The 997,858-nt window shown below is 40.4% G+C and overlaps 1 protein-coding gene across 1 annotated transcript; it reads right to left on the reverse strand.

Annotated features, from left to right (window-relative positions):
• Positions 1–53,963: 53,963 nt before the first annotated feature.
• KCNMA1 (potassium calcium-activated channel subfamily M alpha 1) lies at positions 53,964–881,313 on the reverse strand. Its single transcript, XM_038409287.2, is given in 32 exon segments — positions 53,964–54,120; positions 64,051–64,275; positions 66,229–66,347; positions 69,833–70,027; positions 80,756–80,886; positions 85,067–85,150; positions 86,049–86,162; positions 118,307–118,499; positions 121,644–121,868; positions 126,024–126,147; positions 142,557–142,650; positions 177,843–177,851; positions 181,542–181,618; positions 189,056–189,107; positions 189,110–189,141; positions 197,559–197,570; positions 210,129–210,197; positions 222,661–222,770; positions 236,823–236,978; positions 239,302–239,371; positions 242,024–242,106; positions 243,307–243,412; positions 247,641–247,751; positions 276,779–276,870; positions 278,519–278,689; positions 282,669–282,744; positions 290,874–290,949; positions 331,465–331,576; positions 333,655–333,748; positions 446,650–446,711; positions 653,896–654,060; positions 880,846–881,313. Coding segments are annotated over 32 exon segments (3,597 nt in total). The 5' UTR covers positions 881,179–881,313; the 3' UTR covers positions 53,964–54,095.
• Between the last annotated feature and the right edge of the window lie 116,545 nt (positions 881,314–997,858).

Consider the following 997,858-nt stretch of genomic DNA (forward strand, 5'->3'; position numbering starts at 1 on the left):
AAGGCCAATTTGTTTGGACTTCTAAAAAAAAGGCATGCATATAGCATTAGTTAAAATCTAAAATATGGTTACCTGAGGTCTCACTGGAGAGTGTTGACTTAGCAAGGTAATCGTCAGTTATTTATATTAAAGAATAGAAGAAGAAACACAATCTTTGAACTGAAATGTCATCACTTCTTTTCCTGTTAACCAGAATGTGGGGAGTGTCTTTGTCACATGGCTGGGCTGGGTGTCGGGTCAATTCTAAGAAAACTCTTATTCCTGTGGCCCTGAATAAGGGAAGACGCTATCCACAGGGGGCTTAGAAAACTCTGGGGTTCCACATAGTAATCTCAGTGTTATGTACCCTTGATTTCTGAGCTCACTGGAGGCAGAAACCCACTAATTTCTATTGGCCAAATGTGTCTCAGCTTTATGCCTTCTCCGTTTCTCTGTTGCTTCTGTAAATATTCAGCAGATGGTGTTTAGTATAGAATACATTTCTTCAATGTTTCTTTTTGTCAGAGGATTTGATTCATTTCATGGACTGTATTTTATTATTAGCCCTGATTATCTGTTGGATTCCCCTTCTTAAGCAATTTCTCTTAATATTCCAAAGCTATACCCTGGTTAAACATTCCTTATTTCCTTCTAGTGCCCTATAAATTTTTATCACTTCTAGAATGCAAGAATAATTTACAAAATAAACAAACAAAATCCCTTATAGTCATATATATCCAGTGGATATAATCCATACATTATTTGCTTATATTGAATATTGTTCACTTCACATCTTTTATGGCTTATGGGTTCTGAGCTGTGGTGTGCTATGCCGATTGGGTGTCCAGTGCCACTGACAGCCTGGTCAGTGGGTAGCTGAAGGACTGGCTAGAACAATATGAATGATGTGTTGTGATTGACACTCTCTCTGTGAGGGCTGATGGACCACTTGATCAAGGTGATGAGACATAACATTAGAGGAAGAAGACAGATCATTCACATAAAGAAATTTATATCTGATTCACCAGGCAAACAAATGTACAATTTCTAAGTTAAGGTGTAAGATTTTATATATTCTGACAGAATATACCCCTGTGTTCACACCCTACATACTGTTGTAATAGTTTTTGTCAAGGCATGTCTTGTGAGGTATCATTTTAAAAACTCATAATTTGCTGATCTATAATATGGCAAAATGCACATAGGAGCGTTATGTGGGAAGTTATAAACATAAGCTGAAATCATGACTAAAAGTATGCTTTCCAAATAAGTCTGGCGAGTTCCTTGGAGACAAAGGGCAAGCTGATGCCTCAGCCAGGTGTAAACAAGGCTGATGGAGCCTTACCTGCTAAGTGCCCATTCTTTGGCAGGAAAGGGAGCAGGGCCAAAATCTATATCTTAGCAAAGAAACTGTGGAGCTTCCTTCCACTCAGACTGCTGTCACCTTGCTCCCAGCTGGGAATGCTTCTCAAAGCGGGAACAGGACTATTTAAAAACGGGGCAGACAACCCAAGAAACACCTCTCTCTCTCTCTCTCTCTCTCTCTCCCTCTGCCCGTTGCATTCATTGCTCCTGAAGTGACAAAGGAAGCAGCCATTGGACTCTGAGGGAAGGGACCTGAGCTAGAGAGTTTGGTCAGTAATATTGCTGAAAGCATGTGGTGAGAGAACTTTGCTTTGAATCTAATATTGTTTGTTAAGTTAGGCACCAGTAAGCATGTTATCTTTAATTTTCTTGTAACCACTTCTGATTTTGATGCCTCATTATTTGTACTCACTTAAATCTGTTTCTTTGTAGTTGTTATATTTATTTTAATGTTTTATCTAATCCAGTGAAGTGTCTGGATAACTCCATTTGAGGTAACAAGTTGTGTGCATATTATTCCCTTAAAGGAATAACAGACTCAGGATATGTTAACTGTCCAGGAGAGGGCAGGCCAGTACAGCACATACATTTCTGGAGGAAAATCTGGGACTGGGAGTGTGCTGTGGTTACCCTGTGGTAATTTTTAAAGTTGATAAGAGCCAAGGTGTGGCTGGATGGCTGGCTGTAGCGCGTGCGCGCGCACACACACACACACACACACACAGTTGGGAGTGACTTACATGTTGGAGGTTGTTTGTGACCAGTCCAGGTTGGACACAACAGTAGTAAGCCTGTGTAAAAGGTGCCCCAGGTTACATGGCAGGGGTGACACAGCTACTCATTAGTCTGGATTGTACCCTGGTATGTCACACACACACACACAGATATAGGCTTCTTCAGATATCATGAAGTTTGGACATGTGGATCTTTTAGGTTCTTGGGTCACCCTCAAGTTATTCCTAACTGGTTTAAATTTACATTTTGCTTGTCCTCTCTTCTAATTCTTAATTGACATATAGGTGACAACAGGGCACTCTGCAAAGGAAAGGGGGCAGTTATTCTTGTCTGATACCCTGGCAGGGGAGGTTCTTAGCTAGACTTAAAAAGATAGAAATCTCTTCCATGAGTAAATCATCCGAGTCTTTGGTTTGAGAAACTAACAGTTGGAAAATTCCTTGGAATTGTGTATTTTTGCTTTTGTTCAAATTAATGCTTTCCAAACAAGATGTCTCACCTTGGGTTGGGCCTATTGACTTGCATTACCTTTAAATTCTAGAGGAAGCTAAGGTTTGGAATATGATAAGGGTGATTGTGTCCAGACAGTTAAATGGGCAGAGATAGACAGAAGCTGTTAAAACATATTTTAAGGCAAATTTTAATATCTATGCATCTCACACCTCCACATAAAGAAATGCCTGTCTTTAAAGACTATTTTATTATTTATTGCAATGTCCTGGACTGTGTTATAAATACCCACCAATGGTAATTGTAATTTTAATAATTCTTAGTACAAGAAAATATTGAACTGCATTCAGGGGTGGATCTACCAATTTTGCCGCCCCAAGCAGTCGCCGTTGAATTGCCGCCACCCCTGGAACACCGGCGGAGTTGCCGCCGAATTGCTGCTGTGGGACATGGACTGCCACCCCATTCTGAATGCCGCTCCAAGCACCTGCTTGGAAAGCTGGTGCCTGGAGCCGGCCCTGACTGCATTACCTAGAATACTTAACAGGAAGTTGGGTATATCTGTGTTTTGGAGAGTGAGAAATAAAGCATGGAGGATTGTTAATAGCAAACCTTAAGTTTTTCTTAAAAAACCCAAATCTCTTGTGTGTATAATATGACACTTCGATTTTACTTTCCTGCCACCACTCCTGAATACATAAAACATGATTATTGATCTTTTCCATCAAGCATTTATGTTTACATTTAGAAAAAAAACTTCTGAAATCCGATGGGAGGGTTTAAGCAACATATTAAAAGGATAATAATCAGTGTTTTTGACCAACTCCTTAATCATTAAGTAAGACTGGTTTTGTTGTGATACTAAAATTTAAATGTACATAATTTAACAGGTGCCAATGCTGCACCCGTTGTAATGTGAGAAAAATTTGATTATTGAAAGAATTCTATCTGCTGTTTTCTGTTCTTGCTGGAAAGCAAATGTATATAGCTGTGGAGTTAGGGGGAACAGCATACTGGTAATTTACAGTAGTTCTGTTGCTAAAAATTAATGCATAAATAAGGATGTCCTCATCAGCCATGGAAAGTAAATGTCACTTGGTCTCATTTCTGATATGATAAATTTTGAGCTGTTGAGGCCAGTAATATGCTTGGTTAGGAAATATGAAGGATTCAAAATAATCCTAAAATGTCTAACATAACCATCAGCTAATACTTCCTTAAACATAATTTAATATTTCACCTAATGTCTAGCAACAGCAATTCAGTCTTCAGCTAGATTAAAACAAAGCCAGTTTCTGGACATCCAAGTCTGACTTTCACTTATGCATCTAGACAGCATGGAGGCTGCCTTGCCAGAAACTGACATAAAGGACAAATAGACCCAGTTATTATCTGTGACACAGTGGGAGCCCCGACCATATTCTATAATGATGGCTCAGAGCAGTAAAACAGAGAAGCTGAAAGGAACTGGTACAAGAATGAAGCCCTGAGGACCACCTCATAGATTGGTGGTAGAAACAGCTGTGTGGTTTCCTAAAGTAGTAAACTGAGATCGCTGAGAAAGCGAAGATGCTGACAGTAACATTCAAGTCTAGACATTATAGTAAATGTATGTGGTCTGCAGTGTGGTATTAAAGGCTGCTAAGGTATCAGTCATAATCAGTCTATGAAACGCTGTTAGGGATAAGTAATAGCTCATCGCCATGGGCATATGGATGAAGTTGTTGGTAATGGGACTTGGAACATTTAGCTTATAGGTTGCAACCCTGAATCTAGCCTATGTTGGTACTGACCAACAGCTCTTATCTGGTGGTGAAGTGTCCACAGATAGCAGAAGCTATGACCACAACTGGCACTACCAATCTCACATTTACTAGTCAAAGAACATAACAGACATGGAAAATGAACTGTTCTTTTCTCTTCCCCTCATAGTGATCCCTCTCTAAGTAAAGGTTGAGGCATATTAGGAGGGCAGAATGGGTAAGTTTGTACTGCCACAGCATGTGTCCTATTTATTCTGAGTTTTTGCTCCACAGACCTCAAAGTGCTTTAAAGTCTCATTAATCCCATTTTACAGATGGGAAAACCAATACATGAAGTGGGAAATGGCGATAATTGTAAATCCTGATGAAGGCAGGCCTAGCTGAAAAACAGATTGGCATTTATCATAGGGTGTGTATTATAGTACACTGAGCTCAATGCTGGGTCAAAGGATATTTTCCAGGATCTCACTTTAAAATCATAAATTGAACACTAGATAATACATCAAGGGTATGTGTGTTAATAATAATACAAAATACTTTGCATAGACACAGCACCTTTCATCTGAGAATTTCAAGGTACTTTACAAAGGCTATTTTACAGATGGAGAGACAGGCACAAAGAAGTTATGTGGCATGCCCAAAGTAACACAGTGTTTCAGTCATAGAGTCAGACATGGAACCTGGGGGTCCTAGCTCTGTCCCCTTCCATATGCACTTTAATGAAAGAGTAAATTGATATTAATACATTTTTATTTAGCTGACCTTGATTTTTATCTCACTGCATCATCAAAATGAATTGTGGAAGAATAAGTAAAATGCCTCTCCTTGTTGACAGACTGATGATAAATGCACAAAATATTATTAGATATCACATTAAAATAGGATGCATAACATAATTTTAGAAGCATGATGGTTTCATTTTGGATAGGTAACAGAGAAAGGACAATGGCTGAGCTGAGATTTGCCACGGATATCAAATAAACATAGTACATTTCTCCCTACCATGAGAATATAAAGTGCGCCTCCCAAATTAATTATATGCTGATTGCTTCCTCGGGACATAATGTCAAAATATGAATGCCAGTGACCCCTTCATCGAGGATCTACAACCTATCCTGAAGGACGACCCATCACTCTCACAGATCTTGGGAGACAGGCCAATCCTTGCTTACAGACAGCCCCCCAACCTGAAGCAAATACTCACCAGCAACCACACAACAGAACCACTAACCCAGGAACCTATCCTTGCAACAAAGCCCGTTGCCAACTGTGTCCACATATCTATTCAGGGGACACCATCATAGGGCCTAATCACATCAGCCACACTATCAGAGGCTCATTCACCTGCGCATCTACCAATGTGATATATGCCATCATGTGCCAGCAATGCCCCTCCGCCATGTACATTGGTCAAACTAGACAGTCTCTACGTAAAAGAATAAATGGACACAAATCAGACGTCAAGAATTATAACATTCAAAAACCAGTCGGAGAACACTTCAATCTCTCTGGTCACTCGATTACAGACCTGAGAGTGGCTATCCTTCAACAAAAAAAACTTCAAAAACAGACTCCAACGAGAGACTGCTGAATTGGAATTAATTTGCAAACTGGATACAATTAACTTAGGCTTGAATAGAGACTGGGAATGAATGAGTCATTACACAAAGTAAAACTATTTCCCCATGTTATTTCTCCCCCCCCCATCCCACCCCACCACTGTTCCTCAGATGTTCTTGTTAACTGCTGGAAATAGTCTACCTTGCTTGTCACCATGAAAGGTTTTCCTCCTTCCCCCCCCCCCGCTGCTGGTGATGGCTCATCTTAAGTGATCACTCTCCTTAGAGTGTGTATGATAAAACCTATTGTTTCATGTTCTCTGTGTGTGTGTATATAAATCTCCCCTCTGTATTTTCCACCAAATGCAGCCGATGAAGTGAGCTGTAGCTCACGAAAGCTTATGCTCAAATAAATTTGTTAGTCTCTAAGGTGCCACAAGTACTCCTTTTCTTTTTGCGAATACAGACTAACATGGCTGCTACTCTGAAAAGTGACCCCTTGGACGTTCTAGATAGAATGGGCCAGTTTGACTCTATTTGAAGTCAATAGCAAAACAGACTTGGAGTAGATTCTTCCAGGTGTGTTTCCTTTTGCTTTACTACCAGTTGCAACAATTAAAAAGGTCCAGATCCTTAGAAACCCTTATTTAAACATCCTTTAAAACTAAGAAGGGTAGCCTCAACCTGGCAAGCTGATATGAGAATGTCTCTCTTACTTTCTCCTCTTCAGTGACCAGACTTCCTTATGTGCCTGATTGAAAAACCCATTGAACGCAATCAACTTCAATGTGTCTTAGAAGGCAATGACTTCAGTGGTCTTTGGGGCAGGCCCCACTTGTGTGTCACTACAACTGAGGGTAAGCAAAAGAGAATGTTTAAGGTAGTGAGTGGAACAGTGAGGGAGGCACACTCTCCTACTGCAAGTGGGGGGTCTCATTAAGGCTATTTCAAGTCTAAATCACACATCTTTTGTTGGTTTGCCTTAAAAAGCATCTTCCTTGCCTTAGCTAAGCAAAACCTGTTATAGCAAAACTCAGGTTTAGAGGCATCCCCAAGAGGCAGAACTACAGCCATAACTTTTCAAGGTGTTATCCTCTCTACAGGGCTATGCTCAATCAGAGTATACATTCCTCCAGCTTCCCAATGTGTCTTTCTGTGGCACCTGAAAAACCCCTCTCCTACAATTTTGGGTTTGATGCAACTGTGCCAGATATACAGTGCTATTTAATTCCATTTATATTATGGTTTATTTGATAGCCTGGAGGCGGTATAGTAATGCAGATCAGTCATATTGGTTGCTTGGAAGAATGGTAAAAACAAAAAAGAGCTGTTGTAATAAACAGATCAAATCACATATAGTGCATTTTTCGTAACAAAATTCTCAGAAGCCCCTCCACCCACAAATGCATAATATACAGCTTCTGCAATGAGACGGGAAGTGTAAAAGACACCAAAGATTTTCTTCCCCAAGAGAGGGTGCTTTCACAGGTACATTTTAGAAGAATCTACATTTCAATAAGTCTGGTTGTTTGAAAGTTAAAACCTTCCATTAAAATCCTTCAAAATATGGCTTTAAATTAATTTAATTTAAATAAGATTTCCATTAATAGCTTTGTATTTACTAACTCTTCCCTCCAATGCCTCTGTTTTGGTGCATTTGATCTCTTCAACACAACAACAAAACATGCTTAATGTTTAGTATCTGATTTAATGCCATTTGGGTTATAAGGATATTCAAAAATGAGGTGAAAGAATCATGGTGTAGCTATTGGGGGGGGGGAAGGCAGGGGAGAAGAATAAAAAAATGACAATAGCAAAGGTCCAGAAGAACAGCCTGAGTTTTGCGGCACCTTAACATACAGGCCGTCATGTATAATACAATCAAATAAAAATGTAGGGGCTGATCCTGCATGCAATTTCCATTGAAGTCAATAGGGGTTTCATATATAGAACAGCTGTGTGATTAGGTTTTTAATTTGCAAATTCTTTCATACCAACTGTATCCCAAAATGCTTCATAGAATTGAATAGCATAGTTACAAAACAGGTTGCCATTTCATTCAGCAATTAATAGGGCCCAGACAGGGACTAACAAAGAATTCCTTGGCTCCTGTAGGCTGGCCTATGAGAATGTCACAGCAGCCACCGCTGTTTCCGGGTTGGGGGGGGGAAACAAAAAAAAGATAGATTCTTGAGTATTTGTGAACATATTGGGGAGGAAGAGGCAGGCTGTCAAATAGCCTCTTGAGGAAATTCCAGTCCTTGTTGCTGTATTTGTTATTGCCAGTAGGTGACACTATTGGCACCAGTATAGAAGAGCCAATAAGAATAGGGAAGGGATTAAAGAGAGGGAGGGGGAGCAGAAAGGGGGAAAGGATATTTTCTTTTAAGCACAGGTCCATCAAAACCTGGCAGCCTGAGCTGATGGGAAAGATGCATAATATGATAAAGCTTGGTTGCCGGCATGTGTGATTGCATAAACCAATGAAGAGATAACATTTGAAAGCTTTACAGCTTGGAAAGCTGTTAGCAAGCTGGTGTCCCCTTCATCATTTTTAATTTTACTTTTACTGCCCTTCATTTGCTTTGACGGGTTGATGTTGCCATGGTGCAGTTGAAATTCTCATAAAAGTGCTGTTACCCTTTCAAGATGGCTGTTTTTTCCTAGGGTTTATACCACATTTTATAGTTATGTCAGAAGGTTTCCTTGGTTTATGAATTCTCCAAGCTCTAAGATTGCTCTAAAAACTCTGGGTTGTGTTTTGGCTTTTGCCATTTAATTTCTGAGCTTTAACAACCAGTGTGTTATGTCCTTACGTAATTAGAAAACTAATTTTAAATGTATCCTTTTGTTAATAAAAGTAAATAAAATACCAGCTCCCCTTTCCCTCACTACCACTTTCAGAAATAAAAAGGTACATTTACTGCATAAAGATTTTGTATTTGGGTAGTAAAAATAACTTTTAAACAATATAGAAAAATAAGGTGTGATCTGGTATGATAAGCTGTGAAATGTAGAAGAGGAGCCTCTGCTGATGTTAATGGCCATATCTCCACTGGTTTCAATGTAGCTATGTTGAGGTCAGGTCAGCTGAGATTTGGCCCCAAATGCTTATGTGAGTACATAAATGAATTAGCCTTTAATATGCTCCATAAGAATTTATGTTAAGGATCTGGAAGGTGAAACTTTCATCAACACATATCTGATGAAGAACTGAAGACTCTATTGAAGGGTATGCTTTTTAAAACAAAAGGGGAGGAGGGTTGATAAGCCTTTAAAGGATGCAGTTCTGCCACTTTTACTGTCATTGAATAATTTACTTGACAAAGAATTATTTTTAGATGAATGGGAATTTTTGTGGATTAAAGTATTATTCAGCCTGAGTAAGGGAGGCAGAACTTGGGCCATAAAGCATTAAATGCCCAATGGCATTGTGCATGGTAGTACGCACTGTGCCTGGCTGTGCTTAATTTCATTTTCTGTCCCTCATTTTGAAAAGTAAAAGCTAATTGGGGGTTCATGACAATAACAATGATAAGACAAGTGGCAAAGAAGGAATTTCACAATGAGCTCTAATTTCAAACCACTACTTCACTATAATGAAAGACTAAAATAAGAGGCTCCAGTTCTGCCACCCCTTTTGAGTTGGACTTCCAATAGGACTTCCCAAGAAATGAATCAGTGCGACTAAAAGTGGCAGAAACCAAACCAAAGATAAGTTTAAAATTCACAGGTGCTTGGATCTGGGATTTTGATTCAGTCATCAACACTTCAGCATGTGAGTAGTCCCATTGAATTCAACTCCCATGCTTAAGTACCTTGCTGAATCAAGGCCTCCAAGAACAACGTTTAGGCATTATTTCATTACACCTTTGTGAAAAACTATAGAAAAACTCAGCTTTCTATGACTCAGGAGACCTGCTGGTTACAATACATAGTTCAAATGAACACATAGCGACAAAACCCAGATATTATGAATGGTATGTCACATTTTGGTTTTTATTTCCCCTATTTTTATTTTCATTTTACCTTCCCATATGTGTCTCTGATTCTCCACTAACTTGTACCTGGGAGCTGGTTGCTCAGAAAGGACAGCATGGCGTGACTCTGAAGTGCACATGAACACAGATGGGTTTCCAGGGTTTATTATGAGTAGAGCTAGAAAAATGAAAAACATTTTTGTCCATTTTTTTCCTTCAAAATTTGAAATGTAAATTTGGAAAACTTTCCCCAGCTCTAGATCTGAGCATGTCATCCAGATGAGGGTTGGTTTTGTTTTGTTTTTTCTTGGTGAATAAATGTTGCAAGATCAAAGGAAATGCTATAAAAATAGCAGACTTCTTAGTTTAAAGGTTGATTCCATCAGCCTAGGCAGTGTCCCATTTAATTTTACTTTGTTATTTTATTGTAATCAAGTGACAGTGTAAATGCCATTGCAATGATGCTTTTTCTTTAAAGTAGTATAATTTCATTTTGGTCTCTTGTTCAGTAGTTCCCTTCTTAATTGCCTTTTCATTCAATCAGAAGACATATAGTAGCAACCACTGCACAGCTGAAAAACTGTTCATTGTATCAGTCACTGAGCCTCATAACGGAGTACCTTAATAAGAGCAAGTTCTGTACTTTGTGAAGGCTCAAGATGGATTATGTTCAGAGTCCATTATTTGAACAAGGCTATCTGACTTATAGAAAATCTATCTGAAAGAATGTTGTAGAATTGTATTTTATCTTTAAGAAATGTATTTTATAAAAATAAGATATTTACTTCTGTTGCAGTAAAGAATTTAAACAGAAACATTTCTCTCTAATGTTTGTTGAATCATACTAGAATGATGAGGAAGAGCAGAAGCATACATCAAACAACCAATGTGAACATCTCAGTGTTGTATTTTATTTCAGGAGGGAAGGCTGAGCACAGAATGCCTAATGGTGTTACAAGGAACACTCATTCTCTCTCTCTTCCTTATGTTTCAAGCCATACATATCATGAAAAAGATAATAGATTCTTAACTTTTTTCCACCACTTACATTTACACAAGCACATTTTCTTTTTCAGACACTTGCAAAGGGCACCAGTTCTGGATACAAATTTTCTCTGTATCCACAGCAAAGCTATAGCACAGGTACCTGTGGAGCAATTTTCCTTAAACTCCCCTATCAAGGTGTCCTGTCCATGACTTGGAGGGCTCACCTATAGATGCAAGAAGGTAATGAAATCTCCATATTTATTCAGCCTTTTCCTGCTCTGTGTTGACTAACAGCAAGCACACCAACTAATGCTAAGGGCTTGTCTCCACTTACCAGGGGATTGACATGCAGCGATCGATCCACCAGGAGTCGATTTAGCAGGTCTAGAGAAAACCTGATAAATTGACTGCTGATCACTCTCCCGTCGACTCTGGTACTCCACCAGAATGAGAAGCATAAGGTAAGTCAATGGGAAAGTTTCTCATGTCGACTCAGCATGGTATACCCACTGCAAAAGGTCGACCTAAGGTACATTGACTCCTGCTACATTATTCACATAGCTGGAGTTGTGTAACTTAGGTAGACTGAGCCTCATAGTGTAGACTGCCCTAACTCTAGTGATGGTTATGTAATGTGGACACTTGTGCACAAAGAGCTAGATTGAGACATCTCATTACAACTAGGACACCCAGTTGGCATCATCAGAAAACAACAGCTTTTGGGCTTTAGTATTTTCTTGGCTAGATACCAAGTTACAACTGTGAGAGACCCTTTATTGCACTGAAATTTACTCAAGTTATCCCACTCAAATACCTATTTTTGTTTCAAATACTTCATTCACGCTTGATCATCAACTTTTGTAGACCATTAGGGACATCAGAAGTCCTAAAGGTCTTATGAAATAGCAAATCCCATCTTGTCTTGATATTTTTTGATCCCAGTAGAAGTTAATGACAATAAGAATTCCTGGATACACAAGATTTCTTAAAGTGTAAATGGGGTTAGATGTCTGTTGTGATTCTTGCTCATGATTAAACTAAGTACACAGTTTACTCAACTGGCATATTATCCCACATCATTTCTGTTGGACCTTGGGTATTTTTACCTTCCTCTCCTGAAATGAGAAGGGGTCTCTTTGATTAGGATAAGAGACTCATATTCTACACAAGTAGTTTCTGTCCTGTCACAAGATGAGCATAGGAAGGATTGAGGTCCACCAATCTTCCCATTCTGTGTTCATAGGAAATAGGATTTTGCATTCTAAATATGCGCTCCAGTCTCCAAAGATGGCAACTCTGGCATGCAGCAGTTCGCAAACTCATTGCTCCTGGTGAAAAGCCAGCCTAAAATGCCTGTAGTTTGTCTGCTAAGTTGGTGAGGTAGACCAAAGCTTAACAACAATAAAACCCATGACTCTATTAAAATGGTGCCATGAGGATAGTATATTATTTTTAGAGGCACCTGAATTAATTACTGGAAAATCTGCAAATGCAAATATACAAAAATGAAGGAAGCTGGAAAGGTAATGCACAGCTGCCTTGGTTAGCAGTGAGAGTGCACGGGGAGACTTCCTCCTCCCATTCCTTCAAATAGGAAAACTAAAACTCATTCCTAACCCTGGAGGCAGATGGTGCACTGGTATTATACTTGCAGCATTGTGCTCCCTACCCCTTGGACACTTGATAGAGCCCTGTGGGCCTGGGGATCTGTGAATGGGATCTGTAAAGGCTGGGAGAGATGTTCAGTGTTCCTCTATCAACCCTGCAGGAAACCAGGAAAAGTTGATGCAGTCTAAGTCTGTGGGTTTATCTACAATGCCCCAGAGTTCAGACTATGGTAGTGCATGCTAAAGTGCTGTGCTGTAACTCCCCCATGTGGAGGTGGGCTAAAAGGTTCCTACTTTGGGTTAGCGTAGTCCTCTCCAAACAGGCCTAAGTTAATGCAAAGTAGGAACCTTTTAGCTCATACCCACAGCATCCATACAGGGGAGTCACAGCGTAACTCTCTTGTGTGCTCTGCTATTCCCACCTCTGAGGTCCAAATGGCAGGGCAGTGTAGGGATAGCCTTTTTCCTCACAGCAACTGGGAGGTGTAAATTCCAGCTTGGGTTGAGATGAGCAAACTAGTTCTGCTCAAGCTAGCACCTAAAAAACAGTATTGTGGCCAGTCTAATCACCCTTATACAATCCTGCCCAATCTCCTGGATCATACTCAGGCGGCTAGCCCAAGCCACTGCCTATTTTTTACTATTTTTAGCATGACCAATTATTCATTAAAATTGCTATATGTTAAGACAATACATAAAAATTGCCCACAGGGCCTCTCCATGCTGATGGAACTTCTCTTAAGGCCACAGTGATAAGCTAGGGAGTCTCAGGCAGTTAACAAGGAACTAGAGGGGCATAGGGTGCTGCCCTGTGTGATGCCTTGATAGTTTCTCCAAATTAAGCTTTTCTACTACAAATTAAGCTTTTCTAGGCTTGCAAGATTGACAGATAGTTTTGATTTCATAAAAACAAACCCAAAGTTTGGCCATTCTTAGAGCATGACAGCTTTAATTCTCTCTGATTTCACCCTTTCACTGAGGTCTTTCTTATTGTGAACTCAGAACAACTTGAGAAAACTGCACTGATCCGTTCCTAGGAATCTCTTAGAGCCGGGCACTGCAAGCCCTGTGCACGTGCAGCTCATACTGAAGTCAGGATTGGGCCCTAACACTATAAATTGTCCGTAGGTGTTGTTTTACCTACCTATCCTCAACCCTGGAACTAACCACTATTGGTTATACACACATACCTTCCCACCAACAGCACAAGAAGAAGAACTCCGCATGATCTCCTCCTGAGGGTTGAAATGACAGTCTGGACCTATACATAGGATGCTTCCGCCGATGTGCACAGGCAGAAATTGTGGAAAAACAACATCGCTTGCCTCATAACCTAAGTCATGCAGAACGCAATGCCATCCAACGCCTCAGAAGCAACCCTGACATTATAATAAAAGAGGCTGATAAAGGAGGTGCTGTTGTCATCATGAACAGGTCAGACTACCAAAAGGAGGCTGCCAGACAACTCTCCAATACCAAATTCTACAGGCTACTTTCCTGAGATCCCACTGAGGAATACACTAAGAAACTGCACCATCTAGTCGGGACACTCCCTACACTAACACAGGAACAAATCAACAAACCGGGGTTATTCTATCTACTACCCAAGATCCACAAACCCGGAAATCCTGGACGCCCCATCATCTCGGGCATTGGCACTCTCACTGAAGGACTGTCCGGATATGTGGACTCTCTACTCACATCTTACACCACCAGCACTCCCAGCTATCTCCGTGATACCACTGATTTCCTGAGAAAACTTAAATGCATTGGAGATCTTCCAGAAACACCATCCCAGCCACCATGGGTGTAGAGTCTCTCTACACAAATATCCCACACACAGATGGAATACAAGCTGTCAGGAACAGTATCCCTGATGATGCCACAGCACAACTGGTTGCTATGCTCTGTGACTTTATCCTCACACACAATTATTTCAAGTTTGGTGACAATATATACCTCCAGACCAGTGCCACCGCTATGGGCACCCACATGGCCGCACAATATGCCAACATTTTTTATGGCTGACCTGGAACAACACTTCCTCAGCTCTCGTCCACTCTTGCCCCTTTTCTACGTATGTTACATTGATGACATCTTCATCGTCTGGACCCATGGGAAGGAAACCCTGGAAGAATTCCAGCACGATTTCACTGACTTCCACCCCTCCATCAACCTCAGCCTGGACCAATCTCCAATCTCCTGGACCTCAGCACAGGAGGTCCACTTCCTAGACACCACGGTGCCAATAAGTGACGATCACGTTAACACCATCCTATACCGAAAACCCACCGACCGCTATGCCTACCTTTATGCCTCCAGCTTCCATCCTGCACACACCACGTGGTCCATTGTCTACAGCCAAGCGCTGAGGTACAAACACATTTGCTCCAACCCCTCAGACAGAGACCAACACCTACAAGGTCTTCACCAAGCATTCTCAAAACTATGATACCCACATGAGGAAATAAGGAAACAGATCAACAGAGCCAGACATGTACCCAGAAGCCTCCTGCTGAAAGACAAGCCCAAGAAAGAAAACAACAGAACTCCACTGGCCATCACATACAGTTCTCAGCTAAAACCTCTCCAGTGCATCATCAATGATCTACAACCCAACCTGGACAATGATCCCTCACTTTCACAGGCCTTGGGAGGCAGGCCAATCCTCGCTCACAAATAACCCGCCAACCTGAAGCATATTCTCACCAGCAACTACACACCATACTATAGTAACTCTAACTCAGGAACCAATCCATGCAACAAACCTCGACACCAACTCTGCCCACATATCTACACCAGTGACACCACCACAGGACCTAACCAGATCAGCCACACCATCACCGGTTCATTCACCTGCACATCCACCAATGTAATATACACCATCATGTGCCAGCAATGCCCCTCTGCTATGTACATCAGCCAAATTGGACAGTCCCTACATAAAAGGATAAATGGACACAAATCAGATATTAGGAATGGCAATATACAAAAACCTAGAGGAGAACACTTCAACCTCCCTGGACACACACTAGCAGATTTAAAGGTAGCCATCCTGCAGCAAAAAAACTTCAGGACCAGACTTCAAAGAGAAGCTGCTGAGCTTCAGTTCATTTGCAAATTTGACACCATCAGCTCAGGATTAAACAAAGACTGTGAATGGCTAGTCAACTACAAAAGCAATTTCTCCTCCCTTGGTGTTCATACCTCAACTGCTAGAAGAGGGCCTCATCCTCCCTGATTGAACTAACCTCGTTATCCTTAGCCTGATTCTTGCTTGCATATTTATACCTGCTTCTGGAAATTTCTACGTGCACTACATGCATCCGATGAAGTGGGTATTCACCCACAAAAGCTTATGCTCCAATACATCTGTTAGTCTATAAGGTGCCACAGGACTCTTTTTGCCACTATTGGTGAACACTTGGGAGGGCGCTGAGAGGGGGACCGGACAAGCAATTAACCTCGACAACTTCCAGAGTAACTTCTTATAAAAAAAAAAACATGCAATGTAACGCACAGCCTTATAGGCAGATCCATTCTCATGTTATCATTTCAATAACTGCAGTTAATAATACAGAATATGGTATGGGGAAGGTAGGATTCCTAACCCAAGGTGTTCACAGATCATCAGTCAAAATCCTGGTTGGCTTAAAAATCATTACATTTAAAAACAATAATTTTGGAGTTATTTTTATTTGCTTCTGGCTTGTAAGCCTTTGGACTGCCCATCTTCCAGTGTTCCTCTCCACAACTCCATGGACTAGAAACTTACTTATTCTTTTTAATCCTTATGTAATTACCCTGACTCTGGGAGCTTGGGCTTTATGAAAAAAAGAGACTATCACTAGGTTTATGATAAAATTGCAAGAGTTGGCAATGTTAGCAAGGGAATCTGTGTAACTTTGCTGAGAAATGTTTTGTTAGTGATACCTTACCACATTCAGTCCCACTGAGGGTCATTTGATCAGCAGTGTTCTGTTGTGTGCATCTCATCAGCAAATTCTAGGTTCCTAGTCTTAATTTATACTTGAAAATGACCCTGCAGAGACCAGATGTGCTAAATGATGGGGCCAATAGACAACCACTTGATGAAACTAAATTACAGGATCTCAGCAGGTGCTACTAGCCACAATGACAGGTTTTAGAAAGGTGCAAGATCCCTTCAAATATACAAATTATATTAGTCTATTGAAGCCCCAAAATATGTACTGGGATGATCATTAGGGATTAAAAATAGCAATGGGAAAACATATATCCAACCTGGGTGATAATCCCCCAAAACCTCAGATTTAGGAACACACAAATTGCCTTATTGGATCATACTGGTGGTCCATCTAGTCCAGTATCCTGTCTCTGGCAGTGACAGGTGCCAGATGCTTCAGAGGAAGATGCAAGAAACCCCACAGTAGGATAATGTAGGCTGATCCATGCCCCCTTGAATCTCTCACCCTAATCCCTACTAGTTAGAGACCAAATTAAACCTGGAAGCATAAAGTAGGGTGACCAGATGTCCCGATAAAATTCGGACTGTCACGATTTTTAGTTCTTTGTCCCGCGTACCGACTGATGTACAGTTAGGATGCCATTTGTCCCGATATTGTGGCTTTTTTTTTTGCTTCGGCAACTCCGCTCCAGCCCCCCCGCACCTTTTTTTTTGCTTCCCCCATCTGTCCCGATATTTTGTCCATTTCATCTGGTCGCCCTTGCATGAGGTGTTGCATTTATTTTTTATTAGCGTAACAGTGGTGACGGGAATTAATTTCCCTCAGATGACTGTGCCAGCACACTAGTGCAAGATGTAAGATTTTCATGGGATCATCTACACCAGGGGTTCTCAAACTTAATTGCACTGTGACTCCACTCTGACAAAAAAAAAATTACTACACAACTCCAGGAGGGGGGATTGAAGCCTATGTCCACTCAAGCCCCACCGCCCAGTGGGGGGGAACAAAGCCTGAGTCTCATCACCCCAGATGGGGGCTGAAACTGAAGCCCAAGGGCTTCATTCCCAGGCTCGGAGGGCCTGTAACCTGCCCCCTACCCCCCAGGGCTGGAGCCCTCAGGCTTCAACTTCAGCCTTGGGTGGTGGGGCTTCAGCCTGGGCTCCAGCGAGTCTAACGCCAGCCCTGGAGACCCCCATTAAAACTGGGTCGTGACCCACAGTTTGAGAACCGCTGATCTATATTTTTCCCACAATCCAGACAAATCCTACATTTGTACAGAATTAACACAGGAGAACCCTGACCTGCTTTGCACCTTGATGCTTATTCCATGGAAATGTTATATAATATTGCCAGGATAGAGTCCATTGCCATTCCATGCCCATAGCAACTAGTGACATCATGATGAGCACAGACCAAAGTTTATCCCTAAAATAAGTATTCAGAGACAAGAAACACCACCTCCTGCTGATTCTGCCTTAAAAATGCAACAGGAACATTTCTCAGCACAGTGTACTTGCCTGCCCTAGCTAAGATGATAACTAAAGGACTTCAGTCTGCCATTAACTGCTCATGGGAGGACTGCTGAGTTGGAGTGGTGGCCTGTTGAAGCCAGCAAGGCATTGCACAATCATACGAGTCTGGTCATGTGCTCTCAGCAGAGCCGTCCCTTGGATATGGCGAATTGGGGCGCCCTCCTCCTTTGGGGCCCTGTGCTTCGGTAAAATTGTGAGGAGGAAGGCAGAGAGGTGAGAGGCAAGTGGGCAGGGGATGGCGAGGAGGACCCCCCACACACCAGACCCTTCTCCCCCCCCCACCTGCTGCCTGCTGGTGGGCCCCGCTGATCAGCGCCTCCCCATCCCTCTCAGTGCCTACTGCCTGCCATAGATCAGATGTTTTGCAGCATCAGGAGGTGCTGGGGCGGGAGGGGGGGGGGAAGGGAGATAATAGCGAGGGCGCACTGTACTCGGGGGAGAGGGGAGGGGTGGAGCAGAAGTGGGGTTTTGGGGGAAGGGGTGAAGTGACGGTGGGGCCTGGGCAGAGCTGGTGGGGAGCACCTCCCAGCAGATTAGAAACTCGGCACCTATGTCCCGGACCCCACACACCCCTAGGGATGGCCCTGGCTCTTAGTTGCAGGATTGCGACCACAGTAATGGCTGGATGCAGGGTTTGCTGACATTTCTGCTTAGTAAGCCAATCAGGATTGTTTCACTGTTTACCTAATGCCTTCCCCATTTGTTTGTCTTAATCACTTCCTGTTGTCTTGTCATATATAGAGATTGTAAATTCTTTCAGGCAAGGATTATCTTTCTGTTATAGATGTGGAGGCTCACACAATGATCCCCAATCTGGGTGCTATCAGAATAAGAATAATAAATATGAATAGCAAAATGCAAGGTATAATAAATAATAATACAAATAGCAAGGTACTTTTAATCATTTGTGCAAAATATGTACTTGTCTGGTGTAAGGGAGCAATTAGATATTTGCTAGATTGGCCTGGTCATAGAAGAGGCTGATTCCAGTGATAAGTATAAGGAATTGGCACAAATTTGTTATATTTCTGAATCCTGGAATAGCGACTGAAGTTTCTTTTCTGTCTTACCCTCCAAACCTCCCTGTGCTTTGGAGTAACTCCATGAACAGAAACTAGAGACAGGCTGGAGCTATCAAGTTCAGATCCAATCTTTTCCAAAGATAGAGATTGTTTGGATCTTTTTGAGGGTGGTGGTTTCTGGCCCATCTCCAGAGAAAACATTTTTGGCTGATATTTTATCACAGGGAAAGCCGGGTGTGCTTTGAAGCAGCTCAAGTGTCTGATACAAAGGCAAGTGACATTGTTTGAAAATGATGGCCATGAAATGCAAGGACCTTGCAAATCACTCAGCTGCACAGTCTTGGAATAAGACCACTGCACAGCTGATGTATGGACTGATGTTGCCATTTAATGTGGTTTCCCAGCAAACCTTTCATAAAATTCATGACTGGAGCTGACCTCTGTTACTGTGTTCTTCTCAGAAAAAAGGCTATAACCGAGCTCTATAAGACTGCACTGAAAAGTGATGCGTGATTTGAAGCAAGGTGAGGGGAATCATGTTCACTTTGCTACAGACACTGGAGGTGAACCCATAGTCAAACAGTTGATTAAATGTCACAGCATATTGGGCAATCTTCTAGGATGACAAGATTTTGCTCTGTTCAGCTTCAAACCAAGAGCCTGATTCAAATCTCATTTACACCAGTGTTACTGTAATGGGGCTACTCCTGACTAACCTCTGTGTAAGTGAAAGCAAAATCAGCCCGTAAATTCCAGTTGTTAGCTACAGCCATTTAGATTGGGGCTTTTCCCCAAGCAGGGAACGCTGGTGATAACTGAAAGTGCTTATGCAAATGTGACATGCCCCTCTAGGGAGAGCTGGGGAATGCTTCTCAGAAAAGTTTTGATATTTTGGATGGAAATTGGGGCACTGTTTTTCATTTTAACCATGGTTTAAAATCTGGGTCTGTCCACTTGCCCATGTTCAATATGCTTATACCAGGTGCAGCTGGCTGGATCTGAGAGGTGAAAGTCACATCTCAGTCACTTCCAGAGAGAGAGACGGAGTTAGAAAGAAGCAGAAATGAGGATAAAACAAGTATCCCTTGGATGTGCTGAGATGCTGTGATAATGGAAGGGAGGAATCAGAGTATCTAGACAGATAGATGGCACCAGAAGAAGGGAGGAAAAACACATGGCTCAATGCAGTTTCACTCAGTGTGAATCTGAACCTAACAAAGAACCCCACCCCTGGTCCCCAGTAAGCCCTCAGGATATGGGAACAGCTTTCCAGGTGCAGATGATGGTCATTTGTTATGAACTAACTTGCCTAAAAAGAAATAAGGGCAGTTAACAGTGAATCACTCTTTCAGTGTAACCAGTTAAGGTAATTCCTAAACCCATCCCCAGATTTATCCTGGCTAGCTAGGATCTTTATAATGCCTTCAATCCATGGGCGGACCTATCTCCTCTGGGTGACAGTGTGATGTGGCTAAGGACAGGCTAAGGGCAGTATGCGGCTCCTAATCACCAGAGTGATCTTGAAACACTCACTTTCTCCTGTGACAGGTTTCGGAGTAACAGCCGTGTTAGTCTGTATTTGCAAAAAAAAAAAAAAAAAAAAGAGGAGTACGTGTGGCACCTTAGAGACTAACAAATTTATTTGAGCATAAGCTTTCGTGAGCTACAGCTCACTTCATCGGATGCATTCAGTGGATGCTTCCGATGAAATGAGCTGTAGCTCACGAAAGCTTATGCTCAAATAAATTTGTTAGTCTCTAAGGTGCCACAAGTACTCCTTTTCTTTTTACTTTCTCCTGCTACATTGTATTTGCTTCTCTTCTCAGGAGTATGATGTATTACTCTTTAAAGATTCACGTCACAGTTTAAGAGCAATTGCTTCCTTCTTCCTAACACATCACTGTAGGTTTCACATATGGTGAGTGGTTGGGAGAGAGAGGCAGCAAGGGGTCATGCTTTCTTTGGAGGGAGGAGTGTGTCTCATTCTGTGGGAGTGATGCTGCATGCTAATGCGAGTCATATATTGAGTAAATAAATCCAGGCATTGAACAATGTACCCTCGCTTTTTCAGATTAGATACCTAACGTGCTTGCATCTGCAAGTAAAAGGTAGTCCAATATTATCCCATTTCTAGTCCAAAGAAGCTGTAGATGTAAAGTAATAAAGTGCAATAGCTTAAAAAATTTACAGTATAATTAATTTGTTTTATTCTAGTTCTGTCTGGGCTATATAGCCCCCGCCTGCTGTGTTATTTACTTCAGAGCTAGTCTCATTTTGTAGCTATTCCCTTTAGCACGTAAACTCTAAGATCAGTCTAAAGACAAGATGTTGCTTCCCAGAGATGAGCTGTGAACATGTACAAGTAAGCTGTGTTAGTGCTTCTTTCCTTCTGCATTTTTCTGAAAACCTAGTATGGAAAGAAAAAATTTCACACAGCTCAGGATTTAGGTCCCGAATTCAGATTTCAAGGTTGATGTTGTTCAGATGAATGCCACGAATAAGGCAAAACAGAGTAGTTACTAAGTAAGATAAGGTGATTCAGTGCAGTGCTTGGGTAAGATTAGAGTTACAGACTCCCCCTCCCGCCCCCCCCCCAACCAGTAAAATGCATAAGGGTAGAACCCAAGTTCTGTATATTGTTTGGTGGTTGGTTGTTTTTTTTTCAATAGTAAGTTCATTTCATTGTTTCTATTAAAAATATTGTCTCTCTCCCCAGAAGCAATGAATGCTAAGGATTTTGCAGATTAGGCAGTATACCATGCTGGTATCATTTGTACTTGTGGCAGGATATTTAATACAGGTGTTATAGTCATACCTGTGCTCTAAATATTTGCACTGTGAGGCTAACGGATCTTAACCTCCAGCCAACACATTTGATTAATAGAAATGGGAACAGTAGTTCTACAAGAATCAACTACTCGTCCGTATTCTTTTTCCAGACAATATAAATGTGCTGGTGCTAAATACCTTCATTTATATGTGAGTACAATAAAGATTAGTCTTTAATTATTTCTGGCATATGTCCTTTAAATTCAAAGCCTGCAAATCGCAATGGGCAAAGGATAATCCATTCTAACAGGTTACACCTCCCTGAGGATTTGTTGATTGACATAAAAATTGGTTCCCCCCCTCCACCCCCGATTGACAGGATGGCAGGTGTGAAGTGATGGCAGAATGCTGTAATAATGTGTCAAAAGACCTTAAATCAAGACTAATGTGGCTTCAACGATAAGCTCCCAAAGGTTTGTATGGCAAAAAGGTTCTGAAGAACTGCAGGGCAGATTCATCATGTTATTGTAACGTCTTTGGAATGTCTAGACTGCTCTTTAGTTAAGGCCTTTAGAAGACTTTGGGCAGAGTTGTAAGGAAAAGACGTCAGAATGAGAAAAACATTTCTATTCAGATTACTAGAAAATGAAACTAATGGTCTCTTGTGTCTTCATTTTAATGTTTTTAAGTAACGTTTTAATGCAAAAATAACTTTGTTACATGGTCTGGAGAAGATAACAGAGAACTCCTTTCCAGCAGGCACTGATAGCCAATCATTGTGTATGGAAGTCAGCAAATAATGTTCGTCCAGACACAGGTAAGACAGATTTTAAAACGTGTGTGCGCGCGCGTGCTCTGCAGGGATACAAACATACCTGCTTTGTGGCCTGGCATATATATGAGTTTCATTAACCTGCAGAGGATCTGGCGTTATACTCAAGGGAATAATGGGTCAGTTGTTTTCGTTTGTCTTTAAAATATGGGCTCTATGCAAAACATAAGAGGAAATATGAGCAGCTAGCTTTCAACTGGATGATTACAGAGAGAAACTCTGGACAGTCTGTTTAAATTGTGCAGTTGGGGCCTGATTGAAAGCCCACTGAAATCAATAGAACAACTTTCATTGATGTTATTAGGTTTTAGAGCAAGTCCTTCTCAACTGCACTAGTTTTGCATTTTTTGTTATGATTTGTTATGATGTCTCTTTGCAGTACTAAGAAGAGAGATTTCATAATTGTTATACAAGTTCAGCTACAGCATTTTGAATTTTAATGAAAAAATGGCAGTCCTGTTGATTATTTCTCTTCTTTAAATTTTGAGAGCCTGTTCTAGTGTGTGATAAGTACTTAGTTTATACAAAACCTGCAATTCATTAGTATTGCATTTCGCCATTGTATGCATCTGTGCTGCTTTTCTATATTAAAAATGTAAAAGCTATCTCTTAAAAATGCAGAAAATATATACCTGGCAAACAGGAATTCCAATTTATGGTAGGGGCAGTGTTAAATAGCTCAAGGGGTTGGTATTAGGATGCAAAGACTTTTTTCTGTAGCTCACTGCTTACAATGTGAGCTGCCTGGGATAGAAGTGACAGAAAATTATTAGTGCCTGGTATTTCATGATGGCTGATATGACATGAGCTGGTCATCACAGTCTAGTTTGTAGTGGACAGATATCACGAGATTACAAGATCCTCCAGTCACCACTGATGATCTAGTTAGCAGTTTCATTAGATATTCTGAGACCTAAACAGGAACAGAGAATGACATATCCTTTCAACCTTACAAGAGGTCATGGATGACTCACATTGGTAGGGCATTTTGGGGAAGCTTCCATTGATTTTTGTGTATGCTGTATCTGTCATCTGGAAAAATAGATACCTGATAGCCTTGTAGGCTTCAATCCCCTCACAAAGTTATGTGCACTTTACTTTTAAAAAAATTCCACGTGAAAAAAATTAAAAGTCTCCACTTGTAGTTTCTTTGAGTGCAGCCCTTGGTTTCAGGAATGACCAGGATGTCCCTTTGCTCCCTAGGCCAATGGTGATCAGCTGTAGCACAGTGGTGATAAAAATAGTATGTTGGGAGAACAGGGAGAATGTTCACCTTCTCTGAGGTAGAGTGTTCAAGGTTGGTTAGCTACACCTCCATTGAGTATCAGGATGAAAGTCAGAGGGGTTTATTTAGTCCTTAGACATGAAATGGGCACAGCAATATGATGAATGCGACTAGTGAAACAGGTTTCAGGAGGGATCTAGTTTGGTGTGACACCAGTGCAAGCTGGGTTGTACTGCTTCCAAACTAGCACAGGCTTGTAACTCTGGCTTCAGTGCATGCTCATTATAAATCTCTTTCCTACAGGTCTACCTGCCTGCTACATTACTTATCACTAATGAAATAGGCATGAAACTACGGAGTTTCAGGTATTGTGTGGAAGAGAATGGCAAGCAGGATAATGCAGGTAAAAAACGAAGGCAATCTTTGTGCATTTAGACTGCCGGGCCTTTTAAGAAAATTGTTACCCAAAATATTTCTTACTGATACGGTTACTGACTATATGCAGAACTCGTGATGTGACTTCGGAGATTGCTGCTCTACTCCTAGCACAGTTGATAACCATCACCATCAGAGAAGAATCTGTGGGTAGAAAGAGGTGGTCCCAGCTGGAATGTAGGATAACGAAAGTGAGATTTCTCCCTTGGGGAAGATAAATGGTGCAAAATGAGCCCAGACGAAAAGTCACATGGGAAAGATTTATAAACCAGAATTATTAATTAAAAATTAAAATTAAGAATAATTAAGGACAAAAAACCCCAATGTCACACCCCACCAATATGAGTAGCATCTACTTGCTGAAAAAGAGGTGGGAGTAGTGGGTACAGAAAGGGATTGGACTGTGTTGCTGTAGGACTGAATGAGGGTGATGTAAAAACATCTAGTTGAAAAGACAAAGGAATGGATAAGTCCATTACAGAAACAAGCCACCAAATGTGAAGTTCTCTGGAAAGATAGAGCACAAGCCCTGCATTAATATTGTATGATTGTGTCACTAACATTCTCTCTCACCTCCATGCCTCCTTTTAGGCAGCCTAGGCAGTCCACTCTGACCCACCCTTCCATGCCCCTCTCCTACTTTAAATCTGCCCAATCCTCATTTCTTCCAAAGGGCCTTTCCTCGTTCATCGTGTCCCAAGGCAAGTGTTAGCAAACTAGATGACTATAAATCATTAGTGATTTAAAAAATAATAATCATGGAACTAAGGTGTGTGATAAATGTCATTGCTCAGTCTACTTTTTTGTTGCTTGCTTACAACGTTCTTTAATTTATCCAGTGACAGACAAAAATGATTCCAACAAAATAGCTGCTCGGTCCTCAAACTACATTTCCAAAAGACTACAGACCTAAGATTCTAACCAGCCCCACCCCAGCAGAGCTGTAAACCTCTCAGCTTCTAGCCACATTTCCATGTAAGAAAACACAGACAGCTGGAAAGGCACCAGGGTCAATAGCAGCTTCCCTCTGCTCAGGGATTGAGGTGCTTCATAAATGAAGCCAACTTTCATAAATCAGAAGCACCAATACAAGGTACCTGATTAGTAATAAACAGTAGATTATATACTATTCCGCTTGTTAATTGTATAGACAACTTCTTTATTTACTCATCCCCAGTAAAAATTACATTCCTTTTAAGCTCAAAGGTGCAAGAACCCTTTAAATATCCCCTTTACCTGCTATTTTCAATGCCACTATGTAAAACTCAAACGCACACCCAAAACAAGAGGGACATGGAATGAGGAAGAGTGTTGGCCCTGAAAAGAACAAACAAAAGGTATCCAACCCATTCATTCTTACGCCTACAGACTCGTATAGACTGCTACTGCTTTTCCTGTTATATGCATTTCAAATACCTGTTTTCCCTCATCCCTCAAATGTAAGCAATATCTTATAGGCCAAAGAAGACCGAGTTTACTGCTTTCTGCCATTTTGGCTATTAGGTTGGAATGCATGTGGGGAGGAGAGAAGTGTGTTTGTGGATCCATGCATTAAAATAGCTTTGTGAATTTATGGACAAGGAGTAGCAATCAGAAGTGTGTTGCTTCCTCATCATTTTAAGTTTCCCACGTTTTTGTTTTCCTTGTGAACTTTTGTTTGGATCTTGGGCCTGTGTTGTAACATTTAAGCTTTGGCAGGCTGATAGGAAAGCTACAGAAGGCAGACTGGTCCTAAGAGCTACAGAATTTTGTGTATAGTTCATTGGTTTTCATTTAGCCCATATCAGTAGTCACTGAAATTTGTGGCTGTTTAGTGACCTTATTATATATGGTAGTTTCAATCTAGTGCCTAGTGGACATGTGTCAGAACCAAAGCATTCTGACTGGCGCTGACAGTCACAGGACAAGGATTGAATGGCTCAGGAAACAGAACCTTTAAAGTTGATTCTATCTATTCTGTACCGAGGAACATTTTTGAGTTAATGTGTGAGGAAGCTTGCCCTTCTCTCCTCTGTGCTGGACATTTGGATAACTAAAAGCAGGAGATAAAGGTGGCTGAGGAATGAGGAGAGAGAAGGCAGAAATAAAAAAGAGCTTAAGCGACAGTGAATGACATAATGAGCCCTTGTAATGTCCTGGGTTTGTCAAGAGTCATTAGTGAGAGTAAACAGTATTCAAGACAAAACTTCATCTCTCATTCTGTTTACAAAGATTTAATGTGTCTAAAGACTCCAACCTTCATTAGAAGGTGGCACAACAAGCCAGACTTGCTAGAAACAGTCTGCTAGGTTAGCTAAATAGCTTGGTGATAAGGACTGTAAAGGGTTCTGTCCTTATTCCAAAGCTCTCTATGGCCATGTCTACACTAGCACTTTTGTCGGCATAACTTATGTTGTTCATGAGTGTGAAACAAACACCCTGTGGGTGACATAAGTTACACTAACAGAAGCACCAGTGTGAACAGCACATTGAGCAGGTACAGTCTCCTTTTTCTCTAGAATTTCTCCAGTAGTGATACTGTAATTTCAAAGGGCATGTCCCAATTTAAAATGAAATCCTGCATAGACAGGACTGTGGACTGTGCCATAGACTCCCTGTGTGACCATAGGCAAATCCTTCAGTTTCTCTCTGTTTCAGTGCCCCACCTGTGAAATCGAGATCATGGCACTTCCTTACTCACAGGGATGTTGTGTAGATAAAGACATTGAATTTCAGGATGTGCTCAGATACTATTGGAGTGGGGACCATATAAGTACCTACAATATATTAAGTTTAATAGGAACAGGAGCAGGGCCTTATTATACACGTACACACAGAAAACTTTTATTAACTTTGAAGTTAAAATAAATCCATTTCCTGTCACTACAGTCACTAAAAATCAAGGAAACCAGCAGATAGGCCAAAATTCTCCTCCACACCATCAGTCCTTTACATGTCTTTCCATTCACACATTGTGACACCCAACACAATCACAATCTTTGCAACAATTTTTTTTCTTTCAAAAATGGATTTTTTTTCCACTTTTTATTTTGTCTACATACCAAAATACATATGTGGAATATTTCAAACTAGACAATAAAAACAAATTTCCTATGAAAAATAGTTGGCATTTTTTTAATCAATTCTATTTTCAGCTGGAAGGAATCAAATAAAAAGGCTTGAGAGTCAGGGTCAGATTTGTAAAAATGGTCATTTTAAAATGTTCCCTTTGCAAAAGTTAATAAATGTTACTATACATTAATTATCCTCTGAAGGGTTGTTGTGGTAACCCTAGTACGCTAAATTCAGTCATGAAGGTGAGAAATACAAGTATGTTAATCCTGTTTTAACAGCATTTCTCAATTGAACCCAATTTATGGAACTACATTCTATCTCACTAGCTATTTTCTCACATGAGAGTAGTTCAAAGTCAAGATTTGAGTACAGACAATTCTGTTTTTTAGGATTGTATTTTATAACGGGCTGTCCTCCTGAGGTGACTAACCCAAACCAGCATAGCCAGAGGAGCAGCATGGATAGTTACTATTGCCAGACACACCCAAAATGAGTGGATGGTTGGTGGGGGGAGACCCATTTTATTTCTATTCTGCTTTTTATAATCACAATGGCTTGTGTCTTTATTAGATGACTCATGTGTGGCCTTGTGACATAGGCTAAACCTTGATGTAGCGGAAGGAAATTGATGTTTCCTACATCCAGGAGTTAGCCTTACGTTAGCTAAAGCTTAACATACTGCTCAATTATCTCCTTTCCATGTAATTCTCATGGATTTTGTGCTTTCTAAACTCAGACTTTTTACAAATATGAATAAATCTAAAAGTCAAACTCACCCTCCTCCCCTCAGATAACATCTGAATATGAATGTCAGGACCTGTGCACGTGCTCGTTTCTGTATAAGAGCTTTTTGCCTATCTGGAGGAGTGATTTGACTTCTCTCTATTGCATTAGACCACTGTCATTAACAACAGGGTTGTCATTTTGATGTGATCTATGAGGCAGTAGAAGCTTTGAAGTTGAAAGATAGAACAGACATGGATAAATTGTGCTCTGAGTATGCTGCTATCGCACCATTATTGCTGACAATTATTTCACCAAGTGACACATCTGATAAAAAGTCATCCACCTTGCTATGAAAAGAAACCTCTGTTCACTGTAGCACGTGGTAGATCTGTCGATTTTAGAGTCTCACAAAAGCTCATTAGTTTTGGCCTGTAGTGTTCTGTACCAGTCTTGGGCTGTTTTATGTTGGTCTTTCTAGGCATTATTTAGGTTGGTTTCTCTTTCAAAGATTTCATAGATTCCAAGGTGAGTAGGGACCACTGGGATCATTGAGTTGCACCTGTATATGTATAGAACTGAAATGGCTCTTTTGATTTTTGGTGTTTGGCCATTTCACATCTCTTGTCTTTTTTTAGTGGTACCTTTTATGTTATGCTGCCCCGCCCCTGCCATTCTTGGACTGCTTTTAACAATGTTTATTTCTTTATTGGTCTTAGGAGGTGGGTTTTCCCTAAAGGAGAATGGAAACCCCTCTTTTCAGGTATCAGTTGCTGACTAGCCCAAATCATGAATATGATACACTTAAAACTAGTAAGAAAATGCATTTTAAAACACAATGGTTTTGATTATATTCCTCCTAGAAGTAAGCACAGACTAAGGCCCCTGACTACCCCTGTGCATGAATGGAACCTCATTGACTTCAGTGGGGTTGCATATAAGTGTAGGAGCCATCCCATGTAAAGCAGCTTGTGGGATCAGAGCCTAAATCCTCATATTGGTGTGATTTAGACCCATCTCTCATTCCTTCTTTACTTATTGTTCTTTCCCTAATTACTTAACAAGGTACAGTATAAGGAAGGCATCCCCCTCCCAAGTTTTAAGTGTGGTGTTATCAGTTCATGCAGAAGAAACACAGAACCCTAAACTCAGGGTGTGGCAGATAAAATACCCCCAAACAGTTTGCAGTTTTGTGATTATCCTCTCCTTTGTTTTGACCTTGTTTGTTTTGATTGGTGTTACTGGCACTCAGCACTCCTGTTGCTTCCCCCTCCCTCCACCCCCATTTAAATTCTGGCTCTTTAAAATACTTTAAAATACTGAAAGATCCTGAAAAGGGAAAAGTTGAATGTGTGCTTTGTGGTTTATGATGTGTATGCATATATAAATGCTGTACACATTTTAATTTGACCACTAACATTGTTAGGGATGTGTTTTACAAAATTAATCCACTAACTACAGGATTAATGAATTCTGGGATGTGTGCACATGGGCTGAACTAGAGCCCAAGGACAAAATCCTATACTACTAACATGGTTAGGCGTCTGAAGTTGATGGGCAAGGATCCATTTATGATTGTTCATATCAGCACAAATGATACTGCATCATGGGATATCTGACAAGAAGTAGATGATTTCAAGGAATTTGGAAGCATGCTGAAGAAGACTGTCCAAGTGATCTTCTCTGTCCCACAGGTGACAGAAGACGGAATGCAGAACATTCTGGAAGTGAACTGCTGGCTGGCTAAATGTGGAGATTACAGGGTTTTGTGGAACATTCCACCTTCTGTGGGGAGAAGGGGCTGTATAGTTTGGATGGCCTCTACCTCAGCAAAAGTAGGGGATGGTTTGGCTAGAGTAGTCAGGAGGGGGGGGTTAAACTAATAGCAAAAGGGCATGGTAAAAAGAGGGAAGATTTGCGCACTCGGCACAAAATCAAATTTTGTTGAGAACAAAATTTAATAAAGGAACTAAAGGCCACGAAGAGAAGACATTATTGACTTGCCTGTACATCAATGCTAGGAGCCTGGGTAACATACAAAAGGGGTTGGAATTTGTCATTTATGAGCATAAATTCCATCTAGTTGATATAACTGAAACACAGTGGGATGACTCGCACAATTACAATGTTAAAATCAATGGTTATAACCTATTTAGCAAGTTTGAGTAGGCAAAAGGGGGGGGGGGGGAGTAGCACTCTGTGTTGAAAATGACTGTTTCCAAGTCACTGATAACTCAGAAGAAAATGACCTTGAATCCTTATGGGTCACTGTTCTAACAAATAAAGCACGGGATGGGGTTTTAGTTGGTGTCTTCTACAGACCACCAAATTACACTAGGGAACAGGATGACCACCTCCTTACACACCTATATATAATGTGTATGAAAAAAACTTGCATGATCATTGGGGACTTTCATTCAAGTGGTATGTGCTGGAGGTTTCATGCTGCCAGTACTAAAACATCCTTAGAATTACTAAACATTACAGATGACAATTTCCTAACTCAAAAACTGTTTCAGCCAACCTGGAGAAATACTTTATTAAACCTTGTCCTAACAGAATGAGAGGGATTGAACACAGAACTAAAAATCAGTGGTAACTTTAGGGACAAGTGATTATGACTTGATCATATTTATACTGTGCAATCAGAATGAAATTCAGACCAGTAAAAAAATATAAAATATATATATATATATATATATATATATATATATATACACACATTGTTTTCATCCTTGTGAAATTGGCCCTATTAAAGCACCAAGTAAAAAATTATATATATATATATATTATTTTTTACTTGGTGCTTTAATAGGGCCAATTTCACAAGGATGAAAACAATTATGAGACAAATAAGCTGTGAGGAAGAATTTAATCAGAAAAATATGAATGATCACTGGGAATCATGTAAGCACACCTTGTTAGATGCCGTCAAAAGCCACAATCCCACAACTGAGGGATAAAGGCATTCTGGTTAAAAAACTGACCTGGTGTAGAGGGGAAATGAAGCAGCTATAATAAATAAATAAAACAAATGGAAGAACTGAGAAGCTGATATTACTAAATATAAATCAGAAGCTAGGAATTGTAGAAAATTGATAGGGGAAGCAAAGGGACACAAAGAGAAATCTATGGCCAACGGAGTTAAGGAAACTAAGAAGGAGTTTTAAAAATATATTGGGAACAAAAAGAATCCTTATGATGGTATTGGTTCATTACCAGTTGGAAATGGTAAGATTATCAATAATAACGGAGAAAAGGCAGAAGAATTCAATGAATACTTATATGTGGGGGAAAGCAGATGATATAGTCTCATTATATTGTGATGATAACACTTTCTATTGCACAAGTTTAAGGATATTAACCAGTGACTGCTAACATTAGACATTTTAAAATCAGCAGGTCCAGATAAATTGCACACAAGAGTTTTAAAAGAGCATGCTGAGGAGCTCACTGCACCGTTAATGTAAATTTTCAATAAGTCTTAGAGCAGTAGGGAAGTTCTGGAATACTGGAAGAATGCTAATGTGCCAATTTTTAAAAAGGGTAAACTGGATGACTCACGTAATTATAGACTTGTCAGCAAGACATTGATCCCTGGCAAGATAATGTAGCAGCTGATGCTGGACTCAATTCATAAAGGATTAAAGGAGTGTAATATAATTAATGCAAATCAACATGGTTTTATGGAAAATAGTTCCTGTCAAATGAACTTGATACTTTTTTTGATGAGATTACAAGTTTTGTTGATAAAGGTAATAGTGTTAACATAATATACTTAGACTTTGATAAGGTGTTTGACTTGGTACCGCATGACATTTTGATTTTAAAAAACCCTAGAATAATATAAAATTAACTGGCATACATTAAATGGATTAAAAACTGGCTAATTGGTAGTTCTCAAAATGTAAATGGAGAATTGTCATTGTTTCCAGTCAGGGTCCCACAGGGATCAGTTCTTGGCCCTATACAATCTAACCTTTTTATCAATGACCTGGAAGAAAACAAAAGTATTATTGATAATTTTGCAGATGACACAAAAATAAGGGATGTGGTAAATAATGAAGAGGACAGATCACTGATTCAGAGCTATGTGGATAGCTTGGTAAACTGGGCATGGCAAACAATATATGACTTGATATGGCTATACATCTAGGAACAAATAATGTAGGCCATTATTACAGGATTGGTGTGTGTGGGGTGGACTCTATCCTAGGAAGCAATGGTCATGATGGATAACCAGCTGAACTTGAGCTCCCAGTGTGACAATTTGGCCAGAAGAGCTAATGTGATCCTTAGATGCATAAACGGGAATCTCAAGTAGGAGCAGAGAGGTTATTTTACCTCTGTATTTGGCACTGGTGTGACTGCTGCTGGAATACTATGTCCGTTTCACAGTTTACAATTCAAGAATAATGTTGATAAATTGGAGAGGGTTCAGAGAAGAGCCATGAGAATGATTAAAGGACTAGAAAACATGCCTTATTATAATAGACTCAATAAACTCATTCTGTTTGTCCTAACAAAGAAAAGGTTATGGGTGACTTGTTTAGTCTGTAAGTGTCTACATAGGGAACAAATATTTAATAACGGGCTCTTCAATCTAGCAGAGAAAGGCATAACACAGTCCAGTGGCTGGAAGTTGAGGCTAGAAAAATTAAGAATGGATACATTATATACATTTTTAACAGTGAGGGTAGTTAACCACTGGAACAATTTACCAAGGGCCATGGTGGATTCTTCATCCCTGACAATTTTAAAATACAGATGGATGTTTTTCTAAAAGATCTGCTCTAGGAATTATTTTGGGGAAGTTCTATGGCCTATGTTATACAGGAGGTCAAAGTAGATGATCATAATGGTCGCTTCAGACCTGGGAATCTATGAAAGTCCCTGGCACAAGACCAGGCCCTGTACGAGCACAGAAGTGTCTGGAGTCATTGAAAGAAGAATGTTTGAAATCAATTTCAGCCTGAACTGTGCTTTATATCTCAGAGTCTGGTTTTTGTCTGCAGAAGCCATAGTAGGGAGAACGTTTTGGAGGCTGGTAAGGCTGCTGTTTTTATCTGAATGGCAATCTTTTAGCAAACAAAGTTAAGCATTGTGTAAAGGAAATCCAAGTGGCATTCAGTACACAACGAATGTGACTCTCACATTCTTAGCATTTTCAGACAGTGCACAGATGTGCCTACAAAGGGAAACGGGTCTCTTCTGACTGGTAACCCTGTGTAATGGGGGTCTACACTGACCTTAGGCAGGAGGGGGAGGGGAGACTCTTCTGTCTGCCAGTCATGAAGGCAGACACTCACAGCTGCACCCAATAGAGGAGACAAGGCATATGATAAAGGAGGTAGTGCAGAGAAGGTGTGGGAGACAGAAAGGCTTGGGACAGCAGAGAGGTAACACCCGCTGCCCAGGCTGCCCTCCCTGAGCACAGCTGAGAGATTGAGGCATGCCTGCAGACTCAAAAATCATAGTCAAAGAACTGCCATTAGCAGGAGCAAACCAAGCGGGTCCCAGAGAGGGCAGCAGCGACCCTCCAAAGGAGCACACCAAGAGTTGGTGACACCCTGCCTTCTTTTTCTGTGCTCTCCGAAACACTGTTACTCTCATCCCAAGTGGCCGAGTATTGTAGCTGGAACTTTAAAGTGACAGTAACTTCACCGTAATATTCAATGACTTTGTCTCATAGGTATTTGAGTTCTTATTGTTGCCTGTAAAGTTTTCCCTCTTTAATCAATGAATTTAATAAGCATAGTCTGATTTGTATGAGAGAAGTGAATCTTCACTCAAATCTTAAAGCAAGCCTAACCCTTTATTGAAATGAAATGAAATTGGTGGTTTCAATCCAGTTCCTAATGGGGCATGCATCCGAAACACTATAATCTTCACCTTATTGGCAGACATGGCAAAAAGGCCAAAGATTCAGGTCACTGTTTAGGCATGACGGTGGATCAGTGTAAAGACACTTGTCGAGTATCATTTCTTGTCCTGAGAACTTTGTCAACTTAGCATCTTCCAGCAGCATTGAATTCATAGGAAACACAAACTGTAACCAAACATTTTGGCTCAATGTCACCATTATGGTTCTTCAGATGTGTCTGCCTTGTATGATTATTTTCAGAATAGCAGCCGTGTTAGTCTGTATTCGCAAAAAGAAAAGGAGTACTTGTGGCACCTTAGAGACTAACAAATTTATTTGAGCATAAGCTTTCGTGAGCTACAGCTCACTTCATCGGATGCATTTGGTGGAAAATACAGAGGGGAGATTGATATACACACAAAGAGAACATGAAACATGTCTGTAAGCAAGGAAGCTTCTGGCTCTGTCAATCTGTTTCTTCACTTCAGCAGGTGGGTATTGTAGTTGTAGGAATGCATGATAGAGATCTTGTAGGTGTTTGTCTCTGTCTGAGGGGTTGGAGCAAATGCGGTTATATCGTAGAGCTTGGCTGTAGACAATGGATCATGTGGTATGATCTGGATGAAAGCTAGAGGCATGTAGGTAGGAATAGTGGTCAGTAGGTTTCCGATATAGGGTGGTGTTTATGTGACCATCGCTTATTAGCACCGTAGTCAGAAGAGTACCCAGAAGTCACCTACTACAGGACAGGCCCAACAAAGAAAATAACAGAACGCCACTAGCCATCACCTTCAGCCCCCAACTAAAACCTCTCCAATGCATCATCAAGGATCTACAACCTATCCTGAAGGACGACCCATCACTCTCACAGATCTTGGGAGACAGGCCAGTCCTTGCTTACAGACAGCCCCCCAATCTGAAGCAAATACTCACCAGCAACCACACACCACGCAACAGAATCACTAACCCAGGAACCTATCCTTGCAACAAAGCCCGTTGCCAACTGTGTCCACATATCTATTCAGGGGACACCATCATAGGGCCTAATCACATCAGCCACACTATTAGAGGCTCGTTCACCTGCGCATCTACCAATGTGATATATGCCATCATGTGCCAGCAATGCCCCTCTGCCATGTACATTGGTCAAACTAGACAGTCTCTACGTAAAAGAATAAATGGACACAAATCAGACGTCAAGAATTATAACATTCAAAAACCAGTCGGAGAACACTTCAATCTCTCTGGTCACTCGATTACAGACCTGAGGGTGGCTATCCTTCAACAAAAAAACTTCAAAAGCAGACTCCAACGAGAGACTGCTAAATTGGAATTAATTTGCAAACTGGATACAATTAACTTAGGCTTGAATAGAGACTGGGAATGAATGAGTCATTACACAAAGTAAAACTATTTCCCCATGTTATTTCTCCCCCCCCATCCCACCCCACCACTGTTCCTCAGATGTTCTTGTTAACTGCTGGAAATAGTCTACCTTGCTTGTCACCATGAAAGATTTTCCTCCTCCCCCCCCCCCCGCTGCTGGTGATGGCTCATCTTAAGTGATCACTCTCCTTAGAGTGTGTATGATAAAACCCATTGTTTCATGTTCTCTGTGTGTGTATATCAATCTCCCCTCTGTATTTTCCACCAAATGCATCCGATGAAGTGAGCTTTAGCTCACGAAAGCTTATGCTCAAATAAATTTGTTAGTCTCTAAGGTGCCACAAGTACTCCTTTTCTTTGTATGATAATGTGTTTCTTATTGTAACATACATCATGTAGTAATTCTCAGCTGTCACTGTACAGCACGCCAAGATCATAGCAGCAACTTCATAGCAGCAATGGGGAGAGAATTCGGAATCTTCTGTTCCAGCATTGTATTACTTGAGATCTAGGAGACTCTCCATTGCTATTAACAGTATAGGGTCTATGAAATACAGCTAAATAATTATGATCTAATCCAGTGGAGGGTTATGGCGCACATATAAACTAGCCAGTTGAGTCCATCCTATTTATAAGCAAGTGCTTTTATATGATGGTTGCTATCCACAACATCAAAAATCTTTTGCTGTTTGTTAGTATTGTTTTGTGTTAGAGTAGTGCCTAGAGAGCAAGATGCTTCATACAAGTGCTCCTTTCTATGGAATTCTTTTTGAAAGACTGTCTGAGAAAACTTTGCGCAGATCTTGGAAACTTGTAATGAAATCAGATGAACAAAAGTAATTTATAATGAATGTACATTTTTTTGTTTCTGGTAAGAATATTTTTTACTATCAGCTTGGGAGAGCAAATCAATGAGTGGAAGATAATGACTTCAACAGGGCTACAAGCAAGAAAGGAGAGACAATGCTCTTTCATTCAGAAGTCTGCTGCAACCTAGTCATGGTGGATTTCTTTGCAGGTACAGTAGTTGCTTTTCATTGAAACTGGAAATGTAAAGCAGTGTAATGAAGCCAACCCTGCTGATTTTCACTGCCAAACACCCTCCAGGCCTTCCACTGCACATGGATAAAACCGTTTCAAGGGAGTCCAACTACAGCAGATTGAATCAGAGTGTTGTGAGGAGTTTCATTGCTTGACAGTGTGCCATAGGAGCCTCCCCATGCATCCTTTGGATAGAGGCCAAGCACAAGAAAGCATCTGTAGACTCTGAAATGATGAAGGAATGTATCCTTGCAGCAACTGATCCAATGTTAGAGGAAGAGATGAATGCTGAAGTACTCAGTGAATTTAAAAGGATTCCTTTGTCATGCATGTCGACTGTTTGAAGGACTGAGTTATTGGCATCAGTAGTGGCAGACAAGCTTGTCAGTGAAGTGAAATGTGAACTGCCATACACTGGCTGTTGATGAATCAGCTGACATGACTGATATTGCCCCAATGTGCATCTTTGTCAGAGATTCAGTGGCCTCGTGCAGAGCGTTCTATGTGTTACCCCAACTGAGGCAAACCTGAACTGATGACACGCTAGACACAGAGTATTTTTGTGATCTTTGTTTTGGCTTTAAAAAAAAGATAGCATCAGACAAAATGAATGGTTCTCCATCCATGATGGGCCCTGAGAATGGATAATGAAGTGCACTTAAAGGAAATGAATCCTTACTTATTGATGTGTCTCACTCAGTCTTAAGTGCAATGTTTCTGTGAGCTAAACTCAGAGCAACATATCCAGCCACTACAAACACTATCATGAAGTTAGTCATTTGTATCAGACTGGCGTACATTCATTCTTACTAGGGTGTAACAAATTATTATTTATTTTTTTATTTGCAGACTCTGATTGTTTAATGCTGTACTATTACTGATTGCTTCTCTTATGGATTTTCTCTTTATTGAACCAATGTTGCTAATGGTTAGAGTACAGGATTGAGAGATCACACTTCTTGGTTCTATTCCTGGCTCTGTTATTGACATCCTATTTACCCTTGGTCAAGTCACTTAAGCTCCTGTGTGTAATAGTGTGCCTCTTTAAGGACCTCCAGATATTGTAACTTGAATTACAACCTTCTGGGAGTGGAGTGCAGAAGTTTAGAAGTGCACAGGCAACTCACTGCCTTCATTCTCCCAATAAAATTATATTAAACTTGTACAAGTGGGTATGCCTCGGCTTACCCTTCCACAAGACATTATAACTGGTGTCTCAGTTATCAGTAACATGGAGGTAATGGAGTACTTCTAAGATGTGTTGCAAGCCTTAATAAATTAAGGGCAAATAATTAGATATATAGACAACCACCTCCCCTTGCCTTCAGATGCATTGGTGTATGGTGGTTGAAAAACAGAAAGAAAAAATGTTTACGTCCTTTTTTCCCTTTGGTCAACCTGGGGAAGCCACTTTATCACTGAATATAATCCAGAGCCACAAAATAAAAAAGTGATATTGTGTCATGTCATTATTCCAAATCACATATTGATGCAGCATGATAGAGAAACCAAACAACCACCTAGCAACACAATGTTAGGATGCCTTGTGCTATGATTGTTTGTATAATCTCTGTCTCCCCTCCCCTCCCTTCCCTCATCTCTTTCCTAATTACTGTAAAGAATAGGGAAGGAACCTACTGACTGCTGTTCATTTCTTCAGTACTCCCCGGCACAGACTTGCATGTGGCCAGCAGCAAGGGTAACAATTTCTTAGATCAGCACCCTGATGGATTTGCTTGGGAGAAAACAAGTATGTTAGGAGCCTCCATCCAGACCTGTTGCCCTCATTAGAGCCACATGCGAGGTTGCAAAGAGCAGCCCGGGGTTCCTAAATTCTCAGAAGATTGCTCCTGAAACACAGAAGAAAATTTTATATATATATATTTGTGTTTCTCTCATATACTTGGAAGAACCATGCTGCTTTCAACAGCACGCTGAAGTCTCAGTGTGTTGGCATCCACTTGTACCTGTGGTAAAAGATTTAATTCTCTGCTGTGAGCACAATGAAGCTGTAGGACCTGCTTTTCAAACAAACATCTTGAAAACTGTCTGCCTGATGAGGCACATATATCACCCTTCCTTAAAAATGATTGCAAATGAAAAGGAATTGTCACTCCTCTCCCTGCCTATTGATCATGAAATAACATGTATGGAAATTAGATACAGTATACACGCACACAAAAAGGTGCAGCCTTTAAAATTCTTTCAGGCCAGGTACTTGAAACACGTCATCATTTTGGGATCACATCACCTGGTATATCGAAGACAGACTGCTTCTCTGAAAAGCAAACAGACTCCAAAGCATTCCAGGGATCCTTCTAGAGGTTACAGTAATTGCATACACCTCATCTAGCACAGCCCAATTAATAAAGAAATACAGGTAACATTAAAAGAGCATCTCATGAAGACTTGGACAGCTCCTAATATGAGAGTTGACATCTCAGACTGAAGTTTCGTTATATAGCAGCTGCAGAATGTCACAATGAAACCATCCTTTTCATTTCAGTAGGGGTTGTGTTTTGTTTATGTCCTACGTGACTGTTCTCTGACCAGTTTACTGACATAAAAGCAGTAGAGGCAGCATATTTAGTCCCTGCAAGACTCTGTCAACACCCCTTTCCGAATGAATAGCCGGGAATGTGTCACATTCGTGGTGCTATTCTGTATATGGCTTTTCAAGCAAAGTGGTGCGGATACTTCAGGATGGTTGAGGACTGTATGCCTGCTTTACTAGACTAATTCACAAAGATATTCTATACACACACCCCTCCACTTTGTGAGTGTGGGAGAGAAAGGATCACCATCCCTATCGCTCAATCTCCCCAAAGAAGAGTCAGATCCTCAGTAATGCCCTTCTCACTAAGCAAGGCACTTCACCTCTCTCTTTCCCCTCCCATACTTTGTCTGTTTACATCCAGCACTTTCAAGCAGAGACAGGCACAGTGAGGTCCCCATTGTGGTTGGGGCATCTAGGCACTGTTGTAATACATAATAAATACTAATTGGGGTGGGGATAATGCAGGCATCCTGTCCATTTAGCCATTGACCTTTTTGCTGATTATGTGTTGATTTATAGATTAAAGCTCATTTCAGACAGGTCATAAAACAGCTATCTGATTGTAAAAAGAAAAGGAGTACTTGTGGCACTTTAGAGACTAACAAATTTATTTGAGCATAAGCTTTCATGTAAATACATCCGATGAAGTGAGCTATAGCTCACGAAAGCTTATGCTCAAATAAATTTGTTAGTCTCTAAGGTGCCACAAGTACGCCTTTTCTTTTTGCGAATACAGACTAACACGGCTGCTATTCTGAAACTTATCTGATTGTAATGACTCTTGGTCATTGCTGGCTTGGACTGGATTCCAACTTAGTTACCTAGAAGTGAAAGATTCAGTAGCCCATTATCATTCACACCATCTAGCGTATATATAGAGAGAGACACACACACACACAAATATGTATCCCAACAGTGCCGTTCACTGCACATCCAAAATTCACACCAAGGTGAAAAGTTGGTATTGAAAGTTCATGTACTCTACAGGCCCCCTCAGTAATATACCTAGATTTGGAAGGATTTTTTATCAATAAATATTGGTAGACATAAAGTTCAGCATACACACACAAAGAAAATTTCCATTGATAATCAAAGTTTACAGCCAGGCAAAGTAAGAACAAGAGTTTGATTTAAGGATATTTACTTGGTATATTTTGACATGTGATGACAATCTGTGTTTTAATAATTATAATGCTTTAACTCTTTGAAGCTCAACATCTAGTGTCACTAAATATTTAGCATTTGAGCCACCCTCCCCCATAATGTTCAACAACTGTAAACATTTAAATTGATAAGCTAAAAGACTTGCTTAAAAGGCATAATTTTGCACATCTGTGAAAATTTAAAGCAATTACAACTAGAAACAAGCTTAAAATAAATATTTGTTGAAATGATTAAAAAATTAAATTTTGCCAAGCCTAAATTTGCACCATTTCAGCCCCTTGACTATGAATATTAAAATAGGGAAAAAAAATCTGTTAGGCCTGTGATCTGATGTAGGCTGCTTGTGTGAAGTGATCAACATATGGGAGTCCTCGCTCCCACTTCCTTTACCCAGTGGCCTCCCTGCCTTTGAGGACTCCCCTTCCACTCTCCTGTCTGGCAGAGTCCTCGTAACCCCAACAAGGCTGGGCCCAGGATTCCTGGGGGGGCTTGACCCCCAACCCTGCTGTGGTCACCTAGGACAGGGGCTAGGGTGTCCCCACTCTGGGATATTCTCTCTGCACTGGGCACTTCTCTGACCCCCTGACCATTAAAGCAAATGCAAGTTATTTAATCAACAATGGGAAAGGTTAAAGGAAATGCATCAACCAGCTCTGTGGCAGGGAACATCACAGACAGTGTCTCTGGAATGTCAGGGCAGTTCAGTCTGGTCCTGGTAAATCCCAGACCTTCTTCTCAGGCCCTTGCTGCCCTGCAGGGATGCTGGGGGTTGGCTCTGGTGGTGGCCACACGCTCTCAGGGGTAGGACCCTTCTTCCCAGTGTCGCCCCTGCCCTGTTGGGGTTATGAACCAAGCTTGGCCTGCAGAGCCTCTTGGCTGAGGTGTCGCCCTGTGCTGGGCCTGCTACCCAGGGTCCCCCTCGGTCTCCTCAGCTGCTCACTGTACCCAGCTCCAGACTGCTCCAGCCCCAGCTCCACCACTCTGTCTCTGCACTGCTGCTGCTGCTCTGCCTCCAGCTCCCTGGGCTGCTTCTTTGGCCCCTCTGCCTCTGGTTGCTGCAGCTCTGCTCCCAAGACAGGTCTGCTCTGCAGGCTGCTTCTGTGACTCTGTTCCCAGCACTGACCTGCTTCCTGGGCTGGTTTTCTGGCCCCTCTGGCTCTGGTTGCTGCAGCTCTGCTCCCAGGACAGGGTCTGCTCTCTCTGGGCTGCTTTCTGGTCCCTCTGTATCTGGCACAGCTCTGCTCCCCAGCTTAGCTTGGGCCTCTGCTTTCCCCTTAGCTTGGCCCCACTCTGTCTGACCCAGGCAAATCCAGCTCACACGGAGGATGGGAGCTCCCTGACTAGCCTGCCCATCCTGTCATTCAGGCTGACCTGGAGCATTGGCCTCTCCCCATTGTTCCTGGGGACTATCAGTCTCAGGGTCCTGATTCCCCATTGACCCTTCCCCCTTTTTAGTACTGGGAGCTAGCCAACCAAAACAAAACCCCACTGAATGTGAGTGGGGGACAACATTAGTCCCCTTACATTAGGACAAGCATTGTGCAGATCCTATGGAAAGTACGATCGCTAGCCCTTGAGAGTGGAGTGCTTCTTAGTGTATGCACAACATGCCTCAGGTGGCATGTGCCCAGGGTTCATCATGGAATTTGGTCCAATGGTTGGATCATTAGCTTCCCCGGCCCGGACGCAGATGGGGAGTGTGATGTGACCACTGATCCATTCCCCACGAGAGTGGAATATAGGGGGTAGTTATGAATCACAGTTCTTACACACACTGGAAATATAATGTTGTAATTATTGCATGCAATACATTGGTGTACAGTAGTTTATATTTAAATTGCAGCTATTAACTAACCTAAAGGCTCTTTTACCATCACTGTTAAGCCTCATGGATTTGTGACGATTAAAGATGAGACTATTGCAATGCACCATATACATGAATAGCTTAAGGAATCTGTTTGATTTCACTTATTTCTTATCATCAAATTAGAAATAGGCCTGAGCATCCGTGAAGTTTGGGATGGGAAAAGATGTGGGATTCAAAACGCAGGTGTGGATCAGAATTTTGCAGCTAGACCCTTTTTTGTATAATGGCTTGAATCAAACCCCTGGACCTGAACTTTGGGCAGGTCTGTTTTTGTCTTCAGAATCCGTAACTGCATCACAGTCCTGTTTCGTGCCCATCTCCATATAGAGGGCACAATCTATTTTGTTGCTTCTAATCAACTTTGTTGGGAAAAATATACCATACTATACATTGAACGTTGACTTTTTAAATGCTTTACTTTCACTTTTGGCATAAGGAAATTTAATACAAATCCATTTTTAAAAAATCACTAAAAGGAAAATACTTAGCACATTTATGGGACATTGTGCTTATGACGTTATAACCAACAACCTAACGCCCTCATCCTTCAAAGCTTTAGGCCTGTGCTTAACGTTACACTCATGAGTAGTCACTTAACATAAGTGGAACTTATCATGTGTGTTGCAGATTAGGGGCTTAATTTACTTATTCTACCTGTCAGTATCAGTCCTCTTAAAATACTTAATTCTTTGTGTCTTGCCTGTTCATGGAACAAGTTTTGCCATCTAATCTGCCTACCTGCCATAGACTATATCGTCTACAATTAAATTTGATAGCAAAATTTGTATTTGGTCAGCAAATATTGGAAATGGCAAGTCATTGAGTAATTACCGTGTCACACACAGGCCATAAGGGTGTAAGCTGTCTGTCAGTTCTTTTAAGCCACTTACTGATTAGGAGTAAACAGTTTCAGGCCAGGGTCTGCTTATTTTGCAACTGATGGGAGCTTTGTACCTGTGATTAACATCATCAATCACAGGTACAAAGGGTGGAACCTGAAGCCATATTTCCCGTAGCTGTGCTTTCAGTGACACTTATAAACTTCTCTCTTTGCTTAGTATGAGATTGGAAAAATTGAAAATTAAATGGAGGCTTTGTTTTTGGACTGGAGTGTTTGAGCATCCTCTGTATAGTACCACTCTCAGCTCTTTCTGTTCATTTTTCTGCATAGGAAACTGATTGTACTAACAGAAGTTGCTTATTTAAAGAAAGAGGTGCAATAGCCTCTTTGTACTTTACTAGACTCTGCATGTATGTTATCGAACGTAGAGGTCACAAATCCTGGGCTCAGCACAGCACGGGGAGAGGGAGGAGCAGGTGCCATTAAGCCACCTTTCTGTGCACCTACTCTGGGGCCATTTGACATCTGATAGAAACTAGACCAGCTTTAGGGTTTCTGTGTTGGTTCTGGCTGCCAATGGCCTCTAAGTGCCATTCTGTTAGCTGAGGATCACCCTTAAAAATGCCCTAGCCACATCCACTTTGTCCCACCCATGCACCCTACTCTAGTATCCTGGAAGGGAAGGTGGGATAAGAGTTATTCCACAGTCCTATGCCACTCGAAGATTCCCCTTTGCTGGGGATCCTGGGGTGGCCCAATCCAATTGCTTTCTAGCTGCTTTCTGTTCCTGCACAAAGTAGCTGTGGGGGTGGGTTGAGGAGGCCCAGACTCTGACTTCGTATCCCCTATGTGGGCTTTATAGCTCATCCACACATTCTTGCCTAGCTCATGCAAAGCCATCTGTTAGTGATGGCTAGTTTGACTACTGTTTCAGGTTTCTGAAAACATCAACACAGAATAATAGTCCTAATCCAGCATCTTTGTGGTGGAGGAATAGCGATCCAGGTATTTGGCTTACCAGTTATTTTATTACCCTAGAAACAAAGAACCAAATTCTGTTGTCATTTACACTGGTATAAATCAGGATTAAATGCATTGGCCTAAGGACAAGAAGAAATTCAACCAAAGGGAACAAATGTTTAGCATCTGCTATATATCCTGTTCCTATCCACAAGACCTGACACCTGATCTTGCAGGCTGAAAACACATTCCTGAAAGGGCCATCTGCTGGAGATTCTTCATGTTCAGAGGTACACGGAAGCTTTGTTGCAGGGCAGAGATTAGGAAGGAGAGGAGGGGAGTTCTCAAATACAAAACACCAGGTGGCTTTTCATAGTAGTTCATGAGCCAGGGTCTTTTTCTATTTGCAGTGATTTAAAGCCGGGCTAACCTTGGGGTTGTGGTGCAATGAGCTAAAAACAAACTAGCCCACTGGTATGAATCTATCTTTGTTTTTATTTCAAGTTGGATGCTCTCTTTCTTTTCTTTGTGTATATGTGTGTTAGATCCAATAATGTCTTAAGCACCATTGATTGGTTAGTACAGCTATTTGACGCATTCTACAAAATGTGAGTCCTAGCAATTTTAGCTCTCAAACCTGCCAAGACATGTGCATGTGAGTAGTCCCATTGAATTTAACTTACTCGGATGCACAATTTTTTGTTGGCTTGAGCCTTATGGAGCCTTGTGGAGAATGAGGTGGCACTTTTATAACAGAGTGGAGTAAGTATCACATTTCTGTTTCATGTCCTTAGAGCTTTGTGATGGGGCCACCTGTTTAAGGATGGAGACTAGGCCATGTTGCCAGTTCTCATGATATGTGAGGTTTTTTTTAAAACTCTAGCCCCAGGAGACAAGTGAATACATGAGAATCTCAGCTTTCATTAAAAAAAATAGCAAGTTTCTAGCTCCCTCGGTTGTGCAGAAAAGCCTGAACATTTAATCCAAATGAACCCCAAAAGCTTAGCAAGCAGAACCCCCCAAAATATAGTGGGTTTTTTTTAAGCTCCTGATTTTTGAGGCCTGAGTCATGTTTTTTTGAAAGGTTGGGGGTTGACAATGCTTAACAGGGAATAACTTGTCCAAAAGCCTTGATCTTGCATATGCTTAACTAAAGATACCCATGTATTTAAGTGTTTGCAGGATCAGGCTTTCGTTAGGAAATTTAATTGGTTAGAAAAGCTCTGTGTGTGTGTGTGTGTCAGGAGGGCTACATATTTTTGCATTGCTAATTATGCCAACTTGCTATAATTTTATTATATATATATATATTGCAGGCTTTTTGTGTGTTATATCATTACAATGTTAATGCTTTGTCAGGGCCTCAAACTCACTCCTTGAAGATGAGCTCCTCAAATCCTAGAACCTGTCCTAGGAAACATAACTGTATAGAAACAATGAGGCTTTGGAGACATGGTTGTAGACAGGAGGTGGGCATGTGAACCTTATATTCTTCATGTGTAAGAAAACATAACTTGCCTTTTTTATGTTTGTGTGTTTCTTATTTAAATATTTGAATATTATATGTAAATGTGTCCATAGAATAATAGAACTGGAAGGGACCTCGAGAGGTCATCTAGTCCAGTCCCCTGCACTCAGCGCAGGACTAAGTATTATCTAGACCATCCCTGACAGGTGTTTGTCGAACCTGCTCTTAAAAATCCACTATGATGGAGATTCCACAACCTCCCTAGGCAATTTATTCCAGTGCTTAACCACTCTGACAGTTAGGAATTTTTTCCTAATGTTCAACCTAAACTGCTCTTGCTGCAATTTAAGCCCATGGCTTCTTGTCCTATCCTCAGAGGTAAAAAAGAACAATTTTTCTCCATCCTCCTGGTAACAACCTTTTATGTACTTGAAAACTGTTATCATATCCCCTTCTCAGTCTTCTCTTCTCCAGCCTAAACAAACCCAATTTTTTCAATCTTCCTTCATAGGTCAGTTTTCTAGAACTTTAATCATTTTTGTTGCTCTTCTCTGGACTTTGTCCACATCTTTTCTGAAATGTGGAGCCCAGAACTGGACACAATACTCCAGCTGAGGCCTAATCAGCGTGGAGCAGAGTAAAAGAATTACTTCTCGTGTCTTGCTTACAATACTCCTGCTAATACATCCCAGAATGATGTTTGCTTTTTTTGCAACAGCGTTACACTGTTGACTCATATTTAATTTGTGATCTACTATGACCCCCAGATCCCTTTCCGCAGAACTCCTTCCTAGGCAGTCATTTCGCATTTTGTATGTATCTGATGGGAAATGTGTACCAGCTTTTGGCACAGGCTTTGGTGTGTGATGTTAGTTCAATATTTTAACTGAACACAATTTGTCACTGGCAGATTATTCTAATCCAGAATTCAAAATAAATATAATGAATTTGTTTCTTTCTTTGCTCTTCATTTTTGTTTCAGAATACCTGAAATCATCTAAAATGCCAGAAATTTCATTTGACATTTAAAAAAAAATCTTTGGGGAATTTGTTCTTAGTTGCTTCCACTCAGACTCCTCACTTTCAGTTGGTTAGTTACAGCATCCGGGTTGTGTGTGGAATTACTCCAGATTTGCCATTTACCTGTGTAACTGAGAGTAGATTTGTGCCCCATCAGTTTGGATTTTGACCTTCAAAAGTAAATGCTTTTCTTTCTTCCTCCCATCATTTCTGTAGACTTTTTAACTATTGTTATTAGCTGAACATCCTATTTTAAGCTGGTTCTCTCAACATCCTTCCTATGATCCATGTGCTACTATTCCTGTGTAAGACAAATGCTTACTAAAAGGAAAAGCTTGGTGGGTGGAATATGATGCCTTGAAAGTGAAGGATTCGTTGTCATTGGCTGGAGTCTTTGGCAATGGGCAGGTAGATAAACTCTATACATTTCTCCACACAGCTTTGCTAATATACTTCAGTTCTTCCCTTCTGCATTCATGCTATTCGAGTCTTGGATACAGGCTGCCAATCTTGCCAAATAATGTTGAGCTTTTGTGACATGGACCAACATCCATTAGGAGCTAAAATTAGAGGCCATCTTGATTTGAATGTGCTCTAGAAGCTAGTGCACTGAACCATTTTGTTGCTCAGTCCCTCCAGACCATCCATCTATTCTTTCCTGTAACCACTTATCAATATAGGGTGAAATTCAACACAATGCTGTGGTCCCATACCAGGTCCTTCAAACCATTTAAACCCTGGGGTAAATGTTCAGTGCAGATGAGCTCTTGCAGGCCTTTGTCACTGAGGTGAATTTCTTTCACGCTGAGCTGTGTGAGTCTTTTTCTTTAATGAATTGACTGCATTTCAATATCAAACAAGATAATACTGGATTGTTCTTAATTACGCATCTGGGACTGGTATGATGTCCATCCAAGGTGTAACTTCTTATATAGTCGCTAAGCTAATTTTTAAAATTCCAGGGCCCCATCCTGGAAACTGTGCTTATCTGGAAGCCCATGAGTAGTTCTGTTGACTTCAAAGGGGCTATTTACCTTTTTTAAGTTAAGCACCTATGTAGGTGCTTTCAGGATTGGGGCCAAATTTTGATTCCTCTTCTGATAGCTATATAAGGAGATAAGCACACTCCAAAGTGTATCTGTGACTTTTAACCACTGGTGCAAGGAGAGATTAGACATCCTTCAAATTCATCACCATGTGTGCAAACCTAGCATTCACTTAACTATCAGAACTATTAAAAATGAGAGGAGAGAATGTCTTCTATGGTTATTTTACTTAAATTACTCCAGGATATAAATCTCTCATATATACTGGGATTGGAAGGAAATTTATCTCATAGGCATGGTTTTGCGAATTTGTCCATAGGGTTTTCACATCTTTCTCCAAAGTATCTGCTACTGACCATTAGTGGACACAGGGTGCCATGCTAGTTGGACGACTGGTATGAGCAGGTAGTTTGGTTAGTTCCTAGTTTGGTAGTGCCTTTTGTGATTCCCAGGTTAAAGCTGCTATGTAGATACAAAATAGTATTATTACCTGTCAGGTTGCACTGTTGTTGGTAGGTTTGATATATAATGTTGCATAATACTTTGTGAGATATCCATTCCTATGACAAAAACGCAGTGCTCACTCCTTGTTTTAGAACACAAATACATAAATTTTAATCTGATAAAAATACAAAATGAAACCATGTACAAGTTATGTACAAACCCTTTTTACAAGACAATATATTTATCGCTGGATATTACATATGACAAAGTCAGGTAGATCATTTCTGAGCACCAGCAGTTTTTCTCTCTCACCGATCCTTGGTAAAAAGAAAAATGAAGAAGTCATGCTCCTTTTTCTTTCTGAACTGTAAGCCTTAACACCATAGGTAGTTTAAAGGAATTGTTTTCAAGGAATGGTTATAATGGCAAATGCTTTCATACATTATATATATGTACTGTATGTGTTTTCTGTGGGGTACGAATAGAAGAGAGGCCAACTTTGAATTTCACAAGAATTTAGAATTTTAATTCCACTATTTTTGAGGCAGATATTTTAGATGTTGCAGTTGCTAGACATATGTATCTCAAACAATATCCAGAGAGAGAGCGGGGATTTTTAAGTGCTGCTTAAAAGAAATGTAGGACAGGATTCTTTTCAGCTGGCATTTTGGTGAGATTCCCTAAACTCATCTTCTAGTTACCAGAAAACTTCCCATACCCACTTTTCAATCTCAAATCATTAATAAAATAAATAAATAAATAATACAGAAATTTCTCCATTTATTCTTATGTGCCTGAGTGCCTACATTCTTTTGTTCATGCAGGCCTCCTCTGAAGCTCATTGAATCAATGGAAGTCTTCTGTCAACTTCAACAGGTTCTGGATTAGATGTATGAATGGGGCAGTATTGTATGGATATTTATCATACTCCTGTAATGAAGAACAAAGTAATGAAATTCTAATTTTTTGCTAAGTCTGACGCTAAACATCATTTTTAGTAGTTCAAAAATAGGTTAGGTAGATAGGTCCTTATCCTTTTGGTATATAATCCACTAGAGTTTATTTGGATTATAGACAACTGCAGTTTATAGATTATTCAATAGCTAGTTTTTATTTGGTTTTATGTGCCATATCACTAGATTTCTGTGCAAGATATGGAGTATGCATAATGCTGTTAATTAGAAAAAACTGCAAATGAATATGCCTGCTAAATATCAGAGAACCTGGAAAAGAAGCTTATATATGTTGAACTGAAAAAGACTGGGAATTGTAAACACACATTGAAGGAAAATAAGAGATGAAAAAACTATCCCACTGTACAAAATAAAAGTAGGTGTAAATTTTACTTCTTGTGAAAGCAAAGATTGAGATTGGTCTCGAATCCCTGTGGCCAAAGGTTCTTAAAGCATATAACCATATGACATTTCTGCAAAGGTACAGAATTGCTAATTTCTGGATTTTAGTGTAATGTCCTGTCTCATCTAGGATGAACTTCTGCCCCCTGGAGAAACACAAGGCACTTAACATCTCAAAGCATAAGATGTACCATGGGCCTTGTGTTGACAACTCTGCATAGTGGAGAATTTCACTCATACTGAACACACCTGAATTATGCTAGTATTTATGTTATACCTTTGTGAATATTGTGTTCGTACCCATGACTTGCAGTGGGTCATATTTAAAGTACAAACATTTTTTTCTGTCGAAGATCTGAAAACACACAAAATAAATTATAACAGACCCTATTAAAAACCTGCTTGAAGATGTCTTCAGTTTGGCCCAGATCCAGCAAAGGATTTGAAGCATGTGCTTAACTTTAAGCAAGTGCATAGTCTCATTTACTTGAATGTGGCTAATACAGTGGAACTATCTACTCACTTAAATGCTTTGCTGTATCAGGGCCTTAGTTATCAGGATTTTTATGTACCAGCTGGGCTCCGATCTTAGTACTTGATTTAAAAGCAGCATCAAAATTTTACAGACTGGTGCTGTGGAAGAGAGCTAGCAAACTGTGAACCATAAGAAACACACTCTTCCCTAGATTTTCCCATACAGCTCTCATAGACTTTGATAAGAGTTTCCTGCCCAAACCATTGAAAGCTATGTGGACCATGCAAAGACACTCTAAAAGCCTTTGCACTCACCCTCTCTCCCTTCCCTTTATTTGTTTTGCTTTCAGAACATAATTTAAAAAATAGAAACAAAGCAGGGATATTAACTTATATCAGGGTAGGGGAATGTGCAGTAATACTTGCTAAAACATTGAATACAAGTTTATTTCAAAACTCATTGGCTTCTTGAAGCCGTTGTCAATATGCTTCCAGTTAAGGAGGTACGGCTTTGTACAGTAACTTTGAGACTGGGATATCTATAATGCGGCCAAAGCTAACATAGCTATGGATTATATAGTACGCAAACAGGCAGTGAAAACGTGCATAATTACTCAGTTGTAAGTTATTGCTCTTGTTGTGCAGTAATTTATGCATCCGATTATTGCAAAATTCTTAAGGGCTATTTCACAAATAGAGTTTGCTTATTTCATTTGTTTTTTCCCTATGTACTTCAGATGCTTAAAGGACCCAAGTTATCATCTGGCAAATTTTTAGAAATGTAATATTTTATCAAAACTTCATTTAAAATATAATATATTTTTCTGTACTTCCTTCCGCATCATTGCACATTACCAAGATGTGTGTGGAGAGGAAAAGGTGTCTCCCTTATAAACCAGCATGCCTCATTTATCCAGTCATCTGTTTCCTTAAGGGTGAAAAAGTCTTGTCACATGGTGTCACATGCATAAAGCCTGAGTCATAGGGCTTTATTTGGCTGAATATACTGTCAGTTTGGATAAGGCAAAATTCACCCTCACCTTCAACGTGGGCTGGTACAGACCGCCTACCCACCTGCAGTTGCTTCTCCAGCCTCAGGGCTGGAATAGAGACATCAGCTCCTCCATGCAACTTGTGTGGCTTGTTAGGTTTGCTCTGGGTCCTCATTACTGCAGATCACGTGACCTTCTCCCTATATCCCTGCTAATGTAGAGATGCAGCTGAGAAGCTGCTCCCCTGATGCAGGGCTTAAGTAGTTCTGAGAGCTTTTTTTTTGCTAGCCCTCTGCAGCAGGGTGAACAACACCTTCAGTGATTCCGATCTATCTCCCTGCCCTTAGCCATGTGCACTGGGCTCCCATTCAAGAAAGCACGAGTTGGGAGTGTCTATCTCAAATGAGAATTAGGCCCTGTGACATTCCAGTAGTCACTTTGCTTGAGGGGCCCTGATGACTGACACACACACACATGTATGCATGCACACATACACAGATTGTATTGCAGCTTCATGGCCTTTTGACCAATGAATTATCAGTTTAGTATTTGATATGTCCTATATCAGGGGGACTACATCTTGTCATGGCAGAGGGGTAGATTTAATAGACCTGTCCCAACTCTAATTACTGCACTGAATAAATGACAGGACAGACCCAGGATGGGTATAGAGGACAGAGCTTTCAGATGCACACACATTGCCTCCATTTGACCATTGTTTTTAATTGCAAAAGATCTAAAAACTGGAACTTTCCTGATCTCCATATAATTAACTATACATGGTTCTACTGAATACAGTATACTATATGTGTACTATAGTTTACCTGTGTCCCAGGTGTTCTACATGTCTGTCAAAAACTTACCAAATCCAAACCTTTGCCTCAAAGACTCTTTAGTAATCAAAGGAAAGAGTAGGAAATGTTTGTTGTTCATTATTTACAGCCCCCACATCTGTTTGTATACATGGATGCTATGGCCATTAGGTATATTAATAGAGCTGGGTCTTGTGTTGACCAAGACTTAGTTATAGTGGCAATCACACTGGGTATTAGTTCAACAGCAGACACAGACATACAGGCCTTGGCAATGTTGGTGGGTTTTTTTTATTCTCATGTATATGATAAAGTTTTTATTGAAAGGAAGGAAGCTAAGAAATGGCACTGTGCACAATTATTTTAAGTACTCTTAAGTTGAATGTTACAGAAATAATTTCCTATGCCTGCCATAAAACAAGTGACCTATAAAAATCAAATGTATTTGGCTAAGATTGACACAAATTTCAACAATTCTATTGGGATTGAGGCCAACTTTTTACTCTGGAAATAAAATTATTGCAGTTCATGAATGAAAAAGGAGTACTGACTTTAAAGGAAAGGTTTAAAGTGATCCAATGCAAAACCAGAATGCAAATTATAGCCTGCCATTAGCTAAAATGGTAACAAATGAAAAACCACCAGATTCTTCCTTTATTTTGGGTATTGTGAAATGGGTTAAATATTAATGAAAACTGCTCAAGTTATTTTGTTTCTCCATAGGATAGTGATTATAAATATTTTTAAACAATCCAATTTTACATACATTATATTCACAGTTCTTGTTAATTTCTTTTTTAAATAACTAATCTACAAAATGTAACAGCAAAGTATCACAGTCCAAAAAGTCACTCCAGAATAAAGCCTGTTTAGGTGGCATTATGGTTACATTTGTACTGCAGCCAGTGAACAAACATTGAAGCTGAGATAGTTTAGCTTAAATGTTGGATTATATAGTGGATGTTTTTTTTCCACAGTAAATTCATCTGCTCTGTATGTGTCTGATTCACTGATATTTCTCTAATGATAATAGTGCCACGGTATGTTTTATCTTGGTGTTTTACATCTCTGCAAAAGTACAAAGCCTAAAATTAACTTGCGCAATGGGACCCTACCTTTCTTTTCCTGCAGGGCCTTTTTTATCTTCAATAGCTCATCCTTTCATCCAGTTGTATCAAATGTTAATTTGAAATTGAGAGAGTTGCTAAATCGCTTAGAACATCAAATGCCTGGGTGAATACATACTGCAGCACAGATATGAAACATCACAATTTTGTCTGATGGCTATTAAGCTTGTTGGCCACTTTGTGAAACCGCTGATACAATTGATTTCACTGTAGGCAGCTTTTCAAATGCTTTTTGTAAGTTATCATATTAAATACATTCATTAGTTTTCTTTTGTTTTGGTTATCACTGTACCTTTATGAGTGGAGTCCCAGCAACGTAAAGAAATAAGCAAACAATAACATTTAAAACATTTTTACAGAAATTAACTGGCAACAAGAAGTTGATACACTGTAGACATGAGCCTGAGCTGCAGAGTTTGTACCCTGATCTGAACTCACCTAAAGTGCAGGTATGCTCAGAGCTGGGAGTTTGATTCTATCTGTTGCTGAAACATGGGCCATCAGCAAAATTGTGCTATGGACCCAAACTTTGCCACATTTCAAGGAGTGTTTGGCTCAGATAAAGTTTGGTTCAGGCCCAACTCCAGTAGTTTTAAACAAGAACTCAGTTAAATATAGTAGATGAGTGAGTTTAGAATATGATGCACTGTTTAGACACCCTGCATTAAAATACTCAGAAACCTGGCAAAAGAAGAGGATTTTCCAAGGTTGAACTCCATGAGTCCGCAAGTGCTGATTGATAATATGCAACATGAAGCAAAGCAGAATTGCACATTTTGCAACCTATAAGAAATTGCCACTATGAGCATCTTATCTGCACGCCCTTTGTTTTACACTAATGTTCACTACCCTATTGTCATAGAAAGTTACCAATGCATGGTTTTGGTTGTTTTGGACCTTAAATTTACCGGTGCTTAAGATGATTGTTAGGAAGGTCTTTGCTGTATATGGTAATACAATGATGAATAGTTCAGAAAGAATGTAAATTCTACAAAAATATGACTTTCAGCTTTGAAAATAAATGTTTCAGTTTATTAAGAGCTGGTGTCAATGCTGAACAAAATACATAGTCTCCAGTAAAGAAACATGTTGGTGAACTGTTCTTTTTTTCTTCTTTTTTGATTTATTAAAATACAAGTTGGATCTTGTATTTTTTAATATATTATTTATCTCCCTTGGTTACATTTCCTCATAATTGTGACCATCATTCTCCTCAAAGATGAGAGATAGCAAATGTTTTTAGGAGTCTGGCCACATATGCAGCTGTTTTAAGGGGGGAAAAAAAACTTGACAATGAAAAAAAGAAAAATATATTTTCTTTCTAATAAATAAAAATAATTTAAAATGCTAGAGGCTATACATGACTATTTTTGATTATGTTCATTTATAAATGAAATAGTTTCCAAAATACATGGAAGCAATATTAAAGGCAGACAAACAAAGATCTGTCTACTTTAGTTTTCCATAACATTCGCCCTTCATAACTTTTCCACCAGTGGGTCGGCATGTAAGAGGAATAAATGTCACATCACCATTCATGAAGTTTGTCAGGCTTTTAAAAAAATAGTTCTGGCCTCCTGTGAGTCAACATTCATCTTCAACTTCTCTGATTGGTGGTATCAAGCTGCTTGTAGATTTATACTGATTGATGTGATTGGCCATGTGAGTGCTCATGGGCTTGATTTGAATGTTTCTGGGATAGGCATTATCCGGCTCATCTGTAAACCATTTCTTTTCTGCTAAAGAGCAAAATGGATAGAGACAGAACAAGGAGGGAAAATGAGAAGTTTAATTAGTGCAGTGCAAAAAGCAGTCAGTAAAGTTCATAGACGAAAGGCAATCAATAGAGGGTAACATTGAATAATTGCTAGCAGCAGAGTGTGGTAGATTAATACACCTGAGAACACATATTATAAAAGGAGGAGGAGATGTTTACAGGGTTGGTAGTAAAGGATTAAAGAAAACTGGCAGTTTGCTGGGTTGTTTGAATGTACAAGATTTTTAAAGTATGCTAAGCTATTATCAGAAATAAAAAGGATGAAATTAGAAGCTGGGAGCATGATGTGGTTAGTGCTGGGATACTCTCCTAAGGTTTGGGAGATTTGTTTGGTTCACGGAAGTACCTGAAAATTCTGATTTCTCTGAACCATTTGAACCTCATGGGTCTGCACAACTGGCACATACAAGCCCACGATTTCTCGCACTTCTGCTTCCAGCCCTTACTAGAAATTCAGTAATTTCTGGATGAATCTGAAGAACCATGTTAATGATGTGGGAAATATTTCAGATCCTTCCTTGGGGTTTGGCACTAGAATATAAAGAGGTTCAAAGTGGGGATTGGGTACGTTCCTGGATGTAATGGCCAATGTTTTGATATTGTCAACCCGGCTGCTTGAGTGCTGCTGAACTATCCCATTATATATAGATACAGATGGTTCAGATGACTGGACCAGGTGCCAGCCCCAATATTACATTAGTCTGAATGGATTGTTAATGGTGAATGGTAGCATGGCAGATGAAGCGGGGGAACCAACAGGCAAAGAATGCGAAGAGAAATGGGGAGGCTTTTCCTTTCTCTGTGTTCAGTATCCATTTGCGTGAATATAGTAACAATTTTAGAGTTGAAATTTGAGGGAGTGGGGGAATATTGAGAGACCAAAAAAGTGCAGTTTGCTGTTTACTTGCATAAGACTTCGATGTCTCCGCTGTGGTAGATCCACCCCTTGCACTGTTCAGCTGTGAATAAAACTTGTTAAAAGTCCTGTATGAGAAAATCCTAAATATAACTAGACTTTTTCCTTAAATTGTTTATAGAGCAGAGCTGCTAATGTCACTTCTTAATTACAGGGAAGTATTTTTGTGTGATACCTCTGCCTTCCCCTGAAATAAATGAGGGGATCGGCTCTTGGGATGGAATTTAGTTACAGCATATTTGGGTGGTGTTATGTATTCTTGTTTCTTATGTTGATAGTGGGCTTACATTTATGTGGCCTTTTCCTCCCAAAGGGGATTCCCCCAGACTTCACTGCCAGAGTATATTATATAAACTAACACTTTGCTCATCATGGAAATGCAGCCTGGACTGGAACGTGGTGGCTGTTTAAAAAAAAAAAAAAAAAAAGCACAGGAACAGAGTTCAGGAGAGGAAGCAGAAATGACGCTATTCAAATGGAACAGCAGGAATTAAGGATAACATTTTCAAACATGGATGTCTAAATTTAGGTGCCTAAATAGGTGGGCAGACTTCCCGAAGTGCTGAGCACCCAATGGATACAGCTTTTGGGTACCTGTCAGTAGACATCCATCCATGTCTGAAATTTTTTTTCTAGTGGATTTGATGCTTGTGTATTCTTTTAGAGCTTTTAATTAAAACCTTAAACGATTATAAAAGTAGTTATTAATACCCTGCCATTGAAGGCAAGTCAAGGCTAATATATTTTTTCTCCTGTCATCATAGATCCTTTTAAAAGTCATACTCATTGCAGATCAGGGTGCTTATTCCCTTCCCCAGTAAAGTTGTCTGAGTCTGAACAATGTTCAATCGCCCCCCTTACCTATTATAATTAAGCTCCCTTTGATTTGAACAGATTGAACGATAGGAATTCATAATGTTACATCCTGCACAGTGAAGCTAACTGATTAAGTGCTTTAAATTATTCTTCCTGACAGAATGATAAAGTTACAATCTGTTCTGAAATGATCTACAGCTTGCCAGACTCCTACCGCTTCTTTCTACATTCATTTATCTTTTTGTCAAGCAGTATTTTTTTTAAAAAAAAGCTTCAATTCCATAGATCTTTTAAAGTCATCAGAACATTTGAATTATTAATGAGACTTTAAGGAAAAGCCTGATGTGGGCTGGTTTACGAAAGGGTGTAGGGAAAAAAATCTGGGAATGTGTACACATCAAAATAATTTCAGCTCCATTTAAAAAACCATTTAGTTCAAGTGTGACACATGAACCATTATGCATTTGTGGAAACCAATTTTGTGTGATCTACGATTAAACTAACCTTTCAGAGAGGTGTAAAGTGTGATGGTTATCATGTTTTAAAAGCCTTGCAAGATCTCACAAACAATTTCAAACTAACAGTTTTCAAATGGTTTGTGTTTAAAATGATTTTGAGGCAAGTTAAGCATTGTGTACTTTTATCTGACTTTTTTGCATACTGCTCACAAAGAGAACTTGGTGAAAGTTATTTCAATCGCCTGGTGTCAGAAGGAGGAAATGGTGGTGGTGTGAAGGATGAGGATGAACTGTGTCCCCTCTCCTTCCAGTAGCAGATGAAAAGCTTTTCCATCTACCCAGCTTTCCCTGAAATTTGCAACAGCTAAACTAGGTAATTTCTAATATATTAGTCTTCACAGTACAATTCATGTTGACCTTTAAAAGTACAGACACTGTCAATTCCCTTTTGCATTCATTCTGTATATGAAATATAGAAAACTACATGTACATTCCTTTTTTTTTGCTTTTTAATTCCATCACTCCTTAATGCTGAAACTCTGACCCTTGCATGGTCCTCTCTTGTTTCAGGTGCTGGGACTCATCAGCTCCTTACCTTTTATGTCTTTGCTGCTCAGATCATCTTCCTTCTCTGACCACATTATGGCTGGACTGCCTTAAAAGTCACCTTCTCTTTCCTTCAGAACCAGGTTCAAGCTCTCCTCAGCCTTATCTTCAGGCCTCTGTACTATTCTGCTCTCATCTCATCCTATACCCTCTCTCAGTCATTATATTCTTTTCTTTGATTTCTCTCAGTTTTGGCTTCACAATCACTTTGTGGTTGGAAGAGCCTCCTGCTCTCCCTAAATGACACACCCTGCCTTTCCTTAAATCCATCCATAAAATCCTCTCCTTTCAGAAGTCTTCATATATTGAGTTCTCCACCAATGATGTGGCACCTCTTGGCACTTGAACATTTGTCCATGTGTCACATTTGTCTAAGTGAGAGCCTTGGGGCGGCAGGGAATGATTTTGTAGGTCCTGTTTAAAGAACCCTGTATGCTCTATGAATTCAGGCCAAAACAGCACTGTGTTGGACAATGTCTTGTGGCATGGCACAGAAAGGATTTACCTCTGCTATGAAATGCTAGTTTTTTTTTTTAAAAGGGCTACCAGCACCTGTAAAGGAAACAGCCACTTACAAAGGGTCCATGTAATATGCAGAAAAGGGCAATAAGAAGTCAGAAATGTGTTGCAAGCCCTCAGTTCAGCAAGGTGATAGCTCTAAGTCTGTGAGTAATCCCAGTGAAGGCAAAAGGGCTATTTTCATGTTCCCAAGGACCTTGAAATAGCTATTTCTGGAGTCTAATGATCAAAATACAAATTTTTTTTATTAATAATGAAATTTAGCTACATAAAACACATTAAACATTTCCCACAGTTGCTGCACGGGGGGGGGAGGGAGTGTCTGAGACCAGTACTGCATGGCTCAGAGCAAATGCTGCCTCTATAAGGGAGACCATTTTATTGTGACAAAAGACTGAAGATAGCTTTACTTTTAGCTGTAGCATAGAACTGGTGACAGCCCTTACATTTGGTTCAGATAAAGCACCTTCAGGTCTCATCCAAAGCTATCAGAACCCTTTGGCTCTGCTCAGGTGGGCTGGCAGTTTCATAAGACCAGGCTTTCGCATGGTATTTTTTCCATTTGTGCCTCTGGCATTGGCCTGAAGAACCTTTATAATAGTGTAAGGCTAACAAAAGTGGGGAGGAAGGCTGGGTTAGTGATTAAAGTACAGGACTGAGTTCAGTTCTCACCATAGACTTCCTGTGTAACCTTGGGCAAGTCAATTATTCTTCCTTGTCTCACAGTTCCATATGGGGATGTTCTTTAGGTGTGTGTTGAGTGTCAAATCTAGCTAGACATCTGCGTATATGGCCCTTTATCTGAGCGCCTCAGATTTAATAACAGTTGCCATACAAAACCAAGTCCCATGGCCTGTAGTAGTGAGCGTTTCGAAGGGAGGCCTAAAGTTCCCTAATACACATTATAGTGCAGGGTGGGTGTCTTCTTGCCCTACCTAGTGATCAGCTTGCTATAGAAACATGAGCAACTATGGTCTTTTTAATTTTGAAGAAAAATAATACAATTACTTTCTGATTTTGGTTACGGATTGGTATTCAGATCAGGTCTGTTGCTTCACACCAGTCACCCAGAGACTAACTTTTATTGTTGTTCCTGAGTGTCCTTTGGCTGGGACATGGGTTTTATTAAAGACACTGAACACCACACTCACCTGCAAGATGTATGTACCTGTGTAAAAGGAATTTTCAGTGATAAAAGTTTTCACTAATGTTTCTGGGAGTCATATAAAAGAAAATGCTGTAACACAGCAGCTGAGCATCCTGGCCCATTGCCAGTCTTACAGAATATGTTGTGTATGTGGAGCGGAACGTGTGCAATCTCACTACATCAGTAGCTTGGGGGGGGGGTCGACTGGGGAAACAGCCCCTGATGCCACCTCCAATAAAATACACTGCAGACACTGATATTTGGATGTTGATGCTGTCAAGTATAGAACTTTTATGTTCCTTTACAATGCCTGCTGACCCACTTTTCAGTCTCCAGGGAGTGCAGAATAGCCCCTTAGCACACAGCAGGTTCTACAGCTTGGCGGCTCCCCCCCCCAAAGCCAAATCCAAATACGCTTCAGAATGTCTCACTTCCCTCCCTTGTAGTATAGTGAGGAACATGCTACTGCTCTGGCAGCTGGCCAGGGAGGTAGATGTCCCAGAATCCCCAGCTGGCAAAACATGGAATACCTCAGAATTCTTATTATTGTGGCACTGCAAGGGCACGTCCACTTAGGGGCGCTTCCTGCTTCCTTTGCTCAGGCCCATTAAAAAAAATCATCTGCCATGGAAAAGTGATGCTTCCTGGAGACCACCACCAAACCCAGGCCAGGGAAAGGGGAAGCAGACCCTCTGGAAGACTACAAAGGTAGGTGGAAGGGAAGTGTGTGTGTGTGGGGGGGGGGGGTGTCTGTGCATTAGGTTTCTTAGGATGCTTGAGATCAATAGATTTCCCCCAAATGAGCCAGTAGGTTTGGGGTTGATGCCATCTGCTTCAAATTGACCCTGAAAGATGTGCTTCAAGTGTGTTACATGAATGGACCCATTCAGGATTCATCCATATTTAGTTAGCATATGGTTTCAGGGACGGGCAATGATGATTGTGGTTATGTTGGCGTGTTCATTTTTAGTTGTGAAAGTGCTAATCCCTAACTCCATGAGCATGCCTTCAGAAGACTCCATCCCCAGAGGTGAGGCAAGGAAGATACTGTACAGTCATAGGGGGTAATTCAGAGCATACTCTTGTTGCAAGCTGTGGTTTGGAGCTAATGTCTTAAAGCAAAATATTTTCTCGGCTGATACAGAAAGAGCATAACAAAAAGGTAACAATATAGGCAGCCTACTTAAAATTAAATTGTGGTGTTGGACAATCTTGCATGCAATTGCTTCTGAACTAGGAAATATTAGAAGTTTCCCCACCCAGCAAGGATTGTTAGTTTGGCAGGGGAGTATTTTATGATAATCAATTTGCAGCTCGGTGAAACTGCTCTCATTATTTGTCAACTTTTTTGACTGGTTCTAATACAGCTTTCCTTGCAAATATACTACAAGGTTTGAAGGACTCCACTAATGGTTGAATAGATGATACACATACATATCTGTAAAAATAATCATGTGTTTGGGAGCAAATGTGTTTAATTCCCTCTGGTGTTAATGGCAGCTTTGCCTTTACAGGGAAGGCAAGGTTGGGCCTGCTGACTTCAGGGGGAGTTGAGGCCTGCTCAACCAGTGTCAGGATCTTGGCCCTTTGTCTGTCAGCCTAATGGTTGCACATTGGTACCTAATAATTACTTTTTTATAGCATGATACAAGTTATTCAGACTCCAGTTGGCAATGCAGAATAGGAAGGAAATCTCAGTTTTTGCAAGGTAGTGGTATAATCAGGGGTGAAAGTAAAATTTCTCTCTTACTGGTACCAGGAAAGGGGCAGCTTTGGCCCCCCTGGAAGGGGCTGGGCTGGGGGGGGAGCAGTGTTGCCCACCTGCACCACCAGCGGTGACGTAAAGGGCCTGGGTAACTGCTCCTTCCTCCCCCCCCCCACCGCTGGCAGCCTGGGTGGAGGGCAGGGATGTTAAAGCGCTGCCATGGAAGCGGGGTCTTTAAGCAGGGTCTTTTTGCTGTGGCAGAGCTGTAACGTTGCTGCCCCTTTTGTGCCCCCCCCGGCAGCGGCCCTGCTAGCAGGGACCCCCACAGTGCTTTAAAGTCAGCGGTATGGGCTGGTACAGGCAACCACTTTTTACCAGTACACCATACTGGCCCGTACCGCTTTACTTTCACCCCTGGGTATAATGGATGGGACACTTTGGTGGGCTTATGTGCCTAACTTGCTATGGAGGAAAGAGAGGGTACAGCAAAAACTACGAAATTTACAGAAAGCACCTAAACAAGCTCAATATCTGAACCATGGAAAGGCCAGTTACCATAGAAACCTGAGAGTTTCATGTAATTGTTCCTGTAGGAATACAACTCCCTCTTGTATTGAAACTCTGGTTAAAGAAAAAGCCAGACACAACATTGCAATCTTCCACCTTTTATACAATTTTTCACTTTTGGGGTGGAGCAGAGTACTTTAAACCAAACATTTTTATGTCTATATTCTGGGACAAATTCATTTAATGCTGCCATAACTCATCTTAAATAAATGGAGTTATGCTGTCTTACAGCAATAGTTAATGTGGTCCTTATATTTGTAAAAGAAAACAATGAATTTACCAGGAGTAGCAGTTAGAAATGGAGGGTGACAGCAATTCTTGACTTTGGGTAGTTCTAGATCTCTGGGGTGATGGAAAATTTCCATAGTGTCATTGAAAATGTTATAAAATATTTTTGAGGCTAGAGAGCCCCAATCTGATTTAAACACTCCCTATTTGTCATATTCAAAGGACAACAGTCTCTGTTGTCCACTGTAAAAAAAATCCTCATAGTTTCCTATATATGATTCAACCTGCTTGTATATTGACAGCACTAAAAATCTATTTGGCCCAATCCTCAAGTCCTTTTTCACGCCTCCTGCCTTAGGCAAAATTCCCATGGAGAATTAGTCCTTAGCAAGGCCATGGAGGATCTCTTATTTAGTGTCTCATTTTCTGCTCTGTTCCCAAAGTGGACAAATTGGTTCTCTAATTGTCTATTGCTTTCTGTCTGACAGAAATGATCATATTTGAAAAACAGTACTTGCATAATTGTGCATGCATAGAAGTCTATGACAACTGATTCCATATTAACTCCCTAGTCAATGAGATGAAATGGTAACAGAAAAGCATGTGAAAGCTGCTAACAAATAAAATGTTCATGAACTTGGTTAAAGGGAGAGAAGTAGAATGGAAATGAGGATTTGGCAAGTTAAAATGATGTCTGCAATAGGTAAACATTTTTACTGTGCAGGTACATAGATGGTTAGTAGTGGACACGTGCAATTAAAAGGCAAGCAGATGAGAGGATAAAAATAAAATAGGGTTGAGCAACAGCAGCAGCAGCAGCCAGTTTTACTTTTGATTTAGGGAAAAAAAGCAAAAGAATTAAAAAAATAAACCAATAACTGAATAAAGTTTGTCATTTTTTTTTAATTCCACAAGTTTTCACAAGGACAACGTTATAGAAGGAAACCCACAGCAGTTGCTAGGTCATGCAGAACCATTAATTGTCATACCTTGGCCCATTCTATTCATCCTTGTTGCACTTTAGAAAGAGAAGTAAGCTATGTAAGTTTTTACAATGCTTTTAAACTGTCAAATTTCCTGTTGAGCACTTTAACTGGCACAGCCTTGTAGTTATGAGTGTTCTTAGGGCAAAACTTCATAACTATTTTTGAAGAATACCTGAATTTGTCTTCATATACAAGGATTTTTGGGATGGGGGACAAACATAATTTGAAACACCTTCCCCTTATCGGACTTGCAGCTGCATTTGATTACACACACACAATAATTTCTCATTCCAATCATTATTCTTAATGCTGCACTGTGGGTAGCCCCATACCAGGTTTTGTCAGTAAAAGTGCTTGACTTCATTGTTGAGTCACACAGCAAGCAAAGCTCCAAAATTACCATGCTTGGGAGAAGAGAGGGGAAAAAACAGCACTAACCATAAAAATACCTCTTGCTGTTTGGCAGCTACAATGCTACTCCTCCTCTTGCATATGTTTCCTAGAGTCACACCTTCTGTGCTGGGCAGCCAGTCACAAATCAAGTAGGTGATATGATTTCATGGCATCGTTTTCCCCAGAGCATTTAAAACAGGTTTGAAAAATACATTTTTGTGGCTTTCTATATTAATTTTCTGCCACAACTTTAGCTTAGCTAACCGAATAACTGGTAAGCAATCCAAATTCTGGCAAGTGCGGGGAAGGTGAGGCAGCTGCACTGCAGGTATTACAGTACTCCTCCATTATTGTGGTTAGGAGCAGCCTAGCACACAGCATTTTTCCTTCTGCTCCACGCTAGTCCATGAGTAGCCACTACTGGGTTTGGGAATACATATAGGTTAATGTGTGGGACATGCTCCATTACACACCCTTTCACAGCTACTTATGCTGAAGGCCCACAGCGAAGCTCCTTCTCCCCTGTACTCCTCCAAAAGCATTGCTGGCATGCACCCTTCACAAACCAGAACACAGTCTAGGATTTCCTCCTATTAATTAGGACGTTTAATGAAGGGTCTATACCAAACTTGACAAAGTTAAACTATCATCAGGAAGTAAAGTCTGATGCTTAGGGGATGATACTGAAAAATACTTTCTTCTCTGTACATAAGGTGAATTAGTTACCTTTTCAAAAAGTACCGGGAAAGCAGTTTTTAATGACTTGCATCCAAGAAACATATGGCTTTTCATCCCAAATGTCAACGAAAATGTAGCTACTCATGTGGCAGTATAAATAGAAAGAATAATAATTTAACATGCTATTAGACACTTTTTTTTTAAACTTAGAGTTTTACAACTCCATGCCTGGAAAATTTCAGCATTAAAGGGAGATGATGTTCTTTCTAAAAGGACAGTATAACGTCCTTATACAAGTCTCTGATGCTGTTACTTTGGTATACAGCAGGTGCTTAATAATCTATACAAATGGTGAAAGCCTTATGCTATTTCAGCAAAACAATCAGTAGTTTGGTTTTTTCAATGGGTAAGCCTTCCAAGCTTCAAATAAAGATACTAACTTCTTGTGTATGTTTTAACAAAAACCCCAATACAGCAACACTTCTGCATTAAGTAACTTTCTTTGTGTAACTCTGACATCAAGTGTTCATGCTAAACACATTCTATCTTCTGATATGTAGAGTAGTTGCTACGGTGAGTTATTTATGTTTTTGGCATGCGTATGGGTTTAGGTTTTTCCCCCCTTAGCATCATAAATAACTTTTGGTCCGTCTGCTTTGTTGCTGTTGTGCTTCAGGGTTTTATGGTGGTGAAATAAAAATGATAATCACATGCACACTGTCATAGTTATGTAAAATATGAGCACAAAAAAGGAGGGAGAAGAACTCCATAGGAAAACAGGGAAACACCAACTGGGAGGAAAGGGTGGCAGATGCAAGTTTCACACACGGTAGGGATGGGTACACTTATCAAAGTCTATCTTCTTGCACATACTTCTGTTTTTCCCGGGAGTCCCGAGTCTTGGTGCGGTTCTGTCGGTTTGCTGTCGATGGGATAGAATGAACCGATGAGCTCTTTTTGCTGGAGGAGTACGAAGAATGGGAGGAATGAGAGAGACTGGCCCGGGACTGGCCAGCATTGTGGTCAAATTGCATCAAACAGAAGATCAAGTCTGTGGGCACAAGCTCAAACTCATAGGGTGGGTTTGTGATAACATAGCTGGAAAAGCAAAAAAGAAAGTGGCTTTAGATTTGCATTAAAATCTCTTGTCTGAAATTTTGCACTTCTACCTCCGTAGTTGTCATACATATTTAGCTTGTATAACAACCTGGCAAGTTACTCCCAGACCACCCATAGTCAGGCTGCCACAATCAGTGGAGGCTTCTGAGCCAAATATTCTCCACATGGTCCCCTCACCTTTGGAACTCATTCTACCACCTTGGTGATACATTGGTCACTTTTGTGGGGGAGTCTAAAGTCCTCAAGAACCAGCAGTAATGCACTAGCAAAAACATTTAAATAATTTCTGAAGTGAGGGCATTACACCTGTGGCCATGGTGGTCTATTTAAGTACTGTCAAGGAGCACTAGAGGAAAAAAAGATGTTCTTTTACAATGAATGTGTATGGAAAAATAAATTAATAAACACTGCCGTAAGGCTAAACATTGTCTCCGTGATCTGTCGGTGCATTTATAAATGCAAGAAAATAACCAATTAACCTGAAGCATCACAACGTCAAACAACTCTGTGCAAGGCAAGGGTAGCTTACAAACTCTCTCAATGAAATTCTGCATGCATGTGGTGCTCACTGACTTCACAAGGCAGGCCCCACGCTGTATCCAAGAGCAGAATTATGTTTTCTTCTTTTACTTCACTGATAATTGTAGACTGACGCCTTACTCAGTCCACAATTATTCAGTAAGCATTTTATGTAAGTAAATGGAAATTTTTTGCTTAAGTAAGAAATCATTAAAAAATGATCAAGAATGCCACAATTTGGCCCTACCATTTTTTTTTGTCCAAGTGAATTTAGTGCTTATGAAAGATCTGGCTTGGCAGTCTTGGAGACTGAAGTATTTTGCTTATCCACAGAAGAGCTAGCAATCAATCAGTAAAGTGACAATCAGAGTTTCACTGCACTGCTCTATCCAAGATGTCCCAAGTCTAAACTTGGAGGAAACACCTCAGAGGGTGCTTGTTTGCCTTACCCATTCAGTGGTGAGTCTTTCTGCAGCATTTGTGAATGTACAGATTAGGGCCAGTTACAGTGCGGTTTGTGTGATGTGGTTATCGTTTAGTAAAATAAAACCCTCTACTCATAGAAGCTTAGCAAACTGATGGCCAAAGTGAATATGGTCCTCTTTGATGCATACACTGGCCCAGATCCTGCTCCCACTGAAACCCATGGAAATGTTGTCTTTGACGACTTCTGTGCAATGAAATACATTGATCCATTAACTGAAGGAAATCATGAGACAATGCAACTAGCCAAAATAGAAACCGATGGGAAAGTTTTACTGAGGATGTCAGCTATGCCATATGATATGGCTCTGAGAACAGTGCTTCTCACAGTCTGAGCCCCATCACAGAGAAAACTGTGGCCACTAAGTACAGAAGAGGTTAAATGTATGTAATAAAGCAGGTTAGAACATCATCAGGACTATATTAAGGACACTAATTTACTGCTGATTAAATGTAGCAAACAATAAAGTCTCCCCAACCCCCTGCAATTGTAAGTAGAATATGTTGGGTTATCATAAAAGAGACTAAGTAAGGATGCAATTAAAGATATGGTGCTGTCTGAGCATTTAAATTGCCACGTCATTAGAAGAGCTCAAAAGCGTGTATCTTTCACCAACAGAAATTGGGCCAATAAAAGATATTTCCTCACCCACCTTGTCTGTGTAACCACCATGGCTACACTGCCACTTCATTTTTGTCAACTTAAAAAAGACAAAACAATATTCTATGGTATGGCTTGAATTGGTTAGAGTTCCACTAAGGCTCACCAAAGAATTGGAAAAGGTATGCATGTCACAGTGATACAGAAAGTGGTTGGGGAATGGAGAAAATTGTTTAAACACCATTTGTGCCCTGTACAAGGCATCTTGGATTGTCCACAGTAGGAAGAATAAAGTACAATCAGCAAGAGAAGTAAAAGTCTAGACATACCGTTTAGTGCATTGGCTAGGTGTGCTTAGATGTGCATCTCTCAATCGGTAAATTCCAAAACAAAGCATATTGTATGTTTTCAGTGCTTTACAAAACAGATCTCCATAACAACCACCATCCTAGGAGACAAAACAAAGTGTGTGTGTGGGGGGGGGGAGTATTTTCAGTCTGTTTCACACCTTGGCACAGAATCACAATTTGTTGTTGACCTGTCACAGCTGAGAAACAATTAGTCAAGAAAATTCCTAATCTAAATGTTGAATTGCAAAACTGCGTATGTATAGGATATTATTGTCCAGTGATTTTATTTGATGGAAACTTGCGATCAGTGACTGACTCTGATTTTAACTAGAAGAATAAGGTTTGGGGACAGAGAATAGATGTTCTATCATTTGAGAGAAACATGGTCTCAACAAAATGATTATTAAGAACATGTGGTGTTTTTTGCTCCGATTTTGGTAGTATGCATGTTGTGAAAGAGAATCAGTATGGAGAGCAGTATGGTGCTGCTTTAGAACCTTGCAAAAAGCATAATTTGTAGATGATGGAGATGAAGGGGGAAATTTTCCCACAAGTTCTGGTTTGAAATACTGAATTACTGAAATACTGAATTGGCTCTAATAAAATAGTTGCCCTTTAAGTAATCCATTGGATTATCATGAGTTAACAATTAAGCTTCATTTGGGTAGATATAATTCATTGACTCTTAGACATGGATGGGGCAGATTTCAGATACTGCCTGGCTTAGCTCCACTGATACACTCCAGCTGAAGTTCAAGCTCAGTACGATATTGAGAATTGGTATTAATTCTTTTCAGTTTGCTTGTCTACACTTTGAGAGCTATGAGTGAAGAGTGCTAGTTAAGGAGTAGCAGCCGTGTTAGTCTGTATTCGCAAAAAGAAAAGGAGTACTTGTTAGTCTCTAAGGTGCCACAAGTACTCCTTTTCTTTTTGCTAGTTAAGGGTAGCTATATGGAGTCAGGATAAACAACAGAGCCTCCAAAGACCTAACTCGGTGTTTTCCTGGTATCTTGCATTAGAATTCTAATTGCACTTCTAATACATGTAGGGTGAGTTTAAGTAATTAGTATACCCATTCTACAGATAAGTTCACTGATTGTTGAAGACAGTGGCAGAGCTTGGAACAGAACTCCTGTGAATAAAGACCCTGTTTATAACAGTGTACAGTGACTTAGACAATCCAGAATTCTGTTGCATCACATGACACAATATTGACTACAGCTAAAATATTCATATTAAAATTCTTGCATGGGATGTGTATTTAGTAAAATTACAGTACAGTTATGATGTCAAATTCATTCAATTTTGTCAAATAGCCATGGATCCCAGTGTCTTGGAACTCTCAGAATATAACAACATATCAATTGACATACTGCATCAGACCAGTGGTCTGTCTTGTCCAATAGCCTATCTCGAGCACTTCCAAGGGAGGTGTATGGTGGGTAGTGATAGAATAACTTGACAATAGCAAAAGTTCCTAATTCATCAATTAGTGTCTGTTTTATGCCCTGAAGTGTAAGTGTTTATATCCTTTCTAAAAAGTAATCTTAATCTTATCTAATGTAACCTTCCTGGGGATGTTAGCTTAATGTAGAGCTGGAGCTGCAACAATATTTGTAGTTACTGATTGAAAGATGTTCTCTAGTATTTGAAAATAAAATATGTTTAGGTTACTTAATTTAATGGCCAACTTTAGCTGAATGTTGCAGCATTTGGTCAAAGGCATGATCCCCACTTTCAAACATTTGACCATTAAATCACAGGAGTGGAAGAGACCTCGAGAGGTCTTCTAGTCCAGTTCCCTGCATTCAAAGCTGGAATAAGTATTATCTAGACCATCCCTGACAGGTGTTTGTCTAACCTGCTCTTAAAAAAATCTCCAATGAAAGAGATTCCACAACCTCCCTAGGCAATTCTACCCTGACAGAAAGTTTTTCCTAATGTCCAACATAAACTGCCCTTGCTGCAATTTGAGCCCATTACTTCATGTCATATCCTCACAGGTTAAAGAGAACACATTTTCTGCCTCCTCCTTGTAACACCCTTTTATGTACTTAAAAACTGTTATCATGTCTCCCCCTACCCCCCAAGTCTTCTCCTCTCCAGACTAAAAGAACCTAATGTTTTCAATCTTCCTTATAGGTCATGTTTTCTAGACCTTAAGTCTTTTTTGTTGCTCTTCTCTGGACTTTCTCCAATTTGATCACATCTTTCCTTTGCCTAGTAGCTCTAGTTATTTTATTAAATGTTCAAGAAGAATTATTACTTTGACCAACTGAATGAAAGTTTCAGACAGTTGGCCAATGCAACAGTATGACTATGACCCACATACTAGTGGGGCTTATTCACTCAACAGTGAAATGTAGTCAGCTCAGAGGTGGAACACAACAGCCATTTTTAGGGCAGTAACTCCAGAATTTGTATAAGGGAAATTGCAGAAATAACTTTAATTGTTATTTTATGGGTATTCAGGGTAGGCTGAAATTAACTACCCAAGTATCAACACTTTGGCAGGCAAATGCTGTTTTACTTGCCTAACTGTTAATCTGAGCATTCAAATTAAGGATGTGTTAATCCTATTGAGATGATTGAGTTTAAAACCTTTTTTTCATCCTCCTCTGACTTTTGCAGTAAATGATGGGTGATTGGCTGTGTGTGTGTAATTTTGTAGCCTGTCCATTGATTTAAGATTGCGTTTACTAGTTCTGTTCATGGAGAAGAGAGTTCTGTGTTACATGAAAATCACAGAAAATCTGATTGATTTACAATGAAGGTCAATCCTGTAACACCATGAATGGTGAAATGGATGCTTTGGAAAAGCATGAGCAAGATTTACAAGGTATGGCAATTCGGTTTGGTTCAAATACATGTCTCTCTATGTCTAGATGCTTTTTACATTTTGGGTACTGGGATGGGAAAATCAGAAAAAGAGTTTCTCACATGATTTTTAGCATGTATGGATTTCAGATAGGTTGGAAACTACACAATATAATCTTCCTTGCTGAATATTCAAGCTGATGTTTATGGTCTTAGCAAAACCGGGAAGTTCAGGGGCACACAAATTAAAAAAAGCCTATCAAATCAACACAAAGATTCAGGTTTAGCTCATCTTTAGAAATAGGATTTGGAGTAAGCCCTTATTTTATCCAAACAGTCTCACCCATCCCTTTGGACACTGTGAGGAAGTACAGGTTTGTTTTTTTTAATGGGACTGGTTCTATGAAGCAATGTTAGTGTCTTTCTGAAAAAAAATTAGCAGAGTGGATCTGGAGGATCCAGCAACTGAAGGGACCTGAGGAACTCCTTACAGAAATTATTTCTTTTATATTGTCATTTCTGGTTTCAGCCTGCATAGCCTATAGAGCCGCTTCTTAATCAGGGTAGGGGCAGTTTGGTACTTAGAGCAGCAACGTATCACCAGATCTGCCCAAAATTTCAAGTGGACTCCATGGCTTTCAGGGGAGAAATTAAAAAAGAGGAACACCATGTTCATTGTTATGGAAACGTTTTTTTAAAAATTCAGCAGATGATGAAAGAGTTACAGAACGGCTGTCTTGATATTACTTTTCTTTTATGATCTTACCCCTAGGTCTGCAAATGGCCCATCATACAAAGCCAACTGAGCAACTCGACACCTGTCTCTGTTTGCAAGTGTCTGGGGCGTGCTGTAGCCTCCTCTCAGTGCATTCTCTTCAGCAATCAGCGCTTCCAGCTCTGGTGTGGCTCCTCCTGTTACCAACGTCCGTATCAGTGTGAGGATATTGTCATTGAAGTATGTCTGCAGAGATAAAAGAAAGCTCTTTAAGCAAACACCATTAAAGTCACAACTGAAGACATCCAAATTACAACTTTTCTGGGGTTCTGCTGTTTAAAGTTCTTGGCTGTCTCTTCAAATAATTTTACATAGAAAATGAAAAGACAGCAGCCTCCAATTACTCTATATTCTTCTATCCCATTAGGCTCCTACACTAGATCCTGCCTTTTAAACACCAGTTCAGGCTGATTTTTATTAAAGAACAAAAATTTGAATGATTTATGTTTCCTATAATTGGTGTTAGTAGTGATGCAATGACTCCTTTCTTTCTCATTGCCTTCATGTCTAATAACAGGCTTTAGGACATGTAATTGTAAAATTCAGACCACATTTAAAGTTTACATGGGCTAGATTGCCTTTTTATACTTGTCACCAATTCATTGGGGAGCTGCCTTTGTGCTGCAAATGTCATTACTTATTACTGTGGCTGGACTCTCGCAGTCTAACCGACGTATTGCACTAAACATCTTATTACGAGACTTGACAGTGTTCAGACATAAGCATGTATCAATTAAACATTTTGAGTTCATTCCAGATAAATGTATGATGAGTTTGGGATCCTGGTGGTCCTTTTAAAAAACTCTAGGGTATAGGGTAAGTGTGGTTTATTAGGGAAGATTTACTCCACTCTGACATTTTGCCAGCATCTGTAGCATTGTCTGTCAGGCAAACAATGGACATTTTAAATATTAATTTAATGGCAGATGAATGACTTTCAAGTTTATTTAAAAGTATACTGGTCTAGTTCAAAGATACTCAGTTAAATATCTACACTATACAGTGTGTGCTGACAACATGCACTGTTTAAAAACAGAATACACACAAAATGACCACCACCAAAAATCAGCCACTATTACTTCCAATCCTACTGATATCTAGTGTTTTTAGAAGACTTGCACATCATGAAGCAGATTAGGAGAAAAAGATTCATATAAATCTCTTGGGGGCAAAGGACCTGCCTTATTGCCTACTGTGGCAGTTAGACCAGATGACTATTAATACTTAGTCCTCAAATTGTACTTTTCATCCACAGATCTCAGTGCTCACTACAAAGACAGGGAAGCATCACTATTTACATTTCACTGATGAGGAAACAGAAATGCATAGAGGTGAAGTGACTTGTCTTAGATCACACAGCAGGTCAGAGAGTAGAGCTAGCTTCCAGACCAGTGCTTTATCCTCATTACCTTCAGCATTGGACTCTCATAATCTCAGTTTTATTGTTCAGATGTGACCACCATGAAAATTTTTTCATTTCAATAGTGAGTTGTGATTGCTATGAAAGCTTCATTTTCATGACTGTTTTATACAAAGACATGTTGTCTAAATTTCAAAAAAAATCCAGTCTAGATAAATACAATGTATTTAGTGGAACAAAACAACCAAAATTGTCCTTTTATATACTCCTAGACAATTATTACTGTGTTTTGCCTATCGTATGCATCTATTTACCTGATTGATCAGAATTGCCCCTAAATGTGATATTTGTTTACTAATCTAAGGGGAAGTGGAGCAGGTAATTAAACGTTTAAAAATTGGAAGCAATGAAGGAGGAAAAGAACATTTTATGATCACTTCCAAGGGGGTATGATTACCAGTAATCAGAAGCAAAGGAGAATATCGGGTGGGAAATCCTGAATGATTGATAGTATTTGATACGTTATGACTTAATTGGTGGGATAATTAGAGAGTACAGCTTGTTCAGGAAGGAAAGTCAGGGAAGAGGTGTTGCATTATACATCAAGAATACATTCACTTCTGATGTCCAGAAGGAGGTGAGAGGCAGACCAAAGTGTGTGGGGAAAACAAGCATGACATGGGCCTATGATAGATCACCAGCACAAGAGGTGGATGAGGCATTTCTGGAGCAAACAACAGTAATTTCCAACACACGAGACCGGGTAGTAATGGGGGGACTTTAACTACCCAGACATCTGTGGGAAAAGTAAGATGCCAGTAAGTTCTTGAAATGTGCTGGGGACAACTTCTTGCTTCAGAAGTAACCAAGTGGGCATCCACTTTAGACTTGATTCTGACTAGGAAGAAATTGGTTGCAAATCTGAAAGTTGAAGACAAATTTGGGTGAAAGTGACCAGAGCATAAGGACAACTGTCTTTGGACTAACTGCTAGCTAAGGTCCCAAGGGAAGAAAATGTAAGAGAAAAAGGAGTTGAGGAGAGCAGGCAGTTTTTATTAATGGCAAATGCTCCAGGTGTGAAGGAAGAGACCAACATATTTCCATCAGGATCTCTATAATGACCTAAAAAGGAATCCTACAAAAAGTGTAAATACGGACAGTTTGCTAAGGCTGGTTACAAAAGAATAGCACAAGCATGTAAGGACAAAAGCACATAATGAATTACATCTACCAAGGGACAAATACAAAGACCAAGAAAAGTGTAGGTCCACTACTTAAAGAGTGCTAATAACTAAAGACTGAGATGTTTAATGCTTATTTTGCTTCAATCATTACTATAAAGTGTAATGGTGACCTTAACAGCAAGGAGGAAGACTCACAATCCAAAATAGGGAAAGAACAGGTTAAAGAACATTTAAATTGGCAGGGCTTGATTAAATTCACCCTAGGATACTTATAAAACTAGCTGAGGTAATCTTGGAACCATTAGCAACTCATGGAAGGACACATGAGGTCCTAGAAGACTGGAGAAGGGCAAATATGCACCTATCTTTTAAAAAAAAGGGACTGGGGGAATTATAGACCAAACTTTGATACCTGGAAAGATATTGGAGCACAATCAGTTTGTAAGCACTTAGAGGATAATAGGGTTATAAGGCATAGCCAGCATGATTTTGTTAAGAACAAAACATGCCAAATCAACCAGTTTTCCATCTTTGACAGGGTTACTGCCCTAGTGAATGCAGGGAAGCAGTAGACATGATAGCTCTTGATTTTATTAAGGCCTTTGCCATGATCCAACATAACAGTCTCATAAGCAAATGTGGTCTAGATTAAGGTGGGTGCAGAACTGGTTCACACACCAAGAGTAGTTATCAAGGGTTTGCTGTCAAATTGGGGGGTGGGGGTGGAGGTCTGTCCTGGATGTGGAACTAGTCAATATTTTCATGAATTACTTGGATAATAAAGTGGTCATTATACTGATTAAAATCTGCAGATGACACCAACCTGGAAGGAGTTGCAAGCAATTTGGAGGACAGGATTAAAGTCTCCAATTTGTCAAGGTCATTGTTGACTTCTGTCTGAAATCAACAAGATGACGTTCAGACGAGTCCTAAAATTAGGAAGGAAAAAAAAATGCACAACTACAAAATAGGGAATAATTGCCTATGGTAGTACTGCTGAAAAGGATCTGGGGGGTTATAGTGGATCACAAATCGACTATGATCCAACAATGTGATGCAACTCCCTAAAAGAATAATATAGTTCTAGGAGAGTCACATGTAAGATACGGGAGGTATTAGTTCCACTCTACTTGGCACTGGTGAAGTCTCAGCTGCAGTACTGTGTCCAGTTCTAGGCAAACTGGAGCGCGTCCAGAGGATAGCTACAGGAATGATACAAGGGCGACAAAGCTGGACTTTTCAGGAAAGGATTAACTGGGCATATTTAATTTTGAGACAGGAAGACCGTGGGGGAGGAGGAACTGATAACATCAGGTGGAGAATACAACACTCACTTCACTAAAGAACTCATGTTAAACTGTGAAACAATGGCAAAAGAATACATTGTCTTGCACCTGTCACAAATGTTTCCAAGTAATAGGCCTTATTCTGATCCCAGGAGCAAGCCAATGGGACTCAATGGATTTACAGTGATGTAAAATTGATCCAGTTCAGAGGGGAATTAGGCCTGCTGTCACAGGACAATGGTCTCCCACTGCTAGACAAATGTCATGGCAAAGCTAAAGACATTTATTTGGAAAGCAGACAACATTTATCTTGGAACAATAGTTTACTTTGGGTTTCACACCATGACTGATGTGGATGTTATCATTTAGAGATGAGTGCAGTTTTTGTTCGTGCTGCCATTGCTGAATAAAAATATTCTAATTTTGAGAATGGATGCCTGACGTGCAAGCAGAAAACATCCTAGGTGAACAGGAGTCTAGCATGCCTTCTGGATGGTTAGAGAGAGATTGTTAACACTGCCTAAGCTTGCATGCTCTCAACTCCCATGAGACTCAGGCCCTCCTTCAAACCTTTCCACTATGGAGATGGGGAGCCTGCTGCACCTCATGGGTTAAAAAAAAAATCTGGCCTCGCTGATCTCCATTTCCTTCAATACACATAATGTGAGAGTGATGTGCTCAGTCTGAGGGCGGATACAAGGCCTGGATATGCCAGTACTTGTATGGGAACAATGTGTTGAATGAGTGCTGTAGCATTAAAACTAACAGGCTACTTTTCAGTAGCCAATGCAAATTCCTTTTGTTAATTGTATAATCATCACTGAAAAACACTTCTCTGCTGCTGTTACTAACTGTATCCCACATTGGATATCGTGATTACCAGTATTATACATGCATTGGCTACAGTGCTGAGTAATGGGAATGCATTATAGACGCTACACCATAGGTAATTGACAAGCAAATGGATATCTGAGCTAGCAGTGCCACCTAGCCCATGCAACTGAATTCTGTTGCAGCTGTTTTTGAGTGTAAGTGTTCTGAGACTACTTCAAAAATGGTTGAACAAACTGGAAAGCATAATTACCAAAGCTTATGTTTCGCAGTTAATGCTGTCAAGCCTTTTAAACTAATTGGTCTTTTACAGAAAATTTAACTGAAAATGAACGCATCTTTTAATAACATTGCTTTAACTTTAATGACATTTTGCCTTTCGTTTATAACTACTCTAAAATTGTCATTTTCCATGTCATAGCTGCCATTTTTTTATGTTTGCTACTTCAACGGAAAAAATACAATAGTTATTTCGCCTCTATTTCAGGCAGATATTTTAACTTGCTTGTTTTTCCTTACATGATGCATTTGTTTCAAGTGAATGCATATCCAGATATGGGGAATTACAGAGCTAAACGCATTAACTAAATCCTGAACAGGCCCTGGGGAGAGGTCCAAAGCAAAGGTGAAAGAACAATCTTTTATATTGTATTACATTTTAAAAATACCTCCCAAACTATTAAGGGATATTGTGAATCCTCTGGGTAAGGGGATGTTTTATTACCTGTTAATCCTTCTGAACAGCAGGATACAAAAATAGAAAAGTCTTATGTTTCAAAATGTCCATCTCATAAGTTAAAACATTTCCTTTTCTGAATAAATGAGATTGTAAAGGACCTTAGGGGTTCTACTGCAAAGTTGGCTTTAACTCTTCATCCCTCCCCGTCCCCATGTGAAATTTCTGTTTGTATAAGGGAAAAAGGGATGCTAATAGAATACATTTTTTAAAAAAGTAAGGTTCTAACAGAGACCAATAGATGCCAGGAAATTCAACGTTAAGTCTCATGATCTGGCTCTGAATAGATGCTTTTGTACTGATGACATTCCCTGAAGCTACACCAATCCTGCTACCAGTGGTATGTATAGAAATGATGCTGAAGCTCTGTATGGGAGTATTTTTTGTAGCATCATTACCAAAATGAATGTCAGACAGAATCAAGATGTTTGGGAACCACTTCCCAGCGATAAAAGATGCTTATTGGGACAAGTGGCATTTTTGCATCCTGCACTTTATTTTGCCTTCTATAGCTACAGACAACGGCCAAGACTTTCAAAAGTCACTAGTGATTTTGGGTGCTCAACTTAGCACATCTTAGAGATGGCCTGATTTTGAGAGGGTGGCACTAAATGGAGCCTGATTTTCAGACTCCTTTAAGATATCTTAAGTCTCATGATTTTTGAAAATCTTAGCACGGATACCTCATCCACAAATGCACTGTGTCTGAGAGAAGGTTATTTGTAACCTGGGCTTTCTAACCAACTTACATTTTGCTGTAAACAAGTGTATTGTGAGAACATGCTTTGCTTAACAGGGGCAGCCCCACTACAAGAAGAGCAGTATACGTATATAGCTTTCCATGCATTTGCATTTGTTTGTAGATGTGTAAGGCAAATCAAATACTTAGAACAAAATGTAATGAAAAACTCTAGCAGAGGCTGATGTCTATTCCAGAGACATAATAAAGGTTAGGCAGCCTTGTTTAAGAATAGCTTTTGCCATACTTAAAATCTGTACCAGGTGAAATGTTTAGTAAAGTAAAAAGTACTTCATTATCAATAACTAAACCATTCTTGTCTGCACACCCAGTGTTTCCTGAAGATGCTAAGAAACCTGCAAAGGAAGGATTAATCTATACATGAAGTTGTCTTGTGCATAGTTCCATTGTTGCTAAAGACAAGAAAGAAACACAGATGGATGGGCCTTATTACTCTCTTACTTTATCCCTGTTTTACACTGGCATTAACTCCATTTACATCATATGCCAGACTTCCACTGAATAAGTGAGAGGAGAATGTGAGCAGTTCACATACATGTGTTGTGCCTGGTGCATTGGGTTTGCATTACTAAGAATTTAATTACATTCTGCAGAGATCAAGGGGTAAAATTTAATTCTAAAAAGCAACTAAAAAGAAGGTGCACTACTTCCCCCTTTCACAATGAAAAACTTCACAGCAGAGGGCACAGTGGGAGAAAACAATATGTACCTCCTGCAACCCCCTTTAATCTCAGCCTTTTCCCTGCTAATATAGCTTTTGCCCAACCATGCAATACAACAAACACCAATTACATTCCTACTAGCTTTATGGGCTTTCCCCATCGACTTAATTGCAGTCAATTTAGTAATTAAATCAATATAGTTGATGTAATCTTGAAGACCCTACTCAAGCCTCAAAGTACGCTGGCATGTGACAAATGACTTCCCTCTTAGAGAATTGCTGTGGAGCTAGTGTAGTGAAAGTATGACTCATGCTGGTCCCACAGTCCTGTAAAAATATTTTGGGATCAATGCTTGAATTCAGGCAGTAGAAGTAGAGGTCGGGTCACAAAAAGCGGATACTACAAAGCCAGTGGATCAGGTGGTGTGGGAAATGACAGGATGCCTGTTTTGGGGTAGAGAAAAAGAAATGTGGAACACCTCCTCTTCCCCATCACCCCAATAGAGAGCTAGACGAGCAGGGAGAGTTCCTTTTCCACCCGGTAGCTTGGACAGCGGAAACTCTTCCAGGAGTGGAGGAGAGAGTGACCCTGCCCACATCAGCAAAGCAGTAGGAAGAGGAGACAGCATTGGTATGGCAAATGAAGACTGGCAGGGATTTCTTCTGTTTCTTTCCCTTAAGTCAGAATTCTCTATTTCTGGCATCACAGTCATTTCCCTGATTTCAGATGGTGGTGCCCCACCTTAACCACTTAAGAATGAAAGAAGTTTGACAAAGAATTTTTGCAGAAGAAAGAAGACAGAGTTCATGAACAGATATGTCATCGGTAGCTAGATATTTAGAGGGGAAAATAATTACATTTACTTTGTGAAGAATAAACTGACTGTGCTCAAAGGAAATGTTTCTAAATTGTAATTCTCCATTGTGAGTTATCTAAGCATAAACACAATTATTCTCTCTTCTAATTTATCTTTCAAGTGGTTGCACAATAAAGCAATGGTGTGGTGTCTGCAACATTGCTATCTGTTACTCTGGGAATGCCTGTAATAAATAGAAGGATTAGCCTTTCAATAAGTGAAGCAACAAACAGCAGGGGTTGAATTATGAGACAGTCTTTGGATAGGGATGCTTAGACACCTGATTAAATGGAAATTTTGGGAAGGGAGCTACAGAAGAAAAGAAATCAGTGAAATCTAAATGGACCTGATGTTTAAATGTTGACTTGGAAGGTTGATATTTTGGCTTCCATTGTCTAGAAAGCTCTCAGTCATATTTTCATTCTATCCTCTCATTAGCTGCTTTTAATTATGATAGAATTCCTCAGTGTCCTCCTAATATTAAAACTCAGTTTCATTCAGGAATCTTCTTAGTCTGGTAAGGTGAACTGCTTTCAAAATGCCAGTTTGGGACCTTCATATTTAAGAGCTCCAAGGTATTACATGTTTCAGAGTAGCAGCCGTGTTAGTCTGTATTCGCAAAAAGAAAAGGAGTACTTGTGGCACCTTAGAGACTAACAAATTTATTAGAGCATAAGCTTTCGTGAGCTACAGCTCACTTCATCGGATGCATTTGGTATTACATGGAAACGCTAAACCTTTCACCCATACAATTTTTATTAGTAATGGTTTAGAGTTAGAGTTTGGTTGGATACTTATGTGGACTCTCTTCAAAATTTGGCTGGCTGACTGACTCACAAGAACAAGGTATCTCATAAGATTACTGTTACTTCATGCTCCTTATTGGAATGAAATAGATTCCCTCATTACATCTGTCTCAAGCTGCGGCTGGAATGGACTGAAGTGTAGTAAGAAGAACAGGAGTACTTGTGGCACCTTAGAGATTAACAAATTTATTAGAGCATAAGCTTTCGTGGGCTACAGCCCATTTAAGTTAAAAAAAAAGGTTAATTGAACTTTTTTGAACCATCAAAAATTTGGTTTCACTTTTAGGTGAAGATTAGAGTTGGCTCTTTAAAAAAAAAAGATATTGCTTTGCCCACCTCTTGTATTATTTGGGGCTTAAGCCAACTGATCATGAAACTAAATTCAATAGGATATTCTGAAAGTTTAGGTTCAACTTTACAAAGGACTCTCAACCAGCCCCTAAGTTTGCATCTACAGCTTTAGGCATGCACCGTCATTTTTACCCACAAAACAGATTTTATGTGCACAAACAGCATATTGGTCGCACAGGCAAATTTCAGTTTATGTGCACAACTGCCTTTCACATGGACAAACTGTCTTTAGCACATGTAAATCAGGAGGCCATTAGTGAGTTTGATTTATTTAAATTCTATTTTTAAATCAAAGCTGGAAACTAACTTTTTTTCAACAGACCCTGATCAGGATCATGAAAGACATTATTAAAAAACATAATCTACAAAGTAATCGTATTATAACAGCTGATACTGCAACAAGAGAGTCTTCTGAAACAGCTGTAGTTAGGATAATCAGGAGTAAACAGGGTCTCCAAAGGGATACTCATTTGAACACTTTAAAATCAGAGGTATAGTACAACAGGCTTGCTTAATGGAGCTTATCATAAACAACATTTCATATTCTCCTCCATTAATTACATCTCTCTTGCATCTTAGTCATCTACCCCGAGAGGTCTATTTCCATTGAAAAGTATCAATCTGGAAATTGCTAGTGTTAGTTTCCCAGTGTTTCTATAAAAACCCTTAGACTGCTTGCTTTCCATTTGGTCCATTTGCAAAAATCTGCTCCAACATTAATCTGCTGGCACATAAAGTGTACAAAGTTTTTAAATGGAAGTCCTTTAAGCGAGTGCGTAAACCAGTTAAAAATGGACCCACTCTAGGTTAAAGTAGAGACTGATACCCTGTCTGTATTGAGAGAGGAAGACTATTTATTTGCTATTGAGAGAGGAAGACTATTTATTTGCTATGGATGGCCAAAAACTGGTTTAGAGACTTTAAAGCTTAAAGTTTAAAGTAGAGACTGATACCCTGTCTGTATTGAGAGAGGAAGACTATTTATTTGCTATTGAGAGAGGAAGACTATTTATTTGCTATGGATGGCCAAAAACTGGTTTAGAGACTTTAAAGCTTAAAGTTTAAAGTAGAGACTGATACCCTGTCTGTATTGAGAGAGGAAGACTATTTATTTGCTATTGAGAGAGGAAGAGTATTTATTTGCTATGGATGGCCAAAAACTGGTTTAAGCAAAATAGCTGCTTAGTTTGAACTCCACTGAAATTCAAAATGAACCTTATACAAACCTGTTTTGTTTTTAACCAGTTTAAACTTTGAAACACCCACATCAATTTTTTTTTATATTTTTGCATTCTTGGTCCCAGATACAAGCAGGAATATCGGAATAACCTGACAGCATGCTCATGCAAATTCAGACCCAGAACTGTGATGTAGCTGCTCTTTCAAGAAATCCCATTCCCATTGATTTCCAGCCCACTTTTGCAGAGCCAAGAGGGTCAGCTGGTTGAATTAAGCTTTGCAGAAGCATTCAAGCTTTTGTCCGCTGACCTGATCTAATCTAAACCTTTTGTTTGTCGCTATGAACTATCACTTTATTGATGGAGTACAAAAGATAATTAGAAGCTGTAAAATGTGTAAAACACTGAACTGTCAAGGTAGTAATGTTCTGCAAGAAGACAGTTTTCATATTTTAGAGCTAATACCCTAAATTTCCAATGGTGACTAGTGATTTTGAGCGCTTCCATTTTCGGAAGCCCAATTTGAGACATCCTGCTGCAAGCCACCAGACTTTCAACTCTTTCTGAAAATAGTGCGCATCCAAAATCACCAGTTACTTTTGAAGTCTCAGGCCAATATACATACCCTGTGATCTGAGAGATTAGTTGTTACAGAGTGTCAGATCCAGCTCCTCAAAGGTCTTTCAGTGCATAACTGCAACGGACAACAGGAGTTATGTGCTTAAATACCTTTGAGGGGAACTGGGGCTCAGTCCACATCCAAAGTAATGACGGTGTATGAAGGTCCAGGTAGGGGAAGGTATCTTGTCCTTCAGGCTGCATGGTAGCAATGGAGCTGCTACACATCATCAGCCTCCTATGGTCTGTCTGATGGGGAAGGGGGAGAAAGTTTAGATTTGCTTACAGCGCTCATGAGGGAGTCCAATACACTGACGGCGAATGCGGTTCCACATGCAAATGGCTGTGTAAGATACAATTCTGTGTCTGGGTCGTCGTCATCATCTTGGTCCAAAAACTGAACGTTAGAATCATTTACTGAAAATAATAATACAAAAATATCATAATATGCTTCTTAGCCTGCAGCATGTGACTTTACCTACGACACAATCAGAAAGAAAAAGCAATGGCATGTGTCTGGAAACACAAACTCGTGTCTTTGACATCACTTAAAATGAAATCAAAGTGGATGTGAAAATATGCACTTAAAAATCTGTTAATCCTTATTTTGCTTGTATGAAAGGTGAATATCCCTGTGCCATAAAAACGACTTTCTTGGCACCATCTGCTCACTTGCCATGGTGCTGACATACATTTTTCCTCCGTACAGGCAAGATACAATGAATAGGGCTGTGCGGATATGCAGAAAACTATTAATGTCAGGTCCACTTTGTGACATAAACATTGTCCACAAAAACATTGGTTCAACCCAAAGACATCTGCTACGGTGCTTCTTTTCTGATGGAACTGTGTTAATGCAATTGCAACTCCAAAGAGGGAAGCTCCCCATTCAGCTTGCATCAAGCTTGTCAGACAAAAGCAATACACTGTAATTCTACTACTATACTACAGTGTCGTTTCAAATGGTTTCAGCCACAGCCTCACCACCCTAGCCATGAATTCTATTCCATTCAGTGTGAGGAAGTATCCACATCAGGTTGCTTTTCAGAAAAGAAACATTTGACCATCCTAGCCACTATGGATGTAGAAGCCCTCTACACCAACATTCCACACAAAGATGGACTACGAGCCGTCAGGAACAGTATCCCCGATACTGTCACGGCTAACCTGGTGGCTGAACTTTGTGACTTTGTCCTGACCCATAACTATTTCACATTTGGTGACAATGTATACCTTCAAATCAGCGGCACTGCGATGGGTACCCGCATGGCCCCACAGTATGCCAACATTTTTATGGCTGACTTAGAACAACGCTTCCTCAGCTCTCGTCCCCTAATGCCCCTACTCTACTTGCGCTACATTGATGACATCTTCATCATCTGGACCCATGGAAAAGAAGCTCTTGAGGAATTCCACCATGATTTCAACAATTTCCATCCCACCATCAACCTCAGCCTGGACCAGTCCACACAAGAGATCCACTTCCTGGACACTACGGTGCTAATAAGCGATGGTCACATAAACATCACCCTATATCGGAAACCTACTGACCGCTATTCCTACCTACATGCCTCTAGCTTTCATCCAGATCATACCACTCGATCCATTGTCTACAGCCAAGCGCTACGATATAACCGCATTTGCTCCAACCCCTCAGACAGAGACAAACACCTACAAGATCTCTATCATGCATTCCTACAACTACAATACCCACCTGCTGAAGTGAAGAAACAGATTGACAGAGCCAGAAGAGTACCCAGAAGTCACCTACTACAGGACAGGCCCAACAAAGAAAACAACAGAACGCCACTAGCCATCACCTTCAGCCCCGAACTAAAACCTCTCCAACGCATCATCAAGGATCTACAACCTATCCTGAAGGACGAGCCATCACTCTCACAGATCTTGGGAGACAGACCAGTCCTTGCTTACAGACAGCCCCCCAATCTGAAGCAAATACTCACCAGCAACCACACACCACACAACAGAACCACTAACCCAGGAACCTATCCTTGCAACAAAGCCCGTTGCCAACTCTGTCCATATATCTTTTCAGGGGATACCATCATAGGGCCTAATCACATCAGCCACACTATCAGAGGCTCGTTCACCTGCGCATCTACCAATGTGATATATGCCATCATGTGCCAGCAATGCCCCTCTGCCATGTACATTGGCCAAACTGGACAGTCTCTACGTAAAAGAATGAATGGACACAAATCAGACGTCAAGAATTATAACATTCAAAAACCAGTTGGAGAACACTTCAATCTCTCTGGTCACTCGATCACAGACCTAAGAGTGGCTATCCTTCAACAAAAAAGCTTCAAAAACAGACTCCAACGAGAGACTGCTGAATTGGAATTAATTTGCAAACTGGATACAATTAACTTAGGCTTGAATAGAGACTGGGAATGGATGAGTCATTACACAAAGTAAAACTATTTCCCCATGATATTTCTCCCTCCCACCCCACCCCCCACTGTTCCTCTGATATTCTTGTTAACTGCTGGAATTAGCCTACCTTGCTTGTCACCATGAAAGGTTTTCCTCCTTTCCCCCCCCTGCTGCTGGTGATGGCTTATCTTAAGTGATCACTCTCCTTACAGTGTGTATGATAAACCCATTGTTTCATGTTCTCTGTGTGTGTGTATATAAATCTCTCCTCTGTTTTTTCCACCAAATGCATCCGATGAAGTGAGTTGTAGCTCACGAAAGCTTATGCTCTAATAAATTTGTTAGTCTCTAAGGTGCCACCAGTACTCCTTTTCTTTTTGCGAATACAGACTAACACGTCTGCTACTCTGAAACATTTGACATTTAGATTCTCATTGAGTTGCCAGAGTTCATCTCCCCACTCCTAGCCCATGCCACTACACACAGCTTGATAGAAATCTTATCAAGCAGATGATATTTGGTGAAGTCATTTCTTTTCCATAGTAGACTCCTCAGTCATAAAAGTGCAGACTGATCACTTGTGTCACCAAAGATGCTTTTGAAATTATTTAAAAAAAATGAAAAATTAATTTCAATTCCCATCCAGGTCTGAGAAAATATCAGTTTTGCAGCATCTGATAGTGTGGATCTTGAATACTTTTCTTGTCTCATTGTTATTGGAAATTTCCTGTATTTTTTTTTTTAGTAGACAAGGATGCTTCTTAAAAAAAAACAACAAATCCTCATGCCATTGACTTCAACTGAATCACTCTCTATCTAGAAATAGGCCTGCCATTCTGAACTATCATCTTGAGACAAAATGAAAAGGAGTACTTGTGGCACCTCAGAGACTAACAAATTTATTAGAGCATAAGCTTTCATGAGCTACAGCTCACTTCAATTACTTTTATTTGATCAAACTACCCATTATTCAACAGCTATCTTCCACTAATATAGTATTGCACTGTCATGCAATGGCCTCAAAGAAGAAGAAGATAAGCATTGTTAACCCCATTTTACAGATGGGTAAATTAAGACACCAATTGGCTGTGACATAACCAAGGTCAAACGGAGTCAGTAGCAGAGTTGGCAATAGAACATACAATTCCTCATCCCCTGCCATAACCACTAAAAAGTAATATCTCTAGAGCTATATACAGTCACTGGTTACATTATATGATGCAGATGAAAGTCATCTGTTAAATAGCTCCATCTACACTATATCTTGCCCAGTGTCTGTCAATTTATTCTTGGGCTCCTAAGCAAAATACCACTGGAAGCCTGTTGTACTATTTCAAAATATACTTTTTGAAAAGACTGTGCCTTTGTTTAATTTACTAGCTGAGGAGAGGAACTATAAACAGCAGTACTCTTTTCCCACTTCTACCTGGCAGACTTGTAAGACTAATACCTGACTTTGACACAGACTTTCTAACAGTATGTAGTGTCAGTTTCCAACTTACACCAAATCTTCTGTGAATTCTACAAGTAAGTGCAGTTTAAGCCTGACTATATCTTTTTCTTCCTGATGCAAGTTAGCCTACTATGATTTTTATGAAAGGTCTCCTGGCTAGATGGGGGTAGGTTTAAGAGCGCAGCACTGCACCACAGGAAATGCTAATCAAACACTGCTCTGAGCCCCTTGTGAAATCTCATTTTATTGAGAGAGTGCAGCATAGAAGCTAAGCTGCTTTAGCTTCATAGCCTGAGAAAAGGTCTACTCACAAAAAACAAAACAAAAACTGCTTAAGGGAAGGTATGATACCCGGGTTTCTTTTTCAAAATCTTGTATTTCTTTTTTTATTTCCTGTGAGAGCTAAGACATGTCAGTCAAACTGACAAATAAAGACAGAGAGAGAGAGAAGGGCACCCAGGCCAAAGAAAATGAATTGGTGAGAAGATGCTATGGAAACAGCCGGCAGGTCAGACGAGTGTGATCAAAGGTTTACTGATGCTGCGTGAAAAAGAAATCATTAAGAAAGGCCAGAACAAGACAGTCAATTTCTACTAGAACCACAAATAAAACACATTCAAAGCAGTGCCATGAGGGTAGCCCCTCTGATGCAGCCAGATAAATAAAGAAAAAGCTGATGATGGTAGGAACAACACCACCACCAACAAAAAAGAAGACAGTGATGTGAAGGAAAAAGGCACTTCTTACCCAGTTCAGTTATCATTAGTATGTGGGTTCCACTGTTTTTTTCCTGACTGATTGAAACCAAAGGCAGAAGTTTGCCAGGCTTAGCTAGTAAGTAAAGTATTTAGGGGGGAAAGAAAGTACAGAAAGAGAATAAAATAAGGGAGTAAGACAGGTAAGGCTCTAAAAAAAAATAAAACTGAAAATAAAAAGGACAAAGGACCACAAATCAAGTTTGTATTTGCCATGAAAGCTTCTGCACTTCACATCACAACAACTTGACAACATGAATATCCATAGCTAGAGTGACAGGTTTCAGAGTAGCAGCCGTGTTAGTCTGTATTCGCAAAAAGAAAAGGAGTACTTGTGGCACCTTAGAGACTAACAAATTTATTAGAGCATAAGCTTTCGTGAGCTACATGAATACGGATACGATGAAGTGAGCTGTAGCTCACGAAAGCTTATGCTCTAATAAATTTGTTAGTCTCTAAGGTGCCACAAGTACTCCTTTTCTTCATAGCTAGAGTGGAAATCATATCCAGGTAACCAGTTGCTCCATTCTCAAGGGTAATAAGTGTTATGTCACTATGCAGTGACTATGCAATATTAAACAAGTTTTGGAGTATGAAGGGTTAACCAAGTAGCGTTTCAAATGCAGAAGGGAAGTCTGCTGGCATCTTACATAACATTTTGTTTTTTAAAAGAGTTTGTCCCAAAGAACCCTGCCTACTTGGTACAATACACTAAGAACAACCTCTTGCCTAATGTAGTGTGTGTTTACGAACACACAAGGTGAAAACACATAGGGAAGAACTAATTTAGTTATTTAATCCAAGTAGAAATAGTTTCCCCTAATGTTTCCTCAGCAAGAGTAAATCAAAACAGTTAACTGAAGAGTGAACATGGTGTCACTGGCTATGAAATAGGTAACTCTCCTGATGCCTGTAAAAAGAGATGGAAAAATATATGGGAATGGACATGAAAGGCGTGTTTTTGTTTTCCTTACCTAGCTCTGTTATAATAGGTATGTTGGCTCCTGTTGTGATTGAGGGTTGACGTAACAGACCATGGACTGGACTGTTGTCTGGAGATGACCTATCCATTCCTGGTGGTGTAAACCCTAAGGAAGGAATGTCAGACAATTACAGGATGAACTTTAAGTTGCAAGGCAAACAGAAAAGAATGTAACAAGTCATTTCAGACTGATGCAAATGATGATGCGAGATGTTAACTTTGCATGCATCTCCTGTGATAGTTTATAGCAGATTTCTACCTGTAGCTCTCTGAACAATAAGCTGTTTTACTTAACATTCAGTATTGCAGAAATACAGCCCCGCAAGCCTATCAGGCAGTTTATGCTATAAGACAGCTGGCAACAATTAAAGCCAACACACTTCTGCTAAACTTGTGAAACAGCAGTTTTTATATCAAAACATATTAAAACTTTCAGTGCAAAATGTGCTCATTGTTAAAAAAAATGGAAACAAAATCCAAAGCCATTAATATTTGAGGGGTTTTTTTCTTGCTATCAGTATTTCAAAGAACACTAGTAATAAGCATCCTTACTTAAGCCCCTCACTGCATTCTAAGGCTTGTTAAACCACCATGTTTGCAGCTTTCAGGAGCTGATGGGTCTGATTCAGAAGATTTAGGGTGGAGCTGCAAAGACCGCTGAAGGATTTAGTTACTTTAAGATGTTTCCAAAAGCATTATGAAGCCCACAGAATTCTTAATTTTCATGCTGATCTTGCAGAATCCTATGGCTTCCATGAGTCAGAAAGAGCAGGAAGCACTAATCTGAAAGGAATGGGGAACCAGGGGAGAGAGACTGACATATGGCAGGTGGGTGGGAGAGAGGAGAAGGACATCTGGAGATAAACAGGAGAGAGGTGCACACACTTGGAGAGAGGATGGCATAGAGAGACAGTGGGGAAGAACTACATGGGAGGTGAAAGGATGGTCTGGGGGGAGCAAATCCTTATGCAACTTGCATGCTTCACCTGAGGCTGCATGCTCTGCAGGAACACCTGCCACTGAACAATTCGTAAACATAAAAAGGTAATACCCAGGCACATTATTTTGCTAAGCTGGAGTTACGATGTAAGTGCTGATTTAAGTAAACCAAAAAACTCTCACAAAAAGTTGGCCTGGAAATTCATTGTTACGATATATACTTAAGTCTCCCTGCTTCGAAAAAAGTAGGAAGAATGGAAACATGTATTTAACGTCACTGTTGTTGAAGTGCAAGAGTTAGGCTCAAGGACTCCATTTCCCCCTTGCGATGGCAGTATTTTTTAAGCAGCTATTTGTCTAACCATGAGGCCAAACGAATTTTGCATTATAAATTGTTGAACAGCTATTAGACTTTGGACAAATTCTGCCCAGACTCTGACTTTATGTCTCAGCTCCACAAACAGATTTTTGACCTTCTGTCATTACTCACTTGGACTAGATTTGAATCAGCCAGATGCCACCAACCCCCACCCCTCCCAAAGTCAAACTCATTCTTGCTGTAATTCCATTGCCTTCTCACAGCATGCGAATTGTTCCACTCAGCTGAAGTCATTCATACATTCATCTGCTACTGACTCCAAAATGAGTTGATACTGTATTTCCCTCTGCCCCTATCCTCAATTTTGGCAGTATAAATAAGACATGAGCTATCAGAGAATCCTTACATAAATGTATAGCACTTCAAAATGCGATGTCAGTCCCTTACCTGGATTTTTGCCCCTTTCTTGATAGTAATAATCACCACTATCAAACAAGCTTTCCATATTTTAAAATATTAAGTGCACTAATTTTGGCCCCTCAATTGTCTAACACAGTTTTGGTACATGGGAGCACATAGAATGGGTCTCCAATTCAGCTCTGTGCTGAGTTAGCAGGGCTTGGGAGAGCTGTAGGAATTACTGGGCTTGCCTGTCTGGGAAGGGGGATAGAACTCTGTTTTGTTCTGAAGCTACTTTGGCCTTATGTCTAAGATCAAGTGTGGTATCAATTTAACACATACTCTGATGCAACAAATATTTCTGAGAGACCACCCTACCCCTGCAGGGAGATGGATTTGCTATGGTGGGTCTTCTCCATCTCTAACTCTTGTGATCTTCTAGGAGACTGCAGCATGAACTGTGCCCTGCCATCTGGAAGAAAGCTCCCACAGCACAAGGCCTGTGAGGATGGGCTATGTAAAAGGGAGGGAAAACTGTGGAGAGGGGCTCTGAATGGTGATGGGGAAGGGAGGAGAAGTTGTCTCAATGCTTTCCACAGATTTGAAAGGCATAAATTCCCATGGAGGAATTTAAGCACAGCAATACAATTCCAGTCAACAATGGTGATTCAGATAATAAACAGATTTCTTCAAGGCAGGTGGAAGTGCTGAGTATGTCAGAGTCTTTAGTTTCACTCCATGTATTCCTTACTCAGTGTACTGAAATCAGTTTTACTGTGCCAGCATGGAAAAAAGCGGATTGTATGCCCAGTTGATTTCTGTATGATAGTCTCTATCATGGCCAAATCCCACGAATGAGTGACAGCCATTCAAGAACTTTTATTAACATGCTACCTCACCCACTTCCTGCTTCACTGCAGATCTATGCCGTGCTCTGACACCCACTGGCCTACCCAGAATTTTCCCAGGAGCCCTCCCAAGACTCAAAAGAGCAGGCAGATTAATTATGGATTGAGAGTCCTGGCTCAGGACTTTACAAGGGGCAGGAGAGGTATTTCTGGAGACATGGACGCTAGAATTGGGCTGCCTTCTGTTTGATAGTGTTTTGTATACTTCCAAATTAAATTATGCAGTAGGAGGCATGATGCGAGACACCAGCTCTTCAAAACACAAGTGGCAACAGACACTGGGAGAGCTCTGTATATGCACCAAGGCAGCTGGGGCCACTGGAGAATCACAGCTCAGCGTGACTGGCAGCAAGCCTTCCAACTTCACACTAATTTGAGGGTAGAAAAGGCTAACCTTCTCCCCACAAGCCCTTGAGCCATTGGTGGTGGGCAGTGTTAGCATGAGAAACCACTGTTCAGACCATCATCAGAGGCCTCTCTTTTCTCCTTTCCATAGAGGCTTTTCTTCCCAGTCCGACATGGTGTCCACTACACATTTTTCAATGAATCAGGCCCTTCAGATTGTAGAACTAGTCAGTAGCTTCCTGCCAGTTCAGAGGAAAATGTAAAGACTCAGTTTAACATGCATCTAAATGCATGACTCCTCCACTCTCCCTAGAAGGCTATTTGTAGACACCTCTCTCTAACTCCTCAATTATTTGTCTTCTTAGGATGGTGTTAGGAGATTGAAGTAAAGGTGGCATTTCTGTTAGGCACAGACTGTCAGGAGCTCTGTAATTGCACATTGCACACACAGTGCATTCTGTATGAAATGCAGTATGCATGTTAAAGGGATTTTGTTTTCTCCACGAACGAAAAATAATCCTGAGCTGTAATATTTTTTCCTCTATGGTTTTGGAAGATGTGAGAAATATCCACAACTTCATTTCCCTGACAGTGTTTAATTTGAATTGGCTTTTTAAACAACTAACAAATCTGGAATATTTTCAGCAAAAGAAAAATCAGAAAATGTAGGGATTTGGAGTCCGTATCTGTCTATCCACCACCCACAAAGTCTTTATTGCAACCTTCAGGACATGTCCTGTTTGCAGCCTGCCTCCCCACCCACAGCATAAATTTTAGATGCTGTTTATTGTCTTCCACCAAAAAAAGGTGAGGGAAAACTAAACTGTTTTATCAGAACTTTCATTTAAAGGCATGGAAAACTACAAGTGACAGCTGTGCAGATTCAGTGAATGTGACATTTTAGAATTTCTCCAATTTGACAAGTAAACACCTTAAATCGGTAATGCTATATGCATAATGCATGGCCTGTATTTTGACATCCATCATCAAATGCTGACTTGAGAAAATACAGGTTGTACATCAAGGAATAGCACCCAGAAAGCAGGGAGAAATTCAGGTCACAGGGTATTAGGAAAACTATTTCATTACAGAACCAGAAACAAGATCCATTTTTGGCTGTGAAAAGATTCAATTTCTTTGCACAGAGCCTTCATTTAGAAATGGCATGCTTTCCTCAGAGCCCTTTTTCACTTTCCTTTTCATATTGCATTTTCTCCTTCGGTTCTCCAAATCGTGTTCCATTAACATTCATAAACCCAGTAAACCAGGGCAGGTGGTTATAGTGATCTTCCTAACTGCAGTGCCATACTTGTTCTACAAACATCATCAGGGACCTGAGCTACAATTGCAGGATAGGGTGAAATTCACATTGCCCATGAGTACATGAAATCGGTGTGAGATAACGTAATGGCAGATGGAGAAAGATGAAATCTCTCCCCACACTAGGAGGTAGGGTGCTATTGTGCAACTAGTTCATGGCAGCTTCTGCACCTAACTATGAACCAGCAGTAGCAATCATCATAGTCTGCCTAGTTTATACAGGGCTTGGGGCCACTGAATCAACAGTAGATGATCCAGTGGCTGTATTCCAGCAACTCCTCAGTCTGCCCACAATCCATTACTACATATTCCTGGAAAGAGATTGTCCAGTGAGCGACTTAGAGGAGGGTCCTTCCCCATGGGGCAATAAACATGTTGGATTTATAGAACTGCTTGCAGAAGGTTTGCCAGAATTTGAATTCAGTAACAAATTTGGCCCTCAGATGTACACTGCAAGGCTTCCACTGACTTCATTGGGGTGAGCGCATGTCCAGTGGCACAATTTGCACCTTTTAATTTATAGCATGCTTTCCATTCAGAAGGATCACATAGTGCCTTACAAATTAATTTTACTAACTCTCTAGGCAAGTAATCATTTAATCCAGAACTGAGGTACAGTCAGTTCTAGGGTGGAATGCAGCAAGTGTTTAACAGCACACTGTAACAGAACATGTTTTTTAAGAGAAGATGAAAAGATGAATATTTATTTAACTGCAACTGCAGGTAAGCAGGATTCAGTTTTCCAATCTGAAATTTAACCAGATTGCTAGGGCTAAAGGCTATACTTTTGCTTGTCATTAAACTGCCAGGCATACCTAGGGTGATGTATAAAAAATAATACTCTAGGAAAGGTGCTTGGGATTTATGAGGTAACAGACAGATTAAAGACAGTAGAAACATAATTTTAAGAAAAAGTTATAACTATTGAGAACTATTTGAGAAGCAACAAACAACAACCATATTTTGAATATAGATAATCAGCATGCAAGTGGATGGACAAGATACCATGCAGATTATGTGAGAAAACAGAGCAAGAGCCATTAACCAGAGACAAACAGACAGAATTGTCTTACAATGGGACTGCACCTTTTGCTACTGTTTGCTGACATTGCACAGTAATATTCCATTGAATTCAGTGGAATGATAGACTTTACCTCTTATTCTCCAAAGTATAGCCATTTGGGCATACCTGAAAAGTTCAGCAGCAGTCATGCAGCTAAAGAGCTGCTGACATTCATGGGAATATGTTACAACCATTCAATTTAGAAACAATTCTAGCTGCAGAGTCCCCTGGGGCCAGAGACAGAGTTTTGGTTTGAGCACAGCACCAGGAAATCTTGAGTTCTAATCTAAACAGTTTTAGTGTAGCTTCGTATTTAGTCAGGGTTCAGCTGTAAAACAAAGATCAGGATATGGGCTGGGATTTCAACACCTCTGAAGTCTGGAAGTCACTCAGTCCAGGTTTATGGGTCAGCCATCTCTACTTAAAGTGGTAGAAACTACAAACACGGAAGTTTTACTTTAGGTTTTTACTATGGGACCGAACAGCGTCACATCTGGCTGCTAAGTTCATAGGCTTTTTGGAAGTCTTTTCTCAGTTTACATTTACATAACATTGTCCTTCATGAGTTTCACTTTGAGTTTCAGGTTCAAACACAGGAAAATTCAGAGCAAAACCCATCTGAAACTGTCCAAGTTTTGACTGATTTTGGCTCAAAACCATGCAAAACCACCCATAATATACACTTGGAGCCATAGAGCAGGTCATGTTTACCACAAGTTTACACAAAACGTAAAACCACAGGAAGGGTTTAGATTTGCAGAGCTCCATTTTGGAGCTCTCTGTCTGCTCTCTACTGCTCCCTTCCCCACATACTAATTTAACTAAAATGAGATGCAATCCTCTGATGTCTGCTAGGATGGGATTATTATTCCTGGAAATGGCAAACACGACCAATGTTCCCCCAGATGAACTTTTCACACACTGTGGCGCCAAGCACAATTTTACTGAAATTACAATTCCTTTTGGAAAAAGGAAACCAATTGAAAGTTCATTTCTTGACTTTCTCATCCAGATTTTTCAGTGCTACAGTTTCCAGTTTTTGAAAGAATCTGATCACAGTTTTGTCTAGGTCACTGAATTTCTTTGCCCTAGAATGTTTTTTTTTTTGTACTTGATAACTCCTAGTACACAATACAGCATTCTTACTTGATGTGGATTGGCATACAAAATGTACTTTGGGAGTCGTAATCAGTGTCAACTTATTCAGTGTCTAATGTGTAAGGTAATAAGCAAACACTTTTGCAATAATAAAACCTGGAAATACAATTGTTTTAAACATTCCCTGCATTGCATGAAGAACAAAACGGCAGGAATCCATGAAGTCATAAGGAGGGGAATGATGCTTAGCTTGCTAGTAACCCTCCGTCACATAGCTGCCTCCCCACCATGTCTTTTACAAGTACAGCAAATCTCTTGTGGAGATCTGCAGACAGAATGGGAGACTCATCTTGTGAGGCAAAGTTATTTGTAAAATGCACTGAGTACCTCTAACATAAGGCACCACAGAAATGCAAAGTATTTTCATAATGCAGAGCTGGAAGAAGGTAAGATTGCTGGTGCAAGTAGGCCACAAGAAAGATGAAAGACCAGGGCATTTCCAAATTATAGCACAGTCTGGATCACATCTTAATAGTAAAATGGCTTCAGGCTATTTTCCCCCTCCCATTTGCAATCCCATGATCCGCTTCCAATCCACAATGAGGTAATATCCCTCTGCCATACAGCTGTTGCCTTCATGGAAAAGCATAATATTTACGTAGTTGCACAGTCTTAAATGCACTATGGATTTTACACTTTTTAAGAAAATTAATTGCATGCTGTCTTTTCATGTAATACCTTTCCTGTCTGTTCTGTTCCCCTTTCCACTCCCCTGTACCTGCTTCTTTAACACTGTGCCCCCTTTCTCCTCCTGGCTTTTTCTCCCTCTTGTTGGGGTCTGCTCTCTGGTAGATGCATTCCCAGTGGACAGCTCCTATTTCCTCACCACCCATGTGCCAGCAACAGCTGGATTGGAACCAGCTGTTTTTACACATATACAGGTTCTTTTTTGCCATGAAGAACCCCAAGAGCTGGAGAAGTAGCTGGAAACAAGGAGGAGAGCCCGTACCCCTGGCCATTCAAGCTTTCCTTGGACCAGTAGCAAATGCAGTAATTCAGAATGCTATATCTGCCATGTGGTTGTTGATTTAACATTACTGTGGGAAATTGGAATCCCTAACTTTTTTCCTATTTAAATTCTCAACCTTAATGTTCAATCTGTAGTTTTTCCTCTTACTGCCCTTTTAACAGATTTCTAGAGATTGGGGTCCATTGCATGTGGGCTATAACACTGTTATTTAACTTTTTACTGGGTTTAAAGTTAGAAGCATTTCTTTAAGTGCATAGATTTGAAGCTATATTGCTTATGGACCAAATCCGCCCTGCTTTACTCACATGAGTAATCCTGTCACAGTTAGCCTTGGTGTTGGAAACCAGTGTGCTATGTTAAACTAGTCAAATAAATTAAGCCATATCAGCAGGTTTGCAGAGACAGGTATTCAATAAGAAGTTGTAAAATAGAAAGCTTCCAGTTAAAAATGACCTATAAATATATGTTCGGGAAACATCATACATTACATTATTTACCAGAGAGAGCCAGAGAAAGTAAGCGTCTCCTTAGTGGAAAAAGAGGAGCAAACCCAGATGTGATAGCAAGCAAAGATCAATAAAAATATTTTGATAAATAAATGTAACAATGCTGTTTCACTCATGATTGGCAACTGCTGAAACATAAATTATACAGATTTCCCATAGCTGCTTATGGGAAAATTATGCAGATTAGCATTTGATTGGTCTTATATCATGAGACTCAAATTTGGACTTTTAATCTATTAAACTCCAATAAATGAGGAATCTGAATAGCTCCCCTGAACAGCAACAGTAATAACCATAGCAGTCATTTTTTGCAACATGAATTCTGACAATTTCCTTAGCAGATGAAACTAAGAAAACTCCACGTCTCTGAGTACAATTACTTCATAACTTCTGCAAAAATTTCAGGTGTATGCAATTGGGAAATGGATTCTTACAAAATGCTTAAACAGACATTTTGTGAACCTCAACATCTGTCACTTTATGCTAGCAATATTGTTTTTCCATCATTTGGGCTTATTTATGGTTGACTTCCTGGTCTGCATGGGCGAAAGAGCAGACTTGTAAATTACTAGAGGCAAACCTGTGCTGGAATCCTAGAGTAAAACCCTATTATGTGCCATATTTGATGGGTCGGAACCAACATCCCAGATCCAAGCCTGCTCAGAGTTTGGGACAGTTTGGATTCAGAGTAAGATAACTTTTAATATGTACACCAACTTCCTGGCACACTTACTATAATCTACATACAGGGGTCCAAAACTTTTCTCAAACCTGCAGTTGTATTATAAAACTCAACTGCCAGAAATGTTGCTGACCAAACAGTGCATAGCACCAATATTTCCGTTCTGTCATAGATTAGGCCCATCGTTTAAATTGTTCTTTGCTTTGTAGCTATGTCTCAGCCAAACACTGTGACCAGTTTTGGTAGACCAGATGATATGCAAGTGTTTAGTCAAGTGCCAGTCAAGAATTTTTGGACAATGAGATAAAAGGCCCAGCTTGAAACACCCAAATATTGTTCCCTAAAGCTAAATGATTATACAAAAAGGATTAGTGATGCGCTTTTGTGTGGCAGTAGTTGTAAAGAAAGGCACAATGTTGCAGTATTTATCCCCATCACTTTAGCTTTCAGTGTATTGGTTGGACTAATACTAAGATTTTCCACAAAGCCAGAATTCCTACAGACCTGCTGTCATAGTTCAGAGAAATACATCCCATGGCCTTTTCCACTCAGATACTGGCTTACATAACACAAAGGCTTCAGAACATCTGTGCTGCCTAGGGCATTCAGCATTATGTTATTCACTTAAAAACTAATGCTAAGGCTTTCTGAGCTATGTCAATGATAGGTTTCAGAGTAGCAGTCGTGTTAGTCTGTATTCACAAAAAGAAAAGGAGGACTTGTGGCACCTTAGAGGCTAACAAATTTATTTGAGCATCAGCTTTCGTAATGCCTCCGATGAAGTGAGCTGTAGCTCATGAAAGCTTATGCTCAAATAAATTTGCTAGTCTCTAAGGTGCCACAAGTCCTCCTTTTCTTTATGTCAATGATACAATCCCAATACTTTAACATAATGCTATCACGGAATATTTTCACGTAGCCTATGATAAATCAGGTGCATGTACTGAAGACAGGAATGAGGAAGGACAGGGGAATTTATTTGTCATCCTCTTTAAACTAAAAACTTCTTGCTCAAGAATAGAGGTTTGACTCTAAGAGCCCCTCACTGCCCACTGGAATCAGAACAGCAACTCCTACTAGGCCTAAGAAACTCACTACACTTAACAATGCTGTCATGGTCTTTATCATGGGTAAAGAAAATTGATATGAATTTTCATATGATACCTTATACAGTCATCATAATCACTGAGAGATGTCTATACGGGTAACAATTAAAAAGTTCGGACGCACATATTAAAAATATGAAACCACGTAGGGCTGGTAAACAAGTTTGCCCCAGCCAAAGGAATGTTGATTTGCCTGTCTGCTTAGGTCTCAAATGTAAATGGAGCAAGTTAGGCCAAAGACAATGGAAATTACATTTGCATCTGAAATCAACAATAAAAGAAAATTAATAAGAGGATGAGAAAAGGGGACTTGGCACCAGCACTCTAGGGAACAAACAGCAAGAATACTTTTTGAAGAGTTACTGGACTATAAGAAGGGAGTATTGGGGAAGACATTGTGGTTATCATCACTGATGGAACAAACAGATCAGCAGTTCCTTCTGTAAACATGAATGGAGGATACCCAGCTGTGTGGGTTGGTGACTTTAGTTGAGAAACTGCATTAGATAGGGATTGTAGTCTATTAAATTCTGGTCACTAGAAAGCATGTTATAGTTTTGTTTTATTTGTAACCACTTTCTGTTTCAACCATCTTTGCTTATTATCACTTAAATCTCTGTTCTGTTTAATGTATTGCACTTGGAAGAACTTATGGTAAAACCAAGAATAAGTTTATTAAAGTGTGAATCCTCAACTGATCTAATGGGCTATATGACAGTATATTCTGTCTCTGTGGAGGCAGCGGATTTGGCAATTTCTGTGCATGTCCAGACAGGGGCTGCGTACTGCAGGGGAACTCTTTTCAAGAAGGTGTGGGGATTGGACAGCATCTGATGTTAACCTGCAAAGCAAAGTGAAGGCTAGTAGAGGTTTTCAGGAGCTAATAGACAGGGGCATTGGGGATCAGAGATTAGCTCCAGCACGTCTGTCTCTCTCTCGCTAAGGCAGGGGGTAACAAGTTGACTCATAGCCTTGAACTCCCTGAGGAACCATTGCAGGAGGCACCACCACATGGAAAATGAGTGCTCTTGTGAAATCTTTAATTTGGTCATGGAAGAGCACCCAATTTACACAATTTGGAATGAATGTAATGAGACCTTGTTGGAGAGTCTGGGAATATTTTCGCAATATCTGACACAAGGTGCATTCCTAAGGCAAAGATATTTGCACTTCCGAATTATTTTTATAACCTCCATGTATAAAAGCTCTCTCTGTCAAAGATAATATAACAATATACAGACAAGAAGTGATCCCCATGAAAAGAAATTATGCCCATCCTCTACTACAGAAGTGCACACTTCTGGCTAAACCCTCATATTTGCTCTAACCTTGTCCTGTATTGTTCAGCCCAATATATTATCTCTGTACATTAGTTCATATTCCACGATTCTGGAAAACTTCAGTCTCAATACCAAATATTAAAATTGATGTTAGCTACAGTAACTGTTGATTATTACTGACTGCAACATCCAAATAGCACACAATGCTGGTTTTTTTTAAAGCTTATAGTCTAAAATGTGACTATGAAGATTATACAATTATGCCCTCTGTGGGAAGCTGGGCATACACTAGAGTAGCCTTCAGGATGATCTAATCTACACTCACCCTAGAATCAGGGAGTAAGAAGGGTGCTCTCTCCAAGGAGCAGCCAGACCATAGAATAGTATTCACGGATGGCATTATTTGCTTGCTTTAGCATCTGTTTACCTCATTCAGAGGCTCAAAGCATCCAAGAATCGGGCCCAATGTTTCTAACAGCTCATATTGCAAACTCCACACTAGATCTGAAAATCAAGCCCTGTTCTTTCTGCGCCCTACAACCACAGCATAGCTACAATTTTGCTGATGATGTAAAATCAGAAGTGAATTCAGGATTGAAGGCAGCAAGAATTATTACTATGTTCGTAATTATTTATATTATGATAGCCCCCAAAGGCCCCAACTGGAATTCTGGCCCTATGCTTCTGACAGCAGACAGATATAGCTGAGATTTACTCCTCCCACTATTGAGATGCTGCAGTTGTGGGACTGATGTCAGGGTGAAAGCCAGGAGAGTCTATCATTTCATACCTAAGCTATACCCATATCTCAGTGATGTTTGCCCTAGGATAACACACTAATTTACATAGAGTACTGTTGGAACTTTGTTTTATGATGAATTCCTAACATCTCAATGTTAAATTGGAAATTTCAAGGTACAGAGCATAACGGTGGCCATGACAACAAATTTTCAGCTCTATTTTATAAGTGGATTGAAAAAAAATGCACTACATAAATTCTCTCCTAGGACATTTGTGACATTTGCTTCCCATCAAAGGCATGCCTTTTACATGGCCATATTATTTGGAATACGTATATATGTAGTCTTCTGATGGATCTACTGTGATGAAGAATAATAGCTATTATTGAGCAAGTGTAATTTCTTGTTTTGTACTTTGTAGATGATGGTTCATCATCAGTTATTTGGTGCAATGACGACACTGAACTGCTCTAGTGAAATTGTTCAAGCTCGCTCATCCATATATGTATTATCTCTGCAAATGCTAACAGTCGTCAAAACTCATTTCTGTCAATATACTGCGATGACATGGCTTGAAGATACATTGGGAACCAATACGTCTGCTAAGAACATATCACTTTTGCAAAGTAACTTTTCTGACTATAACCATAACTTTATGATTAAATCTAATTCAGCAGTTAAAACTTTCAACTTTATGCTTGATAACACATGGAGTAAATGACAGGTGCTATACACTGGGCCAAATCCTGGTTTCCATTACACATATCAATGGAGTTGCACTGGTGTAAATGAATGCAAAATTTTTTCAGTTATACCAAGACAAAGAGAAAAGCATAACACTTAAGCCTGTAATATAATGTCATTAATAAAGTAACAGGAGACCTCATATTGCATATTGCAATTCACACTATTTTGGTTTCCATTATGCTAATTTTTCCCATCTTCAGTGAACATTAATCACAGAAATTCATGTAGCTCATTAAAACAATAGAGTGACTGAAATTATACCTACCTTTACATTATAAAGAATTTCCTAATATCCTTATGGGTTGGGGTTCTTAGCATCTGTCATGCAGTTCAAATGACTTTTTACATTTAAAAAGTGCATGCAAAAACGTCTCTGCGTCAGATCCCCAATTGTTTCGCTTACTGGGATCCATTGTCTGGCTATACCAAAAGAAGGACAGGAGACATTTGCCATGGGTTTAATTAGGCCACATCTTTATTATCAGATATCTGGGACTTCCCAGCAGATAAAAGTGTACAGTGCCGGTAACCCCATGTTTATTCCGTAATTATCCCGGGGGCTTTTACCAGCTCCCCCTCTTTTTCCATCTAGGTCTCTCCAGCAAATTTATTGCTGGCACCTTACCATCCACCCCCTTGTAGAAGGGTTAACGTGGGCTATAAGAATGTGGGGTTGGCTCCCTGCCGTACCAATCATAGGAGTCCCCAACCACGGCCTGTTTGTTCCTTTAAGTCCTTTTAAGAGCATTTTAAAGTCCTTTTCCAAGCCATTTATTCAGTCACTATATACCTTTCCTATGAAATACCTGCACTGGACATCCGCCACAAGGAGGCGTCAGCAATTAGTTTGGCTGCCTCCTCCCTAAACCCAGTCAGGTTCCCAGACATCTTTTACTGTCCCCCTTTTATATTGGCCAAAACAAATGGGCTCCAAAGCTTTACAGGGAACCCCATCACCAGAATTCGCCCTCACCCCCCGACCCCGCTTAAAAATGTAGGGCGGTCAATAACCAATGTAGTAGAAACCAAACTGGTAAATGACAATATCAAAAAAAGCCATACTATATTCTTAACGTAGTGAAAATTAACTGACAGGAATAAAATATTTGCCAAGGTATCAAGCACAATAACATCATATTGAAAACACTTTCCCAACAAGCAATTTTTGAATTTATTGTAAAAGTATAGGCTATCACTTATGCATCTAAATAGAGTTTAAAAATGTACACCAGCATAATCTCTGTAAAGCTTTAAACTACACTCATTCATCTATTATTATTTATAGCACCTAATGTGTTAACTGGAGAGGAAAATGGCTAGCTAAATGTGTGTTAGCTTGCTTGTTTTACTTACAGTAATGACAAATGCAGGTGAGTCTTTTAAAGTAGGGATTTCTAATGTTTCTGAATTTCATTGTCCATATTCCCATTATTTGATACAACTATAAGGATAAAATTTAGAGATGGGCTGGATCTGCAAAATTCAGATCCAAATGTGGATTTTCATATGTTAGGAGAAATTTCAGGAGTGTTTGGATTTGGAGTTTTGGAATGGCCTGTTTGAGAAAGAGGGCGCAGTGTAAAATTTAGAAACCAAAGCTCTGCACCGGTATTTCGGCTCATGCTTAGTCTAAGTCATACTGTAATAATATGCAAGTTACCACCAGAAATCAAATGTCAAGGATGGCTGCCATAAAACCCACATTAGTCCTGGAAATCTAGGTTGGATGGATAATGGAGGCCATATAAATAAATGCAGACATTGTTTTCCTGCAGATTTTTCTATTTTTTTTTTTATAATTTATTCCTTCATTTCAAAGCCTAATTACTTGTAAAGATAACTGTAACTAGTAGCCCAGGAATGTAAAAGGCAGAATTGAGTTAGTCTGGCTGAATGGGATTGGATTTTTGCTAGGGCAACTGTAGAATTATTATCTGGTGCCTGAAGGAATAAGATTGCACCAACATCTTGATTATAGCTCTAACTATTTGCATTCCTACCCTGGAGTTTCAGAGTTGACTGGACCAGGGCAGTTAGGGGTTAGGATTTCACTCTTTGTCTTCACACCATACATATTGTTGCCACTATACAAATAATTATACACACACAAGTGTGTTGGTGTGTATAAGATGCACAGCTGTAAATAGCTATTTTAATTATGTAAGATGAGTAGGTGTGCCCAGAGTGTCAAATTAGATAATTATACATATTTGTGTGTATGTATCTATATAGAAAGTTATAATTAAGATTACACTAAGATTTCATTGTAACTAATTTTTTTTACATTTTTCACTTAAACAAACAAGCAAAACCAACCATCCTTCAATCACAGCTCACAAATTTCTCTCTCTCTCGATCTTTAAGTTTGAGAAAATTCCTCCACCCATTTTTGAATTTTTGGAGGCTGAAAATATAAAAAAATCCAACACTTGTACAGAATGTTATTGGCCTAACTCAAACATAGCTGAAGAAAAAAGTAAATCCCAAATTTAATCTACATAGCCCTTAGCTAGCTAATCATCCAACCAACATGCAAAACATATGTTAAGGCTACAGGCACATATCAATGCTTTGAGGGCATATTAACTTTCAAGAATTGGGGAGTTTAAAAAAACCAAACCAAACCAAAACAAGAAAAGTCCTTACATATTAGAAAGCTGGGGAATTCAGAGTTAAGGCTGTACTGCTCAAAGAAGCCAGCCAAACCATCTTAAACTCTACCTTCAGAGATACGTAAGCCTTTATGGTTCCTCCTCTGCAGATAGAGTATTGGGAAATGTGCACCACAAATAGATTAAAACATTTGTTTCATACATGGTGTTCATAGCTACAATACCAAACATGTTGCTTTGTCACCACACTAACATTTGTTCCTTTCCTGTAAGTGCAGTAATTCTGTGATCTGGGCAGATGTGGTTTGGAAGCATATGAACTCTGTCTTGTGAAACTTAGGTTTGGTCTATGCTTAAAAATTAGGCTGACATAGATACAGCGCTCAGAGATGTGAAAAATTCACACCTCCCTCAGCACCATACTATTCTAACCCAATCCCTGGGTGTGAAGAAGGCCATAAAATGGCACAAACACTATATGATTAGAATTAAGGCATTCTGGGTTTTGTGTTCACTGATCACATCAAATTTGGTCATGGCCAGATAAGGGAGTGAGAATTTCTGATTTTTGCACTGCTTCACTCTGGGGGTAGAGAAAAGGGTATTTTGGGAGCCTTGTTTGAAAAGTGCAATTTTAACTTGCTTTCCCTGGTGAGGCTGCTGTTTTAAACTCTAATGTTAAGCACTCAAATTAATGATCTCTGCCTGCAACTTTAACTGCTCCTTAATGGAGTTCTTTGGTGTTGGCATTCCCTTGGGACTAGGGAGTGAAGGAAGCTTGGCAAGGGATGGACCTGGAGCCTTCTCCTCCCTTCTGACATGTGTGGGAGGAAAGGCTTACTAATGCACATCTTTATCAACCCCCTGCTTAATGCTGAGAGACTTGTCAGGTATTCTACAATCTCTCCAATCATTTGGTTTGTAGAAGACCTCCAACCCCCTTGCCCTTGTAGATCTTTAAGCTTGGGTTCCCATGCTAGCCCCAGGATATTGGGAGGGGGTATGTGGGAGAGTGGTTTTTATTGAGAAAACAAGGGGAGGCTGCTAGGAACTGATAGGGTAAATGTGTGGGTGAGGGGGACGGGGAGTTGAGAAGCAGCTCAGTGCTGCACAGAAGGTGGAGAGAAGCAGTGCTTCCTTGACTTCCAAAGCAGATGAACTTTCTGTGGTAGACTCCAGTGAAAGTCCCTTGTGATGAAGCACAAGTGGTGTCTTGGGTGGAGAAGCTTGGCAAATGTTAGACCTTCCCCTTTTCCTTCTCCTGCTGCACCACTGGTAGCTTAGGAGTGCCTATCCTCTCACAACTCTCAGACAGAGGCCTGTTCCCCTGGAAGTCCTCAGACTTCCATATCCCCTCTCCAGAAACTTGCTCCCATTATTACTTCCCCCACCAGAGACCCAAAGATTTCATAGGGGGCCGTAAAGAGCAGAGGGACGCACCCAGGAGCCAGTTTGGGTTGCAGGAGCAAAAGACTGAGGGGTATGCACTAGCATTTCTCCTTCTTTTCCCCCAAAGAACCACCTGTGGTTTACCCAGGTCATTGGTAGGACAGGGAGGGCAGCAGGCCTATTGAGTAATGGGGAGAGAGCAAATGTCTTGGTTCAGGGCAGGCGAGCTGTGGTATCCAGCGGCATCCAGGTAGAGAGGGGGAGCACTCAGGAACAGTTGAAGTGTGAAACACAAGAGAAACACTGGTGCTTCCTTGCCTTTTCCACCAGACAAACTTCCTGTGGGGAAGTTATCCTCTTGTAGCTCATAACAGGACATCAGGAGTAGGGCTGACCAGAAAATAAGAATTCCATTTCACAAAAAATATTGAGGTTTCAGGAGCTCTGCATGGACAAGGGACTAGGTGAGTACTGGGCTTGGAGGAGAAGTTGAGAAAGGCACCCCTTCCCTTTCCCTCCTGCCGCCACTCTCAGGTCTGTGGGAGAGAACCCCCAGTGAGCCTCAGGAGGTTCATTCTACACATCCCCCATGTGATCCATTGGGTGGCAATGCTCTTCCTCCTTATTCGCATGTCACCTTACAATCAAGTTACACTGTGAGATCTATTTGCACAAAGAAAATGGCTAGAGACATGTTTTTCTTGAATTAAAATTTAGGTTTCCAGCAGAGCTTGGTCCTATACGAAGCTCACTAGAGCCTACTTTGCCTACATTCGATAGTGCTGTTACAAATTTAAAAATTCATAACTTTTAAAATTAGTCTTTAATCAAACAAGTTTAGGTTCTGGGCAGAAGAAATAAGTAAGGGGAATCCAGTAAGGTGCTCTCTCTCTCTCCGGGTCTCCGTCATTTTCTGCTACAAAAATAGTGAAAAATGAAAACTTCAGAACTGTCTTTAGGACTGTTAAAGCTCAATTTTTAGCAATGGTATAATTACAAATAATGTCATAATTCTGGAATCTTTAGGTACAATTTTACCACAAAATCTGAACAATTGTTGAAGCTGATGGGAGTTTTGTGGAATTTAAAGAGTGTGTGTGTGTATGCATGTCTGTGCAATGAGGGTATAAACAGGGAAACAAAATAGCGTTTTAATGAAGTATCTGAGGTTTATCTACTTCCCTACACACATTTCAAAATAGGCAATCTGGTAAATTATAGTCACATATCACAGAAATGTCTGATTGAATTCTTCCTCTAAGAAGCAGAGCAGTTTAAAGTTTAAAGCAGCTTTAGTTTAAAGGCTCTGTTAAGAATTGATTTCAAAATGAGGAAAAATTAGATATATCAATTCAACAACGATTTTGACATAGCCAAACTTACTTCTGACTAGGCCAAAGTTACTCTTTACAGAAGGACCTCTTTTTAGTAGGAAACAGGAACAGGAGCACTTCACAAATCTCTGGCCTCTTCCAATGTTAATAGTTTTTTTTTTTAATACTTAGCTTATGATTCGAAATATCAGATGGTTCTAGTATAGGGTCATTTTACAATCATTTTCTGAATGCATACAATATTTGTTACAAAGAATATCTGATAAAACCCTAATTACATTGATCAAAATTGATGGATTTCAATCCATTTTTTCCCCCATGCCTTGTTCTTTTTAAAGTTTCCTGGCTACCTTTGCCTGCAGTTTGTGACTTGCTCTAGGCCACAGAAAAAGTCATGGTAAAAATTGGTAATACAACCAAGGAGTTCCTGACTCCCAATATTGTACTCAGACTGCACCTCTCTTTTGAAAGTTTATTCCTTGATGGCTTATCTGCCTAAGTTGTTGGATGCAAAAAAATAATTAATTAAAGAAAACCTCCATTCCCATCTCAAAAGCTTGAGAAAGGCTTCCTAGCCAAAATACCAGTGGGTTTTGTCTCTCTTTCATTTCTGTATATCTGATTGTCTCTGTTGAAGTTGCTTATTTTCTTTTAGGCGTGTTGATCATCTAGTGGTATTTTTACTTCAACACATTTTCTCTGTGAGCCCTGTAATTCTTCCAAGCCCTATTAGCACACACTGCTGCTCAAACATAATGGAGCCAGTCAACCCCTATGGGTGCATCAACCCATGTAAGAAGGGCATGCTGTAGTTGATGCTATCTCTACTACTGTGTATGGGTAGGGGCTCACCAAAAATAAAATGTAAAGAAAAAACATGCTGGTAAGTTTTGTCTGTCAAACATATGTCTACTGTCTTGCCTTTCATCACTAACCTCCAGTCATGCTCCCCTGCTGATACCTGAAAACACTGAATTATTTAATGTTACATAAAAAGTTAAAAACAAATCAAAACAGCCAAACCTAGAATCAACCTAGGCAGAATGCCTAAATGAAACAATCCATCTCTACTTTGCACTTGTGTAAGATCTAAATCTAAGTGTAAGCTTTTCAGAGCCAGGTAGTATGTCTATAAAGATTCAGATATACCAATGGCACTGTATAAATTACATATAAAAACAATTAGACAAATTCTGGACCCACTGAATTCAAAAGCAAAATTTCCATTAATGGCAATAATACCAGATCAAGTCAAATAAGAATAATCAGATACCCAGAAATACAACTCAACAGCACACTCCATTCCTCCTACTGCTTTAAAGAAGCTGTTTTATAAAGGTGTAGGAATTTATTTCAGTTTTGGTTTGTAAGAATACTGAGCTCTGAAAAATGCTTGATTCAAAGCACAAAAGAAGTTGATTTGCAAATGCAGGTTGATCTTTGGTGTGAGTTCAGTCTGCATACACAAATCTGCAGTGGCTCATTAGATCTTTCTTTCTTTCTGTTTTTTTTTGTTTTCGTTTTTTGCATCTGTGATTTGTTCCTCAAAGATTGGGGTTTTTTAAATGAACATTAGCTGTACATTTTGAGGTGGCTGCTCCCCAATGAAATTCAAATTCAAACCATATTTTGCTGTACAAACCAGTATGGTCAAATCACATGGCTTTTTCCATTATTGCCATTAGTTCAAATTCTGGTTTTTGCAAGCCAAAGCTTGTCTCTGGTTCCGAGTCGCATTTGATCATTGGAAACTTGGTTAATTCAAATAAAGCCTTTGGACACAAATTTCACCACTTTCAAAGGGTTTGCACTGAACTTATTAAGGCTCAATGGCAGCTCTACAGCCAAATAGCAGGTATTATGATTCACTCCCAACACTGGATAACAGACCAAAGAATTAAAAGGACAGATGTCTGGATTAAAGTATTTTGATCGCCTATGGATATTTAATAGATTGGAGGGACTGTTCTTGATGTTGCACTAACCAAGTTAGTCTCTCTTCAGCCTTCCAAACTAAAGACAAGTATAACAGTGACACTGTACTTTCCTAAAACAATTGCTCCAATGGATATAAATAACCATCTATTAAACAAACAATATGTGCCAAAGTAAGGGAAGATACCAAAATTATGCTTATGAGACTCATGAGGTACTGCACATAACTATCTCGTAATCTTGTAATATATTATCTATATGTTTCATTTTCTTGAAGTTATCTTCATAATCAAGATGTTATCACTACCATCATGGGCATTGGAACTATTTTTAATTTAAATTTAAAGAGCAATTAAAGAAAGACAATGGATACACAGGATAATAAAGTAAGTGATTAGCAGCATGCAAATGACATAGGCTTAATGATAATAACATTCTATTCTCCAAAGGGCCTGTCGAGAGAAACCCTTCCTACATGTGGTTGTTCAGCTAATGTGTCTCAACCTACAATTACAACATTGCTGACACCATTAACCACTGAAACAACATCACTTCATGAAATCCTTGTTGTCTCATTAAAATGTAAGGGGTCAGGTAATTTACCAGCTTTGTATGTCTAGTTTTGTTGTTGGCAATTAGCAAGCATTACCCAGCAAGGATTCCCACTGGGAACTAGAGAAACTTTGTGAAATATTAAAGGAAACTCTTTATATTTCACTGGAAATTGAAAATATTCACAGGTATGCCCAGAGCATACCTTTGTATTTATAGAGCTGAACAATACTGCCTTTAAAGGGTTTTAATGTCACCAAAAAGATTGGTGATACAGGATTATTTTGGAAAGTTAATTGCCAGTTTAAACAGAAATGCTCCTACATAATTGGATCTAAATATGTCTCTTCCCCTGACAAACACAGCGTTTACAAATATAGGGACAGTGCAAAACCAACAAAAACTACTTACTACAAAACTTCCAGTTTTAGAAACTATTTAAAATTTAAACTACAAAATTGTTTATTCAAAAATATATTCATTTTTTGTTGAATCATGGGGAAAGCAAATACACCCTAATGCCAATACTCCCTTTCTTCCTGCTAATTGAAGCCTCATAATCTTCATTTAAAGCAGCCATGATGACAATTACTGTTAGTTCATATGTTGTCCAGGAGCAGAATGGTATCTTATTCTTTAAATGGAACTTTTAGAACATAAAACACATTCCAATAAAAGTGAACAGAAAATTATGAATTCATTAAACTACTTTGGTATCTTGTGCTATATATAATATTTATATTCCTGCTACTCTAAAATATGCTTTAATATCTTTAGGCAACTATAAGGACTTAAATATTTATAAAATGGCTAAAGATAAAGTATAGCCCTCTTATTCCTACATACAGATGATGTAAAGCATGCAATCAAAGACAATAACACTTTCAACTCATTTGTCATCTTAAAGGAGCCTTTCAACTTCAGATCCCTTGTGCGCAATCTACATAAGAGTTGTTGCCTACATAGGCAACTCTAGAGGAGTTTGCTCCTTAAAAACTACCAAGAGTGCTATACTTCACATAAAACAGGATTTTCTGAAAATGGACACAAAACTATAAATTTGCAGGCAAAACAGCTCCAAGTAGGGCTTCAAAATACTGCTGTATTTATCTCTAGGACATCTGGGAGCAGGAAGCATTTTGATTTAATATTTCATAACATAGAGGCAATTGCTTCTTTGCCTGGTGTATAATTAATGCTCATAAAAAGAGAGGTTTTTTTCATTTTTTTATTTCTCAGCATCAGTAATGCGCCTGCGCAAGCACGCAAACACACCTACCGCTGCATAATATGGGGCTTGCTCTGGAGACTTTGAACAAAAAATAATTGTAAATGAGGCACAGTGAATTTATAATGGTCCTGAGACTATTAATCATATTTATAGTTTAAGTGTGAAATCGCATCTGACGTACTGTATTGTTTACCTCCTTTGTCCAGTTTTATGTTCCTATAGACCTCGGAGAAGGAGTCTGAAGCTAGGGGGAGAGATGTAGTGGCTGTGAAAGTTAGAAGGCATTTGGGCCAGGATTTAGCTGCTTCCCTCAAATACAGGCAATGAAAGGGTGTCAATGTAACATATCCCTCCCTCCTTCTCCCAACACAACAGCAGGATCGAAAACTTCCTGACCTACGTTTTTTCCCCCTCTCTCTTCAAGGAAGTGTTTACAGAAGGCATTAAAGAGTGCTCAGGGTACCCGAGTTCAGACACCAGAGAATCTGCCCAGTATACTAGAGTGCAAGCTACGGGGAAAGTACAAAGAAGGGATAAGGGTCCTGGGTGGAAAGTTCCCTCCTCCCTGGGGTTTCTTGTAAGGGCTGGAGGACCAGGACATTCTCTTTGAAAAAAGAAAATGGCTATAATGGGTATAAAACAAGAAGTTAGCCTGGCTGAATGTATTGCCTCCTTCCACCCTTATCTGTTTAGGCCCCAAATCTTGCAAAGACTTGCACACATTTGACTAGTTCCACTGAAGTCAATGGGAGTACTCATGTACTTACATACTTAAGTCTTGGTAGGACTGGGACCTTAGATTGTAAATGCTTCAGGGCTGTACTATGCGTGTGTGTGTTTTTCAGTGCCTAGCACAATGAGGCCCTGATCCCAGTGGCAGTCTTTACTATAAACAAATAAAATGATAATAGCCAACCAACCCAACATCTAGAATAAGGATGATGCCAAAACTGTCTGGGCTTATTTTTACATTTGTCTTGTAGGCAGTTAATGCTCTGTTATTTTATTGCTATTTAGAAGACCTGGAACCTGAATAGTATTATATGTGAGCAAGGTGCTGAGAAATTTTGAGCACCCCTAACATTTTATTTCACTGAGGATGCCCAGCTCATGACTTTTGATATATTTATTGCAAAAAAGAACTGCCAATTGACTATTGAAAAAAACCCAACCTCTGCCCAAGTTCAGCTGGCCAGTGAGGGATTAATCAGTAAACTCAGCAGGAGATCCCTTCAGAGTGTTTTGGGATACCTTAAGGAAAAGAGAAGACATCCATGACAGCAAAAGTTCCAGGATCACCCATGAAATATGCAATCCAAGAAGATTCTTAACTAGGCATGATCCTCGAATTAAAGCTCCTAGCATCATTCATGTGTGATCCTAACATTTTTTTAGACAACATTGAAGGGATAAGTAAAGATAAATAAAGATATTTTCTCACTTCTAATACTGGTAATAGCACAGATGATTTTCATTTAACAATTCTGGGATAAAATAAGATCAACAATTATTGATGTGTAGTACAAAAAAGAAAACACTAATTATCAATGGGATACAACTTAAACCTGATGTTAGTTTTAATGGGAGTTTTCCTGCATACAGGGTGCAAGATTGGGCCCCAGAAGGGTGCAGTCATTTTACAACTACGGTATCTTCTCATTGTGAAACAAATCTAATGAAATCTAACTCAGTGACTAACAAACAACTCCAAGGTGTACTTCTGTCCTCTCAATCAGATCCTGCTCCTGCTTCCATGGAAATTGATGGTGAAAACAGCACTAACTTCAAAAAGAACTAGATCAAAACTGTAAGCTTTTCCTATTCAAAGTTATTTTAACCCGTGTAATCTGCTACATTGTAAAGCATGTGCAAATTTTTTGAATATATTTACTCAATTTCATATGATTTTCACCCCAAGACCCTTTTCATGATGAATGAGAAACATATTACTCAGGAGTTCTCTCCCCGTTACTTTATTTTTTTCCTTTGATTATTTTTTGTTTGAAGATCAATTACCAGGATTGTAAATGGCCTTACAAAGATCTCTCATGTGGTGAAATACTGTTCCTAGGGAAAATTCTCATAAGTTGAAGTCATTCAGAAAACAGCCGCAATGATTGCTATGCTGAAATACATCTGAACTGCTACAGTTATCTGTCTTGTAATATCCATGGAAGAAATGCTATTGAACAGCCTTCCTTTCAGTACTTTAGACCTGCTTGGAGCCATAAGATGGCTTTTCTTTATCGTTTAGAAGACAGTTTTAATGAAATGTGTTGCTCTTATTATATAGGAATCAAAATAAGACCTAAATCATTAACCAATAAAAGAAAATCATTGGGCCAAGTATCTAAAGTTACTACCCAGAGGCCTTTATAAATCTCTAAACAGTTAAGTATAATTGTCTTCCTGATTTTTGGGAAGGAAGCAAAATAACAGTTTTGTTACAACTGAAGACAAATTTTGCGTTGAGCTTGGTTTGTCTGGTGGGTAAAATAACAAGTGAAATTCCCAACATGTGAAATTTCAAAAGGAAAATATTGTGAAAGCGAAATGCTGTGTGGGAGCACTTGATAAATATTCTTGGGGGGAGGGAGGAGAAACAAGAGTTACTGGAGTTATTGCAATACATTGCCAATGCAGATCCACACTTAAGAGTCATGCACCCTGGAGGTTTGGAAGAGGTATGACTATTTGAGGTGCATGCACATTCATCACGCATCAAATTTTTCATGGTCTTTTCTACAGAATATTTATCTATAAAATAAAGACACTGTGATTAAAGGGAGATGCAGACAGAGTCAGCAGGAATCTGCGAAAGCAATACATATGAGGAACTTCTTTCTCCATCATGGAAGTACCTCTGAATAGCTCCATTTATGGAGACTAGCAAGCAGCCAACAGGAGGAGTTAGTCAGAAAATGATGGCCACTGCTGCCCCAAATCAGGCATAGGATGAGTTTGTGTGCTGAGAGAATAATGCTTTCTAAACATGTGGATTGAACTCACAGTTTTATTCATTTTAGCAATTGAGACATTTTGAAGGGAAGCCAGAGAGGCAGCTGCTCCTCTAGTGGGATATACTTTAAGCCCTCCTGGCCTTGGCATTTGGGCTCATTTATAACAGATTTGCATATAGGTTTTGGGCCATCTGGAAAATTTCTGGGCTATTTGGATTAGCATGTGGATAACTAGAGATCGCTATTCCCTTGGGCTTTTCCTAAAGAGCCAGAAACAGTCATGGTGATTTCTTAAAAGGATATCCAAATAGTAGGGGAGGGCATCTTTGACAGTCATACAATGCAGTGTAGCCTCCTCTGGAATTACGTGAGGCTTAGAGGAAAACTGGCAATGATGTAGACTGGATTAGCTGTAAATCCAATAGCACATTCAGGATTTAGGATCTGGGTATAGCACAATATTAGCTTTGTGAAATAACTTAGGAGACCAATCTACAAACAGGGCTTGGAGATCACTTACTCTCCTCACTGAGGAAATGGCAATTTAAAATGCTGAACTGGGTACAAGGAAAAGCAAAGGACAATCTTTCAGTTGCTCAGAAGAAGCATGCAATCTGGTAAAGCCAGTTTTAGAGCACTCAATGCCACAGGAAGATAAGTAAGAAGATAAATATGCAGCAGCCCAAAATTGGCTAGAGCCCTAAATATCAAAGTGATGGACCAATATACAGCAGCAACCAATTGCACTTTCACAGTTGTTACACAGAGGAGAGGAGGAAGAAGCAAGAGGGGAGATGATGCCCCAGGAACCTCCTCCATTATCTTACCCTCTTCTCCCCCTCCCCCCCAGAGTTCAAAAGACCATCTCTGAGATGGACCAAACCCTTCATGAGAATGATGAATTTCAGTCTGCCTCTGTTTAAGAGGAAGTCCTAGGAAGCTCACAAACATCTTTGGTTCTTGAGGGTGACCCTGCAATAAAAACCAATATACACAAGTGGGCTACATTACTCCAGCATCTATAGCAGTGAGAACTGGGCAAAAGAACACTGAAATAAGCACACTAGGAACTCAAACCACAAGGGAAGCCCAATGGTATGTGGTCAGACTCTTTAAGGAAGCAGACCAGGACCAGTCCGGCAAATCAGAGCAGTGCTTCATTTGTAATGAAAGAGGTGCCTGAGCTCAATCAATTAGGTGCTGTGGTTCAAACAATTTTTTTACATTCATAACTGATGCAGCAAGCCTAGAGGTGCCAGGGCTATGAATTGCCGAGCCTAGAGATGCTGGGGCTCAGGTCTGTCAAGCCCTGGCACAAATTAAGCACTGAATCGGGGAAGAATGGAATCTTCAATTACCTGAGCAGGCCTTCATAGCCTCTACAGAAACCATCTATTTATAACCCCTCTTTCTCCCCCCAAAAAACAAAATCTAGCTGAAGACTTGAAGTGATGGAGAACCACCACATTCCTAGATAAGCTGCTACGGAAAAATGATACTAAATACGTGTGCAAGTATCCATAGGAATCACTTGAACCTTTGCAATACAAATCGTAGCATACATTAGAATGCCATTTAGCTAAACCAAACAGGTCACATAAAGCTTTATTAGATAAATGGGGCTTCAGATAAGATGTATATTAAACATATAATCCCTTCATAGCTGAAGCCCCATTTATGAAAAGACAGGTCTTATGTGGTCTGCCTTTGGTTTAGTTGAATGTACCTCAGCTCTGAAGAGTGACTGTAATGTTGGCTTAAATAGTAGCTTGTTCAGGAGTTGTCTCACTGTGGGGGAATCTCTGGCTGGCACAGGGCTATCGTAGCTGGCTCTGCAACACCTGTTTCATAGGCCTCTTGTGGGGGTGCACCCAGAAATTGAGACCACAGGAGAAACAGGCTCCCAGCGCCCCCTGTCCCAAGCAACCAGAAGCAGTGATTATAGGAAAAGCCTGGGTTTGCCCCTCTTGCCCTGAGTTGAAGGGTACTCAGTCGATGTGTGGGTATGATGCATATGCAGTGCTGTCACACACAGGAGAGGTGAAGGGAATTGAGCATGCTCAGTCACGCTGTGGGGATAGCACATGTGCAGTCTGGCAGTGAGGATGGAATCTTTAGTGCGTGTAGCACATGTTGGAACTGTGAGGGGTTGCAGCATGCTCAGTGAGGATGGAATCTTTGGATATTTTAGCTGCTAAACTCTAAGAAGTCTCTACTGAGCATGTGTAAACTGCCAGTTCTAAAAGGCTATAACTTGGCCAAATTTGGGCAGATTTTCACAAGATCAGCACACATCCATGCCCTACCAATTGTTATATTCTTGCTTCAAAGCATGAAGATGCTAGAGCTCAGAGAAAATGTCATCAGCATACGTTTTCCCTCACCTTGTTCTCAGAAGCAGTTAAACAGTTTTCACTGAAACTTTCCAAAGCAGTTCAGCCTCAGGCACACACCTGGCATGGGCAGCTTCTGCCCAAATGATTAAAGTTTGTCAAAGTTATAAGCAGCTCAGAACAGGGTCTTTGTAATGAGAAGAGTTGGGCAACCTTACTTATCGATGGTGCAACAAAAGTTAAGCCCAAATATAAACTCTGGATCCAAAATACCCAGAAACTTTGGGAAGTTTGTGCCTGAGTCCAGAACTGAATTTTAGGGCCAAGGACCATCACATATATAATATTTAGATTATAGAGTGTGTGTTTACATTTATTTATACATGTTACATCCACAAACAATTATTAAATAACCTCTGCCCCCTTTTTAAGCTGATTTTTTTAGTCCCGCTGTTTAAAGTCTTCGTGGTTAAGTCCAAAGCCTGGGAACATTTCACTGTAAGCTTTGTCAATTAAAAAAAAAATCAGAAGTCCACTCATGAACATTTATTCTAGTGACAACTGCTGTCAGAAAAAAAGACTTCTTGCAATGGTAGTGGATACCTCAGCATTCACACTGCACTAAACTTGAGCAGTATTTGCATACAAATATGTCTTAAATAATGTACTGAAGACATGATAGATACATGCATACCACATTCAGTTCTCTTTCTAGGTCACAAAAGCTCCTTCACCCTAGACAGAACATATTTGCTCCAATAAATCTCCGGGAGGCCAAGTACTTAAAAAGAAAAGGTCGTGTGTGAAGGGGGAGAGATAGGGGTCAGAGGTGGTGGGAAAACCTCACATGAACAAACGGGTGGCATTCCTTGCTCATAGAAAAACCTATCAATGAAATTATTGCTACATTGTTTTCTTTTTAGATGGGACAAGCATAAATTATACATCAGCTTTGCATGTGAGATTGCACTTACCATTAACCACAGAATTGTACTGATTACATGGCAACCCCCAGATGCTATTTAAAGAGCATTGAAAAAACTAATAAGTAAATTCCCTGGTCAAAAATTGGGAAGCCTAATCCATATGCAGCTTTCTCTTCCCTCTTCAATACCGTATCAAAGGCCATCTTTATTTGGGTATGAATTCAAACACCATATATTCAGAACTAGAAAAGCCCAGTTTGGCAATGGTGAGAGATTGTACAGGCTGATGTGAATTGAAATGTTTTCCTGGATAAATGAGTGTGATAAATAATACTCAAATGTTTAAGCAAAACTAGTGACAACTCACTGTAAATAAAGGCACTTTGTTGCCAACAAGGAGCTGCGAAGTGGTTCTGTTATGCTATTTGCTGACCAGCAGAAGCTGGATCACCTGCTTTATATAATTGTCACCATAGTTGTGCCTACTCTACATTAAAACTGCATCTCATAGACAAAATGTCACATTGGATACAATTGCCTGCAAAGTTTATGCCACCTATTGATCTAATTGTGTCTGACAACCTAGCCATAGTATTCAAGATCTTTCAAGAAAACCTCCTGTGTTGAAAGCAATGTAACCAATTCAGAAGTTGTAGATACGTAAATGGTGCAACCCACTGAGACGGTAACTGTTTTCCAACCCAGTAGTTTGCTTTTAAAATACCCCCTCCCACCCTTCCTAAAATATTGTTGCCAATGGAATAAGCCATTGGCCAAATTCTGCAGTCAGCATACATGGAAATGTCTGCTTCCATGGAAAGGTTGTATAACCCTCCATGTGTTCAAAATGCACATTGATCTTTGCCTGAAGAATGTGTCCAGGGGCACTGGGGAGTGTGTGCTGCAGTGGGAACTCCCCCAAGCCTTTTATAAAAGGTAGCATAATCCACTCCTCCTCCACCGAATGGTGCCAAGGAGGGTTAGACTGTGACCCCACTCCACCATTTTTGTCTCGTGGCCATGGCACTGCGGTTGAAGTTCTCTTCTGCAAAGGCCAACTTTGTATCCCCTCATTTGGGGCTTTTGCAGTCCCTGTATGCTGCTGGGAGGGAAAATTCCTCTCTACATTGGCAGAGTCTTTCCGTGCAAAGAATACAAGGACTGGGATTGTTGCTAACCTCAGTGCTGGGGCACAAGGGGGAAGCTTCTGCTCTTTAGCCATCCTAAATAGGGCTAGCCAAAACAGAGGGGGTCTCTTACCGGAGGGAGGGAGGGAGGGAGATAGAATTTAAAATAAAAATAAAACAAACCCAAGCATGATTAGAGAAGGATAAGGATGTGAGCTTGCTTAGCTTATGTAATAATATACACATAAGCACAATAAGCACAGCAACAAGGAGCTATGTTGACATGCATGAAACACAAGTATTTAGATTGAGGGTGCAATCAGAGAGGAGGCCTGATTTTAAAAATGGAGCCTCCACATGTCCAAATAATCTCTATGAGCCACAAATGAAAAAAAATCCCAAACATTTAGTGGGATAGGAAAGCAAGCCTTCCCCGACAGCCCTGAAAAGTAATGCTACAATGGCAGCGTCGTGCTCAGATGTTGATAATGACGGGTTCACGGACGAGTTTAAAGGGCTGTAGAAGGATAAAAGCTGGGTAACAGTGATGTTTGGTGTCCTTTGACCTTTGTTGTCTTCTACTGCCTGCAAGGAATTCTTGGCAGGGCATAGTCCTTCATTCCATGTCACTGGTATGCCACTTTTCTACTGTTTTCACTGGGTGACATGGGTTATTTCTGGACAGCTGGCACTGTGAGTGGCAGTGAGTTACTGTGATGTTATTAACTGATTGGAAGTTGGTTGTGCTTGCAGTGATGGAAATTTGAGAAAGCTGTGGCTGTTTGATTTCTCCTCTGCAACTATCCTCAGTTGATTTGCCTTTGATGAACATTGTTTTTCCTAGTTTGCCTGGCCCCTCTTGCCCAGATTTTCCCTCTGGATATCCTTTTCCTGTCTTCATGTCATGTGACATAATGTGTCTGTGACTGCACCAGACTGATCAGATACTTTGTGTTCCTTTGGATCCTGCCACTCAGGAGCTATGTGATCCAGAGAACATTTTATGGGAATGCTGACTGATTCATACACCCAGCAAATAAAGGATAGACTCAATGAAAGCTTATCATAGCTCTAAACTGGCATACACACCTTTAAGTCCCAGATTGTGAGCCCCCAGTCTCAGGCACAAGGCTGGGAAGAAATTTCCCCTGCTTGCTCCTGGTCAGCACATTGTTGGGGAGGGCCATGTGTTATAACCATGTGTTCCCTTCTGCACCAGCCTATGGAAGAAGGCCAGATCACTGTGGGGGGGGGGGAGGGGGAACTATCTGCTCTATGACCATTAACAGACAAACAAATAAATCAAAACAAACACTAATCCCCTTCATTACCATTTGCACACCTTCCGGAAGGAACTGCCATACCAGATCACACCCGTGGTTCTGCTAGTCCAATATCCCTACCAGCAGCAGATGTTTCAGATGAAGGTGTAAAAAACTCCACAGCAGGCAGCCCCACTAGGAAGGTCTTTTCCTAATGACTAACAGTTAGAGATTGGCTTAAACTCTGGAGCATGAAATTTTATCTCCCTGCTTGACACTCATATAAATATCCAGTCCCTCTGAATCTTGCTAAATTCTTGGCCTCTGTGATATCCTGTGGCAACGAGTTCCACAGTCTAATTACGTTTTCACACAAGTTATTTTTGCTAGCCCGTGTACAAGGAGTTACAAAGGCGTGGATCTGATTCAGAACTCCTCCCTCTGCTGCTGATGATATTTGAGGTGAACAAGTGGTTCTTGTGCCAACATTCACAATCCCACCATTTGAGATTATGATTCTAAATCTATCAATTTACCAATGTGCTTTAGGTTTTCATTCTGTCATTTGGCTCTTGAGGGGAACTCCTACAGGGCCTAATTCTGCACTCCTTGCTCAGGCTTAACTGCATTAACTTCAGTGACAGTTCAGCCCAAGTACGGATTTTGTGCTAAACTGTAGGGGTCTAGAGCACATGACTTATGAGGAGAGGCTGAGGGAGCTGGGATTGTTTAGTCTGCAGAAGAGAAGAATGAGGGGGGATTGATAGCTGCTTTCAACTACCTGAAAGGGGGTTTCAAAGAGGATGGCTCTAGACTGTTCTCAATGGTAGCAGATGACAGAACGAGGAGTAATGGTCTCAAGTTGCAATGGGGGAGGTTTAGATTGGATATTAGGAAAAACTTTTTCACTAAGAGGGTGGTGAAACACTGGAATGCGTTACCTAGGGAGGTGGTAGAATCTCCTTCCTTAGAGGTTTTTAAGGTCAGGCTTGACAAAGCCCTGGCTGGGATGATTTAACTGGGACTTGGTCCTGCTTTGAGCAGGGGGTTGGACTAGATGACCTTCTGGGGTCCCTTCCAACCCTGATATTCTATGATTCTATGATTCTATGTACAGAGCAGCAAAGAGAGGTCACAAGAGGCCCTCCTTCCAGACACACTCTTTATGCATGGACGAATCTTAATCTCAGTTCTCGTGTACCTCGAGGGTAAGTACTGCACAAGGTTGGTGCTTACAGGAGGGAAGGAGAGCATGGGCTGTAGCACCACCCTTCTGCCCCAGCCAGTAGAGTCGGGCTGGTTCTGGAGGGATAACGCACTGCATCATTTTAAAAGGTTTAACGGAGGCCACTCTTGCCTGCACTTCTGCAGGGACTAAAGATGGCTGGATCTACACTGATGGTATTAGATAGGGTGTCTTAGGGCTGCTTACAAGCGTAGTTGGTGTAAAATGGCCTTGGGGTACTTATGAATCAGGCCTGTAGACTTCAGTGACGACTGTAGGATTTGTTCCATGCCTTTATGGGAGCTGTGCTTGCCAATCCAAGGGCAGAAATCAGTTTTGAGTTAATTCTGGGGGGCTTTTTGAGCAAGAAAGCACAGAAAATGTAAATAAACCTCTGTTTAAATTGTCTTGCTTTTCCTTTTTAATTTTGTTGTGTGGCATTTGGCTATTTTTTGGCTGCCGTCTGGCATACACAGCGAAAAACCCTGTCGGCCAGCATTTGCCATCATGCCACTTTGCACCCAGAGTGAAGATAAGCCATCTCTGGCTATGTCGTATATAAAAATGCAACTTTATTTGGTGGAACTAGAATGCACAGAATCATGTGGATTTAGCAATCAATGATTAAAGGAAAAAAGGAAAGAGCAACCCATTTAAAAATTAAAATCTTGGTTCATTCATTCCCCACTGCTCCAGATTTCCTTTGTGATACAGCAGGGAAACTATGTGACTGTCCCTTTAAAAGCCATCATACCAATCAGCAGGTTTAACTGTCAAGCAAGCTGATGTAAGGTTCTTTGAATTACTGAGTGAGGGATATTCTTCCTGCCAGGTCCTGTCCCCTGTAGGCATGGCAGAGAAGTATTATAGGGCAGTCCTTACCTTGGGAATTAGCCTGCAAGACCCCAATGCTGTCATCAAACTGCATAGATTTGATGTTGAGTGACGCCAAGATGCATTCCTTGTCCTGCAGCGAAGCATCATCAATATTATTCTGATTGGCTGACAGGATAACGCACATGTCGCAGAGGTTGATGTTGACAGCCCTTAAATCAGCTCGACTTAATGGCGTACCCTTCGGCATCGTGAAAAAAAAAGAGGGTGGGGGGAGTGAGAGAGGGGAAAAAAGAAAAACAAATTAAAGATTGAGAAGGAGCTTTGGGAAATTATTTAACAAGTATCTTTTTTATGCTCTGACATTAAGCTGGTCTAACTATGTGCCAGGGAATAGGAGATGTGTGCTAATCTAAAGGGTAGTTGGTGCTGATGGCAGCATTTTAGGTTCAGTCTCAATACTCAGTCAAGCTATTACTAACAAACAAGAAATAGGAATAATGCCAGCATTCTACATCTCATCTGTGACTTGAAATTGTCTTGATTTAAGTCACTATCATGTGGCAACCTCTGGCTTTCTGAACATAACAAGGGGTGTGTTCTAAATGTCTGTTTATCTAATACCAGGTCATACAGGTTTGGGCAAAAAAATAACCATTTAAATAGGAAAGCCTTGTCCTACACATTCTAACTGCAATCAAGATGAAGCTATTTTTCTAAAATGCTTACTACCTGGAGCAATACAGAAGAAAGGTTAATCCTTTTCAGTATGTGTTTTTGGTGCCTCTACCAACAAAACACACCGATATTTAAATTATGTGATTAAACCCTTTGAAACAGAAACAGGATGTTAAGTTAATGGGCTCAATTCATATAATATTTCCTGGAGCTACAATTACCTTCAGAGAATGCAGTATTTAAAATGAAATGTTGTGGTAGTTAGTGGGGTTTTTTTTCCCATAACTAAGGCAACCAAGATACAACACTTAACCCGCTACATATTATACACAAGACAATATTTACTCTGAAACTTAAGATATGGACTATTTAAGGCAAAAGATATTATGTTTAGGTACCGGGGCAGTACTCAGAACCCTGTGCAATAAATAGTGGGTTTATATGTGTGCCAGAGACAGCTCAGTCAGTCAGCTTCCACAGATTGGTATTCACAGACCTTAATGCTGATGGAGACACTAAATAGTCCCTTCGTCTGAGTTGTGTCCCTGGGTATCCAGAGCCCAGCCCCAACTTCCTTAAACACTGAGTGACAAGACCCCAATCCCTCACCTCATGTTAATTCATGGAGAACAATCAGGAAGGATGATAGCTGTTGAAAATGAAGCATTTTCAAAAAAGATTTTGAATGGAAAAAAGGGCAGTTAGGAGCCCCAACTCCATTCAAAATCAATAGGACTTAGGAACTCAACTCCTGTTTGTGCCCTTGAAAATCTCCCCCCAAATCCCTCACCAACATCCCCCAAAGGAAGGTGGTTCTCCAAGGCTGATCAGCAGCAACCTGCTGCAGATTATAGCCACAGTGTCTTCTAAGAGAACCAAGATGACTGAATTTTAAGCCTGGTAGAAAGAATGGTGCCCTAGTTTGCAGAGCCCAAGGCACAGCCCAGTGCACAACTCCAGGTAGCTTTTAAAGTAAAACCAATTCAATATTTGTGTCTGTACTAGTTTCAGGCACAAAGCCAACTATCTGAGCTTTCACACAAGAACATGGGCCTAATACTGCAGTCCTTTATTCATACCACATACCTTTCCTCCCCTCCCCACACATACATGGAAGAACGTTATTTAGGTTGCAAAGTCAGGCACTCAAAAGTTAGGAAATGCTAGATTTAAAGTTTTCATGCAATGTTAATTCTGCCCAAGGTGTGTCCATCCTTCATATTAAATGAGGCAGTGGACCCATAGAAAAAAAAGTAGTGTGTAATCACGTAATTGAAAACTGAATCATAAAGCATATGTGCAAGGGAGCCAAATTTGAGCCTTTTGATCTAAGGATCAAAACCTAACAATATCTCCTTATTTTATGAACAAAAATAACATAGGCCTGTAGCAACAGCTGGATTCTGCTCTCTCACACATCATCAAGAATATTATCATCTAAGTTCTGATTGCTGAATCTTTATTACTGGTAAGAAGCTCGACTTTCAGATGTCAGGCTGAATTTGCAGGGCTGGCAAAAAAATCTTTCACAGGAAAAATTTGATCATGAAGCCATTTGTGAGGCACTAAATACAGAACTATGCCATGTCACTGTACAGCAATTGCAGAACAGAAACAAAGATTAACAACAAATCTTAGCTTTGGAGTAACCATGAACTGCAGCATATATTGGACAAAGCTGCCTTTCCATTCAATAAATGCTGTCATCTCTACACACATTAGGCTAAATTTATCACTGGTCTCTGTGAGCTTCTGGGCTTTGTATTTTTGTTAGTTAAAAAAATGCTAAGAAATGCTAAACTTCTATTCTACTTTTCTATTCTAGCAAGTAAGGATTAAAGAATTCCAAAAGATGAAACAATAGAACAGCCAAGTTTGCTTTACTAAACTTTTGTAAAGCACAGAACATGACTTCTGCTATCTGACCAAGGACCTGAGCCTCCACTGCTTGTACTTTGTGAAGTAATTTACACCTTTGGGTATAAAACCATACCAAACTGGAATCAATCATTCACTTACACTGGAAGTAGCGATCTGCACTCACTGCACAAGTGTGAATGATGATATGAGAGAGTAGAGAATCAGACTCTTTGAATTTTGGACTCAGAGGATGAAATCTTAACACCACTGAAGTCAATGGCTGTTTTGCCATTATTATTAAAGGGACCAGGATTTCACCCACTGTATTTAGTAAATGCTTACAACCAAGCCTGTGAACACTTTTAAAAGGAAGGGCTCTTAATGAAAATGCTATGATCATTCTCTTATATACAAGAGAGCTAGCAGGCCAGCATGTATCAAGCCTTTATAGTTATAGATAGACAGACAAATAATAAAAATTGTTTTCAAAGGTTTTCCAGGCATAAATAATGTCATAAGTAAGTACTGTCATTCTGTCAGAAAAATCACCACATCAGAACAGGCTACACGCAGGGCACTAGAGTGAATGTTCAATAGATAACACAGCTAATACATTTGATAGCAGCTGAAATTCATCCTTGACAAGGGACTGAACACTGCTGCAAATTTCTTCTAATAAGGTCTCTCAGGGCTCAGTTTTCATAGATATAGTAAAGGGGAAGGGCTAAGTCCTGAGGCCTATAAACAGACAAAAGTAAAAGCCTATGATCAAAGTCAATACGAATCTGTCCAGTTGGTGTCTTTCAGTCAAAAAAAAAAAGTATGAATATTTTGGCTTTGGACTTACGGGCAAGATTGAAACCTTGGGGAAGTTGTGCAGCGTCTCCCATTCCCTTTTCAGATATTCAAGTGAACCCACAAACACAATGTGCTTGAGTTCATGGTAGTGAAAGTTGCTGGCTCGTAATGGCATCACTAGATTTCTTACTCCAATCAATGCAGACTTAGCATCCCCAAATATGCAAACGACCACATGACCACTTAAAACTGTCATCGCTGCTTCGCTCCGGGTCTGGAAAAAAACAATAAGGGAAGAGGCAGATAAAGCAAACAGAAGCATAAATCATAAACTGAATTCTAAACCAAAAAAAATGTACTTTCCTGTCAATATCATTCATGCACAGTGAAGCAGGATGACATTAGTAATTCATTATTATATTTATTATTTATCTTGTGTGGAATGTGGTCAGTGCTGTATAGACAGAGGGAGCCATGGTCCATGCCACCAGAAGCTTGCAGTTCACAGGCAGAGGCCTGGTCTACACTTGAAAATTAGGTTGGTTTAACTACATCGGTCAAAGATGTACTATGCCAATGTAAACTATGCCACACCCCTGAGCGGCATAGTTAAGCTGACCTAAGTCCCCATGTAAAAAGCGCTAGGTCAATGGAAGAATTCTTCCATCAATCTAGCTACTGCCGCTCACAGAAGTGGATTACCTACGCCAACGAGAGAACCTCTCCAATTGGCATAGACAGTGCTTACACTGAAGTACTACAGCTATGCTGCTGTAGCATTTTAAGGGTAGACAAGCCCAGACAGTATAATGCAGATATATATGATCAAATTCTGGGCAAATATGTTGGTATAAACCTATAGCACTCTACTGCTTGGAGTCACTCAGAATTTACTCTGGATTTAACTGAGGGCTGAATTTCCCCCATCGTGCATTTGGTGATTTGACGGTTGATTAATTTCAAAGCGTTCAGGACACTACACTGTATGGTGAACTAGAAATTAAAAACTAAGAGAAAAGGCAGACTGGGGGGGGATTTTGGTGCAAAGGGACCTGTTCGGGATACAGATGGCTTAACTTTGGTATTCAAATCTGCACTGCTCTAGCACAGCAAAGCTTTATGTTTTAGTACGAGGAGTAAAAAGAATAGTAGTGAATTGTAAAATACAACCAGTTAAGAAGCAAAAAGTGGTCAACCTGAAAAAGAATAAAGTGACTATGTTTGGGATAATGTGTCCACAACTGTAGAATGAGGGTATAAATGGAGGGAGTGTGGGAAACCAAACCACAACTCAAACACAATAAGGCCTGGAGGCTAAAGGTCAGAGTCTCCTCTCTCATTGGTTATACTTACATCTCTGACTTCACTGACTTTAATGCAGTAACTCCTGACTGACACCAGTGTGAGAGCAGGATCAGATGCCCCTAAATGTGGGGAAACACTTCCAACAACTCTGGCTACAAAAGCATATAGAAAAGGATTCTATTTGTCCACACCCAGAGTTTTTGGTTAGCTTCCAAAGCTTATAGCTGGCATAAGTAAAATATTCTCTGGTCCAAAGTGTTTTTCTTGGACTGCCAGGAGTGGTTTTAAAGCTCCTTTAGCAAAATGAGAATGTCAAAACCCAGAATGCTTTTCCAGCTCACTGCCATTTCATAGCAGTGTTGGTGGGTCTGAGCTAATGGAATTTTCAGCCTCTTGCACATCCGTTTACCCAGCAATGTAAAGAGCCTCCATGTAAATGAGACTCAGGCCCCAAATACTTTGAGATGTTCTTGTAGATTTATAGATTTTTTTTTGTCTGTAAAATGTTTTAAGACTGTAGCCCAGGATCTGAGACTGTGACTGAGCAGTGCTTGGTGCAGCTCAGAGGAGGACTCAAAGATCTCACCTATGTCCTTGGACAAGCTGTCACCAGCACCATCCTTAGTGTAAATTGGAGAAGCCTCTGTGCTGTTTTAGTTTACCAAAACTGAATACCGGATTTACCAAAATTACCGGATACCAAAAGCCCCAGAGGGTTCTTCTGGAAGTCAGAAATAGCCATGATGCAAGAACTTGACTAACAGTGACTTTTCATTGACAAGAGCAACTGAGGGGATGAAAGGAAGAATCTGATGAAGTACATCTAAATGGTGTTCAGAATTATCTGCTTATCTTAATGACAGTGGTTAAATTTGTGCTGTAATCCCAGTCAGTCTTGAAGGCAGCTCACACATTGAGATGACCATTAAGTAAAGTCATTAGCTGATGATGACTTTCACATCTGGATCCAGTTTTGGTGCTGTTGCATTCCACTAATGGATATCATCCTATGTGCATCAAAATTATGATGCCAGTGAGGTGGATATTCAACGAAACTTAGCTATGGACTGTGAAGAATCGATGAATAAAACAGAGAACAGAGTGAAGAATCGATGAATAAAAACATTTAATGGAGTATTGGTCCGTGAATGGTTATTAGCCAAGATGGTCAGAGATGCAACCCCATGCTGTGTGTGTCCCTAAACCTCTGACTGTCAGAAGCTGGGACTGGACAACAGGGGATAGATCACTCAATAAACTGTTCTGGTGTGTTCTGTTCATGCCCTCTGAAGCCTCCAATACTGTCCACTGTCAGAAGATAGGATGGACTAGACAGACCATGAATCTGGCTCAGTATGGTTGTTCTGATGTTCAAAGTAGCACATTTATTGAAGCCAGCAAATAGTAATTTTTTCTTTTTGTTAACCCACAGAATAAAGGTTTGCACTAAGGTTGTGGCTCTCTGCTGTTTATTCTTTACACAGACTACATGGAATGCAAATGTAGAATATGCTGCAGAGGAACTCCCTCTGGAGCAGTTTTGACCAAAAGGTTTCTCGTCAGTTTAAAAAAAAAACATTCTGCTTTCAGTTGCACTGCTGCATTAATAATTTTCATGTAACTGAGAGCAGAATGGAGCTTTCACCGTAAAAATATTTGATCCTGCAAGATGCTGAGCACCTTGGCTTTGATACTGCAAAACATTTAAGCACGCACTTGACTTGAAGCACATGAGTAGTCCCACACATGTGCTTAAGTGCTTTGCTGAATCAGGCCCTTACAAGACTGAACCCAAACCATGGTTCTTGTCTGAAAGGTAAGTATGTAAAAATGGCACCTTTCCACTTGACAAACCTAATCCCTACGTAGATTCAAAGTCATGTCTGCTTACTTGAGGGACACACTGCCTTATACTGCTGTCAGCCCTGCACAGCCAACACAGCTCTGGGGCAGAGAAGTGAATTCTTTTCTGGTTCAGGCATCATCAGCACAATTGTTTAAACAATTTTCAATTATAGGACACTCTAAGCAACCCCATCATCTTCAGGTTATGCCCTCACTTGCACTCATGCAGTAAGGTTCCACTGATGTGCGTCTAGACATAGTTTGTGGACAGGTGTAAGTGAGGGCAGCCTTTTGCTCGCAGGATCTTTATCACTGGTGATGATGCACGGAACAAGAAATAACTCAGCCAAACTTGTAGATCCCAGGTTGAGTTTACCGAGCAGACAGTTAAGAGGAAAAAAACCCACATCTATTTACTTGCAAGCGGAGAAAAATTGAGACGGCGTCAAGAAGAGATAATAAATGAGGAAACCCCACAATGCCATTATTGGTTACACCACGCAATAGCATAGGGAAAACGAAGACAGCGATCTCAAGAAAAGCTTTATAATCTGCGACAAAGTGAAGATCCACCAGGGAGCTCATTTCATAGATCATCAGTTTTGTGTTTGAGATCTGGAGTGAGTTACTTGCTACTCTTAGGTATGAGTACATGAACACAAACAGCACAAACTTTCACTGAATGTAACAGATTGTGATAGGCCTTCTAATTATTTTTAATTACTTGAGTCAGTTTGATGGCCCTCCCACTTTAACAAATGAAATGAATACACACTAGACCCAAAACACTACCCTAGATGGGTAGAATAGCAGTACTATTTACTCAAGCTTGTTTGAGTGCTTTAACATGTTGAGAACCAAGCAATAAATTTAAATGGGGTAAAATTCTCAATGACTAATAAGGAATAATGCATTAGCACCTTGTTTCAAAGAGATGAATGGTACATAGTGAATGGTCACCATAGCTCTGATCCTACAAAGATCTGAAGTACATGTATAATTTTAAGCTTCTGAGTAGTCCCATTAAATCATATGAAAATGTAGTCTCAGGATTTGGGGCCAATTTTCAGTGAAGTATGTAGTGTTATAGGCTTGTATACTCACCAGGGTTTGCCAGAATGATGGCTCAAAATCCATCTGTATTGCATTTCTGATTTCAGTACAATGGTTTTTAAAACGATATAGATAACTGTTATCCCATTAAACATCTGACATTCCTATTGTCTAAATGGGCTCTCTTTGGATAGAACATTGTTAGATATTATTTTAAGGCACCCACCAAAATGACCTTTTCAATGTCCTTTCCTGGACACCAATGAAACATCCCCGTGGAGTCATATTTTTTCACACTGGCATCCATGTTGTCAATCTGCTCATTGCCGGGAATTAACAAGGGGTCATGCCTGGGGGAAAAAAAAAACAAATCACAGATACTGTAAGTGGAAAACGTTATGAATTATGGATCGGAAAATATCCCAAGAGCTATATCCAAACAGGGATAAAAGTCAAAAAAGAAATTTATTTACATTTCAACAGATGTTTTCAACACACCTGCCTTAGGGAAAGAATATAAGAAATATAAGAAAAAAAGTTTTTAAATGTTGGGTTGGGGCCTGGAAGATTTTCAATAAGCTTTTCAGTTGATTTAAAAAGGTCTGTCACATTCATGTCCATAAATATTCTTTCTTCCCATTCTCATCCCTCCAAAAAATAATATCAAAAGAGTTGCTATTAGCATCTGCAATGAAATAGAAGGGATCGGAATAGAGCCCCATGCTGACTGACTGGCAGAAGTATGGAAAGCCAATTACTTGCTTTTACCACATACAACTTCTGACGTGATGCTCTTCACAGTAAAAGCTTTAACAGGCTGCACTTTAAATATTTTAGCAATTTGCCCAATCATATTTTGCTTTCCCAAACTGAAGCCCTTTAAAGATTCAGCAGTATGTCATTTTAGAGTAGACTGACTAACAAATGCCCACATCCGGAATACATGATTTTAATACTAAACAACAGTGTCCATTTTCTGTGACAACTGTATCTGTGGTAACCCTCTAAGTGTTTCTGCAGCAGGATTTTAAAACCTAGGGCTTCTCAAAAGAGACACAAATAAGAGACATTTTAATTAACTGCCCTCCAACAAATATAATTGTGTATGCACTTTCATACTCAAATACACACACACACACTCTCTTCATTAATTTATTTGCTGAAAAAAATTATTGAGGGAAGAGGGTAAGTGAGCTAGCAAAGATACAACAAGATGCTAAATAAAAGAAGTCTTAGTCATAGCATGATATGGCATCGTTAGAATCAGTATAGCCACTACAAGATGCAGGGGGAACTGAACATAAAAACAAACAGGGGACAGAGTTTTGTCTGACAAAGCACCCACGTTCCACACAATTTTTGCACAGAACTTTCTGTCATGAAGCTCCAGGAACGAGTTTTCATTTCACAGAGGAAGAAATTTGTAATGTGAAAAAAGACACCTACTAAAAGGCCAGATATTCAAATGTAGTTGCCCAAAGTGTGTCCTTGGGAGGTGGAGGGGGGAAGGTGCCTGCATATTTGTTGCACACACAAAGCCTGCACTGACATGCCAAGGAAATGAGCTAAATGTGCTCAGAAATATTGTACTTTGTGACTTTGTCCTCACCCATAACTATTTCACATTTGGTGACAATGTATACCTTCAAATCAGCGGCACTGTGATGGGTACCCGCATGGACCCACAGTATGCCAACATTTTTATGGCTGACTTAGAACAACGCTTCCTCAGCTCTCGTCCCCTAATGCCCCTACTCTACTTGCGCTACATTGATGACATCTTCATCATCTGGACCCATGGAAAAGAAGCTCTTGAGGAATTCCACCATGATTTCAACAATTTCCATCCCACCATCAACCTTATCCTGGACCAGTCCACACAAGAGATCCACTTCCTGGACACTACGGTGCTAATAAGCGATGGTCACATAAACACCACCCTATATCGGAAACCTACTGACCGCTATGCCTACCTACATGCCTCTAGCTTTCATCCAGATCATACTACTCGATCCATTGTCTACAGCCAAGCTCTACGATATAACCGCATTTGCTCCAACCCCTCAGACAGAGACAAACACCTACAAGATCTCTATCATACATTCTTACAACTACAATACCCACCTGCTGAAGTGAAGAAACAGATTGACAGAGCCAGAAGAGTACCCAGAAGTCACCTACTACAGGACAGGCCCAACAAAGAAAATAACAGAACGCCACTAGCCATCACCTTCAGCCCCCAACTAAAACCTCTCCAACGCATCATCAAGGATCTACAACCTATCCTGAAGGACGACCCATCACTCTCACAGATCTTGGGAGACAGGCCAGTCCTTGCTTACAGACAGCCCCCCAATCTGAAGCAAATACTCACCAGCAACCACACACCACACAACAGAACCACTAACCCAGGAACCTATCCTTGCAACAAAGCCCGTTGCCAGCTCTGTCCACATATCTATTCAGGGGATACCATCATAGCGCCTAATCACATCAGCCACACTATCAGAGGCTCATTCACCTGCGCATCTACCAATGTGATATATGCCATCATGTGCCAGCAATGCCCCTCTGCCATGTACATTGGCCAAACTGGACAGTCTCTACGTAAAAGAATGAATGGGCACAAATCAGATGTCAAGAATTATAACATTCAAAAACCAGTTGGAGAACACTTCAATCTCTCTGGTCACTCGATTACAGACCTAAGAGTGGCTATCCTTCAACAAAAAAGCTTCAAAAACAGACTCCAACGAGAGACTGCTGAATTGGAATTAATTTGCAAACTGGATACAATTAACTTAGGCTTGAATAGAGACTGGGAATGGATGAGTCATTACACAAAGTAAAACTATTTCCCCATGGTATTTCTCCCCCCCCCACCCCACTGTTCCTCTGATATTCTTGTTAACTGCTGGAAATAGCCTACCTTGCTTGTCACCATAAAAGGTTTTCCTCCTTTCCCCCCCCTCCTGCTGCTGGTGATGGCTTATCTTAAGTGAGCACTCTCCTTACAGTGTGTATGATAAACCCATTGTTTCATGTTCTCTGTGTGTGTATATAAATCTCTCCTCTGTTTTTTCCACCAAATGCATCCGATGAAGTGAGCTGTAGCTCACGAAAGCTTATGCTCTAATAAATTTGTTAGTCTCTAAGGTGCCACAAGTACTCCTTTTCTTTTTGCGAATACAGACTAACACGGCTGCTACTCTGAAACCTGTTCCATGAACATGACTGCGTGTTTGTGTTTTGTGCAGGACACGGATACGCACACATTATTATTATTTGGCAGCTTCTACATAGGAGACCATATTTGAAAATTTAACCCAGCTTTTAATTTTTTTCAACCAACAGAATATGGTAAGGCTCTGCCTCTAGAATAGTCTATACTGGTAAAATTCTGCCTCTGTATATGCACAGGTGAACTCTCCCTGAATTGCACAACCAGCATAATGTGATACTATGCTAAACATGCTCACAAATAGGTGCCTGAAGGTGGCTTCTATAAAACTTGCCCACTTTGGCAGCTATCAGTCCAACATAACAGGGATAACACATAATGCTTACAGTGCCTGATCATGCTCCCACTGAAGTGCATTGCAATATTCTTATTCACTTCACAGGCACAAACCCACAGAGTGTGTGAGCGGAACTGGAGAATCTACTCATTTGGTTACCCATTTAAAACAAAGTACTTCCATGCTCTCTCCCAAGGAGGGAAGTAGTTTAACATGTAGCAAATACACATGTAGTTAGTGAACCTCTCCTGAAAAAACATTAATCACGTGTATGGTTTTGTACTCAGCACCGTAATATCTGAGGAGTGCTTTCCATGTTAATCAGATTGGCAGCAGGGGATGTTCCTACTGGTCTTTATGATACTGGCTCTGCTCCCTTTCAGGTTATAGAAAGCTCTGCTTCGGGTAGGGTCTCACTTTTGGGATAGGGAAGAGAGGAGGAATGTGGGATTAGAAAAGGATGGTTGATGCTGAGAGTGCCATTCTTATGATGGTGTAAAAGCTGTATCAAGTAGGAATGTTGTGCAGAATTTCCTAAAGGTGGTCAGACTGTGGATTCATCTAATCTCTTCTGGAAGTTTGTACCACAACTAGAGCCCCTCAATTGATGGTGCTTTGTCCCCAACCATCTTGCACCTCATTCCGGGCTTTGTAATCTGCATTTTGTCCAAGTGGAGCACAACAATCCTGAGATTTTCTGGATGGAAATACTAAATATATTGAAAGCCCCAGCGCTTGTGCAATTGGTAAGAGGGTGAGTGGGGTGAATACCAGCCCAGGGAGCACCCTGCTTGGCAAAGAATTTTTTAATACCCGACATTTGATTCCACTAGGTCCTTTGCAAAGGCAAAGGATTGGGTCTTCAGAGGTATTTTTATGAATTCCAACGATAAGTCATCTCTATTGCAGAGGGTTTAACAGTGTCCATAGTGGGAAAGGTTTCATAGTAGCAGCCGTGTTAGTCTGTATTCGCAAAAAAAAAAAAAAGGAGTACTTGTGGCACCTTAGAGACTAACAAATTTATTAGAGCATAAGCGGATGCATCCGATGAAGTGAGCTGTAGCTCACGAAAGCTTATGCTCTAATAAATTTGTTAGTCTCTAAGATGCCACAAGTACTCCTTTTCTTCATAGTGGGAAAGACATCATCATCGGTTAGGAAATCTCGCAAGCCTTTCTTCACATTAGTTGTGGAATTTTAACAAGTGATTCCCCATGAGCCCTTCCTAGCACATCACTGACCTGAAAGCAGAAGTCACTAATCCAATCTCCCTCTAGCCCCCACTTAATATGGTTTCTTTCAAACAATTAGGTACATTAAGGATGTGATGTATAAATATCCCTTCATACTCACTAAGAAACAATAGTAAAATGGTTGCTAAAAATTACTCCATTTTATTTTCCAATTAATTTTTCTTGTCTGTTTTCAGGTCTGGGGCTAGATAGCCCTCTTCAGCTTTTATTCAACATTTGTAGGACTGTCCCTGCCTCATTTGCAGAAATGCCCGAAGTCAGGAGGAATCCTTTAATAAAATCAGGTGACTGCACGATAAAAGTTTGATCTGTGGTTTAACTGTTTTCAGCCTTGATTCAGTAAATCACTTAAGCAGGTGCTTTCAGTTCAGTGCTTATTTAAGTGCTTTGCTGAGCTAGAGCCTTGCCTCGTACAAGAGCATCCATATGAGTTGGTGCTAGAAACTTACAACTAGAGCTTAATGAATTACTCATGGTAAACAATTTAATTGAGGAATGTAGCCCCTTTTTCTGTTTGTGAATTATGTGCGAACAGACTTGGATTTTTATGGATTTATCTGTTATTGATAATTGATTGATTAAAACCTTATGTAAATATATTTTGGCAAATAGGCTGTTGACCTATAGTTGGTCTTTTGCTATTTGCAGTGTCTGACTGGGCAATTAAGGCATGTGGTTTTGTTTTTGCTCTCTGGTTGGGTATTACACCAGTATTTAATGTTCGTATTACTGGAGCACTTAGGGGGCCCTAGCTGTGGTGAAGGACCCCTTCCTTGTAATCAGATACAGCCCTCTCCCCAAACAAGAAGCTGTTTTTAATATTCAAATTGCTCTAAAAGCCATGTGCATAGTGACATTGTCTTGAAAACTAGTAATCCACAACAGGGGGAAGAACACCCATTGAGATGAATGGGTCAGTTCACAACTCTCAGACTGATTGTGTCAGGTTGAATTAATCTTCACGGGGTGTTCTGATTCATTTGAGAACAACCCATGGAGACGAATGAACCACTTAATTCCTTTGCAAATCTCTCATGATGTGGAGGGTTGTGCAGAGCTCCTTCCACTACCCTAGCCCCTGAAATGGAGTACGGAGCCTCCCTCCCACACTGAGGACCTGGAGGAGTTAGGAGAAAGGCAAAGCTAGTAGTTGAGTGGTAGTGAGGTGTTCCATGTGCCCCTCCATAGGTGCCCCTTGACTACAACCACCTCCTCAAAAACACAAGGGAAATTCGTAACCCAAAAACTTGGTTACTGCAGAGTTGAGGTTGACCACCAGTTCCTGCTTCCAGAACATCAAATGCACCTATTCTCAAACCTCTTAAAACCAGGATATATAGAGTTAAAGTATATACCAGCATCATCCCGCAACCTTAACTCTCCTCTCTTTGAATGATATCCCAGCCCACCCGTGACAAACACTGTAGCATTCTATCCTTCCAGATGATATGGGATAATGCAGGGACACAGCATGTGAGTACAATAGGAGAACCTGTCACACTGTGTTCTATGGCAAAAACTGCATTTAGAGCATACTTCATCTGGCTATACCTGGCAGGTATTCAACCACTTCACCTACTATGTACAAATCAATCCAGAGCTGCTAGATATTATCACTTTATGGCCCTTGTCCTAAGGATTCTCCCAGGAACATCAGCTGCACTTCCTCTGATCTCCAGTGCACTATCATGATTGCTATCAGACTGCTACAAATCCCCACATCAAGAACAGACCGTCATGCTTCTTCATGTGCACAACTCGTATAACTCAACCCAGCCACAAGGAGTCCATGACTTCTGGGTGCACCTGCACCTCTCCTCATCTGGTGATGTGAGTGTGGTGACCAGCTCCAAGTAATCCTTTCACCAGGTCAATACTGCTACCCCAACAGAGTGAAGGGCAATTGGAACTCATGCAGACAAATGAATGAATATGACTCTGTGGCCCACAACCTGTCATATAAAATAGCCCATTTACTCAGCCATTCCTCATGTCTGCTTTATTTTAGGGCTGTCCTGGCTGAAACATACTTACAGCATATCTCCTGTAGATCTTGCCAACTGTATGGGGCAGAGTTAGGGTTGTGGGGTGGGGCTGGTGTGCATCTTAACTTGCTGTTTTCTGGTTTTCACTGGTTTAAGTACAAGTACATTCAATATTCTGAGAGGTATAAGGCAATTCTGGTCAACCTTAACTCTGTGTTAATGAAGCTTTTGGGCAGTTTATAATTCTGTAACTACAAATGCACTTATTTACACCACAATCAGTACTTTGTTTCTCTAATGTAACCTTTTCAAGCTGTGATAATGAGAGGCCCAATAGGAAAAATAATGACAGGATATAATAAATGGAGAGTAATTGTCTTAAAGTCTAATATTACCATTTATTAACAAATGGCTAACATATGCCAGCCAATACCATTGTACAATGCTCATGGGACTTGCATGTGATCATCGGAGAACAGAAATTGGCAGAAAGTAAAAGTTACCTTGGTAAACTCTAACAACAATGGCTTCCGATATACCTACTATTTGGAAATCTGTATCGAACTGTGTGTACTGCCATTTTCCTGTCTCTTATAATTTGTCTCTTTGTCCTAAATAAAGCATTCTCTGAAGATTTATATAGCAGTTCAAGAATTGTTTAGAACTAAGGTCGAACTCTGCTCTTGTACATAATCACATGCATTTAAGGACAGAATAGGGTTCCAACTATTTAGATATATGGACTAATTTTTCTTTGGATCATGATAACTTTATGAAATAGTGTATTAATAAAATACTACTACTATTACTTTGGATGTATACAGCTCCTTTAAGCTGGGCTTTCATCCTGCTTTACAAATATTAATTAATTAAGACATTTTTACAGACAGACTCACAGAAGCTGAGATTTTCAACACTACTTGCGGCGTTTGAATACCCAATTCCCATTACAATCCACATTACAAAAACAATGCAATCGTTGTTCTTAGCTACTAAGTCAAATGTTAAGTGTTCTTGGAGACTTCCATCCTGTCACCCTTAAACATGACTGTGTCAAGGTAAGCTTGGAGTCACAAAATAGGATTAGAGGGGAGAACCTTGCATTAGTGCTGTGGCAATTGCGCTGTCCAAGTCTGTGAAGTCAGCGGCTTACAAAGGCACTAACAAATTCCCATTACCTGGGGGAGAAAATCATCTATCAATTTAAAAGGGTCTGTTTTAAACTTGATGTCCAAAGAATTTGGCCTTTTAATGCCAGCAATGACCAAAGAGATTTGATCAGTCCTGCAATGAGAATACAGGCACCTATAGTACACGTGTTAGAAAGGCAACCAAGTCAAGTTTCTCACATCTATATTCTCCAGTTTATAAATATCTTCTCTAGTTCTTATGGCAAAAATTATGTGTGCATGACTTAAAATGAAGAATAAACACAGTCTTTTCAAGGTTTTGCAGAGCATATAATGCCACTTATCATCAATTAAACTTGGGAATGACACTAAATGCCATGCTACAGCAGCAAACCAAAAAAGCCTGCCTTGAAGACAACAGCCTAAAGCAAAACCACAAATCCCTTTTCCAGCAAACCTGCTGCGAAGGAGCCAGCATTATATTTTAAAGAGCATTGTTATCGTTGTAGACATTTATAACCACTCCAAACATATTCAGTTGGTGTTTTCAACTTTGGAACAAATGTGGAAATGGAATAAAAATAATTTTAAAAAAGAAAAAGAAGGCTGAAAATTACTGTCTCTTTAATTAACATTAGTATTTCCTTCGATTTTCTCACCTTCTTGTCAAACCTCTTGCTATCTCTCATATGCTTCTTTATATCAGGGCTATATACTCCCATGGATCCATGCTGGATCTCCCACAACAGCCAAGCAGAGGGAACAAGAGCAATATACAACCTATGGTGGCCGTCACAGTGCTTGAGAGTGAAGCTGTGCTGTGTAAATCTTTGCCTATGAATGAAGCTCCTTTTTATTCTCACCTAGAGAACAATCCTACCCATACTGAATCAATGGCAAAACTCCCCCAACAGCAGTAGACCTTTTAGCCTCAGTAGGCATGCTTAAGTCTGGAAATACACCTTTCCCTGGGTAACCGATGGCCTGTGTTTTGGTAAGATGACATGAATGGCAGTCCCCCCTAGAGACTGAAAGGTTTGGAAATCACTTTGTGCCCTTTGCCAGTGGTTTTCATTTTTCATACATGAATGTCTTTTTTTTCTTTTAAAGGGGGAAGGGAAGGGTTTGCGAAGGATAAGATGCCAAGTAAAGATACACTGCAAAATGTCTCTTGTCTTTCAAATATCTTTTACAACCATCCTAACAAATGGTGGCAATTAACATGCTGTTAGTGTTAGATGTATGCAGCCAGTGCAGGTGCTAATAATTGAAAAAGCATTTAGAGCTTTTACACCCAGGTTGAATATTTCATGATGTGCTGCATGTTTCACTATTTACTCAGTGGGCCTCTGTCACTTCAATCTTCCCTGACTGCTTTGACTGGTGCTATAAAGCTCTACCAAGATAGAGTGACGGCTTGTCACAGGCAAACTCCACTGACTTCTGCAGCTCGCTGGGACTAGCTGCGAAGGTTGTCACGCCGCTCTGGTGGAATTCAGCAAATGTTTTGTGACTAATACACCCAACATTTGTCGGCTACCATTAGCCATTCCCTATGACTCTCTGCAGTCTGTGTGGATGGCATTACGCTGTAATGAGAATTTGTTGCCTATGTGTGTGTTACACTAATGACACTCTTTAACTTGTGAAAGTAAAGGTCATCTAATCAGCAATGAAATTTCTACAGATTTACTGCACAGATGAAAGAAGCTTTACAGGGAAAAAATGGCACAGTAACAGAAAGAAAACCTATATTTTCAATGAATCTCTTTCTTGTCATACTCAAAATCATTGCTAATGGAGACTATAGTCCCACTCTTCTTGCACTATCCTTCTGAAACTACTATGGCAAGAACTTAACTAATACAGCCAGTGGTAGCCAATGTCTTGTGATCGCCTTTGGACAAGTAGTTGATCATGTAATATATGTTCTGGCTGAGGTTTACTTCTGGGAGCTAGTAAGAATTTCCTCCACCTCCATATAAAATATTGATAGCATATCTGTTGCCTAATGTCACAATATTCTACTTTAAGAAGCCTTTCCAAAGGGTTAATTTATCATGACTACTAAGGAACCTGGTGTAAACGCAGATTATCTTCTTTTAGGAATCTGCTGAGTAAACATATTTTCCAATTGGAACACCTTGGGTTTGTCAAGAGCTGTTCAAAGTATACTCCTCAAATTCCCACATGGAAGAGTTCTGAAACAGTCACTTGTTCTCATTCTTGCATATAAGCAAATCAAAGAAAAGAACGTGGGGGCCAGAAAGTGTGTCCTTAGTTTTTAGCATTTCTCATTTAGATTCTATCAAGCTGCATGCCTAGGATTTAAGAATTTTTGGGGGGGATTGGGGATGGGGGAAATTACCTGACAAAAGCAATCTATGGAAAATAAACCAGCAGCTAAGAGAAAGAAGACAATGAGGTAGTCTTTTCCACCTAAATAAATTATACGTTTCACACCTCAAGGTAAAAGTCACAACTTTTTGAGACTTATTTTTCTCCAAGTCATTGGTGAAAGAAAATATTCTCTTTTGCTCACCTGGTTTAAAGATTTTACCCTTTTCCTTCCAACATCTTTTGCCTTGACCTTAATGTATTCAGGGTTAGATTATAGAAGAAGTTGCTTGTTTTCTCTGTGGGCAGATTCTCCTAATTCTTCCTGAAAGCCCTTCTCTAAACTTAGATAAATTTGTGCAAGATTTCACAAAACTCTGGGTAAAATCTGACACTTTATTATTCCCATGGTTTGTAAACATCATGAGTGCAGGTTCCCCAATTGTAGCAAAAGTTGGAGGTTTAGAATAGACTGTTCCCAACCATTTAAACCTCTGTCATTTAACTTTGCTAAGAGTAGGTCTAGACAACATGGAGGTTTTAATGTCAGTGGCCAGCCTAAAATCTACACTACTACTGTTGCTACCTCTTAATATAATGGATTCCTAAATGGTTGCATGGAGTTGATGCTGTTAAACAACTGCTGAGTAGCACCTCAGAGATGGCTTGCATATTAGTGCAGTGTCAAGTGATTCTTGTACATACACTAGAGTACTTGCAAAGTTTATAAAGTGCTTTGGGATTCTTAAAGATGAAAGGTACTATATAAATGTAAGCCATTATTTTGGTTAACACAGTAAGCTTTCACCTCTGCAGACCTGGTATTCATATCTGACTTAAGTCACGAGGTGAAGACGAGTAAACTCATTTTACTAGTTCTTAATTGACAGGTTTCTTCATAAAACCCCACTACTGCTTTATTTGGTACAGACATGAATAACTAAGTATCTCAACTGAAATGGCAGGGATAATGCAGGTTAACCCTGAATAGCACTGGTAGAGCAGTGTGTGTGCGCCTAAGAGGTTACGTCTACACAACAAGCTATGGGTGCAATGCCCCTGCTCGCGCACACATACTCATTCTAGCTCTCATCGAGGGAGTGCAAGTATAAATAGCACTATAGCCCTGGCAGCAGCAGTGGAGGCACAGCTTAGCCATATTGAGACCGTACTCACCAGCTAAGCCGTGCTGCCACTACTCATGTTACTGTGGCTACACTGCTATTTATACTTGCACTAGCCTGATGAGAGCTAGCACAGGTATGTGTATGTAAGCAGGGGAATCACATCCCTAACTTGCTGTGTAGACATAGCCGGGTGGGCAGGAGGCGAGAGGGTGAGAAGCAGCGATGGGGATGTTCTACAGCCGCTGCCCATACTATGCCTAGATTAACATATGTTTTATCATTAAAAGAGACTGTGGATGTTTTCCTATTTGTTTGTATTAGATAAACAAGCCCACTGGCTTTTTGGAAGTCCAGCAGAAAAGTTGACTTTTTCCATGTCACTTTGCTGGACCTTGAGTCTCTGAACAAGTTTACTGTTTGGCTGGGTATTTTTCTGGATCTTGAATCAAGAAAAATCCTCAAGGCTTATGAAATTCTCCTTGGCAACCAACTGAAAACTCAGCTTCCTAATGCCTCTGATTCTTATGTGATGAGGGACATTAATGATACTTTGCTGAGTATGCTACTTGTCTAGAGGCCTATGTCAGTTCAGAGTGGACAGGAACAAACTATTTGTTTGCTTTTCAGGCCCCTTGGGCTCTGTCACATGCCATTTGTTCTAACATTAATAGCTTGACTCAGCTGGGTTGACATTTTTTGCTACTCAGTGCATTCCACTCATGCAGCAGTAGTTACCAAATCATTAAGTGAGGACTTGGACCCTGTCACCAGTTTAAGTGGCTTGTTGGTTTGGGTCCAGGACTTTTCAAAATGCTTACTGATCACCCTTGAATCCAGGGGGGCTACTTTTCGACCAGCTTGGCTACCACATACACTGGGTGAGACAGCCTAGTCACATTTAACATGTCATGCATCAGTGACATGCAACAAAAAAAAAAGAGACCCTGAGATGATGAGCAAGTGAATTTATGTCTCTTAATGATCGAGGGGCACCAAATGTTTCCACATTTCCTTTCCGCAAATGTCTCATGAAAAGGAAAACCCGACATGCCTTATGTGACTGTTACTCTGCTATGTATTGTTTCCTTCCTTTCCTTTTCCTCCCCCTCATTCTCCCTTTTCATTTTGTGAGGCAGCCTCAGGGGAGGTCTTACCATGTCCAGGGTAAGTCTCTATAAGAAGCCTGCTCTCTTCCCTTTTAGAGTTTGTTCTTGTGGTGTTTTTGTTTTGTTTTAAACTGGTGTAGCTCCACTGATATCAAGAGGGCTATGCCAATTTACAGCAGCTTAGAATCTGGCTCAATATGTATTTTTCATTGTATTCTCCAAATGTTTACCCAGTCTATTAGTGTATATGCCCAGTGTTATAACAAAGCTATTCTGCCCCGATTCACCACCACATACCTCCAGTTTTATATCAATGTGACTCCACTGACTTTCACTGGATGTGCACTAGCATAATACTGGCATAATATTCAGTTTCCTGAATCTCGGGATATAAATCTCGGTATATAAATTATTTCTAGTGTCTACAGGACATTTGCAAATTTCACAACTATTTACTTCAGCGAGTAATTTAGTTTGCCTCTTGCATTGTAAAAATAGAGTTTTAGAGTCTTTGTATTCTGCATCATATTAGGTAATATGGATTTGTATAGTGCTGGGTGAATCTCAAAAATATTTGAGCTTAGGTTCACTTCAAATTAAGAATTAGTTGACCTGTCAAAAGCTCTCTGCTCATGCACCTGCTGGCCTTGCTCACAACACATCCCTTCTTATATTTTGTGTTCCAGTGAAAAGAGTTGTCATGAGTGTTTTGCCCATGGCACACAGGGAAGCACAGCGACCTCTTCCTTGCATGAGCTTCCACTGGCTTGCCCTCTGTACAGTAGAAATGCAGTATTGCTGTAGAATTCTATGTTACCTGTAAGGCTGAGCAGGAAGTGACTCTATAGAGCTATGATTCTCTGATGGAATTTTGTGTATACTCTTTCCACTCCATATGCTCACCCCTTCCAACCATTCATCCCCCGTACAGCAGGACTGAATCTTATGGTCTAGTCTGTTAACTGAAAAAGACCCGGCTTATGCAATATAACTGGGTCATCTAAGTGCCTCCACCCTCCCACTTGTGGACTTATGGACATGACTTCCCTGCTGTGGGTCCCTGACAGTTGGATGTAACCACTCATAGGACCACAGCCACAGTCTGATTAAGGTACACTGGAGTCCTACACTGTCCAGGGTGTTAAGGGTCCTAAACCAAAAGGAAACAGAAAATTAAAAATCTGGGTTGGCTGGGGATTCAGCAGTCAGAGCATTCTCTTCTGCTCCAGGGTTGTCTACATGTGGCTAGTCCCTTCTTGTCTATCTTCCTGGGCCTTCTTGTCCTATTCACAAAATGGCTCATCTAGGTAGCAAGCCATGTTAAGCTCTTGGCTGGAGCCAGGCTTCCCTCACTGAGGAAGTAGCAGAACTCTGCTCTCCCTCCTGGTCAGTCCTGGGCTGGGTCTTCTCCTTTTAACTTCTCCATGTGTGACACTGGTTGCAGAGTTAGCCAGGCAGGGCCCACAGGCTCTCTTCAGCCCCCTTGTTGCTAGTGTGGGTCCTATCTGCCCTGTCACAATACTTTTCATCCAAACTTAGAAGAAAAATATTTTAAAAGTATCAGCTTTGGACATCACAGTGCTTTTACCTAGGAGGAAACACTGTATACTTCTAACTGATATTAACCAAGGGCTTCTGTGGGGGGCGGTCAAGAAATTTTAATTTCAGTCACTAAAGTAGTAAAAAAAATAGGCAATGGAGCCTAACTTGCTGTGCATAGAGGAGGATCTGACCACTGCACAGCTTGCACGGAAAATAGATATTTATTCCATTTTCTCGGGTTTAAGAGCTCTGAGCTACAATTCAGTCTGCCACTATGTTCCTGACATTTAAGGCAGAGAGGATATGGGGTATGGGAAAGGGGTAAGGGTGGGGGCATAGGGTGGGTAAGTAAATTCAGCAGCAAGACAGAGGAGAAAGAAAAAGTCTGGATTCAGAGGCTTTGCAAGTTCTCCACTCATTGCTCGACCTACGTTTAGCAATTCTGATGTGCTACTGAGCAGACAGCTCGAGCTTGGGATGATTACTCTCCCTCAGTCCCTCTTTGGCAGGCAATGAAAGCAGGCTCCACTTTGAAAATTTCCCCCCATCATGCAAACTGACACAGGCATGCTTTTCAAAAATCCACAGCCAATCTGTTGATCATTACTTATTTACAAAGGCCTTCGGGCAGAAAGTCCTGTAAAAACCATACTTGATACGGTATACACTAGCTTTTTCTGCTTGTGGAAAAAAAGTACCCCTAAGGCTACCTCAAACCATCACTTTCTATTGCACATAAAATGCACCGTGTAACACTAAAGTATTTAATATATATGGTATAATATATCTACAGGAAAGGCATTTGTGTAGAAGTATGTTACCCTGTATTTGGTAATTTGATGTTTTGCTGAAGGCTATGACTTGAAAAAGCCTACACCTAGTACAGAGGACCTGTCATCTCAGTACCCAAGAGCCAATAGAATAAAGAAGTACCCTTAAGCAGCAAAACTTTGACACAGCTTTGAAGCATATGAAAACAGTATAACTCCCCAGAATTATTATTACTCAAGATCAAAAAAATGAGGCATACTTTACATAGCAAACCGGGACAGTGCACTCAGCTACAAATGTTTCAGCTCTCTTTTTTTTAAAAAAAAAATGTTTTACTTCCCCAAATTTAGGGATTGAAGGGGGAAGCTCCCACATTTTTCAAACTTTAAACAGATAAAACTATTAGTGCCTGATAAGAAGATTACCCAAAGGTGAGTAAATTGAAAATGATGCTAGTATGACAACTGGCGTCATAAAAATGAGAAGCTTGGCAGTATGCTCATTTTATTCTTCCTCAGAAACTGTAAACAAGCATGTAAATCAGTGTCACACAGGCAAGGCTGAGCTACCAGGAAGGCAGAGAACTTTTAACGATACATTTAACAGAAATAGATGGTCAATGGGGGGAAAAAAAAGACACAGCTGGGTGCATTTTCTTCAGTGAATCAATCTCACTTTTGGTCCTGCAGTCTAAACACAAATGAAGAAGACTTAAAGAAGTTATGCCCTTGAATATACCCTAGATTGTAGGAACGATAAACAGAAAAGGATGCTTATTGAATTGGCTAAGGAAATTCCCATTGCACTGATTGAAGTAGAGAGTGAGAAATCATCTGGCTATATCCATAACCATTAGAGGAACATGGCTGCTGCCAGGAAGCAGAGAAAGGTGCTAAGTGATGTATGTATGTTACATATATACACAAAAGCATGCATGCGTGCCTGTCTCTCTACATGTATATAGCCACATACACGAGAGATGGGTCTGAGCTGTAATATTCAGATCTGGATCCAAACATGAGCAGGAGTTCCAGCCTGGCCCCTTTCTTATTATATATACACAAAAACAGAATAGAACAAGCTGCTTGTAGAGAACTCAGATGTAATACAACTGCATTTAGCATGCCTGATCCTGTGCCCACTGACTACAACAGGAGAAGGGTAAGGCAGAGAAAGAAGTAGAATGAAAGTGCTATATTGCTTCAATGTAGTACAATGTCCCAATTGCAATTCCAATTACAGAGAATCTCTGCTGAAAGGGAAATTATCCTATGGAAAGAAATGACTTAAATATCTGAGAGTTTCCTTATTGTAAAATACTATATATCCAACAACAGCAGGAAAATTTCGTTAACAACCAGAAGGTATTTTTATCATCCACTTTCAGAGTAGGTACTATTCTTAAAAAAATCCTTGTATTTCATAATTAATATTGCTTTTAGCCTGAATAAAATTGCATTAGTTTTGAACTTTGCTTTAGTAAGTACATAGATTATTAGACTTTTTTTAATCAGTCAAAATCAATTAACAGAAATTTGATTTCAATCGACAGGATAAAAGGAAGGTAATATTCAGGTTCATTTTTGATTGTGATGATACATCTCACATATGGCCTTAAGTACAGAAAACAGTACTCAGAGGGATTCCAACAAAAAGAGAATTGCCTGAGGCAAAATAACCACATGAGTTCCTCTGATTGGTTAGTGTTATCATTAGTGCCACTGCTGTTTAAGAACTACACATGGACAGGACAGGGTGACAGCTAAGACTTTAAAGCCTATGTATTTTTCAAACAGCTTTTCAAACTGTTTTTCATGACAGAATTTTTTTCAGCTCTATCATTAACTGCTGACAAGCTGACAGAATAAATACTTCAGCCTTTCAGAAACCATCTAACAATCTTTTTCTTCAACCCCCTCCCCCTTTTTTGAGGAGGGGGAGGTGTAGAGGAACGAAAGAAGATAAAGATATGAGTTTCTTACAGTCTTACCTCATCAGTTTGGGCGAGGAGTTGGGTGAATTTCTCATGCCTCCATTTCGCTGCTTTTTTTTGGGTGACAGTGTCGACGGATGTTCATCTTCAACTGGAAATAGAGGCAACTCATGAGATTAAGGACCACTCTTAGCGCTATATGAAATACAAATGACATAGCAAAGAACACACACTCAATGTCCATTCACGCACTGATACTTCATTACTAACTTTTTAGGCCCAACAGTTTTAAAAAAAAATCAAATGTGTTAGTCAAAGAGATTGGTTTGGAGGAGAAGGAGCTGGAGAAGGGAAGAAAACCAGGGTTTTGAACACAGAAGTTCAAATTGGTTTCATACTGGTTCGGGGAACAGCATTTATGTTATTCTCTGAGTTATTTTCAGTTAATCTGTGCTACTGAAGAGTAGAATTAGTACTCTGCTAAATACACAGAAAGATAAAGTGCTATTTGAAATACCAACATAATAGCTGCCAGCCTGCTTTTGCTAATGAACCAGATACAAATTGGTTCTTGCTTCTCACATGCCAGACAACAGAATCTTCATGAAGAGATGTAAAATATTCAATGCCTTGATGTTTAATGTTTCAGTTAGTCAGGATTGTGAACACTGCCTGCAATTGTGCACAGATCTCCAGCACAACTCAGACCTCATCACTCCACCTTTCTCACAAAGGGGAGCTGTTATAACAGGAATGAGCAGAGTATGGTTGAATGGAAGTGGGGGATAGTACCTGTATAACAGAGGATGTGTTATAGCAAAGGATCTTTTAATGAGGATAGAGTTCATTTTAAATGAAAGATCATTTACCAAATGTAAAATAACTTACAATTACTATAAAGTTGCTTTAAAGAAACACAGTTTTCTAATAAGTTATGTTTTAATATTAACCTTCATCATTACTGTTTAAAGGACAACTACTGTACTTGATGATTAGCACACAAGTATTATGTTTGCTATCAAAGGGAATCATCTGTGAATGGTGGTTTCTCAAGTTCAAACTAATGCTGTAATATTAAGAATAAAAATAGTCTCATTTCCATCCTATAGTTAATTGAAAAACAGACTAGAAGACAATGTAATTGAGGCCTATGTAGCTGTTACCTTAAAGATAAAAAGAAAGAGATTAGTAGTAGCAGCTACATTAAAGGAGCTTAATACACGTTAGCAGTGCACAAGCATCAGCTGGAAAAAAAAATCTATTTGCAATGAACTATATAGGAAGAAAAAAGCAGACCTGGACATATGTCACCTGCTCTAGATTTATCTGAGAATGAATTAAGCTATATCCTCCTACTACAATCCTCTTCTGATACTATTTTCTTACAGCCCACATTCTAGCTTGTCATGTCTGTCTGTTTTCCAGAGTATGTTATGGAACTTCATTTTGCCTTCATCAAGATTACAGAACTGGACACTGGAAAGGCAACATTGCGGTCTTCTTAAATGAGCAGGTGTTGCCTAACATATCCTGGATTTTTTTTAAAGCCTCAAAACAGTGATGTAAAAGGAGATGTAATTAGAACTGAGCAATGATCAATTTACAACAAATAATTTATTGGACTAATTCAGTCTTTTTTTCTGCTTAGAGAACATCCATAAAGAATATAAAATTTCCTCAATATTTAACTATTTCATTTTTTGTTTTAGAAATCCATACCATAATCGTGAAATTTGTTTTATATTTGACATGTAAATTTCTGGCTATGCTGCCTACTTGTGATTCGTTAGATAAATCACATAGTGCAATTACTATTCTTTGATTGGCTGAGAGTATAAACATTTCCTCAACGAATACTCAAATGTGCACATTTAAAACCGCTTTTTGGGAGAGTTGGTTTCAATAAAACTTAATCACTTCAGTATTTGGTTGTTTGTAAACTCTCTGAAATTTTTTTTAGCGGTATCTGCCCAGCTCTACTTATAATAAAATGTGGTTCTTTATTCGTTCCATAACAATCTCTGGCAAGTCATTCTCTGGAAAATGGTGTAATCTTGTTTTAAAACTTGTCTGTCAAAAACAGTTATTCACAAGCTATTCTACACAGGCAATAATTTGCTTTTAATGCATACACAGGACTCCCTTGTTCTTTATTGGATATAAATAGTCAGTCCAAATCATATGGACTCACCACTTAAGAGATTAAAGGAAATAACCATGCACAATGTTGCTTGCAGAAATCACCTATGAATAATATGTTTCTCTCTGCCAGTAAATAAAAGCTCAAAGTTCATCTAAATTAATCTGCCCCCACAGGGCTAGAAAACGTTTATAAGAAATTCAGTAACATAGTACAAGTGGAGTGCATTTTTATACCTCTAGTAATAAGGAAGCTCTGTACCCAGTAGGAGCATTTGTAAAGTCTTATTTTGATATAGACCAGCTGTAATGATATCATATACAGAAATATTTCTATTAGTGCAAAATGCTATAAAAGTTTTTTTCCAAGCTTTCAGTTGGTTAAAATGAGTTATGCTTGCTGTTTCAAATGTAAAAGGTAAGTCCAATGAAGATCTTTCATCTTACATGGTCTAGCATTTGCTTTTTCCAATTTTACCAGATGTTACTATCATACTGGCCAATTGTAAAACTAGGCCTTATTATTATTACCTTCCAGAATGATGGTCTCCACAGCTGGATTTCCTGACAAAGTGTACACTGTCTTTTAGTGTTGTACCTACAATAAACAAGCTCTTTTCTTCATTAAGTGCCCATCATCTTTTTGCCGTATTACTGTCTGTGTTTACCTGCAACTTTCTAGGGTAACATGGCTCATAAGTTAATACCTATTAGCAAAGCTCTCAGAGACACCTCATTTCTGTACTAAAGCCATGCCTTGCTCAAGCAAAGGAGCCATTTATTTTCATTGCGGCAATGAAAGATCACTTATTTTAAACATGTCACATTTGAATCAGGATTCTGTTTTTAAATGAAATCTGTATGCAAAGAGTTTATAGTGCATCTGCAGTTTGGAAATGCAGTTTTATTCCCTAAATGTGTATGTGTGTGGGTGGGGATTGCGGGGGGAGGGAGGGAGGGAGAGAGGGGAGAATTGTCTGAAGCTGAAATATACAAATGGTATGTAATGGAGATCATTACCTATGGCTTGGTTCCCAAAAGTGTTGCAATGCTAACTCATAGGTGGGTTCTTAGTTATAAGTAGGATATAAACCATATTTAATTATTATCTTTAATATATTCTATTAATTTCCTGTATATTTAAAGAAAGTAGATCTAGCAAAACTTGTAGTTAAGCTATAAAATATCATTTTCATTTCATGGTTCCTTTTTCTGTATGAGAGGATTAAAAAATTAAATAAAAGGGAATCTTAAATTTACTCACTTTCATGAAAGACAACTGTATTTGAGTAACAAGTTGTGATATATGACAACTGAACTCTAATGTTGTACATTTGACCTACTGCTTCCGTTAATGAGAATATGCCCCTTTTTTAATATTTTCAATTTATTTAATACTATGGGAGTTGTATTACAATACAGTCATACGTGTTATGCAGACCTTCTTTACCAGCTTTCATGAAAGTACAGACAAGTTCAGGAATTCAACATGGAATTTTATAGAATGTGAACTCAATCCAGCCTTTAAGTTCTCATAAAATTCAAAAACTTGTTTTTGCACATCCCTAAGTATAACTCTTAATGTACTGTTGTAACAACCCAGTGCTTGCTTGTCTAATAGGCACAGAATCTAACAGTTTTACAGTTCAGGAAAACTCAGAGCTAGAAAAATGTCAGACAAGTCTAATGAGGCTTCAGATACTCTGGTTTATGCTGGAGTTTAATTTGAAGTTACACTGATGTTTTAACATGTTTGCTTATTCTTGAGTAAAAAGGATTCATTATTTCAATGACATAACCTCCAGAAAATGTTCCATGAATTGATTTAAGATGTGCTGGTAATTTTAACAGCCTTAATGCAGAGGCAAACATCTGTAACAACATATTACTTGACTTTTATCCTCATTTAGTTTTTAAGCCAAATAAAGAAAATGTCTTCCAGAAACATCGGACAAGTTCATAACATTTCTTTTATTATTTTGTTACTATTTTTTTAAATACATCGGTCTCTTTCATTGCCTCTGCAAGGTCACTAACAATATAGTTTATGGGTGCTTCCCTTTTGTGGGCCCCCAAAATGAGCTGGATTATCTAACAACCTTTCAGCTACCAAATACTACATGAAATGGAACACCTAGTAAACTCATTGCCTAGAATGTAAGTGTTTCAAAGCAAATAAAACATAAGAAAGATAAAACATCAACCACCCAGAACCATTAGTTACTAACTATCTTGTTTAAGTTATTAATCACCACATCTCAAGAAACCCACATCTGTAAGCACTTAACAGAGCATTAGTAATGTCATTTTCACATTGAAAACACTCAAACTGTAGAACCATGCACAAACCAATCTGTACTGCCTTATGCATCCAGCTAAGGGGCTACCTACGGAGATCTTGGTTCAACCCAGGATTTTGAGGGTGATAGCAGTATTTTACAGGCAAACTGAGGGCCCTTTGCAATCTACAGTAGGTAGATTTTCCATGCTCAACAGAACTCAACAAGTTAAGGTGCAGCAGCGAGGGATTGTTGGATAGAAAGAGGCTCCCTTTACGGTTATTAACAAGTGGAACAGGTTCCGGGATTCCTTCAGTGGGCTTGGCACCAACGAGTGCATTAGTAGTTGCATTCTTGAACTGAAATGAACATTTTGGATAACTTGATCTAGCTTCATTCTTTACTTCTACATAATAAGAAAAAATGTAAATTAATGTTTTGTGTATTAAAAAAAGATTCAAACCACAGGATAAATCTATTTTAATATTATGTGGAATTATAGCTTTAAAGCTTAAACTATCAGTTTCTGTAGCTGAAGTATACGTTTATATCTGCAGCCATATTAACATTTTCAAAAAATGTCTCTCTCTCTCTGTCTATATATATATGTTTAAAAAATCAACCCTTATAAAAGGTTTATTCCATAATATTATCATCTTTAAGCAGTAATCCTACCCTAGAGTAAGTGTGTTTGAAGCCAAACCTACTTCCCAAAAGTTGATCAAGATCTCAAGATTTATTAGCTTGTAGATGATGTTTATTTCCTTGAACCTTCTGAAAGTGTCAGGGAAGGTACAGTACTCTGTTGCTATTAAAGTATAGAAGGAATCAGAAAAGAGGCAAGCTCAACATTTTCAAGCTTGTGTGCCTATAGTTATGGACTTAAATCCATATTTAGGCACCTAAATAAAAGCGGCCTGATTTTCAGAGGAGCTCAGCAGTGGCAAATTTCACTAAGGTCAATGCACAGCATCTCTAAAAACAAGATCAACCAATTTAAGTGCCCGAATGTGGTTTCAGTTTGAAATTGTCAGCCTTAATCTTTCCTCTTCCAAGGAGCAGAAGGTAACTTAACAAAAACCAACACATTAAATAAAACCTTTAATGAATGTAACCTTCTGCGAAGGACAGGGTAAAACATGCTTCAGCCTTGCAATAAAATTATGCAGCTATGATCTTCTATTGCTGGTTTCAGTCTGATACAAAAGTAGAGAGACAAGGAGAGGGTGAGGTAATATCTTATATTGGACCAGCTTCAGTTGGAGAGAGACAAGCTTTCAAGCTTGCACAGAGCTTCCTGAAAAAGAGCTCTGTGTAAGCTCGAAAACCTCTCTCTCTTCCCAACAGAAGTTGGTCCAATAAAAGATATGACCTCATCCACCTTGTCTCTCTAATATCCTGGGATCAACACTGCTACAAGAACACTGCATACATCATAGAAAAGTAGGTGAGTATACCCTTGAGCTGGTAAAGGTCTCTGTTGCATTGTTACATTGTCAAAGGTGAAGAAGGTCTGGAGGGAGGAATATATGGGCTCATCTTGCAGCACTATTTCCACCTATTTCTACCGGTTTACAACATTCTCCAGTAAAAGTGAATAGGCAGTAGCTCAAAGGCAGTTTCAGAGGCCAACATGTTTTTGACCTCTTTGCTCAGTTTACCATCAACTGGAAATGGTATACATATGAGGCACTCAGATACCTGCCAATTGTTTCCAAGAAATAAGGCCTCTGTCTTGATTCAAAAAAGCTTATCATACATGAAATATGACAGATTGAGTATGCACTGATTATCAAGGTTCAACCACAGTGAATTGAATGAAGTACCTATTAGTCTGAGAAAGGTCTCTACATTAATGGGTTGATCCAACTTCCTTTGATGTGGATGAAAATATTTATATCAATGAAAGCTGGATCAGAACCTAACTTGCAGTGTTTTTCTACTGTTTGCTACTACTAATAAAATATGGTCAAGTACTAATAGATAACATTTCAAAGTGATCCTAAATTACTGGAAGGCAATGCGTGACCTCGATTAACTAAAATCACAAAACGTTGTGTACCACACTGGACGAATAAATTCTCAGGGAATCAGCTTTGTATTGGACAGATTGTGCTGTTTGTCAAACCTTATGCTTCTAATTCTGGAATTTCTCCAGTCACAAATTTTCATATAATAAAAACTATCCACATAGCCTACTTCTCTACATGGGTCCAGTAAGCCATGTGCTTATTTGAACAATTTCTGAAACACAACAATCTCATTTCAATGTTTGTCCACAGTCAATAATGGTGAAAATAATCCATAAAAAAACTACCATTTTGCATCAAAATACTTGAAGTAAAAAGGAGAGAGGGAAAAATCTACCAATAGACTTCTCAAACCCTTCCAATCAACTCATGTAAGGACCAGCCCAGATTTTTTTGGGAGACAATTCCAGGGCATAGTAGGCCTTGGGTGCTTAGATACCATGTTACTGGGTAGTATAAATGTCTACATAGATCTTATCATTAGGGATTTATCTCCTGATATTCAGCCTAGATTTTCCTTGGCTCAAATTCACTTTATGACTTCTAGTTCTACCTCATATACCGTGATTACCCACTATACCATCAAAATAAATATTACAAACTTAGTAATTAGGGTGATGTGAAAAAATTCCCATTTTTAATTTAATTCTCCTAGAAACACATAAGTTACCAGACCAGAAGTCCATCTGGGAGATATTCAGATTTGGTATTTTAGTCTAGATAGCATGGCAAAATGGGGCACCTAATTTACATATTGAAATACATGTACAAGCATAAAGAAGCACTTTTGTGCACAAAGTATACATTTAAGCCTCATGGCTAATTGCAGCTGCACACATAATTAAGTTTTACATGTGTAATTCCATAGTTTGCACATGCAAGTACCTCCGTATGCGCATAAAATACTTCTATGTGCATGAATTAAGCACATATGTTTTAAAATGTGCCCTACTGTACAATAAAAGCTGAAATCTCATATTTACATACTTCATTTATCATCTGGCTAGGGTGTTTGACCTATTGCATGGATGTGATACTGATTTTGATGTGACACACATATGGGGAAAATATCACTGTTAATTATATAGAGATAAATATGTCATTACAGACCTTCTACACTTCAGCAGGCTTGGCACCCAACCTATTTGTGTTGGGGCATTTTCTTCTCTGAAACATTGCATAATTTTCAAGCTAACATCATCCAGTGTAATGTATATGCGATCCAGTCTTTATTTTGTGGTTAGCCCCAGCGACTCTACCATTTCAGTTAAAGAACAACCCCCTTGCACTCACAGCCAAATTAGCTCAAATTGTAGAGGCCTGTGATTTTAGTGCTAAAAGTCACATGCTCCATCTCTGATAATGACCACTGTATCTGTATTGTCTGTTGCCATTGTTAATTATAAGAGCACAGGGCCTTTGCCATGGATCCATAAATCAGTCTTTTGTAGAGAAGATCAATGGATTATTGAGGGTTGCAGTCAGAAGGGCAGTGGATGAGAGAAAATGGGAAGATAAAACTGGGATATACAGAGTGGTCACCACAAGTCAGTCAACCTTTACCACACTCAGTGTGATTAGACAGTGTGATATTTCCTAATCTAAGCATAAAAAACTAGTATCTCTAATACCTCTGTGTGGTAACTGTAGGCAAATATCTATTTAATGGCAACCACTGTATATCTCTTGGCCAGAAATCCTATTAGCATTATCTTAAATTGTAATAATGCCTATCAAATGTCAAGGGATCAAAACTGATTTATACAGGGGTTTATTTTCAAGATAGTAACATGCAGCCCCACAAAAAGTCTCAGCCAAGCTGCACCCTGGGAAGAAAATACAAGGTTTTGCCTAAAGACTATATCATCAAATCATATCTGCAGATTTACTTGTTCTATTTCTATACATTATATTTGTTATAACCAAATTAATTTGAACAATAACCAGCAAATACTGAACATTTAAAAAAAAACTAATCCATGTGCTTAATTCCATGTCCATAGAACTTTCTGTTTTATTCTTAGCTTTAATTTAAATGTAACAAGGCAGAATACCAGTCCAGTTCTTTCAGAGAAATGGCTGGATCTGGCTTCAGTGTGATTTGCCTGGAAGGGGAGATAAAGATGTGTTTAAAAGAAGAGGACGACGACAAACCAGAACAATACCAAAAAAATAAAATAAAACGATCAATTGGAATTGTTAGGCTTTCAATACCATCGCTTCATCAGAACCTAACATTGCATTTTCCCGCACAGACAGCTATCAGATACCTCGCAGATACCTCATTTTGGGTTTCATTCTAACCGATACTACATCCTCTTAATCTCTGTAAAGGGTGATACTACATCACTATACAGATAAACCACATCAGCACTTGAAGTACAAGGAGTTTTTAGCAGTCTACCAATCCTTGGTTTGAATAACTAGTTGATTTTCCCCCCCCTTCAACTTTCCTTTTCTCTTTCTGTTAAGCAACTTCTCCGTTTATCACCAAACATAGCAATTGCTGTTCTGTAATCTGGCATGCTTGATGTACACGCTTTATGTACCTAAAACTCCTGGGGTGGTGGAATACAACGACATGGAGCTCCCTATTGCTGAATGCAAATAATCAATATTTTGATTGAGCTTCTGCATACCAAAATTCTTTTGGTCTGAATGATAGTGAACATGACTTCCCTCTTTCAATTGCAAGCCTGTTTATATTTCTACCTACCACTTTGTGAATCAGGCAACCGAAGATACCCACTGCAATTTCTCCAAACTGTCAGCTATTGCTGTGATTCCACCCAGCACCCCCTGTACAAGACAACAGATTAACCATTAGACTAGATATGTTGAAAATATACAGCTTCAACCTTTCCCCAGCTAGCTCAGAGCAATGTATAGATGATTATTTCAACCGTCAGCTGCCGCATAGACTTAAACCCCTGCACAATAACTCCTGGATTCATCTGCCCCTTGTCAAACTTGCACAGCTTTAGTTTGAGTGTACGTAGTGTGGCAGTTTCACTGCGGATCTAGAATAATACAGACGGCTGCTGTCTCTTTGTTAACAGTAAGCTAAACTGATGCGTTTGTAATGTATTTCTTATCAAAGGTAGTTTCAAAAAAGAAAATGTACCCAATCAGTTTGGGTTGGAGTTTAACATACACTGAAACATGGTTTAATCAGAACATTTGTGTTATTTGTCTGAAAATAAATCTTATTAAATCCCTTTAAAAATCATTTTATACCAAGGAATTATTTATTTTATGAATTTCTAATTATGGCTTGACTTTTTTCAGTAGCATATGCAATGAAATCATTGACTAGACTACAAGGCAATGGTGCCTGACTAGATACAAGAATATTAATTTCAGAAAACTGCAGAGCAGTACTTGTTTGGTGTCTGAAATGATAATTCTGAATGAAAGGAAAGGATTGCAGACTTATTGCCTACGTGCCTTCAAAATTCAAGGAGATGCATTTAATTTTTTGTTTGTTTCTGTAAAAGGAAACTGATATCACGCATATTGCTGCCAATATAAAAGCAGGTGAGGCTCACTGGCAGTCAGTTTCAGTTTGTGCCATGTGCAAGAAGATAAGAAAATAAAGATCCAAGAATGTCAGGCATGTAAGGGTTCTATATGTTTTACAAATGGCTGGAAATATTGAATGCACTTTGAACCTTTGTATAAGATATTCTCTATGAAACAACAAGACCCAAGGAGCCAGTCATTCGGGGTTTTTTTGGAGGCTTTTATCTTTTGACTAAAACCATACAAAATTGATTGACCTCCAAATGAATCACTTCATTTTTTTTTTAAGCAGGCATCTGCTGTTTAAATTTTGTATCAACACTACAGTGGTCTTCCCTCTTCTAATTCTCACAGCACTAAAGTGATTGTACGAGAGCTAGATTTCTTTCTCCTTTTTTTTTTCTTGAATGCTCTATATAAGCAGTTAACAGAAGGTGTGAAATGCTGGTAGGTGGAATCCTATTATGTATTATAGATGGCTGCTCTGATCCTCTATTAAACCAAGATAAAAGTTAAAATATATGGACTTTTAGGGTAAGGCAGGTGCATACTTTGGCACAATGAAGGATATGCTGCAAAGACACTTGGTTTAACCTTAGTCTTTTGCTAAAAGAAGGCCAGGCTGAGATTTTACACTGCATGCAGCCTTTAAGATATTTCTTTAGGGGTACAGTAACCCTCTGAGGGAACTGTAGAGCTTTTATTTTTTCCTTGCTTTTCCAGTTTAATCCAAGGGCAGCATGTTAACAATGCTTTCTTACAGATACCTGTTGTTATCACTCCTACTCTCTATGACCATAATGTCAGCAAAGCAAAGTGAGGAACTAGGTTAAGGCTATTCATATTAAAGCCCATGGAAATCATAGAAATTTTTTTTATTGACCTTAGTGGGCTTTAGATCTGGAGCATTAAGCTGTTCATATTTCATGCTTCAAGGAGCGAGATGATGAAACGGGACAGGAAGAAAGCTTTACCTACATGCACAGCTTTGCACAACTGCTTAGGTGCCTATATAGACTTAGGGTATAGGACAACGCCAGAGGAAGGACACCAGATTTGATGGGACTGGTATGGCAAATGGTATGTTCTGACACGGTTACTGCATACAGCAGCGCCATGTTGTACAGCACTGTGCTCCCACACAGTGAAAAGTAAGAGCTAATTTGTGAAATCCATAATCAAATTTTAATTTATAGTCAGGTTTATTTATGGTTCTCCTGAACCTTGTACATATTTGTGGTTCAGATTTTAGTCCTCTCCCATTCATTTAGCTCCGTTTTTCAGATCCCCATTCCACATTGCCTTCTCAATTTACTATTCACTCTATTTATTCAAGCCATTAAACAGTTATTGGAAAACTGTTGAATGAAAAGTTAAAAAAACCCACAAAACGATATTTTCCTCTTTTGATTTAACAGTCCACTTGACTTCTCCACACATCGTGGCTATATGAAATATCACTGGGGTCTGAAAAAGGAGCTTTTATTCCAAGACTTTTAAGATAGGGATGGCGAAAGAAGGATTAGACAAAGGCTAAAGTTCCAGGGTTTAGAATAGAACTCCCTCAACGCCTACAGTTATTCTGTTCCAGATCTACCTCCTTTGAGAGAACTAATACAATGAAGAGAAACAAAGAAGGCACTGCAGCTAGATAATGCAGAAACACAAATTCTCCAATCAGATACGTTGGGAGTAAGTATCCTCTCAAGTACATTTTACACACTGGTGTTGTATAGGGTCTTGTTATCCTGGTACCTTAAAGGATAGGAAGGAGCAAAACAGAGAGAGAAATCTGCAAGTGGATCGCTCAAAACCTGACCTGGACAGCATCATGGGTTACCCTTTCAATACGGGATGTCTAAGGTTACAAGTTGGTGATCGGAAATCGAGAGATCTGGGGTTTTAGTTGCAACTATACCACTGATTTATTATGAGAACTTGATCAGGTCCCATATGCCCTGATGTTCAGTTGTGCTGAGCACTCACATCTCCAACGGAAGTAAGTAATTTCTCTGTACCTCAATTTCCCTATATTTAGTCATATTAATACCCCTCTTTGTGAAGTACCTTGGGATGAAATGCACATGAAAAGAATGTGTGATAAGGATAAGTTGATATTGGTCAATTTCTTTGATGTACTGGATAAACAGAGGTTTCTTCTTAATATAAAACAATATAAATATGATTTTTTTTACTTCTGTGCTTTTCTTCTTAAATAAACATACAGTATCTAGAAAGGAAATTGCCATTCCTTTTTGAGTGGTCCTCCGACAGTTCCTTTAAGGTGAAACATATTAAGCTAAAAGCCATGTCTTTTTTGAGTCCCTTCTTAAGACTAGTATCACAGGGCAAATTGTAGCATTAAGCTTTTTCACACCCATAGTTCTGGGCTCGATGCATTGGTACAGATTGTCCTTGTCTTAATATGTTGCAAGCCAAAGTGTAGCACTCTTGGACCTACTGCCGAAGAGAGGGTTTTGACACCAGTTACAGAGGACATGGAGGAAGAAGTAGCAGCATTAGAAAGAATAGACTACAATTATGTCATTTTGTCAAACTGTACTACGAATCAGTCCTGTTGTTTTTGTGAACTACGCACTAATGGAGGTTGCCCCTGTGTGGCTGAATACACTGCAGAGTGATCAATCACTGTTAAGAACAGTGCAGTTCCTACATGGTCAAAATCCAAACAAAGAGTAGCCTATATTTAAAATGAGTCTCCTAAGCCACAACCACAACAGTGCCTGTGATGTAGTTAACTGTTTGCATGTTTTCAGCTGCATTAAAGTTCAGTGGGAAAAATATAATGTACTTGTACGCTGAGTACTATACTAAAAATGAGAACAGGGCCCTTGGGGGTTGCTTTCCTCCTCTGGATTGAGAAATCTTGTGTTTATTGTGTATAGCACAGTTGACAGGAAAGAAGGTTATGTAGTGCATAGGCAAGGGATTCTGCAATATTCACATGCTTACTTCTTCATAGCAGAACCCTATAAATCTAACCTAGACGCTGGATGAAATTGTTTCCTTTCTAAGAGCAATGGGAAGTGTAGATTTCACCCTAGAGAAACCTAATTAGAGTCATTACTTTGTTTTCCGGTGCCAAGTGCCAATTTTTATCTATTTTTTAAAATATACATTTCCAGTAAAATTCCAATCAATATCTTCTGGAATTTATAAACTGAGGAAATAACCTTTTCTTTACTCCAATTATTTCAGTCCTCATTTAAAGCATGTTTTAACATGTTTGTGCTGAGGGGGTTTTCCTTAACAAATTTAATGGATAAGTCCTATTAAACCATCTTACTATCTTCTTGCCAGTACAAGACCATTCAATATGGGAAGTTTCAAGAGAACTTAAGGGAATTATGGATTTGTGCTCCTATGTTCCTTAGGCACTTATGAAAATTTCTCTATTTTTATTTATCTAGTCTGTTTTCAAACATCTCTATTTAGAGAACCCTGCCTAGGTTCTTGTCTCAATGTTTCCCAATGCCCCTTTCTGAGTCTCTGATTTTGCCTTTAACTTGTTTCCCACCCCAAATTTTTCCTTCCCCTTCCGCAGCTCCTTGTTGCCATACTGAAGGGCAAATAAATATATACATCTTACAGAGACTCCCATGCTATGGTTCATATCAGCAACAAGAGTTAAGGAATGCTTCCTGACACTTCACTCTGACTTTCTCATTAGGATCCTGTTCTTATTCAAGTCAATGGAAAAACTCCCTTTGAGTGGAATAGGTCAAGATCAAATTCAATGACCCCAGGGCTCTCTCAGGCTGAGCTGCAACACTCTTTTGGGATGTAGGACTTAATAAATTTTTTCTTAATCGTGTGTGGATAATATGTGTTTTTCATAAACATACATTAGCCAAGTGTAAGCTTCTGTACACATGTTTATATAATACATATAGGCTTGTTGTTTTATGTACATATACATATATTGAATATATATTCAACTGGTGCATACTTTTATACGATTGCCAAGCAGCATCTGAAATATTAGAAATTGTTTTTCTCAAACAATTTTTTAAAAAAAAAAAACTTACAGGATTTTGGGTCCGTCTCAGTTTCTGTTTTATTTTTAAGCTAGCAGCCCCATCTGCTGGTTGTACTGAGTTTCAAGCCCCTCTGTGGTTTTACTCCCCAGCTATCCTGGGATCTATGCATAAATATATAGCAGTATTTCTCAGCTGCTGTTATACACAGAAATTTTATTATCAGAAGACAGATTTCTAGCACATTGGTTACAATTTAATAATACTCCATTACCTGAAGTATGGCTTTCATAAGCAGTGAATGTTAATTGTTGACAGACCAATTCTAATCTGTAAAACACCATAAGTCATTGAGTAAACATCCAAATAAATCAAAAGGAATGATCATGTTGCATCAATAGCCTATTATATATGTTGTCTTGATTGCTTACAGAAATAAAGTTAAATACAGATCACGACATGAAGAAATCAGTAAAATATACTCCTAAGAAAGAGCACTCTCTTTATTAGTGATTCCAGTGATATATTTTACAGATCTCAGCATTATGAAGTTATGTTGTCTTCTAAACAAACACACCTAAAATAGAAATTAGTAAATTTACTAATATAATGAACACCCAAGAAACACATAACTAAGATTAAATCTATAAAATCATAGTAAAAAATGGCAATCAACAAAGTAGAGCTGGAAGATAATTCACTGATAGGGCATATTAGAGAAGTTCTGTATGTCATTTTTAGGTAAACGATGGCAAAAGAGAGGAGGCAAAGTAACACAATAATAATAAGAAATGGATATGTGCTAGCTAACTCCGATTATAGCCGCAAAAGCAACTGCACAAAGAATTAATGCTAAAACATCTGCCAAAGCATACTGTAGTTCGGCTACAATTGATTGTTGCGGGGGAGCAAAGGCTCACAATTTCTTAAGAGTGGAAAATAAAGTGTAAGCTAAGAAATCTAGTGGTGATAACTAATGACAACATTACTTACAACGGTGATTTGATCTCTAACAGAAAAAGTACTCTAAAGGATGGATGTGTGTAGCAGGGATCATATTTTTCGTACAAAAACAAAATAGAATCAAGATGCCTCTGTGAAATAACAAATTACTGTTATACATTCCTACTGATTAGATCTCTAACAAAATATTACACTGGTAACACTCAAGTACCTCCAGAGGGTAGGACCAGACTACTTACTGTTGGTACATGAAGGAAATAGATGTCATTTCACATATATCTAATGGGAAGCTAACTATAATTTTATAATATGGAGATTATATCTCTATATGGCAAACAGCAAAAAACAATATAATACCTGAAACCACTGTCAAAGTACAATATTAGAATGGATTATTATTTTTCTTTGTTATTGCAGTTATGCAAGGAACTCAAACCTGCTTATTTGACACTGGCCATGGGCACGAGTGGGACTATCTGGCCAAGTCACATCTCTTCAAAAGGAGCAGATTCAGTAAGGAAAGTTCATTAATGATGTGTGTTACATGGAACAGAGTTTGTTTTCATTAATCAGGCTGGGGTGAGAGTTTGGCCAAGAGCATCAGGAAGTGAAGGAGACAAGGTGGTAGTATGGCCAAGCTGAAAACAAGGCATTGAAAGAGCGGAAGAGGGAAAGGGTTTGGGGTGCGAGTGGGGGGTGGAACTGTGGCAGGGCTCAGGATTGCCATGGAACTGAATTAGCAGCTCAGGCTATCTAGACAGATCCTAAGAGAACACTTCAGTTCTCAGTATTACAGCTGCTAAAAAAGGCCCATATGTTCTGTAAGCACTGAGAGTTAGGTATCTGAGTATTCAAAATTAGAAACACTCATTTTCAGAGCAGGCAGAGCACAAGATGGGGAAAAGAAGACTGACCAAACCAACACAACAGAAGTCTATGAGGAAACCCTATAAGATCTTTGGCCATTACATAGGTCCTGATCTTGCTCCCACTGAAGTGAATGGGGATTTTCCTACTGATTTCATTGGGATCAGGAGGCCAACAGAGTCAACAGGGAGAAGCAGTACTTGTTTCCAACACAAAGAAATGGACTATGCTAGCTTTAATGAGATTTGTGGTAGGGTTTTCTCCCTAAAAGTAACTATAGCAAATGCAAACGCTATAGGATGCCAGTAGGTTTAGAGTGTTGCTGCCTGATTTTTTGAAAGTGAGATTCCAGAAGCATCCAAAAACCCAACTCTCAAGGGACAATGACAGCTGTCAAGAAAGACATCTTCCAAGAGCAAGTTGCTTGGTGTTCTAGCTCTGAGGTATTTATTTGCTCCTGTGAGAGGAGGTGGAAGAGGGAAGACCAAAGAATCATGTGCTGAAGATGGTTAAAAACTATTTAAAAACTACTTTGTATACGTATAGACTTTATAATTACTTGTGGGCAGAACCTTAAGGATATCAATATTCTGTGAGGGATATGTGGGACCTTGGAGCAGGCTGCATAAGCCTAAAGGTTCTGCTTATGCATTTCCTCAAGAAATGCCTATGACTAGAGATGTATTGACTCAAAACCAGCTGCTGACCTATTTGGAAGGAAGAGAGTGCTCAGTACAACTGTGGATGAGTGAACTGCAGTATCAAAAGGAATCAAGCCATCAATCAAAATAAGCTTCAGATCTTGATCTGGTCCTAGAGATGGAAACACTAGAAATCCAGAATCCAAAGACTGAACATTTAATCTTCACCCCATTGGGAGAGAATGTGTTTGGGATTATGACTGGAAAAGTCATGATAATACCACCTAGCAAGACAAATCTGAAGGTATAATACCACTATAATGAGTGGAATGACTCGATATGCTGATTACCTACACCACAGGCAGGGATCTGAAACCATAGTAAAGGTGATAATTTGTCACCATGCTATCCAGGATACAAATTGGTATGTTTCTGCTGGCAGGAAAGCTAAAATACAGGGGAAGAAAAAGAGGGGAGTATGGGCTGGTGATAACTGGAAGCACTCAAGCAGTAAAAAGAATTGAGTACCAAAGAAAAAACTGCAGTAAAGACCATGGGGTCGGGGAGGGAACGCTTATGCAAGAATTAAAATGATAGTTCCTCTTAAGGAAAGCAACAAATTTATGTTTAGCCCAGTAAGGGAGTACTAAGGATTGCAGGTGTATTTTGGATCAGGGACAGTAAATCATGGATGCACTGGACTGATAAACACATCAAAAACATGCTGAAGGGGCCAGTGCCAGTTAGTCATAAGAATAACATCATATAGAATGCCACAGTGATAGCAGGTAAAAAAATATGGAAACATATAAGACCAAGCAATCCCTTTTAGACCTTGGCTTGATTCACCTTTGCCCTCCAAGTTTTGTAGTCATTTACACGAGTTCAAAGCAGTGTAAGTGGTTTGCCAGACAAAGCGCAGGGCAATGGTGAATTGCCAGGAAGGATATTGTAGAGTAAATGTGATTAGACTATTCTATTCTATGTAAGTTCTTATATTGCACTTATCACCTTTGTATCTGAGCAACCTTTCAGGGGGGCATTTAGCAAAATGACTAATAAGTGACATGTGGTTTGTTCCTCATCCTGTCTCCAGAGAAAGATACTTCTTACATCTGAATGAAGGAAACAATAAGGCATATACTCTGTTACCAGAACCAGAAGTACGACTGACTACAGTTGTGCAAAGTATTTGTAATTAAATGCCTAAAATTTAAAGATTACATATTTTCAAAGAAACTTTTTCTTTGGCATGCAAATATTTGGAGCCAATGGGTCCATTTTCAAGGGCCAGTTTTTGAGCAAATCAGGCCTTTTAAAAGCAAAATAGGTTCACATTTGCGCAGAGTTGGCTTTTGCATAAAAAAAAATCAAGTAAAAATCATGTTTCAGTGCAACAGTAACTAGTCAATTTAAACAACAATAATTTGAAATCAGATAATAGGATGAACAATTGTGTGTGGAATACTCAAAAACATCCTGCACCCCAAAATATAAAATCAAATAAAATGTGGATTTAGCACAAGTCTGCTCTTTCCCAAATAGTGGAAAACTTGTTGATTTGCTCTTTATTCACAGTCAAAGTGAGAAGACATTGAGTATAGGGCCAGACAAAGATAGCATTTGATACCAAAGAGGCTATCTTTGGATTTTATAATACAGAAGGTATTTGCTAGCAGATATTAAAGTAAATGTGTACACAGTACATAAGTTCCTGTAAAACATTGTTAATAGCCAGTTCCTTAATTGTAAGCTTTTCAGGGCAGGGATATACCTTCTTTTGTGGTTGTTCAGAGATTTTGGTTGGACAGTTTTTAGTAAGAAACTGACAGAAGAATAGATACAACACCAATTCCCTAGCTTGTGTAAACTCCACAATTATTACAAGGCCCTTTGAAGATTCTGGGAATTATTTCACACATTTCAAAATACTAATTGGATGTGGAAGCCAACAAAGTACAGCCTGTTCTGCACTAAATGTACATCTCACCCCACCGTTCTGCCCTCTGACCATGTAAGCTTATTCCTTGTATGCCAAATGAGTGCACTTTTTACCACTTCCCACCAATATTCTCACCAATTCACATCGAATGAGCCCGATCTCTCTCTCACTCATATATGAGAACATCAGGAATCATTCCCATGGTATTATACCAGTGTCAATAAAAACAATTAGGGGAGAAATAAATTACCAGTAAGGTATAGGTTTGTGGAGTAAATCTGAATGTTACTCACAGATGGGAGGTAACCATCCCTTTTAATGTAGCAGTGCATTTATTCTTTGATAGAAGAATCTTAGTTTTAGTAGCCAGGAGGATTTACCAGCTAGGTGAATATTTTACTTGATTTCTAAGTTGTGATTCACGTCACAGCTACTATCATTATCAAAAGTCTGAGGAAGATGTCTCTTCAAATGCATACTATTTAAGGAAGAGGCTAATTATAAAAGGAACTGAGAGCAGAAATAAATGAAAAATTCTAATCTGTTCTGTAAATGGTTTGCTAAAAACAGTGCAAGACCAATGATCTCATGGTACATTAACAGGAGATAACTTTCGCTTCTGGTTGCCATTGTTTCCTCTAGTAGCATAGCTACCGAAATGCAAAATGCCTCTCCATATTGTACCAACTATGCCAGACAACACACATCACCACTGGAGTTTAGAGAATAAAGATAATGCCATGCACATTGCAATGCAAATGGTGATACATTTAATGCAAACAAAATCTTTTGGACAAGAACAAACAAAGGAAATTGCATGACAAAGCTCAGAAAAACTATAAGGTTTTCTGAGATTTCTGGTGGCAGTTCTTTCACAGGAAAGATGTTCTGTATTTCAATTAGAGTTCAAAGGGATTAAAAACTACAGACGATTTTTTAACTATTTTTCCTGACGATTTTTTAACTATTTTCTATACTTTTAATTCCAGTGTTGATATGCGTTTGACGCAGTCAGTACAATACAAAGAGGCATTTTGCATTATCAATACTAAATACATTAGCAATACATGCATGTTTGTTTATTATTCTGATTTAGATGGCTTTCCTTATAGTTTGTTATATTGCACCATATTCCATACTGGACTGGATTTTGACCATATGCACTGCACTTCAAGCACAATTTGGAAGACTCAAGACCAAGAGATGTGTTTTCCTATATATTTGATTGAAAACATTCCTGAATCTCTGCAAAAAAATATTTAAATCTTTCCTAAGAGTGGGAAAATACTCAACCAATGACAGCTGCATCATGTGGAAAAGTATTATATTAGGAATGCAGTCATTATAGATTAAGTGTTCAATTGTATTTGAAGACAATTTGAAAGGAGGGCAAGATCAGACTATAAAGTGTCTCTGTGACCAGCATAAGGTTTTATGGAATAGTTTTCCACTGATTTTCGTCCAATATTAACCTAAGACCATGCCCAATCACATCACAACAAATTAGTTTCAGACACAAAATGGTAATCAAGTTGGGCGCCTGTCCTGAAAATGGAACTAAGAACTTCCCAGCATTGATTTGCTTCTCAATCCTACAGCTGTTTCTAAAAGCTTCCCTCCCAAAGGCACATTTAAAACTAAATTAAATGCAACTTTGACTTAATTAAACGTTTTAAATGATAATGAATACAGTGTGGATTCAGATGAGACATTTACATTGTGTTGTAAAACTGATAAAAATTTAATAACTCTTTGTTAATAGTTATGTCCTCTTTAGACCCATAAGCCTAAGGCATTCAACGCTCTAGTCTAGGGTCTAAGCTAGGTTCCTAATGCAGGTGGAACAAGGAGGCAGAAGACTGACTTGACAATTTGCTCTAAGTCTGCTCTGGATCAAGCCTCTGCTTGTTCATAAGTACTTTATTTCATATAGTAAAGGTCAGATTTTCGGCTCAAGGCAGGGCTATGACAGAAATGCTCAAGTGGAAACCAAGCTGGCCCTGCATCTGTCGCTTGAGATAGCTCAGAAGCAGGAGAGACGGAGAGCTAACTGGCTAGCATCTGTCCTACACCAAGGAAGTAACAGGAAGAATCTGTGCCTGGTGGTAAGAAACTGTCAGGGTGAGTTTCATGACAACCAGCCCACACTCAGGAAATAAAAATGCAAACATAATTTCCATGTCACCTTGCATAAGGTCCTCTGCTAAACTCACTCCACAGGATGTAGACAGCATCTTTCCTAGCTTGTCCCCATCAAGGCAAGCCCCTCACTAGTCACTTCTCTGTGACCCTGGTAAGAAACACAACCCAATGGAAAGGCCTAAAGGAATTTAACAAAGACTTTTTGGTCTCTTTTTCTCCCTCTCAACTCTTCAAAAAAAGATTTGCTACTAAACTTAGCAGTGCCTGAGTCTTGTGTTGAAGCTACTGTATGTATTTCTTGCTGCACTGATATCACGAGTCAGGCAGAGCACCCTCACACCAGCCCACTGGTAAGCACTGTGCCACAAAACTCATTTGAAAAGGCATCGCTTAATTATTCATATATTCTGGTCATGTAGAACAACTAGTCAGGTTGTCTCTTGCTTTTACTATTCTACTGGTTGACAAGGAACAGCTGGGTTGTTGTTTTTTCTGCTCCTGAATTTCTATAAATCACTATTAATCTATATCCTCATATTATCCCCAAATGAATGGAAAGCCAAATCATTTAGCGTTGCTCAGGTTTAAATTTAAATATGCACCTATAAAAAGGATTCATTTTCCATCGTTATGAGAATCCAACACTGATTGTGTACTGGAAGTCAGATATTTGAAAAATATTGTTTCATCTTACTTTTTTCTATTGTAATTAGTCTAAAGTAACAAGTAATATTTAAACTGTTGGATAATATCCTTTACACAGAGATGGATGAGAGCAAAGTGTGGTGAGAGAGCTAAACTCTGTTGCTAAACTTTAGAGACAGCACACTATATGATTTTAAACTTCTAATTCTTTTTTATCTGAACATATGCACCGCGTACACGCACAAACACACACACTGCACATAGTGTGCAAGGAACAAAGATCACACTGGTCCAAGGTTTAGTTCATACAGTATATATCCAAGATCGTTTCAGGGATGAAAAAACACTGCTAGACTGAGGGACCAATGATAATTTTAAGGTCAGCTAACCCATGAGCTAGAAATGAATGCTCTAGGCCACACAAATGCTGGGCTTCTTGTACATGTGCATCAACAGACTCGCTCACATGCACTCTTTCACATCCCTCTTTCAAACATGCACACATAAGGACAGAAACTATTTGCTTTTAAAAGAGGAACAAAAACTTCAGAGCAGCAGTGTCTTCTCCCTTTTGCACTCACTCTCTCTTTTATAAACAAATCCACATGATATAGAGTATACAGGGCTGGAATTATTTTCCCTTCTGATCACTGATACTAAATAATTCTTTACAACCACTGGTTTTGTCTGAAAGCATTCACACTGCTCTGCCTAAACATCCCTAACCTTGAGAAAGCAGGCCCTACACAATCACTTCATTCTGAGCACCATCCTGCTTTTACTTCCTACTTTAATTCTGGTATGATTTTTGTATTGAATATCTCATATCTCCAAACATTTCAGACTACGTAGATTCAAGATTTTAGCTCCAGCTTTTGTTTTCAGTGCCACTAAAATCTTGTGAATGAAGAGGGACAGAAGATGGCAGACTGATTGATATGATTCTAAAGTTCAAAGCCTCGTCATCATCGCAGAGTTAGACACACTTTCAGGAACAGTATACCATTCCAAGCACTGGACTAGTGACCAGAAAGAAATTATTTCAATGTCTGTATGTACCTCTAACTATATAGGAAGTTAGTGAGGGAGGAAATATACTGAGGCAGTAGTGAGAGGATTACTCATCAGCAGTAAGTGCAAATGTCTAGCATCTGATAGAGGTGCAGACAACTCGGCCGAGAACTGGTTCAGAGAAATCATTGTTCCAAAATTCAGCTCTGGAATGATGGTTAACACTCTATCAATCGGGGAAGCTGCGGTCAGTACTGCATGACAGCTTACAAAAATATACAAATCACTCCCCCCCAACTACAATAACAAAAAACAAATAAGCTTAACATAAAACCAAGGAGTAATTATGGGGTGGTTCTTTGTCTGAAAAATACATCTCATGGAAACTGGTTTTGTGGTTTGCGAGAACTCCAGGGGCCTGGGACTATTATCAAGAATGCCCTGCCTCCAGCACCTACCAACTCAGATACCACAGTGAGGAGCACAGTATAAGAACCTACATAGAACAGAACAGCCCTGGAACAACATAAGTATTTTCCCTCTGTGTCATTTCTTTCCATTGTCTTGTTTTGCATACTTAAAAGGACATTTAGGTGACATCAGCTTTGTTGACAGTAGCTTAGTCTGTGCATAGAGCTAATGAAAATAAATTGGTTTTATTATCCAGTAGCACTAAAGATTATATTTAAGATGCTGTTCTGTATGGTGCCTTGATTTTTACTGTGCTGGACTTTTTAGCATATCTATGTTATTTAATATTGATTATTTCCTTGGTAAAATTGAATGCTTATTATAACATACATAAGTATGTTTTAAAATTATTTCTAGGATTTTTGAAGAAGATGCATACAATCCTGTAGATTTATCTAGGAGAAACATCACACACATTTTGGCCCTCAGTTACACAAGAATAGATCCAAAATAACTCTGTCAATTTCAATAGTAACTGAAGGGAAAATTTGTCCCACTGGAGGAAGGAATAATTTTTTTGGAAATAGCTTTATGTAAGTCAATTTCCTCCCCACAGAGTGGTTCACTGGGTTACTTCACAAATGTTGGATGTTCATGACAAACACTGCATGATTTATCTTCTCTCTGGGTTTGAATTAATAAGCTTTTTATTGTGTCACTATGCCCTCATTTTAATTGTCCTTTTTATTAGTCTCATTAAAGGAATGTCAGGATAGAACAGGCTAACACTAACATTCTCTAACACAGAGGTTGGATCATTTCATAAAACTGAGTTAGAAAAACATACACATCTTATCATAATCACTCACATAAACACCTAAGAAGCATATCCTCGGGGATCTAAAACAAATCCATCTTTCCTCCCTCAACAGATCCCATCAATTTTCCCCCTCAACCTCTCCTTCCCCAATACACTGATGGCATACAGTCTGCTTTTTGTGTAATACAGAGAGGAGACAGCATGAGCAAAGAGGGGGTCACTGGACCATGTGGAGGGGAAAGGTATCTATGGGATACAATAATAATAATACTACTAATCCCCAACAGCACATGCACCTCTGTCCCTTCTATGGCTGTAGTGAAGCTCACACGGCTGGAGAAGGAGTTTGGAGAACAGCATAGTATCCGGCATATTCCCCTTCAGAGCAGAGTAAGTTGCATGAAATCTGGATCACAAGTTACGGCTACCTTGAGCAGCACTAACTCCTCAAACCATAGCTTTTTCATGCTACAGAGTGGATATACATTAGTATCTAGCAAGGGAATCCATTGCCATTATAGAATGAAATAACCATGCTACCTCTGTAGCACACTCCATGTCACAGCAAGCACAGGCCAGCATGGCTCCTAGCCCTCCACGAGAGCAGGTATTTCTGTCCTTAGGCTGTTTCATGGGTGAAATGGCAGAAGACAAGGAACTGTGGATTTTAGGCATCAAGTCCCACCTTTTAACATGGAAAGCAGACAGCAGCCGTTCCCATGCAATGATATGTGCACTCATTTAAAAGTCACTGAATCATTAACATTCCAAATAAGAGGAACAAAAAACTATGCCTCCTTCTTATTGCCCATAACTTTTAATCTAACTAGTAAGTTAGGAACCCAGGATTCCAAAGTTTAATCAGTTTGGTAAACCTAAGCAAAGACACGCATCTTCTAACTATAGCCCACTGGTCAATACGTGTTCCCCGTTGTGCCTGATCCACAGAAGATGTTAATCTGTTACAACTCAAGAGTTACAGAGCCTGGCTTTTCAGTTCAAGATGCCAAGACCCATGCTTTTCTCTGTAGGTCCCCCGTTCATGATTGTCATGATCACACAAATTTTTCTAAACATAGGAAATACACTTCAGCTTGCCCCTGGTTGAAGAAGGAAATTACACAGATATCGACCCACTTCCATGAATGCCCTTCCTTGAGCACCTGCAAACCTAGATACCATGAAGATGGGCATGGTAAAATAACCTACATAGATTAGAGCAGAGCAGTAAACCTTTACTCTTGGACCATCAATTTCTGAGGAATATCAGTCATACTGTGATTTGGAGGTAGTGAGGTGGTTCTTAAGTTAACCTGTGCCTCTTCCATTTAGGACTTTGTACATAGTAACTAATTCTGTGAACATCACCATGCAGTTGCCACAGTCTGTTAAGCACAGGTCTCATGTGGTCTTGTTCCATCAAAGAAGTGGTTTCTCCCTTTTGAATTAGCCCAGGTTTCCAGGTGCCATTCTTCACCTCAGTGTTGCTGCATCTCCAAAGCAAGACTTGGAAGCAACACTGAATTGTTGTGTATTGTGTCTACCTACAAAATGCAGTTAAAATACAAAAACAAAAAACTGCTGCTCACCTTATATCGCCCTACATTTGCAAAAACACCTCTTTCCTTTTGGACGGTTGCCACCAATGCCAAAAGAGATGTTGGTGTATTTATAGCTAATCAAAATGTGATTTTCATAAACTGAAAGTTCAGTAAAACTCAATCTAGTAAATAAACAGAGGAATAATCTCCTTCACTTTCAGTGCAACATATACTGTAAACTCCACTTCCTCTACAAGGGCATACAATTAGCACACAAAAATCCCATGTACATCAATGAATATGTAACTTGATACAGCCATAAGCTTCTCCTTAGCACCAGATTCCTATAAACACCGTTGATTCTTATAACCGTTATTCACTGTTTGAAGACACGACAGACAATGGTCTCTGATTTTATTTACCTTGAAAATGGAAAGCCTGCTTTTAAAAATAAAGTATAAATAAAATAAAATAAAATAAAATAAAAATGAAAAACACATTAAGCAATCTTAGAAGCACACCAGCTCAACTGGGGAACCATGACCAAAGCAAGCCCTGTAATAGTATAATGACCTTTAATGAGTGTCTTGGGAAACAATACAATTCTAGCATAAAAGACAAAGGGCAAAACTCATCATGGCTCCACTGACACTAATTCAAAATGATTTTCTGAACAACTAAAGAATGTAAGAGAGGTAATCTGATCTACCAATCTGACCTCACTTTAATTCCAGGGCCCTGCTGCTGCCATTTCTAATTGTCAAACACTCTAAATTTCACATCTGCTCATATTTAATGAAAAGCCGACTCTCACCACCATTCTTTGAGTTAACTAGCTCTGTCAAGATGGGCATCATCCGACCCCTCTGCACAGCAAAGAAAACATGGTGATTTCTATGAAGCCCTGCCAGTGGAATTTAGAGTGTGTGTGTGTGTGTGTGTGTGTGTGTGTGTGTGTGTGTGTGTGTGTGTATATATATATTATATATATATATATATATATATATATATATAAAGGCCTATGCTGGTTTGTTAAGGGCTTGAATTGATATTGATTTTTCTTACTTATTATTAATGGTCAAAGGTGAGTGGTCTCACATGGGGAAGAATGAGATCTCTTGATTTGACAGAGTGACGACGGGGCAGGGAGAACAGAGGATGCTAAAAATCCCTAAAGCTGTCAATATCCCTTAGATTTCAGAATGCAACATGGTCTAACATGTTTCCAAAAGTGATGCTGTTGAGGGCAATGATTCCATACACAGGATGTTTTTGGTTGAATAGGCAATGAAATCAAAACCAGGGTTTTTCCCCTCTACAGCCTTAAGTGAACTGAAAAGCTACACTAACTCTTCAAATTAGGGTTTCTTTTTGCTTGCCAGATGATACTAATGGTAGAAATGTCACCCATTTGTAGGGGACATTCATTTGGTGCTGTCTGTTTGCTGTTAACAGCAGTGCCAGGACTCAACGACATAATCTCTTTTCACGAGATTAATGTAAAAAATATCGTGTGCTGTGTTGCAGAGACTAAGAGATTATATAAGTAAATGTGTCTGCAGTAACTCTCAGTACTGGAAGATTCTCATTCACTGTTCTAAGCACAGGGAAGTTAGTTTTACTGTACACCATAGTGACATAGAGCTCAATAAAGGGTGCAACCTCTTAATATAGAGCAAAGGAGTTACTAGTGGAAATTGTCACCTGTTGGACATGATGCATTAGAGATGACTAAACTGGAAAAAGAAAGACAACAGCTATGCTGCATATGCCTTATGGCAGTATGTAGAGTACATACAGGTCACATCCCCCAGCATGCTTATAAATAGCAATATAGATGGTGAGACCCTGCTTGGGTGAGTTGAGTAAAGAAACGCCTAAAGCCTTAGGGTATACACTCTACACAGCTCTCTACATGCCCAAGCAGCACCTCCCCCATCAATACTGCTATTTGAGCAGTGTAGTGTCCCGCTGCCTCCCTATTGCTCAAGTCTTTCCTCATTGCAGGAAAGTGGAGAAGAGCTCCAGCGGTACTCCACTGCCAGAGCCCTTTCCCTGTCACAGGGAGCTGCTGGAGCCTCTCTCTGCTGCCTCTCCCCTGCCAGAGCCTTTCACTGACATGTCTAGCTACACACTGCAGTGTGGACACAGTCTCTGTTTCACTGTGGCATGTAGCCTACATATGGTTGCCAGTGGTGTGCAGTATAGACAGCCTCAGAGTGCTTATACCTACACACTGGTACATAGAGAGGGTTTGCATCACCAAGCAACCCCCCAAAATAAAGCTTCAAATGACAAGACTTTTATGTTTCTGTGCCAAGAATCTGTGTCTCTGGATCAATGGATCACAGACCAAAATAGCTGGAGCCAAGGCATTCCGCATGTGTGACTAAACACTGTATTTATGTTGTATCAAAAAGCTACTGGATGCAACATCCACTAATCCCATTGTACTCAGCACTTGGTGGAGTTCCTGTCTGCCATGCCATACATATCAGGTGATTGCTCTTCCTGATCAAAACTATATCTTTCCTACCGGATCACTCTGATTTTGCCCATCCATTTTGATAGGGAGAAGGAAAACAATCCCTGCCTGAGACATAGTTTTGCCTATTAAGGATACTTGAACAGAGTGGCAGTTATTGTCATTAATAATCTTCCTCAACCGCTGACAATCACTGAAGGAACAGGTATGCTTAGGCTCCCAATAATGTAGTTAACGGTCACTTGCGTTGCTCCTCCTTCTTTGCTCTATGTCTTCAGAAGAGCATTTGTGGTTTGTTCTTGACAGGTGCTAATCACTGTCACCTGCTAGAGGTACATTTTTAAAGAGTGACATACTCCTTCTCTATTCAGGGGTACTTTGTGATGGACAACATCACAGAAGCTTGCATCAGAGTAGACTCATTAAAGAGAAGCTTATGATGAAATAGCTCTACACTGGGTACATTCAACTCTACTAAGCCTTCTGGGGTGTCCGTCTTGAATGAGGACTTCCTTCCTTACTGCAAATGAAGGGCTACAAAGAGCAAGGCTAATGGAAAAAAGAAAAACAACAACCCCAACTTCAGCTACAAATTGCATCTTCTATAGGAGACTTCCACTGCCTACTGCATGCCATTCAACCACACTGCTATCATAACTGCCCACTGAATTAATAGGTTTTTTTTGTAGTTACAGATTTAGACAGACTCCCCCCCCCCGAACCATTAATAAGGCATTTACTTTACTGTTTAATTAATGACAATTTATACTGTATGCATGAAATAAAAACAAAAACATCACCAAGCTGCACTATTAAGGTCCCACATGCTGCCGCAGAGACGTACTATTTAAGAAGCACATTAAGCAAATTAATGAATAAATTAAATGTTGCTATTAAAAAACCCCAAACCACATCATACATAAATATAGAGCTATATTAAAACTAATTCTGAAAAAAAGCATCAGCCCAGTAAAACTCACAGAACTACAATGTACGACACAAGACAGGGATGGTACCACAGACACCACAGACATGGAACAGCATGTGTTGGTGTTAAAACTTACAGGCACGTAAACTGGTGGAGCAATCATTAACAGAGACAGAAGAAAGTGGGAAGGCTCTCTCAAGGGTGTCCATGTTACTATGTACACTGCCTGACATGCAAGAGCAGTCACGCTCAGAGCGTCCGCAATCAAAACAACATGCCAGTTTCATTCTCTTGTAGATGGACATCTTGGCTATAACCATATGTTGGATGGGAGGAGAGGAAGAGCAGCAGGTTAATGGCAAGGTTATATATATATATAACAAGGCAGCTGGAAGGTAACTTAAGGGATTTAGTACAGGCCTTAGTTTATGTTTAACAGTCTTGACCCAGGAAAAAATGCAACGTGATTATTGATAACAGTTTGGCTGCACATCAAAAGTAGGGAAAAGATCAATTACTCTTTATATTCTCCCTAAGTCTTATAGGGTGACCGTAGACATAAGGAAGACTTGCTAATTACAATCAGATTTTTGGATTAAAAAAGAACAAAAGTAAAAACAGAAAATCCTAAGAACATTTTTTTCCTCTGGCACAATTAACGCTGCTGGGCCAAAAAGAGAAGAAAAATTTAATGATGTTAATCAATCATATAATTTGGACCTACATTGCTTGTGGCAAACATCAAAGTTATTTTTAAAAAACAGACAGAAAGGCTTTCAAAAATGCTAATAATTTCTCAGTATTAAACAGTGCCTGAGAAGTTTCATCATTGCGTTAAATTACATGTTATTGGAGAGTTACAAGATGTCTTCACAAAACTTCCTGAAAGATATAGTGACTTTACATTATGCCTTCAGGAACTGAAATTGACTCGACAGAATACCAAAATTTGTCCACATGAGAGATTCAGCTAATACTGGCAAATGTGCTTGACATTAAAGTCAATTCACAAATAAGGCATCACCAAAAGCACACAGAACATTGGTCCACTGGAACACGCTGAACCAATCATCGGCATATTTTCTGCTCCAAGTGGAACTGTGATTGAACATCACAACTGTCTTCAGATATCAATCCAGAAAGCAAATAAATAAATGCTTAATTAGAAACCAACTCAAAAAGATGTGCTAGCAGCAGCAGCAAAATCCATTAGTATCTTTTAAGCAGGACCCAAAAGAGTGATTCTATATTTGTGATGTATTTGCTATAAATGTAACATGTTGAATTTAAAAATTACTCAAAAGTATCAATGCCCAATTTTACCTTATTCACAATTTGGATCTAAAGATGAAAATAAATGCCATTTGAAAATAGTTTCAGATGTTGCACTGAACCGTCATTGTTGGTAATGCCTTAGCATGAACTAGCTTAGTAATACTGCCACTTAAACAGAACATTGACAGCCAAAAGCAAAACCTTCAAATATAAAAGTAGTCAAAAAAGTATAGTTTCTTTGGTCTGTACCTCCCATTAGGAAGTCTTTTTTGACAATGGTGGTGTTATTTAAATTATTTCCCCTCAGTTTTGCCATTTTTGAATGCTACAGTCACCAGGAAAGAGGGATTTATCTCTCTCAAATGGGTCAAGTCCTGTTCTAAGACCTTTGTGACTTGCCATACAGTATATTTGTCAAGCAAGGGTAACGTTATGATTGTGGAAAACAGGCATTGAGGGAGATGAATGAGTGATCTCTTCAGCAGTGACTCCATTCCTCTAAAATGTTAATTGCATTTCTAGTTGCACGTTCTTTTAGTATCTTAGTCAAGTTATCTTGCAGCTGTTCAGAAAGTCATCATGCAGCATCAGGCCGGTTCAGTGCACGGTACATCATTCCTCAGAGCTTGGCTTTTAGTATAAAGGGTTCCACTGCAGCTTTTGATCCATACAAATGTAGACAATACAGAAAATTCAAAACAGCATTTGATTCATCCATATTTCCCTCTCCTAATTCTTCCCAGCGTGTACTTTTAAAACTAAAAGTTGGGGACAAAGGAGGGGAGACATTTGTTCATAATCTGATTAGATGTTTCCGTTACACCACTTTTTATTTTATTATTTTGTTTTTCACTCTAACAACATGTGGAGTTCCATAGAAAAAAGATAAAGGGTACTTGTCAGAAACACACTAATACTAAGTGAGGGAAAAGGAAGACTTGTTCTGGGTTTAAAATACAGCTGTTTTGAAGGATTTTTTCTAATCAAATGCTGTAGCAAAACACAGTATCTGACAATTCTGTAATACTATGTTGTTGGTTAGTAAAGTCCCTGGTTTTCAGTTACTTATAGCCATATTTTGTCAACAGAAAATAATAAACTATGACGTTAATTAAAATAAAAAAAATCATTGGTAAGGGCAGGGAAAGATGGGAAGGAAAACTTTTGGAACCATTTTAATCAGACTTAAACCAATGATGTGGACAATTTAAATCCTTCTGTTCAATAAGGGAAAGTTTGTCAGGTACATCTTAAAACCCACACCTTTTAGGGACTGTTTTTAACTATTATTATTGGTTGTTCTGGAGACCATGCATAATTTTTTTGATATTTCACATTGTTAACATGCAAGAAACAGGCTTAACCTGGCAATAAATATAACAAAAAAGACTTGCTATAAGGGTTTAAACCAGTATATAAATCACATATTAAAGCAATACATTTTGTAAAGAAAACATGCTGTAACTCTTCATTCCTGTTACACAGTCATTTACATTCATACCAAATACAATATTGAAATAAATTTAAATTAAAACATGGAATATTAGTAAGGATGTTTAGTGAGAAGATCAAAGACAAGACAGAAATGATTAAAGATGGTTCAGCCACACACATACTGTTTCCTGTTAAACGTCCATAAATATTAATAAAAAATGGTAATCAGCAGAGGATAAGGGGCTCTTTTTGTACAGCCTTTTGGATGGATGCTAAATTCATATGATACCTGTAGCAGCTGCATAAAAATCCAATCATTCTCTACCATATCCTTGTAGAAATGATCAGGATGCAGAATGGAACTGTTATTTGCAGTTCTGGTGAAAATAAAAACAGAACATAAAACAACTTAATTTCCTATTTTAGGTTCTTGAAAACAAATGGATAGAGGGGAATGGCAGCTCTCTCTTCTTGGTATAACACCCACTCCAAAATAAAACAAAAACAAACAAAGGATGTTCCTATGTATCTGAAATCAAGCCAGTGAAATTTGTTTTTGCTAATGAATCAAAATGTAGCTGTTCCACTGACACAAACTATGTGATAAGAGCAGCACCCTGAGGCAAGATTTTTAAGCTATTTGGAAGAAATATTTCCAAAACTATTAACATTTTAGACTTCAAATCTCAGTTTTCATTTGTTTTATAATTTTAAAATTGGCACAAATGTTTTTGTTGCAGTTTTTAAAACAGACCGACATTCTTCATTTTTACTTTGGAGGAGAAAGCTGAGTGTCTAGCACTCTGGCAACACCTCATTTTCTGATCACAAAGTCCCCCAAGCCCTGTCAAAATGTCTAGAAAAAAGTACCTAGGATTGTCTGCGTGAGGTGTCATTTAAAATTCATAAAGAGTAATGGGGAATATTTTCAGGCAGAAAAGAAAGCAAGGGAAATTGCCAATTGTTCTTTAAATAAGTTGTCAAATAACAGTTCCTTGTCTAGAGCAAGCAGGACAAAGCACCCCTTCTTCCTCTGCTGATTGCTTTTTTGTTTGTTTGTATGTTTTATGTTACCATACAGTCTTCCTGATCTCATTGCTCCACCCATCACTAACAGTAGCTTTACTCTTGGTAACAATAAAACAGCAACAAAAAAGATCTATGAGGACATCTAGTGGATTTCTATCAAACAACAGCTGGTTAAATAGAATCTGGACTGAAGGTCACTTGATTGGCAGTGAGTAAAAAAGTGCCCAACTACCATTAAGAATTGAAATGGATATGATGTCATTTCAAGTCATCAAGTTCTCATGATCCACAGCAAGTAAAATGACAACAAAGGGGAACTTTACAAAGAAAGTATGTTATAAAGCAACTAGCAGAATTAAAGGAAGACCATATTGATTTGATTGCCTTTTGGCGACGTTGGTTAACATCATCAGTCTAAAAAATTGAAAGGGCTTCCCACAGCACAATTTCAGTTTTCTTAAAAATACAGCAGCATGTCAAACTGGTGACAATTGATTTTCTCTTAACACAACAGACAAAGCTAGCTCTCCATCGTTTCACTGTGTTCGAGGGCAATTTCAAGATCACCAAATGCAGCCTGCAAGCTATTTTGCAAGTTTTGCAAATTTCTGACTTTAAGTGATGTCAGTCATAGGCAATTTGTTAGCTGTTTCCTGAAATTCACAGGGTGTTCTTGTTCTTCAGCCAAAACCGCAGGAGCAGCAGGTGAAGTGAGTGGACAATCTGCACATTCTACTGTATTTCAGTAACTTTAGAAAAGACTTGCATGTTTTTAATTAATGACTTTTTATAGACCAATTCGTTTTTATTTTCATACATCTTCATGATCCTTCCTACGTTTATTTTGGGGGATACTCAGCCAATGTATTCTTCCTCCATTCATTTCTAAAGGGGCTGAAACTACTAGAAGAACTAAGGCAAAGTTGCGTATTTATTTTTTAAAAAGTATTTTTGCTTAAATCTTCTCTTTCAGTTGGAGGTGAATTATATTCAGAAAAGTGGCTATGTAAAAATGGACTCTTCAATATCTCTCTCTCTGTGGCTTTGGTCTTCCAACCCGGACTCAACCTAACTCTCTTCTTCTCGGAACAATTTTGTGTCTGTGAATAATTATGCCCAGTATGAACTGTGGGCAACAATATTAGTAGTTTGATGGCAATCAAAATAATTTGCAATTACAAAAATGAAGAAACATTGTGTCTTGCATCATTAGCTAAACAGTCACTTAAATTCTGACTACAGAATCTTTATTGGTGATGATGTACATTACAGAAAGAACACAGATTGAATCCTAGATCCTATATGGCATTTCCAAGGTGAAAAGAAAGAAAAATATCTTGTAAAATAAGGACAAATTTGAAATGAAAATAATTGAGAAATAATAAACAAATCCCCCATTTTGTCATTTTTACAGTCTCACTCTTCTGATTATAATCTCACTTTTAAACCTATTTATTTTTGTCTTAATAGTCCTGATACTGCTAATTGATCTCTATGGAACCAGAGATTATTGCAGTAGGAACTGGACATTTGTTTTCAAATGCCGATTTACTGAGGATAGGAACTGAAATTAAAAACAAAACAGAGACTGGGGAACCATGCAGGCCTATTGGATCACTGCCTTTAGCTGACATCAGGGCAAGACCCTAAGGATGCTGGGTTAGGTCCTAGAGTTACTCATGTCAACAATAAAATCCTCATTCAGAGTACTAAATTTCTGGGTCTTAATTCTGGAAGCAATGTGCATGTAAAAATCACTTATAAATCTATGTCCAAGAACAAGGCTTTTATCTGGCTGAACTGTAAATAGTTAATATGCAAGTGGTCAGTTCTGCCATCACTAATGGTCTCAAATAGGCAGGTTGGTGAAGTTGGCTCCTGAGCTAGTTAATGCTTTCAACTGTGTGTTCAGCACCTAATGTGGAGTGGTACCTCCTAACAATAAATGGCAATGCAGCATTTGGATATGCTGATTGGCTAACACTCTGATGTTATTCCCAGAAGTACTGCCTTTCCTGGATTCTTTAGGTCCTTGTGTTCCTATGTGACTGTACAGCAGCTAGCACAAGAAGGCCAGAAGCTTTTGCTACCATAAAACAAATTAACAACAGTAACATATGGGGAAATGGTAAAAAAAAAACAAAAAAAAAACAAAAACACCCCATGATTTGGAGTAGCCACGGCTAAAATGAGTGGTTAGTGGGCTCTCAGTGGTACCACTGTGGCTCATTATACTCTTGAGCTATCTAATCCTGGTCCCCGAAGCTGTTGGGGAACAGTTTAGTTATACTGAGATGCGCTGAATAGTCCTGTAAGTATGGTAGCAGCACCCCACCCCTCCCAATGTATTTTCTTTGGAGTGCCTGTACAACAAATCAATGCAAATGTCTATTCTCCACTTCCCAAATGCTGTATTTATTTTAACTACCAGGACCATGTGTGCACAAAGAAATGGTCGATGACTGAGGGCCTCCATAGATACTGTAGAATTAACAATGCTGTGGCTCAGATTCAAACAGAGTGGTCTATAAAGTTCGTACTGGGTCTCTAATAAGCCTCAGAGTTATGCATAATTGGGCCATACACATGTATCATTAATTTTACAGCAAGAGAAATTTCATAGACTGGGGAAAAATAATTACCACTGTAGAGTCACTTGTCTCCAGTTAAGGATAGGTTTTGATTTATGCATCAGAAGTTGATCACACAATTAATTCATTGCCTGGCTTATTTTTTTTGGTGCTGGGGGTGGAGGGAAGGGACAGTGGGAAATTGCTGTATGCCCTTTCTGTCATGAAATGAAGCTGAGCTGCAGAGGATACAAGCCCAAGACCTTGAATTCAAGCCTGACAATGAATTCCACTTAACCAGGCAAACAGTGCTATAATGGTAATTACTCCAGCCTAACTGGCGTCCCTAAAAAGTAATGAGAAGTCCAAAGTCATTTAAAGGAAATGCCATTGTAAAGGCTTCATTTTCCATTGGAGATAAAAAATAAGATTGGGGAGAAATGGGGAGGAAAGAGGGAGGTGGAGGAAACTGCTGTATTTTCTTCAACGTCGCCCTGATCCGTGTGGGTGTAAAGGATGAGAAAGGTGGGAGTATAACGTCACTGCTACATGCAACATAAATATTAAAGAAAGAACCAAACTACTAAACAAAACAAAACAAAACAAAACTCTTTGCTAGAGAAAGACAGGCTGGACCGCACTCTGGGCTACAGGGAACCCGTTTTACTCACAATAGATCACTATCAGTGTGCAGTTAAAAAAAAAAAAAAAAAAAAAACAAAAAAAAAAAAAATAAAATATAATAGAGAGCGTGTTCCAAGGCAGCAGAGGAAAAATAAATCAAAAATTTGTCATTTTCACAGGTTACAACATATTCCTTTAAAATATCAACGTACACACGAGCTGTCCCTCTGGGGTTCAACCCCCACCCTTTGCAGCAAGTAAGTGGCTGGAAAAAATGTATAGAATTAGACAGAGTTGTTATACAGAATGAAAGAAACAGAAAGCGTGAATCATCCAGCTCAGAGATTTCATCCCATGTGGCTGCATTTATATATATGTATATACATTTGGCCCCTTGCTGAAGATATAATGAAATTAAATAAAAGGAAATTGAAAACATAAGCTAAATATACCACAAAATTATCAATGGTTTGTGAATACAATTTCTATATTTCTGTCTGGACAATGTAATGTAAATATTTACAGATTATTCAGCAGTAAGGAGAGGAGGGAGAAGGATGGATGGCTGAAAACTGTGAAAAGAAGCATAGTTACTTTAATTATCCCTAGCCTCATGGAGATGCATAGTTCTTACTTGAATTATTAATACTAGCCTAACAGGTTTGGACAAATGGCTATGTAGGTCAGGCTCACTTATAGACCCTGACAATACCACAGTTAATATTCAGACAATATCTAAAGGGACATGAAACCTCAGATGCATTATTAAAGAACATGGCTTTCAACTGTCCCAGGAAGCTGCATGTAATTAATGCCATAATAAGTAAGATTTCCATGTAAAGATTATATTCTTTCACATTTCATTCACCTGTACATGCTGATAGTTTTATCTTCATCCCTTCATTTCATCTTAGATGTCATCTGCACTCCACTGTCTCTAATTTGATTATGTTGCTCATTAATTAAAATATATATCTGAACTGTTCACAATATCATTGTAAATTAAGTTGACAGCCAAGCCCCACAATTTAGAAGGAAATGTTTGTTGTAATTTCTGCTTTGTTTTAGCTAGATTGTGTTTTTAGATAAACAATTCTGGCACCATATATGTGGAGATGATGGCTAAGATATTCAAAAGTGACTAGCGATTTTGAGGGCCAAAGTTGTGACACCTTAAAGGGACCTGATTTGCAGACACACTGACATCTTCCCTCTAAAAATCAGACCCTTTTAAGGAGTCTCAGAGATGAGCATCCAAAAATAGAGTGACCAAAAATCACACGTTACCTTTGAAAATCTTGGTTTATATCATTCACTGATTGACAGGACTTTAAAAACAAAGCTATTGAATTATTGTTAATAGTTATGAACATGCGGCTGTTATCAGCTGTTCTGAAAAGTGTGTGTGTGTGAGAGAGAGAGAGAGAAACCAAACCAAGAAAATATTCTGAGTACATATTAGACTTTGCCATCATTGCCTTTTTTCCCTCCACCTGACTCGGAAGATTACTCCCTTGGTGTTCAGTGTTCAGTATGGTGGTTCTGACAGGCTCCTTCTTCAACCTCACTAACTCCATCATTTCATTCCACATCTGTCCAACACCCTTTAATGCATTAGACTGATGTGTGTGACCATGTCGTTTGGAGCATTTCTAGTTTTTTTTTTCCCACCAAATGCATCCGATGAAGTGAGCTGTAGCTCACGAAAGCTTATACTCTAATAAATTTGTTAGTCTCTAAGGTGCCACAAGTACTCCTTTTCTTTTTGCGAATACAGACTAACACGGCTGCTACTTTGAAACATGCAGAGGCTGTCATTCTGCCCTGACACGGCCTTACTGCTGTTTTATACTGTGTTGGTTGGTCTCTTTCCAAGAAATTTTCTTTTCCCTGGCTTCCCAAATTGAACATTTTATTCCATTCATGCTTCTGCCCTTATATTGTAGTTGCTTCTTCAAACGTTGCAATATATTTGAGTTAAATATGGCACAATTGTAGGTCTCGAATCCAAATGATACCAACTCTCTTGGAGAATTTGATAGAAGTCTGCACACATGAGCACAGCATGGTATTACAGGTACAAAAATGGGGTGGGGGAAAATAAGATACATACAGGGTAGGGAGGCAACAACAGCCCCAGCTGTATTGGTTACGTTTCCCCTTCCCTAGTGTTTTGGGAAATCTTGGAAAAAAATTAGCTTTGTGAAGCTGCAGGTAGTTTTCACTTGCCTGACCAGAACTTAGCAGAACCACTGACCTTGGCAGCAGTTCTAGGGTCAAACTCTCACATGGATAAGCTGTTCTTGAACAATTTTTTTCAATATGTTAGGCAAATGCATGCGTTCCTTCCACATCAGGCATGCGTATCTTTGATTTCCATGAACTTTGCATTCACTGTGATTATTGTGGCTACCATTCTCCATTAAAGTCTCAGCTCCTCTGTCTCTATTACGCTACCTTAAGGAAACAATGTAGAAACCTTGTTCTCCTTGATCGTGTCTTTTTTTGGGAGAGAAGAGGAAGGCTGTCCTTAAGGACTCTAATAGTATGTTTTTCTCTACAAAGATTTCATTTTCTGGTATGGTTCAAGTAGAAGTACCCTTTTTCTGGTGGGTGAAGGTCCAAGTGTAGCCCTTTCTTCCAAATGCCAAGATTGTAGTGAGACAACAGCAATCAGTAGGCCACAGTGTTTTGGGAATCATAAAAGAAGCAGAAGCAGAAGCACAGGCAGACTCTGCTGAGACAGTCCAACCTACCTTTCTTGTGACTCTAAACAGGGTCATGTGCTTTTTAATGGCAGAATATCTAAACCATGTAAACTGTACACATGATATTCAAATATCCATTAAGACAAGGAATCCCTATGCCTACATTTGAAATCTATAATGCAAATATTTAATTGGTCAAATCCACTATGTGAGCATTTGGTTTGGGTAACCTGACTGTAGAAAGTCCACCAAAATTAAAGAGCCAGATATATTCCTGCATAAATATAAAGAAAAAACAAAAACAAAACCAGGTCTCCACTCCAATGTTCGGCTCTCCCTGCACTCACAAATCTCCTGCTGACATCAACCACAGTTCTATTAACCTGGGTAAAGCAGGTGATAAACACTGAAGTCTGCTGAACCCTTTGAAAGCAGAATTTTTCCTATTTAAAGGAACCAGTCCTGCATTTCTTCTGAGCACAGAACTGCCATCGACTTTGGGACTTCCTCTGCAGAATGACAGCAGGATGGAGCCTATGGGACTCATCATAATATTTTATTTCAGCATTATTATATCGCTCAGTATTGTTTCTTAGCTTATTTTATGTGTTACATTATATTATACAAGGCCCAAATTCTGCCCTTATGCCTCATGGAAGCCCATTGCAAGTAATGGGTTTTTACAGGGTGTAAGTCAGGGCAGAATTTGGCCCCATGTGGATAAGTTTGTTCATTGACTCAGATTCAGAACCATGGGCACAGATTCATCTTGATTTAATTATCTGAACTTTGTTAACTTTGGACACAAACAGGCATTTTAATGAAGCTGCAGGTGTGAGTGAGTGGTGTGAAATTTAATTTTAAAAATATTCACATCAGAATTACAAATGACATTTAACTGCATTGCCATGTATTTATTTCCTACCCTTTCTGCACCACTGTGTAAAACACATAAATACATTTAAAGAGATTCCTTAAGGCTGAGCAGTTCCTGAGTGGGAGGGAGGAGGAAAGAGAGGGAGAAGAAATATTACTTACGCCGTTTGCAGCCACATTTTTTTATCCTTTTGGGATCTGTGATGTCATCATGACAGGCCTTGCAGTAAAAAAATGCCCTGGAGAGACAGAATGGAAAAACTGACACATTTCTTAATCCACACAAATGAAATTAGTCCCACATTTCCTCCTGCTATATTGCCAAATTAATGAAACATGCCAGCACTAATTTCCTTTAATCTTTGGAAAGGTTTAGACATTTAAAGGAGGAAATGTTTGCTGCAAGACCATTAATTTCAAACACAAGACTATGATTCAAGTTAGTGCTTCTTTTAATAAACTTTCATTTGAAAAATAATTAGGAGAAGGGTTGATAAATATGACACAGTGGATCAGATCATCTGCCTTTCATCTTTGAAAGCAGCATCCAATAAGTCTCATCGTCAAGGCACATATGAAATGAATTCACTGTTCTTGACATGAAAGTCACGAATTCAGAGCCACGTGATTTCTGAGAATGACAGCTAAGGTTTTAAGGCCAAGTTTGCAGTCTACCCTCCACCGGACCTCCATACTGGTGAGAGCAATCAGCTATGTCAATGTCATTGTGACCTAAATTGTGGTCAATAATATCATGCATGCTATTATTTGCACTTGTAAAAATGGAAGCCAGTGTCTGAAAATCAGGTTCTTAAAAAGCAGTGAATAAACATGGGGACTACTGTCCTCTTGATTCAGATTTCTTTTCATTTTGCTATCTGCCATGTACATTGGTCAAACTGGACAGTCTCTACGTAAAAGAATAAATGGACACAAATCAGATGTCAAGAATTATAACATTCAAAAACCAGTCGGAGAACACTTCAATCTCTCTGGTCACTTGATTACAGACCTGAGAGTGGCTATCCTTCAACAAAAAAACTTCAAAAACAGACTCCAACGAGAGACTGTTGAATTGGAATTAATTTGCAAACTGGATACAATTAACTTTGGCTTGAATAGAGAGTGGGAGTGGATGGGTCATTACACAAAGTAAAACTATTTCCCCATGTTATTTCTCCCCCCTACCCCCCCCCCCACAGTTCCTCAGACGTTCTTGTTAACTGCTGGAAATGGCCCACCTTGATTATCACCACAAAAGGTTTTCCGCCTCCCCCGCCCCCTTCCTGCTGGTAATAGCTCATCTTAAGTGATCCCTCTCCTTACAGTGTGTATGATAAAAACCATTGTTTCATGTTCTCTGTGTGTGTATATACATCTCCCCACTGTATTTTCCACCAAATGCATCCGATGAAGTGAGCTGTAGTTTATAAGAAAGCTTATGCTCAAATAAATTGTTAGTCTCTAAGGTGCCACAAGTACTCCTTTTCTTTTTGCGAATACAGACTAACATGGCTGCTACTCTGAAACCTATCAGGGTTCAATTAGAGAAGAATCACACTAGTTTTGACTGCATTATAAACCCTCAGCAAAAATCCCTAAGCAAACAAAATACATAATTCACAAGATGACCTCCCTAACTCTCTGTCTATTTAGGTTTCGATACATGGCCTGTTACTGCGTATCAAAGAGCTGACTGCTAGGTGAAGTGTGCAGAATGTAAGGTAAGTGACGAAGGGTAAGTGTTCAATAAAACTTTTCGTATCATTAACATAAAATTATGTTTTAACAAACGTACATCAAACTGCCCACAGGAGATTTCTCAAGCCTGTCAAGTCAGTATGTCACACACTATTGCTGTGACACATGTATATCTCATGACGATCACACAGCTAGCCTCTAACTGAGCCAGTTTGGGCTGCTATAATATACACATATTTTTGCTGGCATGACAACTGGGCCATACTCCCAGACCCCTCTCTACAAATTCAGGCTGATGGAAATGAGGGGTGACTTGAGGCCACACCATAGGTCTTGCAGGTAATACTGCTCCTGTACTTGAGGTGGCTTGAAGGTTCCAGAAATAGAAGAGGCCAGGGGAACAGGAGAACCTACAGTACCTTGGGTACTGGAAAGAAAAATAAGCAGCAAATACACAGGGACATGGACGAATATATTCTTGGTTCCAGTGTAAATGAAAGGGCTATTAATTCATTTAGACAAAAATATCAAGGGTTTATGAATGTTTCACACTGTGCAGGAATGTTATAGAAAGGGAGAGGGCACAGGGAGCATGGTACTTTCCTGGTGTAAGGAAAAAACATAATCCATCTTGCAGATCCCAGAAGCACAAGTAAAGAGGGAGTGACTAGCACTATGTGCAGGGGTGACAAGGCCTGCAGAGTTATTTCTGGGTGTTTTCCTGTGCTCTATCACAGGGCATTTCCTAAAGGTGGGTGTTATGATCCCCTCTGTACAAAAGGAGGAACTGGAGCCTAGAGAAATCAAGAGACTTGTCCAAGGTCAAAGAGCCAGTTTGTCACATGTGTCCAAGCTCTCAGGCTTGTGATTTAACTGCCAGGCTACGTGGAGACAATGGATATTTTCCAGGTTTGACCTATGGCTGGCGTTTTTAATAAGGAATGGGGAACCTGACAGTATCTAAAGATGTGGTTCAGATATCAACCTCAATATCTCGATACTTCTCTGTAGATCATCCAAACCTCTTGTGTCTACAAAACTGGGCAGGAAGCCTTGTCAGAAAGCCACATCTGCTACTTCCTGCTTATAGCCTGGCTAGAAGTCTATTGAGAACATTTAAATACTTTAGATTGGAACCCCAAGCACAGACGAAGCTGAGATAAAAATACAGTGAAAGAGAAATGAAACTGTTTTGTTCATTTTGAGTATTGAGTAAAGGTTCAGCAGGCTTTTAAATTTTAATCACAAAAATATTTTGCAGTTATATCAGAGCTACAAGTAGTCCCCTCTCTACTTAAACTTATACATTCTTCTTGCTGCTTGATATCCATGTAGGCCTGATCTACACTACAGAGTTAGTGTTCCCACTTCCGGCTCTGAGACGGGCTACTGCCCAGGCTCCCCGCTCCAAGCCAGGCTGCAGTCTGGGCTCCCAGGTCCCCACTTAAATTGTAGTGTAGACATGCCTGTAGACTCCTTTTTCTATCTATACAGCTGGTGTAATTAGTTTAATGGGAAGGTACATGTATTCAAGCTAGTATAAGAGGGTCTAATTCAAACAATTGTGATTTTAATCTACTCAAAACAATTGAAAATAATTTAATTCAAATGTCTGAATTTGGTCCAGGGATTTTAAGTGACCTGCCAGGAAGCAGGTCAGTATGGCACTAACTGTCAAGAGACTTGAGTTCTAAACCTGCTATGTGGACTAGCTAAATAATCTATTCAAGCCAGTCACTGTCAGAGATAGGACTGGGACTCAGAGTGGCAGAGTCTACTCTTCTATGGACCATGTGGCCTCCAGGGAGTCACCTCTCTCCTGACTGTGGGATTTTCCTACTCTTTCCGTTGGCCAAAATTTCCTCTCCAGTTTTTGCAGTTCCCCCTTCAGACACTTATTCCAGCTCTAGATCCCACTTCTGAAGCAGGATCTTTTATCACAGATCCTTCCCCAAATCCCTACGAGTTTAGACGAACACTGCACAGGTGTGTGGGATCCACACTGCCAGATCTCAATGCAGAATTAGGGCCCTAGTATATTCTATGCATGATACTCTCTGGGTATGTCTACACTGCAATATGAGGTGTGATTGATGTTTCGATAGACATACCCGCACTAGATGGCTAAAACAGCAAAGTAGATGCAGAGGTATGAGCCTCAGCTGGGGCTGTATAAGCATGCGAGGGACTCATGTTGCTAGGCTGCACTGAAGCCCGCCGCACCTATACTTCTATTTTAAGCTGTGCTAGCATGAGGAAAGGTATCTTAGGGTATGTCTACCCATGCTCCAATCACACTGCAGATTGCAGTGCAAGCATACCCTAGGTGCAAGATCAAGAATAAGTGACACAGATACTTTTAAAAATGAAATTACCATATTGATTAAAGAATTAAAAAACAAATGGATTTCCATAATGCACAATAAAATGTAAGTGGATAAAGAATGATAAAGATATCACTCATATTGTATCTATGACACATTATTAGCACTCAACATTTTATATACAGCTATTCTCTTCAATAAATCCTTAACATATAGGTGTGTAATATGTACCTATTATTTAAAAAAAAACATAAAAAATCATAGTTTTAGCAATATACAAATTTTTCTACTATAAATTATGCTGCATAAACAGTGTTAAATATGCATTGCAATATGGGATAGTTCTAACCTAAAAGACCTGCCAGCATCTCTAAAAGCACATAAAAGAAACAAAAACATTTAATATGAGCTACAAGTATAACACATGTTTTCTTTTGTTTTATTGTACTTAGGTAAAAATCCTGTTTTTTACTCTCCTAGAGTCTTTTTTATTGCCATTCAGATCCCATTAAAGCATCCATCACTTGTATGAAACAAAGGCAGAAAATTCACGGAGGGGGAATAAGTTTCTCTCAATTTTAGAATATTTTTTCTGACTCTGATTCATCAAGTTACAAAGGTGAAATTGACAATATTCATAAATGGCTGCATTAGCTGAAGCACATCTGATAAAGATCTGCTTTGTACAGAATGGCTAGGGAATATGTGAAGAGAGGCAGCAACCATGCATTCTTCTGGCCAAAGGCTTCCGGAAAAGGCAAGTCAGAGCTTCTGCTTCAGCTTGCTGTTGTCATGGATGGAAATTGATATACAAGTGCTGAGTAAATTTACTCTAAATATATCTTCACTATTCAACTTCTGTCATTTCAAAAATACCATGCCAGGTTTCTCCCGGTGTGGTCTCCATTAACTTCAGTGGGGAACTGCATGGCTACAAAACTTTGTAAATACACAGGTTAGTGTCTTAGTGCTACCATGTGAATAGCTTTGTGCACATGGAAAGGGAGAGAGGCAAGAGAGAGAACAAGAACTGCCTGCTGGGCTCACAGGCTGCTGGAGCTCCTGCCCACAGTAATAGCTTTCACAAAGGCGGTGCTGGAGATGAGAAACAGCAGGGCCCAGCTGTAGCAAGGGCAGCTACCTCCTGTCTCTCTCTTTGGGCCAGAGATTGCTCGGCAGCACCCTGCCTGTGTTTCCACTTCTTCAGGACCCTTTAAGAACTCTTCCAGTTCAAAAAGTTCAAACAATCTCCAAAAGGGGTCTCACTTATTTAGACTTCTAGGTACACACAGGCCACAGCCCCAGTCCATCGCTCACCCATCAGGCCAAAATAACGCTAAGTCTTTGAAAAACAGAACAACTCATACTTGTCTTTATCCCAGTTTCAGCTTGGCACAGCCCCTTGCTCCCAAAGGGTCTGTCTGTCTGTCTGTCAGACTCCGCCCTGCTTCTTGGGCATGGTGTCTCCCAGGACCACTGTCTGGACAGCTTTCTTCTGCTTAACGTCAGGCCCAGTTATTCTCTCAGCCCCCTGCTACTGCAGCTTCCTGCTGTCTTTTAGCCTGGGACTGTTTGATTCCCCTCAGGTGTGATCAGGAATGGCTTAGCTCCAGGCTCTCCAACTCAAGGGCAGGCCACCACGTTACACTGGAGAAGGCACGTAGTGCCCTTTTGAGGGGTAACAAGACTAACGTCAACATGCTTACCTCAGTCTAAAATTGGTGTAAGGGAGATGAGGAAACTGTGAGCACCTGTTGGAGTCATGTGCCTCTTGAAGGCTGGGGCTTAAATCAGTAATTTAGCTCTTGGGAGATGCAGCACTAGTATAGCACTGAACAAACATTAAGCAATCTGTATGTCATTCCTTTGAGATACCTCAGTATTATTCTGTCCATTTTACAGATCAGGAAGGAGACACAAAGGACCTAATTCTACTCTCACTGGCACCTGTGCAAATTAGGAGACATTCCATTAGAGGCCAGCTACAAGGGGAGGGAGACCAGAGGAGGTGCCCCTTCTCCCTCTGTGGTTGGCTTGGCTGTTGGGGAATGTTTATTTGGGAAGGAGCAGGTAGGGTCACTTTGCTGGGGATAGGTGGTATTTCCTGGCTTGCAGAGACTGCTAGCTTTGGAGTTGGAAAAGAATGTTCCTTCCTTTGGCAGAGTAGGCTTAGTTAAGGGGTGATTTTCACCTCTCTCAGTGCATCACTTCTGTGCCATTTGACAGTGATGGGGAACCCACAGGTATCATTTGACAGAATTGGGTTTTTGTTTGCAGGCAGCTGGAGGTTGGAATGTTTATAATAATTCTGACATGTTGCAGCTGGATAGAAGGGGCCCTGGAGTTTAGCAGGTGCTAACTGGCCTCATATCTATAAACCAGAATCAGAGCAGGTATATCTGCAAGAGCCCAGGAATCTGTGGTAAGAGCAGGAGGAGGAGGAGGAGGAGGAGGAGGAGATGGTTAGACCTCTGTACTGTTTACAGATATGAGACTTGCCCTTGTGGATTGACTAACACATATGGCTGAAGGGGGGATGATGGTTCTGGGAGACAGCTTCCTACTGTTTGGATGGGCACAGCTGCACCTTGGAAGAAAGTCTTTATGGCCTAAAAAATGGAATGGTTATGGAGGGAGAAGTGGCTAGTTCTGAGGTAACAATCTGATTCTTGATCTCAAGTTCAACATGATTTAAAAATAAAAATTGCAGCCAACTCTATTTCTTGCACATTGGAGTGTCTTCATTTTCATTTTGGAGTAACACACGTTTGGGAGGGACGACCAAGCAACAAATTACTTTTTTAGCTTTTTAAAAATGTATTTATCTTCAAAATGTTTTTAAAAGTTATTCTTTATCTTAGAAATTATTTTCTGACATTGCTTTATCTTTCTAAAGACTCATAATCACGAGACACTGGGTGTGCACTGGATCTAATGACGCCCCTTGGTGGCTGCTAGGCATGAGACCAAAGTTTTCTTGTATAACTGTAGCTTGAATTAATCCAAACCCTAATCTCACTGATACAGCCAAATTCTTAGTCTGCTAAACAGATAAAGTAGCCCACATTGGATGGGAAGTACTGGTCTGTTTTAGTTTGATTCATTATGTGCCTACATAGTATATAGTTCTGATCATGAACAGTAACAAGGGGATGTCATACTGTCAATGTAATGCTGAATGAATACTGCTCAGTTTGCCCACAATAAATATTTGTTGCGGTTGATGAAACTGTCCCTATATAAAATTTCTCTGAACACCTAAATCTTAGGCCAAAACTAGGGACCCCATTATCTGCTCAAATAACTCCACTAGGGCCAATTACGTACAACAGTAGATAAACTGGCCCATATCCAAAGTGGTTTTGAGGTTAAAAACCCCGCTAACTTAACGTTTCTCTCTTTGGTTCTTTTTCATAGGTGCTGCAAAATTATTATGTCATTTATTTCAGTTAAAGTTTTTTCTCCATGGGAAGAATCTAAAAGAAAGGCATGTACATACTGAAGGCAGAATTTGGTCCAATTCAACCCCCACTGAAGAAATGTGAATCATTTTGCTCACTTCTATGGGAGTTGGGGCGAAGCTCCAAGTGTAAAGAATAAAACAAGGAAGAGGCTGCATTTTTTAATTAAGAGATACAATAAACAAATTACCTTTTCACTTCTTTGGCATCACTTGCAATGAAGAATCCTAATGTACCTTCTGAATCTTGACATGGTTTCCAGGATTGATTAATATACTGCTCAATAAAACACAACAAAAGACAAAGTTATGAGTTTATATCACTTTAATTGAGTGCTCCAAAAGGCTCTATTTTGTTTTATTCTAGGGGACCCACTAGTCAGGAAAGGCTATAAGGAAATTTGAAGTCATTTTCTTCTTTGACATTTCCAATCAGATCACCGCTTAAACATCAACAATGGGTATGATTACAGAACTTAAATTTGTAACTACCTTGCATCTTCCCTTAAATCATATCACCATTTCAGCTCTTAAGTGACTACTGTTCTAGCCATCAAATAATTAGCATCTTTTACCAAACAAAGCAAAAAAAAAAAAGCATCTCAGAAAAAACCATATGTGAAGCGGAGCAGTTTAGCTTTCTTGCTCTATTATTCAGGCTGATGAAAAAGTTCATGATATGGTGAAAAGGGAAGAGATCCTCCAAGGAAACCACCACTTGATAACAGTACAAAGAGTCATTTGTCAAATTAAACCATTTAAACATCTTGTGCCAATTTCTTTTGAAATGAGAAATAATGGGACCCCTATCTGTATATATTATATTATTATACATAATATAATAAATACACACATACACTCAAGGGGAATGGTACAAGACAACCAGTCATTATTATTGAGGAAAACATAAAATAAATATAACATTTTTAAAAAAAATCATTGCTATGCAGCCCCTGGAAGAAACAAAATAATCCAGCCACCCTAACAGAGTGACTGCAAGTCAGTTTGATGGAGGAAATGTAAGTTAACATAATGTGTGTTGATCTCTGCTTAGTGTAACATATCGGCTGTATTGTCAAAAAGATTTAGCACCAGAGTATTTTTGGTTCAGGCAATATTATAAGGGACCAGGTAGCCATAATAATTCTTCATCTTGTTTTACTTTGAAGTGTAATATAACTAAGCTCTTAACTTGACAAAACACTTACTAAAGCTTGTCAAATGTTTCACTTTTTTTTGTTTTGTTTTTTTGTTTTTCGGTCAAGTTTAATCTTTGTAAGTTAAAGAGTAGTAAGAGTACATATGCAAGACTGCTGTACACAAGGACTAAAAGAAACTATGATGTTTTCAGGCTTATCAGGCACTGACTTTCAGGAAAGATGCCAAAGTAGCAAGAGATAAGATGTATACATGAATGGACATAAGGTTCTAACATTGCAAGTACATGCAATGCTAAAGATTTGTAGCCTTATTATTTGGGGGAAAATATAGGATCAAACGTTTAGATACTCTTAGTTACTGATAAATTGTTGAGTTGGATAATGCCGGTAAGTATAGAATGTTTTCCTTAAATACAGAACATTTTCATATACTGGATTTTATATACTAAATGTGTATGTACTTGTGCGGATGCATCTGCACATACACTTATACACACACACATATATCTCTACACATTAAAAGCCCTATGTGACAAGAATATTAAGCTTGCAAAATCAGCATTTAGAAGTTAGGTAATGTCAGATTTAAGGCTGCCTGCGCAGGCTGCCTTAATTCAGCCCCTTGTCCATATGTTTTATGATACAGTCCTCATTGTCACGATCATATATTATTTGTAGCTCAGGACCCCTCCTTTATTCACTGCATAGGATGGATGATGCTCAGTGAACAAAAAGCTATTCAATAGTTTGTTTTATCCTTATTGCTTGACCTGTGGCCCTGTGCAGGAAACCCTAATCTATATACAGAGTTATTCATTGGCTCATGGGTTTTTCAGCACTATAGTATCTGACTACTTCCTAAACAGTCTGATTTTTCAGAGTACTTAGCATATTATAGCACTTTATATGTACAAAGTCTCCATTGCCTTATTAACTACACAGCTCCTACTTCTGCAACAAACGAGGCTCGGCTCCTATAGACAATAGCCTCCATCACTACACAACCCCAATTTGTTCCTAAAATACAGTCCATCCTCTGCAATGAAAGAGGCAAGAGGCCCTGAAAAAACTATGTAATTAAAGACCATATCATAATACATATGCACAAGGGGACTGAATTAAAGATGCACAAGCAACCTTAAATCTTACATTTCCTAATTTTTGAAAGCTTGACTTGGCAACTTCAATTTTTTTTAACTTGGGAGGTCCGAGGGGTTAATACAATTTTCTAGGTTTTAAAAAAGCAAACTGAAAAAAATCAGAAATTCCATTACATGGCATCATATTGACACCTGCATGGCTGGAACCTTTAGAACTAATGCACAGATCTCTGCTACTCAAGCTAACAGAGAAACTGACAGCAAACCTAAGTTGTCATCCAAAAGAGGTGGATGAGACACACACTTTGCCAGTGGTTGGGTTTCACAGATATTTGCTAACACAAAAAATGTTGAAACTCAGGAATTATGGGTTCTATTCCAGATTGTGGAGGGGAGTGTTACCTTGTGGCCACAGATCTTTCTTCTCCTGTCCCACCCAACCTGACCCATTCTGCCCATCCTCTCAAGTCTGTCCCTGTCCTATCTCTTCCTCACAAGTCCTTGTCTTAGTTTTGCCCTTAACTCCTCATCCTAGCCGGTCCCAGTCTCCAATTCCTACACTCTTCATCTCAGTCACAGTCTGCTTGCCCAGCCAGACCCACTCGTTCTTCCCACTCCCAGCCTTTCCACCTGAGGTTCCTTATCCTAAACGACTCTCCTCCCTGCATCATCAAGTTCTTGGCTTTGAGACAGGTTGCTTACTCCTCCATACTGCCAGGATGCCAGCAGTGGGAGAGGGGAAGGGGGGACAATAAGAACATGAGTGACATTTTGCCTGCTCTCAATACTGGTACCCAGTGCCAAAGAAGCCACAGAAGCCAAAAGAAGCAATTCAGGGAAAGTCCTACATATCCCTGACAGTCCTGGGATGGAGAATGCTCAGTGCAGATGGAATAATCTCAGAATTCAGATGCCAAATGGTAACAAATCTCTACTGACCATGTGCAAATGGATTTTTCAAATGTTAATCTGTGTGTTTTTTCAAAGACAGAGCAAAGGTATACCCCTGACACATTAGTAAACTCTATAACAAATAACAAGCCCTTGTTCCAAAGCATGGAGATGCTAGATGAAGTGGCTGTTAGAATGTTTTTAAATGAGCAAAAGAACATATTTTTCCTTAATGTCATTCTTGGAAATTGATCAGCCTGAGGCAGACACCCAGTATAGAAAATTTTCTCCCAAACTGTAAAAATTTATCAAGGTAACAAGCACCTGAAAACAGGGTCTTATAACGGGAAGTGCCAGGCAAACTTAACTTTAGGTGGCCAGTTTCACCTTTAATATATATGTATAATACTAACTCAGACAAATTGATTTCATATCTGTCAGAAGATCTTGTACTGCACTACGTCATAACCACAAAATAAGGATTTGTGACTGTATATGTGATGGGAATAAGAAGAAATCTGTCTTATCAGTGTTATTAACAATAAACAACAGCAGAGGCTCACACAGATTTGATTTTATTCTCACACTCTGATGTACAGGCAATACAAGCATCAGCCACTCACAAGCAAGTTCTACCCAGTTTGCATGGCTTATAAAAGCAACTAAAAGAAGGTACTTCTGATGGGATTGCTAACTTCAAAAAGCTATCAAAACATAGCTCAGGCTAATGATGCTAAGTATTGATTCAAGTAGGTAAGGGGTAAAAGATTTCTGAGTGACTTGGGAAAAAAAGACCCTGGGAACTTCACAATAACTTCATCATCACAGTGACATGCATATGAATAACAAGCCCATGATAATATCAACTTTTTGAATTACTTTGTGTCTCAACAGAAAATGGTGTGGTATAGTAATCTTGGGGCTCTAGAAGAGGAAGACTTCAGAATTTCATCTAGTCTCAAATCTCCTTTATGTATCCCTAGTCTTTTACACAGAGTGAATAGCAGTGAATGGAACAAACTATGAAATGCATTGTATGCCATTCACTGGAACAATGCTATGAAAATGAACATCTCCTGATTTTCCAAATATACACTGATATCGCAACGTCATCTGATCAGTTTTAATCTAATACCAACCTATTAAATCAGACAAGGAACGTTATATAATTTTGAACTTTTAAAGAGAATCAAATTTCCCTATTTTATTATATTTCCAGGTATATATATATTAGCTTCGGCTCTAATGAAGTAGCAGCTAGCTAGTACACTCTTGATATGTAGCTTCTTTGGCAGACCTCACTTTCAGGAGTATATTCCTCAGGCATAGGGGATCTCAATCTTTTTCACAACGTGGACCACATCTCAATACAAAGATTCTCTCATGGACAACCTGCCCTACCATTCATAAATGTGTGGGTCATGTGGCAGCTGTTGTTGGATCTTTACATAGAAAACAAATATTAGAAAAATATTTAATATATTTTTAGCTGTGGTTTAGTGCAATTTATCAGTTGAAACTAAGGAGAAGGAGGCAGTACCATGTGACCAGTCAATTCTCCATGGACCACAAGCAATTGCTCTATGGCCCACAGACCATAGTTTGAAAACTTTTGCTCTAGTATAATCTGGGTCACTTGGTAAAGTGGGTTCATTTGAATAACCTGCATTTTAATACAGCCAAATGCAAGGTCATAAATCTAGCAACAGAGAATATAGGTCATATTTACAAGATGAGGAAGTATATCCTTGAATGCAGTGACTCTCTAAAGGATTTAGAGTCATGGCAGGTAACAAGTGAACATGAACTCCCAATGTGATGCAGTAGTTAAGAGGGCTAGAACAGTCCTTGGATGTACAAGCAGGAGATTATCAAGGAGGGAAATGGATAGGGTAGTGAGAATATTACTGGAATACTGTGTATAGTTCAGTCTACTTAGTTTTTCCAAGAGCAGGTTAAGACATGACTTGGTTATGGTCTACAAGAACCTACATGAGAAAGATATCTGAGAGTAGCTTCTGGGGCATTATACTGAGAACCACATAGTTTCTGTTTTGGTGTTTTAAATGTACAAACCATCCACTGCCAGTATCTAAGTAGAAACTCACCAAAAAAAAATCCTAATAGCTCACAGTCACAGTAACAGACCATGAGCCATGCATATATTACCTCTCACTTTATGTGGATAGCACTGGTTACACAGTGTATCAATACAGTGGTTTGCATAAAATATTAAATACAGTATGTTTGCATGATATTGTTACTTGTATAAATGCCTTCTCTATAGGTATCAAAATCTATACTGCTTTTATAACTATCTGTGAGACTTTCTTGGGGTGCTCATCTTTACTACTGTCACATTGTCTGATGTCTACGCCGGGCATGGGATGGCCTGAATTTCAGTTTACAAATTATCATTGTGAAAAAGTGACCAGCCACTTTTTGATGAGAATAGTTTCTTTCAATTACTTGACTTGGTAGAAAGCTTACTATGAGATAATTTTTTGTTATGCTATTAGAATATATTAAAAAACCCTCTTTCATACATTTGAGAAGAGAAGGAAGAGAAAACTTTTTCTATCTTCCCATACTGTCCAGCTATCTTCAGTCTCACTCATAGAAAAAGTGAGCCATAAGATTTGTTGTCTGCATTTCTATTGAGTTCTGTATATTAGTTTGCATATAGTTATTGAAAATGAATTTATGAAAAATAATATGTCATAGTGCATTCATTTGTTGGCCTTTTGCCCAAGTGAAGCCACTGCTCACAAATGAACACAAGTTTGGGTCCCTAGATTGGGCAGTGGTTCCATATCACAAAGCTACCTCCAAGTCTGGTGTGATTGTCAGATTTGTTCAGGAAAGACCTCAAACTCCATTACCAGGGATGACACAGGACAGGAATTAGTTTAAGATGCATTGGCAGATGGAAACCAGGATGGAAATAGCAGAGAAGACAGCAGATCAAGGCAAGGCTCCTTAACAGGAACCTTGTGTGGAGCCCCAAGACTGGAAGACAAAGGGATGATGTAGGTCAGAATGGAGGTGTATTGGTAGAGCTTTGTTGGGAAACTCCCACAGCATGAGCCAAATTACGTCTCATTCTACAGTGTAATTAGCACTTTATGTTTTACTTTCATTAGGATAAATTTGCAAAAGCACTAAGTAACTTAGAAGCTTTGGAAAATGGGATTTATTCTTCTAAGTGACTTATGCACTTCTGAAAATTTAATCCCTAATTGCTAATATCGACATTTAACATGTAATATGTACACATAAATAAATAACACAACACTTGTGGAGATCCATGCCAAGGGACCTGTTCTGACCCAGCGATATTCCTCTTCATATTTTTCAGATACGCTCCTAACTGCCATTGATCCCGGTCTAAAAATACGGGTCCATTTTTTAACTCAATGAAGCAAAAATGGCAAACTTTGAACTAAATCAATGACAAAAGGCCAGGACAACTCTGGTTTAAACCTTGTGGTAGATGTACTGTACCATTCCCCATGCAACTAAAATAGTAACTCTAATATATTCATCAGTCACATATTATAATAGTCATATTATAATACCCATATTAACTGAAACGAGATAATGGGATGTTATTGACTATAGCTATCACACATATAAACACAGCTACCATTTTAGACTGGTTCATGCTGTGCCCAGATGAAATGCACAATATTAGTGCAATGGCCTCCTTAATTGTGCCATGTCATGAAAACAACTATAAATTATATATTTAATTTGAACCATTATGGCTTTTCAGAATATATTTTGAAAGCACGTGTGAGGGTAAGTGCACAAACCAGCGTGTGGGATCTGTGTGAATACCAGCTACACACCGCTTGTAACTCATAGGCATTGCTTCTTTCTTCTGGGCTCTATGACTGACATGAGTACAAATTCCATATAGCTATACATAGAAAATTCTATTATGACACTAAAAAGGATACAAGGCAAAAGACACATTGCAACATTACATGCTACAATATATGAAAGCTTAGTTACTACAAGCAAACAGAATCACAAAATGTTGCTCCCAGGAATTAAGTTCTTAATGACTACTAAGTGTGCCATGTGTGCATAAGTTACTTTACCAGGGATGTGCTAGCACTAACTAGTTCAATAATTGCACTGAAATTAATACACTGTAAAACAGTTCAATTAGTGTTTTTGGTTCAAGATGTGAATCGACTAGGAATACAACGGAAATAAATGAATTCAGCAGCATAATGTATTTTATTCTGGGAGCAAGCAACTGCACTTCGTACCACACTTTTTCACACTGCTCAACATGCCAGAATCAGCATGCCTTCACCACAAGGTAAATATACTCAAAAGCAAGAAGCCAAGTAGAGGTGCAACAACTGCAGATCCTTGAAGATGCTGTGTTGCAGTAACTTCTCTGCAGTTGGATCATATCAATATGCCAAACTGACAGGAAGCCACCTCTCTTTTCACACATCGACTCAAAAAACCCAGTAGAGAAAGACTATAAAGAAAATAAGCACAACACACAGAACACACACAACAGAACAAATGTGGAAATTAAGGTTGGAGTATGTGACGAAGTAGGAAACTGAAATATGTCTTGACAATGAGGAGTCTCCAAAGAACACACAAAAAGTCAGACTGTGATAAGTTGTTAAAAAATAGGGATGTGGTAGGACCCGCCCTGTTTATTTCATTCAAACCAAAAACAACAAAATGGAATGTAGGCTAGATATGAGGCCTGTTACATGGTTATTAAAAGAATATGCAAAACATGCCAACACAAAGAAAAAAAAACAAACAAAGCACACTCTTTCATTTCAGTTGTTTCAATAAAAGCTCATGTAATAAAATGAATAGGAACATACAGCATAAACTACCTCTAGGTACTTCACTGGAACAGTACGGTAACTTTAATGAGTACTGTATTATAATTAATCTGGATCAGCAATGCAAAAAAATCAAGCATTTGGTCATTGTTAATGGGAAGCAAAACTACAAGAGCACAAAGTATCGTATTGTAAAAACATGTATTTTACAGAAAGACTCTGTGGGAAGAGAGGCTATTAATAAGGTTATAAATATGGAGATAAAATGGCAGCACAAAGACTGGTAGACACAGAGGACATGTCACAACACAAAACAAATTAACAAAAAGAGAAAAAAGGATGGTGAACAGCAGACCGAGTTTGATTTCCAAATGTAATAATTGGATACATCAATGGTTCCACGACAAAATAAAAGTCTAATGCTTATACTTAATTTTATAATTCCTGCAAAGAAGTTAGTGCATGAGTCACAAGAACCAATAAGAAACAAAATGATTCTATTTTCTCTCCTCTGAAATTGGGGGCTCATATAGAAATATGCATATATATATACATATATACACAGACACATGAAAATATATATATGTACATATATAGAGAGAAAGATAGACAAAGGTTTTATCTTCCTGAGTTCTTGGCAAGGAATTAGTCCTGAAGTTAGAAGGAGTGAAGGTAGGGTTGAGGTTGGAAGGAAAGGTAACGAAGAGGGCATACCGCTTTCGGCTTCTGCAAACGACAAGAAAAAAATTGCAAATCAAACACTTCGATAAGAAATCAACTGACAAGAAAACAAAAGCAAAAAAACCCTTTATTTAAAATTCTTCAATGACCATAACATTAAAAAAAGGTTTTTCTGCTGAGAATGAGGACAAATAAATGGAGAGACATAGAGAATATTTAACAGAGGAGTAAAACATAGGGTGCATGAGGGAAGAATGTTGGTTAGGCCTTCATTCTTGCTTACTCTTGCAGGAAGAAAAAAAAACGAGGGGGGGGCAATGGAAAACTCCAAATGGCATTGAGGGATTAGGATGGGGATTTTGTGTGTGTCTTTGCAATTTGCATTGATGTGGTTTCTGAATATTTAATAACTTTTTTTCTTTCATGATCTCAGACAGATTCTCTACATGCCCCTTTGGACTAATTTTTTTCAAACACAGGAGATTGTGTGTTTCTGCAACTGGTTTAAGAAATAGTATTTCAGAAATAAACTTTGGGGCTACATCATAGAAACAACAGTAAATCTAAAGAAGTGTTTCTCAAGCATGTTAACACCAAATGTAGCCAGAATTATTAGCCCAAGAGTAGAATACTTTATTTCAAATACACTAGGAGCTAACTCAGATTTTGATCTGACAGTGGAATCAGCTAGAGTGCACCTCTAGGGAATTCCATTTACTTAAGTGAGATTCTGCACATGGATCTATGGTAGTGGATTTCAAATCAGGATCAAATTTTTAAATTGAGCAATCTCTTAATATATTACAGTTAGGTTAAGTTTTTATGTGACTTTTCAAATGCCATAAGGTAAAATATAATTATGCATTAGATCTATTATGAAGAATTTGTAAGAAGCATAAAATATGGTCTATATAGTTTCACCATTTTTGTTTCATAAATTATATTTTATGAACATGTGTATATGGCTGTATTATTTATAGTTGGATTTGCATAAACTATTGGGTTTCTTTTTTTGTTTTTAAAAGAAAAGCCTTTTTAAAGATCTTCATTTAAAAAAGAGAATTTAATTATATTCTTCATGAAATAAAATACATCTTTAAATTTCAGAGTGAAAAAATAAGAAACAAAGGTAAAAAAAGGATCATGAAATATGTACACAGCAAATGATTGCTTAGGGAAATGGTTATTTATACTATGGCTGAAATTGTGGCTTTGGGGAGCTTTGCTATTGGGGCTTTGGGGAGCTTTGCTATTGATTACAGTGGGGCCAGGATTTCACTATGTGTCTCTTAAAACTGTGTACACTAGTATGTCTCATCCTATGGTTCTTGCACAGGAAACTATCACGGACTTCAAAGGGAGTTTTTCTGTACAACCATAGGAACAGGTGTATAATTTGCTTATAAAAACAGATAAATAACATGTAGTATTAAAAATAATAATGGAAATCAGGGACAAAAAATGTTGTCATCTGGTTTGTTGTGCCGGACTAGTACACAAAGAGAGCTTGCTCACTCTGTGCAGTGACAGGAATTCTTTGACATGTGCCCTGTGTGTGCTCCACTTCAGATGTGCATGCGCCCGTGCACCTTTAAACAGATTTTTGGTAGCAGTACCCGTTTGGCCTTCATATGAGCCCCGCACATCCTTGTACCCTGTAACGAGGCTATACAAGGCTGCATGAGTGAACTGCCCTCATTTCCTTCTCTACCGCAAAGTCCCACAGAGGTAGCTCTGAAGCAGAGGGGAAGGAGGGTGGATAATGGAGCAGCCACAGGGACACAAATCTCAAAGAACTCGTGTTACTACACAAGCTATGTAAATTCTTCTTCTCCTTCAAGTAGCATGCCTGTGAGTGCTCCACTTCAGGTGACTCCCTAGCACAGGGGTGGCCAGCCTATGGCTCCGGAGACATTTGAGGCTCTTCAGAAGTTAATATGCAGCTCCTTGTATAGGCATTGACTCCAGGGCTGGAGCTACAGGCGCCAACTTTCCAATGTGCCAGGGGGTGCTCACTGCTCAACCCTTGGCTCTGCAATAGGCCCTGCCCCCACTCCACCCCTTCCCCTGAGCCTGCCATGCCCTCGCTCCTTTCCCCTCCCTCCCAGAGCCTCCTGCACGCCATGAAACAGCTGATCGGGAGCTGTGGGGAGGGAGTGGGAGAAAGGGGAAGGCACTGATCAGCGGGGCTGCTGGTGGGTGAGAAGTGCTGGAAGTGGGGGTGGGGGTGGGAGCTGATGGGAGGCTGCAGACGTATTACTGTGGCACTTTGGCAATGTACATTGGTAAATTCTGGCTCCTTCTCAGGCTCAGGTTGGCCACCCCTGCCCTAGAGGTAACCCCTTAAGGAAGTGGGAGTTTTGGACCATAGTTCATCGGTGAAGAAGGAATCGCGTTACCTACTGCAGCATCTGATCTTGCAGTGTGAACCAAGTCATAGAGGGCAGAAAACATATGTACCAATGACCACATTGCAGCCTTGCAGATTTCAGCAACTGGAATGTCTTTGAGTGGGCTGCCAACATAGACTATGATCTAGTAGAGCACAGTCACTTGTCGGAGAGGCGGAACCTCAGCAAAACACTAAGAGGCAATAATGCATACAGAAATCCATATAGAAAGTCAATGAGTGGAAACAGAGGCTCCCCCTTGACCTATCTGCAATAGAAAAAGAGTCTATGGGTCTTCTTGAATGGTGTAGTTCTGTTGAAGTAAAAGGCTAATGCCCTCTTAACATCTAATGTATTGAAGATAGACTCCTGTGTAGGCCAATGTGGCTTAGGGAAAAAACAAAACAAAACAAAAGGTGACTAGTTTGGTTAATGTGAAACTCAGCAGAAATCTTAGGTAAAACTTTGGATGGGGTCCTAACGATACCTTCCCCCGGGAGAACACAGTAAACAGAGGGCCTGCAATTAAAGCCCCCACCTCTGTAAACCTTCAAGCAGAAGTGATGACCACCAAAAAGGCCATCTCCATAGAGAGATGTAATAGTGAGCACATAGCCAGTGAGCTGTTTCATCAGAAGGTTAAGAACCAGATAGAGATCCCAAAGCAGTGTCGGGGCTCTAATCTGTGGAAAAAGATTCATAAAGCCTTTCAGGAATCTTGCTCTGCTCAGCTGACTGAATATTAAGAAACCTACTACTGGCACATGGAAAGCTGTTATTGCCACTAAATGAACTTGGATGGAACCATAGAAAGGCCTCAAGTTTTCAATTCCAACAGGTAATTCAAGATTGTGGAACAAGATGACTAGATAGTGAAAGATGGCACCAGATGCACCAAAGATTATATCTTCTCCATTTCTGAAGGTAAGTGAGTCTGGTAAATATCCCTTTCTGTTATTTAAAAGTACATTTTGTACTTCCGATGAACAGGTGGCCTCTGGTGGAAAACCACTGAGGAACCATGTTTGTAGTTGCAGAATGTTCAGATTGGGATGAAGCATCTGACCTGCATCCTGAGACAATAGTTGAAGTTTGATTGGGAACCACCATGCAGGACAAGAAGTGAGTTTAATGAGGTAAGAAACCGAACTGGTCTTTGCCAAGTTTGCACAATCAAAATGATCTTGGCTTGGTCCTACTTGATCTTGATGAGGACCTTTAATGGCAATGGAGTTGGAGGATATGCATAAAAAAGGCTTTTTGTCCATGTAATAAGGAGAATGTCTCCTAGAGATTGGGGATCAAGTTCCCCTCTGCAACAGAATTTCCTGTACTGTGTGTTGGCTGCCATGGCAAAAAGATCAACCTGTGGACATTCTCAAGCTAGGAATTTTTTTTGAAGACTCAAGAATCCAACTCTCATTTGTAATTTAGGGAGAAATTTCTGCTAAGGTCCTCTGCCATGTTGTTTTGTGTACCTGGGAGGTAAGAAGCCGAGATGATTATCTGATTGGCTATGCACCAGTTCCAGCTTTATCGCTTCAGTTCAGTGTCGGGAGAGCACACACCCCGCGGATGACAGATATAATACATGCAAGGTACGTTCTCTGTCATGATCTTCATGGACTTCTTTTTGAGTAGGGGAAGAAAGTGAAGGCAAGCAGTTCTGACCACTCTTAACTCCAACATATTGATGTGCAAGCATTGTTCCTGTCATGATCATTTCCGTTGGTCTATGTAAGGACCTAAATGTGCTCCCCATCCCAAGAGGGAAGCATCTGATGTTAACACAATGATAGGGGGATTCTGGTTGAACAGGATTCCTGCACAAACCTTGAAAAGATTCTGCCACCAGGTGTCTGACTGAAGGAGCCAGCTGGGTACAGATATTTGTTTGTTCAGACTATGTTTGTTGGGTACTGTAGGGGACTGCAAAAGACTTTGTTATGGCATAACTAGGGAACTTCCGCTTTCTCGTACTGATAGGTTATTGTAGGACATAGAAACCCAGCTAGAACTGTCTGTCAGCTGGCTACAACTGATTCGCATGGCCCTTTGCCAGGTAGCGGAAAATCCCTTTTGGAAAGTACCTAATTCTATATTCATGAACTGTTTTTGTGTAGTGCTTATTAATGCTGGCCGTCTGCCCCTCCATCGGACTCCGTCCCAGGCAGAGCTCCAATGTGCTGGGTTCCCCGCCTCCATGACTGCAACACTTGGAGTCCCTGTTGCAGGTGGGTCACTACCCTTCAGTAAAGCCAATAACTCACAGATGTGTGTAAGCCTCGTTTTTTCAGAGTACTCCTGCCAGGCCTGTGGTGCTTCGAACACCTTGGCCCAGAACAGGTGCATAAAGTGTTCTATGCCTCTCCAGGAAACATCAAAGATGCAACCTGTGTCACAAACATGCAAACTGCAATGTGTCTCAGCAACTGCAGATATGTCCTTGCTGAAACTTGAGGGCTCAGCTGCACTCTTTAGATAAGGTCCTTTAGAGCAAGGAACCTGTCGAGAGGGAGATAAATTCCGCCCATTATCAAATCTAAAAAATTCCTATAAAGAGAATTTGCTGTGTAAGGCCTAGACTTTAGAATAGCAAAGTTGTTGTTTGAACTGCCAACCAAGCCTCCTGATATCATTGTCTCTTGAGGAGCCAGTTGTTGAGGTAGGGAAAGACTTATTCCTAGATGATGGAGGTAGGCAGCTATGACCACCGTGATCTTTGAGAACACCCTTTGGGGTGGATGACAGACCAAAAGGTAGGGTCCGATCCTAGTAATAATTGTGACTGTGAAATGAAGAAATCTTTTTTGAGTGGGATTAATCGCTATGTGGAAATAAGCATCTTTGAAGTTGAGGGTCACAAATCGGTCCCCAAATTCCAGGGAGGGAATTATAGCTACTAGGGACACCATTCTGAATTTCAGATGTCTGACATGCTTGTTCAATGGTCTGAGATCTAGTATCAGCCTCTAATCCCTGTTTTTTCTTAGGTATCAGAAAATATATTGAATGAAACCTTTTATCCTGTGTTGAAGTGGAACTGGTTCTACGTGTCCTAGACTTAGGAGCAACGAGATCTCCTGTGTCAGTAATTGATCGTAAGAGGGGTCCATGAAGAGGGAGGGACAAGGAAGGGGGTGGGAGGCAGGATTAAGGTAAATTGGATAGTATAACCCAATGTAATGGCCTCCAATACCCATTTGTCCATCGTTATAGCCTCCCATAGTCAATGGCGTAGAGAGAGGCAGAGCACCTGAGAAATTCTGGTCAGTGGGTGGTTTAGATTCTTGACCAAACCATCAAAATTGGCGTATGGATGATGTTGATGGTTGGGATTAAACAGTCAATGTAGTTGTAGGCTTCTTCTTTGAAAATATCCATCTCTTAGCTAGTGGTTACGGTGGCCTATGGAAGGTGGAAAAATCAAACAGGGTGAGGTCTCTGTGCTGACTGAGATCTGCTAAATTTTCTCTTATTTGCAAGTGTGTATATCCCCAAAGACCTAAAGTATGGCCCTAAAGTCCTTTAGGTATGAAGCGAGTCATCTGTGGAGTCTGCAAAGAACTTGTGGCCATTGAAAGGTAAACCTTCCATTATAGATTGTACTTCCCACAGGAATCTAGGCAACTGAAGCCAGGAAGCTTGTCTTATCATTACTGCTGCGAAAATAGATCCAGCTGTAGGGTCCATTGTATCAAGTGATATTTTTTGCAAAGAGCGGACACATCCTTTATCATGCTGCTCAAACTGTTCTCAGTGTTCCTGTGGCAAATGGTCAGATAGTTCAGATAGTCATATTTTGACCTCAGCACCTGGTGGTTAGCTAGCCTGAACTGTGAGGTTGCTGATAAGTAGCTTTTACAACCAAAAAGGTCTAGACATTTCTGGCCCTTATTATAACAAGTGGGTTTTGAGGTATATTGTCTGCCCCTTTCATTGACTGTGTTCACTACCAGAGAATTTGGTCCTGGGCAAGAAAATAAAAACTCAGAATTCCTGGTCAGAATGTAGTATTTTTTCTTTTTATCAGCCCACTTGCACAGGTGGGGGCCATTGCTGGAGTTTGCCAGATGGTCTTGGCTGGCTCAAAAAGGGCTTCATTAATTGGCAGTGATGCCTGTGCTATGGTAGAACTGTGCTATATGTCCAAAAGCCTGTGCTGGGAACCCTGGACTTCTTCCAAGGGAATTTTCAGGGTGTTAGCAACCTGTTTTCATCAGGTTCTGGAATTGCCTAAAATCTTTCGGCTAATGAAGGCAGTTGTGGCATTACTGCCTCATCAGGTGACGACAAAGAAATATTTGTAAGGGGTGGTGGGGAACTCCTTCTCTGCCCTTGCCTCTTGCTCCTTCAAGATCTCCTTTGGCTCAGAGTGGAGAGGACGGATGGGTAGTGTCCAGGAACAAGGGATTCTGTGTTCCTCGGAATCATGGTCCCTTGAAATTGCTGGTGGTACATTGCCCGAGGATCCCAGTGTGACACTGGCAAACCAGGTGCCACCTCTTGTCAAGGCTTTAGGCCCCAGCCAAGGACTGAAATTCATTGTTGTAAACCACTCTTTTTGCCTGTGTGTCAGTATGGATACTGAACTTATAACAATATGTTTAGTGTTTAGATTTTATGAAATGCTTTTAAATTGCTGCATGCATTAATCTCATTTATAATATCTTTAACACATGCTTTAAGTTTTTGCTTTATAACTGTAAAAAATGGTTGTCCTGAAACCATCAATCTGTCAGATGAGATTGTCTCCTGCTGATTAAAAAGGCCATCAAAACTAAATGGGCCATTGTGGGACATCACGATACAAAGACTTTATTAATTGTCCCTTCACACCCATGTAGAGGTCTACATGGAAAAAGACTCATCCCATCAGCTTTGATTCTGGGAAGGAGGACATAAAGATAGTGAAGAAGAAAATTTTTCATCTCTTTTGCTTTTTGAACTTTGACAGGGCTGGAGCTATGAAACAGAAGCAGAGAACCCCAAAGTGAACCTGGGTTAGCCCTAAAAGACATTCAATGCTGACAGATTGCTACAATTCTGTTAGCTTTTTGAACCACAGACTAACTCATTCATGTATATATGTTTTTCTGCTTTAACCTGTATTTCTTTTTCCTAATTAATAAATCGTTAGTTAGTTTATTATAGGATTGGCTACAAGCATTGCCTTTGATGTCAGATCTGAGGTACAAATTGACTTGAGATAAGTGACTGGTCTCTTGGGAACGGAAGCCACCTGAATCTTTAGTGATCTTTGGTATATAGCAACCAACTATTACAAAGTCTAGCTTGCCTCAGTTGCAAGATAGTCCTCCTGGGCATTTCAGGTCTGTTTGTGATTCCATGATAGGACTATTATAGCGCTTCAGTTCACATTGGTTACTGGGTTGGGGATATTGAATTATAGAACAGTTTGGGGTATCTGCCCTGTTTTTGACAGTCTCTCAATGGGTTGGCACTTAGGGTTGTGAACCACTTAAGAGAGTCTGCCACGCAGTAAGGCCAGTGAGAGGAACCAAAAGCCATGGTGGGGGAAGGTATCCAACAATGGTCATCCCAAATATTTGTAGGCAGGGATCTGATATCCTGCTTTGTTGCATAGGCATCAGGGAATAATGTCTTCTGAAATAAAGTGGAGAGCCCTGAACTGAAAGTTCAGAGTTTGAGTCAGAAAGCTTCTCCACATATTGTATGAGAGGTGGCAACCCCTCTTCATCGATAGTAGAAGTTAGGGAAGATGTAGGTCTCACAGAAACATGAGCAGTCAGTGACTCAGCAGACCTCAGTACTGAGTGGTGTCCAGAAGTCACAAAGAGTGGAGACTCAGGCTCATTCGGTACCAGGAGGTCTTTCGGGTACCAGAATGTCTGTGATACCAGGAACACAACAGAACTTGATACAGGCACTGATGACATTCTAGATGCCATTGTCCAAGGCACTGATGTGAGTACCAAGGGGATGGTGGATTCCACTGAAGCCACTTTCTTGGTAATAGTAGTTGGTGCTGAGGCCTTTACCGCTATAGTATGGGACTTAGTTGAAGTGCTTCATGGTACCTGAAGTGTTCAGAGCCTCACAAGCAACCATCTCTGGGCCTCCAGTGACTGAATCTTCTTCAAGGAGGAACTTGCTGTTCTTCTCTTCTTATCCCCTCCTTCATGTTAGAGTGGGAAACTCTTGGTACCACCAGCACAGTTGTTGGTACCTAGCTCATAGAGCTTGTCAGAGACCAGGGTTTCGATGCCATCTTCACCTTGGAAGCTCTCAGTGACTGTAATCTCAATGTCGACAGGGCACTAACAGCTTGTACATGTGGGTTTTCTGCATCTGGTCAGAAACCAGTCTTAAAGTTAGCTTCATTATTAAGAGCCTATACTTTATTTCCCTGTTTTTATGGGATCTTCCCTTAAAAGAAGTGTAGATCTTGTATTTGCTGGGAATATGAGCATCTCCCAAACAACAAACGCACTGGGAGTACCTGTCACTGATTGGGATTACTTCTTGACAAGAGAGGCACCTTTTAAACCCCAGGGAGACCAGCACACCAGACAGAAGAAAAAATTTTAGGGCTCCTCAATAGAGGGAAAAAACAAAAAAAAATATGTATATATATTTTCTTTAAAGAAAAGAGAAAAACAAATGGAAACAAACGTTCCAGTATCTATGCTAAGAATACTAATAAAACAGGAAACAGGTGCACTCTAAATTCTGTCTCTGGCTGAAGGAGGTTCAAAAGAAACAGAGTGTGGTTTGCCCGCGAAGCCCTGTATAGTCTCGGTATGGGGCACAAGTGTGTGTAGGATGTATGCATGGGCTGAACAGGCACTGCTATCAAAAATTTCTGATAAAATTTCAGGGGTACATGCACACCTGAAGTGGAGCACCCACAGGGACACTAATCAAAGAAGTAACCTTTCACTGGCCCTGAAAAAATTGGTACTGGAGCTTCAAAATGTTTCCAGACTCAGGAACTTCATGCTACACTGGTTGTCGAAGCAAGGGCATCTAGTTAAAGATTTTTTTCTCTGAACATTTTTGTTGCCATTGAATGTGAGCTATGGAGAACTTCTTAAAAGTTTCACAAAACAAGGAGGAAAGTTAATTTGTACACCTCCACTGTGGACCCCTTGCCCAAGAACTGTGAGAAGCTGGCTTCAGTTTCATGGTATAGGCGGTTTCCTTATTCACATTGAAGAGGAACTACAAATTAAGGACCAGTTAAATGCTGAAGACGTTAGAATTGGAGGAAAAGGTCTGATATTTTCACCACAATCAATAGCAACAAAAACTATTGGTGAATAATGAATGCAATAAACTGACTCCCCATGCTTAAAATCAGGTTATTCTGATCACTGTCTTGTTTTCTCATCTCTCTGCTTCAATTCGGGCATGACTCTAGGAGCCAATATTCTCAAGAAACCCTAAAAAGTAAGAAATGAATGGTTTCTACCATTACATTTCTGGTTAGACTAACATGTTCCACTTCATCAATGCACTTAAACATGAGACTTTGAGATCCCATTAAAGTCAATGGGACTTCACCTGGTTTTAAAGCATAGCTTTCATTTAATTTATTACATTCATTATTTACTGGTATTTTTAAGCACATTCTTAAATGCTCTGGTTAACTGGGGCCAAAGTATATGGTAGAAATGCAGGACGGCATCATCAGTATGTGATACTGACGTCCAGGATCAAATGAACAAGCAGAATTATAAATTAAAGTTACATGTCACTGGGAAGTGGCTATTCCAAGCTTTCTAATTAAATGTAAATATTCTAGCTATGGTGATTCACAAGGTAATTAACCTTAAAACAGACTCCGGTTCATCAGACCAACAGTACTATTTTGGCACTAGTTTAGCAGAGCAAAAGCTGGCTCTCCAACTAGTGGATTTCTCTACTGTTGGATGTTTATAACAAATATTGTGCGCTCTCAGTCTCAAAACTATTAATTCATCTTCATTAATATTTTATTTTTTCCTAGAAATTCTATTGTCCTCACTTTGTACCACATTTCTTTACTATGAACTTTTACCTTTTGTAACATTGTATATTATATATATATATATATATATTACCTAAAGTGGATGCTCTATCATGCTGTGTTACTTTATTTGACCATTTCTGTACCATCTTGTGAATAAGGACCATTCCAACTCCCATTGAAGTTGGTGGAAAGGCTCCCATTGACCTACATGGGAGATGGATCCTCTCCAAAATTATTGAAGAAAAACTACAGTATCAACACTTATGTCACAGAATGAGAATGGAAGCATGACAGCAAAGATTTGAATATGAATTCTTATTGAGAAGCAGTATAAACCAAGAACTTCATGTAAATAGTTACCAATAATGTTTCTATTGTATTGTCCTTTCTAGTAATAGATGAAACTGATCAAATATAAAAACAATAAACTGTTCGCTTTACACCTGCTAATGCAGAATGAGGCTATTCATTGGAAGGTATCTATTTTAAGATAAGCCAATGGGAGTTGAAAACATTTCAAAATTCTGACTTAAAAGAAGGTTCCCCTTAATCTGCAGTGACATTAGACAAAAAGAAAATCCAGCGTCACATACACCATTTCACATCACTTGTCAGAGGACTGTAAAAAAAAAAAAAAAAAAAAAAAAAGAGGGATGTAAAATCAAACATTCACTGGGAGCTATATTTCAACTATCCACATAACAAGTGGAAACATTCAGACCGTCTTGGTCAGCCCCATGACTTTTTTAATAGATTCTTTTTAATAAGAAAAATGGATACTTAGGGATGATTAAACATTCTTTAAACAAATAATTAAAAAATATAAAAACAACATGTCCAAAGTTGTGATACATGGTTTAACAAGTGAACTGGTTGTTCAGGTGAAGATTAAGGTTATATTTACACTGTACCAATGCAGCTGTGCCACTGTAAGATCTTTTGTGTAGTCGCTCTACGCTGACAGGAGAGAGCTTGCCTGTTGACATAATTAAACCATCCCCAACAAAAGCTGGTAACTTTGCTGGTGAGAGAAGCTCTCCCGCCATCATAATGCTGTGCACACTACCACTTATGCTGGTGAAACTTATGTCGCACAAGGGTGTGTTTTTTCACACCCTTGCACATCATACATTTTGCCAACAGAAGTGGTAGTGTAGACATGGTCTAAGGCTGTATAAACTCAACATCACCTCCATCTTAGATTTAGGTGATCAGTTACCAAAAAGACATGATGACAGACTTCTACGTATGTTAACAGTTTTACTACAGAATGTTGTAATGGATTTGTCTACAATATGTTCAGAAATAATTAATATAGTTTGTAAGTCCACAATTACTTTGCATCATGCCCTTTTAGAGCACACTCACAACAGACCAGAAGGTTTTACCACCATCTCAGGTAACAATGAATGTGGTGTGAATGCACAGATGGAGGTACTGATAAATTAGAAAGAATTTTGACACCAATGCACATTAAGCTGGGACTCTTTTTAACTCTCATACACAAAACAAAACAACTCTTTTTCTGTCTGAAAAGTTTTGTTATTAGCTATAAAGATTTTTTCCTTCAATTTTTGGATGGAGGGTAAAATTAGCATATTTGGATTTTCTAACTAAATCAAATCCTTCCCAGCTCAATTATATTATTTATACACTCTCACAAACATATATGATACATATCTATAGCTCTCTATTGTATCTATACTGTCCAAACCTTCCATGTTTATTCTAAAAGTAGCTTTCTCATCTCATTCATTTAAAACTGTGATGCAGAGAAATGCATGCAGTACATAATACAGTGCATATTATCATGAGATTGTTGCAATCTTTTATTCCTGACAGTCCAGTAAAATACGCTACTTTTCTGATTAGAGCAGATTGGCTCCCTTGTGAGGTCAGCCAGGGCAAAAAAAAAGGTGGAAGCCATTTGTTTCACTGATACCAAGTGACACTTATTGAAGTAAGTTGTACATAAAACTACCAGCCTTTCTTCCAACAAAGTATTTGGCATAACATTAATTCAGGTGAAGAGAGGGAGAGAGGCAGAGCCTGCCAGTATTATGTGAAGTGGTGTAAAGTGATGCCACATTAATTATGCTTTGAAATGCTTTCACGTGCATAAAAAGAGATATGTTCATTCAGAAAAAAAAAATGAAAAGACCGAATTGTCCATGGTGCATACTGAAAAGCTATCAAATTTTGTAGTCATTAACGTACCTGCTTTCCCGTTTTTCTGACTTGTATTCTATGGCTATCATTAAGAGCTTTAGCTTTACAAACACCAGTCTGCAGGAAGAAAAGAAGTCAAGATTCAGTACTTCTTCATGATTATCATCCTGTATCTAGTATTGGTCCAACATTTTAAAATTCCACATTCTGTGACGAAAAAAGGGATACATTTTTCATGAGACTTTTTTGCTAAAAACGTACAAAATTTCTCAACTGGATATAGATATAGCACTGATCAAGACCTTTCCATTGTGAAGGTTAACAACAGTCACCCTCATTCATATTACTCTAGCTAGTTGACAGTACCAACATCACTTTTAATTAACTAGTAAAGGGCACAATACTCAAAACCAAACACGTGCTTGTTTTGTATTGTGGATATCTAGGGCCAAGTTTTAAAATATGTGTTGGAATTTAGGTATAGAACTCCTGTTGCCAGTACTGCACGTTCATTATTTAATGTACTTTCCAGTATTAAAACCCTAAACACAGAAGGATATACTAAAGTCAATATTTACCAATTATTACCTCAGTTAGCAAAAGTATATCCTATTTTAAATGTAGGGGGAAATGTGTGGAAAGGCAAATACTGACTTTTTAACAAATACCACTGTAATTGTGAAAATCTGTGAAAGCCATTATTTATTAATACATTCCAGGAAGCACCACCTTTACACCAGTGTGTCCCCACTGAGTCCAACACCCGATCAACTATCTTCCTAAATGCAGTATCAGAATTATAAAATAAAACATTCGGAAAACCAACTAAAATTCTTAGCTAGGAAGTATTTGCATTCCATTTTCATCACTCAAATTTAAATGAAAACTAAGTTACATGCATCCTTATGCTATTCACTTGTGGAATGAGATTCACATATTTTTCTTGGAGTGTTTCTTTTATGGGTTTATACAGTTTAAAGAACTTTACCCTTCTACAATTATGTACTTAGGACTGTGTACAATGAATGTACCTAGTACACTATTCTTGTACAGTAAATGTAGAAAACATGGACAGTATACTAAGTAAACTAAGTGGACAAGGTGCTAATTACATAATGATAAAAGAACAGAGTTCTTTAGACTCCCACAAATCAAATCTCCAAGCAGAAAGATGCAACATGAGGGGAGGCTACTAGACTGCATTACAGAGCCAGATTTTCCTGTCCACACTGCTTAAGCTGCATAAAGTGAACCACAAGCAGAGAGAAAATTGCAGTAGTGAATTCCCCTTATGTAGGGAGAATTTCTGACCAGCACAAAGCTGGTAGAGGTGGCTCTGCAGCTTCCTATGCTAGAACATCCCACTTCTCCCATTGTAAGTGAAGGGAACGCGTGTGTTGAGGACAGAGAGCATGCCGGAGAAGCCATTCAAGAGCAAAGATGTGCCCAATTCTCCACTGGTGTAAATTAAAACTGTGATCAGACCCCACCCCAGCCTATGAGCTTTAACTTATACAGGGGCTAGACAGTTGAGTCTGAGAGAGCTACAATTAGCTCCTTGTCAGCTGGAAAGCGGTATAGTGTAGTAGCATCGGTATACAATTCACATTTACAGTACTTAATATTCAAATTAACTTGCATGGCTAAACGTGTTTTTAAGCTGTAACAATAAATATTTTGTTACATGTACTTGCTTGTGCAATTCAACAACTGCCCAGGCAAATCTTACTGCCTGACCACTTCTGGAAACTGATAAAACTAACAAAGTATGTTGCTGGCTGCAAAATAATATCAGAAACAGTAAAATGCCATTGTCACACAAAGGTCTTATATTAGCATAAAGTGCTGTAACAAGAAGTTAGATCACTTTCCCTCCCAATAACGATTACAGAGAGGTCCACAAAATTTCACAATGACATTACAGGAAGCCTTAATCTCTTTTTTTTACTGTGAGCATCATCTGTTAACTACAGGAGTTTGAACACAGATGTTCATGAACAAAGGCTCTTAAGAAGCTGAGTCCAACTGTTTCTAGCTACCCAGAGGGAAATAAATTGTTCTTGCCACTAAATCAGCCCTTTTGACTGGTAAGGCTAGTAATTGGCATCAATTAGACATGGAAACCTGCTGTACTCTTTGTACATTAAAGTATTGGGATATGTATGGGTATGTGCATATGTACAGATATCTCCTATTTCTAAGGCACCTATTACACGGTATCTGAGCCATGGAACACAAAGATGTAGTCTTTATGAGCTATTAATATACACAGGGCATTAACATATAAAAGGTATTTCATATAACAAGCTATTGGGTGGGAAAGGGTTTTTCTTTTGGTATATCTTTTTTCTCAAAGACAACTCTGGCCATTTGCATTTTCTTCAAACTACTTTTGACTAAGAACCAGATACTACCCTCAGAAAATATGAGAGCATCTCCCAATTACTTTTTTCCAAAAATCCTGTCGCAGTTATCAAAAATATGTGCATTGAGATTTTATTTTCTTGTCTAATATTAATAACACATGAATAAAATTCCAATTGATAAACAGATTGACAGTAGTCTCTGAAATTAAATAAAGCATTTAGAAATGCTGGAATTATGTTGTATATATATTATTTTTTGTTGTTTGAAATTGATTGTACTCTGTGTGGATAATTCTGGATGTTAAAGTAGGTCTAGTGACTGCTGCTTTCCCTTTTATCACTTAATACAGGCATTTCCAAATACTGTGTGTCCTTTAGGAGTCTGATAAACAGAAATTTCAAATGCTTCTTTCCTGCTGGATAAAGACATTGTCTGAAATTATTGTGAGTTCAGCAAGGCTCATATAGTGGAGTGGAAATTACCACATTGCATACAATCCATGAAAAAATACCATGGACAGCTTATTAAATGCAGGGTCAGCAACCCACTACTTTATACTGACAGGGAATATGGGAGTTTTCTGTCTTCCTCTGAAGCAAGGAACTGAAATCGACATTCTGATTAGGGCCTTAAACCTATACGGTGTAGTGCATTCTAGCTAGATCCAGCAAGGCACTTAAGCAGGTACTTCAAGCATGTAAGTAGATCCAGTGACTTCATGGAACTAATCATATGCTTAAAGGTAAGCACTTGCTTAGGTAATTTATTGGCTCACACCAGAGTTCTCAGCACTGTGAAAACAGATCTATGTGAGCATATCCCATATATTTCCAGTAAATGCAGAAGGTGGTGGATTTCTAGAATTCTATGCTTCAATATGTGAGAGATACTGTGCAGTATGTCACTAACTATATCATTTTTATTAATATCAAGCCAAATTATATGCCCTCCCTTCCACTTGTGAGTGGGAAGGGTCATAAACAGCAGAACCTCCCTAAGTTCTGCTGCAAGAGAGCAGGAAATGAAGAGGCCCTGGGACAGGGGCACTCAGTTTCTCATCTATGGCAATGAGAAGGGAAATTTTGCAGGTGGGTGAGGCAGGGGCATGGCCAAGGACTATGTGGGAGCCACTTGTCAAAATCCACAATGCCAGGGCAGTGCAGGGACACAAACACTATTGTATCATTGAGGTTACAGTAATGGCCAAGGAGCAGCTTCACTGTTGTTTTGCAGCTTACCTTTTTTTGGGTGGGATGGAGAGTGATAAGAGGTAAGGGGGACAAGAGGGATTCCATTACCACAATAATTTTTAATCATCAATCATCACATTGTCTCAAGTTTGTTCACAAACATACATTACTGAAGTCTAAACGGGAAAAGTGGTTAAACTGAGAATTATTAGAGGCAAAACAGAAATTTCCATGTATCCTGACAAGAGGTGAGGGGAAAACAAAAAAATCCAAACAAGGGACATACCATGAGGTGGATCAAGAAATACGTAAGCCTATCTGTATTGACCGGTAATCATACAGAAGTCCTAAGACCCGATTCCCATGCATTTTACACTGGTGTAAATCAGTAGCAGTGCCACTGAAGTCACTGGAGTTACACCAAGGTAAATGAGAGGTGAATCAGTCTACTGGGGAGTTCAATATAATCTATTATACAGACCTTAGTTAATGGGGCATTAACAGTTCCATGTCAAATTAGAATTTTAACTACAGTCCCAGCTGTGAGAGACACAGAGATGCCATATTTTCAAGGCATGTCTTCTGTCCTAATCCCTTCTGACCAATAAAATGAAACACAATTAGCTTTTATATTTTGCAAGTGATGAATGGCTGATTGAAAAAAAAATACCCATTGACAGAGTCAGTGCATGGAAAATATTGTTCATGTTCACAGCCAAAGCATGGAAGTATGCAACTTTTCATTTCCACAGCCTGAATCCAATAGATGATTTGGAGATAAATTATCTGAAATTGGTCAAAATATTTTACTACAAACAAAGTCAAATGGCTTCACAGAGCAACATTTTTAACGTAATTTAGCCCTTCAGTTAATACTTTCCCTGATGTCTTGGGAGATAATACACAAATTCTCATTCCTTTCATGGCATTATTGCTAAAACTCACGATAATGCTAAGTAGCTTCATCCCTGCAGGCTCACTGTAGGGACCACCTGGAAGAGGCCACTGTTCCCGACTCTTAAAAGGGTCTTCTGGCTCAGGGACATATATAACATAACCCAGCTCTAATCATGTAGTGGGAGCAGGAAACAGCTATCAGCAGGATGGTGTGCAGTGACTGAAAAGGCATGTTTACAAGGGAAGCACTGATGGGTTCCCGTGGGACTGATTTGCAAACAGGGATCAGTTTGCACTCTGGGGATCACAGAGCACCTATCAGATCCTGTTCTTCACATAGCTAGCATCTGGCAGGGGAAACAGTCATTCTGCTGTTAGTTTCAATGATAGAGCAGGAGGCCCACATTCTGTGGGCTTGATCCAGAACCCAATAAAAATCAATGAAAGTCTTTTCGTTGGCTTCAGGGAGGTTTGGATCAGACTCCATCCCTGTATAAAACCATTTTACGATAGTGGTGGTAAATAATCCACAGAATGTGGCCCCAAGGAGCCAAAGAACTAGCCTCTTTAAATCATGGAGAGTGGAAAGGGTTCATGGCCAGAAAGGGTTCATCGCCATTTAAAGATATTAAAAGTAAATGTGGGATTGATCCATGGTGATGAGAAAAGTGGGTGGCTGTGGAAGGGACCTTGCACACCCAGATATAAATCTGAGTCCACTTTCATTAACGCTATACAAATAAGGGTGGAGAATCACATTTTCAAGACAACCCAAATCTATGGCCATATTCAAGGGAATTCCACAAGTCATCATAAATATATATTTTAACAGTTTCAATTCATAGATTCATAGATACTAAGGTCAGAAGGGACCATTCTGATCATCTAGTCCGACCTCCTGCACAGCGCAGGCCACAGAATCTCACCCACCCTCTCCTACGAAAAACCTCATCTATGTCTGAGCTATTGAAGTCCTCAAATCATGGTTTAAAGACTTCAAGGAGCAGAGAAGCCTCCCTCAAGTCACCCATGCCCCATGCTACAGAGGAAGGCGAAAAACCTCCAGGGCCTCTCTAATCTGCCCTGGAGGAAAATTCCTTCCCGACCCCAAATATGGCGATCAGCTAAACCCTGAGCATACGGGCAAGATTCACCAGCCAGATGCTACAGAAAATTCTTTCCTGGGTAACTCAGATCCCATCCATCTAATATCCCATCTCAGGGGATTAGGCCTATTTACCCTGAATATTTAAAGATCAATTACTTACCAAAATCACATTATCCCATCATACAATCTCCTCCATAAACTTATCGAGTAGAATCTTAAAACCAGATAGATCTTTTGCCCCCACTGCTTCCCTTGGAAGGCTATTCCAAAACTTCACTCCTCTGATAGTTAGAAACCTTTGTCTAATTTCAAGTCTAAACTTCCTGGTGGCCAGTTTATACCCATTTGTTCTTGTGTCCACATTGGTGCTGAGCTGAAATAATTCCTCTCCCTCTCCTGTATTTATCCCTCTGATATATTTATAGAGGGCAATCATATCTCCCCTCAACCTTCTTTTAGTTAGGCTAAACAAGCCAAGCTCCTTAAGTCTCTGTTGGAAGAGAAGGTATTTGTACTTGGTTTTGTATTTTTTGATTGGGGGTGGGGCTTTGTGCTGGGAGAGAAGCTGAGCCCTGATTAGGGGGTGGGGCTTCTAACTAGAGGTCCTATAAAGGTAGTCAGCCAGTGGCACAGACAGCTGCAGCGGCACAGGAGCTAGCAAACAGAGCTGTAAACAGGGGAGTTTGAGTGGGAGTTCTGTTGGAAGACTTAATTAAATCAGTGGTGATTGGCAAGGGCATGAGTAGGTGAGTTGAGACATTTGCCACCAGCAGTCATGAATCTGAGAAAAGGCTGTCATTTGGTGAGTGGTAAGAATGATGCCTTAACAGTAAACATATTTGGTGTCTTATCTGTCAGTGCTATTAGTCAGAAAAGGGAATCTAAAAAAATGACATTGTCGGGTTTCATATTCATTTTCTCTCCATAATTTCCAGATCAAATATTATTTCAGTTTACAAGTCAAAAGATTATTTTTTCTATCCACCAGCTCTGCAATGAAAATCAAACTGTATTCATTTGGCCTTTTTGCACCATCTGCAACGATGGTTCTGCAGTCCAAATTTAGCTGACAGATTTGCTGGTGCATGAGACAGAAAAAAACCCAACACACCCTTCCAGCTACTTGTGCAATTTTATGTGGTTTCACACGCACGAAAATCAGTTAAAATTTGGTAGCTTTGAATGAGTTTCTCTTTTTATGTGGGTTGGAGGGGTGGGCATGGTTGAGTTCTTTCAAAATCATAAGGAAATTAAAAGGGGAGGCAGGGTACAAATCCATGAAAATTGAAATTTCAGAAGAATATTTGCATGCACCTTTGTGATGTGAAATCACTGAGTTTCACACAGCTTTAACCACTGGCAGGCAATGACAGTGTAGTACATTATTATCTATAAAAGTTATTGTATTAATTTTATTAATAATGTTTTTATATTGCTGTAATTCCTGTAGGCCACAACCAGGCTGAGCTCCATTGTGCTAAGCATTATAGAAACATATGGTTATGACTGGGTGAAACCTTGTGATGGGTTGAGTTAAAACCCCATTGAGATTGGTAGGTGTGAACTCACTCTCCAATTAGCATAACTGTAAACATAAACCTACACCTAAAACAAAAGGTGTGCGTGAACCCATGCAGGAGCTTTTGCTGTGTATTGTTTTGGGTTGGTATGGATGCGCAGGGAGAAGAAGATCACACAGAAAGCAAGAACAGGTCTACACTACAAACTTGCATTGGCTATGCTGATGCAGCTGTGCCACTGAAACGCTTCTGGTGAAGATGTCTTAAGCTGACGGGAGAGAACTCTGCTGCCAGCTTGATAACTTCACCTCTGCCAGAGGTGGTAGCTAGGTTGGCAGGAGAAGCTCTCCCACGACATAACGCTATCTACACTGGGGGGATTAAGGTTGGCATAACTACATCGCTTGGGGTGTGGATTTTTCAAATTCCTGAGCAATGCAGTAATACCAAAGTAAGTGTGTAGTGTAGAACTGGCCTGAGGTCAGACACAAACAGACTGAGGGAGAGAGACAGCCTTAAGGAGTAGCTGAATGCACAGTGGCTGACCCTGGAGAAAGGTTTTGGGTTGGGGTGTGTGATGGGGCGCCTGCCCGACACTGGGCTCTAAGGAGTTAACAGAGCCCTTGGGAGGCTGTGACCAATCAGAGAGGGGCTGGGAGGAGCAGCCAGTCAGGGATGGGCTGGCCCATATAAGAAGGGCTGCAGAGCAGAGCAGCTTCAGTCACTCCCTGGAGCTTGGGGAGGGAGATAAACTGGCTGCCTTGCAGGCTGAAGACAGCAAGCACCCTGGACAGAGCAGTGCTGCAGGCAGATATCTGGGGAGCCAAAGGCAACTCCTGGCAGGCTGAAACCTGAGGCAAGGGCAAAGAGGATGCTGGGGCCATGGGGAAGTGACCAGGGAAATCTACTTAGGATTTGGAGGAGACACTGCAAGCAGTGGCCATCTACGGGTCCGTGGGCCAGGACCTGGAGTAGTGGGCAGGTCTGGAACACCCCCGTGGAACATCTCCACTCAGCACTGAGGAAATGGCTGGACCAAGGGACTGTGATACTGTCCCCCAGAAGGAGGGAGCACAGAATGCAGCACAGCCAGAGGGCTGTGTCATGAAGAGGATGCCGCGGTCCTGGGAGTGACATGGGTCCCTGGAGCAGAAGTGACAGTGGTAAGACACCACCAGAAGAGGGTGCACCAGCTGGCAGAGCTGATCCCCGGGACATCCAGCAGGGGGCATCACAGTAATTAGTCGCACCCCATCACAGGGTGCAAGCTGAAAACTGTTCTCTTGGTGCTGTAAGAAAAAGCAGTTTCTGGCTTTTTGATTCCTTCTGTGTTCAGAGACACAGGACTTCATTGATTCCTTGTAAATAAACAAAATCATATTAAAAAAATACTTGGCTATCACCAATTTCTACTTCCTACTGGAACACACCTGGGAACCAAAATTTTGAATAGGCACTGTGGTTAAAAAGGAGCAACAAATAATAAATGACAGTCCCTGTCCCAAAGAATTTAGCTTGGCTAACCATTTCCCTGCAAATGTGGTTGGTATGTTTGGGGCTAAAAATGAAGGGAAATGTGGGGGAACCTAGTCCTCCTCTCATTTATATTTTGGTAAAGGAATAGGCTTCACAAACAGATGTAATATATTCAAAAAGGGGGAGTTCCATGTATTGAATATCTGTCTTCCAAGACCTCTACATATTCTCAAATTGATTTATGAGGCTGTTGTTGCACAACTCTTTCTAGCTCCAATTAAAGCAAGTAGGAGTGGAATAGGTATATTGGCTCAGGGTACAGCTGCTGGGAGAAAGCACAGCTCTATGACTCCACCTATTGGGAAGAGTTAGGCACTTAGAGTATGTCTACACTGCAAGCTGAGAGCATGCCTCTCAACCTGGTTAGACAGACTCACGCTACCTTGGCTTGAGCCAGCACATTAAAAATAGCCGTGTGGATGTTGTAGCACTGACAGGCTCAGAATAGTCCTCCAAACTCAGATTAAAGGATTTGGGTGGGTCTGAGCTTGAACTGAGCTAGCAAGAGTTTGTCTATTCCAGATGTGAGGCACACTCCCAGTTTCAGTGAAGACATACCCATAGTGACTGTGCTGGTGATACAGGAACAGGCACTATCAAACTAAGGTTGAATAAGCAACAGGTCAGGGACATGGGAGCTGTTTGTATGGTATGTACAGGGCTGCCATTACCAGCACAGCATTTGGTCAGTGTTTCTTACTCCACAGTATCTGAAAAAAGAAAAGGAGTACTTGTGGCACCTTAGAGATTAACAAATTTATTTCAGCATAAGCTTTCGTGAGCTACAGCTGAAGCTCACGAAAGTTTATGCTCAAATAAATTTGTTAATCTCTAAGGTGCCACAAGTATTCCTTTTCTTTTTGTGAATACAGACGAACACGGCTGCTACTCTGAAACCTCACAGTATCTGAGACACTGCAGTTAAGATAATTAAGACCCTAAATATAGGGACATACCACCAAATGTCACATACTCTGGTGCAGGAAGTACTGGCAAATGCTGACTTTTTAATGGAAATGTCTATGTACAGGCTCCAATCTTGTGAGAGAAGTGAGAACTCATAGGACCCTCATGGCAAACAAGAAGAGATGATGCATTAAGAAATCTACTGAAGAGCAAACTGTTGGAGAATCCTACAGTATGAATCTCTGTTTGTTCAAGTCTTGGGTTGTCTCTAGATTGAATAAAATTTATGCAGTAGCATCTGGCCACCATCTTTTAACAGGTAAAGCCTCCACAATGAGTTACGAATACCCTCCCCTTCTGACTTGGAGGGTCCATCTACAGTAGTGAAAAAAAACTGGCAATGCTTCTAAAATGTTTAATGTCCTATCTCCATTGAAACTACTACTAATTCTGCACCCTTTTGCGTCCATTTGTCTGAACTGAGTGGCAGCCCATTTGTCACTGGGCACCTCTGTTGCTACCTGGTGAACCTCGCCGCCTAGACAGGTTGGATGGTTTTTCAGTCGCAAAGGCACACTCGGCTGCTTGTCTTTCACCAGGGTGTGCATTTATTTCTCTCTGACATAACAATACCATGCAACAGGTTTAGAGCAAAGACAGGCTTCCCTACAGCCCTCACTCCCCAGCCTAAGCTCACTCTCTGAGCTCCTCTGGAGCTGCCCCTTGCTTTCTGTTTCCTCTCCTTATAGTCTCCCCCATTACCTTATTAGCCCTGTGATTGTTACCCAGGTGCTCACAATCCCCACCAGAAAGTGTGGAATTGCCCTCAACTGGGCCTGCAGCCTTCTCCAGCCTGTAGCAATGTCAGTGATCAGGGTGCTGCTGATAGCACCCTGTCATACCACCCACCAAGCAGTTATGTTTCTGGTTTGCTGAAAATCCACCAGGCTAGTAATGAATACCAAGAGCCCACAAGGACAGCACATTACATCCAGTTTCAGTGTTTTAAAATGTCATTGGCTGCATGTTGTTTAAGATCCCTGCATGATGAGAAAAATTGCTCTAAATGTCTCTATATTTTGCAGATAGAATTGTCCACCAATTCTTTTTCCTTTTCACAAACCAGTTTTAAGCACTTTTTGGTGTCCTAGCTGTCATCTGAAATTGAGTAGACACATTTTACTGTAATGAAAATACTTATGTGCCAAGCGCAGTGATATACAACACTACACTCTAATTACCACTATGCTTTAATTAACCTGAATTGAATAGTGTTATCATTATACTGCTGGTACATTTGAGTTATATCTTTTTCTTTAATTTAAACTAGAACACACAGATAATTAAGCCTCTAGATAATCAAATGCCTGAGGAGAGCTCCAATGTTTTGGGGTGTTCCTAAATCTCATTAAATAGCCTTTCTTTATTGATTATTCTACCTCAGCTATATCGGTGTGTGGAATGAATGATAGTTCTATGCTGAATACATTCTCTGTTACCTTTTTCTAGGAACCATATGGAAACTCGACTGGGTTTGACAAAGGATTTTGCTTGGGGATTTTGTTCCTGTAACTTGGTTCGTGTTGACAGTGCACATTAGGCTTCACTCAATACCATGTAGAATGGCATCTTTTCTGATTTTTTGTTTAACGCATTTGACATAGGGGAAGACATTTTCTGACACAATTTTCAGGGTAAACAAACACTACCTATTAATAAGCCAGTCACAAGCCCTGGTAGCGAAGGGCTGGATTGTGAACCCCTTTCTTACACAAATCCCCACTGATTTATGGTCTGGATTAGTTTAAATCTACATACGCTCAGAAATTATTTATGACCAAAGCTCCATCACTTGATTATCATGTTCTTCTCTCACTCAGAGGTTATATTGTAAACTGTGGTGATATTACACCATGTGAAAAGAAGCAAGGATGTAAAAAGAATGTCACTAACTTACAGAGGAGAAGAGCAAGTGACTCCTTGAAAACCTGGCCCCTCCCCCTCCCACTCTCTCCTGTTCTCAGCTCAAGAATGGAGTCATCATGAGATTTAGGTCTGAGAGTCATCATAGTCTACTGGATAAGGTCAGACTGGACTGGGACTCAGATACCCTGAGGATCTGTTTATGCTGATCTGTTACATAACCTTGGGCCAAGTCATTTCACTTCTCTGTGACTCTATCTCCCCTCCCACCATGTCTGTCTTGTCTAGTTAGACTGTAAACTCTTCAGGACAAGAACTGTGTGTTTGTACAATGCCTAACAGAGTGGGACCCCTTGGTGTGACTCGAATAGAAAATAATAATAAATAACAAATAATAATAATAATAATCAATAGAAGAAACCTGATGGGCCTAAACTATTCTGAAAGTGTTTGGAGTGGATTTTTCTATCATTTTGACCTTGTACACTTTCACTTCTTTCTGAAAGAGCACTTCCTGGATAGATAAAAACTTACTCAGTCCTCAGTAGGAGTAAGGCATAACACTGTCCTATGGACTATGCATGGTTATTCAGTCCATGCCCCACATGTTCCCCTCTCATTGTCAGATGGATCTATTTTTGCTGGCAGAAATTATGTTTGTTCAAAGCATTTTTCAGGCAGTTCTATGATGTGTTAAATGACTATCTCCCTACGGTATATACAACTCCTTTACAGCTGCTCAGATTAATGAATACTTTTCTTGAGATTGGGCAAGAATCAAGAGGGTGACACTGACAAGAACCATCCAAAGAATGGGAACTATTAGAAGAAACAATCAGAAACCAGTTATAAATAAATAATTCCATTTAAACAGATTGCTGATTCATTTTTTTGAACACACTTGGCATTTAGTCTTTCATTTATGTTCACTTAGTTCTAAATCTCTTCCGGAAACAGACATTAAAATGGAGTACTTCCATACAGTGATTGCTTTAATGTTTATTTTACTGGATCCCATCTGATGAGGCAATGATATTGGGATTTTAACAGAATGGAAATGTCTCCTGTGGAAACCTTTGATTTCACTTGAGAGCAGGCAAGGAATTTATGACAATTAATATATATCTACTTACTCACAAACTGCAGGGAAAGACAGACCCACAAAGGCACTAGATAGATATTCTGTATACATTTCATTTGAGACTCCTTCTAGATAGTATTTCTGCCATGTATCCTCCTCAATCTAAGAAAAAGAAACACAGATGTAGCATCATGAATAAAAAATGTTTTCTGCAAAAATATAACCAGTGGATTTAACATGATTCAATTTTTAGTTAGTGAATTTGGTAGCCTAGTTTGTTTTTGTTTGGGTTTTTTGACAATTAATAATACTTAGGTAGCAGAGTTCCATTGAACACCAATAAACAATGCAAAGTAAAAATTAAGTACTGCTCTACCTGGATTTCTTTGGGATTTTGTGCAACTATATTATAATAGTGGCTGAATTAAAGTTGTGGAAAGAGCTAGTCAAAAAAGTTCCTGATTTTGTTTTGTGAAAATTCTGTGAATATGTGGAATAATTTTATCATTTGACCACGTTTGTGTAAAGAGTCACTTGTTTTCACAACTTTTTAGCACTTGGCCAATATTTATCAATCACCACCATAATTTCTAACGTTTTTCTTTCCCCAAACCCCATCTTGCTGCTGCATCATGAACTGTGTGAACAACTAGATCAATAGAATTTTTAAAAGTGTGTCCATTGTTTTGGTACTGCAGTGTGAGAGAAACTTTGATACTGCACAAAAGATCATTTACTCTTGAGAGACAAGGGTGGATGAGGTAATGTCTTTTATTGGACCAATTTCTGTTGGTGAGAGAGACAAGCATTTGAGCTACACAGAGCTCTTCTTTCAGTCTGGGAAAGGTACTCAGTGTCTCAGCTAAATACAAGGTGGAACAGATTTAGCATAAACAATCTATTCCACCTTGTATTTAGCTGTGACATTCTAGTTCTCTGTCCCAGACATGAAGAAGAACCCTGTGTAGCTTGAAAACGTCTCTTTAACCAACAAAAGTTGTTCCAATAAAAGATATTACCTCACCCACCTTGTCTCTTTAATATTCTGGGATCACACAACAACATTGCAAACACTTTTACACTTGGACAGTTCAATAATAAAGATAAGGAGAGGTGCGATGGGCTGTGCCCAACAGCAGAGTCTCATAAGGAGCTCTTAGAAGGGTATGCCTTTAGAAATATTTTTAGGATTTTGGGGTCCAAATACAAAGTTATTCTCTGGTGGTGGTAGAGCATCCCTTCAAACTCTCTATCCCTGATGAAATATCAGTAGCAGAACCCACCAGTCTGACCCCATATATAAAGTTTGTTGGAAATGGCCTATCCTTCAAACTGAGGTTTGCCCACAGAAACTGAGAAAAGGGGCAATAGATATGATTACCCAAAGATGATCCTGCAGCCTTTGGCCAAAATTGCATGCCTTTAGTGGGAGTTGCAGGGACTCAGCACCTCTAAAATTCAAGTCCATATAGACCAGAGAAGCGAATCAGATAACTTTGGTCTTTTTTTTTTTGCACCTGGTATGCCACCTCCTCATATCTGTTTATGTAGATTGTAGGCACTACCAAAATGTCTATTTGCATAGTTTGTTTATCATTTTTCATTAAAATATTTAAAAGTTTCAATTACAATAGGACATCCCTTCATATAATTAGTCCTTTGAATATTAGTGAATTGTGTTATCAGAAACAGAGCCTTTCATGATTGCAAGAATTATACATATGACAGCAACAAAACAGTAATAATGATGAACAGAGAGAACATATGCTCCTTGGGGGTGAGATTAATAAACTGTGACACAAGAGTAACCAAAGAACTTGCCAGCTACACCAGAGTAGGGGAAATGATATATGAAACATTTTTTTTGACATCACAGCAAGTTACGGTCACTAACCAGAAGATATGCAATCGTTCAATACACAAGGAAATAGAAAGGAGCAGTATCATGCCTTTTGAGAAAGGGTGGATTTAAAACTGCTGATCCAACATGCATATTTATAGATCATGGATATTCTTCTTTTAAACTGAGCCTGTGCTGCAAGAAAATTCTGGTCATGTTGCAATGAAACATTAATAAGCAAATATGAACACCTAACTCCAATCTTACAAGCATCCCTATTCTGATATGCATCACACAGCAGAGACTATGAGAACAGAGAGATTTTCAGACTAATGGCCAATGAGTACAGAAAAGCTTTGATATGAGATGAAGCAGAAGGCATTTTTGTGAAGCTCTTTGGCTGAGATTTTCAATGCCACCTAGGGAATTTGGATGGCAAGTTCCGATTGATTTTAGTAGGACTGGGATATCTAAATCCCTTAGATAGCTTTCAAAATCTTAGTATTGGTTCATAAAATGTTATATTTTGGGGGGGGATTCATAGCACACAGCTGCAAAGAACAATAACCTTGATTCTTCGCTACACTAAGCTGCTCATGCACAACTGAGAGGGCAGTTGCAGAGAGCTGATTGTGGCTTCCTGATTCAGGGATGCCCAGCCCCAGTGTAAATTACAATAGGAGGGATTCTGCTCTAATCTTCATTGCTGGCACTGTTAGAATAATCTCCCTTAGCCAACAGAGAATTCAGGTTTGTGGAACTTGGCTTGCCATGCCTTCTCTTTTCTCCCACTTCTGCTGGAGGTGGGATGGCTGGTGGACATAAAAGGCATTTATACCACTTCAACCAGCTATATGTGAGCTAGATTCAATAAGATACCCAATGAGGTAAACAACTTATCACTGCTGTAAAAGATGTGATTGAAATACTGGCCCACCATATCAAATAGCTTGACTAGAATCCAGCCAACTGTTTTGAGACCATGTGTAAAGCTTTACACCAGGAGGTGGTAGAGGATTGTATATCTTTAATGTAAAAAGCACTACAGTATATTTAAGTTTTGGTTTTTTTAAGCTGTGATATACATTTCTGTCTTGAATATATATTCCTTATCATAATATGAATTCAAGCAACTAAATTAATGCACATCAAGTGATTCAGGGAAAGATGCCAAAATTAATTTTTCAGCCATTCAGTGATCAATCAAAAGAAGAAAAGCATCCCGAGGCATCAATATATCTCTGCCTGTCATGTCAAACTACAGCTGTTTTAGAAGAGCATTAAAGCAAGAGCTTCTTGAACAAAATGCAGGGCTTTAATTAAGTCTCTCATTGTAGAGTCAAAAGTCAAACAAGTTGGAGGTAGAACAGCTTAAGGTCATCGAGTCCATCCCCATACATTGCAAACATTTTTTTTCCAGTCAAGTTTGTAAAGTTCCAGAAAATGGGCTTTCCACAACTTTTCTCAATTTAACACTTGCAATTCAGGATTTTTCCTGGATATTAATCCTAAATGTTACTCTCATGAATACCATTATATTGATCTTACATTAACTATATGCCACATTATTCTATGCTAAACACTGCTTCTAAAACAAAAGTATAATCAGTAAAGTGTCTGCTAAATATTGATCCATATTTTCAAACCTACCTATCTAATGGCTTTATGTACACCTATATTTAAGATTACATAAATATATTTTCAAAGGTCCAAATTTGTTGGGAACTGAAATGAATTCAACAAAAGTTTTAAAATGTATTACAGTTACACAACAAAAGTTAAAATACTGTCTATTGACACATTGGCTAATTGATCCAAATCAATGTGAAAAGCTTCAGAACATTCAAATTTCTCTTGTACCTGGTTTCAGTGGCCAAAACATTTAGAAAATAGCTATAGCCCTGTGGTTCTTAGTCTTATTCCAATACCAAACACTGAAATACACAAAAATAACGTTTCAGCCATACAAAAGAGTGGTAGGTACATTAAAAAACAATTCAGGAAAGGCTAGATATGGACAAATGAGGTACAATTAGGGCTTATATTTTACACATATAGATCCCTTCCATAGTACTTCATTGTGAGGTACTACGGCTGGCAGCCATGCTAAGCTAAGCTAAGCTAGCCGTGGAGGCAAATGACTTGGGTCAGCCATGTCACACATATGAATAACAGTAGACTGCCTAAGAGAGTTCGTTGAAAAAGGCAATAAGAAGGTTGGCCATCCCAAACTCCACTACAAGGATTGCATCAAGCGGCACATACAGTCTGCCGGGCTCGACTTAATTACCTGAGAGGATACAGCCCATGACAGGTGAGCCTGGCACTCTGATGCGAAGGAAGCAGAACGTGCAATAGAATACCATTGTCCCACTTTGACTGACAGCAGGAAGGAACGCTGAACACTACATGTGGAAACTGATTTCCAGGCACAGTCATACTCAAATACAAGTGACAGTCATTGTAAGGAGATCCCATGGGTATGTTTATAAACCCAAGATGGATACTGGATACACTTTATCTCTGGTTGATTCTCATTTATCTTCCCTATTTTAATATCTAGTTGTTTTTACCTTGCCTATTTAATAATCATCATAAACACAAAAACACCCCTCCACACCTGTACTTTTCTTGTTACAGAATGAACACTGCTGACTCTGTTTTCAATCTGTCTGCATATAAGAATGAAAGAAGTTCTGAAATCAGAGCAACATATTGTTCCAGATCCTCAGTTGGTTTAAACTGGTACAGCACCACTGACTTCAGTGAAGCTATGCACATTTGCCCAGTTGAGGATCTGACCCATTCTGTACCAAGAAAAAGTGAAGAAAATAGATAGTTAGAGGCAGACTATAGACAAAAAATTCAGAAATTAATTTCAAACTATCCAGAATTTAGAACAGGATTTCAAATAATCCAAAGTGTAGGAGTATTTCAATCCAGGGTTTTAGTTTAGCCTGTTACAAATACAGGGATCATTTGCAAATTCTAGATCTGGGCTTTGATTTTGAACACTCCCCAGGATTGGGTATCTGTCATTTCAGAATTGTGCATCTGTATGTAGACATATTAATAACTTTATACATCCACTAATTTATACGAATGATAATGAAAGAGTGCCCACCTCAGTAAACTCAGTCAAGATGCTGCAAAAACTCCTTAAATTTCTCCTTTGTCACGATGCTTATAAAAATCTTCACAATTGGTTAGGCAACTGGTACCACTGCCCACCGCATGAACCAACAGTATCTCAATATTTCCATGTATTCTCCCATCTGTCTCAATGTGTTGTGTATTGTCTTTTATTTAGATTGCAAGCCCTTTGGGGCAGGGACTGGCTTTCTGTTCTGTGTTTGTACAGCACATTGCACAATGAGGTCCTGTAACAATAGCAGTCCTTGTGAGTAGGACCTGTTTGCTTTTTGCCACCCTCAGGAAACAAATGACCCAACATTGAGCTAGGAAAGAATGGGGGGGGGATATTTATTATGGCCCTAATCCCCTCTTTGACCAGTCCTCAGGTAAGACTAGTTATCTTCGCTGCCCTAAAAGCCAGTGCTGAATGTACATCCCCAATGCACACTGAGCAGCTCAGAAGAGATTGTATCCTAAGGCAAAATCTATCCTGCTGCTTCTCCAGGAGTGAGGCAGCTTCCCACTCTGCCACAAGAGCTTTATGATGATTGTGTAATCTAGCTCTACGTATTTTTAGAGTCATTTCTAAATAGAACCCTATTCATGTCACCCCCTCTTAACTGTGTTGCCCATGGGGAAAAAAGCAGGTATTTGATTTAGGGGACATTTGCTAATTGATGGAATTAGTTCCTATTGTCATTAACTGTCTGGTTTTAGATTGAGCCAAACAGATGTAGTTTGTTCTTGCATGCATTTTCAGATGAGCTAATTTGGCCTTTCTTAAGTGTTCAGAAAGAAAGATTAGTTAGGAAGCTGGATGGGGAATCTGCACTGGAAATAAAGCTGTCTTTTAATTTTATGTTTTCCTTTTTTTTGTTGGAGAGACTCAAGAGACCACACCAGCATATTTACTCATTACCGAAGAATCTGATAGCCTAAGAATTAAACAGGACCTTTTCCCCCAACAAGTTGCTAGCTGCTCTGAGATACAAAACGAGAAAAAACTCGGCACATTCAATGGACAAAAGCTTGAATAGTCTAATTTCTTCCTTTCCAATCACACACACAAAAAACTGTTTAGCCCTTTGAATGCTGCAGATTGATTTGGCTAGTTACATGATAAAGGCTATCCTGACCTGAGTCCTCTAGGCACAGTTAAAGGCCCAACCTCACAGATCTGTGAGTGCAAATGCTCCTCGGAAGTCAATAAGAGTTGTATACTTCCACAATATCTAGCAACAGAGAATCTTTTTTACCCCACAGTGATGACATGGTATACCCTTCCATAGCATATCCAGTGTTTATTGGGCACCTAGTCATGTAAGTAAGGCCAACATGGTGCAACCAACAAGGATGATTCATTAGCTTAGCCACAGATGCAACCTGAAGGAGACCTCACGAGATGGATAAATTAGGAGAAGCCTGGTTTATTACCTTTTAAAGATATTCTATTGGTACTTGTAACAATGCAATCTATGTAAAAGAGTAATTTACATCCAAAAGAAAAAGTATCCTTCCCAACTGATGTGTTTTTGTTGTGCTGAAGCTACAAATGCTCAATCTTTCCATTTCTAACCAGGGCTAACGATGGTATTACAAGCAACACTAATAGTTACTTAAGGGTGTCAAGGATGGGTTTCATCATACCTTTTCCCTTTTTGAATGTGTACTTCCTCCTTCACTCATCTATGCAATGTCATATCTAGGGATGATGACAGATTGCACTGCATTCTATGGAGAATGAGTATCACAGCTTGAAAGAGCCTGCCCCAAATGAGCCCAAGAAAAGGCATTCAGAGGTCACCCTGTCATTTTTATCACTGCAGCTAAGCAAGTATAAGACACTTCAGACAGATACTACTGAGATTGGTGCCCCACTGTGCTGTGCTTTGCTTTATACATAAATACAGTAAGAAGCAGTCTCTGCCTCAAAGAGATTACAACCTAAATAGGAAAAAAATAAGTAAAAGGTGATAAAAAGGAAATACCATCATTTTACAGATGGAGAACTGAGAACAGAAGAGATTATGTGACTTTCCTACAGTCACAGAGGAAGACGGTTGCATAACCGAGATTTGAACCCAGATCTCCTGAGTTCTAATTAAGTGCCTTAACTACAAGCCCATCTTTCCTCTTCTCTATTACTTTACTGCACTGGTCTCCTGGATAATAGTAATACACCTTATCCATCGATTTAATTGCCCATCTGAAGTATAGCGGGAAAGTGACATAGTATTCCCCAAGAGAAGAAATTTAATTTTCCTCTGAATCATTTTTTAAAATACATAGTAATGTTGCTACCCTCTTCTCTATCCATATATAGATAAAATCTTGATATCAGACATATTTACATAGTGCTGTCACTTACTAGTGATAAACAGTGACAGTGGGATGAAAAAATGATGCAAGTATCACAAGTATGACCATTAATATTGTTAAAAAAGCCACCTAGACCCACATTGTGGAGTGTAATTATCAGCAGCTCTGCAGTTTCAACTGATCTATCTTGTTCATAGCACTTACTTCTCGACGTAATGAAATAAATAGTTACATCAAAGAGATCAAGTATACCTGAACTTAATGAACCTATCTAATATCTTCAGTGCTGTCAAGGAATAGGAACCAACAGCAGGGAAGAGACTGAGGATGGGGTTGGTTTGATTTGGGATATTGTGTTATATTTTGCATTTAGTCCAAAAATAAGCCTCTCATAAAGATTAAGGAAGCACCAATCTGAAATTCTTTTATAGCTACAGGACCGGCTATAATGTCCAGGCCATCATGATGCAGAAAAGAACACACCTCACTAACACTGTTGAGAATAAATTCAACCATTTTGAAGAGAAAAAATTGTCTCTCATACTTTGTCATACATTTGCCCTGAACACATATTGACAGACAACCCTATTTCACAAGGGGAAAAAATGATATACCAAGATGCTAAACATTTTAACTATATTAAACATGGAAAATAAATATGATTGATTCAGATTATTGTAGCTTCAAAATAACTTTTAAATATTTATATTTTTGAGCTATTAAAATTAGCAAGTTTGGTCCCTTTGGCGTAATGTATTTGTTCAATATAAATGACCAAATGCGTGGGATACTGCTGAGGTGCATGAACCTCCTATGAACCAAATAAGTACCCAAAAGGTGGAACCTCTGTTTACAAACTAGATGTCTAGTAAAAACAACAGGGAATGTTTTTACTATGTGCAATTTTTTTCTAAAATAAATGCACGGCCTGGGTCTAAGAGGTGCCCAATGTCTCTCAGAATCAGGCCTTTACCTCCTAGTGACATTAGATTCTAGAACTGCCTGGAAGCTCCAGTCAAGCTTCTCAAGCTCCAATCAATTTGTTCTTTACTGTAAGTCACTTTCCTCCTCAAGAGCACCAGTTAAACAATTCTTTATCTTTACCCCATATTGGTAAGTACTAAAAAGGCAGGGCAACATGTTTGAACATCCCACAAAATTTTCTTCAATCTAACAGAGCTGGCCGTGTGATTATAGATTTTTATACATTAAGCATGGATATAATACTTTTGGTTCATCATCAGGAAAAAAGGCAAAAACTGAGTAATAAGTTGTGTGGCGAAAATAGTTCACACATTTGTAGCTAAAAGAGAAGGAGTACTTGTGGCACCTTAGAGACTAACAAATTTATTATATTTAGAACCATGGAAGTAAACTGCCTAGTACTAAGTATTATACAATAACCATTACCTTCTTACTCAATTGCACTTGTCTGTGTCAATCAGAGTTAACAAATTTTTACAGCAATATAAATTTCATAGTGAGTGCCAAATACTCCTACCAACTGGATCTTTTTTCCAGAACCATATGTAAAAATGAAACCTGGGTATGTTGTATCTAACATCAAATGTGTAAATCAAGATTAGCTCTAACATTGGACAGGATTAGATGTATGTGCATTTTTCATGGTATACGGAAATGATCTGTACATGCTTATGTGGAGTCTGATACTACTCCAAACAACTACTGAAATACTGTGACAACCAGATCTCCCCTCAGTTATGGGCAGTGATGGGACTTGCACCCATGCAACTAAGAGGAGAATAGGCCCACAGAATTTATTTTAGTCTTTAACCACAAAATTTATAATGCAGGGGGGGCATTAGCCAGGTTGGGGGTTGGGGAGGAGAGGAGGTAACACATCAAACACAAATACACTTGTTAATGGAAATTGATGTTAATGTATTCAAATGATTAAATGGCTTAGTAACTATATACTTTAGGAGAGAACAACAAGATTGAAGAGCATGTGTGGCTCTTACTCCCATCCGAGGGCAGTTTCAATGTACTACATTAATAGTTGACTCCCACACCAATTTTCAAAGTCCTGTCTCAATGAATAGACCCTGAACTGATTTAGGCACATCAGAAAACACATATATGGCACTTAGGGAAATACCTTAAGTTATTTTTTCCCTAAGTACTGTACTGGACATATTAGGCATAGCATATAAAAGTTAACTACCATGCATTTTGGTCATCACTCCCTCATCCTGAGCGTCTCACAGCAAATAAAATGTTGCAACTCAAGCTGGCTTTTGCTAAAGTTTTGTACATATTTCTAAGGTCCCCTCCCTACAGTATCTGGATGCATTATATACATTTTGATGTACTTCAGTTCAAGAAAGAGGAACAGATGTCCCTATGCACACAAACTGAAGCCACATCCTTTAGATGAATCAGATCTAAATGGTTTATTTCACATAGTACATGGCCTGAGATACTCCTCAACTCAACAGAAGACTCTCCAAAACAAAGGAATCTTGCATCACACCCTAAAGATGACAAGAGTATGTTGACCTGTCTCAAATTTTCCCAAGAAATTTCTGGTGAAAATATTCCAGCATCATCTCCCTAGTCCCACTCAGTTTGGGTTTATTCCTCGGTATTGAGACTGCACTGGTGATGTTGATTGATGATCTCCTGGTGATGAATGAAGTTTTAGGGCCAGACCTCCACCTCCACACCAAGACTGCTTTGTGCTGTCCTGGGGTCAAAGAGTAACCTGAAAGCCAGCTTGGGGTTTCCTCTGAAGCAGGTGAGTGCCTGAGTGGCATAAAGCTGGTTATGACATCTCTACCACACCCAGCTCAGCCCTGACTAGGCTGGGAGGCATGGCGGGGCTTCACCAATGCTAGCTGTCAAAAGAGCCTCTAGGAAGCTCTTGCTGTCAATATAACTTAGCAGAGCCATGAGGCTGTTCTAAATTGTTCCTCATGACCAAAATGATGCCCAGTGACTCAAGCATCAGGGAGCTACAAAGATGGTTCATAATTTACAGACTCCTATTGAAATCTGCAGCCAAACTCTACTCTGTAAAAAAAAAAAAAAAAAAAAAAAAAAATAATCATGTGACTTCAATGGGGTTGAACGCTTGTATCCAAGGGGAAAATTTGGCCCTCCATAATCCCAAGCTTTATTTACTTACTTTTAAAAATATTTTGGTAAACAATGGTAAACAAATATTTGTTAATCCAAACCATAAACAGTAATTGCTCTAATTGCTGTATAGAGCAATATTTCAATCTAGTGCTGAGATCATGTATGCAACGAACAGGCATATCATTTCATTTTTTTATATAACTCAGAGAATATTCAACATAATAAAAAGAATGGACCTATTAAAATATATCTCTCTGTACGGTTTTGATTTGTTTTCTCTTAAATCTTTTTATTGTATAATTTTTCCTTCTTCCTTTTAAGTATTTACAGAACTATTCTGTTACAACTGCATGTTATGCAACATTTTTGAACTGATTTTCCCTTGGTTCAATTTAGTGCCAAGAGCAAACTAAAAGATTCCATATGAAATTACAGCTATAAAACCAAAAGGAAAATATTAGATTTAAATGTAACATTTTGAGGTTTATAAATTTGTTTTACCTTTAATGCGGGGCAGACAGTTTATACAAATCATTTTGCTGAAGACTAAGTTAAATGTGTGTGGGATCACCACCGATGAAGTTAATTTGTCTTTGACTGACCAAACATGTACAACACATTAAATAACTTTCTAATCATGTTAGGAAGAAGGGGGAACACACCTCCAACTTTTTTTTTTAATACAGAAGTTTCAGTAAGATTTTTTGGCAATGTTCTAAGATGTGTACAAAACGCCACTAATAATGTTTGCCTAAAGAATTTGTAAAGGCCTGACAGTTCTTAAACGTTCTAGAAAGAGTGCTACTTTGCAATGGAAGGAAAGGGACTCTCAGTTAGCAGTTTATGGATGTATTTCTCCCTTTCCTATACAGCCCTTCTGACAATCCATATCAACACAGTCCACTTGCAGTTGCAAAGGCTCTGAGTGTTGTATTGGTTCACAATTTCCATCAATTAATGGTTATTGAGATCAAACACATTTTTGTGTGTGTTGGGGGAGAATGTTATTTATTAAAAACAGTCAACATCGTCTTGGCATTGATAGAGTGGGGATTTTGGTTTTAGTTAATATGCATCAATTCTCATGTGCTTGTTTTGTTCCAGATATTAACAAACTCAGAAATCTGAACTCCCTAATATCTACACCCAGTTACCCACATGAATAATCCATTGTTCCCGAGTAGTGATAGCAGAAATTGATGTTAACCAATATTAACTGTTTTCTCTCAAAACATTGATAACACTATTTTTTTTGTTTTAATCCTAAAACACTGCTGATGCAGTATCTGAATAGCCTGCTCATAAGAGCACAGACATGTTCTCTTTGCCTGTTGGCCTCCCAGAAACTGAACAACAGAAATTATGATCTATCCACGCATTGCACTATGCACAGCACAATAGTATCTAAGTGCCAGATACAACAAGAGCTAGCAACATTGCTACCTTGGTATAAACCAAATTAGGCAATCTTCCCATGATTATACTATATAACTAGAAACACCTGGTCAGAATCAGCAAGACTCCATCTGATTTCAGGGGAAGTTCAGAATGCTGTAAACTCTCAGTGAAAGTCCTCAGAGCCTTGCAGAATTGGGCCTGTAGGTTGTAATAGAAATCATAAAGGATAACCCAATGTTGATCAGTCAGTCCCATCTCATTACACTGCTGAAAAGGAGTGTATGAATGGAGGAAATACATTATGAAATGGAGGAAATGCAGAATGGGTGGCTTGAAGAGAGACAAGAGACTGGTAGAACAGGTTGCTGGTGTCCCACTGAGCCTTGAAAGAGAGACGTGCTGATGGCAAGAGGGAGAAATTAAAGTCAAGATGCACAATTTTTAATCCTGCTTAATCAAAAGATTGTAGCTACAAGATCTAGGTGGTACAGTTTCCTCCCAAGCCATGATTTTTACTTGTTGATGCTGTCCCCAATATTCTCAGTGAAATCTGTTTAAATTTAAAGTAACCTGCATTGGGGTAGTGGTTACTGAGAATAACACAGGCCCTTCCTGAGAGAGGCTGACTCATTTCCAGCCTTGAGAAATGCAGAAACTGAACAGAGGTGATGGCCTACACAAGGGGTCAAAAGCAAAGGCACAGAAGAGCCTGTCCCTAAAAAGGTGCCACAAGAAAGCTGGCATATGCCAGTGTGGGTGCAGAGAAAGCTCAACACCCTTGAGTGTGCCAGATTCTGGTTACAAATATTAGCAGCAGAGCAAGGGACAACACAGTGACCCTCAAGTGAACAGCAGCCCTAAAGAATGTAATGAAAGGAAGATGCTTTATGTTTGCTACACTTTATTTTTGGGATAAAAGAAAGAGAGTGGTTAACTTCAGAGATGCAGCATGCCAGTGAACTAGAGAGAGTTCAGCAAAGCTGAGCTTATGAAGACAGAGGAGTTAAAGAAGTTTGATAAAAGAAGCAAAGAGTCTAATTGCACATGTTAAAGTAAGGAGCCCAAGCTTGCTTTCATATAATTTGACTGCCATGTTGAACAGCTGAATTCTTCTGACTACATATACTTACCTAAGATGGCTTCTTGCACTAGAGTCTGCAGCCCCTGAGAATCTGTGATGACTTTCTAGGTTTCTCACCTACAAGTTTCTCACAGCAGCCCCAGAAACCCCTGCTTCTACCTCATGCCAAGAGAATAAATATCAGATGGCATTGTACCAAAGGCTCCCAACCACTGGAATGTGCACCCAACTGGTAGGCCTCCTAGCTTCCCCACCTAGTACTCTAGGAAACCCTGCCCACTTTCACGATGAACTTCAGGAGCCATGGCCCACCTCACATTCCATCATGTCCTAGCCCCTGATCACAAACACAGGACTGGAAACTGGCCAACCTTTACATCTAGCAAGAATGCCTGAAAACAGAATAAGAGGAAGGGAACACTGACTAAAGCTATGTCTACACTACAGACCTTACAGTGACACAGCTGTACCACTCCAGCTGCACCGCTGTAAGTTCTCCAAGTTAGCCACTCTATGCCGATGGGAGAGAGCTCTCCCACCGGCATAATTAAACCACCCCCAATGAGCAGCAGTAGCTATGTTAGCAGGAGAGTGTCTCCCACTGACATAGTGCTGTCCACATGGGCGCTTTTGTCAGTGAAATTTATGTCATGAAGGAGTGTGTTTTTTCACATCACTGACAGATAACAGTTTTACCGACAAAAGTGCTAATGTAGACATGGCCTAACTCAGGTGAGATCTTAGTCTAGTGAGATGGTACTGTTGCCCCAAAAGGGTGGGAACAACAGACCTACAAGTTTTTGCAAATAAAGCCCTAAGGGTCTCTTTGACTGAGGAGAAATAAATAAAGGAATTATGTTGTAGGAGGTTTGGGCTTAAGTACAAACACATGGTCCACATTTATTCTCACAGTGAGAGATCCACTAGTCACTTGACGTAAAAGAGCAAAATGATCATTCTTTTTCTCTAGGCGCTTTCTTGTCATATGAGATGTATATAAATCATATTTTTGTTTTAACAGCAGAGGCTTTCCTGATAGATAAACATGTGGTTTATCTAAAAAAAGAATTGAAATGGATTGTGCTTTGAACAATCATTTAATGGCCATAGATGTGCCAAATAAAAATAAAAACATAATTTTTTAAGAACCTGGCCCACTGCCAAATTTATAACAGAATGTGTGTGTGCGTGTGTGTGTGTGTGTGTGTGTGTGTGTGTGTATATTTTACCAAACTGGTTAATGTGTCCCTATCTGTTTTGAGTTTAAGCTGTGCTCTCTAGTCAACCCCGTGCCAAATTGAATCCCAGGCTAACACACTCTAATGAGACAAGACGTTACCTTTATGAATGACCTCATAGAGAAGAGGTTGGCTAGCATTGTTGAGAGGCCCGGTGCCAGGCAGCTCTGGGCTATGAAACCCAGCTTGAGTTCAGCAAGACAGATTGCGTCATCCCCTTCTTTCCAATTCCAGCTTGGGATATTTAGCAGATGGGCCTGAAGGAAGAAACAAAAGGTAAAGGACTCTAAATACTTTCCCTGCATTCTGCTAACACAGGAAATATCCAAGCAAGTGACAACTAATCTTTTTCTTTAATGCTGGACTTCCTTTTCCTGTAGAAGGTAAAAATACAATTAGGGCAGTGATACTCATACCTCAGAGATCAACGTTACCAAAAAGAGCTACAGTAATGTGAATTAATTGTTTCTTTTATATATATATATATATGGTTGACAGAAGGTCACCATAGTATGACATCTTGAGGGATGCTGGGAGATTTGAACTGAAAGGTGTAAAAGTGGAGAAGTTCCTGATACAAAAACTCTACTGGAAATATTTTGGTTTGAAGGAATATTGATTTAAACCCCCTAGTCCAGTGATGCTCAGACTGAGGCTTCAAGTGGCTCTTTAATGCGTCTCCCATGGCTTTTTGCAGCACATAGATGTATATAAAAATTATTCTCACAGGAAAATGACTGACCAAGTATTCTACAAATGGTTAACAACATAGTAAAAGCACATAGTGTTTTAATATCAATGTGCTTCAAAAAGCCACGGGAGACACATTAAAGAGCCACTTGCAGCTTCCAAGCCTCAGTCTGAGCATCACTGGACTAGGGAGTTTAAATCAATATTCCTTCAAACCAAAATATTTCCAGTAGTGTTTTTGTATCAGGAACTTTTACACCTTTCAGTTCAAATCTCCCAGCATCCCTCAAGATGTCATATTATGGTGACCTTCTGTCAACTATGGAAAACTGGATTGGAGGCTTTGTAAGGCCCATCAACAGAGCTAAAGTTGTTACATAGTGCTATGAAGTTTTCATTGCACCTAAGTCCATGTATACTCCCTCTTGCAGCAATCTGAGTTACTCCCTGACAAATAAGTAACACACACAGATCCCAGAAATCAAACACAGGTTTTTAATCTAACCTAATGTGGAAATGCAGTAACCCAATCACATGTCCACAAACCCAGCCCTTGAACAATATGATATAATCTGTACTTTTTTTGGTTTCTCCCACCCCCAGAATCAAATAAGCACAGATCCTGGTGTAAGGAGTCTCTTTTCTCCGGTTTTTGATAATGGGACTAGTGCACAGTGAAATAGTGGATCAAAAAAATCATCCAGTGTTGACTCTGCTCAACAAGTTATGTATATTGTTTTTAATACTATTCAGTATAGTATGTTACAATGTGTACTTCCATATATAATTGTTTTCATATCAGTTTTTCCTTGGAAAAAGCGTTCGAAAAATATGTTTTGCCAAATTAAAATTTTACAGAACATTCTAGAGGTTTTTGTGAAATGCAAATCTCTAATGGACACTTTAATCCTTCTATCACAGACACACATATGCATGCACATGAACACAAACACTGAGTCCTTCATGCTTTCCTCCTCCTGATAATCGGATTATCACCATTCATCATTTTTTCTTCATTTCCTCATTAATTTTTATTAGAAATATAAAGAGAAAACATGTTTTTAATACAACACGCTTCCTGTTGAGGGTGTTTAAAATACAGAAATAGCATGATTCTGTTCCACAAAAGAAGGAGAACCAAATTCTGTATGTTAGCTGCCCTCCACTCATGTATGTGCAGTTAACTCAGGCAGTAAAAATCACACTGTGTAAAACCAGATGGATCCTGAGCAGGCCTAAACTTCTTTAGCTATAGTTATAAAAAGGAAAGGTAGGTGATGTAATATCTTTTACTGTACTAACTTATGTTGGTGAGAGAGACAAGCTTTTGAGCCACACAGAGCTCTTCTTCAGGTCTGGGAAGCTTAATCAGAGTGTAACAGTTAAGTACAACACAGAACAGATTGTTTAGCATAGAAGTTAACATATATTTCACGAGACCATGCAAAGTGAAATGAAGGTGCGGACCCCTTTGGAAATCTTAGGAATAGTCTGCAGACTCCAGGGTTCCACAGACTGCAGGTTGAAAACCACTGTTCTACAGTAATCCCATACACTCTCCTATCTGTATAGGTAATACAAGCATCATACATGGTTTAGTGAATCAAGCTGGGCCTTATTTCACAAGAGATGTGTGCTTACAAGCCCAACTGAAATCAATGGGAGCTGTGGAAGCTCAGCACCCCAGGGTAACAAACATCCTAGGGTTTTGATAAGGTCCCTGTCATATATAAATACAACAGAATTAACTCGTTAGTGGATTTCATGACAACTCGTATTCACATGTTCCTACTGAGAAAGAAAAATGCTTTCCATTTAGGCAGCTAAAATAAGTGGGTGTGGGATACTGTGGTAGCTCTGAAGAGCGAGACCCCTTGGTCTTCTCATTACCTTGTTATGATACTGCAGCATCTGAGTGATAATTCTTATCTTCGGATGGTAATTCTTTATGGAAATTACTCTTAAAAAGAAAAAGAAAAAATTAATATCTTGGACATGCTACCATTCTTCCTATAGACCCAGGCTTGTGGACCTGGTGTTTCTGAGCCTCTGCTTGAACATCCACACTGCACTGTAAACCTGGGTTTACAATTTCTGGACCTGGGTCTGACAGCCATGCTAACACTGCACTACACACGGCACTAGCTAGACCTTCTGACACAGGCTTGTGGCTTGATCAACGTCCATACTGCAAAATGACAGGGCTTGGACCCATACCACAACTGGACTTGGGCTCTGATCCAACCCTCCCATCAGGGTTCTAAGAACCTGGGTCCTCAATGTTTGCTGACCCAAGTCAGACTGATTTGGGTGTGGATGAAAGTGGGAGTTGGGCTCCAACCTGAGTCAGAGCCCAGGTTTAGTGTTTGGAGTACACATACCTTCTGAGAGCAACAGTTTATTGCAGTAGTGTGCTGCCAGAAGTTGCATTGCAGGCATACAGGGAAAACTTACATTGCTGACTTATTCCCAAGACTAGAGAATAAAGTTGTCCAATAAAGTTGTTTGAATCTCTTTTTGTAGGGGAGAAGAGTTGAAGAGCAAAGAGAAGAGTGTGATGCTCCCCTCCCCCTATTAATTTCCTATTTCCCACTTAAGTGTTTAATTAATCCAGATTTATTGAATCAAACTCATTTATTGTGAGAACACATAAGATAATTCCACTCCCAATAACACTTCTGCATTTTATTATATTAAAATATACTGAATCCATTTAAGAACACACTAATGCATCTGGAATGCTCTTTAATCTATGTATTGCAATTAAAATCAAACCAGGGTTTTTGATTTGACATCCCAAATGTGGTTATGGAAAATGAAATGATCATATTTAAACCCTGCTCCTTCCACAGGCATCCCACACTCTAGGCACACTGGGCTTTTTCCAGTGAAGTATTATTTTTTAAATTGTATTCCTGTAACTACCTTCAACAGATAGAATGCAAGTATCTGACAAGCCAATAAATTTGGTTTATAACACTGGCCAATTCATTGTATTAGCTAATTTTTAATGGATCTTTTACATTTTAATTTTAAAAAGGGCAGACTGGTCTCCTTAAAACTAAGGCTGTCTGAACAAAATACAAATAACTGAGGACTCAACCTTATTTTAACTTACTTTTGCCATTTCCTTACTTCTCCCCCACTATGTGAGACTAACAATGGCATATTTTCTCCTTAACTAGACCTGGTTTCCGTTTTCACCTGCATTAACAGCTCGTGACCAACTGTTGAGGCCAAGAATAATGATTTCAGTGATAAATACTGGCTTTCCCAGCACGTGAAGAAGGCAAAAGAAGTCTCTTCCTCTCAGAGCACTCTCACAGGAAGAAGCCGGAATACAGATCCAGCTCCTTAGTGAGCTAAGGTGCATTGCTGATCAACACAACCATATTCCACAACCCAAAAGGGGGATGAAGCATCAGGCCCAAAGAACCTGCTGCCACAAGAAGCAGATGCAAGGGGAATGCATGTTGCACCCTGTGACTGGCAGAATTCCTCAGAGCACCACTGCCTGGGCTCCACATTGCCACTTATCCAACAACAATGTGCTTCTGGATGCAAAGGTCAGAATTTCAGGCTTAGCTGTGTTGTTTAAATGAAATGGAGCTATTCATTAGACTAGCACCCTAAGGACTTAGGTTTTAGAAGAGCAAGTGATATTTGTTATTGGGGTTGGAGAACAATAACCAGTGACCCTGCTATGTAAATACTGTTAATACACATGGCGTAGAGGTGCAGGGCATTCTGACTCTGCTGCCTGGGAGAGCCAACACCATTAATATGGTCTTTCAACTCCACTCTTCTGAAAGATTGGACAAAGAACCAAAAAGAGGGGAACTTCATACCCTCAGTGAATATAGGGCTTCTTTTACAATATAGCAATGAACACAACTACCTGCTCCATAAAACTGGAATCCTGAAGGCAGTTCCCTCAAAACCCACCCCCCAAAAAACTAACACAAAAGCCCCACCATGTGAAACCAAATCCTGTATGCCATCACTGCCATTACTGATCAGAGAGGAATGCACAGGAACTCATACCAAGAAAAACTGGACTTTCTTTGCAAGGACAACAATAAATATATCTGTTGAAGGAAAGACTGAAAGTAGGAAGAGACAGTCTGTATATTGGATTCTGAAATAAAATATCTTTGATCCTAATGCACAGGATAACGTGTTTGAGACACTAAGGTCCCTATGATGCTGACAACATGTGTAGAAAGTACAGGGCACACAACGGCAGTTTTAATATGGGCATCCGCTTCATCCTCATTCTCCAGATTAATATTTGTGAGGCCACAAAGTGGTACTGGCGGCAGAAAGATCTGTAGCTGACCTACGCTGGTTATCTAGGCTAGCACTTCCTCTTTTCATCTTTTCACCCTCATGGATACACTATATCCAAGCCAGCCCTTCCACTTTATACTTCTTCCCTCTCCACACTATCGAGGCAATCCTGTGCACTCCCTCAATTTAACTCCCTCTCTCTGGAAGCAATTCAGTGAGAAGTTTTCAACTGTAACAGATGTGGGTATGGTCCACCTAGACACCAGCAATTTGCTGGTCAGAAATGAGAATGACAACCATATTCAAAACCTCTTTGGGTTACCTCATAATATTGGAGGCATCTTCAGCATCTGGGTCAGCGCAGTATTTATTGGCAAGGATTAGGCATGCATCTGCTGACTCTATCTGAGACACCAGGGGGAAAAAAAAGGCAAACATAAATAGAAATCTTTGTTTCCAACTTCTTCTCACAGCCACCAGCTTCTAAGAAATCAGCTTCTTCCTCCAGGAGCAAGAACAATAATTTATAGTTTTTGCTGAGTATAAAGCTTATGGTATGCTGTAAATTTGCCTCCTTATGATATCCGTGCCAATACTTCATGGAACTGATCACTGTAACTTTTCTAAACACTTTCCAAACATTATAGTGCTCATGGTAGGTAAGGACTTTAGTTATTACTACTACCAGTTACTAATGTTCTTTCAGAGATACAGAAAACAGCACCAACAGGTTAAATGCCAAAGTTTTAAAACTTCATGTTGCAGGTGAGGCTCCTAAACACATAGGGACAGAGACTGTCTTTCTGTTTGTACAGCGATTATTACAGCGGGGTCAGAGCTGTTTGGGTCCTTGGGCATAACATCATAAAAATAATAATAGATCACTGATTTTAGGGGCAAAGTTTAGTGGCAGTTTACCTTAGTTTAGTTTAGTGGCAAAACTTACAATCATCAACCTCTGGTTTAGTTAGCATAAAGTAGCAGATTTAAAATATAACAAAATTACTTTTCTTTCAGTACATTTGGGCAAATACCTCACAGTAAAGCAGGGGATGGAAGAGAGAAGATAACCAGACTGAATTGTATAACCATTACAAGGACATTATACTCTGCTGATTGGAGCTCAGCTCAGCATATGTTATGTAAAAATGAACCAAACAGCTTTTGTAGCCAGCAGATGCAAAAATCCTCATTAGAAAGACATGAAATGGTGTAATGCTATATATAAGTTTGATATCTTTTACTCTTCTGAACTTCAGGGTTTGCTTTAAGAGAATAAAATAATTTAGCATAGAATACTTGAACCAATACCGCCATCTTATTATAGTTAGCAAATGTCTCAAATTGTATTTACCTTTTCAGGACACCAGACAATAGAAAAAGGGTGAAAAAATGTTTTCTAATTGCCCCTATACAAACGTGCCAATAGTGTTTATAACATCAAGTTTTAAAATGTTAAACATTAATATTAACAACTATAGGACCTCTCCTATTAAAGTCAACTAAAAAACTCCCATTAACTTCAGTGGATGTTGGATTGGAGGTAGAATCTGCTTATTTAAGAGAAGACAACTAGTAGAAATAAAGAATCAACAGAATCATTACCTTTACTCTCGCCAGGTCATGCGGATTGAGAACTGAACCCTGATAAAATTCGACCTGAGTGAAGTGTCGTTTAAAAAGAGCTTCCAGCTCAAGGTTAGGGGAGATACTGCATTGGGGGAAAAAACAAACAAGAAGTTTGCACAACATTTCTGTCCCATTCTTGTATGAATTTTTAAACTGTTTGAAATTCCATTGATACTCTTGTGGGGTGAAAACAGTGGGCATCACCTACTGTTAGCACAGCTCCATTCCTTTCACTACATATGTCCCCACTTACATGTGAACGTGGCCTACCAAACAGAGGTAAGACCAGCTTCCCTGAATTTGGTAGCTGTGATGGTTACAGGGTTAGCTGTTTTCTCTTATCTTGTGCTTTGCTCCTGCTTTTAAGAGTAAATAATATTTTGGTTTGAGAAAGCTGTCCAGTGGCCTGCATTAACCACTGGTCAGAAGCTCCCAAAGGAAAGACTCGCAGATGCCTAACCCAGTCGAGCCTGCTGAGTAATCACAGTTGGCATGTAGGGTAAATTAGATCAGGGACCGTCTAAGAGAGGAAGAATCAGAGAACTCCACCCAGGACAGACGAAGACATGAGGCCTAACATCTGAAGGGCGTGCACTGAGAGAGACCAGAAAAGGGGACAGAGGTGCAGCTAGTCATGGAACCATGACAGTAGCTGTCATCAATTCAAACACAGTGAAGTGCATTACACTCTTTCATGTGTAAAGAGTGCACTGAGCCCTAAAAACTCCTCGGCTTTGTTGAGTGAAAGGAAAATCTGCCTAGTGTATGGGCTGCTCACTCAGACCACACCACACAGTTATCTACCTGCACTTTGATGTAATTCCAGTCATATAGTCAGACTGTATAATTCATACAGTAGGTTAACAGCCACCAAGAGGACCTGATAATACCCGTAGATTGTATTAAGTGTTACTAAGTGCATTCGTTATAATTTTGTCATGTCATTTTCACATAAGCAAGTAGTCAAATGAAAAGTAATTCATTATAAAAATGTGGCACATACCTATCTAGCTCCCTTAGTAACAAAGCAAGCATTTACTTGCCAGGTAAACAGTGTCATTTAAATAAAAAAAATGTTTACTTGCAGTTGTGTGTGCCTTTACTGCAAATGAGTCACCCATCCTGCGTAAGGGCAGTTACCAGAATTCTATAAACTATTGTTGAAAGTGCATATGCAATTGCGGGTGCAAGTTTGTCACACCTTTTTTTTGTGCCGGAACCTCCAATTTCCCTTTGGAAATTAAGTTCCATGTGGTCATGTACAGGGAAACTTCCCTCCTACCCTAATAAAATATGAGCAGTTACCAGGGGATATCAACTGTATCCATTATTCCAATGTAATGGCAATCTTATAAAATCAGCCAGGTAGCAACTCTATGCATTTTCAACTTCCGTTATCCAATCATCACAAATAATTCTTAGCCTTTTAATCATTTTGTTTGACAAGAAGGAAAGTGGATAGCTTGCTGTTAAGTGTATTAATATCACTCATTCAAAAACAGCTCATGGCACTTAGAAATGCATGCTGCTCTTGATAGGAAAAGACAGTTAACACCATATTTCTCTCAAGCAAATAGCTATTTCTAATAGCCTCTCCCTAAGATATGCCAATTTGATGTTGAATTGTGTGTAACGGGATGCTAGTGACAAACAGCAACTACCTTTAAGCAAAATTGCTGATGGGAAGGGCATTCCCAGGCAACTAATGACTGGTTGGAGAAGTTGTGGCCCAGTCAGTTGTTAACCGACAAGAAATACCTGACCTAAACACAATCACTAATGTTACCAGATAACATATAGTTTTAAATAATTTTAAGCAATTGCTATTTCTATCTGTTTGCAGCATCATTATGTCTGTGCAACAGCATTTTGTTTTTGTAGTACTGCTGTTTTGCTAGCAGTCATAGTCTAATAGAGTAAAACCAGAGAGCCCCAATATCTGGGGGTGACTGAACCAATTTCATAGATCTACATGGATTGTATTATTCAGTGCTCATCATCTCATTCATTTTTACAATTCAGAGTGCATTCTGGACTTCTCCAAACTGTTCAGACTCTATGAGCAGCTAAAAGGGAGGTGGAAAGCAGCAGTGTACCATGGAGCACTTCTTGTTACAGGATGATACCAGTCATTTTTCAAAATTTTAGAATCCAACAATCTTTTAACAAAGTCATTGGAATGGGATATTTCTGTTAATTTACATAAGATGTACTCATCTTCTGCAGGTTCGTAATCTCCCGAAGAGAAGATTAAATGCAGCACAATCTCATGATGTTTGTGTTTGGAAAAGCAGCCAGTTATGCACATCTTTAAGTAAGTTTCAACATATAGTTGAAATATATGGTTAGAATCAGAAAACACAGCTTTTCTGCAATTTAGCTTGTAACTGTTAGACAGATGAGGCATAAAAGTTGGAGATGGAAATAGATACCTATGAACAGGCATTCCTAACATGAGTTCTCAATCCGCATCATAGATTGCATGATAGAAATTAATCTCCATAAACTAAATTTAGAACTATCCAGGGCCAAAGAAAACTTCTGCAGTAGTTATTAATATATGTTGAATATTATTTCTTATTTCTGAGCGTCATGCTCTTTAAAATATACTTATCTATAAAACTAGTGACAAACAATTGAGTTTCTTTACTATAAGGAGCACGAGTCTGAAGTCCAGTGGCTTCAAGTACCAGTACTATTAAGTATGCTAATAGGGGGGAACAATTGTGGTAACCAATAGGAAAACAAGATTTCATTCTCAACATTCCATTAGTTTTGCAATGTTGGAAAATATGCTGTTCAAATCAATATAACCAGGAATGATCTGATCTGTCATGGTATTTATTTCTTCAAAAATTCAGATATATGTATTTAATTCATTATTCTTCATTAATTATCATTCACTAATTATTTAATTAATTTGAAATTTATTTAAACTATTTCTCTCTTAAAAGCAACAAAGAGTCCTGTGGCACCTTATAGACTAACAGACGTATCGGAGCATAAGCTTTCGTGGGTGAATACCCACTTCGTCGGATGCATGTAATGGTATTTCTCTCTTGTACATCCTATTAGATCAAGACTTCTCATTCTTTGTACAGCATTTGCTTCCTTAATTTATTAACTACATGTATAAAATATCCTTGGTCAGGCCTCTTCTTCTGCAGAAGCATTATTTTGAGAATGGTAGGAAGCTTTTTTTTTTTTTTTTTTTTTTTAAAGTGTCAAGTTTTAACTAACTAGGCTGGGTCAATCTGTTCCTTTTTTCATCTGTGATGATTTGTTTCCACTTGCTGTAGGATGCAGCACAACACAAACACCTATTGAACAATGTACCAACTGTATACCCGACCAATTCAGTCTTTGTTGTGGGTTAGCTAAAACCAGTTAGGGCCAAATATCCCCTTTTGATGCATATGGCTCTAAATGAAGTCAATGTGAGATCTTCCATGCACCTGATGGCAGAATTTGGGCCCACTGAGCAGAAAAGAAATGAAAAATTTCTGTGCAACTGCCTGGATGTTCTTGAGACTTTCTTATAGAAAGATATTGAGCCTCCCCTAGGAAAGACACTGATTAAGATTAATAATGGATACAAATATTTAGAAACTGATTTTTAGGCCTCAGTAATTTAACAAACTATTTTCCAGGGAACTACCAGATAATGTGCAACCAATGAAGAATAGCAACTGACAGCAAGACTGGGAAGTATTCATGGACTGATACTACACACTTAAAAAAAAGCTTCACTGGAAAATGAAATAAGACTTTTAAAACTGTAACAGCAATGTATGACTTCATAATGCAATCTTGGCCTTTGTGTCATCATGATAAATGGGAGAGATAGTAATTCACACCTATATACATGTTTGGTTTGTGCTGTATGTTAGGTAAGTATTTTAACATTTCACACATGGGAAAAGCAAGGCTCAAAGAGATTTTGGCTGGTAATGTCAAAAAGAGTTTGTGGGAGTCAGGCACCTAAATCCCACTGAAATTCAATAGGAGTAAGACTCCCTAAATCCCAACCTTAGACTTGTATAAAGCTAGTGGAAGAGTCACAAATCGACATCCTGGGTCAAATCCTAGTCCTATTAAAGTCAACAGGAATTTGGCCATTGATTTCAAAGGGGTCAGGATGTCACCCCACAGCTTAAAGACATCATCTAACTTCACCAAATAAGTTTGACCCAAACAGTCTCATTCTCCCCTGTTCTACCCTCAAACCAACACTGACTCCAAGGAGACTTTGGGACACTTTCAGACCTTTTTGATTAGCAAGAAAGGTTTTGGTTGGAAAGATTACTCACTTATGCAGAAAGACGATTTCCACGTTCACATCATCCCTGTCCTTGTGCAGGAAGTCCTTCAGGAAGTTGGACACACTTTCAAGTGTTATGTGACCACAGACAACTATGTGCCTGTGACAGAAAACGTACAGTTACTTTTGCAGGGAAAAGTAACGAACAAGCATGCAAACAAAAAGGGTAAAATAAGCTGTTGGCTGAAAAAGGAAGCATTCTTCCTGATGCTTCTCTAATACCTACTCCCTGAAGTCATCAAAGGAAACCATCAATATTAGAAGGTACTTTGACATTGAAATTATATATGGGCTCTCACCTGATGCTGCAACAGACTATTAAAGCAAAACCATTTGGCCAAGTGGTTTTAAACATTTACCAATAATTATTATTATTTATGTATACACTTATATGCTGTATTATCCAGTCCCTCTCAGAGTCATATTTCTCCTTCCACCTCCTCTCCTAAGATTTACTATTAAATTTTTTGTTCATGACATAGAGCTTATCATGTAATGAGACAACAAATCTCCCTGAAATGATTCTACTTATTTTCCCAGTTATATCAGTGAAGCCAGTGAGAAGCTTGACATATTATGGGCCGTAAGCAATAAAAGGAGAAATCTTGCATTTTCTACTGTAAGTCCTACAGTGGGAGCACTTTACAATAAGTGGACATGTTTTAATTCTGCAATGCAATGGAACACCCTCACAGAACGAGAATCTGTACAGAGTGCTATCACACTTGTGCTCCACGCAATTTCCAGCAGTGTCAAAGGAGAGAACCCAAATATACAACACAGAAACAGTGTCCACTTCTATATATTGATTTCTTACACACTGAGTGAAATGTCTAAAGTTCTGTCCTTTCTTTGCTTCCTTGCTTAATGGATTGTTAAGGCACTTATTATAAAGTGTTGTCCAAGTACTTGTGTTAGCATGCTCTACAGTGGCTCAGTGTTTCTACCACAACACAGACAAAAGCATAGCTTTCATTAGTTAGATGAGTACATGGGAGATGCTGGTGTTTACAGTACTTCCATTGCTACTGCTGTTGCTTGCCACATTTCTTACAGTTGTCAGGGAAAGAGAGGGCAGTAGAAGTGTGGATTCAATTTAATTATTAAGGTAGCAGAGAGTCATTCAGTAATTTGACCTCATTACTGAATTGATTGAGTCTATATGCTGATTGCAACAAAGGCACAATTTATTTGTTGGCTGCCATCTGAGCTGCCAGCAGGTGGCCAAAATGAAGCAAAATAATTTCTAGGGCAAAATTTAAACTGCCCAAGTCTTACCTATTTCATAATTGCTCTGTGCGCATTCCATTAATGCAGAACCCTCATTGGCTGGAAGCAACAAATAATAGGTAGCAGCAATAATCGCTTATGTAATGTACCATAAGGGACTATTATGGGAGCCTGTACTTGCTTCATAATTTGGTGCTTGACTAAGTATATGAAAATAATGCAATGAACTCACTGGTGAAAGGATAATGATGCAGAACAAAAAATAAATCAGTAATATGCATGATGCAGTTAATAATATCACCATCATGTACTACTACTTTTGCAGTGGTGCAGGTAGTGACTAGGAAAGCAAAGCATAATGAAGTATTATACTAATCCAGCATGCTATAGGGGACTGCTTTACTATTACCACTTTATTTTCTAATACTCCATGTGCTCATGGCTTGGTGGGTTGTCATTGAAAGGCCATATAAGAAGTGTTTGAGATAATTGTCTTCCTAAATTCAGATCTAAAGTCTTATGCTAACGTATTTGTAAAAACAAACAACAAAAATCACAGGCTGGTTTTTTTCCTTCAATTTGTAATGGTCTATATAAAATTATATTTAGGCTATACTATGTCTAATTAGGACCTGGTCCTCCAAATACTTATTTGCCAGGTGCAGTGCTTGCTACCAAGAATGGCTGCTATAGTTTCGATGACATCATAAGCTATATGTTTGGTAGAAATGCATGAAGACCTGGACCCACAGATGGTGAACTCCTCAAAGCAGGAAACAAAAACTTCCTCCCCTGTTCCATAGGTTACCAAGCACTGTATCAGCATGCAATAAGTAACAAATACAATAAACCAAATATCTGACCCATTTTTCAGGCAAAAAGAGACTTGAGAGCTGCCCTGTAGGGCCTTCACAATCTGGCAGTTCATAGCAGCCTCTATGCTGGAGCCAGGGCTGGTGTAGAAATTGTCACTGGTTTGGGGAGCTGCAAACTACTTCTTGGCTGCAGCATCCTTCAGCTTTGCCCAGTATTCGCTGGGTGTAGCTGACGGTTCAGCTGACTGCAATGATCATAGAATCATAGGACTGGAAGGGACCTTGAGAGGTCATCTAATCCAGTCCCCTGCATTCATGGCAGGACTAAGTATCATCTAGACCACCTCTGACAGGTGTTTGTCTAATCTGCTCTTAAAAATCTCCAGTGATGGAGATTCCACAACCTCCCTAGGCAATTTATTCCAGTGCTTAACCACCCTGACAATTAGGAAATGTTTCCTAATGTCCAATCTAAACCTCCCTTGCTGCAATTTAAGCCCATTGCTTCTTGTCCTATTCTCAGCGGTTAAGAACAATTTTTCTCCCTCCTCCTTGTAACAACCTTTTATGTACTTGTAAACTGTTATGTCCCCTCTCAGTCTTCTCTTTTCCAGACTCATTTTTTTTTTCAATCTTCCCTCATAGGTCATGTTTTCTAGACCTTTAATCATTTGTGTTTCTCTTCTCTAGACTTTCTCCAGTTTGTCCACATCTTTCCTGAAATGTTGCACCCAGAACTGGGCACAACACTCCAGTTGAGACCTAATCAGTGCAGAGAAGAGTCTGTGTCTCTCTCTCATATGCATGCAACAGAACACTAAAATCAGATATTGCATCAGCTCAGAAAGTGTAGCAAACTCATTACTCAATGTAAATGAATGGAGAGTACAAATACGACTTTAAGGGCTAGGTCCCCATGGCTGTTTCATCCTGTAGGCTCTGTCTTTGTGAACGTAAGCATAACAGAACAGATATCTCCATATTATTTCTTGGGGAAGTAGTCAGACTTAGGTAGTCAATGATCTTGGTTGAGGCAAACAACAAAAATGATTGAACACAGAGTTAAGTGCTAGCATTCACAGTGGCCCTTTGACGGACACAAATCATGGTCACAGTAGCATGAAGTCAATAAGTTACCTGTAAGCAAAACTTTTAGCGATTGCACAGACTTTTTGCTAACTCTTCTGACCATCTCTGGCTTTCATACAGAGCAGCAAAGAAGGGCCTCAGTAAAAGGCTGCTCTGAAAGCAGAAAGGCTTGTGTCAACTGCTCTTGGAACAGTTCTTTCTAGAGACCCCAGCTTTCTCCTAACTGCTTCCCTTCTATTCATCTCAAATTAGCCCAGTCCATCAACTTAACCCAAAATGAGTCAACCTGCCCTTAAATTCCAAGGCTTGCAGTCTTCCTTTGTCTCTCTGTGAGCTTCTTAAGAAAATAAGAACGGCCATATTGGGTCAGACCAATGGTCCATCTTGCCCAGTATCCCGTCTTCTGACCATGGCTGGTGCCTAATGCTTCAGAGGGAATGAACAGAAGAGGGAAATTATTGAGTTATCCATCCCACATAATCCAGCTCTCACTTCTGGCAGTCAGAGGTTTAGGGACACCCGAGTAAGGGGTTGCATTCCTGACCATTTTGGCTAATAGCCATTGATGAATCTATCCTCCATGAACTTATCTGATTCTTTTGAACGCTGTTATACTTTTGACCTTCCTAAAATTCCCTGGCAATGAGTTCCACAAGCTGTGTTCTGTGAAGAAGTACTTCCTTTTGTTTGTTTAAAACCTGCTGACTATTAATTTAATTGGTGACTGTGATTCATGTCTTATGTGAAGGTGTAAATAGCACTTCCTTATTCACTTTCTCCACATTATTCATGATTTTACAGACCTCTATCATATCCCCCCTTGGTCATTTCTTTTGTAAACTGAACAGTCCCAGACTTTTTAATCTCTCCTCTTATGGTAGCAGTTCCATATGCCTAATCATTTTTGTTGCCCTTCTCTGTACTTTTCCCAATTCTAATATATCTTTTTTGAGATGGGGTGACCAAGACTGCACAGAGTATTCAAGGCATGGGTATACCACAGATTTATATAGAGATATTATGATATTTTCTGTCATATTAACTATCCCTTTCCTAATGTTTCCTAACATTTGGTTAGCTTTTCTGACTGCCACTGCACAATGAGCAGATGTTTTCAGAGTCATCCATGGTGACTCCAAGATCTCTTTATTGAGTGGTAACAGTTTAATTTAGACCCCATCATTTCGTATGTATAGTTGGGATTATGTTTTCCAATGTACAATGCTTTGCCCTTATCAACACTGAATTTCATCTGTCATTTTGCTGCCCAGTCTCTTCACTGTTTACCCCTTTTTTTCAGATCATTTATGAATACATTGAACAACGTTGGCTCCAGCACAGAACCTTGGGGGAATCTCACTATTTACCTCTCTCCACTGTAAAAACTGACTGTTTATTCATATCCTTTGTTTCCTAGCTTTTAACCCATTGCTGATCCATGAGAGGACCTTCCCTCTTACCCCTGGATTCCTTATTTCTTTTAACAGCCTTTGGTGACAGACCTTGCCAAAGGTTTTCTGAAAGTGCCAATACACTACATCCATTAGATCACCATTGTCCTCACATTTGTTGACACCCTCAATGAATTCTAATAGATTGGTGAGGCGTGATTTCCCTTTACAAAAGCCATGTTGATTCTTCCCCAACATATTTCGGTGAAGAGTAGGGCTGGAAGTACTTGGTTTCAGTGTTGAGGGTCTGGGGTAGTGAATTTCTTGAGCATTCTCTTTAGCATCTCATTAAATCTTTCCACTAGACCATTCATCTGTGGATGGTATACTGATGTGCATAATACTTCGATTTTCAGCAGGCCACAGACCTATCTCATCATGAAATTTGTTCCCTGGTCTGTCAGGATGTCTTTGGGAATCCCTACCCACACAAAGACAATCATATGGCTTTCGAGTATCAGGTCATGTACAAAATGTACTTGTTATCATGTCGTATCTGGAAGCACTGTTTTCTAGGGGGCCTATAAAGTTGATTCCTATTCATTCAAAGTGGGTCTCTGCCCAGAGAAAGGATATTAATGAAGCCCATGGAACTCTCTTGGGGGCCATTAATTGGCATTCGGGACATGATGCACAGAAATTCTTGGCTTGTTTAAGGACCCCTGGCCAAAAGCATCAGGCTAGGATCCTAGACAGTGTCTTATTTTTCCCAAGGTGTCCTGAACATGGGATTGGGTGTGCAAAATGCAGGATCTTGCAACAATATGCTGGAGCACTAGTGACTGCATCTGTATCTCGTGTCTGCCTGTCCTGGTCTATGCAATAGAACAAGTTTGTCTTAATGGCAAAATAAGGGTACTATTCAGCCTTCAGTGGGGTCCGCCTTCAGTGGGGTCCACCTCCTCCTCATCTATCACTGCTACTTGTTTGAAGGCCCCTTGGTGGTGTTTTTGCTCCACATGGAAATCTGAGAAGTCTGTTAGCTTTGCTGAGTCCAGTTGCTGAGGGGGTGTCTCATTTAGGGCCATGGAAGGCCCTGCCTTGGAATCTTCTGCATTGCCTGGATCCACTATAGAGTTTGTGGTCTCCATTATGTCTGTAGAGGGGGGCCCAGCTCTCTCTGCTCTTTCCTTTCTATCCACTTCTCTCTTCAGAACTTTTTTCTTCTAGGCTGGGAGGGAAGTAGGTCAGAGTCCTTAAAATGGAACAGGACCCCTAACATTTCTTTTGGAATGTCATCCTCAGGCTCGTATGCTAAGGGAAGCTTCTGTAATAGTTCATGGAAATATGTCCAGTCTTTGTTTAATATCACTTGGGTAGGAGATCCAGAGACACACATACCTTCATCTCTCCTTTGTTCCCATCGACAATCTATTTTACTGTCTGCTAGGATACCCAAGAATATCTCCGTGGGTGCTTAATATCTTAATGGGGATTTCCCCCTCTGCCAGCTTCCCTACTGTTCCCAGTTTCCACTCCCATACAAATGTATGGTCACACCCCAAGTCTACAAGTGCCAATGTTTCTTGGCCATTCACCTTTGATATTGTAAGTTTCCATGGGGCTTTTTTCTGGGCCCTATTGTTTCCTGTCTAGACATGCCCAAAATTACACTTCATCTAGAAGCAGTCACAAAACCTATGTGCCTGTTCTCCACAGGAATAAAAAACTACCGAGTCTGTCCCTTGTCTTTCTAGTGACTTTGTCCTCTTTCTGAATTTCTCTTGGCCCTTGTTCCTGTGTTGGCATGGGGCGAGGGGCTGGGAAGGGCATTTAAAGTCATAGACCCTGCTGTCTCAGGGGAAACTTAGCCATGGACCCCGAGAGGAGTGCCAGTTACCAATGCTGCCCAACTACCAGCCAGACGTTTGGGTTTCCTTGGGTTTACCCAATATGGGCCACACCCACCTTTGGTTACTCAGTTTCTTTCTTCAGTGTGGGTACTTCTGCAGCAGAGGGCCACAGATGGTGTGAGCAGCCATGTAGTCCTCTATAAGAGGGCCTATGGGTATCATCTGCTAGGGTTACCGGTCGCTGACTGCAAACACAATCTTCCTCCGCCAGTGGAGGAAACTGTACAAACTGCTCCATAACTAAGAGTTCTGCTATCTAGGATTCCATTTGAGACTCTGGCTTTAACCAACACCAGCAGAAGTCCTTTAGCCTTTGAGCAATCATCCATGGCCATGTTTTTGAGGCGGTGGGGTGTGATATTGCTCATGATGAAACTGCTGACAGTAGGTTTCTTCACAGTCCAGTATGGACTTCACCTGTTCATAGTCCTAGGCCGCTGTGTCAAGTCCCCAGTATATTGCCTGGGCTTCCCCAATGAGGAGTGGAGTAAGCTGGATTGCCCATTGGGCTGAGGGCCATGAGAGACTGTGAAAACCTTTTAAAAATTACCAAGAATGATTCCAGGTCATCATCTGGGAAAATGTCACGGTCCCCTGAAGTACAGGACATGCATTCCCTATAGTAACAACACCACCAGGAGTAATAGCCAGCATCAGGTACACCATTTGCTGTAACAACAGTTGTTGGTTCAATGCCATCTGTTTAAACAGTTGTTGCTGCCTATGTTGTTCCTCTGCTTGTAAGTCAACCAGTCATTGCAGAAGCTGATTCGCCTCCATAATTCTCTTACATATATATATATCAGAAAAAACAAAACAAAAAATGTGTAGTTTGTTGGGGGGGGGGAGGGCTTCTCTTTTTTACGGTTAAAGTCAACTCCACTTCTGGTACCATGTTGTCAATTCTCTTGGGGCAGTCATACTCATAGACTTTAAGGCCAGAAGGGACCATCATGATCACCTAGTCTGACCTCGTGAACATTGCAGGCCACAGAAGCTCACCCATCTACTTCTGTCATAGACCCCAACCTCTCACTAAAGTCCTAAAATCATGGTTTAAAGACTTCAAGTTACAGAGAATTCACTATTTACACTAGTTTAAACCTGCAAGAGACCTGTGCCCCATGCTGCAGAGGAAGGTGAAAACCCCCCAGGGTCTCTGCCAATCTGACCCAGGGGAAAATTCCTTCCTGGCCCCAAATATGGTAATCAGACCCTGAGCATGTGAGCAAGACCCACCAGCCAGACACCTGGGAAAGAATTCTCTGTAGTAACTCAGAGCTCTCTCCATCTAGTATTCCTCACCAATCATTGGGGATATTTGCTGCTACGCAGTTGCAGACTGGCTCCATGCCATTATAGGCAGTCTCATCACACAAACTTATCACACTCAGTCTGGCCCCCCCCCCCGGCTCCTCTTTGGACGCTGTTCCAGAACTTCACTCCTCTAATGGATACCCTTGTCAAATTTCAAGCCTAAACTTGTTGATGTCTAGTTTATATCCATTTGTTCTTGTGTTCACATGGGCAATTAACTTAAATAACTCCTCTCCCTCCCTCGTATTTATCCCTCTAATGCAGGGGTTCTCAACCTTTATCTTGCTGAGGTCCCCCTTAACATGCCATAAAAACGCCAGAGCCCAGCAGGGGTGGGGGGAACTCAGGGCTCTGGGCTGAGGGGGAGGATGACCCTTGGGCATAGGCATAGTTTTACTTCAATTTTGGGTGGGCAAGGGCTGGTGAGGCACAGTGCACCTCCAACTCGACTCCCTCAGAAGGCCACCCAGCCTGTCTAGGCTGTAGAGGGATGCAACCAAAAATATAACTCTAAGCGGGGACTTAGTTCAAAAAGTTTGAAAACTGCTCAGGGTGCAGGGAGGGGGTACCTAGGGGCTGTGTAAGGGCAGGGTGTAGCTGGAGGCTGTGTGAAGGCAGAGGGGGGGCTCCCAGCTTCAGCAGGGGTGGGGTGCTGGGACTCCCAGCTTCAGCCCCCTGCTGCTCCTGGCTTTGGGCGGGGGTTGGACGGCTTCAACCGCCAGCCACTCCTGGCTTCGGGGGGAAAGGGGGATGGGTAGGCCAGCTTCAGCCCACGCTGCTCCTGGCTTCGGGGGGTTGGGAGGGGTTTGCCGGCTTCAGCCCGGTGCCGCTCCTGGCTTTGGGGGCAGGGAGGGAGAGGGTTCAGCCCTGTGCCGCTCCTGTCTTCAGTGCTGGGACTCAGGGCACTGGGTTTCAGCCGCGGGGCTCCATGAAAGGACTCGCAGACACCCAGGAGACCAGGGACCCTGAGTTGAGAACTGCTGCTCTAATGCATACACAGAGAACAATCATATCTCCCTCCCAGTTTAACTAACTGGCTTCTATCAGCTTAACCTAAAATGAGTCTATAAGCCCCTAAATTCAGGGTTTGCAATCTTTGTCTCCCTGTCAGATTATTTAGTGGCAGCATGGAAAGGGATTTAGCCCCTCTCCTCTCCCAGGCCTTTCTGCCCCCCTATTTCTCCCTGTTCTCCTTCCTTAATAGTTGGGCTTGATTTTCTTATTGGTACCACCTATGTTTGCAAGACCCCATGATTGGCAGTTCTGGCAGCAATGCTGGGGATGTGGTCAGTCTGGATGCCTGTAAATGGGGAAGATGCAGCTCTCCATTCTGCCTATGCTCAGTTTTGTAAATCCCACTACAGCTTGTCACAAAGGTTTTGTTCCAAAATTTGCCATGTGGTGTTTGTACTGCTGATCTTCCTTGGGGGTTCTGCCAGTCAAGGACAACTTTAAATAGCAATCCATGGTTGCCTTTGCCAGACCCATTTCCTAGCCACTTTTGAAGTTGCATAAATTAGCTTTGCAAGAGTCATAGATGAATTATGCCTTGCAAATCACCACATAATATCTGGGTGAACTTACTTCATAAGTTAAAAAATTACAAATTAGTGATGAGCAAACCTCAAAAGTTTCAGAGGTTGTGTTTGAATACACTCATTCTTTATGCTTAAGAGAACATTAAATGTAAATTCTGAACTGCCTGAGTTTGCCAAATTGAAGTAACAGCTTTGGAAGTAGTAGTTTTCTTGGGTTATTCAGGCACTCTTCCTGCATCTGTTCCCCAAAAGCACCTGGAATTGCAAAGGCACAAGAAAATGAAAAATAATAGCAAAAAATAAGCAATTTTGATCCTAAGAATCATAGTAAATGGGACTTATTTGCCCATCCCTATTTAGGAGTTGCATTTTTTATCTTGTTTAATTTGGTATAATATTTATGGCAACAGGAAAATTTCTTGGTTTAGGTAACAGCATTTTATTATCGCTTTTTACAGTTCTTAACACTTCAGATTCCACTTGCTCTGCAAAGACTTCCAGGGGCAATTCCATAGAACAATATTGATTTCTTGCACAAAAAAGACATTTCCTTCCTGGATGCAAGGTGGGACTGAAGACATACTTTAACTCACAGAACAGTAACTTTTTATGTTTTTAAATAGCTTCCACATTTTATAAGAGCAAAGTGAAGACCAAATACTGACTGTAAAGCCATCAGCTAACTTGGTTACAATATGGAGGTGGACTACTACAGCAGAAACTCAGGTTAGATTCTCAATTGCTTTGCAGTTCGGACAGTCATTTAGTCATGCATAAAGTGTCATAATTCTGATTCAGTAGCATTTTACACCAGCTTTACCTTAGTGTATAGTACTACATAAGGCTCAAGACAGTGGAGAAACAGGAACATAGATTTTTTGTACGTTAGCAGAAGGACTGGGATCATACAAAAGTTGCAGAATGCATTGGAACTATGTATTCCTTATACACACAAGTTCATTATCTGTCACCTGCATCTTTGCTTTTTCTTATATTGTACTAGTTGTCAGATACAAATCAGAGCAATTGGGATAGGGAATCTTCTGGGTTCAAAATAAATAAATAAAATTCTTCCTTTAACGTAAGTGATATTTTTGCATAGGAGAGAGATTGATTGAAAACAGATTGCCTTCTTGCCCAAGGAGAGTTATTAGGTACATTATCTTAGAAACATTAGAAAAACCCATATTGTTCCAATCTGTCCTGTATCTGATTTGAAGATTTATAGCTTCCCCTTTCTGTGCCTATAATCATTCCCTTTCCCTGCAACACATTTTTTTCCATACAGTAAACATTTAAAAAAAGCCAACATATTGAAAGTGTTTTGAATTCAGTTAGAATTGATTGATAGTAAAATAACGTTGTAGTAATTCAGAATCTAGGCTAACAGACTTGCTTTGATAGGAGTATACTTTAAGAGGCATTACCAAGAAATAGTCTGAAATATAGGTTTTGGTTTTTAAAAAGTGCCAAAATCGAACACAGTATTAATCAAAATTACTTTGTTGTATTATACTTTCAAGTTTCAATTGACAGGTTCTTTTTCCAATTTAAAAATTCACCTTGCAGTATAACTCAAGCACTATAGCACTAGGTTATAGGTCCTGATCCTGCAATTTCATCTACACAGGTAGATGCTAGCACTCATGCAGAGTTTAATTGACTTTCCAGGGATACCATGTGTGTCTGAGTGAATCAGATTACAAAAGGAGAGCAATGGCTAGTGCATTAGAAAAGACACAACCTGGCTATATAAACGGAGCAATGGCATTTCTTTGAGTAACATGGAAATGTAAAACACCACCATAAATGGGTCAAAAGTAATTTAGATTTTAAAAACAAAACAATTAGTAACACAAGTAAAGAAATATTACAGTCAGATTACAACTTTCCTTGCCATGACTTGGATGCATCCAGAATTTGGGCCATGATTTTTAACCTGAATTAAAGGTTGAATTAAAGCTTTGATATCATTTCTCATAATTTTAATTTAACAAATTAATTTGATTCTTTACATTTTTGAAAAAGAATCAAGGGTGGGTTGAGTATTTCAGATATCTGTGTTCATGAAGACTAAATTCATCCTATTTCAGTAATATCAGTGTCTTCAGTGGAATTACAGCAATGATGAAACTGCTCTAATAAATCAATGCAATTTCATAGCATGTGAGGTCCTTGTCCTGCAAAAGGATCTGTAGCAAGGTGGCTCACCCCCTAAGGACTGGAAGGCTGAGGCTAGCCAATCCTGGGTTGCACGAGGGGCCTCCTTATATGGAGGCAGCAGGAAGCTGCAGGATGGAGCTGACAGAGAAGGAAGTCAGGCCCAGAGGACTGGGACTGGTGGCTTTGGGTGGAGCAGACTGGGACAGAAGAAGTCTGTGTGTGACAGAAAAACCAGGGCTAAGTATGAACATTTGTGCTATAGTCATGTGCTTTATTCTGGGACTCTGAGGATTGTTGGAACCACTCCTGTTATTAAACCAGCCCCAGGCAGAGGCACTGTTAGCCACAAGAGAGACTGCATGGAGTTCTTATGGGCCCCACAAGAGGAGGTAACTGGGGAAGGGTGCCTGCAAACCGACCCCGGCCACAAAAGAGCACTCAGCAGAAGGCTGCTCCTCTGCAACTGGTGTACTTGGCAGGATTTATGATCTCTGCCCACCTAGGAGGGAAATGGAAACTGAAAGAGTAACAGTAAATAGAGAAGGAGGAATTGTCTGCTTGTTCACAGAAGGCAGCAAGAGTCGGACGCTCCTCCTGCAACTTTTGAAAAGTCAACAAAAGCAGTGTGAGGTATAGTTTGCCACCCAGCAGCAGTATCAGGAGTCTCAACATCAACAATCAGAGCAGTTTTCACAGCAACTAGAGAAATTTCCAGTACTAGGACAGGGCAGGCCCATCCTGGTGTTGGGAAAGTTGGGCCCGAGACCAATGCTGAGGCCTTTCTCTGAGTCTTTGAGTGGGCCACCTGTGTGGCAGGCTGGGAAGATTCCACCTGCACAGTTGGCATAACACCATTTCTCACTGGGGAGGCTCAAGCTGGTTATAGAGCTCTGAGTGGCCCACAGTCAAACTTGTATCCTGAATTGAAAGCAGCCATGTTATATTAGGACTGACACTGGAAGCATACTGGTGTAAGTTCCACATGGAGCCATTTCCATGGGGACCACGACCCTGTGTGGTAGCCCAGAGGTTGCGGGACCTGGCTGATTGGTGGTGGACTCTGGAGACAAACTCTCTGGGGAAAGGTCTCTCTTAGGTCTCTCATGGACCTAATTATTTTAGAGCACTTCTTACAGGTTCTGCCTGTGGGAGTTCAAACTTGGATGAAGCAGTTTTGGCAATCTTCTGGGAGCGGAAGCAGCGGAAAGAGCAAAGGCTTACTTGGAGGCCGAAGGAGCCAAGCAGCTAGAGCTATAGACTCTTTATGCATATTCTCTATGCCTCTGCGAGTCCATTGTTTTCACAAGGACATAGCCCAATTCACCACCTCTCATTTCCTCAGAACTTCCAATCTCAAAATTACTATTAGCATAAAAATAGTATACATTACAGAACTATAGGGCTTTTCATGGGTGAATCCCTTTGCGTGATCAGGGATGGAATTTGTTCACTTGTGTATATTTGTTCACTTGCTTATATTATCTTTTAGAGAGGCACTGGTTCCTTACAACATAAGTTAAAATTCTGATAAAAGATCCTTAAACTAATACCATTACCACCATGTTCAGTGGGTTAAAGCAATGAAAAAGAATAACTAAAACATCCAGATTCCTGAAGTGAGATAATTAAGAACACACAGTTAATCCATGTAAACTGCACTGGAAATGAAAACAGCTCCATCCAGAACAAGATTCTGCAAAACAGATCTCCTTTCTCTTTACTTGTGCCTCCTCCGGAGAAGCAAATATGAAATGTAAACTTCTCAGCTGTTTATTTTTGGAGAAATTATATCCATTTTATTGGCAGAAATATAAAGAACTTGGGGGGGCGGGGGAAAATCACCCTACCTATTCTGTCATAATAAATCAGAGAGAATGAACTGAAAATTCCATTCAATATTCTCTGATTATATTGTGTTCACTTTGTCAAGTTAATGAAATATGGCAGATATTGATTTAGATGTCTCTTTAAAATTATAATATTTATATCAAATACATATGTTTTAATCTCTTTTCTAACTTCCTGCTTAGTCTTCTAGTCATGCCTTTGTCTACTGACCATCCTCTCTCTGCACAATAGTAGCAGGATGATATAGTTGGAAATGAAACACAGTGGGGTATTTGATGAGCCTACCTGTATTCTATCATTGTATAGATGTTGTAAGGTGAAGGGAGTTTCGTAGGACCAAATGTTTATACTTTCCCTATTCAAACATATCAGGATCACTCTGTTTCAGTAAAAACTATCTATGATTCTCATCAGAGACTGGATATACTAGCTTTTTTTTAATATACCAGATTAGCTGAACATGCTCAATAAATAAACTAGAGTAAACTACATTGTGATGTGCTTTTGCTTTTTATGACTTATGTAATATCACTCAAGACTTTACAGGTTCTGATTCAGCAAAGCCTTTATGCATGTACTTAAGTCCATCCCTATTCACTTAAGTATGTCCTTAATTTTATTTTACCCCCCTATCTGCGGTAGGAGAGAAGGACAATAGGTTGTGAAAAGCCACCATTGCATTCTCTCTCTTGGGCTCCTGAACTGAGCAGAGCTCAGCTGAACCTAATAATTTTGATTATTATTGGACAAAGGAGACCCACCTACACAGATTAAGAGAACAGAGCTTGGTCTTTTATTTATTTTTAATACTGCAGAGTATACAAGAAACAAATGACATGATTCTCCACTGTCTTGCATCTGATGTAGCCATTGACACCTGTGAAATGAGGATGTAAAATGCTACCAAAGCAGAGCATGGCATTTTAACTTCAAAAATGACTTGAATTTCCTAAGCCTTTGTAATGTGTAATATTCTGCTAAATGTCTGATGCCAAGATCAGGCCCAAAAACTCCTATCCTCAGAAAGGGATAATGGAAAAACACAAGAATATACCACAAAATGCAGTTTGTGTGACACTATTTTGAACCTAAAACTATAGTCCTGACACAGGCAAAAATCCCTATTTTTTGTCTGCATCAGGACTTTCAGATCAGGGTTCTACATTACATGGCAAAGAAATCAGAGCTAACCAGGAATTATACCTTTATCAGACATTATAACAACTCAGCTATTGCTGAACCACTCACTAATTCATTTTTGGCAGAGATGTTGCTGGTATACTGTATCATATCTTGTTACAGTCAAAGCATGAGTAGTATTTCTTAAAAATATTATGCACTGATGCTTTTAAGTTCCTGCTTAACTGATTTTTATTGCAAGCATGTGGAATTACAGCTACTATTTTTACCTGCCTCTGTTCTCCTTCAGCTATTTGTTATGAAATAGATTTTCATTATAAAACCTCTCTGTAGCACTGCCCAGTCTCCTGACCTGTAAGTATACCCTTATTAGGCAGGTTGAAATATCTCTATTCATGTGGTTATGGAATGTTCATCTCATTTTAAAATTAATCCTGTTCAGATGGTCTTTAGTAATGATATATGTCGCTCAAGACTGAAGAATGCTCACTACGTATATCTGCCTAAATCTAAAGTTTTACCATAAACGTACAGAGGATCAAGGGGAACAGCTTTTTCATGTGTGCTTAGCTTTTATCACCTATGCTTCAGATATAGTCACTTGGACGCCTGCATTCATGCCCATTGTTAAAATGGCCTTCAACCTACCACGTAATAGTAGGCTTTACATGGTTAGCCTGAAGAACTCTGCAAGTGTCATTCCTTCAGCAGGAATGTTCCCTCTGTACAAGCATTGAAGTACTAGCATCACATCTACCCTATGCTTGATCACTGACAGAATCTACAGCATTTCATGCCAGACCAGTCATAAAATCTTATGTAATGGTAAATAATGTATCATAATAAAATCTAGCCAACCTTATGTTTTTATTTTTTGAAATGGTAGAGAGTTTGGTGAACTTGGGCTGTCTTTACTTGGAAGCAGAGGTGAGTATTTCCCACTACAAGTAGTCTTCAGTCTACTTAATAGTACACAAAATTGATTGGATGCTGACTGGATTGGCTATATCCTTGGCAGCAGATATTTATTTGGTGGGGGGAGGTACTAAGGTTTCATCATCTGCACTTGAATTTCAGCATGTCTTGCTCTCTGTGGTCCTAGACTGGGTAAGCTTCAGCTTGTGACTTACAACAACAGTCATTGTAACAAAGGGATATTGGGCCCCTTATTGGAGAGACTGTCCAATGTCCCTCTTCAGGAAGGCAATAGATCAACTTTCCTCAAATGAGTAATTTATAGGCCTGTGCCCAGTTAACTGTCCAATGATGCTAACAGTCTCATCATCCTCTAATCTTCCATTTAGGAACAGCTGTGAGAAGGTTGTATTGGAGCTGCTGTGGCACCATCTGGAGTTTAGATTTTTCTGAGCCCTTTCATGGTTCACAGATTCCAAGACCGGAGGGGGCCATTATGATCATGTAGTCTGACCTCCTGTACAACGCGGGCCATAGAATTTCCCAAAAATAATTCCTAGAGCAGATCTTTTAGAAAAACATCCAATCTTGATTTAAAATAGTCAGTGACAAAGAATCTACCATGACGCTTGCTAAGTTTTTCCAATGGTTAATTACTCTCACTTGTTAAAAATTTGTCTAGCTTCAATTTCCAGCCATTGGTTTGTGTTATACCTTTCTCTGCTAGACTGAAGAGCCCATTATTAAATACTTGTTCCCCATAGAGAAATCATAGATTATCATCAAGTCACCCCTTCACATTCTCTTTGTTAAACAAAATAGATAAAGGTCCATCATGCTAGAATTGTGTTAGACCAGTTGGCCACAGCATTGAACTGGGAGATCATGTTCAGTGATTCTCCACCACGATCCCTAAATCTTTTTCTGAGTCACTGCCTCCCAGGAAAGTATCTCCCATTGTGACGTGTATTCTTTGTTACTGGATGTATACAGTTAGCCATATAACAATACATATAGTTTGCTTGCTCCCAGTTTACCAAGCAACAGAGATAGCTCTTTATCATTGACCTGTTGTCTTCATTATTTAGCACTCCCTGAATTTCTGTCATCTGTAAACTTTATCAGTGATGATTTTATATTTTATCCAGGTCATTAAAAAATGTGTTAAATACTGTGAGGCCAAGAACCGATCCCTGTGGAACCCCACTGGAAGTACACCTGTGTTTGGTCTTATTTCAAATCTGGTTATGGCTTGGAGAATAAGATAGTCATTAATTTCCACCTGTGGTTTCACAAAGGGCAGGTGTTCATACTGATTCTTCTATGTCAGTCAACAGTATTTAATATCATTGACAATGATGTTTCTGTGGACAAGTTGATATCTCCACAAGAAACTGGAAGGGATATGTAGAACTGTGTTTGAGTGGATCATTTTGTCAGAGATATTCCAGATTGCACAATTGGGCAATTGCTCATGTACCACAAAGGCTTTCAAGTGAGTATTGACAGTGTGATATTCTGCCACTTTATCTGTTAAACATGGATGTGAGGCTACAGATTTCCTCCCTTCTTTTCTCACTGAAGTAATGTGGGAGGAGGGGAGGCATATGTGCAGTGCGTCTATGGAGTATTTAGGAATTGAGCTATTGACGTTTTTCCAGTAAAACCAAATTTTTTTAAAGTCCCTAATTAATGAGGGAGAAAATTGAGGAAATTCAATGTTTCTGAAACTAACCCTAGGAAAGTTGTACTATATATAATGCTTCAACTCAAAACATGAATTAGCACTAAGGATTCATACACTTGTGAACATCATCGGAGCCCCTCTGACTTTTTCACTAACACTATGCATAGAAAGACAATATGCTCTAATGAATAAAGAATAAAATGTTCAAACGCAAAGTTTCTTCGGAGCCCATTTTCAAAAGTGACTCAGTTACATTTTTAAAGGTATTTAGGCACCTACAGAGGCAGAGAGGTATCTAGTGGGATTTTCAATAACTCACCATTTGCCCGGACTAGTTACTTGGGCAAAAAAAATTGAACTCTGGTGCTTAAAGTTCAGGTCCTAAATTCATATTTAGCACCTAAATATAAGTGACCTGATTTTCAGAGGTACTAAGCACTCATAGACTCCACTGAAATCACTGGGAGCTGCAAGTGAGTAGCATCTTTGAACAACTGCCCACTTTTACTTAGGTGCTGAAATGAAGAGTCTAGTTTTGGAAATGTAAATCTTAACGTTTGGGGTCAGAGTTCTTCCATCAGTCATACATATATACTAATTATATGTGGGAAAACTTTTAACATCTTGGAAGTTTTTTCTGTTTCCAGTGCTGTTTGCTGTCTCTGTAATCATGAATTCTGCTGAAACTATATAATCTTTCAAAGCGGTACAGATTTTTAAGATCATCTCTTGTTCTTAGAAAAGCAACTGGCGTGATTTGGGAATTAATTAATATTTGTGAAGCACTCTGAAAGTGAAAAGTGCTATAAGGCGGTACATTCAGTGTATTATTACCAAGCAATGGGTCATGTGCCAGATTAAAATAAAATAAAAAGCAAGACCATAAATATTAGGTACCAACATTAAATATTACTTCTGATACAGGATTTTACTTATTTCTGTGGCCAATAATTCAATGCAGAATTAAGAACCAAGAAAGAATCTCAAACTCTTCCTTTTCCCTATTATAAAAGCAGGACTTGAATAGGTAGGTGGGTTTTCTTAGTCCATATTGCTATACTATCTATGCAGAAATGCTCCATTCTTTTTAGACTGTGATAAGCATTATTTTATGTGTTATTTGTGTGCATTTATCATTTTCCACTCCTGAATACATTTAGAAACTGGGAATTTCCACTGATATCTATTTTGCCAATATGCTAGACATTCCTTTATTCTTCAGGCATAAAAATACATTTGAAAAGTGAACTGCAAAATGTTGATGCATAAGAGAAATATATGGTTGATGCACAAGAGAAATATATATGATACTTGATATGCTACTTGAGAGTTGTGAATATCTCCTGAGCTAGACTATTATAGCATATTAATGTACCTATCAAGGCCTCAATCCTGCTCACATTGAAGTCAACATGTTTTGTCACTGATTTCAGTGACAGCAGGATCAGGCTGCAAGGGACCAATCTTGCTAGGAGCTCAGCACCTCCTGGATAGTAGTGATTATTTCATCTCCTGTTGCCCTTACCAGAAGTATAGTCAGCTACATCATACCACACATCCCAGACAGAAATGTTGACATTCATCAGGGATTAATGTTATGTACTTACTTCTTATAAATATGCTTAAAAGACTTGTTAAAATGTGCTGGTCCTAATTGTTTATCACTGTCATTTTAAGGTCCAACCAGCCTACTAGGCATGGTTGTCTAATAATAATAATATCGGTTAGCGGTATGATTTTTTTTTTTTTTTTTTTTTTTTTTTTTTTTTTTACTGACACAGTGTAAGAACTACAGGCCTAGCAGCGGGGTTCGAGGCAGGTGCTGCTTCTTTGTTACCACAGGTGCCAGCAAAGCTGCCACCATTAGGTACTGAGAAGCTAAGCCCTGCAGGAAGTCCTGTCTTACAACAGCTCTTTGAGATTTCCTGATTGGCTGGCACTTCCTATATAAACCAGAAAGCCGTTTCTGGGTGTTGTCTGAGCAACACAGTCCTCCCGTGTGCTTCTGCCTTAGACCTGCTCTCACCAGTCCTCGCTGCAACTTGCCTTGATTCTAGAGTTCTGGCTCTCGATCTAGGCTTGGACACCAGCACTGATCCTGGTTTACTGTCTTTGGCTTAAGACCACTGCTGACCCTAATGAAAGACCCTGGCCTGACACAACCCTGATTCTTGCCTCATGCTCTCTATTTGGTAATGGACTCTGACTTTACAGTTTTGACCTAGCCTGGCACTGGACTGATCTCTGACCCCAGTACTGTGCAGTTCACTTTATGCCCACAGGCTGCCCACAACCCATCCCTGACATACAGCTGTGCTAGTAAAAGATGTAGTATAAGTGCATCTTCAGTGGTATAAGCACTTTTATGTTGCTTTAACTGCTTTCATACTAGAGGTTTTGCTGGTATTGCTATACTGGCAAAACCCTCCAAGTGTAGACATGGTATTCCATATTGCCCTTTTTAACACTAGATCTCAAAATGCTTTACAAAAGTGACTAAATATTATCCTCATTTTAAACAGGTACAGAGAGGCTTTACCAGCCTCCAGTTACATGGTGGGTATGTTTACACAATAGCCATCGCAGCTGTGCTGCTATTGCACCAGAGCGCAGATGCTTTCTACATCAACAGTAGGGGCTGTTCTTTCAATGCAGTTAATCCACACCTCCAAGAAGTAGATAAGTGGAAGAATTCTTCCATCAGTCTAGCTGCATCTACACTGGGGTACTCAGAGTGCAAGATTTTTTACAACCCTGGATGGTGTCGTGAGGTCAATCTCATTTTTAAGTGTAGACCAGGCCTGAGAGAGTCAGCAGCACAGCTGGGAATAGAACCCAGATCTCCTGACTTCTAGTCAGCTGGTTCTAGCTCTTTTAAAGGGTATCTCAAATTTGATTAATAGACGGTATATGGTGAATAGTCAGTATAGGGGTTTAATTAGGCTTAATTTCTAGCTGTGAGAGTCTATGTACACTGGATCAGCTGTATCCTACCAGAAGTACAGTGATCTATCTGATTGAGGGATTTTACTGGAATACATCAAACATGTCCTATGTGTAAACAGGAAATCCTCTTTCTTCCCCAGAGTACTCTGAATAAAGATTGGCAGAAGTGGGACATGGGTTTTTTCCCCCTCAGAGAACTTTCTGAAAAATGTGACAATGCACTCTAGCACCACCTGGAACATTTCTATAATGCAGGAGAAATCACTGTTATTATGCCCACCTAACCGGGATTATTGCCAGAGAACAGATGCAGAGGAATAAATTTCAGTGACTGTAACCTTGGATAAATGATACATTTAGTCTGTTTAAACAGCATATCTGATACCATTTGCAAGCCTACTCACAATAGTATGCAAACATGAATGATGTACTGTAAGTCCTCTTATTCGCTTCAGACAGCTTCCTTGTTCAATTTTGGCTCCCATGAGTTAATTTTACCTTTTTCTTTAAATGACTTGAGGATTTGTACATGGCTTATATTTAAAACAAGTCATGAAGCATAAATTAATATCCCCCAGCATGATGTATACCTCTAAAACTCTGATAATGAAAAATATGTATAACTGGCATTCCTCTGTTTCCGCCAGGATCTGAGTTAAGCAGATTCTACCTTATCTCAAAGCAGGGGATGAATACTTGCTTTCTTACTTAGGTACCACACTAATATTGTCTACAACTAGAATATTCTTGCTTTCACATCATATACTGAAACACACAACACACGTGCATAATAACAACAAAGAAATTCAAGGCTTAGCAAAACTAGTAAAAACTGTGGAGTGCTGTGACATGCAAAAGGAGAGCATGCTAGAAGGTTTACAGGACAACAAATGAGTAAACCACAATGCTAGCATCAGCACTTCAGAATCAACCAGACTTCCTTCTACTGCTCTAATCCTTTCAAATCCCAATATTTTTTGAGCTACCATGCAGAATATACCCTGCTATTACTTTTGCAATCAACTGAAATTATTTGCTCTTGTATATTCAGTATATATATATATTGTTCAGTATGGAACATAAAAGGCTCCCAGCCCACTTCCACCATTTAAGATGCTCTTTCACTTAATCGTTTTAAACGTTTTTTTAAAAATGCTACATCTGTCAAAAGACAACTTTTGTGCAGTTTGCATGGCATTAAGTTATCAAAGGCTTTAAGACTTCAAGCATTTTATGTATGATTTAAAACAATGCATTTCTCTCAAGTGAAATCACCCCCAAAATTTCATGACTAATTTTCCACAAAAGAGCTTGTGTGGAAATAAAAGGTCATAATTTACCAAAGCTCACTGATTTTTTTCAGCACTTCTGCCATCTCACGTTACTCCATGTGGAATGTTTGCTTAGTAAATCACAGCCTGTATATTCTGTGGAACATGGGAAGTCACTGCAATTTGAATACTTCACAGATCAGACTCATTTTCTTGGGCAAGAATTTGGACAGTAACAGCTTCCACTTTTGTGCTAAAACAAAACAGTAAAGACTTTTAAAAAAAATAGGGATGGGAAGGGAAAAGATGGCATTTTTAGATTTGTACCTAGAAATGTAAATTTATTGTGCTAAGAAGTGGGCATGAGTTATGAGACCCAGACTACAAGATTTTAGGGAGGCTCGTAAACATTGTTACATATCTCTGCCTACATTTCCATTTTTGCTTTCATAACAATGAACAGATTTTAAATGAGCATGCAGAAAAAAATGGAGACAGAAGAAAAGTTGAAGAAAGACTCTGTCCTCAGTCCTATTTGTTCTATCTGTTAATCTATTTAACAAGTGGGATTACATCACTGTCCCCAATACCTGTGACTCAACAGAGAGCCTCAAAATATGAAAAGAAAAGGAGTACTTGTGGCACCTGAGAGACTAACAAATTTATTAGAGCATAAGCTTTCGTGAGCTACAGAAGCTTATGCTCTAATAAATTTGTTAGTCTCTCAGGTGCCACAAGTACTCCTTTTCTTTTTGCGAATACAGACTAACACGGCTGCTACTCTGAAACCTCAAAATATGAAACATCTCTTTCCATATCAGCTGCTTGAATGGGAATGCTCTTCCAGTGGTCTGGCAGAGTACAACGACTGGGCAATCACATGTGAATAGATGTGGCAGGAAGCAGTATGAGGACACGAACTATAACACTCATCACATTTTCTGTAATTCTAAGTGGGTCTTCATTTGAAATTGGGGGCTTAGAAGAACGCTTAGCAGAAAATGATACACACCCCTAAGACCACAGAACAACCCTTGTCACATTCTCTTATTACCGTTTACATCCTAGTGGAAAATAATCGTACATATTGTATCAAATTATTTAATATAATAATCTAATGTCACTTTCTTTGGAGCTATGCCACTTGTTATCAAAGCTAAAAAAAAATCAAAGGTATGTTTGCCAAGATATTCAGCTAAGTTAAAAAAAAAGTCATTCTAATTCCTAATCAAACCAGTATGTCTAATGAGTCCAAGATGGCCTGTCAACTTAAATTATCTGTTTGTCTGTCTGTTTACTGTATCTGTCTGTCCACAGTTCTTTTTTTAATCTCTGTGAAGTTCAGTTATTGAGTCCCACGTTTCCTTCTGGAAGGAATCTCTAACAGATGATCCCTCCTGATGATATGTTGATGATTTGCTAATATATAGCTTATAAATGTAAGAAATCTGAAGAAATCTCTGAGAAGCATAGCAGATCATAAGAGAGGAGAAACAAGAGATTTTAATAGCTTATACAGCACTGCGGTTTGATTAAAATAAACATCTTAAGCACATCTTAACTAGAACAATATCTCAAGATGATTAAAATGTTTCTGATTTGAAAATTTAAAATAGTATTTTTCATTAATCTTTACTATCAAGGGATTTATGTATAATATGTATTTATATAGAGCCACGTTTAGCTCACTTTTTTCATAAACTACCATAGCAGTCGATAGGAGTTAGTATGAGTAAGGCAAGCAGCATTTGGCCCTAAGAACTATAGACTAATAATAAAATAGAAATCAGAGATGAAAAAAAGATCTCTCTCTCCTTACAGTATTTTTTCTAGTATTTTGTCCAGTCCCATTTTAAATTGCCCACTAACGGTCTTTGGGAGACTATTCTTCAGTGTTTGAATCAATCCTGATAATGTGAGCTTTAAAGCATGGGCATATATACAGAAAACAATTAAGAAAGGGCCATTTTGATTCCAAGATTAATGAGAACATCATAAATGTAAAATAACATGTTAATTTAGGAAGGAGCAAATCATTTCACATCAATTAAGAACTGATTTCAATCTTCATCCAAAACTCAAACTGAACTTGGCACTAACAATTTCAGAAACATTAATTTGGCTTTTGGGCTTTTTTTTTTTTTTTTTTTTTTTTTTTTTTTTTTAAGATTCAGATGCCTCTATAATTTGTACTTTGGCTAGGACTAGAAAGGGAAGTTCCAAAATACCACAAGGAAGAATACATTTTCAGAATTTTGTGTAGACAAAACCAAGAATCACAGAAAATCTAATGAGAAAAACTGATCTCATGAGAACACCAGCCCGAATTTCATAATAAAAAAGTTGATTGGAAAAGTTCAGAAGAGCATCCAAACACTAAGTTGTCAAAGACACTCTCCCAACCTTTCAGAGGTTGGCACAAATGGACTGACTTTGAAGTCTAGTGGCTGCACTCTAGAGCAGTGGTTCTCAACCAGAGGCATGCATACTCCTGGGGGTACACAGAGGTTCTCCAAAAGGGTACATCAACTCATCTAGATAGTTGCCTCATTTTACAACAGGCTACATAAAAAGCAATGGCGAACTCAGTACAAGCTAAAATTTCATAAAATGACTTGTTTATACTGTTCTATATACTATACACTGAAATGTAAATACAATATTTATAGTCCAATTTATTTTATAATTATACGGTAAAAATGTAAAAGTAAGAAATTTTTCAGTAACAGTGTGCTGTGACACTTTTGTATTTTTGTGTCTGATTTTGTAAGCAAATAGCTTTTAAGTGAGTTAAATCTTGGGATATGCAAGACAAATCGGGCTCCTGAAAAGGGTACAGTAGTCTGGAAAGACTGAGAGCCACTGATGTAGAGTTCCTGGTCTATTTCCCTATCAGCCAGCAGACATTGGACTTGGTGGTGTCCTGTTCATCCATATATGGTCAACTGTGCTGTGCTCTAAAATGTCCCCTGCAGGCTAATCCAGGAGTGCTTGCTGACAGGCTCCAAAAGAAGCCCCTTGTAGTTTCTGTTGAGCTGAAAGTTTTAAAATGAGAAGGACTATACATAGGGTATAGGGTAATTTTAGAACTCCTCAGAAGAGCGCAATCACCAAGGGGAAATAATGACATCACAATATTCAAGATATAAATTATCATCATGGTAAAAAATGACTGCCTGCTTTCTTGCGTTTATAATCTTTCTTGTTTTGTTCCCTGATCTACAGATCCTCTATTATATTGCACTTCCCAGATCACATAGCTTTTTCTCCCTCCTCACTTCATGTTATATCTAACTTTTTTCTCTCCATCTGTTTTTGTCCAGTATTAATCATTGCACACTATTATGCCTGTTCTTCATGATTCTAGCATGCTACTAATTTAGTTAATTACTTCCACACCCTCATCCTTTGCAGCATGCAATATATCACTAAGTGCCTGATGTCCAGATATTATAATGGATCATATGTTACCATTGCCATTTGTAACATAATATATTATTCAGCAATACAATACCACATTGTCTGCTAAATATACTTTATATTTAAAATCCACCTATGAAATTGCTTAAATACATAAAACACAGCTCTTGTACAGTTCTTGTGTTGTCTATAGTGAAATAAACTATGTATAATACTGCACATAGCAGACTATAATATTTAACCCTGACTTTAAACTTCTCTCTGCTTCACACTTAGATAGCATCTTCCATCTGCAGAAAGCATAAACATGAATCAATTAATCCTCACAACATCTCTCTGAGGAAAGTATTAGTCTATTAATTATAATAATAGGTCATCTGAGTCACAGAGAAATTACGTTATTATCCAAAGTCAAATAAGGAATCTGTGGCAGAGCCAAAAACAGGACCAAGGCATTCAGATTCCTAACCACTAGACCATTCTTTACTTTATAGACTGATAGTGCAATACAGAAATTAGAACCAAAGTTCTCAATTTGAGAACCAAACTCCCACAGACATCAATGGGAATGTCACAAGTCACAGACAATGTCATATATAGTACTTTCTTTGCAACTATCCACCTTAAATGATCTTTTAAAAAATATTTGCAAAAAAGGGCAAAACAGTTTAGCATACAAAATCTGGTCACTAGAAATTAATGGAAAGGAGGGAGAATAGGGGCTTGCTATAGTTTATGGATCAGAACAAACAGGTTCCTTATATACTCACAATGAAAGTGGAAAATATAGTGAATAATAATATTTTTATCATTACTCTCATTAGTAACATTAGAAAAGTAGATACGTTTCCCTTTATGATTGTTCCACTGAATGAACTTTATTTTTTATTTTTAGCTTAAATTGTCCTTTTCTTACAATATGCAGATTACAGCATTCTCATTAAATGATCTATGGTCATTTCATTCCAGTTATTAAACATGGCTCTCATTCTCCATAGAGAAGAATTGTAAACTCAAAGATAATTATGGATTGAGGATTTTTTTTAATCGTTTGTGTGCTGCAGCCATAGTACAGTGGGTTGCAACTGTATCAGATATCATGAGGTGAACAAGATCAATATTTATTTGGGAAACCTCAGTGTGCTATATTGTGACAAATGAAATACTAAATAGTGTTGGTTATCCGTAAATGACACTTTGCTCAAAGTCAGTGTTGAACAAATTCTCTTGCATGGTATTCTATCAACTGTACTCTTAGAGATCTCATTATTGGAACAGGTTGAAAAGCTGAGGTCCTACACATTTGATGTAATTAAAAAAACTCACAGGACATTTTGCAACACAGAGCTCCTTCTATTCCCAAGCTATCTATACATCTCACCCCAGGGGTGAATGTGTTTCTGTAATAAGCAAAATGATTCCTATAGTTTGTAAAATGTTTTGGGATCTTTTTGGTTGAAAGGCACTGTGTAAACTTGGTCAAAATTAATGTTTTTTCTTGAATGACTGAAGGTATTGGGAATACTTTATATGCATAGGTTCCAGCTACTTCAATAGGTATAACTTTACAGCATACTCTCCCAAAATACATCCTTTGGCTTGAAATTGGATAATGCAATTTTCTATTGTTTTTGACACAAGAACTGAGAAATCTTTTTTTTTAACGTCCTACTATGTGTAATACTGTAATTTGGATAGACATCTTATTTTATATATACAATATTTGTGAGCATGTGTGCACAAACACATACCCCACACACATTTTATGTGTTTCTCTCAGAGAGAAAATCAAACACACATGCTATTTTAAGAGTCTGAACAACATCTTTCAACAAAGTTTAGCTGCTTTCATTTTGTAGACACTTTTAATTTTATCTGGAAACTTTTTGACATTAGAAATAGAACAACTGTAGTTTCTCATTATGTTTCCTGCCAGAATCTATGCTTGCTTGCTCAACTGAAGACCTTACATTGCTAATTACTTCCACATGCCCATATCCCAAGTGAAGGAAAACATATTGGTTCTGACAGCCCATTCTCTCAACACTGAATTCCAAATGAAAACTCAAATTTTGGCCAAGCATAACATTTCATCAATCTTGTTCTACTGACGGCAAAAGCAACATCAAACAAGGGGTGCTAATGGCTTTTTACCGAGCAGTTCCCAAGCTTATATTCTCTGATGATAGATCCACGTGAGCAAAGGACTTCTTTAAAGTACTTAGTAATTAGCTTTTGAACCAGGAAACAATGCGTAAAGTAAATTGAATAGTCTGTGTGCCAATGACAGAGTGAGTACAATTGACAAGCGATATGAACAGCAGAGACCAACAGAGAAAGAGCTAAAAACAAACAGAGCACATATAAATAAAGCAAAAAGAAAAAGCTGTGATAAGATGAAGCAAGCCCCAAAGCTAGCGGGAAGCCTGTGATCTGGGAGTTGAGGCCTTCAGGGTGTTGGGGTTTGACTGAAGATCAGGTCCAAGTTTAGAGACAACAGAGCAATGCTGGGTACCAGTGACAAAAAAGACTAGACTACGGGGATTGAAACTGTATTTTTATAACTATATTTATTGGGTCATATTCTCTGCTGATGAAACTCCAATAAGAGTTATACCAGCAAATGCTGTGGTTTTATGTTTGAAAAGCTTCTAGACTTAAGACTACATGTAGGAAATGGAGTAGACAGATATTAAAACTAAATATTTTGGGGAAACTAGTGATCTCTCTCTCTCTCTGATGGTCAGAGAAGGCAAATGACAATGAAGGTGCTTTTGTTAATCTTGAGGATTATAGACTCAACCTGTCTGAGTGAACTGTGCTAGCAGATTCTGGTACTGGTAGTAGTTATGTATTTTAGGCATTTGAGAGTGTTTTTTTTTAAACAAGGAAAAAAGAGTAGTTAAGGATCCTCTGCTTAACTGGGACATATTGTAACGCTCAATGATGCAAGAAATCAGTGAAGGAAAAGCTTTTACTTGTGGATCACATGGTGTAAATCAGTGCTCAGGAATTAGCTGGTAAATTGTTACAAATCTTTAGAGTTTCTCAACTCAACAAGGAAGAGAAATAACTTGATATTACCATATGCATGTCACATGAACATCATGCGTGAAGTGATGGTTTCAAAGGGACTAAACTGAAATGATTAATTCTCAAAGATGAAGGGAGGGACAAACAATTAGATTCCACTAAAAAGGATTATTCAGAGTGTCCTCTACTATGTTCTGTGGAAAAGTGTATGTGAAAAGTCTTGAGGCCAGTTTTCTCCATCTCTGCACTTGAATGGCAGAAGGATGAGCTGAACTCAAGAGAAGATGGGAATACTCGTAGAGTGGAACAGAAAAGAGAATATTATTCTCTCAGTACGTAGACCTTATTTGAGGCTATTTCCCAACAGATCTATCATGGCTTTCAGATAGACTTGGTTGTAACATGGTCAAGATGAAAAACAGGCATTCAATGGAAATGTAAAGCAGTTAATTTTTGAAGGTTTATGTGGACTGTTTAAGCATAAGTGTTGCTACCAGCCAAAAAGAATTATTCTTATGTGCAAAAAGAAAAGGAGTACTTGTGGCACCTTAGAGACTAACAAATTTATTTGAGCATAAGCTTTCATGAGCTACAGCTCACTTCATCGGATGCATGCCTTTCGGGGTAGGGCATGTAATGGTTTTAAAAAGACTGTTCCAAATCCTGAGAAGTGCCGAGCACCTGCAAATGCCAAATTAAGTCAATTGAAGTTGCATGTAGTTAGCATCTCTTAGGATTTGATCAATGACAATTAACAATATCATCTTCCAGCGTGGCCATCATAATGAAATAACCCGGACAACATAAAGTGCCCATGTCATGTTCTGCCATACCCAATTTTCTCATGGACGGAGTAATTTCAAATGACGACCAATATAATTACTTGCTCAAGAGACAATCAAGTGATGTCTAGCTGGTTGGTGCTTAGAAAAGTGTGATGTGACCTTGTTCCACCAGCTAACTGCAGATGCAATAGCAGGGTTCCTTCAAGAATGTATCAATTTAGTTCTAGTGGTATCCAGAGATTCTCTAGAAAAAGGGGCAAAATATTGTGACTTGTACCTTAGCATGACCCAGGTCTCTAATAACATAGTGTGACAACTCTCTGGTGGTGACATTTGATGTCGCAGAGCACAAGCATATTAGTGAGCGTCCATGAGTCAGATGTCACCACACCCAGGGGTTCTTTAGCGTGTCACAACCACACCTGGTCTTCTTTGACTTACTTTCTGCCTCGGGTTGAGTTAAAAGTCCCGCCGTATTTCTTCCGATTAAGGATGAGAGCAGCAATTTCTGGCACGTAGCGAGCAAACATTGCCTACATGCATGAAACAAAAAAACAAAAAAAGAAAATGGCATGCAGAGAGTGTTCTACTGCAGAAGAGGCAGCAGAGCCTCTTGGAATACTTACTTTCTTCCACTAACCGCACTATAGGAACCACCATATTTCTTGCGGTTTCCTATTAACTCTATGATTTCAGGGACGTAGCTGGCAAACATGGCCTAAGAAGAAGATAGGAGACAGAAGAAAAGACTAAAAAGAGAGGCCAAAGAAAGGGGGATGATGAATATTTTCAGAAGATATATATCTTTTAAGATCTGAAAATGCAAAAGAATTAGACCTATAAAAGTATTTTTAAAATGAAAAAAAAAGCAAATTATAAAACAAAATAAGAGGGTTCAATGTAAAAGTCGGTCTTGAAGAAGATGTATACTTGGTAAACTAAAGTAATGGTCAAAAGAGGGAAAAAAGCACACAAAACAAAAGAAGAACAAAATAAAGTCAAATTGGCATCTAATTGTAAAATATTGTCTGTGTCTAATTCTTCCTGAAGCAGAGGGGGGGGGGAGGAGACTATTCAAATATTACATGCTGGAAAAAACAAAAGTGGATATTACTATTGTTACTTTTGGGGTGAGGGAGAGATAGGTGGACTTTTTTAATGAAGATTCAAAAGAAGACAAAAACAACATGGTGCCAGGTGTTAGCCTGCTCTCAAGAATCAAAATGGTGTCAACTCCCCCTCAAAAAAACAAAACAAAACCAACCTTTTTCAAAAGGTTTGTTTTCAAAAGGTTTGTAAGAACATGTGACAGAAAAAGGTAATAAGGAGAAAAAAAATGATCTGCCATGTTTTGTCCAACAAACATCTTGCTTGTGGCTGGATACTTCTAAGAGTTGCTGCCAGTCAACTTGGTCTCTTTATCCATATGCAAATGTGTGTGTCTTTTGTATGTAAGTGCATATATATTATACATTTTGCATTGATAATGTATCTGTTATACAAAAACCTCCTACAGAGAGACGTATGCATATGTACAATGAATGTATGTGTATAACAACAATACACATGTGCATGTAAATGTACAATACATACATTGTGACTGAATTTTAATTCACACTTACCTTACAGAGCATAAATCTTAACATAAACTGCTCTTTTAAAAGACAAAATGCAGCAGTTGCTGTAGTGGTACTAGCAATGATAAAAAAAGGTAATTTGACATAGAACAATTAGTAATTTTAGTGCTGTGTACATACTAATTTGAACGGGAAAAGAAGTGATACAATTTGTTAAAAGGAGTTAAAAGAAAATTTGTTGTGTTTATACTAAATGTGAGTGAACATTATGACATGGTTGCATGTTTGAAATTAAAGAGAACATGGTTTGCTAATGTCTGGATCAGGCATGCTGCTCTTTAAGGCAGTACTAAGCCACAGTGTTTGTTGGAATTCTGGGAAGGAACACAGAGGGTGGGGGAGGGCTCCTGAAACCGCAGACTTCCTTCAAAATATCAATGACCATCATCAAACAATGCACAACAGTTAGTGTCACTGAAAAGTAATGAACTGTAAATAATACTGTAAATAGAAATGCTAAGGCATTTAATGTATTTACATGCATTACTATCTTAAATATATTAGAGTTATTCTTACTGTAGATTAATGACAATCTCTTCAAAAATAGGATATGTCGCATAACAAAATACTTGTCTTATAAAAAGAAAAAGGTATGTCGCTGAATTGTTTAAAATTCTTATGTTTTTAACTTACTAAATCAGACACTACAGTTCAGGTTGCTGCTTAATAAACTTTAGGGGATATAAAAGAGCTGGTATTAAAGTAGTAGTAGCAATAAAGAGATTTTACCAATCCCCCGAGGATGAAGAAGACCATGAAAAGACGACCAAGAGTTGTTTTTGCATAAACATCTCCATAGCCAACAGTGGACATTGTAACCATTAGTAAATAAACACATTCCCAATATGTAAGCGGTTGGTTATTTTGGAAATTTTCCCATGGATCCCCCGAGTTCTCCACCTACAACACAAAAGGACAAATAGAATGATTTAATAGGACAGTAACAGATTAATACTAATTGTAATTATTTACTTTTGTCTAATTGGCATGCATATAATGCTGGAAACATTTTACTAATAAAGGGCCAAATTCTGCCTTAATTAGAGTTGTACAATTCCTCTTGCTTATGTTACTTGTGGAAAACACTATCATCAATCATTACTAAACTATCTAGTTTATAATGGAATCCAGATAGTCTCACCTTCCTTTTCCTTCTAAAATAACGCACGGCCAATGATGTCATGTACATAGTAATGGTGGTTAGTTAACCATATGTATACATCATGAGAAACAGATCTCTGGCTCCAAAAACCCTTAACTTTTAGTTCCACAATCACAAGCTTCTACGATCAAAACTCAAGTCTTTACTAGCTATCGGCAGTAGCATGATTTATGCCCAAACATCAGAAGGAAAGATAATTATAGATGATTAAACGGTTGAGCAGATCTCACTATACCTAGCAGAGAGAACTGCTACACATATCAAGAGTTAGGGTCTGACCAATGAATTGGTTGAGATCTTGTAAGCTACAGTTCTTTTATAACCCCCTATTTTCATGCATCTATAAGAAGACTGGAATTGCCATGCTAGATCAGACACGAGGTCTATCTAGTTTGGCATTCTTTCTCTGACAGTGACCAATAACAACTTAGGTTGACTATAAAGACTGGTTCCAGTCTGAAATTCATCAAGGAGCAAATTTTCTAAAGGATCCCTGAAGTGAACCTGCAATGCTAGTAAGTGAATGGACGTATGCAATCAAAACTCTAGGAGAATTCTGTGCATGCTCTAGTGATGGTCTCCATTATTCAATTCATGCATAAGTACATGCCAACAAATAGAAGCACTTGAAAATATTTGGGCACAATTTAGAAGGCACAGAATTGAAAAGTTGCCTCTTAAACTTCTGAATATGGAAATAAACAAAGCAATTAAAAAAAAGAGCTTGCCGTTTTTAACCATTCCTCCCAAGCTTCCTGAGCACCTCAGGCTACAAGAATGGGAAGCAAAGCAGAGTGACTTTATCTTGTTTCCTAACAGTAAATAAAATGGTTTCAAATTCCAAACAAAATAACAGAGATCCATGTTTAAAATTATTATAGAGCAGAGGTTCTCAAACTATGATCTATGGATCACTTGCTGGTAGTCCTAGGAGAACTGGCTGGTTCCAAGGGTCTGGCTCCCCCTCTTATTTTCCAGCTCAGAAATTTTATTAAAAAGCAGCTAAAATACAAGAAGTAATTTCCAAATTTTATTTTCCCATATAGCCAGCTATTGCAGTTACCACAAGGATGATGATATTCATAATGGGAAGGAAAATATCCATATGATAATCTTTCCATAAGATGTGGTCCACATTTTGATATTATACATTTGAGAAACTCTGCAGTAGAATTAGACCACCTGCACTGAAAAGCATGAAAAGAAAGTGTGAAAAACACAAACAAAAAATCAACAATTATTCAACTTTCAAAAACCTGCTTCTTCTCAAATCTAGAAAAATAATATCTGAACTACTAATAAATAATTAACAACAATGCATGGCACAATTATAACATGTTTTGTCCATCTCCGGCTAACATAACATCTCCCACTGGCATAGCACCAGTGTGGACGGTGCACGGGTCGCTGTAACTTGCGTCCCTCAGGGTGTGTTTTTTTCATACTCCTGAGCAACATAAGTTAGATTGACTTAAGCGGTAGTGTAGACCTATCCTGAGTCTGGTCTTTTGAGGCATTAAATAAAGGCTGATGATGATGCTTGTATCACAAAAGTCACAGAGGAGGATTTGTGATATGAGAGAGACAAGGTAGGTGAGATAATATATTTCATTGGACCAACTTCTGTTGGTGAGAGACATAGGTGTTGACTTTTATTTTTCCCCAGAGGTGCTCTACCACTACTCCACCCTAAGGACCCACCCCCACTTTGCCCCTTCCCCCAAGGTTCTGCCCTCCCTTCATCTTTTCCCACACTAGCTCCAACCCGAGTCCAAGCCCTTGCTCCACCTCTTCCCACTCCATCCCTTCCCTGAGGTCCCCACCCTCCCACTGCTCGCTAATCTCCATCCTAACCCAAGCCCCTCCCTCAGCTGCCTATCATCTGTTTGGTGGCGCTGCCGATCAGATGATCAGGGATGCCCCAGATTAGCTGATTGGGGGCATTGCCAAATAGCTGTAGCTGGTGGGAGCTGAGCACCCACAATTTTTTTCCATGGATGCTGCAGCCCCAGAGCATCCATGGAGTCAGCACCTATGGTGAGAGAAACAAGCATTCAAGCCACGTAAAGCTCTTTTTAAAGTCTCAGAAAGGAACTCCCACGTCACAGCTAAATGGAAGGTGGAACAGATTGTTTAGCATAAGTAGTTGTCACATATTGTAAAGGACCATTCAAGGTAGAATAGCCTGTTAACACCTCTGCAGTCAAAAGACAAAAGAAGGGGTTAGTGGGTTACAGATTGTTATAATAAGCCATAAATCCAGTGTCTCTGTTCAGTCCATGATTTTTGGTGTCTAGCAGAGTAATGAATTTAAGCTCCCAGGCTCATCTTTTGAAAGTGTTGTGCAGATTTCCTTTGAGGATGAGGTCTGATAGGTCAGATACAGAGCAATCACTTTTTGAAAGGTGGTTCACCCACAAGTGCTAGGATGTTTTTGTCTTTTATCATTTTCCTGTGTGATATAGGTGTCAGAAACGTAGTCATCAACAGAAATAAGGACATTATAGGGCATTCAAATTTTGAAATGGTAGGTAAGATATGAATATTTTCTTAGAGTGGAAAACAGACATTTGGACAAATGACTACCTTCCATAATTAAAAGATCAAGGGTCTAATTTTAACCACATGTACACTAATGTAAATTCGGAATAATTCAATTGAAGTCAATGAAGTTACTCCAGACTTACACTGATGTAACTGAAATCAAAATCTGGCCCGAAATCTGTTGTTGCATAGATTGTTGCTGCTAACAACCTGGTATCTTACTGACCCTGAGCTGGGCAAAATGATCTGATACATAATGTACATCTAAAGTCATATTAAATTGTATTTACAAAATATAATTGACAGTAAACAATTCATTTCAAAACTGTTATTTCTTTTTTAACTTTTAAAATGCATATTAATGCCATTATTTTATAACTGAGATCTTTTTAGTTATAGAAGTATTTAAAATATACAGCTAATCAATACTGAATAAAAGCGTAAACCATCAAATGTAGATAATATTTTTGTCAGGGGCTGAAAGTGATATGATTTTTTTTAAAAAAAAAAACTGAATAAGGCAGAGAACTGATCTCTAAGAACCCTACTCTAAAATGTTAGTAAATCAGATTAATTCTTCTGAAAATCCAAAACTGCTTTTTTGGCGAAGCCATGTGTTTTCCAGGATGGCCACTCTTAGAGACACAATGTCATTACCATTTATGACATGTTTCAGAGTAGCAGCCGTGTTACTCTGTATCAGGAAAAAAAAAAAAAAAAAAGAAGAAGAAGAAGAAGAAGAAGTAGTACTTGTGGCACCTTAGAGACTAACAAATTTATTAGAGCATAAGCTTTTGTGAGCTACAGCTCACTTCATCGGATGCATTACCATTTATGCTATTCCAGCATTTTCAGACAAGTACTCTTGGTAATTATTAAGGCAATATTGCCACCTAGTGGTAGGATATGATTATTAAAAGAGTTCTATTAAAATCCAAGTCCCAGACTTATGTAACTATTTCTGAACCTAAACACGGAGGTTAGTGAAGCGAATATTACTTACTGTTCAGAATTAGTTTTGGGTACAAGGCTGGAAAGTCAGGCAGCTGTGATGCCTTTCTTTATTGTACTCTGTAAGGGATTATCCCAAGCAAGGTAATTTCAGGTAATAAAGTAGCTCAGAGGAGCTGATCCATGAAATAAACCTGATGAAGTATTTTCAAGTTAACTTACCAAATGTATGAACCCAGCTGCTGTCAGCCATGTGCTGATAAATATAGAGCACAGATTCACCAGCTTGATGGAATTACTGCACAAACAAACAAATATATATTATATTTTACAGATAAATTGTAATAGGAACACAAGTTATATAAACACACTTTTTAATGAGTATCAGTACACAGAAAGAGAGTTTGCTATGTATATACATTAGGCCTGAAGTTCTTCATATTGATTTTAGTGGGAACAGCACTGTCTGGGAATTTAACAAATACTGAAAAAAATATACGCAAAAAACATTTATTATTACATAGCTTGCAATATCTGCTTTCACAGATTTTATACAGCTTTACATGCAGCTTTTGTGAAGCTATTAAATGGAATGAATGATATTTTAGAAAAGTTCTAGGAGATTTATCATGATCAAATAGGAGATACCACAGGCCTAAAACATCCATTCTTTCCCTATTTTCACATTCCCATTTTCTTTTCTTTATTCCTCTGCTTATTTCTACCTGGATTCTGAATAGCAATTAGTTCAGTGTAAATACTTTGGGCCGGATTCTCAGCTGGTGCAAATTGGAGTATATCTAACAAAGTCAGGGGAGCTACATCAATTTACATCAGCTTCGAAACAGACCTTTTATACTTGTAACATTTATTCGTAATCTCTGCATTTTTTCAATCGGTTTCATTTTTTCTGCCTGGTCTGTTTCTTCAATATGCTTTTTGCTTTTAGCCCCATCTCTGCCGAGACTTTATATACTGTGAGCAGCCCCATTCATGAAAAATGCATTTACTGAGTTCAGTGGAATAGCTCATCACATATAAAGTTAAACACCTATGTAAATTGTTGCAGGATTGAGGTTTTATTCTGCACGTATGGAAAATCATCAATGAACAGATTATTGCAGTTAATCTGCAGGTGTTATATTCTCACTCGTAAATTTGGAGCTATGCTGTCATGGGAATTAGGATAATGTAAGGATGTTATGGGAGGAATTCTCCTTCTGCAAGAGGATGATGAAACTTGCAGTGTTCTGGTGCTTCTGTCGGTTTTCCCCATATACGCTATGATTTTGCAACACATTGCTGGTGAAAAGACTTCCTTGTATGAAGGAATAAAAGCAAGAAGGTCAATTTGCTATCTTTTGTGAGATTATTTTATTCATTATTCTTGAGCATTCAAATAGTCAGTAGGTATGTGCGAACATATTTGTTAATCCTGAAAGTTCCACCTATTTTTGTGCACGGTTTGTCCCAAAATTTGTACCAGAAAATGCATTGTTAATTATTTTCCTATTTAAAAAGTTTAAATCATCCAGACAGAGAGTAGAAACAATACCACGTGACTCAGGTGATGGATTGCACATTCTGAATAAGGACTAGCTGATGTGAATGCATGGCATAAACTTTCTTAAAATTATTTGACTAATGTTTGCAAGTATCAAATACATGACTAGATAGCATCAGTTAGAGAACAATATGCAAATAGGAAAAAGGGTTAAATAGCAATGAATATTATTTATTATATTATAAATGATTTGACCATTTCTACTCTTGATATTAATAGTTCCGCTAACATCAAGCTAAAACTTTACATAAAGTATCAGATAAGATACTTTTCCTTTTTATAAACACACAAAAATGTTATGAATCCATAGATAAATTAGAGATTTAGGAGTCCATGGTGCTGTAATTCAATCTCAAAACAGCTAATAACAATCCCCCAGCTAATAAGGAAGCCTAATTTTAATGCTTTAATTTTACATACTCTTGGAGTGTTTTGGAAAACTTTATTAGTGGCTGCAGTAATCTAAGTTGGAAGATGTTCATGTGTAGGAACTATTTTTTCCTAAAGCTTTTTACAGACTGATACATCATGGCCCTTCAGTCCCCTCCGGATGTGTATTTGCATGTCTCTGAGTTTTTATAGGATCAGAACCCCAGTCTGTAGCTATACTGTACCTTGAGGGATAGAAGGTAGACAAGGAGAATAACATGGTGTTTTTTAATTGTCCAATCATATATAATTTGGGGCTAAACTGTAGCTATTGAAGGCACAGCTGCATTAGGGGAAAAAGGAGTTGTGGATGTGGCAATGTACTAATGATAGTGGCCAGATGTGGTAAAGATTCGGCTTCCAAATTAAATAATGTTTACATTTACATTTATAGTTCATACATAAAGCCCCATTTTGCAAATTACTCTGTACAGATGAACCTCTGCAGTCCCATTGGAGTCAAGCTACTTTGCCCCATCAAGATTGGATGTTTTTTTCTAAAAGATATTCTTTAGTTCAAATGGGAATTCAGCTTTGGCCAGTGATGAGCTGCCAAAATCTTAACAACCGGTTCCCTCCTCACCCCACGAGGGGGTCGTGGCCCACCCCTGTCCCCTGGGACTCCTGCCCCATCCAACCCCCCTCGTTGCTTGATGCCCCCCCAGGGACCCCTGCCCCATCGACCCCCATCCCCTGACTGTCCCCTGAACTGGGCAGGAGGGTCTCATGGGCCACCATACTGGGTGCCCACCGCACTCCACCCCTAACAGCCAGAGGGACCTGCCGGGGAGTGAGGTGGGGAGTCCGGGCAATGCTTACCTGGAGTGGCTCCCAGGAAGCATCCAGCAGGTCCCTCTGACTCCTAGGGGTGGGGTAGCATAGCTGGGGGGGGAGCAGGGGGAGCAGCCGCTCCCCCCATCGATCACATCAAAAGTGGTGCCTTAGGCACTGACTCCCCGGGTGCTCCGGGGCTGGAGCCCCCCCTGTGGAAAATTTGGTGGGTGCAGAGCACCCATCAGCAGCTCATCGCCCAGCCTCAGCTCACCTCCGCTCCGTCTCCTCCCCTGAACATGCCGCCCGGCTCTGCTTCTCTGCCCCCTTCCCCCTGGTTTCCCGTGAATCAGCTGTTCATGCAGGAAGCCGGGGAGGGCTGAGAAGCAAGCGGCGGCTTCGCGCTCAGGCCCAGGGAGGCGGAGGTGAGCTGGGGCGAGGAGTGGTTCCTCTGAGTCCCCCCCCCCAGGTTACCTGCTGCAGCATGGGCGGCCTTTCTCGCGCCCCTCTTCGCACCCCGCCGAGTGCCCCTGATTTGCAGGAAGCCGGGGATGGAGGAGCGGGATCGTGCGTTCAGGGGAGGAGGCAGAGGCGGAGTGGAGGTGAGGTGAGCTGGGGCCGGGTGAGGAGCTGCCGGAGGGTGCTATGCACCCACCAAATTTTTCCTGTGGGTGCTCGAGCCCCGGAGCACCCATGGAGGTGGTGCCTAAGGCACCATTTTTGGCTGGTTGTTCCCTCATGGGACAACCGGTTCTAAAAGGGCTTCTAAATTTAACAACCAGTTCCAGCGAACCGGCTCCAGCTCACCATTGGCTTTGGCCCATGTGACATCCTCAGGGCCCTACAGTTAGATTACTGGGTGATGAGACAGCAAGTGTGAAAAATCAGGACATGGAGTGGCGGGGTAACAGGTGCCTAAATAAGACAAAGCCCCAAATATCGGGACTGTCCCTATAAAATCAGGACATCTGGTCACCAAAGTAGTATATATATTGTGTGGATGTGGCCTGCATAACACAGAGAGCATATGCAGCCCACAATGGTAAACAGGTTGAGAACCTCTGGTGTAAGTTTGGTTTTTACACTTATTTGTAAATATATTTTATACATCTGTTTTTTGTTTTATAATTAAATTCAAAAGGCTCTTTTTAAAGAAAACAGGGTGAAAGTACTGTTAGTGTTTTTTATTTTAAGAGTAACTTTCACACTGGTAGAAGATAACGTATTAAAAAACGTGATTTACTGATCGATCAAATGCTTGTCATTCAGTTTGCCAAGTACATTCATATTCAGCTGTCTGAACGTCTTTGAGCAATACATACTTTGAAATAGATTGACACCCCAATCCAGCATGCGGATAACTTCAAGTACATGAGTTGTCCAACTGGAGTAGGTAGATGGTTAATATATTATATCATATCACATTATATCATATCACATCCTATCCTATCGGTGGTTACGTTTGATCATAACATAGGATTCAAATCTCAGTGTCCTTAAATTTGACCAAAAGGGATCTTTCATAAGGATGCAGTGCTTCATTATCAAAGTCTGAATATTGCTTATCCATGAATTTCAGGGGGGGAAAGCTTCTCAATAATCCAATAATAATAGCCTCTTTATACAAATCTTTATACAAATAAATAAAATAAATAAATAAAACAACAAAAACTGGTATCGAAGAACTGCTTTGACTCTTCTTTAGGTCTGTTTTATTTTTTGCATGTTTATTCATAATTGTACCTTGTCTGTCCTTTATGAAATACCCTTGTCTCTCTGCCAGAGACTAAATATAGATGAAAGATTAGTCACAAACATTTTCCTGCTCTTTAAGCTCTTTCCAACATCTGTGCAAAATCCCTTATTGTGAGGCTTGCCTAAAGCCCTGTAGTTCTATTGAAACCTTGTATAAAAAGGTGAGGGGAAAAACCTAACTATATTCAATCTTCTAAAACATGGGAGAAAAAAAATTAACAATTCTGAAAAAGATATATTACATTTCATAAGTAAATACATAAACTTTAAATTAATATTGGACATGGTTAGCCTCCTAAAGGTTCAGTTTACACTAGTTGGCTGTAAACTCTTTCTGCATCCATAGAGGGTCTGCTAAAGAACAGTTAGACATTTTTAAAATGTTCGGATAATTACACAACACCCAACAACTACCTGTTTAATATATTCCCTTTCCATTTGTAAAGCGTTCTAGCTGCTTTCTGTGGATCACAGTATTATGAATGGCCCTTCTGCTGATGGTACGAATGAGATTTGTTCCTTTAATCCTAGTCCTTCAATTGCTACATTCACTCAGCGTCTCTCTTTGACTTTGTATTTAGAAAATAAAACCTTGCAGGCAGTAATTTTAACTTAAGGGTTAAAATCAATCATATTGTCCAAGGGAGGAGAATTCTCTTCCTCCCCAGCAAGACCAAATATTACAGGCACTGTCTTTGCACATGAGATAGAGAAGAAGGGATGTGCTGCATAACCCATCAGCATTACACCATACTTGTCAATAGATGTTGCTACTGAACACAAAACATACTAAAATGGCCCCTTATGTTATTGTTTAGAGCATTCTTCACACAAGCATGAATCATTTTTAAGAGAGGAATATGAAATCATACATTCAGAATTGTTTAAATAATCCAAAGAGTTAATGTTTAAAATACAATTATTTCAGTGTTGATAATAATAAATTGTATTTATTATTGCAGCTGAACATTTCAGGCTCTATCCTGAGCCTTTTGATATTTGGCTAGCCTTGCAAATCAGCTGCTATGTGTGCATGCATTTCTCATTGGCTTCAACAATATTTGCCCTTCATATTCAGAGATGAACAACAATATTTTAAAATGTCTACTGAAGCATAATACAGGATCCTACAATGTTTTAAAGCTCTCTATCACCCATGGCTGAAGTGAAGTCATCTGCATGATAGAATGCAGCAGCTGTTTTACAGCATACAGTTCTAAATCACAGCTTAGGGCAGAAAGTGAGGAACACCTCTGTATATAACAAACTTCTATTAAAACTTATGGAGGTAGAATGTATTTAATCAAAACAGGAATTTAGTGAGTTAACTGAATTAACTGTTCTAACTCTTGCAAAAGTGCTAAAGGATGATTAGTAACCACAAGTGGTCAGCACCTTGGTTTTACATCTAATCTGAAAGACTATAATACAAAAATATTATGAAAATCTTTCTTTTTCCACATTTGATTTTATTTACAGAATAATTTTGATATATAGCCCTATGAGCATCGCTGATGGCAAGAGCATTTGTTGGTGCTGGCTAGAATTCCACACAATTTTTGTTCTGCTATTATGACAACAGCTGTATGGCCTATCACAATGGGCTTTTATGCTAGATGTGTCTGGTTACAAGTTATACTTAAGTGCATGGGTAGTAAATTTTGTTCCATTATTATTCATAATGCTTATCAAATACATTTTCCTCCCTCTTTCTTCTTTTGTTTTTAGGTTTTGGAGTTAATTTTGCACATTGTATCCATCACCACCACCACCAATAAAGCTTCCAGGTCTAATTTCAGGTCTAGTATAACTGAAGGCAACCGCATTGAAGTCAATAAAATAATACCCATTCATTCCAGTTTGGCCCACAAATTTTATAAAATGATACTTTTTGGACACCAGTAGTATTTTATACTATTAAATTGTCTTTGGGTTTATTAAATGAGACATGAGATATCAGATGTGCCTGATTACTGTATTCTCAAGTATAGGGTGGGACACATGAAACAATTTATTTTGAGACCTTTGATGATTTTTAAATTAAATGAATTGTTTAGTGATAAACCAGTTTGGGTTAATCAACTGAGTAAAACAAAGGCAGCCACATAAGTAAGCTGGATTGAAGGGCTTTATAGTAATCAGGAGATTTACGAATGTCTGCATGTTCATGTAAATAATTACAAAGATGATGAGCATCTAATTTGGAGTAAAGTTTGGCACCAGACAAATGTTATTATGAACAAAGGGGTCAAGTCCTAAGCCAGCTTTAAATGGAACACATTTAATTAATGCATCTCTCCTTCACTTACTGTTCTGGAGCCTTAAAATTCCACCACTCCTGAAGGGGATTTGAACCTTTATCCAAAGCCTACTGAAGTCAGTGTGAGTCTTTCTACTGACTTCAGTGGGCTTTGGATAAAACCCTTTGTGTTCTGCAAGGAGATTTTGATACACTGAGTTTCTGTAACAATTACACTTTCTTCCTGCAGGACCAGTGGCATTTTAAGGCTACACGACTGTAGTTTCTCTGTATGTTTATTAAACTAGTTTCATTATTTTAAGAAAAACTACATTTGCTATACTCTCACACAGTTCTAGGCAGATCTCTTTAGGTCATTTAGGATCTCTTTCAATATGAAAGGCTGACTAATGAGAACAGTTTTAAGGTTTAAAGGGTTGCAGAGCATGCTGGTTGTCATGAACCTGTGCACATATGAAGGTTCTATTTACTCACCAACAGTATGGTGATTTAAATGGGTTTATTGCTCGTTAAGGGTAATAAACTCCACCTGCGTTACATACCCTCAAATATGGGATGATGAATGAATAGGGAAAGAGAAGGGGGATTTTAATGTGGAACTGAACTTCTAGCATTTAAAAATAATGACTAGGACATTAGACCAATACTTTATCTGGTGTATTTTAATGCATGTTAAAAAGTTAATCCCTTTGCTGCTGTGAAACATGGCACATGGTGCTTCAAGGTGATTAACTAATGGGCATAGTAGCAGCTAATGTGCATTCTGCTTACCCTACCAAGTATGTTCAGCCACACAAAAGCAGTTAAAATAAGAACAATGTTTTAGTTAACTGAAGTATTTTAAACATCCTTCTAGAAAAGAACATTTATGACAATGAACTGAATGAGATATCCAGAGTGGAAAAATCAATGTAAAAAATGTTTTTGAAATCAAAGATTTTCATAATGATGAAGCACCATAATGATTATCTCTAAACTGCCATCTCCCTGTTGGGTGTTTTGTTGGGCAAGTTATTTCTAATTTAATGAGGCAATAAAGTAGGGATTCAGAAAGGGTGGATTATTTAATCAATGTGTAGATCTGCTTTTACATTTATAATCACTCAGTCCCTTGTATTTTACAGGTATAAAAATGTATCAAGTGAAATATCAACAGATGATATCAAAGAGACATTTAAATTGATAAACCATTCATTAGAAATACAGGATGCAATCGAAATTTAGAAAACAAGAGATGCCTATATTTGTATGAGAAATAAGACCATATATTAGGAGGCACTTAGTTTACCAATGCAGCAGGTTCACCAATGAAACTAGTCACCAATTAAACTAATAATCACATTTACTAAAAGATGGATAGCTGCGTGCATGCGGCTCAAACATGCCTTAGAGTCTAGTACCTTTAATGAAAATTACATCAGAGAAAAAAAAAGTCAAAAGGGTATTTTATTTATATATAAAGGGGTGTGTGTGTGTGTGCACATACATAAAAAAAATTGAGTTTCAGTGAGTGCTATTCAAACCATAACTTCAAACCATAACCTCCATTCATTCCAATGGCATTATGAAAGGAGAAATCACCTCTGACTATGACTATAAACTGGAGAAGACAGACTACAGACAGGTTAAGTATGCATTAATGTCTTACCTTGTTTTTAGGATATTCAGAAACTGCAAAATTTCTGAAAACTGTATCAGTCTAAGGGCTCTTAAAAATCTTAAACCTGCATAAAAAGAGAATCAGACATAACTCCAGGGCATAGTGACCCATACTGTTATAATATCCGACTTACAATGGTAACAATCAATGAAATCAATGGTATGTAGCATACTGAATGTCAAATACCTTTGAAGTGTTCTTCCATATTTAATAGTCCCAAGATCTTGACCAGCTTTTTTCAGTTGAATTTAGATCTGTTTCTATACCCTACCAGAAATGCATACTTCAAGTATTAAGTTACGGTGTGGGAAATTTAAACAGCTATGATTACCTCAGAGCTAAGTAGCGCTAAGGAGAAAAAACCTTACTTAGCCTCAGTTGGTAGTCTTAGTGCCCATATTCCTCTCTTCTAGAATGGCTCACTATTGCAAATATAGATATACAACTGCTGAAAGCTCACAACCTCCCGCCCCCCATGCTTTGCAAAAACTAAGAGATTATGGGCAAGAGATCTGATAACCTGATTTTTTGGGGAAAAAAACAAAACAAAAACCTAGACATTAGTAGGCCTGATTAAATTGGTAATTCTTAATGACGTAAAATCTTTTATTAGGTTGTAATGCTCCATATCCCCACCCCAAACTCTAAAACTTCAGACAGGGTTATGTAGTTATTGTGGCTTAAAAAAAAGGTAAAACTACTGTATTTGTCTTCAAGCAGGTTACAATTACAGTAAATAACTGAATTTTGGGTCTTAGAAAAGTAACAATATTTATAAAGAGATAGCATTGAGTTGTTGAAATCAGGTTGCTTGAATAGCAATTCAATTCTCAGACAGCAAGACGAAGAGCGAGAGAGCGCAAGAGAAAATACCATAAAAGATTAAGGGCTTAAATTACTGAGAGACTTATGCTGGTAGTAAACAATTTTGCTGCAGATCTTTGGCATATGAGTAAAGGTACATTGTGTATTTTATATATACAGCTTGTTAAATGGAAGGCTTTTGAGGATTTTTTTTTTTTTTTACAGCACAGTAGGGTAAGAGTTGCATAAAAATTGCTTAATATAGTAGCTTGACCACTAGGGTTGGGCCTAGGGCAACATCAACTTATGCATCCTCCTTACTGACATTTAAATTTAGTAAGAGCTAATAATGTGGTAAAAATAACACCATCACCATGGCATCTGATATTTCGTCATCTGTGGACCTGAAGCTAAAACCCTAAAACAAACTTTTCAAAAAGGTTCTGAAATACCTGTTTATCTTCCTCAGCCAACGTTTATTTTTCATGCATTGCTGCACTTCCAAATGGAAGCCAGGACAGGAAGTGCCATCATAATAAAAAGGCAGACTATCCTACATGTATTACTACCCTGATTGGAAGCACGGAGGGAATTTTAAAGGAACCTGCTCTGACGACATTTCCAGCTAATTATTTCTGGAATTAATAGGTATAGGTATTAAGGACAAGCACGGGAAAACTCAGTCTTTTCAATGCCTTTCTGAATGGAACCCAAAGCTTTCTATGTGTATTACTAGTAGTGCTCCCAATTTAAGCTGTTTATTTATTTTGATTTTTACAAAAATTAATTGCTGATATTTTAGGAGAAAAACACGTTATAAATATTCAAAAATGTTTTTGAATTATATAAAAAATTGCCGTCTTCTGAAACCCTGCACATCTGGTGAAAGTTTGGGATTCACCATTCAAACTGAGCTGGGACATCATCATTTTCCTTAGATAAAATTCCCCTACATGAAGCACATTTAATCAAAATAATTTAGGAAGGATAAATACATCCTCCAAAATGGAGCCAGACCATGGGCCTATAGTGAAACACCCCTGTTGACCCTTGATGCCTGCTCTTGGAAGGTTTATGCTGATGTTTAAACTAAAATTTATACGTTAGGAAAATCTAATATGCTTAAAATTGCTAATATTAAAGCTCTAACATAAGAAGTAAAAAACAAAATGTATAAATAGTGGAAATAGACTTTGCAATAAATTTGAGGCCTAATAGAGGCTAGCAGTTAGCAGAAGGCCTAAATTCTTCACATAAGTGCTTGACCTAGAATTATAAGATTTAACAATATGTATCTTGTGATAAACAAGTAAACAACAAAGGAACGGTTGACCTGTGACCCCAGACATATCTTGGAAGGATTATGCTTAAAATAAAACTATAATCTAAATATTAGGGAAAGTGAAAATGCTTAAAGATGTTGATAATAAAAATAATTAAAGCTGTAATGCAAGTAGGGAAAAAAAATGTAAAATTACAGTTATAGGCTTTACAAAAGTATGAGACCTAGATATTATTGTTAGCCTACAGTGCTTGTCCAAATGTTATAAGATTTTGTGATAAACAAGAAAACCACAGAAGGGGATTTTACGCTTGAAATAATGGATTTTTGTTCAATGTATTGTGTTGGAAATATTGGGAAATCTGTGATGCAAGAATCTTATGCTAGCAAACAGAACTTTAATTACGGTTCCCTGGAATGACAAACATGGGCAGGAGACTGAGACCTAAAACAAATATGGTCTTTAATGTGTGGGGGAAGTAAGGAAAAGGGATACAAAAATACAGTCAGACCAGCCTCTGGTTGGGACACTGGGATGACAGGATGGTGGAAACCTGGAACATCATTCCCACTTACTTTTCCTAACATCTTTCCCTTCTCTGATGCTTCTGATGGTCTTCAGAAGGTTGTGAGTATGCATAATGATTGTTTCCCTACACTTATATTGCATTTCTGTTTTACTTGCATGTATTTAAGTACTAAATAAAGTCCTCATGTCTGTGTGTGATTCACCAATCTCATCTTCTAGAATAAATTTACATAACCACCTAAGTAAACAAACTCTTGCACTCTAAATTAATTAATCAAAGGCTATATAACAGACTAAATTTAAAATGACAGAGTTGCATGGGCTTTTGGAATATATATCCAAGGAACAAACCCACGTTTACATGTCAAAAACATTGTGAAATGCATTGACATAAACTGGCCATACAAGCTGGAATCCCAACATTGGTCTCCCGGAATACCAAACATGGAAAGGGGACTGAGACTTAATCAGATATGGTCCCAGACATGTGTGGGTGTAAGGGAAAGGTGTATAGAGATCTGGGGCAAAAATTGGGGATCGGTCCTGCTTTGAGGTCCCATCCAACCCTGATATTCTATGATTAGCTGAATAGAGTGTGATTTGCCTGAGGGTATGGTGGAAATGTTTACAATGCACTTTATTTGTTCTGGAATATGTGCAGTAGTGGTTTTGTCCACACTCAGCACAGTAACATCTGGTATTGTAACTGCATGCACCTGTTGAGTGAACTGGCAGCTGCAACGTACTTTAACAAAATGCCCAATCTTTTTGCAATGATTGCACTGGGTTACTTTTGCCAGACATCCTGTGTAGCTTGCAAGATGTTGTGGGGATCCACAGCGAAAGCATGCTTTTACTGTATTTTGAATTTCCTGATTTGGTGGTTTTTTATTAGTTTTCCTCTTGTAATTGTTTGTCTGCAGCGATAGTGAACTTTTCTGCAAAGGAGTCATAGCCTGGACTGTGCTTCCTGTATCCATGTTCATTATTTTGGCTGCAGCTGTAGCTGACTCAATCTGAGTAGCAATGGTTATTGCTTTTTCTAGTGTACGTTGTGGTTCTAGAAGTAAGCGTTTTCTTACACAAAGCATGGTTGTTTTCTCAATGAGCTGGTCTCTAATCACCTCATCTGCCATATTCCCAAAGTCACAAGTTACAATAAGACTCCTCAGGGAAGCAATACACGGCATTATAGTCTCCCCTGGTTTCTGCTCATGCTGGCAAAATCTGTAGCGATTAGCTACTAAATTAACTTTTGGCACAAAAAAGTTCTTTAATGCAGTGAGTGCAGTCTCATATTTATCATCTGCAAGGGGAAAAGTGTAAAATATACGCTGCCCTTCTGCTCCAAGGCAGTGGATTAGCAGAACATGCTTTCTTACTTCAGAAATCTCTGTAGCACTGATTGCAAGCAGATAAATCTCAAACATATGGATCCAGGCAGTAAAAGCAATTTGAGGCTCACCTGGGCTTTGCAGAAAGTGTGCAGGCGGGTTCAGAGGCAGAAGATCCATCCTCATCGCCAAAATGTTATAGCAACCAGGCAAGGTACTAACAAACTTCAACAGGACTTTATTTTTAAAGTGGAAACCTCTTTACCAAGCTGCTGCTGCACCCTTGGTAGCTCTTACTCAGCCTCCTCCACTCCTCCCCCGCCTTCCTGTTTCCTGTCCTTTCAGACTCCCAAAAGCCAATGCTGCCTGTTCCAATAATTACAAGCAGCATCTAAACACTACACATGAGTACAGGGGACTGGAGTAGATGACCTCTCTAGTTCCCTTCCAATCCTAGAATTTTATGATTCACCAATCTTATATCCTGCTCCAAAAATTCAAGTAGACACCTGAGTAAAAGAACCCCTTATTAGTGACTTGTGGATTTTGACCCAAATGTATCACAGCCTTGGTCACCAATGGTCACAACTATAGTCTATATGCTAGAAGAGTGACTGAAATCTGCTTTACTTACTGTGTTCATCTGCTTCACTTGCACTGAGTGTTAGGGCTGCTGGATCCATGGAATCATTTCTAATGAACCTGCTGGCTCACTTCTGGACACTTTGTTAATTCTTCAGTGAACATTCAACTAGTTGAATGCTCTATAATCCTTCCAGAATAGGAAAAGGAAGGACTGCCAGAGTCAGTAGGCCCTGGTTCAGAAGGGAGCAGGAGCAGAAGGCTAGAGCATCCTGGCAGCTGACTATGGTGAGAAGACTGGACGGTTTGGGAGTTGGGACTGAAGGGCTGACAGCTGGGCTGGGAAGCAGCCTTTTTCTGGTAAAAGGGACAGCAGCAGTCACAATAGATGGGTACTCAGGAATGGCCTGTAAACAAGAGGGGCTGTGCAGACCAGTCTGAAGAAGATGGACAAAAGGACTGAACTCTGGCAGGGACATCTTCAGGCCCATGAACGATTGCCTCTGGGAGAGGGGTGGCCTGGAGTCAGCAATCCTGACAGTAGTTTGGGGGAGCCCCACCTGCCCACTCCCATGAGAGGCTGAGTTAGGAACTGTTGGTGCATCTTGTGTTTGTACCTTAAAGTCTATGGTAACAGCAACATTTATTTCTTGTAGCTTTTAATAAAACAACCATTTGTCATTCATCAGACTCTGAGTATTTATGGGGATGTACCAAAGCCTACAGTCTAAAGGAACTAGTGCTGAGAACACCTAGAGCACTTGCCTCAGAGCATGCAGAACCAAACATAGACAGGTCTTGCATACCCCGGCTCTCAAAACGACTCCCTGCAGTGGAGGTGGTTACACTGGATCCCAGTGCCCAATGCCAACATTGTAGAGGGTGTGCAAATAACTCATCATGGGGCTGAAATGGACTGGAAGACCATCCCTGGCTCCTCTGCATTAGAGTGAACTGCACCCCTTGATAGTAGAATTAACTAGTTGAACTGAGACTAAAGAAAAAGGGAAAATCCCATTCTTAAATGACTACTGTTGAAAGGGGTGTATGTGTGTAAATGTGTTTGGGGATGTAAAGCATTTGAGCATTAACTGCTCTAGCCTGTGCAGTAAATTAAATGCATCTGGAAAGACTGAAGTAATTCAGAGGTTTCAATCCTTTCTTCAAATAGACTTCAAAGAGCAGCTGCTGGAAATGAACTTTAAGAGGCAGACTCAGATTAAATGAGTTTGCCCTGAGTAGATGATTGTCACTATCATCTTGTGCTTAGCAGGGAGATGATGAACAGACTGAGTATGCCCTCAAGGGAGAGACCATAGACCACTTCATACTGGTGCTGTATTAATGACATGCCAAAAGCGTGCTCACAGTCAAAGATGCTCCTTTGAGAGAGGACACGGTAATCCTTTACTCACACTGATCAGCCTTCCATAGTACCGAAACTGTTGTCAGAAACAAAATGCGTTGAATTACTCAGTGCCTTGAAAAAAAATCAGCTTACTATCAGTCCAGGCCCAGCAAAACCTGTTCTGCTTACATTTGGTTTAATTTGCTGACAAGTCTAATTTAAGTCACAGCAACAGGTGCATACAAAAACTCCATGAAGTGCCCCTCAGCAATGAAAAGTAACTGCATTAAACTAGTAACATGATGCTCCCTATTTATTGTGTCTTGCTGATCCCATGTCAAATTCTCTCAGTTGATAGTTAAAAAGATGATTTCTCTGACAGCCCTACAAATGCACCAAGGATCTGAAATTCAAGCTGTGTTCTTTATGACTTGTACATCAACAGTAATAAAGATTCTGTAATAGGGACTTATTGCTAACAATACTTCTAAAGATGTAACAAGCAGAAAGGAATCTAGCTTGCTCTCCCACAACTGTATCAGCTCTGCATACAACAACAGGAATTTTTGTAGCTCTACCTAACAAAAACTATCTGGGAAATTATTCTGTCTGTGTAGTGATGAGTTATCCTATTACTTCATAATATGGAATAAATGCTAAATTGCCTTGTTTGTATGATGACTAATCTCTATATATTCTGTTTAGGTCAAATCACTATTTATTTTAGTAAACACTATTCTAATTTCAGATTGATTCTGTGTGTCAGATATTTAATTTGGATCCTGGTCCTGCCTGGTGAAGTTAATGATTCAAATCACCCATAAGAGCACTCCAAATGCTTTTCTTTGAATTCATTCTCCTTCATTCAAGTGATGCATTTTATGCTGGAGTCTTCTACAGGTGAGCTGACTTGAGCAGAAACACAGGGTATCTACTGCAATATAAATTTGTGATTAATCTTTCCCTACCCTTTTTTTTTTTTAAATATCTGAAAATACCTCTCTTATCTAGAGGACACAATGCATAAAGCCTATGGTCTGATAGTCTAGATCTACTCCAGAAAGTGACTCTGTTAAACTGGCATTTTCTTACTCAACACAACTGTTCTCTGTGTAATCATAGTGATCTCTGCTTACTTTACTGATTAAACTAAGTCTTTATGATTTTCACAACACCCAACCCTGGAGATCCAACACGAGATTGTATGAACTGGATTCTACTTCTTCTAGTGTACTATTAAGAGGATTCTTTACATTAGAAAAATTGCTCTGGTTAACTAAACTGAATTTAAATCCATCTAGTTAAAACTGTGCAAACTCCTAATACTGACACATTTAAACTGGTGTAATCCTCACTTCAACTGCTTTGTTTAAATTGATAATTTACTGACATAAGCTAACTTGATTTAAACAAGGGTTAAACCAGTTTAAGTATGTTTACATTTGCACAGGTTTAACTAGATCAATGGATAATGATCAATCAGTGCAATTTCTAATGCAGACAAGCTCTATACTCCAAGCAATTCCATGTGCACCAAATTATTGATCACAAGGGGGGTTGTACATACGTCAATTCGGGGCATATTTTGGCCTTCAGAACTTTTACAATAGAATGACGGTGATGATGTGCTAGATGGAAAGAACCCAGCTTGACTTGCAGATCTCAGAATGAACGTGCAGGGCTAAGGCCAGAAATAAACATTGTTTGAGTTGTAAACTGAGCACAGAAATCACTGATCTGCAATAAACATGGACCTCCACAATGCCACTTTACAAAGAGAACCACGCTTCAAGACACAAAACACATATAATAATAAAAATCCTTCTCTTGGATGAGGAATTTGTACCCCCTGGATCATGTTTTACCCAAGAGCCTTTCAGTTCTGCAGCTACTGTGTACTTCACTTGAAAGTTCTAAAACAGGCAATGGCTGCAGGATTAGGCTACCAGGGACACCAACTGTAAAATGGACTACTAGGGTGTTTTTGCAGGCTCCTCCCAGTTGGAGGTATGTCCAGGACAAAGTTAATAGATTCATATGTTTTTAGGGAAGAACGAACCATTGTGATCATCAAGTCAGACTTTCAGTAGTTCCTGCATCAAGTCCAATAACATCTGGATTCAGCTGTTCTAGTTCCTCACTTGGGGCACCTAATATATCACATGAATACTTTCTTACTGTAGACTGCAGTGATACTTGCCTACCTAACTGAGTGGTTGTGAGGATTAACCAGTTGTTTGCAAAGAGCTTTGAAGGTATAAAGCACTATGTGAGTGCTACATTCAATTATTTTTACTGGATGGGTATGTATTTACACAGTGTGTGTGGTGGGTTAATGGGGTTGAGGGAAAGACTATATTTTAGTTTGGATAAATTAGGTATTTGCATGTTACATGTTTTTATAAAGGTTGTTCAGGAGTTAGACTGCTTTTAATACAACAAAGTCAATAAAAATCAATTATAGATTAAATATTCTAAGTAATAAGAGATGCAGCTATCCTGGCCTACATTTTCAAAAGTGCCCATTGATTTTGATTCCCCAATTGAGACACCTTAAAGGAGCCTGATTTTTAGAGGGCAGGTGCATTTCTCCCACTCTCTGAAAATCAGGGCCCTTCCAATTATCTGAAGTTGGGAACCCAAAAACTGAGGCAACAAAATCACTACTCACTTTAATATTCAGGCCACTAATCTCTCAAACTGATTACTAAAATACACATTTTGAAAGTAATCAATGGAGGCCAAATTTCCAAAGGAACCTGAAACAGTCTCTAATTGTACACAAGCCACCAACAGCAGGTGTAAGGGATGGAAGGCAGACATCCAATTGTTAGATTTGCACAAAATTACAGGCCTTTAATAAAAAAAAAAACCCCAAAAAAACCTGGCCATAAGTAAAGTTTTCAATCTCCACAACTGACATGGGAGAATTCTCTTTTTTCTGATAGGAGACACACTCTTCACTTATTTGGGACCAAAGCTCAACTTCTAAGCAAATAAGCCATTCATTTCAGTGAAGTCCCAGGCACTCAAGTTTTCGTCAGTGATATGTCCAGTGTGCTTGGAAACCGAATTGCTGCATCACAAAGGGACTGCTTCAAACTCCACTGAAGCCAATGGGAGTCTGTCAATTGATTGCAGTGGGTGATATACCAGACCTCATAAAGGCCCCTTCCTGTGAGATACGAGTACTCAACACCCCCTTGATTTCTGTATCTAGGCTTGAGAGCTAGAAGGCAGATACATTAAAATAGAAAATACATGGCTGTTATACAAAGTGGTTTCACTAGCAAAGAAAAAGACATTTGCCCCAGAAAGTTTTCTTGCAAAACAAACAGCATAAATTGAAGTCTTAGTCTCCATTACATTTCTGAAAGATGCAGTGTATATAACATTTTCTGCATGTCATTCAAGCACTGATGCAATCTGGTCTACAAAATTAATGATTTCAAGAGGATTAGTAAGCAATATCAATCAGGATTACTCAAAGGTTACAAATCCCAACAAAGGGAACTCCTCTTCAGCATCAATGTAATTTGCAAAGGAGAACACAGGGAAATCCCCACAGATAAACTATTCATTGGCATAAAAAACTAGTCAGGGGATTTTAAAAAGCCACAATCGGTAGCGGTTTGCCGAACTCCCCCTGACTTTCCCATGTTCCGCAGGTACCCATTTATTTCAATAGGATTTTGTTTGTATGTAGACTGCAAGCTCAGTCATGAAATAATTTTTCCATCAAGGCATTGCATTTTCCCTTTCTCATGCATGTATTTTTTTTTTTAGTTTGCATTATTGTTTTCCAGATATATTGGGACATGCTATTTACTTCAGTCCACAGCATCAAGGCCTTGGCATTACATTTCCATTTCCTGCTTCCCACACTTTGAGGAGTTTCACAACTGAGTTGTTCCTTCAGTATAATCTAAGCTTCCTTCAGAAGTTTTCATGTTTGTGTTTTTTTAACTATATGGTTATTAGTGTTTTCACAAGGTTTGCCATTTTATTTCTGACACTGGTCAAATACTAAATATCCAAGTATGCTCTTATTCATCAAAAGAATCACATATTTTTTCCAATATTTGACCAGCTCTAGAATAAGCTGAATAATATTTTCAGTGAAATTAATTAATCATCAAATATATTAACCAATAACTAATTCTATCCAGTATATGACCAATAATAGATATTTTATTCAACACTCAAAACTCAAGAACTCCTCGCTGGGAAACCAGATATGATCCGGTCTGAATATTATATAACACAATGACCATGAACCTCAGAGAATAGCCTCCCTCTGGGTATTGAGCTTTTCCAGGATGCAAAGCCTCTAGACAGGTTCCCCAAATCCTGAATCTCCCACCTGGCTCTGCAGAATCACACAGGATACTCCCTGGAGGATGGGGGTCAAAAAGAGAACAAAGAACTGTGATATGGAGAAAAAGGCACAATAAAGTGGGTATGTACGCCCAGGGTCTGCTCTTGCATGGGAGCAAAGATGGAACGAACAACAACAAAAGCAATAAAAAGATAGACCCAAAATATTTTGCCTATTCATGGAAAATCTACTGCTTATGACCCACAGCAGAAAAACTGAATCAAGAGCATTAGATAGTACTAAATCTGCAAAGGTTGGACATCAGTGTTTTTCAGACGGTGCGACACAAAATTCTTTATTAAAGCCCTCTGATGCACACATCTGAAGTCTTCTTTTCCTACACTCACGCCCATTAAAACAATAAGGGCAATTTTAATAATAACCAGAATAATTGCCAAATAATTCCCTTATTGTAGAATATTACATCCTGTCTCTAAACAGTTTTGGAGTGCATTAAAAGTCATTTTCAGATGAACACTTAATCCCTTTACAGGCAGCATTTTACATCTCATGCAGAAATGCATATTGCATAATGGGCCTTTAAGAAGGGTATTTCTGCTGGAAGCTAACTAAAATCTGTAGCCTTGCAAATTCACTACTTGAAGTTGAAAAAATTATTATAAAAAACTTCTCCTTAGGGAAGGATTATATTAGCACCATGTGCAGGATCACAGAAAAATCATCCAGACTAGAGTTTTCAAGCAGAAAGCCAGACCTTACCCCAATAGGCGGCGACCCTATAACAAGACACCAAGGAGTGTCGAAAAGTGTGTTGTTCCTCCTTTTCAGGGACACTATGTCCAGCTTTGACCCGGTATCCATTTTGGAACAGTTCTCCTAGAGACTTTTTACGCCGCCTGGTTGTTCTGAAAGTCTCAGTCTGAGTGCCCCCAGTGGGGTTGTGGTAGACCAATATCTTGCTGGGTATCATGACTACGGAGCCTCAGGGTCAGTAAAGGCTGAGCGTCGTCAAAACTGTATTCCACTCTCCATTCACAACATGCCCTAATAGCAAAGATAAGTATATCTTTACCCTTCCTTTTTCTAATTCAGTACTAAATGGGAGAGACTGATGAGAAAAGTTCTTTCTTTAATACCACTTCTCTCTGGAAGCAGATCAGTTTTGTTGGTCAGAAGATAATGCAAGATTCTCCTTTGCAAGTTGTCATCAAAAAGCAACTCAACATGTCACTGCCATCTTTGCTCACAGAATGAATCCCTACCCCACTCAAATTCACCCCCCCCCCCAAAAAAAACAAACAGGAAACATCACCAAGTGCAAAGCCAAATCAGAGTGGCAGGCAGGCAGGCAGGCAGGCAATGCAGAAGCTCATCCGATTTGTGATGTATCAGAGCTTAAAAGCCATCTTCTATCTGGATATTACCACATAAGCTTCTTTCAGACACACCAAGGAAGAATAAATGGAGAAACCCCTCACACTGAAATCCACAAGGCTGCTGCTTTCCAGTGGGAAAGAACAGTTTACCCTGGTAGAAGAACGGAGACATTTGTACCACATGCCTGAGATGCATAGATTGTTATTCCAATTGTTCCTTTGACTGAAGTACATGTCTCGTCTTCTGGTTAAAGCTTGTATACTGAAGGCAAGGGTCACATAATCAGCCAACTTTTACAGGATTTTGCTCCAATGGAAAAAAAAAACAACCTTCAACTAATCCCAAGTTAATGACAACTATAGTACTGAATAAAAAAATTGTCTTTAGCTGTAAAGCAAGAGTACTGGAAACAGGCAGCATTAGCTCTCTCAGGTAGACTTGTTGTTGTGGATAGTCACAAAAGGGGATTTTGTTCAACTTGGCTCCCACCTAATGTGCTTAGCTTAAAAAAATGCTCTTTAAAATATTACTAATTTGTGATCTTACTTCCTTGTGGAATCCAACAATTTTCCATAAATTCCTTCAATCTGATGTGACTTTCACAAACCACTGATATCAGAAAGTGCACTTTCTTAAACTCTCTTTTCATGGTGAATGTGACATACAGAAACACTTAGTCTTTGGCCAGAAGAATGTGTATAGTTGTATTTCAAATTCTTTGCATGCAAACTATGCCATAAATACCTATGTGCTATAAAGAACTATATGCTTGTATGCCATAAGGACTGATATATGCATAATAATACCCAACACTATGCATTTACAATGCAGTATATAGCATTTCCAATCTGAAGATCTTGAAGCACATCAGAAACATGTTGGTAAAGAACCATTGTCCCAATTTTATAAACAGGGAAAATGGAGCACCGAGATATTAAGAGACCAGCACAAGGTTACACAGTGAGCCAGTGGGAAAACCAATAGTTCTGATTCCCAGATGTTCTAACCTCTACACAATGCTACTGTACATGGCTAAGTCATGCTCCCACTGGAGACAATGGCAAAGCTCCATTGACACCAATGGAAACAGACTTGGACCCTTTAAATATATTCAGATATGTGGGCAGTTGGAACAATCCCATTCAGAACTGGAAGGATTTTACAAAAGGCAATCTTTAACAGTGTTACTGATTGCACCTGGCATAAGTCAAAATGCAACAACTTTATACCATTTATACCATTTTTTTGTTTTCTGTTTGCATTTCAATCAGCTTGGGGAACAAAATCAGTCTGGTATGAAACATAAACCTATTATTATTGGACTTTATATTGCGTTTAGATCATAACATTTTGGAAGTAGAGCCCATGTGTCTTCTGAGCCATACAAAGCTCTGAGCACAGTCTGTACTTAAGTAATAGCAACAAACAAGTCTCTTATTTAAATTACAGAATCTACTATTTGGCCCTTCATAATTTGACAGTGTCCCTTTAATTTCCTCAGCTTTATGGTATAAGCTGGAGGGACTGATTATACTCAGATCTGTACTGATCTCTTCCTCCCTCCCTCCCCCGTCTGCTAAATCTTACTTGTAGAGCAAAAGCCGAAAACATGAATTAAGTGATGAAAATAGGAAATAATATCCCCCCTCAAAAAAAAGCCTGCTCCACATGGTAATATCTTGAATTTGAACTACTGTGTTAGCAGGATGATGACATATGGTGTTGGATTCCAACATTCAGTGCCAGTTGATCGTGTCAGGAGAAGTTATCTGTACAACTTTCAGTCTCTTTGCGATGGGGTCCCTATTTTCTATAGGGACAATCAGTAGTGCTTTGCTTTTCAGTCTTATGTAAGGCAGGTTACTGTTTAGTGTGAAGGTAGAAAATTGCTGTTATCTTCTTCACTGCCTGAAAAGACTCTTCCGAATACTGGGCACTGAAGCAGATATCCCCCAGGTTAAATTGAACAACTCATTTAAAACTGCTTTAGTTAAAGCAATACTAAAAAGTGCACTGAGGAACAATACTGTTTACCTCATAGGATGATCATCTATTTGAAACCAGTGAAGTAAATGAGGGTTGGCTTAAGAAAATGTCATGGAACAAATCTTATAACTTCCCTTTGGGGTCAGCACTTTAAAAGCATTGTGTGTATGCTGGGGATTCAGCAGAGGACCCCGCTCCCTCTGATTCAGCAATGGGCCAATCCCACAACATGATGTTACAGGTTACTGGGAAGAAAAATGCCTTAGCACTGAATTGACTGTCAGCATGAATTTCGTCAATGCAGAGAGGTAGGTTGGTCTAGAAGATGGCATACTAGGCTCAGAGTCAAGAGGTTCCTGAATACCAATCTCCGCTCTTAAACCGACTTGCTGTGTGATCATGAGCAAATCACTTAGGCCTTGTCTTCATAACAGAATGTTACAGTGTTAGAACAAGGACAAGATGTGTTCAGCATCCTGTCAGATAGTCATAGTGAACCTGAACACTAGCACGGTTTAATCACGAGTAGCTGACACATCATTGAACATTGACTTGTCCTTTTTTACAGTGACCTATTACAGTTCTGTTGTGAAACAGTTATGAAGTGAAGACAAGACCATACTCTCTCTCTCTCGGTTTTCCATCCATAAGATGGAGCTAATACTTATTTCTCCAAGTGACAGCTTTGTCATGAGGATTATTTAATGTTTGTACAATACTTTGAAGATCTAAAGTACCATCTAAGTGCTAGATACTGTTACAGATATGGAGGAAAGAATATGTAAATTAAGACATGATCATACAATTTTTTTCTTAGTACTACAAAGATATTTATAAAATATCCTCCAGGCAGAGAAAAAGCATAAAAGTGAAAGTCTCACTAATCATGCCAAATCTTCCTAAATCCTACAGACTGCCACTATTCTGAAACATGAAAGACATCAGAGAAAAATGTATTTAAATATATAAAACAAAATAACTTTCAAACAACAAAGCAATGAACCAACACAAGGCAACACCCAGCACTATAGATGGTAAATCAAATTATTAGCTTTTATTTATACATTCTGCACTGTATGCAGTCTTGAAAAGCCTTACAGTATATTATCTCATCAGAGGAAGGTAGATAACACTTAAGAAATAATCCTTGATCTCAGGGATATGAATTTGTGAGCGGCATGAACAATATGTTAGAGTAAAAACAACAAAAAACTTCAACAAGAAGGTCATCAGCTTCAATAATGTTTATTTCTAACAATTTCTATCTGTCACTATGTAGGTATCCCTCTGTCATAGAGGCATATTTTATAATGCAGTTTATCTCGGCTGCTGGAAGGGGCAGAGTTAAGTCTAATTGGACTTTCCTTCTCTTCTACTCTATTGCATTCAGGGTCCATTATTTTGCTCATCACCATGGTATCTACATGCCTGGCCTTGCTGCAGCTGACTCCGCTCTCAGAAGTGGGAGCACGCCATCTAACAAGTTTTATAGGGCTTGCATTATTTCTACTTGTACTGCAGTAAAGTTCAGACACTGTTTGTTTTAACACCTGTAGCTGCTGGTTATCATTGCCCCCTGTTCAAATAGTCTGACCTATACATAATAGTATATCGTCATGTTTGGAAAGAAAAAAAAATCAAATATGCCACAAGCCAGAGCCCAAAAGAGCAAAGGGATGGCATGGTGGTGAAACATGGTATATTGATCAGTATCTGGACATGCACACATACCTAGATGCCGATCTTCCTAAATTCTCAAAATTAAGCTGCGTAACACCTAGTCAGTCCTTGGATGGGAGACCACCAAAGGCTACCCAAAGTGGTGCCAGTGATTCTGTTGGTGTCACTCTTCCCTCTGAGCCTCTACTGAGTACTGAACAACTCTCCAGCATGGTTTTAGTGGCCACCGTGTTGATGGGTGCCCTGCCTTTCAAATTAGATGTAAAATAAAGGTCCTGACTGTTTGTGCTCCAGAATCTAAACAGTTTCTTTACCTCTAATACAAACAGCACCATTTTTAAGCTCTCTCATTATTTGGCTGAGATCAGCACTTGACCAAAAGGCAGCTGTCTGAAGCTAAACTCAGCACACAGCAGCAATGCTTTTAGGAAGATGAAAAGAAAGACGTTGAAACTCTAGAAGTCACAGTTATCCCAAGCACCACTGAAGGAGAAAGCACTCACAGACTGCTGAACTGGTGCAGAGCCTCGGGCTCCTGCCATTCTTGATGCTGCTGGATACATAGATAGAGATGACCACAAAGAATGCTTTCCTCCAACCTATGACTATTAAGAAGACTGCCTCCTGTCCTACCTAACATACACCTGACCACATCAATCCAGGCTTTTGTGATCTTCAGGTTGAATTACTGCAACTCACTGTGTCTAAGCATGAACATACCAACATTAAAAACTCTTCAGTTAGCCCAGAATGCATCAGCCTCTCTCCTCAACAACAGCATCTACTGACAGCATATCACCCAAGTGTCCCACTCACTGCAATATCTTCAAATACGATATCAAGTCAAAATCAAGGTCAAACCCTAACCTTCAAGGCCCTACATGGAAATAGGTCAAAATGCCTCAGAGAGTGCCTCTCTTTTTGCAAGGATGACTTCCCTTCAAAGCTATGTTCCTCTGGAAGTGTGGAGCCATAAACGGCCAAGTTTGTGGAAGAGAAAAAGAGCTTTCTCAGCAGAAAGGCCTAAACTTGGCTCTGGGTCTGCAGGAATAAGTGACTGTGATGCACTTCCTATCCCCTCTTGGGGAAAAGACAGGAGGAGGGCCAAGACATGGGTGGAAATTTGGCACTGCCATCCAACATGCTGGCCAGAATCTTGTATAAACCAACAATAAAATTATCCTTCCTGGAGCAAGGGGAAAGCAGGGAGGGAATTGTGCCTTGGTGGACTGACCGATTCCACTCCCCCTGGGGCAGGCAGCTTATGGCCTGATTTCTGGCTCAGGGCAGTGCCTAAATGCATGATCTAGCCCACACATGGAAAACAACGAAATCCAGCAAGAACATTGCTATGCAGGGAGAATCACATTGGCACATGATTTCTAATGATTTCTTTACTGTTTGACGGAATAGATTTTATTGACTGATTTTGTACTAAGGCAGCACGAAGTACTATATGTGGTGCCCTTTCCCCTCTAATATTTTTAACAGATTGCAATATTACTTATACCATCTCAGGGTGGTGTTACTGAATATGCAGCATAACTAGTATTTATCCCTCTAATTTTCATTGGTCCTCATTCAAACACCATAAAATATTACGCACAGAAAAAAAGTACTGAATATTCAAAAAATATATTCTCCAGCCCCATGTGTATTTTTTCTTGGCTCCCTTCTTTGTGAGGCTTATGTTGCAAACCTCTCTCTATAGTGAGAATCTTGTGAAGTCCTTACAAAAAGACAACCATCCCATTATACAGTGAAAAAGGCAAAGATAACATGGACAATACAAACTGAGTTCCTTAAGAAATGAACAGCGCTGTGTATTTATTTATTATCTCACAACCTCAGGCAAAAAGTCTTATGTTAGATTGCATCCAGGAAACCTCACCATGCAAATTAGACACTTAACATGTAAACAGAGCCTTCTGCTACTTTGTGAAGTATCCCTAAACATACAGCTGGTTACAGCTGTACTACAAGCTATGATTGTGCCCTATGTTAGAGGCAGACTTAGAGCAGGGCACTGTTTGGATGGAAGTTTTGTAAGTAGCACATTTCCCTGGAGTCAGAATTAAAGCACTCTAACCCCATTAGGTAGAAGCAAGTGCGATCTTTCAGATGAGGTGAGAGAAAGCTTGACAAAGAAAAAAAGTTGAGATATGCACCCCCATTGAAACAGGAACATAGTGGAGGAAAAGGGGATGTATTGATTCCTTGTAATTTTGTTTATTTTACAGTTTTGTGGTCCTCTTTTGATGCTGTATTTCTGACTATACAAAATTCCATTAAATGCTTTGCTTCCAGAGCAATAAACTTAAGATGCACAGTTTCTTAATGATCCTACTATGATCAAGCTGGCACTTGAAAGGAGATGTTACATTTCAGTAAGCTAACCTTGTAGAGAGGTGGGGGTGAGAAGTTTTTTTTTTAAATGTACTCATTAAAACGCATTATGATGTAATTTAACTTCACAGAGAAGTCACAAGTCAGCATGTTTTGTAATTTTCCTTGGCATTCACCAGGAACAAATTACCCTAATACAGGACTATACTATTAAGAAAGGTTGTAACCATGGGGTAGGACAGAATGACAAGGACAACGGCAAAAGAAGGACAAAGACCAGACTCAAAGCCTGACTCATGCTGCAGGGTGCTGTTTTAAAGAAGATCCACAGTGGCATTTTCTTTGCTCTTGTGACTCGCAGGGCATGGATCACAAGTGCCAAGAGAGAGACGGATATGCTATAAAATAAGAAGTGAAAAGGAGTCAAAATAATTCCATTGTTTTCAATTTGTAAAAGGTTATATATGCTGGCCAAGAACTTCAGTTCAGTTCTGAAATGCCTATAAGTAGCTGTTTCAAAGAGATATTCAAGATGGTTGATATAGATTTGTATAGCGTGGGTGATAAAAACTGATCTGCTATAAGATGGGATATCTAGCAAGAGCAGTAAGAATTTATAGTATTCTGAACAAACATGTGCCAAACACTTTAGAAATGATTTGTCACCAAGAAGGGATGCACATTCATTCACCACAAGGAATGATCTATGTTTCATGGTATAAAATCTTAGTGTCACATGAGACAGAATATCTCATGCCAAGTGTCAGATCAAGGACAGATCCAGGCCATACTCTCCAAAGAAGGCAATACAACATACTGTTTTCACTGCTTGCTGTGACACAAATGTTTTTAAAAAGTGAACCTGGGCACCATGCAATCATAAGCTCTTCCTAGTCTTCTACAAGCCAGCAAACACACACAAATCTCCCCCTTTGCCTGGATTTTGTTACATACTTAAATTTATCATTAAAGGATTCGTGATTTGGAGGGAGCCAATCCAGGATTTAAACCCCCCAATGTAGAATAATTCCAGCATAGGGAGCATCAGTGCAAGGTTCCATGTCTCTGCACTGTTTTGGAGGAACCATTCACCTCTTGCTGAGACTTCCACAAAGATGTTGTGGATTTTGTGATGTGGACATATATAGCCATTAGATACTAGACTAGACTATCAGTTTATTTCAGTTAAACTACCAAACTGTTAATTGATGGCAACGACTTCCACTCATTACTTGGCTGGATTTGAACCAGTGTCTTAGGAGAGGTTTCAGAGTAGCAGCCGTGTTAGTCTGTATTCGCAAAAAGAAAAGGAGTACTTGTGGCACCTTAGAGACTAACAAATTTATTAGAGCATAAGCTTTCGTGAGCTACAGCTCACTTCATTGGATGCATTTGGTGGAAAAAACTTAGGAGAAAAGGTGTTTCCCATTATTAGTTGCCTTTAACTCGCATCATGATCATCATCACAAATCCTAACGGATAGAGCCTCTTTGCATATCAACTGCCACCCAGATGGATCACTAGCTAGGCCCTTAAAATGGTATATGTCTATCCAAAGATGCTCCACCCCTAAGTTGTGTGTATCTGTAAAAGGGAAGATGCCCTTTCCTATTGTCTTGCCTGCCAGCCCCTGGCAACACAACTCCTTCCGAAGCATTTTCCAGGTCCTCTCCACTACCATTCCAAGTAAAGGGGTTTCCAAAAGCTGAGATAAGTGGGAGAGAATCCAGAAGAGCCTGGCTGACTCCCTTTCGTCCTCTTAACTCTCCTCACTTTTGAGGAGCCCATGCACTGCAGCTTACTTGGAGTGGGGCTTCCATAGGGTAGGAAGGAAGAAGAGACCAAGCAGCAGAGTTTGAACTCAGTGATAACAGCAAAGAAGAAATAAGAACTGGAACAGTGTCATTCCATTCACAAATTATCCACTTTTGACTTTTTATTTTCTTATGCATGGTAACTCAACTAAATGATCCTCATTTGTCACACTTCATCACTGAAATGTGACTGTCAATATACCATTCCAAGCCAACGTAACCTTTCCAATTCAAAGCTTTTTAAGAGTCATCATTAGCATAAACTTCTTGCTAACATTATTTACCTACAGCAATTACATTTCATTTCCAAACATACCAAGAGAATTCAGAATTGAAATAGCTGCTATGGGAGCTGGAACCTCACTGTGAAAGGGTTACAAAGACTAGATTCAGAAAGAGGAAGAATTAACATGAAGGTTGTATAAGGAGGAAGCATGAAAATCCATTCAAATATATTGTGATTATTTCTCAAAATAATGCAGCAGACACATTAAATCCCTGAATGTCACTGACAATCCCAGAGAAGAAGATATTATATAAAAGTATCCCAGCCTCAGAATTAGGTAAAACTGATCTAAAATGAAAATAATATCCACTCTGACTGCAGTAATCAGTGTAAATGCCTGGCGCAGTCACCTGGAACTATGAAAAAAGAAAAGGCGTACTTGTGGCACCTTCGAGACTAACATTTATTTGAGCATAAGCTTTCGTAAGCTACAGATCACTTCATCGGATGCATCCGATGAAATGAACTGTAGCTCACGAAACCTTATGCTCAAATAAGTGTTAGTCTCTAAGGTGCCACAAGTACTCCTTTTCTTTTTGTGAATACACACTAATACGGCTGCTACTCTGAAACCTGGAATTATGACTAACTTGTAGTGATAAAAAGGCCTTTCCCACTGTGTTGTAGCAAAAGTGTATGTGTAGCTCAGCAGCACAAGATGACGTTGCATTTTCAGGCACATGACACGTCACACCACCATGATTTTGTGTTGGCCTGCAATGATGATAGGTGGGAAACATGACAGTGGCTATCAGCAGCACATCAAAAGAGGAGGAACTGGAACATCTCTGAATTGGAGCACACATACACATACGTGCACGTACGCACACAAGGCTTTGATGGGAAATGTTCTAGGCAATCTCCAGGAGTAGATCAGAAAAACACCACCAGCAATTGGGAAGACAATGAGATAATCTGCCTCCATGATGCTAAGTATGTCAAGCAACAATATAACTGGGAGGTCAATCCAGATGTCAGATGTAACTGCTGGAAGATTGCAGTATCTCCTGGATTCAAACTATAGCACAGCAAATGAATTGCTCCCCACACTATTTGCTTGTGAGGGGCATCCCTATATTCTTGAGTATGCAGATCATAATTTTTGGAAGTACCACCTTCACGAATACAGAAACCCAGGACATGGCGTAAGACACACTGATACAGTGGTGCTGAAATATTACTACCAACAGTACTGTTTGCCTTTTGGAGGCAAACGTTGCACAAACTGCCCTCTACTGTTTGGAATGTCAAACCTGTACCCAAATATTTCCATTTGCAATTTCTTTCTCTTAATTGGTTTACAAAGACACCCTAAGACAGCTGAGAGCAACACAATATGAAAGATCAGTTGCCAGAGAGGGCAAAGTGGATTAGAAAAATAAAAACCAAGCCCACTCTGAAATTTTGCTCATTTACAAACAAGCATTCTTGAAATGTTTAGTTAACTTATTATTAGCAGTGTCAATTCATTTTGACCAGCCCCTATTTACTTCTACATTCTGGCGGGCAATAGATGGAGCAGGTGAGATAGTTAAGAAGGGTGCCCTTGCAATATTTCTGGCCAGACCTGCCGTGGAAGCTAGAGAGATTTCAAAAGGAAGCCTATTTGTGGGCAATTTCCTGTCCAATTGTGCACACAAGACAGATTTGGAGAGTTTGAATCTCAACTCACCATGAATGCCAAAATTTTTTATTTTCATCCCTGCATAAACAGCAGGTCAAAGAGACTTACAGAATGGAAAGCATTCACTTTAATTAATGTATTTTTACTTAGAATCTGCTAAGAAACTGCACTGACTTGATCAAAAGAAAGCATCAAACACATAACTGAAAAGAATGAATTCTGAAACTTCACTGCAGCTGATTTAACAGAGCTCCATATTAAAAAGCTCCCTTCACAGAAGAGGCTTGGAAAGACAGGAAGGCAGTGGGAAGATCCAAGAGCATGGAGATGTAAAGAGAAAGCAAACACTGCCCTCTAAGCATCATTAGCTTTAATGGCAGTGGCTTCCTGGCAACCTGTCAGGTGCAGTACAAACTGTTTCCAAAAAGCCAATAACTTCAAGGAAGGCTCAGTGAAGCAGAGAACTGTCCTTTCATTTGTGGATTTGACATACATAGTTTCTCCAATGTGTTTTTGTTTTATTATTTAAAACTTCAGACAGTATTAAACCAGACGCTGAACTGAAGGTAATGCCAGGATTAACTAATGCTGCATGCCCAGAGGCCAGCTTTCAGTCAGGAGTACCAACCCTGCATAATGAGAATGAATCTGGACATTTTAAGTCCTAGGCAACTCAGAGAACTGGTGAAACAAGTGGCAGATCATATAAGGAGAAAACAAAAACTATTTCTTGAGTCAGCTCAAAGAGCTATGAATAAATCACTATTTGGTGGAGAAAGAGGGTTTCCCAGAAGGAGAATACGCAGTCTCAGGGTCTGATCCTGAGAGGAGCTTTGCATCTGTAAGTCACAGTAAAGTTGCGTGACTGAATGCACTCCTATATTCACACCCTATACATTACTGTAATAATTTTTGTACAAAATATGTCTTGTGACTTATTTGAAAACTAGTAACTCGCTGGTCAATAATATCATGGTGAAATGTAGCCCTTATTAGGCAAGAGTGGTTAAGCAGGTGTATCTTAAACAAAGGAATGTGCATTTACCTCAATTTGCATATAAGTAGTAAACAAGGCCCTTGAGACAGCCAGAGGGAGACAAGGCAAATCTGCATGTCAGCATACACAGCGTAGAAGAAAGCATATAGCAGCACCTTCACCCCTAGACTCCACATTGCCACCTTTATTGATTGAATAAACTTTGCTTTGAGGGGTAATCCTCAGAAGAATCCCCTTCAAAGGTGGACTGGACTCGAAAAGTGAGGGGCAAAAATCTCAGTCAGTCTTTACCTCTTTCACCTAAAAAAAACAAAGGAAACTGCGCTTTGGATTTTGGGGCAGATCCTGACTTGAGAATTTGGTCAGCAATATTGATGGGAACACGAGGTAAGGATTTTACCTTGAACCAAGTCTAGTTTGTTAAATTTTAGCTACTATAAAGGGTTTTATCTTTATTTCTCTTGTAATCATTTCTGACTTTAATACTTTGCACTCGTACTCACTTAAAATCTCTTTGTAGTTAAATAAACTTGTTTTATTCTTTAATCAAAACTAATCCAGTGCTGTGGTTAAACTGAATTGTTTGGTAACTCTCATTAATGTAGCGAACTGTTGCATATTGACCCAGTACAGGGGCAATGGACCTATAATATCTGAACTGTCCAGGAGAGGGCTGCACAGTGCAGACCACACTTTGTGGGGAAAGTCCAGGTCTGGGAGTATGTTGGGGTCACCTTGCAAGTAGTCACCAAAGCTGGTGGAAGCCAGAATGTTGACTGGTGTATTGCTGACAGGCTGCAGCTATACACAGACATTCAGGGAGTGATCTGCATCCTCTTTGGCTGTTTGTGAGCAGTCCAGGTTGGAACCTACATCAGTTAGGCATTGTGAGACACCCAAGGTTGCCGGGCTGGTGGTGACTCAGCCCCTCACTAGTCTGGATTGTATCCCAGAAGGTGATATATTGGTATTTGCTGTACTGTGATCATCACTTTTTAGAAGCAATTGCCATACTGGGGCAAAAGTGAGAAAATCATGTTTATTCAGGAGTGACTTTGTTAGTAACTGCCTGAATTCCCTGATTCCCTGTTCAGTTTTGAGAGACTTTAGTTGGAATGAGACCACTCCACTATGCATTTTGCTTCTCTAGAGGGCAGATCATCATTCTAAGCCTGTGGCGTCACAGGCTGTTGTTGACAGCAAGAACTGAGATGTTACAAACTCAGCAATATGTCCTCACTGCAAGATTGAGAGGGTGAAGAAAGGAGACACCATTGTTTCAAACAGTTATCATAGATCATGAACAAAAATGGTGGGGAAAGTGCTGGAAAACACAAGCTAGAAACAAAGGTATTTTATTGGGCCCAGACATTTTAAATAATTAATTAGTGCAGAAGGCCCAAGTCCTACCCCAAGCCAGGCTTGATTCACAGGAGTTTCACAGGAAAGAGCGGGAAGGCATTTCCCAGAAATGGAGCAGCATCAGAGTTGCTGTACAATCACTATTGCAATAAGCCTCATGACAGCTGTGCCCTTGTCTCACAGAAGGCAATGACCAGCAGATCTACATAGTACTAACCAACAACACAATTCCTTTCCAATCCCCCCTCTGCACCACCTCCAAACCTGATAGGCTCCAGAAATCCTGTATCTCATCCCCACTCAAGCATTGTAAATCATACTATTCTTGCCACTTCTGGCATGCTCCACAGCTGCACAGGAAGGGTTACGTTTTTGATCAGACTGACATCTGAGTTGACAGAAATAAGAGAAATCGTCCTTGTCACCCAACCCTGATGGGATTGATGTCCTGTAAGTGGATAGCTAAACACTGGAGCTAACTAAATCCTGTTTTCAGTTCGGACTTGTCATGTGAGTGAGAATCTCAAACCGATATTCCCCTCGAGTCAAAGGCAACAACTCTATCAAATAATCCAAACTAGAATCTCTCCCAACATTCATCTTCTTTTGGCCAGGCCTTCACTCAGCTGGGCCTCTTTCTGAATATATTACCAGGGATGAGATTTTCAAAAAGCCATACACTTTTACAGCCCTTCTGCTTTAAAAAAAATTGTTTTTTTAAACTGATTGGCTTGGTACATAAAATTATACAGTTCTGCAGAATAAATGTAACACAACTGAATTACAGGGCTATAATTCCATCAAAAGATTTCTGGTGTCATCATAAACCATTTGAGCAAAGCGCCAGTGAATTCTGATGTTGCCAGAAGCCCCTATGTAACATTTTACACTTGCTGTTCAATGCAGACTTGTCTATTTTATTTCTTATTTTCAAATAAAATATGGTCAGAACTTCTACAGAAATATATATTCTGCCCCACTCCTATTACCAGGCAATTCATACTCTTGATGACACCCCAATATATCCTGAAACACTGAAGTTGTGGACCTGTAGTTGTGTTTTGCTTTTTGACTTCTGCTAAAGCCATATGTTTGAGCTGTATTTTAAGAAAAAATTGAAAAAGAAGCTTAAAGACTCACCAAAAGGATTCATATGGGTTGTTCATCTGTTTCATAACGATATGTATCTATTGCCTTCACTTTAATGGCTTATATCATTACATAACATTTAAAAAAATAAAATTCATTTAATACTCTCTAATCTTGTCTCATATTTATTTCTGTTAATAATCTCCCAAGGCCAGTGATATAAATGGTTCACAGAAATAATAATGAATTCCTTCTTCTGTGTGAAAAAACCCCTCTGTACACAGAGATCCAATGAGGGTAGAACAGAACTGTATACTGGGCCCTTCTCCAAGACAGTTTAAAGACTTAACTCAACTGAAACCACTAACTCCAATGGTTCCAGCAGACACAGAGAGCTGTGCCATTCCCATATACCACTTCCCAAACCCCTCAAGAATAGTACACTTAGAACAGTGTGCAAGGAACACCCTCATATAAGGGCTGAAAGTCTAGTAACGCCTTCATCAGGAGGAGAGCTGGTTGAATTATTCATTTTGAATGTATTATGTAAATGTAGCCCCTTTTCTCTTTGTGAATCAAATATGATTTCTACGAATGTAATTCCTAAGTATGCACTGAATACTTTAGGCAAACAATTTTCAACCTCTGGGTTGTTGTGAGCTATTTGTGGTGCATGTTTAGTCACCAAAGTCACATTGCTTTGTTTACGCTCAATGACTGAGTAACAGAAAATGTTTAAGCAAGAACGTGATGAATGATGCACAAAGAAGAAGAATAAAGAATAGCAAATATTCTTGTTCACACATATGTGCCCATGTGAAAACGGGGGTTGTCATAAAGAACATCCACTCTCCATAGTCACATGAAAAACCAAAAACTAAACAATACAAACTTCACAGCTGGTCATGGATAGCAAATAAAAAGGCACATGGATGTGGTCAAACTGACAAGCCATTCCAGATTTAGACACATGCCCCTGTTAAAAAAAATTTCCAGTAGAAGAAGTTGGTTTGACATGATTTGTTCTTGACAAATCTATGCTGACTGTTACTTATCACCTTATTATCTTCCAGATGTTTGCAAACTGATTGCTTAATTATTTGCTTCATTATCTTTCTGGGTACAGAAGTTAAGCTGACTAATCTATAATTCCCTGGCTTGTCCTTATTTCCCTTTTTATAGATTGGCACTATATTTTCCCTTTTCCAGTCTTCTAGAATCTTTCCTGTCTTCCATGACTTTTCAGAGATAATCACTAATGGCTCAGATATCTACTCAGTCAGCTCCTCGAGTATTCTAGGATGCAGGCCATCAGGCCCTGGTGACTTGAAGACATCTAACTTGTCTAAACAATGAGGAGTCCTTGTGTAAATATACAGCACATGAAAAGATGGGAGTTGCCTTACCAAGTGGGGGGTCAGTGCTAATGAGGCCAATTCCCAACAGTTGATAAGAAGGGGTGAATATCAACAAAGGAAAAATTATTTTTTTGTAGTGACCCAGCCACTCCCAGTCTTAATTCAGGCCTAATTTGATGGTGTCAAGTTTGCAAATTAATTCCAGTTCTGCAGTTTCTTGTTGAAGTGTTTTTTTGCTGAAGAATGGCCACTTTTAAGTCTGTTATTGAGCATCCAGGGAGATTCAAGTGCTCTCCTACTGGTTTTTGAATGTTACAATTCTTGATGTCTGATTTGTGTCCATTTATTCTTTTGCAGAGAGACTGTCCAGTTTGTCCAATGTACATGGCAAACGGGCACTGCTGGCACATGATAGACTATATCACATTGGTAGATGTGTAGGTGAACAAGCCCTGATGGCGTGGCTGATGTGGTTGAGTCCTGTGATGGTGTCCCTTGAGTAGATATGTGGACAGAGTTGGCAACAGGGTTTGTTGCAGGGGTTGGTTCCTGAGTTAGTGTTTCTGTTGTGTGGTGTGTAGTTGCTGGTGAGTATTTGCTTCAATCAGTATTTGGGGGGCTATCTTTAAGCGAAGACTGGCCTGTCTCCCAAGGTCTGTGAGAGTGAGGGATCGTCTTTCAGGATACGTTGTATATCCTTGATAATGCGCTGGAGAGGTTTTAATTGGGGGCTGTAGCTAATGGCTAGTGGTGTTCTGTTACTTTCTTTGTTGGGCCTGTCCTGTAATAGGTAACTTCTGGGTACCCTTCTGGCTCTGTCAATCTGTTTCTTTTTTTCATGTGCTGTATATTTATACCTGCTTACTGTATTTTCTACTCCATGCATCTGATGAAGTGGTTTATATCCCACGAAAGGTTATGCCCAAATAAATTTGTTAGTCTCTAGGGTGACACAAGGATTCCTCATTGTTTTTACTAACACGGGTACCCCTCTGTAACTTGTCTAAGTCATTTTTAATTTGTTCTTCCCCATTTTAGCCTCTTATCCTACCCATTTGCACTGGCATTCACTATGTTAGATTTCCAATCACTACCAACCTTCTTGGTGAAAACTGAAACAAAGAAGTCATTAAGCACCTCTGCCATTTCCACATTTTCTGTTATTGTTTTTTCCCCCTTCATGGAGTAACGGGCCTACCCTGTCCTTGGTCTTATGTCCCTACATACTTGTGTTATTTGTTTATATTCATCCTCTCTAATTTGACCTAGTTTCCACTTTTTCTATGACTCTTTTCTGAGTTTCAGATCATTGAAGATCTCCTTATCAAGCCAGGGTGGTCTCTTGCCATACTTCCTATCTTTCCTCCTACTTTCTGGTTCCACACTTTTCTTGCTGACTGAGAATGATTTTAACATAGTCCTTGAGTTACCTCCATAGACCTTTTTGTTTGGACTAATTCAATGTCTCCCTTTTATATCTTTTGCCAGTGGTGAGCAGTAGCCGGTTCGCACCGGTTCGCTAGAACCGGTTGTTAAATGTAGAAGCCCTTTTAGAACTGGTTGTTCTCTAAAAAGGCTTCTAAATTTAACCAGACAAAAGTGGCATCTTAGGCACCAACTCCATGGGTGCTCCAGCCCTGGAGCACCCAAGGGGAAAATTTGGTGGGTGCAGAGCACCCACCGTCAGCTCCCCGCCCCACATCTGGGCCCAGCTCACCTCACCTCTGCTCCGCCTCCTCCCCTGAACGTGCCGCCCTGCTCTGGTTCTCCGCCCCCCACTCCAGGCTTCCCGTGAATCAGCTGTTCGGCTGGAAGCCGGGGCAGGCTGAAAAGCAAGCAGCGGCTTCCTGCTCAGACCCAGGGAGGCGGAGGTGAGCTCGGGCAGGGGGGCGCGAGGAGGGCCGCCCGCACCACAGCAGGTAACCCGGGGGGGCACGCAGGGGAACCACTCCCCCCCCCAGCTCACCTCCACCACCCTCAGCCTGAGTGGGAAGCCGCAGCCTGCTTCTCAGTCCTCCCCGGCTTCCCACCGAACAGCTGATTTGCGGGAAGCAGGGGGAGGAGGGCGCGGAGAAACAGAGCTGGGTGGTGCGTTCAAGGGAGGAGGTAGAGGTGGTGCATTCAACAGAGGAAGCGGAGTGGAGGTGAGGTGATCTGGGGCCGGACGTGGGGTGCTCTGCAAATTTTCCCCGTGGGTGCTCCAGCCCCGGAGCACACAGGGAGTCAGCGCCTAAGGGGATCAGTGGGGGAGTGGCTGCTCACCCTGCTCCCCCCCCAGCTACACTCCCCCACCCCAGGAGCCAGAGGGACCTGCCGAATGCTTCTTGGGAGCTGCCCCAGGTAAGCACCTCCGGGTCTCCCCACGTCGCCCCCCAGCAGGTGCCTCTGGCTCTTAGGGGTGGGGTGGGCACCCACTACGGTGGCCCACGAGACCCTCTGGCAGTCAGGGGACAGGGGAGAGGGATGAATGGGGCAGGGGTTCTGGGGGGAGGCATCAAGGAACGCGGGTGGGGGGGTTGGATGGGGCAGGAGTCCCGGGGGGTGGGTATGGGCAACGACCCCCTCGTGGGGTGAGGAGGGAACCCGTTGTTAAGATTTTGGCAGCTCATCACTGCCTTTTGCCATCAACATTTGTTATTATAGGTTATGAACCTTCATGTACTTTTTACATTTGAGCTCAGAATTTGGGTAAATTTGAAGGTCCAATTATCACAACATGCCCTTTGAAACTCTAATGTTTACTGAGGAAACTCTACAGTATGCAAAATTTGAAAGTACTTGTCAAGCTCCAGTAGAAAGGCTACCACAACTCATGGCCAAAGAAACTTTATTTACCTTTTAAGAAGAAGAATCAATGCTTATGGGTGTGTATGTATAGGGCAGTGAGCAAGAGTTTCATGTAAACCTGAAAGCCTGATGTTGGGTTTCAAGGGGGAGTGGTGACCAAAGTAAGGCAGAAAGGATTGCAGAGATCCTGTTTAGGGGCATGGGAAGGAGGGCTCTGGGGTGCTAGGAAATAATCTCTTTATTGCAGAGATAGGGAGGGCTGGAAGGAGCCTGTCAGGTGGGGTCACAGAGCCAGGATGAAGAAAAGGAGTGATTGTGGAACCTACTCACTAGGGAGAGAGTGTAATACGAGTGCTGGTAGATTGCCAGGTATGTGCATGTGAGAAGGAAGAGAAGGAGTACAGGAATTTGTTCTGAGCACAGGGCAGCAAGAGCCTGTTGCATTTGGAAGCTTGTGTCTAGAAAGGGCTGAAATGAGGAAATGCCAAAAGGTCAAATTGAGAGAAAGGAGTGATTGGGTTGCTATAAGCGTCAGAGCTTAGTTAAATACAAGCTCAGAGCCCTCTGAGGTTTACTCAGCAATCTCCTCTAGGTGCAATCTTCCTCCTCTCACGAATACCGGGATCTACTAAAGCTCCTCTTTAGGCAATGCCAAGCTCTCTGTGCATGTTTTTATAGCCTTTTAAGTCTCACCAGGGATTGATTTATGATTAATTTATTCTCAGAAAATTTAAAAAAATATTTTTAAATGACTCAGCTGCATTTTGCATCCCTTCTTAATGTCACATAAACCAAACCCCACAACACAAAGCACTCTTGAGAATTCCATAGGTAACTGCTGCTGAATTAATGAGAGATCCACTTGCGTCAACAAGCATTTGTTCCAGGGCTTAGACGTGAGGAGGAGGATCTCTATGCTGTGAAGTTACACACTGTGAAATATGTAAAGAGCTAAGGCTGATGAGTTCAAAGGGCAGCTGAAAGTCATTTCCACGTGTAAAAATTATTGAAGCATAAGCTGTCAGATTTTTAAGGCCTAAAGACGTACTTTTTTGGTTAAAACTGGTCATTATTGTTGTGCCTTCAAGGTTAAAAAACAGACAGTGCTGCATCATTGTAAACATTAGCTTATAATTAAAACAATGACAACTTCCTCAGCCTCAACATCAGCTTGGCACTGTTCCTAGTCCTTCTCACACTCACAAGGAGCTGGATGCTACAAACTAAGGCAGCAGAACCACATAGTTATTGTCTTCACCCCATCCCACCTTTATATCGTTCCATCCATAGTTCCCCTTTTATAAATGCTTCCTTAGTGTCTTTGTCCCATGTAGTGTACTGGCTAAGCTATCACTCTTGTAGCTAAATACACTCATTTTACAAGTTTGAATAAAGATTATTGTGGCAAAATTTTGCATCCAAAACACTCCCAAACTAGATGGAAAAAACTAAGCAAGTATGTTTTGTGTGTACAAAAAGTTTGATGCTCTTAAGAGCTAAAGCAAACTAGCTTTCATGGTAATATTAATGTTTTGCTATTAATATTGTAATAATAATTGAAAACTTCTCTGCAATGAGTTTTAAAGCCTGCAAATACAGCTCTACCTGGAACACACTCGAGCAAGTACATGAAGGCAAAATGCTGCAAGAGACTTACATTGCTACTGCACTGGAAGACAATGTAGCAGAGCAATTGCATAAATAGACTCCACATTCCCTTGTATCTACAGTTCACCAATATGTGGCAGCTCTTCATACAAGTCTGTGTATGACTAAATATTGGTCAGGTTGTGTAGCAGTAGTGTGACACCTGTATTTTTGCACACAGAAGGGCTAAGAACCACCAAAATCCTGTATAGAGACTGTAGCAGACTCCCAATAAGTGGACATACTACTTGTAGAGTCAGCTTCCTAGTCCTGTGATAATTAAGTGTATTTTTCTTGGTCAAAGCCAATTTACTTTGGCTTTGTTCTATTTTCCAGGGTTTGACCCAAGGTCCTTATCAACCTGTGTATCTGTATTAGCCAGCTACATTGTACTCTGTAAGTGCTTTGTAGACGTGAGACTGCAATGGGAGAGACAGAGAGACACTTGAGAAGAGACAGAAGGCACAAAACACTTTTCATCTGAGGATCAGGCCCCAGCTGATTAAGAATCTGGCCTTTAATATCTGCTTTTACTGCTACTTATTTCAAGCGGTACTAGAGAAGTCCTTTTGATTTCATTAGAAATACTCCTGAGTAAGGTACTATTCAATGTGAGTGAAGGAACAGAATCTGGTCCTGCCAATTGTATAGCATTATTTTACAAAATGTAGAAACTGAGGCATAAGCAATTAAATTACTTGCAAAAATTCCCACAGGGATTCTATTTTAGTTCTAGGAAAACAGAACCTAGGAGTCCCTTCTTCCAGTCTCCTTCTGTAACCATTAGAATATGCACCCAAGATACAGAGACCTGAGAATGAGGAGGATAAAGACATTACAAGACAATGATAATATGCACCAGTATTTACAGGCAGAAAATGTTTTGGTCTTATTATTCTGCTTTTGTGAAGAATTTTTAAGTGTTCCTTAAAAGCATTATGACAAATAGTAACACTTGTTTTTTGGGCTTACAAATTCATAATAATATGCTAACTTATTTCCCTGGAGACATGGGGAAAATAACAATACTTACAAGGCTAATATAGAGCAACTTCATGATTTAAATCCTTCGGTTGCATTTCATATGCCTGCTCCTTTACTGCATAACAGATTTTGGCACAAAAGTAGAGTTAATTATTGATGCTTCACTTCCAGCTCAAATCTGGACAATTATTGTATTCAAACACCTATTTCACTTAATTTTATGTTAGATGCCAAAAATCAGTTCAAACTTTAATTATGTCAAAATATCTTCTATCTTAAAACCACACAGTACGTAAAGATATCCAAGACATAAAAAGAAACAAACATGAAATATGCTGTTGAACTACTTTGCAATACATACTGCACGCTTCATTTCCTCAAGTCTCCTCTTTCCAATCAATCACAATATATTATTTTAATATGATTTGCATATTTAGGTATATAATTGCAATTTCAATTTTAGAAATTCAGTTAGTGCCTTGTTAGATTTTTTTTTCTTATTGCACATGTAAGAATTTGGGCACTAGTATATTTTTAAGTAGAGCATTTGTTCTTTTAAGACAAGCTGAAGTGGTAGAGAACTGAAAGCATCTGTATTTCTGATTTGTAGCTATGTTTGTCTAGTCACATTCACATATATCCTAAAGGAACATAAGTATCTTTTTCTATTAAAAAAATATTAGGAAAGCTGAAAAGTATGGTCTGCAATATAATATGGAGATATTAGACTCCTTTCAATGCCATACTATTTCCAAGTTGCAGCATATGGAGGGTATTCAGAAAGACTTTCAATAAAAGTTTCAGTAACTATTTGAAACTGTCTGAGGTACACAAACAGCTGTGCCTATATAAGAGAGAAAGGTATAGTACATAGATATGATGTATGGCCCTCCAAGGCTAATACATGGGACTTCCCTTAAGGAAATTAAATTTGAGACTCCAAATATCTTGGCAGTATGCTTTTAAAAATATAAACAAATAAACTGGATACATTACAACTGCTCTCTAGAGTTACGTGTTACAAATGTTGTAGAATCTATTTGGAAGACATAAACCAATGGTTTTCAGAAGTGTTTTCAATCCTCCTCTTGGTCACTAGATGGCAGAAATGCACAATACTTAACCAACAAAAGCACTAAAAAATGAGAGCAAATTTATGATGAAAAGAAAGTGAGTTTTTGTAAGGCTACAGAAACAGGAGCTGGAGGAAACTGATTATTAGGCCAGCGGATCAAAAATAAACATTTTGGAGCTCATAGTTCTTCACGTATTATCACTGCAATTTTATTTGGCCACTAATATTTTAGGTGCTGTCACAGTCCCATCTAAAACAATATTTTCTGAGATTTATAAAATGTGCTCAGGAAGGAAATATAAAACATGAATGGGCTCTTGTTGCTTGGCAAAATTTACACAGAAACATGCATCGAGCTGAGTGAAATTGTTTTGACAGTTTGTCAAAAATGCAGTTTTATGACAACTGAAACAATTTGTGAATTTGGGTTGAATTCAGTGAAGGTTTTGGTGAAAAAATGATTTTTTATTTTTTTAAAAAAAAGTCTGCAAGTTTTATTTTGATATTTTCAAAACTATTGTTTCAAAACAGCCTTTTATTTAAAAATTTAGTTAATTAAAAAAACCACCACAGATGATGTTACTATGGTATACACAAAAACTAAACCACTCCCCTCTCCAAAAAAAAAAAAAAACCCACCCACACACAAACTCACCCAGAACAATTATTCTTACCACTTTTTTTCTCTCCACATTGCTAACTCAAAAACAAGTTAATGTTTATTTTATTTATTTTAATTGAAATGCTGCAGGCAAATAAGTCCCTAATGTAAAATAACTTTTGGTATTCAGGGAAAACAAAACAACAATTACTTCATTTTTCAAAGGTGGCTATGTACATACAATGTAACCTCTCTTTCAAACCTACTGCATCAATGGTCTGAAAAGCCATTCTTCAAGAAGTTATTTTATTTACAAGTCACCAAGTCACTATCCGTACCATATTGTGCTCACTCCTGTTGCAGATCACCTGATACACAGTCATTTTAGGATAAACGGTGCAAATTACATACAATCTTATGTAGGGAGCAGTGCAAAGCTGTAGTCCCCTCCCCTCAGCATAATCGCCCCTCGAGTTTTCTAATGCAAGTTACTACCCCAGATGCTCTGTGAGCTGGTCCAGGGATTCAGCAACTTGTTCACTGGAGGAACTGCTTACAGGAAATATTATTGTGGTCAGCCCTGGCACAGGTGAAAAAGAGGCTTCTTGCATGCCTCCACTGAATTCCTGTGCAAAGTCTGATCACAATTTCGCCCTTTATTTTACATCTTCCTGTTAATGCTTGCTTTGCACGCACTCTTGATCTCTTTCTGCCATAGTCACAGAAGCGATTTTTTTTGACAGAAAAAAGTTTTACAAATCATCTCACTTTTGTGATCACACAAACAGTCAGAAGTGATTTATCCAAGGCCTCCTACTGTTTATATTTGGTTCAGTGATGCACTCAAGGATCAAAGGCAAAACCACATGGCTTTTGTAATCACTTAAGTGGCACAAATTGCAAATACTCAAAGGAATAGTTCACAGGCAATAATCTGTGAGCAAGCCACAGGCTGAAATTTGTTTGCATGAAATATATTCCATAATTGCAACTAATGAACAAATTAGTAACAACTGAAGTCTGTTTGTGGATAATACATGAACAGAAAAGGGGTAACTTTGCTACTTAAATTGTTCATTGGAAATTGTTTGCCAAGTTCCAGATACAGATTTTCCCATTCAATATGGCAGCAAAAATGCAATTTTGGGCTACACAGGCAAAGGTATTCCTTCTTGAAATAAGGAAGTTACAGTCCCTCCATATAGCTCTGGTATACCTGCAAACAACTGACAATGCTCCACTTGAGACATTTTCTTCACTGGAGTTTTAATTTACAACAGCAGAAAAATTGGCTGTGTTGAATTCTGGGTGAATTCAGTCAACAGCAGCAAGTGATTGACTAGATTTATTAAAAAAGATTTAAAAACCTAAGATAAACTACTGCTAAGGGGGACAATAACAATCTGTGAATGTCTGAAGGGTGTCTAAACACCAGAGGAGGAATGACAATTCAATGGCTGGGCCAAAGGGGTAATGTACATAGCTCGGAATAATTTAATTAAGTTAGGGAAAGGGAAATTTAGGTTGACTATGAAGAAAAATAGTAGAATATATTAAAGTTGTGAAATAGTCTTCAGCACTTGGAACTTTTAGTACCAGAAGGCACATTGTAGAAAACACTCCCATACTGGGAGGCAAAAGGAGTGGATGATTTAATGGGTCTTCCCATCTCTAACTTCTATGATTCTAGAATACCAGAGAAGAAATCAAAGTAATAAAATGCTTAGGCTTTATTTAAAATGATGGCAGTCCTAATGGTGTCTCACTGTGACTGTTCTTCAGATACGGATACTGCCACAGCTGGTGCTAGATTCCTTTTTATCTGCTTACTCCACCTCTATCAATACTATCCTGTCTGGGCAATTAATTCTGACACAAAACTTCAACTAAAATCAATACCTTCCTTTTTTCCTAACATCTATAGTTTTATGATTGAAAGGCAATTTCAGACATTTAACGTGGTTTTCCTATCACAGAGGATGAAGTAGAAGTATTAAATACTGTGTGGTATTTTCGTAAACCACTGCTGAACATATTACTGGAATATATTCATTTTTTTACAATGCTATTTAATTCAGCACATTGTAAGCCCATCCAAAGCAATGAGGATTTCAGGGTTGAAAATTTAGCTGTGTTGGATAAAGCACAACTCTTGTGTGTTTCAAAATGAGAGTAAATTATTAAAGAAGAATCAGCCCTCTACAATTGATGTCACTGTTTTCACAGAACAATTTCATTCTCAACCTAGCTTCAGTACAATTGGAAATACAGTCTACATACACTACAATGCACTGTAGTCATTTGGTTGAAATAATCTGTAAAATGATTTTTTTAAACCCCAAACTGTTCTTTTTGTTGGCATTGTTTCCTTGGGAAGACTCTCCTCTCCACAGAAGTGTGTGCTTAGAACAGAGAATTTCCCTTTTATTGCCATCATCATTTTTTTAATATAGCATTATGCTAGAAATATTGAGGATTTTATGAAGCATGACCTCAGTTCACATGAAGGTACTAGTACAGGTATGACTGCTTCTAAAACTGAGGATGGAAGAAATGGCAAAGGAGTCTCCTTTTCTAAGATGAAAACTAGAAGTGAACCTCCCTAAAGAAAACACAGGAATATTTGTGATCTTATTATTGTTAAATCAACCCCTAGTAAAAACTGGTACAACTCCACTGACTGACAAAGTAAACCCAACCTATACACTGTTCAAACTGATTGGCTCCAGATATGATAAAACTTCTTTCTTCGCTGTGTTTCACTTTACTCCAACTTTCCTTTCAAAAATAACAATCAGAAAATTAAATGCAAATAAACTAGCATGAAAGACAGACAGAAAGAGAACTAGAGGTGAAGAGAGTGAGAAGGAATCCATGATGATGTGGTGAGGATAAAGGTTTTATTGATATACGTTTGCGATATCAGTGCTCACAAATGACTTTGCATGAGTCATGCAGTTCATTCCAAATGAGTGTTGATAAATATTTTGTGCACTACCCCCCACCTGCAAGTATTTTCCATAGATGATGCCACATCTAAAGTAAAAGTATTTTAGAAATGTTTTCCAGAAATTGTTTTTAAAAAAGTAAAGCCTTTATTGATGCTGCTTCTCCATTAATGTGGCATTTCTAGACCACTGGAGGGGAGGAAAGAAACTAACTGGCTTCCCACTGTAACTGAACAATAAGCTAAGGATCATTAAGATCATGTGAGTCCTTTTTTTTTTTTTAGTCTTGATCACTGTGGCAATGCATGATGTAATGGGCTAAATTTCAGTTCTTGCTATGAATGTTTACTTCTCTGGAGACAGAGTTTAATCCTGAGTTAAGAGGGGTTTGGTTTCTATTGTTTTGTTTTAATTGGATTATACTGTCGGTCCGTCTATTTCCCTTTGCCTCATTCACAGAGATTTAGGGTATATCTTCACTACCCACCGGATTGGCGTGCAGTGATTGATCCAGCGGAGATCGATTTATTGCATCTAGTCTATACTCGATAAATTGACCTCCAAGCTCTGTCTCGTTGACTCCTGTACCCCAGTGCTGCAAGAGGCGCAGGCAGAGTCAATGGGGGAGCGGCAGCAGTCGATTCACCGCGGTGAAGACACCATGGTAAATCAATCTAAGTACATCGACTTCAGCTACGTTGTTCACGTAGCTGAAGTTGTGCAACTTAGATCGATCTCCCTCCCCCCCCCCCACTGTAGACCAGGGTTGAGACATCAATTAACCTATTTAACCAGTTGGGCCAGTTCTAGGGATATTAAGGAGATGGCACCATATATTTGCAGGAAGTCGTATCTGATCCCAGCAGTATCTTTACCTCAGGTGAGCTCACCTCAGCTGAATGACACAAAAGTGCAGCAAAATCAACTGGAAATACAATGTATTAATAATGAAACAGACCACATTAATCTGCCCTACTGTATACCTCCTATACATAAGGGAATTCTGTTAATCTGTATCTTAAAATCCTACAGCCCATGGAAACATCACTCTGAGGAAAAAACACATTTGGATTGTTGAGATGAACATCAGGGTGTGATAAAATGCTGAATGTCATTCCATTTGTATAACCTGGATTAACTTTTAAATAATAGAAATATTCCCTAGTGGGTCACTGAGTTTATCAGTTAACCTGGTAACTGAGATCCTCTGCTGTGCCAGAGGTCCACTCAGTACAGCTGGAGTAGAATGAAGAAGGGCAAAGGTGACTTGAAGCCATCCTTTATGCATTCAAACCTGAAGGAAGCCAGGGATCAGTTCAGGAAACACCGGTGTACAGTGCATTCTGGATGCTTCCCCTTCTACGACATCCTACCCTTTATACCTAGGGCTTGGGAATTCTCCTGTGCTGGGGGAATCCTTCCACTGCCTGCTTATGTCAGCATCATAGTCCCTTTACACTACCAGGAAGTTGCAAAGGGCTATTGGAATAGTGCTTTGTTGTGGCAAAAGGAAAAAAAGATGTTTATACCATAATTGGGTTCCTTATGCAGAACCAACTATCTAAAGCAAAGGTGGGAAAACTATGGCCCGTGGGCCACATCCGGCCAGAGGAACTGTCCTGCCTGGCCCTTGAGCTCCCGGCTGGGGAGGCTAGCACCCGGCCCCTCCCCTGCAGCCATGCCCCCATGCGGACAGTGTTCTAGACAGCGGGGTTGCGTATTCTTGCCAAGTGGAGCAGCAGCGTGTCTAGCTCCAGCAGGGCGGCATTGCTGCCAGACATACTGCTATGAGTGGAATGGTAAGGGGGCTGGTGCCGGGAAGTTAGATAAGGGGCAGGAGTCCAAAGGGACAGTCATGGGACAGAGAGCAAGGGGCGGTTGGATGGGGTGGAGGTTCTGCGGGGGGGGGGGGGGGTCAGGGGACGGGGAACAAGGGTAGTTGGATAGGCATAGGGTCCCTGGGGGCCTGTCGGAGGCAGAGGGGTGGATGAGGTCAGGGCAGTCAGGGGACTGGGGCAGGGGGGTTGGATAGGGGGTGGGATCCCAAGGGTTGGTGGGGGGGGGGGGTCGGATGGATCAAGGTTTTGAGGGGGGTAGGAAGTGTGAGGGGGCGGATAGGAGGCGGGGGCCAGGCTGTTTGGGGAGGCACACCCTTCCCTACCTGGCCCTCCATACAGTTTTGCAACCCCAATGTGGCCCTCTCGCCAAAAAGTTTGCCCATCCCTGATCTAAAGGATGGAAGGTAACAAAAATTAATCATTAACACATATTGCTGGATTTGCACATTATTTGTTTATCACAGCATCTAGGAACAATATTTAAGGAGCTGAGGTTATGGCTGTAAATGATAGATCTGCAGTAAACTTTGATGAATCACAGTGAACTCTTTCATTAAGGACCCTTCTGCTCTAAAGTAAAAAAAAAAAAAAAAAAAAAAAAAAAAAAAAAAAAAAAAAAAAAAGACAAAAGAAGACCGAGTGAAGGATTAGAGTATTGAACATTATACACAAACCCTAGGCTGACTTCACACACAAGTTCTGTCACTCAACAGGAAGGAGAGCCTTCAAAAAGATGTAGCCAGGAAACAGGCAAAAGTGAGACTGCAAACAACAATCGGGGGAGAATGCTTTTGCCTGGATCAGGGACGATTCTCCTTACCTAATGGGAAGGAGTCACATACAGTATTTAACTTATTTTTCCTATAAAATGATGTCTGCTTTAGCAAAACTAGTTTCTAAAAACTGTAGAAAGTGTGTGAGTTCTCTAATATTACTATTTATTATTTAGATTGTGGTAGCACCCCAAGTAAATCAAGCTCTCCTTGCCCCCAAGAACATATAGTGAAAACAATCATCCCTTTGTACTGGGGGGCATTGGCTCAACATTATGTTGCATCCCCCGTCAGTACCTGGCTAACCCCTGGGAAGCTAATGATACAACCTAGCAGACCAAATTCAATGGATTCACTGAATTCTGGTAATTTTCCAGCCATCCTGGATGTGGTGCCGTCCCCAGGCTTTCTAGTCATTAATCCAGCTTTAAGAGTTCTCCAACTAAACATTGGCATCCAAGCACAATATAATCAGCTAAATCACTCATCGTCACAGCGTTGACATTGTCTATTTACAAGAGACCCCATATATATATATATATATATATATATATATATATATATATAAAGAGGCCATAAATTAATTTGATCTGCTCTGTCACACTGCACATGCTAAATACATTCAAGCAACATATATTCTCTCAGACATCTCTGATGCTGCCCCACTGTCACTGACCAACTACTGTGACGTCGTTCAGGTTGCTGACTTCCAGGTTGCAAATAACCACTAAGTGCGAACTGGGAACAGCCAGTCTTACCCACTCTCACTCACCCAGCTGTGTATGTGGATGAATTCAACAGCCACCACACTTACTGGGGTTCCTCAGAGCCAGATGCAGACGGCGAACAACTGGTGGAGTGGGCCTCAAACAACCATCTTGTTCTCGTCCATGACCCAAAACAATGGGGTACATGTCACTCAGCTTCTCTATAAACACATGAACTCCTGATGCATGTGGTTTATCACACAGCAAAGTGGGAATTATTTGTGAATTATTTGTTAAAAGTAATGGTAACCATCACTGCATTAATTTCACTGGGAGCTTTGCCTGAAAAAGTATTTCATTATTTGAACTAAAGGGGAAGCCTGTGTTTTGTATTAAGGATAGAAGAGCTTCCAAATAGTAGGTTGGCACACATTAATTCCATTAATATTTCTCTTGCCATCTCTGCTTTTTCCCCCATTCTTTCTCTGTATTTCTTTTTAACCCTGACTGCTCAGCTTCATTTTGTGCCCTCTGTTTTCACTCAACACCTTATTGTTCTCTCCACACCCTCAACCGTCTTTCCTAAGCAAAAGGTGAGACCAACAACATCGGAATCTTTCCCATTGTTCAAGAGAGTTGGGCCAGATCAGTTCAAGTTTTAACTGTTTTCGATTTCATTATTGTATAGATCAATGATTGTTTATGGCAATGATGGTCTATAAATGAACGCTTTGGATTGTCTGCCCAGGTTGTGAGCAGTGACAATTAAATCAAGCTTACCTTTTAAGCAGCCTAATCTCAGACGCTTCTCCTTTCAAGCTGATGTTCACTGCCATGCAAATGTGTCACAGTCTCGCAACCTCTCTTAGGGAACTGAATTCATGTATCAAGAGCAAAATGGACCTAGTAAATGTCCCATGCAATATAACCCACCTGTCTGCTGAAATGGAGAGATCGCAAAGACAACATCTGTTACATTCCTTCACTTACGTGGGGTGCAGGACGAAGAACTGCTCTGTCAAACTGGGCCTGGTGTGTGTGTTTTGATATCAGCGATTAAAATGAAAAAGCAATTTACTTACCAAGCCAACTTCTGTTTAAATACACTGACACAAACACTGGAGGGACTGTGAAGAAATCTACTACCGAGTTAACTTCCAGCCAAAACCACAGCTTGTCATTGGCTGCAATGAACTAGAAAAAGAAAAGGGGGAAAGAATCAATTTATAAGCATGTTGACAGATCTGTGTGCAATATTCTCCTTTCTAAAGATTAAGTTCTTGTTTTACTTTAGGAGTTAGTGGACCAACATTTGGCATCCTCAGATCAATCACAACTTGATCAGTTGTGACGGGGTTTTAAAGGAGGATAAAACTATTACTTGACAACATTAACTGGCAACACTAAATTAACAAAGGGAGGCCATATATCAAGTAGAGAAATGAAGAACATATATGCATTGAGTTCTCAGACTTGCTGCAAGGAGACAGATTCAACAAATCATTATTTTAGCATTTAGCAAGACTAATTCAGGTAATCTTTTTTTTTTTTAATAAAAAGTCACAGGGATGGGGGCGGGGTTAAGTCAAACTGTAAATGAGACTTCATTCAAATGGAGTTTGCTGTTTGCAAAAGTCCCTGGTTTTACTATAATGGTATTGAATACAAATGCTGTGAAAGTTTGGTGAAGATAATTCATTTAAATAATTAACTCTCATACAAATTCCATAAATGCAGCAGGATAAACTCCTGGCGTAATCCTTATCATGCTTCAAGTGTTTGCATGCCATCAGTGAGGTATTTGGCAATATTTTGTGCCTCCTAAAGCCATGATTAGCTCTTGAAAACCATAGCTCTATCATGCCTTATTGCCTGACTATCTGGTAATTCATTTAAATTTGTGTTTTGTCTTCTCTGCATGCAAAATTCCCTGCGTGCAAAATGTGTCACAGACCTAAGAAGAGATTAGGACGCCTCTGAATTTGTAGTTGCTGGCAATTTACAGGTACTGTGTATTGAATCTATTCTGACAAGGAGTCAGAATATCTTTATGGTATAGTGGTCACCTTTAAAAACCTTAAATAACCACATCTTAGTATTTGGCATACATTCCCTTATGTATTTGTGATACAGAATATAGGAAGAATACATCATTTCAGTATTTGCAATATTTTCTAATCTAGTTATCAAAGGGCTAATGACTGCATCTAGCCCAGATCAAACTGAACAGATAAAAAAACAACCAACCCAGACCTTTTGTTCAAATCACAAACCAAATTTTTTACTGGTTCCTAAAACGCTGGTAAACTTTTTCTTAACTTTTTATTCTCAAACACTGCTGCACTTCCAGGTTCTGAGAAGAAACAAAAGCAGACATGCCAAAATACAAAAATACTGTGTGAACCACAAACAGGATACAAAGGAAAGCTCATCACAGCATGTTTAAAAGATTTCCAGCCCAATTTTGCAGACCTTCAAACCTTTTCAGGTTCTCCCATCAGCATTAGCGGCCATGCAGTCCTGGAAAACTTCCACTGCTTCTGCTTTCACAGCTAGCAACAAGTAATGTTAATTTCTAGCGCTTAGCCCATTCCCCTGAATTTAGCCAAAAACCCCAGCATGCATTATGGGTACAATTGTCCCAAATATTTTTTGTAAATGACTAGTGATTTTAGGATGCCCAACTTGATTCCCATTAAAGAGACTTTGTTTTAAGAAAGCGGGGAGAAGTGACCAATGATACATTTTCAAAATAAAATTTTCTCTAAGAACCTAGCACTTCGGATAGGTGCTACCTTGACAGACTTGCAGAAACAGGATGCATCAGTGAACTTCCCCATGCTACCTCACCAACCTGAAACTTAAACTGGAGCAAACGATGAGGACCACAAGGGTAGTTCAATCACTCAGCCTGAGATTGCCAAGAAGGATGGGTGTTTAATGCCAGTTGTTGGGCAGTTTTGGTGATGTAGACATCAGTCCATTGGGAAATGGAATGAGATCAAATTCCACACAGGCCACTGTGCAGAATCAGATGATAGTAGATTGGCAATAGTCTAGGTTGTCAATTGCAATCCCATTACCCAGTCCCCTTGCCATTGTTACTTAGAGGCTCTCAGCCATCAGCCAAAATCTTTACTTACAGGTCTCAGAAACCACGTTAATTTCTTGCATCAATTGCAAATGAAGAGTGAGGCAGCTGTCAAATAATCTCCGAATACAATCATTGCATTCCCTACCCTGAACCACACAACATAATTCAAGGTACTTACACGCAAGCCAAAGTAGAGTAGGAAGAACACGTTGAAAGCCATGTCTATCTGTAACGTGAAATCTTTGTAGAAATTCTGGCAGGATTCTATTGGGCTATTTGAAAGAAAAAGAAATTGAATAAACTGGTGGCATCAGAGTGCGTGGAAAATGTCAAAAACTATTTTTTTTCTTTTCCCCTCTGCTTTGTTTTGATAAAGGCCTGAATGTAGGAGCTACCATTTTGTTTTCCCATCCCCCTGTAAAGTACAAGCAGGCATTTCCAAAAAGAACATTTAATTCATTCAGTTAGTCACTCATTCATTGCTAGTGCTCACATGTTCAGGTAACTACCTGAAAAGAAACATGCAGACATCTTAAGGAAAGACAAGCAGGAGAATACCTTGGGATCCCCTAACTCCATATTAACCCTTAAAGAACTGACTTCTTTTTACTGGATACACAACTTCAGTAGTTTAGGAACTAAATCTAACAGGCACACTATTACACTGAAACATTAAACATTTCAAATTAATGTCAAAACCTTAAAAACTCTAGTTGCTTATGAATACATCACCCATTAGCAACCTGGGGGAAGTTTGTGTTGATAGGATTCCTTGTTTTCATAAAGAGATTTTTTTTTACATGGCTAGTTACATACTTTATGTACAGTACTATGATCTGAGTAGGAAAGCAGTATAGCCCACTAGTAAAATTAAAACAACAACAAAATTGTGGAATTTGAAGCAGTACTCTAAGGGTTAATTTTTGCATGCAGGTTAATTAATTAACTTTGTGTGTGCAAGCAGATATTGCACATTCTAGCATATTATATTAAGAGTAAGGTAGGTCCAACTCCAAAGCATACTCTATAGAAACTGGTACTTTATGACATACTTAGATCTACAGGCTCAGAGAGGTAAGGAAGGAGACCTTTTCTAGTATATAATTAGTGATTTATTTTTGAAATTCCTAGATCAGATTAGGGAAGCCACAGAAAGGTCTTCAAGTTGCAGACCAAGGTAAACAGCATGTCCCAATATGTATAGCAAATGATCATTTAATCATAGTTATATATAGAGGAAGGGGAAAATATACTTCCTAGCTGGAAACTTCTTGATCATTTAGCACCTTTAAGATAGAGATGCAGAATTTTCTTGGCTTCCCCAGTGCAAATAAATCACTGAGTGCAATACCAGTTAGTATAGTTGTACCTCTGCAAATATGAGGCTGAATTGCTCAACAAGCAAGGTTCTATGCATTATGAATGTCAGTAACCTAATTTAAGACATAAAAGAAATTAGCTAGGCTACCAGGTCATTTTAGCATGCAGTCAAGTTCTCTCCATTTCTTGTATGCATTACAGGTCAAACTAGTTAAGTATAGCATGCCTTCTCTTGACTTTAGATGCATAAAAATATGGCAAAAGTCTCCCTGGCATACGGTAGCCTAGTGTTTTAAGAAACCTCAGTGCTGTAGGAAACTGTATTCAAAATGTTTATAAAGAAATACTGTTTTGCTAAGATGTGAACATTATGAAACATACTACCTATATTATAGCTGAAAAACTGATTTACAAAAGCAGGGAGAAAGAAAAACACAGCCAAAAATTAATTCATGGTATTGAAATTTGCATCTGGACACTCTACTCATACAATTTTAGATACAAAAAAGGAGAGGATGTAAGCAGAGAACCAGTAAGTGCACCTTGTGTAAGGACATTTTTGAGAGTAAAGGATCATGTTATAACAAGGCAGGATACACATTTGAGTCACTATGTACCATAGCAACAAAAACCAAAGGAAGTACAGTAGAAACAGGACAAATTATGCTGCACCAACACAGGGTCTGAGGACCTCTTGCTCTCAGTTACACCATTGCAAAATCAGCAGTAACTCCACTGAAGTCAATGGAATTACACAGGTGTAACACCAGACAAAAATAATCAGGCCTATTGTCTTCCCTTCCCCTGCCACGTAGAGTTCAGCATGCTTGCTGTTGGAACAAGTCAGCCAGGGTTGCAGTTAATGCCTGCATCTCTGTACCACTGTCCTTTCCAGAAATCCATAAGATTTGTACAGGTTAGCTAATGCTAATCATGGCTTCTCGTGTTTCTACAGCACTTAGCAAAATTCAGGACTCTGGGTGCTATCAAAATATAAATACCACCACTATTACTCGTACCTCTCAAGTGTCACTTATTTCAAGTCCTTCATTTTTAGTCCCAAAATTACCTCCATTGCACACAAATGTGATGTCCTTTCACTTTTATTGTTGAAAATCATTTGTATCAGATATGCAGGATCATGGAAAGGAAGGGAAGCTATTTATACCAAAAATATTAATTCCACAGTTATTTGACTTTCCCGAATGAATGATGTAGGGTTGGGTCTTTGTCATCCATGTTGCCTTACCTTTGGGCCATGACACTTTGCTATGTTGCTGATGACACCACTCCTAACTGTAACCATTTTCCTCCCCCATGCTATAGAAAACACGTTACCACTGGTTCCTTTTTTCTCCCTCAAGTCTACAAACAGTATATATTCCATGAAAAAGAAAAAAAACTGTACAAAAGAATTCACCATGACATCCTGCAAAGGGTCAGCCTAGGAGAACATGTCCAACAGCTATGCATGGAGATCTTAAAGGAACCAGGGATAAGCACTCTTTCTGTTTCTCTTCAGCCAATAAAACATTAAGGGACATCTTTTCAGTGTAATATGCAGAAAGTATCAGACTTGAAACTCCCAACAATAATATGGGACCTGTGCTTATCTTCCTGTATTATAAGTGGAAAATGTAATCCCAGAGTTACTGCTGCATTTTGTTTAGAAACAAAACAATCTGGTCAGCTCATACTAAAGGCTCCATTCTCCCCTCTGTACCTGGGCAGGATTCATATTTCCAGGAGGCATTAGATCATGTTAGAATTATTTCTATTACACTGGAGTTATTTTTAGGAATATAAAAAAATACAGAATATTTTAATTTAGTGGAATTGAACAACGGCATACTTAATTTTCTACTCACTGACACAGGTGTAAATCAAGAGAAACTCCACTGCAGTGGATGGAGTTATATAACTCTAATACTGAGATTCAGGCTCAGTGGCGGAACATAACCCCATCAAATCTGAACTAAATTTGTCATTCTAATTGCAACATGTATCTGCTCCCCAAAATCCTGGCTCTATTATGCTGATCTGAAGATGGTTCCAAGAAACGAGCAACATCAGAAGCAGCTATGGCTCATTGCCTCTTCAGAACAGACACACACAAACACCTGTTTGACATTACACAGGGACATGCTGCTGACAATTTACCAAGAGGCTCTGTAAGCAGTTGCACTCACTGCCGTAGCACCCACTGGTGTCAGAGCATGGCATTGCAGGGTCTTCTTCTCTAGTGACTCCCATTAACAACTCTTTTGGCCTTATAATGGCCTGTCTTTGACTACATCTTCCATAGGCCAGCCCTGTGGCCAGGCCACCTCATTCCAGCTCCATCCCTTTCTGCAGTAACACAAGAATACACACCAACATCCAAACAGAATATCCTTCTGCTCCTCTTGTGCTACACTGAAATTCCCTGCTTTGCAGTTCCCGACTCCCAGGTATTGGAGAGTTGTATTTTGCTCCTTTGGCAAAGCACTGCCTCCCAGGGCTTACTCCCTGAAGGCCTTTCCTCCTAGCAGGTTTTCCCATTGCCTCCCCTCTCCTCCCCAGGAGTTCTGGCTGCTTCTCTCAGGTACTTCCCTGTTCCTAACAGACCCTATCCCACAGGAGCCTGACCTGTTCCCTGTGGTTCTCCACATTCTGCCTTCACCAGGCTCTTCTCAAGATGACACTTACCTTGTTGTTCTTCCCTGGGTCGTCTCCTTCACTTAGCTCTTTTCCCATTCTATGTAGTCCTCCCTGACCCATTCACAACTGGGACCACTGATTGTAATTAAATCCCCTGATCTGCATCAGCTGGGACATAATTGCTACATAGCAAGGCAGGGCACAACTCCTCTGAAAGAGCCAGGCAGCCTCTCACAGGCCCCAATTGCTTCCCATCCCATTTGCCTGTAAAAATTAGGGTACAAAAAATGCAAATGCTACAGACAAGAGAGTTGTGAGACTGGTGGATCTATCCAAAAGGTGAATGTTCATATTAAATTGCACATTGCTGGAATTGTTTGTACTGTGTTACCAGAAATAAGTGCTAGGCTGAGTATGTGGAGAAGTAGCAGTGTCCACCTTGAATAATTTGAAGTGGTAAATATCTGGTCTGACAGGCTTGGAGTCTCTCTCTCACAGACACACACCTTCCTATTTGGTTCAATCTGACCAAAATTTTTTGTTCTGCAGGGGTATTTATGTTATATCTGCAGATATATGTTTACAAGCCCCACAAATAAGGCATCTACACCAGAGACCAAACCACTATCCTGAACCTAACTTCAACTGATGGCAAAATTTTAACAAGGGGTTCCCAGGAGCCCTCTAATCCCCTTCAACACAATGCTTATCACAAAGTTTGGGGTGGTATGTGGCATACCTTGGTTAAATGGAAGAATAAAAGACTAAATTTGGGTTTTCTTTTACTTACTTCCACAACAAGAATCATGGATTTCCTTAATTTTACTTCTCATATTCACTTTCCTCTGATTTGGGGAGCCCTGACAAGAGACTATTACTCTGTGCCTGTTCTTAGATCACTCATTTCCCTTTTGGGGTGGAGAGAAAGGGGTAAAACATTCTAATGTTAAAGGCTTTTTGGGTAGGAGCGGGGCCTGCAAGCTGTGTATAAACAAGAAGCCTCATGAGAACAGGTTTTCATGTGAAATGTATAGTATTGTCTGGTTCCAGCCAGATTGAAAATACCACAAGAATATCCATTTTCACAGTATTTCAATGCTTGATTGAAAGCCATGGAGCCCATGTGTTTATCCACAGGACGGGTAAAATATAGGCATGATCATTGCATGCTCCATCATGGTGCTACAGCACTGTTGCTTAGCCATGACCTAGGAAGACCATATATAGTGGGAAGAGGAAAATTCAGTCTCAATTGGCCCATTCAATCCTTATCTCTTTGCAGAGCCAGCCAATCATGCTGACTTTTTGGAGGGTGTTTTTGTGAGAATGACAGTAGCAGCTGATCACCCCAACCCAGGCCAAATTGAAACTGGTGTTCTATATCTCATTACTAAATCTCTGTTATATCTGTGTCTGGGGCCAGGGGAGTTTTGTGGGTCTTTTTAGAGGGATTAATTCTGCCAGCTGTCAGGTGAAACTGCTAGATACATTTTATTGTTGTAATTTGTGGCATAGGCACCTAGATAGGTGCCCATTTTTATTTTTGTACAAGTTCAAAGAATACAGAAAGAAATAGTGAACTTTAAAAAAAAATACAAATAAAATAAAAGTACTAAAGTTTTTTTTAGCTTTCAAGGCATATTTAACTAATTTATATTTGTAAAGCACTTTGAAGATGAAAAGTGTTATGTATAAAGCCAGAGAGATCAATATTAATGCAACAACTGAGTGAACAGTGTAACACTGTTGCAAAAAAACCAAACATCATTCTGGGATGTATCAGCAGGAGTGCTGTAAGCTAGAAACAAGAAGTAATTCTTCCGCTCTACTCCATGCTGATTAGGCCTCAACTGGAGTATTGTGTCCAGTTCTGGGCATCACATTTCAGGAAAGATGTGAAGAAATTGGAGAAAATCTAGAGAAGAGCAACAAAAATGGATTAAAGGTCTAGAAAACATATCTATGAGGGAAGATTGAAAAAATTGGGTTGTTTACTCTGGAGAAAACAGAGGGGATGTAACAATTTTCAAGTACATAAAAGGTTGCTAGAAGGAGGAAAGGGAAAATTGTTCTCCTTAACCTCTGAAGATAGGACAAGAAGCAATGGGCTTAAATTGCAGGGCGGTTTAGATTGGACATTAGGAAAAACTTCTGTCAGGGTGGTTAAGCACTGGAATAAATTGCTAAAGAGATTGTCTTAAAAATCTCCAGTGATGGTGACTCCACAAACACTGGTCAGGGATGGTCTAGATAATGCTTAGTCCTGGCATGAGTGCAGGGGACTGGACTAAATGGCCTCTCGAGGTCCCTTCCAGTTCTATGATTCTATTATCTCTGCCCACTGATATAGTGATTTACTATTCTAAGTATAGGATACAAACTGATCCCAATTATTGTAATGTGATCATTATTGTAATTAATACAGTATTTCAAATTCTGTGTCTTTGGATGTTAAATATAGCTACTGGAGCATGCAGCAATAGGGGGAAAGATGGAGGAAAGGTATTGCATATTGTAACTAAAACCTACCTAGAATCCACATGACAGGTTTGGCTTGGAGGGAAAGCACTAGCATAGGGCTGCAAAGTTTAGGTTGCAAGAAATATTTATTTGCTCATGAAATTTATATTAAAAAATTATATTGGTATTATGGGGACCATTTCTCAGAGGTGCTGAACTCCCCCAACTCTCATTATAAAACATAGACATGATTCTGCAAGACTTTTAACACCACATACATTTGGAGGAAGTCTGACCTGGCAATGTCCCCTTAAAGTCCATTTATACATTTTGGGGGAGACAGAGGTAAGGTTAAGGTGTGGATTGGGGTTTTTTTTTGTTTGTTTGTTTGTTTTTACTGTGTTTCAGTGACACAATATTAACATGAAACTATGCCAAAGATGAGAATTATCATTTATGAGAGCAGAAGTTCATCTGAAGAAGTGTGTCTTCACTTACTCTTACCCTGGATAGCTTCACATACCCTGGTCAGGTATACCAAGAATAACTACTTAGGAGAGACAAGCAAATAATGAAAGACAAGAACCCACTGTGCAGTTATAAAAATGGACTCCTAGCAAGCAAATTTTACATCCTGGTGAAGTAAATATCATAATTAAAATAAATCAGAGTGAGACTCTCAGTAAGAATGTAAAGTGTTGGACAGCCATAAGGGACATGACAGGTTTTCTTTTTCTTTTCTTTTTTCTTTAATTCAAATGCCTTTCATTTATTAACCATGTTTTCTGGACCAAGCAAATTTCCTTAATTGAAAAGCAAACATTGCTTTCCTGCAACATATATATTAATTGATCTGTTCAAAATGCAAGCCAGTTAGTTAAGTGGCTAAGTTTGGAAGGCCTCACTTTAAAGCCTGACATCAATAATTTCTCCAGCGCCCAAAGGCTTTTAATTATTTCTCTGATGAACCAACATGATATGGCCAAATAACTGGGAATGTCTCCTCATTGATGGTGCTTTTAGGTAACACTATAAAGGATATGTAGGATGGGGTTGTTTTCTGTCAAAAGGAACACTTGCCATTTGGATCAGAACAATATTTTAAACAGAGGAAAGAGAGGACCCACCAGAACACAAATGGTACATACTGGTATCTAAGAGCAATGTAACAGCCCCTAGAACTGGGATCCATTGAACAAAATGTTCACATGATAAAAAGCTCAGGGCTCTACATTTACAAGCATTATCTTCCTCTTGTTCATCCTCTGAGATTAAACATAAATGATACACACTCTTGCTGTAACACAATCTTTTATCCTAAGACCCAATTATTGCTGTTTTTAATTTACAAAACTCAGGGTCAGATTCTGAATTCATTTATTCTAGGGTAAATCCGGAGTAAGTCCACTGAAGATAATGGGAGAACTCCATTCTCCATGCTGTTCTAGAAGAGAGCAGAATCTGGCCCAGGGTTGAACAGAAGCACATTTAGGACTCTGGTAAAGGGATGTGTTTATTTCTATGGTTACAGTATTTTCTAAAATATGATTCAATACAGGGAGCTTTGACCCAGTTAGTAGAAGAGGCCCCAATTATGGTCCCGCTGAATTCTATGGATGCTTTGACATCCACGCTCCTTATCCTTCCTTCATCCCTTGCTACTGATGCTGACACTAACATTCTCATTTCCCCCAGGCTCGAATCCCTAGATTTTATTTTTGAATCCTCCCCATTCTGTTTCTTGCTATTGCCAAACCCTGCTGTTTCTTTTTTTTACACAACATATTTTTGTCCCCACAGCTAAGACACTGGCCATGCCCTCAATGTCTCTCTCCCACCTGGGTTATGCAGCTTCCTCCTCTTTGGAGGAAGATACTTCCCATCTGTCTCCACTCTAGTTCTTTCAGAGTGTTTCAGCTGAAATCAAATTTCATGCCCACCACCTGGACCTTCTCACTCTCCTCTTCAAAACTCTCCACTGGCTCCTCATTGCCTAATGAAATAAAGTTTGAATTTCTCCTCCCCACCTTAAAGACTGCACAGTACTGCCCCATACCAACATCTTCCCCATCCTACTTCCCCACAGCTGGAATAGCCTACCTTATCTCATTCCTCCCTGCGGGATTCAAATTCCTCTTGAAAATCCATTAATGCCAGGACACTAATCCACACTTCAGCATTACACCATCATGTGATGCCTTTACTCACCCAATTAAAAAAAACAAAACAAAACCAACAACAAATATCTTCTGGGTCTCCAGTGTGTTTTTGACTACATGTACAATTGACGTCATGTAAATTGCAAGCTTCTTGAGACAGCTCCTGTCTCCCCCGCTCCTCAAGATCTTGTCTTTATTTCCCTTTACTAACATAACATCCCCTTATAGCATTTATGGCCTGGCACAGTACAAACAGGCACTAGAAAAATAACCTTCTAGAACTAACCTGATTAAAAAATACATCTCGACTCATCTCCTCTGCAGATGCTATTCCCCATGAAGAACTATTACAATATGTTGCCAAGTTCTCAGGGAACTGGGAAAGCTTGATTGACTTGTGGCAATTTCTTCTAGGTAAAACAAACATTGTGTTTTCACCTTACTATAACAAATAAAGGTACAGAAAACAATAATGCCATCAGGAAAAAAAATATGATTGTTAATAAATAAATCCATATTACTGAATGTACCTCCTATGCCATAAATGAACTGGTCTTCATGAAATCAAGGCCAAAACCTCACATCTTTGTTTCATGTTCTTTCACCCATATCACTCAAAGAGGCCACTTTTATGCTAAATCACTATGTATAGAATTCGTTTATCTGGTGGACTTGAGTTTCTATAACAAAGCTGTGTTTTATCAGCAAACAGACTAACAAAACCATCAGTTTTTAGGTTTTAGTGGTTAAATTCTGCCCATTATAAATTTACTTCAGCTGAGTTGAGTAAATGAGAGTCGAATTTGGCACTTGGAAAATAAATCAAAACATGAATGGGAAAATTATGACTCCAATGTGGGTGCAGTAGAGGAGAAGAGGCTGCAGACAGACTCTTGTCCTTTTTCCCTTTTCTGGACAGGGCAGATACAATGCAGCAGCCAGTGTTCCCTACCAGGGGCCACTATCTATTCAATTGTCATCTTGCTGAAACAGGGGCCACATCTTGTTCTGTGTGTGTGCAATGTGGAACACTCAGGTATACTGATGAATATCAAATGCTGTAAAGAAATAATGATGGGATCCTTTAGATAACACTGTGGATAAACATGAATGCATACTAGCAGCACCCTGTGACTAATATCCTACCACAATCTCCAAATACATTAATGGTGATGGGACACATTTTAGATGAACAATTCCCAAGGTGAAATGCACACAGCCCAGGCAACTGAGTAGAGAATTCAATTGTACTGGGGAGGATGGAAATTGGGAACCTATTCAAAAGACAGTTGCGCTGCACATCCTGTTTTGAGCTACTAAATCTACACGAGCATAGATTCAGAAGCATACCCCATCCAAACCAAAGCTGACATTTATGAGGCTGGCAAAGTGTATGGTGGGGCAAGGGATGTAGAGACTCCCTGCCCCGTCCAGTTGTCCTCCCCACAATTCTCTCTCTCCCAAAAAAGTGCAGATCTATTACAGGGCTTGTGAGTGTGGGGGTATTATTCAGGTCTTCTATCTACATATATATAATGTCACCATGGTTAGTATTTTGATAGAGTTGCTCTTATCCTGCAGGGTAAGTATGTTAATAGTCATTCCTGTGCTCATGCTCTTTGAAAGGTTATTCCTGTTACTGTAGCCCTCTCCCACATGTAAAACAGGAAGAACCCATTGCACTCCACTAGTTCCAAGCCGTGGGATTCTCTTGGCCAAATTCCGTGGTGACAACGTCATGCAAGCTGCATGTTGGGTGTCAGAAAACAGATACAAGTGGCAAAGTGGTGTAACTCAGACCAATTCATCACTCTGGAAGTGTGTGACATTAATGCAGATTACACATCAAGGGGGATTAAGTGGCTCCAGTGTGAAAAAACAGGCTCCCAAACTTCAAGTTCCACCAAAATCCATACAGCCAAATTAAGTTGGTGTGTTTTCTGTGTAACATACAATACAGTACATAGTCACTTACACCTATTTTCTAACCATCTTATACTAGGTGCCTGATTCTCCTCTCATATGCACGAGTTTTACATTGGTGTAACCATAGGCATGGGAAGTAGGGGTGCAGTGGGTGCTGCAGCACCTCCAGGTTTTGCGCCTGGAGTTCCGGCCTCTGGCCCCGGGTCCCAGCCACTGGCCTCACTGCTGCCCAAGGGCTCTGCCACTGGCCTGAGAATCCTGCCCAACTGCTGGCCCCACACCCGGGGGGGCTCCACTGCCAGCCCAGGGTCCCGGACGCTAATCCCAGGGTCCTGCCCGCCAGTCCCACATGCAGGGTCCTGGCCGCTGGCCTGGCGTCCCAGCAGCTGTCCCCATGCTGGGGACTCCACACCTGCCTCTACCTGTGACCCCAGCATCTGCCACCTTACCCCTGCACACGTCCCCAACTCCCGGAGCCATGGTTCTGCTCCTGGCCCCAGCTGTAGCCTCTAGGCGGTGGTGAGGGGTGCGGACAAGGATAAGAAGAGCAGCACCCCCTGGTTTGAAGTGGTTTCCATCATATACAGGGTTTACAGTTTGGTTCAATGGCTTTCAGCACCCCCATACCAAAAACTGTTCCAGCCCCACTGGATGTAACTACTAGGACTTTAACTGGGTTATTCCTGATTTATACCATTTATACAGTTAGGTGCTAGCTGCTAACTTTGCTTAGCTAAACCAGTGCAATTTGGCTAAACTCAGCAGTGATGTGATGGTGTAAGTTACACAGCTACACACTGATTGTTCTGTCACTAAAAATGGTGTAAGTCAGGAAAAATAACTGAAGACAGATGAGTTACACTAGTGTAAAACTCATGCATGCATTTGGCTTTATATGTCCATGATACTCTGTGACCCCACTTGATATATCTTTCTTTATTGGAAACTTTTCCCCAATATGAGGGAGTCAAGCCCTCGTCCTCCCCTAATACAAGTTTTCCTTGAGTTGTAAGTATTCTTAGGAGAAGATAAGCTTCCCGTAACACCATCCTTCTGAAAATCCAAACAAAAGCTACAATGCTGCTGCAAACAAAATCCCAAACCACCAAATTATGTGTCTCCCTCCAAGCACACACAATTATTCAACGTATACAATTCTGATAAACATGCAGCATCCCTTCTGGACTCAGTACTACATTTGCAAATAGCTGGCAACTTAAAAAAATGCAAAATAACAATTGCTTAAATTAATAAATAGGGACATCACTTTGGAGAATAGCAAATTTCATGTAAGATACCAAAATAATTATAACTAGTGTGGATTAATATTCAGTGTTTGTCACACAGAAAGAAGAGACTACATAGTGCTAATTGCAGTAATATGAAATTAAAGAGTAATTTCACATGGCAATGATTTTACAGGAGAGAATTATGCTGTAAAAAATGCCATAACTCTGAGGGTTATCATAGCACCATTCTTCTAAAATTGTATTGCCATCACTCAGATTATTTTAAAATAATAATTTAATGCCACTTGTGATTGCTATTGTCCGCAGCCTACAGGCTCCTAAGAAAAGGCATGAAACTGCATTATGACAGCAAGCAGAAAATCCCTGGCAAGGTTAAACAGTATATTCCTAACGCTCGGAAATGAGACAGTCAGATTCTCAACAAAGCTCTTCAAATAGAATTACCTTAGAAAGGATATAGATCTCAATGGTTTGTACTGCAAGGATAAATACATTCTCTCTCTGTCTTACAATGATTTGTCTTTTATCCTATAAATGTTCTGTAGCCTGGCACTGGACTTTTTACCACAGCTATTTAGAAAAGTCAGAACATCCAAAATGTGGAAATTTTAGCTGATCTGCAGAAATCTAACTTTTCATTTTCATTTTTCATTGTGAGAATCATTAATTTGCACATGTAAAAACAAACCATAGTTAACAGGCAGTGGTGAATGTTCATATACCATCTAATGAACTGACAATTATTCATAGATTTACCAAAAGAATATTCTCTTTTATACCCTTATTATTCAATATTGCCTTTTGGTCATCCACCGGTCCGTCTTTGACTTTTCTCCACCATGGATTCTGTTTCCACTTCCCTAAGCTGCTTCAAACCCTCTTTCCCTCATTGTCTTGCCTGTTGACATATGGGTATAAGTAACTGCCCTGCCTCACCCTAAGTAGACAATTCACTGTACTGTCAATTTTCCTCAAAATTTCTGGAATGGGAACACTTCCATAACATCTACAAGCTTTCCATCTTGGTGTCTCTTACTATATGGCTTTCTTTGAAAGAAGTTTGCCAATGATCAAATTGTTCCCCATCAACATATAATTGTTTACACAGCAAATAAAAATCCAGATTTTTTGCCCTATGGAGCTTACAACCTAACTTAGATCTATCACACAGGAAAATGACAGAGTGGGAAAGTTAAAGATTTCCACCTCATTCTGTTGTACGTCTTTTCTGAATTATCCTATTAGGTAATATTGTGTCACAGGTCTAAGGGAGACATCTGCTTAATGTAACTAATTTGTACAAAGTAGTAATAAATCAGAGCCTAAAGTAAAGTAGTCATGTAGAGTGCAGAAGAAAATGCAAGTGAGCTATGAAACAAACTAACTGAGTGGTAGGAATGGGTAGTTACACCACCAGACCAGACATTCTGCCATTTTCTTTTGCTGTATGGTTAACATTTACAGCCACTACTCAGGGTGTCAACTGGGGAAATACTATAAGGTGGTAAGAGTCTGTGTAAGCAGAAAATAAAGACAGCCTTGTATTAACCCCAGCTGTGGAGTCCTGGGTCTCTAATCTCTATAGCATAGCTCCAGGCTTTTTACTATCTACAGAAACCCAAACTATTCATATTGCATTAATTATACCTTCTGAAAACAACTTCAATAGTGAATAGTAGCCACTCCTGAGATGATGCAGTCTCATACTTTAAACTAGGAAATGACTCTGTATGAAACTATGAAGCACACTACACACAAACAATCTTTAACAATCATGGTCCTATCACTCTCATTCCTTGTAGGAAACCATGTTGCTCTGTGCGCGCAAATATCAGGGGTCTTCCAGCACCTAATGCTGTTTAATTCTTAACCATCTGAGGAGTGAGATTCTGGAACAGTTTCCAAATATGAGTTGTGGGGACAAACAACTTAATCTTATGAGAGAGCTGGACAAATTTAGGAGTGAGATTATATGATGGGGTTGCTTTGATGGTAGGCAGGAGGGCTCAGGAGCCCTGGAGGCCCCTACTGATCTTACGATTCCAAAGGCTTCAGGGCTTCAGCTGGTCACCTGCAGGGATAAAGAATGGCTTCCTCTCCTCCCCACCTCATGTATTCTGGAATTTTTTGCCTTCTTCCTCTAAAGCATCAGAGATGGGACATTGGACAGGGTAGGCCAGTGTTCTCAGGTGGCATCAAACATTCTCTCTCTTAGGTGCTGGGGGCTGGTTCTTGGTCAGCATGCCCAGTGTCTAACTGAGCAACATATGCGAAGTTGGGAAGGAATTCCTGCTAGTAAGATTGGCAATGACCTTGGGGGTTTTCACCTCTGCAGCATCTGTGTTACTTGCTGGTATTATCCGGGTATATCCCATTTAATTAATTCCCTGCCATTGCAGGAGCTTTGGGCGTTGGTACAGCCCAGTTCCTCCTATTTTCTTCCTGTGACACAATTGTTTAGGCTCCAATGGGCTGTAAAACTTTGGTCTAATTTTGGTGATTGGACTTTGTGTGTGTGTGTGCTGGGTGGTGTTGGTGGCCTCTGCTATGCTGGAGGTCAGACTAGATGATCTGGTGGTCCCTTCTTTAAACTAGTGTCCTAGCTCTTCCTAGAAATTTTTGGGACCACCGTCTGTGTGATTCAGCTACTACAAGCCCTAGCTATTACCAGGCGAGTGTTTTTTATAAATCGCCCTGGGGAGCCCTGCTGGTTTATTCTCATCTGCTTCACTGACACACATGCAGAGATAAGTTCCCTGACTACTTATCCTGATGCAACATCCTCCCTACTCTCAAGGGTCATCATCGGCACTTTGGCTATCTCCTGGGCATCGCAGCGTAGCATAAACTTTCTACACTGAATTTGGGCTAGGAAATCCAGGCAGCATTTACCCCCAGATCATATAAACATTTGTGACTGTCTCATCTTTACTGACTCCTGTTTCCCTGGCTCTTCCCTTTGAGTCCAGTTAGTCTGTCACTTTTAGCATCCCCCATTTCCCCCACACTAAATCCCTGTACTCATCTTATGTGACCCTCTTTCCCTATGCATATTACAAGCACAGTAGTAAACCTTTCTTCCTGGAAGTCTTGACATCAGAACTGCTCCAACTGGGGGACCAGATTGCATCTTATTAGAATGTGACACTGGTCTGTTATGGCAAGATACAGTAACAAAATGTCAATCCTGTCAAACATTCACAGAAGTCACATTTACCTTGCATGAGAGACTGTCCTATTTGTTTAAATGTAATGAACAACAATGTAAGGGAAGCCACATTTTTGATGTCTATAGCTATTGAATACTATGAGTTCCTGAAAATACAATATGGCAAAGAGAAATAAAACAGAAAAGTAATTTGAGAAGCATATTACTTAATAGTCCTACTTCAAATTTTCTGACAAGAAAGTTGTTTTAAATCCGAATGACAAATACTAATGCCTGGTGATCTGTTAAAGCCAAAGTCTGGTTTACAAAAGTAGATCAGTGTTTCTCAAACTTTTGTATTGGTGACCCCTTTCACACAGCAAACCTACGAGTGCAACCCTCCCTTATAAATTAAAACCACTTTTTTTTGTATTTAACACTATTATAAATGCTGGAGGCAACACTGGGTTTGGGGGTGGAGGCTGACAGCTCATGACCCCCCATATAATAATCTCGTGACCCCCTGAGGGGTCAAAACCCTCAGTTTGAGAACCCTGAAGTAGATTAACCCTACCACATTTGCTTTTAACCAGTCACTTTATCTCCCTTTCCAAAATGGGGTTATGGGCTGGCAGCTTGCAGTAATGTAACAAACTATCACAAAAGGGCTCCAAGGGCGAGACGTGAGCGCCATCATTTGCAGAATTGGGAGGATGCAGAACCACTTCATGCTGAAGGTGGGAGACAATATGAGGAATTATATTGATAGAATAAAATATTTACAGCTTTTATCTGACAATATATCAAAATGCTTTACAAACATTTGTTAAGCCTTATAACTGAGAGAGAGAAGTATTTTTATCCAAGTTGATCGGGAAAACTGATGAATAGCAAGGTTAAGTGCCTTGCTCAATACCACACACACAGTGGCAGAGTCAGAAATGGAACCCTGCTCACACTGCTTCCACACTGGAAGGAAGTACCTCCTTTACTCTACAAAGACACTTCTGGTCAATTCAGAAACAGCACTGGCAAGATCCTCTGTCTCTCCTCAGCAGAAGGGTAACCGGTATTATATGGGATCCTGAGTATGTAAAAAAATAAAGGCGAAAAATAGTAGAGAATCCTCGGAGCTGCAAGACATCACTAGACATCATACTACAGCTGTTGTAAAATGATGTTCTTTAAGCAATGTCCATTATTTCTGTTCCATTCTGAATATATTTGTCTATATTCACTGGATTCTTTAAAAGCAATTTTTCAAGTATTTTTTCACATTTACAATTCCATTTATCTACAATTTTCCATGCTTAAAGTACCATTAAAAAGAATACTAATGCAAAGTGTGGGTGTATAGGTGGGGGAGTGGGCAATGCATAGGCTCCATGCATCACAGATTGCTAGAGAATATTTAATCAATCCTGAAAGGAAAACATATAGTGCATAACATTTGGACACTACTGAACACAAGATTTGCGTGATTACATCTGCTAATCAATAATACCACCAAACTGGGTTTAGAGAAGATGCTCAAAATACCGTATATTTTGGTAGTAAGTTTCCCAGTGATGATATGTCATTATTCCATCAAGACCCAACCTTTAGAATTAGTACTAATCACACATCTCTTGCCACTTTATATTAAAGCTTTCTGTCAACACATCTAAGAACAAATATTAGTGCTATTTTAGACGGTCCAAACAGTTTGCAAAAGGAGTTTAGAACAGAACTGTAATTCTTCATGTCAAATCTCAGTTAATACTTTTGGTGGTATTTGTTAACGGAATTAATTTTAAATTATTTTGCAGGTTAAACACAGCAGATGATAGTACTTTCAGTTTCTTCCCAAAGCTTTATATTTGATAAGAATTGGTATTTTAATCCTAACTATTGCCAGCATAGCCTACTCTGAAGAGGCTTTGTGATCAATGAGAGGCTTACCTGACTTTTGAATGCTTTTAGCATTCACTCAGCCCTCATCTAAGAATAGCAGCAAGTAGGTAGTATGTTCTTTCTCACTCTCTCCTGCTGCCCCAACCCCCCTGTTAGCACTTATCCATTTGGTTAACTACCATATGATGCCAGACATTTTAAATTGACAGACCTGATATATATTGCGACTAATTTAGTTCTATAAAAAAGAGTGCAACTCCAGATACTGATCACCATACTTTATATTTGTTCAAAGTTTATTTTTTTAAAATTCGGGTTCATGCATTTAATGCTTAGACTGCATTCAGTGTATAGGCCATTAGGATAAGCACGTTGACATGCACAGGCAGTACTAGAATAAAATATAATTAATCCCATAGACAACGAAAAAGGTGAAGTTGCATCATGCAATGAAATCACAGTTTAGCCTTGGCTGCCATGCAGAAAAAACCTACATCAATGAGTCTGCAGTGCGGCTCCTAGGTAAGAGTTGATATGAAAGAGGTAGGTTATTTCAGCAATGAAGACACAGGCTGAAAATATTTATACTACTATAAACAAAAATACTGTACATAGCACCAGCTTTACATACTAGAAAAGGAAGCTCTCTGAATGAGAAAGATTAATGATCTTGAAATCCAATCTATGTTTTTCTATGCATTTTGGTATGTCGTTTAAAAAAGTAACGTTATTAGAGCTTTCAAACCAAAACTTAATTTCAAGATGTTTTGAAAATTCAGAAAAAACAAGGCACAGATTAATAATGATACACACTGTAATTTCAAAATGCCTACAAGATTCAGTAATTGGGGAATAATTGGAGCTAGTAAATACACAAACATATAGCAGCAGTGAATTTTCAAAGAGGCACACAGGATTTAAATCACACAACTTCCAGTGATCTGAATGCATAATGTATTGCATTGCACGAATATTGATAATGTAAGGAAACTATTAGGTGTGAAGGGTTTACTCAGCAATCATTCTGCTCTTTAAATGGTAAGCCACATCGTTTTCTCTGAACAAGATACTACATTGCATAAACAGCACTAACTCTGAATAGTTTAGTTTTATTCGTTTATTAGTTTTACTTTAGTTTTATTCACCTTCATGGCCGTTATGAATATAAAACTATATCCTGGAAAATAGGGTGGCACCTATCCTATGTTTTAAGGGACATCCAATATTTGGCACCCAGTATCTCACTGCCGAAATCCAACTAGCTGCCATTACAATTCATTTGATCAGATACAGTTTGTTTCAAGTAATACTCATGCAAAGGATCATACTGTGTTACAAAAATGTACGATTTTGTATCAAGAATGAAATATTTGTGATGCTACTTTATTACAAATAAGCTTTGACCCATAATTTTTATTAGTTGTCAATTAGTTTTCAAGCAACTGTCCTTTACTTCCTTAAAATTTAGATAATCACAGTAGGTGTGATCACTGTAATTCCCAAACCTATTACCTAATAGTATAAATGAGCATTTCAGAGAACATCAAAAACAGTTTCATTGATACACAAACACAAATTGATACATTTACAGTACCTGGTAGAACTCATTCTAGTTAATGTTGCAAAACAATTGTCTTTAAAGTCTCTAATTTCACATCCTCAGAACTTTCTAAAGTATTTGGTTTGGACTTCTCTTTTCCACACTTGTGGCCAAATTCTAAAGACAACAAACTAGTTTAACTGAGAGCAGAATTGAACCTCTGGTTTCCACAAACTGCTGAATTCTTTCAAAAGGTTTGAGCAAACTCCCTTCAGCAGCTTCTGACGTTGGCAAGAGTGATTAAAAATTCTAACCATATTACATTTAGACAAGGAAAATGTAAATGAAGTTTCCATCTTAAAATTTCAAACTTGAAATTGACACAGAGTCTGTAACTAACACTAGTATCTTTTTTTTTTTTTGTTTGGAAAATATTGGTTTTAATTTAACAAAGATATAGCTGTTCAAAATTATGGACTGGGAGTGAGAAGAACTTTTTCTTAGGCATACAGATGCACACTTACACATTTATGCATTGCACATGCACACACAGCTAATTAGGTGGGCACTTGTTGATTAAACAAATTTATAAGCTCTGCTACCAAAACTAGCAGCCCTTTTAAGTTGTGCAAGGCAAATAGCTGAGGGGCCATAAAACTTGTGAACTTATAAGGAATGCCAGCCATATAGTTGAGGTTCATTCTATATATACATAATATACATAATATACACTATACAAATGATGTAAACTATATATACATATTATATATGTAACATTTTGCATTGTAGGTGATACTGTCTTACATGTCATATCTCTTTACTTTTCTACTTGACAAATGTTGATCCAGCTAAGAAAATGGATTTTATTCACAAAAATTACATCCATGGTAAAAATCAGGCACAGTTAACAATTACTGTTTTCCTCTAGACTTTATAGAAATGTTGCAAGAGTTTTGTAACCCAGGCAACTTGCCTGGATTTCCTATCCTGTCACTCGGAGTCAAAAAATGTCAGGGCCAGATTTCCAGAGGTTCTGAGTAGTTACAAAAGCCATCTGATGTCAACAGGAGCTTCAAGTGCCAGCACCTCTGAAAATCAGATGATCTGATATTACAGTTTATAACTTCAACATGGTCCCCAATAATAGTCTATCAGCACAAGCACAACGACATCATTGGCTATTAATGACTACTACCAGGAAATCAAACAGGATCCAATATGGATTCTACATCTTAATGTCAGCTATATCCTAAAGTAATATAGGTTGTATAACTTTTTGGGCCGCATGCTCCCATATCTTCTGAAGGGCAGAAGAGAGCAAAGGAGCAAGAATATAAATAGAGGGGAGTAGTATCTAGGATACTATCTTTCCCCAAACTTGTAGAAGCCTTCCACATGATCAAAGAATGACTGAAGATTTGTTGGATACTGGGGAACATTTTCAAGTGGAAGCATGGGTGCAGCTCTCCATAATATGCTCCATGAAGGAACTCACATATTTGGGAGAACACTCTAGTTTGAATGCCTCTCCATGCCTCCTCCTTCCCTCAGAGTAGGAGCACACCAGTGGGGCAGGGGTTGTACTATACACCTCAAATTGATAAAATGGGTTGGCTGCTGGGAGAAATCTGGAAGATACACAGCATGGATGCCACTGAATCCACAGGGTTTGATGTCAATATCCACAGATCATTAGGGTTTCCTGTAGCTGAGAATTCATGCCCCTACATCCATGTAACTGCTAAACCCTCTCCCTAAAGGAGTAATTATTGTGGGTTTCCTGCAGAGAGTTGGGGGAGTGATTGGGGCATCTTTTTCTGCATCTTGTGAATTTTGCCCTTAACTAAGCTATTCTCATTTGAAGTTTTTCTGTCTTAATCTAGCCAAAATGCTCTCTTCTTTTCTATGCTTCTTTTACTTGACAAAAATAGGACCCAAAGTATCGTCTGATATCTACAAAGTACCTTAAAAACAGTTCAGTATGATTTTTCCCATACTCTATACAAATATACATGGCATATTAAATTGGCCTAAACAAGACAAGCACAGATTTAAGGTAGGATCACTGGATGTCTTGAACCCAGGTCCCACAGTGAAAGGGAGCAGTAAATCTTATTCCTAGTAACAGATGGCTGTGCAGCTTTCAGCTGGTTGCTGTTTGCCAGCCTCACACTAGGTGAGCTGTACTACATTCCTTGGGAGGAAAATGAAAGACTCAGTAATCCCCTCCCAAAATCAAGGCTTATAAAATATACTCATTTTTACTTAGCGTAGACTCATAGTTAGAGTTTTAGATCATCTGTATTTAAGGTAGTGGCTAGATAGTAATCTGTTTCAATTTTAAGGTCTTAGACTGACTGGTCCAGGTTTTGGTACTGGTACTAATGTTGGAACTATACCTCAATCTCTGAGGTTTAAATAATGTCACTCTTTCACCAAACCAATGCCGGTGAGTGACCCTAACCCGAGCTGCCTTAAGTGCTTGGGGGAGTCCTAGGTGAGTGATAAATAACACACCTTGTAAAAAGAAAAGGAGTACTTGTGGCACCTTAGAGACTAACAAATTTATCTGAGCACAAGTTTTCGTGAGCTACAGCTCACTTCATCGGATGCATTCAGTGGAAAATACAGTGGGGAGATTTATATACATAGAGAACATGAAACAATGGGTGTTACCATACACACTGTAACCAGAGTGATCAGGTAAGGTGAGCTATATTACCAGCAGGAGAGCAGGGGGGAAAAAAAACCTTTTGTAGTGATAATCAAGGTGGGCCATTTCCAGCAGTTGACAAGAGAGACGGATACAGACTAACATGACTGCTACTCTGAAACCTTTCTTACAGACTGCAATTGTTCAATAATTCTCATGAAAGCAGAAACTTGCTTACTCAAAAATGATACTTTCAGAAAATTGTAGGTTATAAATAATCTCTTTGCTGATTGGCTGAAGCACAGAAACCTGACAATTAAAATGGAGATTTGTACTAATGGTATATTGAACAACCTTTACTCTAATTTAAAAACAATCATCAGCCAAAATTATCAAAATGTCCATTATACCATTTGGTATAATTCAAATAAAGTCTTTGTAATAAATTGCTGTCACAGGATTTCTTGCTTTGAAAAGTAAATATCTTGGCTTCAGTTTGATATTTATGTAAGCAGGAGAAGACCATTATCTTATGACTATTGTATTCTACTGATGTTGCCTTTTAATTAGAATGTACCACATTAAAATACATCATATGATTTTTATTGTGTAATAGTAAACTGAAAAGATTTTAGAAAACAATATTGAATGCAATTTTTAAAACAAAAAGGAGTTTGACTCCAAATCATTAAGATCTAAGTTTTACTTGACTTACACCCTATTTAATCCTATGGAAGTTAGTGAGTTGCGAAGAATGTAATTCAGGACAGAATTTGTCCCTAGCTCATATAGCTGGCCAAAGAAACTTAAAAGAACTGACAATTTATTAAAAGAATAGTTAATTGTAAATTGGATATGAATTTGCAGTGCAGAGAGTGCAGCAGCAGAAGAAAAAAATAAAGGAAACAAAGTAAGCCAATGTCACGTTTGGCTACATATGAAGGACATCAAGTCACAGATCAATCATGGGTGAGAATACTGAGCACAATTCAATTCTGAGCACCTCAGTAACAGAACAATGTTAACAAGCAAGAGGAAATTCAGAAAGCGGGGAGGGTGTGTGTGTGTGTGTGCATGCACGCACACGTGTGCGTGAGTGTGAGTGTGTGTGAGAGAGAGAGAGAGAGATGGGGCAAAGAGGGATCAATTTATGAGGAATGTTAAAATAGCTACTTAGGCTTACCCATCTAAATGACGACAAAGGAAGGATATGGTGAAAATCTAGGGCCAAAAATTGTGAAAGAATTTATGTCAAGTAGGTATGACACTGGGACTATATGTGAGGTTTGACAGACAATTCATTCTTAGCCACACACAAAAAAATCCAGTTCTTCTAAACTATTACCTTAACCCTGCAGTCTTTACTCAATGTTCACTCGGACAACACTCCCCTTGAAATCACATCCTCCCTCCTTTCCATGCATGGAATTTGCTTTGAGGTCTGTGAGCACTGGAGTTTAATTAGGGTCGCCAATTTTCATTGGACATATTCCTGGAGGTTTCATCACATGACAATCTTTAATTAAAGATTAATGTTTAATTCCTGGAGGCTCCTGGACAACCCTGGAAGATTGGCAACCCTAAATTTAGTGCAAAAACAATGATAAAATACGTCTAAGAATAAAGTTGGTAAGATTTAACCTTAAAAGATTATATACCTAAATTTAGAGGCAAATCCTACCTTACCCTACCCTCTACAGGCAAGGAGGACAGGCAAGGTGCCGCTAAAATTTTGCAATTGCACAACTTGTGCTGAGGTGGTGTTCAAAGAACCAATGGAAGGGGCCTCCACACTGCACACAGTGGAGCACAGCTCTGCAGGGTCTCCTATTATGCCATCATAAAGAGAATGTGTCAGTACAAAGGGAGATCAGGAATGGGCAGAGCTGGTGGATCCTTCATTCCATGGATTCACTGCCTTTTTCCCCTTACCCCAGAGTTGAAGAGGCTACTGAAGAGTTGAGACTGCAGTCATGGTTGTGAGATAGTTCTGCTGCCATTCTGCATCCCTGGGGTGAATGAAAATTCCTTCTCTCTTTGACCTACACAGACCTCAGCAATGCACAGAATACTGTGGCTCTGCGCTGTAATGAACTGACCAGATTCATGATAAGGTACTTAGCTTTTCTCCTTGTCAGCTTCAGAGAAGGACCTCAAGATTCTGGTAAGGTTTCCTGCTATTAACTCAAAATAGATTTTTTATAGTAGCCACTGCACTATTTGCTCTGGAAATCAGGGACTTTTTAAAATCGGTTTCTCCTATAAGCGGCTAGTCAGGGAAAGCCTTGGGGATTTTTATCAGATAAGAAAACTTTAGATTCAGTTCAAAATATGGGCCTTTTCCTCTCTCTGTCTCTTTCATGAATTATTCAGAAAATACTGTTCAGCGGTTTAAATTAATGTGCCATTAGATCAGACGAGTTTAATGGAGAAACAACTTCCATCTTAATAATCCAATCCTTCAGAACTCCGTTTCTTTTTTTTGTGTTGCCTCAAAGCTTCCTAACTAATTTCTTACTCTTTTACATTTAAAACACAATGAATAGTGGATTCAAGTCTACCTAAACACAAAGGTATTTATATGGTCTCCATCATCACACAATCTAGGCATCTCCATTACTAAAGCCAACAAAACTTCTACTCTAGGATACTATTTCTGATCTCTTCTCTTTCATATACTTTAACTGGTTCTCTTTAACTGAGAAATTTACTGGGAAAGTTAAAACAAGCCATGCCTGTAACAGTAACTGCTTTTACTGTGCCAAAAGCTAACAATATTTGATTCTATGAGATACAAAATACAGAATGGTTCCACACAAGAGATTTCTGGAGACAGACGAGAACAGATATTTGATTTGAGAACTGGGACCAATTTATTCATGACAGAACCACACCACTGTTTAGCCAAAGCAACGAATACAGCCCGGAATGGATTTGAGAAACATGTAACATATATTTCATATCCTCCTCAGGAGAGCACATCTGTTCAAACACCCTGGCCGGGGAGATGGCAGAAAAGAGATCAAAACAGCATGAAAGGCATAACCAAGAGACACATCAGAGAGGAAAGGAGGACAAGAGAGACATCTGATCCCAGAGGCTGGGTCTTTGACACATTGCCCTGCCAAAGGGTGAAAGAAGAACAAACAAACAAGCAGATGACAAATGTAAGCTACAGCTTATCCCCGGCAATAACACAAAATTTATATAAACCCTTGATTTACTAAACTTCCTGTGATTTTTAGACTTGTCTGGGAATTTCATACAGCACATTCTTTGAATGCTGAAAACACCTTGAACCTCCAGGGGGTTGTCTAAACACAAAAAGTAGCGGTGAGTAAGGCAGGGTTGATTACAGAACGAGGAAGGAGCAGACTTTAGGGATCCCAGGGGGAGCAGGCTGCAGTAGCAGAAAACAGGCTCCAGCTGGGGACCCAATGTTCATATATTGATCAAACTATTTGCAATTTTTCCTGTGACTATAGCTATTGGGGAAATGCTCCTTTTCTTCTCTTGCTTACCAGAGAAACTGTCAGTGTATTACATCAACTGAGGACTATTAGAATGGAGTATCTTCGACGTATGTTCATCAAGAGTAGATCTAAGAATCTAAAACTGATAGTAAATACAACTGATTGCTTTACAAAACAACAAGGGATCTTGAAGATTACTTCTGGTGTAAAGCATTAGATATTATGCAAGTCACTGTCTTTAACTAAGACACAGCTGATGTGCATGGCATTCATTTGTACAGTATTATTTTATACTAGCCCACCCGCCTTTCCCTCCCCACGGCAAAATCCTGCATCTGCACTGATCTACGTGTAGAACTGCTTTGCGAAAAATTGAGGGGGTGGATCTATTTTCATGATAACTCTGCCACACGATGATTCTCAACAAAGGTGCCACATGGCTGGCCCTGGAATCTAGAGCTGGATGAATTTTTCCCCATATTTTCATTAAAAAGAAACCAAACAAACAAAAAAAAAGCCAAACAAGAAAAGCACAATTTAAATAGGATACCTTTTGACTAGTTCAACTAAGGCAAAATTTTCAATCTTGGGCATCTAACGTTAAGCACCTAAATCCATAGTGGCTTGGTTTTCAGAAGTGCTCAGTACTCTCAATTCCCACTGAATTCAATGGGAGTTGTGAGTGTTCAGCACCTCTGAAAATCAGGCCCCTTACTACTAAATATGAATTTAGGTGATTAACTTTAGACACCCAAGTTTGAAATTTCTTGCTAGGAAATATCCATTTAGCTGTCTAATGCATTACAACTTATCCTAGCATTTTTTCTTTAAACCTTCCTGTAAGGGCTTCAGGGTTTTATATCCAATGTTCTGCTTCATTTTATCAGGATCCTCAGAGTAGGCAAAACATCTTTGAGTATCACCGCAAATGAAGAACCAGGACAGCAGTAGGAAACTTTTTGCATATTCATTTAATTAATCTTGCGGCAACTGACACCAAAAGGAAGGAAGGTGCATTCTTATATGTCTATCCGCTAACTCCACACATCTGGTTCATGTAGTGCTAAGTATCTGTGGTATTGTTATTCTATTACTACTTATGTAGCTTCTCAGATATCTCCCTATCACATCCCACAAAACGAGAGTGATTTCAAAGAGCTAATGGAAGAATTAAAAATCCAAACACTACAGCAAATCAATCTCAAGCCTCATTAACCATTGACTCATCAATCCATCAGTATAGTAGTTCTTTGTCCTGTCCCAGTATGAATAATGAAGCTGACCCCCTGACCCCATAGGTCAATACAGAGCTTACCTTCCTTACAGCTAGCTGCTTATTTAAATGTAATGCATACCACTAGAAACAATATTCTGTGATTCATTCAGCCTCTTCTGGAAGCCTGCATACTCCCTGAGGCTTTAAGATTAGCTATATTTATCTCACACAATGGCAGTAACATATTGAAGATTATAAATTATTGCAACGTAACCCACAGCATTGGTTTTGTACACACGCTCATTGTGGGAGTGAATTGCAACCTTGAGAAACAAGACTTAAGACACATCCTCTCTATTAATTGCGACATTGCTGAACTTCAACCAGACAATAAAATACAACACTGAACAACTTCTATTTTCATATTAGCATATCAAAGTTAGAGGTCATCTACATTTCCTAAATACAAGGTTTCTGGTTCTAATGTAGGCACGCCTTTATCTTTCATATTGACACACAAAAAACTTTAACATCGAGCTAGTCAAGAAAGAAACAGGTTTCAGAGTACCAGCCGTGTTAGTCTGTATTCGCAAAAAGAAAAGGAGTACTTGTGGCACCTTAGAGACTAACAAATTTATTAGAGCATAAGCTTTCGTGAGCTACAGCTCACTTCATCGGATGCATTTGGTGGAAAAAACAGAGGAGAGATTTACATACACACACACATGTGTGTGCTCATGTTCTCTGTGTGTGTGTGTATGTAAATCTCTCCTCTGTTTTTTCCACCAAATGCATCCGATGAAGTGAGCTGTAGCTCACGAAAGCTTATGCTCTAATAAATTTGTTAGTCTCTAAGGTGCCACAAGTACTCCTTTTCTTTTCAAGAAAGAAAAGCATAGTGAAAATGTCCATCACCATCCTCCAATTGCTGAAAAGCATTTTGATGATTTTCATAACAGATCTATGGCTACATATGCATACCAAGGAATGTTACAGCTAAGATATCCTAAGTATTTACTACCATGAAAATGAATAGTTATAGGATAATAGATATTCAAATATGAGCACAATTCATACAATCTCTTCAATAACTGCATCTGTAAAGTATCAGCACTCTTTTCATCTGTGACAAGATGGACCTTTTGGATACAGACTTTGCTATAATTAACTAGGCCTTTGTCCCCTAAAGATTAGACAAGTGGATTATGCTATGAAAGGGGTGTGGGTACATCTTATAACTATTCAGAATCAAAACTATGTTTTCCATAAATATGTATTTCTCAGTCTCCATTACTTTTATCCTAGATTCAGTAAAAAGGAAAAAAAATAAATATAGTATTTCCAATGGAAAAAAACTAGAATGTCTCTCAATATATAATGACTTTCATATTTAAACCTTTCATCACTGCCCCCTAGGTGACAGAGGCAGACTTCTTACATTAAAGGCACAGTATACAGAAAACAACTTCGTAGCTATATACACCACAAAGTTGGCACAGAACACAGCTGCACATTTACTTAAATGGCCAATGACAATGTAAAAATCACCCTTCTGCCTGAAAATATTTTACCAACTGTTGTTGCAAATGACACTGAAAATGACTAACTGAAAGAAATTATAGGGTGAGCAGCAATATCCCTCTCTATTTCTTCAGTCTAGTTAGTTTTTGCACTTTGGGCCAGATTTGTAAAGACACAAATGCCTAGCTGTTTATGGAAATCCCACTAGGTGCCTAACTGAATCTTATTGTACTTAAATACCTGTAGAAATGTGTCCTTTTGTGCATTTTCAGTTACATGATTTCCATGTAGTCAGTCCACAGCTGATATGGGCTTTTCATGTAGCAACAAATGAGAGAAAACCAATTTGAAAAATACAAGTATGAAATTTTAAAACCACTAAAAAGTTGATAGTCCTTAAAATTACCTTTAACTAATTTTTCTAGTGAATTCTTTAAAATTGACTAGGTTTCAAGTTGACAATGTTCCTTTAAATGGTGTTACACACAAAGGCCTGGTCTATACTGGGGAGGGGGAATCTAAGTTACGCAACTTCAGCTATAAGAAAAGGAGTACTTGTGGCACCTTAGAGACTAACAAATTTATTAGAGCATAAGCTTTCGTGAGCTACAGCTCACTTCATCAGATGCATTTGCAATTTAATTAGTTAGTCTCTAAGGTGCCACAAGTACTCCTTTTCTTTTTGCGAATACAGACTAACACGGCTGCTACTCTGAAACTTCAGCTATGTGACTAACGTAGCTGAAGTCGACATATTCCAGTGATCATGAGCTAATTCAGTTCAAACTAAATGGAAGGATAAAGAAAAACAGATCTGTATCTAGAGTTTTTTATTTCAAAAAGGCTAACTTTAAAAAATTAAGGAAATTAGATCCACAAGTTTTTCAATTCAATCCAATCCACGTCCCTAACTAAAGGCGGAGGAGGCCTGGAATTACTTCAAGTCAAAGTTGTAGAAACTATCAGAAGCCTGCATCCCAAGAAAGGGGGAAAAAATCATAGGCAGGAGTTGTAGACCAAGCTGGATGAGCAAGCATCTCAGAGAGGTGATTAAGAAAAAGCAGAAAGCCTACAAGGAGTGGAAGATGGGAGGGATTAGCAAGGAAAGCTACCTTACTGAGGTCAGAACATTTAGGGATAAAGTGAGAAAGGCCAACAGCCATGTAGAGTTGGACCTTGCAAAGGGAATTAAAAGCAATAGTAAAAGGTTCTATAGCCATATAAATAAGAAAACAAAGAAAGAAGAAGTGGGACTGCTTAACACTGAGGATGGAGTGGAGGTTAAGGATAAATTAGGCATGGCCCAATATGTAAACAAATACTTTGCCTCAATCTTTAACGAGGCTAATTAGGAGCTTAGGGATAATGGTAGGATGACAAATGGGAATGAGGAAATGGAGGTAGATATTACCACATCCGAGGTGGAAGCCAAACTCAAACAATTTAATGGGACTAAATCGGGGGCCCTGAATAATCTTCATCCAAGAATATTAATGGAACTGGCACAAGAAATTGCAAGCCCGTTAGCAAGAATTTTTAAATGAATCTGTAAACTCAGTGGTTGTACCGTATGACTGGAGAATTGCTAACAACAGTTCCTCTTTTTAAGAAAGGTAAAAAAAAAAGCGATCCGGGTAACTACCGGTCTGTAGCATGCAAGGTCTTGGAAAAAAATTTGAAGCAGAAAGTAGGTAAGGACATTGAGGCCAATGGTAATTGGGACAAAATACAACATGGCTTTACAAAAAGTAGATCGTGTCAAACCAACCTGATCTCTTTCTTTGAGAAGGTAACAGATTTTTTTTAGGCAAAAAGAGAACACAAATCTAATTTACCTCGATTTCAGTAAGGGATTTGCTCTAGTTCCACATGGAGAATTATTAGCTAAATTGGAAAAGATGGGGGTCAATATGAAAATTGAAAGGTGGATAAGGAACTGGTTAAAGGGGAGACTACAGTGGATCACACTGAAAAGTGAACTGTCGGACTGGAAGGAGGTTACTAGTGGAGTTCCACAGCGATCGGTTTGGGGACCAGTCTTATTTAATCTTTTTATTACTGACCTTGGCACAAAAAGCGGGAATGTGCTAATAAAGTTTGCGGATGACAAAAAGCTGGGAGGTATTGCCAATTTAGAGAAGGACCAGGATATCATACAGGAAGATCTGGATGACCTTGTAAACTGAAGTAATAGTAATAGAATGAAATTTAACAGTGAAAAGTGCAAGGTCATGCATTTAGGGATTAATAACAAGAATTTCTGTTATAAACTGGGCATGCATTACTTGGAAGTAACAGAGGAGGAAAAGGACCTCGGAGTACTGGTCAATCACAGGATGACTATGAGCCACCAATGTGAAATGGCTGTGAAAAAAGCTAATGCGGTCTTGGGATGCATCAGGCAAGGTATTTCCAATAGAGATAAGGAGGTGTTAGTACTGTTATACAAGGCACTGGTGACACCTCATCTGGAATATTGTGTGCAATTCTGGTCTCCCATGTTTAAGAAGGATGAATTAAACTGGAACAGATACAAGGAAGGGCTACTAGGATGATGCGAGGAATGGAAAACCTGTCTTATGAAAGGAGACTCAAGGAGCTTGGCTTGTTTAGCCTAACTAAAAGAAGGTTGAGGGGAGATATGATTGCTATCTATAAATATATCAGAGGAATAAATACCATGGAGGGAGAAGAATTATTTAAGCTTGGTACCAATCTGGACACAAGAACAAATGGTATAAACTGGCTATCAGGAAGTTTAGACTTGAAATTAGACGAAGGTTTCTAACCATCAGAGGAGTGAAGTTCTGGAACAGTCTTCCAAGGGAAGCAGTGGGGGCAAATGACATATCTGGCTTCAAGACAAAGCTTGATAAGTTTATGGAGAAGATGATATGATAGGATAGCCTAATTTTTGCAATTAATTGATCTTTGACTACTAGCGGTAGATATGTCCAATGGCCTATGATGGATGTTAGATGGGGTGGTATCTGAGTTACTACAGAGAATTCTTTCCTGGGTGTCTGGCTGGTGAGTCTTGCCCACATGCTCAGGGTTTAGTTGTACTGCCATATTTGGGGTAGGGAAGGAATCTTCCCCCAGGGCAGATTGGCAGAGGCCCTGTGGGTTTTTCGCCTTCCTCTGCAGTGTGGGGCATGGGTCACTTGCTGGAGGATTCTCTGCACCTTGAAGTCTTTAAACCATGATTTGAGGACTTCAGTAGCTCATACATAAATTAGGGGTTTGTTACAGGAGTTGGTGGGTGAGATTTCATGACCTGCGTTGAGCAGGAGGTCAGACTAGATGATCATAATGGTCCCTTCTGACCTTAAAGTCTATGATACTTAGCTCGACTTAGCGTGGTGTCTTCACCGCGCTGAGTCGACTGCTGCCGCTCCCCTGTCGACTCCTCCTGCGCCTCTCACGACAGTGGAGTACTGGAGTCGAAGGGAGAGTGTTCGAGGGTCAAGTTATCATGTCTAGACTAGACGCGATAAATCGACCCCCACTGGATCGATTGCTGCCCGCCGATCCGCTGGGTAATGTAGACATACCCAAAGGGAACATAACATAGGTGCTCTGTAAGCTGCACTGGATTCCAATTGGTTTTCAGGAGCAGATGAAGGCATTTCAGAGGAGCTACAAGCCATAAATGGGTTTGGGAACTGGTTACCTCAGGGACTCTCTCTCTTGCTATATATTACTGTGAAAGCTGAAAGGGGGCAGCTGGCCTATGTTTTTCTGTGGGGGATCTGAAATTTACTCCTCCCCTCAATTTGAGGGATCATGGATATGTCAGCCTTGAGGACATGCTACAAGGCAGAGCCAATTTGTTCTACTCTGTCAGGGGGTGGATTAGGGACATGCGATGGGTGATTGCAGTTTTTATTGATGAGTATATTTCTTGGTCTGTGTTGGTTTGTATAGGCAGTTTGTATATTTTAACAAAATGATTTATGTATATTTAAAAATACTTCTGAAAGTACCTACAGCCTGTTACAGAGTCTATACATAAATTTAAAGAAATAATAAATGATAAAATTGATGTATACATTTAAAAATTTTATATTGAATTAATCTGAACTACAAACTGAAGTCAATCTTTAAGCCAAACTAAAAGAAAACAGGCAGGATTAAATGGGCCAATGTATCCTTTGGCTAACCTGCATGACTTTACCCTCTCTGTTCACCAGTTTACCCTTCCACAAAATGGAGATAATACCCAGAAGGTGCTGTGAATCTCAGGCCATTTAGGTCTATAAATCACTTTAAGACTCTCATCTAAAAGGTGTTATATGAGTGCAATGCATATCATGGTATATTCTTGATATGGAGTACAGATTATTGATACAACTCTAGAGCTGAAAATTTTACAAAATGTTGCTGAAGATTCTCAAACATACATTTCAAGTCAAAAAACTTCCAGACACCTATATAAGCAAGAATAGGACTGCAGTTTTTGTTTTGTTTTTTTTTTAATGTACAAAGAGTGAAAAGTCAGACATTCAATTATCAAATATAATTGTACCCTATGTCACGACAGCTTCACATTTGACAGAAAACTGCATACAATAAAACTCTTTTCAGAGTAGCAGCCGTGTTAGTCTGTATTCGCAAAAAGAAAAGGAGTACTTGTGGCACCTTAGAGACTAACAAATTTATTAGAGCATAAGCTTTCGTGAGCTACAGCCAAATGTATCCAATGAAGTGAGCTGTAGCTCACGAAAGCTTATGCTCTAATAAATTTGTTAGTCTCTAAGGTGCCACAAGTACTCCTTTTCTTTTTGCAAATAAAACTCTTGTACATACAAGCAGCTTGCATGGCAGACCCACTCCAATTCCTGGGGCACAAATTAGATTCAAACTGTTCCTTACAGTTCTTCCTTTCATGTAAGAAATGATATAACTGTAAAGTATATTGTTTGACCCAAGCAAAGGTCCTTATCTTTTTCCATTCCTCATTATCTAGAAAAGGAGTACTTGTGGCACCTTAGAGACTAACAAATTTATTAGAGCATAAGCTTTCGTGAGCTTTATGCTCTAATAAATTTGTTAGTCTCTAAGATGCCACAAGTACTCCTTTTCTTTTTGCGAATACAGACTAACACGGCTGCTACTCTGAAACCTCTCATTATCTAGATTTCTCATCAACTATTCTTTTCTACATCAAAGTATAAATGAAAAATTGCATATTGTACTTCAGCTGCTACATGCAGCTGGCATTTTCTTTTCCTTTTGGAAGTGTAAGAAAGTTCTCTATGGGAGTCTGCCTAGTACTTTAATGGCAGAATAGAGCACATTCTATTTTAGTCCTCAATTCCATGGACTTCGCTGCAGTGTTTTCAGTTTGGAGTTGAATCTAAGCTTACAGGCAAATAATACCCATAAGATATGAACTCTCAAATATATATGCAGGTTGTTGTTAATCATCTCTGTGCTGCAATAAGAAACACTTGAAAGCCTGAAGTTGTGTTTTCTGCATGTGTTAGAAGCAATAATAGCAAAGCATGGAAGACTAACAGTTCCCCCTTCTCCCCATTGTAATTTATATCTTTAATGTTATGGCCTCTGTTGGTTTTCTGTTGACAAAGGAATAATTTGTGGGCAACAGGGCTTCACTTTGGGCAACTGATTCGATAGCAGAAATACCCCTGATCCTAGAGCCATATGGAGTCAAGGCTGTTTCCCTGGTGGCTCCTTTTAGGCAGCCTGTCTTTTCTCCATGTTCTCTCAAACAACCTTCCACCCACTCTGTATCCTGGTCCCAAGGTAGCACAGAAGCACCACGTGATCCTGCCTCCCTTTCCCCCTGCATGGATAACTCTGGTAAGTGGTGGGTAATGGCAGGGGAGGGAAGCCAACAGCATAACTTCCAGTAGCCCTGGTTGAGCCAGAACAGTCCTGGGTATTGAAAAGTTATCTTGTGAAATTGCTGGCCTAGCCAACATACAAGGATTGTGTGGCAGGCAGTATCTCAGTGCTTTCTGCCTGCTGTTTCTCAGCTGCTCCCAGCTTCACCAGAGTTACGTCACTGCCTATAGATCTGTGTCCATGTCAGCAAAGTGCAGAGCTGAAAGGCAGATTCATGTAACTGGCTAACTAAGTTCTTACAGTGGAGCCCATCGCTATGGCATGTAAGTGGCTCCGAAGAGACAGTAACCCAAGTTACAATTGGTCAATAGTCTCATTGTCTAAATTTCCTCTTTATTTAAGGGAGTTTGTTTCTGTTTTTAATTTCTTTCTCCTTTATTCCTTCTTGCCCCCACTTCTGTGTCTTCCTTACCTTTGCTTAGTTGTTCTGAGTGAACACTAAATTTAAGAAGTGAGCTTTGCACACTGTAGATCTGTAGTAATCCTCATCTGCTCCAATAAGATGTTCCAACGGCTTGGCCCTGTTGCTGAAAGATTCCAGCTCTGACAAACTTACATCCGTGAAATTTAGAGCTACGTCATTCCTTGAGGAATAGAACTGCCAGGGAAGGTTTTGACACTAAAAAAGAGGCATATTCGGAGAGATTTTGGGTCAGTTCTACTGAGGTCCTTGAAGATTAACAGTGAGACCTTGAAATTCCTTAGTATCCTACTAGGAGGCAGTACTGTGCATGGAGCACTGAGTTCACCAGAGCAAGATGGAGATGGAAGAGGGACACTATGCAACAAGAGGGAAACCATGAGGTAGGGAGAGAGGGAAACATTTTCAAGACATTACTTTTCAAGTCAGCCAATGGTCCGGCGGCCACTGGAGGACTTCATGTGCATTCTGCAGACTGGCAGAAGATTTGTATCTACCTTTTTCTCTCATCTAAGAAGGAAATAACCTAAAATTCATAACCAACCAGAAACAATGCACAACAATTTTATGTTAAAGTAGTAAGGGACACCTTGTACAAGAAAAGCAAGAGGATAATTTAGGTGAATGAACTATTTTTTCCTCAACCTGGAATTTGGCTGGCATGTTGTCCTCTTAAAAGCAACGCACGGACTCCAAACTAATCCTCACAGCGTCTCAGTTCTTGCCAAAAAGTGTCATGGAATCTCTAAATAGCCAAGAAATCAGGACCTTCATTTTACATCTCATCTAAAAGATAGAACACTGTCATCAGAGGGCCTGACAACATGCACCACTTCAATTCTGTCTCATATGTAAAGAGTGCCATCTATTCGATCTTCAACACCACTACTTGTAGCACCTGTTGGTTTGTGTCTTAATTCTGAACAGATACAAGTTTGCTTGGTTTGTAGGAACTAAGAAAATCAAAACCCAAAATGGCATGGCTACAGAATTATCAGAGCCTGTCTCGACTGCTTGTACAGCCACTTCTGGTTTTCAGCTTGCTTCACCTTTTAGCTTGACAAATTGCTGAAGGCTGACAAAGCAGTTCTTAATGGATGGGAAAGAATCTATTCAAACTCATGTTAAGGACATAAAAATTGTCCTTGCACGTTTGACATCTGTTCTCTTGCTATTTAGGTAAAATACCAGTTAAATGATAAATTATGCTGAATTATTGCAACAATAATCTAGTCAATCAAAAAGATCTATTTCTTCTATGTTTCCCCAACAGTTTTGGAGTCCCGACAAAATATATATTATTTAATTAAAAGTATAAAAATACTGGAAAAGATTTGGTGGAATAGAAGTTTGGCCTAGTCTAGGGAAACAAGCATGAGGATGAGATACAAAACTGAATTTTAATCTCTGCCTCACTATGTGATCTTGATGTACAAAGTGTTGTTGTAGGCATGTTGGTTCCAGGATGAATTTAGTGTAGCTCAAACGCTTCTCTCTCTCACCAACAGAAGTTGGTCCAATAAAAGATATTACCTCACCCACCTTGTCTCTATATGTGACTTTGATCAAGTTATTAACTTCTTAGTTTCCCCATCTGTAAAATGGGGGGAAATAATATCAGGCTTGCCTGCCTCACTGAGATGCTGTGAGGATTAGTTTAGAGTCTGTGCGTTGCTTTTAAGAGGACAACATTATAATAAATAGATGAGCATGCCTTAGTGGTTTTCCTATACAAAACAAAAATATAATCTTCCCAGTTCTTGTCAGACATAGGTGAAGCTTCTTGGGTTATATGGGGGAAAAAAAAAAGATCTTCAGACAAACCAAATCTTTTGTGGGGCTCAAAAAAGTTTGCTTATCTTTTCCCTGCCATTGATTTTCATTTTCATACACTTCTGGGTTCCAACCAAGACTAGAAGCAAAGAATGTTGAAATACCACCACTCTAACCTGGAGCGGGAAATAAAGGAAGTGCTAAAAGGAAGCTGGTTCCTAGATTTCCATTCCAAGTTCAAACAGCCCAGGCTGGAGAGAGTTCAGAGGGCACAGTGGTCCCAGGCTGAATCCTGGGGATCCCGTCACAATGCCACCTTCGTACCCAACCTTGGGACATGACAAACCTCTGCTGGAGTTCAAGTTCAACTCCCTCACACACTAGCCATCCCTTATCTGTGGTGAAAAACTGTAATTTGCAGAAACATTTTCAGGATCTTATTCATTGCTGCACCACACGGTAGCAGTATTCTATGCAAAGGTTCTGTTGTTGTCAGCTTTTGGGGATAGATTTGGGAGTTAATGGACCCAGTCTGTTTGTCTAAAATGAGAAAGTGTGTTTCATTAGAAAACGTAGTAATTAACAATGATTAGTAAAAACAAATACTGAGGACACAGGATTAACCTGAGCAGCTAAATTACTCTTAAACCCAACTTGTGTCTAGGCATTCTACCAGAGCATGTCAGTGGGACCCTGCACATTTCAATGGTTGGCTTTAGTGACTTTGGGAGATTTCCAAAGGCACAAAGGGGACTGCCTACATGCCTCTGAAAATCTCCCCCTATTTTCTCATGCACATCAGAGAAGTGCATTTGACACAAAGCTAAAGAAAATTGTCTTTCTGCCAATTTGATGAGGTGATGTTAAGCAATACAACATTTTTCATAAGGAATTTTATTTGTCCTTCTGTGCTAACTGTCAGCATTCAACCTCACTGAAGGCTTGATCCTGTTCCCACTGAGGTAAATGGCAAAATTCCCATTGACTTCAATGAGGTAGGAGGAGGCCCTAGGGCTCTATTAGTCTTCCACTTAGTAAGAGATTTATGCAAGTAACTCTTGTGAATATCAATAGGAATCATGTGCATAAACCTCCTGTGCATCAGTCAAGAACATCCACCTTTGAAAGATACAAGACACAAATGGAAATGAATGCTTTAATAATTTAGACCTCAGCCTATTTTGGCTGGTTCTGGGAGAATTTTTCTAGACAAATAAATAATAAAGGAAGATCAATTCAGAACACTCTTGTTAAAGAAAAGACATCTATTTGGCTTGCTGTACTATTACAGATCTGGAGGTTCACTGAGAGTCTTAAAGCACCTTTAAAGCCCAGCTGAATAAACTGAAAAAATCCTCTGGTGTATGTAACCAGAATATCTTCTTTTGACACACACTATAAGCAAACACTGCCACAGTTTCAGGGTTAATTGTACCTTTGACCCCTCTCCCCCATATGATCTTCCGGACATCCACTTAAGGTTTTCATTCCCAAACCATTACTTCTCCTGGGGCAGAGGCCTGCATCTCCCTCCCTTCACACAGGAGGTTTAGGTTGCAGAGTCTCTGCAGTTCACTGCGATTTTCCAGCAGGTCTGACAGGGGACCAGCATCTATGGTTAACTCTTCTTCCAGGGGCTACAATAATGTACAACAGTTATTGAATTGCCTTCTCAAAGCAAACTGCATTTATTCTTAGGGTAAACGCATTACAGAGATAACATACACAAAAGCAATGAAAGAACCTAAATGTATGCTAAAAGCTTTCCAGAGAGCACCCCCACCTCCAACAAGGGACTCTGGTAGGTTTCAATCCTTCACACCCCTCAACTGGGTTAGCTTCTTGGTTACAAGATCATGCCTGTTTTTAGATCAGGAACCAGACTCTAAGTGGACAGTTCAGCTGTTTCTTTACACAGCTGAGGCCTTTGATCTACAGTCTCTGCTAACAGGTAAATCACCAGTCAGTGATCCTGTCTTCATGGCATAAGAGGAGCCAAAAGGATAGGTTTTTGCATAACTGGGATTGTGCAACTTGCATTAACCACACCCCAAGGATTCCCCAGGAAACCCACTTAACACTTCTTTTCCCAAAAGTCCATGTATGTTTGGCACTCTTCAGTGTCATCTGAATTCCTTACTCTTCCCAGGTCTCAAATGTGTCAAACACCATAACCAATATATTTACACTTTAAGCAATCTTCATTTGAAACCTCAATGGTTCCACAATGGTTACAGGGAAAGTCTACAGTTTAGCAGTTTGGAGGTGTTAAGCCAAGTACAGTTTGTAATTTTCTTTAAATGGTACCATAGATGCCATTTAAGCACATTTGCAATATAATTGTATATTTTGCAGGGGAAGACTTCTGACCAGTCTGCTGCCAAATGTGTTCATGTTTCCATCCCCACTACCCTACTCCTCTCCCAAAATATTTCCAGACTATTGTTTTAATTAGGCACTAAAGCAGCTGTGACAATGCTCACTCTTGTCGGAGAAAGTCCAGCCTACAGTGCCAAGTTCCAGAATGGCATGCTTATTAGTCATAGTTCTGTAAATTGTCCTGCTCCTATGATATATGAGCAACTTGGGAAGAAATTCCTGGGTTTTTCATTGTATATGGGTATTTATGAGCTGAATCTCCGTGTATTATGGGTTTAATACTGAGGTAAACAAACTTTGCTTCCCAAAACCAGATAATAAATCTCTTCAGCAACAGGCTCTTGCAATTCCTACCTGATGCCTCTATAATAGCAGTCCTATTTTGCGAATAATGTAAATATATAGAGCCCAATTCTGCCCTCTGTTACACTTGAACAACCCTATCAAAATCCATGAGAGCAGAGTGTGTACTGCTGACTCTAATCACACCCAATTTTCACACTTCTGCTCTCCATTTATTAAACCCACATCATATATTCTCCCTCTCATTCATCAATAGCCACTATTAACATATCTCTTAAAACTTACACTGAAGGCTGGTGCTGTACTAATAATTAATTAGACAAAGGCACCCCACAGCTAACTGATAGTATAACTGTGCTGTCTCTTCAGATATGTGATACCTACTCCAAGGGTGTATCCTGACCTCCCCACCCCCAATCACACTTGCATCTACGGGATTCTAAGCCTGTTGCCAAAATGGGATCTCCTGGAATGCATCCGTTGCATGGCAATAGCTGTGCTTAATTGTCACAATATCTTTAGATTCAAATTGCCTGGGACCTCTACTTGTAAGCTATCTAGGAGATTAAGAAGAAGAAGCTAAAAAGAGACAAGAATCAGACAGCTAACAAGTTGTTCTGGGCAGGATGGTTTTGATGCACTGTTGTTCTTATATCCTGATGGGTTAGGAGATAACCCATCCCCTACCTCATCAGATGATGAGGCATGAGGCATAAATTTTTGAACAGCAAGGGTAATTAACCCATGGAACAATCTACTAAGGAGCATGGTGTATTCTCCATCACTGACCATTTTTAAATCAAGATTGGATGTTTTACAAAAGATCTGCTCTCGGAATTATTTTGGGGAAGTTTCATGGCCTTTACAGGTCAGACTAGATGATTACAACGGATCCCTTCTGGCCTTCGGATCTATGCATCTAGGACAACTGATCTTTTTAGTCTGCCTTCGGATTTCTAAACTCAACCAGCGCACCCACCCATGGGGACACTCCAGAACTCTCCTACTACCATGATCTCCTGCTCCTTTACCTGTTCCTTTGCTGTCTACCTGCCCTGTCTACCTCTACCATCGCACAACCTTGCTGGTCTGTTCCCCTGTCATTCTCCCCCTCTGCCTAGCAGCTGTAGGAGAAGAGGATAACTAGGTAAGCAGGGAGCCACCCCTTCTCCCATTGCCCACTTACTCTGTAAACCACCAAACTTAATTTCAGTGCCAGAGGAGATAGGTTGGGCTTCCAGGGGCTCCCCAGGGGTGGCTCTTGCTTCTGCTGATGCCCCTTTCTAGAGCTCCCCGTGGCCAAATCCCCTCTACTTCCCCATTCTGAACCCAGCGAAGGAAGCTGAATGTGAGGCTGTAAAACAACCAAACAGCTAGTCTGGGAACAGGTGCTCCTGTTAGCAGTAGGTGGGACTGCAGCCCACAGTCACCAGCTGTAGCAGCAACAGCAGCCCCACAAGGAAATCAGCCCGGAATTCCTGAGCTGACAGCAGCTGTTCAAGAGACAGCTGCCAAAAATGACAGAAAGTTGTGATAGTCCCAAATATTTTTCTGAGAGCTGGCAACCCCAGAGGTAACACAACAAATCATTACACACTAAGCCAGAGCCCACATTTTCAGAAGACATGGCACATTCTCCTACATGAAATGGTCTCGGAGGTCGCAGTCTATTTCTTAGGGACAAAGTACCCACCTCACTTAGGTAAAGGGAGACCAGAGACTCATTTCTCTGCTTTGTTTTCTTTTCATCTTGTTACTTCAGACCCTCACCCATCCTCATTTGTCTGTTGTGCCCACCTGTCACATTCTGTTTGACATCTGGGCTCTGTGGGGGCAGGGGCATCCCTCGTTTTTGTTTTTCTGAACAGCACTTAACATGGTACGGTCTTGATCTTTAATTGAGGTTTATAGATGCTACATAATACAAATAATAATTACAGCACAGAATCTGCCTTCACAACTGACACCCCCATCTTTGTTGTTGTTGGTAGCCCTAGCACAGCAACAAGAGTTGGATGGACATTGAGAGTGAGCTTTCATCTACAATAGATGTTGGTCCCCCAGATCAGATGAGAGGCAAATGACCTGGCACTTTCATAGCTGTGCAGTACCATCTCCTTATAAAGGAGACTGTTTTCAGGGCTAATAATCAAGGATCTTTCACAACACTAAATCTCTCTCTGACATGCACAATCCCATTTGTAATCACATTTTTAATCATGAAGCAGCAATCTGAGCTACTAACATATTTAACAAGAATGTAACTATTATAAACCAAGTTAAACAAGCAGAACACAACACATTTCACTATCAGCACTAAACTATATTAAAAGAATACTGAGGTTGGGAAAGCCTTCCTTTATAACCCTGGGTAAATCACTCTCTTTGTGCCTTAGTTCTCCAAATACAAAATGACAACTTCCTTGCTCTTACCCTTTGTCTGTCTTGTCCTGTTCAGGGCAGAGCCTGTTTTTTTACTGTGTGTTTGTACAGCACTTAGGATAATGGGCCTCGAGTTGCTACTGTAATACATGCACAAAAAAAACTGTTTAGTACCTTCCAGATGCTATAGGAAAAGTTGTGGTAACAACATGGAGGCCAGCAGGATAGGTCTACGATTTCCTGAGTTTGCTTCGCAAATTCCAGCTTTTATAGTATAAGCAAAGTCTTGGTTTTTCAAGCCATTTGTAGCTGACTACCATTTATTTGTGCAATTAATGTAACTGCATTAAATCTAATTATATAATTGGTAAAGTCTGAGTAATTAAACAGTTAGAAAGCATGACAATAATTGCCTAAAATTACATTGACATGTAATGATGCCATTTTGATGTGTAATGTGGTAAAAATAATTATGAATATTTGAGACACACAAAAAAAATCTAGACTGTCTGACCAGTAGCCAATATTTTACAGGACACTGTCAAGCAGCTTTGCACTGTCCTAAAACATAGGGTATGTCTACACAGCAACTAGATTCCTGCGGCTGGCCCATGACAGCCGACTCGGGCTGCGGGGCTGTTCCATTGTTGTGTGGGCTGAAGCTCAGGCTCTAGAACCCTGCAAGGTGGGAGGGTCCCACGAGGATCACTGGAGCCCAAGAGCCTGAGTCTGCTGGCACAGGCTGGCCGCAGGTTTTTCTTTGCTGTGTAAATGTACCCTTAAATTCTTGTTTAAAAGAGGGGTTGGAAAGGCAAGGATAGGGGATGAAATATGCAAAACTTAACAGAAAACTGCTTGTTGTTCTAGTGAAAACAGCTTTGTAATTATTTTCATTTAAATATTCCCCGAGACTTGTTATAGCCAAATACAAGAGCACTACGCTATTCCACGAATCCCTGAAAGTGAAATGGACTGTGCAGCTGAGTTGAAGTAGTAGAGTTCTTGGTCCTCCAATTACCAGAGAGCACTAAGATATGTTGGAGGAGGAACTTCAAAAATGTCAGGACTATTGAGTAAGAGGTCATTCTCTAGCTCTTTGCAATAGCATTTCGGAGTCTTGAGTCTCTCTGCTAACATTACATGGACCAGAAATTCACTATAAACAAAATTAATCTGATCAGTCTAGTTCGCTATGTATGTGAAACACACAACTTAAACAAAGTTATGATAGAATAAAAAAAATTACAGATGGAAAATGAAGGGGGCAGTGAGGCCTACTGGATAGCCCACTTTGTGCTTCAGTTTCTCCTTCAGTAAAATGGGGATAAGGATATCGCCCTCCATTGTAAAGTGCTTTGAGATCTATGGATGAAATGTGCTATATCAGAGCTAGGCATTATTATCATATTATTATTAATAATAGAAGACCTGTTGGAGAATCCAGTTCACACTCTGTTTCCAGTTCAGGATTGTTCCATATTATATCATTTCTAATGTTTTGCTCAGCTCCCACCATTTCCCACTGATTTAAGCTGCTGGCCTCGTTTAGTTTATTGGGTGCCCAACTTGAGACACTTGAAGGGGTCTAATTTTCAAAGTGTACTGGAAGCTTTCTGAAAATCAAGCCCCATCAGACCAGGCATGAAAGTCTGAGGCTCCTAAATCACTAATCACTTTTGAAAATGTAGAGCCATAGTAACAGTAGCCGAAGTAAGTACACTTCTTTAAATATATGATTTTCATCTTGACAGGCTCCCTGTAAGTTAAAAACACTGGCAATTTCAAATACATTTTTGAATACCAAAAGCCTAAATTATTATAGTCCAAGAGTTAAATTCTCCACTCATTAACCCTGGTGTAAATCCAACAAACTAAATGGGCTATAACTGACAGAAGAACTGGGCCCTGAATACTTACAAAATTGGGTTTTAGGAACAAAGTTTTGGTCAACTATTGGAGCGTATACATTGCCCAAAAATTCAGAAGTACTTTTTTGCCACTGTAACATATTGGAAAAATTTACTTCTAAAATTATTTCTGGGAAAGAAAGAAATTTGCCTCCAGGCTATGACCTTGTATGCTAAGATGTAGCCCAGGGCCAAAGTTCAATGGTTGAGATACAAACCTACACAAATAGGAATTTTTATAATGGAAGTATTAACAAAATCTCAGGTATAGCAGTACTTCTGGGATTTGCTGGAATACAAATCACTGCATTTACTTGTAAGTAAAAACTGAAAAGTGCTGAGATTGCTTTCTTAATCTGTCTTCCCCAATGAATGCTGTCAAAACTGACTTCCACCTGGAACCTTAATTTACATATTTTAAATAGGGAAAACCCTTCTTTCCCAGATTAGTACTTTGGGCATTCAGCTTTCGCAATTCATACAAGTTCAACTCTCATTTTTTACATATAAGGTACTGCAAGTTTGGCTTATTTTATTTATTTGTTCTTTAAACTAAATGAAATCTCCCCCTCTCCCCATCTATCCTTAGTGTCCCTCAGTCCCAGGCAGCTCAGCTGGACATCTCTTCTAAACCTTGTCAGAATCTTCAATGGCTTGCCGCTAGAATTGCTGCTCAGGCAGACTATGAAATCTACTGTGTGAGTCCTAATGCACTCAATACTTGCATAATAAAATCATTACAGTATGATTTACAGAGATGCACACATACAACTTCAGGATGAAGAGGATGTTTGCAGATTTTAGGAGCATCTGTGTGATGAAATCATCAAATAGACTTAATGGAACTGTCTTGCTTAAGTGAATTCACTCATCTAGCCCCATTACAAATGGTATCCATAGCTTTTCTCATCAGGTTTCTGAACTTGTAAATAATCACAATTCTAATCCCTACACATATTTTTGATCAGCAGAACATCAACAAATTGATCTTTACCAATGATGCACAAGTCAGGTTGCTGATAGTTTGAGCCAGTCAAAAACTGCAGAACAGCATTCACTAATATTCTTTTGAATTCCAAATGGTTGTTTGGCTCAAACACATTCCTGTCCCTTTTTACTCACAAACTTACACATAAAAGGATTTGTATCCCTCAAGAACAGTCTAAGAATAGCTGTTCTTTGTACCAATACCCTTCTTCAAGATGCAGGAACGAGTATACTCGTTATTCTCTTTAAAATGTTTCAGTCATCCAACTACAGAGCAGACAATACCATCTCACTAATCACATATCATGACAACATATAGGAAATAACCAACATGAACAGCTCATGACCAACCAATAGGCTGAAATACATTTTCATTAACTGTTTGCCAAATAGTTTAGCTTTGATTCATCAGAAATAATGTAAAATGAGTAAGTTCACATGGACCACTCAGCCTGCAAAGAAGAGTTTTTGCCAAATACTCATAGAACTAAGTTCTAATTGTGGCATGATTAACTCATGCTATTTTTTATTATTGCTGATAATACTATTAATATTGTTTGTATCATGCCATACATGTGCATGGCATATTAAACATAAATAATGGGACAGCATTACATACAAATAATAGGACAGATGGGAATAATTTTCACCTTAAACAATGATTCATGGTATTGATATATGGTTCAGAGGATTCATTTTACCACCAGCATTGCTAAAAGCATTGCACCAAGAAAACAGAGTTTATTGGAAATGTTGGGTCAGAACCTTAGATGTGTCAATCGGCATAGCTCCACTGATTCCCAGGTAGTGATTAACTTCTAATGGTACAAAGTGTAAGGCCCTAAGTAAGAGAATTATAGAATCCCAGTATATCACCATATCTCAGATGTGGAGGAGAGCTGCAGCTACAGAGAAACAATGGAAGAATATGCATTGATCAGAATATAGTGCAGATCTGTATTTAACCAAACATTGTTACCGTATAAGGGGGGCTTGGTGATATATGTGAAATTAATTGTGGAGTCTCCGTTTAGTTCTTAGCTGGTGTTGCTCACATTTTAAAAGGAGCCCCAAAACATCAGAAAAATACCTCGTTAGCAGCCTCAGCAAAGAAGTCAGACTGAAGGATTCATGGAGACAGAGGGATCATCTCAGCCCTAGAGATAGTGCTTTAAGTCAGCATTACACACGGGTAGTGCTGCCTGGGTGTCCTAAGATGTGTAATGAACTGAAGGTATTAACAGGTTTCAGAATAGCAGACGTGTTAGTTTGTATCCATAAAAAGAAAAGGAGTACTTGTGGCACCTTAGAGACTAGCAAATTTATTTGAGCATAAGCTTTCGTGAGCTACAGCTCACTTCATCAGATGCATTCAGTGGAAAATACAGTGGGGAGATTTATATACACAGAGAACATGAAACAATGGGTGTTACCATACACACTGTAACCAGAGTGATCAGGTAAGGTGAGCTATTACCAGCAGCAGAGTGGGGGTGGGGGGGAGAGAAACCTTTTGTAGTGATAATCAAGGTGGGCCATTTCCAGCAGTTGACAACAACATCTGAGGAACGGGGGGGGGGGGGGGGGTGGGAGAGGAGAATACACATGGGGAAAGAGTTTTACTTTGTGTAAGGACCCATCCACTCCCAGTCTTTATTCAAGCCTAAGTTAATTGAATCCAGTTTGCAAATTAATTCCTATTCAGCAGTCTCTTGTTGGAGTCTGTTTTTGAATTTTTTTGTTGTTGAAGAATTGCCACTTTTAGGTCTGTAATCGAGTGACCAAAGAGACTGAAGTGTTCTCCAGTTGGTTTTTGAATGTTATAATTCTTGACATCCGATTTGTGTCCATTTATTCTTTTACGTAGAGACTGTCCAGTTTGGCCAATGTACATGGCAGAGGGGCATTGCTGGCACATGATGGCATATATCATATTGGTAGATGTGCAGGTATTAAATTCATCATGGCATTTTTCACGGGTGACTAACAGTTATTTAAATATTTTGTATGATTAAAATTTAAAATATGACTGCAGATATCTCAGAGAGAGAGAGCGAGCGCACATGATAGAAAACAATCCCCATAATGCAATAGCTCTCAAATTGTGAGCAGCACAATACCATTCTGCGAAGCATACTCTGTCAAAGTCTGTATAAAACCTGCCTAGTATTCAAGCTGTAGCAGCATATATTTAATTTCAATAGGGATGATCATTTGAGCATGCATCCTAACAAAGTTAGGGTCTGACTTCAGAGAAAAATATATTCACTCAGCTTTTATAACAGGAAATATTGGTGTTTTCTTTCTACCATCCTCAGTTGTCACCATGCCTTGCTAAAAATATGCACGTGTGCACGCACACTTCATATTATATTATACACAAACATACATATATACATATACACCTACTCTCAGAACCGATTCCAAAACTTTCAAATTGAGTACTCAAAGCCAGGCATCTGTGTAAGCGACCAGGATTTTCAGAAGTGCTGCCACTCAACAGTTCCCATTGGCCTCAAGATCATGCTTTCAGGGATGCTTTAAAATATGGTCAGCTGCAATGGCCTCAGTGAACTATCTAGCAGCTAATAATAGCCGGATATTAGTTGTGGAATAGCACAGTACCACTATGGCCATTCTCCCTCAGTTGTAGCCTAGGAGCAGAGTAGAGCCATTCTGGAAGCTCTGCACAACTTGGAAAATCCTCTTAAACTAGGTTGTTATGACCCAATATGACCGATTTATATGCACCACTGAAGTGGTAACCAAGTGCAAGAGTGGGCCTGTGAATCAGGCTCTACAATTTTTCAAATTCAGGCTAATTATAGCTGTCATCCATTTTATGGAAGAGGTATTTCAGAGACTAGGCTTGATAAATTCTATACACGAGTTTATTTCTATACAATGCAAAGGAAATGCTTAGACTGTTCAGAAGTGTACTGGTTTCCCCGATTGCTGTCAAAATAAAGTTGAAATGCATTTTGCAATCAGTATATATTTATATGTCTAATGTGATATTTCAGTTTACTCAAAAGAAGCTTACTATTCCAATGATGCCTCCTTTGAGCCTCTTCTGTAAGATAAATAAATGCAAGTGCTCATCTGCCAATCTCATTGCACTCACAATCTATAACTAATGCTGTCACTTGCGTTCAGAGCAAGACAGAGGAGAATGAGCTGGAACAATAGCTTAGTAGGCAATAAGCAATGGTATGCAGATCATAAAGAAAGCTTACAATAAGAGGTAAACGTATGGATTCTTATTTTCAAGTGTCGGCCATCCCTGGAGGTAGGTTACTTTTGCAATGACCAGAATTATCTTAAGCATCCCAAGTTGCTTTACAAACTCCATGTTCAAATCAGTTTGCCTATCACTAAAGCGTACAACCTGCTGGGTAGAAACATTGTTTAACAATACATAGTAACACGGTATGACAGTGAAGGACAAGAGATGAAAAATAAGTTATTTGGTTAAGAGTTTGGCTACACAGTGCTGTAAAGCACATTAGAGGGATGTGACTTGTAGACGCTAAGGGGAACTGTTTGTTCACATCAGCAAGTCTGCACAGGGCAGTTTAGAGCGCAGCATATTAGAATGCTCTACAAATCATATCCCTTTACTGTGCCAGGTAGACAAGCACTAAAACTTAAGGAGGAATTCAGAAAACCAAAATCAAAGTGTGAGCATATCCAAAGGACAACACTATCAACAGTGTATGGACTTGCAGTCAATAATAGAACCTACTGAATCATCACCATTTCCTGCAGCATCTTGGATTTTCCTCAGCAGTCTCCCATCGAAGTGCTGCCCAGGCCCATCATGACTTAGTTTATAAAATCTGATGTGATTAGAGCACAAGGTGACATGGCTACAGGCATAAGATCAGCCACAGAGCAGCACTGTGGTGCATGTTATGGTAGCTCCACCTATATTGTTTTACTGAAGGAAATCATGACAGTGAAAGAGAAATGAAAGAAGTTTAGAAGAATGGGCAGCTCAAAACTATAAGCCAGCACAAGCTAACATATGAGAATTAGGGCAGATGAGAGATCCTCTACTCCAAAAGCTTTGGCTTTGTGCCAAACAACTAAGTGAATAAGGACTGAGACAAGCTGAGAAGCAGCAGCAGGTCTTAGGTTATTTATGCTGTAGCTTTACCAATCCATTAAAAGTGTTGGGGTGTTTTTGGGGGGGGTTCTATTTTGGGGGATTTTAAAGCACAATAATCTGCTTGAGCATCCTTGGGTACTTCACATGTAAAATGATTGTTTTACATCTTTGTAGCGCTACAAACCTGTATTACCATACAAAATGGAAAATATTTCAAAACCGTTTTTTGAAGTGATGAAATTGTGCAGAACTGTCACTGCAGCTTAAATATGAATCGTATCTTAAAAAGAACAGGGCAATGATGAAGCTAGATTCTGCATTACTGGGAACACTAGGACATAAATCCAAGGGTTATACTTACAAACAGAAGTTACTCTGTAGGGAACCTAAATGGGATGCATGTAAAATAGAAAATGTCTACATATTGTATTAGTTCATTCATTAAATTCACAAGTATACTACTCATATAAGACACTGAGTATTTGTGTTGGGTTAAAACTCATTGCAATTTCCTGTACCCTGCATTATCCCCAAAAGCACTATCTGGGATTAGAAAGTGAACATAATTGCAATAAGGCCATCAATGAAAACAACAAGAATGCCAATGATCTTGGTGTCATCTCTATCACCTATGAGACAAAGATACCTGCTAGTAGATATGAGTTCAAAATAAAGCATCTGAATCCGTATTTCAAGACCACCCCGTCCCACCCCCAGTGTTTTGGCTTGGAGTACTGTGAAAAATAAAAAATAGAGACTATTTGGAAAATTTGGAAGCTAATTCCAATTTTGAACATCCTGAAAGTTCCAGGGCATTTGGGGGCTCTAAGAAGGAGATTTGGATCAGGCTCATCTCTATGTTTAACATGGAAAAAGAACCAGAAAGAACTGATTCAAACAACATTATACTTGGGGGGAGGAAAAAAAAGGAGCCTTATCTTATGTAATGGCTTTACATGGTGATCAGATTCATAATACCATGCTCCCTCTTTATGAACCTGTCCATTATAAACCAACTATAGTTCACCTCCTCACTTTGAAGTCTCTTATAAAACACACTGTAAAATGCACCTAAATAGAACATATGCTTGGTTCTCAGATATTCCTTTATGCTGTTCAGATTAGGAAGGGACGGATAAAAAACAGATCCTAACCCTCACCAATAGATTCATAAATTTCAAGGATAGATGGGACCATTGTGATCATCTAGCCCAGTGGTTCTCAATCTTTCCAGACCATTGTACCCTTTTCAGGAGTCTGATTTGTCTTGTGTACCCGCAAGTTTCACAATTACACCACCCCTTGGGCACCTCTAGAGGCAATACTTCCCCTCTCACAAACACAGAGTGTGAGTGTAGCAAAAACTTTTAATAAAAGGATGGAATTAACTCAGCATTAATTTGGAAAAACACTGCAACTAGGGCTCATAAACACAAACCATGAGCAAAAAACCCACCCTCAAGTAAGTTGGGCAGTGTCCTTTTCCCTGCAGGGTCTTAAATCCAGCAGCCCAAAAGTCACTTTAATGTGCCCATCCCTTCTCTGTACCCCATTCACAGTTGCTGTCCTTGGCCAGTGCAACCCTAGAGTTCAGAGGTTCATCCGCAGAGTTCACCTCCCATCCTATGTGGAAGGCGGGGGGTGAGGGGGAATAAGGAGGCATCTTACACGCGGCACTGCTCGGGCACTTGCTCATCACCCCAACAGCCAATTGCCATGCCTCTGCAAGACTCTACTCTGGCCCTCTCCACCAGCCGCCCTGCTTGCCACCCCTCTCTGCCAGCTGCCCTGCTGGTCGCGCCTCTCCTCCAGCCACCCTTCTAGCCGCGCCTCTCCTCCAGCCACCCTGCTAGCCGCGCCTCTCCTCCAGCCACCCTGCTAGCCGCGCCTCTCCTCCAGCCACCCTGCTAGCCGCGCCTCTCCTCCAGCCACCTTGCTAGCCGCGCCTCTCCTCCAGCCACCCTGCTAGCTGCTTGCTATGCCTTTCCACCAGCTGCCCGCTCACCAAGATGTCTTCAGGGTGCATCTCCCGCACTTAACACAGCTCTCAGTGATTTCAGCTGTTAGTGAGGGAGCCTCACTGCTGGTGCACACTAGTCAGTCTCTTGCAATAAAGACACTGTCCAAAAGTAGGTCTAATACTTAGACCTAGGTATCAGTCATTTCAGTTCTGCAGCGTGTAACAAGACTCCCAACTGAGTCTAAATTAGCTCTTTTATTATACCATGGATAGAGGAAGGGTCAAATGGTGTCTAGGGCCCACACCACCAGATACAAGTACCTATCCCCACCCTCTCTCAACTCATTGGGCTTTGGAACCCATGTCCCTTGCCTAGCGAGTGCTGTTCAGCGAGGGCTGTTCAGTTGTTCTATTGGGGTATGCCAGGTACAGTTCTGCTGTCCTCGGTTCACACAACAAGGATAGCAACCCTTTATTACTCCTGCCCCAATAACAAGGAGACTGGGGAATCCAACATCAGCCACAAGTGATCATTTGGGCAAGCAGTCCCATCATGCGGTGCACCTAGTCTATCTCCATAAGGAATGTTTCCTAATCCTTTAATATTTCTGGTGGCTCTTCTCTGAACCCCCTCTCCAATATATTAACATCCTTCTTGAATTGTGGATACCAGAACTGTAGACAGTATTCCAGCAGCAGTTGCACCAGTGCCAAATACAGAGGTAAAATAACCTCTCTACTGCTACCCAAAGATCACAATAACCTTTTGGCCACAGCTTAGCACTAGGAGCTCATGTTCAGCTGATTATCCACCACAACCCTCAAAATTTTTGCAGAGCGACCACTTCCTAGGACATAATCCCCTTCCTGTTAGTATAGCCTACATTCTTTGGTTAATTAGATGTACACTAGATTTATATTTAGCTGTATTAAAATACATATTGTTTGCACCCAACTTACCAAGTGATATAGATTGCTCTGTATCAGTGACCTGTTCCCTTCATGATTTACTGATTTCAACAATTTCCATCCCACCATCAACCTCAGCCTGGACCAGTCCACACAAGAGATCCACTTCCTGGACACTACGGTGCTAATAAGCGATGGTCACATAACCACCACCCTATATCGGAAACCTACTGACCGCTATTCCTACCTACATGCCTCTAGCTTTCATCCAGATCATACCACTCGATCCATTGTCTACAGCCAAGCGCTACGATATAACCGCATTTGCTCCAACCCCTCAGACAGAGACAAACACCTACAAGATCTCTATCATGCATTCCTACAACTACAATACCCACCTGCTGAAGTGAAGAAACAGATTGACAGAGCCAGAAGAGTACCCAGAAGTCACCTACTATAGGACAGGCCCAACAAAGAAAACAACAGAACGCCACTAGCCATCACCTTCAGCCCCCAACTAAAACCTCTCCAACGCATCATCAAGGATCTACAACCTATCCTGAAGGACGAGCCATCACTCTCACAGATCTTGGGAGACAAACCAGTCCTTGCTTACAGACAGCCCCCCAATCTGAAGCAAATACTCACCAGCAACCACACACCACACAACAGAACCACTAACCCAGGAACCTATCCTTGCAACAAAGCCCCTTGCCAACTCTGTCCACATATCTATTCAGGGGATACCATCATAGGGCCTAATCACATCAGCCACACTATCAGAGGCTCGTTCACCTGCGCATCTACCAATGTGATATATGCCATCATGTGCCAGCAGTGCCCCTCTGCCATGTACATTGGCCAAACTGGACAGTCTCTACGTAAAAGAATGAATGGACACAAATCAGACGTCAAGAATTATAACATTCAAAAACCAGTTGGAGAACACTTCAATCTCTCTGGTCACTCGATCACAGACCTAAGAGTGGCTATACTTCAACAAAAAAGCTTCAAAAACAGACTCCAACGAGAGACTGCTGAATTGGAATTAATTTGCAAACTGGATACAATTAACTTAGGTTTGAATAGAGACTGGGAATGGATGAGTCATTACACAAAGTAAAACTATTTCCCCATGGTATTTCTCCCTCCCACCCCACCCCCCACTGTTCCTCTGATATTCTTGTTAACTGCTGGAATTAGCCTACCTTGCTTGTCACCATGAAAGGTTTTCCTCCTTTCCCCCCCCTGCTGCTGGTGATGGCTTATCTTAAGTGATCACTCTCCTTACAGTGTGTATGATAAACCCATTGTTTCATGTTCTCTGTGTGTGTGTATATAAATCTCTCCTCTGTTTTTTCCACCAAATGCATCCGATGAAGTGAGCTGTAGCTCACGAAAGCTTATGCTCTAATAAATTTGTTAGTCTCTAAGGTGCCACCAGTACTCCTTTTCTTTTTGCGAATACAGACTAACACGGCTGCTACTCTGAAACCTGCTCCCCCAATGTGTGTCATCTGCAAACTTTATCAAGGATGATTTTATGTTTTTTTCCTGGGTCTTTGATAATATTGTTAAAGAGCATAGGCCCAAGAACTGATCCCTGTGAAACCCTACTACAAAAACACCCATTTAGTGATGATTCTACATTGACAATTACATTTTCAGACCTATCAGTTAGCCAAGCTTTAAATCCATTTAATGTGTGTCATGTTACTTTTATATCTTTCTAGGTTTTTTTTTAAAATCAAAATGCCATGCATTACCAAGTCAAACACCTCAGAAAAATACAAGTATGTTACATCAACATTACTATGTTTATCAACCAAATTTATAATCTCATTAAAAAAGATAAATTAATTCAACAGGATCTATTTTCCATAAATGCATACCGATTGAAATTTTATTACCCTCATTTAATTCTTTAGTAATCAAGTTCTGTATCAGCTGCTCCATTATCTTGCTCAGATAGATGTCAGACTTTCTTTTGGACCAAAAGAAATCTGATGAGGTTCAACAAGGACAAGTGCCGAGTCCTGCACTTAGGACGGACGAATCTGATGCACCGCTACAGACTAGAGACCGAATGGCTAGGCAGCAGTTCTGCAGAAAAGGACCTAGAGGTTACAGTGGATGAGAAGCTGGATATGAGTCAACAGTGTGCCGTTGTTGCCAAGAAGGCCTATGGCATTTTGGCATGTATAAGTAGGGGCATTGCCAGCAGATCGAGGGACATGATCATTCCCCTCTATTTGACATTGGTGAGGCCTAATCTGGAGTACAGTGTCCAGTTTTGGGCCCCACACTTCAAGAAGGATGTGGAAAAATTGGAAAACGTCCAGCGGAGGGCAACAAAAATGATTAGGGGACTGGAACAGATGACTTAGGAGGAGAGGCTGAGGGAACTGGGATTGTTAAGTCTACAGAAGAGAAGAAGGAGGGGGGATTTGATAGCTGCTTTCAACTACCTGAAAGGGGGTTCCAAAGAGGATGGATCTAGACTGTTCTCAGTGGTAGCAGATGACAGAACGAGGAGTAATGGTCTCAAGTTGCAGTGGGGGAGGTTTAGGTTAGATATTAGGAAAAACTTTTTCACTAGGAGGGTGGTGAAACACTGGAATGCGTTACCTAGGGAGGTGGTGGAATCTCCTTCCTTCGAAGTTTTTAAGGTCAGGCTTGACAAAGCCCTGGCTGGGATGATGTAGTTGGGGATTGGTCCTGCTTTGAGCAGGGGGTTGGACTAGATGACCTCCTGAGGTCCCTTCCAACTCTGAGATTCTATGATTCTATGACCGACAGGCCTATAATTACCCAGCATCCATTTACCTTTTTTAAAGATTGGCACAATGTTAGCTTTTTTCCAGTCTCTTGGAATTTTCCTGGTGTTCTAAGACTTATTGAAAATCAGCATTAATGGTCAAACAACCTCCTCAGCCAACTCATTTAAAACTCTTAGATGCAAGTTATCCATGTTTATTTAAAAGTATCTAAGTTTAGTAGCTGCTATTTAACATCCTCCTCAGATACTTTTGAAATGGAAATAGTGTTTTACCCCCGAAGTACAGAATACAAATATTTATTGAATACTTCTGCCTTATCATTGATAATTCTACCATTTCCATTTAGTAATGGACAAATATCATTATTACGATTGTTTTGTTTGTTCTACTCATTTTTGCTTCAACCCCTTTTGGAGTTCAAAGAGTTTGGTTAATTTTTGCTTCTGTTATTTGTTATACAGCTTTGCAAGAAGTGCCTAAACAGATTGAGACATTCTTTCTGGGCTATTTGAGAGCAGGAACCATTGGAAGTCTCACAGAGATGCCTGATCCCACAAAATCCCTACCCACATTGCAAACCATTTGTTTAAATGTCTGAACTGGTGTGTGCTTATCTGATGCAAAGCAAAACTTTTGCAGTTTGGCCATCACCAAGTTTATTAAAACAAGTGAGTGCTGCAGAACTTGATTCTTAACAGGCTCAAACGTGCATGTTGCAAAGTTCTGATCAGTCAACTACTTAATATATTTATTTACAAAAATTAAAATCCACAGAATTATGCTGGTATAATAGAGACGGGAATTTGGCCCACTGAGCATAAATATATTTATGAACCAGTTAATAGACGTATGACTAATACTGGAAATGCCTCATGCATTTATTGTATTCAACCTCAGAAACTTTCAGCGCAATTATTTGACATTTACTGTGCTGTCTTTGTGCAGAACCTACCTTGCAGTCTTTCCTGCTTTTAACCGGCAGCTACCTATATAGCTAGAAGGCTGTAAACCAAATAGTAAAATAATGACCTTCTGCTAAAGAGCCCCTATGATACTTTTTTCTTCATCTCTTAATAGTTATTCTTTTAACTATTTTAAAAAAATAAAATAGTTTACAACTCTTTTTGAATGAGCATAATTTAACATAAAACTCTGTTTCCAGCATTATTCCTAATATTAAACGAATCTGTGATAGAAAAATGCAGAAACACCAATCCCATTAAATCCACATTTGTATTTCTATTTGTAAAAATACATTTTCCTAGTAAAAATCTAATTAATTTGGTGTTTGTGTATGTGTGTGAAAAGCAGCAGCATACATTTCTTGGCATGCTTTGTTGAACATGAGAAGACCTAATGCAAAAAAAAAAAAAAAGAGAGCGAGAGGAGCTGCTTTACATCAGAAACAGGTCAGGTTTATTGAAATGTGCATGCAGTAGAGTAATTTGAAGGTTTCAGGACAGGCAGTAGCAAAAAATCCTCAAATTCTTACATCAGCCTGACAATTGAAAAGGAAACTCCAATTTTTAATTTTTATTTTTTTGATGTACAGCCTCAAAGGAAATTGAAGGCTAAGCACTATCAGTCTCATGTAAGAATGGACCAAAATCCTCCTTTTTAATGACTCTCCCCACTGTCTGTACAACTTCTTAGTTAATTCATTCCTACAGCGTTTCTAAAAAGGTCTGACCTCATTATTATGCAGACTACAAACTACTGAGCTAACAATCAAATTCTTCTACTTTCTCAACAAGCTTTGTGTAAACATCCCAGAGCCTTTCAAAAACAATAAGACCAATTAACTGAAACATTCAGCAACACAGATTATAACAGCTATTCTTCAGAGACTGTGGCTAATATTCCGCCTTTGCAGGATATATATTGAAGGAAGAAATCTCTGAATTTTGTAAGTGTCTGAGTTATCTCATGTACCACTTGAAAGACAAAACTACAATCCTATTTAAACATGGAATACAATGTTCCTGAGAAATGCATGAGATCCCTTGGGGTTTGAATACCTTTGACTTATAATGAGCACAAATCAGTCTCCTTTTCTTTCAATAACCTCATAACACGATCCCTTCCCCCTGCCACCCATCTCAGTTTCTCTGGTTTTATGCTCTGTAAGTCTGGCTAGATTGCTAAAATAACTAGAGATGAGTCCACACCAAAACTCTGGATTTGAATATCCACCAAATTCTGGGAGAGCTTGGATAGAAATCCAGAGATGAAATGTGCAGCTTGACTCCATCTGTGCAAATAATTTTTAGGACTTGCATAACAATACCAGATTGTGATGCACAAATTGGTCCAAAGGACAACACTCTTAAAGATTGCAGCTCTATGTAGTGGAAGGAAAGTGCCAAAGAAGTGCCCATGAAAGCTTAAATACATGCACTAATCCTGAGAGAGTGAACGGTTTGTCTTCTGATGCTCTAACATAACACACTTCTGCACAATTTTACAGTACTGTAAATTCATTATAAAGTTAAATAGGAAGTTAACAATAAAGATAATAATACAAAGTGATTTGATTAAAATACTTGATTATTTTTAGATTTTATTTGCACACAAGTCATCTATGAGGATCGACAGTTAGCTATGTAGGTAATGGACAACACTGCAAATTAAACAAGACACCAAACTCCTAAATAGTGTACTACATAACTACTCTTCTGAAAGCTATGAAAGATGGAGCAAAAGGTGACTCCAGGGGATTACAGGTTATAAAAGGCTTCTCAATGTGGTCAAGAAAAAACTGCACAGAGCAAGACAATCTTCAAATCGATCCACATCTTCCCCAGTGTCTAATGAAAATGCAAGAATGATGTCAGATAGATTTTGGCTCTGGTCAGCATTCCAACAGCACATTCTTTCAAATGCACACACTAGGAAAGGGACAGGTAAGATCACCAATGCTAATATAGGCCCTGATTCAGAAATGTACATAGAATCATAGAATATCAGGGTTGGAAGGGACCCCAGAAGGTCATCTAGTCCAACCCCCATGCTTAAGTGTGTAGCAGAACTGGGAGAGTCAATAATGCCATTTTATGTCCCCATTCACTACCACTCTAGGAATATCCTCTGTTAAAGTAGGGCACCTGATTTTCCATGGAGGTAACTTTCATATCCTAAAAAAGAAAAGGGAGTACTTGTGGCACCTTAGAGACTAACAAATTTATTTGAGCATAAGCTTTCGTGAGTTAGAGCTCACTTCATCGAATGCATCCGATGAAGTGAGCTGTAGCTCAGGAAAGCTTATGCTCAAATAAATTTGTTAGTCTCTAAGGTGTCACATGTACTCCTTTTCTTTTTGCGAATACAGACTAACACGGCTGCTACTCTGAAACCTCTCATATCCTAATCTCTCTGGAAGCTGAAGCTCCTGTTAGCATTAGTGTGCTTGGGTTAGTGTGTTTTCTCTTTCTTACTCTGCATTGTGACACCCAGGGACCTCTGGATGTCAAGTAGCAGACATCATGGATGCAAGGGACACAGGTGTCCCCTAGGTTCAGCAAAAGCATGTCATATAAGGTCTCTAAAGAAAGTCTGTGTCACACTGATCATCACAGCCACTGCAAGATGTTATAGAAAATATATATGCTGAAAATTAGGTTCTCTAGGCCTTGTAGTTAATGGCAGATCACTCACGGTAGCGAGCCTTTGAGACAAATTTCTCCACAGGGGAAATGGGAGTTCCTTATCTCCCTGGTGGACCATTGTGTCTAACAGGAGAAGTTATTAGCATAGTGAGTCAAATACTAATGAAGAGCTTGCAGAGACTTCAAAAAACAAAACAAAAAAAACCAACAGGAAGAGGTAAACAGCAGAGAGCGGAGGGGGACTATGTTTTCAGGTGAACATCAAAGGTCTGGTCTGGTGTAGCTGAGGGTGCACAGCCCCACTCTGGCATTCCTCAATTTTGGAAAAAGGTTTGGGGGAAAGAGATCTTGTATGAGGAAGAGGAATGTCTTTTGAGTTAAGGTTAAGATCTAGACAGTGTGTTCTGATTTTGTTTTATATGTAACCATTTGTTTCCAATACACTTACTTTCTAATCACTTGAATCTCTGTTCTGTGATAATAAACTTACTCTGGTTTTCACTATATCAAGTGCTGTGTGTTAAGTATGGGGCAATCCTGAATTGATTCTTAAACTGGTGTGTATGATTGCTTTGGAAGTATCAAATCTGAGAGTGCCGTGGGTATTCAGTGGCACAAGAGCTGGGTACTCCAGAGGGACCCTCAGAGAAGTCAGGGGTTGGTGTGTGCCTATAGCTAACCTGCACACAGAGAGTGAGGCCAGGCAGGCAGTGCTTGTGTTGCCAGAGGCTGGTGGAGTCAGGGAACTGATCCAGAGCAACATGGACAAGACTTTCTCACTCTAAGAGCAGGCTGTAGCAAGGTGCCTTAAAGCCCTGGATACCTCTGGGAAGCATTACACATTTTTTAATGAATTTAGTGTTTGTGAGGGGTATTGTGTTCTTAGCCTGAGAAATTAAGTCCTCTACTGGATTAACCCGCAGAATAAGTACAGCACAAGCAAAGTCAGCATAAGCTTTCTCACACTGCTCACCACAAATGTGCACGAAATCTGAACTGGAGGGATCTCTGCTGAAACTGCCAATAAGGGTGACAAAGAGTGGCAATATTTTTCAGAAACAAAGTTTCCAGTGAATTTCACTTTACAGGTTTAGTCCCTAAATCTGTGTTTCCCAAACTGTGTTCCGCGGAACATTGGTGTTCTGCACAATGTGAATAGGTGTTCTGTGAAAGAATCGTAATGAAAAAAAAGGGTCTTTAAATTTTTTTAATTTTAAATTTGGCATATTTGAAGTGTAGTTTACAACTCTTTTTGAATGAGCATAATTTAACATAAAACTCTGTTTCCAGCATTATTCCTAATATTAAACGAATCTGTGATAGAAAAATGCAGAAACACCAATCCCATTAAATCCACATTTGTATTTCTATTTGTAAAAATACATTTTCCTAGTAAAAATCTAATTAATTTGGTGTTTGTGTATATATAAAAACAATTTTTTTTAAAGTGGAACACTGTTTTTAATTTTGACTCTTGCACTTTATTTTTGTACTACTTTATACACGCTTTCCAGTTAGAAATTTTTAGTTCAAGTTATTTTAAATTTGTTTTTTGCGTTGTTTTATAAAATATATTTGAGCATAAATAGCGCAATTTTTTATTTGAAAACCAAACAACTACAAAATAATATTATAAGTGTTCTGTAATAGGCTAAAAAGTGTTCCATGGCCAAAAAAGTTTGGTAAACGCTGCCCTAAAGAGTGCTGCCTTCCCTCCACAGTTGTAATAATGAAAACAAAATGACAGCTCTCCCCTCTTTGAGTATGTCCATTCCTGGTGCCCATGAGTGGTTCGCAGGCTAGGTGGTGGTGGGTTTTTTGTGTGTGTGGGAACCCCTTATTAAAGTACTGGCAATTAACTGATTCTGCAACTCTAGAAAACCTGGATTACAGCCCATCTTAGTTTCCATTAACTGTGAAACAGATATCATAAGCACACCTTACACTTACACACACCTTTCTACTGGAGCCTTTTCTCTATGTTAGGAGTCTGTATTCTATAATCCCCAGCTTTATTCTTCTAAATCTGATATTGAATTGACAATAGGTTGAAGTCTCTTTTTGGGTCCTACATTAGCTTTCCCTGTGTCTGATGGATATCTATGTCAGCTTTTATAGCTCTGACGGAGTGTGGTAGAGCTCATTTTAACTCTGTTGCATCTAATGTGTAATCTGGAGCAGCTCAATCTTCATCCCTTCCCCCTGGTGCCTTCCTCCATACTCCAAGGGATTTACAGGGGAACTTCCCTCTGTCTCCAGTGAGGCTCTACATTAGTTTCCCCTGCAGATGACAAAGACTGCATCAGGGAATTCCCTATGTTAGATGGGGATCTCACAGTCTCCCATGTGTCTGACTGGATCTATTGCAGAGCATCCCCTGCAGCCAACATGGGAGCGAAGCAAAGTCTCCCTGTGTATTGTGGGAATAGGCCGCAGAGCCTCATTGTGTCAGGTATACGTCTGCATTACTGTACTTTCCATTCCATCAGCTTTTAATGGGGAAATGGACATCAAACCTAGATGTGGGCTGGGAAAGACCTTGGCAGCTGGCATGAGTGGGAGTGAGCAGCCCAAGGCCAGTGTGCAAAATGCAGCAATGAATGACACTTCCATTTTTTATCTGAAGCTGAGCCTGGGATTGTTAAAGAAGCTGATCTGCTGCTTAAAATTATATTTCTACCTGCAAGTCTTCCGTATTGTTGCTTCCAGTATCAAAGTGAATTGAAATTCAATGCACATGGCTCATTATTATCTGAAAAAGCAAGGCAAGGCACCAGCATCAAGAATTTTAATTTTTCTTTCATCTACAACAGTTTCAGATACGAGTTTCCACTTTCTGAAAAGACTAGAGTTTTTAAAGATAAAGACATAAAACAATATACATCTACACACATTTACATAGCTCTATTCCCATCATACAAAAACAGAGAGAGTTGCACCTAAAATTTAACTGACCCACAACATGAATTCTCTTTTTTGTGTCTGGCTGCATCTGATGCCATTTAGATTTCTAACTGCGTGTTGCCCTTGCAAGATGGATGGATTCAAAATGACATCACATTCATACATTTTATGTTTATGGCTGGGATTTTCAGAGGAATGTATGGGAGTTGGGCACCCTAATCCTATTGCAAGTCAATGGGAGTTGGATGTCTAACTTACTCAGGATCTTTCGAAGATCCCAGGCAAAACACATACAGTGACAGAGAGATACAGCCTGGACTGTACTATAGATATATACTGTAGGATCTTTATTACTTGACACTTGTTTTAAAGCAATGCATTTGTTTAGTAGAAGCAACATATTTGTGCATTGCATCATGTACTTCAGACATTGATAATATATGGGGTATATTATAATTGTATATAAAACAGTGCTAATACATATATTACAGAAATGTTACATGAACTTATTGCATACAAAACGAGGTGGCTACTAAAGCAAAGATCTATACAATATAGAGCGCCTGCTCCTTTAAAGTGCTGAATGTCCTGAATTGTCATTGACTTGAATGAGATCAGACCCATAAAATCTTTCCTGCAAATTATCTGAGACAGTATTTCCCTGGAGCTTTTGCGCTGTTTTCTTTTTTATGTGTGTGTGAATCTCTCTCTATCTAGTTAAGGGAATAATATTTTATAATAAAAAATATATATACATTCCATTGTGAGGGGCAGATGTCAAGGTCATTTGCTTATTATTATAAAGATTCTTCTGATGCCATTCCACTTTGCACTTAAGGTCTCTTGTTAGTCGGTTAGTCTCCCTTCACCTTTTGCAGAAAGAAGCACGTCTATGAAATACTAGAACAAAAAACTGATTGCATCTCTTGTCTTCATCCAGGTGAATCATAATGTGAACAATTCTGGTTATGTGATATTTTCAGATTTCTCACTGCCTTAAATATGTGACAGTGATCAGAAAACCTTAGCCAGTGAAAAATACTTGTCAGGACAGATTTGCTGAGACTTCAGACTGAAAGCAGTTTTTTTCAGTCAAAATCATTTATCAAAGTTAGTCTGTCTGAAATAATTCCATTTCTGACTCTTTAACAGGAGAAAAGAAGAACCGACAACTGACAGGAGGTAATCTACAACATGACCACTGGGGGTCATTCATCTTTCACAAACATGCCAGGGCAATGCAGGATTTGGTGCGTTATGTGGAAAAGAAAAATAAAGCATATTTTAATGAACTTCATTTATTTTTAACAAGGTGGAACTATTAACTGGTGTTTTCTCTCATTTAGGTTGACATATGGACAAAAGATCATTGGTTGCTACAATCGTCACTAACCATTATGTCCCATCATCTGAAGAATAATTAAAGCAGTATTAAGGGAAGTGCAAAGTTCTCATTTTTATTTATATTACCATAGTACCAAGGAGTCCTAGTCATGGATCAGGATCCCATTGTGCTAGATGCTATACAAAGACTAGTTTTGCTAGTGCTTCCCTATGCTTTTAATGTGATAAACTGTAAATTTGCAGTGTGCTTACTTGGATTATGAAAAGCAAGAAACAGACAAGGTTTTTTCCCAATGGTCATTCTACTTCTCTTTTCATCCTGTGTTAGGCACAACTTGCTGTATCACTCTTCAGACTGTGAAGGCAAATAAATCAAAACTACCCTGGCACTGTACAGAAGAATAGATGGGGGGGGAGGTTTGAGAGGGGAGGGGGGACAACCAATAAAAGAAAATGGACCAAAAATTTAACCCCAAATTTACCTTAGAAAGAGAAAGCACATTGTTTTAAAAAAATTAGGGACTCCACTGTAACTATTGATTTAAGAATTTAACTATAGCTTTAAAATTTAAAAAACTGCAAAAAAATTCATGATCCCAAAACATTCACAGAATATGGTAAAATAAAAACAAAGACGCAATATTTCTCTGCACTTATATATCCTCTTTTATCCATCTTTACCAATTCATTGTCATAACATCCTTATGAAATACAGTGCCTATTGCATTACCATATCCAATTATAAATGGGCAAATTGAGGCACGGATAGCTTTAGTGACTCACTCAAGGTCACAGAATGAGTCAGTGGCAGAGTCAAGAATAGAAACCAGGAATTCCAACTCCCAGTCTCTTGGTCTAACCACTAGTCATGGTTAAAATCCTGGCTCTACTGATAACAATAGCAAAACTCACATTAACTTCAGCAGAGCTAGGCATTTTACTCCACGTTTCTTCTACCTTCATATGTGCTTTAGTATTAAAAATGACAAATACATTTGACAATACTGTAATCAGAAATTATTTCATCCTCCACAGGACTGCTAAATCTTTAAAAAGCTCACAGCTGCATGTGCTTTCCTACAGCTGCTGACAATGGCATTAAGTGTGAAAGGAAAAGGGGATCTTTTCTGTGGCAGGGATTAGAAATATACAATTCTGAATTCAAGTCCTGACAAGCAAAAGCTTTAAAGCTTAGAACTCTTTTTTAAAATGACAATTTAATAAATACAAGTCAATTGTCCATAGTCTGATTCAGATAGCAGAAACAAGTAATTACATACTTACAAATTGTGCTACAGATTGTGCCACCCTGACTACTCAATGCGAGCACCTTATTCCATAGATAGACCAACAGATTTCAATAAAACTAATCCTGGAATAAAGCACTAAATAGGAGCAAGGTTATCTATATCTGACCCTAAGGAAATTATGATTTTTTTTTTGCATGTGAAAATTGCATTTCATTGAGAAAGTACCTTCTAGAGCTTATAGTACTGTGGGAAAGGAGGCTTTCATTGTATGAACAGGATGGGGGCTTGGCAGAAAGCAAGGGAAGATATAGATGACAAGCATTTTATTACAAGCAAACCTCAAAGGGCAGCCCTGTTTCATCTAAAGTCAGTATTTTGTACTCATTATACATACTAAGTATTTGTACTCATTATTAAGCAGGTGAAATATCTGATCACAAGGCCATTTGTTTAAACAAGGAACTACTAATTTTGACCTGTACCTATTTGCACCAACAGTTACCACATTTGTGCATACAAGCAGGCTATTAGATATGTAGCTGATGCACATATCCCTTTGAAAAAACCTCGCACTTGTGCATTGTGCACCTTTTCCCTGTTTTCGACCCAAATGACTAGTCAAGTTCAGGGCCTTGTTGGTTGTTCCAATTGGGGGTAGAAATTAATAAGTCTACTATTTTCTTTCATGCAATATTGTTTGTTTACAAGAAATGTACAATGAACTGCTTCTGTGAATGCAAGAGGAACCAAAATCCAAAGGTGTATTCTTTGCTTATAAGTCCAAGTTTCTCTCAGCCTGGCCCACTCCAAGACTAAACCTCCCTCTAGGCTTGTCCCAGGGCCACACCATGCTTACAACAGGCTGATCCTTGGATCTCTTGCTCTCTCTCTATTTCTTGTCTCCCTCTATCCATTCCCCGAAGCTAGTCTTTTCAATGCCCACAGGCACACACAACAAAACAATACCCAGGGGAACCCTTCCATACAAGGGGCTAATTTCTGGGCAGTCTACTTTGCTTTAGGTGGGACTCCTTAACTGTTCTTACAACTATCTTAAATGAAGGGTGGTGCATTCACACTCATCAGTTTCAATGAACTCAACAAAAACAAGGTTTAACCCAGCTCACAGCCCCATGACTGGAATCTGTTTTTTTAGTTACTGTAAATTTCTGAATCCTAGAAAATGACAAAGAGTGGCACATATTTAAAGAAGATCAAATTTCCATTCTATGCTCTTTATATTTTGTCTCCTTGCTCCCAGACAAATTAGTTCCCACTCATCCTCTTTTAGGAGTACATTCTCCCTTCACTGTAGGTACAAAACTGCTATGAGTATTAATGGAGAGCTGTGTGTGAAGAGAATAGATGGATACAAAAAAGTTCTGTATCAATATCATAGTGCTTGCAGGTTATCCTAGTAAGCTGATTATTGTTTCAACCTTATAAACTACAGTACATATCTAATAAACAACCTATTAAAAACTATATCCACCCCATACAGCAATTTTAAAAGCTACAACTGAATCACAGCTTTATGACTCAGCACTCCACCCCCACCCTCAAAATGACGTTTGCAGCAGAGTTGGGTTTGGTTGGCATATGGGAGCTTTGACTACTCACCAAGCATGTTAGACTTGGCAAAGTATATTTTTTTCCTTTGCCAAAAGAGGAGGAAGTTGGTACAGCAGTTCACCCAGATACTGAATATGAATACTGTTTACTGGGAAGGATCTCTCTCTCTCTCTCTCTCTCATACACACCTCCCTGTCTCCTTCATTTTTTTTAAAAAAAATAACCAATGTAGTCAATTTACTCAGTTTAGCAGCCAAAACAGGTTACTTGCTTTTGGAAAGAACTCAAGCTCTGAAGAAGACGAAAAAAAAAATCACCCAAGTGTCTTCTGTTTGTGACAGGAGCAGTAGCAGAAAAAATTATCCCAGCTATCTAGACTCCTTTCCTACTGCTAGCAGTGAATGCCTCCACAACACTTATTCTTTAAGTAATGATATATAACCATACTTAACGTAATAGAGTAGCACCTCCATAAAATTAAATTGCATGACTAATTAACACCTATGCCACTTGTGTCTAAAACAGAGAAGGACTGCAGATACAATCAGTGCTTAACCTTTCACCGATTGTATGCATTTGACCCAGGAAAACATTTTAGCATCTTTAACTGGGAAGCAACCCTCTTGATATTTCAGAGATGCAAGAGATAATAAGACTCGGATTTTTAAAGTCTGAGGCCTGGAATTAGTTTTTTGACCAGAACACCCGGACGAAAAGGTACCCTGGCAGCCCCGCTGGGCCACTAAAGGTCCAGTTGGCAGTGCTGCAGCACTAAGGCAGGCTAGTCCCTACTTGTCCTGGCTGGCACCATGCTGTGCACACACCAGAAGGAGCCAGCAGGTCTGGGTCCTAGGTGGGGGAGGCCACAGAGCTCCGCGCGCTGCCCCAGCCCCGAGCACCAGCTCCAAAATCCCATTAGCCAGCTAAGGTGGCTGTGCCTGTGGGCGAGAGCAGCGCGTGGAGCTTCCTGGCCCCCCCACCTAGGACTCGGACCTGCTGGCTGCTTTTGGACCATGCTTAGCCTCCACACTGCGCCGTGGACTGGGAGCCGCCCGAGGTAAGCTTACACCCCAAACCCAAGCCCCAACCCCCTACCCAAGCCCTGAGCCTCCCCAGCATGGAGCCCCTTCCTGCACCCCAAACCCTTCATCCCTGGCCCCACCCCAGAGTCTGCACCCTCAGCCCATAGCCCTCACCTCCCCTGTACCCCAACCCCCTGCCCCAGCCCAGAGCCCCCTCCCACAACCTGAACCCCTCATCCCCAGCCCCAACCCAGAGCCCTCACCCCCTTCTGCACCCCAACCCCCTGCCTCAACCCACAGTCCCCTCCCATACTCCAAATCTCTCAGCCCCACCCCACAACCTGGAGCCCCCTCCTGCACTTCAAACCCCTCATTTCTGGCCCCACCCTGGAGCCAGCACCCTCAGTTAGAGCCTGCCCCCCAATCCCTTGCCCCAACCCAGTGAAAGTGAGTGAGGGTGGGGGAAAGCAAGCCACCAAGGGAGGGGGAATGTAGTGAGTGGGGGTGGGGCTATGGTGTTAACTTTTGTGCAACTATAAATTTGGCAACCCTAGGCCTGGTCTGCACTACAAAGCTAGGTTGACATAGGGTGCCCTGCATCAACCTAGTTGTGCATGTGGCTGCACTTAAAAATAAAGCACCCTGTTACTCCAACATAGGCCTTGTCTACGCTACTGGGGTAAGTTGACCTAAGTTACGCTTCTCCAGCTACGTGAATAATGTAGGTTAGGTCGACTTACAGAGTTGTCTACACCTTGCTGGGTCAATGGGAGACACTCTCCCATTGACTTACCTTATTCCTCTTGTTCCTGTGGAGTACCAGGGTCGACCAGAGAGCACTCTGTGGTCAATTTAGCAGGTCAGACCCGCTAAATCGACCCCCTCTGCATTGATCACAACAGCATTGATTCCCGGTAAGTGTAGACATGGCCATAGTAACACCAGCTTTCCAAGTAGCACTGAGTCACAGTTGATGTATGGAGGTCGATGCAGCACTACTGCCCAGCCGCCCATGCTAGGTACATGCTCCAGGTGCACTGCCTGGAGTAGACAGGTGATGTTGGATCCCCTGGGCCTATGGGGAGAATAGGCTGTGCAGGCACAGCTCCGAACCAGACAGAGCAACATCAACATCTACAAGCAGGTTGCTTGGGGGATGCAGGAGCAGGGCTACAACAGGGACCAGCAGCAGTGCTGCGTGAAAGCCAAAGAGCTGCAGCAGGCATACCAGAAGTCCAAGACGACCAACAATTGTCCAATGCCAAGCCTCAGACGGCCACTTTTACAAAAAGCTACACACCATACTTGGTGGAGACCCCACCACTCTACACATCACCAAAGATACCTCCAAGGATTCCTATTCACAGGCCACTGTGGTGAACTGTGAAAAGGAGGAGGAGGTGGACGAGGAAGAAGAGAATGGGGGACAAGTAACTGTGGAGGTTGATTTGTGCCACAAGCCAAGACCTGTTTTTGATTCCACCACAATCCAGCCAGTCCCTGCAGTCAAGCATAGATGAGCTTGAAGCAGAGGAAGGAAAGTCAGGTAAGTGTGTAAATAAATTTTCCATTACAGTGATGGTGCCCCAAATTATCAGGACACAGATATTGAATTTTCCTTCATTTACTTGTAGTACGAGAGGTAGCAGGTCCAACAAAGAAAAGTAGAGTTGCTATCTGCTTTTCATTCCCCTCTCGAGTTAAGCAGAGGGGACCACATGGAACAGTTTGTTTATGTACACAAGGATGTCCCTGAATCCTGCTGAAAGATCCCAATGAAACTTTTCATGGAGTTACACTGCAGTCCCACACTTTCCAATGCCATGTGGTGATTACGGCAAGGGTGCCTGCCAAAATTACCAGGCTAGTGACAAACGGGCCCAGGCAGCTTTGGGATGCCAGCAACAACTGTGCTCTCTCTGTCTTCGTTACTCTCAGGAGTCAGATATCACCTGTGGAAAATGGTACTGGTAGTCAGTGCCACTGCCCTATACTCATAGTTTCATGCAACCAAGCAATTTCCTCCTGGTTTCCCGCATCCCTGGTGGCTCATACTCACCCTGGCCAATGCTGAGTGGTGCTGAGAACAAGAATTACAAAGCAAAAAAGTGCCAGTGAGCATGTCTTGTTTAGCACTTTAGGAGAGTATGAGGAAAGGGGAGTTCTGAATCTTAAGTTTCACTTTCCATTCCTACTATACTGACAATGGTACTTGTGTGTTCTTTCTGTAGCTGCAGCCATTGTGTCCTTGAGAAGTACACCAGTGGAATGACTAACCCAGAAAAGGCGAAGAAAAAAGGGGATGTAGAAGGACATGTTCTGCAAGATCCTGCAAGCCGGTGCTGCATCAAACCTTGAGCAGAGGGCTGGAGGGTGAATACTGCAGACTGTATGGAGAAGGAAAGGGCGAATAGGAGAAAGGGACATAAAAAGGAGAGGGAGATGCACCAAGACATAATGGAGCTCCTCCGCCAGCAAACAAAGGTGCTGCAGACTCTTGTGGACTCCTGGCTCAACAATCCCGGGTTCACCTGCCATTGCAGTTGGTGGAGAAGTGCCTCATAGCACCTCCCTCAACATGCCCCAACCCCAGCATCCTACATCACCTCAGGGCTCACATGCCTACCCCTACCACTCCACAGCAGGGGAAAGCATGAACTGCCACAGCTTCACATACACTGACCTATGAGAGCCACAGTTGATGTATGTGTAGCCACAATGCACATCAGTGTTCCTTCCTCTTGTTTATGTATTAAGGTTCCCAATTTTTTTTAAGTTAAAATGTATTTACTTTTAAGGTTGGATTTTTTGTTTGGAGCTGTTTTTGTAACTGAAAACTTTTGTTTTGCAAGTTATTCATCTTGATTAGTTTACAGCTCATGGTGTATAATGCCTGCTGGCAGTGAAAATGGTGGTCTTGTACACTCACAGCCCATAGAATCAGTGCCAAATAGTGTAGTCACCATAAATGTACAACAAGCACCCTAATATTATTAGCTTCACTTTCAGGGATAAATGCAGTTGTTCAGCAAGCACCACACAATTCCTAAGAGGTCCACAAACTGCAGCACCAGGTGGAGCACATTCCACAACAGCACATTAGTCAGGCTTGCTGTTAAAGTGCTCTTTCAAAGCCTCCCTAAAGCTCCTTGTTGAGCTAGTCTGTTAACCCTGGTGTCTGGCTGCTGAAACTCAGAAAAGCCACTCCACTTCCACCCTCCATTTGTGCAGCAACTGTTTCCCCTTTGCTTCTCAAATATTATGCAGGACACAGTAGGCAGCTATAACCATTGGGATATTTTTCACACCGAGATTCAATCTGGTGAATAAATCTACCAGCACCCTTTTAATCTTCCAAAAGTGCATTCAAGTCATTCTGCATCTGCTAAGTCTGTAGTTCAATCGTTCCTTGGTGCTGTTGTGGTGGCTGGTGTATGGCTTCATGAGCCAGGGAAGTAAAGGGGAGGCTGGGCCTCCCAGGATCACTATGGGCATTTCAACATCTTTTCCAATGGTAAGCCACTGTTTGGATAAGGAGGTCTCTGCTTGTAGCTTTGTGAACAGTTCTGTGTTCTTAGGGATGTGAGCATCATGCACCTTCCCTGACCAGCCAACTTTGATGTCAGTGAAGCATCCCCAGTGATCCACCAGTGCTTGCATAACCATGGAAAAAGTAGCCCTTTCTGTTGATGTACTCTTGACAAGGTGCTCTGGGGACAAAATAGGGCTATACATGGCATATATTGCTCCACCTCAGTTCGGGAACCCCATAGCTGCAAGGCATCCATTTTATCCTGCACATTTCCGAGAGTCACAGTCCTGCATAGCAGGAGGCAATTAATGGCCCTGCACTTATATGACAACAGCCCCCACAGTGGATTTTCCCCACTATAAAATGACTTCCCCTGATCGGCAGCAATCTGGTATTGCTAGTTTCTACAGTGCAATTGCCACTTACTTTTCCACCAACTGCACAGCTCTCAGTTTGCCATCTCTGCATTGGATGGCTGGGGCAAGCTCAGCACACAGATCCAGGAATGTGGCCTTGCGCATCTGAAAGTTCTGCTTGTCATCCCAAACCTGCTCATTTCTCAGGTCCAGAAGAGGCTCTCTACCATTTTCAGCTCCTACATTTCCTTTGTTTTCTTTCTCAGCTCTTCCCTGGAGTGGGGGTGAGAGGGCTTGAGGGTACCCCACAGGAAGGAATTCCCAAGTGCTCCTTCCTGGGTTCTCAAAAGGGGGAGAGGGGTTGCACTTGGGTGGTGGCAGCATCTACCCTTCCAAGGTCAGAGAAAAGCTGTAATCTTGGGAGTTTACCACCAGCCTGGAGTGGCCAGTATTAATTTTTAGAGTCCTTGCGGGCCCCCACCTTCTGCACTCGAAGTGCCAGAGTGGGGAGTCAGCCTTGACATATGCTCATGACAATAGTGCAGAGCTGTGCAGGCTCTATGCTTCTGTTAGAGATGGCAGACAGTGATTAGTCCCACATGGGTTCATGGGATATTGAAAATAGGTGTAAAAATTATGGGATCTGATATTATGGGATGGATAAATTTGCATGATGGAAATTGACCCTTTGATTCCATTCTTGCAAGACTTGTTTCTGCCCCACCATGCATTGCTGAAACATCCCAAAAGACAATACACTGAATGGTGGCAGGTTGCACTCTAGGATACCTACCCAAGTGCATTGCACTGTGCATTGACATAAGCACTCCTGATGACTATGCCCAGCACCAAGATGCATACAAGCAATATACTAACTATGGAAGATGTATGCCAGGGTAACGTACATTAGGAAAACTGTCATGTAGCCAGGGCCTAAGAGACTTAGACATCCAATTTCCTAAGGCCTTTTGAAAATCTCAGCCTAAAACTGCTTCATACTCTGTGAATATACCTACATTTTTGACAGCTTGAAACATCTGAACCAAGAACCAGTACAAATTAAACAATCTCACTATATGATGATACTTCCGATGGTACATACCATAAGAAGTGGAACATACCTGGGGGAAGTGTGATATAAAAAGCTTATTTTTTTTAAAAAAACCCAAAGTGTAATAAAAGTCCCAGATTGTTCCGAATTGCAATTCTTATTTCAGAAAACTGTGCTTAAAAAAGAAAAAAAAAATGGGCCAAGCCATAAGTCTGGGAGAAGTTTGGATACAGACTTATCTGTACATTAGAGTGAAATTGTTACATGAAAAATTTTACTTCATGCTATACGGAATTCCACTGTATATCTAATTAAATGCAGACAAGTATCTTGTTAAGTGAGCACTAGACAACTGAAGTGCTTTGAACAGGTCTAATTACATTTTTCAAACATTACAGGATGCCTAGGTTCTTCTAAGGAGCATCTTCCCCCACATCCTTTGGGCACCTGGGATCTAGTGGTCTCAATCAAGGGTGCTGGCAAATATTTCAGCACAAAAAGTGAATGTTTTGTAAAGTTACAAGCAAATGAAACAGGAGTCATAACAACACACTTGGGAAACCTTCAGCTTCAGATGCCAACCGTCAATGCCCACCCTGCTTTCATGCACACATCTCCCACCCCCTTATGTACGCTGCCATAATCATCTCACAAATCACTGTATAACTTATTACTCTGTGTCTATTGCTATGACAGAGTCACCCAGTACACTGTTTCCATAGTAACTAAAAGAAAAAAAGCAGGACACTAAAAAAGGAAAAGTCACACAAAGCAAACAAAAAGACAAATAAGCAGCATGAACAAAATGTTCCAAACTCTTCCATGGGATGACACCACTGAGCTCTGTGTAATTAGATCAGTGATAAACCTGGTCCGCTGTGTGATGATGTGGTTTATTACAGAGCTTGTACTTGTCATTGTTTTGGGAAGACCTGTGTGACTCACTTTTTTGTACAATCACTTATGAATAAGAAGGTAATTGGACTAACAATTGTACAGCCCAGTACAGAATGGCAGGAGCAAAGGGTGGTATTCATATGACAAACTGCTGAATGAGGCTATCGATACATGGGCTAGGTGCTCAGCTGGTGTCAGTCAGCACATCCTCATTTATGCCAACTGAGGATTTGACCCATTAACTTTATCATTCACCTTCTGTGATTAATGCACCTCCTTGCGACAAATTCTCGCACTTCAAATGTCTTGAGCAGCCTTATGCTGCTGCCTTAATTTTATTTTTTTCCATCAACCTGCCAGGGAAAGATTCTTTCCTTCTTTCAATATGGAATTTCCTGGCACCTTCTCAAGGCCCACAATGGCATGATTCAGTGACCTAGAAATACCATGGCTGGAATTCTGTGCTGTGCCTCCAGGAAATGCAGCACAGAAAGTATAATTCAGAGGGAAGCAGAGTTAAAATGGCTTTCATCTATCTTGTACCCCCATGATTTTGAGCTGCTCTGGGAATCGCACAACCAAATGTTATGTTTTGGTCTCAAGTCACTTAACAGCTCAGTTTCCATAAAATGGGAGTAGTCAGACTGACCCACAGGATGCAGCTCACAGCAGTCCAGGATCCCCATCAGAGCCCCTGCTACTCAGCTCAGCATACAGGGGCAGTCACACAAAATAAAATTTTCTTCCCATTCCCCATGACTTTAAAGTCCAATATTTCCCAGCCCGCAGGGCTAGAAATTAGAGATTTAACACACTGGGAAAAACAAAGATTCCCAGTTTCCCTATGGGATCCTGCATCTGTTTCTATCTCCAACAGGATCTGAGATGTCTGACTTTAGATCATAGAAGTGGAAGGAACCTCGAGAGGTCATCTAGTCCAGTCCCCTGCACTCATGGCAGGACTAAGTACTATCTAGACTATCCCTGACAGGGTTTTGCCTAACCTTCTCTTAAAAAAATCTCCAGTGATGGAGATTCCACAACCTCCTTATGCAATTTATTCCAGTGCTTAACCACCCTAACAGTTAGAAGTTTTTCCTAATGTCCAACCTACACTTCCCTTGCTGCAAGTTAAGCCCATTGCTTCTTGTCTTATCCTCAGAGGTTAAGAACAACAATTATTCTCCCTCCTCCTTGTAACAACCTTTTATGTACTTGAAAACTTATGTTCCCTCTCAGTCTTCTCTTTTCCAGGCTAACCAAACCCAATTTTTACATTCTTCCCTCAGAGGTCATGTTTTCTAGACCTTTAATCATTTTTGTTCCTCTTCAGTGGACTTTCTCCAATTTCTCCACATCTTTCCTGAAATGTGGTACCCAGAACTGGACACAATACTCCAGTTGAGGCCTAATCAGTGCGGAGTAGAGCAGAAGAATTACTTCTCATGTCTTGTTCACAACACTCCTGCTAATACATCCCAGAATGATGTTTGCTTTTTTTTGCAACAGTGTTACACTGTTGACTCATTTAGCTTATGGTCTACTATGACCCCCAGATCTCTTTCCGCAGTACTCCTTCTTAGGCAGTCATTTCCCATTTTGTATGTGTGCAACTGATTGTTCCTTCCTAAGTGGAGTACTTCATCCTATTTACTTCAGACCATTTCTCCAGTTTGTCCAAATCATTTTGAATTATAATCCTATATTCCAAAGCACTTGCAACCCCTCTCAGCTTGGCATTGTGACAAAGTACCATCATTTGGCTCTGTTCAACCCTGGGTTACATCCAACAGAGCTTGTAGTGACACAAGGTGCACACAATGTCTGCTCTGCCAGGAAACCTGGCTCTAGCCAGTGTGTAGCCACAATGGATACAGAACTGGCCAGACAGGGAGGCTCACCAGGGATGCTCAGCATTGTCAGCCAATGCCAGTGGGGTTCTTCTGCTACAAGTTAAAATGCACTCTCCCAGCAGACCCTCTGAGGAAAGGCAGATCTGCAAACATCATCCGTCCCCCCTCGGAGTTGCACTTGCCCCTGCCAGGGCCAGAGGACCGAAATTTGCACCCGAGACAGGGAGAGTGAATCAAGCCAATTTTCTGTCTATTTGGGGCGATTATCCTAATCTCAGTGACAGTTTATTGCTTGATTTACTTGCTGAGAGTTCCAAGAAGAACAAACAATCTTATCTTACCATACCTATATATCAAAGCTCTGTTATATCTCCCCATTATTTAAAATCTATGCAGTCTCTTATACATACATGTACATAGATAGTATTTTGCAAAAAGCATATTTGGATTTGTTTGTTTTCACCTATTTACTACTCCTGACTTTGTAAAACACAGCAAATGTTTAATAGCTGCATTGTCTTCCAGGTTGAAACCACAGAGAAATAAAGTTCCACATCTCTGCAAAAGAAGATCCAATGCGGTAGAGTTGCCCTTGACTTTGTTTAACAGATGTTGCTTCTTGCTTTGCAAGAAGACAGTTTAATTTGCCTCTGTTTAATGTGACCTAGGTAACTTCAATTAGCAAACTGATTACTTCCTTAATTTCCCACTAAGAATTATTTTATCATCACAGATACAGTGTCCCAAGAGAATAGCTGTAAATAACTCTAATTTTCATATGCGTAGATTGACAAGCTAGTCTGTTCTGACATTACCATTCTTCAGCAGTGTGTTAGAAGAACAGTTTTCAATAATATTATTGTTTATATTAACAAGTATATCTGTAAATAAGGCAAGAAAAGCTTCTATAGCAATGTTACATGTACATACGGTTGGGAGTTAATTATAGTTGATGGACATGTTTGAGATGCATAAATTGCTGAAGAGATTCTGTTTCTCACTCTAATCAGTGATGTACCTCATCCATACAAATTATAAATCTGCACAGAAAGTCACTCTGCTGTAGTTCGCTTGTTACTGAGTTTTGGTTTTGATTGAGTGAATTCAGTGCTAGGTGAAGCATGCCAGAAATTGACAAGCACTGGAAGTTTAAGTCTACTGTTAATCTACAGCATAAGAATAGTAGGAATAATAAAGGGACTTTTCCATGTTTTCTAGAACAGAGGCCAAGATGTTTTGGATAATCAAGGTTAAAGTGTAATGAGAATAATCTTAAAGAACCAGTTGGTGGCGGGAAAGGGGAAATTCTAGAAGTTATGCCTCGATTCTTCCTTTTATGGAGGGGATCCAAAATGCAGCCATATTACTTATGTATGTGGGGTGCAAGCATCATGTATAGACAATGCAGGGTCTTGCAAAGCACAGCAAGTCTTCCATACTTCCCAAGAGCTGTGCAGGCTCCTGCATTATAGTGGTGTTAACTGAATTGTAGTTATTGCTTGGCAGGAGGCAGACAGTCTTTTGGCAGGACCATATGGAATTTCAAAATAATCTCCCCTGCCTGCCTGTCATTCCTCTGGAGGGCAGTAGCAGATTTACTGAAACTGACCATATAGAGTCAAGAATATTAGCCAGGCAGAGTGTTCGCATAGATCATCTTAAACTTTTTTATATATTTTTAATCACAATTGGCACCCAACTCCCTTAGACTCTTTGGGAAGCCCCAGCCTTGTTCCTTGCTGAAACACTGTTCAACAGCAGTACAGAAACAGGGCCACAAAAGACACAGCTGAGAGAACCTCACTAATCATGTAAAATCCGAATAGGCTTTAAACTTTTGCTTCAAACTCATAACTTAGCCCAGGTTTTTGTAGAAAAATTTCCCAAAGGGTATGAACCTTTCCTGTAAAGCTGCTTCTAATTTCAAGTGAAGGATTTTTTTTTTATTTCATGTTGAGACCATGCATGAGTCCAGGTGCCACATGGCTTCAGTGCTGCTTTTTGTGTGGTTGTATCTCTTCATATGTATCCTTTAATCCTATGGTTCCATTTAACTCATAAAAGTTTAATTACACTGCACTTGTTTTCCATCACACTAACAACCAGGGATAACCATAGTGAAGGTGTAAGTATAAATAGCCTCTCTGGAGCCACCTTGCCAGCATTGGTCCATGCAGCATGAGGGGTATTAAAGCTCTTCATCCTCACTTAATATTGTCCCTGTTCTTATTTAACTCATTGACCACACAAGTGATTTCCCAATCTGACCAGCAGCACTCAAAATGGCAACCCTTAGTGTCCACTTCACTACTCACTTATTCTGGTTTTACACTGAGCAATTCCCTGGACTTCAGTGAACTTACTCTGGATTTACACTGCTGTGAATGGAGAATCAAGTCCACTGTCTGTTAAGATCCCTGCTTGTTCTGAAATACCACTAACCCTTATAATGCTTAGCCAGTGCCCTTGCTATCCTGTGCCAATTAAGAGGTCACACTCTTCTGGCTCCAAGACAGATGATGAAAAGAAGAGCCCATGGAGGAGGAGGAGGACCTGCATTCTCTGCCTTTCCCTGTGCAGATGTTCCCCAATTCACGGATTCAAGAAATTGAGGGACTATAACAAGCCAGAAAGTGTAAAAGGGACATTTTATTTTCTTCAAAGTCATTAAAAAGCTGAGCAAAACTCCTTTTCTGAACTACTGTAAACTGAAAAGAAAAAAAATCAAAGCCAAATTCATCCCTGGTTTATATTCATCCATTGATTTTAATGGAGTTACACCATGAATGAATCTACCCAGAGATACTAATAACTTGGCTGATGATAAATGCAATACTGGAAAATAAAGATCATATTAATTAGCAGTTACTGTCAGAAAGGTATCTACATAAAGAGGCAGCTCTTAAGATGCCTGCTTCTTCCTGAGTCTCCTTTAATTTATGGACTACAACCAGTGGTGAGCTGGAGCCAGTTCGCTAGAACCGGTTGTTAAATTTAGAAGCCCTTTTAGAACTGGTTGTTCTGCGAGGGACAACTGGTTCTAAAAGGGCTTCTAAATTTAACCGGCCAAAAGTGGCACCTTAGGCACCGACTCCATGGGTGCTCCAGCCCTGGAGCACCCAAGGGAAAAATTTGGTGGGTGCAGAGCACCCACCGGCAGCTCCCCGCCCCCCCAGCTCACCTCCGCTCCGCCTCCTCTCCTGACCGCGCTGCCCCGCCCTGCTTCTCCGCCCGCGGCCCCACGGTTTCCCGCAAATCAGCTTTTCATGCAGGAAGCCGGGGCAGACTGAGAAGCAAGCGGCGGCTTCCAGCTCAGGTCCAGGGAGGCGGAGGTGAACTGCCCGCACCGCAGCAGGTAACCTGGGGGGGTGCTCAGGGGAACCGCTCCCCGCCCCAGCTCACCTCCGCCACCCTCGGCCTGAGCGGGAAGCCGCAGCCTGCTTCTTTGCCCTCCCCGGCTTCCTGCCGAACAGCTGATTCGAGCCAGAGGGACCTACCGGATGCTTTCTGGGTGCTGTCCAGGTAAGCACCGCTGGGACTCCCCACCTCGCCCCCCGGCAGATGCCTCTTGCTCTTAGGGGTGGGGTGGGCACCCAGTACGGTGGCCCACGAGACCCTCCTGCCTGGTTCTGGGGGCAGTCAGGGGACGGGGTGGATGGGACAGGGGTCCGGGGGGGGTGTCAACGCGGGGGGGTTGGATGGGGCAGGAGTCCCAGGGGGCGGGGGTGGGCAAGACCCCCTCGTGGGGTAAGGAGGGAACCCGTTAAGAGTTTGGCAGCTCATCACTGACCACAACACCTCAACACATCATCTGACTGCTAAACTGAGCAGTTCTAATATGGAACCCCACAGCGTCAACTTTACCTCAAGTTTTCAGATTATAACTGCACTTTAATGAGAGTTGCACAGAGAACTACTTACTCCTACTGGTACATCTCTGTAGTTTCAAGGAAATTCCAAGGGGGTCGCGGGGGGGAAATAAACTATAAAATGCTTTCTCTCTCGCTCCATTTTGGAGGGTATTATTTTACCTTTTCTTATTATTCTGCTTTGTCTGTTGGGTAGAGCGGTCAATGACTCCTGGGTTCTACTTTCCAGCACTGTCACTGATTTGTTATACAACCTTGGGCAAGTCAATTTTCTCCTTTTCCCTTACCTCCCATTTTCTCAGTGCTCTCCTCCACTGCTGTTATTCAGGCCCTTTTAGTGCTATATATCTAAGGATCACTATTCCTTATTGTTCTTCAGCCTGATGGAAGCAGGAATTACCAGGCATCTCCTTTGAATGCATCATCTCACAATATTTCCAGCCCACTTTTATAATACATTGTGTCAGGGATCAGTGCCTGCAACAGAGCCAATCTGGAAGCAGGGCTTGCAGCAGAGCCTGTCTCTAGGCAACCTAATAAGCACAGCTGGCCTGCAGTAAGCTGCCTGATTGGCTATAGCCCCTGATTGGTTGTAGTCAGCAAACCAGCTCTTAAGCCCAACAGCAGCAGTAATTCAGGGGCTGACCAAAGCATTCACCCACAGCTGCAATAGCTCCTTTGCAGGTTTGTTCCCCAGTCCTGCTCAGCCGCACTCTAAGTAACCAAACCTGCATCCTCAGCTCCAATTCCTGACTTCTACTCTGGCCCTTAGCTCCGACATCTGGCCTCTGACTCCAACTCAGACTTGGGGTTTGGATTTCTGTCTGCTGATGTCTACTCTAACCACTGGGCATGAGTGGTCAGATCCCAGTCACTGACAGTTTGAGCAGCTCCAATACAAACAGTAAGAGAACTAAGTAAGATACAGTTAGCACAGATTCTAGAAAAGCCAATATCTTTCTGACAGAGTATTGGGAGCCTTACAAACCTTGTAGCTCCAGGTTGTTGCCTTACAGCTGCAGAATGTGGTCCTACAAGCTCACACTGTGCGGCCTTGAATTCTGACCTCTAGGAGCCCAAGTTCACCTTACCTGACAAGTTCAATGGTGATCAGAACAAATTTCATGGGTTCCTATATCATTGTCAGCTCCTATATCTGTTACACCAGCAGTTGTACCTCACTGATCAAACCTGAGTGGGATTATTGGCTTGCTTATAGGGAAGGCCCTGGATTGGGTGTCTCTGCTCCTGTAGAAAAAAAAATCAAGCCCCCTTCTGGGATAATTTTGAGGGTTTAGTTTAACCTACAGTGGTGATCTTTGATGACCCAAGTCATGAGTGTACAGCCAAAGCCACGCTTCAGGCATTGCAGCAGGGACGCTGGCCAGTTGGTAAATACTAGAGTTCTGATGCTTGGTAGAAGACATTGAGTGGAATGAGGCAACCCAGCGTTATCATTTCTGGCTTGGCCTCAAAAATGATATTAAAGCTGAACGGGCACAGGTGGAATCCCCATCTGGATGCCCTAGTTGACCGCTGCGTCAGGATGGACTGATGTCTGACTATACACTACTAAGAAAGAAGATGGTCCTCCTGGCTTCCCCCAGCTCTGCCCTCCCCGCCCGCCATCACCTGAACCCATGCAAGTCCAGCCCCATCTCTCCAATGCGGAGAAGAATGAATATCAGGCACTGGGCCTGTACTGTGTGAAGCCTGGACACTTTGCATGAAGCTGCCCTGTCATGGTCCAATCTGCAGCTGAATTGGGAAATGCCAAGCCTCAGACTCTGGGTTGGTACTCTTCCCCTCTCCCTAGCAGCCCACACCACTTGTCTGCTGGTATCCAGGTGATGGCCAAGCACCGTCCAGCACATCTCCAACTTCCTCTCCAGTTCCAGCAACTTGTAATGCAATCAAGAGGCACTGTGGGCTCAGTGACCTCAGGCAATTTTGTGGATCTGGAGTTCAACTCAGCATGCAATATCCCCACCCAGTGCAAGGACTCCTGCAGGTCAGTGGAGTCCCTCGGGTCACTCCTTTCATCAGGACCAGTCACCCTCCAATCAGCTCTCCTAAAGGTAATTACCCTTCAAAGCCACCAAGTTCTCCTCCAGTTTGGACTTATTCATGCACCACATTCATCGTTTATCCTTGGCATCCCCTAGCTTGTCGCTTATCACCTGCACATTTGCTGGCAATCAGGCACAGTGCACTTTGACTGCTCATCTTGACAACAGTCCTGTTTCCTGAGAGCCAGCCTGGAACCAACAACCCTTTGCAGCATACGCTGTCTTCCAAAGAACTCAGAGACGTGAAAGGATGATCCAAAGGCGACCCCAAACTCCCCCCTCCCCAACCTCCTCTCACTGGCTCCAGGCTTTCCTGTTAAATATAAACACTATGCTGACATGTTCAATTTTCAGCCAGGAACATACATTCCTTTTGGGCACCGCCAAACCCGAATTACAGGCATTCTGGACTAACTCAGGAAAACCTGCAGAAAAAGTTCATTCGTCCCTCCATGTCCCCAGTGGGGAGCCCAATCTTCTTCGTGGAGGTGGCTCCCTCTGGCCTTGTGTGGATTACTGAGGGGTGTGCAATGCCTTGGCATCCTTCCAGCATTTTATAAATGACATCTTTAGGGACATGCTGGACCAATTTCTCCTCATTTACTTGGACATCATCTTCATTTTTCGAAAGTCAGGACCTCCACAATCATCACGCGCATGCTGTCTTGGAGACACTCCACCAAAACCACTTCTAAACAATGCTCCAGAAGTGCGAGTTTGATAAGGACTTGGGATATATTATGCTGCCTGAAGGACTCACCATGGACTCATAAGGTAGCAAAAATATCCGACAGGACTGCACCCTAGTACACACATGGGGTGCAGCAATTCACGGGGTTTAAGAATTTCTACAGGCAATTTATTAAAGGATTTTTTTTAGCTTGGTTGCATCCACAACAGCACACCTCCAGAAAAGGGGGCCCAGTTTGCTAAGTCCTTGGAACCTCAGGTGGCTTTGAGCAACTGAAAAGGGGAATTAACCTCAGCATCCATCAGAATTCATTCACATCCCACTTTAACTTTGCCATACGTGCAGTATTATCTCAACATGCGAGACCGTGCAATTTACTCTGCCCCTATGCTTTTTAATCTCTGAAACTAACTGATGGGGAAAAAATATTTGGAACAAGGAGCTACTGTTTATCAAGGCCGCTTTTGAGGAGTGGCTCCACCTCCTCGAAGAAGCCTGATTTGCAGTCCAATTCCTGATGGACCACAAGAATCTGGAGTATCTATGAACTGTTAGACACCTTAGCCAATACCAGATCCGCTGGTCCCCCTTATTCACTCACTCTGACTTTGTTATGACCTATCACTCAGGGACGAGAAACACAAAGCCAGATGCCCTATCCCACAAAGATTAATCTCTCTAACCTGGCGATAAGCCCTTTTCCACCATGCTCAAGACATCCAACTTTGTCAAAAGGATTATTGACAGCAATTTGACATCTTCTATCTGCTCTCTGATGACCAGTTCACAACACGGATCTTCCGGACCCTGAACGATGCAGGTACCCAAGCTCAAGTTCCAGCTACAGAAAAGCCTCCTTTATTGCAATGTTGTAATGAGGACCTAGCCTTCAGATATTGAAACTTTGCCACAATTTGCCACTTATGAGCCATTTTGGCCAATTCAAGACCTGGAATCTGGTCTCAAAGCGCTTCTGGTGGACAGGCCTACAAGCTTACCTGAAGGATTATATAAGATCCCGTGGCCTCTGTGCCCATAACATGAACCCACGATCAAAACCCTTAAGTCTTCTCCAGTCTCAGCCCACACCTCCACAATCTTGGTCTACTGCATCGATGGACTTCATTGTAAAACTACCACATTTCCAGAGACATTCAGTAATCTTGGTTTCAGAGTAGCAGCCGTGTTAGTCTGTATTCGCAAAAAGAAAAGGAGTACTTGTGGCACCTTAGAGACTAACAAATTTATTAGAGCATAAGCTTTCGTGAGCTACAGCTCAGCATCCGATGAAGTGAGCTGTAGCTCACGAAAGCTTATGCTCTAATAAATTTGTTAGTCTCTAAGGTGCCACAAGTACTCCTTTTCTTTTTTCAGTAATCTTGGTTTTCGTTAACCTCCTAACAAAGATGGCACACTTCATCCCATGCCATTCTGTTGCTATAGCATGGAAGACAGCTCAGCTTTTTTTGAAAAAGTCTCCCGCTACAACAAGTTACAAACAGACATTGTATCAGACCAGAGACCCCAGTTCATCTTCTGATTCTGGAAGGTTTCAGAGTAGCAGCCGTGTTAGTCTGTATTCGCAAAAAGAAAAGGAGTACTTGTGGCACCTTAGAGACTAACAAATTTATTAGAGCATAAGCTTTCGTGAACTACAGCTCACTTCATCGGATGCATTTTTTTTCCACCAAATGTAGCTCACGAAAGCTTATGCTCTAATAAATTTGTTAGTCTCTAAGGTGCCACAAGTACTCCTTTTCTTTTTTGATTCTGGAAGGAATTTCTCAGCCTCCCTAGCATTGAGCGCCTCACCTCATTGCCTATTCCCTGCTGACTAATGGCCTAACAGACTGTCAATCGAATCTTGAAGCAGCATTTTCACTTTCATTTTTGAGTTACCACCAGGATGACTGGTTTCCCCTTCTGTGCTATGCCAAATTTGCATACAACAATGCAACCCACACCTTGACCCAACCTAGCACATTCTTTGCAAACTATGGCATTCCCCCTACTTCCACCCAGACTTACCCGTGAGTTCCCCAGTACTTACCACCACAGACTTAGCCTCCCACCTACACCAGGTGCACTGAGAGCTCAAGGAACACTTTCAGTCTGCCAAAGAAGCCTATGAACACCATGTGGAGCAAGACTATCAAGTTGTTCCCACTCTGGCTGTAGGGAATAAGGTGTGGTTCTCTGCCCAGAACCATAAATTGAGCTGCCTATCTTCCAAAATAGACTATCAATTCCTCGGTCCCTTCAGGATTATAGAACAGGTAAACCTAGTGGCTTTAAGATTACAACTAACAAAGTCCTTGAGGACCCACCCCAGCTTTCACATCTTACTTTTACCCAAACTGCTCCAACTCACCACCGCTCCAACTCGCCACTTATAACAGCCCACAGACAAAATGAGTACTTGATCCACTTAATCCTCTACTCTGGGTGAGTTCAGGGAATGCTCCTGTACCTGGTGGCAGGGCCTTCAGCAGAGCCAGTCTCTAGGCAACCTAACAAGCTCAGCTAGCCTGTAGTAGGCTACCTGATGGGTTGGAAGAGTAAACAGACTGGCCCTTAAGCCTAACACCAGCAGCCATTCAGCCGCTGCTCAAAGCATATGTCCGTGGATGTAATGGATCCTATCCATGCTTGTTTCCAGTCCTGCTCTTGCCTTGGACCCAGCGCTGTACCAGCCTTGCCTCACTCCAAGTAACTTTTCATCTCCAGGTCCTGACTTCTGCTCTAACCATTTGGGTCTGGTGCTTGGCCTTTGACTCTGGCTCTGATTCCTGACTATCGACTCCTACTCTAACTACTGGTTGGACAGGACCACTCAAATCACAGTCACTGAAATGTTGCACTTTTCTAGTGACTACCACCCAAAGATCTCAGTTTATAAACCTAAATTAATCAAGTTTCAAAGCACTATGTGACAAAGGCAACTATTATACTTTAGTACAGAAGTTCTCAAACTGTGGGTTGGGACCCCAAAGTGGGTTTTGACCCCCCCAATCCCTGCTTCCTGAGGCTGAAGTCGAAGCCTGAGCCACACCCCCCCAGGGCTGAAGCCCAAAGACTTCAGCCACGGGGAGTGGGAATTGAGCTTCGGCTTCAGCCCTGGGCAGGAGGACTCAGGTTACAGGCCCCCAACCTGGGGCTGAAGCCCTTGGGCTTGGGCTTTGCGCCCCACCTTCTGCCTGGGGCAGCAGGGCTCTGGTGGGGTCAGGCTTCAGTCCCCCTTCCTGGGTTGTATAGTAATTTTTGTTCTCAGAAGGTAGTCGTGGGGCAATGAAGTTTGAGAATCCCTGTATTAGTAGATCGGGAAACTGAGGCAAAGTTAACTGCCAAGAGGCACACAGCAAGTCATCAGAGGAAGAGGGAATAGACCTTAGCTTCTCCAACTCTGCCTTAGCCAGCAGGACCCATGCTTCCTCCTTTTTTTCAGGGACTTGAGAAATTCAGATAAACATCTTATCGGCGCATTCAACCTCCAAATCTTTTGAGGTTCACCTATTACCAACTGTAACATAAAATTCCTTTCTAAGTGAGAATAATTTGGGGGTAACTTTTGAAGACATTGCTCAGTTTTCACTCATTTACTTTTTGTTCTGGTAAAATTCCCCCTGACTTACAGACAATAAAAATAAACCAAGAAATTCATGATCCATCCCAGTACTACTATACCGACTTTAAAATAGCACTACTGTATGCAATGAACCTAAAACGTCATCTTAAAAGTTTGTCCTGTATGTCTCTGCTTGAGTCCAAAATATCAGGTTGGCAGTAGGCAGAGAAAATCTTTTCTTCTTAATAAGGAATTTAGCAGTTTAAGAGGGATATAGTCTCGCTTCCATTTATGTCCTGGAAAATACATCCTGCAACTTAGCAACATAGTGTTTGAACAGCCTTTTACATTCTAAACAATACTGTTTATATTCATTAGACTCCATACCACATTCCCTTCAGTGATGACTAGTAGGAAATGATATGCACCTTACGGGAGTTAAGTAAAAAATTATTTATTTACAGAATATACAGTAATATACCTTTTCTATTAAGTAGCATTAGACCATTAGTTTGAAATGACAACCTGGTTGTATTGACTAGCTATGATTATATGCATATATATGATTATACATACATCCAGCCAGTATTCAAAACATTATATATTTAATGTGCACATCTGCAGTTAGGTTTTAGACACTATTGTAATAGACACTCCAGAAAACCACAGAGATTGGCAGGTAATATTCTGGTTAATTAACAACAAGCATCAGGTAACTATTAAATGGTTCAGAGGTATGACCATCACTAGTATGAACGCTAAAATATATTCTAAGGGATACTAGCTGGTAGACTATTAACCCAAAGGACTCAGGTATTGTCCTTTGTACTGTGGGACTAGGTTTATTTCAACAACAAAATCTGCTTTTAAACAACATCAAAGCTTAGAGTAATTTTTTAATCAGTATGGTATTAGTAACTTGCTGCTTCTATTGCAAGTCTATGACCAACTGAGTCAAGTCAAATACACTGTTTTAGAAACATTCTAATTAACATACTAAACAGAAGATTTATACTTGAAAAGAATGATCCCTTACTTTCTAATTGAACATCTACAGATCATTTCGTGTTACCATTTTATTCACTTATTCCTTCCTCACTATAGTTCTCCTGGGAGTCCTTCACAGACTCTTATAAATTAAAGGCACAGCAGCAAAACCATAAAGGCAAATGAGAAACATAAATATCTGAAATCTATACAGTTTCATTCATTGATTGTCTCATTGAAGTCTGTGAACGCCTATCCTTGAATTCTGCCCATCACATAAGATTATCTTTAGCACTGGGGTGCTACTTTCAGAGAGTAGTTAGAAAAATGACAAAACCTGGAATTTTCAAAGGAGTCTAAAGTGAGTTAGATGCATATGTCTCAGTGAAATAAACAATATGAAGGAGACCATTGTGTCCAGTTCTAGTATTCATGCTTCAAAATGGTTGTTGAAAAATTGGAAAGGGTTCAGAAAAAAAGCTACAAGAACGATCTGAGGTCTCAAAAACATACCATATATCCTAAAAAGACTTAAAAAGCTTGGTCAATTTAATTTATCCGAGAAAAGGTTAAGAGGTCACCTGATCACAATCCATAAGTACCTACGAGGGAAGCAATTTCTCATGGTAGAAGGTTCTTTAACATGGCAGAAAAAGGGAAGAGTAAGATCCAATGGCCAGAAGTTGAAGCTAGACATATTCAGACTAGAAATAAGGTGTAAATTTTAAGTGAGGGCAATTATCCACTGGAACAATTTAGGGGATTTAACTAGGGAGATGGCAGATTCTCCATCAGTTGAAGTCTTTAAATCAAGACTGGATGTTTTTCTAAAATAGAAGTTATGGACTTGTTATAGTAGCTAACATAGGACCTCACCAAGTAATTATCATGCAGAAATCAGACTAAATGATCATAATGGGCCCTTCTGTCCTTAAAAGCTATTACAATCAATGTAGTTTGGGCACCTAAACACTCAAGCTAAAATGGTATATATTAAAAAAAAAAGTCAACGGTTGACAACAATTACCACACAACCTTTATCCAAGATATACACCAAGTGATACTGTGGTATCAGTATGAAATGCAATATAAAAGTGGAATATGGCATAATTTTATTATCAGTAAACTCTGGGATTCTATATACATTATGTAGTTTGATAAGTTATCAAAGCAAGAAAGTTATATGAATTCTTGGTAGGAGTTTATTGATAGTCTTTCTATGGAAGTTATTTCTAAATCTAAATTCTAAAATGGTGAGATTTTGTACCAATGATGCATATCACAGATTATCTAACTCCAAAACTGAACCCAAAGGAGAAAAGCCAGGCTAATCTGAAAATTATCACAGGACTTTTACAAGCAAAGGGTTGCTGAATGAAATACTTTTATATTCTTTAGAGAAAATGGGCCTAGTATAGAAACAAAATTGCCTTTGAACATTTCACACAATTGATATTGCTTGGTGTGTTAATAGCTTCATTAGAAAATGTTTGCTTTAGAGGAGGGATTCTCAAATCTTTCATAGTACGGGCCACATCTTAGTAGAGAGATTATAATGGAGCACCTCCCCTCTTATTCGCGATTAAAACCACCAGCTTCCTCTCCTGTTCATGAATCCATAATGTCCCTTTGGCAACTGTGGCAATTGTTTATATGTTTAATGTGAGTTAACCGATAGAAATAAGAAGAATCACCAACAAGTGCTCCATGGGAGCTTTGAGAACTTTGAGAACCAATCCCTTATGGTTACTATATGCATTTAGTTACTTTGCTTGCCTAAAAGAAATTGTATGCCTTATACTGCCTTTATGCCACAGAGTTAATTTCCTGTATTTGCCTTAGATAATTCTAATAATTGTTGACTTAAATTCTATCTTTTCAAAGATTTAATATATATCAATCAAAAGTGTTTTGACTAATGTCACTAGTCATGACTAATTCTTTGAGTTTGATTATAATAATAGGATCTTTATTCCTTTAAATTGTCTCATTTTATTTTAAGAGAAAATACCAGGCACTTCTATATATACACATCACTATCACCCCACTCTCTCTCTCTCTCTCTCTCACACACACACACACTCAGTCAAACTGTGTGATCTCTTGACAAATGGTAATTTTAATGGAGACTAAGGCTATTTCTACACTACGCAGTGTTTAGTGATACAGCTGTGCTGTTTGTCGGCACTCCTACCCACAAAAAACGTCCACCCCCAACCAGCGGCATTAGCATTGTCAGCAGGAGAGCGCTGCTGCCAACAAAGTACTGTTCACACCAGCACTTGTCGTTGACAAAACTTGTGTCGGGGGGGGGGGGGGGTGTTAACACTTCTGAATGACAAAGTTGTCTTTCACTTGCCAGTGTAGACAAAGCCTAAGGAAAGATTAGTAAGGACTGAAATGAGTTACATGAGGTAGAAAGAGAATTCTGTCTTTTTTGCAGGACCAGAAGGGTAACAAATAACAAGATAATCAACTAGTGAAATACCACTGAGGATCAGCAGCAGCAGATCAGACTCTCATTGTCTGATAAATCCTAGGAGTATCACACTGTTTCTTGCAGTTTTTGCAAGCATCTGGGTTTTACAAATTAATCTTTTCATGGGTGTCACAAATAAATCACACTGCACAATGTTTATTTGTGAATGCTTGTAAAAGTATAGGCACCAGGAGTAATTCTGTAAAAATGCTATGCTTTCACTCCATTCTTATGTTTCAAACAGTACAACACAAATGCTTGACCCTCATGTTCTGAACCCAGTTCCTGTCAACAGTAATATAACAATTCTATAGCAAATTTTATTGATGATGCAAAGCCCAGAATAGAATCTGATTCTCTCTCTCCTAGAGCTGGACTGGGTCTGCAGAGCTAACTGGGGTAAAAAATTGTTTTGGGTTATTACAGTAAGCAGGTCTAACATGAAAACACAGAAAGAACAGAAGCATTGAGCAAGGTGGTGCCTTTTACTTTTTAACCCACATTTAGTGGTCACATTTCTAGTAGTCAGATATCTATTCTATTTCTTAGTAAGGATCTCCTTTGATGCTTGAATCTTGTTCTGAATGCAGCTGTATGTTTGAACATTGCTCTGTATTATTCTTGCTCTTTATTTTTATTCCATTTCTCCACACATTTCAAGTGCCTTACAACTTTAAAAAAAACAAACAATACTACTTTGTAGCCTTTTATCTGTGCACTTTGCAGACTTTAATTAATGAGGCTTCACGGTGCTCTTTGTGAAGCAGGTATTGCTATGTCCAGTTTACAGATAAGTAAGTTGAGGTGCAGTGTGGCTCACTAACTAGCCCAAAGTCACTGAGTGGCTCAGAAACAGAAACATTAAGTCCAACCGCTGAGTTCTCTTCTCTAACCAGTAAGTGCAATACTCCTTCCATAACAAAAAAATATGACCATTTAAATAAATAAATGAAATAACTTTCAAATGTGATACAAACCAACTGTTGACACCATTCTTGGGAGGCCTTAGTATACGATCTTTACACAGCCACCACCCTCATTCTCTGTCACTGCAAACCCAGAGTGCCCAACCAAGTAACTAAGATAGGTCAGCAGCTAGTGAGGTTGTTTTATTCCGGACAGTTCTTGTGTCACATTTGTGCAATCACAAATGATTGTTCCACACACAGACCAAAGCCACAAAGGACCCATTCACTGAGCCTTTTCACCACACAGTGAGTTTTGAAAGTAAGTCAGCTTTATAAAGGTACACACAGAGATTTATAAATGTGTGAATATAAAAATGAATATTGCAACTAAATTTATAAGTCCATATACACCTAGATGTATACATTCATTTTCATATAAAATGACCAGTCAGGCTAATACTTTATTTAAAAGCCTATCCATATTTTGACGTATTGCCTTAAATGCAGTCACTGATGTTTACATAGATGGTTAGATGCCAAGCTATTTTCTTTCAGTGTTGCCCCAATTCCAATTCTGGCATTCTCTAGAGAAAGAATTTTTTCCACTTACTTACTTAACATGGCACACTTGGCCCCATGACTCTGTCAGTAGTGACATATGCGTCAAAAGTGGAATGGGTGTCCTTGCTGGAAGGAATTCTATTTTTAACCACAAATGACTCATCAATTACTGGGGTCTCCCAAAAGCTGCAATTTGTCAAGCTGACAGGAGGAAGGAAAATAAGAAGGGGGCAAGGGAGAGAAAGAGGTCACATCTCTATTCATGTTTCAAAAACCAATAATGAATCTGCGATTGCCTGTGCTAGACCACAACAGAAAGGAGGTGATCCCTGCTAGTCCTCATGCGTTGATAACTGCTTTGTTGTATAATGTTTCTTTGCAAGTGGTACGCGATCTTTTAAAAACTGATCTGAATTGTCTCACTGTTTACATTACACAGATTTATAATCTTCTCCAGTAGTAAGGGGGAATGTTGCTAATTCATTGTGCATAACTAATCTGACCACAGGGGAAAAGAACTAGGAATTCAGTCTTTGCAGATTTCAGAGTAGCAGCCATGTTAGTCTGTGTTCGCAAAAAGAAAAGGAGGACTTGTGGCATCTTAGAGACTAACAAATTTATTTGAGCATAAGCTTTCATGAACTACAGCTCACTTCATCAGATGCATTTGCTCAAATAAATTTGTTAGTCTTTGCAGAGACACTGTCAGATGCTTTAGGACGGACCTAAGTGCAGGCTTTGATTTAAAAAGAGAAAAGTGAGGAGGAGGAGCAGGAGAAGGTTTTATTCATACAGCTTACAAATATTTTTGAATGATTTTTTTTTAAATTCAGAGTTCCCCCAGCCGTGTTAGGAACCAAAGCAAACAGCATTGGGCTAGTACTTGGAAACCAGAAAGCAAAGCTGACTGTGTGCAGAAAAGGTTTCTGATCTATTTAGTTTCATTGTCTAAATTGAATCAACAAATAGTATCCAGCATAAATGTTGAAAATAAACAAGAGGACAGATTTTTCAAAACAGTTTAGGTCCCACTTAAAACAATAGGGACTAACAGGTGCTGAGCTTTTTAAAATCTGGCCTTAGATATTTTTAATATAATTTCAATGTTAATAATCTATGGTATCATCAGTAGAGTGGGTAATGGAATTATTGTAGCAACAGTACAATTGTGATGTTATTTAGACAGTATATTTCTTATTTATTTAGCAAGACCAGTACCCATATCAAGTAAAATTTGACTTAAAGCACTGGGTATCAGAAACAGTTTACTTGATATTCAGATCCAGTGGTATCTAGTAATATTGTAACACGTTTACTTGTACATATTAAAATACATGTAAATATTCATTATCACATATTCATAGAAATGTGGCATGGAAAAGACCTGACTCAATATATTTTTCATCTATTGGGTCTAATGCAGGATTGTTCCCTACTGCACATTTCCAGGGTAATTTTAAGCATTTTGAGTAACAGGGTTCTCACCACTCCCCATGGCAGACTATCATTGCTAGGAGAAATTATGGATATGATATAGTGGTCTCAACCCCTTGCTTGAGACAGGAAAGGTTGTCATTATTCAGGGGAGTTAGGAGTAGATGAAGTGCATAGAGGCTTTTAGGTGCTCCTAGAGATGCTGCTCCCACCAATGAATTTTCACCAACACCCATGGGATATGCCTAGCCAGTCTGCTTTCTGCTTCATGCTGTGCTTCCCATCAATGAAGAGGAACAGATCTGGTGTGGTAAAACCAAACAACTGGATGAATGCTACCGGGGCAGCCATGGATGCAGAGCAGTAGAAATTAAATCCCATTTTAAAAGTTTGGGCTAAATTGTGCTGTGCCATTGTGCAAAGATGAAAGGATTCCCCACCTCCCCTCATGTCCTTGCAAAAGAGCCTGGAATAATCCCAGACTTTTGAGAATGCCGACATACAAAGACCAGAGAAGTCTAGGGCTGACAGCAGCGATAACCTCCTCAAGGGAGCTGGAGCGCAGTGAAGCCAGGTCAGGAAGTCTCTGAGAACAGCAGTCAGTATGCAGCCCCTTCTCACCCCATCCCAGAGCTGGGATTGGACGACAGGGGATGGATCACTCAAAATTGCCCTGTTCTGTTCATTCCCTCAGGAGGCATCTGGCACTGTCCACTGTCAGAGACAGGATACTGGGCTAGATGGACTGTTGGTCTGACTCAGTATGGTCATGCTTATGTTTTAACTTACTGTTCTATGGTATTGAGATACCATTTGAATAGAAAGGGATTCATTAGGAAAGGAAGCCTACAGCAGGAACAGACTAGGGTGGAAAATAATCAGCCCGTGCTTACAATGCCTTTAACTGTAGCCACCCTTGAAGAAAAATGATCAGGCATGACAAATCACATGTGGACTGGATGGCCATCCTGTGAGGTGCTGGACCATGGTCTTTTTTCCAGATGTTTTCAGGAGCATGTGATTTCACACAAGAAAAAGCAAATAAAAGCAAGAGTGTCCCAGGGCAAAGCCTAGAGGAACAGATCACTCAAACCAAGTTACTGTCTTAATCATGTAACTGTACAGTCCATATTGGAGAGGAGAAGAAGAAACCAGATAAGAGATTTTTCAGCCTATTCATACCATAAACCTGCCTCCTCCGACATGCAGTCAACTGTCTTTAGATGTAACTCAGAAGCCCCTCAAATACAGGTCCCATTGCCTTTAAAGGAGATACGGGGAGAAATGGTACAATGTTTTGAGGAACTTCTGGTATCTGAGTAGGACTCAAATGCATGTGGCTGAGTAGAGACTTTAGTGGAAGTCTGGAAAAGAATAGAAGCAGGATCATCACACCTCCTGAAAAGCGCTGCCTGCTCCTCTGGTCCAGGTCGTGAAATCTACTGCTCTTGAACAAGTCTGGAACCATTCTTACAAACTTCCTTACCACAAATACCATTTGTGGTTGAGATCAAAGAACTTAGCTACAATACAGAAACTGGAGTAAATATTTTCCCTGCAGACATTCTCTACTGATTATTTTAATATTTCATTTACAGTAATTTTAACTGTGATGATACTGCTTTGGATGATGGTGCAGCAGCCTTTATACAGGCTGCTGTCACAAGCTACATGCAGGACTGTTTTGTCATTGTTCCTGTTCAACAACAGCCGCTCCAGCTCATCTTAACTTACTTCTTCTCTTTCCCCAAAAGGACAGTTATTATCCGCTTTAATACCATCTAATAAACTGTTATACCAGGGTGTGGAGGAGAAGGTGGGGATGGGGAGCTTCTTTAAAAAAAAACCCCAAAACCACCTCTCTCTAGATAAAGGGAAAGGGAACAAGGAATAAAATGAAAGCCTTACTTCATACTTTACATTTAAAATGCTTTCACTATTTTCCCTTTTTTCTTTATCTTTCAGAAAAGGTTAAAAGGATTTTTAATGGTGTGTTTGCCATGGTACTAAGCAAGCAGAGATTTCTGTATGCCAAACCTAAAACCTGGCTGAACACTGTTTAATGTTGGAGTGTGACTGGGTTATGTTAACAATTCTGGCCAATGTAGTCCACCCAAATCTGTGTTTCTCAACCTTTTTGTGCTGGCAGCGAACCCCTCTGGAATTTAAATAAAATCATGACCCTCTCCCACTAGAAAAAATTGTGACTCCCTATCTTCAGCCTTGCTCAGGCTACGAGGCTCTGGGCTTTAGCTCTGCTCAGGGCTGAAATATGTAAATTTGCTTTGTGGGGTCTTCTGTGGTGTGGGGCCCCAGGCAATTGCCCTGCTTCCTACCCCATAACACTGGCCTTGCTCGCGAAAACTCCTAAATTCCTCCTATGACCCCCCAGGTTGAGAAACAGTGTCCTAGAACAACCAGCTCTTTCTTGCTACAGCATTCAGTGGCTGGCTGCTAAGGAGGAGTAAAGAAGGGGTCTCAACAGGGACATCCGGGGAGTGAAGTCTCCCAAATCTCCACATCCAAACACAGGCAACTTCTATTAGTTAAAACAACAATGAGTCCTTGTGGCACCTTGGAGACTAACAAATGTATTTGGGCATAAGCTTTCATGCAATATAACCCACTTAATCAGATGCATTGAGTGGAAAATACAATAGGCGGGTATAAATTACACAGTATATGAAAAGATGGGAGTTGCCTAACTGAGTGACAGATTGACAGAGCCAGACGAGTACCCTGGAAGTCACATACTACAGGACAGACCCAACAAAGAAAGTAACAGAACGCCACTAGCCATCACCTACAGCCCCCAACTAAAGCCTCTCCAGTGCATCATCAAGGACCTGCAATCTATCCTGAAGGATGATCCCTCACTCTTTAGACTTTGAGAGACAGGCCAGTCCTTGCTTACAAACAGCCCCTGAACCTGAAGCAAATACTCACCAGCAACTACACACCACACAACAGAAACACTAACCCAGGAACCAATCCCTGCAACAAACTGCATTGCCAACTCTGTCCACATATCTATTCAAAGGACACCATCATAGGATCTAATCACATCAGCCACACCATCAGGGGCTCGTTCACCTGCACATCTACCAATGTGATATATGCCATCATTGCCAGCAATGCCCCTCTGCCATGTACACAGGACAAACCAGATACAAAAGAATAAATGGACACAAATCAGACATCAAGAATTGTAACATTCAAAAACCAGTAGGAGAGCACTTGAATCTCCCTGGACGCTCAATAACAGACTTAAAAGTGGCCATTCTTTTAAAAAAAAAAAAAAACACAACCCTTCAACGGGAAACTGCAGAACTGGAATTAATTTGCAAACTTGACACCACCAAATTAGGCCTGAATAAAGACTGGGAGTGGCTGGGTCACTACAAAAAATAAATTTCCCCTCTGTTGATATTCACCCCTTCTTGTCAACTGTTGGAAATGGGGCACATCCACCCTAGTTGAATTGGCCTCGTTAGCACTGCCCCCCCACTTGGTAAGGCAAGTCCGATCTTTTCATGTCTTGTGTATTTATACCTATTTACTGTATTTTCCACTCCATGCATCTCATGAAGTGGGTTATAGACCATGAAAGCTTATGCCCAAATACATTTTTAGTCTCTAAAGTGCCACAAGAATTCCTCGTTGTTTTTGCTGATACAGACTAACATGGCTACCCCTCTGAATTCTATTAGTTACTATCCCATTGCACACCTAGTAGCACAGCTGGCTCCAGGCCTAGACTCCCCTTCATATGAAACTCCTGACATTCTCTTTCAGGCACTTGATCCTTTCTGCTCCTCTCTCCTCCAGCTTTCCCTCAGCCAGCACCAGGCCCTTCAGTCTCCCAGCCATTCAGTGCAGCCCCTGTACGATCTCCTGACTTTACACGACCCCCACGAGAGGATCACAGAGCTTAGTTCAAAGTATCCCAGAGGGTGCCACACACAGTATCACGGGATTTAGAGTCCTTACAATCTCTAGCCCCTATGATTCACTTGTAGGGTTACCACCTGGCCAGTATTTGACCAGCTTGGCCATTTTTTTTTAAATGGATTTGCTAGTTGCCAGAAAAATAATTTAATCTGCTGGGTTTTTTATGTGGGTCTAAAGTTCTGCATTCTCATCACAATACACGGGGATATCTAATATTAAAAGTTTCAGTGTCCAGCTGAAGATGCTGCAGTTTAAGTGATAACAGATCAAAACTGTTGAAAATACAGCCACTGTCCGCTCACCAACACGCAAGAGCATCGTGTATGTGTGTGAGAGGGTTTGAGTCATGCAAGAGTGAGGAGATGTGCAATGTTATAAATCTTATCTATGTGTGTTCTGTCTCTAGATACTATAAAAGTGGCTGTTAAGGCATTGGCTTGCATTTGGGGGCTAGGGTTTATGGCAGACTTGCCTTATGTGGGGAAGGGGCTTGCCTTTTTTTTTTTTTTTTTTTTGCATTTCAAAAGGTGGTAACCCTATTCACTTGCATTTAGTTGTAGTTCTGTGCTGCCAATATACAGTGCATTGAAGCCTAATCCAAACACCCGTGGCATGGTTTGGATGCCCCCATAAAGGGAAGAGCTGACAAACATCAGCAGTGCAGCACAAACATCCATACATTTTTAGAGAAACTTTTTTTTTTTTTTAAAGTCTGCCTATGATACTTAAAGGGTACCCGATCAAACACTTAATGTTTTCTGAAAATAGTCAGTTTCAAAGAAACAATCATACTAAATAATACCGTCCAGAGACAGAACCCACAGGAAAATTAGGCCAAGTGAGCATCTGTCATATCCAAACATTCTCAGAAGGGGAAGGCCCAGATCAGGACAGAGAAATTCTTTATCACTGACAATACTATAGCTCTTATCCTTTCACTTGTACATAGCAAGAACTAGCCATCCCCCTTTTAGAGAGGCTATTCTTTATAAAGGACAGTCACCTCAACTTGACCCTCAGTTTAAGGAGAGCCAACATTAAACATTAATAATTCACATCACTGAAGCACTAGAAGTAGCTGAGTTTAAACATTAATCAAAAGAATAAATACATCCCACTCATATGTATCACTGGATCCCAGAAAGACACTGTACAAATATGAAAACATAGAAGATCCTGAACCAGTCTATGGCTCAATACAGCATTATGCTTTCTCTTGAAATTCTGGAACTAACAGTTAAAGGTCACTATATTCTTGTCACTCATACTGAGGGTTCAAGGAAGATTTTGACCCCTTCATGACATGATGGAGATTTCCTGTTGTCCCTTAGCATCTCTGCTTTTAATAGTCCTCTTCCCCAAAAGAAATCCCGCACCAGAGACTTTTCAATATAAGCCTTGCTAACCAAACTAATTTGAAAGAGAAAATATTTGTATGTAAATTGGGTTCAAGATGTCAAAACCGAGAACACTAGAAACTGGATTCTTCCATTTATCTATAGAAAAGGTAAAATGTGGGCAAGCAACAATGAAAGCCTCATCCTGCCAACATGCCTCAACCCTGATCTGAGAGGTACCACTCTTTGGGTGAGAGGGAAGTTCATTACCCATGCTCATTCATTTCTTGGCTTTCCTGCTGAGACTTCCAAGAGCATGGCAGTTGGTGCTATTCCGTTTGTGATGTTGACTCTTGTCCATATCACAACTGGATTTTTGGTCATTCTCTACTAACCTGGGAATAATATGTAAGAACTAAAGACAAAAAGATTCATATCCCATTAGCAATATCCATGCACCATCTATCCCTTAAAGAAATCAGGCATGATATTGAAATTACAGTTGAAGATGAAACCCTTAGCCTTTTGTTATTTCCAATATAAAACTCCAGTAACTCAAATGGTATGTTTACAAACATTCGTGTGTGTGTGTGTGTGTGTGTGTGTGTGTGTGTGTGTGTGTGTGTGTGTAAGTGAGAGAGAGAGAGAGAACAAAAATTAAACTTCAAATTATAAATATAGTTACCGAATAAGTATTAATTGCTTAGTTTGCATCTTGCTGCATCACAACAACTGAGGTGATGTCACATGATGAAATGCAGTCCATACATGAAACATTGCAAAGCAAACAGAAACCAGTCCTGCACATTTCTCAAAGATGTATAACCACAAGTTTGTAATGTGTTTTTCCTCGTTTTTAAAATAATTTCTTCTTTGAAAGGTCCTGTGACATTACCCAAGGTACAATCTGGACTGTTAAGCAGCTGTGTCCTCTCAATTCTCCAACCTGGGGAGCCTTTTACACTGCTTCACTGTGAGAGCAACCACTCCTGGTCTGTTCACACATAGCCTCTAGCATGTAAATTAGTCAAAGATGAATTATATGAGTGCTATAGCCAGCCACTCCTGAATTAAATTGCAGAGCAACAGCAGCAAATTCCCAGTCCCAGACTTGTCCCCAGAAATGTGCATCTCGTACTGCCCAGCTCTCTCCTTCTGGACAATACAAGTTTATGAAAAGTCCTTCATTTTATTAATAGAAAATGATATGCACAAATCCTGTCATCTCAAATGGAGGTTCCCAAACACTTCAATGGTTTTGATAAAACAATATAACAAGTTTATTAACTACAGAAAGATTTTAAGTGATTACAAGTAATGAGACAAAGGTCAGAATTGGCTACAAAGAAATAAAAAGGTAAAAATGCAACTAACATCTAACTTAACAAGCTAAATGAATTCAAAGCTAAGATTTCTCTCACCACATGATTCTGCAGTCTTACTGGTTGGATGGCTTTCATCCAGGACCCCTCCTCCAGTCCAATGCTCCTTTCCTTGTCCTTCAGGCATTGTGGATGCCGTGGGCAGAGAGAAAGGGAGGAATATTTGGGGGGCATTTGTCCCCCTTCCTTATGTTTCTCTTTTCCCTTTGAAGAGCATCTCCAGCAAATTATGAGTTTTTAAGTGATACCTCACAAGGCATACTTTATACAAAATATATCAATCTTGTAAAAAAAAAAAAAGGTGAAAATGTGGACTTGCACAGGTCCATCTTGAGATCACCTTTCACAGACGTTAGTTTTATTTGCAAGTGATTGGTGGATTCAAAAATTTCAGAAAATAAAGCCACCATACTCCTAGCTCTTCTTTTTGCACCTGACATATAGGAGCCACAATTTACTTGTGTTAATGGTCAATTGTATATTATTTCCTTTTCTTTCTTTTTTTTTTTAAACGGTATATATTCATTGTATTTTAAAAATAACTTTTCTTTCCAGAACTGGGTCATTCTGCTCTTTCTAGAAGCCAATAATGCCCACCTTGGTGCTAGAAAGACACAATGTAAGTGATTTGGAGGATGGGATTTAAAGATCATTATTTTTGTCAGGTGAACTGTCGTTTCATAAGTCCAACATTTCCATACTAGGCTGTTTAAATAAAATATCTAAGTGCATGTGTTGGCACCAAAATAAGTGGCCCACATTTCAGGAGTGCTAAGCATTCATATCTTTTCTTGAACTCTAAGTTCTGAGCTAAGTTGTTGCATCAAATGAGAGTTGTAAATGCTCAGAAATCTCTGAAAAAAATCAAGTCATTTATTTGCTGCCTAATTATGGATTTGGATCCTTATTTAACCAACTAACTTACAAAATATTTATTTATTTTACTCATTGGCAGAGGCTTTTGAATTGCTGTTACTCTTCTTCAAAAATGGTAGCAAGTCTTAGGGTATGTCTGCTCTTACCGGGGATTGACACAGATGATTGATACACCAGGGTTGATTTAGCGGGTCTAGCGAAGACCCACTAAATCAACCACAGATCACTCTCCAGTTGACTCTGGTACTCCACTGAAACGAGAAGTATAAGGTAAGTCGATGGGAGAGTTTCTCCCATTGACCCAGTGTGGTGTAGACACCGCAGGAAGTTGACCTAAGCTACATCGACTCCAGCTACATTATTCACATAGCTGGAGTTGCATAGCTTAGGCTGACTTACCCCTGTAGTGTAGACCAGGCCTTAGTCAACAATTATTATTTCTTATAATAATTACAGTAATCAGGATAATTGTTTATCATATGTCTTTATATTTATCATGATTGCCCAACAGTACTACAAAACAGATAAGGTGGGAATGAACGTGGTCAGGAATTGTGCAAAGGGTCAGTTTGTAAATTACGAAAATATAGGGGACAAACATCCAACATGCATAATTCTAAATTCTATGTGAACTATTCAACATCAGTCTGGTGTGCAGCTATTTGTAGACTTTGAAGGATTAGATTTTTGTCTCTAAGTGTCTGTAAACGTTGATTTCACCATACACACAATTCATATCAAGTGGAAACTCTGAAGAGTGACTGCTACCAAAAACGTCCAAAATCTCATGAATATCTTTTTTATTCTGTGTTTGTACAGTGCCTAGAACAGTTGGGTCCTGGTCTATGACAAATTCCTAGCTGCTATTGCAATAAAAATCAGAGAAGGAGTTTTGCATTCCATTTTTTCTATGCTGTGGATTGTTGACTCTCTTGCCTTTTGTTGTATAGTAGAAACAATTTCATGGTATTGAAGTTCACTCACAATTAACATCTTTTATGCTTAACAAATGGCTCTGCTTCTCTTTGGCATTTAATTACCTGCAAAGGCTGCATAGTGCATCGTGTATTCTTCTGGCATGAACAGTGAACCTGAATTATAACAGTAGTATTTACCACTGAGCCTTGGTTTTGGACAGTGTGTTCAAAACTTGCCGCAAATGCACTGCAGAAAATTAACACTTATAGCTATAGAGTGATCAGGCACCATTTTCAGAACATTACTTCTTGTCTAAAACAAACAAGCGGGTGCACTGCAGTAACTAATACAAATACAGTGAAGATCAAATTGGCTTCATCTGGCCTTATAAAAGATTGGAAAATCCTTATTTGGTGCCAAATCAATATAAAAGATGATTCAGTCCCTTAAAGTTATACACTTAGTCATTGTCCAAGGATTGGGGTGGGAACAGTGTGTCGCTTTTATGGTTTATGGGGAGCAACGTAAAATGAATGTAAAGTTTTAAGTAATTTGAAAGTACTGAATCAGCAAGGATTCATTTACATACAACCTAAAAGTTTCTATACACTGAATATGACAAATTATACCTATTGTATCTCAAATGAACTACTGTACGGTTAGAGAGATTATAGGCTGATGCTAAGAATTAACTTTATGGTGAGCAATCCAACTGGATTTGCTGAGCAATGGAAAACATTCATCAGCTCAAAGGTGAAATTATTTGTGGCAAGAGTGTCACTGACAAAAGCCATTGCAGCACTAACCAAACTAGTAGAATTGGCAAACGTGATAACACAAGGAGACTGAATTCAGGGGACTGTGGTGAATCTGGACAGGATGGGTGGAGTGATTCAGCCTGTACCATTTGCATGGAATGGTTTCCATATAAATAAATTATTATTAATTTTTGTAGTGTGATAGGTATAAATAATGTTCTACAAACATGTGAAGGGATTGTAACTACCTTGGAACTGGGAGGGAAGTGTCTCATATCTACAGGCACAATGTAATTGGATTCAGGTATAAGTGTGAAAGTTGGGGCAGTTTCAGAGCATTGTACTTCTAGGAGTAGGATGTGAATTAAGGAGGAATGTGAAGGAGATGGAGTCTCCTTCAAGCATGGAGGGTGGTGCAAACATATCTTTGATGCACATGTTTAGTATATAATACATCAAAAAAGAACTAGATACATTCATCGAGGATAGGTCCATCAATGGCTATTAGCCAGGATGGATAGGGATGGTGTCCCTAGCCTCTCTTTGTCAGAAGCTGGGAAGGGGCGACAGGGAATAGATCACCTGATTATCTGTTCTGACAGTGGGCAATGCCAGGTGCCCCAGAGGGAATGAACAGAAGACAGCATACTGGGCTAGATGGACCTTTGGTCTAACCTAGTATGGCTGTTCTTATCTTTGCAATTAATATTACTGAGATATTTCCTATATAATCAAAATCTCAGCATAGGAAATACCAAGATGTTTGTATCTACTTAGCAAGGAAAAATCTTACAAAAGTTTTAATGACAGCCACTGTCACAGCCATTTTGAGCAACAACAACATAATTTGTTGAAACACATTAGAGGGCCAGATGTCAGCATTTTAATACATCCTTGCTATATCTAATCTTGCAACTATGAAACAATACAGCACAATATTCATCCAGGCCTCAAAAAGAAAACAAAAAATGGGCCAAAGCGCACTTCGTGTAGATCCAAAAGTGCAATCAGGCAAAGAATAATTTTATTACAAATAAAGGTAGTCTTCATAGGGGTGACTGAGAAGCACAATGCCTATGCACCACTTAAATCCCACTTAAATCCTTAAAATAAGATTTAATTGGTATAGTATTTGTGCGGGCTATCTGCCTACAGGTAAATATCATCCCATCTACAGAAGGGAATCCAGACATAGTAGATGGCTATGGGCACACAAAATGGTGACAGGTAGATACAAGGATGGGCACCAGAGTGGAAAAGAAACTACCACACAGAATGGGAGAATTAACCCAAAACCTTTATATAAAATGCACCAGAATATTCATCTTCCTAAAAAAATAACAAATGAATCCAAAGTAGAATTGTGTGTAGCTTGCTAATAAAAAAATATTAGGGTATTCTATGCTCTTGTGTTCATAACACTGCATTGCAACTACTGTAAAGCTATAGTGTTTCAGTGCATAATTTTATATTACTTTCATGGGGATTCACAGTCTGATATTTGGTTTGAGTTTTGGATTTGAAAAAAAAATAAAATTCAAAGCAAAATTCAGATGAAATTGCCAAGTTTCACCTGATTTAGGATCAAACTTTCATATAGTGTGGTGTTTTATTTTGTTTTTCTGTTTATCAAAGCTGTAAATTGGACAAGGTTCACCAACAGGTTTTGGGCTGTGAAGAAAGGTGATGTATAAAGGCAGAAAGTTTTTGTGGTTACAAACACTAGACTCAGAAAATCTGATTTCATTTCTTGGCACTGCCACTTAATTCCTGGGCAATTCAGTTAAAATCCATGGCTCATTTTCCATCTCTAAAATGGGGATAAAAGTCCTCTCTCCTGCCCTTTGTGTATCTTGTCTATTTAGACTGTAAATTCTCTGGCATAACAACTGTCTTAATACGTAGTAGTCACTACAGCAAGTCACATGAGATGCAAAAGATATCTTTACAGCCACAGTAGCCAGGGGAATAAATGAGTCCATGGACATTGCCTGCAATGACACAGATTAAAAGCATTTGCTAATGAATTATTCCAAAAGAATGAGCTGGCCTCATTAATGACACTTCTCTTCTGGGACAGTCACACAGGATATTCCTTGAGTGGAATCTCTTGGCTAGTCTCACTGGATTCTAATTTAGTGCCTAACAAATAACCATGTGAATCCTCAGAATTCAACAAGAAGCCAGGTTCTTCTTTGGTGTTTAAAACTGCACATTGCAGTGTGTACGAGGGCAAAGGAGGGGTGACCTGTTTCCTCCCCACCTGACCCCACTACTCCCCTCATGGAGGATCTGGTGAGGCAGTTTTCTTTAATAAGAGTCCAAGAAACTTTAATACAAGTTTGTCTCATCGACACAGCCTGTTTGGACTCGTTCATGGGAGAGGAATCCCAACAACAAACTTAAACAGGAAAAAGAAAAGGAGTACTTGTGGCACCTTAGAGACTAACAAATTTATTTGAGCATAAGCTTTCGTGAGCTACAGCTTACTTCATCGGATCCGTAGCTCATGAAAGCTTATGCTCAAATAAATTTGTTAGTCTCTAAGGGGCCACAAGTATTCCTTTTCTTTTTGCGAATACAGACTAACACGGCTGCTGCTCTTAAACAGGAAAATACCCCAATCACTCAGAGTCCCAAAAATCTGTCTGAGGGCATGGCTCTTACCTCAAACTGGATGAGCAAAAAGGGTTCTTTCACAGAATCTCTCTTATTAGCTTGCGGCTTCCCTGCCAAAACCTACTTCTTTGCAGCTTCTCAAGGTTAGTCCCCTTCTCCTCCCCCGCTCCCCTTTTATAAGCAATTAGCTTCTTATGGTTCCCTCCCTGTGTCAGGTGCCTCTGGTTAGCTCATTTAGCAGGCCTTCTCCAGGCTTCAAGTCTCTAGCAAGTCTCAGTCCTTCGCTCTCACTCACTCTTTCACAAAGTACATTCTAAAAAAGCTCTTAGTACCCATGGAAGCTTGGTTTCAAGTTCATATTATTACTGAACAAGGAACAAAGTTTTGCTTTACTTTAAATAAACAAAAAGCCAAACGACTGTCATGAAGTCACCATACTCAGGCTCTAACGGACCTCAAGACAGTAAATTCCAAAGATGAAGAACTAGTGTGTACCTCAAACTGAACTTTATCCCAGCCAATTCCGCTAGATATCAGTATCTTTTTATATTGCAACAGCTAGATAGATGTGTACAGTTTTCACTTAAATGTTTTACAGAAAAGCCAGACAAGAGGTGGCTGGGGAAGTTTCTAGGCAGAAGCTCTGCAGTGAAGCACAGGATAAGAAAATAGCTTTAGGGTTAATGCTGGTTTATTTTTTCTAATAAAATTCCTTGATCTGTGTAAGAAGAATGCAACTTTTTTGCATCATGTCAACATGATTCTTTACCATTATCCGCAGTAACCATGTCCCAGAAGATACAAGACTCCAAGAATAATGAACCTAGCAAGTTACAAAAAGTGTTTTAAATTGAATTCTCATATGATTCAAAACGTGCATTCATAATCCATATAGCATCAAACCCTGACAGGTGCTGAGCACCAGCGCCTCAACTTCCATTGACTTTAGTAGCAGTTGCAGGTGATCAGCACCAACAAAGGTGGTGTTTACAATGGCTAAAAGTTGTACTGCATGGGCCATAGTAAGTGAAAAACTTCATGTTCCCCAAAGACAATGAAAATAGAAGTTTCCATCCAACACATTACTGGCGTGAAATCCCCAGCGGTGACAAAGTGGAGAGGCCATGGCTTATGTACTTAAAAACCCAGAATGCTGCATACTGTTTTTGTTGCAAACTCTTCCAGTCTAATGTTCCAGCCACATTGGGTTCTACAGGAACAAAGAACTGGAAAAATCTGGCTAGAAATCTGGCATGCCATGAGGAGGCAGCAAATCACCAGAGAGCATTCCATAGGTGGAGAGAGCTTGAGATGAGACTAGGGTTAAAGTCCACCATAGATGATCAGTATCAAGAGAAGATTGCACCAGAGTCTCTTTACTGGCAAAATGTTCTGAAAAGGCTCATTGCCATTGTGAGAATGCTTGCTACCCAAAACCTAGCACAGCATGGCACACTTCAGATCAGGTGTACGTGCCAAACAATGGAAGCTACCTTAAAATTGTGGAGCTGATGTCTGAGTTTGATGCTGTACTCCAGGAGCATATAAGAAGTGTCACCACCCAAGATATGTACACACACCACTACCTTGGAAAAACATTTCAAAATGAGATCATACAGTCACTGACAACAAAAGTCAAACAGAAGATTGTGGCAGATCTCAAGTCAGCAAGATATTACTCTGTTATTCTGGACTGCACACCTGAAATCAGCCATAAGGAACAAACGACTTTAATGGTGCATTTTGTAACAACAACAGAACGCAGTGAAAATATCCCTGCAGTGGTGACTGTCAGAGAACATTTTCTAGAATTTATTGACCTTGATGATACTACAGGAGCTGGTATGACAAATGTGCTTCTTAAAAAGCTGGAAGACACGGGAATTCGATAGCTGACATGAGAGGTGAGGGCTACAATCATGGTGCCAACATGAAAGGAAAGAACAGAGGAGTGCAGACAGGGATCCAAGAGTTAAACCCTTGAGCTTTTTTTGTCCCATGCAGTTCTCATTCATTGAACTTGGTGGTCAGTGATGCAGCATCAGCTTCTAGTGAGGCTGCTGAATTTTTTAATAAAAAGAAAAGGAGTACTTGTGGCACTTTAGAGACTAACAAATTTATTTGATCATAAGCTTTCGTGAGCTACAGCTCACTTCATCAAATGCATCCGATGAAGTGAGCTGTAGCTCATGAAAGCTTTTTGTTAGTCTCTAAGGTGCCACAAGTACTCCTTTTCTTTTTGCGAATACAGACTAACAGCTGCTACTCTGAATTTTTTAATATAATTCAAAGCATCTATGTATTTTTCTCTGCATCAACTCATCGATGGCAAATTTTGAAGCAATATCTGGGAACATCCTCTCTGACACCGAAATCACTGACTGCCACATGATGGGAAAGTCGAGTGGAGGCGATAAAGCCTATCAAACACCAAATTGGGAAGATAGGTGATGCCATAGTTGCCATTATGGAGGAGAATGCTATGACAGGAACTGTTCATGGGAGAACAGTGGCAGGGGGAAATGGAATCACCAGAAACATACATAACTTTAAATTTCTGTGTGGCTTTGTGTTGTGGCATGGCATACTGTTTGAAATAAATGTTGTAAGCAAGAGACTCCAAGGTGTTGACCTGGATATACCTGGAGCAATGGAACAACTGGACAAAACAAAGTCATACCTACAGTCTTACCGGTCAGATGAGGGATTTCAAAATCGTTCTGCGGAATTCACAGAAGTTGGCAGAGGAACGTCACACTGAAGCTATTTTCCCACTCATTCAAGAATACAAGAGTCACCGAGGAAGACGATATTTTGATTACGAGGCCCAGGATAATCCCATAAGAGACCCCAAACAACAACTGAAAGTTGAATTCTTTAACCAGGTGCTAGATTGTGCAATACAGTCAGTTGAAGAACGTTTCATGGAACACAGCAGTATATTTGGAATGTTGTATGATATTCCAAAACTCCTCACTATTCCTGAAGAAGACTTACACCAGGAATGCAGGGCACTAGAAACAGTGTTGACACATGATGACATGCGTGCTATTGATGCAAGTGATTTAGGTGATGAACTGAAAGCCCTTTAGGTGATGAACATTTCAGGAGGATCAACTCTAAAGGCTGTTCTGGAATATATGTGTACACATAAGATGACCACCCTCTTTCCAAATGCTTTTGTTGCTCTACGCATACTTCTAATACTTCCTGTAACAGTTGTCAGTGGAGAACGCAGCTTCTCCAAGCTGAAGTTAATAAAAACACATCTACGCTCCACAATGACACAGGAGAGGCTCCTCGGCCTTGCAACCATCTCAATAGAGCATGAGCTGGCCCAGACTGTGGACCTTCAGCAAGAAACAGTTCAAATCTTTGCAACCAACGTGGCACGAAAAGCACCACTTTGATTATTCAAACAGATAAAATGCCAGCGTTTACTATGCACACAAGAAAAGTTACATTTGCTTTTTCAGGCATTTGAAAGTTAAGTATTACTTAAAATTTTTGAACAAGGCATTTTAAGTTGTTAGTTCTTTATTGGCGTAGGTAGCAGACCAGTACCATGAGACAAGTAGAACAGGAAGAAGGCAGAATTGAGACCTTTCAAAGTTTTGGCCCAAACGAGGGGGTATGGGGAAGTCATTTGAGCTCCACTTTTCAGGTGCCAAAGTGTTGTGGGCCGGCCTTGCTTATATGTACATGTATATAAATTTCACCATTCCTGATGTCACTGCTATTCTTGGATCCAGCTGTTTTGCCCTCATTGCCAAATGGCACTTTTATATACGATTCTAATTAAGGAAGTGCATGATAATGTGAAAATATAGCCATTTAGCAAGACTTGCAATATTGTCTTTCAATTTAAAAAACAGCATCAAAATAAACCACTGCAATGCGTGGCAGAACATACAAAGCAAATTAAATGACTTGTCTGTTGCATCCTCTCTCCTATTTTTGTCCTGTCATTGATCATACCTTGAAAGTCTAATTGGGGACTTGATCTTGTAGCAAAGGGACTCCGTTAAAGAGGTTGCTCTCATGAGAAAATGGCTGCAGGAACAGGCTTTAGAATGTAAGCTCCTTGGGACAAGGGTTGATCTATGTCAGTAAGACACTCTGCATACCTTTATCTATTGCTCTCCAGGGAAAGAATGGAACAGAGGGCAGCAGGAATGCTGTGTAAAGCTTAAGCCAGGTATGATCATAAATCATCAGATCATGCCTAGAACTACTTATCTGAACTTCAAATGTGTAAGTAGATCAGAACGTTTAGCTAGACACTATCAGGTTTATTTCTTATTTTGCCTTGTGGATCGCCTCTGTGCTAACCCCAGATGCTTTTGTTGCTTATAACCTTTAAACTGAACCCCCAAGAAAGCTGTTTTAGGGGCTTAATTTTTGTAATGGTTTCTTTTAAGATCTAGCAAAATGCCTACATTCCAGATGTATTTTTTCCTTTTTGTTTTTAATAAAATTTACCTTTTTTAAGAACAGGTCTGGATTTTTGGTGTCCTAAAAGGTTTGTGCATGTTGGTTGATTAGCTGATAGCCACAGCTAATTTCCTTTGTTTTCTTTCTCAGCTCTTCCCCGGAGGGGGCGTGAAAGGGCTTGAGGGTACCCCACAGGGAGGAATTCCCAAGTGCTCCTTTCTGGGTTCAAAGGGTGTGGGTTTTTGTTTTTTGTTTTTGCATTTGGGTGGCGGCAGCGTTTACCAAGCCAAGGTCAGAAACAAGCTGTAACCTTGGGAGTTTAATGCCAAATTAATACTTGCCTGGAGTGGCAAGTATTAATTTGCAGGCCCCTACTTCCTGCACTCAGAGTGACAGAGTGGGGATTCAGCCTTGACAGGAGCCCACAAGTTACAAAATCCATGGAGGACTGCAGAGTCTTCAGCAAGTACTTGTTTTGTTTGCAACTCTGGCTGACTCTGGCTCTAAGATGCTATTTCCACCTTTGTGGAAGCTTGTTTGCTATACTGGGTAGTGTTTATACATCTACTGTAACATCTACTGTACACTGTTGGTAGTGCACTCACTGTAAATAGTAAGGGTTGGGTAGGTGAAGGTGGGCAGGGAAAATAAGAAATGAAATAAGGAACTCACCATTAATTTTGGGACCAACAAAACACAGAATATGCTATGTTGCATACAAAAATGTTGAGAATAAGACTTAACTAATAACATACTAGTACTATTTGAAAGGCAAATACAGGCTAGCAGGGAGGGGGAACTACATACAAAAAGCATGGACTAAACACAAAACTGCCAAACGTTTGGCATGAGTGCTCTCTATTCTGTTTCAGTATGTTCAGCAGACTCTACAGAACCAGCTAAGGGACATAGGAAGAGAACCTACGTTCACCTAACAGTAAACAATGATTTCATTAGTATCTTTGCTAAGAACTAAGCATAAACAATTTTAAAGGAAAATGAATGGGAAAAGAACCAGCATTAGAACACACTAAGTTATTTTATACTAAAGCAGATTGTATTTGACCCCTTTTTCTTTGCAATTTAAAGCTCTGGTTTTACACAATTTAAAAATACAACATCAAGAGGATGTGAAACTCAGCTAATTTTTCTAAGTAAAAATTTTGCATTTTTATAATTATACCAGAAGATTAAAATAATTATGCTGGTTACATTTTTAGCACCTCATGTAGGAACAGGTTACTTCAAAGATAAAGGATTTACACATTTAAATTGAGTTTAGAGTGTTTAAAAGTTCTGATGTCCAGATTAACTGAGTCTTACTGATGCAATTCAGCAAACTGGGGGAGAGGGATGTGTGGAACCATGATCATTTGACATGAGAGCTTTTGGATGAGACTAAATTTGATTAGTAAGGATCCCAGTCAAGCCTTTTTCCTATTTGCTGTTTTCTCAGTGTATGGACCAAATTCTGCCCTTAGTTAAAAGCATGCATCACTGGCATCAATAGGAGTTACACACATTTATTGCAAGGAAGAATATGGTCCTACACACAAGCTGGTTTTGTGGGACAATAAGCAGGTGGGAAGAGGAAGCATTGAGTAGAGTATGTAATAATGTTCCAGCCACTTCGAGCAAGAATGAAGTGCCTTGTGAATCTTTTTGTACAGAGCCCTTTTTATATAGAGTGAATGGAGCAGTTGCTATCTGCTCAGGAAAGGGAATCAATAACTCAGCTCTGGGCACAAACACCCGACTGATCACAATTGCATGGTGCAGTTACAGTTGCCTCCCTTCTAGACGGTAGCATCATTCACTCTGCAGAAAACCTCCTTTCCCAACCGCACAATTTCCCAAAAGCATGATTGTGACAGAGTGGGCAATGGCTAAAGTGTTCATGCCAGTTTTCTTAGAGCTATGAGTACTTTTAACTGATCAGGACACAAGATCTGGCAAGACTGAATGGACTGGCTCTCCCTTCTTCCCCTCAAAAAGGTCCAAGAGGGTCATACTGGGCAACTGCTCTTGCTTCTTAAGACCTCACCTCACATGTAGAATGTGTGACAAGATGGCTGATGTTAGTATGGTGGGTCCTGCGCTTTTCTTGGCAGGGGGCCTGAGATGCCACCCTTTGCCCCTGCTCTTGAGCCACCAAGGTCACTGCTAGTGGCCCGGGAAGATGGTAGAGGAGGGAAGCAGGGGAGGGGTCTGGGTTTGCTCCTCACTCTGAACCCCAGCCCCTCTCAATGTCTGCAGGGTCTTACCCTCTTCCCTCTTGGGTGGGGTACCTTCAGTCCTTAGATGCTGAGGGAGGGAGTTTCCCTCCCCTGCTAGGGCAGGGTCTCCCTTACTTTGGTTCTCTGATCTTTCAAGACTCATAGCCTACCTCCAAGCTCTAGTTCTCTCTCCTTCCTCCTTTCCCCTGACTGCCTGAAGCATGGGGTTTTATTAGGTTCCTGACAGGACCTTAATTGACTGCAGGTGCTCCAATTAACCTGTAGCCACCCTCCCTAGTCTACAGGGAACCACACCTTAATTAGCTTTGGGCTTATATATTTCCCGTCTAGCACTCTACCACTGCTCCCTGGCCCTCCTGTATCACAAGTGTCACAACATTCTGTCATTAACATCAATTCACAGTGTTTGTGAAACCACTAATAGAGACAAAGAAACTTTTCTAGGCCACCATGTCATTGACATACTGATAACAGTCAGTTCTTCACCTCCAGTTGAGGGAAGCCAGATTCCATAGTCTTGTTTCTCATCCTGTGTCTGACAGAAATAGTGGTCTGGATGAAAGCTCACTGACCCTTGACTCAACCTGTAGAACTTGTACTTGTTAGCAAAGGAAAGCACAGGGATCGTGCATCTAGGGTGTGACTGCTTTTCACCAAAATGACTTGCAGCCTGTTGGATCCACTACTTCTCCTGACCAAAGAGCAGAAGCGAGTCATAGTCCTAGTTTGCTGGACAGGAGATATCAAGAACTCCTTGAGGGTCTTACAATATTACTCCATCCCTTTGTCTCCTCCTGACTGAAGTTTAAGGGGCCATAATTGATAGGTAATGCTGGAGTCAGAATATAATCAAGCTCACTCTCCCAGTGCAATATTGGATATGAAGTTCTAACAAAAATTAAAAATATAGAAAAAAAGCTTATTTTTTGTTAGAACAGAATCATATTTGCTTTCTTAATATGCCCAGAAGCAGTTCAGCTGAGTGAGAAGTTGGCATTTTGAAAGTCCCTTTTCTGACCATCCATCACTTCAAGGTGAATTAGGAGACACGTGCTGACAAAATCCAGAAATGACTTCCTTAACTGAAGGTTCTTTCCTCTAGAATTTCCTGCTCCTCAAAATTTACCAGAACCTGTGTCAATCACAGCTCCAGGACATGATGCAGGAAAGATATGCTTGGTTTACCTATTCTTTTAGTTAATTTGGGTTTTTATTGGTTTTATAACAAATATTTTTGTAGCAGTGGTTCTTTAATGGTGCTTATTTTCTGGAGTCTTATGGGAGATATATTTAAATCTTTTTAAAAGCACTTTGCTGCTAGGGCAACAGTTGCTCCTAAAAATAAATAAAACAAAATGAGTCTGACAGTGGACAATCCCACCATCCTATAAAACACCCAGCCAATATATATTGTTTTAAACCATTCAGTATCACCTGGTTTAAGCCAGGACCCCTTGGTGCCAACTGGCAAAGGGACAGGGATACATAGAGTTTTACAGGGATCCCCTGGATTGGATATCTGAATAACAGTTCACAGAATGGTGACATATGAAGTCTCTACTGAGAGCCAGTAGCCCACTGGTTGACATACCCATTGCAAAAATATATGGATAATATTTAAGGAATTATATATCTATATTGGTTTCAGAGTAGCAGCCGTGTTAGTCTGTATTCGCAAAAAGAAAAGGAGTACTTGTGGCACCTTAGAGACTAACAAATTTATTAGAGCATAAGCTTTCGTGAGCTACAGCTCACTTCATCGGATGCATTTGGTGGAAAAAACAGAGGAGAGATTTATAAACCCATTGTTTCATGTTCTCTGTGTGTGTGTGTATATAAATCTCTCCTCTGTTTTTTCCACCAAATGCATCCGATGAAGTGAGCTGTAGCTCACGAAAGCTTATGCTCTAATAAATTTGTTAGTCTCTAAGGTGCCACAAGTACTCCTTTTCTTTTTATATCTATATTGAAAATTACATTCTTAAGGCTTTAGAGTTAAGAAAGGTCACCAGGAGGTGACATACCCAAGAAATGTTCCTTTCAGGCAGTAGGTAAACAGGCATGCATAGTGAAGCATACAATTCAAAAGTGGCCAGACAGGGAGCTAGGTGTGTCTGTTCGCATACTGAGAAATTGCAAAAATCTATAAGAGAAGAAATTCACAGTAATAAACAAATAGCAAGGGATGTCTTGTTTACTAATGAAGACAAAAGATAGCTCTGGGATATCTTGGAGTGCAAAGCAACATACTGGATGTTTCACCTGTGACAGCATGCATGTCTCATGAAAACAGGGTTACAGCCAGCCTGGCTGTAAACAGAGTCCTGCAAATCTGTGGATAGCCGCTTTATATCCACGGACCATGTTTGCGGATCGTGGATGGATGTGGTTCCAAATGTTGGGTCCACACAGGACTCTAGCTGTAAAGCACTGCAAGAATGTGGGTGAGCAATACTCGACAAAACATGAGAGTATCTAGCCTAGGGTCTAGAATGCATGTGATTTAATTTTTTATGTAACCATTGTTTTCAATACATCTACTTGCTATGATTTAAATATTTGTGCTATGTTCAATAAACATGCTCAATTTCACCATAAACTTGGTGATTACTGGAGCAGTGATTGGAGGAGGAACTGGTAAGCTGAGGTGTAGTGTTTTTTCAGATGCAGAAAATCAGAGTACTGTGCTAGACAGCGGACTAGGGGCTGGACACTCTTTGGAGACAGTCATGCCTGTACTGCAGATGGGAAAAAATGCAACACAAACAGGTGAAGTGACTCACTCAAGGCATCCATGTACTTATACATAGCTGATTGTAGAAGAAGTGAAGATCCAGGGTTGGAGCATGCCAATCACTAATCTTCAGAGTGACAGCATGGCCTATGTGGCCTCTAAGGGGAGTGCTTGTGTTGCCAAGGGCTAGTGGAGGTGGGCAGCTGACCCATGGCAGACACAGACAAGGCTTTCTCACACTAAAGACAAGTGATAGTGAGATGCCTCACAGCCTGGGGTATCCCTCGGAAGCATCACACCCTCCCATAGTTGACACACGGAAGCATGAGGTTTACTTGCCCTCATGTTATGATATCAATGGTCAAATTTAGCCAGCCTTTTGTAACATTTGGTTATAGCGTTTACTCCAATATGACCTTGAGTTTCTGTAACAGGCCTACAGATGTTTAGAGTTAGTTAAAAAAAAAAAAAAGTGCAGTAGTTTGAGTCATTTGGAAACCAGGATATGTACCTGATTTTCTGCTGCCCTGTACCATTTCTACCAGTGCAAAGTCAGTGTGAAGCAGATGAAATGTGCTAACAAATCGGAATAAGAGTTTTTGACTGGGGCAAATGGTTCAAGGCAATGAAAAGGCATAATGAGTTTAACACCATATTTTATTAAAAGATTGCAACCTCATTTAGCTGCTGATTGACTCGTCTGATCATTATTCACAGGAGCAGAAGTGTAATAAACACAAAATGAAGATTAGCCTTGTGCAAGTTAACAGAGTATCCCCATTTGGGTTTGCTTTTTTTTACATGCATATCAGCCTTTACAGTCTTCCTAGAGTCTTTATATCAACCATTGGTTCAAATGCACATTTCTAGTGTGTTACTTGTGCTTTTCACTACTTGAACAGAAGTAGAGTTTTCACAATGTAAACTCTGAATTACTTTCACTACACACTGTACTGGAGATCTGCATTTAGGTGTCTTAATAGACTGATATTTCACACCCTGTGGTGCCACGTTGCTGTAATGGACACCATATCAACTTCTTAATGCAACAAGTTAATTCAGACCTTTTCACTACAGGTGCTGACTGTGGAGTTTCTAGATCTGAATTAAGCTAGATGGGGTTACTTTCCTCAGGAAGAGACAGAAGAAACCCCCTTTAAATAATGCAGTAATAGAAAGCCTTTTGGTTTGAGTTAGCTGAAAACTGCAATTCTGAGTTTAATATTAGCTGAGTTAATTGATGAGACAACCTGCAGCTCAACTGCTCTGCTATCCTCAGTAGGTGAGAAATGGCAATAAAACGGTAATACTACACAGAGTAGGTAGCCTACATAAACACCCCAACAAATCTCCCCATTAAGTCAGAGTTTCTCTCTGCTGGGGGAAAAAAAACCAAACAGACTTAGAGAGGTCCATTGCCTAGAATTAACTCAGCAGACAAGACTCAAGAAATACTATAGTATTGTACTTCTTCACAACATTCTTGTTTAATTTGACCATTTCAATGGAGCATTATATGGTGCATATAAGTATTGCCAGGGCTTTTCAGTAAAGTTTGTGTATACAAGGATACTTCACTTTTACAGGGTGACACAATAAGGAGAATTTAGCGAGGTTGAGAAGCTCATAAAAACTCTAGTTGAATTGTCAAACATTCAAGGGCTTGCCTTCACTGCATTGTTAGCTCCAGGTATAACTTGAGTGTTATCCTTCACCCAACTCCTGTCTACACACAAAAATCCCTAGTTCAAGTCAAGTGGTACTTTAAACACGAGTTAGCTGGCCTGCGAGGAACGGGGATGGAGAGGGAGAATGAGGTCTCAAACTCAAGGGCTGATGATGTTCCAGTTAATAATGCACTAAAGATGCTGCAGCTTGAATTACAACAACTCCTCAGCTAATAATCCAATCACACTATGCTGCTCATCAAATCACTCTGGGTAGCTGAAGCATTATTCTGCAGTATGGTTGCTCTCACTTTTGCTAAGCTAGTTCAAGTGGAGTAACTCAAGTGTGCTAACTGTTGCAGCAAAAACAAGCCCAAAGATATGTGGTAAACTGTTTACATAGTCTTAGTGCCTTAAAATACCACTGATGCCCTAGTGGAATACCATCCCTAATGGATGTTCCACTGAGTAACATTCTATTAACTCCCTTGCAATTGCCTTCTTACCAGGGCTGTGGCTCATGCAAGGCCATTGATCTAGGTAATTTTGCACCAGCCCCACACCTATGTTGTCCTTGCTACACAAAGAACTGCTGACATGTATCAAGGGGAGGATATAAAATTAAGTTACGTTAACCTGTGTCAAGATATCATGACTGTTATTTTTACATTGATATGTCATGATGATGCACGGTCATGGTAAAACTTGACCTCTCCCAATTGAAACATCACCACTTAACCACATTTAGTTCATCCCCCCCAAAATTTTGAAATATTACTCACAACCTACAAGCTCAGTTTGCATGACCTGGGACAAATCCATCAAACTCAGAATTTGGTAATCTGAATTGGTAACAGTGCTAGATATAATTATGGTATGTACTACATAGAGTCTTTTGATGAGTTTTCAAAGGAATTCCTGGAATTCTCATTAAATACACAAGTTATTTGTCCTGTAAGCCTATGACTTCTCAAGTCCAACTCCCTTCCCTACATCCTCTATTCTACTTTTGTCCTTGAAGGATAATTAAAGTCTCAACTTAAATGGAAGAATATTTTTTTCCTGCAGTATGCATACTCTAAACTAAGAAAAATGTTATTTTCTATCCTCTCCTTCTCTAGCACCAAATGTAACCAAGACCAGTATAGTTTACAAAAGATCTTTCCCTCATCCCTAAAACTAGCCTGCAAGACTATGCACTATTATAAAGTTCTTTGCATTCAGGTGATGAGTATAAAAAATGTTGAATTTAAGTAGATGAATGGAGCAATTTAAAGCACATCATTGCTTTAGGAAAAGAGAGGAAAGAAAATGTATTAGAATACTCACTTTGACGAATCTATGAAGTATATTACAAGAGCACCAATACTAAGAGCAAAGACTAAGACAACCTGCAAAAAACAAAAAAGAAAAATACAATCACTCAACAGTGTATGACCAAAACATTGATTATTTCCCACTTGAAAAAGAAAATAATATGTAAAACATCATTCAATTTATTTTTGGCTGTCATTTGTTTTAAAAATTAACTCCTGCTCACATTTTCAAACAATATATTTCATTGGGGGGCAGGGGGAGAGAAAGGCTGACTTCAATCCCAGGGAAATGGCTCCTGTATCTTAACTTTTGCCAAAGTGGATTGATTAATTTTAAATGACAGGCTTCCCCCACTTGAATGGTATTCAAGTCATATTGTAGTTTTATCAGAGCTATGCTTCAGCTTTCCAGCAAAAATGTCTCATTCCTTGTAGGTAGATGACAGATTAGATTGCATATACATTTATATTACATGTGTGATAGTGAAATCCATGTGATAAATTGTAGAGCTATGTGATCATTTGCTTTTACTGTGCGCCTTTGATCATCTTACCAGTCCACTACCCACTAATACTCTCATCTCTACCAGAATTGTTTCTTACATGCCAAGCCTTCAAACAGCTTCAAATAATTGATTTCTCTTTTCAACATTCCAGCAGATAAGTTCCTTCTTTTCACATAGCTATGCCATTTCATCTAATATTTTAGGAAACAGGCAGGCAACACTCAAACCTGTCACTAGCCCAAGGTTAAAATCCAATACCTTGCAAACTATGAAGGCTAGAAATGGGTACATTTGATCATTGAAAAGAATCTCAGAACCCACTTTTTAAAACTTTAAAGGTCTTTAATTTCAGCTTTAGTAGGTTGTGAAATACCAAATCTTTTGTATTAATTTCAGATTTTTCAAAAGATAATTTTTCAAAAGATAAATCATTCTCTCCTTGAGCCCTACACCTTTGGACTGATTGTACCAAGGATCCTAGCTTTTATAGGCAAAAGGATACAAACAAAATTGATAAAAACAGGTTTCTGAAAGATTTTTAAAACTTTTTTCCTGTAAATTATATGGTGTAATTAATACAGCACATGGGTGATGTGATGTAATGTAAAATGTTTTATTGGCTCTAGTTTAGGGTGATTTGGGTAATCATTCATGGCTTTTCTACTAATGCAGCTATCTCTAATATACACCAATAAAACCTTTATTCTACCCCTCACTTTGTGCTGTCATGTATTCTTCATAGTTACACACACAATACATATTTTTAAAAATTAGGATAGTTTAAATATTAATTCCTCTACCGTGCCTGGAAGCTTGCCAGACTTAGAAAGTTCACATGCTACATTAACAAAAATCCAATAATGTTTGAGCAGGTAAATGTACAAGGGATAAATTTTAAGGGAAGCACCAGGCCACAGAAATGCATAATGAAAAGGATCCATGAATTTTCATGCTATTTTGACAAATCCTTTTTAGCGAGACATGCTAAACCAGTGCAAAAGTATTTTGTTTTTAAGAATTAACATACACTCAATAAATTTGAAATGAAACTTTCCACTTTGCTTGGCAAATGATTTTGATTTAGATAATTACTAATCCAAATCACTACTACTGACTCAAACATTTTCTATTTTCTTTATTGACTGAGCAAAGAAAATATTATTTGTAGCTTGCCTTGCCTTGTGGGGAATAAAATAGTGATTCCTTGCTCCAATTTCTTGCATCCTGAAGATCTACTGAAGTGATTAACTTCAGTGGGTGCAGGATCAAGTCCTTATTGACAGGGTAGGATATGTTATTCAGGCTAACACAGAAGTTTGAGTCCCTCTGTGATAAATGAAGTGGGGGGGGGGGGAAGGGAAGGAATAGCTCCCTTTTATGGACACCCAGCCAGCCAGATAAGTATAAAATTCCTCTTAGTAGCAGTTCTCTACTTGCTTTACCTGTAAAAGGTTAACAAGCCCACAGGTAAAAGGAAAGGAGTGGACACCTGACCAAAAGAGCCAATGGGAGGGCTAGAATTTTTAAAATTGGGGAAAAAAATTTCCTTTGTCTGTGTGGTGTTGTTCTCCGGAAAGAGGAGAGACAGAGCAGCAATATTGTAAGCAGCTTTAAAACCAGGCATGAAAAAGCATTAATTCATACCTCAAACCTACTCGTCTGAAACCAAGATAAGTAAGTAGATCAGAAATGTCTAGAAAAATGTGATTAGGTTTATTTCTTTTATTTTGTAAAGCTTGTGGACTCCTCGGTGCTAACCCCAAATGCTTTTGTTTTGCTTGTAACCTTTAAGCTGGACCTCAAGAAGGTTATTCTTGATGTTTAAAGTTTGTAAGTTTTTAAATCTAGCAAAAGCCTAAGTTCCAGATGTATTTTCTATCTTTTTTAAGAATAGGATTGGATTTTTGGTGTCCTAAGAAGTTTGTGCATATGTTGTTTAGGTGGCAACTGGAGTTGCAGCTAGCAAGGGTGGTGAACAGCAACAAGAAGGGTTTCTACAGGTATGTTAGCAACAAGAAAAAGGTCATGGAAAGTGTGGGACCCTTAATGAATGGGGGAAGCAACCTAGAGACAGATGATGTGGAAAAAGATGAAGTACTCAATGCTTTTTTCGCTTTGGTCTTCACAGACAACGTCCGCTCCCACACTGCTGTGCTGGGCAACACAGTATGGCGAGGTGATGAGCAGCCTGCAGCGGTGAAAGAACAGATTAAGGATTATTTAGAAAAGCTGGACATGTACAAGTCCATGGGTCCAGATCTAATGCATCCGAGGGAATTGGCTGATATGATTGCAGAGCCATTGGCCATTATCTTTGGAAACTCATGGTGATCGGGGGAGGTCCTGGATGATTGGAAAAAGGAAAATATAGTGCCCATCTTCAAAAAAAAAAAAAAGGGGGGGGGGAGGAGGAGAACCCGGGGAACTACAGACTGGTCAGCCTCACCTCAGTCCCTGGAAAAATCATGGAGCAGGTTCTCAAGGAAACCATTTTGAAGCACTGGGAGGAGAAGAAGATGATCATGAACAGTAAACATGGATTCACCAAGGGCAAGTCATGTCTGACCAACCTGATTGCCTTCTATGATGAGATAACTGACTCTGTGGATATGGGGAAAGCAGGGGACGTATTATATCTTGACATTAGCAAAGCTTTCGATACGGTCTCCCACAGTATTCTTGCCAGCAAGTTAAAAAAGTATGGATTAGATGAATGGACTATAAGAGAACATATTCCTCCTACTTAATTAATGTGCACTTAATTAAAAGGGATCAATAACTGGATGTCTAGTTGGCAGCCGGTATCAAGCAGACTGCCCTTGGGGCCGGTTTTGTTCAACATCTTTATTAATGATCTGGATGATTGGATAGTTTGCACCCTCAATAAATTTGCAGATGACACTAAACTGGGAGAAGTAGGTATGCTGGAGTGTAGCGATAGGGTCCTGAGTGACCTAGACAAATTGGAGGATTGGGCCAAAAGAAATCTGATGAGGTTCAACAAGGACAACTTAGGATGGAAGAATCCCATGCACCGCTACAGACTGGGGACTGACTGCCTAAGCAGCAGTTCTGCGGAAAAAGACCTGGGGATTACAGTGGATGAGAAGCTGGATATGAGTCAGCAGTGTGCCCTTGTTGCCAAGAAGGCAAACAGCATATTGGGCTGCATTAGCAGGAGCACTGCCAGCAGATTGAGTGAAGTGATCATTCCCCTCTATTTGACAGTGGTGAGGCCACATCTGGAGTATTGCATCCAGTTTTGCCCCCCCTCCCCAAAAGGATGTGGACAAGTTGGAGAGAGTCCAGTGGAGGGCAACAAAAATGATCAGGGGGCTAGGGCACACGACTTATGAAGAGAGGCTGAGAGAACTGGGTTTGTTTAGTCTGCAGAAGAGTAAGGGGGGGGTCCAAAGAGGATGGAGCTCAGCTGTTCTCAGTGGTGGCAGATGACAGAACAAGGAGCAATGGTTTCAAGTTGCAGTGGGGAGGTCTAGGTTGGATATTAGGAAACACTCTTTCACTAGGATGGTGGTGAAGCACTGGAATGGGTTACCTAGGGAGGTCGTGGAATCGTCATCCTTAGAGTTTTTTAAGGCCCGGCTTGACAAAGCCCTGGCTGGGATGATTTAGTTGGTGTTGGTCCTGATTTGAGCAGGACTAGATGACCTCCTGAGGTCTCTTCCAACCCTAATCTTCTATGATTCTATGAACAGCTGATTTCCTTTGTTTTCTTTCTCAGCGTGTGAGCATGAGTGTGTGCGAGTGAGCTTGAGGATACCCACAGGGTGGAATTCCCAAGTGCTTCTTCCTGGGTCCAAAGGGGTTTTTTTGCACTTGGGTGGTGGCAGCAGCTATCCATTCAAGGTCAGAGAAAAGCTGTAACCTTGGGAGTTTAATACAAGCCTGGAGTGGCCAGTATTAATTTTTAAAATCCTTGTGGGGCCCCACCTTCTGCACTCAAAGTGCCAGAGTGTGGATTCACCCTTGGCACCCTCCTCTTTTTGAACTAACTTCTCTTTTGAACAAATGGCCAGGGTGCCTCCCCATTCTATTAGCTCCCAAATTATCACACATTAGAGGTTTCCCAAGTTATTCAGATAATCAGGACTCTACTGCACGGTAGAGTTTTGCCACATCCACTCAGTACACCATCACGGCAATACAAAAATATGAGTTAGTTCCCTTTTGACTGCAATTCTTGCGCTGTCTTTTTTGTAGAAAGGCTCTATAAACACAGCAATGCCCTTTTATTGTGAGTAAGATTGATGATATTCCTTGCCCTGGCTGTCTAACTGTTTATTGGCACTCTGAACAATTCTATCTATTGGATGACTTGGAAATGGGAAGCATAAACTGACTCAGTAATAATGGACAACTTTCTTCATATCCAAGAACTTCTCTCTGGGAGAAACAAGACAAGTCCTGTGTGCTGCACTAAGAATTGGAAACAGATGGCAAATCCTCTCTCTTGTAACTGTAACTTCGTTGCTGGGCTATAGAATCTAAACAAAGTCTTCTTTAATATTTCTGGCAGACACTGTTTAAGAAAGAATGTCATTTAAAAAAAAATTAAGGAGCTGATGACTCAAGGCTGAACTGTTCAGGGCACTGGTAATAGGACATGCAGCCTTTGACTTCTAGATTGCCAATTAAAATACAACCTAGGTCAGTAGAGAACAAAACTTAACACTTCATCTAAACAATGGCATATGTGAAGTGAACTCGTAGTCTTAATCAGTCTGGTTCTGAGTGGCTAGATGTACACACCCAAATAAATACCACACTTTCCACTATTGTTGGCCATTTTAGTTGAGAGGTCAAGTACTGAATGGTTCCTCTAGTACAGGGCTCAGGCTGGTGGATATGATAACGTGAGGAAGCTTGCACTGCTAATGACCACACTATTTGCTTCATAAACAGAGGAATTTGCTCTGGAGGGCTATCACTCTGCAATCTATTACTCTAATCCACAATTAACTTTTTGCACCCCCTAAGAAACAATTCACTAACTCTTTAATGTTTACTCCAGCTACAGAGTTCATTATTATTCCACAAACTCCAAAACCTTTATTCATCTCAAAATGCTGAAAGACTAAAGTCACAACTCATGTGTCTCAAACCCAGGTCTGCAGAGTTCACAGGTGCAGCCTCACTCCAACCATCGACCTGGCAGCCTGCTAACATCACCTTATCTAGGACCCATGAAGCCAGCCCCAGTTTGAGGCTCCACCCTTGAGATCCTATTGGTGGAGTCCTAGTGCAGCTGATTGGCCCATTGCCTCTACTTAAGCCAGCAGCAAGAACAAGAAGCTGTCTGAATAACTGGGCTCCTGTTCCCCCCAATTTAACTTACTGGAATCGCAGCCCAGCTTGACTCCTGGCATCTCGCATGTTGTTCCTGACCTCCAGGCTGTCTTCTGCCTTTAACTCCCTGGTCTCCTGATCTGGCCTGACTCTGATTCTAGAATCAAGTTGATCTCCTAATTCTGATCTCCCGGTATCCTAACCCAGCTGACTCATGACTCCAGTTTTGTGACTGTGGACTCTGGCTCTCACCATTAGGTATGGCTGCTCATGACGTAGCCATGAGAACCTGGCTTTTGTTTTGTTTTTGGTTGTTCTCTCTCAGATGACTTCTTAAATAGCTTTGCAAATTAAATCCAACAAACTCTGGAAGGTTATGGGGTTATTATTCATTTGGATTCCAATGGAGAGGGCTTTTTCCTTCCTTTTAGCAAAATACATTTTTGCTAACAGAGCAAGACTTCACAGTCTATACAATAAAAAAGCTTAACATTTATTTTAAGTTATCTCTGACTATATCTCTGATATAGTTATCTATAGTATTAGAAAAGAACCTGACAGTCTTACTATAAGCAATACAGAGAACAATGTGCAATGTGTCAGTTCTAGAAGGAGATAACAAAAGAAAGGACTGGAAACCCCTGTTCTTTTAGCCATCACTCAGCAGCATAAAGGCACTTTCTGAAGCAGTGTAATTGTCATTATGTAGGATACACTGAAGCTTTGCAGGGCCACAATCCACAGGAACAGTAACTAGGACTGGTATAATTTTGCATTTGTGCAGTGAGACTAAATAACGTTTAATTTCCTGATGCTGTCAGTCACAAAGAGTTGGGTAAAAGTTATTTGGGTACATATCTGAGAAATCCAAATGGTTGATAAAGCCAACCTTCTCTGGAGATTTGTTTCACTTTTCAGAGCTAATCAGTCTCAATATTTTTTGTTGACAAAATCTTTCATACTTTGGGAACACACAGACCCAGGGCCTCATCTTGCACCACTGAAGTCATGGGATTTTTTTCATAGACTTCAGTGGGTGCAGGATCAGACCCTTAATGCTACAGTAATACTAGAGGTATTACTAATTAACCCTTATGCAGTGCAGAAAACTAGGGCTCGATTCTCCTACTGAGCTCAGAGCTTTGCTGTTGATTTCGATGGAAAAAAGAGCAAGCCCCTATTATAAAAGTAAAGGAAGCTAATAAGTCTGTGCCAATGGGTTAAAGTCTGGAATCTGAGGGTTTTTTATAAGGAACTTGTATACCAAATAAAGGCTTTGACTGTTACTTAGAAGTCAGCTTGACATTCGGTTACAGATAGTCCCTTATTTCCCAAAGTCAATTTAAAAAAAAAATGTACAGTGTTTTGTGTTGGAGGGATTGGAAATAGGTGCAAAGCTTGGATCCATATATGTGAATCTCTCCAAAATTTAGGGCAGAGCTGGTCAATAGGAAGACCGTGGGCCAAATCTGGACCACTAGGCGCTTTTGAATGGACCGCAAAATCTTTTTACTTATCATTTACAGTTATTTTCTCTGGAGTCTGAACTATACTTTGACCATGAAATTTAGACCTTGTCAATTATTTTTTTGTCTCGCATTGGTTTAGAGTTTCAGATCCAGGGTTTTGTCTCTTTATCTATGAGTCATCAATAATACCATTAAGTGCACAGGCACTAACCAATTATTTTAAAGTAAACACAGGACACACAAAGTGAACCAAAAACTACACAAACTTCATGAAAAAGTTTGTCTCAACCATTGGGGGAAGTTCATGTTATTCCTATGTGAACCACCATTGAAAATTCAGTCCTGCAGCCTATAAAACAAAGTGGGGACTGAATATAGTATCTAAAGAATGACATGTTTCTTGTTATAACAAATAATAACTTTACAGACTGAATCCATGGGAATCACTCAGCCACTGTAATAAGACGCAAGATCTCAACCCACTACTAAAAGGCAGCCATATCTTGGGTGAAAAAACTGAGGTCATTTTATATCAACAGTACCCAATAATTTTAAAGAAGAATTCTGCAAGTGATACTGGTGGTGGAATTTGGGGCTGATAGTGTCATGGTGGAGTCTCCATCACGGACCATTTTTAAAGCAAGATTGAATGTTTTCTAAAAGATCTGCTCTAGGAATTATTTTGAGAGCAGTTCTATGAACTATGCTATGCAGGAGCTCGGATTAGATGATCACAACGGTCCCTTCTGGCTTTGGAATCTATATAAATGCTCAAATTGAAATCTGTCCAGATCTCCATGACTAATTCCTCTAAAATCTTCCAAGTATGTATGGTACATCTAAGGACTACAAGTAGATCTGGCCTTGAGTTCTATATGTCCTATAAAAAACATCAGGTTTTGTGGTATAATATCCCTCAATGACTACTAACCAACAAGAAAAGAAGTACTTGTGGCACCTTAGAGACTAACAAATATATTTGAGCATAAGCTTTCGTGAGCTACAGCTCACTTCATCGGATGCATTCAGTGGAAAATACAGTGCAACACCCATTGGTTCATGTTCAGTAGGGAGATTTATATACATAGAAAACATGAAACAATGGGTGTTAGTCTGTATTTGCAAAAAGAAAAGGAGTACTTGTGGCACCTTAGAAACTAAAATTTATTTGAGCATAAGCTTTCGTGAGCTACAGCTCACTTCATCGGATGCATTCAGTGGAAAATACAGTGTAACACCCATTGTTTCATGTTCTCTATGTATATAAATCTCCCCACTGAACATGAAACAATGGGCGTTGCACTGTATTTTCCACTGAATGCATCCGATGAAGTGAGCTGTAGCTCACGAAAGCTTATGCTCAAACAAATTTGTTAGTCTCTAAGGTGCCACAAGTACTCCTTTTCTTTTTGCAAATACAGACTAACACGGCTGCTACTCTGAATACTAACCAACAGTATACTTTGGAACAAATGGTATTACAGCACAGGGGTGTGGCTGTATTTTGTTTATGCATAGTCTTTGCAAAGACTCATTACAGTACTTGAACTATGTTCTCCAGAACGTGGTTGAGATCTACAAAGCTGTCTAAGGGATTTAGACACCCATCTTCCAATAAAATTCACATATTTTCTGTTAAACCAAATCCTGACACCTCTGAAACTTTAAACTTCACCATAACAACATGGTTAATAATCCCAAATCTGTAAGCCTTTTTCCTGTTATAATCCTAAAATAAACAAAACAAAACACTTAGATGAGGGATTTTTTGCCCACTCCCATTGTACTGAGACACAATGTAGCCTTAGAATTCACACTGCCTCAAGACCCCAGAAAGGGTTGAAGGGAGAGAAGAATCAGACTTGTGCTCCCCTCTGCTCCTAATGGCAGAGCTTTTTCCTCCTTTTAACAGAACAGGAAACAAGTCTGGGCTCTAACTTACCAAGATTGCCTGGCAGATGCTCAATAAAGTTGAGCTTATAACTGACCCTGCCAAAAAATCCCCTAACTCAGATTAATCTGTTCAATAAAAATGGGCCCAAATTACAAAATTTGGATCTGGATCCACATTTCAAGCATCCCTAAATTCATGGCTGTTTGAATCCAGGACTTTAGTTGAGCTGATTATAAACTGGTGAGCCAGTTGTGGAGTATGGATCCAGGTATAGATTCTGCGTCCTTGGCAAGGTCTTTGTTCTGTTTCATGTCTACTTTTTGGATACTTTTGCTTTCTTAGTAGGGATAGTGAAAGACTACAGTTTAAGTGGGTCCTCTTGAATTCACAGCCACCAGAAGCAAGGGTGGGAAAGAGCAGATGTGCAAGGGAAGCTTTGCCTTGCATGTTAAGTAGACCTGGAACAAAAAGCTTTCTGGATCTGTTTATTATTCCAATGCATTTGGCACCATATTCCTACTTCTACATATTTATTATAGTTGCTATTTTTATCTGGAAGGAATCTGTTACTTGTAGTAACTTACTGTTTGTTTAAGCATGGGGGAGATGGAATTATTCAGCAGCAGTTACATTGACTAAGCACTTAGTTCTGAGTCAAAAATAACCATCACCTTGACAGAAGAAAAAAATAAATAGCTGCTGCACAATCTCCAATTCCTTCTTAAAATAAAACAACCCAGAGTTGAATAAAATGGCACAAAGCTTTTTTGAGGCAGAAAGAATAAAAAAATTTATGTGTGAATGAACTATGGACAAATCCGTTTTCTTCTAACATTAAGCAATTTTAGAGGAGCTTTGGCTAGGTTGTATTTCTTGAGATGACAGTTTGTGTATCCACATGCACAGTTAAGACAGTAATAAGGGTGCCGCGTCAATCAAGATTTTCATAAAGGATGTAATGAAGCAACAGAAAAGAAAAGTGTGAATATTTAGAAAACACTGTTTAAATGAAGCCATAATACTTCAGGGTATGACCATGACTTGTCTCAGGAGCAAGCCTAGTGAGCATAAGGGTAAGAGACCTCCATGGAAAACCAGGATCCTGCATGAAATGGTACTGATAACCCTGTAGGTAGCACTGGTTATCCTAAGTCAGTATTGAAGCAATGCCTTTTCAAGATTAGACACACATTAGGCAATGCATATATGGACAGAGACTGAAAAGACTGGGACTGGATAAAATGAGTAGATTATTAAATGGGGACATTAAAAGAGAGAAAAAGAATCACTGGTATAGAGAAAATATATCAGGAACTTCTTATTCACCCTCTCATAATACAAGCATCATGGGACAATCAATGAAAATTAAAGTGTTTATTAAATTAATTAAAATTAATTAAGTTTAAAATTAATTAAATAAATTAAAAAATTAAACAAATATTAAAATGATAAAAAAAAATCTTTTTCATACAATTAGCTTGTGAAGCTCACCACCACAAAATATGAGAGACTAAGAGCTTAGCAGGAATCAAAAAACGAACAGACATTTATATGGATAGTAAAAATATCAAGGGTTATAATAATAAAGATTTTTTAAAAGAACAAAGTTTCAGAAGTGATATAAACACCCATGCTTTAAGGCATATGTCAACCTCTCACAAATGGGAGGTAAGAGAAAATTCCTCATGGGCAGGTAGTTCAATAACAATCTTCTAATTGATTTATTGAACATTCCTGTGAAGCAGCTGGTATTGGCCATGGTCAGAAATTGCATACTGGAAAAGAAAGACCACTAACCTGTTCCAGCATAGCAATTTATATGCCTCTAAGTGAGAGTCTGCTACTGAATGTGCTCTCTTTGGGAGAGATTCGGACACCCTTTGAAATCAATGGAACATCTTGTGGAATAAAGCATTATATTTCCCATGAATAGAAATATCAGAAATGAGTGCTTTGGGATGAGGTATAAAACCTGAAGTCATTACAGATTCCATGTCATTCCATGGCATTTCTTGACCTAGCCAGATCCTAATTTGATTACAATATGCTTATGTGCATATCTCCGGAGTTCATCACTGTTTTTCACTGGTGGTAATGCTGTTAAGCACTTGTTATGAACTACTCCAGAGGTTTATGCATCTAAGTGGTGTTTAAAGACATTTAAATAAAGTCCTAGGCCATGGTCTACAATACAGAGCTAAGCTGACACCAGGCATTATCTCGACCTAATTGTGTGTAATTTGAAATTGTGTGTAACGCTGAAATTTCACTCCTGCCAACGTAACTCGCCTGCTACACAGACCACGAAGAGTGAGGAGTCAATGTCAATGTAGTTAGGTCAATACAGTGTCAGTGTAGATACTACATTTCTTATATAGACTGTTGATGGCTTTCAGAAACCATACCACAATGCCCCACACTGACAGTTCAATCGGTGCAAGCATTCCCGGTAAGGACGTGCACTGCGGACACAAAGAGTGAAGTGTGAACTCACATGTGATGTAATTTCTGCAGTGGCTGTATGCCAACATAAGTTAGGTTGATTTAATTTTGTAGTGTAGGCATCCCCTAAGTCAAAGGTGTGAAAAGTCACATTCTGTCTCCTTGTCCCCACTTTCTCTCCTGGTTTCCTCCTCTTTCTTGGTAGTTCCTAGAAACTCAGTCAACTTTTCTAAAAAACTTGTGGGAGCATGACAATAAATCAGATTAAGGGCAAAAAAAGTCTTTCCTTTTCAACATGACATAATATTACATCATGACATCTTTGACTGAACTTTTAAAGAGATATAATGTATAAACAAACTATTCTTGTTGAATTTGCTGCCTTTGAAGAAAACAACAGGTCTCCCAAATGTCTGATCGTAATTAAAACAAGTTGTTGTCCCTTTGGGCATCGAAATTGTGACGAGAAGAAATTTCAGCAGGCCAATGTTGACTCTAAGGGATTAGAGCTGTGCTGCCCAGCCACAGCTGGCATGCGTCAGCTGATGCTGGCTCATGGGGCTAAAAATTGTTGTGTAGACATTCAGGCTCAGGCTAGGGCCCAAGCTCTAGGACGCTCTAGGACCCTCCACGCATACAGTGCCCCAGAGCTTGGGCTCCAGCCTATCTACACAGCAATTTTTAAACCCCAGAGCCAGAGCTCCACAAAACTCAGTCAGCTGAGACAGAGCAGCCGTGGGTTTTTTAATCCCTGTGCAGACATACCCTAAGAATTCCCAGGGAACAGACCCACTGCACCACCAGTTTTGAAGGTTTCTTTGGGGCCCATGAACCAGCCTTCTCCACACAGCCTTTGGGATAGTTAACTCTACTGGGGATGAAGACAGGACTTCAATTAAGCTCAGCCCCCGCATCAGATGCAAGGGGAAAGGAGAACCTGCTTCTGTCCTTTTCCACCCATTTTCCTGATCCTTGCAAGTACTGGACATAATGTGGCCCATTTTCCTCTATCCCAGTGGCAGATCCAGCTAGTTACTAGTTTAAATTAGATATCTCACACTCCATTCTTATTGCATCTGAGACAGTTTATTCTGTTCTGAGAGGGGTGTATATAATTTCTTTTGAGGAGGATAGCAATATCACAGGAGACGTTCATTCCTTTAATCATTCAGTTTAGGAAGGTGTAAGCAAAGTATCTGAGAGTAATGGGTTCTTAATACAGTTAAAGTTGGGGAAAATAGAAAAAGAAAGGAAACCTAAAAAATTCTTTTATGGAATTAGGAAGGCTGGAAAAATTCCCTGTATGGTACATTCCTGAACTGGTGTAGACTTGCTTTAAAACATTATTTCAGACATCTGTGTCTGAAACTCTGCTTATTGTAAGGTCACAGTGTCAGTCTTCATTGTCAATGCTAAATCACAAGCTATTGCATTGCTTGGAATATATTAGACTGTCCATTATTAATATTTTTTAAATGTCACAACTTTAATTTCCTTATGAATACACTTAGTTGCTAATAAAACGCTCCGGTATTTTTTTTTCAATACTTAAAGATAAAGCTGTCTCTATTAGCCTCTGTATTTTGAATTACTTAAGAAGAACACAAATTATTTCTTACTATAGTAAATCTACATCTTACATTAAGTCCAGGGTCCACTAATTTAGGGACACCCCCAATGTAAGCATTAGGAACTTGACAGCAGCCTGACTCTTCCAACTAATTTGAAAATAAATGTCCATGATTTTAAATATCACTATTGAAAATGTCAATGTGCAAAGTAATGCACATAGTGTTATATATAGTAGGGTTATATTTTTCCAAAGTGTTGGTGTCTAAATTAATTGTTACCATTCAAGAAAGATCTTGGCATCATCGTGGACAATTCTCTGAAAACATCTGCTCAATGTTCAGCAGCAGTCGAAAAGCTAATAGAATGTTAGGAACCATTCGGAAACAGATAGATTCGAAGACAGAAAATATCCTAATGCCACTATATAAATCCATGGTACGCCCATACCTCAAATACTCTGAAGTTCTGGTTGACCCATCTCAAAAAAGATATATTAGAACTGGAAAAGGTACAAAGAAAGGCAACAAATTTTTATAAGAGGTATGGAACAGCTTCTGAATGAGGAAAGATTAAAAAGACTGGGACCATGGAGCTTGCAAAAGAGATGACTAAGGGAAGATACGATAGAGGTCTATAAAATTATGAATGGTGTGGAGAAAGTGAATGAGGAAGTGCTATTTAACCCTTCAAGAACCCAGGGTCACACAATTCAATTAATATACAGCAAAAACAAGGATAATGAAATATTTCTTCATACAATGCATAATCAACTTATGGAACTCATTGCCAGAGAATGTTAGGAAGGCCAAAAGTATAACTGGGTTCAAAAAAGAATTAGAAAAATTCATAGAGGATAGGTCCATAGATGGCTATTAGCCAAGATGATGAGGGTCCCAAGATGATGAGGGTCCCATGATCTGGGTGTCCCTAAGGATCTGACTGACAGAAACTAGGACTAGACAACAGGGGATGGATTAGTTGGTAATTTCCCTGTAACTTTCATTCCCTTTGAAGCAACTGGCATTGGCCACTGTCACAAAACAGGACACTGAGCTAGATGGACAACTGGTCTGACCCATATGGTCATTCTTATGTTCCAACTTCCTTCAACAAAAACAATGGATGGTAGTTGTATTCCCTTGATAGGTAAACAGAAATTGCAGGTTGCCTGACTTTGTTAGCAATGAAAACCTGCATTTAATACCATTTGACTTGAACGAGAGGGTGGTCACGGGATGTATTTTAGGACTATATGAATTACTTGGTTGACATCCTTGTTTTAACTTACAGATTTTTAAATTATCTATCTTTGCATCTGGTACAACTACAGCAGTTGTAACAAGAACGGGAACTCTGAGTAAGTCTAAACAACATGGTGGTGAAAATACTGAAGGCGTACGCTGGTGCTCTCATTGCTGCTATCATGTTTGGAGCTGTGCTGGGGGTATTGTAACAGTGGGAAGTTTCCAGAAAGAACTCCATATAAGCAAAGCCATAGGTAGCTGGAAAGTACCCATTATTAAGGATACAATTTAGTCACAGAGGTCATGGATTCCATGAATTTACTGAATCTCTGTGACTTTGGCTTCAGCAGGAGCTGGGGCCAGAGCCGGGTCCATGCTTCCCCGCTCCCCCATCCCGTTCCATAGCTGCAGCAGGGGCTGGAGCCATGGCTCTGCCCTGCACCCCCTGTGGTGGACGGGCTGGGTCTGTCAATCTCCCCGACCCCCAGCAGGGGAGGTCACAGTCTCAGTCCACCCCATGGGGCTCCAGCTGTCATTCCTTTCCCTCCAACCTCCCCTGCCCCCATTAATTTTAATAAAAAGTCAGGGACAGGTCATGGCTCCTGTGAACTTTTGTTTATTTTCCATGACCAGTCCATTACTTTTATTAAAAATAACCATGACAAAATCTTACTCTTATTCCTTATCATGGGTGTGAACCCACTTAGTAAATCCAGAGGAAGATATGGTTGAAGAAGAGCTATTTGCTATATAGAAATATAGACACACTGAAAACTGAAGTTTCTTCCACTCATTTTACTGCTGATTTTTTTTGCCCCTTCCCCCCCTTTTTTTTGTTTTGTTTTGTTTAAAGGAAGCTTATGAATTGTCCCAAGGACACATCACATTGTGACATGCTACACTGAGCTGCATCAGCTGTATCACGTTAAATTATGCAAAGCGTAATGATGCACGCAGCCAAGATACACGTCGGTCTGGTGTGTTAAAACTGATTAAGTAAAATACAATTTTCTGGCAAACAATAAGGAACATGTTATTAGAGTCACTGTTTTTAAAATTAAACCACATTCCCAGCAACAAAGTGGGTCAGAACTCATTTCCCAAATCCATCAGCAAGACAAAGGAGTAGGAAATGTCATGGCCTGTGTGCAGTTTATCTACAGTCTTTTCTTTGGCGTTAAAGACAGCTCCATACACCCTTTCCCTCCTGGCCAGTGCACTAAGACAGACAAAGGAAAGAGCTGAGAAGAGGATGAAAGCAAGGGACATTGTGAATAATGCTCTTTCTTTCCCTCCTGCTGGTTAATCAACACCTGTCTTGTATCAGCTTGCAGAGTCAGTTATTCGTGGTTTAGTATGTGTTTATAGCTTTCAGAACAACTGCTTTAAATGTTAGCTTATCTTTACAGAAAAAAGTTAGTAGTAGTGCCAGCACTAACAAACTGAGTATGTGGGGTGGGCGGGTGAGGGGGGAAGGAAACCTAAACCTGCTAATAAACCAGGTTTCTATCTCCAGCTTCCAAGTAATTAATGATAAAAAATAGCAAGCTGATAAATGAGGATTTTAAGAAACTGAAGAATATCTTGTCATTTTCCATTTAATGACCAATTATGGGGAGCAGAGGTGCTGCATCCCATGCTTTCTCTGCCACAGAAACCGTGAGGGCTAGAACATACCTTACAGTAGGCTTTGAGAGAGACACAGTATTATACATAGTTGATCCTGGAAGCATGAGAAAAAGTACAAACTCCACAGCTAGTACCCACTGCTGGCAACAGCATAGACACTAGCTAGCATGCCTCTTTAGGGACATGCCTGCTGACTGGTGTGTTAACCAGGTACTCTATTGAGCACCATGCAGAGGTCCTGCCCTTTTGGATGCACAATTCCTTCCCTTTCTTGCAAGCCAGGACCAGATGCTAAGCATCTGTAGTGAAGTCCAGAGTACCCTCAACTCTCTGTGAAGTCAGGTTCAGCCCTTATTGACCCTCTGGCCTTAGATCTGAGTCAGTTCTGTAAAAGCAGTAAAGCAAGTAGCCAAAAGCACTATCTCAACCTCAAAGTCAATGTTACCAACTTCTCAGGAACCTGAAGGCCATGCCAAATTTGCATGCAAGATAACAAATTTCTCAAAAATAAATGTGCTCAACCATAATATCTGTTCCTGTATTTCATGTTCCTTGATGACTAGAAATTGTTTGTTTACATGAACTAGCAACAAAAACCTACAGTTAATCAGTGTGTTCATCTCCCTGCAGTTACAGAGCTAGGGCAGCTTTGGCTTGCCTTTTAAGATTTTATGGGCTACACTTTTGGTAGCTGTTCCAGAGAGATTCAATGGTCAAGACGACAGAGTATCAATCTGGACAGAGATACTACAGTTAAAATGACAGGTTTCAGAGTAGCAGCCATGTTAGTCTGTATCCGCAAAAAGAAAAGGAGTACTTGTGGCACCTTAGAGACTAACAAATTTATTTGAGCATCAGCTGTAGCTCATGAAAGCTTATGTTCAAATAAATTTGTTAGTCTCTAAGGTGCCACAAGTACTCCTTTTCTTTTTACAGTTAAAATGTATCTAAACATTAAGAGAGGGTTGTATCTGTCAAATAAAACAAGAGATACTAAGTCAAGCTGCCCTGAAAGTTAACAACTTTCAATTGTTAAAATTAATAAACACTTGCAATTGAGCAAGGATAGTAATAGCATGATCTATTGGATAAGGCAATGGTGGCAGGAGACATAGGTTCTATTCCCAGTTCTCCCGTTCACCTGCTGTGCGAGTTTAGATGAGGCACTTCATTTCTCCAGGTTTCTGTTTTCCATCCCATCCTTTGTCTTTCTTCTCTAGTTGTACTATAAACTCTTTGGGGCAGCCACAGCAACGGTCTCTCATTATGTGTCTGTACAGAACCTAGCACAATGGAGCCCCAGTGTCAGCTGGGATCTCTGGGCTCTACTGTCTTAATAAATAAGCAAACAAGTGTAATTGGATTTTACATTATTTGTGCTATTACTGGTGCTATAATGATTTGTACTCTAAAAGTAGCTTTGCACAAACACAGTACAACTGTGTTGAACAAATGCCTATTTGTGGTATGAGTCTGTATTTATGTATTTCTCTTTTTATTCCCAAGATAGATAGATAGATAAATAAGAAATGTATAAACAAAAGAGTTTGTGAGCTATCAGAGTTCAACAGCATATGAAGTAATAACAGGAAGACAGAAATTTAAAAAGTAAAAACATTAAAGAAAGTACAGAGCATTCTCAGTTCCCACAGATAGTTCTGCACCAGGGTGGTATATGTCTAAGAAATATATGACAGACAGTGTTTGGGACTCACAACCTCAGAGATGGGGCTATGCACTTTGCAGAACAAGACCCTATATCACTGTGAGTGAATGTGCTCACTTATATAGAAATACAACATATTAGCTAACATAATAAGTCATCAAGGCTAGGACTGGTGTTCTCTAAATATAACCTAGCACACAAGACACCTGGCAAGTCAACTCTCTCTCTCTCTCTCTCTCTCTCTCTCTCTCACACACACACACACACACACACTCCTTCCCTTCCCTCCCCCACCAGTATAGGTATATGAGACCCCAGTAATTTGTTATTGTAGAGTTTCACATGAGCTCTTCAGCAGACCTCCTGCACAGCTTGAGGAATTTGTCTTGAATTCAATAAGAAGTTTGTATACTGAAGGTACAGGATTAGGGTGGTGTTAGAATAGGTATCAAACCTAGAATATCCCATCTATTTAATTAGGATTTTGTGTGAAAATTATAACAACCAAGCTGTGTATCAAACAAAAACCAAAAAATGGCTTAAACAATGACTATTATTTGAGGAAGAATAGAAAACAAACAAAAAAAAACAAGAAAGTCTCTGAAAAGTTCTGTCCCTTACAAGCCTCTCTGATTTTATTGACATGAACTGTGACTGCATAGATCATTGTTGCAACCAAAGTCCTATAGTTGCACCAAATCTTGTACAAAGGAGGTCAAGTAAGGTGTCTATAGAAAGGTTGTAATTTGCTGGTTATGATTATGCTGTCTGTATGTGTGTATCATTTTTGTATTTGAAGTTATGAATTTTGGCTATGTACATGAATCTCAATGTGTTTGATTCTAAGTAGCCTCAGTGAAGCGTTTGGTCAGCTTCTTGAGAAAGGACTGTTCTCAGTAAGTGCCCAATCAAGAAACACTTAACTGACAATGGACTTTGGGAGATGCCAATCCACATCTGAGCTTTCCTGGGAACGTTCAAACTAACATGTAAATGATGGCATCGGCCTGCAAAAAGCTGAATCATTCATGGACATGTGACTTGCCCAGGTAGCTACAAACTCCATCTTGTTGCTGTGATTTTGCATAGGAGAACAAAGAGTTTCCATCCACAAGAGAGAGAGAGAATATAAAAGGCCCTGGAAGCCCCTCCATTTTGTCTTCAGCTGGCTCAAGAGATGGTCTTTCCACCCCAAAGAGATGCCTGAAAGAAACTGAAACAAAGGACAGTAACTACAGGGATGAGTGATTGCTAGACCCAGGCCATAACCTACAATGTTGGACTGAAAAGGATTGGGCCCAGACTAGAAAGGAGTCTAGTCTGTGAAAGAAGCTTACTGGAACATCTCTGAGGGTGAGATCTACCGGTATTCAGTTTTCTACTGTATTAGGCTTAGACTTCAGTGTTTTGTTTTACTTTGCTTGCTAACTTATTTGTTCTGTCTATTACTTGGAATCACTTAAATCCTACTTTTTATACTTAATAACATCATTTTTGCTTATTAATTAACCCACAGTAAGCAATTAATACCTGGGGGAGCAAACAGCTGTGCAGCTCTCTCTATCAGTGTTATAGAGAGTGAACAATTTACAAGTTTACCCTGTATAAGCTTTATACAAAACAACATGGATTTATTTGTGGTTTGGACCCCATTGGGAGTTGGGTGTCTGGGTGCTGGAGACGGAAAAACTTGCTCAGTCGTTTTCAGTTAAGTCTGCAAGTTTGGTGGCATGGTTCAGACCCCGGATCTGTGTTGCAGCAGATTAGCATGTCTGGCTCAACAAGACAGGGTTCTGGAGGCCCACACTGGCAGAGAAAACAGGCTCAGAAGTAGTCTCAGCACTTCAGGTGACAGTCCCAAGGGGGTCTTTGTGACCCAACCCATCACAGCCTCTAATCTTTACTAGCATTTCAATTATATTTTCCTCTCTTTACAAAAGTAGTTTATTTTTATCCTAACTTTTCTACTGACATAAAAACCATTAAAGAAAAAAATGCAGATTTATTGGCAAGTAAGATCAAATCTGCTGTTTGATTCCTAATTTTTAAAATACTAATTAGTGAAAAATCCCACAGAAAAAAGTCCCATCTGTTAATGGTGCTCCACAGTTTGAAGTTAATTAGGTTTGTTGGGAGAATGCCTGGCAGTGTGACCAACTGAAGTGCATGTATCTTTGCCAAACAGTTTTTAATTGAATTAGCCTAAAAAAAAAAAGCACTACTTTCAGATCAAAATGTATAATTTTCTACTGATAAATGCTGAGTGGATGGTGTGCACATATATATATCCACTCAGCATATATATCATACATATATAAACTTTGACATGTGCATAAAAGTCCTTTCTTCTGATTACAAAAAGTAGTTGGGGCTCTAGTTGTGCTCCCATTAAAAGCAATCACAAAAATGCCGTTGCTGTCATCAGTGAAGTCAATGGTGAAATTCCCATAGACTTCCATTGGAAGTAGGACTGGGTCCAGGGTTCATAGTGAGTTTGATGTGTGGTTGCTGGATGGGTGGTGTTGGTGACCTGCGATATACAGGCGGTCAGACTAGATGTTCTGGTGGTCCCTTCTACCACTAAAACTATGACTCCAGAAAAATATATGTTGAGAACTGTATCTATAAGCACAGGTTTCAGAGTAGCAGCCGTGTTAGTCTGTATTCGCAAAAAGAAAAGGAGTACTTGTGGCACCTTAAAGACTAACAAATTTATTAGAGCATAAGCTTTCGTGAGCTACAGCTCACTTCATCGGATGCATTTGGTGGAAAAAACAGAGGAGAGATTTATATACACGCACACACACAGAGAACATGAAACAATGGGTTTATCATACACACTGTAAGGAGAGTGATCACTTAAGATAAGCCATCACCAACAGCAGGGGGGGGAAGGAGGAAAACCTTTCATGGTGACAAGCAGGTAGGCTAATTCCAGCAGTTAACAAGAATATCAGAGGAACAGTGGGGGGTGGGGTGGGAGGGAGAAATACCATGGGGAAATAGTTCAACACTATTTCACTTCAACACTTCAATCTCTCTGGTCACTCGATCACAGACCTAAGAGTGGCTATACTTCAACAAAAAAGCTTCAAAAACAGACTCCAACGAGAGACTGCTGAATTGGAATTAATTTGCAAACTGGATACAATTAACTTAGGCTTGAATAGAGACTGGGAATGGATGAGTCATTACACAAAGTAAAACTATTTCCCCATGGTATTTCTCCCTCCCACCCCACCCCCCACTGTTCCTCTGATATTCTTGTTAACTGCTGGAATTAGCCTACCTGCTTGTCACCATGAAAGGTTTTCCTCCTTCCCCCCCCTGCTGTTGGTGATGGCTTATCTTAAGTGATCACTCTCCTTACAGTGTGTATGATAAACCCATTGTTTCATGTTCTCTGTGTGTGTGCGTGTATATAAATCTCTCCTCTGTTTTTTCCACCAAATGCATCCGATGAAGTGAGCTGTAGCTCACGAAAGCTTATGCTCTAATAAATTTGTTAGTCTTTAAGGTGCCACAAGTACTCCTTTTCTTTTTGCGAATACAGACTAACACGGCTGCTACTCTGAAACCTGTGATTATGCAAGGCACTGAATTTAGCCGTATAGAGTGGAAATCTGTCAACTTCATGAAAAAACTCACACAGATACAGACAGACATCATCTTCCTCTCCAAATGCAAACAGATGGACATCATACCGAAAGGACTGAAGGTAAAAAATCCATTACAATCTACATACCACACAGACTATGCTGACAGCTTGTGCCACACACTCTCAAGGAAACTGCGGAACCACCTGATCAACATCCTCTACAGCAAACAGGGAAAGATTAAGAATGAGCTCTCAAAACTGGATACTCTCATAAAGAACCAACCTTCCACACAAACTTCCTCGTGGCTGGACTTTACAAAAACTAGACAAGCCATTTACAAAACACACTTTGATTCTCTACAAAAGAAAAAGGACACTAAGCTATCTAAACTACTATCTGCCACAAGGGGCCACAACAATGGTTCCCGTAACCCACCCAGCAATATTGTTAATCTATCCAACTATACTCTTAGCCCAGCGGAAGAATCTGTCCTATCTCGGGGCCTCTCCTTTTGCCCCTCCACCCCCACGAACATGATACAGTTCTGTGGTGACCTAGAATCCTATTTTCGACGTCTCAGACTCAAGGAATATTTCCAACACACCTCTGACCAACATATTAACCCACAGAGACCTTCCTGCCAACACTACAAAAAGAAGGATTCTAGGTGGACTCCTCCTGAAGGTCGAAACAGCAGCCTGGATTTCTACATAGACTGCTTCCGCCGACGTGCACGAGCTGAAATTGTGGAAAAGCAGCATCGCTTACCCCATAACCTCAGCCATGCAGAACACAGTGCCATCCACAGCCTCAGAAACAACTCTGACATCATAATCAAAAAGGCTGACAAAGGAGGTGCTGTCGTCATCATGAATAGGTCAGAGTATGAACAAGAGGCTACTAGGCAGCTCTCCAACACCACTTTCTACAAGCCATTACCCTCTGATCCCACTGAGAGTTACCAAAAGAAACTACAACATTTGCTCAAGAAACTCCCTGAAAAAGCACAAGAACAAATCCGCACAGACACACCCCTGGAGCCAGGACCTGGGGTATTCTATCTGCTACCCAAGATCCATAAACCTGGAAATCCTGGACGCCCCATCATCTCAGGCATTGGCACCCTGACAGCAGGATTGTCTGGCTATGTAGACTCCCTCCTCAGGCCCTTCGTTACCAGCACTCCCAGCTATCTTCGAGACACCACCGATTTCCTGAGGAAACTACAGTCCATTGGTGATCTTCCTAAAAACACCATCCTAGCCACTATGGATGTAGAAGCCCTCTACACCAACATTCCACACAAAGATGGACTACAAGCCGTCAGGAACAGTATCCCCGATACTGTCACGGCTAACCTGGTGGCAGAACTTTGTGACTTTGTCCTGACCCATAACTATTTCACATTTGGTGACAATGTATACCTTCAAATCAGCGGCACTGCGATGGGTACCCGCATGGCCCCACAGTATGCCAACATTTTTATGGCTGACTTAGAACAACGCTTCCTCAGCTCTCGTTCCCTAATGCCCCTACTCTACTTGCGCTACATTGATGACATCTTCATCATCTGGACCCATGGAAAAGAAGCTCTTGAGGAATTCCACCATGATTTCAACAATTTCCATCCCACCATCAACCTCAGCCTGGACCAGTCCACACAAGAGATCCACTTCCTGGACACTACGGTGCTAATAAGCGATGGTCACATAAACACCACCCTATATCGGAAACCTACTGACCGCTATTCCTACCTACATGCCTCTAGCTTTCATCCAGATCATACCACTCGATCCATTGTCTACAGCCAAGCGCTACGATATAACCGCATTTGCTCCAACCCCTCAGACAGAGACAAACACCTACAAGATCTCTATCATGCATTCCTACAACTACAGTACCCACCTGCTGAAGTGAAGAAACAGATTGACAGAGCCAGAAGAGTACCCAGAAGTCACCTACTACAGGACAGGCCCAACAAAGAAAACAACAGAACGCCACTAGCCATCACCTTCAGCCCCCAACTAAAACCCCTCCAACGCATCATCAAGGATCTACAACCTATCCTGAAGGACGAGCCATCGCTCTCTCAGATCTTGGGAGACAGACCAGTCCTTGCTTACAGACAGCCCCCCAATCTGAAGCAAATACTCACCAGCAACCACACACCACACAACAGAACCACTAACCCAGGAACCTATCCTTGCAACAAAGCCCGTTGCCAACTCTGTCCACATATCTATTCAGGGGATACCATCATAGGGCCTAATCACATCAGCCACACTATCAAAGGCTCGTTCACCTGCGCATCTACCAATGTGATATATGCCATCATGTGCCAGCAATGCCCCTCTGCCATGTACATTGGCCAAACTGGACAGTCTCTACGTAAAAGAATGAATGGACACAAATCAGATGTCAAGAATTATAACATTCAAAAACCAGTTGGAGAACACTTCAATCTCTCTGGTCACTCGATCACAGACCTAAGAGTGGCTATACTTCAACAAAAAAGCTTCAAAAACAGACTCCAACGAGAGACTGCTGAATTGGAATTAATTTGCAAACTGGATACAATTAACTTAGGCTTGAATAGAGACTGGGAATGGATGAGTCATTACACAAAGTAAAACTATTTCCCCATGGTATTTCTCCCTCCCACCCCACCCCCCACTGTTCCTCTGATATTCTTGTTAACTGCTGGAATTAGCCTACCTGCTTGTCACCATGAAAGGTTTTCCTCCTTCCCCCCCCTGCTGTTGGTGATGGCTTATCTTAAGTGATCACTCTCCTTACAGTGTGTATGATAAACCCATTGTTTCATGTTCTCTGTGTGTGTGCGTGTATATAAATCTCTCCTCTGTTTTTTCCACCAAATGCATCCGATGAAGTGAGCTGTAGCTCACGAAAGCTTATGCTCTAATAAATTTGTTAGTCTTTAAGGTGCCACAAGTACTCCTTTTCTTTTTGTATCTATAAGCTATTCTTTCTAAAGTTATCCTTTTTAATTTTCCCCCTCACACCTTCAGGATGGCTGTAGCCCACAACTAGCAATGAGTCCAGTGTGATTCAATTTAGAGACATACCCAAAAGGCCTTTTAGCAATTCAAAATGTGCAACCAAAAACTGAAAAGGCGAACTGGCTCAACAGTACAAAACCACTCAGATGCAAAAAAGTAACAGCTCCACGGCATGATCTACCTACCAAGTACAATGTGCAATTAAATAGAAACACCTTGTGCTCAGGATGATAGCTGCCTGTTCTCAATTACAATGCCAGCACTAAGCCTCTGAAAGTCTTCCCATATCATATCAACCCCTCAATTGCAACCTACAGCAGTTATTCTAGCAAACAGCATCATGTGCCTTTATGACACAGAGGACCATATACCTCCCATGTGTGGAAGTAATGCAGTATATGTCCTCATGTAAGATCCTGAATTCTTTAGATTACCTTGTTTTACCTAAGGAAAGAGCAAATCATCAAGATGGGGAGGTAATGAAGAACTTCACCCTGCAACACTTGCACAAGCAGCCCTTACCCATGCACACCACTCCTTCAGCTGCACTCCTGTGTAGCGACCATTGGAAAGAATTTAAAAAAACAAACCAACAAAAAAAAAAACATACCACATCTGGCTCCAAGGCTATCCAGGAAATAGCATTAGAAAAATCATGTAATTGCAATGGTTGAGGGTCAGGCTATGGGATTCAAACCAAAAAAAAACAAAAAACAAAAAAAAACAACACAGACATGATGTTTGCCATTACAAATCACCATTTGCCAAGACCTATCACACAGCTGAATCTAAAGTACTACAATTTAGAACTGGACATAATAGTAACTGTGTGGAATATACTGGCCAGTGCTAACCCTTACAGTTATTCAAGGGAAGGAACTACTTTGTTTTCATATATATTCTTATTTTAAAATGCATAAAACCACAGCTGTTTTTGGTAATTTTGATAATTTGTTAACAAAATAAACCAAACAGTGCTGAATGTGAGAGGCATAGACATTTACAGGAAAGAAAGTCAGAGAAATTAACTACAGGGAAGCACTTTCAGTGTATTGCTGCATCAGGTATGCTTATCAGGTTAAGTTTATTTAGATTCATTCCTAATCAACAAAAAAGCCACATTGCAGCCTTCAAAGAGTGGCCCAATATGAAAGAGGTTTTCCTGTAACCATCAGTTAAAACTATCAATTTTTTGCTAAGAAACTGAAGGACAGTACTTACCCAAGAACTTGCCAGGAACTTACCTAAGAAAATAAGCTTTACAAACATGACCTTCAAACACTGATTTGTCTGATTCGGTCATGAACAGTGACTATGTACTAAAAAAACAGACGTTTAAGGTCATAACCTAGACATCCAGTTACCACCAAAAGACGATATATGTTAAAAAGCTACTATTATATTGAAGAAAAATTTAAAGATTTAAAATTTAATGAGTTTGTTTCTAAAGAAGTTTCTCTTTCATCTTTGCTGGTTAAAATCATAACTATGTCAGCACATTTCTTCTAAATTAGCCTGCTCCAGCTACATTGATTCACTTAGTGATGTTACAATTTTGTGTTTGGTATATAATAACAAACAACTACAGGGATGGGGTGGAAACTGATGTCCCTAACAGTGGACTAAAAGAAAAGGAGTACTTGTGGCACCATAGAGACTAACAAATTTATTAGAGCATAAGCTTTCGTGAGCTACAGCTCATTTCATCGGATGCATTTGATTCATTCATCAGAGAATGAATCAGGCGAATAATAGAAGAGCATATGTTCACATAAACATCTTAGTAAACCACACGCATTCACACACTGATGCCAAAAAAAAAAAAAAAGAAAAAAAAAAGGCAGGATAGATTTGCTACTTCCAACGAGATTAAAGTTTAAATGTAAAAATCTGAAACACAGTTCTGAAGGAAGCCAGCTTCGAACAACTATTGGGAAGTGCTCACAAACATCTGTAAGTTTGCAAACTTGGGACCCTGGTAAATGAGCACCTGATCCTGTAAGCCATACTGGGTGTTACTGTATCATAAGACAGGTTTCAGAGTAGCAGGCGTGTTAGTCTGTATTCGCAAAAAGAAAAGGAGTACTTGTGGCACCTTAGAGACTAATAAATTTATTTGAGCATAAGCTTTCGTGAGCTACAGCTCACTTCATCGGATGCATTTGGTGGAAAATACAGTGGGGAGATTTATATAAACACACAGAGAACATGAAACAATGGATTTTATCATACACACTGAAAGGAGAGTGATCACTAAAGATGAGCCATCACCAGCTGCAGGGGGGGGAAAGGAGGAAAACCTTTCATAGTGACAAGCAAGGTAGGCCATTTCCAGCAGTTAACAAGAACATCTGAGGAACAGTGGGGGGTGGGTTGGGGGAGGGGAGAGAAATAACATGGGGAAATAGTTTCACTTTGTGTAATGACTCACCCATTCCCAGTCTCTATTCAAGTCTAAATTAATTGTATCCAGTTTGCAAATTAATTCCAATTCAGCAGTCTCTCGTTGGATCTGTTTTTGAAGTTTTTTTGTTGAAGGATAGCCACCCTCAGGTCTGTAATCGAGTGACCAGAGAGATTGAAGTGTTCTCCAACTGGTTTTTGAATGATATAATTCTTGATGTCTGATTTGTGTCCATTTATTCTTTTACGTAGAGACTGTCCAGTTTGACCAATGTACATGGCAGAGGGGCAATGCTGGCACATGATGGCATATATCACATTGGTAGATGCGCAGATGAACGAGCTTCTGATAGTGTGGCTGATGTGATTAGGCCCTATGATGGTGTCCCCTGAATAGATATGTGGACAGAGTTGGCAACGGGCTTTGTTGCAAGGATAGGTTCCTGGGTTAGTGGTTCTGGTGTGTGGTTGCTGGTGAGTATTTGCTTCAGGTTGGGGGGCTGCCTGTAAGCAAGGACTGGCCTGTCTCCCAAGATCTGTGAAAGTGATGGGTCGTCCTTCAGGATAGGTTGTAGATCCTTGATGATGCGTTGGAGAGGTTTTAGTTGGAGGCTGAAGGTGATGGCTAGTGGCATTCTGTTATTTTCTTTGTTGGGCCTGTCATGTAGTAGGTGATTTCTGGGTATTCTTCTGGCTCTGTCAATCTGTTTCTTCACTTCAGCAGGTGGGTATTGTAGTTGTAAGAATACATGATAGAGATCTTGTAGGTGTTTGTCTCTGTCTGGAGCAAATGCGGTTATATCGTAGAGCTTGGCTGTAGACAATGGATCGTGTGGTGTGGTCTGAGTGAAAGCTGGAGGTATGTAGGTAGGAATAACGGTCAGTAGGTTTCCGATATAGGGTGGTGTTTATGTGACCATCGCTTATTAGCACCGTAGTGTCCAGGAAGTGGATCTCTTGTGTGGACTGTTCCAGGCTGAGGTTGATGGTGGGATGGAAATTGTTGAAATCATGGTGGAAGTAGAGTGTGGGGCATTAGGGGACGAGAGCTGAGCTATTTCCCGATGTTATTTCTCCCCCCCACCCCACCCCTCACTCTTCCTCAGATGTTCTTGTTAACTGCTGGAAATGGCCTGCCTTGCTTGTCACCATGGAAGGTTTTCCTCCTTCCCCCCACCCCGCCCCCGCTGCTGGTCATGGCTCATCTTAAGTGATCACTCTCCTTACAGTGTGTATGATAAAACCCATTGTTTCATGTTCTCTGTGTGTGTATATATAAATCTCCCCACTGTATTTTCCACCAAATGCATCCGATGAAGTGAGCTGTAGCTCACGAAAGCTTATGCTCAAATAAATTTTTTAGTCTCTAAGTGCCACAAGTACTTCTTTTTTTGTATCATTAGAATATTTGCACTGCAGCCAAAATGACTCCAGATTTAATTGCCCTAGCCCCTAAGATAATAAAAGAAGCCACCTCTCTACTCTTCACATGCTCTTTTACACTCTACTCTTTTAAAGATAAAACTGAATGAAGCTTTTTACCTTCACATTAAGCATTATTCAGGACAGGGCTGAAATGCATTGGCAAGAGGACCCTCATATCCCCAGGCATTGTGGCATCTCCTGCCCTGATGTAGAAGGTGGCTAGTCACTGTTTCCCAGACCCCATGGAAGGGGCTTTGTGGGTCCTGTGTTGTGGGGATGGGGCAGGCTAGGATTAGGAGTGGGCAAGCCAGGAAGGTACAGGACCAGGGGGATGCACATTATTACCCCTTCACAGAGTGCCGGGGCCAGAGCACTGTGGAGGCATAAGGGCCACGAGGAAGGCCTGGCCTACTCCATCCCAAGGTTTAAGATCTGACACTGCAGCCTGTTCCACAGAGAGGTAAACCTACTGCCCTGATAGAATGCTGGAAGAACTCCTCCAGGGAGCCTCACAGAAAGTTTCTCTCCTGCTCAGAGTACCATTGTGAGTACCATGGGAGGGGTTGATCCAGGTTCTTCATTTGTGTGTTGTCATTAGCCCTAATACATTTTAAGCCAAAAAAATTGAACAGTTTTAGAGCTGCTGCTGCTCTCAAAATTAGATGCGAGAACTACTCCTTACCCAAAGCTGACATATAGGGAAGAACAATGTGATTGTTGGTTAATATTTGAAAAAACAAAGGTACTGAGTTTTTTTCCCCGCCCCCCCCTTTTCTGCTATATCCAGGGAAATGCAATTCAAGCAAAGCAAAAATGAAGGTAAAATGAAGGTCAAATCACTCAGCTTGCTAAGAGCATTGGGTAGTTTGGAATACAGTCAGACTTTAATATATTCTGGAAGAACACAACACACGCTCTTCAGAAAGGAAAGAGAAAGACCCTGTAAAATAAGTTTCAAAGTAGCAGCCATGTTAGTCTGTATCTGCAAAAATAACAGGAGTACTTGTGGCACCTTAGAGACTAACAAATTTATTTGAGCATAAGCTTTTGTGAGCTACAGCCCACTTCATCGGATGCATAGAATGGAACATATAATAAGATTTTACACACACACACACACACACACACACACACACACACACACACACACACACACACACACACACACAGAGAGAGAGAACATGAAAAGGTGGAAGCAGCCATACCAACTGTAAGAGGCTAATTAATTAAGATGACCTATTATCAGCAGGAGAAAAAAACCTTAGTGATAATCAAAATGGCCCATTTAGACAGTTGACAAGAAGGTGTCAGTATACTTAACATGGGGAAATAGATTCAATATGTGTAATGACCCAGCCACTCCTAATCTCTATTCAAACCCAAGTTAATGGTATCTAGTTTGCATATTAATTCAAGCTCAGCAGTTTCTCATTGGAGTCAGTTTTTGAAGCTTTTCTGTTGCAAAATTGCCACCTTTAAGTCTGTTACTGAATGACCAGAGAGGTTGAAGTGTTCTCCTAACAGTTTTTGATTGTTTTGATTCCTGATGTCAGATTTGTGTCCATTTATTTTTTTGCGTAGAGACTGTTCAGTTTGGCCAATGTACATGGCAGAGGGGCATTGCTGGCACACAATGGCATATATCACTATGGATGTAGAAGCATTCCACACAAAGATGGACTACAAGCCATCAGGAACAGTATCCCCAATAACGTCATGGCAAACCTTGTGGCTGACCTTTGTGACTTTGTCCTCACACACAACTACTCACAACTATTTCACATTTGGGGACAATATGCCCCTCAAAAAGTCCTGAGCTCCTGCTCTCTCAAAAACACCCTTGAGGTTAAAAAGACACCCTGTGGGGTATTTGAACTGGGATACCCCAAAATGGAGGCCCCAAATTCACTCATTAGCTTTGAAAATGTAGGCCAATTTTTTTTTAAATATTCTTAAAATGTTAAACATCTTTGATTGCTAAAACTGGAAGAAAAAAATAAAAATCTAGTTTATGTTTCAGCTTTTATACAGTTTGTTTAATTTTTGCAGTTCACTAACACTATATTGTAAAACTAGATTGTTTTTATAGTTCATTTTGTTACTACAATGTTTTCTATTACTATTTACTCCTGGATTTTCTTGCATTGGGACAACACTGCTGTTTCAGTTTCCAAGGAATGCTTACATTTCGAAATTCAGGGAATAAAGAGACACCTTTACATTTATTATATATTCTGTAAATATTTTAATTCCAATTCCACTTTAAAATTTCATCATGAAATTTGTGCATAAACTACTTCAGTATCCATCTTAAAAGGATAGTATTTGATTGATTAAATGTTCATCTGTTTTTTCCTTTATTATTTTATTAAAATCCTGTATTTGTGAAGGTCTGCTAAAAAACACAGAGGTTCTATGTAATCAAGGTTCAAAGACTATTTTAGATTATATAATGTCAAATGGTTTTAGCTTGGGAAAGTGACTTCTTCATGTCAATGTCTACAGTCTCCTGAAGAGGCATTTCTAGATCTTTTAAAAATCAGATGAACATTCACATGCTATTATTTTTGAGATGGTCATTAATTATCCATGAATACATATCTTGGAGTTAGTACTTTTACATCTCTGCTTGAGAGAGGATTAAGTGCAGATTAGTGGTACCTGAGCTAATTTCTCATCAAGCCATCGGGTGAGTTTGCAAAAACAGCTTCTTTCTTCATAATTATCTAGGAGTTGGATATTTGTTTTTGCCAATAGCAGCATAATAAATAATGTTCAGTTTAAATGAATAGATTATTCATCTTTTATTTTAGAGAAGTGGAAAGGGCATCCAGATTGGAGTTTTCTGTCTCCCTTGCAATTTGTATTACTCTGTTACAGTGTTGCAAACTCTTGCAATAATTGGAGGGGAGTCGGGGGGGGGGTGAGAATTAACCCCCCTGATTCTGGATGCATGTGAGAATCTAAGTTTTCTTTTTTTTTAAAGTAACTTTCAAGTCCTCCTGGTTATGGAGAAAAGCTGGAACATATGATCAGCATGAATGCTAAAGCTCAAAAGCCTCAAGGAAAATAAAAAGAACCCAAAAAATTATTTATTTTAAATTTCTTTATTTTTAAGCCAATCTCATGATTTTTTAGGGCCTGACGTACGACTTTTGAACATTTGGGGCTGGCAACATTGCTTATATAGAAGTATTACAGTAGTCAATAATGATGGTCCAAGACACCATAATTTACTTTAACACGGCAGTGTTTGAGCTCCTACTGTGCTCCATGCAATTATTTTAACTCAAGAATGAAGATTTAAAAGTATCTTAGCATTTAAAATGTGATATCATTCGGATGATTTTCTTTTAATTGTTTGGAAGAGTCTCAAAAAGCCTTGAGTCATAGTTAACATTTTTTTTTTTTTACCAGGTATACAGTACACTAAATTTTAAAAAAGAAAAAGGAGTACTTGTGGCACCTTAGAGACTAACAAATTTATTTGAGCATAAGCTTTCGTGAGCTACAGCTCACTTCATCGGATGCATTCAGCGGAAAATACAGTGGGGAGATTTATATACACACACAGAGAACATGAAACAATGGGTTTTATCATACACACTGTAAGGAGAGTGATCACTGAAGATGAGCTATTACCAGCAGGAGTGGGGGTGGGAAGGAGGAAAACCTTTTGTGGTGATAATCAAGGTGGGCCATTTTCAGCAGTTAACAAGAACGCGTGAGGAACAGTGCGGGGGGGGGGGGGGGGGAATAAACATGGGGAAATAGTTTTACTTTGTGTAATGACCCATCTACTCCCAGTCTCTATTCAAGCCTAAGTTAATTGTATCCAGTTTGCAAATTAATTCCAATTCAGCAGTCTCTCGTTGGAGTCTGTTTTTGAAGATTTTTTTTATTGAAGAATAGCCACTCTCAGGTTTGTAAACGAGTGACCAGAGAGATTGAAGTGTTCTCCAACTGGTTTTTGAATGTTTTAATTCTTGACGTCTGATTTGTGTCCATTTATTCTTTTACGTAGAGACTGTCCAGTTTGACCAATGTACATGGCAGAGGGGCATTGCTGGTATATATCACATTGGATATCATATATCCAAAGATAGACTACAAGCCGTCAGGAACAGTATCCCCAATAATGTCATGGCTAACCTAGTGGCTGAACTTTGTGACTTTGTCCTCACCCATAACTATTTCACATTTGGAGACAATGTATACCTTTCAGAGTAGCAGCCGTGTTAGTCTGTATTCGCAAAAAAGAAAAGGAGTACTTGTGGCACCTTAGAGACTAACACATTTATTAGAGCATAAGCTTTCGTGAGCTACAGCTCACTTCATCGGATGCATTTGGTGGAAAAAGCAGAGGAGAGATTTATACACACACGCGCACACACACACACACACACACACACACACACACACACACACACAGAGAGAGAGAGAGAACATGAAACAATGGGTTTATCATACACACTGTAAGGAGAGTGATCACTTAAGATAAGCCATCACCAGCAGCGGGGGGGGGGCCACTAGCCATCACCTTCAGCCCCCAACTAAAACCTCTCCAACGCATAGGCTTGAATAGAGACTGGGAATGGATGAGTCATTACACAAAGTAAAACTATTTCCCCATGGTATTTCTCCCTCCCACCCCACCCCCCACTGTTCCTCTGATATTCTTGTTAACTGCTGGAATTAGCCTACCTTGCTTGTCACCATGAAAGGTTTTCCTCCTTCCCCCCCCCCCCCCCCCGCTGCTGGTGATGGCTTATCTTAAGTGATCACTCTCCTTACAGTGTGTATGATAAACCCATTGTTTCATGTTCTCTGTGTGTGTGTGTGTGTGTGTGTGTATAAATCTCTCCTCTGCTTTTTCCACCAAATGCATCCGATGAAGTGAGCTGTAGCTCACGAAAGCTTATGCTCTAATAAATTTGTTAGTCTCTAAGGTGCCACAAGTACTCCTTTTCTTTTAATGTATACCTTCAAATCAACAGCACTGCAATGGGTACCCCCATGGCCCCACAGTATGCCAACGTTTTTATGGCTGACTTAGAACAACGGTTCCTCAGCTCTTGTCCCCTAATACCCCTACTCTACTTGCGCTACATTGATGACGTCTTCATCATCTGCACCCATGGAAAAGTAGCCCTTGAGGAATTCCACCATGATTTCAACAATTTCCATCCCACCATCAACCTCAGCCTGGAACAGTCCACATAAGAGATCCACTTCCTGGACACTACGGTGCTAATAAGTGAGGGTCACATAAACACCACCCTATGCTGGAAACCTACTGACTGCTATTCCTACCTACATACCTCCAGCTTTCACTCAGACCACACCACACGATCCATTGTCTACAGCCAAGCTCTACGATACAATAGCATTTGCTCCAACCCCTCAGACAGAGACAAACACCTACAAGATCTCTATCAAGCATTCTTACAACTACAATATCCACCTGCTGAAGTGAAGAAACAGATTGACAGAGCCAGAAGAGTACCCAGAAGTCACCTACTACAGAACAGGCCCAACAAAGAAAATAACAGAATGCCACTAGCCATCAAATTCAGCCCCCAACTAAAACCTCTCCAACGCATCATCAAGGATCTACAACCTATCCTGAAGGACGACCCATCACTTTCACAGATCTTGGGAGACAGGCCAGTCCTTGCTTACAGGCAGCCCCCAAACCTGAAGCAAATACTCACCAGCAACCACACACCAGAAAACACTAACCCAGGAACCTATCCTTGCAACAAAGCCCGTTGCCAACTCTGTCCTCATATCTATTCAGGGGACACCATCATAGGGCCTAATCACATCAGCCACACTATCAGAAGCTCGTTCATCTGCGCATCTACCAATGTGATGTATGCCATCATGTGCCAGCAATGCCCGTCTGCCATGTATATTGGTCAAACTGGACAGTCTCTATGTAAAAGAATAAATGGACACAAATCAGACGTCAAGAATTATAACATTCAAAAACCAGTTGGAGAACACTTCAATCTCTCTGGTCACTCGATTACAGACCTGAGAGTGGCTATTCTTCAACAAAAAACTTCAAAAACAGACTCCAACGAGAGACTGTTGAATTGGAATTAATTTGCAAACTGGATACAATAAACTTAGGCTAGAATAGAGACTGGGAGTGGATGGGTCATTACACAAAGTAAAACTATTTCCCCATGTTATTCCGCCCCCCCCCCCCACTGTTCCTCAGATGTTCTTGTCAACTGCTGGAAATGGCCCACCTTGATCACCACCACGAAAGGTTTTCTTCCTTCCCCCCACCCTCCCTACCTGCCGGTAATAGCTCATCTTAAGTGATCACTCTCCTTACAGTGTATTTGGTAATACCCATTGTTTCATGTTCTCTGTGTGTGTATATAAATCTCCCCACTGTATTTTCCACTGAATGCATCCGATGAAGTGAGCTGTAGCTCACGAAAGCTTATGCTCAAATAAATTTGTTAGTCTCTAAGGTGCCACAAGTACTGCTTTTCTTTTTGCGAATACAGACTAACACGGCTGCTACTCTGAAACCTTTCACTAAATTTAAAGTGACACTTATCATAAATGTATTTCTAGTCAAAATGAGTCTTTCCATTAAAGTAAATTCTTGGCAAATAGAAGTAGTTTTTGTAAGTCTTCACCCAAGGATAGCTCTATATAATGAGGGACAAGAGAATTATGAAAGCTGTAAAGTCTACCGTACTGTTGACCTTTTCAGGAAACAAAAATCTAAAACACATCCTTCTCCCCAATGCACATTTCTTCATATTATGTACTCTGTACAACTGACAATACCATGCTTACATTAAAGGTTAAAGAAAAAACAATGAAACAAGTAGATTACCACACACAAAAAAGGGTATGGATTTAAAAAAAAAAATTTTCAAGATAAATTGGTCAGATGGCATTTAAAAAAAATTATTATTCAACCCTTGACAGGATAGACGACGATAAGCAGGAAAGATTCTATACATGTCAAATCTGAAAAGAAGAATAGATTCATAATTTTTATTTCTATGTTTCATTCAGTACTGCATCTGCAGGTTACCTTTTATCACCATTTAGCAAGGCACCTTTTTCACTTGGCAAGTGTTGAAAGCTACTATGAAGCTGACTTTTATAACGATCTGTTCCTAAGGCCTATGGGGAGCAAGCAGGTACCTCTTTGCCAGGTAAGCTCAGTACCAGCAGGCAGGTCTGGTTGAATATTTAATTAAGGGGTAGCTGTACACAGGGAGTCATCTGAGGACTATACATTGTGGGCATGTGCATGATTTCAGCTTAATTCAAATAATTTGCATTTTTGGCCTAGAATGGAGCACCTGCCTGACCTTAATTGGGGATGCCTGCTTCCCGGCCTCGCACAGTTGCATAGAACAATTTTGTGCCAATTAAGCTACATTGGGCCTTATACTGCAGTCCCCTGCCTTTTTACTAAAGGTATAAAAGTATGAGTTGTTTTATGTTCCTGTGGTAATTTCCTAAACTGGCAAATTTAATTTGCTTTATACTGGATTAAAAACGTTGCGGTGCCTCAATGATAATCAGACCTATTCTACTTCTAGATGCACAGGCATAGCTCCCACTGAAATCAATAGAAAGTTACAGCTGAGAATGAGAGAGGAGAATTAAGCTCTGTACAGTTTCTTCTGTTACAAAACTTCAGATCAAGCCAAATTAATCTGCAATGTTTGGATGTGGAACTTGGTTTTTTCAGATGTTAAAGTCTGATCCACCATAGAAAATCCTACCTTCCCAAATAGATGTTTCTCACTGCTGGTGCATGTCAAGTTTGATACTAGTTACATGAAAGAACACTCCATAATTACAGAGTCTAGGATCCAAGAAGAATAAACAGTTAAGAGAAGTATGCATCCCTACAATATTGGGAGTACAGAGTGAGCTTCTCTATATGGGAAAAAACTCCCTAGAAATATTGAACCTGGTTCTCGAGTCTGACCAAGCAAGACCTGAGGTGGGAGAGAAAATTGCCCTTATACCCTTTATAGACCCCAGATTCTTGCTCTAACTGTTGGTAGGTTTGGGCTCTGGCATAAGTTACAGATCTTATGGGTCTGTTTTACACTGAGCTGCCCATCGCCCCAAGAGCTCTGGTTCTGCCCCTTTTCCGCAGCCATATCCTATACTCAGACTGCATGAAGGGGTGGCAAGAGCCACTGTTTGGAGTTCTGCACCACCTGGGGATTTCTCTTATAACAGGGGAATTCCGACCTGAACAAATCCACTTCTGATTCCTTTACATCACTGGAGTGGTGCACGGGGCTGGACTGGTACAGGGATTCGGGCTCTCTGATGTTACATGCTCAGGTTAAAAAATGGGCTCATCAGTGCAGAGAATTGAAGCTAGGTACTAACAAAGCACATTAGATTGTAGTGTTTGGGTGCCGAGAACCTTCAGTGCCAGAAGCACTGGAAGTGATTCTCTAAGTGAACTATGACCTTGGCCTAAAGGCACTTGATTTGACATGAAGTTAGAAGATAAAGACCAGCCACTAACTATTGGAATATCATGTAAAACATGTTTATAAGAACAGTCATTTCCCTTATTCATAGCTGTCACGTCTATTCATTTATCTATTTTTTGGCAATGAACTGTATTAATTCATTGCCAAATAAAACATAAGCACTGGCAGTGTGCTGAGGCTAGCAAATTATATGGGCCTCTATTTCATTGAAGCAAATGGCAGCAAAACTGCCAAAAAATAGTGCAATGCATTACACATCAAAAGGCAGGCTGCTTAACTCAACTCCATTTGCTACGTAGCAAATTAAAAAGAAGACAGCAATGGTTTCAGCATAATGCACTAGATAAATAGTTGTTTCTTTTACTAAGGGGTGGTAAAAATCATATTATGTGACCAATTGTGAGGCTTGTGCATTTGGAGTTAGGCTTTTTTAAAATAAAGTTTGTTTCATGTAACACCATATATGGTGGGGGAAAAGGAACTGTGTGGGATTTCTGAAGAGGAGAAAAATTCCAATCAATCACTGAAAGCAGTATTCAATGAGCATTCGTCATTTTACAAAATGGGATTAAATGGTATTAGAAAGTGCAATATTGGTAAAACTGGCTGTTTCTAGGCCATTACACATGCTCCATAGATACTATATAAAAAAGCATCTAAAAAGAAATGTCTGCTTTCAAATCAAAGCGAGTAAAGCCAGCCAAAATGCCCAGGATGATAAAAATGCACTTCAGCTCTCATCCAGCCATCTCAAAGTACTTTGTACATCTGATTAATTAACCCTCACAGACCATCCCTGTGAGATTGACATCAGGTACTCATTTTCTAGGCAGGTGAACAAAGTCAAATGGCAGTTAATTTGACTTCCCTAAAGTCACACACAGGCCTGCTTGGAGACCTCAATCACAGATCCCAGTAACTGAATTTCAAATACACCAGATTCTCTTTCATACATAAGGACCTGGAGGTCTACTATGCATGCGATTAAATTTTGCAATTAACAAAGTCAACAAATGTTATTGGACAAAATAGGGGCAATGCATTACAAAATACCCTCTCCTCTCATTTGGGCTTTACTCTGCTGCTCAGACTAAAAGAAACTCCCCAAAATAAATGCAGTTACACTGTTGTACAACAGATATAAGCACGAACAGAATCAGGCACACTTGCCTCTTTGACAAGTATAACTGAGGTTTTAATTATTTATTAAACTATTTACAGTATGACAGGAAGGGTTCTTTATTTTGCAAATGTAGAAAAACCGTAGTAATAGAAGGCCTCACAACACCAACCTGCCATTATAGCTTTGTCAAGAAACAGGAAAACCACAGGAGTTCTACTGTGAGAATTAAGGTTTCTGGGTTAGTGAAGTTGTACTGTAATGGCTTCCATTTCCTCGTTTGTGGGTGGAGAGTGAACTTTTAGGGTGAGCCAACACAGTATAACAGCATCTATCCTCTATGTTCTGTCCTTTATCTGTATACATACAGAATATGGTAATCCTAAACTTACACTGACTTCAGTGGGAACCTAGGGTGCACAGCACTTCACAACAGTGGGGTCCTTGGGAAAAGGAATTTGTTCCAGCTACAACGATGGTGCTAAATAAATCAAAGTTATAAGGAAGTATAACTAAGAATAGTTATGGATGACATGGATAATAGGAAAGGTCCTGAAAGGCTACAGAAGGGCTAATGTGGTGCCCATCTTTAAAAAAGGAAAAAGAAGGAGGAGCCAGGACTTGTCAGCCTGATCTCGATACCTGGGAAGCTAATAGAGCAATGTATAAAACATTCATCCTCCAGGTATTCACAAATTGAAGGGACAGCAGCCAGCATGGATTTCCTAAGAACAAATCACACCAAACCAGCTTGATTTCCTTCTTGGACAGGATAACTGGTTTGGTGGATATGGAAACATGGTGGAGATAATATACCTGAACTTTAGGAAGGTTTCTGATGCAGTTCCACATGACATTCTTTTAAGTAAGCTGGAGAAATGCAGGTTTGGTGGAACTACCTCTAAGTGGACAAACAATTGATTAAACCACCACAACAAAGAATAGCTATGAATGGAAAGATGTCAGATTGGAAAGATGTTTCAAATGGGGTTCCACAGGTTTGTTTTGGGTCTCGTGTTATTTAACATCTTAATTAATGACCTGGATGTAGGAAGAGAGAGCATACTGATCAAATCTGCAGATGACACAAAGCTGGGGAAGGGGGATACGAGCATTTTAGAGCTAAAATTCAAAAGGGATCTTGGTAAATTGGAGAACTGGGCTATAGACAACAAAATAAAATTCAACAAAGACAAATGTAAGGTGCTACACTTAGGGAAGAAAAACAAAATACATAAATATAGAATGGGGAATAGCTGGCTTGGCAGCAGTACTGCTAAGAAGGATCTGGGAGTTGTGAAGGATCACAATCTCAACACGAGTCGACAATGTGATGTTGTTGAAAAAAAAGGGGGTGGGGGAAAGAGATGCAATTTTCCATTGCATTAACATTGGCATAGCAAGTCACAGGAGGTGATAGTACTGTTCTACTAGGCACTGGCTAGGCCTCAGCTGGAGTACTGTGTCCAATTTTGGTCACCAATGTATAAAAAGGATGTAGAGAAACTGGAATGAATCCAGAGGCAAGTGACAAAGATAATCAAAGGAATGGAAAGCAAGCCATACGAGCAAAGGTTGAAGGAACTGGGTATGTTTACTTTGAAAAAAGGAGATGGGGGGGGGAGACACAATAGTGGTCTTCAAATACTTGAAAGGCTGCCATTAAAAAGATGGAGAAAAGTTATTCTTTCTTAACACAGAGGGCAGGACAAGAGGCAATGGGTTCAAACAACAGCATAGCAGATTGAGATTAAATCTCAGGAAATATGTCCTAACTGTAAGAACAGAAGGACAATGGAACAGCCTGCCTAGGGAGATAGTGGAAGCTACTTCACTGGATGTTTTCAAAAGAAGGCTGGATAGCCATCTGTCGTGGATGGTTTAGATTCAACACATCTTGCATCTTGGCAGGAGATTAGACTAGATGACTTTAGCAGTTCCTTCTAATCCTATGATTCTATGAAAATGGCAGAAAAAAGTGAGCAAAGGAAAATTAAGGTTTAAGGTAACTGACATTACAGTCCTCAGACTGTGGAACAATTTTTGAAGGGAACTGGTGCAAGCCCCATCATGAATCACTTCACTCTGGACTGAGCTGTCTCTGGTATATTTAAGCCAGGTGTTTGCATTCTAAATAATTTAGGAGATGTTATATTAAATGGACACCAAAGAACAAGTGTGGGAGTGGCATTTTTACTAGCAAGAGCATGAATAATAAGACACTGAGCAAAGCAATATATTCCTTCAATGACAGAATGAATTAAAGGTACAAGGGCATTTAAGTTTACACAGGACCCATATTTGAGTTTAAATGTGATGATTTCTTTAGCTTCATGTTTATTTTCTAGTTCTTTGCAGTTTTCATTTAATTCAGCCAAGTAAGAAGGGTATTTCATATGATTTCCTTTTATAAAAGCTGTGTTGACTCTTGCTCAACAAATCATGTTCATAGGCCTAATGACCTGTGATGGGATATTAGATGGGTGGGATCTGAGTTACCCAGCAAAGAATTTTCTGTAGTATCTGGCTGTAGAATCTTGCCCATGTGCTCAGGGTTTAGCTGATCGCCATATTTGGGGTCGGGAAGGAATTTTCCTCCAGGGCAGATTGGAAGAGGCCCTGGAGGTTTTTCGCCTTCCTCTGTAGAATGGGGCACGGGTCACTTGATGGAGAATTCTCTGCTCCTTGAAATCTTTAAACCACGATTTGAAGACTTCAATAGCTCAGACATAGGTGAGGTTTTTCGCAGGAGTGGGCGGGTGAGATTCTGTGGCCTGTGTTGTGCAGGAGGTCAGACTAGATGGTCCCTTCTGACCTTAGTATCTATGTGTCTGTTCTTCACTATAGTTTCTACCAATTTGCCTGGTACTTAAGTTAGGCTTACCAGCCTCTAATTGCTAGGATCCCATCTGGAGCCTTCTTTAAAAGTTAGTGTTACATTAGGTATCCTCTAGTTATCTGTTACAGAGGCTGATTTAAGCAATATCTTGCATATCACAGTTAGTAGTTCTGCAGTTTCATATTTCAATTCCTTCAGAACTCTTGGGTGAATACCATCTGGTCCTGGTGACTTACTACTGTTTAGTTTATCAATTTGTTCCAAAACCTCCTCTACTGATACCTCAATCTGGGATAATTCCTCAGATTTGTCACCTAAAAAGAATGTCTCAGGTGTGGGAATCTCCCTCACATCTTCTGCAGTGAGGACCAATGCAAATAATGCATTTAGCCTCTCTGCAATGGCTTTGTCTTTCTTGAATACTCCTTTAGCACCTTGATCATCCAGTGTCCCCAGTGATTATTTGACAGGTTTCTTGCTTCTGAAAGAAAAAAGAATTATGCTTTTGCTAGTTGTTCAATTATTTTTTGGCCTGCCAAATTATACTTTTAGGTTATGTATACACTAGCACTTTTGTCGGTCAGGGATGTGAAAAAGCCACCCTGACTGATACAAGTTTCACCAACAAAAGCACCGGTGTAGACAATGCTATGTCATTGTGGGTGGTTTAATTATGCTGGCAGGAGAGCTCTCTTCCATCGGCATAGAGCAGCTACTCAAGAGACCTTATAGCAGCGCAACTTCAGCGGTACAGCTGTACCACTAACAGGTTTTTAGTGTAGACATAGTCTTACACTTGACTTGCCAGAGTTTATGCTCCTTTGTATTCTCCTCAGTAGGATTTAACTTCCAATTTTTAATAGGTTTCCTTTTTGCCTCTAGCAACCACTTATTCTGTTTTTTAGCCATGGTGGAATTTTTAGGTCCTCTTACTGCTTTTTATTATTAATTATTAATTGTTATTATTAGGGGCATACATTTACTTTCAGCCTTTATTATGATGTTTTAAAATAGTTTCTAAGCAGCTTGCAGGCATTTTACTCTCTTGACTATTCCTTTTTATATCAGTATAATTAGCTTCCTCATTTTTGTGTAATTCCCCTTTGTGAAGTTAAATGCTACTGTGATGGATTTCTTTGGTACTTTTCTCCCTACAGGGATGTTAAGTATAATTACATTGATCACCATTACCAAGCAGTTTCAGATATATTCACCTCTTGGACTAGATCCTGTGCTCCATTTAAGACTAAAACAAGAATTACTTCCCCCGTTTGAGGGTTCCAGGACTAGCTGCTTCGCAAAGCAGACATTAATGGTGTCTAGAAATTTTATCTCTGTATCCCATCCAGAGATGACATGTACCCAGTCAATATGGAAATAGTTGAAATCCCCCATTATTATTATTGGGTTTTGTTTTGGTAACCTGCCTAATCTCTTCTTGCAAAAAAGCCTCCGAGTTTGAATCAGAAACTCACGTGCCTCTAATTTTAGTAACCCATTTGCTGAGGCTATGTCAACTTAAAGTTCTCTGGCTTTAATGATCAGTTATGTGATAGCATGTGCTAGTGAGCTTTCTAAACATCGCTGCAATAAAAATACATTAAGGATAAGCCTAAGGACTACTTTCATCACAATTTTATAGGACCCTAGTTTAATATAATGCACATACTCACATTTTTACAACACAAGCAACCTCATTCCACCCATTATCAATCAGCCAACAACGAATTTGCTAATCAGACCTTTTATTCTTCTTCTTGTGGAATTATATGGTGTTAAAAATGTTTTTATTGATACCTTTAGGCAAGCAGGCTTAGTGTTACAAATTGCAAAGGCCTACCATCAGAAATATAAAGGGAAGGGTAAACACCTTTAAAATCCCTCCTGGCCAGAGGAAAAACCCTTTCACCTGTAAAGGTTAAGAAGCTAGGATAACCTCGCTGGCACCTGACCAAAATGACCAATGAGGAGACAAGATACTTTCAAAGCTGGAGGGGGTGAGAAACAAAGGGTCTGGGTCTGTCTGGGTGATGCTTTTGTCAGAGACAGAACAGGAATGGAGTCTTAGAATTTAGTAAGTAATCTAGCTAGATATGCGTTAGATTATGATTTCTTTAAATGGCTGAGAAAATAAGCTGTGCTGAATGGAATGGAAATTCCTGTTTTTATGTCTTTTTGTAACTTAAGGTTTTGCCTAGAGGGATTCTCTATGTTTTGAATCTAATTACCCTGTAAGGTATTTACCATCCTGATTTTTCAGAGGTGATTCTTTTTCCTTTTTTTCTATTAAAATTCTCCTTTTAAGAAACTGAATGCTTTTTTCATTGTTCTTAAGATCCAAGGGTTTGGGTCTGTGATCATCTATGCAAATTGGTGAGGATTTTTATCAAACCTTCCCCAGGAAAAAGGGGGGTAAGGGGAGGATTTGGGGGAGAAAGATGTTTCCAAATGAACTTTTTCCCAGTAACTGGTGTTAGACATTTGGTGGTGGCAGCAAAAGTCCAAGGGCAAAAGGTAAAATAGTTTGTACCTTGGGGAACTTTTAACCTAAGCTGGTAAAAGTAAGTTTAGGAGATTTTCATGCAGGTCCCCACATCTGTACCCTAGCGTTCAGAGTGGGGAAGGAACCTTGATACCTACTAAATTGTTAGTGGTGTAATTACACAACAATAAATATACAGCAGATACAACAAAGCAAAAAGTTTCAAACTTGGATGGGCGAAATGAATGGGAGTTGTGGGTACTCAACACCACTGAACATCAGGCCACCTATAGTTGGGTGTCTCAGTATGGATTTTGAAACTTTAGTCTCCCAAGTCTGAAAATTTTGGCACAGGTCTTACAGAAAAATGTATAGACATTAAGTGACACAAGACATTTCTTATATAATGTGCTTCTTCAGTGGCCTCTCTGTTGCAGGTTGCTATTGCCCAGTGTTAGGTAATAACGTTATTATTGTTCTAGTATAAAAATTTAAAACATTTACAAAACTGACATAACTATTACACTTACAATAGCTAAGTGCAATAATGTGTATCTACAAACTTTTTCCACATTTACAAAAGCTAAGACAGACAGACAGACGCACCTAATGGTGTCACCCACGACAAAATACTATTTTGACTGGAGTGTGCATTCATAGATGAATTCTGCAGCCTAGTGCACGCTACTGTTTCTTTTTGTCATGCATCATTACATCCTCCTCAGATATCACAAGAAAAACAGACCATCTATTTCCATCACTCTGTAATTTCTCTTTTACAGGTTCAAGTCCATTTCTGTGTGCAGCTGCTTATTGAGCTCTAAACATTATCCACCTGGAAATACATCTTCCTCTCAAGGGGCAGGCTGGTTTAGTAACTAGCAAAGAGACCTCTTCTTCTGTAAGTTTCCATTTCGCAAAGGGGCTTATTAAGAATTACCTTTTTAAAAGGTTTACTTCTTTGTTCCAAAAGAAAAACACTTGGAAGACACTGTTGGGGATGGGGAATAAAAAATCCTCCAAACATTCTCACTAATAGGTAACAAAACAGGGAGCAAATTGTGCTCCTTGTCCTGAACCCAAATATGGTACCACAGCATAGCAAGGCAATTATTGCATAATGCTGTGAAATGATCACTTTCCATTATGTGAATGAAATTGCATCCAGGCTGTGTGTGTGTTGTTCAGCTGTCTGACAAATTCACTGACCGATCTGTCGCTTTGTACTAAAGGGATTATCTGAGAAAACTTTATCTGTTTCTCAAATACATTGTCTACATGATAAAATGCTTCACAACTGGTATCTAAAGTTAGGCAACACACATAAGCACATGATCTTCCTCATATGGTCCCTCACCAAACCTTAGAAGCAAGGAGTAGTACAGATTTTTGCTCTAAGCTGGAAAATGCCATCCTTTGATATATTTTGCACATAATGGCCCTTTCCAGCATTTAACAACAGATATGGTTAACATTCAGGGGCTTAAATTTTGCCCTCAAAAACTAGGAAGAAGGAGGGGAGCGTGTCATTCATTTCCACTTCCACTGACCCCTTTTCTGTCACCATCTGGTCGTCTTTTCTTTTATTCTCTTTCATCCTCCTTCTCCAGGCTTACATTCTACATTGGTTCGTACTCATACACATATAAACCCCTTTCCCTCTGCCTAAGAGTTTTAGATGATTCTAAAAGTCACAAATTCCAGCTGCCAGTTCCTTGCCACTGGTCCATCCCTCACCAGCTATGTCAAAATGACCTTATAGAGGCAGTACTTCCTTGTCATTCACTGACAAGAGGTAACACTTTTAGCTCATACCTACTCGGCAGAGAGGGGGGACAGCTGAACTAGTTACAGAACCAACAGCACAAGCAAGCATATGAACTAAAAAAAATGGAGTCACAAATGAACAAGGTTTGGGAGCATGTGGGTGATCTGAATTGTACACTATCGTTTCAGGCATTCTGCTTGGATTTAATACAGATGTTAATACTCACCCCCAAAATTCCACCCCACCCCCAAAATTGTCAAATATATCCCATTCTTAAAGTTAACAGCTGTAATGAAGGCCTGATCCAAAGGCCTTTGAAGACAAATACTGATTTCACAAGGCATTTCAGACCATGCTGGATTTACACATCTAAGACAAAACTATTATTTTTTATTGTATATGCTCTATCCCCCTCAGGGATAACTGTATTATTTTGTATAGGACTCTAGGTTTGCAGAAAACACACGGAGAGGCACATTACTAATAATGTCCGGCATTTGGCACGGTCAACTACTATTCTGGCATATCCCACAAAGGTATGTCCCATATAGCAGGTCTGACAAGCATTTACCATAAAACCAGCAAGTAAACCTGTTTAACAGCAGAAAAAATGATAGCCAGATGTCAATCAGCCATTCCCTGCCAGTTTAAACAAACTGATATCCCTCTCTGGATGGCTTTGATCTCAACTGGCTCCTGACACATGGCAACGATGTCACTAGACTTGGAAGAAAGAAATACATAGATACTTGCACCAGAAGCCACAGACATAAGGCCCGATCCTGCAGTCCATGCAAACAAAGTCTCCACTGACAAATAATGTGAAATACATTGGCTTCAATGGAAAGTTTTAAACTTCTTTAAAATGACAGGATTGGGTCAATAGAATATGGCTCAGTGATAGGGTGACCAGATGTCCTGTTTTTAAAGGGAAAGTCCTGTTTTTGGGGACTTTCTTATATAGGTGCCTATTACACCCTACCCCCCCATCCCTTTTTTCCCCACAGTTGCTATCTGGTAACCCTACTCAGTGAGCTGCTATTTCATGCTGTTATACATTGGAGCTCCCTTATAATTTAACTGTGTGAATATTATGTTTCATTGTAGCAAAAATAACAATTTCATTATAATGGTTGCGACAAACAAAAGCTGGAATGACTTCTGGCTTCATCTACTATCACAGAGGATGTCTAAACCTCATTGAGCTCCCTTGTACTTCAATTTGTATATTTGATTGATGAAAACAACGGTATTGTCTGTACCTTCAAATGTTCCACCAACCAGATGAACATTCCATTGACGTGTGTGTGTGTGTGTGTGTGTGTGTGTGTGTGTGTGTGTGTGTGTGTGTGTGTGTGTGTGTGTGTGTGTGGCCAGATGCAGCAGTAATAATAGACAGTAATATGTTACGGTTTACTAACGAGGGAGGAGAGCTTATTTTATTAGTTTTTAAAAGTCATTTTCTGTAAAACAAAATATCTTTTAAAAACTCTGAAAATTTATTAATATATTGATAAGCATGTGCGCTCAATAAGGAATTCTTTCATACAGTAATATCGTTGTACTCTCAAACAGGACGAATCAGAGTTGCTTCTCATCACTTTACAATTCTTTTGAAATTCCATGCTTGAATAATAAGACTATAGCAGTAGGAATATACTACTGACCAAATGATCAGGATGATAACAGTGGTTGTGAAACACTCAGGGAGATCAGAAAGGTTACAAAAACAGAATCCCAGTAATTATAATAATGGGGGATTTCAACTATTCCCATATTTATTGGGAACATGTCACCTCAGAATGGGATGCAGAGACAAAATTTTTAGACACCATCAATGACTGCTTTGTGGAGCAACTAGTCCTGGAGCCCCCAATGAGAGGGGCAATTCTTGCTAAGTGTAGCATAGGATCTGGTCCAAAAGGTGAATATAGCTGAATCGCTTGGTAATAGTGACTATAATGTAATTATATTTAACATCCTTTGTGGGGAGGGGGGGGAGAAATAGCAATGAAACTCACCACGGTAGCATTTAAGTTAAAAAAGGGGAATTACACAAAAATGAAGAGACTATTAAATGGAAATTAAAAGGAACGATCACAAGAATGAAATGGCTACAAGCGCCATGGAAACCTTTTTTTGAAACACCATAATAGAGGCACAAAGTAAATGTGGACCACAAATACAAAAAACAGTAAGGGCACCAAAAGAGATACCATGTCTAAACAACAAAGCAAAAGAGGCAGCTAGAGAAAAAGAGAGATCTTTTAAAAATTGGAAGTCAAATCCTACTAAGGAAAATAGAAAGCAACATAGACTCTGGCAAGTCAAGTGCAAAAGTATAATCAGGTAGGCCAAAAAAGAATTCAAAGAGCAAACTAGCAAAAGACGAAAAAAAAATCTGTTAGTTTTTTAAGTACATCAGAAGCAGGAAGCTGGCCAAACAATCAGTGGGGACACCAGATGATCAAGGGGCTAAACAACCACTCAAGGAAGACAAGGCCATTGCAAAGAAGCTAAATGAATTCTTTGCCTCAGGCTTCACTGCAGAGAATGAGAGAGGGATTCCCATATCTGAGCCATTCTTTTTAGGTGACAAATGTGAGGAACTGTCCCAGTAGACGAGGTTTTGGAACAAATTGATAAATTAAACAATAATAAGTCACCAAGACCCAGATTGTATTCACTCCAGAGTTAGGAAGGAACTGAAATATGAAATTGAGAACTTCTAATTGTGATATGTAACCTATCACTTAAATCAGCCTCTGTACCAGATGACTGGAGGATAGCTAATGTGACAAAAAAAATTTAAAAGGTTCCAGATACGATCCTGGCAATCACAGGCCAGTACACCTAAATTCATTGCCAGGCAAATTGGTAGAAACTATAGTAAAGAATACAATTGGCAGATACATAGATTAACACAATTTGTTGGGGAAGAGTCAATATTGCTTTTTTAAAGGGAAATCATCCTTCAATCTATTAGAATTCTTTGAGTGGATCAGCAAGCACGTGGACAAGGGTGATCTAGTGTATCTAGTGTACTTGGGCTTTCAGAAAGCCTTCAGAAAGTTCCTCACCAAAGGCTCTTAAGCAAAGTAAGCAGTCATGGGTTAAGAGGGAAGGTCCTCTCGTGGATCAGTAACTGGTTAAAAGATAGGAAACAAAAGCCAGAATAGTTTTCATGATGGAGAGACGTAAATAATGGGGTCCCCTAAGGATCTGTACTGGGACCAGTGCTGTTCAACATATTTATAAATTATCAGGAAAAGTGGGTAAACAGTGAGATGGGAAAGTTTGCAGACAATACAAAATTACTTAAGATAGTTAGGTCCAAAGCGGACTGCAAAGAGTTAAAAAGGGATCTCACAAAAGTGGGTGACTGGGCAAGAAAATGACAGATGTAATTAAGTCTTGATAAATACAAAGTAATGCACATTGGAATACATAATCTCAGCTATATGTACACAATGATGGGGTTTAAATTAGAAATCTAAATTATTTCATAAAAAGAAAAGCAGTACTTGTGGCACCTTAGAGACTAACAAATTTATTAGAGCATAAGCTTTCGTGAGCTACAGCTCACTTCATCGGATGCATTTGGTGGGAAAAAAAATAATTTCAATATTTGCACTGCTCTAATCCAGCACATGGAAAGCTAGACAGACACATTTAGGGGTATATTCTCTTTTTAATGCACATGTAATTCCTGCGACTAATAGTGCAACTTAATTGCACTCATTGATCCTATTCAACACTCCTTACCTAGACCTACTGACACCTACTGACGCCAATGGTACTTTTGCTTCAGTAAGGAATGCTTAATAAAGCCCACACAGAGGAAAACCACCACTTTATCTACACATTTTGAGGGTTTTATGGTTTATTTACCAACTGCTGCTTTTTTTATTTACAGTGAGGGAAGTGGCTACTATGGATTACTCCAGGGAGCAGAGAGGAAGGATTTAAGTGCAAGGTAGTCATTTACCCCCCCCCCTTTTTTTTTTTTTGCTTCCAAATGTACCCCAGTTAATGGAGGAGGGAAAAAAAAATCACACGCCATTCACCCATGTGTCAGTTGAATCATTTTAAATATCACCAATGTTCCATGGAAATAGACACTTTTAAGTCCCAATAGAGTGATGGGTTTAGTATCAACCTCTCTTTTCAAATCACAACTCTTTTTTTTTGGTGGTGGTAAAAATGTAGACAAAATACATAAAGTTTGAAGATTTAGACCAAGGTAAATAAATGATACTACAATATATTTTCTGGTTGGGAAGTTATTTAAGCTTTAGCCAGGCAACAATTTCTGTGGTTACCCAGCACTACAAAAAAAAAAAAACCCAAAAAAAATAGTACCTCACCCTGTATATCAACCTTGAGTTTTCATGATGGTCATAACGATCCATCAGCACACAGCTGCAGTTCTGACAGGTATTTGTGTCTATACCATAGTTTTAAGGTGCAGATCCTTACCCATTGTAAATCAAAGTAGCTCTGTGATCTGGCCCAATATTATCATAATGAGATCAATTTTAGACAATTAAATACTTCGGAAGAGGAAACTTGTTGAATCATTGCTAAAGCTGTTCCAGAGTAGACTAAATTAACATTTCTGGGTTTAACTTAGGGTCCAAGTTTGCCCTAATGGCACCATTAAATTGGAATCCCTTGCAATTTCATCCTCTACAATCAAGGCACTTTGCACTCCTTGACTCCCTGGAACTCTCTCTTGCTGCAGAATTGTGTTCCAGAACCTGAGCTTAGATTTTTTTTAAGGTATGTTTTTAGCTCTTATTGTGGATAACCTGGGGAACCAAGTGAAAACTGATGCAGGGTCACATGCCTGAGGATGCAGACCACCTGATGCAACAGTTCTGAGCTCTCAATCAGGGCAGAATGGATTCTGCTAATCTCTGGCAATGGTATTTGGCATTTTTCCAAGATGCCACAGAATTCCCCACTGTGTTGCAGCCAGATGCCTGACATTTTTTTCTGTCTCCATGCCTGCCCTCTAGTTCCCATCATTCTTCCCAAAAAGGAAGAATGAATTGTATTACCGTGCATGCTTCCTGCATTGCTCCTTGCAGCCTGGCTGCAGGGGGTCATTGAGCCCGATACATAGGCCAACCAACTTAGTTTGCTGGAGAACAGTGCAGCAGCTCCGGCAGAATGAGCTGCTGAAGCGAGCTACAAGCTCCCTCACTTCTTTTACACACTTGGGGGAATTTGCTTCTGAGCTGGGTTGCTGGGTCTTCATTATGGGGGTTGGGCAGAAAGAGTGGAGCTGGGGTCCCGGGAGAATATAATGAAAAGTCCACCCATTAAAATAATCATGGATGAATGAATCATGGCATTACGTGGCAACAGAACAAATTAATGTTGCCATGGAATTGTGGGGGGTTGCTGCTGTGGAGGTCTAGTGAGGCCTCCCAGTATACATAAAGCATAATCAGATCATACAAGACTTTTCAGGAAAGTCAACAATTTGGTACATTGTTAAAAAAAATACTTGCTGCTCATTCATAACTGTTTCTGATCCTGAGGGCATGGATCAGCGTTTATGTTACACTCCCCTTCGGTACCCGGCCCAGGCAAACTAATGATTCAAACAGTGGACCAAATTTGGTGATGAATCCGGGTCATGTGCCACCTGAGGTATGTTACACTAAGATCATCACTTCAAACTGCTTCGAGACCTCTATTGCATTCAAAATGCCTTTGGTGCTAGTAAAAGCCTTCATTGAAGTCGAACACTTTTAGTAAATTACCAGAGTAAATGGGAATCTATGTGCCAAACTCATTGCTGGTGTAATCAGTTGCATCTCCATTGTCTTAAGTTAAATTGTGCTTGGTTTCACAGTGCTGAGCTGGGCCTAGGACTCCAAAGCTTTAGGGATTTCCTATAATGAAAAATACTTATAACATTTTGATAAATCACCAGCCAATTCTAACCGTTAAATTGCAAGAACTGCTACAGTAGGTTCATCTTCCACTCAAAACTCCAGGGATCCTACAGTAAAGATATAATCCAAGCAAGAACAACACTCTCAATATATTGCAAGTACACATCACGTTAGTCGGATGTATTTCTTTCCTAAAACTAAAAGCAAAAATGAGTGAAGGCTGCAATATATTAATACATTATCCACGTTAGCTGACAAAAACAAAGTTTATATATTATTATTCAGGAATAGAATCTCCTTACTAATTATTAACGTGTTAATTACAAAATAAATTGTGAAGGACCATATTCATAGAATCACAAAACTGGAAGGGACCTTGAGAGGTCATCTAGTCCAGTCCTCTGCACTCAAGGCAGGACTAAGTATTATAATCTCTGGGTTATGTTAGGAAAGTCAAAAATGCTCTCTTTAGTATGGCATTCAGGGAAATAATGTGATTGTTTCTATACTACCTTTAAAAATGAAGAGAAAATAGTAAAATACACAGCCATGGAACTTTTCAGTGGGAGTCCCACTTTAGTTTCAACAAGAATGTAGGAAACCAGTTGGTGTGGCTAGCATGAGTGAGTGCACTACAACACATGGGAGATCCCGGCTTATTGTGAAATTCTGGAAACATATGAAGACAACAGCAGAACTCCCCGTTGACATCAATGGGGATTTGACTCTCACAATTTACAGTACCTCTAAATAGAATTCCACTTCCCAGATCAGAAGTGACTGTTTCAATACCTGAACAAATGAAGGATTACCCAACTGTCCAACTACTAGAAGTCCCCCAAAATTAGCCACTTAAATTCCCCCTCTTATTTCAAGGGAGTGTGCTGTCTGCCTCTGTTGTTGTGCAGCACTGCAGTCCACTGTCAAACAGCTGCTATATTGAGCTATGGCTGCATATAAACAATGGCTAAAGCAATTTATATGAATAGTTTATAAAGCACTTCAGGGCACTCAGAGATGAAGGGTGCTTATATAAATGTGAGATAGTACCATGAATCTAGGTTGGCGTTTACTTTCTTGATAAGTGTTCTTGGGTATGACCTGAGGTGCTGACTCTAACCTCCTGCCATCTCTATACAAGAGAATTTCACATACATTGAACAGTCAAGTTATGCTCCCATTTTTGGGGTGTGTGTATCTGATGTTTACAGCTGAGGATTTGGGAGTCAGACCTCCTGGGTTCCCTTCCTGTCTCTGCAACAAACACATGGTGGTGGGACCTCAGACAAGTCACTTCATTTCTCTTTGCCTCATCTTAATAATCTGCACCTCAGGTATGAGAACACAGGAGTGTTATTTGGTTTATTTTATTAAGTGCTTCTAATGGGGTCAGCATCCATCTCTCGCAAGTCCCCCCCCCCCGGTTGGGCGTGTCTGTGTTCTTACAGTAAGTAGTCCTGGCCCTGGTATTGGGTCATATTCCCAGGGCTTCCTCCTTGGAGACACTATCTTCCTGTGGTCCTCCCCAGGCTCAATCCCTACTCAGTCCCAGCAGCCAGCCAGGAGCTACTTCATTGCTCTCCTGGTCTCTGCCAGTAAACTGTCTTTGGCTCAGCCTAGAAGCCAGCCAGGAACCTCTCGCTCCCCCTGTCCCTGCCAGGAAACCATCTTTGGTCCTGCTGCTCTACCAGCCAGGCACACATTCCTTTCTTCTCCAGCTCCAAGCAGCAATTAACTACTGCTCTGTTCTGTAGCTCCTTTTATAGGGCCCTCCTGGCCCCTGACTGGCTGTTCCAGTAGCCCCTCTGATTGGTTGCTTCCTCACAGCCACTCTAGGCCAATTGGAGGACTTCTCCACTGCTCCTTTCCTGGGATGTATGTGGCAGAACCCGGAGGCCTTCAGCAGGGGGCCTTTGGGCCTAATCAACCCCATCACAGTCTTTTGACTTCCTAGGATGCAAAGGCATGGGAGGAAGGCAAAGGACTATTTTTCAAAGGTCCAGAGGAAATATATTTAATTGTCTTCTAGAAAAGGGTGGTCACACACTTCTTCTGGCTCTTCTAAGTCTCCTGTGATTAGATCCATACTTTCAGCTGTAGGTCCAAGAAAACAACATGAACACCTTGCCCCAAGCCAGAGGTTCTGCTCAAACACTTGCCATCAGTGTAGGGAATGGAAATAGTATAGACTAGATATAACTATATAATACTTCTGTGGGCCCATAGCCATAATATTTGAATATTTTCCTTTTCTCCATCCTTAAGGCTTCCCCTGTCCTAGAAATGCCTGTTGAAGATCTCAATCAGGTTAACACATCTCTTCTGGTAAATTACAGTGTATATCCCATGCTTGTTTTCTTTCAATGTTATTCAAATACCTTTACTCCCAACCTCCCACCTAGAACAGATTTTGAACTTCCTAAAAATTATAGTGGTGTCTTAAATATAGAATCAGGTATCCAGCTATCCAGTACTCGTCTATCAAACTCTGAATCCATTTGCTAATCTTGCATTTAAATGGTTTGCTCCTTTTAATCAGAATGTTAAGAATTTTTGGTACAGTTTTTTCCCCCCCTCTAATGAAGCATCAAATCTCTTTCACAAACAATAACTCTGGTCACATTCAAATACCCCCACATTCCCTTCAGTACTGCTGCCTGCTTCCTGCTAATGATAAATCATTTACATTCATTTTCCCTTGCTACATTATCCAACAAAGTTTCAAGAAATTATAACTTGTTACTTTTTAGATCAACTGTAAATTGAGATAAGAAGCAGTTTGCCAGTGTAGTTTGATGTATTTACTTGGGCTCAGCAGGAATATAAACCTAATTAAGAAAAAGTCTCAAAATATATCAACAAGTCATTACTTCCCCTGCCAGTAGGGGCGATAGACCAGTGGTCTCCAAAGTTTTTGGATCGTGCACCCCTACGGTGCTGCCGAAGAAAGGAGAGGGGAAGACCTGCCGCAAGTGCGCTGCTAAAGAAAGAAAACGGGAAGTTCCGCCGCAGGCATGCTGCTGAAGAAAGAAGGAGGGATGGCGTGCAGAGCTGCCGCCGAAGAAAAAAAAATGAAGGAATGCCTTCTGGCGGCGCTTCTCCTGCTGCGCACCCCCTGGGATCCTCTGGCACACCCCCTCGGGTGCGCGCACCCCACTTTGGAGACCACTGTGATAGACAGCTCCAGATGGAAGGCTCTATCAAATAGCTGAGAGTCTGAAGAGTCAATTTAAGAATCACAGTAATCAGATGTGGATAAGTCTAGTGGGTCATCTGGTCAATCACTCTGCTGTTAGTGATTATTATCTACAGAATATTCTTCAGTGTTTTGTCCAGTCCAGTGTTAAATGACTACAGCAAAAAGCACCTACCATGTTGCTTAGGAAATTACTCCACTGTCTAATAAACCTCACTGTTAGGAGGTACTCTCTTCTTTATTCTAATACATACATGGGCACATATCTGCTCTTAAAAGGCCACAACCCCACTAGACTTTGATTGATGAGTTATTTTGTTTTCATTTGGTCTTGGGTATATCATCATGCATTTTCTCTTTACAGGGGAACTTCCTATGGAATGGCTGAATTTAAAATATTAGCAAAATAACTTGTGTGTGTTATTACATTTTTTTAAAGTATTGCATCATGGATAATAAAAAGGTGAAATTGTGTCTTCATTTCAGGTGGAAGACCAAAACATCTCCTCTGTACATTGTACAATCTTTCATTGTACATTGTATAATCTTTCTTTTCATAGCGGGTGTTGTTTCAACCACTGAACTATAAGTGATGCTCAGACCTTTCTGCTTTCTGGCTGAAGAACAAAAACATAAGGGTTTTAAAACTGTATAGCTGAATGCCTCACATTCATCCTGCTCCTCACCGTACTTTTCCCCAAACTCATACTATCCCAGCCAGACTGGGGAAGAGTCAGAGAAGCCTTATATCATCAATCTCAGAATGATGGCTGTTTTGGAACATATTCATTAAGTAAAAAGCTCCAATTATGGTAATTGTCCTGGGGGAAAAGAAAGAGAATACAGAGCAATGCCTACTTTCAGAATCTGATTGCATTAAAACAGGAGTTTTAAGATGAAGATTTTTAATATGGGGAATGTCACTCGATTTTTAAAAGAGATGAGCCTCAGTCACAAAGTTTACACATGAATCCACATTTCTTCAAAGTTCAAGGGTGTTTGATCCAGGGATTTTGCCTTATTTTATTATTTGTATTACTGTAGCACCTCGAAGCACTAGTCAGGGACCATTTTGCTAGAAGCTGTACAAACACAGAACAAAAAGATGGCTCTTGTCCCACAGAGCTTACAGCTTAATAAAAGACAAGAAACGGATGCAGACAGAGATGGGGAGGTACAAGGAACAAGTGAGACAATATTGCCAACATGAAAGGCAGTGGTCCAGTAGACCAGCATTCTAACCATTGTACAAGTTTTTTGTAAGCATCACAGCAAAGGAGAGTTTTAAGGAGGGATTTGAAAGTAGACAGTGAGGTTTGCACGTATTTACAGGGAGCTCCTCCCAAGCCATTCGGGAAAGCCCAGGAGAAAGCACAAAGATGCCAGTTTGAAAATGTAACAAATGGGGAATGGAGGCGGTCATCATGGGCCAATAAGAGGCAAGAGCCGACCTCTCTATAGTGAATGAGAGATGATAGGTAGGGATAGGCCATGAAGGACACTGAAAGCTTGTGTTGGATGAGATAGCGCATAGCCTAAACATATCCTAAAGCTGTGAGTCCCCTGCTTGCGTACACATACTTGTGCTAGCTCTTATCAAGCATAAATATGGAGCGAGCATAAATTGTAGAGTAGCCATGGTAGCACCAGTTTCAGGCAAGTTTTACCAGGCATGGCTCAGATGTACCTCCTCTACTGATATCTGCATAGATATTTACATTTGCACTAGAGCTCTTTGTGGGACTGTTTTTAATCCCATCCTGCCATACCCACTCCCACCCACTTATGCTATTATGGCAGCAGGTCCTGTGTGACCCACAGGATCTCAATCCCACCCTGCAATATCCACTCCCATCCGCTCCTATTATGGTAGCCGGTCCTGCAGGACCCCACATGATCCCATTCCTGCTGCAGTGCTCTATACTAATCCGGTGCAGGTTCTAACTTGCACTAGCTCGATGAGAGCTAGAGCAAGTAGGTGTACACCCCTAGCTCATAGTACAGACATAGCCATAGAGAAAAAGGAGCCAGTAGAGGAATGAAAAGAGAAGGGTGTCATCGTTGCAGCAGCATTCTGAATGGGTATGAGTGGGGAAAAGATACCTTTTGTCCAGGTCAGAGAAAAAGCTGTTGCAATACTCAAGACAGGAGATGAGGAGGATCCGGATGAAAGTTTTAGCTGTGTGGATATATAGGAAAGGGATATCTTAGAGAGATTATGCACAAAGAAGTGACAAGATTTAAACATGGACCACTCTCTAGATCCTCACATTTAGGTTGTGTCAAAGATGATGCCACATTGGGGGGCTGAGTGACAGGCAGGATTGGTGATGTCCACATTGATCAAGAAAGAAGGTAGTCCAGAGAGTTTGGGGAGAAAGCTAGGAGTTATATTTTAGCCATATTGAGCTTAAGCCGAGTGATAGACATCCATAAGGAGATATCAGAAAGACAGGCCAAGATTTTGGTTTGGACAGAAGGAGAAAAATCTTGAGTAGAGGTGGATCTGAGAATCATCACAATAGAGATGATAGCTGAATTAGCATTTGTGGATGAGATTACCCATATGTTATCTATACAAAGGACAAATCATTTTAAACTAAGAAAAAGCAACAGAATGGGCTTCAAGGAAGAGCACATAGTATACATGTTTACCTTGGAGCAGGCAGCTTATGAATACAAAATGGCAGCTAGGAGAGGGTCTTCCCTTTATTTAAAGATGTAGTACATAGAAAACAGTAACTAATACAAACGTCATACTCTACAGGGCCCATCGTTAGTTTTGGAAGACAAAATCCAGTTCAATAGGACACTTACCGTAATATTCTGTGGCACTGTTTACAGACTGAAGGTCATTTTCCTCCCTAAATCCTTCCGGTTATCAAGATTTTACCACTCAGTAACCAACATATTTTCCAGTATATGTGGTTCCAGATGTCGGAGCAATGCAAAACTTTGCTCAGAAACAATGTTCTGTTAGGCCATTTGTTCTTCCACATTCACAGGAGGAGAATGCTGAACAAAATCACTGGAGTTTTTTTTAAATCTCTTTGTTGGGAAACCGTTCCAATTTGGCAAAACAATCATGCAGGGAAATGACCGACTGTTACTCTCCTGTAACTGGAGTTCTTTTTAGATGTTCTCTGTACATTCCCCTTTCATTGGATGTGTAGGTGGTGCACCACCATCAACCCAGCTCATGAGTGGGGAAGGTGTAGAGACAACTCAGAGAAAAACTGTATATGCTTTGGACTTGATTTCCAGAAGTGCTGGGTGCTCAACACCTCTGGAAACCAGACTTGGTTCATGTGTGCATAAAATCTTATTCTGAAAGATTTTCTTATTGTTAATGTCTTCCTTGCCTGGTGACATACTGGCTGTGCTCTGCCCAGCTATGCTGGTTCATGCTTCACCTTCCAGCCAGGTATCTTAGAACATTATAACTCAAAACACTGAATTCTGCATTACAGCTGTATTGTGTTATCTGTTTCCTCTCACGATCCCACATGGCATGAATATCAAGTTTTGGCACTTGCAGGATATACTTTGCCTTATGGAAGAAGTCACATAATTATTCAGTTTGCATTCAAATTAACCAACCTGTAGTATTCCAAATTCTTCTGTTTAAGAGACTGCATAAAACATTTTAAGGAAAATAGAGGTGAACCCAATTACAGAATAGTGAATTTGCATAGAGGCAAACTGCAATGCAGTACTGTAGAGTGTAAGATAAAAGTTCTGAATTGTTTCTGTGCATTGCAATGTGCAATTCTGTTTACAGTGAGGTCAATCAGTGGATAAAATGATTGTTGTATGAGGGTTCACATGTACCAAATGCTCTTACAGGGAAAATGATCTTTGAAAATCATGATATTAGACTATAAGCAGAATTACTGTGATGACACCTAGTTCACTCAACTATCTTCCCAAATAGCAAACATGGTTAAAGCGGTAAAATTTAGCCCATATCCTACCATTTTTATCTCAATGGATTGTGTGTTGTGATCTCATTATGTGAGTGGTGTTTGGGCTAATTGCAAGACAGCATCAACTGTATTATGGGACTTTGAGCCTAGAAATTTTTCTGAAAAACTAGGTCTATTATGAAATGCTGCCTTTATTTTGTTTTTACAACCATTCCTCAGATTCCCCGTCCTCCCACTGAATCTAGGCTTGTTACAACCCATTTAATGAAATGGCACTTCTTCTACATCATTCATGAGGTGATTTGTCAACTCTGTGACATGGTAATAGACAAAAAATAGATGTGAAGCCCCAATTGCCAACCTGCTTAATGGGGAGGATAAAGCGTAATGGTAATGTCTAGTGGCTAATGTAGCAGTCAGGGAAAAGAAATAAATGGGGGAGGGCAGGGGAGAAACCCACTTTTCAAGGGCAGCCTACACTGTATCTGTCCTGTGAGATAATCTGATGACACTCATCTAAAGTCTGTAAATCCATCAAACTATTCACCTGTTAGTGTTGTGACAAAATTCCTCCTCTACCTTAGCGGGTCTTGCGCTTATTTGCTCACCTTGGAGCTTCAAGGCAGCCCTCAGCTTGGCCGTTTTTCTGAACCCACAGTCCAGGTTGACTCCTCCTGTGTCTGACCAGGAGTTGGGAGGATTTGGGGGCAACTCGGGCCCACCCTCTACTCCGGGTTCCAGCCCAGGGCCCTGTGGAATGCAGCTGTCTAGAGTGCCTCCTGGAACAGCTGTGCAACAAACTACAACTCCCTGGGCTACTTCCCCATGGCCTCCTCCCAATACCTTCTTTATCCTCACCATAGGACCTTCCTCCTGGTGTCTTATAATGCTTGTACACCTCAGTCCTCCAACAGTCCATGTTCTCATTCTCAGCTTCTAGTGCCTCTTGCTCCCAGCTCCTCACATGCACCACACACTGAAGTGAGCTCCTTCTTAAAACACAGGTGCCCTGATTAGCCTGCCTTAATTGATTCTAGCAGCTTCTTGATTGGCTGCAGGTGTTCTAATCAGCCTGTCTGTCTTAACTGTCTCCAGAAGGTTCCTGATTGTTCTGGAACCTTCCCTGTTACCTTACCCAGGTGAAAGGGACCTGCTTAGCCTGGGGCTAATATATCTGCCTTCTATTACTCTCCTGTAGCCATCTGGCCAGATCCTGTCACAGTGATTTAAAATCAAAGGCAAGATTAAGTGGTTTAAGAGAGATTAAAACCAAGACTGTCCTTTGAGCTACACTAAAATACAATAGAACCTCAGAGTTACGAACTGATCGGTCAACCACTCACCTCATTTGGAACCAGAAGTACACAATCAGGCAGCAGCAGAGACAAGAAAGGGCAAAAAGGCAAATACAGTGCAGTACTATGTTAAACAAACTACTAAAAAAAAAAGGGAAAGCAGCATTTTTCTTCTGCACAGTAAAGTTTCAAAGTTGTATTAAGTCAATGTTCAGTTGTAAACTTTTGAAAGAACAACCATAACGTTTTGTTCAGAGTTATAAACATTTCAGAGTTATAAACATTCCCAAGGTGTTCATAACTCAGAGGTTCTACTGTACTGCTGCTGGAAATCCAGAGCCAATTTTGATATGGAAAACATGGTTTGCTGGCAATATCTGGATTAATCTTCCCAATGGAATGAAATTGGATACAAAGTAGCACGCACTCAGCACTATTAGGATGGCATGGACCAATGGCAATTAATGCCACTTGCGAAATCTCTACCCTTGCATACCTGTCTTGAGACTCCTAAAATCTGATTTTCAAAGGTGCTGAGTGCCTGCAGCAGCTCCCATTATCATCAATGGAAGTTGTGGGTGCTTGATATTTTTGAATCAAGTTGAACATTCAAAAATTGAAGGACCCAAAATCCCTGGTCACTCTTGAAAATCTTGGACTAAATTATTTTGCTCAGTCTGTTTCCCTTCTGTCAGTTGTCAATCCTACAGAAATGAACTGTGATCACTTTGTAAAGTTAACATCCCCCCAAAACAACAATTCACAGTGCAAAATAACAAATGGCCTAATCTTACAGCCCAACTCCTGCTGAAGTCATTGTGGATTTTTGCCTGAGAAAGGATTGCATAATTGGGCACTAAATATTCCAGAAAATGTTCAGGTTGGATATAAGATCATAGAAGAGTGAATTCCAGTTAGAGTAAATGGTAAAGATGTATAATTTCTTGTAAGTATGCTGTAGTATGCATTAAAGACCATTGCTATTCAAGCGAGACTAATTTAAATTGATAGTGTTATTGGACTAATAAGCAATTCCAGATCTTCAAACTTCAGAAAAGGCCAGCATGTCACCAACGGTGATATAATATATATAAAGCACATTATTTAAACTGCAGTATATCTTAACTTTTACCAGAGACTATATTAAGCATTTCTTAACAACCGAGGTTCTGGGTAAGATTGTGTGTTCTGAAAAGGATTTACATAATCTACATAAACAGATTGTATTTTGACCCTGCAACTAACACACATTTTGACCAGGGGAACTGGTACCTTTCACAGAATTCAGCATTATTATTAATTTGGGTTAAGATTTTCAAAAACTGGAGGCTTGAGTTAGGCACCTAAGTTCCACCTAGCCTTCCTAAATAAGAAGGCTGATTTTCAAGAGTACTGAGCACCCAGCAACCTCTCACTGAAGTTAGTGGGAGCTCAACACTTTTGAACATCATTCCACTTAGCTGGGATTTCATGATTTTTGAAGGTGCTTAACTTCGTCTAACTCTCAATCTTCCTTAAACATGCCACCCTAGGTTTCTAAATATGGATGTATGATCTTAACTTTTGAAGCTCTTGGCCTTAAACAACAGAATCATAAACCTCAGCTTAAGTATCCTCCTCCTCTTGTTTTTCTTTTCTAAGGCCCCTATTTCTCCTTGTTGTCGCTGTCCCTAGATCCCTATTTCAAAGAGACATGTACATTCTTTTTTCTCCTACACTTCAGTTAATAGGACCCACCTGCTATGGCTGTAAGAGTAAACCAGCAGAATAGCGCACTTCTGTTCAGGTGCCTGGCACCTGACACCCTTTCACAACTTGTTTCTGAGGAATTTTGAGGAAATTATAAACACACACACACACGCTTGTGTATTTCAAATCCAGATTCAACACAGGGGAGTATTAACTTCAATTCTGTCCTACAAATATCCCTAATTCTAGTTATTTTTTCACAGCCAAACAGAGTTGTCAAGGCAATAATTTTATAAATCAATATTTGGAAAATTATTATTATTATTACTAGTTTCAGAGTAGCAGCTGTGTTAGTCTATATTCGCAAAAAAGAAAAGGAGTACTTGTGGCACCTTAGAAACTCAAATTTATTTGAGCATAAGCTTTCATGAGCTACAGCTCACTTCATCGGATGCATTCGTGGAAAACACAGTGGGGAGATTTACACACACACACACACACACACACACAGAACATGAAACAATGGGTATTATCATACACACTGTAAGGAGAGCGATCACTTAAGATGAGCTATTACCAGCAGGAAGGAGGGGAGGGGGAAGGAGGAAAACCTTTTGTGGTGATAATCAAGGTGAGCCATTTCCAGCAGTTAACAATGTCTGAGGAACAGTGGGAGTGGGGGGGGGGGGGGGGAGAAACAACATGAAGAAATAGTTTACTTTATGTAATGACCCATCCACTCCATTTTCCACCGAATGCATCCGATGAAGTGAGCTGTAGCTCGCGAAAGCTTATGCTCAAATAAATTTGTTCGTCTCTAAGGTGCCACAAGTACTCCTTTTCTTTTTTGCGAATACAGACTAACACGGCTGCTACTCTGAAACCATTAAATTGATAGTTATCGAGGAAGTCCCTTGACGTGTAAAGTTTCCTTACATTATAGTTACACTATCATTTCAGGTTTCAGAGTAGCAGCCATATTAGTCTGTATTCGCAGAAAGAAAAGGAGTACTTGTGGCACCTTAGAGACTAACAAATTTATTTGAGCATAAGCTTTCGTGAGCTACAGCTCACTTCATCGGATGCGTTCCAGGACAGAAGGTAGCCATGCCTTGCTCATCTTGGTCTATTAGCCTACTATTTTTTTTAAAAATAGCATACTCAGACCCATCAATGCGTGTTCTGGCAGAAGAAGCTCCAGATAATATTTTGCCTACAGCTGCACTCAGTGAACTAAGGGTAAGCATTGGCTACACTATTTTGACTCCGACACAGTATGGTCTATACCTGCTGCTGTAAATGAGCTTGAAATGCGTCTTTACATGTCAATTTTGCTTGCCTCCTTTCAGATGCAAGCAGCCTCCTCTGCTTTCAACTTTCAGCTCTTGCATCTCAAACACTACACTAAATGCAGGCTGTCACATCCACTGTTTCATATATAAAAGGGCATTTCTTCCCCACACATACAGAAGTGTTACAGCATCTGTGGGAGAGGGTAGAAGACCCTGTGGTATTTTCAGGAAATCACCCAGATTGGAGAGGTTTTGTGGAAGTTGCTTCCAACCCTCTGAGATTATGGGGATCCCAGTGGGCAGGAAACATTCACATGTGGGGAGCAGAAGGTGGCCATATGGAGTATGCCTGAAGCTTATTGAGATGGGGACACCCAAAAAAGTTGACGCAAATCAACAAAAGGTGCGATATCAATACCTACAAGTTAAAGCATGTTATACTCCTGAATGAGAGTATCCACATGGGTGTTTAACGCGCTTCAATTTATGCACATTGACATCATTACTTTGGTTGATTTGCCTTTGCTTTCCTGAGTGGCCCTGTGTAGACATTGCCTCAAATTAGAAAACTGTGGTCTTATTTAACACAAGTTAATTGGGTGGTAATTGACTCAAGTTAGCAAACATTATTGAAAATGCTCATCTACACATTCCACAAAGGCTTGTGCTTTACCCTAGGCTGAGGTAGTATAAAAAGAACTTATGTTTTAAAACTTGTTATCCAACATATTTTAAAACTCTGAATATAGGGCAAGTTGTATTTTAATGTGTTAGATGGTCGAGGTGAGCCCTATTTAAAATACAGCTTGGCTTGAACACACACACTTAGATGTGTGTGTTTTGCTTCATTTTGCTTGATAACTTACTTTGTTCTGTCTTTTTCTGTTATTACTTGAAACCACTTTTAAAACTTGTTAAAGTGTGGTAGCCAATATACGTTTAGTGGTGTTGTGGGGTTTTTTTCTTTTCTCTGTTTGTGTTTAAGAACCCCCCAAATACCTCTTATCCTATACTGAACATATGCCTACGGTACATCATCAACATGTGCTTTGGGACAAATATTTATGGTGTGCTTTGATCAGCACGTACAATGTTAGTTAACTTGAGTTAACTGGCAAGCAATTTACTAGAGTTAAACTCTAGTCCAGACATACTCATGGAGGACTGATCACTGGATGTCTTTGTACATACCAACCAGTGATTTGGTATCTTAGAGACTTTTGCATTTGTTGGCCAAATGCTGCCCTGACACACAAATCTGTGCAACCCCATTGGACCCCATTCACAAATAAAATAGGGCAGAATATGTCTCTGTTTCTATTTAAAGAGCTCCACAGGCTACCTCTAAACAGTGTACACTAGGAGTATTTACACACAGGATGTCTCTGGACCTACTTTATTCCAAAAGTTGCATTAAACTGAAAATCCATGCATTATATATAAAGCACGGACACACTTGCCCTCACCTAGATTTATTAAAAATGCAGCACATTCAGTTATAGTTAATTCAGTCATTTAACTGGTCTCCATTAGCAAGCAGCTTCATGTACATAACACCAACATAGAATCATGCAGAACTAATTTATTCATTGAACAAGTTTATTTATTCTTCATCTAAATACATTTTATTATTAATAGAGCCTCTCAGTCTTCAGAGATGGCAGTGCAGCAAATGTATTCCTCTAACTGCATTTTGCCTGTTTTTCTAACTTTTTCCATCAATACTGGTGACACATACATTTACATCAATGAATGTAAAGGTTTTACATTCTCCATCATAGCTATTGTTCTCATTTTAATCTCTCTTTCTTTCCAATACACCAAAAAAGCAAAAGAAAAAGCAAAGAAAGGAAGCTGATCTGGTGAAACTCCTTGGAAATTTATGGTTTGCTTCTCCCCATACCTGATTCTGCATTATTGAAGTCAATGAGAGTTTTGCCATAGAGATCATTAGGCCCAGAATGAATGCTCACCAATCTACTAGAATTCTTTGAGGGGGTCAAAAATTGTGGACAAGGGGGATCCAGTGGATATAGTGTACTTAGATTAGGGTGACCAGACAGCAAGTATGAAAAATTGGGAGGGGAGCAAGGGTTAATAGGCACCTATATAAAACAAAGCCCCAAATATTGGGACTCTCTCTATAAAAATGGGGACATCTGGTCACTCTTAGATTTTCAGAAAGCCTTTGACAAGGTCCCTCTGTGACATTGCACTCCATATGTTTATGGAATTATGCTTATGAGTGTGAAATAATGTAACTAAAATATGCTTTATGCAAAAGCTCTTTTGTAAGGTATCATTACAAAGCTTATAATCTGAGTGTGTTCGTCCTATTTGTATGAATGTATCTTTCTTGTATTTAAAAATACAAAATCTAGAAATATGAATTATTACTCTGAGGTCCTACTGTAATTATGCAAAGTGTGGGCCATTAATGGTTGCTTGAAATCTTGATGGCTCCCATTAACTAGGACAATTGGTTCTAAATGTCTCTTTTTACTTGTGAGCCTTCCTGTATACCTGGGTGCCAGACAGTGAGTAATGAAGTCTCACAGGACATGTGAACATGTCACATGATACTGGAATCAATCTTAAACCTGGTGCTTTTCCATTTAAAAGGAAGGGTGGGAATCCAGAGAGAGACAAAGGATTCCCGCCTTGTTCCAAAGATATAAAAGGGGGTGGAATAGAACAAAGGGGGCTGCCAGTCATGAGGAATCCCTGAGTTACCATCTAAACTGGAACTAACTGTACTGGGGAAAGGATTGGGCCCAGACTACAAAAGAGTCTAGTCTGTAAAAGAAGCTTATTGGAACATCTCTCAGGGTGAGATTTACCTGTATTCAGTTTCTTAATGTATTAGGCTTAGGCTTCCATGTTTTGTTTTATTTTGCTTGGTAACTTACCTTGTTCTGTCTTTTTCTGTTATTACTTGAAACCACTTAAATCCTACTTTTTATACTTAATAAAATCACTTTTGTTTATCAGTAAACCCACAGTAAGTGATTAATATCTGGGGGAGCAAACAGCTGTGCATCTCTCTCTATCAGTGTATCAGAGGGTGGACAATTTATGATTTTACCCTGTATAAGCTTTATACAGACTAAAATGGATTTATTTGGCATTTGGATCCCATTGGGAACTGCGTGTCTGGGTGCTAGAGATAGGCAACTTCCTAAGCAGTTTTTGATTAAAGTCTGCAGCTTTGGGGGCATGGATCAGACCTGGGTCTGTGTTGCAGCAGGCTAGCATCTCTGGCTCAACAAGGCAGGGTTCTGGAGTCCCAAGCTGGCAGTGGAAAACATGTTCAGAGGTAATTCCAGCATGTCAAGTGACAGTCCCAAGGGGGTCTCTGTGACTGAACCCATCAAAGCCTCACCAAAGGCTCTTAAGGAAAGTAAGCTGTCATAGGATAAAAGGGAAGGTCCTCTAATGGATTGGTAACTAGTTGAAACAAAGGGTAGGAATAAAATGGTCAGTTTTCAGAATGGAGAGAGGTAAATAGTGGTGTCCCCCAGGGGTCTGTACTGGGACAGGTCCTATTCAACATATTCATAAATGATCTGGAAAAAGGGATAAACAGCGAGGTGGCAAGATTTGCAGATGATGCCAAACTACTCAAGATAATTAAGTCCCAGGCAGACTGCAAAGAGCTATTTAAGGATCTCTCAGAACTGGGTGACTGAGCAACAAAATGATAGATGAAATTCAGTGTTGATAAATGCAAAGTAATGCACACTGGAAAACATAATTCCAACTATACATACAAAATGATGGGGCCTAAATTAGCTGTTATCACTCAAGAAAGATCTTGGAGTCATTGTGGATAGTTCTCTGAAAACATCCACTCAATGTGCAGCGGCCATCAAAAAAAGCGAACTGAATGTTGGGAATCTTTAAGAAAGGGATAGATAATAAGACAGAAAATATCATAATGTCTTTATACAAATCCATGTTACACCCACATCTTGAATACTACATATGGATGTGGTCGTCCCATCTCAAAAAAAGATATATTGGAATTGGAAAAGGTTCAAAGAAGGGCAACAAGAATAATTAGGGATATGGAATGGCTTCCATAAGAGGACAGATTTATAAGACTGGGAATTTTCACCTTGGAAAAGAGATGACTAAGGGGGCATATGATAGAGGTCTATAAAATCTTGACTGGTGTGGAGAAATTAAATAAGGAAGTGTTATTTACTCTCTCTCATAACACAAGAACTAGGCATTACCAAATGAAATTAATAGGCAGCAGGTTTGAAAACAAACAAAAGGAAGTATTTTTCACACAATGCACAGTCAACCTGTGGAACTCCTTGCTACAGGATATTGTGAAGGCCAAGACTGTAACAGGGTTCAAAAAAGAACTAGATAAATTCAGAGAGGATAGGTCCATCAATGGCTATTAGCCAGGATGGGCAGGGATGGTGTCCCTAGCCTTTGTTTCCAAGAAGCTGGTAATGTGTGACAGGGAATGGATCACTTGATGATTACCTGTTCTGTTCATTCCCTCTGGGGCACCTGGCATTGCCCACTGTTGGAAGACAGGATACTGGGCTAGATGGACCTTTGGTCTGACCTAGTATGGCTGTTCTTATCTTTGTGTCTTTTTCTTATGCTATACTCTATGCTTCCAGCAAGCCTGCTCTCTCCTGCTGGAACAACTCCCTTAAAATACTAGGAATACTTCATTCCAGTCTCCTCACTGTTCCCTCCCTGAGCCCATTTCCCGTGCTTTGTCTTGTGTTTATCTTATCTCCTTAGACTATGCTTCTCAGGGCACCTATAAAGACTTAGGTCAGGTCTACACTACCATTTACTTCAGTACAACTTACGTTGCTCTGGGGTATGAATAAGCCACCCCCCCCCCCCCCGAGCAACGGAGGTTACACCAACCTAATCGCCAGTGTGGACAGCGCTGTGTCAGTAGGAGAGGTTCTGCTGCTTCTATTGTAGAGTAGCCCTAAGTTTATGTTTTTGAAATGCAGTGAAAGATGAAAATCAGAAACACAGCAGAGAGTACTTCTTCCCTCTATGCATCTCCTCTGATTTCTCAAACACTTGGATTGTCTCATATACTGGATACATTTGGGAACTAAAGGCGAGATTCAAAGCCCACTGAACTCTGTGGAAGTCTTTCCACTAATGTCAGCCAGCCTGAAGTGACAGAAGCCCTTAACTCTGTTGCCTTCCTCTTGTTTGTTCTTCCCCCATTCCACTTGGCTTTCTCCTAGTTATTGAGGATGAGAGAGCCTTTCATGACAGAAGAACTAACTAACTATGATATAGTCCTATCAATAAGAAAAGGAGTATTTGTGGCACCTTAGAGACTAACAAATTTATTAGAGCATAAGCTTTCGTGAGCTACAGCTCACTTCATCGGATGCGAGCTGTAGCTCACGAAAGCTTATGCTCTAATAAATTTGTTAGTCTCTAAGGTGCCACAAGTACTCCTTTTCTTTTTGCGAATACAGACTAACACGGCTGCTACTCTGAGTCCTATCAATGAAACCCTGTGCCCAAGGAGGGAGTGTTCTGGCATTACAGATGAAATCCATTTTGTTATTTGTTTTCAGTGCATGGGAAGCTGATGCACACCTTGATCTAGCAGAGGGCAATCAGTCAACTAGCTCTAATTAGAGCACCACTGATTCTTCGCTTTCAATTTGTTATTTGGAAATTAACACTTTTGAACTCAGTTAAGATCTTCAAGTCTACAATCAGCCAGTTTGCAAAAGGGCGACATGTCCAGTCTTATTAACACCTGGTCCATCCGGCAGATGTCTGTCAGCACCATTATCCTTTGAGATACAACAATACTGGATACAATTTTGTATCTGTGTCATTCACGTTAAAAGAAAATTATGTATGCTCCCATTTTTAAGTAAACATTTTAATATGGCAACATGGTCCATTCTTGTGCTTCTTCATTTATTTACTTTCCTTTGATGGACTGAAGAAGTTTCCTTCTTTCACAGCACTTTTTTACCCTTGTTATTTTGCCTATTATTTGTGTGAGTTTGTTTCCTCCCTTCCTTCCCAGCAAAGTTACTATACTGACAACAAAGTATCATCTCTCCTTTGGAGAATATGGAAACACTGAATCCAACTGTACAGTAATTGACTCTCTGGGGAAAAAATGTATCTTTAAGATGTATTCCTACTAGAAATATTTTATCTGCTACTAAATGTTTAATTCTGGAAGAAAAAGGCAATCCACACTAAGAATTAGAAGATGTTTTTAAAATCACAGTAATGGGAACATCTAAAAAACAGTTTAAAGTTTAAACCATGAGAAAGCAACTCAGTGGTCCTGGAGATTTCAATGAACCATAAGCAATTAAAATGGGGTGTGGGGAAGCCTATGGAGTGCTCACCACTTCAGGCTCTGTGTAAGCTCATCATTGTTCCCTTCAAGGCTCCCAACGCGATCAGGAAAGAAAACATGTCTCAATAAGTTAGTCTGGTGCATGAGCTAGCATAGCAAAAGAAACAGCCATGCAGAGACACCAGGTCCAGGAGGAGCTGCAGTCATTACAGAACTAATAAGTCTGGCCTCCTGGAAATGTACTGCTGCCAACATATTCTCACTTTCCCTTCCACAGCTGATTGGGTTCATTAAATAGTCATTGAAGGAGGTTTAGAAGACAGACAATTCACTCTAAGAAACAAAAGAACAGCCATACTGGGTCAGACCAATTGTCCATCTAGCCCAGTATCCTCTCTTCCAACCATGACCAATGCCAGATGCTTCAGGTGGAATGAACAGAACAGGGCAATTATCGAGTGATCTATCTTGTCATCCCTTCTTTCTGGTTAGCTGTAGTGCAGAATGGAAGGTATCATTGGGAAAAACAGGAGAGAAAGGTTATAAAGGAGGATGCAAAAGCCCTTATTTCTCTTTAACAAGTCTCCTATCACTATCCCCGTTTAGGGTTTGATTCTACTCTCCCTTGTGCCAAAGGGAGCTGAAAGCACTCAATGTCCATGAGGAACTCAGCACTTCACAGAGCTGGACGTGTAAATGGAAGCAGGATCAGAACAGGAACAGGTCCTCAACCTCTATACAAATTAGAGATAACAAAAGCATGGCAGTGATACTTCTTTTGAGTAGGCATGTGGTCATTATACTCCACATTCAACTCATTAAGGAAGTGAGAGGGTCCTTTTGAAGATAGAGCAGATCTCCTGTGGTTCAGGACAACATGCAGAAGCCACATGGGGACACTGCCATGTGTCAGCAGTAAATTAAACCACTAAACAATCTGTTATTCAGAGGGGTGAGGGGTCATCTATGTGACTGAAAATGTTAAACTGGCCTAAGACCTAAGTGTTTTAAGTATTCTTGGAAGGGATCCTATTCTAGGAAAGAGGGGGGAAAGATGAGCACTCAAGAGCAACATTCAGGTTAAAAATTATGTTACTAAGAGGACCAATTAACAGCAAAATTTTAAAAAACTCTAAATTTACTTTTTATCATTTAGACTCTGCCTTGCACTTCATTCAGTCCAGACAATGAAACTAGACTGTTTCTGTTTCTAGTCAATATCATCTTCCAGGTTCTCATGCATTAGCACACTGCTGCAATTATTTACATTTCCAACACTGCAGGGGAACTCAACAGAGGCCTTGTCTACACTGGCAAGTTTTTGCGCAGTAAAGCAGCTTTCTGTGGTGTAACTCCGGAGGTGTACACATTGCCAAGCCACTTAGTGCGCAGAAACTGAACAACTGAACAGTTGCAGCATTGTAAAAAAGCCACCCCAATGAGAGGCATACAGCTTTCTGCGCCGGGGCTACAGCACTGCAGTGCCAGTGTAGACACCCTGGTTGATTACAGTGCTGCAACTGGCCTCCAGGATGTGTCCCACAATGCCTGTTCTCACCTCTCTGGTCATTAGTTTGAACTCTACTGCCCTACCCTCAGGTGACCAACCAGGAGCCCCACCCCTTAAATCTTTGGGAATTTTCAAAGTCCCCTTCCTGTTTGCTCAGTGATGTGTGCAGTTGTCTCAGCACTTCTTTCCAGGTGGCCATGCCTGCTCCATGCACTAGGCGATCCCCCGTTTGGAGCAATGAAGAGCTGCTGGACTTTATCAGCATTTGGGGAGAGGAGGCTGTCCAGTCCCTGCTGCACTCCAGCCACCGGAATTATGATACCTATGGACAGATTTCACAATCCATGACAGAAAGGGGCCATGACCGGGACACACTGCAGTGCAGGGTCAAAGTGAAGCAGCTGCAGAATGCCTACCACAAAGCCCGCGAGGCAAACCACCACTCCAGTGCTACCCTCACAACCTGCCAGTTCTACAAAGAGCTGGACGCGATACCCAACTCCACAGACCACTTCAGTGGCTTGCATGCCAGTCGAGAGTGGACCGAGCCAGGAGGAGGAAATCTTGGACAAGGATGTGGAGGGGGGAGCGGGACCCAGAGGTAGAGGATAACTCAAAGGTCAGAGATGCATGCAGCCAGGAGCCCTTCTCTATGCCGAAGGAGGCTAGCCAGTCACAGTGGTCAGAGCTTGGCAAAGTGCAAACAGGAGAGGAGGCCCCTGGTAAGTGGCTTTGATTTTGGGAAGCAAGTTGTTGGGGGCAAGAGGGTTGCAGAAAGCAGACTTGTATCTGTATGATGCTGTTAGGGTTCCTTCCCCACTCTGAACTCTAGGTACAGATGTGGGGACCCTCATGAAAGACCCCCTAAGCTTATTCTTACCAGCTTAGGTTAAAAACTTCCCCAAGGTACAAACTTTGCCTTGGCCTTGAACAGTATGCTGCCAGCACCAAGCATTTTAAACAAAGAACAGGGAAAGAAACCACTTGGAGATGTCATTCCCCAAAATATTCCCCCAAGCCCTACACCCCCTTTCCTGGGGAAGGCAGGAAATAATCCTCACCAATTTGTACAGGTGAACACAGACCCAAACCCTTGGATCTTAAGAACAAAGGAAAATCAATCAGGTTCTTAAAAGAAGAATTTTAATTAAAGAAAGGGTAAAAGAATCACCTCTGTAAAATCAGTATGGAAAATACTTTACAGGGTATTCAGATTCAAAACACAGCTGATCCCCCTCCGAGCAAAACCTTAAAGTTCAGAAAAACAGGAATAAACCTCCCTCTTAACACAGGGAAAATTCACGTAAAATAAAAGATAAACTAATCCGCCTTGCCTGGCTTACCTATACTGGTTGCAATATTAGAGACTTGAATTAGGATGGGTTGGAGAAGATGGATTTCTGTCTGGCCTCTCTCAGTCCCAAGAGAGAACAAACGCGCAAATAAAGAGCACAAACAAAAGCCTTGCCCCCAGATTTAAAAGTATCTTTTTCCCTTATTGGTCCCTTGTGTCAGGTGCCAGCCAGGTTACTGGAGCTTCTTAACCCTTTACAGGTAACAGGATGTTGCCTCTGGCCAGGAGGGATTTTATAGCACTATATACAGAAAGGTGGTTACCCTTCCCTTTATATTTATGACATTGCCCCCCCCCATCCCCAAATCACAGATAGGGTGAAACACTGGCTGTGATTTCTTCCTGGAGCTCTAGGATAAAACAGAGTTAATAAGACACATGCATCTCTAAATATACTACTAACTGTATAAAGACTAACATTTCCCACATCTTAAGGATGATTTGGACCAGAAGATTCTGGGAAACTTTCATACGAGAGTGCATCAGCCACTTTGTTAGAAGCTCCTGAAATGCATTGTATGTTGAAATCAACATCTTGGAGAGCTAAACTCGACCAAATAAGTTTTTGTTATTTCCCTTGTGCTACAGTGGCTTCATACCGCCAGCATGGTCGGTTTGCAGGTGGAAATGCCATCCCCAAACATATGGGCGTAGCTTTTCCGGAGCGTAGACAATGGCATAACATTCCTTTTCACTAATTGGCCAATGGCTTTCCCTCTCAGACACCTTTTTGCTGAGAAACACGACAGGAGAGAACTCTTGATTCGGTCCTTCCTGCATTAAGACTGCTCCAACACCATGCTTGGATGCATCTGTGGTTACTAGGAATGGCTTGTCAAAGTCTGGGGCCCTTAGCACAGGGTCAGACACGAGTGTCTCTTTAAGCTGGTTAAAGGCCTTTTGATGCTTTTCCATCCACTAAACTGCATTTGGCTGTTCTTTTTGGTTAGGTCTGTCAGCAGAGCGGCGATTTGGCTGTATTGTGGTATAAATCGCCTGTAATATCTGGCCAAGCCTAAGAAGGGTTGGACCTGTTTCTTTGACTTTGGGACAGGCCACTTTGGATAGCATCCACTTTGGCCTGTAGGGGGTTGATAGTTCCTGGATCCACCTGGTGTCCAAGGTAAGTCACTCTGTTTAGGCCTATTTGACACTTCTTAGCCTTAACAGTTAGTCCTGCCTCCCTTATGCGCTTGAAGATTTTATGTAGATGTTCCAGGTGTTCTGCCCAGGAATCCGAAATATGGCCATATCGTATTGGCGACTGCATATTCCCCAATCCCACTAGAAGACCATCTACAAGTTTTTGGAAGGTGGCAGGTGCATTCCGCAGCCCGAAAGGGAGCACATTAAATTCATGCAGCCCAACATGTGTGACGAAGGCTGACCTTTCCTTGGCGGATTCATCTAGCGGTACCTGCCAGTACTCCTTGGTTAAGTCCAAGATAGAGATGAACTGGGCCCGTCCCAGTTTCTCCGATAGTTGTCTGGGCGAGTTACAGCATTTAGCTTATGGTAGTCCACACAAAAACACATCTCCCCATCTGGTTTGGGAACTAGAACCACTGGAGATGCCCATGCACTGTGGGAGGGGTGGATTACACCCATCTGTAGCATATCCTGGATCTCACGTTCTATAGCTGTTTTAGCTTGAGGAGACACCCGGTAAGGTTGGGCTCTAATTGGGTGAGCATTACCTGTGTCAATGGAGTGGTATACCCATTCAGTCCGTCCTGGAGTGGCTGAGTAACATCAGCGTGTAGCTAATGCACAGCTCCTTGATCTGCTGTCGCTACATACACCCAAGGGTCATGGAGAGGTTCATCTCTTCCATGCCACCATCACTTTTCCCTTCATAGTAGATACCTTCAGGCCACTCAGTGGCATCTCCTCCCTGGGCTGTAAACTGACAAACCTTTAATTCTCTGGAATAAAAGGGCTTTAGAGAATTAATATGGTACAACTTAGGCTTTTGATTTGAGATGGGGAATGCTATGAGATAATTAACAACTCCCAGGTACTTTTGGACCGTGAATGGCCCTTCCAATGATGCTTCCATTTTATGGACCTGGAGCGCCTTTAAGACCATTACCTGGTCCCCTACTTTGAAGGGCCGCTCTCTGGCATCTTTATCATACCATGCTTTTTGCTCTTTTTGAGCATCTTTTAGGTTTTCTTTAACAAGAACTAAAGAGGTTCAGAGGGTGGTTTGTAGGTTGGTTACAAAGTCCAGAATGTTAGTTCCTGGAGAAGATGTAAACCCTTCCCATTGCTGCTTCACCAACTGTAATGGCCCCTTAACCTCGCGGCCATATACAAGTTCAAATGGTGAAAACCCTAAACTGGGATGTGGTACAGCTCTGTAGGCAAAGAGCAACTGCTGCTACACTAGGTTCCAATCATTGGAGTGCTCATTTAAGAATGTATCATGGCCCCCAAAGTTCCATTAAACTTCTCCACCAGGCCATTTGTTTGATGGTAGTAAGGGGTGGCAAGCAAGTGATTTACCCCATGAGCTTCCCAAAGGCTTTCCATAGTTCCTGCATCTGTCAGGATGTCGGAGGGCCAACCCACCCTGGAAAAAAATGTCTGTTAGTGCCTAGCACACACTTTTAGCCCTAGAGTTGCTTAGAGCTACTGCTTCCGGCCATCGGGTGGAAAAATCCATGAAAGTCAGTATGTACTGTTTTTCTCTGGGTATCTTTTTCGGAAAAGGACCCAGAATATCCACAACTACTTGCTGAAATGGAACTTCAATGATGGGGAGTGGCTGGAGAAGGGCTTTGACCTGGTCTTGGGATGGTCACCCATAGCCAGACTAAGCAAGCTTCCACACCTACCCCTGTTCCTGAGCCTTCCATCAGGGCCCCGTCTGTGTTACCAGAGACCCAGATGGAGGTGGTGGAACCAAATCCCCTGCCAACCACTGCAACAGCCGTAATGGATCCAGTCCCAGAGACCCAGCCAAAGCCAGTCGAAACTGGAGAAGCAACCAGCACCAGAACCGCTGCCAGCACCGAGTCCAGCACTTGCAACCCCATCTACAGCTCCAACACCAGAGGGCACCACCAAGCCTCCACTGGCAGCAGCAGCAGATGACCCTACACAAGAGGCTCAGCCAGAGCCTGAAATACCCCATAGTGTACCTTTGAAGTACCCCAGCAGAGAGCGGTTCACCATCAATGGAAACAGCCCTATCACCTGCATTACTTCCAGAGGGACCAAGCCCAGGTCCACAATCCAGTGAGGAACTGATGTCTCCAGCATCAAGGGAACAGTTCCAAGCTGAACAGGAAGCAGATGAAAGCCTCCAGAGAGCTTGGACGGAGGCACGGAGCAACCCACGGCCTCTCAACTCTTCTAATCAATCCCAGTTTGTTGTAGAAAGAGGACTTTTATACAAGGAAACTTTCTGGTGGGCACCAGGAAAACTGGCATCCTCAGAGACAGTTGGTAGTTCCAACTAAGTACTGGGAAAAGCTCTTGAGCTTAGCCCATGATCATCCTAGGGGCCATGTTGGGGTGAATAGAACCAAAGACCATTTGGGAAGGTCTTTCCACTGGGAGGGAATGGGCAAGGATGTTTCTGCCTTTGTCCGATCTTGTGAGGTGTGCCAGAGAGTGGGGAAGGAACCCTGTCAGATGCGCATACCAACACATACCTAGTCTGAGCGGTGGGAGAGAGTGTTGACTGACTCCCTCGCTTCATAGGAATCTGCCTCAGAGATATCCAGGAAACTCTCATGGGCAATCCACTGCCACAGTTTGTTTGGCAGAGCTGCTTTGTTTCTTTCCCCATTAAGGGTAACTTTCCCGTGCCACTCTGCCATCCCTCGGGGGTGGGGGCATTGCTGCATGCAGGCGAGCTGCATAAGGGCTAGGGCAGAAGCCACAGACTTGGAGAAGACCCTCCCTTGATTCTCTGCTCACCCTCAGCAGTGAGATATTCTATAATGAACACAGCCTGTGGAAAATGTGGGGACAGTAATGATTATAAGGCCTGCACTACAGTGCTGGCTCTCCCCAAGAACCATGTCCCCAGCATAAAGTACAGTCCTGGAACACTGATTTCTCCTGCCCCTGCGGTTACTCACCATTTGGGGGGTCTTGTCGCTCATGTGTGCTTGCCTGAGGTCAGCCAGTTAGTGACAGGTATGTGAACAGTGGCTGTGTTTTAAAATCACTGAATCAGTGGTCTCTGTGTGGCAAACACCTCTTGCAGCCATCAAGGTTCCCCATGTATGGCTTCATAACCCATGGCATTAAGGGGTAGGCAGGGTCTCCCAGAATCACAATGGGCATTTCAACTTCCCCTATGGTGATCTTCTGGTCCAGGAAGAAAGTCCTTGCTTGCAGCTTCCTGAACAGGCCAGTGTTCCGAAAGATGCGTGTGTCATGCACCTTTCCAGATCAGCCTCCCTTAATGTCTGTGAAATGCCCACGGTGATCCAGAAGCGCCTGGAGAAATACCCCTTCTGATTAATGTGCTTGGTGGCTAGGTGGTCTGGTGCCAGAATTGGAATGTGCATGCCATCTATCGCACCTCCACAGTTCGAGAAGCCCGTTTGTGCAAAGCCATCCACAATGTTACACATGTTGCCCAGAGTCACGGTCTTTTGGAGCAAGATGCGATTAATGCCCTGAACACTTCTGTCAACACGAGTCCAATGATAGACTTTCCCACTCCGAACTGGTTAGCGACCGACCGGTAGCAGTCTGGAGCAGCCATTTACCACAGTGCAATCGCCACATGCTTCTCCAATGGCAGGGCAGCTCTCATTCTCATGTCCTTGTGCTGCAGGGCTGGGGCGAGCTCACCACACAGTCCCATGAATGTGGCTTTCCTCATCCAAAAGTTCTGCAGCCACTGCTTGTCATCCCAGACTTGCAGAATGATGTGATCACACCACTCAGTGCTTGTTTCCCTGAACCCAAAAGCAGCGTTCTACTGTGGTCAGTACCTCCATGAATGCAACAAGCAATCTCGTGTCATAGCTACTATGCGTGGTGAGATCAATGTCGAACTCCTCTTGCCTTTGTAGTTTAAGGAATAACTCCACTGCCACTGATGACATATTAGTGAGAGTGAGCAGCATCTTGGTCAAGAGTGTGGGATCCATTCCTGCAGACCGAAGAGGCAGAGCGCACACTACATGAACCGTTGAAAGATGGCATCAATGCATCAGGGGCACTGGGACAGGACCCAGGATGCCCCATGAGCCCCTCCACCTTCCCACAACTCTTAGCAGCAGAAGAGGAAGCGATGCTCTTTGGGATAGCTGCCCAGAGTGCACCTCTCCGACTACCGATGCAAGTGCCGCAAGTGTGAACATGCTATTGTGCAGGCAGCTGACAGCGTGAACACACAACAGCGGTTTCCCTTTAGCGCTCTCTGAGTGGCGATGTAACTGTTGGCAAAGTAACTCTGCCAATGTACACATACATCTTTAAAGTGCATTGTAAATTTGGGTATATAAACAGTGTTTTGCAGATTCTAAATGTGTATTCATTCAATGCAGCAAAAAGAACTGAAAGTAGGGCTAAGCCCTGAACTCTGTGCTTGGACAAAACTTCCTCTCAATTAAGTTCAATTAGGGACTATAAGGCCCTAATGGTTATTAGAGGCGGGGTGGAAAAATCTTCAAATCACAACTGTGTGTGTAACGAGAATGGATGCGCTAAGCATGACAAAGCTGATGAGAGAGTAACTTGAATGAGACATGCTCTCTGCCTCAGACCAGGAATCATCATCAGTGTCTGACAGGCGAGTCCAGTTATTGTTACTTTCTCAAAGTTATTTCCAATGCATCAATGTATAACAGATTATGCAAGAACAGAACTGAGCAAGGTAGGGAAGATAGGTGTGGATTGGAGTACAGGGACAATGGGGAGTATTTAAGAAAAGCTGTATTCCTCAGCTTCCTGTTTAAAAAAGAAAAATCCTCTCATCTTTTTTTAATCCAGCAAGTAGCCTTTTGGATGGACTTGTAGAGTTGGAACAGAGAAAAGTTTCAGAATAACAGCCGTGTTAGTCTGTATTCGCAAAAAGAAAAGGAGTACTTGTGGCACCTTAGAGACGAACAAATTTATTTGAGCATAAGCTTTCGTGAGCTACAGCTCACGATGAAATGCATCCGATGAAGTGAGCTGTAGCTCACGAAAGCTTATGCTCAAATAAATTTGTTCGTCTCTAAGGTGGAACAGAGAAAGTTTCAATTCAAAACTAGTCTTGAATAAGGGTCAATTCATATTTTTTAGTAACGTTTGTACATAAGCTGCCATTCCTTTGATCACCATATCACTCTCTTTGGAGTTTGTGATCCCAAAACTGTTATTCTGCAACCAAAGATTTTAAAGAACTACTTCAAAGGTATGTATAAACTTTAATTTATTCAGGTCTTTGATAAAATTCAATTATATAACTTAATCCATTTGATTTAACAGAAAGCGCCTTTTTATATTACCTTTTAATGTCTTTTCAAAAACAGCCAACAAATGAGTATTTAATGACAATTTATTTTCAGGTATTTCCCCCTAAATGTTTCAAATTTTCAGCAGGAGAGCTACTCCTCTGTGCTACAAGTCTGCTTCAAACAAGTCAGCGTGAAGAGAAACTGTTTTAATTAGATTATCTACACCTATGATTATTCCTCTGAGCAAAGTCTATGGAGAAAAAAAAGAAAGGAAGAGGGGTCAGTTTGCCACATGGAATTCTTAAAAAGAAACTGATGAAATCATTCCGGCAGATAGCAGTAGTACTATCTGAAGAGTGGCTGAGGATGTGGTGATGTTAATTTTATACTTGGGTAAGAGATGACTGAAGCACTTCGCTTATATTTATACTGTTTTTGGGGGAGGAAAGGTTCCTTGATTTGATTTATAATGTGAAAAGATTTTAAACAGGATTTTCTCTTGGTTTTATCTACAACTTATTAACAGACTCTCTTGCCACTAGTGGCAACACCACCATTGCCAGCTCAAGTATTTTTATTGCTCATGGCAAACTGAAATACTCCTTTCTATCCCATCCAAATATCACTGGCATGATAAATAGTCCAATAAACACTTTGGTGCCTCAGGCAACCACCTGCTCTGCCCATATGTAATCAGCATAAATCCAGGATAAACAGCTTTGAACCCAAGAAATTATTCATAGTAACAATCCTACTGTACTGGCATGAATCTCCCTGGATCAGAATGTGCAGAATTCTCTCTGATTGGAGACTTACCTCTGGAGCATTCTCCGATTTCTAAACTTCAGTCCCAATATATCTTGTTTGCTTTGGAGGAAAACAAAAATCAGTCTCCCACATAAAATTAACATGGTCTTGGACAGTGCTTTGCACTTTAAAGAATTCTGGGCAAATGCTAAAAGTACTCAGGAAGCTGGGTTTGTCTTTATTCCGCAAAGTTCCACAAACTCTGAACACCTGATTCAATGTTTAACAATGTGATAGTGAAACAATGGAGGAAACTTTCCTACATTCAGCATATTGCAACAAAAAGGGACATTATCGGGACAGTGATTGTTCAAGCATTTCATATGATTAAGTGCATTGCATACTCTGATGTGCAGATAACGAATTGGTGGAGGCTTTAAAAGCTGTCCAGGGATAATTCAAGTTATTTGCATTAATGGGTGCCTAATCCCTTACATATCTCTTTAAATTCTAATTTGATACTGCAGATAGAATGTATCTGATCATTAAAGTTTATTTTCTCCACGTTCCTGCATCTTGATACTAAGCAGTTTAATTATATGACTTGTTATATTATCTGCCTACCATCAAGATTTATAGTTTATTGAACACTTTTAGGTTTCTCATCATATTAAGAGGTGTCTGCATGTGTCAACAACTTGGGTGTAAACAGCATACTGATACTGAACGCAGCAGATGGATTTAAAGTCAAATAAAATGCCAGAAAGTGTGGGGGAAAACCTGCAACTACTGGAGTTAGGTCATTTGAAAAATTCTGCTTTATCTCCAGCAAAAACTGGAATTTGAAATTGGCATGAAGGTAAAATTGAGTCAGTAAAGCCATTGGCCCTTCTAAATAAGTCAATTTAGAAGACTAAGACTGTACAGGTTTGAATTTCATAGCACATTCGGGCTTGGTTTGTTATTTTTTGGGAAACATTTATTGCAGTGTGGTTGTAGATGCTGATATATTCAATGGTTCAATTAGAAAAGCCTGGAGGGATCACCAATGAGTTAGGAAGATGCCATATTCCTAGTCCATATTTGCAATGCAGAAGTTTCAGCAACAAACGCCTGCTCGTTTTCACAGGCTGCACTAGGAACAAGTTCAGTAGAACCTCAATTTTTCGGACATCAATCTTATGAACAAGCAGTTTTTCAAACCATTTTTTCCAAATGGGGAAAAAAATAAATCACATAACAAAAGTGAGGTTAATGAAGAACAAGTCAGATTCTGATGCCTTCAGTGAATTGGAAATTGGTTTGCAGTGGTTGGAAGGACAAGAAGAAACTGACGTAGTGCACCATAGTGCAACTTGTGCCCCATATCTACTGTCACTTTGAGACATTCAATTCCAGAAATGTTTTGATTTTATGAACTTCTAGATCCCCAATTAGTTCACGAAATAGGGGTTTTACTGTACTCATATCCACTTTTTATCAATAAAGGGATCACATGGAAAAAGAGCTGGTCACAAAGATACAGTTTCTTGCACCCTTCCTTTATACTATTTCTCTTGTTCTATTTTCAGAGAAGGCCCTGAACCAAACTTCCAGAGTTAACTACCCTGAACCTGGAAGAAGTTTACATCCAGAGCCAAATCTAGCACCTCAAGCTCATCCCTACTTTGTTTTAAAACCACTCTTCCCCCAACTCTCAAGGTATAGGAGGGAGCAGGGATTTGCACTTTAGCGACAATTAAAATTAGGTGCGAGGTATAACTTAATGAAATTGGGAACTGGATGCAAGTCTTTTACCTCTAGGCCATTGATTCAAATGCATCCCAGATTGGTAGTAGCTAGAGAAAACCCCAGATTCAACACACACAAAGCTTTGGAAAAGTTTCAACTAGGATCCCAGATTTGAAGTTCAAATTCATCTCTGAGAACTGGTTATTTGAAGGCTTTTTGGTCACCTATAATTCTTAAGAGAGAAGTATCAATATCACAAAGTGCATTCTGGATGCGAAGGACCTAGAGTGCCCTGAAAACTTAGCTAGATCTGGATTGAAGCACAGTGGCATGACACTATGGGGAAATATGTACTGCCAGTTTCAGTATTATACTTGGGTTGCGGTTTTCAGTCTTCTTAGATACTAATCCCACACCCTTCACCAGTGTTAAATTCACTTACAAATAAAAATAAAGTTGGAACCTAGTAAAAATGGCTGACTGTTGTTTCCCATCATCAGCTCTTTATATGTACTATACACACCAAGTTTAAGGTATTTGTAACACACAGACTTATTGGCAGAGACAAATATCTGTAAAGATTTCCTCTGTCATTGATTGTAATCAGATGCTCAAGCTCTCTGTCTTTTTGGCTTTGCGCACACAAAGAACAAGAAAAAAAAAAGAACCCCAGATTTATTCATGAGCTTTGAATACCAAGTGTCTCATTAAGGCCCTATACCACAATGCACTGAACATCAGGCCTACATAACCAAATGCATGATGTCAGCTGCTATGTCTGGATGCTGCAGGAAGACACAAAACATTCTGATGCTGTATTTGAATTGACAGGGCTCAACTATATCGGGAATTTTTGCCGTCTCAGTGGGAACCTAGGGATATGGCTGTCAAACCAAGAAGCCAGGAATGTCCTGTAACGGCAACCCTGTCAACCTCCTTCACTTCAACAGTAAACTTTTCTCTATGTTGTTCCTACTGCGAGGCTCCATGTGCCTGTTTGGATTTCAGCTCTTTGTCAGTATGTTGTCATTCATTTGAACGAAATGTCCACCCCCTTCCACTAACTCAAAGAGATTAAAACGCCTTGGAATCAATTCAACATTTAGCATTTCCCAGTCAGATCAGCATCTTCAGACCAAATGATCACTAATGGACATTTGTCCATATACCTGTGCTCCCTTCCCCTCAAAGCACTACATGACCAGCCCCACTGAGATGTAGTCACATACTTATACTGCCAGAACATGTTAACACTGTGGTGAATTGACATGGCTATTGCCTACATGGCTTGGATTAGTGCTATTAGAACCATGCTTTCAGAAGTACCCACAAATTCTAAATCACTGTGCTTCACTCCCTGCCAAGGATCTGTGCTTAACACTCATCTAGCATGGAGAAATGTAGTCTAGTTAGTAAGGATTCTTGGGTTCCATTCCACAATCTTCCACTTACTAGCTATTTCAGCTTAGACAAGTCACTAAGGCTACATCTACACTACTGTCTACATCAGCAAAACTTATGTCGTTCAGGGGTGTGAATATTCCACCTCTCTGAGATGTGTAAGTTACACTGACATAAGCACTAGTGTGCACAGCGCTATGTCAGTGGGGTGCTTTTTTTATGCTGACGGGAGAGCTCTCTCCTGTTGGCATATAGCGTCTTCACCAGATGCACTGCAGTGATGCAGCTGTGTCAGTAGAGCAGCACAGCTACAGCACTGTACATACAGACACAGTCTTAGTCTCTCCATGCCTCCACTTCCTTATCTATAAAAAGGGGTGTTGTGCGGCTTCATTAATATTTGTTGAGTGCTTTGAGATGTCTATGCACTAGGGGCCTGATCCATAACACCTTACTCAGTCGAACAGAGTTTTCCCTCAGTTAGAATTTCAGTATCAAGGAATGAGAACAACCTCCTTTACAGGCAGACCTGCTTCTCTACTCAAATATTTGTAGACCTATCTTTACTGTCTTTTTATTTTTAGATAACTCCAGGGGGTAGCATCATATTAAAATGTCTAGATATTCTGTAAATGTAACCCAACCAAACAGCTAGCAGATGGATTAGACATTGCTTGTACATTTAATTAGCTCATTTTTGCACTTTAAAAAGTTTGTAAATGTGCTATGCAAATGCCAGTGGCTTTTCTGCACTAGCATCAAGCAAGACAGTATTTTATACTGTTTTCCATTAGCTATCACAGAAGAAAATTTCAGGCTTGTTAACTGGGAGTTCTGGATACTTTACACCTCTGAAAATCAGGCCTTGGTTATTAAGATATGGGTAGCTAAAAACGTATGCACCCAGCATTTGTAGGCGTTATAAAATTAAGGCCTTATCCTCTCACAATTTATCCATCTCTGAAATGGGGATATTACTAATTGCATAGGAACCAATCCTGCACACTTAATGACCCATTAATGAGAGTTAAGGGTGCTCAGCAATTCACAGGATTGGACAACTATTGTAGACAGCTATTGTATGGCTTACTTACAGTTTGTAATCCACTTTCAGTACAGCTGGTTAATACTGAAATAATTTGGAATTCATGATCTTTTTCAAATATATTATTTACTAATAATTTCTCATTAGTCACTCTGCTCTAATTTAAAAGATGAAAGCGCAAGACGTGTTGTGATTATTAATAACCATAACAATAATAAAAATGATCTCCCTCTCTCTCTCACGCGAATAATACAGAAATCTTAACCAGCGTACTTTGTAAATATTTGCCTACTCATTACAGAAAGAGCGCAGGACAGCTCTATTCAATCGACATCTAACTTAACAGTAAATTGCCTGGTGGATGGACAGGTGCCATCATAATGTTGCATTCCTTTGCAGTAGTTGCACCAGGATGAAAATAATTAGATTCATCATAATGAAGTTTTGATGACAAACTGGGGCACAACAATCAAACTGACAAAGAAAAAAAAGACATTTTCATCCTGCAGCTAAGTTCAGCTGGAGGTATTCATCTGGAAGACCTATAAAAACTTGTAATGGATGGTATGGTTACTCTTTCAGTTTTAAGGAATAGTTTTTTTTAAGCCCTGGCATTCACATTTAAATAAATCAATACTTCCAGACAATGTACTGTTTATTCCAAAGTATATTTCCAGACACAACTGTCCTATAAAATCAACAGAGGAGTAAGATGGTGCTGTCTAAATAGGATATTTTACTAAACATGGCTAGGAGAGGTTGAAAAAAATGCATAAATAATGTCTTACTGTCCATACTTTCTCACTTACTAGAAAAAAAAAATCACATGATCTATTTAGTGTACTGAAGAAAATAAGATGCTCTAGGTTAAGTTCAAGCCTGGTAAAGCTGTGGAAATCCTCTTCATCTCATGTGTCTTCACTTAACTGACTTCTCATTCCAGAATTGAAGACAGTTGTCAATGAGAGTACAGCTTGGAATTTGACAGTGAGCTTCACAGACTGAAACTCAGGCTATTAGGAAAACTCAGCATGGAGTAGTCTAAACACGGAACTCCGGAGGTATCAGTTTTACAAGTAATGTATCTGGCCACAACCCAAATGCTTTATAATTTAGCAGATCCTACACAACTCCCTTTTTCCTACAATAAAAGCTGTGGTATCATTCTCTGAGCAGAACAAGAAACAGGATACAAATACAAGCCCAGTAGATGTTGCTTGGGTAGTTTTATAAGCTTTCTAAATGCCTTGCTAATGGCACACTACGGAAGTTAGATGACCATCACTTGTTATATCAACCCCACCCAAATTAAAGTTCAACTTTGAGGGGGAAAAAAAATAAATTTAACATCCTTGCTCTAATTACAGAGCCAGTTAAATACACTGGCAAAGTTCATCTGCCTAAAGCCAAGGCAAAGGTGATGCCGAACGTAATTTGAAACATTAAACATTTAAAGCACTTCTCATATAAATTCAATAATGGAAAGTTGAAATGTGTTTTCTTTTTATGCAGCCTTTCATTTCCCAGCAGATTAACTCTTTTTTTTGACACAAATAAAAAGTGATGAAAGGACCTTTCATCTTTACAAATCCAAATGTAGCAATGGAAAAATAAAGAAATAAAATAGCTACTTCAAGGGCTAATGTTAAAGTTGGTGATAAAAAGATCAATAAAAAGATCTCTATTTCCAAAATCCCAAGATATCATCATAAACAACTGGGTGAAGGAAAAGATTTTAACAATTCTGAAGAAATATCCTGGCTTTGCAATAAATACTCCCATTAAAATCCAAGGAAAATGACCCCTGCAGGAACATTTTAAACACATATTTACCCTGTATTAAAAAGCCACTGTCCTAACACCCTGGGAGAAGAAAGTTTAAAATTATAAGATGGCTACTAATTCAGTGATTTTATCAGCCATCCACCAAACTCAGTGCAACGCTAAAATATCTCACTGCTGTCTACCGACACTGGGAGATGGATAATCAATACCTACAAGGTTAAGCATAAGCAATTCCTCATTCTTCTTAGGTAGGTAGTCCAGGGAAATTAGAACCCATACCGTAATAATGGGATAAAATTGAGTAAAGATAAAATAAAGTGAATTACCTCTGAGGAATGAATCCCTACCAGTAAGCTCCAGTAGATCATAGAGATTCTTGCAAAGAAGAAAATGTTGGATACCTCCTCGTTGAAGTTTAAATATGCTGAATAAAGCACTGCAGAATATAGTGCAGATAATTTCCTTTCATAATCATGGGGATGGACTCAGTAGTCTCTTCTATCTAATTTTATGAAGCTATAAATAATAATCAAAGGTGCTAACAATCTGGAGACAATTGCAAATAACTCCTATGGATAGAGGTTTTCAGAGTGTAGCCGTGTTAGTCTGTATCAGCAAAAAGAACAAGGAGTACTTGTGGCACCTTAGAGACTAACAAATTTATCTGAGCATAAGCTTTCGTGGGCTAAAACCCACTTCATCGGATGCATGCAGAGGAAAATACAGTAGGAAGATTAATACACACACACACACACACACACACACACACACACACACACCATGAAAAAATGGGTGTTGCCATTCACACTATAATGAGAGTGAACAATTAAGGTGAACTATTATCAGCAGGATAATAGCTCACCTTAATTGGATAGTCACTCTGCCCCACTCAAGAATCTTTTACACTACACTGCTCAGAGTGGTGTTATAGCCATGTTGGTTCCAGGATATTAGAAAAACAAGGTGGGTGAGGTAATATATTTTATAGGATCAACTTTTATTGGTGAGAGAGACAAGATTTCAAGCTTACACAAAGCTCTTCTTCAGATCTAGGAAAGACACTCCATGTCACAGCTAAATACAAGGTGGAACAAATTGTTTAGCATAACACACATTGTCAGAGACCATTTGAGATAAGGTGACTAGTTAGCATCTCTGCAGCCATAGAACAAAACAAAACAAAAAGGTTAGTGGGTTAAAGATTATTGAAATAAACCATAAATCCAATGTCTTTATGGAGCAAACTCTGTTATCCACCACAAACACACTGCAAAATTCATCCATTTCATCCTCACCCATAACAATTTTACATTCAATGACTAACACTTTATCCAAACCCTGGGAACAGCCACGGGTACTAGAATGGCTCCCCAATATGCCAACCTCTTCATGAGCAACCTTGAGGAAGAAATTCTGGACAAAGGCACCATGAAACCAATGACAGACATAACGTACTCTTTCATGCTCTAGACAGTCTAAACACCCTCATAGATTTCCACCACAAATTCAACCACCATCCCTCCTTTCAACTCTCTCTCTAGAACATGCCCAATACCAGCATCAACATCCTGAGCACCACAATCAACTTCAGCAATGGAAACATACAGACACCACATTTATCTTCACAGATCCAGTAACCATCCCAAACACACCAAAAAATCTGTTATCTAAAGCCAGAAACAGAGACACCACAGAATATGCTCTGATGAGAGAAATCTGGGATTCACACCATAATACACTTAAAACCACCTTCACCAAACAAGGACTCTCCATAAGAGAAGTAGATATCACGGAACAGACTATCCAAATACCCAGAGAGATCAAACTGGTATCTATATAGGGTACCATTAAACAATATAACCCATACTTGATGGGGACCCCATTCTGAAAGAAATTTTCCTGAACCCCTCTTCTGGCTGTCAGACAACCCCCCATCTCACCAAGGTCCTCATCAGAGCCAAGCTACCAACAGACCAGGACACATCAACTCAAAGCTGCACCAAGTCATGCCATAACAACATGTGCAAAACCTGTAAGTACATCTTTATTTTCCGATGATAAATACCCCCCCAGCACATCTTTCAAGATCCATGGGTCCTACACATGCATATCATAACATGGTGTAATAAATGCCCCAGTAACAACTATGTGAGTGAAATGAGACAATCATTACACTCTTGAATGAACTCTCACTGAAAAATTGTAAAAAACAGAAACACCATCACCCATGGGACAGCACTTTTCACAAAATGATCACACTATATCTGACCTCTCAATCCTCATCCCCAAAGGAAACCCGCACAACACCTTCAAGAGATGAGCCTCACAGCTTAAATTCATAATTTTGCTAGAATCTAAAAATCATGGACTTAATATTAAGACACTGGATTTATAGTTTAATACAATAATCTGTAATGCACTACCCTTTTTTTTTTTTGGTCCCTGGAGGGCAGGCAGAGGTGTTAACTGGCCACTTCACTTGGAATGGTCTCTTACAGTATGAATTAACTATTTATGCTAAACAATCTGTTTCACCTTGTGTTGAAATGGGACCTTCTGATTATCTTTCCCAGACCTGAAGAAGAGTTCTGTACAAGCTCGAAAGCTTCTCTTTCACCAACAGAAGTTGGTCCAATAAAAGAGATCACCTCAGGCACTGTTCCCTCTAAGCTGTGCATGCGCACAGAGATCCTAAACCCCACGCACATGGCAAAACACCGCGCCTAGTCCGTTATCTGGGTCAAGTGCCACAGCCCAGCATACATAAATGCTTTTAGCTTAAGCCAAGTCTTACAGGATACAGTCCTGCAGGCCTCTTGTGTTTCAGCTCTTGCATATGTTGCATATAGTGCATGGATTGTTCCGCAGAATGGGAAGGGGTCAGGTCAACAGTAATTTCCCCCACATATGATATGCAGTTAAGTCTTGTTAAACCATCTCTGTCTCCATCAACACCCCTATTCATATTGAGCTCAAAGTTCCATCTCCTCAATGCTGAGACACGTTGCATCAGCAGTGTTTGGAATTCCACGTAAGTACAAGTTTCAGCAGTACAGTCCTGCAGGACAAAACTGACCTTTGCTTGACTGCAAGTTTTGGTTAGCTGGAGCTCAGTAAATCACTATATTGCCAGTACAGTCAGATTCAGTCAGGTGCACTTGCAAGAGGTTTCTCTTACTCAAAAGGACACTATAAACTTCCTGAACCTTCCCATTGACTTTTTTCTTTGCAGTAAAGAAACTGAATAATCAAACTGGACAGGATGGATTTTCTCGCACACTTTGCATGTCAACTCTGTTGGCAAGCAAACTAGTCCCAATCTTATTTACCAGCATTCTTTCCAATCCTGTGTACAGATAATGGGTACCATTCAAATTCCAATACAGACCCAACAAATCTTGTTTAGAAGACTTGGTGGAGTCCAAATATGATGGACATTATAATTGTTAATCAGACCTGTACCTGGCACCTTACCACGGGTGTGAATAACCTTTTTAGATTAGGTAGAATATATAAAGAATAGATACTTGTGTGGGTATTTGTATAAAACTCTTCTCCAAAAATATAACACAAACCTATAACTAACTCTCTTTGTAAAGTAAACCCAACACATCTAGTATCCTGAGTGCTATCACACAAGTGTCATAGAACTGAAAGGAAATCACGCTCAGATATAAAAAGGAAATACACTCACACAAAAGCAATTGCATTGTTTATCAAATCTGAGGGAGTTACACTAGTGATTGCAAAACAAGGCAAAATCAAAAGGGCTATACTGCATCCAGGTCCTGCGCTAAGGAGAAGTTATGAGGCATTTCCTACCCTTCCTTCCCCTTGAGCTCCTATTCAAAAGCTAGGCTTAACCATAGTCTTTGCAGCAAGGTGAGCATGTGGACTGTCCAGGCTTAACACAATGAGTAGCATTGATCACTTTATGGTCCTGAAGAGGAGCAGCAACTCACCCGAGGCGCCTCCTGCTGGTCACTGGGAATTAGCTCTTTTCCAGCCTGGAGCGCCATCTTCAGGCTGATGATCCACACAGCTCTGGCCCGTGTCCCTCACAGAAACCGGTGCCCCTGTCTCTGGGGTTCTGCCTCCTGGCAGTACCCCCCACACTCTGCCTCTGGATCTCCCACCTTTCTAGGGAACCCCCAACCCACTATCCCCACCTTGCCTCAGTCTGGGCTACTGCCAGTCACCACCAAGCCCCCGCTCCCTGGAGTAGACTGCAGTATAAAGTATAAATCACTCATCATAGGCAAGGGGATTCGGACCTGTTGACTTCCTCTGCCTCCTAGTACCTCTATGGGCCTTGGACCAGGCCTTACAGCCTGGGGAGTTGCCAGCCTGGAGCTCCCCTGCTCAGCCTGCTCCTTCCCCAGCACTGCACCACCCTCAGTGTTCTGTCAGGCAGGCAGCCAGGCCCTGCTCTCTCCCAGCTTGGCTCACAGCCTTTTTATACAGGCCAGCTGGGGGCCTGATTGGGGCGTGGCCCAGCTGTGGCTGCTTCCCCAATCAGCCATCCCACCACAGCCCTCTCCAGGGCTGCTTTTAACCCCTTCTATTTCAGGAGCAGGGTAGCTGCAGGTCCCTTGCTGCCCCCTTACAAGCAGAGCTGTCTAAGCTGTGGCTCCTAAATATAGAAGATGTCACTCTCCCCTGGTACTTCCAGGAGCTAGCTTTCAGAGTCATTCTCCTCCATGAGGAGATACACTCATGAACACAAAAGGCAACTCTTCAGTTTTCCAATGGACATCAAACACAGATAACTACCTTTGTGAACAAACCCCACACGGTTTGTTATTATTACTGCAAGGGTACTTATTACGCCAGAAAACCACCAAGCCAAGCGAAAATAACTGTATACAGGGGAGCAAAACAAACGGACAAAATAGCGAACTATTCTCTCCCAGTAAGTTACGATAGGACCTGTTCTGCTCTGCGACCAGATTGGTAGCAGTAATTATTCAAAGGCTCATTCTTATTGTTGTAATACGAACAGCATCTAAAGGTCCAAGCTGAGATCAGGAACCCATTGTGCTACTGTACAAACAGGGAGCAAAATACTGCCCCTTGTGCCTGCCCCAAGCAGCTGTCGATCAAAACAGTTCAGATAGACAAACGATGGGAGGGAACACAGGGACACAGACAGTCGAAGTGGGTGACCCAAGTTCATTAAGCAGGTTTGGGGCAAAGTCACATTCTAGAGTACTATTCACTGGACTATACCACTTCTACAATCTTAAATTAACAAATCTGGTAATCCAAATTTAATTAACAAGTTGCTTAGCTTCCATGAGGGCTCATCATCTCATTTGTTTATTCATATTTCAGGTGCAACAAGACAATCCATGCCATGCCAAGTTTATGTCCAATAAAGGTGATATTGAGCCATTGTCTGCTAGTTGTACACTAGTGTTAATCACTTCACTGTGAAGTCAATAGAGTTACTGTTGATTTACAATAGCTTAATGAGAGCAGAGACTGACCCCAACATTGAAAAGCGGCTAAAGTGTCTGGTAGTTCCTGGTGCTAAGGACTAATGGTTACAGTGGGGATTGCAAATCAGAACTCCTGGGTTCTGTCTTTGAGAGTGATTATGAGACCTTTGGCATGTCATTAACCTCTCTGTGCCTTAGTTTATCCATCTTTTAAATGAATATGTGATTACATACTCAATGGGGTGTTTGTGAGACTTAATGCTTGTAAATTTGCCTTGATATTCTAAGGAAAACCACCATAGAGATTCCAAGTGTTATTAAACAAAATAAACAAACCATAAATCTTTGCAAAGACATTAGACAGATAAAAGACAAACATTTCCGTTCATAAGCATTTTATTGTTTTTAACTGTCAGAATGTAAATTTCAGAACAAAGTATGCTAATCAGGAACATCCCATCCCCGGTAAGAATAGTTACCGAAAAACAACTATGACATTCATCTAGAAGATTCATCTTTTTGCAGGTACCACCACGAAGACAAAAGCAGAGATCATACTGTTCAACCTGTTCGCACCTATATTTGACTTATCTGACAATTGTTGTGAAGAGCCATGATTTCGAGAGGGCAGCCTTCTTTCTGGAGGTAATGTGTACCTACAAAATTTACACTTTTCCTTTTTTCATCTGCAGTTGATTGCAGCTGCAAATCAGATTATTAGATGTACAAGTACTCTGAGTGGCACCTGCAATTCTTTTTATGAGAGCAAAAATGCAGGTGCAAATTGAACCTATAAAAGGGAGGTCAGGTCTAACCCCCACCCCCATTTTTTCCTAATATTACTCCTGAATATCCTTAATGGGAAAGGGAGAACAAAACAAAAATTAGAAATAGATGAACAGATTCAGTGAGATAAGATCCAATCCAGAAATTGAAACTGAATGGAAGAAAAAAAAAACAACTGATTCTGCTTTCACATCCCACTATTATGTTGTAGAAGCTATTGAATAGGACTAAAAACTATGACCCTGAATGCTTGTGGTCACAAAGGATCTAATGGAATTTTTTCCATGCAAGTTGTGGTGTTAACAGTGATGTCCCGACAAAATCCAGTTGAGTAATTGCATTCTTCTCTCCTGTCCTGGACAGCTTTGTAGTGGTGTTGTGTGGAGTTCAACAGCTGCCAGAGGTGGCTGCATGTCAGCAGTGGACTAAGGGATAGGGGAAAAGATGTTTATAAATGGAATTTGTATTATGAGGTTTTTCCAGTAATTAGACTGTTAGCGAGTATACAAATATACAATTAAATGACAACACAGTCAAATGGCAACACAAGCTAATAATTCTTTAGAAACATTATGTTAATATATTCTTTTGCTATCTACTGCTTATTGTAAGGAGTTTTCTGATGAAAGTAAAAAGTTTAAAATTTATCTCTAGATGTAAAAGGATATTTTATTAAAAGAATATGATGCATTTCCAACAAGAAAAATGCTCTAAAACCAGTTCTGTCATCTTCCAGAGAGTGATGCTCAAGTCTGTTAGGGTGTAACATTTAGAAGCCACTAAGTCGTCTTCAATTCCAAACCAAGTGAAGCATCAAATAAGCAATAAGACTGCTATTACACTTTGCTTTAAAGTGAAACCACAGCACATGTGTAGGAAGTGGGCTAATACCTTTCAGTCTAGTGAATTCACTTAACTGTTTTTGGAGGCTGTAACAGAGTTTTAAGATGCTGAGCACTGTGCTATATTATTTTGTTTTTTTTCAGTACTGCTTGCAGAATGGACATTTGATTGTAATGACTGCCCGCCAATGCAACTTTGGAAGCAAGTTTAAATACAAAACATTAAAAATAAAAGAAAAATATGATAAACTTTCTGAATTTAGGAAAAAAAGTGAATATCCAGATCCTATTTGCACACACTCCCAAACCCCCTGCACAAAAATACAACAAAGGCAAAATAATTTAATGTGTTTAAATTTATTATGGAATTTTCAATGATTTTTTTAAACGGTTGAAATCCACAGCCATGATTTAAATTGAAAACTAGAAAAGAGGGCTGAGATACCTTGAGGATCAAAGCAGTATGAACACCTACAGTAGCTAAAGATATTTAGATAGATTATTTAGATCAGATGTTCTCAAACTGTGATCTGAAGAGAGCTTTCTTGGTGCTCCAAAGAATTAAATCTTTTGAGAACCAGAGCAGTGGCTCAGAGAGGATCACTCTTACAAAGTTGTGTGGATACCAAAGAGTTTGAAGAATGACAAGATGAAAAAAAGATAAAACAAAATAAAATAATTCCGCTGGTCTTGCTTCCAGTTATTCTAATATATGCCTTTTGACATTGAAAGCAGAACTCAGTGAGCCCAGGGTAAGGTGGAAGTGAATATATTCAAGTCCATTCCAATGAAAGGTGCATTGAAAGTACAGGATTTCACAGTATTAGTTAAACTAAACAGTTTAGTTCCACTTCTATATTAGTCAAATATCAGAGAGGTAGCCGTGTTAGTCTGGATCTGTAAAAGTGGCAAAGAGTCCTGTGGCACCTTATAGATGAACAGACGTATTGGAGCATAAGCTTTCGTGAATACCCACTTCGTCGGATGCATGTATGCATGAAAGCTTATGCTCCAATATGTCCGTTAGTCTATAAGGTGCCATAGGACTCTTTGCCGCTTGTATATTAGTATAGATCAAAATGAATGTAAATGTAAGAGTGTATTCAAGTGTTTAAACTTCATGGAAACTAGTGGAAGGTTACTTCTATTGCTTTTGCTTATCTGTTCATGCTATAATGTAAAAGCAAACATTTATATTGTTGGGTTATTTAGGCTGTGTCTACACTACCACTTTCAGTGCTAAAACTTTAGTTGTTCAGGGTGTGAGGAAAAAAAACCCCCACCCCGAGCGACAAAAGTTTTAGTATTGGTGCTTTTCAGCATAGACAGCACTTTATTGCCAGCACCCATGCCTCTGTCAATAAAGTTACCACCCCTCGTTTGGGGTGGTTTTTTTTATCGCCGGGAGAGCTCCCCCTGCAATAAAGCATGTCTACACTGCCTATGTCACAGCGCGGCTGTGGCTGTGCTGTAATGTGGGCAGTGTAGACCTACCCTTAAAAAGAAAAGGAGTACTTGAGGCACCTTAGAGACTAACAAATTTATTTGAGTATAAGCTTTCGTGAACTACAGCTCACTTCATCGGATGCATTTCTACCTACCCTTAGTTATCGTGGTAAACACAAAGAAATATTGTGAAATGCTAGAACATAAGAATGGCCATACTGGGTCAGACCAAAGGTCCATCCAGCCCAGTACCCTGTCTACCAACAGTGGCCACTGCCAGGTGCCCCAGAGGGAGTGAACCTAACAGGTAATGATCTAGTGATCTCTCTCCTGCCATTCATCTCCACCCTCTGACAAACAGAGGCTAGGGACTCCATTCCTTGCTCATCCTGGTTAATAGCCATTAATGGACTTAACCTCCATGAATTTATCCAGTTCTCTTTTAAACCCTGTTATAGTCCTAGCCTTCACAATCTCCTCAGGCAAGGAGTTCCACAGGTTGACCGTGCGCTGATTGAAGAAGAACTTCCTTTTATTTGTTTTAAACCTGCTGCCCATTAATTTCATTTAGTGGCCCTAGTTCTTATATTATGGGAATAAGTAAATAACTTTTCCTTATTCACTTTCTCCACACCACTCATGATTTTATATACCTCTATCATAACCCCCTTAGTTTCCTCTTTTCCAAGCTGAAAAGTCCTAGCCTCTTTAATCTCTCCTCATATGGGACCGTTCCAAACCCCTAATCATTTTAGTTGCCCTTTTCTGATGCCAGTATATCTTTTTTGAGATGAAGGGACCACATCTGTACGCAGTATTCAAGATATGGGCGTACCATGAATTTATACGAGGGCAATAAGATATTCTCCATCTTATTCTCTATCCTTTTTTAATGATTCCTAACATCCCGTTTGCTCTTTTGACTGCTGCTGCACACTGTGTGGAGGTCTTCAGAGAACTATCCACGATGACTCCAAGATCTTTCTCCTGATTAGTTATAGCTAAATTAGCCCTCCATCATATTGTATGTATAGTTGGAGTTATTTTTTCCAATGTGCATTACTTTACTTTTATCCACATGAAATTTTATTTGCCATTTTGTTGCCCAATCACTTAGTTTTGTGAGATCTTTTTGAAATTCTTCACAGTCTGCTTTAGTCTTAACTATCTTGAGCAGTTTAGTATCATGTAGCATTGCTGTTAAAGTCTTTTAGCTAATGAAAGACTAACAGAAATGCTAATTTCAAAGCAAGTGGCTATTATGTATGATGGTCAGAGGTCAAAAGACTAAGTGCATTCCTCATTCATCCTCAAAGGAAGAGTGCATATGGGCAATGATGCTGTCAGCTTGGTTTCTGTGAGAAGAAGCTATGAATTGAATTCATGGAAAGATACTTTAACTCTGAACTGTTTGGACTTTTACAGGGAAGTGCACCAGATATAAAGCGGCGATCTCCAAAGACAATCTGAGTGTCTTGCAAAGGCTTTTGGGAAACATGCAGTTTATTACATCACTGCCTGTCACCATTTGGAATATCAAACTGTGATTCACCTGTACATATATTTTACCTGCTTTAACCTCTCAATAATTCTCATTCTTTTTTAAAGCTAAATCTTTAGTTAGTTTACTATAGAATTGGCTGCCAGCATTGTCTTTGGTGTAAGTTCTAGAGTAGCAATTGATCTGGGGTAAGAACTGGTCTCTGGGGACTGGGAAAAGCCTTATGTGGTGTGATTTGGGGTTTTATCACAAAGTCGTTTGTCTGGGTGGCCAGATAGATTGGAATGACCAAGGGGACTGTCTGTGACTACATGTTAAGAATGGTATAGTGATCCAGGAGTTCACTTTTATTACTGGCTTGGTGAAATCTAATTATAGAACATACCATCTGTTCAGGGTGTTTTCTGACAGTCTGCCTGGAGGTAGGCACTCACAGTCATGAGCCACTCCAGACAGCATGACAGTCACACATCTAATAGAAGAGTGGAAAGTGAAATACAGTAGTATTGGATAGATTTCATCTCCACCTGCTTGACAGATATTGAAAGAGTTCAGATCCTGACCTATATTCTGGAACATGCCTACTTCCCTTAGGGTTTTCTATAGTGCCCATCATTGTAGCATCTAATGAAACAAAATTGTAAAAATAATAAATTTTTTGCCTGGATATGTAACATTGTCAGGATTAGTGTTTTGATTTGTTTAATACATCAAGCCCTTTTAGCTATTCTGTACATATCAAAGTGAGCTTGGAGTCATTTCTGAATATCGCACAGGCAAAAAAAAAATATCTAGTAAGCATGTTCCTCCCTCCTTCCCAAGTAAAGGAAATATCCCATGACATTTGACAGTATTAACATTTATGAATGTTGCTTACGGAGCAATACATTATTAATTAGCCTTATGCAGCCAAAATCCTCTTTCATATGCAAGGAGGATGGCTAATCCTTTACCCTTAGAACTAGTTCTACAGAAGAATCTGTAGCATTATAATAAAGATTTACAAATACTTTAACATTTGGTGGTGCTATCATTGCAACAGGATGGGCTTAGGAAAATGAATAGAGCTACTTAAAACAGCATTTTGTGAGTCAGCACGGTGATAACATTTTCTTTACCACTTAGACCCAGAGGTGGTTATCAGTCTTGGACTTGGTTCATTATGATCATGATAATTATGGGCACCATAAGTGCTGACTTAATGAACTGTTGCCACGCACCCAGTAGCGCCTGAATATATCAATTAGTATATTATGGTAGCACAACATATTTGAAAAAGAGTAGAGGACATTCCAGGCATATTTGCCAAAAAAGATTTGTCCAATTAATGCAATTCCAATAGATGACATGGATTCAAATATTGTTGGCTGTATACAAGACTGGTGTTCCAAAGTGAAGAGATCCAATCATCGAGTGTCTACTCTCATTCCACAATAGGTACTGTGTATAGTTCATTCCTCTGGGAAACACTGTTCTTACCTAACAGTGCGCTACACATAAGCTCCGTGGGACAGGGACAATGGGCTAGATCCTCAGCAGTGTTAATCTGTATAGTTCCATGGGGCTAACATTTTGGACAAACCAGGCTCTTCTCATTCACCTCATTTAGCTTACAATTAATTGCTTTCCTGACACTGACAGTGAAGTTGGTGCTTGGAAAGGGAGGGTTCAAAACAGTAGTATTAGACCTTATCCTGCATCCCTTATGGGAGCTTGTAGTGTCAAAGAGACTACTTTTTCATATGTTCACAGATTTTAAGGCCAAAAAGAACTATTATGATCATCTAGTCTGACCTGCTGCACGGAATTTCATGGAGTCATGGAATTTCATCCAGTTTTTCTTGCATCATGCTCAATAACCTGTGGTAGCATAGACTATGGGTAAGAATTACAAAATTGGGCCCCACGTCCATCAATCAGTAAATGCTGTAAGTACTATGTAAAACTAATCTCAACATAAAAATGCTGATTAGATTCTAACTCTAAGCACTCTCATCAATTATGACTGCTAACCCTCTGCAGCATTCCTACTCCGCATGAGTAACTAATTAATATATATCAAGTAATTAGAACTCTATACATCCTTAAAGTGGCACCAATCTTCCTTTCCTTCAGCCTGTAGATAAACAAGTGCCTTCATGTTTGGTGTAGCAGATATATTAGCAGTATTACAGAGGTGGTATTATTAATATGAAACTAACAAATGATAGAATGCTGAGTTCTGGTCTTTTTCTTCTTTTAAAGCACACAAGTCTACATGCTTCAACAGAGTAATAGACTAGAGAGAAGCACCAGAATGTAAAATCTGACACCACAGACTAGACATTAAAATGAATGAGTTAATTTAGTGTTAGGATACTTTTATGGTAAGGTAATCATAACACAGGTAACCTTCGCAGCCTCCAGAAGGACAAAATAATGATGGAGAGATTAACAAGTCTAGAATGATATAAAAAACAGAGGATAATAATCTTAGCATTAGAAATTTGCATGCATTTGTGAACTGCTTCCTAAACATGGGCCAATGGGTAGAGAGGGATTTAAAAAAAAAAATCAGCAGAGAAATCTGGAGTTTAAATTGGGTCAAGAATTTGACAGATGGGGTATGGGTTGTGGCTCTTGAGAGAAGCCAATTGGAGGGGACTTGGAGGTCACATCATGCATGCAACACATTCCTCTCCATTCAGCTACCCAACCTCCCCTTCTCCCTGAAAGTCTGACTCCTAAAATCCATATTACCATTGACTGCCTCCCTCTACAGTTGGTCTAAGCAGCAGTCTCTACCTACCTAGATCCCTTAGGTACTTATCTGGCCCCTACTACCATAGTGAGCTGAGCTGCTCACAATCTTAAACATATTTATTCTCACAAAACACTCCTGTGAGGTAGGGCAGTGCAATTATTTTACAGATGGAGAACGAAGGCACAGGGACTAGTGACCTTCCCTGAGGTCACACAGAGTCTGTGGCAAAGCAGAGACCTGAACTGGAGTCCTCCATATCCCACCAGCACCCCAAACCACTGGACCACCTTCCTCTTGCTGAAGAAGTGATCAATGAACACTACCCTGAAGAAGAGATTCTGTCTCGGGTATCTGTGGTTGGCCCCAGGAATATAATGCGAACAGCAGCTGCTTTCTGGCTCCACCCTCTCTTCAAATATGCTCCTTCATTTTAAAGCCAAAGAGTTCTGACCCCAGGTAATGAGAGGATGACACACAGAGGAGAGCACTTGTATCCCTCACTGTAACACTCCTGGCTAACATGCAATTACAAGGAAGTTAATCCAGCCTATTCTTACAAGCAAGAGTCATCACCACCCATTAGTGATATTCCCATTGAAAGGAAAGCCTCTTATGAAAGGGCCACCTCTATTGCATTAGACAGTATTTCATTCTCTGGGAATCACCTGGGATTTTTTCATGGGTGACAAGGTCAGTTTTAGCTGGGAGAGTTGTGACTTCACAAGGAAGCTAAGACTGAACGGGTCATTACATAATAAGCCTACGATTTTGTCAGGGATATTTTTAGTAAAAGTCACAAACAGGTCACAGGCAATGAAGAAAAATTCACAAAAGCCTGTGACCTGTCTGTGACTTTTACTAAAAATATCCCTGATAAAATGGGGAGCCCAACTGTTGGGTTCCCACACTGCCTGCATTGGTTGGGGAGCTCCAGAGGCCATTCCAAGCTCTGTAAGCCTGTGGAGGCTTGGAGCTCCAGGTTCTCCCCAGCTCACAGCTGCGGGGCACATGGTGCTTGCGGTGGCCCAGAGCTGAGGCCCCACCACCCGCGGCAGCTGGGAATTCCCGGGGGGTGAGGGGAGGGGCTAACACCTGTGGCCATGGGGAGCTGTGTGGTCTCCCCACAGCAGCAGGCAGACCCTGGAGCTCCCATGTGACAGGGCTGAAGTCACAGAGGTCGCTAGAAGTCACGGATTCTGTGACTTCCACAACCTCCGTGAAAAAAAACGTAGCCTTATACATAGGTTACCATGAAGCCACCAGATGGTAAAATATATATTTTTGAAAATTAGCCAAATCAGAGACCCATTAGAGATTAAACAAAGTGATGAAATGGACATTTAACTATGCTCCTCTTTGAGAAAAAATATGCATTTTCTCCAAACAGAGTATTGACTTGCCCAGTGAAGTCAGATGCTCAACAGACCAAAGTGTAAAACTAAGTCATTATGAATTTTCTTGTAGTGATAACAGAGACTGGAACATTGCAGAAGACTTCTCCTTTCACCTTTCCACGAACACTGGAATGTTGAGAAAGGCAAGCAATAATACTGAGCACCGTGTGGTGAGATGGGTAAGGCACTGGAGTCAGACCAGCCTTCTATTCCCAATTCTGCCATTGATCTGACTTTGTCTGGCAAAGCACTTTGGCCTTCTGTCTCCTCTCCCACTCTTTGTCTCCTCTATTTAGATAGTAAGCTTGTTGGGGGCAAGTCCTGTGTCTCACTATGTGTTTGTATAGGGCTTAGCATAATGGGGCTTCAGGGTCAGCTGCAATACCAATACATTCATTGAATCATAAGAATATTAAATTATGTAGAGGTGCCAATGCTTTGCCTTCAAGATATGCATTTATCTAACCACAAACCAACAGAGTTTTGAATCAAAACATTACTGACAAAAAACCAAAAAAAACAGGAGGCAACAAGAGTTTTCAGTGCACAGCAACATGTTGCCATCCACTGAAGATATTCACTTTTTTGCTAAGTAAACGTCTCTCAGGACACCCACAAAGTCTGCCTCCATGAGTGAAACTCAGAGAAGCAGAGTTATGATACCCCATTCCGGCTAAGCAAGGAGAAGATAAGAGTGGACGCCACAGCACATGGAAAGACAAAATGAGATGTTTATATTAGTCAATAGACAGAAATTACCATTGGGGTCAACTGCTATTCCTGGAGAGCTTGAAGTCAGCTGTGTTAGAATGAGCAGCAAACTGAAACAAACACAGTGGTGACCAAAGAGAAGGTGAATTAAGAATAGCAACACATAGTGACAGAGCTCAGAAAGTAATATGGCTGGTGAGACTGAGAGACTCAGTGGGGAAAATAAAGACAAGGTGCTAGAGTGTGGATGCCCAGCAAGAGAAAATCTGCTAGAAGTGCATGCTCCAGCGAGCCTCTATCCATGGGCCTTAAATGGAACCCCAGTTAGAATTCAAAGCTGCATCTCCTACTAAGTGTGATAGCAAAATTGCTGCCTACCTCTCCTCCACACCCTCCAGTGGTGAATCCCTACTTGGGTGCTGGTTAAGTTCACAGCACACACGCGCGCGCACGCACACATGCACATGCACACGCGCGCGCACACACACACACACACACGCAGTATTTCATAGGTTTTTTTCCCTCTGTCTGGAAGGGTCCAATATAACACCACAGTATCTCTTAGATTCTAGAACCCTAACACACAAGAGACACATAGCAGGCTGCTACCTAAGGCAGAGAGCCACAACTCAACCCAACTTGCTCAAGGCTGGCTCTTTGCAGACTGCACACAGAGGACCCAGATCATGTGGCTTCTGTCAGACCCACCTAGCCCACAAGCAGGACCTGGAAACCATTTAAAATGACAAGCTATCACTAAGGCTGTGAGTCTGTCATGGAAAGTCACAGAATCCATGACCTCCGGGACCTCCGGGACTTCTGCAGCAACCAGCAGCAGCAGTTTGGGTGTGTGGGAGGGGGCTCAGAGCTAGGGGGAGGGGGTTGGGGATGGACTCTTCCCTCGGGGTGGGGGAGCTCCCTGGCTCTCACTGGCATGGCTCTGTGGCTCTTAGGCATGCTGCCCGCACTCACAGGCCCTACCCCTGCAGCTCCCATTGGCTGTGGTTCCTGGCCAATGGGAGCTTCACAGCCAGTGCTTGTGGTGGGAGCAGTGCACGGAGCCCCCTGGCCTCTCTGCTGTCTAGGAGTTGCAGGGACACGCGGAGCCAAATAGGGAGACTGTGACCCCCAACCCTCTCCCCCAAGCACCAGTAGGGGTCCCGCCCCAGGCCATGTGCTATGGCCTGCCTACCCCTCCCCCCCAGCAGGGGTCCTGGGCTGCCCACTGCTGCCCCCAAGCACCAGTGAGGGTTGTGGGCCATGTGCCACTGCCCACCTCAGCACCAGCAGGGTCCCAGGCCACCTTCCCCAGTACCCATGGAGCCCCCGGACAGCCGCCTCCGCTCCCCCCCACCCCACACACTTGGGGTCCCCTGCCCAAGTGTTAGTTAGGGGTATATAGTGAAAGACATAGACAGGTCATGAGCCATGAATTTTAGTTTACTGCCCATGACCTGTCATGACTTTTACTAAAAATACCTGTGACTAAAATGTAGCCTTAGCTATCACTTCACATTGTAACACAGGTTTCAGAGTAGCAGCCGTGTTAGTCTGTATTCTCAAAAAGAAAAGGAGTACTTGTGGCACCTTAGAGACTAACAAATTTATTAGAGCATAAGCTGAAGTGAGCTGTAGCTCACGAAAGCTTATGCTCTAATAAATTTGTTAGTCTCTAAGGTGCCACAAGTACTCCTTTTCTTTTTCATTGTAACACAGTTTCCAATACACCATGGATGCAATGGGGTACAAATGTTTACATGGGGTGAATCAAGCCTATGAGGAAAACTGAGTGTGATGCTGAATGATTAAAGATGACCAGTTGTATCATTATTGGTACGACGGTTATACAATTGCAGCAAATCTTGTAGAAAGCATGTCATGGAAGGTGCCAATGGAAAAGTTATGATGTTTCTAAGTAGGATTATCCTGTTCATATGCATGTATTATCTTTGTATCTGAGGTTATGAATACTGGCTACGTACTTGTATCTTAAAACCTGGTTATATTCCTAGGTGACACCCCCCAGATAGCTGTCTAGCCCTAAGGTAAATTCTATGTGTGGATGGCCTATAGTATCAAGGACACTCCATTCTCACAATTAAAGAAACTACTACTGTCCAGATAACTCTTCCTGAGGATGCTTTAGACAGCAAGGAGTCAATGGCCCCTGTCATTCAGCAAAACAGGCAACAGCATAGGATATGCTCATGTGATCCTGGACTCCATCTTCGTCCAGTAACTTTCCACACACAGGGGCTCTGGGCTTTGTTTGGAACAGTCAATTTCCATGCACATGGCAGAGGATATAAAAGACACCTGAAACAACTACATGTTGCCTCTTTCCTGCTATAATATGCTGTACTGTGGATTTACAGCTAAAAGGAGCATCTTGCACTATAGTCTGGACCTTTCAATTTATGGAAGTTACCAGAGAGACTTTACAACCAGCAGTTTATTCCCTCATTGCTACAAACCTGATTTTGCAATCATTTGTATGTATATGATCTATTAATCATTTATAACTCTTCTTTTATTAATAAACCTTTAATTAGTTTACTAAGGATTGGTTGACAGCATGATATTTGGGTAAGATCTGACCTTATATTGACCTGGCAGTATGTGTCTGATCCTTCAGGAAAGAATATGGTGAAACGGGTTCTCAATAACCTCTCACTCTATTCGATTGAGTTGCCTGGATACGACCCAAGGGCTGGAATGCCTAAAGGGAAGCGTGTTTGGCTTCTGGTTAACAGTGTGGTATTGCAGAAGCTCTTTTGTTAGTGGTTTGATTAATCTAATTATAGAGTAAGTCACCACTTTTGGGTATTGTCCCTATGTCTTGCAATCTGCTCTGAGTGTGGCATTGTCAGTGTGGTCTTCCCCAGCCACTCAGTCACACTGGGGACAACAGTTAGCTATAGCAGCATAATGCACCTAAAGTTGGGAATGAAAACAAACCTTTTACCCCCATAATATTCATATCAAGCAAATAATATACAATTGTATATTGCAAGAACTTAAGTCAATAAAACATTGATCCTTGGGGAAACATATCTTCTATTTTTAAGAACTTAGTTGTCTGCACAATGGGGCCATCATCCATTCTCTGAGAAGTGTATTTGCAATAGATGTTGCTTCAATAAATAATCTGTGCTGTAGATGCTTATTAAACTGTACACAGTAGCAGAGAAAATTTACTGCTCAAGGTCTCAATCCCTTTGACTTCACCTTCTTTGCCCCAAAATCGGAAGTTGATTTGGGTTGTGGGAGATGCAAAATCAAATCACAGTGGCCCCAGACTCTGGTAGAGCACAGATGGAGTGGTTTATAGCAAAAAAGTAGTGCAAAGCACTAAGGATTAGAAGTAATGAATGAAAGGGCCTCACAACAGATGGAGTCCCAGAGCAGTTAGGCCATGTTCTTTGCAGACAGGTATAACAAAAAAGATCCTATATCTCCATGTATCAGCTTGCTATCCTCAGCAGTGTCCCTTTAAACTGTCAGACATATGAATCTTAGCAAAGCTGAGGGAACAACAAGTACCTAACAAACATACCAATAAGAAGAAAGAAAAATGTGCAGCCACTATGATGCACAGGAAATCCATCCTATACTCATGTCGAAGCTCTCCTGCTGACAAAAAACTTCCACCCCCAACAAGTGGCATTAGCATTGTCGGCAGGAAAGCGCTCCAGCTGACAAAGTGCTGTTCCCACCAACTCTTGTCCTCGACAAAAGTTTGGTCTTTCGGTGGTGGGGGAGGGCATTTTTTTTTAGCATCTCTGAACGACAAAAGTTTTGTCTTTCACTTGTTAATGTAGACAAAGCTGAAGACGTTCTGATGTGTGTTGAGCCTACCCATTCTCAGCTTCTCCAGTCGTAGGCTATGTCTACACTGGCGATTTAGTGACAAAAGTTTGTCATTCAGAGGTCCTAACCCACCCCACCCCACCCCGAAAGAAAAAGTTTTTCCATGGCAAATGTCAGCATGAACAGTGTGGTGTCAGCAAAAGTGCTCTCCTGTCAATAATGCGAATGCCACTCATTGGGGGTGGAAGTATTTTATTGGCAAAAGTGACAACAAACAGTGGCTACACTGCCCAACTTTTAGCCATACAGCTATGTCGACATGGCCATTTCACTAAAAGCTGTGTAGTGTAGACAAAACCTCAGCAACGTGTTCTTAATCTTGGTGCATGGTCCCAACATGCCTGTTCTAGAACTTTTAAACTCCCCACCCAGAGAGGAAGGGCTTCCCAGATCCCAGCACATGCAAACAGAGGTGGATAGCATAAGGAGCTCAGACCCCATCCCACCAAGGAAGAATAGACAATCCCCAGAACCTGGCTGATATGAGGGATGGAGAGGGTCATCATGTTGCAGATGGGATGAGGTCCCAGACCATGATAGGGCAAGGATATCACTTGTGGGGGGGAGGCAAGAGAGCCCCATATCCCCACCAACAAGAAGGTAGGGAGTGGGGCTCTGACAACACCAGAAAAGCAAGCTCCCCCAGAACCTGATGTGAGATGGGGCAGGAATTGGGATCACACCCCGACAGAAGGGCAGAGGCCCCCAGAACCTGGAACATACACAAGGGCAGGGAGCAGAGCTCAGGCACTTCTGGGCAGTTCATACCCTCTGTTGGGGTAACCCTCAAGCACCGAAGGCCTGCTGTGATGAGCTGAACCCTGCTTTTATCTCTATCTATGAGCTGAACACAAAAAAGGTTGCCAAACATCTCTCAGCTTTAAGAAATCCTTTTTTGAGGGGGCGGCTGTATCTCAAGAATCCCTAGGTCAAATGCCCCCAAATTTGGATCACTAATAGAACTCCACAGCCCCATGAGGCACAATAAATTTCAAGGCACGGTACATTTGGGGTCAGATAAAGGCAGATGAATTCCATTGTAACCCCAACATCCTTTTATCTACACTAGAATAAATACTTTAAAAGCCTACCCACACTTAACATTACACATTAGAGATGCAAGGATAAATTTTGAATAATTGAAATTTCAAACAAAAAAATTGGAAAAAGTTTTGCAACAAATTGTTTTGCTAGTAATTCTCACTGCCTCTCCCCAGTTTTACATCCAGGTGTATAGCTGTTCAGAAACTTTCAATGAAAAACCAAAGGAACAATTGAAAAGTCATTCAACTTATTTCCTTTTTGCTCTTACACACACAATAGTGAAATATTTACAATATATACCATTCCAGTGGCATAATATATGTGCTCTATTAGGGTACTGCATAGTTCTCTCACAAATAGTAACAAAAAGGAAAAGTTCTGTTTAAGCATCACAGTACAATTTCAAAAAGGATCCAACTGCATAGTCAACAATATTTATAATTTGATTATTGTATCCTATCTCCATGATATCTCAGCATTGGGTAGAACAACATCATCATATTTTCCTTTTAAATCACATGAAACGTATGAGGGCAGAATTATATCTGTATGCAAATAACCATGTCTCTTGTAGCTTGTCACAGGGCATCTCTGATGCTATCTGGTGAAGCTCACTACCTGGCCAGTTCAGAGGATCTTGCAATCACAAACACACACCAGGCTGTTTCTCTTTTACATCACAGTAATAGGCAACAGAGGCTTATAGCAAGGATAAGCTTCCCCGCAGTCCTTGCTCCGCTACGCAAGCTCACTCTCTGAGTGCCCTCCTGAGCTGACTTTGCTTCCTATTTTCTCCCCATTGCATTGTTAACCCAGTGATTGTTACACAGGTGCTCACAATCCCCCACCAGAATGTGTACAATTGCCCTCAGCTGGGCAAAGCTTTCTCCAGGCTGCAGCACTCTTAGTGATCATGCTGGTAGCATTCTGTCACATAGCTTTTTAGCTGTGCCATCAGATATTTCAATCACAAGAGCGCAGTATCTTTTGCACTTGTCTTGGTCTTTATTCCAGCTGCTGTCAACACTGGAGGATCCGAACTAGGTGGTGTCAGAGTCTAAAAAAGAAAAGGAGTACTTGTGGCACCTTAGAGACTAACAAATTTATTTGAGCATAAGCTTTCGTGAGCTACAGCTCACTTCATCGGATGCATTCCAATGAAGTGAGCAGTAGCTCATGAAAGCTTATGCTCAAATAAATTTGTTAGTCTCTAAGGTGCCACAAGTACTCCTTTTCTTTTTGCGAATACAGACTAACACGGCTGCTACTCTGAAACCTGTCAGAGTTTAAAAAGACCCCTTTGTTTCAAACCATGCCACTTATGGGGGGTGTGTGATAGGGTATGCTACTGACCTAACGGGGAGCCAGCACAGGAAATCCGAAAAGGGCACCTGGGAAAAGCCAGCTTGGGGCTGGAGGAGTCATAGCTGGACCTGGATACCATAGAAGGGATTGACTTTTAAGAGATCTGGCCAGAGGGCCAGGCCACGGAAGACCCAGGTGGAGGTGACTAATAGGACGCAAGCCAGGGAAAGGTCCAGTAACCCCACACCCAGCTACAAGGGCACATTGGTTGGTAAGTCATTTCTGCCTATATGGGGCTTGCTCTGGGGTGGGGCCCTACAACAGTGCGCTGTGTTGGGCCCACATACATGTTCAGTGTGCAGCCTGTGTCAATTCCCTTTTGGAGAGCTCAGCGAGTCAACAATCAATCATAGAGAAGCTAGGATTTCTGTCTTACCTCAGATCCAAAATGGATTTCACCATGAGACTCCTTAAAACTGAATGTAGTGCTTAGGAAGGTGCTGAAGGCCTCTCACGACAGAAAATGCAAGATGTGCAAGCAACCTGTAAAATGCCTCAATCTTGAGTTGCATAGAGCCAATGGATGAATGCAGGGACAAATCTTCATGCACCTTCAATCACCAACCTCAGCACTAAGATTGCCAAGTAGCACAAATTGTAATGGTAATTTGCTTAATGTGGACACCTGCGCTTTGGAAACTGAATTGAAGCTACCAATTCATTTCACAGGGACCCAAAGAGCCATCAGGACAGGAAATGACTTTCAGTGAACTGGTGACCTAGAGGTGAAAAAACACACATTACCAACTCCCTGAGCCATCCAGTTCCACAAACACAACTGTATGCTTTAACTCAAAATTAAAAAACGAAACATCTGCTTTTTCTTAAGCCTATTGGAACACTAAGTCAGTTAACTTTGATTACTATGAGTAACAAAATGCCACACAGCATTTTAGGCATTTACCGGAGATATGATTAGACAACTCATTTTTATTGACCGTGATGTCTGAATTATCTTTTCTCAGCCTGGTTTAGAAGAGAGTTGCATCTAAAGGAATGAAAGATACCAAACAAAGTAAATTAATTTCTGGGCTATATTGCTGTACTAAAAGCTAAATGCCCTCTGTACAAATGGAAGAAAAGAAACTGGACAAACAGCAGCCGGGAGTGAAATTCCTATCTAGCTTCAAATTTTAACAGGATTTTATAGGAAGTATTTAAAAAATTAACTCACTACTTATTGGGGAAAAATAGTTTGCATGCAATACTGGAAATCAGTCTTGCTTGACAGTATTTAAATTGAATCTCTGGGAGCACTACCCACAATTTGCAGAGAAAGTTGAAGCTATTAAAAAGTCTATGCACAAGATTAAAATTTAGAATGCTATTTTAATAATGTGGAATTCTACTAAATTTCAGAGAGCTGTCATTTTTAAGCTCAACCAGTTTTAAAGCATTTGACAGATTACATAGAATTCAGAGCAATTGCAACTATAAATTTCCCTTCTTTATAGCTCTGCTGCCAGAGATGTATGGCGTGGGGGGGATGGGGGAGAGATTAATGAGTGGGCAAGAAAAGAAGGGATCCTCCTAAAAATATATGTAAACTCTCTTATTGGACAGGCTTCACAAATTCTGTTTGCTTCCTAATAACTTAATCATTTGATGCCACTCAAGGGTATTCTTTGATCAAGATGGACAACAGAAGCCTTAAAATAATCATATGTTAGGTTTTCAGGGTAGAGATTCAAATCAGGGAGGAGTCTGGGACACAATCTGAAAATAGTCTAATTTTGGGGGGGCTGCATTAATTAAGATGAATTAATTGAATTGGCCTGTTACCACTGACCCCCAACTTCGTAAGGCAACTCCCATCTCTTCATGTGCTCTTTTTACATACATACATATATATAAGTGTATGTGTACACACACACACCCTTACTGTATTTTTCACTCCATGCATCTGATGAAGTGGGTTTTAGCCCACGAAAGCTTATGCCCAAATACATTTGAGAGTGTCTAAGGTGCCACAAGGACTCATTGTTTTTGCTGATACAACTAATACAGCTACCACTCTGAAACCTAAAATCCCATATTATTTTTGAAAATTTAGGCTTTGGGTTTTCTTTTAATGAATCTAAATGTGCTGTGGACAATGCACGTTGCTAGGACAGTCTGACAATGTTTAGACTGGTCATTCCTAAGCAAAAGCTCAAGTATACCCACCTAATCAAGGTGAACAAAATTTGCTCTATTAATCATCTTTATCACAAAAGAAGTTGAGGTCTTCACCTCAAGGCAGCCTGTTTCTCTTCACAACTTGTTGATACCCAGAGAATCTCACTACTGAGTGTTGTGCTTCTTGCAAATCTCAATCTCTCTCCCCCCACACACAAGGGCTGTCAATTCATCGCAGTTAACTCACGCGATTAACTAAAAAAAATTAATCATGATTAAAAAGCTTAATCGCGATTAATCACACTTATAATAGAATACCAATTGAAATTTATTAAATATTTTGGATGTTTTTCTACCTTTTCAATGTTGATTTCAATGACAACATAGAATGCAAAATGCACAGTGCTCACTTTATATTATTTTTTATTACAAATATATGCACTGTAAAAATGATAAACAAAAGAAATAGTATTTTTCAATTCACCTCATACAAGTAGTGAAGTGCAATCTTTTTAACATGAAAGTGTAACTAGAAATACAGGATTTTTTTTGGTTACATAACTGCACTCAAAACCAAAACAATGTGAAATTTTAGAGCCTACAAGTCTACTCAGTCCTACCTCTTATTCTGCCAATCGCTAAGACAAATAAGTTTCTTTACATTGACGGGAGATACTGCTGTATGCTTCTTGTTTACAATGTCACCTGAAAGTGAAAACAGGCTTTTGCATCGAACTTTTGTAGCTGGCATTTCAAGATAATTACATGCCAGATGTGCTAAAGATTCACACATCCTTTCATGCTTCAACCACCATTCAAGAGGACATGCTGATGATGGGTTCTGCTTGATAAAGATCCAAAGCAGTGTGGACTGACGCATGTTCATTTTCATCATCTGAGTCAGATGCCATCAATAGAAGGTTGATTTTCTTTTTTGGTGGTTTGGGTTCTGTAGTTTCTGCATTGGAGTGTTGCTCTTTTAAGACTTCTGAAAGCATGTTCCACACCTCTTCCCTCTCAGACTTTGGAAGGCACTTCAGATTCGTAAACCTTGGGTCGAGTGCTGTAGCTATTTTTAGAAATCTCACATCAGACTTTCTTTGCATTTTGTCAAATCTGCTGTAAAAGTGTTCTTAAAACGAACATGTGCTGGATCATATTCCAAGATTACTATAACATGAAATACATGGCAAAATGTGGGTAAACAGAACAGGAGACATACAATTCTCCTCCCAAGGAGTATAGTCACAAATTTAATTGATGCATTATTTTTTTAACGAGCATCATCAGCATGGAAGCATGTCCTCTGATATGGTGGTTGAAGCACGAAGGGACATATGAATCGTTAGCGCATCTGGCATGTAAATATCTTGCAACGCCGGCTACAACTGTGCCATGCAAACGCCTGTTCTCGCTTTCATATGACACTGTAAACAAGAAGCAGGCAGCATTCTCTCTTGCAAATTGTAACCAACCTTGTTTGTCTGATTGATTGGTTGACCAAGAAGTAGGACTGAGTAGACTCATAGGTTCTAAAGTAGGGGTGGCCAACCTGTAGCTCTGGAGCCACATGTGGTTCTTCAGAAATTAATACATGGCTCCTTGTATAGGCACCGACTCCGGGATTGGAGCTACAGGCGCCAACTTTCCAATGTGTCGCCGGATGCTCACTGCTCAACCCCTAGCTCTGCCACAGGCCCTTCCTGCCCCCTCCCCTGAGCCTGCAGTGCCCTCGCTCCTCTCCCCTTCCCCCAAGAGCCTCCTGCATGCCATGAAACAGCTGATTGGGAGGTGTGGGGAGGGAGGGAGGGGGCTGATTGGGGGGGCTGCCGGTGGGTGGGAGGCTCTGGAATTTGGGTGGTGGGACCTGATGAGGGGGCTGCTGATGTATTACTGTGGCTCTTTGCAATGTACATTGGTAAATTCTGGCTCCTTCTCAGGCTCAGGTTGCCCACCCCTGCTCTAAAGTATTAGATTATTTTTAGTGCAGTTTTTTTGTACATAATTCTACATTTGTAAGTTCAACTTTCATGATAAAAAGATTGCACTACAGTAGTTGTATTAAGTGAACTGAAAAATACAATTTGTTTTTTATAGTGCAAATATTTGTAATAAAAAAATAGAGAGCACTGTTCACTTTGAATTGTGTTGTAATTGAAAGTAATATTTGAAAATGTAGTAAACATCCAAATATAATAAATGGTATTCTATTGTTGTTTAACAGCAAGATTAATCATGCAATTAACCGCATTAATTTTTTAAATCGCTTCACAGCCTTAATATACCCACAGACACACACTCTCTCTCTCTCTCTCTCTCTCTCTCTCTCTTTCTCTCTCTCACACACACACTTACTTCAGAGTAGCAGCCGTGTTAGTCTATATTCGCAAAAAGAAAAGGAGTACTTGTGGCACCTTAGAGACTAACAAATTTATTTGAGCGTAAGAGATTTGACACTCACTTTTTATATTATATAGATATCAATATTTGAAAATAACATTAAATCCACATTCCTGCTTCACTGTCCACAAAATATCACCTTTTATGGAAATGTGAATGCTGCTATCAGCCCTCCAGTTATAAATTTTAGGAAACAACAAAATGCCTGCTGACATCAACATAGCATGCCAGGACTTCCCTGAGATTTTAGCCTTACACCAGGAAGATATAATCCCAGCTGATTAACAGGTAGATTGCCACTACCTGAATAACTTTACACTGCATTTATAAGGTCACCCAACTTTGTGGAAAAGGGCTGTTTAATTTCCCCAACACCATAATCAGAAAAGATATATACAACTATATAAGAGCAAAAATGTGTTTTCACCCATTTGACATCAAAGCATGAACATTTTCATTCTCGAGTTAAATTAAAAAATAGCCGTCACACAGTTTAAGTATCTGAAAGAGGGGATTAGAATGCAATGCCCTTTAAACCTTCAATTGCAGCAGCCGCTACTATGGTATACTGAACACTTACTGAACCAATAAATTCTACAAAACACATTCTCAAATGCCATGGCTGCTCTTCTGGTACTGCATTTTTTTTTTAAAAGAAAAAGCATAATTCCACAAATCTGACATATCATATCAGTGTTGCCAGTTTTCACAATGTTGTTTATCACAGCTATCACAATAGCTGGTATTTCTTAAGGCCCCAGTTGCTGGAATCAAGAGAGAATCCATGAGACCCTGTTTGAGGTTTTTAAATTATGGTTTCTAGCTCTCATGGTTGTGGAGAAGAGCTTGAAGATGTTCAGGAAGTGTACCATAAGGCTCAGAGACCAAACAGGAAAGCAGAAAACCCCCTATTTTTATTATTAAATAACAAAACAAAAAAACCTTAATTTTCTGAAGTCAATGTAGTGATTGGGGCAGGGGGCAAGTCATGATTTTTGAATGTTTGGAGATGGTGTGCGTGCGCACACATTGTATATTAGAGTTACATTAAAACATTCACTAATTTCCCCAAAGATTGTCCATTTCATACACAAACACTGGGCCTTAGAACAGTTTCTAATATTTTGATTATCAAATAGAATTACATTGTGTTAGGTTTAAACTGCAGTTTACATTTTCTTTGGCAAGTCTGAGAAGTAACTGGTCTCTCTCCCTTGCTCTCACTATGTGTATGTATCACCAGATACCAGAACATGCTGGGGGACAGATATAGTAGTTCAAGGTTTATTGTTGTCTGTAATACGGTAGCACCTAGATACCCCAATCAGGAATTAGGACCCCTTTTTGCTGGACACTGTCCATATAGAAAATAAAAGATAGTTTAAAATCTAAATTTAACACAATAGGAAGTGAGAAAGAAACAGGGTAGAGACAAAGAGCAGTGTGGAATTATTTAATTTGGTGTAGCAGGCACACTCTGCCCACTCATCATGAAATAATATACAGGTTCCTCCCAGCAGAGGTGAGGTTTAGAGGAGTGATTAAAAGCAGGGTGGTGGGGGTTTTGGAGGGGAAGGGTGTGGGGGGTTGTTTTGTTTAAGTTTTAAGTTTAATCTTTAATGCTGAGATTTTCAAAGCTGCCATGGAAACATATTTCCATTAAAGTCAACGGGACTTGACTGTAGAAATCCACTGATTGAAAATCTAAAGGCTTATTTTACATACGATTTTCCTCTTCCTATTCATCCTAATTTGGGTGTGAGGGGTGGATGGAATGACATTAAATTTACCCTTGTACAGCCTTCTGGCATCATGCGCATATATGCACGTTTAGAAATCTTTTTAGGGTGTTTTAATCTGAATCAGTAGTGAGTCTCTATTCTCTGTACATATATAGCATATAATGCTATACTTGTACAGCAAGAATAAATATGGAACAAACAGCCAAATATGCAAATAAGTTATGCTTATTTGCTTATTCAAAATAAACAGACATTTTAAAACCTTGCTGTGATTCTCTCCAGGTATTTTCTTCTTCCTTGATTGCAACTTATTTGTTCACAAAAATACAGAACCAGATTTGGAGGTAATTTTTGGCAGCCCTACCAAATGAATACCCTTATCCTTTCCAGTTATAATTCAGAAATATAAAAAGGAATGTGGCCCATGAGTTTTCAACTATGCCTAAGGCCAAACACCTCAAATATGTACCAGCAACCGACTTTGGAGGTCAGGTGAGCACAGAGATATCCAAGTACAAGCAGAAACATTTCTGAAGTAATTTTAGACTCTTTTTAATCTGCTTTATGCAGGTCATTTGTTTCCTCTTAAATCTGATAGTCAGAGCTGGCCTTACCATGAGGCGAACTGAGGCAGCCGCCTCAGGTGCCAGACTGGGGGTGCCACTAGGACCCAGAGTGTAGAAAATTGTGTCTGTGGGGTAGCCACTGGTGCATATGTATTCTCTGGCTCGAGATGCACAGAGATGCTGGAGTGCTGTGCTGGAGGAAGGAGGGCACAAGAGTCATAACAGGCAGGCAGGAGAAAAGGTAAGGGGAAATAACAGAAAGCAGCAGGGGCTGCAGGGAGAGAAAGGAGGAGGAGCCTCTTATGTACCTCTCTAGCACCCACAAAAGCCTGGACTGATTAACACCAGCTTCTCAGGGAGCTTCCTGTTTTCTGCTGCTTCCCTAAACCCACTTGAGGAGAACAGGCAGTCAACTGAAGTAGTAGGAACCAGTTAGGCGCTTAAGATGCTGATATCTTTCCTCACTCAGGCCCTGCTACCAGCCTGCATATTTGTCCCCTTCAATTGAGTTTTGAGAGCCACTATAGCTGGCACAGAAAAGCAGTCACTAGTGAAAGATGAAAATGCCCCACTGGGGCAGCATTCAGACGAAAGAAGGAAAGCAAGCAAGCAAGCAAGCAAGCAAGCAAGCAAGCAAGCTTTTCTATCTAAGCAGGAAGGAGCTCTCCTGAGATACATAGACACAAATGTTCATGGTAAACCTTTCGGCCCCAGTGAGGATGTGAGAGGTGAGGAGATGCCTGATCTTCCCATTAGTCAGAGTGCAGGTGTCCTGGCAGCTACTGCAGCATCCATATCTCCATCTCAAATGATGTAACCATGCACATTCCTGAAGAAAAGTGTAGATCAGAGAAGAGTGTGGTGGATGTGCAAGAAACAGCTGCTGATGAGTTTAGTTCCTTAAGTCTAGATGATCCAGGACTGTGGACCCACTTGAGCAGTAGCCTGAGGAACTTCCGTGTACTGCATGGGCCATAGTAAGTGAAAAATTTCATGTTCCCCAAAGACAATGAAAATAGAAGTTTCCATCCAACACATTACTTGTGTGAAATCCCCAATGGTGACAAAGTGGAGAGGCCGTGGCTTATGTACTTAAAAACCCAGAATACCGCATGCTGCTTTTGTTGCAAACTCTTCCAATCTAATGTTCCAGCCACATTGGGTTCTACAGGAACAAAGGACTGGAAAAATCTGGCTAGAAATCTGGCATGCCATGAGAAGGCAGCAAATCACCAGAGAGCATTCCATAGGTGAAAAGAGCTTGAGATGAGACTAAGATTAAAGGCCACCATAGATCAGCATCAAGAGAAGATTGCCCCAGAGTCTCTTTACTGGCAAAATGTTCTGTAAAGGCTCATTGCCATTGTGAGAATGCTTGCTACCCAAAATCTAGCACTGCATGGCACTTCAGATCAGCTGTATGTGCCAAATAATGGAAGATTCCATAAAATTGTGGAGCTGATGTCTGAGTTTGATGCTGTACTCCAGGAGCATCTAACAAGAGTCACCACCCAAGAAATGTACATACACCACGACCTTGGAAAAAATACATACACCACGACCTTGGAAAAAACGTTCAAGATGAGATCACACAGTTACTGGCAACAAAAGTCAAACAGAAGATTGTGGCAGATCTCAAGTCAGCAAGATATTACTCTGTTATTCTGGACTGCACACCTGACATCAACCATATGAAACAAATGACTTGAATGGTGCATTTTATAACAACAACAGAACCCAGTGAAAAATGTCCTTGCAATGGTGACTGTCAGAACATTTTCTAGACTTTATTGACATTGATGATACTACAGGACCTGGTATGACAAATGTTCTTTTTAAAAAGCTGGAAGATATGGGAATTGCGATAGCTGACATGGGACGTCAGGGCTAAGATAATGGTGCCCAACATGAGAGGAAAGAACAGAGGAGTGCAGACACAGATCCAAGAGTTAAACCCTCAAGCTTTTTTTGTCCCATGCAGTTCTCTTTCATTGAACTTGGTGATCAGTGATGTAGCAGCAGGTTCTAGTGAGGCTGCTGAAATTTTTAATGTAATTCGAAGCATCTATGTATTATTCTCTGCATCAACTCATCAATGGCAAATTTTGAGGCAACATCTGGGAACATCCTCTCTGACACTGAAACCACTGACTGCCACATGATGGGAAAGTCGAGTGGAGGCAATAAAGCCTATCAAACACCAAATTGGGAAGATAGATGATGCCATAGTTGCCATTATGGAGGAGAATGCTATGACAGGAACTGTTCATGGGAGACCAGTGGCAGAGGGAAATGGAATCACCAGAAACATACATAACTTCACATTTCTGTGTGGCTTAGTGTTGTGGCATGACATACTGTTTGAAATAAATGCTGTAAGCAAGAGACTCCAAGGTGTTGACCTGGATATATCTGGGAGCAAAGGAAAGTCATACCTACAGTCTTACCGGTCAGATGAGGGATTTCAAAAACGTTCTGAGGAATTCACAGCAGTTGGCAGAGGAACTTCACACTGAAGCTATTTTCCCACCCATTCAAGAATACAAGAGTCACTAAAGAAAACGACATTTTGATTATGAGGCCCAGGATAATCCCATAAGAAACCCCAAAACAACAATTCAAAGTTGAATTCTTTAACCAGGTGCTAGATTGTGCAATACAGTCAGCTGAAGAACGTTTCTAGCAGCTCAAGGAACACAGCAGTATATTTGGGATGTTGTATGATATTCCAAAACTCCTCACTATTCCTGAAGACGACTTACACCAGGAATGCAGGGCACTAGAAACAGTGTTGACACATGATGACATGTGCGATATTGATGCAAGTGATTTAGGTGATGAACTGAAAGACCTTTCAAGATACATTTCAGCAGGATCAACTCCAAAGGCTGTTCTGGAATATGTGCGCACAAATAAGATGATCACCCTCTTTCCAAATGCTTTTGTTGCTCTGCACATACTTCTAACACTTCCTGTAACAGCTGCCAGTGGAGAAAGCAGCTTCTCCAAGCTGAAGTTAATAAAACATATCTACGCTCCACAATGACACAAGAGGTTGCTCGGCCTTGCAACCATCTCAACAGAGCATGAGCTGGCCCAGACTGTGGACCTTCAGCAGGAAGCAGTTCAACTCTTTGCAACCAAGAAGGCACAGAAAGCTCCACTTTGATTATTCAAACAGATAAAAATGCCAGTGTTTACTATTCAGACAAGAAAAGTTACATTTGCTTCTTCAGGCATTTGAAAGTTAAGTGTTACTTAAAATTTTTGCACAAGGCATTTTAAGTTGTTAGTTCTCCTTTATTGGGGTAGGTAGCAGAGCAGTACCATGAGAGGAGTAGAAAAGGAAGAAGGTGGAACTGAGACCTTTCAAAGTTTTGGCCCAAGTGAGGAGGCCTGGGGGCGTCATTTGAGCTCCCCGCTTCAGGCGCCAAAATGTTGTGGTTTTCTTCAAATAAAAAATAAAATACAACTGAAAATATGATACCTCTGTAACCTAAATCAGCTACAGTGGTATGAATGAGTCTTAGTAGTGAGATTCAGCCTCCCTTATATTGTACATGACTTATCAGGCACTGCTTCATACATTCCACAAGATACTTCCACCAGGGCAACTTCCAAAAAGTCACTCACCATCTCCTAACAAATCCATAACCACATTGATTTGATTCTGAAATGAGTGCCAGCGAGTCAGTCCTGTGGCACTTTGTCACCAGAACTACACTGCTCTGATATCTTACCTTCCCTCAGGTTAGAAGTGCTCTACAAGCAGAAGAAACCCTCCAGAGGGATGTGTCATTTGAAAACACCCAAAAAGGTCAAGTTAATTGCTTTCAACTTTGCTTCAAGCCTGCAATTTCCCAATTTTGGGGAATAATCAAATCACAAGGACAGTGTTATTGGATGCTTTCATTTAATTCTATTTTAGTTCTCTCTGTGGATCTGGTCTGTAGATCAAAATGACATTTTCAAAAGAAGAAAATAAGCAGCTTCTTGCTCTACTTTACTTTTCTTTCTGCCCAGAGTTAAAGGAAAATTCTCTCTGGTTAGGTGATTTCATCCTTGTTTAACCACAAGCATCTATAGACATTTTCTAACAGCTCCTTGAGTGGAGTTTACCGATGTATAACCAAAGCAAACATACAAAAGGAAGTAGGATAGAAAGGAGAGAAGTAGGGTTACCCTGACAATTCAAGCACTACATGGTCCACAGGTCTCTCTTTTCAGTTAACAAGCAAGCCCCTCTCATCCCCTGAACTGTTTTCAAACCTACCACATTTTTCAATCCCTGATGAGACACAGAGGGAGAAGTATATTGGATGTAGGTACTATAGATTGAAAGTCTAGTTACAACTATTCACTGCTAGCTTTGAGTAGGTAGCGGCAAGAGGCAAGTTCTCATTTAAATAGCAAAATTACCTCGCCCCTTCTTCCCATGAGAATACTTTTGCTGTAATTTATTTAGGCACTGGGTATGAAAGGCTCTTCTCTCCTCACTCTCCAGTCATTGCCCAAGAAAGCGGTCATATTTTTAGCACTAAAATGCCAACATACATTCAAAATACCAGGAATGCAAAAAATGTAGGTTGGAGTTGTCTGATATCCCGCGGGTTTGTTAGTGGACCTAGTGAAATACATAGCATTTCATGGCATCAGCCTTAGAACAGCAACATGATAAAGGTTCATTTCTTAAAGACCTGCTGATGTCTAAGGGAAATTTTTGGAGACTATCCTATTTAGAAAAACCTGCCTACAGTATGGTTTCTGGTTTTTCTGCCTGGAAACATTTGAAAACCATGGGCTTCTTTGATCCCCTTCCATTTTGGATGGTAAGGTCATACATTTTAACTGACATAAGATTGTCAAGTGACGAACCCTGCAGTATATATCTTGAACACGCCATCTAGAGTGGTCACACAGGGTTATTTCATCCCTTTAAAAGAGCTTGCTCAGGTTTTCCACTAGATCTGAATTGAGCTGCAGCTGTAGAAGCTCACAGTAAGGTGATGTACCAGGCCCTTTGTGAGATCTCTTGTCAAGAATGAACTGAATTTGTCATCAGAATAAATTATGGTCAGTGTTTGTTTTTCCAAGTTAGTAGGTTATTCCTTGAGACCTGACAACAACAGCTCTTTCCTTCTATTCCACAAGAAATTTAGAACAGGGGTGCCAGACTCTAAGAGGAAGGCTGAGTTAACCTTTCAGATCGAGCCTGTGAGCCAGGAAATAAGAAATTCCTGGTAAGAGGCACATTTTATTGTCTTGTCCAAGTGCATAATGTACCTCTTAGTTAGCAAAGTTAAATCTTGTATTTAAAGACTTCTTTTAAAAAGTAAATCTATTTATGCAACAGTCCTTTCCCTGCCAATTAAATTATCCCTCTACATATTTTTCTCATGACAGTCTCTGCCTTCCCTCCGTTTATGAATTCTCCTCCACCCCCAACACTTCATGCATGCCCTCCCCCCATAATTTTTCCTGCCTTCTCTTTAGTATCCCCCTCTCCCTTTCTCTTGTCTCTCTCTCAGCATGGGATATGTTTTTCAGAGAGATCTTTTGAGGGCCATAATTGAAGGTTCTCAGAGTCGAGCTGCTCCATGACATAACTCCCTCCCTCACTTAATGGAAGTTAATCTACCCAGTCCTCACTCGTGTTTGGGAGCACAGAGGAATTAAATTCACATCTCATTCACAGATTTAATGAGATGTAAAGTAAGTTCTGTGGAGGATGATCATCTAGCAGTTGAGAATTGTTATACAGAGTTGGACAATGCCACAGATTTCAGCATTCCTGTGCCATTTACTGAGAAACACAGTAAGCCTGGAGTTATCCGCTCATTGGCTCTTTCCTTCCATATATTCATCTCAACTCAATGCTTAGTGTAACGGAGTTTTAATGATGGATTCCCACCAGACCCCTTTCTCATAGCTTTAAAAAAATCACTTACAAAATGCATTAGTATATTACCATACAGAACCACTTCTAACAGCCAAGTGGGTTGAACACACGATACCCCACACTGGCAATTTCTGGAAATTTTAGCACTTATGCCTGGTTGGTGGCTAATGTGAAATAAAGTCGGTGATCCTGGCTGATCTTCTTATTGCACAAGAGAAATAGGGATGCTGGCCCTAACTGATGAGATTGCTAGCAATCTCAACCAGAAACTGTCAATTATATGGGCAAGGAGAACTACTACTTTCTCACCCCAGAGATAGTCCCTCCAATTGATGGAAGAGGCAAATTAATGGCACATGTCAGAAGTTTGCACTGGCACTATCCACTCAGGGTGTACTTGTTCTCTGCATAAATGAAGGGTTTAAATCCCAACGTATTAACCCAGCACCTGACGGCAAGCACTAAATTCACTTAAAAATAAAATGGTAGGTTTGTTTTTAAAGATGAACCTCAGATCACGAGGAATGACAATGGTTTATCATCATAGGTCACTGCTAGGTGTAATTGTGGGTCTATTGACCTGTATACATAAATGAGATGGAACACCATATTTCCCATCACAATCTAGATTCAAACTTCACCAAAGCTAAGGGTGCTCAGAAGTAGGTTCTGATGCAGCCTATTATAGACTAAGGGTCAGTAGCAAATTTTGGATCTAGTTTAAGGCTATTGGATTTGGGGATTTCATTCAGAGCCATTTTCTTGGATTTAGATAATAGTTGCAAGGCCAACAAGAACATTTCTAGGCCTAAGGCACAAGAGAAAAGCTCTGAGCTTGTTACCCATACTTATACACCATTTTACAGTAGTGACCAAAGAGACAACATTCAAGTTATCTATGTGGTACACCACATATATATTATGAGAAACTATGGCATATCACTCTGTGACTTCAATTCATTCAATGGAGTTGTCGGTAACATATGTGCTGTTTTCTTACACTTCATTACAAATCATTTGGGAAACTAACCTTTGTGCTTCTCCCTTACCTAATTCACGTATTTTACTTACATATAGAGTGCAAAGTTTGGTCAATCATCCCTCTTGACTTCACTACAATTCTCACTACAAACTAGGTAGGTTTCCACACAAGGATGTTTAAATGTCTTGAAAATTATCCTTGTACTCTATGTATGTCAAAAATATGAGAACTTTGGAGAACAAAGGTAAGAAACTTCCATCTTACTGTACTAAAATCCAAAAAGGAATCTGTTTTGGAATGGTAACAAAAAAGGAAGATTGATTCTTAGATTCAAATACGTTTTCAGTTTAAGAGTAAAGTTTCAAGGTAATTATTTTTCAATAGGGATATATTACAGCTTGCAAATGAATTAATCTATTCACTGTTTTCAATGACAAAGGTTCTTGATACTGCGATTAAATTTCCTTTCAACCCGAGTTCCTTCCCCTGTTACCCTCACCTGTCATCAAATTGAAAATAAGATCCATTCATTTGAAAAACCAATTCATTCCCTATTAGTAGAACAATGATCTTCTACCCAAAATGACTATCTTCCTACTCATGCTGATTTTTTGTTCACATAAATTTACAATAAGAATCTATCATAGTTAACTCTTCATGGCCACTTTTCTTACAGCACTTCAGTAATTTTACATATGCTTCATTTAATTCAAATGCACGTTTCTTTCATTTATCTGACAGAGCCACAGCTCTTTCAGATAGGAAAATAGGTATCCCCATAACTGGATCATATCAGTGGTCCGTCTAGTCCTTTATCTCGTCTCCAAAAATAGCCAGTACCAGATGGTTTGGAGGAAGTTCTAAGAATTCCTGTAATGAACAATTGTGGAATAACTTCCCCTTAGGAGAAGTTTCTTCCTGACTTTAGGCATTTAGCAGTCAATTTATTATTTGTATTACCATCGTGCCTAAAGGCCCTACTCCAAACAAACCAGGGCCCATGGTGCTAGCTGGTGTACAATGCCCCGAAACATAACAGATAATATTTCATACTACTGAGGATGCCTTCTCATGCCTCTAATCATTTTTGTTTCCCATCTTCAGACCCTTATTTCTGGTATGTCTCTTTTGAGAGGTTTTGATAAGTGAACATGGAATTCAAGATCAGGGCATAAAGTTGCTTGGCTTCAGTTTGCTTATGGTGGAGCTCACCCCTTTGTCATAGGCTCTCACTTACCAAGTTATCCGGGTAGATGCACTCTACATAGCCTCATCAGGGATCACGTGCATTTCAGATGTTCACATGATCTTCACTGCTCTCAGTGGAGATCATATATTTTTCATGTGAGGTTTGTTCATTCCAGAGATGTAAGTAAAATGGTGTATGTGACTTGAGTACAGCTCATTTATTCACAATGTGCACCAAACTGCTAAATTAACAGAATGGGTGTTAAATTTCATGTCTCACCTTCACTTCACTTTTTTGTTGCACCCATCTGTCCCTGGTCTATTTAGGATTATTAGCTCTTCAGTGCAAGTGCCTTGGTCTTCTAAGGTTCACACTAACTTCTACCACTGGAGATAGCTGTGGAAGAATGCCCACCAGAATGAACATATGGAGGAAGTGGGCTGTGGTGGTGCAAGGTGCTCACAAATCTTGCTCCAGCGGCGTGCCTAGAGCTGTCCAGCATAGGCCCAAAATGGGCATCACCTCCTAGCAAGACTCCTCCATAGCAGCATTCATAAAAATTAAAATCTTCCATCAGCTGAATCCCCTAGGGAGAGCAGCAGTACCAGGCTCACCTAGCCTTTTTTTTTTTTTTTTTTTTTTTTTAAATGGGAGAATCTCATCCTGGGTTCAGATGCTTTCACTACCTGCCTGAACATATACAGTGTTGTGGCAATGGACCCGAATACCCCTAGCTGTAAAGTGCTTAGCATACTGTTGGAACCACACAAAATAATAATGTTAATTATTTGTAACTTTTAAAAATACAAGCAAAAGCATATGACTAATGTACTGCAAAGTCACATAGCTTACAGGTGAAAATGCACACATTGCATAAGGAATAAAACTTGCATGTGTTTACATTCAACTGTCCTGTTAAAGTATGTGTAGCAATCTCATAAGCACTTGGTTAGTTCATCAAGGTCAGTACCACTACCAGAGGACTAATGATGTGATGCTTGAAAAATGGCACTGCTACTAATACGCAATGATAGAAAACTCAGTCTGTTTTATACTAGCGGAGCACTGTTAATGAAAGATCAGCATGGCTTTTGGCTTCCCTGTGTGTCATACTTTAATACTGTATCTAAAAATTGTGATGGATCTCATTGAAGCATTACAAAATACTTCAAAATAGGAGCCTGGAGTTCCTCAGGCATTAAGAGGCACCACCGATTCAGCCAATTAAGTTGGATACTTTTCTACCACAGTAAAAGCAATTGAAAGATTATGGGGGACCTAAAGAATGCTACAGCTTTAACTTATCAAAATGAATTAAATATGTGACATGAAATCACAGCAATCCTTAATATGAGCCAACAAACCCTTGAAATGATGGTGGTAATGGACACTTTCTGCAGTAAGGGACTTCGCAATGAAAGCACAGTTTGGTTTGTGCCATTCTGAGCAATTTAAAGCTCACCTCATGCAAAGCCAGTTGTGTTTATATGTCAGAGAAACAGAAGCATTCCAATTACCTAGCGTACACAGATCAGCTTTTCCTTAATGTCCCATTTCAACTATTTCCTTTACATCTGAAATTGATTACAATCAGCATTTCTCAATCAGGTTTATACTCTTCCAAAAATAAGGGTCAGTAGCTTATAGTTTTCCTTGACCTGTCTCAATTTGTGTGTTCATGTGCACGTACCCCCTGCAATCAGTATGCAGTGTCATCCACAGGGATTACCTGGAAAATCAAACTACTACACTGGGTAACCATCTTTCACCACCAGTCAACTGAAGAAATGGATTAATGATAATTCAGGCATGTGACCAGCATGCAATTGTGATCTTTCCCATTTGCCAGAAAGTAACAAGGAAAAAAAAAAAGAGAGAAAGAGAAAAAGATTGTCAGCAAGAGAGAAACAGACAGACATGCAGACAGCGTTCCAGTAGTGGGGAAATCTGGGATCCTCTGACAACCACTCTCTATCAGCCCCAGGAGACCCTGATGACATCTAAAGTAACAGGGTGTGAGAAGCAGCTGTAGGGCATTGCTGAACTTGAATGTCCCACTCTGCAGATACTCCCTGGCTCCCACCCCTGCAACCAAACAGCAGAGAGCTGGCTTCCAACTTCATTTATGAACTGAAGTTTGCAGGGCTTGCACACCCCTTTATTTTAATTGAGAGTATTTTTGTGTTTTGAGTATTTTTTCTATTTTATTTTTATTCTAGTCCTGCCAGCAAAGGGAAAAAAGTCACTGGAAATATAATGAGAACTGCTGGAAGAGTAATTATTGACAGACTATTTTTAATTTGAGAAAGTTTAACAGATCATTTCAGTGCTTAGCAAACTGATAGGCAATTGAGTTAATCCATCATAAAGAGTGGGCCCTCATAATAATACAGATATCCACATTGAAAAAAACATTTATCTTTATTTAATCACATGCTCTGACAAGCTGCTCAAAGCAGAGAAGGAGGCTATACCCAGAAATGGAGTTTAAAACCTTTTGTGCTGGGCTCTACCCTATAATAGGGCAGTGCATAAAAGTACAACTTGCATATTTATAGGTCAAACACCCATAATTCACTAATACAACCCCAAGCATTCAAAAATAATTAGCAAGGTCCCCAAAATGATTACATTGGCTTAAAACTGTCAATATTTTAAAACTAATATATTTGGGATTCTTTTTATTTGCCTTCTAGTATTGGAGCCTCTTGGGTTCATGCTTTCAAACTATTCTCCACAATCTCAAGGGTGAGAAACTTACTTTCTAAGTGGAAAGCTGAGAGTCTCATGTAATCACATGACTCCAGGAGCTGAGGATTTACAAAAAAATTAATATGCTTATGAGACTAATAACAGAGCTTAGTCAAAGTCCAAATTAAAGTTTGAAAGTGTGGCTCACGTCAGCCAACTTCCAGAGAGGAAAAGCAAATTACCCCCGTCCTCCTCTTAGCGCCAGCCCATTCCCCAGAGCTCCTTCCTCCCTGACTCCCAGTGTGAAGTACAGAAACCAGCTCACCACAGCACAAACCCTTTGTATGTACTCCCCAGTTCACCACAGAGCATTCCTTGTGGGGCATAAGCACACACTGGTCCAGCCCTACTAACCTGAAAACTCTTTAACAGTGGTCCTTCTACTCAGAGAGAGGATTTAACTCATTCATCGCCAGTCTCTGGACATGGTCTGTTCATACCTTGTCAGACAGGCTCCAAACAGCATATGTCAAAGCCAAAATCAGAAATAAAACCTTCCCATTAAAAAGTGTGATTGATAACTGCTCAGCTATTTTAATTTTTTTTTTGTCCTCCCCAATTACCAAAGAGATATCCTAATGAGTTCCAATTAGAGCATTAAGGTCTAAGCCGAGGCACCAGAACACACAAGGAGGGCCAGGAGCCACGGCCCCATCACTTTTAAAAGTGGTTTGGGTGCCAGTGGCCTCCCCACTTCTAGGGAGTTTCAGGTGCTCCTAGTTTAAGCAAGACAGGAGGAATCCAAGCATAGGTGCTGATTCTGTGGGTGCTCTGGGGCTGGAGCACCATGGGAAGAAAATAGTTGCAGCCCCGCCAATCAATTCCTCCCCTTCGCCCCCAGCACCTCCTGCCTGCCAGTGGGCCCTGCCAATCAGCTCCTCCCCCTCACCCCCAGTGCCTCCTTCCCATTGGTGAACAGGGAGAGGAACGAGGGCAGAGCATGCTTAGGGGAGGGGGCGGAAAGTGGCAAGAAGAGGAAATGAGGTGGGGGCAGAATGGAGGTAAAGCATGCCTGGGGAAACCAGAAAGTCTGTGCCTCTGAATCCAGGGTCAGCCTATCAGCTCCCTTTATTTTCTCCGGCAATGTAGTGCTAACATTGATGATGGTAAACAGCAAAACTTGAGATCAGATAAGAACCAGGGTCTTTCCTCCTGCCCTGAGGATTCTCATGTGTTCTTTATTCTCATGTGCTTTACCCTATCTGGACTAAATTCTGTTGTTGGAAAAAGAATTTAAGGCCTAGCTCCAGAGTACAGTGCTTCAGCTCTTTTCAGCCACTTCACCACAAAGCATTGCTTGACATGAAAAGTCTTGTTCCTGAGGATGGGCTGGGGAGGGACCTGCAAACAGCCACAATCCCCTTAATCTCACAGCCTGACTTCAACATAAAGAGTTAAAAATTATCTACAGTTCCTTTGGCTTCTAAATCTCTAAAAGGGTCTCATCCATGTAGTTATATGCAAAGCTTAAAGCAGTGTTGTATTTATTTTCTGGGAAAACTGACACCAAGACTTAGATTTACTTCTCCTAATCATACACAATTCTTACAAGAGACAACTCTATGTATATTTGAAACAGGACTGCCTCCTTTATACGCTTCAGTGAGGACCAGAAAGACTGACAGAGCACAAGCAAGGTTCATATCCCCTAATGTGCCAGAAGGCATCAGTATGGTTTGCTGCCAACGTAGTGCCCATAAGCAAGGTGATGAGTGTTTACAACCCCAGGCTGAAGTCAATAGGCAAGAAAGCACTCAGAATCTTGCAAGATCAGGACCTTAGTTTCTACTGAAGGGCGTCACACTGTTGGCATGCCTTTAAACTCAGTTCCCCCTTTCCCGCAAAATAATAATAAATGGAGACTCAAATTGTTTCTGAAATGTATTCTCTTGCAATAAGTGGTTTTATGATTTCTACTGAGGGAAAAGCCTCTACAGATATTTGATATTGGTCACCAAGAGCTTTTTGATTAGATGGTTATGTTGTAAAATTTTCTGTAGAAAGAGTTCCACAAAAAGAGCACACAAATTCTAGCCCATTAAAGTTCCCATCTATAACAAAGCCCATTCTTGCTCTTCATTGTATTTAATTATTTTTGAACACTTTCATGTATCTAAAAATGCTTCTCCTAATTCCTACTCCAAGCTGGTCATTTGTTAGAAAAGAGTTTTATGGGTAATTTGCAAAGATACTAGAGAGCTGCAGCCAAGGACACAGCACTAGCTATAACTAATAAGGAATACAAGGTGCTTGTGAAGAGTCCAGTCATACTCCCTTTCATATGAAAAGGGATTTTTCCACATTCAGTGGAAAAATTTGATCAGAACCCAAAAGATATGCTAATAGACACCATTATCAAAGGTAGATCAATACTAGCCTAAGGAGGACTCTCATACCACTTCATGGTGATGGGTATAGTATAAAATCCAGAAAAACTGACAAAGATAAAACACCTTTTTAAAAACAACATAAGTAGCATTTTAATTGTTCATTTCTCTAAAATAGTTCCAGCTGTTTTCTGCAGGTGCTCACGAAGGGGTAAATGTCATTGTATCATAGCCTTGGGGTGCACATGTGCATTCCAATGCTCTTATTACAGCCGTGGGCCTTTTAAAACTGGGAGCTGCAGTGGCAAGATACTTGCTCCTCCTAGTTACTTGCCCAACAGGAAATCATATATAAGGCTTCCTGCCTCTTAGTCAGGGGAGCACCCAGGAGAAACTCAGAATCAGGGAAGGACTGGGAAAAGGGCTCTTTGTTCCAATCAGGCCTTCTGGCCTGAGACAGACACTTGTACGGATCAGAAGCTGGTTGCAGAAATGGCTGAGATGGGACAAACTGGAAAGCCCTGAAGACAAGACCCCAAGGACAAGCGAGACTGATTTAGGTTACCTTGGTGTTGCTTTGAATCTTTGTTGGTATGTTAATAAAGAAAAAGCCCTAGGCAAAGAAACTGGAACTGTGCAATTATTTGGTGCATGATTTCACCTTCCCTAGCTAGTGCATCTGTCCCCCCAGCTACCAGTAATGTCCTGGAAACAAAACCCAGTGCAAAAGCATAACTCAAGAAAGGCCAAAGGGAAAGTAGCAAAAAAAGTTGATGGTTCTATGTACAACAGTAAATAACCGACAAACTAAATTCAGCATCTTGCAAAATAGGGTCCTAAAAAGGTTAGTTAACCTCTCAATGTTTATATATTTAAAGAAAAATCTATTGTTAATCTATGGAAAATGGCAAAGAGAAACAAAAGCTAGGCACAAAACTCATACAATAAGGAAGTGATACAATTTCTATGGGTGCTGCCCAGTGCCTGAGATGCCGTTTCCATCATTAATCTAGCTGCCCTAGCATTTTCCACAATAAGCCCCCCTCTCCCAAGCACCTCACTCACCTAGCTACCCACCCCAGGTATACCACTCCATCAGTATCTCATAACTGCTAACTTGGGAAAACTTTCATGAATCTATTGGATGGTGTTGATTGCCTGAATGTTAATATACCTTGGATTGGGAGCAAGTATGAGACTATAAACTTTTCCTAGATTGGGAAGCAGAGCTACTGGAAACAGTACTAAGCAGCTTAAAAATTCCCTTCTAAAGCAGAAGGAATGATTCCTTTCCCAGACTTAAATTAGTTTTCTTTAACAAGGTTAGTTCTGTAGGCTCTCTCTAGTCATCACTATCTTTAAATTTAGATCTCAATCCCGAAAGGTTAAACATGTGCTTAACTTTATACATGTAAGTAGTCAAATGGCATAAAGTTAAGCAGGTGCATATGCTTTTGGAGGCTTGGGGCCTTATTATGCATCTGTAACATCTCTTATATATTACATCCTGAACAGTTATAAAGGTCTAGAAAGGACAAGTAGAAGAACTGAAAAGTCTAATACTTTCAGCTGTTCCTACCTTGGTTCTCTTACTCTCCATTCTGCCTATTACATGAATTATCTAACATCTCATCTCATGAGTCACTGCTTTTGGGCAATGTTATGGTACCGAGGGATTCTGTGTCCATAAAGCATCCTGTCAAAAAAACCTCTGCGGACTTACACAAAGTGTTCAACAAAAATTCTACAGAGATTTTCTGATCCATCTGAAGTGGAGTGGCATTCTAGTCTTGAACCCTGAAAGAATTGCATCACACTCAATAGGCAATTAGGCAATAATACAATTTAAATGTGTGTACTTCATTTTCAGGTTACAAAAATATACTTGGTGTTAAAATATTTGCTTTCTTGGGAGATGCCATTATTCCACAAATACATTTTTTCTATCACCACTCTTCCAGTCTTTGATAATGCCCAGCCAATGCCCTTTCCCTTATTATACAGGTGCAGAGATGAAAATAAATGCAACGAATTTAAGTATTTTTACTGTGCATATATCTAGTTACTCTTTTATCAGTTGCAGCCCTGAAAGATGTTTAAGAGCTTAAATGGATCCCAAAAAGCTCTTGTATTCATCACATTGTATCTATTCTTATCTCTCAAACAGGGGATGGGGAATCAGCATTTACCACAAATTAATACAGTATCTTTACTTGCCTTACAAAAATCTATTTCAAGTGTTAGGCTTAACCCGTGTAAATGTAAGAAGCAGTGGGGAATTTTGTATTCCAGTATCAGTTTAACAGGCAGGAGCATTTACCATGCGAGTATATCATGCTCAAGTCAAACTTTAATTAGAAAAGTTGAGAAATCTCATAGTGGTTATTTTTTGAGGCTCCCTGAAAAAGTCAGGCTGCGAAAAAGCAATAAGCACTGACCTGCGAAAAAGCAATAAAACTTCTTCCTGTGTTGTAAGCACAGGGAGAAGCGCTACCCTGTTTGATTCATTTCCTGATTCACCAACTGCTGGAATGGGACAGGGTGTGATGTTTTCCAAGGACCATGGAAAGGCCAGAAAGCTGCATCCCAAGGCCACTGCACTCGCACACTTCCTTATCCGGAATGCAATCTGCATATAACTTTTCAGATACACCAGCACAGACCTACGGTTTTCAGTATCTGAAACTGTGCAGGTTTTAGTTAATACACCACACTCAAACATGCTTATTAAGATTAAGATGCTCCTTTATTTTGGCCAGTTTTAAATAGTACTTCCACTTTCTGCAGGAGATGTAAAGAAAAGTGTCCTGTTTCTCTAAAACCATCCATGACCATTGTGGAGGATGCAATCCCTTTGCACAGTTTCTCCCCCTTTGTCCTGCCAGGAGCGGTGGTCTCATCTCTTTTACTGATTTGCAAGGTGTATTAGAATCCAGTATCCTCTTCCTAGATTATATGGGCACGAGGTCAGAACTAAGGATTCTTGTGTTGTAGGTTTTTCACTAGACTGTGGATGGCATTGTTATCCTTCACACCCTTGTTCTCGTTAGTGCTAGTGCTCCAAACGAGTTACAAAGTGAAGAGAAACTTCCAACATTTCTGGCAATTTTTTCCTCTCAGAATTGGCTGATAAGGGTCATCTATGAGCAATTCTGCACATCTGTCCACCCTTAGCTCCTATGATGAGAGCTGACCATGTCACCTACTGAGCACCTGGTGTTCAAGTTACACCATTGTAGGGAGTCTGCTTCTGCACCACATCCTCATATGTCAGGACTACTATAATTCAACCTGTTGATTTACTTTCTTTGGAAAAGGCTTAAAGCAAAAAAAGGGAAATGTGAATCAGCAAAAGTGGAATCATCACATCCTCCAAATCTCATTGCCAGGTCTGTTTACAGCTTCACATCCTGGTCCAAATCCTGTATCAAAAATACAGCCATGTAGGTTAGAGTAGATACTTCTAGTGCTATACATCCAACCTGCCTACACCAATGTGTTTTTGATTCTTTATATTTACAGACAGATTCTGATATCAGTCTGGTTTCATACTAGTCTAGCTCCATTGACATCAGTGGGGTCAATCCTGATTTATATTTATTTAAGTGGGAGCAAGAGCAGGTTTTTGACTCTCCATAGACTGATGCCTTCGTATTAAAAAACTGCTCTCTCTAAATACATGTAGGAAATGTTACCATCTGAGTGTTACCAATTGCCTCATTACTTCGTTTTATTGCTTACCTTAGTATTAGAGCATTCTTCAGTAACACATCCCATTTAAAGAAAAGGAGTACTTGTGGCACCTTAGAGACTAACAAATTTAAGTTTAAATTTAATTTAATTTTAAATTAAGTTTAAATTTAAATTTAAATCTAAGGTGCCACAAGTACTCCTTTTCTTTTTGCGAATACAGACTAACACGGCTGCTACTCTGAAACATTCCATTTAGACCATGATGTGAATTTAAGCAACCACAGCAATTATAACAACTTAAAAACCTCTTCAAATAAACCATATTCTCAGTTTTTATCTGAAAACCAACCCTCTGTGTCCCTCTTTCATCCCACTAAGAGTGACCTCATAATAGGTCCATAAGCATGACCTTTTGCTTGTTAAAAGGCTTTTCTATGAAGCTTACTCCCAACAGAGATTGCGGCAGTTTGCCTGACAGCTTTCTACAGAAGAACAAACTCCTACTTTTCATTTTTAACATAATAATCAAGTCCCATGGTAACTGAATTATTTTAAGTTTCCAATTCTGCTGTATTAACTAAACCAAATTTGTAGCAAGGTAAACTGGGCACACCAAGACTTCAAAGACTCCAAATAGTGCATTTTCATCATCATCATCTTGTTTTTATGTTCACTGTCTTACAACAGTTCTGTGTTTCTAGAACATGAAGAGGAGGCAGCCAGGAAAAGCAGCACTGTGCATAATCAGACAAGATGAAAAATGGGGTTTTCCCCTTTTTATATTATCAATTGACCAGTCTTCAAAAGAGAGAGAAAGAAGAAATATTATATTTATTTTAAAATTTTCTATTCAGTTGGCACTGCAGTTAGTGACTTCCAGCATTGAGGATACCTGTACAAACCCTGGTTTATACCTTTAGTAAAAATATGGAACTCCACTCAGAGGCACTTTACAGTATTAACTGAGGAGTGGGATTTCACAATCAAAACCAAACCGGACCAAGAACTTCCAAGTTTGCTGGGGTCAGAGACATAGTCCAAAGCAGCTCCATTACATGGTCTTTGGTTAGTTTTTTCAGCTAGAGAGAAAACACTTCAGCTGTTTTCTGCTCTGGAGTGATCACAGGATTGTTTAATGGGAGTTTTCTCTGAGAGCCATCAGTGAACAGGCATCAGGAAACTGAGCATATAGACATAATGAAGCAGAGAAGAGAGCATTTTCACAGCAAAATATAGAAGCATCCTTGTAAATGTGGATCACTTTGAAAAGAGACTCTGTATTATGATTAAATTAGCTAACTAAATGCCAAATTTGTTATCAACATCCTCATGTCCAAGAAGCATATTCCTCTTAATGTACAATAAAAAAGTGTTTATATTGATTTCAAAGATTTTCATGTTATTCATAACGGCTTACAGAATAGGAACGGTGTGAATGTGGCATTCAAAACGTAGCCCAGATGCATAAAAAAAAAAAAAGACTATCACAGGCTGTTTACAGCCTCAATTTGGTCCCAATAAGAGTAATGGGAAGGGTTCTCTTCAGGCAGGCTTCCATTCTCCCGCAGGGGATTCCTCGGAGAGGATTAGCAACATCTTTCCCACCCAGACCGGACCTCATGAAGGGCCAACTGAGTGGAGGGTGAAGCATGTTGAAAATTACCTTTCCCCACAATATCTGAAGTTGAATTAGTTTTACAGGCGGAAACCCCCTTAGAGGATTTCAGGGGCAGCTGCAAACTAAAGATTCCAAGACACCCTAGCTCTGACAAAGTCATTTTGCCTGCAAGCAGAACAGAATTGAACCCATTTATGTTCTTCTAGCAAGCCCTGAACCTTCATAATTCCATTTTCCACTGTGCAATTGGCCCAGTGCCTCCAGCAGATCTTTGAGATCAATTTGTCCACATCTTTCCTGAAATTTGGCACTAGAGCTGGACACAATACTCCAGTTGAGGCCTTTTCAGCATGGAGTAAAGGAGAAGAATTACTTCTCATGTCTTAGCCCACGAAAGCTTATGCTCAAATAAATTTGTTAGTCTCTAAGGTGCCATAAGTACTCCTTTTCTTTTTGAGATCTGCAGGAGTTTTGAGCAGGGCATGTAGCCTATTCTGCAACCAGAGAAAGAGAGAAAGTGGTCTGAAATAAATAGGATGAAATTCAATAAGGACAAATGCAAAGTACTCCATTTAGGAAGAAAAATTAATTGCATACAAAATGAGAAATGACTGCCTAGTAAGGAGTACTGTGGAAATGGATCTGGAGGTTATAGAGGATCACAAGCTAAATAAGCATCAACAGTGTAACACACTAGTCAAAAAAGCAAACATTGTTCTGGGATGCACCAGCAGGAGTGTTTCAGATTGGTAGCCATGTTAGTCTGTATCAGCAAAAACAACAGGGGAGTACTTGTGGCACCTTAGAGACTAATGAATTTATTTGGGCATAAGCTTTCGTGGGCTAAGACATGAGAAGTAATTCTTCTACTTTACTCCACGCTGAAAAGGCCTCAACTGGAGTATTGTGTCCAGCTCTGGTGCCAAATTTCAGGAAAGATGTGGACAAATTGGAGAAAGTCCAGAGGAGAGCAGTAAAAATGATTAAAGGTTTAGAAAACATCACTTCTGAGGAAAGATTTTAAAAATTCAGTTTCTTTAGTCTGGAGAAGAGAAAACTGAGTAAGGGGCATAGCAGTTTTGAAGTGTATAAAAGGTTGTTACAAGAAGGAGGGTGAGAAATTGTTCTTGTTAACCTCGGAGGATAGGACAAGAAGCAATGGGTTTAAATTGCAACAATGGAGGTTTAGCCTGGACATTAGGAAAATATTCCTAACTGTCAGGGTGGTTAAGAACTGGACAAATTGGCTAGGGAGTTTGTGGAATCTCCATCACTGGAGATTTTTAAGAAAAGGTTAGACAAACACCTTTCAGGAATGGTCTAGTTATTACTTAGTCCTTCCTTGAGTGCAGGAGACTGGACTAGATGACCTACAGAGGTCCCTTCCAGCCCTAGATTTCTAGGATTCTTGTAGCAATGTGTAACCCTAGCAATGCGAGTCCATTTTCAGACATGTTTTTTCATGGGAGCAAAAAACATTTCCCACCTCTTTCTTGCCCCCCATCCTTCCAGGACATAAGGGATGTCATTTCTACAGCCTGCCCTATCTCCAGTGGCTGAAAAATCCTTCATGAGCTTCCTTTTCCAGCATAAAAATGGGCATTTTGGGTTCACACAATATGATTTTAAGGCACGCAGTTTCACACATCATATTACAATTCAGAAGCTCCCTGCTGCAATAGTAATTAACAAAAAAAGATACATTAGGGAATAAAAAACAAATAGGCAACAGAAATGATGAAAGACTTCAAAGACATGTCCTATTACAGGAAAAGCATTTTGGAACTTAAGGCATGCAACTTGGAGAAAAGGTGATGTAGGGTTGAATATAATTATGGTCTATAACAAAGAGGGGGTGATGAATCATTTAATGGGCAAACAAGTAAGAACAGCCTGAAACTAAAAATGTGGAAGACTTAAATTAGATTTCTAACAGTGCGGTCAATTAGATACTGGAAAAAACTGCCAAGGGGGGTCACCGAGGCACTGCCACTGGAGACACTTGACAGAAGATTAAATAGATTAGTGTAGAGGATAGTGTTGCACTAATGTAGGAGGTAGAACTAGATGACTCAAAGTCTTTTCCAGCACTAATATACATAACCTGGTGCTTCCATGCAAGTTCTTATCACTGTGCTGCTAGTTAAATTATCTGTAACTGCTGTTTACTGAATCACACTTAAAGACATGTATTGTAAAGAAGTAACCATTTAATACTGCCAAATGAACTAGCCACATCCATTAATTCCCTTGTCTATTGCAAAGGATTTACTATGCAGATACTCTTTGGTTCCATTCATTTCAATGGACATTTTGCTAACTCGAACACTGTGACAACTGCACAACCCTGCAGATACATAGAGGTTACAAAATGTCATGGTTGCATTTTGACAAAAAGCAATGGAAAAACAAGGAGAAGTCTGTCTTCTCCAAGCCCCATAAAAATGAGACACATTATGACCCTAGTTCAAAGCACAGCACTTAGGCAGATGTTCATCTTTAAACTTAAGTGTGAAGTCCATCCCCCTCATTAATAAAGCATTTAAGCATATGCTTAACTTTACCCTTACTTTGGTTGGACTTAAGTATGTGCTTAAGTGTTTTGCTGAACAGGGTCTTAAATGCTTGAAATTAAGCACATGCTGAATTACATCCAGTCACCTGCTCTTGGTGCATCTCGCTGAGGGTTCCAGCTTTCTCCTCACTGGTTCCCTTCAATTCATTGACAATTAGACCAGTCTATAACCACTTAACTTAAATTGAGTTAATCAGTTATTGAACTCCAGGACTTGTAGTCTCCTTTTGTGTCTGTGTCAGTTTCTTAGAAGCAGCCTGGCATGTGGCTGTTGGGCCTCGGCTATCCCAGGCATTTCTGCTTCCTTTTCCCTTTCTATTACCTCCGATTTTATAGCTGGGTTTATTTTCTTTGTTGGTCCCCGCTGTGGGTTCATGTCTCCAGGATTGGCAGTTCTGGCACTGAGCAGGGGTGTGGTCAGTCTGATGGCCTGTAAGCAGGGAAGGATCTCCTCTCCCTTCTGCCGAGGCTCAGTATAGAGTCTAACTACAGTAATTAATTGGATGCTTTATTGTGCCTTAGTGCTGAAGGATGTATGGCATCTGTCACACTTGCCTGTAAATTAATTTGATTATTTTTATTCTTTGAATGTTATCTTTCTTGAATGAATTCACTGGATTTCGTAAATGACCTAAAGGAGGTGGTGTTTTTTAAAATGAAAATATTTCATGTGTTGGAGATTTTCTGCTAGTGGGATGTGTACCAATGGAAGTCTGATTCAGTGGGTGGGAGCCTAAACATACTTACATCACCAATATATTTGAGGAAAGAACTATTGTGAGGTACAGTTATCGATGCAAGTGAAAGGATGGATATTGAAGAACTTCATGACCTCACTCTATCCTAAAATTACAAGAGTTCCCACCTGTTTCTTCAGGTAGTTCTAAATGAGCTTGCCAGGTTTCTTCAAGAGATCTCAGTAGACTGATGCAGGATGAAGACAAGAATGACAAGTTTCTTTGATGTTTCCAACTGCTGTTTCTTATTTAAAATGCCCCATCATCTCAGGCATTGGCACCCTGACAGCAGGATTGTCTGACTATGTAGACTCCCTCCTCAGGCCCTACGTTACCAGCACTCCCAGCTATCTTCGAGACACCACTGACTTCCTGAGGAAACTACAGTCCATTGGTGATCTTCCTAAAAACACCATCCTAGCCACTATGGATGTAGAAGCCCTCTACACCAACAGTCCACACAAAGATGGACTACAAGCCATCAGGAACAGTATCCCGATAATGTCACGGTTAACCTGGTGGCTGAACGTTTTGACTTTGTCCTCACCCATAACTATTTCACATTTGGGGACAATGTATACCTTCAAATCAGCGGCACTGCGATGGGTACCCACATGGCCCCACGGTATGCCAACATTTTTATGGCTGACTTAGAACTACGCTTCCTCAGCTCTCGTCCCCTAATACCGCTACTCTACTTGCGCTACATTGATGACATCATCATCTGGACCCATGGAAAAGAAGCCCTTGAGGAATTCTACCATGATTTCAACAAACTTCCATCCCACCATCAACCTCAGCCTGGACCAGTCCACACAAGAGATCCACTTCCTGGACACTACGGTGCTAATATGCGATGGTCACATAAACACCACCCTATATCGGAAACCTACTGACCACTATTCCTACCTACATGTCTCTAGCTTTCATCCAGATCATATCACACGATCCATTGTCTACAGCCAAGCTCTATGATATAACCGCATTTGCTCCAACCCCTCAGGTAGAGGCAAACACCTACTAGATCTCTATCATGCATTCCTACAACTACAATACCCACCTGCTGAAGTGAAGAAACAGATTGACAGAGCCAGAAGAGTACCCAGAAGTCACCTACTACAGGACAGGCCCAACAAAGAAAATAACAGAACGCCACTAGCCATCACCTTCAGCCCCCAACTAAAACCTCTCCAATGCATCATCAAGGATCTACAACCTATCCTGAAGGACGACCCATCACTCTCACAGATCTTGGGAGACAAGCCAGTCCTTGCTTACACACAGCCCCCCAACCTGAAGCAAATACTCACCAGCAACCACACACCACACAACAGAAACACTAACCCAGGAACCTATCCTTGCAACAAAGCCCGTTGCCAACTCTGTCCACATATCTATTCAGGGGACACCATCATAGGGCCTAATCACATCAGCCACACCATCAGAGGCTCGTTCACCTGTGCATCTACCAATGTGATATATGCCATCATGTGCCAGCAATGCCCCTCTGCCATGTACATTGGTCAAACTGGACAGTCTCTACGTAAAGAATGAATGGACACAAATCAGACGTCAAGAATTATAACATTCAAAAACCAGTTGGAGAACACTTCAATCTCTCTGGTCACTCGCTTACAGACCTAAGAGTGGCTATCCTTCAACAAAAAAGCTTCAAAAACAGACTCCAACGAGAGACTGCTGAATTGGAATTAATTTGCAAACTGGATACAATTAACTTAGGCTTGAATAGAGACTGGGAATGGATGAGTCATTACACAAAGTAAAGCTATTTCCCCATGTTTCAGAGTAGCAGCCGTGTTAGTCTGTATTCGCAAAAAGAAAGGAGTACTTGTGGCACCTTAGAGACTAACAAATTTATTAGAGCATAAGCTTTCGTGAGCTACAGCTCACTTCATCGGATGCATTTGCAAATTTATAGCTCACGAAAGCTTATGCTCTAATAAATTTGTTAGTCTCTAAGGTGCCACAAGTACTCCTTTTCTATTTCCCCATGTTATTTCTCCCCCCCCCACCCCACCCCCCACTGTTCCTCTGATATTCTTGTTAACTGCTGGAAATAGCCTACCTTGCTTGTCACCATGAAAGGTTTTCCTCCTTTCCCCCCCTGCTGCTGGTGATGGCTTAAGTGATCACTCTCCTTACAGTGTGTATGATAAACCCATTGTTTCATGTTCTCTGTGTGTGTATATCTATCTCCCCTCTGTTTTTTCCACCAAATGCATCCGATGAAGTGAGCTGTAGCTCACGAAAGCTTATGCTCAAATAAATTTGTTAGTCTCTAAGGTGCCACAAGTACTCCTTTTCTTTTTGCGAATACAGACTAGCACGGCTGCTACTCTGAAACCTTATTTAAAATAGACACCTTATTAAAGATTTCTTCAGGTGACTAATCAACCTGGCTTTTCCTACATATTCCAGAAAGCTACAATGTACTATAAATATTTATATCACAGCCAGAAAGCTACATTAAAAGAATGTTAAGATTGTAAAAGAATGTTAAGGACTCAGAAGTTTAGAAATTTCAGAATTACGATTGCTTATGCAACCTTAATGAACCCCTATTGTGCATATGCATTATATTATATATTTAATGACACGATCACATACTATTTTTCCCTGCCTCATTCAGCCCAGAGGATGGGTAGTGCTCTGGGGATGAATCAGGGTTGTGCAGTGAAGGAGGTTGTTTGTAGGATCCATGCCCCATTTTTTGCCAAAGTTGGAAGATATATAGTGAATCAGACATCCAGCATGGAAAATTTCAGCCCTAAAGAGTTAAAGTTTAATGAAGTTATAAGCAATTGTTTGCAACGGAAAATATCAGGCAACTTTAACTAAAGGCATTGCTACCTGTTCAGCATATAACATATTACAAATGCTTCATTTTTATGCTCCTATGAAATTAATATAGTCAAGTAACAATAAGAGGTTTAAAATAATTAAAGTATTTCTTGGTTAGCCGAGAGGATCTGTGCTCTACAAAGTTCTCTAAAAACTATGGAATCACTTCCCAGGGGAAGCGGTGGAAGTCCTATCTTACGGGTCTTTTGAAACTGGACTAGACAAAACACTAGATTGTAGGGAACAAATCAGCACTGGCAGATGAATAAACTAAAGTACCTAAATTCCCCACCCCCACTTCCCATGTCTCACTTGTGTGGTTCTGTGATTAATTTGTGCACCATTAAATTTTGTACATTCTCTGTATTCCTATAAGCTTGATATAACAGGCTCTCAAAAGTAAAAACTATACCTATAGAATAATGGGGTTTTCTAATGTACGGAAGGGAAGTTTAACAATTCCTTGGCGGAATTAAATTTACACAATATAGTCCCTCTGTGTCAAGCATCAAGAAGCTGGAAGCTTGCATGAGGTTAAAGCCGTGTCAAGATACAAACCATGGAGTTCTGCTACAATACAAACTGTTAAACAAAATAATTTAGTTCTCCAGTTTAACAATGAATGGTTTCAGAGTAGGAGCCATGTTAGTCTGTATCCGTAAAAAGAAAAGGAGTACTTGTGGCACCTTAGAGACTAACAAATTTATTTTCTTTTAACAATGAATTCACTCCAAAGTCTCCCTCGGTGGTAAGCGGAAAGACACTAATTGAAGAAATTTACTAAGCAGATCATTTATCATGAATCTGATTCCAAGAAGGCACCGATTTCTTCCAGGGGAATAATTAAGACACTCTCATCCATATTTTTCATGAAACACCCCATTGTCCCCTCAAATATTACAGATGAAAAAATAATTCTGTATAAACTAAGATGTCAAATGTTCTATATCTAAAGACGTTAGAAAAGCAGTGAAGGGATTCCACTTTCAAATTCAGAGTTATTTAGAGAACAAGGATAATACATAAACATTACAGTAATTTGTTGGGCAGTATCACCAGCCAGGGAAGGAAAACAGATTTGGGCATTAGTCTTTTAAGGCCCTTATTTTCCATAAAAAAAATAAGCAAATTGACTGAAACACTGGGTGGTTATTCTTGTAGTCTTTTTCCTGCTTTAACCAGCCAGGAGGGGAGAGGAATCACCCTTCAAGTTAGCTTCCCCTTTGTCCCAAGTTCCCTTCCTTCTATGTTTCAACCCTAGCAGCCTGATGAGAGGCAGGACCTGTTAACCCTTTACAAACTGCACTGATAGAAGTGTAGAGAACAGACATACAAAAACTGCAGTCTCATGCGTGAATGTTGAATGAAACAACTTGCACAATGGATATTAATATGTGATGAATATCACTTAGATAGTTCTTTTCTCAAAGCAAATTAATGCATTATGTCTCAAATCATTCTTTCACAGGTAAGTAAACAGAAGCACAAAAATGTTAAGTGAGTTACCGAAGGGCACATCTACACTGCCAAAAAAACCCAAACCCACAGCAGCGAGTCTCAGAGCCCAGATCAACGGACTCAGGCTTGTCCGGGGCTAAAAATAGCAGCATAGATGTTCCCACTCAGGCTGGAGTTTGAGTTCTGAGACCCGGTAAGGAGGGTAGAATGTCTGAGACCATAAGAAATGCAACTTCTAGGTCTTGATGCCTAATGCCCTGTTTTAATCTCAACCACAATTTTGTCAAAATACATTTCCCTTTATGATGATTTTTTTTCTTCCGATGGTCACTTTGCATATGATATGCAAGCTGAATGTTACTTCATTGTTAAAGGCTCAGGTGTGTATCCATAACCCAGAGTTATATTTGAGGTACCTGGGAGCTCTGTATCATTTTATTAGGAATACACTGGGTGAGAGAATTTAAAAATCAATATATTCAGAATGTTAATATTCATACTTCACATATTTCAGAATGAACCCTTTTTTGTTGTTGTTTTAATTTGTTCATGAAAAGTATTGAGATGATGGAGGCATATATGAGAAAACCCAGTCATTATGTAAGATATAATTGAAAGCCTCCAAATGGCTATAAAATTCTTAATTTATCCTGGAATCTAGAAATATTACACAGATGTTTGCTGCTTTAGATTCAGTCTGAAGTAACAGGATGACTTGCTCATGGGCTGGAGTACCTGGGGCTAAGCCAGCCCTGATTACAGGGGCAAGTCAAACCTGGGTTGAATCCTGTGATCCCAGGATAAAAGGCAGCAGGAAGGGGGTTCCTGCAGTGAGAGAACTACAGAGTGAAGCTGCAGGGAAAAAGGGTCTTCTGCCATGGTTCCTGAGGAAGGGACACCCCCTCAGAGGGCTGTGCCCAGTTTAAGCCTGGGTGGAAGACTGTTTTTGTGCTTGTTTGAGAACTTTGTTAATTTAATAAAAATCCCAAACTGTAAGAAGGGCTGTGACTTAAAGAGACTGTGGAGTTTGTTGAAGGAGCCCTCGTGAAGGGGAAAACAGTGGCAGGGCACAGGAGAAGGACCCCTGGCCATGAGGGTGTGCTTGGGTGGCAGCTGGCCCGGTCACCCTGATCTCATTTAGTAACAGTTCCCTGGTAACCACCTCCTTGGGAAAGTGGGAGACACACAAATGCTGATACCTCTGTAATGAAGCATATATCCTGAATAACCCATTGTAACCAGAAACCATGGCTCCAGGAGGAAACAGTAACGAAGACTGAAAATCCAAAGTGATAGGAAAAACACTTGTGTCTTGTATAGTTAGCCACACTATGCATGCAACTGTCCTCCACCTCAAAAGGCAGTACAACCTGTACTACAGATGGGTCCACACCATAACACAAAATATTCAGTGTTGGGGGATTGATAGTTGTGATCCTGTTCTATATATGAACATTGTATCTTTGGCCTTTCTCTACAGTAAAAAAAAATCAAACTAGAAAATCTAATCCAAAATCCTGTCCCCTTCTGGTACTGTGGGCAAGAACAGTTCCAGCTCCAAATTGGAATTCAAATTCCACAAGTTGATTATATCCATATATACCTGATAGAGCACGTTGAACAGCTCTCTCTTCACTTTTACAATGCAGATTAATTTAGGCTTAAAGTTAGCTGAGTGAAAAGCCACAGAAGTCAAAGAACTACTTCTGCATACTGAAAGCCAGTGAGACAGCAAAGAGCATTCTGCAAAGCATAGACAATACAATATATCCCTCATTCTCCCTTCCACGTACTTGCATGCCACTGAACCTAAACTCACCATATAACACTCCTGCCTGCCATGTACTTGGTTTTTCAGGAGGCAGCACTAAAATACTTAATTTTGAAATGGTAGCTTTGAGATGACCTTGGAACTTCTCCTCCCAAAGGTCACAGTGACAAGTATGTAAAATCCCCAAATAGTTACATTATTTACATAGAGAGTTAATTTCACTTCATGCTGTTGTAAACAAGCATTGGATGAGAATGGAAACTAATGAAATTCTTAAAGCATAGTGAAAGATGATGCAGAAGGGACACCTGTGAAGTATATTCCTATCTAATTGCTTCAACACCTCTTGTTTTCTACAGCATTTTTATTTTATTTAAATTTATGTATATTTTAGAAAGAGGACTCAGATGCACAGTCCTAGTTCAAGGTTACATTTCACAGCAGAAAAAACTATTATAAGTACTTAAATTTCAGTTGAATAAGTCTGCATATTGATTGGTTCCACCAACAAAAAAAAATAACCACATTCCGTCAGACATGTCACCTTGCCTCTTCTTAATTTGGCTAGAAAAAAAGAACATTACAATAGTGTGGCCAGCCTCTTGCTCCTGCCAAGCTTTCACCAGCTCAGGAATCAGTGCCATGTGGGGTGCAGCGTGAAGGACTAGCCAGAGGAGGCAAGAACAGTAGCATTGCAAGTTTTTCCTGTGCTGTTCTGCTAACGTGGCAAGGTTGAAGAACGCTTCACTAGTTTCATTTTCCTGAAGTGGGGGCTCAATTTTCAAAAGTTTGGGAAACATGACTGTGATAGGGTGGACGAGCACCCTGCCGGAGGCCTTGTGGCCCTGCCACACCCCACCCCAGAAAAGGGCAGTAGAGAGGTTCGCCAAGCTCCTAGAGTGGCTGTATGGGAAGCAGCCAATCAGGGCCCAGCAGGTCAGTATAAGAAGAGTTCAGTTCCTTGCTCAAGCCGGAAGAGAATATATGATACTCTGAGTTAGCTGCTGGGACTCCACCAGGACAAGGCCCTGAGATAAGGGTGAAGAATGTGCTGGAGCAATCGCAAAATGGTCCAGGGAATTAGAATAGCAATGCAGTTTATTTAAAGGAACATTCTGAATGGCTATCTATAGGATCCCTGGGCTGGGACCTAGAGTAGAGGGTGGGCACAGTTTCTCCCCTCCCCCACTACTGGGAAAGTGGCCTGGACTTTGAGGCACCCTAGAAAGGAAACTGAACTGTAGTGGTCCAGCTAAAGAGCTGGGACCAGAAAGGCCCTGAGAGGGTGAAGACATTGCCTCCAGGGAAGGAGCTCTGGGGCACTGCTCTAGTCCAGAGCAGGGACAAACAGAGACATCACAGAGAGGCCCCTGTTGGACTTGTACCCCAAAAGGGGTTTACTTTGCTTTTATCTCACAGACAGACTGAGTATGACTTGGCTGGAGGGCTGAGTCACTGAAGACCCACCACAAACAGAGAAATAGTGCAGGCACACACACTCAGCCAGGGGGTGCTTGCAAGAGGCGAGTGCGACACCATTACAATGACTACTGAATGCCTTCAGGACTGCTCTACTTTATCTTCAAAGACCAGAAATCACCAGCACTGAGAGCACAGAGTGCTTCCAAATGGTAAGGGCCTCCATACTGAGAGCATAGCTCCCTGGAGCAGCATTCCCATCAACTCTTACTAGAGTCAATGGCAGAGTCATTGGGTGGTCAGATACCATGTGATGGGCATGGCAAAAGAACCTAGAAAGATACATAGAATTTAACCTGGCCTAGTGAATAAGGCACTGGACTGCGAACCAGGAGGCCTGAGTTCTATTTCCAGCCCTGGCACTGACATGCTGTGTGACCTTGAGCAAGTCACTTCACCTCTCTGTAGTACACTTTCACTTCTTTTCTATTTACATTCTAAAAACTCTTTGGAACAGGGACTTTCTAACAATGTATATACACAATGCCTAGCACAGCAGGATCCCAATTAAGGTTGGAACTTCTAAGGGATACTGTAATTCAAATAATAAATAATAATAATACTTTCTTACATCTGTTTCAGAAACTAAATAAAATGTTTGTTTAAATTTGTTGACTTAATGTAATTAACATTTAGTCGTCCCCCCCACCGCCAGCCTGCATATGAAGCTTTCTACTTTATTAGAATTGGAACCCACATCCACCATTTGCTACAATCTCATACCATCAGACTTCAACATGGCTACATGCATCAATAAATCCAGAAAGGGATTTTTCCCATCAGAAATAGGATATTACACCAAATAAGCTATTACATTCAGAGCACATACAAAAGGAGAGCTATGTAAAAAAAGGTTTTACTAGGCAGCTTAAACAAACCAAAGATTTATTTATTTATTTATTTTGGCCTGACCTTTCTGCCCTGTATAAAACCAAAAAATATATGAACCACTCTCCTGTGCCTCTGGAAGTCATGGAAGCACCTTCATGGAGGTTTTCAAAAGGAGGCTGGATAGCCATCTGTCTTGGATGGTTTAGACACAAATCCTGTATCTTGGTAGGGGGGTTGACTAGATGACCCTTGTGGTCCCTTCTAACACTATGATTCTATGATACTTAAATAGCCATCTCCATCTTTCAGGGAAAAGACAGAAATTATTTTGATTTTTTATTAATTATTATTATTAATATTAAATTTTAAAGAGTTTACCCTTCTCCAAAGAAAAATCAAACCTATATGTTGCCATTGAATTTGGAGAGGAACTTTCTCAGATATTCTGGGAACTACTGGGCCCAAAGTTGGAACTAAAAGCAATTTAATTAACCATGCTGCTACTAACTCAATGAACTCAGGAGCACACAAAGGTAGTGCTACTGCCCCTTTTCCCAATTTTCAGAAAAGGTGGAGACAGGAGACAATTTTCTGATATTAATCTGGATTAGATTTGTTGAGGATTCAGGTCTGAGTGCAAATGAAGTCTAAGGGCTAGCCGCACTGTTGTAGCGCATCTGGTGAAGACTCACTATACCAACAAGAGAGTGCTCTCCCATTGGCATAATTACTCCATTTCAATGAGAGGAGGAAGCTAGGTTGGCGGGAGAGCATCTCCTGCCGATTTAGCACTGGTGTGGACAGCACTTAGATCGATGTTACTTGTGTCACTTAACGGCGTGACTTTTTCACACCCCTGAGCGATGCAAGTTACATAGACTTAAGCATTAGTGTAGACAAGATTAATTTAAACCATACTAAAATCTTGCTGTTTTTATGAGAGTTGGGCCACATCCGCACCAAAACCCAGAAATAAGTCTTCTCCAGTTTCAAATCTTCCCCGGCCACAAAACTGCAGGGGTAGGTTTGGATCTGGAAATTTAAATCCAATCTTTCTCACTTATGATTTAGAGAGAATGTGGAGTTTAGACTCAGTGTTTGGCCAGTCTCATGTTCTTAGAGGGATAACTGTAACTATGTAGCACAAAGCCACCTTGAATTCTGAAACAGAGAAGTCATTGTCCACTTTACTGAGAACACAGTTCACTTTCCCATCCAGGCTTGTTTCTGTGCTTTAAAGTGAGCAAATCTAGCCTTACATAACACACTACACTTCGTGTACTAGGGTCTTGGATGTTCAATGATGCTTTGTCCCAGCTGATGGCTCAATACTGTATGGGCCTCCACAAAGAACTAGTTACATTGAACTGTGTTTTGTAAATGCATGTGGACTTGAAAGGACATAACTGCTGTTGATTCTATGTAAAAGTTATTTTTTCAAGATTGTGGCTGATGTACATAAAGTAGAAGTGAAATCATTCATATACCTTTCAGAAAGTTAAGTTATGCTACTCCCTCTCTGCTGGATGGTATTTTACACTATCATAACTGGAATCTCCAATCCACAATTAATTGAAATCATTATGCTGTCAAGATGTTTCATAATATTAACAGTGGATTGATAGACCTTTTATGTTACTATTCCAAAATTCATCTCCAAAGGAGATATTTCCAATTTACTGTTCTAATTAATAGAATACCAAATCTATTGCTAGTAAAAGATTTTTCCCCCATTGGTATAAAAGATGTTTCCTCCCATAATTTTTTCCCCCTAGGACTGCAATCCAACTTAGTTAAATTTGGTGGAACATGACCCAGCAAAGACCACGAACAGTGAAAACATAGTTTGTTCAGTTTTGTCAGTTTCCACTAATGAAGTACGCTTTCAGTTCAGAGAAGCCTTGGCATTTCTAGTTGATTTCTCTTTATAGTGGAGCAGTATGGGACTTCACTGCAGTTATGATCATACTAAAAAATATGTTTCATTAAACAACTCTGAAACCTCCTGCCACTGAAACCATTAAAAAGAATGCTTTGGAAGAAGAAAAGAAAGAAACAACAATGTTGAAATTTCCATTAGAATCTGCAGTTGGCTTTGTACTATTAGAGAGTAGTATAAATGCCTCTATATGGTTGTGTCAAACAATGAGAATTACTGGGAAAATAGTTTATATCAATTTAAACTGGCACATCTTAAAGTCCTGAGTTTAGCAGTGAGACAAAGTTATTGCATTTAAAACACCCCAGTTTTCCAGCACTTCTAAGACAGGGCTAGGTTTGTCACAGGGCTAAAACATAACACTCTCTCTTGTCTTTCAAATTTCAAGAGTAAAAAACATACCTATTTACTATTTATCCACTACGGGGAAGTACTCAATGTGGAGATACAAGAAAATGTGTGAAACAGCAGAAAAATAACTAAAAAGAATGTTATCCCTTCAAATTTTCCCTTATCAGTTTTAAATACACTGTGAGACATATACATTAAGTGTAAGCTTGAATAATCACAACTACCCAAAAACCCGTTCTTGGGCTGATTTCAACAGCTTCAGCAGAAAAACAAAATTGCCTTGATCTCCTGGATTAAATTAAGGAGAAAATCCTTGTTTTAAAATGTGATGATGCTTGGAATTTTGCCACCAAATTTTTGTATGTGAGCACCCCATATACATAGAAAACTAAAGAAATCTCTATGCACCAATGACAGGTTTCAGAGTAGCAGCCGTGTACTCCTTTTCTCTATGCACCAATGGGTGTTTAGCCATATGTTGTTCAATATTTTATTGTTCATACTTAACACTTATATAGCATATTTCAGACAAACATGAGAGTGTTTTACAGAAATGAGCAGGTATCATAGCCTCCATATTACAGTTGAGGGGATGGAAGCATGCAATGAAATTGCATAGGTCTCACATGAAGTCAGTGCTTGAGTGGAGGAAAGAAACCAGGTCAACAGACTTAGTTATGTGCTCTAGTCACCAGCCATCTATGCCTTGCTATAGATAAAAGTTAGGGGGGGAGTTGTGGTGAGTAAGCACTCTTTCAGGAGTAGTCACTGCACTGTCCCTTAACATTTAAGCTTTCAAGTCCACCGATATATTTTAAAGGTTTTGAATTTTAGGACTCAATCCTGATCTCATGAAGTCAATGGAAGACAGACTGGGCCCCAAACTAGGGTTCACTTGTATTTTTTTTTTAATAATGTAACCGTTACTGAAGTTATCATGAACCCTGGAATCTCTGAGAATATTTTTCACACTGATCTACTAGTTTCAATGTTGGTGTGTCTATATAGTATATATGTAGACACGGTTTTAATACAACAGTGGAGCCAAAGACAGCAGGAAAACTGTGTTTTAAGGTCATGCAAAACAATCTTCTCTGACTTATTTATTTGCTGACACTGAATTCTTACTGAAATCTGGAAAAGAGTCAATTCTATGCCTCCCTCAGGGATTTTGATACAAACTAAAATGGCATCCAACGTAGTTTATAATTAAAGCTGGGGAGTGAGCGGTACAAGGTCTGTCCTCTAATGTGTCTGAAGTAACGTACCTAAGAAAAGAATTGGATAATTTGCTTTAAATTTCCTAATGTGACATCCCAGCATCTCTTTTCTGTTTTGTGATTGCAGCACACACAGTAAGTTCCATTCAATTAGACTGCAGAGAGCATCACCATAGTTTGAATTATAAGAATAATAAGAGGCCAATATGGCCCCATCAGGAGCTCTTTAATGGCCTGAAAATCAAAAGGGGAATCCTATAAAAAGTGGAAACATGGACAAACAGCTAAGGAGTACAAAATAATAGCACAAGCAAAATAATAAATTTACAGATGACACCAAGATGGGAGGGACTGCAAGCACTTTGGAGGACAGGATTAAAATTCAAGATGACCTTGACAAATTAGTTTGAAATCAACAAGATGAAATTCAATGAAGACAAGTACAAAGTACTAGACTTTGAAAGGAATAGTAAAATGCACAATTTCAAAATGAGGAATAATTGGCTAGGTGGTAGTACTCCTGAAAGGGATCTGGGGGTTATAATGGACCACATACTGAATACGAGTCAACAATGTGATACAGTGCTTTAAAAGACTAGTATTCTGGGAGAGCTGTATGTAAGACACAGGAGCTAATTGTCTACTTAGCCTTAATGAGGCCTCCGCTGGAGTAATTTGTCCAATTCTGAGCACCACAATTCAGGAAAGATGTAGATAAATTGGAGAGAGTCCAGGAGAGAGCAACAAAAATGATAAGAAGCTTAGAAAACCTGATCTGTGAGGAATGGTTTAAAAAAAAGGGGGGGGGGCATGTTTAGACTTGAGAAAAGAAAAGGGTGGGGGGGGACCTGATAAGTGTCTTCAAATATGTTATGAGCATGTTATAAAAGAGGACTAATTGATTGTTCTCAATGTCCACTGAATACAGGACAAGTAGGAATGGGCTTAATCTGCAGCAAGTGAGATTTAGGTTAGATATTAGGTAAAACTTTCTAACCATAAGGGTAGTTAGTTTTGGAATAGGCTTCCAAAGGAGGTTGTGGAGTACTCATAACTGGAGGTTTTTAAGAACAGACTGGACAAACATCTGCTAGGGATGGTCTTAGTTTACTGCCCAATTTCCTATCTACCCCATCACAGGGGGATGGACTTGATGACTTCTCAAGGTTCCTTCCAGCCCTACATTGCTATAATTCTATGAGACATACACTGTCCTAAAATACATAAGAGGAAACTCTCATCACCTAATTTGTTGCTGGAAATGGGACCATTACTGAGATGGAACTGTTAGTGAAACAGGAGGAAAATGTCATCCACAAATATGGTCTGGAATTCTTAAAATATCCCAGTCTTGGAGCGAGGAAGAGCCTGTTTGACATGAAACTCAATGTTATTCAATGGAATTTGGCCTTCAGTGCAGGGAATTCCTTACAGGACTATAGCATACAAGCATTTTCATTATGTATCCAGAGCTTAATAATCTATCTTTATTTTTAGGTTAATAATATGAATGTGCAGGCATTCGCTATTTAACTGCTGGTGAGAAGACAAGTCTATTTTTTGGCCCTCCAAGAGGAAGAAAGTTTTCCAAATAAATAACAGACCAAATTCCTTCTCATTAAAACCAGTGTAAACGTAAATAACTGCACTGCCTTCAAAGGAATTACCTGATATACACATTGAGGGCAACATCTGGCCCAACAATCGCAAAATAATGTTTGAAGTAATTAACTATACAAAGCAGTGAGCCAAATTCTACTCTCGGTTACAACCTGTCAAACACACTAAAGTCAATTTGCCTAATGTAGAGAACTTAGTCCAGAAATTCCAACTACAAACAGTGCTGATGGTGCAATAAATCCCATCGTTGCAACTGCAACACATAACGAGGATTGCTACTGTACAAAATACTCACATTTACGAGTATATTTTCAGGCACAATAAAGTCTTGGATATAAAGAGAGCAGCAATAAAATATTGCCCAAGGGGGAAATTAGTTGTGGCATATTGCCCCATAACAGAGGCTTAGGGAAATATGATCAGCTAAAGAATTTTTTTTCCCACTTGAAGGCTTTTTGTCTTTTTAAAACTGCTGTTGCTTTTTCAACCAACCAGTGTGTAATTTATTATTACATATTAAAATATTAATAAGTGCTATGGTAATACAATTAAGTCCAGTGTGTTTGAAGACACCCAATAGTTGTCCAGGACAGGGTTTTCTATAACTGCAAGTGCTGGATTCTGCCAGGTGTTTGCATCAGATGCGAGTCATAATTCTGGAGGTACTCTATTGTATTTTCTACTGTTCAATCTGAAGGCAATGTCGAAGAAAAACCACAGTTCTCACTCTCAGGTTGGGTGCAGCAAGTCAAATACACTTATCTCAAGCAATTGCACAGAGGGAGAGTGTGCATTAGGACACAGTGTTTCCTGCACCTAGGCAGGTCTCTCTAAAGATAAACAATTAGAGCAAGCATTTATACCTTTATTACAGAGAATAATAAGCAACAGCTGCATATTGTTTATACGTATTCCTTCATGATATCTTATTTTCCTCACCAATTTCTCTTATAGTCTACATTCTATTATTCTTCTCATACAAGGTCACAACAGCCTCTTTCACAGTTCTTTTCCACTCGCTTCGCACTATCCCCGCTTCTACAAATCTCGCATTATTAAAGCTAGAGTTAGCCTGACTCCTGCTCATTTCAGAGGCCTGCATCCAAATTCCCTTTATCTACTTCCACAGCAATAATTTTGCCTAACTTTGGTCATGTAACCATAATCAATGGGTTTTAGGTAAAAAATACAAAAAAAAAAAACAAACAAACCCCAAAGATTTTGTATATATTGTGTGGGCCTGTAAAAATGAAGTACCTTCTTGTAAACTGATGGAGTTTTGATATGACAGCAATGGATGAAACATCCTGAATTAGAAATATATAGAATAGCTGGACCTAAATATGTAAGGAATGTTGCAAACCTATTTTTTCATTTCAGACTCCCTGCCTTCCCATTTGCTTGGAAGTTGCCTTTGATTTTCAATGGCATTTTAAACAGATCATGTTGACCCATTCATATTCCTACAGCTATCGTCAGGCAAATACATCATAATATTATCTGTCTAAAAACAGAGTATCTAGGGAGCAATTGTAAATAGGGAAGAAGTGCAAACTCCATCCAAATAAGAAAGCCAAGTTAAGGCTAACAACATGAGCATTCACAAAATTTAGCACAGCAATCTTTGTCCAAATACTCAAGCTCAGAAGCAGTTCATATATGGATATTGTTCACCATAGACTTAGGGAACATAAATGTTCACCTTTATTTTTGTCTACTAGTAAATAATTAGGGATTTTTTCTTCTGAATGGAGGAGGCTCTAATTAATTCCACCTCCTTAAATGGTGGCATCTTATCTGTAATGTCTGACCTACATTAGAATTATAACCATGGCAGTTAACCTGGGTACAACATAATTTAATTTGACACGTCTGTGGCTTTAGCAAATTTTAGAGGAATATGCTTAAGGTCATGTTTACACTGCAAAGTAGCATGATGTAGGCCCACCTAGCCAGCACTTAGATGAGGGGTAGAGAAGAGAATCAGGACACCTTCCCTATAAATTCTCATTGTTTAGGTTAAAGAGCACATCTTTTGTTGTGCTTACTCTGAAACTATGCCCCTTGCCTTTATTAAGCGGAGGACAACTTAAGAGAAACCCAACTCGGAGTTCATAATACAGTATAGGGAAAGGGAAGGGAATCCCTCACAGCTGATGTAGAGATGAGCTGTCTGTCAGTCTAGCTAGGTTTGTGTATGACACAACTGAAATCTAAAATCAGTGCAAGAGAAGATAGTCACAAGTAGTCACAAGCAGATTCTCAGTCACTGATAGTTCAGTAACTCAGATTGAATTATTGCTTTTACTCCTAGAGAAATTTGCCCTCCCCAACATCAAGTGTGAGGCAATGTGGAATTTTGCTCTGTGGAAGGTTAAAGTTTATGTGGGAAGGTAGCTCTGCTACTGCCCTATAGATAAACAACAGGCTTAACTCAGCAGGGCTCTCAAGACATCAGTTTTCGTCACAAAAGGATTTAAACAGAAGTTTATGAGTATCTGCAGATAATTTGCATATATGCAAATCAGTCCATAAAATTCACATTAAATGTTGCACAGTGAGCTGCACAAAACACGGCAGCAATGCACAATGTAGTATCAAGATGTCACAATATAAATGACTTACTTGACACATCACCATGCTGCTTTGCAGCATCAGGACACATCCATATTGGACAGAAATCCACCCCAGATCCCTCCTCAATTCATTACACTACCATTAATATCACACAATATATGTGATTGCATTATTAAAATCTGAACAGACCTGGAAATACCTGAGCAGTAATCCTATTCAGCACATCAAAAACAAGGGAAAGCATTTTCCTTCTTTAGGAATGACCTTAAATATGAATAGGAACATAATTGAATTTTTATGAAAACACCAAGATGATGTTGGATTTTGGCGATAATGATAGTTTAACAAATTCAGGATGGCATGAAGTGCATTAGATTTATTCACAGAACAGTCATGTTGGTTTCCCACTCTGGTGGAGTGTTTTAATCAGATTCCTTAAACACCATTGTGACTTCAGTCACAGATGTGTGGAAATAAATTAGTTTACAAACTAGTAAGAAGGCAGAGTAAAAGCAACTGATCCCACTTGCTTTTTCTTAGCCTTACATGGCTTTCCTTTCCTTGTGTTCCTCAGCTCCCTCCCTGGACTGTGTTAACCTTGGGAAAAAACTATAAGTGTCCTTATCATTTACATATTACTTTTCTCTCAGCGAGCTTGACAAGCTCTCTCAACCTAAGTGAGCTGTAGCTCACGAAAGCTTATGCTCAAATAAATTTGTTAGTCTCTACGGTGCCACAAATACTCCTTTTCTTTTTGCAAATACAGATTAACACGGCTGCTACTCTGAAACCTGTCATAAAACTTCCAGTAAATTTTGAATCCTGCTAACTATAACTATCATTTACAATTTATATATCTCTTGCGAGAAATATTCTAGCTACTCCATTGGTCCTCTGTTCAGTTAATGTTTGAGCAGAAAAATGTCTACTGTCAATTTGAATGTTTTTAAGATGTCCTGATGAGGACCAATAGGCTAATATAAATATGTAGCCTTACCCAACAATTTGGGGGTATTTAATTACCAGATTGACATGCAGCTTTTTTGCTAACAGCTGTTCTAAGACCCTGTCTACTTGGGAAAATTGACCAGAATAGCTATTCTGAAATAGTTCTGCATGTAAACACTGTTCCATGAAAAAAGTGACTTATTCCAAAATAGTTTGTCCACATAGGGAGCTTTTCTGGAACAGCTATTCAGCAATAGCTATACTGGTCAATTTCCTTATTTAGACAAGACCTAAATTAATCCTATGGCATAATTTATTTTCAATGGTTAGAGTCACACCTCTTGTGATAGCCTTTTCGACACTTCCTAAAATCTATTTTGTATCCTTCTTTTGTCATCAAGAAAGAGACAGTTTCTCATGTGGTTTTCTCTACCAAATCCACTAAGACAAAATAAATAGATGAATACAGAAAGAAAATGGTGCTCAACTATTCAGATCCTGTTGATGAGATTTGTCACTCACAGAAGAGATCTCATAGGGATAACATTTTTTTCTCTGGAGATTGCAATTTATAGAATGAACTTTAAGACACAGCCTTGAAAGGCAAACTTGGAGCAAGTCAGCCTGCATTTATATGACAAGAAAAAAAAATCTTCTAAATTGAAGGATGTTTAGAATCTTTAATAGTGACTTACAAAAGAGAAAATAAAAATGGGTTCATTACCTTTTTTGGCTTCTTTATGATAGGAATATATACACATCAAAGAAGGGTTTTTGTTTTTAAAGTTTCCGTTTGGTTTTTACATTGGAAGTCTAGATTATATGAGGGCTGGAAGACTGTAATAAGTGGAGAACTAATGAAATAATGACATTGCAAGATTTAAGAGAGAGTGACAGTTGAGCAATTGAGAGAAGGGATTGTTATTTGTACTATTTAATTTCAATGTGATTAACATTTTCAATAGAGGTACCCTTTCTTAAACAGTCAAACACCTTCTCCTCTTTAGTTAAGATGTCAGAACTCACAGTATATATCTCCAAAACATCTGGGCCTGCCTAGACTAGTATGAACAGTATATTTTAATGTTTTAACAAACACGTTTAGCTCTAGGTAAACCGAGCAAATTACATTTTAACATGTTAGCTGCCTGAGGTGAATTCTACAGGCATGTTGAAATACAATATACCCCATCTATGTCTTTACTGAAGGGAAAAAAGCATGTTTTTTTTACACAGTGATTCATAGCCCTAGCAAAGACAAGGCTCTGTAATTTTTTACTATGATATAGGTATAGTTGAGGTAAATTGTCATGTTGTCTGGAGTGGCTCATAACTATGAGTACCTACTTCAGGGCAGACTGTCTAAAACAGGGCAGACACCCCATAATGGTGACAATCTAATTATAGAACACACCAATTTGGTAAGAAATGTGAACTCCTGGATCACTATAGAAGTATTACCATGGAGTCAGACAGTCCCCTTAGACCTTCCAGTCTATCTTGCCACATGGACAAACAGAACTTACTGATAAATGATCACTTGCACCAAAAATCAAAAACTATTCAGGTTGCTTCCAGTCCCAGGAGACCAGTCACTTATCCCAGATCAATTGGTACCCCTAGATCTTACACCAAACACAATGCCTGTATCTGGTCCTTTAATAGCTATCTAACTAGGAAACTAAATAGGAAAAAAATAAGAGAATTATTTACAATTTAAAGCAAGCAAACGTATACACATAAATGCATTATCTAAAGAGTGACAGTGTTGTAGTGCAAAAAGAAAAGGAGTACTTGTGGCACCTTAGAGACTAACAACTTTATTTGAGCATAAGCTTTCGTGAGCTACAGCTCACTTCATCGGATGCCTTCGGTGGAAAATACAGTGGGGAGATTTATATACACCCACACAGAGAACATGAAACAATGGGTTTTATCATACACACTGTAAGGAGAGTGATCACTTAAGATGAGCCATCCCAGCGGAGGGGGGGGGGGAAGGAGGAAAACCTTTCATGGTGACAAGCAAGGTGGGCCATTTCCAGCAGTTAACAAAAACGTCTAGGAACAGTGGGGGGCGGGGGTGGGGGGGGAGAAACAACATGGAGAAATAGTTTTATTTTATGTAATGACTCATCCACTCCCAGTCTCTATTCAAGCCTAAATTAATTATATCCAGTTTGCAAATTAATTCCAATTCAGACTAACATGGCTGCTACTCTGAAACCTGTCATTATGCAAGGCACTGAATTTAGCCGTATAGAGTGGAAATCTATCAACTTCATGAAAAAACTCGAACAGATACAGACAGACATCATCTTCCTCTCCAAATGCAAACAGGTGGACATCATACCAAAAGGACTGAATTTAAAAAATCCATTACAATCTACATACCACACAGACTATGCTGACAGCTTGTGCCACACACTCTCAAAGAAACTGCGGAACCACCTGATCAACATCCTCTACAGCAAACAGGGAAAGATTAAGAATGAGCTCTCAAAACTGGATACTCTCATAAAGAACCAACCCTCCACACAAACTTCCTTGTCGCTGGACTTTACAAAAACTAGACTAGCCATTTACAACACACACTTTGCTTCTCTACAAAAGAAAAAGGACACTAAACTATCTAAATTACTATATGCCACAAGGGGCGACAACAGTGGTTCCCATAACCCACCAGCAATATTGTTAATCTATCCAACTATACTCTTAGCCCAGCAGAAGAATCTGTCCTATCTCGGGGGCCTCTCCTTTTGCCCGTCTACCCCGATGAACATGATACGGTTCTGTGGTGACCTAGAATCCTATTTTCGACGTCTCCAACTCAAGGAATATTTCCAACGCACCTCTGACCAACATATTAACCCACAGAGACCTTCCTACCAACACTACAAAAAGAAGGATTCTGGGTGGACTCCTCCTGAAGGTCGAAACAGCAGACTGGACTTCTACATAGAGTGCTTCCGCCGACGTGCACGGGCTGAAATTGTGGAAAAGCAGTATCACTTGCCCCATAACCTCAGCCATGCAGAACACAATGCCATCCACAGCCTCAGAAACAACTCTGACATCTTTCAGAGTAGCAGCCGTGTTAGTCTGTATTCACAAAAAGAAAAGGAGTCCTTGTGGCACCTTAGAGACTAACAAATTTATTAGAGCATAAGCTTTTGTGAGCTACAGCTTACTTCATCGGATGAAATGCATCCAATGAAGTGAGCTGTAGCTCACGAAAGCTTATGCTCTAATAAATTTGTTAGTCTCTAAGGTGCCACAAGTATTCCTTTTCTTTTTGCGAACTCTGACATCGTAATCAAAAAGGCTGACAAAGAAGGTGCTGTCGTCATCATGAATAGGTCGGAATATGAACAAGAGGCTACTAGGCAGCTCTCCAACACCACTTTCTACAAGCCATTACCCTCTGATCCCACTGAGGGTTACCAAAAGAAGCTACAGCATTTGCTCAAGAAACTCCCTGAAAAAGCACAAGAGCAAATCCGCACAAACACACTCCTGGAACCCCGACCTGGGGTATTCCATCTGCTACCTAAGATCCATAAACCTGGAAATCCTGGACACCCCATCATCTCAGGCATTGGCACCCTGACAGCAGGATTGTCTGGCTATGTAGACTCCCTCCTCAGGCCCTACGCTACCAGCACTCCCAGCTATCTTTGAGACACCACTGACTTCCTGAGGAAACTACAATCCATCGGTGATCTTCCTAAAAACACCATCCTAGCCACTATGGATGTAGAAGCCCTCTACACCAACATTCCACACAAAGATGGACTACAAGCCATCAGGAACAGTATCCCCGATAACGTCACGGCTAACCTGGTGGCTGGACTTTGTCCTCACCCATAACTATTTCATATTTGGGGACAATGTATACCTTCAAATCAGCGGCACTGCTATGGGTAGTCACATGGCCCCACAGTATGCCAACATTTTTATGGCTGACTTAAAACAATGCTTCCTCAGCTCTCGTCCCCTAATACCCCTACTCTACTTGCGCTACATTGATGACATCTTCATTATCTGGACCCATGGAAAAGAAGCCCTTGAGGAATTCCACCATGATTTCAACAAACTTCCATCCCACCATCATTTTCAGCCTGGACCAGTCCATACAAGAGATCCACTTCCTGGACACTACGGTGCTAATAAGCGATGGTCCCGTAAACACCACCCTATATCGGAAACCTACTGACCACTATTCCTACCTACATGCCTCTAGCTTTCATCCAGATCACACCACACGATCCATTGTCTACAGCCAAGCTCTACGATATAACCGCATTTGCTCCAACCCCTCAGACAGAGACAAACACCTACAAGATCTCCATCATGTATTCTTACAACTAAAATAGCCACCTGCTGAAGTGAAGAAACAGATTGACAGAGCCAGAAGAGTACCCAGAAGTCACCTACTACAGGACAGGCCCAACAAAGAAAATAACAGAACGCCACTAGCCATCACCTTCAGCCCCCAACTAAAACCTCTCCAATGCATCATCAAGGATCTACAACCTATCCTGAAGGACGACCCATCACTCTCACAGATCTTGGGAGACAGGCCAGTCCTTGCTTACAGACAGCCCCCCAACCTGAAGCAAATACTCACCAGCAACCACACATCACACAACAGAACCACTAACCCAGGAACCTATCCTTGCAACAAAGCCCATTGCCAACTGTGTCCACATATCTATTCAGGGGATACCATCATAGGGCCTAATCACATCAGCCACACTATCAGAGGCTCGTTCACCTGCGCATCTACCAGTGTGATATATGCCATCATGTGCTAGCAATACCCCTCTGCCATGTACATTGGTCAAATTGGACAGTCTCTACATAAAAGAATAAATGGACACAAATCAGACGTCAAGAATTATAACATTCAAAAACCAGTTGGAGAACACTTCAATCTCTCTGGTCACTCGATCACAGACCCAAGAGTGGCTATCCTTCAACAAAAAAGCTTCAAAAACAGACTCCAAAGAGAGACTGCTGAATTGGAATTAATTTGCAAACTGGATACAATTAACTTAGGCTTGAATAGAGACTGGGAATGGATGAGTCATTACACAAAGCAAGGTTTCTATTTCCCCATGTTATTTCTCACCCCCACAGTTCCTAGACATTCTTGTTAACTGCTGGAAATGGCCCACCTTGCTTGTCACCATGAAAGGTTTTCATCCTTCCCTCTCCCATCCTGCTGGTGATGGCTCATCTTAAGTGATCACTCTCCTTACAGTGTGTATGATAAAACCCATTGTTTCATGTTCTCTGTGAGTGTATATAAATCTTCCCACTGTATTTTCCGCCGAATGCATCCGATGAAGTGAGCTGTAGCTCACGAAAGCTTATGCTCAAATAAATTTGTTAGTCTCTAAGGTGCCACAAGTACTCCTTTTCTTTTTGCGAATACAGACTAACAGGACTGCTACTCTGAAACCTGTCATTGTGCAAAGAGCATTGTAGTGATCTGTCAATTCAAAATGCCTTTCAGGTCGGAGCCAGGGGTAACCCCTGGAGATCTCTGCCTCATTTTAGAGCCTATTTCCTTGTTAGAATTCTAACAGTAGAGAGAGATCGAAAATTTTTCCTGTGACGATTTTATTTCCTTCATTCAGCTTCTAAGTTCACAGGCAAGCTTCCTTGCACATAGCACTTCCAAGGTGCAATAGGGCAATTAACCAATCTTTTGTATTATGATGTTCCTTAATGGCCCATTTTATTTTGATGGTCCTTCTGGATGGGTGAGGGATGATTCCTGTGCCCACAAGTTCAGAGCAAAAATTTTCAAAGTTTGAAAGGCAAAATACACATTTCGTTATACCACATAATCCTGCTTTACACGTGAGATTAATGCATGTATCAATTTACATTCATTTCATAGAGTTTACCCACTAAATATATTCTTATAAAACTAATACAGTAGAACCCCATTTATCTGGCCCTCCATTAACCGGCTCTCCAGAACAACCAGCACACCCAAGAACAGAAGCGGGCAATCTCTCCTGTGGCTGCTAGATGGCATTGCAGCCTGGCACTTTCCAATTCTCCAGATTATCCATATTTTTGATTATCCCATCTGGTTCCGGTCCCAACTGGATTGGATAAACGGGGTTCACCTAACCTGTATGTTCACCTAACATACATGTGACATTGTCTTGTCTCCAGCTATGAGTTTGTTAGTTCTTAGTTAATGTGTGCAGTCTTGGCAAGAGTGGCATCTGGTTTGCCAGTGTCAATAGGTAGTTGAGGTAAACCCCAGCTGAGGGGGGTTTAAGGGTTGACCTCGACTAGCTTCCTCAAAGTCAGATTATTTGTGCCTGGTCTCCACTAAATTTTTACACAGAGATTAAGATAGCTCTCTTGCATTAGCCATCTCAATGTAACACTTAAAAAAAAAAAACAGTAAAGACAAAACATAGGATTTTAAAACATTTGTTAAAATGTGTTAGCTAAATTTTCCACAGAGGGAAAAAAAATGATGTTTTTATACTAATCTATCGAGACCCTTGGGGAAATCTAGCAAAAACATGGAAGACCAGATTTGACATTGCTGCTATTTCCAAGGTAGAAACTGAACGAATTAAAAGCTTCCCAGGCCCTCTATATACACACTATAAAAAAGTAAAAAAGAAGGCATATTGCCTTTTTTTTGTTGTTCAGTTCTTTACGTTGTTAAATACTTTACACAAAACCGCACAAGCCAGGTTAGTTATTATATGAAAAAGCGTCAAAAGTTGTTGGGGGGTTTTTTTGGGAGGGGGGGGTGTTAAAATTTGTATTTGAGTCAGCATAATGTGTATTTTATATTTTCAAAATCATCTTGGGTGGAAAGTGGATCCTGAAGGCAAAGAAAGTTTGTCTTCCATTGAGAAGACAGCTTAGAAACCTTTGTGAGGGAGGCTCAAAGAAAAGCAGAGAAACATGGATGGATGGAAAAAGTGCTCTGCTCCTATTACAAGATACCTCAAAAAAGTGAAACTTAATTATATGTTATCATATAATTCAGGTTTCCCAAGTGAGATTTTTTTTAAGTGCTGTGTCTTGTATTGCATTTATACCCCTCACTCATATTATTGCAGGAAAATAAACATTTTCTTTAATTGGGACAATCTTATACCTGCCAAGAACAGCTTTAAAAAGTTCAAGTGGCAAAATTAGTTTCTAACCCCCACAAAAATAGGGAAACCTTTATGCCTAGAGGTGTTAAACCAGATTATCCACATTTTTAAAATCAGTGGAGTTGAAATGAATTTAAAATTTGAGACACCATAAAGAGGGCCAGTTGGCCACTAGTGTGCTGCTTGGCTATCATTTCACTTAATGTATAAAGGAGGACATTATAGTTATTACTTATATTGGCATAAGAAGGGCATTCTATCACATGAGAACTAACTGAGAGCAAATGCAGCACAACAATCTGAAGGTGTGAATAAGTAAAATAAATTGCTACATTTTATCCCAAGGAACGTCTGTCCATTACAGAACTGCAGGGAAAGGACCTGCAAAAAACAATTAAAAAGTCTTGGGTTGGATAATTACACAACCATCTAATAGGAGTCTAACTACCCCCTCTGCCTTGCCCCATCCCCACTATGCATATAAAACTCTCAAGTGAGAGAAAAAGAAGTTGGGTGCATGTCTTGAAAGCAGGAAGTAAATAACTTTACAAGCTTTGCTAATGTATGTGTGAGACACATGAGCAAAATAAGGAGGAAAATGCATATGGACCTCCAGCTCTGCTGTTTGTACCATGTTTGATTCAAGTTTCCATTGTGATGCCAATGTGGATAGAATGTGGCTCCACAGTTGCTGGCATATAGGACCAACAGTGAAGAAGTTAAGATAGCTCTGTTGCCTCGTAGTCAAATACAAACAGCACTAGGACACATGCTATGGGGAGGAGGTGTCATTCATTCAGTACAGATCAATGGCTATCTCTGTGCCACTTCCTATTCTTCTTCCTGTGACAGTCTAAACACTGACACACGGGAGGAGTAAGTGGATGGGTGAATCATGCAGCATTAATCCTCCTGTCCAAGGGAATGAATTCAGGATTGCCACAAACCACTCTGACTGGACTAAGAACAGGAGTACTTGTGGCACCTTGGAGACTAACAGATTTATTGGAGCATAAGCTTTCGTGAGCTACAGCCCACTTCATCGGATGCATTCAGTCTGACTGGACTGTGAGCTCTAATTCTGCTCCCTAACTTTGCTGTTGAGGAAGTCTGTCTAAATCACCAACTACTAAGCTTAGTTGTGCTAGAAAACTAATGAAGCACAAAACTAAAATAAATCCCAAAATACGCCTAATGGTGTCTTGCAACTTAAGCTGTACATATTTTTAATACACATTTTCTGCATTAATGACTGTGGTAATAGTGTCATGGATTCAGTGTTGCTAACTCCAGATGTTCAAAAAATGTCACAAATCAGGTCCCCCTTTCCCACAAAAAGACAAGATTGGAGTAGGAATGGATGGAAGGGGGAGGGTTTTATTTCTGTTGTATGGGGAGATACTTTTGTGCATACAGATCCATTTGTAACTTTTCATTAAAAATTATGATCTGATCAATTAAAAGAGGAGGAGATGGTGGGGAAAAATAACACTTTCAAGAGCAAAGAGTCAGGAGGACTGCAGGAATTTAAAAAATATGCAATCTCTAATTAAAAACAGAGTATACTGGGGAACGGGACAGCATGAGATTGTGTATCTAACTTTATTGAAGGCGTTACATGTTATTCTCGGTGTAACAAATCAGCAAGCCTTACTTCAAGATTATAGTGTAAGACGCCTAGATCAACATAATACGAGAAACACATACTGGAACAGCTTCTGTAAAGGAAAGTAGTCTCTCTATAATCTAGTACAATTCTTTTAGCATGTCATGACTGTTGACTTCAATGGGCTTTATATGGCTAGTGGATGTGGAAGTGTCTGCCTTATAATTTAATTCAGGCTGCTATGCTGTCTTTGATTCAGCTTACCTTCCTCAATCACTCATGCAACAAAGGTTTCAGAGTGGTAGCCATGTTAGTCTGTATTGACAAAAAGAACGAGGATTACTTGTGTCACCTTAGAGACTAATACATTTATTTGAGCATAAGCTTTTGTGGGCTAAAGCCCATTTCATCAGATGCATGCAGTGGAAAATACAGTAGGAAGATTATTATACACACACACACACACACACACACACACACACACAAAAATGGGGGTTGCCATACCAACTCTAACGAGACTAATCGATTAACGTGGGCTATTAGCAAGAGAAGAAAACACACCTTTTGTAGTGATAATCAGGATGGCCCATTTCAAACAGTTGACAAGAAGGTGCGAGTAACAGTAGGGAGAAAATTAACATGGGGAAATAGTTTTTAGTTTGTGTAATGACTCATCCACTCCCAGTCTTTATTTAAGCCTAATTTAATGGTGTCCAGTTTGCAAATTAATTCCAGTTCTGCAGTTACTCATTGGAGTCTATTTCTGAAGTTTTTTGTTGAATTGCCACTTTTAGGTCTATAATTGAGTGTCTAGGAAGGTTGATGTGTTCTCCAACTGGTTTTTGAATGTGTTAATTCTTGACATCTGATTTGTGTCCATTTATTCTTTTGCGTAGAGACTGTCCGGTTTGGCCGATGTACATGGCAGAGGGGCATTGCTAGCACATGATGACATATCACATTGGTAGATGCGCAGGTGAATGAGCCTCTGATGGCGTGGCTGATGTGATTAGGCCCTATGATGGTGTCCCCTGAATAGATATGTGGGCACAGTTGGCAACGGGCTTTGTTGCAAGGACAGGTTCCTGGGTTAATGGTTCTGTTGTGTGGTGTGTGGTCGCTGGTGAGTATTTGCTTCGGGTTGAGGGGATGTCTGCAAGCAAGGCTGGCCTGTCTCCCAAGATCTGTGACAGTGATGAGTCATCCTTCAGGATAGGTTGTAGATCCTTGATGATGCGCTGGAGAGGTTTTAGTTGGGGGCTGAAGATGATGGCTAGTGGCATTTGTCACCTTCTTTGTTGGGGCTGTCCTGTAGTAGGTGACTTCTGGGTACTCTTCTGGCTCTGTTTCTTCACTTCAGCAGGTGGGTACTGTAGTTGTAAGAATGCTTGATAGAGATCTTGTAGGTGTTTGTCTCTGTCTGAGGGGTTGGAGCAAATGTGGTTGTATCGTAGAGCTTGGCTGTAGACAATGGATTGCGTGGCATGGTCTGGATGAAAGCTGGAGTCATGTAGGTAAGTATAGCGGTCAGTAGGTTTCTGGTATAGGGTGGTGTTCATGTGACCATCGCTTATTGGCACTGTAGTGTCCAGGAAGTGGATCTCTTGTGTGGACTGGTCCAGGCTGAAGTTGATGGTGGGATGGAAATTGTCAAAATCATGGTGGAATTCCTCAAGGGCTTCTTTTCCACAGGTCCAGATGATGAAGATGTCATCAGTGTAGCGCAAGTAGAGTAGGGGTGTTGGGAAACGAAAGCTGAGGAAGCATTGTGCTAAGTGAGCCATAAAAATGTTGGCATACTGTGGGGACAAAGTCATAAAGTTCAGCCACCAGGTGGCACCATAACCTCAGCCGTGCAGAACACAATGCCAAGAACAAATCTGCACAGACACACCCCTAGAACTCCAACCAGGAGTATTCTATCTGCTACCCAAGATCCATAAACCTGGAAATCCTGGATGCCCCATCATCTCAGGCATTGGCACCCTGACAGCAGGATTGTCTGACTATGTAGACTCCCTCCTCAGGCCCTATGTTACCAGCACTCCCAGCTATCTTTGAGACACCGACTTCCTGAGGAAACTACAATCCATCGGAGATCTTCCTGAAAACACCATCCTGGCCACTATGGATGTGGAAGCCCTCTACACCAACATTCCACACAAAGATGGACTACAAGCCATCAGGAACAGTATCCCCAATAATGTCACAACAAATCTGGTGGCTGAACTTTGTGACTTTGTCGTCACCCACAACTATTTCACATTTGAGGACGATGTATACCTTCAAGTCAGCGGCAGACTAGAGTTGGTATGGCAACCCTCATTTTTTCGTGTTCTCTGTATATATCTTCCTACTGTATTTTCCACTTCATGCATCTGATGAAGTGGGCTTTAACCCATGAAAGCTTATGCTCAAATAAATATGTTGGTCTCTAAGGTGCCACTAGTACTCCTCATTCTTCATGCTACAAACACTTTCAAGCATAGTGCTTACTACAGTGAAGAGTCCATTGTGTCAAGAACACACTTGGAAGCAGTTACAGCACAGGTTCTCAACTGCCTTCCCTTTTATTATGGCTGTGCCAGGCAGCACTTTTTCTTCCTGCTGTAACAGGGGTTTATTTTATGGAAAAGGCTAAGAACCACTGGTTTACAGGATTGGGTCCAAAATCCCCTGGATCTGGATTCAACATTCTGCATACGAGCTTTAGCAATACCTAACTGCTTTGCTGACGGTTATTCAGTAGTTTCTGTGCTATTCTGGAAAACTGTGGTGTTCCTTGGGAATGACAGAATTCCACTGAAATCAGAATGGAACTTCCTATGTACCTGGAAAGTTGGACAATTCTGGGGGGGTGTTTCTGCCTCTCTTCAGCACCAATTGCATGAGGCAGCTGCAAAACTTTTAACTTTGAATTTTCTAACTTGTGCTATTGATGTTGAACTCTGACACCCAAATTGTCACATTCGATGCATCAACAGCTACTGAACTGATTTAAAAATAAGGTTTTCATAAAATAAATACCTACAAAAGTTTTTAAAATGACATCTCAATGTACCAAGTTTATGCCTTATGTGGTCCGACACGAATGAGATATTAACCTCCCTCAAAAGATGGGTTTCTAATGTAATAGAATAATCTACTGCTGCACTATCAAATGCCAATATAATAAATCTAAGTTTGAGAGAGTTCCAAAATTTAAATCAGCTCTGATTTGAGAAGAATACTGCTTCTAAGAACTCTGTTGCACTGGGGATTCGTTTTCCCAGGCTAGGTCACCCATTCTGGGCCTATAAAATTAGCAAAAGATCTAAAAAGTTGGATCATTTCCCAATGAGGTGTCAATATTTCAAGTCAGTTTTGTTAGCTTCATCACATGAAGTATCTAAATATATAAAGTTTACACTTTTTCTACACATCGGGGTCCAGATGTACAATTCTAATTCATGCTCATTCAAGTAATTCTACTATAAATGGGACTACTCATGTGAGTAACTCTCAGCTATTTGATTTGTAAGAAAACCCCAAGACAAATGAGTGAAAGAAAAGAAAGTCTTACACTCGGAGTTATTCACTTCTGTTCTATTTCCACAAGTGTTTTTGGATATGGAAAAGAACTGCATCATTAAAAAATAGGTCTATCATATCAAAAGTCATCAGCTATGAAGACAACATGAGCAACTAGTGTTGATGCCCAAGGCTTTTTCCAAAAAGGGAGTACAAAATTAGTCTAATGAATTGAATGGCAAGGAAAAGTTCAGATTGTTTATCTGTCTGTGTGTATTGGCCCCAGACAGAAGATGAAAAGCAGAAGTGCACAACAAAAACAGTAGGAAGAGGAGCTTGAAATGAGGTAGAGGTAGAATTTTTTTGAACATAGAAACAAGCATTCTGCAATTCTTAATTCTGGAAATTAAATAATTCTTATGTTTTAGACATTTTACAGTACTAATTGGAATTGAGTAATAATCTGAGAGTACAACAAATCCTTTATGATCCAAAAAATTATTTCTGATGAGATAGTTGAGAGATTTCTTTTAGTAGTGTTATTGTTTTGTACTTACATAGTGTGACACTGCTCTCCATATTCTTCATAGTGGTATTATTATAGGATTATGATATAAATAGGATGTCTTATGCAAGATGGGTCATGTGAGATGTCATTGAAAAGGTTATGATTTGCTGAATACAGTTATTGTTGTATGCATGTATAATTTTTGTATCTGAAGTTATAAATGTTGACTATGTATCTGTATTTCAAATGTAGTTACACCTGGGTAACGCTCACTAGACAAGATGCTTTCAGTCTAGATAGCTGGTTGGGAAGGGCCTATTCAGGGCAATGAATCATTGATAGAACAATAGGCCTTAGAAGAAGCTTATCTCCCACCTGCGGAGCCTTGCTGAGAAAACTACAGACAGCTTCTAAGTAATGGCTGCTATGACTCTACAAGGACATGTGACCAAACTACATATCTCTATAAATTCCATTCCATCTTGGGATGTCAGTATTTTTCCAGACTGGTCTGGAAAACCAAGCTTTGGAACAAAGGGTTCCCACCATATGCAAAAGCTATATAAGGCGGGGGTGACATCACCTGGGGTTCTTCATTTCCCACATAAGACAACTCCTGGAAACACCCAAGGACCAAAGATTGAACTGGAGAAAGTGCTGGACCCAGGCTAAAGGGATTTTTAGCCAGTGGATGAAACACTTGGAGATTCCAAGCTGCAAAGCAAGTGAAGCTTGCCCCTTAAGAATCTGCAGCCTGCTTGTATCAACTCTTACTGTGACAATTTAATATATTAAGGTTAGTTTGCATTTTTTGTTTATTTGCTAGGTAATCTGCTTTGGCCTCTTTGCTATCACTTAAAATATATCTTTTGTAGTTAAACTCATTTTTGCTTTATCTAAACCATTGAGTTAAAATGAAGTGTCTGAGAATCATAATTCAGGGACAAAGGTTGTTCCATATACCTCTCCACATTGAGGGAGGGGGTGAACTTTATGAGCTTACACTGTACAGTTCGCTGTGCAGCAAAGATGGTATTATTTTGGATTAAGAATCCAGAGGGGGTGAGTGCATGGGGAGTTGTCTGGGCTATAAACTTACTATGCAGGGGCTGGTCGGAGAGCCTGCATGTAACTGCAGCTGGATGTGGCCTTACCTGTCTGAAGGCTGGTGAAAGTGCAGGCTGGAAGGCTTTGCAACTTGTCACAGCTGTACAGTGAGAGAGGAAGCCTAGGCTGGTGAGTCAAGAGCTCGGTGGTCCCCCAGTTCCCGTGGCACCCTGTGGGAATCCATCACACATAGCACTTTTCATTCAGAGATCTCAAAGTACTTTACAGATCAGGGAAATTTCTTTTATTCCTATTTTACAGATATGGGAAATGAGGGACAACAGTTAAATGACTTGCTGAGGGTCACCACAGTCAGTAGCAGCGGTGAGAAATCATTTCTGACTCCCAGTCCTGTGGCATTACAACTGGACCACACTGCCTCCTTAGAATTTCATAATACAATATTTTGTTGTGGCATATAGTGAGAAAAAAAATAGCTAGGGATTCATGAACTATCATAGAAGATTAGACCATTCAGTTTGGTATCCTGTCTTGAGAAGTGACCACTATCTGATACTTCAGGGAAGAGCCAGTCTTCTACCCCATTATTACAACAGACCTAAAACAATTGTTCAGTGCTGTGAATGAAAAAAAAAAAAAAAGTCAATATGAACAGTAAACCATAGAGAACTGCTGAAGAATTCAATGATTATCTAGAGTTTAGTTTAGGAAGTAAAGAGTTTGCATAGCCTCACAATAAAATGCATTTTGCTTCCTCCCCACTCCAAATACGTTGTGATGGATTGATAGCATCAACTAGAATACATACAAGGGCTCAGCAAGATTCTCAAACATCTCTCTGTAAACGTGCAAACCTTTTACTTTTCCACTTCTGGGCCAGTCTTAAAGAGAGAATGCCTTTTGCTGATTTGCATGATGATTTTGTAATATGAAAATGAATGATTTCACAACACAGTCACATGGGGCCTTTAGCAGGATTTGAACACAGTCCACATGGGGTGTCAAGTTAGTGCATTAATCAACAACTCCCTTTCATATTCCAGAAATCTCACTAGATTCCACTTTCAAACAGTTCTCCAGCTTAAGAAAGAATCAGCCTGGCAAGTCCAATTTGCCTCTAAACAATCTGTTTGTTACTTCAAGGGGCTTTCATGTTTTTCAAAAGTACAGCTGAACCAGCCTTGAAATCAAGCTTCTGACACAAAGCAACTAAATTGCATTAATGAGTATAGGTCCAGGCTCTGAGAAGCAGTGACAAAATTCCCAACAGCTATATTGGAACCAGAAAAGATTTGAATCTGCACTTTTGAAAAATAAGCAAGTGATCGTATTAAGAAAGTTAGTGCCGAATTCATCTTACTGTACCTATTCCTGGTTTCCAAGCACTCCAAATCATTGTTTTAGATTAAGTTTTTTAAATTAAACTGGTTTAAAAAGAAAACTGTGAAGATTAAGTTCTGTCTACATCACTTATAGGAGACAGTCAGATTAGTCTAATCTGTTTGGTTAGAACAGCAGAACTAACCTTTCAAGGTTCCTTCCCCACTCTGAACTCTAGGGTACAGATGTGGGGACCTGCATGAAAGATCTCCTAAGTTTATTCTTACCAGCTTAGGTTGAAAGCTGCCACCATCAAAGTGTCTAACAAAAACGACAGGTGAAGTGCCCACCTGGAAACGTTTCCCCCCAAAAAATAATCCCCCCAAGCATTACACCCCCTTTCCTGGGGAAGGCTTGATAAAAATCCTCACCAATTTGCATAGGTAAGCACAGACCCAAACCCTTGGATCTTAAGAACAATGAATCAGCAATCAGGTTCTTAAGAAGAATTTTAATTAAAGAAAAAGTAAAAGAATCACCTCTGTAAAATCAGGATGGTAAATACTTACAGGGTAATCAGATTCAAAAAACAGAGAATCCCTCTAGGCAAAACCTTAAGTTACAAAAAAATACACATTCCATTCAGCCCAACTTATTTTATCTGCCATTTAAACAAAACAGAATCTAATGCATATCTAACTAGATTACTTACTGACTTTTTACAGGAGTTCTGACCTGCATTCCTGTTCTGGTCCTGGCAAAAGCATCACACAGACAGAGAGGACCCTTTGTTTCCCCCTTTGGCATGTTTATCATACCAGGCTTTTTGCTCTTTTTGAGCATCTTTTAGGTTTTCTTTAGCAAGGACTTAAGAGGTTTGGAGGGTGATTTGTAGGTGGTTACAAAGTCCAGAATGTTAGTTCCTAGAGAAGGTGTAAACCCCTCCCATTGCTGCTTCACCAACTGTAATGGCCCCTTAACCTCGTGGCCATATACAAGTTCAAATGGTGAAAATCCTAAACTGGGATGCGGTACAGCTCTGTAGGCAAAGAGCAACTGCTCCAACACTAGGTCCCAATCACTGGAGTGCTCATTTACAAATTTACGTATCATGGCCCCCAAAGTTCCATTAAACTTCTCCAGCAGGCCATTTGTTTGATGGTGGTAAGGAGAGGCAACCAAGTGATTTACCACATGAGATTCCCAAAGGCTTTCCATAGTTCCTGCCAGGAAATTAGTTCCTGCATTTGTGAGGATGTCAGAAGGCCAACCTACCCTGGAAAAAATGCCTGGCACACACTTTTAGCCCTAGTGCGGCTTAGAGCAACTGCTTCTGGTCATTGGGTGGCAAAATCCATGAAAGTCAGTATGTACTGCTTTCCTCTGGGTGTCTTTTTCGGAAAAGGACCCAGAATATCCACAGCTACTCACTGAAATGGAACCTCAATGATGGGGAGTGGCTGAAGAGGGGCTTTGACCTGGTCTTTGGGTTTTTCCACTCTTTGGCACACCTCACAAGACCGGACATAGGTAGAAACATCCTTGCCCATTCCCTCCCAGTGAAATGACCTCCCCAACCGGTCTTTGGTCCTGTTCACCCCAGCATGGCCATTAGGATGATCGTGGGCTAAGCTCAAGAGCTTTTCCCGGTACTTAGTTGGAACTACCAACTGTCTCTGAGGATGCCAGTCTTCCTGGTGTCCACCAGAAAGAGTTTACTTGCATCAGAGTCCTCTTTCTACAACAAACCTGGATCGATTAGAAGAGCTGAGAGGCAGTGGGTTGCAAGAAGTGGATTCAGTGCTGGGAATGGGTCTAGTGCTGGTTGTTCCACTGATTCTAGGACTGGCTCTGTCTGGGTCTCTGGGACTGGATCCACTACTGCTGTTGCTGATGTTGGCATGGGGTCCGGTTCCATCACCTCTGACTGGTACTGATAGAAGTTTCTGGAATAGAGCTAAGTGTAACAGCTTGCTTAGCCTGGCTGCGGTTGACTATTCCCACCCTCTTGGCTAGCTTCACATGATTGGCCAAGTCTTCCCCCAACAGCATGGGGATGGGACAATCATCAGACTGCAAAAGTTCACGTTCCTGACCAGCCGTTGTACTGGACAGGCAACTTGGCTGTAGGCAAATTGAAAGAGTTGGATTTGAAGGGTTGAATTGTCACTGATCTCTAGGTCGATTAAATTGGGGTCCACTAAGGAAGCATAGATAGCAGACACCTGTGCGCCGGTGTCCCTCCACGTGGTGACCTTCTTCCCGCCCACACTCCCATTTTCCTCCGCTCCAAGGGTATCTGGGGCTAAGGACCTCTGGTGTGATTCTGGTGCAATGAACTGTAATTGGTTGGGGTTCTTGGGGCAGTTGGCCTTTACATGCCCTGGCTTATTACATTTAAAACATCGTCCAGCTGACAGGTCACTGGGGCGAGGTGGGTTGCTGGAGAACAGTGTGGCAGGACGATAAGGTATCTGGAGTATTCCTTGGTGTGTAGTTGGGGCCTTGCGCTGCCCCCGGTAGTAGGGTGTGGTCTGAGGGTGTCCCTTCTGGTATCCGCTCCAACTGCGACCAGGATTGTTCCTCTCTCCTCCCATTTTGTTCCGGCTTGCCCCGCCTCTCTGGAGGTCTGGGACTGCTCGTATCAATCAGCATAAGCAGTAAGACTTTCTGCTGAGTCCATTTCCTTATCCCATAAACACTTTTATTTCCTCCTTGGACATTTTCAGGAATTGCTCCTGAGCTATCAAACCACACATTCCGTCAAAGCTAGCGACACCCCTTCCTTGGGCCCATTTATCTAACAGATCCTTCATCTGGTTTAGATAAGCCACATTACTTAGTCCAGGCCCTCTCTTAAGGGTTCGAAATTTTACTCTGTATGTTTCAGATGCAATTTGAAATTGCTTTAAAAAACCAAATCTTTGAACTTATTATAGTCAGAAGCCTCATCAATAGGCATCTTATTGAACATGTCCAGAGTTCTTCCAGTCAATTTTGCGACCAATGTGGTCATCTTGTGTGCTTTCGGAACTTTATGGAGAGTGCACAGTCTCTCAAAGGTGAAAAAAATATTCAGCAATATCACTGGGTTCATCATACTGTGGACATAGTTGCTCCCATTTGTGGATTGTTGGGGAAGGATTCTTAGAGTTATCCAGTAGATTCCGCTCAGCCCTTACCTTCTCCAACTCCAGTTCACGCTTCCTCTCTTTCCTCTCCATTTCTTTTTCCCTTGCCTCCATAGCTCTCCTGTAGGCAGCCTCTTTAGCTGTTTCTGCCTTGGGGTCTGTCATGTTTGCCTCTCTGTTTTTAACTAACTTTCAACTCGAGAGTTAGAAATAAAAACAAAAAAAAAAACTTGGCTTGTCAAAAAAAAAAATAGGTTGTGCTGTAACCAGATACCTATGTTCTCTGATCGTGATTGTCAGCCTACAGAAAATCCTTTAAAAAACAACCACATAACACCACCTTTGTCTCCAGGCAAATAGACAGGAAACCCCTCTAGTTGCTCTTAGGTCAAAAAACACAAAAACACAAAACAACCTCTTCAGGTCTGTGAAGAACTTGTGAATTTCCCTGCAGGAGGTTAACTACCCTGCCTTTAGATAGAGAAACTCCAGCTCACAAAAGCAAGCTCCCTTTTGTCTCTGCTCTGGCCCCCAGGCAGAGACAAAAAACGCCAACTGCTTTCAGCTTTCAGAGTAGCAGCCGTGTTAGTCTGTATTCGCAAAAAGAAAAGGAGTACTTGTGGCACCTTAGAGACTAACAAATTTATTAGAGCATAAGCTTTCGTGAGCTACAGCTCACTTCATCGGATGCATCCGATGAAATGAGCTGTAGCTCACGAAAGCTTATGCTCTAATAAATTTGTTAGTCTCTAAGGTGCCACAAGTACTCCTTTTCTTTTTGCTTTCAGCTTAAAACCTGTTTGCAAGCAGCCCAAAGGGGGGAAAAAAATATCCTTTTAAAATATTCTTCTGGTTCAAAATGATCCCACCGCTCTGCCACTATGTCAAGGTTCCTTCCCCACTCTGAACTCTAGGGTACAGATGTGGGGACCTGCATGAAAGACCCCCTAAACTTATTCTTACCAGCTTAGATTAAAAGCTGCCACCACCCAAGTGTCTAACAAAAATGACAGGGGAAGAGCCCACTTGCAAATGTCTCCCCCCACCCCAAAAAAATATCCCTCTAAGCATTACACCCCCTTTCCTGGGGAAGGCTTGGTAAAAATCCTCAATTTGCATAGGTGAATACAGACCCAAACCTTTGGATCTTAAGAACAATGAAAAAGCAATCAGGTTCTTAAACGAAGAATTTTAATTAAAGAAAAAGTAAAAGAGAGTGACCTCTGTAAAACCAGGATGGTAAATACTCTTACAGGGTAATCAGATTCAAAACAGAGAATCCTTCTAGGCAAAACCTTAAGTTACAAAAAGACACAAAAACAGGAATATACATTCCATTCAGCACAACTTATTTTATCAGCCATTTAAACAAAAAACAGAATCTAATGCATATCTAACTAGATTGCTTACTGACTCTTTACAGGAGTTCTGACCTGCATTCTTTCTCTGGTCCCGGCAAAAGCATCACACAGACAGAGAGAGGACCTTTGTTTCCTCCCCCTCCAGCTTTGAAAGTATCTTGTCTCCTCATTGGACATTTTGGTCAGGTGCCAGCGAGGTTATCTTAGTTTCTTAACCCTTTACAGGCGAAAGGGTTTTTCCTCTGGCCAGGAGGGATTTAAAGGTGGTTAGCCTTCCCTTCACGTTTATGACCTAAGCATTCTAGGTTCTGTTTATATGTGGTTGCTAAAACTGCAGCACAGATTACAAGTGGCAATACTCGGACATGTTCTGCCATGCTAATGACATCCATAACAAATATAGCCCTACTGACCTGATAGCTCTGCTTGTTGCTGAATTGTAATCAAAATGGGTAGTTTGAAGCTGTAAATAGGAGCTTTCTCCCCTCCTCTCCCAGCTACCCCCAATTCTCTTTTTCTCCTGAAGTCCAGCTCTAAAGGTAAAGGTAATTGGAAAGTGGCAAGCACATTTAAATCTCCCCCCAACCCGTTTGTTTCTTTCTTTCTTTCATCCACGTTAGCAATCTTTTCAATTAATAGAACTTTACTGTCCCAAACATCTGTGAGGCTGTTAAAAGAGCAGAATACATTCCCCTGGGAAAGCTTAACAGATTCATCCAGTTCAGAATTCTGTTAGTAAAGTTTTACTTGACAGGATTTCACTTGGCATTAGAACAGTAATAACATCAGCATTTTTTCCTTTAAAAAAAAAACAAAAAACACAAAGGATGAAAGATATAAATTGTATCATGTGGCTAGCAAAGACATGTAGATACTTCCAACTTCCTTATATTTACAGTGTATGAAGATGAAATCTATATTCCTGTTTGAAATGGGGAAGGAGGGAAAGCATGATGACACTCTCCAGAATTCAGAAGACATATGCTGGTCTTAAATGAACTGGCAGACCCTAGAGAATCATTTTTTCCATAGATAATAGCAAACAAATATAAGCCATGAATAGCTAGGTAAACCATTGTGCTCGTATCCGGCTTGTGGTCCGGTTCACTACAGTATCACATTTGATATACGAGGGCAATCCAATGGCTGGCTACCCAAGTTGACATCTCTGAAGAAGTCATTTTTGCAAGGCTTTGACATCACAGATATAAGTTCCCTTTCATGGCAACGTGAGTCACACATGCAGAAGGAGAGAAGGGACCCTGCTGATAAAGGTGCATGTCTTTAGTTTCACTACAGTTTACACTCAATGAAGCATATTCCATCTGTGAAAAACAGTTCTGCTTATTTAGTGTTCCTCATATAGCAGCATGCTTTTAAATACGGCTTTTGAGGGGACAGGGAAGGAGAGAGAATGCAGAGAGAGCATAGCAGCCAGGCTCACACCTGGGACAATAAAATAGTAGATTTTGAATTTGTATAAATTTAGCAAATTTATATTAAGTGTTCCCTAACAGTGCTGGGGCTTCCAGCTTCTAACAAGCACACCAGTACCAATTCATTCCTTCTGTATCCTGCCAGCCCAATCTCAATTAATTTGGTGGGCCCCCTCCCAGCTGGTGCCCCTGCAGCTCCAGAGTGTCTTCTTCATGACCCACTCTTCTCCTCTTGCTTCCCAGACCTGTGGCCTGCTGGCAACTTCACCATGGGCCTCTTGACTCTCCTTCCCAGAAGCCTGTGTTGCAGGGAGAAGGAGATGGGTGGGGGGGGGAGGGGAGGGGAGCAGAGAGGAGTTGACGCATTATTCATGAGAGGGGAAAAGCCACTCTGAACTTCTGGATAACTCCCACTCCTTCTTTCCCACTCCCCTTTTGTGAAAGTGGTATTGGCGTTTCCCTTTTCCCTCTCCCATGCCCAACCTCAAAACACATCTGTTGGAGAGCACTGCTTGCAACATGCAACTGGTCTGGTGCCAAGGAGATGGGGAATGGCAAGTTTCAACCCACCAGTGTAGGGGATCATTGTAGACCTGCAGAAGGATCTGAAAACCAGCAATTTAAAGGGGAAACCCAGGAGAAGGCAGGTCTCAAGGCATTATCCTCCTATATGCCCTGCCTACCAAAGTTGTCCCTTTGCTATCCCAGTTGCCCGTAGAGTCTGTTCTTTTGCTTGAAGGGCAACTAGGTGTTATCACTGTAGGATAAGCAAAGATACTTCCAAACCCTCACTGCAAAAAAGGATAAGCCTCAAATCTGAAGCATCGTTAGGTAGAGGGAATACCAGTCACTGCTCTCAGCTAATTGCTCTTTCCTTAGGCAGTGTATTCCTGAGTCTTATATGCTACCAGCTCACATTTTGACTCTTTCACCATGACTGAGATATCTTGTTCTCCCAGCAACAGGGTGGAGATAAACCTGCAGGTTAAAAGCACGTCTTTCTTTCAGCAGTAAATGGCAAACTTGTCTGCACTGCAGCAGAATCGACACACTGTGATGGAGACTTGGATCCTCTCTGCTGAAGCAGCTGCAGCACAGAAGCTCATTTAAGCTGCCAAGTAGAACTGCTGCAGCCAAGCAGAGCTGCTAAGGTTGGTAAGCAGCAAGCTCCAAAGTTAGTCCTGGGACCACTGTAATGGGGTGTTGTACATAACTTGTTACGAAAAACCCCTAAGGTTTGAGACAGCTATGCCCGTTTTCCATCCCTTGGCTCGCAGTTTCAGTTTACATCACCTCCTCACCTTTCCAAATGCCAGTTCTCAGCAGTTTTATTCAAGACGGTTCATGCAACAGCTGACATGCAAATAGTATTAGCTGTTCTAATAGACTAATAGTGTGTTACATGTGGCCTCCTAACTTTGCACTTGCTCATTAGGTTGAATATTTGCTCTCCAGATTGCTCTCACATTGACCACAGACAGACACTCCCATATCATCCAAGAGATGACCAGTTGCACTTCTACAAAAACAGGAGTAGGTGTTCTTCCTTGGTAATGCTGATCATGAGCAAAGGGAAACAAACCTTTCCTTGACTAGAAGATCTAAGTCAAGGAGAAATTCTTTGGAGCCCTTGTTTCAGAAGGAAGGATTTCCCTCCCTCCCATTCACATATGCATACACAGAAAAGTTAATTTCAATGGCAAAGGAAAAATGTGCAACAGAAAATTGTACCTGGTTTTGTATGGATACAGAAGGGGGAATGGATGGGGACAAAAGAAGCCTCCACACCTGGTGCCTCTGCATCCAATTGTTTGTATATTGGCCATATATTATTCAGCCCTTAAGTGTTTCTGTATGTTGTATCAAGTTCCTGACAATGTGACCCCAGATAAACAAGAAACAAAGCTGGATCTCAGGCTGGGTGGAAGCCTTTTTTGTGTGTGTCTGTAGTTTGTAGTTCTCTTGGTTAAATGCCTCCTGCTAAAAGCTGGCTATGATTCATTATGATGTTGCTTAAAAAGTGCAAGGACCTGGGTCTCCAATGCTACTCACAATACTAGAAACCCCAAAGGGGACGGAGGGGGGAGCAAAGACCCATCCCTTCTCTGCACCAGCCAGTGGTGCTGGCCTGTCATGAGGAGAAATATGCTGCATTTTTTCCCCCCAAGCGATGTAACAAATAGCCATGCTCCCCTGGAGATCCTGTCTCAGGCATAATGCTTCTGGGAGCTCTGTCCTTCCTTTTAACTGAGGGAATACTGTAGTCACCAGCTCTAGCCCTAGAGGGAGATAATCTTAAAGTGGATTTATTTCTCTCCAAAAACATCTGGCAAGGTCATATGACTCAGCTTCTAGTCATAACATTTTATTTCCTCCTGCATATTTTTAAAAAGTAAAATTTTTCTGTCTGCTTTAGGGTTCCATTTAGCGCAGTGATAGAATCCTGTAGTGTTTCATTTTATGGTGTTCGAGGTTTATAAACTGGTGGATAATGATTTCCTTTCAGGGCATAAAGAACAGAACACCGGTAGCCCCTTTATTGGGCTCTCTGGAAACATGTCCAAACCAGATAACCCAAGATAAGGTATGTAGTACCAGCCATATTTTTCAGTGGTCTGCACAAAACTTTAGAGTGAGTCTAAAAGTGAAACACCACAAAAAGTAAAGAAACCCGCACTAGACCAGTGGTTCCCAAACTGGGGTTCACGAACCCCTGGGGTTTGCAGAACATTACAGGGGGTTTGCCAGAAAAATTTCACTCATGGCAGCCAGAGGACCCAGGGCATTGGAGGCAGCACGTGGGACCTGGTTGCAGGGCAGACAGCCCGAGCTCCAGGGAGCGTGGGGCTGGGCAGTTGGGGCTGGCAGCCCGAGCCCTGCTCGCGTCAGCGGGGGAGCCAGCCACCTGAACCCCAGCACTCTGAATGGGGCTGGCAGCCCAAGCCCCAGTGAGAGTGGGGCCAGACAGTTGGGGCTGGCAGCCCAAGGCCCGGCGGTCAGCGGTGCTTGAGCTACAGCCCAAGCTCAGTGGAATTCAGTTGACCGGGATGGTCAACAGGGTCCAGCAGTAGGTGTCTCACAGAGTGAGGAGGAAATTTAAATTTAAATCCCTGGAAATACTCATTTTTAGGAGGGGGTTCACAAGATTTCACAATTTAGTGAAAGGGTTTCGTGGGCTGTTACAGTTTGGGAACCACTGACCTAGACAAAACCCACTCCAAGAGATTACCAGCCTTCACCACTGGTCCAAATCACAACACACAGAGCTGGATACTGTGCACAGGTAAGTTTTTGGTAAAGTTTTTGGCACAGGTAAGGGCATATCAACAGGACCATGAAGAAACTGGCTACACCCTCATCTTGAGCTAATTACTTGCATATGAGAGGTAACAAACAAACAAGAACAATGAAGAGATCAGAGGAACAAAAGCTTGACCTGTGAGAACCTACTGTTTGGTCATATACAAAATCTGCCTTGCTTCTTTCATAGTATCAAAGCAAACTATAATGCACAGTTGTATCAGGTACTACTCAGCTATTTCAAGTTAAATGGCCCATAACATTTTACTAAATGGAAACAAGACAGAGTTAATACCACCTTTTAAAAATGCTCTTGTAAGTCTGACTTGCCTCCATGTCTACAGAGAGTAGATTTGTTTATTTACGACGTTTTCATATTGTCCATCTTAAACAGTGTAAAAGTTTGTAAAATTAATATTTAAATAGGAACAGTAAATTTAAATGTAAATATTTAAATTTAATATTTAAATGCTTATGTAACAATGATTATTGACATCCAAAGTGATGTTTTATCCTACAATCCAATGGGGAATATCGTATGTATTTTTATGATACTTTGTAAGAAGTGGCATTTCTAGGGTCACTAATTCCCATCACAATAGATATTAATAAAGGAGACATATGATGCCTGGTTATAAATTATAAAAAAAAAATCAGTTGTTCAGACAACCAAAAATCTTTCACTGGAGTAAGAATCCAACCTTTATACCATCGAATCTGAGATAAACTCTGTTCAGTTCTATGTTTTATATTTACAGCATCAGGTATACAAATAAACTGTATGCAATTCAAAATAGGGCAGGAAAAGGCTATTACACCTGTTTTGAAGCATCACTACTGAATATTTAAGAAGAAGGAGATCAACATAGAAAGACAGACGTGGAATGGAGCATCCTGTGTATGGCTGGGAGCTGACATATAGTAGCTGGTAAGACTATCATTAGAAAGGTTTCCACTATCATGGTTCGGTCACCAACAGTCCACATCACTAGCCACTGACAGTCAAAAGAGCACCTATTTGCATAGGCCCAAACTGATAATCTTTTGCTCCTTACAGTGCTGCAGATTTCTTAAAGAGAAGAGCTGATTGGCGAATTCCACTTACCACACAACACAAAGCAATAAGTAACAGATATTATAGACGCTTCCCAGACACAAACAGAATTATTTTTAAGTAAATGTGTTCATTATCGCATTAGTGTTTTGTTTTTGAATGCATGTACATTACTACTAAATATACTAAAGGCAGGGAGGCAAAGATTAAACAAACAGTATTACTAATTGCACCATGGAGAAGCCCTGTGCTTGAGAGCACTGCAGATGCCTTGAGGGGAAGCCATCTGTCTCCACTGGTGAGCTTTGCAAACATGTTTATTTGTACACAGGATAAAACAGTTGTGTCCATACCTTTTGTTCTGTGAGATTATTGCCAGTGGCCTGAAGGTAAAACATAAATTATCTTTGCAAAACAGTCACATAGAAAGGAAAAATGTATGGGTTTGTGGGCATAATAATTACCTGAATTTTAGCAATGTAGTAGTGGGGAGATTTTTCCAACTTGTATTTGCCGTTTCTTTAGTGACATATTATACATAATAATTCTCAATGACCTGAGACAACTTCTAAAACAGCAAACATTCCTCCTCTCCATCCCCCTCTCTCCCCATAACAATGGAGTTTTACTTAGCCAGTTTTGTTATCTTACTGTGCATTCTAAATAGCAATTAGAAAAGACTCCCCATGGTCTTCATTTGTCCATAAAGAGAAATTTTTACATAGGTGCATAACCATGGTTGCCAGCACTCAGTTTTAAATTCACCATGGTATCTGTGGTAGTCATCATTCTAATTAAAGAATGCCCCAAGTACACTGGGTGAAGTAAACAACATGGGGAAGTTAACGTCAAGATTTTAATGGGATCCATAGAGCATTTTTCTTACAGCTGTCGGATAACTGAACTGTTTCAATTTGCAAGGCTTTGACCATGCCTTTTCCTTGAGTTTCAGCTCATGGATTTACACAGCTTTGACATGAATGCACAAATTGGCTCTGATTTGTTCAAAACGGACTTCAGTTTTACTGGAAAAGTCTGTGAACCATTAATTTAACCCACACTGAGTTTTGAGATCATCATTAATTTATTTTTATTCACGCAATTAGAATCTTGAAAGGATCACTCCTACCTCCTCACTATTTAGTACTAGTGCAGACAGGACAGATTAAACCTCAGCCAAGAAAAGAATCTGTCCTTGTATGTCTAGGCCACATTCTCTGAGCTAAGTCAAATCCAGATTTCAGGAGCTATGGTACTTCTACAGCTTTTATCATTTCTCATGTTTACCATACTGCCTGGCATCATTACAACCTATTTTTACTTTAGCACAGAGCTTCTAGGATGTAGAAGAGAAGAAATGCATAACAATTTAAACCACATGAAAATATAATAAGTACAGTTTCTAAAAGTAGTAAAAATTGAGACAATGTTGCCTTAGCAGAACACATTAAATCATTCTATTGTGTTTGTAGAAGTGTAAGTACTTCAGATGAAACAATGGAGCAGGAGTACACACAAATTACATAGAAATGGAATTTCACTGAGGCATTCTGAGCCCTATCCTGCAAAGTGCTGAGCACAGCCTGCAAGATGCTAGTGTCCCCAATCCCACTGGGAGTTGAGGGCAGTCTGCATTTAATGGGACCAGACCCTGTATGAATTAATCTTACGAAGTTTGGAAGTTCCATTCGGCTAGACTTCAAAGTATCTAGATGTTTCTTCAAACCTCCTTGGCATACAAATGGTGTAAGATCAAACTCTCACTCTTTCAGGATTTCCAGTACTTGCTGATTTTGTCTAGGCTGGAAATATCACAGGTTTAGGTGTGTCTTGACTTTGCACTCAGGCTAGCACAGGACTGCAACTGCATCCAGCCCCTGCCTCAGGGATTCCCAGAAGGAGGTTCCTTTGGCACCCATGCAAGGGCCAGCCTGATAAGAATATGTGCTATTGTGATGTGGTGATTTTTCCACTTCTGCACCATGCCAAAAACAGGAATTGCAGAAGTACTTGGAAACTGTCCTGCCTCTCCACTTCCCCAAAACAGCCTCCCTCAAAAAACAAAACAAAAGCCCAAAACAAGACCACACATTTGACCAAACTTTCTCAGAAAGCAAATAAAAGCAGTACCAGTTTGTTTTAAGAAAAAGTCTGAGGCAGGTCTTACTTTATTCAAATACCTCTGACCATCCTAAACACAGAGCATGTGTCTTTGGGACAGTCACAATGGTTTTGATAAAGTAAGAAATGACTCAAACTTTTGGCTAAGCCTCAGAACAAACCTGAACTTTTTTTTTTTTTGAGGGGTGGGGGGAGAAAGGAGGGGGAAAAGATAAGGTGATGAGAAGGACACATCCCCAGACTTTTTACTTCTATGTTACATCTGTCTGTGTGCCTGAAGGACTAATGCATTGCCATCATTAGATCTCATACCCACAAGTACAACAGGGAGACCGGTGGCACCTTAAAGACTAAGATTTATTTGGGTATAAGCTTTCATGGGTAAAAAACCCACTTCTCTGTGGGTTTGCAAAAGCTTATGCCCAAATAAAAGTTAGTCTTTAAGGTGCCACTGGACTCCTTATTGTTTTTGTGGATAGGGCTACCCCGATACTTGACACCCACAAGTGTTTGCTGTCCTGTTTACGTACCCTCTTCACTTGACTAAAGGACAAATGTTCCCCCCCCATGACCTTTACACACTCTTAACTATTGTCACACTGCTGTGTGATCACTATACAAACCAAAACTTCAGTCTCTCATCTAATCCAGGTAGCATTTAAACTACACATCACCATAGCTACTGATCCAGTGCTTAGCTTGGGAAGAGGGTGATACATGGTGAATTCATGAGTTCAGCAGCATATAACAATTCAATGGAAGCCCTCACCACTGTTGTCTCAGATTTTCCTACTTTAAAAAGAAACGGACACCTTTCAGCCTTCCTCATACACAGAGGCACAGTTAAAACCCACATATTTCATTCAGTGAATCCCCTGACAAAAGAGACTATTGGCTCCAAGGAAGAAAGAAGGGAACTGAATAGCAAAGACTGCCATTGATCACACATTAAAATGTGCTTTATGAAATTCATACCCGAGTTAGATTAAAAAACATTCCCAATGTTAGGAAACACCAAGCAAAAGCTTTCCTACTTATTTGTATTTTCCACTGCTTACCAGGAACATCCTCCTGAAGCACTGGTCTTTAAAAAGATCTCCTTACAGGTGATTAATTCACGTGTACACATACTACATTTTATCAACCCAGCCACAGTGAAACTTCACTTTAAAATGAATTGTCTACAGTTATCTTGGGACAGTACCTGACCCTACATAATCAGACACCGTAATCCCTACACTCACTGGTGTTTTCGATTAAAAGGCAATACTCTGTACTATGGGGAAATCTGTTTCTTTATTTCCCTTTCTCATAAATCTTTATCCATATAGAATTCAGGCCACTGCCCTAAACCTGTCAGTGAGTAGAACCACTTTTTTCCTTTTGAAATTTGCAGATTAAGTTTGTAGATTCTTGATTTAAATCCCTGGCTCAATTGTCTATCAGATGGAAGACCTGAATTCATCCATCCATATTAGGTATTTAGAGGGTACTATTTAAGGGCATGTTGACACTGCAAATAAAAACCTGCTGCTGGCCTACGTGAGGTGACTCAGGCTCCTGGGGCTTTGGCTAAGGGGCTGTTTAATTGCAGTGCAGACATTCAGACTTGGGCTAGAGCCTGAGATCTGGGAACCTCCCCACTTGTGGGGTCCTAGAGCTTGGGCTCTAGCTTAAGCCTGAAAGGCCACCCAGAAATTAACAGCCCCTTAGCTCAAGCCCTATGAACATGGGCAGTAGGTGAACCCCCACTTTGGGGAGGCTAGCCTGCTGGCCCAGACCCTTCCGGTCCCGCATGTTGGAGCCCCCCCACAAAAGGTAAAGCCCTGAGGGGGCCCCCCAACTGGAGGAGCCCCAGCTGGCCTGCCCCAACCCTAGTATCCAATGCCCCCACTCCCAGCTCCAGGCCGAGCTTTGGGGGTGGAATGGAGGAGGCGGTGAGAGTCTCGGGGAAGTGTGGGGCCACCACGGCCAAGTTCGGCAACCAGTCAGCGGCAGTGCCAGGGAAGGCACATACCCACAAGCCCAAATCAGCTGACATGGGCCAGACACAGGTGTTTAATTGCAGTGTAGAAATACCGTAGGTGGTTAGACCTGCTATACTTGTGCAAGTCTTGAAAAATTGTGTTCCAATACCTGAGAGAGCTCAAAATGTATCAGAAGTGATACAGCCAGCCCTTCGGGAAAGGACTACGACTGTATCTATACTAGCATTTATGGTGAAAATCATCATTGGTGAAACTCCACTAGTAATTGTGCCAATTTCTACCAGTGTCATCTAGCAGAATTAGGTGACATATTGGTAGAAATGTTTATGCTGGATTTATACCACCATTCCCACTGATGGAACTGCAATAGATTTCGCCCCAACCACTGCCTAAATCACCCATTCTCCACCAAGTTGGTGGTATAGAGCTAGTCTCCAGGGAAGACTGCTCATGAGCCTCTCAGTGTCTTCTGAGAGTTAATCCAGGAATCAAATTAGCTTGGGTTGGAGAGTTTGCCATTTCACCCAAAAGGTAAAACTTTAAGTCAGTATTTGGAATAGAGTTGTTTTGCACTCCGATCTCCAGAAAGCCATTTGCCATAGAAGTAGTAAGATGTTGCATTGGTAGCTGAGAAGGAACAGGGAAAGGCTTATAACATGGGGATGAATTACACACACACACACACACACACACACACACACACACTTTGTTTAAAAAAAAAGGGGAGGGTGGGGGGAGACAAACACAAACAAACACACACACAAAATAAAAGCAAGAAACAGTTTTAAGGATTACACTCATGCTTTCATCTCTGCTACTCTCCAAGTCTCAAGGTGGTTACTACTACCATTTTATTATGGAGCACGTTATAAATGCTGCTAATTGAGGTGTACTTTGGCCTGGAATGGTTCACTTTCTTGTTTGATTTTGGCATGTAAATCTTCTGCATGCTCATCCAAGGACATTTTTTGCTGATTATGTGCTCCCTAACTCAGAGATTCAGAGTTTCAGCAGGACATAACCCAATCTTGAAAGAAATTTGAGCACAGGATTCATAGAGAGTAAAAAGGCAGATAATCTTTCATTATACCATCACTTACATGCAGTGGAACAGCATCATGTCACAACATGGTTTCCTGACGACACTGTCATATTGTGATTCGGGCATTTTTATTGCTCCTTTTTTAAAGGAATTAAATTCAGTCTGAAACTTTTAAAATTATAGTCTTGGGAAGGTGTGAGATATACCCAACTTCATTACATTTGAACTGGTGTCCACCTACAGATCTAATGGCAATTTGATTGTGACATCTGAAGTGACATTGCAAAGTGTAGAATAAAATACTAAAACACACATTTATTTAAGCTGAAGCAACTTCCTCTCCCTCAGCACTCTAAGTGTAAGCACAGTCTTCAATCCAAAAAGGAATCCCTGAAAATGCTATCTGGGTTAGTCAGAAATAAAATATGAAAAAGGAAAATGCATACGCTGAATTTAGACTAGCTCCAATTACCATAGAAACCATTTTGACTTACTCATTTCCTCTGTGCCATTATCATTCAGGCAGATGATAAACTCCAGTGGAGAAGACATTGTCCCTGTCCCTATGGAAACCTAGGAAATAGCCTAGACTATTGTCCTGGGAGATTAAACCAATCTAGGATACACCTTTCAGAGAGTCAGCATTGTGCAATCTTTAGTACCACCAAGGACTTCCACAGATTTTAAAACAAACAAAAAAAAAAAGACTAGGAATACCGCTGATCAGCACAGAGGGGAGGAAACTAAAGTGCTCAGTCTATGAATGAGAGATTAGAAAATAGGAAGTCTTTGCAAGCAGATTAGAATATGTGAACACCTAAGAAGAACAGGACTGCATTCACAGTTACACCATACCCCACTAAAATGCTTTACACATTCTAAACAGCTCTGCATGTTAGCATTACAAATACATAAAAGCCCTAACTCAGGAATTAGTCTCAGTCCTTACTGTGTAATTACTTGTCGTTTAGGGAGTTTTCTACAAAGAGACAGTATTATAACATTTAAAATGCATACACACTACTTTCCCTCACAAACTATCCAAAAAGCACATTAAACACAGGTTTGATACATAGATATAGTACTGAATAAAGGAGATTGATTTCACTCTCTTTATATATACACATGCAGCGAGCTACACTGACATCCTAACTACTACAGAAATGTAGCTACAGTGGAATGTGGTAGCTTTTTGGGGTTTTATTCTTGGCTTGGCCACAGACTTGCTGGGTGACCTTGAGAATACCACTTAGCTCTTGTGTGCATTGAGAATATCATTCAACTCCTTAGTTTCCTCATCCCTAAAATACAAATAGTTTCCTACTTCAGAAGGGTATTGTGAAGTTTAATCAATGTCTGTATAATGCTTTGAGATTGTTGGGGGGAAGAAGCTATAGAAAGGCAAATTGCTTAATATGATTAATTACTATTAGTACTACTACTAGAGCTGAACTTTTTTTTGGACAAAATGCAGATTCAGCAACATTTACATCTATAAAATCGTGTTGCTTTCACAGAATTGTTTGTGTAAAAAAAATTCCTCAAAAGTCAAAATGTTTTGTTTTGCTATTTTCCAAATAAATAAAATAAATAAAATTCCATTTCAAAGTAAAATTGAAGGACATTTCAAAGTGAAAAGTTATTAAAACAAAAAAAAAAACAAAAAAACTTTTAAAATGCTCTAAATCAAAACAAAAAGCTTTTGGACTGAATGAAAGGTTTCATTTAACATGAAATGAAATTTCTTTGGACTTTTTGATTCAACAACATATACAATAATTTGTTTTCAAATTGACTTAAAACAATTTTCTTTCCAGAATTGCTAGTGAATTGAAAAATCAATTATATACACAGCTCTAATTATTACCCTTGTTAAAGTGTCATAGGAATTCTAATGACCATCGATGGTCCAGTAACACCTCAGGCACATATCTCATCCATAAAGAGCACCTAGTCTAGGACAATGGTTTCGTACCAACTCAGAGGGAAGAGTGCCTTTTTCCCCCTCAAGGAACATAGCAATAAAACTTGCGTTGGATTCTTAGGATTTACCCTGGAAGACACCCATCCAAGTACTGCCCAGCCCAAACCTGCTTTAGCCTTGACAAACCTGTCAAGATCAGAGATCAAAGTGATTTGGGTTGCAGACACTGCGAGATATGCCCTTTTATGCTTTGGTAGAATAACTTCTAAAATGTCAGCAATCTCGAAGCTGAAGCATATAATTCCTGGGCACTTTTGCCTAAAGTCTAACACATCATCTTGTTTGTAAAAACAAACACAAAAACTTGCCTAATTCTACATGCTACAGTTCCCAAAAGCAGTCATCAGGGTTTTGGAGGGCTTTTTTTGTTCAGCTGGGCTCTGTTAGCCCCCCGTGCCTCTAGGACACAGTGTCGTGGACTCAAATCTAACACCAGTACTTGATTTCATAATTAACATGGATATTGCAGTATAGAAATAGAGGGGAGCTTCAGGACTGGAAACGCTACAACTGAAATGAGAATTTGTGGATCTTCTGCCTGTCTAGAAGGAAGTTACAGATTCCACTGACTTTTTCTTAAAGAGATAAGGAAAAACCTTGGTGTCACGACCAACACCTAGACAGTAAAAAAGATTCTACCATCCAAAGATGAGGATGTGTTACTGATTGGAATCTAATGACAAAATATTTGTAAAGCTCTGTGGGATACCTTGAGTATGAAAGACTTTAAACCAGACATCATTCTGTTCTATTATCAGAAATCAATATCTTTTCTTTCAAACCAAGACCTTATTTTCATATCTTTAAGGGCTGGGTTTTTTTCCAATTCAAATTTAAATTGAATTTTTGAACACATGAAAGCTCTGGTGCAAATCATGCTTAGCAGAGGAAGGTGATCTGCAAGCCTCTACTTCACAATTCACCTCAAGTTTGTCCTGGAATCCCCCTTTCCCCAAAACACTATTATATGCCGATGTCAACTGCAGCTCTGCCAGCTGCTTCAAAACTGGAATGAACAATCTGGTGTTCTTAGGGTAGATCATTAAAAAAGAAATTAAAGAAACCTTTTCTCTGACAAAATCAGGCAATTTGTTTTTATTGTTTGTCATCAATATTTTAAAGCCTAGGATATCACTTTCATCTTGATGTACATTATATAAATCTTAGGACGTACTTATGACACTTAGGATAAATTCAAGTTACTGGGCCAAATTCAAAGGTGATCTTAAGTCAACAAAAAAGAAATCTAAGTTGGCTTTATACCTTCTTCTGCATCACTCTCTTCCCAACATGTATATTGCCACACTTTAGAGTGCCTATAGACTTACATAGGATGAACCCTTGCATTGGAATCTGATGTTAGCCATGCAATCTGGATGTATTTACTTGCCAAAGACAAATATATAGTTTTGTAAAAAGAAAAGGAGTACTTGTGGCACCTTAGAGACTAAAATTTATTTGAGCATAAGCTTTCGTGAGCTACAGCTCACTTCATCGGATGCATTCTGATGAAGTAAGCTGTAGCTCACGAAAGCTTATGCTCAAATAAATTTGTTAGTCTCTAAGGTGCCACAAGTACTGCTTTTCTTTTTGTGAATACAGAATAACATGGCTGCTACTCTGAAACGTATATAGTTTTGTGTCTTTGTATACATGTATCATAACCATATAGCTAAGGGTAGCATAAAATCCCTCCTTTATCTGTAAGGGGTTAAGAAGCTCAAATAACTTGGTTGGCACCAGACCAAAAGGACCAAGAAGGAAAGAAAATCCTTTCAAATCTGTGGGGGGAAGTTTTGTTTGTGCTCTGTGTGTGTGCGCTCTCTTGGGACAAAGAGGAACCAGGCAGGAAAAAACCTCTCCTAAAATAAACATCTCAGATTACAAAAATTTTAAATAAAGCAAGGAATGCATTATATTATCTATTGTTTTAGCTTGTGAATTTTCCCTGTGCTAAGAGGGAGGTTTATCACCGCCCCCCTTTTTTTTCCCCACTTTGAAGTTTTGCCTAGAGGGGAATCCTCTGTGTTTTAAATCTTATTACCCTGTAAAATTACAGTCCATTCTGATTTTACAGAGGAGTGTCTTTTACTTTTTTCTTTATAATAAAGTTCTGCTTTTTAGAACCTGATTGGTTTTTAGTGTCCTAAAAAAATGTAAGGGTCTGGTCTGTGCTCACCTTGTTTACCTATTTAGTTGATATATTATTCTCAAGCCACCCCAGGAAAGGGGGTGAAGGGGCTTGGGGGGATATTTTGGGGAAACAGGAACTCCAAATGGTACTTTTCCTGAATCTTTGTCTAACTCATTTTGTAGTGGCAGCAATACCGTCCAAATACAAGGAAGAATGTGTGCTTTGGGGAAGTTTTTAACCTAAACTGGTATAAATAAGCTTAGGGGGTCTTTTATGAAGGTCCCCACATCTGTACCCCAGAGTTCAGAGTGGGGAGGGAACCCTGACAGCATGCATAACTTCCATTGACATTAATGAAGGTTATGTACACCTGCAAAAGAGAGAATAGATTAAGACAGAGAGAGGGGGAGCGTGACCTATAAAGTTACATTTTATAATACTTATGATTTTCCCTAAAAGTAATGGTACTATGCTTTATATTATGGATATGTTTATCATTTTAAAATTTAAGTTTCGATTGTTTATTTTATTGAAACATATAGGCTGGTTCCTTTTCAGCTTGTGCAGAAATAATTACCAAAGAAGAATGCATCATAAATTCAGCTTTCTTCCAGACCACACGAGCAGGCAACACTCTTCAAATGGCTTAAAAGTATTTGATTAATGTTCACAAATTATCTCTCATAAATGGGCTTTTAAGTTATGTAAAAATACCTAAAACTATATCCAACCCGTGGCAAAGTGACTAAGATTCAGTGTCTTCCACCAACTATAATACTGTGAGCTCATTTCAAAAGATCCTTAAACTAAGAGGGAATTTATTTATTTATTTTTGTCCCACAGCGCTTTATCTGTACAAATCAGCCTAGCCAAGCAACTACCATTACATATTTGGATTTTTCAAAATATGCTTTTTAGAATGTATGGTGTCCCCCCATGAAGTTTGTGTGATAATTGTTACTTGACTGCTATACTCTAAAGAGTGTAAATATTTACTGTAACTAAGGTGACCAGATGTCCCGATTTTATAGGAATAGTCCCAATATGTGGGGCTTTTTCTTATACAGGCACCAATTACCCTCTACCCGCTGTCCCCATTTTTCACATTTGCCATCTCGTCACCCCGACAGTAAAGGATAAAACTGTGAAGTAGATAGTGAAACACTATTGCACCAACATTCTGTACCAGATCCCTAGCCATGTTAGCTCTGCACTTGGTCACTCCAATGGTGCACAGCAGACTTAAAGCAGGCTGACCTGGTCAACTGAGAATTCCCTTTGCATAAGGGAACTCCTCTGTGCTGTATCAGCCATCCAATGGCCAATCTCAAAGTTCTGGCCCTCAACTGCTGTATTACAAATTTGGTCATGAAGTACCCTGCTGTTCAGTTAAATATATTTTCGTTTGGCACGTGAAAAGTACATTGACTATAAAGAGCTGATGTTCCATCCAGTAAGTTTGGTAGTGATCTGATTCTTTTTTTAAAAAAACAAAAACAAAAAAAAAAAAACAAGTTAGGTTATGTGGAAAGCTCCAATATACTTGGTAAACTCCATAAATTCTTAAAATACACAAGAGGCAAAGCACTTTGCAGATTATGTTAAACTCAACAGAAACCCAAAAGGCCTAGACCATGGGTGGCCAAACAGCCTGAGAAGAAGCCAGAATTTACCAGTGTACATTGCCAAAGAGCCACAGTAATACATCAGCAGCCCTCATCAGCTCCCTCCTTCCCCAGTACCTCCCACCGACCAGCGCCTCCTGCTCCCTCCCCCGACCTCCTGATCAACCATTTCCTGGCATGCAGGAGGCTCAGGGATGGGGAGGAACAAGGGCATGGCGGGCTCATGAGAGGGGTGGGAAGGGGTGGAGTGGGGGCAGGGCCCGTAGCAGAGCCAGGGATCGAGCAGTGATGCCGGGGGGGGGGGGTGCTATTGGAAAGTTAGCACCTGTAGCTCCAGCCCCAGAATCAGTGCCTATACAAGGAGCCACATATTAACTTCTGAAGAGCCGCATGCGGCTCTGGAGTCACAGGTTGGCCACCCCGGCCTAGACAATGGGCAACAGCTACCATCTTGGCTCCGAAGACATCAACTATTGAACTGGGAACCTCAAGAGCTAAAAAACATGAGACTCTACAACTTGAGTTAACTCTTCCCCCCTTCCCCGCTCACAGAGTCTCCAGCAGAGAGCTTTCAGAGTAGCAGCCGTGTTAGTCTGTATTCAGAAAAAGAAAAGGAGTACTTCTGGCACCTTAGAGAGCTGTGATAGACTCCTATCCTTTGTGGATCAGGTACAGATGGGTAAGGCACACTGACTAGTGAGTTACAAATGCATAGGGGAAAGACTGTGTGCTCATTTTATAACTAGCTGATACAAGGTTCTGACAGGCTGCCTATGCTGGGATATTTCCCCAGAGAGAGCAAGAAAGGAGGGCCAAAATTTATGAGAGATTAGCCACAGATTTTGAGTGCCATACTTGCGACACCTTCTTGTCCATCTTTCGGGTTCTTATGATGTTGCTTTGTTCCTGAAAATTCTCCTTCTATTCTGCATGCCAGGCTTGCAGGACCATAGACAACCTTGACAATAACAGGACAAAAAAGTGCCAACTCTTGAAGTCCACTACAAAACTGAAGAGAAGTTTTTGTACTGTGGGCCACATACTGCTTTTATTCATGTCAATGACCAAAGTCCAATGACTTCAGTGGGACTAGGAAATGGCCCCAAATAATTTATAGGTTGTTATATTTCACTATAGGTACTGCATAACTATACCTTATTCTGGACTTTTTTTTATTAACTCCTTATCATGAGCTTAAATTCAGCAACGGTCCACCAAGAGACTCAAAATAAGAAGTCAAAACAATCTGAAGAAACCAAAAATACCTACTATATACAGCCATGCTAAAATGTTCACAGGAAAATCCACTATAATTATACACAATATTTTTAATACTTCACTGATTTTTTTTTTAACTTTGCATTTTTTTTTTTTTTTGCCAAACTCTCCATGAGTTCTCAGAGCACTGAGCTTACTTAGAAAGCTACAAGAATACACTTTGTATGACATTGCTTCATCTACACTCATTTCTCTCTTGGGCGCTTTTACTTGATATTATTTTTAATAAATCTCCTGCTTATGATATGTTGACAGACAAATACAGCATATTATTTTAGGAAGATACATGGATCTAAACAGAAGGCAGCTTGCTTGCTTCAGCAAAAGTAGTGCAAATTCAGCTACAGTTCATTACAGCATGTATATAGTCTATTAGTGAGCCTCAGAAGAAAAGCTAGAAAAGCTGAATGCTTAGACTTTCTAAAGCCTAAGAGAGTTAGGCACCGAACTGCCACTGAAGTCAATGGGACTTACGCACCTAACTTTTTCAAATATCTTTTAGAAATCTCAGCTGAAATATCTGGAGTTTTCAGCATAGTACTAAATTCATCCAGTTATATGTGTTGCAATGGATTAGTAAAACGTAATAAAGGTACTACTGTTCTTCTACCTGTGAGGGGAATAGGTTGTACAGCAGCCATTGATTAGGATACCAAGGTGGCCTCAGGCCTCGCAAGGTGAGGGTAACATGCTGGAGACATGGAGTGAGGGAAGAGATGGAAATCATGAATAGCACTTGCCTTTACTATGGCTCCAGAATCTTGCCATTGTGTTTATTACCATTTTTATGAGCCTTACCTTAATACAGGTTTCAGAGTAGCAGCCGTGTTAGTCTGTATTTGCAAAAATAAAAGGAGTACTTGTGGCACCTTAGAGACTAACACATTTATTTGAGCATAAACTTATGCTTATTTGAGCATAAGCATCCGATGAAGTGAGCTGTAGCTCACGAAAGCTTATGCTCAAATAAATTTATTAGTCTCTAAGGTGCCACAAGTACTCCTTTTCTTTTTACCTTAATACAATGTATATTACCCAGTAGCCAAGTAAGTACTCATTTGGAAAGAAAACCCCTTCCCCCCCGCCCCCATCCAATTAGCAGTGCAATGGTGAATGCCATTTGGAAAATAGCACAGCCAGAAATGCTAATAGAAGAACATTTCAAAGCTGTTGCTGTTATTGTTTGATTTTTGTTTTGTTCTAACAGAAATGTGAATAAAATGACTCAGGTAGATCTTTTCACACCCAACTGTGTTGCTACATAGACTAATATAGCTATATTCTAATATAACTATATACAAAAAGAAAAGGAGTACTTGTGGCACCTTAGAGACTAACAAATTTATTAGAGCATAAGCTTTCGTGAGCTACAGCTCACTTCATCGGATGCATTTGGTGGAAAAAACAGAGGAGAGATTTATATACACACACAGAGAACATGAAACAATGGGTTTATCATACACACGGTAAGGAGAGTGATCACTTAAGATAAGCCATCACCAGCAGCGGAGGGGGGGGGGGGGGGTGAAGGAGGAAAACCTTTCATGGTGACAAGCAAGGTAGGCTAATTCCAGCAGTTAACAAAAATATCAGAGGAACAGTGGGGGGTGGGGTGGGAGGGAGAAATACCATGGGGAAATAGTTTTACTTTGTGTAATGACTCATCCATTCCCAGTCTCTATTCAAGCCTAAGTTAATTGTATCCAGTTTGCAAATTAATTCCAATTCAGCAGCAGCTAGGTGATCTTCCTAAAAACACCATCCTAGCCACTATGGATGTAGAAGCCCTCTACACCAACATTCCACACAAAGATGGACTACAAGCTGTCAGGAACAGTATCCCCGATACTGTCACGGCTAACCTGGTGGCTGAACTTTGTGACTTTGTCCTGACCCATAACTATTTCACATTTGGTGACAATGTATACCTTCAAATCAGCGGCACTGCGATGGGTACCCGCATGGCCCCACAGTATGCCAACATTTTTATGGCTGACTTAGAACAACGCTTCCTCAGCTCTCGTCCCCTAATGCCCCTACTCTACTTGCGCTACATTGATGACATCATCTGGACCCATGGAAAAGAAGCTCTTGAGGAATTCCACCATGATTTCAACAATTTCCATCCCACCATCAACCTCAGCCTGGACCAGTCCACACAAGAGATCCACTTCCTGGACACTTCGGTGCTAATAAGCGATGGTCACATAAACACCACCCTATATCGGAAACCTACTGACCGCTATTCCTACCTACATGCCTCTAGCTTTCATCCAGATCATACCACTCGATCCATTGTCTACAGCCAAGCGCTACGATATAACCGCATTTGCTCCAACCCCTCAGACAGAGACAAACGCCTACAAGATCTCTATCATGCATTCCTGCAACTACAATACCCACCTGCTGAAGTGAAGAAACAGATTGACAGAGCCAGAAGAGTACCCAGAAGTCACCTACTACAGGACAGGCCCAACAAAGAAAACAGAACGCCACTAGCCATCACCTTCAGCCCCCAACTAAAACCTCTCCAACGCATCATCAAGGATCTACAACCTATCCTGAAGGACGACCCATCACTCTCACAGATCTTGGGAGACAGACCAGTCCTTGCTTACAGACAGCCCCCCAATCTGAAGCAAATACTCACCAGCAACCACACACCACACAACAGAACCACTAACCCAGGAACCTATCCTTGCAACAAAGCCCGTTGCCAACTCTGTCCACATATCTATTCAGGGGATACCATCATAGGGCCTAATCACATCAGCCACACTATCAGAGGCTCGTTCACCTGCGCATCTACCAATGTGATATATGCCATCATGTGCCAGCAATGCCCCTCTGCCATGTACATTGGCCAAACTGGACAGTCTCTACGTAAAAGAATGAATGGACACAAATCAGACGTCAAGAATTATAACATTCAAAAACCAGTTGGAGAACACTTCAATCTCTCTGGTCACTCGATCACAGACCTAAGAGTGGCTATACTTCAACAAAAAAGCTTCAAAAACAGACTCCAACGAGAGACTGCTGAATTGGAATTAATTTGCAAACTGGATACAATTAACTTAGGCTTGAATAGAGACTGGGAATGGATGAGTCATTACACAAAGTAAAACTATTTCCCCATGGTATTTCTCCCTCCCACCCCACCCCCCACTGTTCCTCTGATATTCTTGTTAACTGCTGGAATTAGCCTACCTGCTTGTCACCATGAAAGGTTTTCCTCCTTCCCCCCCCTGCTGTTGGTGATGGCTTATCTTAAGTGATCACTCTCCTTACAGTGTGTATGATAAACCCATTGTTTCATGTTCTCTGTGTGTGTGTATATAAATCTCTCCTCTGTTTTTTCCACCAAATGCATCCGATGAAGTGAGCTGTAGCTCACGAAAGCTTATGCTCTAATAAATTTGTTAGTCTCTAAGGTGCCACAAGTACTCCTTTTCTTTTTGCGAATACAGACTGACACGGCTGCTACTCTGAAACCTCTGATATTCTTGTTAACTGCTAGAATTAGCCTACCTTGCTTGTCACCATGAAAGGTTTTCCTCCTTTCCCCCCCCTGCTGCTGGTGATGGCTTATCTTAAGTGATCACTCTCCTTACAGTGTGTATGATAAACCCATTGTTTCATGTTCTCTGTGTGTGTATATCAATCTCCCCTGTTTTTTCCACCAAATGCATCCGATGAAGTGAGCTGTAGCTCACGAAAGCTTATGCTCTAATAAATTTGTTAGTTTCTAAGGTGCCACAAGTACTCCTGTTCTTTTTGCGAATACAGACTAACATGGCTGCTACTCTGAAACCTATAACTATATACAGAAATGCAAAAAAAATAGCAATAGATTACTTTGCTGGGACTGAAACTTTTATACATTGGTATTCAAATTTAATATCAAAGAAAGCGTTGAGGTATTTGAACACACATACATATGGTTACAGACCCTTCTTTAACAGCAATTAATGGTTTTTAACTATTATCAGAGCTAAGTTTTCTGTTGTGGGGAGAGGGGAATCATGACAAATTTTCACCACACCAGAGAAAATTAACTACCCTTGGCGCTCTCAATTCACATGGAATTCAGTGAGAGTTGAGATGCTCCATACCTTGCAAGATCAGCCCCTTAACAGAGGTAATGGCAGAGGTAATAGCCTCCTGCTGTTAGCCTTTGAGCGATTGGCACCTTTCTACAGTTCTTCCCATCTTGCATTTTCACAGAGAGAGAAAGCATGAGAGATTTGAAATGCATGGGGATTCTTTATTCAACAGTGATAAAGTATCTGTTTCTTTTAAATTATCTGTTTGAATACCAACAGCGTTGAAATCAATAGCTTAGATTCAAAGAGTGTGGGGCATATAACAGAATGTGCATGCACATGGATTCACAGGTTGATTTAATGATTTATCTATAGCTACAAATGTGGGACCAAATTTAGCCTTATTGGAGATGGGGGCAACACCAATCAGGTCAATACATTTACTCAGTGGCTCTAAATAAAATAGTAAAAAAGCAGAAATAGTTCATATGAGTGTTTCCTGTATAAAGAATGCAGAGGACCATTTAAAATAAGTAATCAAAACTGTGAGTAACAAACCATCAGTCCCAAGACAGTACTTTAACAACCATTCAGAGGCAGACTAAGTATTTCCCCAAAGAATGAATTGTAGCTTTTGCATTTTGAAATGCCACTGTAAGGCAGTGTACTCACTACCTGCAACATCCCCATGTGTCAGGCTGCAATGTTGCAAGGGGCCCTTGTCTACATTGCCTCCGGCAGGCCATTTACCTCCTTACAGTTCTCCCTTGGCTCAGCCCTCTGGCCAAAACACATGAAGTTCAGTCCCCTTTTTGGTGGAACAAAAAAGGTCCAACTTGAAAGTTCACAAAATCTCCCAACACAAGAAAGCCTTCACCCCCATCCCCTTGGGCTGTTCCTCAGCCTGTCCTTTGGAGTCAGTCTTCAGCCCCACCCTGGGTTCAGTATTGTTTCCACTGGGTGTGCATGCCCCTTCCTCTTCCTCAAAGGCTGGTAGGGGAACGCAGGCCCACTCAACTCTAGGTTTCAGCCCAGGGGCGCTGTATTAAACAGTTAGCTCCGGTTCTTCTGACATCCTGCTGTTTACCTGGGCCACTTCCTACTTCAAAGCCCCCTGTGCTTAGCATGGCCTCCCTTTGATTCTCAGGTCTTTGGCTTCTACCTTCTCTGCTGAACTACTTCTCTGCTCTTCCACCTCTCGGGCTAACCTGCTTTCTGTGGGCTTCTCTCCACAGGAAACTCCCGTCTCCTTTTTAATAAACAAACATATATAATCTCTCTCTTCCTCCCCCACTCCACCTAAACCAAAATGGAACCAGGTTGCTGGCACTTCACATTGAAAAGGTCATAGAGCAGTTTTTAAAACTAAGGGCTGGGGAAAAGCCAACAGGTGCAGGGGAGCATATGGTTCAGACATTCCTTAGGGGAGGATCTATTAATAGAGAATATCTATGTCCTAGTGAGGACGAGAGGATAGAAAATGATAAAATACAGTCAGGGTCTGATCAGAAACAGTCAAATTAAAAAAAAAAAAAAAGAAGAGAGTCCCAATCAATTACATCATGTAATGGTAGACAGCTAAAAGGAGACTTTAAAAGTTTTTAAAGTGCTTATATACCAATGCTAGAAGTCTAAATAATAAAACGGGTGAACTAGAGTGCCTCATACTAAATTAGGATATTAATATAATAGGCATCACAGAAACTTGGTGGAATGAGGATAATCATTGGGACACAGTAATACCAGCGTACAAAATAGATTGGAAGGACAGAACAGGTCGGGCTGGTGGGACAGTGGCACTATATGCGAAACAAGCATAGAATCAAATGAAGTAAAAAATCATAAATGAATCAAACTGTACCACAGAATCTCCATGGATAGAAATTCCATGCTCTAATAAGAATATAGCAGTAGGGATATGTTACCGACCACCTGACCAGGATGGCGATAGTGACTGTGAAAGGCTCAGGGAGATTAGAGAAGCTATTAAAATAAAAAATTCAATAATAATGGGGGATTTCAACTATCCCCATATTGTCAGGGTACATGTCACCTCAGGGCGAGATGCAGAGATAAAGTTTCTTGACATCTTAAATGACTGCTTCTTGGAGCAGCTGGTCCTGGAACCCACCAGAGGAGAGGCAATTCTTAATTTAGTCTTAAGTGGAGCACAGGATGTGGTCCCAGAGGTGACTATAGCTAGACCTCTTGATAATAGTGACCATAATATAATTAAATAGAATACCACAGCGGCCCAACACTGTAGCATTTAATTTCAGCAAGGGGAACTACAAAAAAAATGAGGAGGTTAGTTAAACAGAAAATAAAGGGCACAGTGCCAAAAGTGAAATCTCTGCAAGCTGCATGGAAACTTTTTAAAGACACCATAATAAAGACTCAACTTAAATGTATACCCCAAATTAAAAAGTATAGTAAGAGAATCAAAAAAAAAAAAAAAGCCACCATGGCTAAACAAAATAAAAGAAAGAAGCAGTGAAAGACCAAAAAGGCATCCTTTAAAAAGTGGAAGTTAAATCCTAGTGAGGAAAATAGAAAGGAGCATAAACACTGGCAAACGAAGTGTAAAAATACAATTAGGAAGGCCAAAAAAAGAATTTGAAGAACCGTTAACCAAAGACTCAAAAGTAATAGCAAATTTTTTTTTTTTTAAAAGTACATCGGAAGCAGGAAGCCTGCTAAACAACCAGTGGGGCCACTGGACAATTGAGGTGCTAAAGGAGTACTCAAGGATAAGACCATTGCAGAGAAACTAAATGAATTCTTTGCATCAGTCTTCACAGTTGAGGATGTGAGGGAGATTCCCAAATCTGAGCTATTCTTTTTAGGTGACAGATCTGAGGAACTGTCCCAGATTGAGGTATCATTAGAGAAGATTTTGGAACAAATGGATAAATTAAACAGCAATAGTCACCAGGACCAGATGGTAATCATCCAAGAGATCTGAAGGAACTCAAATGTGAAATTACAGAACTACTAACTGTAGTCTGTAACCTATCATTTAAATCAGCTTCTGTACCAGATGATTGGAGGATAGGTAATGTGACACCAATTTTTAAAAAGGGCTCCAGGGGTGATCCTGGCAATATAGGCCTGTAAGCCTGACTTCAGGAGCGGGCAAACTGGTTGAAACTATAATAAAGAACAATATTCTCAGATGTATAGATGAACATAATTTGTTGAAAAGTCAACATGGGTCTTTTAATGAAGGGAAATCACGCCTCACCAACCTACTAGAATTCTTTGAGGGGATCAACAAAGATGTGGACGCAGTGAATAGAGGGTACTTAGATTTTCAGAAAGCCTTTGACAAGGTCTCTCAAAGCTCTTATGCAAAGCAAGCTGCCACAGGAAAAGAGGGAAGGTGCTTTCATGGATTCGTAACTGGTTAAAAGATAGGAAACAGTGTAGATATAAATGGTCAGTTTTCAGAATGGAGAGAGGTAAATAGTGGTGTCCTTCAGGGGTCTGTTCTGGGACCAGTCCTATTCAACATATTCATAAATGATCTGGAAAAAGGGGTAAACAGTGAGCTGGCAAAATTTGTAGATAATAGATTCATAGATACTAAGGTCAGAAGGGACCAGTATGATCATCTAGTCTGACCTCCTGCACAATGCAGGCCACAAAAATCTCTCCCACCCACTCCTGCAAAAAACCTCTTACCTATGTCTGAGCTATTGAAGTCCTCAAATAGTGGTTTAAAGACTTCAATGAGCAGAGAATCCTCCAGCAAGTGACCCGTGCCCTAAGCTACAGAGGAAGGCAAAAAATCTCCAGGGCCTCTTCCAATCTGCCCTGGAGGAAAATTCCTTCCCGACCCCAAATATGGCGGTCAGCTAAACCCTGAGCATATGGGTAAGATTCACCAGCCAGATACCCAGGAAAGAATTCTCTGTAGTAACTCAGATCCCACCCCATCTAACAGATAGTTCTTTGTAGTCTGCCTGGGTCTTAACTACAAAAGACTCTCTCAAAACTGGGTGATTGGGCAACAAAATGGCAGATGAAATTTAATGTTGATAAATGCAAAGTAATGCACATGGGAAAGCATAATCCCAACTATACATATAAAATGATGGCGTCTAAATGAGCTGCTACCACTCAAGAAAGATCTTGGAGTCATTGTGGATAGTTCTCTGAAAACATCCACTCAATGTGCAGTGGCAGTCAAAAAAGCAAACAGAATGCTGGGAAAAATTAAGAAAGGGATAGATAACAGGACAGAAAATATGTTGCCTCTGTATAAATCCATGGTAGGCCCATATCTTGAATACTGTGTGCAGATGTGGCCACCCCATCTCAAAAAAAAAAAAAATATTGGAATTTGAAAAGGTTCAGAAAATGGCAACAAAAATGATTAGGGGTACGGAACAGCTTCCATATGAGGAGAGAATAATAAGATTGGGACTTTTCAGCTTGGAAAAGAGATGGCTAAGGGGAGATATGATTGTGGTGTATAAAATCATGACTGGTGTACAGAAAGTAGATAAGGAAGTGTTGTTTACTAACAAAAGAACTAGGGGTCACCAAATGAAATTAATAGACAGCAGATTTAAAACAAATAAAAGGAAGTATTTCTTCACACAACGCACAGTCAACCTGTAGAACTCCTTGCCAAAGGATGTTGTGAAGGCCAAGACCATAACAGGATTCAAAAAAGAACTAGATACATTTGTGGAGGATATGTCCATCAATGGCTATTAGCCAGGATGGGCAGGAATGGTGTCCCTAGCCAGTTTGCCAGAAGCTGGGAATGAGCAACAGAGGATGGATCACTTCATTATCTGTTCTGTTCATTCCTTTGGGGTACCTGGCACTGGCCATTGTCTGAAGACAGGATACTGGGTAGATGGACATTTGGTCTGACCCAGTAGGGCCATTTTTATGTTCTTGTATTGAGATGCTTCAACTTCCTTAGAAGACCCAGGTGTCTAATGATCCTTACTTAACTCTACCCCCCTCCCCCCACCAGGCCAGGAGAAAACACAGTCACAGGTACACTAATGGGCTCTTAACCCCTTGTTTTACAGGTAATGGGATTAAGCCCCATTAGGGCCACTTTTATGTCCTTGTTACAGTGTCATGCTCCTTTCAACATATAACATGTATAAATAGGATACAGGGGAGCATCTTCATGGAACAATGCAGAGGTGAGAAGGAGTGTAGTGGATTTCTATATCCATCTCTAACCACAGCTCTCTTGGTGGATTTTCTTCAAAAACCTCAATAAAAAAGAAACTATAACCTACTTTCTTCACAGATTTGACGTTCCAACTCCTGAGAGATTAAGTAGGGCAAGCAAAGGGGAAGATGCAGATGAAATTCAATTGCATTCAATTCCCAAATAAATGGAACCAGTTGCGTGAAATCTAGCTGTCCTATAGCACTCATTCTGAACAAATCCTCAACGCAAGTTCTCAAAGAAAAAAAGTCAGAGTCTATGAGAAAATAGCTAGTGGAAAAGTAGCCTCCTTGGTATTAGACATGTAGTATTAAGACAAAAGAAAAGCTGTTATTATACATATCTAAAATTCAAAAACATTGCTTATTACATCACTGATGTAGTGCTTTCTATTTTCAAAGTACCATAAAAACAATCATAATAAAAAATTACAGGTGATTATTATTATTAGAGCCAGCATGAAAATGCCACACAACTATTGATAGCTGAGGACAATAAGATTAAAAAGACCATTAGACAATCCTAATAGTTCCCTATCAGTTAAAATGCATGTTGAGAGACATAGAACCACCCTTTAAAGGGAGAGGAAGCCATTATACTCCACTTCCTGTTTTTAAGTATTTAAATGAAGCTGGCAATTAGCAGCCATATGTAGCAAAACAACCTCACTAAACTTATAATTATATGAATTGATCATCACCATCAGACAGATTTCTTCCAAGACTTGTTTCCCCCCCCCCCCCCACTGTTATTTACCTTCTTTTAAGATGGTAAATTTAATAGTCTTCATTTTACCCTGCTGGGAGCCCTCCTGGCCCAAACTCTCCCCAGTGACCAAAGTCACGTCAGCCCTGCTCTGCGGCTTGTGGGAGAAATGTGGGGTCTGGCCCACCTGGGCCTCTGCATATCACTCTCAGTCCAATGGGCTGGTGCAGAGATTTTATGGGACCCTGAGGATGATGCTGAGGACTTTTATGAATCAGCATCTGCAGGACTAGGACAAGTACCTGCCCCACCTGTGATATGGAGAAGTGCCCCAGGAATTCACAGGGTTCTTCCCTTTTGAGTTGCTCTATGGGAGGAGAGTGAGGGGACCCTTGGACCTGGTAAGGGACAGCCAGGAGGAGAATTGCGAAGACCCCCTGGTGGATCTCTTACCTGAGGTGGGAGCCAATCCTCCCATCAGGTGTCCCCCATTCAGAGTCACTGGGAAAACAGCCCAGAACCTGGAGAGAGGTCAAGAACATGCTGGCTTTAGAGGTGATCCAGCCGTTCAACAGCCCATGGGCCTCACCCATGGGGCTGGTCCCCAAAAAAGACAGGTCGATCTGGTTCTGTGGGGACTATCGGAAGCTTAAAGCCATCACTGTGTCTGATGCCTACCCCAGGTCTAGGCTTAGTGAGAGTCTAGACAAGCTGAGTCAGGGGTGGAGAACTTAACCCTGGCATACATTAAAGGACTTCTGCGTCGTTAGCCAGACCTGGGAGGAACACGTGTCCCAGGTGAAGAGGGTGCTGGCCTGCCTCAAGGAAGCAGGACTGACGGTAAAAGCTGGAAGGTGGGGAATGGCTGCCCAAGCCCAGAGCTGGCCAAGGTCAAGATGGGGACTCTTAACCAAGAGAACCCGAATTGCAGCCCTCCAGACTGGAGTGCTGGGAGAAGACCCAATCCCAGTTTGAATCCCAGGGGTTTTGGGGTGGAAAAAGGGCATGGGCCGCATAAACCTTCCCAAATGCGGCCTGCGAATGCCATCGAGCACACCTGACCTGAGGGAGGGTGTGAAACAGCAAAGGGCCTGGTGTAATATGCATATTTCCCATTGATGTTATTTCCTTGAGGCCAAGGCAGCATATAAAAGCCCTGTGTGACAACACCAGAAAGGAAAATAAAACATATGTCACTGCTATACATTTACAGAATGTTTGTTAAAATGGAAGAAAACAAGTGAAATATTTGCTGTGCCATTGAATCTCCTGAGTGAGTAATAACCACTGTAGTGGAGCCAGCCAGGAAGTCCTGTATCAGCTGACGCTGACAAAGCTGTTCAGCAGACTGGGTGCACTTTCTTAAACACACAGTACTGGAAGAACTAGAGAGGCTTTTCTCCATTTCCATAAAAACTGTGGATATCCTAGTTGGGGGGGAGGGGGGAAGGGAGGAACAGGGAAAGCAAGTGAGAACACCCGATTCCTATTTTATGTAGGGGTAGGGAGGTGAATAGACACATCTGTGTTTTCTAACCCTTCTAGCTGCAAACAATAAGTATCTAGCTTCCATCTCCCAAACTGTAAATTTCAACATCTCCAAGCAAATGAAAATTAGTATAGATAAGAGCTGTAAAGTGGTACCTGGAGGTTCCTTTGAAAACAGAAGGACAAGTAAGAGAGATGAAAAGAATGCTGAGCTATTAATGCTGTAAGCTTGAGGTGTGATACAAATGGATGGGTGAATTTGCAGAGCTTGAGTCCTGGAAGGTGCTCAGAAATATACTGCTGTGTATGACAGCCTATAGATAGATGACAGAAAAAGACACCCATTGGTGATGTCTACATGAACACATTTGGTGTCATATCATCATCATGTGACACAAAAAGTTGCAGAGAAAAACAAGAAAATATTAGGACTGGGTAGAAGGTTCCAGCAGAATCTGAGATACCTTCTCCTTGGCCTTGTCCCCTGAATGAGTTGTGCCTGAGTGTGCAGATTCATACCCAAAACACTGAATTCATAGACTTAAAGACCAGCAGGGACCATCATGATCATCTAGTCTCACCTCCTGCACAGAACCTCACACATCCACTCCTGCAATAGTTCTATAACCTCTAGCTGAGCTACTGAAGTCCTCAAGTCTTGATTTAAAGACTTCAAATTACAGAGAATCCACTATTTACTCCAATTCAAACTGTGCCCCCTGCTGAAGAAGAAGGTGACCCTCCCCCCCTTCCCCAAGTCTCTGCCAATCTGAAGTGGGGGACAATTCCTTCCTGATCCCAAATATGGCAATCAGTTAGATCCTGAACATGTGGGCAAGACACACCAGCCAGAAAGCTGAAAAAGAATTCTGTAGTAACTCAGAGCCCTTCCCATCTAGCGACCCATCTCCAGTCATTTGAGAAATTTGAAAGTAACAGTCGCTGATGGGACATATGCCATTGTAGGCAATCATACTAACCCCTCCATAAACTTAGAGTCAGTTTTAAAACAAATTAGGTTTTTTGCCTCCACTACTCTCCTTGGAAGGCTGTTCTCGAGCTTCACTCAGAACTTCAATTTGGTTCAACAGATGTAGGTTTGGGCTCACTTTTAGATGTTTCTCTGCTAAAAACACTCTGCACCATTACTACCGCATATCAGTATGGTGTGGTAACACTGCTTTCCTCTGTTATTTTAACATTTTATTCCTTCTTAAAAAAAAAAGGAGTCTTGTCCCATTGCAGAACTCCATTTTAGACTAAGCTGCAACAACGGCAGAATGCACACTGCTCAGCAACGAAGCAAAGGATCCTGGGATACCCTCCAAGAATACATATGCTTAATGCACAGCAAGCCCCCACCATGCACATCCAATGATATAAATTGAAGAGGGCACAGCTCTCCTCTAGCATGCTGTTAGTGTGGATTGTGTAGTGTGGATTGTGTTAAACATGTCAACTCACTGCAGATTAAACCCACCCCATTAGAAAACTCCTTAAATTCTCAAGTGCCTAAGGCACTTTTGTAAATGGGATTTAGCTGCTTTTGAAAATTGTACTCACAAACTAAAAGACTGGGCATATTAAATCCAGCCCTGCATGTTTATCTTCATTGGTTTATTTTCCCCTAATATGTCCCACCATGTTGCAGCTGCAATGGTGGGATGGCTAATATAAGCAAGGCTTCCATGTACTCTGGTATTTTCACCACAACATTGTATAATCCTGCACTAAGCACAGAAATTACAGTGAGGATGGTAAAATCACAACAATAAAAATAATGGTGACCAAATGATTTAATAATTTGATGACTACATGCCTCATTCTTGCTTCTCACCTTGCAAGATGGGAATTTCCGCTTCTAACAATCAAATCAAAATAAAGACTGCTCCAAGGGATCTCCATGACATAATTTCACTTTAAAGTATAAGGCTGTTCTTGAATGTTAATGTAGACATACGGATTATGTAGGAAAACTAGATCAGAAAAAGGTACAAAGCAGTAACAAGTGGAATACCCTAATTCCTATTTCTGCAGAAATAGTTTTGCTTGGCTACTTCCCAGGAGCACCCCATAAAACACTTACCACACCACTCCTTCAGCATTTCCCAGGAAGTCATCTGAGAACCAGTTCAAAGGATACTACTGGAGCTTAAATAAGAAGGACCAGCTGAAGTGGAAGTGTGATAACCTGCATACTTTTCCACAAATAACCTTGGTTTCCTGAATCAGCATCTTTCATGTAAATAATTTAATTGACAATAATAAACATGGGACAACAGCAGGTTTGTGTAAGTCACAGTTAATTCTATTTTTAAGGTGAAATACAACTAAAGGTACTATATGCAGGGAAGTGACCCTTAAAGAAAAAGTTCTATTAAATTTAATGGGGATGGATTTCCTTTGTCTATAATTTTTAAACTACCCAAGAGAATTCTACAATGGGGACATAAATTTTCTTGGATATCATTCTCATTTATACCTGTAGGTTTTAGACCATTTGTTTTACATGTCTGTTTTATTTCTATAAACCCCTTGGTTTTATCCTTGTTACATTTTATGAGACAAAATGGTAAAAGGGTGACACCAGACACCCAGTACTCCAGCTAGTCAGGGTGTGTTTCTTAGACTCCACCTCTAAGTCTTACAGCAGCTTTACATGTTTAAATTTATTTTTCAAAGCCACATTAATTCACCTTTAATTAAAATCACACCCCTAATGATCATCCAAGATTTTTCCCCACATGTTTTGGTACATTTCACAATCTAAGTCTATCTCCTCTTTAAGGAAGATACCAAAATAAATAATACAAAAACAGCAGTGGCAAGGTGACAGCGAACAAGATAAACTTCTGAGGTAATCAAATTATTCACAATTCCATTTTTTGTTGATCATGGCAGGCTTCGTACAGCAGTATCTTAGCTTATGTTCTTGAACAAAGGTGACATTCTATTTTACGTAGTGCTGCGTACTTGCATCTTCTCATTCAGGGCCACAAGAAAACATAGAAAGATGCACAGAAGATAAATTTGATGGAAAATGCAACAAACTAGGCAGCTAGAAGAAGAAGAGGTTATATAAGTTTAACCTTCCAGATAAGCTGCATAGAGCTGGGGAGGAAATGAGGTTTCCCATGTTGGAAATGTCTTCAAGATTTCAAAATGTTTTCCCATCCTGAATCAGAACAAATAGTCAAAATTTTAAAAATTTTCACAAAGCAACAAATCTGAAAAAAAATCAGTTCAGGTCAATCAAAACTTAAATGTTTAATTTCATGTTTGATCTCATTTATTTATTTTTGTTTTACAATTAGCAGCTTGCCTTTTTAAAGAATTTGAAAAATAGAACTAATTTTTCAAAAGCTCAAAACAGGATATTTCAACAATTTCAAAAGCTTTCCTTAATTTTTTTCAAAATGAGAAATTTGTCAAATCCAACCAACAGCTTATATTTTGAGGAATCAGCATTTTATGATGAAAAAAAATTTCATTAAAATTCCTGATCAGGTCTAGAACGGAGATTGAGGAAGGCCCTCTGCCCTGTATTTTTAGGGAACCTTATTTTCTGCCTATTGACCCATGACCAATATGCCATAAGAAGCATCTAAGAATTACTTCATCAGGCAAAATGTTTGGTTTAAAGCAACACTTCTGTAAATAATTGTGCAAAAGATCATACACTGTTACAAAAGTGTAGGATCTTATATCATTGTGGGACAGTGTCCCTTAAAAATAAGCTTTGCCCTGTACTTTTCATACCTATACTCTATTTCCTTGAAATATAGGTAGTCATCTTAGTAGACCCATGGCACATTCTAACAGCACAGTGTTTAAGCTGATTGAGGGGCAAATATAGCTCAGCAGCTGCAGTAAGTGTAAATGTATGCTATCACACTCACCCACTCTAAGCACTTGTGCAATATGATTTGTTAAGTTAGGAAAAACACTTCATGAGGTTTGCAAGGATGAGCTGAAAGCTTGACTAGACCCAACACGAAGCTTCAGTAGAAATTGGTCCTGCAAACATTCAATTCAGGTTCCACAGACAGAATTTGTCACTTCACTGCAAGCCACTTCCAAGGAAATGACTGCCCAGATAAGAATGATTAAGCAAAATTTTTTTGATAAGAAAACATTAATGAAGTTCCACTTTAAACTGATGTTTACACCACACTTTGCTAACTTGTCTCCTTCACTTGGCAAATAAATCCAGACAATATACATAACAGCTTTCATGTGATCCTGCTGCACTCAAAATCAATTACAACTTTTCTCTTAAGTCAGTGTTCAGGGGACCAGTTCCTAAAGGTTATTTAATAGTGAATGTGAAAGATTGATTTTGAGTTAAACTCTGGCCTACAGTATGAAAAGGTACTTTAATTTCTTCAGCCACAGCTCTATCTGGTCGTATTTTGATCCTCAACAACACCGTAAAGCCATTATCTTTAGAAATTTCTACATTGTACTTAGATAAAAACACAATAGCTTTCCGGAGCGGGCTATGTTAGTTCATTAGGAATTCATGGGTGACTCAAAATATTTTCCAACCAATATTCAATCAGATAAAAATACAAATCTAGATTCAGCGGTGTTCAATTTCCACAAATATTCTATCAAATATGCTGCCTAGCTGAAATCCTCAAGGAAACAGTGAATTTTACTGAGGATCAGAAGTAGGTCCATTGTCTCTAGATAAAACATTGGGAATAAACTAATTGCTTTCAGGAGACAGTGTATTTTAAAGACAAAAAATAATGAAATGATCAACTAGTGTAACTTTAAAAGCTCTCTTAATGCCTGGAAGCAACTCTAGTAAGATTAACTGCTCCATTTTTTATTGTTCAGATTTTACCCTTAACTTTGAATTTGTGGTGCAATTCACCCCAGCTCAGAGAGCAGGCATAAATTCCTACAACTCCCTTAAAGGTTTAAGTGGGGAATAAGTGCTTATTTAAGACTCTTTAAGTTAAGATTTATTTAAGACTGTATTGCTTTCCACAATAATTTATTTAGATGGTTTTTCTTAATAAAATTCTATTGCTGTCCTAGCCCTATACTATTCACAAATAAATCAGCTCATGCAAAGAAATACATCAGCACATGAAAAATCAGCACATTTACAGGAAAGAGTCAGATCGTTAAGATTTGCCACTTTTAATGTTGGAGATGTCAAGAAATTATGTGGAAACCAGTACACTACTCTTCATAAGATGATTGGTATGTCAGGCTCACACAGAGAAGGTCAGAACTAAGGCCTGGTCTATATTAGAAAATTAAATCTATTTAACTACATTGGTCATGGGTGTGAAAAATCCACCTAAGCAGCGTTGTTAAGATGACCCAAGTCCCTGTGTAGACACCACTAGACTGACAGAAGAATTCTATCAGCCTATCTCTTGGGGAGGTGGATTATCTACGCCAATGGAAGAACCCCTCCCATCAGATTAGGCAGGGTCTACACTGAAGCACTACAGTAGCACAGCTGCACCTCTGTAGCATTTTAAATGTAGACAAGCCATAAATCTTAAAGCAATATCCCAATAGGCAGTCAGGTAAAATGAGCTGCACAGGTTAATAAGCCAGAAAGCAGAAAATAAGTGGGGAGGAGAGTCCAAATAAAATTCTTTTTAGATCCACCTGCAGATCAGATCTCTGTTGAATGAGTGCAAAACATACCACAGATATCGATAGCATGAACAAGAGAGAAGACATTTGTCAATAGTATAGGGCTAGGACTTAAAGACAGCAATAGAATTTTATTAAGAAAAACCATCTAAATAAATTATTGTGGAAAGCAATACAGAACAATATGAATAATAGGGTCTGTATCACCTTTAACATTGTATTATGAGTCAGCCTAAAAGCCTGAAAAGCCTCATGTGTTAAGAAATTCTAATAAATTTCACAGAGAAGATGCTTAGACAATAAGGAAAATATCAACCCAAGAGCAGCAACATCTTTTCTTAACCTCCTTATGAGCAATAAAAACTTTTCCCAAAATTAAAAATCAAAAGACAAAAAAATCTGCTTTCAGTTAAATCTGTATTACCACAGATAGCCCACTTAGTTTCACTGGGATTGGAGCACAGAATTCTCACGCTACATGACCATTCTCTGTATTAAGCACAAAACCATTGACATCGAGCCTAATCTGAAGCACGGAGAAGATTTTCCCTTGACCTCAAGGGCTTCAGATCAGGCCAGTAGAAATGCAGTAGTAGTTAACAGGACTGCAAAATTACCTGACGGATTTAACTGAGTGAAAACTTTCTGGTTTTCTAGTACACTTTTTGACCACAAAATTATGTCTTTTCAATTTTTGATGTACAGCTCCATTTATTTATCTGGATTTTCTGAGTAGATAAAAAAAATAAATATATCACAACTTTGTAGGAACCAAGATAATCCACATTGCACATCTCATTCAAATCCTATTCTACCATTCCTACTAACAGCTAAAAGAATCCATTCTCATTGAGCCCAATTTTCAATCTGGCCTCCACTTTTGAAGTGTAACGTTGTGCCCACTAGTCAATAAGCTCACAGTTTTGCACAAATAATGAATTAGTAGGAAATTCACCAGGAGTGCCACAGTATGGGAAGCACGTATTGCCTGGGGAGGTGTGCAAAATTATGCCTGCAAAAATATTGGCGTAGATAGAAAAATCAATCCCTATCTACAACAAAAAAGGACTTTTGTAACTCACTGTCTAAGCAATGGGAGCAGGTCTGCCTTTTTCATTTCCAAGAGAAATTGAGAAGGGAGAGAATTAGTGGTGTAGCATGGAGCTGATTAGCAAAACAGAGCCCTCCTGAGACAATAAGATGAAGAGCTCATTAACAATTACTCTTTTTAAAGAGGATTTGAGCAAACTGGGTAAAACTCACAAGGACTCTGCCAGTTAGAGTCTGGGCAGATATCATCACTCCTGCCCAGTCTTTCACAGAGGTCATCCAGCCCACTTCTGCTGCGACAGTCTCCTCTTTCTCATCTGTAGGTTTACAGGTCCCATCAGCCTGTGATTCCCCACCAGCATTAATCTTCTGGGCCTCCTGTAAAGTAAAGAGAAGATTTAGAATGTTTATCATGGCAACAGTCACACTTCAAAAGCCTGTTCCTAGAACAGAACTAGTACAGCATGCTCTCTGTTCACGACCTTGTTAGATGGTCATGATTCTGTCCCTTTCTAGTGGCAGCCCTATAAACAGCCTAACTACTAGTTACTAGCTCATAGAGCTTCTCCTTTACTTCAAGTCTTACAGGCATTTTTGGCACCAAAGAATCAGGGTTCCATCCCTAGTACTGTGTGCAGAGTAACTGGCAACTATGACTTTTGTAATTATGCAGCCACTTATTCATATATTTATTTATTATAAACATACACATGCAGAGCATACACTGAGTTTTTTAATTTATATAGATGTTTAATAAATGTGAGCATAATTTATGTAAAATTTTCATTTGCAATCGCTCAAATTAGTTTTCTGAGTAAGTCTACAATGGGGAGTCCAATATAATAAGACAATAAGACAAGAGAAGGAAACAAAATACACAGCTGAGAATGTGTGCCGCTGTGCTGTCAGTGAGCCATTGTTTCAGTGGAGGCATTTGATACGTCAGAGGAACTCCTCTATCTGCAAATTGCTGGCCATTATGGAGCCAAGAGATAGACATTAAAAAGGAATCTCAGCAGCACTAAGTAAGCTGACCGATGAGTCACATTCATTGGAATTCATATCCATCATGGGCAAATGCTGCAGCAAGGATGCTGTATTCTTACAACTGACTTCTATGTGCTAGTCATGGATTCCACAGAGGAATCAAGGAAGAGAAAGACTAAACCAGCCTGGATTACACTGCATTATTTAAAAATATATATATATATATATATATATATATAAAATATGCAACAGATCATATGTCATGAGCGCGTCTTAGGTGACAACAGACCAACATAATACTAATGACTACCTGATAATTCAACAAACTGTGCTGCACAAGCTATGCTTAGGAGAGAGAGCAGAACTCAATTCTGCAAACTGTTAAGCACTCTCAACTCCCACTGATATCCAAGAGGGTTGAAAGCACTCAGCACCTACTGAGAAGGCTCAGTACTTTCAAGATCAAGGCTATAGAACACACTAGCCTAGTGAGCAATGCTTGAAATCAACTGCTATCAGTTCCTTTTGGAATATCCCAACATATCAATCATATGTGACATTGATGAAGATGTTATGAGTGGGAAACCACACATGAACAGATATACAATTGCAAGATAACCGTAAGACCTTGATCATGCAGTAAGGTATTAAACCAAAGGCACTTCCTGGAGACTGAACATTATTGCACTTATACAACAATCATACTGAATTTGTGAACAAAAAGTATTAGAGAAAGGCTAACAATGTAGTGTGGAGCTGATCAATTGTTCTCTCAGACTCTCACAGCTCTGGATCTCAATTAGCCAATGAGATTGCTCCCTTAGTTTTGCCCATGCCCTAAGTAGAGCTATGGGATGTCTCTTGTAACTGGACAAATAGTTATAGGGTTATTAACTAAATTAATTTAATTGTGGTTAAAACAGTGCTCATTGCTTTCTATGTAAACATCTGTGGGAAGGATAAAAGTCACCTTCCTTTCCTTTGCGTACCTGGACCTCATTCACTCATCAATATGGATATGATGAATCAGACATTGCAATCAGCACTGAAAGAAAAATACTGCATTCCATATGCATAAAAACCCACAGAAATGAGCTCATTGTTTTAAGCAATAAATTACTATTGATGCACAAGACATTCCCTGAGGATTAAAAGCTGACTAGGTGGAACAGATGACCCAAGATATCACAAAGATAGGTCAGTCAAAACTCAAGAAACACCCTGTGCCAAGATTAACGATTCTATTATAAAACAGGAAAAGAAAGAAAAATGTATGTAGATTTTTTTTTCTGAATGGGTGATGTAGTTTCTATTGGTACACACAGGGCACTGCTACAGAAATAATATGCTGTGCATTAGCCAACCCAGATGGCTTTTCCTTTTGTCTGCAAGATAGAGTAGTGCCCTACCATAAAAATGGTTAACACACTATTGTCATGTGGCAATCTGTGATTTTTAATTTTAACTTCAAACATCTCATATCTGATTTTCAGAGGTAGAAATCACTCAACTCCAGCTGAGTCAATGTAAACTGTGAGGTTCTTAGCAAATCTCAGAATCAGGGTCCCAGGTGCTTCAGATTGAATACTCAAAAATATTTTGGAAAGCGTGGGCCTAAGCCACTTGCCCAAGGTCACACAATGAGCCTGTAGCAAAACTGGGAACAAAAATACCCAGGTCTCCTGTGCTTTAGCTAGGAAAAAGTTCCTCTTACTTGAGCTCATGGTATGTTTAAGGACTAGATGTGACATATGGAGCCCTAAAGTATAGCTCACTATTTACTTCCTTCCCTTTAAGAGGAGAAAGATAAGCATATGCAAGGTTTTATTGCCAATATGCTGAAACAATAAGCAATCTCACTTCCCCTAAAACAAGTACAAATATTATGGTTGTGTGCATTTAGTCTGTGATGCATTTATATTAAAAGTAGGTGCAGTCTCGCAGGCTCCTGGCAAACTGCCAGCATAATCACTAGTCTTGCAATGTCTGGAGATCCCTCAAGGAAATGTGGGAGACAAATCTACAGTACAATTCCATACAGTGATGTCTTCATGATGGATTTTTGCTGTGTCACCCACGTTATACAATTTCCCCCGTCCACCAGCTCTTGTTACTCTGCTGGTATGGGTTGAAAATATAATGGGTTGAAAATATACTGTGCTGGTATGGGTTGTAACAGGTATATAATGAGAAACATGCTAATAGGAACACTACTGCCTTGCCAGGTAAGTGAAGAGTCCCAAAGGCCAGTCCCCTGGTCTGGTACAATCTAGAGTCCAGCTTCTGCAGACACCATGGCTATTACTGTACTGGGGAATACCACATGTCTAAAGTCACTCAGTGGCCTATAATTCAGACTGAAGCCCTAGAAAGTTTCAGTCTGAAATGTCTAAGTTCCAGAAAATCATGAGTGACTAAAATAGAAGCTTAGAAAGGCAACTCTTACAAAATTTAACTCCAGCTACCACTACAGCTGCATTACACATCCAGATGTAATAGCAACACAGACTCAAATCCATCCCACAGATATTTAGAAAAAATAATTACAGTACCTGTCAAGAAGGTTATAAGCCTATTTTTCACTAAAATAATTAATACACATAAAATCACACAGCATGAATATACATGCCCAGTTAGGAAAACTGCATATTGTTAAGGAATTAATCTCATATAAACCTAACAGTTATGTGTTGTATAGAGGCAGACAGATAACCTATGTAAACTAGGAATAATATTTTCCCATAATCTAACACACACTGCATGTGCTTCTGTTCAGTTGGAAGAATTTACTTTCACCCTTGGAGCACGTTGGAACGCCCAGCAGATATCCACAGTGAGGTATGTGAATGGCCTTGTTAATGTACGCTGTACAACGTGAGGTCCAATTGAAAGTAATGGCCACCTGGGGGGGAGGGGGGAAAGAGGCATTACACCAGAGATTTAAGACTTGTTAAACAAATCCTCAGCTCTAGGTAGAGATGGAAATGCTTTTGCTGCCTTTAAAAAGAAGCAATGCTATGTTAAAATGTCTCTAACTCTGTACAATATATCTGCTTAGAAGGGAAAAATGGGAACAGAAGGCAGGTTTTACCTGGAGTTTCTATGACGACCTGCAAGTCTACTTGTTCACTGTGACTGAACTGTTTATAGGAGTTTTGCACTTGCATATATCACCTTTCATCTGAGGGACAAAGAGCATTTTTCAAACGTTAATTAATAGGAACAACCTGTCTGTAAGGTAGAAAAATTGCTCCTGTGCAACCATGCATTTCATTTTACCTACTCAATAAGTGCAGTGAGGATGGAATCAAGGAGACCCGATTCCAAATTCCATGTTCTATCCCTATTGTCACAGTGCCTAACTTTCGGATACATCCCACTATTGGGCTGAAATTTCACACGTTTTGTTCCTGCCCAAAAGAGAAAAGGTTTTGTCCAAAAAAAATCCATTCAGATTTTTTGACTATTGAGAGTGGAAACTATCTATATTTTCCAATTCAAAGACTAAAGAAATCTAACCATGCTATTTTTGGTCAGGGCATTTGAAAGATAAATGATTGGTGTTTGAAAGATTAAATTTGACATGGACCAAGTGCTCATTAAGAGATAGTGCCTTTGCCTGGGTTGAAAAAAAAAAAAAAACAGCTCTGATTTAATAAAGTTATTAACATTGTGAAGCAGCATACTGAAACAGCAGTTGATATATCTATTAACTCTACAGGTGCAGAACTGAAGGGCAGCAGCACTACTGGGTCATCATTAGCTAAGGATAGTAGGGGGAAGTACTGGTATACTGCAGGTGGGATAAGTAGTATCGGACCTAAGAATAGTAATAGATGCATACTGATATTTAGTTCTTATTTGGCATTTTTCTTTGGTAAATCTCAAAAACTTGATTCCCATTAAATTAATTTCTCCTTCTGTAGATCATACATTAACTACAACCCAATCAATGGCTAGGCAGATAACAAGTTGTGACCACTACTACTGATTAGTTAAGCACTGCACACAGCCTATTTTATTTATGTTACCCAGTTTCCCTTATCCCACTCAGCATGCTTGTTGTCTTCTCCACCTGTTATACCTCATCTTTCAAACTGTAAGCTCTTTGGGGCAGGGACTGTCATTTATTATATGTTTGTACAGTACCTAGCACAATGGAGCCCAACCTGGTTCCAGCTTTTAGGTGCTACCACTATAGAAGTGCTAAATTAATGACAACATGCTTTACAAAGGAAAGCAAGTACATTTATCTCCACTTTTCAGATGAGAAACTGAGACAGAGGTGAAATGACTAGCCCAACATCATGTGACAAGTCATTGTCAGAACCAGAATGGAACCATGTTCTGTCTGGACTCCCAGTCTAGGACGCTATACAAGAGTGACAGGACAGGATCTGCCAAATTACTTACAGCAGAAGAAGTTAAACACCTGCAAATGCCAGAATCTAGGAATGGGCGATAGGGGATGGATCACTTGATTTTTAGCAGTTATGTTCATTCCCTCTGAAGCACCTGGCATTGGCCACTGTTGGAAGACAGGATACTGGGCTGCATGGACATTGGTCTGACCCAGTATGACTGTTCTTCTGTTCTGAATTTTTTTTTCCTCCCACACACACGCCTGATAGTACATCAAGCAAGAAAAGGTAAAACCAAGAAAGTTTGCAAATTTTATTAACCATTATATCTATTCTTCTCTCCATGACAAAAAAATCAAACTGCATTTTCAACACTTGATTTGTAATCACCCCAAAATACAGTACTCTGCAGTCAACAAAAACAGTGAACAACTCATTTTGTTGAAGCAGAAAATCAACTACATCTAATTTTAAAGTTACCTTAAAAAGTCAGCCTCTGGCAAAATGAAGCCCTAGAAAATTTCAGTCTCAAAAGTCTAAGTTCCAGAAAATCATGAGTGACTAAAATAGAAGCTTAGAAAGGCAACTTTTGCAAATTTTAACTCCAGCTACCACTACAGCTACAGCTGCATTACACATCCAGATGTGTTCAACATTTCTCTGATGTAATAGCAACACAGACTCAGTCTATTTTTATTTTCAACTTACATTCTCTATTCTCTTTTAACATGTTTAATATGCATTTAAATATAAAAAAGAAATTGCAGGGTTCTTTTCTCAAAGTCACTTTTGTGATGCATCTGTGATTGCACAGCAATTTCTCAGAGTGCTTCAAAACCAGTTTCACTTGCACTGTGCACACACCCAGCCTTTTATCAATTGTATAGTCCAGCTCCGTTATTATTTCTTCACCTCAAATCATTAACTAAACAGCATTGCAGCCAAAAGCGAACTGGCAGAAATCACTTTTAAAAATGTACTGTTTAATTGGTGAATTATTTAGAGGCACAGCAGGTACAAGTAAGATAATACTACCTTTATCCAGTCTGTTTACCTGTTGTTTCACAAGGTGCTCATTATTTTAAATTACTTGATGACAAGAGCATTTAAATAGATTAAAGTGAGAGGATGCATATTTTGTTGTATACACTTTTCCTGTACTTATTTATAAATGAAAGCAGGATGTGCATTCTAGAGCAATGCTACTCAAAGTGGTGGTCTGCGGACCGGTGCCGGTCCATGAGCCATCGGCTGCCAGTCTGCGCGCACATTGGAAAAAAAAAAATTGCCGGTCCTCCACATCAGATAGCTTGAGAAGCTCTGCTCTAGAGGTCAGTACAGGGGATTAGGCATCAAATCTCCTGGACAGGACTCCCAGCTCTGCCAAAGACTTATGATGTAACTGTAGACAAGAGACTTCAACACTTTGGCCTGTATTTTCAAAAATGCTTAGTGATTTTGAGTGCCTCAGTGCTTGGGTGCCCAGTTAGAGTCACTTTAAAGGGTCCTGCTTTTCAATTTGAGGCATCACTAGTCACTTTTGAAAATAGGTAAACTGAAGCATTCAGGATTCCATCTGTAGATTAGGTACACTACCACTGAACTAACTCAATTGCTCTGTGAGGATTTAGCAATTAAATATTTCAAAGAATTTTCAGATTCCATGCTATATAGGTGCAAAGTGTTAGTAAGTGACCATGAATGTTGTGCTATTAACCTTCATACACAAAACAATTAAAACTATGATCATCACATATGGATAAAAATTTACTTGGCAAATGCTGCATATTCTATTGTCCTCACACAGGACTGCCTTATCAAATGGCTAGAGAGAGATATTTTGGAAACCTTAACATAAACTGAGGCTAGCATGCATCCTTCCTATTTCCACAAAGTCTGGAAATGTGGGAAGAAGGCCAGCCAAGCACCCTTAAAGATATTGGCAGTGAGAAAGACTGCAAGGTCTTTTGTTAAGACTTCATTAGAAGGCCCACCTGGTAGAGGGGAGCACTTCTGATATTCCCATTTAAATATGTGGATTTGAAGAGTCTAAATTTCATCTAATCATAACAGCACCCCACTATGAAAATAATTTGGACCAGAACACTGGGGCACTGACGCATCCCAATTTCACATTAAAAGGGAGCCAGTATTCTCAATGCAGGTGCTGTTTAGCTACTCTAGTACAGAAGAGCACATGCTCTGGCAACCCACCCTCAGAACCTGGGCAGCAGGACACAGTCTGCCTCCAGGAAGCATCCACACCAAGGGATGATGCCTGGTACATCAGCTCTTCAAAGCTGACACTGCAATTTCAAGTCTGCCAAAGAAACATTCAAATCCTTTTGGCAGGTTAGGGCAGGACTGCTTCGGATTCCAATACAAGTGACTTGTCCAGTCTCTATTAACAGCCAAGGGAGAACTCTATGTTCTGAAGGGTTTTTCATTATGCATCTGTGTTTCTATTTCATTTAAAAATCTTTCAGAAGAGCAGTCTCTTCATCCCCTGCATTCTATTAATCGGGGATGATGTATCTGCAGTTCTCTTTACCCGTTTCATTGCTTACAAGGCAGTGGCTTATCTTGAAAACACGATCAGATGCTGTCCCAAAGTAAAGCAGTACTTGTGGCACCTTAGAGACTAACAAATTTGTTAGTCTCTAAGGTACCACAAGTACTGCTTTTCTTTTTGCGAATACAGACTAACACGGCTGCTACTCTGAAACCTGTCCCAAAGAGAATGATGAGCCAGCATCTTGCATTTATTATGTTGTCTCTTCTTAAAAAGGAGCAGAAGTCTAACATATTGGGTTGGGAGTTTTTGAGCAATTCCTTTCTGAGGTCCAAGGTTGACTCCATCAACAAATTGACAGGTCCAATTAAATATTATTGCTGTGAACAGAGCTCTTAGTTTCAAATGACACAATTGTTTGTTAATGGCTAGTGAATGTACCATGTCAGTCAAGACACGAAGTACCTGCCAAAAGTACTGGGAATACCTGCCATGCTGCCAAACGTGCCAGGTACATGCAAGATATTCATCAGCACAGCAGATGTTCTCTATCAGATAAATCCAGGTGAAACACCTGTTGTGCTGCTGAATGTGCCAGGTACCAGTACACCCAGGTTAAAAAACAAACAAACCACCTGTTCTGCTGCGGAGTTTATCAGGCACATGGATTTGGTTGGAAATGTTAATGGCCAGCATCAGTGCAGAAGATGCAGTGGGGGAAAACCAACAGTGAAGGTATTTACAAAACACTTTGAAAAGTGAGTCAACCTTAGCTTAAAGATAAAAGGAAGCAAAGGCTGAAGTAACTAAATGCCTTCTAAGAAGTACTCCTGCTGCCCCACAAACTTGGCTATCCACACACTTCTTTGAATTTGTCCTGTCACTATTGGGTTACACTGACGTCAGCTATCATACTGTACCTATGGTTTGGTTAGTTTGAAAGCATTAATTATTGATATGCAGAAAAAACATTCTTTCCAGTGAAGAAAGAGAAACAGGATGACTCATGGAAAACATGGCTGACGAAAGGCAAACGCTTTTCTTCTATAAAATATTCACAAGGTATGTAATGTGTTGTTGCAAATTTGTAACTTAAAAAACCCGAGCCCCAAATAGATTTCAGTCTTAATATTTCAAGAGCGAGTCAGCTATACAGCTAGGAGTTAACTACTCTGTTTCCTTCTATATCCAGCCAGAATTCTGATGATCCCTCCGAGTCCTTAACTTAATATTCTCAACATCAAGGCCCATGCCTGTCGCCAAGGGATAGCTTTAGGTAACAACGTCCCTACATTTACACAGAGTAAGATGTGCAGGGCACAATCCACTCTCTCTGCTCCTACGACTAGCTCCCTCCCTTAGCTTACACATACCCACTTACTGTGGCAGATTTTTGCTTGTCTAATATGTCCCTAAAATCCCCACCATATTATACGAGCCTCCAACCACCCTTTCATGCCATGAGATTTGACTGTGACAGAAGCAGGCAAACAAATTTAAGAAGTTGACCTGAGGGGCAAGTGAAGATTGGATAAGAGAAAAAGAGGATCCCAATAACCACCCTATGGCGGAATGGGTCTGGGCATTCATGGCCTCTAGGTAAATTGATTATCTGACAATATCAGAGGCATAGGTCTATAGCAGCCAAAGGTCTGAGGAGAACATAGCCTAAGAACACAGCCCAAAAATTTTAATAGAGGGATCATTTGTGAATGTTAGAAGATCCTTGTTCCTTCCCACCTTGGTTAAGGAGCAGAGCATCACAGAGTACAGCATCTGTATCTGACACAAAGGGCCTGGTGTTTTGACCAGCATTGTGTGAAATTCTGTGCTTTTGGCTCTCAGTATTTCAAGTAAATCTTTTCACAGATGAAGTTATTTTTATTATTTACTTTAAGATAGCACCTACAGACCCAGATCAAGGCATGGGGTTCCATTGTGCTAGGTGCTGTATCTCCATATAATAAACATAGTTGTGGTACAAAGAAATCACCATATCAACAGTTCTGACTTATGTTAGTTCATGCTCTGAGTTCCTCTGTCAGTTTTGGGTTTAAAAAAAAAACAAAAACACAAAAAACCATCTCTGAACAAGTTTAATCCATTGTGGGGGTTAGAATATAAAATCTTTGAGTTTGATCATGTTTCTAGCATACATGGGCCCAGCTCCAGTCTGAAACCATTATGTTGCCCTGAAACAGATGTAACTGGTTATGAAAGTATGACACAGATTCATTAATGAGGCCCCAGACTTCTGCCTATCACCTCCTTTTCGAGGGCACTTCAACTCCAAAAGGTAGAAATTGAACCCAGATTCTAATAGATCTGCTCTAGGAATTATTTTGGGGAAGTTCTATGGCCTGTGTTATACAGATGATCATAATGGTCCCTTCTGGCCTTGGAATCTACTACTTTATGCATATGGCCCCACAGACCACAAGCCACCAAGGCCAAACCAAACACACCCAATTTATTATGTACTACTTCAGAGAGCATGGATAATAGAATAATAAGTGACTGTGACACAGCTGACAAAATAAAATTAATACCACCACTATGCTCTATGTCAGTGGATAGACAGCTTCAATTTCCTATGCTGCATACCTGACAACATTTGAAACCGAATATAAATAAGGACATCTGACGAGAAAAAAAAAAGTGGGTTCTTCTTTAAATGCCAGTGAAATATAAAGGAATGGGGAAACTTTCTGGTGGGATGGACTGAGAAAATGGCAAATCTCACTAAAAATTGGGGGATTTTCTCCCATCAAGTCAGGATGATTGCCATGGATAGACGTTATCAATCCAGTGACTTTAAAAATACACTAATACTTATTTTTAAAAAACATTACATGAAAACAAATTAAGAAAAAATGTTTTCTTCCCCATCAGCCCACCTTCAAGTGAATTTTATGCTGGTGAAAAGGGCTGGATTGACAGCCATGGAGACTGAAGTCTTATATAGCCACAAAACAGTTAAGTTGTGGACAGGGCAGCATGAGCTACCCTATCCTAGCTGCCTCAACTATGATTTAGAGTTACCACTCCCATGGGTGTAATGTTTATTACCACAGTAGTAAGAGTCCCAAAAGTGTTGGACTGGACTGTTTACTATGGCTTTTCTAGTACTCTGTGACAAACCATGAAAATAGTGAGTTCCAGAATGAACAACTCAGAAAGTGTCCTGCTTGCTGTGTTGGTAATTTTGGCCATCTGACAGCTCCAGGAAGTAGTCAATTCCTTGGCTTCTCCACTGACTGGATAAAAATAGGGGACATGGGAATTCTGAAGCAAAAGTAGAATGTTAATTTGCATGTTCATTCTCAGATTTCCTTTGCATCATATTGCCAGTTCATAGCAGAACTGAAGTCTGAATTTGGAGGGATTCCCTTCATTGAGCTCCTGTTATCCTTAATAAGATTTAAATAAGGAAAGAAGGCACTAGAATTAAGACAAAACAAATAAGGTACATTATTATTTTGATACTGTTGAAGCATTCATGGTAATTTAAAGCATACTGTTTAGGTAATTTTAGGACAGGAGAATGCCAGTCACAGTTGATCAGCAATAAAAAACGAGGCACATGAAGTGAGCTTTCAGGAAAGATTTGAGGATAAAAGTGAAGGATAGCGGTAAAGTGTGGCACAGTGTAAGTGATCTGGTGAAAAGGAGGATTAGAGAGACTACACAAAATAGCTAAAGCTAGTAAAACAATTATAGGAACTGAAAAGTAATGAGCAAAGAGGATTTCCAAGCATTGTAGCAAATGGTGAAAGGAAAAAGCATATTTTTCTTAAGAAAGTTAATATGGAATTAAAAATTGAGGATCAATAGGGCCTGACCAAGTTAGAGAAATAGTGGAGAGCAGAAAAGAACACTGCAGGATTGTCTAATCTCTCTTCTCCTTGAGACTAACAACAAAAAACCTCAAGAATGAGAATGTAGGATAGGAAGCGAATATGATGCTTTCAGACGCAAATTATGCAATGGCAACTAGGCACTAAAAAAAGTGCATAACAAATCAACCGAAAAAGGTTTCTCATTGCTTTCTGGTTCAAATTAACACATTCCCATACATCTCATCCTGCAGCAGCAATCATACAATGACCATATTCTTTTCTGTGATGAGTGTTACTTTGAGTATGTAAGGCTAGTGATACAAGAATCTTCCTGAGACATTTGTGCTCATTTTAATGGTCAACATTCTATGGAAACAGCTCTGCAAAACTTGGCTATGCCAATTCACAGGTTTCTGCATGAACAATTATTTGAACAACAATTATTTTCCTTCCATTCACACAGGTTAACTCTGTTGTGTGTAAAAAGAAAAGGAATACCGGTGGCACCTTAGAGACTAAAATTTATTAGAGCATAAGCTTTCGTGAGCTACAGCTCACTTCATCGGATGCATCCGGTGCCACCGGTACTCCTTTTCTTTTTGCGAATACAGACTAACACGGCTGCTACTCTGAAATCTGTTGTGTGTGGTTTCCACATTAAAATCATTAATTGGCCCAAGTCTGCTTAAAAAAAAAAAAAAAAAAAAAAAAAAAAAAAAAGAGAAACAATTAATGAACCATTCAACAAACCTAGAGCTAGGTTGTGGTTTGTGGCAAAACCCAGAATAGGCTAGGATTGCATGGGTGGGGGTAGGGTGGAGGTTACAAAGACATTTCACACATCTTGAGTCTGGTTTCTGGCCAACAAACAGAAATCTGAATCCTTCTCCCTTGTTACTAGTCAGAGCATTCCTGATTAATCCAATTTATGAAGACTGAACCATTAGCACATTAAGAGATTCCCCAAAGCTCCCATTCAATTATAAAGTGGCAGCAAAAAGGGCAAAACATGCATTTGATTTGATTAATGGGGACACAGAATTTAAATCAAAGGAGATGCTATCATTATTCTTTGGTCCCTGTGCACTGTGGCAATAGGTTCATTAAATAGATAAGACAATTATTACATAGGACAGTGGTTTAGTGTTTGAGAACCTGCTCTACGATTCAAATATTGCACTGCAAAACAACCCTTCCAAAGAGGTAAATGTCCTTAAAGTGATATCACATAGGACAATAATACTAGATCATAAATATCTAGAGATGAGGCAGCTGCACTTGCCAAACATATGGGGGAACTTTTAATAGAGGTAAATTATGATAAAGGTAAATAATTGTCAGAAATATTTTTATTGTTGCACTTACCCTAGTAATGCTTAACACTTGGAGTTGACATAATGATTAAGACAATATTCCAGTCACTTTTATCCAAAGTGCTTTACAAAGGGGGAAACTATTAACCCCCTTTAAAGTAGGAGAAACAGAGACAGATCTTAAGTAACTTGCCCAAGATTACACAGTGTGTCAAAGAAAGTTCCCCTTACTGCTGATCTCGGTCTTTAATAACCTGACCTTATTACCTCTAATATAATACGATTCTTTATAAAAAGCCTTCTTAACACACTAAGAATTTGAAGGATAGTTTTTTTTATATAAAGAGTGTATAACATATACAAAGAGAAGTTTCAGGGAAGTAGAATTGGCTAGAAATTTTTTCAGTGAACTTTTTGTCAAAGTACTGATTTCTAACTGAAATTTTTCATGGAAATGTATCACTTCAGACAAAAAAAACAAAACAAAAAAACAAACAACTTTTGTTGGGAAAACGTCTCAGTTCCAGGATGGAATTTCAGATCAAAGCCAGAGACATCACATTACCGCAGAATACCCCATAGTCCTGTGGTCAGGGCCCCCCCCTGTGATGTTGGAGACCCAGGTTAAAGTCACTGCTTTGACTAAATTAATAATCTCTTTTCTCCCTACTTTTTGGCCAAAATAGATAAATAAATAAATAAATCTCTCAGATATGTACTGATACAGAGGGGGAAATGTCTAAAATATTAAAATTGTCATAGGAGAGGGAAATCACTTTCCACCCCCGCTTGGCAATGAAAAGAAAATGAATGTTCTTTCACCACTAGGTAGATAACCAAGCTTACCTGGTGGTCTCAGTTTAATTCCTAACAAACTCTGGTGTCAATATAAAAAAAGCTGCATGACAATTGGCACTTAGTACTAATGTTTCTGGCAGTTTCAGCAGAGAGGCTGCCAGACTATTCCTTTATCTGCAGAGGTACTCCCTCTAACTCAGGGCGAGTCATGCTGGCAGTGCAGCATCAATGAAACATTCATTGCTGCTGCCTGCACTATGCCGTATTTGTTGCCACATGCATCTCCACCTATGGTTTGGGAGAGACTATTTTTAAAATAACTGAAATACTAATAGTAAATTAAATAAAAAAAAGCAGAAAGCAGAGAATGTAACCTCTCAGAGCTGTCACGCAGAAACCTTGCAACAAGCACCAAATTCCTGAGTTAAAAAAAAAAAAAAGATTGAATGTGCTCAAGAAAGAAATGTAGCTGACTCTGAGACAAGGGAAGTGAAAGAGCGAGATATAGTGTGGTTCTGTGGATAGGGCTTGAGACTGGGACATGCATTCTGTTCCCAGCTCTGCCACTGACTTGCCCCAAAGAACTTACAATCTAAGCAGACAGACAAAGGGTTGGATGGGAAACCAAGGCACAAAGAGGTGAAGCAAGTTGCCCAAGATACAGCTGAAATACATGTTTGATATGGCTATTCCTTTTATGACAGGTTTCAGAGTAGCAGCCATATTAGTCTGTATTCACAAAAAGAAAAGGAGTACTTGTGGCACCTTAGAAACTAACAAATTTATTTGAGCATAAGCTTTCGTGAGCTACAGCTCACTTCAAAATGCATCCGATGAAGTAAGCTGTAGCTCACGAAAGCTTATGCTCAAATAAATTTGTTAGTCTCTAAGGTGCCACAAGTACTCCTTTTCTTATTCCTTTTATGAATCTTTATGATGTTCAAAGGCAATAATATAACCCACAGTTCAAAATGAAGTTCTTCTTAAAACAATAACTCTGCACAATGAATTCTTAACATTATTGCAATTTGTAGTGAAGTATTAACAGTCAAATTTCCAAATTCATTAAAAAAAAAAAAAAGGTGAATTAGCCGTCCACTAATGTTTATTTTAAATGGTTAGGAATTCCAGAGGATTACAAGTAGTTTCTTAAAATAATATGCTAAACACATTTTGTTAACATGGAATCATGCCTGACTCCCAAAACCTACCCCACTATTTAGTCAGTCAGTACTTGGGTGTTTTTCACCCCTATGAAAGAGTGAATAAATGACTTAGACAAAGAACAACAACTTAAAAAGAAAAAGGAGTACTTGTGGCATCTGAGAGACTAACAAATTTATTAGAGCATAAGCTTTCATGAGCTACAGCTCACTTCATTGGATACATTTGGTGGAAAAAACAAAGGGGAGATTGATATACACACACTCACACAGAGAACATGAAACAATGGGTTTATCATACACACTGTAAGGAGAAAAGAAAAGGAGTACTTGTGGCACCTTAGCGACTAACAAATTTATTAGAGCATAAGCTTTCGTGAGCTACAGCTCACTTCATCGGATACCAAATGCATCCGATGAAGTGAGCTGTAGCTCACGAAAGCTTATGCTCTAATAAATTTGTTAGTCTCTAAGGTGCCACAAGTACTCCTTTTCTTTTTGCGAATACAGACTAACACGGCTGCTACTCTGAAAACTGTAAGGAGAGTGATCACTTAAGATAAGCCATCACCAGCAGCGGGGGGGGGGGGGGGGGGGGGGAAGAGGGGCAAATACTCACCAGCAACCACACACCACACAACAGAACCACTAACCCAGGAACCTATCCTTGCAACAAAGCCCATTGCCAACTCTGTCCACATATCTATTCAGGGGATACCATCATAGGGCCTAATCACATCAGCCACACTATCAGAGGCTCGTTAACCTGTGCATCTACCAATGTGATATATGCCATCATGTGCCAGCAATGCCCCTCTGCCATGTACATTGGTCAAACTGGACAGTCTCTACGTAAAAGAATGAATGGACACAAATCAGACGTCAAGAATTATAACATTCAAAAACCAGTCCGAGAACACTTCAATCTCTCTGGTCACTCGATCACAGACCCAAGAGTGGCTATCCTTCAACAAAAAAGCTTCAAAAATAGACTCCAAAGAGAGACTGCTGAATTGGAATTAATTTGCAAACTGGATACAATTAACTTAGGCTTGAATAGAGACTGGGAATGGATGAGTCATGACACAAAGTAAAACTATTTCCCCATGTTATTTCTTCCCCCCGCCCCCCACTGTTCCTCAGATATTCTTGTTAACTGCTGGAAATAGCCTACCTTGCTTAAAGAAAAGTAGTACCCGTGGCACCTTAGAGACTAACAAATTTATTAGAGCATAAGCTTTCGTGAGCTACAGCTCACCCTACCTTGCTTGTCACCATAAAGGTTTTCCTCCTTTCCCCCCCGCTGCTAGTGATGGCTTATCTTAAGTGATCACTCTCCTTACAGTTTTCAGAGTAGTAGCCGTGTTAGTCTGTATTCGCAAAAAGAAAAGCAGTACTTGTGGCACCTTAGAGACCTACAAATTTATTAGAGCATAAGCTTTCGTGAGCTACAGCTCACTTCGTCCGAGTCTCTAAGGTGCCACAAGTATTCCTTTTCTTTTTTCTCCTTACAGTGTGTATGATAAACCCATTGTTTCATGTTGTGTGTGTGTGTATCAATCTCCCGTTTTTTCCACCAAATGCATCCGATGAAGTGAGCTGTAGCTCACGAAAGCTTATGCTCTAATAAATTTGTTAGTCTCTAAGGTGCCACAAGTACTCCTTTTCTTTTTGCGAATACAGACTAACACGGCTGCTACTCTGAAACAACAACTGAGATATTCATTGACTTTGAGGGAATAAAACTCCTTACCTTTGATCAATATGCTGTGGTTACCATAATAAAATATTGGAGTAATGGGATTAGATGTTACATGAAGGAACAAGAATGCAGCCTGCAGGACTCTACTCTTTGCCAGGAATCCCCCACTAGACTTTACATAGACTTTTTGGGCACCAGGGAGAAAGGGCCTAGTCACTTTCAGTTTGTCATTCAGTAGTAGCACAATGTTCCTGTATTTGGGTATCTGGCAGGGCAGCAGCATATATGAGTGAACTTCCCTTCTTTGCTATGCCTCTCATTTTCGCTGACATCTGTATTGAAATATCCACAGATTAATGAAAACACATAAGAGGTAGGCAAGGTATTTTATTTTAGAAGTGTATTTTTAATATAAAAAAAAAAGAAAGACATACAAATCTAAATTTTGGACCTAAACTATTTGATAGCGTCCCTTTGATTTATCTTAGCTTTAAATGGAGTCATCAATAATTACTACAATTTTGGAGATACTCCAGCTCCTGCCAAAGTAGTCAAGAAAATGATGTCATTTAAAGCCCATTCTCCATTTTTCCAACCAAGGTTAATGAATAATCTTTGTGTGTTTTTAAAATTTAAAAATATAAAGGAAATCATCATGAATTAAAGACAAACCTTCAAATCAGATAAATCCATGTGTGATTCTATGTTGACCTGGGAAATTAAGTTCCAGTGTGAAAAACAGAAATATTTGAAAAGCTATTTGAGTGAGCAAAATAAGTAACTAAAATTTAAGGGCACTCATTTCTCACCACAGAACTTAAAGACTTTAATATTGGTTCCAAGCTGGAAAATCTTTATCTTAGCAGGAAAGGGAGTGTGGGGGTTGGGAGGGGGAGGAAGGGGAGGGAACTGGCAAGAACACACACAGGGATACTTGTCAAAAAATGTTCAATCCAGTATTAGTTGTAATGTTGTTGCCATTTTTAATAATTAATTTCTATTATATTACACTAAATATCTACCCTAACGGCCTATAGTGAGAAATCTTTTGGTAAATCCAGACATTATTTAATCATGTGGCTATGAAATCATTCATATCCTATTGCTATGGAAACAATGATGTCATCACAATCATAAGATCATGATTACCTTGTGATACTGTGCTGATGATTGTGAAGATGGAATTAGTTAAGAGGAAAAAAGATTTTTCAGTTTAACCCAAATATTTCTTGCGTAGCTCTTTGGTGACCTACTCTAGATACAGTACATTTCCCACTGAACAAGTGATGTACAATGGCTGAGTAGTCTCATTACTATAATGATTTATTCATAATGTTCAATTAAATGCCGATATTGTTAACCATTCTTGTGTTGATTCTCAAACCAGGAAGTGCAAAGACATGAAACAATGAAAATATGTATTTTTTTAAAAAAAGATCATTAAGGTTTTTGAATCTGAAAATGGGTTTGTGATTGAGTTTAGGACAATTATTATTTCATTCTGGACTGTTTCAGATATCCCTTCACTCAACAATAGACTTTGGGAGACGCCAGTCCACATCTGAGCTTTCTGGGAACGTTCAAACTAACAAACAATGGTGTCGGCCTGCAAAAAGCTGAACCATTCATGGACACGTGACTTGCCCAGGTGGCTACAAACTCCATCTTGTTGCTGTGATTTTGCACAGAAGAACAAAGGGGTTTCTGCCCACAAAAGAGAATATAACAGCCCCTGGAAGCCTCTCCATTTTGTCTTCAGCTGGCTAGGGGATGGCCCCTCCACCCCAAAGAGATGCCTGAAAGAATCTTAATCGAAGGACAGTAACTACGGGGGTGAGTGATTGCGGGACCCAGGCCATAAACTACAATGTTGGTCTGAAAAGGATTGGGCCCAGACTAGGAAGGCGTCTAGTCTGTGAAAGAAGCTTATTGGAACATCTCTGAGGGTGAGATTTCACCTGTAATCAGTTTCTTAATGCGTTAGGCTTAGACTTGTGTGTTTTGTTTTATTTTGCTTGCTAACTTACTTTGTTCTGTCTGTTATTACTTGAAACCACTTAAATCCTACTTCTTATACTAAATCACTTATTAATTAACCGTAAGTAATTAATACCTGGGGGAGCAAACAGCTGTGGATATCTCTATCAGTGTTATAGAGGGTGGACAACTTATGAATTTACCCTGTGTAAGCTTTATACAAAGTAAAACGGATTTATATGGGGTTTGGATCCCATTGGGAGCTGGGTTTCTGGGTGCTAGAGACGGGAGCACTTGCTAAGCTGTTTTCAGTCACTGCTCCCTCCTTTTAGTCTAAATTTAAGCCCCTTTCTCAGAGAGGGTAAAAAAGGTATATTTTTAGCTTCACATAAGCAGATGTATGAATCTAATTCACAAGTAAATTATGAAGAGAGTGTACTCATAGTTTGAGCAAGGCATATGATGAGATGCTCAATAATCTAAACTGAGAAAGAAGCCAATGTCTAAAGCAAATGTAGCTCCCATGAAAACACAACTTTGAATTAATGAAAAGCATAATGGATTAACAATAGCAATAGAGTTTATATTTACTTGAACATTTGCAGATATTTATAGTGCTGGAGCGTCTTCTCTCAGAGCGATTTACATGTGAAATGAAAAGAATACTGGAGTTTTAGGGCCTTCAGTCACAGAACAGCAGGTTTATCACATTTATCACTTAAAACTCCTTCTCTTGCACTCAGGATGTCTCACTTGATTGCAAGACACTGAATGTTGCTGGTTACCAATTTTTTTTCTAGGATGGTAGTAACTGTCACTGTTATTACCAAAAGGTACCTGTCTTGGATGCATGAAATGAGGTTGGTGGTTTCCAATCCAGTGTCTAGTGGTGTCCAGATACACTTGCAGGAAAGAAAAAAAATATCTGTGTATGTGCACACACATGTAGGGGAAATGTACGGAACATTACATCTCATTGAACCACCTGGATTAAAACATCCCCGTTCTAAACAGAATGCCATGCGAGTCCCATTAAAAATCCCAAGTGGGAGGGACCTCAGCTATACATCTCTTCTGAATGGCAACACATGACCCTTAACTCCACAATGGGGTACTAGTTCTGTAATGTCTCAGAAAGAAAGTATTCCTCCTGAGCCACTGACAGTGCCTGCTGCAGCAGCTTCTGCAAAGCACTCTCATCCAAGGAGGACAGGATAGCAACTCCTATCCCTGCTTGGTCTGTGGAAACTAAGGGGATCACAGCACACAGCCGTATTGGGCACAGGCTATTTTCTTTCTGAGTTTTAGAACCACTATTCTGGAAACATGAGTTATCAATCCCATTATTTATCTACCAGGCAGTAGAGCTGGACTGTGTTGTGACAAAGATCCCTGCAGGCTTCCTACAGACAATTAGAACTGCAGCCAATAAAACTTTATTGCTATATCAATATGCATGATGTGACAAAGCCATCATTTAAAAAAAAAAAAAGAGTTTGTTCATGCTTTCATTATTATTTGTGCCCAAACAACTGTCCAGATAAACTCAGACATGCATACAACATTGCCTTCAATAACTCTAGATAACCCCGTGGCAGCTATAAAACCTGGACAGATCCCTGGAGAATTCTGACTGGCTCCCTTCCTCATAAACCTCGCTCGTTGCTCAAGCACTGCTGTGTCATTGATACTGACTCTTCTTCCAACATCGCCTTGTAACTAACAGGTGGTGTGGTGGAATAGCATTGCTTTCCTTAAGGTTGGATAAAGTAGCACTGTGATCAGATGGCTTCCAGAAGTTCTAAGGAAGTGGTCTTTGGGTATGTCCACAATACAAATAAAAACCCGTGGCTGGCCCATGTCACTGACTTGGGCTCTTCAGCCCCAGGCTAAGGGGCTGTTTCATTGCAGTGTAGAGATCTGGATTCAAGCTTCAGCCTGAGCCCCAGGAGCCCAAATCAGCTGGCACGGGCCAGCCATGCATGTCTAATTGCAGTGTAAACATGCAATGTAGACATGCCCTTAGAGACATCAGCACAGCTCCTGATTACTAGGAAATACAATGCAACACCCCCAGTCATTTAGCACAACAAAGGGTTGTTGTTCACAGAAGAGGACCAAAGTCAATGAAGTAGACAACAGAACTATACTGATTTGCCTCAGTTAATGATCTGGCCTAATAAGTATAAGGATGTGTTTCCTCCAGGACAGGGAGATACAGACTGCCATATGGCTCTATGAATTATCTTAAGTATTTTGCTTGCCTATGTTGTGTCTGATCAACATCTGTTATTTCTCAGTTTACTATGCATTTTGAATATACTCCAAAACCACTCTTAATTGACACAATTAATGATAATATCTAAACATGAAATTTAATCACCCATTGCATCTTGAACAATTAATAATTATGCCACACCCCTAACAATTTGCATTGTGACATTCAATTAATTTGCAAATTTCTCAAGGGTGAAATTGAGGGGCACCCAAGACACGGGTCAAGTGTCATTAGCACCAAGACTTCCTTACTTCTCTGCATACACATTTGTTCCCCTTCCTTAGCATGCATTCATGGCCTCCGGCTCACTCCATCCCCCCCAAACACACCATGGAAAATAAATATGTCCTTCCAAATGCACTACCTGCCATGGAAGGGTCATGGAATTCCTTTGACAATATTAATTCCCATTCCACAGGATGGGGAATCACCACCAATGCAAAAATAAAAATGAATAATTACTGGAACTGGAAGAGACCCTTTTTTTGCACACAGATCACACAAGAACCCTAGGGGAGGCTTAAAGAGAGGACACGAAAGGTAAGTTTTTAGTGAGGAAGTGGTCATTGGTAGGGCAACTAAGGAAGTGGGGAGATTGGGTTGGGGGTAGCTCACTATTGGTTTAGATGGTAGAAAAACGTACATGGACGGCTTCTGCAAACCTTTCAAAACTTAATTCTTGAAGTGGGCTAATTCTTGCTCATACTTACGCTTGGAAGGATCAGATTTTTATGGTAATGTAAACGTCGATTTCACCATACACACTCAAACCAACAAAAGAATATTTCCACTGATAATAAATCAAAATTTACATCTAGGCAGAGTAAGAAAAATGATGCTTGGGAATTGTTTAGAATTTGATTTAGGAATATTTACTTTGTACATTTTGACATACGTTGTCAGTTTGTGTTTTAATGGTTAAAAAGCTTTAACACTTTGAATCTCAGAGTCTACTGCCATCAAATTATTGCCTGATCCCCCTCCCCATAATTTTCTACAATTCTGAAAAATTAAATATATGAAAATAGAAAAAATGCTTTAACTAAACATCAATACTATGCATCAAAATTATAAAAGGGTAAAATTCAAATTCTGCCAAGCCAAACTGGACACTTCAGACTGGAGAAAAGAAATCTCCATAATAGGCAAACCCTGCCCACAAGGAGAATCTGAACAAACAGGCTGAACTCAGAAGGGTTATTGCAGAAGAAAGGCAATAACCATTCTCCAAGGTCATGGAGAGACACTGGAGTCACTCTATGACCACTAGGGTAGTCCTGAGTTTGCAGTAGCTCCTGCGCTGTGGTCTGAGGGTAGGATGAACAGTACAGAGGCAGATCATTGCAAATCCACTATCTCCACTTACCTTGCCTCCAAAAAGCCCTCTTCACCACTGAGGAAGCACTCTCTGCAGAGCTGGATTCCACAGAACATGGAGGACATTCAACCTATATATGGTTCGCTTTCAAATATTCTGATAAACATATCCTACCCCACTCCACAGAGCCACACTAGTTCCACCACAAGCAAGGCCCTCTGTACAACATCTGTGATGGGGAAGGGTGAGGAGACAGGATTTACACCCAATTACCCCTAATTGACTGCTGTGTTTAAGATTTGTTACAGTTATGTTATACAATAGCATATCAAGAATGAAAGAAAAAAAGTAAAAAGAAAAGGAGTACTTGTGGCACCTTAGAGACTAACAAATTTATTAGAGCATAAGCTTTCGTGAGCTACAGCTCACTTCATCGGATGCATTTGGTGGAAAAAACCACCAAATGCATCCGATGAAGTGAGCTGTAGCTCACGAAAGCTTATGCTCTAATAAATTTGTTAGTCTCTAAGGTGCCACAAGTACTCCTTTTCTTTTTGCGAATACAGACTAACACGGCTGCTACTCTGAAACCTGTGATTATGCAAGAAAAAAAGTAGTTCTTGAGTATTTGAGCAATAAAAGTTTTTCCTTTTCTGCTAAAAATCTTCCGAAAACTTTCTGCTTTGCTACCAAGTTGTTTACATTATTAGATTCCCTTTGCAAAATACAAGGCAGCCGGGGGGGGGGGGGGATGTTTTACTCAGTTTATGCAGCCATAGAGAAAGAATTGTTCTGAAACAAGTAAGACGCCCTAGATAATCCATCAAATCCTGAAAATTAGGCTTTGAGCTCACTAACATGCCTGGGTGTACTCTAATAATAATATGTTTTGTATCAAATGTATTCAGCTCTAAGACCTGTTATAGCTGGGAAGTATACAGTATACAGAGAAGTACAGTCTGGAACTACTGAAAACAGAACACGAGAGGAATTTAAATGCATCGGCAGCACCAAATATTTTTTTTGTATACGTTTACACACACAAAAATGTTACCATCTGCCCTCAATAAAAAGGGGACATATTTCTGATTGGTGGCACTAGGACGTACTAGTTTATAATGGCTAGGGTGCTCAGACTGAAAATAGAGAGTCCTTGTGAAAACAGGCAAGCTAGTTACTGAAATGTGTTTGCTCTTCAGAAATCATCATAAACACTTGACCACAGAGTTTGGATTCAAATCTGAACCCTCCCAAAATTTAGAGTTATCCAGAATTGGGGCTTCTGTTTGAGATTAAGTAAAAACTGCCATTCATTTAAAAATGTTGATTATGAATTTTTAAAAAGCACTTTCTGTCAAATGTGACTGTCACTGCTCGGAATAATCTTACTGATTCCAATCTGGCTCAGCCAAAAGTGGCTAACAGTTTTAACTATCCCACAGATGCTCAGTGGCATATGGAAAACTAGTGAGTTAGCTGCTTCACGTCAGTTCCCACTGTACATCTGTCTACACTTTATACCCACCATCACCATGGGCTGTTTCAGCAGAGAGGCTGAATGGACAAAGACTGGTCAGACTTCTTTTCCCAAGAAGCTGGCTTCCTAGGTTAGTCTTGGAACACACTGAATTTGCAGTGCAAAGCGGGAAAGACAGCACTGCCACTGTCTGTCTATGTAGTACCTCTTCTGGAAACAAACTGAGGACTTCATCCTCCAGGGATGTTAATCTAACACTTTTAATAAGTAATTAAAAAAAACATTTAAAAAGAGAAAGAACAGTCTTATTAGACAGTGACCTGTCTTGACCCTCAAAGGATTCCTTAAGGACATGATTTAATTAGATGTTCAAACTTAGGCAAAATTACTTTTTACTCATTAGCTATGTTTGGTCCCACAAAGAATTAATTTGGAAAAGCCAATATCCCTTTTTTGCATACTGCAAATTTAGATTGTAACTGACCTCTTAAAAGGCCCCAATAAGTATGAAGAAATCTCTCACTCTTGGTGGTGAGCCCTCCTCTCACATCATGAGGACTTTGATTACTTTATACTTAGCATTATGAAGACATCCAAGAATGGCATGTGACTTGAGTGGAAATAGTTGGCCTGCCTGGCAAGCCTTCCATTTACAGAATTCCCATTCAGATCCATGGGGGTCCTGTGCCTGGATGACTTGCAGGATTCGGTCCATAACTAGAATTGTGCAAAACTAGATGATTCTGATTCAGAGGCTTGGGTAAATGTTTATTTTTTTTCAGTTTCTATTACTTGGGTTGGCACCCCTGGTTCTGTATACAACCAGTCAAATAGCATTGTCTGATCTTTGTGCTATCCTTAATCAAGGAAGCCAGCCTTTGCAGGACCGGAGCAACAGCTGCAAGATCCTTCATGGAGGAGTCCATTATCTACCCTGAGAAAAAGTGGAACTGGTTCTGTTCATAATCATAATTATAAGCAGTGCTAGTAGCAATATCTATAGTTAAGGTTGCCAGCTACTTTCCATTGCAAGATGTGCTTTCACTTGCTGATAACTTTGCCCCTTAAATCATTTGAGCCACAATTTTCCATAGCAGGTCTCTATCTGAGCTGAATTCTATTTGGAACATTCCAGCAAACAGAAAATCAGTCATTTCCAGGAATAAGGGCACAGGCAACTTTAATTTTAGCACTTCCAGACTTCTAAGTGCTTGGCTTTGTAACTTTAATGTTCATTTAATATAGCTTTTCTTTATGCAATAGTTTACTTATACTGGGGGTAGGTTTTTGAATTCCTACTGCCTTGTTTTGCAATCCCACCAGGTCTCCTGAGACCTAATAAGTGTCAGGTTATTACAGGATGAGAAAGACCCATGAATAACTAGATGCTGCAGGTACTGGTCATCCAGCAGTCCTCCTTCAGAGCCAAGGTTGCAATTTGGCATTCAGAGACATCAGCTGTTTACATTAGGATTTCTAAGACAATCACCACCATGGTGTGTAAATCCTGTTGAGCAGAGTTCCATCTTTCAGATGAGACAAAAATCAGTCCTGACTCTCTGTAATTATTAAAGATTCCATGATTTTGCAAGTGTAGGGGTGTTCACCATAGTGCTCTGGTCCAATTCCAACTCTGAAATTTTGTCTACCAATATTCAGTCAGCTGTTGCAATAGGAAAAGGGAAGTATTCACTCACTGATTTAGGCCATGTCTACACTAGAGAGCTTACAGCAGCACAGCTGTTGAGATTTTTTGAGTAGTTGCTCTATGCCAATAGGAAAGAGAGCTCTCCTGTTGACATAATTAAACCATCTGCAATGAGCAGCAGTAGCTATGTCAGTGGGAGAAGCTCTCCTGCTAACCTAGCACTGTCCACATAGGCGCTTGTTGGTGTAACTTGCATCATTTGGGGGGGGGGGGGAAGGGAGAGAAGGAGGAGAGAGTTCACAGCTCTGAGTGACAAGTTTTACCAACAGAAATGGTAGTGTAGACATAGCTTTAGAAGCAATGTATGTGTGATTTTGTTTGCTGTGTTAAACCCCAAGTCAGTGGGCCTACACATGTACTCAAGTTAGGCTTGTGCTTCAGTACTTTGCTGAACTCAGCCTTAAAAAGAGGTCAGGGTATGTGGGGTTGTGTTTCATCCCAGAGATGGCTGCAGTTTCAGTGGTGTTTAAATGAACCCTGTATACATTTTGGATATCAGTCAGTTTCTAATGCATTTTGGGATGATAGCAGGGAATTATAATACATGCAAAGTTGTTTTCTGATCCATAGTAGCCTGCTCATTTTACCACAATTTTAATGCAGTCTTCCCCCCTCCTTAGTCCCCCATCACTATTTCTTCTGAATGTGACTATTAGACAAACCATGTTAAGAATTTTCAGCTTTGATCTGCATGATGTTTTTGCTGCTAAGTGTAGATTAGAATTATTACACCATGTTCACTAACATTTCATAACTAGCTCTGTATTTCCCAGCAACAGCATTGTTCTCTGCCTGCATATTATCTTCTGTTTATGAGTGAGAAAGGATGAATAGCTTTATTTTACTGTATATTTTTCAGGTATGGCTAATGCATGATGGATGTTCCTTAAGAGATAAAGATGTATAACACAGATATCAAGAGGGGTCAAAGCAAGAAAGATGGGGGAAAAGAGTGCAACTCTCCTCTCCTCTAACAGAAAAAAAAATACTCTTCTTCTCCTCCCTAGCTTGGGGAAGTAGCATCCTCTTCCCTCCCCATCCCCATGACTCCCCATCCAACTTGACTGCTTTGATGTGTGCTCCCCTTCCACTTTCCAACTACATTACAACAGTGAAAGGCAGGAAGTCTGCATGTTGCTATACAAATTCATAGATTCTAAGGACAGAAGGGACACTTATGATCATCTAGTCTGACCTCTCATATAACGAAAGCTATAGAATTTCCCCAAATAAATTCCTAGAGCATGTCTGGGTATATTGTTAATTTGCACAACAAGTAGAAATTAATCTTGGGGTCTCAAATAGTTTATCGTTAAATAAATACCAATAAGGAAAGATGAAATGTGCAAAAGCCAATTCTGGTGATAAGGTGGTATGGGAATGATTGCTGCCTTTAGAAGATAAAAACAGAGGGTTGCTAGTGAATTATAATCTAGAAAATTTCACGTGCATACAAGAAAAGGAGTACTTGTGGCACTGTAGAGACAAATTTATTTGAGCATAAGCTTTCGTGAGCTACAGCTGACTTCATCGGATGCATCCGATGAAGTGAGCTGTAGCTCACAAAAGCTTATGCTCAAATAAATTTGTTAGTCCCTAAGGTGCCACAAGTACTCCTTTTCTTTTTTGCGAATACAGCCTAACACGGCTGCTACTCTGAAACATGTGCATACAGTTTTACTCAAGAAAGTCTCTATGAACAGCTAATTAGTGAACTATTACTAATGATATCTTGTTTCACTGAAAATTGTACTGGCTGTTATTAGCAGTGTTATGCTTAAAGTTGTGACAGTCCTTCCTCTGTGTGTCTTTTTTTGGTCATGGTGAGAGTGTAAAGACATGGAAAATTAACCTGTTTAAGTTTGGTAGAAGTTTCATATCCCCTGTATTTCAATCAAAGAGATTAAGAAGGGTCAAACCAATGGTCCATCTAGCCCAGTGTCCTGTCTGCCAACAGTGGCAGATGCCTGGTACTTCAGAGGGAACGAACAGAATAGGCAATCACTGAGCGATCCGCCATAACCTGTCGTCCACTCCCACCTTCCAAGAATCAGAAGTGCTTCCTAGGACAAGTATTTGCAGAAGCAGGACCTGAATTAAGTTTTTACTCCTTTGTATTTCAGTTAGCACTCCATATCCAATTCAACTCTGAAAGAGAGTCGATTCTAACCTAGGTAGTATGCCAGACTGTTTCAATTGTAGAATTTTTGTGCGCAATGCATGACTAAGTTCCCAAGATATGTTTCTAGGGCTGACAGGTAGGAAAGAATTTTTGCTTAGAACTGAGCAAATCTGATGTGGAATCAGTGAGAAACATGGAACATCACAATGCCTTTTAAAGCAAAAAAAATAATATTTTTTCAGATTAAAACCACAGTTTAAGTCTTCTCAAAGTATCTGGTCTTTTAACATGACCTACTGATACACAATTATAAAATGGATAAATCTGCACTATATTAGCACTTGTGTTACAAAAATATCCAAATACCATAAAATCTTCATACCTCCCTCTCTGTTTTATTCTCTCTATGCAAGGACAAAGGCAAGAGAAAACTGATGATACTGAACTGTGACCAGAACGCTGACTCATATATGACAATGATTAACTTACAAAAGAAAGTGCAAGTGGGGGGAAAAAAAAAAAGGTACCAGAACATGTCTGTGGCATCTGTTAGAAAGTGTTTTTATTAGTAGCCATCACAATTATTGCAGCTGTATATGGTACTATGTATAAAATAAATCAGGCACTATAACATCTAATTACCTATCAGCCCTATGCTCAATATTTAGCATTATTTTGATATGTACATTTTTCTTTGAATAAAGCTAATTAAAAACTAAGAAGTATTTATACTTTGTATCTGAATCAGAATGGCCAACATTAGGATGCACACTTCCACAAGTGGCTGCTCATATCAGAAATTAGGTATCTTAGGTTATTTGGATGCATTAGCTCTGATGAAACACTGCAATCCAGGGATGGGCATGCCATTATATCCAAGGCCCATATAACCAAAGCTTTAAAAAGTCTGAACTGGAAAACCTAGTGTCCAGTTCTCATTCTCATCACAGCTGAAAGTAGATGACCTTACAAAAATACTAAAATAAAGAATCAAGAGACATTGTTGCTTACAATAGTTTTCAGGTGTTTCAGGGTAATTATTGTAGGACATTTCAGTATTGTTTCTTATAAAGGCAAGTTTGAGCTGATCCATCATTTTTCATTAACTCAGTTCTTGGTAATCACATCAGGACATCCAGAAAAGGGTTCAGTTAAATTGTATATCTCAAGACATGCAGACAGACTGAGAAATAAGAAACATAGAAAACTACAGTAAATTTAGAATCCAGGGGGGGGAGAGAAAAAAAAAAACAAAAATTCAGATAAATCCGTTCTGGCTCCAACAGAAAGATGTAAGAGCCAGCAATGTTAGTATTGGCCTTGGACTTTAAAGAGGTTCCGTGCACAGTGATCGGTTATAGAGTAGGTTACATAACCTTACGTGAGCCAGTTACTGGGGCTGCTGGATACAAATGGCAGAAGAGCTGCCAAACACATCGACAGGCCCAGGTGTTTGTCAGTTTGTTACTTCAATCATGAACCCTTAAGGTGGAGTGGAGTGTCAAAAATGACTAATTTTTAAGGTTGTGTTAGCGTAAATCTGACAGAAAGAATGAGAAAATTAGGCTAAAAAAGAAACTGAAAACACCCCTCGCTTTAGATCCTTCCTCATAATGTGCACAGAGAACTTTAGTATCATATTTAACATTGGGAAAGTAGCAAAAAGCTGAATTGATATAGCAAGGTGCCGAGACCCTGGAATATCCCACTTTTTGCCTCCCACGTTCTCACACATCAACCTAGAAATCAGCACTCCCATTAAAAAACATGCATCATCAGAAAACTGCGATTGATTTGCAATGTACATAATTTGTAAGTGTGCATAGGAACTTGTGCTGAAAATTACATCAGAGCACAGAAGTCCCCATCATGGTGCATGTAGCTATTAAACCTTTTGTTTTTTGTATATGGCACCTTTTAACTTTAAGCATACTCCTTGGGTTCCATGCAAAGCCTATTGATGGTCAATGGACTCCTTTCCATTGGATTTAGCAGGCTTTGGCTCAGACCGTGTGCAAAATTCAGGAACCACCTTTGCTTTCATTACCAACGACAGGAAAAATCACATACTGTGTCCTCATGGATCCGTTTGCTCTTTTCATATAGGGAAATAACAGCCCTCAGTTCAGAGTGCCTACACAAATGGTGTTTTCAGGATATCCACATTCAAATGCAGCTGCCAAGAAGTTGAGTGTTTTAAAGCATTTCCAATAAGCTGAAACCGTTTGGATATGTAATACAATACTTTGCGTAAGTCTGAGGAGGTAAACAGGTCTCATCCTTTAGTAGAATCCTCTGGTTTCATGAGCAACAAGAATGGGATCAGAAAATATATTCATGTAACAGTAGGGAACAAGTTTCTTTGCCCTATTGCCACAGTTCATTTTATTCTGTGTTGTTCTACTTTGTCTGCTCATCAAATTTATTCAGTTTTTATACAGACAGAGGCACAGGGAAAAAAAATAAATAAAAATCAAAATAAAGCTATAGAAATAATTTCCTCATGTAACTTTAGATTATTTTTTAGTACATGGAATGGGAGGATGGTAGTAAACTGTTGGCAAGAATTTATTTTCATCTTTTTTCATAAGTGGCCAAATATATGCAAAATACAATTAGTAAGTTAGTTAGAGAAAAAACACATAAGGCACCCTCCTCTCTAAAAAGCTGGTGTTTTTAGTAGAATAGTTTTTGTACAAGACATATATGTAAAAGGACAGTAAGAACTAGTCTGGATCTTAAAATTTTTATACACATATACATATAGTCACAAAATTCTGATAAAAATACATTTTCCATTTTTAAGTGTAAACATTTACCTGACATGCTGGAAACCCAAACAGAATAGTGCTAATGCAGAAAAACTGGATAGAGAAACTGATTATGAACAAATAATGAAACTGACTATGCTTATTTTCTTGTACATAGTGAGCAACATGCAAGTCATAAAAACATAACTTATGGAAAGAAGAAAACAGGCTTTAAAAAAAATGATTTCAGTTTCACTACTGTAGACCCCAGGCCTACAAACAGCTCTGTATAGGTAGATTCCTATGCTTGAACAGGAGGGACCCACTGAATCAGTGGGATTCAGCTCACAAGAAATGTCTTGCAGGATCAGAATCCTAAATGTACCACCAGTAACACAAGTAAGTAACATGTACGTTTACACATACATTCTAATCTTATGGGGCTGATCCTGCCAACTTCTACTCATGCAAGTTGCCTTTATTCACACAAATATTCCCATCAAAGTCACTAGGACTAATCCTGTGAGTAAAAGACTACTCACGTGAGTAAGTCTGGTTTCAGAGTAGCAGCCGTGTTAGTCTGTATTCGCAAAAAGAAAAGGAGTACTTGTGGCACCTTAGAGACTAACAAATTTATTAGAGCATAAGCTTTCGTGAGCTACAGCTCACTTCATCGGATGCATTTGGTGGAAAAAACAGAGGAGAGATTTATATACACACAAACCCATTGTTTCATGTTCTCTGTGTATCATACACACTGTAAGGAGAGTGATCACTTAAGATAAGCCATCACCCACAGCAGGGGGGGGAAAAGGAGGAAAACCTTCCATGGTGACAAGCAGGTAGGCTAATTCCAGCAGTTAACAAGAATATCAGAGGAACAGTGGGGGGTGGGGTGGGGTGGGGGGGAGAAATACCATGGGGAAATAGTTTTACTTTGTGTAATGACTCATCCATTCCCAGTCTCTATTCAAGCCTAAGTTAATTGTATCCAGTTTGCAAATTAATTCCAATTCAGCAGTCTCTCGTTGGAGTCTGTTTTTGAAGCTTTTTTGTTGAAGGATAGCCACTCTTAGGTCTGTGATCGAGTGACCAGAGAGATTGAAGTGTTCTCCAACTGGTTTTTGAATGTTATAATTCTTGACGTCTGATTTGTGTCCATTCATTCTTTTACGTAGAGACTGTCCAGTTTGGCCAATGTACATGGCAGAGGGGCATTGCTGGCACATGATGGCATATATCACATTGGTAGATGCGCAGGTGAACGAGCCTCTGATAGTGTGGCTGATGTGATTAGGCCCTATGATGGTATCCCCTGAATAGATATGTGGACAGAGTTGGCAATGGGCTTTGTTGCAAGGATAGGTTCCTGGGTTAGTGGTTCTGTTGTGTGGTGTGTGGTTGCTGGTGAGTATTTGCTTCAGATTGGGGGGCTGTCTGTAAGCAAGGACTGGTCTGTCTCCCAAGATCTGAGAGAGCGATGGCTCGTCCTTCAGGATAGGTTGTAGATCCTTGATGATGCGCTGGAGAGGTTTTAGTTGGGGGCTGAAGGTGATGGCTAGTGGCGTTCTGTTGTTTTCTTTGTTGGGCCTGTCCTGTAGTAGGTGACTTCTGGGTACTCTTCTGGCTCTGTCAATCTGTTTCTTCACTTCAGCAGGTGGGTATTGTAGTTGTAGGAATGCAAATGGTTCCCGTAACCCACCCAGCAATATTGTTAATCTATCCAACTATACTCTTAGCCCAGCGGAAGAATCTGTCCTATCTCGGGGCCTCTCCTTTTGCCCCTCCACCCCCACGAACATGGTACAGCTCTGTGGTGACCTAGAATCCTATTTTCGACGTCTCAGACTCAAGGAATATTTCCAACACACCTCTGACCAACATATTAACCCACAGAGACCTTCCTGCCAACACTACAAAAAGAAGGATTCTGGGTGGACTCCTCCTGAAGGTCGAAACAGCAGCCTGGATTTCTACATAGACTGCTTCCGCCGACGTGCACGAGCTGAAATTGTGGAAAAGCAGCATCGCTTACCCCATAACCTCAGCCATGCAGAACACAGTGCCATCCACAGCCTCAGAAACAACTCTGACATCATAATCAAAAAGGCTGACAAAGGAGGTGCTGTCGTCATCATGAATAGGTCGGAGTATGAACAAGAGGCTACTAGGCAGCTCTCCAACACCACTTTCTAAAAGCCATTACCCTCTGATCCCACTGAGAGTTACCAAAAGAAACTACAGCATTTGCTCAAGAAACTCCCTGAAAAAGCACAAGAACAAATCCGCACAGACACACCCCTGGAGCCCCGACCTGGGGTATTCTATCTGCTACCCAAGATCCATAAACCTGGAAATCCTGGACGCCCCATCATCTCAGGCATTGGCACCCTGACAGCAGGATTGTCTGGCTATGTAGATTCCCTCCTCAGGCCCTTCGTTACCAGCACTCCCAGCTATCTTCGAGACACCACCGATTTCCTGAGGAAACTACAGTCCATTGGTGATCTTCCTAAAAACACCATCCTAGCCACTATGGATGTAGAAGCCCTCTACACCAACATTCCACACAAAGATGGACTACAAGCCGTCAGGAACAGTATCCCCGATACTGTCACGGCTAACCTGGTGGCAGAACTTTGTGACTTTGTCCTGACCCATAACTATTTCACATTTGGTGACAATGTATACCTTCAAATCAGCGGCACTGCGATGGGTACCCGCATGGCCCCACAGTATGCCAACATTTTTATGGCTGACTTAGAACAACGCTTCCTCAGCTCTCGTCCCCTAATGCCCCTACTCTACTTGCGCTACATTGATGACATCTTCATCATCTGGACCCATGGAAAAGAAGCTCTTGAGGTATTCCACCATGGTTTCAACAATTTCCATCCCACCATCAACCTCAGCCTGGACCAGTCCACACAAGAGAGCCACTTCCTGGACACTACGGTGCTAATAAGCGATGGTCACATAAACACCACCCTATATCGGAAACCTACTGACCGCTATTCCTACCTACATGCCTCTAGCTTTCATCCAGATCATACCACTCGATCCATTGTCTACAGCCAAGCGCTACGATATAACCGTATTTGCTCCAACCCCTCAGACAGAGACAAACACCTACAAGATCTCTATCATGCATTCCTACAACTACAATACCCACCTGCTGAAGTGAAGAAACAGATTGACAGAGCCAGAAGAGTACCCAGAAGTCACCTACTACAGGACAGGCCCAACAAAGAAAACAACAGAACGCCACTAGCCATCACCTTCAGCCCCCAACTAAAACCTCTCCAGCGCATCATCAAGGATCTACAACCTATCCTGAAGGACGAGCCATCGCTCTCTCAGATCTTGGGAGACAGACCAGTCCTTGCTTACAGACAGCCCCCCAATCTGAAGCAAATACTCACCAGCAACCACACACCACACAACAGAACCACTAACCCAGGAACCTATCCTTGCAACAAAGCCCCTTGCCAACTCTGTCCACATATCTATTCAGGGGATACCATCATAGGGCCTGATCACATCAGCCACACTATCAGAGGCTCGTTCACCTGCGCATCTACCAATGTGATATATGCCATCATGTGCCAGCAATGCCCCTCTGCCATGTACATTGGCCAAACTGGACAGTCTCTACGTAAAAGAATGAATGGACACAAATCAGACGTCAAGAATTATAACATTCAAAAACCAGTTGGAGAACACTTCAATCTCTCTGGTCACTCGATCACAGACCTAAGAGTGGCTATCCTTCAGCAAAAAAGCTTCAAAAACAGACTCCAACGAGAGACTGCTGAATTGGAATTAATTTGCAAACTGGATACAATTAACTTAGGCTTGAATAGAGACTGGGAATGGATGAGTCATTACACAAAGTAAAACTATTTCCCCATGGTATTTCTCCCTCCCACCCCACCCCCCACTGTTCCTCTGATATTCTTGTTAACTGCTGGAATTAGCCTACCTGCTTGTCACCATGGAAGGTTTTCCTCCTTTCCCCCCCCTGCTGTGGGTGATGGCTTATCTTAAGTGATCACTCTCCTTACAGTGTGTATGATAAACCCATTGTTTCATGTTCTCTGTGTGTGTGTGTGTGTATATAAATCTCTCCTCTGTTTTTTCCACCAAATGCATCCGATGAAGTGAGCTGTAGCTCACGAAAGCTTATGCTCTAATAAATTTGTTAGTCTCTAAGGTGCCACAAGTACTCCTTTTCTTTTTGTGAGTAAGTCTGTAGATCAAACCAATGGCAAAATCTTTTATAGTCGCATAGTAACTTTCCTCAGTGATGAAGTTCAGTATAACCTGAAGTGAGATTTGCACATAGCAGTTTACTGAAACAATTTGGGGCTTCCACTCCAATTTACTGTAAATGGAGTTTTTATATAAAGGAGAAAAGAGGGATATATAATTGAGGGACAGGAATTTATCTTCCTAACACACACCTTGTAAGGCTACTACTCCATTACAGATGGGAAACTGAAGCATGGAGAGGCTAAGGTCCAGATTTTTTAAAGCATTTGGGTGCTCCTATGCTCAGGATTACAACTCCTAACTAATTTAGGTATCTAAAACTTTTCAAAAAACAGAATTAGGGGCCTAAACGCCCATTGACTTCAAAACAGATTTTGGCTCCTAGGTGCCTAAATCCCTTTTGAAAATGAGATTAAACACCTAAATTAATTAGGCATTGCACTGCCGAGCACTGAAATGACTCAATACCTTTAAAAATCTGGGTCTAGGTGACTTCTCCAAGATCACAGAAGAAATCTGTGGCAGACCGGGGAATTGAACCCTGGTCTCGAGAGTGCTAATGACTGGACTGCCCTTCCTCTCCTAGTACAATATAAGCAGTTTCTACTGCACAAGGTTTTTACCTTGTGTTCCACGGACTTCAGTGAGAGTTTGATCAAGCTCTTTGACAGTGTCCTTATAAAATGACTTCACCGGATTGCGTGTTTGTTCTAGTCTATATAAAATATATTGGTTTAATAGAAGTTCTGATCCTCTGACAATATACTCTTCTAATTGGTTTCCACTGTGCTATAAAGCTGAGGCTTGTCAGGGCTGTAAATTTAGCCCATGCACTCATGTTTTCCCACCCCCTTTAAAAGAGAAAAGTTAAATTCTAATAATAATGAAATTAGTCTTTTTGTCAGAAGTGGTCTCATCAGAAGAAACGCTCGCAGCAAAGTCTCTGCTTATTTAACTGATCACCGATTTCATTATTTGATTAATTCCTTCTCCCTGCCACCACCAGCCTGATCCTTAAACATAATAAAAATGAAGGCAGACAGGCAGGACAGGAGTCCAGCCAGCAAATTTGTGTGGATCCCTGTTGATTATTCCAGTCAGGAGGTTAGTTTTATCTTGCATTCTGGCTATATGTTCTTCAGTTCGTAATTCTAAATGTCTGAATTCAGAAACAGTGGGATTAGCCTACAGGGAGACAGGTAACTAATTGGTTCTTGCCCATTCTTCTCTTTCCCCATCTGAGTGCACCTTCTTCCACACGAACAACATCCCTCAGGAGAACAAATAACTGGAATCTCCAGAGTTATGGCAAATGTGTTTTACCTCTTGGAATCTCTGATACAAAGCAGAAAGGAATGGAAAAGACAAACTCAGCAGAGCTCTTAACTGGCTGAACTAGAAGGGCTCCCCTTTTGGTTCACCTGCAAGAACTGCTTTCTAGGCTGGTTCAAGCAAATCTGGGGCCGCCCTGTGCAGAGTGGCCCTGGTCTGCAAAGCCCAAGACTGTGTAACTTTCCATCTACCTCCTCCCAAATAACTATGCCATTGGTTGAGAGGGAGATGTGTTCACAGGGAAGTAGACGGTGAGAGTATATATAACACATCCAGAACGTGTGTGTGTGTGTTCAGGAAGGGTGTTGGAGAATACCAGCTGCTTGTTTTCTATTAAAAAAGAAATATGGAGATCTGAGTTCTATCATGGTCCTGGAGGGCCTGTGGTCAGAAGGGGAGACTTCCCGATTTCCCATGGGGCTCAACTTATCACCCAAGAGCTGCGTCAACACAAAGTGGCTCACATTTCATATCACAAAGTACTAGTGCATGAACAGTTAACATCACAACAGCATAACCCAGATGGGCCCCGACAGCTGCATGTTTGGCAACATAATCGGAACCAGCCATGACTGTTGTACACTTTCCAATCATAAGGGCCTGCTTTTTGCCTCAGCTACACGAATATGCAGGAATCAAACATAGCAAGTCCAGCTACCAAATAAGGGATTCCTCCCACTGATTAAGCATAATATAGTGTGTGGTCATCAGGTAACAAATAAAACAGTTTGTTTATACACCTAAAGGACATAGGAGCAATCATTATTTCAACAACTCTAAGGCCAATGTTTAACTGTGGGAAACATGGAAACCTATTTTGCCACCTTTAAAGCATACCTCCAGAATTTACAATTAACCAACACTGGGCAGTTGTTTAACAACCATTAAGTTTAACAAATGGAAGATCTGCATAGATTTTTTGCAAACAGTCCTTTGAGATCTATTCAAATAATATTTAACTATAAGCCTTTTGTCAGGTACAAGTTCCTCACGATCAATGGTAGACATCATTGCTCATCATGGTAGCCCTATTCACAACCCCTCCTCTTTCTCAAAAGAATCAGTAAATCATATCATGGATGAAAGTCACAAGAACTAAAATTTAGGGCTGTCGATTAATCGCAGTTAACTCACGGGATTAACTCAAAAAATTAATTCTGATTATTCACAGTTTTAATCACATTGTTAAACAGAATACCAAATGAAATTACATATTTTTGGATGTTTTTCTACATTTTCCAATGTATTGATTTCAATTACAACACAGTATACAAAGTGTGCAGTGCTCACTTTATATTGTTATTACAAATATTTGCACTGTAAAAATGGCAAACCAAAGAAATAGTATTTTTCAATTCACCTCATATAAGTACTACAGTGCAATCCCTTTACAAATGTAGATATTTTTTTTTGGTTACATAACTGCACACAAAAACAAAACAATGTAAAACTTTAGAGCCTACAAGTCCACTCAGTCCTAATTCTTGTTCAGCTCAGAAAGTAAGTTTGTTTATAAGGAGATATTGTAAACAAGAAGTGGGCAGCATTATCACCTGAAAGTAAGAACAGGCATTGCATAACACTGTTGTAGCTTGCCTCACAAGATATTTATGTGCCAGATGCACTAAAGACTCACATGTCCCTTCATGCTTCAACGACCATTCCAGAGGACGCGTGTCCATGCTGATAACACGTTCTGCTTGATAACGATACAAAGCAGAGCAGATTGATGCATGTTCACTTTCATCATCCAAGTCAGATACCATCCAGCAGAAAGGTTGATTTTCTTTTTTGGTAGTTCAGATTCTACAGTCCACATCGGAGTGTTGCTCTTTTAAGACTTCTGAAAGCATGCTCTACACCTCGTCCCGCTCAGATTTTGAAAGGCACTTCAGATTCTTAAACCTTGGTTCAAGTGCTGTAACTAACTTTAGAAATCTCACATTGGTACCTTCTTTGCATTTTCTTAAAAGGAACAATCTGTGCTGGGTCATCTGAGGCTGCTTTAACATGAAATAAATGACAGAATGCAGGTAAAATAGAGTAAGAGACATACAATTCTCCCCCAAGGAGTTCAGCCACAAATTTAATTAATGAATAACTTTTTTTTAAAATGAGCATCATCAGCATAGACGCATGTCCTCTGGAATGGTGGCTGAAGTATGAAGGGGCATATGAATTTTTAGCATATCTGGCATGAAAATACCTTGTAATGCCAGCTAAAAAAGTGCCATGTGAACACTTGTTCTCACTTTCAGATGATGTGAATAAGAAGTTGCCAGCATTATCTCCCATAAATGTAAACAAACATGTTTGTCTTAGCAACTGGCTGAACAAGAAGTAGGACTGAGTGAACTTGTAAGCTCTAAAGTTTTAGATTTTATTTTTGAATGCAGTTATTTTTTGTACATAATTCTACATTTTTAAAGTTCAAATTTCATGATAAAGAGATTGCACCCAGTACTTGGATTAGGTGAATTGAAAAATACCATTACTTTTGTTTTTTTACAGTGCAAATATTTTAAATAAAAAAATAAAGATAAAGTGAGTACTGCACACTTAGTATTCTGTGTTGCAATTGAAATCAATATATTTGAAAAATGTAGAAAATATCCAAAACGATTTAAATAAATGATATTCTATTATTGTTGAACAGTGCGATTAATCGCGTTTAATCACGATTAATTTTTTTAAAATCACACGATCACTCACAATACTAAAATTATATTCCAAAACTTGCCTGTAAAGAACAGAGCTACAAAATAATGTCAATTGGGGTTAGATCAGTCTTTATTTATTCTCATATTCAAAGTACAGACTATTTTTTCCAGTGCCTAGATAAAACCAAGAATAAAAATGTAGCCCTGTTAAACAAAACTACATTTGCTCAAGTCTGATTCCTTGTAAACCCTACAGGTTAGAGGTTCAAAGCTTAGATTTCCTGTTGAAAATTAGGATGAATATTTTTATATTTGTAATGTTTGCACTCTTCTATTAAAAATATGTTATAAGCTGGGATAGCTGGTAAATAATAATTGTTAGAACTCCTCTGATCTGCAAAAGGATGGAATAAGCAGTCTTGAATAGTGCCTGCAGAACCTTTTCAGTGCATCTTTAAATGGTAGGGTGAGTGCATTCCTGGGCATTATCATGCAAAATGGCTCAAGAGATCCCAAGCTTTGGAGAACCCTGCCACATCTTAATGACACAACCCATTAGGAATTCTGCTTTAATTGAAATTTACCATAGCTTTCTCAAAATACATTTAATGAAATAAAGCGTGTAGTGGCAGAGAGTACTACTCAGTTACCTTACTTTGCTTGTTTTGGAGTGCTTTGGACTTTACATTAAATTAGATATACCTGGAGAGAGAGTGTTTAGATCATACATAAAATCACAGAATGAAGATCCTTGTGATAGGGAAAAATTACATTGCCTGAAATTCTGCAAAATAACCCATAAAGTGCAGACTAGACCTGATAGTTCCATGTTTAAACAGAGTTAGCAAAAATCTGTCTCTAACCAGGCTTAACGCTGGTTCAGGTAACTTGTTTTTTAGATCAAATGGAATAGGAGATAGAAGAGAGATTTTTTGAAAGCACAAAGTTATGTACCACCAATCCTCAACACATTAATTCCTCAAATTCTCTTCTTTCCTCATACATTGAATACTTAAGAATGTGGAACTGAAGTGGGAAACTTCACCTATCCAGTTCCTCTAAAGAATGGTTGGATTTAATGATAAAAATATTCAACATATGACAAAAAATTCTTTACACAGAGGAAACTTAAGAAATCTTTCTTGGGTTACATGAATACCAATATGGAACATACAGAGCCTAGAACATGCCCTGTCACCAATGCAAGTGTCCAGAAATTAAATCTTGCACATCCGGTCACTCATCAGAAATCTTATGTAGTGCTATCTTGATTACATTCTCCCGCTGATTCAGCAAGTCAAATATCAACACATTGGAACCAAAAGATGCATCTATAAATATCAGAATAAAACAGTTACGTATTTTCCCAAATTCTGCCCAGCATTTTCCTAAGCGATAAAGTAAGGTGCTAGTTTGCGGAATGTCAAATCCTCCCCTACTAAGGACTCACTACTTATTTTGAGTTTGCCAGCAGCCACTGTTCTCAAAGTGCTTCAGCTGCTTCCACTGCAGGTATAGCCTCTCCAACTGGAGAACACAGTGAACAGCAGCTTAATATAATGGTTTCATTTGCCATAAATGACCAGCTAAATCTGAATTGCTACAATATGAAAAAATCTGAACATATTGTTACACACCCACTTAAAATGAAAACACATCCGTGTGAACAGCTCCAACAATATAGGAATCTACATGTAGTACCACGGTTAAGCCAACACAAGCACACACAAAAAAGACTGCTGAGTGGACTTGAGCAAACAATTAATTTGCAGTTCAGACAGCAAACCAAATAATCTGCAGAAATATTTGGATTAGTTCAAAAAATGTTTGGAATTTGTCTGTAAATTGGAAGACTTCGTTTCAGGCCAGCAGAGAAAAAGACATTTTACAAGTTTTTAGCCCAGTGGTTAAGGCAAATGACTGGCATAAGGGAGGGATACCCAGGTTTGATTCCCCACTCTGGAGCAGAAACTTGAACCGAGACCTCTCCCTTCCTAAGCGCCCCCCCCAAGTTATAAGCTATTCTGGCGTGGGTTACTCTCAGTCTCTCCTATTGAAGCTGTTCCATTTTTGGCTAGTGAATATTTAAACAGAAAGAGAGAGAGAGAGAGAGAGAGAGAGAGAGAGATTGAAAATAACTCACCTTTTCACTGCCTGATTCAGAAGAAAGATTTGAATCTACCCCTCCTGCCCACCAGGTTAATTTCTTAATCACCAGAGTCATTGTAGAGTCATTCTTACTCCCTCTCCTTGGTCCAATGATTACTGTAGTTATACAGCATGGAACAACTTCAACAGGAGATACAACCCACCCCACAATAGCCTGGTAGACAGAGTACTCACCTAGGAGACTACAGAAGGGTAAACAGCAGCTCAAACCCAGAGGAGTTTAAGATAGCCCTGGGAGAGGGCTGGGGCAGGGGAAGAGCTGGGCTGATTGGCAGAGCAGCCGCAGCTGGGGGCCACGCCCCAAACAGACCCAGTGGGCCTTATAAAAACCAGGGAAGCCACAGGCAGAAGATACATTCTCTTTAGCTTCTGAGGGGGGGGGGGGGAAACCTGGTTGCAAGGACCCAAGCAGAGTACCTAGATTGGCACAGGGCTGGGGAAGGGCCTCAGGAGCTCCAACCAGGAAAGCCCCAGGTTGTGATCTAGCATTAGGCCTAACAGGTCCTGGGGTTGCAGGGGACAGTCTAAGGTTAGACAGAGGTAGTAGGTTCAAACCCAACCTTGCCTGTGATGAGTGGATCATGCTGCAGTCTGCCCCAGGGTGTGGGGGCTAGCTGGTGACTAACAGGAGCCTATGACTGAGGTGAGGTAGGGATAGTAGGTGGATGGTTCCCCTGGGAGGGGGAGACCCAGAACTGTGGGGTATTGCCAGGGGCAGCACCCAGTGAAACATTTTATTCTGTCTCATGTAAGAGCTGTGTCTTCCTTTCGAGCCTATGCCCGCACCTTGCATTTTCAATTGTGACTAGAGAGAATTGAAGCCAGAAATCTTTTGTGCAGCCATATGGCATAACTCAAACATTTTCAAAAACTATGTATTTCTGAAAGATTATTTTAATTGTAGAACTTGAAAGCTCTATTTCTCACACATCCAATCCTAGAGGGATGCACCTAGTTTTTGAAGTAGGGGGAGGGATTTATTTTAGTATTGCATACATAGTTGTTGGATCATTAATATACCATGTATTTGTTTTCTGACATTTAAAATGACAAAATAATTTCCCTTGGAAGTTATTACAAGGTCCACTTTTTTTCTTGAGTGAATATGGGGTCACATGGTCAACTATAAAGGTACAACTCTTGAAATGTGGTCTGGAAATGAAAAGCCAGCAATCATGTGATTCAGAAGAATAATTTAAAGCAGTGCTCTCTAAAAAGGGAAAGAGAATGATAAACTGGCTTGTTACTATCATTACATCTGCTGGCTCATAACCGCTTGATGACACTGCATTATGAAATGTTGCCCCCCTTTGTGTTTATAATAATCATGCATTGCTCTGTATAATCAAGAGCTCTACATACACTGAAAAGGACTTTTTTAAGCCTCAGTGAGGCCAGGGCAGATGAGAAATTTCATAGTCATACATATGTGCAGTTATATTGTTTTAAAGATTATATATCTTTATGCACACAAACTTATTTTTATTAGTAAAATAAACTAATAAACTTGAACATAAGGAGCAGATCTACTGAATTAGAAGGTATCATTTTTACCAAGTCAGTTTTCTGGCCATTTTCATCCTACAAAGACATTCCGAAGCAACGCTCAATACATTCACAATATTTCCTTATTTCCCTGTTGGAAGAGTGGTTTGACCTTGAAAACTTGCAACATCTCTCAAACTCTAATCTTTTCTCTATTCCCTAAAGATCTGTTTTACTTCTAAGTATGTAGAGGTTAAAGTAGATGTTTTTGGCAGTAGCTTTAGATTTTTTTTTTTATACAGACAATTGATAAAGTTCTCAATAGGAAAAGTTAGGATAATAGGATTTTCTTGTATTTGACTCCTGGTATTTGCTCCCCTAAATGCCATGCCCATCATGGTCACATTGATATGGGTAACTCAGTCATGTGCTGCCATCCAGAGTGTGCATTTAGGGTTTCATCCTGCACCACTGTAATCAATGGGATTTTTGTCATTGACTTCAATGGGTGCAGGTTTGATCCCTTTTAGGCACTGGAGTCAATTTGTTTGCTTTCTCTTTACCGTGACCAAGGAAGGAGGCAACATCACTTGGAAAACAAAAATTCACTGCAAATATTTACACTCAATCTCAGTAAAATATACTGAGTATATTGATATTAGACAATGGGGATAAGCAGGCAGGAAGACTGGATTTGGGGATCTTGATAGTTTCTTTTTATGCTATTTTAAAACCAAAACAAATGAACAATTTTAAAATGTTTCTTGTGTTTTTCTGAGACCAACAGGTAAATTATATGTGAAAGGGATGGTTTTGCAGTATCCAGCAGGGATGGTGAATTCCATCAGAGGCAGACAAATTATCCCAGCTCTAGGTTATGCTGAGTGGTTCTACTTTAAAAAGGGTTCCTGTAAGCCACATTACTGAAACAGCCATAATACCTTCCAAGGAAGCCAAAAACAAAAGGCAGGATTGCAAACACATCATTGCAGTTCAAACAGTTTTATCACAGACTTCCTTGTGGTATAGTCAAATATTTGTTCTCGAGTGCATGCCAAGTGCAGACAGCCATGTATGCAGCAGTTGGCACATGAAGAACTATTTCAGTAAACAAGTTTCATTTTGAAAAGCTACAGCATATGAAATGCTTTGGGAGGGATTTTTAAAATGCTCATAATTGAACCTAATTCTGTTCCCATTCAAGCCAATGGGAGTTTTATGCTTGATTTCAGTGGGAACAGAGTTCTGCCAGAGTTCCTCAAATGCTGAACAACTGAAAAAATCCCACCTTTTATATTTAAATTGCAACCTGACCTCTTTCTTAAAGGATTCAAAATTATAGTCGTAACCAAAACCATTCCTCTGATAGCAATCAAAGTTTATCATTTGTTCATTTAAAAAAATCCAAAACATGCCGAGCATGATTGTATTTCAACATGTTGCAGTCTAACTGATGGCAATACAGCTGCAAATGTTTCAAAGCATATTTACTTCAGAAATATCTCAACCTCCTTCAAATACAGAATTCTCAGAAATTGTGTCAAACAGGACATCAGTTAAAAGGTTATAGTAAAAACCCTCATTTCAAATACTATAAGCTCAAATAACTATCACATTTGGGGTCTGAAAGCTTCCTACAATGATATGATACCATGTGGGCATGTAACTTGACAGTAAACACACTGATACATTTGCAAAAAGAAAAGGAGTACTTGTGGCACCTTAGAGACTAACAAATTTATTAGAGCATAAGCTTTCATGAGCTACAGCTCACTTAACACTGGCAGCCAATTCTATAGTAAACAAACTATAGGTTTGTTAGCTAAGAAAAAAGAATATGAGTTATTGAGAGGTTAAAGCAGATAAAATATAGGCACTTGTGAGTTACAGCCTATAATTCCAAAGGTAGCAGTGATATAATAGACTGACAGTTTCCCAAAAGTCTCTTAGGAATACCCAGAATAATTACCCAGAGTAACTTCTGGGATCTCCAACTTCTAGTTCAGTTATTCTGCAGTGTTGGAATCTAAAGAGTCCAGAGGGAAAAGAAAAGAAAAGAAAAAAAAAAAAGGGCTCTTCCTTTGAATCAGTACTTATAGCTTCTTCTCCAGACAACAATCCAATAAGTGTTTTTGCTCACACAATGGTCACTTGCTTTGCAATTATCATTTCCTGTTACAGTCCCTAAGTCCGTCATTAGCATTTCACAAGATTTCTTTAATGAGTAATTTAGTTAGACGGTTATACACAGATGCAAATGTTTGTAATAGCAAACAATAAAGTATTTCACCAGTTTTCATGAATTGAACACCTGATTCTCATTCTCATATTAGCACACACTTTAAGAACCCACCTTCCACACAAACTTCCTCATGGCTGGACTTTACAAAAACTAGACAAGCCATTTACGAAACACACTTTGCTTCTCTACAAAAGAAAAAGGACACTAAGCTATCTAAACTACTATATGCCACAAGGGGCCACAACAATGGTTCCCGTAACCCACCAAGCAATATTGTTAATCTATCCAACTATACTCTTAGCCCAGCAGAAGAATCTGTCCTATCTCGGGGCCTCTCCTTTTGCCCCTCCACCCCCACGAACATGATACAGTTCTGTGGTGACCTAGAATCCTATTTTCGACGTCTCAGACTCAAGGAATATTTCCAACACACCTCTGACCAACATATTAACCCACAGAGACCTTCCTGCCAACACTACAAAAAGAAGTATTCTGGGTGGACTCCTCCTGAAGGTCGAAACAGCAGACTGGATTTCTACATAGAGTGCTTCCGCCGACGTGCACGAGCTGAAATTGTGGAAAAGCAGCATCGCTTACCCCATAACCTCAGCCATGCAGAACACAGTGCCATCCACAGCCTCAGAAACAACTCTGACATCATAATCAAAAAGGCTGACAAAGGAGGTGCTGTCGTCATCATGAATAGGTTGGAGTATGAACAAGAGGCTACTAGGCAGCTCTCCAACACCACTTTCTACAAGCCATTACCCTCTGATCCCACTGAGAGTTACCAAAAGAAACTACAGCATTTGCTCAAGAAACTCCCTGAAAAAGCACAAGAACAAATCCGCACAGACACACCCCTGGAGCCCCGACCTGGGGTATTCTATCTGCTACCCAAGATCCATAAACCTGGAAATCCTGGACGCCCCATCATCTCAGGCATTGGCACCCTGACAGCAGGATTGTCTGGCTATGTAGACTCCCTCCTCAGGCCCTTCGTTACCAGCACTCCCAGCTATCTTCGAGACACCACTGACTTCCTGAGGAAACTACAGTCCATTGGTGATATTCCTAAAAACACCATCCTAGCCACTATGGATGTAGAAGCCCTCTACACCAACATTCCACACAAAGATGGACTACAAGCCGTCAGGAACAGTATCCCCGATACTGTCACGGCTAACCTGGTGGCTGAACTTTGTGATTTTGTCCTCACCCATAACTATTTCACATTTGGTGACAATGTATACCTTCAAATCAGCGGCACTGCGATGGGTACCCGCATGGCCCCACAGTATGCCAACATTTTTATGGCTGACTTAGAACAACGCTTCCTCAGCTCTCGTCCCCTAATGCCCCTACTCTACTTGCGCTACATTGATGACATCTTCATCATCTGGACCCATGGAAAAGAAGCTCTTGAGGAATTCCACCATGATTTCAACAATTTCCATCCCACCATCAACCTCAGCCTGGATCAGTCCACACAAGAGATCCACTTCCTGGACACTACGGTGCTAATAAGCGATGGTCACATAAACACCACCCTATATCGGAAACCTACTGACCGCTATTCCTACCTACATGCCTCTAGCTTTCATCCAGATCATACCACTCGATCCATTGTCTACAGCCAAGCGCTACGATATAACCGCATTTGCTCCAACCCTTCAGACAGAGACAAACACCTATAAGATCTCTATCATGCATTCCTGCAACTACAATACCCACCTGCTGAAGTGAAGAAACAGATTGACAGAGCCAGAAGAGTACCCAGAAGTCACCTACTACAGGACAGGCCCAACAAAGAAAACAACAGAACGCCACTAGCCATCACCTTCAGCCCCCAACTAAAACCTCTCCAACGCATCATCAAGGATCTACAACCTATCCTGAAGGACGACCCATCACTCTCACAGATCTTGGGAGACAGACCAGTCCTTGCTTACAGACAGCCCCCCAATCTGAAGCAAATACTCACCAGCAGCCACACACCACACAACAGAACCACTAACCCAGGAACCTATCCTTGCAACAAAGCCCGTTGCCAACTCTGTCCACATATCTATTCAGGGGATACCATCATAGGGCCTAATCACATCAGCCACACTATCAGAGGCTCGTTCACCTGCGCATCTACCAATGTGATATATGCCATCATGTGCCAGCAATGCCCCTCTGCCATGTACATTGGCCAAACTGGACAGTCTCTACGTAAAAGAATGAATGGACACAAATCAGACGTCAAGAATTATAACATTCAAAAACCAGTTGGAGAACACTTCAATCTCTTTGGTCACTCGATCACAGACCTAAGAGTGGCTATACTTCAACAAAAAAGCTTCAAAAACAGACTCCAAGGAGAGACTGCTGAATTGGAATTAATTTGCAAACTGGATACAATTAACTTAGGCTTGAATAGAGACTGGGAATGGATGAGTCATTACACAAAGTAAAACTATTTCCACATGGTATTTCTCCCTCCCACCCCACTCCCCACTGTTCCTCTGATATTCTTGTTAACTGCTGGAATTAGCCTACCTTGCTTGTCACCATGAAAGGTTTTCCTCTCCCCCCCCCGCCCCCGCTGCTGGTGATGGCTTATCTTAAGTGATCACTCTCCTTACAGTGTGTATGATAAACCCATTGTTTCATGTTCTCTGTGTGTGTGTATATAAATCTCTCCTCTGTTTTTTCCACCAAATGCATCCGATGAAGTGAGCTGTAGCTCACGAAAGCTTATGCTCTAATAAATTTGTTAGTCTCTAAGGTGCCACAAGTACTCCTTTTCACTTTACTCTAGTGTTGTTTAATTATTGTAATGTAATGTAATGTAAATGTAATTACAGGGGTATATGCAATGTAATTATAATGTAATAGCAGACAACCAGTTACAGATAAGTGAACATAACAACATTAGCATCTCTTTAGATCTCTATTAGCATACGAGTGAATTAGTTTGAATACATGCTAATATACTTAACAATTCTTTGATATTCACCCACAACTAAATTTGCCTATGGCTCTGGCCTGAGCTAGTCTGTCAGTATCACAAACTACAAAGATTTTTCCCCCTCCGCCCACTCTCCTGCTGGTAATAGCTCACCTTAAGTGATCACTCTTGTTACAATAAGAAAAGGAGTACTTATGGCACCTTAGAGACTAACAAATTTATTTGAGCATAAGCTTTCCTGAGCTACAGCTCACTTCATCGGATGCATTTGGTGGAAAATACAGTGGGGAGATTTATATGCACACAGAGAGAACATGAAACAATGGGTTTTATCATACACACTGTAAGGAGAGTGATCTCTTAAGATGAGCCATCACAGCAGCTGGGGGGGAGGAAGGAGGAAAACCTTTCATGGTGACAACCCCCACTGTTCCTCAGATGTTCTTGTTAAGTAAATGCATACAGTGAAGTGAGCTGTAGCTCATGAAAGCTTATGCTCAAATAAATTTGTTAGTTTCTAAGGTGCCACAAGTACTCCTTTTCTTTTTACAAATGTTATGATAAAGTTTAGGGCAAAGTTAATTAGTGAGATGCTTATTTCAAAAAGCTAAAAATCAGGGAATTTAAGGTAATTTTTAAAGTTAATATTTTATAATAACATACAACAATGAACAAAGGCATTAATTTTTCCACACAGGAGAGCACAGAAATTTCAATTTGTCTCTTTATATACTGCCTCTAGAGACGCAGTAGCTATTTCAGTAATACAGAAATATTTAAGGCCTTCAAATCAATATTTTTAACTACATAAACCAGTTCCCCAAGGGAGTATTCGGACACAATAGGAAATTGCTTCCCATCTGCCCTTTTGTACATATGTATTTGTATTCAGTTATGTCAGAACTTATATTAGCTTACCTTTTGCCCAATTTTAGTTTGCTAAACATCTTACATCAATAAAATTGGATAACTGTGGGCTTGAATCTTGTGATCTTTACTCAAGCAAAATTCCCATTTCGATAGGAGTTTCCTTGAGTGAGGACTGGAGTTAAAACTAAGGAGTGCTTGATAATTTGGCCCAGTGAATTTATTTCTCTGCCTTTCACGTTTTGCTGCTGTTTACTAATTTTACTAAAGCTTTGTAACCAAAAAAAAAGGAGTATTTGTTAACACACATGCTTTTTTTTAAAAACACACACACACACACACACAAAGTGACCTCTTTGTTCACAAATGTATCAGTTTTCAGAGTAGCAGCCGTGTTAGTCTGTATTCGCAAAAAGAAAAAGAGTACTTGTGGCACCTTAGAGACTAACAAATTTATTAGAGCATAAGCTTTCGTGAGCTACAGCTCACTTCAATACATCCGATGAAGTGAGCTGTAGCTCACGAAAGCTTATGCTCAAATAAATTTGTTAATCTCTAAGGTGCCACAAGTACTTCTTTTCTTTTTATGATATGAATATGACATAACTGAGATATACTTTATGCAAGATGGCTTATGTGAGATATCATTGGAAAGGTTATGATTTACTGAACGTGATTATCCAATTTGTATGCCTGTATCATTTCTGTATCTGAAGTTAGGAATATTAACTATGTATCTGTATTTCAACTGTTTCAGAGTAGCAGCCGTGTTAGTCTGTATTCGCAAAAAGAAAAGGAGTACTTTTGGCACCTTAGAGACTAACAAATTTATTAGAGCATAAGCTCTAATTTTGTTAGTCTCTAAGGTGCCACAAGTACTCCTTTTCTTATTTCAACTGTGTTACTTTGGATGTCACCCCCAACCAACACTTCAGGTACAACAATGGAAAAGCTAGACAGGGGTAATGGGTCATTAGCAGAGAAAATGGACTGTGAAAGAGCTTAGTTTTCCTGTGGACCCTGCAAACAGCTTATGAGCAATGACTGCCACAGCCATGCAGAGACATGGGTCTGAGTCCCCTGGACTAGATACCCCTCATCCCCCTTTGGAATGCCAGTGGTTTTCCACTAGAAGACACAGGGCTCCTGACTTGCACAAGCGCAGTGGTGGGCAACCTGAAGCCCATCAGGGTAATCCACTGGTGGGCTGCGAGACAGTATTTATGTCCCTGAAGCCCGTGCCGCTTCCTGCAGCTCTCGTTGGTCAGGAACCGCAAACTGCAGCCACTGGGAGCTGTGGGCGGCCATGCCTGCAGACGGTCAATGTAAACACTGTCTCGCAGCCCACCAGCGGATTACCCTGAGAGGCCGCGTGCCCACCACTGCACAAGAGTGATATAAGACAGGGGAGTGACATCAGCATGGTTCTCCTCCACCTCCTCACCCAAAGAGACACTGAAAAAAAAATTGGAAGCAAAAACTGAACTGAGAGGAGAAGGGTTGAACCCAAGCTGGAAGGGCCTCTAGCTTGTGAGTAATAATACCTGAGGTTTCAAGAGTGGGACCAGTGTAGCTGCCTTTCAAGACTTTCTGTAATATGCCTGCAACAATATTTACGGTGAGAAATACTATTTGTAACCAATTTCTTTAGTGAAATTTGCTTAGTTTACTAATCAAATGAAACCAAATTTGCAATCTGCTTTGTTCTGTCATCTCTTATATTCAATTAAAATCCACCATTGGTAGTAAATAAACTTATTTCTTGTTTATAATAAAACCCAGTTTATGCAATTTCTAACTGGGGGGTAAGAACTGTGCACATCTCTTCACTTTGAGGAAGAGGGTAGATTTTTATGACCTTGCGCTGTGCAGATTTTTCTATACAGCTCAAGACAGTATTTTTCGGTTTATCTCCCTGAAAGGGGTGTGCACATGAGTGCTGGGGAGTCCTCTTACACAGAGCTGACTTCAGTCTGTGTCTGCAGCAGGGTGTGGCCCCACCTGTGTATGTGTGTGCTGCAAGAGGCTGGAGAGCCTAATTCAGCAAAGCAGGGAGGGGGAACCCAGGCTGATTGAGTAGGGGAGGCTCAGTGAAATCCCAGTACATCAGGTGGCATTCCAGAACGGGGTCTAACCCATCACAGCATCTTACTATGCAAATAACCCCATTGAAATCATAGGGATCTATCAGGACTGCCTTCAGAATAAAGTACTATTCAGGAAAGGTGGCAGAATCCAGTCTATAACTATTTTAAACCTCTTTCAGGAGACTATGTGCATGTATTTATCAATTCTACCTATTCTTAGGGCAAATTTTGTCCAGCTTCTCTGCTGAAATTGCCAACAAGGATGCCAATTAGAAACAGATGTGGTAGAGGTTTTTTTTCTTTTATAAATATGGATAAGTGAACTGAACTCAAGCCATGAAGCAAGTTATGCAGGCCAGGTACCTAGAAGGATAGCCTTACCCTTTCCCTAGAACAATTTTTTTAAGCAACCACTCTCTTATCCCATCGGAGGAAAATCCAAGACTAAATGCTCTGACATGTACTAAGTGAATTCAAACTACAAACACAAGGCTTTCTTTAATATTGGGCAGGCCTCAGAACTGCACTGATTTAGACCATCCCAGAATCTGACCTACAACACACTCTGCATAGATAGGCAAGGCCAAGCATCTTTTCAGTAATCAATTTGTTTGAGAGAACTAAAACTTGAACCGTTTCTAAGCAGAGGAATTGTAGCAATTCAGATTTGATTGCAATCACTGACCTGCTGTGTGACCTTGGAAAGTCAATTCACCACTCTGCACTTCTGCTTCTCCTCCCTCCCCTTTGTTTGACTTGTCTATTTACATTGTAAACTCTTCAGGGAAGGAGCTGTCTTTCACTATATTTGCACACTGTCAAGACAGGAGGGTTCTGATCTCAGCTGGGGCCTCTTGGTATTACCATAATTCAATTATACTATAGATCTCTTAATAGAATATGTGGTAGTATAACTCCTACTTCGGAAGCATTTAGACCACCTCTCCACTCACTACTCCACACCCAAGTTGACATGAACTTAAAATCTTACAGGATTCTTTTTTGAAATCAAAGTTCCTAAACATACATTCCTCATTCCATGGAACACGCTGGTCAGACTGCAATTTTGATGATAGAGTTCAGAAGAAAAACATGCACAGCCTTGAAATCTGAACTGAGGGTTGAGAGCAAGTTAAGAACAATTTACACTTAGCAATATAGCTTCTCATATGCCCTTAGGAAATAACTTCTTGGAGTAGAGGAAATTCAATCACTAAACAGTTGTATCAACAGGCTTCTCACTGTCTGCCTTTATCATCATGCTAATATCTCAAGGTTGAGAAAGGCCACTGAATACCAGCCATTGCTGCTGCTTCACCATGTCAGAGGGGAGAACTAGAAAGCTCTCTGAGTCGTTGCTAATAAGACATCTGTTGTTAGTTGTAAAGTAAGTTTCAGGATCTTTTAATTTAAACATGAAATGAGACAAGAGGGCAAAGTTATTTTGCATTATCATCTGGCTGAATGACTCTCAATGAACACATGCCATACCTTAGCTAATTTACCAGTAGAGTAAAAAAGAGCAGAACGGAAAATGAAAGATAAAATGACAGAGAGGGCTGTCTACAATTAAAATGCTACAGCAGTACAGCTGCACTGTTGCAGCTGTATCACGGTACTGCTTCAGTGGAGATACTCACAACAGCGATGGGAGGGGTTCTCCCATTGCTGTAGTTAATCCACCTCCCTGAGAGTCAGTAGCTAGCTTGACAGAAGAATTCTTCCATTAATATAGCTCTGTCTACACTGGGATTAGGTCAGCATAGCTACATTACTCAGGGTTGTGTAAAATCAAAAGCTTGGCTCTCTTACCAAGAGAGGTTGTTCCGCTAAAAGACATCACCTCACTCACCTTGTCTCCTAATATCCTGAGACCAACATGGCTATAGCATACTCTCTCTTGCATGGCAATCCATTCGACAAAGGAGCGGGTTTATCTGTTTAGTGGAGGTGACTATGTCTAGCTACATTTAAGTTAGATATTAGGAAAAATTTTCTAACTATAACGATGGTTAAGTACTGGAATTGGTTGTCAAGGGAGACTGTGGAATCCCCTTCCTTGGAGGTTTAAGAACAGATTAGACAAACACCTGACAGGGATGACCTAGGTAAACTTGATCCTGCCTCTGTGTATGGGAAAGTGAGGGTGCGGGGGGTGGGCAGCAGATGGACTAGATGATTTCTTGAAGTCCCTTCCAACCCTATATTTCTATGATTCTATAATCTTGTGTAGATTACACAAAACATGGCATGATGCAGAGTGTAGTGGGCAGTCCACTTTTCAGGTGCGCTGTAGAAAATAAAATAGATGTGACCTTGATGGTCAGTGTCAGCTCTCTTACTAAGAGCAACCTGCTCCATGAGTACTGTAAACAAAGGGAGGTAGTAGATAGTGTTAGTGGAGGGTTCTTGGCTTCACAGTTGGTTGGAGAACATGAAACATTTCTTATGAACATTTTCATCTAAATTAACCCCCCCCCCTTTTTTTTTCTTGCACAAATGTTGATGAAAAATTTCCAACCAGCTTTACTTGGTTCTTACGAGGACTAACTGTATTGCTAGACTTGATTGTCACATGGATGTTATTGTGATGATGTCAATACATATAGTGAGGAACGTGTAACCACTAGATTATGTTTCTGTTCCCTGACAGATTTCAGAGTAGCAGCCGTGTTAGTCTGTATTTGCAAAAAGAAAAGGAGTACTTGTGGCACCTTAGAGACTAACAAATTTATTTGAGCATAAGCTTTCGTGAGCTACAGCTCACTTCATCGGATGCATTCAATGGAAAATACAGTGAGGAGATTTATATACACACACATAGAGAACATGAAACAATGGGTTTTATCATACACACTGTAAGGAGAGTGATCACTTAAGATGAGCTATTAGCAGCAGGAAGGGGCGGGGGGGAGTAGGAAAACCTTTTGTGGTGATAATCAAGGTGGGCCATTTCCAGCAGTTAACAAGAACGTCTGAGGAACAGAGGGGGGTAGGGTGGGGGGGAGAAATAACAGAGGGAAATAGTTTTACTTTGTGTAATGACCCATCCACTCCCAGTCTCTATTCAAGCTTAAGTTAATTGTATCCAGTTTGCAAATTAATTCAAAATCAGCAGTCTCTCCTTGGAGTCTGTTTTTGAAGCTTTTTTGTTGAAGGATAGCCACTCTCAGGTCTGTAATTGAGTGACCGGAGAGATTGCATTCTTACAACTACAATACCCACTTGCTGAAGTGAAGAAACAGATTGGCAGAGCCAGAAGAGTACCCAGAAGTCACCTACTACAGGACAGGCCCAACAAAGAAAACAACAGAACGCCACTAGCCATCACCTTCAGCCCCCAACTAAAACCTCTCCAATGCATCATCAAGGATCTACAACCTATCCTGAAGGATGACCCATCACTCTCACAGATCTTGGGAGGCAGGTCAGTCCTTGCTTACAGACAGCCCCCCAACCTGAAGCAAATACTCACCAGCAACGACACATCACACAACAGGACCACTAACCCAGGAACCTATCCTTGCAACAAAGCCCGTTGCCACATATCTATTCAGGGGACACCATCATAGGGCCTAATCACATCAGCCACACTATCAGAGGCTCGTTCACCTGCGCATCTACCAATGTGATATATGCCACCATGTGCCAGCAATGCCCCTCTGCCATGTACATTGGTCAAACTGGACAGTCTCTACGTAAAAGAATAAATGGACACAAATCAGATGTCAAGAATTATAACATTCAAAACCAGACAGAGAACACTTCAATCTCTCCGGTCACTCGATTACAGACCTGAGAGTGGCTATCCTTCAACAAAAAAGCTTCAAAAACAGACTCCAACGAGAGACTGCTGAATTGGAATTAATTTGCAAACTGGATACAATTAACTTAGGCTTGAATAGAGACTGGGAGTGGATGGGTCATTACACAAAGTAAAACTATTTCCCCATGTTATTTCTCCCCCCCCCTCACCCCCCCAATTTTCCTCAGATATTCTTGTTAACTGCTGGAAATGGCCTACCTTGCTTGTCACCATAAAAAGTTTTCCTCCCTTCCCACCCCTGCTGCTGGTGATGGCTCATCTTAAGTGATCACTCTCCTTAAAGTGTGTATGATAAAACCCATTGTTTCATGTTCTCTGTGTGTGTATATAAATCTCCCCACTGTATTTTCCACCAAATGCATCCGATGAAGTGAGATGTAGCTCACGAAAGCTTATGCTCAAATAAATTTGTTAGTCTCTAAGGTGCCACAAGTACTCCTTTTCTTTGGGCCCTGACAGTAACTGCAACTCTTAGCACCAAATTTCTGCTGCAGATGCTCATGCAAATCATTCCACAAGTATTTTCTTTCTCTATATAAATGTGCTAGTAGAACTCAGCTGTGTGAATAGTCATGAAAAGCAAGAACAAAAGGAAGTGCAAACATGGCTGAGGCGGACTCGTTTAAAAATGTAAATGGATATTTGCTGAAATATTTTGTGTGCAACACGTTTGGACACTGTATTTCCCTACCCATTATTTAAAATTTGCAAAAACCATGAACAGTGCAGTGACTCCTCAGGAAATCTGTCTATCACAGGCAGTCATTTATTTTATATATTTTTGGTGAGTGGTTCTGTATAACGTGTGATGACTCAAAACAATTAAACAGATGTTCTTTTCAGTCCAAAATAAACACTTCCTTCAGATTTCACTGCTTTTTCTTTACTTTTCATTCTACTGTTTAAGTTTTGGGGGGGGGCAGGTGCAGCAGAGAAGCTAGGAAAGGAAAGAGGGTCGCTTCCACTGACAGAAATTTTAATACTTTCTAGAAGCCAGTGGAAGTTTTGCACAAGAAAGAACTGCAGTATTTAAACTGAGCTCAGAATTTAACGATTTAGGATCTTTCTCCAGTGGGTTTAAAATAGAACACAATGTCAACGCTGAACACTGGACTCAAATTCCAGATTCAAATTTTGTGATCAGTGCCCATCTGTAAAGCATATACAAACTAAGAGATTCATGTTGGAAATGAGACTCGACCCTGCAGTCTCTATGCAAGTAAAATTTCTATTCATTTCAACAGAAGTTAAGGTATTTGTCTCTTAAAAAAAAAACCACTGCATGTTCTCTCTTTAGCATTTACCTCTCACAACAGATGCAAATGCATAGTAAAATCCACTGAAAATTACAGGGCTTTATTGCTGCTGTAGGGTAAAAAAATACTACTTTGGCTTTGCAGCAAATGGATTCTATTTACTGCCTTTATTATTTATTAAGTGAAAAAAACAAGTTTTGAGCTGAAAATGCAACAGAATCAGTACATAAACTCTGTGGATCCATGTAACTAATTGTTTTGCTTTTGGCTATGGCATATGTGTTGTTTAACTGCTAATTTCACGCTCTAATACTGCTTCTTTATAGCAACAGCTGAAGCTATGGTACCCTATACAAGTAGGCTGATAATCATGTATTCCACCTCCTTTGCAAGATATTCTACCTCCCAAAATTCTTATATTTCTGTTTTAAGAGGTCTAAATCCATCACTTATTTTTGCTCTTCCTCTTACGATGCTCAAAACAATCTTACATTTGTTCCCTGCATGTACCATAAAATGTATTCTGATTTTGTATTTACTGGTTTAATCCTTTTCATTGCATGAACTATTCCACTACATATTTGTTATTGGCTTTGGGATACTTAGTTTATTTGGTGGGGGGGGGGTTTGTTGCTTTTTGCAAATAATCCCTGATTGACACATTGCAGTATACATCCAATGGAACTTCAAGAGAATTACAACCCTCTTCTCTGCAGTGGGATAAACAAATCCTGCAGAAAGAAGCTACTGCAAGTGCATATCATAGATTATAAATTCAGGTTTCAGAGTAGCAGCCGTGTTAGTATGTATTCGCAAAAAGAAAAGGAGTACTTGTGGCACCTTAGAGACTCACAAATTTATTTGAGCATAAACTTTCATGAGCTACAGCTCACTTCATCGGATGCATTCCTAAAGTTGATAGATTTCCACTCCATACGGCTAAATTCATTGCCTTGCATAATGACAGGTTTCAGAGTAGCAGCCGTGTTAGTATGTATTCGCAAAAAGAAAAGGAGTACTTGTGGCACCTTAGAGACTAACAAATTTATTTGAGCATAAGCTTTCGTGAGCTACAGCTCACTTCATCGGATGCATTCCAATGAAGTGAGCAGTAGCTCACGAAAGCTTATGCTCAAATAAATTTGTTAGTCTCTAAGGTGCCATAAGTACTCCTTTTCTTATTATAAATTCAAACTGAGATTCTGAATCCCACTGGAAACAGGAAGTGCTGCTATTCCAATTCATTTGGAGTTGGCACTAAAGATTGTCTGTGATAAAGGTACGGCTGTGCTTGACTCCTGAGAGGGCCCGGAAAACGTTACAGCCGTGGCTGCTGTCTGAATAATTTGGAGAAACTGATACCAAAGCAGCATGCCCAACACCACCAATTTAAAGCAGAAAATGAAGGGCACATGAACTCTCTGATGACTATCAAGGCTAGCTAAGTATTACTGGATCCCACGATTAGAATAAACCAAAGTGGAGGGCTGGGATGGGGGGAGATGGGAAAATGAGAGCAGGAATAAATAGGATGAATCTGAGCAAAAATAAATTTAACAGGCCAAATTCTGATGGTCCTAATTCAGGCGAACCCCTTTCTACACAAAAAACTGAGAAGACCAATTTGCATATCAGGAAACATTTCCAAATGGTTTTCTAGATTGTGAAATAGCCTCTTTACAAAGGTCGTGGAAGCCCTTTCCCTGATATTTCAATGAGCTCTTAATCAGCAGCTATGTACTAAGTATTTTCAGTTAGCAGCACAGTGTTCCTGAGCACCAGTGCAAAAGAGGAGATGATTATCTATGATGATAACTTAGCTAGGAACCATCTTATTTTCACTATTATTTTGTTACACTTAATCTGTGGTATGTTGTCACTGTTTACTCTGTATTTTCACGAACAGGACTTCGAAGGACTGTCTGACATACTCAGAATGGAGCAACTATTGCATAAGATGCTTCACAAGTATATCTAAAATTCTGGAAATGGAGGTTAATATCATATTAAATTGTATTTTTTGAGACTTATGTGAAAATACAATAAGGGAAAGAGCTAAAGTTACACATGCAACTTTGGTCTCTATTTCCTAGCTCCAGAGGGCTTAAGTGAACAATCTTATTGTTCTTTTCTTTTATGTACTTTTTTTTTTTTTGGTATGGCTATATATCATGGTTTCAAATTTTCCCTCTTTTCTTAATGGAAAATTAGGCTCACAGGAAGAAGCTCTTTTTCTGTGCAATTAAGAAAGTCATTAAAAGATGAAGAGTGATAGACAAGTGGATTCAAGAAGAAACCAGGCAAGCTGGGGTGTTCCAGGAAGATGCCAGGGAGAAGAGGAGTTATAATGGTTAAAGTTTGCAGCATAAACAGGTTTTTAGTATGAAGATCTGGGTTAAAATCTGCCAACAGTTAAGAAGATTCATGTACACTTAAACTCTTCAGGTGCATACTTAATAATGATATTAGCATAAAATATTTCCTGTTCACGCACAATATGCAGATTTATACCATAAATGTAGGCAAGCCAAATCCAGTTTCCTATGGAACTAATCTGAGCACTGCCTGGCAGTGAGGGCTATTTCATTGCCAAATTGCTATTTCATTACAAACATTTTTAAAATGCTCCCTGGCCCCATACTCTCTCTTTCCCCTCAAAGTTCAATAGCTGAACTTTTCAAAAATAAATTAAATAAATAAATACATAAAACCATCTTTGGGCAGAGGCCAAGCATAGAAATTTCATCTTGAAAGATGCAAGTTTCCAGAAAGTTCTGAGTGAGTGGACACAGGGGCTGAGAAGGGAAGCTGTTAAGTAGTTTTTAATACAGAGCTCTTTGCTACAGATCCTGAAGTTCTATGAACAGACAGGGTTAACTCTTGTCAAGTTACATTCCTTACTTTCAGAGCCTTCTGTAGCTGTTTCAGGCAATGGTCTATAGTTTGCACAGCTAAAATTGCCAAATGTTAAAAATATGATGGGGGTTTTGGGTGTTTTGCTGTTATTGGGGTGGTTGGTTGGTTGGTTTTGTTTTGTTTTTTGGAGGTGGGAGGGTGAGTGGAGACAGGAGGATGGTGAGTGGGGAAGTCCAAGTTTAAGACACCCTTATTGACATCAGACATAAAAGGTACCCTGTATCACTGTATTATAAATCACAATTGTCTGACTGCAAACCACAGCTTAAAGGGTTTTAATTACAGATGTTATTAATACAGCCTAGGGCTTTATTGCTGCTAATGATAGTTTAATGTGATATTTACAGTGTTGTGAACCTAGCCAAAAAGTTCTCAACAGGCTTATAGTCAAACTATGCTCAATATAGCTATTAAATTACTGGACTATAAAAAAATGAGGCATGGAGCTCCTGTATGGTTTGTGTTTCCCTTTCTCTCAAGTCAATGGAACCCTAAAGTCCCAATTACAAAATAATACCAGCTGCCATCCCCTGCTCAGTTCTGAGACCCCACCCTCACAAGTAACTGAGTCAGTCACCATGGCAAGGGGCTGCCTTGCTGCCGATGCAATTGCATGGGTTACATGTGTCTAACACTGCCCTGGCCATCAGCTCCCATTTTTACAGGGATCCCAGGGGACCCACGCCCACCCATTCTGCAATGCCTTTGCAAAATCCCACAGCATTTGAGCACTCCAGCATTTGAGCATGCTAGTAGTAGCAGACGGTTCCTACCGCATCCTGCAGGGGGTCACATCTACTAGGTATGATCCAGTGCTAATAGGGCTGCTATTGGGAAATTCAATTTGTTTCCATATCTTCCAGGGGGTGGTTGGATAGGGCAGTGCCAAAAAGCCCCAAGCCAAAAAGTTTGCTCACCCCTTATGAACTTATAAAGTTTGCAGATGATACCAAGCTGGGAGGGGTTGCAAGTGCTTTGGGGGATAAGATTAAAATTCAAAATGATCTGGACAAACTGGAGAAATGGTCTGAAGTAAATATGATGAAATTAAATAAGGACAAATGCAAAGTACTCCAAGAAGGGAACAATCAGTTGCACACACAGACAAAATGGGAAATGACTGCCTAAAAAGGAGTAAAGGGATCCCTAGAAAGGAATCTGGGGGTCACAGTGGCTCACAAGCTAAATATAAGTCAACAATATCACACTGTTGCACAAAAAAGAAAAAGAAAAAAGCAACCATCATTCTGTGATGTATTAGCAGGAGTCTTCTAACCAAGACACTAGAAGTAATTCTTCCACTCTACGCCGCAGTGATTATGCAGAGAAGAGTAACAAAATTTATTAAAGGCCTAGAAGACATGAGGAAAGATTGAAAAAAATGAGTTTGTTTAATCTTGAGAAGAGAAGACTGAGGGGAGTCATGATAACAGTTTTCAAATACATAAAAGGTTTTTACAAGTAGGAGGGACAAAATTTGTTCTCATTAACCTCTGAGGCTAGGACAAGAAGCAATGGGCTTACATTGCAGCAGGGGTGGTTTAGGTTGGATATTAGGAAAAGCTTCCTAACTGTCAGGGTAGTTCAACCTTGGAATAAATTGCCTTGGGGCATTGTGGAATCTCCATCATTGGAGATTTTTAAGAGCGGGTTAGACAAACACCTATAAGGGATCATCTAAGTAATACTTAGTCCTGCCATGAATGCAGGGGACTGGACTAGAAGATCTCTTGAGGTCTCTTCCAGTCCTATGATTCTATGGCTGGAGCTCATGGGAGATTGCAAGTAAAACTGACAGAATATCTTTCAGGCAAAAGAGACAAAGTGTATGCACCATACATCATCGTACAGCACATCAAATTAACCTAGCTTTGGTGCATGCTGTTGAAGGGAAGTACAATCCAGTCATGAAGGTTTTCTTTGCATCTTTGCAGGAAGTATATACATTTTTCACAGATTCTGTCAATGGAAAAAACTAATGATTAAATCTAAAAACGATCTTTATCTTGAAACTCTTGTTTGAGGAAGTATAGTTTTGTAAAGGGAAAGGAAACTTGATGATGCATTTCAGGCTCCTGAAAAAGTTGACAGGATTGATGCAGCAGATGAAATTGATCAGGCTTTTGAAGAATGAAGGAGACCTTTACATCTAAAGGCAATCTGTAAGACTAAATGGGCAGGTCGAATGAAAGCTATTGAGGCAATGATAGGAAACTTTCAGAGTATAATTGAATGCTTAGAAGATGAAACTGTCGCTCAAATAAGGAATAGTGAGGATGTATGTCAAGAAAAAAGCAACCTGGATGTTCTATCTCAATTGGTTATGGTAGCATAGGACCTTAGTTATCATGGCTGCAGCCTCTGGAATCCTTCAGTCAAAGAAAATTGACCTGTTCCAAGTCCTCTAGACATTTGAGAGCACAGTAAATGAGGTCAGCAAATTCAGATATGAAGAAAAGTATGAAGAAATTGTAAAATAATCTCAGAACAGGTAGGAAGCAATAAGTTTTGAAAATGCAAACTATCCAAGCCACAGTGAGACATTTGCATCTCATAGATGATGAATGTAGGTATGATTCTGTGTTAGAAGGAAAGGATAACTATCAAAGGAAATATTTCATGGTCTTTTTAGACCATATGATTGGGGAACTAAAATCACAGTATGAGAGATTTCAAGAGGTAGCTACTCTATTTGTTTTCCTCCATCTCAGGCAACTTCAAAATATAACTTTAGAAGAGCTAAAGAAGAAAGTTCTTAAACTCATGGGAAAATACTAATACTTTTCTTTAGACATGGCTCACAAGATTATGTCTTTCAAGTTGTATTATTTTACAAAGAACACAGTGGTATTCATTTAGTCACTTGGAGTCCAGAGCTATTTGAGTTTCAGAACGCCAAGTTATGTTGGTGATGTTTTATCAAAAATAAAAATGCTTTGTCAACTTTTTCTCTCTCTCTAATTGGAGTGGCTAGTGCTGATCATACCATGAACAAATTAAGATGTGTCAAAAACTACATGCTTTCAATGCTATCACAGACATAGCTGAGTGATCTTGCTCTCCTTGCAAGTGAGAAAGATGCGATAGTGAGGCTGAAGCTGGACAGCATCACAGAACAATTTGCCGAGGAAAAGTGTTGCTGTGGTGCAATCTTCCAATCATTGGACATATGCAAGCCAACACAATTTGGGTGAGATTTCACTTTTGTGTAGGCCTGTGACTTTTGTTTTATTTTTAACTTTTTATATTTAAAAAAGCCTAAGGTGGCATGCTCAGTGGGTCCTATGGTGAATGTTTGCTGTCCATGCTCTGTCCCTTAAATCTGCCCCTGTTCTGACCTGACCCAGAATCAGCTGTCTTGGCTTCACTCTCTTTCCAGTCTCACTGCTTCATAAACAGTCTCTTCTTTCTGTCCCCAGTCCCTGAGTTTTACACTGGGGAAACCCCTAGTCCAAGGTTGCTCATGGAGACCATAAGATCCGGAAAGGTGAACTTTCCTCCTGTCGTGCAGCTGTTCCACAACATAAAGGAACACTGGAGCTTCAACTGCTAGACAAAAGAATTTTAGCCCACACAGTACCCTTAATGACTCTCAGGGTGAAGTTACTGTATGGCATGTTTAACACTTTCAATTGAGTTTCACCCTGGAAAAGGACAAACACGGGTCCTAAATTTAAAAAGGGGAACAAAGAAGACCTGGGCAGTGATGGACAGTCAGCCTAACTTCAATATCTGGAAAGATACTGGAATAGATTATTAAACAACCAACTTGTAAGCACCTAGACAGCGATAAGTAAGAGCTAACATGGATTTGCCAAGAACAAATCCTGTCAAACTAACCTAATTTTCTTCTTTGACAGTGTTAATGGCCTGGTGGATAGGGAGAAAGTAGCAGACATGATAGATCTTGATTTTAATAAATCTTTTGACACAGCCTCCCATGACATTTTCATAAACAAACCAAACAAATGTGGTCTTGATGAAATAACTATAAAGTGGGTGCACAAGTAGTTGAAAAACTATATTTGCACCAACTTAAGTGGGGCAGTGCTGGGGGGTTGACAGCCCGAGCTGTTAGCCCTGCATGGCTGGGAGCTGGGGCTGTCAGCTCCATATGGAGCTCCCAACCGGGAGCCCAACTGCCCAGCGATGAGAGCCCAGGCTGTCAGCTCTCTGGGAGCAGTACGGGGCATCTGGGCTCCCAGCTGGGAGCTCCGCACGGAGCTGAAAGTCCAAGCTCTCAGCGCCAGGCAGCACGGTGCTGACAGGCAATGTATGTAATGCAGTGTCTACACAGACACTGCGCCAACCTAATTACATCAAGCTAAGCACTACACCTCTCATGGAGGTGGAGTTATTAGTTCGGTGCCGTGGGGAACTTACATCAGCAGGAGCAGTGCTGTAGTGTAGACACTTACAGAGGTAGGTGGATGACATAAACTGCCTTATGTTGACCTAACTCTGTAATGTAGACCTGGCCTAAGAGTCATATTCAGAACAATCATTTGGACACCTTGAAAATGGATAGGGCTGCCACCCTTAAGAGACTGAGACTTTATAGGTGTGTAGCTCCTGTATTAGAGGCCATGAACCTTTTAAGGGAAATACCCACAGACTGGTAGGGTCCTCTTTGTTATGGATCACACTTATATATTGTGTTGGACTCAGACCACAAGGATATAAGAGAGTAGTAAAAGGCAGGTATATCAGCCTCAGAATGAGCTGTTCCCTGGATAGCCAAACAAAGGCTACTCCAGGCCAGTCAAGACACCTGACGCCAATTTACCCAGTTAAGGTGATTAGGCTAATGCTGGCACCTGACCTCAATTAACTGACAAAGGGTCAGTTAATGCTGTTAGGCTAATGGAGACAGCTGGAACTAATTAAGGCCCCACTCATCCCTCCTTGGGGAAGGGATAGCTCAGTGGTTTGAACATTGGCCTGCTAAACCCAGGGTTATGAGTTCAATCCTTGAGGGGGCTATTTAGGGATCATGGGGCAAAAATTGGGGATTGGTCCTGCTTTGAGCAGGGCATTGGACTAGATGACCTTCTGAGGTCCCTTCCAACCCTGATATTCTATGATTCATACTGCTTAAAAGCTCTCCTTTCCAGTTCTCTCAAAAGAAGCCCAGGTGTAAGGAGCTGGAATAGAGGAAGCATTGCTGAATCCTGAGGTAAGCTTGGAAAAAGGGGACTATGGGGAAGTAGCCTAGGGAATTAAAGTAGTACCAGTGGTGAAAGGAAAGCCGCCAACAGCTGCTACCGTTAGGGTCCCTAGGCTGGAACCCAGAGTAGAGGGTTCCCCCTTTTCCCCCCTATGCTCTACAGAGATCCCCTTGAGAGGGGAAGCAAACTGTGCCTACTGAGCTCTAAGGAGCAACAGAGACTGTGGGTATTCTACCTTCCCACCTCCCATACTGGCCTGTGATGAAAGTAGCTTAATAAGCTGTATTCTTTGCTGCCATACTGGGAAAGGGAGGTCATGTTGAGGGCCTTAGTGAGCTTCTTAGGCCACTGAATCTGCCTGGAAGCATGGGACCCACCAACACAGGCTTGGAGCTTTGTCACAATATATAGGCTATGATATGCAAAACCTATGCAAACCAAGTCAATTTCAGATGTCCAAACCTGCAGGTTTTCAAAATGGGCATTATCAAAATGTCTCCATCTGCCATGCAAGATTTGTAGGATGAAGGGCTGGTTAGGGACAGGGCAGTGTTTGGGAAGCCTTAATTGTGAATTTCTATATTTGGTTTCTTGTTTTTGCAGTTTAAGTTTAGCTTTCACTTTGACTAACAAGCAAACTTCTGTGTATTTCTGGACAAAATAGACATTCTCTTCAGAGGAGCTGCCTTAAATAAAGGCATAAAAAAGCCAGGGGGCACACAGCTGAAGTTAAGTCCCACAGGAGTTCTATGTGGCTGGCAGAAAACCCACTTTGGAGGGTGGGTTTTTTTGTTTTTTTTTTAATTCAGGTACAACCAAACCAGCAACATCTCCATTTACATTTCCTTCATTGAAGTCAAACAAAGCTGCAGGAAGCACCCAACAAAAATAAAAAACACCAGCGCACTCTCATGCTCCCCACCTCCCATTCTGGCTTTGAGTTAAAACACAAACTGGCTATCCCTTGGAAAGAGAATAGCCACTTTTTAAGGCTCTGAGCCAGAGGTGAAAGCAAGCTGGTATAGTCCGGTACGGTGTACTGCCAAGAGCTGGTACACAGCCGACCATACCAGCAGGGGGCAGCTTCCCCAAGCCAGTGATTTAAAGGGGCTTGGGGCTCCCAGCAGCAGCCAGAGCCCCAGGCCCTTTAAATTGCCACTAGAGCCCCACTGTCGGGCCCCTGGGGTAGCAGCATTGGCTGGGAGCCTTGGGGCTCCGGCAGTGATTTAAAGGGCCTGGGGCTCCCAGCCGCTGCTACTGCAGCAGAGCCCCTGGCCCTTTAAATTGCTGCCTGAGCCCTGGGTGCCGCTACGGCTACCTTGAGGCTCTGGCAGTGATTTAAAGGGCCCGGGGCTCCCAGTCACTGCTACCGTAGCTGGAGCTCTGGGCCCTCTAAATCTCGATTTAAAGGCCCTGCCTCTTCCTGTTGAGGCCCCATCCCACTGCCCAGGACTCCAGTTTACTGTTAAGTCCTTTAAGTTACTTTCACCCCTGCTCTGAGCCTATCTAGTTTCAGCTGTATTTGATTATCACAAGTGCAGATAGGACTGGGGGAATTAACCTCAAAGGTCCCATGCCACTTCACAACATGGCTATTCCTCTTCCCAGGGTTACCAGTGGCATGGGCTGCATCATGACTCCAGGGCTGCTCTAAGGGGTGCCAAAGAACCAACGCACCCACTATATTTTTAAAAATGTAATCCCATTTTAATGTTTCTTTTTACTTAGAAATTGTATTGTCCACTGAACACCATGTCACGTTAGTGTATGTTGTATGATTGTGTCATCAAATACCCCATCGTAATGAACATATACGAGAGTTAGAGTTATGGGTAAAGTTACTGTAAGAACCTTAGTACTTGTGGCACCTTAGAGACTAACAAATTTATTAGAGCATAAACTTTCGTGAGCTACAGCTCACTTCATCGGATGCTTATGCTCTAATAAATTTGTTAGTCTCTAAGGTGCCACAAGTACTGCTTTTCTTTTTGCAAATATAGACTAACACGGCTGCTACTCTGAGACCTGTAAGAACCTTACTACTGAATGTTTGTAATTACAATCTCAAATTTAATATGATATTTTTAAGCCTTAAGATATTTGAAAAATGATTATATTGAAAAGTGCAAGGAGAAGTACAAGTCCAAAAAAGATTCCCACTGAAGTTGAAATAGCATGTACAGAAGCAGTGTGCTTTTGTGGCGAGGGAATTGGGGTGGAACTCTGGATACGTAGGTTCTATTCCTTGTTTTGCAACAGACTTGCTGTGTGACCTTAGACAATTCACTTAATCTCTGTGTCCCTATTTTCCTTTCCACACTTTGTAGTTCTTGGCTATTTAGATTTTAAGCTCTGTGAGGAAAGGACTGTCTTTTACTAAGTGTCTGTATAGTGCCTACCATAAATGGGCTCTGATCTTTATTGAGGCCTCTGTGGGCTACTGTATTATAAATAAATAACATAGATATAGTCTCAGACATAAAAGATATTGTGTTGACAAGGAACAGTAAACATTCATGTCTGTCATGCAGTACAGCAACATGCAAGTTCCCTAAGACAGAAATGTGAATTATTTACCCTTGGAATCTATAAGAGGCTAGGAAAAGTCATATTAACAGACACTGAAATTTCATTTAAAATAGCTATAAATGAATGTGAGCGGAATTCAAAAAAACAGGTGGTAATATTAAGACCTGCTTGCCTGAAGCTGAAACTTATTTGTGCCTACAAGAGACTAGACTGGATAAACTTTTGCAAGAAGGATGTAACTAAAATCCCTGCAAGTTGCCAAGGTAGGGATGAGCTCTTGAAAGAGTTGGCCATGTATATTAAAGGAGCTTGGGGCAGCTTGGTGATGGTCTTGCAGTACATTGTACTTCTACTTCCCATCTCAGGATCTCACACATCTTTACAAACATTCACAAATTCAGCCTGACAACTCCTTTGGAAGTTTAAGTATTATTAGTCTCTGTCAGGTTTCAGAGTAGCAGCCGTGTTAGTTTGTATTCGCAAAAAAGAAACGGAGTACTTGTGGCACCTTAGAGACTAATAAATTTGTTAGTCTCTAAGGTGCCACAAGTACTCCTTTTCTTTTTTTTTAGTCTCTGTCAGGATTCCCTCCCCACTCTGAACTTTAGGGTACAGATATTGGGACCCACATGAAAGACCCCATAAGCTTATCTTTATCACCTTAGGTTAAAAACTTCCCCAAGGCACAAATTCTTCCTTGTCCTTGGAAAGGTATCGCGGCCACCACCCAGTGAGTTAGACAAAGATTTAGGAAAAGGACCACTTGGAGTTCCTGTTTCCCCAAAATATCCCCCCAAGCCCATTCACCCCCTTTCCTGGGGAGGCTTGAGAGTAAACAAGGTAAGTAATCAAGGTGAGGACACTAAAAACCCCAATTAGATTCTTAAAAACAGAACTTTTATTATAAAGAAAAGTAAAAGAAACACCTCCGTAAAATCAGGATGGAAGATAATTTTACAGAGTAATAAGATTTAAAACACAGAGGATTCCCCTCTAGGCAAAACTTCAAAGTTTTAAAACTTTACCAGAAAAAACAAAATAAACCTTCCTCTTAGCATAGGGAAAATTCACAAACTAAAACAAGATACTCTAACACATTTCGTTGCTATTACTTACTGTTTTTGTAATTTTTGATGTATTACTCAGTAGGAGCTGGATTACTTGCTTGGTCTCTCTCTCTCTCTCTTTGTCTCCGGAGAGAACAATAAAAGCACACAGCAAAAACCTTCCCCCGCAGATTTGAAAGTATCCTCTCCCCTTATTGGTTCTTTTGGTCAGGTACCAACCAGGTTATGTGAGTTTCTTAACCCTTTACTGGCAAAGGAGGGATTTTATGCTACCCTTAGCTGACAGTCTCATTGTATAGATAAAGAAATTAAGGCACAGAGAGGTTCTACAGCTAAACCTTGTATTGAGTCAGGCCCAAAAAAACATGATGGACTTCAATATCATGAGATTTTTAAAACAATACATTTGAGGGTTTTGTTTTATTTGCCTTCTTGTTTCTGAGCCTTGAGCATTCGTATTTTCAAGCTCCACAATCACGAAAGCTAGAAACTTACTTTGGTTTAAAATTAAAGCCGAGTCCCCTATAATCACAAGAAAATATTGCAAGACTTGTGATAAAATAGTAACAGTTGGCAAAACTGAAGTCTAGAGAATGACAATATTGCATAATCTGAATGAGAGATCCGTGTAGTACCATTTAGTTTTTGAATTATTAAAAAGATAAAGCAAAACAAAGCAAATTAGATCCCTTAGATTGTAGCTTCAAAAATAACATAGAAGCAAGAAATGATCAGCCTAAAGAAGTCCTGGTATAGCTATAGTTTATCAGACCTGAATCATGAAGCTCTGAATGTTTGAAAATGCCCTTTTATTTGAAATTCTGACAAAGCCATTAAAATGGCACATATGGAGACGTAGTCTGTTCCAAATCCAAGCTGGATTTAAAGTGATACTATAAAATACCTCCATTTACATACTCAAGGTAGATTTTTATATTTGCAACTTTTAATATTTAAAAAACCAGTGACAGCTAATGGGTGATTCTTGGAAAGCCCAGAGCATTTTTTAAACAAAAGTATTCAATAGAGAATAGTGGGGGACGATGAGCTACAGGAAGATGAAAGAATGAACCATGTTTATTTCTTGTTGCATCTTACTTGTCACTTCTGTGACTGATTCTTGATGGTAAAACAAATTACCTTTGTGGTCAGCAATTTTCCACATACCACTGCCATCATATTAACTGTTAAAACAAACTCCAAATAGTACGACGGATTGCAAAATTGCTTATGTCATTTTCTCAGTGACCTCAACAGGTTCTCGTCAAAGCCTTTCCTCACTCTAATGGCAATAAGCCAGCTTTATTTATTTAGTTATATTTAAACTCAGCCAGTTGCCCAGGATTGTTGTTAATCCTGCTTCTTTTCTGTTTTGCATTTTGTGTACAGCGTGCAAACTGGGTGTAAAATGAGACCACCAGTGGCAGTGAACAGAGTGCTCTGATTTGGTAGCGTTTTCATCCATTTTGCACAGGTGTAAAATTACTTGTATGATGCAAGGCAGTCAAGAAGCAGGCCCACATGATAGGCCCAGCCAACATGGGATAGTTGGCACTTGTATCTCTCCCACATACTCTGGCTGCACATTTCTTCCTTAGAAGTATCAAGGAAACTGTTTTATCCTAAAGAAAGTTTCAGTCAGGGCTGAATTTGAGATTTGCAGAGGATGCACAGAAAAGTGCTTTTTAAAAAAAAAAAAAATTCAAATCTTTTTGCCCCTTCCTCCTTTTCATCTTATGTGCTTGCCTACACTCATAGAAATGTAGGACTAGAAGGGACTTAGAGAAGTCATCAGGTCCAGCCCCTTGTGCTGTGTCGGGACCAAGTAAATCTAGAGCATCCCTGACAGGTCTTTAATATCTGTCTAACTAGATATTAAAAGCTTCCAATGATGGGGACTCCACAACCTCCTTTGGAAGCCTATTCCAGAGCTTAACTACCCTTATAATTAGAAAGTATTTTCTAATATCTAACCTAAATCTCCCTTGCTGCAGATTAAGCCCATTACTTCTTGACCTACCTTCTGTGGACATGGAGAACAATTGATCGCTGTCCTCTTTATAACAGCCCTTAACATATTGGAAGGCTGTTATCAGCCCCCCACCTTCTTTTCTCTAGACTAAACATGCCTAGGTTTTTTTAACCTGACCTATGAGGAAGGGTTTTCTAAACCTTTTATCATTGTTGCTCTCTCTGGACTCTCTCCAGTGTGACCACATCTTTCCTAAATCATGGTGTCCAGAACTGGACGCAGTACTCCAGCTGAGGCCTCACCAGTGCCTCATACAGCAAGACAGTTACCTCCTATATCTTAAGTACAACACTCCTGTGAATGCAACCCAGAAATAGATTTTTTTTTTTTTTTGCATCTGCATCACATGGATTCATATTCAATTTGTGGTCCACTATAACCTGCAGATCCTTTTCATCAGCACTCTCACCTAGATAGTTATGACCAATTTTGTAGTGGTGCATTTGATTTTTCTTTGCTAAGCGAAGTACTTTGCACTTGCCTTTTTTGAATTTCATCTTGTTGAATTCAGAACAATTCTCCAATTTGTCAAGGTCATTTTGAATTTTAAACCTGTCCTCCAAAGTGCTTGTAACCACTTCCAGCTTGGTGTCATCTTCAAGTTTTATAAGCATGCTCTCTTCTTCATTATCAAAGTTATTAATGAAAATATTGAATAGTCAGACCCAAGACTGACCCCTGTAGGAGCCTACTAGATTCGCCCTCCCAATTTGATAGAAAACCACTGATAACTACTCTGAGTGTGGTCTTCAATCAGTTCTGCACCCACTTTATAGTAATTTCATCTACACCACATTTCCCTAGTTTGCTTATGAGAACGTCATGCAGAACTGTAGCAGAAGCCTTACTAAAAGCAAGATGTACCACATCTACTGCTTCTCCCCCCCACCCCCAATCCACTAGGTCAGCAATCCTATCAAAGAAGAAAATTAAGTTGGTTTGGTATGATTTGCCCTTGACAAATCCATGCTGACTATTCCTTATCACCCTATTATTCTGTAGATGCTTTCAAATTGTTCTTTTGTTAATTTTTACAGTATCTTTCCAGGTATTGGAGTTAGACTGACTGGACTATAATTCTCAGGATCCTCTTTGTTCCCCTTTTACAGATAGGTACTATGTTTGCCCTTCTCCAGTATTCTGCAACCTCTCCAATCTTCCAGGAGTTCTCAATGACAATTGCTAATGGTTCCGAGATTGCTTCAGCTAGATCCCTAAGTACCCTAGGGTGAATTTCATCAGGCCCTGCTGACTTGAATACATTTCACTTATCTAAATATTAATTAACCTGTTCTTTCCCTATTTTGGCCTGCATTCCTTCCCAGTGGTTGAGTATCTGGTCATCATTAACCTTTTTAGTGAGGTCTGAAGCAAAATAGGCATTAAGCACCTCAGCTTTCTTGATGTCATCAGTTATTAGCACACCTTCCTGGTTAAGTAGAGGATCTATACTTTCCTTCATCTTTCTCTTCCTCCTTACGTATTTAAAGAACCTCCTCTTCTTGCCTTTTATATCCCTTGCAGATGTAACTCATTTTGTGCCTTAGCTTTTCTGACTTTTTTTCCTACATAGTTGTGCAGTTATCAGTTTGACCATGTTTCCACCCTTTTGCAGGTTTCCTTTTTGTGCAAATCTGGAGTAACTCCACTGAAAGTCATTGGATTTACACTGGAACAAAACCAACACAAGTCAGAGGAGAAACTAGTGTTCACTTCAGTGTCTTTAATGTGGGCTGTCACTGCCAGGAGCAATTCACATACTGCAATGGAATTTGTGTCTGAGGGGAAGAAATCCCTTAGGTTTGTCAGGAAGTGTGATGGCACAGTGGATTATCATTGTTAACATGGAGTGTCTTACTTTGAGGAATCACATTTGTTAATTTGACAAAGTAAAAGATAATTACACTCCCAGCAAAAAATCCATATGCAAGCTTAGTCTTTTGCATACTAAGTGCCCTGGGGGATACTAGGCCACAGAGTCCTTCTTTTCTTTTTGCGGATACAGACTAACACAGCTGCTACTCTGAAACCTTTTTTTAGAATATCTGAACACAATCCTTTAGGAAGACCAGCCGGGGTCTGCATCTGCTAATACTGCTAAAGAGCAAATAATGGTGGAGAAAAGGGAGAATACATCTTAAATGTTATACTGGCATATTGTTATCTATCAAATCTTGCATTTATATAGTGCCTTTTGTCACAAAAGTAGCCCTGTGCTGTGCTTTCATTAGAGGAGCTCAAAGCTCTTACAAATGTGAATTATTCCTCACCACAACCCTGTGAGGTAAGTAAGGGGTCACTTCACACAATCCTGATATGTCCTCATCTCTAAGGGAGAGCACAGCAATTACTACACAAAGGCTACATCTACACTATACCCCACACAACGCTGCCAGTGGTGTGATCATAGCTACGTGCTGCAGTGAAAAACCTGCTGTGTCCACACTGTGGTGTGTAGCTACACATGTCAGAGAAAACAGGGAACTGGCAGAGCCTTTCCAGTTTGCCAGTCTTTCCTTGCAATGGGAAAGGGCTCCAGCAAAGGGGAGTTTCCCCAAATCTTTTCGCTCTGCCAGAGCCTTTCCCCACTGAGGCATTCTTTTCCTGTTGTGGGGGAGCAGCAGAACACAACACTGCTGAAACAGCAGTGTAGATGGGGAGGCATGGCTTGGGCTAGCAGAGAGTATCTAGGGTATGTACCTGCATGCATACATAGCCACACATTCTAGGCATGCATTTACTCACCTAAGCCGTGCCTCACCTGCTACACTGTATAAGCTATGGTAGGGGGGCTATGCATGTATGTACTTGACGCATCATCTAAAGAAGCATGCAGTGCAGATGCACCTTAAGTGACTTGCCCAAGGTCACACAGTAAACAAGTGGCAGAGCTGGGAGCATAATCCAGGTCTCTTGACTCTCAATCCTTTGCCCTGTTCACTAGGCCATGCTGTTTTCTCTGGCTTTCTATTCTGCTTATCAAACAGAGCTTTGGGATGGTGGAACAGAATGAAGTACTCCTGCATTCTCTTTGGACAGCAGATCCCTTATATTTCCTAAGCAACCCTTTAGACAGCTGGACTGAATGTTTAACTGTGTAATGGCTAAAACACCTTTTGTCACAAAGAAGCAATGTGTCTAACAATTAGTCAAGGCTTCTAGGTTCTGTTCCTGGCTCTGACACAGACTGGTTACATGTTAATTTGCATAAACTACTTTGAAATCCTCAGATGAGCAGCACCATCAACACTCTGAATATTAATATAACTGCAAAGTATCATCATCTTGTATGCAATTCTCTCTCTGCAACCCCCATCAATCAAAGATGAACTGTCCCCCAAATGCCTAATTATTCACCAAAACCTCACCATAATTTCCAACTCCTCCAGCTTTGTTTTTTATAATTTTGATAAAATGTCTAGAAGCACCAGTTTCAGTGGTGAAAGGATGAGGATACTTATAGTAGGTATAAAAATTAAAATATAAAAACTACAAGCAGCAACAACTTCTAGTGTTTTAAGAGGTCAAGCAGGTATTATTGGTTCTGACAGGCCTACAAACCTCTTTGGCCTCAGCTGTACTTATCCCATTCATTCATTCTTTTAAAAAAAAAAAACAACAACAACTCATGATATCAATAACAAGACATAATTGCATAACACAAACATTAATTGATTTTTTTTTCTCTTTTCCCCCCCCACTGGATTCTTTCCATTCCAATGCAACCAAGCAATCAAATGATCATTTCATTCTCTCCTATTTCATTTAAATATGACGGGTTACTAAAAAATTAACAGTGGTTTCAGGGAATGTAATTGCTTTGCAGTTCTGGCCATAATGCAGAAATAAAATAAAGATGACAGGAAGGGGATAGTCTCTTAATACCAAGTCTATATTGAAGCACACATAGGAGTATATCTGGGATATTGAAAGGGATCACCTCTACATTTAAAGAGGTCATAAGTAAACAAATAAACGAACACAAGACTGGATGTTAAATGATTTTTGAGATCTTTAAACTAAAGAATTAAATATAAGCTACACATCAGAATGAGATTTCTTTTTAATACAATTACCCCAGCCATTCAGATCTCTGCAGTCTATGAAAACTAGGTCAGGTCATGTAATTCCATTCATGTAATTCCATTTTTCTCTCTCCATTCAGCTTTTATTCTTTAGTGGCTTCAGCCCAAGGAAACATTACTTCAGAAAATAAATTAGGACTGGTTTCAGAGTAGCAGCCTTGTTAGTCGTAATTTACAAAAAGAAAAGGAGTACTTGTGGCACCTTAGAGACTAACAAATTTATTTGAGCATAAGCTTTCGTGAGCTGCAGCTCACTTCATCGGATGCATTTTCCACCGAATGCATCCGATGAAGTGAGCTGTAGCTCACGAAAGCTTATGCTCAAATAAATTTTAGTCTCTAAGGTGCCACAAGTACTCCTTTTCTTTTTGTAAATTAGAACTGTGGAGTTTGATATTTCAGACTCTACATGATTTGTTTAAGAATGAGTCAATTTAAACCCTACAGAACCAAAAAAATATACAAGATCAACATGGCTTTGTGAATGGGGGGGCGGACATAAAAATCTTAGTTGTTAGAGTTCTCACAAAAAATGCATAAAAGTAGCTAGAAAAACATAATCATGGTATGTTGCAATTAAATGGGAATTAGCTGAAGCTTTACTGGAGGTCCAATTGGCTTGACCCTAGGAAACTCCACACAGACGCATAGGTTGGGGTCAGGAGTGGGAGCCTGTTCACCTCCCCGCCCATCTGGCTGACAGAGTCTATGGCCTTGGGACCCAGCAAGGGAGCTAGACACCAGGACTTTTCTGCAGGGTCCCCCCAGTTCAGATCGCCAGCCTGCTGAAAGGCAGTGAGGTGGGCATCCCCATCCCCCCCCACTCCTTAACCAGGGGCAGCAATTTAGTATCAAGGTTCCCTGCAGAACTGGCACCCCGGGGTCTATCCCCACTCACCTCTGGGAGGTCCCCTATGCCTCTCCGCTCCACCATTGCCAGTTCATGCTGCTGCTCCTTCTGCAGCTCTTTCTTTGGCTCTTGCTGTCTCTCACAGTCCTCTTGCTCTCTCGGACTCAGCTCCAATCCCGTCCATCTCCGATCCCCAGATGGGGAACCCGATCATGAGGACCCCCCGTCTGGTCAGGCACAGGAGTCTTCGGGATGCCTGGCTACCACTGCAGCTGCTCCCAGATCCTGCTATAGCCCCATTTGGGTCAGGAATCTGTTCCTTAGAGTGGTCATCCTCTTCCAGCTGCACAATTAACTGTGCTTTGGTGAACTTTCCAGTGCTCAACCCTCTCTTTTTGCACAGAGTTACAATGTCCTTCTTAAGGAGATGGTGATAGGCCATCGCTTCGCTGTTCCCAAGTTGCTGTGGACTTGCAGGCCTGTGTGCTCTCAGCTCCCCATGGTTTTCAGGGAGAACCCCTAGTGTGCCAGCCCTTCTCGAGGTCACCACCTCTTTGCTAGACTCCTCCGCCCCTTGGACCGCTCACTGCAATCCCCAGGGGAACCCTGTTACTGCAAAAGTCCTTCTCTCTCCCAGGGCCAACCCATTCAGGTCCTCGGTTCCTATGTTTGTGGAATTAAATATTGCAGCAAATGAGTCAAATTCTGAAGTCTTTAGATATCAAAACGCTCACCAAAATAATTGGGAGTTTGAAATAAACAAGGATTGAATATAACACAATTTGAATAGCAATATGCACACAATGTACTAGTTAAAGCAAGCAGGTATTATAGAATCAGTCCCCAAGTACAAACTGCAGGATTTGGCCTTATATTTGATAAAGGTAAAGGCTTCAGTAATTACTGGATGGCATCATCCATCAGTTTCTTTTCTTGGCCATAAGAAAGAATGCCAGGTAACAGCACAAGTCTGGAAAGGGTAAGTCTCTGAAGAAATTAATGGGATGAATTTAAGGTATTATAACACCAGTATAGACAGAGAAACTGAGTCCAACTTTATACAGCACTTCAGAGGTGTGCGTTTATTCTTCAGTCAGATTCAAAAATACTATTCCATTTGAAAACATAGAATCATAGGACTGGAAGGGACCTTGAGAGGTCATCTAGTCCAGTCCCCTGCACTCATGGCAGGACTAAATATCCTCTAGACTGTCCCTGACAGGTGTTTACCTGCTCTTAAAAATCTCCACTGATCGATATTCCACAGCCTCCCTAGGCAATTTATTCCAGTACTTAACCACCCTAACAGTTAAGAAGTTTTTCCTAATGCCCAGCCTAAGCCTCCCATGCTGCAATTTAAGCCCATTGCTCCTTGTCCTATCCTCAGAGGTTAAGAAACTTTCTCCCTCCTGCTTTTAACAACCTTTTACATACTCGAAAACTGTTATCATGTCTTGTTTCCTCCACCCCCATTTCTCTTTTTTTCCAAACTAAACAAACACAATTTTTTCAATCTTCCCTCATAGGTCATGTTTTCTAGACCTTTAATCATTTTTGTTGGTCTCCTCTGGACTTTCTCCAATTTGTCCACAGCCTTCCTGAAATGTGGTGCCCAGAACTAGACACAATACTCCAGTTGAGGCCTAATCAGTACGGAATGGAGTGGAAGAATTACTTCTCGTGTCTTGCTTACAACACTACTGCTAATACATCCCAGAATAATATTTGTGTTTTGTTTTTGTTTTTTTACAACAGCGTTGCACTGTTGACTCATTATTATAACCCCCATATCCCCTTCTGTAGTACTCCTTCCTAGGCAGTCATTTCCCATTTTGTATATGTGCAACTGATTCTTCCTTCCTAAGTAGAGTACTTTGCATTTGTCCTTATTGAATTTCATCCTATTTACTTTAGACCATTTCTCCAGTTCATCCAGATCATTTTGAATTTTAATCCTATCCTCCAAAGCACTTGCAATCCCTCCCAGCTTGGTATCGTCCACAAACATTTTTATAAATGTACTCTCTACGCCATTATCTAAATCCCTGATTTAGATATTGAACAGAACCGGACCCAAAAGGTATTATATATTCTTATTTCACAAGCAATGTCTAAAGTGTTTATTGCTTCTTTAATCAGTGATAAAATGAATGCTATATTTAATGGAAAACCATTAAATTTCACATGCCATTTGTAAGTTACCAACCATTCATGGATTACAAAATGAAAGCCACATTCATTTATTACATTCTTATCATGTTAAGTAGATCTTGCAATACTTAGTGAAATTGGTTTCTGAAAAATTCCTTCACGATGAGTTAATATGCTGACAACCTTTTCCTTCAGCAAGAAGGCAAGGCACTCAAGGTGCACTTCATCAGAGTTCCACTGAGTTTAGTACACACTTCTCTTTTGGCAAAAAGAAAAGGAGTACTTGTGGCACCTTAGAGACTAACAAATTTATTAGAGCATAAGCTTTCGTGAGCTACAGCTCACTTCATCACTTCTCTTTTGGCAGTAGTTCTCCTCACAAGCATCGGTACAGCAGGTACTGAGCTTAATCCTCTGCAAAGAAGTCTGCAGAGATCACTTGTTGTTCTGATCTGGCAACCTCCAGGAGAAGGAAGATGAAATTGCAGACCTTCCTCCCCCTGAAAAAGCTCAAAAAAACCTGAAATGTTGAAACACACTTTTCCAGGCCTGGTTGTTAATCAGATACCTCCAGGCCCAGACTTCACTAGGAAAAAAGGTGTGTTCTTACCTCACGTCAGCTACCATGTGGTAACTAACATGAGATAAAAGCTTAGTGCAGACAAGGCAGTTGTAGTTTTAATATGATTTCACAGGTCACGGTAAACCCTAGGCTCAATCTGCTAATGCATTAGAAAACTACGAAATGCCCAGTCTTCGCTAAGGTTTTTACCTTGTGTTAGTTACCATGATCGCTAACACAAAATAAGAATACACCTTTTTTCTAGTGAAGGTCACTCTCGGAGTTTTCAAGGTTTAGAGGTAAGCTTTGTTTGTTCCATAACTAGAATTTTGACCATGATTTTCATAAGTGACTAGAAATTCTGAGTTCCTCCATTTTTTTTTTGAATGCCCACCCTGAGACACTTAAAGTCCTGATTTTCAGGAAGTGCCAAACACCTGCCCGATGTTAAAAATGGAGGTAATTCAAAGAAGAACAATAAAAATGATCAGTGGGTTGAAGGGATTTGCTTAAAAGGCAAGATTAAAGCAGCAAAATACGTGCAGCTTTGCTGATTAAGCAATAGTTGACTACTAATCGCTGAAGTGTGTAAATGCTTAGACAGATGTAAATTAATGTGGCATATAGGGGTATAAATAGAAGTAATCGAGTGAATCTAAGAAAGTGGGGGGGGGGAAATAGGTAGGCTATCAAGACAGACTTCCTGACAGTGAGATATATTGGCTGTGATGGATCAGTCTCCTTAGGAAAGTTTGGAAATCCAACTTCTTGGGGTGTTTAAAACCTGATCAGACAGAAAGCAATGCAGAGCAAGGGATATTCCTGCATATTTTTTTTTCAGGATTACAGAGATGGAAAAGACCTATTAGATCACCCCATCCAACTCTCTAGGACTGTATGATTTTTAGTTCGCATTGAAGGATTTCTTTGGATAGAAATTTATAAAAGGTGATGTATGTAATCATGTATAAGCAAATTTCCCACTTGCTTTTCCCTATGCCTTCACCAAACTGCCCTCAAGGCACTTACCCTGAATTGACAGATATGATGGACAGCAAAGAGACTTTCTAAACATGACATTTGGGTGAGCCAAATCCAGCAAACTAGATTGCAATCCCCAGTACATTATTTCCTTGGAGGTTCCCCCTTTCTTCATATGCAGCTAAGCAGTTCATGAACTACCCAAGAGACACACACTGGCACTCCCAAAGAACACTCATTATACAATATCAGCGTTAAATCTCTCGGAGAAATGCAGGCGTCTGCAAACATCCAGACTGGTAAATCCAGTGATATAAAAGATTGATAGGTTTCAGAGTAGCAGCTGTGTTAGTCTGTATTCGCAAAAAGAGAAGGAGTACTTGTGGCACCTTAGAGACTAACAAATTTATTAGAGCATAAGCTTTCGTGAGCTACAGCTCACCGATGAAGTGAGCTGTAGCTCACGAAAGCTTATGCTCTAATAAATTTGTTAGTCTCTAAGGTGCCACAAGTACTCCTTCTCTTTTTGAAAAGATTGATAGCGATGCGTTTTTTATTGGCCAGAAAAAAATTATCTGCTAACTAAACACTTTTAGGCAGTCTCAGTGGTGATACAGAATAAAGGGATGGTGGAAACCCTTTATATTGAAAACGACAGACATTTCCATCTTCTTTAATTCAGTTGTTGAAAGTGTGATATTGGCTCAGTGATTAGAGTAAACACTACAGTGTTTTTGAATTTGTTTCTGAATTTATTCTTGACTATGCTACAGGAAAGTGTATCCTTGGACAATTTGTACAGCTGACTGTGCCTCACAAACACCCCTGTAAAGCACTGTAGATAAATATATACAATGCTCAGGTGAAATGCCTTACAGAAGTTCTAAGCACAGTTATTTACACAGGACTATAGAGTCTCTCAACATGCTACAAGTATAAATTGCTGTCAGTATTAGTGGCTGTGTATTCCAAGTTGAGCAGTGTATTCGCAAAACGGTATTCTATCTCATTTGCTGGTTATCTTGCTCCCAGTAACTCTAATGTAAAACAAATTATGTATGCTGCACAATAATAAATAAAATAACAGTGCTTATTCACCAAGCAGCATGTGTGTCTATTTTGTCATAAACAAGGCCAAATGGCAAACAGGAAAGCAGTTCGAGAGATATAATTGGCAACCCACTGAGATCTTGATTTCTGTGATTCACAACCTCTTAAAAAAAGATTTTCCTTTCACATAAATATTTTAAGGGAGACATGATCAAAGCCCTTTCCCTTTTACAGGTGTCTCAAACTTCCTCCTAATTAAACATATTTAAAAAAGTTGGAAAATGACATTCTGAAATGGCAGCCAGTGTAACCCTTACCCAGGAAAGAACTGAAACTGGAAACAGTCTAATCCTATTAAAGGTCATAGATGACATTTTTGCACACTATTGGTGAGATCTAAAGTATCAGATCCAACACATTTTTTTAAATGTTTTAATCTACCAAGTAAATCGGATTGCAAGCCAGGGGTGAATATCAAGAGGCTCAGAGGTTGGGATAAGCACCCAAGGGGAAGACGCATTCAAATCTTGCATTAAGTGCTTGGGTCTTCAGACTTGGGACAGAAGTCTCATGAGAACAGGCTCTCTTACAAGGCTCCTGTTCTTCTTGCATGTGGATGGGAAGGGGACACTGCTTCATTCCCCAGAACACCACACAGACGAGTACCCTGAATCATGCTAGTAACCAGCTACTCATCTCCAGCTCCTTAGTTCATCCACAGCTCATGTGTCCCACATGTGGGCCTGCTCGGGGAGTTCCAGCAGACAACTGCTTTGCAGTCAGTCAATTAGCTTGTAACTTCACAGCTACATCAGCACAAATTGGAACTCTCCTTATTGTCTCAGCAGAGAGGCAGATGATTGAACTGGCAGAGGCTGAATGCCCCGATAGCCCAGAGAGGTTGTTCCTCCATCTCTGGGATGGTACACAGTGAGATCAATGCTGAACAGCTTGCACTACATCTGCCTGAGTTGTACTCTGTACATCTGTTCTGTTAAAATTTTTGAAAGTTATAAATCTTGACATCTGATTTGTATCCATTTATTCTTTTACATAGACACTGTCCGGTTTGGCCAATGTACATAGCAGAGGGGCATTGCTGGCACATGATGGCATATCACATTGGTAAATGTGCAGGTGAACGAGCCTCTGATAGTGTGGCTGATGTGATTAGGTCCCATGATGTCCTCTGAATAGATATGGGGACCAAGTTGGCAACGGGCTTTGTTGCAAGGATAGGTTCCTGGGTTAATGTTTTTGTTGTGTGGTTGCTGGTGAGTATTTGCTTCAGGTTGTGGGGCTGTCTGTAACTGAGGACTGACCTGTCTCCCAAAATCTGTGTGAGGGATCGTCCTTCAGGATAGGTTGTAGATCCTTGATGATGTGCTGGAGAGGTTTTAGTTGGGGACTGAAGGTGAAAGCAGAAATATGCTCACTAGAATATTCTACAGACAGTGGTTATATCTTGACAGCAACTGGAAATCCTACACTTTTTTGGGGGGGGAAGGGTCCCCAATTACTGACAAAGCACATTACTGCTGTCTAAATTGCCGTTCTTGCCTATGATCACATACCATACAACTGGTCATTGCTTTCTGGAACAATGCACTGGATTTGCAGTTCCACCCTTTGCTTTAAAGGAACTTCATGAAACTATCTAGTTACTAGAAAGAGTATTTGTGGCACCTTGGAGACTAACTAATTTATTTGAGCATAAGCCTTCATGAGCTACAGCGATGAAGTGAGCTGTAGCTCACGAAAGCTTATGCTCAAATTTGTTAGTCTCTAAGGTGCCACAAGTACTCCTTTTCTTTTAGCAATCATAGACGCAGCTGCCAGTACTAAAGTAAGAAAGCAATTTACTACATTGCATTTTGATAGGACTTTTTCTTGCTCTTGAATATTAATCTAAATACTCTAGAGTAAGCTGTAATATGATAAAATATACTGCTGGATCAGTAGTTGTCACCTGCTGGCAAGGATCTGGCCTTGGAAATTTCACCAATACATATCTTTCCGGCTCTTGTTTAAGACAAATACATTCAAATTTGCAGAGAGGGTAAATTAGCCAAGTAAATGAATTGTTTAGCATGCTTCCATTGGTGACAGGTTCATTAGAAACAGTGCTTTCTAAAGATAAAAGCTTAGCTTGCAACCAGTTTCAGAAAACACAGAGCAAACTCATCAAAACATGGCACTCCTTTTCTCAAATCTATTTATGGCAGTCCTAGCACTCCTACTGATTGACCTTCAGTTAGAATTTTATCTTCCTCACCAATCTTATCTTTAGCTGCCTCCCAGGTAGAGAAGAAGGGAGGACAGGAAAGTGCCACTTTTGTAGAAATACAGATAATTCTTATCCATGGCTTAAATTAAAAGAAAAAAAATCCCTGAGAGATAAAGCTATATCCCCAAGTCTGTCTGAGGAGGCTAAAATCTTTCTTTAAATGCTCCAGCATTCCTCTAAAGAGTTTTTTCCACATGAAAGTTTGGTGGTTTTCTTTCACGTTATCAAGTCACAGATAACAAGAAGAACCAACATATGGTAAATTCCTGCTTCCAATTCACCTCAAATCTCTGTTAAATTCTATTAATAATTTCTGCCTATCTTTGCTATCTGCCATTATATAAAGTGATGAGATTTTCCCTCCTAAAAGCCTGCAGGTACTTTCAGATTTTTCCTTTGCTAGAACTGGGTCACCTTCACTTCTGAATGTATCCTTTAACAAGGTAAATTACCTCTATTTTAAATAAATTAGAATAGAACAGGCAGAGCAGGGAGGAAAAGATTCCAGCACCACACGAACTTTTGCTGGAAACATTAGTGGGGCCAGAATTGGGGATGAGATGCAAGCTAAACCAACCCTCTTAAAAAAAAATTAACATAATACTGTGACAGGTTGGACCCCCCTTCTGGGTGCCATGTGATGCACTGGGGTTCTACTGATCCTACCCATTCCACCAGCTTTGGCTCCCTCACCCTGTCCTGCTGCGCGTGTGCGTGCACACACATATACTCAGAGGTAGGGACACACCCAGCTGCAGAATGACACCAATACTGAAATCAGTGCTGCATGGGAAAGCTTTCAGCTAGGGAATAACCCAGCACTCAGCTGCACACACCCTCTGGAGTATAAACGCAAAATTATATTGTCTTGCGCTGTACAGTACTCCTTCTGCTTGTGTGCGTGTTACAAAACGTATCTTCATGAAACTATTGAATTAGCTAGCTGTATCACTGAGTCCTAGTATTTATGCCCTGAGTTTTCACCGACATGTCCTAATTTTAAGATGGGTGAATAGAGACGTGCTTATTTCTTTTTAATGGCAGAAGGAAAGTTCCCACTAAAAGCTACTGAAACCATATCACATTCACATACAGCTCAATTTTAGCAAATAGGATGTATATTGTAATAGTTCCTAACAGGGACGTTGGCTGATACTTCTCCACCATAAAAACTGATGCAAACTTTTTCAAGACTCTGTATTTATTGTCAAGTTACATTGCTCTTGGAGTCAGACTAATCATGAAACCAACCTAACATCTGTCCAGACAACTGTTAGGATAACATCAGAAATACTCAGGAAGTAAATTGAATTAAATGGGTGGGTTGGTTTTAAACGTTTGAGGAACATTTGGAAGAAAATGTGTATTGTTAGAGATTCAATATCCTCAGCATTCAAGTAAAAGCCATAGACCTCAAAAACTCTACATCCTGTACCAAACCAAGGGATATTCACAAATTCAAAGATCACAAAAATTAGAAATAAAAACTGAAAAGAAAAAACATGACTTCCAGACTTTATAAAATATAGCATTGAAAAAAGGGGGGGGGGGTGCAAGCTCTATTTTTCTCTCTCTTTGCAGTCACCTTTAAGTAGTCTTTATTATCAGACTGTGTAGGCCTCCATCCTTCAGGCCAACCAACTTGTGTTAACCTGTGCATGCTCTTTAATAGTAAGGTGCTCCTGAGCACATTTGCCTGAGAAACCTAGACACCTGTACAATTTCAACAAACCAGTCAGGCTGGAACTACATGAGAGAAAAAGAAGGGCAGATACCCCATTATGGGGGGTCCTTAAAAGGCAAGGAGCTGGAATGAAGAAGGATCACTGGGAGAAGAGGGAAGGTTGTGGAGAGGGACTTGGACCAAAGCAGAAAAATCACCTTATCTCCCTTCTAAAGGAAAGTGCTGGGGTTGGGGTGAGGGTGTGATGTCACGGTCAGACAGTGGTCATCTCAAGATCAGGCTGTAAAGTCACTAAAAGAGCAGAATAGTGTGAGTCACCTACTTTGTTTTTTATCTTGCTCTTTCTTTATACAACTCTACCTCTTACGTAAAATGTTCGGATTTCACAGCCATGGAGACTTCTTGTTATGTTAGTCTTAAAGGACATATGCTCTTGGTTTTCCCCAGAAAGGCCGCAGCACCTATAACCAATGTTTTGAACGTACATTCAGAGCTACATTCTGCAATATTCAAAAGAAAAGCCGTTCTGTGTCAAGCACTCCTCCTCACAGAGACTACTAGGAGCCTAAAGAAAAGGAGTACTTGTGGCACCTTAGAGACTAACAAATTTATTAGAGCATAAGCTTTCGTGAGCTACAGTTCCCTTCATCGGATGCATTTGGTGGAAAAAACAGAGGAGAGATTTATATACACACACACACACACACAGAGAACATGAAACAATGGGTTTATCATACACACTGTAAGGAGAGTGATCACTTAAGATAAGCCATCACCAGCAGCAGGGGGGGGAAAGGAGGAAAACCTTTCATGGTGACAAGCAGGTAGGCTAATTCCAGCAGTTAACAAGAATATCAGAGGAACAGTGGGGGGTGGGGTGGGAGGGAGAAATACCATGGGGAAATAGTTTTACTTTGTGTAATGACTCATCCATTCCCAGTCTCTATTCAAGCCTAAGTTAATTGTATCCAGTTTGCAAATTAATTCCAATTCAGCAGTCTCTCCTTGGAGTCTGTTTTTGAAGCTTTTTTTGTTGAAGGATAGCCACTCTTAGGTCTGTGATCGAGTGACCAGAGAGATTGAAGTGTTCTCCAACTGGTTTTTGAATGTTATAATTCTTGACGTCTGATTTGTGTCCATTTATTCTTTTACGTAGAGACTGTCCAGTTTGGCCAATGTACATGGCAGAGGGGCACTGCTGGCACATGATGGCATATATCACATTGGTAGATGCGCAGGTGAACGAGCCTCTGATAGTGTGGCTGATGTGATTAGGCCCTATGATGGTATCCCCTGAATAGATATGTGGACAGAGTTGGCAACGGGCTTTGTTGCAAGGATAGGTTCCTGGGTTAGTGGTTCTGTTGTGTGGTGTGTGGTTATGGCTGACTTAGAACAACGCTTCCTCAGCTCTCGTCCCCTAATGCCCCTACTCTACTTGCGCTACATTGATGACATCATCATCTGGACCCATGGAAAAGAAGCTCTTGAGGAATTCCACCATGATTTCAACAATTTCCATCCCACCATCAACCTCAGCCTGAACCAGTCCACACAAGAGATCCACTTCCTGGACACTACGGTGCTAATAAGCGATGGTCACAAACACCACCCTATATCGGAAACCTACTGACCGCTATTCCTACCTACATGCCTCTAGCTTTCATCCAGATCATACCACTCGATCCATTGTCTACAGCCAAGCGCTACGATATAACCGCATTTGCTCCAACCCCTCAGACAGAGACAAACACCTACAAGATCTCTATCATGCATTCCTACAACTACAATACCCACCTGCTGAAGTGAAGAAACAGATTGACAGAGCCAGAAGAGTACCCAGAAGTCACCTACTACAGGACAGGCCCAACAAAGAAAACAACAGAACGCCACTAGCCATCACCTTCAGCCCCCAACTAAAACCTCTCCAACGCATCATCAAGGATCTACAACCTATCCTGAAGGACGAGCCATCGCTCTCTCAGATCTTGGGAGACAGACCAGTCCTTGCTTACAGACAGCCCCCCAATCTGAAGCAAATACTCACCAGCAACCACACACCACACAACAGAACCACTAACCCAGGAACCTATCCTTGCAACAAAGCCCGTTGCCAACTCTGTCCACATATCTATTCAGGGGATACCATCATAGGGCCTAATCACATCAGCCACACTATCAGAGGCTCGTTCACCTGCGCATCTACCAATGTGATATATGCCATCATGTGCCAGCAATGCCACTCTGCCATGTACATTGGCCAAACTGGACAGTCTCTACGTAAAAGAATGAATGGACACAAATCAGACGTCAAGAATTATAACATTCAAAAACCAGTTGGAGAACACTTCAATCTCTCTGCTCACTCGATCACAGACCTAAGAGTGGCTAGACTTCAACAAAAAAGCTTCAAAAACAGACTCCAAGGAGAGACTGCTGAATTGGAATTAATTTGCAACTGGATACAATTAACTTAGGCTTGAATAGAGACTGGGAATGGATGAGTCATTACACAAAGTAAAACTATTTCCCCATGGTATTTCTCCCTCCCACCCCACCCCCCACTGTTCCTCTGATATTCTTGTTAACTGCTGGAATTAGCCTACCTGCTTGTCACCATGAAAGGTTTTCCTCCTTCCCCCCCTGCTGTTGGTGATGGCTTATCTTAAGTGATCACTCTCCTTACAGTGTGTATGATAAACCCATTGTTTCATGTTCTCTCTGTGTGTGTGTGTGTGTGTGTGTGTGTGTGTGTAAATCTCTCCTCTGTTTTTTCCACCAAATGCATCCAATGAAGTGAGCTGTAGCTCACGAAAGCTTATGCTGTAATAAATTTGTTAGTCTCTAAGGTGCCACAAGTACTCCTTTTTCTTTTTGCGAATACAGACTAACACGGCTGCTACTCTGAATACTAGGAGCCTGCTATTCTATATTCTAATCACTAGAAGCCCTTGATACATTTAAGGGCTATTAATATATATCATGTCAAAAGGGCAGACACAAAAGGAATACATATTGTAAATTCAAAACCAAAACAACTCAACTGGTATTTTTCAATTCAGCTGTTGTCATCAACATTTTTCATATACAGTGAACATTTTACTCATTAGACTTCCCATTCCTGTCTCCTCCATAATCCTCCTCAGACCTTTGCCGCGGGATAACGCCAGGCTCTTTGATTCATCTATATGACCCATGTCATTCCCCAGGAGTTGGCATTTCCTCTTTGCATGTAGACTGTTGGTCCTTCATCAGTTGAGACTGAGCCGATCACAACACTTCTTCCAATCTTCTCTCGCTCTGGCCATCCTTTGCCATGCTTGTCCATATCTCCTTGTTAAGAAATCATCTCACCTCTTTGGAGGCTGACTGCGTGGCCATTTCTGTTCTCGCGGATACCACTCTGATATAGCTGCAGTCCATCTGTTGTCACTGAGTCGGGCCACATGTCCCGCCCACTGCATTTTGCTGAGCCTGCTTTTAACAACAACGTGTCGCACTCCAGACTGCTGCCTAATTATTTCATTAGGGATGTGATCAAAGAGCGAAATGCCCAAAAATGTTCGTTCCATCACCCTCTGCGTGACAGTTGATGTTCTTCAATCTTTGTCAGCGACCATGTTTTGCTGCCACATAACATCGCTGGAAGCACGGTCAAGTTAAAAAGATTCACACAAGTTATTTTGCTGATCTTTCCTTGGAAGATGTCCTTGATGTCATTGAATGCACACCATCCAGCTTTTTTTCTGTGCGACAGTTCACCTTTCTGATCATGGTGCATGTTGACTTCCTGGCCCAAATAAATGTATTTATCAACCTCGTGGATCTGCTCTCCTCCAAGAGTTATTTGGGTTCTTGGCAGAACATCTGATCTCATGTATTTTTGTTTTTGACCAGTTCATTTTTAATCCGACTTGACTACTTTTTGCGTTCAGTTCTTTAAGCATTCTCTCAAGCTGGGTTGTATTTTCAGCTATCAGCACTATATCATCTGCGAACCTGAGATGGTTTAGCCGCTCGCCGTTATTAATCCCGCCTTTCAAGTCTGCTAGTCAAAAAACCAATTCAAGACAGGCTGTGAATAATTTTGGTGAAACTTTATCTTCTTATTTCACACCTTTTCTCAATGGGGATTCGGAGGGGAGTATTGAACAGCAATATTTCCGTGCTGCAGCCAGAGTTTGCTTCCTTTAGTAATATGATATATTTCGGGCTGATGCCCTGTTCTAAAAGAGCGTCAAGAATGACATTAGTCTCTATGCTGTTGAACGCCTTCCCGTAGTCCACGAAGGCAATGCACAAAGGGAACTTGTATTCCCTTGAACACTCTAGTTGGTGTAGAGTGAACATGTGGTCTATTGTGCTGTAATTCCTTTGAAAGCTGGTCTGCTCTCTAGGTTGCTGTTCTTCCAGGCTTTGTGACCGTCGATTTGTTACATTTTTAGCGAACAATTTATAGATATGCAAAAGCAGGCAGATCGGGCGATTAGTTCTTTAGATTTTCTCGATCGCCTTTCTTATGCAGCAAGACGGTATTGGACTCTTTCCAACTGGACTGTATCTTCTGGATTTCCAGGTAGTGGCTGAACCTTTTGGAGAGAGCTTTCCGAATTTCTGACCTCCCAACTTAAGCACTTCTGCTGTCAGATTGTCCTTGCCTGGAGCCTCCCCCTCTTTCATTTGATGGAGTGCATGACAAACTTCACTGATGAGAACCAGGAGTATATGTTCATCAGTTTGTTGAAGTGATGGCATTGAGATATCTATACGGGATGCAAACAGCTGGGTATAGAAAACCCTGCAGATTGCCTACATCTCTGTTCAAACGGTTACTGGTTCTCTGTCCCTGTTCTTCAAAGCCGATAATGAGACCTGTACAATGCCAGTTCCCGTTTTTGCATTTTTTGAGACTAAGCCCTGTTTGTTTATCCATCCCCAGGCTTTGGTGCTTATTTGTCTTATACCTCTGTTTCGTGGCTAGCTATGGTGATTTATTGATTACATCCTTTTTGTCCCCCAAGCACAGTAGCATATTAATAACACTGAGATTACTTCAGCATGTCACAGTTTTCTAAAGCAACATGGGAAAATCCATTTACTACTTTGGACAACAGAATAAACTTGCACAGATAATAGAGCTAAAAAGGATAACTCAAGATACTAAAACAGTTAGCATCAATTGATTCACACTGCAGTGTTCAGTAAATGGAGATTTAATAGCTAGTCTCTGCCTAGGGAGGCCAACTCACTAAACCAAAAAATAATTTAATCTCATCAGGTGTGTGTGTGTGTGGGGGGGGGGCTTTAAGAACAATTTTTCTTGATTTTTCTTTTGTCCAGACACTATGGATGGCTGCAAAACTCCTTAGTGACCATTATTAACATGACAAAATAGGGGGTATTGGGAATGGTCTCATAAAACCTTACACCACTTTTTTTTTCCCTTTTTCTTTCTTGCAGACTTTTACAAAAGAAAAAGAACGCACAATTGCAATTAACAGCTAAGTTCCCCCAGTGGGGATCAGATTCACATGAGGATAATTCAATGTTGTGATCAGGCAATGGGCACAGTTGTAACTAGTGTTGGGTTCATACGCTTGCCACTTTAATGGCCTATGTTAGCTGCCCTTAAAGGGTCATCATCTTAGGGCCCTTTTGTGGTCTCCTTTGAAGGCTATTTTTATGTTACTCTGTCTTGAACTCTTTTGGGATTTTTTTTCTCACTTTCCTATGCCAGTGAATTTCAGTGCTGATGAAATATGCCAGAGACACATCAAGATCCCTATCCTGCTCCCCTGTACGTCAATAGCAAAGGTCCCACTGAGTTCAGTGTTGCACTATCAGGTCATAGTATTATAGTTATCCTCAGAACAGTTACCCCATAATCCAGGAGATACATGCAGGTTTACCTGTCGCCAGCTCTCCAATATGCCTTAATGTAGGAAAAAATCACATGGTGGAGTGATAAAATATTTCAATTTCATTCCAGTTTAGTCCGTAGCCTTTCTGCTGAGACTGCCAGCAAGAGAGCTGGGTGTGGTGTTTTGTGACATGCAAACTCGTACACTAGGAAATGGACTGATCTCACCATATCGGAACAACAATCCCCTTGAAATGTCTATGTTTAACTGTTTGATTTCATTACCTGGTCGATTATCTTTTCAATGCATGTTTGTAATTCATCAGCGTTAAGCTTTATCTAAACATACAAATGTTAACCCTTATGGGCCTCATTATGCATCCCATATAACTACTGGTGAGGACACAGTGATGCAAGTAGTCCCGTTTAGCTCAGTGGAACTATCTACATGAGGAAGCACAGCCTCACCAATGGCTACATAATTGGAGCCTTTATTTCCCACTCTGCATGTTGGAATAAGAATTAAAATAACAGTGTATTCTCCAACACTACAATGTGTCTAAACTGTATATCATATTTTGCAGAGTTTAAGTGCTTTCTGTATTTCTTGTAGACTACATTATTCCATAGTAAATAATAGTCAAGACTATGGTAGCAATAATGATCTCCATGAACGGGTCAGCAGTTCAGCTCTAATTCAGATAATTCTGGTCTGAAGCATACGCACAAAACGTTCATCGCCACTGGACTTGGGCCAAAACCACTGTGTGCACTGTCGTTATTATGACAATCTAAAAACAATTTATTTCAGAGTGTTGGAATGAATACTTAAGTCCCTCAATTTTATTTAATCAAAGCAAAGAATTCATTATAGATTTTATACAGTCCATTCATCAGAATGAATTAAATATTTGATAACCTGTGGTTTAATTTTTTATAATATAATGAACTGCAATAGCTCTCCCTGTGTCTTCCCCATTTCTACATTATCAGCTGGAATCAAAGGTCAACCCCAAGTAATAAGAGAAAATTCAGCTACTTCCAAATGCTAAGTACCTGTAGAGTAGTAAGCAGCATGAGAATAAAGCTGCAAACCAAGCAACTATATATACATACTCCCAAATGTCCAATGAGGGCTGCTTTTCTAGGACTTACAATGGCTGCCTACACACAAATTCTGTAACACCTTTTTGACAAGCATCTCAAACTGCTTTACAAGCATTAGTTAAGCTTCATAATACCTCATGAAGCATTTTTGTTCCCATTATGTGGACTTAAGGTATGTCTACACTTACCATGGATTGATAGTGCAGCGATCGATCCACCAGAGGTTGATTTAGTGGGTCTAGTGAAGACCCACTAAATCGACCATGGATCACTCTCCCATCAACTCTGGTACTCCACCGGAATGAGAAGCATAAGGTAAGTCAATTGGAGAGTTTCTCCCATCAACCCAGCGCAGTGTAGACACTGCAGTAAGTTGACCTAAGCTACGTCGACTCCAGCTACATTATTCATGTAGCTGGAGTTATGTAACTTAGGTCAACTTAACCCCATAGTGTAGACCTGCCCAAAAAAACCAGATGAACAGAGCAGTTATCTGACTTGCCCTAAGTCAGTGGCAGAGCCAAGATCAGTATATAGGAGTCCTGACTCCACGTCTCCTGCATAACATATGTGGAATCACTCAGGGCCATGGGGAATATGTCCCTCTCAAGTTTTTACTCTATTTTACTTACTGCAGTTACAGGTGTTATATTCTCTTACCTGTTCCCCTAGACATACACCCATGCCTCCACTAACCACACATATAGAGCCCTTACGTCCACTACAAATATGTCAATCCACAATGTTATCAGTGAAAATTAAAACCTAATGATGAAATGAATGTAATTATCAAAATTAAAGCAATTCCTGACTTAGCCTTATTTCTGGTCTCTGAAAGTGGTATTCATTTCAGTCCCAGAATAGATTAATCTGGCAGCAGGAAGAGGTAGGTGTCTGATGTTCTCAGATGGGTGAACTTCACTGGTACCCCTTTCAGCACATATCTAATTAATTTGCTCAAGTGCTTAGAGAGGCCAAAAGAGGAACCTTTTTTTAATTCAGGCAGTCAGCAGAGATTTACACTTTAATTTCTTTTTAATTGGATGCAGTGATAATGATGCATCAAAAATGTCTTAAACCACTCACTCTCTCCCCCCAATTCTTTTCTTTTCGGTTTCTCACTTCATAAACTTGTGGGCCCATTTCAACAACTAAGAGAGAGAAAAATGACAACCTGTCTCTCGTCAGAGGCTTGTGGCGGTTAATGGTAAATTCCTATTTAAACTGCAGGTATCTCACAGTATTTTCATGGGGCTAGGTGTCTGTTTCCCTCTTTTGCTCTAGTCCCCAGTGAAGGTACAGGACCAGGATCAATGGATCCTATGATTCTAAAGACTACAAACAGAAAAGAGAATAGACCAAATTCTCCCACTTCAAGGGAGATAATTACCCCAGGGATGAATCCAACCCAGGATGCTTACTAGACTACACTAGTGATGTATTTGTACATCACTATAACATCTCAATTTTAAAAAATGCAGTAAAACTATGACATGCTATGTGCTATATGAATAAAACGTACCTCTGTAGGAGCCATTTGATACAACATACTGCTACTCTGTGTCTTTCAGTGCTACCAACAGAATTCAATACATATAGGTAACAGTTACAGAAGTCTTTTATAAGGATATGGTTTCAGCCAGCCCCCATTTGTGCAAGCACATTCTTTTACATACATATATTTGTGCCCACGAACTTGGGCATGCCTTTAATAATTCACATGCATATGACAGAGTTCATGCCTGCAAAGCATAGTGGTGCCTAATCCGTTTTGCAGGTGCAGATTCTAACACCTTCTGTGCACTTGCACAGCTGTTTGTAGCTGCAAAGTACAGGCACATACAATTCTACGTGCACAACTGAGGATTTCAAGTTGAAATTTTGCTCATGGCATGGTCACATTTTTCCACAATTACTGTATTTGAAACTGGAGAACTGAGGTGCATTATTCCTTCGCTGTAGACAAGAAATAAGCCTCAGTCATGATTCACAGATCTGAATCAAAAGTTTGGAGTGCATGGATCAGATTTCCTGGTTCACAGCCACCTCTTAATATAAAGAGAATTTGCTCATATCCCAAGTTCATTATAGACCTGTTCCATTGTGTTACAAGCTTGACACAGTTTCTTAATTGAGACACCGTGGTAGATGGCCTATTAGCCCAATTAAGCAGCCGTCCTACTTAAGTCAAGGTACCTTTAAACAATTTGAAGAAAAAAAGTATACATGAAATAAGATACTGAACTAAATCAAATGTAAGAATAAATGTATTAACTTTTTCTTATTCCCTGTGTCTTTATCTGCCAGCTTCTCTATGAAAAGCCAGGGTTCAAAATTTCACATTGGGAGATTTGGAGTTGCTCTGTCATATTTTATGAATACTGCAGGTTGGCCTGATTACAGGGAGTTTTTCTATATGACTATTGGTTTAACACAACAGGAGTCTGGAAAAACAGCCAGAAGGAAAAGAATGGCTTAAGACAGCCACCTTTCAGAAAACAGTTAAGTGACAATGCTAGAACCATTAGCTTTGCTAGTTTTGCCTCCTCTCCAGCAAACTTAAACGTGCTTGGACGAGGCTAGAAAAAGCCCCATAAACAGGGAAGGACAAAAGAACTCTGGCAGGATGAAAAGGGACATTCTCTGAGAGAGAGGCAGTAGTTATTCAGGTGAACCAGAAGAGTGTTGCAATGGTAATCTAATATCCGGTTTACCAAAGACATCCAAATCTTTGTTTGCCAAGATGCTCTTTTGACACACTCTTCAAAACTGTCCTCACATGATGGGAGTTTGGCCAATGACTTGTCCTTTTTGATGGCTAGATTGAGGCACAAGGAATTACGGTCTCTGTGTGTCTCCTTTTCTTTCTCTCTACCAACTGCTACCAACTTCCTTACTGCAGAAATTGTGGCTTGTCCCAATTTGACAAGATCTCTGAAGCAGTAAGCAACTTCTTTTGAACATTAAACACAGATTTTTCTCTCTCAATATCTAATAGGGATGACTTTGTTATAGGAGTGAGTGCATCTCAAATTGCATGCATAGGTATGAAGTGATGGTTGTCAGTTATGCTGTGCCTATTTCAATCCACAAATTATCTGTGTTCCAATTTCCGAAAGTAGTGAACAGCAAGAACCAAAACATCTGTATCAGCAAATGTCACTGGAAATTATAGACAACTATTATAATCACTTGTGAGTGACTTTGACAATGAAGATTATGCAGTGTGAAAACATTTCATGTTAATATATTGCAAAATGTTGATAGCTTCATCATTTCTGGGGAAAAAAATTACACATACAAAACCAATAAAATGTTTTCGTACATTGTCATTTGACCAATAAACACCACATTAATGTGTTGAAATTAACTTAATCAGTAAAAACTGCAGTCAGTCATATTGCAGTATTTCTGGAACTGTGCAAAAAATGACACTTTCTCACTTTGGATACCATTGTTTCACCTCTCCTGTATGGTTGCAAGGCCCACTTGACATCTCCACATCATATCTCATTTAAATGTACATAAAATAAGCTTTCAAATTACATATGTGTATGTGTATTGGTGAGTACATTAAAGTCCCAAAATATGACCCTTCTGGAGAATTGCCACGCGCATACGGGTCTAGGCTTCTGGCACTGCAGCAGGAAGCCTGGAAGACTCTTTGGCCAGCTGGCTCCCCCGGCTGCCCAACTTTTGGGGCAACTCTCTCCTGAAACTGAAGGAGTCAGCAGCCCAGGCATCCAGCTGGCCTGGCAGTTTGGAAGCCTTGACACAGATTATGTCAGTTTCACTGAGCTGCTGCCGGGGCTCCGGGGACATATTTTGTTTTGAAAACATCATGTTTCCGTGCTTCCAAGATGAAATTTTTTTTAATGCTCCCTCTAAAGTGGGAACTTTAGAAATGTCAGAATTTCACATGAACCTGAAATGCTGAGTTTTTGGTATCTGCCTGCACTTTTCTTGGCTCAAGCCAGTGCTCTGCCTTTGATCTTTTCTTAAAAAATTAATTCGATGCACTTTTAAAGGAAATAAACTGAGCAAATTTTGAAGCTGTTAATATATGTATACCTCACTTACTTTTGTTTAGTCTTTAACATAAATGCTAGATATAGCTACATTGGACTGTGCAGATAATTTTTTTCTACAGACAGTGCTAGAGGCCTCATTAATTTCTCTCGTTTTTGGGTCTACTTAATAACTTCTTTATTAGTGTTATGGAAGGATAACAGTATAGATGGATGGAGTCTTTTATTTAGGAAAACAAAAGGAGCAGGCACTCAGGCAGCATGTGCCACAGATCAGCAATTCTTACTATCACTAAAAGAAAAGGAGTACTTGTGGCACCTTAGAGACTAACAAATTTATTTGAGCATAAGCTTTCGTGAGTTACAGCTCACTTCATCGAATGCATGAGCTGTAGCTCACGAAAGCTTATGCTCAAATAAATTTGTTAGTCTCTAAGGTGCCACAAGTACTCCTTTTCTTTTTGCAAATACAGACTAACACAGCTGCTACTCTGAAAGCTACTATCACTAAGTATCACTAGATCCAGGGAGAAAATTCAAGTTTATGGTCTAGACTCATCCCTTGGATTCCCTGGGTTGCCGGTCCCCAGTGGCAGACAGTCTAGGAAGCACAATTTCAGGTAAATGTAAGCTTTGTAGAAGCTGCATTTAAAGTGAGATCTAAATGGGACATGTGAGTGGGGCCTCTCTTTAAAGATGCATCTTCACTAGGAAAAAGGGTGTGTTCTTAACTGGAGACCACTAACTCAAGACAATGAACATGAGGTAAAATCCTAGTGAAGACAAGGCAGTTCGTAGTTTTCACCTGAGTTAGCAGGTCAAGTTAAAGACAATGGGGCATTCTGGGTTTAGTTTGACCTGCTAACTCAGGTGAAAACTACAAACTACCTGGTCAGCACTAGAATTTTACTCTGTGTTTGTTAATTTGAGTTAAGAACACAATTTTTTTTTCATGAATACAAGGCCTAATTCCGATGAATGTTTGTTTATTTTTTTAAAGTCAAGAGAGTGAAAAGAGAATACACTAACCCCAGGTCAGTATGTGTATTTATCAATGCTATATATGTGTCACTTACCAATCTCATAATCAATCTTTTATCTCATGACTTTAACACACAAAAGAGTCATTAGGCTCCTCATGATGAATAATTGCTACTGCAGATTAGAGGCATTAGAAAGCAAGGTGTGAAAAACATCCTGCCTACAGCAACTTTACCAGTTTACTGAACCACTCTCATGAGACTTGTTATAATGAAAATGAACATGTGCCATCCATATAGTCAGTTAAGCACCATCTGTATTGATTAAAACCTGATTTAGTGAGGTTACAAGCTAATTTACATTAAAAGTGATTTCCATTCATCATTCAGTCCTCTCCAGGCAGTAATAAGTCAAACATCCACACTATCAATTGGGTATCTAATTAAACAAGCCCTTCGAGGGGACAATTCAAATTTTGCTTATCCAACTTTAAAACCCACACCGTTTTGCAACAATTAATTATGAATTCATTTCAGCTTCCTGTTTTGGTGCATTTCTTGCTGATGAGGGGGTAGAGTCTTTGGGGTGGGTGGGGAAAGGGGAGTTACTTCTCCAAGATGAGGACACTAAACAGTATGCTTCAAGAAAGCAATGCAATCATAGTCTCCATTTATTTATTGAATTTTCTACCAATGTATACAAAAAAAGGTGCCTATCCTTTGCTCTTAGAGGCTTTTACACACATTAAAAATATAAGACGCAAGGGCCGCTCCTCAATTTGTTTGTACAGAGTCTAGCACAACCTGATCTCAGTTGGGGTTGTGCAATGGTTATACAAATAAACGACAAAATAAAAACCAAGATCTAATCTGCTCCTAGTAAAACTCCCCTCCCTCTTCCCTACCCCTTCCCTTCCAGCCCAAGCAGGCAGATAGGCCTTAGAGCACAAGCTCACAAAGCTGAGGCGATCCTCAAGAAGCCTGTCTACATTGAGAAAACTCATTACCTGGTTTTAAAATTGGTTCAGCAGCACTAGGTAAGGCTGCAATAAACTACCCAAAAGTGAGTGTATACTGAAGGTCAGATTATCAATTTTTTTCACAATGGGAACTGGTTTTAAACATTAACTGGCACCTAGTGTAGACTGGTGTAATAATTGGGCCTACAAATCTACCCTAATTATGAGCTCAATTATGAGAAGTGATTATGAGAGTTCATAAAATGTCACAATAACCTATAACAACAAATGTTGAAGGGAAAAAGTGCAAAAGCAAATCAAGACTGCATTAGTCCAAACAAAAAGGCCAACTGATGTAACTCAAGGACTGTGTTAAGATCATGCTTGGTAAACAAGACAAGTGTCAGACCGGAAATCAATGACCCAAAACTGGTGTGCCAGAAATTAGGCCGAACTGCTAGACAAAACAACAAGGGGTTATTCCACCCAACACTGTTTTTTGGGGTTCTTAAAGAAAGAGATGTTGGGAGAAAAACTGGCTACTGGAGTGAGTTTCAACACCATGGCTGACCCTCACCATCTTCAGGCCTTCGTTACCCTGATCCTGTGAGAGATCCTGACCAGACTGGGCCAGAGACAAGAACCCAGATGATATCGCCACTTCTACTGGCAGTGGCTAAATCCTGAAAACCACTTTGTCTCGCACACACCTTCCTCCAGTGTGTCCTTTTCCTTCCCCAACTTTATTTCTTTTCTTTCCTATCTCTCTCCAGGCACGTCTACCCTACCCGCCAGATCGGCAGCTAGTGATCGATCTATCGGGTGACATCGATTTATCGCGTCGAGTGTAGACGTGATAAATCGATCCCCAATCACTCTGCTGTCGACTCCGGAACTCCACCAGGGTGAGAGGCGGAAGCGGAGTCGATGGGGGAGCAGTGGCCATCGATCTCACACTGTGAGGACGCGAAGTAAGTGATTCTAAGTCAATCTAAGATGCGTCGATTTCAGCTACGCTATTCTCGTAGCTGAAGTTGTGTATCTTAGATCGATTTCCCCCCACCCCGCATAGACCAGGACTCCTTTTGCCTTCTGTCTAATAAGAATGGCTTAGCTGGCCAAGACTGTATATTTTGCAACACTGCTGTGAGCCTGTGACCAGAGAGGCAACAAAACACAATGTCCTAAACATCCCGATGCTGGTACAAGTTTGACAGATCTCAAAGTGGCTGAAAAGACCATGATCTGTGCCTGCGTTTTCCCAGCAATGAGGTTATAAGTGAAAGTCAATACCAGAGACAGAAACTACATTTTCTATCTTTCCTGTTACTGGCTCTCCCCTATGTTTGCCTTGTTCTGCCTTTTAGGAAACAGGACTAGACCTTAACAGCAGCAATAACCACAGTTCCAGACCATCTCAACTAACTTCTTCTCTTTTCCCTAAAAAGGATATCTTTTACCATTTTTGATTTCATCTAAGAGACTGTCAAGCAAGGGCAGGGGGAGAGTTCCTTCTAAAGTTCCTTCCTAGACTCTCTCCAGGTAAAGGGAAAGGAAACAAGGGATAATGTTAAAGAACATAAGAACAATGGAGCTGCCATACTGGGTCACAGACCATGGTCCATCTTCCCCAGCATACTTTCTCTGACAGTGACCCATACCAGAGTTTTATGGAGAGTGTTCAGAACAGGGCAAATATTAAGTGATCTCCCCATCTTCCACTCGTGGCACCCAAAGCACAGGGTAGCATCTCTGACTAATGACCTATCTTCCAGGAAATCATCCAGTTCTTTTTTTAAACCTAGTTATACATTGGCGATCACAACATCCTCTGGCAATGAGTTCCACCGGTTAGTTATTTGTTGTGTGAAACTGTTTTTCCTCTTGTTTGTATTAAACCTACTGCTTATTCATTTCATTAAGTTATACCTTGTTTTTGTATTGTTTAAAAGGGTAAGCAACACACCTCTATTCACTTTTTCCACACCATTCCTGATTTATAGATCTCTGTCATATCCTCCCTTAGTCTTCTCTTTTCTAAGATAAGCAACCATAATCTTATAGACTAACAAATTTATTAAAGCATAAGCTTTCATGAGCTACAGCTCACTTCATCCGATGAAGTGAGCTGTAGCTCACGAAAGCTTATGCTCTAATAAATTTGTTAGTCTCTAAGGTGCCACAAGTACTCCTTTCTTTTTGCGAATACAGACTAACACGGCTGCTACTCTGAAACCTGTCATAATCTTATAGTGTCTCCTCATCCAGAAGCCATACCATACTCTTGATCATCTTGGGTGCCCTTCTTTGAACTTCCTCCAGTTCCACTATACCCTTTGAACTTCCTCCAGTTCCAATATATCCAGTGTGACACTGCACCCCATATTCTTTGCAGTGATATTAAATAATATGATTATGACATAATTATAATGTATTTTATGCAAGATAAGTCATGTGAGGTGCCATTGGAAAAGTTTTGACTTGCTTAATATGATTATCCTATTTGTATGCATGTATCATTTTTGTAACTGCAGAGCCAGAAGACAAATCCGTCACTTCCGCCCCGGGTCCCGCACCTCCCTAGGGATAGCTTTGTGTATCTGAAGTTATGAATATTAATTATGTATCTGTATTTCAAATGTAGTTACATCTGGGTAACACCCACTAGACAAGATGCTTTCAGTCTAGATAGTGGGTGGGGAAAGGCCTATTCAGGAAAATGGGAAAAAAAATAGACCTTAGGAGAAGCTTATCTCCCACCTGGGGAGGCTTCCTGAGAATGCTACAGACAGCTTCCAAGTAATGGCTGCTATGACCCTATAAGGACCACATGATGTGACCACACGTCTCTAGACTCTTGGAAACACCTGAGGAACAAAAATTGAACTGAGGGAAGTGCTGGATCCAGGCTAAAGGGATTTTTAGCCTGTGAATGAAACACCTGGGAATTCCAAGCTGTAAAGCAAGTGCGGGCTTACCCCTTAAGAATCTGCAGCCTGCTTGTGTTATCTCATAGGGTGAGACTCTGCTATTCTTATCCAATCTATTTAGTGTATTAAACTTAGTTTGCATTTTTGTTTATTTGCTAGATAATCTGCTTTGATCTATATCACTTAAAATCTATCTTTTGCAATTAATAAACTTGTTTTTGCTTTATCTAAATCAGTGAGTTGCAGTGAAGTGTGTGGGAATCATAACTAAGGGGCAAAAGGTAGTTTCATATTCCTCTCCACATTGAGGGAGGGGGCAGATTTTATGAGCTTACACTGTTCAGTTCTGTGGATGGTCTAATTCTGTGTTTATACTCCAGAGGGGATGTGTGCCTGAGGAGCTGGGAGTAGCCTTCCCATGCAGGGGCTGTCAGAGGGCCTGCATGTAACTGCAGCTGGGTGTGTCCCCACCTATATGTATGCTGGTGGTGAAAATGCAGGCTGGAGCGCTTTGCAGCTTGTCACAGCAGTACAGTGTGAGAGGGAGCCTGGACCGGTTGTATTACCCCAGTTCCAGGTAACACCCTGGAGGGGAGCCTGTTACAACCAGAATTGGACACAGTTTCAAGGTTTGGGAGAGCTCCATGGATTTATATAATAAGCATTATGATATTTTCTGTCCTATTTTCTATCTCTTTCCTAGTAATTCCTAACATATCGTTAGCCTTCTTATGGAAGCTCCTTCACTGTCTTGGGTGGTTTAAACACAATAAATCCAGCCTCTTGGCGGGGGTTAGACTAGATAACCCTTGTGGTCCCTCCTAACCCTATAGTTCTATGATTTCCCCCCACCCTGTGTCTGTCTTAGCTTTTTAGTCAATGTTGTCTCATTGTTTCCTTATACTCCCTGTCCATATCCATCTGTTGCCTCTCGTCTTATACTTAGATTACAAGGTCTTTGGGGCAGGGACCATCTTTTTCTTCTGTTTGTATAGCACTTAGCACAATGGGAGCCCCACTCCATGTTTGGGGCTCTCAGGTGCTTCAGTAATAGAAATAAACAACAACCACAACATCTTGTAGTTCCAGAAATATATCAAGCCCTTAAACCACATCCTCCAGGTACACAGGTAAGGACTTTATAATGATTTATCATCTTTATCTTGACAGCAGTTCCTTTAAATTATTAATTTAGATTAACAAATATTTCCCATTATTTGTTAAGAGTAATTTAACTATAATTATGTATATGCCCAATTAGGCTGACGTGTGACTGACTCCAGCTACAGAATGTGGAGTGAGGGGGTGGTGTATTTCCATCCTGTGAGATGCACATTATTGCCCTGAAGAGTGATAATTGGTGAGGGTGCTAGGACCTTAAGAATCTCAATAGTAAGAAGTCTTAGCAAGTAAATCCTGCCTTTTTGCAGAATCTCAGCAAAGCACTCCAATGTAAAGACACTGCTATGCATACACGCCAGGTATTTTATAGTACTCCAATGGGAGAAAAAGACTTAGGTGATGACATTAAGTATCTATGTGACCATTTTGTTGGGAGTAGACACAGATAAAATAGCTTAACAAATGAAAACTATGGATAAGATGCTATAACTCCTGTTTGGGATTAAAGCTACTTAAATCAGGTCATGACTTACAGGCATTGTAACTGTTATAGCTGCATCATTTAATACTTTTACAAAGATGATTTTCAAGCAGGAGATGAGTTATCTCCATTTATGTGTAACCCACACACCTTCTGAGCGTGGTGTTCTGTCGCATCTAGTGGCACTGAGAGAGAGAGAAAATGAGTCTGATCTAGAGCCTTAGCTAACAGCCAGAAGGCTTTTAGCTCATGTGGTAGAGGCTCATGCACTAAGCTCCAGAGGTCCCAGGTTTGATCCTGCCCACCGACGACTAGGGTCTGTCGGCGATACACACGCACTCTCCAACTTAACATCAAGAGCACTAATAGCTTAGCAACTTTGAGACACTCAGGCAATACTAGAAATAAACAAATGTAGTGTTGGCATGTAATATATTTACATAGGGTTTCTTTCTTTCCCCCTGCACCCGCACCCTTATTTTCCCCAGTCTCTTTGATAGTGTCAAAATAGATCCAGGAATATTGAATAATTCCCATTTAATTATTCAGTATTTATCAATAGCATGTTTAGGGCCAGAGATGATGCAGCTAAAGCAAACAGAATAGTTTCACTCCCTGAGCTAACATGAAAGAAATCCAGACCTGGGAGATTTTACCATAGGGTGAAACTTCATAAAATTTAAATTCTCTATAACCCAGAGCTTGAAGCAGATGGAATGCAGTACATTACAAACAGGAAGCAATGGTTACATGTAGGTTGTTGAGTTTGCTCATGGAAACTGTGATTAAAAGAAACGTTTGGTTGGAAAGATAATTTATGAGCCTTCTACCACTTCATATTTCAAAACTCAGCCAGTTAAAAATGGGAGAAAAAAAGCCAACCTGGCTAACAGAAAAGTAGGTTAACTAATATATCTTCTAAAATTATCTGCTAGGTGATTTGTAAAGTTAGAGACTGAACACAGAGGCCATATGTGATTTGAATATCATTTTAAAAACTAGGACTTTAGAGAATAGTTGGTGTTATAATGAAGGGGGATATAGTAACTTCCATACTAGAATGTTTTTAAATTTTAGAATAGAATTCCCTGCTATCTTCCACAACAGTTACAATATGAAGGGCATGATGAAGGATATGTTGAAAAGTTGGATAATTTAGGAAATTGGTATTGGGCAATGGAGATTTTCAACTCTCAGTGGCTAGTTTCAATCCAGCTCAGATCAGTATTCATCTAGAGTCACTACCATTGGTCAGCTCATTTGGTGGCTTATTAATATATTTGATAAACCCAGTCTGCTTCCTAGCAGATATGTCCTCACCACAGGGGAAAAAAAACAAACACATTCAGTGTTTCTATGGTAAGTCTCAGCCGAAGAGCCAAGTACTGAATGGGCACAGAATCTGAATGAACCTTGCACTCCCAGAAAAGGTCTCTACAGTGATAGCTTGAGACACATTGGCAAAGTACCATGGGTGAAGCTTGTGGCTGCCATTGCCTGTGCTATAAAAATTTTGTGGCTAAACAGGAGACATGAACCTCCAGTGCTATCAGTCAGGTACCTTTCACCAGGAATAGCTCTTGTTGTAAGTGCCTTCAAATTAGAGAGGAATCAGTATGTCCTTTAGAAAGCTATCTACCAGCAGCCATTTAGTTGATCATGTTACCAAGCAGAAAGCAACCCAACAGGCACAAGTGGTATTTGATGACATTATGTTGTTTAATTTTCTAAACATAAGTACTACATGGACATAGCTTGGTAGACTGGGCCGGCTTGCACTTATCAAGTAATGGATACCATCAATCAATAACAGCTGCCTACATATGTCTTGTTAATCAATCCGAATGGTTGGGCTGTCTGACAGGAAGCAGAGTAGAAGAGTTACATGGGTGGAGAGGGATCACATCATCACTCAAAAGGGTTGACAATTCCATTTCCAGATTTCTTACTAACAAAAGATTTGGTGTCTGAATGCCTCACAACAGATAAGACAGGCAAAGGGAACTGTCAGCAGAGGTTATGGTGCTAACAATAGTCAGCCACTACTTGGCCTAGGAGTCCATTTCAATTTTCAATCGCTGACAGAGGAAGTATTCAGGCTGCATTTCTACCTCTACCCCCTTTACAAGGTTAGTTTTGACAACAAAATGTAAAAATGCCAGCTAAATGCCGGTCTGCATAACAGTGCCATGTGACTCACGAGGAAAATCAGAAGGTAGCAAGTGGAACGAAAGACATCAGAGTTAGATAAGTTTTTGCCTTTAATACAAACCATGACCTCATTTTCAGAGATCTGAGCACCCTCTGTTCCAACTGACTTCAGTGTTCAGCACCACTAAAACATGAAGCCACGAAAAGTCTAGGAAGAAAGTTGCTGAAAGTTTTTCTAATCATTATCATTCTTCCTCCTCTCTCTTCCCCCCCTTCCCTAAAAAGCTATGAAACATCTACATTATGTCAATTTAAATGATATACCCCAGACATGAAATATATGTACGCATCACCTTGTTAATGAGGTTCAGCTCTCACTAATTTTCAGACAATTAATAAAGTTCAGATAGTGACAAGGAGAAAATGAAGACAAAATGGTGTCTCTAGGGGAGAGAGAGAGATGACATAATAGGCAGGTGACTTAATTTCTAATTCTGATTATGAAGCTGATTTGCTGTATAACCTGGGACAAGCCATGAGTTAATCTCTCCAGACTTCAGTTACCCTTTCTATGTACTGGGTATAATGCTGACCCACCTTTATAAGCATCCTGAGATTTACACATACCAACAAGTCGCCTGAACTACATGTTACTAAATACTATTATATTTAAATTGCTAACTGAGTTTCATCCTTTATGTCCCATGATGAATTGAAAGTTGTGGTTTTCACTCAGTTACTACACAGTCCTATGCTCAGGTCAGTCTTTTTCTGGACAAGGATCTTGAGGCAGAAATAAGAAGTCATTTGCACCATAGACCAAACATGTTTTTGCAATTTACTTGTTTTGGTGTACAAGACTCATTTCTCTTTGTCCTTTCCTTTTGCAGATAGAAGCCTCATGGCCATGCTCAGGAAACTTGCTTTTCTATCAAAAAGGTGAACAGCAGGTGCACCTTGAGAATAAGAGGCTGTCTGAAAACAAATGTACTACTGAAAACGTGTCTTAGCTCATATAGAAACCAGAAATGCAGAACCAGATACAACAGTATCATCTCCTATCTTCTGTTATTACCAAAGTTAACTCTGTGCCTATACATCCATTTCAGAGGTAGCTGTCATTGTAAATTGGCCTTTTGTACACCTCTAGTCCACTCCTGTGAATGGTCTTCGTAAATGGAAAACACAGGATGAATAAATTCCTCAAAATGTACTTTGCTACAGTGCCTCAGACTGTGTGACTTTGCAGATAGCTAGATATAACACTATGAAAAATATAGGCCCAGCCTGATAAATACTGTACTACGGTTGGATAAAATAGACCTAATACACTTTGGATTTGTACATGGATTACTAAACATAAAGCAGAAAACATTCCAGAGGGTAAAGGAAATCAGCAATAAACAAGTAACTCCAGAAATCTAATTTTAGTTACCATTTCATCTTTTCTAAATACTTTGCTGACCATTATTTGGAGGCTGTTGTTAGCCACCAGGTTATTTTTAATGCCCTGCATATGAGAGATGTCTGTGAGATAAAAAAGTGGCTGAAGTACAATCAATTCTCTCCAGGATGTTTTTCATGTAATGTTACAATGAAATCAGGCTCATGGAGGGGGCATGTTGATAAATTTCATTCAAATGAATGGTGATTTTGTAAGACCACTATTGCTTTCTTTGCTAGAAGACCTAGTATTCTCAGCACCTTAACAGTAAAAAGCAACATAGTAAACAATGCTGAAAATGCACCAAGAGGAGCAGGATCTTACTTGAAACTGAGCCATGGACTAAAGAAGCCAGTGTAGAAGTTTCAGAGTAGCAGCCGTGTTAGTCTGTATTCGCAAAAAGAAAAGGAGTACTTATGGCACCTTAGAGACTAACAAATTTATTTGAGCATAAGCTTTCGTGAGCTACAGCTCACTTCATCGGATGCATTTGGTGGAAAATACAGTGGGGAGATTTATATACACACACAGAGAACATGAAACAATGGGTTTTATCATACACACTTTAAGGAGAGTGATCACTTAAGATGAGCCATCACCAGCAGCAGGGGGGGGAAAGGAGGAAAACCTTTTATGGTGACAAGCAAGGTAGGCCATTTCCAGCAGTTAACAAGAACATCTGAGGAAAATTGGGGGGTGAGGGGGGGGAGAAATAACATGGGGAAATAGTTTTACTTTGTGTAATGACTCATCCATCCCAGTCTCTATTCAAGCCTAAGTTAATTGTATCCAGTTTGCAAATTAATTCCAATTCAGCAGTCTCTCACTGGAGTCTGTTTTTGAAGTTTTTTTGTTGAAGGATAGCCACTCTCAGGTCTGTAATCGAGTGACCGGAGAGACTGAAGTGTTCTCCGACTAGTTTTTGAATGTTATAATTCTTGACGTCTGATTTGTGTCCATTTATTCTTTTACGTAGAGACTGTCCAGTTTGACCAATGTACATGGCAGAGGGGCATTGCGGGCACATGATGGCATATATCACATTGGTAGATGCGCAGGTGAACGAGCCTCTGATAGTGTGGCTGATGTGATTAGGCCCTATGATGGTGTCCCCTGAATAGATATGTGGACAGAGTTGGCAATGGGCTTTGTTGCAAGGATAGGTTCCTGGGTTAGTGGTTCTGTTGTGTGGTGTGTGGTTGCTGGTGAGTATTTGCTTCAGGTTGGGGGGCTGTCTGTAAGCAAGGACTGGCCTGTCTCCCAAGATCTGTGAGAGTGATGGGTCATCCTTCAGGATAGGTTGTAGCTCCTTGATGATGCGTTGGAGAGGTTTTAGTTGGGGGGTGAATACTGTGGGGCCATGCGGGTACCCATCGCAGTGCCGCTGATTTGAAGGTATACATTGTCCCCAAATGTGAAATAGTTATGGGTGAGGACAAAGTCACAAAGTTCAGCCACAGGTTAGCAGTGACATTATCGGGGATACTGTTCCTGACGGCTTGTAGTCAATCTTTGTGTGGAATGTTGGTGTAGAGGGCTTCTACATCCATAGTGGCTAAGATGGTGTTTTTAGGAAGATCACCAATGGATTGTAGTTTCCTCAGGAAGTCAGTGGTGTCTTGAAGATAGCTGGGAGTGCTGGTAGCGTAGGGCCTGAGGAGGGAGTCTACATAGCCAGACAATCCTGCTGTCAGGGTGCCAATGCCTGAGATGATGGGGCGTCCAGGATTTCCAGGTTTATGGATCTTGGGTAGCAGATAGAATACCCCAGGTCGGGATTCTAGGGGTGTGTCTGTGTGGATTTGTTCTTGTGCTTTTTCAGGGAGTTTCTTGAGCAAATGCTGTAGTTTCTTTTGGTAACTCTCAGTGGGATCAGAGGGTAATGGCTTGTAGAAACTGGTGTTGGAGACCTGCCTAGTAGCCTCTTGTTCATATTCCGATCTATTCATGATGATGAAAGCACCTCCTTTGTCAGCCTTTTTGATTATGATGTCAGAGTTGTTTCTGAGGCTGTGGATGGCATTGTGTTCTGCACGGCTGAGGTTATGGAGCAAGTGATGCTGCTTTTCCACAATTTCAGCCTGTGCACGTCCGCAGAAGCACTCTATGTAGAAGTCCAGTCTGCTGTTTCGACCTTCAGGAGGAGTCCACCCAGAATCCTTCTTTTTGTAGTGTTGGTAGGAAGGTCTCTGTAGAAGTGTATCTCACAGATAGAAATCTGTAATTGCTTTTGCTGCAAATGTCATTGGCATGCATAGGAGGACCACCAGGTGGAGTGTCCCCATTTAGAGCAGAGCCCTAACCAAGCTGCCAGGTACAGACCAATTGCTACAGAAAATGAGAAAATGAAATGGGACTAAAAAATGTTTGTAGCAGAAGTGTCTCTTAGGAATCTGATAAATGGGTTGTCATTACATGAAAGCATTAAAATCAGTGCTGCAGCCAGGAGCTCCCTTTCAAAACTTCCAGAATACAGTTCCAAGCTGTGTTTATGAGGTGCCAGCTCACCAGATTCCCAAATGTGCCAGAGAAACTGACTTCTAAAATGGTGGTATGTGCAACAAATTATCTCTGTATGACCCATCTCTCAGATAAAATGGAGAAAAAAAAACCCCAGCAACAACAACCTCAAGACCACTTTCAACAGCAGCCAAGTTCCTTCTACTACACCAAAGTGTTTAAAAGAGAAGTAATTGTGTGTGCCAGGACTGGATTGATGACTAATTGTCTAGTATCATGCCCACCTGTTTGGAGGACAGTGTGCCCACTCAGACAATGTTTGGACTCTCACCCTTGGTGCTAAAGAATAATCAGGTTAAACAGACATAAGAATAGCCATACTGGGTCCTACCAAAGGTCCATCCAGCCCAATATCCTGGCTACTGACAGTAGCTAATGCCAAGTGCCCCAGAGGGAGTGAACCTAACAGGTAATGATCAAGCGATCTCTCTCCTGCCATCCATCTCCACTCTCTGACAAACAGAAGCTAGGGACACCATTCCTTGCCCATCCTGGCTAATAGCTATTAATGGACTTAACCTCCATGAATTTATCCGGTTCTCTTTTAAACCCTGTTATAGTCCTAGCCTTCACAACCTCCTCAGGCAAGGAATTCCACAGGTTGACTATGTTCTGAGTGAAGAAGAACTTCCTTTTATTTTTTTAAAACCTGCTACCCATTAATTTCATTTGATGGCTCCTAGTTCTGATATTATGGGAATAAATAAGTAACTTTTTCTTATTCATTTTCTCCACACCACTTATGATTTTATATACCTCTATCATATCCCCCCCGTCTCTTTCTTTCCAAGCTGAAAAGTCCTAGCCTCTTTAATCTCTCCTCATATGGGACCTGTTCCAAACCCCTAATCATTTTAGTCACCCTTTTCTGAACCTTTTCTAATGCCAGAATATCTTTTTTGAGATGAGGGGACCACAGCTGTATGCAGTATTCAAGATGGGCATACCATGGATTTATATAAGAGCAATAAGATATTCTTCATCTTATTCTCTATCCCTTTTTTAATGGATTCCTAACATCCTGTTTGCTTTTTTTGACTGCTGCTGCACACTGTGTGGACATCTTCAGAGAACCATTCATGATGACTCCAAGATCTTTCTCCTGATTAGTTTTAGCTAAATTAGCCTCCATCATATTCAGGGCCGGCTCTACCATTTTTGCTGCCCCAAGCAGCGCGCCAAATTGCCACCACCACAAGTGGCTCAAGATAGAAGATAGCTAATGGGTATTAGCCATTGGGTACAGTCGCTGATTTAAAGAATAGGTTACAAACCTCAGTTAATAGTTCCTCAATTTCACATTAGAGTTCTTTCAGAACTCTTGGGTGAATGCCATCTGGTCCCAGTGACTTGTTATACTGTTAAGTTTCTCAATTAATTCCAAAACCTTCTCTAATGACACTTCAGTCTGTGACAATTCCTCAGATTTGTCATCTATAAAAGACGGCTCAGGTTTGGGAATCTCCCTAACATCCTCAGCCGTGAAGACTGAAGCAAAGAATTCATTTAGTTTCTCTGCAATGACTATCATCTTTAAAAAAAGAAAAGGAGTACTTGTGGCACCTTAGAGACTAACAAATTTATTAGAGCATAAGCTTTCGTGAGCTACAGCTCACTTCATCGGATGCATTTGGTGGAAAAAACAGAGGAGAGATTTATATACACACACACACAGAGAACATGAAACAATGGGTTTATCATACACACTGTAAGGAGAGTGATCACTTAAGATAAGCCATCACCAGCAGCGGGGGGGGGGGGGGGGGAGGAGGAGGAAAACCTTTCATGGTGACAAGCAAGGTAGGCTAATTCCAGCAGTTAACAAGAGTATCTGAGGAACAGTGGGGGGTGGGGTGGGGGGGAGAAATACCATGGGGAAATAGTTTTACTTTGTGTAATGACTCATCCATTCCCAGTCTCTATTCAAGCCTAAGTTAATTGTATCCAGTTTGCAAATTAATTCCAATTCAGCAGTCTCTCGTTGGAGTCTGTTTTTGAAGCTTTTTTTGTTGAAGTATAGCCACTCTTAGGTCTGTGATCGAGTGACCAGAGAGATTGAAGTGTTCTCCAACTGGTTTTTGAATGTTATAATTTGCAAACTGGATACAATTAACTTAGGCTTGAATAGAGACTGGGAATGGATGAGTCATTACACAAAGTAAAACTATTTCCCCATTTTATTTCTCCCCCCCACCCCACCCCACCCCCCACTGTTCCTCTGATATTCTTGTTAACTGCTGGAATTAGCCTACCTTGCTTGTCACCATGAAAGGTTTTCCTCCTTTCCCCCCCCTGCTGCTGGTGATGGCTTATCTTAAGTGATCACTCTCCTTACAGTGTGTATGATAAACCCATTGTTTCATGTTCTCTTTTTGTGTATATAAATCTCTCCTCTGTTTTTTCCACCAAATGCATCCGATGAAGTGAGCTGTAGCTCACGAAAGCTTATGCTCTAATAAATTTGTTAGTCTCTAAGGTGCCACAAGTACTGCTTTTCTTTTTGCGAATACAGACTAACACGGCTGCTACTCTGAAACCAGTCTCTTTCCTGGCAGCCTAAATTTGGCCTCCAGGATATCTCTCCTACCCTTCCCTACGTCATTGGTACCTACATGTACCACGATCACTGGCTCCTCCCCAGCACTACACATAAGTCTATCTAGATGCCTCGAGAGATCCGCAACCTTTGCACCAGGCAGGCAAGTCACCATATGGTTCTCCCGGTCATTACAAACCCAGCTATCTATGTTTCTAATAATCGAATCTCCCATTACTAACACCTGACTTTTCCTAATGACTGAAGTTCCCTCCCCTGGAGAGGTAACCTCAGTGCGAGAGATACCCCAACATAATCTGGAAAGTTTGCACAATGGTATACGTTCCATTTGTTCAGTGAGTGGTCCCTTCTCTGTAAAGGCACAACTCATTGGTATCACTCTTGGGTGGGAATGAAAGGATAGCTGTACTGTGAGGAAAACACAGTCCATTGGTCATTTTTTCAGGTAGATTATATTGGCTCTTTTAGATGTCACCAAGACAGACTATATACTTGCAGGTGCCAAAGAAATCCATCTGTATTCCTTGGGTCACCAGAGTACACATAACAGGGGAATGCTGCCTGCAGACATTAGCAAATCAGAAAAGGCCTGTAGGAGACAAGGTAAACCACTGAACAGGGAATCCAGTTGTATTCATGTCCGCAGTTCTTGCCATGATCGGCAGCAACGAGGTAAAGATTAACCTTTAGTGCTCAGAAGCCTGGCAGGTGGTGCTCTAACCAGTATCACAAAGGCAGAATACTGACCTCATACCAGTTTGTTCTGCTTATGGCTCTATTCTGATATGTAGGCACAGCTATAGCAGAGAATACATAGGGTAGATCAAGTGGTCCAAACCCCACATGGATTGAGATATATTAAGAGATACAATGGTCTGCTATTAACATGAAAATAAGTCTGTAAATACTAGTTTAGAAGCATTCAGGCAGACATAAAATATAATCAAATGTGCTTCTCCTTAAAGTGAGATTATGGTCAGGAAAAAAAATGATTGAGCCAAAGAAAACTAGCAACATCAGTTCCCTGTGTGTCTACAAGCCAGTTCTATTTATTTGATAGATTAAAAAACAATCTTTTTCTGTTTTATTTTTGTTAGCTCTAGAGTGTCAACACTGCAATAGGAGAGCAACCTGGATTCTATTTTGCCTCATGTTCCAAGAATATTGCCAGCTGACTCCTAACTGTAGTGTCTTTATTAGTAGTAATGGTGTGTAATAGGCAAGAAGAATCTTATCTGACTTCTAGAATGTGGATGGAGTTTGTAGAACTGGTGTGGGGCTTCAAATTTGACCAGGAAGTCAGTGAGGCAGCATGGGGAATAATGAGCCAATCCTCCAAGATTGTCCTGGTGTTTCCAGGAATTAAAGATTAATCTTTAATTAAAAATTATGTCATGTGATGAAACCTCCAGGAATTCGTCCACCCAGAATTGGCGACCCTAAACACCACAGAGTCACTTATTTTTACACAGATCTTCTGACTGCACTTGCACATTAAATTCTTTATGTTGAGAAGAAGAGGGGTCATAAGTCTGTCTGAGGAAGCTCTCTTGCAATGGATGTCACGTTATTCTCTCTAAGCATGCTCAGCAGAATCACTGATGGCAGTAGTGCAGGCCACAGAAAGCTGGCTTTACATTCTGAGGGCCCTATGTCTTTAGAGACAAGGATCAGGCCTGACAGAGTTGCTGCTCCTCCTCCTCCAGTCCTGCTGTTAGAGGGAAGCAATCTGGAAAGGAGTTATTTTCTTCCCCTCTGTTACCATTGCTGGAAGAGGAGATTTCACGGGACCATAAAATGAAGGGATTCTGAACAGAGCAGGTACTGAAGCGGTCATTTGTTTTGCTTGTGTCTAAGATCAGCCCTCCAGTCATCATCCATCATCCAAAGGATGGAGAGGTAGCTTCATGTTCCACTGTAGCAAAAGGCAGAGGCTGCCAAACCTTTGAGTATGACTTTGTTACTGGAAGAACCCAAAAACATATGAATTTCAGTCTACATGGGATTGGAGCCATGGAAACCCATATGGAGGCTTCACAGCCAACATGGATATTGTTGACTTATTTGAACTTTAGTTCTCATTGGCTACTAAACTACAAGAGATAGTAATAATTAGAATTTAAATTAATTTACTAAGAGTTCAGTGACTACATTTCAGCATTCACACATATTGCTATATGTCCCTGATTCTTATAGGCATTACATTATAAGCTGTCTTAATTAATATTCTGAAGCACTTATCTTGTCTCATTGTCTTTCATTTGTTTATGATAAAAATACAAACTGGAGGTGTTCAACTGTAGCAAATCAGCACATTTTTGATTCTGCACAAAGAATATTTCTGACATTCTGTAGAATTCATCTAACTTTCAGACAATCTAACAGAAACATGCCAATGAAGAGGTGATTCTAACTATCAGAGACTCACAGACAGGAACTCCTCTTATGTACACATGGAGATAATTGATTAAAAAAACATGACTGTTTACAAAAACAAACAAAAAATTGCAATATTTATATAGCGCCATTCAGCCAAGGATCTCACACCATTCAAACATTTCAAGCTGTACCGTATATAGTACCACCAAGAAATAATTTTATCCAGCACTGAAGTGCACACATTTCCAACGCTGGAAGGTGGCAGCCTTTATCCAAAGCACAGCAGCACTCTATAACTGTACACAGTGAAGAACATCTTATGTCTTTTCCCAGGCATAACACTGGGGCTTAATGTCCAGAGATTTTTAATTATAAGTGGCCGGTGTGCCTCCTAGAGCACAATATAATACCGAGGAGTTGATTTTCACTCAAAAAAAACCTAGTATCACCTACAGAATTAACTGTCCCATTTCCTGCAGCACCTAGATCTATCTTTGTGTTCTCTCTGATGATAATTAAGTCCAAAATCCCAAAAGCAATTTATTCTGAGGCTTTAAAAAAAATCTAGAATTGTAACAACTATAAACTAGAATATTAGTCACAGGTAGAAGAGGTCTGTTGGAATGACATCTCCACCTTAGAAACTGATCCAGTCTAGCTTAAGAGAGCAGAGTCAGAGGTTGCACGGCTACTTTATATTAAAGTATGACACATCTGGTTCCCCCCCTCATTCATATTTTGTTTCTCTGCAGTACTTCTTTATCTGAGAAGCAGTGTGGGCTGGAGGAACGAGCATGAGATTACAAGTCAAAAATTCCTGAATTCTAATCCAGTCTCAGTCACCAATTCGCTATCGCCCCTTGAGCAAATCTCTGCCCCTCAGTTTCCCAACTGTAAACTAAAGTTTAATACAGCTTATTTGCCTACTGTTTTGTTTTTTGCAAAAATGCACTTTAATTTCTGATGAAAGAATAAAGTCTGTGGGGGAAGTGAGGGATGTACATGCACATGCATGACCTCAGTATAAGGATATATCAGCTCCGAAGAAAATGGCTGCCATCTCTGCATAGGCTTAATATTAAAAAGTGCAGAACACAGAATGCAAAAGTCTCAGAATGTAATAGTTACATTAATCACACCTACCTCACAGAAGCGTCCGTAGTAGTTAACAAGACCAATCTGCTCCCATTGAACTCCAGTGACAAAATATTCATTGGGAGCAGGCTCAGGCTCAATATTTATGTGAGGCTTTGAAGATATAAATGGATAAGTGCTAAGTATTCTTTAATTTGTTCACTGGTGAAAACAGTGCAATGAGGAAACAGCATTTTCCTAAGGATACCAATCATGTGATCTGAAAATAAATGCCAGCTCTGCCTTCTTACTCCTTGTCCCATCCTTTCATCCTGATTTTTCTTGGAAGGAAATTAAGCAACAAGTTCCTTATCCCCCACATCCTTCTCCACCCCTCACACACACAGACTCTGTCCTCCATCTGATCCAGGAACCTAAGGTTAATTGCTGTTATGACCTATATTCAAGAGGATTTGTCTCTTGAGTAGAACAGAATCTAAATATCATCCCTACAGCTCACAAAGCCACTACTGGCTCCTGCCCTTTTCTGCTTAACTGCTGTGCAACAGCTTAGCACCATTAATGCAATGGGCTCTCTGAAGCTTTACACAGAACCTGTTCATTTTCTAGAGAAGTCATATTCCATTATAATGATTTGACATGGGAAACTTAAGAGATCCTTGTAAAGAACAGCTTTGAATTTGAAGACTAGAATACTCTGACAATCATAGCCCTCACATAGGGGACATGCCAAAGCAACAGCCTCATGTTTTTGCTGCAAGACAGAGTACCAAGTGATTGTCATTTTAGTACAACTTTGACTCCTTCCCTCTCTTCACCTGTTCAAAGTCTGGTTCTTCATTACCTGGACTGCATGCAAAAATGTCTGTGATTATTACCCCCAATCTCCCAGTCGACACTGCCCTCAGAAAGTTGAAGGAGGTCAGGGGAAATATTTGGCTTTTAAAAAGGAGAAGAATTTACAAATTATATACAAGCAAACAGAATATTTGTTCAATGTATGCATTTACTGGTTCCTTTAAACTATTACAATTATTGTATTTTTTTAAAAAGTTGAAAAGATGGAATACCACTTTGATATGGCTTAATCACATACTTAAAATTGATTAAAGAAAATTTTTAGCCAATAGGATGCAACTCAGTATATTTTTTATTAGACTGGAAAATGTACAGTAAAAGATAGATGCACATAATTCTTAGAAAGGATATGTTTAAGCAGCATCAGAAACTTGGTTTTGTTTGACCATTCCTTAAGCTTCCCATCCACTAGCCAGCTAACCTTAGGGTCCACCCCAAAAATTGTGTTCTTTGTTTTTTTGCAATGGGAGTGAGTACAAAAAATTAGCTACAGCATTAAAGCAGCTAAAACAGCTTAAACCTATCCTAAGCCTTAACCTGCTTTTAATGCTTTAGATTTGTTTAAACGTTGCGGGGGGGGGGGTGACGACAAAACAAAAACAAGAAAAAAAACAATTTGAGGGCACAGCAGGAAGGCAGAAGGGCTGACGGCGGTGGGTGGGAGAGGCATTGGGAGGTACATATCTGCCTTAACTATTTATTAAACTGTGCACTTATAAGATACATGAGCCCTGGTATAAAGATACAAATTAGGCCTGCAATATCAATGAGACACACTTTGGCCTAACTGATTCCTGTTAAGTATAGTATGTATGTATGTTTACTAATGATTATGACAGGCACAGGCTGGCTTTGACCAGTGAGTACTTTCTAATTACACAACTGGGAACTTTATTTATTTCTTCTGACATAGACTATAAAATGCAAAAATTATGTTAAGGGTGCCTAGTCAAGCACTCAAAACTTTGGAAATGCAACAGCTAAGGTTGAACATGCAACCTTAAATCAGATGTTTCTTACATTTACTAAAAAAATTTTTAAATTAGCCCTGCAGGCTATGCAGATACCATAGTGAGTACAGACAGAGATAAAAGCTAAAATGTGCAAGCATTATATTCTTATATTCTTATGAATTAGATGCATCATCAGATTAAACATTTTCTCATCCAATTGACTTGATCTCTTGAATGACTTAGAATGCATTATTAGCAGCCCTTGCTTTTTCTTTACTCAGACATCAAATTCTGATCATAAACCTTGGCTAGAATGCTGAACAATACTAATTCTTGCAGGAAGCTAAAGAAAGAAATGTGTCACTTGCAACTTAAGATGAAGAAAAAACCTGTCTCGTGGAACTCATTTTCTAGACAATGAAAATATGTAAAGCCTCAGGCATCTCTCAAACAGGAGCCAATGCTAGGCACTGTCCATGCAGCAACAAAACCACATTGTGACAACCTCAATTTTGTTCCTTATATTTTGAAAGACAGGCAGAGCGTGTTTAATAAAGCCAACTAAGAGAAGCTAATAAAATTGGGAGAGGGAGGACTGTGAACATTTTCATGAAAAATTTTCCTTCCCCACTCCCCCCACTTGAAAAATTTAAAAATTTGAATTTGTTTGACAATTTCTATTAGTGATATTAACTTTCCAGTGACATAAGACACTACAGACAAGTTTGAAATGGACATCATGGCACTTCTGGAGTTCAGCCCACCCTGATAGGGATATTCAGGGCAATTTCCCCTCAACATCTACTACATATACCAAGGTGCAGAAGTCAGGATTTTTCTAGTAGTAATGTAAGGAGAAATTTTAAAAGGCTCAGATGGTTGTTGGGCCCCTAACCGCCATTGCGCCTTTAAAAATCTCCCCCACTCTTCCCCTTCTTCAGCAGAGGGCACTCTATTCTTAAACTCTCCTATGGATCTTCAGGGAACAATGTCAAGCTCTTCTGTTCAGCCAGACTGTCTAAGGAGATTCATATATTAATTATTACACTATAATATTCATGTTTGTCTGAAATAACAAACATCAAGGGCCAAACAACCTCGTTCTTCAGTTTAACAGGAAGCAATGCTATGTTGTACAATTTAATGCCCAGATACAGAAAACCAGCCTTATTCAGGATATCACTTAAGCATGTGGTAAGTCTTATTGAGGTCAATGGGGCTAAAAGCATGCGCTTAAGTGCTTTCCTGAACCAGGGTCATGGAGTTTAGTATCTCCATTGGAAAGTTTCCATTAATCAACAATATCCAGGAGAGCAGCAAGATCCCTCAGCCTGTCATCCTTTCAGCAGCATGAAAGGATGGTTCTCTTTACAAGTAAATTCTCACCAGGAGAAAAACAATTTAACTAATTCAGCTTGGAGATTTTATCTTAATTCAGTCCTGTAGAACTAATTACCCTTACCTTTTTAAAGCACTGACTGTCCATTAAAAGAGCCTAAAGCTCTATCCTAGCCAAACAACATCAATCATTTGGTCCATAACTCATCTTGTTTTTCCCATTACCTCTGAAATTTTTGTGGGTCACTCATTGGCTATGGCATCAGTGACCCCTATTGCTTGTAGCGATAGTCAAAGCACGACTGGCCAATTTCCAGCACCAAAGTACTTCCAGAATATTTCAAAGTCACCCAAAGAAATGAAAAGTTATTTTTGTGCCAGTACTGAAGTCTGCCAGTACTGAAGTCATTATCTGTCTTACATCCTGAGAATAATTAAGGACACACTGTCAAGGTAATTTTTCATAATTAAAAAAATATCGGTACTGTTCATGAGTTCTTACAAGCTTGAAACTGAAACCGGTTTCTTCACTGAAATGGTATTTCCTCTATCTCAAACAAACACAAAAAGACACTAGTTTGTTACAGAGAATTAGGCTAGTGGAATTGAATTTATTTATACTGATAAACAACAGCACTGAAGCATTTATAATGAAGGAAGAAAAGGAGCACATAAATGGATTACAAAGACTTAGCAAACACAAGCAGTGGGTGAGGGAAGGGTAATGGTAGGTTTAATTTGGGACCCACAAACCTTGACCATCTCTCTTTAAATTCTTCTGACATCAGCATTTATGTGCCCCAATAGTCATAAGGGAAATGAAACAACTGTTCACTCTAATTAGCTTTTTTGCTACGAAGACATGTTCCGCAGGAAACTAATTCCAGTCCAAACAAACAATTTTATAATTAGCTCTAAAGAGCTAAATACAATCACCCCTCTTCAAGATAAGATAATCATGGTCCAGAAATGCCCTTAAAAATATTATGGTGGCTTCAACTTTCTTCTCAACTTGTTTTCAACTGGCAAGAGAGAGAGGTGGGTATTATCCACCTCCCAATTCAAGCATTATCATAAACTATTTTATGGGGTTTTTTTCTTCCAGCACTCCTTATCTTCCACTGATGGATGTAGTACGATCCCAACATGGTACCTATTAATTAGGGGCCTGATCCAACTCCCACTGAAGTCAATAGGAGTTGGATCAGGATGGATGAACAAGGTCCACATAAAGCAAGAACTAACCTGAACCTTCTCCCAAATCTCGAACTAAATAAGGCTTTTTGGTTCAATAAAAGTTTGGATAACTTGCTTTTTATTTTTGCATGTCTTTGCAGTTCCTGGTTCTGGCTGGAAGCAGAAGGAGAAATGTCAAAATACCAGCAGGAAAATTGTTTTTGTGGAAATTCTGGCCCAATCAGAATTAAGATAGGAACTGTCTGTGGCAGATTTCAGACTTTTGGGTGCTTAGTCAAACCCAACTTCTGAACCCTTTCTCCCAAAACCCATACAGTTTACATTTTTATAGTCCTTGGCACTATGCTAAACATGGAGGGCCTGATCCAAACCTGTGCTGAAGACCCTCAGTGCTAGGAATTTCACTTGGACTTCTGGGATTTCAGTTCCTCACAAGTTCAGGATAACATAAGGCTTCTATATTATGTGCCATCCCCCTGACCCTTTTGATGCCACTGTTTGAAAAGACTTGTTTGGATAGAGAAAAGAAGAACAAGAGAACAGACTCATGTAGAGTATACATTTATATTGCATTGTATTGACAGAAAACATGTATTGACAGAAAAGAACTGTGCAGGATTTTTTGGTACCATGTCATTCCTCACTCTGCACTGCTCAAACATTCACATATTTATCTCTGCTGGATTGTGCTATCAAAATCCACATAGAAGCAGAGATGAACTCCTTCACACAGCAAATATGTGTGAATATCTCTTAGCAACAACCGGTCATGAGCCAGCGAGGAAATCTAACAATGATCCCACTTAAAACTTCCCACTAATGCATAGAAAATGATAATGCCATCAATAAAAGCCCGAACTGCTCACTGAAGCCGTTCACTCCTGAAAGCCTGAATTGACAACATCCCCAAAGAAGCCAGACACCAGAAGGAGCTGTGGTCTAAATGTACTTTGCCCCAGTGGCTATTCCAAGATCAGTTGTGAAGAAACAATTAGTATGTCAAAACTCTTTCATTTTCAAAATCTTTAATATTCAAGACTAGCTTATAATTCACTATTTACAGAATGTGCCAGTTTTATCACCAATGTATAATAATAAATGGGGGTGGGGAAAGAGGTGAGAGAAGGGAACCATCCTTAATCACCACAGTGTTATCCAAACAGAGAGAAATTAATGTAGTCAAACTAATTTCGAGGTAGGTTACTTGTGCCTTCAGTCTTAAAGACAGATTGCTCCGCTGGTCCTTCCTGTGTCTATGTAAAAGAGCCTCCCCTACCTTCCACACCACACACAAGGCCACAGACAACTGGAGTCCGAACCATGTTAAATGGCAGGAAGGAAGCAGAACCACGAGCTCCATGCTAGGCAGCAGAAGAAGCCAGGGTGCACCTGGGGAACAAGTCTGCACATTCCCCCAGTGAACTGGGGTACTTCAGGAGTCTGGGAGTGGGGTGGGGGGAGGCCCATAAGCACAGTCCCTCCCCTTGTTCCTTCTTTGGTATGTCAGCCTCTACCGAGACCCTTGGTTTTATTACAGCAATAGTTATTGCAAAACCTACTCTGCAATCCTGGAGAATTCCTTCAGACCTAAAGAGAAATGCAGGGTGACCACCCCTTTTGAAAATCAAGCAACATATTTAAGTGCCTGAATAGGAGCTTATGAGACTAACTTTAGGACTAAATTTGTTCTTTAAATCTTGCCAAGAAGCTTACATTGTCCCTGCTCAAGAGGCAGCAGGCCCAAAAGCTCTATCATTACAATACTGAATTACAAAACTAACCACTCAGGTAACATTCTATCCCTTACTAGATCTTTTTCTCTCTCCCTCCCCCCCCTCAATTATCAACATCCTTGAAGTGGTCTTGCTCCCCTCCCCATTAAATGTTCCCAGGTTTAATGATGGCACTGTCATTAAACTGAGCAAGCCACTAAAGCAAATTAATGGCATTTTAAATGGATTTCTAACTTTTTTTCTGTAAAACTTTATCAAATCTTTTTTTTCATTTTTGCTCCAGATTAAAGACCCTTATGCTTTATAGCACATTTCTCAAAGGGCTGCTACCAATTAGACCAATATAATTGTGTACTCACGCGTCTACTTGGGCAGAGATGGGGGAGGAACACTGTTCCTTTCAGAATAAATTGATGAGGGATGAGTAAACCAGTTTAGAATTGGACTGGATAAAAATAAGAACTGACCTGAATCTTCTCACAATATTTGGACCATACAAAAGAGGGGAAAAAGGATAAGTATCAATATCATGGGGGAAGGCCCAACCTATAACAAGATAAATGCTGCAGCTAAATCTTCATCTATATAATAAAGGGGTTGGTTTTAACTCATTTATCCAGTGATACGAATTGTTTCCCCTTCATTTTCCCATACTTCTGCATTACCTGGTTTCACCTAGAAGGAGAAGTTTTGAAATTAAACATCTGCTCCAGTGGTATGTGTTGTCTAAATGGAAGCAGGAATACTAAAAATATTGGTAGAAAATCTGTTCCCACTTGGACTTCTCATGTAAGCATGGTAATCAGGATTTGGAGTAAGATTTTCAAACCCATTTTGCAGACCTGAGAAGCTTGCATAAAAACTTGAATTTTGGATGATTACCCAAAAATGTTAAGGTTCAGTCATCACTGCAACACAGAGTAGCAGAAGTACTGGCCAGGGTAAAACTAGCCCCTACACTATTTCACAAAAAACACCTTTCTTTAAAAAAAAAAAAAAAAAAAAAAAGGTTAAGGTTGTTTAAATGAAACAGTCTCTCTAAAAAACAAGAAAAGGCCAACCTATGGGACATCTCTAAACCAGAACCTAATGCCTACATAGCACATTTTTACACTGATGGACTCTGCCCCTTAACACTTAATGTCCCTCACAGTATAATGCAAAACCTTAATTACAATCTCAGGAACATCAGTAAATATTTAGGATAGTTTATGGGGTGAAGCATGACGTTATAATTAGGACTTGTGTTATAACTGTTAAGGAGATAAATGTGTTAGGTGTAGTGTCTTCCCTTAACTGTAGAACAAAGAAGGAAGATGGTAATGGAGTCATGGGTAGTTTCAATCACATTGTAAATTATGGGAAATGGCAGTTGTTATAAATATGAAAAAATGTAAATATAGCATTACTAAGGTCATGACTGGCTTTAAACCCTTTGAGTAGCTTCAGTCCCACTGGCAGCCATTTTGAGTAAAAGAAAATTGTGAATGTCATGGGAAAGACAGCAAAATAATGGTTAATAGCTCATTTCTTGAAATATACATTTGAAGATTGTGGACCATGAGTTTTAACTATAGGAAAAGTGTGAGTGATAACAAACAAGCCATGTGTTAGCAACAAGATCACAGAAAAGGATAAGACACTGAAAATGTCTTAATGCTATCATTTTAAAATTCATTCTTAACTCAAAAAGATTTATTTTAAAATTCTCAGAAAATTCAATCTTTACCCCAAAATGATGTGCTATAAATTTGGGAGAGATATGCTGTATCCTTCATATAACACATAGTCTTTCCTTTAAATAAAAAACTGAACCCAACCTGAAGATAGTCACTAACTTATCTCTGACTATAATACATATGAAATAACTGCAGCATCTACCACCTTCCACATTTTTTCTCCACTATCTTAATTAATTTTTGTGTCTTATTTTATTTTCCTCTATGGGAAAAATAGATACATTTTTCCACCTGCATTTCTTCTGTATATTTCAGGACTTCTCTGAATTACAGTAGCTTTATTGAAAAATATTACTGTCTGGATAGCTGTGACAGAAATAACTCTGGATTATTATGTAGGTTAAATAGCCCATTCACTGCAGTTTACACCCATAGCTGCTGTCAGACACTTAGTTTATTCAGAATAATCTGGTTTAACCATGGGTTGTGCAGTTTCACCACTCTTTGGTCAGTACTTGAATATTCTGTCTTGGGTAACAGGCAAATTGCTCCTAAATATCCAAAATGCAAAAAATCTTTAGTGGAGGATCATAGAGTCAGTGCTTCTACATTAGGTTTAAAACATAAACACAACTGAGAAAAGTCTAAATATGCAAATAGTATTTCTAAATATATTACTCAGCAGATAATGTGATCAATTTATTAGAAGGCTAGAATAAAATGATTTTAATAAGATCTCGTACAGAAAAACATTACATTGTTTAAATCTAGCACCATATGATTTCAAAGTGACCAGCTGACTACTGTTCAATGGCCAAAGTGAAGTGTGCTGATTGTTGGCTAATCAGACTAAGACAGTGGACAGTGAACTCATGTCCACAACTCAAAATTACCCGCCATTACAACTGGTACCTTTTTTTGGCAGAAAGGCCAAGCAATGACTAAGCACAGAGAATGAATTGCCCTTACACACCAAGAGGAGGGCTTAAGAATATGATTGAAGAACACTGATGGGACCATCTTGGGAAGTTTGCACTAGCACTACTCCTTTTCTGTATGCACAGAAGTCCTCTCTTCTCTACGGCTGTCCATCTGGGATATTGCACCTGCACTAAATTCACTATACACACAAACCAGTTAATAAAACTTTACATCCCTTCTTGTTTTGAACTGTCATGTCCCTCTTTTCAAATTGAAGGTTCAGTACTCTAGTATCTTTCCTGCAGAAAGATAAGTTTATTCATCATATGTGAGTAGGATTTAGTGAGAATAAAATCCAGGCATATTCTGATTCGATGTTTTGGGAATTACTGAAATTTGGATGTGCCACAATGTATCTCCCACAGAACTGATCTAGACAGCACTATTACAGCCTCCTAGCAGCCCTGGAAGAGTATTGGGGCCAGAAGTGCTACACCATTCCAAGAGCACTGCTCCAAACTAAGGATTGAAAAATGCAAGAATTGAAGACCAGCACAATGGACAACAGGAATCAGGCTAAATCTAGAGGGATGTTTTAAGATAAAAATCCTTTAACAACATCCTAGAATATCTAAGACTTTATGGAGACTACAAGATGCATTTACAATTAATTTATTCTCAGTTAATTTAGTCTCAATTGGACTAGTAACATACAAAATGCATAATCTGGTAAACTGTAGTCATTAGAGAATGAAGAGAGTAATTCTGGCCTCTTTTCTGATACAACCAGCAACTGTATGCCATTTGTTGTTATGTAGCTGAACTGACTCACATTTATTGCATTAGCCCTCAAATCACAGCCACTTTTACATGCAAAATTGCCAACTTGAATATACTCCTACGTTTGTAACAAGCATGCCATGAAATGGCTGTGAATCACAGATGGTGCCAATGGGTTCTATCCATTCCTATCTTTAGTTATTCTGCAGGCAGGAAAATCAATTAGCTACAGACTACCCACCTCCTGGAGCTTCACTGTTTCAGCAACTCAACTCCATCTTGCCACAGACATTAGGTTATCTGCATATGCTAACTTTTTTTTCTGAGAAGTCTTTTGCCTCCTTTCCCCATAAACTCTCTCCCCTCCCCCAGATGCACTGCATGACATTGCAGTACGTTCCTTAAATCCTCCAAATTCAGAGTCATTTATCCCCTTGAGCTACAAGCTAATTCCCATGTATATGAAGGGGAATTTTGTGCATGGATAAAGAGCCCAATGTAGCCCAAGTCCATACACCAGGTTTTCCACCATGTAACTATTTCAGCAAGGATACCTTTTGGAGCAAGGAAGTCTGTACAGTCCCTAGGCTTTCCCTGGAGTTAATGTGCGAGCATGAGAATGAGAAATTGTCAAGTGTGGAACAGAAGGCAGAGTTGATGGTGGAGAATATGGAGTTAACAGATAAGAAGAAAGTCGTCTGACTAAGGGAAGTGTGCTCACAATAGGTGTTGGAAATGTGAATATTATATGGGATTGTGTCTTAGAGAGGGAGCTCAGAGACTGGTCAGAGACAGACAAAAGTTCTTGCTAATGAATGGGGAACTCTGTCCAGAGCTGGAAGTTAGGCCAGAGGTAACTGCAAATCAATTGTCCATGTGTCAATTATAGCTTAAAGGTCATAAAATATTGTAGGTATTGAAGTTTAAGAAGCATTTTACATTATGCTGGAGTAGCACCATTCATTTCTAACATCTTTGTCTGTTTGCCGACTCTGTTAAATGTAACATTGCATAATTCCACTACCCACATTTAACTTCCCTTTTCTTGATTTACAGTTTCCAAAGGAATCCACTGAAAATAATTCCTTCTCAATGTGGCAGAAAACTACAAAAAAAAAGGGTTCCATTTCTTTCCAATCTTGTTGAAAACTATTACCCTACTTAGCTAAACATCTTAGGTCTTTTAACTCAGATCAGTCTGAATAACCCTGATATACAGTTTCAGAGTAGCAGCCGTGTTAGTCTGTATTAGCAAAAAGAAAAGGAGGACTTGTGGCACCTTAGAGACTAACAAATTTATTTGAGCATAAGCTTTCGTGAGCTACAGCTCACTTCATCGGATGCGTTCAGTGGAAAATACAGATGGGAGATTTATAAACACACACAGAGAACATGAAACAATGGGTTTTATCATACACACTGTAAAGAGAGGTTTCAGAGTAGCAGTCGTGTTAGTCTGTATTCGCAAAAAGAAAAGCAGTACTTGTGGCACCTTAGAGACTAACAAATTTATTAGAGCATAAGCTTTTGTGAGCTACAGCTCACTTCATCGGATGCATCACGAAAGCTTATGCTCTAATAAATTTGTTAGTCTCTAAGGTGCCACAAGTACTGCTTTTCTTTTTACTGTAAAGAGAGTGATCACTTAAGATGAGCTATTACCAGCAGGAAGTGGGGGGGGGGAGAGGAAGAAAACCTTTTGTGGTGATAATCAAGGTGGGCCATTTCCAGCTCGTCTAGACACGATAAATCGACCCCCGAGCACTCTCCCGTCGACTCCTATACTCCACCACTGCGAGAGGCACAGGCGGAGTCAATGGGAGAGCAGCAGCAGTCGACTCACCACAGTAAAGACACTGCAGTGAGTAGATCTAAGTATGTCAACTTCAGCTACATTATTCACGCAGCTGAAGTTGCGTAATTTAGATCAATTCTCCCCCCCACCCAGTGTAGACCAGGCCTAAGTGAAGTTTTCTGCATTTCTGAGAATGAAGTGGGAAGAAGTTCTTCTACCAGCAGTTTGAGAGTCAGTTCTCTGACTATTGTCTTATTGCCACCAGAAACAAATGGAAAAGGATTCCTTAAGATTTACAATAGTTACACAACACTGACAATATTTATTACATCTACTCACCTGCAACTAACCATGACCACTGCTATCAATTTTCAGCTCTTCTGTGTTCCAATAGTTATTGATATTTGGAATTAGGAGGTTAAAAAACTGGCAACACATCCTGACTAAAAATTGAATATGTAAAGATAGAAATCATCATTTATAAAGCAGTTAAAAAAATTCATGTCAATTTTCTTACATTTACATTACTGTGAAGAACCTGAAGCATTTTTTTAAATATGGTCTAGAGCAGACTGGATTTTTTTTTTTACCTGCATTCTCTTATAAACTGAAAAGATGGTATTAAGGCTTCACTAAATTACAAGATATTTTCATTTAGCATTATTTTGTACACAAATGTTCCTGTAAGAAACTATCACACAAAGTTCTGTCTGTTGGGACTTTTTTCAAATCATAAGTTATTTGTTTAAAGACAAAATGTACCAAGGGATGCCATTTTCTCAGACAAAAAATAAATTGTCACTGATATAGAATCATAGATTAGGGTTGGAAAAGATCTCAGGAGATCATCTAGTCCAACCCACTGCTCAAAGCAAGACCAACCCCAACTAAATGATCCAGCCAGGGCTTTGTCAAACTGGGCCTTAAAAACCTAGTACCATACTGATTCCTTGAACGTATTGCTTATTTTGAACAATGTAATCTGGTTTGTCAATAAGGTAATTAAATAACATGAACACATCCAGTGACTACAATAAGGCTCCTGGACAAGTGATGATAAGTAGGGCTTCTGTAGCAAAATTCAGATAAGATTTCAGACAGTACAGTAACTCCCCACTTAATGTCCTCTTGCTTAACATTGTTTTGATCTTATGTCCCTGCTCAATTACAGAACATGCTCCATTTAAAGTTGTGCAATGCTTCACGATAGCACCGTTTGGCTGCCTGCTTTGTGCACAGCTGGCAGCCCCCCATCAGCTCCCCTATACCCCACATACATACAGCGCCTCCCACCCGCCCGCTTACCCCGCGGATCAGCGTCTTCCTCCTCCTCCTTCCCCCAGCCTGCCCGCAGCAATCAGCTGGTTTACAGCACTCAGGAGGGAGTGGGGAGGAGCGAAGACTCGGTGCACAGGCTCTCCCTTCCTTCCCTGCCTCCAGAACACCGCAAATCAACTGATTGCTGTGGGCAGGAGGCAGGGGAGGAAGGAGGGAGGCTGCACACCGAGTCCTCGCTCCTCCCCCCACCCTCCTGCCCCCTGAACGCGTAAGCCAGCTGATTGCCACGGGCAAGTGGGAGGGGGGAGGAACTAGGACGTGGCGTGCAGAGTAAAGGGGGGGGAAGAAGAGGCGGGCTAAGGGTGGGGGCTTGGGGAAAGGGGTGGAGTAGGTGGGCCAAGGGTTGAGCCCTCCGCCACTGCTGCTGCGCAATGTACTTCTCCTAGCCTACAGCACCTTCAGCCTCCTTGCCTGCCTCATTGTCTCCAGTGCCAGTGGGCTGTGCCTGTGTGGGGTAAGGCAGGGGAACCTCCCAACTATAGTACTGTACTGTATGGCAAAAAAAAATTTCCCTGGAACGTAACCCCCCATTTACATGAATTCTTATGGAGAAATTGGATTCGCTTAACATCGTTTCACTTAAAGTCGCATTTTTCAGGAACATAACTATAACGTTAAGTGAAGAGTTACTGTATGTGTTCCTATGGGACTTGTTATTGGTGTCTCTATGCAGGATTAGAAGAGATTTATACTGAGGGTTCTCATATTTTCCAAAGCACATACTACATATTAATAGAGATTGTCCACTCCAAATCATGATTGCAGAACCTCCCTATGGCAACTGCATCAGTTGCCTTCATGGAAAAGTAGTGTTAGGGAGGTGTCTAATGTGTTTTAGCCTTTTAATTCAATCAGTGTGCCTTTTAATGCAATGTAGTAGCTGTAATAAAGAGGAAAGACCCTGTGATTAGCTGGCTCCCAGTGGACCACAGACTGACATTAGTGCCAGCCCCTAGCATTCAAAAACCATGAGTCAACTCCCACAAAAATCAAAAGATTGGCTTTAAAGTCATGAGATTTTAATATTAATAACAGTTTGAGTTCCTTTTATTTAACTTCGGTTTTTTAGCCTTTAGCGTTCATGTGTTCAAGCTCGTCTTCACAACCATGAGAGCTAGAAATTTACAAAAGAAAGACAAAGAAAGATTTTCATGTGATCCCATCACTACAGAAGCTGAGGCATGAAGGAAAAGAAGCACTAGCAGATATTATGAGATTCACAACAACACAGTGAGAGTTGGCAACTTTGGGCTGAATACCTGTGGTGTACAACTGCATCACTGAGAACATCTTCCATTGTTCGAGCTCTCCATTTAAATCTCAAAATCCAATTTACTTTTAACTATTTACGCTAGGTTTGCTATTTTTCATTTCACTCCACTTGTATTACTGAAACAGACGAATCAGACAATTTTGCTTTCTGGTTTTCATACACTAGCTAGCTCAGTGTTTCATTATTATGTAGCAAAGTGAGCAAGGGAGTGTTTATGTCCAGACATAACCCAGTTTTTATTTACTTTATATTTTTTAATTAAATAAAGTATCTGTCACTCTTCCAGTCTCACCATAAATGTAAGTATTGTTGTTTTGTAGTGAAAGCTGCCATTTTATTACATTTCTTACAGTTCAAATTCAGTCTAGTGATGTGGTTGGAGATGCAGGAAATGCAGTTCTGTATCTGAATGCATGAAAAAGGCAGGAGCCAAGATTTTTAACTGGCTATGATCTTGGCTGCCTCAGATTTTGGCTGCCTGATTTCAGATACCTCAAAGGCGTCTAATTAAAAGTACTGAACACGTGTCCTCTGAAAATCGAGTTGCCTTAATTTATATCATGACTGGGCACCTAAAAATGGAGTCATCCAAAAATCACTAGGCACTTTGAAAATCTGAAGACTAAGTCACAAAGTAAGCACTATTCTCTTTTAGAAAAAAATATGTTGGTTAATTTTTGTGGTTTGAATTTATTATAAATTAGACATTTTAAAAATAGAAACTATGTCAGAAAGGCTTTGAAAGTTTTCTGCCTGAAAGCTGCATTCCCCGCATCTCAAGCTGTGAGTCAAAGTCTCACTGATTTCAGTGGAAATTTTGCTAGTTACAGAACTGTCCAATGCCTGGAAACTGTCGAGACAGGTTCATTTTCATTATTAGTTTTCCCTTTTTATTACATTTAATAGCTTTTCAAAAAGTGACATTTTTTTCTATGCAATTTGATGTAGAGTAGGGGCTTGACCTTGCTCCTGTTAATTTCAAAGAGAACAGGAACAGACTCTAGAATCACTATAATCGCTTTTATATTATATTCCAGTTTTATTTTTTTTAATGTTTCTAGGGTATTTTGCCCTTAAATATAATGGATTAGACAACACTGCAGAAACAAAAATTCAAAATTACTCACTCTAAACAGGTTTCAAAGTAGCAGCCGTGTTAGTCTCTATCTGCAAAAAGAACAGGAGTACTTGTGGCACCTTAGAGACTAACAAATTTATTTGAGCATAAGCCCACTTCATCGGATGCATGCAGTGGAAAATACAGTAGAATGATTTTATATACACAGAGAACATGAAACAATGGGTGTTACCATACATACTATAACGAGAGTGATCTGTTAAGGTGACCTATTACCAGCAGGAGAGAAAAAAAAAACTTTTGTAATGATAATCAAGATGGGTCATTTCCAGCAGTTGACAAGAACATGTGAGGAACAGTGGGGGGGGGGAACATGGCAAAATAGTTTTACTTTGTGTAATGACACATCCACTCCCAGTCTTTATTCAAGCCTAATTTAATGGTGTCCAGTTTGCAATTAATTCCAATTCAGCAGTCTCTTGGTTTTTGAAGCTTTTTTGTTGTAATATGGTGACTTTTAGGTCTGTAATCAAGTGACCAGAGAGATTGAAGTGTTCTCTGACTGGTTTTTGAATGTTATAATTCTTGATGTCTGATTTGTGTCCATTTCACATTTGGGGACAACGTATACCTTTAAATCAGCAGCACTGCAGGGGTACTCTCATGGCCCCACAGTATGCCAACATTTTTGTGGCTGACTTAGAACAACACTTCTTCAGCTCTTGTCCCCTAATGCCCCTACTCACTACATTGATGACATCTTCATCATCTGGACCCATGGAAAAGAAGCCCTTGAGGAATTCCACCATGATTTCAACAATTTCCATCCCACCATCAACCTCAGCCTGGACCAGTCCACACAAAAGAGATCTACTTCCTGGACACTACAGTGCTAATAAGCAATGGTCACATAAACACCACCCAATACCAGAAACCTACTCACCACTATACTTACCTACATGCCTCCAGCTTTCATCCAGACCATACCACATATTCCATTTTCTACAGCCAAGCTCTATGATACAACTGCATTTGCTCCAAACCCTCAGACAAACACCTACAAGATCTCTATCAAGCGTTCTTACAACTACAATATGCACCTGCTGAAGTGAAGAAACAGATTGACAGAGCCAGAAGAGTACCCAGAAGTCACCTACTACAGGACAGGCCCAACAAAGAAAGTAACTGAACGCCACTAGCCGTCACCTTCAGACCCCAACTAAAACCACTCCAGTGCATCATCAAGGATCTACAACCTATCCTGAGGGATAACCCATCACTCTCACAGATCTTGGGAGACAGGCCAGTCCTTGCTTACAGACAGCCCCCCAATCTGAAGCAAATACTCATCAGCAGCCACACACCACACAACAAAAACACTAACCCAAGAACCTATCCTTGCAACAAAGCCCGTTGCAACTGTGTCCACATATCTATTCAGGGGACAGCATCATAGAGCCTAACCAGATCAGCCACATTATCAGAGGCTCGTTCACCTGCACATCTACCAATGTGATATATGCCATCATGTGCCAGCAATGTCCCTCTGCCATGTACATTGACCAAAAGCGATTACACACGTAAAAGTCGCAATATTACAACAAAAAGACTTCAAAAACAGATTCTAACGAGAGACTGCAGAACTGAAATTAATTTACAAACTGAACATCATTAAATTGGGCTTGAGTAAAGACTGGGAGTGGATGTGTCATTACACAAAGTAAAACTATTTCCCCATGTTTATTTTTCCCCGCTACTGTTCCTCACACATTCTTGTCAACTGCTGGAAATGGCCCATCTTGATTATCACTACAAAAGGTGTTTTTCCCCCCCCTCCTGCTGGTAATAGCTCACCTTAACCGATCACTCTCATTATAGTGTGTATGGTAATACCCATTGTTTCATGTTCTCTGTGTATACAAAATCGTCTTACTGTATTTTCCACTGCATGCATCCAATGAAGTGGGCTGTAGCCCACGAAAGCTTATGCTCAAATAAATTTGTTAGTCTCTAAGGTGCCACAAGTACTCCTGTTCTTTTCACTCCAAACAAGAAAGGAAACTCTTGCTCATTACATTCATAGACCTCAGCTCAAAAGTCTCTTACTGCTTCATTCAGTTTCCGTACTAGATTCTATCATGACCTTTCTTGGGTTTCCAAAGGCAAGCTGTAAATCATAATCTGCTAGTAAAACCCACATGGGACAAAAGGTATTTACTTATTTGGTGCTCTCGTGGTTTTTCTTTAGTAAGTTTGTTACATAGCATTTCAAAAGCACCAGACACAAAATGACCTTGATGTTAAACTTGGAAAACTAACTTAAGACATGAAACAACAAGTGAAGATTCTATGTTGTGGGTCCCACTAGGAAAGCACCATAATTAGAGCAACACGTTTGCTCAAACCATCATGCATGTCACAGCTTGTGTGTCAAGAACCCTAAAAGCTACAAATGAGCCAAACAATGACCTCAGGTTCCCATTTGTTCCCCCTTTCAAATCCCTTTATCCACGATCTAATTGCACAAGGTAAAACAAATGTGTATACAGTATATCACACTACATATTCATTTAGCAGTTTGTCCTGAAAGGGGGAAAAGGAGGTGCAAAAAGAAAAGGAAAGGGAGGCAGCAACTTGATAACAAGAGGTCTGTAGCATGGTGGCATAAGAAACAAGATGGAGATATATTTATTACACTACTGTCCAGGGCCACTGTCTGTAAATCTCACACAGAGCTCATAACTAGCACCTATTCTCAAGAACAGAAAAAGTGCTAAGTTATTTTGAGATGATTAACAACAAAAAAGCCAGCTATTAAAAAATGTTCTCCATTTAGACAGCTCTTGTATAACTTAATAAATTTTAATTACATTGTTTCTGGTGGTTTTCTCCGTTTAACCATAGAAGTGAGTGTTTTATTAAATAATAAACTTGAAACTAGCTTTCAGACAAGGTCTGTATCTATCAAAATGTTGAGCATCTACTATTGATGAGAATTACTTTTCTCTCCAAGGTCTAGAGATCCAGAAATGCATTCATTAGGAATCGCTGCACTGATGCAAAATCCAAACTCTCCTGTAAGGCCAGCAAAACAACCCTTGCCATCAGAAGAGGGCTACTGGAGGTGTGTGGAAGGGTTGCCTGTGAGGTACATATCTTCTCTACGCATTCCCTTCTCCATGCAAGATAGCATGCAGGGGAGAAGCCAAAGAATCCACTGCTAAGTGAATTTCAGTGGAAAGCAAAATGTTTTGTGAGACGTGGCACATTCACTTTTGTCAGAAAGGAAGAGGGGGAGAAAGCACAAGTCTCCTTCCCACTCTATAAACTACTGGTTAGGGTACTGATTTGAGATGTAGAAGGTCCACAAGTTCAAGTCCCTGCTTTTGCTTGATTCTGAGTGATCTGGGAAGAAAAACTCTGTTCTGAATCAGGCAGAGGCAGGAACTTCAACCTGCATCTTCCACATTCTAAGCCAGTGCCCTAATCCCCAGTAGATGGCAAGGCACACACAGTTTTGGTTTTGCTCCAGTGTGGAACAAAAACAAAATTTTGAAAGTACATAAGTTGCCACAAAGCACCATTATCATCTCTGGTCAACTTTACTTATGAGTGCCTAGTGTAATTGTTAAATGTATAAGCATTGCTTTGTATGGGGTTCGGTCTTTGAGCCCACTACTGAAAGGAATAATAATACTTATAAACCTGAATAAAGAAAGATTTTGAACAAAATTCTTATCTCTGAACAACATGGAAGCTATGTAGCCCGATGTTCCACTTCACACACAAGAACTGTAAAATACCTGTGTAGATGTCTGTTGTGTGGATCTTAAAGAATTTTGCTCTTAAAAAAACTAGGAAGAAATAGTACATGATAAACCAGCTTGCCAGGAATCTTTTTTTACAGCTATTCCAAGTGGAAAGAAGAAGCTTACTCAAGAAACAGTAGAGAAAACTGTGTATCTCTGATGTTGTGTTTCTAATTTAAGTTAGATGAGGGAGATCTGATAAACATGCCTACAAATATTTGAGAGGTAACAATATACAGGAGCAGGGAAAGATTACAATAGCTGGGAACTGTATAAGAAGGTACAATAGCTGGTTACTTTAAAAAAAATTAAGGGAAATATTTGGGATAGACATTAGATATAAAATGTTAATAGCAAAGGCAATTTAGCAATGGAATAATCTGCCTAAAAGGAAAGAGATAAGGCTCCATCCCTAGAGGGGTTTAAGATTAGGTTAGATAGTAAAGGAAACAAAATATAAAAGAGTACTTTAATCTAAATTTAATATAACTAAAACAGAAATAATAACTAATTACGGGCATGATCCTAAAAACCTACTAATATGAATTATCTTTATGAACACAAACAGTCCTTGTTCTTCACACAATGCACAATTAGCCTGTGGAACTCTTTGCCACGAGATAAGATGAAAAGTTTAGACCTTTATATAGATGACAAGAATTTCCAGAGTTAGAACAATAAATGTTAAAAATAAGAGATCTGGGGAAAATTAAAAGTCCTCATATTTCAGGGTTTAGCCAATTTATAGCTATTGGGGGTTAGGAGGAAGTTTTCTCAGGAGCCATGTTCCCCATGACTGCACTGTAGGATTTCTTGCAATTCTTCTGAAAAGCTGGTAATAGTTACTGTTGGTGACAGGATTCTGGCCTAGATGGACAACTGGTCTGAACCACTATTCCAGTTCCTGTGTTCCTAGTCCCATTAAATTAAATGAGATTGCTTAGGTGAGTAAGGATAATTTTGCAGGATAATTACTGGTGACAATAATTAACAACTGACCTTTGAGAAGGGAGCACTGACAAAGAACTGCATAATTCAGGAAATTATTATAACAGAGAGGCTGGCAAGAGGCCAGCTTTTGGCCTTGGGTACATGTGGTACTCCCTCTGAAATCAATAAGGGCCACTTTTATGGACCTGAGGGTGGAATTTGACCTTAGGAAAGAACCATAACCTGCTATCTATCGACCAACAAAACTCCCATGCATTTTGACGGATCTTCGTGCTGGGAAAGACAGCAGGCAATAGTATACAGTTTTCCATAGCAAGCTGTAGTGCATAACAAATAATGGCTCTGTGATAAAGACTTTTTTCCTACTGATATAATGATTATGGTTGGTGGTTGCTGAGCCTTTTTTGGTGGTTAAATCCACTCTGCTCACACAGAGCCCAAGTAGCTAGGCTCTGTAATGGAGGAGGATGGAGGGGATGAAAAAATCAAATCCACCCCAAACCTATGGGGTTATTGAGCAGCTCCCAACAACCCTGAGCCTGCTGTTGCAGCAGAGGATGGGGGTGGGGAAGGGGGGCACTGGATTTACATTAACACCTCTACCCTCTCCACACCACATAGATGTGCAGAGCTGCTTTTTTCTCCCCCATCCTTGCATTCCCCCCATACACCTCCAGTTCACACAGCTGAATTTCATCCTATTGTTTGTTCCCCCAACCTATGAACTTCAATGTTTACCCTTTCGCCCTCAGTTATCACTTATTCTTTATTGAATCCATTCTTAAGAAATCAATATTATTTTGTATATTTTGTATTTAAGCCTTCACGTCTGCATGCTGCTTGGTTAAAAATTGGTTTATTGCACCAAGTCCCAGCTTGACTTCTGACTACCAGTGAAATAATGGACTGTTAATATCTGTGTATTACTTCCTATTAACATAGTTACCTGCATAGTAGCACAGAATATATTGAAGGTTAACTGCCTAACTACTTACTAAATTGCATACCTTCGTGTTACTGTTGCTTTGAAGCCAAAACAAATGGTAATAAAAAAAGATTCAGTGAATTCAAATGGTAGGATAGGTTAAAGATGCAAGAGTTAGTTTTGCAAAAGAAAGGCAACTTTTTATACTAGAGAGTACAGGAGGCATTTGCCAAACCCTTTATATTTTGCAGGGCACCATTGTAATACTTTACACGTACATCATGTCTCACCAACAACATCTGCAATGGTAACCTTTTGTCTTCAGGGGGAAAAAATCAATGTTAACTAAAGCTGTTCAGACACAGTACAAATCCAAATTAGGATTTTCTCACCACCAACTAAAAATTTTCATAAGTAATAGATGCTTAGCATACTAAGAGACCCATTCTCCCATGAATGCACTATGAAGTGAGTCAAAATAAATGGCATTTCTCATTTATAAGAAAAAGTGGTCCTTTATAAATAACAAATTGAGCTGGTAACTATAAGTGGACTAGTTTTCTAGTTTCCTGTAAATATAGACCTTTGGTAGTTGTCCATAATAAAAGTGGTCATCACACACAAAAGATGATAAACAACAAATAGAGATGGCACTTACTGCACCAAATTTAAAAGACCTATTGAAAATAATAGCCCTTAGCCCTTATAATTAACTTATTGCTAATAATTCAGTAGTGATCACCAAAACAAAGCTACAGAAAGGAAGCTGGAAATTATGAGCTTGATCCAGCAATCCTTACTGATCTGAATAATCCTCAACGACTGAGTCCTACAAGGAGCCATATGGCATAAAGTAAGGACCTTTGCAAAGTTGTTTCATACTCGTGGGAACTGACTGCAATATATTATCTGCAAAGGTAACCTCCCCCCCACTTTCCCACTAATTCTGTAGTTTGTCTGAAGTAACATACAGAGAGTCTGCTACAGCTCTAATATAAATAGCTTTCTATTTATTGTAATCTCTCCAAAGTAGGAGGCATCTTCAGAAGAACAAAAAGTTCTGCAAACTGATGTGCAGTGCTGAGGAAGCATGAGACAATTTAAAGGTCAAAATGATTATACTTCACAAAAAATAGTCTTCACCTGTGCACTGATTGTTTCCATTAACTTCATGTGCAGTGCCAAGTTGTGAGGATCTCCTGGAGCCATGCTGCTCTGACTCATTCAAAGCTGAGGGGCAAGGCAGAATGCCTCCTGGTGGGGAGGGCTGAATTGTTATGTTGCTCCTTTCCCTTTCTCGAGGTTCCCCTCCAATCCGCACCATTCCCCTCTCACACCCTGTCATGTTCTATCCAAAAATGCTTTTCTCCCCAATTTGTAGGGGCTACCAAATTTATGGTTTATTTTGGTCAATTTCATGGTCATGGGATTTTAAAAATTGTAAATTTCATGATTTCAACTATTTAAATCTAAAATGTCATGGTGTTGTAATTGTAGGAGTCCTGATCCAAAAGGGGGTTGTGGGGACAGGAGTGTCAGAAGGCTATTGCATGTGTGTGTGTGTGGTGGGGAGGTGTCACAATATTGCCACTCTTTCTTCTGTGCTGCTGCCTTCAGAGCTGGGCCCTTGGCTAGCAGCCACTGCTCTCCGGCTGCCCAGCTCTGAAGGCAGTGCAGAAGTAAAGGTGGCAATACTTCAACCCCCCCCCCCGACACCTTTTTGGGTTGAGACCGTAGGTGCCAACTTTTCCTGGCACCGGTGGGTGCCTGCCCCAGCCCCACCCGACTCCACCCCTGCCCTGCCCCGCCCCCATTCCAACCCCTTCCCCAAAGTCCCCACCCCAACTCCGCCCCCTCTGACTTCTTTCCCAAATCCCCGCCCCAGCCCCGTCTCTTCCCTGAGCGTGCTGCGTTTCCCCTCTTCCCCTCTCCTCCCAGGGCTTGTCACCATGAAACAGCTGTTTGGTGGCAGCAAGTGCTGGGAGCTAGGGGAGAAGCGGGGATGTGGTGCGCTCAGGGGAGGAGGCGGAGGTGAGCTGGGGTGGAGGGGGCAGTGCGGGAAGATGCCGGTGGGTGCAGAGCACCCATCAATTTTTCCCCGTGGATGCTCCAGCCCCGGAGCACCCACAGAGTTAGCAGCTATGGTTGGGACCCCCAGTTTGAGAAATGCTGCTCTCCCCTGTGAAATCTAGTCTTTTGTGTACTTTTACCCTATACTATGCAGATTTCACGGGGGGAGACCAGATTTTACGGTCCGTGACATGTTTTTCACGGCCTTGAATTTATTAGGGCCCTACCAGTTTGTTACCAATTCCCTTCTCCTCAATTTCCATCTCCTCAATTTCCTGCCCCCACCCTAACAGTTTTCCAGCTCTGACCTGCCTCTCTGGGAGTCACTACACCAGCTAATACTCCAATCTTCTTCTCTTCCCCCAATTCTCCACTGGTTGTAGGGGAAAACAAGAGTGGAGGAGAGGCTGCCAGGGAGAAGCAAAGCTGCTATTTGGGAGGAGTACCTACAGGGCATATCTAACACTTGGCAGGATTTTCTCCTGTCTGTGTGGGAAGTCTATCACACCCACTCCCCAGGACCTCCCCTCCCCCCATCACCAGACCCCATGTAAACCCTTTGGGGCATGTTGACTTTGTGGTAGTGTAAGGATCACAACTGGGGGCTGTCATACATGTCTCATCCTCCCCCCATGTAATTGGCAGCGAATCCACAGAAAGGATAATGCAGCCTGGGGCTCCATTTTATTTTATTTTCTACAGAGCCCTCTCAATTTAAAGCCTTTTTGGTATGCACACTACCCTTGCACCATGTGCAGCTTAGACTCAGCCTGGAATATGTTCCATGTGGGTGCATGTATATGAAAAGAAAATTATATATAATAGATATTTTACACACACACACACACCATTTGTGAAAAGGTGACAGGTTAGACCTATAGGGTCTTGTGGAAACTGAATAGTGTTTTGTAGAAATTATTCTAGAAACCTATATAATATAAATGAATGAAATCCTCTCTTTCTTCCCCCCACCAAGACTCTTCCTATAGAATTTTGTTGCTCAGCTATAAAAAAAAATTTAAATCTTCTAGGATGGCTTAAAAACTTACAGAAAAGTTATCTACAGATGTTTTCCCTGAGGGTATATGCAGATAAATATACACCATATATAATATAACACATAACACACACACACATGATGAGAATTATGCTTTCAATCACATGCCTATAATGTAGAACAATTAGATACAGTGTTCATCTAGCCTCTAAAAGAGAATCAACTCCTGCCATCTAAGTACAATCAAAAACTAAAATATACTGAATATTAAAAAGGCAGAAGAAAATTTAAAGCCACTTTGACAGCCAGTATTTAAGATTTGCTTGTACTAGATAGCATAGCTGTATTTTATTTTTTAGGGAGGCTGGAAAAAATGCTTTCAGGAAATAAATTCAAGATTTGTGGACCTTACTGCGCTGGATGCTACAAATTCAGTTTTCTAGGATTTCATCCATTTCTATTCTCTACCACACACCCACCACCATCAATTTTTAAAATTTGTATATACCTCCAAAGACTTATTTTAAGATGTTGAGTTCCCACACAGGAATTTCTGGAGGGAGGAGACAAAGTGGCATAATGTTTACTTCCTTATGCTAACCCCGCAATTTACCAAAAGAGCGTGTTAAGTCTCAGTGAGGCTTCAATGAATTAAATGGCTAAAATAGATACATTAAACCAAACTATTTCTCAGTGTTCCATTCAGTTCCCAGCACCTAAGCATATATATATAGTATAGTAAGCATATATATATAGTAGCAGATTTCTGGATCTTAACGCTCAAAAGAAGGATAAAAGAGTCAAGAAATATCCATCAAAGACCTCTTGGTGCTGTTGCTATACTCCCATCCACCTCAGTAGCTGCCTGTGCAGTTCATAGGGATTATTTTTTTTAATACTGAAAATGCAGACAGGTAAAGCATTTCAATATAAACATAATATTTTTAAAATTATCAATAGTGACAGCAGTTCTCAAAATAATTAGTTGATTATTTAACTGAAATCTGTTCAAAGATAGTCCTTTCAAAATTGTCACTGTGAGGGAGCTGTACCTAGAAAACAATGTCGGGGCGGGGGGAATCTGTGTACTTTAGAGTTTACATTAACATATTTATATATTGGATTTCAAGAAGTAGGTTCTCTTTCATACTACAGTTGCGATAAAGCTCCAGTTCAACATTAACTCTGTAGTAGAGACTAAGGGGCTGTTCCATTATTGTTACTAGGTAATGTAATAGATATGTAGAGCTGGTCAAAATTTTTCAGGTGGAAAGTTTTCCCACAGAAAAACACAACTTTGTGAAAATAAAATTTTTCACAGGAAAATCTCAATCCAATGAAAAACTTCAGTTTCCTTGCAGAAAGTTTTGAAAGAGAAGTTTACTTACTGTAATTGGAGGTTCTTCAAGATGTGTGGTCCCTAATTGGATTCAGACATGGGTATGCACACGTGCCATGCACTGGAGCTGGAACTGTTCATAGTAGTGTCCATTGACCCGCACATGCGTCATGCATCGGCAACATGGTATGTCTGAGGCTGTAAGAGGCTATATGGGTCGACACCATCCTAGGTCCCTCTTACCAGCAAGCAATGGAGCCCATAACAGAGGGGATGGAAAGTGGGTATTGGAATCCAAATAGGGACCACACATCTCAAAAACGTCTAGTTACAGTAAGTAACCTCTTCTTCTTCGAATAATGCTCCCTATATGGATTTCAGACATGGGAAAGTAGCGAGCAGTGCTCAGCATGGAGACAGGTGAAAGGGCTCTCAAGAAGTCACCGTCTTTATGCCACACCACCACTGCTGCATGGGCAATGGCATAGCGAGTGAAAAAGGTGTGGCCTGAAAATCCTGCTATTCCTCTGTCAGAAGAAAGGCCCGGAACTCTGCCAAATTGGAGTAAGATAGGAAGCCATACTTGGCCAGGATGGCCTGGTACTTGGCAGTGTGGAGCTGAAGGCCCATGGAGAAACAGACCTTACGCCCCAGCAAGTCAAGCTTCTTCGCCGCCCAATCAGGATGGGTGGCATTGAGGTGTCAGGCGCGCTCAGTCGCTGCATGAACCACAAATGAGTTGGGGAGCAGGGGAGTAAATAGGTAGTCCATACCATTAGATGCAGGAAGTAGCCATGTTCCACCCACTTCAGGGTAGGGGCACAGGAAGCTTGGGTGTGCCAGACTGCTTGCAAGGTGGCTTCGTGGATAGGGAGGCCAATGCGGGAAGTCCCAGAAGCTACAAGATGTCCAGGAACTGGTTCTGTGGGTCCTGAACATCTTCTACTGGCAGATTGAGAGCCACACCTATGCATTCGAGTAGGTCCTGGTACTGACTATGGTCCTTGGAGGGAAGGGGAAGGGAAAGCAGGATAAGCGCATTGTCAGAGCGACCTAGAGCAGCTTGGGAAGGCAACGCTGTGTGTAGAGGTGGTTTCCCATCAGTGAGCCTCCCTTATGCCCATGCCTGTGTTTCTTATATGCACAGTGGGGCTTTAGTGGTTGCATCAATTCCTCTGATGCTGTATAGGAAGGGTTTGGGAGGCATTCACCGTCGGTGATGGGTGTTGCTCCAGCAAATCCATCCGTGACGAATCCGATTGCACATGTGGGCACATAGTCTTCTCTATCAGGGGTCTGCTGAGGGGAAGTTCCCTAGTTTCCGGAGTTCAAGGCAGGAACGAGCGGCAGATGGAGCAGCGAGCAACGACATGGGCTTTAATAAGACTATAGAGACAGCATTGGTGCTGTGTAACATGTTGTTCTATTACATCTTTGATCCAAAAACTGAAGTCAGGCGAGCATTATTTCCATTTTACAGATGGAGAAAGTGAGGCACAAACAGATCAGAGAGGTCCACACAGAAAATCAATGGCAGAGCTGAGAACAGACTCAAGGAGATGTGATTCACAGTCCCCTAAACTTTAGGAAAGTTTTAAGTCCCAGCAAGTGCTTACAGCAACCATATAAAGGCCTAAATATTAGGGATTGTAGTGAAAATGTTACAGTGCTACTTGCCTGTGCTACTAAAACAGTGGTCCCCAAACTTTTGAGGTTGTGCACCCTGTTTTCTCCCTGTCCATGCCCCCCTGCCCCCCGGAGCCTGGGTCACGAGCGGGGCCATGCTCTGAAAGGGGGGAACATGGACGGGGTAAAGGGGCTGAGGCTGGGGTCACAGTTGTGGGTGGGTCTGGAGCCGGGTAGGTGGGCTTTGCCAAGACAATAGAGACAGCGTTAGTGCTTGTTGCTTACAGAGAAGAAGCACAGGCACAAAGCACAGCTTTTGAAGCCAGCTTTTCAGGGAGTAGTCCCCAGAATGGGGGAGTGCCCTGCAAGGGGAAAAGTCCAACGGGGAGCCCTAACTGACCAAAAACTGGCAGACAACTATATATAAACTAGAAAAAATATTTACAGAAGGAACGGACAAGAGTTCTCTTAGAAAGCTAAGAGGCTCAAGGAACAGGGGTTTCAATTCTGGCCATGCAGCAGTAAGAGGGAACAGGAACGGTGTCACCCTGCACAGTCTCTTAAAACCTCGGACACACCACGTGGCCGACACATGATGCACATGCAGGTCAACGGACATGACTGAACAGTTCCAGCACTGGCACATGGTGCGCATGCGCACCCATGTCTGGAATCCAGATAGGGATCATCACTCAAAGAACAACAAATATTTTATTGTGGCTTCACTAGAGCTGGATTTCCATTTTCTGAACAAAAACTAGTTGACTAACAAACTCTTGACCTGGTCATGTAACCACACTGGGTTTTTATTTTGCATTCCTGCTTCCTTTGTTTGTTTGCTTTGTTTAAGGGTATGCATGTCTTCTTACTTCCTATATTACTCCTTACGTCTGGAGTTAGGGCCTTTTTTAAACAAGTGTCTTCCTTTTTCTGAAATTCTCCTTTCTAAATGTTAGTGTCACAGTGCTAAGTTTATTATATGATTCTTCTCCTGAGGATACTGAACTTAATTATATTGTGGCTACTGTGAGTGGCTCAGCTGTGTTTGTTATATTTGTATATCCCTCATAATGGACAATTATGCAAGAAGACCTCTACAGGGGATATTTCTTTAAAATTTCCTTTACTTTAATGCAAATTAAGCTTGTGTAACACATTGTTCTATTACATCTTTGATCCAAAGACTGAAGGCAGGCAAGCATTATCTCCTTTTTACAGATGGAAAAAATGAGGCATGCACAGATCAGATATCAGATTTCAGAGTAGCAGCCGTGTTAGTCTGTATTCGCAAAAAGAAAAGGAGTACTTGTGGCACCTTAGAGACTAACAGATTTATTACAGCATAAGCTTTTGTGAGCTACAGCTCACTTCATCGGATGCATTTGGTGGAAAAAACAGAGGAGAGATTTATATACACACACACAGAGAACATGAAATAATGGGTTTATCATACACACTGTAAGGAGAGTGATCACTTAAGATAAGTCATCACCAGCAGCAGGGGGGGGAAAGGAGGAAAACCTTTCATGGTGACAAGCAAGGTAGGCTAATTCCAGCAGTTAACAAGAATATCAGAGGAACAGTGGGGGGAGGGGGGAGGGGGAGAAATACCATGGGGAAATAGTTTTACTTTGTGTAATGACTCATCCATTCCCAGTCTCTATTCAAGCCTCAGTTAATTGTATCCAGTTTGCAAATTAATTCCAATTCAGCAGTCTCTCCTTGGAGTCTGTTTTTGAAGCTTTTTTGTTGAAGTATAGCCACTCTTAGGTCTGTGATCGAGTGACCAGAGAGATTGAAGTGTTCTCCAACTGGTTTTTGAATGTTATAATTCTTGACGTCTGATCTGTGTCCATTCATTCCTTTACGTAAAGACTGTCCAGTTTGGCCAATGTACATGGCAGAGGGGCATTGCTGGCACATGATGGCATATATCACATTGGTAGATGCGCAGGTGAACGAGCCTCTGATAGTGTGGCTGATGTGATTAGGCCCTATGATGGTATCCCCTGAATAGATATGTGGACAGAGTTGGCAAGGGGCTTTGTTGCAAGGATAGGTTCCTGGGTTAGTGGTTCTGTTGTGTGCTGTGTGGTTGCTGGTGAGTATTTGCTTCAGATTGGGGGGCTGTCTGTAAGCAAGGACTGGTCTGTCTCCCAAGATCCGTGAGAGTGATGGGTCGTCCTTCAGGATAGGTTGTAGATCCTTAATGATGCATTGGAGAGGTTTTAGTTGGGGGCTGAAGGTGGTGGCTAGTGGCGTTCTGTTGTTTTCTTTGTTGGGCCTCTCCTGTAGTAGGTGACTTCTGGGTACTCTTCTGGCTCTGTCAATCTGTTTCTTCACTTCAGCAGGTGGGTATTGTAGTTGTAGGAATGCATGATAGAGATCTTGTAGGTGTTTGTCTCTGTCTGAGGGGTTGGAGCAAATGCGGTTATATCGTAGTGCTTGGCTGTAGACAATGGATCGAGTGGTATGATCTGGATGAAAGCTAGAGACATGTAGGTAGGAATAGCGGTCAGTAGGTTTCCGATATAGGGTGGTGTTTATGTGACCATCGCTTATTAGCACCGTAGTGTCCAGGAAGTGGATCTCTTGTGTGGACTGGTCCAGGCTGAGGTTGATGGTGGGATGGAAATTGTTGAAATCATGGTGGAATTCCTCAAGAGCTTCTTTTCCATGGGTCCAGATGATGAAGATGTCATCAATGTAGTGCAAGTAGAGTAGGGGCATTAGGGGACGAGAGCTGAGGAAGCGTTGTTCTAAGTCAGCCATAAAAATGTTGGCATACTGTGGGGCTATGCGGGTACCCATCGCAGTGCCGCTGATTTGAAGGTATACATTGTCACCAAATGTGAAATAGTTATGGGTCAGGACAAAGTCACAAAGTTCAGCCACCTGGTTAGCCGTGACAGTATCGGGGATACTGTTCCTGAGGGCTTGTAGTCCATCTTTGTGTGGAATGTTGGTGTAGAGGGCTTCTACATCCATAGTGGCTAGGATGGTGTTTTTAGGAAGATCACCAATGGACTGTAGTTTCCTCAGGAAGTCAGTGGTGTCTCGAAGATAGCTGGGAGTGCTGGTAATGAAGGGCCTGAGGAGGGAGTCTACATAGCCAGACAATCCTGCTGTCAGGGTGCCAATGCCTGAGATGATGGGGCGTCCAGGATTTCCAGGTTTATGCATCTTGGGTAGCAGATAGAATACCCCAGGTCGGGGCTCCAGGGGTGTGTCTGTGCGGATTTGTTCTTGTGCTTTTTCAGGGAGTTTCTTGAGCAAATGCTGTAGTTTCTTTTGGTAACTCTCAGTGGGATAAGAGGGTAATGGCTTGTAGAAAGTGGTGTTGGAGAGCTGCCTAGTAGCCTCTTACTCCGACCTATTCATGATGACGACAGCACCTCCTTTGTCAGCCTTTTTGATTATGATGTCAGAGTTGTTTCTGAGGCTGTGGATGGCACTGTGTTCTGCATGGCTGAGGTTATGGGGTAAGCGATGCTGCTTTTCCACAATTTCAGCTCGTGCACGTCGGCGGAAGCACTCTATGTAGAAATGCAGGCTGCTGTTTCGACCTTCAGGAGGAGTCCACCCAGAATCCTTCTTTTTGTAGTGTTGGCAGGAAGGTCTCTGTGGGTTAATATGTTGGTCACAGGTGTGTTGGAAATATTCCTTCGTCACATAAACACCACCCTATATCGGAAACCTACTGACCGCTATTCCTACCTACATGCCTCTAGCTTTCATCCAGATCATACCACTCGATCCATTGTCTACAGCCAAGCACTACGATATAACCGCATTTGCTCCAACCCCTCAGACAGAGACAAACACCTACAAGATCTCTATCATGCATTCCTACAACTACAATACCCACCTGCTGAAGTGAAGAAACAGATTGACAGAACCAGAAGAGTACCCAGAAGACAGGCCCAACAAAGAAAACAATAGAATGCCACTAGCCATCACCTTCAGCCCCCAACTAAAACCTCTCCAACGCATCATCAAGGATCTACAACCTATCCTGAAGGACGACCCATCACTCTCACAGATCTTGGGAGACAGACCAGTCCTTGCTTACAGACAGCCCCCCAATCTGAAGCAAATACTCACCAGCAACCACACACCACACAACAGAACCATTAACCCAGGAACCTATCCTTGCAACAAAGCCCATTGCCAACTCTGTCCACATATCTATTCAGGGGATACCATCATAGGGCCTAATCACATCAGCCACACTATCAGAGGCTCGTTCACCTGCGCATCTACCAATGTGATATATGCCATCATGTGCCAGCAATGCCCCTCTGCCATGTACATTGGCCAAACTGGACAGTCTTTACGTAAAGGAATGAATGGACACAAATCAGACGTCAAGAATTATAACATTCAAAAACCAGTTGGAGAACACTTCAATCTCTCTGGTCACTCGATCACAGACCTAAGAGTGGCTATACTTCAACAAAAAAGCTTCAAAAACAGACTCCAAGGAGAGACTGCTGAATTGGAATTAATTTGCAAACTGGATACAATTAACTTAGGCTTGAATAGAGACTGGGAATGGATGAGTCATTACACAAAGTAAAACTATTTCCCCATGGTATTTCTCCCTCCCACCCCACCCCCCACTGTTCCTCTCATATTCTTGTTAACTGCTGCAATTAGCCTACCTTGCTTGTCACCATGAAAGGTTTTCCTCCTTTCCCCCCCTGCTGCTGGTGATGGCTTATCTTAAGTGATCACTCTCCTTACAGTGTGTATGATAAACCCATTATTTCATGTTCTCTGTGTGTGTGTGTATATAAATCTCTCCTCTGTTTTTTCCACCAAATGCATCCGATGAAGTGAGCTGTAGCTCACGAAAGCTTATGCTCTAATAAATTTGTTAAGTCTCTAAGGTGCCACAAGTACTCCTTTTCTTTTTGCGAATACAGACTAACACGGCTGCTACTCTGAAACCTGTCATATACATATGTATGTACATACATACTGGGCCAAGTTCAGGTTTTAGTTACACCTGTACAATCTCATTAACCTCCATATAATTCTGTTAGCAACAGGAAAGTCTCCTATACTTTCCTATTCATTAACTGTTCACAAACAAATCCCAATTTCTATTAACATATCAGTTATTTGTAAGTATTCACCAAACAGCTTACGAGAACAAAAGTAAGTCAGCATGAAGGATGTTCACAATTGCATTTTGGCTACTTCCTGTTCTTTATTTGTGATGTGTGATTAGTCATTTATGTCACATGATGTTGTTTATACTCCTTTATTGTCTATCTGAAACTTTTAAAAAAGAAGAACAGATAATGAAAAGTGAACAACAAATAGCAAACCTATACATTTTTTGGTAAAATTCATTACATTTTTCTGGATTTGCTAACCTTTCAATAAGTAAATCAATGAGCATCTCAAAAATCACAAACCTACAGTTACTGGGGTTAGTGGAAGAATTATTGGGTGACATTCTATAATGTATATTATACTGAGGGCAGATTAGGTGATCAAAATGGTCCCTCCAGTCCTTAAAATGTATGAATAATGAATCCATGAGTAACAGTGAAGCACTAAGCATTAATTTCAGAGTAGCAGCCGTGTTAGTCTGTATTCGCAAAAAGAAAAGGAGTATTTGTGGCACCTTAGAGACTAACAAATTTGTTAGTCTCTAAGGTGCCACAAATACTCCTTTTCTTTTTACTAAGCATTAAATACAGGACAAATCTACATTTCAGTGCTAAATCTCCTGCTGTGGGACTTAACACAAAATTCAAATTCAGGCCTATTCTGCTCTAAGTGATACATAAATTGTTTAAAGTAATCAGGATAGGTACTCTAAGATTGACACATTATGACTAAACAGATATATAGGTGTGACTCATCCCAGGGATACCCAGGGTTGTGAAGCACCTCACCCCTACCTGTGCTTGGCATGAACCAGTCTTGTCTGTACCTGCTGTGGATGGGCTCCCTGAAATGAACAGCATCTGGGAGCACAAGCACTGCCTTCCAGGCCTCCACAGGGCCTCACTCTCTCTGTACAGGTAGTGATGTGCACGCAACAAACACAGAACACTTGGAGCATTCCCTGCAGTGTCTAGCCCAAGGGTGGGTAAACTTTTTAGCCCAACAGCCACATCTGAATATAGAAATTGTATGCTCACAAAATTGGTGTTGGGTGTGGTAGGGGGTGAGGCCTCTGGCTGGTGGTGTGGGCTCTGGGGTGGGGCCAGAAATGAGGAATTCAGGGTGCGGGTGGAGGCTCTGGGCTGGGGTAGAGGGAGTGGGGTCTGGGGGAGGGGGATGAGGGCTCCGCCTGGGGGTGCAGGCTCTGGGGTGGGGCTGGGGATGAGGGGTTAGGGGTGTAGGAATGTGCTCCGGGTTGCAACCAAGGGGTTCGGAGGGTGGGAGGGGGATCAGGGCTGGGGCTGGGGGTTGGGGTGTGGCTCAGGTGTGCAAGCTGCGGGCAGCACTTACCTCAAGCAGCTCCTGAAAGCAGCGGCATGTCCCCTCCCCTACATGGAGGCACGGCCAGGTGGCTCTGCTGCATGCTGCCCAGTCCTCAGTCACCGCCCCTGCAGCTCCCATTGGCAGTGGTTCCCAGCCAATGGGAGCTGTGGGAATGGCGCTTGGGATGGTGACAGTATGCAGAGCAGAGCCCCCTGGCTGCCCCTACACATAGGATCTGGAGGCGGGATATGCCACTGCTTCCAGGAGTCGCGCGGAGGGCCCCCGACTCTGTTCCCTGGTTGGAGCTCCGGAGAGGGGCAAGCCCCAGATCGCACTCCCCAGTGGGAGCTCAAGGGCCGGATTAAAATGGCTCGTGGGCCGGATCCAGCCCACAGGGCGTAGTTTGCCCACCCTTGGTCTAGCCTCTTATGCAGCAAACACTCACAGCATTACCAGGCCTGGTGTTCCAAAAGGAACAGCAACACCAGTTGATAACATTCAACTCAGGATCACCACTTTGCTTAATACCACAGCACTTAGATCTACTTATAGTGAAAACACGAATAAGTTTATTTTAAAAGAATAGAGATTCAAGCGATAGCGACTAAGAATACTGGAAACAAATTGTTACATATAAAACAAAATTCATAACATACTTTTTAGAAATTAAACTAACAATTTAAGCTCCTGTCTGAAGAAGTTTATCTCACCCAAAGTTCTCTCCAGCATTTTCAGTCAATCCTGGTTGAGAACCCATTTTAATGAAGCAAACTAGCTGTACATTTATTTCCTAGATGAGGGATGTTAGGGTATTGTCTTTGCCCCCCAAATATAGTAGAGCAAATCTGTGAAGTACACCTCAAGATAAGATTCTCCTCCCTCCCCCAGCTCCTTCCCACACAGTGTTCTTTTCTTCTTGTTAGTTACTTTCTGAAGTTCTCATTATCCTTCATTTGCATTCAATTCAGACTAGTGATAGAAGACTCATTGTGAACAAGAAATATTCAAATTACAATAAACAGATAGATGGATAAATATATTTGTCTGACAAAACCTGTTTTTTCATCTTTGCTGGTGACCAGTACCTAGATACAGACTTTAAGAACATATTTTCACTATATATACACGTGACAAAATGTACCTCTGTATTCACACCCTACACATAATTGTAATAATTTTTGTACAAAGTTTGCCTTGTGAGGTATCATTAGAAAACTCATCATTTACTGGTCATTATTGTTTTAGTAAAATATGTGTGGCAACAATGCATGTGAAGTTATAAGATACCCCTATATGGTGTTATTAACACGTTTCCAACCCCACAGCCCTGCCCAAACAGAAGTTGGCAAAGATGTCTGTCCTAAACAAAGGAATGTGTGTTCTGCATGATTTTCATGTAATCAGTTAACAGCCATCAAGCATGGAGAAAAACAAAGAAAGCTCAAACACATGAGAAAAAAGAGGCAGGGAACATCCTTCCATATAGACTTTTTGTCTCCCGGTCACCAGTTGGAAATGTTTTTCAACAGAGGGACTCACACTATAAAAAGGAGGAACAAACACCCAAGGAGACCCCTCTTTCTCTCTCTGCCCATTGCATTCACTGCACCTGAAGCAACAAAGGAAGCCTACACTGAACTCTAGGAGAAGGGGTCCTGACCAATAGGGTTTGGCCAGTGATGAGAAACTTTGTTTGAATCTGATATAGTTTGTTAAGTTAGATATTAGTAAACATCTTATCTTTATTTTTCTTGTAACCATTTCTAACTTATGTCTCATTATCTGAGCTCATTTAAACTATATCTCTGTGTAGTTAATAAACTTGTTTATTGTTTTATCTAACCCAGTGTGTTTTAATTTAAGTGTCTGGGAAACTCCATTTGGCGTAATAAGTGGTGTGCATATTATTCTTTTAAAGAAATAACGGACTTGATATAACTTGTATTGTTCAGGAGAGACCTGGGAAGTACAGGACATACATTTCTGGGGGAAATCTATGACTGGGGGTGTATTGGGGATCACCCTGAAGTATAAACAAAGCTGGTGAGAGCCTGAGTATAACCCAAATGCGGCTAGCAGGCTACAGTTACACATAGACACTCAGGGTTTTGCTTGCATGCTGGAAAATTGTTTGTGAGCGGCCTGGGTGGTAATCGCTTCAGCAAAGCATTGAAAGGAACCCGGGGTGACAGAGCTGCTCATTAGTCTGCATTGTGCCCTGGTATGTCACAATACATAATTCCTTACACAACATCGGTACACACATTTCACAATTATATTGATCTGATCAATGTGACACCGGCTTTTATTTGAGACCTTGTCTGACGTTCTTTGGTGAGCCAGAATATACCTACCAGACTCAGAAGATTCCTGTAAGCCCTAGATGCCCCCTCTGTGCCCCTTGCAAGTTGGCTTCTAAAAATAAAGATTGAATATAGACAGCACAGTAAGAAGCAGGTAGGTATATATAGCATATGCACACACACACTTGAACATAAGAAATCAGTATGTTTGGAGTTTTGTTGTTGTGTGTTTTGGACTGCTAAAATAAAGACTTAAAACTCTTAGGGAAAACTTTTAAATAGACAATAACGGTTGCATTGTGATACGGTCTTTATAAATTTCATTTGTGAAAATGAGAGTGGGCAGATAATCATTTTACTGCAACAACACCAATGAGGAAGCAGTCCACTGCTTAAAGTCCCCTCATTCAAATCAGGCTCTTGCAGTAAATTCTGAGATAAACATATAGGTTTGGTAGAGTGTAAACAGCGGTTCTGTAGTGTTCCACAAACACAATGGGACAGCAAAAACATGTTGGTAATTTAAAAACTCTCACTTTTGTTTTCCTTGGCTCCTCTTTGGGATGATAGGAAATGCAAAGTCCAGGAGGAAAAATTTACTTCTGGTTAAGGCATAATGAGAGTTCTACGTGTGTAGGTTTAGTTCCCACCTCTACCACAGATCTTATACAACTTAGGGCCAATCATTTAACTTCACCACAGCCTCTGGTTTAATCAGCATGGAGCTTCTTATTCTGGGACCTCTTCTTTCTGTGGGCCACACCTCCTCATTAAAGAATTCCACCATCTACTCATATTTAAACTAGAAAATTCTCCTGATTTGCATAGATCAAGGCCAGTCCTCCTGTTTTGTAACACCTTCTTATCCACCAAGTCTTAAGGCATACACATAACAAGTTATCAATCCAGATGGGAACTCTAGTCAGCAACATTCAGATATACTGAGGGACCCAACCTGATACAGACTGAACAAGTATCTCACCATTCTGTGGGCTCTTCTCTTAATGGTTCTTGTCACTGTTAACACTACACCCTTCCCTTATCTCTTCTTTCTCACTACCTTTCATTATATGACAAGGTCCTTTCCAAAATCTTCAATTGGCTACCGCACTGAACCCCAAAATTGTGCCAACAATGCGCATATTATGCCTTATTGGGCAGAATTAAGTAATCAGCTACATAAGGCCTAGGTAACAAATATTTTATGCTCAGTGTGTGGAATTCAACCTTACCATTTACCTAGGTGGAAGCATTTTTTCTTTACAGATGAATAAATTATCATTTTTTTCATCAATCATCATCATGACATGAAGAGTAGACATGTGGATTTTGTACATGGGCTCGCAAATTTTCATGACCATTCTGCAAGATTGATATAATATGTGAGCATTTGTATTGCCATCATGCAAATACAGCTGCTAGAATTCATTCCTTCAAATTTTTTAAATAATTTCAAAGATGGAATCTGATGCATCATTAACCATGGAGCCAATATAGATGCCTCCTATATAATATGTATATTTAAACACAATATATAGAAGTGAGAGACTGGGGACCCTAACAATTTTGTAAGGTCTTTAATTGCATACACAAAACATAATATATAAGGACCTGTACTATGGACCCATATGCTCAGGGTTTAGCTGATTGCCATATTTGGGGTCGGGAAGGAATTTTCCTCCAGGGCAGATTGGAGAGGCCCTGGAGGTTTTTCGCCTTCCTCTGTAGCATGGGGCATGGTTGACTTGAGGGAGGCTTCTCTGCTCCTTGAAGTCTTTGAACCATGATTTAAGGACTTCAATAGCTCAGACATGGGTGAGGTTTTTCATAGGAGTGGGTGGGTGAGATTCTGTGGCCTGCGCTGTGCAGGAGGTCGGACTAGATGATCAGAATGGTCCCTTCTGACCTTAGTATCTATGAATCTATGAATCTATTAGTCTCCATAGAGCTGCAGTCAGGGCTTATCTCCAATGAAGACAGACAGATGTAGGGTCCTGAACAGGTTATTAGAATGCCTTCAATTTTAGTTTTTTTAAATATTGTGCCTCCTAAAAGTACTTTCCAGTTTTCTGATCTTCAATATGTTTGTGACATAGTCTAACTTTGCAGCAATAACTAGGGATTCTGAGCTTGGAACTGTGCAAGTAAACAAAGGAGGGAAGTGATTTATAAATACTTGGTTGTACACTGTAAGTAGGAATTTCAAAGGTACTTGGCATTGACCTAAGTGGCCTCGCTTCTGTTGAAATCAATGGGATTTTAACCATGGACTTCAATGAGATGCAAGAAAAACCAATGCAAAGTGATTTTGAAAATCCCACCATTTACATCTTTGTCAGCACCCATTCTTTTACTGAGTTGAGATCTTAAACAGTTCTTCCATCAAAAATAAAACAGCTTTCCCTACAGGACTAGCATTTAAAAAGAAAATATGAAATAATCACTAAATGTTGCTCCATTCCCCTTCAGAAATAGAATCTTCCAATTCTAGGGATGGCAGTCTCAGCTGTCCTGAAGTTATACTGCGTACTCTAAACTCTAATCAAATATTAGCATAAGCCAGAGCCATCCTGTTGAGAGTGCTGAAACGCTATTAGCAAGCCACAATATGGCATCAAAACAAAAACAAACATGGGACTCTAAGTTTTAATGAATCAAGTACATTATGTTTTCTGCATTTAACCTCTAGAGTGCTAGCATTTTCCAGACTTCCAGCACAGTGAACACTAACAGGGGCAGCGAGTTATATGGGCCCATGGGGCCCGTGCTCCAGCAATATTTAGGGCCCGGGGGCCCAGCTCCACCAATGTTTGGGGCCATGTCTCTCGCCCATCTCCACCTACCACCCTGCACGCCTCCCCGGAGCATCCCTCGTCCCCGTTTGCTGCCCCTGCACGTCTCCCCTGGAGAATCCCTGCCTGCGCAGCGGATGGCTGCCCTGCTGCTCCGCACTGCACTCCCTCACCAGCCACTGATGCTGCTGGCTACAAAAAGAGAGTGGCGCCGGCAGCAGACTGAGGCTGCGGCACGGGGAGGAGGCACACACATGATGGCAGCCCGCCCTGGCACCCACCACAGGGGAGGCAAAGTGGCTTCCTGAACCTGAGAGGGGCCCTAGGAGCACGTGCAGTGACAGAGGTGCGGGGTGAGTGTGCTGCTGGAGGGGAGAGGGGGGACCCTCCCCTGCAGTTCGCTGCTGCCGGCGGGCAGAGGGCTGTGCAGAGTCCTCCTCTCTGGCCCCAGCCCTGGGGCAGCCTGCCTGCACCCCAAACTCTTCATCCCTGGCCCCACCCCAGAGCCCTCACGCCCCAGCCAGAGCATGCACACACATTGTGCAATATAGGGAAACTATTAAACACTTACTCTTTCCAGTCCATTTTTACATTATTTTAAAATATATATATCCCCTTACAAGGTGGGGGGGGCGGGGTTGGGAGGCAGGACTTGGACCCTTTCTGTGCACCACCAAAAATTATACAAACATGCCGCCCCTGAACACTAAGGAAAAGGCAATAATGTCATTAGTCTGCAGTAGGTTAAATTACAATAACTTTGAACCAAAGTCTGAACTCTCTTGTGCCAGTGGGAATGCCACTGGAGATTGGCCAAGGAAATCTACAGCAGGGGCAGCTACAATAAGAAAGGAGTACATACTGAAGCAATGTTATGTTTGACAATTGCTCTACCTTCCATTAATGTCAGGATATTCTAAAGCTGGCATTTGATGCATGGCCTATTTCATAATCCTGGTAAATCTATATTTTGAGTTCCAGGATATTATCTGAAACAGAATAAGAGAATTCTCCTTTTCTTCAATTACAACATTAATTGGATTTTCATTTTATATTTGTGTTTTCTGACATTTCTTCCTCTTTTTAGCTAGGGACATTGAATGTTTATTTATGAGCTCTCTTCCACCATCATGCAATGCAAAGAATGGGCAGTGGAGGAGACATAGGATAAGGTGCAATACAGTATCTGTCTTGTTCTGAAGCAGTAACTCAAGGAGGGTATGGGATCTTTGTAGTTTTTCCACAATTCCTGAATTTCTGGGATGATTTTCCCTTTCATTTCCATAACGTCTTTCAATTAATGGAGCCACATAGGAGTTGTTAGCCCTGGGCTGACTTCATACCTAGGCCTCAGTGTTGTGCTGGGCATTAACATTTAGAGTTTAGTTTAAGCCTTTTTGTTGAGGGATAGCCACTGTAAGCTTCAAAAACAGACTCCAACGAGAGACTGCAGAATTGGAATTAATTTGCAAACTGGATACAATTAACTTAGGCTTGAATAGAGACTGGGAATGGATGAGTCATTACACAAAGTAAAACTATTTCCCCATGTTATTTCTCCCCCCCACCCCACCCCCCACTGTTCCTCTCATATTCTTGTTAACTGCTGGAATTAGCCTACCTTGCTTGTCACCATGAAAGGTTTTCCTCCTTTCCCCCCCTGCTGCTGTGATGGCTTATCTTAAGTGATCACTCTCCTTACAGTGTGTATGATAAACCCATTGTTTCATGTTCTCTGTGTGTGTATATAAATCTCCCCTCTGTTTTTTCCACCAAATGCATCCGATGAAGTGAGCTATAGCTCACGAAGGCTTATGCTCAAATAAATTTGTTAGTCTCTAAGGTGCCACAAGTTCTCCTTTTCTTTTTGCAAATACAGACTAACACGGCTGCTACTCTGAGATATGTGTACAAGTAGTATCTTTTATTCTGGCTGCTTGATATCCCTCCCTATGGAGAGCCATTTGAAAATTTATTTATTTTCTTCATTGTTTCTTTTCTTATTTTTGCATTATTTCAGACATAGTAGCAGTACACAATGACATCATCATGTCAGGTCATATCCTATTATGGACTTCTGCTGCGTGTCATAATATGACATACATGACATATTATGACAGAATATACTAGTCTGAATATTCTATTAATTTATTTTATATTTCACATTATTTTAAAAATCATCAAGGGCAGCTGCTACTTAGTACTGATTGAAACATCTCATCTTATTTTCTAGATGAAAGTATTTCCTGTTAGTGGCCATGAAACAGTTTGACGCTAACACTTTGAACACGAAAGGAAGATAAGCACTCAGAGTACTAATGAGAGGATCAGTTGTGTTCAATATCCTTGGGTTAAGTCTGGAATTGTTTTTCTAGAAAATAAGATAAAATGTTTCAATCAGAACTAAATAACAGCTGCTCAGAATGATTTTAAAATAAAATAAAAATTAATAGAATATTTCCATTATTGTCATAATATGACACAGCAGTAGTAATATCATATGGCATGTCATTATGAACTACTACTACATGAAATAGTGTAACAATTATAAAATAAAAATTCCAAAGAAACATTTCAGATTGAAATAAAGTTTTGAAATTTTTCCAAAACAAAACTTTTGAAACTATTTTATTTCAGAATTTTCCAAAATATTTGTTTGTGTTCTGATTTAGAACAAAAAAAAAAAAAAAAAGTAAAAAAATCAGTATTCCTGTGAAATGGAAGTTCTGAATTTTTCCAGCTCTACTGGTGATCTCCCACCTTGCCCCTTTAGAGTTCAGGAGTTATGGCTTTCGGATAGGACTTCAGCTTCTCAGCAGACAGGGACAGTTGCAAAGGAGTTCTGCCTCCAAGCTGAGGGAGACACATGTCATTGTTCCCAAACCTCACCCAGCCACTCCCTGCAGGTGGCTTAAGGAAGCAGCATGCATGGAGGCCTCAAAAAACAAAAATCTGCACTTCTCTTGACAAGACTGTTCAGGTGCAGTTGCGCCACTTATTGAGGAAACAAGTGAAAAAGAGACAAATGATAGGTCAAGACACAGCCCCAGTGAACGCAGGTGGACTCTTCTCCAAGGAAGAGCATTGGAGTTGCCATCCTGCCCCCATTAGTGGCCAATTACTCAACGATCCAAAGAAAGATGAGAGTCCTGTTACCATGGCCTTCCCTTCTCCCCCGTATTACATCCATCTTTTGCATTCCATTCTTAATTATTTTATAAGCTCTTACAGGTGGGGATTGCCTCTTTCTATATGTTTGCACAGCACCTAAAATTGTGGAACCCTGATTGGGGTCTCTAGGCACTACTGAAATAAAAATACAAAGAAGTATCATGCCTCAGTACAACTGCATCATGCCTCAGTAAAACTACATAATGCTGAACATAAAAGAAAAACTTCTTTTTGGACTCCTGCAAAATCCACACCTCCGGTAGCTTGAGTTATAAATACCCATATCATACCATAGCTATATAGTTACCAGCTATTCAAACCGTAGTCCTTTTACAGTTTGCCTTGATGACCTACTATTGCAATGAATTCCACAACTCCAATTCATGTTGTGTAAAGAAGCATTTCTTTTTATTGATTTTAAATGTGCTGTCCTTTAATTTCAATCAGGGTTTCCCACTTCCCCCTCTCCCCACCCATTTGCTCACATTATTTAATAAGGAAAAAGAGAGTCCTGATTCTAGGACAAAACTGGAAGATTTTACAGTAAAAAAGGTTATTTTCAGTACTGAATTTTGGTAATATTCAGCATGCTTGATATGGAGTTACTATGTAATATAGATTACGAAGGCTTGACAGTATGCAGAACCACACCTGCAGGTTTTAAGTAATGACAGGAGTTGGTGACACTTCCAAAATCATGTCACCTGGTATCCACCACACTATGCCTTCACAGTGTATTTAATTGAACTCCTGAAGAATAATGTACATAAAATGCATCTTATGTCCACTGAGGTACTACCACTGAATTATTCACCAGCAGTTCCTCCTGCTACACCTCTGAAATTCCCCACACTAACGGGTTTATTTTCACAGTTGTCTCTCTGACAGATCTGGGAAGGAGACTCTTCTGAGTACAGGTTTCAGAGTAGCAGCCGTGTTAGTCTGTATTCGCAAAAAGAAAAGGAGAACTTGTGGCACCTTAGAGACTAACAAATTTATTTGAGCATAAGCTTTCGTGAGCTACAGCTCACTTCATCGGATGCATTTCTGAGTACAGGATCTCTCTGAAAAAAAATGTGAAGTCAAACCAAGTACTATTTACCACAAAGAAAGCACTTTCCCTTGGCAGTAGACAGACACTAGATTAGGAAACAGAATACACTTAGAGGCCTGGGAAAAAATCTCTTACAACTGGAACCATAATCATTTAACATACGACAGCTCAGCTGTTTGCATTTCTATTTTGTGTGCAGCCTACTCAATGTTTCATTTCTTCCCAGCACATGTTCAGCATATTCCACAAAATACTAACCCAGGCGCTTCATTTCTACCATCTTCTAGCTGGTATGAATTGGATACAGATGTTTCTTGTACATATAGGGCCAGATTCTGCCTTCCTTACTCACACTGAATAGTACCCAAGTAGTCTCATTGAACACTGTCATCTTGAGTAAATTACCATTCAATGTGATTAAGGGTGAGAAAAATTGGCTCATAATCCTTATTTATACAATAGGGGTAGCAGTTTCAAACCTACTCCAATCCATAAATTAGTAACCTTGTGCCTTCTCAGATGCTGAACTCAGAGTCCCCAGGAGTGAAACTAAGTCTTCCAGTAATGCAATAAACTTTCTGGTGCTGGAGAGGAGATTGTTAAAGTAAGAAAGTAAGAGTCACTCCACTAGTAAAGATGCTCAAAAGAACTGCAATCCCTGTATGTCACACCTATCCCTTTTATTAACCATCCATTTTCTGACAAAGCTGTTTCATTAAAAATCTTCTGTAAACAAGGAAAATGAAAGAATGAATCTGGGTCAGTGACATGGACTGCAGAGTCTAACACTAATTTGCAAACATCTGGTTTAGACAGGAGGACTTTGATCTCCCTACAAGGACAGGGCCTCTGCATCCATTTCTGATCAGCAACTGCACTAAAAGAAAATGAAAACATAAAGCTCACACAAACAAACAAAGCTCTAAAAAACCTTCAGGTCTTTGTCCTCTTCCTTACCCCCACATCTCCACCCCAGGAATGCAAATAGTTATTGAGTACAGTTAACTATAACTTTTCCTTTCCATATTATATCTGCAGATGGCTTCAGTTGCTAAATTTATTCTTCATTTTCAGCATGTTTATAGGACAAATTTGGTTCCCCAAAAGATGATACACTGAGTCTTGAGAGAAAGAGTATTTACTTGAATAGATCCAAGATCCCTCAATGCCTTCACTCTTGGGGAAAGCATCAGGGAATCTTGAATGATTGCAAGTGGTCAAGATTTCAGTTTTGCATCTCACCTGAAAGTCTGCATCTCTGTTGATATAGTGCCCTCAAGTACAATAGTAGAGAGTAGGTTTAGTACTGTCACAGAAGGAAGAATGCCTTCCACCGAGTAATTAACAATAAGTCTTGCAATACCTCAGATCCTTGGAGGCCTCCAGTCAAAAGCTCATGAGAATTAACACACAAAAAAAATTACAAATGCTCCGTTTTGGTTAGTTACAGTGCAATCTTGGGATCCTGGGAGCAAGTCATACTGTTTTCACAGATGGAACGAAGCTAGTTACTCCAGCTACACTTCAGAGGGGAACTGTCATGGAGATGGAGCAGCTCAGTTAGTTTATAACAAGGAAATTCCAGACCAGTCAGGCTGAGAAAAAAATTGTTTTCCTCATGAAGAAGCAGCAACCAAAACAAAATAATAACCCCAAACCAAAAGTTACCAGAAAAAATCATAAACTCAATCTGGTGTTAAACTTCCTCTGGCCTGGGGTCCCCTTTCCAGCAAAAGTCTTCCTTCCACAAGGTTCCAGTTTTTATCTGCTTCTGTGACTCAGAAGACAGCCCATTGCCTGAACATGTGCATTAAGCCAGGTTTAGCTAATCTGGCCCTTTTAGAAAGGAACTCCACCGTGGGAAGCTACATGCATGCTTGCAGCCTAGACAGAATAGGGTTATACACATTTCTAGCCCTTTGAATAGCTTCTTAGGTAACATCAGAAACAACTTCAGTATGATTCCCAGGGTAGGAATCACCACCATGCTGCTGCTAACAGGATTCAAGAAATAGGGTTGGTGGGTCTATGGACTTTATGGCAGGGTCTGATGAAATGCAGGTCTTAGCAAAATGCTTTGAGAGTTTATCTTCAGAAAGCAATAAAGTTAGCTTCTAAAGATAAAATCGTTATAAAACACGTTAATGTTAGATACATTGTCTTTCTATTGTGCAATTTCTACCTCTTGCTTTCTCACTAAGATCACTATCAAAAACCCAGTGTTCCAGTGTTTTAGGCACAATCCTGCTCTTAATGATGATGTACAACAGGAAATGCCTAATGCCATTTTTAATTTATTTTCTTCAAACATATTCTATGGCACAGGGAGAACCTCAATATAAAGCTCTTGAGAGAACACATGTCCAGCTCAGAGGCAATCTGAAAAGTGAGTATTCAAACCTGCCCTCTGAAATATGGCCTAATGACCAGAAGAAAAGACTGTGAGCCACAACTCTCTGGGTTTTTTCTAATTTTGCTATAGAATCTTTATGTGAACTGCACAGATCACTTACATTCTAGTGCCTCAGTTTGTCAATCTGTAAATGGGTATAGTTATAACCCCTACCCTAGCAGGGAGTTGAGAGATGCTAACCCTAATCCCTACCTCACAGAGGAATCACGAGACTTAATTCTTTGCAGCATGCTATGATACCCTTGAACTTTAAAAGATGTGTAGGGATGTATTGATGAGTATATTAAAAAAAAATCTCTGAAGTGAACTATTTTGCACAGCAGCTGTTCTAAAAGATGGTTTAGATGGCAGTACACATCCATGTACCAAAAGGTAGAATAAGCCCAGAAAGTACAAACAGTAGAGCAATTAAAATATCTTCCTTATACTTCAATAATTAATCTGGGCAAGATAGATACATACCCATGTTGAATATTCAAACACAAATGTCTTCATAGTATGTACTAGAGAACTTGAACATGAAAGGCTCCGTTCTCAGATGGTTGATCTAAGCAAAATGGATAGTTGTTTTCCCCTCTGCCCCGTAAGCCATTCATTAAATAAACAGCTAAAGTATACAGCCATACCTATTGCATATCGGAAGAGAAATTCCTGGCTTTGCACCCAGTTGAAGTAGTGGCAAGATGAATAACTGACACCATTAGTGAACCATAAAACTGTACATGTGGGTGTGAGGAATGGAGCACATACAAAACCTTCTCCTCCAACCAACTCTCTGAGATAATTTTCCAAGAGTCATAGGAGTGCTTATATTCTTATATCCTTTTGGAGGACTTCATATAGTACATAATTATAAACCAACCAGAAGATGAGCAAGTCTCATTTCCACCCCACTGAGAGCACCATAAGACATACATCTTAGATGGTCAAACTTAACTGCAAAGTAATGTAAACTGCATGATAGAATGCAGAACCACTGCAACCTAATCACAATGGAAATCACAAACTCCACTAAATTATGAGCTGGGCTCCAGTTCTGCTTTCTCCTCATTTGCAAAAGATCTCAGGACTTGAGATATTTTGTGATTAGCTTTTGGGTTTTCTAAAGAAACAAATAAACTTTTTAGTTTATTGTCATGGATCTGACATAATTCTGCAAATGTTTCTATCATACTTTGCAAGATGTCTGAAACTAAAAAGGCCAAGAAGGGATTTGCACACACACTTCCCACCAATAACTCAGAGAAAAAACAACTCTGCTTCCATTTCTCCTGCTTGTAGTAGTTCAGCCCACACTGTGGGCAGAGAGCGTACCTGGTTATTATCACATGCCCAAGATGATGTGAACCAATCAGTGAAGACTGAGAGGATAATAAAATGAAACATCTTGGATATCTGCCATGCCATCCAATAGACCATACCATAACCTACAAGTTACTGCAGTATTTCTATTCATTTGTTGCATTTCCCAAGGGCCCTTTAAAATGACTATTCATATGACCAAATCTACAAAAGACCTGGTCTTTCCACAGTACATATGTTTTTGATTTTGAAGCTACATATTCACAGCTCTACTTCACTTTTTGGATGGTGGAAATGCAGTGTGGAAAAAAAGGCCTTGCAAAATTTTTCCTCCATAAATGACTTATTGAAACAAGAAAACCTATGAAAAATAGACACTAATACAAGACAGATCTCAAATGGCCCTAACAATAGTTGACCTATTTCCTATTTTACAATTCCTAGTTCACAATTCCTCCCCACTCTTAATTTTCCAGCTGGCTCGACTAAGGCCCATTGAGGTCAGATAACTTTGCCTGAGGTCACACAGTGTCTCACTTGGGTTTACAAGCCAGGATTCCCTTAAAACACAGTTTCATTTAGTTTTGAGTTGTCACATTCTGAAATCATTTTTCTCTTTGGGTGTAAGTTAGCGGTACCTTATACAGAAAGTAACCTTGTTTTATAGAGGTGTCAGTGAAATAGCTAACAAAACATTCCCTATTCCACATGTGAGGGAAGGTACACTAACAAATCCTGGCATTTATTCACAGGACTGAAGTCTATTCATCTCCCATGCCCTGTTCTGAATACGTACCACTAAGCAGTTCCTCTTATTCGTAAATAACTGACTTCTAAGGGTAGGGACATCTAAATAGGGCAGATTTAGAGATACTCCTAGTTGACATTTTATCTCGTTGATGCATTTCCAGAACCTCTGAAGAGAAACTACGGCCAAAAGCTCTCTGTAACTTTAGAAAACAAATTAGGAATTTTATCTTTTAGTCTATCCTTCCTATGATCTGTACATGCCTCACCTATGTCATTTAAGTGGATTTCAACCATTCCTCCTGCTCCACCTTTATTAGAATAGCATAGAGCCACTAGTGATTTCTCCCCCTGCACCTGAGATACCCCAAAAAGGTAACCATATGGCAGTATGAAAAAAGTTAATTATTTAACCAAGCTTCCAAGGCCAAAAAGTCAGTTCCTGTGTTATGGCTGACAGTGTAACGGAGAGCCAATGATACATAAAGCATATCTTATTTCCGCAGATCATATTCCAGAGACCTTACATACACATGGGAAACAACCACTGCAAAAACTAAAACCCTAGTTACATAGTCTATTTCTCTCCCCACCCTGGGGGGTGTTTTTAAGTTAATATAAATAATTCAAGACAATTGTGTTTGGAAAGGAAAGAGATGCAATTGTAGAACAGGAAGCAGTACAGGAGGGGGCTTTTCCAAAGATAAATGAGACTAAACAAACTTCATGGATGAATTTGCAGAGAGTTGGAGAGAGAGGTCTTCATTACTACAGTCCCATTGACAGTGACCCACAGCTGCTCAAACTCTTTAACCTTACAAAAATCTCAAAAACATTTAAATTGCTATCAGCATTAAACACATGTAGAAACTATATATAATACACACTGGCACATTAATATATTGGAGTGATGAGAGACAGGTCAAAAGAGATAACAGAAGTTCATTCACAAGTTAGGAATAAATTCATTCCTGCTCACCCACGTGCTTGAAACAATATCACACTTCTTGGCCAACAAGCACTTAAACACTCCCCACGTCCTTCATTAAAACCCACTTCTTCAGATTCACTTTGACACTAGTATCTTCAGTGTTGATTTCTTCATATCCACCCCTGTTCTGAACTGTTGTCCTAAGATTACATCTCAGTCTCATTAGACTGTGAGCTCTTCATATCAGGGGCTGTGTTTTTTCCTGGGGTCTGTAGAGCACTGTGTTGCAGAAAACAGAGGAAGGTGCCCTGGAGACTGATCACCTCACAGGTACAGCGCAGATAGTAGCAGCACAAGCTAAGGCAACAACATGCCTTAGCCCTGACCTGGAGGGAACAACTGCATTAAGCCAGTAGAAGCTTTTTTTTTTGCGCTTTCCACATTTCTGAACCACTTCTGTAACCACAAAGTCACATTACACAACCACTTCTTTAACCTGCTCCTGGAAGCTAAATAAACCACCTTATATTCTTCAAAATCATCATAGTTGAATAAATGGCGTACTTGTGCCACTTTAGAGACTAACAAATTTATTTGAGTATGCGCATCCGATGAAGTGAGCTGTAGCTCATGAAAGCTTATGCTCAAATAAATTTGTTAGACTCTAAGGTGGCACAAGTATGCCTTTTCTTTTTGCAGATACAGACTAACACAGCTGCTACTCTGAAACCTGTCATAGTTGAACATTGACCTAAACAGACCACCTTAGGATAAACAACTACTTGGAGACCCACCTTTCTCCCAGCCTCTATAACCAGTTACCAATGTGGACTCAGCAATTCATGACTAGGGTGATAGAACCATTTTCCAACAATTTCTATGTAAGTCACACAGAGCTAGGGCTGGAACCCTGCTCCTTCACTTCCAGAAACACCAATGACACCAAAGTGATCTGTCTTAGCAAGCGTCAGAAGAGGATCAATTAACGCCTCTGTGGGCCACACAGACACATTGCATTAGGGCCAACATCACACATACATTGGGCCCAGTCCCACACCCCAGTCCAGATGGCGAGGCAACTCATCACTTGATCTTCCCATCTAAAAACCTAGTCGTGGGTAATTGCTTAGGGCTGGCCCTGAGCCAAAGGGGGCTGCAATTCCTATGGCAGGACCACTAGATAGGCTTGTGGAAGTCTGACCATTCTTCACATGGTATATAGATAACTAGAATTACATTGGTCACAGGCAGGACTTTGACGGATAATAGCTGTGACTTTATGCTACCAGTATTTTATCATTTTTCCCCCATTAAATTTTTGGGTTTCATTCTGATCTCACTGACACATGGTTTATGTCATCGTAAATTCATTGATTTCCGCAGAGTTATTCCAGATTTATACCAATATAATGTATAGCAGAATCCAGTTTATGATCTTTTCACCCAAGCCAGCCAAGCATTGTCTAAACCTGCAGAATTTTTCACAACTTTCTCCAGTGTCACGGAGTATAGCTGTTTACACTGTTTTAAACCAACGGTTCTCAACCAGGGGTACGTGTACCCGTGAGAGTATGCAGAAGTCTTCCAGGAGATACATCAACTCATCTAGATATCTGCCTATTTTTACAACAGGCTACATAAAAACACTGGCAATGTCAGTGAAAACTAAAATTTCCTACATACAGTGACTTACACTAAATGTAAGTATAATATTTATATTCAAGTTTATTTAATAATTATATGGTAAAAATGAGAAAGTAAGCATTTTTTTCAGCAATAGTGTGCTATAACACTTTTGTATTTTTATATCTGACTTTATCAGTTATCTTATAACTACTTTGTTAGCAAGTAGTTTTTAAGTGAGGTGAAACTTGGGATATGAAACACAAATCAGACTCCTGAAAAGGGTACAGTAGTCTGGAAAGGTTGAGAGCCACTGTTTTAAACTATTAATTAAATTTCTACTAAACAATTTTGAAACATTTTATTGTAAGATAAAGGAATTCTATTTTTTTTAATAATTTCACATCACAAACAACTTAATTATTGTGTGTCTGCCTTTACCTGTTTTTCAAACAAAAATGATGGTGCTTTTATTTTTTACCAAGACAAACCCATAGGTTTTTTTGTTTGTTTGTTTTGCTGTGACTAATAGCCAACCTAAAATTATTATATATTTTTAATTGTTTATCTTAGAGTTGAGGCATGTGAAAGAAGGCTGACATAACTGGTGGATTCCTTGATTTATACTGATTAGATCGGTGGGATTTGATTTAACTGCATTCCCACCCTTGGCTCCCACATACTGTAATATTTGCCACCCCTGATCCTCCACATTACTCTCCTAAATTGATCTCTTCAAATAATTCCAAATGGACCTTCCTGCTTCTGCTGCTCTGTACACAGAACTTCAGAGGAAGTACTGCACGTCCATTCATTACAGATTCTAGCCCTCAAACTTCTCACCTCTGAAATCAAAAGGAGAAGGGACAGTGTCTCTTCCTGGCATATCTCTTGACATTTTTTAGGGGACGAAGAGGTAGCAATTCATTTACTTCACGTTATTTCTCCCACTCAGGGAATTTCTCCCACACTGCACTAAAAATAATTAACAACACTTTTTAATGTTGTTTAATGGGAACCCATACCTGACGGCTTCTAAAATCCAAATGATAATAAGCAAAGGCAACCGGCCTATTTGAAACAGAAAAGAACCCCAAGGGCCAGCAAGCACAAAACCCTTGAAGAACAAAACAAGAAAGAAAGAAAAAAAGCTTTGTTCAGAAGCAAGCTGCAGATGTGTTCTGGTATTAGCAGAGAAAGGGAATGCTCCAGGGCAGGGGGGCCCAGTGTTACCAGTTCTAACCTCAGTGATCTTAATTCTGTGATTGGCATAGAGCAGCAGCTAGTAGTCCAGGCAGAATGCTCTTTTATTATGTAGATCTGAGATTTTCAAAGACACCTATTAGATTTGGATTCCGGCATCTCATTAATTCCAAATCCCCTAGGGGAGCTTTGAAAGATTTCCATTTGAAGATTTAAATATTACACTAACAGGAAGGCACTAGTGGACACTTGCTTGATAAGAGCCAGGCCGAGAAGGTCACAGACACCTGTGGGTGAAGGCCCTTGAGCCATTGTGCTTCTATTGCATATAATACCTGCAATCTGAAAGCTTCTTCTTAATTTCATGTGCATTGCTTGTTTCTCGTATCACTCTCAGGTTTGTCCCCTTGGCGCCTATATCAGGTTTAAGAGTGTCTAATCAATTCAGAACCAATTTTGATGGTGTTATCTGCATGCTTCCTAATTCGTCCTTCCAAGCAAATTTAGTCTTTCTGTATCCAAATCCTCATTTGTTAATGCTGATAAGGAACCAGTCTGAAGTAATTTAAGCACACTACATACTTCATCTACAAGAGTCTCTTCTAAGAGAATTAATAAAATGAACCAGGTATGTTTTCATGGGCAGATAAACTCACTGGGACAGAAAGTACAAAAGCTGCTCTAACTTCTCCCGACCTGCTAGCAAAACTTCTCTATGTAACGCTATCTGCCTAGTCCAAGAACAGGAGTTGCACAGCACTCCTCTCCAGTCAATAATCTATAAACTGGGGTTGAATGTGTAGGTTCACTGCCAGGCAGTTGTAGCTGCTACACTTCATCATTTCGAAAGCACAGGCCTCTCCTTTAAACTGGCAAGGAGCAGCTCTATGCTACACCCTGGGGGTGGGGCAGGGGGAACTGGAAGAGAGAAAGAGAGAATTCAAATGAAACAGCAAACAAATAGGAGCACAGAAAAAAAAAATGAATGACTGTTATTTAGTAATTACTGGTTTCAGAGTAGCAGCCGTGTTAGTCTATATCCGCAAAAAGAACAGGAGTACTTGTGGCACCTTAGAGACTAACAAATTTATTAGAGCATAAGCTTTCGTGGGCTACAACCCACTTCATTGGATGCATAGAATAGAACATATAGTAAGAAGAGATATATATACATACAGATAAGTTGGAAGTTGCCATACAAACCATGAGAGGCTAATTAGTTAAGATGAGCTATTATCAGCAGGAGAAAAAAAAACTTGTAGTGATAATCAAGATGGCCCATTTAGACAGTTGACAAGAAGGTGTGAGGATACTTAACATGGGGAAATAGATTCCATTTGTGTAATGACCCAGCCACTCCCAGTGTCTATTCAAACTCAAGTTAATGGTATCTTGTTTCCATATTAATTCAAGCTCAGCAGTTTCTCATTGGAGTCTGTTTTTGAAGCTTTTTGGTTGCAAAATTGCCATCCTTAAATCTTTTACTGAGTGGCCAGGGAGGTTGAAGTGTTCTCCTACCGGCTTTTGAATGTTATGATTCCTGATGTCAGATGTGTGTCCATTTATTATTTTGCGTAGAGACTGTCTGGTTTGGCCAATGTACATGACAGAGGGGCATTGCTGGCATATGATGGCATATATCACATTGGTAGATGTGCAGGTGAATGAGCCCCTGATGGCGTGGCAAATGTGATTGGGTCCTATGATGGTGTCACTTGAATAAATATGTGGACAGAGTTGGCATCGGGCTTTGTTGCAAGGATAGGTTCCTGGGTTACTGGTTTTGTTGTAAGAAGAAAAGGAGTACTTGTGGCACCTTAGAGACTAACAAATTTATTAGAGCATAAGCTTTCGTGAGCTACAGCTCACTTCATCGTAGCTCACGAAAGCTTATGCTCTAATAAATTTGTTAGTCCCTAAGGTGCCACAAGTACTCCTTTTCTTTTTGCGAATACAGACTAACACGGCTGCTACTCTGAAACCTGGTTTTGTTGTGTGGTTGCTGGAGAGTATTTGCTTCAGGTTGGGAGGCTGTCTGTAAGCGAGGACTGGTCTGAACCCCAAGATCTGTGAGAGTGATGGGTCGTCCTTCAGGATAGGTTGTAGATCCTTGATGATGCGCTGAAGAGGTTTTAGTTGGGGGCTGAAGGTGACAACTAGTTGCGTTCTGTTATTTTCTTTGTTGGGCCTGTCCTGTAGTAGGTGACTTCTGGGTATGCTTCTGGCTCTGTCAATCTGTTTTTTTTACTTCAGCAGGTGGGTATTGTAGTTTTAAGAATGCTTGATAGAAATCTTATAGGTGTTTGTCTCTGTCTGAGGAATTGGAGCAAATGCGGTTGTAACCTAGAGCTTGGCTGTAGACAATGGATCATGTGGTGTGTCCTGGATGGAAGCTAGAAGCATGTAGGCAAGTATAGCAGTAAATGGATCTCTTGTGTGGACTGGTCCAGGCTGAGGTTGATGGTGGGATGGAAATTGTTGAAATCATGATGGAATTCCTCAAGGGCTTCTTTTCCATGGGTCCAGATGATGAAGATGTCATCAATGTAGCGCAAGTAGAGTAGGGGCATTAGGGGACGAGAGCTGAGGAAGCGTTGTTCTAAGTCAGCCATAAAAATGTTGGCATACTGTGGGGACATGCGGGTACCAATAGCTGTGCCGCTGACTTGAAGGTATACATTGTCCCCAAATGTGAAATAGTTGTGAGTGAGGACAATCACAAAGGTCAGCCAACAGGTTTGCCGTGACATTATCGGGGATACTGTTCCTGATGGCTTGTAGTCCATCTTTGTGTGGAATGTTGGCGTAGAGGGCTTCTACATCCATAGTGGCCAAGATGGTGTTTTCTGGAAGATCACCGTTGGATTGTAGTTTCCTCAGGAAGTCAGTCGTGTCTCAAAGATAGATGGGAGTGCTGGTAGAATAGGGACTTAGGAGAGAGTCCACATAGCCAGACAATCCTGCTGTCAGGGTGCCAATGCCTGAGATGATGGGGCGTCCAGGATTTCCAGGTTTATGGATCTTGGGTAGCAGACAGAATACCCCAGGTCGGGGTTCTAGGCATGTAGCTGAAGCGATCTCTTCCTGTGCTTTTTCAGGGAGTTTCTTGAGCAAATGGTATAGTTTCTTTTGGTAATCCTCAGTGGGATCAAAGGATAATGGCCTGTAGAATGTGGAGTTAGAGAGTTGCCTAGTAGCCTTTTGTTCATATTCCAACTTATTCATGATGACAACAGCACCTCCTTTGTCAGCCTTTTTGATTATCATGTCAGAGTTGTTCCTGAGACTGTTGATGGCATTGTGTTCAGCACGGCTGAGGTTATGGGGCAAGTAATGCTGCTTTTCCACAATTTCAGCCTGTGCACATTGATGGAAGCAATCTATGTAGAAGTCCAGTCTGTTGTTTCGTCCTTCAGGAGGAGTCCACGCAGAATCCTTCTTTTTGTAGTGTTGGTAGGAAGGATTCTGTGGGTTAGTATGATGTTCAGAGGTGTGTTGGAAATATTCTTTGACTCCGAGACGTTGAAAGTAGGATTCTAGGTCATCACAGAACTGTATCACGTTCGTGGGCCTGGAGGGACAAAAGGAGAGGCCCCGATATAGGACAGACTCTTCTGCCAGGCTAAGAGTATAGCTGGAAAGTTTAAAAATATTGTTCGGTGGGTTAAAGGAACTACTGTTGTGGCTCCTTGTGGCATGTAGCAGTTTAGATAGTTTAGTATCCTTTTTCCTTTGTAGAGAAGCAAAAAACAATCCTTGCAACAAAGCCCGATGCCAACTCTGTCCACATATTTATTCAAGTGACACCATCATAGGACCTAATCACATTTGCCACACCATCAAAGGCTCGTTCACCTGCACATCTACCAATGTGATATATGCCATCATGTGCCAGCAATGCCCCTCTGCCATGTACATTGGCCAAACCAGACAGTCTCTATGCAAAAGAATAAATGGACAAAAATCTGACATCAGGAATCATAACATTCAAAAACCAGTAGGAGAACACTTCAACCTCCCTGGCCACTCAGTAAAAGATTTAAAAGATTGCAACCAAAATGCTTCAAAAACAGACTCTAAAGAGATACTGCTGAGCTTGAATTATTATGGAAACTAGATACCATTAACTTGGGTTTGAATAGACACTGGAAGTGGCTGGGTCATTACACATATGGAATCTATTTCCCCATGTTAAGTATCCTCACACCTTCTTGTCAACTGTCAAAATAGGCCATCTTGATTATCACTACAAAAGTTTTTTTCTCCTGCTGATAATAGCTCATCTTAACTAATTAGCCTCTCACAGTTTGTATGGCAACTTCCAACTTATCTGTGTTTATATATAATCTCATGTGGCAAAATACCTTGTTCACCTCAGTAGGCTCAGTCCTTTTTAGCCTTGGAGACTCAGGTTTGGAGCAAGGCGAATCCTTATAGGTGGCACAGGGTCCTGCTACTCCTCTCTTCAGTCAGTCCCTTGTGCTTGTTTTCCTTCCCTTCTGGGGAGCTAGTGCAGCCTCCCTAATGGGAAGGTCTGGTGTCTTGCTGCAAACAGCCTACTGGCAACTTCCCTGCTCCTCTCACTCTCCCCCTCCTACCACCCAGGGGAGAGTTTAAAAAGGTCCCAAGTAGTTGGAGTCAGCTGAACCTAATTGGTTCCCTAGCAACCCCTTTTCCAGCTGAACTTTATTGCCCAGTGATTCTCTCTCCTCAGTGGATAGGGAGGGGCCTTTTAAACCTCTGGGACTAAATTACTACCCCCCCTTTTGTAGCTGTTTGTCCTGGGTTTACCACTATATATGTATCTTCTTACTATATGTTCCATTCTATGCATCCGATGAAGTGGACTGTAGCCCACGAAAGCTTATGCTCAAATAAATTTGTTAGTCTCTAAGGTGCCACAAGTACTCCTGTTCTTTAGTAATTACTGGCATTTCATCCACTGCGTTACAAGGATCACCACACGTGGCAGATCTAGAATCGAAACATGACCTGGAAGGTTTGGGTGCTAAGACAGAAAGCTGTTGGTTGGCCTTCTAGTGGAAATAAACACACACAGCAATTCTGGATGAACTTCAGGTTTGAAGGTGAATTGCATAGCTACTTAAATTTGGAGATTTAGCATGACATTAGTGGTTTATCCATTGTTAAATAGGAATATCCTAGACTTGGCTTTTTTTTTTTTTTTGAGAAAAAATGTTTCTTTCCTTTACTTCTTTTCCTGCTCAAACAAAATCATCCAAATGTGTAGGAAATTCTACACTAATTATCAACACACAATGTCAGGTAGGTAAGATCTTTAATTCTTATAAATTCAGCTTTCTAATTTTTTTCCTAAACAATGAAAATGCTGTTCTTTAGAGTAGATATGTTGGACAATTATGGATTTTTATTCTCTTCCCGGAATTTTGTATAAATGTAACTGGGCACAAGCCAAAATATGTCCTATTATTAAACCTGTGAGGACATCATGCTAAAATGAATGAGTAGGTATATAACTCCTATCTAAGGAAATCCTTCTTTGGCTAAAAGATTCCTTCAGATGAAAGAAATGGTACATTACACATACTGTATATTACATACTTACAGACCTAGCCCATCTGTGGAATTTCTATTTCAGAAAGTTTCTTCATTGCTCTAGCATGTTGTCAGTCTTTTAAACAGGAGGTATCATCACCAACCCAGTGGCAGGCTGGTAATTTTGCAATTAACTGTCAGGGGCACTACCTTGTTTCTTACAGTCACTACCTGAAGCAAAAAGAAAAGGAGTACTTGTGGCACCTTAGAGACTAACAAATTTATTTGAGCATAAGCTTTCGTGAGCTACAGCTCACTTCATCAGATGCAAGTAACAACTGTAGATGGTAGGCCAGGTCCTAAAGTATGAATACAAGAGCGTACTGTACAAACACTAACACGAGCTTGTGCACACATTTATGCACACAAAATTCAGGGGTTGTATGCACAAGTCTTTAGTGTGCACTGATTGCAAAAATGCAGGCATATTTCTGAAAGTGTGGTCTTCTATGTCCAGGAATTATATACCTGAAATGAAGTTTCTAGTACTGTAATTTCATCCACAGTAGTTTTTATTTTCTGAAAGCAATATTTCCACTACAAGCAGGGAAGATTGGGTGGATGCACGATATTGGGAATAGCTTTGTCAGCAGCATATAAAACTCATTTTGAACACTCTATATCCTAAGTGCACATCTAATATACAATGCATGAAATACAAAAACTATCTCCTTATAGCATCAAGTGTTATAAACACATACAAGGGAGGGCTGGACTTGCAAGAGATTTGAAGTCTTTTACCTCTCTAACACTGATCGGAATTCCACAAAATGAAATGTTTCCAATAAGCTCTAGCCTGAATGTGGCCCATTGAACCTCTCAGCCTGCTGTAACCCAAATGTGAGACACAATGTACGAAAATGACCCTCAAAATCAGGGACACACACAAATGATTCATGCACGGAACTTAAAAGTCTTTGGTTTAAATAATCCTTTCCTTAACCACAATTCTTCATGTGAGATGTAAGTTTTCAACAATAAAAGGTGGGGGGATGCCCAATCTGTGTGGAATGGAAATAACTTTGGGAATAAAACAGGGGACATCCCTCAAAATGCGGAACGACTGAGAGATATTTGGCCTCCAGTGGCAGGGAACAAAGTTTGTTACCATCTCGCTAACCTATGTGAAGCGACCTGATAGTCTAGTTGCTAGTGAGCTGGTGTCTACCTTAATGTTGGCCTCAGAAAAGAGGCTGAATGAGCATGGAGACTTCACTCTCTTGTCATGCTGACAGAAGTGATCTCCGTGGACAAAGGTTGAGGCAAATTGACAAAGTCACATGGGGAAAATTTGATTTGCCTCTGTTATACTTGTTTGGAGGGTAGTCTCCTTCAATCACCTGTGCTGTCAAGACATTGCCTTGCATAAGCACTTAATAGAATCTTAAAACATAAAAAGGAGAAGCAGGAAAAAAGCCTCAATTAGTAAATGAATACCATCCATCCATCTTTCAACATGAACTGAAGACAAAAGACATGAACATATGTGCACACAGCTTACAGAGTGTGGGGCATTCATTAATCAATAACAGCAAATTCACTCCCGTAAATAGCTTTCCTTTTAGACTGCTGGTCCATGATCCAGGGAGATTTTAGACTTGCTGAATCCCAAACCAATGTATGTGTGTATATGGACAAGTGACAGAACTGTCTGTGATTTTTCAACCTGGGATCCTGAAGACACATTACCAACTTTGGACTTTACTTCCTTGGTGAATCCCATCATACTGCAATGGAAATGGAATCACTACTAATTAACATATCTTATTACATAACCTCCAGAAGTAAGGGCTTCTGCTATGAACCACGTTCTCTGAGCAGACTGAAAAATCATATGGTAGTGCAAACTTTTGCATAATTCCTCTCCGGCTGTACTTTATAAACATATCTATAGTAAATTTAAAGCAAACAGTATACCTCAGTTCAAACCAACCCTGAGGACATAAATGTAATTGTGGACAATGCTCCATGGTTTTAAACCACTTCATTTATCAACTGCTCAGCATGCGGACTACTCAAAGGAAACTATTCTGCAGCTAGCAGGAGACAGGATGCTTTAATAGATATATTTTATTGAGCTTAGACAAATTAAAAGGGTCATAAGCCACAGACAGTGACCAAATAACCATGAAAATGACAAAGTACATACTCTTTTGAATGATACTCTAGGGATCTGCCTATAACACAGTGTATCGACTAGGGGGAGACTGAATTCTCCCTAATTATCATAGATGATGGATTTTCTGGTTGGAGGTAAAAATATCAATGGGACAGAAAGTGGAAAAGCCGCTACAAGGCTATAGTTTTACAAGGCTCAGTTTGTTTGAACAGAAATGCCATACATTCATAAACTGAAGTCACTGTAAGACTAATACATCCAATGCCATCTCTGAATGTAAATTATTTGGTTACTCCTGTAATACAATGAGCATGATATCAGGAACAGTTACGTTTTATGCTGGTGGTTTAAATTCTCACAAATTAACTTCAGATGCAAAACATTCCCATTGGAAATTGTGGAATTCTGGTTGTTTTGTTTTTTGCTTTAGAAATAAGTGAAGTCAACATGTAAGTAGGTGGGGTCTAAATTTAAAGTTGATAGAGATGTGAACATAAGTAAATCAAATGATTAGGAAGGGCAACATCTGGTTTAAAAATTATTTAGCCATATTTTGTTAGTACAGATATGATAAAATGTAGCCTATGTGGCGGTGAATGGGGGAGAATATCCGTTTATGTGTTACCCTGTCAAGTGCCAGATGGAGGTATAAAATTCTGACCCTTGTCCTTATTAATCATCTGCCTGATAATCTAATCTTCCAGACACTCAACAATAATTTCAGCATAGTTCTCAGTATCCTACTTTTAATTTTGGTAATTGGTTGCTTCTAGTTGGATGCAATTCACCATGCATCTTTCTTTAGAATTCCTGTTCTAGATCTTGCTTCCAGCTACAGTCCAAAACCTGATACTTTGGAGGAAGACAAAACACGACCTGCAGTTATATTACCTTGTTCTTAGGAGAAGTGGTTTGGGTTGGATTGGTACTTGCATCAGAGACATTGAAATTGTTATAGATTCAGTAGGTGGCACTCCTCCCCTTGCAAGCATGAAGGGAGCATTGCTATCTGCACTCAATCAGCAAAGATGCAGATCAGACGGTTTGGTTATTAAAGTTTCCATAACATTTTTCATGAGAGCAGAAATCTCCAAGAAATGCTTCCTGCTCAGTTTGTGCCCAGATTGCAGGCTCTGTATAAGAACAACTATATACAAAACCTAAAAGAAAAGGAGTACTTGTGGCACCTTAGAGACTAACAAATTTATCTGAGCATAAGCTGTCATGAGCTACAGCTTCATGCATCCAATGAAGTGAGCTGTAGCTCACGAAAGCTTATGCTCAAATAAATTTGTTAGTCTCTCAGGTGCCACAAGTACTCCTTTTCTTTTTTGCAAATACAGACTAACATGGCTGCTACTCTGAAACCTGTTATTTTACAAAACCTAACAACAACAGAAATATTTCTATGCCTTTAAAAAAAAATTCCAAGGGAAACTTTTGCATTAAAAAAAATTCTTCCTCTGCTAAGGAATGCTGAAGTGCTATGCTACAGCATAAGAACCTGAAAGTGAAATTGGATATAAGAAATCAAAAAATAGACAACACATATACGGAAAAGAAACCAGATTTTTAAAATAATTTCAGTTTTAAAAATCTAAGATGTTATTAGTTCCACAAAGTAACATTTTAAAAAAAAATATATTAACATGACAGCATCCTCGCAACTAGCTTGGCCAAATTTCAATATGGACAGTTCGATTCCACCTGGCTACATTCCCACTGAAGTTTCAATTGAAGATGATATTCTTCACCACTTCCCCACCACAAACTTCAGTATAGTGTTGATACACACTGTTGACATATTTCAGAGTAGCAGCCGTGTTAGTCTGTATTCGCAAAAAGAAAAGGAGTACTTGTGGCACCTTAGAGATTAACAAATTTATTAGAGCATAAGCTTTCGTGAGCTACAGCTCACTTCATTGGATGCATTTGGTGGAAAAAACAGAGAGGAGATATGGTGTGTATATCAATCTCCCCTCTGTTTTTTCCACCAAATGCATCCGATGAAGTGAGCTGTAGCTCACGAAAGCTTATGCTCTAATAAATTTGTTAGTCTCTAAGGTGCCACAAGTACTTCTTTTCTTTTTACTGTTGACATACTATTGTATTCCACCCCAGTGAGAGCTGAATGTACAAGGAGTGTGGTATGGTTGCAAAGCCCATGCTGATTCTTGGCTAACTATAAACAAAAGACATTAGCACTTCAAAGCTTATTAATAAATAATACAAGATTTTATATGCTGTTTACATACATGCGTATAGGCTCACATACTTTCCGGGTTGTTGTTTCCCACCTTTCTACAAAGGTTGCTAACACGTCAAGAAGGAATGTTAAGAAGAATTTATTCCTTGTGTTTATTCCTTGTTGCCCTTTTGCACAATCATATTAAGGACTAAATCTGGTCCAGTCAAAATCACTGGCAAAATTCCCATTGACTTTAGCAGGATCATGATTGAACTTTCAAGTCATAAATATGTAAGAACTTGGATATTGTTCCAATCCATACGTTCATCTCAGCTCCATGTGCATGAACTAAGTCAAGAATTCTGTACCAGGCAACAGAGACCCTGGAACAGTAAAATGTGATTACAGTCAACAGTCCTACATTTGAAGATGAGTTCTGGGGTAGGGAGTCCAACAGTAATCAGCGATTATAGGAATGGTAAATCCTATCAAGGAACAGACTTTTACATTCCTGATTATAAGGATGCAAACATATTTACTACCCATCCAATGACAGGTTAAATTCCTAAGAACAGAATTACATTCTTCAGCTCTATACTTTTTAAAAATAACCCTACAAGGAAAGTGTGCGGTATTAAATCCTTGAACGGATGAAGTTCATAATGCAAAATAAAATAATAAATAAATAAATCCACCCCCGCCATTTAGCAGGCATGCAACCTCTGTTCAGCATGCTGAGCCAGAGCTGATGAAACCACCAATGAGAGACCTAAGATAAATGCCCCTTCGTTATTTATTTGTGGTTGAATTAAAGGATAGTTGAGGTGAGGGAATTAACATGACCATAGGTGGTTTGATTCCCAAGACACTTTGCTGACAGAATAATATGGAAAGGGAATACTATTTATAGGGATTTTCTGGATCCTGTCACAGCAGGGATGTTGGAAGGCACCTCCCCACAGGTCAAACAGCAGTCTGCCAATGTTCTGCTATAGAGAAACTGACTGGTAGGTCTCCAGCTCCACAGACAGATATTCTATCAAATCTAAATTTAATTATTAAATCATACTGGGAGCTATGAAGGAGTAAAAATAAATGGGAAGGGACAAGTCATAGTTCTTATTATCTGGTTTATTCTCCTGGAATTAAAACAGTTATCATCAAACACAGAATCATAGAACTGGAAGGTTTCAGAGTAGCAGCCGTGTTAGTCTCTATTCGCAAAAAGAAAAGGAGTACTTGTGGCACCTTAGAGACTAACAAATTTATTAGAGCATAAGCTTTCGTGAGCTACAGCTCACTTCAAAGGGACCTCAAGAGGTGATCTATTCCAGCCCCATGCACTCAAGGTAGGACTAAGTATTATCTAGACCATCCCTGACATGCACACAAATCATGCATGTTGCTGCCAGACAGACAGACATAAGAATGGCCCTACTGGGTCAGAACATAGGTCCATCTAGCCCAGTATCCTGTCTTCTGACAGTGGCCAGTGCCAGGTGCCCCAGAGGGAATGAACAGAACAGACAGTATTTAAGATGTTATTTCTATTTTCAATTTTTAGGACATTGCTGTGTCCAGCACTAAGATGTGTGGGAAAATTCCTGAAGTTAAGAACTATGAAGACTCATGCCATTCAGGATTAAATCTGTTTCTCGCTGAAGCCCATAATGAGACTAAAGTCCTTGCACAGTGTTCCTCTTCACTCAAGCACAGAGACACAATCCTGGGAGTAGGTGGCCTATACAAGTCTGTCTTGTACAACTAATTTAGCATGGTATCACTTCCTGACATTGCATCATTGTGTCGTAATATAGCAGCAGCTGCAGCAGCATGAAACATAATGATGCAGCCATCACACCTGACAAAGCGCCACCACACTGGATCTTATGGTCATGCTGTTGCAGGCTGCAATGTTGCATCCATCACCTCCTAGAGGTCATTCAAGGCAATTTTAGTGCCTTGCAAGTTTGCCTGGCAGGATGCAGGACAGGCCCCATCCACATAGAAACTGTACCAAGAAAGAACAGGAGGCAATCCAACACAACAGTAAGGAATTTGGTTTACTTGATTTACTTATCACCATCTGATTTCACGAACAGTTATTGAGAGAATCCTATGCTAAAACAGCAGCAAATAGAGCTTCTTCCCTCCTTCCTCTTCCCCTCCCCCACCCCCCGACTTAATTCCAGCTCTCTGTTTGTGACATTCCCTTGTTGCTTGAGAAAGGATGATGAAATCCACTGCACTGGGAAAAAACAAAAAATGAAACTCCTCTTTTCCATATACAGGATGAAAAAGAAAATATTTAGCTTCTGACCAGATGATGTATGAACCACACAGAGAGGTTTATATTCTCCCCTAGAGAATGGGAACCTAGCTCCACTTCACATTAAGGGGAGTTACAGATGTGCAGTGACTGGAAAATATACTCCAACATTCTTAAATCATTTGATATGAATAGGTCTCTCTTGTTCAAAAATCAATTAAGTCAATTTCACCTAACAGTTAAACACCAGCCATTCTGCTCAGCCCAGCAATCTGAAAAGTTCACATGGTGAGAAGCACTTCTCACCACGAGGAAGCTGTGAAATCTGACTTGAAAAGAAAGTTTCTGGTTACAATTGGCATTTCTGGAGCAGCCTAGTGTTGGCAGCATCTATCTTGCTGGAGGAAAATGACTGTTTGTGACACTGATAGAGTGGGAGTCCAGTGTCAAACTGTGTAAACAACTTGCCGTCCTGCTTTCATGCTGTTTTAAAACAGCTTAAAAAGATCCTCAAATCCTTTATAAAATGGGCACAGCTTTTTTTAATATCTCTATTTTTTAAGACTGCTCAGTAATCTGTATGTACTGTATATTTGCATCTATCCAAAAGTTTTATGTGACAATGCATGAATGAAACATTACTCTCTCCTTGTATTTATCTACTGTAAATAAAGAATGGATCTACTAGCTTCCAGACCCTACTGCACACTGATCTACTAAAAACTTGGGCAGAGAGCCAAATTCCAGCCTCAGATATATTCATGTGCCTCCAACCGATTTCAACGTGAGCCACGTGTGTGCATCTGAGGGCACAGCTTGGCTCTAATTCATGTTTTAATGCCTAATGAAGTGGCAATAGTCATGTTTTCTGCTGTTTTTAGAAATCTGTCTAACTTGGGCCAATCTTTTTTTATTTTTATTTATATGTGTTAGTAGTACAAATAAGCAAAGGAAACAAAGACACGTACGCAGAAATTTCCAGTAAAATGGACCTAATTCTGAGATCACTTGTACTGGTATAAAATCAGGAGTATCCTCACTGAAGTCAAAGGAATTAGATCAGTGTCAAATCCGTGTAAGCAAAATTAGAATCACACTCCCCATGTTAATTTTCAATTTCTGTTCTGATCAAGCTTATGTTTGAAATGTCATAAGTAACATGACATTTAAGTAATTCTTAAATATAGGATTTTTGTCCTCCAGATAAGATCTGGGAGATGGGAATAGACAAAGATAAATTGTAAATTAAATACTACCGTCATCTCTGACTTTGAAGCATTTTCTTATACTTATATTAATTACTTTCTGAACTTTTCTAATTTTTAATATATAAAACACAGTAATTAAAAAAATAGTTTGTACTTAAAATGGCAGTCAGATTAAAAATCTTGTAGTTTAAAAAAAACCCATAGCTCATTACTTAGTTCTAATAATCTAAGGTAACTAGATTTTTAAAATTCTCGTCACCATTTGCTTGGTTTGTGTATCATTCATCTTGAATAAAAATAGACCACTCATTTCTCTTCTGTTTGTAATCAGTTGCATTTTCTAGTTCTCATACAGTAGTATAATGTCTGATTGAAAACAATGCAAGAAGACCTTTAAATCCAAACTATCCATCTGATCTAAAACCCATTGAAATCAATGGAAAGACTCTCTTTGATTTCAGTGGGCTTTGAATCATGCAGTAGGATCGTAATCCTGCAAACTCTAACAAGCATAACATTTAGTCCTATTGACTGTCCTTGGAATTATTCCAGACACTAAGCAATATGCCCAACAGAAAATGTTTGCAGGGTGAGACCCAAACCAATAGGTGGTTTTTGTCAGTTTTTTTTTAATGTTGCAAAAATATTTCTATTAATATTAGATTTTTGAATGTTTATTTTTGTGGACAAAGCCTGAATTTTGGGTTTAACCTACCTAAAAACATTATTTTAATAGTAGGCTTGTGTCTGATTTTCCCAAAATACTTTATACATTTTAACCTCACACAGGGGTGAAAGTAACTTAAAGGACTTACTGGTACTCTGGAGTCCTGAGCAGGAGGCATGGCGTCAACTGGAAGAGGTGGGGCATTTAAATACCCGGGCCCTTTAAATCAAGATTTAAAGGCCCCAGGGCTCCAGCTGTGGCTGGGAGCCCTGAGGCATTTAAATCACCCCCAGAGCTACCAGCTGCAGAGGCAGCTGGGAATCCCAGGGCTCAGGGGCGATTTAAAGGGCCCCGGGCTCTGACCGCCGCTACCGCAGCGGAGCTCTGGGCCCTTTAAATCACCGTCCACCCCGGGTGCTACCCCGGGGCTCCGGCAGCAGGGCTCGGGGACGCTTTAAAGGGCCCGGGGTCTCTGGCTGCTGTTGGGAGCCCCGGGGGCGCTTTAAAGGGCGGTCGGAGCCCTGCTGCCCCAGGGGCTCCAGCAGCGGGGCTCAGAGGTTGCTTTAAAGGGCCCGGGGCTCCCCGCAGCAGCTGGAGCCCAGGGCCTTTTAAAGCGCAGCTGGAGCCCTGCCACCTACCCCAGGGGCTCCAGCAGTGGGGCTCAGGTGGCGCTTTAAAGTGCCGGGGCTCCGGCCACTGCGTGAAGCCCGGGGCCCTTTAAAGCGCCAGCCTGGGGAAGCCCGTCCGGTCTGGCAGGGCGTACTGGCTCTTGCTAGTGAGCCATACTGGACCGGACCGACTTACTTTCACCTCTGACCTCACAATACTCAGGTGAGCAAGATCAATATTAACTACATTCACATTTCAAAATGGTTAAGCAGAAGGACAGAAGGATCTTGTTCAAGGTCACACAGGAAGTCTAGGGTTATGCCAAGAAAAGAACCCATGATTCCAACTCGCAGATCTCTGCTTTAGTCACTAGACACAAGATCAGAGCCTAAAAAGGTGAAACAGGCATAGGGCTAGAGAAAGGGAAATAAAACACAAGCAGAATGAACAGTGGCGACATCATGTTAGTTCCATCATTTTAAAAATAATTCTGGGTGGGTTTTAGTTTATTTTACTTCATTTACTGAATGGCAGAGTGAATTATAGAACTACAGGATCAGCTAAAGGAAAGAGCAAAGGAAGGAAGAGGGACATTGAGGGAAAGAATGTAAAGAGGAATGGAAGAGATGATGGAGTGAGCACAAAGTGAAGAGTCTGTGTGAAGGAGATGGGTGGAGATTGGAGCAAGAAGCCAATCAGCAGAGGGGAAAGAATGAATGGGTCTAGTAAACTCTGTAGAACGCATAACCTCATGACATCATCAGACGATGGAGCAGTAATGCAAATTAGGGAGAGGTTGGGTATTAAACAAGATATCCAAAGTACTTACTAAATTTGCCCACTTCTGTTTCCAGTGGCCAAGGCTTACATGCTCAAAGACTGACTCTGAAAAAGATTTGGGATCATGGTGGATAATCAGCTGAACATGAACTTCCAATGTGAGACTCTGGACAAATAAGCTAATGCGATCCTTGGATGCATAAACATCTTGAGTAGTCATAAAGAGGTTATTTTGTCTCTATATTTGGCACTCGTGTAACCTCTGCTGGAATACTGTGTCCAGTTCTGGTGTCCACAACTCAAGGAAGATGTTGATAAATTGGAGAGGGTTCAGAGAAGAGGCATGAGAATGATTAAAGGGTTAGAAGCTATGCCTTATAGTGGTAGACTCAAAGAGCTCAATCTATTTATCTTAACAAAGAGATGGTTAAGGGGTGACTTGATTACAATCTATAAGTACCTACATGGGGAACAAACATTTAATAATGGGCTCTTCAATCTATCAGGGAAAGGTATAATACAATCCAATGGCTGGAAGTTGAAGCTAAACAAATTCAGACTGGAAATAAGGCGTACATTTTTAGTGGTGAGAGTAAACCATTGGAACAATTTTCCAAGACTTGCGTTGAATTCTCTATCACTGACAATTTTTTAAATTAAGGTTGGATGTTTTTCTAAAAGCTCTGCTCTAGGAAATATTTTTGGTAAATTCTATGGCCTGTGTTATACAGGAGGTCAGACTAGATGCTGAGAATGGTCCCTTCTGGCCTTGGAATCTATGAATCATTAAAATCTCCCCAGGATCCCCTCAGCAGGGAGTTATTCTTCCCTGTACCTCTCCTACCACCACCACACATGAATTTGGTATGCGCCTCAAGTTATTAAAGGGAAAACTGGTAAAGGCAAAAATAAGGTGACTGCTTACACGCTTATTTTTACCTTTCATCGCCTTAAGACCCAAAACAAGGTACAGAAAGGAAAACAAATCAGTGCTCTTGCACAGCAGAGGCTGTTTTACACTTACAGCGCTGCAGCAGTGCAGCTATGTCACTGAAGCACTTAGTGAAGATGCTACCTATTCCAACAAGAGAGCTTCTCCCCTCGGCCTAAGTACTCCACCTGCTTGAGAGGAGGTAGCTATGTTGACAGGAGAAGCCCTCCCATCAACAGAATGCTGTCTACAATGGGGGTTAGGTCAGCATAACTACATCGCTCAGGTGTGTGGATTTTCCTGAGCGATGTAGTTATACAACATAAGCTGATAGCGTAGACCAAGCCTTGGTCTAGTGGACAAGGCCTGCAGCCAAGAGTCAGAAGATTTGTGTTTTAATCCCAACTGACATTGATTTGCTGGTATGATCTTAGATAAAACAACTTCAGCTTCCTCCCCTACAAAGCAGGAATGTGATACTTACACACCTCATGAGATCTACAGAATCAGAGTGCTAAGATTTATAATAGCCTGAGCTAGACTGTCAACCCTCTAACATGGATGCTATTCTTTAATCACTGTAAACAAGATTAGTAATATAACACTGGTTTATTGTACCTATTTGCAATTAATCTGACCGAAAGTGCTGTATTGCAGCCATCAACATCCATCTTGGTGGGTAACTTGTAATCTCTGCCATTGATTTCTAAATAAATTTATTTTAACCGTTCAGCATTTAATGGTCCCTTGAGGAATTATTGGCACATATAAACATAATTAATCCTGATTAATTTATAGGAACAATTTAATTAAATGAGTAATGGGAGGGCATTTTCCCAGCTGGGTTAGAAGAGTAAAGGAAAACATCTCTATGTCTCTACAGAGGTTGTAGTGAAACGGCAACATTTAGAAATAGATTAAAACCTTCCCTTTTCTATCTAGGCTGTGGGAGGTGGCACTTCAAAGACCCCATAGTATCTTTTGACTGCTTATTTACAACAAAAACTTCCCAAAAAAATAGCAGCTAGTTATATGAAAAATGTTTTAAAAAACATTGAGATTTCTGTTTTGCAGCATGGCATGACCTAAAGAGTAGTGCTATGAGGAATGTCTTAAAGCACTAAATAATAGATCTGGTTGGGAAACTACTCTCCTTCCCTGCCCCTTGGAAAAGTTTCCATTAAAACAAAACTGTTTTCAACCACATTTTTCAAGTTTGAATAGAAAACCTGAAGTATTCTTGACAAGCCCCCAAACGTTTACATCTGAGGTTTTCTTTTTGGTTTCAATGAAAACCCGCAAAATGCCAGTGAAAATGAACATTTTCCACAAAAATATTTTGACAGGAAAATGTTTCAATTGTTTTTTTTAAACCAATGCTAATAAGTCACCCAGTATTATCTGCTTCCCTCCCTGCTCCTGGTCTCTTCCCACTCTGCTTTTTCCTCCTACTCCCCCAAACTAAGACCCTTCCTCTCCAAATGCCAGAACATCCATTACCCAATAGGATGATACCCTCACATTGCTAACCTCCACCACCAGGCCTGCCTTTCACCTCCTTCACTGCTGCCTCCAGGCATGTTCTTCCCTGCCCTGATACCCAAAGTGACTTGCCTCCTCCCTGATGGTCCCAGGTCTGAGGGAAAAGTCACAAGAGGCACCAGCAGCAGAGAAAGGAAGAGCACAGTAGAAAAGCAGGCTTGGGAGAGAGGAGAAGGATCCTAGCAGCAGGAAGTGAGCTGGGACCAACTCCTCTCAAGTAGCTTTCCAAAAGCAAAAATGCTGTTTCCTCACCCTGTCCAAAATGCCTATGCAGTGGCTGAGACCATAAGAAGTCACTCAGTCTTTGAGTTATTAAAGGCTTATATTTCTGAATAGCCACTATTTCCATAGCACCTGCAGAAACACAAAGTTGAGTTTCAGAGTAGCAGCTGTGTTAGTCTGAATTAGCAAAAAGAAAAGGAGTACTTGTGGCACCTTAGAGACTAACAAATTTATTAGAGCATAAGCTTTCGTGAGCTACAGCTCACTTCATCGGATCCGATGAAGTAAGCTGTAGCTCACGAAAGCTTATGCTCTAATAAATTTGTTAGTCTCTAAGGTGCCACAAGTACTCCTTTTCTTTTTACAAAGTTGAGTGTCCCCCTCCCTTCACCCCCCTGCTGGCAAGCAACTGATTATTTCCTTAAAATGCCCTACTGAATTTCCAGAGCTATGCTGACTGACAGCAAAAGATGTTGGTGTATGAAAAAAAAAATGCTGTGGCACAATGAGACCCTACAAAATAAATAAGTGGTCACAGTTGCTTATTTCAGTTCACAACACAAAGGGGTGGGGGCAGGAGAGCAGATGGAAAAGGACAAAATCCACAAGGAAAACAAAATTACTTTCAAGCTGTGGATTTGGTACCTATTAGTGGATCCTGCAACCCCAAAGAACACTCTTTTCAACATCAGGGGTTGGACTAGATGATCTCCTGAGGTCTCTTCCAACCCTAATCTTCTGTGATTCTTTCTTTGTGTCTCTACCTATGACTTCTATTTAAAGCCACAATGTAATTCTCTGTAGCGCTGGCCTTTAAAAAAAAAAATAATTCCACCTCTCTGCAGAGGATTTCTTGTCTGCACGGTGAGTGCCACTATACAGTACTGAAAACCAGTAAAAGAAGAAACTCCCTCCCTGCAGGATAGGAAGAGTTTTACAGGGCTAGGACTTTACATTTATAAGTACCTTTCATCCTAAAGGATCCTAATCCACTTTTACACATAACCCTATACATTTAGTACCATAGGCAGATTAGAGAGAGACACACTCACAAAGGAATCATTTCACCTACCATTGTAATCCAGCCATCCCTTGGACCCAGCAACTATGAACAGCCCTCAACAATACTGCATCCCCAAAAACATAAAATCTATCAGTCTGGCCAAAACAAGGGCTGGCACAATGTTGGAAAACCAGCTCTTCATTCCAGGTGACTAATAATTCTACCTTTGATTTGATATGTGTACATACACTCTGAGCTGTTTGCTCTGCTCTCCCTGCCAGCTCCTTTATTGAGAGTAAGCAGGGTGCTGAAACTGGCAAGAACACTCTCTAAAGCACACCTTTGTGATTAAATATTTTTGATTGTTGGGTTTTTGGGTTGATGAAGAGGAGGAGGCCATTTCTTCAAAAAGGAGGATGGAATGTTGACCATCACCAGGCTCAAATGCACATTCACTATTGACTCTCCTTGCATGTGTTCAGGTATCATGATTTGTAATGAAAGATGCCCAAAAGAAGTCACCATACACTTAGTGTCATGTTCCTCTACCTCTGAGGAACTAAGGTTGATAAGCAACTGTTTGTTCCTGTTATTTTTAATTTTGCACGGCATAGATAGCACACAGACAGGTGCTACATAAAAAGTTAAGGCAGATATATAGTGCTGTCACTATTGTTTAAGCACTTATCTAAGTATCTGATCATGTGTTTTTATGCCTTCTTTGTACAAATGATGGTCTTTTGCCAGCCTGGTAACATTTTATTTTTAGGAGACCTGTCCAAGGGAAACCAGGATCTAGAGTTTGATTTTATGCATGACAAGAAAATAGAGTTGTCATAATATATATTTTTAATACCTATATGCATTAGCTAGAAACACTTCCCAGAGTTCAGTATGGGGTGCAGCTGCTGGACGCTGAAGTCAGATAGGGGAGAGAGCCACCATTTCTTTAGCTATTCAGAACCATTTACAAAGAAACAAACAATTTGCATTGTTTCAATTTTCAGCCTTGGGTCAGAGCCACCATGTCATTGCTGGTCCACAGCCAACAGGCAATAAACAATCACATTTCACTTATCCAGCCTAGGTTTTATTTGCCCTGAGTCAATAGGATTTTTCTAATCATTAAAAAAAGACAGAGTGCTCTCTCAACACTCTCAGTATGGAAAAGCATCAACTGTTTAGATGTATTTGTTACCTTTAAAAGGCCCATTTGTATTTGGTCAATCACCATACCGTTATCTGTGTATTTGTTATGTTCAAAGTTCTAAAATAGTAACCATACATTATAGATCTAACTGATTTGATTTAAGGTTGTGTGCCATTTTTTCCCCATTGAAAAATGTATTCCATCATGGCACTAATGTTGGGGGACCCATCCGTTTCTAAAATGGAGGTATCAAACATCTGGCAAACAGTAATGATTGTGTTATCAATCGCTCCTTCCCAAAGGCAGTAACTTCTTTTGGACTCTAACCTAGCAGAACCAGTATGGGTTCTGTAGACAACCTCCCTGTAGTTATCTTGAAAATTCAAGTTGTTATTTTCCTCCAAATCATCATCTTAGGGCCTTCCCACTAAATATGCAGAAAAGTCCTTATTCCTCCACATCCTCTCCATCTTTTATTACTCCATTTAAATAGAATATCCTGAGCTCAAATGGAGAGAGAGAGTTACCATTGATAAAAGCAGGTTATAATAATTTTCCTTCATGATTACAAAAATAAAATAGTTTTGGCCTTCCTCCCGATATTTCCCATTGACAAAGTGATATCTGTTTCTAGATCCTTTTTCCCATTTTCCATAAAGGTAATTTTATCTCCTAGCTCTACCAGTAATGATGCATACCATCATACATAATGGCATAATCTCTGAGATGACCTTTTCCATAATTAGTGCTTCTAGACTCATTAAAAGTCTCCTGAAATTTAGGCTTCCACATGCTATTTGACATTATAGCTGGCTACCCATCCCCTGCTGGCTGGGTTGGAGATGGGTGGGGCTTGAAAAAGAAGATGAGGGAATAGGACTGAATAAAAAGTATTCTTGTGGTGGGAAGTGTCACCCATTGCCAGCTGTAGGTGGTGCAGGTGATGCTACTATGTCAGGGCTTCAGCTGGATGAAAGCTGGGTGGATTTTTAGACAATATGGATTCACCTAATTCCTTCAGATACCTCTGATTTTGTTATATAATGCGCTAGTTGAAAATAAGCCCACCCCAGTATATTATTATTCCCCGTGAGTTCTCTGATAATCTAAATTTCCATAATTTTATCATTATGGAATACCTGGCCAATACCTGTGTATCCCTTTTTCCTCCCACACATTATATTGTGGATTGATAACGCTGGTTAAAATTCTGGATTGATTCTAAGCAAGGAAGAGAATTGCAACCAGTGAGGTCTCTGACTGGCAGGTAGTTAGTCCAAGGAAGTGCTCTTATAGTAAACACCAATTATTGTGATGGAGGTTTTAACTCTCATAACACAATGAAACTGGATGGGCATGACAGTCCATTAGCAATACTCCTCTCCTGATCAATTCAGATGTGACAGAGCTGGACCAAATCCAACTGCATACATGCCCATCATCGATGGCTCTACAGCAATGTCGCTTACACTATAAGTGCACTAAACCTGTCCCATCCACTCACAACTTGACACTGATCTATTTTCCAAATATGCAGTGTTTCCTCATTCCAGAAGCAGTGCCCTCCTACCACAGCCTCAAAATGGTCCAAGTCACAAGTGAGGAGGGGGAAAGGATCAACTTATAATTGCCTAGAGCAGCTTTAAGTTGCTTGCTTCTTACTTAAATTTTTATGCTGATTTTGGAGAGGATCACACACATCCTGATCATGACTCCATTTTGGATGTACATACTACTTTTTCCTCATGCAGGGCAATGCTCACAAGCAACCTGTGCACACTGCTTTCCATATACCCATGCTCATGATGGCAGCAAATGGGTGTAACTTTTGTGTTTGGCTAACTGTCTTTCACTTTAGTCTATTAGGCTGCCAGTAACTTGCTCACTTTCCTTCATGACAGTAGGGATAGTACCTGCAGCACATAATTTACACTGCAACAGATATGGAGCAAGTGCATGTAACCCAGCTAGCCAGCCAGATTAACTTTTTAATGCTCAGACCACACAACATATGATCAGCAAATGTCCATTCTTTGAGTGAACCCTAGTGCATTCTGCTGTTCCCCAATCCCTCTTAATGAAGGCAAATCCCACATCAAAGATATAGGTCTAGCAGTGAAATAATTAACAACGGGATTTGAGTTTAGGTGTTCTTTTAAGTAAAGCCACTGATCGTTCATTCTGTATAGTCCATATATAAATTTTATGCTAATGTTTATTATTAGGTTGATGACAAATCACATGCTGGAGGGTTTTTTAGGGTAAGTATTTCTGCAAGCAATCTTTGTTGCCACAGTGGAGGGAGAAACAGGCTGGACTCCCTGTGACCACCACCAGTGCAATGAGCCAGAGATGTGTTATCTTTTAACTTCCTCCTAAACTCATAAATACAAGCCACAGAGCAACTCAAACTAGGTACTAGCATCGCCCACCCAACCCTCCGTCACCATGTTATCTCAGCACCTCATGAACTTTAACAATTTAGTCTCTTAACACCCTTGTAAAGTACTATTGTGCCCATTTTAGAAATACGAACTGAGGCACAGAGAGACTGATTTTCCTAAAATCACACAAGAAGTCTTGTAGCAAAGCCCAGATCTCTTGAGTTTCACTCCAGTGTTTTAAACACAAGGCCAACAAGCACTCTGAGCAATGCAACAGCGTAACAGGGAGATAGAGGGCAGTTCTCCCCTTTGGTGCATATACAAACTTCAACTCGTGTCAAACACAGTCGTATAAGGACATCCAAGAGCCAACAGATTCCTCCCCACACCTGTGCTCTCACCAGAGACAGAAGTGACCCTGTGCTCTGCAACACCAAGGGGAGAAGAGATCCTGCAACCAAAAACTCCCTTAGGGAGAGGAGAATGTCCCCTAGTGCCTGTGTAGAGGAGAACAGACCACAATGAAAGGTCTTAACTCCTGTTCCAATGCACAACATTAGCCCCGGAACCGCCAGTAAAATCTGGGTACCTCCAATTCCCACTGCTAGGTAGGAATCCAAAAATAATTAGGATTAATAAAAAAGCTTCTGCTCCTCAACTTGCACTGCAGCCTCAAGTGCCAAATTAGTGGAGTGGAACAGAATGGAGATGGCAACTGCACCAGTGCCAAGCATCCTATTCATATCATCCTAAACTAGGATAGCAGAGATATAATTAGTATGGCTACACTTCAAGTAAAGCTAAATTAAACTACCAGGGTTAAAAGCAGGAAAACTGAACACAGCTGGTGGAAAAGAAAAAAAAATCCAACCCTGATGGAGCTTAGGTACTGGAAAACAATGTCATACCAACTTACTGTTAGCAAGGTCTGAATTTTTTTGTCTATATTTAAATTTGAGCTTTTAAACCAATTTGTTTGCTTTCTTTTAAAATTCAGAGAAGCCACCTGGTCTCCCCCATCATTCATATTTTACAAAAAGAAATCCAGAGTTACAAGGATTCACATATCAGGGAATAAGATAAAGCACTTTTAATCACTAAATCATCAGTTCAAATCTAGCCCGAGTGAATGATGAACATTATCTGCTGCCTCATGGCCTATGTGAAATGAATTGATAGTTTTGCTGTGGTCCCCCCCCCATGGACAGTGTACACATAACCAGCACAACTGGCAATAATTGGCTGTCTCAGTGGTTTTGGGCTTCTGGTCTCCTGATCTGTCAACTTGGCACCTATGTCAAGAATCACAAAGGGAAGGGAAACAGCAGAATTCCTTTGCGGATTCAACACAGCAACTCAAATTTGTACAGAATTATTCAATGTGGAATCAAAGCATGATGACCATGTGGCAAAGGTTACTGAAAGCACATGCCATTATTATCCTCTTTCTATTAGCATCTTTAAAACAGGCATTCATTTGATCTCTAGGATGTGTATTTTAGGAATGGTTTCAGAGTAGCAGCCGTGTTAGTCTGTATTTGCAAAAAGAAAAGGAGTACTTGTGGCACCTTAGAGACTAACAAATTTATTTGAGCATAAGCTTTCATTAGTGAGCTGTAGCTCACAAAAGCTTATGCTCAAATAAATTTGTTAGTCTCTAAGGTGCCACAAGTACTCCTTTTCTTTTTATTTTAGGAATATGCTTCAATTTCTGCAACTGCAGTTTTTCTTTGAACTCTGCAACTGCTCATTATGGACAGACACTTCACCACTGAATTCAATGGAAGCTTCACTATTGACTTCAATGGGCACAGGATCAGGCCCGATAATCTTGATGCTGCAAACCCAAATTGCTGCAAATTACTTGTGCAGATATTTTTCAGAACAAGATTAAGGCTCCAAAGAAAGCCTTCCTAATGGAGTTTTAGACAAACGACTCTTACCCCTTTCATTCCCATTATTTGCCCCTCCAATAGAAATTTTATTAAGAAGACATTTCCTACCCCCACCCCCAAACATACACACCATTAAGGCCCTCAGAAACCACTGTGAGAGAAAGCTGTATAAAGACAAAAGTATTTCCTATGGCATTAGTAACTCATGCTTTATTACGAAATGGAGTGCTGGAGATTTACTGTGCTACTGACTGGAAATGGCTTTTCCAGTATTTTTTAAAAGGTTTGGTTAGTATTTACATGTGTTTACTGGAAAGGGGAACAAGAAACAAAAGATAGGCTTTTGTGCCAAAAAAGATTTTATGACATCTTACCATCTCTATCCTATAGATGTTTAGTGCAGAAGAAAAGCAAAATCCTCTACTGGGGTTGGGAGAGGCAGAAGAGAACCAGAGGAAAGAAAAAATGCTAATGAGAACGCTTTTAGTTTTTTAAAAAAGAGATGCCCACACACATTATTATTATTTTAATAAACTAAGCATCTCAGTCTTTATCTAAAAGCAATTATTTAAGGGTCACTACTCAAGCATTAAGAACAGCTTGTTCAAAAGCTCAGTACTTGAAGAATCACCTTAAGGAAATATATTCATCTCATTCTGCCCTTCCTCCACCCCTCCTTTTGATACACCCGGACAACGAGACAGAAGGGAAAGGTCAATGCATCCTAAATCGTAATCCACTTGCCAGACGTGACAAGATCCAGAAGCTCTCTGCTAATTCTTTTTAGCTTAATGTCTGAAACTAGAATCAGTTTACACAAGACCACAGGTGCTGAAGGAGCTGGGAGCACTAATTTGTAGGAACAGAAACAGGTTTCTCCCAGGCTGAAGGAGGCTTTCATCTAAATGATAAATATATCTGCACAGAGTCTTGTTTGGTGGTGGTAAATGGGTGTGCATGTGAGAGAAACACTACTATATCATCAAGATATAGGCTTCATTTATGCTAGAGAGAGAGGAATGGGTAGCATGTGCGCCATATTTTTTTTTTACCAAGATACAGCACCTCTTCGGTGTATATCTTCTTCCTTTCCCACAGCTGTATCTCTCATAGCCTTGTACATAAATACTCATGACAGCTCTCATTTAAAAACAACAGCAGCTGAAAGCCTTTCATGCTGTGAGGTAGGCTATGGTAATCTAACACACACAGTCCCCTGGGATTAGCCTGATTGTCAGAATTCTCTATAGTAACAAACCACTTATCACCACCTCTTGCCCTCCTCTAAAACAATGGGATTGCAGGGAGGAGGGAGAGGATATGTGGACTTACAGAGGAAACCCTACAGCATTCCTTCTCCCCTTTACTCGTCCCTATTGACCCTGTGTCGTGGGAATTCTCCCACCATGCCAGGACACCAGTCTTTGAGAGCAAAGTAAGGTGCTCCCTCCTACCTGACACAGAGCTCATTACTCTTCCACTTACAGGGTCATTCTGGCTCTAGAAATAACACACACAGGCCAGATCTAGCCCATTTTTTCTTATTCATCAAACAGTTTTTTCAAATTAGGACAGTTATTGTGCTGAATTTTGCCTTGCTGAATAGCACTTAGGCTAAAAATAAACATATTTCATGTTCAAAGTTTGGAAGTTTTTTGTTTTGTTTTGCGGGGACAATTTAATTTTCTTATCATGAGATACATTTGTAATTTATTGTAATATCACTTTTCCTCATGAATTCCTCTCTATGGATATGGATGGCAGACAGAGCCCCAGAGGAGGACCACTAGAATTTAACATTGGTTAATGGATATACTTAAAGTTTCAAATGTCTAAGACTATTTCCCTCCATAGAGGAAAACCCAGCAATTTGTTTTTGTTATTATTGTATCAGAGGATAGTCTTTTGGCTTTAAAGGTAGCTAACTCATTTTGTCCATTTAACATGCTACAGGAATGCTCCCCTGAGGGAGAGGGGTCCATTGGCATTGTGGCCACTTGTTAAGAGACCACTCCTGTCCAGACATCCAATTTCTGCCCATCACAGAGGTGTTGCCATCTCTTGCTCATTTGTGTGCAGCAAATGTCTTTATGCCTCTCAGATGTACTCAAAAATCCTACATGGTGTATGGCACTCTTGAAGCCAGTGCAAAGATTTCTGCAATATATCTGGGAACTAAAGATGTCCACCCCGTACATGAGTAGGAGGAAATGATACGGTTAGGAAGCTGTTATGTGGGATGGAAAGAAGGGGCAAACAAATACGGGGTTTGGGGGAGTTGTCTGAGGAGCACAAAACTCATCTTTGCATAGGATACTGATGCATCTAAGGTTGACAAAGAACACATTGGCCCAGATTCAAAAGTCGTTTAAGTGAGTTGAGAGGTAGTCTAATTTAGTGTAACTCACACCTTCTTCTAATCCACTTCATCATGTAGGTCACACCTTCTAGCCTTCCATACACACACTTCCTACAGCGTAAATCACACCTTACATATCAACTTTTCGTTTGCCCCACTGAGTCTAAAAGAATTGAAGCTGTGGTTGAAATGGAGGTGGGGGGAAATGGGTCCCAGAATTCAGCATCTGTTGTAAAGCAGGAGTTTGTTGAGTCTGGTGGTGGAGAAGGGGAGACTGAGTTGCTAACTACCTCTCTACCTTCCCTGTTTCTCTTCCTCTTGGCAGTTTCTCTCAATAGAGCCAGAGGGAAGGTTCAGTGAGTCTCCACATGTCCTTCCAACCACAACTTCTCTCATTAGGTTCTCTGTGGGGCATGCATCAACTACTGGGTTGGCAGGTGGAATTCTCCACTCTAAATCCCTCAGTCTGCCCTACTGTTGGGGCCTGGGAAATCTCCCGCTGTCAGGTGCTGTCTTAGCCCTTCCCATTGAGCTCTTCCCTGCTAGCCATGGACCAGTTAGCAGGATCCCTTCTTCTCTTCCTTTGAGGACAGTGAGACTCAAAGAGAGGGAGGCTCATGAAGAAGGGTGCAGATTCGGGAATGAAATTAAGTACCTACATCCCTCCTGCATGAATGCGCCTTCTGCTGCTTGCCAGGGCAAGAGGGAAAGGGGATCAAGTAAGACTGCAACCAAAAACCAGACTCTTATTAGTCAATACGAGAGCTGGAGTGGGGCGGGACTGACTCTTCATTTCAGCACATCCCAGTAAAGTCCTGGTGTATTTGGCTCTCAGATTTAAACCCAGAATTGCTTTTCTGTTAACTCTATGACAATTTCAGGACAGAGTATAAACTGGTGTAACACCCATCCTGAAGCCAGCGGAGAAGAGTATAGCAAAGAAAGCAAAAAACAGGAGATAGCATTATGGCCAACCTGCCAACCCCAAACATTCAAAAATCATTAGTCAGGACTAAAACAATTATGAAAGATTGGCTTAAAAAAATCACAAGATTTCACAATAATAAAGTATGCCATCGAGGGTTTGAGTCTTTACATTTTATGTTTTCAAGCTTTTCTCTACAACCATGAGAGCAAGTAACTTAACTTAAAAAACTAAGTTTCTCACATATTCACTGGAGTGGTAACTTTAAGAAAAATACCAAACATTGTGCAACTTATGATGATACAGTTGGCAAAAGTTAAAGTAGGCCACCCCTATACTTTAATATTATTCTTCTTGATAAGACAGTCTAAAATGGTGAAGCTTATACACTGATAAGTGGAGTCTAAGCAAATCTATCTCACATATCCCCACTAAATTTGGCCCCTTTGTACACATCACCCCGGCCTCCAATAAGTCAGTCTCTCCCCTAATCCCTCCATAGACCTTCAGTAACTGCTCTGCAAAGTACAGGGGGTAAATGTATAGTCTTAAGGACAATGTTAAATATCACAGTTTTCTGAAATGATTGGAAGGATGTTTGATTATTTGCATAGCAAAGCTTTTTTTATTTTACTATCTAATTCTGGCTGTACAGTCTGTGCTGACAGGTAATTAAGTGAATTGCTTTGAAACACTGCTTATAACAGCTACTTTAGCTACTAAATTTAAATGGCAGTTTACAGCATGTATCATCACAATGGTTGCAATTTATAAAAAATCCATTTTTATTTTGTTAGGTATAATTAGAATTAGTGGCAAAATGTGCCAGACTGACAAGCTGCTGCTGTCTCCCCTCTACCCACAGAACAGGTTTGGCAAAGCCAGTGATATTACAATCTTCCCCTACACTTAGCTATCAATGTACCTTACCCTGTGGTGTACTGAAAACCGTTAAGATTGTCCTCATTTTAAATTTTATGGGGCTTTCCTGGTCCTGTCTACTGCCTAGGAACCTCTACTGGGAAGCCTTTGATCAGTCTGGAAGTATCCAGCCTAGAAAATGGTGGGCTGAGTTCTGCCTTTCTCTGCCTTAGGGAGCAGCCTGCTTTGTCTGTCTCTGGTTTTGGGTTATCATTCTGAAGTTTAAGAAATAAAGTAGTGTTATATTGCAAATTTCAGCAACAGTACTTTATGTTTTTATCTAAATTCTGTTTGCATGCCAAGAACATAACACACCCTGGACCTGGAGAGACCATCTTCTCAAGATGAAGAAAGAGTTCATGCCCATTCAAGCCCTGGACTGTCTGCTGAGACTATCAAAAATGTAGCTAGTTAGTACCAGTTGTGAACAGGGGTGACAGTTTGGATAATTTTGGTGGTGCCAAGAACGGGTCCTAGTCCCCCCCCCCACACACACACACACCTGCTTAAGGCTCTGGAAGGGAATTTGGGTGCAGGAGGGAGCTTGGGGTGCAGGCTCTGGGAGGAAGTTTGGGTGCGAGAAGGATGCAGGCTCTGGAATGGAGTTTGGGTGCAGGCTCTGGGCTGGGACAGGGTTGGAGTGCAGGGGTGAGTGTGAGAGGGGTCTTGAGGTGCTGGATGCAGGAGGGGGTTTGGGTGGTGGGTCTCGGAGAGAGTTTGGGTACAGGAGGAGTGCGGGCTCTGGGAGAGATTTTTGTGCTGGGTGCAGGCTCTGGGCTGGGACAGGGTTGGGATGCAGGAAGGGGTGCAAGAGGGGGCTTGGAGTGCTCGGTGCAGGAGGGGGTTGGGGTACTGGCTCTGGGAGAGAGTTTGGGTGCAGGAGGGGTGCAAGCTCTGGGAGGGAGTTTGTGTGCTGGGTGTGGGCTCTGGGCTGGGACAGAGGGTTGGGGTGCAGGAGGGCTGTGGGGCAAGGGGCTGGGCCAGGAATTAGGAGTTTGGGGTGCAGCAGGCAGGCTGCCCTGGGGCTGGGGCAGGGGGCCAGAGAGGAGGACTCCACCCAGCCCTCTCCCCGCCTGCAGCAGTAAGCTCCAGGGGAGGACCCAACCCCCCCTCCCCCCAACACACCACACTCACCCAAGGCTCTTCCCCCGTGCAAGCTGCTGCTTAGGAGGTCCAGCCAGAATAAGCCCCTCCCCGCTCAGAGTCACTTGCTGGAGCGGTGGGGGCCTGCCATGCACCTCCTCCCCTCCTCCCTCCGCAGGCACAGCAGCCACCTCAGCCTGCCCTCGGTGCTGCTTCCTTGTAGCTGGCAGTGGCTGGCGAGGGACTTCAATGCAGAGCTGCAGGGGGCAGCCGCCCACTGCTCAAGGCAGGCAGAGATGCTCAAGGGAGGCATGCGGGGGTGGCAGGTGGGGCTGGGGGACACTCCAGGGGAGGTGCGTGGGGCAGCAGGCAGGGCCGGGGGAGAGTCTCTGGCACCACAGGTCCATATAACTCATCACCCTGGTTGTGAAGGTGGTTTCTGCAGGGTCTAGGATTGCCATTTTCTCTAAAACATACTACTTTATAGTTCCAGTAAATACATCATTCTGATTCCTCAAGTTTAAGAGAAGTCTCTGTTAAAATGCTAGTCTGTATTCCTACAGAAATTTTTCTTAGGTTGGGTGAAACCAAAAAATTGGCTGCTGCCTAAAAATAAAGGAAAACAAAACAGTATCTTACATTTCCTAAGGCATTTTTCACACCAAAGGATCCCAAATTACTTTACAAACGTTCAACTATATTATCCTTTCATCCACCCCTGTAATGCTGTAACGCTGGGGTGGAATGTGGCCATTATTGAACAACTGCACTGGAACACTACACAACAGTGTTAGGAACTGAAGAGTAACCTGAAGTTGCAAGAATATTTCACTGTAGCTAGACAGAGCAGTTTAACCACAGCTAAAAACACTGAACCAGATTCTAAGCTCCTGTAAATCTATTGACTTCAATCAATTTACACCAGCTAGATCTCTGGCCATCAATATTCAGTTCACATTATTCCACAAAAGTTAAACAGCACAACACAGTTTTTTGGTGGAGTAATTGGTAATTCACCAGCACACACCCTTTTATGTAGTCACAGCCTTTTGGTGGAGTACTTGGTGATTCACCAGTCTGTGCCCATTCATTTTAACTTCAGCACGTTGTCAACTGAATATATAACAACTTTTTCCATTATGAGTTAAACTAAAATATCCCACTTCACCAGCCTGTAACTTGATTAGAAAAAAATGCATACGAGCCTAAATAACAGAATTTTACTGTCAGGGATTGGTTGTCTGATGAGCAGGAAAAAACAATATTTGGTTGAGACAGAATGGGGTTTGTTATAGTTAGGATGAAAAGCTGAGCATATGAAGTATGCAACATTTTCACAGGGATTTCTGTTATTAAAATAGTCTTACTCAGAGGACCTATAAGGATGGCCTTTAGTTCAGGCCTTGTATTTTGAGCTCCTTGGATTGAAAAAGTGAACATGGAGCATCTTTAATCCTTCTTAAATGATCCACATTGCCTGGCACATAAAGAAGAGTTTCTGGGTTCAATAGAAGTTTGACACAGCCCTCCCTCCTACACAGATTTCTCATGTGGTGTGACCTTTGAAGATGGGACACTCAGTATGTGTGGGGAAGCAGGCAGGTCTAAAAGGGTCTTCCCAATAGAAAGCCTGAAAATATTTTGAATGGTTAAAAGGTTTAAATCAAAGTGTAATTATGAAAGCTAGGCACAGCTTCCTACTGACACATAGAGATGCAGATTTAATCATAATCAATTAACATAATATGGCTCTTTTAGTCCCACAGCACTTTACAAATTACATACAGAGTACACAGGAATCATTTCTTCCACCATGGAAATGTAAGCCACTGGGGTGTGTCACAGCATGTGTCTAAGGCCTTGATTCAGTAAAATTCTTGAACACATGTTTAAGTCCCTTTGATTTCAATGGGCCTTAACCATGAACTTAAAGTATGTGATTCAGTGTGTGACACAACACACTATAAAAAGTTTAGAACAGGAAGCTAAGAAAAATACTATACCCAACAGAAACTAAAAAAGCAGGTGGGGAGCAGACTAGATAAGCTGAAGCAGATCATAACTGCCCAATTTGGAACATTGAAGCTCACACCACTTGCATGTGAAGAAGTGCCATGTGATTTTTAAATGGTCACTAGTGATCAGAACCTCCATTCCATTTCGGATCTTAATGATGGCACCTCTAAAAGCACAATTCCACTTACAAGCACATAGGTTCTGGCGCTGGCCTGGCTTCGTACGGACTCCGGGGGGACAATGCAACCTACGGATTTACCAATGCTGCTCTTCCTTTGGAGGTCTCCCATCCAAGTATTGACTGTGCACAACCTTATTTAACCTGCTAGACCTGATGAAATCCCAGCTGAAATGTTAAAAAATATGCTTTGTTATTATTATTGTTACAACATTAATGAAATTAATCTCTGAATTAATAGTATTCTCATTTCTTAATATTAAAAAGTAGCTGAGTAGTCCTAATAATAATCTATTGTATATAAACTAAAGCTCTGCTCTATTCTGATGTGCCTGTTTTCTGTGGATATGGAAATAAAGCAATGGCTAGAACTATTTGTTTTCTGACCGCCAGTTTCAATAAACAAAATTCATTTCTTCAGACATTCTTTTAAAGCAAGATACAATTTTGTATCCTTTGGTGAATAGTTTAAATAGGGCTTCATTTAGTTACTGTCAAGATACTCATGTATTGGGTCATTAATATCTTTTTAATCTGTTACTCATAGTAACTAGGTCAAGACATGAAATAGCTATTGTGTGAAGCACAAAGGCAAAAATCAACACATCCTGCATTTTATCTTTGCACATACCAGCTCTGCTCTCCTGGATTTATAGGCAAGTGCTCAGAGTGTTGTTGTAATGTTCTTGAATTTAGGGCTTACAATTTTGGACCGGTTTATCTTATTGCACAATTCTATTGAGTGAGCAAGTTCTAACATTATGGGCCTGATTCTGCTCAACGGGAGACTCTCCTTCAGCAGAAGCACTATCATGCCCTACATGTGACATAGCACAGTCTACACTGCATGGCATTGTGACCTCAGAAATCAAATTCATAGGAACTCTACATACAGTGCTCCCACTGAAGTTTATGGGAGTTCCATGCACAAAAGCAGCTAACAGCATCAGATCAAAAGAATGTAAACTACAACTGGCATTTAAAAATTATACAAATAAGCAAATAATGCTGTAGGCAAGCACCAATATTTCTCTCTCTGGTGTATAAAAACCAAAACAAGGGCCCAAATACTAACAGAGCCAAAGGACTTTAGTTCTTTGTCGAAAGAGACCCAGACAGTAGTTCTGATGCATCCGATGAAGTGAGCTGTAGCTCACGAAAGCTTATGCTCTAATAAATTTGTTAGTCTCTAAGGTGCCACAAGTACTCCTTTTCTTTTTTCTTTACACACTTTCCTATGGCTATGACACCCACTCCTTTACTGACACAGCTTTAATGCCATCTCTCCTTTTGCGACAACTGCCAAATCTATCCTCTCGCTCTGACCTCTCCTCCCTACATCCTTAGCAGTCTCTCTGGTATATGCACCCAGATGTCCCACTGTCTTGGTAAACTCTGCAAGGCTAAAACTGGCCTTTATAACTTTGCAGCCAAACTCTCTCCCTTTCCCATCCTTGTTCACAGAGTCATCATCCCTTCCATAAATTCAATTTATGTCTCTCCCTCTCCCCTTTATCCAAACTCTAGCCACCTCATCACTTCTTCCTCTGAAATCTCACCAATATTTACCCTAAAATCCAGGGGCCTTGACAGCTCTTTTGGATCAACTGCTGCACCCTCCTCATTTCAAGTCTCCCTTACCCATGTCATCTATATCAAATGCTAAAACCATTTACCTCCCCCCATTCTGACTACTTCACACCCTCCTTCAGATTTCTCCGCCTGTTTGTATCTCTTACTTTCCACAACAAGTGCATACTTCTTCATCCCACTTTTAAAATCCCTGCATGGATCCCCAGTGCTTCCTCCCCAATCCATACTCCTTTCTCCCTCTCTCTTACCCCCTTCCCAAGCTGCTGGCATTGAATGTCACATTCATATCCTTCTCCAGTTTGTCATCTTCACAGTTGCTTCCATACATTATTTCCTTCTTTGAAAACTGTACAGCTGATATTTTTTTACTTAATCACTTGCCTCCGGCAGCATTAAGGAGCACACCAAAATTTGTGAGTCTTGAAACAAAATTGCAAGAGCTGGCAATGCTACTTATAGCACCAGATGCACAAACTGACTCTGTAACAGCAGCATTTCTTTTGAGTTCTGGGAGTGCCAATAGCATGTCTAGTGCATCACTGAAGTGAATGAAATGCTGCATTTCCATTGATGGGCGAGGAGAATGGAAAGGATTTTGCAAGGATGCAGACCAGTTCAAAAAAAGGAGAGAGAGAAATAAACTAGTGATTTCCCAAATCTTTTTAAGCAAAGGTTATGAAAGGGGAACATATTATACTAATATAATCATTTTAAAATGCAACCGGCAGTGATTTTTTTTAAATCTTGCCTTTTCAAATGACTACAGAGAGAAATTTACTTTATCATAATTACATACGCTAAACAAGGCAATTTCAGAGCAGAATTTTAAAATTCCCACTGATTCATTAGGCCATTGTGTAAAATCTAGAGGTTCCCATTCCCCTAGTTATTCCAACAGAAAATACCTAGCACCATGTGTAGTCACTTACACCTCCTCACAGTGGAAGTGAAATGGTACCACCAATATACCAGTAGGTGGAAATCTTGGATTTGATAGTACCTTACCCAAGTAAATAACTATATAAGGTACAAGGCAGCGGAGAATCAGAACAAAAGAGAACAGCAAGAGTGAAGTCTATGGGAGTTTTGAGATTGACTTCAACAGGCCCAGAATTTCACCCCAGGAGTCTTCAGAGATGATCTGATACACACTCCCCACAGAGTTCTGGCTCTCGGAAGGAGTGTAAATGCTACACAGATGTACACACAAACCAAAATTTCAAGAGGGGGAGTAGGCAGAAGTGAAGAAAGTCTGTCAAAAACAAACAAACAAACAAAAAACCCTGCTGTTCCCAGTGTCTGTGCCTGCAGCTCTTATATTCCTGGATTCTTGATAGACATCATTTAGCTGGCAACATGGCTGATTCCTGCTTAACTATATCATATTCAGATGTTTATACAGATATAGTAGTAATGATTTAGCCACATTTTACCTTAGACCAAGTGATTAGAAAATTTCATTGCAATTTTCCCCATTTATTTTCCTATTAAAAAGATAGTCAAGACCTCCTGGAATCAGCTGTTCCCACTTTGGGGAAGGGAGAAGACTTCCAGTTATTTGTCAAAATTATTCCTGCTGGTTATGTTTTATTTGTATAACTGTTTAAACTGCTCTTGCTTGTTTGCTGTATATTATAGTTTTGTTTGCCTCTGACATTACTTAATAAAATATGTGACCATCAAGACATCCAGAGTACCAAAACTGATTTGTTCAGAATTGATTAGTACACTGGACTGATTAAGTATGCTCAATCCTGAAAAGCAGTGTGCAATTTCAGCCCCACAAGGTAACATAAATGGTTTAATGCACTTTTCCTGTAGACTAGGTCTCTGCAGTCATATGTATCGGTCTGCAATGTAAAATGTTTCTCTCTGATGGAATATACAACAATTCTTAAACTGGATCATCCATTACATTTCTCCTAGTATATTTTGAATGCATCTAAAGATCTTTCTTGGGGTGCCTTTTCCGTTTACTCAAGTAAATCACACAATATAGCAAACATTTAACTGCAAGGACAAACCCTTACATGGAGTTTGAGTAGGATACATTGTAGAGAGGGCTGCATAGCCTGGATACCCGAGTTTCAATAAGGTTAAAGACAAATCACCTCTATGTAGCACATTAATTCTGAAAAGTATGAGTGCTTATAAATATTTTCACAGTGACTCGATAGAAAGGAAAACAGGGGTGTTTGATCTTTCTGAAATAACTTCTATTTTTCAAGTAAACTCAGAAAAGATTCAATGTACGAGCACTCTCCCGGTGCTAGAGTGACTTTCCAAACACATACAAATCATTAACATCAAATGCTAAGGAAGAATGGTTTTTTTAGGCTATGAACTGATGGCTCATGTAAACAGCCAACACAACTTGTGAAGCAGAGCCTGAAAGTTTGCATTTCCATCCAAACATTTCACATTTAAAAAGCAAAACTCATTAGACAAGTTAAACACTCATCTAATCCTTAAATAGCTAAAAATATATCTTGTTTCTAACAGCAGAGATACATTTGTTAGTTTCAAACATTTTGTGGACAGGTGAGATTTTTCACCAGGAATAGTCATGAAAAACAAGAGACGCTGTTATACCAAAAAGGCTATGAGCTTTCCACACAGCCCTCTCTGTTCCCACAGCCAGCTACTGAAGGTACAGAATGTGTGTTGGAATCCAAGCCCATAAAGTTCTTCCTGGCCCTTCTCATGAAAACAAATTCATAGGTCTGTGTCAAGGTTCCTTCCCCACTTTGAACTCTAGGGTACAGATGTGGGGACCTGCATGAAAGACCCCCTAAGCTTATTCTTACCAGCTTAGGTTAAACGCTGCCACCACCACCAAAGTGTCTAACAATAATAACAGGGGAGGTGCCCACTTGGAAACGTCTCCCCCCCCAAAAAATTCCTCCAAGCCATACACCCCCTTTCCTGGGGAAGGCTTGATAAAAATCCTCACCAATTTGCATAGGTGAACACAGACCCAAACCCTTGGATCTTAAGAACAATGAAAAAGCAATCAGGTTCTTAAAAGAAGAATTTTAATTAAAGAAAAAGTAAAAGAATCACCTCTATAAAATCAGGATGGTAAATACCTTACAGAGTAATCAGATTCAAAACATAGAGAATCCCTCTACGCAAAACCTGAAGTTACAAAAAGATACAAAAACAGGAATATACATTCCATTCAGCACAACTTATTTTATCAGCCATTTAAACAAAACAGAATATAACGCATATCTAACTAGATTGCTTACTGACTTTTTACAGGAGTTCTCACCTACATTCCTGCTCTGGTCCCAGCAAAAGCATCACACAGACAGAGAGAACCCTTTGTCCCCCACCCCAGCTTTGAAAGTATCTTATCTCCTCATTGGTCATTTTGGTCAGGTGCCAGTGAGGTTATCTTAGCTTCTTCACCCTTTATAGGTGAAAGGGTTTTTCCTCTGGCCAGGAGGGATTTAAAGGTGTTTACCCTTCCCTTTATATTTATGACAGCCTGTGTTTATGACATCATAAGGAGCAGCCACAAAAATAATCCTAATAATACATTTTATTTACTAAGCCCCTATCTGCCATGGAATTCTTGGCACTTTACATAAAGACGCCAATAAAACAAATCAAAAGTTTGTTTAAACATAAACATAAAGAAAACTATACCAATAAAATAGCAGAAATTGATGTCCTTCAATATATAAAAAAAAAATTTAAAGCCCTGATTGCATAAGGTTCAGTTTGTCCCCTTCCTGGAGGGCCAGAGAGAAGGCATCCCATGCAGCCAGGCCTGCCAAGGTGAAAAGAGAATATTTGGATATATCCACAGTGAGTTAAGCACTTTAAAAACCATTAGGAAGGCCAGGTATCTGCTCTAAAGTGTTTTTAATCTAGTTACACAACAGCATAAAAACACAGAAAGGAAAACTGAGGGGACCCAAACAGAGAGATTGAGCATAGTAATTGTTTGAGTAGTTGCATGACTTCTGTTCAGATTTTCTCCTAAAACAGAAGGAGTTGGAGATATGAGCAGTATCTCTTCTAGCCTGGACAGCTCCAAGATCACCAAATATAGATGCTATACTAATGGACACTTTAGATTAATAGATTTTAAGGCCAGAGGGACCATTTTGATCATGTGGACTGACCTCCTGCATAGCACAGGCCAGAGATAGGCCAATCATTACAGCATTATGCCCAATAACTTGTAGCTGAACTAGAGCACATCTTTTAGAAAGACATCCAAAGGCAGGATGTTTGAGAAAGGAATAAGACACTCTGAATCCCAGCCTTGTGCTTGAAAACCAAGACCATTCTTCCTTAGCATCAGCATTATGATTTCATTGCAGGATCAAGTACAAAGGAACGAGAGGACTGAAACAGAACATCTTTGTTTGAGCATAAATATCACTGATAATTAGTAAGCCTTTCATAGGTAATTTTGGCTAAGTGTAAGAAGTGAATAGATTTATTGGATCATGTGATAGATATTCTTACGTGTTCTCCAGTTCCTTAAACAATCTCTTTGCTGAGTTTAGTTCATTGGCTAACAGATTTTAATAGTGTAGGCCCAGGCATACTAAGAAGCAGGAGTGAATCTGTGCTATTTTCATTATTTGTGCCAGGCCAGGTGAAATCATTAATGTGGATAATGAGCTTCCATTTATGCAACAACTGTTATCCAAATGAATTCCAAAGTGTTTTATCAACAGACTGGACAGCCATAACTGTAGGAACCATTCTGGCAAGCTGAAGTGCAGCCACCTGTGAGGTGCATGCAACAGATACATAACAGTGCACTGCAACCCTAATAGTTTAGAATAGCAAGTTTATAATGCCAACTTCAATGCAGATATGACAGGCAGAATGTAATTACCCAAGCTGGAATGTGGCCAAGACAAAAATGTAGCATCCAACAATAAGTTTCTCCTTACAGCATTACTTATTGCTAAGAGATTAATTCTGAAGATGTGGAAATTTCCTGCAATGATGAATATTAGTCACTGGTACACTGTGGTCTGAGTGAGCTCACCATCCTACAGCAGATTCATTTCTGAGGAACCCATAATAATATATTGGCTTTGAACACACACACACAATCCAGACACTCAACCCAAAGCTCTTTTGCTCTGAGTACAGCTTTGTATGGCCTCATGACTTATTTCTCACAAGCACCCAGCCCTCTGTACTCATGTTAGAACACAGGAGAAAGAAGGGGGGAAGGGGGAGAGGACCGGCCAGATTCCGCTTCCCTCCTTCCTTCTCAAAAGTGGAGAGATATCCAACCCCCGTACACACTATGGGCCTGATTCTACCCCCTTATTCCTTTGGAGGCTCCACTGAAACTAGTTACAGAGTAAAGTGCTACTCAACATGAGTCAGGAGAGCAGATTCTGGCCCTCTGATAGATTGAGCTTTTCTCCTCTCCACTCTTGCAGGTCTCTTTGAGCTGGTCCCTGATAAAACAGCAGCCTGCCCTTGCTGAGATCCCCTGTTTATAACATTACAAGCAGAGTATAAGCATATGAAATCTCCCTCAAACCAAGAAGATAAAGGTCATAATTCAATTGCAGGGGATGGGGCAATACTATTACATATGTTATGCAGACATACATATTCTATACATTATTCTATGTGCATATGTATTTAACTAGACCAATCTGGTGTATAACTGAATCTGATCCCATTTGTATTCTTGAAACAAACACACTGAGATCAGTGACACAAGACATCTGGAGAGATCAGTGACATGAGACATCTGGAACTTGAGTTGGGACTTCTGTTTGCCACGAGCTAATTAGTCATCCTCCTTGAATTAACCACAGACAGACAACCTTTGGAGCCAAAAGGGATTGGCTTTTCCCCCTGTGTTATTTATTCTACTCCTTTGATGAAACTTCCCCTCTCTGTTGGGATAGAATTCTATTCTAAGGGATGTCATTTCAGAAAAATTTGGGTGGGGGCAGGGGGAGGAGAAGGCAAAGTTGTGTCAGTGTATAGAACAATATATGTGATTATAGTATAACCTGCGAAGTCTGGTGGGAGACAAAAAGTGGGCTAAAAGTGGAATACATCATGGAACATGTACAGCTATGAGAAAGTTGAGGGAGGGGGAAACTGACCCTCTTACCCCATAGCATAAGATGCCCCTTGCTATTCTCATAACAATTGAACTGATGGAATTTAAATTAATACTAAGAAGTTATCTCAAAATCAGAAAGATTGCTACTACTGCACAGAATATGGGAGGAGGACCACAAGGCATAATTCTGACTAGGGATGCCCTTTGCTGGTTTAGACTGCAAATTCTTCTTGACAGAGACTTAAGTGTTGATCACAACCATTCACTAGGTCATGCAATGCCATATTAGGTTGCTTTTAAAATAAAATAATAGCTGAAAACACAGGGTCCCCTCTTTAAGTCAGAGCTTTGCACACGCAAACATAACATTTGGCTCAAACCTTTACCCCTTCCTTCTACCATTTGTCACTATTGCTGATAGCCTAATACCGTATTTGCCTTCCCTTTGCTAGGAATTTAGAAAGAACCATCATTCCTGCTACATTACACCTTCATTACAACTTGTCTGTCCTCTAATCCCCAAGCAAGACTTTTTTGTAAATTTTCTTTTTAAACCAAGTTTTTATGTGAAAATTTGGAAGATCCCAATCAAGGCTCCTTAGTAGAAGCAGTTACATTACAGAGCTTTACTCTTGGCTGTATATTGGCAACAAACACAGCTATACATGTTGTATTTCCTTCCTGCTTTCTCACTAGCCTCCACTGGAAAGTGCTGCTTTCGGTGGTAGTAAAGCTGCAAGTCATCCATTCTGATGTAGCAAGGTCACAACACTGTGATCCAGTTATACCCATATTTATGCAAATCACATGAAATGACATTCTTGCTCTGCATAAACAAAGGGGCAAATCCATAACTCAGTAAGTGACATGGTGTAAATTAGTTTCTGTATACTGTATAGGTGTTGCAATTAATTTCTGTATATTTTAAAATGAGTGCAATACAGGCAACATGTGACAGTTGAATCTTTATTCTTACATCTAATATGTTATTATAGCATCAAATACCACTGCTAAAAGCTACAGCCATTAACTATCTCTTTGTATGATCACATGCTGTACTATGTGAAAGAACATGATGGAGCCATACGTTTTCACATGACTACCCTTTCTTCACATGATAACAGATTGTCACTTGGTGCTATGTATGCTAAGAGTGCTCACATTTTTATAGCTTTCGGTCTCAATCACACAGTTGGTTGTTACCATGCTGAAATGTGTTGTTGCTGAAGGTGGGCATAGGGATTCTGTTTACCAGACACCTGCTGGTAAAATAACATGAGTTGAATCACCTGATGTCCAAAGATACCAAAAATTTATAGCTCCAAGATCATATAGTTTTAGCTTTCTTGTTCAAAGCCCTAAATGAACTGGGTCTTATGTCCAGTGACACAGTAGATTCAGAGAGAAGGGAAATTCTTTTTTTAAGGGGTCAAACTGGCTCACACACCTCATATCATCTAGAGCTTCAGTGTCTGAATTGTCCCCGCCTCCTAGCCCAAGAACTACCACGGACCAGTCCCCTGCAATGGGATTGGGGGTAGGAGGGTGGGTGGTATAAAGGTCATTTTATTTAGCAAAGATGTAGCACCATAGCACCATGGTTTCATTTAAAATATATCATTTATTTTTAATCTCTTAGGCCTTGCTCCTACAAATACTTAGGTAGGCACGTGTTTGCAGGATTGGGGATTTTATTTAATATTTTAATTCCTGAATGTTACAGCTGCACCACAGAATTCCAAAAGTTTGAGATAGAAAGGACATTAAATCATCTAGCCAATCTCTGTGCCAGTTACCTAAAGAGTGGGCAAATTATTTGAATCACCCAGCAGAACAGACAAGCCATGCTTCATGACTGTGGGCAGAGATCGCTCCCTGGGAATAGCCCCAGTCACTTTGCTGCTGCTCAGCCTTCTGGGAATCAGTACCCCTGACAAGCATTTCCCCCCCCCCCCCCAGTGAGGTGTAAACTACCAGCCGTGTTAACATCCAGCTGGGTGCAGACCCCCATTCTTAGCCCTCAGCATCACAGTGCAAGCAAACCCCAGCTACAGACCCAGCTTGTCCCATGAGCTGGCCAGGGATGGGGGATAGGGGTGGCTATGAGGCAGGGAGGAAGCCCACCCTGGGAACATTCCCAAGCTGCAGCTCTGCTCTGCACACCACAAACCCCGCTGGTCCAGCAGGGATTTCAGCAGGCTGCGCCGGTGCCAGCAAGCACTGTGTGCAGGGGCTGGGTGGGACAGGAGCAGCTAACAAGGGAGTTTTGCGAAGGAATTCTCCAGGTGAAGGAGGAGCAATTATGTGACCCTTGGGGTAAGTTTGTTGTATGTAGTGTGTGTGTACTTGCTGCTTGACTGAAATATACCATATGATCTGTTTGTTTGGGGGACTGTGTTCTGAGCCTAACAGCCTGCTAGGCAAAGCTGAGAGCTTCTTAACAAGGCTTTGATCCTTAAACCTTTTAGCACCCATCAACCCTTAACCAGGGATGGGACTACTCAGGAAGACCAGGGCTTTAAAAAGCCCGGTCCTAAGAGACCAGAGGAGCTAGCGACCAGGAGCGGCTAACAGGAGTTTTGTGAGGGAGTTCTTATGTTCTTAGGATAGCCCTGCTTAAGAGATATTTCATTTGAGAATTTAATCACAAACATTTATGGGCTAACAGTAGAAAAAGACACTGAGAGAATCATATTTTTTTCATTTAAGTAGGAAAGTGGGATTACAACCATACCAAGTAGTGGGCTACAAAGATTATTGAATAAAGCTGTGCAAGAAGTGGTAGACCTACAACCAGAAACATCTCTACGCTCTGGCATTCTACAGGCTACTCTGGTACTTCTGCTAATGCAATTCACTAAACTCTTAAACTTCTCTTCCCAAAGTTCAGAAACAAAAAGAGTTCATTTGTTTAATTCAAGCCTTTTGGTTAAGAAAGCCAGTGATTTAAAACAAACAAGCACATCAACCAAAAACCCCTCCTTTCCTCACAATTTCATCCACTCTGATGATCTTTGGTGTTTTCTTCAGGTCCCAGAGTTATACGATTATGGGAGAATCTCAACTTTTATTTAAAAATATCAAGGTAAGCACTTTCACAGGCTATTTCTGCAGTCCACTAGTCTTCAAGATACCTTAATAAATTGCCAGTAAATTTATTTAAGGAGTTAAAGGGTTTTCAAATGCCAGCAAGATAAATTCTGCTGTTTGATAGATATGCAAGTCTCCCACTGAATTAGAATTTGGCTCATATGCTGGTAGTAATAGTGACCCAATCTTTTCCTATTTACACTGGATGAAAGGGGTACTTTGAATAAGCAAACCAATAAACATTCTGTTTTTTAGCAACTAGCTACCAGCAGTCAACCAGTATCCCCCCTCTCTCTGTTCCACAATCAATCATACTGCATGATATGGGCCCTGCTGTTTTTTCCCCATCTCTGCTCCTAGTCTTTTAGGACAAAATGCTTCAAGGAAAAATTTCCATCACATGAGGTTCAAAAGCAGCTATTCTTTTCTCACTGTTCTTTGAAATTTTGATTTGCCCCTTTCTAGTTGCAGAAAGAAGAAAAGATGTTGTAGTCTTCTGTATATCATACAGTTTGTTATACTAGGCCACTGGCTGTCATACTCTTCCTAATGTTGCTAGGTTTATTTGAACCTGGGAATAGTTTTTGTGCAGTTTTCTGTGATGCCCATTCAGTACTTTGTGTTACTACATTATGGGGATAAAGTAGGATATTACTCCATGCATTACTTTTAACCTACACATCTGATGCATCTACCCCTTCATTTTCTGTCATCCACTTCCTTTGCCTGGATGCCTGTCATTGCTCTACTTTGAAAGCATACGCCAATGCATTTGCAGTTATCCATAGGTAGATTTTCTATGGTCCCTCTCCTCTTGTGAGGTGTGAAGTTGCATCAGACACAGGGAATATATTGCAGTCATAGGGATAGCATGAGAAAAGATGAAGATGTTTATGTGAGATGGAGACAAAGGGAGCAACAATGTGAGTTAAATGGGGAGAACCTATGGGATGTGAGGAAGAGAGGCAGGATACCAGATATATGCAGGAGTGGCATAGCAAACAGTCATCACTGTGAAATTTTGGAGGCTCTTCCCATTTCCATCACAAATGCAATTTTTTTTTATTATTATTATTCCAGCCTCACTCTGAACACTCTGCTAGCATTACCACTTTCCTATAAAGCCTTCAGCCAGGAAGCTAAGAGACAAAGTAATCTTGCTTTTGCCTTCAAAAAACAATTATTTCACTTCCATCATTTGCTAAGTCTCTCCACCAACCAAGTAGTAAACATGACAGTATTTTCTGCTCCTAAACCCAGTCATGTTCCTGCCTCGCCTGCCAGCTTCCTTTGTTAGGAGCTTTCTACATGTTCCTTGTCTTCACTCATTGGTTTAGTCACATGGTCTCTGGCCTTTAAGTCTTATCCATGTCTGCGTATATAGGAACGTTCATTTATTGTATGTACTGGAGAGGATAGTATAGGTATGATGGGAAACAACAGGTGGGAAACTCTTGTGCTCTTGCTCTGAACAGTTATTAAGTCATGCTGGCCTAGCTTGGGTAATTATACACAGGATTTAGGGCATACACAGCTAAATGTTAAAGTATTATTTGCTAGCGGATGAATGCAGTTATATGATCTCAGATTGGCATTTGAAAAGCTAAGCAATGTTGGCTCTAACAACATTAGAGTGTGCAAGGATGATGCATCTCCAAACATACAAGTGTTGAAGGAAGTGGTGTTGGTGATTCAGTACTAAAATCAATCCCGCACAATGACGCTAGGGACCACTGTGCTGCTGCAAGGGACATCCTTCCATAGAGATATAAAACTGAGGTTCTGATATCTTGTTTATCAAAGATCTGATAGCCTGTGTATGTGTGCAATTTATATTTACTTATATGAGTAAGGATTTTAACTTTGGTGACCTGACCTGCCTACCTATTTCCATGTGCTGTTATAGAGATGCTGCATTCTACCTCAACGGTGGCTGTACTTCAATGTTATTCAAGTAATTTCTCTCTCTCTCTCTCTCTCTCACACACACACACACACACACACACACACACACACACACACTTACTTTTCTCTGAATTCTGTTATCGCTCAGCTCTTTTATTAACTCCCTTTTCCAGTGTAACCCATTGGCTTTTTTGGCAGCTGCTGCATCATATTCTCACTATTATATATAAGTTTATATATATTATTCAGTTTATATATATTATTCAATTTGAAGAGTGCTCTGGGATCCACTGGGATAAAAATCACTATTTAAAAAGTACTGTAGCTTATTATTAATAAATTCATAAATCCAGGGGAAATTATTTTCCTTTGATTATCAGCATAGAGGGGAAATCTGAAAGTGACAATTCTATGGCTTCTTAATTTAAAGACCTGTTGGGGGGAATCTGTACAAACTAAAATAAAAAGTTTTACAGAATGAGCTTACCTTTCAGGCTGCCTTGCCTTAGTTTATATGGGAAATATTTTCTCATTACTATGACTTTAGAGGCAAATAAGGAAAAATAAAAATGAACAGGGTTCAATTTGAAAGCCTGAGCAAAAAATTAGATTCCAAAACATATAATGCCCCTGTTGCCCTCAGGGCTCCTTATGCTGCTAAAGAATAAAACACTGAGTTACAATATTTCTAATGCTGCAGAATATACAAGTCTCTGCAAGGCATAATTCAGTGCCTGGGCTAGGATTTTTTCTTCTTTTAATTATTAATTTCAGTGGCAAAATTGAGATTCACTTTCCTGTAAGCATAATCTTATCTATGGAAACAGTATACTTGGGAAATCATAATGTCCCAGGCCTTTCTTTGTTATTAAACTCCTTACCTCTCCCGCAGCTTACACAGCTGTTACCAAGAGATGCATAACACTTAATGAACTAAAAACCTGATTTTCAAATGCTGGTAGCTCGTTGTATCACACAAGACTGACAATGGATGGTTTTGGAGCTGAAGTACTGGCATATTTCTGGCCAGTGATCAGTCACACTTACTAATAATTAGAGCTGAACCTAAGTTTGGTTCCTAATCTGGATCCCAAGTCTGGAGTATTTGGCCATTTCTACCAACAACCATAACAGAGGATATAGTTAAATCACTTCACAAGGTCTAACTTGTGAAGTGCTGAGGGACCTCAACTCAGAACCTGGCAAAATTGGATCATACTGCCAAATTTAGCCTTGGTACAGTTCATCAAAAGGCAGGCAATACATGTGTAGGTTTAGATTCACTGAGACCTTGTGCATCACTTAAGGTTCACTGAAGACTTCTGCACAGGAATTAATTTCAGTCTGAGAGCAGGGAGAGATAGGATGTTACAGTCTTCTGTATACCATACAGTTTGTTACACTAGGCACAGACTGTCATACTATTCCTAACGTTGCTGGGTTTATTTGACCCTGAGCTGCTTTGCCTTTGTTTGGTTCTAGTCTCTCAAAGCACTAGAATTCCAACTAAAACTGGAACAAATATTAGGCATTTGTTTATGGAGGCAAACATTCCTTTGCCTTTTAATATTTTGATAGGAGAGAGGTAATCCAACATAGTTAGCTGAATCCCGGAGAGTCTTTCAGACATCTAGAAACTAATCCTAAATGCCACATTGTAATGGATTATTGCTGCAATGCACCGACTTTGGCTTGTGTGTAGGTAGTTCAACATAACCTAGTGAAAAGGCACACAACAACTGAACCACTGGAACAAGTCTTTTCATTAAGCCAAAGAATGGCTCTTCTTAGTGAAAAGAAAGAGGGAAAAATGAGAGGAAATGGATGTGTAACCTAATTGCTGCTTGGCTGCACAAACTGCAGAGCTTTTAGGTCTAGGATGACATCCGTATCTTATTGGAAAATGAATCAGACTAAAAAAAAAGAATGAATTGTTTTGCCATTAAGACAGGAAAAATAAAACAGTTAGTGAGTGGTATACAGAAGCAATACAATACCATTTATTTTTATAAGGCATCCTTTATACACTGTATCAGATCTTTATAGTACCATAATTTAGAGGAAAGTACAAGGGAAAAAAGACGTGAAATAATATTAACATATCTAAATTAATCTAGATGATGGGTGGGTCGATGAGTAGGTGTGCATGTCCTGTTTGTTTGGTAGGGCTAAGAGGCCCCAGTCAAGATTTCCCTAGATATTGTGGTTAACATTTTCAAAAGCTAAATGATGTATGAGCCTAAAGGAATGTCTACACCAACACTTAGTTTACGGCAAGATGTGGTATAAATCTACCCTGCAGTAGCCTGCACACTCTAAGTGTCCATGTGAATCCTGTGACCCACGCTGAAAGTTCCATTGTGCATTTTGAGCTAGTCCCATTTCAAAACAGGAGTAGATCAGAGCACACTATGGAACTTTCAATGCATGTCAACGGGATCCACATTGACATTTAATGAGTGGCAGGCTATGGCAGGGCATATTTACACTCCAGTTTGCCACAAGCCCTAAATCATCTGGGCACTTTTGAAAATGTTACTCAGAGTAGACATGTTAAAACACAGTCCCTGCCCCAAAGAACTTAAAATCTAAACAACACATCATACACAAAGAGGCATACAGGAACTTTCATTCTACTTCACTCTGAACAGTTTTGCTGTATCCAAATTTGCTATAAGAAGTTTTCACTGTATTAATTTATCTCCCTGTCACAGTGTCCCAGAGCATCTGCCCTTTTGACCTGAAGCATCTAATCTCATTGTCATATGGTGCCAATAAAATACAGTCCCCTTGGAGGCTTCACAAGGTAATTACAGTTACTGGTTCTGAGAACTACTTTGAAGCTGAAATTGTTTTATATTATTTTGAGGGCTTTTTTGGTGACCCTTGGTGACCAATCAAATTATCTTTTCCCTATTCTTCCCTATTCTTCGTAGTTGCATAATTATAAGTACATACACATTCCTCACACATAATTCCGGCTGACATAAATGGAAGTTGTCCACATATGGATGACAGAATATGGACTAAAGTATTTAATCGAAATAAAACACCCTCACAAATTGACCCCATGCTCAGGACTATAAAAGACAACAAATTGCCCTCGTATTTAAAAAATAAAAAAAAAACTTGGTTGCTTACAAAGCCTCCTGGCTAATGACATAATCCAAGCAACCTCCATAAAGTGACATCTGAACCCAGGGTAGCTGACAAGTCACCATTTCATGATCTGTATTCATCACGTGTTATCAGGGACCTGTAGTAAAATTTTGTAAAATACAGTATTTCTTGTTCTAACCAAGCTCACAAGGAACAGTTTTAAACAAACCTCAGTTACACTGCTTTTTTAATTGAAAAGTACTATATCTTTTAAGCTGTTAATTTCTAATAGCAATTTCCACCAATAATCATATTTTTAAAAGCAAACATTAGCTCTTTATTCATTCTTCGCCACAGATTCTATCAGTGTGTCAAAAGTATTATAGCAATTCAATTAGCCCCAATTTAACCAACTTAGTCAGAAGGGGTGTTATTGCAAAGCTTCTGTTCTAAAATGTTCTAGTATGCACTTTTCTGAGTTATGGTACATTTTAAATGTCTAAAACAATTAACATGTTGCCCTTCATATTTAATATGCAGTGTTACAGAAACGATTTTTGTCTTTCAAACAGAATACAAAAAATAAAAATATTGTCCAGCTCCTAGGACAACCATAAAGTTATTTGGACAAATAAAATTGAGTTACTTAGGATCTGATTTCTTACATATGCATATGCTAGAACAGCCACTTCAGCAAATAAGCAACAGAAAATCCCTGACAAAGAATTAAAAGTTATGAAAATGGAAAGATTGTTAATTAAAACCAAGGCAACATACTGAATACAGAGCTCGGCTTTTCAGTCACTTAGGGTATGTTCACACTGAAGAAGAAGAAAAAAAAAAGCATGTTCTTAACTCAGGTTAAATAACTCTAGTTAAAACAGCAGTGAAGACAGCAACTACGGTGAGCAGCTCAAGTACAACCCTAGGTTTCACCTTCCCACAACCAGTGGGAGAAAACTGCAGCAAGGAGCTAGCCAGACTCCAGAGCAGTGGTTCTCAACCCGCGTCCTGCTTGCAGCCCAATCAGTATACAGCTGTGGCCCATATGACATCCTCAGAGCCATACAGTAGTATATATATTGTGTGTGCGGCCCACATAACACATAGAGAGTTGCATATGCGTCCCACAATGGTAAACAGGTTGATAACCACTGCTCCAGAGGGTAGGAGCAGAAGCAGCCAAAGCAGAGACCTCTTATCTGGAGATTCAGGGAACTTTCTACAATTTTGAGTGGACTTTCTCTGCCCTGTGCTAATTGGCTGTTTGCTCCCACCGCTCCACAGTCTCTTTACCTCAGCTTCACTGCACAGCTGCCCTTCTCACCCTCTTCTCCTCTACTCTGTCCCCTTCTCCCCTCTCCCTTCAATTTTCTTTCCCGTTAGCTCATCCCCTTTGAACTAAACCCACTCCAAAAAGAAAGAAAGAAAAAGGAAAAAAGAAAAACCTTCATGGAACTAACATGACATTTGCTGCAGTCACATTGTTCACTCTGCTTGTGTGTTCTATGCCTTCCCGCACCCTGGGTCTGTCTGTCCATTTAGATTGCAAGCTCCTTGGGGTAGGGACCATCTACTACTTTGTCTTTGTGCAGTGCCTAGCATGCTGGGACTCCATTATTGGCTGCTCCTTAGACTCCACCATAATCAACATTATCGATTAATAATTTAACTCGAGCCAATAATCAGAGTTAAAAGCAGAGTTGCTGTGTCTTCATGGACATTTTAACCCAAGCTAACCCGAGTTAAGAATGTACTTTTTAGCAATGTAGACATCATTCTTGATGCCAAAGACCAAAGCCTACCTTTATTAGCATCTAATCAATTGATTTCAGTGGGATTATATGGATGTGTCTGAATTCAGAATTTAGTCCATTAAAATCAACTGCTGAGATAGTAGAGAATCAGGCATGTTTCCTGTCTCACACTTTCTGTGGCCCATTACAGCCACACAATGTGAGTGTGATATACTATCAGAATGGTTACATTTTGTACCAACTTTGCACAAGCACAAGTGAACAATAATGGAGCAAGGAAGTGGAGAATCAGGGCATAGGGATGAAAAAGGCTTATCATATAGAGCTAGTGGAGAACAGGAATTCCATTTTGTGGAGGATTTTGAGATTCTGAATTTTATTTTTATGCCAAGTTGGAACAACCCCCCCAAAATTTTGAAATTCTCCACACAGCTCACCACCTTGGCCCATTATCATTTCAGTTTGATCAAAATGTCTCATTTTGTTTTGATTTCAAATCTGTTTTAATGTAACACAGTCTGAAAATATTTTGAAAGGAAAAGACATTTCACAGGGAAAAATGTTTCATTCCAAAAATATAAAAATGAAACGTTTTGACATTGTGAGAACCTCATCCTCCCCTCCCCTTTTTCTCCACTCTGGAATGAAATTTCAGTGAAATTGAGACAATTTTGGGAACCATTTCGCTTTTGACTGAACTGCGTGTTCTGACAGAAAATGGTCCAATCCACTTCCACACATCACTACACCACTCACCCTTATTGTTGCATCATGAGTGTTTCCTATCATGCATTTTCTAGTACTTTCTCTAGGTTCATCAGTCTTTGGTCATAACCACTATTAGTTATTATTAAATTATTACAGACCTATACAACAGTGCTAAAAAGTATCTGTCATTTCTGCCAAAATAGTAAAGAGCTATTGGCAAGCAATATTCAGTGTGCACGCTTTTCACGAATAATCTAGTATACAATTTGTTTCTGCTTCTTACACTTAAATGGACACTGGCCAAATCATTTTAAATAATGTAATTAATTTCTTAATATGAATGAATATTTAGTCCTTTCAGCTTATGGTCATATTGGGTTAGTCCAATTTATTATGGTTTGGAGATGTTTGGCACCTTTCATCTAAGGATTTGAAAAAGCTTTTCCAAGCAGCAAGTGATGAAGCCTCACAACCCTGCTGTGAGGTAGGTAAGAATTATTGTCCTAATATTATAGATAGGCAAAATGAGGCAGAGAGAAATAAAGACACACAAAAAGGTAAAAAGAAAAGGAAGACTTGTGGCACCTTAGAGACTAACAAATTAATTTGAGCATAAGCTTTCGTGAGCTACAGCTCACTTCAAAAACAGACTCCAACGAGAGACTGCTGAATTGGAATTAATTTGCAAACTGGATACAATTAACTTAGGCTTGAATAGAGACTAGGAATGGATGAGTCATTACACAAAGTAAAACTATTTCCCCATGTTATTTCTCCCCCCCCCACCCCACCCCCCACTGTTCCTCTGATATTCTTAGGTTTCAGAGTAGCAGCCGTGTTAGTCTGTATTCGCAAAAAGAAAAGGAGTACTTGTGGCACCTTAGAGACTAACAAATTTATTAGAGCATAAGCTTTCGTGAGCTACAGCTCACTTCATCGGAAATGCATCCGATGAAGTGAGCTGTAGCTCACGAAAGCTTATGCTCTAATAAATTTGTTAGTCTCTAAGGTGCCACAAGTACTCCTTTTCTTTTTTCTGATATTCTTGTTAACTGCTGGAATTAGCCTACCTTGCTTGTCACCATGAAAGGTTTTCCTCCTTTCCCCCCCCCTGCTGCTGGTGATGGCTTATCTTAAGTGATCACTCTCCTTACAGTGTGTATGATAAACCCATTGTTTCATGTTCTCTGTGTGTGTATATAAATCTCTCCTCTGTTTTTTCCACCAAATGCATCCGATGAAGTGAGCTGTAGCTCACGAAAGCTTATGCTCTAATAAATTTGTTAGTCTCTAAGGTGCCACAAGTACTGCTTTTCTTTTTATTTATTTTTACAAAGCCTAAGAACAATAGAAAATGTTTTTTTACAATAATCTAAATTTTGGGAGGGGGGAATTGAGTTGTTCAGCAATTCAAAACTACAAAAGGATTGTGCTTGAAGAACAAGTTTTCAAATTCTATGCAGATGGACACTTGCTATGAACTATCTAAGATACTTTGTTATTTCCAATGCATCATTAATACACTAAATGTATTTAATCCATTCTGCAAACAAGATACAGTTCCCTAAATTTTCTTAAAATAAAATATAATAATAATGCCAAGTGTTTAAACCATAATATTACATGAAGTCTATTTGCCTTTATAAATTCTGCTCTGAACAAAAGCAGACTGGTGAACCCTATAGCTCAGTGGTTTGAGTACTGGCCTGCTAAACCCAGGGTTGTGAGTTCAATCCCTGAGGGGGCCATTTAGGGATATGGATGTTTAATTGGGGATTGGTCCTGCTTTGAGCAGGGGGTTAGACTAGATGATCTCCTGAGGTCCCTTCTAACCCTGATATTCTATGATTCTATGATTTTTGAGCTAGGTTGTTTATTATCTGCCATATACTACACAATGACATTATGGGTGTACAATGTATTTCATGTTTATTTTGGCTCAGATCATTTCACCTGTTCTCCTCCCCCATCATTGTTAGCATCAGCTCAAAAGTCAAATGGGTACATTTTAGATACAATTCATGTATTATTAATTGTTATCTCTAGCCTTGTCTCCCAGGCTTTCAAAGAAATAGAACATTGACAGGCACCCTGAATCTTTCCTTTCTTGGTTACAAAGAGAGAACCTTGACACTGAGATATTTTCCTCTTAAGAACAGAATACTACATTCACGAATAATATCTGGGAACAGCATGTGTTGTTCAAAGGAATTAAAAATAGTATAATCTACAAGCATATGTTTAACTGGAAATCCTCAAGTTCTAGAAGTATCATTATTTTTTTGGACGCGTCCATGTGCTTTAAGATATGAATATTATACACCGTTATAGCAAACCTTTTTCACAACACAGTAATCAACTCTCTCCTTTGAGAGATGTGACAAATAGAAAAAGAAAAAAAAGATGTTTACTTATCTATAAGAAAAAAAAACCTTTACCAATTGAGGGAAAAAATTAGATACTTTTACATGGTGTTACGACCCATTTATGCAGATACACTGTATATATAAGACAGCTCAAGAACTCTCTTCAGTATGAATAGTCTTTTTATTACAGCAGTAGAGCAGTGCTCATCCAAGCACATCCTAAGAATGTTTACATATATAGATAGCAAATACTGTACAACAGGCATGGCTTTGTGACACAGAATCTCTTCTTATGAAATAAAAGATGACTCAGAACTAGTGAGGAGCTCATGTCTCCTTGTAAGTAAATAGATTAAATCTCATAACCTACAGCAACCAAAGCCTGAATTTATGCCAAAAATAGGAATTTTAATGGCTTAGTCATTTTTATAGGCCTTTTTGGTTTATTAGCAGTATCTAGTTGCAGTACAACATTGCACTTGCTGGTATCAAGCCCGTGGTGATGTTACTCCACTAGCAGCTTAGTTCAGCATTACTTACACCCTCTGAACTTCCTGTGGCTTCCGCCCGGGTTTGCATTTTTGAGTGTCCAGAATCTTATACTCCATTGTAACCACCTCCTGTCCCACATGCTTAGGGCTCTCCTGAGAATTTTGAGGAGGGTTAGAGATATAATTTTTTGAGATATAAAACACTCAGATGATTTGTTTTATGTAAAAAGAAAGGAGTCCACCAGGGTGGAGAATGAGGGGAGCTTTGATGTACATTCTGATGAATTTTAACACTTTGTAGTTCTTTGTAAAATGAAGATAATAACCTGCCATCCAGATAGAGAGGGGTCTAGCTGATATTACAGTGGTCTCTGAGTGAGAGAATCTGCATTCAAATTTTAACTTTGCTGAGTGGACTTTTGGGTATGCGTGACATAGAGGTATCCAGACAGGAATATTATACCTGTGTTCAACCATCCTCACGATATTTCCCTGAAGGGGGTCATGTCTGTTCTCTGCTATGAAATAGCTGATCATCATGGTTATTACAAGCTGTTTTTATAGGAAATATTTTAAGTAACATGTAAAATGTAGAATATTATGTTCTAAAACTGTTAGAGATGAGTGGAGGGAGTCTCGGTTACCGCAATCAAGAGTGAGAACATTCAACATCTTTCAACCCAGCCCAGCCTTGTTTTCACAGTCTAGCCCAGGCACAGTTCTAATCATTTACAAAGACAAGAGAATCCCAAGAAACTATTCCAGCCAAAGGACCTCCAGGGCTGAGCTGAAGTTAGTGAAATGCCCTGGTTTTGAATGGAGACAAAATGTCTGGGACTCTGTAACAGAGGGAGAAAGGGCCCAAGATGTTACCAATTATGGGGAGATACTCTGCTAGTGAGAATGTCTCATGAAAAGTGGATCCCAGCTCTCTGGGTTAGACAAGCACTATGCAAAATATCTTATTAGACAGGAAAGGAACATGTTAATAAATATAGGCTATAGATTGCATGTTATGCGGCATAGGGGGTGGCAGGGGGCTCAGAGCAGGGAGTTGGGGTGTGTGGTGCAGCAGAGGGTTGGGGTGGAGGAGAGGTGCGGGGTGCAGGAGGGATTCAGGCTCCGGCCCGGCGCCACTTACCTGGAGTAGCTCTGGGGTGGCAGTGGTGAACACCAGGGCAAGCTCCCTGCCTGCCCCGGCCCCACACCGCTCCAGAAAGCAGCCAGCACCACGTCCCTGAGGCCCCTGGGGGAGAGGGGGCAGAAAGCTCCACCCGCTGCCCTCGCCTGTGGGTACCTCCCCCGGAGCTCCCATTGGTCACAGTTCCCCGTTCCTAGCCAATGGGAGCTTTGTGGGAGATACCCACAGGCAAGTGCAGTGTGCAGCCATCTGCCCCCCATCCCCCAGGGGCCACAGGGACATGGTGCTGGCCGCTTCCTGGAGCAGTGTGGAGCCCATGGCACCATGGGGTTGGCAATCCTGCATGCCGGATCCAAAGCCCCGAGGGGCCAGATCCGACCAGTGGGGCCATAGTTTGCCCACCGCTGCTATAGGCACTCAATGGGCAGAAATTCCTCCCCAGTCCTGGAAGCACTCCATGCATGACACCCTGTCACACGATACAGTTGCCAATTTTGGTTGGACATATTCGTGGAGATTTCATCTCATGACATAATCTTTCATTTAAAATAATTTTTACTTCCTGGAGACTCCAGAACAATCCTGGAGGGTTGGCAACCCTATACTAGTATCAAAAATATTATTAGTGTTTGTGAATGGGTTGAGTCCCTAACCCCTCCTCAACATAGCATTCTAATTCAGGGTATGTGAGCTAACACACACTTCCTGGAGTTCGGATTTCTTACTAACTCAAAATCAGCCCGATATAGGCCAGCCCTCTGCACTAATTCCCATTAGACAGAAAGGACACTCCATTCCCTATATGTCCTGGCTGGAGATAATGTGACCCATCTGTTAGCATGATTCGGCAATAATCACCCTGAATCTTAATGAAGGGTTTTAACAAGTAAGCTGTGGTGACTGAACAAGAGTCCTGCATTCCTATACCCAGTGTACTAGAGTCTGCTACTTTTTTGCAGTACCCTTGATCTGTTTCAAAAATGAATGTTAGCCATTTCAAAATTAAACATTTTACTTTCCTTTATACATAAGAACATAATAAACGTGCAATCCCATGAAATTTGATCTTGTCGTTTTAGCAACAAACCACACAAGTTCCACTTTTGAAGTTTAGAATGTTACCAGAATTTCTCAATGTTTTTATAACCTGGTATTACACAGGTCTCTTTTCCTATTGTATATTAATGGTGGAGTGTCTTTATTTCTGCAGGCATTTTATACATTCAGTTCCAGAGATGTATTCTAGTTTTGTACAAAACCTCTCTATTTATGGCATAGGAGCTGCATGTAGGTCTTCTATATTTAAGCCATTACTTTTCTTTAAAGGAAACACTGAAAGACCATATACACCCACACGCACAAAGCACCTGTGCATGAATAACCCCCTACAGCCCATAAAGGGAATAAGTATAGCCATCTATGTCATATTCTGTTCAGAATAATCCCCACACATTCAAGAAAATGGAGAGTACCAAAAAATACCAAACAAATGCACTGTTCCTCACTTAACACACTATTAAAATTATTTGAAAAGCAAACGGCTTTAAACAAAACCCTTGTTTGTGTGGGAGCCATATCTCAGCCTCTTAAGCTGGAAGAAATTTAGGGCTAGACATGTATAAATACAGCAGGCTAATGTACCAGATGTTATTGCGTTGAAGCATTTGTAAAATTGTACATAAGCTAATAGCACATTGAGGTACTCTCTCCTGAGAGAGAGAGAGAGAGAGAGAGAGAGAGAAGTGTGCACGAAGGGGGAGGATGTTGAATTTATGCATAAATCAGTGAAATTCAGAGAACACTGCAAAATCAACATTTTCAAAGAAGGTGCGTAAACTTCAAGTCTTAAATTCATATTCAGGTACCTCAATAAGCGACCAAATTTTTAGAATGCTGAGTATCCAGCACCTCCCACTGAAGTCAAATGAAACTACTGAGTGCTCATCACTTTTGAAAAATCAGATCACTTATTTAGGTGCCTAAATATGAATTTAAGAGCCTAACTTCAAGCATCTATTTTTGAAAGTCTTGGCCTAAGTGCCATGTAACAAAAAAACAGAACATGTGGTACATGATGCACAATTTCCCATAGAAATCATGGATACTATAACAGAATTAATGTAAGAGTGCTATAATATTAGTGCAAAGTATAATACTGTTACAGCTATTACTAATTTAATCATCAGGGGAATTAAGTGTTCCATTCTTCTTCATGCAATGCACTAAGGGTCAGATTTTTAAAGGCATTTAGGCACCTAAAGATATAGATGGGGCATTTGAAAATCCAAATTAACACCTACCTAATTCTTTAGGAAGCTAAATACCTTTAAAAATCTGATCCTAAGTGATTTCTGTGTATAGAGTTTGTAAAGTTCTTTGTGATCTTTCAGGAGGGTAAGACATAGGGTAAAAATCCTGTTCCCTTTACTTATACAAAATCAATGCCATTACTTGCCCAATTAAGGGGAAGAGGATTTTGCCTTATTATAACCTAACAGATGAAGTAACTTTTCCCAGAGGAATGTTTAAATATCTTGCACACTACACAAAATTTTTAGACAATTTGGGGTATTTTGCATATTTTAGGCACATTGGACTAACTTCATCACTGGCATACTTCACTTGGAGTCAACAAGAGTTAGGATCAGCCAGTGACTCCTTCAGATCCCAAAATCTAGTCAATATAACAGGCACCAAAGCTAGGCATGTCTTTTTTTTTTTTTAAGACAGACTATTCCAACCGGAATACTTCACTACTTGGACATATAACTCACACCTCTCTCAAAAATATGGAAGAATAAGTGTGGACTATAGCCCTATAAATGTATGGTGAAAAAAACCAAACCAAACAAAAACATATATCTATTATAGCAAGGAACCTCAAATTATGTGAAAATAACCTAAGGTTAATAGCAGTCCATTGTTTCTGTTGTTGCTACAAATTGGCACACTAACAAATATAAGTATATATGGAATACAGGGAACCTGAAATCTAAAATTAAAGGCTGTGCCACATAATAAAGACAGTTTAGTGCAATTGCATAATCTAACAGAATGTTAGAAATATTCACTTATACAAAAATTAAAGGAAATGCAGGAAATCATCATTTAGTCAAAAGGAGTGGAGGTGAGTGTTTGTATCACATATAATCTAAGGGCCAGACACTTATGTAATGGGGAGATGGACTGTGAATAAGTAGTCTAGATGATTTAAATGATATATATGAGAAAGGTTTGCAGGATCATAACCCACAAACTGTTACCCCACAACCCAGTAGAAGCATATATTTATGATTAGCAAATAGGCTTTAAAATTATTAGAGCATAAGCTTTCGTGAGCTACAGCTCACTTCATCGGATGCATCCGATGAAGTGAGCTGTAGCTCACGAAAGCTTATGCTCTAATAAATTTGTTAGTCTCTAAGGTGCCACAAGTACTCCTTTTCTTTTTGCGAATACAGACTAACACGGCTGCTACTCTGAAACCTGACAAGAGACTTGTATCACTCATGGCTAAGGATAAGATTTTGTCACAGAGGTCATGGAAGTCACAGATTCTGTGACTTTCAGAGACTTCTGTGACATTTTCTCTTTCAACTTTAGCCCTGTGCCATGGTGGCAGAGGGCACCTCAGCTCTCAGCCGCCACCACAGCTGATGGGGACTGGAGCTGTTAGTTTCTCCCTTCCCTACCCGCAGCCAGCCCCCTTCCTTATTTTTAGTAAGTCACAGACAGGTTACAGGCTTCCATGAATTTTGTTTATTGCCCGCAACCTGTCTGTGACTTTTACTAAAAATAACTGTGACAAAATCTTAACCCATGGCCCACGTAGTCCAAATAAGACAACGCTCCAGCCACTGGTAAAAACAGTTCAATCATTTATGCCCAATGAAATACTCGTGCAAATTCACAAAAATAAATAAATTTATCAGCATATCTCTTCATAAAAAAAAATCTTAAGATGTTTAGGAAAAGCGCTATACTTTGAACCATTTTATTTGAAATACAATGGCCACCATTTACAATAGTTACAACAGAGTATCTGAACTACAATAGTATTTCCTTATATAGAGAATGGAAATTAACTACAGCATCTCTGATGCTCTTAGCAACCTTTGAACGTGTCTCTCTTTGAGTTTAACAAAATGGCTATCAAAGAGTTATTTAAGTATTAAAGTATTTCATGAATAGTGGATAGAGTGTAGAAAGGCAAAGTGCACAGAAAAAGGTAAGACAAATATTTAGCCATCATTTTTTTGGCCAAGAGAAAGACATATTCTAAACTTATTTCTCTGTACATTAATAAACCAAACAATAAATGTGTAACATGGTGGAATTTTATCTGATGGTTTTAGTGACAAGCCATTCAAGCTCCATTCTTCTGGTTTATAATTTTACCATAGCTCCTCAGTGGCATTAAGACCTGGTATTAATGGGTATTTGTTTATCCCATTATATATTAATAGTGAGGTCATATTGTTCGCCCATGTATCTTATATTCAGTTCTGCATATAAATTCCAGTTTTTCCATGAATACTGTATACTTGACAGAGTATAATTTATTTTAGGCCATTACATACACACAATTAAAGGACATACAAGCCTGAAGAAGGATTCCACTTTATGCACAATAAATGCAATACTACCTTTTATATAATGCTTTTCAGCCATAAATCTCAAAGCATTTTACAACCAAAAAAAAAAGTTTTATTTTTACTAGTTTTTACAGATGGAGAAACTGAGGAACAGAGAAGTGACATGTACAACTAGTACCCATGTTTATTAAAACATTGGCAAGGATACATGAAATGATGCATTTCAAATGCACCAAACTAAGGCCCCAATCTTGCAAATACTTTTACATATGTTTAACATACTTAGTGGGAGAAGTCCCAGTTAAAACAACAGAACTGCTTACAGTAGTAAAGTGAGGTGCATGCTCAACGATTTGCAGGCTTGGGACCTAGCTGCAAACATAAGCCCTAGTACTTCAAACTGATCCATGTGAGTGGAGACCTTTGTCCATGCATGGCTCCGTTGAATTCAGTGTGGCTCCGCAAAAGTGCAGATGCTCACTGTGCAGGATATGGACCATGGTAGATGTACTATCAATACAGTTTCAGCACCTAGATTTTCATTTCAAAGGGGCCAAGAAATAGTTAAAAATCTTAATGTGATCCCTCCCCCCCCCCCCCCACACACAAAAGTTTCTAACTTTTCTCCTGTAGCGTTAGAAACCCTAACATAACAGCAAAGGGCTAAGCTAGCACATGTCCAAGATAAGTAAAATACAAAAAGTACATTAATGGCATGAAGGATAAAAACTGGATTTGATTTTTTTTAAATTCAGTTTTAATCATCAAAAATGTTAACAGATAAGATCTTTAAAGTCCATAATACTCATCCAGGGCCTGGACCAAAGCCCACTGAAGTCAATAGAACTGTTTCCATCAAATTCAACAGGTTTTGGTTAAGACTCAGTTTCTGGAGCTACCAAACTGACAAATACATATCACAGATCATCAAAAAGCAACATGGCCAAATCAAACTGAACCCTACAGCATTGCATTCATTCAAACAGGATCACATATGCTACCTATGGGAATAAAGTGTTCCTTTCATTGATTTGAAACTGGCATATAATCTGAGACTATTAATATCTAGACTTCAAAATGGGCCCTTCCATAGCAATACAACTCCATTAGAGTTGGTCAAATAAGGTGAATTAATACATTATTCCATGTGTGTGCATATAATTTATTCACCCAGGTATAGAGCTGGGATAATTATTAGACTAATATATGCATGAATAATTTGACAAATTTATTTTTTTTTTAAATTCACCCAAATCCGATCTCCCCCTTCAGAGACACAAGCACTAACTGATTCTTCTGCTGTACCTCCAGTCTTCATTTTGCTCAAAACCAGCTGGGCTGGTTCTGTGTTTATCCCCTCCCCTCCCCTCCCCCCACCACCCGAACACACAAGCATACAGGGCCCGATTCTCCACTGCCCTACACCTTTTGTCATCATTTATCCCTGTGCAAATGACAGGCATAATAGGTGTAAAATGTTACTGTTCTGATCCGGGAGAGTTTTGCACCCACATTGCACTGGAGTAAATGAGAACAAAAGGTATGAGGCAGTGAAGAATTGATCTCAAATACTTCAGCAGAGTATGAACTCAAAGGAGAAACAATTCTGTAAATGCCCTTCTACTTGCAACACATTATCTCTTGTCCCCACCTTCCTTGCAGTTCCTGAATTCAAATGCAGGAGAATAATGCATTTCTATCCCTTAAAGTCAATGTTTTATATATATATAAAATACATACACACACACACACACACACACACTCACACACACTATATTTCCTCTGACAAGAAACTCCACCAAATGCATGTTCAGAATGCAGCTTTTTAAATTTTCCCTGGACAAATTTCAATTGGGAATCTGAAAACTTGAATATTCAGCTTCAAGAAATTCCAGGATCTTCATACAATTCCAGATAGATAACTTTTCATCAAAGCTAAAGGATCCTCTCCTTCTTACCCTTAGTGTCCTGCTGGAATACTCTATATTGTCATATTCCTGAACTAGCTAGGGTCTAGCACTTCCATCCTACAATCTCGGACACTAGAATATGTAATCATTGCTGGTTTACTGCCAGATCAGGCAAAGCGACTGCACAGGCAAACCCTTAAACTCACACAGAACCTCACTGAAGTCATTTGGGAAAGAAGGATCAGGACATTAATGTTGACTGTTGTTCCATAGTTAGCAAGTTGGTCACTACGTGCTCCACACTCTGAAAAAGGAGCTTTGATGAGAGAAACTCACAATCCACTTTCCTGTGATTGTACTGAAAGGCTACAAGAGTGCCTATGTTTTTCAGTGTAGGATTCCACAGAGGACTTTCCTGTTCAAAAAATTTAGGTTGCAAGCTAGATTGAGTTAAAAGGTCCTTTAAGAGGACTTACAGTAGTGCCTCACACACCTTCTCTATTGCAGACCAACATGCAACTATTAAAGAGAGGTTATGTTTAGACCTAGTGAAATCTCTAAATTTTCACAGGGAATCTACATTTAGGGTTATATACTGCATGCAGGAATCCCGCAGGCATCAGCCTTGGGTATGTAGATCAATATTAAACAGCACAAAACTCCTTATCACAGTTGTTGCTTCAATTGTGCTATACTGGGAAAAAGTGTGATGTCTAATGGTTTCCATAGTAACACTTACACCTATGTGATGTGATGGGGTAATCCAGTGTTATATTAGAGCATGTCACTTTAGATTTTGCTTTTTATTTTTTTCTTTGTCATAAATATTTGTTGCAAAAGCCAGTGGATAATGCTAGGTCAGAATAGTGATTAACTCAAGGCCCGCTAAGGGCTTTTTGTTTGCCTTTTAAAGCACTATCCATATCTTTTATATTTTGGATTTGTGTCTATTTTTATCATCTACATTTTTAAAATTGAAATGAATTTGGTAATAAATTAGGAGCTATGGAGACTGAAAGCACATTTTTCTCCACAGCAGATGTATGGCCTGGGCAACAGTGAGCATCTCAATGCAGGTGCCTAATTGCTGTTATCTGTTGCAGGCTCCTTTTCTAGCATTTGCGGAACAATCACGCACTCTTTGTGCACTCAGAACTCTCAATGAAATCAGTAGGACTACTGAATGTGCCAGTAATGCAGGACTGGGGCCTTGCTAATTATTCTTTACCAAATGCTAGAAAACCTGCACAAATTTAATAGATGCATCCTAAAAAAGGTGCACATCTCCCCCTGCCTGCAGAGTCCTCCACTGTCCTCCCTAACCTCTTCCACAGACAGATCGTCATGGAGCTGGCTATTTTAGCTCCAAGATGTGTAAGCTCCTGGCTTACTACTGGATGAGGATTTGTCCTGCACAAGTAAGTAAGCCCTGAGACAACTCAAACGTAAAAGGTTCAGACCAGTGGTGACAGACAATTATTTAACTCAATAAACATATTTGGCCTGTTTGAAATGCATGTTTAGAAGACAATTTAGATGTGCCTTTCGTAACCTTCCTTAGGAGATACATGAGCTGCTTTAACTGACCATCTCCGAAGAATGAATTGTCAGTCCAAGGACATTTCTGAATGCACTATAATAAACAAATTTACTAAAAGGTGGCTTGCCCTAGCTTTTGAATCTCATGAGTGAAGAAGTAGGCGATGATGTCAATCACCTCTTAGGATTTTCTGAATCCTTTGTGCCTTCTGTGGCTCATCACCACAAGCAGAGAAGGAGACTAAAAATATAGAGGGGAAACTCCAGATAAATCTAGCTAGATACCTCTCTCTTAGAAATTTGTTTTTTTCCTTTCATAGGAACCGGTATTTTCCAAAACACATGTTTATTGTCATAAAATACAACTAAGCTCTATGAGCACACCTGGCAAATCTCTTCTTCCACAAAGCTCACATTTCAGTTACCTTGTAAATTTCTTGTTTAATAAAAGTATCTCCACTGTCTGGTATTTTTTCTGTGAGTCAGACCTGAGTTAAAAGTTTTACTTTATGCCATCTATTTAATTGCCACATTTTCCACTGATAGCACAATTATTATAAACCAGATTATTTCCAACTGAAATTAAGAGATTCTTCTTTAGGCAACTTTACCATAAACTACCTGAACACCCCAAGAAAGATATTAATGAACTGTATCACATTTCCCAAGATGTTACATGATTCCCTTACTTTATAATTTTTTCCTATTTCCAGTAAAAAACAAAAACCCTCTTGTGCAGCCAGGTTGTGCCAGATCATATGGGGGTGGGGGGCAGGCAGCACACTGAGTCAAAGCAAGTTAGCAACCTAGCAACCATGTATTAAAAGGTGTGTGTGTTCTTGTGAGTATTTGTGTGCCAGGAATAACTAAAGCAGATATTATTCCATGTGTAATCCAAAAAATGTGAAAAGGGAAGGGGAGAAACTCCAGCTGCCAGTCTATTTTGGGGTCTTAAATTGCCTGTCAAAATCCACTTTAGCAAATTGAAAGCCTTAACACTTTCTGTCCCATTTCTCTCAAATAAAAAAAAGGGGGGGCGAGATCATGATAATCTGTGTTTAGCCAGGAACCTAGTTTGGCTTTTGAAGACGACCTCAGAGAAGCTGAAGTGTTCACTGCACTACTTTCTATCTGGTAAGGTGTAAATGGTGGCAGGACTCCAATGCACCTTTAAGTGCTACATCCTGGGGAAATTATAGAAGAAAATATGATCCAGTGCAGTTACTTACAAATCACAAAATACATCTACATTTACCACACCAAACAGAAGCCTAAGAGAGGCGCTTGGTCCTATGGACCTAGCCTCAAGAGGAATGAATTCTACCAAGTTTTTCCTTCTTGGTGCCATGGAGGAAAACAACTTAATTCAGCAAAGAACAACCAGCACCACCAACTATCCTTCCCCCTGAGAGGTCTCTCTAGTCGAGGGGAGGGTCATCTTAGGGGCCATCTCCGCAGAACTGTCCCGCTATGTCAATAGGCAGCATTGACCTGGCCGGCAGACAGCAAAGGGGGGAACTCTCCTGTCACCAGCCGCTGAAGATGGAGCCGTCTCTGTGCAAACATTTCCTAACGCGACGCCGAGCAGAGCCACCCTACAATACTCAGCCGCGGCTCCTCTCACGGAGTCTAAAAGGCGACCCTACAACAACACCGCCATTCGATCAACGCTTCAGCGAGCGACCCTACAATAAACACCAAACAACCCCGCTCCCAGCTCCCCAGCGCTTTGGAGACCCCCTGAAATCGCCCCCACAGACGGGGCACCCTCACCCCACCGCCAGGGGGGGCTCACCTTGTTTTTGACCCCGCAGTGACAGCAGACGGTCCACAGGTACTTGAGGGTCCTCCAGAGCAGGATGATAAAGAGCCCGCCAAAGAACGTGACCATGGACGAGGCGAGGAAAGCCCACCACATGCGCTGTCCGCGGCTATCGCAGGGCACCTCCATGGTCACCGGGATGATGAGCGCATCCATCTTGGGCACGCTGACCGGGGACGAGGACGAGTCCGTGTTGAGATTGCTGGCGCTGATGCTGTTACTCATTCTAATGCCGCCGCTGCCTCCCGAGGCGCTGCTGCTGCTGCTGCTGCTGCTGCTGCTGGCGACGCCGCTGCCATTTGCCATCGCTAACAACGAGCAGGGCGCGCGGCAGCTCCGGAGCGCTCCCCCCGCCGCCAGCGCCCCCGCAGACACCGCTCACCAGCCATGCCGCGCTGTCCCTGGGCCCCCCGGCCGATGCCAAATGTCCCCCGCCTCCCGCTGCTGTGGAGAGGAGATGCCCAGCTCCCCCCCCCTCCCCCCCCCGCGCCTCCTCTTCCTCCCAGATACACAGCCCCCGCTCCACCCCCCAGATCGCAACCCCCACGTCCACCGGGCTAATGCCTGCGAGCCACCCGCGCCTTCTCCAAGGTACCCAGAGCCGCACTCCCCCTCCCCCAGTGGGTCTCTCCCAGCTTCTGCCTCGGCTCTCCGCGGCGGCGGTTTATTAGTAGCAGTCTTGAACTTGTTTATTATTAATAATCAACCCCCTCCCCCCGCGCACAGCCTCCTCCTCCAAGTCCAGCCCCTTCCGCGCCTCTCCCCACGCTCTCCTGGCAGCAGCCTCCTGGGGATCCTAATTCATCCTCCACTTGCCCATCTGCGCTGGTGCCGCTGCTGCCGCCTCCTCCTCCCCCATCCTTCAGGGTCCTCCTCCAGGGCTGAGGCGGCGGCTGCTGCTCCGCCAGGCACGCGGCCACACACACCGGCCCCCCGCCGCCCCGGCTGGCTTTGTCTGCGCCCCCCTCTCGGCTCCTCTTCTACCTGTCAGCGGCAGCCGCCGGCGGGAGACGCGCTTGCGCAGCCCCTGCGACGCGTGTGGCCCGGGCTCCGGGGGCTGATGAGCGCATGAAGGAGACCCCGGAGGGGACGGAGGGGGGGGGGGGCGGGGCTTTCCCCCGCTCGGGACTCGGCGGCGGCTGGAGCAGAGGATGCTGAGCTCAGGAGAGCCGCGGCTGCCGGTCCCCCATGGGCACGGCACGGCCGCGGCTCGGCGCTTTCCACCCTCCGAGCTTCAGTCTCTCCAGCTTGGGCCCGGGCGCCCCCCGCTCCGCTGAAGCCGCCGCCTGGGCTGGATGCCAATTTACAGGTGGCAGCGAGGCGGGGCCACGCTCGGCCCGAGCCCTGCCCGCCCAACAAGTCCTGCTCGCCTAGCCGAGACCATTGCTGGCCTCTCCCCCGCTCCGGGGCGCGGATCGCCTGAGCCAAGATGGGGATGGACGGATGGAGAGAAGGAGGGAGGGGGAGCATGGGGAGGGTGCAAACAAACCCCCCCCCCCCAACACTTAAAAGCCAATGTGCTCTTGGCTGGTTTGGTGACTGCCGTGACGTACCGGCTAACGCACGGTGCCTGTCACGTCTCTGTGCCTCGCTCCCCCAGCCCGCCCCCTATTCGGCTAATGCGATTTATTTCCAATACAGATGTTTTCCATCCTCTCTCTGTACAGCGGATCGTAGTGACTGGAATACGAAATGGGGGGCAGAGACACACATCGAGAGAGAGAGATGGGACTGGGCAGCGGAGCTGCTGTTAGCTCGCTCGGGTGCCATTCATCCTATTTATTCCTCCATCTCCCTCCCTGGAAGCAGCAAGGCCAGTGCAATTAACCAGGCGCAGCAAGACTAAGAGGGAGAGGAGGGGCGTTAATCCTGCTGGGGGGGGGGGCGGGGGTAAAAGCGAGGATTTCTACCCTGTTTAATCTAATCAGAATCTTAATGCGAAGCTGCGAGGTGTTTTGTTGGGGGGGGGGAAGGGATTATGTGTGAGGAGGAGGGGCAGAGAAGGGAGAGAAACAGATCTTGCAAACGCCGGTGGCTGGTTGAGTTGCAGCAGCAGGTGCCAGAAGATACGGGGAGGAGCTGCTGTTTCCAAAGCTCGCTGGAAAAAAAAAAATCCAGTGAACTGAACATGGGGAAACTGGGGGGAGAGAGAGAGAGAGGGAGAGACAGAGAGAGAGGTCTTTCCCTTGCGTTACAAACATTGTAAATGGCTGCATTGCCCAGGTGCCTCCATGAAATGTAATCTAGCGCCACTAACAGAAAAGAAACAACAAAATCTGCTCTGACCCTGACGCTTTTCGTCTGCCCATTGCAAAGAAGCTCAGGATTAAAAAAATGGTTTTAATCCCCCTTCGACACATGCTCCGCTCCCCCTGTTGTCTGCACAACGTGCTAGGCAGATCCTGCTGTCATTTCTCCAAGGCTAAAATACCAAAGTCTGTGCATGCATGACATTTCCCCAGCAGATCTGTTTATTGGCCGTGCATAGAGCCACCATTATAAAATAATCATTACTTAACCTCTGATCGTAATGGTGTCCGTTTCTGCATCTGGCATGGAGACTTTTTAAAAATCGAAATAACCACATTTGAAGACTGCATTAAGCTTTTCTACAGGGTTGCTTTTGAAAAACACACTAATATACATAGCGCAATTTGATCCAAGTGGGTAAGTGTATTATTGTAGTTTGCTCCTGTACACCTCCCATATTCCACCAGAGAGGTGGCTTCTTCTCACTGGTAGTCTGATAATTTTCTTCTGTATGTAGGAGAGGTCATCACAATAAATACAGAGGTCGTTGTATGTTAGGAAGTACTACACACCTGGCGCCTTAGGAAACTGGCTAATGGACAGACATTTAACACCTGGGAACTAGAGGATTAGCAAGGATTACTATGACAAGGACGAAGGGGGGTTCTTCTGGCTGGTGGAAAGTGGATCAGGTCGTGAAGCGCTCTCCCGTGATACACACAGCCCTAGATTATGGTGGTGACAGTGGCTTTCCCCCTTTCTTACCAGTTATTGACTGCTCACAGATGTTTAAAAACCCACAGAAGGGACAGCTGGTGCTGCAATGATGTAATTATTAGATAATTCCACCTTTGAACTAGGACTAGAACTGTGATAGTAGCTCAATTGCCAGAGGCATCTGGGTTGGAGATGAAGAGAGCTCCCTTTAACAAGGGTTATACATACATAGGAATCCCTGTACACATCAGGAAAAAGCAACCACCTATGGAGTAGAGTAGAGACGGTTGTGTACCAGTGCACAGCTACTCCTCCATACTTGATTTTTCAGAAGTGTCAGTGGAAACTGTAGGTCACCAACACCTTTGGAAACGAGTCAGAGGATTACCAATGAAGGTCCCTGGACACTGGAATGTGCTGTGCAGACTGGCCTGGTCTTTCCAAGCAGCAGTTCCCACACCTACAAAGAATCCTCTTTTTAAAAGAGTGGGATCAGGATAGATCTTAACAGGCACTAAACCCTAATTAAAGTAGGTTTTTAAACATTAATTTCCTTAGCCTATTCACACTCCCTTTGAACTTCTTTATATGAATATTCTAGCTCGCAGTTCATTGTGAATACTTGTGAAAAGTTAATTTTAGGCTTCTGCTGGTCAAATATTCACATACCCTAACTAACCAAACAGTGCATAGGAAACTGTAAGTTGTAATTTCATACTTGATATCCAGTTTGAAATCCTTCCTGTTGTTTAGATACATATGGTCACAATCCTGCAAAGACTTATGCACATGCTAAACTTCACCTTCTGTGTAAACCAACTGACTTCAAATGATGTGATTTAAGTAATCAGTTAACGGAGTAAATGGCAAATTTTGAATATTTGCTTTGAATTCTTCATAAGTGATCTGTGAACAAGAACTACAGTATGAATAAACTTTTGAGTACTGCAAACCACAAATAAATCAGATAATTTTACAATTAGTTCATGGATCTGTGAATGCATAGAAATAAAATTTGTAATGAATTATTCAGACTGTCCAGCTTTAGATCAAGAAAAGCCACTTCTTTTGATACATTTAAAAAAATATATAATCCGTTTAGAAAAAAAGTGTACAGAAGCTGCAAGCTTAATTGACTGTGTTAACAACTGCACTTGAAGTTGTATTCAAAGCAAATAAGGTATTTAAGGCTACATTTTCTGGAGTCATCTATTCTGAGTAAACATAAAACCCATATATAAGTTCCTTTACTTAGTATTTCAACAAAGATGACCTGAAACACTTGTTTAAAAACACTAGCCGTTACGTAAACATCTCTAATGAATACTGTATTTTTTTTACTCTGTCTGCGGCTACCAAGTAATAAGATCTGGGACATGATCCTGACAGGGTGATATAAATCAAGATGGTCTGGTTTTGGAAAGCAATAATGTAGCAGCCAGAAAACAAGTCTTCTTTATGTAAAACAGTTCCCCCTTGTGGATATTCTGTATACAGTATCTCAGATGGAAAGTATTTAAAGTATTCCTCAGAAGCTAGAGATTTTTTTTTAACCTGCCAAAATCCAAATTAGAGATGTTCCCAGGAAACAGGACAATTCTTCTTCTTAGGATTTAAATATATAGAATCAGGAGAAAGGGTGGAGGAAACCAAACCAGCCTATTTTAGTAGAAATAAGTGCTTTTAAATATTTCTTCATATATCATTAATTATTTAAACTAATTAGAAAAACAATATTAACACAAGCAAAAGCCCGAAACAGCTGAAGGACTGTAGCCATGCATAGGTATATTTACAACATTCTTGTCTTATGTTTACAGGAAAGAAGCCTTTTCACATTGCAATGATGGGAACAAAAGAAAGAAGCGGGAAAATATACAATAGAGATGATAGATACACGAATTTCGAATGTGAGTGTGCATTTCTCACTCACCCCCAAACTCAAATACTGAGCTGGAGTGAACAAGCGGAACTCCCTATACCAAAAAGACCAAATTCATGCCTGACATAACTCCCATCAGTGTCCATAAAGTTATGCTAGAGATTAAATAAGCCTGGTGTTATTTAAAAAATAAAATAATAATATAGAGGCAAGGCCCTCAGAAGAGAATCTGCACACTTGGAGGAAAGGGAATTTTAAATGTCAGATTTTGCTCTCTACAGTTTAATTTTTACTGTATATAGAGAGGTTTAGGAAAAAACAAGGAAATAGGTAAATGGGAGAGCAAGTGTGACCCTTTACATTTGTTATCCACCCAAATATGAATCAAATTTTACCTAATCAGAGATTGAAGTATGGGAGCTGGGACTAGGACTCTTAGGCTTGGTCTACATTACATCCTTACTTTGGTATAACTGCGTCCTTCATGGTTATGAAAAATCCACACCACTAAGCGATGTAGTAATACCAACCTTATGCCCCACCCCTCATGTAGACAGCTCTGTGTCAGTGCATAGCTCGCACCTCTCACAAAGGTGGAAATATTAAGCCGATGGGAGAGCTCTCTCACAGCCACACCATTGTAAATGTTCAGTGTGGATCTGCCCCTAGTTTCTATTCCCATCTATACCACATTATGACATCAGGCAAGTCATTTAGTCTCCCTGGATGGGATCCACAAAGATATTTAGGCACCTAAATCCTAGTTTTAGGAGCCACTGTGGTCCACATAACTCCCACGTGGCTGCTGCCTAATCCTGTAGGCTTCTAAATTCACTAGATACCTAAATTTTTGCAGTAAAAGTTCCCTAGGAGCCTATGTTTCTGCCACTGAACATGCCTACTGCTGCCTCCCTCTAGGCATCTGGTTGCTGTCTCCTGCCTAAATTCCAGAGCTATTCACAGACTAGGAAAGATAGGTGCTCAGTCACCCAAGTCATGTGTGGGTCCCAATCTGATAGGTGTGCTCAGGAGCCCACCTAGCCGATCAGGCTCCACAGGTGAGTTCACACAAAAGAGCTGGGGGTGGGGATGGACCTGCTTTACAGCCTTTAGCCCAGTAGATAGGGAACTCAGGATGAGAGAGGCCCTGCTTCAAGTTTCCCTTTTGCCTGGTAAGAAGGGATTTTAACAGGTATCTGCCATCTCTCAAGTGAGTGCCCTAACCACTAGGCAATGGCATATTCTGACATGTGTATCCCTCAGTCTTTCCTATTAAAGTTGTTCCACTGTAAATAAATACTTGAATAGTTAAATATTGATTGCGCCTGGGGAAGCGTTTCTGACTCTAGAGCCTAGTGGTTAGGGCACTGAGAGGTAGCAAATCCCTTGTCACAGGGTGCAGTCCTCACCACCAGACTGGCACCTCCTCCTAATCATGCCGGGGATTAGCTCAAGGCTAACACCCATGTCTGTGGACTGCACACTTGCACTCTGTCTCTACTCCCACCTACAGCTCCTCTTTCAGCTCCCAGAACCACAACATCCTCTTTGCAACTCAGTCCCCCGGCTAGGTCATCTGTGTTTCCCCCTTCTGGGGGGGAGGGGCAATCTCTGTCCAACAATCCAGCCCCAATTCCCCAGTGGCAAGTGGGGGGAATCCAGGCCCACCCCTATTCTGAACCCCAACCTAGAGACCCTGTAAATAGCAGCCTCCTGCTGCTCCTCTGTAACCTCTGTCAATGCTGCTCTATTTCCTTGGGCCATTTCCCTGTGGCTCCAGCACCTTCTTCATCCTCACCTCAAGGCACTCAGCTGCTCAGTCCCTGGAGCCAGCCCCTGCTCTGTCCAAGGTGCTTACAGTTCTTTCAGCCCTACAGGGGCACAGTCTTTACTCCCTGGGTTCCCAACAGCAATTGATCCTACTCCACCCTGTTTTTTTTAAGTACATCAGAATCAGGAAGCCTGTTAAACAACCATTGGGGCCACTGGATGATCGAGATGCTAAAGGAGCACTCAAGATGATAAGCCCATTGTGGAGAAACTAAATGAATTCCTTGCATCAGTCTTCACAGCAAAGGATACGCAGTGAGGGATATTCTCAAATCTAAGCCATTCTTTTTAGGTGACAAATCTGAGGAACTGTCACAGATACTGCCTCCTTCTCATAACTATGGAATTAAAATGAAATTAATAGGCAGCAGGTTTAAAAACAAACAAAAGGAAGTATTTTTTCACACAATGCACAGTTAACCTGTGGAACTCCTTGCCATAGGATGTTGTGGAGGCCAAGACTACAACAGGTTCAAAAAAAACTAGATAAATTCATGGAGGATAGGTCCATCAAAGGCTATTAGCCAGGATGGGCAGGGATGGTGCCCTAGCCTCTATTTGCCAGACGCTGGGAATGGGCAACAGGGGATGGATCACTTGATGATTACCTATTCTGTTCATTCCCTCTGGAGCATCTGGCATTGCCACTGAAGACAGAATACTGGGCTAGATGGACCTTTGGTCTGACCCAGAATGGCCATTCTTATGTGTACCCTGCAGCTCCTTTTTAACGGAGCCTGCCGGGCTTGGATTGGTTGCTCCCTAGAACTCCTCCCTGACAGCCCAAAGAGGTTGCCTGAAGCACAACCTTCTTGGAGGACTCACCTCCATTGCTCCTTCCAGGACAGGGGTAGGCACCCCATCACATCCCTGTTCAAAATCCCTTCTCCTCATCAGACAGAGGGGGACTTGAGTCATGGGCTAAAGGTAATGAGGGAGGTCCTCCTTCCTCCCCGCCCCCCAGGTATTTTGTGTGAACTTTTGTGCAGGGCCTGAGCCAGTGAGCAGCCTCTGGATTGGGTTCTGCATGCGACTTAGGTGGCCAAACACCTTTCTTCTCCAGCTTCATGAATCATTAGTACAGATAATCACCAAACTTCAGGAGAAGGGCAGGGCTTAGTTCACAGCCCTTTTGTTGGCATCTTCTATTAGGCAATGGCTTAAGCAGCTCCCCGTCAAGCATGTTGGCTTTGTGGATCATATTCGAAGGTGCCTATCTCTCCCCATTCATTGTATAGGAAGCCTAAGTGCCTGACTCAGGCTTCGTGGATTGCAACATAGTTTCTGCGATTGTCTAGGTGCTGTGCTGCTCTGTGTCATAATGTCTAGTCCCTTTTATAGATCTGGGGCCCTCTGCTTCAGTTTCCCAATTCGTAAAACTGGAGTAATACTTTCTTGTCTCTCATACATGCAGGGAGCCTTAATTAATAGTATTCACAAAATGCTCTATATCATAAGTACTATATAGCTGCAAAGTATTATATCTTCATATAGGAAAATACCTGGACATTGTGAATAGTGTAGAAAAATGTTCTGTAATTATAATTTAACACAAAATAAACAACACAGTAAATACAAAGAAGTTTATATTACGGAAAATATTACACACCTTAACACTTCGGAAACCGGCTAATTCCCAAAAAGGACAAGGGAAGGGTAGGGTTCCACTTTGTTCTAAAAATATTCACTGGGCTAGAGAGAGACTGACTCTAAAGCCCCATGGTTCAGGCACTCACCTGGGATGTTGGAGAGTGAGAGCCAAGTCCCCATTCCAAATCAGGAAGAGCAGGGACTTGAATCTGGATTTCTGATATCCCACAGGAGTATCCTGACCACTGGGCTGTTCTAGGGTGGGTGGGGCATCTCTCTCTCTCTCGACATTTAGAAAGGTCTCATTTTCGTTCTGCATTGAACCAAAACAAATGTCAAAACAGTAACATTTTTGACAAAATGAAAGTGTTGTTTTTCAGTCAGCCTCTCTTTTGGTCTACTTGGAGTTGGAGGTGCGGGGGAGTAGAACGAGTCTCATTTTACCACACACAGGGAAGATGAAGAGAGTGCTTTAAGCCAAAGGGCTCTTAGGGCATCCTATGAAACCACAAATGCCACAACTGTTTGCTTCATGGAAGTTTCCAAAAGGTTATATTTAAAATGAGAGTAAGGGTACAATAGCAATAGTGACCAAGCTGCCTCAGGTACTCTCTAGATAAATATTTTTCCAACATAAAACATGTCAGTGATGCAACCATTAGGTATGCAGAGTCCAGATGCGGCCGGAAGGGTTGGGTTACCATCAGTGTGATTTCTTACAGTATACATTTTTCTTACCTCAAGTCATGGTTTCACCCATGTGAGTGAGTAATTTGTGACCAATTCCCCACTCCTTGGAATTTCTGCTGTCATTGTGGGACAAGCTGAAGGTTTATATTGTGTGTGTGACACAAAACTGATCAAAAATCAAAAGACTAAAGAAAGGAATTATTCTAATACTGATGATATTGACTGGTTAAAGACCTGTATCACAGGTTAAGGTTTAACCTGCTATTATTGCAGTCAGTGAGAACTTTGCCTTTGACTTCAAAAGATATAGACTATGTTCTAAATGCTCACCCATGTGATTAAGCTAACTTTATATTAATCTCATCCCTTTCTTGCATTGGTAAATGAGGCCATTTTTAAATGTTTTTTTTTACCTTTACTATGATGGCTACCTTAAGAACAGCCATACGGGGTCAGACCAAAGGTCAATCTAGCTCAGTATCATGTCTTCCAATATTGGCCAATGCCAGGTGACCTAGAGGGAATGAACAGAACAGGTAATCATCAAGCGATCCATCCCTTGTCACACACAGCTTCTGGCAAATAGAGGCTGGGGACACCATTCCTGCCCATCTTGGCTAATAGCACTTGATGGACCCATCCTCCATGAATTTATCTAGTTCTTTTTTGAACCCTGTTGTAGTCTTGGCCTTCAGAACATCCTCTGGCAAGGAGTTCCACAGGTTACCTGTGCATTGTGTGAAAAAATACTTCCTTTTGTTTGTTTTAAACCTGATGCCTATTCATTTCATTTGGTAACACCTGGTTCTTGTGTTATAAGGAGGAGTACATAACACTTCCTTATTTACTTTCTCTCCACCAGTCATGATTTTATAGACCTCTATCATATTCCTCCTTAGTCGTCTCCTTTCCAGGTGAAAAGTCCCAGTCTTATTAATCTCTCCTCATATGGCAGCCATCCATACCCCTAATCATTTTTTTGCCCTCTTCTGAACCTTTTCCAATTCCAATATATCTTTTTTGAGATGGGAAACTACATCTGCATGCAGTATTCAAGATGTGGGCGTACCATGGATTTATATAGAGGCAATATCATATTTTCAGTCTTATCTATCCCTTTCCTAATGATTCCCAGTATTCTGTTCGCTTTTTTGACTGCCGCTGCACATTGAATGAATATTTTCTGAGAACTATCCACAAAGACTCCAAGATTTATCTTGTGTGGTAACAGTTGATTTAGACCCCATCATTTTATATGTATAGTTGGAATTATGTTTCCCAATGTGCATTACTTTGCAGTTACCAATACTGAATTTCATCTGTCATTTTGTTGCTCAGTTTTGAGAGGTCATTTTGTAGCACTTCGCAGTCTGCCAGGGACTTAACTATCTTGAGTAATTTTGTATCATCTGCAAATTTTGCCACCTCACTGTTTATCCCTTTTTCCAGATCATTTATGAATATGTTGAATAGGACTGAGCCCAGTACAGACTCCTCGGGGACACCACTATTTATCTCTCCCCATTCTGAAAACTGACCATTTATACCTTTTCCTATCTTTTAACTAGTTATCAATCCATGAGAGGACCTTCCCTCTTATCCCATGACAGCTCACTTTGCTTAAGAGCCTTTGCTGAGGGATCTTGTTAAAGGCTTTCTGAAAATCTAAGTACACTACATCCACTGGATTCTCCTTATCCACATGCTTGTTGACCCTCTCAAATAATTCTAGTAGATTGGTGAGGCATGATTTCCCTTTACAAAAACCATGTTGACTCTTCCCCAACAAATTATGTTAATCTATTTGTCTGACAATTTTGTTCTTTACTATAGTTTCAACAAGTTTGCCCAGTACTGAAGTCAGATTTACCAGCCCTTAATTGCCAGGATCACCTCTAGGAGCCCTTTTTAAAAATTGGCATCACTTTAGCTATCCTCCAGTCATTTGGTACAAAAGCTGATTTAAATGATAGGTTACAGAGTACAGTTAATAGTTCTGCAATTTCACATTTGAGTTCCTTCAGAACTCTTGGATGAATACCATCTGGTCCTGGTGATTTATTACCATTTAGTTTATCAATTTGTTCCAAAACCTCCTCTAATGACACCTCAATCTGCGACAGTTCCTCAGATTTGTCACCTAAAAAGAATGGCTCAGGTTTGGGAATCTCCCTCACATCCTCAACTGTGAAGACTGATGCAAAGAATTCATTTAGTTTCTCCACAATGGCCTTATCATCCTTGAGTGCTCCTTTAGCATCTCGATCATCCAGTGGTCCCACTGGTTGTTTAGCAGGCTTCCTGATTCTGATGTACTTAAAAAAAATGTTGCTATTACTTTTTGAGTCTTTGGCTGTTTTTCAAATTCTTTTTTGGCTTTCCTACCTTTCTGTTTTGTTCTTGTGACATGCACAAAAAAGCACTCGACCTTTTAGTCTTTATGCAGGCAAAATCTCTATCAACTTCAGTGAGATTTTTATTGCAATACAAGGTCCAGTGCCAGAACCTTGATTCCACATTTTAAAGCCTACGCCCAATTCAAAGACAGCTGCATGGATGTTAATAACAGTGAGAAAGTTTTCCAAAGAAAGAAAGAAAAGAAAAGCTTAGTGTAGTCACAGCTACAGAAGCAGAAAACTAACTTCCAATAATTCTCAGATAGAACTCTTAAACATGTCAAATGTTTGCTTTCTTAAACAGGCCAGATCTTCAGCTGGTGTAAATCAGTGTAACACTGACTTTCATGGAGCTGCACTACTTCACACCAGCTGAGGATTTCAGAGCTTTGAAAGTGTAAAATATTTAGTTATGTGATTGGGGTATATTTTTCCATATGTAGAGCTAGTTTGAGAGAGAGAGAGAGAAAGAAGAAAGTGTATTTAACCAGTGAACAATATCTCCAGTATTAGTTCCTTTTATAGACTGCAGAGGCACTATGCCAGTTGACATCAGCTAAAGACTTAGTCCATTGTATTGTGTACTTCTCCAATCCCTGTTCAGAGAATGAAATAAATATTTAGCCTGGTAATACACTGCACTTCTATAATGCCTTCCCTATAAAGCCATCAAAGGAGTTGACAAATATTAATGAATTCAGCCTCATCACACCCCTGTGAAATACAATGGGTATTATCCCCACTTTCCAAGCAAGAATATCATCAACACTTTAGTGCTGGAATCTGTCAGAAAGTGTTGGTTCTCCCACTGACTGGATCTTCTTGTTAGCCGGACAGCAGTGTATCTCAGCAGAATGGTTTGAGTAGGTTTCCTACCACTCGTGACTATCTTCAAAGATGCTGTAACCTACAAGCTCAATCTAACAAAAAACTGGCTCTGCACATGTCAATCCAGAAAGTACCCATACAGACTAAATAAAAATTGGTGTCTGTATCTGTGGAGTCTCCTCCTCGGCCTTCTGCTTATGTTCTTCCTTTTCAATTGGGTCTTCTTACATGTATTGATCCCACACTGTACATGTCCTTTAATAATGATATAAGTAGACCCTGGAGTTAATGGGCCCTTATTCTCCTCTTACAAAATACCAGTTTAGCTTTGTTCAATTCAGTGGAATTACTCAGGAGTCCCAATTCTCACCTGTGAGAGACAACTATTGGCCCTCACCCAGTGGAAAATGTATATAGTATTTGCTAACTACAAACCCTGCATTGATGTAGCATTGAGGATTCAATTAAAATCTGAAAATGTCAAGAGCAGCCGAAATTAAGGTTTAGCAGCAACATTAATTTAGCCACCCTGTACAGACTGGTGTCTTATATTGTGCACTTAATAAAAAATAGTAATATGAAGCTGCACACTTAAGAAAACCATGCTGGGCTCCCCACAATCAGACAAGTATCACAGGTCTGAAGAGAGTCCTTCCATTAGTGTGAATAAAAGTCTTCATTCCAACATGGACCTGGGAAGCCCACTGTCAGACAAAGAAAGTAGAAGGACTTCGGTGGGCTTGACCGGTATTATGCTAGATCTCTCTTACCATGCAACTCAGTTCTGTGACTTTCTGCTTCTGTGGTATGGAAAAGAAAGAGGACTATGTCTGGAGAGAACATGGGAATAAAAACAGGAAGATCTGGGATCCATCAATTTTCCATTCCTGCAATTCCAGGAAGCAGAGCATATGGGGCAAACCAACCAGATAATCATTAGTAAGTGCTTCAAAAGAAGGTGAAAAATCCTCAGGCCTCTGTTAGTTTTCCCTGGGGGAAGATTACCCCGTGTCTCCAAAAAGGGTAATCTGTTCAACCTTGTGCATATGAGCAAGAATCACATACTGAAGGATAGGGCCCTAAAGTACTGGTATACAGGCCCCAAACTTTCTTAGGGGTGTCCCCATGATTTCTTAAGTCAGACAAGTAAACAATTACACCAAAGATAGAAATAAAAGCAGCCACTACCAAAAAACACAGGGAGAAAGCCAAATACACAAGCAATTAAACAAGGAAACAACACAGCTTAACAAACCAGAAAGACTATACAAAAAAACAAAACAAAGAAAAACCTTCAAACTCATCAATAAATTAGGCAACTGCTATGCATGACCACTGCTCATCATGGTGACCAGTATTGTCTCATTGTTTCCTTGTGCTCCCAACCCCCATCTGTTTGTTGTCTATAGTCTTTTACTTGGATTGCAACCCCTTTGGGGCAGGAACCATTTCTTTGGTATGCTCGTACGATATCTGGTCTCTAGGTGCTACTGAAATACAAATAAAAGAAAATAAATAAATAATAGATCCCTTCAGGCAGCTCGGCATATGGCTGCAAAGCTGTGTGAAGCTCAGCAAGACCCTTGATGCAACTCAGATGGCATGCATTGATCTGTTTTGTTTCTTGCTCTTGTCTATGCCTCTGAAGACCTGCATATGATTAGATTGGAACTGCTATTATTCCTGTCTGCAGCCAGGAAGAGATAGTGAGAGTGAGGAATATAGAAACTACAGCAATGAGGACAGTATTGTTGCTTGATCCAAAGCCCAGCAGTGACAGTTTTTCTACTAACTCCAGTGGGCTTTGAACTAGGCCCTGAAGGTCATATTTTCAAAGGTATTTAGGTGCCTGCTGGGTTATTCAAAAGTACCTAAGCAGGTTAGGCACTTTTGAAAATCCCAGTAGGTACCTATCTTCATGTTTAGACACCTAAATACCTTTGAAATTCTGTCCCTTCATACTTAGAAGGGATACCCCTTCCCACCCAGCTGCTGGGAAGAGAGGAGAAACAGACCCATCCCTCCCAGGAGTGACAGAGAGAAAGAATGTCATCCCATTTGTAAAGAGCCACCGGATCATCATAGTATGATGTTCTAGCATTGTTTTGTGGTGCTTTTATTGTGCTGCTGTACCAAGATGGGATGACAGTATCACCCTGCACATAACAGCGTCAGGACTTCAGCATGTATTACTTTGAAACTCTACTCTATGCCCTGGTCTACACTATGGGGTTAGGTCCAATTTAGCAGTGTTAGGTCGATTTTAAAATGAATGCGTCTACACAACCAAGCCTGTTTTGTCAACCTAAAGGACTCTTAAAATTGACTTCTGTACTCCTCCCTGGCGAGGGGAGTAGCGCTAAAAATCAACCTTGCTGGGTTGAATTTGGGGTACTGCAGACGCAATTTGATGGTATGGGCCTCCGGGAGCTATCTCAGAGTGCTCCAATGTGACTGCTCTGGACAGCACTTTGAACTTCAATGCACTAGCCTGGTACACAGGAAAATTTTGAATTTCTTGTCCTGTTTGGTCAGCGTGGCGAGCTCAGCAGCACAGAATCCCAAACAAGCTCTATCGTGTTCCATCTATCGCCCCACCACAGTTAGGGAACCCCATTACAGCAAAGCCATCCAGTGTGACCTGCACATTTCCCAGAGTCACTACCCTTGATAGCAGAACATCAATGATTGCACTGGCTACTTGGATCACAGCAGTTCCCACAGTAGACTTGCCCACTCCAAATTGATTCCTGACTAACGGGTAGCAGTCAGGCATTGCAAGCTTCCACGGGGCTATCGCCACTCGCTTCTCAATTGTCAGGGCAGCTCTCATCTTGGTATTTCTGCGCTTCAGGGCGGGAGAAAGCAACACACAAAGTTCAAGGAAAGTGGCCTTTACACATGCAAAAGTTTCGCAGCCACTGTGAATCATCCCATACCTGCAACACTATGCAGTCCCACCAGTCTGTGCTTGTTTGCCAGGCCCAGTATTGGCGTTCCACTGTATCAACCAGCCCCACTGAAGCCATGATGTCCCAAATGGCACAGCCCGTGCTTTCAGGAATGTCTGTGTCCATGTCCTCATCACAATCGTCATTGTGCTAGCATCTTGTAGCCCGGTTCTGCACATATTCCAGGATAATATGCGAGGTGTTTACAGTGCTCACAACAGCAGCGGTGAGCTGAGCGGGCTCCATGCTTGCAGTGGTATGGCATATGCATGGGTAACCCAGGAAAAAAGGCGTGAAACAATTGTCTGCCATTGCTTTCATGGAGGGAGGGAAGGAGGGAAGGGTGACTGACTATGTACCCAAAACCACCCTCAACAAAATTTTTGTCCCATCAGGCATTGGGAGCTCAACCCAGAATTCCAATGAGCAGTGGAGACTGTGGGATAGCTACCCACAGTGCACCGCTCTGTAAGTCGATGCTAGCCACAGTATTGAGGACACACTCCACCAACTTAATGGGCTTAGTGGGGACATACACAAATGACTGTATAAAATCGATTTCTAAAAATCAACTTCTATAAAATCGACCTAATTTCATAGTGTAGACATACCCTTAGGAAGGAACTCTTGAGGTCTTCAGGGTCATGTACCACTGCTTTAATCCTTCCTTCATATCTGAGTGGACACGCCCATGAAAGAACATGAAAGAGTAAAACAAACATTTTTGAAACAGCTGTGTACAACCATCTTGCAAACATTGGGGAGGGAACTGTCTTCACATGTCTTTTGTATAGTCGTCTAGCACAACGGGGCCCCAATCCTGACTGGGGCATCTGGACACTAGTATAATGCAAATAATAATGGGTACAAAAATCTTCACTCACACACCCTTACGGTGACGATAAAGAAAAATATTGATGTTCTTTTAACTCACTGATCCTAAAAATAAATCACTTGTCCCAAGTTAATGAATGGCTGAGTAGAATTGTTACATTGTCCTGTCTGTTAAAATGTTGCAGGAGTTTTTTAATTTTTTTTTTTAAACCAGTGCACTAGAAACACTAATACCATGCTGAGTCATAACCTCTAACTCCTTCTAGGAAACCATCAGTTCAGCATGTCCATCTTTGACTTTCAGCTCTTCTAAAATGTAACTTATTGTAGGAGGAAAAAGCCGCTTAATCAAAAACAACAACGTGTTTAGAAACACCTTTTTGTTAGTCAATCCCATTTCAAATCCAGCAGTCAACTTTGCAGCATGTCGATTACACAGAAGGTCTGCTGTTAGAATCCACTGCAGTGGACACTGCCAGTCATTCCTGAAGTCAGCTGCCAGGCTAAGGATTCTATAGGATCCTAAAGTCTGCTGTGTACACTGAATATTTACAAATTTAACTGATTAACTTGAGAATGCCAGTAACAGCAGCAGGAATCAAAGCTCTGTCTCCCATATGAATGCTTCCATTACATATACGCTTTTTATAAAAACACCTTTTAAAAAAAAAAGATGACAACTTGTGAAAAAATACACACACACATATATATACACACACACACACACACACACACACACAAAACATCCATTGTAACAAACCTGGAATGCCAGCTATTCTCCCAGCCACCAGGTGTAAATCTGCTTAGCTTTTATAATCAGATATCAGACTACTCAGAGTATAAAGGGGAAACCATCTGCTTTCAAGCAGCTAGTCCATTTATTTGCAGTTTATTAGGATGCCTATAATTTTTTCTTCCCAGGATACATTAAAAGGTAAATATCTTGGAGCTCATTTTGAAGATTAGTCTTAACATATCTTCAGAAAGGGCAAGATTTTGGATTACTTCTCTGGACCACATGAGCAGGCAAAGACTAATTGGGAGTCTCAGAACAAAAGATACAAGTACACTTTTTAAAAATTTGTTAAATAAAGGGAGGGACTATTTTAACTTTTGTATCTGGCTACTGCTCCCTGTCTAAAAAATACATTTCAGCTCCACATTATCAGAAGGGAGACAAGAAGTTCCTTTGTCCCGCTGCTTGAATAGACATCTGGGAAAATCTAACTGTGCTCCCAAAAAAGATTCAGGCCCAGTTAGGTCTTATTCCTGCAAGGTGCTGTGCATTCGTGCCCTGATCCAGCAGAGCACTTAAGCACGTACTTAGTTTTAAGCACATCAGTAAACCCATTGACTTCAATGGTACTATATATGTTTAAAGTTAAGTGCTTTGTTGGACTGGGAGAAGAGTGCTTAGGGACTTCCACAACTGAGTTCTTCACGAGTTGCAGAGTTGACACAGGATTTGCAGCTTTCAGTGGGTGCTTACTTGACTTGTACTTAAACCAAGCCTGGGACTTGCAAGTATTCAAACTACCTTTTTATTTTCACCGTGCTTTTGTTATAACAATAAAATAACCAGCAGGATCTTATTAAAGGGAATAAGGCAAAATGCCACATTTATTGTGAATACAGAAAGAATCATAGTAAGCAGTTAGTTATAGCTATAACATTCCATTCAATTTCATATTTATTCACACATTCATTCATTCATACACACACACAAGGTTGTTACCATAGTTACCAACCTTACAGTTGCTCGTGCTAAGCCACTGGCCAGGTGGCCTGGACACTAGGAGGGAGAAGGGCCTTGTCAGATGCACATCTGACACTCCTGGAAGTTGGTTTGCAGAATCAGACCTCAAAATTCAGTTTCTAGAGTCCATTTTTATAGGAATTTATTCCTATGCCAGTCTATGGGAATTGCTTCATCATGCTGTTGCTGAATCAATCAGCAGATGGCACATTCCTGATGGCTCTGTGTTGTTCTTCAGTTCTCCCATCCTTGAAGCTGTTGGGTGGATTCCAGTCTTCCCTCCAGGGGTCCTCTGGTTGTTTCCACTTGATGTCTTCTTCAGCCGATGGACACTGGATTCTTAGGCTGGCACCTCCCTGATCATTCATTTATTATCTACACCAAGCATCCATCCACATACATCCTCTTTCTCTATTTTAATCACAATTGTTAACAAAGCGAGATAAATACAACAAAAGGGCGGGGAGTCTCTGTGTGAATAGTTGTTGTTATAATGTATTGCTTTGAGAACAGACTCTGTCTTAGGATGTACTGACACAATTAGCAGCTTGCAAGTTTCACACAGAGAGGGAGAGAAACAGTAAAAACAAGAGACCAAAAACCAAGAGACCTCTTAATTAGTAATACCCTGGAATTTAAACTATGGGGAATCGAACTCATTTGTGATTTTAATACAGAACTTCTTTAATATGATCCAACATAACACTTTATGTGCCAGCAAGTACCGAGAGGCAACATTCAGTTCCACAGTTGATATCATTTAGGATACCCTTTACTATTTGGAACTATATGTTCTTTATTCAGAAAGAAAATTAAAAGATTGCAGATATATTTTTCATAAATATCTTTATCGTAGTCTGCTACCCAGTGGCATATTGGTATCATGATGTACTTTTTTTAATAGGTAGATTTTTGGAAGAATGATAGGGACAATGATTACATGACATCATTTCTGCATGTTCTGGTGAAATGAAGTTAATACTGACATTCTGTAAGTAGTATGGAAATGGTAGTAATAATTATAATACTAGCTCTTATATAGAGCTTTTCATCAGTCAATGTCAAAGGGAAACTGAGGCACAAGGAGAGGCCATGACTTCCCCAAGGTCACCCGGAAGTCCAGTGGCATAATCCAGAATAGAACTCAGGTCTCGAGTCCCAGTCCTATACTCTATCTAGTAAGCAAATTTCCTCCAAAAATATTGTTACTCTACTTTGGTTTTGGGGCAAGGAAATATTAAGTTTCATGAAAAACAGGAGATACTCATCCCAAACCTACCACCTTCTCATCACATCATTCAAGTCTCATTCAAAGTCTCTGTCAACAACATCTGGTATTTTTGCTACCTTATCTCACTGCCAGATTTCCCCAGTGCTTCCTGGTTTAGCAAGAAACTATGTTGTTATACAGATGGCATTAACTACTGTTTATCTTCCTTCAGTGTAGAGAAATTCTAAACACACATGGTAGTGAGCAAATTTGGTACTACAATATTTTTAATTGTTGCATCATTAATTTACATTTTACTGTGCATGAACATGATTAAGTTATATCTCTTCTATTTTACTGTTACAGGTTATCTCTGAGTTTTACATCATGAGATTTCCCTCCCTCACCAAATTTTCATATATGCAGTAGGTCAGAATACTGCCTTTTGGTAGTAAAAAGTGTTTAAACCAGAAATGTTGCTGCATCTCTACATGTTCTTCACAGAAGAAACTCTACAAGTTTGTATGTTCATGACTGGGAGGATAAGTGAAATGCAGAATTGTGGGAAAGATTTATAAATCTACATTTAAAACGCAATCAGTGTTCAAACAATAGTAAGTCTTTAAGGGTATATCTACTTGGGAATAAACAGCCCTGCAGCAGAGTCTCTGCTGGCCCAGGTCAGCTGCCTCAGGCTCACTGGCTTTGGGCTGCAGGGCTGGGGGAAAAAAAAATCACTGTGTAGACTCCTGCAGGGTCCCAGAGCTCAGGCTTCAGCCCTAACCTGAACAGCTACACAGCTCCAAAGCCAAAGTCTTGAAAGCCCAAGTCAGCTGACCTGTGCAAGCCACAGGTTTTTTTTTTTTATCCCCATGTAGATATACCTGAAGTCATGGCTAGATTTAACATATAGAAATATCAGGCCAGACACCTATTTCAGCTATCCTGAAGTAATTCTGGAGTAGCTTTAGGAGTCAATTAAATTAACCCAGATTCACACAGAGGTAACAGAGATTAGAATTTGGCTCAAGGTATGTGATTCTGGCTTTTGGTTCCATTAATAACTCCCTTCCATGTTTAATATTTACTAAATGCATGCTACATCACAAATATGGACCAATAAACTCCTATCAAGGACCATGTAATATTAAGATCAACACAATGTTGTCTACTTAGAAATTTGTTTATTCTTTCATCAGTCTAGTGCCCCTTTAATGCAAATCAGTGTCAGCCAGGTCGGATGCTTCTAAACCCTGCATGACATAGCCCATCGATTCAATACATTTGATTTATGTGTTGCAATGTCATGCAGTACTAGGGTTAGAGAGCTATCACCAGAGTGATGACAAAGGCTATGGTAAGCAGGCGGAGTTGTAGAGGTAGCAGCGGCCAGGATGCCTTGTGAGAACATTGTTACTCATCTGCCAAGCAGTAACAGATGTTGGGGTCTGGCAACTCAGCCTCCCTTTGGGAGAAAAAAAAAATCAGTAATATGGAATGTGGGGTTTTTTTAGTGCAACTTTTTAAATTTACACTATCTACACTGATAGAACACAGATGGTCAAAAAACAACCTGCAGGCAGTCCCTTCTTTCAGGAATCTTGGCCCAAACTGCAATACCCAGTTCTCAGGGAGCAACACAGACTCTAGTTAGAAAGATTAAGACAGAAAGCAAACTCCCTTGATTCTTGCCACAGCTTCCCCAAAAGAAAATGTATCTCAACAAAACTAATACTTCAAGCACTGCTTCAAAGACTGAACAGCACTCACATGCCAAGAAAAAAGAACCTGTGGGACTTGAACAGCACCACCTGGTGACTGCCACCATAATATAAAGCCACTACCATATCATCACTCTGAGTTGGGAATTTTGTGTGTAAAATGTATTCAAGCTTTCCGTTTGAATGCAGCTGGGTCCTAAAATTAATCTGAAGACCTTTTATTTGATAGCTCCTGTCCCTCATCATATATTCATCCAGCTTTGACCATCATTTTCTGTTATTCCCACCTCCAGAGTCCTGCTCCATTTTTCAGATTCCTCAGTGCCGGATTCCAATATAGAGTCTGTGGGAGACTTCTGCATATATTCATACAGCAAGAATATACTATTTTATTCTGAGCCAAAGCTTTTCATTACCTCTGGCATCCCCTGGGACCACAGTAAGTTAAATAGGAACATCTAGATCTTTCCTAGGGAAGGTAGTTGCAAAGACTCAATTGCTTTGCTCGTCTCTTGTGCTAACTTTCCCCAGTCTCTTATTAATCCGAAATGTGTTAGGAAATGAAAAAAAACTAGGAAAGCGTCAAGTGTAAGTCCTTGGGCCTTTTGAACACTACTGTTCTAGATTGAGTTTGCCCTATTAGCGCTCTCCTGAGTTATCTAGCCTTCCTCTTGATTATGTTTTGTTAGCCCACTTGTTTACCATGCCAATACAAGGTGGCATCTGTTGGGACTGTGTACTAAAGAAAAGGGGTTTCTGGCTGTCTTTTCTATCCATATGCTAGGATGAGTGCTGCTGAACATTGCCTAAAAATAACTCTGCACCCAGGGACTTATCTTCCCTTCTTCTAACAATTTGGAATAGCATTCTTCCCCTTTGCCAAAACCTCAAAGTTGCCATTTGCAATCTTGAGACACAGATTCTTATGTGCTCAGTACTCCAAGAAGCTTAGATGAGAAAGTTCAAAGCCAGAATTTCTTGTGAAATGAACTAAAAGTTTCAGATCAAATTTTATTTCCTTCTTAACTTTTAAGGTCAGGCGGAGAAAATTGTTACTTGAATAGTCTCATCAGTCCTGGACTGCAGGGCTTACTCCAACTTGATCACTTCTATGTTCTCTGATCCCAAGCTCAGACATATCCTTCAGCAGCACAGAAAATCCTTCCTTTATCATCCCACTCTAGGCAACATGAAGGATTCCCAATCCCTCAGCATGTTAAATCCTTCTAGTTTGTTACCTTATAGCCTACTTCACCATAACAGTGCTGCTCATTGACATAAGCTATAGAGTATAGAATTCATCTGAACAAACAGACAAATCCCTCCATAAAACTATTCATTAGGAGCCATTGCATTGCAGTGTTTCTAAAAAGGGAGAGAGGGAAATTATAAAGAGGCTTTACCTTACCACACCAAAATGTATCAAGCTACAGGAAACAGATGCTTAACAAGATAATAGGTTCAGTGAGAGATTAATTTCTCCACATAGGTGTGTTTGAAATATTCATGGGTAGTCAACACCAAAAGTTATAAGAGAGAAGAACAGTGCAGTCATAGGTTAAATTTTATCCAGAAGATTTAGTCCAGCTCCAATGGCTTGAATACAAAATTTATCTTCATACTAAACTCAGATGCCCTGATGCCCTAACATACACATTATTGTCCTCAAATTGCCTATAATCTTTTGTATAATATGTATGAATTCTTTAAAATTAGACAGTGGTTTATTATTGGCTTGAATCGCTTCTAAGCCAGGCAATGTAACTGTCAGGAAAAAAAAAAAGTAAGAGATGGCTGGCTAATTGAACTCTGGAAAACATTAATCACACCATTTTTCAATTTAGAGCTTGTTATTCATTCAAGTTCAATCTTATTTAACTCTTATTACAGTAGTCATAGAAAATTAAAGTCAGTTTCAACTTTACACATTTGAAATCACAAGTACCTCATACAGCTGGTAATTTTTTTTCTTAACTATTGTCCCATTTTCAGTCCATCATAACAAACAATTGAAAACTTGTTTTTTCCTTGTTTCTATTTTCTGAGTGGTTGGGACGGTGGGCTACTGATTAGAGCAGGTCCTAGAGCTAGGAGTCTGCTACAAACTTTGTTGGGTGACCTTGGGCAAATCACATGACCACCATGTGCATCTTGTTTAGTTCTCCCTAAAGGATGTTGTGTGGGTTAAGGTCTATAAAGCACTTCAAGAGCCTCAGATGAAAGGCACTATAGAAGCGCAAAGTATTTATTATTATATACATATCATTCCAGTTTAAGTCTCAGATACAAATCCCTTTGCTAGATGCATATTTCTACAAAGCTAAAGTTCTTCTCCCATCAAGCAGCCTAAAGCAGCTACTCTTTAAACTTCTTTGCTACCATATTAGCTGAATGCCTGGATGAATGATACTAGGTCACCTTCTCAGAATGGCCTGAATACCAATACAAGATTAAGAAATGGTGGGAGCCACTATATTCTGTTACACTGAAACCATGAGCAAAGTGACATTCAGTGAGAGACTGAATTGCATTATAATGAGCTACAAATAGCAAAGAGACTCAATCCTTTTGGGGGGAAAAATAACTCTTGAAGATTTTCATTTTGATAATAAAATGTAGTTGACAAACAGGGACTTACAATAAGTGAATAACTGCATGACTTTTATGTAGAAGTTGCTGACTTGTTGATGTAACTTTTTTACATATTACAAAAGTGGAGCTGCCCCTCAGAATTGCAGTGTTCTCTCTCTGAGACCCAATTCACTGTAGGAAAGATTAGCTAGTCCTTGACTTTTCCAGGGATGCTGTAGTCAGTCCTACATTGCATACAGTACCATACATATTGTTGGAGCACAAGATACCTTCAATTTGGCTGGGGCTGTCATAAATACCATCCTAGAGATATTTGCTGATGTGACATGAACATGATTTAAAATTGTATGTGTTAAGACTGAGTTGGGAACTCATGGAACATTGCTGAAGTTTGAGACTTTAATACCTTACACCTACAGGATCATAAAGCACAGATTCAGAACTGGGGTGAGAGGGTGACTTTAATGAGCATCAAAGAGTGAAATTTTCAGTGATTGATCAGAACTCATAAAACAAATAGGAGAGAAATTTCCCAGGAGAATATACAGCTTTTGCTGTCAGACTGTGGGTGGGAATACCAGTTGAGGTGCAAACATGAAAGGGTACACTCTAAAGAAAGAGTCTGGAGAAAAAGAGTTAACTGCATTTTAGAGAAGAAAAATTACTTGGAAAGATAATTAATCTGCTGCCTTTTTTGGATGGTTTCACCTGAAAACAGATTTACAAGAGGAAGTGATCTCAAATGATTTTCACACTCAAGTTTAGACAACTATGACTTTGCTGATCATGTAATGTTGTGTAGCATGTAGACATTCTAACTGAAAGAGCTATGGCAACATTAAGGCAGTGGAATTGCACCCACTTGTAAAGCATCTCAATTTGACCCTGAATATATAAGTATTTTGAGGACAGACATGGGCTCATTCTAAATCTTAACTTTTCCTGGACAAGCAGGTAGACACTATTAGGCTATAAGAATTCAACATATACAACACAGATAAAACTGAGATGCTGTTTAAACTTGGACCAAGTAAATACAAACTAATTAAATTGCTGTTGCAGACCACCAACGAAGAACAAATATTCTGTACTAAATGACAGTTTTACATAAGTCGGCTAATCCTTCAGAAATTATTATTAGCATGATAAACTTGTATTGGCTATTCACTGAACAGATGCACAATATGCTAAAAATAGCCTAAGCAATATACACAAACCCTCATGCAGAGAAAATTCATCATCATGATAAGGTTTCACCGTGCGACTGGGTTTGATGGACAAAAAAGAATCTTTTTGCACGCTCCAAACTTCTCCTCCTGACTTTGCAATGAGTTTCTTATCTTTAGGACTGTTCTTTATTGTCATCTCCCACCCTTATCAAGTGTATGGAATTCCCACTGAGATCTATGGATGTTCTGTGTACAGACCTAGCATAGAAAATGCAATGGAGATTAGATGAGAGAGGAAAATTTAGTTCTTAAAAAAAATACAATGCAGCTTTAAGTAAATTTATTTGGTTTAGTGTCTTTCATACAAATGACATGGCAAAATGTTTCTCAGACAGCAGACACAGAAGTTTAATTAAGTTTAGCATATTTTCACGCCATATTTTCATATCTGACTCACCAGCCTCCATTTTGCAATTTGGAAAAATTAAGAAGTCCATTTCTGGCATGCAAAGTTACAACAATTTGTAGCCATCTTTTAAATTTGGATTTATAGAAGAGTAAAGTGAAGGGGGAGATTACATAATGGCTAATCTGTGGGGGAGATTTTCTCTAGCATGGGAACATTTTGAGAGGGAATCATATTGCCTGGTATGTCGTGAACAGGTCAGTCAGAGGAAGACCAGCTAGAACCAGACACACACTCAGATCTCTTTTTAAAAAACTGACACAGTGATCTGTACTGGCCCTGCAGCTGGATGATATTCCCCAGCAGAGAATGTAGATGGGCATCAATGGAGCTAAAGATGCATCACCAGCAAAAGCAGGTGGAACAAGATCTAGCTGCTTATTGGGACCAGATAGAGGGCCATCAAAAATAGTGGAAAAACTTCCCTAGAGGAAAGGGAACTGGCCTGCGAAGAAATGCAACAGGCAGTGGCTGAGAGGCTTTGTATAAAGGCTTTGTATGCTGAATAAATTAAAGCATTCATTTCTAATGTCTTCCTCCCCTCTGTTATAGGCTTTAAGGCCCATGAGCAGAGGCTAAAGATATACTTTGTACACAAATTATGAAAACAGTTGGAGAGTCAGTAAGGCACAGAGATACAGGTGCTATGTGTCCAGATGAAGTAGGGAAGAAATGAAAGAGGAAAAAGTTTGTACAGTATGCTGGGACAAGTCCATGAAGATTATCTCCGGATCCACAAAGTCATTTAGGCACCTACTGGATCTGATCTTCAGTTGTGAAAAATGAGAACGTCTTTCTCCTCTATCTTAAACAATGCCAAGTCATAGCCTGTTTGACTATTCTGGATGATCAATTGACTGATGAATACAGTCCCGGTTTACCAAATGCCAGACCTAACATGCCACCCTATGATAATATAGCACTGAGCAATCTCACTAACTGACATCTATTTGAATAAAGTTCCCTTTTTTGAGGTGAAAGTTCCAGATATGAGGGTTCCTTGTCACTGAGAGGGCTAACCAAGGGCATATGCCATCTTCTTGAGATGGTGACTCAGAGTCTAGCCCAAGTTATTAGTTCGAAATTCTCTAATTCCACATTTAGATTTTGTTTCCTCTCCACCTCTGCTGATTCAGCACATCAATAGTTTTACTGAATGACACAATCTGTGGCAAGTTGGGCTATGTTAAAATTTCATGGTTTAATTCATAAAGGGGCTCCTCCTCTTCCCCCACTCCCCCTGCCACTGTCCAAGCTGCCATTGGACAATAGGTTTGCAGAGGTTGGAAGTAAACCAACTTGGCTTGGAGGTTGTGTGGTTCATGTACCTTATGATTCTGTTATTTGCACCCTTCCAAAGCTATGGAATCTGTTGGTCAGAAGCAGTCAGTCTCCCTCTCCAGTCCTTCTGAACTAGAGAATGTTACATGTGGAGCCAAGTTTATGGATAACCACACCCAACACTTACTTCTGATTAGAATTACACACGCCCATCTTTCTAAAAGAATATGTTTCAGAGTTTCCTTTCTGGAAATATTTACAGTTGCGGGAGGGGGAGGGGGGTTTGTAGTGGGTCTCCCCCCCCCCAATTTATCACTCTGCTTTCCTCCGTTCCCTTTTGGAATACAAGCACTTAATACTCCAGGCACACTGTTCATGACATATCATTGATCACAAAAAACTTTCCACGTTGCTCTTCCCAGCTCTAAGTTTCTCTTAAAAAGAGGCCAGGTGTTTTTCTGCAGCTGCATGTCTGTTTGAGAAATAGGATTGCACTGAAAGATTATTTATCTTCTTTTAATTAAATCACAGAGGTTGGATATGGAAAAAACCCATTAGGTCACCGAGTCCATCTCCCTGCCTGCAGAATTGTTGTTCCCTGTGATATTATGTCAAGGATGGTTGTAAATGTCCCAGGTAATAGGCTTCCACCTCTTCCTTTAACAGACTGTCACAGTCCAAAGGATGTCATAGCCAGCAAGACTTTCCTGAAATTCATCTTAAAATTTTCCTCTCACTTGACCTGGTCCAAAACCCACTGAGGTCAAAGGAAAGACTCTCATTGACCTTAGTGGGCTTTGGATCAGACTCTTAATTTCTTCATATTACTCCGAGCTATATTCCCAGGTACTAATCTCAATTCCTCTCCCTCCCTTGCAGGTTACACCTTTTAAGTATTTGCAGACTTACCACATTCCCCCATAGTTGTTTTAGATAAGTTCTACATAATTATAAAGCACCTTTTCCTCTAGTTCCCCATTAATTATTGTAGTTGTTCGGAATTCCCTCCAGTTTGTCTTTCTGGTGGTGAGGTACCAACAACTAAATGTGCTATTTCAGGTGCAATACCGCCAAAAGCCACGCAGAGAAGGGGTTATAACCTCCTTGCTCTATGATGTGACACCTATGTGTATTCCGCTGTAGTTGTGTTTGATTTACATCATATTGCAAGCTCATATCCCATTTGTCATTTATTACTGCTTCGAATTCCTATTCAGAATTATTGCTTTCCAAGATTTCCCTCTCCCATTAATTTTGTGATTTGGATTATTCTCCTCCCTATAGATACATTAGCTCATATTTTTCCAATATGAATCATATTTTATTTTCTGTCCAGCTTTTTAATCCAAAATTTTCTTGGTAGTATATTTCTGTTCTGCTGGGTATTTGCAATTTACATGTAATACCATCTGTAGTCTTCACTTGTGTTAGGTTAGTGAGAAGAATCCTTTCATTTCTTGATTTATGTCAGGGACATTTAAGGATTTGTGTGAGAAATGTAGTTGAGATTAAAATCTGGAAATATACGTTAAAATGTGTCACAAGGACCCATGGGTGTAGGAAACAATAGAAGGATAGCAGGGTTAGCGAGCAAGAGTAAAAAGGGAGAAATGTAACTTACCTATTTGTGTGACTGCATAAGAAATAAGCCAAAAAGCTTCCAACACCTTGTCAAGTAATATAAAACCTAGTACACTAACCATGAAACACACACAACTAATTCAGAAACAATTTCAGAAAATGTTATCAAATAATGGAATTCCACTTTCCAGCTGTTCATCTATGACCTGAACAATTTAGCAACTCACTCCCAGAAACACTGTCTTTTCCTCTAATCTCTCAGTTCTGGACAATGATCCTCCCTATAGTAATGATTATTTTTCCTATTTTGTCTCCTGTTATCTTCATAATAGTCTAAGCACAAGTCATAGCTACATTATCTCCTTTAATCCAGCTTAAAGTAAAGACTTCGCTGTCTCCAGATACTCATTCTCCCTTTCATTCTATTTCCTCTATTCCTTTCAAAATGCTATTAAAAATCATATTGATATTTTTCAGACAAGACTGACTTTGCATAGAAATCCTATTTTCCAATAAGATACTAGCAGATCTGAAAATAGTAAAAAGTGTGGCTCTTCTAACCAGCAACAAAAACTAACTTCCTGCCACATTTGTTTTTGGGCCTGAATTGGGAAGCTCATCACCATACGATCTGATGTATTAAACAAAAGAAATAAATTCACAAGAGCAAAAAAGTTTCAAGAACTTTCCAAAAAAGCTTAACTCATCTTCAGTCACTTGCATGACAGATGCACCCAAGGTCTTGCTGACACTGGCAGCATTACAGGGGCAATCTGTATATAAGGACAACGTGTTCTCAAGCAATTCCTCCAACGGTATTAGGCACACCGATTATTTCCTTTACCATCTCTTGCCTGCTGTCTTATCCAACTCAGTTCTTTTTGTTTCTGAACTAATAATGTTAGAATCCTCTATACGGAGGACTAGTTTTTTTCCAGTTATGTGCATATGAAACTGCACAGAAGAAATAATTTGGTTTATTTATTTTGCAAGTTGTCCAAGCTATTATCATTTAAACATACTACACTTATTTAAACATACATGTAGTACTTCTCAGGAAGATATGTTCACATAGGTAACTTTCAGTTAGTTCCAGGTCAACACATGCTGTAGCTACTTGCTCCAAGTAAAATAGCATTTTTTGTTTAATAAAAATATGCATTATTATAATGCCATGTAAACAAGTATACATTACACAGCCTTCAACCATTTAGAAATTTCCAAATGCATCAGATGTTTTATCGCAAACAATGAAATATGAACATGTCAGTTCTGGGTTAAGAAGTGTGTGGTAAATCATTTGCAGCATGACAGCAGTGTGAATTGAAAAGCCTGCTGTGGAATAACCATCTGGGAAGGGTCTGGGCTATTTGAAAGAGATGACTGCTAAATATCTTCTATCCTATTTACGATGATAGGACAGAATAAGCTCATGGGAGCCCCTTGTAACAAATTGAAGGAAAAGCTGGGGTGATTTCTTTCTCTAAATAGAGCTCAAATTCTCCCTGGATCCTGCTAAACCATCCCTCAGGCTTATAAAAGTGGAATTTTAGTTTAGTTTGGAGAGGAGCAGAGTCACAAAGAAGTACAGGAGATCTTAATTTTTGTTTTCTTCCAGGGCCCCCATGGATCCCTGGCCTTCATCCCATCTATCTCCAGATAGAATTGCTTAAGAAGAATGCTGTGCTACACTCTGAGAATTGCTTTCAGGAACATTTTTTTAAATCTTTCCAGCAAGTAAACTCAATATAGATTTACGCTTGCATGTCAGATGGGGTTGTTGCCTGCCTACTTGGTCACGGTGGTAAGTTTTTTTTTCTTTAAACGGGAAAGTTTTCAAAAAAGCTTTATTTAATCTTTCATTGTCCTTGCTGAGACTCTGGAGGGGAGGGGGTAGGTTTGCCTTCCTTTGCAGTATGGGGCATGGGTCACTTGCAGGTTTAAACTAGTGTAACTGGTGAATTCTCTGTAACTTTAAGTCTTTAAACCATGATTTGGGGACTTGAGTAACTCAGCCAGAGGTTAGGGGTCTATTACAGGAGTGGGTAGATGAGGTTATATAGCCTGCAATGTGCAGGAAATCAGATTAAATTATTATGATGGTCCCTTTTGACCTTAAAGTCTATGAACCCCTGGTGTGCAGGGTTTATCACCATCTGGGGATGGGGATTTTTTGTTAGTTTCTTTATTAAAAAATTCATTGGTAGTACATAGAATCATAGAAATATAGGTTTGAAAAGGACCTTGAGAAGTCCTCTAGTCCAGCCCCCTGAGCTGAAGCAAGACCATGTAAACTAGGTCATCCCTAAAAAGAAAAGGAGTACGTGTGGCACCTTAGAGACTAACAAATTTATCTGAGCATAAGCTTTTGTGAGCTACAGCTCACTTCATCGGATGAATCCCTGACAGGGATTTGTCCAACCAGTTCTTAAAATCCTCCAGTGCCGGAGATTCCACAACCATAGGCAGGGTGTATAAGAGTCTGGGGGAAGTTAAGCCTCCCCCAAAAAGGCTGGTCAAGCAGGAGGGCAAATATCACAGATATGGCGCGCATCACCTCCCTTTGGAGACACGCTGCCTTTGGAGTGCCAGAAGCAAAGCTCCCTAATAGTGGGAGGCCACCGACGCCCGGACTGTAGCCCCATCCATACTCCACCCTGAGGCCCTGTCCTTTCTCCACCTCTTCCTCCTGCACCCACTGTTTGCTCCTCTCCAGAGGCCTCAGGGGAAGCAACAGAGAGGAGTGAGCAAGCAAGAGGTGGGTGGGCGGGGACCTCAGGGGAAGAGGCACAGAGGAATGGGTGGGTGGGCAGTCCTCAGGGGAAGAGGCAGAGAGGAGCAGGTGGGGGCTTGGAGGAGGGAACAGGGGCAGGAAGAGATGGAGCTAGGGCGGGACATCAGGGAAGAGGTGAAGTGGGAGTGGGGCCACAGTTCTGGCACTGGTAGCCCCCCCACACCACCATTTCTACGAACTTCCGGCCCTCACATTTAAACATCCCCAAATGGAAGATTCATTCACCACCTATGTCCACAACTTCCTTTGGACACCTATTCCAGACCCTTACAGTTTGAAAGCTTTTCCTAACATCTAACCTAACCTCCCTGGCTGCAGATTAAGCACATTACTTCTTGGCCTAGCTTCAAAGGGCATGGAGGACAATTGACAATCATCCTCTTTATAACAGCCCTTAACATATTTGAAGATTTATCAAGTCCACCTTCTCTCTTCTTTTCTCAACACTCAATATGTTTTTAACCTTTCCTCATATGTCAGGTTTTCTAAACATTTTATCATCTTTGTTGCTTCCTCAGGACTCTCTCCAGTGTGTCCACATCTTAAAGTGTGGTGCCCAAAACTGAACATAATACTCCAGCTGAGACCTCAGCAGTGCCAAGTAGAGTGGGACAATTACTTCCCATGTCTTACATATAACACTTATGTTAATACACCCCAGAATGACATTAGCCTTTTTCACAACTGCATCAATTGTTGACTCATTCATTTTGTGATCCACTATAGCCCCCAGATCCTCTTCAGAAGTATGACCATCTAGCCAGGTGGTCTCCAATTTCGTAGTTGTGCATTTGATTTTTTCCTTCCTAGTGTAGTACTTTGCACTTTTCTTTACTGAATTTCATTTTGTTGATTTCAGACAAATTCTTCAAATTCTTCATTTTGAATTCTAATCCTGTCCTTCAAAGTGTTTGCAACTCTTCCTATTTTGATGTAATCTATAAATTTAGTAAGCAAATCCTCCACTCCATTATCCAAATCCTCCACTCATTATCCAAGTCATTAATGAAATTATTGACTAGTACTGGACCCAGGACTGACCTCTGTGGGATCCCACTAGATATACCTTCCCAGGTTGACAGTGAACCATTGATAACTACTGGTTGAATATGGTCTTTAAACCTGTTGTGCACCCATTTTATAATAATTTAATCTAGACTGCATTTCACTAGTTTAATGAGACTGTCCTATGGAACTTTGTCAAAAGCCTTACTAAATCAAGACACATTAAGTGTAATGCTCCCACCCATCCACTAGGCCACTACCTTGCCAAAGAAGCAAATTAGGTTGACTTGGCATGATTTATTCTTGACAAATCCATTCTGGCTATTCCACTTAACCCTATTATCCTCTTCCAAGCTTCAAAGTGGACTGGTCTATAATTGCTTGGGTCCTCTTTGTTCCTCTTTTTAAATATAGGTTTCAGAGTAGCAGCCGTGTTAGTCTGTATTCGCAAAAAGAAAAGGAGTACTTGTGGCACCTTAGAGACTAACAAATTTATTAGAGCATAAGCTTTCGTGAGCTACAGTGTAGCTCACGAAAGCTTATGCTCTAATAAATTTGTTAGTCTCTAAGGTGCCACAAGTACTCCTTTTTTTTTAAATATAGATACTATGTTTTTCTTTCTCCAGTTCTCTTGGACCTCACCTGTCCTCCATGAGTTCTTGAAGAAAATTGCTAACCATTCCTAGATTACTTCAGCTAATTCCTTAGGGGCCCTAGAATGAATTTCACCAGGCCCTGCCCACTTGAACACCTCTAATTTATCTAAATATTCTTTAACCAGCTCTTTGCCCATTTTGGCTTGTGTTCCTTTCCCTTTGGCTGGCATTCCTTCCAGCCACATCACTGTCTAATTGTATTATGGTGGCACCCAAGGGTCTTAATCAGGATCTGGGACTCACTGTATTGGGTGCTATACAGTCATGTAATAAAAAACAGCCACCATGCCAAAGAGTTATACATTGTATCTCCATTTCTTGCTAGGAGGCCCTTGTGTATTCAAAGTGCAATTATTCTTTTTATAAATAAATGATGGATAAATCTGATTAAATTGAAAAACATCCAGTAGTTAGAATTTTATTTATCTGTAGTCTCCTCTATGGAGCTCAAAATTAATATCTGAGTTTTTCCATAAAGATTAATGGCTTGATTCTCCATTGCCTTGCACCTCATGTAGCTATTTATATCAGGGCCAAGTGTAAAAAAAAAACCACAAAAAAAAAACCCCATATTACTATCATCCTGATTTGGTAGTATTGTACATTCACTTGGTAGGGTGTGCTGAGCCACATGAAGTGCAGGGTATTAAAGAACTAAGATCCAATGACTTTAGCCTCATAATACGTTGGTGAAGTAAGGCAGTATTATCCTCATACCCATTTTACAGATGGGAGGCTAAGACCATGTCTATTGTACAAATTTTGGCCAACGCAGGCCATGTGGACGTAAAGCCACTGCCATTAGTACCACACTTGTTCATGTGAACATTTGACTCCTTGCGTCTGCACCATGTGTACTTACCAGAAATGCTTGCATCAATGCAGTGCACTGCACTATGGGTAGGTATCTCCGCCGCACACCACCCCATGCAACTTGCCACCATCCAGAGTACTGTCTTTTGGAAAGCGTTGTCAATGCATGGTGGGACATAAACCAGTTGTGCACAGGTGACTGGGAGCAAGGGGTCAATTTCTCAGCATGCAACTGTCTCCATCCCATAAGGTAATCTACATCCCATAATTTTTGCACCTTTTTTTAAAAATCTCACAAACCTGCACAGTCCTCCTCTCTATCTGCCATCTCTAACAGAAGCATGGAGCCTGCCCAACTCTGCACTATTGTCATAAGCATTGCAAGGACAAGTATTGAACCGAATCGATGGGGAACAATGATTTCTTGGCGGACAGATTACTGCCGATCATAGAGAGAACTAATTCAAGGTTGTTGGTGGTATTCAAGGAGCACCTGCATATGACAGAGCACTTCTTTTAGGACTGAGAAACAAACACTGACTGGTGAGATTACATCGTAATGCAACATTGGGATGATGAGCAGTGGCCTCAGAATTTTCAGATGTGCGAGGATCTATGTGCCCTCTAACACAGGGACAGGAAACTGAGAGCTGCACTGACAGTGGAGAAGCAAGTGGTGATTGCACTGTGAAAACTTGTAATGCCGGACTGCTACCAGTCAGTGGGAAATCATTTTAGAGTTGGAAAAAATCCACTGCAGGGGGTGGTTGTCATGCAAGTGTGAAGGTCTATTAATTGTCTCTTGTTATGCAGGACTGTGACTCTCAACAGCAATAGGGATCCTAAACAGCTGCATAGCAACAGGCAGCATACATATCCCTATTTTGGCACCAGACCACATCAACAGCAAGAGTTACTTGTCTATAGTTATGCAAGAATCAGGGGATCATCTGGGATGCTTCACCAACATCAATGTGGGTTGGTCAGGGAAGGCGCATGATGCGCCCATCTTTAAGACCACACGACTGTTCATACTGCTACAAGCAGGGACATTTTCCCCCAGACCAGTGGATTACGATTAGCCATGTTGAAATGCCAAAAGTGATCCCAGAGTACCCAGCCTACCCCTTGTTTCCTTGGCTCATGAAGCTGTACAGCAACCACCTCAACAGCAGCTAGGAAAGATTCAACTACCAGTTCAGGAGGAGCAGAATGACAGTTAAATGTACTTTTGGTAGACTAAAGAGACACTGATGTTGTTTACTCACAAGACTGGAGCTCAGTGAAAAAATATCTCAATGGATTACAGCTGCCTGCTGTGTCCTGCCCAATATCTGTGAAACAAAAGTTGCCACCAGGATGGAGGGGCTGTCTGCTGAGTTTGACCAGCCAGATACAAGGGTTATTAGAAGACCTCAATGTGGAGCTATACAGCTCAGGGTGGGCTTTGAAAAAGCACTTCAATGGTGAGCCACAATAATGCACTGTGGTGTACTGGGCTCTATTTGGCCCGAGTACCGATTGTGTGTTGCTTGGTGTATATTTTTGAATATAAACACTGTAAATGCACCTATTAATTTTGCAGTGCTTGCTGTGCATTTATGATTATTACACTGTCTCTGATCCTATGAGCTGTGTCACATTGTACAGTAACTAGTTAGAGGGTACTTTCAGATCTGCTAGGCACTCTGAAACATTAATAAAGATTCATTATTTTCCAAATAGAATTTTATTCAGAAAAAAAACAAAGAAAAGTCTGTGCAGTTTAAAAGCAAATACATTACAAACTTAATAGATTACATAACAGAACTTAAGAGGAAAGAACATTCATGTCCATTTTACCTACACCTACAGCAACCATGGCTTTCCCAGGTCAGTGTATGTGAAGCTGTGGTTATCCTTACTGTCCTCTGGGGTGGAGTGGCAGGCGTTAGGGATGTGGCCCCTGATATCACATGGAATGTTGATGGGGCATATTGGAAGGTGTTGTAATGAGTTCTCCAGGGATTGCAAAGGGAAGCGAGCCCTTGATTTTTGAACCTGTAGGTCCACAAGCATCTGCAGAATCTGTGTTTGCTGTCAGAGAAACCCCATTATGTCCTGATGCATCTCCCTCCCCTTTTCCTGCTGGGGCTCCATGGCCTTTCTTCTGTCCACTCTTTCTTCTCTAGGCTGTCTGAAACATTCACTCTCTTGGTCCTGTGCTCATGGTCTGATGCAGCAGCACTGGCTTGCAGGATCTCATTGAACACATCATTCTGAGTCCTCTTCTTTCTTTTCCTCTGGCTCAGGCATTCCATAGGTGTGGAGGGGGAGACCCTCAAGGCCACAATGGTAGCAGTTACAAATAAAACACACAGAGGTACCTTTGTTAACACAGCCACAACAGAAAGTGAAAGTTAAGATTCAGAACCCCTTTCCCTTGCTTGCCTAAAGTTTTAAACAAGACATGCTTACTGACACTTCTGCTTTGGACTGCTTGTGCACAGTGCCACTCACAGCACTGACCATGGTGAGTATGGGCTTCCAGGGGTAAGGGAAATGAAGAGGGAATCGCTCAGTTGCATGAAACTGAGTATAGGGTCTGACACTGAATACTGGCACCATTTTGCACAGGTGGTGGTGATGTTAGTGGATCTCTCATTCCTGAAGGTAACAATAGCACAGACAGCATAGGTGCTGCTGGCATCCCAAAGCTACCTGGGCCCATATGCTGCTTGCCTGTGTACTGCAATGGGGCCTGCTGACTGGCATGGGGAAATGTCCTACTGCTGAGGAAGAAATAAGGCAGCCATCCCTAGAAGCCTTCAGAGCAGGATGCAGAGTACCTCCATGTAAGTTTCATCCAAATCTCTCAGGAGGATTCAAGAGACATCCTTGCGTACATAAACAAACTGCTCTGCATGGCTCCCTCTGCTTAATTCTACAGGGGAGAGGAAAGCAGATAATACTACTTCTCTTTGTTGTACTGCTACCTCTTTTAGCATGAGTAAATTAATGAAAAGTGAACAGCTATGTCTTGTTAAGTTAGAGGGTGCCATCAGTATATCATTGTAATGGGAAAGACATTTACACACATACCTGAGATTCCTTCCTTTGCACTGGGCTTGCCCATGCTCAACAGCCAGGATAGACTGGACTGTGGTGGAGTCTCAGACAGATCATGGTTCACAGCATAGCTAGACCCCTTGGTCACGTGTTCCCCATCCTCCTCCTTTTCCTCCTCCATCTCCTCCTTCTCCTCGCTATTCAGGCCAGGGGCCATTGACTTGAGCTTCTCAGAAGTATCCATGGTGGTTTGTGGGGTGGTGGTGGATCTCCGCCAAGTACGGCATGCAGCTCGGCACCAGGTTGACTGTTGGTCTCCCTGGCATTCTGACATGCCTGATGCAGTTCCTTTGCTTTCGTGCAGCACTTCTGCTGATCCCTGTCATGCTCTGTCTCCAGTATCCTCCATGCAATCTGCTTGTAGATGTCCGTGTTTCTGCGTCTGGTCTGTAGCTGTGGTGGCACAGCTTCTTCTCTCCACAGGCCCAGGAGATCCAATATCTCCCATCTACTCCAAGCCAGACCACATCTGGAGCATGTAGCCCACATGGTCAGCTGGGAAGTTGCACACAACAATGGGGAGCCGCTAGTTGTGCTCGCCAAGCTGGACAATCAGGTAAACGCATTTCAAAAATGTGTGGGGCTTTAAAAGGGAAAGGTCCTTCCAGTCTCTGTGACCTCTGGGTGGTGGAGTTCACAATTGTGACCAGAGCAGTCAGTGTCAGGCGTTGTGGGACAGCTGTTGATGGACTGTTAGGTTTGACATAAGTAACACAGTGTCTACTCTTGTGCTGCGTTGACCTTAGTACATCAACCGTGGCTCAGTGCCACTCAGGAAGGTGGTATTACTGCATTGCTACAGTAGTTGGAGTAGTCTCTTTTCTGACACTGGTCTCTATATGTCCACAGCATCCATTGTGACAGGGTCAGGCCAGATGGCTACAGGAGAGTGATCCTATTGGGTTCCAGGAAGTGGGTGGTGGAGAGGGCACTTACATCAGTGGGAGACAAAATTTAAGTGCAGACACATGCACAATCAGGTTGATACAAGGCAGCTTATGTTGACCTAACTTTGTAGTGTAGATCTGGCCTGAGCTACACAGAAATTAAGTGACTTGCCCAAGTTTTGACAGGCCTTTCTCCCATATAGGTCTGGATACATTTCAATGCTTGTCTGAATATATTTGAACCTACTTAGTCTAGAAGTCATTAGAAAATTGTCACGAGCAAAAACTGTCCTGCAAACTTTTGAGAAATCTGGGTTCCATCCAGATTAGAACTATCCAAAAATACCCCCTGCTTTGGTACTGCAAAGGGTTTTCTACTTCTGGCTTTAGCCAAAAAACTAGCAAGTGCAGACGTGCACGAAAAATATGGGAGGAAAATGTGAATCCTGTCTTTTCAGATGCCAAAAAATGGTGTTACTCAAGATTGGAGTGAAGGGATGAGGCAATCTTTATTTTATTTGGCCTTGGTCACCCATTACTTGTTAGTAATAAAGACATCTTTCAAACATAGCTGTAATGCTTAGCTTTCAAGGATAGAGTTATTGAAAGCAAGTTACATTTCTTTTCATATGTTATAACCAAACCAAATCCAACTTGGCCATACTTAAGGTCATACATTTTATAGCGCATGTGTCAAGCACTCCGTTTTTCATGCTGCTCAGCACACAAACAATTTATTTTTTAATGTTCATTGGATCCATTTTAAAATTAAAGTTACATTTTCATTGAAAGTAGATCCTTCCCCTTCCTAACAATCATGGATTAAGCTGATCCTCCATTTTACATTATCAAAACCCTAAGGGAAGCAATTTAAAAATAGTTAATTTTAATCCATTTAAGCAGCTATTGGAGGATAATTCAATTGCTGGCTAAAGAAGGTTGTCATTTAATTAATAAGGATGGAAAAATTTCTGACTGAGATGGAAGAGAGCCCAAGAATGATCCTTGGTAACAATACAACCATTCAAAGTTGTGCTGTTCAGACACTGATTGGCTTTAGAAACATTCACATGCACTAGTGGCAGTCATATGGATAAGATCAACTGCACAATTCAATCCAAGGCTTGGTCTACACTTAAAAGTTAAGTGAAAAAAAACACCCCCCCCATATCAAGGTCGCTCTGCTGAACTAATTCCCATTATAGATGCAGCTATGTCAATAAAAGAATGCATCCATTGATGTAGCTACCGTTATTTGGGCACTGAAAGAAAAACCCCTCTGTCTGTGTCAGCTGCAGCTACGGGGTTATGACGGCATAGCTATGGTGACATAGGTAAGCTGGTGTAGTCACCATAGCATAGACTTCACCAAAACAAAACAAAGAGAAATGTCTTGTACTGTAAAGGGTAAAATGTACATGCCATATTTATTTTGCTCTCCCTTGCTTCACAGGATGATTAGCCCTAATTAAGTTCCAAGTTAATTAGCCCAAGTAGATGGGCCAAAATCCTCACACTAGCACCCGGCCAAGTAAGGAGGTTGAAGACTGGGCAAATTCCATGGAGTTGCTCTGCAGCCATTCTTTGCTCCTAACGATTGGAGCAGCATCTGCAGTCCTAACAACCCTCTGCAAGTGGATGAAGGGAGGACTGCAGGACCTTCATAACAATGGCAATGTCAGCTCATGCACTCTGAGTCTCCCCTTTTGCAGACTCTCCCACATTGCAATACTCAGAGAGCCCTTCCTGAGCCATGCTTAGCACCATGGGCAATGGGGTGAATGCCCCTTTGGGGAGACTAGCCCCCGGCCCCTCCCCCACTACCCACTACCCCACCGGCAGTGTGGTCCCAACACCAGACAGTTAGGTGGTGCAGCATGGCCCCGGTCCCAGTGACACCCAGCCCCGAGCCTTTTGCACACTGGCCCCAGCCTGCTGGCCCCAGGCTCTCAGCCACAGAAGAGTGAGAAGGGAACTGGAAGCAGGAAGGAGGGGACCTGGGAGCAGAGCATGGGTGGGGCCATGCCAGGCTGTTTGGGGAGGCACAGCCTTCCCCTGCCTATACTACTCACCGCCCATGCAGTTAGCACCACTAACGCTCCCTAAAGCCTGCTTGCTCTGAATGGTGAGAGGGCTCACCACTCCCACAGAGAAGGGAGCAGAATTTGCCCCCATGTGCACCAGATAAAGAACTGACAGTTGGCATCATTGAAATAAGTGTGTTTGGGTTTTCATACAATGCAAGTGAAATTCACCTAGCATGACCAGACATCTGATACTATCTGCACCATCCAGATATTCAAGGCTGTCTCTCATATAGGACCCTATTGCCACCCTTACCCCCATCCCGATTTTTCACACTTGCTATCTGGTTACCCAAATTCACACTTGTGCAGATCCAATGTAGGGCTTATGTCCTACTTAAGCCCTCAAAACAGAGTTTTAGTTGGTCTTGTGTGCTGCCTAGACGTCCCCTGCTCAGAGGTGATTTTCAGTCTGTATGATAATAGTGAAAACATCCATCTCACTTTCTAACTAGTTTCACAATAAGCTCTCCCTGAATAAAACTTTTGATTGGACTGCTGTATTTTGGAAGTTATATCACATGATGATTACAGAACTATATTGGGATGATCATATTTTTTCAGAAAATATGTTTATGCTGATGCTTTGTTTTGCCTTTATTGGATTTTTATACGGTTTTATGATGTTTACTTGTAACTGTATTTCAAATATATAGCACCCAGGAATGTCAGCTTTGGGGATCTTAAAAATTCAGTTGTGATTATTAACATTCTATGAATTTTAGTGGTTTTCTAGGCACAAGAAGCATCCCCACAGTTATTGGATTGGGATACTTTAAGGAGAACATAGTTCTGGAACTTTGGGTATTGTCATTGAAGAAGAGCTTCACCCAAACAAAATAGACACATATTTAGGGACTGATCTTGCACGTCCTCCAGGCAAAACTCCAGTTGAAGTCAGAACAGCTGACAGACCAAAAGATTCTCACTGAAGATGGAGCAAACTTCCCAGGAAGATGACGGAGAAAAGTTGCTATATCAGAGGCTCCTGTGGGATGGCGGGGCAGGGGCAAAGGAGGCTACTCAATAGAAGGGAGAGTATGGAATAGGAGTTCTGAACACTTAGCACCTCTGAAAAATTAGGCCTTAACTTATTATGCCTCCCAACGTGGCAATAATTAGGTATGGTAAATGTTATTATTCCCCACTTATGGTTGGAGAAAAAACTGAGGTAGGGTTAGTGACTTGCCCCAAGTCACAGAGTGAGTCACCATCACAGCCAAGATAAATCTAGGAATCCCAATTCCCACTTCCATACTCTAGCCTAATAGACTTTGTGCCTCCCTATAAGTTCATTAGCATATTTTACTGATTATTATATATATGGAATACTGACAATTTATTCTTCATCAGCTACAGGAACAAGTCAACTTCATACCTCAAGACTTCTTTGGCTTCTTACAAGTGTGACATTCCTGGTATGCATTGCTCAGAACATATGAGCTGCTAAGTGCCTCAGAACACTTTGGAGGAGAATTCCCATAGTGAAGATTCATCTCCAGATTCTATTCTATGATACTTAAGAGACAGCTGTAACACCAGATGACTGAACTGGAAAACAAACTGAGACAAGCCTTGACTCTGATACTTGGAATTGCTGTTTTAGAAATGCCAAAGAGCTCTTACATGGCAACATAGTGGCAACAGAGTTTCAGTGGATCTCCAAGGTCTTTATTTGGCCCATAATACATAATACGTGAAGGAGACATAGTTGCCAGGCCTGGTACCCTAAATGCAAGACATAGTCAGTAACATTTTTTACATGGTGCAGTTTTGTTGCTCCATGTAGTTCTAGCTCTTGTGTTGAGAGGCTGTATCAAATTATTACAGGATTTCTACTTTAAAACATCAAAATCCTGCTGTCTTTGGAGGTCAACTGAGAGATGATAGAAGAAGATTAGGGGTTGTAAAGGTGTCAGGTTGGGTGCTCAAAAATGGAGGCACCCAAAATCACTAGTAATTTTTAAATATCTTGGCCTACATCTTCATTTATCTGTGCCTTTGCCTCTTGAATGTAATAACATTTTCAATTAGAGGGAATACACAGACCAGGCTTTGGGCTCCAGAGTAAATTCTTCACTTAGGGATAAGTCCTAACTCTTCCTCCCCTGGTGCCAAGAGACATCTGGCAGTGGATCCAGTGCAGGACCCCAGCAAGAACACTTGTTCCAATTACCATGTAGTATTTGTAAGGTTTTGGTCTTTTGTGTTGAGAACAGCCAAATGAAGAATGTCACCTCTTTTTGTAGAGAAGAGGGAAAAATGAGAATGTTTTCACCAAAATCATTATAAATGTTTGGCTTTTTCTGAACAACCATGAGGATTTTTTATTATTTTGGTAGTTTCAGTCCCTTCACATGAGTATTGGAGATCCCCATGATGACACCACTAATCCTGTCCAAGTTGATTAACGCCCAAGCAACACTCTTTGGGTTCCATCTCTCTCTAACAAGCAAGGCACCTTTCTCATCTCCTCATTCAACAGCAGAGGGCAGGCTGATGGTAGAGTGAGAAAGAGAAGAGTCACCCCTCTGCAGAATGCTCTTTTACATCTACCCATTTCTGAAGAGGCTCCTCTACAGGGAGTCCTCTTGGATTTCCATCTCTGAGGGTTTAGAGAAGGGTAAAGGAGAGACCAAAAGTCCTGCACTAAAAGTCTATCTTTTGAGGCATCTGCCATAGAGAGTAAGAGAGAGACTCCCTGGTTATATAAGCAGCACAGCAGGACAGCTTCCCTGCCTTCATGGCCGGTATGACAAAAGCTCCCCGCTCCCCACACCCCGTTTCAATCTGCTCTAATCACTAAGAAGCCTGAACCAGGACACTGCAGGCTTCCTTTCTATTTATGATTTGGCACCGCTATGGACTGAGGATCCCCTGGTAGCATTGTCTGTGGATGGGCTGCAGTGAAGGGGAAAGAGTGCCAGTTGAACAGGGGCTCCAGTTCCCAATGTTCCCCTGTTGTGGGGAGGTGTCAGAATTTGACTTCATTTGTATCTCTATAAAAATGTCTGTGGCAAGCTGTCCTCCCTGCAATCTTTTAACCCTGATTTAGTTTTGGGTTGAAAAGTCCCTAAAAAAAGAGACAAACGCTGTGCATGCTTAAAAGTTCATTGTCTTTGTGCAACCATGCATCAGACCAAAAACAGTTTCTACCAAATGAAATACCCATCAGGCACAATAATGAGCAGAGTATAAAGGGATTAAAACACCTAGACTAGAATAGAATCCCTAAGGATGCCTGCTTTGTGCACACAGTCCCATTGTACCAACTGGGTATTATTTAGAGATGAAATAATTTTTCCCCATTTTAGCCGATAATTTTCTAATACTGTCCTATCGATTTTCAGCTCCTTGTAAGCACCTCATGGTTTCATTTGTCTCATGCTGATTCTTTAATAAGAATGGAAATCCTGTCCTATTCCTCTGCTGGCTTTGAAGACATGCTATCCTAACAGCATATATCTTTGGGAAAAAGGTGTTACCCTAATTCATCAGTCAGCCTCATTCCACACTCAAGACAGAACAAGCATTTTATGAATGATACTTGGCTTACAACTAAAGTTCAGACTATCTAGTTTTAGGGCTCAAGCTTCTAAACTATTAGTGCTAGTGTGTCACATGATGTGTGATAGATTGGCTGTTAACTCACAACATTAGCATTGATGTTCACTAAGAGGACCCCAGGATAGCACAGAAGCTTTTGATACATTGCTCCCCACTTGTTCTCTGGACCTATACCTTCGCAAGGCAGTGAGTGGAAGCATCAGGCCTTCTTATATACCCTAATCATTTATTCTTTCCTCAACTGCTGCACTTGGAAGATTATCTAGCTCTAGCATTTAAGTTTTATAGAACTAAACTGTATAACTGTATAGTAGCTCCATTCTTGCTTAGCCTGGCCAGAATTACCTCGAGTTCCCGGTGTAAGATCTAGCTTCTGACTACTTGATGAAGTTTCTCTAGCTTTCTCCTTTGGTAATCTGCTTACTCCTTCCTGCATCCCTCTATCCAAGAGGAGAAAGAGTATTTCTTTGCTAAGCAAGGCAAGTACTGCATTTAAAAGCCACGTGACTTCTTTCCAGATATTGATTGCATCACCTTCAAAACATGATAGTCTCAGAAAAAATTTGTACCAAGTTTAATCAAGTCTTCAGTTGCACAACATAAACTATAGGAACTGAAAAACAAAACAAGTCTCAAGCTAATGACAAGGCACGCCACTGTGAAACTCTTAAACAAAATATGGTCGTATCTGCTTGTACTGACAGTTTATAATACAAAATGAAAGGGTTTTTTAAATCAGTGACTAGAAGTGCAGAGCCCTAACATAAGCATAAAAGCATTTCCTAAGTTCTTTAAGAAAATGTATGAATTAATCCTCCCCTTGCCTCCATTCTTTCTGCAATAGATTTTGGAAATGATCTCGGAGGCAGACAAATTGTTTTTTAACTTGCAGGACAGATTGTCAGGAAAAGTAGTTTTGAGACAGCAAAAGTGAGGAAAATATGACTAGACCTAAAAAGATGGAATATGTGACTAGATGGGAAACAGAAAGGTGTCACTTCATTCATCAAAAAAGGCACTTCGTAAAACTTTTTTCTTGAGTGCTTATGTGAGCATCTGGCTGCAAGTCATAAAGCTGTAATCTATTAGAGATGACTGTGTTCATGACTGTCACGTTTAATAAAAATGCTTGGGTACAGACAGTTAGATGGCTGAGTGAATTAAAACCTCTGGCTTTTCATGTTCTAGAGCCAAGTTCAATTTTGATTTCTAGATTTAAGTGATTTTGCTTTTTTAAAGAAATTTCTAGTTTGCTACTTGACACATGTTAATAATTCAGAGGCACTCACATTCACTCGCAGAAACTATGCATTCCCACCATAGGTCACAGAATATTACAGTAAATTATGGAACTCACTATAGATGAGAACCAATAATGTTGGAACTTCTTCAGTTTGGTATAGCAAATTGCATAACTTTTACAGGAAAGGTTTGAGGATTTTAGTACAACTACATACACCCCCATTTTATAATCAGCTCTTAGTTGTCAGGGGCTGGAATTTTTCATTGGTAGAGTACTGTGCCACTAGCATGATAGTCACACTCTACTTAATAAAGATCCCAGAGACAGAGGGGACAAAAGGAGATGATTTCACATATACCAAAATTCACTAGTTTAGTTTAGAAAGAATCCATGGATGCAGCTATTGTTAATATTACTTCTGATCTATTAGCATTATAGGGGTGAACTTTTAAAAAAATATTGGTTTTCCTTAGCAAGCTAAAAATTGTACTAGCTCATAATATCCACAATAGTATTTCCAACCAAGTTTGTTTTTAAAAGTGAATTATAAACACCATGCATGCTGACTTATTTGATCTATGCCAAGGCTGAGATCTCTTCTTTAACTACTGGAAAGATACTGCACAGATAGACAAGCTTTCTTAGTAGCAGCCGTGTTAGTCTGTATTCGCAAAAAGAAAAGGAGTACTTGTGGCACCTTAGAGACTAACAAATTTATTAGAGCATAAGCTTTCGTGAGCTACAGCTCACTTCATCGGATGCATTTGGTGGAAAAAACAGAGGAGAGATTTACATACACACACACAGAGAACATGAAACAATGGGTTTATCATACACACTGTAAGGAGAGTGATCACTTAAGATAAGCCATCACCAACAGCAGGGGGGGGAAAGGAGGAAAACCTTCCATGGTGACAAGCAGGTAGGCTAATTCCAGCAGTTAACAAGAATATCAGAGGAACAGTGGGGGGTGGGGTGGGAGGGAGAAATACCATGGGGAAATAGTTTTACTTTGTGTAATGAATCATCCATTCCCAGTCTCTATTCAAGCCTAAGTTAATTGTATCCAGTTTGCAAATTAATTCCAATTCAGCAGTCTCTCGTTGGAGTCTGTTTTTGAAGCTTTTTTGTTGAAGTATAGCCACTCTTAGGTCTGTGATCGAGTGACCAGAGAGATTGAAGTGTTCTCCAACTGGTTTTTGAATGTTATAATTCTTGACGTCTGATTTGTGTCCATTCATTCTTTTACGTAGAGACTGTCCAGTTTGGCCAATGTACATGGCAGAGGGGCATTGCTGGCACATGATGGCATATATCACATTGGTAGATGCGCAGGTGAACGAGCCTCTGATAGTGTGGCTGATGTGATTAGGCCCTATGATGGTATCCCCTGAATAGATATGTGGAGAGAGTTGGCAACGGGCTTTGTTGCAAGGATAGGTTCCTGGGTTAGTGGTTCTGTTGTGTGGTGTGTGCTTGCTGGTGAGTATTTGCTTCAGAAACAGATTGACAGAGCCAGAAGAGTACCCAGAAGTCACCTACTACAGGACAGGCCCAACAAAGAAAACAACAGAACGCCACTAGCCATCACCTTCAGCCCCCAACTAAAACCTCTCCAACGCATCATCAAGGATCTACAACCTATCCTGAAGGACGAGCCATCGCTCTCTCAGATCTTGGGAGACAGACCAGTCCTTGCTTACAGACAGCCCCCCAATCTGAAGCAAATACTCGATTACAGACCTGAGGGTGGCTATCCTTCAGCAAAAAAGCTTCAAAAACAGACTCCAACGAGAGACTGCTGAATTGGAATTAATTTGCAAACTGGATACAATTAACTTAGGCTTGAATAGAGACTGGGAATGGATGAGTCATTACACAAAGTAAAACTATTTCCCCATGGTATTTCTCCCTCCCACCCCACCCCCCACTGTTCCTCTGATATTCTTGTTAACTGCTGGAATTAGCCTACCTGCTTGTCACCATGGAAGGTTTTCCTCCTTTCCCCCCCCTGCTGTTGGTGATGGCTTATCTTAAGTGATCACTCTCCTTACAGTATGTATGATAAACCCATTGTTTCATGTTCTCTGTGTGTGTGTATATAAATCTCTCCTCTGTTTTTTCCACCAAATGCATCCGATGAAGTGAGCTGTAGCTCACGAAAGCTTATGCTCTAATAAATTTGTTAGTCTCTAAGGTGCCACAAGTACTCCTTTTCTTTTTACAAGCTTTCTTATTTCAAGATGTCCACTCTCTAAAACAACAACCTGTACGTATAAGAGAGTGGTTCAGTTTACCAGCCCATTCCAACCTTGGCCTTGCTTCTGAGACTGGCAACAAAGATGACAATTAGTGCTGATAATTATTGTGATGTAGATAACTTGTCCACTGGGAAATGAACTAAGACCACCATTTCGCAAGGCACAAACAAAACAGCCTTCAAAGGTTAACAAATAAATCAATAGGAGTAACCTCATATGATAATGTTTGGAGTAGATTTGAACTAATGACTTAGAAGTGGCAGTTGCCATCCCCTCATTACCAAAGCCCCTGAGCCATCCATTCCAGGCTTATCAGATGAACCATCTGCTGTACAAACAAAGAATGAAAACATCTCATTTACACTCCCTTTCCAGAGGAATTAGAGATGGGTTCTTCTTTACAGAGAACATTGCGAAGAATATACATAGACTTCCAGCATTACACTTTCCTGAGAAAGCTATGAAACAGACAACTCATGTCAAGGTGACTGCAGAGGAAAGTAGCTTTGGAAAGTTTACATCAGAAATGTGTGCAGACTTACCTGGTCTGGATTCTCTCTCTCTTTTTTTTTTTTTAATTTTTTTTTTTTTAAAACAGTATATTTAACCTAAGAAAATTCAGCTCTGATGAACCATCTGTTCTTCCATGATGGTTCTGCTTTCTATCCTATTATCCTTTTCAGTTGACTAAAGTACCAAAAGGTCAAAAAACTTCCTAATGGTCACACACAGAATCAGTGGATCTGTGATTGGAAATTACAACCTTCCTCTTCTCTGAGACTGCACAGCTTCCCTAACGCTTAAACAAACAATTTCTCTTTCCAGGGCTTATGTCATAAAAATTAAAGTTCGAAAAGACCTATTAGGTCACCTTGTTCATCCCACCACCACCAGAGTATTGTTCTATACCAAGACTACAAAAAGAAGGATTTGGGTGGACTCCTTCTGAAGGTCGAAACAACAGACTGGATTTCTACATAGAGTGCATGGGCTGAAATTGTGGAAAAGCAGCATCACTTGCCCCATAAGCTCAGCCGTGCAGAACACAATGCCATCCACAGCCTCAGAAACAACTCTTGCATAATGACAGGTTTCAGAGTTGCAGCCATATTAGTCTGTATTTGCAAAAAGAAAAGGAGTACTGAGCTGTAGCTCATGAAAGCTTATGCTCAAATAAATTTGTTAGTCTTTAAGGTACAAGTACTCCTTTTCTTTTTTGTGAATACAGACTAACACGGCTGCTACTCTGAAACCCATTCAAAAACCAGTCAGAGAACACTTCAATCTCTTTGGTCACTCGATTACAGACGTAAAAGTGGCAATTCTTCAACAAAAAAACTTCAAAAACAGACTCCAAGGAGAGACTGCTGAATTGGAATTAATTTGCAAACTGGATACAATTAATTTAGGCTTGAACAAAGACTGGGAGTAGATGTGTCATTACACAAAGTAAAACTATTTCCCCATGTTTATTCCCACCCATCCTTCCCCCCCCCCCCCCCCGCCGCCCCACTGTTCCTCAGAGGTTCTTGTCAACAGCTGGAAATGGCCCACCTTGATTATCACTACAAAAGGTTTTGTCCCCTCCAGCTCTCCTGCTGGTAATAGCTCACCTTACCTGATCACTCTGGTTACAGTGTGTATGGTAACACCCATTGTTTCATGTTCTCTATGTATACAAGTCTCCCCACTGTATTTTCCACTGAATGCAGCCGATGAAGCGAGCTGTAGCTCACGAAAGCTTATGCTCAAATAAATTTGTTAGTCTCTAAAGTGCCACAAGTCCTCCATTTCTTTTTGTTCTCTATAGTATGCTTTTGAGCGCTTTGTCCAATCTAGTTTCAAATGACCTAAAGCATGTGGATTCCAGCATTTCTCTTAGGAGACTCTTAAATAGTCCTCACTGTTAGGAAATTGTCCTTTAGTCTTTACAAGGGCATATAGCACACTCTCCACCCTTCTAAAATTAAATATTTCCTCCAGTATGATTCTAAATCTGACTCAAGTTTTATGTGAAATGTCAGGGGGTGTTTGGGTGGGAGACTAGATATTTGATTCCTAGGTCCTCATCACATGGGGGACTTGGCCTCATTAGACTCTTTCATTCAGTGCAGCTGTACTGCTAGAGATAACCTTAATAGATCTCCTGCCACATCTTATCAATGTTAAACAAGAGATGTCTCTCATAATGCACACACAGCCTTCAAAGGATGCCAAGATGCATCACCACCCTTAGCTTTCCTTTCAGCTGAGCAAGCTGAAATCATTCAGATTCTCCAGAAGCTGTTCACAGACAGACAATCTTAAAAAACAAAATCTCAGCCTCGGAACACCTGCTAGACCATACTGTTAAGAATGAAGTTATATATATAAAAGGTACATATATTTATATAAGAATGAGGAAAGACTGTTTAAAGGGATTCACAAGCCTCAAATCACTGAGTGATCTATTATTAACTGAAAGGTTTCATTTCTATTAGAAAAACTCCAAACAATAGGGAACACGTCACCATTAACAATAGAACAAAAAACAAAGGAAAGGTTGTACTTCACCCTTTGAAACAAAATAGATATTTAAAAATGTGCTGAAACTGGAAGCATGATATCAAAATAATTAAATCAAGTTTACTGGAGAGTCTGCTGTTTTATGTCATTGTAGAAAAGTGTTAATTTTACAGAAACTCCTAATCACAATGGCTTTTTACAGAGAAGCTAGCTAAAGTAGGTCTCTCACGGGGTGGACCACACCAAGAGAGACTCATGGCCATTTTTCTCTCTCTCTTGTCCTTCTTCTTTTTGAGTAACAAACCTGGGGTAAAAGACAAACGGAAAGAAGCAGAAGAAGAAAAAAAAAATACACTAAACCAAAAAATAAATCCAGTTTTTGTTTTCATTGAAAAACCAAAATGTTCCTTAAAAAATTTCTAAAGTTTCACACTGCAAGGAAAATAGACATTTTCCAACAAACCCTTCTCACAATTGCACAGACTACCTCCCCTGCTATGCACAATCATGGAACATCCCTGTAACAACTATGGCAACTGGATATATAAAATGCACACCAGAAAGTTATTTCTGCATTACAAGCGTCTTTTATTGCTTTTGAAAACAAAGAGAAGAGCAAGTACTTTATCATGTGACCATCCAGCTATCCATGGAATAGCAACCAGTGACTCAGAGATCACTAGCCATTCGTGGATCACAAATTTGAAAACCGAGCTGCAAGGACAAAATGGAATGATTTGAAGGCACATAAAAGCCTTTTCCAAAATTTGTAAGGAAAATTTTAAGAAAGATCAAATTATTTCACTCTGCTATCCTGCTCAGAGCAATTTAATATGTGTAGCAGGAAGAGGGGTTACATGTAGTGACCCATGCAATATGGTGGCTGCCCACAGAGACAGTGCAGTTTAGAGGATATGGCATCATAATGGGATTCAAGAGAGCCAGGTTCTATTCCTGGCCTTGCCTCTGACTAGGTGTGAGACCTCCACCTTATCATTCTCTGTACCTCTCATGTTTATTTGTTTTGTCCATTTAGACTGTAAGCCCTTCAGTGCAAGGACAGACCCTTCCTACATGTTTGTACTATAGCACAATGAAGCACCAGTCTCCGTTTAGGCATGTAGGCTCTGCTTTGATACTAACAACAAGCGTTCATAAATTTGTGTAGTATTTGGGGAAAATATTGAAAACCCCCAATAGTTTTGTATTCTTAACAGAAAACTATCCATGATGGCTGTTAGCACATATTTCCTATAATCGGAGCTGGGACACTATGGGGCAGGGCTGTGAGTTACTACAGAGAATTTTTTCCCAGATATCTGGGGGTGGGTCTTGTCCAGAGTCTAACTGATCTCCATATTTAGGGTTAGAGAGGAATTCCCCCCACCCCAGTCAGACTGGCAGAGATGCTTAGGGGGTTTTCACTTTCCTCTGCAGTATAGGACCCAGGTCACTTGCTGGTGTGAACTAACGTAAAGGGCAGATTCTCAATAACTTGAAGTCTTTAAATCAAGATTTGAGGACTTCAGTAACTCTGCCAGAGGTTGTGGGCCTATTTCAGAAGTGGGTGGTGAGGTTCTGTGGCCTGTGATGTGCAGAAGGTCAGACTAGTTGATGTCTCCTTCTGGCCTTAAAGCTGAGTCTATAGTTTAAGGTCCTCCTTAGGTTTGTACATTTCATTCACTTATTGAGAGAAATAATTTACAAGATTTGAATTTTAAAAATAATTATTTACATGAAGGTAAAAGAGATTAATAATGCCAAGGCTGGAATTCAAACAGTGATCTCATTGTTTGGTTATCCCTGAATATAACTAAATATATAACAATCTGTGGGGGACTTTGACCAAACCCTGCAGGGACTATCTAACTTATTTTTAGATTTTTGATTTCTAGTCTCCTTGTCCCTCCTCTTACTATACATTAAGATACAACATTATAAGGGACAAGGAAGTTGGGAGGAGGATCAAATCAAGAGATTCCTTATTTCTTTCTCCATCCCAGCCAAACTGCAAACCAAAACAGGGAGAGATTCACTCTCTGGGTCACTGGTGCTTTGGAGTTAAGCCGCACCCAGATTTCTTTGGCTTTTTTCAATTAAACAGCCCTATGGAGGGAAGTGGGATTCCTTCTTTCTTTTCCCGTTTGTGATTATGGGGTTTACACTTGTATGTTTTGGGTGAGGGTCTCTTACAGCCCTCCCCTAAAAGTCTGGCCAGACAAACCGGCAGCAAGGGGCACCCTGGCTTCTAAACAATTCACTATTCAAGCTTTGCTTTCTCTTACTTTTCTCTGCCTAGCCAGCCACCATCCTTCCCTCTATGGCTTTTTATTGTTTTTCACAAAGTTAGTCCCTCAGCTACCTGCAAATCCTTACTCTTCCCGCAGGGTGAGAAAAGGGGACTTGGCTTTTCAAGAGAAGCCGACAAACATAGTCAAGTTTGCATTTCAGATACAATGAGGCTGAAGGAGACTCTGTGTGGTAATTTAAAGAGGGAATATTAAGGGGGGGGGGAGAAAAACCTCTCATAGAGATTACCTCGTAATCCAGGTCCCACTTCAGACTGAATTCCTGCTCCATGGAGCACTGGCTCATTAAGAAAAGGGGATGCCTGTTGTGGTTTACTCTCTAAGAAGGCTGGGGGTGAGGGGCGGGCTAGAGAACAGCATTCAGGTGCATCACATTTTTATTAATTTTATTTTTTTAGAACTGAGTAAAGGAAATAAAGGGAGAGCTGAAGAGGCTATAGAAACCTGATCCAGCATAAGGGAGTAGGTGGTGAAGATGAGTAGACTAGGGGAAAGCAAGACAGTTTTTAGGAAAGACCTAGTTTGGTGTGACATCAAGGCACAGAGATGCAAAATGGATGTGAGGCTGGTATCAGACACAGACCTCTCAGCTGATCACACTGGCCTGCCTGTATACTCTATTAAGATCTTCCATGTGTGTCACATCACTTATTGCTCATGAAATAAGGAGAGTAAGCAATTTTCAGAATATCTAGCTCATCTTGGGGTGGGGGGAAGCGCTAATAATAATTTGTTTTTTTGCTGGATTTATTAAACAGACTGGTCATTTTAACTGTGAAAGTGGCACACAGCAATTAGAAGTTATTAGCTCCCTGAAGTGAGTTGTCTCTGCTGGTTAGGTTCTAGCCATGTGTAATGAAAATATATTTAATTAATATTGGAATGCTGCATAAATAGTTCTCAATACTGCTGGTATCCTCTGTTGTATCTCATAGTGGGTAGCCTACAGAGAGAGGATTGCACTGAGTTTACCTCTGTCAGTTGCATGCTGTGTTTCCTTTGCAGCCACACTCAGAGCTCTGTGCTCTTTTTCATCTCAGAATAAGGAGGGACATGGGAGACATGCTGAGAAAGAAGAGGGGCAGAGCCAGAGCCAGAACCAGTTATGTTCTCTTTACTCACCTAGTGTGTTGCTATCCCATACACATGGATCTCTGTGAGACATGTACTATGGAATTTGCTGTAAACTGCACTTCAGGCAAATGATGGGGCAGCATTAAGTTTGTTGATGGCCAACATCTCTTTGCCTGGTCTGACCATAGGGTCTAACCTGCCACCTCAGAGCTTCAGCCTCTATGCCCTACACAGGTGCACAAGGCCTGATTTTTCAAAAGAACCAGGCACCTATGACTACAAGTGGAATCAGTGAGAGACAGGAATGCTCAGTCACTCTGAAAATCAGGTCTACAGTCTTTCACCAGCTTTTGTTCATATTCCCATTCTTCTTTGTTGACCCTTTACCTGATGTTGGAAGGTTTTTAGGTTTAGGTAATATATAATTCCTTTGCTGAGCATGTTGAAGTTATGAGAGCTGTAACAGCAAGTAGGAAAACAAGTAACTGGGTTATCAGGCTTACTTTGATTAAAGGCCTGTTATATTAATATGAGGCCCTGTGGGAGTAGTTATGCTAAAGGCTGGGATTTAGCTGAATAGCATAGGCCTAAGGACGTAACCCCGGTCAGATATATTGCACTCTCATTCTGAGATAAAAACAAATAACCACAAATGCGTGCAGTACACCACAGAGAGAAGAGTTTTGGGAGGCTTTAGCAATTCGATTGCTATGAAGTGTCCAAGCAGTTAGATCACATTTATGTATAAGAATAATTAAGAAATAAGTGATATAAATCATGAATATTAATACTTCATTATGGATACCCCAACAGCAACATATTCAGTCTCCACTCAGACCTTCTGCACAGGTGAAAAGTAGGAGAGAGGCTCAATGGAGAAAACTTTTGGTTTCCATTTCTCTAGCCTTGGGGACTTGGCCTAGCTCAATGAGCATTTCACCCTGAGTGCTATTGTTTCAGTCTGACTCCAGCTATACATTGCAAGGACCATATTTGCCAGGCTAGATCCTTTTGTCCTAGAAGACCTAGATTTTTCTAGAAGACAACAAAATACCTGTGAGGAGCCTACATCCTTGGAATGTGCAGAATGTCCTCACTGGTAGATTTCTGTCATTATTGTTTCATTTCTGATGGCTGATTTCCTGCTACTGAGGTGCAGTGGAGCTAAAAGGGGGAGGATTTGGTTGAACACTCAAGTTTTTCATATTCTACCATCCACAACTAACTTTCTTCACCATAATTTATTCTATGTCCTTACTGTAATAAATAGAGCTCTTGAGTCTCCACAGATGTATCGTCAATAAGGAGCTGTCTGGCTATATGTGATGTTTGCTTTGCTTTAAGATCCACATGTAAAATCTAGCACTCCCTGTAGCACTATGAATCTATAAACCACTGATCTATACAGGATACATGGGTTTTTCCCTTCTCTGGGTAATATTTTTCATTTTACTTAATTCTTTCTGACACTATGTGCAAGAAAATGCAGCAGAATGAAAACTGCTTGTACAAAAATGTTGCAATAGGTAGAAACTAGGAAGCAGGGACTTATATCACCCTTAAAATATCTCTAAACACTTTTAAAACATTAATTAAGCCATAAAGCACAGCTATGAAATAGGCAATTATTATTCTTAAAGGCACAGAAATATCAGGTCATGCAACAAGTCTGGTAGAACTGGAAATAGAACCCTGGAGTCCTGTCTCAGCCACCCTGCTTTCACTACTAGACCATATTGTCCCTCTCTATAGCACTCTGTCTCTCTGGCAGTCTTTTTGGAGATGCATGTGTTGGTTAAGCAGGTTAGATTTTTCAGTGTCAGTTGAAGAATGTTTATTCATCATATTTTGCTAATTTGTTGGAGTACACAGATCTTTGTTACTGCATATCTAGTAGAAAACCCTCCACAAAGCCAGTTCTGATTGAGATAGAGTGAAGTTACAAATAGGGACTTTCATGGACCTGCTCTCTGTTGTGTATTTAGGAAACAACTGGCACCAGAAGGAATGTGTTTCTGGGTAAATAAGACATTCTCCCCATTGAAAAGAATTAAATATGTTAGAAAAATCAGAGAGAAAGGAAGTAAAATTAACTTAGTACCACTCTCAGGGCCTCTTTACACTAAACACCATATCTAGAGATTCAGCATTCAGCCTGCGTAGCCCACTCAGTACCTCCACAGGTTGACAAAGGGGAGGTTAAGGAATCCTTCTCTTCAGGCTGCGGAGATGATCCACTGGAGTGAGTTCAGAGTTTGACGTAGCTCTCCATGTGCGCTGTATATACATAGTTAGTTAGTTACTAGAAAGGTGCCAGGAGATGGCACTCAGGAACATGTAGCAGAGTGCAATATGAAGCAAATCCTGGGATCAATAAAAGTTGTCATAGTGCACTATCTATGGCTTCCTTGGGCAGCTCTACAGATTACCTAGTACTCCATAGTTCCAGCATAGGTGCTGCCCCCTGCAAAAGGAAAGAACTGGAAATTTCATGCAGTGGCAGATCCTGTAGGTGAGCGCCCTCACATTCATTTGATGGGGTGTCTGGGCACTCAGCACCTTGCACAATCAAGTCCTACCAAAGCACATCTGAAAGAGCTGCTATCATTTCACAGAAAACTTATCAAAGAATCTCATTTAGAAACCATTCTGTTTACACATCATGAGCCTCATTCACTGTTTGTTTACACCAGTGTAACTGCATTGACTTAAAATATCTTCTTCGTAATTCTAGAGGCTTCTAAAAGTGGTGTCATAGGCTGGAGAATCAGGCCCAATGTAGACTGGAGTCCTCTGATAGGGCTAAACCTAAGAGCCTTACTCGGTCTTTACTCTAGCAATTAACCTCTGAAGCCAGTGGAAGTTTTACTACTGTCAGCACCTCAAAGTCAATGCAGCAGGGCAAGTGCAGCCTGGATTCTGGCCTGCCTCACATCTTCAGCAAACTGTCAGCTAGCTCACGAGGCAAGATCTTTATTCTGTAAGAGACAGGAAGAACACAGATTAGTCCTCAAATCTCTGGCTGAGTTTGTTGAGAAAAATCCTCTCTTGCTTTGTAATAGGGCAAATCTGATAAGGACAATGTCATTACCCATTATAGTGCTATTACCATACTTAAAGGCATGTGTCATGCCAAGTTGCATGCTCTTATTTCTCGCTTTCTTATCCCTTTCCTTTTTATTGGTTTCCTCTGGCTTTCCCAGTAGAGATGACCTATTTTTATGGTAACTCATCCAGCTACTTGTGATGCTACCAGGCGATGAAAATGCTCCTTTCTTCCACTCCCCTGGAATACAGCTGCTTTGAGGATTAATTCATTTGCTTGGAGTTTCAAGATAAAGAGTCGCTGTTGTTGTAATTCACAACCCCACAACTTCTCTGAAAAATGAACTGAGAGTCTTACCCTGTACTGCACAGAAATATAGAACTCCTGAATTGTAGTCTGCCAGTAGGCCAGAGTAAATCAAAAGTTGTGCCAATCTGTAAGTCTATCATAATGCTTTATGCTGGTTATCACAGTTCACAGTTATTATTTGTAACTTTTAACAGCTGAGGCCAGTGTATGCCAATGAGTTATTGCAGAATTGCTGATTGGAGAGCTGACCAAGACCATTTACCATTTTACATTGAACTGGGAGAATTCTTTTCAGTAGCCACTAATGGTCAAGTAGGATAAACAAAGGATATTTTCTGAATGGTTGGGATCTGTTCAAACATGTGTCCTTGGTAGGTAAAATTAAAACAACATATTATAGGCTTTGATAACAGTGAACATAGTATGAACACACTTAATTAAGACAAGCTTAATTGACAAGACCAATTCATCAGGACATCTTTCAGAGCCCATGTCCTCTATACATTTCAAGGTATTTATTGTCTCCCCACAACCTCACTTTTGGTTGCCTAACAAAGAGTCTACAATGAATATCACTAGAAGTACAGAGCTGAGGCTTTTGCAAGGACTGTAAATACCATGAGAGTCCTGCTGATATCCATGGATTCTGGCTGATATCCATGGATTCCAGCCTGCATTGACTGTTTCCCTGCATACAACATGATTTGACCCACATATATCACTACAATACCTTTCAAATGCAGCAGGATGGGCCTGCCAATATCATGGGAAGTCCTCTATCACAGGAGGAAAAAGGCTTGCATGCATCACTTGCATGCATTTAAGACTCAGCATCCAACAGTACCAGGAACAGGAAATTCAGCAAAGGCTTTGTCATTTAGGTTAATTCTAGGTTTCAGAGTAGCAGCCGTGTTAGTCTGTATTCTCAAAAAGAAAAGGAGTACTTGTGGCACCTTAGAGACTAACAAATTTATTAGAGCATAAGCTTTCGTGAGCTACAGCATCCGATGAAGTGAGCTGTAGCTCACGAAAGCTTATGCTCTAATAAATTTGTTAGTCTCTAAGGTGCCACAAGTACTCCTTTTCTTTTTTAGGTTAATTCTGAAGCTTACATTGAGTTTTCCATTAAACCAACAAATGAGTAGAAGTGCAACAAGCAATCCTGTACCTCTCCATGTACAAATTTGATTGCGATATGCAATAATGGAAACCCAAACACCAGAACTCTAATTTAACAGTTTCCCAGCATAGGGTGACCAAATGTCCCAATTTTATAGGGACAGTCCCAATTTTTGGGTCTTTCTCTTATATAGGCTCCTATTACCCCCTACCCTCTGTCCCAATTTTTCATACTTGCTGTCTGGTCACCCTACACTAGTTCCACTTTGTCACGCAGAAGAAGGGGAAAGTCAGTAAAGAGTGTGTGAGGGAAGGAGGAAAGCTGGATTTCAAATTCTTTTTTTTTTTTACACTAACTACTACAGAAAAATGTTAACAATATCCACAAGTGGTAATTATATTAATCTTTAGTTTTAGGCATCAGCCACAATAATACAGATCAGCATTCAGTGTCAATTCTATAGCCTCTGGCTTTTACTTTTTCCAGAAAGCTATTTGGTAGGAATTAAAGGACTCAGCTCGGAGAAAAATTGCTTAAAAAAAATGTTCTTTTTGCCTACAAATAGTTCTCTGAGCTAACACATACAGTTGGAGTTTGATGTTCAGCATCTACTCCTGGCGGCTGGTAGCAACTGGAAGTGCTGTTTGACAGGAAATCTTATCAATGTCTTCTTGCCAGGAAGATTTTGGGGTTGTTCAAAGAGGGGGCAAAATCTTGTGGCTTCTCAGAACTCTATCTAGTCTAGCTTTGGCCACACACAGATTTATTACAGCCACCCACTCACTGGCAAAAAACAACACTCCCCTTACATATTTATTGAATACAGTTTGTGTGGGTGTGAGTGATGCTTTATCACCACAGTTAAGGGACCATTTTGTAGCCTAATGGAGGTTTAAACATTTTACATCAGATATAAATGAAGAGCTTTATAGAGCATGTGACATAGCACCTCTGAGCATGAGTTATAAATACTATATGTTAATTTTGAAGAATTTCTTCATGGAAGGAAACATAAATAGGCTGATGGAACTCCACCGATAATAACATATTCTTGCAGGATAGAATAACTCACTGTTGCCAAGATCCTCTTATTAACCTTCTTAAATGCTGTTTACTTTACACAAATATATCTGTAGGTTTTTCTATGAGAGAAGGAGAACTTCAGTGTAAGCTGTGCTCATATGAAAGCAGAATCTTCAATTGGCCATTGTATTGTATGGCCCTTCATTCTTCTATCCCTCTGAAATTACTGAGAGGGGAATGTATTTGGAAAATTAGACAATTATGTTGGGGTCCATTTGTGCCTTTGTAAAAATTACAAAGGCACAAAGAAGAGGGCGTGAATAGTCATTGCAGCACCTCAATCATCATAGAAGGGTGAGCGGTTTGGGTAGGAAGTCACATTGTGCTCCCAGCTGCTTCCTTTATCTCTTTTTCCCATCCTTGACTCCCTGCAATCACTGGGAGAAATATTTGTTGCAAATAAATTATTGACAATATAGGCATAGGCTTCTTATGTGTTTGCGAGTCAGTCTTAGACCAATCCTGCTTTCCACTGTATGCAGATCCCCTGACACCCCAACCAGGAAGAACACCACACTCAAAGTTTGTTCTGGTCCTTCCTTCAGGGTACAGTCTCATTCTTCAAACATAACAAGGCTCACAAATGTAGACCAAAAGAAAGCTATTTCCCTGTCCCAAGCAGGCCACAGGGAGCCAGAAGCCTTTTCCCTTGTACCTTTCTCCCCCACACTCAAGGCCAAAATTAGGGGGGGCCAATTTCCTTCTTAAAACTCTCTTCAACTGAGCCACTTGCTGGCTTTTATTATCACTTGCTCCCTTCCTAACTGATAAGTGAACAGAGGTGACTGGTCCCAGACCTCCTTGGCCTTAAAGGGGCAGACCACCCAGTTACAGCCACAAATGCATTTATTATATTTACCATTCATCAAATAGTTTTTGTAAACAAATTGTAGCCTATGTTCATTTTTGGCCTTATTCTTATTTACACAAAGGCCCTTTTACACTGTTCTGGCTGAGTAAATAGGCTTCCACTAGGGCGGATTGAAAGTTTTCCATCAAAACTGTTTTTGACAGAAAATTGGGTTTCATTTAAAGAAATTTTTTGAGTGGGGAGGAAATGTCTGTTTTCTGCAGGAAATTTTGATTTTTTCATCAAAAAAAACAAACACCCGAAAACTGAAATATTATGATTCTTCAATGCTGCCTTAGTGCCTCACGGAGTTCTAGTTAAGGTGCCACATGGTCTTGTTCCCTTCAATGGGCCAGGATCCCCTGCTAGACTACATCTCCCATGATACACCATGGCCATGCGACTGCCACAATGCACAGCCTGCTTTCACCAAGAGAGGAAGATTGTGATGCTGTAGGAGCAGATTTTTGATAGCCCAGAGCCCAGTAACATGTTTAAACCATTGCCAGGAGCTGGAATACCCATTGTCATGCTTACTGCTGAACACAGCTAAAAGGAGGCTTTTCGGAAACCTTAGCACAAGTACCAGACCGCGAGGGGAGGGTGCAGTGCGTGAGCTCTGCCCTCTTGACTTGAGTTGTTTTTCCAAAGCATGAGGTTTTGCAAGATGGGAAGTCTGGCAATAGTTAACTGTTGCTATACAGCTGATTAATTGATGGAAAGTTCCCCTGCCTGACTGATGGAAAATTGCCCACCTGATAGGCTGGAAATCTCCGCTCTTAACTTAGCTTCTCCTCAGCAGTTTTGTTAATGAACAAGCTATATAATACTAACAAGTTGGATATAAAAAGAAGAAGAAATATGAGCTCGGTAGACACTTGAATGCTTGGACACCTCTCAAGTTCTCCTCCAGACTGCTGGCTGGTCACTGGACATGTGCTGTTATCCACTTGAGATGCCTCAAGACCCTGGGTAAATATGAATCTCGAGGAACGGGTGGGGGGGGGGGTTAGTAACCTGTTGCAGATGAGTGTAAGTGTTTGAGACTAAGTAAAGTATAGCTTTAAGTGAGAGCACTCTTTTTTTGTCCTGTTTGGGCTAGCCATCTTATCGGTCGGACAGCCATGTCTCTATTGATTTATTTCCTGACACCACTTCGCACAAAGTAAAGTTACCAAGAGCTTTGGCTTGAAAGAACCCCTGCTAACAGTGCATCATGGAAGATGTAGTCTAAGCAAGGAGCCTGGATTATAGAGGAGAATGGAAGCACAGAGGCATCACTTTGGCATTTCAGTGTAGAAGTAGTTCAGTTTTCAGCTGAAATATTTCAGTTTTTTATTTTTCACCAAAAACTCAGTATTCGGTGGAAAATTTCAAAGATATTTTTTCCTGACCACCTCCAGTTTATGCCCACTTTCCAGCCTCCTTTACAGAGTGGTACACAGGAACCTCAGTGCAAATGAGAATTAGGATGGTATGATTATTTGCTATTTACTGTTGATGGTGTGTGATTAGTCAACTCAGTCACTTGCTAGGATTTCTGCTTCTTCATTGAAAAATAATCCTTTAAACCTAAAAACCCAATAACAAATAGAAGTTAATGAATCAGAGGACCCACAGGGTAGGGCTAATTGATGCATTGGTTAAAGTAGTAGTAGCAGTTGGGGTCTGTCTACACTAGGGCTCCCAAAGTTGCTAACACAGTGATACTCAGACCCCAGGGGTTCAGGAGTCAAATTAGCGATCAACATTACCCAAAAGAGCCACATAGCATGAATTAATTGTTTCATTTACTATTTATATATTACACACACATACACACACACCCCTTGGTCAGTCATTTTGCTGTGAGAATAATATATATAATTTTATCAACTACAATTGGTTAATAATATAGTAAAAGCATCCTGATTGGTTAATAATGAAATCACAGAGTGTTTTAATATCATGTACTACAAAGAGCCACAGGAGACATATTGAAGAGCCACTTGTGGATCACAAACCTCAGTTTGAGTATCACTTTGCTAACATCTTTGGTCTTGAACCAGTGTCAGTAACAGTTGCCTGCATAGAGGTGACCTAAGTGCAGTGCCAAGAAAGAATGATGTAAACACAAAAGTTTCAAAAAATAACAAAATCCGATTAATTTGTCTGGCTGATTTAAGAGACTTTTCAAAGATGGTAGCTAACATATTACTGTGCTGGATGAAGAGAAGTCACTCCCAAGGAATCAGTTAGGGAGATAATGGATTTCTGAGCAACCTAGAGGATATACATTTCTTGTAATGGAAAGTATGCATACAAAAATAGACCCTGTCACTTTTTTCACTCTATAAACACCAGAAAAAATTCACATAATTTTCTTCCTTGTATATTAGCCAAAGGGCAATGAGCATCATGACAGCGATGGTTATTATGGAACTACAGTGGTGGCGATTGGGGAATAATTTCCCCATATCAACTACATTGATAACATATGGAAAACAGCAAGGGAATTCTCTTTATATTTCATTTTGCAAGCAATTCAACTTGAACACTATATCTGGTAAATCCTTTTATGCTGTCAGGGTTCCTTCCCCATTCTGCACTCTGAGGTACAGATGTGGGGACCCGCATGCAAGACCCCCTAAGCTTATTTTTACCAACTTAGGTTAAAAACTTTCCCAAGGCACAAATTCCACCTTGTCCTTGAACAATACGCTGCCACCACCAAGTGATTTAGACAAAGAATCAGGGAAAGCACCCCTTGGAGTTCCTGTTCCCACAAAATATCCCCCCAAGCCCTTATACTCCCTTTCCTGGGGAGGCTTGAGAATAATATTTGGTTACAAAGTGAACACAGACCCAAATCCCTGGATGTTTGGACACTGAAAAAAAGCAATCAGTTCTTAAAAGAAGAATTTTATTTGAAAAAAAAGAAAAGGTAAAAATCCCCTCTGTAAAATCAGGCTGGAAGATAACTTTACAGGGTAAAAAAAGATGAACAAAACACAGAGGAACCCCCTCTAGCCTTAGTTTCAAAGTTACAACAAAACAGGGATAAACCTCCCTCCAGCAAAAGGGAAAATTCACAAGTTGAGAAAACAAAGATAAACTAATATGCCTTGCCTGGCTGAATGTACAATTTCTGTAATATGAGAGACTGGTTCAGAATGGTTTGGAGGACATGGATTGATGTCCAGTCCTCTTAGTCCCAAGAGCAAACGAACACAGAAACAAAGAACCCAAAACAAAGCCTCTCCTCCCCCCCAGATTTGAAAGTATCTTTTGTCCCCACTGGTTCCTTTGGTCAGGTGCCAACCAGGTTATCTGAGTTTCTTAACCTCTTACAGGCAAGGCGGAATTTTAGGCTACCTTATGGTTATGACATATGCTGATAATGGAAATTCTAAGAGTGAGCATGTATTGGAGTTGTCTTGGCACCAGTAACTAAGCAGAAGTGCATTCTATTTGCACAGGGCAGACACAAGTGCAAAGTCTCAGGAAGTCCTACGTAGCACTTTTTACACCTCCTAATGAAAGGTGTGAAGTCCACGCTCCCTCCCCAATACCTGCTGCCAGTAGCTAATAGGAAAAGATTCACTCCCCCACTGTGACTGGTACTCCTCCTTGGGAGCTTTGGAGTAGCTCCAGGTGTACCAGCTGACTCTACTTGTGCTTGGGAGTACTAGCCCTGCCGAGCTTCCTAAAGTCCTGCATCTATGTGCTCTCAGGACCCTCTTCTACTACCCGTCCATAGTGCCGCAGCACAGGACAAGCCAGAATGTATCCCTGAATTTGGGATTTCTTCTAATACTTAAGGACCAGATTCTGTCACCCCAACTTATATATTGAGTAAGATAATATGAGTAAAGATGGCATAATCTGGCTCTAAAGGTGGAAGAACAGGTTTAGAATTGACCTGAACTTTTGCCCAGTTTGAGTCTGTATTGATACTCAACTAAGTTCCAGTGACTTTTTATCTTTCTATTTCCAGCCACCTCTCATGGCTAGAAGTATGGTTTGGTGGTAAGGACCAAGAGCCAGAATCATGCCATGCAACTGTGTGGAAGTCACTTAACTTTCTTTTGCCTCCACTCCCTCACTTGTAAAATGGATCTGATACCCCTTACTTACCTAGCAGGTATACTGTGAAACTCAAACATGTACTTCGAAATCCTTACATGCGAGTGGCAAAGTATTATTCCTGATTTCAGCTAGAGCCTGAAGAGAAAGTACCGATATGAGGCGACAAAGGCAGACCCATCAGCTTGCAACAGTTTGCAAACATGACCTTGCAACATATTTCCAAGCTGTTAATAGCCTTACATACAGCAAAAGCTTTGTTATCTGGCATGTTGGGGGAACAGGGTGCGTCAGTTAGTCAAAAATTCTGGTTAACTAAGAATTATACTTATCAATGGAATACCAATTTTCAAAGAATTAGAATACAATAAAATGAATAAAGTATAAGTAGTACACAAGTACATACCAATCCACTAGTACTACTGCACTCCAGAGTGGCTGGTTTCTTGAAGCACTTAGGTGTATACAGGTAAAGTTTTCTGTAGAGTAGATTATTTTATGACACTACATATCACTATGGACAGAGCATGGTGGACACCCAGATCACTAAAAATACACTTAACACTAAAACTTTACTGAACATAATTTAATCTTTCTTTGATGATTCAGAAGGCACTTCAGGATCTTGCAGTGCATCAGGATTATCATTATCAACATCCATTATCATTGTAGATGTAGAAGGTGTAGAAGATTGGGCTGAGTCTGTAATGACCCTATGACACGCCCTGGAAGCTCCCTTTTTGAATAAATCCCTGATATCAGCTTGCTTACTTGTCTTCTTTCTCTTTTGCATAAAAGTAGAGTGCAGAATGTGCAATTGCATAATCTCCCAGGCAGTATACTAATCCTGGTTATTAGATTGAAGATTTGTATTGGGAAATATCAGAAATGCTGGTTAATAGAACTTTCTGGTTGATAAAGTGCCAGATAACACGGCTTTTACTGTATTTACATTTAAGAAAACAAATTGGACTTTTGGGGAGCTGGAAATAACCAAAAGGGGAATTCTAACTTAGGAGCTGAATGTCTCTCTAAGTATGATTATGACTCAGCATTTTTTTGAAAACTGGCATTAATACATTAATGCCTTTTGTTTTGGCCCCATTAACTGACACCTCAGAAACAATGGGGAGCATAGAGTACTCTATATTCCATTGCTGTTGTCTTATAAAGATGTTTCATTGAACTTGCAGAACAGCTCAGATAAAGAACCAAAACCTCCTGCACTTTTATAATGCTTGACTTGTTTTCTTAAGGTGAAAGTCAGTATCTCCCTCAAACCTATTTTAATTCTCCCTCTGCTTTTCCCTTGTAGAGCTAAGATGTCATAAAGCAACACTGTGCCATTAAAGCAGCCATACAATACACATCTGGGATCTTAAAACTAGCTTTTGGCTTCACATCAGATCTGGTAGGGACTACAACACCAATGGGAGGAAGTGTATTAAGTTTTCAATTCTGCTATATATCACACAGTACTGCAGTGCAGTATAAAGAAAGAACCTTTCCTAGGATAAACACTTCAGCAGACCAAAGTCAAAGTGTAAGGGAACATGGAGAAAAGAGACGGTACGAAAGCTTGAGTAGTTCAAGGATGAGTTCTTCTAATAAAACAGTTTTTCTCCAGAAGCCTGAAGTATCATCCAAAAGGGCAAGTCTAACTATTATCTGCTGTTCTGTTAACAATATGTGCTTCAGCTAAACTTGTTAACTTCCATCTTTCTTGAGTTATCTGTTCATTTTAGGTTCTTATATGGTCTCCTTTAACAAAATATTTGAGCACCTCACAATCTTTAATGTATTTATCCTCACAACCCACCCATGAGGTAGGGAAGTGCTATTATTCCCATTTTACAGATGGGGAACTGAGCCACAGAAGGTATTTAGGTGCTTCACTTCTATTAAAATCAATAGACATTAGACATCTAATATCTTTGACTGGGACTAAGTGACTTGCCCAAGGTCAGACAGGTTGTCTGTGACAGAGCAGGGAATTGATCCCTCATCTCCTACATTCCTAGCTAGCACCCTAACTACTGGACCATCCTTCCTCTCTCTAAAAGTCTTCTATCTTTTCCTAAATATTTCTGTATTTATGTGTATAGGAATGTGTGCTACAAGATCAAGAATGTATAATAATGACAATTGGACATAAGTAATCAAATATTAAACATGGTGTGTACCCCATCCAGGGTGGATCATACCCAATTCTGACAAATACCTGTGGGATTTTTTCACTTTGGCAATATTTGGATTGTTTGTCAGGCCACTAAAGTCTTACTGAATTGCATAGAACTATGACTGAAGCAAGTGTTCTGCCTAGTCTCAATAGTTCATCCAACCTTCTGTTGGAGTTTGTGCATGTGGGAAAACCTTATTTGACATCAGGAAGGATACATATTAAGCACCTAAAGGATAATAGGGTAATAAGAAATAGCCGACGTAGATTTGCCAAGAACAAAATCACGCCAAATCAACACAATTTCCTTCTCTGACAGTGTTACTGACCTTGTGGATGGGGGGAAGAAGTAGACATGATTTATCTTTTAATAATTTTAGTAATGCTCTTGAAGCAGTCCCACATGATATTCTCATAAGCAAACTAAAGAAATGTGGTCTAGGTGAAATTACTATAATATAGGTGCACAACTAGGTGAAAAATTGTACTCAAAGAGTAGTTATCTATGGCTCACTGTCAAACTGGTAGGACATATCTAGCAGGGTCCCATGGGGATCTGTCTTAGGTCCTGTACTGTTCAATATTTTCATTAATGACTTGGATAACGGAGTGGAAAATATGCTTATAAAATTTGCAGATGATATTGTGCTGGGAGAGCTTGCAAGCACTTTGGAGGATTGGATTAAAATTCAAAAGGACCTTGATAAATTGAAGAATTGGTCTGAAATCAATAATATGAAATTCAATAAAGATAAGTGCAAAGTACTACATGGAAGGAAAAATCAAAGGCACAACTACAAAATGGAGAATAACTGGCTAGGCAACAATACTGCAGAAAAGAATTTGGAGGTTATAGTGGATCACAAACTGAGCATGAACCAACAATGTGATGCAGTTGTGTAACCCCCCACTTTCCTCCTTGGATTACTCAGGAGCAAACACTCAGCTGTGTGCCTGGGCCCCTGATGTCAACAGTAAAGGAGATTCTGAGTATCCCAGTGGTGATTTTGGATAAAGGGGAATCCTCTATCCACTCTTCCACTGCAGTCCTTTTACTTGTAAAGGAAATTAATCTTGGTGGTGCCTGCACCTGTGTGGGCCCAGTACACACTTGCTGGGTGCCTTGAGAGCTTCCAGGAATAAACCTCAGCTAATCTATGCAATAGGTCTAACTCAAAATACCAATTATAAACAATATACAACCAGTTTACAGTTAGAGTTAATGCACCTTTACTTAACAACTTAAAAAACATGATATTACAGATTGAGATTAATTAAAATGTCACAAACACTTAAATAAATCAGTTAATAAATGCAGTCTACAGAAGTAAATGGAACTTAGCCAACTTGCATTTACACTCTCATCAGTTACCCCTCCCCTGAGTATGCATGCCGCTGAATTTCAGAGTTCTAGGCACGTGTGTGTGTGGGCGCGATTGACGATCGTGAAGCTGGGGACAGCACTCCGTTGGTCCAGTAAAACAGTCCAGCCAAGGCAACAAGGGGCAGAGCGATTCTAACTTGGGATCATTCCAAGCTGTACAACCCCTCTCAAGATTGGAGTTGTTTTAACCAAAGGTCAGTAACTCTGGATTCTAGTTAGACAATAAGACCACTTTGCCTCTTCTCAGTTTCAGGCAAGCCCTTACAGTCTCTTCGCTATCCCCCTTTCCTTGCAAGAACTTTTCCAAACAACAGACGCAGTGGTTACTCACGCTACCTTCACTGAGGGCCAATCTCAGTCAGTTCTGGGCACAGCCTCAGTTTCTGCCTGGTTCTAATGAAGCCACCAACCTCTGAGGCTCCGTGCTTGGTTAGAGCCCCAGCAGCTCCTGGCTTGGACATAGCTCCACAAAGCAATCTCCCTGTCTCCTGACCAGGATCTGAGCTCCCCTGGAAGAAGGAGCCCACCACATGTTCTCTCTGCATCCCTGGAAGTGGAAATATCTCTCTTCCCCAAGGCATCATGGGAGTTGTAATCTCCAAGGCTGGATTGCAGAACTCAGCATCTTCCAAAATGGAACACTCCCAATTAAGTTCAGAGGCCCATCTAGTAAAGGCTGCTTACAGTTGCATAAAAGGCTAATATTCTGAGATGGATTAACAGGTGTATCTTATGTAAGACATGGGAGGTAATTGTTTGGCTCTCCTAGGCACTGTTGAGACCTCATCTGGAATGTTGTGTTTAGTTTTGGGCCCCACACTTTAAGAAGGATGCGGACAAATTAAAGAGAGTCCAGAGAAAAGCTGCAAAAATGATAAAAGATACAGAAAACCTGACCTGTGAGGAAAGGTTAAAAAACCTGGGTATGTTTAGTCTAGAGAAAAGAAGACTGAGTGGGGACTTGATAACAGTCTTCAAATATGTTAAGGGCTGTTACAAAGAGGATGATGATCATTGTTTTATTTGTCCACTGAAGGTAGAACAAAAAGTCATAGGTTTAAGCTGCAGAAAGGGAGCTTTAGGTTAGCTATTATTAGGAAAAACTTTCTAACTATAAGAGTCGTTAAGTACTGGAATAGGTGACCTCTTGAAGTCCCTATCAGACCTACATTTCTATGATTTTATGATAGGGTCTGCTGAAATACATCCATCCTAGAATACTGAGGGAACTGACTGAGGGGGCTGAGGCATTAGCAATTATCTTCAAAAAGTCATGGAATTTGAGGGAGATATTCCAAAGGACTTGAAAAGGGGAAATATAGTGCAAATCTATAAAAAGGGGAATAAGGACAACCCTGGGAACCACAGACCAGTCAGTTTAACTTTAGCACTTGGAAAGATAATGGAGCAAATAATTAAGCAATCAATTTGCAAACTCCTAGGACATAATAAGGAGAATAAATTGTTCTCATTAACCTCTGAGGATAGGATAAGAAGCAATAGGCTTAAATTGCAGCAAGGGATGTTCAAGTTGGACACCAGGAAAAACTTCCTGTCAGGCTAGTTAAGCACTGGAATAAATTGCCTAGGAAAGTTGTGGAATCTCCATTACTGGAGATTTTTAAGAGCAGGTTAGACAAACACTTATCAGGGATAGTTTAGATAATACTTAGTCCTGCCATGAGTGTAGGGGACTGGACCAGATGATCTCTTGAGGTCTCTTCCAGTCCTAGGATTCTATGATTCTAGGATTACATGGATTTTATAGGTCTTCTTGAGTACAGTTGAGTGTTATGTCCTGCTTAGTCTGTTCCACTGTGAAAGACAACATTTGAGATGAGCTTGAAGAAGAGCTGTGTTTTGTTTGTGGTGGGAGAAGAATGATGCTGAATATTTGCCATAACCTAGAGTATAGGCGGAATTTGGGGTTGGGCGTGGAAAGGAGGGCATTGTACCCCTCCCCCCAAGCCTCAGGCAGGCAGCCTGAGAGTGCAATGAGTTCTGAAGAGGATACAGGAGACCTGCTGCTCCCAGTTTGCACTCCTGAGGCAGGGAGTCCGAATTTTGTTTATAAACAGAGTAATTAACAGTGATTGAGATAAGCAAGGGCTGCTGGGATTTTTCCTAAAGTTAAATGATCTGTTCCAGGCTTGGTTAACTGCAAAAGGTAAGTAGCCTAAACAATAGAAAGTAATTGTAGATTTTTCTATAATTGTTGTATTCAAGAGATGGTAAAAAAGTTACTAATATCTTTCTTTGAGATAACTGATTTTTTAGACAAAGGAAATGCAGTAGATGTAATCTACCTGGATGTCAGGAAGGCATTTGATACAGTTCCACATGAGAAATTATTAGCTAAATTTAAGAAGATGGGGATTAATATGAGAACTGAAAGGTGGATAAGGAACTGGTTAAAGGGAAGACTACAAAAGGTCATACTGAAAGGTGAACTGTTAGGCTAGAGGGTGGTTACTAGTGGAGATCCTCAGGGATCAGTCTTGGGACCAATCTTATTTAATATTTTTGTTGCTGACCTTGGCACAAAAAGTGGACACGTGCTAATAAAATTTGCAGATGACACAAAGTTAGTATTGCCAATGCAGAATACCATACAAGAAGATCTGAATGACCTTGTAAACTGGAGTAATAGAAATGGGATGATATTTAATAGTGCAAGATCATGCATTGGGATTAACAGCAAGAATTTTTGCTATATGCTGGGGATTTACCAATTGGAAGTGACAGTGGAGGAGAAAGAGCTGGGTATATTGGTTGATCACAGGATCAGTACGAGCCATCAATGTGAAGTGTCTGTGAAAAAGGTTGGTGTGATCCTAGGAAGCATCAGACAAGGTATTTCTAACAGAGATGGGGAAGTGTTATACAAGGCACTGGTGAGATGTCATCTGGAGTACTGTGTGCAATTCTGATCACCCATGTTTCAGAAAGATGAATTCAAACTGGAACAGGTGCAGAGAAGGGCTAATAGGATGATATGAGGAATGGGAAAACTATCTTTTGAGAAGAGACTCAAAGAGCTTGGCTTGTTTAGTCTAACCAATAGAGGGCTGAGGGGATATATGATTGCTCTGTATAAATACAGCCAAGGGATAAATATCAGGGAGGGAGAGGAGTTATTTAAGTTAAGCATCAATGTGGACCCCAGAACAAATAAATATAAATGGGCCATCAACAAGTTTAGCTGAAATTAGTCGAAGGTTTCTAACCATCAGAGGAATGAAGTTCTGGAAGACCCTTCCTAGAGGACCCGTTGGGGCAAAAACCTAACTGGCTTCAAGATTGAGCTTCATAAATTTATGGAGGGGATAGTATGACAGGACTACCTACAATGGTATGTGGCCCATCGGCGACTGCCTGTAGCAGAACTCCCCAATGGCTGGAGATGGGACACTAGAGTGGGAGGGCTCTGAGTTACTACAAAGAATTCTTTCCCAGGTATCTGACTGGTGGGTCTTGCCCACATGCTCAGAGTCTAACTGATCATCATATCTGGGGTCAGGAAGGCATTGTCCCTTGGGCAAGATTGGCAGAGACCCCGCAGGCTTTTTGACTTCTTCTACAATATGGGTCATGGAGTCACTTGCAAGTTTAAACTAGTGTAAATGGTGAATTCTCTGGAACTTGAAGTCTTTAAATGGTGATTTGAGGGCATCAGTAACTCAGCCAGAGGTTGGGGTCTATTACAGGAGTGAGTGGGTGAGATTCTGTGGCCGGCACTCTGCAGGTCAGACTAGATAATCATGATGGTCCCTTCCGACTTTAGTAAGAGTATCCAAGAATATACATTATAATTTTAAAACTAACCAGCACCCCTTAAGTGACTTGCCACAAGATGTCAGAACATGTTAGTATTAGAGCTGAGTAGGTCTAATATTTATTTTCTTTCTTGATATAGGAATTACATACAATGCTCCTGTCAGCTATTTCTCAATTATTATTTGCAAAAACATTAGAGTTTTCAATTGCCTAAGTAAACCCTGGAATCATGGTTAAAGTTGTGGACTCCCCCATCCCCATCTGAAATGGCACCCCTGTGGGCAGGCACAGAATTTGCCCCCCCACACACACAAACACACAGCCCAACTGGAGCCACCCCTCCCTCTCCCCAATATAGAAGTCAAACTATACCTTTGACCTAGAGTAATGTGTTTTCAAAAGATCCCACCCAAAGACTAGCATTTACAATGTCACCCTCAGAGATAGATCGTGTCTGTGTGAAGGTTGAGTGATCTTGAGATCTGAAATATAGCAGGATAATAAGCACAGAAGAAATTTAAAAATAAAAGTCTTCCTCGTCTGCTTTAGTCCCTTTTCTTTCCCTTTGAGCCTTGCTGCTGAAAACCTTGCTATATTTTTAGCCTTAATTCTTGCTGTGGCTGAGAAGTACTAAACCTCTGGTTCAGGCAGGTACAGGAAAGGTGAACATGGGAAACAAAAAGCTGCTGTCTAGTGCTGCTTTGCCCTATGCTGTTTGGACAGGACAGAAATACTTGTGTCTGTGTCCTTTGCTTTGCTAATGAAAGCAGTGCTCCACTTGGAGAAATTTCTGTTTATAAAGAAAATCTGGTAACCATAACTTTCTTTATTGCAGAACCATTTTCCTAACACTTAGCTGGTGTGAGAGATGGAGAATGTGTATGTCTTGTAGAGCTTCAAGACAGCTGCAGGGATCTGACACCAGATCTTGTTTCATATTAAAGATACAAAATAAGCATCAACTGAGCACATGGAAGAAGAAGAAACAGCTGTTTTAAAGAAATGGTTATGAAACCATCACTTCTCTGGCTGGCTGTGGAGCCTTTCTAATGATCAGTTTATAATTTTACCTATCTTTTGATTATCTTTCATATAGCACAATATAACACAGGATATAAACATTCATAATCAATTGCCATATGTGGGGTTGGGAAGGACTTTCCCCAAAGTCAGTTTGACAGTGACCTTGAGGGTTTTTCACCTTTCTCTGCAGCATGAGGTGTGGGTCACTTGCCAGGATTATCTGGATATATCTCACTTCATTCCCTGCGATTGGTGCACGTCAGTCCCTCCTCTTTTCTTCCCTATGACACATAATAATCTAGTCTTCTGTGGGCTGTAACAAATTGGTGGTTGGGTTTGGTGTATGGGTGTTTGGTGGCCTGTGATATACAGGAAGTTAGCACTGGTCTACACTAGGCGTTGAGGTTGAATTTAGCAACGTTAAATTGATGTAACCCTGCACCCGTCCACATGACGAAGCCCTTTTTTTCGACTTAAAGGGCTCTTAAAATCGATTTCCTTACTCCATCCCCAACAAGGGGATTAGCACTGAAATCGGTTTTGCTGGGTCGAATTTGGGGTACTGTGGATGCAATTAGATGGTATTGGCCTCCGGGAGCTATCCCAGAGTGCTCCATTGTGACTGCTCTGGACAGCACTCTCAACTCAGATGCACTGACCACGTAGACAGGAAAAGGCCTGCAAACTTTTGAATTTCAATTTCCTGTTTGGCCAGTGTGGCAAGCTGCAGGTGACCATGCAGAGCTCATCAGCAGAGGTGAACATGATGGAGTCCCAGAATCGCAAAAGAGCTCCAGCATGGACCGAACGAGAGGTACGGGATCTGATCGCTGTGTGGGGAGAGGAATCCGTGCTATCAGAACTACGTTCCAGTTTTCGAAATGCCAAAACATTTGTGAAAATCTCCCAGGGCATGAAGGACAGAGGCCATAACAGGGACCCGAAGCAGTGCCGCGTGAAACTTAAGGAGCTGAGGCAAGCCTACCAGAAAACCAGAGAGGCGAACGGCCACTCCGGGTCAAAGCCCCAAACATGCTGCTTCTATGATGAGCTGCATGCCATTTTAGGGGGTTCAACCACCACTACCCCAGCCATGTTGTTTGACTCCTTCAATGGAGATGGAGGCAACACGGAAGCAGGTTTTGGGGACGAGGAAGACGATGAGGAGGAGGCTGTAGATAGCTCACAGCAAACAAGTGGAGAAACCGGTTTTCCTGACAGCCAGGAACTGTTTCTCACCCTGGACCTTGAGCCAGTACCCCCCAAACTACCCAAGGCTGCCTCCCGGACCCACCAGGCGGAGAAGGGACCTCTGGTGAGTGTACCTTTTAAAATACTATACAAGGTTTAAAAGCCAGCATGTTTAATGATTAATTTGCCCTGGCATTCGCGGCTCTCCTGGATATACTGCCAAAGCCTTTGGAAAAGGTTTCTGGGGAGGGCAGCCTTATTCCATCCACCATGGTAGGACACTTTACCACTCCAGGCCAGTAGCACGTACTCGGGAATCATTGTAGAACAAAGCATTGCAGTGTATGTATGCTAGCGTTCAAACAACGTCCGTTCTTTATCTCACAGTATTATCCTCAGGAGAGTGATATCATTCATGGTCACCTGGTTGCAATAGGGTGCATTTCTTAAGGGGACAGTCAGAGGTGCCCGTTCCTGCTGGGCTGTTTGCCTATGGCTGAACAGAAATGTTCCCCGCTGTTAGCCACGCGGTGGGGGGAGGCAAAATGCGACCTTGTAACGAAAGCACATGTGCTATGTATGTAATGTTAACAGCAAGGTTTACTGTGAAAGAGTGCACCCATTGTTCTATAAAATGTGTCTTTTCAAATACCACTGTCCCTTTTTTTTTCTCCACCAGCTGCATGTGTTTCAAGGATCACAGGATCTTCTCCTTCCCAGAGGCTAGTGAAGATTAGAAGGCAAAAAAAATGCACTCACAATGAAATGTTCTCTGAGCTCATGCTGTCCTCCCACACTGACAGAGCACAGACGAATGCATGGAAGCAGACAATGTCAGAGTGCAGGAAAGCACAAAATGACCGGGAGTAGAGGTGGCGGGCTGAAGAGAGTAAATGGCGGGCTGAAGAGAGGGCTGAAGCTGAAAGGTAGCAGCAGTGTGATGAGAGGAGGCAGGATGCAATGCTGAGGCTGCTGAAGGATCAAACTAATATGCTCCAGCGTATGGTTGAGCTGCAGGAAAGGCAGCAGGAGCACAGACCGCCGCTACAGCCCCTGTGTAATCAACCACCCTCCTCCCCCAGTTCCATAGCCTCCTCACCCAGACGCCCAAGAACGCGGTGGAGGGGCCTCCGGCCACCCAGCCACTCCACCCCAGAGGATTGCCCAAGTAACAGAAGGCTGGCATTCAATAAATTTTAAACTTTTAAAGTGCTGTGTGGCCTTGTCCTTCCCTCCTCCAGCACCTCTCCTGGGCTACCTTGGTAATTATCCCCCTATTTGTGTGATGAATTAATAAAGAATGCATGAACGTGAAGCAACAATGACTTTACTGCCTCTGCAAGCGGTGATTGAAGGGAGGTGGGGAGGATGGTTAGCTTACAGGGAAGTAGAGTGAACCAAGGTGCGGGGGGTTTCATCAAAGAGAAACAAACAGAACTTTCACACCGTTGCCTGGCCAGTCATGAAACTGGTTTTCAAAGCTTCTCTGATGCGCACCGCACCTTCCTGTGCTCTTCTAACCACCTTGGTGTCTAGCTGTGCATAACCAGCAGCCAGGCGATTTGCCTCAACCTCCCACCCCATCATAAACATCTCCCCCTTATTCTCACAGATATTGTGTAGCGCACAGCAAGCAGTAATAACAGTGGGAATATTGGTTTCGCTGAGGTCTAACCGAGTTAGTAAACTGTGCTAGCGCGCTTTTAAACGTCCAAATGCACATTCTACCACCATTCTGCACTTGCTCAGCCTATAGTTGAACAGCTCCTGACTACTCTCCAAGCTGCCTATGTATGGCTTCATGAGCCATGACATTAAGGGGTAGGCTGGGTCCCCAGGGATAACTATAGGCATTTCAACATTCCCAACGGTTATTTTCTGGTCTGGGAAGAAAGTCCCTTCCTGCAGCTTTTGAAACAGACCAGAGTTCCTGAAGATGCGAGCGTCATGTACCTTTCCTGGCCATCCCACATTGATGTTGGTGAAACGTCCCTTGTGATCCACCAGTGCTTGCAGCACTATTGAAAAGTACCCCTTGCGGTTTATGTAGTCGCTGGCTTGGTGCTCCGGTGCCAAGATAGGGATATGGATTCCGTCTATGGCCCCACCACAGTTAGGGAATCTCATTGCAGCAAAGCCATCCACTATGACCTGCACATTTCCCAGGGTCACTACCCTTGATATCAGCAGATCTTTGATTGCGTTGGCTACTTGCATCACAGCAGCCCCCACAATAGATTTGCCCACTCCAAATTGATTCCTGACTGACCGGTAGCTGTCTGGCATTGCAAGCTTCCACAGGGCTATTGCCACTCACTTCTCAACTGTGAGGGCTGCTCTCATCTTGGTATTCTTGCGCCTCACGGCAGGGGAAAGCATGTCACAAAGTTCCATGAAAGTGCCCTTATGCATGTGAAAGTTTTGCAGCCACTGGGAATCGTCCCAGACCTGCAACACTATGCGGTCCCACCAGTCTGTGCTTTTTCCCGAGCCCAGAATCAGCGTTCCACCGCATGAACCTGCCCCATTAGCACCATGATGCCCACATTGGCAGGGCCCATGCTTTGAGAGAAGTCTGTGACCATGTCCTCATCACTCTTGTCACCGCGCTGATATCGCCTACTCGCCCGGTTTCACTTTGCCAGGTTCTGGTGCTGCATATACTGCTGGATAATGCGTGTGGTATTTAATGTACTCCTAATTGCTAATTGATCTGAGCAGACTCCATGCTTGCCGTGGTATGGCGTCTGCACAGAAAAGAGGCGCGGAACAATTGTCTGCTGTTGCCCTGACGGAGGGAGGGGCGACTGACAACATGGCTTACAGGGTTGGCTTACAGGGAATTAAAATCAACAAAGGGGGTGGCTTTGCAAGAAACTGAATGGCTGCCTCAAGGATAGAACTCAAAACCTCAAGGATAGAACTCAAAACTGGGTTTAGCAGGCCGTCGATTTCACAGAGGGAGGGAGGAGAAAATGAATACAAAACAAATCTGATCTATTTCTTGTTTTGAGCCACTTCATCTATCTTTCTACATCATGCTGGCAGCAGACTGTGCAGTACGACCGCTAGCCATCGTCACCTCCTGGGTGCTCAGCAGAAGATGGTGCAGTATGACTACTGGCCATCGTTTTCTGCTAGCTGCAGATTAAAAGACAGTGCACTGCCGGTAGGACTCAATCGCCATGAGACAAAACAAGGGAAATGACCTGGCTGAGTCACTCTCATGTTTGCCCAGGCGCCCGGTTAAAAAAGCACCCAGGACTACGTCGATGACGGCTACCAGTCATACTGCACTGTCTGCTGCCAAAAGGCAATAAACTGCTGCTGCGTAGCAATGCAGTACCACGTCTGCCAGCACCCAGGAGACATACGGTGTCGGTTAGCTGAGCGGGCTCCATGCTTGCCGTGGTATGACGTCTGCACAGGTAACTCAAGAAAAAAGGCGCAAAACGATTGTCTGCCCTTGCTTTTACGGAGGGAGGGAGAGAACGGGGGCCTGACAATATGTACCCAGAACCACCCACGACAATGTTTTAGCCCCATCAGGCACTGGGATTTCTACCCAGAATTCAAATGAGCGGTGAAGACTGTGGGAACTGTGGCATAGCTACCCACAGTGCAAAGGTCCGGAAGTCGACTGTTGCCTCGGTACTGTGGACACAGTCTGCCGACTACATGCACTTAGAGCATTTGTGTGGGGGCACACACACTCGACAGTATAAAAATGCTTTCTACAAAACCGACTTCTGTAAATTTGACCTAATTTCGTAGTGTAGATATACCCTTAGACTAGATGATCTGGTGGTCCTTTCTGACCTTAACATCTATGACTCTAAAGCTGACAGCATAGTCTGCAAATCACCTTGAGAGTACTTCTTTCATCATATGAATTAGTGTTAATATCATTACAGTCATGGGTATAATAATGGTTGTTAATAATGGACAACTACTTGATGCACTGTGGTTTGAGCAATTATAATCTGCTAATCCACTAGAATGAAAATGTGATGTTAAGATGCCATGCTCCAATTGCATAAACAGCTCTCTAGGTATTTTCTTGGTTCCTCCTTTTGTGGCAACACCCTGTAGGAATCTTGCCTCTGGTCTATGAGCACCACAGATCTCACGTATACGATTCCATAGCATATGCACATTTTAAAGCATTGCTCCATTTCTGTATTCATTTCTTGGTCTCCGTTCCAGATGAAAGCTTTAAACCATAAAACATGGTGCAGGGAGACTTCGTTCCACTTGGACTTTAACATTGTGCTCTAAAAATCTGACTTGGTTTTTCTGACATCTGGGCTAGCAATAATTGGCTGTAAGGTGCAATTCCAAGAGCAGAAGTAAAGACCTCGACCTAAACAACATTGCCAGTGAAGCATACCAGCCTACTGAATGAACAATAGTGAGCTCCAGTCCAGATGTTTTCCTTCTGGGTCACAACTGTGACATTCATTTTAGACAAGTACAGTTTGGTATTCAAACATGATTGAATACAGCTTTGCATAAATTCAGTGCATGAATTTCTTTGTATAATGTCTTTTGGTTAAAAAGGCAGTGGAGCTTTCGTGCTTCATTCTACTTGAATTTCCCACATACAGTAAGTAATTGAGACCCCAATCCTGAAAATTGATCTCCTCCTATGAAGCCCCACTGATTAATGGGACTCCATACAGGAGCCAATGACCCTTCCTGGAACCGAGTAATTTGCAAGATTGGGTCTCAGAGCCCATTCAAATGTTGGAATGAATGGTTCTATCTTTTTATGATGGGATCCTATCCACAATACGCTGTGAAGTTTGAGAGTTAAAGGCACAGTTTATTAAAAATTATACACACAAAAACTGTGCCAAGGTCCCCCTCACACCACAGAAGGGACAAATATTAGGGAGGGAAGTAACCTTCAACAGGAAGCCATGAAGGAGCCGCCAACTAATATCCCCAGTGAGCTGGGGACCAAGGTGGAATATAGACTGTCCCACCGGAACTCCTCACTCTCCACAGGTGGTCAGAGGTCCCACCACTTGGAGCTGAGGCAGGACACAAGGGTGAGGAAATGAAAGGTATGGAGCACAAGCATATACAGCTGTTGTTTCCTAGGTGTGGTTCGGAAATGGACTGCTGCAGGTTGCACAGCCAGCTCAGGTTTTGTGAAGCAGATGGCTAGGGGGGCTTGTGGGATAGGGGCCTGATGGTGAGGTCCAGAGGGCCGGGGTAAGGGGTGGGCAGGGAGCACCTCCAACAGGACCTGTTTAAGGAAGGCCCAAGAGATGGGCTGCAAGGCTCCCCTCATTCCCTGGAGTATATGGTAGAGGACACAAGGGGGTGGAGAGCCCCATACGCTGGCCAAGCACCATGGGATTCATCCAGTCCATCCAGTCTTAGTCCTGGAGGTCTCCAATCTTTATGGAACCTGCCAGGACTAACCTCCAGTGCACAGAGAGGGCCTCTACCACCTGCACACCGAGCTATGGGTTGTGTAGCAGGGGATCTGCGAGGAGATCTTCCCCCAGACATGGAACTGGTTACCAAGACCAGCTTCCAGGTCTGGAGGAGGTCCTGGTAGAAGACATGCAGCTCAGCGAGGTCTCACTGAAGACCCCTTGAATAGAGGTAAAAGAGTTGCTGGTTGTCTTGGAGCCCTTGGAGGCAGCAGAAGAAGGTTGTATGCCAAATCGCTCCATACTGCACTCCTGCACCATAAAGGAGCATCTGCTTTTTTCACCAAAGATGGTATGGCCCAGGATCGTATGGGTCTGGTTGAGATGGACCACAGCCGCCAGCATGGACCCCAGCTGTAGTGAGATGGCCTTTGCTATGGCCAGATAGTTCATGCTGAGGTGCAAGACAGGATGCCAATTCTGAAGGTAGCGGAGGTCCCCTGTTTTGGGTAGCAGAGTGAGAAGCCCTGGTTTGGCTATGGATTTTCCTCACATTACCTCCCCACCCACCTGCTATTTATACTCAGGCTGTCCTGATGAGAGGTAGCACGGGTAGGTGTACATGAGCAGGGGAATCCACCCCTAGCTCTCCAAGGCACCTCCCAGGCATCCGTAGACTGCACTTGTTGGTATGGGACTGGTGACACTCACAGAGCAAGTCGGGGGCATAGATGTTGCATGCTGGCTCCCATGAGGGCTCCTCTGAGCCATAACCTTCCAAATCTATAAGATATAGGAGCTTCCCTCCGAGAATCTTGGAATTGAGGATTTGATTCACAAGGTATGCTGCCTGACCTTGCACCTTGACTAGAGGAGAAGGGACCTGCGTTCATCCCAGCGCAGAGCTGGGGGTGTGTTTTTTCAGTAGGGAGACATGGAACACAGGGTGTACTCACTTCGCAGGGGGAGAAGCTGAAGGTGGAATGTGACCAGGTTAATTTACCGGATGATGAGGAAGGGACCAACGTGTCGGTAGTTTTGTGGAGCCAACTCCCAGTCCTCAATGGTGAAAACAGGGCTGATGAAAACTCTTGAACCCTTATAACTCCCTGCCAAATTTCAAGACCTTGCTCCAAATCATGGGGATGCTAGAACTTCTCAGATGGGTCACTAGAATTTTTCAACATGGACAAAGGTAGTCCTGCAGCAGACACTGAGCCTGGGAAATTTCAGCCTGATCAGCTATAAGCAACTGAAAACAGGGTCTTATAATAGGAAGTGCCAGGCAACTTTACTAATAGGTAGTGCTGTCACCCCAGCCTATGGCCTATGTCTACACTACAAACTAGAGGTGTAGTCCGCTGCTCTCTGAGGTAGCAGGGGTATAAACAGCAGTGTAGCCATGGTAGCATGGACAGCATCAGCAGAGACATGGCTGATCCATACCAAGTACAAACCCATCTGAAACCAGTGGGTACATACTTGGAATGGCTCAGCCAGGCCTCCTCTGCCGCTCTCAGTGGTACCACAGCTACACTGCTATTTATACTCAGGCTGTCTTGATGAGAGATAACATGAGTAGATGTACATGTGTAGGGGAATTCCACCCCGGCTGTTCATGTACACGTAGCCTCAAATAGCATTACATCCTTTGACCCAAATGGTTAGCCAATCTTGTGGGTTGTTTCCATGAGAAGGAAACATGAATAATGAAGCCAGGTGTTTTTTTGATGCAATCCTGCTTATTTACATATAGTCCTGTTTCTCTGAACATAATATGAATCAAACAGCAGGAGACGGTTTCTTTGCTCACAGTTCCAAGCCTCTTTCCAGCCAGCACTCTGTCCAAAAGTGCTCCCTGTTCACTTTTTCTCACAGTCATGCTATAAGTGCTTCTCTGGGGCTTCCTTGCTGCCTTCTTTGTGTGCTTCTGTAGTTTCTCTCTTTCTCGCTCCCCCTTTCTGTCACTCACACATATCTCCCTCACCCAATACCTAGCCCCCTGATTTGCATTCAGACCCCAGTAAAAACCCCTCTCTCTGTTTTTTGAGTGGTGGCTCCTATTGTTTCAGCTGTCTCTTCCATAAACTTGGAATTAAATTGTTTTTTTTTCATTTGTCCTTAATGAAGGGTGGCTTCTACACCCACCAGCCTCAATTAGGTTTCACCCAATCCCCAGCAGAACAATAACTTAATGCCTGAGTATTTGTTTTAGTGATTCAGATTCCACTTGTTAGAATTAAAGGGTATTAAGATCAGTTTGACAGGAGCTGTGAAAGTGAGTCCTGCATATTGGCCCAGTTTATGCAAGGTATATATGCAAGTGCCTAATTTCAAGCATATGAAAAGTCTCATTGAACACATTCTGAATTGGTGTAATTATGCACAAAGCACTGCCTCCTGAAATGTGTACCTCAAGAGAACATACTGAATGAATTAGGGTTGTGATGGAGCCATCTAACAGCCATGTTAATCAGCATGCACCAGCCTATCTGCCTTCTAAACACAGAGTTATCTTTGTTTAAAAAATTGCTGCACACTTGTGTGGAAATGACTTTCAAAGTCTCGAAACTGAGCCAAATCCAACCCTGTTTTCCCCAGAACACTTAAAGGTACTTCTTTGCAGTGTGGGCTAGTTTCCTGATAAATTAAAACTTACCAACTCCAGCAGTTTTGTCTGCAGAGATGTTTAAAAAAAATGCCACAGCAATGATTTTATAACTAAAAATTTTATATTTACTATATTATATATTATATACTATATTAGTATATTACTATACTATATATATTATATTATATTTTATATTATTCAAAAACATCTGGAGTGGTTTAGTTGAACTTAAAGAAATATCATTTTCACAAACAGTTTCAGAAAGTTGCAGGTGACTTCAAATACCACTGAAAAACTTAGAAAACCTTAACTACTGCTGTTGGCTATGCTTCAGCTATGGGGTCTCATCCTGCGCAGTGAAGTCAAATTAGAGTTTTGCCATGGACCTCGGTGGATGCAGGGTTAAGCATATTGTGAATAAACTTTTGCCTCTTAACACTCGGTTTTACATACAATACACAAAGGAGCAGTGGGAGATGTTAATGAGAGTTCGTAAAGCACCGACATCTTTGAATAGAAGGTGCTTCTACTGATTTGCAAAACAAAAATATTATTTAATTTAATTAACATTTTTATATATCCTCTATATAATTAAGACATGCTATTAGAAATTTCTTGCTCCCTAGATAATATGCTAACAGGATGAAGAAATATATTGACATTCTCGCCAGTATATACGCTGTTATGAGCATATAACTTTAAAAAAAAATACTGTTGAGACAATAATGATCACAAAAAGCATTAGAGGCCTAAGGTTATTCTTGTTGTAGTTAATGGCGAAATCCCCATTGACTTCAATGTCAACAGGATCTGGCCTCTTTTAGTGAGAGTTTCTGCTTGCTTTCATTGCAGGCTGAATTATATCCCTGTAATCTCTGGAACCCATAGAATTTTCCATTGCTACATCAACAGCTGTTAGCAAGTGTCCAGACTCTTAAAGTGCATGATTCCCCCGCTGGTGCACGCAGCTAGCAAGCAACACTAGATTGCATCTACATTATTAACACAGACGTTCTTGTCAATTGCTGGAAATGGCCCACCTTGATTATCACTACAAAAGGTTGTCTCTCCCTCCCCTCCCTCCCACTCTTCAGCTGGTAATAGCTCATCTTAAATGATCACTCTCGTTACAGTGTGAATGGTAACACCCATTGTTTCATGTTCTCTGTGTATATAAATCTCCCCACTGTATTTTCCACTGAATGCATCCGACAAAGTGAGCTGTAGCTCACAAAAGCTTATGCTCAAATAAATTTATTAGTCTCTAAGGTGCCACAAGTACTCCTTTTCTTTTAACACACTTTGGTTTCAGTTGTGTTTTCTCTCCTTTCTAAGGGTTAACCTATACACAGATTTACACCAAAATAATGACGGTGTAGTCTGAAACTGATGTGACACTACTCTTACTTTGGAATAAAAGTAGTAACCTTATCTTTAGCTAAGACCAATAACAAGCTAACTCAACATTACTACCTTTATTCCAAAATAAAGTGGTTACACATAGACTTGAAGGGAACTACATTGGGTTTAATCCAGATCTTTTGTTACTTATGAGCAAAATTATGTGTAGACAGACACTAAGGCACATCCTTACTGGATGTGCTTGCATGCTGATCCAATCACCACAGTTAAGCAAAATAACACATGTTGCAAATATTTGCAATAAATGCATGGAGTAAGAAAATTTGAAAAAGATATTACTGCTTAAAGCAGCCCTGGCAGGACCAGCTGCCAAACCTCTCACCCTCAAATGTACTATGGAGATTATATAGGTTTGCCTGAGGTGGTATAGGAATTTCCATTCAGGATCAGACTAGTAGTCCTTCTTGTCAAGTATTCAATCTCTGACAAGGGCTAGTACAGTACTAGCTGCTTTAGATGAAGGTGCACGAAGTCCCACCAGTGGACAGTTATGGACCCAGAAGAGAATTTCTCTCTTTCCCATAACATACCAGGGTTTATGGCATGGAGCATGAAGGTTTATATCCCTTATTAAAACAAAATTATCCTATCCAATGTAACTGCACATGTTCTCATTAGCCACATATGCCTAAATATCTTTTAAAATCCTACTAAGCCCTTGAATTCAGTTATATCAATTATATAAGTGGTACCACACTATTTTAAGATTATGGTTGGGGTATAATCATATTACCACCATTTTTTTAAAAGTTCAAAAAGGTCTCAGTTATAAATATATGTACATATATCTCTGCCTCAACAAATAATGCAAACAAAAAGAATTTCCTTTTATTAATCACAGTTTTGTTTTTCATTTTTATTTTTATTTTTATTTTTTATTCAAAGAAAGAAAAATGTAATGGAAAACCTCAACATTAAGGTTAAGGTAATAGTAACAAAATATTAATTTTTTGTTTGGGTTTTTATACACTTGTTTGCGCTTTTAAATATAGTGATAAAAATGTCATAGCAAAAATGTTTAAACATAACAATTTATGCATAAAGCTAACCAAACAATTTCAACAGGTTTCCACCTTTTCAACATGCTTCCACCTTTGTCTCCCAAACACAACCAAGTGTCAGAAAACTTTAATACCTTAAAATTATTTGCATCGCCCTGTGTTTAAACCAAAATGAATTTAAATTTTTATTCTCTTTTAAATTATGTTAAAGCAAAGTAGTGGTTGCTAACGTTTGTGCTTCTAAACAATTAACAAAAGTGAAATTGGTATCACAAGCAAATTAAAAAGCTTGTTAAAATTATGTTTCTCACTCTTTTGCTAAAACAAAGTGTTCAGCAAGGGAAAGCAATACACCTTCTCTTGGAAGATTGTGAGCATCTATTGTAGCCGTTATACATTTAGTAAAAAATATTAGTAATGCACCTCAAGTGAAAATGAATGTCTACACAACAATTGTAAAAGTATAGCTTGTGTTATAAAAGACTTGGTCCCTATTACATTGTAAACACACTAAATTAATCTGTATATTAAATTTGGATTACTAAAAACAAGAGAAATGTAAAAACAAACAAAAACTTTATTATGTTAACTAACTTAAGCTGTTTAAGGTTGCATTCCACAGACCAAAGACACCAGAAGATATCAGTATACAGTGAAGGAACCCCCAAGCAACAAGAAAAGAAAAACAAAGTGCTTTATAAATAAGAGACTGGTCAAATACACCTCAATCTACCATAGATGGACAATTAAGTTGGCAATCAGCCAAAAACCACTGTCTGTTAAATTAAACTTGGCTATTATGTAAAACCAACTCTATTAGTGCTGTATTACTATATTAGTGCTATATTGTTGTATTATTGCTGTACATCATTTACAATGTACAAAACATTGCTAATCTGTTTAACCACCACACAGGTAAAAATTAACAAATGAATGGCAGCAAACAACATGAAGGCAAGGAAAAAACAAAGTGGTTAAAAAAAAAAGTTGTAACTTTTAACATTGTAACTACAAATTGGGTAAACAAATTGCCTGTTAATACCAGTCATAATTTGTGAGAGTGACACTGCAACCTTACTGAGGCACATGTTATTCAAAACAATCTTGATCAGTGTCTGGATACCAATACTAAATCCTGACACAGCAATATTTGATAAATTGGTTAGGGTCCATTCAGTGGATTATCTGAAAGACAGCATCCATAAAAAACAGCTGGATCTATGCCAACTGTTGGTGTATCACAGAGCAATGCAATCCATGGAACAGAGAAGATAGCAGTTCCTGTTTCCTGCCCAGCAAAGCTTACCAGAGGTGACTGTAATCTATAACATAAATGGGCAGTCCTGTGCAGTAACTAATTACAAGACATTTCTATATAAAGGCCTCATTTGTAGTGTCACATACATACTATACATAGGTTTCAGAGTAGCAGCCATGTTAGTCTGTATTCGCAAAAAGAAAAGGAGTACCCGTGGCACCTTAGAGACTAACAAATTTATTAGAGCATAAGCTTTCGTGAGCTACAGCTCACTTCATCGGATGCATTTGAAGTGAGCTGTAGCTCACGAAAGCTTATGCTCTAATAAATTTGTTAGTCTCTAAGGTGCCACGGGTACTCCTTTTCTTTATACTATACATATATGCTCATATACGCTACAAATATATACGCCATATCCATATATATTAATTATTTGGGAGTGCCTTTAAGGCTCAATTATACTACTATATTCCTCAGTCATGGTCCCAGGCCTAACATTCCCAGTCTCACCATAAGGAACTAAAAATAATTGGATAATAAAATCTGTCTATCAGTCGTACGAAGGAATGTGCAGACTAAAGACAGGTGGGCAGTGTATGGATGATAAAATAAGGGAACTACATAACAGTGTTTAGCCCACTGGGTTATCTTTAGTCCATGCATTATGCTTTTCCAGGATGACGGGTAAACATCCACCCCATAAAAAGACAAAAAGTGGGGGAATGTGGTAAGATGAGGCCCTGAAACATAAACCCTTGTATCAGAGGCCCGGTATGAGGCCAAAGGCCTGAACTAATGTAGCGGTCAATACTTTGTTAACATAAAGCAACGTTAAACTGTGAGCCAGAGGCAGGCCCTGCTCACAGAAGCTGGCCAGAAGAGGGCCAATGTTGCAAAAATACACATACCTAAAAGGTACCAGAACGCTTCGATGCTTGCACATTCCACACAGATAACAAGAAACAGGCTGACCCATCCTAAAGATGGGCAGAAAGATAATATGATGGATCGAGTTGTTTTGTTTGAACCAAAATGTACAAGATGAGAGGCAGAGATGTTGCACTTCAAAACGTCAGGAGTGATGTGTAACTTGTTTGTACCTGTGTATAAGAATTTACCCCAGAGGAGTTTTCTTGGTCTGGCCTAGGGGATAGTGGTAAATCCCGCCACTGACTGAGCCAGTACATTGTCAGGGAGCACATATGTATTAGCAGAAGTGTAGACATCTGATCTGGGGAGCGAGAGACTGTGTTTCGTCTGGCAATAAACCTGGCTGGGTGCCTTCGTACCTTATCGGAGTCTGTGGTCATTGGGCGGTTCACTCGAAATCAGCTGTGCCAGCTGTCTGTGCAGAGCTGGGACAGTACACAGGGAGAACACACGTACGCAGCTGACTATTATCAACATTGGATAGAGCAAAGCACCACACCGGTGATGTCTAACAACAAAGGGATGAGCTTTGTGCAATACTTCCATACTCTGTTGGGCTTTCTTTTGCTTTGCAGGTATTGCAGTCCTTATTTTGTTAATATTTCATTGTTGTGATGATTATATTTAGAGTTGTGATAGTTTAAGTACCAACCATAGAAATGATAAGCCCACACCAGGCATTTGTAAAATGCTGATTTTTTTTGCCTCAGCAAAAAGCTACTGCACAAATGCAATGTCTTAAGAATGAGTAGTTTTTAAACCAGTTATAGTCACGGCAGCTGGATAGTGCCAAAGACATGTATGGGTTATTTGTGATATTTGGTTGATTTGTATTACTTTTTTGTGTTACTACTACAGATTATTTAGCATTCCTATAAATTTGTTTAATTGGCAGAGAGGAAAGACTTTTGCCACTGAGTTTTGAGCCTCCTGTAACACTTCCATTCTGACCTGTGTTGTCTTGGAGTAGCAAAGCATAGCTGATTCCACAACACTCTGGCCTGGGAATGTAACAGATGGAGTTGAGTATTCTCAGACCCAAAGGCCTGTCACAACCCTGCTACCATCTCCACACACCCTCTGAAAGATCTAGTGTGGGAGTGGAAACTCCCTTCCCAACTGCCAAAACCCTTCGTCTCCCCTCCCACTTCTAATTGATGGATCCTTTCTGATCCCCCTTTTTCTCCTGCCCTTCCCACAATGGAAAAACACCTTTATTGCTGTCTCCCAATCGCTAAAGCCTCTTTGCACGCCCTAGAGATATAAACATCCCTGACTGAACCACCTGTGGAATTCTTCCACCCCCATATGTGCTATGTAGGTCATAAATTTCTGTTTGAGACCCTGCATATCTTACTTCGCTTATTGCCTAGTAAAACCTAGGGCCATGACCAAATAGAACTCATCCTTTATTTATCTTTGCCCTGGAATAATTGTTAGTAGTATCCATGGCTTCTTTCCTTATTTATAAACACAGCTCTGTCCTGCCTCTTTCCCTTCTCCATATGAACACACTATCTGTGATTTAACCTGTCCTTTCATATCCCTGGTACCCAGGAACCACCAGAACTCTTTAGTTTTTAGTGTCCCGCTAAGACGTCAGTTATGTCAAGCCCCTCTTGTCAAACCAAGCAATCCATTTTCCCCATTCTAAGATTCCAGTGTTAAACATCAAAACCCTACATGTGCCTGCACCTCAGCTTCTTTTATTGTCTGGGCCAACACAGAGGCCTGTGAGCTGATCCTTTTTAGAGATAACTGGGAAATGATGAAAAGCTAAACCTGTGTGGTCCTTTTTCATTATACATCATCGCTGCACATGGGCCATCCCTTGTAATGATGCCATTATCTAAATGTCAAGAGGTAACATTAACCAAAAGGGGAAAAACACTCAGCCACGCTGTAAAACATGAACATCACAAAGAGTCATTATTCTTATTCAACCTCGTTAATAAGGTATGTACTCACTGTGCCAAGACAGCTAGAATAAGTAATCTCAACAAGCCTGAGGTGCTTAAGAAAAGCTCTTGTCATTAGCTAAAAGGTTCACAGCTTTACCAATGCAAGTCTTTTAATGACCGCATACAGTATACAAAGATTTTGTTGTTGTAATAGGATAAAGGGTTGACGTAATCATCAAAACGACATGGCTGCTGATGTCAAGCAGGCAAGCAATTATTTTAATACATTGATGACTATAGATTTTATGTATAGTAATGAAGCATGTTAGGGATTGTTTTCCCATTATATGCATGAGTAATTCTCATCAGTACTTATATGTGTACAAAGGACGGGGTAGTGGTTAGAGATGTGCAAACACCTGCAGGATTCAATTTGGAAAGGAGGTTGAAGCCAGACCAACTGCTGGTTCACTTGGAGATTAGTAATATGAATTTGAATATCCCAGGGGAACACCCCCATATCTCCTCTCCCTCCACCACTCTCACTTTACATGACCAATCTGGCTTTTCTTCAGAAACTAGAAAGCCTGCCTCCAACTCCCCCACCCTTGGTCTTGCTGAAGTTGGGAGGTAATAGCTGTTCGGGGCACATGACATGGGGGCCTAGCTATGGCAAAGGAAGTTAAGTAGCTCCTCAAGCATGCAAGCGAACTCAGCCCATGTTACCATAACTTCAGTGTGTTTGAACTGGGGACTGGATTTTTTTACCCAGGATTGTGCCTGAATGAGTTTGAGATACAGAGCATGTCTTTCATGCTGTTCTAGTTCATGTTTTGTATGTGAACCTCTGGTAGATGGAGTCAGTGCTGCATGTATATGTGTGTGTGTGTGTGTGTGTGTGTGTGTACACACACAGTACCGTCTCCCTTTCTAGTTGCTGGTCTGCAAAAAGGCTATATCCCCTAAAACTAGTGTTAGCTAATGGCGATTCTCCTTTAACTTGAGTGGTAGAGAACTCAGTTTTTCTGAAGCAGAAGATCCTGGATTATATCCCCACTGCTTCCTGTGTGCAATTCAGGTCACAGCTGTGTTATAGTGTAGTCCCAGATTCATTATCAGGGGTGAATTAGCGAGAGAGTTCAATTAGTCAGCTGCTAGGAAAAAACCTAATTTCCTTGAGTTTGGAAACATTTTTCTTCTGTAGTCTGCCTTCCCCTTTCTTTCTCTCTCTCTCTCTCTTTTATTTTATGGCTTTGCCAGCATTGATAGATGTCTTAGAAATACCTATAACAGAACAAGTAGTAAAAGGAGATAAAAAATGAAGCATGGCCTCTTAGCTATTTTAATTTTATAGCAATAAAAATGTAACGGCAAGTGCATTGCAAATGACAATTGCAAAAAGAAAACCAATCATTTACACAAGGTCATTCCAGCTCTAAATGTGGTCCGATAAAAGAGAAGGGACGAAAATACACTACCATGTATATAATGTCTCTTGACACTATTATTGGGTGGCCAGAGGCATACTGATAGAATTGCTCCACTCCAAATGCTGCATCCAGAAGGTCCTTTTCTCTTTTGACATACCTGTTTGGTCTCTGACAGGGCTCTGCTGGCATAAGTGACCAGTTGCTCCTACAAAAGAGCTACACCCAATTCTTCCTCCAGTCCATCACACTGGAGTGTTAGTGGCTCATAGCACTTCAGGACAAGGGCATCAGCTGTCATTTGTTTCAGCACATCAAATGGGTGACTTGATCATAGTCTATAAGTACCTACCTCAGGGACTGGGCTTATGCCCATTGGCAAGCACAGCCATCTGTAGGGACCAAATGGTGTTGCAAAGGTTGTCACAGCATATGGGACTGTTTACCCAGATTTGTGCACCAAAAGCCATTCCTCACATTACAGACTGTAATGATTCTGGCTTTGGAAAGTTCTGGCAAGATGTCATCAATTGTGGGCAGTGTAGAGTGGTTTCTTTTCAGTGGCTTGGGGTCTATGCAGATGTGTAATTTGCCTGATGGCTTCTTAACCACCACCACGCTGCTTACCCAGGCTGTACTATCACCTATAGGTGAAGATTTGTGAGCTCCTTGCTTACTGGATTACATAGTACCATTGGAATTTTCCTTCATGGTTAGCACACAGGTTCCACTGTGGAGCCTACTTTCAGTTGCAGCTTGCCTTTGAAAATATCCCCATAGGCTTTTAAAACTGTTTCCATTGTCCTCAGGACTCCCCTTTTTCTTCTTACACTGCAGCTATAAAATTGTGATTCTGCACTCTAATCAGCTCCATGGCTTGTATGGCTGTATTCCCCAAGAGGGGTGTCTGGGGCTTGCCATCAATTGACACAGACTTCAGCTGGTGCCATCTGTTATTTTTCAGGTTAGTTGCTATGAGGTCACATTTTCATACAGGCTGCATTATGGTCTCATTGTAAATGATTAGATTGCACCCGCTTTTTGTAATGGGTATGTTCCAGTCCAGTCCACCTGAGGAATCTCATTGCAGGAAGCCCCACTATCCAGCTGAAATCACAGAAGGCATTTTCCTATTAGCATTCCCTACTAACCCTCATGTTGCAGGTACAGAGGTTGCTATTGTCCCTTGTTGTCTTCTTGTGCAGACAGCCTGAATCTGATATGCTCCAGGTCTCAAGGAAAGAGTCAAGATGCCATCACCAGTGTCTGGTGTGCCATCCCCCTCTTGTTCAAATCCAACTGAATCTTTCTGGGACCTTCCACTGCTCCTTCACACACTGCTAAAATGGGTTAACTTGCCACATTCCTTGCAAGCCTGTCTTGGTGTGTACCACTTCTCCTTTACCCCAGTTATGCTGCCTCCCACAGTAAATGAATCTCACTATGGGAATGGAACCCTGGCCAACTGCTCTTCTTTGCTGGTGTCCACTACATACTTATGGCAGTGTTGTGCCCCTTAGGGCTTTTGTCCTTTCTCTCCACCTAATGTGAGAGTGTCTTCTCAGAGCAGGTGGTGATCCCAAGTGCCATAGACTCTCTTGTCCCGAATTCAGAAGTCTGAGTCCCCAAAATAGCAGCCAGAGTATGTAAGGCAGTAACATAAAGATCTATGATCCCTTATGGAAAACCTGTGACACCCGACAGATCTGTTGTGCATTGGGGAGCAATAGGTCCCTGGGGCTCCTGTGAGGCTTGAGGCAGTGGTGAGTATCAGCATTGTGCAGATCTCTCTGCCCGGTTCCCCAAAAAGGTAAAGTAAAAGTTTTATTTTCCTGCTGTTGTCATCTGCCAGCATGGTCAGGTCTGTGTACTGTGACAGACCCAGACTAGTGAGGTACAGGAATCTGGTAGATGGCAAATATACTGGCCACTGGATGAATAGTTTTCTGTTCCCTGAGTGACCAGAGCAGGGGCTGCACTAGAGCAATCAGGAACCTGCTAGAACCAATTAAGACAGGCAAGCTAATTAAGACATCTGGAGCCAATTAAGAACATACTAGAATCAATTATGGCAGGCAGACTAATCAGGACACCATCAGTTAGCGGGGGGCATGCTGCTGGAGGACTGAGGAGTACAAGCATGATCACGCTTCAGGAGGAAGATCCTGTGGTGAGGATAAAGAAGGTGCTACGGGGGGAAGGCCATGGGGAAGTAGCCCAGGGAGTTGTAGCTGTAGCTGTTACGCAGCTGATACAGGAGACACAGACAGCTCCTATCCATAAGAGCCTGGGCTGGAACCCATTGTAGAGGGCGGGCCTGGGTTCCCCCCATCCCCCCAACTCCTGATCAGACACAGGAGGAGTTGACCTGGTCTGAGAGCAACACCAGAAGGGAAGGTCTAATTTGGAAAGGGATCTGGCCTGTCCCCGACCCACTAGGTGAAACAATAGAGACTGTGGAGATTGTTTGCCATTTCCCCCATGCTGGCCATGATGAGGTTAGCTGACTGAATGGCAGGTTTGAGCCTCTAGCAGAAGTGGCCAAACTGAGGGCTTCCGTGAACCTGTGAGGTGAGCAAATCCGCCAAAAAGCATAAGACACCCCAAGGCAGAGGAGAAACTTTGTCACAAAGCTCAAACTCCTTCTTCCATCAGGTCAATCACTGGGCTAGGTTTGTGTCTGCAAAATCCAGAGCTTCAAGACCAAGTTCCGTGTCTCATGATTCTAGCTGCTGTACTTGCAGAGAACTCACGGCTCAGATGTTGCCACCATGTTTCATTCACAAAAGCATGAAGCTGAATGCGGGTTAAGTTAAACAAGTAGAATTTTATTAAGAACTATGGACTGCTCTATCCATGTAGCTGGGTTGCTTCCAGCCTAAATCCCCATGTTTCCTGTTCCGCTGATGCCCATCAATAACAGTCCCTCCAAGGAACCTGGGACCACTGACTCTAGTTCTACCAAACATGATACATGCTTAGTTTCTATAAAAAGGAGGTTTTGAAACACATTCAGTTATTTCTGAAATATTGTTTTGAAACTTGTTATGACCTATTCTCCTGAAGTAAACATTTCTATAGCCACCAAAGGATTAATTTACAATGGGGAGTTGTCTTATTTTCAGCCACTGTAGTACAGTGTCTGATATATTTGTACCAATGCAAACCCCTAGTGTGGATAAGGTAAATTGTTTTCAGCCATGATTTGCATCTGTGCGGTTAATCCAGGTTCCAAGCAAGGGTAAATTCTATGAGTGCAAACAGAAGTTTTGCCTATGTATGTCAAGGATTTGCACAAACTGCTAAACTGGATCATGATTGCAGATGGATGTATTTGGGGCAAAACCCCAATGTAGACAAGGTCCCCTCATATATAACGGCTTGCAGGGCCGGAACCTATGGCAACACTAACACTCAATGCAGTTTCCCTTACCACGCTCCTGTTGTGACTTCCCCTGGTGTTATCTGGACCAGTGATCTGCTAGGTCACATCAATCCTTGACTCTGGGAGCCAGCCTTACCCTGTTCTGATGGGAGAACCCCCACTCCTGGCTGTTCACACACAGCCTCTGTCATGTAAGCTGCTCCCAGCTACTTGCAACCGAATGACACTAGCCAATATCTCTGGTCCCAGACACAATCCTAGGAACTTCTGTCTTGGAGTGTCCAGTTATGCCCGCTGGACGCTGCAAGCTTATATGAGTTCATCAATTTAACAAAGAAATTGATATGTACCAGGCTTGTTATCCCAAGGGGAGTCACTGACATGCTTCAAACCAAACACACTGCTTCAGGTAGACTAAACTAACAAATTTAACTATGAAAGATAGATTTTAAGTGATTGTAAGTCAAAGCACAACAAGTCAGATTTGGTCAAATTAAATAAAAGCAAAATGCATTCTAAGCTGATCTTAACACTTTCAATGCCCTTAAAAACTTAGATGCTTCTCAACACAGGCTGGCTGGTTACCCATCAGCCAGGCTCTCCCCTTGATCAATGATTCAGTTGCTTGGTGGTGATGTCTGTAGATGGAGGTGGAAGAAAGAAGAAGAGCATGGCAAACATTTCTCCCTCTTATCATGTTCTTTCTTCCCTCTTGGCTTTGCCCTCTCCTTCAGAGTCAGGTGAGCATTACCTTATCGCAGTCCCAAACTGACCAAAGGAAGTGGGGTGATTCACTCGAGAGTCCAACAGATCCTTTGTTGTTGCCTAGGCCAGTGTCCTTTGTTCCTGTGAGGCTGGGCTGGGTTTGTCCCATACATGTCCTGATGAGGTGTAAACTTCCCCTCTGCTCTTGGAGAGTTTTTGCCTGGGCTTGCTTTAAGCCATGAAGACACATTCTCAGCTTCATAACTATGTACATGAAATTACAACCTATAACGTTACTATAACATCACTATAACAACAATGCTCAGTGCATCACGAGCCTTCCAGAGACACCCAACATGATAAAATTTGCATTAGATACCACACAATCATATTATAAGGATGGGGGTGCTGGGTATTCGTCCGAGGTACAGAACATCACACCTGTATCTTTAGAGACATTGTGCCAGAAAGTATGTAATAATAAATAACTATACTTTGCGCCTCTCTCTCGTCACTCTTTTTTATCCAGGCATCTATTAATTACACATTAATTAACATTTCTGAGACGCATTTATATCTTCATTTCTACAGATAAGGAAGCCAAGGCAATGTGTGATTGGTAGGCCAAAATTTTCAAAAAGTGGTCATGATTATGTACACTCAGAAATCAAGACATCCAAAATCAACAACTGCTTTGGAAACCTGGCTGCGAATGGCCCAGTGTCGCCCAGTCTGGTAGTAGACATGAGACCAGAACCCTCACTGGTGGTTCCTCATGTTGGTGAGTAGATGAAACAACCTCCCATGTGTCGCTTTTTGCAAGGGCCATAAAGAATGTATCAGTATTATAAAGTGAGCATTAGCAGGACTGTGTGGAAGGTGGGGGACTCAGAATGAGGGTGAGTTGTTATTGGTGCTCATTGCATCAGAGCTCTCTGCCTTAACCTTTCATTCCGTGGCACAGAAATATTCTTCACAGGGAATTATATGAACTTTATTTCTCACTAAGAAGATGTTGAGAAAACTCAGTTTCCCTTTTCCAAATACAGAGGTGAATACTATGTTAATAATCCTTTGTTCAGGGGTAGCACTGTTCAGCCAAGACCTTAAAGTGCTTTACAAAGCTAAATTCCTTCCTTCCCGAAGCACCTTGTGAGGTGTGTAAGCAATGTTATCCCCATGTTATAACCTGGGACTCAGACAAGCCAAGTGACTGGACCAAGGTCACATAGAAAAGGAGTGGCAGAGCTGGGAACAGATTCAGGCGAGTCGGATTCCTCTTGGCCCTAACCACTGGACAGTATTCCCTTCTGTTCCTATGCCTGATTCTGAAGACAGTAGAAAGCTGGAAATACCAGCCAGCCCTTGAGCGCAGAAGGCCAGGACTTGTTTTAGTGCTATTTTTAGTTAAACAGATTCCCCCTGCAAATTTGCAATGCCTTCATTTTCAATATCATGATGATGTTTAATGTTCCATAGGCAGATGAGGGAATTAGTCTGAATCATAAAGCACAATGCAGTGCAGGCAGCTCTGTCTTAGCTTCTGAAACACCAGCACAGAATGAGTCCAAAGTTCCATGGGGGTGCTGCGTGTGGGGGAAGAGGGAGGCATTAGGCAACTGGGCATGGCAGCTGGGTCCCTCATCAAGCAGCTGGTGTGAATGGAAGGTCAAGAGTGAGCTCACTATTTACTGAATTTGTACATTCCAGGGCTGCTGCAATGCTGCAGCCAGATGTGGATTAGAGCACCTCCAGAATCAGGCACAAGAGGCCTCCATCCCTGCACCAGAACAGGGATCAGTTCCATCCACAGTGCCTAATTGTGACATTGTACTACCAGCAGATCCTTGTAGGAAGAACCACCTTCTGGATAAAGCCAGGGAGAAGAGACACAGATCTGTGGAAGGAAAGGAGGGGGGAGGAGGAGGCCTAAGAAGGAAAGACGGGTCCTAGGAGAGAGTGAGAGAAAGGCTGGGGTGGGGTGGAAAGATTACTGGGTGAGTAGAAGGAAGAAAAGGGGGCAATGAACATAGGAAAGAATAGGAGCAACAGGGTTGGATGGAAGGGAAAGATAGAAAAGTAGAGTTTATCGGGAGAAAGAGAGGTAGTGATGGGAGGAAAAACTAAGTAAAGAAAGTGATGATAGACAGTAAGCTAATTGTATTGTCTCATAAAAGGGGTGCCATAACATTTAAACAATGTACTCAGTCTTCATGGGAGTGTAACGATAACTGAGAGGGCAGAAGACAGGGAGCATTAGGATGAAAGTGGTGGTAGTGTGGGCTATGGGGGTAGAGGTGGCAGATCTGCCTGTGAAGTATGAGAAGTAGAGCAAAAGGGTTCCTAAATACAGGGAAAGGAATACACTGCTGTGTTTCTATGCTGGGTTTTGTTGTTGTTTTACTGTGGTGATTTTGCTTTTTGATTATCTGTATAGTTTCTATATGCATCTGATGGAAAATGTCTGAGCGAGACTTGTGGCTTTTGGTGTTCCAACCCAACCACACTTCCCATATTTAGTTTATCTTAACACAAATTTTCAGTTAAATAGCAGCTCTGCCCTTCGGTTTTTCTGACACTCTTTTGTTTTGTAATGTTTGAAAAATCTTCTAAAATGCAGGAACTTGCCTCTGGATTTTCAAAAACTGTAGCATCTGCCTCACATATTCACAGGGCCTCTGCACTTGAGCTTCACTGGCTATAGACCTATTGGGAAGAAACCTAGCTAGGTGCTGCCCCTGGATCCTGCTTTACTATGAATTGGCCTCTGACTAATAACTGTCTGGTATCAATCTGAAGTCCTACTGCCCCCTCTAGGTGCTAGAAGGGAGCCTCTGTGTTTTTGGATGCACATCAAAGGTTTAGGCTGCTCCTCCAAGTCTTGGGGTTCTCCCATTCCTAGTTTCAGTATCTGCTGTAATGCTGATGTGTTTTGTAGGTGTTTTTCCAACTTGTCATCATGACAATACACCACTACATATTGTGTGACTCCTAGCAACCTTAAGGCCTTTGATGAAGTTTTCCACTGGTGGGAGAGCAGACCTTAAAGAGAGCTTGACAGCTTTATCAGTTCTGAGGCCCTGTCAAGTGCTACACACAGATTCTACCCTTATTGTGACAGAATAGGACCATACTCCTTGGGTAGTCCCATTCCAGTCAGTGGGGTAGCCATGGAGCAAGAGGCTCTTCAATATGGGCTGGACTACAGGAATCTGATCACTAACAATAACCTAAAATGAGTTTGCAGAAGGACTAAGCAACTCCTCTGCCCTGGGCTTATTTGAAGTGTTTCCTTCAAAACATGGCTTTAAATGTTGGTAGGTGGCAAAAGATGCCATCTCCTGGGTTGATGGCTTCATAAAATGGTGATGGTGAAAGCTCCATAAAATACTCAAGCTGGGCTGACCTACCCTGAAAAGGATCCACATAGTGCAAAAGAGGAGAAAAAACACAATCATACTTATGATGTGTCTGGGAACAGTGTCCCCTCTTCTAGTCTTGCTTCTTTCCCCACAGTAGAGAACCATGCTGGCATGTGTAAGAGCTGTGAAAAAGCTATACATCTGAAAATGTCAGACTCACCAAGCCCCCTTCCTTACTGCCTGAGCTCTGGCTGTACTCCCTTGTATAGTCAGCCCTCTTGCCTTCACCAAAATAAATTTGAGCTCAGGCTGCCATTTGCACTCAATAGAATAATAATTCAATAGACTAATCAAAGAGTGGGTGAGGAAAGTAGCTTTTACTGGAACAACTTTTGTGGGTCAAACAGACAAACTTTCAAGCTCCACAAAGCTCTTCTTCCTCATGTCTGAGAAAAGTATTCACCTACCTTGTCTCTCTCAGATCCTGGCACCAACACAGCTACAATGCTGTAATCAAAGAGTGACACTTTAAGGGAAAAAAAGCATAAGTAAAGATCCTGAGTTTGTTGAAGAAATATTATGGCTCTCCAGTTGTTGAAAGAGTAGCAAAAGGTGATGGATTATGCCGCAATAATGTTAGCACATCTTTTCAGCTAACTCATAAATACATGTTATGGTTAAGGCTGCAAGTCTTTCATGGAAGTCCCGGAAGTCATGGATTCCATGACTTTCTGGGACTTCTGCAGCAGATGGTGCAGCTGACCCCAGGGCCACCCAAGCAGCTGGGATGGCCCCAGGGTCAGTCACACTGGCTGCTGCTCAGGCGGCCCCAGGCAGCTGGTGCCAGGTGCTGCCCTGGGGCAGCAATCTGGGAGCAGCAGTGAGGCCCCAGGCTGCTGTCCCCCACCCAGAGCAGTAGTGCTGGTGGGGGCACCCTTTCCCCAGAAGCAGTGGGGGGGGGGCAGGGCTACCCTCCCACCCCAGCAGTAGTGGGGCCTGGAGTGCCCCCTCAGGATCAGCAGTGTCCCCTGGAAACCCTTCCCCAGAGCAGAAGCATCCCCGTAAGTGCCCTCCACCCCACCCCTCCCCACCCTAAGCCAGTGACTTTTTGATTATTTCCCATGATCTGTCTGTGACTTTTACTAAAAATACCTGTGACTAAATCGTAGCCTTCATTATGGTTGTAATCTGCAGCATTCAGAGCCTCACAACTCTCCTGTGAGGTAGGTAAGTACTAATGTCCCCATTTCACATATGAGGAATGGAGGCACAGAGAGACTAGTGACGTTTCAAGAATCACCCAGACCAGTTAGGGGTTTGGTCACTGCCTACCCTGTAACCTGGGGGCCTGATGCTACGCTGCTGTGGCTCAGAGCTCTGACACCAGTAGCCAGCCCTCAAAAATAATGTGATATTTCACCCTGGCTTCCACCAACCTAGTTACTTCTTGCAGGATGACCCCAGCTCTTCCAGTACCAAGTATCCCCAAATCCATGAACCCACGAGTGCCCTTTATCGGGTATGCGTGTGCCTGCTCTCTTTTTTCAAGTTTGCGCTGCCCATGGTGCTTTCCACAACCTGCCGCCCTCGTCTGGTGGCTCCTTGGTGACTCCACCCAAGTCAGACACAGTTCATATGTGAACAAAACAAAACAGACCTCTTCCGGGATACAAGTCCAACAAGGCCTATCAGAGTAGTCTTAGTTGATCTCTTCCTGTAGCCCTCTGTGGGCTCAGTCCTTAATCAGTCCAATAGGGCCTATCTCAGTACCTGGGTGATAGCCCCTCCCGGGCTAACTTTCTAATGGTCTGTCAGGCCTTTCTGGGCTCTCTCTCAAATAGTCCCTGCTCTGATTAGCTTCTCCCTGGAGACTCCTGCTCTGTAGTGAGCCTTCCTGACCCCAGCTTTCCAGCTGAAACACTAGTTCCTTTCACTCTCTCCCCTTCTAGGGGGTATCAAAGTCCCACAAAGGCTGACCCTCTTGCACGTCTTCAGCCCCTTTCCTGGACTACTTCAATCTCGGGGTTTAAGCCACTTACTCCAATCTCAGGGCTTAAACTCAGGCCCGCCCACTATTCCGGATCCCAACTCAGGGACCTTATAAATAGCAGCCGCTTGCTGCTCCCCTTTTCACTGTGTTCTGCTGCTATTGTTTTCTGGGCCACTTCCCCATGGCCCCAGTATCTTCACCCCTGCCCCAGGGCTAAAGTCTTTTTTGAGTTCTAGCAGCCAGGCAGGAGCTCCTTTCTTGATCCCCCAGTTCATGCCAGCAATAGCTCTGTCCAGCACAGCAGCCAGCCAGGAGCACTGTCCTTGCTCCCCTGGCTCCAGCTAACAACTGCTCTGTTCTGTCCAGCAGCTCCTTTTATATGATCCTGCTGGGCTTTGATTGGCTGTTCTCAAAACTGCTCTAGGCAGCCTGGAGAACTCATCTGTACTTCTCTTTCCTTGGGCTGGGCGTGGTAAGACCATGAGGCCTCCAGCAGTGAGCCTCTGAGCCAGGTGCACCCTGTGTCAGGGATTCTATCCCGGGAAGCAGTGACTCTGAGAAGATTTGAGGGCTGTGGTAGATAGTCAGCTGAACACTAGCTCCCTGATGATGATGTGGCCACAGGGGCTAATGTAATCTGTAGATGTATAAACAGAGGAAATTCAAATAGGAGTAGAGAAGTTATTTTACCTCTGTATTTGGCACTGGTGTGACTGCTGCTAGAATACTGTGTCCAGTTCTGGTATCCACAGTTCACGAAGGATGTTGATAAATTGGAGAAGGTTCAGAAAAGAGTCATGAGAATGTTTATAGGATTAGAAAACATGCCTTATAGTGATAGCCTCAAGAAGCTCAATCTATTTATTTTAACAAAAAGAAGGTTATTGGGTGACTTGATCATAGTCTATATGTACCTACATGGGAAATAAAAATATTTAATAATGGGCTCTTCCATCTAGGAGGCAAAGGTTTTACAAGATCTAATAGTTGGAAGCTGAAGCTAGACAAAGTTAGATGGAAATAAGATGTAAATTTTTAATAGTGAGGGTAATTAACCATTGGATTAAGTAATCCAGGGTCATGGTGGAGTCGCCATTGCTGGCCATTTAAAAATCAAGATGGGATGTTTTTCTGAAAGATATGAATTAAAAATTATTTTGGGGGAGATCTATGGTCTGTGTTATACAGAAAGTCAGACTAGATGACGACAGTCTGGCCTTGCAGTCTATGATTTCAAAAAATTTGTTTACTTTTCTCCTGACCTTCCCTCTTGCTTCTCTGCCCAAAAATTGTGTTGTTGTTTGTTTCCCAATGCACTACCTGAGAGTGAAAATGCTAAACAACTACAAATAAGGCTGTCGTTGCAATATTTCTAGTAAACCAGAGGCAGGTAGTACACAAAATTATTTTTTCTTATTAGAGAGGAGATCAGACCAAAACCTTGAATCCAAACTCTCCCAGCTTTTGGGAAGTTCAAAATCCAAATTGGAATCTTGTGTTTTGGACCCATTTCTGCTTCTCAAGACTAACGCGATTTGGATAAGAGTCACATAAGCATACAGACTTTATGGTACTTGATCAAAGCCTTGGTCTCTCATCATTTACAAATACTTGAAAAACCCTTTCAAGAACCCATAGAAAATCTTATTCAGACTCTAGAAATTATCAGGGTTTTTCTAGCTTGCTTATTGTCATGTTATCTAAGTGCCTAGAAAGGGAGGGGAGGGAAATCTGTGGACAGGATTTGAATTTAAGAAGAGTCAGGTATAGGCTCGAGCAGAGAGAATTTTTCTTGGAGATGGTCAGTAGATTCTTGAATAACCTACCCCAGGAAATAGTAGGTGTGAACAGAATAAATGAATTTACAGCAAACAGCAGTTTACTTGATATTGGACAGTCCATCTTGGTATACTACCTAGCAAGTAAAATAAACTTGCTCCAAAAGAAGCCCTATGGCTCTCTTCATACATATAGCTGCTATAGCGCTAATGACATTATTCTGCTGCCCCAATGACCAATTTCTACAGCCTGTAGGAAGCCTACATCAAATACTCAGCATATTCACAACCCTTTCTTTGATTCTGAAAGCCCATAATAACTTCCTCACTCTAAGAAAAAGTGTCCTAAATTATTGTGAAAAATGATTTGCATTTTTACAGCAAGTTATCCACTAGTGCTTGTCTTTACAAATCACTGTTCTCTTATTACATGGTAAGTTAAAAATCACAAGTGTTTTAAACAGGCTAAGTATTTATTATACACTGTCCTACACATACAACATGTGGTGCCTTGAACTGTGCTTTATGAGCTGTAAAGATAGGTATTGCTTCACTCAACACTGCAATACAACCACATTTGGGGTGAAATATGGAAATTGTTTGAAAACACACAGTGGTCAGTTTAGGAAAGGAAATGAAGAGTCTCTCAGTATACGGGGAATGTAGGCAGACTGTAGTAATCCCAGTTAGAATTTAGCCAGGATACGATGCAATTCTTAGACATCTGCTAAGACTCTGTAATTAATGCAAGTAGTCCTCTAAAAGGAGCAACCTCCAGCACCCAGCACTTGCACCTAATGCCATGCTTGTGGATTAGTTCAGTAATGATTGGGAAGAAGTGCTATCTACTGAAACCCTCCACTCTACTCTCTGCTGTTTTCTTTAGAGGAGACCTCCCCTGCAAGTACTACCCTGATCAAACCCTGTTTAGTTTGTCAGATTGACATGTCATGTCCAAGGTGGGGTATATTAGCTTTTGGGTAATCTTTTTCCTTAACAGCTGACTAACTTTTTGTGCCTCTTGGAAAAATTCTGTTTCTTTTATTGGAGGAGATTGAAATGGCACATCCTTTCCCTGCAATCAATGTATTACAAAATGGGAAATGACTGCCTAGGACAGAGTACTGCAGAAAAGGATCTGGGGGTCATAGTAGACCACAAGCTAAATACGAGTCAACAGTGCAATGCTGTTGCAAAAAAGAGCGAACATCATTCTGAGATGTATTAGCAGAAGTGTTGTAAGCAAGACACAAGAAGTAATTTTCACTCTACTCTACGCTGATTAGGCCTTATCCGGAGTATTGTGCCAGTTCTGGGCACCACATTTCAGGATGTGGACAATCTGGAGAGAGTTCAGAGAAGAGTGACAAAAACGATTAAAGGTGTGGAAAACATGACCTATGAGGGAAGATTGAAAACAATTGGATTTGTTTAGTCTGGAAAAGAGAAGACTGAGAGGGGACATGATAATAGTTTTCAAGTATGTAAAAGGTTGTTACAAGGAGGAGGGGAAAAAATTGTTTTTCTTAACCTCTGAGGATAGGACAAGAAGCAATGGGCTTAAATTGCTGCAAGGGAGGTTTAGGTTGGACATTAGGAAAAACTTGCTAACTGTCAGGGTGGTTAAGCACTGGAATAAATTGCCTAGAGAGGTTGTGGCGTCTCCATCATTGGGGATTTTTAAGAGCAGGTTAGACAAACACCTGTCAGGGATGGTCTAGATAATACTTAGTCCTGCCTTGAGTGCAGGGGACTGGACTAGATGATCTCTCAAGGTCCCTTCCAGTTCTATGATTCTATTACTCTCTATAGGCAAAATATTGAGTAGATACACAGAGAGAAAGTTAAGTAATTGCGTAAGTTTTGAAAATTCTCACAAACACATTATCGAAATCCCTTTTGACAATGAGACTTCAGCTCCTAAATCAGTTAGGTGTAACATAGAGTGCAGCAGCGCCTACCCCTCTTCAAAATCTGGGTAACAGCCAATGTCACGCTGGAAATCAGAGAGAGATAGAGCAACAAGGCGCAGATTGCCTGAGTCCCAGTCCAGGGCCTTAACCACCAGATCAGAACATCCTTCTTCATTTCTGTGGCTGCCAGCACCATGGTAACTGGGTGCTCCCCATACATCCAATAGGCATAGATAAGGAACAACTCTCCTCTACACCATTGGTCCATGCAGTCTTGTATCCTGCTCTGTGGCAGTGAACCACGCCGAATGCTTCAGAGGAAGGTGAAAAACCCCTTCCCTGAATGCACCTGGCCAATTGCATAGTTATGGGAAAGAACATTTCCTGTGTCAGAGCAGCTGGTGATGATGTATGCCCCAAAGCAGAAGGATGCATAGCCGTTGTCCTCTTTCTCTGAAGCTAGTGTGGCTGCAGGTGTTCTTTTTCATATGCGTCACAAGTCTTTTTTTTTAAGCTTATGAAATTAAAATAAAAAGGCATTTGCTTTCCCAGTGAGTTTCTCTCTGACCAAGCCAGCAGGAGCTGTTCTGAGCTGCTCTCAACTGGGAATCTCATTTTACACATCTTACAAGGAGGCTGCCGAAAGACAGCACATTAATGCAAACCGAGAGAGATGCAATGAGACTCTTCTCACAAATGCCTCGTTGACAAATCTCATAAAAAAACCTTGTGTCAAGAAATGATGTTTCCGCTACAGTAAACACATGCCACAGCAAATAAAAAATAATATGAACAGCAACAAAACACCGGCAGAGAGGGTGCAGATGCTGTTCTTCGAAGCACGAGAATTCAACAGCAGGTTGTTATTGAAAATGGGGACTATTTTAGGCAAGGAAAATCAGTCTTACAAGCATCACATTCCCTGCTATGAGGCGAGTTAAGCTGCATAGATTTATTAAAATATGAGCGAGGCAGGCATTGAGAAAACTAAGTTAGAAGGAGAAAAAAATATGTACCAAAGCCTGAATAGAGACACACAAACAAGATAAGCCAGGGATGGCTGCCTAACGTTGCATTCTGGCATGGCCAGTCTCTAATGACATTAATTAAGTACAAATGCAGCAGAGCATTGTTAAACATTCAGGAAATGCACACACCCCATTTGGGTGGGCAATTAATGAGCTGCTGTTCACGTGTAAAGGGAAGGCATTAAGAAATTGAGTTAAAGATGAAAATCAGGAGCCGTTTCCGTTGGGTCCTCGTCACACACAAATCTCCTTTAATTAAAAGCAAGCATCTGCGCAAGGCATGCAGCACCTAAACCTTCCAGTTCATCACTTCAGCATCAGATCTGTGAATGAAGAGAAACCATCAAATACAGCAAGGAGTTAGTTCTTCCAACCCTTCAGGAGACTCTGCCATGGTGCCCATTGAGAAATACTACATACATCCTGGCCTCATTCTAAGTTGCCTACCTAAATGCCCCTTGCAACTGATACAATATTTTTTAGTACTTCCTGTACCAAGCTATTTGTGAAGGAACACAGGAATTATTTTCCCTATTGGATAACAGGAGTGATTCAGCAAGGCCATCTTCAGCAGGCGCCAGTTTTAGATGAAGGCACAATAATTCCAGAAAGGATAGTTATCAAATAGCCTTGCCATAAGGGAAAAGTTTTTCTGGGCTCCTTCACCCCATCTTGCTCTGAAACATGAAGGTTTATATCCTTTGTAATTTTTGTCCTAATATATCTCTTCTTTTTCTCAGTATACATATAAATGGACATTGTTGCTTTGCTACATTTCAGTAGTAGATGAAGTGATTTCTATTTAGGTTTTAACGGCTGTTAGGATGAAACCTGCTATACAAAGATATCTCTTTAGAAATGAAAGGGTTGTTTATATCTGAAAAATCTAAGCTCTCACTTATAAGAGTTTTAGCTAAGGTTTTAGCTCATATGGCCATGCATTTAGTCTTTTCTGAATATGAACCACATGGGAATCAATGCAGTGGTGTGTACCTGAATCTGTAGACAGACTGTTCCAGTGCCTCTGCTACTGTTCAAACGTGCAAAGCTGCCACAACATGGAAATAAAAGCACAGTTTTCTCAGGTTTCGCTTTAATTATTGATAACCTTGGCGGTAGGAATAAAACCAGTGGGGCTCATGTCAGTTTCCCTCTGTTAATTAAACTCTGAGCATCCAATGGAGAGGAGGACTCTAGTGGATTAGTGAGCAGGCAGGTCTTTTGTATCACCCAGGAGGAGGATTATAGTAGTGGGGGGCAAGGGAGGGAAGAGGGGGAAAGAGAATTCTTCTAGCTGCAAGAAACAATTGTGAGAAGCAGGGCTTCAGATCAGTCAGGTGCTTATTAGTCAGAAGCCAATATGAAGGACAGAGCCACTGAGCAGGATCCACAGGTGGCTCTAGGTTTCTACCCAATGATTTGGTCATAACTAGTGGGGTTCTTCCTTTGTCAGATCAGCATCTAGCTAGTAGCTGCCTGGTAAATCTTTCAAGTTTTGTTTATTGCACATGAGTATGTTACAGATGGGCCTGAACAAAAACCCTGGCTCCAAACACTTTTGAAGTTTTTGATCCCAGCTCTGCAGCTCAGGCCCATCTCCAGCACACTCATACCTTTTATTCTTTGTTGTTGTACAGGTGTTGGGATAGGACCGGGAGGAGTATTCACCTTCCTTGCTTATTGATGAACAGCTGACACTCAATGTAACTCCATCACCTGGTCAAGAGTCTTAAGAAGCGGGGTGCATATGGGGAAGACACTGGAGAGGAATCCCTTTACTTCCCTTTGTAGAAAACATCCTTGCTTGGATGAAGTGTGTATTGAACAGGTGATTTCTTCAGCTAAACATGCAGTGAGGCTTGCCAGTTCTCATCAGTAGAACAAAGCCAGTAAAACAAAAAGAGAGTAGTGTCTGTATGGCTCATAGGTGTGTCTGGTGGTGCACAGGAAAAGGCTTCTGTTAACTTCAGATTATCATCACAGCAGGGCATCCAACTCAGTGCTGAGTGCGCTTTGTGTTTCTGGTTGCTATACTTTTCTGGTCTTGTCTTCCTTTTCCCATTCTGCAGATACCCCTGTGGTTTGCTTACATGTTTTATTATGTGAGGCTGGGACTACTGTAGAATGTTGGCGTGCACACACATTTCAGCAGTTGGCCCCGGGCGGAGGAGGCTGCCGAACAGATGGCCTGGCAAGCCTCCACCTGCACCACATTGCCCGGGTGGAGGACCATGAGGAGCACGTCGTCAGCGTACGCTGATAGGACCAGCCGCAGCTCCGGCTCCCCCAGCACCAACCCTGTCAACCTCCTGTGGAGGAGACAGAGGAAGGGCTCGATCATCAGAGTGTACAGCTGGCCAGCAGAGTACACCAGAGTGTACAGCTAGCCAGCAACCAGGTAGCAGAGAAGGTGGGTGGGTGGTGTCTGGCCCAGCCAGGGGAGCAGCTGGAGCAGCAAGAGCCCAAGGCCCAGCAGCAGCAATCTCCCTCCTCCCTTCAAGCAGTTGGGTTCAGCAGAGAAGCAGAAGACAACTGTACTAGCCACTAGATTAACAGTTTTCTGTTCCTTGACTGACCAAAGCGGGGGCAGCTCCAGGCTAATAAGAACACCTGACTCCAATTAACCTGCAAGTCAGGTGAGGCCATTAAGCTAATGTGACCACCTGACTCTAATTAAGGTCCCTCTGATACAATAAAAGGACTCATTCCAGTCAAGCAGAGGAGAGCAAGTATGGCTGAAGGGCTGGTTAATGAAGACACCCTCAAGTCATTGGTACGTGAGCCCTAAGGTAAGGATGAAGCAGAAGAGTTGTGGGGAAGTAGCCCAGGGAAATATAGCAACTCTGCCAGTAAAAGATTGGCTGCCAACAGCTACTACCATTAGGGGCCCTGGGCCGGAACCTGGAGTAGAGAGTGGGCCTGGGTTGCCCCCCCAACCTGCCACTACAGAAACATCTCCTGGGAGGGGAAAACAGGTCCCTGTCAGGACAGGAGGCTAAACACTTTTGGTACCAGGCTGTAGGAGCAACAGAGACTGTGGGAATTCTCTCATCAACCTCCTTGCTGGCTTATGATGAAAAGGGCTCAGTAGACTGTATCCCTGGCCCTAGAGAGAGAAGGGCTATGTGGATGGTTGCAGTGAGCCTCTGAAATTAGCATAAACCTCCTTGAAGCGTGGGACCCACGGGGACAAGATTGGAGCTCTGCCACAATATTTATAACTTTTAAAAAAACCAAGTCAATATCACAGAATATTGGACCTTTAATATTTATAGCTCTCAGACAAAGTCAATATAACTGAATATTGGTACTTTAACATTCATGATTTTTAGAAGTTTACTTTTTCCAAAGACTGTTTCAATACAACTTCAAGATAATGTTTGCAGTGCACTTTAACTTCGGGGTGTGGGGAGGAATGCGTATAAGTGAGTGTCTCAGGTTGAAAATAGATTGTAGGTTAAGGCAGGATCCAGTCTAAAAACTTAGAGCAAAAGCCTTTTTATCATCAGACTAGAGTGGGATTTTAGAGTTAGAACCACAAAGTACTGTTATAAAAGTAGCTTCCATCTCAAAACACTATACACCCATAGGCAGTGGCTGAGCCTCCCCTGGCCTATTATACATGCCGCCCCTGTATACACCCATTTAATCAGGCCTAACTAAATGTCTTATGCAGGTAGCTAGTAATGTACCCAGAGAAAGGTTAAGGCTCCAATCTTGCTCCTATCACAAGTGGTAACATTCCCATTGACTTCAGCGAAACCAGGATTGAGAAGGGAAACGCAAAATATCAAACGTGAGTGTCTAAAATCCATACTTAATCACCTCAGTAAATGGCCTGATTTTTCAGAAAATGCTGAGCACTTTGGTTTTGACCTAACATTAGAATCCATATTTAGGCAGGTTGAACAGTTTTGGCCTACGTGACTTCCTTGCATTGAGTCAGTGGTAGAGGTGGTTTTAGAACCAAAGACATCTTGTATGCCTGTCCCTTCTCTGATTAGACCACATTTCCTCCCACGTACAAAGAGGGCAAACTTAGGATGGCAAAGTTATTCTGAGAAAACCATACTCAGGAAGACCAATCATCTGGTTCTTTGTACGGTAACCATATGTTGAACCATAAATTACAACTAGTTAAATGTCTGAAAATATTTATTTGGCAAAACAAAAAGGACAGGTCCACTCCCTACTGTGGCTGAATGGGCCTCCATGTCAATTCTTCTGCATGTGTATTCATGGAGAAGTGAATATAAATCTCTATGTTGCCTGTGCATATTGGGTCAGCGGAGTCTGCCACAAATGTTTTCCTTTCAAAGTCATACCTTTTATGAGTATAATTTGACACTGGGCCAGTCAGCTCAGTGATCCCTCATGCTTCCTGCATACTTTAAAGGCTGGATAGTTATTGTCTGTCTCAACTAAAGGCCTATTGCCATATAAGGTTTAGCTTGTCTTAACCTATTTCTTAGTCAATTTAGGTTCATTGTTACAGAACAAGCTCATAACTGGTATGGTATTGACTTGCTGTGCTAGAAAATGATTAGATTCACAGATAAGCAAGTTTCTATACATGCTCATGGCCTTTAGATTTACTATCACCGAAGACCAAATGCACTGTGCTTTTTATAGACAGCAGTGAACATATCTGAGGTTTCAGTAGTTTGCTGATTGGTTCTGTGTGTATGAGAGTTGTGAGTTCCCAAGTTTACTGAGGTTGAGAGTTCCCAAGATTTGTTTGCTGGTATATTATATTAAAGATGTTGAAACAGAAAATTGACCCCTTTTTTCCCTTAGTAGGTCTGAGTTTGACTGTGTCTGGATTGCCTCTCAATTATTTATGTACTTTATGTACTACACAAGCAAGTGAACTATTTTCTATCAGACATATGACCTACAAGAAAAAACAGCCAGTGGCATAGACAGCATAAAATGATGGTAAGAGAAACCTAGTAAACTGTGTGAAATAAACAGCAATGTCAGAACTAAATATTTGATGCATCAATTTGCATGGAGGCAAGAGTGTCAAATTTTAAAAGGTAGCTTGATAAATCTTTGGGCGATACCCATCTGTTTCCCATATCATCTTGATGCACAGAAACAGCTTCCTTTATTTCTATATTAACATTAAGCTGAAGATCAAAATTTATTTCCCCCAGCAACAGAATGATTTTTTTTCCCCCCGTTCCGCTTTCATGTAGCTTTGTCTGCACTTGAGTCCAAAGCCAAAAGAGTGGTTGTGTAAATTTGAATACCTGACTTGCAACACCTGGGTTTTTCAGAAAGTGCTGAGCACCTGCCCTCAAAATATCCAACCCCTTTAAGGTTGAGATACTCAGAATGGTTAGTCGCTAGACCTGGGTGGAAAACAACACTTTATGCATGCATGCGTGCACACACAATTGAAAGATGAAAAAATTTTCATTTTTCCCAAAATGTTTTCAGTTTTGCCACGAGGAAAACAATTTTTTTCCAGTGAATTTTGCTTTCTGTTAAACTGAAAATTTTGGAAAAATATTCTAAGATTTTTTTTTTGTTCAGAGTCTTTTTAATGAAAATTTGACAAATTCTATTAGTCCCTTTTCAAGAAACATGCTAACATTTATGCTGAAGAATCTGATTAGAACAAAAAAAGATAAAAAATGAGGGCAGATAGGATAGTCCCACACAGGAAGAAATCCAGCCACTAGTAAATGCAATCTGATTTGTGTGGTCTCTCCCCCACTGCCTCCCTTTATTAAAAGGAATGATCAGACACTGTATACTATAAGTCATAGACCGTTTGAGTTTTCAAGACTGTTCATCTATGCAGAAGCAGGTAGAGTGAATACAAAGCACATAATGCCAGACCAGTGTGGGAAATAAACAAGAATTGAGGGAGTTGGTTAGCTGTGATGACTTCAGCAGTCCACACCTGTACTTGCACAAACTGATTTGTTGCACTCCTGGTTTAGCCATTGTTCACAAGTTAAACAGGACAAACCAGGTTAAAAATCTAACTTGCTCTTATATTTCCAGTGCAGGGCAAATGTCACTTCTCAATTTCAGTCACAGTAATGAGTCAGTCATGGCTATACTGGTGCTGTGTAAGCTGAGTAGTGTAGGCAGAAAACAAAATTAAATGCAAACTGACAGCCTATATAAAGTCAGCAGAGGTCACATGTTCCTTCAGAGGCAGGTACATGGATTTTCTTAAGTTGTGGTCTGGTGTTTATCAGCTGGATTCTTTTGCTACTGCTGCAAACTCAGTAAGGCATCACTTTAAATGAGTCAACTGTTAGGCTGCTGGCTGTTCAGACTGATCAGTCGTTAAAATGACTGACTGGTTATAACAAGTATAGAAAATCAAAATCAGTTAGACATGGCCCATTTTATGGAACAAAATGGATTTTACACAATAGCTTCCACAATGGTACATGTCTGGACCATTAATTTATATTGGTTCCCTCAGGCTTCAAAATCAACAATATTCCTTGGGTTTGCATAACATCTTTCCTACAGGACCAAATTACTTTAGTGTTAAATAACAGCAGAGGGGGAGATGAGACTGCATAAGCAAGGAAGAAAATCTTTCAACACAGATGCACAACTAGGCAGAAATCAATGAGTTGGAGTGATCCAGGAAGGCTAGTCTAAAGTGTAGAGGCTGTTTTGAAGAAGGCTCTTAAGCTAATAGTGACGTGTGTGTGATGTAACAGAAGAAACCAGTGCTATGGTAGCTGAGTAGAGGGATCAGAGTGAGGGAAGGTCTGCAATGGACCCATAGTACAATTTATACATTAAAATAGAGCAGTTTTCACATGCAAAGAAAAGGTTCTTAAAGCACTTGACAAATCAATGAGCTACATACCAGTAGTGTAGTGATTGTAACAGAAACAGCAGCAATAATTGTTCCCACAGAAATCTTTGCATCCTAGAATTGCTTTGGAATCAATGGCACTGAGTCTTAATTTGCTTTAAACTTCCAGCTGGAGCACCTGAAAACTGGTAAGACAATCTGCTAGGTCAGGGGTTCTCAAACTTCATTGCACCATAACCCCCTTCCTTCTAGGGCTGCCAGGTGTCTGGTTTTCAACTGGAATGCTCAGTCAAAAAGGGACCCTGGCAGCTCTGGTCAGGACTGCTGACCGGGCCATTAAAAGTCTGGTTGGTGGTGTTAAGGCAGACTTGTCCCTACCTGTCCTGGCTCTGTGCTGCGCCCCGGAAGTGGCCAGCAGGTCCGGCTCCTAGGCGGGGGGGGGGGGAGGGGGAAGAACCATGGCCAATGGGAGCTGTGGGGGCGGCGGCTGTTGCAGGTGAGAGCAGTGTGCGGAGCCTCCTACCCCCATGCCACCCCACCTAGGAGCTGGACCTGCTGCTGGCTGCTTCTGGAGCACAGCATGGAGCTAGGACAGGCAGGGACTAGTCTGCCTTAGCACCACTACCCAAGGTAAGCCCGTGCCCCAACCCCAAGCCTCAACCCCATGCCCCAGTGTCCCCCAAACCTGGAGCCACCTGCACCCAAACTCTTCATCCCATCACACCCCAGAGCCTGCACCCCGAACTAGAGCAGTCATCCCTCCCTGTACCCCAATCTCCTGCTTCAGCCCAGAGCTCCCTCCCAGACCCTGAACCCTCATCCTGGCCCCATCTGAACCCCAACCCCCTGCCTCGCCCTGCAGCCCACTCCCGGACTCCAAATCCCTTGGCCCCACCCTGCAGCCTGGAGCCCCTCTTGCACCCCAAAACTCTCATCCCCATCCCAGAGCCTGCACCCTTAGCTAGAGCCCACACCCCAACTCCATGTCCCAGCTTGGAGCCCCCTCCCACACCTTGAACCCATTTCTGGCTCCACCCTGGAGCCCTCACTCCCTCTGCTCCCCAACCCCCTGCCCCAGCCCAGTGAAAGTGAGTGAGCGAGCCACCAAGGAAGCAAGAACGTATTGTGTGTGGGGGGGGCCTCGTGAAAGAGGTGGGACTAGGGTGTTCAGTTTTGTCCGATTAGGAAGTTGGCCACCCTACCCTCTTCTGACAAAAGTTACATGACTTTGGGAGGTGGGGGGGACAGAGCCAGAGCCCCACAACCCTGGATCTGAGCAAGTCTAATGCTGGCCCTGGTGACGGCATAGGGGGTCCTAACCAGCGGTGAGCTGGAGCCGGTTCTCACCAGTTTGTGCGAGCTGGTTGTTAAATTTTGAACCAGTTTTAAAACCAGTTGTTAACCTGCTTCCCTGCAGGGGGCACTGAGGCTTTGATGGGCTCCGGCGGGAAGTGATGTAATTCTCCTCCGGCCACCGGGGGCACTGCACTGCAGGAGCCAGGTGGTGCTGCTGCTGCTCCCCTGGCCCTGGGGCTCCCGATGCTGCCTGGTGGGTCCCCAGCTGCTCTGCTGGGCCCTGCTGCTCTCTCTGAGTAACCACCAGCCACCCCCTGGCCTTCCCGCAGCCAGCCCTGCCCCACACCCGTCTGTAGCTGGCCCCACGTCCACTGGTGCCCTGCAGTTCCCAGGGCAGTAACCCTGCACACCTGCTTCAATGAGGGGCAGGGAGCAGCTGGGATACACACATGTGCACACCTAGGGTGACCAGACAGCAAGCGTGAGAAATCAGGACAGGGGTTGAGGGGTAATAGGAGCCTATGCAAGAAAGACCCCAAAATCAGGACTGTCCCTATAAAAATCGAGACATCTGGTCACCCTAGTACTCCCCCAGGGAGTGGCAGGGACCCACACATGTGAAACAGAGCTCATCTCTAGTTCAGGCCCATTTTTTTGAGAGAGAACTTTAGGCAGGGTTAACATGCATCCGTATTTTCCTGGACAGGTCAGGCTTTTTGGTTCTTAAATTGCCATCCAGGAGAAATTTTTAAATTTTAAAAATTCCTCCCGGGAAAATACAGGCATATGATAACCCTGTTAGTACAAAAAATACATACTGGGGCACATCCCTTAAATCAGAACTTTTTATAGGGAACCGGTTGTTAAGATTTTGGCAGCTCATCACTGGTCCTAACCCACTTTGCAGTCCCAACCCACAGTTGGAGAACTGCTGTTAGGTTGACCAGATCCTCCAATACATTAGAGCAGTTTCTCTCTCTCTCTCTCTGATGCAAAGCAACCTTGAATTGAGTTTAAGCAGCTAGGGCATAGTTACAAATTTGCCAGTGTGGCTCCTATGTCATCCCTGCTCCCAGGTGCCAGTGCAGGGGATTTATCCAGGTCATCCCCAGTTGTGTCAATATCCTGTAAGGGTTGTTGTTATCCAGTATGCTGTGTCAGCACTGGGGAGGAGTCAAAGCCATTGGGTAGAATCTTCTAGCCCTGGAGCAGAAATGCTACCTGTAGGAGGACTCGCTGGGGCTCATCCCTCTGCGGGGTGGTGGAGCAAAACACCACCTTGCTACACCCTCTCTGCCTGGTTGGGGAATACCCAGTCTATGGCCCAGATCTTCAGACAGGGCCCCGCAAACAGTACAATATAAGCCCAGGCCCTGGGTAAGGGTGGGCAGCAAACAAATAGTCACAGGTTCAGGCCCTCAGACAGGGACTGAGCGAATAGTTCAATATAAGCCTGAGCCTTGTGTCAGGGCAGGGCAGCAAACAAACAGAAGCTCAGGCCTCAGGCAGAGACTGAACAAATAGTTCAACAGCAAACCCCAGACTCCTGGCTCCGAGCAGCCTGGGAGAGGGGGAGACTGCCACTTGCGGGGTGGGTGGCAGGGGGGATGCAGGTCCACCCACTCCACTGCATCCCAGCCCGGGGCCCTAGCAGCTGCAGAAGACCCACTGCTGTGTTAGTAGGGATCCTGGCCACAACACACTGACATTGGCTTTGGCAGTCCTGCAGCCAAACTAGGGTCGGCTGCCCCCAGGCTACTTCAGAACTCCCCCTTGTAGGGTACCTGGGTCAGGGTGGTGTCCTTGAAGAGTTCCAGCACCATAGGTTCCTCCGGGTAGCTGGTGAGGGGTAGGCTTGGCAGCTCCTCCATGCACCGGTCAGCATTAGCTGGTCGAGCCAGGCCTTGGGTTGGCAGCAGATTACTGGGGTCTCCCAAGCTGGAGCCAGGCCACAGGCGTCTGGCCTCTCTGGCAGCTGCCGCCCAAGTGAGTTCTGGGGTTGGGATTTTATACTTCCTGTCCTGTGCTTTGACCTCTGGTGGGCGGGTGCAGGATCCACTAGCTCCATCCACTTTGGTGTCTGGGGAGGTTCTTCCCTCTGCAGGGTGGTGGGGCACCACACTGCTTCACTACACTACCACAAGGGGGGGAACCCAGATTCTAGACCAGTTCCACTGCAATTAGTTTCTAGCTGCAGGACAATCACTTGTCCGCAAGTGCTACAAAATTAACGTACAACTCCTGAGAAATGAATTATAAATAATTGAACTGCATCTCAGTCATAGCAGATCTTACCAGCTCACCCCATAATTGCAGCTATTAAAGGCAAATTCTTTGTCACCGTAGGTGTCAGTATAAAATGAGCATTCTCTGCATGATTCAGATGCAAGAAAAGTTCTGTACTGACTTCTTGAGAAGCTGTAAAGACAAATAGAGCAGAAGACACCAAACTTGAGTGATGCATGTTTTTAACAATAGGACTGACCTTAAGAAGTGCTGACAACTTGCAACTCCCATTGCCTTCCTGGAAACAGGACCCATAAATGTAATTTCCTAAGTGGGTGTACTTAGTCCTCCTTGGATCACAAACATATTAGCTACCAATATGGTGGTAACCAAGACCCAGCTACCTCAAACCATAGCACTGAAGTACAAAAGACTGACTCGGACATGAACCTACAACTTATCTTAAAACCATAGCATAATCTCTTGAACCAATGTTCTAAAGTACCTAGTTGTGTGTGACAGGGTTGTGGAGCTTTCCTGTGAATGTTGTTCATCTCAAACTTAATTCCTTGATTTATTCTTTTCCCCCAAGACCAGTATATGATTGATTTTACTTTAGTGTTGGATTCTGTTTTCATATGTGTGGTGCTGGCATTAGAAAAATCAAAGTGTCTTGGTTTAAATGGTGATGGAAAGTAAAATCAAAACAAACATTTCAAAACTACTTTTGTCTAATTGAAAATGAGAATGGCATATCCACATAAAATCCTGATTGTCTTTTCAATGTCAACTGACCAATTCAACCTTGGTACTAAACTGGTTTTACTTAAGAGGAGCATAAATTTCTATTTTGAAAGTAGGTAAATAAGAAGCTGATGAAGGATTTTTAATTGACCAGAAGAGACCCTTGCAACTTAAAAATAATTGTTATAAATCCTGAAGCAAGGGCAATAAGCAGATGTACTGCAAAAGTGGCCACTTTTACTGAAAAACACAGTCAGTGACATGAAGCTGTTGTGGGGGTTTTCTTTGAAACATTAGAAATTCAAGTTTTGTCTGGCCCCAACAGATGCCTTAAGTAGCAAACTGGACCATGCAAAGTGAAAGTTGAGCAACTGAGAGAAGGAATTTTTAGTCAGGTAATTTCATTTATTTTGTTCAACGCCTATTTGACTTCAGTGAACATTTTTGATAAGGGAATTCATTGTTAAATATAAGGAAGTTATTCACCTTGTGCAGTGTCAAGGTTCCTTCCCCACTCTGAACTCTAGGGTACAAATGTGGGGACCTGCATGAAAGACCCCCTAAGCTTATTCTTAACAGCTTAGGTTAAAAACTTCCTCAAGGTACAAACTTTGCCTTGTCCTTGAACCCTATGCTGTCATCACCAAGCGTGTTAAACAAAGAACAGGGAAAGAGCCCACTTGGAGACGTCTTCCCCCCCCACACACCCTACACCCCCTTTCCTGTGGAAGGCTTGATTAAAAATCCTCACCAGTTTGCATAGGTGAACACAGACCCCAAACCCTTGGATCTTAATGAAAAAGCAATCAGGATCTTAAGAATTTTAATTAAAGAAAAAGTAAAAATCACCACTGTAAAATCAGGATGGTAAATACCTTACAGGGTAATCAGATTCAAAACAGAGAATCCCTCTAGGCAAAACCTCAAGTTACAGAAAGACACAAACAGGAATATACATTCCATTCAGCACTGCTATTTTACCAGCCTTTAAACAAAAGAAAATCTAATGCATTTCTAGCTAGATTACTGACTAACTTAACAGAAGTTCTGAAGAGCATTCCTGACCTGTCCCGGCAAAAGCATCATACAGACAGACCCTTTGTTTCTCCCCCCAGCTTTGAAAGTAACTGGTCTCCTCATTGTTCATTTTGGTCAGGTGCCAGCGAGGTTATCCTCACTTCTTAACCCTTTACAGGTGAAAGGGTTTTGCCTCTGGCCAGGAGGGATTTTATAGTTCTGTATACAGAAAGGTGGTAACCCTTCCCTTTATATTTAGGACATGCAGTAATTATGGTTCTTTGAGATGTGTGTCCCTATGGGTGCTGCACTGTAGGTGTATGTGTGCCCCTGTGCCTCTAATCAGAGATTTTTGGTAGCAGTGTCCTGTTGAGCCCGCGCATGTGCCCTCCCTCCCTTGTAGTCTGCCTCAAAGCTATTTAGCACTGCACGGGCAACCCCCAGTCCTCTCACTTCCTCCTTTACCCCAGAGCCCTATAGAAAACTCTGAAGTGGAAGGGAGGAGGGCGGGTTGTGGAGCACCCATAGGGGGACACATCTCTAACCATCTTTACTGCACAAGGTGAATAACTTCCTCTTCTTTGAGTAGCGTCCCTGTGGGTGCTCCACCGTAGGTGACTCCCAAGCAGTACCCACCACTGGAGGCTGGGATTTCGGAGCAGAGTCTTTTACTACAGAGACTTTAAGGAGAACAAAGGTAACAAAACAAACACTACTTATGCTAATGACTGATAAGGAAAGGAAAACTGCTGGTTCTGTCTGAGGCCAAAGGCAGTAGAGAAGGAAGTGAGGAGGGTTTGCCCCTGCAGTGTTAAATAGCCTCGAGGCAGACCGGGAGGGAGGGCACATGCGCGGGCTCAACCAGACACCTCCAGTGCAGCACCCATAGGGACACTACTCAAAGAAGAATCCTCATTCTTGTCCCTTCAATAAAGCGCAAGAGCTTACAATACACCTTCTGAACATCCAGAAGCTCTTTTGGGGCAGTAGGGTGGATAAACAGGGAAGGCCATACTTGACATTTCTTTTCCAGCAGAAAAAGTGCTCCCAGCTCTAATGCATTTCTAGTCTGTGTCTAAGCAAAAAGGAGCACAAGTTCAATCAATTTACAAAATCCTTCGTAGGCTCCTTTTAATGCTCAAGAATGAGATTTTCAAGATGGTGCAGATTGACAGCACCCCTCTGAACATTAATATTTATGGGTTAATTTCACTTGTCATTACATTTTTATCAGCATTAGATTAAGGAACAAAATACTATATAAAGTGATTGATGACAATACTGTGCAAAATTGCTAAAGAATTGCCACTGTTCTCCATGTGATTTCACATCCCAGAGACATCCATTATATTTCGGCAAAAAACTTGTAAAATATCAGTTTTGTATGAATTGATTTATCTGAAATTTTGCATTTTTAAATTTGGAAAATTTAGTTTAAACTTAAATGGTCCTATTTTTTCACTGAAAAAAATCTAGGTTTTCACTCGCCCTAATTTCTGAACAAAAAAATTGGAAGACACTAGCACATCTTAATTTTGAAATGCAACCAATTTTCACGGTAAAGGTTTTTCAATACTGAAAATGGTGTGAATGTTTCACCCAGATCATTGTATGTTTTTCATGTACAGTTATTAAGTGAATGGTCTAGTTATAGAAATACTACTGACATAAATAATCTGTACCCATGAAAGCAGGCCCAATAAAATAAATACCTTTGTCCTGCCATTGATAATGTTAATGATTCTGGGATCCATCATGTGGCTGGGTGCTCATGCCAGCAGTCTTCAGGACCACACAAACTAGATTAGTGCCCACAAGCAGCTGCTAGAGCTGAGAAGCCTCAGGGCAGAATTGGCAATGGCAGGTGATTTCTTTTGTAAATTAAATAGTATAGAATAGTGGGGTCTTTACCTGCCTCAGGGCTACCTACTTGCATGAGGGCTTGTAAGATCAGACCCAGTGACTAACTGATTGCACAATGGACAATGATTCTCATTCAATTACGTAGGAAGCCACTTGTTTTGGTTACTCCAAACTTCATTTAAGTAAATCAGTAAGATTCCCCCCATCCACTTAGCTTTCTGGATTCACATAATTCTGTGTCTAGCTTGTATTAGCAGAAACTATTTTATATCCACATGGCTATAGTCTACAGATTCAGTCATTTAGTTGCCGATGAAATAATTAATCACAATTTCCTTGAATACAACAGGGAAAAACAGCTCCATTTAAAGAATTAAAAACTTGGCTGTCAACACCAGTATCTTGATATAGCACCTAAAGGATCTCCAAACATTTTCTAAATAAAATAATTTTAATGTAGAATGAAGGTTGGGAATATACATTTCCCTTTAGAGCAACAAATAAAATAAAATGTGTGCTATTCAAAAAAAAGCCCTCAAACCTCTTAATGCAAACTAGAAGAAATTTGCAGGAAGATGCCAACTACTCTCCCTTCACTGCTAAATTTCTGCCTGTGGATGGAGGATCTTTACTAGCTGTCACGAACAAGTCTGTCTTGCTAGGTATCTAAATTTTGACAGCAGCCTCCTTAATTATGACATTTTAACTTGTATCCCCACCTTCCAATCATGGGCATCTCCACTACAGGTTAGGGCCAGGTGTCAGTTGATGAATCTTGATTTGAATAGTGTTTGTAGATTTTATAACTTGTCATGGAGCCCCAAATGTAATTCTTATGGGAAGGTTACAAGCTTGTACTTGCATCA

Source organism: Dermochelys coriacea, chromosome 7, assembly GCF_009764565.3.
Source record: "Dermochelys coriacea isolate rDerCor1 chromosome 7, rDerCor1.pri.v4, whole genome shotgun sequence".
In the NCBI taxonomy this organism is placed as follows: Eukaryota; Metazoa; Chordata; order Testudines; family Dermochelyidae; genus Dermochelys; species Dermochelys coriacea.